This window comes from Mustela putorius, unplaced genomic scaffold (genome assembly GCF_011764305.1).
Source record: "Mustela putorius furo isolate JIRA1106 unplaced genomic scaffold, ASM1176430v1.1 tig00003834_pilon_pilon_pilon, whole genome shotgun sequence".
Taxonomy (NCBI): domain Eukaryota; kingdom Metazoa; phylum Chordata; class Mammalia; order Carnivora; family Mustelidae; genus Mustela; species Mustela putorius.
The window spans coordinates 116,410,376-117,563,808 of NW_025421987.1; the positions used below are offsets into that span (position 1 = coordinate 116,410,376).

At 36.6% G+C, this 1,153,433-nt stretch overlaps 1 protein-coding gene and 2 non-coding genes across 4 annotated transcripts; 1 reads left to right on the top strand and 2 right to left on the bottom strand.

Moving 5' to 3' along the window:
* Positions 1-1,429: 1,429 nt before the first annotated feature.
* ZNF385D (zinc finger protein 385D) lies at positions 1,430-909,447 on the bottom strand. Of its 2 annotated transcripts, XM_004754365.2 has the most exons (9): positions 908,986-909,447; positions 678,978-679,196; positions 228,098-228,240; positions 125,635-125,745; positions 90,413-90,575; positions 14,632-14,862; positions 7,512-7,690; positions 6,370-6,471; positions 1,430-4,523 (listed from the first exon to the last, which is right to left on the bottom strand). In XM_004754365.2, exons 1-9 carry the CDS (start codon positions 909,089-909,091, stop codon positions 4,290-4,292), a joined length of 1,488 nt encoding a protein of 495 aa, XP_004754422.1. In that variant the 5' UTR covers positions 909,092-909,447; the 3' UTR covers positions 1,430-4,289. The 2 variants fall into 2 exon arrangements, with proteins under 2 accessions (XP_004754422.1, XP_004754423.1); XM_004754366.3 differs by lacking the exons at positions 678,978-679,196; positions 908,986-909,447 and adding an exon at positions 299,855-300,209.
* Positions 549,699-549,805, top strand: LOC123394586. Its single transcript, XR_006609345.1, has one exon. It is a non-coding gene; the product is annotated as a U6 spliceosomal RNA (small nuclear RNA).
* On the bottom strand, positions 660,532-660,641 carry LOC123394612. Its single transcript, XR_006609369.1, has one exon. It is a non-coding gene; the product is annotated as a U6 spliceosomal RNA (small nuclear RNA).
* Positions 909,448-1,153,433: the final 243,986 nt, after the last annotated feature.

Consider the following 1,153,433-nt stretch of genomic DNA (forward strand, 5'->3'; position numbering starts at 1 on the left):
TGAGAAAAGAGACACAGTGAATCCTTTATGACTTTGTGAAAAGTCCAGTGTGAATTAGCAACTCCTCTGATAATAGTTGAAGTCTACATTCTGATTGATTAGATGAGAGAGGCCTACAGTGTGGTATATACTCAGGAGGGAGGGAAATACAGAACACACCTCCGGACATTTGCAAATATTTAAGTAGCTCCATTGTTCATGACAAGAAAGCAATTTTATTTTTGACAGGATGAGAGAAGTGGTCTTTTAATGCTGATATAGTAAATGAGCTCAGCCATATTACTGACCAAAAAATTGAGGACAAAGCATTAGTCGATTAATTATTACCCTGCTGGTCAGAGATAAAGTCTACAATACAATTGGACTTCTTTCAGCTCATTTTTTCCCCACCACTTTATGATGCTTTCATAAATAATTAGTTATTACTATAATGTCATCCATGCTAATGTATAGAAAAGTAGTCCTTAATACAAATATTAATTCGTATTTGAAGGAAGAGGTCTCTACACCACTTGAATCATTTAGCTTTGTGATCTGATTTCTTCAGGAAAGTTGACCACCACATGGGTATGGGGTCAAAGTATTTAAAATTTAATTGTAGGTGAAATTTAATGCCACGTGTGCTATATATTGGTCCTGTGCTTTAGAAACTTACATGGGAACATCCACGATAAATTTGAATAATCCTATTTTCAAAAGCCTTGTTGTCTATTATTTTTTTTCACTTTATGATTTCCTGGTCTTTTAATTTGCAAGTGAGTATGAACACTCTCTTCGTTAAATAGTTCTCTGGCAGTAAAATACGTAGCACCTTTCAAAAAAAAAAACCAAATTATAGCTCTGATGATAATGGCATGAATTATTGCAATAAGTGAAGGGAAGCCTAATAGTTCCTTAAGATTGCAATCGTTACAGATGAGGCAGGGATGACATAAATTGCCAAAAGCCAACTGTGTTTGCTTATGTGAATAGAACCACCACTCTTCAAAGATTAGGACCAGTGATAGGAGCAATTTGTCATGTGTAATCACCTGTTTTCTCAAGAGAGAAATACAGTACCTCCCCAACGACTGTTTCCCATTTGTCTGGATGATCCGGATGAGGGGCAGCAATGCTTTTTCCAGAGGCATCTGGCTCTTGCAATGCATTTATATCTGTTTCAAATGAAATCGGAGATGCTTTCCCTATCACTTCTTTGCCATGGGTGTGATGCGTGGGGAGGGATATATAACCATAAAGTCAGACCACCCTTCGGGATTTTCAGAGCACCGGTGCTGACCCATCTGAATTATTGATCTTTATTCATGAAAAAAGTTCCCTAAGGGAAAGGATAGGGCTTTATAGCAGTCTGAACCGTAACGGATGTTGATCTGGTGTTGATAAATAATGTGGAGTGGAGGGAAGCAATTCACAGAAAGTCCACTGTAAGTTCCATAGTTAGGCTTCATCCTTTATTAGGTAGTGAGGAAAAGACAACTGATGATTACAACTCCAATTTAAGAGACCATTTAAACAAAAATGGTTCCATAGCGAAGTGAGGCAGAAGGGATTTAGGTATTTCTGAGTTTTCTCATATGGCTGATGGAGAAAATATGGCTGATTTATTTGTTCCCAGCAAATCATTAAAGTTAGTAACACCTTGTGATCCAGGACTCTTTGCATCCCAAAGGCCCTGACTTCTAGTGGACTGGCTGATTCACTTTGGTGAAAATGGGGGAAGAACAGCAAAAGCACGGAGTAGTGAGAGTGCATCAATTAACATTAAGTTCTCCAACAGAAAGAGGTTTTATCAGGTGTAAAGGCTGTTGGGTAAGGATTCAGGCTAAGTTACAGTGAAAGATCAAACTATTTAACAAACCAGAACAAGGCAACTAAAGCTCAAACCCTTTAGAAGCTGGTCACACGGGATATAGACAGAGCCCCGAACAACAAACTCACGAGTGACTTTCCATCTGGCTGAACCAGTAAGGGGTGTGTGTGGAAAAAAAGGAAACACTTGCTAAGACGAAAGAGTAGAGGTGTTGGTAAACATAAATCACCGGATACTTTCAAAAAACAAATTTTAATACTAACTAACGTGTTTAACCAGAGATGTGTGGTTTGAAATTCTTTTTACCAAAGACCAATGAAATAACTTTTGTCTTTTGTCTAGCTTATCTACCTGCTATCTTCCCTTTTCTTCCTTCCTTCTCTCCTTCCTTCCTTCCTTATTTTGTTGATTGTTTAACAAAAGGTGTATAAAGCCAACTGTTTTAAAGATATGTTTATATGACAAATGTCTACAGCTGGATGACGGAGAAGAACTCCGAAGACCATGTTCGATGTTGAGCACCAAGCACGCTATGGGTGTTTCTCAAATATAAAATGACAAATGCAATATACCTATCTCTCCAATGGTTTCCTCTGGAATCTTTGTACCTCTCAAAAAGGTTACTACAGTTTAGATAAGAGCAGTTTCAGGAAGGCCATACCCAGCCCTTCCCTATAGATTTAAATAGTCTTTACAAAACCTTTTCAAAAATATTTTTTTTCTCTAAACCTAAATCATGTAGGGTTGATTTGTACATGTTTTAACATTGTTCTAAGTTTAAGTGTCCTTGTTCTTAATGCAACAGACTGGCTGCATCGAATCCCATCATAGTGATAGGTATACAATAGCTTTCTATGGGAAAAAGCAAATAGCCTTTATCACAAATTAAAGGCACAGCTATTTTTATGCCATTTGTTACCAACTTAATGATAACATGTAACATGGGATGGTTATATAATTATTTTATATAGAATTTCTTTTTATAAGTTATTCTCTTAATCTTTCTAACATATATACAATATACATATATTTATATATACCCCTGATAAATCTTGTTTTAAAGGTAAAACATCAACTCCTTTCAGCCTTTTGGTGACTATCTAAGGCTGCCAGTATTTCATAACTCCACTAGTGAAATCATGGTCAAGTGCACCTTACCAGAATTTTTCCAACACTATATCCTCGGTCTGCAATCACCTTAGATTCATTTTTCTTGTTTTACTAGCATTTAAGTATATATTAATTGTTCATATCATGTCAGTAGGAAATCTAAAAAAGAAACAAGAAAAAGCCCACAATAGCTAACATCTATCCTCATGTTCAAAGCAGAAACCTTTGCCTAAGAGATAACCTTACTGGTATGATATAAAGGGGATATTGCAAGGATGCAATATTCTCTGTTTTTTTGTGTTGTTTTTTTTTTGGATATGTACTAACATGAAAAATCTTTACTTTAAACAATCATCTTAGGTTACGATAATTTCTTATCCACTAAACAGAACAGTTGTACTGATTTCTTTCTAAACACCCACAATGCACATGTTTACCTGTTTTCAGATATAGATTCATTACAAAGATTTCTTTCCCTCTTTCCAGCAACACTGCTTCAGGGGGAGGAAAAAATACTTTGTAAGAAATGACCTTTATTAATATCTCCCCCACCTCTATGCTTAAGCCGTGCTCTCTTGTCCTCAACTTAAAGTTACCTATAGTCTGGATGGGGGAGAGAATATGGACCAGGAAGACCTCCGCAGAACCCTCCGGTGTTTGTGTATCATTTGGCTGCTTACCGGCATGAAATAGTTGTTCATTCTACCTTTTGCAATTCTTTATAACCTAGTGGCATAGATTGAGACACAGCACTATTGTTTACAAGACATCTACTGTATCTACTTTTGTTGGGATAAATACCCAGTAATTGCTGTCATAGCAAGAGGACCAGCACGGGTACTACTATTCACAGTGTTGCTTTTGTTTTTGTTTTTGTTTTTTTTCTTTTTTGTTTTGTTTTTTGTTTTTCTTTTTTCATATTATCTTAATCTACAGAGTAAATTATTATATACATACATTGGAACCAGTTAATGCCCTTACAATGTATAGCTGTTTCATAAAGCAGGAAAGACAATGCAGAGGGAAATAGGTGCCCAAAAGCACAGTCACAAAGGCTTCAGAAATTCTAGATACCACTACAAGTCAATGCTGGAGATCACTTCTAAAACAATCAGTGTTCAAGAGGAATGCTTTAATTTAGAGAAAATACCACCCCCCCCCCCACCCCTAAGCCTCCCTCTTTTTTTTTTTTTTTTTTTTTAAATAATCTTTTCGGTTCACTATCAAAAGTCCTGGCTCTTCAGATAGACTTTAAACTATAAATAAACACTGCATAGTTCTCTTTTTTTTGTTGTTTTTTTTGTTGTTGTTGTTGTTTTTTGTTTGTTTTTTGAAAAATTATTGCAGTACAAGTACTCCCATTTGGAACTCAGTAAGGAGCAAACAGCACAGGAGTGTGGGCGGTCCGAATAGGTCCGGGAGCTGGCCGCAGGAGAGCTGGCGGGAGTGCCGAGGTCTGGAACAGTGTGGCTGCTGGAGCAGTTCGGAGACTGAAGGGGGAGTTCACGGCCACTGCGGCAGCAGCGGCTGCAGCTGCCAGTGGGTTTGGTAGAATTCGTGGAGCCAATGGCTTTGAAGGTTCTTTTGAAAATACTAATTTTACCTGCAAGGGAGAGAGAGAGAGAGAAAAAAAAAAAAGACAGAAGGACAGGAGTTTGGGCATCTACCCATAGAATCCAGAATGATGGGCAGCTTTTAAAATGTAGCAGGAAGCAACTACAAAGATAAAAATCACACTTGGGAAGGTCAATAAGAATAACGGAAAGTGTAGAACATCTTTCCTTTGAAAGAGCTGGAAGAGCACTTGAAGATGGCCAGCTTGGACTGTTGGTCCAGGAAAGTACTCAACAACCTTATTTTATTTTTCATCATAAATATACCACCTGAGGAAAGTATTCATGTTGAGGAAGAAAGTATGGAATTTTCACTCCACTTTACACACACACATGAACTGTCACAGAATTGATATTTTAAAAGAGACATTTATTAATGCTGACAGCTACTATTAGGCTATCCAAGTGTATAAACTGGGCAGCCCAGCAAGGTGTGAGGTATTAATGAAGAGAAATAAAAATAACAAAATTTCACTTTCAAGGTGAAACTTGCCTCCCCCCCCAAAATCTGCCATTTTATGCTTCCTCTTTGTGCTAATGGTAACAATATTCTCTCAATCCTACTCTACAAAACCAGTTCATTCTTTGGCTAGTAGCATTAGTAAGATGGCTGTTCTCACAGAATGTTCCCATTTATGGAAACAGTAACACAGTGAGAGCTAGGAAGGAGGTTTTGGATGGTGACATTAACACAATTTGACTTCCCTGTTTATTTAAGAACCATTCACTTGATTGTTGAAAGCTGCATCTATGCTGGTCAGAAATAGCATTCAAAGTTATGACTAGTGCTGAAACATCAGCTCTGTGCAGAATTCACAGCCTTTCAATGCAGCTAAAATTGCTTCTGTACAAAAGAGTAAAGTGACTTCATTTGCATAAAAATGGGTGATGCTACTAAATTAATTGGGTCAACTCCTACTGAGGTCTCATAATAGATGATTGCAGTTTTCCTTTAACTATATTTTCATGTGCCAGCAGCACACAATAGCACCGATTATTAATAAGATCTATTTTGAAGAAAACAGATTTCAAAATGCACAATTCAGCACATGCTGTATAGATCAGTTGTTCTTAACTTTTCATTGAGCCCTGGATCTCCCTGATGAAAGCTATGGTCAATTCAACCAGGAAAACAAAAACAAGAAACAACAAAACCCCGCCACGTGGTCATAAATATTAGCTTGAGATTGTCAGGTTTCACAGATTTCCCTTAAATTCCTAAAAAAAATATTCCAGGTCAGGACATTTATACTACTATGTTCACTAATAAAAAGGTGTATTTGGGGTAATGGAAAGAAGGCATCTCCCAGGAAGAATTTCCCCAGGCCTCAGATATTATTCTTGGTGTAATAATTAAATAAAATCAGTCATGCCCTTGAAGCCATGCTATTCAAAATCCAAAACTGTTGAGGGGATCAAAAACACCAGTGCTTTGTCCCATGAAGATATTAAAAAAGAGAGACAAGAACTTTTTTTTCACTGAACTTTCCTAAAATTATCCACTGACAGCAAGACCAGATATCATGATATCACTTACTTGACTCAAAAGTTTGGCTTTACTCCCTTCCCCACGCTCTGTCATTAACCAGAGCCCAACTCCAAAAGATATAGCTACCAGACTGTGGCTAAACGTGGCAAACCACCCACACAACTCACAAAACCAATAATTCTATTGTTGGAGTGAGGGTTGGGACTTTCCAATCAATTGTTTCTTATGACTAAGGTCCCTTCCGTTTATTTCACTTAATAATTGACAGCAACAACAAAAAAATCAAGTTCATCAGACAGTGGGACATTCAGGATCACTGTTGATTGGGAATAGATGATGACACTTACCCCCAGAGGATGTGCTGCCTTCTGTAGTTTGTTGTAAGGACTGTATTTAGGTTTCGGGGGCTTCCCAGCAGCTCTGTCTTTGTGCCTTCTACTGCTAATGTGCTATCAAAAACAATTAAAAATGACAGTGTTTAAAAAAAATCATCCCCCACCCCACCCCCCCAAATACTGATTTAACCTAAGGAAGAAGATTAGTTATTTAATACAAGTTGGAGAGACAAAAAACAAAAAAGCATGCACTTTTGTCCTTGGGTTCTGATGGCTTGAGGATATATATTTTTATGTTACCTTTTTTAGTATATTTTTAACAAATAGAAGGCTCTTGGTTTTCCCAGCCTTTTTCTTTATCGCTGTGCTGATCTCCTTTTTAAAAGTGTACAAAGGAAAGGAATGTCTAAAGGAATTTTATGTGCAAATAAACAAAGATGCCCAGGCAGGCATGAATTTATTTCCATACTAATATTTACCCTCACATTTGTACAGCCAAATGTCAGCCCCTTAAATTCTAAAGATAAATAACGAAGGTGCATAAAATGAGCACAATATTGCACACATGCATATAAAATACAACACAATATGAGGGCTGGGCCTTTAGTTGGCAACGTCTAACTGATCTCTTTGGAGGGCTATTCACAGTAAAAGTGAATGCAATAGGATTAGTCATCCCTTTAGCAGGTGGCTGCAGGATTTAGCAATACAGTACAACACCATGTAATAAAGTACATAAAATAAAAGAATAGAACAGTATAAAATTAGTTGTAACCTGTAAATATCTAAACAAGTAAAAATGGAACATTGCAATTTGACCTTTCAAGAAAATCAACACTTTTGAGTGGGAAACCTGGCAGAGAAAAGATCTAATACTCCTTTTCCTCCCACTCTTCAGAAAAAAGAATAGTACAAACTCACTTCAGACATTTTCTGAAGGGACTTAGAAAATATTACATTTTACTATTTCCTTGGCAACTAAACTAGGCATAAATAAATAAAGGCAGTGAGTAGAAGATAAGTGGATGGATGGATAGATGGACGGACAGGACGGAGAGGAAAACGGGAAAGAAAGGAACAAAGGAAGCACACACATTTGCTTATCGGGATGTCCCCTATCTGTTGTTTTCATTTCTAGAATATGCGCTGTCTACCTGTTTAAGTTGTGTTTCCGAGTTGACGTGCACATCACAGATTTCACAGTGAAACGTTTTGTTTTGCAGACCTGTGTTTCCCTTATTAACTGGTCCTTTGCCTTTCACGCCTGCCCTAGGAAAGGCTTTGATAGTCCCGCTTCCATTCCGAGCTTCTAGCATGGTTTTGTGCTTAGTACCTGCCAGGAAGATTTAGAAAAAAAGAAAGAAAAATTAATCTTAGCTAGTATGTGCCTTTGGGAAATGATACAGTAACAAAATGTGATGCCTAGTTTTAGAGCAGTTCTTGCAGGGATTATGACTGAGATATGCTTAACTTAGAAGACAATGAGGTCTGACCACCTTACATTACATAATTAATTGCTCATGTTTTTACAATGTCCCACATATCAAACCAGCACCATTAACAGAACACCTACACTCCAGAGTCCCTGGATGAAATTAAATGGGTGTGACTTTGTTGCACTTCCTCTCGATGCTAATAAGACATAAATGATAGCAGATGAGGAAGAGTGATTTAGTTGCTCAAGGTATAGTTGGAGGTGATGTGTAACAAATGTAATCAGCTTAAACATGGTGTGTTTACAGAAGTGGCACTAATTAAAGACCCACTTTCTAAACAGAATACAAACAAGCTTTCTTGGCTATGTGTTTTAGGTTCAAAAAGGAAGAGGAAGAGTATAAAGATCTTGATGCCTGAAAAAAAAAAAAAAAAAAAAAGCCCATTAGGATAGTTAAGCCCAAACTGGTCATAACTCAATTTCAAATGTAAAAACAAATGACCAAGGAGATAAGCAGTGAAAGGCTAAGAAGTTACACTATACACAAAAGCTTCTTTTTAATAAACTGATAAACATCTCTGGGCTCTCACTCATGATGAGTGTAATTCCCGTTATTAACACTTGTTTATTTGGTTTTTAGCCTGGTAGTTTATGAATGGGAGTTTTCTCTCAAAATTTTGTTTACAAGTTTCTTTTTCTTCGTGTTGATAACTATTCTTTATTTTTATCACTTAGCCATATGGTTTTACTATGAAATTTTCTCTCGTCATCATTTATGTCCTTCCTTTCTGCCATTAAACCCTTTTTTTCAGTGGTTTCTCTTTCCTACTTTTGTTTATTAGATTGTTATCAGTTCTGGAGGCATAAAAAATAAGATTCTCAATTTTCTGGATTCCTGGACCAGCCTTCCAGAACCATTGATCATCAACGAGGAAAACACATTAAGGGGCACACTAGGTCAGCGCCAATGACCATCGCCTTAAATAAGAGGTGATGAATACAAGAAACAGGTTCACGGTCGCGTTTCTCTCTTTTAGAATGATTGCAACATTACCGAATCCAATATTAAAAAAGGTATATTCTTACAACATAGATTCCCCATGTTGAAGGTCGTATTCTTATGCACATCTATGAAAATGTTCATATCCCAACATATGAAGGAAAGAGAAAAAGGTCGACATCTTGTAAGTAGACTGGAGGACTTGAAATGTGGAGCTGGTGGGGAGGCCTCTCTGCTTTTCCCTTTCAGTTTGCAAGCCCCCTCCACCTGCCCTTTGCAAAACAGACACAAATATATTTTACTCTGCAGATGGTGTAAGTCAGTGTATGGCAAAACAATGCTTTGGGGAGCAAGATCTATATACAAAGATATATATATATATATATATATTTTTTTTTTCCTTTGTCTCACTGTGTGTGTGTGTGTGGGGGGGTGTCTAGATGGTTGTCCAACCTTCTTTATCCAAACAGGTGATTTTATCAAAATACTTCTTTTCCATACAGTTTCTTCAGTCAAAGTGAGAAGCATTCCTGGGCTGGTTTGGCTTATCAATGCTTAGGAAGCAGTCTGTGGGAGAGCAGCTCTTATTCTGACTGTCTAGAGGGACTCTTGACCCACCCAATATCTTCTGTAATTGGGAGGCTTACCGTTACCCTGGAAGAAGCTGAATAGGAGTGGCAGATAATCTTTGGACCTTTGTAATAATAAGGCCATGAACACTGACCACAGCTGACTGGCTTAAATGAATTTCTCACTTGAAACGTGAAACAGATGTCTTGATGAAACAAGTCTTTACCTAATTCTCTTCCTGAACACAGAAGCACGAATTAGACATGGGCTTCTTGAAGGCAACTCCAGGGGTTTGCTCATCCTGTATTCTTATTGCCTGATCCACAGGAGATACAGCTCAAGTACTGGGTATGAATAAAGAGCAATGAACACAAATTTGTCAAGAGCATGGTGGACTCCGGCTCTGGCATGGTAGGAGTCAGGGATTGCCTCCATTAGCTGTGTGGTTTACATTTCTTTGTGCTTCAGTGTCCTCAGCTGTGGAAGAGGAAATTATTTGCTCCACTGAAGTGTTACATGAAATGCATTTATTGTTCTAAGGATTACTTTTGGCACTTCCATGAACTCTCAGTAAATTTTAGTGCTCTTCTCCTTCTTAACAGTGTTGGTTTTGTTTAAGCAAAAATTTAGAAATCTCTAAAAGTTAGTAAAGTCTATCCTTTGATAAGTGCCTTTTCTGTATATTAAAACTTAGTGAGGGATAGAATAAGCCCTGTCTAGGGACAGAAAAGCTCAAACGAGCCCAATGAAAATTATCAAAGGTTACCACTTCAAGTTATTGCCAGAAAAATTTACCCAAATTTGTAATAATCACTAACTATAAAACATTTTAAAGGTTTTTAATTATGTAGAGAAAACCATCAAAATCAGCTAAGCAAAGCATTACTTAGTAGAATGTTTTGGGGAGATTTCTTTCAAGAAAAAGACAATTTTTTTTTGTATTATTTGTGTCTATAACATACAACTGAAAGGAGACTTCCAGATCTTTTGAAAAGAGTATGTCCTCTTAAGTTGTTTTAAACATTCTTAGACTGTTTTGTGAATCATGCCAGTAAGCTATGATAACTACTTCTCTCAAATTCTTAAAAAAAAAAAAAAATACAAAGCAGGAATACTCATACTTAAATCCTGCATTCAAATGTTGTGGAATATAAATCCATTAACTGCAAATTCAGTGAAAAATAAAAGAGAAAGCAAATGAAATAACACAACTGATCCCCAAATAATGCTAGCAGCAACTGTGGTCACACTAATAATATGAAATGAAATGAAATGAAAAGCAAATGAAATAACACAACTGATCCCCAAATAATGCTAGCAGCAACTGTGGTCACACTAAGAATAATTCATCCTTACAAGGTGCCATAGGGCTTCTTAGCGCCATTAAAGAGAGAGGGAGAGAGGTCCAAAGAGAACAGTTGACTTGCCCAGGTTCACACAGAATTGTTATTTGTGGATCTGAGGTAAAAATGGACTGAGCACTTCTAGCTCATCCCATGGTGATATACAAGAGGTTGTGTGTGATGGAAGCTATAATCTCAAAATTGGTTTACGATTAAAAAGAAAAACCATAAATGTATAACTCTACATTGAGAACTAAAGACCTTATTCCATGCATATGGAAGGGGAAAAAAAGGGAGAGAAATACTTAGAATTACAATTTAGATGCACAGGACACATATCCCCACCCTACAGTCTGGTTGTTTCTGAACAAAATTGGCCTTCAAACCGAGTTCCCTGAAAAAAGCACAATCTTCACAGTGGTTTCCTAATATCTAGCTCTGAAAGCAAGCAGAGAACTGTTAGTGATACAGGGGGGTTGAGGGGATGAGTGTGGGGGCAGTGGAGCCCACAGGCAGTGACTGTAGTTTGCTGTGGGTACAGGTAATAGAGGGATCCATGAAAGAGAACTAGAAAATAATTAAATGGACTAAAGCAGACCGTCTACTTTCCACCTTCACCATGAACTGGCAACTCTAACCTATGTCCATGATAAAGGACTGTGTCCTAGAACACAATTTGTCTATATCCTAAACAAGCAGTGTTTTTCCTGTTGAGATTTTAGCATATATCAAATTAGCCCATTGCTAACTTACCCTATACTAAACATCATATGCTACATGGAAATAAATGGGTAGACCTCTCTATTACACCGTGGGCCACAGACACACAGGAATTTGGCTACAGTCTCCTGTTTCATTAGCAATTCCCTACCTGTTTGAAATCATTCAAGCTCACAAAGGCTGCAGTTCATGCCTTTGGCCCCAGTGGTACTCTGTATTTTTAATGTAAACAATACATCATAAGTGAACAATGAGATGATAACACCTGGATTGTAAAGATGAAGTGACAGAATTTGAGCTAACTCCATTCAGTCATTCTGTGTGACCACTGGACATTTTTATGTTTAAAACAGTGAAACAGGGGCGCCTGGGTGGCTCAGTGGGTTAAAGCCTCTGCCTTCGGCTCAGGTCATGATCCCAGGGTCATGGGATCGAGCCCCGCATCGGGCTCTCTGCTCAGCGGGTAGCCTGCTTCCTCCTCTCTCTCTGCCTGCTTCTCTGCCTACTTGTGATCTCTGTCTGTCAAATAAATAAATAAAATCTTTAAAAAAAAATATTAAAACAGTGAAACACAGTGGGAGTCCCGTGGTGTCACGACTTTGTTTGGCAAGTCCAGTAGCCCACGTTGGTAACTGCCTAGTGATGCATCGGTCGCTGGCCGCTTCCCTTCCCTGTTCCCCCTTCCCATTCCCTGACCCATGCCCTTGGCCTTGCCTAAAAGCCATTTGCTCTCAAATCCTGGTCTCGGAGTCTGCTTCTAATGGAACCCAAACTAAAACACAGCACACTAATCTTAGGATGACTCCTACAACAGCTACTCTTTTTGTGGCAGGCAAGTGAGCCTACAGAGATTCCCTCTCCTTTACATCCCCCTCCCTTGGGTTTCCCCACATGGGATCTGAAGGCAAAGATGCAGGAACCAGGGCACGAGGGGCAGTTGTCTGACTGTGGAAATGACTGCATTCACCATCCACAGGTAGAGGACGTCCGGGACACAATGAGCTGCCCTCCACTGCTTCAGTTACAAAAGAGAGCTGATTTGCAGATCAAAAATGGTGCACAGAGGGGATTAAAGAGAATCTACTCGTATATCTTCTCTTCTTCCTGGGCCACCTCCAGTTCTGGCCCAACTGGCTAGTGCAAGTCTCGTGGGAGGCTGAAAATAAGCACTGGGTCTGGACCCTGGAAAAAAATCTCTGATGTAGGAAGGGAAATGCAGGGATAAAGAACCAAGCTTAGGCAGAAGGGGGGAGGTTATAGTTCACTGACCGTACTGAAGGTTTGGAGGGGACAACCCTATAAAGGGTTTCCTATAAGGTTACATGCATTTACCACCTTAAACTCTCAAATAAGATGGTTCCAGTAGTTCTCAGCTCTGCCTGTGCATCACTTTTGAGGTTTTTTGTTTTTGCTTTGTTTCTTTTCCCAAATAGTGGCTTCCAGGCCTGGATATATAATAAATCAGAACCCCCGGATATAGGGAATCATATATATCTGAAAGTGATATGGGTGAATGTGCTTTTAAAGCTTTATGGGTATTTCCCACACACAAAGCAGAGATAAGGATTATAGAATTGGAGTATGAAAAATGTTGACCTGATATAACATAATGAAATAACGAAGAATACTTTGCTTCTTAATCAAAGGTTTCTGATAAGAATTCAGGAAGGACATCCAAATTCTTGATAAATTAACTCCAGCCTCAAAGGTATGGTTTGTTTATCTGTCAAAGCGGAGCGCCCCCCCTCCGCCCCGCAAATGAATGTGTTTCTCTGTCACTATGCAGAATGATCAAGAATTGTTGAGAAATAAATGGACTTTCAATGATGTTTTTGCTCTCCAATTATCTGGCATCCCTGAATAATGTAATTGCATGAGTAAAACATGAGGCACGTCTGCACGGTATAGATTCTGACTTGGGGCCAGATCTTTTTCTGTGTTTCTCAGCCTCTGAACTCATGAACTCCCGGACGACAGCTCATGTTGCATGCAGGGGGGAAGAGATGTGTGGAAGGCATTGCTCTCCATCTGCAATTACTCCCGTAGAATACTGAAGTCAATACTTGAGCATTACCGTGCAGCACAGTGATTGGCCAGTGACAGACAACATAAAGCTGCAATATTAACCCAGGGTATGACTTACAAATGATTCTGTTCCTATTGTGATTGCTGACATGGTCCTGGCAATGAACCCAGCCTTTTAGAGGAAATCTAATCTAGGGCCAAAGGGCTGTCTAAAATCTTGGGCAGAATATATATCAGTTATCTATATCTATATATCTACACATAATTTAATTATAGATATAAATATATAATCTAGATATATAGATATAAATATAGAGATCTGGGCTCTCTTTTTGCATCGACTTATCCAGATAGATAGGTATAGGTATAGATATATAATACCTATATAATACCTTTCTATAGATGTAGATATACAATAGATGGATAGAATTGAAGTATATTGGGAAGCATTTCATCCTGGCTTATTAGTATGTTCTATTATGATATATTCGAGTTTAGTGTTTAAGTTAGAATAACCTAAGTTGAAATCATGGCTCAGCCACTTAGTTGGTCATGTGCCTGGCCTGAGCCTCAATCAAATAGCAAGAATAATATCTTTAGGTTGTCACAAAGAGTAAATAAAATATTACATGTAGAGAACACACCTCAGTGGTTGCCCATAATAAGCACTTTACCTTTAATTGTCCGGGTGATAAAGATTTACGCCAAACAGCATCATTTGCAGTAAAAACCATTATGGAGAGGTTTTAGGCAAAAGCACATTGAGTTTTGGAACCAAATTTTGTAGCTATATTATTGACAAAACTTTAGAAAATGTCATTTAGAAGCCAATGCGTGGGAGTACATAGCAGTTTTGAAATCAAATAAATGCAAAGCTTATACTCTAGAATTACATTGTATTTTATCTCCTAATATTTAATAACACACGTGCACATGCACACACACACACACACACATACACATCTGTAAACACAAGCACATTAAGGAGCCCCACAGTCCTCTCTTGTGCCCATGCAAATGACACTTTGCGTGTCATTTTTAATTTTTAATGGTTGATGACTTCCATGTAATAATTGCCAGTTTTCTACCACCCCTTTGTCCCCTGCTGCAAACGATCTAATCCATTCAGAGGAGGATAATTGCAGAGCTGTTGAGACAGAAGAGAAATCACTGCAACTCACCACTGTTGTGCGCCTCCAGCTGCGAGGCAGAGTTGACTGCAACCTTGCAGAGCGAGCAGTACAGAAGCCGTTTTGCCTTTTCTTCCTCAGTCTCCGTGGAAGGACATGAGCTATTGCCACTGGCTGTCGTGGGGCTTTTTTCCACTTTGGAGGTGATCTCAGTTGTCATAACACTGCTTTTGCGAATTTCCACAGTTGTCGTTGATACTGCTGGTGTCCCTGCGGTACTGTCTGCATTCAAAATAACAGGAAAGAAGGCGAAAACAGTGGTATTATCTTTCCCTATTTGGAAATGTATCACTAATATTACATTCTGCTAATAATGATGAGAGCAGCCAGCAATTGCTGCCTCTCTACTATGAGTCAATCATCTCATGAAGAAATTTGCATAGATGGACACGTGTAGTTGCCTATATTGATTAAAAAAAAAAAAAAAAACCACGCAGATGATTCTGAAAAATACACCCAAATACACTTTCAATTTTTTTTTCCTGTGGGACAAATAAACATACTCACAGATTTCTCTTGTTAACATATGGCCTTAGTAAAATTGTATTTACAATGCCCTGTACTTTGTATGCCTCTATTTCTACACAGATGGCTTTTTAAAAAATAGAGGATAAACACTTTAAAGATATTTTTATTTTTCTTTAATACTCGTATTTCTATTTTCCTTCTACATTTTTTTCTTTAATTAAAATATAAGTACTGATCATTTTCTATAGGCTTGTGCAAAGAAAGAAAAAAAAAATGGAACCTGAAAACACAAGGGTTTGTTCAGATCAACGATTTAGAAAATCATTGTCCTATTTACAAAGAGTTATATATTCAATGCCGGGTACAAAAACTCTGGTCTGGCATATTTATTAAATGCATGCTTTGTACCGGGCTGCATTCAGAGAGTTTGTTATGTAGTTTTCAAACATCAATGGCCACTCTACAAGAAATTCACTGACTGGTCGCCCCATGTTAATGTCACATCATCGTTCTAGGAGTCTGATGACCACGGAAGTGTTGATGTACTGGAATGCTACAATCCTTCTGGCTCCAAAGTCTGATTCTAAATCTGGAGAGGTCAAGCTATAAAGCAAAAGTCCTTTATCCTGACTTCACTTGGGCATACACAGCTCCCATTCTGAAGATGACAATTACCAATTACCATCAGCAATGTTTGCCATATCCAATAACAAATTGCAAAGGATCTCTAATGCTCCTAACCTTCCTACCTTTCTACTATTTAATTTTTGTCTCCCAGCTGGCTGGTTCTTAACCTCCTATTCAAAATATTCCCAGGCTCTCTCTAGCTACACCTGCTCTTGGAACTGTTTTTCATTCCAGATGCTGCCATGGTCATTAATGCCACAGTGAAAAGTTCATAATAAGTGAATTAGGCAGTGGTTATAAGGGACAGTGGTCTGCCTGCAATGAAATGTTGTCCTCATAAATGCTTACTTCTTATTAGATCACATTATCAAGAGTTGATTGCAGTTATAGGATCCCCTTTAACTTGGATATCTCCTTTGATCCAGATATAAAGGTGGGAGTTTAGGTGAGATTGGTTATAGCTTCTTTCCCGAATATGGCATCAGAAACACTAGTCAGTCAGAAGAAAAATGGGCTCTTGTTGAGGACTGTTGTATAAAACAGTTCATCTGGATCTTATTTCCTTTGCCTGACATTTCATACATGTTTAATCACTTAACTACTAAGATCATCAAGTAAGCCTCCTTTAGTGTTTTGGAGAATATCCTCCAACCATGTAAAAAGAGTCTGCTCATCAGCTTTTCGTGGCTAGAGAAAAATAAATAAAATTACTCTAATCCCAAGTTTTGCACCAGAATATATTTATTCTCTCAACATTGACAGGTCCATTTCCCGATAATTTTTACTTGTCTCTTGAGGTGCCTATGTAAAATTACCAGGTAATAGCTAGAAAATATTTCTGAGAACCTATATATGGCATCAAATGCAATGACTATGATAGTCTAGTACCTATTCATTGCTCCCAACAAACCAGAAATGATTGAAAGCATAGGCCTATATGTCTATGAGTAAATAACAAGTGTCCAATTAATTTGCTAAGTGTTTTATATGTAAAATTTCATTTAACCTTCACACAAACTGTACAACTGAGGAAATTCCAGAAATTAAGGACATTTCCAAGGTCATAGATATAGAATATGGTGATTTAGGGCAAAGTGTTTTATAGCTTGAAAACATCAGGGATTAAAAAAAATATTGTGGATGATACTCTTGGCCATGACTGTGACACATGATAAGGTTACAAAGTAAGGTGACAAACAGAAGTAGGCTAAAACTACTAAACTGGTCTTACGATCAGCTCCATGGGGAGTAACAACCGTAAATACAGATATATATTTTAACTTAGTGTGGCTACATGCTGGAGCCGTGTGATACTCTAGGTATTTATTTCATTTAAACCCAGGGAAGGATATCCCTAGTAATACCCAACTTCTAACAACTTCTCCTCTGGATAGACTATATTTATTTTATGTCTTGATCTGAAAACTGTGTGTAGCATAGATCATAGTAATCCTAAAGCAACTTCCCTATTTATAGTGATATTCATAAGAAAAGTATACGATAAACAAAACCATAGATCTTCTAATCCCTGTAACAGCTACATCGGTATTTTTTTCTAACCTCTGAGGATAATGTACGTTTAGACCAAGGATGCCACAAGATTAGAAATGCCAGATTCTCTATGCCTAGGGCTTAGTTAAGTATTAACATTTCTCAAGGCAAGTCCTCTGCATGAGACAGTTTTAGAGGAATTAGTATCAAAAAGCCTAACTTCTGTTCTTTCTGCTTTTTGACTTCATAGCTGAGCACAAATCTGTTATTTTCTCAATTTTGCCTTTAATTTGAAAGAAATACAAACAGTTATATTTTTCACTTTAAATTTAATATATAAATCTTGTATCCATAGGTAGGATTACTATTAATTTATAACAGGACATGGATTTTTTCAGTTCCTTTTCATTTATCAGTGGTGAGAGAAATTTTTCATGGAAAAAGTAAGGTAAGTGTATTTTAAGATTATACTGTATTTAAAGAGAATCAACTATGTTAGACATTGCCTAGAAAATTACATCTAGTCAAGAAATTTTTCTTAATATGGTACATTAAATTACCAATTATACATAATTCTTTATCCAACCAGAAAAACAGAATCTTCAGTGGGTGTTTATGTTAACAACATATACCTTTGATAAGATGTGAGATGAATTACTTCTATACTTCCTCCCCCAAACTCACAACCCCTGTCCAACCATGGGGAAAACATTCAACAAACCCAAATTTAAAGACATTTTATGAAATTCCTGACCAATAGTCCCCAAAACTGTTAAGGTCATCCAAACAAGGAGCATCTGAGAAACTGTCAAATCTAGAGGAGTCTAAGGAGACATGATGTGATGACTTTATATAATGTGGTAGCCAGGTTAGGATTCTGGAGCAAAGAAAAGGGGGGGGGCATTAGGTAAAAACTTAGGAGATGTGAATGAAACATGGACTTCAGTTAATAATAATGTATCACTATTGGTTCATTAGTTCTGATAAATGCACTATGACATTGTGCGATGTTAACAGTAAGGGAAAACTGGATGCAGGGGGTGTAGGTGCCCTCTGTAATATTTTTGCACCTTTTCTGTAAATCTAAAACTATTCTAAAATGAAAAGTTCATTGCATTTAAGAAAAATAGAACTATAACCAGTCAACAAATAGTACATCATGTCAGTTACCTGGTAGAATCATGATCAAAAGAAATCTTAGTGGTTTCTTGGTATAGCTTTCTTAGGTTTCAGATTACAATTTTTCAGTCACATAGTGCTCTAGGATAGAAACTGGGACTTGACATTGCAACTCCCAATTCTAAATTAAGTGCTTATTATCCTGTGCTGCAATGAGTCACGGATTCATACTTGATTCCACCAACATTTATTAAGCAGCTGTTTTGTGCTAGGTTCTATATATACTAAACCACTGAGGATGAGAAGGCTGATAAATATCCATCATGGTTCATGAGACATCTCATGATGACTTGATGATAGTAAAGTTAAATCTTTAATCAGGTTTGTTCATTGCTAAATTCTTGCACTTACACTTGGCATGAGAAAAACACTCAAATATTTATTAAAAGAAAACAATGAATGAATGGATAACAATTACAGCTAATGATTATTGAATCACTTTTAAAACATTTACAGGTATGAATTCATTCAGTTCTCATATAAACCTAAGAGGGGAACACCATTTTTATCCCCATCTTGAGAAGAAATTGAGGGATGGAGAGATTTCGGAACTTGCCCAAAGCCAGAGCCGCCAGGTGGAGCACAAGGGTTTGAACTTAGATAGTCTGGCTCAGAAGCATATGCTCTTCATTTATTTTTTATTGTTAAAAATTTGATTTTTTTAATAAAAGAACTGTATACATTCTCTTCATCTAATGTATTTTTTGCCTCTTCAGCTAATTCAAATTGGTCATGATTTATTATGCATGTTTGAAGATAGCATCTTAAAAATTTGCCTTTAAAAGAAACTAAACATAGCCTGAGCTAGAGTCAATCATGTATGTCCAACCATCCATTTATGCTGAGTATTATGTTATTGGAATTATTTTGGGAGGAGGAGAGAAAAGAAAAATCAACAGCTCTCAAATAGCCTCTTGTGCAAAATGGTAAAAGTAAACTACAGGTCTTGTCTTGTCTTCCCTTTCTCTCTTTCTTTCTCCCTTCCCTCCTTCCTTCTCCTCTCATCCCTTTTCTCTTTCCTTTTCTTTCTCCTTTCCTTCCCTTCCCTTTCCTATTTCCTTCCTTCCTTACCCAAAGATGGGAAATTGGAATAATGATTTACTTTTTCCCCAAAGGTTGACTCAGATTTCTTGGCATTCTATAACCAGTGACCTTCTAAGAACTATATATGTCACAAGTCAAAACTAATGGGTGCTATTCAGTGGGAAGAAAAAGGTTTGAGATGGGTTGGGTCTGTATTTCTGGGCAGTTTTTCTGCTAGTATCCTGTAGCAAGTATTCATCATTGCAACTGTCAGTATTTGGCTTTGGCATCAAAACAGATTGCTAATACTTTGTGGGATGGGGTTTTAGTTGGGAACAAGAGAAAAGCTGTCAGTATTCAGAGTGACCCATTTGTGGTCCTCATGCTTGTGCAAAAACACTGCAAATACTTTTTAAATTCCGTATAGCATAAGAAAAGATTCCAGAAAATATCAACGACTTGAATTCCAGAGAGCAAAACAGAGCAGCTAAGTTACATGGTCTAGGTAAGAAATTTATTCTCCTAGACACAAACCTCATTACCCAATAGGACAACTAAAGCTGAGTTATTTTAGTTTCCTCTCAGGTGACAGGAATTAATATTATGACCCAAAGATACTCATCATGTTTTCCTGTAAATTAGAGACTCAGAATTATATACAATTTACGTCCTTCCTCTATGTGTGAATTTAAGTCTCACCCAGGCTTGTTAGCAAGTGAGCAGAACAGCTGCTTCCTCTTAAATATGCTGACATTCTGAAGTATAAAAAGGTGCCTCGTGACCAAAAAATAAAAATAAAAAAAATCCACAAGTTTTTTTTTTTTATAAATTATTTCTGGTGGTTTCTTTCCGGTGGATGTAAATTAATTTAACTAATATTTATTGAGTACAGGACCACACCATTAGACCCAGGCAAGAATGACCTCTACATTGGATACTGTATTTTTGAGGTCTTCACATTTCACAAGGCATCAACACAAAAGTCTATTTTTTGAATTTGTTGATCTTGTTTAAAAAAAGGTGTTTTTCAAAAAATATTTTTATTTATTTGCCAGAGAGAGATAGAGAGAACATAAGCAGGGGGCATGGCAGGCAGAAAAAGAAGCAGGCTTCCTGCTCAGCAGGGAGCCCAATGTGGGATGTGGGACTCTACCCCAGGGACCTGGGATCATGACCTGAGCTGAAGGCAGATGCTTAACTGACGAAACCACCCAGGCATCCCTTGTAAAAAAAAGTTTTTAGAGAGTTTGATAACCAAATGAGCAAGTGAGAAAGATAGGAAAGGGAAGTGAGAGCTGGAATGGGTACCTCGGAGGCCTGCATACAGTCAGAGCTTACAAGTTTGTGTGTGTATGTATGTGTCTGTATCTGTGAGTGTGCATGTGTCTGTGTGTGTTGCCAGGTGGGTGGCTCAGTCAGCTAAACATCCGACTCTAGATTTCATCTCAGGTCCTGATCTCAGGGTCCTAAGATCAAGCCTCTTCTTGGGATTTGTGCTGGGTGTGGAGCCAGCTTAAGATTCTCTCTCCCTCTCTTCTCTCCCTTACCCTGCCCCTGCTCCTGTTCTTTTTCTCTCTCCAGAAAGAAAGAAAGAAGGAAAGAAAGAGGAATGAAGGGGGTGGAGAGGTAGAAGGAGATCACAGCCTATATCTGGAAACCAGAGGAAGAGGTTAGTTTGTTCATACCTGGGCTTCATCAAATCACCTTAGCAGACAAAGTCCGGGGAGAAGAGGTACCTCCCCCACAGGCTACCTGATTTGGGTGGATCCAATCACCACCCAAAAAATCCTAGCTTGGGGAGCAGCTTCTGCCCTGCCCTCCAGGATCTGTCTTACCCCTTGGCAGGACTCAGGTCTGACACAGGAGAGTAGATCCCTTACCCTTCAGGTCACAGGGGCAATCCCTGGGGTGCAGGCTGTGGGGTTGCTAGGTGAAGGCTGAGGTAGAACACGTCAATATTCATCTGGATGACATAAGGTTTTCATCTGCACTCTGGTCTTAGCCCTGAAACTTTTGGTCTGGGCCTGAAAGAGCCCTCATACATTAGACCCTGGGCTACTCACTGGAGGTGAAGAAATAAATATGATAAAATTTGTATACTCAAGAGGGATTGGGCACTAATACGATGGGGAGAGGAGGCAATGGATTTTCTCTTTTTGAGGAGGATGAGCACGAGTAGTTGTAATGCAAACTTTGATTTTATCATGCTTCCAAAAGTGCAAGTACCATGCAAAAAGTGATTCCCTGTACTTTTTAAAACACATGGCATATTTTGTACTAGAGTGACCTCAGTGAAACTCTTAACATCCAATGAAACTCTTAATTCTTCTCCCTTTACAGTATTTGAACTAGATTTTCCATGCCTTGCACATATTAGAAATTATAGAAAGGCAAGAGATTTCAAAAACTCACAAAACAAAATACCAAACAGCAACTTTTGAAAGGCTTCTCAAAGCTACCCAAAGATGATCTCTTTGAGGCAATTACATCAGGGGTAGATTGAGACACTGATAATGATTATCTGTTGAACTCACTTGGATTCACTTTGTGCCATGTATATCACATGCAGATTAAAACATAAATTATTTCAAAGAAATGTATTTGAGACAGACCCTATTTGGATTTGCCTCTTGAAATTAGGACCAATTAGTTTCATTGGGAATGGCCATTTTTTAGGAGCATCTAAGATTTGAGAGGGTAACATTAGATTAACTTTCAGAGGATAATTTATCAGCAATTTAGGTTCTTTCTATCACTGATTAGAGTTTTGGAGTAAAAAGCTAAGGAAGGAAGTTGCCAGGTAAGTGCATAGTTGCAGAAGCCCTTAAAAGGAAGTGATGATTAGGACCAGAGCGAAGAAGGAGTGACTTGGGTTAGGCAGCTCTAAGTTCAGCTAGCTAGGGGGAGGAGGGGTGGAGGAAGAGGCCAAGCAGGAGGGACACCAGAGACCCCTGAAGCTCAGGAAGCTAGGAGCAGGAACTGCTCTCAGGAGCAGAAACTGTCCAGACCCCTGACGAGGTAGGTAGGTTGGGAGAGTTGGCCAACCAAAGTGGAGATCTACTTATACTTCCGAATCTTATGTCTCCAAAATGTCCTTGACCTCAAAATGGACCTCTCTGGTTTGAAATGGGATCTCACCGAGTAGAAACAGACATAAAGCTAGGCAATAGTGTGCCCACACACACACACCCACTCACACCCCGCCCCCCACACACACCAGGGAAGGAAGAAGGTGTAAACGAGTGAAGCAGGGCAGTTGACAAAGACGGTATGAGCAGCTGTGGTAAACTGGAGAGCACGCTCCCTAGGAAAGGGCTAGTTCATTATACCACTTTAGTCAGTTACTGTTGTTTTAGAAAGTTGTCCATGGGGCATCTGGATGGCTCAGTGGATTAAGCCCCTGCCTTCAGCTCAGGTCATGGTCTCAGCGTCCTGAGATCGAGCCCCACATCGGGTTCTCTGCTCAGCAGGGAGCCTGCTTCCCCCCCTCTCTGTCTGCCTCTCTGCCTACTTATAATTCTTCTCTCTCTGTCAAATAAATAAATAAATAAATAAATAAAATAAAAATATTTAGAAAGAGTTGTACAGTTTTACCAGAGCTTTCATTCTTATTTTGATAAAAGCCAAAAAGTTTTATTTAAAATCTCCAAATTTTAAGCATTAGCAATTCCGTGTGTGTGTGCATGTATAAAATCCTGTGTAGGCCCAAATCTTCTCTGTGTTCGATCTAAGCTGTGGGCTGCCAGCTTTGCAAGGTTCTCTAGGGACACAGTGGTGCTTCCAGACACACTCATTTCTATAACTGTTCAGAGACTCTGGTCTTATAGCTTGACTGAGATTCTCCCTCAGAAGACAAGGTCTCTCTCTACTTGAAGGAAAGGATTAGAGTTGGTCTTTTTTTTTTTTTTTTCTTTATCAGACAATTTGCCTTCATTATTTTCTTTCAGTCCACAAGAAGGGGCTTGTTATAGCACAGAAACCCTGGAAACCCTGGAGTGTCTTATCGACTATGTATCGGGTTCATAACTTTATATCTCAGGGATGTTCTTGGTTGATAAAAGTAACCTCAACAATCTCTATCAATGTCTTCATGTTGGAGTCTTATTTTCTAAAAGCCAGGGGGATATATTATACTCCCTTAGTATATATATATATACATACCCCACAATACAACTAGAAAGAGCTTGGTAGATATTTTATAATTGATACATATAGAGGCTTCTGTCAATAAATTTGTTGTTAGGCATTTGCCTTTCTTTCAAAAGTTGAGGTCATATCCCTGTAAGGCACCAGACGTAAAATTAGCATAGCAACAGAAAATCTCTGACCTGCTAACCTAAGTTTTCATCCTTAATCAATTTCCTCTTTTTTAAAAAAAATATTTTATTTCTTTGAGAGAGAGAGAGAGAGAGAGAAAAAACACAGAGAAAGAGAAGCATACTTCCTGCTGAACAGGAAGCCCTATGTGGGACTCAATCCAGGACCCTGGGATTGTGACCTGATCCAAAGACAGATGCTTAACCAACTGCTGAGGCCTCCTAATTTTTGTCTTATAATTCTTCACACACTGCTTCTTTCACTCTATTTTCTCTATGCTCCTTTGGTTCTCACAACATCCAACAATGATGAAGCTAAGATGTTAGAAACTTATTTGAATCAAAAATAATCCTCTTCCTGGAAACCTGGTGGTTGCAAAAAATGTATTCTATTTCAGAATCACCTGGAAGTTTTTTTTTTTTTTTTAAGATTTTATTTATTTATTTGAAATAGACACAATGAGAGGGAGCATGAGGGAAGAAGGTCAGAGGGAAAAGCAGACTCCTCATGGAGTTGGGAGCCCGATGTGGGACTTGATCCTGAGACTCAGGGATCAGGATCTGAGCTGAAGGCAGTTGCTTAACCAGCTGAGCTTAACCCAGGTTCACCCTCACCTGGAAGTTTTGATAAAACAGATTGTTGATGGACTACTATGCAGTCATCAAAAGAAATGAAATCTTGCCATTTGCGACAACATGGATGGAACTACAGGGTATTATGCTTAGCGAACTAAGTCAATCAGGGAAAGACAACTATCATATGATCTCCCTGATATGAGGAAGTGGAGATGCAACATGGGGGGTTGGGGGGTAGGAAAAGAATCAATGAAACAAGATGGGATTGGGAGGGAGACAAACCATAAGAGACTCTTAATCTCACAAAACAAACTGAGGGTGGCCAGGGGGAGGGGGGTATGGAGAGGGTGGTGGGGTTATGGACATTGGGGAGGGTATGTGCTATGGTGAGTGCTGTGAAGTATGTAAACCTGGCGATTCACACACCTGTACCCCTCGGGCTAATAATACATTATATGTTTATTAAAATTTTTTTTAAAAAAATATATAAAACAACAATAACAGCAAAAATAGATTGTTGATTCCAGCCTTCAGAGCTTATGATTTCCAGGTCTGGGTTGGGACCTGAATATCTGCTTTTCTAACAAGTACCCAAGTGTTGCGGCTGCTCCTGTTGGTTTGCCGCCAGCAAGTCAAGAACCGCAACTGACAGATCTGTCAATTAGGGTAACTCAACTTTAGAGCTATAATATCACTTAAATAGAAAGTCACCGATGTAAAAAGGGGAAATGAGGGATCAAGTGAGCACTGTCCTGTTTTGCCTGTGACAAAGGGTGTTCCTGAGACAGGACTTCCAGTGCTAGAACAGGGGAAGGCCTGGCAACAAGCCGATGACCCTAGAAGGGAATTCAGGATAAATTAGGAAATGACTTCTAAAAATATATTTTCGATACTACTTAAAGCAAGCAATGAACACTTCTACTGAAAGATATATATATATATATATGGAGAGAGAGAGAGATGTGACAATAAATGAGGGAGGATGGAGACACATTCCGATCGCTTAAACAGAGAAACCTAACGATGGGGCTTAGTTAATCTTCCATTTAGCAGTTAAACCAGAGTCTCTCTTGTGAGAATATAGTCTTCTCTCCTTAATATACAGTCTGTGCGTTTCCAAGAGAATCCATTTCCTATATTGCTCATAAGACATCAGCTTCATCCCTTCCAAACACAGATTAATCTAAAGTCAATTCATTCAAAACTACGTTAATCATAAGATAGGACTGCTAGGACTTGGTAGAATCCATCGAGTGGCTCTGGCCACTGTACATACAATTGTAGGCACCAAGAAGAAGAGGTGAATTTTGTCAGAATTTGTGAACTTTCTGGTAAATTTTACAGAAGGGAAAAAAAGTAGACGTCAAAAAGAAAATCAGTTTATTTCAGAGCTATTTTAAATGTTTTGGATGCCACTAGATTAGGAAGCTGCCTTTTTAGGCTTCTAAAGGAATAAGAAAAGAAAATCTTTCCAAATCTAGGAATGGCAACCCCCTGTTCCAAGACATGCAGAGGGAAAAGTGCTGAATGTCACGGTAGCTGTTCCCATTTCATCAATGAGAAGGTCTGGGTCCTCAAAAACTCGATTTGAAATCTGGCAAAAAGCCAAGGAATGAAATTTTAGCAGCTGCCTTTGATAGTTTGTCTGTTTAATATATATAGTAATAGTCTTCTTTCTGGCCATATGCTTTAGGTAAAAAGAAAAGATCTGCCTTGTGTCCTTCCATAATAGCTATCAATTAAAAATTACAACACAATAAATCATGAATCCTGAAAGCTTTTACTAATTGAAAGTTAACACAAAGTGAGAGAGAGCATGCCTTCCGACTAGTGGATTTAGAATGTGTGAAGAACTGAGGACATGGAGATAATTTGCCAAGCCGCTTTCTATACAAATCCTTGCTGTAGAATGCTGTTAGGTAGTCCATAGACTAAGAAGGAAGTAATAATTGCCAGCTCTTCAGTTTTAAGGTTGTTGGTTTTTTTCTGTTTTTTGGGTTTGTTTGGTTTTTTGCTACCATAGATCTGTCCTGAAGATAAGAAAACAAGCTCTCATAATGGCTGGCATACTGAAAAAATATTTAGTGTGGATCTAATTTAGACCTTATCCCATCTGGGCTTGGGCAGTTTATCATATGTGTGAGAACTGCTTACCAGTTTTCGTTACAGTGTTAGTGCTTCATGGACTAACTAGGCAGACCATGTTGTAATCACCAAAGATAACATGATGTAACGTGCCGCACTCAAACATCTGCATTAAAGGATTTTTTTTTCCTTCAAATTTCAAGAGATTAGGAAAGGTGTTTTTAGGAAGTAAGTTCTACTAGACAAATTATGGAAAATGGCTGGCAAAGAGGAGAGACAAAGAAAAAGAGAAGACCTTTAAAAATATCAAGGAAACAGAGAGGAGTCAAGGTGGCCGAGAAGTAGCAGGCTGAGACTACTTCAGGTAGCAGGAGATCAGCTAGATAGCTTATCTAAAGATTGGAAACACCCACAAATCCAACGGGAGATCAAAGAGAAGAAGAACAGCAATTCTAGAAACAAAATCAACCACTTTCTGAAAGGCAGGACTGGTGGAGAAGTGAATCCAAAGCCGGGGGGGAGGGGCTGGCTCCCGGCAAGCGGCGGAGCAATGGAACACAAAATCAGGACTTTTAAAAGTCTGTTCAGCTGAGGGACATTGCTCCAGAGGCTAAACCGGGGTAAAACCCAAGCGGGGTCAGAGTGACCTCAAGTCCCGCAGGGTCACAGAAGGATTGGGGGTGTCTGAGTGTCACAGAGCTTATACATATTAGAACGGGGAGGCTGGCTACAGGGACAGAGCAGAGGAGTGAGCTCTCAGCTTGGGGTTACCTTGAACTGGTCGCAGGCTGGGTGAGCTTGGAGTGCAGCCAGAGGCCAGGGAGAAGGGAGTAATTGGGTGCTATTCTCTAAGGGCGCACTGAGGAGTGGGGCCCCGAGTTTGGCTCCTCTGGGAAGGAGACTGGGAAGCCGCCATTTCCATTCCCGTCCTTGCAAACTCTACGGAAAGCTTTCAGGGAACAAAAGCTCCTGAAAGCGAACTAGAGCTGGTTACTCAGCCCGGCCCCTGGTAAGGGCAGTGCAATTCCGCCTGGGGCAAAGACACTTGAGAATCACTACACCAGGCCCCTCCCCCAGAAGATCAACAAGAAATCCAGCCAAGACCAAGTTCACCTACCAAGGACTGCAGGTTAAATACCAAGGAGAGTGGCGGAATTCCAGAGGAGGAGAAAGCAAAGCATGGAACTCATGGCTTTCTTCACCTAATTCTTCAGTCTTGCAGTTAATTTAATTTTTTTTCTTTTTCAATTTTTTTTTCTTCTGCTGTTAATTTTTTTTAACTTTTACCCTTTTTCTTTTTTAACGGTTTTAACTAGTTTATCTAATATAGATATATTTTTTCTTTATTCGTTTTCTTTTTTTTTTTTTTTGAACCTCTTTCTATCCCCTTTCTCCACCCCTCCACCCTACGATTTAGGATCTCTTCTTATTTGATTAAAGCGTATTTTCCTCGGGTCTTTGCCACCCCTTTAGTATTTTACTTGCTCCTTCATATACTCTTATCTGGACAAAATGACAAGGCAGAAAATTCAACACAAAAAAAAGAACAAGAGGCAGCAACAAAGGCTAGGGACCTAATCAATACAGACATTGGTAATATGTCAGATCTTGAGTTCAGAATGACGATTCCCAAGGTTCTAGCCGGGCTCAAAAAAGGCATGGAAGATATTAGAGAAACCCTCTCTGGAGAGATAAAAGCCCTTTCTGGAGAAATAAAAGAACTAAAATCTAACCAAGTTGAAATCAAAAAAGCTATTAATGAGGTGCAATCAAAAATGGAGGCTCTCACTGCTAGGATGAATGAGGCAGAAGAAAGAATTAGCGATATAGAAGACCAAATGACAGAGAATAAAGAAGCTGAGCAAAAGAGGGACAAACAGCTACGGGACCACAAGGGGAGAATTCGAGAGATAAGTGACACCATAAGTTGAAACAACATTAGAATAATTGGGATTCCAGAAGAAGAAGAAAGAGAAAGGGGAGCAGAAGGTATATTGGAGAGAATTATTGGAGAAAATTTCCCTAATATGACAAAGGGAACAAGCATCAAAATCCAGGAGGTGCAGAGAAACCCCCTCAAAATCAACAAGAATAGGTCCACACCCCATCACCTAATAGTAAAATTTACAAGTCTTAGTGACAAAGAGAAAATCCTGAAAGCAGCCCGGGAAAAGAAGTCTGTAACATACAATGGTAAAAATATTAGATTGGCAGCAGACTTATCCACAGAGACCTGGCAGGCCAGAAAGAGCTGGCATGATATATTCAGAGCATTAAACAAGAAAAACATGCAGCCAAGAATACTATATCCAACTAGGCTATCATTGAAAATAGAAGGAGAGATAAAAAGCTTCCAGGACAAACAAAAACTGAAAGAATTTGCAAACACCAAACCAGCTCTACAGGAAATATTGAAAGGGGTCCTCTAAGCAAAGAGAGAGCCTAAAAGTAATGGATCAGAAAGGGACAGAGACAATATACAGTAACAGTCACCTTACAGGCAATACAGTGGCACTAAATTCATATCTCTCAATAGTTTTCCTGAATGTTAATGGGCTAAATGCCCCAATCAAAAGACACAGGGTATCAGAATGGATAAAAAAAACAAAATCCTTCTATATGTTGCGTACAGGAAACTCATTTCAGACCTGAAGACATCTCCCAATTTAAAGTGAGGGGGTGGAAAACAATTTACCATGCTAGTGAACATCAGAAGAAAGCAGGGGTGGCAATCCTTATATCAGATGAAATAGATTTTAAGCCGAAGACTATAATAAGAGATGAGGAAGGACACTATATCATACTCAAAGGATTTGTTCAACAAGAAGATCTAACAATTTTAAATATCTATGCCCCCAACGTGGGAGCAGCCAACTATATAAACCAATTAATAACAAAATCAAAGAAACACATCAACAATAATGCGATAATAGTAGGGGACTTTAACACTCCCCTCACTGAAATGGACAGATCATCCAAGCAAAAGATCAATAGGGAAATAAAAGCCTGAAATGACACACTGGACCAGATCAACATCACAGATATATTCAGAACATTTCATCCCAAAGCAACAGAATACACATTCTTCTCTAGTGCACATGGAACATTCTCCTGAATAGATCACATCCTCGGTCTTAAATCAGGTCTCAACTAGTATCAAAAGATTGGGATCATTCCCTGCATATATTCAGACCACAATGATCTGAAGCTAGAACTCAATCAAGAACTCAAATTTGAAAAGAACCCATATACATGGAGACTAAACAGCGTCCTTCTGAAGAATGAATGGGTCAACCAGGAAATTAAAGAAGAATTGAAAAAAACTCATGGAAACAAATGATGATGAAAACACAACGGTTCAAAATCTGTGGGACACAGCAAGGGCAGTCCTCAGAGGAAAATATATAGCAGTACAAATCTTTCTCAAGAAACAAGAAAGGTCTCAAGTACACAACCTAACCCTACACCTAAAGGAGCTAGGGAAAGAATAAGAAAGAAACCCTAAACCCAGAGGAGAAGAGAAATAATAAAGATCAGAGCAGAAAACAATGAAATAGAAACCAAAAAAACAATAGAACAAATCAATGAAAATAGGAGCTGGTTCTTTGAAAGAATTATTAAGATTGATAACCCCCTGGCTAGACTTATCAAAAATAAAAGAGAAAGATAAATAAATAAATAAATAAATAAATAAATAAAATCATGAATGAAAGAGGAGAGATCACAGCTAACACCAAAGAAATAGAATTATAAGAACATAATATGAGTAACTCTACTCCAACAAATTTGACAATCTGGAAGAAACGGATGCATTCCTAGAGACATATAAACTACCACAACTGAACCAGGAAGAGATAGAAAGCCTGAACAGACCTATAACCAGTAAGGAGATTGAAACAGTCATTAACAATCTCCAAACAAACAAAAGCCCAGGGCCAGACGGCTTCCCAGGGGAATTCTACCAAACATTTAAAGAAGAACTAATTCCTATTCTCCTGAAACTGTTCCAAAAAATAGAAATGGAAGGAAAACTTCCAAACTCATTTTATGAGGCCAGCATCACCTTGATCCCAAAACCAGACAAGGATCCCATCAAAAAAGAGAGCTATAGACCAACATCCTTGATGAACACAGATGCGAAAATTCTCACCAAAATACTAGCCAAAAGGATTCAACAATACATTAAAAGGATTATTCATCATAACCAAGTGGGATTTATTCCAGGGCTGCAAGGTTGGTTCAACATCCGCAAATGAATCAATGTGATACAACACATTAATAAAAGAAAGAACAAGAACCATATGATACTCTCAATAGATGCTGAAAAAGCATTTGACAAAGTACAGCATCCCTTCCTGATCAAAACTCTTCAAAGTGTAGGGATAGAGGGCACATACCTCAATATTATCAAAGCCATCTATGAAAAACCCACCGCAAATATCATTCTCAATGGAGAAAAACTGAAAGCTTTTCCGCTAAGGTCAGGAACACGGCAGGGATGTCCATTATCACCACTGCTATTCAAAATAGTACTAGAAGTCCTAGCCTCAGCAATCAGACAACAAAATGAAATCAAAGGCATCCAAATCGGCAAAGAAGAAGTCAAACTATTACTCTTCGCAGATGATATGATACTAGATGTGGAAAACCCAAAAGACTCCACTCCAAAACTGCTAGAACTTATACAGGAATACAGTAAAGTGTCAGGATATAAAATCAACGCACAGAAATCAATTGCATTTCTCTACACCAACAACAAGACAGAAGAAAAGGAAATTAAGGAGTCAATCCCATTTACAATTGCACCCAAAACTGTAAGATACCTAGGAATAAACCTAACCAAAGAGGCAAAGAATCTATACTCAGAAAACTATAAAGTACTCATGAAAGAAATTGAGGAAGACACAAAGAAATGGAAAAATGTTCCATGCTCCTGGATAGGAAGAACAAATATTGTAAAAATGTCTATGCTACCTAAAGCAGTCTACACATTTAATGCAATTCCTATCAAAATACCATCCATTTTTTTCAAAGAAATGGAACAAATAATCCTAAAATTTATATGGAACCAGAAAAGACCTCGAATAGCCAAAGGAATATTGAAAAAGAAAGCCAAAGTTGGTGGCATTACAATTCCGGACTTCAAGCTCTATTACAAAGCTGTCATCATCAAGACAGAATGGTACTGGCACAAAAACAGACACATAGATCAATGGAACAGAATAGAGAGCCCAGAAATAGACCCTCAACTAATCTTCGACAAAGCAGGAAAGAATGTCCAATGGAAAAAAGACAATCTCTTCAAAAAATAGTGTTGGGAAAACTGGACAGCCACATGCAGAAAAAATGAAATTGTACCATATCCTTACACCACACATGAAAATAGATTCAAAATGGATGAAGGACCACAATGTGAGAAAGGAATCTATCAAAATCCTTGAGGAGAACACAAGCAGCAACCTCTTCGACCTCAGCCGCAGCAACATCTTCCTAGGAACATCGCCAAAGGCAAGGGAATCAAGGGCAAAAATGAACTATTGGGATTTCATCAAGATCAAAAGCTTTTGCACAGCAAAGGAAACAGTTAACAAAACCAAAAGACAACTGACAGAATGGGAGAAGATATTTGCAAACGACATATCAGATAAAGGGCTAGTGTACAATATCTATAAAGAACTTAGCAAATTCAACACCCAAAGAACAAATAATCCAATCAACAAATGGGCAGAAGACATGAACAGACATTTCTGCATAGAAGCCATCCAGATGGCCAACAGACACATGAAAAAGTGCTCCATATCACTCGGCATCAGGGAAGTACAAATCAAAACCACAATGAGATATCACCTTACACCAGTCAGAATGGCTAAAATTAACAAGACAGGAAATGACCGATGTTGGCAAGGATGCGGAGAAAGGGGAACCCTCTTTACACTGTTGGTGGGAATGCAAGCTGGTGCAACCACTCTGGAAAACAACATGGAGTTTCCTCAAAATGTTGAATATACCCTATGACCCAGCAATTGCACTACTAGGTATTTACCCTAGAGATACAAACATAGTGATCTGAAGGGGCACGTGCACCTGAATGTTTATAGCAGCAATGTCTACAATAGCCAATCTATGGAAAGAACCTAGATGTGGATCAAAAGATGAACGGATAAATAAGATGTGGTATATATACACAATGTAATACTACGCAGCCTTTAAAAGAAATGAAATCTTGCCATTTGCGACAACATGGATGGAACTAGAGGGTATCATGCTTAGCGAAATAAGTCAATCGGAGAAAGACAACTATCATATGATCTCTCTGATATGAGGAAGTGGAGATGCAACATGGGGGGGTTAAGGGGGTAGGAGAAGAATCAATGAAACAAGATGGAATTGAGAGGGAGACAAACCATAAGTGACTCGTTATCTCACAAAACAAACTGCGGGTTGCTGGGGGGAGGGGGGTCGGGAGAGGGGGGTGGGGTTACAGACATTGGGGAGGGTATGTGCTAAGGTGAATGCTGTGAAGTGTGTAAACCTGGCAATTCACAAACCTGTACCCCTAGGGATAAAAATATATGTTTATAAAAAATAAAAATTTAAAAAAAAATCAAGGAAACATACTACATATATCTTTTTAAGAACAACTTTTCAACAACAACAACAACAACTTGAGACAAACTCATGAGTTTGATTGCACATGTGTTGATTGCTTTAGGTAGCACAGACATTTTCACAATATTTGTTCTTCCAATCCAGGAGCATGGAACATTTTTCCATTTCTTTGTGTCTTCCTCAATTTCTTTCATGAGTACTTTTTAGTTTTCTGAGTATAGATTCTTAGCCTCTTTGGTTAAGTTTATTCCTAGGTATCTTATGAGACTATGTTGTCTCAAGACTCAAACTCCATTCATTTCTCCCAAGATGACACTCTGTTATTATTTTCCCCTCTGCTGAAAATGGAACAAGAGGGAGGTCATCATATAAAACAATCACTTTTTGATAGAGTTTCTCTCCTCAAAGTTGTTGTTTCCTTGTAATGTTAATATACTTCAGTGAAGAAGATTTTTAAGAGTTGGGGGGGCAATATAAATTATGGGACATGTACACATCAAAATAGAACAAAAGAAATGAGAATTCTACTCATTACTGAAAGGTTGGCTGCTGAAAAATTAATAGAACTGCTTGAAAAAATAATAAAATTCTGGAGCAAATACCTCTTTTCCCCAGCAGAGCCAACAGACCTTTTTCTAAGATGGTAAGAATCTCATTTTACCTACAGAAGCAACTAAACTGGATTTCCCTGAAATTCCAGATATAAAATTAACTATCCTATTATTCCCATATATTATCATACATTTCCAGAAATCCCAATTACAGCAAACTGCTTCTTGCACAAAAATTTACCATATCATATAATCTTTCCGCTTTTGAAAATACCTTCATTATAATTGCATTGCCCTTTCACCAAAACACTGATTGAAACATTTAAAAAAAAAAAAACAGTCTCTCTTTTGTGTCAATGATAGAGAGTAACCATTTTGATTTTCCTTAGGGCTTACTTAAAAGACCAGTTATTCTGGCATTATTTAAACAGCTTCAAATCCATTTATTTATTTTGAGTATATACTTAGGGGAAAAAAGACTTTCGTTAGCTCTATCAACAAAGATTTCATTCAATACTTTAAGATAAATATATTTTTAAAGTAGAGCTGTGTTAATAAAGGATATCCTGCCTATGAATTAATTTCAAAGTAAATTCATATTATCTGTGACAATCAGTACTGCCATTCTGATCCTGCAGAATGCTAAATATTTTTATAGCTACAAAAGGGTAGAAATCTATCCCATGGGACCTGACCTCTCAAAGGATGATGGCATTTCTATTTCATTTTACTTTGTGGGATTCTCATCTCATGAGTCAAATCAGAATACCATATTAGAGACAATTTGATATGAATAAAAGTTCTGAAATTTCATTATTAATTTAGATAAAATAATTTTTTAGATTATTTATTTATTTAGAGAATAGGGAGAGGGAAAGAAAGAATCCCAAGAAGACTCCACACTGAGTTCAGAGCCCAAATGCTGAGTTTTATCTCACGACCCTGAGATCATAACCTGAGCATTAATCAGATGCTTAAGTGAATGAGCCACCCAGGTGACCCTAGATAAAATAATTTTAAAATATAATTTTTAATTAAGGCTTAGAAAAGACTCATGATTTTATTTAGGATACATATTTGTATAGCTACTGTTAATAAGCACTATTTCTATTACTTTTACCAAAACCCAACCGTGACAATTAAAATTTAAGGGCAGCACTTAGAGTAAACAACTTTGCTGTATAGGTCACTTTTTGAAAATTAATTTTCTTGGGACAGAAGATTGTCTTTTCTATATATCCTGTTTTCTGTAAGCCTGTTTTAAATCAACATTAAGTTCTTCTAAAGGTGTTTTTCTAGAAATGGTGTTTTTCTAGAAGCCTTACTGTGGCATGTGACTATGTTTGTTCACATCCTTAGTGGCAAATTCTTCTTGCTCAGGGAGGAAGCCAGTCCAAGAAAACCAGCAGTCCAGGGCTAAATGTGTGAAGTTAGAAGCATGAGTGGATGGGTAGTGTGCAAGGCAGAGACCTCATCCAAGCCTCGAACTTGGAAGGCTGTTGCCAACCAGTCAAGATCACAGCCAGGTCAACAGCCACTTCACAAAGCTGGGAAGAGAAGTCAGAGCCAGAAGGCAAGCTGGGTGAGAAGAAACAGCTCTTGGGTATTTAAGGACATGGCTTAGGACCACGGCAGGCAGACAAGGTGGTGACCTTCTTAGGTTACTTTTAGCATAGAGCTTTACCTCTTGGACAGCACTGTCAGGGTTTATTGAGGAAAGAGTACTCATGCAGATAGTGGTATCTGCACCTCCCAGAAAACGGGGACAAGAGGCAAAGGAAGATATGGCAGTTGTGTGTCTAGAGATTTCGGGCTTTATGTCCCTGGTTCCCACAGCAGGAACCTGGGATGAACATGCCCGCAAGCCCCAGGCTGGGGCTCAGGTTCCTCTCCTGCCTCCTCTTTTGCTCAACTTACCTATTTCCTACCTCATTCAAAATAAAATACTAACAACAACAACAACAACAAAATAATGCATGTATGTCTGTATCTCTCCCTTTGAAATTTCTACTTGCTCCCATGAGCTGCTCCTCTAGAATTGAGGACATTGCTAGGGAAAGAAAGCTAAAAACTTTCCACGTTGGCTGGGAAAAAGGAAAAAAAAAGGTGACCAAGAATTGGGCAGGTTTGTTAAGAGAGTTGAGTTGTATGACCTAGTTCAGTGAAATCCCCCCCCCCTTTTTTTTTTCTCTCATCAGCTCATCTAGAGAACATTGAAGCTCAGGTCAAGCTTTGTAAAAATACAGTGCTTCTGACCAAAATTGAAGCATGAAATAAATTTACCTAGATAATTTAAGTATACAATAATTGTAAGTATCCAGGAAATTCTTGAAAGATGCTTAGACATTTAAAAAATGATATATTTGTTTTCACACAACTTCATTTTCATTCCACATGTGATCTATTCGTTTTTAGTATGCTAAGCCATAATTTCAGTAGTCATTTGCTTTTACTTAACACTGCAGAAAAATTCCACCGTACCTAACTTACAAAGTACAATTCCAAAGCCAATAAAAGTCTCTTTTTGCCTGACTTGTCAATCTGGGTTAATAAGTGTTTCCTCAGACTGGAAATTTAATTAACTTAAGTTGAATAGATGTGAATGAGATAGAAATTATTTGTATTTGCTTATTAGCTCTGTTTTTGTAAGGTAAAAGGGAACTAGAGACAAGAAGCAGGAGAGAAGGGCAAGAGAGATTTGTGTCCTATTTGTCCTTCTAAATTAAATATTTTATAGGGAAAGTACTTTTGTGAGCTTCTCCTCTTAAAGGATATTTTTATCAGTCAGTCTAGATGGATCAATAGGATGGACCAATCCATAGGATTTGGGTGAAATTGTTCTCTTTCGATCTTTGAAGCTCACATCATCACAAATGCTCCATTTCTACTGAAGGCTCTATCAGGATTTCTGAGATGCTAATGGAAAAGGAGCCACCAAATATGATGACTTATGAATTCTGACGTGAATATCACTGAAACGCAAATGAGTGATAAATGCCAAAGAAGTCTACGGCTGATTTTTGAGAGATATATGTTACATGATATACCCAAGATGATAATTAATGCATCACTCAAAATGAGATAGACTGCTTCTTCTACTACTTTTATGTCTCATTATTTTTTTTGCTATTTTAAACTTTGCATGATGTAGAGTGGTTCTCTCTAGTAAGTCCAACAACCTAGCTATCTAGTTTTATAGGTTCTTAGTCTAAATGCCATTACTGATACCTGAAATAGCCATCAGGTGTGACAGTGGACACTCTCAAAGGTAACCTAAATAATTACAAACTTAAACAAATATGTGATTTAAAAAAAAAACATTTAGAAGATGCAAGTTAATAGTCATACTTTACATTTGCTCAGTGCATTTCAGTTTTCAAGTAAATTTTGTAGATACTTTTCTTTTCTTATCCTCATAACAGTACTGAGGGTTCTTATTTTATTAAAGAATGGGCTTATAGCTATAAAGGCACTTGCTAGAACCACATAGCTGTTAATTAGGAAAGCCATTATCAGTGTCAAAAAATTTTTTTAGGGCTTATTGTTGCCAACTGGTAGAAAATATTATCTTTAATTATCCAGAATGAAGTATTAAAAAATTGCTTATTATCAATAGGACATTGCAGAATCATACAGTAATGTAGATAGATAGATAGGGAGATGAAGATACAGCTAAGACAATGTGTATGACTTGAACACATTATATGTTTAATTTTTAACTAATTTTATCATCCATAAAAGAGACACATGTATATGTTAAATGTTTTTGTGTAGCAATATTACTATATTATTTAAATTTAACGAACCATGTCAGAATTTTAATACTTATTTATCATATTAACTAAGATTTCTAGCTTAAGTTTTAGAAATTGTAATCATTTAAAACATCAAAAATACAAAGATATTCTTTTAAAAAAGGAGGTAGGTGGTATCACTTTTCTCCTCAAACTACCAAAATGTTCCCTGTATCTTCTCAAGTAGAAGCCAATGTCTAACTGAAAGCTAGGACTCCTTATCTTAGATCAGAAGCAAGACAAAGATGTCCATTTTGCCACTGTTATTCAACATTGTACTAAAATTTCTAGCCAGGACTATTATGCAAGAAAAATAAATAAATAAATTGGGACTGGAAAGACAAAGGTAAAACTATCTCAATTCATAGACAGCATAATCTTATATATAGAAAACCCAAGGAATCTAAAAGAAAAATAATAATAATAAAGCCAAATAAATAAGTTTAGCAAATTTGCAGACTACAAGATCAAGGTACAAAACACAGTCATATTTCTATACATTAGGAGTAAACAATCTGAAAATAAAATTAAGAAAACAACTTCATATACCACAGCATGAAAAAGTATAAAATACTTAGGAATAAATGTCACCATGAAGTGCAAGTCTTGTACACTGAAAAGCACTGCTAAAGTAAAATTTAAAATATCTAAATAAATGAAAAAACATTTCTTATTCATGAATTGGAAGACTTAATATTCTAAGATGGTAATACCTCTTGAAGTGATCTGCAGTATAAATGTAATATCTATCGAATTCTCAATTATCTTTTCTGCAGAAATGGACAAGTTAAAGTTCATATAGAAATGGAGGGATCCCAATATTCAACAATACTGAAAAAAAAAATAAGTTGGCGTTCTCATACTTCTTGATGTCAAAACTTACTAAAAAGCTACAGACATAAGGATACCAGAATATAGATAAATAGAATAAAATCGAGAGTCCAAAAATAAACTTGTACATCTACGGCCAATTGATTTTTGATAAGGGTGACAGGACCATTCAAGGGGAAGTTAATGTTCGGATATCTACATGCCAAAGAATTAGGATGAACCCCTGCCTCATATCTTAAACCACTCAAAATGGGCCAATAACCTAAATGTGATAGCTAATACTATGAAACTCTTATAAGGAAATATAGTTGAAATATGTGAGATTATGGATTAGGCAGTGATTTCTTTAAAAAGATACTGGGAGCACAAAGATAAAAAAGAAAAAAATAAATTGGACTTCATCCAAATTAAAAACTTTTTCATGTCAAAGACATTATAAAAAGAGTGCTAAAAACAAACCACAGACTCAACAAGAAAAAGACAAACAGACTAATTAAGAAGTGGACAAATGATCTGAGTAGACATTTCACCAGATACAATATATAAATAGCCAAAAAAAACATGTGCAAAGATGTTTAACATCACTTGTCATTAGAGAACTGCAGATCAAAATCACAATGAGATACCATCTCACATCAGCTATGATGGCTTGAATGATGATGAAAAATTAAATTAAAATCATTCAGAAAACAACAAGTGTTACCAAGGATGGTAATTTGTTACCAATTGAAGGTAATTACCAATTGAAGGTAATTTGTAACAATCCTTGTTACCAAGGATGGACAAATTAGAACGCTCATTCTTTGTTGGTAAGAATAAAACTTGGTGCAGTGGCTGTGGAAAAGTTTGGTGATTTCTCAAAAAGTTAAATATAGAGTTAACCTATGACTCAGAAGTTCTCCGTCTAAATATACACCCGAGATAAAGGAAAATATATTTTTATACACCAACTTGCACAGGAATGCTCATAGTAGCATTTCATAAAGGCCAAACAGTGAAAACAACCCAAAGTTCATCAGCTAATGAATGGATACACGAATGTGGTATGTCCATACAAGGGAACACCAGTTGGCCTATATAAAGGAAGGGAGTGCTGCTACATGTCACAAGGTAGATGACTCTTGAGAACACGATGCTAAGTAAAAGAAGTCAGGCACAAAAGACCCCCACATTGACCAAAGTAGCCAAATCCACCCAGACAAAAAGTAGATTAATAGCTGTGAGATAATGGGAAGGAGGGGAAATTAGGACGTACAGGGTTTCTTTTGGTGAGGATGGAAATTCTGGAATTGGCATAATGGTCACACAACACTGTGAATATACTAAAACCCTCTAAATTGTACACTTAAAAGTGGTTAAACAGTGAATTATGGTATGTGAGTTTTATCTCTATAATGTTTTACTTGTTTGTTTAAAACCAATGTTCTTGCAATAGCCAGAAGACCTATGTAGCCTGGTCCTCTGTTATCTCTCCAACTGAATCTTTTTCTACCCTTCCCTCTAGTTCCCTCCTTAACAACCACACTGCGCTGGTCTACCCGCAGCCTCCCACCTCAGAAACTTTGAGTTTGCTGTTCCTTCTACCCAGGATACTCTTCTCCCAAAAAGCACAGGACTCTTTCCCTCCCCATCTTGAAGTCTGCATCACCTTCTTTTTTTTTTTTTTTTTAAAGATTTTATTTATTTATTTGACAGACAGAGATCACAAGTAGGCAGAGAGGCAGGCAGAGAGAGAGAGGAGGAAGCAGGCTCCCTGCTGAGCAGAGCGCCTGATGCAGGACTCGATCCCAGGACCCTGGGAATCATGACCTGAGTTGAAGGCAGTGGCTTAACCCACTAAGCCACCCAGGTGCCACTCTGCATCACCTTCTTAGTGAACATTTATCTTACTATCGTAGGTAAAACTGTTTGCCTTCGGCTAGGCCTGCAGTCCCTCCTTCTCGTCGTCCCTGCTTTCTTTTTCTCTGTGGAACTTAATCACATCACAGCCTGCCGGCTGTTCATTGTCAGCCTCCACCAGCGGAATGTAAACTCTCCAAGGGCAGCGGCTTTCAGCGTTTTTGTTCTCTGCTGATCCTCAGCATCTAGACTTGCGCTAGAGACATAAGAGACTCTCAACAAATATTTCTTGAATGAATGAGTGAACAAACAGAACACCCCAGGAAATAAAATGATGCTTGAAAAGAGAAAATGAATTGTGAGAGGAGGCAGGGAAAGACCCGACATCTATGTGATTGCATTTATGTCCATGTCAGTGTTTATCTCCTTAAAATGCCTGCTTTCTTTTGTTCAGGTGTGACTTAATTGATTTTTAAAAAGTGGTCACTTTTTAAAATAAACAATTTTGTGATTTCTGACATCTCTGCCAGCTCTAAAATAATATCATGTTTTGAAAAACAGGATAGTTATTAAAACTTAGCTGTAAGATCCACAGATTTTCTAAAGACGTGATTAATAAATTAATTTGAGAATTACACTAATTCTTCACTATCCGTTCTTTACCAAAGGCCAACAAGCTAAATTCAATACGGTATAGGCACAAAATTATCTTCTGTATTTGGGAAGTTATGTCAGGAATCATACCAAGGAAATACTGTAATGTCTTTTTTTCCCCCCTTCCCATTTGGCTAGATAAGGAAGAAAGGGCTGATATAGATCAGAAAAGTGAGTTTCTGAGACTCTTGGGGGAAAACAAACAATTAACTTTAAGAGGCTGAAAAAGAGATTGAGATAAAAGTCAGTCATGCAAGAAAAAAAGATGAGTAAAATTTGAACTCTCAAATGTCAAACAGTGTAAAACCTAGGAAATGTGACTCTGTTAAGCAACAGATTGAGGTTCTCTCTCTTTAAAACTATAGGTAGAAATATGAGACACCTGGGGGAGCTCAGTCTGTTAAGTGTCTGCCTTCAGCTCCGGTCATGATCCCAGGGTTCTGGGATCAAGTCCCACATCAGACTCCTTGCTTGGAGGGGAGCCGGCTTCTCCATCTGCCTGCTGCTCTCCCTGCCTGTGCACTTTCGCTCTGACAAATAAATAAATAAATCTTAAAGAAGAAAAAAAAGCTATAGGTAAAAATATGAAAAAAGGTTTACTTTACTAAATATTAAGGTTCTCTAAATCTTATTCTAAAGCTAAATGAATTTCATATATATTATTAAGACTAGTTAGTGGTTATGCTTTATGTTTATTCATTTTGAATGCTTTGTTTTGTTTTTATAGAAACACCATCATTAAATAAAAACCCAGACTGATTTTTTTTTTTTCCGGGTAATTAATTCTGTGAAAAGCCTACTTCCCTAAGAGTACGAACCTATGAGACTTTGATAAGCAATTTTTGACCTGGTAGCTAAGAATAAGTAGACTCAAACCTAATAAGTGGATGCAGCCACACTAGAAAACATATTAACATAATTTCTCAAAGTATTAGAAATAGACTTACTAGGTGACCTAGCAACTCCCACCCTACCCAATTCCACACACACCTAAGAGAAAAGAAAACTTAGGCTTACACAGAAACCTGTACCCAAATGTTCACTAGAACATTATTTAGAATATCCCCAAAATGGAAAAATCCCAACATGCAGCACCTGACAAAAGGAAAAATAAAATGTATATCCATGCAATGGCCGACAGTTGTGCCCTAAAGAGGAATGAATTCATGACACATAGGACATCATGAATGACCCTTAAAAATATTAAGTAAAAGAAATCCATCACACAACACCAGGTATTATGTCATTTCATTTTCAAGAAATACCCAACATAGGCAAATCTACAGAGACAGAAAGCATACAAGTGGTTGCCAGGGGGAGCTGGGAGGAAATGGAGGGTGACTACTAATGGCTCTAGGGTTTCTCTGGGGGGCTCTAAATTTGATTGTTTTGATGAATACACAATTCTGTGAATAGACTAAAAACCACTGAACTGTATACTTCAAATGGGCAAACTGTATGATATGTGAATTATATCTCAATAAAGCAGTTATTAAGAAAACACAGTAAGCTGTGAAAATGTCTTTTAAATTCTAGCTCCTTCATTTCTGGTTTTACTACGAGGAAGCATGACCCAGTGTTGATTCATGCTATCTGGAGGATACAGCCATTGTCATGTGGGTGCAGTGGCGGACTTTAGAAGTGTTAAGAAGGACCAGGTGTCCCCTGCCAGGCCCTGAGGTTGCTGTGTTGGGAGGCTGAGCTTTATAAATTAATACACACAAATGTAGTTATCATATATCTCAAACCAAAAGGATCCTCCTGAAAGACAACTGTAATTATGCCTCTGGTAAAAACCCTGTAGAACAAAATCTAACCTACTCTGTGTAATATACCAGTTTGGCTCTTGAAAGCTTTCAAGGTTCCATTCAAGCTCCTTGCCTGTACACTGTATTTTAATCTTGTTATACTGTCCTAGCTGCCACATGTGCTATGGCTTTTTCTAGCTTTGCATGCATCTTATGGCCAAGGTTCAGCACAACTGTCATTGCAGAAATCTGGCAATTCCTTCGCCATAAGCTTATACCACCTTTGCCCATATTTCTATTTGGGTACTACTCATGTTACTATAATTATTTTTTTTAAACATTGTATTTATTCATTTGACAGAGATCACAAGTAGGCAGAGAGGCAGGCAGAGAGAGAGGGGGAAGCAGGCTCTCTGCTGAGCAGAGAACCCGATATGGGGCTCGATCCCAGGACCCTGAGATCATGACCCGAGCCGAAGGCAGAAGCTTAACCCACTGAGCCACCCAGGCGCCCCTATAATTATTTTTTAAATTAGTAATCTTTTCCCCAGACTGTGAGTCTCCCAAGGGCAATATCTAGCACTTGGTGAATGCCTAAAAAAGTACTTATTATTTGGCTGGCTGGATGAATGATTGAATCTAGTGTTGCATTTAACTCTCTCTGATTCACATCTCTGCTCCGCAGGAAAGGAGAAGAAAAGTAAAGTGAAAAAATATAAGTGAAATATAAATTTAAAATTATGGAAATGGTGCAGGGAATCACAAATTAAATGGGTGGACAATGGTGTGGAATAGGTACGAAACTGACAGGACACGTTTTACTCTGAATGAGTTTTCATTCCCCTTCTAGAGAGCATTCTACCAAAAAAGGAACCCACCTGCACTGTTGGTGGGAATACAAACCCCTGGAGGCAGGGTGGAGAATAGTATGGCAGTTCCTCAGAAATGTAAAAATAATACCATGTGATCCAGTATAATTCTACTACGGGCTATTTACTCAAAGAATACAAAAACAGTAATTTAAAAAGACACATGCATCCCCATGTTTATTTCAGCATTATTTACTCTAGCCAGAATATGGAAGCAACCCAAGGGACCACTGACAGAGGAATTGATAAAGGAGATTTGGTACATGTACACGTGTGCACGCACACACACACGCACACAGACTCACACACAAATGTAATACCACTCAGCCATAAAAAAGAATGAAATCTTGTCATTTGCAACAACTTGGATGGATCTAGGGGGTAAAATGTTAAGTGAAATAAGTCAGGCAGGGGCGCCTGGGTGGCTCAGTGGGTTAAAGCCTCTGCCTTCGGCTGAGGTCATGATCCCAGCGTCCTGGGATCGAGCCCCGCATCGGGCTGTCTGCTCCGCAGAGAGCCTGCTTCCTCCTCTCTCTCTCTCTCTGCCTGCCTCTCTGCCTACTTGTGATCTCTGTCTGTCAAATAAATAAATAAAATCTTAAATAATAATAATAATAAAAGAAATAAGTCAGGCAGAGAAGGACAAATACCATACGGTTTCACTCATATGTTTAAGAAACAAAACAAATGGATAAAGGAAAAAAAAAAGAGATGAACCAAGAAACAGACTTTTAAATACAGAGAACAAACTGATGGTTACCAGAAGGGAGGTGAGTGGGAGAATGGGTGAAACAGGGGAAGGGAATTCAGAGTACACTTCTCCTGATGAGCACTGAGTAATATAGAGAACTGGTGAACCAATATATTGTACACCTGAAACTAATATAATGCTGTATGTTAACTCTACTGGAATTAAAATTTAAAAACAGAGAGAGACTTCCACCGTGCTAAGGGTATTTTATTTTTAAACAAAACAGCTCATAAACACAAGCCAACTACCTCAACTTAGTACTCACTCAATGTACCATAATCTATTGTATTGCTTGATGACAATGGAATAGGCTTGGCATTCAGGAGAGATGGAATATCTACACCAAATGTTCACTTTCTTAAGATATTTTCAAGGGTAATGATGATAATACCCAGTTTTCACCTTAGGTGGCAACTTCTAAGATGGGACCCCAATTTCTATGTTTGGGTGGACACAATTCTGTTCCAGATCTGAGCTAACCTCTTACAACCTCCCATAATATTGTTTCATAACCTGGGCTGCAACAAGCATTGGCCTACATCACTAATATTACTGGCTGTTGCTAAATCACCTGTCCAATTTTCTGAATTCTCAGTCAGTTTACTCTGAACATTAAGTTTGCTCCTTCGTGTTCATGTTTCTGTTGTGCTGTTTACATAAGGGTTCCCAAGAGACTCGGGCCTCATCTTAGTTTCATGCTCAGATGCTTTTTCTACAACACCCTCTTTTTTCTTTCTAGTGCTAGACAAAATAAAATTCAAATATGGTTTATTGTTGTGTGCCCTAACTTGCATGAATGACTGATGTAGATTTGGAGGGGAGTGCTTTTGGTTTCTGTATTTCCCTGAAATTTATATATCTCAGCCTAATGCTCTGTGTAACTATTTCATAGATATCAGATAATGTGAGAAATAGTATAGAGAGCACAAAGTAGCTGGTGGTATTAGTATTTATCATTTAACTTTGTTTATACCAGATTATATTCAGTATAAAGTTTTAACAGCATACTTTTAAATTGTGTGTACTTCATGGGGCGCCTGGATGGCTCAGTAGGTTAAGCCATTGCCTTTGGTTTGGACTGTGATCTCAGCATCCTGAGGTCCGGAGACTGAGTCCCACATCAGGCTCCTTGCCCAGCAGGGAGCCTGCTTCTGTCTCTGCCTGTCGCTCCCCTATTTGTGCTCATTCTCTCTCTGAACAAATAAATAAAATCTTTTTAAAAAAGTTAATAATTTAAATTGTGTGCTTCAGTGGTGATAAAGGGACAAAGCAATTGATTATTCTTTAAAATATTATATTGTATGCAGTTTAGAAATTAAATCTTTGGATGTAATCTTGTGATGAAGCTATAACAAATAGGTCCTTTAATAAACACAGAAGTGTTTACGTGTGTAGTCTTTGTGCTATGTGTATAAGAAATAATATTTTATATCATTTTCTATTGGCTACAATAAGTTTTAAGGAAAACAGATATAACAAAGTTACTTAATAGAGTAGCTATAATCTCTAATATTGAAGGTTTTATAATTTGTTCTAGAGTCATGATGTACAACATTTTAATGAAAAGAACAATTAATTAGGACAACTGGATATGTGATCTAGTTCCGGAAAAACCTAAGACCCATCTTTCTTTCACGAAAAAAATATAAAGTTAATTGCATTAATAACATCTAAGCTTTGTTTAGCGTTGTGCAATTTGCTAAATGCTTTTGCATCCATTCACTCGCACAAAATTCTTTAAAATCAGAGCAAGAGCAATTGTTGCATCTTTTAAAATGTGACTGTGGTTCATAACACTGTATTGTATAATTCAATTCTTTTTAAAAGATTTTATTCATTTATTTGACAGAGACACAGAGAGAGAGGGAACTCAAGCAGAAGGAGCAGGAGAGGGAGAAGAAGGTTTTCCGCAGAGCAGGGAGATGTGGGGCTGGATCCCAGGACCCTGGGATCATGACCTGAGCTGAAGGCAGAGGCTTAACTACTGAGCCACCCAGGCACCCCATATAATTCAAATTTGCTAAAGGAGTAGAACTTAAATGTTCTTGCCAAAGTGGGTGGCGGGGGAGGAGAGGGAGATGTCAGGTGATGGATGTGTTCTGTAAATGAACTAGATGGGGGGAGTCCTCTCACAACAAATATATATATCAATCATCATCATGTATACTTTAAATATCTTTTTTAAAGATTTTATTTATTTATTTGACAGACAGAGATCACAAGTAGGCAGAGAGACAGGCAGAGAGAGAGGAAGGGAAGCAGGCTCTCCACTGAGCAGAGAGCCCGATGCAGGGATGGATCCCAGGACCCTGGAATCATGACCTGAGCCGAAGGCAGACGCTTTAGCCCACTGAGCCACCCAGGCGTCCCTACTTTAAATATCTTAAAGTTTTACATGTCAATTATATCTCAAGAAAACTGAATTTTTTAAAAAAACCCACAAAATTGAAAGCTGGGAGACTTGAATTTACTCATCTAAAGATTCAGGCTCTGGGCACCTTGGTGCCCAGATCGGTATCCCTGTTCAGCAGGGAGCCTGCTTTTCCCTCTCCCTGACACTCTGCCTACTTGTGCTATCTCCCTTTGTCAAATAAATGAATAAAATCTTTAAAAAAATATTCAAAAAAAAAAAAAGATCCAAGCTCTGCAGGTTTGGACCAAAACCATGGTGTACCTCTCCCATCACCTATGGTATCATAGGGAACTGAGAGGTAAGAAAAGGACGCAGACTGAATACCGACTCTCTGACTTTCACCTTTTAAAATCGTTTTCAAGGTCTAATTTTTCCTTTTTGGCCTTCACATTCTAAATGCTATGTGAATTTTTTAAATGTAAAACTTCTCTTTGGAATTAAATTCTAATTTTGAAGAGGACAGTGTAAAAGAGCAATTCTAGTACAGATGTTATAAATTCAATTTATAACATTAATCATGTTGGGCCAAATGTTAAATAATAACTTGTTTTCAAATTTGCACAGCACTAATTCGACCTCCAGCTAGTTGAAATCACACATTATCAACTTGTAGCTGTACATTTCAAATGTCTGCTGAAAGGAGTTGAGTTGAATGGTCTTCTGAGATCATTCTCCCTACAAACGTCCAGGAAGGCTGCTCGCTGCTACATACTGGGACAAAAACACATCCGCAGGCATCTTCAAGTATTTTTAACCTCTGAGCACTTCATATCTGGCTTGGATACTCTCTGTGACTTTCTAGTTCCCAGCATAATGGGTAAGAGTAGGACACTATATAGTAGTTCCTAAATAAATATTTTCTGATTGAGCTCATGTTTTTAGTTTCCTCATTTTCATAACTGAAATTTGACAGTCCAACACATCGTTTGTATATCCAATGGCGGCAGTAACAACAATAATCAACAACAAATCTCTTAGACTAGAAACTCCAGGGCACCCCACAGTGGCTTGGCAGTTGGCATTGTTATATTCAAATCCAAACACAAACTTTGAGAATTTAATTTAATCTCTACCACTCCTATAGCCCCGGCATAGGATGCAAGAAGTCTCTGGTATTTAAGATTTCTCAGACTATAAGATATGATATAGTTTCTGGAGAAAATTTGTATAATGAGTATCTAGATAAGTTGTCATAGAACCAAATGGCAAAGAAAGAGATGTTTACTTCAGAGCTGTTCCTGACACCTAAAATGCTTGCTTGCCATTAAGTAAATCAAGGGAAGAAATATAACTTACAAGTAAAGAGAGATAAATAGGTATATAGGTTGGTAGAGAAGTAGCTAAATATTATTTTATGGGTAAAACTAGATATTAAAACATATACATGTAACAGTATGCTAGAAGTAAATAGCAATTTTTAGAAGTCTAAGGATAAAACTGATAATGAAGGCAAGAGAGAAAAGAAATTAAAATGAATTTTAAATATTATAAAGTTTGAATTATATATGGAAACATTGTAATTATATAACTTATATAATATATATTATATATAATATATAGATATAATTACTATTATATATAAAATTATATCTATATATTATATATATATGTAGTATATAATTATATATAATAGTAATTATATCATGCTTTACATAGAAAGCTTAAAAACTAAGCAGGCAACACCAAGTGAAACAATTTTTAAAATATTGTTTGATGGAAAACAAATATATAGATGAGAAAGATCAAATAAGTACACTAAGCTACAACGATATTAAAGGTAATAGCATATAAGTGTATTAGTTTAGCTAAATAAAGTTGAAAGTATACAAAAATAAAATAGATTAAGAGAAAATGAAGTAGAACAGAAAATATTCAATAACATAATATTATAAAACATTTATATGTGATATGTCCCATTTTTATAAAAACTGCATCCCATATAATTTTAAAGGAAGACTAGAAGGATATATAAGTGATTGACACAATCCTATTTTTTCTGTATTAAAACACATACACCAGTGATGGGTCTATGGATATTAAGGAGGACATATGTTGTGATGAACACTGGGTGTTATATGCAACTAATGGAGTCACTCAACACTATGCCAAAAACTAATGATGTACTATATGTTGGCTAATTGAGCATAATTTAAAAAATTGAAAAAAATTTAAAAATATAAAAACAAAACATATACATAATTTATTGCTTTCACAATTCATAGAATGCTAATTACTTAAAATAATGAAGACAGGGACGCCTGGGTGTCTCAGTTGGTTAAGCAGCTGCCTTCGGCTCAGGTCATGATCCCAGCGTCCTGGGATTGAGTCCCACATCGGGCTCCTTGCTCCGCAGGGAGCTTGCTCCTCCCTCTGACTCTGCCTGCCTCTCTGTCTGCCTGTGCTCGCTCTCCCCCTCTCTCTCTCTGATAAATAAATAAAATCTTAAAAAAAAAATAATGAAGACAGAGCACTGACCAGTGGCCAGCATGTGAGTCTCCCAAAGAGGCTGGGAGGCACACGTGGGAGCCTGAGAATCCTGAGGGCATGCTCAGAGCTGAGGGCCACGGTGGAGCGAGAAACAGCTAAGCCCCTTGAATTCTCTGTGACAGCTGCCTAGCTGCCTAGCTTTTCCTCACTCAGGACTCCAGACTCACTGGTTTTTTCCACAGATCCCTACAGATATGCAAAGATACCCATTTCCAGGTGGTTACACTAGAGCCCAAACATTTGGGAATCAGGAGAAACCTCTTCAGATCAGAGGTCTTTCATTTTTCAAGGACAGACCTTACCAGATGAAGTTCCACATTACGGATAGGGTTAAATGTTTACGTTTTAAAGATGACATTTTCCTTTCCTAATTGGTACTCTCATATAGAGTCCTCTTGAGAGATCCACTTAGCATCAATTTCTTTATATGCAACAGGAACAAGTGTATGTCTCATCTGTTTCATTTATAGGAGGCGACAGCACACGTACAAATGAAACAGTTGAAACAAAGCAATGAACTGCAGTGAGCTCAGCTGAGGTAAATGTTACAGACAATTCTGGTTTAAGCAAAGGAACAAAGGTTACAATAATCCTTAAACTCATCTAAATCTCTACCTAAAGTAAATATTTTATATTACAATATTCACAGAGTATTTGCTTCAAACATATAAAGAAGACTTTTGAGAAAGTAATTGCTGAGGTTTCAAAATAACTTTATAATTCCTGACTGGAAAGCTAATGTAGAGTAACACATTATTTGCATACACTTTTTTGTTAAAGAGGCAATCTTATATTTTCAAATGGAAAACCAAAAGCTTTCTTTTAAGTGAGTCTACTAATTTGAAGCAAATAAATCTTAATGCCAATAAACGCATTTTTATATTAAAAAGACAAAACATATTCCCATGCTGTCTCTCTCTGTGTTGTTCCTTGTAGGCATGCACGTGCATATGCACGCGCCTGCACACACACACACACACACAGGCACACCCACCCAGAGAACCTCAAACTCAAAACACTGATTGCTTTTTTGCCTCCCTGGAACACCGTATTAGCTTCAGAGACAACAGCAGTCAGCTCCTCCCCAAACAGAGTAGGCTCTAGAAGCATGGTTTTAAAACCACAGCTGTTAGAAGCCTGCAGTCCAAAGTTAATACGTTTATGCCATGTTTTCAACTCATAGTTTCCAAAAATCCAGTTTAAAAAAAAATAGACACGCATGCTTAATTATTTACAGTCACCAGAAAATAACACACATGCACATTCTTGTGTGCCCACTCACACTCTCATATACACAACGCAACACCATTTCTGCAGTAATTTCTGGATTAAGAAAAACAAAATCACAGCAAATGTGTAGTATATTAAAATGCTCAGAGAAATATCACCCATGTGAAAATGAGAGTACCCCTGCTTACGCAAACATTACTCGGCTACTCTCTGCCTTTTCAGTGGGGTGCAGGCAGAGAGATCCAAGCAAATTTATGAGCTGGTCATGTGACCCTAGTGTCAGCCAAAGACTCTGATACAAAGTAAGAAGCTATACATTTCTTTCTTATTAAATACTTAGTCATCTTCACAGAAAGATTTTACATCCAAGTACTCTATGCTCTGTGTTTTATTATTATTTTTTTAACATTTTTATTTATTTATTTGACAGAGGTCACAAGTAGAGGCAGATAGAGAGAGAAGAGGAAGCAGGCTCCCTGCTGAGCAGAGAGCCCGATGTGGGGCTCCATCCCAGGACCCTGGGATCATGACCTGAGCCTAACGCAGAGGCTTTAACCCACTGAGCCACCCAGGCGCCCCTCTATGCTCTGTGTTTAACAGATTTCCATCCATATCTCTTTATATGGGGTATTTTCTATTAAATATTTTTTTGCACATATGTTTTAACTGTCTTCTTGACCACCTGGGAAACCTAAATTTTATTTCCATGTAAGTAACTATAGAGTCTTCCTCTTGTTTTATTTGTGTGTGTGTGTGGCTTTGGATTATATTTTTACGTAACCCATTAAGTGTTTAATGAAAAACGCTTTAATTTTTAAACATTGTTCTCTTCACTGGTTATTTTTTATTTGGTACCATGGTTATGTAGGTGCTGTAAATTTGTATACCAATATCATATATAATCTTAGTCAGTGTGAAGTACTTTCTCTTTTCTCAGTGGAGAAAATCATGTATTTAACTATTTTACACAGACCTTCGATCTAATGGGTCTCTCTTTTCTTATGTTTTTCAAGCACCCTTAACCCCAAGTCGGCCACAGCCTCTCATCACCTGGCAAGGGTGGATAACACAAGACAAAATATTTTAAGTCCAGGAAAAGCCATAAAAGAATGAATGAATCAGAAGCCAAAGCTGTCAATTACCATCAGAACTTAAGCCTACATTCTCAAATAATTCCTCCAAGAATGTATTACAGTTATTTAGTTTTCTTGGCACTCTTGTCTCACATCTGTGTGAGTCTCAATGTGTCTTGTTTCTGTCTCGACTCTGCTTCTTCCTTGACTGTGAAAATAAGCCATTCAGAGTCCACCTGTGTGAATTTCACAACATCCCTTGAATCCATTTCTTTATTACTCATTTAATGTTCGTGATTAATCGCACAGCAGACTAACACCAGGCACTGGGGTAAGATCTGGCACGTAACCAGATTCATGGCCTGCAGGCTGACCCTCTCAGGCTAAAGAATATTCAGTCTCCATCATAGCTTCAGGCTCTGAAAATTACTGGGAAGACTACTACTGTTCTCTGCATAACTGTATGCCAGGCACCTCTGCTAGGATTTCCAAGGAAAGTTCTCATCTCCATCTACTTCCACAGTAAAGTTCAGAATACTGATTGTTCTCACCTACATCACTGAAATAGCTCTGTAAATGACGCTTGCATGTCTTATATTACACCACCTCAATCCATTCTAATATGTAAATCTATTATGAATATTTATCTTATAATATGTTCATTTGCTCAACATTCTGGGATATATAACCCAATGAACTTAATATGGCTTACAAGGTCCTTAAGGATGTGGTCTCTGTCTAACTTTCTAGATTCCTTTTTCACTCCTAAATATCCACTTGATGCTCTAGCACACTGAATGTCTTCCCTTTTCTTGGAAATTGTCCTTATTTCAAGGTTTCAAACAGTATGTCTCCTTCACCTTTAATAATCTGGCTTATCATGTGGGTAAAGCCCATTTGTCTCTCAGCTAAGAAAGTTCTTTTTCCAGGAAGCCTTCAAGGATCCCCGAAAATGGGTTGTGAACCCCTCCCACATGCTGTTGCTAACAATCATAGCTTTCAACGCCTGTATCTCAATTTCCTGTCTACCAGCTGCATGCCTCACTAGTCTGAAAGCTGCATACGAAATGGTAACATCCATTTTGTTCTCCATTATGTCTTATGAGTACTGCTCTAGCATTTATTTGGTACAGAATTTGTTAACTTAATGAAGAGCTGGTTCCATCTCCTTTAATTCCATGTTCTCTCCCAATTGCACAGGACCTCTCTCCACACCTTAGGTCTGCATGAATTATTGGCAAATACAGAAGAAAGCAGAAGACTGAAAACTTAGGACAGTATCTAGTACTGTCCTGTAATTGGATAAATGGCAGCACACTAGCCCAAAGACACAAAACATCTTGCCCAGGAAGTGGAACTGGAGAGAAGCAGGCTCTAGACCAAAACATGAATCTTCTAAATCCCTGGTCTGTGCTCTCTTGACTATGCCAAACTACTTATCACTGATCAAGAATTTCTCATCGACTCCTTCCAACAAGGTTCCTGTACCACTGGCCCTCATGTGTACATCTTATCCACACCAATGCTGATGGGTGGGGGGGGGGCAGCTTATTTCATTAATGGCTCTTTACCAATGTACTCACCAGTAACATGTGAAAGCAGAATTAAGAAGGAAATGTAATTAATGAAGTTGTGTCAAGACTTGAACATATTGTACTTACTTCTCTATTGAATGCACTTGACAGCTCTTACAAAATACAAAAACCAAGAATGGTTTTCTCTTTGCTGGTGCAGTGGTTGTTGGTGTTCGAGGTTTAGAAATGTTTTCTGTTTGTTTGTTTTTGCCAAAACAATATTCTAAGTAAATGTAAGCTGAAAGACTAAGTAAAATAGTTTCTTTGAGACCTTATTACTGATGCATACAGACTTCATAGTTTTGGGGAAAACAAAACAGTTTTCCAAAATTGTGTGTGAGGTTGTTTTGTTGTTATTGCTGTTGTCCTTGTTTTTGTTTTTATTAGTCGTATTCCTTTCCCTTCCAGTCTGGCCTGAGGAAGAAGGAGAACACATTTGTACTAACAAAGAGCAAACACAAAGATCTCAGTTCACTTCCACTGTTACAGCTTCCTCCTGGTCTTAGATGTCTGGTGTCCGTGACCTCTTTTTGTGGGATCTCCCTGGCCATTCATAACATCCTGGTTCTGTCCCAGCAAACTTGGGCTTCTCCTTAATGGCCATTCGAGTTTATTATGGATTCCATATGCTTCAGGACCCAGAGATTGTACATGTGAGAGTATGCATAGAAGTTACAGGTCTCTTGGAAATATTGGTTCTGCCCTTCGTGGGTGGTGTGAATTTGAACAAGTTAACCTTTGGAAATGTTAACTTGTTCAGTTTCTACATCTACAGAATGGGGATGTGAACCACAGCGAGATACTTATCACACCCACTTAGAAAGGCTAAAATTTAAAAGGTTGACAATTCCATTGGTTGGCAAGGCTATGGGGTAAATGGCACTTAGGTTTTGTCTATGAGATGTAAAATGGCATGATCTCTTTGAAGAAAGTTCGACAATTTCTTATAAAGTCTAACCCATTTATCCTAGAACACAGCGATCTACTAGGTTTTGTCAAGAAAAATCAAAATATATCCACAAAAAGAGTACACAGATGTTTAGAGCAGCTTTGTACATAAAAGTGCTACTGAGAAATAATCCAAACAGCCATGACCAGGTAAATGGAAAATTTATGATACATTCATAGAAGGGGATGCTTTTCAGCAACAAAAAGAAACAGCTTAAGTGGCACAAAAACATATGTATGAACCTGAAGAACCCTATGTTGTGCAAAAGACACTAGGCACAAAAAAGTACACAGTATGGTTTCATTTATGTCACCTTTTAGAAAGGTACAATTAGTCTACCATGACAGAAAGCCGATCTGCACTTGCCTCTGAATAGGGAAGGCATTGACTGGAATAGGGTACATGAGTGAAGTTGCTAGGGTGATGGGAAGGTCCTATATCTTCCCCAGGGTGATAGTTGTACTGGTGAACAGATCCATCTGTAAAGTATGCCTTAATAGAACAGTAAAGGAACTGAAATCTATTCATTCATACTGATCCTTGTATTGTAAATGTAATATGGGAGGGGGGCAGAGACATTTCTGCCATGAACTTGGAAAATAATTATAGTTGCACTGTGATTTCACAAAGGCAGATGCCACCCTAAGCTCCCTCTGCAACCTGCCAAAATTTGAGCTCACCTCCAGCTGACCCCATGCTTCACAGAATGCATCTTGGTACACATTGTTTTCTCTTGGAGGACAAAATATAAGCACATTACACATTCCTTTTTAAGTTGCTTTTTTTCCTCCAAAGGGAATTTAAGAAATGTTGGGAAAAATAAGTGGAATTTTTTGAATGATAATAATTAATATACATTGGACATTCTTCAGTTAAAATAACAGATTTGGGTTCATATTATGGGAAAACTGTTCTAGTTAAAATATTCTTTTCTCTCTCTTTTAAAATAACTATATAGACTGATGGAAATGCAATTACTTGAGAAAGATTTTTAAGTTTTCTTTTCCTTGTTTCAGTGTAACAAATAGTTTGACATAGGCATGGCCACTTAAAGCTCAAGAAAGAATTATTAAAGTGGAACTCAAGATATTAAAAAACAGTACAAAGAAGACTTAAGGGGGGGGAAGTTCATAATTGTTTTATGGTCTGGAAGTTTAATACTAGAGATCCAAAGCAATCTCTCATTTCTTTCAAAGTACTCCAAAAAGCAGGTGCATTAAGAAAAAAATGATGGGTAAGAGGACTAAGAATATAGCTACTAATGGAATGTGTTGATTTTAAAGTTGGAAAAAATGGAAGTCATATCAACCAAGGATAACCGTTTTTCTCTCAGCACTTTGCTAACTATGTGTCTTATTAGGCACTTAGAGCATTCTCCCCACCGCCTTGAAAAATATAGGTTCACTGCATAATCATGGTAAGGGAACATACTATGTACTTCTCTATTTTCTTGTTTTCCCTGGTATAGAGCTGCAAAAACCAACTCTTTAACAAATGTGTACTGATAGAACTAAAGGATTAAGAGTACATTGTAAAAGGCCTTCATATTAAAAATGTGCTGGATACAGAGTAACTGTCTGTGTAGCTTAAGGAAAGTAGGTAGCTGTCCAGATTTAGAATTCTTGACCCAGTCATTACCATTATTCTAAAATGTGATGGGGCTGAATGTATTCTACCTGCATTACCCTCAAATTTCTATAAAGCTGTCAGAGTATAAAATGACTGAGGAAGCACATCATAAATTTCAATATAAATATTTTTAACCTTTAAAAATATTGTTTATATCAGAAATTTCTATATGAACCTTTTTAACATTTAAAAATATTGTCTTGCCATTTGCGACAACATGGATGGAACTAGAGCGTATCATGCTTAGCGAAATAAGTCAAGCAGAGAGAGACAACTATCATATGATCTCCCTTATATGAGGAAGTTGTGATGCAACATGGGGGCTTAAGTGGGTAGGAGAAGAATAAATGAAACAAGATGGGATTGGGAGGGAGACAAACCATAAGTAACTCTTAATCTCACAAAACAAACTGAGGGTTGCTGGGGGGAGGGGGTTTGGGAGAAGGGGGTGGGATTATGGACATTGGGGAGGGTATGTGCTTTGGTGAGTGCTGTGAAGTGTGTAAACCTGGTGATTCACAGACCTGTACCCCTGGGGATAAAAATATATGTTTATAAAAAATAAAAAATTAAAAAAATATATTGTCTTATAGAATTACTATCAAAGACATTATTCAAAATGAATTAGTGACATAAGAATTAAATTTCAAATTCTCCTGAGTTCTGAGTTAGGACTTCCTCTTCTGTCTCTCACTCTCATTCTCTCATTCACTTAAACCCTGAGTTGTTTCTTACCATTATTTGGCAGGACCTGTTTATATGAGGACATTGTTTTTGTGAAGCAAGTTCAAAGCCATAGTCTGCTGGTACCGCAGAGACTCTGCTAAAACATAGCCCCCAAAGCAGCTCTGATACTCTCTCTGAAGAACCCAGAGCAAGGACGCAAGCTCATTTCTCTGCAGTAAAATGTCAGCCTCTTATATTTATGGTGGAAATATTTCTGTTAATTAATCTAGTATATGAAATCCTCTAATAATCAAAAATCCCAGAGGATGGAGTACAGAGAACACTTTTAATCCCTCAAGTTAAAATCACAAAATATTTTTATTATAATCAGTTTTGTCTTATTTGAAATCGCCTGCAGTACATAGGGTAACATTTCCCTTAAGACTCTTTAGTTTTGACACAACTGGAAAAATGATTTCTTTCTGAGTATATTTATAGGGTCTTTCTAAATATCTTTGTGCATGAAAATCTCAGAGATACAAAAAAAATCAATTATTGCTGGTTATGTTTCTTCCATTCCTTTTGGAGGGAAACGTAATAGTTATTTCTTCCCATTTCATCGTACACATAGGTTCAGAAAACAAAATGCTAAGTTTGCCAAATTACTTTGCTTAATTTAGAGAGAAATTTTGTGTTCACGTGAGGACTGGTCTGCACTGAAATTTGCTCAAGACAACATGACCTGAGTATTTAAACTTCAGCTCATGTTACACTCTGATGAAGCCTCAAGGTTAAACTTTTTCCATAAGCTTGTAAAGTAATAATTCCTTTTGTTTATAATAAAGTCATGTTGCTAAGGGTTGGAATGTGACCAAAGAAGGACATTTAATTCTATTTTAACATTTGTCGACATAAGGCACTGTGCTAGGCACTTTAGAGGAATACAAAATTTAATTTTAAAGGTTTTATTTATTTATTTGACAGATTACAAGTAGGCAGAGAGGCAGGCAGAGAGAGAGGGGAAGGGAAGCAGGCTCCCCGCTGAGCAGAGAGCCGGATGTGGGGCTTGATTTCAGGAGCTTTAGCCCACTGAGTCACCCAGGCGCCCCCAAATTTTAATTTTAAAACATGACGAGAAGTCTCTCCTCTTGAAGAACTTAAACCTAAGCCTAGGAAGCAGATAAGAACTTCACCCAATGGCAAGGGGACATAAGAGGAGAGCTATAGCACGGAGCAAGCGATATATTATATATTAGCGATACAGTAAATGATGACTCCTATTTTGAAATCCAAGCCTCGGCCACAAATGGCACCACCAGGCAGCTAGCTGCTTACATCCGACCCTGGGCTGTCCTTGCTCCCTTACGTCTCACCTTGATCAATCAACAAGCCTGCTTGTTTCTATCTCAAAATGTACTTTAAAACGTTCTACCACTTCTCCCCCTACACTGTTCCAAGTCACCGTCACTTTTGCCTAGACTGGTGTAACCACCTCTATTCTCCCTGATTCTGCTCCTAATTTCTGATCTACTCCCTGCGCTACAACAAACGTAAACATTTTTGAAACACGAAGAAGACAACTCTGACTTAAAACTCTGCAATGGCTTCCCATTGCTCTTAAAACTTTGACTGCTAATGGGGCACTGGCTGGCTTGGTTGATAGAGCATGGGACTCTTGATCTTGGGGGGTTGTGAATTAAAGCTCCATGTTGGGTGTAGGATTTACTTAAAAAAAAAAAAGTCCAACCTCTATTATAGCTTACAAAACTTGCTTGATTTTGTTTCTGTCTTCCTGTCTTGTTTTATGGAGGACAGAGGGCCTCAGCTCAGCATCCATGCCACAGGCCGGAGAGCTACAGACTTCAGGTTCTAGATTCACCCAATATGTCCTGGCTCTGGTTTGATTTCTACCATTTAGATTGCATCAGACTGGAAGAAGGGATTTAGAAAAACATTTCTTTCTCTTTTTTTCTCCTCTTTTTTGGCAAGTAGTATAAAGGAAGGTTCAGTGTTTCCTGGGGATGTTTTCCCACGTGGGCTGTTTCCTGATGCAGTGTCTTCCTGCTACTGGACACGACCCCCTGCTCGCCCAGTTCTACAGGTCGTTTCTTTCTGTACCTCTCCTAACAAATCTGCAATCCATTTTGTCCTTCCTCCTGAAACAAGCTAAGATGAATTCTAAATCCAGCTCTTCAACTCTGAATGATATATTTATTTTCTATTTCTCTAATATGCTAAGCTTTTTCTTTTTTAAAATCTTGGGGTGGCCTTCTTTGGGACCCTTCTCATATCCCACTTCTTTTTTTTTTCTTTTTTTTTAAGATTTTATTTATTTATTTGACAGAGATCCAAAGTAGGCAGAGAGGCAGGCAGAGAGAGAGGAAGAAGCAGGCTCCCCACTGAGCAGAGAGCCCAATGTGGGGCTCGATCCCAGGACCCTGGGAGCATAAACTGAGCCAAAGGCAGAGGCTTTAACCCACTGAGCCACCCAGGTGCCCCATCATATCCCACTTCTTTTTTTTTTTTTAATTTATTTTTTATTTATTTTCAGCATAACAGTATTCCTTATTTTTGTACCACACCCAGTGCTCCATGCAATCTGTGCCCTCTATAATACCCACCACCTGGTACCCCAACCTCCCACCGACTCACCAATTCAAACCCCTCAGATTGTTTTTTAGAGTCCATAGTCTCTCATGGTTCACCTCCCCTTCCAATTTCCCCCAACTCCCTTCTCCTCCCTAACTCCCCATGTCCTCCATGCTATTTGTTATGCTCCACAAATAAGTAAAACCATATGATAATTGACTCTCTCTGCTTGACTTATTTCACTCAGCATAATCTCTTCCAGTCCATCCATGTTGCTACAAAAGTTGGGTATTCATCCTTTCTGGTGGAGGCATAATACTCCATTGTGTATATGGACCACATCTTCCTTATCCACAGAAGTAGTGAAAAGAAGGGCCATCTGCACCCCAATGTTTATAGCAGCAATGGCCACGGTCACCAAATTAAGCCTCCATGTTGCATCACCACTTCCTCATATCAGGGAGATCATATGATAGTTGTCTTTCTCTGCTTGACTTATTTCGCTAAGCATGATACGCTCTAGTTCCATCCATGTTGTCGCAAATGGCAAGATTTCATTTCTTTTGATGGCTGCATAGTATTCCATTGTATATATATACCACATCTTCTTGATCCATTCATCTGTTGATGGACATCTAGGTTCTTTCCATAGTTTGGCTATTGTGGACATTGCCGCTATAAACATTCGGGTGCATGTGCCCCTTTGGATCACTACATTTGTATCTTTAGGGTAAATACCCAATAGTGCAATTGCTGGGTCATAGGGCAGTTCTATTTTCAACATTTTGAGGAACCTCCATGCTGTTTTCCAGAGTGGCTGCACCAGCTTGCATTCCCACCAACAGTGTAGGAGGGTTCCCCTTTCTCCGCATCCTCGCCAGCATCTGTCATTTCCTGACTTGTTGATTTTAGCCATTCTGACTGGTGTGAGGTGATATCTCATTGTGGTCTTGATTTGTATTTCCCTGATGCCGAGTGATATGGAGCACTTTTTCATGTGTCTGTTCGCCATCTGGATGTCTTCTTCAACACCCAAAGAACAAATAATCCAATCAAGAAATGGGCAGAGGACATGAACAGACATTTCTGCATATCCCACTTCTTGATGTAAATGTGAACTCCTCAGAGATACTTTTCTTGGTTAACGAACCCAACTTAGATATTCCCCAATTTTCTCCTATTAAACACTCTGCTTTTTTTTTTTTTTTTAAGATTTTATTTATTTGACAGAGATCACAAGTAGGCAGAGAGGCAGGCAGAGAGAGAGAGGAAGGGAAGCAGGCTCCCCGCTGAGCAGAGAGCCCAATGCAGGGCTCGATCCCAGGACCCTGAGATCCTGACCTGAGCCGAAGGCAGCAGTTTAACCCACTGAGCCACCCAGGTGACCCTCTGGTTTTTTTGTTTTTTTGTTTGTTTGTTTGTTTTTTAAACAATAGTTAATAGAAGCTATAATAAATAAACACATACCAAATACCAGCTATTTTATAGCATATACATATATCTATATCTAAGTAACCTTGCTTATCACGTTTAGCCACTAAACTGAAAGGTCCGCCACTTGCTCAGCAATGTATACCTAGTACCCTGGAGAGTGCATGACATAAAGATATTTAAATTAAATCTATGTTGCTTCTCGGAGTTGTCCAATTTTTCAACCAGCCCATTCCTCTTTCATTGCTTTTCATTGACTGTGGTTCAGCTAGGGAAACCAAGAGGGAATATCTATTCAGAGTAGTAAGAGAAGTTCCCCAGGCCCTGGCCTTGAGGCAAAACATAACAAAAGCCTCAGAGTGGTGAGGATGGCAAGCATGGGACTGTATCTCTGTGCTGTCCTATCTCCCAGGCCCTTTGAAAAAGTTGGTTGGGGGAGGTAATGATTGCTTTGTTTTATTCCATTTATCATTACCAATAGTTGAACTGATATTTATATTAGGTAATACAATCAGACTATTTTATACTAAAATATGTATGTATTCTGTTAACGATATATCTGAAGGCATCTACTTCATGTGGAGTAGTCAACTTCTGTTTTGGTTTACTGAATAATGGCATTTATAAAATAAGACATATGTTCATTTAAAATATCTAACGATTCCTTTGTACATCTTTTGTCTTCAGGAGATTAGGGATTTGATACTCACTTTTACATCTCTCATAGCTCCAGGACACCTAGCTGGCTCAGTCAGTTAACTCTGCCTTCAGCTCAGGTCATGATCCCAAGGTCCTGGGATCAAGCCCTGCATCAGGCTCCATGCTCAGCATGGAATCTGCTTCTTCCTCGCCCTCAGCCCCTCCCTCTGCTCATGCTCTCTCTCTTTCTCTCTCAAAATAAACAAATTAAAAAAATCTCTAAAAAATAATAAATCGGGGCGCCTGGGTGGCTCAGTGAGTTAAAGTCTCTGCCTTTGGCTCAGGTCATGATCTCGGGGTCCTGAGATCAAGTCCCACGTCAGGCTTTCTGCTCAGCAGGGAGCCTGTCTCCCTTTCTCTGTCTGTCTCTCTGCCTACTTGTCATCTCTGTCTGTCAAATGAATACAATCTTTAAAAAATAATAACAAATCCCTCATAATTACTAAAACAAAATATTTCTTTTTTCTTAAAATCCAAAGCCTTTATTTAGACTCTCTATTTGAAAAGATCCAAGAGGAAAGACCCTCTTAGATCCAACATTCTAAAATTGTATAAAATTTCAAAACATCTTTATTTTTCTCATAAATGAAAGAGCTGGCTCCATTATGCTCAAAGTTAAAGACATACACACTTCAAATGTCAGGCCCATTAACTCTTTCAGTCCCCCTAGGAAACAATCAATATAGACTTATACTAGTGCAAATAAAATTTAAGACAGGAAAAAGGATTATACTTTATAGGTACTTAAATTTTGAGTTTAAAGTAGACTCCATTGGCACACTTGGGAAAAGCTATTTCTTTTCTCTTGGTTTTTATGGCTTGATATAAAATCATTTCCAATGTATTATGTATGGAAAAGACTTCATTTTTTAGATACAGCTCATGTGTATAGGCATTTTGCATGCACAGTAAATCAACAACAGACTCATAAGCATGTTGCTTTCTCAGCAATTGCTGGTCATATGGATTAAGAGACAGAGTGTAGTTAAAGATTCCTGATTATTGGAACATGGTTTTGTAGATATTCCTCAACTCCAACTGTAACACTAGACATTTAAACGACTGATATTTGTTTGGGCAGAGAAGCTGCAAGCTATGATAGTGTGTGTGGCAGCTTTACTCTATTGAAACACAGCATTTAAACACAACTAAACCACTTCAGTCATGCACTGGATTTAAACTCTGCCTACATGAAGGAAGGCCACTCCTTCTTTAGCTGTTCACAAAGCCTCTAAAACAGACCAGAACAAGAACAGAACAAGAACATGTCAGAAAAGGGGACTGATCAAAGTAATTATCGTCAAATTTATTATTTACCTAATAATCCTAAAATTAGAACATCCACTTCCCTCACACATAAATTAGAAGTTTTTGTAATGACATTGAACTTAATTTTCCTCATACAGTCGAAGATATCACATATATTTGTTTGAATTATGTCTTTAAGACACTTATGTCCAGGGTGTGGTGTGTGTGCATGTGCATATGTTGGAAAGAGACCTAAACTCTTTTTTTATTCTGCACTTACAGCATATAAAATGGAACTGTTTTTCAGGTGAGAATGGCTAACTTTTTCAGATTGCAGAACTTGAATTAGGTCAGAATTAAAATAGAGCACTTCTCTTCTAGCAAAGAAAAAAGTTTCTTACCCCAAATCTATTTCTTATCTCCTTTCATCTTTCCCTTTGGCTGGAACCCAATTCTTCCCTCAAAATTAGTTCCAGAGCGTGCTCATTCTCTCCCTTGCATGGAGGAGATTCTGGGATGACAGTCTTTCTGGATACAGTCTCACCCGTATTCACAGCCCTCTCTCTGTTCCCATCCCTTGAAGAGTCCCCTGGTCACCTTGACCATCTTTATCACCGCCTCTACAATTCTAAGACCTTCCAACTCACAGTCTTTAAGGCACTGTTACTTCTTCCTTTACTCTGATAGACCAAATCCACCATACTTCAAGGCCTCTCCAGCCTACCCCTTCCTTTCCTGTCCTATTAACAGCTTTGTTCTGGGAAATGATTGTATCATACTTACAATTTAGCAAAGATCGCCCTACATACTTTGCTCTTCAAGTCACTGTTGGTATCCAAACAGCTGTTGTACCGTGGTCGCCTTTCCTTACTGCAGTCCCATCCCGCCTACCCAACCCTGGCATTTTAACTCCCCATCAACCAACATGTTCATTCCCGCAACCCCATTTTGATCCGTGCTCACTCCCATCAGGCTTGTTTCTACTCTGGCATCCCCAAAGTCTGTGTCCAAGCAAATTCTTCCTTTAAATTTTACAGCTCTCTGGAGCCCCCGGAAATGAAAACCAGTAAACACAGATGCATTGCCACAATTTTCCGGCCCATCAGTTATGAACCCCATTTCTGAAAAAGACTCAAATCTATGGGTGGCTATAATTGTCTCTATTATCACAATGAAGTCAGAGGGGGGCATCTTCCAGAATTGATGATTCTCCAGGGATGTGTATGGAAATGTTCTTGGACCATTTCTTCCTTCCTATCCCTAATGAAATTTCTTTCAGAAAGTAGTATTTGCAGTCTCTATGAAAGGAACATAACATTTCAATCAACATAACACCAACGAAAGAAGAAAATACATCTATGTCATTTATTATTCTAGCCTAAAATCTAGCACAAAACTTAGCACATAGTAGATGTTCCAAAATATGTATTATATAAGCAAATATTTACTGGGGATGATACTATCATTGTTCAAAATAATCCAAAACGTTTCTCCACAGTCTCCTTCCCTACCTGAGGACTGTAAATCCCTCACAACCTAAGGACTCATCATGTGACTGACTTTGCTCCCCTGTCAGAAAAGCACAAGTAAAAGTGACCCATGCTATCTCTTAGCAGATAATTTAACATAAAATGGGTGGCTCACCATTTATTTCTTTTTCCCTGTACCATAAGACAGGCTATCCCAGATAGACCTACTCTATCAGACCATGCCCAGAAATAAAAGCTTATTCAGCAAAGTTACAGCAAAGAACAAATCTTAGTCTTTGTAAGCCATTGAGATTTGGGGTAATCTCTTTCCATAATATAACTTGGCCTAAGCTGTCTCATACAGAAAGAATCAAATATTTGAAGTAGGACTATTCTCTCCTAGTACTAGCTATTGTCTCAGAAAGAAGGAAAGGGCAATTTTTAAAATACAACTTTGTGAATCTATTCAATGCAAAAACACTGTCCCCAGTAACACGAAAAACAGACTGACTTGACTGGAGGGACAGAAAAAGAGATGATACCTCATTTTTTCTCTTGACTTTTGTTCAAATTTGCAGGAGGTAGCAGGAGAAATTTGAGGTAGAAGGGATTAAGGTAAGGTGTTTTTTCTTTTCCTTTTTTTTTTTTAACCTTTTAGGCCATATACATCTTATAAAATATGCAAAATGAATTTTTACGATGTATAATCAAAATATTAGTAATAAATATATGAGAGGATAAAGTGAGAACTACAAATTTCATGCAAACTTTGAATAGAAATATTTTTCTGAATATATTAACTATTTCAGATCAAAACACAAGTTATCAAGTTAATGTTTTTATACTTAAATGGGTAGCCTAGAGTATTAATATTATTCCCTCCATAGAAAACTTTAGAAGATTCTAGAGCTGTAAGTTAATTTAGTTCAATATTCAGGTAGGAAATGCATATTTCTCTGTATAATTTCATCTATGATACCACTTGAGAAATTTATCTTTGCTTTATGTAACTTTTGTGGAAATTTTCCTTCTCAGACCTGATCCATAATTTAGCATGTGTAATTAACACATGTAATGATGTGTTAATGATCTCTTATTTATACAGCATCTAGCTTCAATGAACACAAAGTACTCTATTTACTTAATTTATTCTCTAAACATATGCATCTGGAACTAACCTTGGACTTAAATAAATTAACTCCACTGAAGAGTAGATTTCTATAAAATAAGATTTATTTAAGGGTAAGAATAAAAAATTAAGACATGCAAATATTCTTCTGCATGACAAATTTATTTAAGGCTCTTGATTTAGACTGAAGAGTACTAGAAAAGCATTTCCAAATTCCTACCAGCGTTCAGCAGGCTCCAGATGACTACCTAGAACTTTACGTTTTTATTAACATTTTAAGAACTTAATTTGTAATGAAAGGCTACTTTGCAGTTGCAGCTAATTCTACATTTACCTGCCTCTATAATTTGCTTTACTTACAGCTGTCTCTTACATTAATATTCATTACAAAAGCCCCCTTCTAATATTACTTGATTTGACAGAAATGCATTAGCTATGACAAATGCTTCATAATGTACTCAGACAGTATTAATGCAAGTAGAATCTATGCTAATTATTGCTATTTAAACACACAGATTACTCCTTCTGGTCTTCTTTTTTAAAATGGAAATAAAATTTACAGCCATCAGAAATTGGAAATATCTGCTTTTTAAATATGCTTTGCGTTAGTATCATTTCCCCATATTAAATGAGCCGTATGCAGAGGTAACGGCATATAATAAACATGGAAGACTCATAAATTTATTTTAAAAAAAGGTTAAAGTCCTCACTTGTATGGAAAAAAAGGGGATCTTAGGAGGATGGGCCACTTGGTATCACAGTAAGTGTAAGGCCATTTGTCACTTGATATCAATTCATCCTCCAGGGGTCTCCTTCTTTAACTGCTCCCTTATCCTCATCACATCCATCCAGATCAGCAGCTCCTTTCAGTAAGGAAAGATCCAGGAGATGAAGAAGGATTTCCTGTTCACTTTGATGATCACTGAAAAGCATAGCACATATGGCCTGATTCACTAGTAGGTTGTTTGACTGATGATATTTGATATTTGACTTGTTCAAATTTGTAAGCTTAGCTCATGAACCAAATCCTTTATGGAACTCAGTGAGAACCTTGGGGTCCACAAAGCAGCTTGTGACCCACTGCCCCAATCATATTGACTAAAATGCTCCAGGCTAGCTTATTCTATTTGTGGGATTGTTTTTGCACAGCCACAAAGACTGAGAATTCATCACCTCCCAAGGTAGTCCAGTCCCCTTGCAGATAGCTTTAAATTTTGGAGAAGGCTTTGTTATTGAATTGGAATACAATTTTCTATAACTTCCCTTCATTGTCTGGTTAGCTCTGGACAAGTTAGTTCTGTCTCTGAGGCCTAGAATAGCACAAAAATGTATTAAGTGCATGATATACAGTTGTAGGATGAATGAAGGAATGTATTAAAAACTCTATTTTTGAAGTCATAGACTTCATAATCTTTTTTTTCCAAATAACAAAGTATTTGGACACTGTTCTCAACATTTTCATCAGGTTCAAAATTCCAGTTGCTTTGGGTATTTCTCTCCTTGTGTGGTTTTTAGAACTTTTACCTTCCTAAGGATCAGTTCTAGCCTGGAGCAATTTCACAGACTTTTTCTGAAGTGAGACGATAAGAACTAAGGGCAATGCACTAAGCTCAGTTTGACAAGAGCAGAGTAAGTAGAACCCTTGGTTCTTACACCTGGGACACATTTGTTCTGAGTAGGGTTGCAAAAACTCATGGTCTAGGATAAGGAGTAGGTTGACTTCTACTAAGTGTGTGGTTCACTCAATCCTCTAAATCAGCAGCCAGTGAATTACAGGCCTAGTCTGGTCTATGTCTGTTTTGTATGTAAAGTTGTATGGGAACACAGGCACAGCCATTCTTTTATGAATTACACATGGCTGCTTTCCCTCTACAATGGCAGAAATGAGTAGCTATGACGTGGACTGTATGGAATGCAAAGGTGAAAATGTTTCCATCTTGTCCTTTACAGAAAAAGTTTGCTGATCCTTGTCTACAATCAATTAAAGGTTATGCCAACACAGGGGTGCCTGAATGGCTCAGTTCAGTTAAGCGTCCAACTCTTAATTTTGGTTCAGATCATGATCTCAGGGTCATGAGATTAAGCCCCATGTCAGGCTCCACTTAAGGGTGTCTCTCTCTCCCTCTGCCCCTCTATCTCCCATCCCCTTCATGCAAGTACTCTCTTTTTTAAAGATTTTATTTATTATTTATTTAAGATACAGAGCGAGAAAGCATGAATGGGGGAGGAGCAAAGGAAGAAGGAGAAGCAGACTCCCCACTGAGCAGGGAGCCTAATGCAGGGCTTGATCCTGGGGACCCTAAGAACATGACCTGAGCTGAATTGAAGGCAGAATGGAAGGCTCAACCGACTGAGCCACTCAGGTGCCCCTGCGCTCTCTCTCTTAAAAAAAAAAAAAAAAGTTCAGGGGCGCCTGGGTGGCTCGGTGGGTTGGGCCTCTGCCTTCGGCTCGGGTCATGGTCCCGGGGTCCCGGGGTCCCGGGGTCCTGGGGTCGAGCCCCGCGTCGGGCTTTCTGCTCTGCGGGGGGCCTGCTTCCTCCTCTCTCTCTGCCTGCCTCTCTGCCTACTTGTGGTCTCTGTCAGATAGATGAAGAAAGAATCTTTGAAAAAAAAAAAAAAAGTTCATGCCAATGTAAGCAGTACGACCGAACGTTACAAACGCAAGGGAACAAAGGAAACTACTCCCTCCTAGGCAAAACTAATATTTTGCCTTGTAATTCCTTCAAGTGTTTCCCCAATCTCTGCAATTGCTAGAATTATCTATGAAACTTTTTAAAAATGCCAATTCCTGGGTCTCAAACTAGGTCAACTAACTCAGAAACTCAAGGGTGTGGCTTTGAATAATCCCTGACACTGGCACCCCTGTCTTAGTCCTGTCCTTCTAACATCCTTCATTTTCTTCTGGTTTTGTTGTTATTGTTGTGTTTATTTGTTTGTGTTTGCTTAATTTTTACTTTGACATAACTTTAGACCAACAGAAAAGTTGCAAAAATAGTACTGAGAGAACTCCCATGAAGTCCTCTCTCAGAATCCCCAAAGATAACATTTTATATAAGATTAACAAAATCATCAAAACCAGAAAAAAATGACTATGGACAATACTATTAACTAAATTACAGAGCTTATTCAGATTTTGCAATTCTAACATTCAATTTTTTTAGTGTATATTTCTTTGAAATTTAATCACATGTGTATATTCTTGTAATCACCACCACAATCAGGAAACAGCCTATTCCTCCAAAGAAACTTCAAGTGACCTTTGTGGTCATAGCCTCAGCAACTCCAGATCCTAAAAACTGTGGCTGATTATGATTTGGAGAATCAAATCATAATAATTTCTGCAATAAAGTACAGAATCTTTTGAGACTGGTTTTGTTCATTTACCCATGATGCCCTGAGGTCCATCCAACTTGTTGCACACATCAGTGGTTTTTTTGAATTCCTTTTTACTGCTGAGTAGCACTGTATAGTATCAGTGTATCACCATCTGTTAATCCACTTGCCCAGTGAAAGGCATTGGGTTGTTTCCAATGTCCAGTGAGCATTAATATAGCTGGTATAGAGATTTGTATGCAGGTTTTTGTGTGAACATAAGTTTTCAGATCTGCTGGGTAAATACCCAGGTGTGAGATGGCTAGGTCATATGGCAAGTAGAGTTTACATTTACAGAAACTGCCAATTGTTTTGCTTAATGGCTATACCAGTTTGCATTCCCACCACCAATGTGTTCCAGTTGCTTTGCATCCTCATCGGTATTGGTATTGGCAGTTTTTGTTACTTATTTTATCACAGCCATTCTAGTAGGTGTGTAGTACTGCCTTATCATAGCTTTAATTTGCATTTCTCTGGTAGCTAAAAAAAAGTTGAATATAGCTTTGTGGCTTATTTATCATCCATGCATTTTTTGGGGAAATAATCTGTTCAAGCCTTTTGTCCATTTTCTAATTGGAATGTCTGTCTTTTTTTTTTTTTTTTTTTAATTCTATCTTTTTACTTGAGAGAGAGAGAGAATGAGTCGGGGGAGGGACTAAGGGAGAGGAAGAAGTTCTCTCTGCTGAGCAGGGAGCCCAATGCAGTTTCTCCTAGACTAACATTTTTCTGTCACAGAACAAAAGCTTTAATATTCATGAGGCCCAAGTTATCCATTTTTTTTTCTTTTATGGATCATGCATTTGCCACAGTTATCACTCAAGGTCCAATCTGGAGAGATAAACTACATAGTAACTGGCACATGGAAAGTTCACTGTTAACACTAAGAGGAGATAGCATTATGATGATTGGCTAGTATCTCTAACTAATGTATGACTAACAGATACGCAAGGCAGCTAACACCCCTAAGGCTGAGGTCATGTGCCCAAGGAAGAGCCTATCCCTCTGAGAGCTGAACTCCAGACCTTGCTGGAGAGGGTATGGCCATGGCCCACTGAATGGTTGCTTTAGGGTGTCCCCGGTGGTCCTTGCTGGAATCTGGCCTCTAAAGGACCAGCTGTTCATGGTTAATTGTCAAACTGGAAGCACAAAGCTACAAAATTTCTATTTGGTGAGTTAGGAGAAGTTGTTGGCCCATGTGTGCTTTTGGCCATCATGCACAGTAGGAGCTGGGTGTCTATTGCAGAAGCTGTCCACACTGCAGGAGTCTGGCCAATGAGTCCAAGCCCAGGAAGAAAAATTCCTTTCTCCTTCAGTGTCTTTCCTGTGCCCTTTACTGACAAAGCTTAACATAATGCCAGCTGGTAAAAAAAAAGAAAAGAAAAATAAAGAAAGCTATTTAGAAGGGCCCACATAGATCCATTTTCACTGAATGAGGCCAGCTAATTGGGCTCTGCCCCATAGTTTCACAGTGCCTGCTGGGGAGGGGTCCTGCCTCTAGCTTACATCAGTATTGAGCATGGATGGTAAGCAGAACTCCACCCCACAGTTTCTGAAGGGTCCAGTGAGGAGAAGCTTCTTTATTCTGTTCATCTAGAGTGGAGTGTGTATACCCAGAATGGGCCCATCCTACAGAGCTACCATCTTGCAAGTCAATAAGAGGGCTGGAAAGAGAAAGCTTTCCTTGGGGCTGTTGTGTGTGCACTCACTGGTAGTTCCACGTTACAGGCTGTTCTAGCATCCAGGCTGGTACTTAGGGGAGGAAAACAAAACAAAACAAAAACAAAATCAAAAACAAAAAACATGGAATTTCCCACTGAGTCATCCCTCAAGTCTGTAGGCTCCTAGGCAATCCTCTATCTATCTACCAATCAGTCTTCTGATAGTGGTCATGTGAATTTTGCCCAGGCTTTATAGTCATAATTAACAAGGAGATGGGGTGCTGTGTGCTTACTTCATCTTTTCTGAAACCAGAAACTCTCCACAGCCTATGTTTAAATTGATTTATTTCCTTAGACAGCATGTCAAGGCTTATTCCATATGTAGGGGTTTCTGAGCCATGGTGTTGTCATGTTCAGCTGGCTCAGGAAAATTCCTTCTAAAAAAAATGCTTATCCTGATCTGCAAAGCTTTCTTATTTGTTAAATCTGAAGATGGGGCATAATGTCGGCATTAAAGAGATACCCATGTTATTATGAAGGACAAGCCTTACTAAATATTGGAACAGGTGAAGAAAGTACTTGAATTGCCCTAAACAACCAGCTAGTGGAAGCAAATGTATGCTCAGCATCATCAGTTCTCATCTTTGTGCAACATTAAAGACCCGGGAATGCCTTGGTATTCTTTTGGCTAGAGCATCATTTCTGATTTCGCTGGCTATTGGTTTCCTCCATGGGGTTTCCTTTTTATTTATTTATTTATTATGTTTTAATTTTTTTAATAGATTTATTTATTTGAGAGAGAGAGAGACACTGTGCACTTGCAGGGGGAGGGGCAGAGGGAGAAGGAGAGCGAGAATCTGAAGCAGACTCCCTGTTGCTCATGGAGCCTGACCCAGGGTTCAAGCTCATGATCCTGAGATCATGACCTGAGCTGAAATCAAGTCACACACTTAACTGACTTTGCCACCCAGGCGCCCCGGGGTTTCCTTTTTATAGATGATGCCTTTCTAATCCTTCCCTCTTCCAGTTTTATACCACCAAATGGTAAGAATAACCTTCCTACCATTTCAGAGCATCTACTCTGTGCCAGGCGTTATGATACCTGCTTAACTACACTTTTGATCATCCTCACTACAATTCATTATTTGGTGAAAAAAATAAACGATATCGTAGAGATGAGAAAACTAGAGTCATAGGGTGCCTGGGTGGCTCAGTGGGTTAAGCTGCTGCCTTCGGCTCAGGTCATGATCTCAGGGTCCTGGGATCGAGTCCCGCATCAGGCTCTCTGCTCAGCAGGGAGCCTGCTTCCTTCTCTCTCTCTCTCTGCCTGCCTCTCAGTGTACTTGTAATTTCTCTCTGTCAAATAAATAAATAAAATCAAAAAAAAAAAAAGAAGAAGAAGAAGAAGAAAACTAGAGTCGGATTCCAAATCTCTTCTACTTTTCCCAAACCCAGCCCTTGCCTCTAACCCCTCCTGCCACATCTGTACCACCCGTTTTTGCCTGTACCTGTAGGTAATGTCTTGTTGTGTTTCCATTTTGGTTTTATCTACTAAACAAGACTGAAAGCTCCTTGATGGAAGTGAATTACCTCAGGTCTTAAAACACTGAACTGACACAGAACCTGTCAGGTGTTGAGTGGCTGCTGATTTTCATAGCTGCCAATTTAGAGGCTGTCCCTCTCTAGCAACTGACTTGAGAGATTAAAAAAATTTATTTAGAGAGTCACAAATCCAGCCAATGACTAGCTGAGTGGAAGAGATGCTCAGTGAATAATGAGGCTAATCGGATTGATAATCAAAATTTGACCATGCATGCCTATGCGCACCCAACTTGAAAAGAGGTATCACTGTATGCAATAATTTATAGCTACATATGAAGAAATGGAGCCAAGTGTCACAAACGCAAGTACAAGCCTTTCATATACACACATTTCAGAGACTCATATATGACGATGATACTTGATAAAGGCTCCCATCAGTCATGCCATAGCCTCCTGTCCTGATTACAAAGTACACACTGTCCATTTCTCTGAACATGATGACATGTTATCAAAAGATGATAAATGTCCTCACAAACAGGTAGGGCTAAAAGGAGCACCTTCAATATTTCTCAGTGGTTTTGCAACAACCAACATCTTGTCTGGATTTTTTTATTCCATGGAGTGAAAAGCCAAAGGCTTTAATTATCAGGAAAGCTCAAATGTAAAGAAAAAAAAAAAAAAGGAGGGGGGGACCTGAGCATTGGAATAGACATGACATCACAGCTAGTATAACCATAATCCAGAGCTGGAACTTGCTCCAAAACATTCCTAACAACTAGTCTTATGGCCTATATCAGAATTCCTCCAGAGTCAGGAAAATATCTGGATGCTTTATTTGATAGGAAGTTCTTTTGTTCATTTTCATGCATTCATTCATTCATTTGATGGTTGTCATGCTTTGCCAAGACTAGGAAATAGCCATGAAAAACAAGACATGTTCCTGTTCTTAAGGAATATCTATTCCACTGGAAGTAGCAGGCAATAAACAAAACTGCACAGGAATCAACTCTTTTTAAGTGTGATAGTGTGAACCTAGGGAGTTCCTCTATATTTTCCATCCATTAGCCCTAGTTGTATACTTGCATGCCATACAGAACAAGGCTGTCTTCTTTCTTGTACATGGCACCACAACAGATACTGAGGATAACTAGCATCTCACCCTCAAATCTTCTGCAGGACAAATGCCTCCAGAATGGTTGTAACTCTTTCACATTTGACAACATGTTATGGCCCTTCATTCACCATTCTGGTCCTACGTGCTAGGTTGTTTCCTTTGCTCATCTATCACCTTTGCTTATCATCACATTCACTACAATTAATTATATGACCCTGATATAAATGCAAGAGGGCTTGAACACAGAGAAGAATACAGGGATATTTACTAAGCATTGTCTCTACTGCAAATTCCAAATTCCACCTAAAATCATGACGGTACATTTAATAATGAATGCCATCACGTTCCTCATTGTCAATTGTACACTATACTCTCAAAGGTAACCACACACACATACCACCTAATATACACATAACAATGTTAGTTATGTATACACAATATGTATATTGTGTTATGTATATGTGTTGTGTATATTGCCCATGTGTATAACAACTAACATTGTTATGTATGTGAATATTAGGTGGTATGTGTATGTGATGTTAATGTAGCAATAATATGGAGAAGACTTGATTTAAGAAAGGGAGTTAAATAATATGCTTACTGAAAATATAACCCATATGGCAGGATCACAACCTTGCATTGCAGAGGCGACATGCATAGTGTTCAGGATCAGGTTTGTGAGGTTAGATCTGCTGGATTTCAATTCTTGTTCTATCATTACCAGCTGTGTGATTCTGGTCAAGTACTTAACCACTCTGATATTTAGTATCTTCATCACAAAATGAGAATAAGATCAGAATCAATGTTTATCCATAATATATAGACTGCTTGACTCAAAGTAAGTGCTAGAGATAAATATGCTATTGTTTTTATAACAAATTATGCACTGAAAATGCAATTTCTTCATTTGCTAAAACCAAGTCAGTCTTCCTAAAGAGCTTCCTCCATGCTAAATTGGAAGGGGGTAGAAAAATACACTGTAACACTGAACTTGTGTATTTATATCATCATAGTGTGTACAGGTTGAATAACCTCTTTTGGATTTCTTTTAACCCTATGGTGCAAAATTAAAATTTTATGTCTCTTTCTCTTCCTGTGCTTGATCTACCTCTTCTTCTTCCCCTCCATTAATTTCAGGAGGATTATAATTGTTCATAAAATTTGTTCTTATCTTCCTGGCAGTCAAGGCAAAAAGGGAAACAACTCATTATGAAAAAGCAAGATGTATGTCAGCTCCAAAGAGAGCTAATATTAATTTAGCTTTCCTGGCACCTGTATATATCTGCATATCTAGAATAGAATCTTCTATCATACTACCAAGGCAAAACTCCTAATCTAGCTGTAGAAGAATTCAAAAGGATCCCTCTGATTATCCTGATTCTCGACCTTCTGTTCATCTGACGTCACAAGTGCTGTAGAAATAGGACATCAATGACATTCAGGAGATTGCAAGTAGAATAGGCCTGGGCCCACTGGGCATTTTGCTACTTAAGACTTGGCCATTTTGTTAGACCAGGGTTTTTAGGACATGAAAAAATCCAATCAGCTTCAGTTCTCTGGAAGGAAAGTTTCAGCATTTATTTGTTTAATCTCTCTAAAGAAGTCCAAAAGCATTACCTGAAGGCAGAACTTAGAATTGGATTTCTGGTCCCAGAGGACACCATTGTTACTGCTACAGTCGGCCTAAAGCCCTAGCAGGTAACAAACACATTTGCAGTTAGTCTATTAATAAACTGATGGAAGCTCACCAGTTAAAAGCTGAAGATTGCTATTTAATGCTCTCTTTTGCTTTTAATGGACTGAAACCTGTTAAAATGCTGCTAAATAATAAGACAAATTCTTCTTGCAGTTGATAGAGGGACAGGAACACACACACACACACACACACACACACACACACACACATACACACAATTGAGAGATTAATTTCCATAGGCTCAACACCAAATGTAGCTGGAATGGAGCAAAGCCTAGAGTCTGGAGAGCCTGAAGAGCCCCACAGACAGTCTGGAGATGAAACTCGAGATGTTTTACTCAGACAGAACTATGATTACATTATCAACTTTTCCTGGGGCTATTAAATCAGTGGAGCAAAAAATAGGCACATTTGGTCCACAGACAGAGAGAGCCAAGTATAGCGGAGAGAGGATTAAAATGGCACAACAGATGTCTCGGGGCTCTCGTATCAAGGTGCATGCTCAGAAGGGCTCTTCCGGGGGCTCTAATGGGGAAAATGGCTTATTGAGCGCAAAAATGAGAGAAGTTAGGGGATGGACTTTTAAAGACTTTGCTCATTCTTTCACTTCCCAGATGGGCTGTTTCATCTATTTTGGATTTGTGATGTCAAACCAACCCATCGATGCAGTCATTTTGGTGAGACTTTTGCTTTTCTGATAGCTGTCACAATTAAACCTCACAGTCAACACTTGGTTCCCCCGTGCCTTTTAGGAATATTCATCTGCCTTCCCCACCCAATGTCCTTGACCTACAGGAGGTTCTAGACCTCCAGGAGATGATGCAGTTCTTGGTTGGTCAAAATGTAGCCTTAATGTTAAAGACATCTCACTCTTGTGGTTATGGAGATCTTTCTGATTTTCTTCCTTGTTTGTCTGGATATAGATTCACAACCTTCCTCTGAAAACTTGAAGCTTATCTATTTATTTTTTACATATATTTATAAAATTCTTTTATTTCAACTGATGGCTCCAGTATTTTGGAATCTCATTTTAAGTTGGATTTAGCTCCTGCTTGCCTCAGCCATCATGATCAATACGTCCTTCCTTTTATTGCCCCAGTTTCTCGCTTGCTTTCTAAATCTCGTCCTGTCTTTTCTATTGCAGCTGTTAGAATAGAATAGAATAGAATAGAATAGAATATCACTGCGGCAGATTTCATTTACGAAGATGGTTCTCATCTCATAGGACCATCTTATATTGTGACTTTGCCATTCTGCCAGCATTGGGTGGAATCTAGCCCTCTTCCCTTGTGTCTGTCACAAACAATAGAGTATGGTAGACAGATATTGTGACTGTAGAGGTAAGTCATAAAAGGAAATAAAGCTTCAGCTTGGCTATCGTTTTGGAACCTCAATGTGAACAGCCCAGGACATATGGAGAGGTCATCAGTAGGTACTCTGGCAGACAGCCCAGCTGAGGTCCAGTCAAAAAGGCAGCAACAGGGGAATCTGGGGGGGCTCAGTTGGCTAAGTGTCTGAGACTTGATTTCAGCTCAGGTCATGATCTCAGGGTCATAAGATGGATCCCTGCATTGCTCAGCATGGAACTTACTTAAGACTCTTTCTCTCCCTCTACTCGTCCCCCAACTCCCCCTCCCCAATAAACAAATTCATTAATCTTCAAAAGGCAGTATCAGTAGCCTGACATGTGAGTCAGGAAAGTCTTGAAATCACTCCAACACAAGCTCCCATTTAACTGCAACTGTATGGAGGACAGCACTCTCTACTCCTCCACCCAAGCAAAAACCACCCACTTAATCTCAGAATCATGAGATAGTAATAATACAATACTAATACCACTACTACTAAGATACTAATAATCATGAGAGATACTGATAGTAAATGATTCTTTTTTTTTCCCACTGCTAAGTTTGGAGTGGTTTGTTTCATATACAGAGATAATTGGAAAACAAAATAACAGCAACAACAGATTAAATAGCTGAATATGCAGCAGCATCTAGATCAGGGATTTGCAGAGTATGGCCAGGAGGCCAAATCCAGCCTACTGCATGTTTTAGTAGCTAAGGTTTTATTGGGATCCAGTTCATTTATTTATATATGGCCAATGTTGCATTCATGTGACAGTGTCATCATTGAGTAGCCGTGACAGAGAGTGCATGCCTCACAGAGGCTAAAATATTAATACCTGGCCCCATTACCAAAGATTGCTGAACCCTGATCTAGGCAACTGGCTAATTTCTTTTCCATTATTTTCCCTATTTTTTTTTCATTTAATTTATTTCTTTTCAGTGTTCCAAAATTCATTGTTTATGCACCACACTCAGTGCTCCATGCAATACGTGCCCTCCATAATACCCACCACCAGGCTCACCCAATCCCCACTCCCTCCCCTCCAAAACCCATTTTCTCAGATGCCACAGAGTCTCATGGTTTGTCTCCTCCTCCAATTTCCCCCAACTCACTTCTCTTCTCCATCTCCCAATGTCCTCTGTACTATTCCTTATGCTCCACAAGTAAGTAAAATCATATGATAACTGACTGTCTCTGCTTGATTTATTTCACTCAGCATAATCTCTTCCAGGCCTGTGCATGTTGATACAAAAGTTGGGTATTCATCCTTTCTAATACTCCATTGTATATATGGACCATATCTTTTTTATCCATTCGTCCACTGAAAGGCATCTTGGTTCTTTCCACAGTCTGGAGACTTTGGTCATTGTTGCTATGAACATTGGGGTACAGATGGCCCTTCTTTTCACTACATCTGTATCGTTGGGGTAAATACCCAGTAGTGCAATTGCAGGGTCATAAGGTAGCTCTATATTTTAATTTTTTGAGGAATCTCCCCACACTGTTTTCTAAAGAGGCTGAACCAACTTGCTTTCCCACCAACAGTGTAAGAGGGTTCCCCTTTTTTCCACATCCTCTCCAACACATGTTGTTTACTTTCTTATTAATTTTGGCCATTCTAACTGGTGTAAAGTGGTATCACAACAACTTCTTTCAAGATATGTCTCCAAAGGCAAAGAAAATAAAAGTGAAAATGAACTTTTGGGACTTCATCAAGATCAAAAGCTTCTGTACAGCAAAGGAAATGGTCAACAAAACAAAAAGGCAGCCCACGGAATGGGAGAAGATATTCACAAATGACAGACAAAGGGTTGATATCCAAGATCTATAAAGAACTCCTCAAACTCAACACACACAAAACAGATAATTGTGTCAAAAAATGGGCAGAAGACATGAACAGACACTTCTCCAAAGAAGACACAGAAATAGCTAACAGACACATGAAAAAATGTTCATCATTAGCAATAAGGGAGATTCAAATCTTTTCCTTTTTTTTTTTTTTCAAAGATTTTATTTATTTGACAGAGAGAGAGATCACAAGTAGGCAGAGAGGCAGGCAGAGAGAGAGAGGAGGAGGAAGCAGGCTCTCCGCCCAGCAGAGAGCCCAACGCGGGACTCAATCCCAGGACCCTGAGATCATGACCCAAACTGAAGGCAGAGGCTTAACCCACTGAGCCACCCAGGTATCCCAAATCTTTTCCATTTAAAAAAAAAAAAACTCTGACCTTGGATTTTTACCATTTTGCCCACTAATTTCCTATCCAGCTCTATAAATTTGTATTAATTTGTACACGAAAGGTAGAGCTACACATACACACATGCGTTTTGGTAAAACTTGCATTAAACTCAACTATACCACAGAGATGCTAAATATTCATACACGTGGCTTTCCTAATAGTAATGTTGAATGTTGAACTGAGTATGAATTGAGGAACCCAAAAGTAAATATGCACATTGACCAAACCAGGGGGTGTGCCACATTATAATAAAACGTTTTTCTTTCTGGAATAAGAAAACTGCTAATAATACTGGCAACTCCTGACTGCAGAAGTTTACACTGAGTAGATTTTGATGAAAATAAAACAAAGGCTTTCTCAGGTTTTTACCTAAAGGTAAATGCTCCTAAAAGCCAACATCTAAACTTAATTCATCTGATGACAATGAACCTAGACACGGAATAGGCCTGCTTTATGGAACTTCAATGTGTTCTGCAGGAAAAATCATTTTGTCAATCAAACTTGGCATGTTTCCTTCTTTATTCTTAGCATTATAAAAAATTAAATTTCTACAGCATACAAATTAAAAAAAAACACAGACAAACAAAAAACTATCTAACCCTCCTCTGCTAATTGCAAGTTTGGTGGAAGATGTTACCTTTACCCTTCTGAATAAGGGACTAATAGTGGACAGAAATACTCAATGGATTTGACAAACATGGCAAATAAATTATTCTGTCATATCCCAACCATATCTATTAGATTAGTGGTTTTTAACACAAAGACACATAATCTGTTTGGAAACTTGGATTACTCTAAACTAAGAAACTGTTTTTCATCTACTATTTCTAAAACCTTTTAAAAATCCACACATCCTTTAGGGTAATGAATACTTCTGGGCCTCCCCTTCCTAGGAAACAAAAGTTAACACATACTAAGACTTAGATGTAGACAGATACTACATCGCTAATATATTTTTCCATAATATTTGACAAATGAGAGATTTATGAAATACTTCCACTATTAGGAAGATAAGTATAATTCTGTCCCATTTCTGATACACATAGTTTTCTTCAAAGCAAATTCTTTAAAATGGGGATGCTAATAACTTAGAAATAGCTCTTTTCATTTTTAATTTTTCTGTATGAGGATAAAATGTGATAATTTATCTGATGGCATATTGAAAACTTAAAAGTTATATATGTAAAAACTAGCCTGTTTTTGAAATTGCCAACTTTATAAGGAAAACTATTTGTGACCTTGAATTCTACATTACATTACCTTATTTTTAAATATCACCATATGCTAATCTAAAATGTTTTAGTAACATAGGAGGAAGCTTGCATTTATGGGCCCTGAACCAATCCTTTCTGGGTTACTGGATTTTCAATTACTAGAATTACTCCACTAAATATCATTTTAGTTGCCTGAAAGAATTAAAGCACTTTTCCAAAGCAGAAACTCCTAGCAGATGATACATGTCCTATGAAACTCTAACTTCTTGCAATGCAGGTAATCTCATATTTTTATTTGATAATTTTGTTATATTCATTTAGAAAAATTAATATTTGACTAAAAAAAAAAAAACCCTGCTTTTGTTTCTTTATCTTTCTTTTTTTTCTTTTCTTTTTTTTTTTTTTTGGCTAATTGAATTTATTTATTTATTTTTTTAAATTTCTTTTCAGCGTAACAGTATTCATTGTTTTTGCACCACACCCAGTGCTCCATGCAATCCGTGCCCTCTCTAATACCCACCACCTTGTTCCCCCAACCTCCCACCACCCGCCCCTTCAAAACACTCAGATTGTTTTTCAGAGTCCACAGTCTTCTCATGGTTCACCTCCCCTTCCAATTTCCCGCTTTTGTTTCTTTTGTAGTTTTGTTCTTGGAGAGAATTCTGTCGCTGTGTACACAGTATTACAAAATTACACAGAAAAATTAAGGCTGCAATGGTTTCACATGCAATTCCTAAATTATCTCCTGTAAATTTTACACAGGGAGATGAAAGGTGTTACTTTCCAATATACATGAAGCTTTCTGGTCTGGAAAAATAATAACAGTATGGTTTTCACTAACAAAACATAAACCAACACAAAGCTTTGGTCTTTAACCTTATCTTCTCTTATCAGCTGCCATTCACAACCACAATAAATATGTGAAGAGCTTAAATGTGGGCATACACACACATTAGAATCTTGTAACAGGTCTAAGGGCTGCTACACATAGCCAAAGATATATAGCAGCACCCACTTATTGAAAAATAAGTGGAACTATCTTGGGTGACCCACAGCCATGGTGATATAAATTAGCAACCAAAACTGGGGCTAGTGCTAACAAGGGTTATGGGATGCCTAAGAGAAGACAGCAAGTCAAAACGAGTCAGAACTTGAGTTCGAACCCTAGCTCTGTTTCTTACAAATTTGTTGACCTCAGTCAAGTTCTTCAATTCAGAAAGTGGTTTTTTTACCTGCAAATTAAGAAAGTTTGTTTCTAAGAGTCAGGTACTTCTCCATAACTTTCATAAGCCTCTAGCCCAGAAGTTCTAAACCACTTGGGATAGCCTTTTGTTCTGTCTTCTTTGCTAAATGAGTCACTAGAGGATGGAAGTTATATCTAAAGGCAGCAAATACTGAGTACTTGCTAAATTGGCTAAATGCAACATTTCAACAAAGGAGTCATTTTAAAGATGACATACTCTAGACATTAAGTTTATCATACACCAGTTAATATTCACCCCCTTCTACCTCCCTCATATGAAAGGGTCATTCCAATGGCTCTAGACTTTCATGGTACCATTATCTGCTCTTTTCTCCTGAAAAATCATGTCCTACACTGGATTACATTTTGGGCTTATTTCTTATTTTCTCAACCAGATTAAAGAACCTTATGGGAGAACTCCTCTTCTGCATCATAGTTTTCATTCCTGCCTTATCTTACCTACTGCAAAAATACTTGCAGCTGAACGAGTAGGTATCACCGAATGGATGGATGAAAGAACAAATAAACAACCCAGAGTTCACGAGTCAGACTCTCTAATATCTGACCATTTCAGAGAGGAGTGGGGGAGTTTTCCTTTTCCAGAAGTATTTCTACTTTGGCAGCAAGAGAGAAGTACATTATTTTTTTTTCTTATTTTACTTAATTCCATTAGAGATCTGGCAGGAAAACAGGAGGCGGGACAATAAATAAAATAAGGTCCAAATGGGTCAGTATCATTACGGCTACACATTCTGCATCTTGACCTTCACCTTGGAGTTTGGCCAGGCACCAACTGTTAGTCTGAGTGTGATAGATATGAACAATCACGTAAATGTAAAATGTCAAGGCTGCCCCTAAAACTGAGTCATAACAAAAGCAAAGCAAAACAAGCACCGGCTGCACACTGGCGGAGTGGCACGGATTCAACCCCATGGAGTGAAATAAGCTCTTTGCCCTCAAATTTAACGTGATGCCAATGTCAGAAATTAAAGTTAGTGCATAGTCAATCTTACTATATAGCGCTTTTAAAAATGTTCCCACTCTTCTTAGAAACTGGAGTAGCACAGTAATTTCATGATGAATCTGACTACAATTACAATCATTAAAATAGTAACTTAATTTTATGCTGTCTTTAGGAAACGTTCAACCCAAGGGTTGCACATTCAAATTCTGAGCTACACTGGTTAATATCTTTAATTTCTATTATAAAGTAGTTAAATGTGATGGATTTCAATTAGTAAAACCCATGGACTATATGCATTCAAATTGTTGCTAAATATTTTGGAGTGTGTTAGTTTTCACTGTTAAAAGAATTCTTAGGATTATCTTCCGAAAATAAAATTAACACAACACTATTTATTGATACATATTTTTCTTTTCTTCCTGCTACTTCTTTTCTTTTTCTGTTTTTATGTAGGCTCTCCACTGGGCGTGGAACCTGATCTGGGGCTTGAATTAAGACCTGAGCTAAGACCAAAAGTCAGAGATTTAACAGTCTGAGCCCGCTGGGTGCCTTTACTGATATTTTTAATGTAAAATGTCTAGTTCCCGGGGTTCCTGGGTGGCTCAGTGGGTTAAATGTCTGCCTTTGGTTCAGGTCATGATCTCCGGGTTCTGGGATAAAGCCCCACGTTGGGCTCCTGGCTCCAGGAAGTCTGCGTCTCCCTCTCCCTCACCCTTCCCCCCACCACTCATGTGTGTTCTCTGTCTCTCTCAAATAAATAAATATAGATATATTTTTAGTGTTAGTGGCTGGGGCAAAGATGTATGGTATAAAGGTATCTGTTCTAGCAAGGAGGTGAAAGTTTCATGGGGTTTACAAGTTGGAAGCACACAATTTCAGTAAGTGCTAGAATAAGCTTACCTAGAAGCTTGGAACAGGAATCAATCAGGCAGAGTGTGAATGTGTTTTTATGCATTTGTGCATCCATGCACATATACATTGTACATAACAGGTACCTCCTCTGTGCATCAGTATGTGATACATTGGGTAGGCTGAGATAAAGAAAGAATTTTTCCAAGCAAAAGAACATACACATCTTGATTGCAACCCTCACATGATTTTGTTGGGCTGGAACTAAGGACAGATACGGAGGACTGACAGAATGGTAGGCAAGAGCTAGATTACAAAAAAGTTTGAATGCTATGTTTCACAGTTTGGCATATGTAAGACATAAATATAAGTGTAATTTTTAGTTTAAATATGTGTTTCAGTTTGGGTTTTACAGAATTCAGTAGAAGTTCTTTGTCTCCTGACAGCAAGAAATACACTGTTGATATGTTTTGTTCCACATTTCCTGTCTGTCACTATTAGATAGAAAATTCTTCATTTTCCCAATTTGAAGACAAAGTTCTCTAATTGTCCACGTTTTTACAGGTGCTCACTTAACATACTGTCATATTTGATCATTGTTCAACTTTTTTTTCTTGTAGTAGATATTCAACCTTTAAGAATTATTATCTTGCCATTGAAATAGTTTATATAAGCATGTGTCTAAGCAATTCCTAAAAACATAAAAATAGGAGGGAAAAATCTTTCCATGAATTAAAAAAGAAGAAGAAGAAGAATATATACAAACACACACAGAGACACAGATGTTTTCAGAAGTGTGGCATCTGTAGGCAAAGCCTCCGGGAGTTTTAATTTAATTCTTAAAATTCATCCAGATGTCTGGTATTTCATAGATACTGGCTAGGTGCTTAGCCTATAATTTATTTTAAGATTTGATAATTCTGGTAAAAAAGACAATTACATATACAGAGTGTGTATATATACACACCTCATGTATGCATATACACACACGTATGCATTCAAGCTAGACACCCAGTTGCTTTAGACTCTAACATAAAATTATGCACTAGCTTGTCAAGGTAGTCTTAATTCCTTTATCTTGCACACCATACACCTGCACCCAAACAAAGCTGGACAACACGTCCTTTACAAATTTTAGGACTATAACTGCTTCACTCATTCATTATGTTGAGGAAGACAGCATGTTCTTGTCCAGATGAATAATTCAATATGAAATTCTTCTGTGATTCAAGAAGCAGTTTTATGTAGTGTATCTAAGACAAAACCTTTATCAGCCTAATAGGACCAGCAAAACATCATTCATCTTGATTTCTTCATGCATGAGAAGAACAGGATAGAATATCTTGTGTTATTTCCACATCATCTTTAATATACAGTTGTCATCACCAATTCATATACAAAGTTCTTGGAGCCACAATATTCAAATGAGTGTTAGATTTTTTTTCCCTTCTGAATTTCCCTTCTCTTTTTCAATCTCTCTCTAGAGATCTGCTACCAGCACACTCTGCTGGCACTTATCACACATCTTGAAAAGGGAACACTTGATAAAAGTCTCTATCTTTGACCAGTCTGAAGCATGTCAGGAGCCAGTGCTAAGAAAAGAAAAAGCAATTTAGGCATAAATGTTCTCACAATGATACTTCAACTCCTGGCCCAAGAGGCATGCAATGGGGTCCTTTATCATAGTACTGATTGTCCCAGGGAGGTTTTGTTTGGAAGAATGGGTCAGAAAAGAAAGACCCCAGGAGCTAGCACAATTTCCACTAAGCCAAGAGGAGCATTTGTACACCACTGCATCAGCTCTTTAAGTGCTGATAGAAATGTGTCCCTTTTCAAATGACTTCATATTTCTTCTTAAATTTCAACAGAGCTATAGATTCATAAGCCACAAAAGCATGTGTTTCTCTCCTTATAGAAAGCAGGCAATGCTGATTAGGAAGACCATGGGATATTTCAGGAGCAGACATGAAAGATAGAATCTTGCATATAAATAAGTATGTTTTATAGTTATATTTATATATACTATACACTATACTATATCATATATACAAACATATAATATAATACCAAAGATACATAACTTTCTGATATCAAGCCCAGCTTGTATATTGTTGTTATTTTCAACATTTAGGATATTTGTTTGAGGACTATGTCAAGAAAAACAACTTTTCCCATCTTCCTTATGAAAATAAAACAAAGCTAATTCCCACTTTTTCTCTATTAAAAACTGTGTACCCATCTCCTAAATGACACTGGAATTAGTATTTCCTAACAAAATATTCATCTACCATTTCTATTTCCAGTTTACCAGTTATGATTTGGATATGTTTGTGCTTATCTTTGCCTGGCACTGGGCCTACTGTAAACAGCTGACTTTAGAGAGTAATTCTTAGGAAAGAACCCAGATTTTGTGACCTTACAACTGATTGAATTTCCCAAAGAGACTTTGTTTCTGGATGTTTGCTTTCAGTCTTTTTTTTTTTTTTCTTTTTTAGATTCTATTTATCTGACAGAGAGAGAGAATGAGCACAAGCATGGAGAGAAGCAGAAGGCAAGAGAGAAGAAGGCTACACTGAGCAGGGAGCCTGATATGGGGCTCGATCCCAGGACCCTGGGATCATGACCTGAGCTGAAGGCAGACGCTTAACTGACTGAGCCACCCAGACACCCCTCAAAAATCTTTTTTGTCATTAGAAAGGTTTATCACTTCAAGTGCCTGATCAAATAATGTGAATTCAAATAAACACTTGGAGTCAATTAACCCAGAGCAAGCAAATATTCCTTTGCATTTCTACTGCTTCTCAATAATAGATTCAACAACATTTCACTCTCAGCACCTTTGAGTCATATGAATACAATATCTCTGGATTATAATTTTAAATTTAAAAAAGAGAGAGAGAGGGAAAAAAGGGGATACAAAGAGGACTAAATCATAAGGATGAATAGAGCAAACTTAAATAACATAGCGACTTTAATCCCATGAATATATTTGCAATTCACTGAGACTTGATAAAGAGAACTATGTACTAGAACCAGAAGAAATGTTCTCAGATCTTACCAGTTAGATGACTAAGGTATATCTCTATACTCAATATATAGCCTAATTAACTCCTGACAGATAGTCACTGAAGGGACATTAGAAATGTCAAGTGTTCCTTACCTCTAGATCTAGAGTTTCAAAACAAATAAGCAAACAAACATTAGGGATTAGACTTGATGACCTTTATGAAAACCCTGAAATCTGATGAGCAGTATCTCAGAATTCCTTAGATTAATGAGGACCATTGTTCTTCCATGGAACCATCTATGCACAAATTATAAAAGTCTAAAGCTTTGCGATATTCCCCCAATCAAGAACAAAAACACAAAGCTGACCACTTCAAGTTTTAAAGCTTCTTACTTATTATATTTTGTATAAGTAGTACTCTGTAAAAAATAACCAGATTAATCATTAATCAAGTATATACTCTCAATGAATATGTCATCTAGCAATAGGTGGAGGTAAAGACATAAAAATTATATTTAGGAAGAATATGATAGGTATGGATTCTTATGGGATTTGAGATGCAGAGAGAAGAAAAGTGACATACTTTTAAGGACAAATTTGGAAGAACAATAAGACAGAAAATGAAGCTGAGACAGAAAAATAAGGTGTGTTTATGGTGCAGAAAATTGCAGGTGAGCAACAGAAGTTTGGAAAGGTAGGTTGTGGTCAAACCACAGAGGACCATGAGGCTAAGCCACGAAGGTACATTGAAGGTTTCTGAAAGGGTAGGTGTTATGATCTTCCCTGTATAGTATAAATGGACAAGAGAATGAAGGATATGGTTGTCAAGGGACAAAAGAGGAGACACTTGGACTTGCACGGAGATTAGGGCAATTGTATGGGTAAGGCACAGACTCAAACGAGGCTAGGATGAGGGGAGTAACCAAGACAGAACAAGTAAAGGATGAGAGGGGAGTGGATTCCAGCACCTGAATAGACATGGACTGAGACAGAAGAGGCAGACACACCTAGGATGTTTCAACTCTGTGAACTGCAGGATTAAAAATGAAACTAGGAAGACAGGATGAGACAAAGTTGGAGATGGTGGTCAAGGTTAAGCTTTTTTATTTTTTTTTCCCCTTGTGAACCTGAAAACAGGTGTTGACAAGCCATCCCAGGGAATGACTGATAAGTCATGGAATAAGTTATGGAAAGTCAGGTCGGTTTTAGCCTAGAAATGTGGTATGCTGAGACATCTAGGGACAAATGATAGTTGAAGCCACAAAGGAATGCTGTGTTACTTCTTGCTAATTTCGGCTTCTCCTTCCTCGAGGAGATTATTTTTCCCTGCCCATGATAATCAATCTTGATCATGAGATTTGACAAAATAAAGGGAGAAGAATATTATATGTCACTCCCACTAAGAAGCTTTGAGAGCCTATTGATTCACAATCTTTTTTCTACCCCTACTATAGACTTGGCAATGCCCAACTAGTGACTCCTTCATTAGCTTAACCTAAAGTTATATTAATCTGGAAACAACAACAACAACAACAACAACAAAACACACAGCTAATATGTAGTGTGAGAAATAATTAGTTGTAAAAGCTGCTAGGATTTGGAGGTTGGTTATGACTGCAGTATAAACTAACCTAACTTAACTCATAGACCATGGGAATGAACAAGATTACCCAAAATGGAAAACTAAAGAAAGATCAGAAGATGACCAAGCCTGGGACTTAATTCTACGTTTGTGAATTTGTCATTTCACAGGAAGAAGAATGAACTACATTTGCTAAGTTACTTTGGGAATACTTCTTAATTTTTCTCATTACTTTTTCTGTGTTAAAAAACCCGACTTTATAAAAGAAAAAACTCGCTAGATGAGACAAAATCATTTTGGCCATATTCGGAAACATTTGCTCTTTGAATTATCTCTAATGATTAGCAACCGTTCTTATGTACCAACAATTTTAAGTGTTCGATATATTTTTAAACATATTATTTTTGTCTGGAAATTTTTCTTTGTGTCAATTCACTAACCTAACACCCTTCATTAGATTATGAGAAATAAAATTATGCTTTAATGTTAGGGAGTTTCATCTTGCCTAAAGGTAGGGGAAGTAGGCTTTCTGTGAGCAGTTGGTGGTTGATAACTGAATATTATTTTTTGCTCACCATGCCAGCAGGCAGACTGACATAAGCAATGACAAAAAAAAAAAAAAAAATCCCAAAATTATAGATCGTGAATAAGAACTTACCCCACAGGTCATGTAGACATATTTGTTCCCCTAAGACACCAGTTAAAACCCATAATATATGATTTAGGAATTTAAGAGAAATTGTCTGTCAAAATTATTTTTATCAAGCAGCTCTGCACTGAAACTTTGCTTATTATGACTATTCTACTGATTGTATTTTAGAGAAACCCAGGAAAACCTCCAAATCAATGTTCTAATTAAAGTCCACACCACTTCTTATCTTTTTCACTATTGTTGTCCACCCTTATTTAAGGTGCTCATCTATCAAATCATTGTATACTTGGCATTTTTAAAAGCAATTGGTTTTTTTATACAGCTGGATTATTTTTATTAAAAATGATTTTGTAAAATGTGATTTAATGCATCTATATCTGCTTTGTATGGATAAGCCCACAAAACACAAAACAACCTTGCATATTAAGCAGTAGGGTTAAGTTTTTTATTCTTAAAAAATACATGATCTTTGATTCTAGAGTCTTATCTCTCTCTCCTTCTGCCTCCAAGTATTTGATTATTCTAGGAAACTGGCTCAGAGACCCATCTTGTTTTCAGGGTTGTATTTCTTCCTAATCAGTATGAAGAAGCAGACAGTAATAAAGGACAAGTAACAATTTTAAGAAAACTCCAATTTTTCAGCATAGATGCAACTAATTTATATTGCAATACAAATGGGTAAGAAGGCTATAAAAAGACGGGAGCTCTCTTGAGCTACCTCTCATAGGTAGATTTGTTGAAATCCCAATTTAAGGACAGAATTCAGTGTAAAGCATCTGATGAGTGTGCTGAAATTTTTAGTCTTTCAACTTATATGATTTTTTTTCTGGGTATAAGTTCCCATGAATTAGGAAGGGAAAGTAATTCTGACGCTCATAACTTTCTTCCTTTGGCTTCATGATATTTGTACAAACTTCATAGACTTTGATACCCTTTCTGTCCTTCTGAAATTTTCTTAGCTTTATCTTGAAAGGGTCCTTCACCATTTCAACACCATTCCAACCATTCGATAAGTGCTGACCTCTCTGGTGGGAGTCTATTTCTTTTTTTTTATTATTATTTATTTATTTATTTATTTATTTTTAAATGTAGGTTCTCTCCACAGCCCAATCCAAACCTGTATCCATTTAACTTCTAAAAGGACAGAAGCTTGATGACTGCCAACCTTTCCATCTCAGTGTCTAAGATTGAGGGATGGAGTTATATATTCATAAATTCATAACTCATTTATTATTCTTGTTTCCTAGAATAGTTAAATACTTGGAGGCAGAAGGAGAGAGAGATAAGACTCTAGAATCACAGATCATGTGTTTTTTAACAATAAAATTTTAACCCTACTGCATAATATGCAAGGTTGTTTTGTGATTCATGGATTATCCACACATAAAAGACAAAGATGCATTAAATCACTTTTTACTAATTTTACAAAATTATTCTTAATAAACATAATCCAGAGACAATATACATGGGAGCATTTCCTAACCCAAGTTAGCGGTTTTACCCACAATGTACAAATATATTTTTAAATGAAGAGAATCCTCAATTTAACAGATTTTTTTCATTTTAAAGAAGAGTCAAGAAAAAAAAGGGGGGGGGGAGACAAGGTAACCTAAATAGCAATTGATAAAAATAGCTAAGAACAGTAAAGACTGGGGACAAGCAAAAACTTTACATTAAACCCCTCTCTTTATATCAAACGAATTTATTTTGCCCTTCCTACTTCCTATTCTTTGCCAAAAAAAAAAAAACAAACAAACAACAACAAAAAAAAACTCTTTATGGCAATATGGCTTTAGGGATCCCAATTTGTACCCTGATATCTAGGAGCAGAAATTACACTCACCTGCTTCATTACTCTTCATTCCCCTACAGCCCCCAAAATAAGGCAGTGAATTTTCAGTTAATAGAGAAAAGATTAATGCTTTCTTGATAAGGTTTTACATCTGAATTAATAAGATGGCATAATCCAGCTCTTGCTCTGGATACCAAAGGATTGAACATGAAAAGAGCTTTTTTTTTTTCCCCTTTAGTATGCTGTGACAGAAAACTGGATGAGTCAGAGAACCAAAGGAGTGAGAGAAAATGCAGCCATTCAACAGATGTTTTACTCAGTACCTACAGCATGCTAGACCAGGTTCCAGGGTACAGAGATGACAGGTGCGCTCAGCCTCAGAGAGTATATGGAGTTCTCAGGGAGTAGGCGGCACAATGCATCTACCAATAATACTTAGGTAAAGGACATGACGTGTGTCATGGGAACTCAGAGCAAACATCATTATCCCTTACAGATTCACGGAGGAGCACACATCTCTCCAGAACCTGTGAGGAGCATATATGTGTCTAATCGATGCCACCGTGTACAATAAAGTTGCTTTAATCTGGTCTGTTTGTTCACTGTAGCATTTTACATTTTCATCAGTTACAGCTGGAAGATTCTCTTCTAGTTAAGATATTACTATTGATGATGACATAAATGCTTCTTGACCAGAGTCCTTTGTAGGGATTAGAAAACAACCAACAGGTACCGGCCATTGTGTTCTATAAATTGATGTATGATTGATACATCAATGAGCCACACAGAACTTCTTTTTATGTAAATATTGAGGACCAGCGGTCTTATATTTAAAAACGTCAGCTTAGGGAAACCCCACTGGCTTCTCCCGCTATGAATAAACTGGTTGCTTGCAGGAACTATCCCAAGAGGCCATTCAGAGGCCATTATTTCACTGTGAAGACTCTGTTAAAAAGAATAATTGGTATCAATAACACTTACCTGGGTATGCAGAGGGAAGTTTACCCAGCCATAACAAGCCCAGAATCACACAGCCACTACTTAAAACAATGCAGTGTTTGGGATTTATGAGAATAAGTCCTGTCAGTAATAATGCCCTTATTGGGGCCTTCTCGACTCATTTGGCATACGTTGCAGTGTACTCACAGTTAAATCAAATCTGCCATGCGGTTATAGGCTAAGGTGCTGCATACAAGACAGAAACGATACATAGTGAAAAGGTTTGCTTCTCAGAAACACGGCTTCAAGTGCCTTTATGCTTTCGTGTCCCCCTAAAGCAGTCCCAGGACCATTTCGAATGCAAAATCTGCAATATAACTAGTGATTATCTTAGTCAATTGCTTAAGGGTATTGGAAAAAGGAGGGGAAACAATTACCATTATGCAGAAAGATGGATCAAGCATGAATCGATGTGGCAGGAACATAAGGAAACAGACATGGGGCTAGACAAGGGAAGGGACCCCCAAACAACGATGATGACAACAACAAAGATCATCGCTTAACCTGTTTTGTCAGAGCTGGTATTGATGGTATTGGTAGTGATGGAGGTGAAGGTAGTCTTTGCGCTGTCCTTGGCAGTTACAGATTTCTGCTTATTTTTCATGGCTTCCAGTGCTTTGAGCTTCTTGGCATGTTTCGTGCCTTTGTAGTGGGCCGCAGCCTGGCTCTACAAAGGAGAACAAAATGAACCATGCAATCAGGCTCATTTCTAAACTGGCATTTCTCTGTATTACTGCAAATACAGACTCCCTTTCAATAATAGGTACCATTCAAGCTAATTCTGGCGGTGGCCGAACAGTAGGGTGCTATTTAGAATGATGCTAGAAAGCAACGGGAATCACGTTCTGAAACCTCTGGACCGAAGGAAGAAATATTCTATCGTTTGTCTTAAGAGAAATGTAGCTGAACACTAACACGCTGACAACGTTTTCTTGGTAGAGTGGAAAAAAAAAAAGGTAAGAATCTATACTCATATTGCTTTTGTTTTGCTACAGAAGATGATGGGCTCCCGAAGATTAACAAGGGCCCCACAAAAAAGAGTAGCTCTCACCTTCTTGGCTTGGGAAATGTGTTTTCTCTTTCTACAGTGTGTCTTATTAATACAACCTTCAACAGGTGTCTACAAGGAAAGTTCACATATAACAAGGGAAGTGGGCACCCCGGAGACTAAGACTGAAGCTCGAGAGTTCAAAAGCAAATGCACTACTTAAGTCCAGATGAAGCACACAGAAGTTGGGCAATTTCCTGATTCTTTCTTTCTCCTTGCTTCCTACAGAGGTAGCCTGAGAAATTCCAGGGAGTGGCATTCCTTAAACATGTGGGTCTTTCACGCTCTAGCCCATTGTCAGGAGGCTCCAGTGTGTTTTGACTATTTAATGGGGCCAATACACTAATATTATTCTTTTATCTGTGATTTCCGGGATTTTCTTTTTCAACAGCAGTATGTATTTTCCCAAGTTTACATTTTCTTAACACGATTTTGTTGTTGTTGTTACTAGAGACACATATAATTAAGATAGAAAATCATTTTAAAGAACTCTGTGTTTATTGGTGTTTATTGGAAAAAAGGAAGACGGGGCGCCTGGGTGGCTCAGTGGTTTGGGCTGCTGCCTTCGGCTCAGGTCATGATCTCAGGGTCCTGGGATAGAGCCCCGCATGGGGCTCCCTGCTCCGCAGGAAGCCTGCTTCCCTTTCTCTCTCTCTCTCTGCCTGCCTCTCTGCCTACTTGTGATCTCTGTCTGTCAAATAAATAAATAAAATCTTAAAAAAAAAAAAAAAAGAAAAGAAAAAAGGAAGACTTGGTGGCTTGGGTTGGGATGGGAGAGGGCAGGGAGATTCTTAGGTCAGATTCTTAGATCAGCTCAAAACCCTTAAAAAGTCACCTCACAAAGAAGAAATCTCAGTGGAGGACTGTATCGGTAAGACTACCTACCACTTCCCACGACTTATTTAAACTCCATGTTCCACTCCATGTTCTGGCTCCATTTTGCCAGAAAAAATAATAACCACACTCTCCTCTTTGTCACAGCAACTGTGGTAGGGAGGGCTACGGTAAAATATCTTTTTATAAATAGATAAATAAATAATCCACACCTTCATTTGCATCATTCTGACAAGTGTTCTCAAAGGACTAGGTACCGTTATTGAAAGAACACTGGACAAGGAACTTATATTAGAAACAGTTTGAACAGAGAAGACACTCATGCATCAGTTACAAGTTTTCCAACAACACGTAACATCAAAAGACATAGTATGAGCCAAAATGTGAAGTTAAGACTTGCTAGAGTTAATTGAAGAACCAGTAATAGATTGGATTGGGTTGATTCTACATAAAGAATGCTACTTTGATGAACATAGTTGCATCCCCCTTTTTTTCTGCCTAGTTCTCCTTTTTAATAAATCAAGTCCTTTGGCCATTTCTTTTGAGGGCAATATGCTATATTCAATTAAATCCACAATATAAATAGTCATCTTCTCTAGGCATCTGGCTACATACTTCCCTTAAAGTGAAGTTCTTCTCTTCTGTCAGCATTCCTACCCTTGACATAAAAGTGAATGTTTTACATAAAATACATTTTAAAAGAGAAGGTTTAGATTAACAGTGCTATCTCCACTTCACCACCAAAATACACATTTTAGGGTTCCTAACAAATCTTCATTCTCAGTAGGATTTCAAATCACACAAGATTTTGTTTTAACATACCATAAGACCAGGTGAATCTCACTATTTTGGATATTGAGAAATTCACTCCAAAAAACAAACAAACAAACAAACAAAAAAAACCCCAAAACAAAAAACCCTCTGCAAGTGAAGAAAGTATTAACACCCACAAAATATTTTCTGCACAGGTACAGCTAAGCCAATGCTTCCAACTCAGGCTCAGTGAAATGAGCTGGCTCATTTCAGTGAAATGGCTCAGGAAGTCATGAGGAAAAGGGGGTGACAGAATGAGCAATAGTTGTTGGGCTCCTAAGTGCGACACCTGATCCATTAAAAAACATGATAAAAAAATGCTTACTCACTTGTTAATTGAATAATAGTCGCAAAGCATCTTGATAATAATTATTTTAATTAAAAATCATCTGACTAAAAAAAAAAAAAGTAAAAGGTAACTAAGCCTTCCCTAAATATGAAAAATAAATGAAGATCCAAAGTGCTGCAGAGAGATCTAGATGTGTAAAATTTGGGGAAATATAAAGTATAGAGGGGTTGACAGCCCTGGAGGTGATAACGATGATGTAGGGCATACAGGATGTAGGCATGTAAGTTGGAAATTGAATGTAAACAGATAGCCCTTCCTGGATATTTCACATTTTCTTTGTCATAGACTTTCACTGAATGCTTATAGAATTTATTGGACTGCTCTTGGGTTTTCCTGGTTTAGATTTTTCTAGTCCATGCATATTGACCCCCTAACTTTTGATCCATCTTGATACAGGTGGGCTGTATGAAGGTGTGTTTCTTGCGTGAAGTAAGTACACCCAGTGAGCTCTCTCTACCCCTTTTGACCACTTCCTGGATTGAATAAATTATTCAGCTCCATCTAATATTTCTGTAACTATAGACAAAGCTGGAGTCCTGCTGGGAGATTTTGAAAAAACAGCAGTTGGCCAGAGATGTTTCTTTGGACCTCAGCTGCTTTTCCTTTGCGCAGAGAGGCACTGGACGCCCCATACCACCCTATATTCCCACCCCTCAGGGTTGTTTCGTATTATTAGCCAGTTTCTGAATCAAGTCACTCCCGGAAACTTGGAAACCATCAGACACAAGCAAACCATTATTTTTCACAAGAATAGTTTCAAGGTTAAATAAGTGTACTACTTCATTATGGCACACTTCAGCATTCCATATTTTAAAACTGAAACAGAATCAGGTGATCACAGTACACACAGACATGAGCAGAACAATAGAAACCGGGCTTTGACAACTTCCTTTTAAATAATGAGTGTGATATTAGGGTACTGTATAATAAACATCACTATTACCGACCTTGAAATAGCACATGACAGCATGAAATCTAACAAGTGTCATCCCGGAGGCAAGTGCTGACATTAAAGATATGCACACACATTCCTGTAGAATAGAATGATGCCACTTTAAATGTCATCACCACATCCCAGTTATCAGGAGCCAGTCAGACTTTCTCATCTTCAAATTTCATCTTTAGCATTTCAAAATGGCTTCAAGTTTAAATGCAACTGAAGTCCCAAAGCGGACAAAAATAATTGTTACATGGCCCACAGTGGGAGAGGAATCTCATTCTTTTAAACACACACACACACATGCATTTGTTTTACTTATGTAAGTAAGAGGCCAATTGCTAAATCACTTTTATCTTATGAAGCTCACTGAAAATTTGGGGAACGACGTCCCATCTATCATCCCATAAATCCCATTTATCTCGTTAGCACCAACACATTGTATGTTTTTACTCTATTCCTCTTTAATAGGAGGTGTCTTAATATGATTTTTAAAAACTAAGTTTATTGTTAGCACACGCATCTAGTTCCCATAACCAATTAGTCTTCATGAACAAATGTGATCTCAAAAGGAACATGGTAGCCTTTGTGAGCTTGAGATATCATGTAATTTTACCATATATGAAAATGCATTAAAACTAAATGAACACTATCATATTAAAAGGCAACATCAGAAAAAGAAAGAGTAGTTACTAGACAAGTCATAATCCTTTTTGAGGAGGGGAGGGATAATACTTAAGTCAGACGAATTCTTTCTCCCTTCCTTCCTTCCTTCCTTCCTCCCTTCTTTCTTTCCTTCTCTTCCCCTTTTTCTTTTTTTTCTTTTTTCGTTCTTTCTTTCTTTCTGGAAAGTATCGGATATTTTAAATTCTAGCTTAAATTGTTGTTTTGGACATAAAGAAGAAAATGATAAAACATGATATAGTATCCTAAACTCTAAAACACTTACTTTAGATTTACATTTTAGGGATTATTAAAAATCACTTCATGAAAAAGTTCAACATTTCGATTTATCCATGTACAGTTGTTTTTATGTTGTATATACTCTCTCAAGTTTAGTACTGAGGTAGTGTTTACAGACTCGGCCCTATAGGTTAGGACAAGAATGCATTTTATATTGGTCAGCAGCTTATTAAATATTCTAAATATTACTTTTGCAATGCCAATCGGAGATTTCTATTCTATTCTTATTCTATCTTATTGTTATTCTATCTTTATTGTATCTTAATTCTCTTATTATCAACTCTCAGCTTCATTGTCATTGATATAAATAAAGAATTAGTTCTCATAGTGTGGTCCTCAGACCAGTAGTAGCAGCAGCAGCTGAGATCTTTCTAGAAATGCAAATTCTCACCCTCTATCTGAGCCATTCTGAATCAGAAACAATGGAGCTGGGGGCTTAGCAAAGTGGGTTTTACAACCTCTCCAGGTCCTTGTAGCCCATACTAAAGTTTCAGAACCATGCATCTTAAATGTGCTAGAGCACTTCCTTCAAAGATGGCCCCTTCTTTAATAAATAGCCAAAGTTTAGATTTTTTTAAAAAGATTTATTTATTTTTGAGGGACTGGGAAGGACAGAGGGAAAGGATCTCAGGTAGACTCCCTGCTGAGTGTGGAGCCCACAGAAGACAGGGCTATCTCAGGACCCTGAGATCTGACCTGAGCTAAAGTCAACTGAGCCACCCAGGCATCCCTCAAAGTCTAGATTTTTAAAGCTTAATATCGAATCATTTAACATTAAATGTGAACAATGGGTATCACCCAAGACAAACCAAAAGTTCTTTTCCTTTAAAACAAGTCACAGTAAGAAATAAAAAATAACTGACCACAGGTAGTTGGGGAACTTCTACCAAAGAGGGATGGATGCAAAAGAGCAAATCAACCTTAGTAACTTCCAAGCAATTCTAAAACCCCATAGAAGTGCTTCCCAAGTCTTTGAAATTTTCTCTTTCCAGTTTTTACCTTTTCTTTTCAAACTAATTATTATTGCAGAATGATCCTCTGTCCCCATTATTTAACCTTTATATTGAATGCTTTGCTATGGTTTCTTTTTCAGGGGCCTGGGAATAGTCCCAGCTGTATGAAAAAAATAAATAAAAATCAAGCCCTGTGCACAACGTTTAAAATGTTCCTATAACAAGTATCTAATCTACTATTTTACATGCATCCAACTGACTTAGTGTTAGTCATGTCTAGCTTCTTTCATTATGTATTTAGGGCTCTTTTCCCAAGGGAGACTTCTAGCCAGCAGACAAATGAAGACCATTCAGGTAAGTTAAGAAAGTGTCTCCCCTGTTGATCCTTTTAACAAAATATTTGAAGAAGAAATTTAAAAGACAGAATAGTTCATTGTTTTGCACTTGCCTTACTGCTGTGAATATGTGTACCTTTCAAATTCTCTTACATAATGGGGAAAATGATGTGATACAGATATTTTTATCACTTAATCACATGTCCCATAAAGAATATTTAATAATTTATTTTAACACTTGATTGTGTAGTTAACATGTAAGTAGATGACTGCATTATGAATAAAAATGGAAATTTCCTTGCACCGAGTGCCGAAGTAAAAAAACATGATTCAATTAAGAGTGTTCTCTGAGCTCAAGTGATTGATGCCTTACTTTAAATGTGTTCCTGTCTTCTGTACTTTTCAATATAGAAATGAACAGTAAGAGTTGCAGGAATTGAAAAAAAAAAATAGAACAAAAGAGATAGTGCCACAAGAGTAGAGTGATTTTTATACACCACCACTACCCTCTGGAAGAAAGAAATTCTAAATAAACAAAGAAAAAGAAGAGAGGGTTGTCACAGTTTCTCAGATACATTAGGTAACTCTTTGGTTTTTTATAAGCAAAGAAAATACCTCATCACTAAGTACTTATGTAGCTGTAAAAAAAAGTAATCTAGATGGACTCACTTATCTTATCAAAGTTTCTCAATGCATCTATAGACTTCATGACTTTTAAGCATTGAGCACTTAATGTTTTCAAGTATTTAAGGTTAGTGCTAAAGTACAGAACATATTTGAGTGAGAGAAGCTAATTTGAGAGGTCCTGCCTGGTTCCTGCTGTGAAACCACTGTTTTTGTGTATTTGGAATCCAAACAGCTGTCTCACTGACCTCTCTTGGTGGGGTCCTGGCTGGGGGGCACTGGCTCACAGTGGGCTCTGGTATGGATGCATGATGTAAGTATGGAATGTAGATGATGTAATGAAGCCAAAAGGAATATCTGGCTTTGCCTAAGTTTGGTCAATATTGATAGAAGCTTTTTGTAAGCCTAATATTTCTAATGAGTTTTAACTCTAGTGATATAATCACAAACAATGTTTTATATGGAAATCAGAAAAACCACTTTGTCTAACCACTCAACCAGTGTTCAATATCCTGTCACAACACCCATAGCTTAACATTCTGCTCAGTATGTGCTGGTCACGTACCGCTTAAAATGTGGGAGGGAAGTTACAAATGTTGAATCTAATTATACTTGAGGGTCAAGCTGTCATAGGTATTGGTATCAGTAACAGAGAAAAAGGGCTTTATTTCCCTGCATGGCATGTGTGCTTCCTCTAAATAACCCCCAACTTCCTCCTCCAGGCAACCTACCTGTCCCCTGGCACAACCCTACAGTCTTGACCCCTCACAGTCATCATGTATGCTCTCTAGAGAGAACACCTGCTTGCTGTGTAGCTCAGGAAGCCATAGCTCTTCCTTTTATTCTCTTAAGGGTAATACCACAAGAAGAAATAATTTCCAAGCCTTTGCGTGACTCCTTCCCTCTGTCTGAAGAACCATTACTTGTTTGGCAGATATCTACTCATCACGTGTCACCTCCCCCACAGAGTCCTGAGTATCTCTGTGTTATAACACTTATGTCACTGATATAAGAAGAGTTCAATGTCTGTTTATTCTAATACAGAATGACTCTCTCAGCAGAGAGAGAAAGACCTGGTGTTACTCATCATTCTGGCCCTAGAACCTAGTATGGATCTCCGAATAGGTGCCTATTAAATGTGTGCTGAATTAATTTAACATTTTGATTTTAAAATGGAAAAATGCAGATGGTGTCTCAACGGATTTTGTATGTGAACAGGGTTCAACTTAATTCTCTGCCATTCTTTGGCACTTTGCCTTATCTGTTGAACACACTTTAGGGAATTTTTATGGCACTTAATGCTGGAAAAGCATCTGGCACAAACACAAACTATTATTTTTTCTCAGGGAGAAAGCTTATCATCAACCACAAATTGTGCTATTTACAGGAACTCTCTCTGCATGGAATATAGCAAAGGAATAAGTGGAGATTGTTTCACATTCTAAACATTTTGATAAATAACTAATAATTCTTTTTTAATCCTGGAAATGTAGTGAATTATTCCAGTGTTGAGTCTGCAATTTAAGATTTCTCTGAAAGACTAAATTCTTATATAAGCATTTTCAGTACTTAGAAAATGCTACTTCTCTGTTAACATTCTTTAAACTTCAAAAACGGAATTACTTTATCATCTAAAACAATGCAGGGAAGTTAACTATGACATCCTTAACCCAATTTCCTCCCTGATAACTTACATAATAATATATACCTTGTACTTGCTGGAAAAAAAAAAGCACCTTCCATTGGGGAAAAAATGATTAAATTCTCTAGTTTTCCATAAACCAAGGAAGGGCTTCCCTCTATTATTTTGTAGCATTTCTAATCTCTAATTCCTAAAATTTGAGAATTGTTCTTATTGCAACTTTAATGAACTTGTCCCAGAGATGACCTCTAAGATATGCAATTGTTAATTAGATTCACTGGGTTCACAAATAACTATCTATATTTGAGTTAGATGTTAAGCACCATAGTGTTAAGCACCATAACAGTTTTCTGAAGTACTTTGACTATACCGGGAAAAGATGAAGAATGAGATGACAAATAAACTCAAGAACCTAGACCCTTATAGGCATAATCAACCTATATTCCAGCTGCTGCCCATTCATTCACAAAGGACTCACAGAACTGTAGCCAGACATTATTGTAGTAATGGGAATAGAGCAGAGACAAGTCAGACTGATACATTACATTTACACATCTTCTCTATAAAAAAATACCTAAGGCAAAATAAAAAGATTTGAAAAAAAAACTATGAAAAATCCTTGCAAATCCTACTGCAAAGAGGTTAAACTTCACATTCCATAAAGAATGTTTAGAAAATCAGGAGAAAAAACACACCAATGATTAGTTAATTGGCAAAGCCTTCACGCAATTCAATGGGATAAATGACCTCAGAGTACCTAAGGTTTCCTGGGATGGAATGGGGGCTCAACAATGAGAATAAATGGCCCGTTTCTTTGGTCAAAATGAAAGAAAGCTAGAGTTCATCTGTATAAATCAATTTAGTGCCTAGGTCAGAACTCCAGAATTTAAAAAAAAGAAAATTGTGAATAAATTGTCATTTTGTGGAAATTTTGGGTTTAGGAGAAAGAGAAGAAAATATTTTTTAATAAGAGCAGTAATGCTCACTGGACCCCACCTCAAGACACTCTTTTGACCAGAGGTCTAACATAAGAGAACTTGGGGCAAAACCCAGCAAAATCACCCAACTTCTCCAATAATGGTCTCTTGGATTGAGGGAAATATTTGGTGGACAGAAAACAGTGTTTGTTGTTGTTGTTTTTAAATTATAACCAAAGTTGCAGGTAGAAATGGCTTTGACCTTGTATTAACTTTTGGAAGAAGAGTGAGCTGGGAATAGATAGTGGCTATGACCCTAGAAGACTGAATTATCCGGGCATGCATAAATGCCCGATTTCTTGTTATGCCAAAATTTCTTCCCCTTTCATAAGAAAGTATTTATTTCCCCTGATTGAGCAGGGATGCATGAGTTGTGTTGGCAACACTAATTCCATGAGTTTAGTGCTTAGAGAAAGCTTCCACAAATGGTGAGGTTATTAAGAGCACAGCATCCCCCTTGGGCAATCATAGTCCTTGGTGGAATTCTGGCCAGAGGGATTTCTTCCTGACTGATGCCTGGAGGAAGAGCTCTGTGTGTCATGAATGCATGAAGGAGATCCTGCTGTTCCTTTACACAGAGGATGTTTGTAGGAGGCATTTGTGGAATGTTCATCTGTGCGAGGTAGTGTGTTAAGGGCTCTAAATGAACATTCTCACTCATTTCTTGCAAAGACCTATGAGGGAATTACACACTTACCTTGAGCATTTTATAAATGGAGAGATGGAAAGCTAGAGCCACTCAACCACATAGTAAGGGCAATGCAGGGTGTGCACCTATCTGTCGAACTTCAAAGACCACAACACAGCTCCTGTTACCAGTCCAAAAGAGACTAGAACATGGAGGACAACCTTATTCGATAACTTCATAGTAGCTCACCTTGCAAAGGACATAAGTAAGGCTAAATCGTGCATAGATATTGAGCTCATGAACAAGAAATTATTCTTGATTTTTGTGGCTATTAATTCATATAATTTTACTCATCATCTGTTTTAGGTTCATGTTTTAGATGCTATTATTAGCATTGTTCTGAGGGTCTACCTAGTTCAATTCTTTCCATACCAGCTCCAATAAAGCAATGCTGATGTTCTAAACAGGGTATGGAAAACTATGTGATGTTTGTTTATATCCCAAAATGTGAAGCCTACAGGCATCAGGAAATATCACAGGGCACCAGTCAGCTCTTGCACAGAGAGCCTTGTAGGCTTGGTTAAAGATTATACTTTTTACTCTTTGTTCAAAGGAAAGGCTGCTTGAGAGTTTTAGGCTACACAAAAAATACAAACATTTTACGTTTTTGTGAGATCACCCCAGCAGGAGCAAAGAACACTGGATAGGAGGAGGAGGGCCAGAGTGGGAAAGGAGCAGAGGGGCAGATTCCTACTGCAGTGGCCCAAGGAAGACATGGCTATAGCTAAGAATTAGATGATGAAAGCAAACACAGAGACAGAAGCATGCACAGATTTACTTAATATATTAGTTAAAAATGTCAAGAATTGACGATGAACTTTGACACGTGGTCTCAAATATGCCTCGTGTATTTCTGCCTCTTGAAAACATGATTGGAGGTTCCATCCCTAGAACTGTTGATGGTGAAAGAAGTCCCAATGTTTGGGGAAAGGGCATAAGATGGGTTGGGATATGCTGAGTTCATAAGTCTTTAAAACATCTCAGTAAGGTGTAGGCTCTGCACTTAGCTATGTGGTCACGAGTTGAGAGATGAAGTCTAGGCTAGAGCTAAACTGGGGAGTTATCAGAAACAGATGGTAACTGAAACCACTGGGAAATGCCATTTGAAAGGCAAATAAAAGATTTTTCCTGTTTAACCAGTGAAACACAATCCTTAATCAGCTGCAACATTTGAATGAGTTAATGAAGACTGCGGCTGATAGTGCATGGGAAAACAATTTCCAAATTTTTCATTGAGCTCAAGTATACTTCATCACTTAGCTTCAAAAAAAGTTTCCTTAAAGTGCTTAAAATCTTCAAGTTTCAGCCGCAGAGTGAATCATTCCTTTTTTAATCTCATACCACCATAATTTAACTAGAAATAAGGGACACGATTCTCTCTGCTATATAGAATACCATACCTCAGCATTTGGTCTCTAGAGGCTTGATTCATAAAGATAAAAGTACTATCACTAGAGCAGCAAAATGAGGATTGGTAAAGCCCAGCTATTGAAGGCTACAACAAGTAGCCTCCAGACACGGCAGTAAGGTTGTCCTATGAGTTAAAATTGTAGTGGATGGAATTAGCCATTTACAGAAATCTTATTAAAGGGTAGGTCAAAAGCAACAAGGTAGGATGAGACTACTAATCAGCAGCTGACTAAACGTAAGAGAGAACTGTGCTTAATGAATATTATTAACATGTCTGAAGTAAGACCGTCTTAGTTGAATAGGCCTCATCCTGGCATCTGGAAAAAGGGAATTTAAAGATTAACTTCATCTAGAGTTCTTTCTTTCCTCCTGATAAATGTGGGTGAGAAACAAAATCAAACCAAAGACCTAACACCGTCTCTACCTATTACGACCAAAGGAGAGTTTGTTCTCTGAGTCTTGTTTTTAAAAATCTGTATACATGTAATATCTAAAAGTCAGTAATTATAAAATTTAAGCACTTTCTGGTTTGTACATGTGAATAAATAAAAACCCAGAACTCCACAAGATTACTAAATCTAAGATCTTTATCTAATTTTTCAATATATTCAAATGTTAATTTTCAATTTTTGAACGGATCTTTAATTTTAATGCTTTGGGGATATATAGGACTGCTTTTGACATTTTTTTTCTAATAGTATTTATGATTAGTACTAAGAAAAATGAAAAAAAGAGTATTCTCTAAATAAGAAGACATTAAAACTTCGACTTTGTAAATATTAAGAAATTTCTAACAATTGGATTTTCGATAGTATTATCTGAATCCTCAGATTGTTTGAATTTACCAGGGTCAAAACAAAATTAATAAGCGTCTGTATTTTCATGACAGGTTGGAATATTTGGATCCAATCTTAAATACAGGAGTTGTTTTAAGTGATGCTTGTTAATATCACTGCTCCCAATGCTTAAACCAGCAAGCGATTCCCCTCTTGGGCATACATTAACAATTTACTTTTTGCAGACAAGTGCACAAATATGATTAGCTTTTGCAAATTGCTCTTTATTCTGTTACTAGTAAGTAATTTTTATATTATTACAGTGTAAACAGATGCTATTTTCCACTACATATTCAGCTGTAATGAGCTAATTTAATGTATTAAAACAACAAAAGAACTTCAAGAATGAGTCAGTGATTCAAGCTGCATGGAAACCAAGAGAAAAATGAAACATGAGGTTTGCAAAAACTGTTCCTAAAATCAGCTTTCAATAAGGAATTGTGGAAACCCTGTTCTTTGGGTTGTTTAGCCAAAGCTGTGTTTGCACCTTTGAAGGTGAGTCCTGAAATCTTCCAAGTGGAAGGGTTCCACAGGCTCCTCTGCTCATTATGTTCCCATTTCCTGAAACGCTATCAGTGTCATGACTTAACCTTGAAGGTCGCATCTACTTACTTGCTTATCTGTTTATTAAATATCTATGTATGCTATAAGTGTTTATGTTGTGGGGCATCCCAAATATAGATAGCATTATGGGAAGTAGATCAAGAAAAGGAGATGAAGAAGATGTAACAATGAAAATAAGATAAAACCCTGAAGAATCTGGTATCACTGGAAACCAAGAAAGGTAACAGCTTCTGGAAGGGAATGGTTATCAGCACTGACTGCTGCCGTATCAGATAAAAGGAGAGCAAGGAGGAGAGCCTGGGTGGCTCAGTCGGTTAAGCATCTGACTCTCAGTTTTGGCTCGGGTTGTGATCTCAGGAACCTGAGATGGAGCCCGGTGATGGACAGGGAGTATGCTTGAAATTCTGTCCCTCTGTCCCTTCCCCCACTCGTTTTCTCTCTCTCCCTCTCAAATAAATAAATAAATATTAAAAAACAAATAAAGGAGAGCATGGAAGTGTCCTCTGGGTTTTACAACACATATATTGTTGGTAACTGTAATACAGGATGGGATAATTTAATGCTTAGTCAATTGATTGGAACAATGGATTTGGGGAAGATCTGGATTGCGTGAGTTTCTGAATGTTTGGTCATGGAGTTGCCAGTTTAAGTATCTCCAGATGCAAACTTTGTCATCTGACACTTTCATGCTGAACTGAGCACTATTCTCTTATCTAATTCTAGTAATACATGTTTCCATATTATAAGTGGATATCTGGAAACAGACCTGCAGTTTGTTTCTAGCGTACATAATAGCACAAAGATGAGTTAATATTTTCAATATCGTCAATGAGTTATTTCAAAATATTTTCACTTTTTTTTTAACAAAGCCCTTAAAGTAGAAAATCTTAAATGTTTAAATAAAGAGAAGGGCTAATGTAAAATAACCTATACACAAACCATCTAGTGTTAATCTTTTCAGATTTATTTGTTACTTTGAGAGCAAACTTTTAGATAAAGATTAAATTAGGGTCCAATCTTAATTATTCATAGAAATATTACATTTAGGATTTCCTCTATAGATTAGCATTCGAAATTGTCTACCCTCTGGCCTTCAGTATTCTCCATGTCTTCAGTGGCTATGACTTGCTACATCACCAAAACCACATGGAACAGAGATGCCTGACAACCAAAAATGCTCACTGCAGAAAAATTAGTAAAAGAGAAATAACCACCTATGTTCTCAAGTCTCTCTAGTTTAAATTCTATTTGTTACAGCAGCTTGGCATGAACATAACTGTTCAAATCCTTCCCACAGATTTTCAGGTGAGGAACAAATAATAGAAAAGTGCCCTGGTAATGATAATAATAGCTACCAAATATTTGCCAGTGAATATATTCCATTTACTACTGAACAGAGTTTACCTAAATCTCAGTTTCTCTCAAAATTAGATTATACTAATTTCACAGATGAGGAAACTAAACTTCATAATGTCTAAGTGACCTGCCCAAGGTTCATAAGGAGCGAGCCAGAGAAGAAACATTGAAGTCAGGTCTTTCAGTCCCCAAAACTCATAATACTTCCAAAACAACAAGACAAATTTTTCAAAGAGTTCTGTCTTTAATGCAGCTATTTATGAAAATGAAAAAAATGTATGTAACCAGAAGAGGAGAAAAGATTAAAAAATTTTTAAAAAGTACTTTCTGATAGAACAGATTTCCTATTTTCTCCTATGGCCCTCAACATTTACCAAAGAAACAAAGCAGGGTATTTTTGGTAATACACTGCCTACTTTCTGGAGCACAAATGTCAGGGACTCATAGAAGAAACACATTTCTTCTTTGGCAAACAGGCAGACTACACTTCTCTTATATGTAAGTGGCTATGTGGTTGAGTAACGGACAATGAGTGTGAATGTAAATGATCAGTGTGTCCAGCCTCAGTTCACCAAAACTTCCCAAGCATAGTTTTCCAGGTTTTTTCCCTTTCCTCCTGTTGGATGCAAACAAGCATAGCCACCTTGAAAGCCACACTAAAGATGTTGAAACCACATGATGAAAGGACCTGGATTTCTGAATCACCAGTTTGAAGAGATGTGCCAATGGAGGGAGTACACATATTTTGGGTGTTACAGAGAAAAATTTACAACATCTGTTATGAGATATTTTAGAGCTAATAATATCTACTTTTATTAGATAATAATAATAGACAATAATATCTATTATCTAATAATATCTGTTATTAGATATTTTATTAGAGCTGTTATACCACCTTAAGATTTCATTTATTTATTTATTTATTTATTTATTAATTTGAGAGAGAGAGAGTAGGGGGTGGGACAGAGGGTGAGTGAGAGAATCTCAAGTTGACTCTGCACTGAGCGTGGAATCCAACACACAGCCTCTAGATCATGACCTGCGTTGTAAACAAGAGTCAGACGCTTAACTGACTGAGCCACCCAGGCATACCTAGAGCTATTACCATCTTTTGACTGATTTACACAGCAACCGGAATTACATTAAACTAATAAATGCATCTACTGTCTTATTATGCTTTAAATCTAGATAAATGTAGGGCTCCCAGCCAGAAAAATGATGAGCCAGACTATAAACAGATAGACACGATTAAGTTTGCAAATTTATTTTTTCAGCTAGTCTTTGACTAAATGAGGACCAAAGTACTCTGAAAAACTGCATGTTATATGATTTTTAAAAGAATCAAGAATGTGATATATCTTTCTTTGGGCCTCTTTGGGTATTTCTTTGGAGAGCCTAGCGTAAAGAAAGACTGAGAAATGGTGTTAAACCATAGATTGGACAGACCCAAATCATCCTTTCTATATATTTCCTTATCGATTCTTTCTAAGTCAATATTCTTCTGGTATGATTGGCATACTCAGTTTCCCCAAATTCTCTACCTGAAACCAAAGTTGGAACCATGACTGAGGGTTTTCTCAGACTTTTCACTGAAACCAGGTAATAAGTTCTTACCACAGGGCAATGGAATTTCAGTTTCTGTTATCCTATCTGATTTTGACAGAATAAATCAAAAGATCCTGCTCCTTCCTAAAGAGTCCTGCAAGTGACTGATGAAACTCCCCCAAATCAGGTCATGATTTCAGGGTCCCAGGATGGAGACCTGCATCGGGCTCTCTGCTCAGCAGGGAGCCTGCTTGCCCCCCTCTCTCTGCCTGCTTCTCTGCCTACTTGTGATTTCTCTCTCTCTGTGTCGAATAAATAAATAAAATTATGCTAAAATAGACCCTTAGCACTATTAAAAAATGTTTGTTTTATGGGTATTTCATCCTAAGAAACTTGAGAAATCTCAGTACCCCCTCCAGAGCCCAAACGATGTATGATCTAAAAAGTTGCCCTTCCTTGCTGCAGATTCAGCTAAAGGACACCAAATGGAAGCCAGCGATGGAGAGTCAGCTCTGGTGGAAATGAATAGAACAACTTATCAGAGTGTTAGTAGACCAAGAGAATGGTAAAGTAGTAAATGAAGATGAGGATTTGAGGGAGGAAGGACCCCCCAACTGCCATCCAAAGGGACCAATGGATCATTTTAGGGACTGACAGATGATTAGACAGCAGAGAAAAATTAATTTGTGAACATGTATAGTCATCTAATATATGATTTCCTTACTGGTAATGGGCTAGATCTTCCCAACTTAACATTATGGCTATGTTAGAACCACATAAAAATATGTGGTTCTAACACAGCTATGTTCTTAAAAGCTGTTTCAAAGAAATCACTCTTACTTGGTGGTAACATGGAATACAGAGGCTCTGCTTGCAAAGAGGCAGGAAAATGATCCCCAAAGTTTTGGTCTTCCCCCTTACAGATGCCAGTTTATCCCCCCTCAGATGTTTAGTGGGAACTTTCTTTGGGACCCTCAGGACTCAAGAGGTGCATCAGTTAAAGCAGTATGGCGCCATCATGGTACATTTTAAAGTAATAGGGAGCAAGCTATTCAGAGTTTTGGGAACATTCCTTTTTCTCCCTCAAATATTTTAATTCTTGTTAAAATTACTTGAAAAGACGCTTCTCAGTTTATTGTGTTTTTTTTTAACTTTGGGTGAGAAAATAGTTTTTTGTTGTTCATTTTTATTATTCATTTTTAAAAATAAAAAGAAATATAAAATAAATTAAAAATAATAAATTAAAATAAAAACTTAAAATAATAAAAAGTTATGAGAAGAAACATTAAAAATAAACATAAACATAAAATATATTTTTATTTTTAATGTTTCTTCTCGTAACTTTATTATTTTAAGTTTTTATTTTAATTCCAGCATTATACTAGTTTCAGGTGCACAATATAGTGATTCACCCCTTCCACACATCACCCTGTGCTCATCATAAGACCCATTCTTAATCCCCATTGTCTATTCCACCCACCCCCCTCCAACCACTTCCCCTCTGGTAAGCATCAGAGTTGTCCTATGTTTTTCATTAAATGCCAGCATGACGACCTTCACACTTGGTTTCAACTCCCCTCCCTCATTTGCTCTGTAATTCAGATCCGTGTCACATTTTCCCAAGACCATTCGAGAAAACAGGGTGGCTTTTTATGGTGGCTACAGGGAAACACAGTATTTAATGAAATGTGTGGATTTTGTGTTCAGAAGACCTGGTTCCAATCTTAGCCCTTCTGCTGCTGGTACAGGGAATTTATGCAGGCTTTTAAAGCTCAAATTTTTCGGGGTGTCTGAATGGCTCAGTCGGTTATGTGTCTGCCTTCGGCTCAGGTCATGATGCTGGGGTACTGGGACTGAGCTCCCTGCTCAGTGGGGAGTCTTCTTCCCCCCTCCCTCTGCCTTCCCCCTCACCCCTACCCCTGGCTTGTGATTTCTCTCTCTCTCAAATAAACAAAAAATAAAAAAATAAAAAATAAATAAAGCTCAAGTTTCTCATTGGCGAAGTAGAAGTAACAATCTATGATTACCTGTTCATTCATCCTTCTGTCAAACATTGCTATAACCCACACCATGTACTAAACTCTGTGCTAGACACTACGGCTGTGGTGATGGGAATTAAAAGGCGGGTGGGGGGCAGTATTCAGTCCCTGTCCTTGGTGAGCTTGGCATTATCATAAGGATTAAAGGAGTCCGTGAATTTCAAAACACTAAGTGCTCAATACATGATAGTTACATCTATTATTGCTCAGAATACTGTGATTATTATGACATGTAGACCAACCATGGTGCAGGTTATGGGGCTGTTAGGAGATTTCCAGATTTCCATTTTAAAAGGAAACAACAAAAAGAGCAATTCACTTTCATATGAAGTGTGCTTCTCCCACACTAGATCGCGGTTAGAATAACCAAAATGCATTTGCATGCACATTTGTATGAATCATGTTAAGTTGCCAACATGTGATCATTTCTGACCTATAAAATCAGCAATTTCACATGCTCATTCTGATGTCAGCCTGAGGTGGGGGTGTGCATGAAAAGATGTATGTGGGAAGGAGAACCCAATGATGAATAGTACATGCTGCAAATTTCACTCTCTTCAACATCATATTTAACTAAATATAGATTTCTGATAATTAGATTTTAAAATATTCTTAAAAATGGAACATTCTGCCTTCCTCCTGGCTATAGCTCCAATATGAATTGTCAAGCCTAATGGAAAATACTTTTAAAATGAAATCATCTGTACCCCATATCTGGAACACGTACAGGCAGCATTTGTGCGGAAGCCTGTATCTGTGTGTTGTACGCAATATAATATCCTGAGTAAATGCTCCAAACTGAAACGTGCACGGCAACTTCCAGCATCACATTCTTGTCTGCATTTCTGTTTATCCTTCCCCAATTCATTCTAGCACATACTCAGTTTATCCAACAGTTACTGAATGCTCATGATGGCCAGAAATGATTTAGGAGCTGTTATTCAAAAACACATGTAAGGTAGTAAATCAAAACCTTTTACAAAGGAAAATAGCCCCCCAAATCCATTATGCGACACTCCAAAAGTATCACTAACCTCTGATGTTGGAGTTTGTGCAACTGCCTCGCACGGGGTCCTGCCCTTCAAGGGTTAAAGATCTTGTGATTCAGACCCTGAGTCTGTATTCCGTGAAGATGGATATAATCACTGCCATCAACTGATGAGTTATGCATAAAGTGATCGTGACAAACAAGGCCACAAGCCATCACAGGTCCCTGAAATCACTGATGGAGTACCAAGCCTCTGGTGTGTGGAAGAACAGGTGGCCCTCGCTCTGGACGCTGCGGCTCTAAATCTTCCCAATGGACTGGGAAATAAGTACTTCGCCATTTAACAAGAGCAGAGGAAGTCACTTCATCATTGGCCTGTCGCATGAACTGCTGACATAAGAAACTTTGCCCTACTTAGAAAACCACAAGTACCAAGCGATTATTTATCAATTGGGAAATGCCTGGGTTCCCCTCCCCCCAACCCCCATGCACTAACAGCCTCGTATCCGGAAATAAAGGCCAGTTCTCTTTGAGGAACATTCTGGTGCACTGAGCATTTGAACTCCAGTCATCTTCTGCTGAATCCCACAGCAGGATACCTTTCACGGATCTGTCAATGGCATATAAATTTATTTATTTGTAACTATAGCTATGCATTTATTATCCATCTATACGATGCAAAATGCCAACTGTCTGATACCTGAACAGCAGTTCTCTAGATATCATTTTTGAAAAATGTTAGGTCAAACCTGTATTTATTATACACGATCTGTGCCTTAGGATTAGAAAATGAAAAGAGAAAACCCAGAATCAAACTGTCAGTGACTGAGTCAAGCTATAAATTGCTCCTAGAATTAATTTCTACCATATACCTATATTAAAAAAATAACTTAGTGACTGTGCATAGTCAAAGCTTTATTGGAAGGAAGGGTTGGCCAAAAGGATAAAATATATCGGCAGAGCCCAGTTAACATGCAATTATCTAACTGATGAAGGAAGCTAAAGGAGGAGTTAGATATCTACCAATCCTTGTCACAGGTATGTAGTTTGTGATTTTGGAAAGACAACAAGTATGAAAAACATGACTGTGTCTTATGCCAATACCAAATATAAGAAGGAAATAAAATTAACTCTAAATATCTACTGTGAATCTACTGCTTTTCTTACAATACTCTCTTTAAACCTCAGAGACATCTTTGCATAGTACTGTTATCCCCTTCATCGCAAAGTGGGAATCCTAGATTTGTAGAAGTTAAACAAACTTGCTCGAAATCACACAAGGAATACATGCTACAACAGGATTAGCCTGATCCAAGTCCCCTAGTCTTTCCATTTCATGAATCTGGAGCAAACAGTAACCTAGAAAATAACTCCTTTCTCAGCTGAACTTGCACTGCGTGGACTAGGTGCAAAGCTGAAATGATGGTCTTAGTGATTTATCAAGGGATCACCCAAAGATTTGAACAGATTGCTGCGTCAACACTCCAGAATGTTTACTATAGCAGCTTTAATATAATCCTCCCTCTTCCGCCCCTCTCCAAACTCCAACAAAAGGTGGTTCAGCTCTCTGACACAAAGGAACTAGAACCAAGCTCAACCTCCCTTAGCAGCAAATCACTCACATGCTGACCAGGAAGGAGAGCGCTGGTGCTTTTACCCCTGCCACGCACTCGGATGAGCACAGCTGGGCTGAGGAGTCCTCTTTTCCTAAATTCTGTTGCCAAGCTGAATTTTATGATCTTCATTGGCAGATGATCAAATACAAACTCTTAACTTACAGCCAAGTTATCTTACAGCAGCTGTTGGAAGAACTAATTTAGAATGCAAATCTAGTCCTTCATCTATGGGAAAACTGTTGCAGTGATGGATGGTTTTTGAAGGAATAGTTCATGAAAGATAACCCTATGCCTTCTAGTATTATGGAAAGAGAAATATTTAGCTGCCATTTGTGTTTATTTGTTTTCTTTTGAGCAATTGTCTCTTTAGGGGGAATTGAAGCCCCACGGAGGAGGGTCCAGGTGTTTTAATTTGCCTCAGCCCTCTTTTCCACATAAATAAAATTGATATCAGAAGACACATGTGTAGACTAACTTTCAGATAATGTCTTCTTAGTATCTAGGACTCCTTGATTTTAGGCTAAGTCATCTAAAGAACAAAGAACAGTGGGGATGTAACATTTTGCCTAGAGTTTTTTGTCGTGTCAAGAAAGGAAGAAGGCCAGCACCCATCACTGCCTCTGCCTCTGAAGAATCCTGTTACTGTAGGTATGAATTATCAAATGAAGTTGATAGACTTTCTTTTTCTTTTTGTTCATTTAACTGCCAGCGAACAGTGCCCCTCTAGAATACCTAATACCTAAGAGTTCACTGAATCATTCTACAGCTTCGATCCTCATCTTTTCGGTTGAACAAAATCTTAGAAAATATTAACCCCTGGTTATTAGGAAGTTTCTTAGTATTCTACCAAGCTACCAAAGGAACCCGGGCTTGTACTATATCTATGAAAATTTCATCTCTGGCAACCGTCAGAGTTAAAGCAACAGAAAAATGTATGTCTCGATCTGTTCCTGTTTTGTTAGACATGGAGAACGATTATTGTGTAACTGCAGATCAGTTCAAAGAATTATTAGAATAAGAATAAAGGGAAATTGCTCTAACAGGTAAAGGATTAGAAAAGGGAAGATACAACCACTTTGGGTTTTTTATTGTTATTCTTTCAGTTTGGCTTTGTATAGAGAAAAGTTGGTAGTCTAAGTGAGTCTAAGTTATTTGACTTTGAATATTAGACTAGAAACTCTCTTAACCCATGAGTGCCTCTAACTGGTCACCTCGACGTATGCTCGCTATTCCACAGGAACCATCATGCACAGAAGAAACAAAATGAAACGGTGCCACTCATCATGCCTATTTGGTGATCCCACTTTTCCAGGACCACACACCATCGCTTGTGACCCCTTAGTTTTCTCAGATACATAGCTGTTTATATCACTGATAAACATGCGTCATTGGTAGAGAAGGTGGGGGTTAGTGAAATGCCATGAATTCAACAGCAGTCGCAACAGGGAGCTGGCGCTGCGTCTATTCAAGCTTGATATCCCCTTGTGTTCTCAAAGATTAGGGGCAGCCAGAGCCCTTGATCATCCTAAATCTTCCTGCGGATAAAATACCAACAATTCATCGGGAAATACAGTGCCTTTCTTTTCCATTGACTATTGCCCTAGTGGACATATGGATATTTACATCATTAGGTATTCATCTTACTTGTTGATGCAGCACATGACGGCAGAGCCTAACAATGCGTTTGGTATTAAGATACCAAGAAAAGCCTGGATGCACTGTGAAACCATCTAATGTACATGGACAGACCAAACACTTTGAAGTCAGACTATGAAGCAAACTCACAGGAGGAAGACCATATTCATTCACAAAGGGTGACCTAGGGCAAAGGGAGTTTCTTCCATCTCCCTCAAGAATCTCTCCATTCCTTGTCATGGGGTGTGGGCTTTTCTGGTTTGAGTATGAAAGAAGAGCAAGACATGTGTGTATACACACACACGTATATATGTATGTGTGTGTATATATACACATATATGTGTATATATGTATATGTGTTTAATATATGCATATGTATGTATACATATACATGTATATACATATATTCATATATATATACACACATACATATCTCAGGTAGGCATGCATACATACACGTGTGTGTGTGTGTGTGTGTGTGTATAAAAGCTTTATTTTATATATACAGACACACGTACATATCTCAGGTAGGCATCATAACATCATTTAGCCATTAACTTACACACTTAATAAATATTTATTAAACACTATCTATCAAGCACTGCTCTAATTACTTGATAAAACAGTGAATCATCATGCAAACAACCTTTGCCCCAATAGAGCTTACATTCTAATTGGCAATGGACAACAAACCTAATAAATAAATAAATGGTGAAGTATACTAGGATGTAATTAGTTCTTAGGGGAAAAACCATCAGGTAAGGAGAGTAGGAATGATAGGGGTTGAAATCCTAAACACAGTGGTTGCATCATGCAGTGATAAAATTTGAATAAAGTTTGAAAAAAATGTAGAAATCTGAAGAAAGAGAATTCCAGGCAGAGAGAGAGTCCATGCAAAGAACTAGAGGTAGGAACAAGCCTGGTGTATTCAAGGTATAGTAAGGGCAGAGTTGGAACTAGGTTGAGATAAGTGAAGTACATGCCTCAGGAGAAAAATTTAAGGGAATACTAAAAAACTCTGTGATCAAAATGAATAATATTTTCATGCAACATTCTTTAAAATTTAAAATGAATGCAAAGAAAATCCATGGTGGACAAAATATCAGAATTTTAAATCACACAAAATCCAGCCCTGTACTTATATAATTCTACCTCCTTCAACTTTTTCCAGTAAAAATTTATCTACAAAGGCAGGTGACCTGCCTATGGGCCACATTTGGCCAATTTTATCTTTTTATTGCATTTAGTATTTGTTCTGGTTGCTCAGATTTTTAGCAACCCTTCAAGATTTTACCTGAGTGCCTCCCTTGCCTTACCCTCGTCCCGGCTCTGCATAAGAGGCCAGTGCGGCTGTAGAGGGGCAAGTGAGGTGGTGATGGGAATGAAGAGGTCACATAGGCCCCTGAAGGTCACATCTCATAGGGCTGGATAGCCATTCTAACGATTCTGTCTTTAAATCTAGGGAAACATACCACACTGGAGGGTTTTAAACAGAAAAGCCATCTGGTCTGAACTTACATTTTTAAAATGTTGAGTAAAAGGAGTAGAAGCAGCAAGAATAATTAAGCACATGTTCATAATAATCTAAATGAGAGATGATGGATGGTGGCTTGGACCAGCGAGGTAGCATGGAAACGGTGGAGAGTGATCAGATTCGAGATATACTTTGGAGGTAAAACCAACATAATTTGTGTAGTATTGAACATAAGGTGTGAGATAGTAAGAAAAGATAATTCCAGTATTTTTTCTAGATAAATCAGAAACATGAAGCCACCATTATCAGAGAAATGCTATCTATGAGGCAGGTTTAGGGAACAAGACGTGGTCTATAGTTTTGAACATTTTAGATTTGCAGTGTCTACTAGCTAACCTAGTGAAGATACTAAGTAAGCCATTGATATTCAAATATGAAGTTGAGGAAGAGATTTCAGCTGAAGAAATAAATATGGATGCCGTCTTGAAATCTATAGATTTAACTTGTTCCCCTCCTCCACCTCTACATACTAAAATCATTCTTCTGTAAACTAGAATTCAGAAACTTTTTATAGAGAATATATCTCTTCATGAGATATACCTATGTTAGCACCTACTCTTTCAAGACTCTTCAGTAGCTTAGGAATTTTTTTTTTTTTTAAACAACAAAGAACCCCCTTGGTTTTTGTACCTTCAATGGAAATACCTTTGGTGGAATCTTTGTTTTCCACTGAGGTTTTAATTCTCAGCATTTCTTTTTCAATGTAAAGACTGACAATGTGTTTCAAGTTAGAGGAGGTGACATGGTAAAATTTTCATAATTGGATCCCACCCCAAATCTCTCACTTTCCAAAATCTGCATTAAATTTTCTGCCAATGTGGAATGTGCTAAAGAACTACTCCTAGATGTAACTAAACATCTCCACAGGGTAAACAACGGGGGAAAAAAGTAGGAAACCTCTCCTTGAGTTATTGAAAATAAAGGTTTGTCATTTCATACCAGTCTCCAATAAACTGTAATAAATTTTTCAGTCAATCTTTTTTATGAATATAATATAAACATGGCCACTTATGCAGGTATGATTTTCAAAGTTGGGCATTAGGTTATACACTGTAGCTGCTGTTTAAAAGTATGAAACTCATATGGCAGACTAAGATGACAAGGTCCTGCGGCAAACCTTTTGACTCGAGTCTCTGGGCTAAGAAGAGATGAACTATTTTGACCTACTCTTCATTACAAGATCCAGTCTGCTGACTGTTAATGAGGAGCCACAAGAGGGGGTGCAAATACTCTTGTTAATTGTCAAGCCTGCAAAATGACAAAGCATCTCTTGCCTGAAGTGATCAGCTCCTATCCTGGGAAGAGAGTCAAGACCACAGATTTCTCTCAAGACCACAGTTTGAGCTGTTAACTCAGCCTTTCAAAACCAAATCCCATTTGGGGCTCCTGGGTGGCTCAGTGGGTTAAGCCTCTGCCTTAGGCTCAGGTCGTGGTTTCAGGGTCCTGGGATCAAGCCCCACATTGAGCCCCACATCGGGCTCTCTGCTCAGCAGGGAGCCTGCTTCTCCCTCTCTGTCTACTTGTGATCTCTGTCTCTGTCAAATAAATAAATAAAAACTTAAAAAAAAATCCAATTTAGTGTTTTGTGATTTCTGTTTCTACATGGATCACTTTCTTGTTAATTGATGCCATTTGCCCTTGTTTTATTTTATCGATTAAAGTAAGAACTAATAATACCTAAATGTTGGTATCAAATGAAAATAGCAGTCTCTCCTTGTTGTCTTCTTTTACTCGAAAATAGGAATAAATCATCATCATAGGAAGTCCGGCCATAGAAGAAATTTCAGGCTTTTCTAGTTAACCTTTTTAAGGGGAAGGCAGAAATCCCAATCAAATCCACATTATTTTTTAATTTCATATTTCATTCAGTTTTATGTTTTGCACTCTAAATGTTAAAATATCCTTTATGCTTCTCTAAATTACTGTTTTGGATTTTATGAAGTAATAAAATATAACAAAATGCATCAAAGAGAGAAAGTATCTTTGTGGCATACACAAAGGATACATTAAATGTTTCTTTAATCATATATTTATTTTAAATATTTTATGAAATCAATAAATATTTTATCATGATAATGTTCTATCATTGCCCTAGTACTACTCTGAAAATGTTCCTGTTTTAAGAAATATGAGTTGACCTAGATAAGAAATAATTTTACTGCTTATAACATATATTACAGACACAGCTAAGAGTAATGCTGTCTTTGGTTAATTTATCTTAAAGCATTTACTTCTCAGTGTTTTTTAAAACATGAACATAGCTACTTAGTGTTGCTTAAAATAAGATGAAAATTAAAGATAAATATTCCCTAGCCCAAGCCAAAACATAAAACAAAACAAAACAAAACAAAAAACCCTAACTTAGGAAACCATTAAAAATCAACAAAATTAGACTTGCAAACATTCTACTAAAACATATGCTAAACTGTTTTTTTACAGAAGTACTGAATATTCATCGAATTATAATTCATATGATTTTAATTTCTACAATAACTGCATTAAGAATGGGAAAAAGTTGATATGAAAATAAGGAAACAATAGTTTATAAGCTACCCTTTTGAATTAGGAAGGCAAAAGCACAATAATAGTAACAATATAGCACAAATTATCAACCAAACCTTGAGAGCTATTTCAAGAGAGTATTTCATATGAGAGAGCAGAGTTAAAGATAGGCATGACAACTCAATGAGACCCAAATGTAAATGATAAAACCGTCGACAAAAGCCTTGAAGGGAAACGCTTTCCCCATCGAGGGATGATTTGTACTGGCCTCCAGGTGTAATATCATGTGCACTGATGAGCTGATCAACAGAACAGAACTTCTACCCAGCTGTAATCAAGAGTGATTGATGGTTGGGACAAAAAAGTTGATTATCATGACAAGTTCGCTGATGCAGAGAAAATAAGCTCTGCTTGGGAAATGGATAAAAAAAACCTGTTAGGAGACTACCTTCTGCAACCTTATTTATAAAGGCATCTAAGAGAAGGTGTACGTTGTACAGACGGATCTGATAGCCCCATAAACCTGATAAGAATAAATTTGCCATACCTCAGTCTCCACAGATTTCCTATGTAAGGAATTTAAAGGCTCACTTAGGCACACTAGAAAGGAAACCACGATAGCTCAATGTTACCTGTGCTATTCCTAAAAGTTATCTCTCTGCTTCTCAAAGTATTACTGAAAATCACACACAGACACAGAAAATTAAACTTTCATAGCACACCATGCCTCCATTTGCCCTCCCCGCTCCCCCTCCCAAGGAATAAACTCCCCAAATGACTGCAACCTTTACCACTATCACATTCAATTAACATCAAAACATAGATTTGGACGGAGACAACAGATCCCAGAGGCAGCATTTTGCATTTAAAATGAGGTTTGGCAGGCTTGAAAAAGGTGAATCTGGGCCAGAATGTTGGGTGTACGACAGTGTTCTAAAACAGACTTAGATTATACAGAAATCTAGAGAGTCTGAAGGAATACATCCATTTTCTCAAGTTCTGGTTCCAATGTCATCTAAGAAATTCTAGCACCATAATCCCAATGCAGCGTGCAATTTATAGCATGCTTGGTACAATTTCAATCTCCCTAAGCTGGCAGTAAAACCAAATAGCCACCCTTAAACTAGTCATCACAAGAAAGTTTTAGTGTGGAGGGGGTAAAATGAATGGGTATGTTCATTTCATCTATAATCTCCTGGCCATGTGAACCCTTGAAAAAGGTACAATGATACTGGTTTAATTAATGCAGACAATAGAACTCAACAAGAGATAGCACAGAGCAACAGAGCTGAGGAAGCCAGGACACAAAGGGCCACAAAATCCAAAATGACAGAAGAATAGACGCTAATAGGAATTAACTTTTTCTTAAATTCCTTTATTTCTCTGCCCAGGAACAAATTCCTCTACTGCCCTAGTTTACAGGGCCATGGCAAAACTGATAGTATTAAGTGCTAAATGAACCATAATGACATATAACAAAAAGGACAAGGGAGGGGCCCCTGGGTGGCACTGTCAGTTAAGCATAGGACTCTTGATTTTAGCTCAGGTTGTGATCTCAGGGTCCTGAGATGGAGCCCTGCAATCTGGCTCCACACTCAGCAGGGAGTCTGTTTCTCCCTCTGCCCCTCTCTTCCGCACGCCCCCCCCCCCCCACGATTATGCTATTTCTCTGTCTCTCTCTCAAATAAATAAATAAATCTTAAAAAAAAAAAAAAAGAAATACACATCTTGCTTCACATTCTACTTTCTCCACTTTGTCCTTTCATGCTTTGCCCATGCTTAACACTCTTCTGAAAACTCTGCCTTCAGTAGGTGCTGTTGGATGAACAGAGCTCAACACAGATTCTCTCCTGCTTCCTTCAATATTTAGTATAGCCGTACTGTTCTTTAAGTGATTCTCAATTTTGAAAGGTGTTTCTACACTCCAGCAATCTGTACTTCTAGCAATTTAGCAATGAGCGTATCCACCTTGATTAACTTCTGTATTGAGTGTAGAACTTAAGTGACTAGTGGTCTTAGCTGAGAATGGTCACTTGACGCCAGTGCAAACCTCAAGATAAATTTCTCTTAGGGCATGTCACCTGATATGGCAAATAGAAGCCTATGCTGGGAGTTAGGAGCCCTGTTCCCAGCCCTACCATCTGTTCCAACAGCTTAGACACCTTGGAAAAGTCAACTAATATTCTGACCTTCGTTTTTTCCAATTCTACAATCTCTAAAATGGAAAGAAGGACTTCTTAGACATCTTTAAGTCCCATACACGACTGTTCTCTGAGGTGCTCACAGTAGTTCATAGCAATACAAAGATCACTTTGATTCCCGGAAGTTATATAACACATCTACTCATAATATCTTAAATCAACTTCTCTTTCTAGAGAAAATGGTCAAATTTTCCATGCGTAGGAGAATCTGATAGAAGAGTGAATTTCATTATTTTGTTTCTCTTTGTTTATAAAGAAAAAAGCCCAGAGGAACATAGATTCTTTTATAAAGAGTTCTCTTTTCTCGGTCCCTTACCCTTCATCCCATCCATAGATGAAACTCTGGAATATCAAAGCCTGATTCAGAGAGTCCTGAAATATCTCAGTGTTGAAGTTTTATTTTTAAAAGCCTGCCAAAGAAGCACGATGCTTAAATAGGTTCCTATGCTCCTGACTGGTTCATTTTCTCCTGAAATCTCTAAGAGCCAGACCCAATATTTCCTGCCTAGTCCTTCAGTTCCAAGTTTTGTTTTCTGAGAATTCCTGACACAGCTGTAGGCTCCATTCAGGAAGCAGAAGGTAGTGAGGCTGAGTGATGAAATGGGGCCCAAATGCACACACAAAGCATAAGGCCTTCAAAAGGGACCTCTCAGGCCCTTGATTCAAAAGCAGCCAAACCTACAGTCCATTACCACCACACGCCCCAGAGCTAGCTCCCGACACAAGGGTGACCTGACAGTGCAACTAAACCTCATTAGGCCCCAGACATGTCTCTTCATACACAAGCTGAATGGCCCTGTCATAGAAGTACTTTTGAAGAAGAAAAAGCACCCCATGGGAATGCCACAGTGCACAGGCCAAAGTTCTAAATAGCCCTGGGAGTCCTGAAGATGAACAGGAGACACTCTCTTAGGAAAGAGGTATTTGTTTCAAAGCTGCCTGAAATTTAATTTCTGACTGGGTTCTCAGAAAATCTTTTGGGACTTAGCAGCAGCAGCAACAGACTTAAAGAAACTTTGAGAGTTTCTAAGAAATGCAGCTTTGCTCAGGACAAGGTAACCCTGCAGTTTTTAAAAGGTAAAAGGTAAAGATACAGGAGTAGTGAGAACTTCAAATCAACCCCCAAATACATTGAATACAGGCACTTCCAACAGGGTAGATCCCTGTAAGTACTTTTCTTAAGGATAGATATTTTCCAACTTCAGTATTTCTTAGAATTAATTTACATTCAGAGAGCAAAACAGTGATAACCACATTATTCATCCTGTAACATAAAAATGACCTTTCCATTTCATTGGCTATGCAGTTTATAATCCAATTGCCTGCATGTTCTGTTTTATAATCCTTACAACATGGCATAAGCAATGGCTATTCATTTTATTTTTATTTTTTTTTTCAAGATTGTATTTATTTATTCATTTGAGAGAGAGAGTGAGAGATTGAGCACGAGCTGCGAGGAACTGCAGAGGGAGAGGGCGTAGCAAACTTCCTGCTGAGCGGGGTGCTTGACGTGGGGACTCGATCCCGGGACCTGGAAATAAGGACTGAGGTGACAGCAGGCTCTCAACCTTCCAAGCTACCCAGGAGCCCCTGGCTATTCATTTTAAATAAGGTGATTACGGAACTTATAAATTCGACAAAGAGCCCCAACACAGGGCCAACTGAAAAAGGGGCAGATCTAAACAAGAGGTTGTCTAATTCCTGATCCAGTGATCTTCCTGCCATTATACTTAGCTTCCCTGGATGTTGTTTTTGGGTTTGGGGTTAGATGCACATCCCCATGCATAGACTGATTGATTGATTAATTGATTTTCAGAGAGAGAGACAGCACACACACAAGCAGGCAGAGTGGCAGGCAGAGGCAGAGAGAAAAGCAGGCTCCCCTCTGAGCAAGGAGCCCGTTGGATGCGGGGCTCGATCCCAGGACCCTGGGATCATGACCGAGCAGAAGGCAGTAGCTTAACCCACTGAGCCACCCAGGTTCCCCCCGCATGCATAGATTTCTATTAACCCTTATCCTAGGATATGCAATAAAATGCTGAAATCTGAATGAGACAACGATATCTATGAACTCTCCTGGACATGTTTTGAGACAGCAGACACTGCCAGAAATAGGCAAGAAATATTTAGAAAATTTTAACTGAGGCCTTCAAAATGGAATTTATAATTTAGGACAAAATATGTGTGTGTGTGGGTGAGTGTGTGTGTGTGTGTTTTAAGTCATAGTAGAATAGTAGATGTAACAATTCTTTTTTAGCTTATAAAATTTAAGCATGCTTATAAAGGAAATTTGGAAAATAAAAGTAGAAAGAAGTAGGAAGAGTTCTTCAACTCCAGCACAACCACCATTGGTTTTTTTTCTTTCCCTCCATGCAGGATTTCCTTTAAATATCAACACCCCCCAGAAGACTATAGATTTAAATATTTAAAAGATGTGTCTGAAGTCGTGGTATTACGAGAATTTAATTATCTAATTTAGTCATTTGGTAAGAAAAATGTTCCTTTTCGCAACTTCATCATTATATTGTTTCATTTGGTTACAGAAGTTAACACAGATATAAATTAAATTCAGACATATTGGTTAATTTTACTACATCCCAGGGTGCTAAAATATATAAAAACAACAGTAATTTCTATTTTATAATTCCACTGAAAAATGTATCAATTATCTCAGTGATAATCCCAAGGATCCCCTCTGGAGATCTGGGTGACAAGGATTGTGACCTTCTAATGATGTAGTTTTCCCTTCTTCTTTACAAAACAGCATCTCATTGTAATTGATGCCTGATGGTCCTAAGTCATAAAGGATACATTGCTACTATATTATCACTCACTAGTTTGCATTTGTACTTAAATTTTCACCATGTTTATGATTCAATCATGTGACTGAATATGGGTGATGCCATTGGAAAGTACTCACAAGCACTGTCAGGCAAGGCCTAGCCCAGGCTCTAGAGGACTTTCCCCAGCAGATAATACATCCAGTTAATTCTGTGAGGGAAGGAGCTCCCAGGCCTCCCTCTCCAGCAGCACATAGATCTCTAGCCACACCATTACTGTAGGATTGGCTGGAGCCTTTGGATGGACTGGCTACTCGGCCTAGACCAGATGGGCAGGAAGAGTGACAAGAGTGTCCACAAGAGTGGACACTGACCTTGCTGGCCAGTGACCAGTGACTGGCTGGGTGGCCTTGTATGTCTCCTATATTCTCTGCTCCTCAGGTTCCATATGGGAAATTAGAAACTTTTTCTTCTGTCTCTAACATATTATGAAATACTATTGTCGGTTAACCATACTGACTCTTAAATGCTACAACTTAATGATTCTTTGGTTTGGGGCCTGAGATCTTACTTTCCACTCTATAAATAGTCATCAAACAATCATTTGACATCTCACTTAATAACATTACATCCATGCTGGTACTACTATAAATTGTCTTTCAAAGGTACACTTAATAACTTGCTCAGTTCAATGGTAAATTATGCTTATCTTAAGATGCTGATAAAATAACCAGACAAATTACAACCTTCTGGTCTTCAGTCGGGAACTTTTTGCATAACCCTTATGTGTGTTTCATGTAAATGTCGAGAAAAGCTCTCTTTTTTTTTTCCCAAAGAAAAAGCCTATATTAGGAGAAAACTATCTCATTTAAGTGCATATAGTATAATATGCCATTTAAACAGATTTCTGCAGGGCCAAAAATAGAAAATGTACTGTACAGGTATTACATAACACCAAACTACACAGGTTATAATATGAAGGGTTAAAAAATATGTAAAACCATAGAGGAAAAGGAAATTGAATTTTCATGATGCAAAGATGAAAAGAACTACAAGTTATTATTTTCTTTGGAAGGGGAAGAAGCTTTGAAATGTAAAAAGGTTCATAAGGCAAAAATACTTTCCTATGTGATTGAGGATGCATCCAAGCACACAAGTGAATTACAGTGTTACTTTTCCAAAATAATTCTAGGTTTAAGAACGGAAACAGGAAGATAAGTTCCAGATTCACCTGGAAGAAGCAGATGCAGTTTTAGGGGGATTAAGAAGTCTTTTCTTGGGTTTAAAATGGTCAAATATGAGATATATCTATATGTATCTATCTAGAAAATATTTGTATTTCCTCTTAATGTAGATTATTTTCTTCTATGTGAATGAATGGATGATAAATCTAACTGATCATGGCACTCAGTAGTAGATATTTTATAAAAGTAATATTTGTGGACATGGCCAGTCACTCATAAACGAATCCCATATTTCCAGAACATTAGTTCCCCTTATTGACATAAGAATGCTACAGACATTTTTTAAGTCTCTAAAGGAATTTCTGCTCCTGTACTTCAGCTTTACAAAAATTATATTTTGTTTGTAAATCATAGGTAAAGGGTTGCCATGTCATTTATAAATTTAATACCACTGAGTTTTCACATTTTTTAAAACTGCAATTTTAAAAATTAGCACTGCATAGTGAATTTTCATTTGAGATTCAAGATAAAAAACAAGCAACGAATTCAGACGTGTCCAGTTTATATAGAGCAATGAAGCTATACTGGGTAATTATCTGATAAATCCAAGTGGTCATAAAATTCAGTTCAAATCTAAGCCAAACATCCAAATGAGTATCTGTAGCAGGCAGAATAATGATATTTAAGACCTAATCCCTGGAAACTATGAGTATGTTACATTATATGACAAAGGGGGATTCAGTTAGTAGATGGAATTAGGTTGCTAATTAGCTGATTTTAAAATAGAGAAGTTATCCTGAATCATCCAGATGAATAGGCTGTGATCACAAGGGTCCTGAAGTTTGGAATAGGGAGGCAGAAGAGTGAGCATCAGAGTCATTCAATGTGAGAAGGATTCAACTGGCCACTGCTTGCTCTAACAATGGAAGGGAGTCATGAGCAAAAGAGTAGCCTCTAGAAGCTAGATAAGAAAGGCAAGGAGCTGAATTCTTCCCTGGAGCCTCCAGAAGGAACATAAGCCTGCCAACAATGTGATTTTAGACCAGTGAAACCCATTTCTGACTTTTACCTCCAGAAAGATTAGATAATACATTTATGTTGTTTTCAACTACTAAGTTTGCCATAATTTATCACAGCAGTAATTGAAGATTAATGCGGTAACCATTATGACCCAGACCAATTAGTCTAAATTCTCCAAATACCTTGGCCAGTTTCCATGTATCACATGCCATACACACCTGAAAACACAATTGTGAGAATGAGAATCAACTGTGCCCGATAAATACATACTGATTTCTATATCAACTTGAACTTCATTGGCAAAATAAATTGTTATTCTCTCTTATCAAGGAAATAAAACAACATTACATTTTATAAAAGACATAAATGTTCTGTACGTTATTGTTAATGCATAGCTGGTAATAATTCTGAAGACCTTAAGCATGACTTTGATATCCATCAACAGGATTAGAAACACTCAAAGAAAGAAAGAGAGAGAGAGAGAGAGAGACTATTTTCTCCCACAGCTGGAGATCACCAACCAAGGACCTAGCCTAGATGTGGCAGATGGTTTTCTTAGATTTAGTGTGAAACTGGGGGCAATGAGCTTGAGGTCTCTTTCTGATTCCCAGTTTACAGGATTTTCACTTAACACAGAGGAGAAAATATTGACAGTGAAATTGTTGGCAGGAGGAGATATTGAAATAACCCTTATTAGATGTAAGGAGCTGACAGCATGGCTCCTGGGAGACTTTTGTTTATTATCTGATCAGTTCCAAAGTGAAATATCAGTAAGATTTAAGAAGGAAAGAAATCAAGAAAGATAGACTTAAAACAGCAATTACAGAACTATATGATTGTTCACTAAATGTTCAAAAATGATCACAATTGCAAGTATTGAGTTCAGAACTCTTATGTACAGGTCAAGAGGACTTTTTTTTTTTTTTTTTTTTTTTTTTTTTTTTACTGAAAGAGATTATTATATGACATTTATCAGTTGAAAAGAGTTTTTCTTAATAAACCATGACAACTTTCTTAAAATCTAAATCAAATCAAAGCACTTGGTATTGAAAAACAAACAAAACAAAACAAAAACCAAAAACCTCTCTTTAAATAAAATGCTATATGTTCAGTGTATTCTCTTTTTATATCAGCAAATACTGTCTAGGTGATATGCAGGCAATCTACTTTTTTTTAAGCCAACAGAAGAAATGTTATAAAACTACCTGATGATTGTACAAATAGGTATGGCTTCATAAGACCATAGCAATCCTTACACAAAATGAGATGGTCTCACAGAATGAATTTATTTGTTTATAAAAGACAGTTTATTTGTTTTATCTCTTTTCTGTGCATGACTACCTCACATGCTTTCTTCATTACCAGAGCACCTAAAGGACCTGCTTGCCTAGAAAGATTAAATATTAGAAGGCCTAACAATCTTCAGCGTCCAGATCGCTCTGGTGGTCTTCTCCACATGGCACATCCACTTAGGGCAAGATAATGGCACCTCGGAGGTCGGGCAACTTTGATAGGATAGGGTCCTCTGTTTGCCTAGAATATCTATACTTCAGCAGTATTCTCTTCCTAGTCCTTCCAAACCAACACTCTTTCTCTTTTCTGTACCTCTCAGGACCAACTCCATACCAAAGGAGGTTGGGGAAGGCAGGGAGTATTTTTCACATTGACTACAAGCCAAAATGAGCTTCACTGTGATGAATCCAGAGATTTTGTGATCCTTAGAAAGGTATGGAAGATATGAATGACTCTCTGCAAATGATTTGCCAAGCACTGGTCAGGTCCACAAATGTCTCCTCACTGTCATTTTCTCCACTTAAGATTTATTCATCAGGGGCTTGAGTGCTTGGAGATCTTTAAGACTCCCTATTAAACTGCCAACACTTCTAGGGTAATAACTCGAGAACTCTAACACAAACATCACTAAGGACACAAGGAATTGGGGATCACCAAGGCAGATTTAAAAAATTACAAAGCAAAATGTTGGCCTTGAAAGATAATTTGGGACTTATATTAGAGGCATAATTTATTAAAAAAGTCTTGGTCCTAAATCTGACTATTCCCCAAAGGGAAAGTATATTACCTAAATTTAACATTACCAAAAGACCAAAAATATATATAGAGAGATATACCATTAAACTGCAAGTATAAAATACTGGTAACATATATGTTTCCATAGTAAACAACCAAAAATAATAAAATAAACTCCAAAATTAAAGAACATAAGGAGTTAAAATGTTATCTTCAAATTTTGACACTCTCAGTTATTGGAGAAAAATGTTTAAGAAATCTCTTCTGCAAGATTAAAACATCGTAATACATTTTTTTTCCAGTGAATACTAAATGGTAAACTTACATCGGAATTAAATCTCAACTGGCAAATGTTGCATGATATGATTTGCTTTCTTCGATGAGGAAGAGGAACCCCAAATGTATGATTTATTACAGCTTTCTGAATCGGGTCCATCTGTAATGAGAAAGAAAATACAACAAATAGAAATAAAGCTTGTCAGTTCCATTGGAATGTTGCCTATTTCATTAAAGAGCCAATCTGTACAGCTTGAATCTACTGTTCACATTATGAAAAACATTTTTATTCTAGGAAACAGCATTTCTACTTTCTTGGAAAATAGACAATAAGCTCAAAGCTCAGTATGATAAGAAAATGATAAAAGTACCCATTAGAGTTTGCATATTAACAGTTTTTCTCATTTTTGATCAACAATTGTCTCAGTTTGATAATCCTAAAATATAATTAAAGGTTTATCAAAACTCAAATTATTGCAAATGCCAGCAATCTTACACAGAAGTGAGTCTATGCCACTGCCCTAAAATGGACCTATAAGTAGACTTGGTCAGAGGAGTAGTTTTGAGAATAAATTATGCACCATAATCCAACATTAACCTTATGCTACTTTTGGTTATCTTTTCTGTGTTAAGAATATAGTATACAAATCTTACTTTCTAAGAATTCAAATGCATGGAGCTATCTATTCATTCAAAAATCATTTATGACCATTTAATATAGCCTGCTCTCCTATGGACTTACTATTTGAGGTTCAGAGAGTCTGGACCAAACCAGTTTATCTTTCTCCATCCCATATTCCCAGGCTAGGTCAAGTGACACCAAAGACATAATGTCAGCAACTTGGCGCTGATAAAACTCACCAGCTTTGTACTACTGTCCACATCAGTGGTTCTCAACTGTTGGAGTCAGATAAAAATTTTGATCTGCTTCTTAATACTGGTGCAATGTCTTTGCTTATCTGTGTCTCCTAAGGTGGTGATGAGGTTCAAAAGTGATAATTCATAAATCTACCTAATCATGAAATCTACCTAGTGCTAAGCACATTATAGTGTAAATAAATGTTGGCTATTATATTTTCTCTCTCACAGCGCACATGAAGATCAGAGCCTCACACTCCTATAATCATTGTTGGCACACGACTAATTTCTCACATGGCCAAGAAACATTTAAAATAAATCAAACATTACACATATGGCCATGACTTCTGTTGGATGCCTGCAAAGTTCAGAACTTCAACTCTCATCAGACCTGAAGTTCTTCCGAGAGTTCTCAAAATGGGTTTGGATAGCTCAGAAATAATACGACACTCAAAAAAAAAAAAAAAGCCAAGAATGTGTCTGTGAAATGATTCTCTAATATTCAGCCTCTCTGATACATTGTACTTTATTAATTACCCTAAACAAGTCATTGATAAATTCCATCTCTTTTGTATTTCAAATTATCAGAACCAGTTCATTGATAGGTTGTCTTCATAGTAAGTAGGAGGAAGCTTCTGTCTACAAAGTCACAATTTCTATTAGGTTGTCTAGGCACTCCTAATGCACAATAAAAATAATGCACTTAGCATTTATTAAAAGTGTCTTCTATGTGCTAAGCACTAGGCTAGGTGGTTTATATATTAAACAGTTACAATGATCAAGAAGAACTCATGGGTGTAATCATTTTTACCTTCCATCATCACATGACATTTTTTATTTGATGTTAATCCTTTCCCTAATTCTGGAGGAAACTCAGCTATCCCTTATTTTTCTGGTCACTTCCAAGTATTAGTAAATACTAAGAACCCCTCTCTCCTTACTAATGAATTTTATCATACTTTAAAAAATCATATCATACTTTTTAAAACTAGTTAGGTATAATTTATATGTAATAAAATTTAGCAATGTTAGGTGTAGAATTTGATGAGCTTTGGCAAATACACACAGTAGTAATATTACACAAACATTTCCATCACCTGGGAAGGTTTCCTACTGTCCCTCTCAACACCTGACTCCCACACCCCACTTCTGAAATCACTGGTCTGCTTTCTGTCACTATTTTTTTTGCCCTTTCTTCAAGATCATATAAAGGAATCATGAAGCATGTGTGGTTTTTTTGTGCCTGACATTTTTATTTAGAATAATTCTTTTAAGATTCATCCATGCTGGGACGCCTGGGTGGCTCAGTTGGTTAAGCGGCTGCCTTCGGCTCAGGTCATGACCCCAGCGTCCTGGGATCGAGTCCCACATCGGGCTCCTTGCTTGGCGGGGAGCCTGTTTCTCCCTCTGCCTCTGCTGCCACTCTGCCTGCCTGTGCTCGCTCTCTCTCTCTCTCTCTGGCAAATAAATAAATAAAATCTTTAAAAAAAAAAGATTCATCCATGCTGTTGCATGAATCAGTAACTTATTCCTTTTTATTGCTCAGTAGTATTTCTTTGTACGGATAAATGACAATGTGTTTATTCATTTGTCAGGGGATGAATATGTGAATTGCCTCCAGTAAATTGTATTACCTTTTCAAGTCTTAACACACAGTCTAAAGCTCATTCCTAAATTCAGTTTGGCATCTTAATTCAGACATTAAAAACTAACTTAAAATTACATTCTCCCTCTTAGACTAGACCTACTGTCAGTAGTATGAATAATAGTATGAAAAGTCACAGGCCATAGTATACAGTTCTTTTCTCTTTATATATTTTTCTTTCAAGTCCCTTACCTCTACGCCAGCTAATCTTCCAAACCTGCCTCAATCCTATCTCACCCCCATTTCCTTAGAGCCCAGTGGAAGATGCAGAGGCTGGAGAAAGCCAGGAGTGACTCTGGGATACTCCAATAGCCTTCCTTTTGCTTCCCCAGATCACTTTTATAACTTTTTTAAAGATGCCATCACAATGCTGCTTGGACAACAATCACAGGGAACACTAGGGGATAATTTGCCTTTTAGCCAGAAGCTAAAGAAGTATTAAAAGCAGAAAGAGGTCACGGACTCAGAGATAGTTGTTTCATCATATGCTACTGCATCTGCTCGGTGCATAAATGGGAACCATTTCTATTTGGGGATAAGGTGAATTATGTCTATAACCCATTTAGGAATGGGTTATTATAAGAAATCCTCTTATAATGATACTATAAAATAAGAATAAATTATGCATTTATATTAAAGATGTTCTCTGAAAATGAATAGTACTGAATTTTTATCATATATTAGTGAGCAGCATATTATTTTGGTCTTTCAGGAACACTGGGAAAGCAGTCACCATATTCAATCCAGATTTGTGTAGGAGGTGTTTTGGAACTAGACACTTAATGCAAATGTGGCATACTCTCTAGATTTAATTCTTTTATTTGCATTGAATGATGCTCTGATCACTGTGAGTACAAAAAGATGCAAAGTAGTGTATTTTTCTTCAGAGACAATTTTATTCCCCAGTATACTTAAAAAAAAAAAAACACCCACTTAACTGAATTATATTTCGAAGATGGATTTAACAAACTATAGTTACACCAACAAAAGTAATTCTCTTTATCATTTTAGAAATCCAGTACAATGAAATGGTAAGTTTAATACCTTTATTGATGAGCATGAATCATATTCACCTTTCTAATATCTACATCTCCAAGTATAAGTAAAACCACTTACAACAAAGAATCATGAAAGGACAAAATCTCAATAATAACCACTTCTATTGTTACATAGTTAATTAAATGATATCACATGGTATGTAACTAAAAGTAGCACCTATTATCAATCAAGGGGACACACACGCACACCAATACACAGACACACATACATAGCCACTTTGAATGTTGTCAAAACATATCATTTTTTGCCATTATAATCAAAAATTTTGTTTGAAAAGAAAGTCATATGTGTTGGTTTTACCCACAATAGGTATGCGCTGCCAAAACAATGATACTTTATTGTGTGTATGCATATTATCATTAGGAGTTTTTCCACACAATCAGTCTCAAGTGATGCCAAAGGGTGTAGGTAGGAAAAAGTGTTCTTGGGTCAAAAAAATTGCAGGAAACCTGGATAGTACAGCCTAGACATTCACAGCACACAATAAAATATTAAATTGTCTGAGATGACCTGTAATAAAAAACATGTTTTGAATAAATAATTTCTAAAATAATATAACCAAAACTGATTTTCTTTGTTTTTAAATTTAGCATCCTTGTTCAATGCATACAGTTTGGAAAATAATGATCCAGTAATATAGACCAATACAAGAATATGAATGAAATATAAAGCCTTGAAAAGAAAGTAAAGACGCAAAACTAAAAGTGTAACACAGAGAAATCAGATCCATAAAAGCTTCGATACATTCCGCTTAACTCAGGCAGCCTAGAATTAACTAAATTAAATGGTAAAATCTTCCTGTTATTGTAATACATATTTATCTAATTTCTGAAGTGGGGTATTCTAAATATATTATCCAGCCCCCCAAACAAACAAAAGTAAGAATGATACACTACCTATTGATATGCTTATCCAAACTCTAGCCTAAAATTCAATTTCAAACTCAGCCTATGGCCTTATTTAAAGCCAAATGAATATGTTTTTCTTCATTTCAAGCTTAAGCATCTTTGCATTTCTATCTCAGGTCTTGCTTTTCCTTCACATCTCCTCTGGGCATTCTGCTAAATTGATTTGTAAATGAGTATACAAGGGACAGCTACAGCTCAAGATTCCCTTCTCTAGGATGCCCATTGTATTTTCTGAAGATAGAGGTTAGCCCTGAGTTTACCTTTCCTGCTCTATGAGACTTTCTCTTTTTCTGTTCCTCTTATTATTGTATCTTTCAATTTTAAAATCAAAGAATAAAAACTGAAATGCCAGGAAGTTTAGAAGTTCAGAAATATAAAGGTTGTCTCTTCCAGGTGGTATTTCTATGTAACAATGGTCAGTAACGATAGCTCTAAAGGTTACACTCACAGGAATTTACTGATTGTTTTTATGGTTATCAGCGTCATTTCCATCCTATCAGCTTACTGAGATACTCTCACTGCCCCTCGCCTACTATCACACACTACTACGTGGCAGAGCCAGCTAAGATGCACAACCGCCCACTCTGCCCCCGTCTCCCTCAGGTACCACCATCAAGCTTTGTGATACCCATTGTCCTGGACATTTGTGACTCTAGTATTAGGTGACACTGGGTTGAGGCCCTGGTGGCTTTACTATACCAACTATGAGTTAGAAAAATCTGAGTTTATATTACTCATATTCACACATTAGAACACACTAATAAAAAATCCTAATTATCCCAAGCCTACAACAAATTTGTTCATTTGAAACATATGCAATGTTGATCTTTTTCTTTAACTTTTAAGTGGACAAATAACTTATATTAAAAAGTGTATACATCTTAAGTACATAATTAGTTGACTTTTTAAACCTGTGCATACTTCCATGGTATCATCATCCCAATAGACATATAGAACATGTTCAGCAATCTAGAAGGTTCTAAGAATGGAGGCACAAATTTGGGAGTCCCCAAGCCACCTGCACTTCTGACTATATGGCTGTAAATTTGGGGGTTACCATGACTCCTACATGTTTGATAACTTGCTAAAATGATTAATAGGACTCAAGAAAACACTATACCTATGGTTAAAGGTTCTATTATAAAGGATATAAATCAGGACCAACCAAACGGAGAGTCCCAGAAGGTGAGATCTGGTAGAATACTGAAAATGGAGCTTCCATGTCCCTTCCCCAAGAAATTAGGATGTGTCATTCCCCTTCCCAAAACCTCATAGCTAAGAAATCTGCCCCAAAGCTTGCTCTCTGGAGTTTTCATTGGGGTTTCATTACATATGCATGACTGACTGAAATACTGGCAAAGTGAATTAACTCAATCTCTAGCCCCTTTCCCCTTCTTGGAGGTCCAGACTGATATTACCTGCTCAAAGCCCAATCCTCTAATCATGGTTAGTCTTCCTGGTGATTGACCTCCATCCCAAGTCATCTCATTAGCATAAACTCAGGTGTGATCCAAGGTGGGCATGATTCACAAAGCCTCTCATCACTCAGGAAATTCCAAGATGTTAGAGGTTACATAAAATTCAAAAACTGAGGACAAAGATAGCCAAATTCTTTATTACACAACCATTGTATATCTTTATATTTTTGAATGCATATCTTTGCACAGTTGTAAGCATAATAGAGTATATTTTCTCTTTTTTTATTTAACAATGTATCATAAGAATACTTACATTTAAACATCAATTTTCATATTTACCAATTAAATGGTGGCATAATATTTCATTAAATAATTGTACCATAATTTACTTAGTTTATTCTCTGTTGTTGGATATTAAGGTGGTCACAGTTTTAAATAGCCCTGTCCAGATCATCTATATGGGTGCAACTTTTATTAAGAACCAGAGTATCTTAGAACTGGAAAGAATCTGAGTGATTAGATTTTGCCTTCTGATTCTATTGACAAAGCCCACTAAAGCCCAGAGATATTTCTACCAGGAGTAGAAAAGGCACAACAATCCAATTCTCCACATCCCAGTTTTGGGTTCTTGTAGCTATAATATATGACAGCAAGTCTAATCCTTCCTCTTTCCCTCCAAGTAGGAAGTAACAAATGGTTAAAATGTAGTCTAAATTGTTGCTGCTCTTATTTGCTGACTGTTTTCAAATCTTTCTAAGCTTCTATGTCATTACCTTTAAGTGGAGTGATAATCATGCTGCGTTATTATGTACAATGAATTATATAAAATGTATACAGAGTCCAGCATTGTGTCTGTAACATAGAAAGCACTAGATAAAGATAAGTATTTCTTCCATTATTATTTTATAGCAATGATAGTAAATACCGCATTCCTTTCCAGAAGCAGAAAACTGAAGAAAAAAAAAAGAGTAGAAGGATGCCTTAAAATGCCCAAGTGATTGGAGTTCTTTGGTTGGTAATCAGCTCACTTTAGGGTACAGGTTTAAAAGGCGCCTCCTCCTACTTCCCCGGCATCTTGTCCCCCCAAAACAGACACATAGACCAGTGGAACAGAGCAGAGAGTCCAGATATGACCCTCAACTCTATGGTCAAATAATCTTTGACAAAACGGGAAAAAATATACAGTGGAAAAAAGACAGTCTCTTCAATAAATGGTGCTAGGAAAACTGGACAGCTATATGTAGAAGAATGAAACTCGACCATTCTCTTACACTGTACACAAAGATAAACTCAAAATGGATAAAAGACCTCAACATGAGACAGGAATCCATCAGAATCCTAGAGGAGAACATAGGCAGTAATCTCTTCGATATCAGCCACAGAAATTTCTTTCAAGATATGTCTCCAAAGGCAAATGAAACAAAAGCGAAAATAAACTTTTGGGACTTCATCAAAATCAAAAGCTTCTGCACAGCAAAGGAAACAGTCAAGAAAACAATGAGGCAACCCATGGAATGGGAGAAGATATTTGCAAATGACAGTACAGACAAAAGGTTGATATCCAGGATCTATAAAGAACTCCTCAAACTCAACACACACAAAACAGACAATCATATCAAAAAATGGGCAGAAGATATGAACAGACACTTCTCCAATCAAGACATACAAATGGCTATCAGACACATGAAAAAATGTGCATCATCACCAGCCCTCAGGGAGATTCAAATTAAAATCACATTGAGATATCACCTTACACCAGTTAGAATGGCCAAAATTAACAAAACAGGAAACAACATGTGTTGGAGGGGATGTGGAGAAAGGGGAACCCTCTTCCACTGTTGGTGGGAATGCAAGTTGGTACAGCCTCTTTGGAGAACAGTGTGGAGATTCCTCAAGAAATTAAAAATAGAACTTCCCTATGACCCTGACATTGCACTCCTGGGTATTTACCCCAAAGATACAGATGTCATGAAATGTGGGGCCATCTGTACCCCAATGTTTATAGCAGCAATGGCCACGGTCACCAAACTGTGGAAAGAACCGAGATGCCCTTCGACGGACCGAATGGGTAAGGAAGATGTCGTCCATATACACTATGGAGTATTATGCCTCCATCAGAAAGTACAAATACCCAACTTTTGTAGCAATATGGATGGGACTGGAAGAGATTATGCTGAGTGAAATAAGTCAAGCAGAGAGAGTCAATTATCATATGGTTTCACTTATTTGTGGAGCATAACAAATAGCATGGAGGACATGGGGAGTTAGAGAGGAGAAGGGAGTTGGGGGAAATTGGAAGGGGAGGTGAATCATGAGAGACTATGGACTCTAAAAAACAATCTGAGGGTTTTGAAGGGGCGGGGGGTGGGAGGTTGGGGTACCAGGTGGTAGGTATTAAAGAGGGCACAGATTGCATGGAGCACTGGGTGTGATGCAAAAATAAAGAATACTGTTATGCTGAAAATAAATAAAAAATAAATTAAAAAAAAAAAAAAGATGTCCAAGTGATCCAAAACCATTCAAGAAAAAATAAACTTAACTGTGATAAAATTTATATTTGAAAATAAAACAATAGCTAATTTTATTTGTTTGTTTGTTTGTTTATTTATTTATTTTTAAGAGAAGGAGAGGGAGCAGGGGAGAGGCACAGAAGGAGGGAGAGAATCTTAAACAAGCTCCACACCCAGCACAAAGCCTGATGTGGGACTTGATCTCAGAACACTGAGATCATCACCGGAATGGAAATCGAGAGTCAGATGCTTAACCGGCTAAGGCACCCAGGCACCCCAACAACAGCTAATTTTAAAAGAACACTTACATGTGTGAGGCACTGTCAAAAAAACCTGTCTGTCTCATTAGGTCTTGACAGTAAACCCACAAGGAAGCTACTTCTGTTTTTCTCCTTTTAAAAGATTATTTTTTATAGCAATTTTACATTCACAGCAAAATTAAGCAGAAGGAACAGCAGTAGATACTCTTTTTGCTATTATTTTATGTATGCAAATGTTTAGGTATGAGACATGAAGTTAATTGGGTTAGGGTTCCACAGCTAGGCAGTTCTACGGCTGTGGTCCGAATTCAGATAGTCTCACACTATCATTTTCATAGTTCTAAACACTGTGCTAGATTTTCTTTCATCAGTAAACTAAAAAATATACCTTTGCACACACACACAAAGATGGTAATGGGGGGGCGAGAAAATGTGCGCAACATCCCTATTGATCAAAGATTATGTACTTGGCTACACAGAGGAGCTCTAGAAATCACTATGATTTCTAAAAGATAGCATATCAAAGCCAAAATGTTCAAGGCATATTAAAAGGCAATGTGCACAGAAGAATATCTGAATGGTCAATAAAATATAAAACATATTGGTTATTCTGGAAGTAAAGTTTAAAATAACAAAGAGAGCAAAAATAGTCTAACAGTATTTTGTATTGACAAGGATTTGGGAAAAGTGCTTAAAAACTTGGCATCATCTAGTAAAACTGAAAATGAACAGAATATAAGATCTAAACATTCATCTTCTGTGGAAACTCTGTCTTATGAGCACCACAAGATTATTACCCAGAAGTTCCCTGCAGTTTTGTTTGTATCAGTAAAAACTTTAAAACAACCTAAATAGCCAATGGTAAATAGTCAAAGAGCTATAAAATGGAACATCATATAGATGTTATAAGGAATCCGTTAAATATTTCCTCATCAGCAATGACAGTTAAAATAAAATGCATCAGAATAACTACAATATGACATTAGACACTAAAAAAAAAAAAAATCACACATACATAGTCAATAGATAAAGTAAGAGGAAATGATTAAGGGAGCACCATTTTATATCTCCTAAAGAAATAATGCGTCTAGGAAGGGGCCATCAATTACAGCTACTGAACAAAAAGGGACCACTGGACAGCAGACATCTGTTGAAGAAGTACAAAACCATCTGTGAGGAAGTCATGCTCAAAATAACAAACCTGCATTTCATCAAACCTCTAGATGTAATTACCCATTCTTAGGAAATAGGGATAGAAGAATATGGTAAATGCCTCCCCATGCATAGAAAAAGGCAAATCCTCATTCACTATTGGTGAGAATGTAAATCGGTGTGGCCACTGTGGAAAACATTATGGAGGTTCCTCAAGAAATTAAAAATAGAAATACCACATGATCCAATAATTCCACTATTGGCTATTTACCCAAAGAAAATGAAAACAATAATTTGAAAAGATATATGCACTCCTATGGTTATTTTAGCATTATTTATAATAGCCAACATATGGAAGCAACCTCAGTGGCCATCAATAGACAAATGGATAAGGAAGATGTGGTATGTATACACATACACACACACATATAAATATAATGGAATATTACTCAGCCATAAAGAAGAATGAAATCTTGCCATTTGCAACAATATTGATGGACCTGGAGGGTGTTACGATAAGAAAAGTAAGTCAGAGAAAGACAAATACCATATAATTTCACATAAATGTGAAATCTAAAAAACAAACCAAAAAAAGTGAACAAACAAATAAATAAACAAAAGCGGAAACAGATTCATAAATGCAGAGAACAAACTGGTGGTTGCTAGAGGGGAGGGGAGTGGAGGGCCAGGCAAAATAGTTGGAGGATATTAGAGGTACAAACTTCCAGGTATAAAATAAATAAGTCATGGGGATAGAAAGTACAGCATGCAGAAGTAGGGTTGTATTAATGCTGTATAGTAACAGATGGTTGCTACACCCCAGGAGCTAAGCACTGCCTAATGTATATAGTTGTTGAATCATTGTGTTGTACACCTGAAACTAATATAATAATATATGTTAACTAGACTTCAATTTAAAAAAGCTTCCACATTAAAAAAGTCAATAAATTCCAAACTGTAGGGAACAACAGAACACATGTCAGGCATTTTAAAACAAATAAGTAGCTAGAATATAATGGGAAGAAGACCTATAACTTGAAGGACACTTAAGAGACATAGTGATCAAATCCAAACAATGGGGCTTACGTGGATCCTGATTCCAACAAACAGTATAATAAATATTAGAAGACAACCAGGGGGAAATAAAATTGGATATTTATCATATGGAATTATTTTTTATTTTCAGTTGTGATAATGAGAGCATAGCTGTGTGTTAAAAAAAAGTCACTATTATTTATGCACTGAGAAAATATTATGGTTCTGATTTGCTTCAGAATAATTAAGGATATTTGAGAGCTAAGTGAGTGAGTGAGGATATTGATAAAGGTTGGTCGTGAAGGTAAGTGCTGGCTATGTGAGTTTTCATTTCATTATTTCATTTTGTAATGCTTGAAATACTCCATAAGACAAAATTAACATTAATCTCACACACACACACATGCACTCACAGTCTATAAATGGTTTGTGTATGTGTTTATGTGTATCTAAGAATATGTGAACCAAAGTGGAAGGAAGGATGCATACCAAGCTCACAACAGTTGTCTTCTGGGGATCTTAGAATATGACTGGGACAATGGCTATAGAGGACGAGAGTTATATTCCTAACATTACATTTCTTCTCAGTTTGGAACTAGAAAAAAAACCAATAAAATATTAACAATTGTAAAATTCTGGGTTAATTTGGGTTCTGTTATAATACTTATCATAATTTTCATTTATGTTAAAAGATCAAAAAGTAAAAAATCATGTGCGAATCCCTCAGTAGATTGTACACAGGTGAAAAAAAGTTGAGGGATGAATGTCTTTACACTTCTTTCTTTGACATTTGGGCTCGTAGGGAATTTAACAGAAGTACCAATCACCCAAGATCCATACACAACTCTGAGTGGGGTATATGAGGGCCGATACGCATCAAATCTCATATTTTTCTGCTTTGCCAAATAGCAAATGATGTGCATGAGTTCACTCAACAAATAACTTCATTCAACCAGAGGTAGGCTTATTCCCATGAATCTCATTAATCAGGTCATGCCCAAATCTGCTGATTTAAATCAAGTAGGAAATAGAACACATAGAAGTCACACAGGCACATTAAAGGCATAGCCATTTTTCAAAGCACCAACCTTCAATTCTTTCAAACATACATTCCACTTTCTCTGCCTTGAAAACTCTTTTCTTCATGCTTTTGATTGTATCTTCCCCTGACTATTGCCTACCCACTTTTAAGAACTCAAATTTTCAGGATACTTAGTTGGGACTTCTTTCAAATGGGCTACATCCTCCCACTTACTCAATCACACCATCAAAGAGTTCCCTTGACGAGTCTCTCCCTTGATAGTTAAAGCAGGGCTGGGTCCCCTTGTTCTTTGTCTCAGCAATTAGTAGAGTAGCTCCCACTTATCATGGGCTCAACACATGACTTTTGAGTTGATAGGTAAATTGAATAATATGGAAACCCAATATGAAAACACAATACCACTCTTGGAATGGTATTTACAATAGCAGTGAGAAAACATAGATTCATAAGGAAACCTTAGGCATAGGAAGTAAAGTGAGCTTATTAGAAGCAAAGTCATGTGAGAAATAACTCCATGAAAAATATGGGATGTAAGACATAGACTCTGGGAGTGCAATCTAGAACTCTAATCTACTAAGCAGAATTTGCATATAATTTACTACCATCTAAGCAATAGGGCCATTGTTGATAGGTTCTTTCACCTACTCTTTATGTACCAACATGAGATCATTTTTCTATCAGGCATCATCCTAGACAAAGGCTAACAGCCATACTGGCCCCCTGCTCAGTTAAGGAGAAGATGATTTTGTTCAGAAAAACAATACTTGAACTTAAGTGAGCAAAGGCATGTACAAATGTCAGAGATTTCATTGTCAGTAGCTCTCTGCCATGGTTACTTTTCCTAATGTTCTCTAGCTAATAGAGTAGGCTAATAAAGTGAAATGTAGAAAGCTCAAAGTAAAGGATGGATTAGCTTGAGGGGATCTTAAGACATCATTGTTTTTCTTAGAATCATTTATATGACCATGCAAATTGCATTTCACCTACGTATCATGGCCCTGTCATGGACTGCCCACAGATACATGCATTTTGATATTTTTAAGTGGCAAATATGAAATTGTTACCAATACAATGTCTCTGTCATGGAGGTTCAATCCTGGTTAGAACTTTAGAAATTATCTCTCTGTGGTATTTTCAGTGGGTAGGGTCTATGTTTCACACATGTTCATATACCCTGTGCTTCTCATTCCTTCTCTGGAGCTCAGAATATATTTAAAATTTATAGAAAGTTCTCAGGTTATAAATGAGAAAAGCTATACCCTGAAGTGGGGGAGGGAGTCTGAGAAAAAAAAAAAAAAAAAAGGAAAGGAAGGTGATTTCATTCCCCTGATGGGCTTCCTTTTTCTGCAATGTGATAATTTTTTCTAGCCAAAAGAATATTAAATTTCTTTGAAGAGAGTGAATCTTGACTGATCACACTAATAATGCCCTGTAGAGAACATTCCAGTGTTTAATTTGCACACTTTAGAAACTTTGTAATCAGTATTACTGGGACTTAATTTAACTCAAATGTTTTGATCAGAATCTTGCTTCTGGTGGACTTCAATAGCAAAATCTCTTCCAAAGACAATGAATGCGTAGGGTGCTTGTCTGTGCAAGGAGTCAGGTTTCTCAATACTCTTCAGACTTGGTCTTTCTGAATAAAGTCTAAAGTAATCCGACCCAACAACTCCAGAGTTGGGATTCCTTTTACATGGAATGCCCCAGAAAGCATGGCATTATTGATTGAGCAAAAAAATAAATTCTAGAAATCCATTCTATTACCAGCTGTACCAGAACTCCACAAACACATCTGGTTCCTGGGCAGGCTGTTGAAATATGGGCCATGTGTTGCATTCTGCTATACTCTGAGAAGAAAAGAAAGGTAGGAACAAACACACTATTGTACATAAATTACAAATGGCTAAATTGAAAGCATTTTCTCTTATTCTAAAAGTATGTCCTTCCAACTTTTCCCTTGAATTTCTTGCTTTTGAAAAGTCATGGTGCTAGCAGATGAATTTATTTATTATTTATTAGTTAGGTAGTTCTGGCTTGAAAAATTAAAATGCAAAACTCCTATGTTAGTTGGCTTTTTAACATTTTCTTTTTAATATTTTAACCATGCATTAGTTTCTTAGGGCTGCTGTAACACAATACTGCAAACTTGGAGGCTTAAAACAACAGAAATTCATTATCTCACGCTTCTGGGAGCCAGAAGTCCAAACGTGAGGTCTTGGCAAAGCCGTGCTTCCTCTCAAGTCTGTAAGGAGAATCTTGCCTGCCTATTCCTAGGTTTGGTGTTTTCCCAGACACGTTCGGCAACCTTTGGTTTACAGATGCCAATGATTACCATAATCCAATGCCATTACATCGCATTCTTCCTATGTGTGCCTGTGTCCAAATTTCCCTTCTATAAGGACACCAGTTATATTGGATTTTGGATCACTCTGCTGAACTCACTGTCATCTGATTATCTCTGCAAAGAGCTTATTTTCAAATAAGGTCACATTGTGATGTACTGGGGGTTCAGGCTTCAACATATCTTTCTAGGAGGACACAGTTTAACCTATAACAAATGGAATGGACAATGTGAAAATCTAGAAATCTCTGTAAAATTTAATTGAAGCACAAATTCTAGGATTTCTTGGTTAAGGAAAAATAGAAATTAAATCAGTTTCTTTGTCTTAGTGGCTGAAAGGGAAGATTTGAACAAACAGTGGATCACTGAGACCATTCCACGCCTGACAGCTTCTTAACACGATCACTTTAAGCCTCAAAGAGTTTTGCAATCCCTAAGGGTGTAGGAAGAAGAAATAAGTTCAAAGTATTGAAATATACATAGAGATGAGGAGGATGGAATTGAATAAGGTAGTGCAGATCCTTATGAACAAGCCTACAAATAATTTAAGCAAGGTATTTCTGAATGTCCAAAGTGAAAGTTATGAAGTCTACAGAAAGATTAAAAACAGTGGCACATCAGTATGATTTAGGTAAGTGAATATCCTGATTTTTAACAGGTTAAATTACAAATGACATAGATTTGTGGACACATGTTTTTCATCATATTTTTTTTCCTTGCTCCTTTGCTTATTTTTTCTTTGTTTAAACCACCACTTAATGCTTTTGAGAAAGTATAATAATGTTTGGTATCTTTTTATACAAATTCCTTCTCTGTAGGTAATCTATAAGATCTGCTCTAGCATGGAAATACCAAGGTAATACACGTATTAAAATTAAGCATGTAAGAATATTCCTTCTTGTTTTTGTTTTGTTAAAAACATAAATATACATATATGTGCACATGCATGTTTGTAAGTTGTATGTATGTGTATGTATTCACCTGCATGCATATTATTCATGTACTAATTTATGTACCAGTATTTATCCACCAATTCCCTATGTAAAATCTCCTACTGCTTGGAATTTGACATGACTCCATTTCTATTGTTCTGTGTTTGGCTAGACTTGATCATTTCTTGAAATATTCTACCTCTCTTTGCACTGAAGTATTCATTCACTGATTTACACACACTTCCTCCCCTCTTCTTCATAGGTTGCCTATATATACCTGTTTCTCTTAGCCAGTGATATGGAATTCAAGCCATAAAGGGGCATTTTGTATTGTTAACATTGCTTTCCATGAGCTAGCACAGACCTCTATTTCTGGATTCAATTCCATTCTTCCTTGCCTCTGATATTTGGCTCCTCTAATTCAGATCTACTGGCAATATCTTGCATAATCCAACTGTGGTTTATTGACCCTCATCTTTTGTAAGGCTCTTTTCTTTCTTTAATCTTTATTACTTATTTTCTACATGTATAATTCCTGTCGATTGCTCCAAATATCATCTTTCCCAAGAGGATCACCTTTGGTCTTTCAGCGGGGCTAAAGACCCCTCCTCCCTGTACTCACAACACCCTATGCATTCTAGTATCTTGTCAGACTGTCACTCAGATAGTCTGCTTATAGTTCTCCCCTCCACAAATTGCAAAATATGTAGTGTTATTCATCTTTGAAAAACAGTTGTCTAAGCAAAGAAAATGCTCAAGAAAGGTTTATTGTCAAAGAAAGTAATTAGATATGTAAAAGTAGCCATTCTAGCCAACTGTCATTCACTTTAAATAGAAAAAAGTGGCCCAAAGTATTATTCTTGATTGAAGCCACATTATTCAATTTTATAGAAAAATTGCATTGTCATCTGAGGCTAATTGTGTTTGGAGCTTTGATGTAAATATTCAAAGTAAACCACATATTTAGAAAGTAAAAATAATAAAAGGCCTCTTAAAATCCTTACCATATATTTAAGACACCCAACCAAGGTCCCAGTGCAAAGTAAATTCATTCGGTGTTTTAAAGGACCCTCATAGTGGTGGCTAAGAAGTACTAGCTAAAACTCGGGTAACAGAATTAACTTCTTGTGATTAAAATGTTTTCCTCAAATGTTTCCCAGAAAACCGATGTCTTTTTTTCACCAACAAATAAATTTTAGTGAAATAATGTGGTATTATCCTCATTTTACAGAAGTGAAAACTGGGGAATAGCTAGGATAAATGACCTATTATGGTAACCTTTCTATTACCAGACAGCTCCAGGACTGAAATCCAGGTTTATTAAAATTCAGTGTTCTTCCTACAGACCGCACTGACTCTCAACTGCGTCATAGTGCAACAAACTTCTGGACTCAGTTTAAACTGGATTTGAATTTGAGGTTCTTGGAAATTGGCAAGGGACAGGAACAAACACACATTAAAGAAAAAGAAAAGAAAAACTAAGGAAGAAAATGACACCAGAACAAAGGCTATCAGAAAGTATTTCTAGCAATTGACTTACTTTTATTATATTAAAGGTTATTTTTAATCCCGCAAGTTGTGCTAAAGCACTGATTCACTTCTTTCTGGATCTTTCTCTACATTGTCTATTTTTCACTTACTGACCTTTTTAAGGGTTTAAGTTAAAGGAATTAATATAAAGCTGAACTAGTTAGAATCTTGAAACAGATATTATGAAGACCAAGTGGTTATGTTTAGCAGAATGTTCTCAATTATGGAGATCAAGGAAGGTTCAAGAGGGGGCTATCTGGGACTCCCAGAAATCCTCAAAGTCAAACCCACCTAAACCCAAAGTAAAGATAATAATACAATACCTAAGGACCTCTCTTAACCACGAAGTACAGTTACATTTTGTTTGTATTTTAAACAATTTTGGTGTATATCATATAGAAACATGTGTATAAACTCTTGAAAAACCCCAAATACGGTGCTGTTGGACTATGGGTAGCTTCTTGTATAAACTACAATGAAACTGTAGAAATTAAAATATAAATTGTAACCACTTAAACCAGGGATTTGCAAATCCTAGATGGATTCCGAGGAGTAAGCAAGTGGAGAATAGTAGATTTAAGAGGTTATTTTTTCAGTTTTAATACTACCTAGTACATTTTGTATTTCCCATGCACTTCCAGTATTCTTCATAGGGACTCTCAGAATATATTGTGCTGTAATTCTTTTCTATTTTTGTTTATTTTAATCAAATAATACATATATGATAACAAACTAAATAGTACAAAAGAACTTCAGATGAAAAGCAAAACTCTTCTACTCTAACCCTCCCAGTCCAGAGGTAAATGCTTGAAATGTTTATTATTATTATTATTATTATTTTCTGCCTGTTGACATCATAGCTCTAAATAACATACTAATGTATTTTTATCTCTAAATACTCACAAAGGTGAGAATTTAACACATATACACTATCACTTTTTTTTTTTTTTTTTTTTTTTTTTTTTTTTGCTCTTATGCATCTTTTTTTTTTTTTTTTTTTTTTTTAATTTTTTTATTTTTATAAACATATATTTTTATCCCCAGATGAGTATCACACTTTTTTTTAAAAAGACTTTTTATTTATTTGAGGGGGCAAAGGAGGTGGGGGCAGAAGAAGAGGGAGACAAGCAGACTCCCTGCTAAGCAAGGAGCCCCACAATGATAAAGGGCTTGATCCCAGGACCCTGAGATTATGACCTGAGCCAAAATCGAGTCAGACATTTCACCAACTAAACAACCCAAACACTCCTCATACTTGTTTATCTCTCCATATTCCTTTATAGAGCCTTTCAAAATTTTATTAATTTGAATATTCTATTATTTTTGCAACTCTACATAATATAGCTCCACATTTACATTTGGTTTCATTAACTTGAGTAAGGTTCTCAAATTCCCTGCTGGAATATATTTGTTTTCTTACATCTTTTCTCCTTCAATTTCCAATTTTCAAATTCTTTCAACTATATTTTCCCTTTAAAAAGTTCAAAATTTTTAAAAAAATGTTCAAAATTTTCTAACTGAGATATTTTGTTCTCTAACTTTAGCCCACTTTTTTAGGCTTTGTCCAAGGGTAACTCTAAAATTTAAAAGCTTGGGCGATTGAATGGCTCAGTTGGTTAAGCATCTGCCTTTGGCTCAGGTCATGATCCTTGATCCTAGGATTTAGCCCAGAATTGGGCTCCCTGATGAGCAAGGAGCTTGCTTCTTCCTCTTCTGCTCCCCCTGCTTGTGCACATGTAAGCATGCACTCACTCTCTCTCTATCTCTCTCCCTGTCAAATAAATAAATAAAATCTTTAAAAAGAAATATGAAATTTAAAAGCTAGTAAACAACATTATCATTGTCTTTATCAACATTTTGTCTGCTGATGAGGTAATTTCATAGGATTAGATTTCTTTTTCTATGATTCTAAAGCTACAAATCTTGTTCTGTTCAAAAGAGAGTATTTTAGCTTAGAGCAAAGCAGCTTCTACTTTCTTATTATCCATCAATTGATTGAAATTCTGTCCTATTTTTGACTAATACATATACAAACCATACTTTTTCATAGTTTCTTGTATGCTTTTTTCTATAAGAGTTTTTACCTTAATTTAAAATGAATTTTCTTCTTCTCAGTCAAAACCCATGTTTTTAGCCTCACCGTCTCATGCTTTCTGCTTTGTTTATTTGTCATGAGTACAGACCCTAACTCCAGACCTTTTCCAAGGTTCTGACTTCATACTTTTCTCCACTTTATTTTTATGTGCACATCCATCCACCATCTACCTGGCTTCCAGAAATGTTTAAACCTTCATCTTTTGGAGAACCAAAACACCTTTGTTCTTTTGTAGCTAGGTCTCCTTTTGGTATTTTTTCAGATTTATTTCAAGGAAATCTTAGGAGAAAAGGAATTATATTTGTAGGATCTTTGTCCCATTTTAAAATAAAACTAGAAGTTAATCCTAAATGTGTGTATGTGTGTTTTTAAGATTTTAGTTATTTATTTGATAGAGAAAGACACAATGAGAGAGAGAACACAAGTAGGAGGAGTGAGAGAGAGAGAGAAGCGGGCTTCCTGTCAAGCAGGGAGTTCAATGGCGGGGTTCAGACCTTAAAGGCCACCGAGGTGCCTTTCTATATGTGTTTTAAATAACAAATCTGAAGAGAAGTAAACTTGGCTCCTAAAAATATACGGTAGTCCAATATACCTGATATCTGCTATCAATAAATTATAGTTTGCTGGTAAAGGATTATTGTTGCTCATATTTGATTAGAAAAGAACTACTCCATTTTAATAACTGCCCTTCTAAACACCATTTTAACATCAAGAACATGATTTAAGATCATGTCACTTCCTCTGAAATCTTCTGGGAACTCTTAGTGAAAGCTGCTTTCTTCCACTTCTTAGAATAAGTAATTCCTTCAATCATGAAAACAATACATGACAGCTAAAAACTACATTTTCCTCCTTCCTCTGTTACTGAATATGCTTTATATTTTAAGTGAACTTTCTAAACCAATTCTCTAGATCTTTCTTGATAATGATTTATATTTTATATATAAAAAAAAATCTTGGCTAAAGAAAAACATAAAAAAAAAAAAAAAACACAATGAAGAAAATGTCCTAGTACTAAAGACTTCTGCTAATTACCTGGCAAAATATTCTGGCTGCCTGAGCACCTCTGGGAGAGCAATGTTAAGTCTTGAGAAAAACATATCACAGATCAAGTGTCAGGCTGCTAAGCTGAATTTCAAGCAATTCCAAAATATTAAACAAGGAAAGCCAGAAAGCCCATGTACTCTAAGACATAGCTTGGCAAGAGTTTCCATAACCATTTTCACTTTATTATGTAAATCTACACATGAATAAAATAAAGATGACATAGGGTTAAAAAATGTGGTGAAGAAGGGCTCTTGGGTGGCTCAGTGGTTTAAGCCTTTGTCTTCAGCTCAGGTCATGATCTCAGGTCCTGGGATCAAGCCCTTCATTGGGCTCTTTGCTCAGCAGGGAGCCTGCTTCCCCCCTCTCTGCCTGCCTCTTTGTCTACTTGTGATCTCTAATAAATAAATAAAACCTTTTAAAAGAGTGTAGTGAAGAGTGGATAAGCATTGGAACATGTTGATTGAGAAATTGGTTAATACAATAAACGGAAAGCAACAAATTAAAGATCAGCTGAGCGAGTGGATCAGTTTGATTGGGTTTTAGGATGAAACTGAACACACTGACCAAACATACAGGCTTCCAGGAAGGATGGTCATTGACTAGTGTTGGTGAGAAGGAGGGATGCCGTGAAGTAGAAAAAAGGTGTTTTCTAGAACTCCGCAGACTTTCATACATGAAAGAATATGTAATTTAACTGTTGGGACAGGTACAGTAATGTAAAACAAATGGTTTTGATCTCCAGAAAGAAATCTTAGATAATAAAAAATGAAAGAAAAAAACCATAAAAAATACATTTAAGTTCAAATTAGCAAGTATTGAAATAAAGATATGAGCAAAGTACCATGGGAAGAGAAGAGAGGAGGCAGTTACTCAGTTCAGGGGTGTTCTAGAAGACATCAAATGAATGATTATGTTTGGGTTGAATGGGCAGGTATTGTTGAGATAGAAAAAGGAAAAAGACAATTATAACAGAAACCACCCGTGTGAAGGCATAGAAGAACGTGATATTGTCAATGAACATTTAAAATTTAGTTATAAACAGAGCAGAGTATGACTAAGAGAGATGAAAGTACGAAGTAAATTGGGGCAGTACATTAAGAGTGTTAGTCTGATGAATTGGGGCTTTTTCTTTTTTTAAAGATTTATTTATTTATTTATTTGACAGACAGAGAACACAGTAGGCAGAGAGGCAGGCAGGGAGAGAGGGGGAAGCAGGCTCCCTGTTGAGCAGAGAGCCCAATGAGGGACTCGATCCCAGGACCCTGGGATCATGACTTGAGCCGAAGGCAGAGGCTTTAACCCACTGAGCCACCCAGGCGCCCTGTGAATTGGGGCTTTTGTCCTTTGAGGAATGTTAAGCTATAAGAAAACATGCAGCTCAAAAGTATATGTAATAATTTTTGTATTTTTAGAAAAATTATCTAGAGAAGAACCTGAAGAGAGAAAATCCATCTGGAGTCAGGAAGACAAATCAAGAGACTGTCGCATAGTCCCGCAGAAAACACAGGTCATAAATCAGCCACTAGCAATTGGGAGACTGAGGGAGAGCTTGGGTAGATTTTTAGGGGATGGGCTTTAAGTTAGCATTATCCATTTGAAGTAAGTCCTGAGAATGACTGATTCTTCTCATTTGAGCAAGAGAATGGATAGTGACTACATTAACCACCACATGAATAAAGGAAGAATGGCAAATTTCAGAAAGGTGCGTGTGGAGGTGTATGTGTGGGTACAAAAATTAATGAGTTCATTATTGGGAACGTATTAAATTTCATGTGCTAACAGCAGGTTTTATATGAGATATTTTATAGATATGTAGGAAATTAGAATAAGTCTCAGGTGTTTAAGTGTACTTAGTACTAAAGGTACAAATGTAGTAATTCTTGGTATGACTGAATAATGAGAGTAGATGATACAGAATAAACTTTTTAAAAAAATATTTATTTATTTTACACAGAGAGATAGAGATCACAAGTAGGCAGAGAGGCAGGCAGAGAGAGAGAGAGGAGGAAGCAGGTTCTATGCAGGGCAGAGATCCCGATGTGGGGCTCGATCCCAGGACCCTGAGATCATGACCTGAGCCAAAGGCAGAGTCTTAACCCCCTAAGACACCCAGGCATCCCCCATCTTTTTAAAAAGATTTTATTACAGAATTAACTTTTGAGTAAGACCAGAAGAGATGGGACTCATTTATGAAGACTTCACTGAGAGTAGATTGTTATCTATTTTGGATGCCCAATCTTCATTTTCAAAAACTTACAGAGCCTGTATTCTATATGACAGGCACAGGGACTGAGCCCTGTGATCCAAACACAAGGTTAAGTCCCTGTTCTTTTTTTTTTTTTTTAAGTTTTTATTTATTTATTTGACAGGCTGAGAGAGAGCACAAGTAGGGAGAGCAGCAGGAAGAGTGAACTAGAGAAGCAGGATCCTCGCTGAGCAGGCAGCCTGATGCTGGGCTCGATCCCAGGACCCTGGGATCATGACCTAAGCCCAAGGCAGATGCTTAATGACTGAGCCACCAAGGTGCCCCAGTCCCTGATCTTGATAAATGTGTCATCTGGGGCAGGGCAGAGACCTGGGGAAGGGGTAGGGCAGGGGAAGCTAACATATGGGGAGATGATTTTAACACAAGAAAATACTATGATAATTACTGTAAAACAGGGTCATAGTTAGAAACAGAGGGGAAACACTAATGAATTTTGTTGGGAATGGGTCACAGAAGGCTTCATAGTGGGAGAAAAGTTGCAAGTTAAGAGCAAAGTGCTTTTTCCTTTAAGCTTTCTCAGTAGTTTTAATTAGGCTTTTCTTTTTAGATTCTCATCTCTTAGCTAAATGGAAATTTTCTGATGAATTATAATTACTAGCTTCTTTCAAAATTTTACCTTCATTCAAAAATCCTTGTTACTTATGATCTAATTTTTAGAATGCATAACATCAATGTTCAGTTAAAGATAAGGATATCATAATTTAATTGAAGTATATATGGATAGCTTAACTATGTCCAGGAGAATAATAAGAATTTATCAAACCATGTATAACATTATAGAGATCATTTTCAAAACAATTTTTAACTATTTAAAACAATTGTTTAAAACAATTTTTAAATAATTTTAACTTTAAAATTAAAGAAGAATCTAATAAATGAGGGCTACAACATATTTATGGACAGAAAAATAATTAAAATGTCTCTTTGTTCTTTCCAAATTAAACTATAGAGTCAATGCAGTGTGAATCAAATAGCTGTGAGGTTTTTCATGGGATTTGATAGATAATTCTAAAATTGACTTGGTGTGGAAATTATCCAGAATAAACAAAACTTACCCTTAAAGAATGAGAGCTTGGAGAGGCATGTCCTATCAGAAAAAAATCTTATTATAAGGGCATTGATTAATGATATCCAGCCAGAGAAAAGGAAATAATAGAGCAATGAACAGGTCTGAAGCCCATGAAGAGATAAATTTTCAAAATGTAATATGCTGATTTATCCATCATTTAATATGGATTACTGAGACCTGATTATGTGCTAGGAATTTTCTAGATGCTTTGAACAAAACAACAGTAAAACAAAATAGACAAAAACGGGGTGCCTGGGTGGCTCAGTGGATTAAGCCTCTGCCTTTGGCTCAGGTCATGATCTCAGGGTCCTGGGAACAAGCCCGGCATCGGGCTCCCTGCTCAGTGAGGAGCTTGCTTCCCCACCCCTCTCTCTGCCCATCTCTGCCCACCTCTCTGCCTCCTTGTGATCTTTGTCTGTCAAATAAATAAATAAATAAAATCTTTTTTAAAAAGGACAAAAACCTTTCTCTTCATTGTACTTATGTTATGGTGGGGGGATGCACAATAAAATATATAACAATAGGGTATACAAATTCAAATAGTCATAAGAGTGATGGAGAAAAACAAAGCAAACAGAAGGGACTGAATAAGTTTGGGGGTGTTGAATTTTAAATATAAATGGATGTGGTCTCACTGAAAAGTGACTTTAGAGGAAAAGCCCAAAGGAGGTGAAGGAGGGAGCCCTTCAGAGAGCGGGCAAATTCAGTGCAAACACTCTGAAATGGGATGGTACCTGAATCAGGTATGCCATTGTCATGTACTGAAGAAAGAATTGACAAATCAATGAAGGAGTTGGGACATTTGTTTATTCTTTTTTTTTTTTTAAAGATTTTATTTATTTATTTGACAGACAGAGATCACAAGTAGGCAGAGAGGCAGGCAGAGAGAGAAGGGGAAGCAGGCTCCCCGCTGAGCAGAGAGCCCGATGTGGGGCTCGATCCCAGGACCCTGGGATCATGACCTGAGCCGAAGGCAGAGGCTTTTTCCTCTGAGCCACCCAGGCGCCCCACATTTGTTTATTCTTATGGAAAAGATAAAATCGGATTCATATCTCTTACAGTAAGTAAAAATTAATTCTGAGTAGATTATAGACTTAAGTATGAAAAACAAGTCCTCATCTTTTCGAAGACAAAGGAACAATAAAAGAAGAAGACAGGGAGAATATTTCAATGACTTTAAGGTAGACTTTTTTTTTTACACTTAAGACAAAAAAAGTTCAAACAACTTTGAAATTAAGAACATTTCTTCATTAAAAGTCACTTGTATAGATAGTAAAATGACAAGTCACAAATCTTATGAAGGATTAATATCTTGACATTTAAAGAAGTTGAACAATTCAATAGTCATAACCTAATAGAACATGAGAATTTCACAGAAAGGAAAACTAAACAGTTGATAAACATTTGAAGATTTGATCATTCCTGTTAGTAGGGCAATTTCTGAATACACAGAATTACTTTAGGGTTCCATTTTTCATTCAACAAATGCACATAAAGTTTTTAAAATGTACAACAGCACCAATCTTTGATATGGATGTGGAACAACAAGAACTCTTACACATTCAGGAAGTAAAAGCTCTCTGGTAACTTCTATGGAAGTTAAAATCCTAATATTATAAGACCCAGCAACTCCATCCCTAGGCAGTAGACTCTAGAGAAACTGAAGCTACGCATGGAGGCATGTGCAAGAGTGGTTATAGTAACAGTCCTTATAACACCAAAAATAGAGCTAGATATCCATCTGTAGTAGACTATACCTATAGACCATGGTCTGCTCATACAATGGATAGACTGTGCAATACAATAAGAAATTAAGTACAGCTAAATGTGCCCACATGGATGAATCTCAGACACATGGCACTGAGCAGAAAAATAAATGACAGACGAGATACATCTCTCTATATATCTTTATATAGATACATGGATATACTGAGAGAGAAAGAGAGAGTTCTGTGATGCTGAAAAACAAGCAGAACTATGTAATCCTTATATTATAATATATATTATATATAATTGAAATACAATTGTATATAATTATATGTAATTAATAATATATATATTTATATTAACATAACCTTATAAAAACCTCATATATAAAAACCTTTAAAAATTTTTTTTAATCTTTTAATTTTTTTTAAAAGAGTTTATTTATTTGAGAGAGAGAGAGAGAGATCACAAGTAGGCAGAGAGGCAGGCAGAGAGAGAGGGGGAAGTAGGCTCTCTACTAAGCAGAGAGCCTGATGCGGGTCTCAACCCCAGGACCCTGAGATCATGACCTAAGCCAAAATCAAATTTTAACCTACTGAGCCACACAGGTGCCCAGAAACTTTTTATAACCTTATAAAACCCTACAAATATATATCCTTAGGGGCTAAAACAATAAAGAAAAATAAGGAAATAATGAATAAAACATTTTTGATAGTGGTTACCTTTGATAGGGAAGCAAGAGTATATGATGAATGGGAGAAAGAACAAATTATCTTAAAAACTGAAGATAATGTTAAATTTCTTATGCTGGATAGGAGGTACATAGTGTTTATACTATATTATGCTTTATAATTTACATATATGGCACATATACTTGTAGACACAAATAGTTCCTATAAAAAAGTCAAAGAGTTTGTAAAAAGAGAGTTGATGAGAGTTTATGAAACATTATGAAATAGTGCTTACAAGGAACATTAAAAAATGCATCATGAGAAAATGAGTTACATTGTTTTATTAATTGAATTTTGGGGGCTCCTGGTTGGCACAGTCAGCCAAACATCAGTATCTTGGTTTTGGCTCAGGTTGTGATTTCAGGGTCATGAGATCGAGCCCCACATTGGACTCTGTGTTCAGCATGGAGTCTGCTTAAGATTCTCTCTCCCTCTCTCCCTGTACCCCCTCTCTAAAATAAAAATAAATAAACCTTTATCAATTGAATTTTTATCCCAAGAATCCTGAAAAATGGCTCATACTACTAGGAATTTAAGATAGTTAAAATTAACTAAGTGGAGGTAGTGATTATTTCTTCTATTTCTTCTCCTTTTTCTTCATTTGCTGGTGGGAGAGAGCAGGGAATAGAAGGATTATAGAATCTATGTTGCACTGGAGCAACCCTCCCACCACCAAAAAAAAACCTCTCAATGGCTATCTAGATCTCTACCAAAATCAAGAAGAAAAAACAAAAAACAAAAATACTCAAATGAATCTAAACTCCATTATATTTTGTAAAAAATAAATTAAAAATTTAAATATTTATACAGCATCTTTTTTTAAAGATTTTATTTTTAAAATATTTATTTATTTGTTTATTTATTTATTTATTTATTTAGAATGTGCTCAAGAGTTTGGGGGAGCAGAGGGAGAAGGAGAAAGAGAATCCCAAGCAAGCCCTATGCCCAGTGTGGAGCCCCACACAGGGTAATCCCACCATCCTGAGATCATAACCTGAGCCAAAATCAAGAGTCAGTTGCCTAACCAACTAAGCCACCTAGGCACCCCTTAATGTGTATACAGAATCTTAAAATTACACGTAGACATGGCAACTCAGACAAATAAGTATGGAAAAGGTTTCTCATTCTTCATGTTCTTTTAAAATTAAATTATAATAAACTAGCAGTCCACATTATAAATTTCTCTTTTTTCATAAGCAACTCTTGCCTCTTTGATAAACAAAACTATCTTACGATAGTCTCACTTAACCAAGCAAAAAGAAATGAAGATTCTATTAGTTCTTATACTACCTAAATACGTCTTGGGGGAGAAATCACTGAATAGATATGGAAATAGAACAAGGTGAAAGAAATTCAATAAATTTTAATCATTGTTCATCCAGACTTACCCTTTAATGAGTGCATTACATGGTAAGACACTGTGATAATCAATGTCTAGTTTTAAAAGCCAACAATATTAAGTCTAATATGAACATAAATTAACTTATTAGGTATTCATAAATGTTTACTGTGCTGTCCTTACAGAAAGAAAACACCTACCAGCAATTAATTCAGTATGTATTTGTCCAGTCTTAGAATCATACCCTGAATCTTGATTTAGTAGGAACTTTCCTGACTCTAAAATCTCAAATGCATCCCTCATTCTGGCCACAAGCTTTTCCCCCACTGTATCTTGTTTTTAACTTCTTTCAGAATACTAGTTCTTGTTTTTAACTTCTTTCAGAATACTAGTTCTTTCCAGTTGTATTTCTGACTCCAGTTTCAAGCCTAAAAACCTTTCAGGGCAATGACTTTCATGTCTGTTATTCCACTATACTTCCATCACATTTTTTTTTTTTCTGAAAAATTCCCATCACAAATCAGCCAGACATATGAATTCTTAGCCCTTTTGATTATTGCTATTTATTTTCTTACCAGTTGTTGAGTCTGATATCCTTTCAAGTAGCAATTCCCAACCCTTCCTGGTCGTGATACGTTAGACAAGATAATTAACCTCTTTAAGCTCGAGTATTCATAATTAAGATAATAACATGTGACATACAGTTATGTTGTGGGTTTTCAGGTGAGATTATATTTGCAAAGGACTTTAGTATATTTTATGGCACATAAGAAATTCTCATAATTATCACTTGAGACTTTTAGTAGTTTTCCTTATCTGAGACAAAAATGAAACCCTCATGTAGATTTCCTGCTTGGTTTCTCCACTCCTGGCACTTCTCTATAAATTCTATCACAGAATGCTGTTTCTCTGTCTACCCTTTAAATGATACCATTCTCCAGTATTCCATTTGTATTCCAACCTGAGGACCTATTTATCTATTGTGATTTAGTGCTTTATAAATAAAAGGATACTTCTTTAAAAATTGCCAAAGGACATCAAGAGAAACAAGTCAAAGATCACCACAGAGGGTAATATACTGATGTATCCTGTATTCGTCCTGCCTCACTGTGTCCTCTCTAATAGGATTTATATTTTCTTATAAAGCCTTCCCTCTTTCATAACATTGTCTTCATGGCAAAATACAATTAATTATTGAATTATGTGCAATTTTCTGCTCTTTGAGAAAAAAGCAAAAACTTAAAAAGGATGCATCTATAAAACTTGGGGTTGCTCACATTCTTGTTCTCAAATCACAGCTCTTTAGATGTGAAAGGAATGGCAACTTCTATTTTAAGACTTTGAAACCCAGCAACAGGTACCTTTCAAGAATAAAACCTATTCCATTTTCTTCCAAGTAGAAAGCAGTTAGAATCTGTCAATCAAAGTGTAAAACTTCCACAAGGGAAAAGCATTCTAGAACATAAAGCTACTCATTGATCTAAATCAAATGAAAAGGTAGATCTCTTAGGCAGGCGCTTTTCTTAATGTGCTCTGTTCCCTACACTGGCTAGGGGACAACAAAGGCTAAAATATGGCCTGCACAGCAAGCTGCTGATGGTGAAATGCACATCCTTGCATGATCTCAGAGTGTCCTGGCACATAGCCCGCCACCAGGACATTCAACAGCCCCAGTACAGAATGCCTTTTCCCTTGTCACTGTGAAGCATTTTTCTGGGCTACACCCAACTGGTCCTGCTTGGATTGCTCAACTCCGTTCTACTTTGCATTTTGCAGTGAAGACTCTGGTTATCCCTCTTAAAATAAGGACGGAGGGACCGAGGGACCGGGGGTGTGGTGACCAAGGCTGGCTTTTCTCCATCCCTCCCCACTTTCCCCAGCTCCAATGCCTGTGATATTAGCAATGTCTCCAGCTTCCCCTCTCTTTGCCTCATCCCAGACAAATCTTCTGTCTTCCTCTCTTCACCCTTACACTAGACCCAGCTCTGGGCCAAAATATCCAGAACAACTTCTGAGGGACAAATGACTCCTATGCCATCCTTTATGGACAAAGTTCCATCTTTTCTCCATGACTTTCACTGAAAAAGAGAAGGGTGGGGAAGGGGCACCTAAGTAGAGCAGAGTGTTTTTGACATTTCTTGCTTTTGGCATTTAGTAGCAAATCTTCCTTCTAAACACAGCTTGCACGCCACTTGAAAAATATGTGCACGCACGCGCGCGCACGCACAAACACACACACACACACGATGGGTTTTAAAAAATGTGAACCGAGCTTATTTTTGCTTCCAGATCCTTGGCTATATATTACAAACTTTGTTGACAATTACAGTGGGCAACAAGAAAGAAAATGTGATCTGAAACTACTCACAATGAAAACAGGTCAAAAGATCAGCCAGTACCAGAAAAGTGCAGAACAAGAGGAAAAGAGGGGTTTTAAAAGGAGAAAAACAAAAGTGCCAGGGCAGTCACCAGAACCAGGAGGAATGTCTGATGGGTTTGTCCTGCCACTAAAGACCCACTATTCCCACTGCTGTTCACTGTCTCAATCTGGCTTGCCAGTTTGGAGCTTAATGTTAGAGTTGACAAAAAAGAGTTAAAGCAGTATACAACTCCAACCAGACAGAAAATGGATAGCTTTTCACCAGAGCTGCTGTCCCAGAAGAACATTGGTAATAGAAGAAAAGATGCAACTCTAGCAGCTCTTGCGATGCGTGGATTCCTTCAGGCAATGCTCAAAAGTTGTTCTTTTATCAATGAAGACCATGGCGGTTTCTGTGTAATACGTCATGTCTGAACTGCCAAAATCATTTAATTATTTTGAAGTGGGCATTTGTCTTCTAAATTTCCTGTGATTGTAGCATCTTCACGAAAGTGTGGAACGACAAATAGGAATGGAGCTAGCTAACAGATGAAGTCTGTGCATTTTTGTTTTGGAACAGACCTGTTCTACGTCTGGTTTCCCAAAAGCAGATGATTAGATAAAGATCACACTGTACAAGTGATTTTTAATGACATGATGCTAGGAGAGACCAGTGTATTTATGGGGAAGCAAGACCGAGAAGGCAGAAGACAATCAATGATGTGATTTTAGGCCCTGCCTATGGAGAAGGGCTTCAGGCTGATCCTCTAGGGATGTCTGGAGTGTAGGTCACACCATAGTTTGTCCTGACAAGATGTGAGAAACTAGGCTTACATGTTCCCACATCTGTCAATCATCATTAAGGACCTTCCTTGGGCATCTTAAATTTCAGAGACTTCTGGTTCTCTGCCCAGGTTAGCAATGTGGCTCTAGGAGCCTCACAACAAAGTGTTGGAAGCAAAAGCATACCACAGCTGAGAAGAGCATGCGGATACAGTCAGGGGGATCGAGGTGATCTGGGTGGATAATGGACAACAAACAGCCACTATAGGCCCTTTAAGCAGCCATGACATAGTAACTGGAAATTTTAAGCTTAGTGATGCATCTGGTGTGAATAAGAACTGGAAAAGATATAAGCCAATTATCAACTAGAAGGTCCCCCCCCATCTTGCCTTATGCCCAACAAATTGTTTTTAAACTACTCAGTCGGTTTAAGCCTATGTTATGTATATTGACATTTTGATTCCCTAGTCATGACTTATAGAAAGAAGACTCCAAATAAACCCATGACCTACTATACAACTGCTTTTACGACTAGCTATTGAGCCATAATGTTAATTACTTATATAGTTTAAAAAAATGCATAGGCATATATCCATACCTATATATCAGTCCATCAATACAATATAAAATTAAACTGTTCATTTGCTATCACAGGTAAAATTGGCAATTAATTAAAGGTTCTAACATTTCATAACTAGTACTAAATAATTAAGTCATTGTGACACTCTTTAATTCAGGTTTAAAAATGTACATTTGTCTGAACAGAGCTTACACCAGAAGGAACCCTGAAAAAACATGCATATCACAGTTCACATATACCAGGGCTACTGTGAGTTCCTACAGATAGCCACAGACTTGGACCTCACCCAATATTTCTCCCAGGGACAAGAATACAGCAGACTTGTAAGCGTGGTTCTCTACTGTTCCAGGCTCTATAAATGCCTGTAGTGGTCAGTCTTTGCAAAGCCTCTTAACAATGAGACATCTCACCTTTGTTCAGAGCTTTGCTTCACCTTTGAGATCCCATTATTTGTGTATAGTCTACACTTTAACACACTTCAACACAGGAACCCTGTACATATAAAACAGGAAAATGGGGGACCTACGACATGACCAATATTGAACACCAGACCACCTCTAGAAATTGAGATGAACTAATGCCAGATTTCCAATTTCTATAGTTTTCTCTTCTATCCCAGGACTCAGTAATCAATGTGGGCCACCTAATGGCACCTGCTCACTATGGAGAAACACATTATTCTCGGCTGAATCACCTTTCATCAACCAAGATGGGTTTTGGGCAGCAGAAATAATGACAGGGGCACCTGGGTGGCTCAGTGGGTTAAGCCTCTGCCTTCAGCTCAGGTCATGATCACAGGGTCCAGGAGTCGAGCCCCACATCGGGCTCTCTGCTCAGCAGGGGAGCCTGCTTCCCCCTCCCTCTCTGCCTGCCTCTCTGCCTACTTGTGATCTCTCTCTGTCAAATAAATAAATAAAATCTTAAAAAAAAAAAAAAGAATGAATGGCAAAGCTCCCTTAGTGAAGTAAACTAAAGTTGTCTGCAGACACAAAGCTTTCAGACCAAGAATGACAAAGTAAAGAAGAATGAAAATCTTAGAGTGATCGTTTATAAATACCATCGTACACCGAACATCAGCCCCCTGATCCTTCATTCCATGGTAGTTTTCCACCAAACACAGGCACAATACCTAACTGAAGACTGAGTCTCTTTTAAAAACATTAATCTACAGACATAGGTATCAATGTGATTTTATAATGCAAAGGCGTTTTTATTTTTCAAAGAACTAGCAATCTGATAAACTTGACTGAAACATAATGAACACTTAACTGCAAAAGTTCACAGAAACTCTTTTTTCAATCATCTTTTGATTAAAATAAAAAATGATATAGGAAAGAAAGTTATCCAAAATGGTTCTGAATTCCAGTTTTAGCGATTGCATGAAGGGAAGAGGGTAATTTGAGTTTGAGAGTAATTTACTGCCGAATGCTTCAATAATTTTCTAACAAAATTAAGAGGATACCTAAGGGGCGCCTGGGTGGCTTAGTGGGTTAATCTTCTGCCTTCGGCTCAGGTCATGATCTCGGGGTCCTGGGATCAAGCCCCGCATCGGGCTCTCTGCTCAGCAGGGAGACTGCTTCCCCCTCTCTCTCTGCCTGCCTCTCTGCCTACTTGTGATCTCTCTTTCTCTGTTACATGAAGAAATAAAAAGTCTTTAAAAGAAAAAAAAAGAGGATACCTAAAATCACAAAGCAAACACTAGACAGTCACAAACTACACTATTAAGTAGACAGAGCCACAGAGCCTCAGAAGGGTAGGAACTTAGTATTCTTTGGAGGCTCCTAGTCTCATCTTCAAGTAGTCCACAAGCTGTGTGATACAGTCATAAGACAAATTTCTAATCAGTCAAACATCCTTTGATTTTTCTGAGGTGATGCTCTGAGGGAAAGGAAGCCAACATAATGAGAGGTGCATCTGTGAGTAGTTTTCATGTCCCACCATGTTTGTGAGGAACTGAGTACTTGTCACCTCACCTTTGCCTTTTCTTCATAGCTAAGAAGTACAGAGAAATCTCACAATGGACGGGGAAAGGGAGTATCACTTTATCATCTACTGCCCCACTTCCAGACCTGAAAACAACATATTCAGTCTAAGAATGCATCCCTCTGCTAACGCATTCTGAGGAGCTGCAAGTTTTACTTTCCTGAGAGCTATGCTGCTTTCCCCCATGTTTTTGTGGGTGTCAATGGCTGCCAGGTACTTTGATGCTGGATAATATATCCAACAGTTGGTGTATTCATAGATTTGAAAAAAAAATATTGACTACTGGCTTAAAAGCAGGCAATTTAATTAAATAAGGTTTGCTTTTAAAATGAAGCTATGTTTCAGTTCAAGGTTTAATCAACTAGTTATAATAGATAGCCTAATTAATTAGTGGTTTCGTTTTCTTTTCTAGTGGGAACACTACTAGAGATTATTTTAAGTGTTATCAAGTGAGTCAAGAAGTCCTGCAATTCACACTCCACTGATATTTATTAAATGAAATAAGGAAAATCCTTGCAGCTGTATTCAACTTATGTGAGCTAGAAACTGTGTTATTAAAGAAGGGGTGAAGGATCTAAAGAAAAATGATACATTAACTCTACCTGGGTGGCTCAGTCAGGTAAACATCTGACTCTCGATTCCTGCCCAGGTCATGATCTCAGGGTTGTGAGATCAAGCCCCAAGTCAAGCTCCATAATGGGCATGGAGCCTGCTTAAGATTCTCTCTCTCTATTTCTCTCTCTCCCTCTGCCCCTTCCCACACTGTGCTCTCTCCCTCTCTCTCAAAAACAAAACAAAACAAGCAAACAAACAAACAAAAATCCCCAGAATATACAGAGAGTAACCAACTATTTATAAATAAGATGACATAGGAGTTCAGATGGTAGAAAGAGAGAATGACAGCAATTTCTGACAGAAGTAAAGAAGGAAGACTCAGTGGAAAAAACGTTTATAGCTTAGGTTTGACTGTTGTGTGGGGCCATAAAAGTGGAAGGGAGTAGTTGAAAGTCAGATCAGACAGGCCAACTATATATCAGAATGGAAGGAATGGAAAAGGCATGGAGGTAGCAAAGCAATGGGCAGAGAGACATGATAAAGCATTGGGTAAGGATGGGTGATAATGTATTGGGTAGGGATGGGTAATAAACTTAAGAAGGTTGTTGTAAGATGAGCTTACCAAAGACCTGGAATGTATTTTTTAATAGGTTGGAAATGGCATCATAGATAGTCCTTGAAAGTGTGAACTGAACATTCATATAGGGAGTTGGGTGAATAGGGAAGAGAAGAGAAGAGTTAGCAACCTGAGATGTCTGAATAATGATCCAGGCAACAGTTAATGAGCAACGAAAGACAAAATGTGAACTGAAAAGTTGACTGAAATTGCCCAAAACAGTGAAATGGAATTAGTGAGATATCTACTGATTCAGATGGCACCTTAAAGAGAACCCACTTTATAGAACACCTGTTATATCTGTAATAATTCTTAAGGGACTGAATTATTTATAATAGAAGATAACCATAGGAGTCTTAGAGGGAGCAGACTTGGAAATAAGGGATTTTTTTCATCCTTTTAAAACAATATCAATAGGATATATTTAGCTTAATATTTATATGGATAAAATTTTAGGTACACATCTCATATATAAATTATTTTCAAAGAGTTCTAGATTTAAAAGATTGTTTCAAAAAGTAAGAATAGACAGCAGTAGGAAACCATGTACATGCAGCTTTTAGCTTAATAGGAGACAAACCTTAATAAAAATTTTAGAAAACACAGAAGCATTTTAAGCTTGGTCATTAAGAAGGAAATTTAGTAGAAAGAACTGGCAAGCACTACATAACATATTCCCAACTGGATCATTTATATGTGAATAAATATTATAAGTGGACCAAATACTATAATTGGACACTGAAGCAATGTCATTGCTCAAAACTGACTGAAGAGAGTGAGATTTCTGTCCAATAGACAAGAGACTAGTGTCTCAAATAATGTCTGTTGATTTGGATCCTGAAAAAAAAACCCAAAAACCTCAAGCATCAATTTTTGCTTTTAATTAATTTATGAATATATAAATTTATGTTCTTTCATTTAAAGCACAAATTAGGTACTACAACTTAGGTAAACTACATAAATATTTGGGGACTTGAAAAGGAAATGCAAATTTCTAATATAAAATACCCAGTATCACCAGAGTTTATCCTGGCCTCTCAGGCAAATACAGATCTATTTCATTTCAAAACTATATATTACTTATTCAACTTCTTTAATGATTCTAGACAAGTTCACTATGTTCTCTAATGTTCAGAAAAATCTTAGAGATTATCTACAGGGCTGACTTGAATGGAACAAGGCATCCTTGAGTCTACCCGCCATGTCTTAAACTATTTCCAATGTCATATTTATAAAAATGGCTAGAGAAAGCTCCACTAAAAAAGGCAGTGATTTCCAAATGAACTTCTACTATTTTTTAATGTGAATCTGGGGTCACATATAAACTTTTCTACAGGAGGTCACTGAAAAGTTAATGCCGGTTCTCATGGCAGGCTGGCTCTAATTTTTACAGAAAAACATACAGCCTGTTTACAACAGATGGAGGGCAAGCCATTTTATGGATTTGGTTGAAATACTGTTATTCCATATGTGAGAATAAGAAAGTTCAGAAGAATTCTGGAAAGGATTCTTTAAGGGATAAGTATAGTGCTTGAAAATACAAAATACTGAATACACATTTATTGAGTGGGTGAGTTATGTACGATATCAAAAGGCAAAAACATTAAACATCAAGTATTTGTATTTTGTAGTTTTAAAAACAAATTTTTCCTAAATTGCCTAAGTATTTCCTCCAAGGTTTGCATAGGAGACAATTTCTCTGGGTGAACTAGAATGGCTACTATTTATTGAGAATCTGCCACATGCTAAGACTTTTGTTGACTGTAATGCTTATCCATTGTACAAATCTGAAGTTTTGTATTATTATTCCAGCTTTACAGATGAGGAAAATCATGCTCAGAGAGGTTATTTACTTAAAGTTGCAGAGTATGTAAAATGAATACTTAAGGCTGATGAAGAATTAGTTGAAAGAAAATAGTAGTCTGAGGGGTTTTTAAAATTTCTAACAGCAGAATATTTCTAATATGTAGTTACGCATTTTTGCATTTTTAAAATTTTCCAAATAAGGTCTCCTGATTTTGATTTTTTATTACCATTGATAACAACTGTATTGATTAGTGTCAGTTATACAAAACTGGTACAAAGTCAATCATGCCAATTTGATATACCATTTTTAAAAAGGGAAAATTTTTCATTCCAATATGCCCTATTTTCATTTAACGTAAAATTTTAAAATATTAGTGTCATAATAAACTAGATTACATTTACTCATAAAAAATATAAAGACATCGAACATTTATTTTAATGGTTTTGTAAAGAAAAAAATAAAAGCACGTTAACAAATAAAATTTTTTTTTTTTTTTTTTTTATTTTTTATAAACATATATTTTTATCCCCAGGGGTAAAATTTTTTAATCAAACACATTTCAATTATTGTTTTGGACAGGTCTGGACTAACACCATGAATTCCTATGCAACATATTCTTAAATGATCACGTTTTTAAGATATTAAAAGATAACAGAGATATTAAATTTTTTTAAAGATTTTATTTATTTATTTATTTGAGAGATAGGGAGAGAGAGAGCATGAGCAGGGTGAGGGGCATAGGGAAACGAGAAGCAGACACCCTGCTAAATAGGGAGACTGATGTGGGACTTGATCCTAGGATTCCGACATCATGACATGAACCAAAGGCAGCCCCTTACCTGACTGAGACAGCCAGGCACCCTGAGATATTAAATTCTTCAGAAACTTTAATTTCTAAGTTTGTTGGCACAATTTCTAAATTGGATATTTGAAGAAAGTCAAATAACAAAGCATTATTGTATGGAATCACAACAATTAAAATGGAAAGTAAAACAACTTTATCGTGAGATGGGAGATAAATTTCTGTCCCTCTCTCCTTTAATATACCACCTAAAAAAAGATCAATAAACACCAGAACCAGAATCAGAATCTCTGTATGAGATGATAACACAAATAGGAAACAAAGTGAAAAAGAGGAACTAGAAACTTCAAGAGAGAGAACATTAACAAGATCTCAGAGTCATAGTGAGCATCAGGGATTTGGGCCACTAGGAACCTGGTGAGGGGGAGGGTGACACTCGAGTCTATAAAAGCAGTGAGTGCTTTATAAGGAGTGGTTAGTCCTACAGGTCTTTTTCTATTTTGTGCTCACTTTTGATCCATCATTGTGGCAACCAAGAGGTATATTCTTGGAAATGTTCAAACAGAGTAGTCATCTGGGGTGGAGTGATTAACTAAATGGGAGTTTAGTAAAGGTCAATAAAATAACTGGTAAAATTTCCCAGTCCCCTTCCTCACTCCAACATCTAGAACTGTGCTGTCCATTCTGGTACCAGTAGCCAGATGTAGCTACTGAAATGAAACAAAATGAAGACCCAGTTCCTCAACTGCACCTTTCAAGTGCTCAAAAGCTACACATGGCTAGAGGTTACCATACTAGACAGCTTGGTGTAGGACATGCCCATCATCACAGAACAGACAGACTGGACAGCATTAAAGATTTGAGCAATCTGGGGCACCTAGGTGTCTCAGTCATTAAGCATCTGCCTTTGGCTCAGGTCATGGTCCAAGGGTCCTGGGATCAAGCCCCACATCAGGCTTCCTGCTCTGCAATAATCCTGCTTCTCCTTCTCCCATTCCCCCTGCTTGTGTTCCTCCTCTCATTGTCTCTCTCTTTGTCTAATCAATCAATCAATCAATCAATCAAATCTTAAAAAAAGAAATGAGCAATCTATCTTGCAGCCACCAGAGAAGATTAAATAGTGCCTCTCAAAACACCTGAAATCCCCAAAATAAGAACTACAGTCTGTAATGTTTAGATCTTCTACTGAAAAATAGCTCTGACTTACTGCCTTGCATTGCTGATCCTACCACCACTCACATAGGGCATCAAATTTGCCTTTTCAAAAACTGATGCTCAATCATAAAACATTGGAGAAAAACTTTCAAATTGGAAGACAGAGACCTAAACAAAACACACACACACGATATACAGAGGAAAAGGAGCAGGGCGAGTAACAGAGAAAAAAAATGTCCATGCCAGATAACAGAATATATTCATGCATGAAATTAGAAGACGATGCTGTTAAAAAGGAATATTCAAATGTAAGGGAAAAAAATCTCTGAGAAATGTAAGGAAAAAAAAATCTCTGAGAAATTATAAATATGAAAGTACATATGCAAAATGTAGTTGGAAAACTTTAAAGAAAACTCAAGAAAATATCTTCAAAATTAAAAACAAAACCAAAAACTAAACCAAAAGTATGAAGAATAAGAGAAAAGATATGGAAATTAAATATTCAACATAGAGAGCCTACATCTGACAAGTGGAATCCAAGAAAAAAAGAAAATCTTGAGAAAATCTGCAAAGAAAGTTGAAGTAGAAGTCTGAGGAATACGTATTATTTTTACTGCCATTGTTATTTTTTAGGAGCATTTTATCATTACAACTTTTACTGTGTATATAAAAAAACCTTGATAAAATTTAAATAATAATTATTATTTGAAATTCCCAAAACAATTTTACAAAACAGAGTAGAATTCATATATCCCACTGAATGGGTGATCAAGTTATTTACAAATTACATAAGAGATCAATTCCTGAGGGAGAACCCAAAAGATCTTTCACTTTAGAAAGCAGAAGATAAACGATAGGCCAAGAGACAGATCTGAATTCCTCCTGCTGACTCATCTGCAAGAATGAAGTAAAACATTCAAAATCTCAAAAAAGATAAATAAAATAAAATGAAATAAAACTAAAAAAAAAAAAAAAAAAAAACCTCTAGCTAATGAGGCCATTTGTGCAATTCATTAGCATGAATACTTCAATTGATTAGCACAAAGTGTTACAAAGAAACCTCAAGAGTAAAAAGTAACATATAAAATTAGAGGCTGTTCTCCCAAGCTGGGGAAATTCCCTGGGGAGGAGAAACTGAGGAGTTAAGAAAAGCATCTGGCCTCCTTTGCAAATGAACATCTTTTAAAAGGCAGTATCTTCTGGTACTTCCAAGCCTGGATTAGAGCAAGTGCTTCACTTTTATAAGGTTGCTAAATGTGAAGTCAGTTAAGGAAAGTAAAATTTAATGCTAATTATTTATAGAACGTTACCATTATTTTGTAAACAACAAAAGATCACATCACTTCTGCTCACAAGTGTCCAAAGATGTCTGCTCCCTATCAAGCCAGATAAGTGCATTGCATTAATGATCTGGAAGGCACATTTGACCCCTCCGATGATTGCAGCTGTCCCTTCCTGCAGGGAGCTTGAGCAAATCAGCTCCTGTTGTGGTGGAAAAATAATCCAACTAATGGTACCCAGGCATCCTTACATGTCTCCATTTGGAGCTTAGCACCATATTGTAATGATCTCTTCATCCTGTTCCTGTTCTCCATGATACTTGATTTTCAAAGAGAACTGGGAACCAGCTAACTTTTTCATTGTCATACACAGAGCTACTAATGAATTGTCTGACACACCTTGGCAGATGTACAAATATTGAAGGAAATAATGAAGAAATAAATGGAATTCTTCATTTTAGAGATGAGGAAATGCACTACTAAAGATGCAAATACTAGCCCAGAACAGGTTAGTAGCAAAGACAGGAGCAGAACTTAGATCTCCTGCTTCCTTATTACTAATAATGAAAAAGAAAACACCTCATTAGCCTACATTGAAAAGCCACAAAAAATAATTATAAACTTCTCCATTACTTATCCTCCAGTAGTCTTATACTTCTGGACAAAAAGTTCTGTTTATTATTTAAATAATTGCAGTTTACCCTGCCTGACTCTGTTTTTGATGCCTCTGTTCTCTGCCTTTATCTTTATCCCAAACCTACTACCATACAAGGTCCACCTTAAATTCTATCTTATTCAATTACAAAAATTTTTAAAAAATTAGAGAAAATGCTGAATCCTTTCTACATATCAAGCAATACAGGAGACACAAAGAGGGATAGTAAGTGGCCTCTCTTAAGAAAGCACACCATTTAATTAGGTAATTAAATGACTGATAATATCTAGAGTCAGTAAGACGTTGAGAAAAACCATTGTTACACACTTTTGGTTGGGATATAAATAAGGCCACGGTTTTGCTTCATTCAGGGGGTGGAGAGGATTTGGTAATGTCTCTCTAAGTTAAAAGTCCCTGTCTCCTCAAATCCAGCAGTTTTATTTCTAGTAATTTCTCATAAACATACTCTCCTATATCCATTCAAATTCTTATGTACCTTAATGACTAGAGCAGTGTTTGTAAGATTCCAAAATTGGTAAATTGAGTGTCCACTTATAGGATGTGGTAACAGAAATGGTATTGTATCTATAAGGAGAATATGTGTGAACAGGAATGTGCTCATTCTCTACAAGCTAATACAGAAAAAAACTCAAACATAAGATATGAAAATAGCAAATATGATTGCATTTGTTTAAAAACACCTATGCAAATATGTTGTTATATACATTAAAATGATCAAAGTACAGTTGAAAACTACAAGTAGTAATCAGTTGCCTCAAGGAAGTAGGACTGGAATGGGGTGGGGATCAGTCTTTCATTTTTTACTCTTTAATATTTGAATATCTTGTCCAGTGTGTCGTTTAAGGCCTCAATGAAAGAAATTGAGGAAGACACAAAGAAATGGAAAAATGTTCCATGCTCCTGGATTGGAAGAATAAATATTGTGAAAATGTCTATGCTACCTAAAGCAATCTACACATTTAATGCAATTCCTATCAAAGTACCATCCATCTTTTTCAAAGAAATGGAACAAATAATTCTAAAATTTATATGGAACCAGAAAAGACCTCGAATAGCCAAAGGGATATTGAATAAGAAAGCCAACGTTGGTGGCATCACAATTCCGGACTTCAAGCTCTATTACAAAGCTGTCATCATCAAGACAGCATGGTACTGGCACAAAAACAGACACATAGATCAATGGAACAGAATAGAGAGCCCAGAAATAGACCCTCAACTCTATGGTCAACTAATCTTCGACAAAGCAGGAAAGAATGTCCAATGGAAAAAAGACAGCCTCTTCAATAAATGGTGCTGGAAAATTGGACAGCCACATGCAGAAAAATGAAATTGGACCATTTTCTTACACCACACACAAAAAATAGACTCAAAATGGATCAAGGACCTCAATGTGCGAAAGGAATCCATCAAAATCCTTGAGGAGAAGACAGGCAGCAACCTCTTCGACCTCAGCCGCAGCAACATCTTCCTAGGAACAACGCCAAAGGCAAGGGAAGCAAGGGCAAAAATGAACTATTGGGATTTCATCAAGATCAAAAGTTTTTGCACAGCAAAGGAAACAGTTAACAAAATCAAAAGACAACTGACAGAATGGGAGAAGATATTTGCAAACGACATATCAGATAAAGGACTAGTGTCCAGAATCTATAAAGAACTTAGCAAACTCAACACCCAAAGAACAAATAATCCAATCAAGAAATGGGCAGAGGACATGAACAGACATTTCTGCAAAGAAGACGTCCAGATGGCCAACAGACACATGAAAAAGTGCTCCATATCACTCAGCATCAGGGAAATACAAATCAAAACCACAATGCGATATCACCTCACACCAGTCAGAATGGCTAAAATCAACAAGTCAGGAAATGACAGATGCTGGCGAGGATGCGGAGAAAGGGGAACCCTCCTCCACTGTTGGTGGGAATGCAAGCTGGTGCAGCCACTCTGGAAAACAGCATGGAGGTTCCTCAAAATGTTGAAAATAGAACTGCCCTATGACCCAGCAATTGCACTATTGGGTATTTACCCTAAAGATACAAACGTAGTGATCCAAAGGGGCACGTGTACTCGAATGTTTATAGCAGCAATGTCCACAATAGTCCAACTATGGAAAGAACCTAGATGTCCATCAACAGATGAATGGATAAAGAAGATGTGGTATATATACACAATGGAATACTATGCAGCCATCAAAAGAAATGAAATCTTGCCATTCGCGACAACATGGATGGAACTAGAGCCTATCATGCTTAGCGAAATAAGTCAAGCAGCGAAAGACAACTATCATATGATCTCCCTGATATGAGGAAGTGGTGATGCAACATGGGGGCTTAAGTGGGTACGAGAAGAATCAATGAAACAAGATGGGATTGGGAGGGAGACAAACCATAAGTGACTCTTAATCTCACAAAACAAACTGAGGGTTGCTGGGGGGAGGGGGTTTGGGAGAAGGGGGTGGGATTATGGACATTGGGGAGGGTATGTGCTTTGGTGAGTGCTGTGAAGTGTGTAAACCTGGTGATTCACAGACCTGTACCCCTGGGGACTAAAAATATATGTTTATAAAAAATAAAAAATTAAAAGTTAAAAGAAAAAAAATATTTGAATATCTTAACAGTGCATGGCTATCGTATTCATAATTGATTATTTTTTTAAAAGTCTATAGTTGATAGGACAATGGTATGAAGGGAGAGAGTAGATGAGATACGGAGATTTTATACGGGCCTTGAAAGGTAATGTTTCCCATACGTGGAGTTGGTGGAAGGATTCTACACAAAGGGTGAGCGGCATGTAGTAGGTATACACAGCCATGTCATTTGTCCCACCCAAAGAAATGTGCGTAGAAGTGGCGTATCTTCTATCTAGACTGGGTAGGTGAGAGCTTGTGTGTTCTCGGATTCAAACAGAGAGAGGGATTTGTGTTGAGTTGGTGGAAAAGGACACTGAGTAGCAACACAACGCTGAGAGCAGTTGCTCAGTGGTTATGTGAAGCCTCCAGAGTGAAAAACAAACTTTTGCTGCAAATGCACTGAGAGTTGGAGGTGTTTGTTTACTAGAGCCAAACCCAGCCTGACGCAGACATCAGAAGAGGAAATAACATCACATATATGCTTAGAAAGCGACCTGGATTTGAAAGGGAAATGAAATCACCTGCCAAAACAAAGAGTTGCATTCGATTTGTTTGGATTTAATAAGTTGCTGGAAGTTTTTGGGTTGTTTGGATTTTTGTTTTTGTTTTATGCTACAAGTGACATGATCAAAGTCTAGGAATATCAATTACTACTCAGGAAAATCAGCCTAACAGTGTTATGTTAGGAAGGATAGCTGGTTTGGGAAACGGAAGAGGGGTATTCGGCAACCAGGAGAGAAAAACAGAGTAAGAGAAAAGTTGGGAGTATTTTATGTTCTAGAATCCAAGGACAAAGGAAGGAGAGCCAGATAGCCCACAATATAGAATCCAAGGAGGTGAAATCAGGTAAGGCCTGAGAACTAAGTGGTTCTGGTGATTAACAGATAAACTTAGAGAAAGTAATTAGTAGAGTAAGAAAGAAACTGGGTTGTAAGAGTTTGAGCAGTGAGAAGATGGTAAGGAAATGGGGTCACTTAGTGTAGGAAACTCTGTACAGAAATAAGCAAAGAGGGGAGACATGAGAACAGCTTTAAGAAATTTTAAGTGAATTGGGAGGGAGACAAACCATAATTTACTCTTAATCTCACAAAACAAACTGAGGGTTGCTGGGGGGAGGGGGGTTGGGAGAAGGGGGTGGGATTATGGACATTGGGGAGGGTATGTGCTTTGGTGAGTGCTGTGAAGTGTGTAAACCTGGTGATTCACAGACCTGTACCCCTGGGGATAAAAATATATGTTTATAAAAAATAAAAAATAAAAAAAAAAGAAATTTTAAGGGAAAAAAGCTGTTATTTTTTCCCCTAAAAATAAGTTACTTATTTAGATAGAGAAGGTAATGAAATATTCGTGGTCGTAGACGTGTCCGGTTAGGAGGGGAGAAGGACAGTTAGAGGGTCGTAATGAATGGCCCACACATGGTACCAAAGGATGGAGTCACAAGCACAGGTCAGAGAGCAGCCCGGAGCATTCTTCTGACTCAAGCAGAAGCACAAAAAAGTAGGTGAAACCCGGGCAAGCTTCTGAGGTGAAGAAGAGGAAGCTCACAAGGAAATTAACCTTAGTCCTAACAGTTCTCAGTAGAGGAAACAAAAGGTGGGCCCTTTCCATCAGAGTGTGGAGGCTGCAAGCAGTTTAGAAGTGAGGTCACTGGAAGGGGCAATGAAGGCGTTGAGGACATTTCATTTCTAGGAATAGAAAGGGAGTGGGGAAGGAAGAAAGGAAGAAGCGTAAACATGTAAGCCACACTGGGGGTTTGGATACAAAGAGAAAGGATATCTATTGGACGCCGTAGAGAGATCTGGTAAACGTCTCCAGTTAGGCACAGCAGCCCGGGGATAGAGTGGAGAAAACAGAGAAGTGGGGTCTCCTTGGGCTTAAATTGAAGTAGAAGAGTAAAGTAAAAGAATGAATCATAGCATGTCTATCACTGAACTTTCTCAGTGGTGGCAAATGTGTGAGTCATAGCATCTAGCAGCGAATTTTCCAAATGTCCAGGGACAGATGTGAGCCAGCTTAGGAAATTACAAGTGTGGCAATCACAAGTGATAGGCCTGAGTGGTAGCTTTTCCAGATCACATAAGGAAAAATGGATCATTCCCTCTTCCGATGTCCTTCAGCATTTTTGCCTGACTCACTTCCGTGGCATGGATAACCTCTCCATGCCTCAGTTTCTTCATCTCTAAAATGGATATAACAGCAGTATCTATAAGGTTAATGTGAAGACTAATTGTCTTTTTTTTTCTAATCCTCATTTTTATCTCATTTAATCACTATTACCATCTGGTCAGTTAGGCATTATCATTAACTTCAAGTTTATAGATGAAGAAATAGATTCTTACCTTGATCTTTAATGATTTCATTAAAATATTTGACAACGAACACTTCACAGTAACAGCTCACTCAACTGACATTATCCAACATTCGATAAATCAAATCCAAAATGATTCATGTACACTATAGGTATGTGTACACTACTAAAAGGAAGTCCCATAATGCACACCTTAGAATGAGCAGACTAGACCAGTTATTGTCTTTTGATCACCTCCATCCACTCTCTGACTTTCTCTCACATCCTGTGTTCCCTGAGGGGCTCAGTGTGTGGATGGACTCCATCACCTGCATCCCTTCCTCCTGGATTCTGGCTGTGTTTGGTCCACATGGGCACCAACAGGAAAACTAAGGGGTGGAGGTGAGAGAGGTCCGTGTATATCTTCTTCAGCTCTCCCCCAAGGTTCACACCACTCTGATAGTAACTGCTTATCTTTAATACCGTAACTGATGGCTTAGTCCCATGGCCCTTCTGCCCAAGGCCAGATCTCTGGGGCTCCAACATCATCATTACCTCCCGCTGTCCCTTCTGGCCCAGGAATGGCCACGATATCATGTCTGGAGGCCTCTACATGACTTGTGGGTTCCTCTAGCATTGCCTTCACCTCTGAGCACAGTCCTTTTAAGAGTTCCATGAAACCCTGCCAAGTAGGTATTTTTCCTATCCGTACCCTGATTCACAGAGGGTATATGAAATCCCACATATTTTGTGTACAAAATGGAATATCAATAATAACTTTTAGACCCATAGGTGACTTTAGAATGCATTTGAAATGAAAAAACTGAGGGCTGGAGACATAAATTGGATCCCAGCTGCAAAGCAAGTAAGAGTGAGATGGAGAAGGGCTGGTCTCCGGACTCCCAGAACAGACAATTTGTGTTCCCTAGTGTGGTCTCCCTCACAGGGAGACCTGAACGGGAAAACAAAAGGTTTTGATTAGAGGAAGCAGCTGCAAGACAGTGACTGTGGCTTCTATTAAATAAATTCCACTGTCAAACCTTTCCACCCCATTCAAAGAAGAGTCCTACCATCTCTCTCCATGGAGATAATTAGGATTTAACCTCCGTGTCAGAGGCAGAAAGCTGCTAGCTTTCAAAAAGAGATGTTACTTAAGGGTCAAAACTATTTTCTTCTGATCAATTCTGCTGCAAATGGAGGAAGTTCTTATACCCGCTTCTGGCTCTGGGGTGTGTGAGGCGGATATATTGTTCTCTCTCCCTCTCCTGCATACTTACAGCAAATCACAGATTATCAGGCAAAATTGAGGAACACAGTCTTTAATTAAAAACAATTCCTTAATATGAATGCATTTACAGAGCAGAGAATTTATTCACATTAATCAAAATTAACTTCCTAGCTATGTTTTATTCTCCTAAAAATTATTCTTAAAACTGATGGCATACACAATTGATGGTCTCTTACACACACACACACACAAATATACAAGTACATTAAAAACATATATACATAGTCTTTAAAAACTAATATGAAATTAGTTTCATCTATAATAAAGAATGATAAAAATGAATATATTGTTTAATTGGGGAAACTCATGTTAATGACTTTATGGGATTATCCAATAACTTAAGGTGGCATTGTTATTGTTGTTTACTAGGTGACAAAATAGAAGCATACTGAAATTAATAAAATCAGCCTAAGCTGGCACAGGGTAGTTAGCAGAAAACTGTGAATTTGAACACAAGCCTTCCTATATAAGCAGTGTACACGCTTTCCATTTTCTGGTACTCTTGACGCAATACCACTATCACACTGATCCACAGAGGATGCCTGTATTGATGAGGACTCTGCCAACAATGTCCTCTGCCAATGATTTCTTTCCAGTCCCCACATCTTCTTGAATACCCCTCTACCCTCTAACTCATAAAGGGATAACACCCCTTTGGTCACATCCTGTTGTTTCTTCTGGCAATTTAGCTTTGGGTCCTGCAAATAGTGGTTTCAGTTCTGTTGGTAGTTAAATGGAAATATCCTGTGGGAACATAAGCTGGAGGCCATGTGCATGTTGGACCAGAGAGCTAGTTACAGAAACAGAGAACAAAATTCCAGAGTGAAACAAAGATGACAGACCATTTAGTTCTGGAAAGAAAGAGAGAAAGAGAAAATAATCCAACTCCCTGGTGGCTATTTTGTCTCATCCCTGTAGAAGGTCTGATGGTCAATCCTGCCTTGAATTCTGTGAGATGTCCCTTTATTATTCCAGTAAATTACCTCTTCCTTTAATTTGCATAAGCAAGTTTGAATATTGTTGTATTATTTGCAACCAAGTGGCCCATAATGCCAAACTATAATTTCTTCTGATAATTATGTATGTCTTTTAGGACCAATTCTGAGTGTGGTTGGTTATTAAACCATAGGCATTAGTGGAATGTCAGATAACTAAAAATGTAGAATTATCAGAGAGCGGTTAAAATTGTGGGCTCTGGATTCAGAATGCCTATGTTCAAACCTCTGCAAAAGTGTAACATAAAACAAGTAATTCTGCTTCCTCTGCTGTAGAATATGGAAAATGAAAGAATCTACCTGAAAATGTTGTTACAAAAATGAGTAGTATATGGAGAGCAATTACCACAGTAACTGACCCAAAGAAGAGCTTTTAAAAAAGGCAGTTATTTTTTTATAAAAGGCAGTTATATTTTTATTTTTTATATCAGATCACCTGATCTGATCATCTCCACAACTCTTTTTCCCTGTCTTACTCTCCAGATAAAGCTTCATTTTGTGTTTCATGGAGAAGCATCAAAATTCCATTTACAAATGAAAGTAGTTCCAAATCCAGTTGTGCAATAAAAACCAATTTTCTGCCATAGCCATTAATATTAACATTTATGGTTCTTCCTTAATCTTTGTTTAAATTTCCAATAAGTTTCATTCATTCTCATAAGATTGTGTTGGGATGATGAGTTCACAGAAACGGGGAGAAAAAATCTTTTTAAACACCTTGGCAATGGTAAGTGAGACAACCGTGGGATATAATCGGTACCTAATATGAAAATAATTGTGCCGTCTTTCATAAATGTAAGTGATGGCCAACCACTTTCTTGAAGAGTTACTGTGGAGTTGTTATCCCAGCTGAGCTAAATAGAATCGTGCTGAATAATTTCATGTGATCTGTCCCACATCCCAAAGCTAGTGTTGTCAGAAGAAGGTGAGAGGAAGAGCAGAGCCAATACTCCACTGGTAAAACCAACTGGTCCACACAGGGATTTACCCACCACATTAGCCTCATTAACACATAGCTCTAGCCAATTGAGCTACATAATTAGGGTCAGCTATAGATAGAATTACCATTAATTGTTTTCAGATTTCAATCTCTGGGCCTTTCATTCCAGAATCACTAATTAAAACAGGGAAGAAAAAAAGTGCTCAGAAAGATGGAGTGAATTTATGCTTCATAATCATCTATTAGCAAGCCAAATGGCTCATTTATGGAGAATGCTATCCAAATCAGGTTTTCCAGTAGTAAATATTTAAATTCCAGGCACTTGAGAAAAATGTTCCTAAATAAATTCTAGACATCATTGTTTTGTCTACTTAACATGTCTTCCCACCCTTCTTATGGGAATAGTTCTACCCAACCCCTAGAAATAGGAGTAGATTCATGAACTACTCTGAGCTCCTTCGAATAGCTTGCCCTATGGTGGTTGTACTCATTGGTATGAAGTGGCAAAATAGAAGCTAAGAGAGGATGTGTTCTTGACTCTCTGGTCCTGGAACTGTCAATGTACCAGTTCAGTTGGTTTGTAGCCATTTCTGAAGCCACACAAAGAATGAATGAAATCTTCATGCAGAGGAAACAGATAAGATGGAAGGAGAGATGAGTAGAGAGGCCTAATAACATTTGAATCCCCTCTTCCATCTGTCCTTAGCTCTACTCTCACCATTCCCAATTATACAGGCTAATAAACTTCCCATATTTCTTAAACTAATCTAACTTGGGTTTCTGTCACTTACAATCAAAATGTCTTGATTAGCATGCCACTACACCAGAATTACTTTCTCTCAAGTATTGTTGAGACTTGCTTCATTTCAAAGATCCTAGAATTATAGAGGAAATTCAGGCAGTAGTCATGTCTACAAAAAACATATAAATATGCATAAATGTAGAAATATGTCTCAACAAAGCCCTCAAAGGAAGCTTCTAGGAGAGTGCATTTGAACAAAGGACAGGGATATATATATATATATATATATATATATATATATATATATATATGAATGCAAAATCCTTACACTAATGGATTAAAGAATAAACGACAATGATGATGCCTTTGAGTTGGTACAATATGTCTGCCATAGATATAAGCATTTCACCTCTATTACAAGAATTACAAGATTTTATCCTACAATAGCTCTATTAGGGTAAACTAGTTATCTACTGACATACAACAATCTAGGTACAAATTTAGGAGTTTAATACAACATGCATTTATTATCTGGCAGTTTCTGTGGGTCAGGAGATCAGACAAAGTTTTTCCAGGTCCTTTGCAAGACTGCGAGCAAGGGGTCAGCCTGGGATGCAGTCTCAGCTGAGGCGTAGGCAGGGAAGCACTGCTTCTTTTTTTTTTTTTTTTTTTTGGAAGCACTGCTTCTTAATGGGTTGTTGCGGGCATTCAGTTCCTTGTGGGCTGTTGAACTGGGCCTCATTTTCTTGCTGGTTGTTGGCCTGAGGCTGCCCCAAGTTCTTTGTCATGGGGAATCTCTCTATGAGCAACTCACTAACATGGCAACCTACTTTTCCAAAATCAGTAAAAGGGAAAATCCCCTTGTAAGACAGGTGTTTCAATCATACACAATATAACCGTATGCATTTAACTGTGTCCCTTACACTTGTCATATTCTATTGGTTAAAAGAACATCATGAGAGCACCTGGGTGGCTCAGTCAGTTAAGCATCTGCCTTCAGATCAGGTCATGATCCCAGGGTCTTAAATGGAGTCCTGTAAGGGGATCCCTGTTTGGCAGGGAGTCTGCTTCTCCTTCTGCTGTTCCCCTTGGCTGGTGCTCTCTCTTTCGCTCTCTCCCTCTCAAATAAATAAATAAAATCTTAAAAAATATATATTAAAAAAATACATCTTGCGTACCCCCACACACAAGTGGAGGAATTACATAAGAGTGTGAAGATGGGGCTCAGATGAGGATGCTGAGGCATTCTTCACAAAGAAAATGTACAGCTATGCTTCAAATCCAGGCAACCTATTTCCACTGAACTACTCTTTATGGAAAAAAGAAAAACTAACATTTGGCAATATCAGCCTCAGACCTGATATTCACTAGTCATTTGAGCTGGGACTAAGTCTTAACCTCTTCATTTTCACATTTTTCTCCTATCAAGCAGAAATGATAAATAAAAACATTTTACAGCTTTTGAAATTATAAGAATATTGTGTTAAAAATATTACCCTGTATCCCTACAATAAAGAATGATGACACTATCAACTTAATTGCTCAAAATTCTTTTCCTCGAGTACATTGTTCTGTATACTCTAAGCTGGCTAGAATGCACCTACATGGTCAAAGGCCAATATATCAAACAATGCTTTTTGCAGGGTGATACCAAGTTCAGTTGTGTTAGGCAGAGGGACATAAAGATAAAATTGTCTGAAGACAACATGATACTTAACCATAACCAAGACATGATACTCCAGAACGTTGACAGCAGGACAGATAGGTTCACTCATATTTTTTTGCTTGTCATGCCTTATAATACGGCTATAAAGACTGGATTTAAAGAAATGTCTTTGGTATTAATAGATGGGAAAATCAAGGAAATTCACATCTAGTGAGCAGCTGCTAAAAGTTACCATTGTCCTAGGCAGTTCATTAATATTATTTCATTTTTAACTTTATTTTCAGATTAGGAAACTATGAATCAGGGTCATATAAATTTGACACTTTAGAATTTAAATCCAAGACTTTTTCAAGTTGGACACAACAGAGAAATATATATTTAAATATATATATATATATATATATATATATATTGCATCATGGTTGAATTTACTCAATTTTCAGTTATTAAATCACCAAGGGGTAATTGAGCTCTTATATCGGAGGTACATAAAGGCAATGAAAAGTCAGATTAAATGTCACCATATTTTGAAAGAGAAACCGCTGAGTGGGGATTCAAAAGATATGTATCCTCATCTGGCTATACTCTTAACTTGCCGTGTGTCCAAGTCAACTGATTTAGATTTTATAGTCTAAGCCTCAGTTTCTCATCTGTAAACAAGGTACCAATTCCCTCTGCTCTTTTTTTCACAAAGCCGTTACTGGAATTAAATTAGTTAAAATGTCTAAAAATAAAGCATTACAATTACAAGGAATGATCACAGCCCTGGGTGAAGCAAATCCAGACTTGGATCCATTTCTCTTTGGGTACCAGTCCAAAACAAACGTCTTCATGTGGTATCTTCTTTCACCAGAGTACCTAAGAACACTCTGTTTTCATGAGAACAACTTTGAAGCCTCTTGAATATAATAGCAAGTGAAAATATGTACAAGAAAGAGCTAACTAAAATAACTGGCTTCTAATCATTACATACCCACAAGTAAACTAATTTCAGAAATGATGATACAATGTTACAAGCTTTGAAGAAATATAGGCATGCTATTTAAAGAGATGTATTTTTCCCCTTAATCTTTCACGTTTCATTTTAAAACATTACATCTTTTAATAGAAACAATCTAAAAATACGCTAAACTTCACATATCTACTTCCCTATAACACCAATGTGTATCTGTGAATACATAGAATAGGAACGGAATGTTCTCCCCATGTCCCAGGCAGAGCCAGGTCAAAACTGCTTTCAGGAGTTAAGTCAAAACAACCAAACAGATAATTATAGCCATAAGAACACAACAGATATTGTCACAGATAGATCCCCCTCCCCTGAAAGGAGAGCCTAAGGGTAGGGTACGTGGCTCTTGTCACCAGAAGAGTTCAAGTTAAGGCTTGTTAGTGGCATAGATTCAGGATTTTGTAGGGCCTAAAGCTGAAGTTCATATAATTTTAGTGAGTATTTTTAAGAAAGAGAACACATACTTACAAAAACAAAATTAGAATGGAAAAAGAATATTTTTTTAATAATGAGATGCATTAACCAACTCCAAATCTAAAAGGAAAAAACCTGACAGACAACACAAACATAAAATTCAGAAAAATATATATTTTTCTAACTCACCCACTTGATAATGCTTTTATCTGCCCCCCCCCCATGTCTTTTGGATTCATACTCTTTCATGAACTCTTCACAGGGCAGTGATTTCATATTATAGTTTCCAATGAAGGCAACTAAAGAAACAAAATCAGTCTTTCTTCTGGTTTGGTTGACTGTTTTTAAAATAATAGTTTGTAAGGTAAATTTTTAGGAGTCTTGTCAAATTTGAGACACTTCTATTAAGTTTCTTCTGTACTTGAGCTATAAGATTAAGAGATATGTTCCATAGACAAGTTTCTGGTTCCACAGATGTCAAGTCTCATCCCTCCTCTATTATACACATACTTTTAGAGCTAGGCTTTTTGTAATTGGTTCATATTGAGATCTAAACTCTGACCTGACAATTCTGTTGTTACTCTGTGCATTACTGATACTATACAAGAAAACCTCAGAACACATGAAGTTTTGTCAAGAAGACCCTTAGTGAACTTTCCAATGTTGTAATTAAGTACACTCTGTTCTTTATTCATTAGATGGTCCTTTGAACTCTTGAAGCAATAAATAGGCAGACTTGTATTATCAGATGGGGACAGAATGAGAATATTGAGGTTGGAAGTTGGAACCAAGCATATGAATGAATCATAGAAAACTGCTTTGAAACGTGGGGGTTTGGGGGGTAGGAAAAGAATAAGTGAAATAAGATGAGATTGGGAGGGAGACAAACCATAAGTGACTCTTAATCTCACAAAACAAACTGAGGGTTGCTGGGGGGAGGAGGGTAAGAAGAGGGGGGTGGGGTTATGGACATTGGGGAGGGTATGTGCTATGGTGAGTGCTGTGAAGTGTGTAAACCTGGTGATTCACAGATCTGTACCCCTGGCACTAATAATACATTATATGTTAAAAAAAAAAAATTTTTAAAGAAAGCTGCTTTGAGAGCGAATGGACACACATGTTTCTCAGTTCATTTCCATGCATACCACATCCATGTTTATTTGAGCAATCAATCCCTGACTGTGTATCTTGTTGGACATAGAAACCACCTATGCTAATTTAGGGAGATAAACTGCTCTAACAATTAGACTCTAAATATAACAATGACTCAAGAACACAGAAGTTTTAGGGGCTTGGTTTTTTTGTTGTTTTTTGTTTGTCTATTTTAGAAATCTCTAAACCCAACGTGGAGCTTGAACTCACAATCCCAATCAACAGTCACATGCCTTCTGTCTGACCCAGCCAGGTGCCCCTACAAGATAGTGTAGGGAGGGCGAATAGGTCTGAAGTGACACTATCACCCAGTGGTCACTCAGGGACCCTGGACACAAAGGTTCTACCAGCTTTAACATGTGGTTTCCAAGTCCCTGTACGAGTTTGCTACAACAGCCATAAAACAAACAAACAGAAAACCAAAAGAAAACCATTTTTTTTGGGGGGGGGTGGCTTAAATGACAGAAATTTGATTTCTCAAAATTCTGGAGGCTACAAGTCCAAGATCAAAGTCTTGACAGTTTTGGTTTCTCCTGAGTCTCCTGTCTTTGACTTTCAGGTGGCCACCTTCCTGCTGTGTCCTCACATGGCCTCTCCTTTGTATGTGTGTGTCTCTTTGCCTGTGTGTCCTAAAGTTCTCTTCTTACAAGGACACCAGTCAGACTGGATGAGGGCACACCCTCATGGTCTCCTGTTAACTTAATTACTTCTTTAAAGGCCTCTTTCCAAATACAGAGGTACTGAGGCGTACATTTTGAGGTGTGAGGGGTACAATTCAATCCAAAACCATCATCCCGGGGGTTCTCTTGATTCTGGTCACAGATGCAGAAAGGACTATGGAGAAAAATATCAATGGGTGCTTTTTACTGCAGACAGGCCTGAGGTAAGAAACTATCACTTGCAGTCCCATTCCTTTCACTGAACTTGGACAAATGGCTGTGTTCACAAAGAGAGCTGGGAAATTTAGTACCTGGCCATCCCTCTCGCCACGAAAGCTCACACAATGGAAGGTTGGAACACATTTTTGGTGGACAGGCATGCATTCTTGCCACAGCACTGTATCTAAATCTGTAGGCTCCTTATTCAAATGAAACAATTAGTTTCACATAGCAGGAACCCAACAAATATAATTTTATTTCACTTTGTTTCTTCTTCTCATCTCCCAGTATTATTAATATTGCCCTCTAGCCATGTCCTTGACTTTTTTTTTTTCAACATTAAAAGGCTACAGTTTTTGTTTTTGTTTTTTCAGTTGTGTGTGTGACTATGTAGGTGTTGGAGAGTAATTTAAAAAAACTGATCAATTTGAAAAGACCTCATTATTCAGTGAAAGAGGGGAAAAGGCATAACAAGCTAAACAAGGCTTCAGGAATCTGCACAGTTTTATTTACGTAGGACAGGAAAAGATAACTTTCTGAAAGGCTAATCAGAATTAATGAACAGAAAAAATTAAGGAATAGAATTAATGCATAGAAAACAGGAAAAGAAAAACTGTAATCAAGCATCAAGTTGTTCTCTTTAAACAAGCTGAAGTCTATTAGAATTTTAAAAACAAAATCACCTTAAGACTACCTTCCCTCATAATATCAAAAAAAAAAACAACAAATGAATAATGAATAAAATAAAAGACTTCAAAAAAGAAAAGGGTGTCTGATAGTAATCATATAATGTGCACAATGTGATAAAAATAACAGTAAAATGAAGGGGTGAGGGTACATATTGTCAGGTTATTTAAGAATTCATGGTGGCCACAACTCACGCTATTTCCTTGCAAAGGAATCTGGGTAATAGAAACAGGGTAAGGAATGGCTTAATTCTTGTTTACTGTTGGGAATATACAGACATCTGACTCACTGATAGTGCTAAATTAGTTGCTTCTCCACTGATGCTAAAGATACCCTTCAGTACCTTCCATCAGAAAATCAATTTCCTTGCAGGAGAGTTTTTGAAGGAGGCTGGGGAACTTCTATTATGCTAAATAAGTAGTTGAAGCAAAACACACTTTCATTCCTAAAATGACCTCTATCAAAGAGGGCACATTTAACGTCTGCAAGTCGCAAATACTTCTCTAGCTGTTCAATCCAACTAGTTTCACCATTTAAAAAAATTAAAAACAACTCATATTCTCCTGCTTATTTCTTATTGCTTATTACACTTGAAAAGAGATTTGTTCAAATGTCTCCAAACAATGGTGAACAGCTCTGGAACAACGTATGTGCGGGTTTGCACACCGTGCTCCCTGCAGTATCTGGTGTCTAAATGCATAGCACAAAATACTTTCTGTGATATTTGTAGGCTTGTACAATTTACTAACAGTGGTTACTTTGAAGCTGGAATCCCATTGTGTTATAAAAGGAATATACCCATTATCATCACCTCCGATTCTGCAATAGAGTTCTTTATTGCATCAAGTAGCCAAATTATTAATTCCTGCTCACTGATTATTTTTTGAAAGGCCTCAACAAAATCAGAAGGTACCGTGTGACTAAATCACTAGAACACATTGATTTCACCCCTATTTTGAAAATACAAACCTGATATTTTCCTTCTCTGCAAAAGCATGAATTTCAGCAATCTCCTCTCTGTCCTTGAAACCTGTTCCATCAATAATTTCTATATTTATAAGCCTTAAAGATTTGAGTAATAGAGAATTCGAGCCATTAAGGATACCAAATTTTTATCTCCATTTAATAGAGTTGAGAGCAAGGGGTCTCAACTTTCATGTTCTCAGAATAAGCTAAGTACTTCATGAGAGTTTTTTGGCAAGAACTTGGGGTATAATAATGCTGGGTACAGAGAACTGGACTGGGTTTCAGAGAGCAGGGTTTGAATCTAGCTCTGTTATTCAATAGCTATGTGTCCTTAAACAAGTCACAACTCTTCAGACTTCCAGTGTGCATCTGTAAAGTGAATTATTCGGACAAGGTACTTGCTACATAGTTAATGTTACTGTGTTTTCACGGCCCAGGTACTTCTCTGTGCTTTACATGTGTTAGCTCACTTCTCCCTCAGAACAACCCCAAAGGAAGGTACTTTGAGAATCTTTGCTGAACAGACATAGAAACTTAAGGCATGGAGAGGTGAAGAACCTTGCCCAAGAGCAAAACAGCAAGTGAGTGTGAAGCAAATCCAAACCGGGAATAACTGCTCTTAGCCACCCTGTTATACTGCTAAGGTCTTTCCTATCACTAATGTACTCTGATTTATATCAATCTCTCCTACAAGGAACTTAGGTCTGGTATCCTTGGCAAAACTTTTTGAGACAGCTAACATGCCGTAAGGAGAAGAACTTGGACAAGCAACCAGGCAACTGGCTTTCTCTCCCTCCTGCACCTTTCAGAAGTCATATGCTGCCAGGAAGGTCTCCAATAAGCTTTTTGTGCTATACACATCCTAAAAGTCACCTACTGTTCTCCATGTGTGGAATTTTAATTCTGAATTACCAAAGGGCACATCACTTATTGTGAACAGAAGCCTGGATTCCCAGGACAATGATTTCTTTTTGCCTCTGTAGTTAGTTGAATGAATGGTGGTCTCCCAAAAGATACATCCATATCTAATCCCCAGAACCCCTGCCACATGTGAATACTAGTTTATATCCTAAGAGAATTGAGGTTGCCTTTTTCGGGGGAAATGGGATCTTTGTAATGTAAGGAAGTAAAGGATTGTGAGGTAAGATTTCCCTGGTGGGCCCTAAATGCTGTGTAACTAGTCACAGCAAAACACATTTTCATTCCTAAAAAGGCCTCTACAAAACAGGGCATAGTTAAACTTGCAAACCACATATTTCTCTACACTTTACATATAACCAATTTTCCCCAAAAAACAAATTAGAAGCAGCTTATGTAAGTGTACATATAAAATAGAGCCAAAGGGAGCTTTCACATGGGGACACACGGAGGAGAGTGGAATGAAACAGCGGTAAACCAAAGGAGACCAAGGATTGCCAGGAGCCAGCAGAAACCAGGAAGGATCCTTCTCTAGAGCCTTCAGAGGGAAACAACCCTGCCGACATTTGATTCTGGAGTACCAGCCTCCAGAAATATGAGAGGATAAATGTCTATTCTTTTAAGACACCCATTATGTGGTAATTTGTTATAGCAACCCCACCAACCAATACAGTACCCCGTTCAGGGTGAATTAGGTAAGACGAAGAGTGGTCTCTGAATCATCTTTATATCCCAATGACTGCAAAGTGAATGAGCAACAAATATAAAATTACCTCATAGAAATCAATATACTTTGGTTCTTGTTTTCTTGTGTTTGTTTTTTTCAGTATAAATTGGGAACAGGGACAGTAAGCTTAAACAGGGAAGGCATCCATCCATAAAGGAACATGGGTCTACCAAATATAAAATGATGCTTGAGAAAACATGAAATTTCAGACCATCTTCTTCTGGACTTAACCTTTATGTGGGTGTATGTGTGATTATATATGCAAATATGTATAAGTACACATATATTTAGATCTAAGCTGGCATGCCTGTAGCTTTTCCTTTCTAAATTCATACTCCACTATCCAGCCAAAACAACAGTGATAAAAACAAACCTGATGATCACGTTATTCTCCTGCTTAACACCTGCAATGCTGTAAAAGAGAGACTCGACTCCATTAAAAATTCCCTGAAGCCTCTGTTTCTCTGGGGACTGGCAGTAAGGTTGCAAAACCTGTAGCTGCTTTAATGGTCTTGGCCAAGATTTACTGAGGGAGTTATCATGAGAAAGAACCTGTGATATTCTGAATCTGATAAGGAGATTCTGGGAACCCACTGATCAGGAGAAGACAGGAGCGTTAGCAATTATAATCCCTAGTAATTGTATCCCCACCCCCAAATCCGGCCCCCCACTGCCCTGTTCTACCTGAGAAAGCATGAGGGGAGGGGACCAGTTCATGTGTATGGAGACCACAACGTGTTCTGGGTACCGATCAGGCATATTAACAAAGATAAGGCAAAGGTATGTATCACCTGACTGAAAATTGATCAGAATTATCACTCTAAGTATTCGAGAGCCTACTAATTAAAGATCAGCGCACATTTCACAGTAAGGGAAAGTTATTTTAGAAAGCGATGATCAGTACATCAGAAATACAGTCTGGGGAAATTTGAGAACAAAAGCAGAGATCTCTGGCTACTTTACCTTTGAAACTGGGGCCCCAAAGGATCTAGGCCCCAAGTCTCCCACCGCTTGTGTTCAAAACAGAGAAACAACAGCTACAAGGGAACTGATTATTATTCACATGAACACTATAACTCATTAGAGAAGAGCCTTCATTTTACCAATTTTTTAAGAACCTCTGCCTCCATCCCTCCCTCCTCAGCTCCCCATTTCCTTCTTGGAGGCTCTTTTTGGTGGTGAATAAACACGTGATTGGGTTGAGATGTTTTCAATCTTCCTCAGCCAGAAGCTTCATGCTAAGAAAGTGCCGTTTTATACTAACGAGCCAGTAATTAGGCTTCTTCAAAGCAGCCATTGCCTACAGCTTCACCACCTCAGATTCGGGCTGTCCCTCTGCCAGGGCCGCCTTCTTTCAGCATCTAAGCCTGTCCTTTTAGCACCAAGTAGCTCAGAATGACAAGCAAAGTATTTTAGTCTCAGTCTGCTGGTTTCCTTCTTTGAATGCCCTCCTCCTGTCTGATTCCGTGTTTTGGTTTTGCCCAGTATGCCGAATCAGAGCCATACACGCAACGGGAACATGGGTGGCTGTGATCCGAAGCCTACCCCACTACATGTCACCCCTGAAGTGTCACAGTAGGAGGCAGTTTTCCATAAAGAGCTCAAGACGCAGGACTGGCAAGGGACTCCCAGATCCACAGGTGGAAAGCTGCATATGCAGTTTATTAATGGTGTGACACTAGTTTGCAAATGTTTGTCAGGGAACTTATCACAAAGCAGACACAGTAGGGAAGCAAGGCAGTGTGACTGTGTGTATGTATGGGTGCTGTGCACATGGGCGTGTGTGTGCACGCGCGCACACACACACACACACCCAGAGTACCGCACATACAGAATTTATTTTCAGAAGTACCAAGTACCTGGCATAGGTTAACCTTAAGCAATGGAAAGCAATCATCCCCTTACAAAATCCTGTGCTACTTGCTGTGATGTTAATGAGGGGCCTGCAAAAGCACAACTTTGAGAGCTGGACTCTTTGCTGCAAATACTGGGTGGCTTTTTCCCCTGATAATTATGCATTTGCTGTCGAAGATTAATCAGGGAAGTTAATGATGCAAAAAATTACATTTATAATCCAGTCTGAATACAGCTGTACTGCAAGCTAAGTTCTAAGTCCTATTAAAGTAAATGGAATTAATGGGCTGTCGCTGGCAATCTTTATATCTATCAGTTACTAATTAACATTCTTCTGTAAAAAATAGTTTGTGATGGGGAAAAAGTAAAACGTACCTTAGTAGCAGCTGTGGTAAAGCTTAAGTGGAGTCATTAAAGGCAGACCCTAGCAGTGGCTACTAGGGAGGAAAATGCAGACGGTGTTCACATTGCAGTGAGCAAGAAACTGCCAATTCACTGTGGCATCAGTTAAAAAAAAAATGTGTGTGTGCATGTGTATGTGTGTGTGTGCATGTGCACACGCGTGCAGGGGAGCGCGTGTGTGCATGTGTAAAGCTGTTTGTTTTAGGCAGCGGCAAATGATCGCCACTAAGGACAACCTTTCAGCGGGAAATGTGGACTTCAGCTAATCAGGCAAGAGCAGAGGCATGCCAGCTGTAACTCGGGAGAGTGAAATTAGCTACCGAGGACAAATGAATGTGGTGTGTTATCTTCAGAGATACTCAAGCACATTTGCTGCTCTCATCACAAAAAGCTCCCAGTTTGATTACTAATTTTATGTCCTCTCTTCTTGAATTAACTTGAAGTGTCCTTTCCAACCCTTTACCACTGTGTGTGTGTGTGTGTTTTGTTTGGGAAATTTATTGTTCTTCTGGATTTTAAGTCTTTCAAATTTTTGTGTTGCTTTTATTTTCTTAGCCAGGAATGTGTGCTTTGCTGCCTTACAGCCAAGAAGAAAATTTGCTAATAAAGGGTACAGTTTCTTTTATAGGGGGCACTGAGAATTTCCACTTATTTTTTGCTATTCACAAAATGAGACTCTGATGCAATAAACTCCCCCTTGGGTCTTATCATAGGTAAAAGAAAAATCTGTTTCAATAGGAGAAAGGTGATTGAGGAGACAGGGATTAAAAAATAATGCTTTTAAAAAAAATAAGGCTAAGATAATTTGCCCTCAAATTTTCAATATCACAATTCTGCCTCGATTTAAGTTATCAGTCTGAAGACATCCTTTGTAAACTTTCTAGATGTATAGGACTTGCCTTTTTTCAGTTAGATTCATATTGAACCTCACAAATCAGAGGAAAGGTAAATTTTTAAAAAGTCAAGTGATAGAATAAAGGGAGTCCTAAATTTTCAGTGAAAAGATCAAGGGTGACATTGTAGCTTTGTCACTTATAAGGAAAAAAAATCCTGGAATTTAGATTTTTCATCCATCAAAAGGATGGATAAAACACGATCTTCCTTCCTACTAAGAAGGTATTAAGATGTTAAAGGCTCCATGCGATTTTTATAGATAGCACAGTGTTCATAAATGTAAATCAGTGATCTGTGTGATATATAGCTATCAATAAAGATGCATCTTCAGTTCAGGCCGTGCCCATCAGAATCTCCAAAGCAGAGGCCAGAAGTCAAAACATGCCTTAGATTTGGGAAGGGAGGCAGCTGCCTGACCCTGTAATTTGGATCACCTTCCTGGAAATTTTCCAAGAACTGCATGGCTGCCTGGGCCTGCAGGAGTTGTCAGAGTCAGCCCCTGAGGCGTCCTGAATGGGGCACAGATGCCCGTATTGCTCATTGCTCAGTGACTCTTGCCTTTGAGGTGGTCACTGTACCATGCAGTTCTAAGAGGATGGGTTGTGTCACTTCTGCTGCTCTGTGTACTGTTTCTTCCACATGAGATCAGGCCATCTCTGGTGCTGATATCTGATTTGGGGTGACTAGTCACATGGCATAGGCCATGTTTGGGGTTCTGAGCTACCACTGTCCACCATGCACCCTGCAGGAGTTGCCCATGTGGGCCCTGTGTGGTTCTGACTATCCATGTCCCCAGGATCGGGAGACATGAGGAATGAGCAACAACATTGGCTATGTGCAACCTCACTGCCAACACCCAGGAAGGGCACCTACTTCCCAGTTTAGTCTCTATCAGCTTCCTACGTGTTCCTCCTCAATGCCAATATACCCTGCCAGTCAGTGTCCTCCCTTACCTCCTACTAATGTCTCCCACCTCTCCCTGTCTCCGTGATCTTAGGCTGAGCCTGATGACGGTGGACACTTTTGGCTAGAATGGAACTGCTCTTGTCACTCTTCCTGCAGGCCAAGACTCTCCTGGCTGGTGGCCTCCTATGGCTGGCAAGGGTGTGGTCCCCACTGACAGAGATCACATTGTAGGAAGCCAAAGATTACATCCTGAATCATTTGAAACATATTGTAAGATATTCTACACTTCCGCTAGAAAATTTCAAACAGTAAACTTAGAGTCACCAACAAAGAATCATCCTTCACACTTTCTGGCATGCCCAGGACAATTTGCATTTCCTGTTCATCATCAAGGGGAAACCACAGTAACAACCTTTGCGAGGGTCACCGGGAGCCAGTCTTCCCCTGGAACATAAAAGATAAGGCAGCTCATCAGATGTAATAATGTAACAACCCTTAAGTTAATGGTGTTAGGGAAAATAAGAAGCAAGAAGATCTATTCTGCTTCAATATAAGCCAGCTGTGAAGAACTCTGACACCATAATCATAATGCTGTTCGTTCCCTCCTTCTTACAGTATCAAGAGATGAAGTCCACAAGGAATGTGCATTGGACGATAATGAATAGGAAGAGATGGTATCTGGGCCTGACAAAGAGTCTTAAGGGGCACTGACTGGACAATAAATAAATACATCAGTAGCTCTTCTCTACCCATTACTTTAATTTTTCTTCAATAAATCACTATGCCTCCTAGGCCCATGGATATTGTAATGCATTTTGTAGTCCACTGGTTTTATGGACAGGAGCCACACCGAAGAGTCTTTGTTCAGACTTTATACATGCTAGAGGCAATTCTGTTGCACACCCGTTTTTTTTTCTTTATTTTTATGGGATGAAAAACACATAAATAGATATAGATATACGGTCTACATATCTATACAAATAAATTATGTCTCCTATTCAGTCCATCTATGTAGCTCAAGAGGCCTTATTTTTAATTTCTCTTGGACATAATTATTTTGCTTTTTAATGTAAAATATATGTTGCATTTTGCTTAATTCTCACTTTATTTGATGACAGCCATAATACTTGTACAGCCAAGGCTCATTGTAACGAAGACCCACGTCTTTAAAAAAATTCATGTGTTCCTTCAAAATGATTTCTGTGGATGTTCCAAGCAAAATATAATGATAAAGGGAAATAATAATTTAAAAATCCTGCCCCCAATGAAAATGAAAATGTTTATTAGCCTTTTCTAATTTGTCACTGAAACAAAGTGGTGATAGAATGTTCTCAACTAGAGGAACTACCATTTTTTTACTAGTTAGAGGCAGTAAAAACTCATGTTTGAAAAGAAGAGCTCAGATTTTATACCGCCTTCCTTCATAGGAGAGCTCTGGTCTGTCCTGGCTGCATGATCTGGCTCTTGTTTATTTCAGCTCTTTATAAAGACAACACAACTCCCACTATAGTATGTTGCTGTAAGGATCCCAATGAATGGTGTGGGTCAAGACATTATATAACAGCACCTCGAACCTAGAAGGTGTTTAATAAATACAAGTTCTTGTTAGTTTATCATAGGCCATATAATAATGTTTTGCCTTGGTGATACATTTATTGCATGTTAATTACAAATGTCAGCAAAAAGTAAATTTCCATATGATCCTTACATCACTACGGTATATTATATAATTGCACATGCTACAGCAGTTTTGTTTTATCTCTTTTAATAAGGCTTGGCCTCATGATGCTGATTTTAAAAGATTTTGTTTATTTATTTGGCAGAGGCTTTAACCCACTGAGCCACCCAGACGTGCCTGATTTTAAACTATTCTCCCCATCCACTGTTTCCAATCTACCTGAGCTGCATGTTCTTTTTCTCACAAATGTAAAGCAATAAAATATTGACAAAGATTAGTCTTGAATGACGCATGTCAATGGGTTTGACGTGAAAAGCTGAGATGTATTAAAATCATTAGGGTGTATTGAGAAAGGGGAGGCATGGCCCTAAAGTGTCTGCAAGTGGTTTGTTCATTTGTTTGTCTGTTTGTTTCAGAAACATAAAGGGACTGAATCATGTACCTAACAAACATGGAACAAAATAGAGAAAAATATTAAAAGTATTCAGATAAGCTTCTTACTCCTACTTCACATGCAACCAATCAACATTATTTGTTTTATGAAAACCAAAAGTGTTAGTTCAGAAGGTACCTCTATTCCTAAAAGTACTTTTTACTGCTATTATAATGCAGTTTTAAGAAAGTACAGTTTGGTTGGCCTTTGGAGCTCCCTAAGTTGGCCACAAACCTTAGAATGGAGCCCAGCTTTCCCCTGCACGGAGGATTACTCTGTCATCTATCAGCTTCCCTGGGTGACATACAAAATCAGCCTGATGTTAAAAACTGGCATTAATGGAAGTAATTCTTTTTTTCTTTTCAAAAAGTGCTATGATAAAAATAATAATCCTATTTCCAGTTAGACAGATAACATATAAAAGATGAAAAGGATACATTACCTGAATTGGAAAGGATTTATTTTAAAATAACAGAAATCTGGGAAATAATCATACTTTGAGAGCTTATAATGACTACTGGCAAGGGCATGTATTGCATGGAGCACTGGGTGTTGTGCATAAACAATGAATTTTGGAACACTGAAAAAAATAAAATTAAGTTTAAAAAAAAAGAAAAAGAAGAATTAGATTGGTGGAAGTCCAGACAGCTGGGAAAATGCTGGTTCAACAAATGCACAGAGAAATCTTGAGTCCCTACCCAGAACTCAGGAAGGAAACCATCACTCCCCAGCCTCAGAAGACCCAACTCAGGCATCATGCAGGTTTACTGCTGAATATTCCAGGAAAACCTTGGGCCAATTGCAATTTGAATCCTGTTAAGTGGGGAAGAACATTTTATTTCAACTCAAGTCACACTGTAATGTCCAGACTGTTTTCCTATTTCCTAGTGGAAGCCAAGTTTGAATCTTTTAAAGAGTAGAGGTAAAAATTTCCTTCTCCTTATAGTGACCTGCCAAACCTACCCAATCTCCACCCTCAAACAGGCTTTGAAAGAGAGATTACAATTCAACGAAAATTAGATTTTGTAAGCATCCGTTCACTCATGAGTATTTTCTTAATCTATTCTGAATAATAATTCTTCATTAATAAATTAATACTTCTTAATTAATCTACCTCTTGCCTGTCTGTTCAGTGTTCTCTTGAAACCAGTTTTAAGGAATAATGAATTAAAACTGTAATGTAACGTGACAGAACAGAATTGATTTTTAGAACATACTTAAAATATTTTGATGCTGGACCTCAATAATCAAATGAAATAGTAAAGATAAAATCTAATTAGCTTTATAAATAAGAAGCAAAGAAAACATTTCTTAATGATCCCAAATTCAGGGCAAAGGACTTTCTAAGTCTTCCTAAAGTTCCTGTTGTTGTGGATGCAGGCATTTTAGATGCTTTTGCCCTTTCTGTTGATAGACTATGAAATGATCCAAAGGAGGAACAACCAGGATGGACAGCCTACCTGAGAATTCTTTAGGACACACTCAAATGAAGTGAAGCTTTGGGACTTTGGAAACAAAATTATCCACTGAATCATATTCTGACTCTAGTCCTCTTAAACAATAATACTTAGTAATATTTTGCTCTTACCTTCACTGGTAGCTCTAGATACACACACACACACACACACACATATCCACTAATTTTGAACAAATCAGGAGAACAATATTACTTGACTACATAAGGAGAAAGAGTCTTAACTTCAGCCTTAAATTTAGCTCTTCGGGAGTGCCTGGGAGGCTCAGTGGGTTAGGCCTCTGCCGGTTAGGCCTCTGCCTTCAGCTCAGGTCATGATCTCAGGGTCCTGGGATCGAGCCCCGCATCGGACTCTCTGCTCAGCAGGAAGCCTGCTTCCTCCTCTCTCTCTCTGCCTGCCTCTCTGCCTACTTGTGATCTCTGTCTGCCAAATAAATAAATACTAATCTTAAAAAAAAAATTTAGCTCTTGGAAAATAGCAATGTGTTAAGAACTTAGTCTTATTCATTTTTAAGGTTGAGTGATTGAGACACAGAAAAGTCATACAGTTTCTCTTCCTATGCTGTCAATACTATGGACACTGGGGACTACTTAAGCTTAAATTAATTAAAACTAATAATTCAATTCCTTGGTCTCACTGGTCATATTTCCTGTGTTCTACAGTCATACCTGCTGAGTGGCTACCACACTAGATGGAAACAGACCATGTTCATCATCACAGAAAGTTCTAATGGACAGCAAGCCCTTCTGTGGTAATCAAAGAAAGCTGAGGCTCATTCAAGCCTTCTCTCCTTTCAGATTTCTTAAAGTTACCATTTTATTTAAATCATACTATTAAAGGGTACTTTCCACATTTTATCTCCATTGAATTTTCAGGGTTGTCCTATGAGACAAATGATATAATTCTCATTTTATAGATGAGGAAGCTGGAGTTGAGGCAAATTAAACACAATGCCCAAGGTCACATACCTAGCACTCAACCCAGGTCTGCCTAGTTAAGGGCTCCTGCTCTATGCCCTATGATTTATAGCTTCTAGATTTTGAACTCATTGGTCCAAGATATTTCAGAGACACACAGACAAGGAGGCAAACCCACCCAAAAGCCCTTCGTATGTGTCCTTTGGGTGAAAATGTCACAGGGTGAGAAAGTAGAAAGGAAATTAACGTGGTCTAAATGTCACCTCTGTGCCAGGAACTATGCCAGATATGTTGTCACAATCTTCACAAAAAGCCCAGTACGATGTATACAAATAAACAGATCGGGAAAGTGATGGTCATCGAACTAAAGCAATAAATTCGCTTATTTATTAGAGTGGATGAAATGCCATCTCTTGAGGTCAGATCTGTTTCTGATTTGTGGCATTCCCTTTCTCTCCTGTGGGATGTTCCTGTCTGATTTGAGGTAGAGATCCCCAGTGGCTAGGCAGGAGAAAGCACTGAGAAGTTTATGGCTATCACCACCTTGTGGCAACATTGGCCACTGCATATACTCCGTCCCCTGAAAGAAGCCGAGATAGGTAAAGAAAATGCCACCCACCTTTGCCTGAGGTGCCTGAAACTGATGGGAACTGTCAAGATGGAACCTGAAAAGTGAGTCCAGTTGGGTACCAATATAAGAAAACCTACGACAAACAGTATTTGGAGGCAGAATGGGGAGAGAAAACCAGGAAGAAAGAGAGGGAAACAAGTACATTAGAATTTGTGACTGGGCAGTGATCTCAGAAATAGCGGTCAAGACCAGTGGGCTCTTTATATGCTTCAGTGCACATAGATTTGGCCCAGATCTGCCTGTTTAAAAGACTTGGTGTTGAGGGGTTTAGGAAGAAAAAGCACATGTTGACTAGGGATATGATGCTTATCAATGATGGGTTTTTGTGTTATACAATAAAATAAAATTTAAAAATTGGGACAATTAGAGAAGTTTTCTTTACTTTTTGTTTCATAAAACTAGATGACCACAATTATAGAATTATCTTTCTCTCCTCCAGCCGAAGTTATGTCATTTGGTTTTAAAATGTCTATTTTAAATAAAATGCCATCCATATAAATGCTAGTTTGTTCATTTTTATGCCCTTCCCTACTTGTCAAAATTAAATAATTTTGTTTGTTAGCTCATAAAGATGTGTGTGTGTGTGTGTGTGTGTGTGTGAGAGAGAGAGAGAAAGAGAGAGAGGGAGGGGGAGAGAGAGAGAGAGAATTATTTCTGGTTTGTGATAGCCAAGTCTAGGAAATACTCTGCTATGGGACAGTTAGTGAGAAAGCTAAGCCCAGGCTCCATATGCTTAGGTCCTCCACATGTTGTGGTTTATGCAGTTTATACTGGGTCCTGAACCTTTTAAAGAATTACCCTTTAATTAGTGTGCCGTATTTTATGAGGGAAGCTGAAAGTTTGGAAGACAAAGGTGCTGTGAGAAATCAGGTGATAGATCAAGTGTCTTTTTCTCACAATCCAACGCAATTCCAATTACTGAAATTATACACTTTGTTTATTGGGGCTTCTAAACTGCACAAACAACAGCATAGATACAAAAGAAAATAAACATACAAAAAAAGTTAAAAGCAGCTGCCTTAGGCGATACACAGTACTAAAGGGCAGACATGCTTTTCCCATGAAACGATACATCAAAATGTGTGCTGCTGGGGCAAAGCATCAGTCATGAAATATTTACTGTTCTGGAGCAGAAGGAACTTTTCTATTAAAGTATCATTACATGGAAAGAGGTCTGCTGGTCATTTAACTGCTTTTGAATCATGCAACAATATCGGTAGATTTTGATTTATACCACAAAAATAATCTGATCCAAAGAGCTTATTTAAATTTTGTTGTGCATACAACAAGCAGAGCAAACCAACATGTCAAGTGTTTCCTTTGCAAATATATTCTAAAACAAAGAAGGGGTATATTCATAATTTCCTTGTAATTTGCAAGGCAATTTGCATGACAGATTGCAATTTGCATGACAAAATTGAGCAATGCCCTGAAAGACTTTACTTCTCTCACCAATTCTTTTTTTCCTCACTCACCCTTGACACTGTGGACAAAGGCTTGCTGCATAGATGCCTGCTACTTTCCAGAAGTCTGAAAAAGCATGTAAGGTGGCAATGCATTTAGAAACACTGAGGCTGGGATGGGGTGGGGCGCCTGGGTGGCTCAGTGGGTTAAAGCTTCTGCCTTCGGCTCAGGTCATGATCCCAGGGTCCTGGAATCGAGCCCCACATCAGGTTCTCTGCTCCGCAGGGAGCTGCTTTCTCCTCTCTCTCTGCCTGCCTCTCTGCCTACTTGTGATCTCTGTCTGTCAAATAAATAAATAAAATCTTCAAAAAAAAAAAAAGAAAGAAAGAAAGAAAGAAACACTGAGGCTGGGGTTGAGTAAAGGCTGTGGCAGAAAGTCTTCACTTTGACACCATGGGTTTTAAGAGACATGGCATTGTGGGATAGGATCCAGTTGAAGTGCTCAAAAGCAACAACACAGCTGTTTGAAGAAGTTAAAGAAGACTTAACTGAGGAAAGCTGTGGGTTTAACAGAGGAAACATTAACTGGCAGTGGAGAAAAAGGAGGATTTATTCTCAAGTCTGTCATCAACTGGCTAATATCACCTTAGGCGAGTAATTTCTACTCATTTATTTATTTATTTCCTTTCTTCCTTCCTTCCTTCCTTTCTTTTTCTTTCTTTCTTTCTTTCAAGATTTATTTATTTGTCCGAGAGAGAGGGATCAAGTAGGCAGAGTGACAGCCAGAGGAGAGGGAGAAGAAGGTTCTCCACTGAGCAGGGAGCCCAAAGGGGCTTGATCCCAGGACCTGAGCTAAAGGCAGCCACTTAACTGATGGAGCCACCCAGGAGCCCCTTTATTCATTTCTTAAAGAGTATTCTTGGAGATAAAGGATCTGAGGTAGCTTATGTGGACAACCTAGATAAATGAAAAGGTCAATTAAGTAAGAAGAGACAGGGACATAGCTTAACTTCTCCAAGCCTCCATTGACTGTCTTCTATAAGGGCAGAGGAGTCTACCAGTGGTTGTGGAATTCCATTCCATGGCTTAGTGGCTGGCGGCAGCATCAGAATAACCTGGGATCTTCTTCATTATATAGCTTCTTGGGACCCACTTCTGAAATTCTGACTTAGTAAGGCTGAGGAGGAGCCGTGGAACTTGAATTGTTGTAAGCACCCCAGATGATTCAGGCACCTAACCCAAAGTGGGAGAGTTGTAGTCAAAACAACAACAGTTAACCTAGGGCATGGACTAGATGCCAGAGAGCCTACTAAAATAACATAGGTATATATCTCTTCAAACATGACATTTCTAACTCCATGATTTTATGATTCCATGTACCTTCCCTCTCGTATTTTGCCTGGTATTAAGGGAAGGATCCTATTTTTTTTAATCTCCCAATCAGCCTGTACATTATAATTAACAAACACTTAGTAAGTGTTGTTTAAAATGCAGAGAATCAGCCTAAAAGTCTCTTTTTCTTGTCCAAGTCAACTCTGGGGAGAATGAGTCTGTTACAATGGGAACTTGCCCCTTCTCTCTTCCTATAGGCTTGCTCTAAGTTGTGGTCTATCAAAGCTATTTGTTATGGGAAGGAGAACCAAAAACGGTGCAGAGCTCTTTGTCAGGCCTCTCTGGTCAGGACTGTTTAAGCTAGGGCTGGAGCTTGGAAGCACAGAAGAGCATCCAGCTGGTAGCTCCTCCCACACAACATCCCAGGAAAATCTACTAATTCCCATCTCTTTTTCTCTAGGGCCATTCCTCTCCTACCAGGTAAGACCGCTCATTCTTAAAAGACAGTAACAACTCAGAACAATACATATATTCCAGGTTCTACCGTTCACTTTGAAAGTAAAAGGTTTAAATACAAGAAAAATGATCACTTGCCCAGGTGATAGGAACTGCTGTCAATGACTACTTAATCAAGCACACACTTCTGTCTACACATGTGGAGTTGCTTCTTCTTTTTCCTCTTCTTTTTCTTCTTCTTTTCCTCACGCCAGCATTTTCTCAAGGGAAAGGTGGCCTCCTCCCACGTGGGCTACTATTTTAAGCTTTATAAGCAATTGGTTTCTAGTTATTTATCAGTGAGGAGTATCTAAGATGTATTATATAAGCTTCTGAAAGTCTAGTCATGGATTAAACAGAGAGATGTAAAACTGGAACACATTGTACTGGCACCCACATTATACCCTAGAATTGCTTTGATGGAATGTTATTCTGACATCATTTTACTAGTTTCTGCCAAATAAGGTTGAGGAAACCCATCACAATATTTGCTGCAAGGATGTGATTAAATATTTATCACATTGATGGAGTTTTCTCAGGGAAGATTCTTCGAGAAAGTGTCCCTCTGTGTATTTTTCCTCAATGCTGCTGTTTATGAGCTGATGGGCAATCAAGATCTTCCTAGTAAAGCAGAATATTCTCTTTGTGAAAAAAAAAATCATTCTGTGAAGTAGGTGTTGTCATCATTATCAGTTGACAGATGAAGAAAATGAAGATTATAAAATTTAAGAAATTTACTCATAATTATTCAGCTAGTAAATAGTGGAACCAGGAACACCTGGGTGACTCAGTCGGTTAAGCGTCTGATTCTTGGTTTCCACTCCGATATTGATCTCATGGGTCATGAGATCTAGCCTCCCAACCAGGTCTATGCTCAGTGGGGAGTCTGCTTGAAAACTCTCTCCCTCTGCCCCTCTTCCCACTCCCACACACACAGACATGTGCACTCTCTCTCTCAAATAAATAAATCTTTTAGATAGGTAGATGATAGAGGAATCAGTATTCAAAGTCACCATTTTTCCAAATTCACAACCTTTATTTCAAAAGTTTAACTGCACTTCTGAAACACCACCTGTATCTCAGTATCACTAATATTTCATCTTTGCAAACCTCACTTTGCTCATCTATAAAATAGGAAGACAAAACTAAACAAGCTCCAAAGTACATTCTCATTTGGATACTATGATAACTTTTTAAAAAATATTTTATATATTTATTTGAGAGACACAGATAGTGAGAGACAGCATGAGTGGGAAGGAGAAGAAGCAGATTCTCCATTGAGCAAGAAGCTCAATGCGGGCCTTGATCCCAGGACCCTGGGTTCATGACCTGAGCTGAAGGTCGTAACTGAATGAGCCACCCAGGTGCCCCCAATTTTTAATCACTGTTCTCATCAGGAATGTGGACTTGAAGTTCTTCTACATCATCATCATCATCACCTGCCTTACAACCTCCATCACTCTTACTTACTGGGCACATATATCCTCATCACTGTGTAGTTTTACTTCTCTCACATACCTTTGAGCTAGGTACTACTGATTTCTCTATTGTAAAGATGAGGTAAGAGACTAAAGGGATGGAACAATTGACTGAGTCTGTATATTAGTAAGAGATGAACCAAATCATCATATTGAGTTTCATAGCTAGATACCACGGAAGTCCTGAGTCTTACATAAATGAGTTTTTTCCAGATATCTGAGATAGGGGAAGGAGGCTTCTTAATGCCAAAACCTGGGTATCAAACAAGCAAATGTTCTCCTAAGCAACCAGATTAAGTTTTTTTAAAGGGTATATTCTCAGCATGTTACCGGAAATTAAAGCATTTCCTTTATGGCTTCAGAGGTGGACTTTTATTAATTTGGAACTTACATAAAGTCCAAATTTATAGAAGTCTTATTGATACTACGTATATATCCATTTATGGGTGTCTGTTAGAGATTTCTCTCACATCTAACCAATATTTATTGAATTCTTCATGTCTTTTTTTTTAAAGATTTTATTTATTTATTTATTGAAAGACAAAGATCACAGGTAGGCAGAGAGGCTGGCAGAGAGAGAGGAGGAAGCAGGCTCCCCGCTGAGCAGAGAACCCGATGTGGGGCTCCATCCCAGGACCCTCAGATCATGACCTGAGCCGAAGGTAGAGGCTTTAACCCACTGAGCCACCCAGGTGCCCCTGAATTCTTAATGTCTTAATGTATGCCAGGCACTATTCTTCATATCGGTGACAAATGATAAACAAAAAATAAAAATCCTCATTATCTCAGAGATTGCAATCTACTGGTAGGAGAGGTACTCAATTAAAAATGTAGAGAAATTATAATATTCCCACCCTCCGAGAACTTACAGATAGTAGTGAAGAGAGACACACTAAACAAATATAACTAATACAAAATAATGTCAGATTTGGTAAGTATTATGTAGAAAACTAATATGGGAAGGGAGGCAGGGCATAATACTGGTGAGGCAACGGTAGCTGATAAATTTTAATTAAAAGTGACCAATTTGAGATTGGCTTTCTTAATTTGTTCATTTACTGAGTTTACAACATTAGTTTAAACCCTTGGGAAATATATTAAATTTTACTCACTTTTCATGCTGATTTTTGTCAATTCAAAACAATTCTGCATGAAATGCATTAAGTTAATTTCCAAAAGAATGTAGCTAAGGGGAAAAAAAAGGCAATATAATAGCATTTTGCTCTGGGAGATTGAACAATAATGCGCGATATGAATTGGACCACAGAGTCTATTCTTTAATGAAAGATACCAGGAAAAGGAGACATAACAAATCTATTTTCAGATTCAGCTGACACGGACTGTTGCTTCTCCCTAATTTGTAGTAGAACACACATCATCTCTGTTGGATTGGATGTGACAAAATTTGGGGAAACAAAATAGAAGTCATCATTTTGTGTGAAAATTGGAATCAAGTTACATTGTCATCAAGCAATTTGAAGTTCTGAGAAATTATTTTTCATGTATCTTAGTCAAATATCATAATGTTTATAACTGAAACATTTGCATTATATTTATTTTATTTCTTTATTTGATGAATTAATTTATGAGAAAGTTATTCTTACTTTATTATATTTATTTTGAAGAAACCTATGATGCTATTAGAATGAAATTTTTTGACTAGTTGAAATTGAAATATGCTGAAAAAATCTAAAACTCTATATTCTTGAGATTTAGCAGAAAATTATCAATTTTGCAGCTGTCATAAGCTGGTATTTAAAGGCAGAGAAAGAAAAGGAATGTAAAGTCACTTATTTTGATTCCTTATCATATGAGAGTGAAATTAAAGCAAAATCATTAGTGGTGCAGCAGTTTTTATTTTACTGTATGATCTTATCTTTATTTTACTCTACTATTCATGATTATGCAACTACTGTGAATAAGAGCTTGCTGTAGCCCTTGAATTACACAAAGTATGTGTCAAAATGACAGATCTTTAAACTGGAGTACATGAGCAAATGTAGAAAAATGAAACAAACTAGTAATAAAACAAGAAACAAAAGGTAAGGGGGTATGGTTAAACAGGAAAAAAAATAATTTTAATATATTTACCCGTATGCAGCTATTTTGCTGAATTACTATTTTCAGGCTGTTCTAAATATTAGTCTGGATGTCCTGACCTCACTGAGGAAACTTCAAATCATATCCTAAGTTATTTCAATAATAAATTCACTAAAATTCTGAGAGATGGAGCTTTTAGCATTGCATTCTTTAATGATTCCGGTAAACAGAAAATTGATAATTAAGTATAAACATTTTATAAAATTGCATATTTCTTCCAACTCTCGCCTCTCATTAATGCATATATTGCATTACTCATAACATACAGATAAACCTAATGAATATATGTTCTTCTACTCGCAAACTTAGTTAATGTTCTAACCAGTGATATTGGTGGCTGTGCAAAGCAAATAGAAGGAAAAGGCTTTCTTTTTCATAATAAAAATAAACCATAAAATCAGCCATAAAGAAAATCCATGATCTTCTAGCTCTAAACAGCATTGTATTCTACATATATCTGTTATTTTTAAATATTTAATGTATTTGTAACATTAAATTTGAGGGGTGCTTACCAAAATTTAATTTTCATTTGCCAGTCAATAAAAAGCTGAACATATGACATTCTTAGTTTAGAAGTACATAAAAGCTAAGTAGCATCTTTCTAGTTTTTCCAACTACATAATAATATTTTAGGTGAAAGGCATGTATGTTATGTTGTTGTGATGGCTTCTTAAGTACTCAAATATCCAGCTAACCAAATTACATGTAAATAAAACAATGTTCTCAAACCTGGTATTTTCCTTCAGTACATTCTAGGATTTAAGGTTTACAAATTTGCAGTTTTTTAAAATTTCATTTTACAAAGAGAAGAAAACTGTCACTTAGAAGAAATGTAATTAAAATATGAGTCAAGAAAATAAATCTATTCATACACATAAGGGTAATGTGTCATTAGCTTACAATTTCAATGGGAACAAACTATGGTTTTGTTCTCCAGGTCTGTCTGTGCTGCTATACAGAGGTCTTCCCTAAAAGTCAAAGCAGATCTTTATGCCAATAGAAACCCACAAACACATACACATGCATACAGAATAAATCACAGACATTCTTTACATCCCTGTAGATTCTGTTTCAGGATTTTGATTAAAAATATTTATTTTGTTCTCCTATTTGATTAATATTGATCAAGCACAAGTGAGGCATTGTGGTTGCCTAAAAGCATAATGGTGATCAGGCTAGACTTGGTTCCTTTCTTGCAGAATCAAATGGATTCAGAAAATGTCTTTGTTTCTTAAGGTTAAAAAAAAAATCATTAACAATTAGATGATATTTAAAAGAATGAAAATGTATTGAGTGCCCACCACATGCCTGTATATTAACTAGTTTAATCATTGTAGGGATCTTGCAAGATATGTTTCACTAGTATCTCCTGTATAGAAAGGAAGAAACTGAGACACAAGAAATTGAGACACAAGCTACTTGTCCGAAACTACATAGCTACTAAAGTGGCTCGGATGGGAATCTAACTTAGACAATCTTGCTCCAGGACCTATGCTCTAAAACACTGCATGAACTTCAGTAACAGACCCTGTGAACACAGTGCCACCCATCCACATTTGCCTAGTAACTTACAATGCAGAGTTCAAAAAATGTATTGTCTCCAAGTGGTCCAATTTTTCTCTTTCCATTTGCTTGCTTTCCCTCTCCAACTTCTCTCTCCCAAAAATCTAGATTGTAGATTTTAGATGACTCTAATGGATCACGCTCAGGGTAAATTGCTTTTTTGTGTGGTGGTGGTTGTTAAAGGAGAAAACAGAATTTTTAGATATTCCTGATTATCACACGGTTCCAAAACTTTAACAACTGGGCTGACTCTATAATTAAGTCCTAATTTATATGTCCCTCGATTTTCCTATTCTTCTCTGTTATTGAACACATCATCCACAAAAATTCCAAATGATAACCAGAGGAAATTAAAAAAAATACAGCAGTAAAAGTAACTCACCAGAATACTGAATATTCAAAATAAAATTGGAAGGAAAATCCATGGGTTTTATGTGTCTGCACTTCTAAGCAAAGGGACTCCACAGCTTTGTTCTGGACTATCTTTTCTAGGATGTTTGTTTAGCGCATCTTGTAAGTTAGATAGTGTCTCCCTCTGGGCAGAGGACAGAAATGTTTCCTGACCAGTGTAATAAAAATAATGCTCTTCTCCAGAGCAAAGGTTGTGCAGGTTTCCTGGGAGCCCCCTTTAAAAGACTGTCCTTTTGCCAAGCTCAAGTTCCCCTGGCTGTGATACAAAGTCACTACCTGTGCAGTACCAATCTGTGCCCAGCCTGGCGTCACCCTGTGGACTTGGGAGGCAAAGCAAGCCAATGTGAACGTGAAGCTCAATGGTTCCAGCAATAAAGTCATTTATCTCTGACCTAGAAGTCTCATGTCTTTCACCAACATCTATAAATCTGTGGTAGACTTACTTAGTTTGCAAGTCAGTGTAACTTCTCCGATCCAAATGAATAAGAGGTACATTGGTTTTGTGTATAGAAAACTATTCTAGTTATCCTTCACTTAAATTTTTATCTACCTCTTGTAATCCTCAGGTTTTTGGAAGAACACATCGTGAAACATAAGCTTGTACTTGAACTTGACAAGAAATGACCCAATGGCAATCTTATCCAAAATTTTTATCTAGAGAAATTTCCTCAATAGCTGAAGCATACATACCTATTCATTGCTATGAAACCACAAAGACACTACAAAAGGCAGTTTCTCAAATTCACCCGATAAAGATAAACATTAAAAGAATTCTGGATCTTAATGTACTAAAGGACACTGACATGTATGTCCACATAAAAAAGACAACCACACATTCCAACTTCAGAAAGAGTTATATTCATATTCCCATCTAATTCAACTAACACTCTGAGACTTAACAGATTTTCAGAACTTCAGTTCATTGGAGAGCAACCAACTATAATTTTTCAAATTATTTAAGAACAATTAAGGTAATATATAATATTTCTATACTTAAGTCCTACAACAACAGAGAAATACACACCCTCCACTGCACATTATCTGTATCTCTCCTCAACTTTGTTTTCCAGAGTACATAGTATCATCTAACACCCTTTATATATTACTTGTTTATTTATTTATAACCTACCTTTCTCCACTAAAGTGAAGCACTGTGTTCACTAGAGCAATAACAGAATATGATACATAGTATGTACCCAATAAATGCTGAATGAATTGATAAATACATTAAACAAATAGATATGCTAATTGATTTTTTTACAAAATTATGAAACTACTGAAAAAAGTTTTATATTCTGCTTTATAAATTAAAATATTATGAGCCTTTCCTTGTGTCATTAAATATTTTTTCAAGTCATTATTTTTTATGACTATATAAAATTCCATTTTACTGATCTACCATAACTTAAATATTTCCTCATCGGTAGACACTTGGCTTTTGTCCAGTGTTTTCATATTATAAATGATCCTCCTTATGCTTCCATGAATATTCATTCTTGGATATTTTAGTGCTAAGTATGTACTCTAATTTCAGTGAATGCCTATACATACAATTTTAGATGGAAACCAATTGTGCTTTAGATCTGCCCTACTTTAAAAATTTAGGATAATGTATAACTATTTACAGTGTAGATTTATTTATTCGAAAATATTCATCATATGAGTCTCACAAAGAGAAATCCCTTCACTTCACTATTACAGTTTAGAAAAACAAAAATTGAGACCACATCGCAGATTTTGTTTTATTGTATAATGAATAGAATAAATAGACCTCACGGCTTTCAAATGATCTTTCTGTATTATTTCCTTCTCACAACAGTTTAAGTAATTACACACTGAAATTGTTCACTCAAAATTATCTTGGATTTTAAAATTGGAGTTCTTCTTCCCCTTGTTCAAAGTTTTAACTTATTTTCTTTCTGCAAATATTTGAGAAAGAAAGAAGCTTAAAATCCACTCTGTACTGTGAACGTTTTGCACTTCTTATATTGGTCCTCCCAATGTGTCTGATTCACACATTTTGCTGGAATTAAATGGTGAAAGTGGGTCTTCCAGTTGAAATGCACATACACACACATATACACATTTCTTGAGTCTATCCCAGTAAGTTATCTTCATAGTTTTGTCTTTCTTTTCTACTTTCTTACTGAGCCATGATACTGGTAGGGGGTTGGGGGTATGAAAGATTGTGCCACTCCACACAAAACATGTTCCTGATATCCATCTCCAAATAAAAGACCATCTCAGATTCACTACTCTTGAAATTCAATAGGTTTTCCAAACCTATTGTATTTTTTTATAGGCATAGTATATCGGCTATTGAAAGTGTCTTTTATGTTTGGGAGCTACCAACTATATACTTGTAACAATGATCCAGAACTTTTTATGAGTGTATTCTTTGGTATGTATGATGGTACATGTGAGAACATACAGCTTGGTCTCTGAGGAAATGAAGAGAAAGGGTGGGATGGTGTGTTAACTCCAACAGTTAAAAGAGTTCAGCCTCTTTGTGACAAAGGCCATCATTGGCTGGTCCTTTCTGTCACTCCAACACACTAAATATGAGTGTTTTATGCCAATGCTAGCTAAATTCATTGGCCTGTAAGCTGGCTGTATGAAGAGCTGAGAACCATGTGAAGCAAAACCTGGTATGTCCTTTTATAATACAAGAGAACTGGAATAGGACGCCATCTAGACCAGGGATTGAGAACATTTTCTGTAAAGAGCCAGATAGTAAATATTTCAGGCTTTGAGGGCCATGGGGTCTTGTCTCAACTATTCAACTGTGTTGTTGTAGCATGAAAGCAGCCATAAAAAAAAAAAAATACGTAAACTAATGAGGATGGCTGTGTTCCAATAAAACTTTATTTACAAAAATACGTGACCCACTGGATTTGGCCCACAGGCTGTAGTCTGGTGACTTTCAGCTTGTTCTGGCTTCTATTCTGACATGGTGACTAAGCACAAGTAAATCACCAAATTACTCTGGTCCTTAAGTTCACCATCTATAAAAAACACTAATAGAGTTCTAGATCTTAATGTACTAAAGGATACTGGCATGCATGTCCACATAAAAAAGACAACCATACATTCACTTCTAAATATTTTTGCTATAAATACATACACATGTGGATTTGACTAAAATGCCATATTTGATATCTGTGCCTCAGTTACTCCAAAGTTACCTTTTGAGTATCCAATCAGAAAAATGTGGCCTGAAACATTAATCTATCAAGTTTTAGCTTTATGAACATAGATAAAGTCATTTCTGCCTTTATGTCTCATATTCTTTACTAAAATGGGGATATTTAAACTACACAAAATTGTTCTAGCTTCATGTGTAATTGCATGTGTTCAAACCAAGATGCCCCCTCCCCAACAAAGTCATTCAATCTTTCAGGTCAGTCATTCATAAGCAAGTATCATGATGTTCATCTTAATGTGATGGAATACTCCAAATTCTCAGCAACATCACCAAAAGCTATAAGTAGAGTTAGAGTTTTCCTGCACGTGCCCTCACTAGAACTTCATCCCTGCTAGCTCCTGCAATGAGCAGCATTTCTCCTTGGTCTGCTTTTGTTCACACTGTAGATTATCTCTCATTTTCCATTTTCTTAGAGCTCTGTGTTTAGTTGAGTGTCATAAACAATTACAGGGTACCTAGAGTAAATTTTAGCATGAGGAATGAGGTATAGAACCAGAGAATTTGGATTAGAAGGGGGAAGGGGAGGACAGGGAGGAGAAGGAACAGGAGAAGAAAGAGACCTGAGGGAGAGAGGGAGGAGGAAGAAGAGAGAACAGGAGGGAGGAGAAGGAAGAGAAAATGGAAAATTATTATTATTATTATTATTTCCAATTACTGGGAATTTCATGAGTTACATCCCTCTATCATCAAGTCCTCCTGCCATGTCCTCAGGTTTCTCTTTCTTATTAAACTGTATTACATTTATGTTCTCTATCTCCACACATATTCCAATTTCTTGGACCAAACAAAAATTTTCTCACTTTGCTATTAGAACAAATCAGCTCTTCTTTGAAGCAATCTTCTGAAAATCTCCTTACAAGTTAAGATGCATTTTGTGGCATTTTCATTCTACCATCACTTAGTCAGCAGGACTCACTAGTTAAGACAAAAGAGACCTCTGGGGAATATACTTAAAGATTTGAATATAGAGACTTGAACAGATATTTGTATACCTATATTCATAGCAGCATTACTTGCAACAGCCAAAAGATGGAAACCACCCAAATATCCATCAATGGGTGAATGAATAAACAAAATGTGGTACAAATATACGATAGACTATTTTTCAACCTTTAAAAGGAAGGGAATTCTGATACATGCTAAAAATGGATGAACTCTGAAGACATCTTAAATGGAATAAACCAGATACAAAATGACAAACACTGTACCCAGAGTATCCAAACCCTTAGAGACAGAATGTGGAAAGGTGATTGCCAGGGGCTGGCAGGAAGATAAGGGGAAAGGCCAGTTGTTATTTAATGGGTACAGAGTTTCAGATTTGCAAGATAAAAAAGTTCTGAAGGTGGATGGGGTGAAGGTTGCACAACAATGTGAATATACTTACTGCTCCTGCACTATACACTTAGAAATGGCTAAAATGGTAAATTTTAATTATGTAAATTTTGGTATAATAAAAAAAAGCCAAAGCAGAAAAAATACATGTGATTTTCAAAAGCCCATGTTTTTGAATTCCAAGAGTTGGGCTTTTGAGTGTAAGTTCTAAAGGCCACAATGTGTAAAGTTCCTACCATAACAAGACAGATTGAGAAAAATGAAGGTTCACGTAAAGCCCATTTTTCCCATGTCAAAGCATAGTAGCTGAGGAAGGCCCACGGAGTCAGAGAAGACAAAGACTTAGTGTTGGTGGGTAAAGAAGAGTCAAGCTGAGTAGAAGGAAAATGGCCATCATGTACTTTGTTAGGAAAGCAGAGACAAGGGGACCTGTTCAGCTTCATCACTGACCTACGTCACCAATGCCAAGAAAGGGCAGTGACACTGCAAGATCCTGGAGCTTACATGGGCCCACCATAGTTCAGGAGCAAAATATATGTCTGTGTGGGTGAGTAGAAAGGATCTAAAAAAAATGAGTGAGTCAAATCATGGAATTACAGAATGTTCCAGTGATGCAACGTTCAACAGAATGAACTTTTCATTCACATCACAGTATCATTGATGCTCTGATGGCCTTAGACAGCCACTTCAATTTTCCAAGGATCGCGAGTGTCATGAAGAAATGACTGGATTGATTTCAAGATCCTTCATAGGTTGTAGAAATGGATAGAAATGACGTAACCTGCAGAGACCTGATGTGCTGTCCAATGCAGTAGCCATGAGCCACCAACCACTCTTTAGGCATAAATACGTTAAAATTAAATACAATTAAATACTTGGGTACTCAGTTGCATTAGCCACATTTCGAGTGCTCAACAGCCACCCACGGCTAGTGGCTACCCAAACAGAGCAGACACAACGCATTTTCAACATCATAAAAAGTTCACTTGCACAACACTGGTTTAGAACAACAGGTGATAAAAGCAATCTATGTGGCTGAACCACCAAGAATCATATGAATAGACCAGAGAACATCCCACCTCCTACAACAAGAACAGGAAGGACAAAGAACCAGATGTCTCCTGCCCCCTGAGATTTTTAAGGCACCCAGAATATAAATATAATCCAGGGAAGTAGAAAGACTCTGGATTAACTAACATTGTATTTTTACCACACACAGAACCGAAGTTCAAAATAGAAACTATGTTCGGTTAAAAAAAAAAAAAAGTTTCTTATACACGTAGCCTTATAAATCAAAATCTGTAGCATATCACACATAAATCATGTTTCCCCGAGATAAAATAGGCAACACTATTGTGTGAAAGTAACTGTAGCATTTTTTAAGGATGAGATTGTATTCTTATCACCACCTATATGAAATGCACAACACGATGCCTAGTTTATACACCTGGTTGATAGACGGCACTCAAAACCGGTAGTTTTTCTGGTTATTACTCCCGAAAACATCTTGTTATGGACTTACAAAATAAAAGCATGTATCTGAGAAGGAACACAGCCATATCTAAAAACAACAAAACCATCTCTGAGAATAAGCAGCCAGGAAGAGCCGAGAGAACGTGAAGTCCTCTAAGTCAGAAAACTTGGCATGTCTTTGACACCATGGTCCCTGAGAAAGTTTTACAAATTTCAAATTGTAGAAAATACCAGGTTCTTGCACCCACTGGCAGTACCGGAACTGGCAACAGCTGTGCCTGTCAAATTCACACTAATCAGTTAACAGTTGTCCAAATCAAATTACAGCCAAGGTTGTTAGAGTCGTTGATAAAATAAACAGTTGTTGAGAGGGAGATGGTGCAAGCTGGTGAGATCGCACTAGCAGCTGGGACTTGGGGTGTGAACGAAAAGGGACAGGAAGTAGAGTTCAGCTGAGAGCTTTGTGACCCACACAGTTGCAGACTCCAGTAGAATTAACTTCCTAACCCTTTCGTTGCTAAGCCTCCTAATAGCGGGGATCTTAACTGCAGCTGAAATCCACAAAGAAAGACTGGACAAATGAACAAATGAAACTCAGGGGTAATACTCCTGAAGCACAGCCTCTGTTTTGAAGGTGGGAGCAGGGCTTAGAAATAAAAAAAATAATAATAAACCTCTAAATCCACTGGCAGACCAAAATTGGGGGATTTGAGAAAAATAAAGCTATTAGATTAGTTAGTTTGTAGGAATTCTACAGAAGTGTGTATGACCTAAGATTTTCTGGAAAAGCCGAAGTTCCCTGCAGTCCCCACCTACTTCCAAGGCAGCCAGCCATCAGCCCTCCCTGTCAGCCAAGTTTCACACCATCAGTCCCTGCGTGGAGCAAGGAGCGTCAGAGAGAAGGGCAACCGGACAAAGATAAAGCGACTTCATGCCAACGAGTCATTTCTCTTCTCCTCATTACTAAGTCACAGTGGCTGGGTCTCGTTTTAAATTTAGCTTTCCTAGGCCCACGTTCAGCATTAGGTATAGAGAAGAACTGCATGTTAATAAAACTTAGGAAATGCCTCTTTCGATAGCCAGGGGTTTAGGTTTGGCATTTCATTAGTTTATAATTTATGGGTGAGTCGCAAATTTGTCTTCTACCTGGAAGGGCAGTCAACTCCAAGAACGGAGTTTAAATGAGCATCTTGTAAAGCTCAGAGAAATGCAGTCCCAGTTTACAGGGACTGAGAAAAGATGTAAAAGATAACAGGGTCAGATACTTTTTTTTTTTTCAAAGATTTTATTTATTTACTTGAGAGAGAGACAGTGAGAGAGAGCATGAGCGAGGAGAAGGCCAGAGAGAGAAGCAGACTCCCCATGGAGCTGGGAGTCCGATGCGGGACTCGATCCCGGGACTCCAGGATCATGACCTGAGCCGAAGGCAGTCGTCCAACCAACTGAGCCACCCAGGCGTCCCTCAGATACTTTTTTAAGAAGGAAAAAATTCAAGAAGAGTTTTAAAATTTGTTTTTCTTTTCAAAACTTCATGAAGATATATATATATATGTATGTACACATACATATATATAAAATTTGGGGGTGTAGAGATAGGCCATGGAAGTAAACACAGTCATGGATTTGGTTATGTTCAGGAAAATGAGGAAGGAAGGAAAACACCATTCACTGAGCACCTACTTATTCAGGACTGTTCTTAATGGTATAAAGTTTTTACTTTGGAGGTTTTGCTTACTGTGGTGTTCCACATTATCATCCTTATTTTCTAGATGAGGAATCAGTTGCCCAGGAAGGTGAAGTAAATGGACCAAGAACCACACTTGCTGAGCAGCAATTAAATTTGAACCCAGATCTCTATTTTCGAAGGTAAGTTACAAATATGAAAGAGGACTTAACAGCCACAGACTGTTTTCAGTGGTAACTGGGATTAATTCATTCAGCCAATATTAAGTGAGAATCTACAGCATGTTGACCACCAATAGGGGAAAAATGGCAAATCGTGCAACTTGGGAACAGGTCAAGCCTAGAGAAAATGGGATAGTGTTGACCATGCTATAGGCTCTACCCACTTCAAAGTTACAAAGAAGGAAACTAACCTTTCCTCCCATTTCCACTCTCTTCATTTTCTTTCCATGTACTATTCGGCAATGTTTCAACCAGCATTCAGAGCCAGCGGCTTCAGTATGCCAGGTCACAAACAGAAAGCAGTGGAAAGGGCTGTGCTGTTGCCTGTTCATATCCACACTGCCCAGCCTGTCTTTGTCTAATTCTAGGGCTTGTTGAAGTTAAGGGTAGAGAGAACAGAGAGCCAGTCCAAAGTCCAAAGTGATTTTGCAATATGTCATTTATACCATGCTACAAGTGATATTTTTAATTGGCAATCAATTTCTTAGTGACAGGCAGTTTCTCCTTTTTAAACAGCACAGAATACTCAAAGAAAACAGCAAGTATAGGGGCACCTGGGTGTGGATTAAGCCTCTGCCTTCAGCTCAAGTCATGATCTCAGAGTCTTGGAATCAAGTCCTGCATCGGGCTCTCTGCTCAGCGGGGAGCCTGCTTCCCTCTGTCTCTCTCTCTCTGCTTGCCTCTCTGCCTACTTATGATCTGTCTCTGTCAAATAAATAATTAAAATCTTAAAAAAAAAAAAAGAAAACAGCAAGTACAGACAGATCTAAGATTTTCAATATTAAATTTACAGACAATCCAAATGTTCAGAATAATTCTTATTATCCAAATTCTGATATGGCTGTTAAGGAAATTATAGGTATTTTCTAAGCACTAATCTTTTAAAGCGATTGCCTAAATAACATGTAATAAAAATAACACAAAACCTCAATATGAGAGTTTCCTTACTGTCCCACTGTAAATCATCTCTAGTCCTACAGTTCTTCGGCAGAATATCATGACGTGACAGTGATGAATCAATTCTTCCTTTCTTTTCACCCTCCCCACCTCTCTCTTTTTCTCTTTCTTTGTTTCCCTTTCTTGCTTCCTTTCTTCGCTCTTTCCCTCCTTCCTTCCATACTTGCCACCCAGATAAAACAAACCCCTGCTTATTTTTCAAGAGTGCTTTCAGTTCTGAAGAACATCCGTTAACACAGCTAATTATATAATACCCATTAACACAGCTGAATTCCTAAAATAATGATTTTGTTCCATTTTCATTATCTGTAAGTCTGTTTCTTTTACCCACAGAATTAATTGGGGTGGTAAAATGTGCTTCTCCCTCTATATTCCTGACTAGCTTAATCAAATAATTCCTTAAAGTACATCACTTTTCATTTTAAATGTAGCTTTAAAAAACAGGTTAACAACTGCCTACATTTAACTGTAGATTTTATGGGCTATAATATTATATGTCATCCACTACCAATTTTATAGGCTTAGCAGAATAAAATAATCATTGATCTTTTTCATATGAATGCTATTAAGAAAAACGATGTAAACTTCAACTGATTAAAATGTTACTTAAGATGCTTTATTAAAACTTATTCTAAAGCAATTTTTCTCATTAAGACTTGACAAATCTGGAGAGCACTTTATTTAATCTCTATTACGAGGATGTTTTGCATGCAAAGAGGAGCCTGAAGGACTGTGAGACCCAGAGAGACTTAGGTGGTCTAGAGTCGCTGGTACCTGAGGGCGATTATTTCTTGCAGATCTGCAGCGTAAATTGCTTCTTACAAAAATCGAGGTGAGAAGACCAGGGAATCAAGATCTCGTTCATAGCTTTAGTCTTCTATAAATATCGATAACAAATGGAGATGAGAACCACTCCCAGTGAAAGCCTGTGTGATTCTTACACGTCTTTTACGATTCCTTGATTAAAATATCCCACAACAGGAATTCAACAGATTTAAAGGATGCTAGCAGATGACAAAAGAACTGGAAAAGATCTATCAGGAAATCGCAAAGGAGCAATCTTCCTTGCTGCTTTCCCAACTGCCCAAAGCCGGTACCATATTCTTCAGGTCAGTGTGTCCCAAGAAATAAGATACATGTGATATTTCATTTAACCCACAAATAACTCATGAGGCAGTTAGTAGTAATACTTTCATTTTACAGATGAGGTAACAGAGGTACAGGGAAACCAAGTAACTTCCTCTACACTATATAGTAAGTAGTGAATCCAGAATATAAACCTTAGATTCTGGTTCCAAAACCCACTGTCTTCAGCTCCATGGCCTTGCTCCTCAATATATGGTCCCTGGTGAGCAGGATCAGCTTTCCCTGTAACTTTTTTAGAAACACATTTTCTGATTTAATTGCATGCAGATATTCAGGAACTGCTCTACACTATAACAATAATATGAATAATAGTAAATTAAATTACATTATATATTTCTTTATAGCTTTAAGGTATGGGCCCATATAGTACTCAGTCATGGGCAAACCAAGGCTCGAGGGCAAGTAAAAAGAATTTTTTTTTTTTTAAAGTAGGCTCAGCATAGGGCCTGAAATCAAGACCTCAGCTGAAGTCAGGAGTCTGATGCTTACCTGACTGAGCCACACTGGCATCCCAAGAAGAAAGTTCTGAAAGACAAAGAGTTTATTTGGATGTCACCGGAGGGTGTTCTGTCCCTCTGTTTATAAAACAGCATGAACACATTGGCCTCTTGGAAGATTATGAAGGGAGTGGCCATGGACTCCTGTCCCCAGAAACTACTTAGGGCTATAACATCATGGAAATTTGCTGAACTTGCCTAGGAAGTGCTGTCCAGCTATATCAGAATGCTACCTTAACAAAGACACTAAATATCCTTTCTGAGAAAATAATGAAAAAAATGCATTTCATGAGAGTTTCCATTTATACAAGGAGCAATGTTGGCAAAGCAACTGTTCAGAACCAGAAAATATTTAGAACTCCCATATCTTTTATTGAATGCTTTAAATAACTCAAAGACCAAATTTAATTAATTTGTATCAAATGCAAAACTGGATATAGCTCTTTTATAATAAATGCAAGTTAGCTAAAAAATAATGTGATAGGATAGAAATTTTTTTTTTCAATTCTTTGACTTTGTTCAAATAAGAGTCAGCTCATTAAAGGGAATCAATCTGTCAAGTTAGTAGTATTGAATTTGCGAATTAAATTATTTAAAATATGTTGATTTCTTGTGCCTGCCTCCTCAGCTAAATTATGAGCTTTATTCTTCATTTATTCTACAACATTCTATAAACATTTATGAATTGTCTGTTACTTGCATCCTTGAGAGTGTCTAGTATGGTACAGATCTGTATTAGTCACATAATAAATGTGTTTATTGATTCATGAACTAAAATGAAATTTATTCAGTTTCTCTGGATTAAGACCACATTCCTTGAAGGAAAGATCAGGGCCTTGGTCATTATTGTATTTCCCAAACTAGAAATCTGACAGTAACAGGGTATTTACTAAATTAATAAATGAGTAAAAGTTTGCAGAGAACTAGGAAGTTGCCACACTCTTGAAGGGTACTGTGAAATATGTTAATTCTAGCAAGCAAATAATGTCCATTTTATGACAGTCATGTGAATATTTTATATCTTAAAATTTAAATTAACAACAGAACCCTTATGTATTAAACACCTTTACTTAATTATCAATTAAATTGATAATTTAATTATCAATTTTTATTTTATTTTTATTTTTATTTAATTATCAATTAAATAAAACCAGCTATTGTCAAAGTTTTGTTTCTATTCATTTCTTACTAGCTCACATATGTTGTGATTTAATATTGTGTGCTAGCAATCAACCTGATAAACACATTTATGTATTTATATATGTTTCTTTTATTTCTCAAAGTTCATTTCCACTTCATATTCACATTATCAAGAGTCAAAATTTATAAGAACAAAGTCCACAATTACGAAACATGCATTCATGATTTTAGTAGCAGAATTCCTTAAGGCAGGTCTTTAAATATCAGTGCTCCACAGATAGACAATTTTTAAAAAGGGTAGAAATAAAATACATTTTTTTTATAACAAGTGTTTTTTAGAGCATCTGACATCTGTAAGATTTTTGTTTATGTCATTCTCCAAAAAATTTAAAAAAGAAGAAACTAATACAGATCTCCTCAGGACATAGGGAGAAATCTAGAGCCATTTATTCTTCCACTTTAGCTAATCAAAAATAGAAGTTGCCAATGTCAGTTAAAAATAATGGCCACCAACCAGTCATGTAAATAAAGAAAGCAGCTTCTATTGAAGAAGGCCAATGTACTAAATATGGAATTAGATAGTAATTGCAGAGCTAATTACCATATTTACAGTCAAACATTAAAGTTGGCAAGAAGATCAAAAGAAGTGATGAGAAGGCAAGCATCCTGGAGTCCTAGTATTTCAAACACCGAAAATGTGGGAAAGGTGGCCAAAATAAATGTGGAATATGAGGAACTGCATATGTAATCAACATTCCCCAGACCTGTGGAACTGTGTATTAAATATAAACAAATTTCACCTTTTGTCAACTTTAAATCTTTGGACCGATTTCAGGGAGCCAACATTCAACATTCAACTTGGAACATTTTTCTTTGCTTCTTATTTATTTATTTTTTCCCGGATGTTCTTTTAGGTTTATTTGGCTCCATTAAGAGTAAAGCTAACACCCGTCTCCCTGCCAACTATTGTAAGGATCTTTTTCTCCAATTGAAAACAGGATAGGCAGCAAAATACATAGATAAGAGAGAATGGTAAAGGGTGCCTAGATGGCTCAGTTGGTTAAACAATGTACGCTTGATTTCAGTACAGGTTGTGATCTCAGGATTCTGGGATCCAGTCCTACGTCAGGCTGTGTGCTCAGTGGGGCGTCTGCTTGGAATTCTCTCTCCCCCTCTCCTTCTGCCCCTCCCCTACTACTACTCTCTCCCACTCCCTCTCTCTAAAATTTTAAATCTTTAAGAGAAAAACAAAGAATGAGGTGGCTGCATTCATTTATTTTTCTGTATTTAGGCATGAAAGTCTTTAAAACATGACTTTTTAAAAATCCTTCAACAGCTTGCAGGTATCTGCAAATGACATACTATTTAAAATAACACATGCCATGTATCTCATGCTTTCAAAAGAATTCTGAGAGCAACATGTATTCTCTGGCTTTTCATGTTCCCCTCTCACAGATTCCCAACACATTTCAATGAAGTTAGAAATTAACCAGGGTAACACAAGGCAGGGAGTCTTACCTCCTCATTGCAGCTTTACTGACAATTTCTGAGACGAGACGAGCGTACTGGCTTTGGACACAGCAAACTTTTTTAAGTAGTTGATTGGTTCAAAGTTTGTTGATGTTGATGTGGGTTGTTTTCTTTTTTAAGGAGTAGTTAGCAATTATATTGTTACTTTTATTATTTTTTTTAAGATTTTATTTATCCATTTGTTGGAGAGAGAGCACAAGCAGGGGGAGCAGCAGACAGAGGGAGAAGCAGGTTCCCCGCTGAGCAGGGAGCCGGATGACATGGGACTTGATCCCAGAACCCTGAGATCACGACCTGAGCCGAAGGCATTGCTTAACCAACTGAGCCACCCAGGCGCCCTATATTTTTATTTTTGACACAAATATGTTTTTCAGACCCTTACAATTATCTTGACAATTTAAATCTTTTTACAAAGTAAAAAATAAAGACAAATTCTGGGCCTAAGAACCTATAAAATATTATCTCGTTTCTGTTTTAGCTCATGTTATTTTCATTCAGCTAAAATTGAGTATATTCATCAGGTGTACCACAGAGTGTATATGTGATCACTTCATTCTATTGTGTGGAAGAAAGTTCTATGGTTTCATCTGGGTTAGTAAGCACAGCAGTCTGGATTTTTTGTGTGGGGTGGTTGTTAATGGGAGAGAGGTCCTACAAGTTATTACTAAAACTATGCTGAAGAGTTTTACCATTTATATGGTAGATTACAAGTATTAACAAGTCCAGTTAGCCAACTTTAAATTTAAACTGGACTTGTTAACCTCATTTAGGAGTTTTATGATAGATATGTTATAGTGGGTTCAATGATCCTTACCTCTAAAATGAATATTTTCCTAACACTCAGAACCCAGTGGTTCTAAACTACAAGTCATTCCTTGAAAAATACAGACCTTTCAATAGAAAGTTAAGCATCACATTGACATTTTAAATTTGCCCCAAAGTTGACCATTGCTGAGGAATAATCAAAGGGCGGTGTTTGAATGGTGATATTAATTTGCCAAAGACTCTAAACTATCATGCCACCTATACTATGAAACCCAATGTAAGGCAGAGCACCATCTCAATCAAATTCCATGACAACTGATACTAATAACTAGACCCCAAAATGTTCCTAACTTCTTTGATCTCGATGAATATGCAAGTGTTTACATGATAATATTTTTAATAAGTAAATTTGAATTGCATTTTAGGAGTAAGTTATCAAGCTTGATTATACATTCTCTGATAGTGCAGTCTCCTCTAAACACTAGAAAGTTAAGGGACGCCTGGGTGGCTTAGTCAGTTAAGTGTCTGCTTTCACCTCAGGTCATGATCCCGGGGTCCTGGTATCAAGCCACGCATCAAGCTCCCTGTTCAGTGGGGAGTCTGCTTCTCCCTCTCCCTCTGCACCCCCCCACGTCTGTTCTCTCTTTCACTCTCTCAGATAAATAAATAAAATCTTTAAAAATAATAAAATAAATAGTAGAAAGTTACAAGAGGCAACAATTTAACCTTTCTATTTGGGTATTAATCTAAATAGTTTTAGGAGAAGCCTTTGAGCAAGCCTAATCATAAATGTGATACAGAAATCTCAGAATTGGAAACATGTTGATCAGAAAATCGAGACTTGTGTCTGAAGCCGGCACATCTAAGTATTAATATTGGCTAAGCCCTAAACTAATCATATGTTATAGTTGCAATATAGCATAAGTTGCAATAAAGTATTTTGCTGAAGACATTTGCAACTAATAAAATTTGAAAAGATTTTTAAAACATAAAGTACATAGAGTATTATAAATAACTATGTATTGATCACCTAGAGTGAAAAACTAAGTATTAGCAACTCTTTCCCTTGTTACAGAATTTATTATTTTTTTAAACAACACAACCTGGACATTATAGACATGTTGAAGTCTTCTTTGTACCCCTTCACCAGCCATATTGTCTCTTTCTCATTCCTTAGAATCCTCTGCAAATAAGGATTTGATGTGTGTTCTTCCAGCCCATGTTTTTATATGCCATAAATCAATCTTTCTTTCTTTCTAAATCACATTGCCATATGATTTTAAAATATGCATATGTGCATATGTTCTATAGTTCTATACACATTGTGCGAGTTGTGCTTCCTCTCCGTCCCACCTTTTGCTTTTATGATATTTCCATGTAAAAACAATTCTTTTATTTCAAATACCTCTTGATATATTTATTAAGTAGATCTCAATGTTTATCCATTTTCCTATTGATAATCATATTGGTTGTCATGCAGTTGTTTTGTCTGTTTCTTTTGGCTAATAAAACATTGCTTCAATGAACATCAGTGAATTAAGCTTCTTGACACAGATATGGAAGTTTTTCTACATACCTAGATTCAGTGTTTTAAACATAGATATCCATATACATGTGTGTATATATATATTTTTTCCTTACTCAAAATTTTAAATGTTTTAGTATGATTTTAGATAAGTAGAATTAAAAAAAAAAAACTAATTCTAACTCAAAATCATTCTATTTCATCTCTTTGCCCTCGTTCCAAACTAAGATCTCAAAACCAGATATGCCAATAGGACCTGATAGTCTAAGAGCTAATTAAGTTGAATCTCAAAAACAAGTTAGTATTTTCTGACTTTTTTTTTCTAGTTAAAGAACAAGTAAGGTTATCTGAGGGGGAAAAAAAAGCCAGTCTCCCCATAGAGACCATCACACACAAAAACTATCTATTTGGCTATATTAATTCTGTTGCGTAGAAAGTGCCAGAAAGTGCTGATTACCTCTCTATTATATAATTCCTATCACAAGTTCCTAGGAAAGCAGGGACCATTGCTTTTCAACGTAGCACGTGATGAAAGTCACAGAAGTCCTAAAACAGTAGGTATGCACATCTGTTCTAAAGAGCACAAGGATATTTTGGTAAAAATGATTGTTTTTTTCTGTCTGATTTCCTTTGAAAAAAATGCTTCAAAAATGTCTCCAGCTTACTGTACTACTAGACTATCTTTTCTCTGGTTTCTCTTTTTAAAACGATAATTTGGATTTGGAAATCCAAATAATAAAGTTAGTTTCTTATCTCCATATATAGTCAATTGAAATTATTTTTTCTTTTTTTTTTCTTTTTTCCTTTAGTTTCTGAAAATCCCTCAGTAAGGTCCTTGAAATAAATTCCATTTTAGAGTGTTCAGGAAGGAAAGCTCAAGAATTAACTGCTAACTTTACCTCTTTCATATTCACCCAAACTCAAGATAAAATGTGCCTCATGGGGTTAAGCTTCCGAGAAAGGCAAAATGCATATTATCTTATTTTTGACTGATACTGTCCTGATTTAAGAGTTTCAGAGAGTGCCATTTACCACTGCCACACCTCACCAGGATAAGGGAAATTGGATAGCACTAAAGGAATTTGGGTGAAATTGTATTTGTGGCTTTCTCAATACATCGTTCGAATTATCTAAATAACGGCTTCAAAGTCCCCATCACTTTCTGTGTGGAGCTGAAACTCAAATCCTTAAAAATAAGAGTAGAGCAGTGCTTCTCAATTCTCTCTGCTGAAGGACCAACTATTCCCCTCATCAATCACAGACCAAAACTCTTATAAAATATAATAAAATGAATTACCGGAAAAAATGAAATGAAAAAACATACCAAATTAAATCACAGTTCTTTATTGGCTTCAACAGATGTAAAATTGCTCTACAGGGCTATAAAAACTTCCAAATGCTGCTCACTCTCTATTTCTGTACCTGTCATAGACCTGGCAACAGTTTTTGGACCAGGATGGCTCTGAGAACAGCACTTTGAGAAGCACCAGGTCATGAAACCATAAACTGTCTTGCTGGCGAAAAAGTTCTCATTCCTTTGACTAAGAGAGTGAGAAACAGCATTCACATTGTTCTTTACATTTGTGTTGAAGGGGACATATGAAAAGACAACTTTCCTCAAAAGATTGTCTAAGAAGGTTATTTTTATACCTGTACTGAGCTATAAAAATGGATTTTCCCACCCATTTTGACCACAGGGTGGAAAACACTAACTCTCAACATTTAAGGGGCAAAGGAATTGCTTTGGGGATATTATGAATAATGCTTATAAGGGTTCCAACACCAGAACCTCTGATTCAATGGACTTCCCTAATATCTACTATTTCTATATTCCTTTTAAACTTTAACACCTTTAGACACTCATATGAGGTCAACATGATTATTCTAGTTCCAAATGAGAAAATCTGGACTCAGAGTTTCACAATAGGGAAAGTATTAAACGTAGAACTTAAACCTTTTAATTTCTAAGTTTAGTTTTTTTTTTTTTTTTCCCCTTATGCATGTACATGGGTCTTGAGTCTTAAGAAGCCTAAATTGTCGCTGGGGTAGGAGTGGATTTTTTTTTTTTAATTTATTGCCATTTAAAGTTTTTTATCCCCCTAACAATGATTGCCCATTTACAACATAAACGCTTATGAGAGTGACATAATATACAGTCCTCACTTACAATCTAAATGTTCTTTTCCATACTTGTCCAATCATGCCAGAATATTATTCAGCCTACTGTCTTGGAGATAAGTCTTCCAAGAAATTACAGATTACTTAACTGACTAGTATAGAACCAAGGCTCTGATAGCTGATTAAAGAAACTACAACTGTTTTCAGACACGAGATCAGTTAGCTTTGTTATAGATGAAATTGCACTGATCACTGAACCTAAGTCTTGACATGATTTGATGATCAGTATTTGTGTGATTTGGGGCAAATTATTTTCTCTCTCACCTACAGGTTTCCTTACCCATGTTATTTAGGTAATAGCTATAACACACAAGACTCTATGAAATTAGATTTTTTAAAGATGTGCATGTAAAATTTCCTTAAGAGCTCTTATCACTCAGTTCATGACCAATACATCTTTTTTTTTAAAAAATGTGATATATTGTGTGTTTTATTTTTCCTTTGTTTTTAGGAGCTCCAGGGAGCCTGAACCAGCTCCATAAAGAAAATTTCCCTGTAGTGTAGGGTCTCTCCCCAACCAGGGAGACTTATTTACCATCACTGCAGATAGGAAATAAAAAGCTGGATTAGAAATTGTCAGAAACACTGTAGTATGGAGTCTGGTGACGGCTGGGTGGGTGGTAAATTAGATGGCTCTAAAAATCTTTTCTTGGGGCACCTGAGTGGCTCAATGGGCTAAAGCCTCTGCTTTTGGCTCAGGTCATGATCTCAGGGTCCTGGGATCGAGTCCCACATTGGGCTTTCTGCTCGGCAGGGAGCCTGCTTCTCCTCTCTCTCTCTCTCTCTGCCTACTTGTGATCTCTCTCTGTCAAATAACTAAATAAAATCTTAATAAATAAATAAATAAATAAATAAATAAATAAATAAATAAAAATTGTCTCGTGCTAGGGCTGCCATAACAAAGTACTACAGATTGGGTGGCTTAAATAACAGAAATGTATTGCCTCACGGTTCTGGAGGCTAGAATTCCAAAATCAAAGTGTAAGGGAAGGATCTATTCTAGACCTGTCTTCTTGGCTTATTGATGGTGTTTTCCATGTGTCTCTTCATATCGTCTTCCCTCTATGTGTGGCTCTGTGTCCAAATTTTCCCTTATAAAGATAACCCATCATAATGTGTTAGGGTTCACACTAATGAGCTTGTCTTAACTAATTACATCTTCAATGACCTTATTTCCAAACAAGATCGCATTCAAAGCACAATGACTTATATTTTGGCGGGGAAGGACACACAATTCAATCCATAACATTATGATTCAATGATTAGCATCCTCATGAAACAGAAGACACGAGTCTCGGTTTTTTTCTCATGTCTGCCACTTACTAGCCAAGAAACTGGAATTCTCTCAATTATTCTAGGCTTATCTGTAAAATAAGTGAGTTGGAGTAGAAACAAATTGACTCTCAAAAGTTTATTTCATTTCTAAAATGTCTATATCTAAGTGTGGAGTAGGGATTTCCAAAAGACTTCATAAGCAGATGTTTCTTACGAGGCTTTTGTTATACAAATATGACCCACTTCATGCACAATCCCATATACTCCGAGCTTAGATGGGCTCTTGTCTGGGTCCCCTTCTTTTCCCAGTATCAAACAGTAAAAAGTTCCTAGCAAGAAGCTAGCCAACAGGTCAAATATATTCTTTGCAAAAGCAAAGTTTCAGCTCATCATGATTAGAATAACTGATAAGGGAAAATAAGCATATGATGTGTGTTATGCCACAAACTTTAATGAAAGAAACATATTCATACATTCTCCTATCTCTGGAAAGATAGAAGAGTCATTGACCACCCTGACTGTCCCTTAAGAGAGGAGAACAGAGTGGCAAGGGGAAAAGAATAAGGGAAACTTTTCTGCTGTTCTTTTTACAGTTTGAATCACAGGAAAATGTGTTACCTGCTCAAAGAGTAAGCAAGTGTTAGAATAGAAGAAATATTCATGTGTTGTGCATTTGTTTATTAGCCTTTTACTTTCAAGCCAAGATATTCTATATTTAAGTTATTTTGTGTTTTGGAGTCTTCATAAGCAGGCTTGACTTTTACAGCTTTGGGCTTCACAGGAAGCTATGGGGTTCAGCAAACAAGATCACGTATTTGTTTCAGTGTGAAAACATATAATGAAAGAAGACTTCATAAGCAGATGTTTCTTACGAGGTTTTTGCTATACAAATATGACCCACTTAATGCACAGAAAACTAGCTAGCAATCTGCTACCTCTGTCTTCAAAGAACAAGGAACTTAGCAATCAATATTATATTTACTATGGCATTTTTCACCTGAAAAATTTCCATACCCTCTACCCATCGTGACTAAGAAAGACAGTCTTATTTTTTTCTACCCATAATTTCCAGCTGGCTGCCTACGTATTTTAGTGACAGTAGCAGTTGTAAACATTTAGTAAGAGCAGTTACTAACTTATGAGCTGGATTTAATTAATATCTTTTAAAAAAACAAGTGCAAGTGTGCTGAACTATTGTTTCTCTAACTCCTACACTGGCTGAGGGATGGGAGGCATCTCCATAGCTGGAGCAGTTAACAAAATACAGAACCTCAGAGGAAAGCAAGAGTAAAGAATAGGTTTTGAAAGGAAAGGAGACCCCGTGTGCCAATAAACATGGTGGTACTTCCATTTTAAAGATTGGAGGAAATGAAGATCTTGAAGGGTATAAATCTGAAGTAAACAAGAACTTGAATCTGACATTTCCTATTTCGGGTTCTGTATTTTTGTCCTTCACCTATTATGATATTATAAATGCTTGCTTAAGCTACAGCTCTAGAATATATGACACACACATGCAGTGCTGTCCTTCTAGAGTCCTAATGTGCCTCCCAATATTTCATGGTGAAAGTCTTTCCGGATTTACATGAAAGAGTTGATGAATATTATAAAATACTGATTTTAGAGGACATTCTATAAATAACCACTGTGATTTTAACATCACTGTTCTTTTACATAACCAAAGTAAATAAATGCATGAGCCAACATAAAATTATGGATGTAAATTAAGGGGATGGTTTGATGTTACGCTTGTTTATGTTTCCTAATAATTGCTTAAATTAATAACTTTGGTTAGATGGAAATAATCTAATGTATGAAAACAGTGAGTACTTAGATTTTTTAAATTCCTGAAACATTCCCGTCAATTATGTTTTCTTATGGCACAACTGTATTATCTTCTATTATCTATCAAGCATCTTCTATGTTATCTATCTATCTATCTATCTGTCTATTCATGCATCCCTCTATCCTCCATTCACTCATTCTAGAATAGTGTGTGAGTCTTTGTACTGTCCCAGGCTCTGTGCTATGGTTACTTTATTAAACAGATTAATATGGAGCTGATCTCAGTTCCCAAATTAAACATTAACCTTTACCATATAGCTTTCCTTGGCCACCTCCAAGTGACCTCACCTTCCCTTGAACTCAGGGAGCATTTACTTTCAAAGGACTTTATTTAAGCATTTAATTACAGAGACTTCATAGAATGATTAAACTACTCTACCCCATTTTTTCAACAAATGAAGAAAACTATATAGATGGAGTTCTTGCTTGCCTGAATCTTACTGTCTAATGCAATGTTTTAACATCCAGCTGTATACCAGTCACTGGTAGAAGTGTGTTTTAAGAAGTGGCTAATCAACTTATTTCAATAATAATAGACACAAGGAAAATTCCTCCTCTTCCACTTCCCCCTCAGCCCTTTTGCTTCCTCTTCCTCCTCTCCTCTTTCTTCTTTCTCTTCTTCCTTCTTCTTTTTGTTTTCTATTGTCTGCTAGAGTGTCAGATATAGAGCCAGAGCTTAGTAAACATCCAATAAGTAAATCAATGCAGAAGAGATTAATTACATCTTCTTCCTCATATTCTCCATTACATTTATTTGGGTCATCTTCATAAAAGATGTCTTTGATGGAACTGTTACTTTCAAGAGGCCTGTGTCTCAAGTTATAGAATTATTTGGTGGGACTCCAGCATTTGTAGAATGAATAAATTATTGAATGAATAAGAGAATTAAAAAACTCAGTCATATATTCTCCTCACTAACAATTTTGGGACTGTGACACACATAAAAGCTCGAAAGTTCCATAGAAAATTTTTGCTTTTAACCAGTTGGGAGGCAGGTGATAGTGTCAGATACTTGCCCCATAACAAGCATTTAATAAATAGCAGCTATAGCCAATGTCTTGCACAATGTCATCCAAAAAGAGAGGCTCGCAGCATTTCTGGGAGATGAAACAGAACCACAGAAGGTTGATTCTCAACATACAACTGTAGCTTCCAATACTTCAAACCTCCCTAACACCCCACCAACAAACATCAGAAAGTAAGTTTCACAGTGACAGAAATTATTCTGTTAGATTTACTACTGATTCTGAAGGGCCTGGCACATGGTCAGTCCTCAATAAACTTGTGTTGAATGAATGAAGAAATATGCTCCAGGAGTATAAGAATTGTCCAGTGTATTTAATCATTCCTCTGGATTCCCCTCCCAATACCCACAGATGTTCAAAACCTGAGGTCCCGAACCTGAACAACTAAATCAGAACTTGAGTTTTGTTTTTTTTTAATATTTTATTTATTTATTTGACAGACAGAGATCGCAGATAGGCAGAGAGACAGGCATAGAGAGAAGGGGGAAGCAGGCTCCCTGCTGAGCAGAGAGCCGACGTGGAGCTTGATCCCAGGACCCTGAGATCATGACCCGAGTGAAGGCAGAGGCTTAACCCACTGAGCCACCCAGGGACCCCAGAACTTGAGTTTTAATACGATTCCCCCAGGGATTCATAAGCATCATACAGTATGAGAAACACTGCTATAAATCACATAAATTTCACCTTCCTGTCCCCCTCCCTGCAACTGATAACATTCCTGAACTCAAACTAACACCACACTCAAGTGTCCAGCTGCTGTTTTTTGAGAAATAGGTTGAATTAGAGTAGAGTTAGATGCTAAGATCTGATCTCTCTTTCTCAGCATCTCCCTCCCCACTCCTGTCGCCCCCTTGGCTCCCTCTCCCCTAGTGAAATCATATAAGACACAGGAATAACACAGAGTCAACATTTCTACACTGATTTGCTTTTTTTGAATGTTAGAGAATATAGGGCACCTGGATGCCTTAGTCAGAAGAGCATGCAACTCTTAATCTCGGGGTCATGAGTTAAAACCCCATGTTGGGTGCAGAGATTACTAAAAATAAATAAACTTAAAAAAAATATAGAGTATTAGCCCAGGCTAATTGAAGGCAAAGAGTTACTCTCCTTTATTTGCCTATCTTTCTGCCTTTGGACCCTCTCTGTGACTTTATTCTTTTTTGTGCATCTCCTAGAAGGAGAAAGACCTCAGTGTTTACTGAGAATCTGGTATATGCAGGTGCATTAGGTCAGTTTACTCATTTAACCTTTAATGGAAGGTTAAAGCCACGGGAGAGGTCGGACATAAGATCAGGCTTACAGTCAGTCCCCAGGAACACATTCTCCCAAAGTTGTACATTTTCAACAAAATTTTGAAGGTTCATTATTGTTATAACTACTGAGGAGGATATGAAGTTTTAATATGTTAGAGTAATGAAAAAGAGAGGGGAATTCTGAGACCTAAGGAGAAAACTGTCAAGGAGTATAGGTATTTTTTGATGATCAGCTCCCACTGTAAACAATATCCTAAGTAACCCAAGCCACTTCTCAGCTTCAGTCTCCAGCATTTTGAAAGTCAGCTCTCCTTCCGATCACAAACCTAAGAGAAATGTATTCATTCTCATTTTATAGAAAAGGACACTGAGGCTCCAAAGGATTTTGCCTCTCATCCATGGTTGCAAACATGCTCAGGTTTTCTGATTATGCATAACCTTTCCATTCTGTCCTCAGGTCAAGTCTGTTGGCAGCTCAGCACTGCCTTCCCTCCTCTGTGCTCTCCCGCACATCGCAAGGACTGGAAGCCCTAGGGTTACATTCCCACGGGTCTCTGCTAGCAGTATTCAGGCACGGACCCCATAAAGAGAGGCATTTCATGGGATTTGGATGAAAGTAACTGGGATTACTGAGCATCTTGTATTTCTGCAACTTCCTGATTCCATGAAAGCAAGCATGAAAACTGAGAGCCAACAGTAGCCTTCTCTGACCTTTGTTTGCCTGCATAGCACCTCCAAAGGCTTTAAAAACACCTAAATCCTTACATTAAGTCCCTTCCTGTCTGCATGCCTAGAATAGTTTTTGTTTTTCTCACCAAACCCTCACTAAGCCAACCACACAACCTTCTACTCTTGACCCCAGCCTGCCATTCTACTCTATACATCTTTCTTCATAAAAGCACCCATATTTACCAATATTTATTTGTTCAAGCTTCCTTTATAAATTGAATTATTTCAGGGCAGGCATCAAAATATAATTTTTGCTATCATGATTCCTATCACGTAGTGATGCACTTATTAACAGCAATTGATTAAATGGACCAAACTCATACTACTTTCTAATATTTCTTTCCTAAACACCATCTGACTATTTCCAGGATTGGTTCCTTTCGAGAAATGCTGATACAGAATGGGATCAGAACGATCCTGAGTACTCCTGAGTACTTCTGGAGTACTGAAACTCCACATTGTCTTAAGAGATTGAGGGTTAGGGGGTACATGAGGAATTCAAGGAAAGCTCTCTCTTGTCTGAAAGCTACTGAAACAACCAGGATATGACATCCTTAGGTTAAGGGAATAGTTTCTATTGCTAATCTTTAAAAATTGACTGAGAAGAACAAGGGAAATGGTTTTATCGAATGTCCTCTTTTATATCCTCTTCCAAGCTCAGATATGCCACCTGTTTTCCTTTCCTTGCTAACTATGCATATTTTTACAGATGTTTCATTATTCTACTTGACTTACATCCAAACCCAGTGGCTTATGCTCTTGTGGAAAGATAATAATCAGGGATATCCATTTTATGTTTTCATGATTTTATTTTATATATATATATTTTTTCCTTCAACATTCTGCCCAACCCTGTTCCCAACAGACAGATGATACCATACACAAAGCCTCAGTGGGGGAATATAACGGGCAGTCAGTCTGTGATTGTCATGAACTTGCTTCAACAAGGTCAGATGCAGGAAAGTTGTTTGGTGGCAGATGGTTCATCATTTTCTTGGCAAAGAGATAATAGCAGTTTGGCACATCTAGGCGGAACGGACCACCAACAGCCTTGTAAAGTGTGTATGTCTAAAGTTGGGAGCTGGGGGCTTACCTAGCCATGCTAACCAGGTGCTGACCATCTATGACTATCTTTGTAGATAAATAACTTGGTGAATAGGGGAGTAACCCACCAAGAGCTGGATGGATAACCTGCTTGATTCCACAACCTTAGCACACCCTGAAACAGAATTATATTGAATTTCCCTTCACCATAAAATGGAGTTTTGAATGAGGAATAAAAATCAATTTATAGCAATAAAAAAATTATATTTCAGACACCTTGAATTCATGGATTGAGATTCAGACCTGCTACAAAATCAAGAAGTCAGGCTGTTATTTAGAGAAATGCTCTATACTCTGAGTCCAAAGCCACCTGATTATGGGACTTTTCCCCCTCAATATTACACAAAGAGTGGCTTAATCCTTGGTTGCTACAGATTGACTAGCACTGGAAGGAAATAATATGTGTAGCAACAGAGAGTCTCATTTAAATGGAATAAATACAAACATAAGTCAAATTTCATCACAGAGGAAAAAGAATGATGTCAAACTTTTGCTCTTACTTAATGAACTGCCACATTTAAAAAAAAAAAAAAAAGAAGTTTACACGCTATGAATGAACATAACAGTTAGCACTCAAACAGTGCTTGCTATGGGTTGAGTGCTGTTTTACATGATTTAACACACATTAGCATTACCACATACCTAAGAAGTAGGTTAATTATTAGTCCCATTTTACAGATGAAGATTTTGAGATACATGGGAGTCACATCACTTACCCAAGGTCATATTGATGACAAGCAACAACTCTGAGATTTGAACACAGTCAGTCTAGTTACAGGGTCCGGCTTGACCATCACACAATGCTGACTTTGCTCACAAAAACTCAAATATTTGAATGAAATAAACTCCAGAGGAGGAAGAGATTATTAGGTCTACTCCCTTTATTTTAAAGAGGAGTAAATGGTAATAAATAAATTAATTAATTTTAAAAAATTGTAGCAAAGAGGATAAAGAGGCTTGCTGAGTGTCAAATAGCTCAGCAAATCACTCATCTTTGTTTTCTATGACAAGCAATAGTCGTCAATCAAATTAGTCATTTTGCTTTTAATATTTCTCAAATGGCAAATCGACAGTTTAAAACACAGCTTTTTACAGCCTTCCAAGAATTTCACCTCAACCACTCTAAAGCTGACAGGATGCCAAGTGGGTTTAGAGGTGAGGTGACACACCTTGATGGATCATCTCTGGGTGTCTGGGAAGCAAGACTGTGCCAGGAAACCATTTAACAGAAGAGCAGAGAAAGGGAACTCACGGGACTTGAGGGTGGTCATTTAAAAATCAGAGAATTTGATGCTGAGCAATTTTTCCTCTACTCTTACTGAAACACCTAGGATTAGAAATCTTTCCTTGGGAAACGTGATTTTGATGTTCCTCCACTTACATTCCATCAATTTTAAAATAGGATTCCCAGGGAAAACGGCTCACCCCTAAAAGAGCAAAGTAATCATTCTGTTCTGCCTTGCCCTTTAGCGAGGACTAGCATATAACTGTGCCATCTCATTGGCATGAAAAGAGTCCCCATGATGAAGTACTGTTAAAGAAAATAAGACCCACTTCTGTGTCCTGAAAGTGAAAGATCTAACGTGGGAAGATTTTTAAAACTCCATCATGGGAGTCGCAAAAAGAAAATCTGTATTATTTAGATCACTGGGCATTCAGTGACCTCCCATCTTAATCTTCTTTGGTTGTGTTGACACATCCTATCATTGATAAGCTCAGACCTCTATTATGACAAACTGCTGAAATCTGAATCAGATGATACTAGGAAAAAATAGTCACGGGTTTCTAACCTTTTCAACCCTTATTTCTATTTTCATCATAAGACTACTTCCAGTGCTTGTACAAAAGGAGATGATGATGAATATGGGGAATCTGCCAACTCACAAAGACTAGGAGTGAAAATAGAAGCAAGTAAGTAATTGAATTTGTGTTGAGAAGACCATTAACAAAGCCCCCAAAACAAAGTAATTTAAGTAAGACTTAACCTGAGCAGAGTAAGAAGGAAAAACATAACAAAACAAAAAAAGTAAAACCAACAAAAGAAACCCACCTACCACCAGAATGCAGAGTTGCTGTAAGTTAAGGAAGAAAAAAGTACTCTGCAAATGGAATTCATCAGTACTGTGATTATTGGGTTCCTCTTTATTAAATAAGAAAAGAAGCAACAAATTTGAAAATTAAAGTGTAGCACCCAGATAGAAGAAACACATTTAAATCTTTAGACATCTACTTGAATGCTAACATTCTCTTTAACAAATTCATTAAGTTTTAATGTAGATATATTCCAACAAAATAATGGAATTGTTAGTATTACCCAGAAAGACACTAAATGGGAAACATGAACTCAAGATCAACCCACTTGGATGAAATCTCTTCATTTTCCCTTCATTGAAGGGGCCTAGTTCTGGGGACCTTACATAAGCAGGCAACAAAGTACCTTGTGGCATTCTGACAATCCACAGAATAAATGATAACAGCAAAATAGAGGCAGTGGCCAATTCACCGCACATCAGGACTACTCTTCTTTTTCTATTCTGAACCAAGGTTACAGCTTTGTGGCCAAATGAATTTATTGTTCATAACAAGTCCCAAAGGCTCAGCTATAAAAAAGGAACCCTATGACCTCAACTACTGTATTGAAAAGACCCTGCAGCAGACTCTCCTCTGAGAACTAACAAAACGTTTTATATGAGCATTAATTTCAAAAACTAAGATAATCCTTTCTTTCAAAAACAGAAAAACGACAATAGCAACAACGCCAAAGGACCCCTGGCACTTAACCACTCTGCCATATGCAAATGTGACCTGGGGACTTACCGCATTAAAATTGGGGAAGAGGTTGACTGCGGCCGCAGTGTCCAGAGGAAAGGGAAGAAAGGGTTTGATATCCAGCGAAGGCTGCAGAGGAGGGGCTGGTGGACGGACCAGGGCTGGGAGAGCGGGGCTCTGGCATGTACCACCTGCAGAGAGGAGAGCGAAGGGCGCCATCAGCGACATTGTGCAAGATAAAGACAAAAAGAAAAAACCATCAAGGTGTCTTTTGAGCCCCAAAGGCCAGCTTGGTGGGTCACTGGAAAAAACAAGACAGGGACTGTAGTGGCCTCCGCTATGAAGTGGCCAGTGAGCCGACGACCTGCCAGTAGGCAGAGAGAGCTAGTGAAGCTGCTCCCTTTCGCCCCTCCGATAATAACTGTACAGTTGTGTACGTAACAGTAAACATTTCAAACATTTCATACTCCACAATCTAGCTTTCCTTTCTGGGCTAAAGCTCTGGATCGGATCAGCAACAAATCCTTCCCTAAGATCCCTTGATTCCAAAGGAAAACTGCTTCGTTGCACTCCTACCCCTCTTTGAAAAGGAACTTCTACTCAGAACACCCATACAGTCTAAGCAATTATTTTACAGAACTGCTCTTTTCCACCACATCCAAAACTCTGGCAGCAAGATGACATGAACTTGGCATGGAAAAGAAACTTAACCACAAAGACAGGCAGCCACACCTTACTGACCTGGCAGCTGGAGGATTAAAACAAGTGAACCCACTTACAAACCCAGCTACAAACCCAGCCATCCCTGAACTGTTCAGCACGCTGGTAGCTCTGAGCATTCGATGACTACCTATGTCCTTCCCAGTCATGAGTAGGTGGAATTTAGAAGGCCACCAATGAGCAAGCAGTGGGAATATTATGCCAACAAAGACACCCTTTGCATACTAGTAGGCAACTAGCTGTTTGCAAGGGAGCGCCCCCACTCCTCTCCCTCACTCCCCATTATTGGACTTCATGCACTCAGAAGCTGGAAGGAAAGAAGCCCATCTCAGTGTTCAGTCTCCCATATTTTGGTAACATTCCAAAACATCAATTTGCTGTTAATTAAAGGCTGTTTGAATCCTAGGAAACCGTTAAAATATGCCAGCATTCTTCTAATCTGAGAGGCAAGCAACAGACTGTAAAAACCTGCTGGTGAAAATCCAAGAAGCATTACGAAAACAAAATACAGTGGGATTTTTCCTTTCTCATGGAAAAGAACTCTAAGGGACAGAAGAGAGAAGAGAAGCTCATGTCTGTGCCACTCACTTGCCTGCCATTTTGTTTCAAAGCAGAGTGAGACCCATAGGAATAATCTTCAAAAATCTCACAATCACCTCTCTGGTCAGCTGGACACATCCATCATCCTGCCCTCAATCAGTTACCTGAACACAAGGTAGACATTTTAAAAATGATTCCCTGATGGTGAATCTAACCCTACTAGACCAGTAGATCTGCTAACAAGGTGGGTGACTTAATGCCTACAACAGAAGCCATTGGCGCAAGATGTAATTAACCATACAAGAAAACCATTAACTCTCCTGTTTCCAGGTATAAAATCAGCTGGAGTCAAATTAATAAAACCAGTGTTTTCCCCCACTCTTTTCACTTCCCTTTGAAAATGTTCCTTAACAACAGCAAGGCCAACAGCAGCAAGTTTGAATCAGCAAACCAATTAAAATAGAAAGTAGTACAAGTCAGAAAATAAAGGGCAGATGTTAAAACAAACATAGATCAAAGCAAAAAAATAACAAGTCTGCATTCACCAGAGCACACCGTACATGTGTTTTATTGTCCACCTGTTAGTATATTGAGTGTGGGTGTCTAAACTTTTTTAGAGAAAGCATCCCTAAAACTTTGGTGATAGATATGACTTGAGTTCAGCATTACTAATAATTTCTTTTGATTAAAAGTTAAAGAACCAAAATGAATTTTTGGTCAGTACGTCTGTAGAAAACTCAAAGTAAAACATGTCTGGGTGGAAATCAATGATATGGTTTAATGTGAACACAAATAATAGTGAGTTTTAATAAATAATTTTGTATTATTTTTATCTGTGTCACACATCATGCTTTACAGATCGAGCAAACATTAAATATTACTTTGGTCTGCTCACAAGACAGCTCTATACTCACAAAAGTACAAACATGAATTTGAAAAAAAAAAAAGAGTAACCCATTTCTTAATGGAGTATTTGTTAATAAAGATTATGTGACAGAGTATGACACATTCACTTTAAATGTTTGCATTTCTGAAAATCAAATTAAAATATAAAATTTGGAAAAGTTCATCTTAATAATTCATACAGAAAAAAGAATATTCGAAGCCAGCAGTTGCCACTCAACGCCTATCTTTTTAGATATTGTATGTATAGTACTTAGCCCAATGGGTTCACTAAGTGAGGTATGTATTTTTTAAGGAACCTAGTGAATTGCAGAGGAGCTGCTCAAATTCCTCCAGACACAAATTGGGGCTCTTTGAAAGCAGTCAATCAAGACAATTTTTAAAGCATGTTCATATCATTCAGTTTGTTTATTTTGACCCTGCAGAAAGAGGATCTTCACAAAGAAGATACTTTTTAAATCAATATTTTGAAATACTCCTTCAGAGTGAGAGAGTGTTCTCTCTGTAATATAACACTTTTAACCTTGAACTTCTGCACTTAATCCATTCATGCATTCAGGGTTTATCAAATAGTCACAGATGTCCTGTCTGACAGCCTGACAGCTTAACCTACTACTTAATCTTTCATTTCTCCAAATGACAAAACTGAAGTTCAAAATAATCAAAGGTTGCAGCTGTTAAATATTCAAAACCATGTATGCTTTAGAACTGGGAATCATATATATATATATATATATATATATATACCAAATATAATTATATATACATGTAAAAATATGCATATAATTATATAGAACATACATAATTATTATAATACATTATATATACATAAAATATTTTAAGTCTCCATTTATAAAAATCAGCATAAATCCTCAATTTCCTGATCAGATAAATAATTTCTATGGTATCTTTTTCCTTAACCATCAGTTTTACACACACACACATGCACACAAGCACACATATATATGTACACATATAACTTTAACTATACATTTTTATTTAAATATACACATATTAATTTATGTATTAAATATATAATTATACATATATACTTATATACAAGCATAATATGTTTTAATATTGAGCTATGATTGAGCTAATAAACCACTCAGAATATTCATATCTAACAGGAAAACATAAAGAGCATTTTTTTTTAAAGATTTTATTTATTTATTTGACAGACAGAGATGACAAGTAGGCAGAGAGGCAGGCAGAGAGAGAGGAGAAAGCAAGCTTCTGGCTGAGCAGAGAGCCCGATGCGGGGCTTGATCCCAGGGTTCGGGGATCACAACCTGAGCCAAAGGTAAAGGCTTTAACCCACTCAGCCACCCAGGCGCCCCCAAAAGCATTTTAAGTCGTATCAAGTTCTGAGTAGTTACCTGTGAAGCAACTACTTTGATACACATGAAACACTATTCACATACATTTCCAACTATTTCAGTTAGAATTTGTCATGTGCATTGCGGGAAGGAGAGGTGCTCTCCGAATTCCAGGACCTGTGTGATAGTGGACAGAAAAATATTTAGATCTGATACCACTAGCATGGAGTAGAAAACAAATGGTCACAATATTTCTTCTATTACTTTCATCTCCTCCTTGTTTTAGATTGTTCATTTATCTATCAGGTTTTGGAAAGCTGACCCAGCACTTCCTCTCTCAGGATCAAAGTCCTCATTGGCCTTATGTGACTTGCCCTTGGCAGGTCAATTCAAATGTTAAAGCAAGGTCTGATGCCCAAGGCAGGTGGCAGCACTAAGCCCCACAGGATGGTGGCTGCTGTCTCACATCCTGTTCTAACCACGGAGAGGGATGAGGTCAGAAAAGGAGTGTGAGTCAAGACAACTGGAGTATCACTCTGGAAACACCGATTCAGAAACATTAGCCCAAGTCAATGGTCAGGACTCCATCTTAAAACATGAAAGAAAACACATGTGAACCAGCCGTGTTTTCCCCTATTCAGATTCTGTATTTTTTCATTTCAAGTTGTGGTATTTTAGCATTTCAGTAAATCACCTCAAAACTCATTTTGGAAGGAACCTAAGAAGGGCTAGCTAACATTTTTCTCTGTCACTGTCAGTGAATGCCATGACCAAAATTTAAAAAAAAAAAAAAAAAAAAAAAAAAAGGCTATTATCTAGTTGCCAATATCCTGAGTTAAGTCTTCACGAGACTAAAAGTAGAATCTCTCATTTATTTAGCTAACTATCATGACAATTTCTGGTGTCTGGGAAACACTGGAAAAGATTCTGTTAGTACTGCCAGAGTAAGGGGTTTTAGACTTTTAACCCTGTACTTCAGCCCCTCTGTCAAAGGGTATGTAACTCAGGATAAGTACCTCCTCACAAGAAGTCAAAAGATCTTGCTTGAAGGGCACCTGGGTGGCTCAGTGGGTTAAGCCTCTGCTTCCAGCTCAGGTCATGGTCTCACAGTCCTGGGATTGAGCCCTGCATCGGGCTCTCTGCTCATCAGGGAGCCTGCTTCCTCCTCTCTCCCTGCCTGCCTCTCTACCTACTTGTGATTTCTCTGTCAAATAAATAAATAAAATCTTAAAAAAAAAAGGATTTTGCTTGAAAAATTCCTCTCAACTCAGTACCAATGATATAAAATGTTAAAATATAAAATTTTCCTCAAGAGGAATTACCCAAGATTTAATTCCATAAAATAAATTATAAGTAGTAATAAAAATGCTCTAGTACCAAGCTGTCCAATATGGTCGTCATTAGCCATGCATGGCTATTTTAAATTAAAAATTAGTAAAATTACAAATTCCATTTCTCAGCCACACTAGCCACATTTAAGTGCTCACCAGCCATAGGTGGCTAGAGGCTACCACACTGTATGCAGCAGTTAGCACATCTATCATCACTGAGGGCTCTATTGGCATTACAGCTTCAGTGCAAAGCCAACATGTTTCAGTGACAAGTAATTTACAGATAAGGTGCCTGATACAGTGTGTTTCAGAATGCACTGCTGAGGACATCTTCCTTTCTCCTGGTTTCTTCTCCTTCTGGGTCTGAGGAGAGCTTTCCAAGAGCCAAATGTGGCCACTGGCAGAGGCAGACACTGTTGGATTCATACGAAAAAGGATTACTCATCCACTCCTGGAGAAGACAGTGGACAATATGAATCTTCATGTGTGATCAATGATGATAACACTCAATGGGAAACCTAATTTAAAAAATTTTTAATGCTGAAATCAATATTAATGCATAATGAGTGCTTTGGATAAAAACGATGCCACCTTTTCAAAGCAAGGATGCAAAAAGGGCCAGTCCTAGGGCAAATGAATGTTTATTAATATCTGATAGTCTTTGAGAGTACTATCACTAAGCTTCTATTTCATGAAACTGTGTCACAGTGCAGCCGCAATCATAGTCAAGTGTTTAAATCCAGCTAATGCAAGCAGTTAAACCTGCCTAACTACATCTGTCTCTCGGGGTAATTTTGCTCGTAATATCTAAGCTTTAGTCTTCTCACTCTAAAGAGAAAAAACAAAACAAAACAAGGCTGAAGTCTTGTTACTTGGCATCGTTTTTCATGATCTGTGCCTTTCACCTGGGACTTCCATGCGTGAACTTTGCTATGCCAGTAGAGCTGGGCATGAAGTTTTTCCAGAGCCTGCTAAGTATCTTCCCTCATGGTTTTTTTGTTTTGTTTTGTTTCCCTCATGATATAATTGTGTTACATTTTTTGCTTCATCTCCAAGCCCTTGTCAATCTGTGTAGGTACTAAATGTGATCCAAGGTATTAATAAAACATCTCCTGAGCTTAACTGGTTGAGTGCAGTTTTCCCAGTTACCATTAAAATGAGTTAAATAAGGGGGTGCCTGGGTGGCTCAATTGGTTCAGTGGCTGCCTTTGGTTCAGATCATGATCCCAGAGTCCTGGGTGGATGGAGACCTCCAGTGAGCTCCCTGCTTAGGAGGAAATTTGCTGTTCCCTCTCCCTTCTGGCCCCTCTCCTGCTCTCTCCCTCTCTATCTCAAATACATAAGTAAAATCTTTAAAAAATAATAAAATAAAATGAGTTAAATAAGAACTACACACTACCTTCATTTATCTTAAGTAGTATTTTTATCATGCAAATGGTGAAGCTATTAGTTGACAAGAAAAGCAAGTCTAAGAGTAGACAAGCTAAGTTTTTGACCTAAAAAGTCTGAAGAGTAAGTGGGAAAGTAGCCATTGGATAAGAAGGTCCACTGCTTAGAGGCCAGTTCTGGGCAGATTCCACTCTGACCCTGGAGAGTCATCAGACAGGAAATCTGGACATGAGAAAGATTTCTCTGGGAAAGCATACAAGAGGCCTGGGCCTAACCCTGGGCCTTGACGATTTGATCCTTGGCCCAGTGAGAAAGATGCAGAAGGACTGGAAAGAGCAAGACAAGAGGGGGAAAATATGCCTACCCAGAGGCAAACAAGCCAGCAACTTTCTGAAAGAAGAGAACAGAAATGGGGACTGAACTATCAGAGGATTTTTTTTTTTTTAAGATTTTAGTTATTTGTTCATGAGAGACAGAGAGGTAGAGGCAGAGGGAGAAGCAGGCTCATGTGGGGTTCAATCCCAGGACCCCAGGATCATGATGAGGGTCATGACAGGGGCCCTAAACTGTCAGAGTTTATTGGTGTATATTGCTAAAAGACAAAGAACGTTTGATCAAAGATTTTTAGTCCAATTTTGTCCAATAATTAGTTCAATTAAGTTTCCATTTTTTATTTTTTCTTTAAAAACAATAAATAAATACATAGCCCAAACATAAAACGCTCTAATCTGTTTATAACATAATTTTATTAGCATTTTTTCTCAACACAAGTTTCTTAATCATGGATTTCATTTTTAGGTGTGAATTTATTCTGTCTTTTAAACAACTCCCCCTTCCTCCATCAGTCTAGGAGCAATTACGTTTCAGCTCCTGCACAGGCAGAACTGTGCAGAGAACTCTATGTAGTATACAGCTCCTTTGTCCATTCATGGTCTTTTGAATTAAAAAAAAAAAAAGGGGAATAATGATGAGGTTAAAGAGAATTGCTCAAGGTCACACTGTTAGTAAGGTGTAGAGCCAAAACTTGACACCAAACATTCCGTTTCCAGAGTCGAAGCCATTATAGCTACATTTTATTCAGATATCTACATTTATTCAGATTTCTTTGATGATGTGTAATACAGAAAAACAACTTCTATAAACAAAAAGCTGATTTCAGTTAAACTTTGCCAAAGACAATGAAATGAATGCATACAGAGACAGACTCATCTATAAGGCACTGGAATATTTAAGAAGCAATTTTAGTTTCTTGCTCCATTGGTGCTTATAATCCAGTATATTGCATATTATACATATAATGAATCTGCCAGATACCATAATGCAATAGTCTGAACGTTTGTGCTTCCTCAAAATTAATATGTTGAAACCCAGTCCCCAGTGTGATGGTATTTGGAGGTGGGGTCTTTGGACAATGTTTAGGTCACAAGGGTGAAGCCCTTTAGAATGGGATTAGTGCCTTTATTGAAGAGGCCCCAGAAAGAATTCCACCCCTTCCACGTATGTGGCAGAAGTCTGTGAACCAGAAAGTAGGCCTTACCAGACAGAATATGCCTGTGCTTTGATCTTGGACCTACCAGTCTCCAGAATTGTGAGAAATAAATGTCTGTTAATTATGAGCCACCCAGTGGTATTCCAGTGGTATTTTTAGTGGTATTCCAGTAAAGCAACCTGAATGAACTAAGCAGATGCATTCATCCAAAGATACCATTTTTTCTTTTGAATTAGCCTGTTATTGGTTTAGTTTTCCTTTTCACTTCATCTACACAGTCTGGAAGAACAAAGTAGAAGTTAAACTTAACATCCATCATAATTAGTTCTACTGAATTTAGGATTAATACCTGCTAAAGCATTCACTTGATTGTGAATGTTTTCATCAATGTTTCACTGTGATTTTTCCCCCACATGTCCATTGAGTTTTCTTTCATAACAGTCATGACACAGAATTCCTAGGAAATGCAGCTGGAGTTAGCCCTAGGTGACATTGAGAAATAACCATCGAAGAGACTATCACCATCACCAAATTAAAAGAAGATATATTCAAAAGAGGGACAATCACATTTTTGCTATCTTAAAGGTCCTACTCTTGGCCCCTACACTATCCTAGTGATAATAGCATCCATTACCTTCTAAGGTGTAGGAACTGTGAGTTCTGGTTTCCACTGCTTTGGTGAATATTCTTATAAGTCCTATAATAGCAAAGAGAAATTCTGATTTCAGTTTCCTCAAGAACATTCCCTGTGGAGCTGACATGTGCTCTGTTTAGTCTCGGCCTCACTGTGATTGTTTCTTCTGGCAGGTTTTGCTTAAAACAAACCTAACTTTATATTTTCTTTTAATTATGAAACATTTGGTCCTTGGAAAGGATGTAAAATCAGCTACTAATGGAACTGTAGTAATTACGGTGTCCTGAAAATGACTGGCTTTAAAATGGAAGAGAAATAAAATGCCTAAAAATGATTGCAAGTGAGAAGATACACATGGCCATATTTTATTTTTATAAGAAATCCTGTCATTTTGAGCACTTATTACATTCTAGGTTCTGTGCTAGATGGCATTTTATATGTTATTTATGTAAACAATGAAGATATCCTTGTTCTCATTATATAGATGAAGAAACAGAGGCTGAGTGAGCTCCATTTACTGAAGATAAGTCACTTTGTTAAGTGGTAGAACTGAGAAGAATTAAAAAACCAGATATATCTGATTCCAAAGCCCATATTCTTTGATTTTATTATACCCTTCTTCCTCTCAAATACCTACCAAGTTGTGATTCCCACCAATGGCAAAGAGGTATTGATGGAAAGAGAGATTGCTTCTGAGTGAAGGACCTAAGTTTTCACATTCAAATAGCTAGGAAGGAGCAGATACAGGATTTACAAATCCGGGGGGGGGGGATGGGCAAAAAAAACAAAACAGAAATTGCTAATAGCCTCAGGGAAGAGAAAGTTATCATACCAAGGTTATGGAGCCATCATCAAAACATAACACATAATGAAAAGAGACATCTATATTGTGATAAAATAAAAGACATCATAAAATGCTGCAGTTAAAAATGAGGATTAAAGTGGAACTAAAATGAATGGGAAGCAAATAATCCCTGGGAGCTATTACTGCTGGGAGCCATGTTGGAGTGGCTCTAAGCTCAGGGAACAGGCACTTGCCAAAAGTCCAAGACCAGAGTCCAAGGTAAACAAGAGAACACAGATTTTTTTCTGCTTGCCATAATCACCTTCTCACCCTTCTGTGAATCCCAGCCTAAATTATATAGCTCTTCTCTTGCCATGAGGTAGATACAAATCCTGAAGTGATCCATTCATTTGACTCAACTCAGACTGAGTCAGAGCTAACTGGATAATGTAGGGCATCGCAGAAATTGTCTTTGATTTTTCTTTGACTACAAATTTACTAGAAGCACATCTTTTTCTTAGAAGAATTAGAATTTGAGTACCCAGAGAGCACAGGCCTAAATAAATTTTGAAGAGAAATATTTAATTTAGCCATTAGGATAAAATATTCCAGTAATTAAATTGTACTCTGCTGGTGTGTGGTGGACTACATGTGCTGAATTATTCAATTTCAAATAATAATAATAAACATTAAAATAATAATAATAACCACTCTCAATTTTTGAGCACTTTATATATACATAGGATTTTAATTTTCACAATCTGTTAACACTTCATAATTTAACTTTTATAGTAGTGAAACTGAGGCTTTATAAAATTAAGTACTTTGTAGCAACTAATTCAAAGTAGGAAGGCAACCACTAATCGATTGATTTCAATATTTCTGCTCTTAGTAAAAATAATATTCTATCCGTTGTCTCCATAAACCAAAGAAACAAATCCATGATCCTGCTTTCCTTTCTAGTATTCAGGGCATAGTTACCAGTCAATCACAAATCTAGATGACCTCAGAATCCCTTGAACACAACATACCAGTATCTAATCCAATTGATCAAAGTTTGCTACCCTCAACATGATACTCAAAATGACCTAAACATGATGACATTATGGCATCCTAAACTCTGCTCTTATCCATCAGGTTAGAAGACACATGGAAATGTTTTGTCAGCGTGGGAAGATGGACAGTGGAATCACCCTCAGGGTGTCCTTATGCCAAGCTATTTGGCAAAATGTTTAGCATTCTCTGGGTTAGAATCTGGTGAAAGGACTAAGAAGGACATTTGACTTTTCTGTCAAAGCTTGCCCAGGTTATGAGGACAACTGGAGATTTGCACTTGCTCCTCAGTTAGTGGAAGACCCCACTCCTTGGCATTCTGCAACAATGACTGCAGACATAGTGAATATGTTTTGTGAGACCCCTTTCTGACTTGGATATGATGGAACACCTTGAGAATATACAGCTTCCTTATAGCTATTCTTCCTCATTGATCTGTCTCAGACAGTGGAAGTCTGTGCACTCACCTGATCAATGTAAAACCAGAAAGGTCTGTGGAAAACAAAAGAACCACCAACCCAATAAAGAAAATGGAGAAGAGGTTCTGATCACAGACAGGGAGAATTGGAGTTAGTCCTTTTAAATTCATGGGCCTGTTTGCCTTAAATTGTAAAGATTATTTTGTGCTTTTGAAAGGACATTAATCCCAAAGGAAGAACAAAACAGAATGAGTCAAATTGCTTTGAGCAGGGATGCCTGCTGAGAGAGGAGAGAAATTCTGCAAGAAGCATCTCTTCTGAAATTGGCCCTGCATTTTCCTGAATGATTCTAATCTGTCCTGCATATCATTTTCAAAAGTCATTATGCCTTCCAAGAGCTAACTATCTGTCTCCCATGTTATCAGTGTCATTATGACCTTTTCTTACCTATTCATACCAGTGAGTGGCTTCATCATATAACTAAGATAAGGAAAATACTTGTTTAATTTTTTTCACATTTGTGTCATTTGTTTAACTCCTCCCTGCCCTTCAAGGTTTCTCTGAAATGCCACTTTTCCTTCCCCCTGTCCATTTAGCACCAAAATCAATTTCCTCTTTTGCAAACTTCCACATAATATTTTAAGTAGTTATGAGAAGAGCCTTTGTCATCAGAAATCTGATGAAATCCAAATTCCAATATTTTCATGTCGGAAGGAACTTAACAACTCTGTAGTTTCTTTTCCTATATATTAAGGAAAATAACATCTAAACCACAGGACTTACGGATTACATAGAGAAATATTTAACAATGTAAATACTAAATTATAATAACTCTTCTTACTGTTGTTTTCATTATTATTTTATTTAAATGATAGGAAATAAATTGATATACCATATTTTATGAAATTTGATTTCATTGAAGTTATTGTTGAAATCATTAATCATTATGTTGTATCTTACTTTTTATTCACTAGTAGAGTTATTTGGCTATGGTGTAAAAAGTTTTTGAAATGGAGTGTTACCTTAATTTCTTGAAGGGGAATGTACCTTAATTTTTTTCTCAGGATGCCTAATGAAGTGCTCTGAAATTTATGGACAGTTAAGTGTACTTGAGTGAATGAATAAATGAATGGATAAATAACACACTGTTTCTCTGAAAATTAATCCAAAGTGAGTAAATGGAAATGGCAAACTACATTTAATTTCATTAATACTATTTGGTTCATTCCTACTAAGAACATGAAATATTCAGTGATGCCTATTTTCAATGTATGAGCATTGTGGTATAGGAATAGGAAATAATATTAAAAAGAGACAGAGAAATAAGAAGGGAGGAAGGAAGGAAGGGAGGAAGGATTATGGAGGGAGGGGAGAGGAGGTGTTCACAAAAGCAACCTGGGGAATGATCATATTCAAATCAGATACACACATGACCCGTTTGACCTAGACAGAGCTGTTACTGAAACAATCCGTAAACAACATGGAAACTACCCAAAAAGATGTCCTATATGGAAACACCCACTCTTTGAAGATCTCATGGTAACCCAGAAAAGTATTTCCATCTTTTAAATTAGAAAGTAATTAAGTGCATGGCATTATCTGACAAAGTACTGCATGAGACAGAGACCAGCTGTGTCTAAAATAGCTGGCTCAGAATCCAGCATGGACATAGGTTCACTAGTATTTCTGGTCAGTGGAAAAACGGACGCGCACTGACTCACAGTCATCCCTTCTTAGCTTCGTGGCGATTACTTCCCTGCTCAGTCACCTCTTCTCTCTTACTGTCCCTCACTTCTCTGTCCTCTCAGGTTTACTTCTTGGCACATTCATTCTCTCTCACAAACATTCATCATATATTTATTGGTTGCCCACTGTCATGAACGCACTGGGTAAGTTTTAATAAAAGTAAATATGATCCCGAGCCCTTTAAATAAAGATAAAACGAAAGCAATAGCAAGAGAATGAGCACATTCTTTTTTCCATCCCTATTCTCTTCAGCAACGTTTTTGGAATAATAGTTTTCTCTTGTTTAATAAAATATTTCTCTCAGCCATCAAGTAAAAACAAGGAAAATATGTTAATATTAACATTTACTAACAAAAGCATACCAGCCTCTCACTGGACATTGGTTGGCCTTACTTGGGTCTTTTCTCCATATTTTCATATAGTTAGAAGCCCACCTTTTTTCAGTAAACAGTCATGTGTGATGTTTAATTAACAGTATGATATGACTGGCGCTTTTCTTTTTCTTTTTTAACAAAATGCTACATGTTCCGGTATTCACATGGACTGGAATCAAGGCCACTTAATTTTATGAGTAGCTTTTTTGTCCATTTGCTACATTTTTACCAACTATTCCAGACAGTTTTAGATGGCATATTGACACTGGGGAAATCTTGATAATAATTGTTTATGGCAGTCCTGCTTGTAGCTGAAGAATTCGATTAGTCCAGCCAAAATTTTAGTTGGCTCTTTTTGTCAAATACCTCTAGCCAAATCATGACTGCTACACAATTCCTTTCTTTTCTATTCTTATACACAAGCTCACAATCTTCTATTCCTTTTCCCCACAGACAGCCATGTTGTATGCTCAGCCTTTCTTTAATGGGTATTACCACAAAGCCAGGGAGATGTTTTGGAGAGTCCATATTTTCATTTTTAATTTTGTCCTCCACTTTCATTTATCCTTGGTTACATTTTCATATAGCTAGTCTGGGTAGGATCTCAACAAATTGATGAATTCCACCTATAGATCTGAGCACAATGAAACTGTTTGCAAAGAACTCAGACTCTTTCACCACATTTCAGAATATTATACAGTTACAAAATATCTGAAGTCCTTCCCTGCTAATATAAGAACATGGTAAAATAAATATTCCTCAAAACATGTTCATTTTTATTTTAAAAAAATCCTATGTTGAGAGAGCTTATGTGAATATAGTTCATGAATAAAATCCTACATTTCTGGCACATGGGATGCGAATTTGATTGGCATGGAGCAAATTATATTATTCATTATGTTTCTGGAAAGGTAAAGGCTGTATAATTGGTAAATTAAAAGTGATTATTTCAGTAATGAGATATTTCAAATGAGCAGGCTTTAAGCTGCTAAAGGAAATGGCAGGGCATACCTCAAGAGGCAAGCTTAGGAAAACTGGCTATCCCTCAAAGAAATCCATAATACCAAAAGCACAAATGTACATCACAGATAAAGTGGTAGAAGAGAAACCAAAAGGGACAGAACAACAGCTCTGCATATATTTGCAACCCATACAAAAAACACATGTTCTGGAAAAATCCAGACAAAGTATGATAAAAGAAGTACAAAAAGTCGAAACAAAACAACCACATAAAAAACTATCATGTATATTTTTCGCGCAATACATCAGAAAATACCAAGACTAAAGATCAAACTCAATATGAATGGAAGACAGGGAAAAGAGAGATTTCATTGACTGAGTCACAGGATGGACAGAAATGGGGGCATAGAATCTTGTCAATTGGAATTAGCACCTACAGTATGTTGAACAAATTGGTTGACCTACTAAAAATAACAGATGCCAGTGAAAAGCACCTAGTATACTACATGTTTGACACCAGTGAGTCCAGCCTCAGAACATAAGAATTGACCCTTTTAAGCATGATCATTAAACTGATTTTGGAGAGAAAGGGGTGCAAAGTAAGGCATGGAGGCCACATTCAGTGAACTTCAAACAAAGGTAAGGTCAGAAGAAACACAATTACATAGAAGTCTTCACAAAATAAAAAGCTAAAATCTGGATTCTTGGAAGGTTCATTTGTTTGTTGTTCTGTTTTATTTTAATGGTGCCAGAAAGATTGGTTACGTAGGTTCAATGTCTAACCGCTTATGAAAGAGGTGTACATCTTAATAAATATTCAAAGCAGAGAAAAGGGCATGATTCAAGGGTAGGCACATAGGGAAAGAGAAGAAATGGGGAAAAGCTAAAGTTATTGGCAATGTTTGCCTGCAGGTAAGAGACTCCGTGTGTCTTAATAGCCTCCGAGTATTTGAAAAGTAATATAGGAAGGATGGTGAACAGATGTTCTCCATTTTCACTTAAGACAGAAAAAGCAGGCAAAGGACTTAAAGTGCAGAGGAAGGATAAGAAAAGTTATTTTAGTTGCAACCATGTCTGGAGGAAATGGCACACTTTCAGGTCCTCTATGTGGAATGACTGTCAAGGGTTAAAACTTTTTAAAAATGAGCTTCTACATCTCATCCACAGTTTTTTAGGGTTCATATGGGAAGACAAAAAAAAATCAGGACAAGTTAGAATAGGATGGGACTTAAACAATCAAGTCATCGATTCCCTGAGCAGGAACAGCCAACTTTTTTGTATTTTTGAAATGGCCAAATAATAAATATTTTAGGCTTTGTGAACCATATGGTCTGTACTATAATTCCACCATCATAGTGTGAAGGCAGCCACAGACAATATTTAAACCAATAGACATGACTATGTGCCAATAAAATTTTATTTACTAAAACAGTCATCAAACCAGATTTAGTTCTCTGGCACCAGCTCTAGGTCTGCTGACCCTGGTGGAAAGTGTTAGTTCTCAAACTCTGTGAGCATCAGAAGGACCTGGAGGATTTGTTAAAATACAGACTCCTGAGGCCAACCTCTACTTAGAGTTTCTGACTGAGTCTTGAGTAAGTCCTGCTGATTTGCATGTTTTACTCATTGACAGACAGTGCTGATACTGTTGGTCCAGAGACCATACGCTAAGAGCCCTTAGGCCAGAGAATGGAATTGATAAGCCCAAGGTCCAGGCAAGGGTATGTGTGTCCATGTGTGTTGAGTAGAATACTAAGACGGCCCCTCAGATTTCCTGCTTCCTGTGGGACACACTGTGCATAACCCCAGGACTGTGGATTTGGTGGGGATTACTCCTGAGATTATGTTAATCTACATGACATGACCTCCGAGTCAGGAGATTATTGGAATGGGCTTGAGCTAATCACATGTGCCCTTTAAAAGCAAAGAACATTCTCCAGCTGGCCACAGAAATACCAAAAGGATTCAATGTGCTGTTGCCAGCTTGCCGATAGAGGCCACGTGGTTGAGGAAGACAGAACAGGAGCAGGCTCACAGGAGCAAGGAAACAGACTTCAGTCCTACAACCACAGGAACTGAACACTGCCAACAAGAATGAGCTTAGAAATAGGTTTGTTTTATTCCCCCCCAAAGTCTCCAGATGAGTCCAATCAACACCTTGATTTTGGCCTTATGACGCTCTGAGCAGAGGACACAGCCACACCAGTGCTGGACTTCTGACCAACAAAACTGTGAACTAATACATGAGTATTAGTTTAAGCCTCCGAATTCCTGGTAAATTTATTACACAGTAATAGAAATCTAACACTGTGTGAGGTGTATGCCCCGTCTTAGACCTAAACCTCCCCTACTAAACCAGTTACATATCCACCGCCAGACATCATTATCAATGTCAACAAAAACCAGACGTGTTCTGCTCCATTCCCTTCCCCCTTTATACACATATCCCCCAAAGCACTGTGTTTAGGAAGCATCTCTCTTTTAGTTAAAAACTTCTCTAACTGTTCAGTCCCCTCTTCTGGTCAGGGGCTAAAAGAAACTTAGGTAATAAATAGCTTATATGTTTGGCAAGCTTAACCTCACTAAACCTAAAAATAGTTCATTGTTTTTTATCTTTCTAAGGAGTTTTATGTTCTTTAGCAAGTAATTTCAGCCATTCCTGACTATTTCAATGATAGAACCCCTTTAAGAATCTTTCATAAACCCCAAATTCATAAGAAGTTCAAAAATACCCTCAACAGTTAAGTATTACAAAAATCACATTAATTTAAAAGCATTACATTTTCTGACATTTAAAAAAGTCTCTGACATGGCATATCCATAGTTTGATTTTTCTAATGTTCTTATAAAGGTCATGTTTATGGTATAATAAGCACACATTTGCAAGGGTTATTAATCAGAGCAAAGCTAGGTTGCAAACAGATTTCCAAAGAATTTCCCATTTTTATTCTGAATATATTAGCTACTTAAGAATGTCACATTTTTCAAGAGCCTACTTGGGAAAAAAATTAATGATTAATTTTGTTCAAAGGGATGTCTTCATTTTAAATGAAGCAGGAGTACAGCTTAGGAAAATAAATGACAGGGATGTATTCTGCTAGTTCAGCAAACTTGTATGGCAATTTGGAAAATTCTAACTTTTAAGCTAATACTTTAGAGCAGGTACATTGCTGGTTAGCAAGGAAACCAATAAGGTCTATGAGCTTCATAAAGAATCCAGTGGGTATTGGCATGAGCCTTTTCTAATTTACATGTGAAGGGAGGAACACATCCTACTACTGCTAAGAAATACTGCAAAATCCGGGTCCATACAGGTGTTAAACTTTACTTTCTCAAACAATTACCTTCCCATTTTATCTTAGCAAGAGAGAGACTGGACTCCTTCTTGTTGAATGTAAGAAAAGAATAGACTTCTTTTGTTTTAATGTTCAAGAAATGGCAGAAAGAGGAATGTCCCTGAAGACTTTTTTGGCTACTAGGTATTTGGAAACATCATTTGCCTTAGGGGCAAGAATTCACAACCTACTCTTGAATTACAAGCACACTTTCAAAATATTTAAGTTTAACAAAAGAAACACACACATAGCATGGTACAGCCTAACCGTTCACAAAAGACAGCAGAAGTGGCAGTATTTTAAGCATTTGACTTTTAAATTTATCTTTCTTCGGTCTGTCCGTATCAATTTTTCTAACCTTGCGTGTGATGAACTTTATAAACCAGACAGACAAGCTGGCACGAACACTTTTGCTCTAAAAAGGAGAAGTATTGCTCCAAAGACCTTCTTCACCTGGTGGGTGTTTAAACCAAACACTCCAGCTAGATTTCAAGGGCTCCAAATAGCACAGCTTATAAAAAGACCAAGTACAAACCCATGAGAAATTGATGAAATTAGTAACTGGCATTGCCAAATTACTAATGACATGAGATTTCTGGAAAACCTTTCTTGTATGGAACAACACATCTGCCTATCTTAATTTAGAAAATGAAGTGCTAGAAGTACAAATCATCAGCCACCCTGAGGTTTTGGCCAAGGGACCGGTAAAGCAATAAGCGAAGTGTGACAGCAAGACAGGTGAATTCCCCAGGCAATAATTCCTCAACTGAGACAATCAGAGCAGGGAGAATGGGTGAACCAGGGAAAGAAAAAGAACAATAGTGAAAACTAATAGGCAGGCATCTTTGGTTGTCAGAAACATCTGGCTTGGGTTTCCACACAAATAAGGGATAAAGGCAAACTGAAATATTCTAACCTTTCATGGGACCTACTGTCATATAATTAAAGATAAATAATATAGGCAAAGGAAATAGATACAATACATATTTTAAAATTAACTCTTTTAACACATCAAGCTATTTGGTAGTTGTAAATGTTACAATAACGTGAAGAAATGTATACTCAATTTGTAACTGTTCTCTTCAGTAATATAATTAAACATAACACTAAATTATTAAGATGTTTGGATTTTAAGGTTGTTATTATTATTGTGGAAAAGTGCAGATTATACACTGGTATAAAGAGATTTAAATATTATGCTTTGAAATCATGTATGGTCTCTAATCATGCAATTAAAGAAATAACTATGAGAAACTGAAAAGCATCAGTGTATAGAGTAAAACTGACCAACTGCAATATAATGTGAGCCACAGATGTGAGTCACATATGTAACTTTACATTTCCTAAAAGCCACATGAAAACAGTAAAAATAAGCAGGTGAAATTAATTTAATAATGTTTTATTTGATTCAACTCACATAAAAAGGCATATCAAAATATCGGCTATTTTATAATCCTTTTCTGTATTAAGTCTTCATAAAAAAAAGTGTACATCTTATACATAGAGCGTACCTCATTTCAAACTAGCCATTTTAAGTTTGTGACAGCCACATGTGACTAGTAACTACTGTACTGGGCAACAAAGGGAGAGAAGTTAAGAAATCAGATTTTGGAGTCAGAATCTGATTTTAAAACTTGTCTCCACCATTAACTGTCTGTAATCTAAACAGCAAGTCTAATATTTCTCAATCTAATTCGCTTTCTCTGTAAAATGGAAAAACAAACAAACAAAAAACTATAACTACCATTAAGTGTTGTTCTCTTGATTAAATGAGATAATTCACACTTATTATACATCTAATACTTTTTAGTTTTAATAGAGTATTTTAATATGACATTGGAATTACTTATAGTCTCAAGATTTGAGAACCACAAAATACTTTTTGTCAGTAAAAGTGGGATTCTACCTTTAATGGTTTGGTCACCTTTATGGCAAATTAAATATAGATATCAATACTTTCTTGATCCTTCCATCGTGAAGAGGAGCCCATTTTCTCACCCTGTGAGCTATCACTGACCCTGTGACTTGATTTTCCAATGGAATATGAAAGAAGTGATGCCATGTGCATTCCAGAGTCTGCATCTCATGAGGCTTCCCACTCTTGCCCTTGCCATCCAGTAAGGCTGCCTGCAGACCAGTCAGAAAGGAGACCAGTCTAACCTAATGGGAGGAGGATGGGAGGCCATAAAAAGGAGAACCAGGGGGCGCCTGGGTGGCTCAGTGGGTTAAGCAGCTGCCTTCGGCTCAGGTCGTGATCTCAGGGTCCTGGGATCGAGTCCCGCATCGGGCTCTCTGCTCAGCGGGGAGCCTGCTTCCTCCTCTCTCTCTCTCTCTGCCTGCCTCTCTGCCTACTTGTGATCTCTCTCTGTCAAATAAATAAAAATAAAAAATCTTTAAAAAAAAAAAAAAAAAGGAGAACCAGGGTTCATAGCCAACAGCTAGTACCAACCTTCAGAAAGGTGAGTGAGGTCATCTTGGACCTTAAAGCCCCAGAAACTCTTGAGATAAATGTGGCTATGTGAATAAGTCAGACAAAATAAGCAGAAGTACCCACACCCAAAATACCATGAGGAATAATGTACTGTTTTTGTTGTCAGTTTGAGAGTTAGTGTTAAGCAATAAGTACCAAAACTATTAACCCCAAACCCATTATGTTTTCTGAGTAAAGCAAAAGGTACTTCTAAATTCACAGGGAAAAAATACAAAAAAAGGAAAAACAATGCTTCATCAATGATAACCATGTACAGTATTTATTTGTTCCATTTAAAAAATAGCTGAAGGTCTTAATGAAGCTTTATGTTCATTATTGAAAAGTTAGACAACATAAATAAGCAAAGAATAGGAAAAGAAAAATGTTTAAATCACTATAATCTCACTACCAGAAATCACCTCTGTTACTTTTGGTACCTCAATTATTTTGCTCCTTTCCATTTTATTTTTTGAAGATCTATTTATTTATTTATTTATTTGGGGTGGGGCAGGGGGGAGAGAGAGAGAAAGTCTCAAGTAGATCCCGCTGAGCACAGAGCCCAACACGGGCTTGATCTAATGTCCCTGAGATCATGACCTGAGCCAAAATCAAGAGTGGGTTGCCTGATCGACTTAACCACCCAGGGGCCCCAATTTTGCTCCTTTTTCAAATAAATACTTGAAGGGGGCAAATATATTCGCTAACAAACACAGAATCACTTGAAACTGCCTTTGTTCTTTTGAGAAGACATTTAATAAATATACTATTAAAACATCATTTGAAATTTTGAAAAGTATTTGAGAGACATATCATAACTGATTTAACCAATGCCTCATTACTGGGCATTTATGATATGTCCAACTTTCCCCATTATAAATAAAACTGACATAAAATAATTTAACAATCATAAGTAAGTTATTTCAAGTGAAATAAAATGAGGCAATCCATAAATGAAGGAGGGGATAAGGCATACCGTAAGATACATCATTATATCAGTATTCAGTGGTTATCTTCATATTATAAAACTAAAAAAAGTCTTTATCACAGCTAGATATTAACAGTATTCTTTTCAAGTCTCAGCAGCTTCAATTGTTTTTACCAATGTTTCTATTTCCATAGCGCATGTTTTAAATAATAAACTCTTTTAAAATCCATGAATTATGCTGCAACTATTGTCATCTGATGAAATTTGAATATTCAATTAGTATTCTAATATTCAGTTAGTAACTCCAGAAATAAAATGCGAAAACCAAGTGTCAAGCCATATAATTTTTAAAACGACAAAGAGAAATTTCTCAGTTCTCATTCAACAGCTTTTTACCATACCATATGTTTAGAAGATCAATTAAGAGCACACCAGGGTATCTGAAAACAGCATGTGTATACTATGAAATTATTATAATGTGCTTATGTTCCCAACAACATACTTCAATACATATAGAGAGATAGGTCCTTTGCCAAGAAGACTATTACCTACTCAAATAAGCTACGAAAAATATTCTCCGTGACAATGAAAGGGAAGTTGGAGATACAAATCTTACATACTCCCCTAGCTGAGACTGTGCAATGTCAACATCCAGAGATTTTCCTCATGTCCAAATATTTAGAATCATCTGGCCTTCCGTACTTTATTTTCTGGAAGCACAAAGATCCTATCACAATTAAAGACTGAGCAACTGAATCTCAGAACACTTATGCCAAGCTGAATGTGCTCTAATACAATACTATAAAAGTAGATGCCAGAGAGAGAATTTTGCTGTTTATCCCGTGCTGTCCAGAACAGAACAACATTAGATTTAATGAACCACTAGTATTCAATCGTGGAGACATGTGTTCTATTGTAGGGTAGCGTAAGCCCTACGAACTTGCAACATCTAAGTGGACTCTCACTCAAAATGATCAAGTTCCTTCTGCTCCCATGCTCACCAAGCGACCTGCAGACAGACTGGGTCTTTTCAGCAGCCGGGAAGGGTGGATTTGAAAAGCTGCTAGAAATATAGAGTCATGGGAAATTCAGTATAGATTCAACTGCTCATTAGTAATTAGACACATTTAGGTCTCACATGCCTTTTGTTCTTACATGCTGGTCTTTGAGACTGACTTGCTTCTTGTAACAGTATCAGAGTCTTGGGAGGACAGTCAGGTAGCTGCCTGGGGCATCAATCTTATCACAAGCCCTAAAGCAGTGAGTCTCAAGATTTGTCAGAATCACCCAAAGGACTTAAAACAACAATAACACAGATTTCTGGGTCCTACCACCTGAGAATTTGCATTTCTAAGAACTTCCCTAGTGATGCTGACTGTACTGCCTTGAGGACTTTATACTGAGAGTCACTGCCCTAAAATACCCTTGGATTATACTGGGAATGTTATGGCAGTTTATACCTGTTTCTAAATATGACTCGTCACAGACCTAGTGAAATGTAAGTGCTTTTGCTCCTACCAAAGTAGATAGTGCCCTTGAGTGATGTCTCAGACCTGGCTCCTTAGGAAACAGAGCCCAAGGCAAGAACTAATATTAATTCTATATTTAGGAGGTGCACAGCCTGGGCAGCGAGAGGGAGGAAATGGGATGCAAGACAGGGAAGATTGGCAAGAGTCACAGGGTGATGCATGGGCACTGCTTCACAAGAAGCCGTGAAGAGATACAGCCAGCTCTGCTGGACCACATCGGATGTTTCCAGACAGGCTGTGCAGAGAAACTACTGTGGAGAAGCCAACGAGAGAGATGCAAAGGAGAGGGAATTTGGCTACCTTTCCTTCTCCTTTTCTCCAAACCATCCTAAGCATGCCCCATAAGAAGTCACCCCCTCCAGCCCCCCCCCCCCCCCCCAGGTTCCATCATCTGCAAAACCACACTTCACTTTTCAAGAGGTGTGGTATTTCACCCAAGTCTGGAAGTATCAGGATAAGCCAGAGACCCAGGGCTTAGCAATAACTAAAGTAACAAGCTAGGAGCAGCCCAAAAGCAAAGTTGGCCCTCCTAGACTCGCTAATGGATGACATCGGGTGGCTTTGGGAGTCTGTTCCTTGGCATTGATAGTGGATAGCCTAGTGTAAGAAGTTGAAGGTCTTGGGGCGCCTGGGTGGCTCAGTTGGTTAAGTGACTGCAGGTCATGATTCTTGAGTCGTGGGATCGAGTCCTGCATCAGGCTCCCAGCTCCATGGGGAGTCTGCTTCTCCCTCTGACCTTTTCCCCTCTCATGCTCTTTCTCACTCTCTCTCTAATAAATAAATAAAATCTGAAAAGAAAGAAAGAAAGAAAGAAAGAAAGAAAGAAAGAAAGAAAGAAAGAAACTAACTGAAGGTCTAGGGAATGCTAGGGAATGGAGGTACTGAGAATTTCCAGGGAAGCTCATAAAATCTGTCCAATACCAGCAGAAATTGGAAATCTTACCTCATTTTCACCCACTTATCTCCAACGAATAGGGATAGCATTCACCCCATTCAACTCTGAAATGACAGATCTTGTTACCAGTTCTGAGATCAGTGAGCTCACTGATGCCTGAAAATACTAGACAGCATCAGCTAAAATTCTAAGACTGAATAATGCATGCCTTGGTGCTGCTGACTGAGGAAAGGGGGATTATCTTCATTCTTCTAAAAATACAAGTGTGAACGTCTTTAATATGCCTTCCAAAAATTTGGCTGGGTCAAAAATTACAAAAAAAAAAAAAGAGTATTGTTGTTATTCTAAGTAGAAAACATTTGCCAATAAGAAAGAATGAGGACTTATTTTCAATGAGATTTACAACTGTCCTAATGAGTGTGATCCACTAAACATTTTGAGTGATGAAAAGATGAGAATTAAATATATCAATTATAAGGTACGTGTAAGAAATCCTTTATTCCGGGCCTAAAATTTGTATGACTTTTATACACATGAAATTTTAACTTATTTAGTAGAAAGATCCATTTTTAGGTTTTTATTGAAAAAAATACATTTTTTTAATTTTTGTTTTTACCTTTTTTAACTTTTAAGTAATCTCTACACCAGCGTGGGACTAGAACCTACAACCCTGAGATCAAGAGTCACAAGCTCTACCCCACAAGCCTGAGCCAGCCAGGCACCCCTATCACAATTTTAATATAAAATAAATATATATAGATAAACATATATGCCCGCATAACACAAATCCAAAGAATATTGACTTGAAAAGGCACTAAGACATTAAGTCACCTACAATAACTGAGTGTAGCCTTGTTTAGGGCTCCTTCAATGTACCTGAACTTGCAGACTCAGGCCACACCAAGTTTTGAACACCATGTAAAACCCTCATGGGATGGTAAACTGGTCAACCTAGCAGAGATCTCATGCTTATCCCTCACTAACTCTACACTCTCCTGATGATCATCTGCAGACACCCAGGCCATTTCCTCATGTTCTTTGAAAACTTCAGCACATGGAACAGAGCACTCCTTCTTCATCTCCTGTGTATAATACTATATTGAAGGTCACCCCGAGCTGCGAGCTTACTAAGATCTACCCTACCCCCTACTGTCAGATAGACTTTCTTCAATGCTCTATTCCCTTGATTATCAGTGTGGTGTTCAAGCCGGCAGCATCAGCATCAATTGAGAACTTGTTAGAAATGCAGACTCACTGGCCCCTCCCCAGATTTACTGGATCAGAAACTCTGGGTTTTAGACCCAGCAAAGGATGTTTTAAAGAACCTCAGGCAATTCTGATACACCTAAAACTTGAAACCACCCACCTGCCTTCAGCCCAAGCATCTACTTGATGGGTATCTGGAACCACTCCTCCAAAATCTGAGGCATTCTGACCTCTGATCACAATCCGTGATTGCTCTATGTCCCTTTTCCCACAACTTCTGGTCCTTTGCTTCTAGGTCTCCTCGCAGTGTCCCAACCCCTCCTTCTTTTTTTTCTCTTCTCTCCAGCCTGGACCACATGGCCAACCAAGTAAATTGTATCCTCATGAGTACCCTCAATTTCCTCAACTCTTTAACTTTTGACCACAACTGTCTTGCCGATGCCATACCCTAAATCAATCCAACTGACTGTTTCTCTGGGTCGTTTCTGTGTTGCCAAGTGCTGCTAGAGAAAATGACATAGCCATGCTTACTTGGTTCCATTACAAATTTATTATATTCAACCTCAGCTGGTTCCTCTCGGCTACTTGGCAATTATTTTATTCATCCCCAGTCTGTTTCCTTTCCCACCCGCAACAGCTGTTCCACAACTTCGTAACTTTCCCCGTCTCCGACCTCATCTTCAACCTTCACACTCCTTCACCCAGAGAAGTATCACCAGGCAGGAGCTCTTTACACTTCCTTACCCTCTACCTAAAAATGGACTCAAATATTCATGCCCATCCTTTCCTCCTTTCTTTCCCCCGCGGTGTCACCTCCCTTCCTACACCACTTTCACCCATCTCCCTTCTCTCCTGTCCTACAGTCACCAAGACCTTGATGCCTACCCATTGAACATTCTGGTCATCATTGCTATGAAACTGTGTTATCTGTATGCACTGCTCATTTTAATTCTCACAACACTTAACTTTTTTATCATGGTAAAATATTTATTATATAAACATTTACTATTTAAAGTATCTTTGAAAATACGGTTCTGTAGCATTGAGTACATTCACACTGTTGTGCAACCATCACCACTACCCATCTCCAGAACTTTTTTTATGATCCCCAACTAAAACTCTCTACCCATTAAAGAGTAATTTTTCATTTCCCTCTCTAACTCCATCCATGGTATCTACTGTTCTACTTTCTGTCTCTATGAATTTGACCATTTTAGGTATCTCATAGAAGTAGAATCGCATATTTGTATTTTTATGTCCAGCTTATTTCACGTATCGTAAAGTTTTCAAGGTTCACCCATGTTGTAGCAAGTATCAGAATTTCCTTCCTTCTTAAGACTGAATAATAATCCATTGTATGTGTATACCACACTTTGTTTATCCATTCATCCATCAATGAATATTTGAGTTGTTTCTTCTCAGAAAACTTTTGTATGATTCTACTTTTTACCTCATTTTTTGATGAAGAGCCTGAGGTCTACAGAGATTAACTAAATTGTTCATATTCAAACAGCTGTTACACAGGTGGGGTAATTGGATGAAAAAACCCCTAACTTTGTGTCTCCAGGTATTTCCACTATATCCTGCAGGCTCTATCTCATACACTTGCACTTCTCTGAAGATTGCACTGGATTATTTTTCACCCTCAGTCAAGTTGGCTTTCTCCCTCACTACCCACTCCTTTCTAAAATCATACCCAATTCTATTCAATACTAAAAATAATTGTTTGACTTTCTGCTTTCAATGTACTTCACAAATTCTTCCAAATTTGGCCATCGAGGGTCACCAAGGATGTTCTAAGCATCTCTTCTCTCTCCTCTCCCACTCAAAGTTGGTCGTTTTGTGTCTTCCTAACCCAGCACCAATCTACTTTTCCAGGCTTATCTGCCAATGACATCCTCACTGCACTCTGCACAGGATATCTGTCCCTCCTGAACAGGACAAGAGGGCTCCATTCTCCTCCCCACATTCTCCTCATAATGTCCTTTTCTTCCCACTCCTTCTAACAAACTCTTCTTCAGACCCAGGTCATAAGTTCCTTTTGTGAAGTCTCCCAGGCCACCCACATTCCCACATGTTTCAGACAGAGTAACCGTGTCTTTCTCTGAGTTATGATTATTAATGCTACTGCCCACTGTAATACTATCATTATTTGAGTATCTGTCATTCTCCAAGATACTGTGAACATCTTGAAGATAATTACTACTTGTAAATAGAATAGACAATGTGTATATTTGGGTATTTCCTGTGACCACTTCATAAGCTCTTAGCCATTTTTTTCTCCAGCTATAGTTCTGGCATCTAGCTTCACACAGCTGTAACCACTTAGCTCTTGGCTTCAGTGATAGTGGGTATCTGTTGCTTTCTTCCCCAGAGCTGTTCTGGCACTCAATGAGGGATGCCTATGGGAGACTGAGTTCATACACATGCGCAGATTTATATTTCTGCAGGATTTATCCCATGTTGCCATCCATACCCAAAGGGGAACAGAAACTGGAGGACTGCCTTCTTCTTCAGTCCCTTGAGTGGAAATTCTGAGGCGACTGTGTACAGCACCTTAGAGGCAACAGTATGATTGAGCCTAGCTGTCCAGAGTAGCGATCGGTGTGATAATATACTTTCATTTGATTCTTCCCAATCCCCCATTCTGGTTCCCTGTGATCTCTTCCAAAATAAACTACTTGCAAGGCAGACCCTTGTCTTGGGCTCTGCTTTTGGGGGAAATCTCAGACTTACAATCAGAATACTAAATCTTTCATGTGTCTTTGCCATTTCTAAGCTGTGTAACCTTGGGCAAATTACCTGACCTTCCTGCGACTCAGTACTCCATTATCCATAAACAGAATATATTAAGAAGTACTAACACTCATAGGCTGAAAAAGTACATTTTCTTTCTAAAGTATATCAGGTGTTAGAAATATTAGAAGTAATTATCTCCATATTGTTATTTTCAAAAGTTTTTGAAAACATTTCCCACGGTATGCAAACCAACAAAAGGCAATGAATGGTTTATAAATTTAAGAAAATAAGAAAAATGAAGTATCAACTAGTCAGAGAGGAGTAGGAACTATAGCTAAAAATACTTGATAGTGGGGCGCCTGGGTGGCTCAGTCAGTTAGGCATCTGCCTTGGGTTCAGGTCATGATCTCAGGGTCCTGGGACTGAGTCCCACCTTGGGCTCCACTCAGCAGGGAGTCTGCTTCTCTCTCTCTCACTCTCCCTCTGTGCTCTCACTCACTCAAATAAATAAATAAAAATTTAAAAAATAAAATAAAATTACTGTAAAACTTAAGGAAATCAGGTAGTAGAATCTTCTAAGGAGCACCTTCTGATATAACCAGGGCTTATAGAAAAAAAACCTGCAACACTGGAAGTAGCTCAGATTAGAAGGTGTCACTTCTCAATGTGACCTCAATCTGTTTTCTTTCAGCCCTTCAAAATACTAACTGGTCTTACAGCCAGATCTGGGCACTAGGGAAGGATTTTTAGATCTTCGAGCATCCCATACTTGATAGAAGAAGACAATTCAGGGGCGGGGGGAGGGGAGAAAAGAAACAAAGAAAAAGAAAAGAAAGAAAGAGATCAGAACTATGGTGAGCTCATTTTCTGGAAGGTTACTTGAGTGCTCATTTGTGTGCTTAGAGACAAAAGATGGAACCTTGGGTGTTTGAACATATGACAGTGAATGAGGACAACTTAGCAAGCTTTTTGTGACGGATTTCAATTAAGCAACCTTGCTGTGCCACTGGAGATCCAGCTCTTATTAACTGTGCAGGGTCAAGCCAGCTGTCCAATTTCACTGAGTCTAATTAAAACAAACAAAAAAGAGAATTATTAAAAGAAAGGGAAAGGAAAGGAAGGGAAAGAAAATAGGGAGACAGGGAAGAACAGAAGGAAGAAAGAAGGGAGGTAGGAAAGAAAGGCAGAGGGAAAAAGTGTAGAAGGATAAGCTTGGCTTTTGAAGTGAGGCCAACCTGGGCTTGGATCCTTTCTCTGCCACAGAATTGCTTTTGTGTTTAATAAATCATTTAACTTTTCTATGAAATGAGAGCATGATCTTGGAGATCAGACATGGGGTATGTAAAGTGCCTGAAACATAGGATTGATGCATAAATGGACATCATGCACGTCACTGTCCTCCCCATCATTACAAGTATTAGCAGTGTATCACCTCCAGAATGCAAAAGTGCAATGCAAAAAGCAGAGTGTCATGGATCCAAAAGGACAAAAGAAGAGCAATATAATGGAGTTATTTTTTTCTCATCTAAAGTAGCTTTCAGAAATTACTTTTCTTTTCCCTTTTAAATTAATCTTAAATGCCTCTGGAGACCTGTGATTTTCAAGAGCTGAGTGAAAGTGAGGCTGATCCGTAGTAGAGCATAATACCTGAGGGACACAGTCTGGTTTGCAAAATGTGTGTCAGCAGCAAGATAGCACCGGGGCAGCACTTCTTAGTTCAAAGGTTGCAGCCACATGTGATTTTAAGCAAGCATCGCTGCAGGACACAGTATGTATTACAGCTTAAGTAGAACTGACCAATAGCCCACCCAGCTAACATCAGGCTTCTTCCTCAAATGATGTCAGATGCTTCAATGGAAAACACAAAAGGCATCATATATCCCTCACCAGGCTCAACTACACCACCGAGAGAATTTATTCGTGACCTCAACCAGTCGTCAAGCTATGCCATGAAGCATGAGATCTTACAGCCACCCTAATAATTTTGTCCTTGTAGTCAAATTGCAGATCTGTTAGAGATATGTTATGCACATACAGATTGCATGAAGGTATTTCACTTTATTCTTTTAAAATACCCTCCCTGTTAATTCTAATTGCTGCTACCTCTTGTTAGAGCAAAAAGATGTAGTGTAAATAAGAACAGCATTTTATTCTCCTGAAGTACTTTGTAATTATAGAGGTAATTGCCATTATGTGTCTTCTCAACACTAGACCCTGTGCTAAGCAGCTCAGATATACTTATCATAATAGTGCTATCAGTATTATAGCCCCATTTTACAAATAAAGGAAGTGAGGCTCTCAGTGGGTAAATCATTTCACCCAATTTCCTACAGTTAGTAATCATCAGAGTTGGATGAGGACCCAGTTATGTTGGCTCCAGAGCCAAGCAGAGTGTACTTCTTTTGAACTGCTTCCAGAGAATAGAACGAGGCAGCGAGCTGGTGAGTGAGGGCGCTAATCACCTAAGGGGGGCAAGTGGGAAGGTTGGACATGGAGTTTGGATTCAGATCATTCAAATCAGAGCACTGACACTTAGCAGGTGTTGGACCTCGGGGAATTTACTTAATCTCTCTCCCCTCCCTTACTTTATCTATGGTATGGAAACAGTAAATTCTCCTTCTTAAGCATGTGGGAGATAATCCCAGGCCCCTTATATACCTGAAACAAAGAAAACACACGACAAATATTGGTTGTTATTATGACATGTCACTGTGTAGTGACAACACATAAGCATTATATACAGTCACATAGATGCTGGCCCAGATGAGTAAAAGCAAGACAGTAAATTTAGCTACAATGCAGAGCCTTTAAACATTTCTCTCTTAAACCACTTAGTCAATCAATAAAGAGGCTTTCTGATCAAATCAGAATAACCATGTCCATGTATCATACCCACATCCGTCAAACTCCAGCTCTTTAAACAATTGATCATTGTCTATCCAAGCCCATATAATGCATGTCCAGAGAATTGTCCAGCAAAATAATGAGAACGAGAACGTAGCTTCTATCAAACAATGCTTTATTGTGGGGAAAATTCTACTCCAGAGTCAACCTCCTCGTAAATCAGCGCAGCAACAATTACCGGGGCGTGAAGGGAGCCTTAGCACTGAAGCCATCCTCTCCCGCTAGCTAGGGAGGACCTGAAGTTATCACCTTGTAAATCATGTTGTGTCTTGTTAATATGTATTTATTTTAATAGTATTTGAAAAAAGGAAAATTATGAGAAAAACATGAAAAAAGTGGCAGTTTATCGTTCTCATCAATGTGTCTGTGTATTTTTTAAGTTCAGCAGAGTAGCTCAGATTAAGTATGTGCTCTTGAAGAACAGACTGCCTGGGTGGAAACCCATTAACTAGCTGTGTGGCCTGGGGAAAGGTGCTTCTGGTGCCGCTATCTTCTTCTCTTATAAATGGGGGAGGGGCAAAGAGTCAAAGCTGAACCTGCCTCATAAGCTTGTTATTCATCCAACAAAGATCTGAGGGCTTGCTTTGAGTGACATAGCATTCCAGCCATTATAGACACAACAGTGAATAAAGCAGACTAATTTCCCAGCCCTTAACAAGTTTATAATCGCAGGATGAAAGACAATAAATCAACATGCAATATGTCAAAAGTGGTAAATTGAGTTCCATCGTAGGTTTGGTAATAGTAACTTTTGTGATCTGTTTTGAATAACTCATTTGGCCTTGCTGAACCTCATGATAACAATAATAACAACAATAATAGGAATAATACTGTAAAGTGGGGTAAAAGGCAGACAGCTGCACCGACCAATATGGTAGCCACTATCTCATGTGGCTGCTGAACACTCAAAATGTGGCTGGTCCAAACTGAGATGCATTCCAAGTATAAATACAGTGTATTTACCAGAGGTATCCTAAGTGTAAGTACCAGACTTTGGAGACTTAAATATGAAAAAGAGAATATAAAATATCTCAAAAATGCAAGCTGAAATGATAATACTTTGAATAAATTAAGTTAAATGAAATACATTATTTAAATTAATTTGTCCTTGTGTCTTTTTGCTTCCTTAAAATGTGACTGCTAGGAAATTTAAAATTACCTATGTGCTTTGCAATTGTGGCTTATCTTGTATTTCTATTTCTACTTGGATAGAGAGTGATGGAGGCACAGAAAGGTCAGGGAATACCTTTCTTAATAGCATGACACTGGGGTGGGGACTAGAAGGAAGTGAGGGAGAGAGTCATGTGGGTTTCTGAGGAAAGAAGCATTCCTTCTGAGGGAACAGTCAGGAATAAATGAAATAATTTATCCTACACAAGTAAAAAAGGACCTGACACCTAGTAAAGAAGTTAATTTTAGCTTTAATGATTATTCAGCCTCAAAAGATATTTATAGATCTGCATTTATACCATATGATTAATTTTAAAAATTAGTTTTGACTTTTCTATTCCTGAGAAGGAAGAGCCAGGATTAACTGTCATTAAGAATTAAGGAAAAACAGCTGGACAGGACAGAAGACCTGAGTGCACTCTGAATGTGACAAGTTTTATGACCTTGTGACATTCAGAAGCTCACTTGGTCTTTCTGGGTTTCATCAGTTGGTGTGTAAAATTGAGAAAGGTAAATAAGAATATCTGCCTTCTGCAGAGAATTGTTGTGAAGCTTTAGAAAGTTATTTAAATTATATAATGCAAGAAAAATCACGCTGGAATACTCAAGTACTATGTATGCGCTAATTTCATAATAAAAACTTACAGGAGAAACCTCCAAAAAACAGTTCTAGTTCATCTCTGTTAAAACTGCCTATAATGCTTTATGTTGAAAAAGATTTCCTTCAGATTAACATATACTTTTATGTATCTATATCTTTATCTATCTATATGTCTACATATATATGTCCCATAGGTTAATGTTAAAAAGGATTTCCTTCAGATTATCTCTCTGTCTCTTTTTATCATCTCTCTCTCTCTCTCTCTGTATATATATATATATATGTATATATATATATATATATATATATATATATAACTGTTCAATAACTGGTCTGGACATTTTTCCTTGGCCCCCCTGTGTATGCACTCCAGCTTCTTTCACCCTTTCCTGAGAGGCTGATCTGTACTGATTGCAGCAATGGGCTCCTCAGCCATCCAGTTTCTGATTACTTTGGCCATTGGAAGCAATAAACTATCCGAAAACAGAATGAGCATAAGTTTGAGGTTTTACTCCCTAATAGGTCTCCACTGGTTGTCCATTCTGCCTACCAAACTTCCCAGGGATAATGCTCTCCGTGCCACTCAAAGATCACTACCCTTCTTCTTGTCCAAGGTGCTACACAATCCCTGTTGGTTTCCTTAAATCCTACCCAACTTTTGTAAATAGTCCCTTTATTAACCCTTCACAATTATACAGTTTTAGTATGACATCTATTTTCTGCTGGGTCCCTGTCATTGGTAAGTATGCATAAAATAAACTATTTAAATGGGAAAGAAGCTGTTCCAAACTTATAAAGGTAACTTATACTGTATATTCTCTCATTAAAAAGATCTAGGACATACACACTATTGTGTAAAGACAGCACTGCAGAGAGTTGTTGTCCTCATGCTGCTACACGAGCCTAACCATCAGACTGATTAGTTAGCCAAATTTCTTATTTGTGGCTCTTTCTTTGAGCTTATACTGAGGCCAGCCACTTACATAGCAATTAGCCCACTGCCCCTTCATGGCCACCTCCCTCCACGTCCTTCCTTAAGCCATACACTCTTTTGCTGGGAAGGCATGTCAAACTCCCCTCACACACTCTGCCTTGCACACTGTGCCACTTGTCACCGGCGCCCATATCTGCTCTCCTTGGGGTTATACCTTCCCAGGTCCTTTAGCAACTATGAACACTGAAAAGCAATTGCGTGTCAAAATATAAGCCGTTCCCAACCATAAAATGCAAAATGTACACATTTGGAAATTAGAACAGATTCTCCCAGGGCTTCTGTTCCCCCATAAGTTTTCTGAGACCAAAATTTCTTACTCTTGAAGTAACACTCCATGACTGTATTAACTTTATGGTTGGTTTGCATACTCAATCAACCACTAATGCTGCCCTCTGTATTCGAATAGTCTACTCAGGTGCGATTTCTTGCTAAAAGCCACCACTAAGTTCTAGGGTCTGGATTAAGAGCCCTACTTCATGTGTACCTGAAACATGGTGTCTGTGTTTCCATCAGAGTCCTGAGCACACCTTAGTGTCATTGCTGGGTCCCCTGCCTTCTCCTCAAGTGCCTCTCTTCATTCTCTATCACTTTTCCTTACTTTATTTTATTATCTTTATCAACATCTGAAATTATTTATTTTCTTCTTAATTTATTCTCCTTTTCTTTCATGAAAGTGTAAGTTCCAATGAAATCATGTTTCGTTCCTCACAGTATCCCCATACCAGGACTAGAACCTGACACATCATGGGTCCTCAATAAATATCTGTCACATTAATGAATGAACAAATAATCTCATGTTTTTCACAAGTACGAGACAGAGGAGATGGTAATAAAGGCCTGTTTGAATGCTGAGTAGTTCCACTCTGGTACCGCACCACAGTAACAGGCTGACTATAGATCATCTATTTCTGAGAAGAGGTCTCGTTCAGCATGGAGGCAGCCATGGTGAACTAGAGAGGGTCTAAGCTTTGTGGAAGGAGCAGCTTGGATTCACTGACAGACATTTATTATCATTTGGGAATATAGGCTTGGTGCTGCCAGATCTTTCCATATTGCAAGAAAAGCCAAAGCTCTTGATTTTTCTGTTATAGTTTCTTCATTTTCAAAAGTGGTAATTAACTTAAAATAGTATAATTATGTGACCTAAGTAAAATGTGTTCAAGTGTAATATATCAAGTAGGCTACCCATTTGAGAACTCTAACCCATATATTTCCCCTAAAAAAATTTATCCATAAAAGAAAGCAAACTAACAAATATCAGCATCTTGGATTAGGGCATTGCTTTAAAAATATCAAAAGTTAATTTTTAATATAGATTAAGAAGGAACAGCAGAAGCTTGTATATTTATATTTTAAAATGTTCTCTTGTAGAAGTCACAAAGAGTATGAGATATAACTACTAATTAGCCCTTAATTTGAAACTTAATTAAAGTGAATTCTACTGTGCTAAAAACTCAATGATCTCAAGGATCCTATGACCTTCAGTTTGTTTGTAATGAGGTTCTTCTTTCTAAGCGGGCATGGCAGGGCACAGAATATGAGAATAAAAAACATTCCTCAAAAGTCATCTTGCCCAACAATTTCTTTTATAAAAGCAATGAGACCTGCTTGATGGCAGAGATGGAAAAAAAGAACCCACTGCTTGAGGTCATGAGACCTGCTTGATGGCAGAGATGGAAGAAAAGAACCCACTCTCTGCCCCACTGCATCTTTCTAACACCCACCAAATCCACCTGCTCCATCACACCTCTCCTGTGGCTTAGACCCTTTTTAGTGGAATTTGTTGCACCACTCATGTTGGGATTTGACTCTCTGGACTGCTCTCTACTTCCTGACCCAGCAGTACTCAATGGTCCAACTCCTGCCACTCCCACACCCAGTCCCACTTGCCAAAGCCTCAGCCTGGGACATGTGCCCAGATGAGCTCAGCCCCCAAGGAGAAAACATAACTTGACCAGTGATGGCCAAGGTGGGGGTGGAAAGTGGAAATTTACCATCCCTGACTGCTGTGGAACATCTGATGCATTGCTTTGCCTCCTCCGAGGGTCTAACTCACTGCCACATGATGATTGTCCTTCAGCTAGTTACTCATGTATGATGGAACTAGCAATGACTCAATGATCACTGTACTTTCCTCCCAGCACCAAACCAGAAGAGACTTCAACAAGGCCATAAAACACTACACATTGGTTTATCACAAAGTTCTCATCCTGGTAATTTGTCTTTGTCATGCAATCAGCTTTTTCCTCCTAAGAGTTTGAGATATTCCCACACCATACAATTCATCCCTTTTAAAGCAAGCAACTTCTGATAGCTTACCTGAAACATCTCAGACTGGGGTCAATGAAAGATCACAGATCTCTACAAAAAGGTGTGCAGTTCACTAGCAACTACAGCAAGCCAGGAATTGATTTTGCATGAGTTACAGAGTAAAAATTTATGATGTGAAGATACAAAAGAGAAGATTTTCTGTTTTTGTGTTTTTTTTTTTTTTTTTTTTTTTTTGTAACCTATAGTTGGCCCCTGAGCAGAGGCAGAAATTAGGGCTCCAGGGACATGTGTTCAAATTCATGGCTACATTAGCTTTATAATCTTGTCATTAGAAGTGATCATGAACCAGGAGGGTTTGTCTAACTCTCTGATCTTTTTAGATATCAAAGAGTCAATAATAATGAAGACCAATACCCCCAAACCTATTGTTTCGCATGTAACCATGCACCATGAAGGCTGCTGGTAAGGTAAACAAGGACCATGCTCCCCAATACTCTGCTTCTGAGGGCAGCTACTTAAAGAGGTCAACAGAGTCATTTACACCTGTGATAGATAGGTAGGTAATAAATAGATAGACAGATGATATAGATTCTAGGACCAGAGACAAAATCAGGTTTGCAAAGCTGACAGTTTATTTTTCTTCCTCCTTCTTCAAGTGGCCACCTCCACCTGAATTCCCCTGTCCATGTAGATGTACCCACAGAGAGTCTGAAAAGCATGATGAAGTATAAGTTCAGAGGCTTTCAGTAGCTTACCTTTAATAAAACCCAGATGTGATTCAAACGTGGCTAGGCCTTACTTGCCAAGAATATTTGTTGTTATTATTTAAAGAAAGAATCGAGCGAGTTGTTGATCTGAATCACACTGCCGGGAAAGAGAGATGCTTAAATAGTTATTATTCTTTTTTAATAACTCCTATTTAGATTGGCTTCATTATGTGACTTACAAATCACATCATCTTTATTAAAGGCACTTAAAATATTCAACATGAAATGCAATTCCGAATACTTGATTTACTATAAATTGTGCACAGGTGTGGGATTGTTGACAGTCCCTTGGTAGAGTAGGAAGTCAAGCTTTCATTTGTGTTTCATGGTGCAGTAAATACCGTTTAACGCTGAAATGTTAGGATCATTACAAGGAAGCTTTATATACGATGCAACTGTCAGCAAAGATCAACTTCATGACTCAGGGACCATCACGATATCTCCTTAAAAATATTGCAAGTGCTTCTTTGATAGAACCTCGAAAATGAAAGATCTCTACATATAGAAAATATTTAAACCCCTAAATGCTTTTGAGAGAGAAAAAGACAGCAGATCAGGGAAGTATAGGCTAATATGGGCCAAACTTGAAATGGGTTCCCCTGGGATGGCAGTGTTTGGAAAGGGCACAGGCAATCCGAGCACTGCTATGAATTACCTCTGAAGGTGAGAGCATTGGAGAATCTACTGGTCTCCTTAACGGTGTTTTGGTTGGTGTTTGCAATTAGTAATATCTAGTCTCTAATCAGCCCCAGAGACTGGAAAAAGATACAAATTGTAGGAGATGACAAATCCGTTATTTTGAAATTTTAGAAGATGAGAGAAGTAAATGAGTAGAATTATGTATGTGTGCGTCTGAGCTTAGTGACCCGAAGCCATTTATTTTGTGGTGATGTGGGGGGAGGCCCCAGGCTGGGAAAAGACAGCTGGGTTTTAGTGCTGTTTCGGGTGTAAGAGGCACGTGGGACCTTGGAAAGTAACAACCGCCCTGTAACTCAGTTTCCTCATCTATCAAAGCGGCCCCTGGAAAATGTATCTGGACTCCCTATTAGCCTCCAAACCCTATGACAAGCTGAATTCTAATGTAAGGCAAAAACTCCTGAGTATCAGCTTAAAGAGGCTGGAGACTATAAGTAAAAAACAATAAAAACCGCCATTTGGGGTTAATTCTGTTTTCTATTCCTAACATGGGCAGCAGCAGTAACTCCAGAAAACGTGCTGTGGTCTAGGTACTGAGCTGAGATCTGTGCAGCTCCTATAATGTGAGGGAGCTGCGATTTCCTTCAGGGTGAGGTAAAAGAAATTACACAACCAAAACAGCCCCACTTGTTAAGTGGCAAAAATAGGATTCAAACTTACATCAACTCATGTGACTTGACTTAGTGCCAAGTGCTCTTACCCACTATCACCTCCTAATGTAGTCTGAGATTCCTGAATGTTCTAACTAATCTCATAGCTTCCTAGCATCTATGGACATTTAAGCTACCTTCCTATTTTGCCAATCATATTTAAGAAATTGTTAATCCCAAGTCTCAGAGTATGAAAATAAATCTGATATTGTTGTTTCACATTATTTAGGAAGATGCTTTAATCCTTCCTTTTCATTTAATTTTATATTTCTTCATTGATTGTTTTGGTATTAAATGTTAAAAATAATTTTAATAAAGTATTGGTTTGAGTCCCTTCAATCCTAATATTGTATTTCATTACCAACTATTAAAATACCATATATTTGGAGGCACCTGGGAGGCTCAGTTGGTTAAGCATCTGCCTTTGGCTCAGGTCATGGTCTTGGGATCCTGCGAGCATCAGGCTCTCTGCTCAGCAAGGAGCCTGCTTCCCCCTCTCCCTTTACATCTCCCTCCTGCTAGTGCTCTCTCCCTCTTCTCTCAAATAAATAAATAAAATCTTAAAATACACATACAATATATTTAATTATCTAAGAATTTCAATTAATTTGTGTCAATAGCTTTCATTAGTTTTCGGGTTTTTATTTTGTTTTTTGGGGTTTTTTTTTTTGTTTTTTTTTTTACACTCAACCTATTTAATTGAGTCAATGATTAGAACATCTGGAGTGTGCACACACACACACACAGAGCCATGCCTTGATCATACCGTCCTTATTTATAAAGCAAGTGTTCCTTGAAGGTGAGGTTTGTTTCCCAAGCTCCCACAGTAGAAGAACCCACAGTCAGAGACTTGAGACCACATGGGTGGACTGGCAGGAAAACTGTGATGAACTCTTACAGTCCTCTTGGGACTTTCCTAAACTAAAATGTATCATATCACAAATAGATAGTGTCTGTCAAGGACATATGACATCTTTTACATTAGTCACAATGGAAACCAAATGTTTATTTCCATTTCCCATCTCCTTCAGGATCTCAGATCCCTTCAGTAATGAGGACGCACATCGTTTCATTTCACCTTGGTGAAGCAAGCAGGTACACTAAGGGCCAGGTGCGTTATTTTCTGTATCAGCTCTTCCCTCTGAATATTCAATGCCTTTCTGATTTTAGAACCCAGAGTTATCTGTAACTACCGGTCACTAATACCTTGGTTTCCAGAAAGGCCCATGTGGTTCTAGAAAGCCCCTCTAGCCCTCAGCTCACTTACCATCCTCTTATCAGGAGTGGGAGCTTTCTCAGATGATCATACCCCTACCTAAGCTTCTGTGAAAAAACAAAACAAAAAACTTCACCTCTCTTTAGCCTCTTTCTCTATTTCTAAGCCATCAGTTTCTTCTTTTCCTAATTCTTTTCCATACAAGTGACACTTGCATGATGTTGGAACTAAAAATCTCAAGGTTTTATCAACTATAAGAGGCTACTACCACACATTAAACTTAACAAAAGGAGACTCAAGGATGGGAAGGACTATAGTATATATTTTCTAAATATTTTTTTATTTTTTATTTTTTTTAAAAGATCTTATTTATTTATTTGACAGATAGAGATCACAAGTAGGCAGAGAGAGAGAGAGAGAGAGAGAGGGAAGCAGGCTCCCTGCTGAGCAGAGAGCCCGATGCGGGACCCGATCCCAGGACCCTGAGATCATGACCTGAGCCGAAGGCAGCGGCTTAACCCACTGAGCCACCCAGGCGTCCCTAAATATATATATATATATTTTTTAAGTGAGCATTTCTCCCAGTTTCTTATCCAGTTAAGTATACAATGATCACATGACTCAGCTCTCTCGCTCCTAGGTAACCTAGTTCCTACTTTTTCTGAACACAGGCAGTGGAGTTATTTGTGATCATCAAAAACTAAAAATAAGGAAACTGCCCTTCAACAAGTGGCTGGTTTGACAACTATAGTGCACCCATACATGAAATATCACATGTAAAAGAATGAATGAATGAATCTCTCAATCAATCAGAACAAAGTACTGATACATAAAACAACTTTGAGTCTCAAAGCCTTTAAGGGTAGTAAAAGGAGTTTCTCAAAAGACTACCTACATACTTTATGGTTTCATTTACATGATATTCTGGTAAAGGCAAAAGTACAGGAACAGAAATCCATGAATTCTTTTAGAAGCTGGGGCTGGAAGTAGGCATTTACTACCAGGAGGCATGGGAGACTTGGGGGAGAAAATGGAACCCTTCTATATTTTCATTGTGGTGGTAGTTAAATGACTATATGCATTTGTCAAAACTTATTGAACTATAAACTAAAGGGATAGATCATAGTTTAATAAAAATAAGTAGAAAATAAACTTTTTTTCAAAATAAATTAGGTCTACTAGACCCAATGACCTGGTGAAACAGGTGTAGGCTGACACAGGTTATAAAATATCAGAAAAACGATTGCAAGGAGAAAGTTCTGCCCTACGAATGACAGCAGCCTTCTCAGGGGAAAGGCTGAGGAACAAGTAGCATGTTCTATATCTCATGATTGAGTCGTATCTCTCCCTGGCCACAGTGCAGTGGACCCAGAGTGAGGAGTGAGGGTCAATGCTGGGACGGCGTTTTGAAGTTATTGTGATGTAGATGCTTTAAAAAGAAAGAAGAGAAGAGAAAAAAGAAAAGAAAACCAAGAAATGAGAAGGGAAGGGAAGGGAGGAGGGGAGAGGAGAGGAGAGGTGAGGCATGGAAAGGAAAGGAAGAAAAAAGTGAAGACAAGAGAAAAGAAACAAAAGGAAAGGAAAAGAAAAGAGAAAAGAAAGGAAAAAAAGAAAAAAGAAAAGAAAAGAAAAGAAATCTGCCCAAGGCTTTAGCTTGGGTTCTCGAAACTGCTTTGGAGAAATTAAAATGGAGAAAGAGAACACTGGGTAGTGGAAAGCAAACACACAGCATAAGAGAAGCAGTAGCTGAGCCAAGTCATTGGAGAAGGGCTAGAATGAGAGCCCACCAACTGCTGCTGAGTAGACAACTACATTCCGACCCATCCCTGAAACCTATTCTGTACTCCACAAGGTCCAACTTCCTGGCTTTTTCTGAGTTCCCGCGAGGTGCTCTGACTTCTTTTTAACTCTTTCTCTCTCTCTCTTTCTAAGAAGATTTATTTACTTATTTGAATGAGAGAGAGAGCAAGTGTGAGTGGGGGTACGGACAGAGGGAGAGGGAGAGAAATCCTCCAGCAGACTCCCCACTGAGCACAGAGCCCCACATGGGGTTTGATCCCACAACCCTGTGATCCTGACCTGAGCTGAAATCAAGAGTCCAACGCTTAAATGACTGTGCCAGCCAGAAGCCCCTATCTCCTGAATCTTTATCATAACCTTCCAACATCTGAGGACTGGATGGCTCAATTCCACAATGCACACCAGCATGCACTGCCTAACCTGTGCTACATTTTTAAAATTAGTGTCTTTCAGTCTTCACATTTTCCCAGTTTTGATCTTTAGTCATTTTTACCTTCACTCAGGCATGTTTGTGACAGGATTTGTGAAATTACAGCCATAGTAAAGAAGGGATCTGTGTTAATTTTGCAGATACTCAGTACTGGAATTGACATTTAAGGTCTCTGCATCAAAGATGCCTGAATATCTTCTGTATAATATTTCCTCCAAGGAGTTACTTAGCCTCTCCTTGGAAACCAGTAGGGCGGAGGAACTCATCACTACATGAGCTAGGCTGATTAATTCTTCCACAGCCCTGATGTTAAGGAATTCTTTGTAAAACTCAGCCACACCTCATGAACTAAAATACTCAAATTATTTTTGCTAACCTGACACATCTCTGAAATTCTCTTACTCCCTCCTCTAAAACAGCCATGTGACCTTTTCTCTTGGGCAACTTAAACTCCCAGGACTTGACTTTCCCCATTCCTCCAAAGGTTTTCTATCAATAAAGTATATAATCTCTTTTCCCTAGAATGATTTCTTATATAAGTTTGTAAATACAGAAGAAATGGTTAGGATTTTGGGGAAAACCTCACCTCTAGCTCATTTCAAATAAAAAAAAAAATTCAACAGGAGTAATGATGGGATAATTCTGTTATAAATAATGCAGTCCGACAGCCCCAGAGTCCATACATCATTGCCATGTAGTCTGGAGCTCTCATATGGAGAAGACGAACAGAAATATTCCTCAAAAGGCACTCATTCATTCTGCCTTTTCAGATTTTAAAACACACCCAAGTAACCTGGATGTTTATATTTAGCTTTACCGACATATGCATCATGAAGGATATTAAAAGGAAAATAAATAGCAACACCTAAGGCCAATCCCCAACTCCTCTAAGAGCTGAGAGAGAAAATTCTGAGACTCAAAGGTGGCGAATAGCACTAGGACTGGAATTCCATCTGGAAATCCCAGTTCTACCTTCTCCATATCACTGCTCAGAACAATGAACACACAGAATTACAGACCAAATAACTGTCTTGAAGGGCATTTTGCTAATTAAAACCCTTCTACAATTCCCTATACTCCATTGTAATAATACCTACGCCATTATTTGATGGAGCATTTGAAGCCTTTTTTAAAGACCCCACCATCATTTCTGGACCTGGACCCTTCTGCTACTACAGCCCTTACTGTCTATGGCAATGGACCAGTAATGACTCCTCAAACTTGCCATGTTCTTTCACATCTCTGTGCCTCTATTCACTATGGTCACTTTGCCATAAAATATCCTTTCCTCTTGAGAACCATACGGATATCCACAATCCTCCCCTCTCTTCCTTGGCCATGTCTGTTTCTAAGGCCTCACTGTAGGAATGTGATGCCCATGTTACGGAGCAGGATCTCTGCCTCTTAAGGACAGGTGTCCTGCATTCCTTATTCTCCACTGAGTACCCCACCTGTCTGCTCTAGCAGAGCTCATTGGCAAGCTGACCTGTGGACTTTCACACTCATCCTCACATTTCAATTTATAATGTTTCTACAACCTATAATGTTTCTATAATGTTACATCATCATATTTGCTTAAGCCATCATGAAATAATGCTATTCTAAATAATAGAAAAGGCACAGATATAAGTAAAAGATTTCTCAATAATTGGTACATCCTTGTGAAATTCTATTTTTTTTTAAATTTCACCCTATACACATTGGTATCCAATGTGAAAATTTCATGCAGAAAGAAGTAAGAATAGTTCATATGAAGATTACTCAGGTTTACAAATACATAAGCTCTTGAAAACATGGATTTTACTATTGTCTAAATACATAAGACCTGATGGCTGCCTTTATCTACTCTGAGCAAATACAGTTTTCTCTACTCCATCAAGAGTAATTTATTTCTTGAATCCATCATATCCTTTCAGCCTCTACTGGCAGTGAATTAATTCATTCTCTATTTATTTCTTGAAATAGTGCAATGGACTCCTCACTGGCTTTGATGCTTTCAGTCTCAACCCACTACACGCATACACACACATACACACACACACACACAATTTTCAACTTACCAGTGTTACCAGATTTTTAAAAATATGAGTATCACTTTTTAATATAAAAATAATTTTCTTTTACTTCCCTACCATGCAACTATACCTTGGGGCCTCCACTGGAGACAGTCCGTGGAGTACCCAAGTGCTTAAATTAAGACTACTCTCCTAATTCCACTGTCAGAAGCCCTTCCCAAATACCTGAAAGGCTCCACCGGCAAGTTTTATGGGAAGTCCCATACTAGAAAAGATGACGCGTTCTCTCGACCTCCACTTGGTGGAGCCAAGTGGCAGCCCCCGAACCATGTGCACCTGCAAACCTCTTCTCTGACACTTCCTTCCATAGCCTGGGCACTTGCCCCGTAATCCTTTCATGTGGTGGCTCTTTGCTCCTCCACCTTCCTTGTGCTTTGGGCACAAAGGTGGGGGATATGTTCTCCATTCCTCTCACTGCCATTTCCAGGCATTTTTCCTTCCCACCCCCAGCTTCAAATTTTACATATTCAGAGTGCCACTGTCATTGACTACAATGATAATGTCAATCATTGCTGCAATCCCTACCCATTTCAGGGTGCTCCTCTCCTTTTCTTGATGGTTTCAGCGCTTGATTCTCTACCACTTACCCTGTGTGCTATTTTTGGCATACCTCGTAGTGACTCCAATATACGCATAGTCAATACTTCCAGCTTACTGGAATTCCTGCTATTTGGCCCCTTTTTTCCAAAAATCTTATCTTCCACTCCACTTCAGCCACTCTTACCCACAGCCATGGCCTAGAATCTGTCATTCACAGTAACTGCAACTTCACCACAAACTCAATCTTAAAACATCCAGCCCTCCAGACACCACCTACTCTATTTTCAAGTCACTCTTATTGTAGCAACTCAAACAATCCTTTATCCCATGAATACCCCTAATCTGATGATCTTACCATCCTTTCAGTCCTTCAGCTTGGCCATGCTTTTCCATCTTTACTCAGCTTAAGTCTTTGGTTAATGATTTTAATACCCTTGCAAGCATCCTCAACTCCCTAGCCCTTTCTTGCTTCTTTATCCCCTTAACTAAATGAAACCATGCTTAAACTTAATCTTTGCCTACTCATGCCTGCACTCATGCCCCGGAATTGGGCAGAAGAAATTAAATGTTCTATAATGACTACTCTCAATTTAAACTCATGATAGTCAATATCAAGTGGGCCCTTCATGCTGCCTAGTAAACAAAGACCTTTCCTGAGTCTGTTCACTCACTCTCCTTTTCTGGACAACTGTTTTTATTTTTTCTCCTCTTATTAATTTCCAACACTTCCACAACCCACCTCTGCGCCAGTGGCCTTGCTTCACATCTCACTGAGGAAAGGGAAGCATCCAAAGAAGAATACCATAAAAACGAACATCACAGGATCCCATCTGTGCCTGCATCCTCACTACTCCCGGTGTCTATAAATGAACTGCGTTCCAAGAGAATGCCAATTCCTCCTCTTGATCTCTGCCCTGAAGTCTGAACACAAACATCGCTTCTTCATTCTTCCTTCTCTCTTCTTCATCATCAAATTTCCCTCCCTACTGTACCAGTCCTGGTCATCTTTAAACATGTTATTATTTCTCCCATCTTCAAAAACAAACATTAAAAAAAAAAAAAAAAGATTCCTGATCCCATACCCCTGTCCAGCTAACTCTTAACTTCTCTCTTTCCGTTACACCAAAACTCCTTGACAGGGTTCTATAATTGCTGTCTCCAAAGTCCCTGTTGCTGTTCTCTCTTAATCCCACTCCCGCCAAGTCTTTGTTCACACGATGTCATGGAAACTTCTCTCACTGAGATCACTAAAGACAATTTTCAGTCCTTGTATTATTTAACCAATTGTACCCTTCTCTTCAGATTACAGGACATTGGTTTTACTTCTACCAGTCTGCTCACTCTTTTTCACTCTCCTTTCAGTTCAACCTCATCTCTCCATGGCAAACAACCTGAGTCTGGTCCTTGTAACTTACTGAATTTCTAATTTATTTTCACTAATTTCTTTGGCAATCTTTTCCAGTCCATGTTTAAAATATCATCTATATTCTAATGACCCCTATGTTTACATGGCTAGCTCAGAACTTTCTTTTAGACCTCAAACTCACTACATTCAACTGCTTACTCAGTATTTTCCACATGAATATCTAACAGGTATTTCAAGTCTTTTGTGTCCAAAACCAAATTCCTGCTTTTCACCCTTCAGATCTGCTCTCAGCATTGTCTCCATCTCAGGAAACAGAAGCTCCATCCTCCTAGTTACTCAAGCTCCAAACTCTGAATAATCTATAATGTTCTATATCCGACCCCTCAGAAAAATCCTGTCAACTCTACCTTTAAAAGAGACATTTCCAGGGCACCTGGGTGGCTCAGTGGGTAAGCCTCTGCCTTCAGCTCAGGTCATGATCCCAGGATCCTGGGATAGAGCTCCACATCGGGCTCTCTGCTCAGCGGGGAGCCTGCTCCCCACACCCCCCCCACCTCTGCCTGCCTCTCTGCCTACTTGTGATCTCTGTCTGTCAAATAAATAAATAAAATTTTTAAATAAATAAATAAAAATAGACATTTCCTTGGGGCGCTGGGGTGGTACAGTCGGTTAAACAACTGACTCTTGGTTTCAGCTCAGTTCACCATCTTAGGATCCTGAGATGGAACCGTGCATCAGGCTCTGTGCTCAGTGCAGAGCCTGCTTAAGATCTTCTATCAGCCTCTCCCTCTGACCCTCCCCCTCCCACACAGCTTTTCTCCTCCACCTTCCTTGTGCTTTGGGCACAAAGGTGGGGGATATGTTCTCCATTCCTCTCACTGCCATTTCCAGGCATTTTTCCTTCCCAACCCCAGCTTCAAATTTTACATATTCAGAGTGCCACTGTCATTCACTACAATTCACTACAATGATAATGTCAATCATTGCTGCAATCCCTACCCATTTCAGGGTGCGCTCTCTCTAAAATAAACAAATAAATCTTCAAAAATAAAATAAAATGAACGCTTCAAAAAAAAATTAGACATTTCCACCACCTCTGTTACCACCCTCCTCCATTGCCTATCATGCCTCAACTGAAATACCCTGATAGCTTCCTATTGAATTTCCTTGCTTCCACCCTTGGCCATGTCGAAGCTATTCCCAACATAGCAACCAGAATGATTCTACTTACACATATGTTGAATTTTTTTTTTAAGATTTTATTTATTTATTTGACAAAGATCACAAGTAGGCAGAAAGGCAGGCAGAGAGAGAGGGGAAGCAGGCCCCCCGCTGAGCAGAGAGCCAGATGCAGGACTCAATCCCAGGACGCTGAGATCATGACCTGAGCCGAAGGCAGAGGCTTAACCCACCCAGGTGCCCAAAGTGTTGGCTTATTTTTATCTTCTTCTCAGAAGCAGTCACTATCTACCCATCTTACTCAGAATAAGATCAAAGTTCTTACAGTATCCCAAAGTCCTTATATAATCACTCTATTATCTCTCTTTATGATTCCAACCACTACCACCCCCACCATTCAAAGTCCACCTCCTGCAACTCTGCATCACTCTCACGCCACACTGGCCTCCAGGTTGTTCCTCTAATAATGTCACAGACTGTTCTCTCTCAGGCCTTTGACGTTTGCTGTCCCTTGGGCCTGGGATGGTTTTTGCCCGTATATCTGTCTGGCTTGATTTCTTAGCTCCCTAAATATATTGCTCCAAGTTCACCCTTTCATTGAAAACTTCCCTGATCCCCAACATTTGTCTTCATCCTTCCTTCTTTTATTTTAGTATTTTAAATGTTTTCTTATATAGCATGGGAAATACTTCACTCATCTTGGTATCTCTCTGTCTCCCCACTAGATTGCAAGTTACATTAGGGTAGGAAATTTCATTTCTTTTGCTTCATTGTTCTGCCTCCAGTGTCTAGAAAAGTTTCTGGCAAATCCCTACTAAATATTAAGTGGCTAACTGCTATACTTCCAGCGATCAGTCGACTAGAAAATACACGGCAGAAAGTTTTATAAATACACTTGTGACCTCAAATGGATTTGCCTGTTTTGATCATGAAATCACTTAGTACATTCAAGGAAAGATGGAAGGGATATGCCCTAGAGGAAGTTCTGAGCCGCTCTGGAATTTTCAAACTTACAGATAATATTTGGAGCCATATGAGATTTTCAAGTCCCTTGTGATAACTTCCTGGATCTCCCTGCAGTCGTGATCCAGAGATTGAAACCAACACTCCACTTTTTCTGCCAAGGTAATCTTTCCAAAATATAAAGTTCCATCACATCACTCCTCTGGCTAAAGTCCTTTAGGATTGCCTATGCCTATAGCAATGCTTCACAAATTCTCACCAGCAAATGAATCATCCGGAAGACTCCTTAAACACAAACTATTGGGTCCCACCCCAGAATTTCAAAACCAGTCAGTCTGAGGTGGGGGCAGAGAATGTACACATCAAGTTCACGGGAAATTCTGTTACTGCTTGTGCTGGGACCACACTTTGCAAACCACTGGGCTAAACAAATGAACATACTTGCTTTCCTGCCAGTTCCTCCTCCAGATGAACCTACATGATATACTTCAGAAATGGGCAGTCTGGAACCCTCTAGGCAACACGCTGGGAGCATTCCTGGATTGCTCTTCCAAATTTTCTCCTGACCAATCCTTCAGGGCTCCTCTCAGATAACTGCACTCTGCAATTTGATCCCCTGGAGCTGACAGGAAGAATGGTTCTGATTTAGTCTCCTGGGAATCCCTTCCAGAGACATGCCTGGCAGCCAAGTTAGAAGACTGAGTCCTGGGAACCACTACATCAGTCAGCCAGCTATAGCCAGCAGCCAACGAGGTAGGATAACAATGAAAGCCAATGTTTATCTACACACTTACTAAGTGCCTGGATATTTGCTAAGAACTTTCATGTATCGTTTTATTAAATCCTCTCAAAAACCCTACAAGGCAGGCACCATCATTATCTTGAATTTGTAGATGAGAAAACTGAACCTCATCAAGATTAAATGTTGTGCTAATAATTAAATAGCTTGGTAGTAGCAAAGCCTGGACTTGAGCCCAGATATTCTAATTCCGGAAACCAAAGTCATAGCCAGGTGCTACGCTACCTTGTCTTAACTATGAAATCAGGAAAGAGGAAAACCTAACAGAATTAAAGTATTTACTTCCCAACATGATTTGGGAATGTTCAGCCATAACTTAAAAATTGGATCAATTTTAAAATCAAGTAGCACTATGGAAGTTAGTTGACCCCAAATCAATTTTTGCTTTTTTCTTACCTTTAAACTATATTATCAGCAGAGTTAAAAAAAAAATAAATTATTAAGACTTTAACTTAAAAAGTGAATGAAGGAAAATTACTTAAAAAGGCTACAAATTGGTCTACTACAGTTGCTTAAGATATGCCAATTTCCCTTGTAGTAGTTATTAACCTGCATCTGGAGTCATGATTTTTACTATATTTCCACTTGAAATACTGATAATGTCCACTTCAACCTTAATACTCAAAATGCAGTCTGTTACGAGGTATATGGACCAAACCTGGGGACTTGTTAGAAATGCAGACTCTCAGACTGCACCCTGGACCTGATGAGTCAGACTCCATATTTTAACAAGATCTGAGGCAACTCTTTTGAAGAGGTCACATTAGGCACTTGTTGCTAAATTTTAAATCCAGGCATACCAGTAAAGAAGCGTCATGTGGTAAAAAGTGCCCTAGCCTGGACATCAGGAGAACCAACTAGCTGTATGACCCAGAGTGGTATCCCTTCTCTTGGCCTGCATTTCTTCATTTAAAAGAAAGAAGAACGGACCTAGGATAGTGGTATTTCAAATGCAGTGGTTGGCTGTACACTGGGATCATGTGGGATCTTGAAAAAAAATTGATGCCCACTTCTCACCTACAGATAAACTCATTTAAACTGGTCATGGGTGTAGCCTGGGCATTGGGATTTTTAAAACTTTCCCTGGTGGTTCAAACGTGTAGCCATGAGTGAGAGCCACTGGTTTGGGATAGTGATTCTCAGTGCGCTCCCTTGCCCTGGAGCATTGGCACCCCCTGGAAACTCAGAAACTCAAAGTCTCAGGTACTACCCCAGACCTACCAAATCAAAAGCTCTGGAGGTGGGGCCCAGTAACCTGTGTTCAGCAAGCACCCTGGGTGATTCTTCTGTATGCTCCACCTAGAGAGCCCTGACCTGAGAAATCACCAATGCCCCTTTTATTCTGTACAGCTATAATCTTATTTTTTATTTTTACTTTTTTGAAGATTTTTATTTATTTATTTATTTGACAGAGAAATACCCAGTGAGAGAGGGGACTCAAGCAGGGGGAGTGGGAGGGGAAGAAGCAGGCTCTTTGCGGAGCAGAGACCCCCCCACCCCACCCGAGGCAGGGCTCTATCTCAGGTCAGTGGGATCATGACCTGAGCTGAAAGCTGCTGCTTAACAACTGAGCCACCCAGGTGCCCCTGTACACCTATAATCTGAGCATGTATTTCTGATTAGGTATGTTAACAATATGTTTACCTCAAGAGTCCCATGATATTTAACTTGGAGTCTTTCTATTTTGGGGAAAGGAAAGAAGAGGAGATTCTCAGTAAGAGTTCCAAATGGTGACCAAACAAACAAACAAACAAAAAAAAAAAAAAAAAAAATCCCTGACAACCACCATGCAAATTTTGGTACCATTTTCCTCTAAGATGAACTTCACAATTGAGAGGGCATACTTAGCATATACCCATCTGATAAATGACATGCTTTGCTTAGATTTCCCCCCCTTTTTAAAAAACATATCTCTCTTTATTTTTTTAAAAAAGATTTTATTTATTTATTTGACAGACAGATCACAAGTAGGCAGAGAGGCAGGCGGGGGTTGGGGGGAGCAGGCTCTTTGCTCAGCAGAGATGAGGGCCTCGATTCCAGGACCCCGAGACCATGACCTGAGCCAAAGGCAGAGGCCCAATCCACTGAGTCACCCAGGTGCCCCAACATATCTCTTTTTATCATGAGAAAGTTGTAATGGAATATTTTCTGATGAGCAGAGTTTAATATAAATATACTCTGTGGTCTATATTCTTGGAAAAGGGCATATACACCTCTTTTCTGTTGCTAAATGCTTGCTGAGACATCCCCTACAAGACCCCAGCTGGTGTTGGCACTCACTCTGCCTGTTCCAAGACCTAGAACCAGTTAAGAATTTAAGATTTCCACCTGTAGGCAGAGAGTTGGAAGCAGAGTGGATATGATCTGAACATGTTTGGACATTTTATCCTGCAGGAAGAAAGAGCAACTAAAATCCTTTGGACAGGCTCTGTCTCCCAATGGTCTGAAACATCCTTCCCATGGTTATAAAAAGAAACAATCCTACAGTGGAGGACCAAAAGTCGGCATATCCTAAAAAAGGACTTCACCAGAACAGGAAAATGCCCATCTTTAAATATAAAGAAATAATTTTCTTGTGCCTTGAGTTTCTTTGAGGTTTTATAATGAAAATGAGGACAAGAAAATCCTATTTTGGAGAGTACCTAATTTATTTTAAAATACTTTTGATCCTTAAATCCCTTAGCAATGATAGTAATATTAATTCAGATTATTTTAAGTTATGTAAGTGAAATGTTACACTTTATGGAAAAGATGAGTTTATAAATACACAAAGCCTCTCAACTGTATTTTATAAAGATCAGCATGGAATCTGGAGCCCAGCCTGGTATTTTATGTCTGAGCCCTAAGAGTGTCCCATCTTCCAGAGGTATTTGCAAACAAATAGCAGGGCAGCAGGGGTGGCCCCTGGTCCCCAAAGGGGACTAGTAATCTAAGTCAATGGCTGCCCCCAGCAAACTCGCTGTTTCTAACAGACAAGCTCTACAACAGCACTTCACTCCCCTGTGGCTGTGCAAATAGGCGAGCCACTCTGGATAAAAACTTCTCCTTAGATACCACAGTGTGTGCACAATAGATATTTTGTACGATGCATACATAGCCCTCTCCCTCTCTCTCCCTCCCTCTCCCCTTTATCCTTGAAAAAACAATGCTTTCAGACATCCGGAGCCTACACCCTATTTGCTTCGCCTTTCCTTTTAGGTTTCTCTGAGGCAGAAGATGCAACGGTACCCATGAAGCTGGCCCAGGGTTACCTGACAGACCGGAGCCTGAATTCTCAGGCTCCTGGGTCCCTCTTCGAGTAGCTTAGAATTCTGTCTTGCTCCCAGCTAAGTCCGGGGAGGCCTGGAGGCCACTGTGGCCTCTGAGAAGCAGCTTTGTTTTCCCTCATCCCCCCCTCCTGGGGCCCATTAGGATTTCATGCCTGGTGCTTCAAAGTCCCTCTATCTCCTGTCCCCGATATGACCTAGATTCTCTCATCAACCTCCATACCGAAGAGACCAGATCCGTTTTTGCCAGCTTTCAAACCAACTTTGAATCTTGCTGGCACTACACAAAGGCCCTAAAACCTTTAAGTGACCCAAACTACCTCCAAAGCTATAGTGTAGCTGACCCCCTTCACCAGACTTCTTGTCTCCCCCTCCACCTCTCAACAGATTCTTGTGAGCTTGCTGCACCTCTTGGACAGTGGGTCTCTTACCCGCTGCCCCCTGACTAGTTTCCCAGGCCTGTGCACCCCAGTCCACCCAGCTGCTTATCCGCTGTGTGTTACCTTCTGCTCGTGACATCTTACATGAAGCCCGCTCACGTTAGGGCCTAGGTGGTTTCCCCAATATCATATAAGACAAAAGGAAGAAAAGAGCAGTTACCCACCCAGTCAGTAGGGTGGCATTTTCTTTCCCAAGGTCTGCTTACAGGAGAAAAACAAAAAGAAAAAGTTTTTTGCAGAGTGACATCACCACAAGGCATAGAGCCACTTAAAAAAAAAAAAAAAAACATTCAGTTAAAAACTATTTTACTTATCTTTTTAAAACAAAATTTTAAACTATCTGAAAGTATAATAATAATAAAACAAGTAATAAAAACGCTACAGCTTCCTGACGACCGTTCCTTTACTGGGATTTGAACACTGAATTCCCACACAACATAGTAAAATATTTGTCCCCGCTTCACAGGTGAAGAAATTCAGCCTCAGTGGGGTCAGGGGTCTTGATCAACCCAATCACCTAGAAGTGGCAGAGGCAAGATTCAATTCTTTCAAATTTTGGTTCATGTATGAGGTCCCCTACCACATGCCTTCCCACCCCTGTAGTGTTGGGTCAGATCTCTCTTGACCTATATTTGCCACCTGTAGCATTTAATTTATTCTAACATACTATACACTTAATTTATTAATTACGTTTGTTGTTTAATGTCTGTCTCTTCCCGATAAAATGTAAATTCCTCAAGGGAACAGATCTTTGTTTTATTCACTCATTCACGGTGTCTAGAACAGTGCCTGGGACATGGTAGAACCGTGTGTATGGGAGAATTCTACTAAAAAAACGGCCGAATGCCTTCACTGCCTATGTTCTTAAATACTGCTCCATACTGCCTCTGTTCTGAGCATGGAAATAGAAATCCAATCTTATTCCATGCCAAGTTACTCTCCCTGCTAATGACTCAGAAGGGGTAAGCAAGAGGACTTCTACCATTCTCATCTCACCGATGGCAAAAATCAAAGTTGTAAGTATTCAAGTATGCCTTCCACCTTGAGGTATAAAAATTTATAAACAATAAGAATTTTAATACCAAGAAAACTCTAAAAGCTAATTGCTCATTAAAGTGTATTTATTTGGGGTGCCTGGGTGGCTCAGTGGGTTAAAGCCTGTGCCTTCGGCTCAGGTCATGATCCCAGGATCCTGGGATCGAGTCCCAAATCGGGCTCTCAGCTCAGCAGGGAGCCTGCTTCCTCCTCTCTCTCTGCCTGACTCTGCCTACTTGTGATCTCTGTCAAATAAATAAATAAAATCTTTAAAAAAAATAATAAAATAAAGTGTATTTATTTAAATATTGGTTTGTTAATTGTCGGCTAAAAGACCTTCATTCAAGCTATTTTAACATTATACACCACAGTGAAAATGGATTATCTCCCACTTCACTGTATTTGAAGATAAAACTGTCATTTCCACAAGCAGTGGAAGACAGTGTGACTCAAGGACTTTGGCAATCTTGTCAAGTCTGAGGAACTCCAGTGGGAAGGAAGCTTCTCTCTCCCCACAAAGTACTTTAAAAATAAGATCTTGGGCTCCCTCAGTGCCTTAGCAAGCTGGGTTTCTATAATCTCTCTGATTCCAGTCCTGAATTGTCTGGGTGGGAAATCCTCGCACAAAATGAAAACAAAAGAGGTTTCAAAGGACAGAAACAGCCTAGAAACCCAGGACAATTCAGAGGAAATGCCTCAGTAACCCAGGAGATGACACCACTCCTGAAACCTGCGAGGAACCGCACCCATCAGTGACAGGGCTGAGAAGCAAGAAATGGAGACTAAGAGCTCCTTGCAGCTAGAAGGGGGCTGACTGTGTATCCAGTTTGGGTAAACCACTGGAGGAATTTTCATTCAGCTCCCTCCCTAAGCTACTGAGATGCAGGCAGAGCGTGCCTGGGGTGGGAAGTGGAGGCATTCAGAGTGCATGAGCCACTTCTTCCATTTCCCTGTTCTCCTTCCGTTCAGTAATCATTCACCCGCTGCATCACTCCATGCTAGATGACACACCACTACTCTGTATACTAACAAGATGGTATTATGTACATAACACACATCATCTAATTTAAGAGCAACCCTATGAAGAAACTAAGATGGAACCCCAGGGAGCCTGGTCAGGATCACTCAGCTGATAGGCCCAAAAGTTGGTGCTTAAAACCAGGCAACCTGACCACAGACCATGACACCTAAATCATTTCTCAGCACTGTGCAACAGAGACAACTCTACCTGCAAAGGCCTGCAACCTAGAACCAGGGACCATTCCCAAGCACAAACATCTGTCCTGCTATCTGAGAGACACTGTCCCAAAGGGGAGAAGATGAAGTACCAACAGGGCTCTCTAAGTCTGGCTGAGCATCGGGACCACCAAAGAAGCTTTTATGTACATTCATCCCAATATCTTTCTTATCCTTAACTAATATATTTATTATCCTTGTTAATGCAGAGAAATATAGAAAGAGAACAACAACAACAAAAGTGGTTCTTATTCCAATGACAGATCACCCTTGCTGAGAGGCCAAAAAAAAAAAAAAAAAAAGCAAACCAATTATTCTACATAGTTCCATATATTCCATTGTTACTGAGAACCTCTGATTGCCAAGAGTTGATCTCATGCTAAGGTGTCAAGAAGTAAATAAAACAGATATGAATCTCAGGCCCTGTAGAACATTCTATTCAAACAAGGTGACTTAAAAAAATATAAATCCTGCCCCAATCTAGCAACTGATAATGATTTCTTGTTTTTCTTTGAAAATGCACATGGATTTACCAGTATAGCTGTTCAAGAACCTTCCTAAAATTTTACTCCCAAAGGAGTTTCTCTTGGGATTTCTCTTTCCCTTCCTGAGACTTCTTTTATTGGTGTTCAATTTTGGATTTTTACCGTATCACAACATAAAGATGTACTCATTTTTTTCATGGCTGTACATTCCAACATTTTGAATGTACCATAACTTTATTTAATGTCTCCCCTACTGATGTTCACTTGTGTTGTTTCTACTTTGTGCTTTAAAAACCAACATTGCATTTAACATTCTTACTCATATGTGTGAGGGACCTTTTGAGAATCTAAAGCATAACTCTAGTAAAAAACTTGTTAGGGCAAGAATATGCTTATATAAATATCATCACATCACCTTGTGCAGAGGTTGAGAAAATTTGCTCCCTTACACACACGACTATGTATAAAATTGGTTTCTTCCACACCCAATTCTTAAAAATTTGCCCAACTTTTAAATATTTACCAGTCTGCTAGGTGAAGAACTATATGTATATAAAGATATAAATATCCCTTATTTCCATGTATATTTTGTTAATTATGAGTGAAATTGAATATAGTTTTATATTTTCACAGGCAATATAAATTTCTTGTAATATGTTTGTTCATATTCATTCTTCTTCTGGGTTGTTTGTCTTTTTTTTTATTGAGTCTTATACAAGCTCTTCATTAATTAAAAAAATAGCCATTTACCTGATATTGGTATTTAAATAAATTTTGTCTTTTTTTACTCAGTGTTTGAATAATTTTTCTCAAACACAAGCTATTAATTTTATGTAACTAAAGTTCTATTGTTCCTCCACGTTATAGTTTTGGGTGAGGGTCCTGATTACAAAAATGTTTTCTAGTGCAAGAGTATAAATTTATTCACTCAGGCTTCCTTCTGTAAATTTATGGCATCAGTGTTTATGTTTGAATCTTTGTTCAATCTATAATTTATCCTCGTGTAAGAAGGGGAATAGGAATCCACTTTATTTATTTGTCTAAATGTTCATCCAGTTGTACCCAAACCATTTATTTAATGGTTACTGTTTCTAACAATGAATTGAAATGTCATTTTTATCATAGCCTATGTCCCCATATACTAAGTATTGAGGTTGACTTCTAGATATTCTAATCTGTTTTTTATTACCTATTATTCAGGACCAAATAATTTAATTATTATGGTTTTATTATATAATTTAGGGTAAGTCTCCCCTGTCAGACCAGTCTTTGTTCATAATTTCGTGGAGTGGAGTGTTTCCTTATGTTTTTTCTTTCTGATAAATTGTGACATAATTTTTTCTAGTTCACATTTAAATCCTGTTAGTATTTTAAGTGCAACTGCATTGCCTTTATAGGTTTATTTATGGAGAGCCAACAATCTTGAGATATTAAATTTGGCGGTAGTTTTTGACAATCCTGATTCTTGGGCTCTATCCCTGGAGATTCTGATTCGGTAAATCTAGAGGAAAATAGGAATCAGAATATTCAAGCACTCCACGCTATTGTTCAGATAGGTTCTGGAAATACCAGACATGGAAATTCAGAGAGGGTGTTTACACCTTTTGTAAAGAATTAGATAGTCTTCCTAAAGGAGGTACACTTGCAGTGGATTATGTTTCTACATAAAATGTTTAAAGGATAGAAAAGAGTAAGAGTGAAGAAGATAATCAATGGGTAGAATTTTAGAGACACAGAGACAAAAACCTATGTATCAGGTAGGAAAGACAATGTGAGACAGAGTCTCAAAAGGGTTAAGAAGCAGGTTTTAGCATAAGGAACTCTTAATCTTACAAAACAGACTGAGGGTTGCTGGGGGGAGGGAGGGAGGGAGGGAGAGGGTGGTGGGGTTAGGGACATTGGGGAGGGTATGTGATATGGTGAGTGCTGTGAAGTGTGTAAGCCTGATGATTCACAGACCTGTACCCCTAAGGCAAATAATATATTATATGCTAATAAAAAATAACTTAAAAAAAAAAGAATGGATGAGATAAGGGTAGTTGTATAAAAATGAAACCGCAAGGTAAATTTTTAGGGGCCAAAGCCTGGACTGTACTGACTACCTAGATAAGCAGTTTGGAAGCTCTGTATCAGGAAATAAGAATCACTGGAGGCATTTAAGTATGAGTGTGTTGGGGGGGTATCGTGTCTATAGCTATGACTGGGGATAGCAAAATGTTGGCTGAATTGGAAGCATAAAAGAATCAAGTCAGGAAACCCATTAGGGACGATTATGACAGTTTACACAAAAGATAAATAATGTGTTCTGCAGACAGTGAGGGATAGAACGAGGGACACTTGCTCATGTGTTTGGAATTTGTGTGAGCTACAGTGATTTATTCCTCCAAGGAGTACTACCTCTTTATCCCCAAAGCTAGTGGAGGATCCAGGAATTTTAGGGCTGGGAGGAATTTCTGAATTCATCTGGACCCTAAGAAATCCACAGACCCACACACGTTCAAACTTAAAGCACATGATGGCAGACTGGAGCCTGGAGTCCAGGAGGCAGAGTGAAGGAATAGAAAGCCTGTGAGCCTGGATTCAGCTCCAGACTTGCACACTGTCTCTATAACAGTGGGGAAGTAACTTAATGTCAGTTTGCTCATCCATAGAATGAGAATAATAATACTCATCTCCTAGATTGGTAGTGAAGGGAAAAAAAAAAAAAATGAGACAATGAGCATCCCCCTCCCTTCTGTCTTCCAAAATAAGAGAGAAAAGAAGATTGGTCCCCCTCCTTCCTCAGGTCCCCATACTGCAGATAAAGTTCTTAAAATTGTCTATATATTAGCAGGGATTGCTACTCTTCCATAGCAAGGACCAGGAAACCAAGGACCTCCACTTTACATAAATGTCTCTTTATAGCAAGAAACCACAGAAGTGGCCAAAGAGTAGAGTGTTAGACAGAAAATACCAAAGGGTGGTGTCAACATTTTGACACACCAGATGTCCAGTTAAATGGTCTTGGGTTTGAAACCCGTGCCTGCCATTTTCAATATTCTTGGGACAAGAAACTTGGTCTTTAAGCATGTATTTCCTCTTTTGTAAACCAGAGAGAATGACATCTAGTTCATTTAAACAATATCATTATTAAAATAAACCAAAAAAATCATTACTTTAGAGACTTAGTCAAAGTTTGTAAAGAATCAAGATCACCTCAATAAATGGTAGCCATCATCGCTATTTAGAGTCTTTGTGGGTTTTTTTGGGTTTTTTTGTTTTTGTTTTTGCTTTTTTTTTTTTGGAGTTTTTGTGTAATTTTTTTTTAAGATTTTAAAAATTTAATTATTTGAGAGAGAGCGAGCGTATAAGTCAGGGGGAGAGCAAAGGGAGAGAGAAAAGCATACTCCCCTGTGACAAGGGAGCCTGACGCAGGGCCCAGTGCCAGGACCCTGGGATCTCGACCTGAGCCAAAGGCAGATGCTCAACCTACTGAGCCACCCAGGCGCCCTATGTTTTTATGTTATTCATAAATGTGGCATTTTTACTATAGAAACATGCTATAGATATTCCAGATTATTTCTAAGCTTAGTATATTCAAATAGAGACACTGAAAAAGTCAAAGAAGAACACAGAGTTAGGAATAGAAGAAAAAAACCCTGAAATACAAAATTGTGCAACGGGCCTTTACCTTTTAACGCCCACTGACTCCAAAGAAAATTAAACCTCCAAACATATTTGGCTTAAGATCTAAGAGATGTAGAGATCTCTCAAGGACCAACCTTCTAACTTTGAGGCAGAGGGTATAATTTTCTTTACCAGGTGCAAACCTCCTGTTCTATACGTCCCCGTTCTTAAAGGATAAGGCATCTTGCCTTTTAGGGCACCACTCCTTTTTTGGAAATTGAAACTAGTATCCATATGGAATCAGCACAATGGAAGTGAAATGGAGAGACAGACTGGGGAGAGAGGGAGCAAGGACAAAAACTGCAGAAAGCCATTTCATTTTGTTTCAGTCTGAGAACCCACATTTGAGAAGTCTGCAAGGCAACGTTCACATAAACAGTTTACCACTTTGAAAGTTTTTCTACTCTTTAATGACAGGAATATATGTAGAAATCAGGAAAAAATTTCCATGGGGCACTTTGGCAATACCCATGATAATTTAATATGCCTTGCCCCATAAATTCCACTTTAAAGAATTTACCCTATAGATATGTGTGTTCGTGCACACAAAGAATTATGTGATATTCATTGCTTTTATCAGTAAAAGAATGGAAAGAAGTTATTTCTCTTACAAAAGGGCCAGGAAAATAAATCACAATATGTTCCTGCATTAGAATCCTATGTAGCCATAAAATAAAGAGAATGAGAAACATCAACTATGCTAAATAAAACAATATGAAAAACAGGGTTCGTGGTAGGTTTCCATTCCATGTAAAAACAAGAGGGGAGTATATACATATACTCTCCCATCGAATTTATTTTTTTTTCCAGCTCTGAGATATAATTGACATGCAATAGTATATAAGTTTAACGTATGCAACATACTGATCTAATATATGTATATATTGAGAAATGACCACAATAAGTTTAGTCAACCTCACCTCACATGGTTTCAATAATATTCTTTTGTTTTGATGAGAACTTTTAAGATCTACTCTCTTAGCAACTCTCAAATATACAATACAGTATTAACCATGCTCACCATGATGTATACTACGTCCCCAGGACTTAATTTCTCTTATACCTCGAAGTTTGTACCTCTTGACCACGTTCAACTATTTCTCCTGCCCTCCTTTCCCTGTGTTCCACAGAATGTAGACTCTCAAATATAAGAAAGCACACAAGAGTAAATGAGAAAGATTTCATTTTCACTATTTACCCTTTTATAATATTTGATTTTTAAAATTATATATGTATTGCTTTTTCCAAAAGAAGAGAAAATAATCTCTTCCGGGTATAGAGACAGTTGTCTCCTTCACTTCCCTGTTGCTCTATGGAACTCAAATAAGCTCAGAGGATTATCTGACAAGAAATTATCATGGGTGATGTGTCCAGGAAGAAGTCACTGAGCAAGGAAAGTGCTTTCCCTGGAAGGGGTACACACATGCACAGGGGAAGGCCACCGCACTTCTCCCGGCACACAGAAGCCAGCTGTCCTTGTGATGACATGATTTGCAAGCTTGATTTTGAGGCATTACTGGGATTGGTGCAACGTGGTCTATGAACAAGATTTCCTGTCACCTGCCCTTGGAGGGACAGTCTTTCCGGAAGGGAACTGGAACCTTCCCTTGATCTGGGCCTCAGCCCCACCACCAGGTGGCTTTTGGCATGCAAACGAAGAGGAGTTTTGTTTGTTTGTTTGTTTTTTAATTTTAATTTTTTATTTTTTATAAACATGTATTTTTATCCCCAGGGGTACAGGTCTGCGAATCGCCAGGTTTACACACTTCACAGCACTCACCAAAGCACATACCCTCCCCAATGTCCATAACTCCACCCCCCCTTCTCCCAACCCCCCTCCCCCCAGCAACCCTCAGTTTGTTTTGTGAGATTAAGAGTCACTTATGGTTTGTCTCCCTCCCAATCCCATCTTGTTTCATTGATTCTTCTCCTACCCACTTAAGCCCCCATGTTGCATCACCACTTCCTCATATCAGGGAGATCATATGATAGTGGTCTTTTTGGTTGGTTTGCTTGTTAGTTTGTTTGACTGCTTCAGAAACCTGCTGCTGGATCTGAATAGTGAGAATATGCTCCTGGGCTCTGGTTTTCAGAGGCTGAGAGATATACTCAGGGTCACATAGAACAGGCTGGTGGATGAGCCCTGTGCTGGGGAGCCAGGTATCTTAGGTATGCCTCAGCTCAGCCCCTTACTACTATACTCCCATTACTCGACCTCTCTGTAACTCCATCTCCTCATCTGTAAAATAGGCATACTGATCATTCCTCCATCACAGGGATGTTCTGAGGAAGAGCTGAGGGGATATACTTAGAACAGTGATGGCAGGGACTAAGCATTGAAAAAACCTCAACTATTTTTAGTAGGTACAGTGCTGCCTGGTGAGATAGGGTGACTTGTCATTATCCAATTTAATGATCTGGAAGCTGAGGCCCAGGACAATTCATCCAAATTCACACCACTAGGTAAAGATAAGTTTAATTTTTAGTTTGAGTCTTGTTCCTAGCCAGACACAAGCAATCACTAATCACTGGGCCCCTATTTTCTTGTCTATGAGACGCAGACTTCGATTCTGCATGTTTAATGCCCTTTTAGAATGGCATTAGGCTCTGACTACAGTAAGCAGCGCTGGGACCAGAGACAAAAATCTCCCAATTTTGCCTTTAAAATGGATGTAAGGGAAAGAAAGATTTGTGTTGGGCCTTTTCTGCAATTGCATGTCATGCTCGAGAAAAGCAAGAATAGCTTCCGCTTTGTTGTACATTTGCTTTCTTGTCTAAAATGCTAGGCTGCAGCAGCTCAGGCCTGGTAACCCCTACTGTGGAGTAATTTGCTGCTTGTAGCAGTCCTACTCACTAGTCATAATAGAAAAACACAAGTGCACCCTGGTTCACCTAGAACAGTCCCATATTTGGCAGACTAAGTGCTCTGATAAGCTGCTGGCATCTGACAGGAGGTAAGGGAATCAGCCTTCCTAGGTAAGGACTGGCAAAGCCAGCCTCAATCACTCAACACCAGCCAATTGAACACGGGGAAGTGGAACCTCAGCTCTCTATTAGAAATTCACGTGAAAGAGGGATGCCCACAGATTCGGCACTGCACTCAACAAACACTGACGGATCCACTGCCTGCGTGTCAGGCTCTGGGCTAAGAAGCGTATGAGTTAAAAGTCTTTCTTTTTTTCCTCTCCATGGGTGTTTTTAGTAGAAGCTGCAAGGTAGGTGCTGCCTTATCTGTTTGTGTGTGTGTATGTGTGTTGTTTTAAGGATATTGATTGTTAACACAATGACAGGTCAGGAGATGGAAGGCCCAGTCATTAGCTGCCGCTGCCCTCATAAGCTGTTATAGAGCTCAGAGAAACACTAATGGATGAACAAGGTCGACAGGAACACCAGGGACACCAGGGGCCAGTTCAAAATGTCCCAAGGTGGCCAAGCCTTAGCCAGGACTTTCTTTCCCTAAACAGCAAACAAAAAGCATTCCTATTGATATTCAGTGTAGGAAAACTATACACTGAACACCAACGCCTTCACCCCAGCTTGCCCATCACCTCTCGGGGCAGGAGGTGGTTTACAAGTTTTCTTTGCACAGAGATGGTGGAATACAGATGATCTGTGAGTACCGACCCTTGACCTTTGGGGTATTTCTTTTCAGTAATGAAGGGAGTGCGGGCTCACGTCTATGACTTCGGGGCAATTGGCACAGTCAGCATTTAGCGAGACTGAACCAGTGCTTTCTACTCACCACCTAATTTAATACCTACAGTTATTCTAGGCAGTTTATCATTTATCATTCCTGCTTCACAGACAGGGACTTCACAGACAGGGAAACTGAGTCTCAAAGGGATCAAGTTACTTGCCCAAGCTCTCCATGGGGAACTCAGTCTTGAGCTCCTAGAAGCTGGATCTGTTGGAACCAGAGTGGCTGATTCACCACCGTCATCAGCTTGAGACTTTTTCAGTGTTAGCCCTGAAAGCCCACATTCTGGAAACCAGGCAAAGCAGGATGCTTGGTCCCCTGATAGAAATAGGGAGGTTTAGGTTAGAGTCTTAGAGGTGAATCCCTGTATGTGCAGAAAGCTGTAGCTCAAATAGTCTCTAACACCTTACTGTTTAGAGTGTGGTCAGCTGCCCAGCAGCACCGAGAGCACCTGGGGACTTACTAGAAAGGACTCCTAGGCCACACCCACACCTACTGAATCAAGAGCTGCCGTGTACTACTATCCTCAGGTGATACGTATGAACATCGAGTTTCGACAAGTACGGTTCTAAAATCCTTTCCAGAACATACCACTGTGATTCTGAACCGACTAGCATGAACCTCATTTGGGTGACAGCTCTATAAAGATCCCCAAATAGAAAGGAGGGAGCCCATCTCTTAGGGACTTCTGCTCCAGAGGCAACAGGGCAGCCCAAGAAGGTTGTCATGGGGCCAGGACTTACACCACAGGCTGATTTCCCGAAGGGGAGTCAGTGTGTTGAGGGAGAAAGAACACCGGCTTGGATCCAGGGGATGTCTTCGGCTGGATTCCTGACCCGGCTGCCCGGCTGACCTGGGCAAGCTGGGAAATCCCAGGGTGCAGGATGAGCTCTGGTGAAAATGACCCATCCCAGTGGTTTTCAGTTCTGGTTGCCCTTCAGAATTCACGAAGGCAGGTGTTGAAAGAAAACGCAGATGCCTAGGCTCCACCCGCAGAGAAGGAGATTTCATCTGACTGGATGGCAATGGGGCCCTGACAATGCAGCTACTGAGAGCTCCCCCGGGAATTCCGCTGAGCAGCCAGGATTTAGATCCACTGATCATCCCTTAAGGAGGGTGGTGAGATGCAATGAATTAACTCACGCCAGCCCCTGGCACAAAGCCGGCCCTGAGGCTGTTAAACCCCCTCTCAGTCAGTGGCTCCGCATTGCCTGTCAGCACCAGGCCTGCTCTCCACAAACAGGGCTTGGGAAACCCTCTCAGGAAACCAAGCTGTCCATAAAGCCCATACCTGGGGCTTCTCATTATAACGTTCTCATTAACTTATTAAGTTATTAAGCATTTTAAAATTAGGGAAAACCGAGCCATAGTGCTAAAAAAAAAAAAAAAAAAAAAAAAGTAATTGACCAGAAAGTTCATGTTTAAGATCTTAAGCATTTGTTTTAAAGGAAAAAAAGTTTGTTTTTTTTTTTTTCGACAAGCTGCCCTCTAAAGCACATTTTTGTATTTTTAGGGAAGGATTTTCTTTTCAAAGATTTTTATTTATTTATTTGACAGACAGAGATCCAAGTAGGCTGAGAACCAGGCAGAGAGAGGGGGGGGCAGCAGGCTGCCCGCCAAGCAGAGAGCCCGATGAGGGGCTCCATCCCAGGACCCTGAGATCATGACCTGAGCCGAAGGAAGAGGCTTTAACCCACTGAGCCACCCAGCTGCCCCTCTAAAGCACATTTTAACCGATAACCTTAGGATAGTTCCCCTAAAGACCCACACAGCCCTCTAAGGTATATCTCACCATCCCTCCGAGCAGCTAATTGAGACACCCAGTGGCAATCGTGTGCCTTCCACATCGTGCCGGGCAAGGGCAATGCTCCGAGCAGTTACCTGGCATTGCTTCTAAACAAGGCACCCTAAGTTATGAACTGTCACAGGGCTTTACAAGAAGGCTTTGAAAGAGATGCTAATAACTCCATACAGGAAGGGCAGAATGTTTTGCCTCAATTTTTTTTTTCTTTTTTTTTTTAATAGCAGGGCCAGTCAGCCAAAGAAATCATTCTTTAAAAGTCCAGCAACACATGGAAGGATAGGTAAAATCGATATCAAATCCCTCTTCCCTTCCCAAGCAACTATTAATAAACTCCCTCAGCTTTCAATGTGTGTATTCCCGTTAGAGCCTTGGACAGGAAGGAATATGGGGCACAGAGTCGTTACAGAGGGTTTCCTGCCCAGCTCACTTTCTCTCCCCTGCCTTTGCTCCTGCAATTCCCCTCTGTTATAAAATAATCACAAAGAACAGATTAGACATGGCCTCACAGGTACATCTGACCTCACCACACAAGAGGCTATGTGAGGATGTACCCAAATGTTTCCTTTCTCAGTGCACTCAGAAATCCCTGCTGGAATGCTAAACTGCATAGCTGAACATATATTTCCAAGTTATTTTTTTTTTTCAAGCTCCCTCTTCGCTTTCTAATTCACTCTGTTTTTTTACATCCTCATAACAAGGCCCATTCACATGGTGCTTTGCATATTGTGAAGCTTGCATTCAGCAATTCATTGAACCTCGCTGTCAAACCCACTGTACAAATGAAAAAGTTGACGCAGAGATGGATTCACCAATTTATCCAACGTCACAGTACCAGAAACTGACAAAGCAGGTAACCTGGAGGACTGGTGAGGGGCTGCAGAACCGGACTCTCCCAAGCAAACGTCTTGCAGATAATTGAGATGTTTGTGCAGAGACCCTCTCATTTAAAGCACTACTCATATCAGGTGTAAGATCTCCCTCCAGGTTCTAGGCCAATTTGCCCTGAGGTCTATTTCCTGACCTTCCCCTGGACCGCCCAGGTGCTGACATCTGCAGGATCCGCTGTCTAGGCTGCCCTGTCAGTTGACCTCTGGCTCCCTTCTACTAGTGAGAGGCAAAGGCAGACCACTGGGGTGGAAAGGGGAAGCCAGGGAGAGGATGTCTCTGTCTCTCTTCATGCCTAAGACTGAATCCTTCCATCCTTTTATGTCTTAGGTCTGCCATGATTCCAGCTCCCACCAAGAGACCCTTGGGGCCTGGCCTTCAGGCCCCTGTCTCTTGTCTTTCCGTCTTACAACTACCAGTTCCTTGCTATTGCTGATCTCTGGGTTGACTCCCCCAGCCCCCAGGTAGCCTCTCAGCGGTCCTATCACCCATCTAACATTACCTGCATTAAGTCCTTTGTGAATCAGCATGGTTCGTGTTTTCTGATTTTTTATATTTTTATACATTTGTATATTAGGCTGGATATAGAGGGGAAAGTAAGGAAGAATCAGATTTTACTGGCGGCTTACCATGTACTTCCTGGGGCTTGGCACTTTTATATGCCTTGTATATTTTAGTCCTCAAAATAGAACTGTGGGAAACATATTACCATTATTCTCCTTTTACACAAATCTGGATATCAAAAATGTGAGGGGACTTGCCCAAGAATATAGAGCCAGTAAGTGGAATGGATAAATTCTAACGTATAGGCCATTTTCCCCTCTTTTCTCAGTCATGGAATAAAGACCAGGCTGACTCCATCTTGAACAAATACTGGAGACGGTGTCACTGTAAATATCAAAGAGTTTGTAGAACAAATGACCTGGATTTTTTCTTTTTTGCAAACATTGAGTTAAGTAGTAACACAACAGGAATATATAGCCTATAATTAATTAATACAAGCCTTAATATCTAACACTGCCTTGGAAAAACAAGAGGCAGTGGAGAAAGCCGGGTCCTGCCTGAGGCCGATTAGTATTCTAATATTTTACTTGTAGGTTTTTTAAATTATTAATTATTTGACATAAAAATATGAATTACATTCAGACCTCTGTTACTGTGATTCCACCCAGTCAAAACACAAACATACCTGCTTATTTCACAATCATCTATATTCATTTCTTTATCTATCAGTTGGAATATTTTTTCTAGCATTAAGGTTACAAATAATCTCCTTCTCAAAAAATACATATATATCCCCCTCTACTCTTCCGTCAGGTGTAAAGAGCACTGAAGTAAGCCACAGAAGAACCAAACTGGAGTCCTGGCCTTAAGGTTTACTAGCTGTGCGACCTTGACAATGTTGTTTCAGTCGTCAGAGGCTCAAATTCCTCATCTCAAAATAGAAATAATTATATTTTATCTACCTCCTGCAATGGGTCATTTGAAGGATTAAAAAAAGCATAATGTTGATGCATTTCAAAAAATACCAATTGCCATACAAGTGTAAAGGACCGTGTTTATCCAAGTGCGTTTACATTCATTATGGTGTTCTTATCCTCAGAGCAATCTGCCACAGGCACTTTCCTTCATCAGCAAAACGCATGAATATGAAAAAGGTAAGTGTGAAGAACAATTTTACAAAAGCCTTGCATACAGTAGTCAAAATTATCTCCATTTTCTTCAGCTTTCAGGAACAACCATCTTCAAAACTGGTGGCCCTCCTGGGCACGTCTGGCTATTTGCACAGAGCAGACTGTCCTATATACCCCAGCCTTGTGGCAAGAGCATGTCCACACCGGGGCGGGGGTGGGGAGGGGGCAAACTCACTAAAGCCAAGTAAAGCTGAGAGCTGAAGCTGTGATCAAGTGAATGGATAAAAACTGCAATTCTACTGCCTTCTATGTTGATTTTAATTGGGTATTCTTCAGACATTTTTGTCCATTGGTCTTACTAGTCTACAGATCTGTTCCTCTTTACACTGCAGAGTCCTGTGAAGAAAGACATAAATGCAAACAAAAAAGAGACGGTAGAATTCCTTACATGTATTTTAAGATCGAATTTCTAAGGACCAGTCCTTACTTTTAAAGGTTTAGAAAAAGGCAGGGGGCAGCTAAAATGTTTCCAGGGCCAAAGAGAGTGTTTCTCTTGTCAACACACATATACATGGCTGGAACATCAGCCTTAAAGGACCTGCTGAGGAAGAGGACAGCCGTCCTCCCTAATTCTCCAGCCCATTCCATGGTGCACCATCAACACTATTTGGAAGTGCCTACGCACCTGGCACTGAGCTAAATGGGGTGCTGAGGATACAAATTCAACAGCATTCATCCTGGAACAAGAACACTCAGCCCACCCACCCCATCCCCACCCCACAGCCCTCATCTCCCACCAGGTACAATGATGCTTTGGGGTAGACAACATTTGCTCAGAGCACCAATCCTGCCACTGCTGTCTCCCTTCTGACCTTGGCCAGGTGACTTCGCTCTTTCCTCCTTACTTACAGAAATGTGATACTGCAAGGGTAGGAAAAAAGAGAAGATGGAAACGCTGATAAGAAGGAGCTCAGTGCATCCCATCCAATGCTCCAGTGGCGGTTCACATGTATGTCAGGTTTTGGAGTCAAGAGGGTTTCCTGGAAATACCTTACATTTTAAAAGCTGTGTAAACCTGAAAGCTCACATGCAAGGAAGCCCGACTTCCAGCTGCTTCATAATGATTTTAACGCTGCGACAGAGCAAAGCGTCTTCCTATTTTCGACCCTAGTAATTTGGTTCAAGCATGATCTCAACCACTTTAAGCTTTGATATTTCTAGCCACCTCTTAGGCTGTATTTTCTCTTAATGCCACCAATCATGTGTGAAATTCTGTTGCAAAACTAATCTTTGTGGGAAATGATATGTAATGGCTTTTTTAAAGGGGGGGGGCAGCAGCTATGACCTTTTTTTTTTTTTGACATATTTTTCATAGTGTAATACAAATGGAAACATCTCTTTCTCAAGGTCAAAGTAGAGATAGGTTTCTGCTTGCACAAGCATTGCTCTTTCTTAAGCAGAAAAAGGCTTGAAAATCAACCTTATGACTTGATTTTTTAAAACCTCTAATGTATATAATGGTTGTTAAACTTGAAGCCAGCTGTGCTAAAAAAAAATAGTTTAATATCCATCTTGTTAAACCAATGTTTTACCTTTTAAATGATGTGCAAAGATTCAGGAACACATACAAGATGTGAATGAGCAATGAAATTCAGATATATACATAAAAAGGCACTATTTGATGATCCAATATGAAGCGTGCACACGCTCGCACACACACACACACGCCAACACATCTTGCCTTATCAGGGGAGGTTTCAGTCAAAAGCAGCTGTGACCAAATCTTCTGGAATGAAAGTCAGAAACCACTAATTTAAATTTTTCATTTGTTTTTTGGAACAATTATGCCACCCACAAAATGGTAACTTTGCAAATCGTCATTATCTCATGAATTTTGGAACATATCCCTTAAATAAACCCATCTCATTTCCATATAATTACAGCAACTAATAAGGTCCTTAAAAATATATTTTTTTGCTCAAAATTTAAGAGCGTAATAAGGATTCCATGCTACTGGCATATTGATCAAATCTGGCATTCATTTCCTTAAAATAAGAGCTTCACTTGAATTTAAAAGAGAGCGTGCCTTGAGAAAGAAACCTTTATGGTTTTCCAAGTTCTCTTCGATTGCTGGTTCCTGCACGTGATCCCTTCTGACAGGATTCACCTGTCACATTCTCCATCCCTGTTATGTAGTAATTTATTGCATGTCGTTTAGATTCATTTGTAATAAAACATAATGGTAATGACTTCAAGCTTTAAAAAGGGTAATCTGCACTAGCAAGTTCCTTCCCGATTATTCTGTCCTCCCGTCAGCCTCAGGAAGATAGAAACACCTCCAGAGCATTTAGAGAGACTCTAGTGGACCTAATTCTCCATAACAGATCACTCAGTACAAACTAATTAGGACGAGTTAAATGTTTCCACTGAAAACACACAAGAAAAGAGGAATGTTTTTCTCTGCTGCCTGCTGTTTTCTGCTCATTTCCTTCCCCATAACCTTGCCACTTAACTGTTTTCCTAACAGACTGCTTCAGAGGTGAAACTTGATGGTCCAGCCACAACCAAAAGTGTAAATGCTGACGTGAGAATGTTCTCAGTATCCCAGGGGAAAAACAAAAGTCCTTCTTACGACAATGTACGAACGTATCTATTAGAGGCTGGGGAATAGGTTTCTGGGCTAGAATTTTCCTATCAGATTTCTGTCTAGCAGTTGTACTACAAGTTTCCTCAATTAAGTATTTCTTGTTATGATCGGCATATCGCAGAGTATTTTTTTCTGTTTTTTGCAGGCATTTTAAGGGAAACAGCTGATCCACAAGAAACAGTAAGCTGAACTTGACTGGCCCTCTCACACTTTCTAGATTGTTTGCCCCTTTCTCAGGGTTTATTTAGCACACTGTTAACAGTAGCATTTAGAGTGGGCTCTATTATTTGTCTCTGCGTTCTGTTCATTTGTTGAGGGTGTATCATTTCCTTTTTTCAGATTATTCTCATGGAGCAAGCCCCGGTCTCTGATTGGCTGTAAGCTCCCCAGCTGCTGGACCTGGGCCTGAAAACATCTTTAATTTCAGCCACACAGAATCTCCTCAGTGCAATCAGCCTCCTGTTTTCTCTCCTGATGGCAAGGGATCAAGACACGGCCCCTCTCTGGCCAACGATGGACAATGTTTGAGGTTGACTTGACCACTGGCAACGACTCACCGCTCCAGCAGTGGAGAAATGTGGTAGGCCAGATGGAGGGGGTAGATGATTCAGACATACGGCGCTTAGAGCCGGAGAGAGTACACGGTTACAACCTTCTGCCAGGCTCTGACAAATAGCCGGGATGCACTCAAGCAAAGAACATGCCCTTCATACCAGCACACTCCTCTTAAACCAAACTGTAACCCAGCAGCTCAGGTCTGTTGTAGTGACAACCACCCACAGCCTCTATTCCTTAATCTGAGGAGAAGCCTCCCAGCTGCCTTGCTTTTATTTCTGGATTAATTATTAATGGTTATTCATCCTTGGCACATGTAATTTTTAACTATGTAAAATATTTATGGGGGTGGGGAGGGAGTTTCATACGTATTTATTCTTTTTCCTTGCTTTTACTATAAATCCCCAATCAGGTTGCTGGCTGGGATTTTCCTTGCTTCTCTCTCTCCTCTGTGAACCTTATTTTTAACTCCAAATAATGAATGCAAGATCGATAGCATAAGTAACAAAAGTATCCACGGTGACTGAACAGCAAACTCTTAAATCACTGCACAGTAAGTGCAAATGAACAATTATTGAAAACACTGCACTAAAATTTCAATAGGAGGTAAGAGTGAGGCTTAAGTCATTAAAAGGGTCCATTAGTCTTGTAAGTCTGAGACAGCACACTCAAAACATGAGCTATTCTTGAGAACTGGAAATATTACATATTCCACCCACTTGCACACACAGGAAACTGACTCCAACTGAGCAAGGACGGGGTCCAGTAGTCCAGTCCCTAAGGTGAGAGAGACATACAGAAAAGCAGGCAGGCTGGGCCAGCCTGTTCAGGCAATGATGCTTCAGTTATATTTGAAGGGGGGTATTGAGCAACACTGACAAATTAGATTATTTATAAGGGCGGTAAGTATCCTGCCTACATATCAGTTTACCTGGCTTTACAGCATCACCGTGCTCCTCATCACTCCCTGCTGGAGAAGCAAATAAGTCTTCTGCTGCCTCAACTCCACTCCCACAAACCACCAGAAAAGCCCAGGAATGCAGCCCCGCTTGCTCTTTGTCCACGTTCTCCCTAACTCAGTTCAAGAATGAAGAAGAAAGTCACAGGCAACCAAACTAAAAAGTGAAAGTATTGCTTTCAAAAAACTACCTGAAATACCTAAAGTTTTGGAAATACACACAAACATACAAATACACACACACACACGCACACACACATATATATGTCATCTTAGGGATTTGCAAACATTAGCATGCTACTGAATCTTGAAAATGCCTGGGTTGTTTTGCTCAATTCTTCTTGCCCTAGCTCTAACACCATGCATTTTATTAGAGACAGGTGGGCTCTCAGAGTTCTGAATGTCTAACAGCTTGAGTGAGGGGCTGCATAGCGTAACCTGAAATAAACAACATTCCTGAATACCCACGATTTCCTCCAGGAATAGAAAAACGTATCTCATGCTGGAATTATGGTGAGACTGAACCCTGTTCATGACACAGAGGGCAACTTTAGCTTTGCCTTTAAAAGAGTACGGTTTCATCTGAAGTAGGACATCACATTTCAATTGGTTCTATTAAAAACTTGCATTACACAGTGAAACTAATTGCCCTGTGAATCACCCTGCTTTACAAGACAGCTGGACTAGCCTACAGTTACCATGAGCTAGCCTAGTGAACATTTCTCCAACAGCCACATGATAATCCAGGATAGCACGGATGGCTACTGACCAGTACTTTTGGACTATGCCACTACTCTGGCCAACCTTCCTTCCTCAACACAATCACACAAGGAATTGTTACAAGAGGCTGAAAACTTTAACTAAAATTATAATCTACTTCCTATCCCTCAGTATCATTACAGATGCCAAAATTTTATTTTGTGCAAAAGACATATTCCTTTACAAGAATTCCCATTTACCAAAAATATATTCACGAAAAACAACTTGGTGTTTTATAGGTTGCCAATAAACAAGGTTACCACCTCCATCACTACGCCTGGAAAGAGGTGTTGTTCAACTCTGGATTCGGCTTAAATTTGGCTATGAAATGAGGATTGTTTCTTCCAAATCAACTTTAGTTATTTTTAAGACTTCTTTTCTAATATGACACACATGATAGGGAAATCTGCTATCAGGACAGCTAAAGGCATTCAGCTTTCCCAACTTGTGTTCCTTCCATACTTTCACAAATATTTCAAAGTCTCAAGAAAACAAAAGCAAACAGTAAACACAAATAAATGGCCAGGAATCGAATACTCGCCCAACACAAGTTTACTCAAGCACCTCTTTAATCTGAAAAATGACTCTCGATCTCAGATTTAAAGCAAACCAAGAAATGACCCAGAGCATTTGCATCTTGGAATTCTTCCCTGGCCCCTCTCCAGCTGTTCTCACAAACCTCTTAATATCAGATAGATGCCCTCGGATGACGTCGCGGGATGGAACTTACAGAAGGAAAGCATAACTTCGGGGGGGGGGGGTTCAGTCCCAACCCTTGGCTGCTTCTTATTTAGTGAAGGGGCTGAGCCTTCTCTCCCAGCAGTAAGTTGCAGCGTTACAGTGCGAACACAAGCTCCCAGCCCGCTTACAGTGCTCCAGTGATAGCCCAGATCTAAGCCTCAACATGTTTTCTGGAAATGCGGGCAGCTCAGCTGAAAATCTTCAGGGAGCTTTCCACTGTAGCACACAACTAAACTGCACAAATATTTAACAGCTTCGAGACCTCTAAAGATTTAAAATAATATGCATTTTGGGCTAGGCTGTTCTAACTAGAAGGAAAATGGGACGGTATGGAGAAGCGTCCTCAGCTGTTCAATCACGGCACACCAAAGAATGTTTTCCCTTTTTGGCTCAGAATTAGGGAAAAACCAAAACGTCTAATGAAACGTTGATACAGACCAAGCTTTCACAGCATCAATAGTACAGGAACTTAGTTTTACATTCCATTGAGTGAGCCCATGACTTCCCACGCCGCACCATTTCTCCTTCTTCACCTAGCTAAAAAAGCCAACTTCATGCAGACAAATCAAGGCAAAGTTTATCCACCCCCACCAGTTTCCTTTCTTTTCCAACTTAAACTCATCCACGACAAATAAACAGCCCCAATTGTAGCACAAAGGAAGCCCTGAAGGCTGCACCAGCTCGGTTCTCCACTTGCCAACTGAAGGTAGGTTTAACGTAATATATTCTCGCGGCTTAAAGATTTTTTAAAGGGCTGGTCTGCACTGACGAAGGGCTGGACACCCCCAGAATTACATCATCAGAGTTAACACTCACCAAAATACATTATGTTTCTCATTAATCAGACAGCTGGAACCCCACCGCGGCGTCTTCAGCATCAGCTCGCACCCAAGGCTGACACGCAGAGCAGAGCCGTTTCATGCTACATTCGGTGGAAATGTCCCCGGCGCGGAGAGCTGCGAGCGCTGAGCGTGCGTCCTCCGCGGGATGAGCGACTTGCAGGCTGCCTTTCCCGGGTTACGATCCCCGGCGGCTGGAGCGTGCGCTCCGGTTGCCTGCTGCACTGCCCATCCTTACTGTAATCCGACTCCTCCTTGCGATGTCCTTGCCGCGCCTGTGACATCAGGACTGAGAGTACTACAAACAGACCCCCCCACCCCACCCCACCCCACCCCCGGTTAGCAGCGGCTCCATGAGGTGCTCCAACTGCCTGCCTGGACCAACCATGGCTCTCGGGAAGCTTTGACGAGCCCAGAGACCTGGGAGGGGGCGGAGTGAGGGGCGCGGGAGGCTCTCTTAAAGAGAGAAGGGTCTCCGGATCCACATGGGAGCACACAGGGGAAATTCAGCACAGTGCGGGAGGGGAAGTGGTTAAGGCGAGCGCTGCCATTAACGTGTAATTAGACACAATTTTATCCCGCCCCTCCCGTGAATGCCACCATCCTCGCCAAAATTTAGCCTACCACCCCAAGTTAAAAAAGCAGTGGGAAAAGGAACGGTGTCCTGTGTCGTCTGCATTCTCTTTGCTGTGGGCTTGAGGGTTTGTTGTTTGTGATGTTTATGCCTAAGGGGAATAAAACACTCAAGGGACCATTGCTAGGGTAATAGAGGTTTTCACTTTAGAAATGATCAGATCACAGAAACCTAGTAGTTGAGGTGTTATTTTTATTTCTTCAGTATTTTCTGAGCTAGGTTGATAGAGACATGTAAAGAAAAATAACGTGATAAAAGTCACCCCTCTGTTTCACAAGTTCACATTTGCTGCTTCCCTTAGTAGGTAGCAGAAAGGACACTGAGGCTGAAATAATCTTTGACCCCTGAAGAGGAGAGACAATCTAGCCAGACAACCAAGATTGTGTCATAATTCAGGTCTGGTCACCAGTATAGACACGCCCACGCACAAGCACACAAAAACTCACATTAGATTTGAGATGAACAGTCAAGAAAGGCAAAGCTTAGCAAAGCCTCTGGCTCCTCCAGTAGTCTAATGAATTGCAGTCCTTATCTTACATAGGAAAGGATGTTAGAAAGAAATCCCTGAAAGCGGCGCTGATTAATACTTAAATGCTCAGCATGAAAAATAAACCCATAAAACAAGTTCAGTTTCCTAAGGACTCATCACTTTGGGATCCAACTTAACCGCTGGACCACTGAAACTTAAAAATTTCCACAAAAATCTATAAAATTAAGAACTGAAGATAACAAAAGAACTGTAACCTATGGAATGGAGTAGTCGATATATTTTCAATACAGGTTTTAATAAGCCATGATAGCAAATATTTCTACATTGTGATATTAAAATAACCATTGGTCTTTCTTTGCACAATCCTGTCTCTATGGGTAGATTTAATGCATATTGGAACCGAATATTGGGCTGAAGCTCATAATAGCAGCGTGTTTGGCAATCTTACAAAAAAAAAAAGCTAACCCCCCTATTTCCTCTCTGTGAAAAAAACACTATGACCAATATCCTCTTTTACAATGGATTATAAAGAATTTGGTGACTGTGAATGGGTAATCATATATAAGTCAGGAACATTACAATGAGTCTTTGGATAAATCTAGTTGTTTTGTTGTTGTTGTTGTTTTTGTTTTGTTGTTGTTAGAAATACTCTTCATTGAAAGCAATTTGGAGGACAAAATTTTAAATAGTAAAGAATACATTTTTTTATTCCTTTTTAAAAATCAGAAATAAAAAGAACGTTACAGGAAAATACTGGGAAAAAAAACCACAAAAAACGTAAGTGTTTTTCCTTTTGGACAGATGGAAATCATCCAAAAGTACAATTAATGGCCCTTCCCCCAGGCAAAGGAACCATCTGTGGTAGAGCTTATTCATGAAGCTCATCAGCTGTCCTGACCTCCTACATGGGCTAGGGGGCACTGTAGTTTAATGCTACAGTTCCTGGTCCATTTGTGTTCCCATAGTTCAAAGATGCAAGCATTGAAGAGTTGAGTTTAAGACAGGAGGTTTAAGACACTAAAGGACTGTCTTAATAATTAATAACACCTTGCATTTGTATGGCATTTTGCAGTCACAAGATACTTTCACTTATGCCATCTTTCTTACTAACAAACTGACATATAAAAAAGTGGATATTATCACTGTCCTGATGAACAGGACCTTGAAACTGAGGACAAATGAACCAGAGGCTCAGAGACATTAAGCGTTTCTCAGTGGTGCCGTCAGTAAAGTATACTTGTCTTATTCCTTGTATTTTGAATTTATGTTAGCATCCCCAGAAGATTTCTTTATTCAGAGAACTAAATTATAGGGCCGCCTAGGTGGCTCTGCCTCTTGATTTCATCACAAGCCATGATCTCAGGGTCCTGAGATCAAGCCCACCCTCGGGATCCACAATGAGCAAGGAGCCTGCTTAAGATTCTCTCTCTCCTAGTCCCTCTGCCCCTTCCCCTCCCCCTACAAAAAAAAAAAAAAAAAAAGGAAAGAAAGAAAGGAAGGAATAAATAAACAAATAAATAAAAGATTTCCCATTTATAGTGGCTCAGGTAAAGGTCTTCCCCAATCAAATTATGTCACTGTATGCTCCAGGAAAATATGTATCTACTTGGGCAGAATATACAGACAGAGAATATTCAGTCATAGAATATTCCAACCCCTGTCTGGTCTATAGAGGATCTTCCTTTAAAAGCAGCATTTAACCTCTGGAAGAGTATGGCATCGGAAAGGGAACTGAGTGTTACACGCACGCATTGGAATTCTGTTCAACCCCCACAAAGGAAGGCACCTGCTTTATTTAAAGGGCTATGCCTCACCCTTCCTCAACTAAGGGTTATTGGAATATCAAAACCTCAGATAGAAACAGTGCTTATCTATGGGTGGAAAACAAGTGATTTTTATTTTAATTGTACACTTTTTATTGTTTCCCCTAAAATTATTTATATGCATTGTATTTATAAAGGGAAAAAAAGCAACTATTTTTATTTTAAAATAGAATAACATCCAAATAAAGGCATAGCTCATGTTGGCTAGACATGGGGTTGTGGACATGTCTATTGTGCCTGAGAGATGCTTCCATATGTCACATCCAGAAGAGGACTCAGCTGCTTTCAGGGAAGGACCTGGTTCACACCCATGACCATTATCTGTCTCTAAGCTGCTCTGAGAAGCTGGGGGATCCTGAGAGGGAATCAGGTCACTCCTTGCCAGATAGAAATATACCCTTCATGATTAAAACAAAAGATGCCCTAAAACCAAATCCATATTTTGAGTGAAAACGTTATGGTAGGCAGAGAATTTTCTCTCTGCTCCAAAAGCCAAATAGCTGCCTGTCTGGATCCCTCATCTCCAAGTCTTGCTCAAAAGTTTGTCAGCGTAGCTTCCTTCCATAGGACTTGTCACCATCTGACACACTCCTGTAGATATCCATTTATTTTGATCTCTTCTCACTGGAATATAATCTCCATGAGGGTAGGGATTTTTGTTCATGGCTGTATCTACCATGCCTACAAGGGTATTAGGCACTTGTTCCTGCTCCATAAATATTTGAGAATGAATGAATGAACATACTGAACACAACCATATTGGGTTAAAACATCATACTTTTCTATGTGCCTGCAGTCAGTTCTTTGATGTTGATGGTGTTTTATACAAAATGTTTACACAAATTGAATTTGTCCAAGCTTAGCAGCAGCTGTTCCTAAATTCTATGCAATACCGATGCCAGGTGTTACTGCAGGCCACAGTTTGTGAGCTTGCTTGTCCTTTCAAGTTCTCAGCGCTGAATGCCGCAGTAATTTAGCATTGAGTTAGCACAGCCTAGTTGTGTCTCTCATTGCGTCCCCTGAGCCTTAATTTCGTCCACTTTCATTTCTTACTATATTGCAGCAATAAAATTTTATCCAATGTTCCTAATTCCAGCTTCCCCAAATCCCATCCATTCTTCATGTTACATCACTATTATCTTTTAATAATAAAATAACATTATCAACTATACTTCAATTAAAAAAAAAAAGAAATGAGGTCAAAGTGGTCACATAGAGCCTAATTCAGTAGGACTTTGTAGACAATATTATAAGACCATATTTTGACTTTTATTCTGGTTTATATAGGATGTCTTTGGAATAACATGATTTGACATATTTCAATAGGTTTATTATGACTGATCCATAGAGAATGGATAAAGGGAAGGAAGGGAAGATGCAAGGTGACCGTTTAAGGAAGACTTTGTGAGAATCTAGAAAAGAAATGATGATTTGGATCAAGTAGGAGCAGTGGAGGTACCTATTTTGAAGTACACACAGACTTCAAAATAGGTCAGTAGGGTTTGCTGTGGGTTGGGTAGGAAATAGAAGAGAAATAAAATGATAATGGATTACTGAAGGCTGAGGGACTGAGCAACGAAAGGTTGGGATCTCCACTAACTGATGTGGAGAATGCTGTGGAAGAACATGCTTTAGGAGATGGTCGATGTGGGGCATTGTGGTTTACAATTCTATTAGATATTCAAGTGAAAGTGTTTACAGAAGTTTGGCTATATAGGTCTAGAGATCAGGGGAGAAGTTTGGGCTTTATATTTAAACTTGAAAGTCATCATTTTGAAGATGGTAATTAATCCATGAGGCCAGATGATATCTTCAAAGGAGTATATTCTTTTGGAAGAAGAAACGAGGGTCAACACTGAACACTGGAACATTGTAAGAGCAAGGGGCCAAATACATTGATTCTTGATGACTGATATTTGCTGAAAGTGTAACAATTTGTTGAATGAATATTTGTCAACATATGAATGATATTTGATAGAAGACTATTTATTTTATGCCTGAGTTTGTCTTTGTCTGATACATCACCACCCACCCTTAAAATAATTTAGAAAGGGGAGAATAAGTAATTGGTCTATATGAGAACAAATGTCTAGTTCAATTAATCCTCATAGTCTTTTGATTAATTTTTTAGATTGTGTAGACACTGTTACAAATTCATAAATCATTTTTATTCCTAGATTCTTACTTGATGCTTCCACTGAAATTAAATGCCCAGGGACCTTAGTCTGGAAAATGAATTGCCTACAAGAAAAGAAGTGCTAATTGTGAGCTAAGAATAATTTAAAAAAAAAAAAACTATTAATACTATGATATTCCAAAATTCTATCTATCTGAATTTCTCTGTCTTTGGAGACACCAAATACATCCTTCTACATATGGTTCTATCTATTCCGATAGTCAATTAATAGGAGCGCTTTACAATATTTAGTACCTAGCATTAGGAGCCCTCTTAGAATTCTTACCTTGAAGCTGGCTGTGGCCTAGGCTTCTTTATTTATTCAACACATTGAATATTGGGTATTCATTTGCCAAGTACTATTCTAGGTGCTCAAGGAACATTGATGAAGTTACAGAAATCTTTGTCTACAAGGAGCTTACATTCTAGAGGTTTCTGCCTATCAGCTTCTCTATTACAGTTTAGAACATCTTTCACCTTTCTCCATGTGGAGGAAAGGACCTAAAATATCCTTTAGCTCATTCATACATTCATTGGTTACAGTTTATTGTTTCCTTCCCCCCAGTATGATGAGGACATGAGGGAAGGGGCATGTCTACCATGTTCATGCTATATCTACTGTCTAGATAAGAGCAGGTATACAACAAATATTTGTTAAGTAAATAAGTATCCCAAAAGTCTTCTACCTCAGGATGATATTCTATCCTGGTCTTACTGAGAATATAGTTATATTCTACCAGAAATGCCCTTTTGTATTCCCCTTTGTCTAAATACTTACATTCAACATCCAAAACTGCTAAGATATTTTGTTTTCTAAGAAGTCTTCCCTGGACTGATTTATGTCTGACTCATGTGTTCCCCTAATGAGCACTCACACAATCTTTATAGAAATCCATTACAGTATTTATCAGATTGGCTTTCAGTGACCTTCCCAATTGTCAATATCCCCCAAGTAGAATGAAGGCTTCTTTGGGGTCATAGAAATATATGTTAATTCCTTGAATGTTTTAACATACTCCAGGACACAGCAGAAATGTATGCCAGGGGCATATCTTTTTGGGTTAGTGAGTAGATTATGCCATTAACATCAAACTTTGTCCAAGATTTAGGAAGCAGCAAACTTTACCATGCTTGAAGCCAAGGATCAGAAAAGGAAGAGACATTAGGTTAGAGAAATCCCAAAGGCTTGTGGAAAGGCCAGTTAAGAACAGGATGGCTGGTCAGGAACATGGCAGGGATGTCCATTATCACCACTAATATTCAATATAGTACTAGAAGTCTGGCCTCAGCAATCAGAAAACAAAAATAAATTAAAGGTATCCAAATCGGCAAAGAAGAAGTCAAACTCTCACTCTTTGAAGATGATATGATGCTTTATGTGGAAAATCCAAAAGACTCCACTCCAAATCTTCTAGAACTTGTACAGGAATTCAATAGAGTATCAGGATATAAAATCAATGCACAGAAACCAGTTGCATTTCTATACACTAACAACAAGACAGAAGAAAGAGAAATTAAGGGTCAATCCCATTTACAATTGCACCCCAAACCATAAGATACCTAGGAATTAACCTAACCAAAGAGGCAAAGAATCTATACTCAGAAAACCATAAAGTACTCCTGAAAGAAATTGAGGAAGCCACAAAGAAATGGAAAAATGTTCCATGCACATGGATTGGAAGAACAAATATTGTGAAAATGTCTATGCTACCTAAAGCAAGCTACATGTTTAATGCAATCCCTATCAAAATACCATCCTTTTTTTTTTTTTCAAAGAAATGGAACAAATAATCCTAAAAATAATAAGGAACCAGAAGAGACCTCGAATAGCCAAAGGAATATTGAAAAAGAAAGCCAAAGTTGGTGGCTTCACAATACCAGACTTCAAGCTCCATTACAAAGCTGTCATCAAGACAGTATGGTACTGGCACAAAAACAGACACATAGATCAATGGAACAGAATAGAGAGCCCAGAAATAGACCCTCAACTCTATGGTCAACTAATCTTCAACAAAGCAGGAAAGAACGTCTGATGGAAAAAGACAGTCTTTTCAACAAATGATGTTGGGGAAAATTGGACAGCCACATGCAGAAAAATGAAACTGAACCATTTCCTTATACCACACACAAAAATATACTCCAAATGGATAAAACACCTCAATGTGAGAAAGGAATCCATCAAAATCCTTGAGGAGAACACAGGCAGCAACCTCTTTGACCTCAGCCATAGCAACTTCTTCCTAGAAACATTGCCAAAGGCAAGGGAAGCAAGGGCAAAATGAACTATTGGGACTTCATCAAGATCAAAAGCTTTTGCACAGCAAAGGAAACAGTCAACAAAACCAAAAGACAACTGACAGAATGGGAGAAGATATTTGCAAATGACATATCAGATAAAGGGTTACTATCCAAAATCTATAAAGAATTTATCAAACTCAACACCCAAAGAACAAATAATCCAATCAATAAATGGGCAGAGGACATGGACAGACATTTCTGCAAAGACAACATCCAGATGGCCAACAGACACATTAAAAAGTGCTCCACATCACTTGGCATCAGGGAATTATAAATCAAAACCACAAATGAGATACCACCTCGTGCCAGTCAAAATGGTTAAAATTAACAAGTCAGGAAATGGCAGATGCTGGTGAGTATGTGGAGAAAGGAGACCCCTCCTACACTGTTGGTGGAAATGCAAGCTGGTGCAGCCACTCTGGAAAACAGCATGGGGATTCCTCAAAAAATTGAAAATAGAGCTACCTTATGACCCAGCAATCGCACTACTGGGTATTTACTCTAAAGATACAAATGTAGTGATCTTTTTTTTTTTTTTTTTTTTTTAAAGATTTTATTTATTTATTTGACAGAGAGAAATTACAAGTACACTGAGAGGCAGGCAGAGAGAGAGAGAGAAGGAAGCAGGCTCCCTGCTGAGCAGAGAGCCCGATGTGGGGCTCGATCCCAGGACCCTGAGATCATGACCTGAGCCAAAGGCAGCGGCTTAACCCACTGAGCCACCCAGGCGCCCCCAAATGTAGTGATCTGAAGAGGCATGTGCACTCGAGTGTTTATAGCAGTAATGTCCACCATAGCCAAACTATAGAAAGAACCTGGATGTCCATCAACAGATGAATGGATAAAGAAGATGTGGTATATATACACACAATGGAATACTATTCAGCCATCAAAAGAAGTGAAATCTTGCCATTTGTGACGATGTGGATGGAACTAGAGGGTATTAAGTTGAGCAAAATAAGTTAATCAGAGAAAGACAATTATCATATGGTCTCCCTGATATGAGGAGTTTGAGAAGCAATGTGGGGGATTTGGGGGGTAGGGAAGGAAAAAATAAAACAAGATGGGATCGGGAGGGAGACAAACCATAGGAGACTCTTAATCTCACAAAACAAACTGAGGGTTGCCAGGGGGAGGAGGGGAGGAAGAGGGTGGTTGGGTTATGGACATTGGGGAAGGTATGTGCTATGATGAGTGCTGTGAAGTGTGTAAACCTGGCAGTTCACAGACCTGTACCCCTGGGGCTAATAATAAATAACATGTTAATAAAAAATTAAAAAAAAAAAAAAGAATGGGATGACTGATCACCTATCAGGCAAGATAGAGATTGAAAGTGTTGTGGACAAGGGTACGTGGGTTGCTCAGTCAGTTGAATGTCTGCCTTTGGCTCTGGTCATGATCCTGGAGTCCTGGGATCAAGCCCTACATCGGGTTCCTTGCTCAGAGGGGAGACTGCCTCTCTATCCACCTGCCACTCCCCCTGTCTGTGCCCTCTCTCTTTCTGACAAATAAATTAATGAAGTCTAAAAAATAAAAACTTGTTATGGGCAAGTCAGGAGGCCAATATGGGAGTCAAGAACAGAAGAGAAGTTCTTTTTTTATTTGTTTGTTTTTTAATATTTATTTATTACAGAGAGATAGACACTGAGAGCCCAAGTGGGAGCAGCAGAGGGAGAGGGAGAGAGAATCTCAAGCAGACTGAGGGTACCTGGAACCCAGTGTGGAGCTTGATGTCATGACCCCAAGATCAGGACCTGAGCTGAAACCAAGAGTCAGGCATTCAGCCAGCTGTGCCACCCAGGCGCCCCAAGAACAGAAGAGAGTTTAAGGAGAGAATGATTCAGGGGGACACTAGTTAAACCCCTAGATTCTCTAACAGATGATTTATTAGTGCATTGGCCTGATTAATTGATAGTTCTGTTTCCCTTATAACAGGAATTATCACTAGCTTCCTTTCTGAAGCCTTTCAGACTATTATTTCCCTGCCATGTTTTTTCCCCCCAAATCCTTCAAGAAGTGTATGTTTTTATCTGGTTTTATTTTTTTTTAATAAAGTTGCTCTTCCTCTATGTAGATACCATCTTCAAAAATTGATGGCCACCACATTGCAAGTTTAGAAGTCTCCCACTGCCTTGTTTGGTGCCTCACTAAAAGGAAGTGAGACCAAAACTAGTATCATCATCACTGGCAAAATAAATAAATAAATAAATAAATAAAAGTAGAGATCCTAAATATCAAAGTACCAAACTCTAATGTTTAAGCTACCACCCTGTTCTGAAAAGCACTTGGTATCTTATTTAAGAAGATGAAGCATGTATCCCAAAATACAAGTAAAACCAAAGTTAATATAAGGTAAATGACAAATGAAAAATGTAGGACGTGCTTGTAAAAGTAAGATAGAATTATGATGGTTTCAGGTAAATCTGGAAAGCTATTCAGAAGAAGTGGAACTTGAACTTGGTCTTTGGTTTCAGTTCCGATTGATTAAATGCAGAAAAAGTTGGCAAATGACATAAAACAAGGATGGGATTGTGAATGATATGTCTGGGAGAGCAAGAACAAATTAGAGTATTAAAGAGCAAGTTTCATAAAAGATTTCCATGCAAAGTAAATTTAGAGAGGAAAACACAGTACCCCTATTGGACGTGATCTCACATTCCTGGTTAAAGGGTTTTAATTTTATTTGGCAGGTTATGTAGGAAGTGTTTGCTGAATGAATACATGAATGAGCCTCAAAGTGTTTCCAAGGACAGAAATATAATAATATGCCTCCTCCAAAGACATTTGGCGACACAATAACATGAGTTAATATATCTTGTATAGCAGGTTGAAAGATCTTATACACTCCAGAGGTTTCCAATTTTTCTTAAAATAAAATTCACTTATGGTTCCTGGGCAGCAATTTGAGAATCAGTCCTTTCCCCATCTAGCCCCACAACAAATGTGCTTGCAAACAAAATGGAAGAAGAAAACAGGATCATATTGAATTTCTTCTTTTGCTTTAAAAAAAAAAAAAAAAGATCCTTTAAGATAAATTGAGTACAGCTCTAGTAAATTTGGATGCTTTAGGTCACAGACATTCCATTTTTATATATGCTGTGATAATAACTATATAGGGTAAGGAGAGAGACAGTGCAACTCTGCCCCAATATTGCAAGAATTCACAAAGTAATTGAAAGTGTTTCCAAGTGTGCATAATTCTGTGCCTCCAGTCAAATACAGTAGATGGAAATTTGTTTGGCTTCCTCTGTCAAAATGTCTAAAACACATAAAGGGAATGTGTAAATGGAAAACAAAATATTACAGTTTCAACATTCTTTTAATTATATCTCAATTTCAATCTTGGCTTTGCTCAAACATACTAATAATCCTAAGGGCTCATCTCTGATCCTTTGGGTGGATAAAATGACCGAATGTGATTTTTACCCTTGACTCAAAAGTGTCAGTTCTGAAAATCTACAGTATTTGTCACCATGAATACCATTTAACTGCAGCAGTACCCAAAGGAACTCTGCACAGCCACACGTGAGTAGGGCTGGAGGAACTTAATTAATCTTGCTGTCACTTCCATGATGCTTTTCATTAGTTTTGCTGCTATCTGATCAACTGGCCTTCTCTGTATTGGAAATGGCTATCCACAGTTTCCTGTGCAAGCATTTTCAAAAGGTAAACAAAGACTCACCTTTATGCTGGGGAGCTTTTATTCAGATAGACATTATCATCACTATTCTAATATGGAAGTAACCCCCACACTTAATATTTAAGTTATAAAAACACAGGAAAGATAAATATCTCTTCTGTCCCCATCAGGAAAATTGTTTTAAAATCTATACATAGATGATGTATTTGATACAAAAGGTCATAATTTTCTGTATATTGTTTTCATGAATACTGATGCTTAGTGCATTATCTGGGACTGTACTAAATAAAGAATGCAATTCATAAGAAATCTAGACTTTATCACTGACCCCTGGTAAGCAGATTAGGTGAAAATTGGATTTAATGATGGAACAACAGAACAGAACTGATAACCCAATGGTAGTATCCACTCTCTGTGTCATTGTTTTTCTTAAAGTGTTTTTTTATTTGTTTGTTTTTGTTTTGTTTTGTTTTGTTTTTTGACAGAGAGAGAGGGAACACAGGCAGCTGGAGTGGGAGAGGGAGAAGCAGAAGTGGGAGTGGGAGAAGCAGGCTTCCCACCAGCAGGGAGCCTGATCCCAGGCTTGATCCCAGGACTCCCGAGATCAGGACCTGAGCCGAAGGCAGACGCTTAACTACTGAGCCACCCAGACACCCCTCTCTGGCATATTTTTGAAAGACTGGTTTAATATAACTTTATTTACATGCATTATTTTTGTGGTTTTTTTTTAATGCTTACCATAGTTTACTTTACTAAAAAAAACTGGAATGATTTTATAAAAGGTTATCACAGTTTGACTATATGAAAGTCAATTCATACCTATGAGATAGCCACGAAGAACTAGAAAAAGAATTCACCAAGAGCCAACATATATGGCAGGCTCTGATGAAGAAAAACAAGACTGCAATGTATCCCCTTTCCTCATGTGTGGAAGCCAGTCTCCAAAACAGACCCAGCAATTCTTTTTGTTTTTTAAAAGATTTTTATGTATTTATTTGACAGAGACAGATCACAAGTAGGCAGAGAGGCAGGCAGAGAGAGAGAAAGGGAAGCAGGCCCCCTGCTGAGCAGAGAGCCCAATGCAGGACTCCATCCCAGGACCCTGAGATCATGACCTGAGCTGAAGGCAGCGGCTTAACCCACTGAGCCACCCAGGCGCCCTCAGACTCAGCAATTCTTGTTTCCTAGTATTTACAGTCTTGGATTGTCCCTTCCCACTTTGAATAGGGCTGAAGTGTGAAACCAATAGGATGTTGTTGAAATGACCAGTTGTGACATTCAAGATTAGTTCATCAAAGACAAAGTGGGTTCTGTTTCTCTCTCTTTAATCACACATTCTAGGGAAAGTGAGCTGCCGTGTTGTGAGGACAGTCAAGAAACCCTATAAAGAAGTACACATTGTGAGGAACTGACATTTCCAGCCAACATCAATCATCAACTTGATGAGTATCTGAATAAGTCACCTTTGAAGTAGATCCTCCAACTTATGTCAACTCTTCAGATGCCTGTGGCCATGACCAACATTTTAAATGCAACTCACGAGTAATTCCAACACCCAACAGAGCAACGTCCAGATTCCTGACCCATAGCAACTGTGTGAGATGACTAACATTTATTGTTATTTTAAGCTCCTAAATTTGAGGTGATTTTCTTCTATGCATCAATAGATAACTAATGCATCATAGCCTTAGTTTAAACTTAAAATTATGGCAATGTAATGTAGACTTCAGCTGAGATAGAGATAGGCACATGACCTTGAAGAGGCATGTATTCTTTTGGGTCTTGGTTTTGGGTTTTTTTTCCTTTTTTAGAGAGGGAGAGAGAGAGAGCTCATGTACGTAAGAGCTTGGTGGGGTGGGGAGGGACAGAAGAGAGGGAAAGAGAGAATCTTAAGCAGACTCCATGCCCAGTGTGGAGCCAGACACTGGGCTTGATCTCACAATCCTGAGATCATAACCTGAGCTGAAATAAAGAGTTGAAAGCTACCCAAGCACCCAGGGTCTTGGTTTCTAAATCCAAGAAATGATGATGTAAGAATGAATGAGGGTCACTAATGTAAGATCCTTTAGGGAGAGGTGAGGGAAGTCACACAGCTGCATAGAGTAAGTCAGATATATGTTTATAGAGAAGCATTATAGACTTGAGAGGATTGAAGAGTATCAAATAACAAGGGAGGGTCTGTTACTTCACTTCAATTGACAGTATGCCATGAGGAAATTTGCCAGATTCTTCATTTTTTTCCCCACTTCTTACTTTCCATGGCTAAAACATTACACATTTGATAAAAATTTCATGTGACTTCAACTTAAGCTATTGATTAAAACTTCGATTGAAACACTTTCTTCTCTCTCGTGCGCACATTTTCCAGTATCTTAAGAATTCTATTCCAAGATCTCTGCTATATACTTATTTGTTCTATCCTTCCCTTCCCCCTATTTCTACCCTTTTCTAACTCACAAACTTCTCCCACCCATCTACCAACATATATTTCTCTCTGCCTGGCATATGTTCTCTTTTTAACCTATCTGGCTCCTGCCCACACTTTCTTAGCCTGTTGAAATGCTACTTGTCCTTGATGGTCCTCCCACAGGGCATCCCTCCCCTAGGAGGCTCTGCTTGATTGCCAGGCACAATTAGTGATTACTTTTCTTATACCTCAAGAGTAATGTTCTTTATCTCTTGAGTCCTCCTAGGCATGTCTCACTATTTATAATGTAAAATCTCATTTGGAAAAATTAATGTCTCATTAATTTTATTGTCACTGAGCATTTTTACAATGTCTGTCTGCAGTGTACCATCCGGCTCTCCCTAAAAGGAAAGACTGTTTCTTGCTGCTGGAGTGCTATAGACATCTGTCTTTCAACTGTTGTCTCCTTTATGTATTCTCTCATCTGCAGGGAATAGGCACTTCCAAAGTTTCACCCCTTTATGGTGAACCTTGTCCAATGATCAATGCAGAAGTCACAAGGCCTGACCATCTTAGACGAACTTGGGACAACTTGTTCATGTTGGGCCACTCAAACTCTGAAGCATTGAAGATGTCTTTGGCCCTGCATCACAGCTCAACTTCTCCTTCTCCCTACTCCAATTCCACTTCTCTCTTCCAAATGCTGATCTAAAGCATTCTCTAGTGAACATCCTTCATGCTAACCTTCATCTCAGTCTGTTTCCCAGAGAACCTATTCTGTGACACCATCATTGAGCAGATACTCAGTAAACTCCTGGTGGCATCAATTTAAGTCCCACATCCCCACAGACAAACAGGACTAATTTCCCAAGAAGAGAGTATGCATTCTCCAAGAAGCCTGAAAGGTGTTGATAATTCTGAAAGAAAGCCCACCTTTTACCCAGAAACTTACTGATTTTTGGAATTAATGTGAGGAAAAGAAAGCCCAGAATTTAAATGAATGCCCTGGTCCGTATACTCTGTCTGAGTAATGGTGATGGCTCAGAGCTGTCAGGTCTGCCAGGAGATATTCAATCATGATGCTCTCTTCTTTCTCTTCAACAAAGGTAATCACTCAGCATTTTATCTTTTCTAGAACATGTCATTACTTTGAAAAGACAATAAAAGTCTCACAAGGATTTCTATGTAGTGGAAAATTTCCTCCTCATTTTCAAGAGAAAAAAAAACTAAAGGAGTAAAAGACCTTAATTAATTTAAGCATGAAAAAATATATGAGGTTGGAGGAACTTTCATAATTTTGAAGTATAAATTTCCTGAGAAATCCTTTCAAACTGAGTAATTTATCGTGTTCTTTAGAGCCTATAATACATAACACATACTCTTAAAATTTACCATGTTTTAGTTAAATAACAAGACCATTTTTTTTTTCTGGAGGAAAGCAAAAATTTACCTTAGAAAAATCTATGATGTAGAGATATGTGTGGGGCATTTACGTTAATGAAACTATCAATCATAAGGCCTTCTTAACCTCTGACTACATGTTACCAACAACAGAGTATAGACATAAACCAAGTGGATTTACCACCTATTTTCAAGTCCAGTGTTTAATCTAGAAGTCTTTCAAGTGTTTTTCTTTATTTATTAATTTGACAAATATTCATTGACCACCCATTTGTCTAGCACTATGATTGGGACTACGGATATAGGAATGATCAAGACACGTATTGTCCTTGGCTTCATAGAACCTACAGTGTTACAGAGAATGGAAAATTATAATGGAAAGTGGATTAATGGTTGCAATAGTCTGTTGAAATGGGCAGAAAGGGAAGAGAAGGTGGTCAGGGAGGTTAGAGAAAGGACTTTTGAGAGTGAAACATCTAAACTAAAGAGGGCAGAAAGTTTGGAATGAGTCAGATAAAAATAAAGCATAATTAAGAGCAATGCATGAATACCCAAAAAAGAAAGGTATGGGGATAAGAGAAGTTCAATAAGGAGCAGGGGAAAAGTGGTATAAAATGAGAGAGGACTGATAGCTTGGAGGCAATCATGAACCTGCAACAAAAATTTAGAAAACCACAAAGGCTTTAATCAAGAAAGTGATAAACCATATGATTATAGATTTAAAAGCTACTAGAATAGTTAAACACTAACTATCTTGTGGCAATATGGCAAAGCTCCTATATAATCATATGACATTGTGAAAAGTATATGCAGTGAATGCTGCAAATCTCTGGTACAAGGCACAATTCTCCTTGCTCAGGTTTTCTGTCTATATGCCACCCAATGAAACACAACAGGCAAGAAAAGGGGGAAAAAAAAAAAAAGAAAGAAAAAGATGTCTTGCATGGCTGGGCTCCTCTAGTTGGGAATCACCAATTCAACAGTTTCAGGGTAAATCAGGTTTTTTAGCTGTCATCAGAGCTGAGATTTGAATAATAGAATGAAAACTAAATGTTTGATTGAAAATTGATCCAGATTAGCCTTCAAATGATGGGAGTCACTATATTGGCTATATTGAATTCTATACTACACAAATACTGGCACTGTAATTATATATATATGTATATTATATATATATATGTATATAATATATATAAAGTTTTATACATATAATATACATTATACATATATTATATATGTACACACATACCTATATATACATGTGTATTAATAGAACCTCATCTGGCTGTGCACCTTACCCATAGCCACAAATCCTTTCAAGTGCATTGATTGAAGTAGAAATTATATTTCTAATGAATATAATTTTAACTATGTGTTTTTGACTAGTAATAATAATTTTTAATATTAATACTTATATTAATGTTAAATATATGTACATATATATGTATAATGCATGGAAGAAAATAGGGAAAATGACATTTCAAGGAATATGCCATAAATTTTTATGTTTATATGCAAGATGTGGTATAATTTTACATTTCTGACTTGTAAACCCATTTTTTTTCAAGTGTTCAATTCTCTCCTGACTGCATATTTTCTAAATAACTTGTTATATTATGGGTGGCCCTGTTCTTTGAAGATCTTGACCACCGAAGAGTATTCTTAGATTACCACTACCAATAGTTGCCTCAAAGAAATTAATGGAAGGTTGATTAATATTTGCAGAGGCCAGAGTGCCTTGTTCTCTAAAGTTTCAAAACTGAGTGTCTTTCTAATCACAGTAATATTTTCAGCAAATAATTTAGTTAATGCTTTAATTTTAGAAAAATAAAACCATTTTCAACAGGTTATAAAGTTATAGCACCCACACACTGAATATATGTAATGTGAGCATGTGAGATTTTACTGTCTTACTTTCCTAGAAATATAAGTCAGGAATCAATCTTGATGGGAAATGTAGGGTACTCTTGACATATTTCAGGGTATCTGCCAGGCCATCTTCCTTTCTGGGGAAATTCTTTTTTTTATGTGAAATATACAGGATTTACTCACCCGTGGACATGACTGATTTGATTAGGGTGGCCTCTGAATAGGTGTTTTCTGAGACCTATGACTTGTATGACCTAGCTTGAAAAGATGAACTGAGACAATCATGTCTGTTCTCGAAAACATAAACTAAGAGACAGAGAAAGAACTTATCAATTGGTGATAGGTCGTGGAACTAGAAGGTTATATAGACTTAGGTCATACAGATTCATATGCAAGATGGATAAGCATAAGAAGGCAGAAATGGGGAGGAGGCAGAGACTGAGAAGAGTTCCCATGCTGGATGCTAGGGTGTAGAGGGAGGCACATTCTTTTTTATAGGTCAGCTTTGATTATTCAATGGTTTCTTTTACCATTCACCTTTCCAATAATCTCACCATCCCACCCCAACCCCCCAGGCAATTTTAATAAGACTCTATTCCTCCAGTAGTAACATCTTGTATTACACCTTCAGGTAATTAGAAGACATTCAGTAGAGCGGACACCAGGAGGAGTCATTTTTAAATATTGTTTGTTAGACTTCAGACTACCTCTTCTAAACAAGAGAACACAAGATGGCAGCCTTTTGAGGAAGGGAAAGATGGCAGTCTAGAGGAAAAAGAAAGAGTGGATCATGCTGGGAGGAATTCAGCGCTTTCAGGAAGTGAACTAAAAGCAGTTATGGTTTATATTAATATTATTTATATTTAGTTATGTTAATAAATATATAATATAAATACATACAAATATAAATATATTAATTAATATTTTATAATAATTAGAATATAATAATATTATATTATTATATTATATATTAAGTTATTAATATTAATATAATATTAATTGATATTATATTTATTATTATATTATTATATTAGTGTATACTGCATAATATACAGTATATATTATATATAGTATACACTAATACACTAATATACTATATATAATATATATAATATACTATATATAATATATAATATAATTATATATAGTATATATTATATGCAGTATATAATAATATAATAATATAAATGATATTATATGCAGTATATAATAATATAATAATAAATATAATATCAATTAATATTAACATTTTATTAATAACAACAATGGTTTCTACAAGGAAAGAATAATTGCTTTTGGCTTTTCAAATCAAAGATGTATTCTTTTCCCATCTTTATTTTCCACCAATATTTTGTGAAGATGTATATGTAAGCAATAAGAGTAAAGGTTTTTGTCTCTTAGTGTTGGTATATAGCCCATATTCCTTCTATTTTTATGTATTGTGCTTCTGGTATTCAAAACTTCTTTTATTAATAAAGTGATAAGGAGAATTGATTTTTGTTAACCAGATAATTTCCTATCTGTTATGGATGAGAAATGTGCTATGGAAGTGTTAGAATCCCAAATCATGACTATGACTCACGTATTGAGGTATGGTCAGTAAACTTTCTAGAGATGAATTTGTGTTTTAATGAAGACTAGAACTTAGCATATCACTGGCCATAAGTAACATGGATTCATTGATTCTTTTTTTTTTTTTTCAATTTCTAGTAGTCCATAATGACTCTGCTATGAGATGCAAATCTCAGGAGAGATCATGAAGGAGAACAGAGAAAATTTTATTAAACCACTACGGAACATCAGTTATGGGATGGAGGATGACAGAGAATTAAGTAGTAAAGACAAGAAGAGCAAGTCAGAATACATGAAATTTAAAAGACAGTATATTAAATTGAGTAAAAGTAGAATGAAAGGATACAATGAGCTAGAAGGCAGGTTAAAGCAACGAGATCCTTGAAGTCAAAAACACATAGTTAAAATTATATTCACTAGAAATATAATTTCTACTTGAACAAATGTACTTGAAAGGATTTGTGGCTACGGGTAAAGAGGACAACAGCCAGAGGAGTTTGTATTAACATAAATCTTACCTAATCCAGTACTTGATTCAAGTTATGGGCTCCATGATCATATTTAATGTAGCTATCAAATACAAGATCTTATCAAATCCAATCTTTTCTTTTACTCACAGAAAGTAAAGAATGTGTGTACGAATACCTCCCCCCTATACACACACTGTAGGTATTGTCTAAGCCTACAGTGAAACAGAATTTAGTGACAAATATTGTCAGTTGAAATCCTTACAGAAATCACAGTTCTCGGGGGAATACTAGAAGAGTATGGGACTATCTTTAAGCAAGACTGAGGCTACACCTCTTTCTTAGGCTTGTACAATTATTCTACAAAATCCAATGACTGATATGCCATTGTTTTTCTAAGACTTTCTCTCTCTCTCCTAATATCATTTATCTGAAGAACTGAAGTATTAGTCAGATAATCAGTTCTTAGGGAACATAACATTAGAGCAATGGGAGATGGAAAGACTTATGGGTATATCCAGGCCACAGGAATGTCTTCAACAAAACTCCTATCTTATGTCCCTAATGTTTATGCCATTAAAATTTAGTGCCCCACTCATCTGGACAGTGCTGTACAGATATTGTCAAGACTGAGACACATATTTATTGCTATGTATTATCAGAAGTCCTATGGAACTGCTTTATTACCAAACCTAGGTTTACAGTGTTCAGTTGTAGAAATTCTGTGTATATTAAAGTTTTGGCTAAATGGGTACGTTTGTCAAACTAATCAAACTTTACACTTAAGAACTGTGTTTTTAGCAAATGTAAATCATATTCCAAAAAAAGAGAAACAGAAAAAGTAAATGGTAAATGCATACACCTGCAGGAAAGAAGTGGATGGGGTAAACAAAATGTTAAAAGTTAGTAGTGAGATACAACCAGAAAATTAAAAAATAAAAATAAAAATAAATCTTAAATATCTACCAGGCTTGAACCAAGATTGTTACAACACGAGAAACAATAGGCCTCTTGGGCGTGCTGATAAAGCAGAATGTTAAAGAAGAGAGAACATAGGTTTGGAGTAATACTGACCTAGGACTGAATCCAAGCATTGCCACTCAGCAGCTATGTGACCCCGTGAAAGTCACTTAACCTTTTGAGATTCCATTTCACCATCTGTAAATGGGATAATAATCCCTTCTTTGCTTTGTGGTTTTGAACAGTTGGCTCATATAGGAGTTTAATAAATAGCTGCTATCATCATTATCATCCATCTTTTTAATGTCTTAATATTAATTTCTATAAATGTAAAATATAGTTATATTACTATTAAAAAGAAATGGGCTATTTTGTGCTTTTATGCCTGGAAATTTTCAGGCTTCTTTAGTGTTATCTTCTGTATAGTGGGTTTTCCCATTAAAAGTGGGTCAAAAATTAGTAATACCTTTCAAAAGAGAAGCCAGTGTGACAGAATCACCCAAGCACACAAGGGGACAGAGGAAGTGGAGTCTCAATTAAATGGTATTACAAAGCCCAGAGACTAGTTAAAAGGAAATAATAATGCCCAGGAAGGATCTCATAGTAGGTAACAGAGTGGAGAGAAGTGGAGTTACTGGAGAAATTCTGAAGAGATCTCGACTAAGTAGACAGATGTTGATGGGTCATGGTGGGTTGATGGAGTGCATGTGATTAAGAATAACTTAGGGTTTTGACTTTTTCAGTTCAGTGACTATCTTTGATGGAAGTTCTTGGGGAACTTTGAAGAAGCCCCTTTTAAGGAGCAAAGGTAACAGATTTGGATAAGATCTTTGCATTACTTTGACACAAGGAAATGGAAATGACATTAGGCAGTTGAAGAAAAGGTCTGAAACTGAGCAGAAGAATTTAGGTAGTCTTCTGCATGCTGGTAAGTGTTTAACAACTGGCTCTTTAGGGAAACAAAGCCCTGATTTATAGCCTTTGCCAATATCCATGGTTTAGATATTCCCACTAAGACACCAATTTCATAGTACAATACAACTAGCATAGCTTCAGAAGAGATGTGCAGATCTGGAGGAGGGGGGAACCCATTCCACCACATAATAGTGATTCAAGAAGCAGGAAGTAATCAAAGGTGTTAAGTATCCATAGAAAGTGAAGTAAATTTCTCTGGAGAAGAGATGGGTTTTGCCTCTCCTTTGCTTCTGTTTCACTTGTCTTTCCTTTTTTATTAACTCTTTCATGCAGGGTTGCTTAGTAGTTGCAGGAACAATTGGCATCTGTTCCTTATATCATATTGGAGCTTTCACTGTTGACACTTACAACACCTGCTATGTCACAAGGTCATCTGAAGGTGAAAATAAATGTAGAATAGCTTCCACTTACTAAAAAAAGTGAGGCATGAGGAGAGGGGGATGACAAGACGAGGGAAACTTTCATGTCTCTATTTTCTTAAAAGTAGTCTAAATTCTCAATGAACCTATTTCCATCTGTCAGATGTTAAACTACTTCTGGCTATCTCCTTCAGCAAAGAGAACGTTGTATGTTATCTGATTTCCAAATTTAAATCTTCTATAGTTTTATCATGACTCTGTTGGTATTTTTCATCTTTTCCTCCTCCATATATGTATATGTTGCCAGATTTTTTTAAGACAAGAAGTTTTTTTTTTTTTCTTTTAAGATTTTATTTATCTATTTGAGAAAGAGAGAGAGAGCACAACTGGGGAGGCGGGCAGAGGGAAGGGAGAAGCAGACTCCCTGCTCAGCAGGGACCCGGATGTGGGGCTTGATTCCAGGACCCCAGGATCATTACCTGAGCCTGAAGGCAGACACTTAATGGGTTGAACCACCCAGGTGCCCCCCAACCCAGCAATTTTATACTAAAATATTTGGGGTTTTCAATGACAAAGGAATAATCATTTTTTATTGATACAAGGATATGATTCTAGAGTACATTTTTGCATAATCTAAGCTAAAATAGTATATATTCATTTCTAGAATTCATTTTTTTTAAAGATTTTATTTATTTAGTCAGAGAGAGAGAGAGAGAGAGCACAGGCAGACAGAGTGGCAGGCAGAATCAGAGGGAGAAGCAGGCTCCCCGTGGAGCAAGGAGCCCGATGTGGGACTCGATCCCAGGACGCTGGGATCATGACCTGAGCCGAAGGCAGCTGCTTAACCAGCTGAGCCACCCAGGCGTCCCTAGAATTCATTTTTTAATTGCACTTTTCACTACTTATAAAATTATGACATGCCCTTGTTGTTGTTGTTTTAAAGATTTTTTTATTTATTTGACAGACAGAGATCACAAGCAGGCAGAGAGAGGGGAGAAAGCAGGCTCCCTGCTGAGCAGAGAACCCGATGCCCGGCTGGATCCCAGTACCCTGGGATTATGACCTGAGCTGAAGGCAGAGGCTTTAACCCACTGAGCCACCCAGGTGCCCCATGACATGCCCTTTTTAAGGGATTTGGAAAATTCAGAAAAAATAAGTATCCATAATCCTATATAAAAATATTACTAATATTATTTCTTTTCAGATAGTTAACGAGTATAGAGTTTATATTTGTGATAGTAATGTTTTGCTTATATATTAAATATTTGAGAGTATTTCTTTACATTTTGAAATGATATTTGGTATTATACTATCAAGATCTTCCCCATGTTTTTAAAACTCTGAAAAATATAATCCTAATTGTTGAAAAAAATCCTCTGTTATGAGTGTATCATATGTATTTAAATACTGTTTTAATTTTGGACACTTCAGTGTTTTAATTTTGGACACTATTTATAATATAAGTGGAATGGCAGTGGATATCTCTTCCATTAGTTTTTATGCTTATTACTCACTGCTTTTTTGGATAAAGTCCTAGAAATGCAGTTACTGGGTTAAAGGGTAGAATTGCTGCAAGGAATTTTGGTACATAGTGTTCAATTGTGCTATCAAATGATTGTACCAGTTTACAACCACATCAGCATTGTACGTGAAGATCTGTTTTCACTCTACCATTGCCAGCACTGAATATTATCTTTAAAAAAGGGAATGCATGTGTATATGTTTGTGTGTGTGTGTATTCCATTTTATAAGCAATAACTAGTATTTCATTCTTAATTGCATATATTTTTCTTTTATTAAGATAGGTTAATTTTTTTATAGGAAAAATGTGTGTTTGAATATATGTGTGTGTGTGAGTTTCTCTTCAGATCTCTTGCTCATTTTTCTATTGATGTTTAGCATTTTACCATACCCAAGGAATTTGATGCAATTTAGAGGTAACTGAAATAATAAACTTTATTTGAGCTTCTGGAAATATATCTCTAAATAGAGCATCAGCAGTTACCATAAAAGGGAAAATAAAGCTAAACTATGAAAATGATGTTTACAAATCGTAATTACACAAAGCAAAAAGAAAAATTATCCCTTACAACTGTTAGAACCCCAAGAGAAAGGTGAATTTACTACCACTTTGGGCATATACTGAAGGTGTTTTCTTCTGTCCATGGATGCAGTTGGATTTTAAAGTGAAGACGAGATTCAGGATTGCAGATCCCTTTTCATCACTGCTGAACAGAATTGTAGTGGAATTCTTGCAAACAATTGCTGTGAGCTTTAGATATGATTTTCTAATTCCTCCTTGGCCCCCAAACATGATACTTCCTCAGTCTTTTCACCACATGGGATCATGTTGCCAATAATGTCTTTGGGATAAATTTGAATTCATCAGGCTTGAGTTTAATTACATTATGTAAACTAGAAAATGTCCCCAGTAGGCTTAGAAAGGATAGCTTCTGTATGCAATTGCAACGTCCTGTTTTGTTTAAAATATTTGCATTTTGATAAATCCACTCTGACTCCAAACCCTTTTCTGATCTTTGTCAGGAACTCATTTTCATCACATTGGTCCAAATTGACTTTTTTCCTTTAATAAATATTTGCAAAATTTTGTATAATTTCTTTTCTTCTTGTCCACATTCTCCCCAAATGCCTCTCTCTTTACCCTGGTTGGGGCAGGACAGTGAGAGGAGACAGACAAAAGAAACATTTCCATGAGTGATCCCAGCACCAGAGAAGTTGACAAATATCAAGCAGCTTCTGAAAAGAGAGTAATCGTGTGCAGAGGGAAGAAATGCTTTCAAAGTAATCAAACAGGGTAAGAGGGATCATTTGAAACACTACACGACTCCACGCATGGACTCCACATATGACGTCCGTGAACTTGCTCATAGGAATCCCCCATTGTAGACTGCACCATTGGCTCTAAATTTTCATCTGTCCCCATATGCATGCCTTTTGCCATGTAACTGTGTAGTTCCTGCATATAATAATGGGCATATTATATTTCAACCTCCTCCTTATATTGGGCTTGGCTTTGTGACTAATTTTAATTAATAGGATAAGGTATGCTGTATTTGAACTTAGCTCTCTTATGCCTCTGGTATCACAATGAGAAGAACCAACCCTGGCAAGCTTGCTGGTCCCAGGAGAATGAGAGACATGTGAAACGGAGACAACCCACCTAGCTTCAAACCTCAAAAGTGATACACAGAGCTGCTCAGCAATCACAGCCTGAAACAAACATATTCAGCTGTGCCACTCCTAGATTAGCTAAACCCAAGCCAATATACAGCAAGTGTCAAAAAATGAAGATAATAAGCAATTGCTGTTTTGTGTCAGTGAGTCCCGGGATGGTTTGTTAAACAGCAACCACAAACTAATACAATACCCTTACAAGTGTTAACAACTTACAACTTACACACTCGATGCAAAAATTTAAAAAAATTAAAAACTGTTCAGTTGGGAAGAAAGTCAATCGGCCCCTTTCATTTAGGAATGGTGATGTCCAGCTTCCTCAGATCCTTGTTCATAGCTCTTGAGATGTACCTCCCACCAGAAGCATTTCTATTTGCTGGCTTTTAAGGAAACATTTCTCACTACAAATACACTTTTATTCCCCCCTCAAAACACCTAGGCATTGCTCTTCAAAGCGGCTCCCAACTACACTCTTTTCCAACACATAGAGATGCAAAGAGCCTGAGTGAAAGGTGGTGATGGTTGAGTTCAGAAATAAAGCAAGCCTTCCCATTTCCTATTCATCTCACAGGGATAATCTAAACATTGAAGCACTCTGTAGTCAATCAGGCAAGCTCTCACTGCCAGCTCTTGAAAGATGCAGAGAAACAATTCTGATTCAGGGCATGGCTCATGAAAAACAAAATCTACAACCACAGGAAAAAAGTATATATGTACACCTGCCTTAAATGAGGCCGAGAAATCACATCCCATATTTTGTATCATTTCTTATTTCTCACAACGGAAAAGAGGATCAGATTTACTTGTTTTATAATTTAATTAAAAATAAACTCAAAAAGCCAAATCCAAATCCTCCAATGATCATGTCGTGACTCAGTTTTACCAAAATCAATCAGCCACTTGTGGCTGAGTGCTTTATAAACAGCAAACTCAAGGAAAAATATCATGATGAAAAGATTATTTTAATAGGATAAAACCACCGTCTGGCATGTAGTCTGGAACATTACTCTATGTGGACCAGATCCTATTAATATCACTGCTTTTCTAAGGACAACAAACCTAGCCTGTTTTGTTAGGCAGAACTACATCTTCCCATGGAGAACCAGGTTGGAAAAGGAGGTATTCTTTTAGCAACCCTCGGTAAGTGCTGAGCTGGTGGCTGACGTGGACAGAGGCATACCACTTTTATTTAGCCTGGAGCAGAAAAAACAAATCAGCCTGCCTAGGAATTAGCCATGGCGCACACATTACCTTCCCAGCACCAATGACAAAATTTAGAACACGAATGTCATTAAGCTGTACTAGGTGTTTCAGGACAGACACATTCCAAATGCTCTATATTCTGTGCAACAAAACTGAGCAGATTATGCAAGTCAAATCAATTTCTATCTCAGTGATCATAAGTCTCAAAGGTTTGTATTTGGAAACATGTCTAAATAGCCCATGTGGAGAAATTGATTTACTTTTCTGTGTTTGGTTTTGTTTTTTAAATACGTGGAAAAAAAACATTAAAAAGGGTTGAATATTGCCTATTTATAAATTGTATGGCCTGAAGCATAATCTATAGTTTACTATGAGTATAATAAAAAAGGCAATTGAGGTATCTGTTGTAATTAGAGAATTTATACAATAGCTATTGCTCTGAATGTTAGAAACGAAAGTTATTTTCTGACTTTAATTTCTACCTTGGGGAAAAACGAAGGGGTAGGGAATTAACATTGACTACCTTCTGAAAGACACTCATTTTACATATGTAAATTTGTTTAATACAGTACAGTAAAAAAATCCATGAACAAAGAATCGGTAGGACGTGAAGCATATATCCATTTAGAACTGCAAGCTCTCAGATATTCAGACGTGTTTGCTGTAGTTTCCGAGTGTGGCCTTAGGTTGATCAGATTTTATATTCTGTTGAAAAGGATCTACTAACTTAATCATTCAAAATAACTTTTTCATTCTTTTTTTGTCCTCACTGTGTATTTCCTTAGACTTGGCCCCAAAAATGGAATTTACCTTTTTATAAAAGAGACCCAGAAGGCTTTACATGGAATTTGCGGGCATTGTCTTAAGAGGCTGCCTTTGCATGAAGAACAACAGAGAAAGATGGGTTTATCTATTGTGTTCCGTGAAAGTGACTTTCAGGATTTAACTAGGATATGAGTGAACAGCACACATGAACACAGAAACACACACAGCCATCTATACAGGAACTAAATACATCTGGAGAACCAACAATAGTAATAACCACAAACACAAAACACTTTACCATGTATGTGCGGGGCAGTATTATGTATGTGTTATTTCTATTAACTATTTTAATCTTCCTAACAGTCCTATGAGACCAGTTTCACAGATTTCAGAGGAAAGTAACAGCTTAACAGAGCGCTCATGGCTAAGTGAATACTAGATGTAGGCCACACTATCTTTACAGCTTCTACCAGGGGAGTCCTGTCACAGTTTACAGAGTTTTTTTTGACATTTCCCTCTCTTCCTCACCTACTTTAGCTTCTAACTACTCAGCCTATGTATTCTTCCATTTCGATGTCTTCCGAATATGGATATAATATACATTTGTGTTATTTTTCTGATATTATTTATTTGTTGAAAAACATGAATATGTTTTCTTTTCTGAGTTTGTATTTACTTTTACTTTTTTTAAAGTTTTTATTTTAAAGGTTTTATTTATCCATTTGCTAGAGAGGGGCGGGGAGTGACAGAAAGAGAGAAAGAGCACAAACAGGGGAGCGGTAGGCAGAGGGAGAAGCAGGCTGACCATTGAATAGAGAACCCAATGTGGGACTCAATCCCAGGACCCTGGGATCATGACAAATGCCCAACTGACTGAGCCACCCAGGTGTCCCTACTTTTCCTTTCTCTCAGAATAGTTAAGATGTGTTAGGAACCAATAATAGTTAATACATAAAAGTGCTACTAAGGCACACAGAGTTTCTTTTGACTAGAGTAAGTCCACAGGTATAGCATTAGGGCCCCTTACAACATTCTAGTGGGGTAATCCAGAGGACCTTTAGAGGGGCTATTGCATTTTCCTCAAATTAGCCCTTCCTTCTTCAGTGTTCATCTGAGGGAACATTTTCTGGAACCTCCTTCATCAGGTGACCAATAACAGTATTTGGGGTATTAGCTACACAACAACAAAACCAAACCTCTCCTGTGAAGTCCATCTAGCATGATGGGTGGTTGTCTATTTCCAAAGCTGTCATGGCAAGTACTTAAGACATGAGAATTTGAAGCCTTCAGTTGTAGATCCACAATATCTGAGAAATTTTGAGGCAGTGGTTTTAATGGGTCCCCCAAATTGGACTGTGGAAGCTAGGAGATTATACCAGAGAGGTAACCCAAAAGAGATACTTAAGGTCAGCTATATCAATCTTTCAAAAAATTAGGAAAATAAAAAGGTTCAAGATAAATATGAAGTCTAGGAATAGGGTAACTATTACTTTCCTTGAAAGGCAGAAAAAGAAAAAGGAAATTGTGGACTTCAGGAAGAAAGAAAAGAAAATTACTGAACCCTTTCAGAAAAAAGATATCATCAGAAGGAATGGGAGGTGGAAATCTAAAGCTTTCTTGCCTGTGTAGAATGGGCAGTGTCTCTAAATCTAAACGGGAGACTGTGCATGAAATATGCCAAAAATTCCTAAAGTATTTCAATTCCCTCTAGACTTTATCTGGAAGCGAATCATGTATAGCAAATATTAAATATATTTAAAGCTGTTCCAAGGAGTGTCCAATTCTTGAGGGTCCATGCAATTTGTAATATTTTGATAAAACAAATATTTCTTTATAGAAAACCTTTTGAATATCAGTTCATTTACAAGTCATTTGGGGCAAGTGTTCCATGAGTCTTGTCTCTAATAATACCTCGTATAAATTCAGGCCAGAGAATGACTAAAGATTCCTTGCTGTTCTTGACAACATAAGCCAGACACCTTGAGCAAACCCTTAAGTCTTATTATTATTATGACTCCTAAACTCATAATGTCAAAGGTTATAAATATCTAAGCAGCATGGGTTTTAGAGGCTCATCCCTTTACCAGACAGAGAAAAGTTCTTACAAGTAGACCTGTAGCCCACAGGTCAAGATGAATCCAATAATTGACATCCCAGCAATGGCATTTGACCCAGAAAAAAGCTATTCAATAAAGTGAAAGCTGAAAGGACTAAATGGGGATGGAACTAGCAAGTTCCATCACTCCTCAAACTGATGAAAATTGCCTCTATCAATAAAATAGGCACTTTACTTTCACAGTTTTCTCTGCCTCCATCCAGGGGGAAGATTCACCTCTACCATTTACCCCACACTTTTCTGCTCCTTCTCTTTGTTGATGAGGGACATTTCATGACTTGGATCAAAAACTGACACTCTTTTATCATCTACTGCACTGTTAGCATAATTCATTCAGAGAAGACACTGCTCTGCTTTTCCTGGAGGTCCATAGCTACTCCTATAAGAGCTGCTCATATGTGCCTGTCAGGATTCAGTATCCTGGGCGGTGCTCAGTGATACCTACCACACGGACGGCACAATGTGGACACCTATGTCAGTGAGACATCAACATAAAATCTGCAAGCCTGGAAATGAGAGAAATGATCATCACCTGGAGGGAATTTAGGGATCAGAGAACTGAAACATTTCTCTTTTAAGTGAGAAAATGGAGGCTTGGAGAGATTGAGGTTTCTTTGAATCACCATTTGACTTCAGACAAATGAACCTCTAACTTGGGACTTTTTCAACTAGATTCTGACCATTTTCATTTTCATACATACAGGCAGATCAGCAACTTATTTTGTGTTTCCTTTTCCAGCCTCTCTTTACCTTAAAGTGTCTCCAGATTTGCTCTCTGTGTGACTGCAACAGGATACTTTACTGCTTTGAAATTTTTTCTTTATGAGTAAAAACATCTATCACAATATACATGATTAATATAGCTCTATTCTTCTTAGGATTGTTCAGAGAATTCAGTTAGATGACATTTTAGAAAACACAGTCTATTACTAAACTATTTGATAAAAGTGGGTTTCCCACCATTACTCTTTGGATAGCAGTGAAAAAATTCAGGTTATAGTATATTTAAACATAAGGTGAGAGGGAAGGCAGAACAGGAACTTGATTTCCTTGGTAACTTCATATCCTGGATAATTAAGCTTACCTACCTGAAAATTCATTATGCAATTGTAATTGCATTTAGACTTAGAGAAACATGACTTAGTTAAAATATCTGTGCCTCAACCACGTGTACTACTCAGCCCTGATCTTCACCCCTCTGCTCCACCTGACTTACATGATTAGTAACTATTAGTTATAGTAACTCTCACTGTTCTTTCTGATCTTTGGCTCAATATTTGGCTCGTCATAGGAGGAGAATACCATAGTCCTTTGATAATTATATTTAGGAATGCACATGCATTGTGAAATTCTGGTTATATATACGTGGATATCTGATATAAGCTGACAAATGAAAGACCTGGATAGGTAGTGAACAACGCATTAGCACAGACAAAGTTGCATGGGTACAGTTTCATGTGATCAAGGCATCCATTAAGAGACATTCAAAGTTAAGCTCCTTCATAGTGTCAGACATTCCATGAGAATAGCAGAGAAAAACCTGAGAAGAGACTTTCTCTGAAAATCTTCCAGGTAGGGGGAAGGAAAGAGCACCTTTTCCAAGGAAGACACATAGATGTTGCTACACGTCACCGTCATTTGGCAGAAAGCTTTTCAGAGAGTACTGTGTGTAGACTATCTAAAGCACAAATAGAAAAAAAATCGTCCTCAAATACCTCAGATGCTCCCACAACAGTTTGATGTGTAAGCTTTGAGCTTTTGGAAAGTCCAGCTAAAACTGAACCAGCCATTTCTCCACCCTTGCTCGCACGTTGTCAGGCTTCTCACCTGGCTTTTCTGAATGTAAAAGGGGAGCCATTACAGAAACACAAAGGTACCAGCTAAATGATGCTATTCACCAACACCAGTAAAATAAAAAAATAAAATAGGATAAAATAGCAGCACTGGAAAAAGCTAGCCGATCTCTTTCCTTACTATTTATTTGAATAAAAAAAATTCATAAGCTTACAATATAGCTGCAGAAAGTTAAGCTTTCCCTAAAATATCTTGATCAACACCCACTTCTTATGACAAGATTAAAAATATAGCATGTAAGCAAGTCTTCCAGAAAGAAAGTTATGGCATTGATTTTTTTTTCTGCCTACTCCTCTTTTTCTATCAGACTTCATATACCACAGTGCGGCATTATCAGAATTGCCAGACTAATTCGGCGGACAGTTGGGTTCTCTCATACATGTGCTTATCAGTCTCCTGTAAGAACTTTGTCATTTAGTGCACCATGGGTATTAGAACTGAGTTACTGGGAACAAATTCTGCCAAGAATAAAACTTTAAAAATCAGCCTATAGAGAAAAAGAATTATGGCTTCAAAATCCACATGTTTAAAAGGAAATTATAAGAAGCCATAGGATGGGTATTCTTAAAAACATAAATGTGCCTTCTCAGCCAACTCACAGTGTGGGCTACTTATTTACTCACCTAAAGATCTATCTGTTGGTATTAATGTTTCAAAATGCCAGCATGATTATGTCAGCCATTTTGTTGGCACCTGGAGTTTCTGAGGTGGTGGCATCTCTCTTCTATGTGGCTTTACGATAGTTATTTATGATACAGATTTCAGATAAATGGAAGCTATAAGGAAGTTTCAAATAGTCTACTTGTAAGTATTGTGTGAATGTGCATACACGTATATATGTATAGAGATAGAGGAAGAACCAGGAAATGGGCCAGGGTAGTAGAGAAAGAGTTCTCACCTCATGCACAAATTAAAGAGGGCCTCAGACATCTCAGTAACCAATAAAGAAGGTATTTGAACACATTTTTTAAGAGAAGTCAAAATTAATGCCCAAAAAAGCCATCATAAAGAAAACATAAAACTTTTAAATAAAGATGTAAGCAGGCTTCCTCATTTCTCCACTTGCCTTAGGCCCCAATATGACTCCACTTGGCACTGTTACTGATTTGCATTTTTATTTAAAACTTCCAAAAAAAAAAAAAGGTGCAACTGGATGGCTCAGTCAGTTGGGTGTCTGCCTCGGGCTCAGATCATGATCCCAGAATCCTGGAATCGAGCCCCTAATCCGGCTCCCCACTTCCCCACAGCGGGAAGCCTGCTTCTCCCTCTTCTACTCCACTGCTTGTGTTCCCTCTTTCGCTGTGTCTCTCAGTCAAATGAACAAATAAAAAATTTAAAAAAAAATAAACTTTCAGATTTTGTTCATCATGGATTATTTTGCATTTTAATTTTGAAAAAATTTGCACTGTGATATTATTTATCTCGATTACTGAGTTCTTTGGCAATCCCTGAAATTCTGTGATGGAGGCAAGTACCTCATACACCTCACCCTACTCTGCCCAGGAAGTGGTGCACGTGCTAGTGGGGGGGGGTGCCACGGGCAACCTTTGTAACACCACCACTGGCCCTCCCCAAGCCAGGAGAGCAGGGTTGTGGAAAATGAGGGTCCGAGCAATTTAATGCCTTGCCCAAATCACTGAATGAGTTGAAAAGGCAGCTAGCATGTGATTCCTGGTGTAGGGTCACACTTGAGCCCCATATTTAACCACTTGGTGACACAGTCTCTCCCTTGAATCAGGATTATAACAACAAGTTCAATTCAACAGCACCTAGTGAGTATATGTCCTTACTTTTTGGCACTTTGCTGGCGATTTAACGACAAACAGGACACACGTTGAGTTTCAGGATAGTCATGGCCTACTGAAGGGCACAGAAACCTCTTTGACAGTCTATTAAATGTGGACAGTCCCCCAGCCTAACATCCACTCACATAAATCAAAGTGAATAATACTTCATCTCCATGGAGGCTTAACCTTGACGTGAGGAAGAGATGAAGGAAAGCACGAACTGTGGAGTATGCAGTCTGTCCTAAGGGCTGGTACTTTAGGATATTTTTACGTGTGATTTCATTTCACCTTCATAAAATCCTTGTGGCTATTGATGCCTTTATTATTCTAGAACTTGAAGAGTTGGGCAAAGATTCATAATCTGCCCAAACTTATAAATATACATGATCGAAATGGGACTCAAACTTCACTCTTTTTGACTCTCCTTTTCCAGAGTTCTTGACAAGAGAACTTTAAAACTCCCCCGAATGCCAAGGGTGGTCCTCCTGGCTGTGCCAGGAAGGACAGGGCACTGCGACACAAGTACAGTGGGCCCCTCCGTGGCCTGCCCAGAAATGTTTTTGACAATCTCAGTCTAAGAAAGCCAAAAATGGTTTGAGAGTACTGTCCTTCTCTAGGGAAGTCAGGGTTTTTTAATCTTCATTGTTTGCTTTGACATATTTCAGATTTTGAACATACACAATTCACAGCAAATGGGATATAGAGCCTCCAGCAAGAATTATTCAAAAGGCTTTAATCAGAAATTTTGCTCTCATTCCCACTGCCCTGAAACCACATATCCTGTCTTCACCAGTACATTATCTCTGAATCAATCTATGCAGGGCCATCAGTGAGAAAAACAACTTTCGAATACCTCCCATTGTGCAAAAACTATGATCTGAAACAGTACAGCATCAGTACTGACAGAATAATAAGGCCATTTATACTTTTCTATTTGGTAACTCATAAAACCAAGTTGTATCTAAGTAATTTTTTCAGCATTAAGCTTTGCCATGTCTGTGGACATATGCTAATGAATGAAATGAAATTATTTTTTGTATAAATGAAGCTTATCTTTTAAACCAGAAACAAATTCCCAAGCTAAATCTCCAAATATATTTTCCTAAGCCCATATGAAGTAGTTCATTATGTTATTTTAGGAATTATGCTACCAGAAATAAAAGAAGAATGAAAGAAAAAGAAAAATTTACATTTATTTAAACCTAATAATAAAACATAGTGGATTGAACACATGTGTTTATCTTCATTCTTGCCTGAAATGAACTTAAATGACTGCAGGGCCTAAGAAAAGCATTAATCCATAAAGGCAAAGAAATAAGACAGGAAATGATAATACATAAGTGATATCAACTCATTTTGGAAGATAGAAAATGGAGGAAAAATACATGATCTAGCAAAGCAGTGAAGGTAAAATTTCAGTATCCAGAGGAGATACTGATGAGAGATCAGCTTGTTGAACTTCCAGAACCCTTGAAAGGCTCAGGAATTGGAAGAGTGAGGTATGTCCAAAGGCGTAGGTGAATTCCTCCTCAACCTTTTGTGTAAGAAAGGAGACTTCGAAGACTCACTAAATGGGTATAGAAAAGGGTGGCTGGGAGAAACTGAAATGAAAACAGAAGTATTTAGTAAAAATGAAAACTTCATGGGAATAGCTACCATTTCCTCATCTGTCCCCAAGCCCTTTCTGCCTCTGCTCATTATCCAGACACTAATATCCAGCACAACACCAACCACTCACATTCTGTCCTGCAGAACATTAGAAGCTCCTTCATCGGAGACACAGAAAGATCCCAGGAAAGTGACATTCAGCAGCTGACATTTTGGAAGCTGCCAAGAAAAAGCGAGCCAATCACCCTACAGGGAAGGTTACCAGCCCACAAACCATGCCATCAACTTTTTAACACCTCATTTTTAAATATGAATGAACAGAAAGATCACATATTTGGAGAAAACCTCCATCATGAAAAGCAGAGACCAAGATAACTAAGGATATAATTCAAAGAAAGAGAGACAATACCAGTGGAAGAAGAGATATCTCTTTTTAAAAGAGCAGTAGTTAATAAGCTCAGAGAAAATAGGAGTTAATATTGTATCCGTAAAAAAACAAAAAAAACAAAAAGAGGGTTCCATGAAAAGGAGCAATCAGATAAGAAGAGCTCTAGGAAATTAAAACCATGATAGGAATAATCAAATATTCAACAGAAGCATTAGAAGGTAAAGTTAAGGATATCTTCCAAAGAGTAGAAATAAAAAGACAATTAAATGGAAAGAAGGAGAGATATGATAACAAAATTAGAGAACTGATCTCCACACAGTGATATCTGCCTAACGGGAGATCCACAAATAAAATTAAGGACAACAAATTAGTAAAAAAAAAATAAATAAATAAAAACTACCTATGTGGAAAGACACATGTCAAGATACATAGGGATCAAGTAAAATAAATTAAAAAGAGGAAACAAGATCCTCATGAAAGCAAATCCTGTAAGCATGAGGCCAGAATAAAAATATTTTTGAGACACTAAATTTTCCAATGAATAACGCTTCTCTACTCTTTCCACTACAGGAGGCACTTCATTCTAAGGAGTCAGTAATCACACTAGAGGAAACACAGAATCCAGAAACTGGAATCAGTAATGCAACACACCTGCTAGAACTTTGGAAATTTCCAAGGTGATGACCAATGGGATGTTTTGATCAAATAGGGGGCCTAGAGCACTGCTGGTCTAAATTAGGGCAGGAAGTCTGAGGGTATCAAGAACAAGACATTTTTTTAAAAAATGGATGAGATAGAGTATCTGACAGACTAGCCCATGTGTTACTGAAGATAGGGAAAAAAAAAGAAGATCCCTAATATCCTAAACAAAGGAAAAAATAAATAAAACTATATTTAACTCCTAGAAAAATAAAAGAAAATTTTACAATAGAGTAAAAGTAATTATAGTCCATTACTTGGGTTCATCATGAACAGGATGTGCATAGGCATAACATAGAAAACACAAAATACTGATTTAATTAAATCCATAATATAATTATCTTTAGAGTAGGGGGGAGGGTGTGTGTACCACACACATTCCAATTTAGAAATTCAAGACACACTGCTTAAAATGAAAAGTCAACCAAGAGCAATAAACTCTTAATATTAGTAGTAGGAAAAGTAAAATCCAGAAGAATGATGTAGAAGAATTGAAAGTGGTAGATTCTGTTGAGCAGGATGTGGGGATGGGGAGAATCTGGGCAGAATGTTGGTCTTGTTGTTCCTCAAAATACTTTTCTTCTTTTTTTTAAGGTTTTATTTATTTATTTAACTGAGATCGCAAGAGAGCACACACAGAGAGAATGGCAGGCAGAGGGAGAAGGAGAAGCAGGTTCCCCACTGAGCAGGGAGCCCAATGCAAGCCTAATCCCAGAACGGTAGGATCATGATCTGAGCTGAAGACAGATATCCAACTGACTGAGCCACCCAGGCAACACTGTTGCTTGAAATCTTAAATCACTGCTTGACTTTCAAACTATGGAACATGTGTTCATTTGTTAAATATATAAATTAATTAAAAAAAAAGAGAGAGATGCCTTTTAACTACATTACTGCAAATAAATCTCCCTGAAAAATAAAAAAATAAAGGTAGACATCACCCATTTACATGGTAAGAAAACAACTTCCAAAAATTCTGGATTTGCATGTTTATATTTTTAAAAAAAATGAATAAGGCAAAACAAGAAATTAAATTAAATGATAAAGATCCAAAATGCTTATTTAGAAGGATTATTGTATTTTTATTGCATTTATCACATATTGTAACGGATTTTTGAATTGATGAATATTCTATGACCTTCATGTATATGACTTCTTGACTTCTTTTAATTTGTCAGTGTTGTCAGAATATGGCAAGAGGATAGGTTAAAGGGACTCAAAGTTTCTCAACAGGGAATTGATTAAGTACAGTCAGATCCTAAAATGAAACATTTTGAAGCTGATACGAGGCTGTGATAGATCTACATCAAAAAGATCTCCAGTAAAGATTAATAAGTAAAAAGATCAAGAAGTAGAGAAGAGCATGTATTCTGATACCTTTTGTGTCCAGATATACACACAAATATACGCACCCAGTATTTATGCCTGTGGATACACAGACTGATTTAAGGAGGACACCTACTATACCACTAACTGCATTGGCTTCTCAGGAAGAAAACACAGGGAAAGATTCATATTTCATTCAGAATTCTTTAATACTCTAATTTGTGACTTTATTCTTATATGGTTTATTTTCAATAAGAATGAGGTTAATAAGGATAAAACACAAAATGCCTATTCTTAGCATGGTACCATTAAAATAAATAATTTTGAAAAAGAATGGAAAGATTGATCAAGTTACAAAGGGAAAAGGAATTATTATCATACGTGAATAAAACAAACAGTTATCTTTTGGTTATGAAATTTGGAATGATTGTTGCTTCTTTTTTGCCATTTTTTTTGAAGTTTACACATTTTCTAGTTTTTTTTTCATTACTTTAAAAATGAAAAAAATCAATAAAAAGAAAAGAAGAAAGAGGAAGACATGCTCTTCCTTTATCAATTCTCTAGAGCAGAGAAGATGTGCAGTCAGAATGTAGCTTTTCTGGAAGGGGAGAACAAGCATCTGGGTATTACATTTGCAGATGGACTTCATACAAAGCATATGGTAGGTTTTCTCAAGGAAAATTGTTGCTGTAGAGGCACGAGTTGCTATTTAAACCTTGGCAGACTAGGTCTTTTTTATGCTTGACTTTTCTCTCTCCAATATGTGAATTAGGCATCTGCTCAGATTTTCTTAAGGAGTTCCCCATCATCAAAATGAATTTTTTTTTCTTTGTAAAGATTGTAAATTACAGAATGTGAGCTTTTGCAAGCTTGGATGAGTGAGGGCGCGGGGACCGTTTTTTAACTTGTCCTTTATTTACTTATTTTTTCTTTCTGTGACCTAAGTTGCCAGATATGTTAAAATAAGAGCTAAGGAAAACAAAACAAAACACTATAAGCTAATACGAAGATATTCACAGAACCAGTGGCACTCAAGCCAAGGAGACATAGCACCATTTCAGAATAACAAGGAACTTCATTCTCATTTTAACAGAGGTTATGGTTCTAAAAATCCCAAGTACTTTTCATGGAAAGTAAATGCCTTTATAAAGGTCAACGTGGAATTTATCAGCTTTGTTGCATGTTTTCTGTCCTTTTCTTAGGCATATAAAAGGAATGCAATAGAGGGTGTTTTGTTCTTGTTTTTTTGTTTTGTTTTTGTTTTTGTTTTTTTTAATTGTCTCTTCTGCAACATGACTAGGTAGAGCAATTGCTTTGTTTCCAGCTCAGCAAGTTGTTTTGATTTCAGGTAGGTCCATTTTTTTTTTCTTTTTAAGATTTTTATTTATTTGTTTGACAGAGAGATCACAAGTAGGCAGAGAGGCAGGCAGATAGAGAAGGGGAAGCAGGCTTCCTGCTCAGCAGAGGGCCCAAAGCAGGGCTGGATCCCAGGGCCCTGAGATCAGGACCAGAGCCGAAGGCAGAGGCTGAACCCACTGAGCCACCCAGGCGCCCCCGTTTTTAACAATAAACATTCTTGCAGTGGCTCAAACTAAGAAACAGACATGAAACGTGCGGTGGTATATGAGACAGACAGGAGAAAATCTGACAAATACGGGAGGTATTGCAGAAATGTCTTCACTACAGATCATTGGCCACTTAAATTTAAGGTTTTCGGCTTAAAGTTTTAAGAGAAACTCCCTTCCCCAAAGAAGAAATCTGGCTCCTTTGACTTCCCATCCTGTTTTGGGGAAAAAAATCTGGAACTCTGCCAGTGCTTACAATAGTTCCCCCCTCCAACACCCCCCCACCCCATCCCAAGAGACGTTTTACAAAACATTAGCCGCTCTAGTGGTTTTCATTATTTAATGATTTCTGACATTTTGCATCGGAATGAAAACTAAAGCAAAGTTGTGAAAGTTTATATAGTAATTCATTTTTTATTTAAATGACTTTAATCATTTTTCTATTCTCTTTGTCCTCTTCTGCCAAAGATGCTTGATAATCAAAAGAAAGGAGCTGAAAATTCTGAGCTTCTTTCAACTGTAAGTTGTCTTATTTCAAGCAATTAGCTTCTCTGGGACTTATATTTTCCTATCTGTAAAATGAAGTATGTCTCTCCTGACTTTAATATTCAATGCCTAAGATGTACTTTTCTCTGTCTGTAGAGCACTTCGCTCCTTCCATTAAAAGACCCAAGGATTTACAAAGTCATGGCAACCACTCCCTGCATCTAGGTAAATAAATATTCGTCTAGAGAAGGAGTTGGCATATTTCAGACCTCTGGTAAAATCTGGCGAGCCACTGTTTCTGTAGATAACATTTTATGCGAACACAACCACATCTATCTGTTTGCTTATTATCTCTGGCTGCTTTCAGGCTACAATCAGTACAGTCGAGGACTTGCACCAGAAACCATCTGGCCTAAAATATTCACTAATGGGCCCTTCACAGAAAGAGTCTGCTGATACCTGGTCCAGAAAATCTCTGAACTGCTAAGGACATTCTCTGATGTAGGGAACCTGAGAAAAGTGCAGGTGTCCAGGAGAAGAATGCAGAGGTCCCCTCACAGTCAAAGGCAGGCTCCCCAGGGGACCTGCCACTCCCTCCAGTTGGGCAAAACCGAATACCCAGATTCCTTAGATTAGAAGACAAGGTTTTATCAGGAACATGCAGCTATTTGACACCCAAAACTTGTTTCCATCATCTTTAAAAAAATGCTCTAAATTTTTGTTTTGTCCATTTTATTTTTTTTAAAGATTTTATTTATTTATTTGACAGAGAAGGATCACAAGTAGGGAGAGAGGCAGGCAGAGAGAGAGGAGGAAGCAGCCTCCCTGCTGAGCAGAGAGCCCGATGTGGGACTCCAAGATCCCAGGACCCTGAGATCATGACCTGAGCCGAAGGCAGAGGCTTTAATCCAGTGAGCCACCCAGGAGCCCCTGCTTTGTCCATTTTAATTAATCTCTGACTTTTTTGGTTGGTCACGGACCTCTCTGAGAATAGGGCTAAAGCTGTGGACCTTCCCCAGGAAAATGAGCTTGCATAATTCAAACAGGTTTTGTTTTGTTTTTAAGATTTTATTTCTTTATTTGTCAGAGAGAGAGAGGAGAGTGCACAAGGAGGAGGAGGAGCAGGCAAAGGGAGAATCAGGCTCCCTGCTAAGCAGGAAGCCTGATGCCAGACTCAGTCCCAGGACCCTGGATTCATGACCTGAGCTGAAGGCAGGGGCTTAACTGACTGAACCACCCACTCGCCCCTCAAATAAGGTTTTTTTTTTTTTTTTTTTTTTTTTTTTTTTTTTTTTATTTTTTATAAACATATATTTTTATCCCCAGGGGTACAGGTCTGTGAATCACCAGGTTTACTCAAATAAGGTTTTATTCTTGATTTTCTTTCCTGCATGGTGGTTGGTTCATACTGGCCTACAACTTCATAAGAGATAGCCACCACAGTTTTGCAATGAGATAATTTGTACAGTAGTCTTATCATAAAGGTCAAGATTTCTATATTGGGTGGAATACCAATGTGACCTCGCAGAGAGAATACCAGATGAGGAGCCAGAAGAGCCAGTTGATGACTGTCTCTGTTACTAACCAGACAGGCCAGGCCACCGAAGCGCTGCATGCTTTGGTTCCCGATTTATTAAACACTGAAATTAAAAAATGTCCTGTCTACTCCACAGGCTGTAATAGGAATGAAATGAGGTCATGTGTAAGAGAGGGTTTTGTAAATTACACAGACCTTCCTACTGGAGCGGTGAGGGATTTTGACAACCCATTTCACAGGAGATAACAAAGAACCTTAGCTACTCTGTATTCAAAGTGTGGTCCACGGGTGGATAGCTCCAGGCAGTCCCCAGGCAGTTTGTTAGAAACGCAGATGCCCAGGTCCCTCTACAGACTACTCCGAATAAATCAGAATTTACATTTTACCAAGATCACCAGGTGGTTTGTGTGCCTCTTAAAGCTTAAGGAAGACTGCCATAGAAAACTCTCTCCATAGGGTACAGATCACTTCATAAGGCTCATTTCCTTCAGGTAAAGAAACTGAGGCCTACAGAAATCACAGCACATGCTGGGTTTTTGCACGAGCCAAGCTGTAAAGTGATGGGAGTACACGGGTATTTGATTTTAGAAATGTTCTCAAAATAATTTTGTGTCCAGAGTGCTCACTGCCTAGTGAAAGATAGACATATCATTCAATAAACACAACATGCTGTAGGAAGCATCAAAACTGCTTGACCAAGCTGTTGAAAACCAAAAAGAGTTTCCTTCTATCATTATGAGGTCATGGAACCACTGTCAGGGTGAATCGCGAATTTCCAGATCTTCTTTTAATCTACAAAATATGGAAAATGGCATGTCTGTTTCCCTGCAATATCTCATTGGGATGGAATAAAATCAGTCATGAGAATTATATAGTCTTTATTGGCTACTCTCCTTACCACTGAGTAGTCTTAGAAAATAACAAGATCAAAGACATCACATGGAAGAAGATGTGGAGAGAGGAACAAGGAATAACTGGGGGTATTTTTAAAAGCACACGCACGCACACACACACACACACACACACACACACACACCAAAAGCTGCTGCTGATAGTAGAACCAAGAAGAACAATAGCAAGAGCTGAGGTGAGGGGGAAAGTTTCTTTGACTTAGAGAGGAAGGCCCCCATCTCCACCTTCCCATTCTCTGCCAGGAGCAAGTGGCCAGGTCAGGGAAGCAGGAGTGTGGGGATGAGAAATAAGTTAGAAGAAATGGAAAGTTTTAAACAAGAGCTAAAACTGAGAGGAGAAGGGAATGCAGGTTAGACCACTGGGAACTTCTACTCTAGTAAGGCCACTAACCCCTGAGGCTTCTCAAGAGCTAGAGATGCCAGACTCCCTCTCAGATGATAGAAAACAGAGTGGATGGAGAGCTTTTAGCTCAGGCTTAAAGAAAAGACAGACTCTAGGTTGTCTAGCTCAGACCACCACACTGAGGGAGCAACAGGAATTCAGAATGGAAGACTTACTCAGGGGTACAACTATGCAGACCTTAGAAACTGGGTGAACCCCTTTCCTTATCTTTTATCTCTCAGACTCTTGAGTATGGTAGACTAGAATGGAAGGGAAAATAATCCAAGTTTAATGATCACATTTTTAAAAAGTGATAACCTAGGAAGCTGGTACTACTGCTCACGCTGGAATGTCTTAAAAGGACCAAGAGTTTGGCATCATAGAAGCCTGGATTCGAACCCAGTTCTGCCACTTACCATTACTGTGTGACCTTATCTACCACAGTCAACCTCTCTGAGTTTCCTCACTCAGACTGTGACTTATTGTCACATGGCGCATGTTATGATAATTAAGTGAAATAACAAATCATGAGTCCCCATGACATATTCATTTTATCCTTCTCCGTTTTTCACTAAGGCTCAGATTGTTAGTCCACACTCTCTTGTTCAGTATCCATCCTATGTTGAGTTAATGCATCCAACAATTTATTTACAATCCTAACTTAAAACAAAAGGAAAAAGTATAAAAAAAGAACAGAGTCTAATGCTTAAGTTTAAGTGTGCCAGCCCTGGTTGTCCTTGGCTCACCCTTCAAGTTTAGTTATCTAACCACAGTATTAGCCTGCTCTAAGATCACCCAGTGTGAATGGAAAAGCCATCAAAGTCTTTCATGTAATTATGTACACAGTTGCTGTCGGCCTCAGGGGCCCCATTGGCCCTATAATAACTGAGGAGCCTGGAAAGTCTGTGCCTCCCCAAATTATAGCAGTGGCAGGCCATGGACTCACCCTGGTAACAGATGGTTTTATTAGTGGCCACTGCCAGACACTTGTCTGAGGGTGGAGCACATGGCCATTAGCGTCTGTTCCACTTTGGTGGAGTAGGAGCTGTGAGCACAAAGAAAGCTCGGTCAGAAAATAATTGACAGTGAGCGAGATAATGCCCTCTTGATGTCACCCAGGGAAAAAAAACAAGCTGAAAGAAATTCGGGGGAAGTTTATCTTCTGGCTCCTGAAACAGAAATGATAAGCCAAAATAACTGTATTATTTCCATGGAAGAAGAAGATCAGGGTATCTCTTGATGGGGGGAAAAGAAGGCTGAGAACAAGATGTCTACAGGTGCCTGACACTCAAAGAATATGTGAGAAGAAATTCTGACTCTTCTACCACTTCTTCGAGTTATAAGCACTCAAATATGGTGACAGGACAACTATGGAACAGCATGCAAGAGAAAGCCATTCTCATCCTCAATGGCAAACAGCAGATATTATTTTGAAAAAAAATATAAATATTAATATTTAAGACCTGGAATGCAAAAACTACGAAGACAAGAAAAATTTTTAAGACCTATCCTTGAAAGATCTAGGGGCCACATATAAGTACATTTAGAGTAGTAAGAGCAGTAGCAAAGCCCAGGTGGCACTGTTTCTTTTTCCACTTGGCATCTGGATGTAAATACTATGGACATTTGTGGTGGTGAGGTGTGTGTGTGTGTGTGTATGTGTGTGTGTTTTAATCAAGTTCTGGTAGATTTTCCTAGTGCTTTGGAGCTTTCTACACCGAGTTAAGAATGTATTAGAAAACTTCACTGCAGTGAATTCTCTCTATCCATCTTAGTTTTCTATTGCTGTGTGACAAATTACTACAAACTAAGCAGCTTAAAACAACACAAATTCATTATCTCACAGTTACATGGGTAGGACACCAGGCACAGCTTAGCTGGTTCCTCTGCTCATGGCCTCACTAGGCTGAAATCAAGGCATTGCCTAGGCCTGCTATCTGCTCTAAGGTTCAGGATTCTCTTCCAAATCCACAGGGGGTTGGCAGAATTCATTTCTTTAAGTCTATAAAACCGAGGTTCTCGTCTTCTTACTAGTGTTAGATGAGGGACAATCCTCAGGTCCTTACCACATGGTCCCCTCCTTTTGAAATAGTAGCATACGTCTTCCAAGCTCATAGGAGAGCATCTGCTTCAGCAACTCCTTTTTTTGAATGGCTCACCTAATTAGGTCAGGCCCACCCATGATAATCCCCTCTAGGACTAACTCAAAATCAACAAATTAAACTTTAATTACATCTGTAAAATTCCTTACCTTTGCCATATAATTTAACCTAATTGTGGGTGTGGCATTTCATCATATTCATCATATTCACATCATAGGTGTTTCTGCTATCGCCTAAGGGGAGGGATCGTACATAGGACGTGCCCAAGGAGGTGAGACTCTTGGGAGCTATTTTTGAATTTTGAAAATACTTCTTTTTTTTTTAAGGTAATAGAGAACATAAAATTAACCATTTTACAGTATACTATTCAATAGAAATTTGTACATTCATAATGCTGTGCAACGATCACCTCTGTTCCAAAATATTGTCATCATGCCAAAGGGAAAGCCCATACCCATTAAGCAGTCACTCTCCATTACCCTCTCCCTTTGACCTCTCTAAACCACTAATTTTCTTTCTGTCTCCATGGATTTAGTTATTCTGGATATTTTGTATAAATGGCATCACACAGTATGTGACCTTTTGTGCCTAGCTTCTAACAGTTGTGTTGTTTCTGCTTTTTGGTGATTGGGGGAATAGTGCTACAATGAACATTCCTGTACAAGTTTTTAAAATGTCTATTACCAGTTCTTTTGAGCATATAGTTAGGACTGGAATTTGTGGACGATACAATAATCAGTAAACTATTATCCACAGTGGCTGCATCATTTTACATTTCTCCCAGCAATACGTGAATGTTCCAGTTTCTCTACATATTCAGCAACACTCATTATTTCAGGTGTTGTCATTATTGTTGTTGTAATTATAGCCATTCCAGTGGCTGTTAAAGTGAAATCTCACTGTGGTTCTGATCTGCATTTCCTTAATGACTCATAATTTTGGCATATTTTGATATGCTTTTGGCCATTTTTATATCTTCTTTAGAGAAATGTCTAAAGAACAAGTCCATTGGTCATTTTTCAATTGGGTTGTTTACCTTTTTGTTATTGAGTTGTGAGGGTTCTTGTATATTCATGTTATTAGATCCTTATCAGATACATGATTTGCAGATATTTTTTCCCATTTTGTAGGGAGTCTTGCCACTTCTTGATAGTATCCTTTGATGCATTTTTTTTAATTTTGAAAGATAGTTTTATAAAATTTCTCTATGTTTCTTTTAATCCTTGTTCATTTGGAGTCTTATCTAAGAATTCATTGTCAAATTCCATAAAGAATTACACCTATGTTTTCTACTAAGAGTTTAGAACTTATATTTTGGCCTTTGATTCACTCTCAGTTTCTATATATGGCATGAGACAGGGTTCAATTAGTTCTTCTGCATATGGATAACCAGTTATCCCAGAAATACTTGTTGAGGAGACTATTCTTTTCCTATAGAATGGTATAGTATCTTTGTGGAAAATCAACTGATCACAGACTTACAGGTTTATTTCAAGACTCTCAATTCTACTCCAACTCTCTATACATCTATCCTCTTGTCAATATCATACTGTTTTGATTATGGTGCCTTGTAGTAAGTTTTGAAATTAGGAAGCATTAGTAGTCTAATTTGGTTTCATTTTTTCAAGCTTGCTTTGGCTATTTGAGGTGCCCTGCAATCCCACAGAATTTTAGAATCAGCTTGTTCATTTATGTAAAAATGTCCATGGTGATTTCAATAGAATCTGTACATTCAATCTGCACATTGCTTTGTGTACTAATGCCATTTTAACAATATTAAGTCTTCCAGCACACGAATATGAGCTTTCTCTCCATTGATTTAGGTCTTCTTTAACTTTTATCAGCAATGCTTGCTAGTTTTCACTATATAAGTCAAGCATTTCCTTGGTCATATTTACTCCTAAGTATTTTTTTATGTTCTTGTAAATGAAATTGTCTTTCCTAACTTCATTTTTCAAACTGTTCATTCATTACTAGTACATAGAAATAAAATTGATTTTATACATTGATCTTGTATTCTATAACTTTGCTAAATTTGTTTATTAGTTCTAATAGCTTTTTTGGGAGATTTCTTTAGGACTCCTTAGAATTTTCTATAACAAGATCATGTCATCTGCAAATGGAGATAAGTTTTATTTCTTTATTTCTAATTTATAAGTCATTTGTTTCTTTTTCCTGTGAAATTGCTGTCTAGAAGCTCTAGTATTAACATCTTTGTCTTATACTTGATCTTTCACCATTGCGTAAACTATTAGTTGTAGGTTTTTCATGAATGCCCTTTACCACATTGAGAAAGTTGGCACCTATTCATGGTTTGAGTGTTTTGTTTTGTTTTTAATCATGAAGCAGTATTGGATTTTGTCAAATGATTTTTATGCATCAATTGCGATAACCATGCATTTTATTATTTTCCTTTCATTCTATTAATGTGATGTATTACATTGATTGATTTCATACGTTGAATTACCCTTTCATTCTTGGAATAAATCCCACTTGATCCTGGTGTATAATACTCTTAACATGCTGGTGGATTCAGTTTGCTAGTATTTGCTTGATATTAAACATGGCTATCAGCCTAGGGCTTTCTTCTGATGTCTTTATCTGATTTTAGTATCAGGGTAATGCTGGCCTCACAGAATGAGAGGCAGTATTTCCTTCTCCTCAATTTTTTGAAGACTTTAGAAGGACTGGTGTCCATTCATTTTTAAATATTTGGTAAGATTCACCAGTGAAACAATATGGTTTTGGGCTTTTCTTTGTTGAGAGATTTGTTTTTATTATTATTACCAATTCATACTCTACCTTTCTATTTATCTATTTTCTTTTTCTTTTATTTTATTTTTAAAGATTTTATTTATTTATTTGTGAGAGAGAGAGAGTTAAAACAGGGAAAGAGGCAGGCAGAGGAAGAAGCAGGCTCCTTGCTGAGCAAGGCGCCCCATGCAGGGCTTGATCCCAGGACCCTGGTATCATGACCTGAGCAGAAGGTAGATCTTAACGACTAAGCCACCCAGGCATCCCTGTATCTATCTATTTTAAGTATAAACTTCTGGCTAACAAAGCTGGAACTTAACTGAGGCACCTTTTCCTTTCCCTCTCTGCTCAAAACACTTGCACTGTGAATCTACTAAAGTAAAACCCGAAACAGGAGGGCCACATGGGAGTGAGATGGCAGTGGACTGTCTATGCAGCTGCTGTGGCTTGGAGGTGCAGAACAGGTCATTTGCCATCTTAAAATTGGGAGCTATAGAAAATTGTTCTTATTATCTTAGATGTATTGAAACGTGGGTGAAACGGGTGATTTAGAAGATAGATCATCTATAAGGAATTAATGTCTGCTCATGAACACTAAAAGGAAAACATAAACAATTAAGAAACAGTACATCTCTCCACAAAGAGGAAAGTATCTAATTTTTAACTTTTGTAAGAAACCAGATATCTTTCTTAGAAACTATTGCTCAGATCACACACTGGGCAGTCAGAGGCTATAGAAATGTCTAATCAATATGTTTCCTGAAAGACAAGGAAATTGTGCATAAAAATCTAATTTATGGCTCATGAAGATTATATAGATCAGCTACTATAGATTGCAATTCCAATATTATCCAGGAGTATATAAAGGAGTTAGCATATGTTAAATATTGTTTCCCAGAAGAGGAGAGAACAAGAAAGGCTTTGAGCTTCAAGTATGGGGATGAAATCATTTCTTTGATAAGTCTAATTACTGTTTCCATAGGGAAATGGACTCACTTCTTTGGGAAGGATTTTCCATTATTGTTTTCAAAAAACTTGTTTTTTCTTCACTTCAGAGCTCTGATGCAGAAGGTTCTGAGTCCCTTCAAAAGCAGAGAGTCAAAACAATGTTTCTGTAACAGACCTCTTCAAATAAGTAAAACCCTTGAAAACCAGCACTTTATCATGCAGAAAAAACGTATTTTATTTTCTGAGTGGATCCATTTTGGCGCATAAAGCGACCTAAACTGCTTGTGTCTGGCTGACAGGCAAGGAAGTCCACATAGACCAGCGGAATCTGTGATGATTTTCCGGTTCTGGAGGCAGCAGCATCCTCAGCAGAACACTGTGCGGGCAATCCCATCTCAGCATGTGTGTGAACTGGAGCGACTCACATCATCTCTGAGCCTTTGTTTCCACACCTCTAACAGAAGGATACAAACGCTTACCTGCCCATGTGGGCAGCTTAATAACATAAAGTGTATGAAATGCTTTGAAAGCCACCGGACCTAAGCAAATGTAAGTTTTCAAAGAGTTATGAGCAAGTGATTAGAGAGTGCTCCTAGGAGAAACAAGGAAGGGAGTCAGGAAAGAAGTACAAGGAAGTGGGGAAAGAGGGAAGGGTGGGAATTGAAGCAATCTTGATCCTTCAGGGCTCTTCGGGGTTTTAATTATGTCAGTTTGTCTTGACTCCAGGCAAGGTGGCTGTACATCATTCCTAAGGTCTCCCTTCTGGGATAAACACCCCTTAGCCATTCAGTTTTCTGTGTATGTGAGCAAAGCTGCTCTAAGAACCTGAGGGCCCTCTTTGAAAGAGGATCACAGGTGCAGGGGCATCTGACGAGAAAACCAGCAAATGTGAGGGTGGGGGAATGGTGATCAAACGGGAAAAGTGCTCTGCTAGGATCGGGGTGGGCCAGGAATGTCCACTCCAACCATTTTCCTTAACAGTTCATTTTTTTCCCCCATATTTTCATTTGCTAAGAGTGTCCTAAAAATTGTCTAGACACAGCTTTTGTTCTGCATAAGCATAGATATAGTCACTGACACTTAAAATCAAGATGCTTTGGGGCACCTTGGTGGCTGAGTAGGTTGAGTGTCCAACTCTTTATTCGGTTTAGGTCATGATCTCAGGGTTCTGGGGTTGATCCCTGAGTGGAGCTTCTCACTCAGTGGGGAGTCTGTTTATCTCCGTTTTCTCTGTCCCTTCCCCTGCTTGTGCTTCCCCACACTTCAAATAAATAAAAAAAATTAAATTATAAAATCATGATGCTTTAATAACTATGCAAGTGAATTATGGTTACAGAAATCAGCATAAAGCCTAAATATTCCATAATAATACAGCCTTTTAAAATGTTTCCGTTTTCAGGTTAATTTGACAATAAAGAAAAATGTTTTTCTTTAAATCTATGTAGAATAGATGTGAAAACAGTTCAAGGCAATGTTGTTTGTTCTGGTACATAAAAGCTACATATACCATCCTTGTCGCAATTCAATATAAAATGTAACTTTCACAGACAGAACATAAAGAAATAAAAGCCTTGTTCTCTTGCTTCACCATTTTTTAGGCTTCTTGAAATTGGAAAAATTCAAGTAGTTTTTAAATATCTTCATATGAAATAAAGTTTGCATGAAATCATTTATCCAAGAGTCTTGGAAAGCAAAATGGTGGAGGGGAGGGAGCTCTTTAACAGGTCCCCGTGGGATAATTAGTCATCACTCATTTAGGAAGTACACTCAGCCACTGTGGCACTGTCATTTGAGGATGAGAAATTCAGTGTTTTTCAAATTCAATAGGTGTGTTGATGGGTTCTTTAGTGCTTTATTTCATGTTTAGCCAATGAAAGTATCTTTGTTAGAGGTAACATAAAAAACCAAAGTTAAGGGATTTTTAAAGGTATAAATTATTTTAGCTGAGAAATCAGCACAGTCACAGGGCAAATTAAAACTACTGCACATTTTTTACCCACAGTGAAACTATTTGCATACAATTATGACTGAATTAAAATGTGTTTGATGTGGCTATTTTAGTAAACAGAATTGTATTTTTCTATACCACAAGCCTATTGTTCACAATTCTTGTCTTCTATGAATTCTTAATTTCTTTTCTTACTTGATAAACTGTAACACTGTCTCGAATTGAAAAGGCTAAATAGGTCTCTATTTGGAGCTATAATTAAAAAGAACACATGTGGTGATGGCAGTTACCAGTGAAGAGAAAAATTTTTAAGAAATCAATCAGATGAAAAATTAAGTAAAACTATCACCAAGGAAATGCTTCAATTTCTCCAGGGAATGCAGAATGACTATGAATAAAAGATGATTCAAAAGTAGAAGTAGTGGTATTTCTTTTCCCTGTGTCCAGCCTTGAACAAAGTGGAGCCCCTTAGTGTCTGAAAACTGCATGGGGAAAATCAGGAGACAAGAGTACGAACTCCTCCATCCACTTAAAGCTGTTCATCCCCAGGCAATTCATTAACCTCTCTTGTCTTCAGATTCTTCATAATTTACTTAATTTAAACTGTTTTTAACTTTTACTTAGATCACTTATTTAACTTTATACATGAGGGGGCTGAGTGTCAGAGCAATTAAGTAATTTTCCAAGATCATAAATGATGAAGGTGGATCTATCTTGGTTCAATACTATTACATTCATATTGTCTCCACTATCTTACCCCCTTTTCCTCTGTCACTTTAGGATTAGAAAGAATGTTGCTTGAAACATCAGTCTTAAGAATAAACATTTTATAGTTATCATTTTTCTTCTTTGAGAAATTAAAGTTTAGACCACAATAAAGCTTTTTTTTTTTAAAGATTTTATTTATTTATTTGACAGAGAGAGATCACAAGTAGGCAGAGACACAGGCAGAGAGGAGGAAGCAGGCCCCTTGCTAAGCAGAGAGCCCTATGCGGGGCTCGATCCCAGAACCCTGAGATCATGACCCAAGCTGAAGGCAGAGGATTAACCCACTGAGCCACCCACGCGCCCCATAATAAAACTTTCTTGAAGAGTCTAGAATAGAGCCATGCTATTTGCTATGATAGTCACTGGTCACATGTGGTTATTTAATAATAATGTCCTTTCTGTTCTCATCCTTAAATTAAAAAAAAAAAATCACAAACTCTTCAGTTAAAAGGATCCTATTTCAAGTGCTTGATAGCCACATATGACTCCTGGCTACCATACTGGAAAGCACAAATAAGGAATATTTCATCATCACACAAATTTCTGTTTGGTAATTCTGGCTAGAGTTCCAATCCAGGACTTCCAACAATGCATTTTATAGTCACTAGTGTGTTATTTGCTTTTTGTTTTGTTTTGTTTTGTCTTACTCTCAGGCATGGTATTTTAACTTATGTTTACAACCATATATAGCAGTGTTCATCTTTAAGTATTTTGGCTGGTATGTGCTCACATGGAAATCATATTGTAAAATAACAAATAAGCCCAGAATTTTGGGAACACACACATTTTTGTCATTAGACAAGACAGTGCTAAAACTCCAGCTCCAGGCAAGATGCAGCTTAGAGTCTGATAGACAAGAAGTCAAATGGAGAAGTAACAAAAGACCATTCTAAGATTCATTGATTTGTCTCTGACCCGCAGCTCCCCTGGGGACCAATTTCATTGTTTATAAAATGAATGAGCTCAGCAATCTTTGAACACCCCACCTCTGACATTAAGATTCCTCCCCCCTCCCCAATCACAAATAACCTGAGTTGCCAGGAGTGTAGTACTCCTGACAAGACTGCGCCTAACTTTCTTTTCTATCCATCAAGTAGAGATGCTAATGACCAGTGAAATAGCCACAATGCAGACATGGGGAAAGCATAGGCTACTGCTTGGAATATGGGACCTCACAGAAAATGAAACATTCCTCCCTGGGTAATTACCATTTGGGTGAAATGCCCACTGTATATCCTTTCTATTTACCTCCATTGACCAGATGATGGGAATCTGAAAGAGGTCATTTTCAATATGGTTTGGAAACTATAAAAATATAATGTCTATAAATAAATAGTATTTTCTCTTCATTTTATTTTTTAAAAGATTTTATTTACTTATTTGACACAGAGGAAGAGAGATCACAAGTAGGCAGAGAGGCAGGCAGAGAGAGAGAGGGGGAAGCAGGCTCCCTACTGAACAGAGAGTCTGATGCAGGGCTCGATCCCAGGACCCTGAGATCATGACCTGAGTCAAAGGTAAAGGCTTAACCCACTGAGGCACCCAGGTGCCCCAATAAAATGTATTTTAATAAACAATGTTGCATATACCCTTATTCTCATTTGCCCTGCGCAACTGATATGCACATAGCCAAACAGAGCATGCTTATTTGTCTATTACTCAAGTGGAGCCTCCTTCCTTCCTTCCTTCCTCCCTCCCTTCCTTTCTGTTCTCATCCTTCCTTCCCTTTCTAATTTTGTTATACCAATCTAAAATCCTTTTGCATTCTCTATAACAAAAATGTTATGACACAGGTATACACTAACACTCATGTTGCTATGGACTCCAGTACCCTTTTATCAAGACTCTCGTTCACTCCCTTTCTAAAATACTATCAGGATCCCAGGAATCTCCTCCAAGAACTCCTTTTCCAAGTGCTCTCTACCTCTTGTTTTATTTTTAAAATCTACTTCCTCTGTTAAATATGACACTACTATTTTATTCTAGCTAATCAGGACCAAAGGAAACTACATGTACTAGAGGGAGTTAGTTTGTTTTGTGGTTAAGTGAGGTCATAATAAAAGTGTACATAAAGCTAGTGCCATTTTTATAGGGGAAATGTTGTTGTCAGCACAAAGAAACATATGTTACATAGTAATGACACTTAGCTTTCAAATCAACTCATAAAACTTTGTATTTCCCTCTACTCATGGTTTCCCAATTTTCCTGGTCAGAAAAGTTACTCTGGGCTCTTGTTAAAAATACAAACCCTGGAATCTCCCCCCTTGACCTGAAATAAGCATCTCAAGGAGAGAAACCTTAGAATCTGCATGCTCAGAACACATCAGCAGTAATTTTTACGAGGGAGCCAAATTTGGAAGTCATTGATATGCCTCCTGATAGAAATTGCATCGGCTATGTGTGCTTTTTCTGAAATCAATGCCAACCTCCCTCCTACTTTTCTGATTGATGTAAGTCAAGCCCATTTCATAGTCCACAGTAGAAAACTAGAAAAAAGGAAAAGGGAGGAAATGAAGGATTGAAAATAGCACGGTTGAATAAAAATATAATGCAAATTACGTGTGTAATTTGCAATTTCCTAGAAGGAATATTTTAAAAAGAAAAAAAAAAGAATTGCAATTAATTTGAATGCATGTTTTACATAACTTAATATATCCAAAGCATTATTATTTCAACACGTAAATAATATAAAACCTATTGAGGTAGTCTGCATTCATTTTTAGAACATAGCCTTAGAAGTTTGGTTTATGCCTAAAGTGTACCTATATTTGGCCTTGTCACTTCTTAAGTGTTCAGTGGTCACTGTATCTGGTGCAGATTTAGAATATATTTGTTTATGACAAAATAATAGTAAACAGTAACTCTAATTCGTCCTACTCATTTATTTTGTAAAAAACTGCAACTGGGGGATGCCTGGGTGGCTCAGTCAGTTGGGCAGTGCCTTCAGCTCAGGTCATGATCCCAGGATCCTGGGATCAAACCCTGTCAGGCTCCTTGGTCAGTGGGGAGCCTGCTTTTCTCCTGCCTGCCACTCCCCCCCCATCCTTCCCCCAGCCCCCGTCAAAAAAATAAAATCTTTAACAACAAAACAAGACAAACTGCAACAGGTTTGTCCGGGTAACGCAATCGATTAAAGTCTGACTCGGTTTTGGTTCAGGTCATAATCTCCTGAGTCATGAGATCAGGCCGCAGGTCAAGCCCTGCAGGGGGCTCCATACTTAGTGGGGAGTCTGCTTGAAGATTCCCTCTGCCCCTCACCCCACTCATGCACAGACTGTCTTCTCTCAAAAAGTAAATAATCTTTAAAAAACCCTGCAACAGTTTTTTAGACATCTTAATGATGATTTAACTTGACTTTCAAGATAAAAAGGGAAGAGAAAAGCAGAACACCGGTTACACAAATAATATGGCCTGGCTTTAGAGTTTCCTGTAGATAGTTTCATTTTCATTTTCACTGTCTAAAAATAGTATTGAGTTAATTCATACAATAGAAAATATATTCTAATTTTCATTTGTAAATATTAGTTAGTAATCCTTACCATGCCAAAAAAATTATACTTATGTATATATTGACATAATTAAGTTCAATATTAGTAGATTTCCATGGAATCATGGAAAAAATATTTGTTAGGATATTTGAGTTTCTTTTTCCTTTATATTTTTAACAAAATAAGAGCTCTGTTTATTATATTTCTTAAGCTTTCCAGAAGACAAACTTCTGTTTTTTTTAACAGTATCTCTAAATACACTGGTTTTTGAAATGGTTCCACATCTAAGGAAGGCTTGAACAATGTCTTTGAGATGCTTTAGGAGTGAACTAATTTACCCGATCCTTATATGTAACCTTTAAAAATAAAGCCCAGATAAATTTTCCATAGTTATTTTGTTAAAATAAAGTAGGAATACAGACTAAGTGAAATGTCAGTACAAGGACCTGAAAGTCTATTTCCTTGATAACATGTGGAACAAAATGTGCTTCTTGAGGTAGACAAAGTCCTAAGAAATATTATAAGCTCACAGTAATACTTTCTTCCTCTAAATTCAAAATCTTTATAATCTTTAGGATCTAAATTAAACTTATATAACAAAATTATTTCCTGGATGTTTGCCTTGTGCCAATAATTCAATTCTTAATTTTGTATTAGGTCTAGCCTCCTGTATGGCCAAAATGTGTTTGAAAACAGAATAGCTTAGTATAGATTCTATTTTTATCATTTTTTTCCTGATACTGCAATAAAATGATCAAAATATAGGAAGCCAAAAGCAGTATTAAGGTGTAATGACAAAAAAATAATTTGTCAATCATAAGTTTCTATGCATAATGAATAGTGGTAACATTTTTCTTTGTAGTTGTCATTGTATATATGTGTTAACGTATATATGTGTTTACTGCTTTTTCTTATATGTGCAAGTACACACACATAAACATGAATTGTGTAATAATAAAAATAGCTACAAATCTCCTGAGGTCCTAATATGAAACAAATTCAAAATATATCATTAAACAGAGTGACACATATTTTAGATAACTTTCCACTCTCTAGTATTCGAGTTCCCTTTATAAAGAGAACCTCAATTAACTTGGCACATCAATATTTCTCAGCCTACCTTGAAGTCAGGGTGTCTATGTGACACAGTGACAATCATTTAAATGTAATCAGAAGTTTCAGGTTGAACATTTAGTTAAACCCTTTACACTGGGAAAGACCTAGTGAATTTGTCCCTTTTATCACTAGCCTTCACAATTCCTCTTGTTGCCTGGACTGTAGTGTTGAAGTCTGAAGAAAAATTAGTCATTCATCTTCAGATCAAATGGCATGAAGATGACGGCTGGTCATAAAGATAGCGAGCCAAAAAGTCAGAAAAGTGTTAAGGACCAGGCTTATAGATCACTGTCTCCATACCAGCCTTCTTTCACCTATAGGTGATATTAGTCGTTCAGAAACTTCTGAAAACATAACAAACTCTTGGGGGAAAAAAAAAAACTGAAGAACTCTTCTGAATATATTAGTGATGTGTTATCATTCTTAAAAAGGAAGAGGTAGCTCAATGATAACAGTATTCTCTCCTCTGCATGACAATTGCCTCAAATAGTAAAAATACTAAAAATGTACCCTGACTCCTTGAATCTTTTGTCATTGATAGGATTTTCGCTATGGCCATTGGGATATTCTCATTAATAAATGACGGGGTGAAATTATGGGTAGAAAACAATGATTAGGGAGGAAGTTTTGAAATATTTGTCCTTTGGGGATTAAAGATATTAATAGGGTCATCTTTACTTTGCTGAGGTACTGAGTTGAGAAAACCAGAAAGCAGTTCACTTTGGCTGGAAATATCTCCAAACACTGTCAGAAACATCTTATGGTGTCTACAGACAGGAGCTGCATTGTGCTGATAAGAAATAGAAAGTAATTTCTTACATATAATATATAAACTCTTTAAATTGATTTTTAAATCTGTTCTTTCCAAACTGTCTGTTCCATAGCTCATCCTGATATTCTCATTGCCTAGAAAGTCAATTGTGATGGTTATTGCATGCCAAGCACATAGTCCTGTCTTCCCTTGAATTATAAGAAAACGTAAGATTGTCCATCTGCTTCAGATGCAAAAGTTTTATCAGATGTTGGAGTCCACAAAGAAGATGAGAGATGTCATAAGTCATCAATTTTAGTATGCCTTTTCTGAAATAGGCTTTGTTACAATTTACTAGGTTTCTTTCCAAAATAATTCATGCTATATAGATAATTTCTATGGGTGAGGAAAAATATTTGTAGAAAACTAAGAATTTCAGAAACTAAAAACAAATAATTAAGGAAAATGAAGTTAACACATTAAGAACATGTGGAAAATATATAACATGAATATATATTATCATATATGTTTTATCAAATATTATGATACATGCAAAACTTGTATAATTTAGGAAAAGTCAAATGGGCTAATGATCAAAGATAAGGTAGTGAATGCATATTTTGTACATTTATTTTAATGTGACTGGGTTAATATACATATGAAATACATAATATCATATATCCATATGTAATCACTAGTACTAATCTTTTAAAAAACACATATAGCATAATAAAATGACAGAAAGCAAGAAAACTATGAAAGTAACTATTTCTCAGATAGTTTAAATGATAAAGATAAAGCCAAGAATTCATATAGAGTTTATTAAGGAGCTCAGTTCTTAAAAAGACAGAATGCTTATCTAAGTGCTATATGCTTGCATATAAAATAAGTGACAAAGCCTAAGAAAATAAGGATTGGAATTCTTAAAATACATAGAAAAAGTTAACTTGAAGATGCTTATAGGACTGAATTAAATAGCACAAGCAAACTTTTTAAAAAAGTTATCCCACAAAAGCACACTCTCTTTACAAAAGGACCTGGGGCATAAATCCCTTCTGAGTATACTGCCCTTCTGCAGGTAAACTCCAGAAGCCCAAACTTCCCATCTGCTACATTGTACTGCCTTCTTGAAGATTGTGGTAAGGTGCTCATTGACCATCCCCATTCTGTGATAAGTGAATGCAAGCACAGATGACATCCATCACACTCCTGTCCGAACATCTGGACATGGCAGTTGTATGGAGTGTGAGGAGAACCCTGCTGACTAGATCCTCTCTGCATTAATGTAACCCCCATACCTTCCCCTTCTTCTTGTCAGTGGCCTTGAGATTGTTAGTTGGAACACTGCTGACTATCCCTTTCCTGCCCCAAGTAATGACAACAAGGAGGCAAACTCTTTTAACTAGTGACTAAGGGAAGGACTAAGGAAAAAAAGTGAGCTAGAGAAAACAATGCTTTAGATCAGTGTATGTAGTCCCTGGGCATACCCTGGAGCTGCCCAAGAAACAACCAGAATCAACAACATAAAAGCCTTGAGAACTGAACAATGGTGTGGAACACTGCCCTGGTTTCAAATGGCCTCAGGGAAGTACAAAAATGGGACAGACAAGAATAAATAGTACTGCAAAGACTTTGAAAACTAAATTGACATTTGAACCACAGCCCATGAAGGACAGCCAGGACATGCAATCTAAACTTCAAGGGATTTACTATATAACAAAACAATTAAATAGGAACAAGAGTCTCATAACATTAAATATCTAAGATATAATGAAAAAATGCTCATCATATCTAGAATTAGGAAAACCTCAACTGGAATAAGAAAAGATAATCAAAAGACACCAAATGCCAAGATGGCACATAAATTGGAATTATCTGATGAAAAATTTAAAGCAGCTATCATAAAATGCTCTAGGAAGCAATTACAAATCCTCTTGGGGGTAGCGTGGGGAGGAAGGAAAAGTGAATGTAAAGAAAAAATAGTAATTGAAAAAGATTTCAGAAATAAATAAAAAATAAAAGAGATGGTAAATATCTGGGTAAATGTAATATGGCATTCTTATCCTCTTGTGTTTGTAGAATTATGCTTGATAATTAAAAGCAAAAATTATAACACTGTCTGATGTGATTTTCAATGAACATACAGGTGATATTTAGGATAATTATATTATAAAGGTGAGACAGGAAGAGTGACCTAAAAAATGTTCAGGTTTTTACATTCTCCTTAAAGTCATAAAATATTGAAACAAGATTATAAATTGTGATAACTTAGGAATATATGAAAACCTTAGAGCAACCACTAAAATCATGATGCAGCAATACAAGTTCAAAAACACTAAAGATAAATTAAAATTGAATACTAAAAAATGAACAAGTAGGAAGTGAAGGAGAGAAGAACAAAAAACAGAGAGAGAATAAGCTGAAACCCAATAGATAACCTGCACAGAGCTATAACTAAATAGGAAATTAAATTCATAGTGTTAAACAAAATAAAACAAAACAAAACAAAAAAACCCAAAACCTTCTCAAACAAACACCTAGGCACAGATTATTTCAGTGGATCTCCAAAACATGTCAGGAAGAAAACATAGCCATTTTGCACAATCTCTTTCAGAAAATATAAGAGAAGGGAACATTTCTTAATGCATTTATGAGAACAGCATTATCCTGATACCAAAACTAGGCAAAAATAATACAAAAAAATTACAGACCTGTATTTTCCATGAACATTGACAGAAAAGTAATCAAAATACTAGTAAATCAAATATAGTAATGTATGCAAAAAAATATACCATGATCAAGTGGGGTTTATTCCAAGAAAGTAAGGCAAGTATAATATTTAAAAATCAATTGAAATAATAAATCTATGGACAGAAACCACATGACTTCATCAATTGATGTGGAAGAAGCACTTACCAGATACATTACTAAAAGGAAAAAAATAGTTTATATGTATACACAGATGCACATGCAAACACACACATATATATATCTATATTAAAAGATGAAGATGTAAAAACTAAAACTAAAGAAATTGGTTACCTATGGGGAAGGAATAGAACAAGATGGAGATAATAGAGATTATAGCTGGAGTCCCTGAATATACCTTATTTATTTGGTTTTGGACCCTTATAAATATTTTATATAACTACTAAACAAAATGAATCAAATGACACTAGCTATATATCAAGTTGAACACTTAACTACACAGGCAAGAATCATTTTGAGTGAATTTAAACAACTAACTTTGAATAGACATTCCTACTGAATATATCCAAATAATAAAATAAATTACAAAAATAACTTAAATGATAATCATATTATTATATATATTAGTATGAAATAAGTAATTATGTCAAGGTCTTTAATGACCACATTCTCCATGTAGGAGAAAGGACAGAGAAAAGAGATACAATTGCAAAAGGCAAACAAATTAATAAAAATAAACTGAAATCTTCAGTTTGAATTGAAAATACCAGCAAATTGTATTTTATTCTATTTAACATAAATCCTATTTCCTAACTCATATGTTGAAAAATCCTGGAAGCAATGACAAATGCCTAGCAATGAACACTCTAATTGCTGGGATTGTGGCCTTTAAATAACTTCGTACTTAGAAGAACCAGGACATTTTAAGAAAATTGCTGATTCTCAAGACTGGGAGAGGAAATATTCAAAATGACACCAGAATATATATTCATATTAGAAAGCAGGAAACCTTATCAATGACTACCATGATAATTTCAAAAGGCCCAAGATTCAGTAGAAGAGTCTCTTACTTCTCAAGAGGGGACAATTTTCACAAAAATAGAACATTAAAATACGAAAACTCAATAAAAACAACACAAAATAAAATAAAACTCAAACATATTTGGAAGTTGCTAATATATGGCACCAATTAATCATTCCAAAAACTCAGAAAACAAGGAAAGTATTTATTCTGCCTTTAATTAATGAAGAATTGTACCTCCTTATAAAGTAATTTCAGTTAATTAATGAAGAAGATAGAATTACAATATCATCATTTTGCAAACTCTAATAAAATTATGTACCCAGGCACTGGTCATCAATTGTTGCTAAATTATTTAGTAAAAGGCTAACTGTATTGTATAATGAATGGATGAGAATAAACAAAACTTGATCCACAGCTGAATTTTAATACCTCAGGAAAAAAAAAAGACAATAAAATATTTTTTTTTTTACTTTCTAAGAGAATTCAATAGAAAGTACACAGAACCACTTCTAAGATAGTCTTAAAAACAAAAAACAAAAAAACGTTCTTGAACTTCATCAAGTCTATAGGTATAACAACTAGTTTATAGGAAACAGAGGGAATAGAAAAACAAGTTAAATGCCACCTAAGGGTTATAATCAATCAAATTTAGAATATAAAATTTTTATAAAAAAATAATCTGGTTCTTTTAATGAAAATAAATAGAGAGGGGATAAGTCTCACAGATTAAAAGATCCTTTAAAAGTTACTTAAGAGACCGATCAAGCAAATGCCATGTTTTGACCTTGTTTGAAATTTGATTTAAATGATCAATTGTAAAAATATATTAGTGGGACAGTAGCGTGAAATCTGAATATTGACTAGATATGAGATGGTAGCAAGGAATTATTTTTCATATTTAGGTGTGATCATGATAATGCATTTATTTTTTTAAAAAAGAATCATCTCTTAGAGATATATATTTTCAATTTTTCTATATTAAAATGTAACTAGGATTTGCTTGAAATAACACATTAGGGAATGAAGAGTGAGGAAATAGAAGAAAGGTAATACTGAATAAGATAAATAACATTTATCAGACCATATGTTGATAATTATGGGAGCTGGGTGATAAAATTCTCTTCTGTGTACATTAAAATTTTTTGGTATACTAATAGGAATGTAATTTCAGGTTAAAGAAAATGACAGAAACAAAGAGGGAGATTAAAGATGGAATAATGAACAAAAAAGTTGAGAACATCAGGATGAATCAAATCAACATTGCCACATAATCTATTTAATTTTTCATATTAAAAATAACAACAGAATTAAAGTTATAATAGAGAACAACATATAAGTTATTGAGTGAGAGATGATTGACCTTAACTAGCTCTAAAGGGCTTGTATTTTTTTCTGGGATGGAAAAGATATTAACTCAGATTTATAGTTATTATAATAAATGTTATTTTGAGTAGTCATTAAAAATATAAATAAAAAAGAGAAAAAAGAACAAGAGAAAAAAGAGAAGGAAAAAAGGAACTATAAAAAAGTGAATATATAAAAAGCATATAATAGATGATAGAAATGAATTCAAATATATTAATAATCAAAATCAACATAAATTAGGCTAAACTCTAGAATTAAAGGACAAAGATTGTCAGACAAAATTAGAAAACTAAAGGTTATATGCTCTTTATTTTTTAGAAAGATTTTAATTACTTATTTGAGAGAGAGAGAGTAAGAGAGAGAGCATGAAGAGGGGGAGGGCAAGAGGAGAGGGAGATACAGGGACCCTGAAGAATCCAATAACTGAAATGAAAAATCCACTAGAGGGAATCAGCAACAGATTAAAAGATACAGAAGAATGGATCAGTGATCAAGAAAACAAGGTAATGGAAAGCAACCAGGTTGGCTATCAAAAAGAAAAAAAGAATAATAAAAATGAAAATAGGTTAAAGGACCTCTGCAACATCATTGAGTATAATGACATACACAATATAGGGACCCCAGAAGCGAAAGAGAGAGAGAAGAGGCAGAAAATTTATTTGAAGAAATAATAGCTAAAACATTTCGTAATCTGGGGAAGGAAGCAATACCCAGGACTAAGAATCACAGAGAGCACCAAACAAGATAAATACAAGGAGGTCCTCATCAAGACACATAATAATTAAAATGGCAAGAATTAATGATAAAAATAGGATCTTAAAAGCAACAAGAGAAAATAGTTACATGCAATGGCAATCCCATATACTGATTTTTCAGCAGAAACTTTATAGGCCAGAAAAAAGTGGCATGATATATTCAAAGTGCTGATGGGGGGTGGAGGAGGAAGGCTTATAACCAATACTATACCTGGGAAGATTATCATTCAGAATTGAAGGAGAGATAGGGAGTTTCCCAGACAAAGAAAAGTTAACAGACTTCACCACTAATTCAGCCTTATAAGAAATGTTAGAAGGAATTCTTTAAGTGGAAAGTGAAGGCCAGAACTAGTAGTAAGAAAATTATAAAAGTATAAAAATTTACAGGTAAAAGCGAACATATAGTAAAGGTAGTAGATTAATCACATATAAAGCCATATGGAAGTTAAAACACAAAACTAATAAAACCAGTTATATCTACAAAACTTAGTCAAAAGATAAACAAAATAAAAAGATGTAAGATAGGACATCATGTACATAAAATGTGGAGGGACATGTAAAAATTTAGTGCTTTTAGAATGTGTTTGAACTCAAGCAACTATCAACTAAATATAGACTATTGTACACATATGATGTTATATATGAACCTAAAGGTAATCAAAACCAAAAATTTATAGTAAATACACAAAAAATAAAGATAAAGGAATCCAAATAAAATCCTAAACAAAACCATGAAGCTACAAGAGAAGATAGCAAAAGAAAAAGAAAAGATCAGAGAAGAACTACAAAAACAGCCAGAAAACAATTAACAAAATGTCCGTAAGTACATGCCTAATGATTATTGCTTTAAATGTAAATGGACTAAATGCTTCAGTCAAAAGATGTAGGGTGACAAAATGGATTTAAAAAAACAAAAAAACAATACCTAGGGCACCTGGGTGTCTCTGTTGATTAAGCATCTGCCTTTGGCCTAGGTCAGAGCCAAAGTCCTGGGATCAAGCCCTGTGTTGGGTTCCCTGCTCAGCGGGGAGCCTGCTTCTCCCTCTCCCCACCCACACTGGTGATCTCTCTCACTCTTTCTTTCAAATAAATAAATAAAATCTTTAAAACAAAACAAGACTCATCTATACGGTGACTATAAGACATTCCCTTCAGACGTAAAGAAACATAGAGACTGAAAGTGAAGGGATGGAAAAACATACATTATGCAAATGGAAACATTAAAGAGATCAATCCAACAAGAGGATATAACTATAAATATCTATATATCCAACATAGAAGCACCTAAATACTTAAAGCAAAAATTAGCAGACATAAAGGTAGAAGTTAACAGTAATACAATAAAGTAGGGGCCTTTAATATAGCACAATACATCAATGGATACATCATTTAGACATAAAATTAACAAGGAAACAATGGATTTGAATGACACATTAAATGAGATGGATTTAATAGATATACATATATCATATTCCATCCCAAAGTATAGTGTACATGGAATATTCTCCAGGATAGATCACCTGTTAGGCCACAAAGTAAGTCTAAATAAACTTAAGAAGAATGAAATTATATAAAACATCTTTTTCAATTACAATGGTATGAAACTAAATATCAATTACAAAGAAAATTCATCTTTTTAGGCAATATGTTACTAAACAACCAATGGGTCAACAAAGAAATCAAAGATGAAATGAAAGAATACATAAAGACAAAAGAAAGGGAGAACAAAATAGTTCAAAATATTTGGGACTCAGCCAAAGCAGGTTTCAGAGGAAAGTTTATAGCAATGCAGGCTTACCTTAAGAAACAAAAAAATCTCAAATGAACAATTTAATTTTTCACCTAAAGTAATGAGAAAAAGAATAACAAACAAAGCCCAAAATAGTAGATGGAAGGAAACAATAAATATTAGAACAAAAATAAAGGAAATGGACATTAAAAAACAATAAAAAGGATAAGTGAAACCAAGATCTGTTTCTTTCAAAAGATAAATAGAATTGATAAAGCTCTAGCCAAACTTCTCAGATTAAAGAAGATTCAAGTAAATACTATCAGAAATGAAAGGAAAGAAAAAAACCAATGTCACAGAAATACAAAGAAATATGAGGATATCATGGAAAATTATATGCCAAAAAATTAGACAACATAGAAAAATTAAAAATTCCTAGGAACATAAAATCTTCTAAAACAGAAGTAGGAAGAAATAGAAAATTTGAATAGACTGATTATTAGTAAGGAAATTGAATCAGTTAATCAAAAAAATTCCCAATACACAAAAACCCAGGACCAGATGACTTTAGAAGTGAATTCTACCAAACATTTAAAAAAGAATTAATACCTATAATTTTCAAGCTATCTCAAAAAGTAAAAAGGGAATGGAAACTTCCAAATTCATCCCCTGAGGCCACTACAAAAAAAATTTAAAAAAAAAATAAATAATAAAAAGAAGAGAAAAGAAACCACATACCAATTTCCCTGATTAACATGGATTGAAAAATCCTCAAAAAAATACTAGCAAAATAAATTCAATAATACATTATTAAAAGGATTATTCACCACATTTATGTGGGAGTTTTTCCAGGAATGCAAAGATGGCCTAATGTTTGTAAATCAATCAATGTGATACACTACATTAACAAGAGGAAGAATTAAAACCACATGATCATGCCAAAAGATAGAAAAAAAGCATTTGACAATATATAACATTTATTCAACTAAAAACTCTCAACAAAGTGGGGTTACAGGGAACATACCTTAATAAAGGCCATATATGATAAATGCACTGTTTTCGTACTCAATAGTGAAAAGCTGAATGATTTTCCTCTAAGAAGAGGATGTCCAGGGCGCCTGGGTGGCTCAGTGGGTTAAGCCCTGCCTTCAGCTCAGGTCATGATCTCAGGGTGCTGGGATCGAGTCCCGCATCAGGCTCTCTGCTCAGCAGGGAGCCTGCTTCCTCCTCTCTCTCTCTCTCTCTGCCTGCCTCTCTGCCTACTTGTGATCTCTCTCTGTCAAATAAATAAATAAAATCTTAAAAAAAAAAAAAAAGAAGAGGATGTCCATTGCTACCACTTAACAAAGTACTGACAGTCCTAGCTGCATTAATAAGACAAAAGAGGAAATAAAAGTCATCCAAATTGATAAAGAAGTAGTAAAACTATCACTATTTGCAGATAACATGATACTATATGAAGAAAATTCTAAAAACTCTTATCACAAAACTATTAGAACTGATAAATGAATTCAATAAAGTCACAGGATATAAAATTAATATACAGAATTCTGTTGTGTTTCTGTATACTAATAATACAGTAACACAAAGAGATATTAAGAAAACAATGTCTTTTATAGTTGTACCAAAAAGAATAAAATGTCTAGGAATAAATTTAACCAAGGAGGTAAAAGACACGTGCTCTAAAAAAAACGACATTAATGAAAGAAATTGAAGACCACACAAATAAATGAGAACATATACCATGCTCCTGACTGGAAGAATTAGTGTTGTGAAAATATCCATACTACCCAAAACAATCTACATATTTAATGCAACCCCTATCAAAATACAAAAAGCATTTTTCACAGAACTAGAACAAATAATCCAAAAATTTGTAAGGAATCAAAAACGATCTCAAATAATCAAAGCAATCTTGACAAAGAACAAGGCTAGAGGTATCACAATCCTAGATTTCGATGTATATTACAAAGCTATAGTAATCAAAACAATATGGTGCTGGCACAAAAACAGACACATAGATCAATGGAACAGAACAGAGGACCCATAATTAAACTCACACTTATATAGTCAATTAATCTATGGCAAAGAAGACAATGGAGAAAAGAGAGTCTTTTATTTATTTATTTTTTTGGGGGGGGTAAAGATTTTATTTATTTATTTGACAGAGAGAGAGAGAGAACAAGCACAGGGAGCAGCAGAGGGAGAGGGAGAAGCAGGCTCCCTGATGAGCAGGGAGCCTGATATGGGACTCGATCCCAGGACCGTGGGATCATGACCTGAGATGAAGGCAGACACTTAAAGAGCTGAGCCAGCCAGGTACCCTAGATAGTCTTTTTGATAAACAATGTTTGGAAAACTGAACAAGCTACTTGCAAAAGAATGAAACTGGGCAGCTCTTTTTTTTTTTTTTTTTTTAAGATTTTATTTATTTGACAGATCACATGTAGGCAGAGAGGCAGGCAGAGAGAGAGGGGGAAACTAGCTCCCTGCTGAGCAGAATGCCCAATGCAGGGCTGGATCCAGGACCCCAAGATCATGAACCAAGCCTAAGGCAGAGGCTTAACCCGCTGAGCCACCCAGGTGTCCCTAAAATAAAATGTTTTTGCAAAGCCAAGGAAACTGTCAACAAAATGAAAAGGTAACCTACTGAATGTTTGAAGATATTTGTAAATGATATATCTGATAAGGGGTTAGCATACAAAATAGAAAAAGAATTTATACAACTCAAAACCAGAAACAAATAAGCAAATAGCTTAATTAAAAAATAGGCAGAGGACCCGTACATTTTTCCAAGGACAACATACACATCGCCAACAGACACATGAAAAGATTCTCAACATTGCTAAATCATTAGGGTGATGTAAATCAAAACCATAATGTGATATTACCTTGTACCAGTCAGAATGGCTAGTATCAAAAAGACAAGAAATTACAAATGCTGGCAAGAATGTGGAGATAAGAGAACACTGATATACCATTGGTAGGAATGTAAATTGGTGTAACCCTATGGAAAACAGTACGGGAGTTCCTAAAAAAAGCAAACTAAAAATGGAAATATCATGTGATTCAGTAATTCCATTACGGGTATTTACCCAAAATAAATGAAAATACTAATTCAAAAAGATATATATACCCCTCTGTTTATTGCAGTTATTTACAATAGCCAAGATATGGAACCAATCCAAGTGGGCATCAATAGACTAATAGATAAAGAACCAGTAGTGCTTATGTGTAAAATGTACACATATAAAATAGACTATCATAAGAGGGAATAAAATCTTGCTATTTGTGATGATGTGGATGGGCCTAGAGGGTATCATGTTAAGTGAAGTAAGTCAGAGAAAGACAAATACCACAGGATTTCATTTGTATGTGAAATCTAAAAGATAAAATCAATGAATAAAATAAAAAGCAGACTTTTATACACAGAGGAAAAACTAGTGGTTGCCAGAAGGAAGATGGGTGAGGGGATGGGTGAAATAGGTGAAGAGGATTAAGAAGTACAAACTTCCAGTTACAGAGTAAATAAGTCATGGTGATAAAAAGTACAACATAGGGATTATATTCAACAGTATTTTAATAACGTATGGTGACAGATGTCAGTGACTACTTTTATGATGTTGAGCACTGAGTAATGTATAAAATGGTCAAATCTATGTCATATACCTAAAACTAAAATAACATTGTATGTTAATTGTACTTCAATAAGAAAGAAAAACAGAACAAAACTTTTGAAAAAAAATATTTGGGGGTGTTATATTAACATAAAAATTATGCTTTAAGAAAAAAATTAATAGAATATAATGTTCTACATAATGATAATAAACAATTCCCCAGCAAAGAACAAATTGTAGAATATACATGTTTTTCAAGCTCAATGCAAATGAGCAGTATTAGAAACAGCTCAAGAAAAATCTAAAAATCTCAACAAACTCACAGAAGTGAAGTAAAGTGAATCGATATTTTAAAATATTTCAAGAGGTACAGATGGTTTCTCAAAGATGTTTTACCAAATTTCAATGAATAGACAATTCCAATCTTACATGTATTCTATCTTACATAAAATTTTACAAGAAAAACTTTCTAAGTTATTTTATGAGACAAGGATAGCAGAAGGCAATTATGTAACAAGACAAGTTCACTCATAAGCTTTGTTGAAAAAGTTTTCAACAAGGGACGAATAAGCCAAATTCAGTAGGTTCCTTTAAAATATGTAATCTATCACAAACAAGTTGGTTTTGTCTTAATAGTGCAAGGTCAGTTCAAGTAAAAATTACATATGATTATAATGTTGGAAAATTATTAGGCATTTTACAATTAAAAAAAAAACTTTTGATGACAGAAACAAACAAACAAAAAGTCCTTCCAACCTACTAAAAGTTGAAGAGAGCATTTTTTTTTTTTTTTACCAATAAAGGTCACTTAGAATTTATATATATATATATGAATTTACATATATAATGTATATATCAAACATAATATTTAAAATATTTAAAAATAAAATGTATAGTCTATCCACTTTAAAATTAGAAAAAAGATCTTAAATACAGAAAAAAGATGGGTGGTAGTCAGAGGAGATGTCACTGGGGGAATGGGTAAAAAAATTAAAATAAAAAATAATAATAATCAGAAATAAGAATAATGATAGCCCAATGGAAAATTTTGCAGAAGGTTTGAATGATGACCTCATAGAAGAAGAAAAAAAACCCCAAATTATCACCATGTTTGTGAAAAGATGTCCAACTTTGTGGGTAATCAGGAACACATAACACACAAGGCAATGTCACTGCACACTCACCAGGTTGCGAAAAATTTAAAAACTGGCTAAACATAAATATTGGTGAATCAAGAGGGACCTTCATACTTGGCTGGTGGGAGTGCATATTTGTCCAACTCTTTTGCAAAAACAATTTGTCAGTTTACTGAGAAAACTTAAAAATGCATGTATTCTGTAACCCAGTGATTCTATTCCTAGATATATGATCTACAGAAACTTGGGCAAAGGTACAACAGATGACCTGATCAACAAAGTTGACAGTGACGTTATCAAGAGAGCAAACTCTGGAAAGAAGCTGCAGTAAAATGGCTTAGTGAAGTGTTTGTACCTATAGACTAGAGGACAGGAAAGGGGAGGAAGTAAGGTGACATGTGCATTGACATGGATGTCTCCAAAACACCGCTGAGGGAGAAAAGCAAGTGACAAAAGAATACCTGGGGAAACTTATATAAAGATCAAAAACAAGCAGGCAAAGCTGCATAAAATACTGTTTAGAGATATGTGCATATGTTATAAAGTTGTAAACAAAAGAAAAGAAATGCATCATTCAAAATTCAGGATAGTAGCTACTTGGGAGGGTAGCAAGAAGAGAAGGAGTTTGTAATCAAAAAGGGTGACACAAGAGAATTCAAAGATCTTGTAATTTTCTACTTTTTAAGCTGCAGAGGGGATACACAGGTGTCTTTATTACCATATTTATACTGCAAATGTACATTATATACATTGTTGGGCATTAATGATATGCTGCATAAAAACCTTGAAAGACTGCATAAATAGAGAGTACATAGTAATTTCTACATCGTCGTTTATGTGGCTGATTATTCAGGCCAAATACATCTTTAAGCAAATTAGTAACATACCAATTTGGGCAACTTTAGGTTTAATCATTGCACCCAGATCTTCACTGTAATAACTTTCTGAGTGTTGGCTATTTCCATTTGTGTCCTAAATGTTGACTTACTGGACCTGCATTCATTACATGTCCCACACCTGTGTGCCCTCTGCTACGCCCCTAAACACACACTATGTGTATGTAGTATATAAACACATTTTGTTTTAATTCACTTCTCTTTTCATCAGACATTACAGGCTCTCTCCGGGGATGAAGTCAAGCGTTGCTATGTTCAGATGAATTTTCTGGCCCAAGGAGATAATTTTGCACACAGTCAATAGCAATATCCCAGAAGTGAGCCAGAAAACTCAACCAGCAAAACAAAATTCAATAGTAATATCAGAGCAGAAAACTCCTTAACCACAGAGGGTATGTTTTCTAAAGAACACGCCAGTAAATGCAAATGGAGCACATAATACCTACATATGGTCCAAGATGATTGTGCCACATCGTCAGATAAAGTTGCTACAGGAAAAAAAAAAAAAAATCAGCCTCCATAAGTCCCGAGGGGCCTCTAACGCTTAGGTTTACTGAAAGTCAATTTATGTTAATGGATTGCACAGAGCTGTATATCAAACCTGAGGTGAAGTTGTCACTTTATTGAGAAATCATTAAATTATTACACTATTTAATGATGCATGAAAGCAAAATGCAATTGTGAAGAAAAGCATTTTGGGTATAGACTGTGCGTTTTAGTAATGCAAAATGGTGCATTTCTGTCAGTTCCTTGAACACAGCATGGCCATCTGTGCAAACCTAAAACTGAAAGGAGATGACAAAAGGTGACTAATGAAAACACGACTTCTTTCAAAATTCATTTTATCACAGTACAGTGCACCACCCGAGGCCGTAAGACTTCTGAGCAAAAGGGGAAGACTCGCCCCTCGTGCTGTTGAAATTAACATTATATTCAAAACAAAATATCTATATCTTCAGGAATTTTTATTAAAAAGGCTACATAGCAATGGTGCTTTTATAAAGACAACTGTTGGGGCAAGTGAAAAAAAGTCCATTTGTCTGAATGACGCCTTTGTCCACGTACATAAGTCCACTAATGTAAGAATATGCATACCTATGAAAACCATATACAAGACTGATAAATAGTATTTTCTCCTTTAAGCCTAAAGGCACACATATGCACATAAATGTACTTACACATGTATACACACACACCTTCATATACATATATGTCTGTATCTTTGTTTCACCATATCCCATATTCTGAGGTATCCTGATCACACACACACACACATATAAATATATATAGTCATATACTGCATCTGTATCACTATATGTATGGATAGTTGTGGAGTTATATGCAAAGCCTAGTTTTTCCTTCAAGAGGTTGATACAGATTAGTGGCAAAACTAAGTAGAAATTGAAATGAGATAAATGATTGCCCTCAACGGTGTCATCAGTATACAAGTTCCAGTATGTGCAAAACATTAGCTATGGATTAAAATGGAAAAGTTGAATATCTTAACAAATAATAGAGAATTTAAGGCAAAACCCAGAAATTGTCCTAAAATTTCCAGCTAAGACTGAATGACTTTTTTTTTACACTATAAGGAAATGGTGAAGAGATGTCGCTTTTCTCCTTTGCGCCACAGTGCTGATTGTAACTATAATATGACAATGCAGCATTTCAAACAAAATTAGTTCCATTCAAAATGTTATCTATAAATGCTTTTTAGGCAATTAATATATGCAGATTTTACGATACTATAGAGATCCCCATATCATTTAAATACTGCTCCAAATTGTCTATTTGAAATTTTTCAAGGTTCATAAGCGTTGGTACCACACAGTCATTTATAAAGAAAACCTTTCTCCTAATACTTATCTACATTACCCACCAATATTTAATAAATGCACACACTAATGCAAACAAGGAAAAGAACACAATTTTCCCCCTAATGAATGTTCTAAAAGGACAAGCATTCCTAACTGGAATGTCAGAAGGAAGTTAGGATCCAAGTGAAATTCTATAACCTCCATGAAATGTGCACCAAACTCATGTACCATTTCTTTTTTCTCACCTATAGCATTTATTGCCAGAACTATTTTGCTGCTTGAATGAACACTATTTTGTATTCTACTCAAATCACTTCCATTATTTGCAGTTTATCTCCCCACATCAAATTGCTTTTAGTTTCAAGAAACAAAATTTGAAAGTAAAATTGATGAAACATTTTATATTGTTTGCAAATAACAAAAAGGGTATGATTAGGTTGTTCCAGTTTGTTTCAGGGGCTTGTAAACCTCCTGAAATACCTAGGCTCTTTGTTTGCACTCTGCATTCCTCAAGTCATCACCACTATCTTGCCTCATGGTCACAAAATGGCTGCAGTATTTCAAACACCAAGTTTTCACAGTGCAGCATTTAAGAGCAAGACAGAAGGAAAGAGAGTGGGAAAAGGAGAATGAGATCATCTTGCCCATTTCTCTCTCTCAAATCATGGAGCCTAGTTTTTCCCCATAAAGTCTGGAGAGGAATTTCCTTACGTTTATTTGATCAGAAGTAGGTCACATGTTAATTTCCAGGAGCAAATTAAGTTGGGAAAATAGATACCTGGCTTTTGTCATCTCTGTCATGTAAGGCTCAGTCTACTAATATGAAGATGAGAGAGGAGAATGCCTTGTGGATGGGAAACCACAAAGGCTACTACAATGCCCCAAGCTGACTGTGGGTTATCCAGACTTGGTCCCGGTGGTGTATTACTTGTGTTTCCAGCAGAGCAGTCCGTTCAGTGCTGGTAGCTTAACACCACCAATAAAATTCACCTACATGCCACTAGTCAGAAGAAATATTTGATCGGGCACACAGGCAGCCATATGTTATTGGTGTTTAGATGGATGGGGAGGGTGAAAGAGAGGTTTGGGAGGCAGTTCACTTGGGAGTTTTTCCCTTTCTTCAGAAAAGTATATGTGATCCAGGTAACATGTTCCACTGTGCAGACAGACAGAGAAATAAACAGGGTTGGGGTCATACACAACAGCTACTTTGAAGAACCTGAATTGTTTGTTTTTTGTTTTTAAAGATTTTATTTATTTATTTGACAGAGAGAAATCACAAATAGATGGAGAGGCAGGCAGAGAGAGAGAGAGAGGGAAGCAGGCTCCCTGCCAGGCAGAGAGCCCGATGCGGGACTCGATCCCAGGACCCTAAGATCATGACCTGAGCCGAAGGCAGCGGCTTAACCCACTGAGCCACCCAGGCGCCCCGAAGAACCTGAATTGTAACAGGGGTGAGGATACACTCCTTAAGTTCCAGAATTTTACAAAAAGATACATGTGGTAATGAAGACCCTGTTGATCATCAAACAACTCCAGAAAGCAAGCTAGAGAATTCTACGCAATTACTATAAATAGAGAAGAAATGAGAGGATTGCTAAAGAATCAGGAAATTGACAGAAAACCCTCCCGCAGGACAAGGATATAGGTGGTCTCAGCTGAGGTTCACTCCTGGACATACCTGACTGATAACAGTGATGAGTACTGGCTTCAAGGTCAAAGTGCCTGAGCACAGAGCTTGGCCCAGCTGCCTGCTCAACTATACAGCTTTTATCAACTCAACTTCTCTGTGCCTCTCCTTCTGTATCTCAAAGTCAGGATTCTATTAATACTCCCTTCGTATAGTTATTGTGAGAATAAAATTAGGTAATACATGTGACATGCTTTGAACATCGACACACTATAAATATTTAATTGTCGTTAGCTTCTGTTACCATCAGTGTGCTTTTAAGCAACACTTGAGTCAGGAATTGGCAGTCCTTCATGAAGAAATTTGAAAGCAATACCACAACCTCCCTGATTATTGTTTGTTTTATATTCATGCATCTTTAAGTCAGCTGTTGTGCCAACTATATATAAACTCATACATGCACTCATATACGTGTGTGTGTGTGTGTGTGTGTGTGTACAATTGGACCATTCTAAGCCTTTTATGGGCTTAAGAGTCCTGATTTAGAAGGACTCCTGGACTACTTCAAATATTTTTAAGAGATCAGCTAGCAATCGTGTGCAAACAGTTCCCCTTAGCCTGGTTTAAGTTCACTTGTGTCTCAAGATGACACATGCCACACTAGATCAGTAAAATCACTTGTTGAACTAAATTCACATGCTAAATAGTTTATATTTCATCCACATTTTAAATGGGAAGGAGATCAGTAGTCATACCAACAGCCTCCTCATATTAATATACTGGAGGGCCTCTGTTTTGAAGAGTTACAAGTACTCTTGGAATGCTGAAGGATGACAAATTACAAAAAGAACAATTCTCCCAGGAGCTACTATTCTAAAAAGAAGTCTTTAAAATATGTGTGACATTCAGCTCTTCATTCAAATGCAATTTCTGATTCTTTTGAAGTTTGCCTTTCATTAGTTAAATATATAGTGCAAGAAGAAACATGTTAAATTTGTAGCCTATGTTTCTCTATTCAAAGAGTATTGGTAAAAGGCTCGACATATTGAGGGCAATTAATCTTCAGCTTATTTACCTGGATAAATGCCATTATGAGTCAGCTGTATTGGGTATTAAGAAAACTTGACTTACAGTTTATGCTTTTTCTTCTGATTACCATTTTTTCTCATTCCTACCCTGTACTTATAACTAAGCCTATGGGAGTATCATGTCAATAAACTAATCTGAAATATAAACCATAAATGTGTTATACAAAAAAACAAATCTATGCCTCCCAGAGTTGGTTATAATTTTTAAAAACCAGAACCGTATTCCCTACACAGAATATACCCTTTAAGCTCATATGTTCGTCTGTGTTTGTGACCGTACTGTCACCTATATTCATCCTGCACATGCTACCTCTGAAGGTTAGTTCCAAAGAAACAGTCATATAGGTATGTTTAGAGGAAGCTTTTACTAAACCATGAAGTTAGCAAAGGTTCATATTTTAGACATCAACTGAATGATAAAATCAACATATATATTACTATGTTTTGTTGCCTCCTACAGAAGTAAGCAAAAGAGACTCGGGAAATCTTACTGTTTTTTAAAACAAATGGGGTTTCTAACTATAGTCTTGCTAATATACAGTCTGAATCGCTTCAGCACTCATGTCTTCTCATAAGGTAATTCTGGCATGTGGTTTACCATTGTTCGTTTTACAAATTTTTATTGACTCTTCACTATGTGTCAGGCAGGTGTGGACAGGATGAATTCAGCATTGAACAAAGGAACCTATGAATCAGTATCCTGTTGTTGCCCTAACAAATTACCACAAGTTTAGTGACATTCAGAAATACAAATTTATTTTCTTAAAGTTAAGGAAGTCAGAAGGCTGATACTAGTTTTACTAGACTAAATTCAAGGTGGTGTCAAGGCAGGTTCTTTTTGGTGATGCTAGGAGAATGTGATTTCCTTGCCTTTCCCAGCTTCTAGAGGCCACCTGCATTTTTAAACTCATTGCCCCTTTCTCCATCTTCAAACCACATCACTCTAACCCTTGGTTCTCTCCAAACATCTCCTTTTACTGACTTTGACCTTCTTACCTCCCTCTTATGAAGGCCCTTGTAATTATACTGTGTTAATTGTCCAGAAAAATATCCAGATATCCAGAAAAATCTTGTATATCCAGAAAAATCTTCCCATCTCATGGTCTCTAAATCACATCTTCAAAGGCATTTTTTCCATGTAAGAAAACCTATTTACAGTTTCTGAGGATAAGGATCTTGTCACCTGTGGAGCTTGGATGTTATTCTACCTGTCATACCAGGTATCTGCTCTCGTAAAGTTTGTCTTCTAGGGGGAGGACAACAAATATGTAACCAAATTAATAAAATGAATAATTTCAGGAATGAATCCATAATTAAATGGGCAACAGAGGAATGAGTAATTAGTTATGGAGGGAGTGGCTATTTCATGTGAAGTGGTCAGAGAAAGCCTCTGAGATATGAAAATTCAGATCTAAGTCATGAGAGAGAAAGAAAGAACTTTCCAAGTGGAAGGGACAGGAAATGCAAAGACGCAGCATGAGTAACAAGTTTGGGTGTTAGGGCAAGAAAAAGGCTATTGTAGTGGCTCAGATGGTCCCAGTGGCAGGAGACTCAGAGAGCAAGGCTGCCCTGACCAAGTAGGTCTCTGTAGGTCATAGTAAAAAATAAAACAAAACAAACAAACAAACAAAAAACCTTGAATTTGAGCTAAAATAGAAGGCAAAGCAGAGAAGAATTATAATCAGTGGAAAGACATCATGTAGTTTATCCTTTGAGAAGAAAGCTTTGGCTGCTGCTTAAAGAATAGACCACAGAGGGACATCTGGGTGGTTCAGTCAGTTAAGTGTCCAACTCTTGATTTGGGCTCAGGTCATGTCTCAGGGCTGTGAGTTGGAGCCCCACATAGAACTACCTGCTCAGTGGGAAGTTTGCTTCTCTTCCTTGGCCCTTCCTCCTGCTCTCTTCCTTTCTAGAATACATAGATAAATCTTGAAAAAAATGTGGACCATAAAGGGTCTAGCTGGTGACAGAGAGACAGGTGGGGGGAGGAGCTGCAGTAGCCCTGTAGGGTGCAGTGGTGCTTTGGATCAGAGTTTTCATGGGAGAGATGTTGCAAAATTATTGGAACATATTTTAGAATAGCTCCAAATATATTTTCATTTAAGACTCTAGTTACTCTAGCAAAAATGTAATCTTTATATCCACCAAACCGACAGCATCTACTCTGCACATACATAACAGAACTGAGTATTTGGGGATTGTTTGCTAGTTCATCTGGTCTGGCAGTTGATTTGACTGATACGTGTTTTAATGAGTTGATCAGCTGTTTGGCTGAATTGATTGGATTGATCTGTTATTTTAGCAGTGTTGATGCAGCTATATTCTGAGCTCTACACTTAAATTCCTTTATATAAAACTGCTAGTAATAATCATAGTTAATAACCTCTTGGATACTATGCCTTTACATATAATTTGTACTGATGATTGTTTGATGTCAAATTAATTCTGTAGCCCAAACTGTATTTGCTTGGCCATTCTTACCCAGTGTTGCTTTGTTTTCTTTCTTCACTTCTCTGCCCTGTCTGTCTAGGATGAGGTGAATTCTGGCCAACATCTCGCTCACAGTATCTTTATTAGCAGAGTTGTGGGTTGTGCCTGTCAAATTTTAAGTAGGTGTTCCATGTTTGTGATTTCTTTTCCTTAGCAAATATTTGTGTCTGGAAATTTTGCTTGCAGTGTACAAAGAAACCTTGTATTTTGGGCGGAAAAAAAAAATAAGCAGGTCCATATTTGTCATTGCCTTGGGAGAGACAGAAATCCTGGAATTATTTGGAGGAAAATATTCATGCAACTGATCTAATTTATCATCAAACTCACATGGTGGATGCCATGTCAAATATTGGCTTAAAAACTGATGTTAAAAAAAACTCAGTTTCAAGAGTGAAGTTTTATAAAACTAAACGTGTCAGATTCCAAGACTTCAGAATTTATGTACAATAGTGAGACTGGAGATGGAATCTAAGCATGAAAGGAAATGTTTTCTTGACATTTCTTTTCAAAACAAATCAACACTCGAGGTTGTTTTTAGAGGCACAATTCAATAACTGTGTAAAAACATTTTGCTTAAAAATGTCCTCTCCTTTGCTACCTGGAATGCCCTTTCTCTTATGTTTTATTATTTCCTTCAAAATGTAACTGTTCCAGGACTCCCCTGATTAACCTCCCTTGTGGTGAGGAGGAACGGAATCATACTTACCTCACAGGATCCTATGATAAAGCATATATATGCAAAGTCATGTGGTGGACATGGTAGGTACACAAAAATTCTATGTATTTTATTTTATTTTCATATTCCTTCAGCCCTTTTACAGTTAATTGATTCACTGGCAAATTGCTCTTCATGCATCAACCCTGGACTAGGGATAAGAAAGCCTCAGCTTTATTCCGGGCTAGTGGTGGTATTTGAACTTAAACCCCGACGGTTCTATACTCGGGTCAGAGGTCACCTATTCCTCTTCCCTACTCATTTGTTCACTGAGCTTCAATCTGGTTCAAATCAACTCTGTTCTACCCCGGAACGCAACCTCTGGGAACGCTGACAGTTGGAAGCTTTGCAACCACTGGGGAGGGACATTGCTTTCCCCTCTTTGAAGGGTAAATGTGCATGGGATTCCTTTAGAGGCCACAGTTCCAACACTGAGGTCAGAAACAATCTGATCAGTTCTGGATTTTTATGGTGGGTTTCCACACATACGGTTTCAACTATGTTATCTCAGTAACATATTTGATATTGCATAACCCTGTGCTCATACCAAAATAACCTACAGTTAAAAAATATTAAAAAAGCTTACATGTACACATTCATACTTAAACATCTTATGAGAAATGGGGTTAGAAATGTGCTTTTAAAATATAAACATTTTGACATTAAAACACATTATCCTTTTAACTAGCATGGATATCATTTTTCCAGACTGAGTTATAAAAACATTAAAAATCAACTCAATCTATTTTTCTAGACAGTGTTGTTAAATTATCTTTTGCTTATCTTTTCTTCTATTTCAAGCGCATATATTTAATTTTTTTCTTTTTATTAAATCTTATAATATTGAATATGTTAATAGATCACATGTCTTATTTGATTCTTTTTTTCATATTTATATTCATTTAAAAATGATCCAATGCAAATATGAAAAATAATTACAACATTTTTCTTTAATATAACAAGTCTTTTTTTTTTTTTTTTTTTTTTTTAGATTTTATTTGTCAGGGCGCCTGGGTGGCTCAGTGGGTTAAAGCCTCTGCCTTTGGTTCAGGTCATGATCCCAGGGTCCTGGGATTGAGCACTGCATGGGACTCTCTGCTCAGCAGGGAGCCTGCTTCCTCCTGCCTGCCTCTTTGCCTGCTGACTTGTGATCTCTGTCAAATAAACAAATAAAATCTTAAAAATTTTTTTAAATTTTTAAAATTTAAAAATTTTTTTAAAGATTTTATTTGTTTATTTGACAGAGAGAGATCACAAGTAAGCAAAGAGAGGCAAGCAGAGAGAGGGGCAGAAGCAGGCTCCCTGCTGAGCAGAAAGCCTGATTTGGGGCTCAATCCCAGGGACCCTCAATCCCTGGGACCATGACCTGAGCCAAAGGCAGAGGTTTAACCCATTGAGCCACCCAGGCATCCCTAATGTAACCAGCCTTACAGCAAATCAAGTCATTTCTATAATGTCGTCTGCATTTTAGCATTTTGTTAGACTCATTCACATTCTGTCAGGACTTTATGATAAATAATAAACATTGCTTTCAAGAAATAAGTTAAAAACCATTGGTGCTCAGTCCCTACTTCTGAGAAGAAATAACCTTACACTTAATAGAGTGTCATATATTCTCATGGATTAGGAAAGCAAGTAACTTTTCATGATTTTAGGAATTTGCAATATGGGAAGTTGCTCTCCCTTTAAGATTTTTTTTTTTTTTAATTTGACAGAGAGAGAGATCACAAGTGGCAGAGAGCTAGGCAGAGAGAGGGGAAGCAGGCTCCCTGCTGAGCAGAGAGCTCAATGTGGGGCTTGATCCCAGGACCCTGAGATCATGACCTGAGCCGAAGGCAGAGGCTTAACCCACTGAGCCACCCAGGTGCCCCAGCTGCTCTCCCTTTAGTAAGAGACTCTCTCCAAACTTCGAATTATAGCTGCGGAGACAACACTCTGGTAATTGGTCACACACATTTGAAGCTTCGTATAATTCACCTTCACCCTTCTGGATCAGTTCAATGATAAAATGGGCTGAAGAGTCAGGTGGTGTAATTCTCAGCATTGCGGCATTTGAATGGAAACTGTCAGTGTTTCACAAGTGTGATTATTTGTCACTGGGTATGTAATTGGACTAGGCAACATTTCAGGTCCTTTCCAACTTGATTATCTGATTTATGAATTCCTTTGCTTATTCCCTTTTGTGTCATTTCCCATCCATAACAGGGAAAAGATTAATGCAACAGATATTCATTTATGCTTCTGACTTCACTTAAGGACATCCTTGTGGTCAAAGACTTATTCATAAGTAATCTGAATATCTTATAAAAAACCAGTCTCACTTCCTCACCCATGTTCTTTACCTACAGCCTCTTTTCAAAGGTAGGACACATTCACCAGAACTGGGACATTTTCCACCCTTGTATCTGGATACATTTATTATTCAACCATTCGGCAAATGTTTATTGAGTACATTCTATACCAGACACTGTGTTGTGTTGGATACTAGGAACACAGCAGATATCAAGGTAGGCAGGAATCCTGTTATCACTGAGTTTTCTTTTAATCAGATTTTTAGCATGGTATGTTTAGTGGGATGAAAGGTGGCCCCACAGATATGTCCATATCCTAGTCTCTGAAATCTCTGATTATTATCTTACATGACAAAATATGTGATTAAACTAAGGATCTTGAGGGACACCTGGGTGGCTCAGTTGGTTAGGCGACTGCCTTCAGCTCAGGTCATGATCCTGGAGTCCCAGAATCGAGTCCTGCATCGGGCTTCTGCTCAGCGGGGAGTCTGCTTCTCTCTCTGATCCTCCCACTTCTCATGCCCTCTCTCTCTCTCTCTTAAATAAATAAATAAAATCTTTAAAAAAAATACTAGAAAACTAAGGATCTTGAGAGGAGGAGTTTATCTTATTATCCAGGTGGGCTGTATATTCAATCTTATCTATCCTTAAAATAGAGAAGAGGGGGAGGTTCAACACTACACATACTTGAGAAGATAATATAAAGATATATAAAGATTGAACAGAGTGACTTGGCCACCAGCCAAGGAATGCACTTGGATATGATAGCCAACAGTCATTTAAAAATTATATAAAAGATTAAGTTATTTTAAAGGAGTTCTTCAATTGAAAAGATGAGTAAGTATTTTGGAATTACTTTTGTGATGATAATAAAATGTGCACAAAATTTTTTACCTATATGTGATCTTTAATACTTGTAATAAAATAAAAAAGAAGGCAATAAAGAAAAGGGGCATGGGTTTGCTTTATAACATCAACGTTTTACTGCATTTCACACACATATAGCTGGCTGAAGTAGATATTGATGTTTGGTTATCTGAAAGCCATTTCTTTCTCCTTCTTTTCCAAATTACCCTAGTTATGTTGAAATAGCCACACAGCCCATGAAACTCAGAGCTGACCTCAACTTCTCATCTTGAGCTCCAAGTCCAAGTATGAAACTCTACCATCTTTATAAAGAAAAGATTGGCTCAGGAATGAACATTTGCCAAATATGACAAATGAGACACAAGGGACTCACTATTGAGAGTTGCATAGAAAGTTATTATTATTTTTTTTTAATCAGGGAGAGAGTTTAGGAGAGTTCTCTGTCTTCTACCCAATAAGAATGAATGCAACTTTTGTCATCCAATGACATTTTAGGAGAAAGTTGGCACTTTGGATTGCAGAATGAAGAGTGGTTAATGATTCTACTACTGATCTTTTGAATCAGTCAATATTGAAATTCACCCTACCTTAACCTTCCCAGTTAAGCAAGGTAATAAAAAGTCCTATTTTTTGAAAGGCAATTTTGAATTATACTTTGTCATTTGCACATATCCTAAGTGATAGGCTGCCTAACAAATGGCTATAGCCCTAAATACATCTACCTGTTCACTGGCCCTAAATGAACACTTAATTCCAATTTATTTATTATTTAGATTCAAATTAAATAAAATCAGTGTCATATGTGAGAATTAACCAGAAAGCAGGAGATGCTCAATAGCTAAGAAGGAAAGATGAAAAGTAGTGAAGATAATTATACTTTGCATTTTTTCTTTTTTTAAGTTTGGGGCAAAGAAGCAAAAAAAACAAAAAAAGAAGAAGAAGTAGTTCTTAGTACTAAATAGATTCTGTGAGACTGTATAGCAAGTGGCTTATGATCCTTCCATTGTAAAATTTGCTTAGAATAGGCTTTCTCTCCAGAAAGTTGTTAAAATAGCATATGTTGCCTCCAAAATTTTCCAGCTGGGTAATGTTTCCTGCTGAACTACTCTTAGCCCTCCCAGGAATGTGGTAAACACAATTCAATTTGGAGGTTGAATCAAAGTCAGATTATTTTTAAAAATATCTAAACCAAATGCATATGTTCATTAAGGTGAAAGGTAAAAGTAATAAATATTAGCATATGGTCTAATAGGAAAAGCTAAAAAATCTTGGGGAAAGAGTCACGTAGCCTAAAGTAGAAAAGGTGTTATATGTTATTTGGAAAGGCTCTTGGTAAACCAGATATTATACTTGAAACTATTGTTACAAGAAAGAGGACTTGTTTTTTTCTTCTGTTTAGAAGTAATGGTATGTCATTCCAGAAAAATTATGAAAATTCCTCTAGACCTAACAATTATTGTTTCTCTAACCAAATGTTTCTTTCAATTTGGTTTTCTGATATTTTATTATATAATAAATAAAATAAATAAATAAAATACCTTGTATTGGATTTAGACTACGATTTATAAAAGAAATCATAGGGTGTGTTAGGAACAACTTTTTGAGGGAGAGTAGGAAGGGGGATGGATGCCTGGGAACTTGTGAAAGGCAACCAGGTAAGGAAAAAGTGTACCTAGCATTTTTACTTATATATTTATTTATCTATTGTCAATGACACTGTCAAAGTAAATATTTGGAGAAATTTGCTCATGATGGAAGCCCGTAGAGAGGAAGAAATTATCTTTTGTGACAAATGCTGTTAGTCACTTGCTATTCCAGCTCTTCAAAAACAGCTTTGATTTATAAACAAAAAAGTTATTTAAAAGAGGTACCAAAAGGGTAAAATGAATATGGAGTTTTTAAGAGTCACCTTTTCATTTGTTATCACCCAACTCTTAATCCGTGATCTACTGCTTTCTCACTCTCTCTCCTTCCCTTATTACTCCCCTAAGGAAATTTAGGACTTAAACGCCTTTACACTTTTCCATATTAGACCAGTGGGCTGTGAGGACTGTGAGGGGAGCTGGAGGAAGTCAGCTGGGTGTGTTTATTTACAGGATGACAAATACAACCATGGGATATAACACATTACAGCAGCCTAAAAAGAAAATGTTCAAAACTGCATTCTTGACCTAGAGTTGACAAACTTTTTCTATAAAGATGCAGGTAGTAAACCTTTCAGCGGTTGCATAGAGCCTCTATCACAGCCATTCAACTCTGCTATTGCAGTGAAAAAGTAGCCATAGACTACAACATAAATAGCAATATGTAAATGAAGGAGCATTTCTATGTCCCCATTAAACTTCATTTATGGACACTGAAATTGAATTTCATATAATTTCCACATATCCTGAAATATTACCATTCTTTTTATTTTTCTCTCCAACTATTTAAAAAATGTAAAAAACAAAAAACAAAACAAAAACAAAAAACAAAAATCATTTTAGCTCATAGGCATACAAACATGTAGGGTGGCAAATTTGGCTCCTGGGTCACTCAGTTGGCTGACTCTGCTCTAGATCCACCCCATTTTTGATATCTTAGAATGATATTATTCTAAACCAGAAGATATCATCCAGCTTATGCTAGGCTTCTTCTTCTCCCCATTCCTTGAACTAATCATGTCACTTTTGTATGTTGCAGAATGAGAAATATTTAAGTAGGGACATGTAACTTGTTAGAATTTCACTTTGTGATGATTTCACATAAAGTATAAAACCCTTCACATGTCACAAAAGTTGGAATGACAGAAACAAAAGCTTAAAAAAAAAGTTAAGTGAAGATTTTTTTTTTCATATTTCATTGTCACATATCTTCCTACAAGCTTTTTTCAACCTCTAATTTAGAGAAATGACTTCTAGCTACTGAAAGCTTTTATTTGGCTTTTCTCAGTTACCTACTGATGTGTAAAACACACTCCAAATCTAATGTCTTCAAACCACAATAATTTACTGTGTCTAGCGATATGGTGGCTTATCTGTGGAGTTCTGGTCTTGCCTGGGCTCACTCACGTAATTTTCAACTGGTTGGGTAGACAGGGGTCTGGACTCATCTGGGACAGCTGGCATATCTAGGCCTTTCTCTCTTCACCCTAGCCTTCTACATAGTATGAGCTCAGGGCAATATTCTAAGTGGCATGGGTAGAGGCTGAAAAACCTCTTGAAGCCCAGGCTCAAGAATTTACACTGCATCATTTTCTCCACATTCTATTGTTCCAAGCAAGACCAAATTCTAGCCTAGATTCAATAGAGAATTTATGGACACCAAATAACCTACCATAACACACTAGGTGTCATCAAATTGGTTTGTGTTGGCTCTTGTCATTGTGATAATATGGAAAATTCAAGAAGATTGTCTGTGGAGACAGTGCGAGGATGAACACAGTACAGAGGATGAAAATGCTGGTGAGATCCTCAAATATGTGAGGGACAGGCTCAGGACAAGCAGTTGGAAAATTTGGAAGAAAGAAAGTAATGCATGGTAAAGACCGTAGAAACAAAGGTATGGGAATGCTTTGGTCATGGTCACAGTCAGAACCGTGGATCAGGAAGAGCTCCCAGAAGCTGTCATAGTCAACAATAGACTTGAGTCAAAAATTAAGTGACCAGCCTTCCATGTCAGAGTGTTTTAGTTCAGATTTACTTCAGTCTTTATCTAGAATATCATGCTAGATCTTTATAGTACTGCAAGATACGATTTCAAATGTTGCTAGGAAAAAACTGGGGTTCTGAGTGGTAATCAAGTAATGGGAAGGAGAGGTGCAGCCAGGTTATGATACTGCTGCAGGACAATCCTGACACATCCCCCTATGACATAATGCTCAAGTTAACTCCACCCAGAAACCTGATAATGCCATTAGCAATAACCTGTTTCTTCAACTCTAAGATGCCATCTATTTTAAGCTGCATTCTGATTTATATACTATCAGTAACTATAATTATAAGGTGCCATGAATTGTTAGGATGCATCCTGATTGGGGCATGTGGATGGCTCAGTGGGTTAAGCATCCAGCTCTTGATTTTGGCTCAGGCCATGATCTCAGGGTTTTGAGATAAAGTCCCACATGGAGTTCCACACTGGGTGTGGAGCCTGGTTGGATTATGTCTCTCTCTCTCCCTCTGCCCCTCCCTCCACTCTCTCCCTCTCTAAAAACAGGCAACAACAACAAAACATGAATCCTGATCAATTCCAAAGACAAATTATAAGAAAACATGCTTATTAGAGGTAACAGAACTGGCTAGTAATAATAACAAAAATAGCATGAACTAAGCAATAAGCATAGAAACATGTTAAGCATTTTACATATTTTTCCATCAATGCTTATAAGAGTCCATGAAGGACTTTCTATTATTGTAATTCCTATTACATGAACAAGGCAACTGAAGCTAAAGAGATGAAGTCACCTATTCAAGGCCATTTAGCTAGTAAATGCAAAGCTAAGATTCTATCCTTGGTCTAACCCCAAAACCTGAACTTTTAATCACTTACCACTATGGTTTTTCATACAAATTATTCATAGGCATGGACAAGATATTGTTCAAATAACCGTCACAAAAACAAACAAGTTAAGACAAATTAAGGCTTCAAAGATCTGAAGTTAAAACAGAATGGAGAAAAGCTGCAAGCAAGTGAGATCATATTCACTTTTCCACCAATCAGAGAGCAGTGTAAAGAATGTGCTCATTAGGTAAAAGGCAGAGTGCTTTCTATTCATTTCATTTCTTCTTCTTTGATAACCCAGTAGTGCTCAAGCTTTAGCAAACATAGGAATTACCACAAATATATAATCTTAAAAATTCTGTACTTTATGGGCAACTTTGAGAACTTTCAAGAAACGTTTTGTCTTTATCCAATGTCGCCACATAAATGAATTCAGGATTTTATAACTCCTAAGTGGAATACCACTGCTTCCACATGAAAGCACGTAGCAGATGACACTCTTCAGCATACGGTGATGTTCCATCTAATTCTAATATCTTACCACTACTTACTTAAGCATTAACTTTTAGAGTGTGGTTGAACCGTTACTTTTTCATCCATTAAATGTAGCTTGATAAATAATTCCTTATGTCTGGTACTATATTTAAATATTATGCTAGGGATGCTGAGATAAAATATATAGTCCCCAACTTCAAAGAGTTTGTGGTCTACAAGGAACCAAGATTTGCATATATGGCCATGACTGAGGTCAGAATAATTCGGCAGTACAGGTAATGAACATATATCCCACCTGGGCTGGTCAATTTAGTTTTCCTGATAAGCTGAAGCTCCTGCTGCATTTAGATATATGTAAGAATGAGACATTTAAGGGGCGCCTGCGTGGCTCAATCGTTAAGCATCTGCCTTTCATTCAGGGCATGATCTTAGGGTCCTGGGATCAAGGCCCACATTGGGCTCCCTGCTCTGCGGGAAGCCTGCTTCTCCCTCTCCCAGCTCCCCTGCTTGTGTTCCCTCTCTCGCTGTGTCTCTCTGTCAAATAAATAAATAAAATCTTAAAAAAAAATGAGAAATTTAAGAATACATAAAAATGAGGTGAGCTAGATGGCACAAGTAAGAGAAGGAAAGCATGCCAAAAGCGAGAAGGCAAGGGCATTCAAGAGCAAGAATGACACCAATTATTCGCATTACCCTGCAGCTTACATTTTTCACTAAACAGTGTATCATGAGCATCCCTACAGATTGGTGATAAGAACTACTTCACTTTTTCTAATAGCTACATAGTAGTCCCAGAACAAGAGGTAGATTATTCAACTATTCCTTTACTCTTGGACTTTTAGATTATTTTCAGGATTTCACTACTACAAACAATGTCATAAACATTCATTTATGTATAACTGTATGCTTACCTGTTTTGATTTCTCCTAAGATCATATCTGCAATTTGACATTATTGAGTAAAAGGGTATTTCATCCAAAAAAAAAAAAAAAGTCATACTACTATATTGATTTATCCTCTCATCTAGCAGTGCAAGTACAAATCTTATAAAATTTTGCTGATTTAATGAGCTCAATAAGAGATCTTCACTGTAATTTGTACTATCTGAACCATTGATGATGTTGAAAATGTTTTCTGTGATTAGTCTGTTTCTATCCATTGAGCATTTCCCTATTGTCTTTTTTTTCCCATCATTTTTGGGCTTCTTTTGAATACTTAGGATATTAACTATTTTTATTTTGAATTATACATATTTTCCCATTATTTGTCTTTTGAATTTTTTATGAAGACTTTGACTTTAACATCACTTATAATACATTTAGTTATGACATTATTTTTAATTTAATAAATGCATATGCATTCTTTGTTCTTGTAAATTTTTAAGTTTCTGAACTTTCTCTAGAAAGTCTCCCCTATCTTGAATTTACTCTAATATTTCTGTCATTTCTAAAATTTAGATTTCTTGTTCACCCTAGAACTATGATTTTAGGGTTGCTTTATCTTTCAGGAAAAAAAAAAGATAGATAACTGGTTTTGATATAAGTAATAATTTTTAAAAACATATTTATTTATTTATTTGATGGGCAGAGATTACAAATAGGCAGAGAGTCAGGCAGACAGAGAGAGGTGGAAGCAGGCTCCCTGCTGAGCAGAGAGCCTGGTGCGGGGCTCGATCCCAGGATCCTGGGATCATGACCTGAGCCGAAAGAGGCTTTAACCCACTGAGCCACACAGGTGCCCCGATATAAGTAATAATTAAATATAAAATCTTTTCTCACTAGGATAAGTCAGCTGGGATATGAGAGAACAGCCACTATCGAACAGTAGGAATGTCATTTAGAATATCTTTTATTTTGGGGACGGCTGGGTGGCTCAGTTGGTTAAGTAGCTGCCTTCAGCTCGGGTCATGATCCCAGCCTCCTGGGATCGAGTCCCACATCGGGCTCCTTGCTTAATGGGGAGCCTGCTTCTCCCTCTGCCTCTGCTGCCACTCTGTCTGCCTGTGCTCGCTCTGTCAAAAAAAAAAAAAAAAAAAAAAAGTCTTTAGGATATCTTTTATTTTGGATAGATGTGCTAATAGGGAGTTGGAAAAAGGAAGGTAAGGAAGGAAAGCAAATGAATGTTGTTCCAAAATGAGATTCCTCTCAGATCTGGTTTCTATTGTTTATGTGAATCTTCCTCTACATTATTTCCAGCAATTCTGAATTGAATTTGATGCACTTTTTGAAAGGTCAGGCAGCCATTGGTAATCATGTAAGATGACTTAAAATCTTACTGACTTGGCTCACCAGAGGTTCTTGGGAGCCATGGTGGATGCTCATGGTAATGCTTTTTTATACTAATGCTATAATTAGATCTTTGGAATGGTTGCTTACTTATTGGCCCAAGAACGTGAATTTAAATCTAAAGGGTTGTATAATAATTGTAAGACTTTTGAAAGTGAAATGAAAGTCCCTTCTTGCTAAATTCAGCCCCATAGTCAATCCATCACCTCTCGAATGCCAAAATACAGTACTTTTTAGCTTTGGTTATTTCTACGTTTGATCTGCTGTCAAACAACAGTTAAGCTGATGTACCAGCATTATTTTGATAAGACCATTTCTAAAGACAGAATTCAAAACAAAAACATAATAGTCTCCTCCATTAATGTCAAATAAATAATATTCTGCCAGACATTGGGGGCACTTCTGAAAATCCATTCTCTTTCAAATTGAACTGCATTATATTTTCTGAAGAATGTTTGGTCCTTTTGGAAATTGTTTAGAGTAAAAGTTTTCAAGAGAACTTTTTTTTAGAAGCTGGTTTGGCTTTTATTGGAATCTGTTTTATCCTAGAGAATAGTTTTCTAGATAAATGCTAGAGAATGATCACAACAAGCTGAACAGAAACATCTTTTGTGGGGTACTCTGACCAGTTAGAAGATAGTATCAGGACTAACTCTTTGGTGTGTGGAAAAGGGTCTCAGAACAAGGTGTAAACACCCAAGAAATAATATTAATTCTTTTATCACTTTGATTTTTGCTTGGGTCTTAAAATGGGCCTAGTCTAAAAGATCACCAGAGTGGCATTAGTACCCCAGGAGTTACCCTGGCCATTTGGGTTATCTCTGAGGTTTTATTTCAGCCCAGGAAAAGTGAAGCCTGTTGTCTATTTTAGAAAAGTGAGCTCCAGGGATACGGAGCCTCTTATATTTCTCATATTCTATAATCCAAACAAGTTAAAGTTAGATTCGGTGATAACAACTGAAAACATTAATTTGTTAATTCAATTAAAATTGATCAAGTCCTTAAAATATATAAGACACTCAGGAAGTAAATCCCAGAAGTCGATATATTCTTAATGAGAGAGTTATGTAATATGGACTTTGAATAGGAACAATTCCAAGGGTCCTGGGTGGAAATAGGAGGACTGGCACCTCCAAGGTCAAAGGAGAAAACTTATTCTCACTTTCTAGAAGTATCAACTCCATTAAAAGCATCATGCTTCCTATAGTGGGAACAAAGTTGAAACAGACATGAATCATGCAGGAAGGAGTTTCAGTAGGGAGATAAGACATATTCTCAAATAAAGGTGATACAAGATAGAAATAATACATTACACTAGAAATATATATAGATCCTTGTTCTGGGAATTTTGTTGGAATTTAGAGAGATACTCAGCATGACAGGAGGCCAGAGCCAAGGGACTTGAAAGCACACACATCTTCTAGCATTTCACTATGGTCTACTTCTAATCTCAAAAGAACCATGAGCAGTAGACAAAACAGGCCAAAATTTATTACTCTCTCTGTTTTACAGGTGATGAAACTCAGTAAGAAAAGAGGGCTTTTTCTATTACTTTTTGTTGCAGTTGTGTTTCATTGCTCAACAGTAGTTTCATAAGGTTGTTCTTGCTAAAGGGAATTCACCCTGAAGTGGGCCAAAGAATCAGTTGCTTTATTCCAGCCCATCAGCAGATTGGACATTATGGATGGTCTCTTGGCATTCATGATTGACAAGCTATATGCTGAAGTTGTATGAAGCTCAGTTTCCCCATAAGTCAAGAGGGCAGTCATAAAGCCTACTCATAAAATCAAACAGGAAGGCCATTTAAAAATGATACACAAGGTAAGGTATTAAGTTTTGTGTGAACATTCAGTCCAAATTCAGTGCTATGACATCATCTTTAAAATTTATTTCAGTGAAAGATGCTTAAAATCTGAAATATTTAGGCCTATGAGGAGTTTGTCCCAATCAACAAAATTGACTATCACCAAATTGTCCACATTCTATTGGAAGCTAGTATTTTCATTTAGCTTGAAAAGCGAAAAAGATCAGGTTTTTTTTTAATATAATTTTTTATTTTTTATAAACATATATTTTTATCCCCAGGGGTACAGGTCTGTGAATCACCAGGTTTACACACTTCACAGCACTCACCAAAACACATACCCTCCCCAATGTCCATAATACCACCCCCTTCTCCCAAACCCCCTCCCCCCAGCAACCCTCAGTTTGTTTTGTGAGATTAAGAGTCACTTATAGTTTGTCTCCCTCCCAATCCCATCTTCTTTCATTTATTCTTCTCATACCCACTTAAGCCCCCATGTTGCATCACCACTTCCTCATATCAGGGAGATCATATGATAGTTGTCTTTCTCTGCTTGACTTATTTCACTAAGCATGATACACTCTAGTTCCATCCATGTTGTCGCAAATGGCAAGATTTCATTTCTTTTGATGGATGCATAGTATTCCATTGTGTATATATACCACATCTTCTTGATCCATTCATCTGTTGATGGACATCTAGGTTCTTTCCATAGTTTGGCTATTGTGGACATTGCTGCTATAAACATTCGAGTACACGTGCCCCTTTGGATCACTACTCAGTCAATGTGATACAACACATCAATAAAAGTAAGAACAAGAACCATATGATACTCTCAGTAGATGCTGAAAAAGCATTTGACAAAGTACAGCATCCCTTCCTGAAAAATATCAGTTTTACTGTAATTTTACGGAGCTGCCTTATTCAACTTCCCAAACAGATAATCTTCGTTGTATAGTGCACTGCGACTATGCTTAGATAATTAAGATATCCCGATGGACTTTAGGATTGGTTTTATAGATGTTGCTTTCACTTACAGTACTCTTATACTTCTGACACTTTAAAATATGTGTTGATATAGTGTCAAAGGACAAACAGAGACAAATAACAATAAAAAGACACAGAATTTGCTCATCTCTGATACACAGGTCTTAAAGTTATTTTGCAACTTCTATCTTCCAAAGGATCACTTAAGAGTTAAAGTGGTGGGAACTAGTATTAGTCATTTACTCTTCCGTCTAGTTCAAAGAAAATGCCAGATTACAGGTTGCATATCCGTGCTGCAGATTTGCTGTCTGTAATAGAATGCAGCTTCCTGAGATTAAAAATAAAGAAGAAAAAGAGTCTGGAGATTTAAATGTGCCTAGTGACACAAAATAACTTCTGGTATAATGTAACATATCAGGGATGATCATTTTGATTGTGACATAAATCAGTCATAAAAGTAACCAAGTACACTGTAGCTCCTGCAACTAGTGCTATGGTCTTCTTTTTCTCCAACCTCTCTTCTTAAATCTCTTTTCAGTTAGGAAATCTACTCTCTGAATTGATATGGAGAGCTTTCTAGGCAAAAATAAATTTTTCAGTGTTAAATTTTAGAAAGATGGACTGAACAAACCATGCCAGTTTCCATTGATCAAGAAAAACTTTCAACATTACAATCTCTTCCAGGAAGGACTTTCTCTTTTTCTTTCTTTCTTTCTTTTTCTTTTTTCTTTTTAAATAGTCTTGTAAGAGCTTTCTGATGTATAAAGATACCCCCTAAAAACAAAACAAAACAAAACAAAACAAAACAAAACAAAATAAACAAACAAAAAAACCCTGAATAACCTCAGCCACATTTGCCGTATTATAACATCAGGATGTTCAGTGAAAGGGCTTAAAAGACTTGATTATTAGACATGAGATTTTTGTGGTTAGTGAGAGTTCCTACAAATCAAGGTCTTTGACTTTTAAAGGAGAAAGCTTGACTGCAATTTCAGGTTAAGAAAATACACTGGATGATAAGGAAATATTTGGCAATTCACACAAAAAGAGGTGATTATAGCAAAAATAAATTAATCTTACTGATAAAGACCATTAAGTAGCTTTGCACAATGCAGAAAGTACTCCAAACATGTCAGAGCTGACATTGCACTGCATTTCTGATTGCTGGTAAGCTTGCTAGTTACAAACAGGGAAAACTCCAAATTGAGAATGAACATGCAGGCTGTATTAACTCGGTCCATGGGAGTCAGGGATACAACTGCATGTTAGCCTTTGCTGGGGAACAGCTTCCTACTTATGTTTGTGCAGCTGGGGAAACAGGCCAAGAAGGTTTGGAAAAAAGTATTTGAGAAGTGATTCTCAATTCTGGAGTGCTATAGATGCTCACACTTATTAATATGTCCTGTAGCAATTCACGTTTCATTACCTCTGCCCAGCCCTGGAACAAGTACTATACAAATCATGCAAAAGACTCTTAAAGTTGCATTAGGGTTTTACAGATATAAAATTCACTTTCTCATAAACTAGTATGGTGGGAAAATTACTGACTCATTGACTTGTCTATGTTCTCTTGATTTTTTCTCTCTTGCCTTTGACTTCCAGCAGGTAGCCAGAGTTTGTAATGCATTGCTTTAGGGCTTTTGCCATGGCTGAAAGGTAAAGCGAGCTTTCCTCTAGGCAAATGAAAAAACAGGTATTTTTTTTAGAAAACTATGACACATTGCTGGAAGGGCAGAAAGCTGCTGAGTACACTTATGATGCAGAGGAAATCTAAGAGAATGGAGAGTAACTGAGATTTCTCTGTGTCCTTGGGTCTCTCTCTGAGGCATTACTCTTTGCCAACCTACACCTCAAATTTGGAGAGTGAGAATGGGAATTGCTGAAAGTAGTGGCCTATTGGTACACCTAAGAAGCCCACATCAGGCACACATCCATTTCCAAAGCCAGAGACATTTGGGATCCAAAAGGACCTTATAGGCTTGAGACAGAACCTGTCTTGGTAAAAAACAAAGGAGAGTACTGACGGCTTGTTATTGCTATACTTGATTTATACAGCCTGTGGGTTTATGACTTAACAAAGATTATATGACCAGTCAAAGGTAAAGCAAAAGAAAAACCCAGAATTTCTCCAGCCATCCAGATTCCTTCTGTTACAGGACTCCAACCTCAACTTTTCAATTGAAACTAATTCTAAACTCTTATCCCAAATCAGCTGCCAAAGATTTCACCTCTGGAAATCCAGCTGCTAAAACTATTTTTCACCAGTAGAAACATGGAACAATTTATATTTTTATGACTCACTTCCCAGAGACCATGTATGAATAAAAAGAGCTGCATATGCAAAGGGCTTTGTTAGTTGTTTGGAAGCATCCAATTATCTATATTCAAAACAGTTGCTGCTGGGTAATGAAGCAGGGGCATTGAGAATAAGAAAAGAAAGGGTCTATGGCTTATTATCAAAATTAAAAACAAAATAAAATAATAAATGTATACATTGATAAAGCTGCATCAGTTAAGTAAAAGATTACATTTCTATCCTATTGACAGGACTAATAACAAAACATTTTAATAATACAATTGTTCCATCTTGATGAGGATCTTTCTTAAGCTCCTAACATTTTAGATTACTAGAAAAAAGAATTAAATAATTACATAGTGGATATAGTTTATTGAATAATGCTTTTGCAGTTTTCCCCATCATTTGGATATGTGTGTGTCGATTTTAATGAGATATGATTCACATAAAATAAAATTCACTAATTTTTTAAGTGCATAATGTTAGACTTTTGGTAAGTGTGTGAAGGCTTACAAGTGGTGCTACAGTCATGATATAGAACATTTATATCACTCACAGAAAGTCTCCTTTTGTTCTTTTGTAATTAGTTTTCTCCCTTACTACTGATCTTTGGTAGCAACAGATTAGTTTTCTTTTCTTTATTTTCATTTTAATTGATTTTGACTAGAATACTTAATATGGAATATATCCTATTAACATATATTAAGTGTCCAATGCCTTACTGTAAAATACATGTGCAATGTTGTACAGCAGATCTCTTATTTATCTAGCATACCTGAAACCTCATAGCCATTGGTTAGCAACTCCTGATTGCTCTAACCCTTGCCCCTGGCAAGCACTACTGTATTCTCTGACTCCATGTTTCACCTAATGCAATGTCTTCAAGGTTCACCTATTCTATTACATATTTCAGGATTTCCCTCTTTTGTAAGGCTAACTAATATTCTATTGCATGTATGTACCATATTTTTCATTATTCATTCATCTGTCAATGGGCATTCAGATTGCTTCTACATCTTAGCTATTGTGAATAGTACTGCAATAAACATGTTAACATGGGACTGGAGATATCTTTCTGTGATCTCAATTCCCATTAATTTGGATAAATACACAGAAATGGAGTTTACAGAGGAGACAGCAGAAAATAAAAAATGGAAATAAAAGAAACAGAATAGAAAAATCAAATGAGCATCTCAATAATGCAAAAGAAGCATTTGATAAAATTCAACATCTTTTCATGATAAAGACTCTCAACAAACTAGGAATAGAAATTGCTTCCATACAAAAAAGGCCATATGTGAAAAGTCCACAGCTAATCTCATATACAGCAGTGAAAAACTGAAAGCTTTTCCTCTAAGATCAGGAATAATGCAAGGATGCCCACTGCTGCCACCTCTACTCATAATAGTATTGCATGCCTCAGCCAGAACAATTAGTCGAGAAAAAGAAATAAAAGACAACCAAATCAGAAATAAATAAATAAAATTGTTGTTTGCAAATGACATATTCTTATATATAGAATATCCAAAAGATTACACACACACACACACACACACCATTAGAAATGATAAGTGCATTCAGTAAAGTGGCAGGATATCAAATCAGCACACAGGTATCATTTGTATTCCATATACTAACAACAAACAATCTGAAAAGCCAATTAGGAAAACAATCACATTGACAAAGGCATAAAAAGAAAATATTTAGAAATAAACTTCAAAAAGTGAAAGATCTATACATTGAATACTACACAAAACATTAACAAAAGAAATTAAAGAAGACAAAAACAAATGGAAAGACATGTTGTGTTCTTGTACTGGAAGACTTAATATATGTAATGTTGTTGAAATGTCCATGCTACCCAAAGCTATCTAAAGATTCAATGGACTCTATCAAAACTTCAATGGCATTTTGTACAGGAATAGGAGAAAAAAATCCTAAAATTCTCATGGAATCACAAAGGACCCTGAATAGTTAAAAAAAGAAAAGCTGGAGGTCTTATATTCCCTGACTTCAAAACATATTAAAAAGCTACAGTAATCTAAACATTATGGTATTGGCATTAAGACATACATGAAGACCAGTGGGACAAAATAGAGAGCACAGAAATAAATCCACGCATGCATAGTCAACTGGTTAGACAACAGTGTCAAGAATACACAATGGGGAAAGAATATCCTTCAGCAAGTGTTGCTGGGAAAACTGGATATCTACATTCAAAATGAAATTGGACCGTTATTTCAGTACCATACACACAAATCAACTCAAAGTAGATTAAAGACTAAAACAAGGTCTGAAACTGTAAATCTCCTACAAGGACACATGGGGGAAAACCTATACGACACTAATCTTGGTGAATTATTTCATGGTTACAAACAGCACTAGAAACAAAAGCAAAAAACAAGTGATTTATTTCCTATCACTCTCATTTCGTCATTTGTCTCTTCCAGAATTTCATTATAAATGGAATAATAGAGGGTGTACTTCTTTATGTCTGACTTCTTTCAGTTACATATATATATATATATATATATATATATGACAAGCTAATTCATGTATGTGTGTGTGTGTGTGTGTGTATATATATATCCCTCTGCATTATATATATATATATATATGTATATATATATGTATATATATCCTAGAGTAGTCAAAATATTTGGGGAAAAGGGCAATATTCTAGGACTCATACTTCATTATTTTAAGGATTATTATAAAGCTATAGTAATAGATGCTGTGGTACTAGATAACAGACATATGTTTGACTGGAATATTACAGAAAGTCCAAAAATAAACCCACATATAAATGGTCAGTTGACTTTTGTCACAGGTGCCTAGGCAATTCTACAGGCAAAGCATAATCATTTCATCTAATCGTTCTGAAGTAACTATCTATCAATATGCAAAACAATAAAAAGAGAAGAATGAAACTCAACCTTACAGTACACAATACACAAATACTAACTCACAATAAATTATAGACTTAAACATAAGAAATAACATTATAAACATTCTGGAATATATATATATGAAAATATTCATGAACTTAGGTCAGGCAAAAACTTTTAAAACACTGTATAAAGAGCATAAACTGTAGAAAATTTCATACACTCAACTTAATTGAAGTTAAAAGTTTGTCCCTTCAAAAACAACTGTTAAAAAATTAAAAAAAAACACAATAACTTTTTGAAAACATTGGAACATATAAATAGCAAAGAGGAAAGTGAAGGAGAAATGTGGTGAAATCCTAATTAAGGCGAAACGTTATTTTTCAAATTGCAAGACAGTTTGATTTACCTTCTAGTCTCATGGAATGCCCAAATTTACCTCATCTCTCCCTTCTACTTTTCCCCATAAACTTGTGCAAATCTGCTAGAACCCTGCAGTAAAGCACGATGAATGCTCAGGCATTGTGTTTAGATTCTAGGGGGAAAGTCCCTGCCACATGTGAAGTAGGAGTTTTGGGCTAGAAGTCAGTTCGACTGCACCTTCCAAGGACTTCCATGATCTCAGTCTCCCATGTGAACATTAGAGATTTGGACGGAATATTTACAATCATGATTAGTTATGATCCAGAACAATAGTTTTAGACAACAGACAAAAATAAATTGACAATAGCTCTGTTTTCTTTTTGGCTACTTTTCTCTATGATCTGATCTCAAATGACAATAAATTTGAAAATAATGCTTAAAAGATGAAAAGCCTTTTCAAATAGTTTTCCAAGTATCATTTAAAATATTTTCTATTCTTTTATGAGTTCTAGATATTGCCAATGGAATTTAAAGAGAGAAAAAACATTTTTCTAGCATTGAAGTTAGCATAAAGTAGATTTCTTTTAGACTTATCAATAAGGATTAGCTTTAAAGTATCAACAGGATGCTGCTATTTTATTTTAAATATCTGTCCCCACACCAGATACCCCAAATACTGTATTTTTTTTTTTTTACTTTTAATTTTTTTTATTTTTTATAAACATATATTTTTATCCCCAGGGGTACAGGTCTGTGAATCACCAGGTTTACACACTTCACAGCACTCACCAAATCACATACCCTCCCCAATGTCCATAATCCCACCCCCTTCTCCCAAACCCCCTCCCCCCGGCAACCCTCAGTTTGTTTTGTGAGATTAAGAGTCACTTATGGTTTGTCTCCCTCCCAATCCCATCTTGTTTCACTTATTCTTCTACCCACTTAATCCTCCATGTTGCATCACCACTTCCTCATATCAGGGAGATCATATGATAGTTGTCTTTCTCTGCAAATACTGTATTTTAATCAAGTAACAGAGTGGTTAAAATAAAAAATGTTCCAAACTCACATACACTCAATCATTAAATGAGTCCTAAATGACTGAAACCTTGACAACTGACTAGTTGATTAGCTTAGAAATTTGAAAAATCTCTTTATCATGATATAGCTTCTCTTTTTCCATCAGAAAATAGTACATAACTAATAATACTACATTTACTTAGCTTCTGATCATCTTCTCCAGCCCAACATAGACTCTAAAAGTACAACAGACATTCTTTTATTTTTGAACATACCCACATTGCAGAGATATGAACATTATCTCCTGCAAAAATTTCATTACTTAAACTCATTTTACACTCCTGTCATAAGGTTTTATTAATATATAAAAATACTTGTCTATGATTATTCTCAGGTTGTCTGCATTTTATAACATATTTAAACTCTACATATCATTGGTTACCTATATTATTTGTACTTGGAAAGTATATATCTGCACATATCTGTTAACATTTATACTTTATATTCAAGGCATTTTACTATTTTTACATATTATGAGTGATAAAATACAAATGTCAAAGTGTTTCCACTACACCTTGGCTAATAGAATTTAAATTAAAAAAAAATCTTAATCTACCTGATACATCTTACATATTCAGTATAATAATGCCACATCCTATGCAGTAAGAAAGTGAAGTCTAATGTAATACCAAAGCATGAGCTAATACTTAAGCATTATCTCATATTTTCATGAATTATTCCTTTAAGTACTTATTATGTAACACATTTTTCTATTTCATTTTTTAACAGAAGAGAATAAGAAAATCTGAATATTCAACATGCCCTTTCTTCAACATTGGCTTTTTTTTTTTTCTTCTTACTAACGGTATATAATATACAGCATAGATCCTAAAATGGGTCATTAAAATAATTTAAAAAATAACTTTCCTAATATTTTCTTCCATTTATCCCCAAATAAAGTTGTTATTTTCCAAAGCATATGTCAAACCCACTCATTTTTCCAATTTTACTCCTAGCACCACCCTAAATACCATCATTTTTTTGCCTAAACTACTCTCATATAACTTAATATAGGTGACTTCTAAATTCTTATTTATACATTTCTTCAAAAATTCAAGAAACCTATCTTTGTTCTCTGAATATTATGTTAAAAGAAAGATCATGCAAATAGTAAACCTAAGAACATTGGAGTGACTATATTATCAGACATATTATTTCCAACAAGGAATATTACCAGAGATAAAGGTAGGTAGGTATTATGATAAACATCATCTATAAGACTAGAACAACTTATATTACTTAATAAAATACTATCAACAAACGTAGAATATATGCTCATTTCAAGTACTTAGGAAACATTTACTAACACTGACAATATTCTAGGTCATAAAACAAGGCTTGAAATTTTAAATCAGTGGTTAAAACACTACTTCTGTTCCACGTTATATCGAAGTACCATACAGTGCAAAAAAAAAAAATCAATACAATAAATATTAAATTAATTTAAAATAATTAAATAATAAATAAATAAGGGACTAATAAATAGATAATAAAAGGATACAAATTGGAAAGGAAGAAGTAAAACTATATTTTTTTGTAGATGACATGATCAGGTAGCAAAAAAACTGAATGAATCTATATAAAGCTACTAGAAATAGGCAGTTTTACCACATTATAGAGTACAAGATAAAAAAAGCAATTATATTTCTGAATATGATCAGTAATCATACTATATTTTAAAAATATTTTGATACATTAAAAAGCTTAAGTCACACAGGGATAACTTCAACAAAGACATGGATATGCAAGACCTATATGTTGAAGAGAACAAAATCCTTCTGAGAAAAACTAAAGAAACCAAAATAAATAGGAAGATATACCATGTTTATGGATTTGTATGCAATATTATTAAAATGGAAATTTTCCTCAAAGTAATCTGGACAATCAATACCATCAGATTCAAAATATATGCATACTTCCTTACAGAAATTAACAATCTAATTCTAAAAATTTTGTAGAAATTCAAATAACATATAGACTAACAAGAATAATTTTGAAAAATCAGAACAAAATCAAAGATCTATACATATTATAAAACTGCATTAGTACAGAAAATTTAGTATTTGGATGAAATCTATAGACATGTAAGTCAACACGACTGAGTAGAGAGCCCAAAATTGGACCTATACATAAATGGTTAATTAAATTTCAAAATGAAAATGTTATTTAATGGGAAAAGATATTAAAAAAATGAGTTGTAAGCCTATGCTGCATCATAGACAAAATTAAACTCAACTGTACCAAAGAAAAATCACAAAATTTCTTGAAGAAAATGTGGGAGAAATCTTATTTCCTTGGGATAGGCAAAGATTCTTAGGTCAGAAAAAGCATTAATCATAAAAGAAAAAAAAAAGATAAACTGGAATTTATTTAAGTTAAAAGTTTTTGCATTTTAAAAATTTCTCCTTCAGAAAATGAAAAACAAGCCAGAGTGGAAGAAAATATTTCTAATACATATATCTACAAGGAACTTTTATCTAAAGCTTGTTTTTAAAAAAACTTTATAGTTCAGTAGCAAAAAGAAAACTCTCTTTTTTTAAAAATGGCAAAAGATTTTAACAAATTTTTCAGAAAAGGTATATAAGTGATGACATGAAGAAATTATCAGTAACATACGTCATCACAGAATGCAAATTAAAATGGCAGTAAGACATCAGCACACCTCTGTCAGATTGGCTAAAATTAAAACTTCCAAAAATACCAAATATTAGTGAGAATGTGGAGCAACCAGAAGGATAACACCCTGCTGGTGAGAATATAATGTGTACAACCATTTCAGTTTGGCAACTTCTTGTAAAGGTAAATATACCTTTACCATATGATTCAGTAATTCCACTCTTAAGTGTCTACACAAGAGAAATGAAAGCATATTTCACATAAATGTTCATAGACCTTTACTTAAAATCTTAAAAATTAGATACCTTTCAAGTGTCCTTAAATAACTAATGACTAAACAAATTGTAGCACAGACTCTTAAAGGAATACTAAACAACAGAAAGAGCAAAAAAGAAAATCTCTTGTAATATTAAGGTTCCTTGTTGTAAACTTTTTGTGATTAATGTTAATAAAAGCAGACTAAAAGAACATAAAATAAATTTTATAAAATAGTAACAATGATAGAGTCTTCAGGATTATCTTTCCTTTTTTGTGTATTTATAGATATAAAGATTGGGCATTATATTAATTTGAGTAAGAAGATGGATAATGCAAGTATTGTTATGGTAATATTACCAAATTTTTGGATCTCTGTGCTAATCACCACATTGTGATCTACCAAAAAAACATTTTCAACAATCTTAGTAATATGACAAATAGTGAATCACCTGATTTGTTAAGGAATTTGTTATTTTGTAACTACTCGTTCACTTTTTCAGTACCAAAACCAATGGTTCTAATTGCCCTTTGTTTGGTATCCTAGAGCATTTTACCAGGGCAGTATACCATAATAGATTTTAAATGGATAAAAGCTGAAACTTTGTTTTGTAAATTATGAAAAATAACGTAAATATAAAAAAAAATAGAATGAACAAAAAGTGTTTTCAGGAAGACTAGTTTTAGAAAAGAATGTGGGGCGGGGGGACTAACTGGTTCCAAGTCAGTTAAACATCCAACTCTTGATTTTTGCTCAGATCATTATGCATCAAAAGAAATGAAATCTTGCCATTTGCGACAATGTGGATGGAACTAGAGTGTATCATGCTTAGCGAAATAAGTCAATTGGAGAAAGACAGCTATCATATGATCTCCATGATATGAAGAAGTGGTGATGCAGCATGGGGGCTTAAGTGGGTAGGAGAAGAATCAATGAAACTAGATGGGATTGGAAGAGAGACAAACCATAAGTGACTCTTAATCTCACAAAACAAACTGAGGGTTGCTGGGGGGAGGAGGTTTGGGAGAAGGGGGTGGGGTTATGGACATTGGGGAGGGTATGTGCTTTGGTGAGTGCTGTGAAGTGTGTAAACCTGGCGATTCGCAGACCTGTACCCCTGGGGATAAAAATATATGTTTATAAAAAATAAAAAATTAAAAAAAAAAGAAAAGAAAAGAATACATACAGAAGTTGAGGAGGTGTAAAATAATTCCCTTAAAACAATTCATGCCACAGAGTACCCTTTATAATGATTACTATTAGGGGTGGCATCTCCAGGTCTGAAGATCTCCACTCAACAGCTTTCCATTCTTACCTCTTGCTTCCTGGTGTCCATTCTCTTTACAGCAGCAAACCAAGTGACCAATATTTTCAGCAATAAAAATTATATTTTAAAAAATTCTCTCTCACTGCTATTCATTCAAAACTCTCCGATATATGTCTACAGCAGTTAGAATAAAATACAAATTCCTCAACTCAGAGGCCAGATTCTTCTCTCATTTTGCACTTCTCTCCTCCATATCTGTGTTCTGGATATATATACATCCTTCTATTCCTCAGACATAAGAAGTTCACACCTACCTTGGCCTTGGTCCCCTGGTTACTCAACCTAAAGCAGTCCCTGTAGACATCCCTTATTTTATTAATGTTTCACCTTCCAAACTTTTACACTGTTACTACTGCTCTTCTCTCTCTCTAATGTGCTTCATGACAGCAAAATCAAAACCTTTATCTTTTTTTTTCCCCCCTCTCCATTACCTTGAACTGCACCTGGTAGGTCCTCAAAACGTTTTTCCAATAGAGGAATGAATGCCAAGTAGTTTTTATAAAGACTGTTTTTATAGACTATTTTTTAAAAAAGACATTTTGGTGTTTTTGAGCAATAACAATAAAATATTATTCTATTTTCCAATGTAAATTTACTGTTTCCTAAAGCTAAAGGATGAACATGGTATGTCTCACATTTGGCTATAGATCTCTAAGGAATCTTTGACTGCAACACAATTTAGAGAACGTAGAAATTTCTACAAGTTCAATTAATTGCAGAGTAGTTTCCCTGAGGACATTTCTGACACTGTTCCTAGGTCTTGTTCATAAAAGAGCTTTCTTAAGTGACAATAGACAGCATTCCTTTGAAAACTGTCACCTCTAGACCTATGGCTTTATTGATTTCTACACTGTTTTTACTTTTGTGGTATCAAAGTCAAAACCAAAATGAAGATCATGCTAAATGGTTGACTGTAAAGGGAATTATTTTCTCCAAAAAATTGCTGTGATTTTGAACAGGATAAGAGTAGGCAGTAATTATTGTCCTGAGCTGAGCATTAAGTTCTATTATGTCTATAGTAGTATTCAGGACATGATGCTGCTGCAATTAGTAAAAATTGACTATGAACAAAACAGTGGACAAGATAGGAAGTTATAAATTGAGAAATTATTTTATTTTATTTTATTTTATTTATTAGAGAGAGAGAGAGCATGAGAGGGGAGAGGTCAGAGGGAAAGCAGACTCCCGCCGAGCAGGGCTTAACCAATGAGCCACTCAGGTACCCCTGAGAAAGTATTTTAAAAGATAAGGGTAATTATTAGTAATTGAACTTTAATGGAAAAGGGAATAGAACAGGGGTTAGGATATTGAAAGATATGAAGATCTGAAAAAAAAATGTGTCCAAAGAGAAAATGTTCCCCCTTAAACTCCTGATAAAGTCATCATGAAATAAAATGGAATAATCCCACAAAGAAAATAAGTCATATATATATATATATATATATATATATATCCATGTTCAGAAATATTGTGGGAGACCTAAGTTCCATTTTAATTTCTTCTGATTGTTCCCTTCACATATTAATACAAAAACCATTTATATCTATTGCTAAGATTTTCCTTTCCCAGTGGTAAAAGGCAATTAAAGTTCTACATACATTTCAAAAATCAGACTTCCAAGGAAACTTGAAAGTGGTTTGAAAATAAAACTAAACAATGAAAAGATACATTCAGAGTAATTTTTTTAAACAGCAAATATATGTTATAATTAGGTGTTAATAATTTTACCTACATAAAGGAATGGTTTTTTTATTATTGGTATGAAATCCCAACAGGTCTTTCTTAGTAAAAATAGTGTAAAAAAACCCGACTTTTTCTTTAAGTAAACAATTTTCCTGTTTTGTGGTTTAAAAAAAAATGTTTTGAGGAAAAAATGTGGTTGTCTTTATTAGCTCAGAAATACTGTGTTTGGTTAGTCAATCCAGTTGCATATTTATAGCATCATGATCAAGGTCATTACAATTAGTAATGAAAATGCTAAAATTTTCAAGGTTTAGAATTTAATTTTTCAAAATTTACATACCTATTCTTTTTGAGTTCTGAAATGTCACTTTATCAGATTATGAATGTCCAAGTAGGAAGTAGAGAAAAAATAGTGGGGAAACTTAGCTTATACTTGGAAGAATAGATTTTGAGCCTTGATTTTATTTTTTGTTAATCATGTGGTGTGATACTTATTTTATAAGTATTAATTTTCTCATTTGTAAAAAGGAGGACCAAGAATAATTTCCTCAACAAGAGCCCAGGACCTGATGGATTCCCTGGAGAATTCTACCAAACTTTCAAAGAAGAAATAACACCTATTCTCCTGAAGCTGTTTCAAAAAATTGAAGCAGAAGGAAAACTTCCTAACTCTTTCTATGAAGCCAGCATTACCCTGATTCCCAAACCAGGCAAAGACCCTACCAAAAAGGAGAATTTCAGACCAATATCACTGATGAATATGGATGCTAAGATTCTCAACAAGATCCTAGCAAACAGGATCCAACAGCACATTAAAAAGATTATCCACCATGACCAGGTGGGATTCATCCCTGGGCTATAAGGATGGTTCAACATTCGCAAATCAATCAATGTGATAGAACAAATTAATAAGAGAAGAGAGAAGAACCACATGGTCCTCTCAATTGATTCAGAAAAAGCATTTGACAAAATCCAATATCCGTTCCTGATTAAAACACTTCAAAGTATAGGGATAGAGGGAAAATTCCTGAACTTCATCAAATCTACCTATGAAAGACCCACAGCAAATATCATCCTCAATGGGAAAAAGCTTGTGTCCTACCCGTTGAGATCAGGAACACTACAAGGATGCCTACTCTCACCACTCTTGTTCAACATAGTATTAGAAGTCCTAGCAACAGCAATCAGACAACAAAGGGAAATAAAGGGTATCCAAATTGGTAATGAAGAAGTTAAACTCTCTCTCTTTGCAGATGACATGATTCTTTATATGGAATACCCAAAAGGCTCCACCCCCAAACTACTAGAACTCATACAGCAATTCAGCAACGTGGCAGGATAGAAAGTCAATGTACAGAAATCAGTGGCTTTCTTATACACTAACAATGAAAATACAGAAAGGGAAATTCGAGAATCGATTCCATTTACTATAGCACCAAGAACCATAAGATACCTAGGAATAAACCTAACCAAAGAGGTAAAGGATCTGTACTCAAGGAACTACAGAACACGCATGAAAGAAATTGAAGAAGACACAAAAAGATAGAAGACCATTCCATGTTCTTGAATAGGAAGAATATACATTGTTAAAATGTCTATACTGCCTAGAGCAATCTATACTTTTAATGCTATTCCGATCAAAATTCCACCGGTATTCTTCAAAGAGCTGGAGAAAATAATCCTAAAATTTGTATGGAATCAGAAGTGACCCTGAATCGCTAAGGAAATGTTGAAAAACAAAAATAAAACTGGGGGCATCACGTTACCTGATTTCAAGCTTTACTACAAAGCTGTGATCACCAGGACAGCATGGTACTGGCATAAAAACAGACACATAGACCAGTGGAACAGAGTAGAGAGCCCAGATATGGACCCTCAACTCTATGGTCAAATAATCTTCGACAAAACGGAAAAAAATATACAGTGGAAAAAAGACAGTCTCTTCAATGAATGGTGCTGGGAAAACTGGGCAGCTATATGTATAAGAATGAAACTCGACTATTCTCTTACACCGTACACAAAGATAAACTCAAAATGGATAAAAGAACTCAAGGTGAGACAGGAATCTATCAGAATCCTAGAGGAGAACATAGGCAATAATCTCTTCGATATCAGCCACAGCAACTTCTTTCAAGATATGTCTCCAAAGGCAAAGGAAACAAAAGCGATGATGAATTTTGGGGACTTCATCAAAATCAAAAGCTTCTGCACAGCAAAGGAAACAGTCAAAAAAAAAAAAAAAAGAGGCAACCCACGGAATGGGAGAAGATATTTGCAAATGACAGTACAGACAAAAGGTTGATATCCAGGATCTATAATGAACTCCTCAAACTCAACACACACAAAACAGACAAGCATATCAAAAAATGGGCAGAAGATATGGACAGACACTTCTCCAGAAAGACATACAAATGGCCATGAGACACATAATCACTAGCCATCAGGGATATTCAAATTAAAACTACATTGAGATATCACCTTACACCAATTAGTATGGCCAAAATTAGCAAGACAGGAAACAACATGTGTTGGAGAGGATGTGGAGAAAGGGGACCCCTCTTCCACTGTTGGTGGGAATGCAATTTGGTGCAGCCTCTTTGGAGAACAGTGTGGAGATTCCTCAAGAAATTAAAAATAGAACTTCCCTATGACCCTGCCATTGCACTCCTGGGTATTTACCCCAAAGATACAGATGTAGTGAAAACAAGGGCTATCCGTTTTTTTTTTTTTTTTTTTCAGATAATGATCTTTTATTTGTTTTCTTTTCTTTAAAAGTGGTATGTCAACATCACTTCATTTCTACATTTCAGAGTTCTGTACATTTCTTAAAAGGAAATAAGCAATGCTCAATGTACAAAGTAAAAACAGAAAACTAGAAAAATCTGAATAAAATGGAGCAAGTTGCCATAGGTCATACAGTACAAATTAGTCATTAGATGTCATCTGAAGTGCAATATACCACTGCTGTGATGATGAGTTAAGAAATGAAATAAAAATACTCTATTTTAAATAAACAGTATATATATTTATATGTATATTTTTTATAGATAGTAGACCCAGTGAGATCTGCAGTATTGTAAAAACTTATTTACAAATAACTTTTTTAGACATTACATATACATCAGAACCGTAGTAAAAACAAAAACAAAAACAAAACGACCTTATTAAAATCTACCTCTCTAGTTAGTTGCAATATAGCAGCAATGGCCACGGTCACCAAACTGTGGAAAGAACCAAGATGCCCTTCAATGGACAAATGGATAAGGAAGATGTGGTCCATATACACTATGGAGTATTATGCCTCCATCAGAAAGGATGAATACCCAACTTTTGTAGCAACATGGACGGGACTGGAAGAGATTATGCTGAGTGAAATAAGTCAAGCAGAGAGAGTCAATTATCATACGGTTTCACTTATTTGTGGAGCATAACAAAAAGCATGGAGGACATGGGGAGATGGAGAGAAGGGGGTTGGGGTAAATTAGAAGGGGAGGTGAATCATGAGAGACTATAGACTGAAAAACAATCTGAAGGGTTTGAAGTGGCGGGGGGGGGTGGGAGGTCGGGGTACCAGGTGGTGGGTATTATAGAGGGCACGGATTGCATGGAGCACTGGGTGTGGTGAAAAAATGATACTGTTACGCTGAAAATAAATAAATGAAAAAAAAAAAGAAAAAAAAAAGAATAATTTCCTGAAAGTGTTGATGTAACAATTGAAAATATGGCTGTAAAGTCATTCATTAAAATATCCTGTACATGTCAAAAGGTAGCATATATACTGTAGGGTTCCATTTATATGAAGTTCAAGAAAAGCAAAACAAATGTACAGTGATAGAAATCAGAAAATGATTATGGGGGATTGGGTTATTGAATGGAAAGTAACCCAAGGGAGTATTCAAGGATGATGAAATGTGCTATACTTTTATCTAGGTGGTTTAAAGTTTATATACAATATAAAAAGTCATAAAGATGTGTACTTAAGATTCATGTATTTTGTTGTAAATTGAATCTCAATAAAATAAACAAAAGGAAGGTATTACTGTAATTATTATCCATGCTTCTTAGCATTGCCATGAGGACAGTTATGACTGGTTCCTTATCTACTTTTCTGTTTTATACTCAAGTCTGACCATTCCATTCTCCTTCTTCAAAAATTGTTTTGAACCAATCATTATTTCCTGGCCACAATGTTTGCCTTTAACAGTTAAAAAGAAATTGTAAAAGGCCCACCTCTTTGCTTATTTACACTCCATTCCAACCTTACTGAACCAACTCCAAGTCCTCCCTCATAACAGATCCTATACGTCACTCTTTCCAAAAAGAAGTATTCTACACAGATAATCAGATAATTGCCCATTGCAGGGCTAGCTTCATGGGCATACAACCATAGAGACAGTACAGGGCCCTGTGATTAGAAAGGCTTTACACTTGGCTAATGTTATGCTATAGCCATCTTGAAATTCTTAATTTTTCAACAAGGGAGTGTGTATTTTCATGTTGCTTTAGGTACTGAAATTATGAACTAGGTTCCGACCTTCTGACCTTTTTCTGACCAGTATCTTTTCATTGGGATTTATTATTTACTTCCCTGACTCTTTAACTTACCAAGAATCCCTTTAATCATGACTATGGCTTTCCATTTCTATTTTAAGAATCCAGGGGCACCTAGATGGCTCAGTGGGTTAAAGCCTCTGCCTTCAGCTCAGGTCATGATCCCAGGGTCCTGGGACTGAGCCCCTCATTGGGCTCTCTGCTCAGCAGGGAGCCTGCTTCCTCCCCTCTCTCTCTGCCTGCCTCTCTGCCTGCCTCTCTGCCTACTCGTGATCTGTCAAATAAATAAATAAAATCTTTAAAAAAATCCAAAACAACTCTTAGCATTTAATAGGCAGTGCATGAATATTTATTGATTGAGAGAATAACTAATTGACCCATTAACTGGGTGAATTAATTAATAACAGAGTGAATTAATCAATGTTATTGAGTAAGAGATTGATATGGCAAGTTAAGAAATGATAAAGGAGTTGAGTAGTAAACTGAAAACTGTATTTACTCATTAATCAGATATGCAAATTCATTCAACAAATATTTAATTAAGTACCTATAGTGTGCCAGAAGATTTGATTGGCTGGCAATCACATCCATCATTTCCTATCCTTGATGGACTGATTTGACTGTCCTCCTTACCCTATGCCTGGGGCAAAGAAACAAAAACCACTACCTCTTTGCAGTACACTGGTCTCTAAAGACCATGGTAGGAACTGAAAGTAAAGCTGGGCAGAATAAGTGAGTTTTAGGCATGCTGCCATATTGTTTTCCAGCCTACTTTCTAATTTTCTTTTAAACTTTAACTCATTTTATATCCTTATAAAATCATTCCTTGGCAACTCACTTGGCAATTTGTTCCTTGTCAATGAAGTGAGAAATGGAGGACAAGAGGAAATGACTAGGGAAGTCATATTGGATACATTGCAATATCCATTTTGTTTTGGAAGCACACCCTCTAAAAGGCAACTGTTGGGGACACCATGATTTTTACTATGTTCAAAGCCCGCAAAGACCACTATGTTCAAAGCTCAGCTCTCACTGAGTTTTTCTCAGTGGCTTCAAGGTCTCTTAATAAATGGGCCATGTTGTTATCAATAGCTATATCACCACTTCCCAAACCCATTCCCATACCCAACCCAGAAAGTAACTTAGCATATTGTTATTTTCTCTAAGAATTTGCTTGCAAGCTAGTCCTAACATATTGTCTCAAAACAATTTGTTTCCCTTCCCTTAAGAATTTTTTTTTAGCTGATGAAAAATTGTACTTTTTGGCATCCCAAACTGCCCTGTTCAAGCAAAGACTGTGTCTGCACCACCTAGGGAATTCATCACAGTGCAGTGTGTGACAAGATGCACACTCTCCACAGATTGCAGAGGAGTTGCATTTCCTTATGAAGATAAGGTACTATAAGCTCCATATCATTTGCCCTCTGTGGAGCTAAGGCTTTCCCTGTCATTTCTAGTGTTTTAATCCTGTGAGCCTGAATTTCATTTCTTTCCTATATTCACAGGAAATTAGAATCACTGCATTAATCACAGACCTTTGAAAGCACAGTTTTTAGTCTTCCTTCTCATATATATCAGAAAAAGTTGTCCAAATGAGATGTAAGCTAATATAGACCTCGAGCCCTTCTGCTTGCAGAGTTTTTACTTAGTTTGTCCCAAAGACTCTTTCTTAAACGTTTGTACTGAAAGATACAGAAGGAAAGCTTTTTTTTGAAGTGAATTTAAAGTAATACTTAAGAAATTTCTATTGAATGTAAATGTTGCTGTAAGGGTTATGAGCACATTGAAATCACATTTAAAGTTTTATAACAATGATTTGTGCCAATAATTCTAGTATATTGTGATGTTAATTCAGTTTATTTACATCCTGCTGAAGGTGTTGAGAGGAGGTAACTAGTTACACTATACCCACCAAACACAAGACTGGATAAAATTTATCTAACATCTACTTATATTCACACACATATACATAGAATACATTATGAGAGAACAGTGTGTGTGTGTGTGTGTGTGTATACTTTTTTCTTGCTATAATTTCCAAGAAAAATTATTCACATGGTGTATTTTATAGCTCTGGTTGACATCAAACTTTCATCTGCATTCACTGATCATTTCTTCATAGCCCTTATGTGAATGTGTTTCAATGACTGAAGTTCAGACATTGGACTCTCCAGGATTATTTCCATAGACCCACCCGCCTACTTCCCTACACACATTCACTCACCCTGTACTCTCTTCTAGTTCCTTGGGTTTAAGTAAAATTTCCCATTTCTCTCTTCTTCCTGAACCCCTTCTGTGAACTCCAAACTTAATTACCATTGGGGCATCTTCATCTGGATATCAACGAACACTTCAGAAATAACACGTACAACGTGAAACTCCTGAGCTTCCCTTCAAAGTCTGCTCTAATTGTCGTCGATCTCATCCTTTCAGTTGCTCGGGCCAGGAATCTTGGAGTTCTGTTTTGTTTTTCTAATTTCCCTTTCTCATAAACCACATAGAATCTACCAGTTAATCTGTTGGCTCTTCACTTTAAATAAATTGAGACTCTAAACACTACTCATCCCTTCCTTCCTTGCCACCCAGTCCAAGCCACCATAACGTTTTGCCCGGATTAGCTGGGTTTTCCTGACTAGGTAGCCCATTTCTATTCTTGCTCCCATACTTCTAAGAAAGCACACAAGGAACAACCAGCTCATAGGTTCTGTAAAGAGCTCTTTTGAACAAATACAATGCAACGTCCTTAAAATATGGTTCCTTTTTTTTATCACTTATAAAGAATTTATTATATACCAAGTAAAATATGATTTCAAAGGAAACTTAGACTTGATTCCAAGTAACTATTTCAGAAATCTGAAAAAAAAAAAGAATATATAGACATAAGATAAAAAATAAAACTCAAGGGAACCATTCTAAGTGGAGCTAAGGTAAATAGCCTTCACAGGTTCTACTATGATTCCACCCAAGACGTGTATTATATTGATAGCAAAAAAGCAATTTTCTTGACTCTGTTCATTGGGACCTTCTCTAACCACTGCATTTAAAACTCTATTAACTTGATCTAAGCCCTCACTAGCTTTCCTTATTGCCTTGATCTTCTTTTATGTCACTTCATAGTACCATCAACATACATTTAGTGTTTACATTTTATATTTTGTACTGTGGTTTTCCCCTATTAGACTATAATGACATGATGGTAGGGTTTTGGTTTTTGTTTTGTTTTAACATTTTGTTCACATTGCATCCCTAGGTCTAGAATAGTGTCTCACATTTAGAACTTGTATTGTTCAGGTCCCAGAAGAAAACAGAAATCTACTTAAATAGGATATATATATATATTTTTAAGGTAGAAATTACATAGGGAAACGTGTAAAAACAATCAATAAGGGATTTAGGGCACAAATTTCTATGGGGCAACCATAGAAAGTCCTTATAAGGACTAAGAAGTAGGGAGGCTAAAGAGGTACTAGAGCTCAGTAAAAGCTAAGGCCATGGTGGGAGTTGCCTGCCAGAAGTGGTATGCCTGTATGGAAAGGGAATGGTTTCAGTTCCACAGCTGGAAGCATCAAGGGAGAAGAGGATAAATGCCCTGAACTCCGTGGTCTCTTGCCTTTGAATCTCCTGCTGACGCTGTCCATTGGCCAAGCCCAACGAAAGTTTGAGATCAAAGGAACCCAGGAATTCAGGCCAGGGGCCCAGCCTTTCAAGGCAAAGAGCCAAGCAGAGAAGGATGGAGAAGGATCTGAGGGACAATCAGAGAACAACCAATATGCATTTAATAGTCATGAAAAAATGGAAGGCTTAAGGTATGGTTTCAAAGGAAATTGAATCCAAATGACTGTTTATCTCAGAAACTTTTAAGAATGCTAAGAGTATAAAAACACAATAAAACTCAAAAGGTAATTCTGAGAAGGTAAGGTAAGGAGGTTATTTACACAATAGACCCTTTGGTTAAATTAAATGTTCACACAGATGGGTATTTATACATGCCCAGAATTTCATAGTTCTGTGTAAATTCTGTAACTGACTGTTACTCCTCCATTTAACTAGGTGGTTTTCAATGATCACATCATTAATTCAACTTCCTGCCATTGTGCAGTTCTAAATTGCTCACCTAGCATGCAGGTAAGACATAAGGGCTTACCCATTAGATAACAGGGCCAATCTGTAAATGCCATGCAGTTCTGTTTTTCCTGGTTGTATACTCCATTTTTTGTGAGCTCTGCTTTATGTCAAGAGATCTAGGAATGTAGTTGATACCAGGAAGCCAGAATAGTAGACACCACAGCCATCACCCCCTGCATACGAGGAGAAAAGGTAAAACTCAACTTTCGTATCTGAGATTCGGGGAAGGGATTCTTTTAAGTAGCAAAATCACCTGGAACTAGAATTTATTATTTCTGTAAATAGTAAGGAAACACAGGTAAGAGATGAAAACCTCAAAGCAGCTACTGAGCTTTTCTGCTCTGAAATCCCAGAAGCTCAAAGAACTTCCCTTGGCAGAGCTATACTTTATACTCTGTCTGCAGATTTACTTCTGCATTGGGAAGAAAGCCAGGAGCAAAACCAGCATGTGGAGAGCCCAGGAGTTGGAGAGTCAGGGTTATGCATGTGTGGCTATCTTACCTCTTAAGTAGATGGGTTTGGAAAGAAAGAGATAGAAAAAGTTGGAAAACAATAAAGGGAGAAATATAGTTACCCATTTTTATGGTCATGCAGATGAAAAGAACATTCTACTGTTCCTCCCTTTGCTCTCATGAAATGCCCATGAAATAGGGCATTCAGGAAAAAAAAAAAAAAAGAAGAGACAGAGAGACAAAACAGCATGTTTCATGCCATGTCAAGGTGGAGGCCCATCAACTCAGCAGCCCACAGAACTCTCATTCCTGCAAAGAGCCTGCCACTGAAACAACATTATTGCTGGCTTTGACTCAGGAAACTCTAAAGGCGTTTTTCCCCTGCAGCTATGAGGTGCTGACCTCACTGCTGGAATTGGAAGATAAGAAAAATGTTTTAATCCATATGTTAATTATTGAAATTAGAACGGCAAACAAATATTTTGGGAAACTTCAAGTTGCTTCCAAACGTGGCACTTTCCATTTTAAGCCCAAAGTGTAATTGTGTATTCAAAGGCTCAGATCTTCCTAAGATTCATGCATTATGTATGCCGTACTTCCCTGGGACACGGAGGATGTCACGCTCCGCATCCCGCTGAAATGGGGAAATAATTTCAGACAGAGTTTGACTTGAAAAAGTATCAAAACTTAAAAAAGAAAAGAAAAGAAAAAAACCCTTGGAACTCACTTTTTTCAGATTCAGGAACTTTACTAATACAGAGGGGGTTTTGGGGGTAAAAAAATATATGAAATTAAGATGATGTTGAAATAGCACATTAACGACCACAGAAGTACACTCTTCTGTGTTAAAAAAAAAAAAAAAGAAGTATTTCTGAAAGAGATTATTATTGACCAATTTTCAGCACACTTCTTCTGTAAAGGGCTAGATATAAATATGTAAGGCTGTGTGGTGACATGATCCCTATTTTAAAACCCAATTTGGTCCTTGCAGTGCACAAACAGCGGTATGTAAATAAATGGGCGGAACTGTGTTCCAATTAACCTGTATTTACAAGCGCGGGAGGTCAAAAGGATTTCACCAGCTGGCTGCACTTCGACAACTCCTGATGTTGAATATACTTTTACAGATTAATATTTTTATGAGGTAAGTTAAATGTTTGAAAGCACTACTGCTTCCTTTGGTAAGTTGATTACTCCCCTTATACATTCCTGGGCTGCTTCTGTCAGCTGGGCAAGTACAGATTTCCCCACCTCAGAATCAAGTAAGGAGGGAGAGACTTACATTGCCAATATCAAAGTGCTCCTGGGAACAGATCAAGCGTCCTGTATGTATTACGTTTAACATTTCCATCATCAGGTTTCATAAAATCTAAACAGTTTCCAAAACCGGGCTTACATACATATTCTCTAACTTCTGCCTCAAAATCATATATTAATTTCAGCCATTGATACCCAAGGCGTCTCCACTGCAGTGGCTTTCTGCTGCTCCAGGGAAGGCCAGGCGAAGGGAATTTGAACATCTGTCTGTAGCAACTTCACACGGAGTTCCATTTGGAGATCTCCGTTAAATCAAATGAATAGGGGCAGAATGTAACAACATCCATTTAGATTCACTGCCTAATTCTCATTTAGTTGTTCTGATTTCTTTCAGTCTCTGGGCACATCTGCCAGGGCTTATTTTTATGGCTGATCTATGGTAAAGGTTTGATTAAGATACTTCCGTATTTTGCAATGCTTACAATATAGAGCCCGGGGCAGAGGGCAGAGTTTAAACTCTGCCAGTTCAAGGTCAAAGTAGGATATCTCGGTCCACCCAGCCAAGCCAGTGAGGTTGCTCAACTCACAGCCAGCCTCCTGCTTCAGCTTCAGTGCATCTAAGAAATCCAAGGGAAATAGACTGCTTTCAAAACAAGCTCTATTTTTTTGTCATGCCACAGTACAGGTGTTTCAACGATATCAATATAGTCTGTCATCATAAACTAAAAATTCTGAATAACTACAATTTTTCTATGTTCAGAAGTAAGGGGAATTTTCATTTAGGAGCATCAGTTGATGCTCATGAAAATGCATTTATCTAATTGCCTTCACTCATATCACTTAATGTGCTGTACTTTGATGACATCTCTAATACGATCTTGAAAACAGGACAATTCTCGTGTGCCACATGGAAATTTAAATAAATGCAATTATTTAAAATGAGTATGGGGAGAATTTGACCATTATATATACTTGATTTGAAACAGATTAACACTAAAATCACTGATCAGCCGGCATTATTTTGCAAACCGTAGCTGGAAAAGCCAAATGGCATATGGTGAAAGAATTCTTCCACTAGCCATACATGGATAGGTTTCTGCAGAATAGGAGAATGTGGTGAATGCTGTGGTTGTCTCCCCAAGAGACTTTCCTTCTCTTATTTAATGAAATGTGTAAATTTTTGGATAATTTCTGTTCTGTATCACTAAATCAAGGTAATTCCATCTCTTTGCTAGACAGCTGGTTGAGATAATCCATTCTATGCCAATCAGCACACAGTGGTCCCCAGATACTTTGCACGCATTATCTTGGCCAGTGAGACAGGAAGAAAAGTTCTAGCAGCTATATGAAAAAGGTTACTCACACGTCAAGAAAGCCATGCCATGCCTTGAAGACATCATTAAACAGTTAAATCAATCATAAAGCTAGACCATCTGGTTATATGATCTAAATAAACCCTTAATAAGTATAATGTATGCTTGTAAATTATAAAGTACTTTAAATGTATAGGAAATTAAATACTGAGATGGATATACCCCAGTATCTCATTTATATTAAAAATATCAACACTTTTCTATATTTATACCAAATCTTTTTTTTAAACTGTTTAAAATGTTGTAAAATGTCTTCCACATTTCTGTATTTAAGTGCTTAGAAATAGCACTACCATGGAAACATTATTGATAAATCAATTCTGTATGCAAAAGGCAAGATATGTCTTTCTAGCAAGTTCAGGTTAAAAGCCTAAGACAAATGTGGTAAGTACAACAGGTTTGCTATGGAACATGATCAAAGTGATATGAATCAGCATGGAATGTGAACCAATTTGAGAGTCTTATATCATACTAGGATCACAGGAATAAAAAATGTACAACAGAAACAGAACAAAATATTTCCCTTTATCATTCCTGACTAAAGATATGCCAATACTTTGATAAAAATGTCCCAGGTGGCCTGCATCACCACATCATGTGGCACATTTGAATGAGTTCTCTTCATGTCCTCATTGTACTGTGTATATGGGATTCCAGCATGAAGGCTTATACTAAAGAGAGGTAATTAAATTGGAAGACACCAAAAGACCTTGGAAGCCATCATCCGGCAGCCCAGATGAAGCTGTCCAGGCAGGCAGCTGGGCCTTCTTATAATGGTCCATTTTCTCTTTGCATGATCCCATTACATCTGCCACTACAGACCTGCAAGTGCTGTGCCAACAGCTCTAATGACCTAAGACACACCTAACTTCAAGTCAAACTGGACTATTAGCTCAATTATATCTGATTTCCATTGTTTCCAGGATTTCTGGAGCCCTAATGAAGGTCGACTAATGCTGTCCTACATTCCACCTCACTTAGTTTCATTTGAAAAATCCACTTTCCCTCAATTTGTGTACAAATATGTGGAAATATATGCAAATAATCTTCTTGCAAAAGTGTATACATATTTGAAAATACACATGTAAATATTCATGTCTACTGTCCTCAAAATCCCAGAGGCCAGTAGCAAAAAAATCATGTAGGGAAACCATATTAGAGCTCATCTCTAAGCAAAATAACTTATTGGTATTGAATTCAAAGTACCATTTAGAATGTAAAATTATATGCCGGTAGAATTATTTCATTCTCTGTTTCGTCATTTGCCCCATTTACTTCAATGTTGTCAAACTAAATGTTCAAGTGTTGACATTCTTTTTAAAATAAATGCCAGTGTTTGATTATATTTTGTAATATATATTTTCATTTCCTTTTTTTAAAATTTATTTTTTATTTTCAGCATAACAGTATTCATTATTTTTGCGCCACCCAGTGCTCCATGCAATCCGTGCCCTCCTTAATACCCACCACCTGGTACCCCAACCTCCCACCCCCCGACCCTTCAAAACCCTCAGATTGTTTTTCAGAGTCCATAGTCTCTCATGATTCACCTCCTCTTCCAATTTACCCCAACTCCCTTCTCCTCTCTAATTTCCCATGTCCTCCATGCTATTTGTTATGCTCCACAAATAAGTGAAACCATATGATAATTGACTCTCTCTGCTTGACTTATTTCACTCAGCATAATCTCTTCCAGTCCCGTCCATGTTGCTACAAAAGTTGGGTATTCGTCCTTTCTGATGGAGGCATCATCTTCCTTATCCATTTGTCCGTTGAAGGGCATCTTGGTTCTTTCCACAGTTTGGCGATCGTGGTCATTGCTGCTATAAACATTGGGGTACAGATGGCCCTTCTTTCAACTACATCTGTATCTTTGGGATAAATACCCGGGAGTGCAATGGCAGGGTCATAGGGAAGTTCTATTTTTAATTTCTTGAGGAATCTCCATACTGTTCTCCAAGGAGGCTGCACCAACTTGCATTCCCACCAACAGTGTAAGAGGGATCCCCTTTCTCCACATCCTCTCCAACACATGTTGTTTCCTGTCTTGCTAATTTTGGCCATTCTAACTGTTGTAAGGTGATATCTCAATGTAGTTTTAATTTGAATCTCCCCATTTCCTTTTTTAAAAATTATTTATTTGAGAGAGAGAGAGTGCATGCAAGAGGAACAACCAGGGGAGAGACGGAGAGGGAGAAGCAGGCTCCCCACTGAGCAGGGAGCCCAGTATGGGGCTGGATCCCAGACCCTGGGATCATGACCTGCACTGAAGGCAGACACTTAACCAACTGAGCCACTCGGTAGTCTCTATCTTCTCTTCTCTAGGCCTTTGGAGGTACTGATTACTTGTTGAATGCACAGATGGATGAATAAATTAATAAATGTCAAATGCTCATATTAAACACTGGTCTTCACTCTTTTAGCAACCTTCTTGGCTATGAGAAATAAAAATAGTACGCACATTTAACACACATAAAATGGTCATCAAATCATAGGTTTTTTAAATCTATGTTCCTTAGGGTAAACCAGTATTTAACTAAATGGTATTTAACTCAAGAGTTGGGCAAATTCAATAGTGGAGACAAAATAAGAAACTATGGAGGGTCTATTGAATACTGGAAGAGTTATTCGCCAACGGTTTAACTCAGAAAAGGACAAGGACTTGCAAAGACAAATGGTCAATATATGTCAGGATGATTGATGCAGAAAGGTCAGAATTTCAAAGACTGGACACATGTTGCCAACAGAGAAAGAAATTAGGAGCTATTAGTGTGCCTGGGCAGACATAAGAAAGTGCCAGTCAGATCCAGACATCTATAGAACATGAACACAGTATGTTCGGTGTTTCTCAAATGTTGATGTCCATAGGAATAACCTGGGGATCTTGTTCAAAATGGTAATTCTGATTCACTACATCTGGGAGTGATTCTACATCTCCAGCTGGCTTTCAGATGACGCCCATACACCTGGTTCGTGGATGTACATTTCTTAGCAAAAAACCCCTCAGGATCCTCACAAAGAATAAAGAAGATCGAGATAATGACTATGCCTCACCAATGTATATGCTGTGTCTATAACTTGCTTATGTGTGCGTACACACAACATTAATTCCATTGTTTAGTCTCAGCTAGTCCTTTTGTTGCTATTTTGAAACCCTGAGCTCAACAACCAAGATAGTTTAAAAAAATATATAAGTGATATTTGATCCTTATCATGAGGTCTGATAGGTTGGTCAGCTAAGCATCCTTTTTATGCCAACTCTATTTACAATGAAAAGGAAATGTATTGGATAGACAGTCTTAGGAAAGCTACAAATTCTCCAAGCATCAGTTGCATCATGTATAATTTGAGCCATTTACCTTATTTTTCTCACTGCTTGCTCCTCTAATTCACCACTGGAAGAGTTGATTAACCCTTATGAACCTCGGTTTCACTATTTTTAAATTATGGATAAAATATGACCTGTAAAGATCAAAAAGGTGACTATATTTAAAGTTCTTGGTACAGTCTTTGGTACATCATGAATGCTCATTAAATGACAGTGTTATAAAAACTCATAAAATAATCCAATATATTATCCATTTTCTAAAGGAATTTTAAAGTTTACTGTTACTGCTATGGCTCTAAAATTAGCCTTTTGGCTGTGGGTGTGTCTGCGGATAACTATAAAGCTTCCCATTCCATTATGTATTCCCTTCTGTCACCTTGTTTAATTCTATTCATTGTATCTTCTTACTAAGAAGCTTAGTATTCAAGCCTAAAAATGTCCTTGTAAAATATCATTCTTTATTATGCCAATAACTCAGAAATGTAGGTCAAGTAAATACAAGTGGTGTGTGAAATGAAGCCTTCAGAGTTAATAGTGCTACTGACCAAATAGTCAAACATTGTTAGTGTGATTATAACAGTCTGGAAGACCAGCCTACCTTCAGAACAATGCTTTCTTCTCTTTTGCAACAAATACTCTGGGAGTTAGGGGACAGGAATTTTTACTTTCAGAAAAGCCACCTCTTGCCATATTTACTTTCATTTGGGGTAATACAGTTGTGTTTCTTCCAGTTATTGTTTCGAAGATTAGCCTGTTATAGAACACTACAAGTAATTAGAGTGTTGGCTGCACATTGTGGGCTTCCAGACCCTGCAAGAAACATCATGAATCTTCTTTACAAACTTATAAATAGATGGAATCAATACACAGTGAAACCTCAAAAAGTTATTCCATACAAGTTTAGAATTTGTGATTTATCGGACATAGGTCTGACTGAATTTTTTGTTGTTATTTATGGAAGGAAAAATGTTTAGCAGTATAGCAAGGTCATTTACCTTTTTAAAGGAATGTATTATCATTAAGGTATTTTCTTTTTTTAAAGATTTTATTTATTTATTTGAGACAGAGAGAGCACAAAGGGAGAGTGAGAGAGAGAAGCAGACTCCCCGTTGAGCAGAGAGCCCCAATGTGGGACTCAATCCCAGGACCCTGAGATCATGACCTGAGCCAAAGACAGATGTTTAATGGAGAGAGCAACCCAGATAACCTATCATTAAGGTATTTTAAGTGGGTCTAAGGGGATACAGTGCTTTACACACCAACATTGCTTTCAGTTCATGAAAGCAGACTTCTCAGATCTTTTTTGACAATATTTTTAATGTATGTTCGTGAACATTATGAAATAAATTGTACAGAAACCACACAGAAGGTCTTCATTGAGAAGTTGCTAAGGTAGGATGGGTAACTGAACATTGCTGGGTAAACTATTAAATTAGGTTGTATAACTTGAGTAACTTACTTTGTGGAAAAAGCTTTCACTGACATAGACTGAATTACCTTCCCATTAAAATTGCCTTGCTTAGGGGTGCCTGGGTGGCTCAGTGGCCTAAGCCTCTGCCTTCGGCTCAGGTCATGATATCAGGGTCCTTGGATAGAGCCCCTCATTGGGCTGTCTGCTCAGCAGGGAGCCTGCTTCACCCCCTCTCTCTGCCTGCCTCTCTGCCGACTTGTGATCTCTCTCTCTCTCTCTGTCCAATAAATAAAATAAAAAGATCTTTAAAAAAAAATTGCCTTGCTTAATACCAAGGTCTCTGAAATTCGAGTACTGCATTATTGAACTAGTCACTTTTTTCAAATGTGTGCACATTACTACTTCAATGCAACTGAGAGATTTTTAAGTGCAAATACAAATATTTCATTTGCAGCTTAGAGCTATAATTTATGCAATCTGGGTAACCAGTTGCTGTAACAGTGCAAAGGACACTCACAAGAACTACATCTAGATTTCAAGTGACTAAACACTAGATTAGAAAATAATGCTAGATTTAGATTATATCACCATTTAGAATTATAAGTAGGGGTGCCTGGGTGGCTCAGTTGTTAAGTGTCTGCCTTCAGCTCAGGTCATGGTCTCAGGGTCCAGGGATGGAGCCCCGCATCAGACTCCCTGCTTGGCGGGAAGCCTGCTTCTCCTTCTCCCATTCCCCCAGTTTGTGTTCCCTCTCTCCCTGTCTCTCTCTCTCTCTCTGTCAAAAAAAAAAAAAAAAATCTTTAGAATTGTAAATATAATATACTGTTATACTTCAATCTGGATCTGTTTATAGCATTTGTATACATATATACATTTTTATACACAATGATAATTTTTTAAAGATTTTTTTTTTTTTTTGAGAGAGAGTGCACAAGAAGAGGGGAGGAGGAGAAGGAGAAACAGGCTCCCCGCTGGGCAGGCTTGATCCCAGGACTCCTGGAGTACAACTTGAGCAGAGGGCAGATGCTTAACTGACTGAAGCACCCAAGCGCCCCCCACAATGATAATTTAAAAATAGTAGCAAAATATTAAAAATGGTTTTATCTTGATTTTATAAATCTAATATTTAAAAAAAACAACAACAAAAAACCACCTCTGCCCGGGTTTCATGAGTGCACGGCTATGCACCCAAGGCAGCTGTTCTCAAACTTGGGTTTGCCTCAGACTCAAATGGAGGGAGACCTTGTTAACAGTCTCTGATTCAGTAAGTCTGAGTAGAAACTAAGAGCTTTGCATTTCCAGTAAGTACCACAGCAGATGCTGATGCTAGTCCTGGCAACTATACTGTAGTCACTGTTCTAGAATATGTTAACAAGTAGTTGTAATTATTTTTTAAATTTCTAATAATACTCATATATACATATTATGTATGTTGGATTTTTAAAGATTTACTAAGTTGTAGACTCTGTGCTAAAGAATAACATACATTATTACCTTTGATTCTTTTGACAGGTAGCTGTTTAAAGTTTTCTGTAGAACCAGAGCGTAAGTATTGTAAGGTTTTAGGCCATCTGATCTCTAACCCACATTCTCGACTCTGCTGCTGCAGTGAAAGCACACATGGACAATGCATATATAAATGGGGATGGCTGTGAACCAACTTTATTTATCAAATGGGTAGCAGGAACGATTTGTCCTATGGAACATAATTTGTAGACCCTGTTCAGGATAGCCCTATACATTTATAGAGGAGGAAAGCATAGCAGAAAGTGAATGCAGAGCAAGTGCCTCGTTTTCACTATGAACAAATGTCTCAACATGCATCTCCCTACTTCTGAGTGTTATTGCATTGCAGCCAGAGGAGATCACTTCTTGACACGAGTTATCCATAATAAGGAACTCCTTCCTCTGCTTTTTTTTTTCTGGGTCATCTCTTCAAAGACAAATGTCTTTTTACTCTTATTAGGATCACTATTATAACGGGCTTGTAAGCTGAGACTTCATGGTGCAAGTCTTGGTTCCAACTATTGGACAGAAAGCAGAGCTATTACACAGCAATTGAACACTTTAATGACTTTATGTATATTATTAAATAAAGCTATAAGAAGCTGATCTGTTATATATGTTTATTATTTTGCCCAAAAGTAATTAAATGACTATTATCTTCAAGGAACAATGCTGGGTCCTATTGTGGAAGACAAGAAAATACAGCATGATTCTTTCCAGGGAACTTAGAGTCCAAGTAAGGAAATGCAATGAATATAAATCACTGTAATACATATTGACTTAAGAGAGGTAGAGGCTAAATATTTAGCAATTTAGAGAAGTTAGAGATCACTTTTCACTGGAATTCAAATCAATTCAATTAACATTCATCTATTAAATGTCTATTTTGCCTAAAATTTTGCTTAGAATACAAAGAAACATGTTAGGTTTCCCATTTCATGAGTTTAAGGTATTATTAGAAAAGCATGAATACTTTCTTCAAACTAAAAGAAATTCCAAGTGGCTAATCTCAAAAGTATTCTATAAGCCATGTAACATAACTAGTCATGAAAATCAAGAGTAAAGAAGACCACTATAAAATCTAATTAGGCTCTGAAGACTTACAACATATGGAAGGACCAAAGCATAGGGCTGAAGTTTGTGTTTACATAAGAAACATTGCAAAAGTGTATTACCATGTAGTATTCTACTTGACCAAAAAACCAACACAATTTTAGAATAACGTGGCATAACTATTACCCAGCTATCAATAGGGTCAAAGACCTTCAAGTTTTAACATTTTATGATCTAAAACAAAACTGCTGCCATAATGTGTACAGTCAACATACAGATCTAGAACTCTTATGATAAAAGTGTTTGATGTATAGGGTGAAGACATCTGCGGTAACTGTGAAGAGATGAGGGATGATTAAATCTTCAGAAAGTAACTGGCACTGGGACAAAAGCCAGTTTGGTATATATATGCTCTAAAGTTCATAGTCTCCAATACAGCAGAAACAAACCTTTAATGGGAATGGAATAGTAACAAAAATTAGAATCCCTTGATACAAACAATAATTTTTCATTTGCATTTAAAAAAAAGGTCTTCAGTATATTTTTACTATTTCAGTATATTAACAATGTATGTACTCCTTGCTTCTCCTCCTTCCTTTATTTTTCTCCTTCATAACATTCTTTTTAAATGCACCATGTTGCCATTTTGAGAGAATGGTTCACTACTATATTAGACATTTTTTGTCATTTAAGTTAATTCTAAATATACTACCATTAATCCAAAACGCATATTTAAAGTATCATGGTGAGAAAAAGCACAATATTTCACACATGTAAATCAAATGGAAAGTAAGAACCATTTTCCTAGCATCTAAATAGGTCAGTAAAAGGTAGTGTGTTTTTACCTGAATATAGTATTCTCAATTATAGTAATACTTTCTTTAACTGCATTCTTTTTTCATTGTAAACATGTTATCCATCTGTTACATGGATGCCTGAGGCAAATTGTGCCTTCCTGAATAAGACCCTATTTTCAGAGGTGAAATTTTAGGCTCTCTCATATTCTATAGATTGCCTAAAACTCGAAACATTAAAATGCCACAACATCAGGTGGCAAGAATTATGGGGGAAAAGATTCATTTTGTCTCTATTTCAGTTGGAGTTTATTTATTTTTTTTTAATTTAAAGTGCCTGTTTTCCCTCCTGTCAAAGTTGCACAGTGCATAATAATGCTTTGAGGGACCCAGAAAAAAACATTATACAAACTCATTAGCACACAGATTAAGCCAACAGAAAGAAATTACTTTATCGTTTCATTTAAAGACTATCATTCTAGTGCTAATGGATCGGTATATTTTCACAGGGCAGAGGTGCAATGTCAAATAGTATGATATTCAAATAAGACCCTTTTCAGAGGGAGAATGTACACATTCTATAACTAGCTTCCCTAACACACACTCATTAAGACATGCTTCTATTATTATTATTATAGTTATGGTTACTAACTATAATGCCCATAGAAACTATCACAAACATTGCAATAAAAAATTTCTTCAACATGTGACACCCTCACTTCCCATAAAGGCATCTTTTCTAAGGAAGGGATATGTATTCTATTCAGAGAGCAACCCTAATACTGACAGGTTTGAAGGTTGGCAAAATCCACCAAGTGAATTAAATACATTGAATAAGCAACATTAATCTATATTGTGAGGGATCAGTAATGAATAATTGACAAGCTAAATACAGGCTTACAAAATAGTAAATGTTTTAAATGATGCAGTTTAGATGTACTCAGTGAAAAAATTTTATATTATTCTTAGCTTTTAATGCTATATAAGAAGAAAAATAAACATGTTATGCAGTATACTAATTTGTTAATGCCACCCATTTTGAACACAGATTACATTCTTCTACCATAAAACAGAAAATTAAGCCTGGAGTCAATCAAAGATATTATTTAAATAAATTTCTTGGGGACCTGGGTGGGTGAGTCCATTAAGCCTCTGCCTTCTGCTCAGGTCATGACCTCAGGGTCCAGGGATGGAGCTAGCAGAGGGCTTCCTGCTCAGCAGGGAGTCTGCTTCTTCCTCTCTTTCTGCCCTCCCCCTCTGCTTTTGTTCTCTAGCTCCCTTGGTCTTGCTCCAACTCAAATAAATAAATGAGATCTTTAAAAAAAATAAATAAATTTAAGAAATCTTGCTAGAGCAGTATTAAAACTAGTTCAATAAAGTAGTTGTGAATCTCTTAAAAGGAAAGTTGCAACTCAGCTTTAGGGCAAATATTTCTGATAAGCTCAAAATTGGTAAGAGAAGCTTACTAAAGATGATAAAACAAAAGAGATGTGTTTTATATGCTATTGTGGAATTTTTTTAAAAATCTCAATATATAGAATATATATACCTAGTTTTAAATTGGAAGTCAATCCAAAAATATTCATTAAATAAGTTACAGCTGCAAACTAAAAGAACGTTTCAGTGGTATAGATAGCTAAATATTTCGGAAATTATCTTCCCAGGAAGAAAACATTCTTTCTGACTCAAATCACAGTTTTCAACAAACATGGCTGGACATTTTGACCCCTTTCTATCAGTTATAAATTAAAATGTCCGTGCATGATCAACAGATCTACAGATGATATACAGAGATTGAGAAATTCCTCCCTGATATGTCTTTTTATTTAGATGTTAGCTTGAAGCAAAAGGTAAGCCCTAGCTCTGGTTTCATCATGGTAACAGTAAGACTGGATTCAAGATATGGATGCCTATATCTAGTACACAAATAAATTTGCCATTAAATAAATAAATGAATCCTACTGCTAGCATGACTAAATAAACCTATGGGATGTTCATGTCTGTGACTCATGTAAAAAGTAGCACTATTATAAATCTTATTTTTGACTTTATAACTTGCAGTTTGGGGTTCATATTTATAATCAGTAATATCTTTTTTAGTAATATTTTATTTTGTAGGGTATCATCTGTCACATGAAACTCTTGTTCAAATATACTATTACTGGTCCCAAACTTCAACTCAGTGTACAACAGAACCCCTTGACATGCTGCAAAAACAGACCCCTGGACCATATCCCCCTAGAGGCTCTGATTCAATACATCTGACATATAACCCAGAGTCTACATTTCTAACAAGTTCACAGATGCTGCTGCTTCTGTTCTTCTACTCTGAGCAACCGAACTAGAGGATGTCTATCTGGAGGACAACTGTCTATTTCCTTAAAGATATAGAGTATATTCACTTGAAGGACCGTCATGGGCTCCCAAAATAAATTCCATTTATGTAATAGAGTCTGTATTTAATTTTAGGCTATTTCAAATAATTTTCCAATCTGATAAAATTCTTACTATAGTCCTAAGATGTGATAACAAAACAATAGACAACATTAGTAAACTAAAAATTCTTTTCTATAATGTCTTTAATTACTTGATCAATATACAGTAGTGAGAAATTTTTTAAAGAAAAATGGTTGCAGGGTGCCTGGGTGGCTCAGTGGTTAAGCGTCTGCCTTCAACTCAGGTCATGATCCCAGTGTCCTGGGATCAAGCCCTGCATTGGGTTCCCTGTTCAGTGGGAAGCCTGTTTCTCTCCTCCTCCCACTCTCCTTGCTTGTGTTCCCTCTCTCGCTGTCTCTCTCTTTATCAAAGAAATTTAAAAAAATCTTTAAAAAGTTATTAAATAATAAAAAAAAAGAAATATGGTTGCTTAACCATTACTGTCATATGGGTAAATACACTCAAAAACTGTACATCAAGAATTGTAATTCAGCTCTATGTAGAAATATAGAATTTTAAAGATGGACTTCTTGTGTCAGCTCCAACATTTAAAAAGCTTTGAAATTATCATCCCCAAACTCACAACAAGAAAAACACTTGAGCAAACTGAAATTCAATGATCTTTCTTAGATCCTCTTCAAATTGAAGCTACAGGGTAAATTACCACTGCCAAATCTAGAGAGACAGAGAGTACCTGAGGCCAGCTTACCTGAAGGAGAAGCTCCTGAAGCCAGTAACTGATAGGAACATTTAAACGGAAATTTGATGAATTACTGGAGGTTGAGTTAGACCAGTTAGAGAATTAGAATCTTAGGGGCTGAGTTTTAAAAGGGAGTCCCGACACTCTCATAGGTTTTACCTCCAAGAATCCCATCAAGTTCCCAAGTATGAAGATTGGAGAAAAACCTACACCTGTGTTGGGCAGATGGAGGTGGAAAGTAAAAATTTTGAGTTACTCCTGAGGTATTCTCCATAAGAAAGTCCTGTCATTCAAATTACTATATCTGAGCCTTATCTGGCTTGAAATAAGTCCAGGTCAAAATATATGCAACTCAACACCCAGAAAATGAATAATCCAATTAAAAAATGGAAAGAACTCATGAACAGACATTTCTCCAAAGAAGACATACAAATGGCCAAGAGACACATGAAAAAATACTCAGCATCACTCATCATCAGGGAAATTCAAATCAAAACTCCATCAGAAAGGAAGAATACCCAACTTTGTAGCAACATGGACGGGACTGGAAGAGATTATGCTGAGTGAAATAAGTCAAGCAGAGAGAGTCAATTTTCATATGGTTTCACTTATTTGTGGAGCATAACAAATAGCATGGAGGACATGGGGGAGTTAGAGAGGAGAAGGGAGTTGGGAGAAATTGGAAGGGGAGGTAAACCATGAGAGACTATGGACTCTGAAAAACAATCTGAGGGTTTTGAAGGGGTGGGAGGTCGGGGTACCAGGTGGTGGGTATTATAGAGGGTACGGATTGCATGGAGCACTGGGTGTGGTGCAAAAATAATGAATACTGTTATGCTGAAAATAAATAAAAAATAAATTAAAAAAAAACAAAAACAAACAAAAAAACTACAATGAGATATCACCTCACATGCTCAGAATGAGCATGAGTAATGTATAGAATTCTTGAATTCTTGTATTTGAATTATTGTATACCTGAAACTGATATAACACTGTATGTTAACAATACTGGAATTAATACAAAAAAACTTAATTAAAGACAAAAATACATAAAGCAACTCCAGGCCACTCCAGCTTTCTGGCTAATGGAAATAAAAACAAAAAGGCTAATGAATTTTTCTGAAGGTCACAACCCAGGAACTCAGGCCAATAAAAGAAAAGACTTAATCATAAGATTAAAGAATGTTTCTCCTTTCCCACATCATAACACTATATCAATAGGGACTCAAGGATAGCAAGACTATAACTGAGAGAGATGCACATTCTATTCAAGAAGGACTTCTTAGGGAAGCACAAATACACACAAGGAAGGAAAAAAGGAGACCACAGGAACTGAAGTCTGAAGCCTACAGCTATGATCAATATTAATCACAGCACAGCTCCTCACACTAAATGCCTAATTACCTCAGTTCTACAACAGGAAGCATTATGTCTAGCTTTCAACAACAAAAAAATCACTTAGCATATCACAATACAGGAAGAGAAACAGTATGAGGAGACAAAGTGTCAGAACAAGATTCATACATGACATATATTTCAGAATTATCAGATAGGGAATTTAAGTAGTTATGACTAATATGTTAAGAGGCATAAATGAAAAAGTAAAGAGCATGCAAGAACAAAGGCATAATGTAAGCATAGAAGTGAAAATTCTAAGACAATAAAAATATGCTATAAAGTATAATAACAGAAAAGAAGAACACTTTTATGGAGATTGTAGACTGTACATGAATTTAAAGATGTCTCAGTAGAAACTTCCTGGGTACAATATAAAAAGAAAAAAGATGAAAAAAGAATATCCAAGAACTATGAAACAATTGTAAAATATGTAATATTATATATACATATATATTTATATGTAATATCTAAATACATATTTATATAATTTAAATAATAGGAGAAGAAAAATAGAAAGAAGAAAACAAAATTAATAGCTAGGCATCTTCCCAAATTAATGAAAGACACCAAAATATAGATCCAGGAAGCTCAGAAACCAGTAAATAGGATACTTAGATAAAAAGAAAATGTTCACTCCTAGGCACAACATATTCAAACAGCAGACAACCAAAGACAAAAAGAAGATGTTTTAAAAGCCAGCTGAAATAAAAAGACCCTGTCTGTGGAGGAAGAGAGAAGAATTACACTGGACTTGTTATCATAACCTGCACAAGAAAGAAGAGGGTAAAACAAAATATCTAAGTGTTGAAAAAACCCACCAACATAGGATTCTGTAACGGGAAAATTACCCTTCAAAAAGTATAGAGAAACAAACAAAAACTAAGGGACATTTTGCCAGTAGATATTCCATGTAAGAAATATTACAACCACTTCAGAAGGAAGGAGAATGGTAGGTCAGAAACTCTTATCTGCATAAAGAAGAGTTTAGAGAAAATAAAATAAAATAAATTGTTCTCCTTATTCTTAATTACTCTATCCATTAACATTGAATATTCAGCTAAAATCGGAGAAGACAGAAAAATGATGGGAGACATATAATTGGAAAAGAATAATGAATAAAAAACACAAAATGGTAGATATTAATCCAACTACATGAATAAATTATATCAATAGTCACTTTGAATGCAATGATCTAGGTACACAAAATAAAAGATAAAGACTGTGAGTGGATTAAAAAATAAAACAAAACACCCAACTATATAGTCTACAATGAGGGCACTTTAAATATAAAAGTATAGATTATAAGTATAACATATAACTATAACATATAGATTAAAAGTAAAGAGAAGGAGAAAGATATATCATGCTAACACTAGTCAAAGGAAAGCTAAAGAAGCTTTCAGACAAAGCAGACTATAGCACAAGGAAAATTATCAGGGATAAAAGAAGGGCACTACATAATGATCAAGAGGTCAATCCTTCAAGAAGAAACAGCCATTCTTAATGTTTTTGTAACTAAAAATAGAACATCAAAATACATAGGCAAAAAATTATAGAATTTCAAGGAGAAATAGAAAAATCCACTATAATAGTTGGAGATTTTAACAATTCTCTATCAGTAATTGACAGATCCAACAGGTGCAAATCAGTCAACATAAAGAACAACACCATCAATCAACAGGGTTTGACTGACATTTCGATGGTAATCCTTCCTAAAGCAGCAGAATACACATTATTCCGAAGCTTATATGGAATATTCACCAAGAGAGACCATATTTTGGGCCATAAAACAGAACTTACTAAACTTAAAGTAATAGAGATCATGCAGTGTTTGCTTTCAGGCCACAATACAATTAAAATAGAAATCAATAACAGAAAGATAGCTGGCAAATACCAAAATATTTGAAGATTAAATCTTATACTTCTAAATAACATATAGGTCAAAGAATAAGGAATTTTAAGAGAAAAAATAAAAATAAATAAGAAATAAAGTGATTGCAATTTGTGAACTGAAACACAAGCAATGTTCTGAGGGAAATTTATAGCATTGAATGCACATATTAAAATGACCAAAAAACCCAAACAAACCCTAAATTTAATAATCTAAGCTTCTACCTTGAAAAACAGGGAAGAAAGAGCAATACAATGCCCTAAAACAGGCAGGAAAAAAGAAATAATAACAATTAGAAATCAATAAAATTTGAAGGCTGGGGGCTCAGTCAATCAAGTAGCTGCCTTTGACTCAGATTCTGATCCCAGGGTTCTGGGATCTAGCCCCACTTTGGGCTCTCTGCTCAGTGGGGAGTCTGCCTCTTTCTCTCCATCTGCCTTCCTCCAGCTCATGCTCTCTCTTTCTTCCTCAAATAAATAAATAAAATCTTTGAAAAAAAGAAACCAGTGAAATTGAAAAATGAAATTAATATAGAAAATCAATAAAACCAAAATTTGGTTCTTTAAAACATCAATAGAATTGATTAACCTCTAGCTAGACTACTAAATAAAAAAGAAAGAAGACACAATTTATCATTATCAAATAAAAGAGTTTTGTAACTACTGATTCCCTAGACATTAAAATGATATTAAAATAATATGATGAAAAACTCTGTGAACACAAATATGATAATTTAGATGAAATGGGCCAATCTACTGAAAAACACAAATGACCAAAAATCCCACATAGAAATATAGATCAGTTACACAGGCCTATATCAATTAACAAAATTGAATAAATAATAAACCTTCCAAAAAAGAAAGTACCACCCTTTTATCCACTGGTGATATTGACCAAACATTTAAAGAAGAAATGGTGCCAATTCTCTATATTTCTTGTGGAAAAGAGAAACAGAGGGAACACAGCTTAACTTATTCTATGAGATCTGCATTACTCTAATGCCAAACTAGACAAGGACATTATAAGAAAAAAAAAAAAAACTACAGATTAATCTATATTATAAACTTAGATGTAAAACTTCTTAAAATATTAGCAAATTGGACCCAACAATGTATAAAGAATTATACACCATGACCAAACAAGATTTATTCCAGATATGAAACCTGGTTTAATATTCAAAATCAATGAATGTAATCTGTTGCATTAGTAGGCTATAGAAAAAAATAATCCTATGATCAAGATGCTGAAAAGCATTCGAAAAAATCCAAAACCTATTCATAAAAGCTTAGCAAATTGGAAATAGAAAGGAACTTCTGTAACTTGATAAAGGACATCTACAAAAACTTTGCAGTTAAGATGAGACTAGTGGTGAGAAAGGACAGTGAGCTTAATGGGGACCTTTTCCAATAAGCTCAGGAATAAGACAAATATATCTCCTTTCATTACTCCTATTTAATTGATGAATGCTGGGAGGCCTAGCTAAAGCAAGGAGAAAAAGTAAAATGTATAAATATCAGAAGGGAAGAAGCAAAATTGTCTTTATTTGCAGATGGCATGATTGTATACATACAAACTCCTAAGGCATTGATGAAACCAAATCAAACCAAACAGAACAACAACAACAACAAAACTAGAACTAATTAGCAATTATCATAAGGTTATAAGATACAAGTTTATATACAAAAGTAATTTGCTTTCCTATATATGAAATTAGAATTTTAAATTAAAAATTTAATTGGAATTTTAAATTAAAAACATAATGCCATTTATATTACCAATAATAACAACAACAAAGGAATATATAAGCATAGAACTAACTATGTATGTATGGGATGTATAAGAGGATGACTACAATTTTTCATAAAAGAAATCAAAGAACATCTGCATAAAGGGGAATATCTCCCATGTCCATGGACAGGAAGGCTTAGTACTGTTAAATGTCAGTTCTTCCCGTTTGATCCAGAGACATAACACAATCTCAGTTAAAATCTCAACAATATATTTTGTAGATGCCATCAAACTCATTTAAAAAGTTATATGAAAGGAGAAAGACACAGAATTACAAAGAGGACACTGAAGAACAAAGCTGAAGGACTGCCACTAGTGAATCCAAGATTAATTATAAAACTTACATCATCAGAGCAGCAAGGTATTGGTGAAAGAATACACACATAGATAAATGAAAAACAAGAAAGAGTCCAGAAATAGACAAACACAAAAGTAGTTAACTGATCTTTGAAGAAGAGCAGAAACAACTCAATGGAGAGTGGGTAGTCTTTTCAACAAATAATGCTGGAACAACTGGAAATCTGACATGCAAAGAAAAAAAAAAAAAAAAAAGAATCCAGGCACTGACTGTGAAGAGTATAAACCTCTCACAAAAGTTTTGTCAAAACAGATCATAGGCCTAATGGTAAAATTCAAAACTATAAAACCAGCAGATAACATAAGCTGAAAATGTAGAAGACTCTAGATTTGGAGATGAAATTTTACTAAAATCATGACTTATGAGAAAAGAAGTAATGTTGTATATTAAAATTAAAAATGTCTATTGTTAGAAAGACACTGTTAGGAGAAAAGACAAACCACAAACTGGGTGAAGATATTTGCAAAACACTTATTTGTTAAAGGATTTATACCCAAAATATACAAAGAACTTTTAAAATTAAACAATAAGATAACAAAGAACCCAACTGAAGTGGACAAAAGATTTAGACAGACACCTCAACAAATAAAATATACCAGTATTAAATAAGCATATGAAGAGTCCTGAAAATCATGTGAAATTAGGTTTTGCAAATTAAAAACACAATGATTTACCATGGTTAAAATCCAAAAATCTGATAATACCAAATGCTGATGGATGTATGGAGCAACAAGAACTCTCATTCATTGCTGGTAGAAATATAAAATAGTACAGTCACTTTGGAAGACACTTTAGTTGTTACTTACAAAGGTAATATAGTCTTTACCATATGATTTAGCAATCACATCCTTATGTATTTACCCAGTTGAGTTGAAAAGACCTGCCCAGAAATCTTTAAAGCAAATATACTAGTAACTGAAAAAGTCTGTAAGTAACCTAGATGCTCCTCAATAGTTGAATTTATAAAGTGCAGTACATCCATAAAATGGAATATTAGGCCATTAAGCCATGAAAAGAGATGGAGGGAACTCAAATAAGCGATGGAAGCTAGTCTGAAAAGACTATTGTACGATTCTTACTCTGTATTCTCTTAAAGAGGCAAAACCACGGGGACAATAAAATAAAAAGTGGTTTTGAGGGATTCAGGGGAAAGTGAGGATGGATGAATTTCAAATTCATTCTATGAGGCCAGCATTATCCTGATAGATAACAGATAAAGACTCCACTAAAAAAGAGAACTACAGACCAATATCACTGATGAACACTGATGCAAAAATTCTTAATAAAATACTAGTAAACCAAATCCAACAATACATTAAAAAGTTGTTTACTATGATCAAGTGGGATTTGTCACTGGGTTGCATCAATCAATCAACATGATACACCACATTAATAAAAGAAAGGATAAAAACCATATGATCATTTCACTAGATTCAGAAAAAGCATTTGACAAAGTAAAACATCTACTCATGATAAAAACCCTCAACCAAGTAGGTTTAGAGGAAACATACCTCAACATAAGTAAGGCCATATTAGAAAAACCCATAGCTAATATCATCCTCAAATGAAGAAAAACTGAGAGCTTTTCAGGAACAAGACAGGGATGTCCAGTCTCACCACTGTAATTTAACATACTGATGGAAGTTCTTGTCATGACAGTTAGAAAACAAAAAGAAATAAAAGGCATACAAACCATCAAGGAAGAAGTAAAACTGTCACTATTTAAAACTCCACCAAGGGATGCCTGGGTAGCTCAGTTGGTTAAGCCGCTGCCTTTGGGTCAGGTCATGATCCCGGTCCTGGGATGGAGTTCCAGATCAGGCTCCTTGCTCCGCAGGGAGCCTGCTTCTCCCCCTGCCTCTGCCTGCCTCTCTGCCTACTTGTGTGTACTCTCTCTCTGGCAAAATAAATAAAATCTTAAAAGAAATAAAAAAATAAAACTCCACCAAAAATCTACTAGAACTGATAAGTGAATTTGGTAAAATCTCAGGATACAAAATCAATGTACAAAAATCTGTTCCAATTTGATACACTGATAATGAAGGAGCAGAACGAAAAACTAATGAATCAATCCCATTTATAACTGCAGCAAAAATGATAAGATACCTAAGAATAAACCTAACCAAGGAGGTGAAAGATCTCTCCTCTGAAAACTATAAAACACTGATTAAAGAAATTGAAGATGCTGGAAAGAAATGGAAAGACACTGCATGCTCATGAACTGGAACAACAAATATTGTTAATATGTCTATACTACCCAAAGCAATCTACACATTTAATGCAATCCCTAACAAAATATCAACAGCATTTTTCACAGAACGAGAACAATCCTAAAATTTTTATGGAATCACAGAAGACCCTGAATTGTTAAAGCAAACCTGGAGGGGGAAAAAAAAACAAAGCTGGCAGCATCACAATTCCAGATTTCAAATTATATTATAAGACTGTATCAAAACAGTACAGTTCTGGGACAACAATAGACACAGAGATCAGTAGAATAGAGTAAAAAACCCAGAAATGAACACACAACTACATGGTCAATTAATCTTCAACAAAGCAAGAAAGAATATTCAATATAAAAAAAGACAGTCTCTTCAACAAATGGTGTTGGGAAAACTGGACAGCAGAAGAATAAGACTGGACCATTTTCTGATACCTTCCACAGTAATGAATTCCAAAGGCCTTAAATACCTAGATGTGAGATCTGAAGCTATAAAAATCCAAGTAATCTCTTTGAAATTGGCCGTAGAACTTCTTTATAGATATGTCTCTGGAGGCAAGGAAACTAAAGCAAAAATAAACCATTGGGACCTCACCAAAATAAAATGTTTCTGCACATTAAAGGAAATAATCAACAAAACTAAAAGGCAACCTACAGAATGGGAGAAAATATTTGCAAATGCCATATGTGATGATAGGTTAGTATCCAAACTACCTAAAGAACTTATAAAACTCAATATCCCCAAAATGAATAATCCAATTAAAAATGGGCAGAATATGTAAATAGACATTTCTCCAAAGAAGACACACAGAGGGCCAATGGGCACATGAAAATATGTTCAACATCACTCATCATCAGGAAAAGACAAGCTGAAACTACAATGAGATATCATCTCACACCTGTCAGAATGGCTAAAATCAACAACACAAGAGACAACAGGTGCTCACAAGGATGTGAAAAAAGGAGAACCCTCTTGCATTGTTGGTGGGAATGCAAACTGATACAGCCACTGTGGAAAGCAGTATGGAGGCTCCTCAAAGTTAAAAATAGAACTACCATATGATCCAGCAATTGCACTAGTAGTATTTACTCAAAGAATACAAAAATACTAATTCAAAGAGATACATGTACCTTGATGTTTATAGATGCATTGTCTACAATAGACAAATTATAGAAACAGTCCAAGTGTTCACTGACTAGTGAATGGATAAGGAGGATGTGGTGCATTTCTACAATTGAATATTACTCAGCCATAAAAAAGAACAAAATCTTGTCATTTGCAATGATATGGATGAAGCTAGAGAGTATTGTGCTAAGTGATATGTCAGAGAAAGACAAATACCATGATTTAACTCATTTGGGAATTTAAGAAATAAAATAAATGACCAAAGGGAAAAAAATAAAGAGAGAGACAAAACAAAAACACAGTCTTAGCCATAGAGAACAAACTAATGGTTATCAGAGGGGAGATGAATGGGGGGAGATGGATAAAATGGATGAAGGGAATAAGGTGTGCACTTGTTGTGATGAGTACCAGGTGATGTATGAAGTGTTGAATTAGTATATTGTATACCTGAAGCAAATATTACACTGTATGTTAACTAAGTGGAAGTTAAATAAAAACTTACAAAATAAGAACATAAAGGATAAAAAAGTAAACATGAAATATTTAAGGTGATGAGACTATTTTGTATGAAACTGGATACATGATATGCATTTGTCAATACCCACAAAACTGTAGAACACAGACTGATTCTTAATATAAGTTATGGACTTCAGTTAATAACCAGGTATAAATTTTGGTTCATTAATAATAACAAAGTATTATGCTGAAACAATATGTTAATAATAGAGGAAACTATGTTTACATACATGTAGAGGGAGGAATATAAAGGAATTCCCTGTACTATCTGTTCAATTGTTCTGTAAATCCAAAACTTCTAGAAAGTAAAGCCTATTAATTTTTAAAGTTTCTATTAAGTCAACCTAAAATTTAAAAGCCTGCCAATGTCTAATGAAAAAATCTTTTATTTTATTTAAATATATATATGTATATATATATATATATGCACATATGCCATAAACATATCTATATACCATGAATATACATACTGTTTCCCCTCCATAAGCTGGATTTAGTATCTGCCAGCACACTATTGCTTACAGTAGTCCTTATGTCTGTTTTTCTTTCTCATCCTGGAGGGCAACAACTTTGCTTTATTTGTTGTTCTATCCCTGTAGTTTGAAGCAGTACTTGGCTTGTACTAAGAACTCAGTAAATACATATTTAACTAATCAATGTATGAAGAAATGAGTATCAAAATCAGCAATCTAGTAAGTGGTTATATCTCCTATTGGATTTATGTATCTTTGTAAGAGATTAAATTTGGTTAAAATGTCAACCAAATTCTTTGTTTTAAATGGAATTTAGAAACAGACTTTGAAATTATTCCATCATTTTGATTGTTGGTAATTTTTATATAGTATTTTTTGTATACTATTAATTTAACACATATATTAAAATATGGGTTTTTAAGCATCCTATTTAATACTTATATTTGAAGTTATTTATGCATATTGTTATTATTAGAGTAGATCATTTATAAATTATAAATGCATCAATAGACACATAAAAAAACAATATAGAAATTTTCTGAGATGATACATGTTTAAATATGCTTGAGGACAACTGTCTTTCATAATCCAGCCTTAACATTTTTATTTGAGTGCATCTGAAGTTGCATTTTCCCATACGACATGTTACACTAGGTTGTAAATTCTTTGAAGGTAAGAACCATCTTTCATTATATGTATATTTCTAATACCAAATGTAACTGAAACTTGATATGCAGATTTTTTAAAAAGATGAAACTCTATTGAATTGAAAATACTGAAGGCACTCTAGATGAGCAAATAAAAATATACTAGTCTATTACAATATACACACATTCTTAGGGCAGGAGTTTAAAAGTTATAGTACTTAATCCAGATGTCTTCATATTATATGGTTTTACATAGCACCCTTTAATGCTTGAAATGGCTGGCATACCTCAGTGAAGCCTTAATATTCAGACTCTGAGACCATATGAAGTGGTTGCTCTTCACTGGTGGTAATGGCCTCAGAGAAATAGAGTTGCTGAGCTTGCAAATCAAGCTGTGAAGGGAAAGGACCATCACAAAATATAACTGTCTATTTTCAGCAAGTTTCAAGCCAACACCATACTGTCTTGATAACATATTTTCTCTAAAACTGTAATTGGATCCATACGATTTGGAGTATTGAGAGTATACAGCTGATAATGTCGGTCTCAGTAACAAAGAGTGCCCACAAAACAGTGTTAACTTTTCTTTACAGTTGAACAGCTACTGTGTGTGTGTGCGTCCTAGATAGAATGACACAATTGTTACCACTATTTTCTATCAGAAGGGTTGTATGAAAGGAGAGCACATACCCACGTCAAATCAAGGTCACTGCTTCACATAGTCTATCTAATTTCTTCTTTTAAAGTTTACCTACATTTGTATCAAATAGGCTTTGATAACTTTAAATATATTTTGGAATGAAAAAGGATATGTTATATAGGTAGACATCTATATGATATGAAGATGATGCTATAGTTCAGATATATAGACATATAGATACATGTGTATGTGTGTATTATATGTATATATTACATATATAACAGCACTCAATATCACAGTGAGCCCATGAGGTTTTTTTTTTTAAAGATTTTATTTGTTTATTTGACAGAGAGAGAGATCACAAGTAGGCAGAGAGGCAGGCAGAGAAAGAGAGGAGGAAGCAGGCTCCCTGTGGAACAGAGAGCCCGACGAGGGGCTTGATCCCAGAACCCTGGGACCATGACCTGAGCCAAAGGCAGAGGCTTTAAACCACTGAGCCACCCAGGCACCCCATGAGGTATGTTTTTAAAGTTAGTTTACAGCTTTTTAAAATTTAGTAATTTCCTGAGGTTGAAATGAATTCTCCAAAGACACACAGCTGGCAAGTGGCATAGCCATGATATAGTCTGAATTTGATATTTGTTCTCACATATAATACACTAGATGGCTCCTTCTGTTTCTACTTATTACTATATTTTCATGGTTGCATAAACTTTCGTTCTTTTCTCTTCCTCATCTTCCTGATAGATGACTTAATAATTCTTCATTATATTTCTCACATCCATATCTTTTGGACCCCACCTTAGTCACTAGTTTGAACATTTGTCACCTCATATGTTGAATAGTAAGTTGTATTCCTGCTTCCATGTATTGCTCTTTAGATTGGCAAATGTAGCATCTATAAAGACCTCTGTAAGCCATCACTCACCTGCTAAACCCCTCTGTCCTTCAAGATCTCATTCTCACCTCTTATTTTCTGAAGATATCTGATCTGCTTCATGATAAGACAGCTTTTTTTTTTTTTAAGGATTTTATTTATTTCTGTGGCAGAGACAGATCACAAGTAGGCAGAGAGAGAGGAGCAAGCAGGCTCCCTGCCAAGCAGAGAGCCTGATGCGGGGCTCGAACCCAGGACCCTGGGATCATGACCTGAGCCGAAGGCAGAGGCTTTAACCCACTGAGCCACCCAGGCACCCCGATAAGACAGCTTTGATGCTGATATGTGATTCTCATCTCATGCTTCTCTCATGCTTCCTTATATACTCAGTGTATTTTCGTTCTCTCCTGAACCAACTAAAATCCAGCCCAGCCTTTGATACCCAACTTTGATACCCCTGCTGAGCAGCGGCAGTGGTGTTATTGTTATGTCACTGTCATCATCGTTATCACTATCATCATCATCATCATCATCATCATCATCCTTGTTTTATTTTTGTAGACACTAAGAGCGTTGGTCCTCAAAGACAAAAGCTTGGGAGACACAACTTGTTAGCAGACTAGTTCTTACCAATCCACAGTAAAATAAGGACTGAAACAGAAAGAAAGCTTTCAAAAACTTTGATACCAATGTACCAGTTCTGTAACACTGAAATGTGAACATTGGCAAAGTATCAATTCTCAACTAATTTGAAATTAAAAACCAAGAAAAAAAGTTGGCCCTTTATCATAGTTGGTTTGACAAATAATTGTTTTATAGTCTTTTGTAACATTTTCTTTTATTTTTTAAAGGCTTTATTTATTTATTTATTTATTTATTTATTTGACAGAGAATGAGAGAGAGAGAACAAGCAGGGGGAGGGAGAAGCAGGCTTCCCACTGAGCTGGGAGCCTGACTTGGGGCTCGATCCCAGGACCCTGGAATCATGACCTGAGACAGAGGTAGATGATTACCCGAATGAGCCACCCACTAGTCCCAGTCTTTTGAAACATTTTCACATGTAATAAAGCATTTAATTTATGCTAAGAGAGTGAGAACAGATACTGTATTCATTTTGTTAAAAAAAAAAAAAGGCAAAAAAACAGGGCTAGGAAATGTCTGTGATTTGCAAAAACACATGCCCAGTTAGTGGTAAAACTTTGTATTCCAAATCTTCTGATGTTCCTCTCTGTCCTTCTACTTACATACTCAGGGGAACCAAATAGTTATTGTTCCCCTTCTGCCTGGCCAAAATGGAATAGACAAAATAATTTGTTTGGGATCACTAAAGAGCTTCAGGCTGTTTGAAAAGAATTTTTTTTTTAAATAGGCTCCACACCCACCATGGGGCTTGAACTCATGACCCCCAAATTAAGACCTGAGCTGAGAATGAGTTGGATGCTTAACTGACTGGGTCACTCAGGCACCCCAAGTTTAATCTGTCAGTACAAATTAATCAAACATTTGTCTTCAAGAAAATGTAAAAGTAAAATATATATTTATTAATTACTATTAAAGCTGACTTACTCCTTCATTTGTTCATTTAGGTTTTCAATCAGCTAAAATTTTCTACATTTAGTGAACACCTACTATATCCCAGGCACTGTGCTCAGGATTGTGCATACATGAAGAACAAAATAGATTTTCTACAATTACTCATAAGTAAAAAATAACATGAGGGGTTGGATCAGTTTTCTTATATTTTATGTAATTTGTCGTATCATTTGGAATCATTGGAAACTCAATTTCCTGTTTTATAACACAAAAGCTTCGAAAGAATTCCATCTGATGTGGAAATAAAATTCTGCACAGGTTCATCCTGCTGCAAGCTACTAAGCATTAGCTTCTGTCTAAATGTTCTTTCTTTCTCTAATTACTTTCTTTAGGATCACTAATCTCCCAAAGAATCAGTGTTTACATTATTCCTTTGCCCATTAACCAGGGAAACATTCCTTTCCACCCCATCCCCACTCCAAGGGAGGATTAAGAGCAACTGTTAACACAATAATTAAAGCTCAGTTTAATTTCTATGATCCATTTGCATGTGCAGTAAAACACCGTGACTGTGGATTCCTGGAGAGTTTTGAGTGCCATGGGATCAAGTTTTTTCTTCTGCCCTAAGTGACTTGTACAGCAAGAAGGCAAGGTTTATCCTGAGGAACACAAAAACACTCAGCTTTGGTAAACAAGGTCATTTTGGATGCTCTGTTTGCACAGGAATAAGCATTATAATAACTACCCTGTTTTTACACTCTATAAAGCTGAGAATCAACCTAGCAAGCCCTATACCCAAATATCTACTGGAGCCTAAAGTGGAGTCTCAAAAGCACAGTGGCCCAGAATTTCGATCCACTAAGGAAATCAATTCAAGAGCAGATGCCCCCCAATATATGACCTGTTCTCAGAGCCTATGAGTCTAGGTAGCACGCAAATTCCCAGAAACGTGTTAGATTAGAGGCATGACAGTGGTGTCATACAGACTTCGGTAGTTATTTAAAGTTAATTAATTTAATCTGACCTTTCCCTAAAACTATAAGGCACAAAAGACTACTAGTGATAATTGATTCTGGAGAGGCTCGGAAATGGTTCAAGGAAAACACAGCTGTGCTGTGTAACGGTTCTTGTTTGCTCTGGATTATAAACTATTTTTAGTACTTAGTTAATAAAGCTGATTTTCTTAAGGGGCCTGTAGTGGAATACATGAACTGCCGTGTCAGATGCTGTTGGAACTGGGATTTGCAATGGATGAACCCAAGAAAATTAACTCTGCAGTTACTGCCTGATTTTTAGGGCTGAGGCATTAGTGCACTTGCGTGTGGAGGATACCTAATGAAGGTCATTAACCTTTTTCATGGTTTCCCAAAATAAATCTACTTTTGAAGTCACAGAGGGCTCAATAAAGCCGATCTCTATTTTATGCATTGATGTTTTATTAATTATAAGAGCAGTAAATGAAGATTTCTGAATATAAAGATAAACAACATATACAAAGTGCTCCTTATAAATGTTTTAAATGTATTTTTCTATTTTGACATCTTTAAAGCTTATTATGTATCATAATAGTGAATCTTAGAATCAATGGCATATTTGGTTCAGTAAAATATGGCAACTAAGGAAATGTAAGCAACTTTCTAAAGGACTTATTGCTTTTACTCCCCATCTTCCAGAAGAGGAAACTGAAGCACTGAGAGATCTTAAGTAACTTATTCAAGGTGACATATCTAGTAAATAATGGAGCAGCGATTTAAGTGTAAACAACCTAGTTCCAGATTCAAATCCTTAATTCCTGTGTAATGTTGTCTCAAGGATCCATTTAGATATGACTGAAGAGCCATTTGAACAAGACCTTCTCAAAAGGAACAATTATCAGTTTCATTTTTGTCCCATCAGTAGAAGACATTGATACACAGAAAATAGAAAATATACAGTATTCTGTGGATATTTACAGAAGAGTGTATCATATTGTGCAAATCTTTATATTTTGTTTTCATCATTCAATAATTTTTGCATGAAGTCCTTTTTAACTTCCTTTTCAGATGCTACCTAATATTCTATAATAGGAATAGATATGTAAGTGATTTTCATGTTTACATTATTATAAACAACCCTATAACAAAAATGTTTTAATGTTCTCAATTTAAACAAACTGTTTTCTTTTCTTTTAAAGATTTTTTTTTTAATTTATTTGACAGAGAGAGAGATCACAAGTAGGCAGAGAGGCAGGCAGGGAGGGGGAAAGCAGGCTCCGTGCTGAGCAGAGAGCCCGATGCAGGGCTCGATCCCAGGACCCCAAGACCATGACCTAAGCCGAAGGCAGAGGCTCAATCCACTGGGCCACCCAGGTACCCCTAAACAAATTATTTTCTAAGTAGATATTAGGAACTGGAATTTTTGGGTCATGTATATGTTTATATTTGCTTTTTTAGAAGATTTAAATATTTTAGCTATAATACACCAAGCCTGTTATATATAGGACTTTATTCTTAAGATCAGCAAGTTATTTATAACTATACATTAGAACAGTTATTTCTCAAACTAATTTGAAGTGCTTTTCTGCATCATGCAGAGAATCCTTTATACCATTTTGATTTAGGTTCGTCACATACTCTAAAGATATTTTATATAAAGAACTTTGTACATTTGAAGAGCATAGCAATAGGACAAGACTTGCTGCCAAGAGCAGTTCTGTGATATACTTCCAAAAAAAAAAAATTGCCCTTGTTATTTTTCATCACCCAAATACCTCTCAAATTTGTAAAACACATCAAGGCTGTGACACTTTGCCTGTCACAAATGGTGCTGATGTGGCATCAAATGACCTGATAAAAATTTACCTCTTATTGGATCAAAAAAATCATGAAGAGGAGAAAAAAGTCCTGTGTTTGTCATATTCCTTCCATCAGCATAATGGGTTTAGTCCTCTTGACTCCAAAGTGTTTGTTTTCATACATTATTTCTTCCAAACTGCAGGAATGTCTAAATGACAGAAAGTCTGCTAAGGAGAGTACACCTGGGATCCGTTTATCACCATCTTTGAGACGAGAATACCTGTTCTCAGCTACCTTTACAAATGTTTCTTGTCTGTGTTCTCAATATAGTTGTTTTATATTAAAATAATTATGTCATCATAACTTCTAATATGAATAGCCGGACTGTAATCTTAAAACAGTGTAGGCTTTTGTGTATTAGCTGATCTGCTGTAAACCAACCTTTTTTCAAAGGCAAGAAGCTTTTCAAGATGAATTTATTAACTTAAGTATCAGGTCCTTCACACAGTCTAAACACAACACTTTTCTCACAGCTGCTATAACACACAGAAGCACTTCAATTAAAAAATAAATATTCACATGGTTTAGGAATAACTAAACACAATAAAAATAGCTGTCTCTGAGCCACTGTGTGCTACATTTAAAAAGACACCAACGAGTCCTCATTTGCAAAGTTGCTTACAAACTTCAGTATCAGAGGATGCATAAATACATAGGACTTTACTTCAGTTCATGATGTTATCCCTTTAGTCTTACAATGGAGAGTTGACATTATTCCTTCCTTCTTAACGTTTTCACCTTACAAGGAAGAAAATGCAAGGAGAGCCAACCCTTCTCCCATGTTCCCTCAAGCTGTTAAAGTCAGTCCACCAAATGAGTTCTTGGAGATGGCTCTGCAGGGCAGTAATAAAGCTAATAAATTAAGTAATCTTTTAACATGTAGAACGTCTATGGATATGCAAATAGCATGCAAATAAAGCCAAAAGTGATTCAAATGGCATTATGGCTTCTTATCTAGCCTTCTCTGAAGACTCCAGAAGTACAAAAATGACCACACCAGATGATTTTGCTACTCAAAATATGGTCTGGATCAGCAGCATCAGCCTCACCTGTGAGATCCTTAGACTTACAGGCACTCTCGTCCCCACCCCTATTCCAGACCTTATAAATCAAAATTTGCACTGTAACAAGATCCCCTGATTCTCAACCATTAAAGTTTGAGGATTGCCCTATATGACAGTCAGTAGTAATTTTGTTTTTAATTTTCATTAGAACAACTGCAATCAGCAGTTGCAACACAGTGTTTTGCTTTGCTAATTCTGTGGACTTTTTTTTTTTTTTTTTTTTTTAATTAAGAGAACAACTAGTTGGAAACTTCCTCCACTTTGCCTTCAAAAAAGTGTTCAAGACCCTTTAGATAAAGGTAAAACTGATTAGGAACATTAGCTTATAGTGTTTACATTTAGAGTATTTACTCTGGAAGATGGAGTACAACTTAATACTTTTCACTATTTAACAAAACCCTCATTAAAATAGTATTCTGAAAATAAATATTATTTATGGTTATTTGAAGGTGACAGATTTATGCTCTGTCTCCCACCACATTAAAGACATGTCATAAGAAAACACCATAAATCATCCACGGGTTAGTTTGTATGGCGATAAGATTATTATCTCACCATTTTGCCTAGATTTATGACGATGCCTTTGTAGTTTGTCTTCTCATCAAGAACCCTATTTCTTATTTTGTAATCATTTGTTCTACAAGAATTAGTTCATGGGGGAAAAGTCAAATTGATTTTCAAGTTAGAAGCATGTATCATTTAAAATAATTTATCTTAAAAAAAAAATAAAAACTAACAAACTCCTTTTTCCTCCCACAAAAAGAAAAATAAATAAAACTGTTCTTCCAACCAGACAAGTGTCTAGCTAAATTGACTGTTACTTATTTATTCTAGGTCTTTGTTTTCCCATTTATAAAATGAAAAGATTTTACCTGATTATGAAGTTTTATGATAAATAGTCCTATAGAAAAATGTATGATTATATGAATCTACCATTTATTATTAATCACACTATTTTATGATATGAATAGACACATACAGTTTGGTAGACTTTCAAGATTCCTAAAGCTTGGAATGGCACAAGTTTAAATAAATTAACTATGAATGATGAGAAATGGGTTTTGGTGATGCACAATGCTTTCTATACAGCAAAATAAAGCATATTGATTAAAGAAATGATCATTCCATTTTTATTATATTTCATCAAATTGTTGTACATATAAGGATAGAATTTATAAGTGTGGGAAGCATGATTGTTCATTAAAGAAATGCATTTCTATCACTGTCTTAGAGGTTCTTTCAGTGGCTAATGTAGGCAAAACCACAGGTAAGAACAATCGGTCTCAGATTGAGACATGATACACCATCTCATCTATTTCTCTATCCTCCGCAGGAAATCATAGACACTAAGTCAAATTTCTGGTCTTTCAAAGAGAATCAATTTGTGCACATTTTGTGGAATCTTAACTGCATGTTAATAAAGAATGCTAAGACTTTAAGTATCAATGAGGAGCACAAGACACAGAATCATGATGCAGGTGGTCTGCAGAGGGGAAAGCAAGACTGAGGGTTTGTTACATGATTGCTTGTTCCCATTTGGCAAGAAAAAAATTAGAATTACTAAATTCAACACTTGGTAAAACGATTTCTATGAATTCTATTTTTTTAATTTAAATCCACCTAGCCAACACAGTCCATCATTAGTTTCAGATGTAATGTTTAACCATTCCATGACTTCTATTCAATACCGTTTTGGCAAAATATAATTAACCCACACAAAAATGACCCTTTTACTTTATTATACACAGGCAGTCTACAAATTATAAACACAGTGTTCTAAAAAGGTCCCTGTCAAGTTGGCTGTTTGGAACCTGAGATTTATTTTCCCACAAAAGTAGCATTTGAAATAATAATAATTTTCTCTAGTCAAATCAGAAAATTCCTTTAATTCCGTAATGTTGCTAAACAGAAATTATCAGTTGCACTGGGTACAGAGTGTGTCTTGAAAATCAGTAGATAACTCTTAAAGTAGTTTTGCCTAAGTAACACATCCCTTAATTGTTGCTGCTACTTGAGTGTTCCTCCTAATAGCTCCATTTTGTATCTATGTTTCTACCCAATGGTTACGCCCTGGGATAGTTTCATGGCCTTGACCCAGACTTTAAGCTGGTTCTTGACCCTGGCTAGTGGTGTGTTGAAGCCAACTTGTATTGGTTCACAAGAGCTAATTCTTAAGTATTTAAAAATATTGCAAGTCAGTTGTTCAACAGAGTCAATATTGCATATTAGATTATATATACTTACAATTAAATTATATTAAAAACAAAAGTAATAAATAGAACTCATCAGTTCTAATTATTTTATGCATTTTATTATTATCTTTTCTCTTGAGGTTATTTATGGGTATTGTATCTGTCTGGTGGAAATACTATACAATGTTGTGATACTGTACATCTCGGTCCAACGTTAGATTCAGTGACATCATGCTGATAGCTTGAAATCAACCATGATGGAGTGCATACACCAAGGACATCAGCAAACACAACACATCAAGGCTTGATTACTTTGATTTTTGATTTCTAGACTAGGGGGATCAGAAAGTATTACCTTTTAACCTGCTACCCATTTTTGTTAATACAGTTTAATGATATATAGCCATGTTCATTTAAGTATCTTCTGGCTGCTTGAATACTTGAGATTCAGAGATTACATGGCCCACAAAGCCTAAAACAGTTATTATCTGACCATTTAATCAAAAACTTTAATCAAAAACTCCTGCTCTGGATTTAAGAAAAGTGGAAAAAATGTTAATTTAATTTAACTTGAAAGTATGTCAGGTTTGTCCCTGTTATGTTAAGAATAGCCCAGAAATTGAGGACATTTTTTCCAGTATTGTAAAACTATTATTCAATTCAGGAAAGAAGTCACATAAAGGTACAAAGTACATCTCTATTCTTCCCCTTTTGTTTTACTTGTTAGTATAAACTAAAATAGCAACTAACATTTCATTTCAAACTATTTATGTTCATAATGATGTGACTGATTCTTTGTTGAACTGAATAATAATTAAACATTTGTAGTCCGATTTGGTGACATTAGTATTAGTAATAGAATTTTATAAAACTGATAGTGGATTTCACACATTCACGTATCAGATTTTATAATAATATGTTTATTGAGAAAAGAATCAGCAGATTGGGAAATAACTCCATTGTCAAACCTCAGTTAAATTACAACTACATGCTATCTACCAGTAAAATAGGTTGTCAAAAACCAAGAAAGCATATGATAATCAATTACTATAAAAATTTACAATAGTTTTAGTCAAATGATTGGCAGTATCATTAAAATATAAGAGTATCATCCGTGAGTGGAGGTGATTAAAAATAGACTGTAGAAGTCTTTGGCAGCAAGCTCAATCTCAAAATAAGGGAAATACAAAGGAAGTGTAGAAAAATGAGGGTTTTTTACTAATAAAATACAGAATTTGTTGTATTTTTGTAATATGTATGCTATGTAATATCACCACTTCACAGCTTACAGGGTTTGTAGAACTTGCAATCATTCCTTCAAACATAAAACAGGATTCTCTGTTTTTGCAAAGCTATACCTTAGGCCTAGAATATTCTTTCCCTGTGTGTTTAGCAGGCTGAGGACTTCCAGTCTCTTCTCTTCAGAATGTCATCTAAGAGACGAATATACAAATGGACAATGGCCAGAACATATATGGCAACAGAACTCTAACCCACAATCTCTTCAGTAACCAACCCAGAAAGCCAAATGTCAGTCTCTCAACAATGGGTCCCAAACAGTCAGGACATGGGCATGACTGCCAACTTCCTTATCTTTCTGTCCATGCTTCCAACTCAGGACCAGTATGAGAAAGCCAAGTATGCTCCTGAAATAGATCACATAGAATGCCCTGTTTCTAGTGAATCCACTAGAAACTTCCCCATGCCAACAACCTTCTGCCAGAACATACATTGACACCTTCCCCTTTTTTTACCATATGACATTCCCAAACCCCTCTCTGCCTCTGAGTCTCTACCAAGCATGAGTGATGATGGTCAAATCTCTTGCTAAAATGAGTCAGAAGGCATAGCTTTTGTTTGCTTTAAAAGAAAAAAAATTACAATAGTTTTACATATTTTATTATTTTTTAATTGTGTCTACACAACTTTTATATCAGTAACATTTATAATAAATATATATATTATATTAGAGTTCTTAAGGAAGAAAACCAAAAGGATAGATAGATGATAGATATATAGATCATAGATATAGATATGAGGATAAAGACAGACAAAAAATGAGAGAGAGATTTGAGGAATTGGTTCAAATGATTATGGAAGTTTGGTAAATCAAAATCTACAGAGTAGGTCAGCAATGTGAAGACCCAGGGCAGAGTCCAAAGGGAGTCAGCTGGCACAATTCTTCCTTGCTGAGGGGAGATGAGTCTTTGATTCATTAATGTTTCCAAATAATTGGAAGAGGCCCACTTCTCCCCATTATGGAGGTAATATATATTTTAGTCATGGTCCACTGATTTAAATGTTATTCTCATCCAAAAATTGCCTTCATAAAAATATCCAGAATAATGGTCAAATATCTGTGTGCCATGGCCCAAATAACTGGACATATACAATTGATCGTCACAGGCAAACAGACACATGAAAAAATGCTCAATATCAGTAACTATCTGAGAATGCAAATCAAAACCACAACTGAGATACCACCTCAAACCTGTCAGAATGGCTAGAGTCAAAAAGACAATAAATAACAAGTGTTGAAGAGGATGTGGAGAAAATGAACCCTCGAGCACTGTTGGTAGGAATATAAATTGGTGCAGCCACTGTGGAAAACAATATAAGGAGTCCTCAAAAAAAATTAAAAATAGAAATACCATATGATCTAGTAATTCTATACTGGGTATCTACCATCCCTCCCACCCAGAATGAAAATGCTAAATCAAAATGATATATGTGCCTGTACATTCATCGTGTCATTATTTATAATAGCCAAGATATGAAAGTAACCCAAATGTCCATTGATATATGAGTAGTTAGAAAAGAAGTGATAGAACACACACACACACACACACACACTGGAATATTACTCAGCCATAAAAAGGAGCTCTTGCCATTTCTGAAAACATGGATGAGCTGAGAGTACTATGCTAAATGAAATAAGAAAGGCAAATACTATGATTTCACTTGTATGTGGAATCTTAAAAAAAAAAAAATGAAACAGAAACACAAAACAAAAAGCCCTTAATGACAATGAATGAACAAACAAAAACAGAAACAGAGCCATAAATACAAAGAACATAGTTAATAGAGAAGAATGGATGGGGGGTGGGCAAAATGAGTGAAGGATCGTAGGAGACTCAGGCTTCCAGTTACGGAACGAATAAATCATGGGAATAAAAGGCATAGTGTAGGGAATACAGTCAATGAAATGATACTGTAATAGTGTTGTATCCTGACGGTACACTTGTGGTGAGCATAGCATAATGTATAATCTTGTGGAATTACCATATTATACACTGCTGTAACCATTGTAAACCATTGTAACATTATACATCAACTATACTTGAATTAAAAAATTAACCATTATATATATATTTATAGATATTTTTTTTTCTTTAAGTGCCATTTAAACATTGACCAGGACGCACTAACCCTGGCTCAACCCCAACTCTGAAAATCCTGTAGTGTCCTGCCTATTTAATAAAGGCTGTTCAGCTTTGTACTTTAAAGTTATAGCTGGAGGATGGATGAAACTCCTCTCACCTGTGAATCACGGCATAGATTAGGTCACACTCAAGTTACTGCACAATGAGTGTGGACATACTAGCTAGGTCTGGGCCTCAGGCAGATGTGGGATAGAGGGCTCAAAACAAACAAACAACAACAACAACAACAACAAACATACCAAATTCTACAATTATAAATCTGTGTAGGCCTAGTCTTGTTAAATCTTAGAATGCTTTCTTGTCCATATCCAATTGGAGTGCATCTATACAAAGAAATAGAGGCATGGACAGCTGATGATTATTTATGGAATGTTCTCTGTATTACATTTAGCAAAGACCATGATAAATTGATGAGATTTGAGTTCAAATGCATAATTAACATTGGCCTTGCATAAACAGACCTGACAATGTGCTGTGTTTTTTTTTTTTTTTTTTTTTTTTTAATAGTTGTTCTTACCTAATGGCATTAACTTCATCTTCAGCTTTGGTAATGATTAGGTCCACAATGTCCCTGCAGGTCCCCTTGCAACATGTTCTTTCATTATATGTGTCGTCACCTGTTAGAACATCTGGAACCCCATAAGATGCCAGACTTTTTAAAGAGTCTTGGCAAATGTTCCTTCCCTTCCTCTTCTCTTCAAAGATATCCCTCTGGAAGCAACATTTTTTTGTTTTTTTCTTAGGAGTGTTTAAGTTTCTCCACAGTGCTTCTATTGGTGGGAAGAAATAATCCCTGACCTCTGGGAGTATTTACACAAAAATTTACCTTTGGGAAACTTTTATGAGGATGAAATTGGAACTTGGGCTTTTTGCAGTTTGTAGATTCTCAATTTTGGAGTAACTTGAAATGCCATGAAAGATGATTTTTTTGTGTAGATTTAGTATTAAATAACTGTTTATTTCTGAGAGTGACCCTTAGTTACTTACTACCAATAATAGATTCTAACGTTTTGGCAATCATTTAAGGAAACACACCTATGCAGTTTAATGGCATAGTTTATTAAAAAAATGAATTTATGAAATGAAGAGACAATACTTTGGATGGAGAATTTAGAAGAGTGAAAAACAACAGCAACACTAAAACCTTAAATTTGTATAAGTCTAGCAAACGCTATGAAAATAAGCATAAAAAAAGAAGATTGTTTTAATTTTAAAGGAACATATTTATAACAATTTTATATACATCAGCTGCTGCATGTTCAGCAGGCAAAACTTAGCAATATTAATGGAATTTGATCTCTTGCAAGCTGCTTAGGAACAAAACAATGTGATGAAAGCAAAATTCAGTAAGTAGGGATGCCTGGGTGTCTCAGTTGGTTAAGCATCTGCTTTTGGTTCAGGTCATGATCCCAGGGTCCTGGGATTCAGCCCTGCATTGGACTTCCTGCTCAGCGGGGAGCTTCTCCCTCTGCCTGTTCTGCCTGCTGCTTCCCCTGCTTGTCCTCTCTTTCTCTTTCTCTCATAAATAAATAAATAAATCCTTAAAAAACAAAAATTAAATAAAAAATAAAATATGTAACATGAAGAATAATAATTCAGCATAGCGAACAGGGAAATCATATTTAAAATAATCTAACAAACTGGCTAAGACTTGGCCTAGGCTCTGATGATTCCTAAATAATGTATAGAAAAAGATATATTTCTAAGATGTCTAACACCATTTCCTATAATGCTAGGAAGAATATAAGCAAACAAAGAGAAAAAAAAAGCATGATTAATAAACTGGTAAAAATGATTTTAAATGTTGTTTTTAAGAAACTGTAACAGAATTTTTCCAAATGGGTGATATATTTCAACTGAAATCACATTAGTATATTATAAAAAAGTTTGAACATTTCATGAAGCATACCACAATGAATAAAATTACTTTTAAAGTAAAGTGATTAAATGATTAAGAATTTATTTCCCTTTCATTTTTTGCTTTTATTCAGACTCAATAATTGCTCCCCCTCTTTGAGACATAATCTACTGAAAGTTTTTAATTCCAGACAATTCTTCCTCCATTGTTAGATTACAACATTTTTGTATCAAGAAGAGTTCAAAATTGTATAGTTTGAAAAATGTTCATTGGGTAGTTAACTACCTGGAATTAAGGAAAGTGAGCTAGTGTGGCCCTTTAGATTTAGAAGTGATTAGAGAAAAAAACTTTTATACTGGATTAAACTGCAAAGAGAAAAAAAGATGCCAAAAAGGAAACCTGGAGACCACTAGCACTTAATGGAGGAAAAAGCAAGAGGAGCTTTTGGGAGGTTATGGAGAAAATGAGAGAGAACAGTATATTGGGAGGAGGGTTTTTTAATTTTATTATTTTAATTTTATTTTTTCAGTCTTCCATGATTCATTGTTTATGCACCACACCCAATGGAGGATAGTTTTAAGAAGGAAGGAGAGGTTCAGAGAGGTTCAGAAAGGTTCAAAATTTCCAGAGTGTTCAGAACGGAGAAATAAACATTGTTGGAATAATTAACAGTTTATTAATGAATTTCTTTCAGGAGAGTTTTTAGTGTTGTTGTGGAAAAAGCAGATAGAACTGTGAATTGAGTAGGATATGGGAGAAAAATGGAAACAAGTCTAGCTACATTTTTCAGAAAGGTTGGCTGGAAAAGGAAAAGAAATAAGGTGTAGGGGCAGGTAGACAGAGGCTGAATAGAAGTGATAATAGGATGTTAAAAGTAGACCAGTTTTTCATTTCATCTGAGACCTCAGATTGATAGCAAAAAAACAGGTGGTGAGTTTTTCCAAAGTGAGATGCCAGTTCACCTAAGTTCGGGGTACCAAGGAGAGAGCAAAGGCCTGATCTGTGGCTCTTCTCGGACCACCCATGTCCAGCCAATTACTTGTTCAATAAGCAGGATTTGCAGGATGACACACAAAAAAATTACCTTGCTTTTTCCCTCCAAGTCAATAAAAGAGGCTGGAGATCTGAGTTCCTCAGGAAACTACAGATGATTTCTTTGAAGACAGTAAATAGTATGAGTCCTTCAGACGTCGGGTAAGAGGCACAATACGGAAACTTCTCAGAGACCGTGATAAGAGCACTTTAGGGGACAGAGTGCACAAGCATCTGGCAATGAAAGTAGCCAACAGAGAAGCAAATCGCTGAGGCTGCTGTGGCACCAGCACAGAATATGTGAAATACTGACAGCCTTTTTTTTTTTTTTTTTTTTTAAAGAGAGAGAGAGTGAGAAAGAAGGAAAGCACTGTGGGGCAGAGGGAGAGAGAGAGAGAATCTTCAACAGGCTCCATGCCCAGCGTGGAGTCCAATGTAGGGCTCAATCCCATGACCCTGAGATCAGGACCTCAGCCAAAATCAAGAGCTTAGCTGACTTAGCCACCCGGGTACCATCTGACAGACCTTCTCGTATCAGATGAAAGGTGTGTGTTTCTCATGGATCGGCTAGGACACACATGAGAAACAGAGCAGGCTTTACGTGGCCATAGATGTTAAAAGGTCCATAGAGAGAGGCAAGGAGACTGAAGGCACAAGATGATGAAGGTGAGGTACCAGGTGACCTGGCCAGGAACAGAACACTAACCAATCAGATTACAGACACTAAATAGAACAGATCCCTCCCTTGTGCCCTCTCAAGAAGAGGAGATGGCTTTTAATGTCTGCCAGGCCACAAGAAACTACATTTTACATCGGCAACCATCAAACAAGATTTGGTGGCCTCTTCCTTTTTCTCAGTAACTACAGAGAAGAGAAATCCCTGGGGGAGAAAGAAAGAGCCTCCAGGTAGAAACACACAGAGAAGAGTAAGTGGGTATGGGGGAAGAGAACAAAGTGCTTTTTTCTTCAAGCCACCCTGTGTATTTGTTTCCCAGAACTATTATAACAAAGTACAACATACTGGGTGACTTAAACAAGAGAAGTTTATCACCTCCAGTTCCAGAGGCTGGAAGCCTGAGATCAAGGTGTCAGAGAGCTGTGCTCCCTCTGTAGCCCGTAGGGAAGGATCAGTTACAGGCCCCTCTTTCGGCTTTTTTGGTAGTGCTTTGGCTCCTGGCAGAATAACTCATCACATGGCAACTCTGTATATATGTTTCTGTATCTGTATCCAAACTTCCCCCTTTTTAAAAGACATCAATCGTATTCGATTAGGCTCACCCCAATGACCTCATTTGAACTTGATTACCTCTTTAAAAACCTCATTCCCAAATAAAGTCATATTCTAACATAGTGGGGATTAGAACTCCAATGTATTTTAGGGGAAAGAGGTGGGGGATATATTCAACCCATAATACCTGACAAGTCCTAATTTTTGAATATGTAGATTACACAAGAGAATAATTAATGCACAGCAGAAGGGAGAGGATTTAAAATTAATAGATTAGGACTTCTTGGGAAGATAGTAGAGTAGGAGGACCCTAATCTGAGTTCATCCCACAGATACAACTAGATAACATTCATCTCAGGGCAAAAAATATGACACCATATACCTAAAACAGGGAGGGGGAAAGGAGTAGAGAATGGATTCAAACATAAGCAACCACAGACTTCATATACACTGCTATATGCAAAAGAGGTTATATACAAACCTAATGATAACCACAAATTAAAAACCATTTATAGATATACAAAGAATAAGGAGAAAGCAATCCAAGCATATCACTAGAGAAAATCAGCAAACCATGAAAGAGAGCAAGCAAGAAAGATCAAGGAAAAACTACAAAAACCATAAAAAAGTAACAAAATGACAATAAATACATATCTATCAATAATTACTTTGAATGGCAATGAAGTAAATGCTCGAATCAAAAGACACAGGGTGTAAGAATGGATAAAAAACAAGACCCATCTATATGATACCTACAAGATACTCATTTTAGACCTAAAGACACCTGCAGATTGGAAGTGAGGGGGTGGAAGAATATTTACACACAAATGGATGTCAAAAGAAAGCTGGGATAGCAAAGCTCATATTGAACGAAAGAGACTTTAAAGCAAAGAATGTAATGAGACAGAGATACACTATGTAATAATAAAGGGGACAAGCCAACAAGAGAACATTAACAACTGTAAATACGTATGCACCCAACATGTGGGAGCACCCAAATACCATAAAACAGTTAAAAACAAAGGAAACAATCAATAGTAATACAATAATAGCAGGGGACTTTAACACCCCACTTATATCAATGGACAGATCATCTGAACAGATAATCAACAAGGAAACAGTGGCTTTGAATGACACAGTGGGCTAGATAGATTTAACAGATATATTCAGAAGGTCCCATCCTAAAACAGCAAAATACACATTCTTTTCAAGTACACAGGGAACACTCTCTAGAACAGATCTCATATTAGGCCACAAAACAAGTAAAAAAGATCAAAGTCATACCATGCATCTTTTCTGGCCATAACGCTACGAAACTAGAAATCAACCACAAGAAGAAATCTGGAAAGACTACAAATATATGGAGGTTAAACAACATAAATCTCTAGCCAGACACATCATCAGGGAGCCAGAGAGGACTCAAATAAAATCACAAATGAAAGAGGAGAAATACTAACCACCACCATAGAAATACAAACAATTAAAAAAGAGTATTTTGAAAAATTATATGCCAACATGTAATTAAAAACCTAGAAGAAATGGATAAATTCCTAGAAACATATAGCCTACCAAATTGAAGCAAGAAGCAGGAAGAAATAGAAAATTTGAACAGACCAATTATCAGCAACAAAACTGAATCAACCACCAAAAAAATTCCCAACAAACAAAGGTCCAGGACCAGACAGCTTCAGAGGTGAATTCTACCAAACATTTAGAGAGATAATACCTATACTCCTCAAACTGTTCCACCTGGGTTGCTCTGTTGGTTAAGTGTCTGCCTTCAGCTCAAGTCATGATCCCAACGTCCTGGGACTGAGCCCTGCATCAAGCTCCCTGCTCAGTGGAGAGCCTGCTTCTCCTTCTCCCTCTGCTGCTTCCCCTAGTTGGTCTTCCTCCCTCTTTCTGTCAAATAAATAAATAAATAAAATACATATTTTTTAAAAGTCCTTGACCATAATCAAGTGGGGTTTATTCCTGGATTGCCATAGTGGTTCAATTTTCATGAGTCAATCAATGTGATATATGACATCAATCCACAGAAAGGATAAAAGCCATATGATCATTTCAGCAGCTGCAGAAAAAACATGTGACAAAGTACAATACCCATTCATGATAAAAATCTTCAGCAAATTGGGTTTAGAGGGAACTTAGCTCAACATAATAAAGGCCATCAATGAAAAACCCACAGCTGACAGCATACTCAGTGGAACAAAACTAACAGCACTTTCTTCTCTAAGGACAGGAATAAGACAAGGATGTCCCCTCTCACAATTTTAATTCAACATAGTACTAGAAGTCCTAGCCACAGCAATTAGACAACAAAAAGAAATAAAAGGCATCAAACTGGTAAGGAAGAAGTAAAAATTTCACTATTCACAGATGACATGATTCTTTATATAAAAAGTCAGAAAAACTCCACTAAAAAACTGTAGATCAATGAATTTAGAAGCCACAGGATATAAAATCAATGTACAGAAATCTGTTTCATTTCCATATACTAAAAATGAAGTATCAGAAAGAGAAATTAAGAAAAAATCCCACTGACAATTGCACTAAAAATAATAAAATGGCTAGAAATAAACCTAATCAAAGAACTGAAACATTTGTACTCTGAAAACTATTAAATATTGAAAGACGTCAAACAACACATGAAATGTAAAGACATTCCATGCTCATGGAATGGAAGAACAAATATTGTTAACATGTCTATACTACCCAAAGCCATCTATACATTTAATGCAATTCCTATCAAAATACTTAACAGCATTTTTCACAGAACTAGAAGAAATGATCCTAAAATCTGAACTAGAAGAAATGATTCCTAAACAATGGAACAATAAATACCCCAAATAGCCAAAGCAACCTTGAAAAAAGAAAAAACTGGAGGTGTCATAGTTCCAGATTTTAAGTTATATTACAAAGTTGTAGATATCAAATCATATGGTACTGGCACAAAAACAGACACAAAGATCAATGGAACAGAATAGAAAACCCAGAAATGAATCCATTACTATATGGGCAACTAATCTTCAACAAAGCAGGAAAGAATATCCAATGTAAAGAAGTCTCTTCAACAAATGGTGCTGTAAAAACTGGACAGCTACATGCAAAAGAATGAAACTGGACCAGTTTCTTACATCATACACAATAATAAACTCAAAAGTAATTGAAAACCTAAATGTGAGATCTGAAACCATAAAAATCCTAAAGAAGAACACAGAGCATAGAACTTTGACATTGGCCAAAGTAATATCTTTCTAGATATGTCTCTGGAGGCAAGGAAAACAAAAACAAAAATAAACCATTGGCATTTCATCAAAATAAAATGCTTCTGCACAGCAAAGGAAACAACCAACAAAACTAAAAGGCAACCTACTGAGTGGGAAAAGATATTTGCAAATGACATATGTGATAAAGGGCTAGTATCCAGAATATATAAAGAATTTATACAAGTCAACGTCCCAAAACTAAATAACCAAATTTAAAAATTGGCAGAAGATATGAACAGACATTTCTCCAAAGAAGATGTACAGATGGCCAACAGACACATGAAAAGATATTCAAAATCATCAGGGAAATCCAAACCAAAACTACAATGAGATGTCAAAGCACACCTGTCAGAACGACTGAAATAAAAATGCAAGAAACCACAAGTGTTGGCAAGGACGTGGAGAAAGACAAAATCTCTTGCACTATTGGTAGGAGTGCAAACTGATGTAGCCATTGTAGATAAGAGTGTGGAGTTTCCTCACAAAGTTAAAAATAGAAATACCCTATGCTCCAGTAATTGCTCTACTGAGTATTTGCCCCCAGAATACAAAAACACCTATTCAAAAGGATACATGTACCCCTATGTTATTGAAGCATTATCTACAATAGCTAAATTATGGAAGCAGACAAAGTATTCATTGATAGAAGAATGAATAAAGAAGAAATGGGGTGTATATATATATATATATATATATATATTTGAAAGAAGAATAAAGAAGTGGTATATTTATATATATATATATAAATATATATATTCTTCTTTCAAATAATGATTAAAGAAGTGGTATATATATATATATATACAATTCAGTCATTGAAAAGACATTTTGACACTTGCAACAACTTGGATGGAACTAAAGAGTATTATGCTAAGTGAAATAAGCCAGAGAAAGACAAATACCATATGATTTCATGTGTATGTGACATTTAAGAAACAAAAGAAATGAACACAGGGAAAAAAGAAAAGTAGACAAACCAAGAAAGAGACGCTTAATTATAGAGAACAAAATGATGCTTATCAGAGGGAAGATGGGTTAAACATGTGATGGGGATTAAAGAGTACACTAACTCTGTATTAACAGAGTACACATACTCTGTATGTAAAGAGTACATAACTAGCATGGGGTTATGTATGGAAGTGCTGAATCACTATTTTGTACACCTGAAACTAATATAACACTGTATGTTAACATATTGGAATGAAAATTTTTAAAAAGTAGATAAAAAGTAAAGTTAATAGATCAGCCTCAAAACTGAGAGATAAAAGAAAAACCTTCTTTAGACTAGAAAGTAGTAGGAAAAAATGAATGACGGTAGGTTCACACGAGTCTTATGAAAAGTTGTAGGGGTACAGATGGGTATAAGAAAACAGAGCTTTCTATATGGTTAGAGAATTAGAGAGACAGTGAAGTGGTTTGGCCGAAGCATTCAAGGGGAGCAGCATGGCAGTTTCTGATGGAAGGAGTCATAAGAAAGGTCACAGCGAAATAAAGATTGACTCAATATTGAGAGGCCAAAAGAGAAGAGAAACCATGAACTTTCTGTGGCTTCAAACCACATTGGCTGTGCGTTTTGTTTCTGGGTTTGTTTGGTTTTTGTTTTTGTTTTGTCCCCAGAAGGACTAAAATGTTTGAGAGTAAGAAGACAAAGTACATTTTTGAAGCAGAACGGCAGAGCAAAAGAACTACTTGGAATTGGACAGATATAGGTTTGAATTTTGTCTCTCACATTCATTTTGCAGCAAGTTGATACACTTTCTAGAAAGTTTTGCTTCCATTATTTGTAAAATGGTTAAAATAATACTTTCTTTTTTAGGGTTTTTATGAGAAATAAACAAAATGATAGAGGAAAGTATCTAATATATATTGCTTGTAAACAGTAGGTACTCAATATTCAATTTTTATTATGGTTATTTTCCTGTTTTCACTGTTAAGATTATCATCATCTCCATCATCATTTTTAAACTCTGTAGTTCGGTGGTTGCTTGAGATAAAAGGACATGGAGGAGTTAAGTATGTTTCTATTAGTTGCTTTGGCGCTGTGTAAAAACTTATCAAATCTTAGCTGCTTAAAAGAGCACGTTTATTATCTCAAAGTTTCCATCATTTAATAAATCAGTCATGCTTAGTTGGGTCTTGCAATCAAGTTCACATAAGGCTGCAGTGAAGATGTTGGATAGGCTGCATTCTCATTGGAGGCTCAAACAGGGAAGAATGCACTTCTAAGCTCAATCAGGTTGCTGACAGAATTCATTTTCTCACATCTGTATGACTTGGGGTCCTGGCTTATTACTCTCAGTTGTAGGTTAAGTCAGATCTAACTGGCATCGCACAATTCCTAGAGACTACCTAAAGTTTCTAGAGATGATCCAGAGCTCCCGGAGACCAACTAGAGTTTCCAGAAACCAGGCAGAGTTCCTACAGACTATCCTGAGTTTCTGGAGACCACCCACAGTTCCTAGAGACCACCCTGAATTTATAGAGACCAGTCAAGGTTCCTTGGCACATGGGCTTCTCCAGCATGGTCACTTACTTCATCAAGTCCATAAGGAGAATCTCTAGCTCTATTTCCTAAGATAGAGTCGTTTTTAATATAACATATTCACAGGAATGCCATCTCATCCCCCTGGTCACATGATATGGTTAGGAGCAAGTCACAGATCCTACTTACACAGCAGTGGAAGGGTTTAAGCAAAGATGAGAACACCAACAGGTGAGAATTGTTGGGGGTCACCTTAGGGTCTGTCTGCCATAGCTGTATTAAGAAGTCCTCCATGAGTAACCAGTTCACAGAACAGAATGACTTGTGGATTCTCTCATTCTCCTACAATTATTAATAAGTATCTCTACTTACTTTGACTATTTGCCATGTTGGCTCTATTCTACAAGGTGGCTAAAAACAAAACAAAACAAAACAAAAACAAAAACAAATAAACCCCGCATGATTTAGATGAAATTAATTGCAACCTCCTATTAAATATACAACGAAAAATAGTGATGTATAAAATAGTCCATCAAGGTATGCTTATAAGTCAAACATAAAAGTTCTTTCCGTAACAAAATTTAATTATTTTAAAAGAATAAAAATTAGGCATCAATGTGGCCAATAGGCAGATAAAATGAAAAGCCAACCAAACATTAGTGTTCTCTTATTTAATCCTATCATCTTGGGCAGTTTCTAGAGAAAGTTCTTCAACATTGTTCATGGCAACAATGAATATTAAATAGAAATTTCTGTGATTAGGAATGTCTAAAGGCAAGCCATTTATCAGCATTAAAATGCACGGTATTCTAACTTTCCTGCACAGAAAAAGGACAGTGAATTGGAAATATAGGGGGGGAGGAAAAGAAATTTATTTTGGTATCTTGAAGTGCAGCTTCTGAGAAAAGGTAGGACTTGTCCAAATCTCTCTTGCTCATAGGGGTCCCCCCAACCATCCCAAGTAAAACAACTTCCGACTTTCCACTTTCCAACTACTTACTCTGTTTTTTGAAAGTCTTCATCATGACAATCAGACACTGTTATTATGTGATTGTTTATGATCTTTCTTCCTAGCTAGAAGATAAATAGTGTAAGCATAGGTTTTGTCAGTTTCACATGTGCGTACCTAGTGTTTCAAAGAGTGTCTAAGGGCGCCTGGGTGGCTGAGTCTGTTAAGCGTCAGTATATGACTTTTTATTTTTCTTACTGAGTCTTGATTTCGGCTCAGGTCATGTGGTGAGGCTGAGCCCCACATCAGGCTCTGCACTGAATGTGGAACCTATTTAAGATTCTCTCTCCCTGGGGCACCTGGGTGGCTCAGTGGGTTGATGCCTCTGCCTTCAGCTCTGGTCATGATCCCAGGGTCCTGGGATAGAGCCCCGCATTGGACGGACTCTCTGCTCAGCAGGGAGCCTGCTTCCTCCTCTCTCTGCCTGCCTCTCTGACTACTTGTGATCTCTGTCTGTCAAATGAATAAATAAAATTAAAAAAAAAAAAAAAAGATTCTCTCTCCCTCTCCTTCCCCCCGCCCCCGCAATGCTCTTTCTTCCTCTCTTAAAACAAAACAAAACAAAACAAAACAAAACAAAACAAAACACAAAGAGAGACTAGCACACAGAAAACAGTAACTGCTCATTGATGAAATGAATGGTACGACTTCATAGCAGCAGAAAATATCCAGCTAATGTTCTACCCAAGTGGTTGAATCAGTTTGAAATCAGGTTGAGAGGACTTGAAATTTCTTAATTATCTGAGACACAAATTAGAGAGTTTGCAACGTATTATCGTTATTACTATATGGTATATAACTAAAACTCTGAAGACATAGTAGGTTTCTCTTGCTTTTAAATCCATACTACTTCACCAAATTCAGTAATCCATGGAAGGATTATCTATCATTGATGTGATTTAGAAAGTTCTACTCTGTTTGCTTAATAGTCTTTGAAATAGAGATCCAAGCTGATCACAAAATATTAAATCAAAAGAATATTACCAACAGCAACAAAGATATTGGTCTCTGTGTGTATATGTAAAATAACCATTTTAATTCCACTGTAGCTTATATGATACCTATTCATTTCAAAGGCAACTGAAATTTACTTTGGAAAATTAAGTTCCAATACCTGCATCATGGGATAGGAGGAGGCATTCTAAATGAGAATGTTACTTTAAGCAGAGAACTTAAAATGCCTCAAATAAAAGTTTATTTTAATAAATAAAATGGATAAATTTAAACTTACAGAGAGTGAGAAATGCCTAAATTTTTCAGACCCTGTAGTTTACAGCCTTGAACACCTACAATGTCACATATATGCTGGTTCAGCACAGAATCCTCAAGGGGAAAACAAAAGTAAATGACTGCCTTAGGTTTGCTCAAATAAATTCCACAAAAAATCTCTAAGGATGTCACAATCTGGAAAAATCATTCTCAAAATGCACTCTTAATCCTTAACAGTACGTCTCTAAATAGACTTGTTAATGTTTTGCTCTCATTGATTTAAAAGTTATTTTTCTTACTGATTTAATTTTCTTTTTCTTTTTTTTTTTTTTAAGATTTTATTTATTTATTTGACAGAAAGAAATTACAAGTACACTGAGAGGCAGGCAGAGAGAGAGAGAGAGAGAAGGAAGCAGGCTCCCTGCTGAGCAGAGAGCCCGATGCGGGACTCGATCCCAGGACCCTGAGATCATGACCTGAGCCGAAGGCAGCGGCTTAACCCACTGAGCCACCCAGGTGCCCCTGATTTAATTTTCTTATGCTAAAACTCTTATTAATGTAAACATGACTTCTCTCAGAATACACTTGAAAAAAATATCAAGATTAAGATTTATTGGTTTCCTTCCATAACAAATCATATTTATATTCAAAGTACCTAAACATTGGCCTCTAATGGATTTTTAATTTAATTTAATTTAAAAGACACTGATTCCATCAACTTTTCTACTCTTTTTACCTCAACTAGTCAAACACACTCTAATTTCCAGAAACTATTTATTCCCACAGCAAGATAAAGCCTAAGAAGATTACTGTTTTTCTAACCATAGGTTGTGACCAATTAATGAATTATAAAATCAGTTTATTATTTTATGTCTTAAAAAATGAAATAGAATAGAAAGCAAAATATCAACATAAATGACAGGTTGTAAAGATAAACTTTTTTAAAAAGATTTTATTTATTTGAGAGAAAGAGAGAGAGAAAACTCGGAGGAAGAGTGAGAAGGAGAAGCAGATTCCCCACTGAGCAGAGCCATGTGTGGGGCTCAATCCCAGGACCCTGGGATCATGACCTGAGCTGAAGGCAGATGATGCTTAACTGACTGAGCTACCCAGGCACCCAAAGATAAGTATTTTTTGAAAAATTTTTGATTGTGTGTATCTGCATTTGGTCACAGGTAAAACATTTAGAATGGATTCCAATCAGAAAAGCTTGAAAAACACAGGAGTAGAGAAAAGAACAGAGTTTAGAGGCAAACAGGCCTAGCCCAAATGCTGGCTATAACATTCCCTGTGTGACACAGAGTCGGTAACCTCTCACAATCTCCTTTTTCTCATCTAAAATGGTAATGATTGTTCCAGGTGGAGAACTGGAAGAGTATCAGTAAGTTAGAACCACTTTGAACATGAGATAGAACAAACTGGACCGACATCAGATCTCATCCACAGCTGCTTTTGTCACAAAGATGCCAGATTCCAAATGTAAGTGACATACTTACAGAAGTGAGGAAGACCTGGCCCAAAATTTAAAATACGGGTAAAAAATACCAACAAACAGAAAAAGTGTCTTGCAAATTGCAAACAGCCAAATGACTCTTAATCAATGCCCACGTCATCAACCTGTTTTATTCTGCTGCACTGTGGTCTGGGAGCTAGCACAAGAGATATGCAAAAATGAGTCATGAGCTCCATGAATCACATTTTAAAAGGCTTGACCATAAATAACTTAGCATTTCTATGAAATATAAAACTCATTAAATGTTTTAATGTGCCCTCAAATAATTTAGCTCATCGAATGCTTTTCTCCTGAACTCACTCAAATTGGTTATCTCTAGAAGTCTGAAATGTTAACTGTGACAAGAGAGAGCATCAGTCCAAACTTTGAAAGTTGCTTCGTAGAGAAATTTGAAATTGAGAGCCAATTAGAATTTTCTTATTGTTAGAATTCCCTTGTTTAGCGGTCTCAGAGCTTAGAGAATTGCTAAAGAAACATTCCACACTTTATCAAAGCCACTGTTAATGCATTCGAGTACCTGAATTAGGCAATCATCAGTTTCTATTCTGTGCAGACTTTCAATAACAGCATCACTTGAGATGGAATTTGTTTTTTTCATTTTATCATCCCAAAGGAAAACTATTTTAATTGTATGGGCTTTAGATCAATCTAAAGACAATCACTGCCTTAGATGCTTCCCCAAAGCAACTTTTTAATACATTCAAAACTTTCAACCAGCCTTAGCAAATTCTGAAAGAGCCAACGATAGAATCTTTGTATGTGTGTCTCTAGGCACAGAAATGTGCTTCACATCTCTTAAAACCTCTCCAATTTTTGTACTTGCATAATCATGTATATCAATGGTATTTTAAAATTACCTCAGTCTAGAAAATTTCTGACTTATATCACTTACAACAATTTAACAAGAAATCCAACGTCTGTATCTATCTAATAACTAATTAAAATGAAAGTGATTCAGGCCATTGAGTTAATAACAAACCATTCCATATATCCAATAATACCGTCTAAAGACAGGTAAGTTACAATTGGTCTGTTCATCAAATATTACTAGTTGAAAAACATGCTTCTTAAAAAACAAGTTTAAAGATTATATTGTCATAAATGCAAAGAAAAATTGTTGAACCAATGTTTCAAGCTAAAAACACTCCTGACTTTTGGATTTCCTATTTCTTTCCCATTTGTTCTCTTCCTCACCGTCGATAACATAACTTGTCTTTCAGATCAAAACAAACTTGGACTTTTATCTGATTTCCTTCCAGCTCACGGAGTGGTTTACTTACTACTTTAGAACTGCAAAACTCTCCTTATTTTAAATTTAAAGATCTACTTTATAATTATCTTTAATTAACATAGTTTGTAAGTGGTAATGATTCTTTAAATTCATGGTATATGGGCTCCCTCCAGTGGCTAATTTAACATCCACAAATCTCTTAAAATGGCTACTTTATACTACTAAGTTTATTTGAGCAACGATCAGCCATGGTTTAAAAATCTCTGAGTTTAAAGCTTACAAGGAAAAATAACTATCAGGTGAGCAGGTATCCATAACCGTTCATCCGTTTATTCATTTAACAATAAATGGTGGAGCTTAAAATATGTGTCGGGCACCATGCCAGCCTCTGCAGATTCAAAATATGAGGCAACTTCTTTCCAGAAACTCAGTTTGAAGAGAGGACATACATGCATCTAAACAATGACAATCATCACCCATCAAAAACATAGGGAAGTGAGCACAGTAATGTTGGCATGCCCAAAGTAGAGTAGAGACCCCACAGAGCAAGTGAGTAACCCTAGCCAGGTAGTTTAGGGAAGACTTTCAAGGGATCATATGTAGTTTGAAAGAAGGGACATTCCAACCAAAGAGGACAGCATGCTCAAAGGCTCAAAGTCATAAAACGTTCAGCATATACAAAAAAAGAAGTGTTTCTGTTTGACTGATTAGAGTTCACCTGTGTAACTAGAAAGTGCTAAGGGTGTTCCGGAAGATAAGAGTCAAAATATGGAGGATGCGTGATTCCTACCTTCCTATCTGGAAGATGCTTTCTTGATATGGATGAGCCACTAAAATATTTTTTTTAAGGTAGTTACATGGATAGATTTCCATGTGGAAAAATTGTGGTGGTGTACAGTGCAGATTGGAGCAAGAATTGAAACCAAGCTCCGGGGATTCAGTTGGGTAATTCTTAGGGAAAAAAAAATAAGGGATCAGAAGAAAGCAAATGCCAGAGAATGAAAAATGGAAATAAGTAAATAGAGTCAAGAGATGTTAAGATGTTAGATGCAGGGCAGAGAAGGTAAAATGTGTCTATGACGATATTAGAAGTCAGGTTTACATTAAATTCAAACTAGTATCTAATTTATAAATTGTTTTAATTTAAAATTATGTCAATGGAAATTTATTAAATGTCATCAATGACAATTATATTTAATGAGTGGAATAGTTGTATGAACAATATTAAAAGTTAATTTGGTGCATGGGTGAGGGATTCTTCTCTTTAATATTGGGAATCAGTGACATTACTGAAATATCTCTGCTCCTATGTCAATAAAAGACATTTTGTGACACTATGTGTCTATAGGAAAGAATATTCATGGAAACTAGAAAAAGAGAAGCGTTGGGAAATCTGAAATTTCAGAACCTGAACAGTTTACTCCACTAACATGTTAGGTTTGAGTGGGGAATAGCTGATCTTTAGGAATGATGCTTTGGATTTATGTCATTCATATTTGTCCCCGAAGTTCATTATTTAATAGTTTCCAACAGTGTAGATACCAATTCCCAAAGTAGAATAAAAAACGTTTATTTTCCCAGTCTCCTCTGATGCTAAGACACACAAGTGAGTTGGGTTCTATAGATACAACCATGGGAAACTTTGATTTTGAAGGGAATGAGGAAAGGCATAGGTTATCCCCCTTTTTTTCTCCCCTGTTGTGTTTTATGACAGGCATCATTTTCCTGAAATGACTATGAAAGCAACTTACTGTCTAGGAGCTCCCTGATTGTGGTAAATTGTTTTTTTTAATTTTTGAAGATTTTATTTATTAGAGAAAGAGAGAGAGAGCGTGTGTGCGCGCGCGCGCGCGCGCGCACACACACACACACACACACACACACACACACAAGTGGAGGGAGGGGCAGAAGAAGAGGGAGAAGCCCTCAGACTCTCTACTGAAGGGAAAGCAGAACACAGGGTTCTATCCCAGGACCCAGAGATCATGACCTAAGTTTGAGTCAGATGCTAAACTGACAGAGTGACCCAGGCACCCCCATTATCATGTGGTTTTAAAGCTAGCAATTGTGTAGGCGTTTCCTGATAAAATAATGTATGATTATGGTATAGGCAGAAGCTCCAGTTTGAGAGTAATGACGGTTGGCATTTTAGTGATATGTTATAGGAAAATGTTCTTGACATGTTAGAGTCTATTTTTCTTTCTCTCCAATGTGTTTTTTAAAAACTTATGCTTAAACTAGATAGAAGTGAGACTGTTATCCGCAATTAAGAATTCTGGCCAGTACACAAACGACTGGTAGAAGTCATTGAAGGCAGCAGCTCCTTAAGGAAATAAGACTCTGGGATTAGTTTTCTGATGACTATGGTTATAGACGGTGAGGATGGAACACTGGTAAATCCACAAAAAGTAGGAATAATACAGTTATTGCAATTATCATCCAAGGACACATGAAATGCAGAGCCTATGGAAGGCAAGACTTCAGCTGATTAGGTACAGGCTTCAGTAGACTCGCCACTTTGGGCTTTCCTGCTTTAGAGGTCTTTAAACACCTAAATAAGAATGCGTAGATCAGTGACTACAGCAGCGGCTCCCTTGAGACTGCCATGTGGCTATTTCACAGCGCCCGTGCCATTGAAAATAGGCAAAAGGGAATACATTCATTGCCTGGGTGATTGATCTTGACTAGCAAGTGAAAATAGAGTGCTTTACGACATTTAGAAAGAAAGAATATATATTAAACCCAGGAGATCCAACGTGATCCTTTTGTGTACTTGTAGCCTCATGATTAGTTGCAGAAATCAGGACTGGAACAGCTATTTTCTTCCTTCCGGACTGTGTCACATATTTATTTGAGGATGCTAGCTAATTCCCCTTTCTCCTACCTCCCTTCCCCTTACTCTTTTCTGTAGGGTGCACTGGCTATGACTAACTTTGTAACTTAATTCCTAGATTTCAGAATATTAAGGTGGGGTTGTGGCTAAGCAAGAGAAGAAATGAATATGGAGTTATGTGAGCACAACTTCATTGAGATGCATTCTTGTGACCGTCGTGTTAATTTAACTAGGTCTGAGAGTTGAATCTTACCACTGATATACAGGAAAGGAGCAAGATACATCCTAATCCATACCCAATACTGATTTATTTGTTGTTTTTATTGTTACTGTTAGCTTCTATCTTAACAGCAACCAAAACTTATTCCTCATTTTTTTACTCTCCAAAAGGTTCCTTTGTAAACAGAGATGACTAAATAAATCATAAGCACTGAGGTTGTATTTTTGTTCATTCAAATATTAGACTACGAAGTACATAAATCAAAATGTACAACTTTCCATTCTTCTAGCATTTAAGTATTACTTTTGAGGCCAATTATTTTAAAACAAACAAAAAAAAGGAACAATGCACACTAAAGAGATAAAATTGCATTTCAGTGATGTTCAATATCACAAAAAACTTTCATTATCGCTGAACAGCAAAGACACCTGGGCATATATTCACTAACAAAACCCCCTTGAGATCTAGTATAAAGGCAGTACTCTACACTAAAATAGCTCATTGTAATGGAATTTTCTTAATATAGACATCTGAATGTGATTTCGGGAAGGTTTCATTTTCATTGCTATTGGAAGACAAACTTCATACATAAACACATAAGAAAATGTTTTTAATGCATAAACTACTTTCAGATTATCTTTTCTATATACTTCAGTATTGTTTAATATTATTTATATTTGCAGTTTGCTGCAGTTTAGTTATTTGAAAGACTAAGATATATATTAACTCCCCACTTATCAGTTTATAAATGCAGTATCTTCAGTCATAGTGCACATATAAGGTAGGATGTTTTAACTTTAAGTAACACAAATCAACTAAAGATTACAAAAACAGATTATTTTCTCAATTAATAGGAAGCCTGATGGTGGTTGTTTACTGAACTGATTGATGTAGTAGGTCAATTATGATGTTTTCTCTGATCTTATAGGTAATCCCTAATGATGCAAGTGCTGCCACATCTCCAAGCATCGCACACACGAAAGATAAGGTTCAAAGAGAAGGAAGAAAGAAGAAGCTTTCCTCCTGCTCATCTCCAATTTGTGCAGAAAAATGTTCATGAGGAAGACTTCTCCTTATATCTCATTAACAAAAACTAGGTCACATGGCGTGAATTTCATCACAGACAATTAGGAATTGGTGATGATGCTCAGATAAGAACAAATATGATTCATCCCCCAGGGTAGTCGTTCCCATTAGGAGAAGGGGGATTTTGCTCTCAGAGGACACTAGGCACTGCCTGGGGACATTTCTGATTGTCAAAACTTAGGGAAGGGGGATGTTACTAGAATCTAATAAGTAGAGGGCAGCACTACTGTGATGCATCCTAAAATAGAGGACAGAAAAAATGAATGACACCCCTACCCCTCAACAAAACATTATCTGGCTCAAAATGTCAATAGTGCCAAGGTTGAGAAAGCTTATCCTAGGATTTCACACATCTCCTGTGGTTAGAATGTCTTTTTTTTTTTTTTTAAGATTTTATTTATTTATTTGAGAGAGAGAGATCACAAGTAGGCAGAAAAGCAGGCAGAGAGAGAGGAGGAAGCAGGCTCCCTGACAAGCAGAGAGCCTGATGTGGGACTCGATCCCAAAACCCTGAGATCATGACCGAAGCTGAAGGCAGAGGCTTAACCCACTGAGCCATCCAGATGCCATAGAATGCCTTTTGATAAGTGAACAAAATCAAGTTTCTGTTAGAAAGAACCCAAAGGGGAAAGGACTCTATAAGATCAATGGTTCTCAAACTTGAGAAAATATCAGAGGGGGAATAATAAAGAAAAGAAAAGAAAAGAAAAGAAAGAAAGAAAGAAAGAAAGAAAGAAAGAAAGAAAAAAAACATCATAGGCCTTCCCTGGAGGTAAGCCTGGAGGGTTAATTAAAGATTGCTGGACCCCATTCCCAGATGTTGTGATTCTTTTTTTCTGGAATGAGGGCTCAAAAACGTGCATTCCCAACAAGTTTTCAGGAGATACTTACGCAAACACCACATGTTTGAGAACCGGTATAGTCAACCATACCCCAGGAAATTATGAATAAGCATTGATCAGACTGTGTGACCTTAGACAATTAATGTGACCTCTGTGGGCTTCTACTTTCTCACTGGTAAAATCAACAATATATCAAAGGTATACCGCCTTATATTAGGTGAGCTTTGACTCCTCTGTGAGAAAGTGTCCCATTGAAATTACACTCCCTGCCCCTCATGGTATTCGTATCATATTAACAGAAAACTAGAAAAGTTGCTTAAGATGTAGTAAAATTTGAACCATGTTTAAAACCAAACAGATCAGTTCAATTTCTTCTAAGCAGAAGACCAAAAACAGTTAGCTTCTAGATTAGGTGATACAGTTTAAGGTAAATGGTTGGACAGCCAGTAAGACATCCTCTCTTTTGTGAGGAACAGCATTTGAAAAACTGCAATAAGATCCTGAAGAAGCTATTTACAAAAAAAGAAATATAAATTGTTAATGAGAAAATGATAACATATGCAACTTAACCAGCAAAAACATGCCAATTAAAATAACCATGACATGATTCCTATGTCTTGACAAAGATAAAAGAAAACATTGAATGTGGGTGATTAAGGGAAACACTGAATGTGGGTGATCAGGGAAAAACAACCAGAGCCACAGTGGACACCATTTAGCAAATTTTGCTCTAGAAGGATGACAGAATCAAATAAGAAAGAGATATCAAATTATGGGAAAAATCGAACAGAGAGTAAAGTGGGATTTTACTAGATCTGTGCAAAAATAATAACCAGCTCTGAAACAAGAGAACAGCATTATGGTTATTTCATCACAATGATGTTGGTGATGAAGAGGACAATATACCTTTACTTATTAACATACAGAAAAAGGAAGAGATTTTAGGAAAAACATTCATTTAAGTATATCATGGAAGTCTGGGTTATAACTTTATAACTTTATAACATGGAACTTATACTTTATAAGTGCTTACATAGTATGAAGGAAAAATAAGACAACTGATGGGAAAACGGTAAGAACTGACGAGTCGTACAAGATCATCTATAATATGGAATTAAGCCAAGAAGGTAAATTGAAAAAATAAAAATAGTGGTATGAGGATAGTAACACTGTCGTTGACCTGTTTATGTACACACATACACACACAAGGAGAAAAATAATTCATGAATTACTTGTTCACTAGGTAGGCCTCGTAAAAAGTCTGACTGACCTTGCCCTTGGACTAGGATAAAGGCTAGTGATTAGCAAACTGTCCATTCCTGGTGCTTTTTATGGACATTGTTGAATTTAGTGCACATAATAGACTTCTCAGGAAACCATTTCACAGATGAAGACAATGAAGTTCAAAGAGATGAAGGGACCACACTAGTCCTGCACCAAAGTTTATGCTCTTTCTACTGTAGTTCTAGTGTTGCCCTTGGATGGTGATGATAAACATCATAGCGTTAATGACTAACGTTTATTGAGTCACAAGTGCTGTGCTAAGCAAATTGTTATCCCATTTAATTCCCAATATAATCCTGTTATCTATTCCCATTTGTAGATGATAAAATTAAGAGGGTATGTTCAAGGTCATACAATTCTTAAAGCAGGTCTGCATGATTTTAAGGCCTACACATAAACACCTTTCTTGTATTTTCTTCTTTAAGGTAACTTTTGTTTTTCTTTCTTTCTTTCTTTCTTTCTTTTTTTTTTTTAATAAGAGGAAAGAAAGGAGTGGGGGACGTCCAAAAGGAGATACAAATTTTCCACTGACAGTCACCTAGCCTGTTTGAAAAGAGGCATTCGTTGTTTTATTAGGGATTTAGAAAGATGGAAAGGCCCCATTTGTCTTGATTTAGTTCTTAATTTCTACTCTCACCTCCCAATTCTAAATTCTGGTTTCAAATGGAATTTTCCATCATCAAATTTACTATTGGATTTAGTCAACAAAGTTTGGAAGAATGTAGAAAGGGAATTAAAATGGGTTTAGGAACTGCCTGTTTCTCTTCAAAAGTACACTGAATAGTTAGCAGCATATGCATTGGGTAATTTTGTAATAATGTTAGTTGAACAGTTAAGTAGTCAGGGCCAGGGTCCCCAACAAGACAAAATGGAGTCAGGACAGCTAAGATAAAACAGCACCAACATTTTGTTTTATAGTTTTGACAGGACCACACTGACATTCTGTGTTGTAGACTTTGCAGAAATGACTTCTGCAAAATGTTTTAAAATAAGACAATTAGCCACAAAAGCATTGGTCAATATCATGGGCCGGGGGCAGTTAAGACCTAAGCCCTCAGATGTCAGCAGAAAAGGACCATCTGCACATGGACATTAACCTAAAAGGTACACAGATACATGACCAAAGCCCTGATTGGCATGACTCAGCACACTCTGATTATTTTAAAAAGTTCCTCAAAAGAGCTCATAAAAACCCATCAACTTAGAAACTTTGAGGGTAACCCTCTTGGGCCCCTTCCTCCTCTGGGAGGTTTGTACCTTTGCACGAGAAATTTTGCTTTGGTGCTCACCATTGTTCATCTGGTCTATCTCTTCATTCTTTGAAGCAGCATGACCAAGAACCCCAGGCACTAAAGGGACACAAATTCTGTAACATTAACAGTTCTGGAAAGATACCAATAGTTGGCATGCATTACATGCATATATACCTTAAAATATTGTTAAGCCTTGCAACAATCCTCTAAGATACATTATTTTCTCCAGTTCACAGATAAAGGAAATGATGGTTAAGTGACAGAAAGGCTTAGAATGGTTAAGTGAGCTACTGACTGGTAGAAAGGGCTTTTGTTCCCTAACTATTTACCTCCAAACCATGCGCGCTCACCTAGGGAGCTAAACAGCAAAACAGTCCACTTTGCAAAGAGCTGCGAGAGTTAGAAGGACCAGAACACAAGTTAGTACCGGAAGACCCAGATTGACAGGCTATTTTAAGGGTAAAAAGGAAGGTAGGAAGATTCAGATAATGGGCGAAGGATCTCAGAAGAAAAAAAAAAAAAAAAAAAAAGAGGATGAAGAAGAGTCTATAAAAAATGTATGTATAGTTTGTTTGCTTGCCAGGGTCAGCTTACAAAATGTCAGGGATGTTCAGTTTTCCCCTCTACAGGGTGATAGGCTGTTATTCTTTGCTTTGTGTCATCTGAAACACAACGCTCAACTTCAAGTAGAGTTTAGAAATGTAGAGTACTCAAGTGAAATCCAATGTTGGACCTACATAATCAGAAGTTGCTTTTCTCTGTGTCAAAATATTTGTAGAACACATATTATCTGTTTGCATTTAAAAACTTTATTCATTCCAGGTTAGCTTTAAGATTAGTGCAAAACATTCATGAATGCACATTTTTTGTAGAGGCCTCAATGACTCATAGAGGTCTCAAACTATTGATCAGTCAACATGAAACAGCTTAATATTTGATGGGAATAGATCAAGTTATCTGACTTTATGTTCTTTTCCTTCCTCTTTTTGTGTAACAAGATTGTCTTCATGAAAATTTTTTTAAAAAATATAAAGAAAGGAAGCAGGAATGAATGGAGTTTGAGAATAGCACTTAACGAAGCTTATCCAATAACCAATGGAATGACATAAGTGAAAGTTATTTTTCTTGATTTATTATTTGTATTTATTTTAACATTTTGATTTTACTTTCTAGGAAGTAAGTCAAAGGTGTCTGAAAGAAAATGAAAAATTTTTTTAAAAAGATTTTATTTATTTATTAGAGAGAAGTAGACAGAGCAGCAGGCAGAAGGAGAGGGAGAAGCAGAGTAGGGAGCCTGTTGTAGGGCTCAGTCCCAGGAGCCAGGGATCATGACCTGAGCCGAAGGCAGACACTTAACTGACTGAGCCACCCAGGTGCCCAAAAAAATGGAACTTTTTAAGAGATGTATAACGTAGTTACTTCATAGGAATAACCCGCTGCTTTATTTTCTGATAATTTTAATGGTCTTTATCCTTTAAATAGGCCCATCAATATAAGGCTGTTTCTTCAATCTTTTGGATCACCACTCAAACTTCACCAGAGGCCCAAAGGAAGGATAACAAAGATTCTGTCATCGTGATTTTAAGTAAACAACATTTGCAGTGCCGGCTCTGCAACCCCACACCTATAAAATGAATGCACCTGTCACCCGCGACATGAGGTCTTGAGACCATAAGATAAACCAAACCACCAAGTCATCTTTCTAAAAAGGGATGCCCTGCTTTAATAACTAGTAATATGCATAAGCTTTTTAGCCTCAGGGCAGAAACTGATCATTAGAAGGATTTGGGAAGGCATTTCCTCTTATTTCAAGCAGTATCACAGAATTAGATGTGTATGTGAGGAGGCTCACTTCAAATAAGAACTACTGCCAAGGGCAAAATACAGTATTTGATGCAATGATTCAGTCATTTAAAATAGGACCCGAGCTCTATTGTGTTACATTCACACCTGTGCTCTGTTTTAAAAGGATCCTCAGAGTCTGCAAGGCTGGATTAACAGCACCATCTGAGACAGGCAAAAGGCCAAGTGTCTAAGCAAGCATTCTATGAAAATCAAAATTGATGGCTGTCACAGAACTTTATAGGTTGATGGAATTGTTCTGCATTTTGATTGTGATGGTAGTTACACTGGTGTAAACATTTGTCAAAATTCATTGACCCATACATTTAATATGGGTGCCTTTCATTGTATGGAAATTGTACCTCAATAAAGTTATTTTAAAAAATGACAGCTGTCCATGTTGACCATGAACACATGCCCCTTTGGCAAAAGCAATAGAAACAGTGAAGTCAGTTCTGGTTGCACACTAATAAAGATTAAATATAGCATTTAAGCCTTTGCAGTCATGAGCAGAAGGACTTCCTTGTGAAAAACTGGAGACGACAATTAAAGATCTATCGGGAACTTTATCTTACTAAGACAGAACTAGTCACTTACTATGAGACACTTGAATATGTTTTTTTCCTTTATCAACCTAATCATAGAATGTATCAGAATGCTTAGTAGATTTCTAAAGGATTTTACCTTTATACATGCACATAACTCACCATTAGAACTGGTAAAGCTCAACCTTGGTATGCATATTCACTGTGAAGAACTCATCTTATTATTGTTTCAAGAAAATTAAATGTAACATTCTTCTCTGGGATTATAGAATATATATACATATATATTCAATATATTAGATTATATTATATTACATATTATAATCTAATATATATTTTAGCCTTCATGATCATATTTTATATATATATATATAAGAAATATGATATTATATATATATATATATATATATATATAAGAAATATGATCATGAAGGCTAATTTCCTAAATACATAGTATTGTACCTATTGAGAGGCAACACATGTTCTAGAAACCACTTTTTGTTGTATGATTTTGGCTTTCTGGATCTATGTCTACTTTTGCTACTGCAGAATGAACGGGCTAGACCAGACAAGGCTCTATAACATGGAACAGCACACATCACACTTATCTCATGGATTAGAGGCTCTAATTTTACTAACTGGAAATTCTCTCTTTTTATCACCTAATTCTTTTCTTTTGTTATACTAGATTTGGAGAAGGACAATGCTGATGAGGAAATGAGGAAATTTTTTTAGTTATCTCACTCAGATCCTCTAAATATACTAATTTCTTTGCTGCAGACTGGATTTGCTAAGAGGAATGTTCTAGAAGTTAAGGTTATCAGGAAAATATTAGAAAGGAAAAGAATATTATTGGCAAGGGAAAAATAAAAAAGAAATGAAACAATGATTCATCTCACTAATATTTAACAAAAGATCTATAATAGATTAAACTATTTTTCATTGGAAGTAGTTGAATGAATTTTTGACTTTTGTGGAAATAACCATATATTTTAGAAATTATGGCATTATAGAATCTTGGATATATAAGGAAACAAAAATGGTCACCAATAGCAGTTTCTCTACTTGAGGTCCAATGGTAGCCATTATTTTAACATAAAATACAAAAATAGCTAAACCTGCCCTGATTATTTTACTTTTGTACAGGAAAGGGCACAAAACCAACTTCACACAGCTGTCACTTTGCATGTTTAAGCCAAGTTGTGATTAATATTTTAGAGATAAATGTTCAGAGATAGCAGCAGGGGCTTTCTCTTATCACATAAAGGCTAAATTTCATTCAAGGTTGCATTTATTCATAAACTTTAACTTGTTAACATCAGGCAATCTTTCTCCATTTCAAACCAGGGCACAATTTTCGACCTAAGAAGTGCTGATAGTATAATGGATTTGCCCAAGGAAAACTAAACCAGAATAAAGCAAAGAAAACAGATAATAGAAGTCTAGAGCATCAGAAAAATTTTCTAAAACTTGGACATAATGTGCAAAGGCAGTGGCCCATTATTTCAGTGCCATTAGGGAGCAATGGCTAGTTAAGGATTATATACAAGAATATATTCAGTTTAAGCCTGAACCAATGTTAACTGTTGATTACCAGTTTCATACTTAGTTTACCTCTTTACTTCTTAACTTAATGATTTTTGTCTGATAGAGATGTAAATATTTTTTTTCTGAAACAAATAAATCCAACTTCATGGCCTTTTAAATACTTATCAGTGTTTTTTTAAAATAAAACTCTGTCATCTTATCCTAAGATTTATTTGTTCAACGATTCATAGATACTTAATTTTTCAAATGCTCTCTGAATTGGTAATAACTTTCTTTTTGTCTGATTAACAAGTTAAATGGAATAAAAGATTCCCACATATTCACTTCATATTTGCCTGCCAATCATGATTTTGCTTTTTAAAAACTGTATTTTAAACAAGAGATCAAGATGCTAAATATAAAGTGTTAATTGCTGTTTTCTTCTTTCTTTCTCTCTCTCTTTTTTTTTTTAAAGGTTCACATAAAAGGGCTGAGCCGTGTAACTAGAAGTTTTATGAATTATGGATACTTGGGAGCAAACCCCACAAAGATATGTCTTAACAGTGATGCAAGCCCTACACAAAGGAGGCAGTGCTCTCTCTGCATTCAGTTCCTTCTACTTGGCAAGAACTTCATCACCACATGCTTAGCTCCTACTCCTCTCTTACAATTCCGCTGAATTATTTCTTTTGCAAGGTTGTCTGTATTTCCCTGAGAACAGTTATTTCCTTCATTGGATCCTTCATTATTTCCTTCAATCATTTGAATCATCCTTTTTGAAAAGCAGCTATTACCTTGTAGTATAATTGATCTATTTAAACGTCGTTATTAACTCCTCCTCAGCTTCACGTCCACTTCATGTCCTAAGTAAATGATCACCTCAGGGACCCTCTGGGCTTTACTGCCCACCTGTGACCTGAAGAACACAGACTAGAATTTTCACTGTGGATCCAGTTCTCTTTCTCCACTTCCTTCCCTTACTTATGATTTCGTATCTGAACTTGTCTTCACCCAGTATGCTCTCTTTGGTTTTTCTGGGCTCCTGCCCCAACACCCACAAACCAGTGCCACTCTATTCTTGTGCCTAGCCATGGCTTCCAAACCACAGGCTCGGCCAGGGATTCACGTTATTCAAAAGTTATTCCTAGGTATTTGGCTTCTGGATGCTATTATTGTTCTCACATCCTGGGTCCTTGTCTGTCTGCCACACTGCTTTGTCTTCCAGTTGTCCCTGGTATGAACAGCTGAGAGAATGAGTGTGATCAAAGAGGACACACCCCAGGTTCTTGCATATCCAGTCTTCAGCCTCTGTGCCCTTCAGAGCCCATTGGCAGGTTACATTGAGTCTGTACTAATTCTAGCGTTCTTCCCTGCCCCATTCCCCACTGCCTGAGAGCTAACGATGTAGTCATTCTCTTCAGAGTACAGCCACACATACTGCCCAGGATCCATGTTGATTTCAATCTCTAGTGCTGCTAATGTGGCCCCTTAAACCAGACCATTGGAAAATACATTTTCCACTTGCTCATCAAGATTGTTTATCAGAACACAAACTTCCTCCACAGGCAACCAAATGACCTCTTAATCTTAGGTTTTTAAAATTAGGTATATAATAAAGTTCACTTTAGTGGCATTTAAATACATATATGAAATGTATGTATTTAAATAGTAAATAGTTAAATGTTTAAATTCAAATTTCTAGAACATAGTACATAAATATATATTAAGTATATGTAACAATATACAAATTCAAATATATAAATATACATACAAAGATTTAAAATTTAAACATTTATGTAACACAAATATATAAATATATATTGCATAGCAGATATTTATATATTTAATGATATATATATTTATATTTGCAATAAGATAAAAATAGCATAGCTGATTTCTGCCATTTAGGAGTAAGTAATGACAACATTGTGGTATATAACTTAATGCTTTTACCTCTACAATACATAAATATATGTTCTTATTATGAAAATAGCATTTTCGTACGCCTTGAAATCTTTTTTTTTCTATAAGAAAATCCATTTCCATGTCAATATGTATACTTTTTAAATAGCTAAATTATGTCTCATTGTATAGATGACCAATGTTTATATGAATAATTCCAATGGTTGGAATTCAGAAGGCTTCCATTTTTTCACTACTATAAACAGTACTGTCGTGGACATTTTGATCATGAATGTATATTAGTCAGGGTAAGAGAATTCCTACCCGAAATGTATATTAGTCAGGGTAAGAGAATTCCTACCCGAATCATTTCAGAGGGACTCACACTCTGGGACCCTTTGATACACAGAACGCTTCACAAAGTTTCTCCAGTTACTCTTCCAGAAGCACATTCTCACCACCATGCAGTACTATTAACGTTTTATAATGTTTGACAATAAGATATAAGAAAGGGCCATTATCCTCAATAACAGAAAATGTTGCAGATTGTACACATCACTGTGGCCTGGAGCTTAAGCTCTGTGATGGGAATACAAAGAGGACCCAAGCAGAGGTGGGGAGACTGGGTGGGTTGGGGGGTGTGGTCAATGAACCTGCCTGATAGAAGCAACAGGGTCCGCTTTCTGACCTTTTCTCAGGCAAGGATAAGCAAACCATGGAAATACAAACCACGAGGGGTCTGTAAAAGAGTGAAACATTTAAAGAACAGAGACCATGATTCTCGAGATGAAGAGGAAAAAAAAATATGTTTAAAACATCACTGATAGAAAGTAAGGGGCAAGATATTTGTTTACTTTCTTAATATATTTCATAAAAACAAGGACTGTCAGACACAGGGAAAGAAGGAGGAAACCAAGATGCGAGGAGATGAGTTGAAAAATTAGAAGGGTGAATTAAGAAAAATTGCAAGGAAAAGAAAATATGTAGAAACATATGTAAAATATGTAAGAAACAACATGAATGATACTACCTGAGAAACAGATCCCTTCTCTATTGAGAAGGGTGTTATGCTATTTATCATTCATTCATTCTAAGGAATAATTCTGGGCACCCTCTGTGCAGAGCAACCTTTGAAAATAAACGCTGAGGAGCCCAGTTTTTAAAGAATTCCCTGGCAGAGCAGGAGAACAATTGGAAAGATCATATAAGCAGAGTTCTCAAACTGAGGCTGGGCACAGTGCTGCAGGAGCAGAATGAGGAAAGGATTAACCATCCACAGTGTGAAGAAGGTCTTCACAGAGGATATAACCTGTAAATCAGGGCTTGCAGGATTTAGCAGATTTGGCCAGAATAAGGAGCAATTCCAGGAAAAAGAAAAAACATGGGTGAAGTTCTCAAATCCATGTTCATCTAGATTCAGTAACCCTTAGTATACTGGTTATTAACAGTGTGAGCTCCTTAAAAAACCCTTTGCCTGAGAAATATGCAAATTATGAACATGCACACCCACGTGTCAATGTTATGACAATGCAGCAGTTAAAAAGGTTATGTGACTACAGAATGGGAGAGTTATTTATAGACATGGGCCAGCTCTATTTAGCACAGTAAAAAAATCACAAGGTTTTTTTGTTTGTTTGTTTGTTTTTAGCTTTTATTAAAAGGTCACGGAAACTTCAGATTAGTATTTTTTTAAATATGGTAAAACAAAGCAAAATACAGTTTCTAATATTTAAATTGCTTTTTCTCTAAAGGTCTCAGCTTCTGAACAAAGAGTTAATTGCTCATTGATAGCTCAAGTGTTGAAAACACAGATGTTCCATTTCTTTAAATAACTTCTCTTCCTACGGAATGGCCATGTACTGTGAGAAGTAAGTTCCTCGGAATATAATATGGAATGCATATGGAAGCAATCACATTCTATTTTGGAACCACTTGACAAAACTCTGTCACTGCATAAAATACAACCACCTCCCCATTTTTTAATTTTATTTTATTTATGCAGCATGTATTCGGTTTAACAACACAAAATAACTCTGATAGTCTGAGAATTTGGCAACATTGTATTTTCCATTATGTCAGGTGGAAACGAAAAGGGACCAAACATTACTTATAATAACATTAGAAAAGCTTGTCCTCTGGCTTATGTACAGATGGGAATCATTAATGGTAACAAAATCTTTGTAACAGTCTTTTTGTCTCTAAATATAGCAAACATTGAGCTCCACAGTCAAATTTAAAAGAGACACGGTTAATAGATAGGCATACAAATTCTACTCCATCCTTAGAATCTCCAGTTCAAGGCTCTGAATGAAATGTTCCAAAGTCATTACCCCATTTCTCATGGATAAACGCAGCAGGAATAGCACAGGTGTAGTAGGGAGAAAGAACACAGGATATGGAGTAGCAAGACAAACTCCAGACATCTCATTCTGAGAAAGCTTTCAAAAAATCACTGGTATTTAATGGGTTTCAGTTTTCATGAATGAAAAATGGGACTACTAATGAGACTATAGCATGCAAAAGAAAAATAGGAATATACACGACACAACTCTTAAAAAGTATTGCAAGCCTAACTTTATGAACAATGTGTCTTTGCTAATACACCAGATAAAAATTTATAACAAATAGTTTGTATGACTTTGACAATTAACAGGCAACTAATGGTGGCTGAAGAAAAAATATAAACTGCTTTTCAGTAACTATTTAGCTAACCGCTGCATTTCAGCATGTGTATAGGGGCACCTGGATGGCTCAGACTAAGTGTCTGCCTTCAGCCCAGGTCATGATCCTGGGGGTCCTGGGAATGAGCCCCATGTCCACCTCCCTGCTCAGCAGGGAGCCTGCTTCTCCCTCTCCGTCTGCTCCCCCCCCCCCACCTTCCTCATTCTCTCTCTTAAAAAAAATAAAAAAAATAAAAATTGTGTATAGATCTAACTAGTTGTGGGTTAAACACATTTAATATACATGCCCAAACAGATACACACACAAATGACCACTTATCTTTCTTTTACCTAAACTATTATTGTCCTACTTCATTCCACTGATGCGATAACTCTGCTGCCCAATAGCTATGTGACTCTAGGGCTTCATTCAGCCATTTAGCTCATTGTTGTTGGAAATGGTAACATTCGCCAGGAGTTATATCTCTTCCATGTGTTTATTATCTAGGTTCCATATGTTCTGTGTAGTTTCCAGATCTCTAAAATAGGGAAGAGACCGTGGCTTATTTAAAAGCAGCTAACATGATAATCTTAAAATTTCTCAGCTCAACAACCTCTTAAAAATGCCAAAATGCAGAGAGCTTTTGCACTTAATTTAAACTCTTTTAAATATTGTCTCTTGTGCTTGCTTCTAAAAATACAAATAATAAAAAATGGAATTTACTACTTTTGGAAAATTATTAAACTTTTCATCTAAAAATGATACAGCTGCTCCAGTGCAATGAGTTAAAAAGTCTTTGAAATTCTAACCAGGATCCAGAAACACAGACTCGTAGTCATCACATCTCATGTACACTATTCATGTGTCAATGTACAGTTATAATTGATAGGTCGAATGAATGTGGAAATATGGGAAGTGATGTGGGTCAGGGAAGAGGAAACAGAGAAAGTCTTTTTTGGATGAAGCAAGAGAGAACGTAAAGAACACTGCATAAATTCCCTGAAAATAAACTGATGGCATTTGAGTAACAAAATAATGGACTCATAATTTCAAAATACAGTGTCAACTGGCTTTAAAATTAAACTTAGTTGTAGAGTTTTATTATATTTGATGACTAAATGTTTATTCACATTTGTCTGAAGTAAAAAAGAAACATAGTGCTCTTTCATTCATATTTGAAAAACTACATGGTATTTTCTAGATTCCTGGGAATGGAATGTGTATTTGTTTGCATGAGTGCTATGTGCTGGAAGAGGATGCGGATGAGGAGATAATGGAGATCTGCGTGTTTTTGAAATGATAACAATCTCTTGCATATAGTATCAGAGCTTCTAAGACCCAAAATAAGTTTGTAAATATTAATGATTCCAAAAACTGCAAATATTTGGGGTAGCTCTAAAATATAGAAGTAACTGCTACTTTTAAACAAATTAAAATGAGTTTATGACATCTCATTAGCACTCGTTTTTATATTTAAGTCACATTGTAAGAAACATTAGTAAAGCTTACTGTTAAGATACTCAATAAACACAAAGAAAATAAAAGGTGTTTTGTAGATTACTGGTTTCATAGTGATAAATATGCCCACTGTGACAAGGCCATGCTCTAAGGAGGCTGAAGACCTGAGTTCATGTTCCTCCTTTACCAGCTATGAGCTACATGACTCTCAGCAAGTTACATAAGTTCTTCGGGTTTTGTATTTGTAATATGGCCATATTTCTAATATTCAATTCATAAAGTTATTTGAGAATCTCAAGATCTAAGATGATATGCAAAGCTCTTTCAACAAGACAAATTGGAAACACTCAACATATTAGAACATTCTTATTTAAGATTAGAGCTACATGGGGCACCTGGGTGGCTCAGTTGGTTAAGCGACTGCCTTCAGCTCAGGTCATGATCCCAGATTCCTGGGATCGAGTCCCACATCAGGCTCCTAGCTCCATGGGGAGTCTGCTTCTCCCTCTGACCTCCCCTCTCATGCTCTCTCACTCTGTCTCTCTCAAATTAAAAAAAAAAAAAAAAAAAAAAAGATTGAAGCTACACATTGGGAGGTGGAGAAGAGAAGAAAGTGGAAGAAATCATAGGGGGAGACAAACCATGAGAAACTGGACTCTGAGAAACAAACTGAGGGTTTTGGAGGGGAGTGGGGTGGGGGATTGGGTGAGCCCAGTGGTGAGTATTATGGAGGGCAGGTATTGCATGGAGTGCTGGCTGTAGTGCATAAACAATTAATTTTAGAACACTGAAATAAATTTAATTTAATTTAATTTAAAAATAGTAAAAAAAATTAGAGCTACAATGTAGAAGTCGTATAATTTTTTTAACATTTTAACTGAGTTTTATTTTTTCAGCTTTATTGAGATATAAATGACATATAGCATTGTGTAAGTTTAAGGTGTATGAAGTGATGATTTGATATAAGCACATATTATGAAATGATAATGATAAAACTGTGAGTTTATACAACATCACCTCATATAATAACTTTGTGTGTATGGTAAGAACATTTTTGATCTATTCTCAGTATTGCATAATGTGTGTTACCATTAAAGGCCATTAAGTAATTTCCCTATTTAACTATTTGCCAACAAGTTATTTTATTACAATTGAAGAGATATGAAGGATTTACATCTTTATAGGTAGTTATTTATCATACCAGGAAATCATTCCAAGGTTTAGAAAGAATTATTATTTTATAAGATGGATTTCTAAAAGCTTACATCATGGTTACTTTAGTTAAGCTTCTCAGTAGTCATAAAAGATAGTAAAATGGACATTTATCAATTAATATGTCAAATTAAAAATAAACTTGAGATTGATTTAGAACATTGGAAATGAAATTAGTGAGAACTGAAACTAAAATAAGGTCCTATCTCATCGTTTAACAATACTCAGACTAAACAAAATTAACCTAGTTTCTTACTCCATGAAATAATTGCTCTTGGATTCTAAGACTGTGAACCAACTAAAAAACTTATTTATCAAGACTAATGCTTTTCTTATGGCTCAGTTCGAGACCGTTTGCTACTCACAACAATTCAAAACGATTATGTCATGAAGTCTGTTGCATCTCAACCATTCATCTACCATGCAAGACCTGCCTTAAAATTATCCAGCCTAGTCCCTAACACTGGTTAAATGCCCTGCCCTAATTTCCTATTCTGAGACATTATTAACTTTAAGTGGTGTACTCCCTTCCTGCTGTAGGTTTAATAAACATAGTTTGATTTCATAAACAGATTTTTCTACTGGATGTCTAAGGAATTTTTTACTGACAACAATTTTTTTTTTTAGAGATTTTATTTATTTATCTAACATACAGAGATTACAAGTAGACAGAGAGACAGGCAGAGAGAGAGGAAGGGAAGCCAGCTTCCCGCTGAGCAGAGAGCGTGATGTGGGGCTTGATCCCAGGGCCCTGGGATCATGACCTGAGCTGAAGGCAGAGGCTTTAACCCACTGAGCCACCCAGGTGCCCCTACTGACAACAATTTTTAAGACATCTCCTATAGTATCTAGAGATAAGATATGAATATCTTTTACCTTCTTGACGATAAATGGTAAAGTGTTCTTCTCACTGGTGTACAGATAAAACTGAACAGCTGCTGAGAAAATTAAACAAAGTGTCATGCTTTGATCTAGGAATTCTGTGCCATCCAAAGCAATCCAGTGGATTGTTCTCTAGTCCATGCAAGTTAGACACAGATACCTAAATGTGCATCAGGAAGAAATGGCTATCATTAGAACTTCTACCATCCTTCTGGAACTTAAACAAGGAGAAAATCCAAGTAATTCTATTATATTCTACAACATTCAGACAATACATTTGCTACACTTAGGCCTCTACAGAAAAGCTGTTAATAAGATTGACTGGCATTCCTATTCTATTATTTGCCATTTTACTCTTGAACACTTCTCTGAAATAGCATTTGGCTCCCTACCAAAAATACAAAGAAAAGTCTTAAACTTTCTTGGATTCCACATCTAAGAATTTGAAATAGTACTGACAATCTTACTGAGGTTTGAGACGATTGAAATAGAATCACAAGGATGATAAGAAAAGGGTAAATCGTTCACGTTCTGGATGGGGTTCTCACTTTTGTGGATCAGTGGATAATGACTCTGGATGAGGGTTCTGGGAATGTACTTGAAATAGTGATTGAATCAAAATGAATCTTCTGGAGAGAGAGGCAATGTTCCTTCAAAGGTGAGTAATGTGTTACCTTTTCACCAGGAGAATGAATCCTGATGACCACTGGGGGTAGGTGCACAGGGAAAGGACTATCGAAGAGAGGAGAGGGAGCTTGCAGTGCCGCAGTGTGTCCTAGTTATAACTGTTTTACCTAAACCTACAGAATAAGTCTTGTAGGAAGGAAGTCTTCTTCCTCCCAAAAACGATTTCCTCAGGTTATGCATCTTTTTTTGTAGGAAATAATGATTAACAGAAAAATTCCATTTCCCAAACCTGATGTTAGAAGACTACCTACATGAATTTCTGAGTTTTCTATTGCTAATTCATGGAAAAGCATTTGGCAAATGACTATTCTATTCCAGGAATTATTACTGCCCTTGAAATGGTGGTTTTTTTTTAATTATAATTTTTTATTTTTTATAAACATATATTTTTATCCCCAGGGGTACGGGTCTGTGAATCACCAGGTTTACACACTTCACAGCACTCACCAAAGCACATACCCTCCCCAATGTCCATAATCCCACCCCCTTCTCCCAAACCCCCTCCCCCCAGCAACCAATGGAAAAAAGACAGCCTCTTCAATAAATGGTGCTGGGAAAATTGGACAGCCACATGCAGAAAAATGAAATTGGACCATTTCCTTACACCACACACAAAAATAGACTCAAAATGGATGAAGGACCTCAATGTGAGAAAGGAATCCATCAAAATCCTTGAGGAGAACACAGGCAGCAACCTCTTCGACCTCAGCTGCAGCAACATCTTCCTAGGAACAACGCCAAAGGCAAGGGAAGCAAGGGCAAAAATGAACTATTGGGATTTCATCAAGATGATGGTTTTTAATATTCCGATAGAAATGATGGATTTCTACAAAGAGGTACTCATATCAATTTGTTTATTTAGTTTGTCTTTGGGAAGCTTCTCCACCTAAAACCTTGTCTTTATTAAACTAAACTTTATTAAATCAAAGGTCCTATGCTCTCCCTTTTGTTCTTACAAAGGTTATTGTATTTCCGTCAACTTGGGATAAAAGTAGCAAATGCCTGGCTTTTTAAAGAGAGATTAGAACTCTTGCTTGGTGAGGATTAGTAATTCCACCTCCTTTACGACTCACTCCTCTCCAAAGGCCAACCCCCCAGGCTTTGGTCACAATGCTAATTCATCATAAATCCATACCTCATAATGACCCATCTGTTTAGATTTCCTCATCAGTAGTTGTTAAAATTAGGCAAGGATTTGTTCATTGGTTATTTTTATTCACAGCCACATTAATGCAAGCCCTAAAGTAATCAGCTTGTATTATGTGGCCTTTCATGCAGGGTGCACAGATTTGCAGCTTGTTTGGTTTATCTAGGCTCATGCTTGGGAGGCAGCTGTCAGACATTTAGTTAATAAAATCCTCTTCCTCCGGGGAGCTGTGCTTTGTCCATGCACAGGGAGACACATGTCGCCTACACATGTAGTCTACAATTAACATGGGAAGCATTTTAAATCACTCTTCCTTCCTTCCTTCCTTCCTTCCTTCCTTCCTTCTTCCCTCCCTCCTTTCTTCTAATTTTTTTAATGAAGTCATCTCTAAAATTTTAGTATGTAAGTTCTCTAAAACTAGCCCACTAGTTCAAGTATGACAAAACTGCTCCACTGTGTTTCTTATTTTAATATCCTTGAAGAGGTGAGTTAATACTTCCTACTGTATTTCTGAGATCAATCAAATTGACTTCAAGTATTAGTAAGTAAATGATCTTTGAATGCACTTAAACTATTCAGTCTTTAACTCATCTTCTGTTCAGTGCTTCTATTTGACTTTTTTTGGTTTTAGTGGGGAGTGTCTTATCTGTCTTTTTCAAATATTGAAGAAATGAAAATATATGAGACTAAACCTTTTCTCATTTGATTGTGTCCCTGCCAAGTGATCGTATCAACGAAAACTCATTCAAAAACCTCATTAAAATTCAGTCCCCAGATGAACAAACTTAATTGGCATAAAGTCAAGATACACAATTATTTAAATTATGAATATTTCTAGAAACAGATTATGATGAAAGGCATCTAATTATGTTGTATCATTTCATTGTGTTGGAAGTTACAATAAAAACAAATACTGTGTATTGCTGCTAAAAAGTAGAATATAAAATTATGAATATAAAGCATTTTTAAAACAAAAATGGTTTTATTTAAAATATCTGAAATGTCCTTTGGTTCATTTGTATTGAAAAATAGCATCATTATCTAAAAGATTAAGTCTTACTCTGATAAGGAGTTCAGATCAAATCTAACAATAATGTGAAAAATTACCCCAATGTTTAGCACAGACAGATTTGGACATTAAAAAACATATATACCTAATGGCAAAAAAGAACCACTCCAATAAGAAATAGTATGTGAACACAGACCACCAAAATGGGGAGAAGTTAAGAGACTTGGTTAATGTGAGTCACCACAACCATATTCAATAGAAAGCCAGAGTGTGAACATGACTTTAAAAATTAGTAAAAGCACAACAAAAAAAGAGAGTTGCATGTTCCTTAATACCTGCATACCTCTCTGTCATGTTGACGTATGTCAATATGGCATATTTTTCCTACTACCCAGGGACTGTGGGTGCTATGCCTTGACAGTGCTGTGGTTATCTGGGAATAAGATAAATATTTTCAGAATCTCAGAAAAAGGGTTTTTAGCTCATTAAAATTCAACACACTATAAAACTGCTGACTCTGCTTTCCATTTCCCAAAAGGCACCTTGGGTGGATGTTAGTTTTCCCTTTAAAAGATTGGTGTTACTACTGCAGGTATGTGTTAGTTCAAGACAATGCAAATAGAATTGTAAGCATAAACATCTAACAGCACTGTGTAACTTTAGGAATGCTATCATGCTTCTTTTTTATTATTTTTTAATATTTTATTTTATTTATTTTTATTTTTATTTGTTTTTGATAGAGAGAGAGATCACAAGTAGGCAGAGAGGCAGGCAGAGAGAGGGGATGAAGCAGGTTGCCTGCTGAGCAGAGAGCCCAATGCAGGGCTGGATCCCAGGACCCTGAGATCATGACCTGAGCCAAAGGCAGAGGCTTAACCCACTGAGCCACCCAGGCACCCCTATCATGCTTCTTTTTAATGTAGGTATCTCTCTTTCATTTTCATCTTTTAATGTTCTTGTTTTAATTAATGTTTTTCTGTTATCAGGTAAAATGAATAAGAGTTTCTCTCTCAATACTGTCTGTAGTGATGATTTATATTAGTGGTTACAATAAAGCAACTGGTTCATTCAAGAAACCTGAAAATACTCTCCTACTCCCAACCATAAAAGGAAAAGTGAAAACAAGAAAAACAAAAGTGGCTTATATCTCTATAAACAAACAACAAGGGGATTAGTTAAATAGAGCTTTAAGAAGGTAGAATATCAAGTATTAAGTTGGAAGTCAAGGACTTATTTAGAAAGTGAGCAGAAAGCAAAGATACTGTCCACACCTCATACTTTTAATGGGACTCAGAGCAAAATGAGGTCTAGTTGGATAGATTTTGTCCCTAGTGTCTGAGTTTCAACATGCACATGAAGAGGCTACTCAGAAATGAAGTCTTCTTGTTGAGATAATGAATGCTACGATAATGAAGATAATGAAATAATGAATGCTATGGCATTCATTATTCTGGCCAATGGCAACTTAAAAGCTAAATTGGTCCCATTAAATTCTAGCTTAAAACTAAGAAAGATGACTGATAAAAACCAGGTACATACTAGATCTTGTTTAAATAGATAGATTTCAGGGGCGCCTGGATGGCTCAGTGGGTTAAAGCCTCTGCCTCCCCTCAGGTCATGGTCCTGGGGTCCTAGGATCCAGCCCCGCAGCAGGCTCCCTGCTCTCTGCTCGGCAGGAAGCCTGCTTTCTCCTCTCTCTCTGCCTGCCTCTCTACTTACTTGTGATCTCTGTCTGTCCAATGAATGAATAAATAGATAGATTTCAAACTTCATATGTTAATATCAGAAATGATTCTCCCTTTCTATTTATTTATTTATTTGACAGACAGGGATCACGAGTAGGCAGAGAGACAGGCGAGGGGGTGGGGGGTGGGAGAAGCAGGCTCCCTGCTGAGCAGAGAGCCCGAAGCCCACCGCTTCGATCCCAGGACCCTGGGATCATGACCCGAGTCGAAGGCGGAGGCTCAACCCCCTGAGCCACCCAGGCGCCCCTGATTCTCCCTTTCTAATTGGCCATAAATATTAAAGGTATGTTACATCAAGGCTCAATGAATCAAAAGGTAAAAACTGTAGGCTATGTTCTACTTCCTGAAGGAAACAGAACTGGATATTTATAACAAGAAAAGATAGAAAGTTAGAGTATTTGGAAAGTAATAAAGTTTTCCTGGAGAGATGTTATCAACTTAAGTAACTACTACTGTGTACACATTTCTTGTAGTTGAATCTATTTTTTATTTTATTTTCTTGTTAGTTCCTCAAGTAGATCTTCCACATTATTTTTCTGTTGGGTTAATTCTATACTTGGCTGCTTCTGATGCATACGTTTTTTTAAAGGTTTCATTTATCTACCTGAGAGAGACAGAGAGAGAGAAAGCCGGCATGCCTGAGCAGGGGGAGGAACAGAGGAGGAGGGAAAGGTACAAACTCTAAGCTGATGCCAGGACCCTGAGATCTTGAATGGAGCTGAAACTAAGAGTCAAATGCTTACGGAATTGAGCCACCCAGGCACTGGTGATGCATATTTTTAATTATGTATATCTGTTTAAAATATTACTTTACATGAATAATACCTGTTACAGAATTTTAGAGAATAAAATAACCATAAAGAACAAAAAGGACATAAATTCCTCTACGCAAAGTAACTATTTTAACCACAGATAATACGCTTTGTATGGTCATGCATATAGTCTTTGGCACAAATTTTTCATAGTATTTATACTATTTTGTAACTTTATTTTTAATTTGAATACTCTACTGTTAATCTTTTCAAGTGTAGTTAAACATTCTCCACAAAAGCAATTTCAACTAATTCTTACTAAATGGCTGTAAAGTTCTCCTACAACTTATCGACCTAGCCCCTTATTGCTTGGTACTTGAGTGTTGGAAGAAGCCATTATTATTATTGCTGTTGTTACTATTTCAGTTCTTTTATTCAAGAATGCAGCAAGCGCGGTGACTTTTCCAGTGGGGTTTGTAATTCTGAAATCCCCTTCCTTGATATTTCAGAAAATCGTAGGTAGTTTGCCTGAGTGATGTAAGTATTTTTATGCTTCATACTGGAGAATGTATGTGAAACATTCAAAATTGTCCTTTTGACACTAATGTCAGTAGTTATAGTCATCAGCATATCTGATAAGAGAAGTGAAATAATAACATAGGGGATTACATGGTCTATGATTTAAAAACAACTATTCATTTCTCTTGACATTTTCCCTCTCTTTCTCTGTTCCAATATCATCTTATAATTTTTAAAGTTAAATTACCAGCTTGAAATGATGTCTTGACAGGGAGATCTTGTGATATTAATCAATGTCTTTATCTTCAGGCCTAGCCTTTGCTATTTATTAGCTCAAAGGTTATTTCAAATGCTTGCTCTAGATCCAAACATCTAAGAGGAAATATCCAAATCCTTCCTATTAAATAAAGACAGCCTTAATTTAAAAATTTCTTCACTTGCTATCAAATGGTTTCATAATGCATTAAATTGTATCAGGAACATGGTCTTCTCTAGCAACACTTGTTTGAATAGTTGTCCCTCCTATCTTGTCTTTGATAGTTTTATTGTAAAATTGCCAAGGGATTTAGAGGATATTGGTGAATAATGTCAGCATTCAGTCTCCATTCATTCATTACTCAGCATTATTACGGTCTAAATATTTATCAGGAACCAAGGTTGGCACTAGGAGTTCGAAGACATAGTATACATATTGCCTGGCATCAAAGAGGTTGGCCTTACAGCTGCACACACAGACAATTACAACTATAATGCACTTCGAAAGGTGCAAACCTAGTGGCTGGAGGTAAGCTCCAGCAGCTTCTCTTCTATTTACTAGCCATGGAATGTGGGACAAATTAATTCACCTACCAGTTGTCAACATGTAAAATATGGAAATTATGACTGTACATCACCTATGGATTTGATGAGTTAAATAGCATAAAAAACTTAGCGTAAACTCTGGCAGAGAGTAAACACTTAGCAAGTGTAAAATATATTCATTACTAACATTGCCATCATTTCTGAGAGAATTAAATCTACAGCGTTGTGGAATACTGGACCTTAAGGGTCTTATATAATCAGAAAGTTCATAACATGGTCATCTGTGAACAATTAAAAACAGGAACCAAGTTGTTACTTAACAAGATGGGGATGGGGATGAGGGATGGGGGCGCCTGGGTGGCTCAGTGGGTTAAGCCACTGCCTTCGGCTCAGGTCATGATCTCAGGGTCCTGGGATCAAGTCCCACATCGGGCTCTCTGCTCAGCAGGGAGCCTGCTTCCCCTCTCTCTCTCTGCCTGCCTCTCTGTCTACTGTGATCTCTCTCTGTCAAATAAATAAATAAAATCTTAAATAAAGAAAAAAACAAGATGGGGATGGATTATTTGTTCTTTGGGTGTTGAGTTTGCTAAGTTCTTTATAGATTCTGGACACTAGTCCTTTATCTGATATGTTGTTTGCAAATATCAAGAAATGGGCCGAGGACATGAACAGACATTTCTGCAAAGAAGACATCCAGATGGCCAACAGACACATGAAAAAGTGCTCCATATCACTCGGCATCAGGGAAATACAAATCAAAACCACAATGAGATACCACCTCACACCAGTCAGAATGGCTAAAATAAACAAGTCAGGAAATGACAGATGCTGGCGAGGATGCGGAGAAAGGGGAACCTTCCTACACTGTTGGTGGGAATGCAAGTTGGTGCAGCCACTCTGGAAAACAGCATGGAGGTTCCTCAAAATGTTGAAAATAGAACTGCCCTATGACACAGCAACTGCACTATTGGGTATTTACCCTAAAGATACAAACGTAGTGATCCAAAGGGGCACATGCACCCGAATGTTTATAGCAGCAATGTCCACAATAGCCAAACTATGGAAAGAACCTAGATGTCCATCAACAGATGAATGGATCAAGAAGATGTGGTATATATACACAATGGAATACTATGCAGCCATCAAAAGAAATGAAATCTTGCCATTTGTGACAACATGGATGGAACTAGAGTGTATCATGCTTAGCGAAATAAGTCAAGCAGAGAAAGACAACTATCATATGATCTCCCTGATATGAGGAAGTGGTGATGCAACATGGGGGCTTAAGTGGGTAGGAGAAGAATAAATGAAACAAGATGGGATTGGGAGGGAAACAAACCATAAGTGACTCTTAATGTCACAAAACAAACTGAGGGTTGCTGGGGGGAGGGGGTTTGGGAGAAGGGGGTGGGATTATGGACATTGGGGAGGGTATGTGCTTGGGTGAGTGCTGTGAAGTGTGTAAACCTGGTGATTCACAGACCTGTACCCCTGGGGATAAAAATATATGTTTATAAAAAAAATAAAAAATTAAAAAAAAAACTAGATGGGGATGGTTGTACAAACAAAATAATGAATATTTTCATTATCTCACCACTTACAGAGAAACTTGCTATCCCTTGTTATAGGTTCACAGTAATTTGTACAACCATCCCCATCTTGGTTTTTTTTGAATATTTTTATTCAATTTTGAATTTTATTCAAAAAAATTCATTAATATTTTAATGAATATTTTCATTATCTCAGGAATTTCTCAACTCTGTCACAGTAGTAGAAAAGCAGCTACAGACAATACATAAACAAATGAGTGTGGCTGTGTTCTAATAAAACTTTCTTGGGGCGCCTGGGTGGCTCAGTGGGTTAGGGCCTCTGCCTTTGGCTCGGGTTGTGATTCCAGGGTCCTGGGATCGAGCCCCACATCGGGCTCTTTGCTTGCCGGGGAGCCTGCTTCCTTCTCTCTGCCTTCCTCTCTGCCTACTTGTGATCTGCATCTGTCAAATAAATAAATAAAATCTTAACAAAAAAAAAAAAAACTTTCTCTATGGGAACTCAAATTTAAATTTCCAATAATTTACAGGTCATAAAATATTATATTACTATTATTTTGCTATTTTAACTATTCAAAAGCACAAGATCCATTTTTTGTTTGTGGCCTGTGCAAAACAAACAAACAAACAAACAAATTTAGATTCCAGACCATAGTTTGTCTATCTCTATTCTATATAATACTATATAGCAATTAAAAACATTGTGTTGATTTAGAAGAACATATAATAGTATACTACAGTGTCCCTGCTTAATAATACTAAGTATAGAGAAAAATCTGAGGGAAAATGCACCAAAAAGTCAACAGTAGCTTATTATCAATGTTATAGATTATATTACATTACAGTGGTTTTCATTTTTTTTCTTTTCACATTTTCTAGGCTGAGCATGAATTAATTGGAAAATTAAAAAACTCAGTTTTTACATATTGAACTACTCAAAGTTGATAGTTGATAGGTGGCCCAGTGTATTTTCAGTATATATTCATTCAAGAAAAAATTCAAAAATTCAAAATCAAAATACAAACTGTATCCGTAAAAATTTTATTTCTCTTACTTTGTTTTTATGATCTTAATCTGCATAATATAAAAAAATGACTGGCCAAAGGTGAGTTTGGAAACTATTTAATATATATGAAATCTGTTAATTTTTAGAGTTTCCTTTCCTTTCTACTCTCACTTTATGTACATGCATAGTTCTTCTGAGAAAGAAAGACATTATTGCCGTGAGAGATGGAGTGGATGCTGGTAAGTGTGAGAATAAGAGAAAATATGAGGGAGCAGGAACAGGTTTTTCGGTAAGCATAAAATCTGAGAGTAGGTCATTTTGGTTATCCTATTATAAAATGCCCAAAACAAACAAAGAAACTTCTCAGAAAAAAAATCTTTAAAAATGAAATATTATACTTCCTGAGAAACATAGCCAACTTCAGGCTCATTCATTCACAAATATTTATTAAAATTTAACTTTAAGCTAGACATGAATATAGTCACTGAAAATAAATATATATATATTTAATTTTTTTAATTAAAAAATATATAGTCACTGGATTTAAGGGGGAAACATTCTTTTTAAATCAAGAATGAGACAAATATCCCCAACACCACTACTTGTAGTCACCATGAACGTCCCAGCAGGTACAATAACAATAGTGACAATAACTTTAAAATCCCAAAGGTTTGCAAAGAAAAAAACACAAGTATCATTGCTTGCCAGTGTACTCCAGGAAACCATGAGAATCTATACATGATTAAAAATAAAGGAAATATTCACCAGTGTAACTAGATTCATGATTAATATAAAAATAAAATTCTATTCCTATATAACAACAGAAAATAAAATTAGAAAAGAAATATAGCACCGCAGTGGCAACTTAAATATAAGGTACTATAAATAAAGCTGCAGTAAAAGCTACACAGGATCTTTTTAGAGAAAAAAATACTGAAAGGCATACAGAAAGACCTAAATAAATGAAGGGTAGTCTATGCCTTAATTAACAATTCCTTCAAAATTAAAATATACATGTAGTGCAATTTTGATCTAAATCTCAAAACGTATTTCATAGTATTCAAGAAGATGATGGTTAAATTGTATGGAAGAAAAAGGACAATGAGCAGCCAAGGCAATTTTGAAGATGAACAAAATGAAAAGACTTGCCCTATCAGATAACAAGAGTTATTTATAAAGTTACAGTAATTTAGAGTATGTAGTATTGGTATTAACATAAAATAGCTTAATAGTTGTAGAATAGAATGGAGAACCCAGAAATACACTTACGTTGATGAGTGCTAACAGAAAAAAAAAAAAAAACCTATTCAAGAATTCATCTAGGAAAACATTGTTAGCACCCTATGTAGCACACACAAATATAAAATATCTCTATGTTCCTATGGATAAATTTTCCACGGTAAAAAAGTAAAAGAAATCAGGTTCTGACAGACAGTCCTTAGTCTGCATTTTGGCCTACCAGAAAGAACAGACTATTATCAAAAGTCAGTCAGATTTCATTGTTTATTATTCAATCCTAAGATTATGGGTATTCTGTGATTCCAGATGCCTTAAATGTTTTTAGTGGCATGGCATTCTTTTAGTAAAGAGCACTTGAAGTTCTTGACTAGACTATACAAAAACACAGAAGTGGAATTCACTGAGGATGCTATAATGATCCCTCATTTCTTTTTAAATGTCATGGGGTCAGCTCAAAGTCCTTAGGTCCTATGGTTCCTACTTCTGAAATATTGGTTACCTTAAAAACAAACAAAACAGGAAAATCTACATCGCCTTACCTCATACAGTGCTGGAAGTGATCATACAACTGTTGTTGAAAGGAATTATTCTCTTCAAGATTATGAGACACTCTGCAGAGCCAGATTTAGACCAGAATATTACCAGATTCTAAGGACACTAAGCTTACCATATGGCAAATAAAATGAGTCTAAGAACCTGCTCGCTCTCCTAACCTGAATATTATATATCTTGCTACCACCATTGGCTACATGAATGTAGGCATTTGCCAATACCTATGGAACTGTACATTTTAGACCCATTTAATTGATCATATGTAAATTACATCTCAAAGAAAAGTTGTCAAGAATAAAATAAAGTGGTATGGTGCGGAATGGGGGGCTTGGTCAAAGAAGTTTGGGAACTTCTAATTTTTTTTTATTTTTTATAAACATATAATGTATTATTAGCCCCACAGGTACAGGTCTGTGAATCACCAGGATTACACACTTCATAGCACTCACCACATCACATACCCTCCCCAATGTACATAACCCCACCACCCTCTCCCGACCCCACTCCCCCCAGCAACTCTCAGTTTGTTTTGTGACATTAAGAGTCCCTTATGGGGGGCACCTGGGTGGCTCAGTGGGTTAAGGCCTCTGCCTTCGGCTCAGGTCATGATCCCAGAATCCTGGGATCAAGCCCCACATAGGGCTCTCTGCTCAGTGGGGAGCCTGCTTCCTCTCCTCTCTCTCTGCCTGCCTCTCTGCCTACTTGTGATCTCCGTCTGTCAAATAAATAAATTTAAAAAAAAAAAAGAGTCTCTTACGGTTTGTCTCCCTCCTGATCCCATCTTGTTTCATTTATTCTTTTCCCACCCCCCAAACCCACCATGTTGCATCTCCACTTCCTCATATCAAGGAGATCATATGATAGTTGTCTTTATCTGATTGACCAATTTCACTAAGCATAATACCCTCTAGTTCCATGAAGTTTGGGAACTTCTTTTCCATACCCTTCTTTTATCTTGGAGAAGGCACAATACACATGAATATTAGAGTCTGGTAAATGCTGCAGGAATACTTGAGATTAGCTTTGTTGATACAGACTGTATGATAAGGAGAGGCAAGGGACAGAACTGAGACCAGAAATTAAACCTTATATTTAGAGTCAATTGATTTGTGGTGGTGATGCCAAGGCCATTCAGACTGATAAAGAATAACCTTTTCAACAAATTGTATTAGGAAAATTAGATATCTATATTCAAAACATAAATTTCAACCCATGATTCATACCATTACATGCACACCAAAAGAACTCAAAATTTATCATAGGCCTAAATGTTAGAGGTAAACCTTAAGTTACATGGAAAAAAAATGTATGAGAAAATCTTTAGAGCTTTGGGTTAGGAAAAGGCTTTTCAGATATGACACTAGAAGCACATTCTAATACAAAATTATAATTTTGATTTTGTCAAAATTTAAAAATTTTGTGCTTTACCAAACCACATTACAACAATGAAAAGCCAAGCCACAGAGAATGAGTAAATACACACAAATCATATTTGATAAAGGACATGTGCCCAGAATATATAAGGAACTTTCACAACTCAATTAGCCTAAATTTTTAGAAATGGGCAAAGGATCTGAATATCAAAAGATACACAAACTGCTAATTAATGAGTACATGAAGAATACTCAACACCATTAGTAGTTAGGAAAATGCAAATTAAAACTACAATGAGATATGATTTTTCAGTCAATAGAACAGCTATAATCAAAATGACAGACAGTAACAAGTGTTGGGAAGATTGTAGAGACACTAGAACTCTCATGTACAGCTAGTGGGAATGTAAAATGATACAGTCATTTTAGAAAATAATTTGGCACTTAAAAAGTCAAAGATAAACTTATCAGGTGACCTAGAAATTCCATTCCTAGGTATCTAGCTAGTAGAAATGAAAAACATATATCTACACAAACATGTACATGCAAATATACATTGTAGTATTGTTTATAATAACCAAAAGTTGATTTAATCTTACATTTCCATCAATTGGTGAAAGGTAAATATAATATTTTTTATTTTATCCATACAATGGAATGTGATTTAGCAATAACAGGGACATGTTACAACATGGGTGAACCCACAAAATACTATGCTATTGAAAGATGTCAGCTGAATGGGCACATACATTGTATGATTACATTTCTGTGAAAAATCTATAGACACAAGAACACAGATTAGTGATTACCTAGGTTGGGAATGAAAACTGGCCTTGACAGCAACAGACACAGGAAATATTTTTAGGATAATGGGAAATTTCAAATTATTTTGTCGTGATGTTTGAACACTTCTGTAAGTATGCTAAACATCACTGAATTTTATACTTAAATGGGTGAATTTTATGGTATGTAAATTACACTTCACAAAGCTGCTAAAACATGTGACTTGATCGAGGCAAATAAAATACAGTAAATACCATACTTAGCTGCCTTTGTTAATCTTCCTATATCTACGCCTATGAAAAAAATGTGAAAATGAAATTAGTGAGATCAAGTGTTTGGTACATGATGTAGCACTTTATGGCTAGAAACAGGGATAGATGTTTTTACATTTAAGCAATGGGCAGCATCTCCTTCAGGCTATCTGCCATAGGTATTATATTTTTCTACCCATCTCTTGATTAAATATTGAATAGCAGTGAGTTTGATGTTATAATCCTTGACAAGTATCTAGAGAGCAGTTATTTTGTGTGGCTGATTAGGTGGGGAGCCATAAGCTTTAACAGTCAATTGAGCTGGAGTCAGGATTACTCTCTTCTTGAGAAAGTTAAGTAGCTTGAAAATACACATGCTGGAACAGAAAGCCACTCCACCTTATTTCTTGACTTTTTGCTTTCTCAAGTTGGGGAACAATTTCTAAAACAGTAGCCACATCTAAGTCCTATCTGCACCAGAAAATGCCACAGAATAACAGCAGCATATAAAGCAATTCTACAACCATTCCTGTTCCTTTTCATTGCCATGCTAAGGACGCAAATTTTATATTAACTATGACAATAATAATTACTTATGCATTGCTACCTGGACCTTTCTTGAAGTATTTATTGAGACTGTCAATAGAGACAGAAGGTCACAGGGCTAGAGCACATACATGGCTTTCTCCAAACCAGGCTTTCCTTAAGGAGACATTGACATACTGAACCCAAGGGAAATGGAAGGAAACTTGTTGGATTTGGCAGTGGTGAACTGATTCTCATGTACCATTTCCCCATGTGCTACTGACATGGGCTTTGCAATAGTGATACTTGTCTTGACTTGGGGACTTCCATATTTAAAGCCCAATAAAATATGGTTGGAACAATTCCTAATTTCCAAAGAATATTTTATGTTGTTTTCCCTCCTTCCCATTATATCTTAATCATCTCTAGATCTGTGACCTGAAGTACTGAAAAGGATCATCACAGCTTCTTTTTTTTTCTCTATTCCCTAAAGGAATTTATGTGACTTTCCCTAGATTTTACTATTTAACAAGTGTGGCTTAATGCATAATACATTTGAATTCATGTAACTGTGAGATGGTTTATAACTATATAATGAGATTAGTGTTAGTAATTAAAGAAGATACTATTAATACATGGAATTTTTACTCATTTGCAAAAAGCCAATGCTTCATAGCTATAACTTTTTTAGTATCTCAGGATCACAACTGCAATTATCTATTTTGTATCTACGGTCCTAACCTACTGGTTTTTAGCACTGAGACAGAAAACAATATATATATATATATATATATATATATATATATATATACTATATATATATATATATATATATAACATTTACTTTTTTATTTGGGATAAGGGGGAAACCTTTATTAACCTCTGTACAACATGACAAATACTGATGAATGGGTACTATCTTAATATGACTCTACCATTGATTCTTCATATAGATTAAATCTTGAAAAATCAAAATATGTGCAAATCGATTTGAAGAGTCCTACAAACAGCAAAATCTGAACAACTTTCACATCTCCTGGTCTCTTAAATAGAACATTAGAACTTTTAGCCTCTGTTTCCCCAAATCTAAACCAAGTTAATCTTAATTCTACTTAGATCATAGGATTGCCAGGAATTTTGAATAAGATAATGTATATAAGGTACTTAACAAAGTTGGCTAGTGCATAGTTGGCTTTCAGCTAATTAGTATTATTTACATAGTAATTCATTGCTAATGAAACTTATTTGGACAGAAAGAGTGTTGGAAAATGAAAATTTTTCAAGTTGGTCTTCATATGGAAGAAATCGGAGTATGTCTTTCAGATAAGAAAATATAGGATATTCAACATATCCTATATTATTCCCCTTAGCTCTAAGAAGCAAATACTACTGATTTTGTTGAATTCTATTTTGGAAATCATCTGAAAACATCTATTGTTGATCATATTGATCTTCTTGGAGGGAATATATTTAGAGGGAAAGTCTATAAAACCTAGAATACTAGGGGTTCTATTTGTTGAAATGTGCTCTATGCTCTGTGTATTTCCTCCAAATAAAAAAAGAAATTACAGTTAATGGATTATCTGAGTTCCAAAGGAATTTATGTTGTTGCTTTTTAAACTACTACAATTTATCATCAATTCTTTATACTGAGATTTTTAATAAATTATCTTTTTAAATATCCAGCAGCATGTAAAGATCTTGGCTTTTTACCAGAAGACCCCTTCTTACAATTAAATATAGAAAAAGTACATGTAGCTTTATCTTCTAAGACAAACTCTTTATCGAATACATCATAAAGACATTAAAATATATTAATGATCAAAAATTAGAGACAGATTGAGAACACAGCATGAGGGAATCCCAATGATATAATAAAAGAGTTCAGATTTTGGGATTAAATTGCTCCAGTTAAGGGATAATTAAACAATTTTAGCCTCCAGGAAGACTGCTTTGGCTGGCAGCTTGACTACTAACAGATGAACTTGTTTTGCAAGCAAATGAGTAAACAAATCTGTTAAATATAGTTAATTTGGTTTTTCACACACATTGATCGACCATTTTCTTATTTACTGAATTATTCTGACATCCACCTAAATCTAGAGGATTGACTGCACATATATTAGCTATGGCTTTAATTATGTGGAATGAGAGTTGAGCAAAAATTGTTTTTACCTCATTGTCCTGCGCTTTTGGACTCTGTTTGCTCTTAGTTGTATTGTCACTATTAAGTTTGCTTTTTAAAATAACACCACAATTATTTTACCTGATATTTCTTTTTTTTAATTTTTTTTTAAATTTATTTGACAGAGAGAGAGATCACAAGTAGGCAGAGAGGAAGGCTGAGAGAGAGAGGAGGAAGCAGGTTCCCTGCCGAGCAGAGAGACTGACGTGGGGCTGGATCCCAGAACCCTGAGACTAGGACCCGAGTTGAAGGCAGAGGTTTAACCCACTGAACCACCCAGGTGTCCCTACCTGATATTTCTACTAAGTCCCCTTTACAGACGATTTAGTCAGTTAAAAATACAATTATCAAACAGTAACAAATTATACAGGAGAAGACAGTGGAGGAGTATGTGTACTCTGATCATGAAAAAGTAGACACTGTTGGCATTAGTAATTAACAAGTTAATTTTTAGCCCTATGCATGCCTTAAAAGTCTTCATAAGAACACCATGTTGAAAAAACACCTATCACTTATTTTATATAACAGACACTTACATAGCACTTACCAAGCAACACTAATTATTCTAAGTGTCTCATTAACTAATATATTCCTCAAAATAACTACAGATTAAGTGTTATCTCCATATGATAAGGAAACTAAGACATGGACATGAAGTGAAGTAATTCACTGAAAGAGAAAATTTTATAAATAACTTAAATAAGGAGATGAGAAAGGGAGACAAAGTAGAGAAGGAGGTCTAAGGTAATGCCAGAGCTTCAAGCATGGGTAACTAAAATGTTGTTTCACTCATATCACCAGATGAGAAAAATCTTTCCTGAAAGAAGAGAAGCAGGAAAGGTGGCATAGAGTTAGAAGACAGAAGATGAATGTGACTTTTGAACAACTTACAAAAGGCTCATATGCTTTTTTAACTCAGTCTTACAACAGTAAGTGTATTCTTAATCCCCTTTATTTCACCCACCCTATTCCATCTATTCTCTAGCAGTTATCAATTTGTTCTCTGTATTTAAGGGTCTGGTTTTCTTGTTGTTGTTGTTTTGTTTTTTTGTTTTTGTTTTTGTTGTTCATTTGTCCCTTTTTTTCTTTGTTCATTTGTTTTGTTTCCTAAATTCCACATATAAATGAAACCACATGGTGTTCATCTTTCTCTGACTCAGAAATACACACACATCACTTCTACTTTATCCATTCATCTCTTGGTGGACTCTTGGGTTGCTTCCACATCTTGGTTATTGTAAATAATGCTGCAATAAATGTAGAAGAATATATGTATCGTTTTCGATTCAGTGTTTCATATTCTTTTTTTTTTTTTAAAGATTTTATTTATTTACTCGACAGAGAGAAATCACAAGTACACTGAGAGGCAGGCAGAGAGAGAGAGAAGGAAGCAGGCTCCCCCCCGAGCAGAGAGCCCGACGCGGGACTCGATCCCAGGACCCTGAGATCACGACCCGAGCCGAAGGCAGCGGCAGTGTTTCATATTCTTGAGTTAATTCCACCCAGTAGTGGAATTAGAGAATCACCTAATAATTCTATTTTCAACTTTTTTGAAGAACCTCCATATTTTTTTTTCCAGAGTGGTTGCATCACATTGCATTTCCACCAATAGTGCACTAGGATTTCTTTTTCTCAACATCCCTACTAACACTTGTTACTTGTCTTTTTTACTCTAGCCACTCTGACGGGTGTAAGGTGATACATCATTGTGGTTCTTCTGATCTGCATTTCCCTCATAGTTAGTGATGTTGAATATCTTTTTATGTGTCTGTTGGCAGTTGTATGTCTTCTTTGGAAAAATGTCTATTCAGGTTCTCTGTTCATTGTCTAATCATATTTTTTTCCCATGTTGAGTTGTGTAAGTTCTTTATATACTTTGGATACTAACTCCTTATTGGATAAACCATTTTCAAATATTCTTTCATTCAGTAGGTTACCTTATTGTTTTGTTAATAGTTTCCTTCACTGTAAAAGCTTTTTATTTTGATATCATCTCAATAGTTTTTTGTTTTGTTTTGTTTTGTTTCCCTTGCTTGTAAAGACTTATCTTAAAAAACATTTCTTCAATGTCAAAGAAATTACTGCTTGTTTTCCTCTAAGTGTTTTTGTGGTTTCAGGTCTCATATTTAGATACTTAATCTATTTTAAATTTATTTTTGTGTATGGTATTAGAAAGTGGTCCAGTCTCATTGTTTTCAGTGTTGCTGTCCTATTGTCCCAGCACCAATTACTGAAGAGCCCATCTTTCCCACCTCATAAATTCTAGTTTCCTTTGTCATAGATTAATTCACTATATAAGTTTATTTCCGGGCTCTCTATCCCATTCCACTGATCTATGTGTCTATTTTTTGTGTGTCAGTACCATAGTATTTTGATTACTGTAACTTCATAGTATATCCAGGATTATGATACCTCCTCAAGATCTGTTCTTCCTCAAGATTGCTTTGGCTATTTAGGGTCTTATATGCTTCCATACAAATTTGAGGACACTTTGTTCAAGTTATGTGAAAAACACTGTTGGTATTTTGATAGGGATTGCATATTTTGATCATCATTTAGCTTCCCGAGGCTAAAAATGCTCAAGTTTTGTAAAAGTAGAACTCAGTTGAGATTTTTGTTGTTGTTATGTCAGCACTGATCTGTAGAGAAACTTTTTGTCAATACTAAATTTCTTCACTATAACTAGACCTACTCTGTGAGATAATCAGTCTAAATTGGTACATCATGTTAATTTCTCATGGAGTCCATTTTTCCCTTTATAGTATTTATCATAATTTATAATCATATACTCATTTATATGTTCACTAGTGAAGTGTTTGTTTCCTTCACTAAATAGTTCTTTATGAAGCCATGTAATTTATTTCATTTTACAGCAATGTATATCCACTTATTAGCATAGTTTATGGCACAAAATGAATAAATGATCTAGATTTCTTCTCCTTACTAAAAACTAAGATCTTTTTAATCTTAAAAGATTAAAAAACTGAGGTAGTAGTTGGGAGTTGCTATTCATATTACTGTGTTAAAATATGAAATAAAAGTCCATAAACTTTCTGGATTTCTTTTTAGAAATCAAAGATTAGGAATAGTAGCAACTAAGTAAGCAGTGAATTTGCCAAATTTAAACATCCCTTTTCCAAGTGGTTAAAGTCCATTAACACTTCAACTGTTCAGGTTCTTGGATGTGAAATATTTAAGAATACAAAAGGCTGTAGTATAACATTGTAAGAAGCAGAGAGAAAAGCACTAGTCTAGATTAGGGAGATTTATGTTGAAACTAACAGAAGTTAACCTCACAGCTGGAGTGCTACCAGAAAGAAAAAGTACTTCTTGAGATGGAAAAAAATAAATGTGTTCATGAAAGTTCAAATACTTCAATCAAAGTAGAGTACACCATACACTAATTTTTTTCACAGATGAAAGACCCAAATAAAGTAAGCTTTAAAAAAATCAAAGTACAATAAAGGTCTGTGATCCAGAACATCTTCAATCACAGCCTCTTATTCTGCTCTGTCATCTAATTTCACCATTCTCCACTCCAGTGCCTTTGACCTTCGGAGAACAATAATGCCAATGGCTTTTACAGTTATTTGCCCCATTGTGCCACTGTAATTGAGTTCACCTAAGGACCTATTCGACATTGTATTAATAATTGTTTATGCTAGAGGTATTTTAGTCACAGTATAACAAGGGATTGCAAAATATAATCAAGAAACTTAAAAGATATTTTGTGTTATTGATGATGAGGTATCTTCAACTATATTGAATTTTTCACTATTTGAATAATAAAAATTATTTAACTAAACATTTATGTTTAAAAATAAAAAGACAAAGGACATTCATACTTCATTATGCTCTTTTGTCTTGAAATTAAGGGGAAAACTCTCCCTATAGAAGTTAGTGGTCCTACAGTTTAATATTAATGAGAAAACAATTACTGTTTTCCTTCTGAGGATGAATAAAATATGTAATTTTAATTTTAATTGTATTATACAGTCTCCAATTCCTTAGCATCTCAAAATTCTCTGAATATATATTCCATGTATACTATATATAATTTATAACATATTTTATAGTTTATATATAGTTTTATATATTTTATCATAGTTTATTTTATAGTCTTTATAAAATAAGAATATTTTTCAATATTCTTATTTTCAAACCAAAAGACCAAAAGTAGAAAATAATGTTCTTCAAAAAGACCTGTCTCTTCCATGCAGCAAATGTCCAAACTCTTCCATATGCCACACATACAATTGCCAGAAATATTAACAGGATGTCAAATATCTATGTAAAAAAGAAGGTCCAAGTTTTCTTATTTGCTTCAAGTCAGACTCAACACAACAAAATCTCAGTGCATGGAGTACTGTGGACAGTTTCATTTTTTAAATTTAACTGTGTTTATACACTGAACTAAAAATTTTAAGTGTACACATTAAGTAGAAAAATTCACCCTATCACCTCAGTAGCTTTAACCTTTTATAACCTGGCAAGAACTTTCACCCAATCAGGCTAAAATCTGAAAAAAACGCCAAGAAAGTTTTTGTTTCCTGACACTGGTGAGCCTGGCAGATGAGAAGGCCTATGGGCAGTCTGTCTAGTATCACAGTCTATCAGTTCAAGCCTGAATACAACTCCCGTGAAGGTATGCATGGAGAATGACAGTAGGCTGAATGTGTCTCCTCAATTATTACTTGCCCCCTTTCCAAACATGAATCACCCTTTGTTATGCAATGATCCATCATATATTGCCCCAGATGATAAATATAAGACATTTTTATCCCTCTCTATTACTTCACAATAAATTATTATTTACATTTTACCTCTACAATTTGGCCATGTTCTTTATCTCCAACTGTGTGAGACACCTGCCATGTCAGTCACACTTATTGCTCATCATCCAATACTGACCCACACTAAATTCATTCATTCCTCTCTCTGTTTAAAGTGCACATTGCCCCAAAACTAATACCAACACCCCAGTCTGACATATCTGTCTTTCTACCTTTACTCAGTATAAAGTTCATCATCCCTCAAAGCCAAGAGCAAGTTCACTTCTCCTATTTCTTATCCAAGTTCAGTCAATACAAATTATCCTTACTCTAATTTTTCCTTACTTGAAATTTAGCGCCTATTTTTTTAATTGCTTCAAGCCCACTAGTTCATCATCTAACTGAACTGTAAGGTCCCCTGGTCATGACCCATATTTTTTGCCTCCTGCAATTTGGTCACTAGCAGTGCTGGATGTCATATTGAATGGGTAAGCTTGTCACTGAACTGGTTTTTCATGCTGGCAGCTGAACAAAAGGTAGAAAGCCATTCAGTAGGGACAAGGACATGTGAACAGTAACTTGTGCCATCATTGCCAGGATAAGAAGAGTGTTGAAATTCCCATGTGTGACTACTTGAAATATCTACAAAATAATAATTACAACAACCGCAGTTACAACAAAGATTAGTGTTTGCTGGACTCCTACTTTGTGTCACGCTCTAAACCAGGGGTTTAATAGATATATCATTTCATTTAGTCAGAATAACAGCAATATTAATCAGGTATCCCTATCTCCATTTTACAGATGAGCAAAAGGAGTCTTAGAGTAAGGAGCTTGCTGAAGACTTCTTATCCTGCAGGTATAAGAATAAGAACTTATTCAGAACTTATTCACAGAGCCTGGGTGGCTCAGTGGGTTAAGCCTCTGCCTTCGGCTCAGGTCATGATCTCAGGGTCATGGGATCAAGCCCTGAATAGGGCTCTCTGCTCACCAGGAAGCCTGCTTCCCCCACCCCACCTGCTGCTCTGCCTACTTGCGATCTCTCTCTCTCTCTCAAATAAATAAGTAAAGTCTTTTTTTAAAAAAAAAAGAATAAGAACTTAAATAAAAACTTATTTTCATTTGACCTTAAAGCTTTTTAACCACAGAATTGTAAAAAGAGCTTAGGGCTTCTAAAAACTATATATTTGTTCATTAAAATGTGAATTGCTCACCAAAATTACCTATAATTCATTAGTTATACATTATTAAAAAGCAATATTCAGTCAAGACCTGTCGAGTATCTAGATACTGTAAAGTATACAAGGAATTAAAATACCTAATCTATATAATTAGGAATAATGAGAAGTCAAAAATTACATAAAAATATAACAAAATAAAAAATATTCTAAAGCACTATGTGGTACGTCTAATAACTGATGCCATTAAGTTTTATGGGGATAATTTTAAGTTTTTATTTAAATTCCAGTTAGTTAGCACAGGGAACATAGTTTTAGAGGTGCAATATATTTATTCAACACTTCCTTCTAAAACCCAGTGCTCAACACAAGTGTACTCCTTATCCCAATCATATATTTAATCCATCACCCACCCACCTGCCCTCTGGTAACCATTAGTTTCTTCTCTATAATTGAGTGCGTTTCTTGGTTTGCCCCTCTCTCACTCTTTTTATCCTTTTGCTCATTTGTTTTGTTTCTTAAATTCCACATATGAGTGAAATCAAATGGTATTTATCTTTCATTGATAGACATATTTCATTTTGCATAGTACTCCAATTCATGTCATTGCAAATGGAGAGATTTCATTCTTTTTTATGGTTGAGTAGTATTCGTGTGTGTGTGTGTGTGTGTGTACCACATGTTCCTTAGTCATTCATCAGTCAGTGGTCATGGACTATTTCCATAATTTGGCTATTTGTAGATAGTGCTGCTATAAACACTGAGGAGCATGTATCCCTTTGAATTAGTATTCTGTATTCTTTGGGGAAAACCCGAGTAGTGCAATAGCTGGATTGTAGGGCAGTTTTTTTGTTTGTTTGCTTAAGATTTTATTTATTTGAGAGAGAAAAGAGAGAGAGAGCACAAGCAGAGGGAGAAGCAAACGCACCATGGAGCAGGGAGCCTGAAGTGGGGCTTGATCCCAGGAACCTGGGATCATGACCTGAACTGAATGCAGATGCTTACCTGACTGAGCCACCCAGGCACCCCCATAGGGTAGTTCTATTTTTAACTTTTTGAGGAAACTCCATACTGTTTTCTACAGTGGCTACACCAGTTTGCATTCACACCAACAGTGCAAGAGTGTTCCCCTTTCTCCATATCCTTGTCAACACCTGTTAATTTTTTGGTTGTTGATTTTAACTTTCATGGGTATGAGGTGATACCTCATTATAGTTTTGATTTGCATTTCCTGATGATAGGTGATGTTAGCATTGTTCAATGTGTCTGTTGGTCAACTGTATGTCTTTGGGAAAAATATCTCTTCATGATTTTTGCCCATTTTTATTGGACTATTCATTTTTGGATATTAGGTTTTAAATATTCATATGGGGGGTAATATTCATTGCAGGCTGAAGACTTAAATAACTAGGTGGGCTAGGAGAAAGAACTTGAGAAATGAATGGGAAGGATTTCTGTCCTAAGAAGTGATGACCTCAGAGTTGGGGGTGGGAGTTAAGTACAGTTCTTGTTTCAGATGACACTGAAAAAACACACTTGACCAAAGGAGAGAGTCCACATAAGACATGATGGGTGGAAGGCTGGAAAGTTGTCCCAAAGGGGGGAAAACATAGAAAAAGAAAGTTGTCTCGAGGAAAAAGAAATTAAAGCCTTCTGGACTAGTGTGGTAGGAAAAGTTGGAACTAAAAGAATTTTCACTGTGCATGTTTCACTTCTTTTGGCTTCTTTACTTTTCTTCTCTGGGCTCTTTATTTTGAATGTATTTGGAGATGAGTTTTGTTATGTTCTTTTATAAGTTCCTAGCCAATCATGAACTGTGACATCATTTACCATCACATTTACTCCATTTCTCTATCCTTCGCCCCCTTCCGTATAAGGGAACTTCCTCAAAAGAAAAAAAAAAAACTTTTCAACATGTGAAATATTTTTTTTTTGCAAGTACAATATATCATCAAAAAATGTGATGTAGCAAAAATGTATTCACAGGTTTTGAAGCAGACAGAGCTAGATCTGATTCAAGCTCAGCCATTTAGTGGCAAGTCATCTACACAATGTGTCCCACATCTTAATCTATAAAGTGGTAAAAATGGTAACTACTTGACAAGATTGATGTGAAAATTAGAAATTACATATGCAAAACACTACTTTTACACTATAATAAATATAATACTAGCTCTGGGTATTATCAATTCTTTATCATTTATGTAAAAATTTTATTTTATGCCAGAAACTCTTTCATAATGTAGCATAGCAATAAACAAAACAGTCTACCTGCTGTTGAGAATCCTACATGCTAGTTGGGGGGATAAAAAAAAATTCAGAAAATAAGCATATAATAAATTTTAGCTATAGTTAAATTCTACAAAGAAAAATAATATAAGCTCAGAAGATATAAGTGGAGCTATGGGTGCAGACAGATCAGATAAGCTGTCCAGGGAATCCCAATATATAGATTTGTTCTTAACAAAGAAGATATCATATGAAGAAACATGCTATACAAATTATTTGTCAATAAAGTAACAATTTGGAAATAGTTTTGAATAGTATAAAATATTATTAACTTTATAAGAATTTATTTCAAAAAGATACATCACAGAGGATTCATCCAAGCACTTTTGGGTAATTGGTATTTTATCAGTGGCTAAAAGATAAAGAATATTAAATCTAAAGTATTTGAAATCCATGACTAATAATGATCAATGAGAAACAAAAACAAAGTGTCTTTGAAATTGTGATTTCAGCCAGTGATAACTTTCAAGTATCTACTTTATCTTTTTCAAGAACAAACTAATAAATGCAATGAGTTGAATACTGTCCTTTTTTTTTTTTCCTAAGATTTTATTTATTTGAGAGACAGACAGCAGTGGGAAGGGGCAGAAAGAGGAGAGAGAGAATCTCAAGCAGACTCCCACTGAGCACAGAGCCTAACCTGGGACTCAGTCTCACAATTCTGATTAGGACCTGAGCCAAAATGAAGTCAGAGGCTTAACCAACTGAGCCACCCATGTGTCTCAAATACTGTCTTTATATGGTGGTTAAAAGAGAAACTTTAGAAAATAAATATCTGGGTTCCTAAGCTCTGATTTTTCTTAGCTATGTGATCTAGCTTTTATAGCCTGCATGTTACTTTTTTGATGATGCCAGTTTTGCAGAAAATTCATTTTTATGGAAAGACCAATACCCTCTCTGGTAAATTATGCAATCTCTTTGAAAATAAAGTAGACTATATGTATATACTAAGCTGAATCCTATGTCAGGTGTAATGCAATTTTCTGCTTAGCTAAAAAAAGTGAAGAAAATAATGATCTATAAAATGTAGTAACTAGGCTGGATGTTTTATATGTTTTTTTCTAATATTAATTCCACGACTATTTAGTTTCCTCTTTATAACATGGCCCACCTTGTTTCACAAATAATTTGAAGCAATTAAAACATTAAATCTACATCTGGAAAGAAAAATAAGATTAAAAAATATTGTGTTTATTCTTTCTCTTTCACAGACTTAGGTTCTTTTACAAAGAGACATAACTAGATACAATCAGGTAACATATAATTATCCTTTTTTATTTTGGATAATTCTCCATTACAAAATTTGTCTTTTTTAAATAAAGAACCTACATACGATATACACATATAATTGTTTCAAGTTCCTTTTCTAAAACTGAACCCGAGTAAAGGGCTCTTTAAGATTATGCTCCACATTCTGATTTCCAGTGAGTCATCCTTCTGTCCTATAAAATATGATACAAACAGAATGCAGGGACTTATCCTCTAGCTAACGCATTGTTTAGAGACTTACTAACTTTGGATAAGACACATGGCCATGAGGACACAAGAAAACCTGAGCACTGCAGAAGCAACCACATAATTTGTTCCTTGATTTATTACATCTTTGGCAGGCAATGCTCCAAGCTTCCATGCATATATGGGCAATTGGGGCATCCGTGATGAAGTGCTGTTGACAGAAGTATGGCCCTTGGTAACATGATTGCTATAATAAGGAACCATGGTAAGTCAGACAGCTGTATCAATGGTTATTCTCTGCTTTGATATTTCAAAATGTCAACGCGCCATCACAAACTGTCAGGGGAAAAAAATGTAAAGATGTGGGGAGAGGAAAGCACACTTCTATCTGCAGTTTCTTAATCAAGTCATTGTTTGAGATGTCCCTAATCACAGGCACATAATACATGCTGTTCTGCTACTTTTCTGAAAAATGAGGATTTCACTAAAAGCTAAATGTCAAGTTCATCAGTCTTATTTTAAAATCATCATTTATTTTGCCTCATGAGATGTTACAATTTAACCCTGCTAGGTCCATGAAGGAATCTTCTTGACAATACATGAGAATTTATAACTATAATATCACTCCAATAAGCACTTATATTTCTAATAAAAAATCGTATCAGAGAAACAAGTGAAAGTCTTAACATTATGCTGAATTTAACTATTTTATATGTGAAGACCTAAAAGTAAGGGCATGATTAATTTAGCACACCCATTTCATTTCTGCTTCTATATATCCTATTAGGTCAAAAAGTACCTTAAAGAAATAACGGGCTCCTCCTTATTTAACTCATTCTGTTTTTCTAGTTTCTTTCTCTGTGCTCCTAATTTATCAAATATTGAACTTTAAAGTATTAGTGACTTATGCAGTAATAACTTCAAGTAAACAATACATCTACTGATGATTTATAATATATTCAGTATATTTCATCATCCTCGAATTCAGGAATTGGCCCGCATAATAAAATAGAGTAAATTATAAAAGAAAAATTATGAACAACACATAACCAATAAATTATAAAGGATATAGCTGGTAAGATCACTTTAAAGGGGAAATATCTTGCTCTTACATGCATATAATATATAAATGCACTCACAGATTAGTATAATGTACTATACCAATTATGAATATGTATATTTTTCTCTACCACAGTTGGAGATTTTACTAACTAGTTATAGTTTTGGGCAAAGAAGGAAAGAAGAATGCTACAGGAACAATAATTTAGTTCTGGAGGCTTAATGGAATGGCCAAACTAAGCCTGAAAATACTGATGCATTTTGTTGCATATGGAAATACAAAGAAATCATTAAATATTGTTACACTGTATGACAAGAACTATGATTGTGCTGAAAATTCAATCAGGTTTCTTTGTCAGTCCAATAATGATAATTTTAACGTGTTCATACCAAAAAACCAATGAACCATGGTATTGCATTCAGCAAACAGAATGAAGCCAAACACCAAGTCTATGATTTAGAAAACACGAAGTATATTTACTATTTCTTTATGGTTTCAGTTATATTGTACTTAAGTAAAAGGACATTTTTTTAAATGCTATAAAAATTCATATATATAGCATTCTGCTTTTTTATAGTCTTTCACATTAACTTACCCAACAGCATTGCACTTGCTGCTAATGAAAAGAGAGCGGGCTGTACAAATCTTCTTAAGTCTCCTGTGGCAAGAAAACTATTACAGAAATGAATAGAAGGAAGTTTCTGGAGATTTTCTCTTGCCTTTTTGTTTTACCAAAGGCTGTTTGGATCACACTGAGAACTGTCAAAGCTGAATAAACCACTGGCAATTGGGTTTATACCCTTTGGGCAGTCAGGCTTTCATAGGGGATGATTCCACGTTGTCCAAGCACCAATATATTAGAAACAATGTGAATACTCCCAGAGACTGGAGCCTGGCTTTTAACTGTAGACAAAGAGGCACTTTGCTGCTGGTGGTTTGCAAGGGAGGGCTTGTCAGAGAGAGTTAATTCGAGCAGCCTAAAATTACATCAACCCCGGACATCTAAGTACTGATAATCTGCAGCTTTGCATGTTGTATTTTCAAAGCTGTTCAGCTGTAGGGCGAGAGAACAACTGGGTTTACAGAATAATTAAGAAATGTGAAAATTTTTAACTATCATCTTTAACAAGAAAATGTTCATTATGTTTTATGAGGTATGGTTGGGAGGGAGGTCTTCCAAGTTCTCTCTCAGAAATTATTTGTAAGTCAAATTCAGATTACTTAAAATATAGATATATATATGCAAGGTACTTGTAAGGTCAGGACTTTCACTTTCATTTCACAGATGAGTATAGATAAGTATTTCATGTGAGTAACAGAACTTTCAGTTATAGAGCAAATTTTACAAATGTACTATCAATATGAAATTTGAAAATCTTGTTTATTTTCTATTTACACATAGGTAGATTTTAGAAAATATACATTATAATGTTAAGAATTCTCAAAAACTGGACACAAATTCTCTGACTATACAAATGTGTGTGTGTATATATATATAAATATATATATATGTGTGTACACATACAGAAAGAAGGAAAGAGAGAAAGAGAGGCAAGGGATTGTTTCTATGTCACAAAGGCACTGGCTGGGACAAGAAAATGGTATCTGACTTAATAGAGTTTACAACTATATTTCTATCCTCTAATATTAACCAGACTTCAAAAAATCTTTATAACCTATACTGATGTTAATGCATACACAATGCATATTTATGGTGTGATTCATGCTAGTTCTATGTTTTCTGCAAAGAAAAGCCAAAACTTTTTTTTTTTAAGATTCTATTTATTTATTTGACAGACAGAGATCACAAGTAGGCAGAGAGGCAGGCAGAGAGAGGAGGAAGCAGGCTCTCTGCCAAGCAGAGAGCCTGATGCGGGACTTGATCCCAGTATCCTGATATCATGACCTGAGCCAAAGGAAGAGGCTTAACCCACTGAGCCACCCAGCCGCCCAAAAAGAGCCAAAACTTTTTAAGCCTATTCTCCCCTTTAGTGTGTGAACATTGTTAACTCATTTAAAAACTGAATTTCAACATCTATAAAACAGAAAAAATAATAACTATTTAGAAGACTGTCAATATTACAAAGCACGAGAGACTGTGGACTCTGAGAAACAGAGTTTTGGAAGGGACGGTGGTGGGGAGATGGGTTAGCCTGGTGGTGGGTATGAAGGAGGGCACGTATTGCAAGGAGCACTGGGTATGGTGCATAAAAAATGAATCCTGGAACACTGAAAAAATAAAATAAAAAAAAAGAAAATTGTCAATATTAAATTATTCTGTTAATAGCAAGGAATGTGACATGAAGTAGGTAGAACAAATGTTGGTTTTTCTGGACTCAGAATTTTACATGATAGCAAACATTTACCTTCAAAAACATGTTTTATGTTTATATTAAAATGTGTATTTGCTCAATGATCTCATGCCTAATTGATGTATCATCTTAATCATATCCTTAACCAGACTCCTTATATTAAACCTATATCACCAAATTGCTAAACTTTGTGAACATACCTTAAAAGTAAGATATTTAAATATGTGCACTGAGATATCAAGTTTATGACCTGGGACTGTGTGTTTATTCCAGAAACATAAGTGACTATGCTTCATTTCCTCTTTAAGGAATTCACATTAATAAGAATAAATATCATATTTTGCATTATGCTGCTCAATTTTAAGAGCTCTCTAAAAATTAAGAAATCAGTTCACAGTAATATGAATTTAAGCTGAATCCAGTAATCATCTCTTAATTTTACTTAATGAAGTGTGTATATTCATATGGCAAATTAGCTGATTTAGCTGACCCCTGCTCAGTTCATGGATCAGTTCACCAAATGTATTCATGTATTTCTCCAAAGTCATACACTGGTGAACCACAAAATTAGGATCTCTTCTTTTGTAGATGCACTGGTTCCTTGATTTTCTGGATTTTCTGTTTTAACTTAACCATTTCCATCCTTCCTTTAAAATGAAGGAATTAGAGGGAATAGTTGGCTGAGCTAGCAGTGTTGAAACACCTTGAACACAACTCCTTCTGAGAACACACAAATCTATGCTTATATAGAGAGCAATTCCTCCTGAAGAACCAATGGCTGATTGAGGAGCTTCTGCACAACAAGTGACTGAGGGACTATGTAGAGAAAGTCAGAAGAGATAGAGACATGGTGGGACATGAGAGAGACATGATGAGAGCCCAAACCTGACAGAATAATCTACAGAAGGGAGGGATATCACTCAGGGCCTATACACAGATTCATCTGCCCCAGAGCACAGTGAGAAAACAGCAGCAGTTCAAGGTGTACTTAGACTATAAATTAAGGAAATCCATTTACTAGTCCTACAGCAAATACCAAACATGTGGGTAACCACTGGAGCTTACTTGGAAGTTGGAGACCCTGGTAAGTGTCAATTTTATATTCCCTCCTTGATAGTGTGTCCAGTTGCAGGGTACATTTGTTATAGGAAGCCTACTACAGCCACCTCAGTGTGCCTTGGATCCTGGCCTAAAGCAGATCCACTATCCCCCTAAGGTGGCCCTGGCATGGTATGCTCTGGGACATCACCTGTGCTTATCTTAGTTTCAGACATCCCACCAAAGTAGTCACAGTATGGTACACTCCAGGACCCCCTGGCCTGCATCTGACCCAACCATCCTACTGAGACAGCCCTGCAGTGGTGGGTCATGGCTCTGGCCTGAGCCCATTGCAACTCCAGCCATCCCACCAGGAAGTCACTAAATCACAGTCCCAAGGATTTCCAAACCCAACCCCACTTCAGCTCCAGCCAGCCTGCCAAAGCCAGAAACATGCATTCTACATGGAGGATACAAGTTCACTTTTTCAAGACTGACTGAGGTAGCTCTTCTACCTAATTCATAGAAACAAATATAGGAAGTCAAACAATCTGAATCAGCAAAGAAGCCAAACTCTCATTCTTTAGAGATGATATGATACTTTACGTAGAAAACCCAAAAAGAATCCACTACAAAACTGCTAGAACTCATACAGAAATCCAGTAAAGTGTCAGGACATAAAATCAATGCACTTCTATATAAAAACAGAAAGACAGAAGAAAGAGAAATTAAGGGTGAATCCCATTTACAACTGCACCAAAAAAACCATAAGATACCTAGTAATAAACCTAACCAAAGAGGCAAAGAATCTGTATTCAGAATACTATAAAGTACTCATGAAAGAAATTGAGGAAGACACAAAGAAATGGAAAAACATTCCATGTTCATGGATTGGAAGAAGAAATATTATGAAAATGTCTATGCTACCTAAAGCAATCTACATGTTTAATGAAATCTCTATTAAAATACCATCCATTTTTTTTTCAAAGTAATGGAACAAATAATCCTAAAATTCATATGGAACCAGAAAAGACCCCAAATAGCCAGAGAAATGTTGAAAAAGAAAGCCAAAGTTGGTGGCTTCACAATTTCAGACTTCAAGCTCTATTACAAGCTGTCATCATCAAGACAGTATGGTACTGGCACAAGAACGGACATATAGATCAATGGAACAGAATAAAGAGCCCAGAAAAAGACCCTCAACTCCATGGTCAACTAATCTTTGATAAATCAGGAAATAATGTCCAATGGAAAAAAGACAGTCTCTTCAACAAATGGTGTGAAAATTGGACAGCCACATGCAGAAAAGTGAAACTGCACCATTTCCTTACACCACACACAAAAATAGACTCAAAATGGATGAAAGAGCTCAATGTGAGACAGGAATCCATCAAAATCATTGATGGCAAAAGGCAACAAGCTCTTCAACCTCAGCTGCAGCAATTTCTTACTAGAAACATCACAAATGGCAAGGGAAACAAGGGCAAAAATGAACTATTGGGACTTCATCAAGATCAAAATCTTTTGCACAGCAAAGGAAACAGTCAACAAAACCAATAGACAAATGACAGAATGGGAGAAGACATTTGCAAACGACATATTAGATAAAGGGTTAGTATCTGAAATCTGTGAAGAACTTATCAAACTCAGCATCCAAAGAACAAATAATCCAATCAAGAAATGGGTAGAGGACATGAACAGACATTTCTGCAAAGACATCCAGAGGGCAAACAAACACATGAGAAAGTGCTCAAGATCACTCTGCATCAGGGAAATACAAATCAAAACCACAATGAGACAGCACCTCACACCAGTCAGAATGGCTAAAATCAAGTCAGGAAACAACAGATGTTGGCAAGGATATGGAGAAAGGGGAACCCTCCTACACTGTTGGTGAGAAGGCAAGCTGGTGCAGCCACTCTGGAAAACAGCATGGAGGTTCCTCAAAAAGTTTAAAATAGAGCTACCCTATGACCCAGCAATAGCACTACTGAATATTTACCCTAAAGATACAAATGCAGTGATCCAAAGGGGCACGTGCACCCGAATGTTTATAGGAGCAACGTCCACAATAGCCAAATTATGGAAAGAACCTAGATGCCCATCAACAGATGAATGGATAAAGAATAAATGGTACCTATATACAATGGAATACTATGCAGCCATCAAAAGAAATGAAATCTTGCTGTTTGCAATAACATGGATGGAACTAGAGGGTATTATGCTGAGCAAAATAAGCAATCAGAGAAAGATAATTAAATGATCTCCCTGATATGAAGAATTTGAGAGGCAGGATGGGGGGTTTGGGAGGTAGAGAAGGAAAAAATGAAACAAGAGGGGATCGGGAGGGAGACAAATTGTAAGAGACTCTTAATCTCACAAACAAACTGAAGGTTTCTTGGGGGAGGGTGAAGAGAGGGTGGTTGGGTTATGGACATTGGGGAGGGGATATGATATGGTGATTGCTGTGAAATGTGTAAGCCTGATGATTCACAGACCTGTACCCCTGGGGCAAATAATACATTATATGTTAATAAAAATAATTTTTAAAAAAACTTAAAAAATAAAGAAAGTCAAACAAAATGAGAACATAGAGAAATATGTTCCAAGGAAAATTACAAAATATGACCCCAGAAAGAAAACTAATGAAATAGAGATAAGTAATTTACTTGGTAAAGAGTTCAAAGTAATGGTCATAAAGATGCCCAGTGAAATCTGGAGAAGAATGAAAGAACATAATAAGAACTTCAATAAATATAGAAAATATAAAGAAGAGAGGCACCTGAGTAGCTCAGCTAGATGAGCCTCTGTCTTTGGCTCAGGTTGTGATCCCAGGGTCCTGGGATTAGTACATCAGTCTCCCTTCGGGGTGGAAACCTGCTTCTCCCCCTCCTTTTGCCTGCCACACCCTCTGTTTGTGCTCTCTCTCTCTCTCTCTCTCTCTCTGTCAAATAAATAAATAAAACCTTAAAAAAAAAAAGAAAATATAAGGCGGAACCAATCAGAGCTGAAGAAAAAAAATTAAAAAAATGAAAAATAAAAATATAAAACAGGGAATCAAAATCAGATTAAATGATATAGCAAGAATATATCAGCAAGGTAATGAAAAAAAACACCCAATAAGAACAGTAAAAATAGGGACACCTGGGTGGCTCAGTTGGTTAAGCATCTGCCTTTGGCTCATGATCCCAGGGTCTTAGGATTGAGTCCCATGTCAGGCTCCTTGCTCAGTGGAGAGCCTGCTTCTCCCACAGCCTGCCACTTGCTTTGCTTGTGTGTTCTCTCTCTCTCTCTCTCTCTCTCTCGCTCTCACTCTGACAAATGAAATAAAATCTTTAAATTTTTTTTTAAAAACAGCAAAATTAAACAAATTAATTAAAAGGATAGCTTAAGGGTCTTCTGGAACAACATCAAATATACTAATATTCACATTATAGAACTTTAGGAGGAGAATAAAGAAAGAAAGGGATAGAAAACTCATTTGAAGAAATATGGCTGAGAACTTCTCTTATCTGGGGAAGAAAACAAATATCCAATTCCATGAAACAAAAAAAGTCCAATTAAGATGAATCCAAAGACATGCACACAACACATATTATAACTAAAATGGTAAAATGTAAAGAATCTTAAAGGAAGCAAGAGAAAAAAAAATAGCCATATAAAAGGGAAACCACATTGGATTTTCACCTAATTTTTCAGCAGGACATTTGGAGGCCAGAAAGGAAAAGCAGGATGTATTTAAAATGCTGAAATGGAAAATTTACAACCATGAATACTCTAGATGGCAAGGTTACCATTTCGGAATTGTAGGAGAGCAGAACAGTTTTTCAGACAAGTAAAACATAAAAGAATTGATCACCAGTAAATGGGCCTTACATGAAATGTTTAAGCATCTTTTTTAAGCAGAAAAGCTTAAAAACACCATAACTAGACATAAGGAAACATATTTTAAAAATCTCACTGGTAAAGGCAATTATATTAAAGGCAATAGATCAGCCACTGAAAAAGCCAGTATAAATGTTAAAAGACACAAATAGTAAAATCAACTATAACTATAATAAGCAGTGTAAGGATACACAAAATAAAATGATAAAATATCATGTCAGAAACAAAATTATAAGGAAAGGGAGTACATATGTAGTGCTTTTAAAATACTTTTCAACTTATGTAACTATAAAATTAAAAGAAACTGATATATAACAGCATGTCACATCACATATGTATATATACATATGTCACATCACACACATAATTACACATGTGTATATATGTATACATGTACATATGTGTGTATGTATATATATACATACATATATGTGTGTATATACATATAGATGAACCTCATGGTAACTATAAGCCATAAACCTATAATAGATACATAAAAAATAAAGAAAAAGGAGCCCAAACATAACACTAAATAAAATCATCAAGCCATGAGAAAAGAGACTAAGAGAGGAAGAAAGGAACAGAGACCAAATACAAAAATAACCAGAAAAAAATTTAACAAAATGACAATAAGTACAAACCTATCAATAATTACTTTAAATGTAAATGGACTAAATGTTCCAATCAAAAGGCATAGAGTAGGTATAAGGATTAAAAAACATGATTCATCTCTACAGGTTGTCCTTAAGAGACTCACTTCAAATCCAAAGACACACAGGTTAAAGGTAAGAGATGGAAAAGATATTCCATGAAAAATGAAAACAGAAAGAAAGCTGGACTAGCAATACTCTGTCACACAAAATAGGCTCTGTGGGGGTTTTTTGGTTTGTTTTTATTTAAATTCAAGTTGGTTAATATATAGTGTATTATTAATTTTGGAGTAGAACCTAGTGATTCATCAGTTGCACATAACACCCAGTGCTCATTACCTTAATGTCCATCACCCAATTACCCAATCCTTTCAACCTCCCCTCCAACAACCCTCAGTTTTCTTTCAAATGAAATGTCTCATGGTTTATCTCCCTGTTTTTCTCCTACTTTATTTTTCCTTCCCTTCCCTTATGTTCATCTGCTTTGTTTTTTAAATCCCACATAGAAGTGAAATCTTATGGTATTTGTGTTTTTCTGGATGACTTATTTTGCTTAGCATGATATATTCTAGTCGTATCCATGTCATTGCAAATGAGCTTTCATTCTTTTTGATGGCTTGGAGATATATATATATATATATATATATATATATATATATATATATGCCTCTATCTCTATCTATCCATCTATATATCTATACCTCACTATTGTGGGCATTGCTGCTATGGACACTGGGATGGAAGTGAGCCTTCAAATCACTGTTTTTGTATCCTTTGGATAAATACTTAGTAGAGTAATTGCTGAGTCATAGGGTAGTTCTATTTTTAACTTTTTGAGGCACTTCCATACTTGTTTTCCAGAGTGGCTGTACCAGTCTGCATGTCCTCCAACAGTGTAAAAGCATTCTCCTTTCTCCACATTCTCACCAACACCAACTCCTGACTAACAAGTCAGGAAACAAAATAGGTTTACAAACAAAGACATAAGAAAGGACAAGAAAGGACACTATATAGTGACAAAGGGGTCAATCTAACAAGAAAATACAACATTTGTAAATATTTGTGTACCCTACAAAGGAGCAGCTAAATACATAAAGCAAATATTAACAGACATAAAGAGATAAACTGACAGTTATAAGCAAGAATAGTAGGGGGACTTTAATACTCACTTAACATCAATGAATATGTCATATAGACAGAAAATAAGGAACATTGAACTTAAAGGAATAAGGAAATTCCTTATTCCTTTATAATTCCTTATTCCTAAATAATTTAGGAATAATTCCTTATTCCTAAATGTTCAATAAGGAAACATTGAACTTAAATGACACATTGGATGGACTTAACAAAAGTGAAGTTGCAGAAATCATCCCCAAACTGCAGAATATGCATTCTTTTCAAATGCACATAGAACATTCTTCAGGATAAACCAATCACATGTTAGGGTATCAAACAGGTCTCAATAAATTCAAGACGACTGAAATCATATAGAACATCTTTTCTAACCACAATGGTATGAAATTAGAAATCAATTATAAGAAAATAACTGGAAAAAACACAAACACTTGGAGAATAAACATGTTATTAAACAACAAATAGGTCAACAAAGGAAAAAAAATGAAATCAATAAATACCTTGACAAAATTAAAATAGAAACACAACTTTTAAAAATCTATAGGATTCAGCAAAAGCAGTTTTAAGATGGAAGAACTTAATGATACTGGCCTATCTCAAGAAATAAGAAAAATCCTAATAATCTATACAGCTAAAGGAACTTAAAAAAAAAAAAAGGCAAAAGAACAAAACTCAAAGTTAGTAGAAGGAAGGAAATAATAAGGATCAGAGTGCAAATAAATGAAATAGAGACTAAAAAAATAGAAAACACTGATGAAGCCAAATTCTGGTTCTTTGAAAAGACAAAGAAATATAACAAATCTCTAGCCAGACTCATCAAGAAAAAGAGAATGCCCAATGAATAAAATCAGAAATGAAGGAGATAAATCAGAAATGAAAGAGAAATTATAACTGATACCACAGAAATACAAATGACTATTAGAGACTACTACAAATAATTTATGCCAACAGACTAGAAAACTTAGAAGAAATAAATAAATTCCTTGAAACATACAACCTTCCAAGACTAAATCATAAAGAAATAGAAAATCTGAATAGACTGATTACAAGCAATGAATTTGAATCAATAGTTAAACTCCAAACAAACAAAAGTCTAGGACAAGATGGTTTCACAAGTGAATTCTATTAAATATTTAAAGAAGAGTTAGTACCTATCCTCAAATTTTTCCAAAAATTTTTTCCAAACTCATTACATGAGGTCAACATTACCTTTATACAAAAACCAGACAAAGGTACCACAAAAAAGAAAATTATGGGCAAATATCACCAGTGAACATAGATGAAAAATCCTCAACAAATTCGCAAGCTGGATTCATTAATACAATAGAAGGATCATATACTACAATCAAGTGGCATTTATTTCAGGCATGCAAGAATGGCTAAACATTTTCAAATCACTCAAGGTGATGCATCATATAACAAGAGGAAAGATAAAAATGATATGATTATCTCAACAGATGGAGAAGAAGCAGTTGAAAAATTCAACAACCACTTAAGAAAAAACTTGTAGCAAAGTGAGTACAGAGGAAATGTACCTCAATATAATAAAGGCCATAAAAAACAAACCAACAGCTAACACCAGAATCAGTAGTGAAAGGCAAAATCTTATCCCTTAAGATCAGAAGCAAGACAAGGATTTCCATTCTCACTATGCTCATTCAAAGCAGTCCTGGCTGGATCAAGAAAAAGAAATAAAATGTATCCAAATTTGAAAGTAAAACTGTTACTATTTGCTGATGGCATGATAACTATACAGAGAAACCCTAAAGACTCAAGTAAAAACACTATTAGAACTAATAAATGAATTCAGTAAGGTTCCTGGATATAAAATTAACATACAGAAAGTGGTTGCATTTCTACGCACCACTAACGAGCTCTCAGAAGAGAAATGAAGAAGACAATCCCATTTATAGTTGTATCAAAAAGAATGAAATATCTAAGAATAATTTTTTTTTAACCAGGGCAATAAAAGACCTATACACTGAAAAATGTAAGAGACTGATTTAAAAAATTAAATATGACAAAAGTAAATGTAAAGATATCAGGAACATGTACTGGAAAAGTTATTACTGCTGAAGTGCTCATAACATCCAAAACAATCAAAAGATTCATTGAAATTTCCATTAAAATACTGATATCATTGTTCACTGAACTAAAACAAAGAATCCTAAAATTTGTATGAAACTACAAAGACCCTGAATAGCCAAAGCCATCTTGAGAAAGAAGAACAAAGCTGGAGGTATTATGTTTCCTGATTTCAAACTATACTTCAGATCTATAGTAATCAAAACAATATGGTACTAGCATGAAAATAGATTCATTGATCAATGGAATACAATAGAGAGCCTCAGTAAAAATATATGCTAGATGGTCAGTTAATCTATGAGGCAAGATTAGACAAAGGAGGCAAGAATAGACAATAAGGGATAAGCCTCTTCAAAAAATAGCATTGGGAAAACTAGACAGGTACATGCAAAAGAATGAAGCCAGATCACTATCATATATCATATGCAAAAATAAATTAAAATAGATTAAGTATCTGAACATAAGGCATGAAGCCATAAAACTCCAAGAAGAAAACATAGGCAGTAATCACTTTGACATTGGTCTTAGTAGTATTCTTTGGGCTAACATCCTCAGCCAAAGGTAACAACAACAACAACAACAACAAAGAAAAGAAAGAAAGAAATGGGATTACATCAGACTAAAAATATTTTGCACAGTGAAGGAAACCATCAATTAAACAAAATGGCAACCTACTAAATGGGAGAAGATATTTGCAAATTACATACTGATAAGGGGTTAATATTTAAAATATATGAAGAACTTATACAACTTTTATACAAAAACACAACCCAATTTAAAAAATGGGCAGAGAGGGGCACCTGGGTGGCTCAGTGGGTTAAGCCGCTGCCTTCGGCTCAGGTCATGATCTCAGGGTCCTGGGATCGAGTTCCGCATCGGGCTCTCTGCTCAGCAGGAGCCTGCTTCCTCCTCTCTCTCTCTCTGCCTGCCTCTCTGCCTACTTGTGATCTCTCTCTGTAAAATAAATAAATAAAATCTTTAAAAAAAAAAAAATGGGCAGAGAACTTCAATAGACATGCTACCGAAGAAGATACACAGATGGCCAACACGTACATAACAAGATACTCAAAATCACTAATTATCAGGAATATGTAAATTAAAACCACAATGAGGTAATATTTCATATCTGTTAAAATGGCTGGAGTCAGAAAAGCAAAAAAAATTAGTATTGGCAAGGAGGAGTTGGAGATGAAGGAGTAGTCATACACTGTTGGTGGAAATGCCAACTGATGCAACCAGTATGGAAAACAGTATGGAGATTCCTCAAAAAAATTAAAAACAGAATTACCATATGATCCTATAATTCCATTTCTGAATATTGTCCCAAAGAAAATGAAAACAAATCGAAGAGAACTATGTACCCCTATGTTTAATGCAGCCTTATTTTTAAAAGGCAAGATATGGAAGCAAACTAAGTGTTGAATGATAGGTGAACAGATAAAGTAGAAGTTCTTTATATGGACACAACAGAATATTAGTCACTAAAAAGAGAAATATTGCCATTTGTGACATCATAGATGGGCATAATCATATTATGCTAAATGAAATAAGTCAGAAAAAGACAAATACTATAGCAGCTAACTTATATTTTCAAACTAACATCAAAACAAAAATAAAATAGAAACACAAATATTTGGTTACCAGAGCAGGGAGGAATTGGAGGGGTGTGAAATAGATGAAGGAGGTTAGGAGGTACAAACTTTTAATTAAAAAATATATGAACAGATGAACATCAGGGGAAAAAAAAAGAGAGAGGCAAAACAAACAAACAAAAAACCCCAGATTTTTTTTTTTAAGATTTATTTATTTGACAGAGAGAAATCACAAGTAGACAGAGAGGCAGCCAGAGAGAGGGGGGGGGGGGAAGCAGGCTCCCTGCTGAGCAGAGAGCCCGATGCGGGACTCGATCCCAGAACCCTGAGATCATGACCTGAGCCGAAGGCAGCGGCTTAATCCACTGAGCCACCCAGGCGCCCCCAGATTTTTAACTATAGAAAAAGCTGAGGGTTATTGGAGGGAAGGTGATGGAGGGATGATTAAACAGGTGATAGGTATTAGGAGGGCACTTGTGACGAGCCCCAGGTGTTGTCTGTAGGTGATGAATCACGGAATTCTACACCTGAAACTAATATTATACTGTATATTAACTAACTGGAATTTAAATAAAAACTGTGATCAAATGAATTGGGGTCGAGTTCCGTTTCCATTATTGTCCATTGATCTTGGAATTTCCCTGAATTTCAGTTTCCTCATCCTTAAAATAGATAAGAATAGATACATAGATATAATAATAGATAATACTGGATAACAAAGGAACATAACTCAGAGAATGATTGTGATGATTAAACAAAATGGTCAAATTAAGCTTCTAATTCAGAGTCTGGCACAAAACAATCAATAAATGTTGGTTACTGTAAGTATAAAGTAATTTTTGAAGAGTAGTATAAAAGTTTTGTTATATGATACTATAATAAAATGTACCTGATTCAGATTAATTTGTGTGATGATTTCAAAGAAGTTCCAAAAGGAGGCCCATCTACTTACTTTGCATTTCCACAGATAAACTAACCTCAAAGAAAAGAAGTTTAGCTAACTAAGGAAGAATGGCTAAATAAATGAAAAATGTTGAGAATCTATGAGCTACACAGGACTTCCCAAAAGGTGTCCCATGCTGCCTTAAACACATTCTCTTCCTATGCTCTCTGGTGAACACATTCAGCAAGATCAAAATCAAGATTACAGGTGGCCAATTCCTTTATTTTTAACTTTATGTTCTTTGTTGGGTTACAAACTACAACAATTATCAAATCTGAATACTCTATAATATTATCTCCTCTCCTTTCTGGATTTTCCTCAAGTGTCTCCTTATACCCCTGTCTCTGTCTAATGAACTGTAATAAAACACTGTAGAGGTCATGTGGGAAACAAACATTTCAAGCAGTACTACTTACAAACTAGGGCTTGCAATATACTGTTTTTTTCCCTCTCAAATGTCACATCAAGCTCAATGGATAACATTTAGTCTGCAAGTGGCAGTAAAACATCTGGAAAAAGTGGAATTAACCGGCTTTTCAAATTCCATTGTGATTTTTCCTGTCATTATCCTCTGACTCATCTTTCAAGACCATCTCCATTATGGTATACTTGAAATCTCCTGAATAAATACAACTTCAGTAAGATTAAGTAGTTATTTCCAAGTAAAACTTTTATCAAAATATCACCAAGTGGTTAAAATACAATATATGAAATAGCTTCAGTTAATAGGGAATATTTTCAAATAATATAGCTTTTGGGAAAATGACATTAACTAACAGTTTGGTTTGACATAAGCCCTGTACTTTCTTAACATTCAAGGATTACAGAGCATTTTTTTCACTTTCATTTGATTTCAGTAAATAATAAGACCAGCCATTCATTTTTTTAAATGTTCATGTAACTAAAATGAATACGGAGGAAGAGAGGACAATTAATTTAGGCTTACACAAAAATATCACTGCAGTATTTGGATATTAGAGTAAATTAGAAAAGGTGGTTTCCAGTTAGAGTAGTACCCACACATGAACACACACACACAAATTTACAGGTCATCTACAACAAAACACTGCCTGAGTCTTGTTTTAAAATGAGACCCTTTCTAATCTGTTTTGCTAAGCCACACTTAAAATATCATCAACAAACAAGAGCTGACTGAAAACATGAAACAAGGACAGAAAGACACAAGGAAACAAGTTTTTATTGGGTGATGTTTGAACTGTTACAGATGGAATTTACCTCAAGAAAGTAATCCATTTCTCTTTCTCTCTCTCTCTCTCTCTCTCTCTCTCTATATATATATATATATATATATATATATATTGCTTCAAGTAACCACATAGAGTTCGATTTGCTCAAAATTGTAGTTTTTGGCAATTTCTCATAATGGGGATACTCTATTATTTCATGCAATTCCAGGGACCTAAAGAGCAGTAAGAATAACTCTGCAACCCAGAGATTTCTAGAATTTCTCATTTTGTGGTACTCACAATATCTTAGTGATTTTTACGTGGTACTTTTGGGATAAAAGAAATATGTAAGTCCTGTTTCTTAAGCAGTTAAGTCCAAATAATAAATATTTATGTCCTAGAAAAATTAGTTGCCAAATGACTAAATAATAAATATTAATGAAAATAAAACACTATTTTTATTTCATTCTTTTCCACAATTTCTTAATAATGAAACGCTCATACCTTAAGCCTGACATAATTTCTCAAACTTTAGAATAAGAGTGAACACTTTCACTGTCATTTCTTGTTCCTCACTGATTTTGTGTTGTACTTGCTTTTTATCACAACCACTACCACAAACTAAGCTGTACAAAAATATGATGTTGCAAAAAGTAATATATATGATCTAAGCCTGAAACTGTAAATAAATAGCCTCAATAAAGTGATTTGTGCTGTGTCTGATTGGCTGTGTTGTCCTTGAGAAATTTAAAATATGTGGTGATTTACTGGGAGTTTACTGAAGAGCTTTGGACCACATTTGCACACAGTATGGAACCATGACCTTAAATAACTATTTCTTATCATGAAAATTCAAGGTTTTGTTTTTATTTTTTCAACAGAGGCTTTTGTGTTGTGACAAGTAGAGTTTCATGGAAAGCTAAGACAAGTTCTTTCCTCAAACAAAGGAAAACAGCAGGATGAAATCCTTCCATCTCCTGATAGCACAGTATTGTTAGCATAGTAACACAAACTTAGTGCAACACTCTCAGGGACTGGCTTAACCTTCTTCCTGGCTGTTTTCTCAAACTGGCTGAGGGTAGAGGGGACACAGGTGGAGTGTAGGAGTAAGTTCCTATTTTCTTGAGGGGTATGGGATAGAAAATGAAAGGGATAACAAGGCTGGAGGAAAAATCCATGTCACTCCACCCTAAGAAATGGGGAGAGGGAGGACAGATCCTCTCATCTCCAATATTCTCCCACGCTTAACTTCCAAAATCTGGCCAACAAATATCACCTAAGTAGGTGATTCCTTAAGGCTCTGATGTTGTCCAGGAAGCCCCCAGGTAGCCACTGGATCCAGAACCATCTCTCACATTCCTTAAGCCAGGGCAAGCGAACACCATCAGTTGGTGCCAAGAAAGAACTTGGACAGGTCTAAATTTTGCATCATTCTGGCCATTCTGTTAACTCTCATTTTATGTAATTTAATATTTTGGATCCACTCATCAAATTACTGTGCCAGTAAGCTTAACTATATCATATATTAGGTATCCAAGGCAAGTCAGTTCTGTACCAACAACACAAGAGTTATACAGATAATTAATTTTCCATAAATTAGGGAAGTGAACATCTTTATGAGTTTCTCACAAGTACTAAGAACCTGAGTTTATTTACCCAGATTCTTAATCATAAGCTATATCCTTGTCCCCATCTCCATTACGGCACCAAATATGAGGAATCCAAACTACTGCCTTGGATCAGGGTCAGACTCTGGAGAACTCAGAATGCCTGATGGAACTTTCCAGTCATGCTGGAAGACAGGTCCTCAACAGAAGTAGGAAACATACCCTCCTACTCTAAAATATATTTGAACCTGTTTGAAGTGGCTTTAGAAAATATTGACTTTTTAATATTCATTTTATACCCAATCATTTTATTGAATTTGTAATATTCTTCACTAGTGCTTTGGATATCATATTATTGTCTAATTTGTGTTTTTGTTATGTAATATTTATACCTCTTATTTTCTCTCTTTTCTAACCGAAGTGACTAGAACTTTCAGAATAACTTTAAAAGATACCACTGATAGCGAGCAAATTTAGACAGTTTCTGACGTTAATGAAAACCCATCTAGTATTGTACTACTAAATATATTGTTGGTTATATTTTCCAATTTAAAAATTGTGTAATATATATTGATATATTCAACATATCCCTTTCATTTACTGCCATATACACAATTTTTGTCAGCATGCCTCCCTCTAAAACAGGTTATTATTTCTCAAAAGTACATTCCATGACATAAAAAAAATGCAATTCAACAGGAAATAAATTATTTTAATAGTGCTTTGTCATTTTCATTAAGACAATAACAATAGTAACAATAATAATTTAAGACAAGTGACATTTCTCAACACTTCTGTATGTATTTATTACTGCTTATTTTTCTAACCACAAATATTTGAATTTATGGTCTAATACGGACTAGTTATAACCAAAAAGTCAAACTTGAACCACTGATACTTATTTGAATGCACTTGTTGAAAAGAATTAAAAACAAAAGCAATTAGCACTAATGTTTGTAGTAGCAAGAAGTATTAAACAATTTAAGTTTAATATTTTACCTTAATCTCTTGAAATTAAAGCAAATAACAGAGGCCGAAACACAGACGTCAAGGCATTGATAACCTTCCAGATGGTAGGCAGACTACAAGGCAGAGATGAGACTCAATTCATTTAATTTTGCAACTTGTCAGCTGTACTGATAATATGAAGGGTGGCAGAAACTGTTAAAAGGAGGTGATGAAGTATGCCATTTATTTAAATGACAGAGTCCTTTATTAGTGCCTATTTATCATAGACAGATTAGAGTGGTGAGAAGAGCTTATAGTTATAGTTAAATAGCAGACTGCTAGGGCATAAGAAAAATATTAAAGCAGCTCTTAGATGATCAATGGATTTGAAAAATTTGGGTCTTCTAACAGTCAATGCTGCTCATATACAGAAACATTTAGAATATTTTTCTTTGACCATTTTTTTCTATTTCTCCCCCACTGTTTCAAAGAACATACTGGCTTCAGACATCCTTCAGTTTAGCTATCGTCAATAAACATGTTGTTCAACCTTCTTTCAAACTGTAGATAAGAAGGATATAAACCATGGTAGAATACTATTTCTAAAGTAAATTGATCAACACACTGAGACAATATGGTGATGATGGAGCTTGACTTGCTTACTAACGCTGAATTTTTCCTCCCTGATCCGAAAGGAAACGGATTTGACATACTATCCTCTACCTTAAATATGTCATAAAATGGTGAAACATTCCCATAAAACTAGATTTTATAAAACCATTGCTTTCAGAGTACATATAAATAGCTACAGATACAAGATAAATGCTGATTAAATTTATTTAATTTCATAATATTAATTGAGGTGGGGGGTACCTTACCTTTTTTTATGAAGGGTTGTTGTTTTTTTGTTTGTTTGTTTATAAAGTTGTTTCAAATTTTACTCTAAGAAGTAGTATTTGGGGCATCTGGGTGGCTCAGTTGGTTAAGCAACTGCCTTGGGCTCAGGTCACGATCCTGGAGTCCCGGAACTGATTCCCACATCGGGCTCCCAACTCGGCGGGGAGTCTACTTCTCCCTCTGACCTCTCCCCTCTCATGCTCTCTCTCAAATAAATAAATAAAATCTTTAAAAAAAAAAAAGTAGTATTGGTTCTGTCCAATGTTATCATTTGGCATTGCATCGGGCTCTTTGCTCAGCAGGGAGCCTGCTTCCCCCTCTCTCTCTACCTGCCTCTCTGCCTACTTGTGATCTCTCTCTCTACCAAATAAATAAATAAAATCTTTAAAATAAATAAATAAAAAGGAGACAACTAAGAAGTTACCCTCGGAAAACTAAATTTTTCCACTAACTTCTCAATAATTGGGAGGGAGTTCCTGGCCAACAAAGCATCATATTTAAAGCAATCAATATGTCAGAGAAATATGTTCACAGTGATGAAACCTTCTGCTTTCTGGTATGCCTGTGCAGTGATAAGAACTGATTCATGATTCCAGTAATTTGAGGAAGTGTTATGCTAAGCATGGTCTCTCAAAATAATCATGAAATGAGCCGCTTTCAGAAACAGAAATGCACAGCTGCAGGGGCCAATTCCAGACTTAAGCAGAAAGAAATCTATAATATTTTATCTTGTGGTCTATAGTCTTTCCTCAACAAGTGATCCAATTTAACCTTTATTTAAGGTGTATTAATCTCTGAATATTCAGTACGCCTCAGTACTAATGGCTTCTTGCGTTAAGGTTGTCTTAACCTGGCAGGTGATCAAATGCAATCATTGTTGCCAACTATACTCTTTCCTTAAAATTCTACTTCTGTTTTGCAACTTTGTTCTGGTAGTGACTCTGGGATAAATATTGCTTCCTGGTGTCAAAACCACAACTTCTGTCCCATTACTAAGCTTCATGAACCTGCCTACCTTAAGAATAATAGTGTCCTTGTGGGTTAAAATAACACTCATTCTTGTCTGCAAAAGAAGAACATTCTTCTGGGAGGAAAAACTTCCTGCTGCAATCCTACTCAATGGTCTTAAAGGTAAAAATTATGCTCTTTCTGTCTCTATATACTCCTATGACACAACTCTGCCCAGTGCTGTAATGCTGTGCAGCTTGGCTTGGTGGGTTATGGCAGACTTTGTTCCCAGCCCTTTGCCTCCGAAAACAACCATCTGGCCATCCCTGTTTTTCATGTCATTTCCCCCCAACCTAGATTTCCTCTCACAGCTGAAAAGCTGATAACACATTTTCCTCTGTCTTTCCAACATATTGCTTGACTTTTTTCCCCTTCAATTCCCATTCTGGACCCCACAAAACCACCTGTACTGCTACTGTATTGGAAAATAAAATGTAAATTTTATTAGACATGAACGGATACACCAGCTTCATTCAGTGTATTAATTGACCACAAATTTGGGGGTATGGGTAGCATACAGTACTGGATGAAACAGTTCTATTTAAATAAGCATCCTAATTCTCAAGACCACCCCTGATATGCCCAAGTGCTAACTTTACCTGAGTGCTACTCCACATACTGGCACACATGCCTGTGCGTGCACGCGCGCACACACACACACACACACAGAGAGAAAGAGAAGGAGGTCATGGGAGCACAGTAGTTATGGAGATACTCTCTTTTAATAAAAATGTTACAATTCATTGGAATGGACATGTGCAGGCTTATCGCTCTCCTCCCTGAAAATCCTTGTTTCCTTAGTGATTTTTAAAATTGGTGTAACTAAGCCTTGTAGATCATATTCTATCTCTACCTAAGACTACTGGCTTGTGCAAAATCATTTTGTTAGCTGATCATAATAAGACCACCTATATTTTGTAGATGGGGACCCTGAATTACAGCAACATATATAAGGAATATGAGATCTGCTTTTAAAGATTTTTATTTAGGGGTGCCTGGGTGGCTCAGTGGGTTAAGCCTCAGTCTTCGGCTCAGGTCATGATCCCAGAGTCCTGGGATCGAGTCCCGCATCCGGCTCTCTGCTCAGTGGGGAGCCTGCTTCCTCCACTCTCTGCCTGCCTCTCTGCCAACTTGTGATCTCTGTCAAATAAATAAAATCTTTAAAAAAAAAAAAAGAAGATTTTTATTTATTTATTTATTTATTTGATGTATAGAGAGAGATCATAAGTAGGCAGAGAGGCAGGTAGAGAGAGAGGAGAAAGAAGGCTCTCCCCTCCCCCACCAAGCAGAGAGCCCAATGTGGGGCTTGATCCCGGGACCCTGGGATCATGACCTGAGCCGAAGACTGAGGCTTAACCCACTGAGCCACCCAGGCACCCAGAGATCTATTATTAGATAAAAGCTAAAACTGTACTGCTTTCCAATTGCTGGACTTTGTATGCATTTCATATCTCAAAGCCCCAATATTTTCATCTCTAAAATGGGAAAATGTTTCTCCATAGGCTTGCTGTGGGACCAAATGAGACAAAATATATAGTGCCACCTTGCTGAGTACATGTTATATAATTATATATAATTAATAAATGGGAGCTCTTATTTTATTGTTATTATCATTATTGTTGCTGACAAGAAGCTGTATACTTAATAAAAAATAAAACAATTCCTCTCAGTACATTTTCACCTGTAATACAATCCCAGGGTAGAAGTAAATTATGTTGCCAAATTATAAAATAACCAGAAAACCTGTTTTTCCAAATCATTGCAGAAAACTTCACAATTGAAAAAGAAATCCAAATAAATATTAAGCCAGAATGGCTTGGGGCTTAGCAATCAGAAAATCTGCTAAATATAAACCATGTCTGTTTATAATATTATTTTTTCTCTTATTAAATTATACACCAGTGTTTTTTTATTACAAATAATCCAAGGGAAAAAACATGGAAGATAAACCTTACCATTGTTATATTTCAATAATGAATAACTGATTCATTTTGGAAGTGAGCCTTCCAGACAATGGATAGCTTCCAGTAGCTTCCAGACAATGGATAATAATTAGAAAAAAAAAAAAATGAGGGCCTGGGTGGCTCAGTTGGTTGGGGGACTGTCTTTGGCTCAGGTCATGATCCTGGAGTCTTGGGATCGAGTCCCACATCAGGCTCCCAGCTCCATGGGGAGTCTGCTTCTCCCTCTGATCTTTTCCCTTCTTGTGTTCTCTCTCACTCTCTCTCTCAAATAAATAAATAAAATATTTTTTTAAAAAAAGAAAAAAAATTAGAAATAATTAGAAAAAATTAGAAAATTAAAAAAAAAAAAAAACCCATGCACATTGTTCCTCCTCCTCAAAAAATATCCTACCTCCCACTCAGTGTGGTATGGAATGTCAAAGCATGTGTAGCAAAGATAGTAACTTCTAACACTACAATACAAGCTAAATACAAATGAAAATAGCGAACAAAAGGAGTGATTCACGTTACAGTTTCAAAGTCTAGAAAGATTATATTTCTGTGGTAAATTGACTTGAACAAGGAGAGGTAAAGAGAACCCACTTTCAAAATTATTACTGAATAACAAAAGCAATAAAAATTGAGGTTATCTTTTAGCATGCAAACATATTCATATATCCGTAGAACATGGGCTTACGATTATATACATATATACATATACATGGGCTTACATTATATACATATATTTTAATTTGTTCCTTTACCCAACCAACCATTTGTCTGTCCGTCCATCCATCCATCCATCCATCCCCTGATTGAGTTAACAATTCATCCAAGCTTTTATTCATTTAGCTAAGTGCTAAATTTGGTGGATTTAGTGATCTCCATCTTTTTTTAATTTTAGAATGATAGACAAACATTCAGCAACTAATTGACCAGTTAAGTATTAGATTAAAATTGTGGTAAACACCATAGTGTAGAGATGTCAAGAGCTGTGACATCAGGGGTTTCTGACCTCTTTGGGGGCTCAGGAAAGGCTTCCTTGGAGACATTAGTACTAAAAGATACTAACAAATCCATTATTTAGTGGGAGAGCATAGTGGACTTGATGAGGAGCAATTTTCAAAGGAGAGACATTTGTACGATTCTGAAAAGGACCATAGAACCTATGAGAAATTGAAAGAATAATGTCACTAAAAGGAAGAGAATAAAAGGAAGACAGGTCACCCAAAAGGAAGATGAGTTTGGTTGCTGGGAGTTCATATTGTTGGGCCAGCCTAGAGAGCTGGGCCTTAATCCTAAAAGCAATAGGAAGGCACTGAAGAATGTAAAGCGGGGTAAGAGATGTGGCTGGGGGAATGGGATATTGGATGGCGTGGTGATGGGCATTAAGAACGGCATGTGATATGATGAGCACTGGGTGTTACAAGCAACTGATGAATTACTGAATACTACGTCTGAAACAAATGATGTACTATATGTTGGCTAATTGAATTTAAATTTTATTTTATTTTTATTTATTCATTTGACAGAGAGAGAGATCACAAGTAGGGAGGGAGGCAGGCAGAGAGAGAGGAGGAAGCAGGCCCTCCCGGGAGCAGAGAGCCCGATGCGGGGCTCGATCCCAGGACCCTGGGATCATGACCCGAGCCGAAGGCAGAGGCTTTAACCCACTGAGCCACCCAGGCGCCCCTGAATTTAAATTAAATTAAAAAAAAAAGATATGATCATATGAGTGTCTTTGAAAGATCCTTTTCAATTAATGTGGAGAACAAATCATGGACAATGTAAAAATAGAAAAGTTTTAGACATCATTGCTGCAAAGAAATGACTACAGATTTGATGAGAATCCTAGTGGTAGACATAAAGAGAAGTAAATAATAAATAGGGATTTCTGAAGTTAAGAAGATCAGAATGTAGATCAGAAAGAATTTTGGTCTGGATTTTAAATACTTAAAGAAATTTGGGTTCTTTATTTTTTTTTTTTTATAAGAATCTAAAACTTGGTGGGGCACCTGGGTGGCTCAGTGGGTTAAAGCCTCTGCCTTTAGCTCAGGTCATGATCCCAGGGTCCTAGGATCGAGCCCCACATCGAGCTCTCTGCTCAGTAGGGAGCCTGCTTCCCCCCTCTCTCTGCCTGCATCTCTGTCAACTTGTGATCTCTGTCTGTCAAATAAATAAAATCTTAAAAAAAAAAAAATCTAAAACTTGGAAGTACTGATTTTTTTCAGAGAGAATCCAGAAATTCAGTTTCCAGAAGGGAAATCTGACATAATATTCATGCTGGCTGCTGGCTACTTTTGTTAGCTAGCAAGGTGCTGAGACCTCTGTGAAAATGTATTATTTTTTAAGGTTTTATTTATTTGAGGGAGAGTGAGAGAGAGCATGAGAGTGGAGTGAGGGGCAGAGGGAGAAGCAGAATCCCTGCTGAGCAGGAAACCAGACAAGGAGCTAAATCTCAGGCCCCTGAGATCATAACCTGAGCTGAAGGCAGATGCTTAAACAACTGAGCCACCCAGATGCCCCCCGAGCAGTATCTGTTATTCAACAGTTCTAACCTGGCTTAAAAAAATCAAAATGGCCACATGATCCTTTCTGAAGAGATTACACAGAATTTGTGTAGAAATACTTTAAAATGTTCATAGGCTTTACAAAATGTTAAATCTTGCACAAATTGGGGTGTGCCACTTACAACTCTGTTGTAGCACCCTTTCGGGAGAAGTTTATCATCTGTTTGGCATGTTATCTTCTATCTTTGGGGTGGCATTGGCTCTGTGTATGGTGTGGTGTGTTTGGACATAGGGTGAAGGCAGTGTTCAGGAGGACGGTGAGCAGTACCGATCTAATTTTTCAGATTACAATCAATGATCTAGTAATTGGTAGGATGTGGAAAAATAGCTAAGGATAAGGAAGAGAAGAAGTTCCTATTGCTTCTTCTACTCGTTTCTTCCTCTCCTTACCCAAATTATCCTTATTACCTAAGATTGTGAACACAGATATCACCTAAATGAAACTTCCTGGCCTGAATTTACATTCTGAAAATCTAAAGCAGTCAAAACAATGCACTCCTCTTCTAAAAACACTTTATTTTATAATTTGCTGCCCCTGATGGTCAGATCACTTCTGTATACAACAGCCTTTAAGATATAATACAGTGAATATGTAAGAGATGTCTTTATGACAGCTTTAGGTATTTCTTCTCTTGGTAATTAAAGATAAATGCATACTCAAAATTCGAGAAATAACATTAAAAGCAACAAAGTATAGGGGCGCCTGAGTGGCTCAGTGGGTTAAGCCTCTGCCTTCGGCTCAGGTCATGATCTCAGGGTCCTGGGATCGAGCCTTGCATAGGGCTCTCTGTTCAGCAAGGAGCCTCCTTCCCCATCTCTCTCTCCCCATCTTTCTCTGCCTACCTGTGATTTCTCTCTGTCAAATAAATAAATAAAACCTTGAAAAATAAAAAAAAAAAATAAAAGCCACAAGGTATAAATAAAAATGATGGTTCCAACAATGATGTTGAATCTCAATGAATAATCCATACTCAACGAATTGCAGGCTAAGTGTCCTGTGCAGTGCTAGGGATATAATAAAGGGTATATAAATGCTAGGCATCATACCATGCCCGTTTAATTCTTCGAATTCAATTTTATACAATAATCTAAAACGTGTAAATCCATTCGACTTACAAATCAATTTATTATCTTGAGTAAAGAATGAACAAAATATCATTAGCCAGGAAAAAAAATTAAAACTGGTTACATTTAAAGGGTTTTAAATATGAAATGTCATTTCTTATCTCTTTCAGCATCTCCTTCATCTACTAAAACCTGCAGTTGGCATCATTGTATGTCCAACAAAGTGAAAACATATTCACAAATGAAAAAATATATATCTCTAGGGCTCTTTATAAACACTTGCTTCAGAGAATTCTTAAGTACTTGCTCCACAGTTGGTCCTTCAAAAAAGGAGAAGAGTCTCCAATTTCAAAGATTTTGAAGTAACAGAATATTCTGTTTTATGTCTGGAGGTAATTTCTATTCTTATAGACTGTATTTGGATACCAGCAATACAAGACCATGAGACATCTTTAGAAGATACTGAACTGAGGAAAATGCATGTGTTCACATACTAAGCAGATAAAAATGATGTTAGTGCTTAGGTTTATTTCATTCTATCCAGTTACACTTATCTCTTAATGGTTTTCCAGCATAGTGAATTCCTATTTTGACACTAGAATTGCGAAGTACTATGCCCAGAAAATGGAAAAAAACAAAACAAAACAAAACAAAAAAACTGTACTCTGAGAGTGAGCAGAGTTTGAAGTGAAAACATTTTTGACCAAGGGAGACCTGGCTTTTAATCACTTTTAATCACTTAAGAGTGATTAAAAGGGATACTTTTAATCACTTCATAGTGATTAAAAGGGATATTAAGTGATTAAAGGGGATAACTTCAGTGGTTAGTAGACTTGGATCCTACGTTTCCCTATCTGCAAAATAGGTTTAAGGATAATGCAATTTCAAAGTTGTAGCCAGGAAATAAAATAATATGCATAAAATGCATGCCACATATAAGCACTCATTTACTCAAAAATCAATTACTGAATACCTAATGTGTACCAAACCTAAGGATGAGGAAACACAACTGAGCAAGACAGAAACATTTCCTAGATATAGTCTATCAGGGCATACAGAAAGCAACCAAGAAAACAAATACATTTCAAATATACAATGTCAGAAATACAGATCGAAAAACATTCTTCAGAATAATTGGCTTGTACTCTTCACAAATAAAGATAAAGAAAGGTCAAAGAACTGTTTCACAATAGAACTCTAAAGAACAAGAAAACTACATGCAGCGTATAATCCTACATTGGACAGAACACAGAGGAGAAATGGGTACAGAGGACATTATTGGAATAATTGACAGATCCAAATATGAACTGTAGATTTGGCAATTTCATATCAGTATTAAATTTCCTGATTTTGATAACTGTTCTATGGTAAGAAGATATCCTTGCTCCTAGGAAAATCACACTAGAGTATACTGGTTTAATGGAACAAAATGTTTCCCCAATCCTTGAAAGAATCAAAAATATGAAAGGAGAAGGGGAGGGAAGGTGCAAAGGGGAGAGATAACAATAAAGCAGTTGGGCCAAATTCAAGTAAGAGTGAGTCTGGATAAAGTCTATGTGAGAGCTCATTGTACTATTCTTGAAAGTTTTCTATCAGTTTGAAATTATATAAAAATATATATATAAGCACTTTTATAAAGGTAAAAAGTAATTCAACAAGTATCATTCCCTTTTTTCCTTGTTTTGGAACCTGCCTTTCTAGAGTGAATTTTGCTAATCTTAATCAGAATTCAGCAGTAGAAATTAAGAGTTACACTCTGTAGGTCCTCCATATCAAGTAGTATAGTTCTACCTCAATGGATTTGATGAATTCAATAATTTTGTAGTACAGGACTTTAGGCAGAATTGTATTACTGACTTGAACGAGTTGAAAAACAACCCTGAACACCTGGCACAATTTCTAAAGCTGGTGTTTTATAAGATGGGATTGGGAGGAAGACAAACCATAAGTGACTATTTGGAAAACAAACTCAATGTGTAGCAAACATAAATAGCATATTGACATTTCAAAGCTAAGGAATTGACCTCACTTTCATTTCTCCTAATAAGTGAAAGAAATGAAAAACTTTAGGTAGTAAAGACACATCTGTCGCTTTCAATTAAATTACTCTAGCAGTGCTTGGACTGGGTCAAATCTACAATGTACAGCAAAGGCTTTATTATATTCATTTCCTGATTAATTATAGTCTCACACATAAAGCCTATTAGCGTCAACTTGAAAGTTTACTTCTGATTTTTTAAAATAAGTGTGCATGCACATGCATGTGGATATTTGAGTTTGTATGTTTGCTGTAGAGCAGAAAACCATGTATATAAATCCAAAAGAACATGTGTACACAGATGATGTTTACAGTACTTGACAAAATAAGGTCAAATAATTTTGAAAAGTGCCATATGTAAGTTTTACAAAGAAAATTTGTATATTTGACTTGTAAAAAGCAGACACCTGTGAAAATATAAAATCTAGGAGTACTGTAATGATCGTTATTTTAAGTTTTTAACTTTGGCATCATTAGCTTCTTTTGACCTATTTCAGTCATGGGTAAGAAAATAATATCTCTATTTTACCCAAATTCCTTAAGATTACATAATATGAACATAATTCACTTCTCCTAAATTTACTGTCTTAAATGCTTCATCTTATTACCATTTAAGTATTTATTCTAAAAAAAAAAAAGGATAAAAATATTTCAAGCCTAGAACATCCATTTCCAATTATGTTGAGATTTCTTACAGCAAACCAATAATCCTTCTAAGAGCAAAAAGTAACATAATGAATTTTTTTTAAAGTTTTTATTTATTTATTTGACAGATGGAGATCACAAGTAGGCAGAGAAGCAGACAGAGAGAGGAGGAAGCAGGCTCCCTGCTGAGCAGAGAGCCGGACGTGGGGCTCGATCTCAGGACCCTGGGATCATGACCTGAGTCGAAGGCAAAGGCTTTAACCCACTGACCCACCCAGGCGCCCCAACATAATGAAATTTTAAGCAGTGGATTTGAAAGCAGGAGAGAACTGCTGAAGTAGCCAGTTTTGAAGGGCTAGATCCTGGAGAGAAAGAAAATTTCATTGAGGTAAGCTAGGTTTTCTGTACAATGGCTTTCTCTTTGGGACGTTTATTGATTCTTGACATATACCAAGATGCGACTAAGCTGCATAGAGAAGCTTCTAAGCAACATAACATACAAAAGAGCTTTTGGCAATCTCAGATGTTTGAGGAAACAAGAATTGGAGTTCTGGTACAACAAGGCATCTAGGACTTGATTGACCAAAATTCCATTGATAAGTAAAGTTCATGTAAGTGAGACTGGCACTCAAGACTTGTTGTCTCATTGAGTCATTATCTGACTAAGCTACATAGGAAAAGATGTAATGGAGCCAAGCAGAAAGTATGTGTAAAGCAACCAAATACAATCAAAGAGTAGTATGGTATTTCAGCATTCCCCTATTGCTCAGGAGATCAAAATTAAAGCCCTTCAAAAGGGAGTGGCACCAGTAAACCCTCTAGGCTCTAACTGGGATCCCTGGAGGGATAAACCATGAGGGTAAACCAGAGGTAGATAAGACTGCAAACTAGTATCAAATTAGTTCAAGGTCTAACTGGACTTAGGTGATATGACTCTTTTTGGCCTGCCAAAGGATAGGGTAAATCATCACTAAAACTCTTCACACACAAGATTAACAGTGAAACTAAAATTTCTTGGGACATTAAGAAATAAGATGAAAAGAAAAAAAAAAAAAGACAGGCAATGCTAAGTGACACAAATAATACAGTCATGACAGTCATTGAAATTTTAAAATAACTGTGATTAATATCTTTAAGAAACTAGATGACTAGGTAGAGAATTCTCACAGAAAATAAAAAAAGAATCAAATGGAAAGTTTTTTAATTGAAAAATACTATAACTGACATCATAGCATGATAGATGGGACACAACTGAAGAAACATCAATAAACTGGAAAATGGATCAATACACAACATCTAGACTATAATACAGAGAGAAAAATAGATGGAAAGTACAGAGAAGAGGACATGAAACATACTATATAACAGATGAGCCCAAAAACATGTATTATATTTTTCATATCTGTATTACTTACAATTCCAAACTTTCCATCAACAGTAGAATGAATAACTACATGTTGGTATGTTCATGTAATAGAAAACTATTTAGTGTTGATAAATGAACCACTGTTACAAATAAAAACAATGCATCATTCAAACATAATACTATACAAAGAAGCCATATACAAGAGTACATGCTATATGATGCCATTTATATAGAATTTTAAAATGGGTAAAATCAATCTATTAGTATTATTATCAGAGAGGGGTTAATTACTAGGGCTGCTAGGGATGGCAATATTCTAATATTTTTAAATTTTTCTATAAACATAGAATATATTTTTATCCCCAGGGGTACAAGTCTGTAAATCGCCAGGTTTACACACTTTACAGCACTCACCATAGCACATACCCTCCCCAATGTCCATAACCCCACCCCCCTACTCCCAATCCCCCTCCCCCCAGCAACCCTCAGTTTGTTTTGTGAGATTAAGAGTCACTTATGGTTTGTCCCAATATTCTAATTTTTGACTCCATACTGGTTATGGAAATGTATTTGCTTTGTGAAAACCCATTGAACTATACACTTACGATTTGTATGATTTTGTGTATGTATGCCAGGCTTCAATTAAAAAATATTCTAAACAATTAAAACCTAAGTATATTAAAATGAAAATTCTGAGGGATAAACTAAATCACTTTCATTCTCCCACTCCTAAGAAAGTTTATTTGGGGGGCACCTGGGTGGCTCAGCCTCTGCTTTCGGCTCAAGTCATGATCCCAGAGTCCTGGGATCGAGCCCCACATCTGGCTCTCTGCTCGGCAGGGAGCTTGCTTCCCGCTCTCTCTATGCGTGCTTCTCTGCCCTACTTGTGATCTCTGTCTGTCAAATAAATAAATAAAATCTTTAAAAAAAAAAGTTTATTTGGACATTGATTGTCTTTGGCTTTCAAAGAATGTGAAGAATTAATCAGGAGAAATAACATCAAAAATGAAAAAAATAAAGTAATGGGAGGTGGGGTGGAGGATGTGTGTGTACCCGTAAGACTACTCAGTAGCTCTGTATGTCCTTAAAGAAATAAGCAGAAGGGAGCCTGCTGGAGACCAGGTAAACTGTTTCACCAAGTCCTTCTCCTTTAGCAATCCAGCAGAACTACGGATAGTTCATGTAGCCAAAGGCAAGAATCAGAAATACTAGACATTAACAATAACAGTAGTATAGAATTTATACACAAATAATAAATCAAAATGTTAATAGTACACTCATCTTGATAAGCACTGAGTAAAACATGGAATTATTGAATCATGATATTATATACCTGAAACTAATACAACACTATATATTAACCACACTGGAATTAAATTAAAAAAAAAAAAAAAACTAGTTCCAATCTTATTTCCAGATAACAAATTAATTTTTCTCTATTTTTTGTTTTATTTGTTTGTTTATTTGTTTTTCACCATTTCTAGACATAAAATGTCCCAGATTTATTTGGAGACTATTTCACTGCTTTATTTCTTTTGATTAGAATTGCTGGATCCCAGATGCTGAGTTCCTTGACTGCTATTTCTTACTCAGTTATGTACCTATATTTCCTAATCAAGCACCAATCAAAGAGAAAGTACTAAACGTATGTATGGTATTTCTCACTAGCATAATCCAAACACAGGATTTGGGGACACCTGGGTGGCTCAGGCAGTTAAGCATCTGCCTTAGGCTCAGGGCATGATCGCAAGGTCCTGGAATGGAGTCCCACATCTGGCTCCCTGCTCAGTGGGGAGTATGCTTCTCCCTCTGCCTGCTGCTCCCCCTGCTTGTGCTCTCTGCCTCTGTCTGTCTCTGACAAATAAAATCTTTAAAAAATTAAAAAATAAACCCAGGATTTAAATTAAGACTAATATGGTAGTATTTTAGATATGGTACATATCTTGCATTTTTTTGTCCTAGAGAGAGGGAGAAAATAACCCAGGAACTACACCATCATTAGCAAGCATATATTAGGATATATTTGTCCTGTTGTGATTTAAAATGTTGCTAAATTTTCTCTGAGATTAGAGGTTTTGCTGTGATCTGGCACATATGTTTATGATCAGACTTTGCATTTGTCTCCAGACTAGACTGGATGTTAGTAAAAATTTCCATACACCTTTTTTATCCAATTACTGTTTTGAGAGTACAAGGCATTCCTACTAATTATGTCTCTAGATGGCTCCCCGCAAATGTAATCAGGAAGAAAATCACAAATTGGCAAATTAACACTTTAAAAAGTCTTCCTGGGGAGTGAGGCAAGATGGCATGCAAAAGCTACCTTAACAAGTTCAGTGTTACCACAAATGTTTCCTACACAACTGAGTTCAATTCTGTAAAAAAACAAAAACATAACAAGCAAACCAAAAAAAAAAAAAAAAAAAAAAAAAAACCTAGAAGAATGTAAAATGTATGAAAAAACAAAACAAAACATATTTGCTTTATGTTAATATCAAAATCATAACTTTAGGTTTGAAAAGGTTATTTGCGTTGGATATAGCTTCCAACAACCCAGCTTCCCCAGCTCCAGGAATTTGCCAATGGACATGATGAGATGGAGAACAGCGGAAAATACTTGGGACTGTCTCTAGTGGAAGCCCATCTTCTTTTTCAATTTCCACTTTGACCAAATGATATTTGATTGATGATTCATTCGCTTGAAAAATTTTCTGGGCTAGGACCAAACATTACAAAAAAGATACACAAAAAATGTATACAAAGGTATACAAGAATCAGAAATACCAGAAATATTTTGTCACTGTTCCATACAACTGCACCAAACAGAAGAGAGGAAAAAAATAAATTCCATACTATCCTATTATGTATAGTTAATTCCATACATCGCTATTAATCATAGTCATATAATATCTTAACTATTAAATAAAACCTTAGAGACAATCTTGAGATAAGGAACAATAAGGTCTAGACATTGAGCTTCTTACCCAACACTTAACAGTTAACTAGTAACTAAGCATAACCACAATTTAACTACTCTGGCCAACAATAAAGAGGTTTTCCTATAATAAACTTTTGGGGTAGCTCTTTCCAAAATGTGTGATTTTGAGGTTTAAAATAAACAGGGAAATAATAAATGTCTTTCCCCAGTCCAGTAAAACCTTTACTTTCTTCAGGGAAAGTTCAACAATTATTGTTTCTTAGGCCTCTGAAAACGACTACGATTTTTAGATGTTCCACCTTAGCAGATATGTTGAGCAAGAGAAGGAAGAAAAGCAAAACCTGCAGGAAGATTCAAGATGAAGAGGAGACAAATAGAGAAATAGAGCACCAGGGTTGAAAAATATATATCGAATTCTGGAACAAAGGAACTTGTATTAAATACTGGATGTGGGGCACCTGGGTGGCTCAGTGGGTTAAGCCTCTGCCTTTGGCTCAGGTCATGGTCTCAGGGTCCTGGGATCAAGGCCTGTATCCGGCTCTCTGCTCAGCAGGCAGCCTGCTTCCCCCACTCTCTCTCTGCCTGTCTCTCTGCCTGCTTGTGATTTCTGTCTGTTGAATAAATAAATAAAATCTTTAAAAGTTATAATAAAAATACTGGATGAGAATCAATCATATATTTACATGCAGAGTAACTACTATTGTTATGGTGGTTCAAAAATATGTTCATAAATTCTTTGATAGCCCTCTCTTCAAAAGGTAGAATGTAATTCCTCTCTTCTTGATTTTGGACTAAACTTAGGGATTCACTTTAACTGAATAAAATGTTAGAAATGATGGGGCCTGACTTCCAAAACAAGTCACAAAAGGCATTGTGACTCCCTTTCATTCTCCTGGATCTCTCACTAGGTTCAGCTAGCTGTGATACTGTGGGGACAGTGAATCAGCCTTACAGAGAGGCCACTGTGGCAAGAAAGTAAGCCTTCTGCCAGCAACTGATACTAACTTGCCAGCATGTAAGTCACCTTGGAAATGGATCCACCAGCCCTAGTCAAGCTTTCAGGTAACTTCAGCCCTTGCCAATATTTTGACTGTAATCTCATAAGAGATCTTGAACTAAAACCAGGCAACTGAGCTGTACTCCTGACTCACAGAGACTTCAACATAATAAATCTTTATTGTTTTAAACCATTAAATTTGGGAGTAAGCTGTTACAATGCAATAGATAACTACTAAAGTTTTCATGTTGAAGTGAAAAGTACTGTCACAGAACTCATAAAACACCATTATTGGAGTGAGTCATATGAAATCATTGTTTCTGTAGGCTGTAGATCAGCCATTCCATATGGTTCAACCTACTGGACAGGACTTCTACCAACTTGATTCATTTCTGATTTGGACAGGGCTTCAGTCTCTCAGGACACATTGTTCAATGTGTTTGTCATTTTCTAAATTATAATCACATGGCAAAATAGTCAGAACTTTCTGGCATAATGTTCTGATGCAAAAGTTGGAAATTAATTGTTTGTGGATTACCTCTCAGTTTAGACATGTAAAAGATAATTATTAGCAAATGATGATCATTCTCTCTTGCAAAAGGTAATTTGGGTTTTAAACCTGGAACAACTATTTGAGTAAATGATAAAATATGCTTCAAATACCTTACACAATCATAAGTACCAAAAGTCATTTTCTTCTGAACTTTAGAGTCTCTGGTTGTTCTTAGGACAACACATTCTCTTTCCATTAAAACACACAAACACACAACCACAGTCTATAAGTATGTAATTACCTTGGAGTGCTCTCCTCACTTTAATCCCATTAAGATGCCTCAGCTGAACCAGGTAACACAAAATTAGCCTTTCTATAACTTATTATCTTTTTTTGACACAACCCTTGCCTTTTACTTGTTTCTACTGACAGAATATATCGAGCTGTTGAGAATTTATTTCTACTTCTAGTCTCTCTAGAGCTTTCACATGTGTGCTTCATTTAATGCAAAGCTTTATATGTAACCTTTCTAGCACTTCTCACTTATCTTTTTCATTTTCAGCTTTAACTGAAGACAAGTCTTAAATGGGGAGTTATAAAAATTGGTATATTTTGCCCTGACTCCAGATGCAAAATTCTGCTATTATTTTAAAAAGTTTTTTTCAATGACCTTTCCTAAGAGTTTGTAGGGATGTGTCATATAAGAATAACTATCATGGGGTGTATATTTTCTTTGAAAATAAAAAAAGGAATCCCTGAGCTAAAATTCTGTGATTGCTAATAAAATTCCTCTGTCATCTTTGGGATCTATTGACAGAAGAACAATTATGGTTCTTCTCATGATTCTATCTAATAAACTTTTGGTCAATACCAATGATTAACCAGAAGCAACAAGGAAATCTTCACAAATTTAAAATTAAAAATCATGTTCCATTTGATATATTACTGGAGCATGAACCTACCTAACTTCCTACTAAGGGCTGGTAATGTTAACTGTGCCTTTTTCTGGATAATAAAATTAGAATTTATTTCTATTTTCATTTATGTTTATTTATATTCCTTAGCATTAATTTTAAGAATTAATGCATATTTCTACTCTATTCTATTATATAAATAAGCAATTACTAATGATCATATTTATACTTAATTTATAATTTATGTACTATAAATGATATCCTAGTGTAAACACAGTAACTCTATATGGCACACTGATACTAGAAATAATATATCAAGTTACAAATTGACTTACATGTAGGTATAGAAATCTTATTGACTCCTTTTCTAATTTTATTTTTATAGAGCTCAGCCTATCTCTACATCCTCTAACAGAGAAAGATTATGAGCTGAAATACTTATTGCTAACAACATGGGGAAATTCTGAGCTTCTTAAACCATTAGCAAATAATGTGTACAGCTTGGACTTCCTTTGACAACAGAATGCTACATTAAAGACAACACAAATCTTCTGGCAATAACTCAAATTTAACAGGTTGCTGCAGCAAATTTATCTTTCTAAACAACCAGTGTGTGGTCCCACAATAGTATCAACAGTGCACTGTACTGAGAATTAGAATGCTTATATTAAAGCTGCTAATTTGCAGAGGATTTTGTGGAGGTATAATTTTCCATTTAAAATGTAAACTTCTCTGTACAAAAACACTTGAATAATTATGAAAATGTAAGTAAATCCTTTACAAAAAGTAATTATGGCGAGGGAGACTTTCTTTTGCCTTCAGTGTTTTATGAGTGTATTTGGTTCCATAAGCAAGCTAATTAAAATGTTGCAAGACACACTGAAATGCTGGCATTTTAGATGGAAAGCAGTTGTACTCCTGGCAAAGACTGTTTCATGTTTCTAAGGAATTTTGAAATTGTAGTTATAAACTATTCAGTCAAGCAAACTGAAAACAAGAGCCAAAATCATGCTCTTAGCTTTGAGATCTGTAACAACATGCCACCACAATGCCATGAATTTTCTAAATATAAAATGGGACAAAAACCACATTTGTTTTGTTAGAAAACATTGGGAGAAGGGGGAGATAAAAGGCTGTAGTATTCATACAGTTAAAACAAGAAAAAAAAATAATTTGGAAGTCATGCAATTGTTTTTAGGTTGATTATTTCCATCATTTAAAAATGATTAGCCAAATGGCTGGCAAACAATGTTTCTACCACAAAGAGGAATGCTCCAGTATAAAGGTTGATTATTTCTATCATTTAAAAATGATTAGCCAAATGGCTGGCAAACAATGTTTCTACCACAAAGAGGAATGCTCCAGTATAAAGACTATACCATAACTGTGTTATGGTATAGTCTCAAGAGCAGATACTTTACCTGAAAGCCCCGGATGTATAAAGCAGCTACAGAATGATTATCAGGAGTACCACACTGCATTTGGAATTTGAAGTATCTATCTTCTTCACTTTGGCCAGTCCTGCTCTGGACAAGATTTATTGAATTGTTACTTTGTACCAATCACAGTGGTAGTAAAGGCAGTTTCAGTACTAAGAAGTCTAGTATGGTGTCTGTCCACATGGATATACAGTGCAACCCTTTAAAAGGGCAGTTTAGCATGTTAGTGAGTTATGGATTCTGGGGCCAGATTATATGGGCTTAAAACCCACTTATCCACTAATTATCTGTGTGAATGCAGACAAATTAACCAATCTATCCAGTATGCTCATCTGTGGAATAAGAATTATGACAATCCTACCTCATGTGGTTGCTATGAAAATTAAATGAGTTAGCCTACATATAAATGCATAATTCCGGACAGTCAGTATGTTATCTGTAATTTGCTATTATCTTACCTCCACTCCAACTCAGCAGTGCTATACATATTGCCTACTTGATAACATAATAGCTAATTTTACAGAAGGTAGATGTCCAGTAATAGTCAAAGATCAGAAAGTCTCTAGAAAGCATAGGTGTGGGCATCTGATGCCTTCACTATTTGTGTGTGTGCAAAATATAAGGATACAGTAGGGCCATTACCCAAACAAGCTCATGTTAAATACGATAGAAGGCATACAAATAACATCTGAGAGCAGAAAGAAGGATGTAGAAGAACGATTTCTATGAAAAAAAGAAAAACAGTCATTTAAAATTATATCATCATCATCCATCATAGTATCATTATTCAGTCCTTACTCCTTCTAGATGTCAAGCTCTAAATAAACTCTTTAAATGTTTTCCCAGTGAACCCTGAAAGCAACCTTGAAGAATAAGCATTATTTTTTTAAAGATTTTATTTATTTATTTGACAGAGAGAGATCGCAAGTAGGCAGAGAGGCAGGCAGAGACAGAGGAGGAAGAAGCAACCTCCTCACGGAACAGAAAGCCCGAAGTGGGGCTCGATCCCACAACCTTGGGATCAAGACCTGAGTGAAGGCATAACCCACTGAGCCACCCAGGTGCCCAGTACTATTTTTTTTTTAACCCATCTTATAAGTGAAGAGGCTGAAGCTCAGTTAACTTCAAGTTTTCCCAGGCTATACAGACAGGGATGAAGATATGATGAGAATTCAGGTCTCTCTGAGTCTAACGTGTGTGTTATTATACTCTATTGCAATCCTTATCATATTATGAGCATATTGCCATATTATTAAATGTTCTGTATAAACATGTTTCCTGGATGGCTGCAAGGTGTCCTAGTGTATGCCTATACCATTATTTATTTACCCCTTTCTGTCCTGTCAAATATTTAGGTTGTTTCTAGTCTTTTAGGTATTATATATTAATTGTAATACAAATCTGCCTGTGTAAGTTTTGTATACATATTTGATTAGTTTCTTAATATAGATTCTAAGAAGTGGAGTCACAAGGCTAAAGAATGTGAACATTTATAAAACCCTAAATATAAATTGTCAAATTGTTCCACCAACAATGTGATAGCAATTTATTCTCCCTTCCATAATTTTAGAGCTTGCTCATTTCACTGTATCCTTGCCAATCCTGAATGTTAGAAATACATCTTTTTCTAAAAGTTTCTTATCAATGAGTTAGATTTTTAAGTCTCCTATTGATTTAATTTGTATTTTTTTAAAGATTTTATTTATTTATTTTACAGACAGAGATCACAAGCAGGTAGAGAGGCAGGCAGATCGAGAGAGGAGGAAGCAGGCTCCCCGCCAAACAGAGAGCCCAATGCGGGGCTCGATCCCAGGACCCTGGGATCATGACTTGAGCCGAAGGCAGAGGCTTTAATCCACTGAGCCACCCAGGCGCCCCTTAATTTGTATTTTTATTTCCATTGGGTCCTTGGAGAGAAAAGTACCATTTATTGAAACAAGACACGTGAACAATACTTCAGCATTCACTCCTATCTATCTTTACCCTTCATTCTTCTCCTTGCATTTATCTTTGTTTTTCCTTTCACAGAATTTCCTAAAACTCCAAGTCCCAAGGTATTGTCATACTCCAGGAGGTTATACAAAGTGAAATAAGTCAAGCACAGAAAGACAATTATCATATTGTTTCACTTGTATGTGGAACATAAGGAATAGCATGGAGGACTTTAGGAGAAGAAAGGGGAAAATGAAGGCAGGAACATCAGAGGGGAAGACAAACCATGAGAGACTATGAACTCTGAGAAACAAACTAAGGGTTTCAGAGGGGAGGGGTGGGGGATGGGTTAGGGTGGTGATAGGTATTAATGACGGTGCGTATTGCATGGAGCACTGGGAAATTTTCGCATTATCTTTATAAACAAAGTTTGTTCCATTCTCTGACCTATGCACATGCTTTATGCTATCATTTATTCCTTATAGTGAAATTATGATTTAATTCTCTCTTGCCTCTTCCAGATTATGAGCTGCTGAAGAACACATGATCTTATGACTTATTAGATTTCCAGGACCTAACAGAGAGTAAAAATTTCTTCAGCAAATTTAATTAGCACTTGTCACAAAAGCACAATGATTCTGAGTTTCAATTAAATGTTCATTATTTCCTTGAATTATGCATTTACTCATCAATCAATAATGTATTTGATTAAATGCTATGGGACAGTATGAAAACTCAATAAAAACATGTAGTGAAATTACCTGTTCTAAAAGAACTTGTCCTGTGAAAAGGTCGGTCAACCTTGCTGATTCATTGGAGTTAATGACCTAGAAATCATAGCAATTTCTGCTCTCCATCCTGCACTTCTTATGTACACTTACTATATGCCAGACTCTGCAGAACACTATGTGTGTGTGTTTGTATATACACATTTACAGATAAACAGTACATAAACATATAATTTCATTTAATTTTTAAACAGTCATGTGTGTTACCTGCTATGATTTTCATTTAATAAACAAGAACACTGTGAGATATACTAGTTAATAATTTCTTTAATGGCAGAGCCATATTTGAATATTGGTCATAGTGACTCCATAGATTGTGTTTCTGTTTTCCAATAATATAATGAAGTTAAAGAATTTAATGTGGGGACATCTGGGTGGCTCAGATGGTTAAGCATCTGCCTTTGGCTCAGGCCATGATCTCCAGGTCCTTGGATCGAGCCCCATGTCAGGCTCCCAGCTCAGTGGGGAGTCTGCTTCTCTCTATCCTTCTACCTCTCCCCCTGCTTGTGCTCTCTTTCTCATGTGGAAGGAGCTGAGATGCCCTTCAACAGATGAATGTATAAAGAGGTGGTTCATATATATAATGGAATGTTATTCAACCATCAGAAAGGATGAATACCCAACTTTGGCATCAACATGGACTGAACTCCAAGAGATTATACTAAGTGAAATAAGTCAAGCACAGAAAGACAATTATCATATGGTTTCACTTGTATGTGGAACATAAGGAATAGCATGGAGGACATTAGGAGAAGAAAGGGAAAAATGAAGGTAGGAACATCAGAGGGGAAGTCAAACCATGAGAGACTATGAACTCTGAGAAACAAACTAAGAGTTTCAGAGGGGAGGGGTGGGGGATGGGTTAGGGTGGTGATAGGTACTAAGGACGGTGCATATTGCATGGAGCACTGGGTGTTATATGCAAACAATCAAGAGCTACATCAAAAGCTAATGAAGTTTGGTGACTAATATAATATAATAAAAAATAAAATAGTAATACAAACAAATAAATGTATCTTTTAAAAAAAGGAATTTAATTAATGTACTGATAGAAAAAAGGCAGTCCAAGGATGTTGGTGATATCCAATTACTTCTCCTCGTTTTGAAGATCCATACTCACAAAGTATTGAAATCAAACTAGCAATGTGTGTGTGTGGTGCTTTTTTTTTTTTTTTAAGATTTTTATTTATTTATTTGACAGAGAGATACAGAGGGAGCACAAGTAGACAAAGCAGAGGCAGAAGGAGAGGGAGAAGCAGCTCTCTGCTGAGCAGGGAGTCCAATGAGAGGCTCTATCCCAGGATCCTGGGATCATGACCTGAGCTGAAAGCAGCTGCTTAACCAACTGAGCCATTCAGGTGCCCCCAAACTAGCAATGTTAAATATTCTCATTTCATGTGCTTAGACTGTAGTACAACCTGTTTTTGTGAAGTTTAGATATTGTAGGAAGAAGAAAAAACAACTTTGCCTTGTTTTAAGTGTCTTTTTAGATGGATGCAACAATAGTTAAGATATCAAGTGAACTTCATAGAAATTGTCAGTGAAACTTTCAGAAAATATCTTTGCTCTGTACCATTTTAATGCAATGTAATGCCTTTGGCTTTGTATTGATTAAAAACAGCAACAATACTACAGGGGAAATCCTATAACTCATTGAGCCTGACTAATGTGTATGGCTGGACATCTATATTGCTAAAATGAAACCCAGAATGAGTATGTTTGTAAATAGCAGATAGGACTTAGAGGTATGGCAAGGCCTTTTAAAAACTAAACTTGGGGAACCCAGGCAACTGAGTCTACGTCATTCTTTTTCAAGGGTTCTATATCACAAAATAAATTTTTTGTCAAGGGGTACATACTGCAAAAGAAATCCTTTTTTAAGGAGCATACATTGCAAAATAAACTTTCTGCTGTTATATAATTGTATAAATTAGTGCAAGAACTCTTCAGAATGTACAAGTAAGAGGGCATGCAATGGAGTCCTTTGGCAGTCTGTTCAAGTCTATGCATGTGTAATTATGGTTTTAAACACCTAAAATAAAATATTAAAGTACAAATAACTATAAAACAAACCAATTATATTAAAATGCTGTTATCAAATTATTTTAAAAAATGTGATATGCTCCTATGTGGTTTTTCTTTTTTTTTAACAATTTTATTTATATGACACAGAGAGAAAGAGCACAAGCAAGAGATGGGGTAGGCAGAGGGGGAAGCAGACTCCCTGCTGAGCAGGGAGCTGGACTTGGGTTTTGATCCCAGGACCCCAAAATAATGACCTGACCCAAAGGCAGACGTTGAACCCACTGAGCCACCTAGGAGTCCCAATATATGTTCTTTCTTATTAACACATTAAATAACAGATTTCTTGGCAGGTTTAAAGACGATTGTTATTTCAAGGTGGTCATAAGTATAAATAAGTCAGGTTAACTGCAACAACAACAGATTTCTATTATGTCTCTTGGTGACAAAATCACAGGAGTTGCCAATAGTAATAAGGTTTGTCATCTATATTTGTAATGGAAAGAAATGTTATATTTCCTCTAGAGGAAATATAAATAAATATAACTAAAAATAAGGACATGATTTTTTAAAATTTCTAATCACACAGGTGCACAACACCCCCACACCAAACAAGAGCAACAACATAAACGAACAAACAAAAAAATTACTGGAGTCTATACGCAGACTCCAAATTCAGAAATACATTAATGCTTACTTCAGCAGCACATATAGTAAGACTGGAAAGATACAGAGAAGATTAGTATGGCCCCTACACAAGGATGACACACAAATTCATGAAGAATTTAATATTTAAAAAAAATTAAGAACTTCTATATTAATGTGTTTCTATCTTACAATACAATTTGCCATTTCCTTGAAAACTTAAACAAAATTCTGATCACCTGAGAGAAAAGCTGAGAAAGAAATTAATGATGAAATAAAAATTCATTATCACAGAGAAAAAAATTTTTCAATTCTTTTGTATCTATATAAGTTCATGGATATTAACTAAACCCTATGTGCTAATCATTTAATAATAGATGTAATTCAAGTCATTTTACTCTACAACTTAAACATACAGAATGCTCATGTTGAATATATTTCAATAAAACAAAGAGAAATAAGTATGAATTTATAGGCAAGCTTGTACACCAGGAAACTAAATGGACAAGTATGGAAATGAAATAGTTATCTAAAACAGTCATATATCATTGATCTGAGTGACTATAAGAAGTCCAAAGATGTTAGTAATATTTTATTGTCTTAAATTTTACAACATGTTGCCAAGAACATCATATTCTTTTCCTTTTTTTATTCTTTTGACTGCCAGAGTCACATGTTTCTCTCTCCCCACCCACTACTTTTTAGACTATTTTTTTTGCAGGAATAGTCACATTTAAATAAAATCTTTGAATTAACAATAATCATAGCTTAAAAGAGATACAAAGCTATGCTAATAAAAGTTTAAAACTTTCTTGAGAAATATATGTGTCAGTGAATGCCCACTCATTAAACTAATTGCTTAATCTTTGAAAATGATAGATTATTGTCATATAATGTAAGTATAAGCAATTGCAATTAAATATTCCACATCCCCCCCCACCTAGGGAATGGTCCTCTATGAGCCCCCTTCTGAAAATTTAATATAAAGAAGGAGAGCCCATTAGACAATTTTTAGAATACTAAATGTGAATTTTCAAAATGCCACTGTTTTATTAAAAATGCCCTTTCCTTTGTTTGAACAGACACTAGTAGGAATAGGAATAAGTGTTAGAGTAGTTAAAAGCAGAAACAGAAATATATAACCATCATATTGAGATTTATCTCTATCTCTAATGACTGACTATTCACAGGTGTTTTAAGTTTTAAAAGCTTTTTTCCATTCTTGAATGTGTCTTTTTGGGCTTTGACTATAAAGTAAAGGGAAAGAATAGCAATTTTATGTATTTAATACAGCCTAAGAGAAACACCTTCTGGCTTTAAGGCCACATGATAATTTGGGTTTGGATCATTCTTTACTCATCAGATGCACTTTTTTTTTTTTTTTTTTAAGAAGAAGCAAAATGAAAACATTTAGATAAATTCACACCAGTCTTAATTCTTCAGAAAAGAAGAGAAAGAAAATGAACTGGTACATCTTTAGAAGACAAAATATCATCCTTGTGGATATTCATTACAAAAAAGTCAACTGCAAATCATTTTAGGGTTTTCAGTCTCAAGATAATCTGGGTTGTATTTATGTGTTTTACTTAACGAAATGCTTATGCAATTAGAAATGTTTGCAACATAATATTTCAAATTTATAAGCTTAGGAAAACACAGGTGTTTTCAGAGGCAACTTTTTAGGTCATCTTTAATGATTACATAACAATGACTTTGGATAATTATCTCTTTTGACCATAGTAACAAATGGAGAACAGGGCTAGCCCTGAGTCACGAAGCTGGACCATAGGTAAAAAACATGAAACAGGGGCGCCTGGGTGGCTCAGTGGGTTAAGCCGCTGCCTTCGGCTCGGGTCATGATCTCAGAGTCCTGGGATCGAGTCCCGCATCGGGCTCTCTGCTCGGCAGAGAGCCTGCTTCCCTCTCTCTCTCTCTCTGGCTGCCTCTCTGTCTACTTGTGATTTCTCTCTGTCAAATTAATAAATAAAATCTTAAAAAAAAAAAAAAAAAAAAACATGAAACAAAGTAGCTCTAAGATTAAAAAGTCAATTGTAGAATGGAGAGAAAAGTGGGAAGAAAGGAAAGAAATGGGAATAGAGGAGACATCAAGAAAGAACACCTTTGGGCGCCTGGGTGGCTCAGTGGGTTAAGCCTCTTCCTTCAGCTCAGGTCACGGTCTCAGGATCCTGGCATCGAGACCCGCATCGGGCTCTCCGCTCAGCAGAGAGCTTGCTTCCTCCTCTCTCTGCCTGCTTCTCTGTCTACTTGTGCTATCTCTCTCTCTCTGTCAAATAAATAAATAAAATCTTTAAAAAAAAAAAAACCTTTTATTTTTCTAAGTACAAGTTAGATTTGTGAAAAACTTTTGTAAAAACAAAGAAATGAATAAATATTTTTAAAAAATCCTTTGAAATTAAAAAAAAAATGAGCTTGTAAGGTAGTAATACCAAAACCAAAGATGAAAAGAAAGAGGAAGAAAAGTGTGGTAAGTAAAAAACATGAGAAGCTGGCATACAGATGGTATAGACAGGGGCCTGGGTTTCCACAGGTCTGCCCGAAAGACGATGAACCATGGGTCTTGTCTAATGGGAAGATGCTCATGGTGTCAGCTTGACAAAGAGTTAGACTCAACTTCGTTTTTTGTTTCTTATAAAATCCTCATTTATTAATATTCTTGAAAAGGTAAATTGTTTATGTGGTTTAAGAAAAATTATTTGAAAAGACACACAGAGGAGTTTTCAGTCTCATCCACACATTTCTATGCTGGCTTCACCCACTCCTATTAAGGAACAGAACCATTATCCTCGGTTTTTCTGTTCATCTTTCCATGTTTCTTTATGCAAAATAAGAAATGCTCTACCACATCCTGATTTTTTTTCATCCAACAATATATTCTGGAAATCATTCCAAAAAATTTCCTGGAGGTCATCCTCATTCTTTTTAACATCTGAATAATGGTCTTTTAATGGTCTACCATAGTTTAGTCAAATCAGGCTTTTATGGGCATTTATTTAGGTTGTTTCCAAAATCTTGCTATCACAAATAACACTGCATGAATCATCTGTGTATAAGTTGTTTGGTATGTATGGAGTTTTATCCTTAGTGTATATAGCTATAAATAGAATTCACTGCAGGCTCAATGGGAAATACATCTATTTTTCATAAACTTTACAAATTCTTCCCCAAAGATGTTGTGTATACCTATCAGCAATGTATGAGAATACTTCTTCACAATTTCATCAATGGAGTGTACTTCCTGGCTTTTGAATTCTTGCCAATATAAGAGAAATAATAGTTTAGTGTTCTTTTAGTTATATATATATATATATATATTTTTAGATTTTATTTATTTACTTATTTGACAGAGATCACAAGTAGGCAGAGAGGCAGTCAGAGAGAGGGGGAAGGAGGCTCCCCGCTGAGCAGAGAGCCTGAAGCGGGGCTTGATCCCAGGACCCTGGGATCATGACCTGAGCCAAAGGTAGAGGCTTTAACCCACTGAGCCATCCAGGTGCCCAGATAGTTTATATTTTTAAATTTATGAGTAAAACTTAATATCCATCATTTGTATAAAGGCCATTTAGATATACTTAATTTTAACTGTCCATGTATTTTCTTGACTTATTTACTGACTTTACAGTAATTTTATATATATAGCAGTGTGATATATCTATCTTATATATATTATATACATAGTATGTAATATTTTTTACTAGCTTCTCATTTATTTTATTTTTTGTTTATGGACTCTTTATAATTTTATATGGTCAAATTTATTAGTTTTTTTCCTTATTATATAAGAATTTTGAGTTTTGTTTAGGTTTTCCCACATGCCAATTATAAAGGAACTTTATAATCCTGTAAATATAGTCCTTTAATCTTCTTTTAGTCCTTGTTTAGTTTGTCTCTCTACATTTGGATTTTTCATGCATTTAGACTTTATTCTGGTGTTTGGTGAGAGGTAAGGTCCAATTATATTTTTTAACTTTTATATAGTTGACCTGTTACTATTTATCTTTAAAAAACATTTATTAGATGAACCTTGAAACTGAGTCCCCTCATAAAATTTAGACCTTTAAACTGCTATACTTTCAAAACAAGATAGACTAGAAAAATAGCACTTAGAAGCATAGGGAGATTACTTTTATCAGCCTGCATTTGAGAAAAATACTTTCTAGAATATAAGGCAAAGCTCAACAGCCATAATCACTTTCATACAGGCTTGGTTTTTCTTTCTACAATGCAATCAAGTTGAAAAGTAAAAACAAAACACAAGGAAAAGGCGTGAGAAAATTTTTACACACACTTGAGTAATAAGAATTACAATCAGAAAATGCTTAAACAATTACAAAACTACTGTGAAACAAGGCAAGTAGTAATTAGTTAAATCATTGTGTATAATAAAACTGTACATTTAAACTAATATTCGAAAATAAGAATGCCTGAAAATGACTGAGTCATGCCTAACAGGAAGACAGAATTAAAACATGTAATAAAGCAAAAGAGACAGGGAAAAAAGAAATTTAAAGAGACAAATAACAGAAATAAATAGAAATGTTACAGAGTTGTACAGATCCTACTATTAGGAAAGATGTGGAGGAATGGAATTCTCATGTACTGATAACAGGAGACTAAAGTAGCAAACTACTTTGGAGAACAATTTATCTAGTTCATTTAAACCACAATATATCCTAAAACAAGCAATCCCCAGTAATACTATCCGCGAGTGAGCAGTCCACTAAAGTGTATGCAAAAATGTTGATTCAAGTAATATTTAGAATAGGGAAAACTATAAATAATATCCATATCCCTCAATAATAGAATAAATAAATGGTGGTATATTCCTACTACAGAGCATTATACAATATAAATTAATCTTGAAAAAATAAATTCAACGAGAAATTAAGTTGCAGAAGGTTATGTCAAATATACAAATTTTTGTATGTTTAAGATATGCAAATACTAAAATACAGAATTAAAAAAAATAATTAAGTTTTGAATTACTTTCTATGCCCAATGTGGGGATCTAACTTACAACCTCAAAATCAAGTCACATGTTCCATTGACTAAGTCAGAAAGGTGTCCCTAAAATACAGAATTTTTAAATTTCAAAATGTAGGTGGTAGTTAATTAAATTAAAGTTAAAGGAGAGACAGATCCATTTTAAAGTGGTATTCAGGGGTCATCAACTGCACTGACATGTTTTACTTCCTAAATCTGGTTATGAGCAGACAGTTTTTTATCATATTGAATCCATAGTTTTATAAATAATGTATTACTAAAGTACTACAAAGCAAAAAAAAAAAAAAAGATAAAGGAACAGAAGTAGAAATAAGAATAGAAATACAAGCAATAGACTAGAGGATAAAAAGGCATAAAGGAAAAGGAAGAAATCAAATTAACATAGTCCCTTTTAAAGGGAAGTCCTACAATTAGGCTCATCATCCACCTTACTATCTTTGCCCTTAGTAATTTATTGTAGGGAAAATACAACAATAACAAAACAAACAAACAAAAAGCCTATGAGGTATTTCAAGACCAGAAGATTATAATTAATAAAATATGGAGGAAATATGTTACTTTCTTTAAAAAGCAGCTTATGTGAAAAAGCAGGTGTACACTGAAGACACAATAATAAAAGGTGGAAAGATCAGGAACCATTTTAGCAGTTGTTGCCATAAATACCTTAATAGTCTATGTCCCAAGATCAAAATATTTAGGAAATTAACTTTGTGGCAGAGAAAATTCACAAGAGTTCTAGAAACAGAATTCATCAACAACATCCTTTCTGCCTTGGCAAAGAAAGAAACACTCTCCAAAAGCAATTTACTCCCAATCCCAGTTCACCTTTAAGCCAGCCCTTGAATTTGTTGAGGGGACAAACACACATTGAGTTTGCTCTGTGTAGGCTCAAATCCGCGTCCTGTCCAGTGTGCAGACTGGGAGCCCAGTGTGATGCAGTTGGATAACTACATTTTAAGCCTAGAAATCCAGAATCTAAGACTCTCTAACTAGTTGCACACTAGACACCCATGGGCCCAACACTGCAAAAACATTTCGGGGCCAAATGTCACCCCAAAGGCAGAAGAAAACCAGCTGTATTTCTTTCCATGTGTATCACTATATCTTCATAAAAATTAAACAATTTCTGCTGTATTGTGTCAATAATTATTTTAATAGATTTTGTTTGGGTTTTTATTTTGAACTGGGAAATGATATAAGGTGATCTATTTCAATAAATGTTATCTGAATTCCTTTTTTCTTTTCAGCCTTTCTTCTACCCATTCCCCAAACTCCAGTGAAAATACCATTTATTCAGAGCTAAATATACATGGTATAATCCTGGAAAGAATATATCAACTGATCATAATTGAAAATGTTTCATTATTAAAATAACTCATTGAAGACATGATATGTGAATTCCTACAAGTTTTGTTAATGAATCATCCCTAAATTGTTCCCAGAAGCATAATAAATAATTACTTAGAGCTTGATGTATTTTTGCACATAACTTTCCTAAATTATGGATAAATTCCACTGTGGTTATGGTTTCTAAAATAAATATATGTAAACAAAAAGTCCCCAATAAGAAAGCTTTTATGGAAAAAAATTCAAATCATGGCTAGATGGTAACTTTTTAAAAATATTTTATTTACTTATTTTATTTGAGTGGGGGAGGGGCAGAGGGAGAGGAAAAGAGAAAAATCCCAAACTGACTCAGGGTAAAGCACCGAGCCAGACACAGAGCTCAATCTCACATCCCTGAGATCATGACCTGAGCCAAAACCAAGAGTCAGAGGCTCAACCAACTGAGCCACCCAGGCAGCACCGAGTAGATAGTTATTTTAAAGCATCTAAAAATACTGAAATATTGTATACTTATGCTTAGAAAAAAACTCCTGTCTATATTTCATTAGAGCATAATCCTCTCCTTCCAAATACATCTATCATTAAAGTAGAGGCAAACTGCCCAAGAATGAACTCAGTAGGGGGTTACTGTCTACTTGACTTCATTTCTTCACAGTGATAAGCTTAGCAGATTCAGCTTACAACAAAAAGGATCAAGTCTTACCTTCATGGGATCTAATGGAAACATAGAAAAGAGATATACACATAATAATAAAATTTGATATTCCTAAGGAACTTTTAAATTTTAGTGCATAAAATAATCTTATGGATGATCAGAGGAACATTCTGGAATTCAAGTAATAGTAAGTTAGGAAATGTTTTGCACTAATAAGTATGGTGTAAATAATCTAATGATTTAATAATGCAATCTGTAATTTATACAACATTTACTATTTACAACAATCCCTTGAAGAAGATAGAAAATTATTATTATCCCATTTTTAAGAAGAGAATTACCAAAAACATAGTTACATGGTAATTTATCTAAGACTACACTTTTGGTAAAGTTGTTAAGCCAAAACTCTAAGTCTCAAGACAATAGTTATGCTGCTACAATACACCTTGTATTTAGCAGAACAAATTAAACATCTTTTAAAAAAGACCTGAGTAGAGAGCAACTTTCGTCTTCCTCCCTCTCTGTCCGTGCCCGAGCAGCTTGTAGCGCATGCGCGGTAATGCTTCTGGGCTCTGCCATGCCCGCTCGTTGCCTCGGCCACCGCTGCCTCAAGCGGTCACCGCTGCCGGGTGGCGATGGTGCGGAGCTGCTCCGGCTGGGCCCGCGGGGGGGGGGGGGTGTCCCAGGCGCCGCACGACTTTTTCGGTGCCCGAAAGTAAACACGCCATTAAGATGGCGGCTGGATGCGAGCCAGTAGGCGGAACTTAGGATTTTGTATCTATGTGGCTGCAAGTGATTGGTTGTGCAACCTTGGTATATATAGACATGCACGGGCGGGGGAGAGAGGAATCCCAACAGCTATGCAGAAATAAAGCTTGCTTCGCTGAGGTCTCCTGGTCATTCTTGCTGGCGAGAGCGACAAGTGGTGCCGAAACCCAGGAAACCCGAAACCTACACCGAGGAGTTCTCAGTGAACGCAACGATCCGGTAAGTGTGCACAAAATTTCAGATAAGAAAGTTCCTAAGTATAGGACGAGAAGTGAGAAAGTTCCTAAGTATAGGACGAGAAGTAAAAGGGTTCCTAGGCATAGGACAAGAAATAATGGGATCAAAGTTTACTAAGATGGGAGGATTACTGACGGAGGTGCTTAAGGCTAACGGCACTCCGCTGGACTCTAACCATAAAACAGTTAAAAATGTTATCGAGGAGCAGGTCAGAGAAGCCTCTAAGGCAGGATCTAGCAGAGGGGGAGAAAATTCAGAGGAGAGCTCCTCTGAAGATGAACTTGGGGAAGCCATGACACACTTAAAATTAAAAGAGGAAGTCCCTAACGAACCTTTAAAGGGAAAGACATACAAAGAAGCCGAGAAAAAATATGACTCCCTAGCGCCTTCTGTCAGAAGGTCAAGAATTCCTACCCCTGAATGTAGGCCTATAGCGCCACCTGCAAAATGGCCGCCACCATATAACACTTCATGCTCCCGAGGGGCATGTGGTTGTCCAGAATGTAGAAATGCAGGATGGAGGGACATTACGGACTTTACTAAACCCTCCCCTCTTGCATACCCAGTGTTAGAAGATCAAAATCAACAGAGGTTTCATCAACCACTAGACTTCAAACTTATTAAACAGTTTAAGGAAGCAGTCACTACTTATGGGACACAGGCTGCTTATACACTTTCACTTTTGGAAGCAGTCGGTAGCATGAACCTTACCCCAGACGATTGGGGTAACATGGCAAAAGCAACTCTGTCTGGTGGACAATACTTGATATGGAAAACTGCTTGGCAAGAGTGTAGCTCAGAAACTGCCCGGCATAACGCCGCGTCAGGGAATCCCCACTGGAATATTGACATGCTCATGGGAGGAGGTCAATTTGTGGGACAAAACAATCAGATTGGGTACCCCCCAGGGGTGTATGTACAGATAGCAGCTGCAGCCACTAGGGCTTAGAAGACCATACAGGGTTCTGGCGATTTGCAGGGACAACTTTACAAGGTGTTGCAGGGGCCTAATGAACCCTATGCTGACTTTGTAGATCATCTGCTCCAAGTAGCAAGGTGCATATTTGGGGATGTGGACCACGCAATGCCCCTTGTTAAACAATTAGCCTATGAACAAGCAAATAAATGGTGTAAAGAGGCTATCCGCCCTTTGAAGTCTAAGGACCTGATTACATATATCAAAGTGTATTGAGACATCACTGATACAGTTGTTCAGGGCCAAGTTGTGGCAGCAGCAGTAGCCCAAGGGATAAGAAGTTTCAATGGAGGAACCAGGAGTTCTTCCAAGGCTTGTTTCCTTTGGGGAAGGGACGGTCATCTTAAGAGGGATTGTCCAAAGGGTAAAGAACCTCCTAGACCAGTCAAGCCTGCACCTGGGTTGTGCCCTCGTTGCCGTAAAGGGAATCATTGGGCTAATGAATGTAGGTCCCAGAAAGATATTCAAGGAAATCCCCTGCCGCCGAATAACTGGATTCAATCCAATTACTCAAAAAACGGGAAGCAGGGCCCCGCGCCCCGGGGCCCAACACAAATTTATGGGGCACTAACGCAAATGCCCAGGACATGGTATCCTCCCTCGGAGACAGGCGCGCAACCTCTAGATCAGCAAGGCTCGATATCAGAGCAGCCGCCCGAATGGTCCTAACTCCGGAGATGGGCATTCAAGCATTGGCCTCAGATCTAAGAGGGGGCCCCCCTCATGGTACTGTAGGTTTATTACTTGGCCGAAGCTCCACTTATTTCAAAGGTCTGATAGTTCACCCTGGGGTAATAGATTCAGATTATGAGGGAGAGATCAAGATACTGGTGTCTTCACCAAGGGGAGTTACTGCAATTAGCCCAGGAGATCAGATAGCTCAACTTCTCATACTCCCTAGCCATCATGAAGCCTTTCCCAGTAAAGGAAAAGAAAAAGGTACGAGAGGTTTGGGGTCTATGGGAGTTGACCTAACATGCCTGACCCTGGATATGACTGATAGGCCCATAATTACCCTCAAGGTGCAAGGAAGAAAATTTTTAGGGTTACTGGATACGGGCGCCGATAAGAGCATCATCAGCCAACAAGAGTGGCCTCCGAGATGGCCCCTAACACAAGCAAAACAAACACTCAGGGGTTTAGGAATCGCTCAAAGTCCTGATCAAAGCGCAGCTACCCTTGAGTGGGAGGATGATGAAGGCCATAGGGGAACTTTTCAGCCCTATGTCTGCAATATTCCTATTTCCCACTGGGGACAAGATGTTTTGGAACAGATGAGCGTCCGCCTGACAACTGAAACTATATACAGCCCCCGATCAATAGCTATGATGCAAAAAATGGGATACATACCAGGAAAAGGGTTAGGGAAACAGGAGCAAGGTAAAATAGACACCATCCCTTTCACCTCAGAATATAAGGGGCAAGGCCTGGGTTTTCGGTAAGGGCCACTGAGGCAATGAAAATAACGTGGAAGACAGATACGCCCTGCTGGGTGCCTCAGTGGCCCCTTACTAACGAAAAACTATCAGCTGCTAAACCCCTGGTACAGGAACAGTTAGAGGCGGGCCATATGAAACCTTCTACCTCACCTTGGAATATACCTATCTTTGTTATTAAAAAGAAATCTGGTAATTGGAGACTTTTACATGATCTTAGAGAAATTAATAGGCAAATGCAGAACATGGGACCAATACAGCTGGGATTACCCATGATAACCGCCCTACCGAGAAACTGGCCATCAATAGTGGTTGACATAAAAGATTGCTTTTTCTCTATCCCTCTGCATCCTGAGGATACAATTAAATTTGCCTTTACCCTACCTTCTATTAATCATGCAGAGCCTAACCAAAGATATGAGTGGACTGTCCTCCCTCAGGGCATGGCTAATAGCCCCACTATGTGTCAATTATATGTTTCTAAAGCCATACAGCCTATTAGAGAGACTTACCCTGATTTAATGTGTTACCATTACATGGATGACATATTGTTGTGTGGATCTGACTCTACTACAGTTTCGGAAGCCTTAGTAATGTTACAAAAGGAGCTAAATTCATGTGGGTTAATTATAGCCCCCGAAAAGATACAGGCTTCCAACATCAAAGACTATTTAGGCATGAAACTATACAATACCATGGTAAAACCTTCAAAAGCCTTCATTAGAACTGACAAATTACAAACACTCAATGATTTCCAAAAGTTATTGGGGGACATAAATTGGATCCGACCCTACCTGAAAATAACTACAGGAGAATTACAACCATTGTTTGATATTCTGAAGGGTGATTAAGTCTAAGTCCCGTCTAGACTCTCCTAGGAGCCTTACTCTGAAGGCTAAATAGGCTTTGAAAATTGTGGAGGACAGGCTTGCCTTGACTTCAGCAGATAGATGTGATCCTAACCAGATAGTCCAAGCCATAGTGATTCCATCCCCTTCTTCACCTACTGGAGTGCTATGGCAAGGTGGGCCCTTACAATGGCTGTACCTCCCAAACACTCTTCCTCGGATAATCACAACATATCCAGTTGCAGTAGCCATGCTAGCTAACAAATTGATCACTGTTTGTATTTCTACTCTTGGAATCATACCTGACAATTGCATCGTGCCGTATACTAAGGAACAGATTTGCCTACTATGTGCTACCCTAGATGATTGGGCAATACTGACCACCTCTTACTCAATAGAATTTGATAATCATTATCCTTCACACCCACTTATAGAATTCACAAAGGGTATTGAATTCATACTACCAAAAATTAGTAGATCGACACCACTTAAAGAAGCCTCTACTGTCTTTACAGATGGAAGTAAAGAGGGCACAGGAGCTTATATCATAAATGGAATCATGAACCCAGTCATAGTTCCTGCCAGGTCGGCTCAACAAGTAGAGCTACTAGTAGTGTTCCTAGTGCTCCAAAGATTTTCAGACACTCCCCTAAATATTATTTCTGATAGTCAATATGTGGTAAATGCAACAAAAAATATTGAAACAGCCATCCTCTCCTTAAGTGATTCACCTATCCCATGGATCTTAAGGCAACTACAAGAGGTTGTGCAACTGCGCACTGCACCATTTTTTATAGATCACATCAGAGCCCATATGAGCCTACCAGGACCATTATCCGAGGGCAATGCTCTAGCAGACCACAATAGTCGTTTCCAACTTATTTGCCCTACCTTAGAACAGGCGAAGCTGTTCCATAGCAAATGGCATGTGAATTCTAATACCTTAAGATATAGATTCCATATCACCAAAGAACAGGCAAGAGATATAATAAGGACCTGTGGGAATTGTGCCACATTACTCCCTCAGCCTTCCTTAGGGGTAAATCCCAAAGGCCTTCAAGCTAATCACCTATGGCAAATGGATGTCACACATGTACCTGAATTCAGGCAACAAAAGTACATACATATATCAGTGGACACTTATTCGGATATCATAATGGCTATTCCCCTCACGGGGTAGAACTCAAAACAAGTCATCACACACTGCCTACGATGCTTCGCAGATTGGGGTATCCCAAAACAAATAAAGACAGATAATGGACCTGCATATACATCAAAATCTATCCATCAATTCCTAAGTCAATTTGGTATAGTCCATACTACAGGTATACCTTACAATCTACAAGGTCAAGGAATAATTGAACGCGCCAATGGCACCTTCAAACGATGCTTACAAAAAATAAGAAAAGGGGAAATAGGGGATGACTACAAGTCACCCCGTGATCTTACATCTCTCACCCTTTACATTTTAAATTTTTTGTCCTTGGACCATAATGGTACATCTGCAGCAGACAGGCATGCGGCGGTTACCAAACGCACTCTAGCCCCGGCAAAGTGGAAGGATATACTCACGGGCCAATGGAGAGGCCCTGACCGGGTCCTAAGATGGCACCGAGGTTCTGTTTGTCTTTTTCCACAGGATGCCCAAGTGCCTATCTGGATCCCGGAGCGACTGATTAGAAGAATCGATCAACATGGCCCACCCCGTCCTGATGCTCGGCCTGATAGCGATCCTGGAGACACCAGCATCCCTTCAACAGATGCACTAATGGGCAATAGTGAAAGCCTGGCCATTTCCCATGCCACTGATGAATGAGTCTGCCATCCTCCCTCCTGTATACCTACTTTCATTCCCATGCCCGTTTCTGTAAATCCTAACAATTCGCCTGTATTGCTCTCAAGACATAAAAGAGACTTTGGGATCACTGCAGCCATTATTGCGGCTGTAGCAGCCTCTGCAGCTGCAGCAACTGCAGCGGCTGTAGCTCTCACCACATCTGTAACAAATGGACATTCTCCAGAAACTATTGATGACCGGATGCATCCAATCACTTTCTGGACTTCGCATAACCTCCGTGGCCTATAATGACCTTTCTATAGCTGCTAATCTTTCGAAAGAGTTAAGCAGATAAGATTGACATAGCTCCATTACCGGATTGGGTATCTGTTGTAAATCCTTATGTTCCGCCGTTTTGCATCATTACGTAAACAATAATGTAGGCAACAGTTGGCGCTAGTACAAGCTTGCATGGCACTGGAAGCTGGTACATTTCCCCAAATCTGGCTGGCAGAGCTAGATCGGTAGTCAATGATGGGTAAGATTGGCTGCATGCACATAGCAACCTAAGCCAGGAGTTCTCCAACCAGGGGGAATTATCCAATGACGGGTAAGCATGTTCATGGCAGCTGACAACCTAAGACAGGCATGATCTCCTGCCTTGTATGCCTAATATAAAAGAAAAGGGGGAGATGTCGGTGCCCGAGCGGCTTGTAGCGCATGCGCGGTAATGCTTCTGGGCTCCGCCGTGCCCACTCGTTGCCTCGGCCGCCGCTGCCTCAAGCCGTCGCCGCTGCTGGGTGGCGACGGTGCGGAGCTGCTCTGGCTGGGCCCACGGGGAGGCGGGGGGGGGGGCTGGGCGCCGCACGACTTTTTCAGTGCCTGAAAGTAAACACGCCATTAAGATGGCGGCTGGATGCGAGCCAGTAGGTTGAACTTAGGATTTTGTATCTATGTGGCTGCGAGTGATTGGTTGTGCAACCTTGGTATATATAGACATGCACGGGCAGGGGAGAGAGGAATCGCAACAGCTATGCAGAAATAAAGCTTGCTTCGCTGAGGTCTCCTGGTCGTTCTTGCTGGCGAGAGCGACACCTCTCTCCTCTCCTTTCTTCTTTCATTTCTTCCAAATATTGTGGATCAAGATACACATAAAATAATTAGTGCCTGTGTATAGTGTCAAGCATTAAGTTATATTCAATTTCCACAAGAAGGACTCCAGAGAGTTCACCACTCTTCTAGAATCATTAACACAGTTTGGTTTTTACTCTTCTGGGGAGAAGAGCCTTGTTTTCAATACTAGACTTTGAAAGGATGCATGACATAGCTCCTCCTTGACAGTTTACGAATTATTGTCCTAAAATATTCCCATTTGTAAGCTTAAAATGCATAGCACTTTCTGAACTTTACCAAAATATCAGTTTCATTTAACAATCATCAAATGTTTGGTCAATCCTAAAGGAATAACACATAAACATATTCCATAAATGTGTTTTAATACTAAAAACTAAATACTTTATTAACATTAGTTGTGAAACACTGCTCATAAAATTTTCCTCATGCTCTCTCTTTCTATCCTCCTCATTCCTTCCCTTGTTCCAATATTCCCTCTTCCTCTCCCTCTCCTCCAGAAAACACATTTGCTCCAGAAAGTGCCCCATAATTAGGAATTACAAAGAGGAACAAATTCTGATCCCTAAATTGTAGTCTAATTAGTAAGAGATCAAATCATCTCTAAACAAATACTCAAAATAATTAGTATAAGAATATTGTTGTGACAGCACCATGGTGTACATTACAGTGCTGGTTTCAATTGCTCTCTCACTTTCAAGAAAGGACAATGACATATTCCGGTATTTAGATACATTCAGAGTCCTCCAAGAGTCACCACCCCACCGTGTTACAGTACAGGGTTAAGAACATTCTCCATGAGCTGCTAAACACAGAATTGCTAGGAGCAGGGAATTAGCTTCTGTCTAAATTTAAGTAATGACAATAGATTATATTTATGAAAAATGTATATGGTCAAAGTGAGAGTTTCTCAATCAAGAGTGATTATAGGCTCTGGTCAAAGATAGCTGACACAATAGCAGTGTTTCACTTTTATACTGCCCCAAACCCACTAGAATGATAGAAGAAATGTAAAATTGAAAATGAATTCATATTAGTACTGTAAAGTAGAAAAAGACTATTAATAGGACAAAATTTGAGGAATAGATGGAAGATTTAAAGTAGATGAGTGCGAAAAGAAGGAAAAACCCCAAAAAGCTAACAAATAAGCAAACCACACAAGTTAAAAGGAGAGTCATTGCCTAAGATCTATAGAACTGTTTAAATTTTGAAAAATGGCTTCAAAATGTTGGGGCCGAATCCATGTTAAAACCTGTTAAACCCCTAGGGCCTGCCTGGGCCTACTTAGCCATAGTGACCCTATGTTGCTTAGGTAGCCATTTTGTTGTTTAATAAATGCCTCAGCAGTTACTGATACCGGTTCCAGGTAACCGTTGCTAAAACACATACCTAAAACAAGGCCATTTTGTTGTTTAATAAATGTCTCAGTAGTTACTAGTATTGGTTCTGGGTAACCGTTACTAAAATACACAGGTAGGAGACATCCAATCAGCCAAAGTCACATACATAGAGGTCTTTGATTGCACCCTATAAAACTAATCTGTAAGACCAAGGTGGGGTTGCTTTCTTCAGAGGTGGCCCTGGCTGGTCAGTCTGACTTCTAATGCTTGGCATAGAATAAAGCTTTACATAACTTTCACTTTGTCTCAGCCTCGTTCCCCTGGCCTGTCAGTCTAACTTCTAATTCTTGGCATAGAATAAGGTTTTGCATAACTTTCATTTTGTCTCAGTCTCGTTCCTTTGATAATGGACCCAACACAAAATACAAAAAGTAAAAACCTCAAATGAAAAAAACACACTTTCTTAAATGTCCACAGAACTTAAAATTCTAAAAACTGTCTTACTTGTTAAATATAGAATATACAAACATTTTATTACATTCATTAATCAAGTTAGATATTCTCACTTTGCAAGAATCCAAAAGGATGGTGATGATTGCTGAGAAATCAGAGTCAACTGTATTGTTAATTATTTTAGGTCAAAAATTTCTTTAATTAGTATATTTTTGTCTTATAAAATTTTCCTTTGTAAAGATTTATTTACTTATTTGAGTGAGAGAGAGAAGTCATAAGTTGGGGGAGGGGCAAAGGGAGAGAATCTTCAGGCAGATTCCCAGCTGAGTGCACAGCCCTGTGTGGGGCTAAATCCTAGGACCCAGGAGATCATGACCAGAGCCAAAACCAAGAAGGGGATGCTCAACCGACTACACCACCCATGTGTCCCTCAAAATATTGCCATTTGCTGTCGACATAGGAATACTTCAATATGTTTGATATTTGCGTTATTGCCTCCCCAAAATAATTGAAGAAATACATTTTCTTAGTAGAGCTTTGAGATAGCGCCAACTCAGGTAGCAATGTTGGAAGCAAAATCAGTCCATGGAGTAATAGAAAGAAAACTTAATTAAGTAGCTGGTTAGCTTTGAAGGTCCAGCCAGACTAAGGCTTTAAGTACATCTTGCTAAAAGCAATCCCTGAGGAGACACAAAGTGGTTGAGAAAGTTGGAGGATAAAGCTCGGTGATGTCTTAGCTTCATAGGGGAAAATAAGCCAACTGGACTGCAGGTTTCCAGCAGCAACATCTGATGAGTCATACAGATCTTCAAGAGTACTGAGTTAAGACCCTCTACTAATAGTTTCGGTAAGTCAAGACCCTCATTTACATACAAATGTATTTGTAAGCATATATATGTATATATAGAAATACATATATGTGTGTATTTGTGTATATATATACACACACAAACTGTCCAATTCACTAAATATTTGAGGAATATCATTGGCAGTTAAGTCTGTAAAAGCAAGGAGTGAACCCGAGAAGCAGAGCTGAATCAGGAAAGAAAAGAAATCAATGAAAAAAAAATGTGTAATTTGCATTTTCAAAGAGTTTTAAGATACTATCACATAACTAAAAATAGAAAGCCTTGTTATTTAAAAACAAAACCAAGAACCCAGGATTCTTTGAAATTAAAAGTATAGCTGCTGAAATTTTTAAAGGTGGGGGAAAAAAGAAAGAAAACAAAAAGAAAAGAAAAGCCAACAGAAATAGAGAATTCTACAAACACAAAAGATTAAATCCGTGTAAAAGCAAGGAAAGAGATTCTTCCAGAACATAGAATACAGAAGTATTAATACATCCTCAAACTCCACCATCCTAGACAGTGAAATCTCCAAAGATAAAAACAACACTCCCATAAACTCCTGAGAAGAAGAAAGATGGTATCTATGAAGAAATATGAACCAAACTCATTTATATCAAGAAATAAGGAATGGTAACAAAACAAACAAAAATACAAAATGTATCATTATGTAAAAGCTGCTAAGGAAGTTTTGAACCTGAAATACACACTCACCCTCCATAATATTCAAAACAGAGAACTTTAAAAAATATGATGATAGGTGTATGCAAACTGAAAAATGACTTAAAGGGAAAATGAAGACATGACATACAAAAAATTAGAGTGAACAAATAAAATTGCCAGGAACAGTAATTTATATAATTTTTAATAATTATAATTCTATGTAAATATTCTCAAAACAGAATTACATAATGCAATAAAAATAGAGATTTAATAAATGTTGACAAAAGGAAATCTTTGGGAACAGAGTTCACAAAAAAATTTTCTTTCAACCTAAAAGTAAAGTCGACAAATTAATCCGAAAACTGTTTAAAGTAACTCTTACAAAGGTTCAAGGAGTGGTTTAGAGGCAGAATAAGAAAATGCTCACTCTTTATAGATGTCTTTATTTTTTTTAAGATTATTTATTTATTTATTTGACAGAGAGGGAGAGAGAGTGAGGGAGAGAGCAAGCACAAGCAGGGGGAGGAGCACGCAGAGGGAGAAGCAGGCTCCCTGATCGGCAGGGAGCCTGATGCGAGACTTAGTCCCAGGACCTGGGATCATCACCTGAGCCGAAGGCAGCCACTTAACCAAGTGAGCCACCCAGGTGCACCTATAGATGTCTCTATTATTTCACTTGTTTATAATGAGCATGTATCATTTGTTTTTTAAAAATTTAAATATAGGTGGCCACAAGATGGGTCTATCTGCTATTCAGCTAACCAAATAATTTATAGAATAAGATACTAAAGAATTACTTCCTTGCCAATTACAGGATTCAATTTAAAGCAAATAGGTTTCGTGTCAAGCATTAAACAAGATGTCTGTGGGTCCATTTTATAGCACCACTTTATCAATTTATTATATCATGAATTAGCGTATAAACATTGGTAATAGCTAAAAGATTACAAACACATTTGTTGCCTTATAACTTTTACTTCCCAATGCTCCATAATGCAACATAAAATGATACAAACCCTTCCATGTCATTAACGGCTAAAGCAACTTGAAAGAAAATATCTAGGCTTATCACAACTTTATTTTTTTTTAGAGATTTTTGTTTATTTATTTGAGAGAGAAAGAGAGAGAGAGAGCACGCATGAATGGGGGAAAAGGCAAAGGGAAAAGGAAAGAAATCCTCAAGAAGACTCCCCAGTAAGCCGGGAACTCAAGGTAGTTCTCAATCCTAGAACCCTGGGATATGACCTGAGGAGAAATCAAGAGAGCAACGCTTAACTGAATGAGCCACCCAGGCCCTAGGCAGCTGGGCTTATCACAACTTTTTTTTTTTTTTAAACAGTCTTTTTAAAAATCCTTTTTAAGATTTTATTTATTTATTTGACAGAGAGCGAGAGAGGAAACACAAGCAGGGGGAGTGGGAGAGGAAGAATTAGGCTTCCTGCCTGCCGAGCAGGGAGCAGGATGCGGGGCTTGATCCCAGGACCCTGGGATCATGACCTGAGATGAAAACAGATGCTTAAGGACTGAGCCACCCAGGTGGTCCTTGTCACAACTTTTGAACTGATTATCTCTTTTCCCTCTACCTAGCAACAATGCTATCTCCACACTCTTTGGAAGCCTAGCTGCTCATTGGAATTCATATCCAGTCCTTTGGTTTATCAGCTTTGTACTTGGTGACTCTCAGTTCCATTCCTGTCCACTGATCCAGTCAGGCACCCTTGTGCTAACATCTCTCTGCCTGGAAATTTGAGTTGTAAATACTCCTCTATGAATGAACACAAACATGACACTTCTTGCTTATTTCCAGCAGTAAGTGCTTTATTACAGAAACCATCTGGCTCCTGGTTCTTGGTCTTCCTCTTGTTTTTGTTGCCCCAGTATGTTCTTTCAGCATTACCTCTGGTAATCTCCCGCCTTCCCTATCGTGACAGGCTTAAATGCACTCAGCGCTTTGATATTTGAACCACCATGCCACCAGGGTTCTAGAGAAACATTCCAAGGCTCTATTTTCTGGATGACACTTGAATAATGTGCCCACATTCCTGGCAAAAAGGCATGTTTTTCACTGGCACAGGGAACAATGGACACTGTAGGAGCATATGCTTGTCAGCCTTTGGGAGCAAATGAAAAAGGTAGAGGTTTCTCATATTGTTTTTTTTTTTTTTTTAAAGATTTTATTTATTTATTTGTCCGAGAGAGAGCGAGTGAGAACGGGCACAGGCAGACACAGTGGAAGGCAGAGTCAGAGGGAGAAGCAGGCTCCCTGCGGGGCAAGGAGCCCGATGTGGGACTCGATCCCAGGACGCTGGGATCATGACCTGAGCCGAAGGCAGCTGCTTAACCAACTGAGCCACCCAGGCATCCCGGTTTCTCATATTGTTAAAGGGACTTTCTGAAAGTCATGGGTGAATCAACATAAACTTTAAGATAAAGTTATTTATATTTTTATCATTTGCTACTTTCTGTTATGGAATCTCAAAGGCATATTCTATAAGATAGTTCATTTCTTTTTAGACCAGTGTTTCTCAACTAGGAGTAATTTTTCCTGGAGGGGACATGGCAATGCTTGGAAATATTTGGGCTTTCACACCTGAGAGATGCCACCAGCATTTAGTGGGTAGAGGTTAGGAATGCCACTAACCATTCTGGAACACATGGAACTGCCCTCCATAGCAAAGAATTGCCCAGTCCAAAATGTCAATAGTGCTAGGCTAAAAAATCTTGATCTAGACTCTAGCTAGTTCCAAGATGGCAGGAAAATTGTGTTCTTTCTCACAATGCTAAAGAAAAATTTTGAATTCTTTTTTCTTTACTGTCATTTCACCGCCTGTATGAGGTTAGGCGTGGGCATCTGAACTTCTTTAGTCCATGAAACATAAGGGAGAGTGAGACCATTTAAGAACTGGCATGTGACTCTTCATCTTTTCATTTTTCCTTCCATATAGACCAAAAGTTTACCTTCAACATTTAAGAGGCTTTATCTGCCCAAATCAGGCTGAGTGGAGTAGCTCTGGAGAGTCACCTGAACTTGCAATGGATTTTAAAAAATTCAAAATAGTACTTTGTGTTAAGCCCCTGAAGTTTGTGGGTTTTCTGCAACACAACCTAGCCCATCCCCTTGACTTTAATCTTCACATTCCAGGCTCCTAGTTTGTCTTAATGGTTGGAAAACTCAAGGCATTTCATAAATGTTCATTGAATTCATGAATTTATATGTATACAGGCATTTATATGTATACACACATACACAGAAATATACAAAACTCTTGCTTAGTTGAAAGGACTTAATTAGAACAATAAATACCCAATTTGTAAGTTGCAAAAGCTACATTTAAAGGTTGTTAGAAAATATTTCAAACATTATAAAGTACAAAGAGTAACATGAAAGGTATCAGTGTACCTGCCATTCACATTTAATAGACATTAACCTTTTATAACCTGTTATAAATATTGTGGGTATTATTAAGACATGACTAGATAAAACAAGCTCATTTTTCTTCTGTCAATTTTTGCTTCAAATATTTTTAGGCTGTGCTGTTAAATGCACATCTGTTTGGGATTACATGAAGACATACTGAATTACTCTTTTTTTCCAGAATGAAATAACTCTTTTCATTTTGGGTAATTGTTCTTATTAAGTCCATTTTGTCTTAGATTGGTATTTCTACACAAGTGTTCCTTTAGTTAGTAAAACTCTGGCATATCTCTTCCCAGCTCTGCTTTCAACTGTTATTGTGTTATCTTTTAGCTGCATCTCTTGTTAAAAAAAAAAAATCCTATTATGTTGTTTCTAATTCTGTTGATAATTTCTTTCTTATCCCTAGAAAGTCAATATGCTTGTATTTACTCTGATTTAGATTTACTTCTACATATATTTTTGTTTTATCATTGCTTCTTTTCTGATTCCCCATTTTCCAATAATTAGATTTATATATTTTAATTTATTCATTTGCACCCCATTCATTTGCAATAAATGAATTATACATTTTTTAATGCTTTTAGGAATTATATTTAATTGCTAAGTTGTAAACTTGGGACAAAGTCTAAAATTAACATATTTCTCTTCATATTTTCATTATATTTCCTATTATTTTGGCATGCCTTGTTCTTAACACCCTGCCAAAATTAGTATGTTCTTCTTATTATTTAACCATCTTTACTTATCTTGATGTTAATGTTTGCCTATGTATGTGAACTGGGTTTCTCCTTGCATCTAACTTGTTTCTTAAAAATTCAATTAATCTCTTACTGAATTACAGCTGTAGCATTTATTTCAGTACAGTTCTCTGAGTGGGAAATTCAGACTTTATCTTGTCTTCATTTCACATAGTATCGGATGATAGTTAAGTGGGTATAGAATTTTACAATATTTATATCTCAGTATTCTGAAGACCGTATTTCATTAACTTCTAGTTGATAGTAATTCAAAGGTCAGCTAAGTTTATTTTTATTTGTAGGTAAATGGTCTTTTTTTCTGGTATCCCTTAAAATGTTCTCTTCATTTTAATTTTTATGGTGATTTGCAATATCGAGTACTCAAAGCTATGTGTAATTATTATCTGTAAAGAATGCATGCTTTCTTTAAGCAATTTCAGAAAATCATTGTTTTCTTTTTCTTTACTATCTCTAATTCATTCTATTTCACTCTGCATATTCTATCAATATACAGATTATGCCTTATTCTAAACTCCATTTCTGCTAACTTTCCTTTTATAAATGTCTTGTCTTTACAACTTTGTAATTTTTTTTTTTTTGGTATTTTTCTGTGTACCTTCCAACACACTAACCACTCTTTCTTCAAAATTGTGATACTTGTCTATTAATTTCCTTATTGAATTTTAATTATCCCTATTATATTCTTTACTTGTAGTCAGTTGATTGGTTTCTAATTTTCTAATTGTTTTCATTTCATCTTCCATTATATGCTCGAGTTCTTCTCTATTAATTTTCAAAATTATTTAGAGTTTCTTTTAGAGTGTTCACTTTTGTCCAGCTTTCAAGTGTCAATTCTCCCGCTACTTGTGTTTGCTTTCTCTCCTTCATTGTGGTCTATTGATATTTTTGATCGTGTGCCCTGTGTTGTGGAAGTGTCCCTACAAAGGCATTTGACATTTGCTTGTGCAGTGTACTCAGCTGTCTCACAGAATTTGATGGAGTTTAAGTTATTTTTTGAAACTAAATTCAAAATGCACAGGGTATATAAATTTGGACTCTATACCTGTAGAACATGGGTTTAGAAGTGCGATTTCCACCTCCCTTCCCTTCTCCACCTAGGCACACTTACAGCCTTGGTAGATAATATAGCTTCTTTGCCATGTCTCAGTTTCATGAAGAGTGTTATTTAAATCTCCTTTTTTAAAGGGACTGTCTTTAGAGGATCCTGACTTCATATAGGAATTTCTTTTCTCTCCTATGCATAGATGGGAAATAAACCAAGACCCTAGGGCAATCCTTTGGGACATGGTATTCCCACCTTGTTTCTGGAACATGAGAATTTCTTATAGCTCAAATATCTATTCTTTTAAATTATTGTTACATCTTCATATTTTTTATTTTTATGAGGACAGATGGGAAAGCTCATTTTAATTCATTCAGATAGGTTCATCAGTTAAGGACACCTTTAAGGTAAAAAAAATACGTCTAAACCTTTTCACATACTAATAGCTAAAATTCTAGCACATATAAATTCAGTAAAGATACTAAATGGATAATGTGAATATGTATATACAGAACATGACTATTCTGCCTAATTCTAAAGGAAATCATTTTATTTAAATATTTATCTCTATCTCCATTATAATAACCAAGAGGTTTTTTAGATGTCTGTGATAAACATTTTTGGTGCTAGGAGTCTAAATTCCCCCTGCCAAAGTTCTGCTTAACCATTTCTGGATACTTTAAGTCTATGCTTAAATATATGTCCTCTATGCAGGACAAACTACATAACCCTATTCTCTAATGCAAAATTTGTGGGAACTTGTGAAGAATAAATATGTGGGGCTCTTTTTCACAAATTATTAAATATTTTAAGTTAATAACAGCAGAGCATTAAGCTGAGTATAGGGTCTCTCAGAGCATAAAGCCATTTGTGACTGCACAAGTAAAAGACCCACAAAGGAGGCTTTGCTTCTCTATATAGTACCTCTAAGATTCAGTAAACTTAATTCATTTCTTAATATGTTTTTATTAATTTTCTATGTTCCAAATGCTGTAACAGGAAATGAACAAAAGATAACATTTGGTAATTAAATTAAAAGATATATATTTTTAAAGATTTTATTTATTTATTTGACAGACAGAGATCACAAGTAGGCAGAGAGGCAGGCAGAGAGAGAGGAAGGGAAGCAGGCTCCCCACTGAGCAGAGAGCCCCATGTGGGACTCGATCCCAGGACCCTGAGATCATGACCTGAGCCGAAGGCAGAGGCCTAACCCACCGAGCCTGAACTTTTACTAAAATAAGCAACTCTGTTAATTTTAAAATAAAAAATCACAGAATTTTAAAAATGCAACACAAATATTTAATTTGCATTCTCTGAGAAGAATCTCTCATTATGGGATGCTTAGGAAATTCTGGATTCTATGTAACGAATATATGATTTGTCATGCAATGCATGATAGGAAATTCTTTAAGTAATGTAGAGTTACAGAGCTGTGACTGCATGTTAAGAACATACAAAAGTGACTGCTGACATAATGTCTGCTAAAAGGAGACCCAGGTGGTAGGGGCAATGCTGGCTGCATAGTTTTCAAGGATGTTAGTGGAAGCTCTTTTTCTTTTTCTTTTTTTTTTTTTCTAAAGTTGAACCACATGGGGAACCAAGGACGGAGATAGTCTCTGTGCTCCAGCAGTTTCATCAGCAACAACAGCTGGAACCTAAATATAGATAAGGCTCTAAACACAGCAGTTAGTATGATTAAACTCTCAACATGGGAAGCAACCAGAGTTATGCTAAATGTGGATGCTCTAAACCTCAAAGCTTCATGAGGAGTCAGGGTCAGTTAAAATCACTGTCAAAAGCTCAAAACACAAATTTCCCCCAGGTACTATAACATTAGAGACAAAGAAAAGTAACCTCAAAATAGAAACAAACAATATTATTCCCAGAATCTCTCTTCTTGGGTTCTGAGTCAAGCCAAGCCAACTTGAGTTTTGATTCCTGGCCTCTACACTGACTAGGTCTATGACTTTGAGTAAGTTGCTTTGATTCTCTCAGCCTCAGTTTCCTTACATACTTTATGGAAGGGTTGAGGGAGAAGGAGAGAACACAGGTGAACTTCTCCGTTCGGTGCCAAGTCCATTACAAGTGCTCAATATGAGTTGAAGCAGAATGATCCTTTTGAAAATTATATTTAGGTAGGTGCCTAATATAATTTTTAAAATGGCTATGGAATGAAGATAGTTTATTTCACAAAAAAGGCCATTCTGGAACTCTGACCTTCTCAATTTGAGGTTGCTCTATAAACTTTTTATTCTTACCTCCTCAAAACTCCAGAGAAAACTAATAGCAAAAAGAAATAACACACCACTCAGTGATCCTAATTCAGCTATTTGTACCTAAAACAAGTACAGCTATTTGTTGTAATTCAGCTATTTGTACCTAAAACAATTATACACCCTAAAGGAAATGAATTAAAAAAAAATTACATATCAGAAAATTCTTAAGATTAGCACAAAAACATGGACACTCTGATAGCATACCCGGGATCTTATCAGAAATCTACAGCTCTAGAAAGAAAGCAGTATTTGTCCTAACCAAACTCAAGAGATTCTCCATCATGTAGTATATCATCTTTTTTAAGAATAAAAAAGAATAGAAAAAAAAAATTGAAGAAGGAGGGGTGCCTGGGTGGTTCACTGGGCTAAAGCCTCTGCCTTCGGCTCAGGTCATGATCCCAGGGTCCTGGGATCGAGCCCTGCATTGGGCTCTCTGCTCAGCAGGGAGCCTGCTTCCTCCTCTCTCTCTTCCTGCCTCTTTGCCTACTTGTGATCTCTATCTGTCAAATAAATAAATAAAATCTTTTTTAAAAAATTATATTAAAAAATTGGAGAAGGAAAATTTCAAGAACATTTTAAAAATTTTTAAAACTTACTGTTCAGAAATAGCAACTACTCTTTCAAATAACATGTAAAATAATTATCAGAAAAGAGAATATTTTTTAAAAGACAGGCCAGTGGGGCTTGCTTATTTGTTTATTTAACCAGGAAGTCCATGAGTACCCATTCTGTGAGGATTAGAAAAGAGTCTAAGTAATGAAGATAAATGTGAGGGCTCTGGAAGAGGCAAATACAGATAAAATAGAAGTACACAGTTCTCTGTACCTAAAAAAAAAAAACAAAAAACAAAAAACAAAAAAAACCCTGGATTTTTCTCTGTTCTTTCTAAGTGTTTCCCCCCTTACTGAGGCCTTTTCTTATTTTTATCTTCCCTGCCCATGCCTTGTCTAAGCATGTTATCATGAACCTTTCAATTAATATGGTTCAATTGAAATACTGATGGTGAAGGAGAAGCAGAAAGAGACTAAAGGATCAGTCAAAAGTGAAAGAAAAGGAGCCAGCAGTGTAGCAAATGAGACTGGTCAGGAATTAACCCAACTCATGTATATTTTGTGCCATCAATCAAACTGTGTAGAGACCATAAGCTTTAGACTAAAAGACCAGGACTGAGGGAACATGGTCATAATATTATAACCATGCACACACCACTTTTATATTAATATTTGAAAAACCAGCAGCATAGAACACTAAAAAGGATCACACTGAGAAACTAAATCTGATTTCTCCTTTCAAATTAAAGTTTTACATTAAAACCCATCTTCACTGAGAATAAAATGGAGTTATTTTGACAATGTTTCTTCCCTTTGCCTTTAAGATAAATGACTAAGCTGATTCAGGCTGAGGGCAAATGCAGAGAAGTTGATCAAACAAAAAGACATTCTAAATATGATTTGAAAGCAAAGAAATGCATTTTATTTCAAATAGATGATTCAGTGAATTTCAGCAGAAAATAGTATATCATGGATTCAAACATACTGTAGGTTGAGTCATGTGAATCTCACACTGTTAAAAAGTACATTTTATTATAGACAAATGCCCAAAGTAAGAACTTCAAAGTGTACCCTATAGCTGGCATAGTGCTATAGAATGAGGCCAATCTAGAACAAGGACTTCATAGACAACATGAAGACAATAAAATCATAACGTTCAATAGTCACTCTCAGCATGAATGTCCTAAATGTTCCCATGAAATGGCACAGGGGTACAGAATGGACAAAAAGACATGACCCATCCATATGCTGTCTACAAGAGACTCACTTTGAACCTAAAGATACATCCAGACAGAATGTGAGGAGATGGAAAACCATTTTTCATGCCAACAGACCACAAAAGAAAACTAGGGTAGGAATTCTCATATCAGGAAAATTATATTTTAAGCTAGACTGTAGTAAGAGATACAGAAGGACACTACACCATTTTTAAAGGGTCTATCCAGCATGAGAATCTAACAGTTGTAAATATCTATGCCCCAACATGGGAACAGCCAAATATACAAGCCAACTGTTAACTAAAATGAAGAGACATTGACATATTAACTAAAATAAAGAGATTATTGACAATAATATGTTAATAGTAGGAGACCTCAAGCCTCCAATCTCAGCAATAGACAGATCAACTAAGCAGGAAATCAACAAAGAAATGAGCTTTGAATGACACACTGGACCCTCATAGATATATACAGAACATTCCACCCTACAACAACAGAATACTCATTCTTCTTAATTCACATGGAACTTTCTCCAGAATAGACCATATCCTAGGTCACCAATCAGATCTCAAGGGATACCAAAAGAATCAGCTTACTCCCTGCATATTCTCAGACCACAATGTTTGAAACTGGAACTCAATCGTAAGAAAGCATTTGGAAGAAATTCAAACACTTGGAAGCTAAAGACCATCCTGCTCAAAAATGTTTGTCAACCAGGAAATCAAAGAAGAACCAATGAGAATGAAAACACATTAGTCTAAAACCTTTGGGATACTGCAAAGGCAATCCTAAGGGAGAAATATATAGCCCACCTAAGTGTCACTCAAAAAAATAGAAAAATCCTGAATGCACAATCTAACTTTACACCTTAAAGACCTGGAGAAAGAACAAGAAATAAAGCCTAAGCCACATAAGAGAAGAGAAATACTTAAGGTTAGACCAGAGATCAAATGAATTAGAAACCAAAAATATAGTAAAGCAAATCAACGAAACTAGAAGCTGGTTCTTTGAAAGAATTAATAAGATAGATAAATTACTGGCCAGGCTTATCTAAAAGAAAAGAGAAAGGACCCAAATTAATAAGATTATGAATGAAAGGGGAGAGATCACAACTAACACCAAGGAAATAGAAGCAATTATTAGGAATTACTATCAACAACTATAAGCCAATAAGTTTAGCAACCTGGAAGAAATGTATGCTTTCCTGGAAGCCTATAACCTACCAAGACTGAAACAAGAAGAAACTGACAATCTGAATAGACCAATTAAACAGTAACAAAACTGAAGCAGTGATCAAAAGCCACCCAAAAAACAAGAGTCCAGGGCCTGATGGATTCCCTGGGGAATTCTATCAAACATTCAAAGAAGAAATAATACTTATTTTCCTGAAGCTGTTTCAAAAAAAAAAAAGAAATAAAAGGAAACCTTCCAAACTCATTCTGTGAGGCCAGCATTACCTTGATCCCCCAATCAGGTAAGACCCCATCAAAAAGTAGAATTACAGACCAATATCCCTGTTGAACATGGAGGCCAAAATTCTCAACAAGATCCTAGCTAATAGGATCCAACAGTACATTAAAAGGATTATTCATCACAACCAGGTAGGATTTATTCCTGGGATGCAAGTGTGGTTCAACATTCACAAATCAATAAATGTGATAGAACACATTAATAAGAGAAGAGACAAGAACCATATGTTCTTCTGAATTGATGCAGAAAAAGCATTTAGCAAAATATAGTATCCTTTCCTGATTAAAACTCTTCAGAGTGTAGGGATAGAGGGAATATTCCTCAATTTTAATAAAAACCATCTATGAAAAGCCCACAGCAAATATAATTCTCAGTAGGGAAAAGCTGAGAGCCTTTCCCTTAAGACCAGGAACATGACAAAGATGGTCATGTTCCACTCCAAAGAGTGGTCTTGCCGCTATTATTCAACACAGTACTAGAAGTCCTAGCCTCAGCAATCAGACAACAAAAAGAAATAAAACGTATCCAAATTGGCAAAGAAGAAGTCAAACTCTCTTTCTCCACAGATGTCAAGATACTTTGTGTGGAAATCCTAAGACTTCACCCCAAAATCACTAGAACTCATACAGCAATTCAGTAATGTGGCAGGATACAAAGTCAGTGCACAGAAATCAGTTGCTTTCCTATACACCAACAATGTAACTATAAAAAGGAAATTAGGGAATTGATTCCATTTACAATAGCACCAAAAACCATAACATACATTAGAATAAACTTAAACAAAGAGGTAAAGGATCTATATTCTAGAAACTACAGAACACTTATGAAAGAAATTGAAGAAGTCACAAAAAGATCGAAAAACATTCCATGCTCATGGACCAGAAGAATAAACATCTCAAAAATGTCTATGCTGCCCAGAGCAATCTATACTTTCAATGCCATCCCGATCGAAATTCCACTGGCATTTTTTCAAAGTGCTGGAACAAACAATCCTAAAATTTGTATGGAACCAGAAAAGACCCTGAATCGCCAAGGAAATGTTGAAAAAGAAAAACATAGCTGGGGGGCATCATGTTGCATGATTTCAAGCTATATTTCAAAGCCATGATCACCAAGGCAGCTGGTACTGGCACAAAAACAGACACATAGATCAATAGAACAGAATAGAGAGACGAGATATTGACCTTCAATTCTACGGTCAATTAATGTTTGACAAAGCAGGAAAAAATATCCAATGAAAAAAAGGCAGTCTCTTCAATAAATGGTGCTGGGAAGATTGGACAGCTATATACAGAAGAATGAAATTGGGCCATTCTCTTACATCACACATAAGATAACTCTAAATGGATGAAAGACCTCAATGTGCAACAGAAATCCATCAAAATCCTAGAAAAGAACATGAGGAGTAACCTCTTTGACACTGGCCACAGCAAATTCTTTCAGGACAAATCTCCAAAGGCAAGGGAAACAAAAGCAAAAATGAATTTTTGGGACTTCATCAAGGTAAAAAGCTTCTTGAGAGCAAAGGAAACAGTCAACAAAATGAAGAGGCAACCCACAGAATGGGAGAAGATATTTGCAAATGACACTACAGATATAGGGCTGGTATCCAAGATCTACAAAGAATTTCTCAAACTCAACACCCAAAAAACAAATAATCAAGTCCAAAAGAAAATGAGCAGAATACATGAAGAGACACTTCTCCAAAGAAGATGTATGAATGGCTAAAAGACACATGAAAAGATGTTCAACATCATTAGCCATCAGGGAAATTCAAATCAAAACCACATTGAGATAGCACCTTACACCAGTTAAAATGTTCAAAATCAACAAGACAGTAAGCAACTGTTGGAGAGGATGTGGAGAAAGGGGAACCCTCTTACACTGCTCGTGGGAATGCAAGTTGGTACAGCCACTTTGGAAAACAGTGTGGAAGTTCCTCAAAAAGTTAAAAATAGAGGAACCCTATGAACCAGCAATTGCATTACTGGGTATTTATCCCAAAGATACAGATGTAGTGAAAAGAGGGGCCACATGCATTCCAATGTTCATAGCAGCAATGTCCACAACAGTCATACTGTGAAAAGGGCCGAGATGCCTTTCAACAGACAAATGGATAAAGATGTGGTCCTATACACAAAGAAATATTACATAGCCATCAGAAAGGATGAATACCCACTGCATCGACATGAATGGAACTGAAGGAGATTACGCTAAGTGAAATATGTCAAGCAGAAAAAATCAATCATCATATGGTTTCACTTGTATGCGGAACATAAGGAATAGCATGGAGGACATTAGGAGAAGGAAGGGAAAAATGAAGGGGGGAAATCAGAGGGGGATACAAACCATGAGAAACTATAGACTCCAGGAAACAAACTGAGGGTTTTAGAGCTAAGGGAGAGAGGTTTTAGGGGAGATATGTTAACCTGGTGATAGGTATTAAGAAGGGCACGTATTGCATGGAGCACTGGGTGTTATACGCAAACAATGAATCATGGAACACTACATCAAAAACTAATGATGTGCTGTGCAGTGACTAACAATGAAAAAAAAAAAGAATGAGGACAGTGATGTGTTCATTAAGGGACTCAGTATATGTAAGGTTCAAGCACTGTTTAGAATTGATAACAGAGGTGAATTTCTTCATTCTAGATGTTTAGATTTAACAGAGAAGTGCCCATTTAACTTACTGACAGGTGTTAAAAAATGAAGTAAAATCAGAGTATGAGGGTGACACTACAGTGATCAGGAAAAAAGAAGAATCAAGATTAATAATATCAGTACTTATGAAATACTTACTATATGCTATATACAAATTTAAGTGCTTTAGACGCATTAATTTGAATCTTTACCCTATCTTCTAAGAGCTAGAGATCCTATTACTGCCCCAGTTAAGAAGCTGAGAATACTACACAGAGAGGTGAAGAAACTTGCCAAAGATCCCACAGCTGGCAAACAGCAGAGCTAAAGTTTGAGCTACACCATCTAATTCTGAAGTTCTTGCTCTTAGTTACCACATTATACTACGCACAAGAAGAAAAACAGTCAGAGACTGAGTTCTTGTCCAAAACATTCAAAACTGCATAGTGAAAGGTTCCAAGAGTAGAGGATGAACGGTGTGGTAGTTTGAAGACAGAAGTTGACAGAACCAGGAAAATCTGGGAAGAAAAAGGAATGGCATATTTTTAAAAGATACTGGGTTTCACTGAATTCAGGAGTAAACAGCAGACGGAGATGTTATCTCTTGTACAGGATGGGACTCCACCAAAGGAATGCACCCTGAAAGGAAAGGGCAAATTTAATCACTCTCTGGGCTATCATCATAGAAATCAAGGCGATACTACCAGGGGGGGAAAAATACTTCCTAAACAACTTGGGATCGAGAAGTAATTACAAACATACAAAGCAATTTTCTAGGAAAAATTTATTTGAATAGTCTGACTGTATAAGTTACAATAGACTATCATTTTCACTTCAGTACCAAGCACCTGATAAAAATGGCTCTAAGTTAAAATGTACAGTCATCATCAGGATATAAGGTCATCAAGCATCCTAATTCATCTAGAACTCTCCTTACCACTGAGAAAAAATCATGCATCCCAGGAAACCCCTCTCTCCAGGCCACCTGGCATGCTTTTTCTCAGGACAGTGCCAGTTTTAAAACTGAATATCCTTTTCCCATAAAACCCTGTCAGTCCTGGCAAACCAGATGTTTGGTTATCCTAGAAGGATAATACAGTATGTTAAAGTCCCATCAAAATCTTCATGAATTAGATCTCAAAAGGGGAATTTACATGCTTAAAAATGACTGACATAAAGTCATGTCAAAAGAGGAAGAAGTCAACTTGACTACAGGGACTTTAAAAATATGTATCATAAATTTAAACTGTGTAACAAAACAAATGGATGTTAGAACTATCCAATGATATAAGTGGTACCAAGGGATATTAATTCACACCAGTTTTCCTACTGACATGTTATATTCAAGAATGTTGTGATTATTACAAATAATTTAATGCAAGAATTACTCAATAAATATTAAAAATATAAGTATCATTAAATGTGGTTAGAAGAATACTCAGGAAAATAAAATATTGTACATTTAAAAGCTGTCTTTAATACTCAAGGCAAAATAAATTTATAGGGTAATGGAATAAAAATATCAAATAACAGCCCAGAGATATGTTGAATTTATCCTTTAGGATACTAGTATGTTAAGATTTAGATGTCAAATACATTTTTAAAGATTTTATTTATTCATTGGAGAGAGAGAGAGTGAGCATGAGGAGTAGGGAGAGGGAAAAGCAGGCTTTCGGCTGGGCAGGGACCCTGATCTGGGCATGATCCTAAAGGATCATAAACTGAGCCAAAGGCAGATGCTTAAATGACAGAGTTACCCAGGTACCCCTAGATGTCAAATATTTTAAAATATACTTTCAATAGGAAAATATATAAAATGGTACCACTTAATCATTTTACATTGTTTTGAGATGTAGACTTATATACTACCATCTGTGCAAGAAAATCACTGAACATTGAGCAGTCTAATGTTAGCCTACATCTGGGTATCAATGAACTCTATAGTGCATATAAAATATTCTGAATGAAGTGTGTTAAATCACTTATATCACTCAGTTTGATCTCCACAATAAGCAATCAGGTTCAAGATAACTAGTGGAGTAAGAAGAAATACTAGAAGAATAGACAGAACTTCCCAACCCTGTCCTCACAGGTCCGCATAATGCTATTTATATGAGATTCAAAGCTGGACAACCTTGTTCTCAGTGTTCACCTTACAACCCCCTTTTCTAAAGAATGTTTTGAATGTTAAGTAAAATGCTACATGTACCAAGCATGCTACACTTTTAGCTAAAAAGAAAAACACTTTACTCAACATTTAACCCAGTGCATTACAGAGCATACCCAAGAATAAGTGGTTTCTTGAAACCAACATTTTAAAATTGGTTTTAAAACTTTTTTTTTTGTTTGTTTTAACATACTGGGACCTAGCCATGAGTATATACCACAACAACTATCTTTTATATGTTTCTCTAACAGTAAAATGTTGCAGAAACAGAGGAGAGAAAAGAGAAGTGGCCAGATCAGCTAAAACTGATGGACTCCCACCTTTTCAAGGAGATGCCTATAAAACAAGCAATGAACCATGGCTATTTCCAAGGGGGATTCCTGGAAGGAACAAGTGGTTGTGTTTCATCTTAAGATGCAGAATGTAGATGACAAAAGAATGACCACCCTGCAGAAAAGTAGTGATAATTCTGGCATCCAGAAATGGTACGGATCCTACTACAAGTTCCAGAAAGTAGAGACATTCAGTTTGCAGATGGCTTGCTGATGAATGATTAAGGACCCAATGAAAGTGAACAGTCCAAGTATAAAGGCATGAGTAAAAGAGAAAAGTGGAAATGGGAAATGAAGAGTAAAATAAAAATGTACTTGTTTTTCTAGACCTTGATACCTAGGGTTAAAATGACATATTGCTGGGTGCTTAATATGAAGACAAGGACATTCTGGCAAGAGTCTTAAGCATGTACTTAATGCTCCGTCTTGAGCATTTAAAACAACATGCATAAATTCAGTCGTGTTCAGGAGTTAGAGAGAAGGATTCAGATAAACAACAGGAACTAAAATCAATTGAGGACCACAGGTAAAAAAGAGCAGATCTATGGGGGAGAACATACTCAATTGTTCTCAGAAGAAAACAACAGGGGAGGAGATAGATAATAATCACTTTCCCCCACAACTGAGCACAGTTATTTAACCAAAGAGCTACATTTTAGAGCATGCTGGTAACTGTGGTAGCACAGACATCACCAAGTTTCAGTCTGAGAGTAACAATTGGAATACATCTTCTTCACATGAAATGATTCAGAAGGAAAAGCAAGAATAACATTAACTGACAAGAATATTGACCCATAAAGAAGTTCACAAACCAAAGGGAGAATGGACTACCTGAATGGGAAAGAAAGAAGGAAAAAGCAGTAGTGATATGAACATCACATGTCATATGAAGCTGGATGTTATCTTGATTTACTGGGCACTAACCAGAAGCAAAGTGCTAAACTAGAATGTGTAAGCAATGACAAGATGAATAATGCATGTGAAGGAAGAAGTTTTCTTGATTAAAATGACAAAACATTCAAGAAAGTCAAAAATTTTTTAGTGATGGGCTCCCTCAAATTACCTGTGGGGATTTTATAAAATACTGGCTAAATTCATGATCCCTGTAATCAAATGGCTTCGCTTAGAATAGTGACTGTCTCTCATACTATCTGCACGTCCTTGCACTTCTGACCTAATTTTTCTTGGCCTCAGTTTTTTTCATCAGTAAAACAGAGATAGTAGTAGTACCTGTTTCACAGTTTCATTGAAGACAATTAAATGAGATAAGACAGGTGGAACAGTTAGAATAGAGCCTAGAGCAGAATTAACACTGACAAATGTTGGTAATATTGTTGTTGTTATCATTATTGTAATCTACAGATGGAAGTAAATTTTATTCTACACAAGTGGAGCTCAAACATTCTTCAATTACCTTCTTTACAGCTTAATCAATCAAAATTTGAGGCAAATTAGCATTATTTGAAGCTTCAATTCTAACTCTTTGGGATGTAACCAAAAGAGAAAAAAATCAATATACTGGTATCGAGAACTTTATAAAATGAATGATAATCATCAAAGATTCCATACATGGTAAAAAAAGAAATAAACACTCATGTCTCCATATTTAAGTACTTTTAAAAAAATGTCCACTACAGTGATGGATATGGTCATTATTGGAACCATCATATCAAAGATACTTATATACAACAAGGTATGAGCCTATGGATTAAAGACTCTAAATTATAATTGTAAAATTTTATCTTTCAATTCAACAATGCCTTAACATGTATGTGGTGTTCTAGAGAAGTTATGCTCTCTAACAATGAAATAAGAGCAAATGAAAAATGAAGTAAGGGGAAAATAATTGTAAAGGATACCTATGGAAAATATGCAAATGAGCCAGAAGTAGGAGACTAGGAGAATATAGCAAAGCTATTGCAAAAAGTAAGTGAAACCCACAAAGGATACAAATATAACTGATATAAATAATAAATAGAGGTTTATAAAAATATTAATAATTATAGAAATGTTCTATTTGGCTAAGATCCATCCAAGCAAAAGAAAGAATAAGTATAAGCAGACTCATTGTTAGGAGCAAAGCACATGCTATTTCTAGAAAATATTAGCCTCCTTTCTCAGGACTGATAGCATCACATCCCAGCTTTAACATCTCCAGTGATCAATGAGATCACCTCACATCTGTCAGAATGGCTAAAATCAGCAACACAAGAAACAACCAGTATTGATGAGGATGTCGAGAAAAGGGAACCCACTGGCACTGTTGGTGGGTACACAAACTAGTGAAGCCACTCCGGAAAAAAATATGGAGGTTCCTTAAAAATAAAACTACCTTATGATTCCTCAGTTGCACCACTAGGGATTTACCCAAAGAAAACAAAAATAGAATTCAAAGGGAAACATGCATCCCAATGTTTATAGCAGCATTATCTATGATAGCTGAATGATGGAAACAGCCCAAGTATCATCCACTAAGGAATGGATAAATAAATGTGGATATAGAAACAGTGGAATATTACTCAGCCATCAAAAGAATGAAATTTCGCCATTTGCACTGATATGGTTGGAGCTAGAGGGTATTACGCTAAATGAAATAAGTCAGTCAGAGAAAGACAAATACCATATGATTTCACTCATATGTGGAATTTAAGAAACAAAACAAATTAGCAAAGGGGAAAAAAAGAGGGAGGCAAACCAAGCAACAGGCTTTGAACTACAGAGAACCAACTGATGGTTTCCAGAGGGGAGAGGCTGTGGGGGGAGGGAACGGGTGAAACAAGTGATGGTATGGGGATTAAGGGGCACATTTATAATGAGCACTGGGTATTGTATGGAAATGTTGTATCACTAAATTGTACTTGAAACTAATATTACAAATGTATGCTAATTGGAATGTAAATAAAAACTTAAAAAAATAAGAAATTGAAAAGTAAAAAAAAAAATCTATAAAACCACAACAACAACAACAACAACAACAAAATCTCCAGTGGCTTCTTAAGTGAGTATATGCTAAGTTCAGAATGTCTTAATAAAGCATCCAATATACCTTATCTACCTGTGTCCAGTCTACCACTCCAGTCAAATTTTCTATCATTCTCCTTTAATCCAAAGCATACTCTAAAGCCTAGTCCCATCAGACTAGAGGGGATTCAAGCCCCCCTATGAAAATAAAGGCAGTAAGATATTTTTGACCTACAGAATAAAAATTTCATGTGGCTCAACTTAATAGACAACCTAGAAAAAGACAACCCACAACTTCATGTTAGATTTTCTGAAAATACAGAAACATTACATCCTCGGATTGTTAGGGAACCTGAATAGGTAACTCAATGATTTTTTAAAAATTACTTTTAATAGAGCATATTATTTTAGGAGTTGAGCTTTTGATGGATGTATGGCAGGTGTCCCTTCAATACCACTGTCCATCATTTTTCACCCTTTCTGTAATGTAATCTATATTTGCTATTACATCAAACTGGCTTCCCTCCAGCTTTTAATTGGATTTATTTATTTTTTTTAAAGATTTTATTTATTTATTTGACAGAGAGAGATTACAAGTAGGCAGAGAGGGAAAGGAGGAAGCAGGCTCCCTGCTGAACAGAGTGCCCAATGCGGGACTCAATCCCAGGACCCTGAGATCATGACCTGAGCCGAAGGCAGCGGCTTAACCCACTGAGCCACCCAGGCGCCCTTTTATTTAAACAGAGGGGGATCCCTTCCAAGAGATCAGACATTGGGAGGAGTAGGAGGTTGGGTACTTCGTCTCCTGCCGCCTCTTACGGGGTTGCATGAACCTGGCTGTGCATCTCCACTGATGGTCATTGCTATTCTCAAGGTTTAATGTCTACCTGACTCTCTACTTCTGAGCTCTTCTAAGAGACCTCTCCTCTCCCTGCTTAGGCTTGCGGTAGGATCAACTCCACCATTATCCTCATGATTCCCCTACATGCTGCCCACGGCTTTGTAAATGGTCTCTTTATTAAGCCATGTGTAAATCATCCTAATTTGAATGTTTCATCTGTCATCTGGAATTCTAACTGATACAGAGTTAAATTCCTTATAAGCATTATTCACATCTAATACAACACTTTGAGGAAGGTCATTATCTCTAGTTTATAGATAAGGTAACTGAAGCTCACAGAGGCTGATTAACTTGACCAAGTTACTGCTTTGTGGATCTAGTGTTGGAGTTTCAGCAATCCAGAGACTCTGGTTTTGATAGGGTATAGGAAATTGCTATCCTGATTTAATAAAATGGGGAAAAATAAATTCCAGATCACACACTACTATGAAGAAATAATGCTGATCACAAATTTTTAGAGTGGATTAATACATGTGTAGATTGTCTCTTATGGTATGTTTTTACAAGAATAGCAAGAATTATGGAAATTAGGTCTTAATTAGACTTTAGGAGATTTACCATTTGAGTTCCTAGATTTTTGTCAAGAACTTAAGGAAACACAAAGAAGACAGACTTACTAAATTTGGAGATGATGATAAGCTGGAACAGAAGACTAACAGAATTTCAAAAATGTTAATGAGCTGGAAAAACTAGAGAAGGCAAATGAATTAAGATTGCATGGCAATAAATATTGCAGTGTGCGATGTTTATATTGGTCAACTGTCTTGGTTATTAGAAACAGAAATCCAACTCATAGGCTTAAGCAGAGAAGAGTACTTATCAACTCAGCTAACTAAAAGATTTTAGAAATGGGTATTAAATAAAAATTAATGAAAGGGGGTGCCTGGGTGGCTCAGTGGGTTAAATTCTCTGCCTTTGGCTCAGGTCATGATCTCAGGGTCCTGGGATTGAGTCCCACATCAGGCTCTCTGCTCAGCAGGGAGCCTGTTTCCCCCTGTCTCTCTGCCTGCTTTCTATCTACTTGTGATTTCTCTCTCTGTCAAATAAATAAATAAAATCTTAAAAAAAAATTAATGAAGGTGTTCAAAAGATGTCAACAGATGAATTCTCCCCTTCTATAAATTTATTTTCTGCTTTCTTCTATGTTCATTCTTGAGAAAGTTGTCACTATGAGGGTCAATATTTTGTCTCTTGGGTTTAGATCGAGTAAAAGACAAAACCTCTTCTTGGACTATCTCTACAAATGACCCAGAATTATATATCACTGGCCATGAAATAGACAAATGACTTATGACTGGAGTGTCACCAGAAGACTGCAGTGCTCTGATTGGCCAGGCATGCATCACATGACCATCCAAGAGAGAGAAATGGCTCCACACAATGACATGAATCCAAGTTGAAAAAGTGTAGCATCCAGAAAAAAAAAAAAAAATCAGAAAGATCTTGCAAGAAGAGTCAGTGAGGGTTGTATTAGTCAAAAACAATGTAAACTGATGACAAAATTAGAAACAATTTGGGCACCTGAGTAGCTCAGTCTGTTCAGGGTCTAACTCTTGATTTTGGCTCACGTCATGACTTCAGGGTCATCAGATCAAGCCCCTTACCAGGCTCCATGCTCAGTGGGGAATCTGCCTGAGATTCTCTCTCTCTCTCTTCCCCTACCTTCTCCCCAGTGCTCTTTCTCTCTAATAAATAAATGAATCTTTTAAAAAATTAGGAACAATTAAAAAAATAAAAAATAAGGATTGCTTAACCACAATATTATTAATATTAGAAAGGTCTTGGGGTTTTTTACTGTATTTTGTTGAAGTATAGTTGACATGCAATATCTTATTAGCTTCAGATACACATCATACTGACTCAATACTTTTATACAATATGAAATGATCTCCATGATAAGTCTAGTTACCATCTGTCACCGTACAAAGTTATTACACTTTTTACTGTATTCCTATACTGTACATGTATGTCTCCATGATTTATTTATTGTATAACTCTAAGTATGTATCTCTTAATCTTCTTCACCTATTTCACTCTTCCCCTGCAAGACCTGCCCTCTCTGTATCTATGAGTGTGTTTCTGTTTTGTTTTGTTAGTTTAGATTCCACATATAAGAGTAGTGTCTTTCTCTGTCTGACTTATTTCACTTGGCATGGTAAGGTCTAGGTCCCCCCATATTGTGACAAATGGCAATATTTCATCTTCCTTATCCATTCATCTATTAATGGACACTTAGTTTGCTTCCATAGCTCAGCTTGGCTATTTTAAATAATGCTGAGATGAATATAGAGGTGTATATATCTCTTCAAATTAGTGTTTTCTTTGTATAAATACCCAGAAGTAGAATTACTGGATCATATGGTAGTCCTATTTTTTTTTTTTTATTTTTTGAGGAAATTCCATACTATTTTCCACAGTGGCTGACCAATTTATACTCCCACTAAAAGCAAATTTTCCCTTTCCTCTATATCCTTGCCAACACTTGCTATTTTTGTCTTTCTTTTAGTTTTGTTAAATAAACTATATACCCAAATGTGGCACATAAACTCATGACTCCAAGATTAAGAGTCACTCGCTTTGGGGGTCATTGGGTTGGGCCTCTGCCTCTGGCTCCGGTTGTGGTCTCGGGGACCTGGGATCCAGCCCTGCATCGGGCTCTCTGCTTGGTGGGGGGTCTGCTTTACCCTCCCCCTCTGCCTGCTTCTCTGCCTGCTTGTGATCATCTCTCTCTCTCTCTGTCAAAAAAAAAAAAAAAAAGTCACTCGCTTCATCAAGTGAGCCAGCCAGCTGTCCCATATTACTTATCTTTTAGTAATAGCCAAACTAACCAGCATGAGGTGATATCTCATTGTGGTTTTGATTTGATTTTCCCTGATGATTAGGGATGTTGAGCATCTTTTCCTGTTAGTCATCTTTATATCTACTTTGTAACAATGTCTATTCAAGTCCTCTGCCCATTTTTCAATCAGGCTGTTTGTTTGATAAAAGTTGTGTTAGTTCTTCATATATTTTGGATATTAACCCCTTATTGGATATATGATTCACAAATATCTTCTCCCATTCAGTAGGTTGCTTTTGTTTTATTGGTGGCTTCCTTCACTGTGTAGAAGCTTTTTAGTTTGATGTAATTTACCTTTAGATGTTTAGACGATATGAAACTCAGTATAAACCAACAGGGTAATGTGGATACTAAAAAATAGGCACAGACTAAATTGATCCATGTACATTGTTCACAGCAATAAAGGCAATATTTATATGCAGCTACACTTCTCAGATTACACTTGGAATATCATTTTAGGTGATAAACACCAGATTTTATGAGAGGTACTGAAGAACTGAGACTTAAGAATGGATCTACAAACCACAATCGCTGATGTTGAAGAAACAAGGATGTTCAAATGAGATGATGAACATTTCAGTGAGGTTATAGTATCTGTCTTCCAATATTAAAGAACTTTTATGTGGAATACAAAGTAGATTCATACAAAGTAAATCTTGGAGACAGAATTAAGACCAAAAAATACTAACTTTCATCTGTATTTCAATTGCTTTATAAAAATTAGAAGCATGTTTAAGTAAGAGAAACAGGTAAGTCAATAACCCCTTTCTCCCTCCACCTTTGTTGGTGGTAAGCAGAAGTTTAATAACCACCTCTCATATGTTCTACCAAAGGAATTACCTAATGGGTTAATACATTGGACTAGGATTGGTCTAAGGTAGTTCTAACTTGGGCATTCTGTAAGGAATCACACTGGTAGGACCCAAATTCATCTCAATGTTTAAGATTTATAGGACTTGGAGAAATTTACTTATCTTCTACACATCTCATTCCTTCAAATTTAAAACAAGGAAAATAGTCTATCACTTTTAGAGCTGCTGTGTTAAATTATTAATACCACAGAACATTTAGATTAGTATACAAACGTGTGTTCAATATTAGCCCTTATTACTACATAGGGGATCATGGGTACTTAACCTTCTTCACTATAGAGCTGAGTTGCTTACATAGTTGTGACAGAGGGGTTTTTTTTTTTGTTATTGTTATGTTTTGTTTTTCATATGTTATGTTAGTCACCACACAGTACATCATTAGTTTTTGGTGTAGTGTTCCATGATTCATTGTTTGTGTATAACACTCAGTAAAGACTTATCTATTTATTTGAGAGAGAGGAGCATAGAGGGGAGGAGCATGGAGAGGGAAAGAGCAAATCTTCAAGCCGACTCCGTGCTAAGTATGGAGCTTGACATAGGGCTCATTCTAATGATCTTGAGATCATGACCTAAGCCAAAATCAAAAGTCAGGATGCTTCACTGACTGAGCCACCCAGGCACCCCAAGCTTTTTTTTAAAGAACAATTTCTTGGGGTGACTGGTTGGCTCAGTGGGTTATGGCTCCGCCTTCAGCTCAGGTCATGATCTTAGGGTCCTGGGATAGAGCCCCGCATCGAGCTCTCTGCTCTGCGGGGAGCCTGCTTCCCCTTCTCTCTCTGCTTGCCTCTCTGCCTACTTGTGATCTCTCTCGCTGTTAAATAAATAAATAAAATCTTTAAAAAATAAAAAAAGAATTTCTTTGTGTTACTAAACATGTGATTAGTTGAGGGTCTTAAATTATTGTTCTAGAGCATAAGAGACTATATAGTGTTCATCTAATCCTTTTGCAAAAAACTATTTCCTTGAGCTCATAGTCGTTGAGGTCCATTTCTTTGGCTATGAAGCCCTAGTAATGTATTTCTTTGCTGGGAAAGCCTATTTATGAGCCATAGTTTGTTCTCCAACATTTCACTCTTTTAAAGAATCAAAAGTCTAAATCTCAATAAAAAAACAATTGACCAGAAGTCAATAAATATATCCTCAGAAGTTATTGTGGAGACCCAAATTAAGTAAGAAGATCCAGATTCTTCATATACCCTCATAATAAACATAAGAGAGCATAAGAACATACAGCTTCCCAATAAAAACAAACACCCATGTCTGAGGCCTGACCTGTTTGATTATCTTTGGAAAATCACAGATTTGTGTCAAAAAGAAACCATTCAACTATTTTTTTTTAATTCCATATTATGTTAGAGGTGTGGACTGTGCAGTCACTGAATCAAGGCTCCAGCTTAAAATTCTAATTCTTACAACTGAGATGAGTCGTAGTTCTCTAATTTTTGGACTCTATTCACAAGGCTATAGTTTGTCATACAAGATCTTCTTGACATCTTTGCCACTCAGCGAATAGAAGCCACAGTCACTCAGTTTAAAAGAAACAAAGCAAAAAGCCTTTTGGGCTAAATATCCAAATTATATATAGGAGGAAGAAGTATATGGGAAAACTCTGTAACTTCTTAATTTTGCTGTGAACCAAAATTGCTCTAAAAATAGTATTTAAAAATTAAAAAATAGGATTTGAGCTGAATTAAAAAAAAATTTTAAAAAGGACTTCAGCTGAATGTGAGGAATAACAGTAAAAGAGGAAATTGTCTAGTCTTTTGGATGATAGAAAGACATGCTGAATATAGAAAGTCCCTTGTAAAGGTTTACTGTAAATGGGATTGGAAGTATGGTTCAGAATGGGGAGTAAGGATTTTTTTTGCTTAAGTATGATTTAATATAGAACACACGTGGAAACACACATAGAATGCTCTCAGTAGAAAAAGATAATTAAAGAAGAAAGGTTCCTGAGAAGTGAGAAGGAAAGTATAATCCAGAACCAAAACAGAATTTAGTCTCCCATAGCATTTGGAACTCTTGCCAACTCATTGCCAGCTGGAAAGGGAATGCTGCCGGCTCCTACCCCTCTTTCAATTTCTACACCATTTCTAATTGCTGCCAGCTTATTTAGGGATTCAGAGATAGAGTTATTCATGTACAACTTTTAATTCTACCATCACCAAGTATGGGAACTTCTCTACAAGTTTCATTACCATTTCTAATGCTGAAGAAAGGTGATACTAAAAAAAAATTTTTTTATGTATAAAATACCATAATCACTTTTGGAGATTATTCAGAATATCTTGTTTTTATATTTTTTCCCTCTCCAGTTTGGTTTCCAGAACTTTCTTTCAAACCAATAAAATTTGGAGACCCGGGGACATGACCGAGTTCTCTATACGTGGCTACTTAGGACAACAGCTGCTCCCAAGAAATGAGACTCAAACCTCTTTGCCATTAATCAGGGTAGAATTATGACTGAGATCTGAACAAATTTCCCTATCTCTAAGCCCCAGGTGAAGAGCTAGGGACTGTTCACATCAAATGCCTCCAGGGAAGAAAAATAATGAGGGAAGCAATCTGAATGACTGAACATTACTGAACAAGCACTTGTTAGTATAATAATTGTCAGCCTTGGCAGATTCAACTGGGAGGAAAATTGATGATAGTGGCTCAGCACAACTGTTCCAACTAAAATGACCGCGGACTGGGCAGCAGGGGATCTGCTAAGTGGAATAAACAAATGGCCACTAAGAGGAAAAAGTCAAAGGAAAATATTCACTTAATGTTTCAATTCAAAGCACCAATACACATTTTTTGCAAACCAGATAAACTTTTCTAAAACTGTTCACTTCTGCTGCAATTTCATTAACCATGTTTTCAAGCCTATTATTTCCTATCTCCCTCACTATTCCAGAATACTCAATAGAAATGTTCCCTAAGAGAGACAATGCCTTGACAGCCAATTACAGCCTATGTTCCTATAGAAAGGACATGGTAAATTGACTAAAATTCCTCTAAGTTAGCTCATTGTCATTTAACCAAAATGGACAATACACAGCCATTTTCCCCCAGGTTTGTTATCTGCAATGTCTAGAGAACTACCACTAAAGGAAAGCAGTCTCCTTCTTTTCTTCCATTGATGTTTCCTGCTTTTGTTTTCTTCTGTCATTTTCATTCACGTAAGTGATTGTAAATGCCTTGAAATTGATTCTGTGAGTTACTTTTAATACGAAACTCACTGGCTGTTCATTAATTCATTCAAGGAAAATTATACTCCAGCTGCAGTGGGCAGAATTGAGTTACATCTTATCCTCAGCTCCATACTTTACTTGGCGAATATTGCAGAAGAGTCAAAGACAGGCACTTTCTTATATTGAATTGTATTGGGAGAGGTGATTTATTTTATGGAATAATTTTAAGCCTTTTCCAGTAAAGGAAAGGAAAAATGGAAACTAGAAAAACTTTAAAATAGATTATACTCCATAAGATCAATCAAGGTAACTGGGAAATACATGTCCATATTAGATCAACATCTAAACAGAGAATGATTACTAAGATTTACATTAACCTTCAGCTAACTAACACTGAAGAATTTGGAGGATAAACTGTCCTGGTAACTGGATTGTAAATTAACAGTTCACTTGATTTCTCTCTGCCAATAGTGACGGTTCTGACTTTTTACTAAATCTTTAAATAGATTTAAGGCTCATAATCTTTCCATGTAAACAAAGCAATTTTTAATGAGTTAATTTCTCACATTTTATCTAATTCTAAAAGTCTATTAATCCATTAAATATTACATTATGCATCCATATAAAATCTAAAATCCTATTAATCCACTATATAATGGGTTTCAGGTCTTTATAGCACCATATAATTCAATGCCTTATTGGGCAAAACAAAGTATATTAATCAGAACACTTTTCTCCACAAATGAAAGAAACACAACTCAAAGTAGTTCAATTGAAGAATAAAAAATGGGGAACAGAACTTGATATGAACTCACTCCAACAAGCTGCCTCCCATTATCAACAGCTGCCTGGGACGCAGGCCGCTAGGATTCAAGCCAGGAGAGCTGCTCTCTTGAACTCCTCTATTTAAAAGATGGTATGACAAAATGGGCTTGCCCATTCCAACTCTCCCCACTTCTCCCATGAACTCAGGACTCTTCATAGAATTAGGAACTGCAAGTGCTACCACTCCAGCCTCTAAGTGGCCAGGGGTTCTGGGATGTGGAAAGTTGTTGGCAGTGGCAAAAAATATTTCAGAACTATGTATTGAGAGTTTTGGTATTTACATAATTTAGTGATGCTAAAACAAAAAATATGACCTTACTGTGTGTTTTCTTTGTATTTTTAAATATTTTAAATTATTTTAAACCATTTTTATTACAAATCTACACTATTTCAAGTTTATGATATATTAAATGAGTTTTTGAAATCCAGCCTAAAATTTTAACCTTAGTTTATAATTTCCTTTGTATATTTGGCTGCTTGTGAAAGAAATGACCGATGTTTAGGTGGACCACTGCTCACCTTCATAGCAAGAACTTTGGTATCTCCCTGTAACTCAAGCCTTTTCCTCTTAATATAATTCATAGGAGGTTTACTCTAATCACTCTGAAACCTCCTACCAGCTCTGGTTTGAAGAGAAAGAAAGGACACTGGTGTGGCACATTGCCCTGGGGACAACTAAGCAGCTGGGGAATAACTTGCTGACCTGGCACAGGAACTAACCTATCAGAGGTTATGTCTTCATAATGGTAACATGTAATTATTGGAGGTGACCTTCCTTGTGGTTAACACAGAGCATTAAACAACAACAAGACTTCTCACTTAAATGACAAGTGTGTGCGTGACTGTGTGTGTAAGAGAAAAGGGGGAAATGCGGAGGAAGAGAGAGAGGGGAAGAGGGAGACAGAACAACAGAGACTGTATATAAATGTGGGGTTGGGATGTGAGAACCAGTGGATTTGGGTTAATTACTTTCTTGATATCAACACCAACCTTACAGTTGGCTCTGGGAAGATTTTCTTCTGTGAAATAATGCCCAGAAGTGAGATTAAGATATGGGTGACTGGGCTACTTTTCTTTTGCAAAACTTTAAAATGCTCTCTGTCATAGAATGGGTGGGGGTGTAGGACAGGAAGCATTTGCCAGCGGCTTCCTCAGGTACATTCATTTAGAGTTGAAAATCTGGAACTGTATTCCCTATACTCCCTTAAACTCTTTTTTTTTTTTTTAAAGATTTATTTATTTATTTGTTTGTTTGTTTGACAGAGAGATCACAAGTAGACAGAGAGGCAGGCAGAGAGAGAGAGAGAGAGAGAGAGAGAAGCAGACTCCCTGCTGAGCAGAGAGCCCGACGCGGGACTCGATCCCAGGACCCCGAGATCATGACCTGAGCCGAAGGCAGCGGCTTAACCCACTGAGCCACCCAGGCGCCCCCTCCCTTAAACTCTTAACCAGCTTCTTGCACTGTCTTTGGGTCCTCTGATGTGTACGTGGACTCCATTTCGATGAATATGTCAGTTCCAAAGTGCAGGGATTATGTCAGTTTTGTTCACTGACATATCCTTGGGCCTCAGTGCCAATAACAGGTGCTCGACAAATACTCATTGAGATATTAATGACAGCGACTACATTCACATTGAATTTCATCCAACTGTCAATATATACTCTATTTTCCATAAATAACTAAGGAGAGTAATATTAATGAAAGGAATAGGGTAACTAAGTTTTTTTCTAAAGGGGAAATTAAGCCATTACTTAGTCATAAGCTTTAATTTTGTAAATCATATTTCCTCTTTGAAAAGAGAAAATACATAATAATACTCTGCTCTAAAAAATTCTGAGGAATTTTCTTTTTGAATTTTGTTAATATTTCCAAAACTTTCTTAAAGAATCAATTCATCCTAATTCTCATTTAAAACACATTAACATGTATGGGAAATATCAATCTTTAAGCATGAAGAAATTAAGTCTGGATTATTCAAATTAAATGCAGATCTATAATACAATATGTTAGATTATTATTAGGTTAGCACTTCTCAGTTAGAAAATAAGAAAAAAATCTAGTAAGAAAAGCCATACATGAGTTTTTACAAAAACAGTGACTATTGGGACGCCTGGGTGGCTCAGTTGGTTAAGCAGCTGCCTTCGGCTCAGGTCATGATCCCAGCGTCCTGGAATCGAGTCCCACATTGGGCTCCTTGCTCGGCGGGGAGCCTGCTTCTCCCTCTGCCTCTGCTTGCCATTCTGTCTGCCTGTGCTTGCTCTCTCCCCGTCTCTCTCTCTCTGATAAATAAATAAAATCTTAAAAAAAGAAAAACAGTGACTATTATTTAAAGAAGAGAGTTTGAGCTCGTTCATTACTCAGTCACAAGATGAAGAATACTTTGGTTCATAAAGAATAAACTATGTTATCAAAAGAAACTGCAAATTGATAATAAAGTTAATTTCATATCAAACTGATGATATTTTTACGAAACAACTTCTATATAAATAGATAATGAATTGATAATCATGGATATTTATAAGCCTTATTTATTTCTTCATTCTCTGAGGACAGTATTAATGTAGCTATACTTGGGTAATGAGGAAAACAAGAATTTAATCATTTGGTGGTTGTAAAAACTATTTTCCTAAACTAACTTTGCTGAAATTTCTTCAAGGGAATAAACAAACTCTGAAAGCATTTCTGCAGTGAGCATAAAGTAAAAAAATAAGTCGTCATTTATTTATCAACTGAAATGTTAAACAAATAGAAATATAAATATTAACTTAAATATATGCAGAAGGGGAACTCGTTTAGAGTTCTGGAGTTAGTAAGTCTTAGACACAAAGAGGAAACTGTTTGGCTATTCTCTTGTCCTCCTAATACAGAGAGATGTGCTGGGAGAAGTACTAAAAGAGAATGAGGACCTTTAAAAGGGTGAGATAAACATCCCATCCCCAAGCTAGATAGATGCCTACAAAGGGCGAAAGCAATCAAATTTATACCAAAACTCGGATGTCCACAGAAAGTGTTTGGGAGAAACTGTCTCTCTACTTGACTATAAGGTCTGGTGCCTTCCTCTCCAGAAAATTCTGAAGGGGAGATACAGTAGCTCGGCAAGAGTTTATGGCCTGTTATACCATGTAGGTATGACATGGATAAGTGAGTTTTCCAGTTTTCCCCATGCCTGGTGGGTGTACAATGTAATCCAGACTTGAGCCAACTTGGAGAGACTTCAACCCAAGAGGGCTGTTTGTTTGGGCATGGCAAAAATAAAATAAAATAAAGTAAAATAAAATAAAATCTATTCATGAAGGAAGGAATGGGTGTGAATGTAAGGAAGTGGGAAGTTGGCACAAGCATTGCTCCAATTAAGTAAATACATGAGGACCAAAAATCTCCTGGATTGAGAGGTGGATGGGAACAGAGATGTTCCCAAAGGACATAAAATACACTGCGTAAAAGAACCAGACTAGGGGCGCCTGGGTGGCTCAGTGGGTTAAAGCCTCTGCCTTCGGCTCAGGTGATGATCTCAGGGTCCTGGGATTGATCCCCACATCGGGCTCTCTGCTCAGTGGGGAGCCTGCTTCCCCCTCTCTCTATGCCTGCCTCTCTGCCTACTTGTGATCTCTATCATAGTAAATAAATAAAATATATATTTTTTAAAAAGAACCAGAATAAATGTCTGTCATTACTGAAGGTCACCAATACCCATACCTTGTACCAGTCATAAAAGTGATTTGTCCTTTCTCTTCTAATCTCTACTCACCCCATGTCAATTTTGGAAAAATCAGAAAGGAAAAGAGAATGAAACCATAACAGAGCTGCATCTAAAGTTCTCCAAGGTAGATGGAGTGGGGGAATCTTTGCACAATATCTGAGGCTCAAGTTTGAAATTGGATCACCTAAGGATTGTTTATTCACAAAAGTGAGAACTTTTTTAAAAATGGTGTTGTGGTCATTGAAATTGACAAGAGAGCTGGTGTATCTTCCAGTGATGTCTTCAGGGAGCAAGAAGAGGAAAGCCAATCGAGCAATGTTGAAAGGACCCATAGAAGAAAAAAATAAAGTCATTTCCTGTGGCATATTATGTTCAACCCATTCAATAAACTGGTTTAGAATTCAAAGCTATTTCTAGGCACGGAAAAAAAGGGATTTCTTATGAAACAATACATATAGCGTTGAAATATCAAAGATGAAGGAAAGGAAAAACAGTGTGTAGCTTCCTTGTTGCTGTGGGAGCAAGGAAGGGGGTAGTGAAAAGATGCCGGATGAGACTGTTCCCTGCATGTACACGAGGGGGCGCCATGAGACCAGAGCAGCTCTTCTAAGCCCTAAGTAGGCCACTAGAGCAAAAGGGAGTTCAGTTTGGGAGGAACAGCTAAGAAGGTAAGTATTGTGCACTTAGCTATTTACATTTGCTTGATGTTCCCTATTTGGTTGTTCCGACCCGGGAGAAATCTTTTCTAGAAAGGGAATAGGCCACATTAAAAAAAAATTTTTTTTTGAAAATATATTTCTTTGGAAATATAATCTAGGATGCTAAGTAAGTTTCACCTCTGCTGGATGCTTCATCAGAATCAATGATGCCAATAATCAGAAGTGCCCCATTCCTATTTAGTTTCTCTACTTTCTAACATCCATAAATTCAGCGCTGGATTATGAAAGTCTAGATCACACTCAGACACCTAATGTGACTATAAAGAAACATTCTTTTCCTCCGTGGAATTACTCTTTTAATGTTCTTGCTTTCCAATTTACATCAGTTAGAAGCTGTTAAAGTAATGGCATAGGCATTAGAAAAATAAAGGGAATATGGAAAGGAAGATTGTTCATGTCTGTGTTTTATTCATCACACTGCCTGTTGAGTTAATATCACTGGTTTCAGATTTATCCAGTTTCTTTTCTTTTATGACTAGAGACATTAAGGGCAACCTGTCAGCTCTGTAAAATAACATTTGTAGTACTCTGAATCTTCTCCGTATAATCTTTAATAACTGTCTTATGTTCAAGTTGACAGCAAGCGAGTAATAAAATGCCTAATACCGTTTTACAGGTTACATAATACAACAGTTTATTTTAGTTCAACAGGGCAATAACAGGTAACAGATAATGAAGTCACTATAGATTTGTGTAATATAGTTTCTGAGTTGGCAACAGCTTCAGAAAGCCTCGGAAATCTTCTTTTGAGCTATAACAAAACAGAAGTGCATTTCCCATTTTCTCTTTCTAATGATTCATAACACTAAAGTTACCCTCGTAGATGATGCACTTCGATTTTCAAAACTTGATGTCTGTTATTATGCAAACAAAAGTACTTTTTTAATGGGAAAGGATAGCTTTCGAATTACACAAATGAAAGAAGCAAGTATTTAGAATACAAAAATATCTAAGACATCTCTGTCCAAAACAGTCCCCACTGGCTACCCTTGGCTATCGAAATTGAAATTAATTGAATTTAAATAAGTTGTTAAATTCAGTAATATTAACAAGATCACATTACTTTATTATGCATTATCTCCCTTATGGCTATTTTTTTCAGTTTAAAAGTATTTGCTTTAAAGACTTACAGATAGTTGTATTAATTCTAGACATTGTGATGATAATTCTACTCTTTGTTATACCTAGTAACACTTCCTTTTCATAGGAATACTATGAAGGGTACCCTAGGTGCTATTTTAGTTTCAGATCAACACTTTTAGCAATACTACATTTCCTGTCTCCTCCTGGACATTAAAGTTCAAGATACCGTCCTTAAGGTCTACATCCACATGGAGTAACACAGCTGAATATTTCCCCCTCTCCCGTCTCCCTTTTTTCTTTTTCCCCTTTCTCTCTCTCAGACCCTCTTTCTCTCCCTCCCTCTTCCCCATACCCCTTGAGCTCTATTCCTTTTTATATTATCCTATGGAAGATAGGCCCTAGCAGTAGGAAGCGGCTGACTTCCTACAAGTTTAACACTATTCACACATACCCTAATCTGGTTAGTGATTTTAATTTGGTCCTTTTTGGATTCTTTTCCCCACTGCCTCCCACACTCGTACCGTGTCTAATTCCTATAATAAATTCTTCATTTTGCATACTTCTACTTGAACCCTGATCAAATTTTATACAAAGGATAACTGGATTTTTGCAGCTGCTATGTGAGGAAGAATGCTACAAAAGTATTGGCAAAATGCACAACCTGGAAGAAATGCTTCTTCCTATAAGTAACAGAGAATCTAATAATAGTAGCTTAGATCACTGGGCATTTAAAGTTCACAATAAATATGGAAGAAGGTATTTTGGAATTGGATAAGATGCTTCAAGATGTCATTACCTACCCAGGCTATATCTTTACACTCCATTACCCTCACTCAGCTCTTATCTTTCATTTTTATGCTCACTGTTTCATTGCCCCAAGATGACTGCCGTGTCTCCAGAAATTACACCTGTGTTCAACCAGTAAGAAGGTATAAAGGACAGGATTAGCTACAAATGGCCCTTGTGTCAGCAAATGCAATATTTTAACAAATCCTCTCTCTACCATCTGACCTCTCCTTATGTCTCACTGGTCAGTACTGAGTCAAGTAAGATCCCAAGAAAAATAAGATCGCAAGGACTAGCTTAGGCGATTATGGATAATTTCTTGGAACTAGCAGATGGGTCTTCTCACAGGAAAGGATCCCTCTCCATTAGCCAACAAATCAAGGTTCTAACAGCAAGAAAGTAATGTTTGAGGGGGAAACAATGAATGCTTTTTGAGTAAGAGATTAACAGTTTGAGTTTGGGACTTGGGAAAAGTGAGAAAAGATATATTCAGGATACGGCAACATCCCAAAGGGGCTGGAAGGTATTGTACCCTAAGTGATGTAAAGGTAAAATAAACAATAAAAATGGCTTGCTGGAGATTTTGGATTTGACTCTTTAGAGAACTGAAACTATAAGAAGAGTTTGAAATGAAAGAATTGCAGTGGTTTCTCAGTGCCTTGGGATGGTATATGGTACAGTGTTTTGTTCTTTAAAGAGAAATAAAATAACCGCACAATGTTTCTCTCTTCCTATAATTTTCCCCGAGGAGGACAAAAGAAGAAACTCCAGGATTTTGGACTCCTTCTCTAGGTGTGGAGATAATAGATATATCTCAGTGGGAAATAAACTGGGCCTCCTTTCCATGGCTGTCTTTCCCTCCATTGTTTGTGAAATAGCCAGAACCAAGCCAGCAGCCCACGGAACCCCAAATGAAGACCAGCACCTTCCTTAATCCTCCCTTGTCACCTGCTACTCTGTTGCTGCTCTCTGGTGTAGGATGGGCTTTAGGGTGTTGAAGCTCTCTGCTACACTTAGAGAAAAGAACAAGGTAGGCCAAACAAGACTTTTGCTGCTCTACCACTCTTATTGTTTTGTTTCCACTCACAAACTGGCTGAGCTCTGTAAAACATCCTCATATTGGTAACGGTGCTTTTCTAGAATTGGAAATCCATTAACTTCCTTTGTCATTTAATAATTTTCCACAAATGTCTCACTTTGAACTTTAGATATAAGCAAGCTTATTTTTTTTAATAATTATTATCTAATCCCACAACTTTGAAAAAATCACAGGTTTCATCCATTTAAAGCACAATTTAGATCCTGGATAAAGAAACCGGTCCACTAGTTTATAAGTGGAACTACCTGAAATTATTATTTTTGTAAATTATTATTTTTGTAAATAAATAAAGATAAGTAATCTATATAGTGAACCCTCAAATGACACAGTTTGAACAGTTTAGGTTGGCTTAAATGTAGATTTTTTTAATAAATACAAAGAGTACTATAAATATATTTTCCCTATGATTTTCTTATTAACATTTGCTATTTCTAGCTTATTTTATTGTAAGAATACAGTATATAATACATAAACATGCAAAATGTTTGTTATTCAACTGTTTTATCTGTAAGGCGTCTGATCAACAGTAAAGTTTCTGAGGAGTCAAGAGTTATATGCGGATTTTCAACTATGCAGGGTGACGGTCGGTGCCTCTAACCTCCACATTGCTCAAGGGTCAACTGTACTGCGAAGAAATAGATGTCTGTGAAGTAACTGCTTTCCAGTTACATTATTCCTAAATGTTAAGACATTATATTTAATAGGTCATTGGATGGCACACACATTGCTGTTTCTGTTATGACTTGTAAGAAAGAATTGTGTACTTTGCTCATTATTTCATATTTACACCTAGAAAAATGAAATGGTTTCTCCAAGACTTTTCCCATCCTAGGACATATTATGATGAGAAAACATAAAGTTTTGTCTTTTTTTTTTTTTTTTGTCTTTTTTGAACCTATTTTCAAACAGACACACAGCTATTCTAGTTACAAAAAGTCCTACCGTCACTCAAGGGTAAAGGGCACGGGAAAATACTGAATAAAGATGTTGGAGAAATAAACAAAACCTCCAAATAAAATCAGAGTATTTACAATGTTGAAATTTTGTTAAGGGGCAGAAGAATCTAGATAAACAGTAGAGCCAAAACAAGCCTTCTGCATTTCCGGGTTTACCAGTCATTTATGAAATTACGGAAAGTACAAAACAAAAAAAATCAATGAACAGGATCAGCTTCAGTGATATAATTTGCAACAACTTATAATTTCAACAAGATTCAATCCAACCACTTTTATTAAGCTCTCTTCTCATGTGTCTTCAGAAAACACTTACTATATTGAAACATTTTTTTAATTATAAGCATGTTAACTTATATTAAGAAAAAAAAGTCCAACATTTTCCAAAGTCTGACAAAATTTAAAACTTTCCACTTGTTCTTTTACCAAATCCATGAATATATTGAACCTAAAATGTCTGTGGACTGAACTCTTTGAAACAGAAAGGTAACATGATATTCATGAAGTAGCTCCCTTGTGGCTACTGAATGGAATGGTCCTGTGCTGGTTTTACTTAAGGTTAAAGAACACATGTTTACGCTGCAAATTACCTTCCCTCTCACTAACTACAAAACCTAAATTTATAGTATCTGATGGATCCATAATATTACAAAGTTTTGATCATATTTTTCAGTATCTCTTGGTCATCTTAACCACACTTATACTCAAAGTGAGAATCTCCATCATATTCATGACAGATAGCAACCTATTGAACAATGGGCAGCCTCATATTCCTCTCAAAGTATACAACAGTAGTTTAGGCACAAACCTGAAAAAGATTTTATTCACCTTCACGATAGAGGTCACTGGGTAACTGAAGAGAAATTGCTGGCATTGCTTCCTAACAGTACCTTTTAAACCCATTACAAATCCGCCATCACTGGTCTTCCCTCCTCTTTTGGAGCCACCTTTGAAGTTGATTTTACTCATCCTCATATATTTCTCTCATTTTTCCAGAGAATAAACATTAGCTAAATATTTCAATGTACTTAGACAATATCCCTGATTATTTATGAGTTAACTCACATTCTCTTGGGTTGGCAGATGAGGAAGGTGAGGTACAGAATATATCTTTTATTCAAAGACACGAAGAAGGTCCATAAAAGCTCTAAAATTTTCTCTTTCTGGATGTACAGTTAAATGCCTAACACACATGCTCATGCTATTTTCACTCTGCCATTTATAAATATCCAATAATGGCCTCATCACAGACCACTTGGAAGTAAGTCAAAGACTGTTAATACAATGACACTGCAGTGTCTTTAGTAACCGAAACTGTTTATCAAGGTACATGTAGGAAGCTATCAAATTCAGAAAAAATATGGTGTAAAATTATTTTCTTGAGAAGGATAATAATCTATCCCTGTAACACCCATAGTAAGTAAATTGTAATATTATTATTTACATTTCCTCATCTTAGGGACAATGATGGATTTGAGCATTGAGGAAACTGATAATCATGAGATTTATAATCTTATAATCATGGGATTAATCTTATAATAATCTTATACTTATAATCTTATACTCATGGGATTATAAATGAGACTTTTATTCCAAATTGGTATTATAGATAGTAACTGAAGCTCCCCTATCTATGTTAAGAAGGTCCGAGAAAAGGTAGAACATCTTAATTGGACATGGAAATTCCATAACTGACATGGACAAAAGCCATGTGCAACAGACTACTGTGGCTATACTCGGGCATTACATACTCCCTGGAGGGTTATTTCTGTTTCTTCTAGCAGAATCAAGCATTCTTTCAGGAATACCATTGAAGATCACTAGAACTCAAGAGCACCAGCTATTTGCTGAAGTGCTGGTTCCTAAAGGAGTATTACACTCATTAAATTTTCTCCTATGGATTTAGTTACAGAGTTAAAAATCGTGAAGCTAAGGATTTTCCAATCTATGATATATTGTTATAGAAAGTAAGCAAAATTAAACAAAAAAGGTAAAGGAATGGAAGTTAGATCCGATGGAAGGGAGGGAGCAGGGGAAGGTTGGAGAACAAGGAAAGAGTGGATGATGAGGGAAGAGAAGGAGGAGGAAGGGTCACAGCAACACTCACACAAGGAGAAAATAAAGAGGAAATACTAGAGATGAGAAAAAGCAGAATGGAGGTGAGGAACTAAGAAAATGAGGAATGAAAGAAAAGGTCTGCATTTGATTCCTAGTGCCATGGAATACATACTCATCCCCGAGGCTGAGCTGTTTGATCCTCAAGTGAGGTTCCCTGGGAGACATGAGCCAAGTTAAAAGCCCCTGATCTCAGAAAGAAGCCATGACTAGCCTGCCTCTAAGATGGTTTCCAGACACTTTCTTTCTTTCTTTTTTAATAAGTGTCTTTTTTTTTTTTAAGATTTTGTTTATTTATTTGACAGACAGAGATCATAGGTAGGCAGAGAGGCAGGCAGAGAGAGAGGAGGAAGCAGGCTCCCTGCCAAGCAGAGAGCCCGGTGTGGGGCTCCACCCAGGACCCTGGGACCATGACCTGAGTCAAAGGCAGAGGCTTTAACCCACTGAGCTAACCAGGCGCCCCTGGACAGACACTTCCTTTCTTTTCAATAGTTCAGATTCTAGCTCCAAGCACCTCCAGTCACCCTTGAACTAGAAAGCTCCGTAGTCCTAAAAAAGCAGCTTCCCTCAAGCCAGAGACAAATACTCTTGTCGGGCTCAAAACATCCTTGGAATACACCTGCTGGAAACAGAGCGAGGCTCTGGTCAAAAGCCAAACCTTCAGTGGTCTTTTAAGTCCCAAATTGTTAATTAAAATCATAATTGGGAGATAAGTCTAATAATATTTCCCTTTCCGGTCCCTGTTTTTCATTTTCTAAATTACTTTATGTTAAAATTAGTTTTATGACAAGAAGAGACCGGCAGTGAGAGAAGGGGAAGAGCATGATTTCTGCTGACGGAGGACGGGGTGAGAACAGCACCAAGCACGACGGCTCCACTGTTAATGCTTTATTCCTTAGGATCAAAGTAGTTCGAATTTCTAGATTTCTGGCTAAATTACCTTAAATTTCTAAATTTCTAGTTAAATTACCTTTCCTAAAATTCAATGATTGTTTTATTTTTAAAAAGTATATAAAGCCATACACAACAACATTTCCTAGGAAAAACATTGGCAAGATATCTTAAAACCTGGGTCTTAGTCCCATTTCTGGCATCAGTTATAAGACTACGCAAATAATTCAGGCTCTTCCTTCTTCTTCACCTGTAAAAGGAACGTAATATTGGCTTCCCTGTCTTACAAGTTTGTCGTGGGAATTAAAAAATTGGGTAGGCAGGACAGAAAGGATTAAGAACTCTTGCCAAATAGAATACATTTGGAAGCTCTCTGAATAGGTAAAAACCCACTATTTTTAGTATCATAAAAAAAATGCAAAAACTAGACACTTCTTCAAGGCAATGTGCACATTTGTGGCAAGAGAAACATTTCTCTTTTAAAAAGCAACCTTTTACCAACAAGATTGTTTTATACAATTCATGAATGGTTTTGCATCCTTTAAAAGGGCTGTTTATCCTCGTGTATTGAAAGGAACAACATTATTAAAAATCTGCTACTTTCATTTTTTTCTGTTTGTATTAAATTGATTGATTCAATGTTCCTTGCACATTTCCAGGGATGTTCAATTTTTATTCCTAAGTATTCTGGTACCCTAAGTAATTCTTGGTAGACACGAGACTAATTTTTTCTGCTGCTGTGTACCTGGAAGATGAAGACATCTAGAGTGAAGTTCCCAAAGGGTTTTACAGAAACAAGTGTCAACAGCTGCTTGATTTGCTTGCCTGTGCCAGCTCGTTTGCTCTGAAAAGAAAAGGCAAAGACTAGCTGATCCCACAATGATCAGCTGGAGTGAAGGCATTGATTATGTCAATGCAAGAATAATTAGATACGTAGTTACCATAAACAGCCTTTGAAGTGTTTCAATAGCTATAATTCCATTCATTGCTATCATCTAGCTCTTGGCAGAGAAGCCAACTCTGTTTTTTGTTTTTTGGTTTTTTTTTTGTTTTTTTTGTTTTTGTTGTTGTTGTTATGGATGGATCTAAGCAAAATGGTTCTAGCCCACTGTCAAATCCTAGAAGATTACAAATAAATGGCAATTGAACAAGAACCTTATATATTGATCACTTCTGGTTGCCATATGAGAAAATTATATAAGTAGGCTGTTTCTTCTTTTAAAATTTTTTTTTAAAGATTTTATTTATTTATTTGACAGAGAGAGAGATCACAAGTAGGGGGAGAGGCAGGCAGAGAGAGGGGGAAGCAAGCTCCCCGCTGATCAGAGAACCTGATGCAGGGCTCCATCCCAGGACCCTGAGATCAATGACTTGAGCCAAAGGCAGAGGCTTAACCCACTGAGCTACCCGGCGGCCCTCCTTCTTTTAAAATTTCTGATTCAGACTTAAAATGAGGAATGTCTCGCATTCCTACTATATTTCCACAGTTTGCTTAATATCCACAATAAAAGAAAATAACTTCCCTTTCTTCAAACTTTTTTGCTCCCATTCCCCACCTAGATCTTATCTAATTACCTGACATATACTTTCTTGAGATGGATATGCCCTTGTCTTCCTATCACAGATCAATCTTGCATTTCCCATGGTCACTTTCCCTTCTATGATAATAAGGGAAATAAGCTTCTGTATGTCCAGAGTGCATCCAGGGTACCAGTCCACTGATACTATGGGCCCCTTTTCTTTCACACTTGGGGGTACGACCCCTCTGTTAATTCAGTGGTTCTCAAAATGTGGCCCTCAGAGCAGCAACATCAGCATCACTTAGAACCTGAATTGGAAAATCTGGAGGGTGAAACCAATATCCTCTAAAGTCTGAGAAACCATTGAGTTAGTGCAGTGGCCCTCAACACTAGCTATGTATCTGAATCATATGAGAAATGTTTTAAAAATATGAATTCTCAGGCTCCACTCCCAGAGATTCCGATTAGCTGTTTTGGGATTGGCCTAATTGCTGATAAATCTTCCCCAGTGATTCTTTTTTTTTTTTTTTTTAAAGATTTTATTTATTTATTTGACAGAGAGATCACAAGGAGGTAGAGAGGCAGGCAGAGAGAGACAATAAAAGAAAGAGAGAGAGAGAGAAGGAAGCAGGCTCCCTGCTGAGCAGAGAGCCCGATACGGGACTTGATCTTAGGACCCTGAGATCATGACCTGAGCCAAAGGCAGGGGCTTAACCCACCTGAGCCACCCAGGCGCCCCTTCCCCAGTGATTCTAACAGGACACCAGAGGTGAAACCATTGATGCTAGTAGCCTTTTCTGCTTCTATACTATCAATTTCATTTCTACCACTGAATTACTCCCATCAACATATATGCCCACCCTGACCACTTAACTTAAAAAATTTCCCTTTGAGATTCTCTCAGGATTCCCCTCCAGATACCATGCATTTGAAACCATATGCCATCACCTCTCTTCCTCATTCCCCACTCAATACACTACAATGTAGGGGCACCTGGTTGGCTCAGCGGGTTAAGCCTCTGCCTTCAGCTCAGGTCATGATCTCAGGGTCCTGGGATGGAGCCCCGCATCTGGCTCTCTGCTCGGCAGGGAGCCTGCTTCCCCCTCTCTCTACCTGCCTCTCTGCCTACTTGTGCTCTCTCTCTCTCTGTCTGCATCAAATAAATAAGTAAAATCTTTAAAAAAAATACACTACAATGTAAATTCTAAACACTCCATTGAAAATGCCCTTATAAAAGCTGCCCGTGAACTCCATGTTGCCAAATCCAAATGCTCCTCCTCTGCTCTTATCCCCCTCTCGCTTTCCCTAACAAATCTTTCTTGGATTTCATAACCCTCCCTGCCCTTGGATTTCTTTCTCCAAAATGGCCACTCTTTCATGAGCGTGTCCTTCTCTGTCACTGAAAAGCTTGGAGGTTCTTGGGACTTAATCGTGCATTATCTTTTCTTTCTTGCATGCTCTTCCCAAATGAGTTTTGATTCATTCCCTGGGGTATCATTTAAGTAAAACACTCAGATCTATCTTATATATTTATCAGAGCTTTAGACTCAAACATCTATTGCCCATTTTCTCTTGCAAATTTCAACAGACATCACCCTCTTCCCGTACTATAGTTCAGTATTTGTATCTGCTTTTTGTCAAGATTGTATGAGTGGTTTTTTTTCTCCTTCTTCGCTTCATCATTGTATGCTGCACTGATAAATTATAAATTCCCTTGTATTAGATTCCATCCCCATCAAGAATTTTGCTTCTGTTCTGCTTTTTTCTTGCCTATTTCCACTACCCTCAAAAAAGCATCTTTGGTATTAGAAGCTGAATAATTTTAAAAACATTCCTAGATTCAATAGAGGAAAAAAAATTGAAACTGTATAATATTAGTAATCAAGTGACTACACCATCTATGCAGAATATGATTTTGTCCAGTTCAGCCATGTCTGAAATAGGCAAGGTTTGTTGCCAGTGGACTATTACAGAAGTTGGATGTCTTTTACCTTAGCAAGGCCTATTGAGAGTATGATCCCGCACTTAAACACAAAGCAGATTTCCTATTTAACACTTTCCTCAATGCAAAGAATCATATGAACATTTTGTGTTTTCTGGCACACATTTGCTTTTGTTTTGGTTAGTACTGAATAATCTCATCATATAGTAATTCTTTTCAACAGATGTTTCAAAATACAGACCTAGCCACATATATACAACATACAATATATATTATAACATAATTCCTGCCTTTAAGAGCTATTTCTAACAACAAAAGAAAGAGGATGGGTATCTCAATTAAATGCCTTCGTGATAGGTTCCTATTTATTGTCCCAGTGGGACATCCTTTTTCACAGAAAATGTACCATGAATGATCATCATTTAGCCATTTGGCTAAAGCCATGAAGTTTCTAATAACACTGGCCTGACCACAGTATTAATGAAGACCTAATTACAATGGAAAGGTAACAAGGAAAACAATTTTTGATATCTTCAATGAAGGTCAAAATTTAGCCTATAACTTTCAATGTCTTCCATAAAAGATTAAGTGGAGCAATTCAGTCTAATATATGATGTCAGTCCACTCAAAAACAGAGAAAATGATCCAACTGTAGTGCTATCATCAAATGCATAAGTGCCCTTTTTATTCATTGATTGATTTTTATTCCTGTTACAAGATGTTAAAAGATGGATGGGTAAGAATATGGTATTGAGATATTTTGTCTCCAAGTTCACAGATGAGAGAATTTGTCAGTATTTTATAAGGAAAATCAGAGAAGTCGCAGTGTTTAACAAGGCAAGAATTCAGCAACAAAAGCAATAAGGCCTGGTCACCTTGTTGACATTATCTTCAAAACAGAAATCTCTACCAGTGACAGGAGACGGTAATCAGTGTCTTTTCAAGCTACTTCTCAGCCATGGCTGTCAGGAATCTGTATCATAAATAGTGGCAGGTTGTAGAAGTAAATGTCATAAATTTAAAGAAGGATTTAGGAAATAACATTTCTATAGAGAATATAGATAGTTTTATTTAAAAATAATATGGACAGATAGGCAAGATGAATACCATAGAGCTGAATATAGTCACATATCTTAAAAATTGAAAGTAATCTTATTCCTAAAAATGTGTACTTTGTCCAAATATCTGTGTAACTACACTATATTCCTTTATTTCAACTATATCCTGTAAAAGTATTGATGCTTACCTTAATTTTAATAGCTAAAATTCTAATCTTTAGAATAACCAGAACTTAAGTAGAAGATGTGGGAGATAGGATGGAATCAAATTTAGTCAAGACATGTGATCAAACACCTGGATAACGAGGAATAAACAGAATGCACGTAGTTCTTGGGAGTTATTTGTTACTTAATGTAGCCAATCTTGAACTTGGGTGGCATACTACACACACAGCTGCAATATTTACTATTAAAAGGAAATGAGCTGAAAAAAAGAAAAATATTGACAACAGACCAAAAACTTGAACAGCCTATGGGTTTTATTTTTTAAATAAGCCTTCAGAGTTTTCTCAGTGTTACTGAAAAAAATCATGTCGCAATCTAATAAATGAATTATATGATTAATACATTTCAATATGAAACTACCAAGTACAAATTGGACTAACAATGATATTTAAATGAAGAAACATTATTTTGAAAGTCTTTCCTTTATTTTTGAATGTGAGAGTTCAAGAGCTTGGAAACTAGAATGGGGGGAGGTTTCTGAAGTGAATTAGTGGTAATTACCAATTAGTAGACTCAAGCACAATATAACAAGTGTTGCCTCACAGTTCTTCAAGGCAGGTAAGAGGATTTTCATTACTTGGAAGTACTTCCATCCTATTATAATAAGGAGATGTTGCCCTAAGGAAGGTAATTCCAGTTTCATTGATAGCATAGGATATCCAAAATTAGATAACTGTATGTCTTTATTTGTATCATTATCTCCTTTGAAATGTTTTCTGCCTCTGAGTTTCAAAATTATAGGAAAGAGTGCTTCTGTTGAGAAAATAAAGACACAGGAATGATGGGTTTTATAAAGACACGTGTGTGAAATGCATAAGGCTAATTCTGATTTTTTGTATATGTTTAAAAATAGATCCCTAAAAATGTATGTATACATATTACATCTAAAAGTATCAGAGCAATTGTTTTAAATATCTGCTCAAGGAAGAATATCTAAGATGAGAGGCTAACCTGGCAGACAGCCTACCCATAGCTATGTTAATGAAGACACAAAATGTTCAGGGATCATTTCATAACATGTTTTTGCCATTACACTTTATCATGCAATTACTTAGGAAGTTATATAATGTTTCTTGTCTACCTCTTTACATTAATGCATCCTGAAAACTCATTCTGTTTTATCACACAAATCCGAGTGTTACTGACACAGTAGGCCCTAAAAACTCCAAAGCTGTGATGATTTCATGTCAATGAACTTGGGAGACTTTAATACATAGACAATTGACATAGTTATCTATGCAGTTGACACATTTGCTTTAAACTTACATGTTGAGAACACTCATTCTACTTTTGTCTTTCTGGAAGCCAGTGTCCGAGACAATAAATAAATAACAAAGAATCTACTTTCACCCTCTATCTTGACAGAAACTCACAGACTTTAAAGAAAACTCAAATACCTTATATAATTCAAAGCTATAACAGTTATTTGCCACTCAGGATATTTATCACAGTTGAAAATACCAACAGTAGCTGTAAGTTATATATACAACTATATCAATAAGTATATTTTACATATATTCTATGTGAAGGTAATCTATATATGTGTGAATATAAAACATTACACATACAACGTTTCTCCAACTAAATTAGAAGTTCCCAATACTCAACAAACATATCTTTTATCTCTTTCTAATATATTACTGAATAAAATGTAGTAGACGCTCAAGGATTTTTGTTAAATGCCTGGTATTAACTTAGCTTATTAATGTATTTCCACAAAATTCTTCCTAACCTCCTCCTATATTCCATCCACCTGTGGGCCCTAATTTAAAATACTGGGAGCAGTATGCTATACAACTCATGTTTGGGAACATGAGTTTAAACCCTTGTCTACACATTTTACAGCTGTTTCTTTGAGCAAGATACTTAACCCCCATCTCCTACTAAATATTGTTATTAATATCCAAATTTTCTAATTCATACATTTATATGCACAAACATGTTTTTAAAATTTGGAAATAACGTGAAAGTTAAGGAATTGTTACAGAAACGGCTGAGGCAGGGATGAGCTAGCCATTCACTAAGGTAGTTTTCTCTTTCTCCTGAACACACAGTGAGCCTTGGCTCTTCTAGGAGATTGGTGTTCTAGAAGATTGAGTATTTCTGTCATGTCTTGGCCAGAAATACCCACAGGAAGCCAGGGCCAAATACTGACACCTAACTGCTTCCACAACCAAAAATTTATTGGGACATAAATATATTCCTTCATGCATGTATTAGCTATGCCTGCCTTCGAGTTAAAACAGCAGAGCTGAGTAGTTGTGACAGAGACTCTATTGAACAAAAAACCCTAACATAATTACTATCTGACACTTTATTTAAAAAAAAAGTATTCTTCCCTACTTTAGCAAAAAATAAACTATTGCTCTGTAAAACCCCTGAAATTGTTCTATTTGCTCATTATATGATCTAGTATTACTATAGCTAACACAAGGTACTAAATTCTCCTAAAATTACTGTCTGCTTTTCCCCCTAAATAGTGTCAAAGGTAGTTGTTTTATGATTGCTTTTTGGTTTCCTTTCATATTTTTATTCTAACAACCAAAATGAACGGTTGGGACTATATACAGTGTTAGAAATTTTCTGGTTGGAAGAGGTTAATCAGCAAAGTGGTAATTGTGAGATTTTTTGAACACTGATTATGTGAACATGGCAAATTATTCCTAAAAGTCACATCTTGTCTTTCAAGTAAAAGAGTAAAATTAAACAATATACTATTTTCTCACTTACGATGTCCACAAAGACTACTAATTGTCTGCCATAACTATATCCTCTGAGCTTTATTTTTTGGCTAAAAACATGGATGCTCATAAGGGAAAAAAAATAAAAGATTAACCAATCTTCCTTAGCTATGTTATGTGACTAAGTTCAGGCCAAGGGAAGTAAGTGAAAATGAGGTATACAAATTCCAGGAATAAAAGGAAGATGTGGTTTTCTCCGCTTCTGTCCTCTCTGCTGAAATGTATAATGGTGGTTGAAGCAGAGGAGTTTTTCTTGGACCTTGAGGCAGAAATTCGTTATTGAGATGAGCTTCAAAAAGAAAGAGCCTAAATCCCTGATGATTTCTGAGCCATTGCACTATCCCAAGACTGCCTATTTTTACATAAGACAGAAATAAACTTTTAAAATGATTTTTTTTTTTAATTTTGAGTCTTGTCACTTGAGGACAGTTGTAATCCTATTTGGTAGAATAGATAAGCAAGTTTAAAATTAGTGATTTATTCATAATCAGAAAAAGGAAACAGAACAGTCTGAAATTTTAAAAACAACAAAAACCAATGGCAGCATATATGGGAGATTATCCAAAAGACTGTGAGAGGGATATTTTTGAACTATATTAATGACTCTTTTCTCTATTTCCTTTTATCAATATCTTGCTAGTCTGCCAATAATGCCTATTTGGTTACAGTTGTTACATCAGGAATGCAAAGAGAAAGAACGTTAATAGTCAGCTTCTGGTACCCAAAGATAAGATCCTGTAGGTAGAATTAAAACAGAGCTTTGTCTAGAACAAGAGGATTTTTACCAATTTAACTTAATATATCAGAACCATGCACAGAAGGGAGGGCAGAGATCATAGATTTCCTCCCATGAAATTAGAAATAACCCTTCTTCTCATGACGCTAGGCCACAAGGAATGTAAGCGTTGGCACAAAATATATACGCTGTAAAAAAACAAAACCCATAGTCTTCCTCTCCCGGCCCTAGATCTGTGAGAAGATAAATATAGAATAACACACGAGGGGCTCCGAAGCACCTCCTTGCTCTTCATAGGTGACATGATTGGGAGCATTTCACTAAATGTGAATGAGCTGGCAACACCACATTTGGTGACTCCCTTCCTTTGTTTCCGCTTTGGGCTCGCAGGTCCAGCTTCAGCACTGCACTCCCCCAATGTGGTATGAGAGCAAAGGTGTACATGGATGAATCTGAAGCCAGTTCCTTCTGCTCTGGGACTGTTGGGTGAGAGACTTAAAAATGCTGTTAGGTCTGAGTATGGATCAATGATGAGAGCTCTAGTAGAGGGCAAGGACAGAGGCAGAGCAGTGACCAGGATGTGGTAGAGTCTTAGGCAGAGGGTTTCTCTGGGGCCATGGGCATCACTAATGAATACTAATGCTCAAGATAAAAACCAAAAACAAACACAAGAAAAAAAAAACAAAAACCAACCAACCAAAAAAACCCACAAAGAAACAAGAAAAAAAAAACTAAAAGAAACAAACAAAAAACCCACAAAGAAACAAACAAAACAACAACTACAACAAAAACCAAGTTGAAATATTAGCAATAGAAAAAGAAAAACAGACAACATTGCAGCAAGATCAAAAAACAGTGACCAGTGAGAAATGAGATTCATGCTTCCCTACTGCAGCTCAGTCACCTTGCCCGGACCCCGATACCACCAAGAGAAGAGAGGAGATCAGAGAGAATGGCATTATATTTAAAAGGACTGAGTTTATTTTAAAGAACTTTCTAAAATTATCAAATTAAAGATTATAAATGGTAAAATTCACATTGTATTATTTTTTTCCCTTAACTAATGAGTAGGGATCATGAGGATTAGAATAGCTAAAAGAACCAATAATGATGTTTATTTTCTTTATACATTTAAGTGTTGTGTGAGTTAATCAGCTAGATCACTGTATTTCCAATGTTCGAAGAGAAGACATATGACCCACTCCTTTTCTTCATAGTACCAAAGAGCTTCAGAAGAGAATATTTTCTTAAAAGAGTAAAATAATTGATGTATCTGTTATTCTTTTTTTTTTAAGATTTTATTTATTTGACACAGAAAGAGAGCACAAACAGAGGTAGCGGCAGGCAGAGGGAGAGGGAGAAACAGGCTTCCACCGAGCAGGGAGCCTGATGCGGGACTCGATCCCAGGACCCTGGCATCATGGCGTGAGCCGAAGGCAGAGGCTTAACCTACTGAGACACCCATGCACCCCTATCTATTATTATTTCTGAGTCACGTAAAAGAATAAAACAGCTATAACAACATGAAGCACTGGAATGAGACTAAATTAATTATTAGAAACCTCTTTCAGGTAACTTCAGAGAAAAATCTATCAGTTTATTCCAAGTTTATTCATTGCTTTCTTTTCTTTTTATCAACATCTGTTAAAATGTTATGTTGGGTGATTCAGCAGTGCATTGAATAGACTCAGTTTTCCTCTAACAGTCTCTCTTCAGTTTCTATGACTGTTATTGATATTATTGTTGCTTTATGGGTCCTACATGGCTCCAGTACAGATTTCTTCACCCATGTATCATCAGAAAAATGGCTCCCTCTCCTGTACTCTCCACAATATATTACAACTTTTATTCAGACTTACAAGGTAAAATTATCTGCAAATATATAGGCATACCTCATTTTATTGTATTTTGCTTTATTGCATTTGTTGCACTTTTTACAAATTGAAGGTTCAAGATTTCTGAGCAGGAAATAACTGCAGACGTGATGGAAATAGCAAGAGAACTAGAATTTGGACTGGGAAAGGGGATCTCAGCCCTGGGAAAGGGGATCTTTCAGTTCCTAATGATTCCTTGGTAATACTATCTCAGTCAGAGGGGCAATCACAACTAACATGACTTCCATTACCTCAATCCCTGTTGTAACCAATAATTCCTCATATTAAACTTTTCCTGCTCAAGGTACTGTGGGGTTTCTGCCCTGGGAGGGTTCCCAAGCAATAGAACAGCAAAGATGGGATTCAGGAAGTAGTTTTATGATAACCTTAGGCTCGAGTACAGTGTGGAGATTTTTGCTAATGGCAAATGGGATTCTAGGAATCTATGGCATGCGATAAGATCATAATTAATCAAACTATCACCTATGATGGATTGTGGTCAAGAGCCAACTAAAGCAAGCATCTTGAGAGCTCACGTGGCTGCTGCACTTGATTATTATGACAGTAATGATGAATACAAGGACTATGGCATAGGACAGATTTTTCTGAGTGCACTTAAACACTTACTGAGAAAAAAAATGACAAGCTGTCTGCCTAAGTCATAGCCTCAGGACCAGAGAGCTACCAGGAGAATGAAGAAAGAGTATTTTATTTATTGTAGCAACAAGGCTGATATTGCCAAAAATCAAGCACAATATTTAATTGTACAAATTGCTGAATGACAGCAACAGTTGCAAATCCACAATTCATGAATTCTTCTCTATGATAGAATTCTCTCTCTTCTCTACGATAATTGATCTGGACCCTGTGAACATTTCTCTTGGTAGTTGGCACAACTTGAGCTTGGTAGTAGAGTGTACTGAAGGAAGATGGAAAAGGAACGGGTTTCTCTTCTGGGTTCTGGCATGTTCCTTGAGGCAGTTTCCTGAAGGACATCTAATTTCTGCAGTCTGGCTCTAACCACACCCATAGCCTTTCCAAGAGCTGCTCCAGGCATTCAGGTAGAGTTTACTAGGGAGTCCTCTCAGTTGGCACATGGCAGAGTCCCACTGGCATGACCTCACCTTGTGGATGGCTTCCACTGGCACCCCCATGAGCAGCTCTATAGCTTCAAGAAACTCTGTGGTCCAGTTATGGCTACAATCTCTCCAATGAAGTTTAGATCTTAGTATGTCTGTAGGGCTTCCCCCAGATCATGTCCTGTTCATGGCACTATTTAAGCCCTAAAGTTAGTGGCCCTATTCCTGTATTTGTGATCACTATATTATTTACACATCTGTTTATTCACTGCCAGCCAGTCCCCAATTATAGTTAATAATGCTTGATGCCCAGATTTCTGTGTGTGTTCATCTTCTGAATCCTGACTGACAGACCTCTTAAAAGTTAAATATTTTAGCTGAAGGAAAAAAAAAGTATATTTTAGCTGAAGAAAAAAAAAGTATTAAACTAAGGTCTGATTTAATCATAATCTCCCAGGAATCATTCATTTCTAGTTGTTGTTGTTGTTGTTTTTAAAACTCATTTACAACTCATGCATTTCCTAAAATTATCTAAAGTGAATTAGATGTAATAAAATAATTATTTTCAATGTTACTTAAATAAAGTAAAAATCAGTAAATCTATCAAAACTCAGCATTACGAGAAAAGCCTATGTAAAAAGAATATGCAAGATTCAATTTTGTCCTATTTATTCATGGTAATACTGAATATATGCAGTTTAATGAAGACAAAATCTTAGAGTAAGTCTGTTGAAATTAAGAGCAAAGGTTTTATATATGCAACTCTAATGGAAAGATTAAACAAACATATCAAATGGGATATAATTAAAATACAACTTTAGCTTTGTCTACCAATATTCTTTTAATTTCAAGGGAGCACATTTTCTCAATACAGAATGAAATTATAGAATCCAGTATATCCCTTGGCTAGTAGGCTGATGTCTTTTAAAATGAAAAAAAAAATCACTCATTAATTATAAACACAGTATCGACTGAGAATTCTCCAAGAATTAAAGCTTTACTCACAACACCTTATGTGAAGGGAAACAGGGCCCTTCATTCCATTTAACAAAAAGATTCGACAGTCACATTATTACTCCACTGACTCTTCCAAAAACCATTCTCACAAAATCTTCATCTGCTTTTTCTGTTTTTGGTCATTCTTATTACATTCTTATTTCTTTTGCCTGCTTTAATTATCACATAAGAGGTGCAAGAGTAATGAACTATATATAGTGTGATAACTTCATATTTTGGTCTCACAACTCATTTTTGTAAATGCATCTTCTGTTGCATCTTGGTGCATTGATTGAAATGTCAAATTTAATATCATATATACACATGAACACACACATACAGTTATTACATATGTATTCACTATTTTATTTAATAAAATTTATGGTTCTGATACCATGAGTTGATTTGAAAAAATGCAAGTTATTTCAAGTTTCATATCAAACGATGTTTTCATAATGGGAGAGAAAGTTAGAAAGGATTTCTCAATTATTTCTTACTTATTTTTTCTTCTGAAAAATCACTTTCACTTTTGACACATTTGTTGTTTTATCAACTGCCAAACTTAGCAAGCTCTCAAAGCCTTCCCAAGCAATCATGCTAAAACTGAACTTAAAACTTAGGGCTTAGATAATGTTTCATCAAATTATATCTTAATAATTCCTTTGTATAATTTCTACTTCTAAATTCAAAACCATTTTGACTTTTACATGCTTCTATTCTATTTTCCTGTATAAATGAACATTTAGAAGAGATGAGCAATGTATTTTAATTTCACATAAGCAACTATAATGCTCAACATAAATTATTTATACCAAGACCATGCTTGATCATGAATGAGAGAGAATAAAGAAAATGTTTTTTTTTTTAATAAAGAGATTTAAGTCTCCATGTTTTGTTTTGTTTTTTCTCATGTTTTGTTTTTCTTTCTTTCTCAATTATATTGAAGCTCACTAACAATTAAATAAAATGTGTTCTTCAGGGAGAAAAAAAGATTAAAAGTACAAAAACTATTCTCTAAGGCAACTCATCTTTATTTATTAGTAGTTACTACGCAGTAAATTCTAAGAATATAAGGAGCATTGCAAAATTCTGTTAGTTATGACCATCTTTATTCTTAGGCAACCTCCCCCAAAGAAGAGAAAAAAACCTGATCATAGATTTTTAAAGAAATGTGTTACAGGCATTGCTCTGTAGAATCCAGACATTAGAAGTTTACAGAGAAAATATACAGGCACACAAAAGTGTGAATTAAAGTACATAATACCACTCTTTGGTCTTTGATTGTAGTCTGGATAGAAAAGCATGAAATCAAAGCACTCCATTATTTGATTATTTCCTCTAAATATCCTTATATCCAATACTGAGTACAGGTTTTTTTTTTTTTTTCAAAGATTTAAAACAGAAGGAGAAACCAGGAAAGAAATAGCAAATGCCTTTAATTTTAGTAATTTATAACTTATTTTTATATATTTAATCTTAAGGTTTGTCTTCCCTTGTTTCTGTAATTAAGAATATGTTAATACAACTGAATATAATTAGTGTTATTTGATTCATTCATTCATCCATTCATTCACTCATGTATACATTCATCTATGATTTTTCAAAGGCCCATTTTCATTTAAGGGTCAGGGGTTAAGAAGATGATCTTAGAATCTAAGAATTCAAAGTGCTTACATTTTAGGGAGAAAATTCTTCACATTAAAATAAAAAGAAACAAAAGAGTGTTCCAAATGAAACGTCTAATATGCTTGGAAATTCAAAGGTAGAGAAAGAGCCGGACTCTGGTAGGAAGGGGAGGTGAGAGGACAGACACCAATGAATGAGGTTATTTTTGAGATAAGTCTTATTTTCCTTTTTAAAAGATTTTATTTATTTATTTATTTGTCAGAGAGAGAGCAGAACACAAGCAGGGGGAGCAGCAGGCAGAGGGAGAAGCAGGATCCCCACTGAGCAAGGTGTCAGACATGGGGCTCCATCCCAGGACCCTGAGGCCATGATCTAAGCTGAAGGCAGTGGTTTAACTGACTGAGCCACCTAGGCATCCCTTGAACTAAATCTCAGAGAACAAGTCAGATTCCAGTAGATAATGAAGAAATAGTAGAAGAAATGTTTGAGGTCCTGGATGTGCCATATTGGAATACAACAAGAGCATATGTAGAGTCAAGTAGGAAATGAAACTGGAAAAATAGGAAGGACATGGCATAAAGGGCATGTATAATTTGCCAAGGATTTTGGACTTTAGCCACTAATCTGATATATGAAGGATCATTTTAATGATTTCTCACTACCAGATATGAATTAAATGTACTCTATAATTTGTAAGTGCACAACACATTACAATAACATATCTACTATTACTGCCACAACAAATGCTACATAAGAGGTAAACAAACATTTTGGGGGCATAAAACAATCATTTTTTGTTCACTTGTTTTAGGGTTCACTCAGGGTTGGGCAGCTTTGCTAGTTATGGCAATGTTAATATATAAGCTCATATCATGTGTCTGTTGGGGTCACGCCTGTTAACATTATATTGCCCAAAGCATCACATGTAGTTGAGTCCAGTGTCTAGGGGCAGAGAGGTCATAGTTCCCTGCCCTTAAAGTAGGAAGTCAAAGTGAAGTATGGACACTGGGAGAGGTGACTCATTGGAGACACATGCTATACAATACATCACACATAATAAAGAAGTAGAAAAACTCCCCAGGAAACAAAGTCATTCAATTGTGGCTAAACATTTTACTTAGTTTTAAGACTGACTGTACTATTCTTTGTAAAGATGAAACAGTCTTCTTTTAAAAAAGAGCAAACCACCTACCACCTAAAACTCAGAAAGTATAGTCTTTTAATACACATAAATCAACCTAGACATCAATCTACATATAGATATAAATTAAGGGGTATGCAATTGTTAGGTGCCTAAATAGTTACCATTTAATAAGAATGTAATTTGAATAGAATATGTCAAATTTATTTCACTTGATTTTAGCAAAAGTAAAGAAAATCAAAGTGAAGTAAATACAATTTCTAAACTTCATATAAATATTTTTTCCACAAAGGATATTATTGAGAAGTTCATTTGTGAGTAAAAACATTCAGAAAAATACTAACCGGTTGAGAAGCTTAGTGATTTTAATAATAAATTCTCATTCACCATATCAATTGAGAACCCATTATGAACAAACAATGAGAAAGTTACTGAGCACTCAACTCTATCCTCCTATTTACCTTGTTCGCTAACTCCCATTTTTATTACTCATGTTATTCACCTTATTTTTAGTTCTTCAAGACTGACAACATTCAGATTATATCTATAATTCCCATAGCTGTTTAGGCTTAGTTCTATGTTAATATGGCTTCTAAGTAAATTTTGTATTAAAATATAATGCATACACAGAAAATACACATATACTTTAGACATTTTATAAACTAGGAAAATTCATACAATCATACGCAGACTAAGAAGTAGAGCATTACTATCCCTACAGACAGCACCGCACCCATTTGCTTCCTTCCGTTTACTATCCACACCTATCCCAGGGGAACCAGTACCTCAATTCCTAAACTGATTATCAACTAAATGCTTTTGATTTTTAATAAAGGAATACTGGATTTTATTTTCAATTTTTTTTAAAATAAAAGATTTATTGCTACTGAATTCCCTAAGTCCTTTCACATTTTAAAATGTATCTATTTCACCTGTTTCCTTGACAGATGAATTCATTGCTATAATGTCCTCTGGGATTAAGTATTCTTTTGATTATTTTCCTTTTAAGGTGAACTATCACATTCATCTTTTGGTTGTATTTCAATGCCAAGTAGTATTGTTTTCTAAAAAATCTCTGTTTGAGTTCTTGAATATTTGAGAATATACGCATCTGGCCTTTATATTTAACTGGTAACTTGGGGGGTAGAAGAGGTATTTTGTTCTTAAATTTGTTTTTTTCCCTAACTTAGAAATGTGTAGGCATTGCACTATTATTGTCTTTTTTCTTTAAATCTTGCTTAATAGAAATATAAACATATATTAGATGATTCTCCAAGAAAAAGGGCCATGAAGAGAGTGCTGATGGGAGCCTAAGATACATGAGGAGTCATGGACATAAAAAAAAAATTGGTTCGTACATAAAGAAAGACAAGCAAAATATTATTAGAACCAGGGAGAAATTGACAGAAAATTTTGACAAAACTACCACCCACAGTATTGTAGAAAGTAGTAAATACTCCTAATGAACTCAAATCTAGTTAAGCAGTTTTCTAGCCAGAATACTGAAAGATATTCTACTGAGCTTCTTTTTACTGTGATAAAATGTGAAACAAGAGAATTAGGATTTTCTTATGTCTCCACTCTTATCCCCCAGTAAAGAAAGGACAATATTGTGATGTCCATATATGGGAAATTATTCCATGTTATCCCTGAGTAGAAGGGGATGTATGCTTGAAGAAGTAAAATAGGAAGCAGGTAGACTTGAATTAATTTGTACAGTATCCCTTGTGAAAGAGAAAGAACTCTGTGTACAAGGGACTTCAATTTCATCCAGATACCCCTACCAAGTCAGAGCTTTGATAGAGTACCTCAGTTATTATGGCCTTGACAGGGAACAGTAATAGCCTTTGCCCCCAATAACATAGAGACAGTGGAGCTGCCCTTCTTAAGAAGATCATGTAAGCTCGGACAAGGAGCATGTGAGTGTTGACCAATGGCCATTGAAAACTTTTCCCAGAATATCCTAAACTTCTAGCTACACTGAGGCTAGGTGAGATCCAGAGTATATATGTGTGGGTAATAGTGACCTTGGGAGGGGAGAGATCCACCAAACACAACTGAAATAGAATTCCTCCTAGCTAGGCAGAGGGCAGAGTTCATGGAATATTGAACCAATATTCCATATTGAACCATGGAATATTATAACCAACAAAATATGATATTATTTGCAGCCTTGCATCAAAAGCAAAAATGTTTATCTACAACCACTTCCAGAAAACACAGGTATGAGAGAAAGTGACCATTTAATTTGACTCAGTTGTTCTGGGAGGAGAAAGACCAAGTCAAATACCCCAAGGAAGTGCACGAGCTGTAAATACATGGATTGTCATATAAGGTACAGAGAGTGGCTTTCCAAATACTTGACCAACTAAGGGTTCAAGAGGAGAAATCATCTGAAAGGAAATCAAGCTAAATGTATGAGGGTAATTGGACATTAATTTAAGTGTTGGGTGTTTAACCACCTTCCAGAAGTCCCTCTAAGATTGGTCATCTTGCCAACACCAAATACAGGATTTCAAGCCTTCTGGATTTAATCAGATAGTCCTCATTTGAACTTGCCATGTAGTCATGCGTGCAAATGACACAAAGAGTCTATTCACAAGAGGGAAAATGTCAAATGTTGAGTAAGCACACAAAAAATTGTCCAGTTTCTTTAGTCATCAAAGAAATGCGCACTAAATAAATACTATATTTTTTGAGTACTACATAAGGGAGATAAAAATAAAAGGATCACAAAGACTGTTAATGACAGAGTGGAACAATAGGAGATACTGATAATTCAGTTAGGCAAAAACTCCTGGAAGAAAACTTGGCATTATTTATCAAAAGTTTCAACACTTGCATACAATTTAAGCCAACAATCTCCATTTGAATACTTCACATTAAAGGCGTAATTAGAACTGTGCCCAAGTTATCCATGGATGTTGATCTCGGCACTATTTGAAATAGGAAACGATAGAAAGGAAAGAGAAAAATATCTGCTTGTTTAAAGTCGGGGAAATGACTAAATAAAATACGGTCTTCCTAAACAGTAGAATGCAAAACAGACAAAAAAGTTCATACTACTGTTAGAGGGTGACATGGAAAAATGTCTGTGATAATTTTTAAGTGAAAAAGCAAACAATAAATGAGTATGCACAGTATTATACTATTGTTATCATGACATCGTGCACACAAAGCACATCTATGTGAACATCCTCTTTGCAAGTGGAGTAGACAACTTGAGGAAAGTGTTGAAGGTTTGGAATCGACAAGTGGCCCAAGAGAAAGGAAGCAAACCGGTATGAATGATGAGTGAATAAAATAAATAAATGAGTATGAATAATGTAAAGAATTTCTTAGGGCGACTGGTTGGCTTTGTTCTTTAAGCACCCAATGCTTGGCTTTGGCTTAGGTCATGATCTAGGGTTGTGAGATCAAGCCCCAAGTTCTCCATGCCCAGTGTGGACCTTGCTTAAGAGCCTTTCTCTCCTCCTTCTGCCCCTCCCTGCTGAAGTAATAGATATTAGGGAAAATGAGATAGTGTGGAATCCTAATGCTCATGAATAATAAGGCTCTATTTGGACAAAATTTTTTACAAAAACCAATAGTCTTTTCTAGTAGTATTCAAAATGTATTTCAGAGTTAAAAAGTACAAAAAATTCACCATTAAGTAATAAATAAAAATGGTTAACTTACAGCAAAGTTCAGAACAATGAGATATATAAAGATAATTGTCTATCTATCTAGACTTCCTTTGAGTGTGAATGTAAGATGCTTGTACAAAAGCAAAACAAAAGGATGTCAGTTCTCTGAGCAGGTACCTATGCCAGTCTATGTGCCAACTATCCCCAAAGAGGTGAAATACCACCTATATTGTCATACAAATACAGGAGTATTAATAAACAGCAGATACTGAGTAATAAACAGCAGATACTGAGTTTAAGCATTAATCCAAATTCCTGAAAAATAGCATATTATTACTCCCACGCTGAACCATTTCCTTATAAGTTCTATTTATACCGTGCTAAGACTGGCAACACCAGAATAGAAACAGACATATTTGATTTTGCCAACTATAGCTTCTTAAAAAAAAAAAAATAGGGAAATGTAAGTTTTGCAAAGTATCAGTTCAGCTACAAACCACATTGTTTTTGCCAGAATCTCTGGCAAAAATTATACCAAGTCAGCAGTGTTCTTGGCCCCATAAATTGTGGACCCAAAAGAAGATGAAATCAATTATCAAAAAAATGTATACTTCTTGGAAATGTTCGAATGAATCCAAGGACACATTTTAAATCATCTGGTGACTACAGACTTCATTTTACAAATGAGTAAGCTTTATAAAGCTCAGAGAAGCAAAATGATTCACTCAAACTATCCGAATGAGGTAGCAGACAAATTGGGTTTCTAAAAAGATCAAGTTCTACAGGATCTAGTATCCTGCTACCTTTCCATTGTACCACAGTTGTTGTTGTTATTGTTTTTCCTCATAGAAGAAAAGTTAAAAAGTACATCAATGGAAAGGTATAGTCCTCATATGAAAGAAAAGCACCGACCACAGTAATTCTCCGTTAGAACTCAAATGCCCCAGGACTGATGATAGTCAAAGGAGTTTAATTGTCCCTGTGTTTCTCCCCAGGGGAATACCTTTTATTCATGTGTCCTCAAGGGCTGGAGGTACTTCTCACACTATCCACTATTTATGGAAGCACTTGATAACTGCCAGACACTGTGCTGAGCACTTCACATCCATGATTCCATTTCACTCTTCTAGTTACCATACATTGTATTCTTTTTTTTTTTTTGAAGATTTTATTTATTTATTTGACAGACAGAGATCACAAGTAGGCAGAGAGAGAGAGAGGAGGAAGAAGGCTCTTCGCGGAGCAGACAGCCCGATGTGGGGCTCGATCTCAGGACCCCGGGATCATGACCTGAGCCGAAGGCAGAGGCTTTAACCCACTGAGCCACCCAGGCACCCCCATACATTGTATTCTTATTTTTATTTTTATTTGACAGATGAGAAAATAGAAGCAATGAGTCCAAGGTTGATCAGATAGTCAAAGTTGGAATCTGAATCCTGCAGTTTGAGCCAGGAGTCCCTGTACTTTACCTAAACCAATTTATGCTAAACCAATTCCCTATCTCCCACATTACTAAACATCAAGGTCCAATATTTTTACTCAAAACATAGTTTAAAACCTCAGGAGCCTGGCCTTTGAATACCGAGAACTCCCTAAGAAAGTTAGCAACATCTTTGGAGTCACTGGCCAAACAAGGTGCAAGCAGAGAAGAGAAAAATTATACACTGACAGCAGGAAAACAGGGATAGAAAGAAAAGGAAAAGAAGAAAGAACTTAACTCATCTTTAAACTGTAAAGGTTTTTTGATTGATCTCCAAGTCCTCACTAGCCAAGAGATTAAGAAAAATCACGTTCCTTTCTATGTTTCCTCACAGCACTCTGCTATATTTCTGTGGTTTTGTGTTGGGACTGAACACTTGCACTGGAACCATCTGTCAAAATACGAATTTGTCTCTCCTGATAAACTCTGAGTTTCTTGAAGACAAGGGGCACATCTAAATTATCATTATCTCACCGGTGCCTATGATTGTACCTGGGATAGTAAATGTTCAGTAAATGTTTGGAAAAAAGTAAGAATGAAATCATATGGATACAAAGCAAGTATTTGCCCCACATTCTACCTAATACTCCCAGTCTACTCAGGGTTGCCCTACAGGCAATACTGATGATCTGGTGATTTCGATAAACTTGTCTTCTCAGTCTCCTTGTTTCTCAAATGGAGTCTAACAGCCTGATCTCAGGGCATCAAGACATCTCTTCTGTAATTTATTCTTAAATGGCTTGTTTGCATTTTGTTGACCTACATTTAAACTGAACTTCAGTGCCCACATTTGGGTTGGTGCTTGGGGTCATATTGGTACCATGTGAAGGTCAAGCAACATTGCCAGTGAAATAAAATTCCTAACAATTTTAACCACCAAACTAGAAAATAAAAATTAAGTCCTCATATGGTACACATTAGAATGGCAAACCAAGCCTCCTCATAGTCATGTGGGGAAATTTCACACTGAAAGGGATGATCCCATCTTAAGAAAACACTAACATTCATCCCTATGAAATTAACATGATTAACTTGAATTGTTGGGCTTTAAAGTTTTCTTTGAAATCAATAGGTAAATCAGTTTTGACTTATTGCATAAAAGCCAGCAGAATCAGGAATGTATTCCTGACATATATACATATGCATTATATAGAATATATAAAAATTATATTAGAAAAATAATGTGCCTACCTCAGGGAGGTAAAGAGATCTGTGAGAGCCTTTCCATTCTTCCCTTTAGAAGGTGTCCACATATTTTCAATGTCCAATTGTCCACATTGGAAACAAACTGGTCTAGCTCTTAGTGAAAATGCATTTCTGCCAGCGCAATTGCCTTCACTTCTATGATGGATTCCAGGAGACACATCTGAGGAAACCTTCTCTTTTCCTACATATGGCATCCTCTGTAGAGTGCCATCACTCCCAGATTTCTGTGCACTAAAATTCACTGAGTGTGCCTCTTGCTATCAAAGACTGTTGGAAAAAAGATGATATTTTATTACTTGTTCACGATAATCTACTTTGTTGATTCTTGTCATTGCCCTGTTTTAGAGGATGAATAATGACGTTCTTCTGCAGGTAGCATTATGATGCTTGGACTCAATTTTTTTTTTTAACAGTGATCTCTCCTTTTTCACTGACTGTAAATGTTTCATTCAATACTTTACAGCTCCTTGGGTTTGGCAGGCAGTTCCTGATGAGACACGTACCTTTTGGTGATGTTTCTGTTTCTTCATTGTTTAGAATTATGAAGTTCTATTGCATTCTACTTAAAAACTACAACATAAGACATGGCATAAAAACAACCCAAAGCTGTTAGTCTCTTCCCACCCACACTAGGAAGAAAAATTGTTCCAACCAAAAGCAGTAGAAAATAAAGCATTGTTATGAGAGATAAATTGCACCATCTAGCAAGTATAAATCATATTCTGTGCCACAAGGCATACTGTCTGAAAGTATATTGTCTGGGGGGGAAAAAAGAAGAAGAAAACAGTCCATGAACTTGAGTGAATTAACTAAAGGAGATTTTCTCTAGGGCACCCACTGGTTGCTGGTGTAACTGAAAGGTGTACTGAAGAACGGCCACTGTTTTACTCAAGTCTGTTGCTACTCGCCTGGTATCTTTACACTGACCCAGTATTATGAGAAAATCAAAGGGGTTCAGAAGATTAAAGTGCTGACATATTTGAAATTGAACTCTGTTTCAACAATAAAAAGAAATCCTTTCACAAGGAGATTTAGAAACTAGAATACGTATTCACTTTCACAGTCTGTTCTTAGACACTGCTTCCTTCCTTCCTTCATTTACACATGGAAGGGCTGTGGGAGAAAGGCAGAAAGAATTAGGGCCTTCTGTATATCAGAATCATGAAATGGTATCATTAGAATCAAGCTTTTCTCTATGTTTATACAACTGCCCAAAAGTGCATTTTAACACACTTAAGATAATTAAACTCAGTGATTATTACATGATCTTTTTTTTTTCTTCAGAGACTAGTGTAGTAGTTATTTCGGTTCTAAAACTGTGAACTTATCTAACTGAATAGTATCCATCTGCTATAATTGTTTTACTTTAAGTAATCATAAGTGATTTTTTTTGTTACTTTAATCATAAATAATTTTTATAAAAAAAAAAATAAGGGTCACTATCACATGCTTAGTCATTCCTTACAGAATACACCACCCCTGGAATTCTCTAGAGATTAGAGACCTTCAGATGTCAGCCTGAGAAATTCTAATTCAATAGGACTAAGTGGAGCCCAGCTCTTTGCAGCTACGAAAAGCTCCCAGGGCAGTTTTCACCAGCTACCTCAACGAGAGCCACTGATATAAACACCAGGTTATAAGGAAGTGGTCATCAAAAATAATCAAGTTTTCCAAATAATAAACCTAAGCACTTAACACATTAGTTATTCCACACAAAACTTGTATGAGGTCAGGAAACTTATTGCTCCCATTTGACAGATGAAGAAACCGAGATATGATCATCCTATTAGTGACCTTCTTACCCGGTCCAGGTATAAGCACTAAAAACCTGTATTTTTTTTTTTTTTAAGATTTCTATTTATATATTTGAAAGAAAGTGAGAGAGAGAGAGAGAGTGTGTGTGTGTATACGCGGAGAGAGGGCAGAGGGAGAGAATCATCCAGTACTCTCCACTGAGTGTGGAGCTTAATCCCAGGATCCATGAGATCATGACCTAAGGTGAAACCAAGAGTCAGACAGTTAATTGATTAAACCACCTAGGCACTCCAAAAAACTGTTTTTCAGAAACTGAATGCACAACATATTGGGACCCTCTACTTTAAATATCCATGGGTGTTCAGAACGTGTTTGCTAACCTTTCTCCCGATGTCACTTTAGTTCCTAAGTGTCTGCTCTGAGGCCCTGTTAGTCAGCTGGAGTCTCTCACTAGTCCCTCCTACTTGGTTCAGTACCAGTTCCCGTAAGCCCATCTCTGAACCGGAGCCCAGTTTCCTGGAGGCCTGCCATCTGGTCCAGCACTAGGTTGGACCTAACCCTTGCAACTGGAACTATCTTCCAGTCCCCTCGGATTACCTTGCATGACCCACCTGGATCTATAACTCACTCACCTACCCAATGCTGAAAAGCCTGACCAGTTTGGATGGAGATCTTTCAGACTCTATGTCACGATGATCCCTTATATGGGTGATTTGGATGTTCGTTCTTCACGGAACAGGTCATCTAACTCATCTTCCACTTCCCCCGGCTCGGGCTGGTTGTTGCTCTCTCTCCAAAGTCTCCCTGAAAGGAGCTCCCAGCAGACCTCAAAGATAACAGCCATCTTCTCTAATTATAGAAAAAAAATGTGCAATTACCATTTTTAAAAGGAAGTTCCCCTTTTGACAGAAAATTATGTTAAAGTCTCCAGATTCTGAACGTAGAGATGTAAATGAACTAGTAAGTAGAAAAAACATGAGAAGAAAGCAGAGGTTTTACATACAAATGAATTTTAGAAACTGCCAATTTTTAAAAAATCTGTAATTTTTTAAAATAAAATGAGGTTAGGTAAGTATAGAAGATTTTAGGGGCACCCGGGTGGCTCAGTCATTAAACGTCTTCCTTCAGCTCAGGTCACGATCCCAGGGTCCTGGGATCAAGACCCACATTGGGCTCCCTGCTTGGCGGGGAAGCCTGCTTCTCCTCTCCCACTCCCCCTGCTGTGTTCCCTCTCTCACTGTGTCTCTCTCTGTCAAAAAAATAAGCTGGAACCTAAATTGGAACCTAACATGAAGGGACTACTTTAAGGACTATAAATTCCATAAATTTAAATTATAAAAACAACATATACCTATTACAAAAAATAAACATTAAAAATATTAAGTCTATGGGCTCTCTGCTTGGCAGGGAGCCTGTTTCCTCCTCTCTCTCTCTCTGCCTGGCTCTCTGCCTACTTGTGATCTCTCTCTGTCAAATAAATAAATAAATAAATATTAAAAAAAATTAAGTCTACCAATAGCTAATTGCAAATAATTAATACAATTCCTTACAGTCTCTTTTGTGCATGTGTTCTATGGTGCCAAGTAAGTGAATGTGTGTTATTTTATATACATATGTAGCTCAATGTTAATAATGGTGCTCATGTAGATATTTTTATACAAAATAAATAATATTTGTGTTTGCTTACATACACAAACTTGATAGAATAGAGGATTCCTTCTTTGTACCTTGCTCTATATTCAGTAGCAATTTCCCTTTCATTTTAATCCATATCTGTGGTCAGAAAAGCTATCCAATGTGTGGTTTTCTCCCAAGAGGTGATTTTCAGCAGTAGCTATAAGTATATGGAGGTTTCTTTTGCATGGTCTGTCTAGGCATAAAATTCCTGAAGAGAGAAGGAGCATGGGTGTGAAATGAAGCTATAGCTTGACAGGGACAGAGATAGGAAAATTCAAATGACTGGATACATTTTTGATCCCCCTCACCATGAAATTATTGCCAAATTAGTGCATTCTGTATGAGCTAAAGCTCTGTACTGGAGCAGACTGGAGTTCAAATTCAAGCTTTTCGATTCATTATCGGAGTAGCCTTAGGAAAGTTACCCTCCTGAGCTTAATTCTCTCATCTGTGAAATGGATACAATTTATAATCACTTCACAGAGTTGTTATAAAGTCTAAATAAGATTAATCTGAAAAGCAGTAAGTGATGATGCTTGCACTGGGTAGCCTTGCACACATGAGAGCTATTACTTGTCTGCATCCTTAATACAACTGCTTCACTGGCACACACCTGTCAGGGAAGGAAACTATATTTGATTTCTGCTGCTTGCAGCTACAGATAACCAAAATCAACTTTTTCAGATGACAGGCCATTTTGGAAGGAGGCCCAAGCCCACACATTCATTCATTCATTCACAAAGTCATTCATTTATTCTCTTACACCCATTCATCCCATAATGATTTACTAGTCTACTAGTATGTGCCACGTATTAAAAAAAATATAAACATACAAGAATACATATAAGATGCTGTCCTGTATACAATATGTAATGTAAGTGCCTAACGTGTCACAGCTATAATTACAGACGTATGTATACAGTAAAGCTTGAACTTTTTGAGGAATGCATTACAGCCTATTCCTGGATGGTAGAGACAAAGTGTTTTAAAGAAAGTGATTTCTGAACAAATTTTGGAAACAAATAGCTATTTTCCAGATAGATGGGGCTAGAGGCAAAATTAATAGTGTTTTTCCCAGTGAAAGCAGTGAAGGTGAAGGCAATATGAGATAACATCAAAGTAAATACAAGTGCCAAAAGGGGCTTGAGGTACTGATGAGATTACCGCAGAAGATGTGGCTGTCAAGAAGGCTAGATTTCCCTCAGAGTCTTGTACGGGGCGGCAAGAAACCTGAAATGGATTCTACTGGTGATTTTGAAAAGCAGGATGAAGACTTTGCGGTTGTTTGGGAAAGCTACTCTGGTTATCATGTTTAAAGGCAGATTAAAACGGTATAAATTCAGAGTAGGCCTAACACTTTATAAGAATTCAGCCTGAAATGGATGAATATTCAAACTAAGGCAACAACATATTGGGGCTCCACAAGGCCTTTTTGTGATCTCAGGAGACTGGTTTATACACTCTGAATGTGAAAAGGAGTCTGAAAACAGCTCTATTTACTCAAGAATAATTTAAGAAAAGATGAGGAATATCTAGATGGTAGAAATCTGTCCTCACTGTGAACTTGGTACATGTACATTTACTAGATATATATGAGAGCTTCAATTTAGTAAGCTCAAACAGATGCAAGCAGAGCAGTAATCAGGGTAAGGGCATGTGGCTTGGACCTGCAGAAGAGCTCTCCACTGCCTGGAGTCTGGAGTCAAACTTCCAGGGAATGCATGCGATGATGCAATCACCAACAGTCATTATGTTTAGGACTGTGAAAAAGCCACATCGAAGTGACTTAAAACTCTTGGGTCAGACACTACTTGATGCTTTTCTTTATTTGCCATGTTGGCATGTTGTTCAACCACTGCTAAATCCCTATAAATTTCCTTGCAGGGACTCAGGGAATTGAACACGTGGTTTTGTTGTTAGACTTACATTGTGTTGGTAGATGGCAAGCTTCTATCCATAAGCAGAAGGAATCAGATCAAGCTTCCATTTATTTCTCTTTCATTTCTCCTGACAGTTTTCCAAATGTTTTTGCTTAAGACTTTCATGACAGGGGCGCCTGGGTGGCTCAGCCGGTTAAAGCCTCTGCTTTCGGCTCAGGTCATGGTCCCGGGGTCCTGGGATCGAGCCCCGCCCACATCAGGCTCTCTGCTCCGCAGGGAGCCTGCCTCCTCCTCTCTCTCTGCCTGCTTCTCTGCCTACTTGTGATCTCTGTCAAATAAATGAATAAAATCTTCAAAAAAAAAAAAAAAGACTTTCATGACAATCTGAACAGTGAAATGCGGAGTTAACTTACTGTTCTGTTGGTTTTAGAGATACGGGTTAGGTTTCTAGGACAGAAAATACATGACTGACTAGTGAAAAGAACAAGAGATGCCACATTCAATCCTACTGCTCCTTGGTCTAATTCTGTCAAACACACCTTAGCCATTAAGAAGTAGAAAGTTGGCTGCAGGAATACAGCTAAGTTAGCCTTTACCCTAATCTCAAAGGCTTGCAACCAAATTCACATGTCTTAAATACTAATAAAGAATAGACAAGATGCTGTAGCTAAGAGCTAATACTTATACTGCAAATTAACATGGAGATGCAACCAAAGTGGCAGTTTCCTGAAATCAGAAATGGTAAATTCCACTGTTTAAGGGCATATTATTCACTACTCTTGTATCTGATTAGCATTAGCTGCAAAATTAAGTTTCTCTTTTTTGAATAAATTATAAATAGAATAATTTCTGAAGTTTATACTCTGGGAAATTAAAATAACTAATGGGTAACCATAAGAAATCTTCCAGTAATTAACCATTTTAGACCAATAATTTACCTCCAGCCATCAGGAAAATGAAGAAATTATGCACAAAAGTATGAGAGGGCATATAATTTTTATAGAACATAAAAAAGAAGGATAATAGTGGGCAATAAGTTTACTAACACTAGTGATTATTTCTCATTGATAATCAAAATTCTATATAATTCTATATTATATTAGTTATTAATTTTTATAAATCATTTATTAATATGCTTTATAATTATATACATATTATATAAGTATTAGGACTTAGCATGATCACTTTGAGATCCAGCTTTGTTTTTATAAATGAGGGCTGGATATATACAGATGTAATGTGAAACAACAAACCTAGCTGACATAGGGAGAAAACTATGCACAGAAGATTGAGAGACATGAGTTCCATTCTCAGGAAAGGGTGAAAGCTTTGAAGTGTTAAGAAATGAATTGTTAAGGGGTGCCTGGGTGGCCCAGTGGGTTAAAGCCTCTGCCTTCAGCTCAGGTCACAATCCAGAGTCCTGGAATCGAGCCCTACATCGGGCTCTCTGTTCCACGGGGAGACTGCTTCCCCTCTCTCTCTCTGCCTGCCTCTCTGCCTACTCATGACCTCCGTCTGTCAAATAAATAAATAAAATCTTAAAAAAAAAAAAAGGGACTATTAAGAAATACAGGTTCCATTCTTGGCTAAGCCTCTGTTTCACTCAGAAGATGAGTTGTCACTTTTCCCAATGGGGAGATAATATAGAAGCAATTATCTACAATGATGTTATTTTAGTGAATCCAGATATGAACAAATGAAAGCGTGATGTACTACATACATGTGTAGTGGAAGTGAATGTGCCCAGGAAATACGGACTTTTATCCTGTTCTTCAGCTAGCTGTGTGGCCTTGGTCACCTGTATTAATCTCTCTTTGTTTCAGGTATGAAAATAAGGAAGTAGATTAAACTCAGAATGACAAGTCATTTTCACATCAAATGTCAATAATGGTGGGTTGGAAAAAGCAGCTCGGTGGTATGTTGAAATTGGTTGTGAGCTTGTGTCGCAGCTCAGCAGGTAAGAATGCAACGAGTGGTAAGGACTTGGCGTGCCAAGTGCTGCTTACTTGCTACTTATGAATTGGTTTATCCCTGGGTAATTTGTAGTTCTAAATCTCTGTGACTCTATAATTTAACATCAAGATAATAGGTAATGCTGAAACATGCAGGGGAAGCAGGCACTCATTTGACAAGCATTAGGAAAGGTCCCAATACTTAAAAATATCACCTTCAACCACATTGCCTCATAGCGAGTGTTTGAATTTCTATATTTGTTCATCTTTTTGGTTAAGGCAATAAAGGCAGCTATTATCAGTTTAAACTATAACTAATCATTAACACCTTAGTTCAAATTAACTGATCAATATAGCTAACCTATGAAGAAGTAGACCTTGGAAAAAATGGGGTCTATAATAAATATGTCAGTATAAGTAAAAAGGACAAAGGTCTTATGTATGTGACAAAGTTGTCGTTAAGATTAGTGTTAGACTGAAATATGCATAAATATATATAAATATTATATAAATAAAATATGCAAAAATCCAGGAACCAGGAGATCATGAGACGTGCCTTATTGCCAAGAATGGAATATGTCCAGAAGTGAAGGCTATAGGTGATGAGAAATTGACCATATAATACTTAGATACAAAAGAAAGCTCAATGGCTATGGTGTTACTTGGGGACTACTCTAGCCTAGGAAGTAAACAGCAGTAACAACAACAAAAACAATTTGGGTCTTCTTTGAGAATGATTATATCAATAGAGATCATTTCCATTACCCAGGTTGAATTACATCGTTCTCCTTTGCTAATCTAAATAAAAAAACTAAATGGAAATACTAGAGTCCATTTATTAGATCTAGAATTACCAACCCCAGCTATGGCAATCATTAATGGTTTTCATTTACTTTTAAATTAGTCAAATTGTGGGGTGCTTGAGTGTCTCAGTTCATTAAGCCTCTGCCTTTGGCTCAGATCATGATCTCAGGGATCTGGGATGGAGTCCCCCATCAGGCTTTCTGCTCAGCAGGGAGCCTGCTTTCATCCCTTTCCACCCCCCCCCATCTACTTGTGATCTCTGTCTGTCAAATAAATAAATAAAATCTTAAAAAAAAATAGTCAAGTTGAGAATAAAAATAAATCAGATTATATGTGTTATAATTATTAACAGAATTACAAATGGATTAATAAATATTTAACAAGGGAAATAAAACACAAGTCATATTCTTTAAGAACATTTAAAAATACATGTTTATAGTAATTAATTGAAAATACAAAACTATCTAAATTTCAAATCACTGCTAGACGCTAAGTGAAATTATTTCTGCCTGTTGTGTATTTATTTCTCTTTATAAAAAATTATCTAGAGGTAAAGATTCATATGATAAATATTTAAATTTGCAGAAATATAAATAGTAATTCATATATACATTTGCAGATAAAAATATGAGTGCAGATAAGTGATAAACAAGCTATTTATGTATCTGCATGTTGGTAGATACACATCTTACATATATATGCATATAGGTATGCAGTCTTAAGAAATTACATTTAGTTACTTCTCTATTTAAAGTGACAAACTGAACAGTCACTTTGTCAATTTCAAACTTTCTGTAAAAGCTTTCTGAAGAGATAATCTGAGAAGGTTTTGAAAAATGTGCTCTTAGTAGAAAGGAGTGTTATGATTGATTACTGATGTCTGTCACAGACATAGCTGTACCTTGTTGATACTCATTTCATGTATGTGATATTCTTATTCTGTGTACTAATATTGGGAATAACTGTAACTGAAGAAAACATTTTTAATATTTTAAATTATATTTTAATGATCAGACCCAGGAAAAGTGAAAATGATCAATTGAGAAAGTGACAAAATTATGAGGGAGTAAAACAAAACAAAACAAAACCCCTCCACAGTATCTAAAGAAATACAAAATTCAATAATAACCATTAGAACAGTTACAAAAAAAAAAAAAGAACAGTTACATAAGATTGTTCAGTAATACAAAAAAATTACAAAAGCTGTATATTTCTAGAAATCAGGTTCTACAGCTAGACTATGGTGATTATGATACAGTACTTGAGAGATTAAGAAATAAAATCTGTAAATTTTTTAAATTTATTTTTTATTTTCAGCATAACAATATTCATTATTTTTGCACCACACCCAAATGCTCCATGCAATCCGTGCCCTCTATAATGCCCACCACCTGGTCCCCTGACCTCCCACCCCAAAATCTGTAAATTGTTATATAATGAGCTTTCCTAGAAATAGAATATCTTATTTTTATAATACTAGGAATGGTAGAACTTAAATTTTTCCATTTTATGTTGTTTTTGAACTTCAAGACCATTCAGCAGCTATGGTGATCGGGTGATCAAGAATATACTATTAAAGGTTATTTTAAAATATATCAGGGTAGGTGTTGTTTATTTTACATTAAAATCTTAATTTTCATTTTTACTCACAGTGAACGTGTAACAATTAGAATTTCTTCATATAAAACTATTGTGGTATTTTTGGCTTTTAAAGGACCCTCCATACTGGTTTCCACAGTGGCTGCACCAGTTTGAATTCCCACTGATGGTGCAAGAGAACTTTCCTTTCACTATATCCTGGCAACAACTGTTGTTTTCTGTGTTGTTGATTTTAGTCATTCTGACAGATGTGAGGTGATAGCTCATTGTAATTTTGATTTGCATTTGTGCAAATCAATGATGAGTGATGTTGAGCATCTTTTCAGGTTCTGTTGGACATCTGTATGTCTTCTTTGAAGAAATGTCTACTATTCATTTTTGGGGTGTTGAGTTTCATAAGTTCTTTATATATTTTGGATACTAACCCTTTATTGGCTACCCTATGATCCAGCAATTGCGCTACTAGGTACTTATCTAAAGAATATAAAAATACTAATTCAAAGGGATACATGCACCCTGATGTTACTGCAGCATTATTTACAACAATCCAATTATGGAAAGAGCCCAACTGTCCATCAGGTGATGAATGGATAAAAAAGAGATGGCATATATGCACAATGGAATGTTATTCCACCATAAAAAAGAATGAAATCTTGCCATTTGCAATGACATGGTTGGAGCTAGAAAGCATTATGCTAAGTGAAATGGATCAGAGAAAGACAAATACCATATGGTTGTGTTCATATGCGGAATTTAGGAAACAAAACAAATGAGAAAAAAAAAAGAGAGAGAGAGGCAAACCAATAAGCAGAATCTTAACTATAAAGAACAAGGTTACCAGAAGGGAGGTGCGGGGAGGGAATGTGTGAAATAGGTGATGGGGATTAAGGAGGGCACTTGCTGTGAAGAACACTGGGTGGTGTATGGAAGTGTTGAATCACTACATTATACACCAGAAACTAATATAACACTAAATGCTAACTGTAATTTAAATAAAAACAACAACAACAACAACAAACTATTGTTATGGGAATGTCTAAAGGTATTAACTGAATCATGGCACTGTTTTCCATGATCTAGAGATCATGAAGCTTCTGACTATAAACCAAAATATCATAGTATGTGCCTTTTAATGAGAAAACTTTCAGAAATAACACCATTCAAATTTTGCCTTAATAAAATACAGCATAAATGGAAATAACAGAGGCACCTTTTTTTTCCTTCAGGTATATCTGATTTCTCTTCTCCTCGTAGCAATTACAATAGATTTATTATGCTTATAGTTTAAAGTGACAATATCTTGACAGATTGTCCTTTCCCACTGAATTAAATTCAAAGTGCAATATCAGTTCTCCATAAATATCTGGGCAAAATAGCTATAGAGGTCTTTCTACACATGAAGGACAACTCATATTTCTCCCCTTAGTTACTGTGACAAAGAACGTTTTATCTAGCTATTAAATTTTCTTATGTTGACATTATATAAAGCAAGGAGATAACTTTGAGGAACTAGAGATAAGGTGTTTAGATTGGTGCTTAGCTAATTGGATACTATCCAGCTAAAGTTTTCCTTTGAAAAGGAATCCTTGGTAACATAAATAAAGGTATAACTTATCCATGTCTACCCATCTACCCACTCATCCATCTGCTTATCCAGCCATCATTCAACAAATATGTATTGTGACCCTAGTACACACTGTATTTCACTCTGTGTTTCCCCAGAAGTACATCCTGACATAAAGACTGGAGTGCAACTAGTTTATTTGGGAGATGATTCCAGGAAACCTTAGGAGACTGGGGAAGAGAAACAGCAAATGGGAGGAAGACAACAGAAGGTACACTGATGAACATATCACCATTGTAAGAAAATTGGGCTCAATCTCACCAGCAGCAGCTGGAAGATAGCATATACAACATACCTGAGAGTTCTCCCAGCCAAAGCCTAAGAAAATTGAGGTATTTTCCAACCAAGTCCCACTAATTATTGATGGAGAGGGCTTATCCTAGGAGTGTAAACTCTCTGGTATTTCTAGACTGTCTAGGGTGTATTCTCCCTTGGCCAAAGAAATCCATCAAGCAAACCATTGTAGGGACTGACAGCAAGAATTCATTGGCAAACGGTGAAAACCTAGTGGACCTGTTTAGGGTGTTGACAATTTTTACAACAGCCAGGGAGAATGCTAGACATTGCAGAGATAAAAAGGAAGCATGGATTCTGCCTGTATGGAGTTTCTAGTAAAACTAGTAAACCTTGAAAATCAATGATTTTAGTACAATAAGAAAATTAGCAAAAAAAAAAAAAAAAAAAAAAAGGTTCATGCACAAAAGAGAAAAGAAGCACAGGTGTTCTCAGATCTCGTAAAAAATAATTCTGTTACCTGAACCCATATTATTGGTTGTTGCCTCTCATCTTTGTGTTGCAAATAGAAAGAGAATAGTCATTCCCAACATATTCCAAATGATGAGATAATAATGCTACATGGCAGCCATCAGTAACAATGACAAGGAAAATTGATTACATGTTGCCAATTATATCAAAGAAAGTTAAAGAGATCTTGTCAGGACTGAATCCCATAAGCTTCTAGTGAACCATATGGAGAATTTTAGGTACTTAACTAACTTTGTTGCAAAGCCCAAAATGCAATGTAATTAATGGTAGGTTTTCTAATGTAAGGAAAAATAGGCACAGCCTTAGTCATATGACCTCTGAAACACTAGGGTGCTTTGAATAATTACCAGAAAAGACCTCTAGAGGTAGGGTTACAATCTCATAAGGCAAGAGGTTTTAGCTTTTTCAAAACAAAGTGACCTTTGCAACATATGATCTTGATAATACTGTAAAGGGAGCTGATACCTATTTCTGACCACTTCCACTTCCAGATGAAAACTGGAAGGTTAGCCATGGTCTCTTTGGGGCCTCTGTGTCCATATAAAGAATGCAAGCATTGGGCACTGTCAGAATTTACACATGAGTATGATTTCAGCCATGCCAGGGTAAAATTATAATCTTAATGAATCAGTGAATTTTTATAATGAACAGATAACCAGAGCGAGACAGCTGAGAGAACCCATCTCTCAAATCTCAAAGCTTTCTTTGGGTTTTCTCCTAAATCTATTACATACAGCTTTCTTAAATATCTATATTTAGGATTTCATATCAAATAATACTTTCTGCTGAGGTCACAATTACTACAACTCACAGAGTGATGTCTTCAGCAGTTAACACATACCACCTCCCTTTTCAATAAATGAGAAAATCTGCTCCTCAGGAACCACTCAGATTTACTTTGCTCATTTGTCTACACGTATGAATGTACGTCATAACTGGTCCAATAAGAAATTTAAGGCTTTTTGAAACACACACACAATTACATTTAACAGATGTGGATGAAGAACATAGAAAAAAGAAAAATGTATCTAAGAGAGAAGATATTACAGAATGTGGACAGTTAAATTACACAAAATTTGCTAGAATGTAGCCTTCTAACAACAAGGGCAAAAACAGAGCTATAACAGACAGGTGATTCAAAGCGATCATCAGATAAAGTCAAATAAATTGCCGACATAATCTAAAGCATGGCAGTGCTAAAATTAGAAACACATTTCTTCCATGGGGCCTGCAATATAGTGACAGTGCCCTTAAAATATATATTTTCTATAAAGAGAACAATAGGTTTTATAAGGCTATTTCTAGTAACCTCTTCATAGAAACCATTCAAAATGCTAAAGCTAATAATAATAACATTGAGTTGTTACTATGTATCATAACTGTTAGGTCATTTACCCATAACTGTTAGGTCATTTACCCATCTTAACCACCCTATGTAATAGGCAAAATTATTACCCTCTTTCAACAGATCAGGGAAGTGGCTTAGGAAAATTACATACATTGTCCAAGATCAATTATCTGTCAGTGGCATAAACAGGATTCCGCACTTATGACTCCAAAATCAGGCTCTAAGAATCTAGGCTTTATGAATTCCCACTGGTTAGGCCCACTGTCATGATATCTCAGCATTTAGAAACAGAAAAGTCAAGCAATATAGAGCTTATGGAATTATCTTAAATCATTACAAGCAGAAGTATGCTTTTGATATCATGAGATGTGCACTTTAAAGATTAAATAGGAACCTAGTAAACCGCTCATAAGCCATCCTTTGAGCCATACAACTTCTCTCTCTCTCTCTCTCTTTTTTAAGGTTTTATTTATTTATTTGACAGAGAGAGACACACCAAGAGAGGGAACACAAGCAGGGGGAGAGGGAGAAGCAGGCTTCCCGCCAAGCAGGGAGCTCAATTCCAGGGTCCTGGGATGATGCTCTGAGCAGAAGGCAGACGCTTAAAAGCAGGATGAAGAATGGGTTCCTTGTAACTGAGTTAATGTGCTATGTGGGAATGTTAGCTATGAGCCAACTTCATTACAGGGGATGGTTATACAAATGCTGATCTTGAAATTAAAAAAAATTCTTGTCTCCCTGGCTTCAGAAGGAATAGATTAGGCACAGGCATCTTGTCCAGCGAAAAGTGGTATTACACAGTTAATTAACAGGTTAACTAATTAAAAATTTTAAAAAGTTAATTAAAGTTAATATAAAAAGTTATTTTTTAAAAAATCTAATGGGATAAATTCATCTGAACTCAGATGCCTTTCCTATGTTAAATAGGAAAGGCATCTGAGTTCAGATGAATTTATCCCATTAGATTTTTTTAAAAAAATATTTGATATTTTCTCAGTTAAAAAATAGGCTCAAATCGAATATTTTATATTTATATATAAATAAATATATAAATATATTTATATAACCCTAATGGTCATATACCTTTAATTGATCAACATCACTGCTAATATTACCACTGGCTGTTAATAATGAATAGAAGTATTTATGTGAGAGAACGAATTTCTGTTATTGCCAGTACAAGAAGAAATTAGGAAAAAATATTCACTTTGCTAAATTGCAGCAGTTATGGGGCAAAGGTAGTATTCTCTTTAATCTAATACGATGATAATAGTCACTCTGAGGTTGAGGGTTTTTTGTTTGTTTTTTTTTTTAAAGAATTTCATGAGGCACAATTTCGTAGCATCTGAACCAAGTACTCTACTGCCCTCTGATGGATATTATATATGTAGCATGAAGAACCTGAAGAAGCACCAACAAAATGAAATTTGTTTATATAAAGCCTGTAGTAACAGTACTACAATAAAATTTAAAGAAAACATTGTTTTCTTCACAAAGACTATTAGACACAGACATGTTCTACAACTGTTAAGTAAACTAAATGCAGTACACTTTATTTATGGTATTATGAACTTTGGTATTAGTAATGCCCCTTTTACTTCTAAAATCCTATGATTCTAAAGTATGTTATATTTTCCTGAGTTTGGTAATCACAGATAACTGGCAGAGAGCAAGTGACTTCAAGTTGTTAATCCTTCCCAACGATTAAGCGTTTTGCCATAATTGATAAAGTCCTTTATGAAGCAAGAGCTAAGAAATCTTAGGAAATTGCCAGAGAAGTAAAAATACAAGCATGGTGCTCAGAGTAAGAGATTGTGGTTATGAGGGTGGATGGAGAGAATGAACAGAAGATTGTTGTATACAGTTGTATAGGTTGTAGAGTATACATCACCAAAGAGTGTTGCTTACATAAGTTTTTTGTTGTTGTTGTTGTTTTTAAGATTTCATTTATTTGACAGAGAGAAGGAGATCACAAGCAGACAAAGAGGCAGGCAGAGAGAGAGGGGAAGCAGGCTCCCTGCTAAGCAGAGAGCCCAATATAGGGCTCGATCCTGAGACCCCGAGATCATGACCTGAGCTAAAGGCAGAGGCTTAATCCACTGAGCCACCCAGGTGCCCCATAAGTTTTCTTTTTTAATGGTAGCACACATTTAAATTATGCCAGTGGGAATTCTAGTACCTTTAATTAAGAAACTAAACTTGTTTTTCCAATGAAATAACTGGGAGATTAAAAAAATATATATATCGTTGGAACTGGTGTGGAAGTGCAGCATATACACTGTAAAGACAAGCAGAAAACAGATAGGTGTAGTATCTTTAAAACATAGTATCTTTGACTTGATTTAGCACATCCTCAGCTAACAGTAGCAATTCCAGGTTTAGAGTTTCATAGGCCTTAGGAACATGACAGAAACACTATTTTAACACTAATTCTTGGCTCATTCCAAACACAGAGATATGAGCACTCCACTTGAGCTTTCTAGTTTTTTTTTGCTTAAAAGTTCTTAGAAACAGTTACAATTCTTACAACATTATCAACCAAACTGAAAATGCTTTTAGTTGTTTATTATGTAATATGATCCAAGACACAGGAAACTGTCACCTATTTTACACTGTTTCTTTAGTGATTATCTAATTCTGAAAAGACAGAACTTCATTTATCTTGTATACCAAAGAATCAGGTCCAGATTAACTGTTCTAGGGAAGATACAGAGCCCACCAATGAGATACCAGTGTGGGGCTGCCAAGAATGCCACCTGTCAGATGAACTTTGCTACTGGCTCTGCCTTCATAAAGGATTTACTTGGAACTTAATATATGATAAATACCTAGTCAGCGACTCAACATGGATTAAGGATATAAGTCAACATCTTCATTGTTGTAAAATTAAGTCAAAAGAAATATTAAACAAACATAAAAAGAAGGCATTGATCTATGTCAAATTTTAACAAATTTACTCCTCTAAAATCTTATTTCCTTGGCATATGAACTGGAACTCATTCTAGAGTAGTTTAGTTCCATTTTAATCTGAAAACATGTTTCATTTAGAAATTGTTATTATTATTATTATTATTATTATTATTATTAAATGGGCTCCATGCGTGAGGCAGAAACCAACATGGGACTCAAACTAACAACCTCAGCCAAGAGTCATGCTAAGCCACTGAGCCACCCAGGTGCCGCTCATTAAGGAAATTATTCTGAGGGGGGAGTATTCTTATATATGTGCATGCTCAAGTTATTTTTATTAATAATTCTTATCCCTTTTATTGTTCTTTGTTTCTTTAAGTGTTTTAGCTTCCTTAGTACTCCCCTCAACTAGTACATTTTTAGAGTTGTTGCTCACCTTTGAGCCACTGTCTCTCTAGTAGCTTCTGATGATTTGCCCTGCTTTCTATGCACTTCTGATAGCCCCTTCTGATAGTCCCTTCAGCCACCAAACACCAGTCACCTCTGGGACCTCTTAGGGATTGTGGATTGAAAAATAGGCTCTATCATGAATCCAGTGGATTTGCTGTCACAGAATCAGTTAGGATCTCTTTTGATATATTGTTTTGGGCAGTGTCTGATGAGTCTTTATTACTGAATATTTATTCAGCATCTACTACACACTAGGCACTGGTGCCAACTGGGAAAAAAAAAAAAGTAAAAGGTTTTGTTACTTGGGAAAGGCATAGTGCTTGAGTCTGTTAGGGGTGTGGTAGCAAATTACCACAGACTGTGTGGCTTAACAACAGAAATGTAGTTCTCACAGTTCTGGAGCCTGGAAGTCCAAGATCAAAGTATTAGAGGTTTGGTTTCTCTTGCAACAGCTCCCTTTGGCTTACAGATGGCCCCCTTCTTGCCATGTCCTCACATGGCCTTTTCTGTGTTTGCCACATCTCTGGTATCTCTTCTTTCTACAAAGGCATCAGTCATGTTAGATTAGTGCCCTACCCCTAATGACCTTATTTAACCTTAATCACCTCTTTGAAGTCCCTATCTCAAATACAGTCACACAGGGGGTTAGGACTTCAACATATGAATTTGGTGGGGGCACAGCATCGCACATAAATGTTCCAGCTTGAAATTAAGGGCACCCCAGTTTGAATTACATCTCTATTTTCTACTAGCTATGCGATATTGCATAAATCATTTAAGAGAAAACTAAGCTGTCTCAAATTCTTCATCTATATTTTTAAAATAATAACACAATCCAGGTAATATACTACTGCTTACCTCACTTAAAATGCATAACAACCCTATGAGGTAGCTCCTTAAAAAGGAAATTCAAAATTATTTTTTCTTATTCACTTGCTATATCCCTAGGACATTATGTTTGACTTGAAACAAACAGGTTCTTAAAAATTTTGTTACAAAATGCATACAATATTAGAAGCAGTGACTTTGAAAGGTAGAAAGGAGTTTTGAGATTAGCCATTTTTCTATCTGTAAACTAAAATGAGTCACCGAGCTTATGCTTTTCTTTCTGACTGGGCCATATTCAATATCTGGAAGCCCACCAAAAATAACACATAGAAATGCAAGATTGCTTTATATCAAAATCCTTTTCACTTAAAGAGACCCTGATTAAGCCCCTGGTTGTTGTCACTGGGACGTGTCTGTTTCTTTAAGACAGCATGTTTTCATTTTATCAACTTCTTCATTAACCTCAAACTCTGAGCACGGGAAATTCAACCTCCTTCTTTTACCTGCTCCTGAACACTCACTGTCTCAGTGATCTGTAAATAATTGACCAGGCAAGCACTGAAGCACAAAGGCAAATAGATCAATACTCCTGCAAGCGCTTACAGCATGGAAAGAAATCCTGCTTCCCTTCATTTCCTACCACAGAGGACCTCATACTTGAATCAATTCACAGTCTGCAGCCCCCAGATTTAATTCAGCATGCATAATCAGCAACAATTGCTGAAGTCTTTGATTAAACTTTTAAATTGCCTCCTAATATGATGCAAATGGAAAAAGGTATTGATTAAAGAATCTTAAAATGGTAACCTGTTCAAAGGAAAAAGGAAAATGCTCTGAATTGGTGAGCTTGTGTGACAGGATGAACAGTGTGAACAATGCACTAAGGATTTCCAATGCACCGATACAAAACAAGCGGTAAAAATACCTACTCGTTGTCATGTTCATAAACAAAAAAAAAAAAACTGAGAGGAAGTTTGTGGAATGATGTGGTCTTTATTTATGATGAAAAGTGAGATAGAAAAACCTGCAGAAATATAATCCCTAAAGACCCAAAAATGATTTGGTTTTGGTTTCTCTTGCAACCAAGAGGAAATTATTTATTTAGTTTTTTTGTTTGTTTGTTTGTTTGTTTGTTTTTTTGTTTTTTACTATAATGGATTCTGGATTTTAGAGTAACTTGGTTGTACAAGTCATTTCCCAATAGTATTCTCTCAAATAAATTCACAACAATTTTATCAAGTGGATTCTCTTCTGTATGAAAAAATTTTCCGGGGCACCTGGGTGGCTCAGTGGGTTAAGCCGCTGCCTTCGGCTCAGGTCATGATCTCTTGTCCCGGGATCGAGTCCCGCATCGGGCTCTCTGCTTGGCAGGTAGCCTGCTTCCTCCTCTCTCTCTCTCTGCCTGCCTCTCTGCCTACTTGTGATCTCTCTCTGTCAGATAAATAAATAAAATCTTTAAAAAAAAAAAAAAAGAAAAAATTTTCCATTCATTACAAATCACACTAATCACACCATAAATATTGTTAAGCATACAATATATGCCAAGTTCCTTTCTATTTATTGAAGTTATAGCTAAACAAAACTGACAAAACTCTGCCTTCATAGAGTTTAGTTTCAAGTGGGGAAGAAAATAAATAAAATAAATAAAATTTTAAAACACAATATATGGCTGGTTGAATGATGACAATTTCTATAAAGAGAAGAAAAAAGCAAATTTATCTACCCATAAAAATATGAAGGAGTCATGACTTGGATGTAGAAAGTCCCAAGAAAGGTCTACTGAGATGATGACATTTCAGTACAGAGCTAAACTGGTAAGAAAATGAGTCAAGCAATTCTCTAAATAAAAATGCTTTAAATAAAAGCAGCAGCAAATGTAATGCCCTGGGGTAAATTCAAGCTTAGTTTGCATCAGAGAAAGAGCTAGTAGGCTGGTATGGCTGGCATGCAATAAGCAAAGGGAAAAGGAGCAAGAAATGAGGTAGGTAAGGTAATAGGGGGTTATATAGAACTTTGAAAGCCATTATAAGGATCCTGCTTTTATTCCAAATACAGTGGAATGACACTGGAACATTTAAAGCAGGGGAGAAACATAATCTGACTTCTGTTTTGACAGGAACACTTTGGCTGAAGTATTAAGGATAGATTGTTTGAGTTATTAGAAAAAGATGGGGTCAGACGGGATGGGACGGGGTAGAATGAGACAGCATTGGATATAGGGCAGCATATAATAGAACAAAACAGAATACTGACTTGTCAAAACAGTGAGAAGAGGAAAACTTAAAGGGAAGGATCAGAAGCTCAGTTTTATACTGGCCACATTTAAGAAATTTATTTATTACGTATTTACACAAGCCTTAAGTAGCAATTGGTTACCTGGGTCTCATAAGGCTATATGAGATCAGGGAAGAGATCTAGGCCAGAAGTACCAATTCCATTGGCAATTCCTATTTCCATTGGCAATCAGCAATATTTAGACAGCACTTAAACTATGATATTGGATGAAATCACCAAGGAAATAAAATAAAATAAAGAATACTTTCAAAGACTAAGCCCTGGGACACCTCAACATTTAGAGGTCAAGGAGGTGAAGAATCAGCAAACAGAGAAGGTATAGTAAGGAAGCAGGAGAAAAACCAGTAGGTTAGAGGCTCAGTAAAGACTGTCTTTCAATAACACAACATTGAGCTCTTTCTACTAAGTCACTGAAGATAATGACTGAGAGTTGATCTTGGGATTCATCAGTATGAATTCATTGGCGACCTGGAATAGAACAGTTTGAGTAAACAGGTGAAGGACCTGTTTGGAATAGATTCAGGAAGAAATTGGAGGCAACTATAATAAATGACTCTCTCAAGGAGTATTCTAGGAAGGGAAAGAGATAAAAGAGGTTGAGGGAAAATAAAGGAGAGTAATTTTCAGATGCAAGAATTAGTAGGATGTTTGATGAGTGATGAGAAACACCCAGCAGACAATGAAAAACTGATGTGTCAGGAGAGTATAGGGAAGCAACTTGACTAGAAAAGAGGACAGGATCTTGGCCACTGCCAGGAGAATGGGTGATCATCCAGAGTGAGGCATGAAGGCACACTGTACAGAAGCATAGATGGAGGGAGGTAAGAAGATGCCACAGGGGGAGCTCCTGGAAGCTCTTTGCGAAACACTTTTATTTCCATAGTTAAATAGAAAGCAAATTCATCAGGCAAGAATAAAGATGGAGAGAAGTCTATGAAGGTTTGAGGAGTAAGGGAAAGGACGAAATTAGGCATCTAGTGGATTAGGAGAAAATAATCGGGGAAGTAAAGTGCAATTACCCAGCAGCCTTGAGAGCCCACTGGAAGTCAGTGATCATGGAAACAAGTGAGCATGAATATGTGTGTGGGTTCCTGTGTATGTGTGTGTTCACCTGCATGGGTGCAGAACTGAAATAGAAAGAGAGTTGCGTGATTTAACCAGAATTGTTATTTTTTCAACAAATAAGAAAGGAGTTAAGAAGTTTAGGGTACATGTAAGGTAAAATGTGTAACAAACTAAGTAAGGAGAGAACTAAGAAGATAAAGATAACAGTGAATAGATGGCGAGACCAATACAATGGATTGTTTAAAGCACACTTATTTCAGGGCTGCCTGGGTGGCTCAGTGGGTTAAAGCCCCTGTCTCAACTCAGGTCATGATCCCAGGGTCCTGGGATCGAGCCCCGCATTGGGCTCTCTGCTCAGCAGGGAGCCTGCTTCCCTTCCCCTCTCTCTGCCTACTTGTGATTTCTGTCTGTAAAATAAATAAATAAGATCTTTTAAAAAAATACAAAATAAAAAAAATAAAACATACTTATTTCAACATGTCCCTCAGTATATTGTATAACTAGTGTTCCATTATATACATTTTGTAAAAACATTCCTAGAGAGGAACTATAATAGAAATGTTACTGTATAGTAATTAAATTAATGGTCTTTAATTTATTACTATTGCAGGAATTTATTGCCTAATGATTTGATGCCTAGGAAATATGAATACTTTAGATACTTAATAATTTACCCATGTCTTTAACAGTAACTTATCAAAAAGACACTGAAAGTGGGGCGCCCGAGTGCCTCTGCTTTAAGCTCAGGTCATGATCCCAGGGTCCTGGGATCAAGCCCTGCATTTCGCTCTCTGCTCAGCGGGGAGTCTGCTTCCTCCTCTCTCTCTGCCTGCCTCTCTGTCTACTTGTGATCTCTGAGTGTCAAATAAATAAATAAAATCTTAAAAAAAGACACTGAAAGTATATTTATGATAAATTAGTAATAATTTCTTTCTCTCTCTTTTTTTTAAAGATTTTATTTATTTATTTGACAGACAGATCACAAGTAGGCAGAGGCAAGCAGAGAGAGAGGAGGAAGCAGACTCCCCACTGAGCAGAGAGCCTGATGCGGGGCTCAATCCCAGGACCCTGAGATCATGACCTGGGCCAAAGGCAGAGGCTTTAACCCACTGAGCCACCCAGGCACCCCTAAACTAGTAATAATTTCTTCCTCTTCTGAAATTCCAGAAAATGAACCTGTGTAAAATTTTAAAGATATTTCAACATTTAAGGAAGAGATTAACTAATCCAGGTTATTCACTGAAAACTCTGTTAACTTAAGAAAATATAATACAATAGAATCAGACTATATAAATATTCAGAAGTTGCCTTAAAGTGTTCCTTTTTAAAATGAAAGTATTGGATTAGAAATCTCTATAGCCCTTCCCAAAACCAAAATTTTAGCTCTTTATGAAATCTCTTAAATGTTTTATTAGCTGGAAGTACAGTTAATTTATCTCTTTTAATAAAACAGCATTTTTATATTATTGTCTTTAAATACCCCCAAAATTCCCTTTTTATCCTTTCCTGGCAGAGATAACAAAATATTTGGATTCTTAAATAGAATATTTTTTAACTTTGGGAAATGCTTCATATCTTCAAGATCTTTTCTTCTTCATCCCCAAAATAAAGTTTGCTTAATAACCTCCTCAATAGCATGAAGACTCTAAGGTTTAAAAAGCAATTCAGCCAGACTATGGAACAGAATACTGAACATGAACTCTTTATGTGGGGTGTATATGAAGAGAGGGGGATGGAGAGGGAAAGGGGAGGAGACAAAAAAAGGCTATATAGAGAAACAATAAAAAAAATGTACTTTTATTTTATAGGATACTAGAGCACAGTACAATGGCCACATGAATTAATAAAAATGACTAAGAATTTTATACAAATCACATTTCTGATTTGAGGCAAGTTAAGAAACAAAAACAAAACAGAATAAAAACCCATATTGAACATATACCTCCTGCTAAGTACAACTATAAACCCTGGGCAAAATATATAAAGCAACCACCAGGTGATCAAAAGATAGAGAAAAGAAGGATGACTGGAAAGAGACTTCAGAACTCAAGAAATGATCCTTCTCTTAACCCTCCCTGCCCTACACTAACACAGTAGAAACAGCACACTTCCCTTCTCAATGGACACCACAGTTACACAGGAAGGAAAAAGTCTGGTAGTTCACCCTCAACATAAACTAAGTAAATGACAGCAAAGAGTAGCAGGTCTCCCCTTCCTGTCTATAGAGTGAAGGGATAATTGTGCAAGACAACACTGTTGATGAAAGGAATTTTTTAAGCTATGTATAAACTTCTGAGCAGATCCATAAATGGCTCACATAAGAAAATGAAAATGTTCAGGAAGCTACGGGAAGGCAAGAAGGGGAAAGACAAAAAGAAAAAACAGAAAACACATAATCAAATGACAGATGTAATGATATCAATAATGTTATTAAATATAAATGGTTTAAACAAGCCAATTAAGACAGATTTATGAACGGATTAAAAAACAATGCAACTAGATACAATCTAAAAGAAATATCCTTCAAATATAGTAAGATAGATAGGTTAAAAAGATCAATGGATAAAGAAAATGTGATATATGCATATACACATACATACACAATGGAATATTATTCAGCCATATAAAAAGAAGGAAATCCTGTCATATATAACAACAGAAATGCACCCTGAGGTCATCCTATAAATGAAATCACTCAGATGGGGAAGGACAAGTATTGTATGAACTTACTTAAATGTGAAATCTCACTACACATATAAAAGAAGGGTAATTATAAGAGGTGTTTGAGGTGTTAATCAATCTTGTGGCAGTCATTTTGCAATATATACATTAAATCATCATGTACCCCTCAAAGTTACATAATATTATATGTTAATCATATCTCAATAAAGCTGGAAAAAAAACAAAAGCAAAGGAATAGAATTTACATGTAAGCACTGATCAAAGAAAGCTGGAGGGCTATATTACTATTAGACAAAGAATTCAGAACAAATAAAATCACAAAGGGTCAAATCACCAGGGAAATATAACATTGCTAAAGTATATGCATCCAACAATAGAGCTTCAAAATATATGAAGCAAAAATGACAGCCATGGTGAGTGCTGAATCTGACGATTCACAGACCCATACTCCTGGGACTAATAATACATTATATGTTAATTTAAAAAAATGACGGAAGTGAAAGGATAAATGTTGTTAGGACTCCAAAACCTTTCCTTTGGTAATCATTAAAACTATGAGACAGAAAATGAGCAAGTATGGAAAAGATCTCAATACCATCATTAACCCACAAAATCTGACCAATAACTAAAGAACATTCCACTGAACAACAGCAGAATACACATTCTCTTCAAGTGCACAAGCAACATTCATCAAGAAACCACACATATTAATTCATGAAACCAACATCAACAAATTAAGAATAATGAAAAATCATATAAACTATATTCCCTGCTCATAAGGGAATTGTATTAAAAATCTTAAACAGAATGAAAACAAGAAAATCTCGAAACATTTGGGTGGTCACTCTTCTAACTCCCAACCAACATCATACTGCAAATCTTAGCCAGCACAATAAAGCAAGAAAAACAAACAAAAGAAATATAGATTCAACAAGTAGAAATAAAACTTGCCTATTTGCAGATGATCTAATTAGCTATATAGAAATTTTTAAGTTATATGAAACAAAACTGCTATAACTAATAAAAGACTTCAACAAATTCATCACACACATGCACCCATCAATCTTATTTCTAAATACAATGAACAATTGAAAACAGAAATTTTACATGCATTTACAACAGCTCTAAAAATTATCATACTTAAGTGTAAATCTAATAAAACATATCCAGAATTTGTGTGCTAAAACTACAAATACCTAAATAAATGAAGAAATGCACCATGTTCGTATAATGGAAGACACAGCATAGTAAAGGTATCAAATCTTTACAAATTTATCTATAGGTTTAATACGTTCCTATTAAAATCCCAGCAAGATTTTTGCAGATACAGATAAGCTGAGTCTACCACTTAAAAGAATAGGAGCTAAGAAGTTTATTCACTAAAATAATTTTAAAATAAAAAGAAAATTTCAGTCACCACATTACACAATACTAAGTCTTACTATAGAGCTACAGTAATTTGGATATTGGAATTGACAAGAGTATACACATAGATCAATAGAACAAAACAGAGAGTCCAGAAGTAGACCCATACAAGCACATCAATGGATATTTGATAAAGGTGAAAAACAATTAAATAAGAAAGGTCAGCTTTTCAACAAATAGTATTGGGTAGTTGGATATCCATGGGCAAAAGAATAATAGCAATAACAATAACCTCAACTTAAACCCAATACTTTATACAAAAATGAACTAAAAATGGATCAAAATTATTAATATAAAATATAGCATGACAAAACTAATAGAAGAAAAAAATAGGAGAAATTCCTTGTGACCTAAGGTAGTGAAGAGTTCTTAGACATGTCACCAAAAGCACAATTCATTAAAAAAAGAAATAAACAATAACCTGCACATCGTCAGAATTAAAAACTTTTCCTCAGTGAAACACATTGTTAAGAGAATGTAAAGGTAAATCACAGATTGTGAGAAAGTATTTCCAAATGATATCCTATAAAGAATCTGTTTTCAGACACTGTCTAAAGAACTCTCTAAAATCAATAATAAAGGAAAATAGCCAATTAATAAATGAGTAAACAGACATTTGACCAACGAGAATATATGGAGACTGAGCAGACAAAAAGATGTTGGATATCATTTGTTATTTGGGAAATGCAAATGAAAGCACAATGAAATACTATTAGAATGGACAAAACAAAAAATAAAAATTAAAAAAGTACTAACAGCTTAAATCAAGTGTTGATGAGGATGTGAAGTTACCATATTTCTCCTGTGTTGCTAGCTAGAATGTATAATGGTAAAGCCACTCTGGAAAGCAATGTGGCAGTTAAACATACTCAGCAACTGCACTCCTGGTTTATTTATTCCTCAGACACAAAAACTATGTCCATACAACAACTTGTACATAGATTTTCACAGCAACTTCCTTTGTAATAGCTGAATATCTTTCAACTGCTAAATGAATAAACTGATATACAGCCATACAATGGAAATCTACTCAACAATAAAAAGAAATGAGTTACTGAAACACACAACTTGCATGGATTTCATTCTCATGTTGTATGGAAAAAAAGACATTTGAAAATGTTATATATACTCTATTATGATATTTATAGAACATTCTCAAAATGACAAAATTATAGTAATGGAGAACAGATCAATGGTTAGAGAAAGAGAATTAGGGATTAGTGTTACAGGTAGTTTGGGAACTTCTTTGTAGTGATAAAATAATTCTGTACCCTGCTCGTAGTGGTGGTTATATAACTCTATCCAGGCAATAAATTTTCACAGAACCATACAAAGCAAAATGAAAAAAAAAAAAAAAAAGGAATGCATGTAAAAATGGATTCAATCCAAATAAATCTAATTTAACCATATTATAGCAATGCCAATTTCCTGGTTTAATAAAGTACTCTGTAGATGTTATCACTGGGGAAAGTTGGGTAAAATGTGCTCAAAAATTGTCTGTATTATTTTTGCAAGATCTTGTAAGTCTTAAATTACTTAAAAACAAAGAAAACTAAAATCATATGGGAAAATAAAATCAGTTTGATAGATTTGTAGAAACTCTCAGCTAATATGCAACCTTAGGATGTTGCTCTTTCTAAAATGACTTTCTTGAAGGCCAAGAGAAGGAGAGGGGTGTGCTATGTTTTGTTAGCTACATTTTTGTCAGAGGACAAATGGGAAAATGTCCTGTTTCCTTAACCATTTATATTTTGAGGTTTACAGTATATAAGGTACACTAGTTTGGTCTATATAAAATAAGGTATACCAAATCTTACGTAACTGCTGAATGTAAAAACACAAATTGTACAACAAGGCCACTAGGATTCAAGTCCTGAGCAATTTACAATATAATAAATACTCAGCGATTAAAAGACGTGCTCTAATGCACATGCAAGCCAAATAGTTAAAGAGAAACATAATTTATTATTTAAAAATATAAGTAAGGTTTATTGGATTTCTAAAGAAATTTAAAAATACTTCAGAAGAAAATTTAAAACTTCTTTGCATGCTTTATATAGAAATATAAAGAGTCACCTTTTCTTTGTGACAGGTATAATTAACGTACCCGAAGCAATATTCCCTTACTTTAAAAACCGACTGGCAAGACTAGTTTTCAAAGAATATATTTTCTTTCTTTTAAAATCACCTAATAGAACAAAAGACCCCCCAAAAGAGTAACTTAGTACTTAAAAATATACATTTTTAAATATGAATTAGTTCCTCACCTACTTTTTTCTAATCCTGATTTTTTACATCTTGGGTAGAAACAAAGCAGGAATCCTAGGTACTTTTTCAATTTGCTAAACTTTCTGAGATTAAGATTAATTCCCTTTGTACCAATGGAGGAAAGCACTGTCATATAAAGTACAAAATACTTGTAACTCAGCCTGATGAATCTGAGAATTCCAGAGCCTCTCTGATAAGAATAGCAATAATTTACTGGTGGGCTATTCACTTTCTGGAGACAAGAATCAGATTAAGAACTAAAAGCGCGCGCGTCCACGCACACACACACGCGCGCACACACACACACACACACACACAGAACTAAAAGCACTGACCCAGGGGAACAAGAGGAGGGCAGCATATCAAGGAAAGAAAAACCACCTGTGTTGAACATGCATTTTGTCCCAACAATTACTATGTACTATCTCAGAGAAATATAGGGGCCCAAGTTGTTATTCACTTCCCAGTTTTACAGTTGAAACTAAGGCATAGAAATAGTAAATGCCTTAGAATGTGGGTGGCACTGGCAGTTAAGCCCCCAGTTCTTGGTTTTGGCTCAGGTTTTAATCTCAGGGTCGTGAAATTGAGCCCTATGACCAGCCCTGCCCTCAGCAAAATCTCCTTAGGATTCTCTCTTCCTCTCCACCAACTCTCTGTCCCTATCAAATAAATAAATAAATAAATCTTTAAAAAGAAAAGGTAAATAACTTCACAAAGGACATACAATTAGCCAACCCAATTTCAGATCTCTTTATCCCCAGAGCTGGTCCTCCCTGCCTTGTGGTATATTATTGCCTCTTAAACATATATAGATCAAAGACACTGAGTGCCTGCATTTCAACATTTATCCACAAACTCATGGTTAAATGACAGTCAATTTTACAGATAGCTAAAAAGCATCATCAGGTTGACAGCTTATTTAGAGTAACTGAAACATGAGAATACTATAATTCCCAGACAAAAAAAGACTTAGGTCGTGAAGGAAACTTGGAAAACACCCAAGCCTACCCTAGGAGATGGCTCTATTTTTGGTAATATGTTTAGCCCACAGTAATATGGGGTTTTGTTGTTGTTGTTGTTGTTTTGGGGGGGGGTCATTTTTATGTTCGGGTTTCATATTATGATTTTTCAACATGGTTTTTACTAGTTTTTTAAGTATTTTTTTAACTAAGCAAAATTATGTTTTCTTTTTTAATTCATTTTGGTTTGTTTTTACTAGTTTTTTATTATGAGTTTATATGTTTTGTACTTTTTATTCTTTGGGTTTCATTTTAAATTTTACTGTTTTTTTCCTCTTTGTTTTTCTCTCCATAGCCATTTTTCTTAGAGTCTAAAACTGACCAAATTTAAATTGGTGTTGGAAAACCAAATGAAACGAAAAAATTCAGTAGTTATGATGAAATTGTCAACAAAATGCATCTATAAATTAATTTAGTTGTATGCCCATTCATATGCAGATTTTAAATATATACAGTATAATACTGTAAATGTATTTTCTCTACAATTTTCTTCAATTCTTTTTTCTACCTTACTTTATTATAATACAGTATATAATACATATACCATACAAAATATATGTTAACTATGTTATTACGAAGGCTTCATGTCAACAGTAGGCTATTAGTAGTTAAGTTTTGGGAGTATCAAAATTTATACGGGATTTTTAACTGTGTAGGGGGTCCATGTTCCTAACCCACATGTTGTTCAGGAGTCAGCTGGACATACAAACACTTATTTGTTTAAATTCTCATTTAGGACATTTGTTTGATTCTGTAGCTATTCTTTCCATCCTTCTCTACTCTGTTCTTCAACCTGAGGAACTTATCAGGCAGGCCATCTCAGTGGGTGTCCTTACTTCCTGGCAGCCTTCAGCCAAAAGGGAGCCCCAGCAGGAGATGGGAGCAGGAAAGATGATGAATGAGGTCAGTGGGCTCAGGAACATTTAGTGTTTTATTTCCCAGTTCTCTCCCTGGGGATCACCTGGGTCTAACTGTGCCAAAAGGCACAAGTCTCAGAACAGCCTTCTACACAGGATTTTCCCTGCCCTGGGTTCCTAAAAGCTCTCTGCCCTCAACTCTGTCACGACGGGTGCTGGTAATCACTCACTATTAAATGTTTGCTCACTATTATCAGATTGCCCTTCTCACTGTCTGCCAGTTTGAATATGTCACCTGCTTTCTCTGGGGTTTTGAATGATGACAGTGATAATGATATTTATATGGATATGGAGAAATTCATTTAATGTAGCATGTGTTTTATGTATTCAGGTTAAAATAAAGATAAATACAAAGTAGAGTGAAACACATTTTCATATACCAAATCTCTATGGTTTCCAGAATGAGCAACTATACCTATTCCCTACGTACAGACCAGATCTATTTCTATCCATTTACATACACATACTGGCAGAGAATTTGTTCTTTTTGCTCTGTTTAGATCATACGATGCATATTCTTCTGTGACTTATCTTTAAATATTTCCCTAATGATAGATATTCAGATTTATTAAACTTTTATATTGTTACCCACAATGATATGATGGATATCCATATATATGATTAATAAGTTACTTTCTTAAAAAAATCTTATTCAGCATCATGCTTTTCTTCATTAAACAATTTCACTTAAAGTCATGATTATACACATGTGTATATATATGAAATCTAATCTATTAGAGAATTTTCTTTGAATATTAGCAACTATGACATACCTTCTTTAAAAGAGTAATATTACATTTTATTCTTTATATATATATTTTCCCTATTCCTCACAACCACCATGGAATACAGCTATCATTTGTGACCTAATGTTGAAACTACAGAGGCTAAGAAATTAAAAAGCCCTAATCTTGCAAACAGAACTTTATTTCAATGCAAGGCCCCCTGTTTTTAAACCCCTGCACTTTGAAACACACCATGCTCCCTCTCGTTGGTAGGCAAGATTCTTTATTTATGAAGGAAACTCAGTGTCTAGTAGGGAAGTTGCTCAGGAAGAATACTTTTTCTGAAATGCAATTTTAGGCTTCTTTTCTGGATATGTCCTCTTACTCCATGTAGAATCCCCAGATTTATGTCTAAAGCAAGGGATAGGACAAAAAGAACAAATAAATGCAATTTATAGGTTTTGAGTTTCAAAAACTAGCCTTGATCAGGTGAGGATAAGGCATCAGGAGTGAAAAATCCAGATATAAAGAGCACATTTAAAAGAATAAAGATTCAGTCCCTCTGCATTTAGACCAGGTACTTATAATGATCTAGAGTGTTAGCCTAAAAGTGGGGTTTAGAGGCTATTGTTTCCCCAGTAAGGAGTATTGTGTGTTAGTCACTGACCATACTGGCCACTAGGTCCAAGTCAATAGGAAAGCTGGAAGGAGATAAACCTCCAGATAGTTGGAGATCACAGAGAAGAGCACATTTTTCTCCAATAAATCAATAAAATCATCCTAGCCGGGGTAAACACTAGAGATTTGCTATGAATGTTGGAGCAAAAGAAATCCAGTGCTAGAAACATGTTCCTGAAGAGTTCGGCTATTCAGCAAAGGGAGAATGGAACAGTGACTGCAAGACAGATGGCCGTGACATGCACCCATGCCTGAAACAAAGCCAACTGTGGACTGCAATGAGCACAGTGAAAAAAGGTGCTTATGGAGCCCTGTGAGCATTCAAGGAAAGCACTAATTAGCCTGAGGAAGAATCATCTGGTTTACTAAAAGGAGGAGGAAAGATTCATTTTTATTTATAGGATTTGACCTAGCCTTTCTAAAATGTTTCATTTAAATAGAACAAACAGTAATATCTGAGAAATAGCTCCAGTTAGAGTTATTTTATTTACTATTACTTAAGAATGCTGAAAGTACTAAGCAGTCCACAGGAGTTCTCTATTAATATGATGAACTGTTATAAACCAAAAGGCTGTAACAATAGGTTAGACAAAATAAATTTTTTTGTATGCCTTTCCCTGCTGTCTTCAAGCTTGAGATTGAAATAAATCACACTGAGTACCTAAAATAAAATCTACATTGTCCCCATACTACATTATACTCTACTGACAGTGTGTTATAACATAATTTGCTTTTTTATGATGTAGATTTTATTGTCTCTCTCTACTTGTCAAATTATAAACTCCATAAAGGCAAAGATCTTTACCTGGCAAATAAAAGTTTTTCTATAATTTGTTGAATGAATGAATAACCAGATGACATAAAATATTTTATGACTACATTTAGATCATGTTGATTCTGACATTCTGGTTTTCCTGACACTTGAAGCCTAAAAATTTGCACAACATTGAAAAAATCTTCATAAAATAATTTAGATGAATAAAACACGAGACTACAAAACAGACCAAAATAATACATCTCAATGATAATATCATAAAATAAAATAAGAGGATCTGTAAGTCAGTTTATCTAGAATTTCTTATACATTGTGAAGTAATCACATTATGTGAAGATTTACTTCTCCGAAGCTTTTTGTTTATTTCCAGGAGACTACTTCATTTTTCACTATTAAAAGGGGATAAAACAGGAAAACAATAGAGAGAGCTTTTTGAAGAAGACATTTTGGGTAACCAAAAGACTCATCCTAACTATTAGTGATTCTGTATTTCAATTATGCTTAGTGAATTAAAATTGGGTAGTAAATATTCTTACCGGTATTTTGTAAATGCTTGTAATTAGAAAGGGACCAAACAACTTAGAACAAATATAACAATGTAGTTTAAGTGTTAGAATCAATGTTCAAAGAACTTTAAAAATAAGCAGTTGTTATTTTTGCCCACCCAAATCTACTTCCTTCCCTCTGGTAAGAGAACCTGTTTTCCTTGCAAAACCACCAGCCCCTACTCCATCACCATGCTAGACTGATTTCACTTCCAAGAGTGGGCATGTGACCCAAAACTGGCTTATCAGAGCAGGACATATTCTTTCTGGCAAAGGGGACTGACCATAACTCAGTCAGTTTAGTGAAAATTATCCTGAAGCTTTTCATATAATAACTAGGAAAGGGGTATGTTCACTGAACTTAGTGTTGGGAAAATGGAAACCTTGAGTTGCTGGTAAGAATGGTGTTATCAACACAGAGGAAAACTCACCTGAGATATGGAGATTGGTAAAGGGACTGTTTATGGTAATACTGCATGCTTTTATCTGTCAGGTCTCATTCTAAAAGCATCATGTCTATTAATATAATACTCAAAAAAAAGATGTCATTACTATACATGTTACAGAGCCAAGAAGATTGGAGCTGAAAGACCTTAGGTAATATGTGCAGAATCATAGCTAGTAAATAGTGGAACCTGGACATGCGAACAACAGAGACTATGCTCTTGAAACCACACACACCTTGTTCTTTCCACCTTCTACTTCTCATTAAATGAGTTAATATACTCATAGAGTATATTGGAGTTAATATACTCCCCTTTTAAGTCAGTTTTTTTCTGACATTGACAGTGAAAAGTTCTGAATAATAACAGCACTGTAATGAATGCAAACAGTAACAAGTATGCTGAGCTAACATAAAAGTTAACTAGATAATTTGGCCCACCCAACAAAAAATTAACATAAGATAGGCTATATGTGTGTAATATTAGCAAACTAATATTTACACTAGAACAAACTAGTTAGTCAAGTACTATTTTATTTTATTGTTTATTTTATTTTAAGATTTTATTTATTTATTAAACAGACAGAGATCACAAGTAGGCAGAGAGGCAGGCAGAGAGAGGGGTGGAGAAGCAGGCTCCCCGCCAAGCAGAGAGCCCGATGTGGGGCTCCATCCCAGGATCCTGGGATCATGACCTGAGCTGAAGGCAGAGGCTTTAACCCACTGAGCTACCCAGGCGCCCCATTATTGTTGTTTTTAAAATACAGAACACTCTGCGGCGCATCGGGCTCTCTGCTCGGCAGGGAGCCTGCTCCTCCTCCCCCGCCTGCCTCTCTACCTACCTGTGATCTCTCTCTCTCTCTCAAATAAATTAAAAAACATAAAAATAAAAATAAATAAATAAATACAGAACACTTCATGAATTTGCGTGTCATTTGTGCAGGGTCCATACTAATCTTCTCTATGTGTCCAATTTTAGTATATGTGCTGCCTTCTGCCAAAGCAAGTACTATTATCTGATGTTTAAAGAGGTGCATTTAAAATCCATTACAGGCCAAGAATGAAATCTTGCCATTGGCAACAACATGGATAGAGCCAGAAGGTGTAACGCTAAGTCAGTTAAGTCAGTTAGAGAAAGACATACCATGTGATTTCACTCACATGTGAGATATAAGAAACAAAACAAGGGGAAAAAAGAGAAATCAAAGAATAGACCTTAACTGCAGAGAACAACGTGATGGTTACCAAAAGGGAACTGTGTGCGAGACGGGTGAAAGAAGTGAAACGGATGAAGAGACATTGATATTGATGAGCAGTGAGTAATGTACAGACTCTTCGAATAATTATATTTTACACCTGAAACTAATTATAACACTCTATGTTAACTATATTGCAATTAATTTTTTAAAAAATTCTATTATAGGCCAAAGTACCTTTTTCGAGTATGTAGAAATTATATGTGATTTTCCCCACAAAAGTTCTGGAAAAGATTTTATTCTCAGTCCATGCAAGAGATTAACTAGTGTTTATTATCCTTTAAATCGCTATAATTCCTCATAAGGGCTTTAAACCTGTAATTTTTCAGGTACCTCCTTTCAGGAAATATTTTCTCCAGAGTGAGAGAGTCAGGGTAGACTCTTGAGATCCTACTCACCAAATCCCTAGCCCTCTATCTGCCATAGAATTCAGTGATAAAGGAGGCTTTTTCCTGTAATAACTAGGAAAAAGGAACTGTCTCTCACTGGGCTCAGAGTTGAGAAAATGGAAGCCTGGAGCTGCTGACAATGGGGGCTTCAGCAAAGGGGAAGGGTCACCGGACAGATGGGGATTAAAAAACAGTGTTCTGAAGCTGACACTGAGTAAATATTGCATTTCTGTGATAATTGTCTTATGACTATTTAATATAAAGATGTAGTTTGAATATATCTTATTCTTATTATTCAATTCCACTTTAGACTAAAGCTTCATGAGTAGAATTCCAATTGTATAAAATGTAGGTAACAATCTTAATATAAAGCCATATAATTTAAGGAAACTCAACTGAGTTAGAATTTGTGCTTTATAAATTTGTCTTCAGTCATGCATGATGGAGCTATCAAATCCAATTAGTACAAATTTACCAGACCTAAAAGAGCAGAGTCCAGAAACAGTGAAAATCTTTCATTTAAATGGATTCTATTTAAATAAAAGGTATTATTTCTGGTCTGTCATACCATGCTTTTAAACACTTAACTGTTTTGGTTAAAGAACATAACCATTTACTCAACCCTCCCCAGCTCCCTCTTTTAAAATGTAGACCGTATCTTCTATTATTTCTTGGAAACCCCTCAAAACTGCAGAAGCAGGGGATGACCATGATTAACCATATTTTTTTTATTTAAGATTATTTATTTATTTGTTTGTAAGAAAGAGAGAGAGAGAAAGAGTGAGAACAAGCAGGTAGAGAAGCAGAAAGAGAAGGCGGCTTCCCACTGAGCCAGGAGCCCCATGTGGGACTTGATCCCAGTACCCTAGGTTCATGAGCTGAAGATAGATGCTTAACTCACTGAGGTACCCAGGCATCCCTAAACATAACTTAAAAAAAAAAAATCCCTTTGGTAAAATATATGTGACTACATACCAAGAATTTATATATTTGAGTCAACAATTAAAACTAAATTTAGCTTCAGAAACAAACAAAAAAAGGAGCTGCTTTTGAAAATTAAGTGCATAAGGTTTACTAAGCTAAGCTGAAGCATGGACTCTTCCAGATGGTTTTGCAAAGTAAAATCTACATGGTGGTAGTTATACATAGTTTATCTAATGCATCTGTCTGAACTTTCTTTAGTCCAGCAATACGATTTATCGCTCTTTGAAATTATGAAATCAATGGGAAGTGATCATAAAACTTTACAAATTTATGGCTACTTTCCAAACTCTCTTTTCTAAGAACCATTAAATTGCTTCCTAAGGAAAAAGAAACAAAAGTTACAATTCAAGAGAGTAGATGACATGAACTCCAGAGAATCCCAACTTGGAACTAGCTTTCTATTTTTTGGGTCTCATGAATACACAAACTTCTGCTTCATATTGCTTTGGAGGCTGCAAAGAATTGTGAATTAGAAGGAAAAGGAGTCACACACCAGATTCTTTTACTCAAATGTGGCCCCAGGACTAGCAGCAATAGCATTGCCTGGGAGCTGGTTAGAAATGTTGCATCTCAAACCCTGCCCCAGACAGTCTGAGTACGAATCTGCATCTGCAATCCCCAGTAGATTTGTATGCAGGTCACAGTAGGAAGGGGTCTCTGAAGTATTTTTATAAGGACACTGTAAGTCCTAAAAGTCTTTGCCTATATACTTTCCAATCTTGACTCTTCTGCCAACTGATTATAGGTTTCATAAGGACTAACTATAATTATATCTAACACTTATTTTATTGCATGCTTGCACTAAGTACATTACATAAATTACTTTATTTCACGCTAAAATTATTCCTTCTGAGATCATTTATGACATAAGGCTGTGATTCTCATACTTGAGCCTACATCGAGAAGCATGTGAAGGGCTTTTTAAGAAACAGTGTGCTTAGCTGGCCACCAGAGTTTTTGAAGCAATAAATTTGGGGTAGGCCTTCAAGAACTAACTGGAAAGTACTCAGGTAATGCTGATTAAGACCACTAATACAAAAGTCCCAAATATAAGTATCTCTCAATTCGACTACCTGGGTCTACATCTCCAATGCAGACTCATTGTCAAAAAAAAATTGTGTAGTCCTAGGGATTCTCTCTGGGCCCCCTCCTTCTCACAGTTGCCACAGTTCATTTTGCCTCTTTTTTCAAGCCACCTGCAAAAGACAATGCACTTTCCCCACATCTCTTCCTCCTGACTGGCCCAAGTCTGAAATGTTTTTGGCTTTGATGTTATCAGTGCTAATTACTACAGAGTAATGGATAATTTTTCTGTGTAAAAAGCATTCCAGAAATCTCACAAATCCTCAGAGTTTATTCCTTTGACTTTTACTTCAGGTGTTAATGTGGAATTAACTTCCTATTAAATTCTTGGGGTCTTTATGTTCAAATAACTCAGATGTACTTCAAAGAAATGACTAATTAAAATTTGCATCTTTGTAAGAAAAAGAGATTGTTGAAATACTTCCACCTACATTCCTTCATTTGCTTCTGTCAAGAATCTCATTAAATTGTTAAGGTAAATAAAATAATGCTACAAAAAATTAGGAGGAACTGAAAGCAAATTAGCAGCTGAATAATAAGTCTCAGTTTCGGGAGATCCTCCTTTCAGAATAACCATACTTCCATCTTTTTCTACATGTTCAAACAGGGCCATAGTTTCAAAATTATGCAGTAATTGTTATATGTGTGTATATTACATACACCTTAGTTTTATTGTTTTATTCACATAAACATTTCTCAGTTGGAAAGAGTTATGTTCACATTAGATTTTACCTAAAGAAATCAAGTGTTACATACTTGGAATAACATCCCCAGAAACATAAAAGTAGGCAAAAAGTTTTTTGGGGGGGTTTAGATCAATAATTAGTAATGAGGGACGCCTGCGTGGCTCAGTGGGTTGGGTGGCTGCCTTTGGCTCAGGTCATGATCCCAGCGTCCTGGGATCAAGTTCCGCATCCGGCTCCTTGCTTGGCAGGGAGCCTGCTTCTCCCTCTGCCTCTACCTGCCACTCTGTCTGCCTGTGCTTGCTCTCGCTTCTCTCTCTATGACAAATAAATAAATAAAATCTTTAAAAAAAAAACAATTAGTAATGAAATTCGTGCTTATGTTTCTTCTCCCCTAGGTTCTGAAAGGAATTCTTTACATAGAAGTCATACCCATTGCTTTGAGTATTAAGTGGGAGATAAATATTTTTAATTTCTTCCTTCAGGCAACTAACCCAATAGTCTGCTAACACTTTAAACTAAAGAAGAATAAAGGCAGTGGTTAAAACATGACCTAACAAGCCTGCTGTGAACCCATATATTAGTTTTTACAATATATTTATATTAAGAAAGGAGAACTTACAACAAAATTTAAGTATAGCTACTGGAGGTTTTAACTAAATCTGAGCTACACTCATCTAAAAATATAGACCTATCCAATCATCTATAAAGCATGTGTGGGGTGGATCCCTCAGGAGATGATGTGTCTGAACATTGAGCCTCCTGGGAAGGCTTATCTCACAGGGAACTAAAAATCAACCATCTGGGGAGCATTGAAGACAAAGAGTGATTCCCAATTTATGTCTATTTAGATATTACTAAATAATTCAGTTATAGTTATTTTTAGCACTTTTATCTTTTAACTTTTACTAAATTTATTTTTTTATTTTTTTTATTTTTTTAAAGATTTTATTTATTTATTTGACAGAGAGAGATCACAAGTAGGCAGAGAGGCAGGCAGGGAGAGAGGAGGAAGCAGGCTCCCTGCTGAGCAGAGAGCCCGATGTGGGACTCGATCCCAGGACCCTGAGATCATGACCGGAGCCGAAGGCAGCGGCTTAACCCACTGAGCCACCCAGGCGCCCTAACTTTTACTAAATTTAAAAATGATGACCCACCACTATTATGGTAAGCTATGAAGAATTCTCTTTAGCATTTCTTGTAAGGCAGGTCTAGTGGTGATGAACTCCCCCAGCTTTTATTTGTCTTTATCTTTCCTTCACTTTTGAAGGACATGCTTGCCTGGTATAGCCGCTTGGTTGGCAGGTTTTTTTCCTCTCAGTACTTGGACTATACATCTCCCTCTCTGGACTTTAAGGATTCTGCTGAAATATCCATTATGATCATATGGAAGCTTCCTTGTACACAACAAGTGACTTTTCTCTTGCTGCTTTCAAAATTCTCTCTTTAACTTTTGTCAATTTGATTATAATGTGTCTCCATGTGGGTTTCTTTGGATCCATCCACCCTATAATCTAGGAGTTCCACTTCTGAGTATATAACCGAAAGAAAAGAAATCAGTATCCAAAGAGATATGTACACTCCTATGTTCATTGAAGCATCATTCAAGATAGCCAAGATATGAAAACAACCTTAGTATCTATAGACAGAGGAATTAATAAGGAAAATGTGGTGTCTGTGTATGTGTTTGGATTACATATACAATGGAATGTTATACATGTCGATATAAATATAGAATGGAATATTATTCAGCCTTAAAAAACAAGGAAGTTCTGCTATTTCAGACAACATGGATGAACCTCGAGGCGACTATGTTAAATTAAGTAAGTCAGACATACAAATACAGTTGACCCTTAAACAACATAAGGTTTAGCGGCACTAGTCCCCTGTGCAATCAAAAATCTATATGTAGCTTTTGACTTTCCCAAAACTTAACAACTAATAGCCTAGTGTTGCCTTACTATAACATAAACTGTTGGTTAACATATGCTTTATATGTTATATTTATTATATACAGTATTCTTACAATAAAGTAAGCTAGAGAAAGGGAAATGTTATTAGGAAAATCATAAGGAAGAGAAAATATATTTATAGCACTGTAGTATAAAAAAATCCACATATAAGTAGACCTTCATGGATCAAACCATGTTGGTGAAGGGGTGACTACACCACAAATCTCCGGAGACAGAATTAAGATGGCAGAGGAGCAGGGATACTCTAGGTTGCCTCATCCCTTGAACACAACTATATAAACACCAAATCATCTGGACACCCAAGAAATCAATCTGAGAACTGAGAGAGCAAAACGGCACAACTAGAGATAGAAAAAAACATACCATATGGGAAATGTAGCAGAGTTACAAATGAATAGCTAAATATGCTAAGTATAGTAGCTCTCTCTGTGTATTGATTCAAATGTTCCTCTTTGGATAATTCAGTCACTTTCAGTTTTAAAATTGCCTTTCAGTTTAATCTCTATTTCCTCTGTTCCTGTCCAAGAAGATTTTGGTATTGGAGCAAGTCTTACGTGAACAAATTTGGAGTAAGGGTGATCTCTGGCACCATAATGATGGTTTTTTGAAATCTGCTGGTGGATGTCAATGGGGTGCAGCAAGTTGGGCACCCATCTTAGGGTGTTCTACCATTTACATGGCTATTATAACCAAAACTCATTTCATTTCTATCTAGATGAGGAATAAGAATATCTGCCTGGCTAACCTAACCTTATATTGATTCATGTTAATGCTACAAACCACTTTGAGTCTCTGCTACATCATCAAACGAAGACCAAGTCTAGGATGTGGGCCATTCCTTGCCTCTTTCCATGACAGACCCCATAGCAACTCAGTTATGTATGATTTCACCATGTGGAGACATAAGGAAATACCAGAGTTTCTCCTTCCATCAGAAAACTAAGCAAAGCTCTACTGTGCAACCTAAGCCCTCCTTTTCTTGTCTCTTTATTTGGCACAAACTCACCAAAGTAGAACTATTCTGGAGTGAGTTCTAATACTTCTTTAAGCCTTGATGTTTCTTTAAGATCCCTAATATATCCTACCTCTCTGGGACTTTTTGTTTCACTTCCAGTTTTCCCCTATACTACAACCCCCCTTCTTTAATTTTAATACTTCCCTGAATCACATATGGTAAACAAATATCTGGTACTGTTCATAATAACAAATAACTCAGAAATATTTTAGATAACTCTATTCTCTCATTTTATTTATTAAATTTTAAGCTCCTTCAACTGCTGGATGACTAAGGCTACAACTCCAAAGGAAACAAAGAGCACTCCTCTTCCGGTGATGTTAAAAGAAATATGTTATTTGTTTGTTTTTTGAGTGTGCTGTTTGGTTTATACAATTTTATTGTAATTGAATCTCAGAGAAATTATGTTATAGCATATGATATTTGGTGGTGGGATTTTATATAAGTTAATAAAGGCAGTCATTAAATAGTTTATCAAGGAAAAGACATTTGTAAGCATCATAAAATTAATAAGTCAGTATGTGATGGCAAAGACAGTATCTTTGATAGTTTGGTTAAAGAAATTATTTCAGGATCATACACATTGAATGTAGGGATCTTCACTTTGATTTTTAAAATTTCGACCTCAGAAGTATAATTAAAAAGGATCCCATGGGCGCCTGGGTGGCTCAGTGGGTTAAGCCGCTGCCTTCGGCTCAGGTCATGATCTCAGGGTCCTGGGATCGAGTCCCGCATCGGGCTCTCTGCTCAGCAGGGAGCCTGCTTCCTCCTCTCTCTCTCTCTGCCTGCCTCTCTGCCTACTTGTGATCTCTCTCTGTCAAATAAATAAATAAAATCTTAAAAAAAAAAAAAGGATCCTGATGCTTATAATAGTGAGAATATTGTACATTATTAAGATGTTCCATGAACTAAAGAAATTTCTTAAGGAAATTTTATTTAAGAAGGAAAAATATTTTATGAAAGTAGGAATAAAATCCTGATAGCATGAATTACAAACATCATTAACACTTTCATTAGTCATGTTAGCAAACAGGGTCCTTGAATACTTGAGTAAATAAAATGTGTCTGACAGGATTATAATAATTTAATATTTATTGAGTACCTATAAGATGTGTTAGGTTGTTCTGACACCATTGTAATTTATTATCTCAAAATATGACTTCTTGATGAAAAGATTTAAATAATGAAAACATTTCCACTACATGTAAAATTGTGATTTTTCAGCATTCAAAAAATGCATTTTGAGGTTAGTAACTGAGTATAATTCTAAACCTCTTTTTGTCTTGATAAAAAATGATGTTAGCAGAGGTTCCTCCATGTTTGTTGAAATAAAATAAAAGTAATATAGTTTGTTATTAAGATGCTTTAATTTGGATTTCTTTTACATTTAATAATGGATGAATTAAACATAAAGAAAGTTACCAGTATTCAAAAAAGCATTCACTTAGCCCAGGGTAAAAATCAATTTATAAAGTATAAGCCTTGGATTTTAGATGGGAGATGAAATGAAAAGAAAAAAAACTAAGACCTCTTATCTCAGTAAATCTCTCACACACAAGAACGTACTGGATCTAGGGACTCTAGCACATATGTGGCTGGTTAAGGTAAAAAGTAAAAGAGACATGACAGAACACTTGTCTTCAACAAATATTGATAATTATACAGTAAGTATTTTTTAGGTAAAAATGTAAATGTATTTCTAGGAGAAAAAATGACCACCATATGAAGATGACATTCTCAACAAGTGAAGATATAAAAAGAAAAAATAAAAACATATAAAATATTGCCAAAAGAGGTAATTTGCAATAAAGTATATACACTTGGATGCTTTTTTATGATTAAGTTGTAAAATTTCATGGTCAGTATGCCAAACAAAAGAGCAAGACCAGATGCAAACTGTGGTGTACATAACCCTGCTGCTCCCGCACAGATGGATTATATGTTCCTCAAATTACCTACAGTGTTCAGGGCCCACTCACAACCACCAGAGCTAGATATATAGAGGGAGAGAGCCATTTGGTTTGAAGACTTGTAGATCTATGAGAGTCCCTGAAACGTGGCTGAAAACATAACAAGAAAACACTTTGATTAGTCTCTTGGGTTTGCAATTCATCTTTCCCCAGCACATGTTAAAATAAAAACAGATGGTCACTAAAATGCCTCTATAGGAGAACTTTTGCTGCTGAATGAAGTATGCAAATTAGGCCATGACCATCTTATTGCTTTTTCTCTTCCATTCCCTCTTATTGATTTTCTATTTCTTCTAACTAAATGGTGCTGGAGAATCCCAATTAAAGGACCTTGGAATGTATATCCAGGGAATGTGAATTTTTTTTTTTTTTTTTTTAATTTTTTATTTTTTATAAACATATATTTTTATCCCCAGGGGTACAGGTCTGTGAATCACCAGGTTTACACACTTCACAGCACTCACCAAATCACATACCCTCCCCAATGTCCATAATCCCCCCCCCTTCTCCCAAACCCCCTCCCCCCGGCAACCCTCAGTTTGTTGTGAGATTAAGAGTCACTTATGGTTTGTCTCCCTCCCAATCCCATCTTGTTTCATTTATTCTTCTACCCACTTAAGCCTCCATGTTGCATCACCACTTCCTCATATCAGGGAGATCATATGATAGTTGTCTTTCTCTGCTTGACTTATTTCGCTAAGCATGATACGCTCTAGTTCCATCCATGTTGTTGCAAATGGCAAGATTTCATTTCTTTTGATGGCTGCATAGTATTCCATTGTGTATATATACCACATCTTCTTGATCCATTCATCTGTTGATGGACATCTAGGTTCTTTCCATAGTTTGGCTATTGTGGACATTGCTGCTATAAACATTCGGGTGCATGTGTCCCTTTGGATCACTACATTTGTATCTTTAGGGTAAATACCCAATAGTGCAATTGCTGGGTCATAGGGCAGTTCTATTTTCAACATTTTGAGGAACCTCCATGCTGTTTTCCAGAGTGGCTGCACCAGCTTGCATTCCCACCAACAGTGTAGGAGGGAATGTGAATTTTTAAGGAAACACTCAGGGTGATTCTGAATCAGAATCACCAACAGACCAACAGAGAAACACTGTCTTAACCTTTCAAAATCTGGTTTGGCTTCTTCCACTTCACTGAAATAATTTCTCAAAGAAGCCTGCCATTTTATAATTTTCAGATCTCCAATAGGGGTTGCCTTTCTCAACCTCTCTGAATAAAGCCTTCAGGACCCAGTGGTTAACCACATTCTTTTTCTAAAATTCTCTCCTCCTTTGCTTTCCAAACCCTGGAGCAAGCATAGCTGTTCTCCAGGCTTGAGAGGTGATATACCATCGTGGATATCAGTATAGATTCTGGAGCCAGCTCACCAGGAATCAGGGTCTGACTCCACCTCTCTCTAGCTAAAAGACCTTGGGCAAATTACCTTCTTTGTCTCATTTTACTGGTCTACATAATGGACACAAATAAACTAGAGTAACTTGCAGAAATATGATTTAATAATATACATTTGATAACATACATAGCACAAAGCAAATTCACAATGAATATTACTCATTTTTTACATTTCTGACACCATTAACTTCTTAAGATACCCTTTCACTTCCTCCTCTACAACAAGAATTAAATTTTAAGGATGCTTTTCCTCTTCTTTATTTTGACTATTTCATAACTCCCTCAGCAATAGTTCTTCTATCAATGAGCTAAAACTCCATTCAGTAGCACAAACTGAATGAGCAATTAGTCAAATTATCACCTTTGTTACTTACCCTCCAATCAGATTCTCCTCTGTTCAGTCTTAACATTCAACCACACTGTTCTAAACTAATGTAATAATAGTCACACAGCATACAAATAGGGCTCTAATCTAGAACCTTGTTAATTCTTCATTCAAGCTGTATTCACTGTTTTATTTCTCCTGGTAGTTACATATATATTGCATGAATTTTCTTTGTTAGAAGATTTGAATTGAGAAATGAATTATTGTCAGAATTACTACTGCATATACATGTTTAATAGATCTTAAAGAAGTTAAATACTCTTAAATTAATTCTCTTTTTATTTCTCTCCTTTTGAAACCATACTCATACCTTTAAGTCATTGATTAATTCATACAACCCTCTATACTTGTGTACTTCTATTTAGCCATTGAAATAAAATCTTAAAGGAAAATTATATGTGTTTTTCATCACATATTCTCTCCAAAGTAAAATCTTAAACTGAAATTTACATTCATTTCTTCTCTCCTCTAAAGACTGGCAAACCTTAAGTGAATAGTAAATATGTCTCGCTCCTATCTTTGATTTCAACATTGTACCTGATACAAGTGGTTGGAAATATATAATGTCTTTTGCCTTTCTACCTGTGTGCAGAGTATCAGCCTCAACTTGGATAGTCTTGACACCCATTTAAGTTCTCCAAGAAGAATCTAACTGCATATAAAATGTCAGTAAACAGGGGCGCCTGGGTGGCTCAGTGGGTTAAAGCCTCTGCCTTCGGCTCAGGTCATGATCCCAGGGTTCTGGGATCGAGCCCTGCATCGGGCTCTCTGCTCTGCGGGGAGCCTGCTTCCTCCCCTCTCTCTCTGCCTGCCTCTCTGCCTACTTGTGATTTCTCTCTCTCTGTCAAGTAAATAAAATCTTTAAAAAAAAAATGTCAGTAAACATTTTACTTTAAAAATGTATTTTCACATTTTTACACGTTTACCTTACATTTCCATTTATATGTTTATATTAAACATTTTACTTTAAAATCTTTACTGAAGATTCCATAAGTGACATCTAAGAAAGAATTACAGCACACATTATAAAGTTAACAAATTAAAATTTCAGACTAGATAAGTCTGGCTCCTCCTTTCCCTTGTCCCTCATCCCAAGAAGACCTTCACTTTCCAACCTGTTTGGCTCATAGTCCCCAGACTCATTTGCTCTTCACTTGCCTATAATTAGGTTGCAGGTAGGTTATATCCCATCTCTAACTGCAAACCAACATAACTAAATTCATCACAATGTTCATCAAACACTGAGCTGCATCTTTAAGGCTATTTCAGATTAATCTTTGAGGTATTCTCAAGTTTTGTTGGAAATTCAAACTGTAGAGTTTTGTTTTTTTGTTCCCCCCCACCCTACCACTATGGGTTTCCATATTTGTGTTTAGATTCAGGGTTTTACCTCATTCTCATCACATTTTGTTATATCTTCCAGAAAATCCTATTTTACTCTTCACTGCGCATGCGGTTATGGATTTATTTACTTTTGTTCTCAACTTTCTTATGTCACATCATTGCGAATTTGGAAATAATAAGAGCAAATAGATGTATCTAGGTTGCTATTTTTGAAAATTTAGTTTCTTACATCTTATTCAAAGACTTAAAATCAATAATTTGGAGGTCTATTTAATGAATTAATCTAAAGTACCAACTTAAAAACACACACACATACACATATGCTCATACTACTGTTTTGTGTTTCTGAGAAACAAGCACAAAATGATGAAGCATGCCATGCCTGGGGCGAAGCTGTAGAAACTTCCCAATGCCAGTGTAAGTAGGGTTGGCCTCTACATGCAAACTAATCTGTTTAGGAAAGGGGAATTCATACATAAAAGCATCCCATTTCCATTACCTACTAGCATCGTTACCATGGGCAAATTACTTTTAGGGGAAACATAAAGGAAATAGAAAAATAATGAAAAATAGGTGTACTTTCAAAAATAGAAAAGTGAAAGTGATTATATTCCTAAGCCTAGAGAATAGAAACACTAGAACTGGAAGATATTATTGTGGAAGTAGTTAGTGACCGAAAGGGGCAAAAGGTGAGGAAACGAGAGTTTGACCTGAGCTAAACAGATTTGAAGTTCCAATGCACAAATGAATTATTTTGCACCCTCAGTTTATGATACTGCTGCTGGAAGTTTCCAATTCTTCAAACCTTCCCCAAATAGACACACACACATACAGATAGAAAATTACCAAAGAAAATTCTTACATCCCAAATACCTTCTATTCTCAAACTAAATAACATGCATTTAACTCATTCTATTTTTTTTTTTTTTAAGGCTTCTCTTAGTGGCCGGTTCACCTCATTTTTTTTTTTCACCTCATTTCTCATCAATAACAACAATCATGAAGAACCAGAGTACACTTCTTTTCGGGCACAGCTGCCTACTGAGGTGATCTCCAGACAGGGGTCATGCTGGATTATCAGCTTCAGATTATAAAATGTCAGATTATAAAAAAAAAAAGAGAGAGAGATATACACTGGAAAAGAAATCTCTGTGTTGACAAAGATGCCACTCTTCAATGAAATTAATGTTAAGTCCAAGTGCAGCAAGTAGCTAGTGGCTAGAATTTCACCTGTTTGAAATGATCAATGTGTTTTCCTTTTATGGAGAAGAAACAAATTTGATAACCAAAGCCGAAAACCTACTCAAAATTTGAACATGACAAAACTAGCATTTGTCATTTTATCCCATATTTTTATCCTTCAGTGGTAAAAAAGAAACTTGGATCATTCAAACAAGAACAAAATTTCTTATTACATAATGTTGGACAATTTAATATCAGCATTTTTTCCTTGTCTCCCCTAGGCTGAAACTTCTAAACGATATAGTCAAGAAGAGAGAAGCTTGAGAAAAGGCAAAATTCCTTATTGTCATGTCACATTATGTCACATACTCATATAGAAAAGATATTATTAAGAAAGCAGTTATCATTACTTAATAAAATGACTCCAAAAGGCATCACTATTGATCTATAACTAAACTAGTAAGTTCCAACTAGTCTACTGACATTCTACAAAAGCACAAATAGTCTTTGGAAATCAAAAGGTAAAACTAATTTTTATATAAATGAAGAATATATTATAAAATCAGGGCCTAAAGTAATAAAAAGTTCTATGAAGCTATTTTGAATTTTTATTAACTACCAATGTTGCAAGAGAAGGCACCTCTTATAAATTGAAAATCCACTGACACCTTAAACCTCATTTGGGACAATCAATGGAAAAGAGAAAAGAAAATATATCAGTGAGAGCTCAAAAGGAAAATTTTATTTAGATTTTCTGTTAAATAAAAGAAAATTTAATGCTAAGAGGATAGATAAGGGCGGCAATATTCTAGATTTATGTGCTACAAAACAATGGGCACTGAAACTCTAGAATACTGTAAGATAAAACTGAATTATTTGATAGCAGTTTCAACCCAATAAAAATGGAACACCAGGCTTAATAAAATAACTCAAATATGACAAAGGTATTATGAATAAAATAAAATTGTCACAATAGGTCAACTTGTTACTCAGTCCTTTAACAAGCTTTCACAACAGCTTAACCATGGTGAGGGAGCTCATGAAATTGAACTAAATTAGTTGGTCACAGAAACTTTAAATCATCTGAAAGTTTTACCCTTTGTTACATGTATTCCAAAATGCTCTTATGACTCAAAGGAGCATGTTTATGCTAATTTTCAAAGTTCAATTTTTAGATAAAAATATATCTATATACTCTAGTATACTAGTATACTATATATACTATATATATATATATATATATATACACTAGTATATATCTGGTATACTTCATTTTAATACTCGATTTTATACTTCTTCAAAATCTTATAAAATCGCTGTATATACAATAATATAAAATATATATATTATAAAACATATAATATATATAATATAAAATATATTACATAATTAGAATATAAAATGACAAATGTGAGCAAAATATCAATATTTAGCCAGAAATCATAACTCCATTATTAATTTCTTTAGGGTAATTTAAAAATACGCATTCATAAAAAGATAGTGATATGCAAACACTATTATATAATCATTCTTGTAATACTGTACATCCAATATTGCTTACTCACATTTATTTGCATATGTGAAAGAACTGTGACAATTTAGATGAAGTTACCTTTGCAGGACTCTTAGCGATTTTTATATTACTTTTGTACATTTATGAATAGTCCAGATGGGACAATATTATTTTTATCATCAGAAAAATAATTATTATTTACAGAATTAATTTCTAAGTAAATACAAAATTAAAGATTTTTTCCAAAGAGTTTGTACTGGAATTTCTTTAGTTTATAGTTTTTATGAGAGGGTGAGGCATGGAAACTCCAGAGTATGATAAAGTCCACACACTTAAGCAACTTTTAACTACAGAATACCCTTTTGCCACTTCTGTATCTTCTCACTTTAAAAAATGTGCAACAAAAAGAACTGTATTTCTGAAATAACAGTGATAAATTCTCAAAGACCTATTTACATGACTATTCTCTATAAAACATTTTCAGAAGTTAGATTTGGTAAAGAGAATTTAAGGAAACATCAGATTTGTTGTAATAATGTAAAGTAAGTAGTTTTAAAAAGATCATAACTCAACAACATAAGAATACGTCCAAATACATGACATAAACTTGTGACACTAGAATTTAAGTGTACTAGGGAACTTGGTATGTTGTTGATAATAAAGACATAGGCAACTTTATGGATAGAGTTATTTGGCAAATGTCTTAGTCCCTTTGATTCTTAACTATCTCATATAAAATAGAACAATATATGCTCTTCAGAGTTGTTGACTGGGATTTAATAGATGATATCTAGAACACACCTGGAACAATAAATACTAGCTCACTTTTTGCTCTCTTTGCATTTTTTTATGACAACGGTTATATTCAGGCATCAAATAGACAATGCACATGGGGAAAGTATTAAATTTTGTTGCTTTTACACAATGAAGCATACTATGCATGTTACTTTTTAAGATACAGCAAGCATTGGTGGTATCTTAGATAGATTTCCAGGAAGTAGATGCAGATAAGTGTGGGTGCGTGGTGAATGAGGGATCTATACCTGTGAGGCATGAGGAAAGCAGGACTGGGCCAGGGATGAGGTGAGGCTCTGATAGCACTGCGACAGTAGCATCTGCAAATCTGAAGCTGGAATGGCCTCTTAGCGTTGTCTACCCACTTTTGAAGCAAAGAGCTGGGATTTTTGCAGCCTGCCCCCAACAAGGGAACAAGTTCAGGAAATGTAGCTTCCTTTGGCTGAGGGCATGCTTCAACTCAGCAGGAGGGACACTGGAAACTCAGGACAGCATTAACCCAAGATTGGAGCACACACATTCCATATAATGACTTCTATAAAAAGTGCTGGATGGGGTCTATTAATTAATTAGTACACATAGTACATTTTTTCCCTGTGATCTTCAGATGATCATTTTCTCTAATAAATGAGATGACATGAGAAATGCCTTATTTTGCTCAGAAATACAGAAACTAAATTTTAGATGTGGTGATTGAGTATCTGGTTCACTCCTGTTCTTTGCAGTGTGTGTTAGGATATGCTTTAAGGCATGTAATTATACAATACTCTTCATTAAAGACAGAAATGATAGTATGTTTTGCTCCATTTAGATAATTCCAAATTAATAATAATAATAATAATAATAATTAGTTCCATGTCTATTATTTATTTTATTTGCATCCTTAAAAATAAATCAATTAGGTACAAGGTTGGATGAATTCAGGTAAACATATCTATTGGCATATTGCTTTCTTGACACTACTACATTTAATTATTCACCATTTGAAATCTAGATTGAAGTGAAGATTTTCTTAAATGGAAGCAGATTATAGCAGTCCATTTTGCAAGTATACACATTCAAGAAGAAGACTAAAATAATTTCCATATCTTTCTCTAAATAAAAATGATAATGTTCTCAACAAAGAATTTATAGGATCCTTTATTCTTAGGAATTCCATTTTTAGCTTGGTTTCTCTGTGATAAAGGAATTACCATTAATAGATATATACGGTTTGGAATTAGGCTCCTTTGTTACTCTGAACAGGTCTAAAAAAGCACACTTTTAGAGTGGGGAGATGAAGGAATATGTATAAGAAATAATATGTTTCTATATAAATGTAAGGTACTAACTCAGTTGTGAGGTTGATTGCCCATAGCTAGATCCCCTTCGAGATACAGGTGATCACTCCTATGAAGTATCATCCCAAGTCAAACTAATTATGACCCAAACCAGGTGTTATTAATTTGTGGCTGTTTTTAATGACTTTTACTAGAAAGAGCCTTGGGGAAAAAATATGAATAGAAAATGTAGCAATAAATTTTGTTAAGCACCATATTGATCAAGGCATTGTTGGAAATATGATAGTATTTTTTTAGGTTCTATGAAAATGATTTCTCTCTTTGAGTAAAGAAAGGCACACTTTTTGCAGAATATTCATTCTGAGGAGGCAGTAGACTTCAGAAGAGCAGGTATGTAAATGAATAAGATCTGAGTTTGATTGCTAGTTTTACCATTTAATAGTGGTGTGACCTTCATCACACTATTTAATCGATGTTATCCTCAATTTCCACATTTATAAGAAGAAGATAATGGCAACATCTCTGTGGTTGTAAGGGAAAATTAAATAAGAAAATGCATATAAAGACTTTACCACAATGCTAGCCCATTATAAATGAGCTGATGAAATGATTTTTAAAAAAAATCCATTTGAGGGAACTCATTCCTATTATTAGCATTTGAAAACCTTTGACCATTCTAAATTTTGTCTGGGACTGGCTCTGATTTGAGTTTCTAAGCCAGGCATGACTTTTGTCCTGGTTTCTTTCTATGATATCAATTATGATTCCTCCAAAAGAGGTTTGTCAGTATAAACACAGGTGAAGGAAAATGCAAAAGCTGGCACCATTACCTCCAACAATACAGACTTAAAGAAAAACAACTTGAAATTGAATCATACTGTGCTTAAGAAGTTTTTACCTAAATGTCAAATATAAGATTAAGAAATTCAGAATAGAGGCTGTGCAATATATATTTTTAAACATGACCTAAGCGAACACATTTTGTCTTACTAGTTCATCTTATGCCCATAGAATTTAGTAATTATCAATTATTTTCCGATGACTGTTTTTGTTTTTTTTACATGCCTTTGACAAATAATATCCAAGATTAACTATTTGCCATACCACAGAAAGAGAAATATGGAGTCCTTTTTATTAGAATATTTTAGTTTAGTCCTACTAAAAACCACAAAGCAAGGTAGAAATAATTTCCATCTTAAAAAATGTACTGTTTTTCTTCTCATTATTTGGTAGCCTTGAAGCAAACTACAAAATTTACATTTAAAAATCTCGCTGATGGCAAGCCATGAGAACAGATCAAAATTCAGTTTCATTTTTAAATACCATCAAAATTCTGACAAAATATATTTTATTTATCAAATGTGAAGCACCCAACCAGAATACACTATTGTAACATTTTGTTTGCTATTGATTTAGCTTTTCAAAGGAATCCATTCCTCGTCTCCCTCACCTCTCCAGGCTTTTTCTAATAAAGTTGGCTTTCTTCCCAGTGTGCATCTTTGTGTTATTTTTTAAATCTGTTTACTCCAAAACTCAATCCACACTTTCAAAAATATTCCAAAATGATTAAACAAACCATGAATTTTCACTAACAATTTAATCAATCTGTACTTACAGATCATACTTTATGTTAAAACATCTAGTTTGTAAGATATGTATTTTTCTCAATTTAACTGCAATCTCACTAACCTACTAAAGCCCTTCACATGCAAAAACAACTCTAAATATTGTTTTATATAAATTTTAAAAGGATGTCCATTTCCAAAAAACTATATTAAAGATGAATATCAAAGAACTCTAACATCAACTTTTTCAAATTATAGCAAATATCTTGGAGGGTTGTGATCACAGTCGTAATACAATTAAATATATACAACAAACAGAATTTCCCCTTTTCATCCAAAATGCTGTGGGAGAGTATTTAATTTAATCTACTGGGCTGATAAAGCTTTTACTTGATGTGCTGTCCTGATTTTAAAAATAGATTAGTCTATTCTTTTATATTTATATTTGCAGGTACACAAACAGTTTAAGTTGATAATGTAAAATTGACTATGTTTTTTTAAAAACTTACCATTGTCATTTTTCAGCATCCCATTGCTCAGTTGTTTTAATCTTTTTTGATGTGATTTGCCATTGTAGTGGATTTGCGCTTGAGCTGCCGAATTCAGCTGAATGTTGCAAACATTGCACAAAGTGAAATTGGTATGTTTCTTTTCTCTTTCTGGTTTTTCTTCAAAGTCATCAGGTAAAAATTCAGCCTCACTTTCTCCATCATGTGCACATGTGAAATCTAGGGGTGCAAAGGAATTTATGAACAGGTTGATCGAGACTCCTAGATTCTTTCCTAGTATTGAAGTGGGTAGCAAATAAGCACTGCTCTAGATGATAAGAATTCAAAAATTTCCACTTCCTCCCTTTTTAGTACATCGCTTTCATACCATCTAAAAGTAGATAGCTTCTTTAATGGCATACAAATGAGAAATATTCACTTCGGTTTTTCTACATCAAATAGTGGGTTAAAGTCCTGACAAGGTCTAGCATGCATCATTTCTCTCAATCATTTGACAACAAAAGAGGCACTATAGATTTTCCTGTCTCATAGGTGAAGAAACTGAGGTTTAGGGTAGTTAAGTAACTTGGCTAGGGTCACACAGCAAATAAATAAATGGTGGAATAAGCAGTTTTATTAATCTCCAAATCCCAAATTCTTCATCATCTTGTTTTCTAGCATGTATTAATGTACTAGATATTTCCCTTTTGATTCAACTAAGTAACTTCCTTTTATTTTTCTATTCCTTGCCCATTAAGTAAAGGCACTTACATCTGGTTGGATATATCCTATAAATATAAAAATGATGAAAATTTTCAATACCTAAAATTTTGTATTTTATACCTGGAACACAAAAGAAATTCTGAATACCTAAGATACCTTCATAATTAGGGTATAAAAAGTATAACTTAACTATGGATCACAATAGAATATATTATTTTGGGATAAATAAATGCTTTGTATACTCAAATCCAAGAGAAAAGGGCCATTGACAATTCCAGTACCTCTGGCTTTGACATAGTAATAACTAACTACTGCAATATACATTTTATTATTCATTTAGAAATTACTTAAAACAATGTCTCCTTTCTAGAATTTTACTGTGTTTTCACTGCATGGGACTCTGTACAACTCTTATGGTCCAAATTTGGTTTCTCCATTCCAATTTCCAGATTTTTCAAGGATTTATTTTATTGTCATTGAAAATATTGGCAGAGGAAAGCAACAATCATTTTAACATGCATTTATTAATTGCCTACTGTGTGGCAGGCAATATCATAGGTGCTGGAGATAAACTGATAAGCAAAATGAGAATGGTTCCTAACATTATTCAGCTTACTAATAATGATAAGAAGTTCATTAGAAGATGGGCTTTGGCATCATACGAACGAGATAACAAATACCAAAATAATTTTAACAATCAAAATTTACCTACAAAATCAAGGCAAACACCTAGTACTTAAATCTGTTAAAAGATACTGAAGTATCTATGAGATATCACCTCACACCAGTCAGAATGGCTAAAATTAACAAGTCAGGAAATGACAGATGCTGGCAAGGATGTGGAGAAAGGGGCACCCTCCTACACTGTTGGTGGGAATGCAAGCTGGGGTAACCACTCTGGAAAACAGTATGGAGGCTCCTCAAAAAGTTGAAAATAGAGCTTCCTTATGACCCAGCAAATGCACTTGGTATTTATCCTTAAGTTACAAACGTAGTGATCTGAAGGGGCACGTGCACCCAAATGTTTATAGCAGCAATGTCCACAATAGGCAAACTATGGGAAGAACCTAGATGTCCATCAAGAGATGAATGGATAAAGAAGCAGTGGTGTATATATACAATGGAATACTATGCAGCCATCAAAAGAAATAAAATCTTGCCATTTGTAACAACATGGATGGAATTAGAGGGTATTATGCTTAGTGAAATAAGTCAATCAGAGAAAGACAACTATCATATGATCTCCCTGATATGAGGAAGTGGAGATGCAATGTGGGGGGTTTTGGGGGCAGAAAGGGAGGGAGACAAACCATAAGGGACTCTTGATCTCACAAAACAAACTGAGGGTTTCCAGGGGGAGGAGGGGAGGGAGAGGCTGGTGGGGTTATGGACATTGGGGAGGGTATGCTATGGTGAGTGCTGTGAAGTGTATAAACCTGGCGATTCACAGACAACTACCCCTGGGGCTAATAATACATTACATGTTTATAAAAAAATTTTAAAAATTAAAAAAGAAGAATACTGAAGAATCTAATTTCCAAACAGAGTAAGTATATAATCCATGCTTTGGGGGGGACCAAGTTATTTAAAATATGTTAACCTCTTTTTAAGAAGGAAACTTCATTTTTCTTACTCAGGTAGCCCCTATTACAAAATATTAAACATATAATTTAAGTGACCATATTGAAAAGAGTATAGATTTTGTGAAATAATCACAAAATTTTTGTTAAAGTAAAATATATATTAAACAGATTTGTTTTTCTTATTTTATCTAAAAAAAGCAATTTAAATATCTGTTCCAGGTTGTATTCAGAATGTTTTAAAACTTTCCTTTTCTAGAGCTGATTTATATTTCTAAACTCTTTCATCTCAAATATCATTTAGTGGAAAAGATTAAGTAAAGGATGGTGCATTTAATCACTGTGATATTGTATAGCCAATAAAACAGATTAGAAAAAATTATAACATAAGAAATTCTTTCTATATAATTAAACAAAAACAAATGTAAATTTACAAATGTTTACAACTATATAAAATACAAATAAAACTTAGAAATGATCTTGAATGGTGAGATTACAGTTGGCTTTTTTTCTACATCTTTTCCTCATTTTTCAAAACTTTACATGATGAACACTTACTACATTTATTATTTTAAAAATCAATATATTTGTGGGACACCTGGGTGGCTCAGTGGGTTAAATCCTCTGCCTTTGGCACAGGTCATGATTCCAGGACCCTGGGATCGAGCCCCACATCTGGCTTTCTGCTCAGCAGGAGCCTGCTTCCTCCACTCTCTCTCTCTCTGCCTACTTGTGATCTCTGTCTGTCAAATAAATAAATATTTTTAAAAAATAAGTATATTTGAAAGAAATAAGTAAAAAAAGAGAACCTATATCCTACTGAATGAATGGTAGGTTTGTCAGAACTAAGCCAAATTAAGCCAAACTACACAGATAGTCCCAGTACATGAGCTCTTGTGACACATCATTTTTTTTTTAATTTTATTTTTTATAAACATATATTTTTATCCCCAGGGGTACAGGTCTGTGAATCACCAGGTTTACACACTTCACTGCACTCACCAAAGCACATACCCTCCCCAATGTCCATAATCCCACCCCCTTCTCCCAAACCCCCTCCCCCCAGCAACCCTCAGTTTGTTTTGTGGGATTAAGAGTCACTTATGGTTTGTCTCCCTCCCAATCCCATCTTGTTTCATTTATTCTTCTCCTACCCACTTAAGCCCCCATGTTGCATCACCACTTCCTCAAAATGTTGAAAATAGAACTGCCCTATGACCCAGCAATCGCACTATTGGGTATTTACCCTAAAGATACAAACGTAGTGATCCAAAGGGGCACGTGCACCCGAATGTTTATAGCAGCAATGTCCACAATAGCCAAACTATGGAAAGAACCTAGATGTCCATCAACAGATGAATGGATCAAGAAGATGTGGTATATATACACAATGGAATACTATGCAGCCATCAAAAGAAGTGACACATCATTTTTAATAAATACATGCCGATGTTTGGAAGGAAACATTTTCTTCCTTGATTCACATATCTACTTTGACCTATAAAATAAGAATGTCTGCCAACAATTTAGTAGGAGAAAATACTGGAAAAGAAATTTTCTACCAAGTCTATGAAATTTATTTGCTTATGCTTGAGGGCTTCCCTGATCACTAAAGAAAGTGAAGACTAGGTCCCCAAAGTCAACAATTAATTTTGCACTGGGAGCAGGGAGAGGCAAGTATAACAACTCTTAAAGGAACTAAAAAGTAAGGTACATTAACCATGTGGCCATGAACATTAGGAAAAAAAGGAAATATTGAATAAATTCTTGACTGGGGTGTGACATTGCAAAACATTTATAGAATTTGCAAGAAAACAGCCATGTTTCAAATGGCACTCTCCAAAGTAGGAGAAAAAAACTAATTTTATACTCCTAATATCGTAAAACAATCATTTAGCTTCTAGAAGGGAAATTTTGTTCATCTGAGTTTCACTGAGAAAAAAATTCAGTGGTCCTACATAGGTTTTAGGTAACCAGCATGGAACCCAAACTATCTTATCTATTAATTTTTTTCCCATCTAACCTCTATCCCTCAGAACCACTGAAGACACTAAGAAAGTCTATGGCTTTACAAAATAATGTGGATCTAGACTGTATCATGTAATAGGTTTAAGAATGAGCATTGTTCTAGGGATGATTACTGTAAGAATCAGGTATTTGTGTGTGTGTGTGTGTGTGTGCGCGCGTGTGTGTGTGTGTTTAAATTTTGTAGACAAAAGTTTAAATTAATCCTATGATCATAGAAATAAAAGGGGGGTACATAAGAGAACTCATCTTTAGTAAGCTATATTAAACCATGTTTCTGAACATAATTGGAGAAAAATAAAAGTGAAAATAATGTTTTTCCTGGGAAGCAACAGGGTTCTTGAAGTTGATTTACAGTACATTGCTCTGACCCACTTGGAAACCTTCTGAAGTAGAAGTTGAAATGTTACTTGAACCAAAGCACCAGCTTTTGGTGTTAAGGCTGCCCTGGAAATTGCTGATTGTTTCCTCCCCATACCACCCCCAGGGTAACAGGCCATAACACTGGTGAACCTTAAGTTTGGTGCAATCCCACTTATTAATAATAAAAAGTTGGGGAATAGACAGAAAAGTCAATTAAAAGAGCTCCTAATGACCAAAGCTGGAACAACCAACTAAATGCCATATTATTGGATTATAGTCCAAAGTATAGAATACTTTTTACTTTAAATATAAAATATCAACGAATACATACTGATATTTTTTTAATGGGGAAGAGGATGCAAACCACCCATAAAGAAGTGATCCAAATAGTTTAAATAGATAACCCTTCCTCAAGAAGGATGGAACATAACTCCCCCATCCCTTAAGAGCAAACTATACTTAGTGACCTATTTCTAAATAACAAAGAATGGAAAGAGAAAAAGTAACTCTAGAGTGGAGAAACTTGACAAACACTACCTCATCTATGTAATCAAGGCTAACAGCAGTGATAAGTCAGGTTGACAGCATATATCCTTGATATGACATATTGAGAATGGTTTTTCACCTCTACATGCCTTTCTTACAAAAACACATAATCCAAGTCACAGCATGACAAAAACATCAGACAAAAAAATGAAGGACATGCTACAAAATAGGACATGCTACAAAATACCTGTTACTCCTGAAAACTCTCAAGGTCATACGAAACAAAGTTTGAGAAATTATCAAAGCCCAGAGGAGCCAAAGGAAGTATTAAAAGTTACTGAAGTTGAAAAAAAGAGCTACCCTACAACCCAGCAATTGCACTACGGGGTATTTACCCTAAAAATGCAAAAGTAGTGACCCGAAGGGGCAAGTGTAACCAAATGTTTATAGCAGTAATGTCCACAATAGCTATGGAAAGAACCTAGATGTCCGACAACAGATGAATGGATAAAGAAGATGTGGTATACATATACAGTGGAATACTATGCAGCCATCAAAACCCCTGAAATCTTGCCATTTGCAATGATGTGAATGGAACTAGAGGGCATTATGCTTAGCAAAATAAGTCAATCAGAGGACAATTAGCTTATGATCTCACTGATATGAGGATTTGAGAAACAACAGAGAATAAAAGGGGAAGGGAAGGAAAAATGTAACAAGATGAAACCAGAGAGGGAGACAAACCATGAGAGACTCAATCTCAGGAAACAAACTGAGGGTTACTGGAGAAGAGGGGAATGGAAAGGATGGGGTGGTTGGGTGATGGACACTGGGGAAGGTATATGCTATAGTGAGTGTTATGAATTGTGTAAGACTAATAAATCACAGAACTGTACCCAAGAAAGAAATAATACATTATATGTTAATTTAAAAAAAAGTAAATCAAAAGTGGCATCTTGGAGTCCTGAAAGAGTCAGAACACTAGGTTAATAAATAAATAAATAAATAAAATCTAAATAAAGTATGCAATTTCATTAATATTAATGCATTATTATTAGTCCATGGACCATACTAAACTGTCAACAATAGAAGAAACTGAGTGGGTGGGATATATGGGAACCCTACTAACTTGGCAACTTTTCTACACATCTAAAACTATTTTAAAATAAAATGTTTATTTATTTTAGATTGGGAAAAGGTCAGGGACCGTTCTCTCTCTCCTTGAGGCATTCAGCCAGAATATCTTTGGAACTTCTGTATACTGGGAAAGAACCAAGAAAGAAGCTTCTCTTCTTTTTTCATCCCTTGCTCATTTATCTCCAATCAGAAAAAATAAATTGTGTGATTGGGAGGGTGAGGGAAAGGATCACCACCTCATGTGTGGCCCATCATCTTGGCTCTATATTTCAAACTCACTTAAAATGACATTTTCTGGAGAGCCTGACTGGCTCAGCCAGAAGAGCATGTGACTCTTGATCTCTGGCTCGTGAGTCCGAGCCCCATGTTGGCTGTAGAGATTACTTAAACAAAAATAAGACTTTAGAAAAAATTACATTTTCTTCTCTTCTCAGTTCCTTTATGTGAACTTCAAGTGTAAAGATGCACATCCTTGAAAGAAAGCCCAGAATTTTCCAGCTCCCCTGCATATGAATTGCAAATGAAATTCAGATAGGAAAAGGTTGGAAATCCAATATGGCCCATGGTTCCAAGATATTTTCTCAAATTTAATTTGCCTATTAAATAACCGACCAACAAACCCATTAATGAAAAATTTAACACACCTCAACTGAGGCCTTTTGTCTATTTATGATAAATTCCAATCAGGATGAAGACAGCTATTCACACACACACACACCTTATCCAACCAATCTCCATATATTAAAGAATTCACAAACTCCAGTTTTGGTATTTCAACCCTACCAACACAATCAACAACCATTAATATAATATTAGAAGCATTTATAGGAGTGTATATTATTTGACAAACCTAATTTAATTGAGTGAAAACTTTTTCTACGATAATTTTAGTGTTTTATTTCAAAGTTAACAAGCCAAGTTCGGTCGTTTTGCCCATGGTTGCCCTTTGTTTTGGATCTGCTACCTTATCAAAAGATAATCCTTTAAAATCTTCAAGAATCTTAAGGTTCTACAATATTTTGAAGTGACAGTAGATAACATCTGCCAAAAGGTAGTTTAGAGCATAATAAACCATACATTAAAAGGGGTTTTATAGGGATGCCTGGGTGGCTCAGTGGGTTAAGCCTCTGCCTTTGGCTCAGGTCATGATCCCATGGTCCTGGGATCGAGTCCTGCATCGGGCTCTTTGCTCGGCAGGGAGCCTGCTTCTTTCTCTGCGTCTACCTGCTGGTGTGCTCTTTCTCTCTCTCTTTCTGACAAATAAATAAATTCTTAAAAAAAGGGGGGGTTTTACAAATGGCCCATAAATTCATATAGCAATAAATGGCATAAGCCTCCCAATGATTATTGTTTTTTCAATGGTTTCTCCTTCCATAGAATTTTTTTTAATGAAATAGGGCCTTATACATATAGAACATATTTATCATAGACTGATTTCCATAAAGAGTGGCATAACTAAATAGCAAACACTAAAAATACATTTAGAAACCTTGGTATAACCATGTATGTAGCAGTTCTTTGTCATTAGATGAAAATAAAATAAATATTTGATCTATGGATATGAGAAATGAATAGTTCAAATGGATAACAGCTACCAAGAAAACAGAACTCGTAAGTTCAATTGATAAGCAGCTTTAATTCCTTGAGTTTTGATAGTACTTACACAAGGACAAAAGATGATACATTTCATCTATTTCTTTCAAAGTCAATTTCTTTGAAAAAATAAAAGCAAACATCTAAAAACTGTTCAAATGTAAGACAAAGTTTGTTCTAAAAAATTATCTTTCTGAAAAGAGGAATCTACTGATATTAAGTTCCTTACAGAGTCTATTATAAAGAACTTTCTCAATTATTTTATTAAGAAAAAAAAAGTATTTTTGGGGAGGACATGGAATTCTAGACCATTTCACTTAAAGAGAAATTGTACTTTGTACAATCTGTACAAATACTTATAGAGCTTGTAATTCATTCTTGTATGACTTTACTTGACTGGATCAATAAAAAATAAAGTAAAAATAAATATAACAAAGATTTAATCATTATTTGTGAGAATATAATCTCATAACTACAACTGTAAGATGTCATTCTGAAGAAACCTTTCAATGTTAATGTTAAAAATCAGAGAAAAATTGTGAACATCTTGAATAGGTATTGATAGAGCAAAATAATACTTGAAAAAATAACACTATACTACTTTTACATGATTGGATCCTGGTTACTTGGAATAAAATTTCCAGAGACAATATTATAAACAGATTTTAAAAGGACTCATTTAATTTGAAATAACTTAAAAAATAAAACAACCATATGAAAGGTGAGTCTAGTGATGACAAATATTGGTCAATGTTTCAATGAAGTTGCTTCTTGAAATTAGAATCATAAATGAAATAAAATAAGCAAATATTTTATTTAAGATTTATTCATTTTGGGGGGAGAGAGAGAAAGAGCAAGAGCAGAGGAAGGGGCAGAAGTAGACAATCTTTCGAGCAGTGCCTCTGCTGAGTGAAGAGCCAGAGCTAAAACTGGGCTTCATCCCACAACCTATGGAGATCATGACCTGAGCTGAAACCAAAGAGTTGGACGCATAATTGACTGAGCCACCCAGGTGGCCCAATAAGCAAATATTTTAAAATCTAGTCGTCATTCTTGAAGTTTATGGAAGAAATTTAACCATTCTTTTCTCTTCTTGGTAGAAAATATGAGGGGTTGAGTTTTATTCAACACTTCCCTAAATTAGGATTTACATCGCATAAATTATATCTACATCTATGTAGATAAATATAGATATTCCAGATATGCTGCAAGAAATAATGTGAACTATTTCAGCAGTCAATTTTCCTCTGTTTACAAAACTAATGTAGAAAGAAATCATATTTTACTATAATGGTCAAATACTAAATATATCAATTTTATGCATAATACATTAATTACATTTATAGCATTTCACCTATGAGAAAATTATAGATCACAATATTCTTGTACATTTCAATTTTAAAACTGTAAATAGTCTGTAATTATATAATTACTTTAAAGTACCAACATAAGAACAATTTTGCATTGATCTCCTTCCCCACTAGAGTGCAGTATGAATTTAAAATTAAAACTACAGTATCTGGAGATTCCTATAACACTGGGCATAAAAATAGCATTACTCTAATTCTGTAAATATATAACACATACAGTCATATTCATATACACAATATTAAGCTTTTGTGGCATGTATATATATAGTACATCTAATTAATTCCATGTAAATTCACCAAAATTTCGCCAAAAAATTGAGACCTTAAAAATAAAATGGAGAAATGTCATAGAAAAGCAGACACTCTAAATCAATCTAATCATCATGTTACTGTAGTTATCTATTAATGAGCAGCCACTGTTTTATATACTTTTCTGATTTAAATATCACTGTGGAACTTTAAAAATTAGGACATTTTAATTAGTATTATTCTTACTTTTATGATAGGAAAATGATATTATAGAAAATTACATAAGACAAGTCAAGGTTAATAGATTATTATTTCAATAACAGTCTATTACATCATGGCATTAAACCAAATTTGTCAGTCTCAATAAGATTATGGCTTTCACAAGGTGAGGAGGGAGAGCTTACTAAATATTCAAGGATTCACATACAAAATTCAACTGGGAATGCAACTTTTAAATATATTCTTTTTCCTTTCTTAGGCAGTGGGCTTTCAGAATTGTAAACTCAGAATTTCCAGTGTGAGGCCTCAGATAAAGAAAATCCTACCTTACTCTTCAAGTAACTCCTCATGAAATCATGGCTAAAATGTCTTTGAGACCAAGCAAGAGCTCATAGTCTAATCTCAAAAATAAAAACAAAGGCAAGTCTTAACTTTTTAATAAAAGACATTCTATTAAAACCAATTATTCAGACAAATCTTCAATTTCAATGTTATTAATGTCATCTCTTAAAGTTTCAAAATCCTATGGAAAAAACTTCCTAATGACTTAATATATTTTTTATAAATAAGGCACAGATATTTCCCCATATTCTGGCCTTTTATAAATAAGGCACAGATATTTCCCCATATTCTGGCCTTTTAAAATTATTTATTTATTCATTCATTTATCTATCTATCTATCTATCTATTTATGTATTTAATTTTAGGACTCTCTTTTGAAATCAGTCATGACTGCAGCTCCCTGGCAAAATCTGACCCCCTGGATTTAAGCCAGTATCCCCACCACGCTACCAAGTTGTTGAAGGCCTGATTATAAGCCATGTTCCTGAGTTTTCAAGCTATATAATTTTTTGATGCTATTTTAAATATTAGCCCTGTTCCCTTGAAAATGCACCAAATATCTTTGTACTTTCATCTGTATCCTATTTTGCATCTAAAACAGCTTATATAAAACTCAAGAATGGTTTGCCCCAGAAAAACTTGTGAAGATCTAAATTAGAGATAGATTGCTTTGGCTTATATCTGCTGAAAAGTTCTGTGAGGGAAGGAACCAGGAACCCAGAAGATCAGTGAGAAGTGATCTGACAAACATATTTAAAGCACCCCCTCTATGTGCAGCACCCTTTTAGGCATTTGAAGATATTAGCACATCCAAAAAACAAATACCCTAGTCTTCTGTGGAGTTTGACAATAGAGTGAAAATGTAGGTTATATTAACTTGAGGATGACTTGATGATTGCTTACAAGTCAAGAAAGACTAAAACTGGTATTTATTGCAATTAAGATTTAGTTTTGCAAATTCAGCAGTTGGGTGCTTGAGTTATTCATTTATTTCAAGAAACAGCTATGCCTTTATCTTATTCATAATATTTAAAGTCCCAGGGTTTTTTCTTTTCTTTTTTCTTGGACTTTATCTTCTTAAGACATATTTTGATATTTGTGTGATTTCAGTTGTTGTCTATGTCTGTTTTGTTTTTTTTAAATAATATGGACTTTCTCATGATATTATGCATGCAGTTTTATCATAACCATTCTTATGAATGACATAACTACTTTTAGTTCAATATTTCCATTCACACACTCAGTCCTGGTATCAAAGGATGAGAAAAGATACTACTTATAATTCAGAATATCTTCAGACTACATAAAAATATTTTCTCATATCAAGCAGACATGCTCTAAGATAGTCTACATCATAGAAGACAGACATCTGCATAGTCCATTCCCCCAGAGTGTAGGCAGAACCCATAACTTGCTTCCACCAATAGAATATGGTAGAGATGGTGGGATGTATGTAATTATGCAAATATGATTATGTTACACGAGATGAGACTGTGATATACCCAGCAGGTGAAGAGAGACTTTCTTTCCCTTGCTAACTTTGAAAAAGCAAGCTCCAAGTTACAAGCTTCTCTATGGATGGGTCCACTTGGCAAGGAGTGTAGGGTAGTCTCTGACCAACAATCAGGAAGAAACTGAGGCCATCATAACCAGCTGAATGGTACCAACAAAATGAGTGAGGATCAGACTTTAGATTAGAGCAAAGCCCCAGCTTAAATCTTGGTAAACAAGTTCTCGAAACCTAAAGGAATTAAAAGGTCTGCCCCTACTTCTTTTAATCAGCTTTCTTATTCAGTATTCATGCAGCCATTAGCCCTGTGCTCTCGGATGATATGTTTTCTTTAGAGCTGTTTTGCTCCAAAACTCTTAAGCCCACACAATGTAATTGGTATGTCACTAAGTAATTTGATTCTGAGTAAGAGTATTTTAACTAGCCAATCAGAGAACTTTTATGCTTTGCCTTTCTCTTTTTGATGATCAGCTGCAAGCTGACAGAGGACCCAGAGAACCCAGCTTAACAATGTCTGAATTCTTGATGCTCAGAAGCTATGAGATTATAAATCTGTGCTATTTTTAAGCCCCTCAGTTCACTACGATATTGTGTAACAACAATAGATAACTAATATTAACTAATATCAACTAATTCTTCTATATCTTATCAGTAAATTTAGGAATGAACCCAAATTTCCAAGAAATATATTTGTTTAGAAAAAGTCAACAACTTACCAGAGCTTTTTCAAAAAGGTTTAAGTCATTTCTGCCTTAAATACTTCCATTTAACACATATCTGCTGTCTCTGAGCTCCACACACATAAAGCATATTCAAGTAAAACAAATAGAAAAATAATTTCCCCCATGAAGACCTAAATCACCTGATATATATAGAGATAGATATCTATCTCTCTATATATATATATCACCATGGCAGACATCACTAATTAACTATGACATTCTTCCCTTCTGAGCCTGGATTTTGTTTCACACACTTAACACATCAATGTAGGGATTCACAAATTGTTTGGATTTGCCAAGTAAGATGAAATTGTATTTGCTATATGAACTACATTGACTAAGATATCACTGTCAAGTTTGACTAATAAATTGATTAAAAAAATAAGACAAATTTTTTAAATTCTAATAAGATAAAACTATGTAGTAGTCATTTTTCATATTTAACATATTTTTTTTCTATTATCAGGATGATAGGCTTGAAGATCATTAATTAAATTTGTAGACCTCAATAATTCTAACCCAGTAAAAATAATCCAAGTTTTAAATGACTTTGTTAAATTATAGAAGTTATTATAATTAAAAAGTATGCAGTATGGTAAATTTAAGATAGAAAATAACTATATATGTAAACAGTAGGTTTTTCTGTGAAGAAGTTTTTAATAAAGATTTCATTATACTCATGTTTCTCAAATGAATTATATTCAGATTTAAGCTCCAAATAGAGACATGATAGATGAGAATATGGGTCTAAGAAGAGATGTAAAAGACCATTAAATGTTAGACAGTGAATTCATAAATTTAAATTATAACAAATTAGGTTTCTTACACTTAAAAAAAGATTAAGGAGAACCTTAATAATGGTATTAAAATATATAAAGGAATAGTATTAAATTGAAGGTGGTTTTCATTTCTCTTAATGAAAGAATAATACTACATGACTTTAAACTACAACATGAATAATTTAGGCTACATACAGTACTATCATTAACATACTTCTTTGGCTGGGTGTTTTTCTTTTCTTTTTGTTTTCTAATAGACTTTTATCCATCTAGGGTAGTTAAAATTAAATCCTTTTAAAGATAAAAAATGGATTCTGCTCTTTTCAAATGCTCTGATCTCCAGGGAATGAAAAATTTCACTAACAAAGGTTCTTCAAGAAATGAAGTTTCTTATAAAAGTATATATATATCCCACCATTAATACATATTTCTTCATTAAAAAAATTCTTAATAAGCAGGGCACCTGGATGGCTCAATCAGTTAAGCATTTGCCTTTAACTCAGGTCCTGATCCTGACGTCCTGGAATCAAATCCTTGGACTGGCTCCCCACTCATAAGGGAGTCTTTTTCCCCCTCTCCCTCTAACCCTCCCCAAACTCGTGCTCTCTCTCTCTCTCTCCTAATATACTAAATAAATAAAATCTGAAAAAAATATTAGTAGGAAAATAAATTATAATAACCCCTTTGAATGTTGCTTTTTAATTGAAATGGAATTAAGCAGAATATTGGGTCTCAGAACAATTAGTGATTTTTTTCATTTTGCCCCTTGAGTATTTTTCCTTAATTCAATTTTCAACAATATACATACTTCATGTTTTTGTTATTTTACTCTTATAATCCAGAAAAAAATTAATTAAAAAAGAAAGTTCTAATATTTATTTAAGTTAAGATTTATTAAGAGACAGGGGATACAAAACCACGAGTTTCAGTATTTTAATACCTGGATTTTACTTACATATCAATTCTAATTCTCTGGTGAACCCAAAGATTACTTTAACAAGTTCTGAACATGAATTCATAGTATAAAGATCAAGGCTTATTGAAGTGTACTTATCCTAACATTTTTCAGGTGTGTGGTCTCTAGAAAATCCTTCACCCCTCTGGCTCTGTTTCCACATTTGTAAAATGAAAGAGGTGGACCAATGAATGATCTGTTGCCTTCTAAGGTTACAAAACGTAGCCCAGTTTGGGAAAGTGGTATTTTACACCCATACTCATGTTTCCATTATTGACCACACTGCAACATTGTGCTTTGTCTTTAGAATAAATTTTTTAATCTGGTATTTGTTTGTACTTCAAGAGTTGATAAATGATGTTCACATATATGTTCTCAATTAATTTTCCTCTAATTGTGCCAGATCTCAAATCTTGAGCAATGTGTGTTATATATTAATTAATATACTACTGCTTTTAATTAATTAACTGTTAGGACTACTGCTTTTGCTTTTGCACAGCATAGGAAACCATCAACAAAACAAAAAGACAACCTACTAAACGGGGGAAGATGTGCAAATCACATATCCAATAAGGAATAAATATCCAAATAGAATAAGGATCTCATTCAATTTAGCAATAAAAAACAAACACTCTGATTAAAATTTGGGCACAAGACCAGAATAGACATTTTCTCCAAAAACATACAGATGGCCAAGAAATACATGAAAATATGTTCAACATCACTCATCATCAGGAAAATGCAAATCAAAACTTCAATAAGATATCACCTCACACCTGCTAAAATAGCTAAAATCATAAAGAAAAGAAATATGTGTTGGTGAGGATGTGGCAGAAAAGGAACCCTCATGCACAGTTTGTTGGTGGGAATGTATTGGTACATCCACTCCAGAAAACAGTTTGGAGTTTCATCAAAAAATTGAAAAAAAGGAAATACCATATGATCCAATAATTCCACTATTGGGTACTTGCTGGAAAAAAAGAAAATACTAACTAAAAAAGATAGCCAAAACATGGAAGCACCCTAAGCATTTGCAATAAATGAATGGATAAGGAAAATGTAATATATATACACAATGGAATATTACACAGCCATAAAAGATAAGATTGTGCCATTTGGGACAACCTGGACAGACGTAAAGATAGTATGCTAAGTGACATGAGTCAGATTAACAGAACCTAATACCATATGATTTCACTTGTATGTAAAGCCAAAAAAATAAATGAATACACAAACAAAAAGCAGAATCAGAACTAATGATATAAGGAACAAAGTGGTGGTTGCCAGAGGGGTAGAAGCAAGGGAGGGAGGGATGGACAAAATGGGTGAAGGGAAGTTGGAAATACAGGCTTCCACTTACGGTATGAATAATCATGGAAATAAAAGGTACAGCGTAGGGAATATAGTCAGTGATATTTTAATAACATTGTATGGTGACAGACGATCACTACACGTGGGGTGAGCACAGCATAATGTATAAATCTATCAAGTCACTATGCTGTATATCAGAAGCTGATGTAACACTGTGTGTCAATTATACTCAAATTTTTAATTAAAAAAAAAAGACTATTGCTTTTTACTGATACCTCTAAGAATTATACTACTCAAGCAAAATCTTGATAGCCCGAGAGTCAAGAATGGGCAAGTGCATCAGATTGCCAAGAAGTCCCTTAATACTCAAGGTTTTATAGATTTGTCACACCGTATACCTCTGATTTTTAGATTTATGGTAGTGCTATGTGGCTATTAAATAGAAAAAAGCAAATTTTTAAATCCTATCTTTTGTGTTATATTTAAATTAAAATGTGTTAAATAAAGATGACTTTCCTTTCAGAAATGCTGAAGGCAGCATATATGTTGCTGTACATTGAACATTATTTATTATCAACTTCATTTCATTATAAATATAATTTACTGGGGCACCTGGGTGGCTCAGAGGGTTAAAGTGTCTGCCTTCTGCTCAGGTCATGATCCCACAGTCCTGGGATCGAGTCCCGCATCGGGCTCTCTGCTTGGCAGGGAGCCTGCTTCCTCCTCTCTCTCTGCCTGCCTCTCTGCCTACTTGTGATCTCTGTCAAATAAATAAATAAAATCTTTTTAATTTTTTATTTTTTATAAACATATATTTTTATCCCCAGGGGTACAGGTCTGTGAATCACCAGGTTTACACACTTCACAGCACTCACCAAATAAAATCTTTTTAAAAAATAAATATAATTTACCAAACAAGAGAATGATCTACTTTATCTGATCCAAAGTGCCAGTGATGAAAATGGAAAAGGCCATGGAAACTTTAAAATTGTAAATTTGTGGGAATAAAGGTATAAACCAATAATGGACCAGGAAAGAAATAGAACACTAAGAGAACATTTTAGCCAAATGAAACAACATAATAGATAAATGTTTAGACATAGCATTCTCAGTCTCATATTCATTTCTAACTCAGTGATGCTTATCAGTAAAACAACTTTTATTGCAGCCTTAGTGCAAGCTGACTACAATTCTGTGTGCAAAAAGCATACATAAGTGCCACTTTTTTCCTCAAAACAATTCACAAATATTTAAATATGTTGGAAACCATTCAGCACTCATGAGCTCCTTCCTTCCTTCCTTCCTTCCTTCCTTCCTTCCTTCCCTCTTTCTCTCTCTCTCTCTCTCTCTCTTTCTTTCTTTCTTTCTTTCCCAACTGGAAAAATACCCTGGTAAGGGAGATGTTAATTATGTTGTATCTGAAATCTGCCCAGAAAAGAAAAAGAATTTATCACTGATTGTTTTATCAATCTAATGATGTGTTAACCTAAGAACCCTCTTAAGTTAACTCTAATCAAAGATAGGACAATGGTGGAAAGCTGGCATGACAGAAAGTATTTGTACTGAACTCCTGCTAGCTTATTTTAATGCAACTCTTAATAATAATACTTTGCTAAACTGGAAATGGGCCTAAATTGAGACATCCCTGTACAAAAGAATCACACTTTTAACTATTACAAAATTCAACTTAGTTTCACACTCCAATTGCTTAATTAAGTAAGATTACTCAATATACATTGCAGTTAAAAATTGAGACTTTTTCAAGAACTTGAAAGTAAGAAAAGTATTTGAAGAATTAACCTTTGAAATAGGTATATTATGGGTTGGAAAAGAGATTTGCAAAGTTACCATGGGAAAAAAAGAATACTCCCATACCAGCACCAATTCAAAGGAAATTTAAAATAAGGTGAACTAAGGCATCCAGATTTATGAAGAAATATTCACTTCCAGGGATTGTCAACCAGAAAAGCATATGAAAGAGTCAGAGAGGCAAGGGTCACATGCATCTAGTAACACACTGTCCAGAAGAGACCATGCCTGAGGAAAGGAACTAACTTTAGGTATGACCATATCTGTTGTGAGAGTTGTTGCCGGCTTCAATGTCCTGATACCATAAAACACTTAGTTCCTTTAATTCTACCTGTCCTGATTATGTGACCAACAACAACCCTTTGACTTTGATCTGTCTTTCCTTTTATGTATCCAGGGGAAATGTGTATAAGGGGAGAATGAGCTGATCATAGGAACCTGATATGTTTTTGATCCCATGAGGTCCATTCCTTCCGAAACGCTGGTGTCTTATTTCATTTCATGCTCCTGCTGGATGGACTACACCTCAGTGTTCAAAAATTAGCCTCACTTAAAACATGTGTTCAGAGTAATTGGCACCAATACCATATTTGAAATGCATTCACAAGTAATTCATATTTTACAACACTAATGAAAATGTCAGAGATTTTTAAACGTTTGTTTAAAAAAATGACTACTAATTTAGAAGTAGTTTTCTTCTAGATGCTGTACATTGATAAAACACTTTCTAAATATTAATTTTCAAAACACTTCCAATGAGGGTTATACTGTATCCTATAATTAACCCATATTTACAGATGAGAAAAAGGATATATAGCCACTAAGTAGCAGAGCTAGATTTTAAGCTCAGGCTCTGGTTCTGGAGCCAGTGCCTAATGAGTTCTTCAATCTAGATTGTAACAAATAAGGAGACTGTACAATCAGAAATCTCCTGACATATGAAAAGGCAAATTCTTTGTACAAATTGTTAACAGAGTATCTGGCTATTTTTTGTTGAAATCTATTCATTTCTTGGTTCAGTACTATTTTTCCTAGCAGCAACTTTTAACTGGCATCTTGGAGTCTAAATCCACTGCAGTCATTTATTTAATTGAGATCTGTTAAAATAAGATGGCTAAGCACTAAACAGCATATGTTTTTCAATTAACTGGTAATACATATTTATTTCTCATGTTCATGCCAACTAATGGGGCACTCTGAGTGGGTTAAAAGTGTTTAAGACCATAATTAATTTACAAAAATCAAGTCTTAAAATACAAAATCAACTTTGAAAAGAGTGACTCATTTCTTTCTCTTACTCTATACATACATGCATAAGTATACTTTTTGAATATGACATATATGTTTTATTCATCTTGTAGGATGAGTGGAGTAAGTACTGAAATCAGACGGAAATGTATTACCTCTCAGAAGAATATTTAGATATTTGCACATTCTAAGTAACATTTTATTTCACAGACCTGTGCCAATTCATAGTCTTCAAACTTCAGTTTAAAGGGAAAACTAATAATGAAGGAGAGATTTGAATCAGAAGCAAGAAAACCCAAAAAAGAAGGGGCAGGGGAAGGGAGGGAGTTGTGCTGATACTGGGTAAACTTGGATGAGTTTGTAGACCTAAATAATTTGGCTCATATTATTTAAAAAAAGATGTTGCAGTAACACAAAATTTTATCCTTCTCACAACCAGAAACCTTACATTTTTAAATTTGTTTTGCATGTTTCTCTTCAGGGGAGGACAATAAGTCAAATTTTAGTAATTTAAAATTGTTTTGCTTGGCATCTACAAAAGCAGCTGTTAACAGATAGACACGGGACCTAAGAAGATTCTATAACGCCTAGTATCCGGGTAAAAGTGTCCCGTTGTTCATTAAGCAAACGCTACCTTCCAAATGATAATAGAATATCTTAGAAAGTGAGCTCTACTTACAGAGCTATGTATATGCTAACTATCATATGCCATCTGTTATTCTTTACTAAATCGAACACACTTTTGCCCTGATGTGCTTGCACTATTTGGAAAACGAACACTTACCCATTATATTCAACAATAAAAATGGCCCAGTGGGTGTAATGAAATAATAAAACCAGTATTCTTGGCAAGTGTTGCCATCACAGTTTGAGATTTTATATTGTCGTTGAGGAGTAGTTTCTAAAACAATTACTTGTGGACAAATATATTAATAATATTCAAATACAGTCAAAGTTGAGAAGCAAATCTACAAGACGGGAAATTTGAAGTTCAGACTGACATTCTGTCTATGTTTTGGCATATTCCCTCGGCTCACATTCCACAGCGTGTATTAATTTTATTCTGGCTTCTACCCTCTGTGATTATGGTTGCATTTAAGAATTATAGCAAATAGATTTTTTTGATGATAGTTCTTCACAAATTTATTTTTTAAATTCTTGTATTTGTAACCTTGCTTTCATTTCAAATTACTGAGAAGTTCTTTTTTGAAATGACTAGAAGTAATTTCTTCAAATACATGTGTTCTGGATTTTGCTGTGGTCACTAAGCATAATGTCTAGCAGCTACAAGTTCGTAAAGCAATTGTTCGTGGGTTTTAAATGATCAAGGTTATATAAATAGCAACCCAAAAATACAGAACAAGTTTGCAAGAACTATCTGAAGTGACTTGATACTGAGGTAAAATTAAATATTGATATGTATAAAACTGATCTAGAAAGATCACTAGAGATAATTCACAGAAATTATTTCATGCTTCTCTACCGTTCCTTCATAAAATTGCAATCCTTTAAACCCACCCATTCATTAGAAATAATAAGTAATAGAACATAGATAAGGCGTTTTTTTTTTTTCTATATAGATAGCTTTCCACTCTTGTAATTTTGGGTGGATTCAGCTATGTTAAAATAACAAGAACATGACCTATTATTTCATAGTGACTATTTACAAAAGATACTTTATGAAATTCTGAAATCTATAAAAAATGTTTAAAAATAACAAAAATTCATATTCAAACAAGTTTTTCTTTCAGATTACATGACTCTTTATTCATCTATAAGAAACATGTTCAAATTGGGGGCACCTGGATGGCTCAGTTAGTTAAGCATCTGACTCTTGATTTTGACTCAGGTCATGACTTCAGGATCCTTGGATCCAGCTCTGCCTAGCACTCTGGGCTCAATAGGAAGTCTGCTTGAGATTCACTCTCTCTCCCTCTCCTACTGCCCCTCCCCGTGACTCTCTCCAAAAATAAATAAACCTTAAAAAAAGAAATATGCCCAATTTTAGTAAAATTGGAAGTATTTTAATTATTGATTTAACACAGTGAATTAAGTTAAGCATAGCATTCAATTTTCTTTATAAATACAGGTAGTATAGAATAGAAATCATTTTCTATATTGTTAATTGGATTAGGTAATTATTATTGGTTGGGTAAAGTATATTTTTAAATAGTGTATTATACTGACTTCTTAGGACTATTTGCTTACTGTGATCACTTACAGGTGTTTCCAGAGCATACTTTTCTTCTAGAATTAATTCTAGCTGGAAGATATTATGATACAGTATGAGATTTTGTATTACATTGCTCTCTATAGTTTTTAATTCTTTATGCTGATAGTTATTTTTTCAAAAAATCAAGAGACACTAGAAAAATGTATAGTACTTGCAAAAAGCCACAAATGAATAAATACTTTTGATGCACAGTCTAAGGAAACAGAATTAAAATAAAGACTATAATTTAGAGGCTCAGTCAGTTAAGTGTGTTCCTTTGGCTCAGGTCATGATCTCGGGGTCCTGGGATTGAGCCCCACATTGGGCTCTCTGCTCGCTGGGGAGCCCTCTTTTCCCTCTCACTCTCCCTCTGTGTTTTCTCTTTCTTTCTCTTGCTCTCAAATAAATAAAATCTTTAAAATAAGACTATAGTTTAAAATATTTCAGTGGGGGAATAAAATGACCCAGACATTAGTAAAACAAACTTTCTAAAAATTATACTTTATGAGAAACACATGAAAAATGTAATGAATATCTTAATATCGATTCTCATAGAATCATTCTGAAGTGAAAATCTCTTTAAAACATGATTTCTAATCCATTTATAAAGCAAGATTCTTCCCTTATAGAACTTTCTCCTATATAGAATTCGATATGATGATAATGAAGTAATTTTCTTCTACCCAGCCACCTCAAAAGCCTGCCCTCATCTCTCTGCTTTTCCACCCCACCAACCGTAGTTACTTGCTCTTCACCTCAGGGTTAGGAGAATGACCCAGGACTAGCAACTCATGGTGTCTTATTCCAAAAGACAACATATGACCCAAAACTGGGTCAGTCAGAGACCCTCTGTGAGATTTTATGTTCAGATGCTGAGAGGATTATTTTCTCTACACTGCAAGCTGTGAGTCCGGTGTTAGCTATTAACAGCCGTTGCTTCCCCGAGTGAAGAAATCCTGTTGCTGCCTGAGAGAATGAAGCCATGCTGGCCAGTTTCCAGGGTTGTTCCCAATGTTCTTCACCTCTCTGTAATCATGCTCTTGTGCAAAAACGATGGTGTGTGAGTCCTGATCTAGCATCATGAGGCATCTGCCCTGCATACTCTTAGATCATCAGCTTGTAGGGAAACCAGTCGGCACATTGCAAAGACACTCAAGCAACCCTTAGAAAAGGTACTTATGGCAAGGAACTGAGGCCTCCCACCAAGAGCAAGCTCCCCAACCATGTGTGTGAAACACCTTGTAGGTGGATCCTCCAACCCCCAACAAGAGATTATTGATGTCATGCCAACAACTTGGCTGCAACCTCATGAGAAACCCTGAGTCAGAACCAGCTAGCAAACCAGCTAATTCCAAGCCTACAGAAAATATGTGAGGAAATAAATATCATTTTAAGCTGCTAAGTTTTAGAGCAATGTATTACACAGAGATTTGTAACTAATACTGAAGTCAGTAGAGTCATGATAAAATAAAAAGGAAAAAGAATTGTAGCATAAGTATTCAAACTTAAGGCCTACTTTACTTGACTTTTTTTTTTTTTCAAACTTTAAGCTACCCAACATCCTTCCCATTTATAAGTGTCAATAGATTATTTTTTATGCTCAGGTACTTGATTTGGTTTTAGGTCCCTTGTAGCTTAAAGAGTATGATTAGGGTTGTTGATGATAAGATAATATCCATTTAGGGATACCTCTTATGAACCAGGCACTAGATCAAAAACTTAACTATTCTCTCCAGTCCTTTAACAACTCCACTTTTGTTATTTTTATGATCAAATCATAACTGAGTACAGTTAAGTACACTGGCCAAGAAACAAAACAAAACAGGTTTTAGACACAGGTCTATTTAAAACTAAAGCCCAAGTTTTTCAACCATGACTCTATGGTTCATATTTCCATCTATCTGAAAAGAGTTTAATATCATACATTCATAAGAAATTATTAGTTAATATAAATTTAATTCTTAGAAAGTTAATAATACTTTTTTATGGATATTTCAATTTCAACTACTTTAAGGAAGTCTTTTATATACTTAATGTCTTCTTCCAACATTTCCCCTCCAGGCAGAATTAATTTTCCCAACACTTTGGTCACTTAAAAGTTGATTCATAAGACTAACATAACCCTTTAACAAGGAGCCTTTATTAATTAGAAATGGCTTTCTCCCTCCAACAGATTATAAACTTATTTAAGACAGTAATTTGACCTGAGCCTTTTTTATGTATTTTTCTATTATAAAATACTACAATCATACAAGTTTGAAAAAGAAAAAAAACATTAAAATCTTTTTTTAAAGGTTTATTTATTTATTTATTTGATAGATAGAGATCACAAGCAGGCAGAGAGGCAGGCAGAGAGAGAGAAGGGAAGAAGTCTCCCCACTGAGCAGAGAGTCCAATGCGGGGCTCAATTCCAGGACCCTGAGATCAGCCACCCAGGTGCCCTGAGAAAAGCATTAAAATCTTAATGCGATTATTCTAACACTGCTTTTCCTAAAATTTCCCAAAATTCATATATGTGTTAACAGATATTACATGGAAAATAGATCTAAGGAAACACTGGCTTACAAAATCTGCATTAAACAAAATGAAGGACATTTATTTCCTGCTTGACAGACATCTTAGAAACTTTAATGTATAGATTGTTATTGTAATTTTACAAATGAAGAACATAGCATTTGGGACTTTCTTAATTTACTGAGCCACCAAATTCTTTTATCACAAAGCTTTTGGACCAGTGTTCTAAGGAATTTTGTGAATGCATGCAATATTCCATTACAGATTTAGAGTCTTTGTAATTTTTTCACTTTTATAAATAAGTCTATAATAAAAAATCCTTGGATGTTTACATGGTTTTGCATATATTCTGGATAATTTCCTTAAATTATAGTCATAAAGATGTTAAGTACTGCTTCAAAGACTAAGAATAACTTAGATCTATATTGTATCTATATTGTTAGATAGCTTCTAAAGTGATTATAACCATTTTTACACTACAGCAAAGAAGATGGGAGAATGTCAGCTTCATTGAACTCTTGTTAGCATTAGGTATTCTATTTTTGCTTAGTTTTGTGAATGAGATAAGTGAAAAGTGATAACACGTAGCTAGGAATATTTTTATTTTTATTTTATTAGAAGGTTGGACAAATCTATATGTTTTTATTAGAATTTCCTCTTTGTGAAAATCCATTTATGTAAAATTTCATTAATTTTAACACCTATGAAACTTTGTGTAACCACTGCTATAATCAGCATATAAAACACTCTGGCACCCCCAAAATTCCCTTGAGTTACCCTCTTTGTAGTCACACTCTTGTTACCCCGGTGCAACTACTGATCTATTCTTTGTCATTCTTTTCAAGAATGTAATATTAAAGGAATAAATATATATATATTTCTTTGATGACGTGTTTATTCAAGTTTGTTGGCTGGAATTTCCTGAATATATGTACCTATAAAATAAAAGATGCCATCTCTGTATCCACAGAGACCTGGCAGGCCAGAAAGAGCTGGCATGATATTTTCAGAGCACTAAACGAGAAAAACATGCAGCCAAGAATACTATATCCAGCTAGGCTATCATTGAAAATAGGAGAGATTAAAAGCTTCCAGAAAAAACAAAAACATAAAGAACTTGCAAACACCAAACCAGCTCTACAGGAAATATTGAAAGGGGTCCTCTAAGCAAAGAGAGAGCCTACAAGTGGTAGATCAGAAAGGAACAGAGACCATATACAGTAATAGTCACCTTACAGGCAATACAATGGCACTAAATTCATATCTCTCAATAGTTACCCTGAATGTTAATGGGCTAAATGCCCCTGTCAAAAGACACAGGGTATGGTACGCCTGGGTGGCTCAGTTGGTTAAGCAGCTGCCTTCGGCTCAGGTCATGATCCCAGTGTCCTGGGATCGAGAAACCACATCGGGCTCCTAGCTCAGCGGGGAGCCTGCTTCTCCCTCTGCCTCTGCCTGCCATTCTGTCTGCCTATGCTCGCTCTCTCCCACTCTCTCTCTCTGATAAATAAATAAAAAATTAAAAAAAAAAAGACACAGGGTATCAGAATGGATAAAAAACCAAAACCCATCTATATGTTGCCTCCAAGAAACTCATTTTAAGCCCGAAGACACCTCCAGATTTAAAGTGAGGGGGTGGAAAAGAATTTACCATGCTAATGGACATCAGAAGAAAGCAGGAGTGGCAATCCTTATATCAGATCAATTAGATTTTAAGCCAAAGACTATAATAAGAGATGAGGAAGGACACTATATCATACTCAAAGGGTCTGTCCAACAAGAAGATTTAACAATTTTAAATATCTATGCCCCCAACGTGGGAGCAGCCAACTATATAAACCAATTAATAACAAAATCAAAGAAACACATCAACAATAATACAATAATAGTAGGGGACTTTAACACTCCCCTCACTGAAATGGACAGATCATCCAAGCAAAAGATCAACAAGGAAATAAAGGCCGTAAACGACACGCTGGACCAGATGCACATCACAGATATATTCAGAACATTTCATCCCAAAGCAACAGAATACACATTCTTCTCTAGTGCACATGGAACATTCTCCAGAATGGATCACATCCTCTGTCCTAAATCAGGACTCAACCGGTATCAAAAGATGGGGATCATTCCCTGCATATTTTCAGACCACAATGCTCTAAAGCTAGAACTCAACCACAAAAGGAAGTTTGGAAAGAACCCAAATACATGGAGACTAAACAGCATCCTTCTAAAGAATGAATGGGTCAACCAGGAAATTAAAGAGAATTGAAAAAAAATCATGGAAACAAATGATAATGAAAATACAATGGTTCAAAATCTGTGGGACACAACAAAGGCAGTCCTGAGAGGAAAATATAGAGCGGTAAAAGCCTTTCTCAAGAAACAAGAAAGGTCTCAGGTACACAACCTAACCCTACACCTAAAGGAGTTGGAGAAAGAACAAGAAAGAAACCCTAAGCCCAGCAGGAGAAGAGAAATCATAAAGATCAGAGCAGAAATCAATGAAATCGAAACCAAAAAAACAATAGAACAAATCAACGAAACTAGGAGCTGGTCCTTTGAAAGAATTAATAAAATTGATAAACCCCTGGCCCGACTTATCAAAAAGAAAAGAGAAAGGACCCAAATAAATAAAATCATGAATGAAAGAGGAGAGATCACAACTAACACCAAAGAAATACAAACTATTATAAGAACATACTATGAGCAACTCTACGCCAATAAATTTGACAATCTGGAAGAAATGGATGCATTCCTAGAAACATATAAACTACCACAACTGAACCAGGAAGAAATAGAAAGCCTGAACAGACCCATAACCAGTAAGGAGATTGAAACAGTCATTAAAAATCTCCAAACAAACAAAAGCCCAGGGCCAGATGGCTTCCCGGGGGAATTCTACCAAACATTTAAAGAAGAACTAATTCATATTCTCCTGAAACTGTTCCAAAAAATAGAAATGGAAGGAAAACTTCCAAACTCATTTTATGAGGCCAGCATCACCTTGATCCCAAAACCAGACAAGGATCCCATCAAAAAAGAGAGCTATAGACCAATATCCTTGATGAACACAGATGCGAAAATACTCAACAAAATACTAGCCAATAGGATTCAACAGTACATTAAAAGGATTATTCACCACGACCAAGGGGGATTTATTCCAGGGCTGCAAGGTTGGTTCAACATCCACAAATCAGTCAATGTGATACAACACATCAATAAAAGAAAGAACAAGAACCATATGATACTCTCAATAGATGCTGAAAAAGCATTTGACAAAGTACAGCATCCCTTCCTGATCAAAACTCTTCAAAGTGTAGGGATAGAGGGCACATACCTCAATATCATCAAAGCCATCGATGAAAAACCCACTGCAAATATCATTCGCAATGGAGAAAAACTGAAAGCTTTTCCGCTAAGGTCAGGAACACGGCAGGGATGTCCATTATCACCACTGCTATTCAACATAGTACTAGAGGTCCTAGCCTCAGCAATCAGACAACAAAAGGAAATTAAAGGCATCCAAATTGGCAAAGAAGAAGTCAAATTATCACTCTTCGCAGATGATATGATACTCTATGTGGAAAACCCAAAAGACTCCAGTCCAAAACTGCTAGAACTTATACAGGAATTCAGTAAAGTCTCAGGATATAAAATCAATGCACAGAAATCAGTTGCATTTCTCTACACCAACAGCAAGACAGAAGAAAGAGAAATTAAGGAGTCTATCCCATTTACAACTGCACCCAAAACCATAAGATACCTAGGAATAAACCTAACCAAAGAGGCACAGAATCTATACTCAGAAAAGTATAAAGTACTCATGAAAGAAATTGATGAAGACACAAAGAAATGGAAAAATGTTCCATTCTCCTGGATTGGAAGAATAAATATTGTGAAAATGTCTATGCTACCTAAAGCAATCTAAACATTTAATGCAATTCCTATCAAAGTACCATCCATCTTTTTCAAAGAAATGGAACAAATAATTCTAAAATTTATATGGAATCAGAAAAGACCTCGAATAGCCAAAGGGATATTGAAAAAGAAAGCCAAAGTTGGTGGCATCACAATTCTGGACTTCAAGCTCTATTACAAAGCTGTCATCATCAAGACAGCATGGTACTGGCACAAAAACAGACACATAGATCAATGGAACAGAATAGAGAGCCCAGAAATAGACCCTCAACTCTACAGTCCACTAATCTTCGACAAAGCAGGAAAGAATGTCCAATGGAAAAAAGACAGCCTCTTCAATAAATGGTGCTTGGAAAATTGGACAGCCACATGCAGAAAAATGAATTTGGACCATTTCCTTACACCACACACAAAAATAGACTCAAAATGGATGAAGGACCTCAATGTGCGAAAGGAACCCATCAAAATCCTTGAGGAGAACACAGGCAGCAACCTCTTCGACCTCAGCCGCAGCAACATCTTCCTAAGAACAACGCGAAAGGCAAGGGAAGCAAGGGCAAAAATGAACTATTGGGATTTCATCAAGATCAAAAGCTTTTGCACAGCAAAGGAAACAGTTAACAAAATCAAAAGACAACTGACAGAATTGGAGAAGATATTTGCAAACGACATATCAGATAAAGGACTAGTGTCCAGAATCTATAAAGAACTTAGCAAACTCAACACCCAAAGAACAAATAATCCAATCAAGAAATGGGCAGAGGACATGAACAGACATTTCTGCAAAGAAGACATCCAGATGGCCAACAGACACATGAAAAAGTGCTCCATAACACTCGGCATCATGGAAATACAAATCAAAACCACAATGAGATATCACCTCACACCAGTCAGAATGGCTAAAATCAACAAGTCAGGAAATGACAGATGCTGGCGAGGATGCGGAGAAAGGGGCACCCTCCTACACAGTTGGTGGCATTGCAAGCTGGTGCAGCCACTCTGGAAAACAGCATGGAGGTTCCTAAAAATGTTGAAAATAGAACTGCCCTATGACCCAGCAATTGCACTATTGGGCATTTACCCTAAAGATACAAAGGTAGTGATCCAAAGGGGCATGTGCACCTGAATGTTTATAGCAGCAATGTCCACAATAGCCAAACTATGGAAAGAACCTAGATGTCCAACAACAGATGAATGGATCAAGAAGACGTGGTATATATACACAATGGAATACTATGCAGCCATCAAAAGAAATGAAATCTTGCCATTTGTGACAACATGGATAGAACTAGAGCGTATTATGCTTAGCGAAATAAGTCAAGCAGAGAAAGACAACTATCATATGATCTCCCTGATATGAGGAAGTGGTGATGCAACATGGGGGCTTAAGTGGGTAGGAGAAGAATAAATGAAACAAGATGGGATTGGGAGGGAAACAAACCATAAGTGACTCTTAATGTCACAAAACAAACTGAGGGTTGCTGGGGGGAGGGGGTTTGGGAGAAGGGGGTGGGATTATGGACATTGGGGAGGGAATGTGCTTTGGTGAGTGCTGTGAAGTGTGTAAACCTGGTGATTCACAGACCTGTACCCCTGGGGATAAAAATATATGTTTATAAAAAATAAAATTTAAAAAAAAAAAAAAGAGCTGGGACTTTAGAAACAAAACTTTCAGGGTGCCTGGTGGCTCCATTGTTTAGTATCTTCCTTTGGCTCAGGTCATGATCCCGGGGTCCTGGGATGGAGTCCCATATCGGGTACAGGCACCCTGCTCAGGGGGAAGCCTTTCCCTCCTTCCCCCTCTGCTGCTCCCTCTGCTTGTGTTCTCTGTGTGTGTGTGTCAAATAAATAAATAAAATCTTAAAAAAAAAAGATGCCATCTCTGTTTACAAACTAATAAAAAATATTAAACTCAATATAACTAGACATAATCCATTAGTCAAAATCTTATAGATTTGAGGTCAACTCTATGTAGAAGACTAGATAGGTGGAATGGTGAATTATGTAAGAAGGATGTCAAATAACAGCCACCTTAGACATAAATCAATATATTTTGTTTCTAATATGAAAATAAAATAAGCGCACTCTACCAGAGGATGGGGGGTTGGGCAGCACCAAAGACAAGCTGTGCTAACTTTTGACAACTGTTCAGTTGTAATTACCAACACTCACAATATTTTCATCTCTTTCAAATCTTTTCAACAGTAGTTTCATAACCTGTATTCTTTTTATCATATCCACAAAAGGGTTATATAAAAGAAATTTGGAGCTTAAAATGTGAAAATACAGACACTACATATTTACATATTCTGGAAACACGACTTTTATTGCAGGTCCATCTTCAAGGGCATTTAATCTTTGTGGCTGCATGAGGCCTTGCACACAGGAGGACCTTGTTTCTGGAATTTAATGTTCTTGTGGTCATCATCTTGACTTTCTTAATTATGTCCTTGAATTTGTGTTTGGCAAGTAAACTCTATTAGAAAAATGAAGTGTATGATAGGGAGATGGGTGCTCAGGGCTTTGACTTACATGCCACCATTGTGCAGCCCAGGATGAGTCTTTGGCTGTCTGCACTCCACTCTGTGGTGCCCAGGCCCTGTCTTCCCCTCTCTGACCCCACATTGTAGGTGCCATGACCTTATGAAAAGTAGAGACAGCCTTCCCCACCCTGAGGTAGGTTATAGTATGTAGGTTGTGAGGGAATAAGAGATTTTAACAAATAAAAACACTATGACAGTAGGGCAGGGATAAATAGGGGGAGCACAGAGGATTCCCCTGCTATTTTAATGCTCACTCATCTTACAATGCAGCCCTATAAAGCTTATAGACATGAAAAGGATTTCCCTCCAGTTAGGCTACTGACCCCTCACCTTGCTGGAGCAGAGCCTGATGAGCCCCAACATCAGTGCCCACCTCCTTTTCCCTCACCACATACAGGCAGCTTCTTCTTATTCCTTCTGGGGGTAGTTATTTAATGGAAGCATAGTTTCCTCTCCCTCATCTTAGAAATGTTAATGAACAGTCAAAAAAAATATATGTAAATACAGACCAGCTTTGGTAAATAAGAGTATCAACTTAATAATAGGCTATTGTCCTGGAGGAACTTTTACAGAGTATGGCTGCATGTGCTGCACCAGACAACAGGTGCTTAAGAAAGAGGACATTTTTTTAAATCACAAGGAGAAAAGTTTATCCCACTTAACATCCATAGACAAGAGAATTAGAAGTGTCACTTGCTAGAAAACTGGAAGACTCCTCTCTGCCATCCCCATCAAATTTATATACATGAAAATTGCTTTATGATTTTCAGATATGACACCAAAGGCACAATCTATGAAAGAAATAATTGATAAACAGGACTTCATTAAAATTAAAAACTCCTGCTTTGTGAAAGTCCATGTCAGGAAATTGAAAAGACAAGCCACAGACTAGAAGAAAACATTTGCAAGAGATAATTATGAGAAATAACTGTTATCTAAACTATACAAAAACATAAAATCCTTTTCTAAATAAGTCTGAGTACTTATTCTGATAAGTATAAGTACTGTTTACATGTAATCTTCCAATTATTGCTTAAATAAATTAAAGTAATAAAAGAGCAAGTATGTATAAATTTATGTATATCCACCCACATACATACATGTGGATATGGATATACATAAATTATGTTTATGTATATGTGTGTCTGTGCATGTACAAAGAACTCTTAAACCTCAACAATAAGAACTCAAACAACCTGATTTTTAAAAATGGGCGAAAGGCCTTAAAAGACATCTCAGCAAAGAAGATACAGAGATGACAAACATATGAAAAGAAGCTGTATGTCATACATCATCAGGAAAATGCAAATTAAAGCAACAATGGAGCCTCTCTATGTACCTATTAGAATGGCCAGAATCCAGAACACTGACAATTCCAAATGCTGGTGAGGATGTAGAACAACAGGGATTCTCATACATTGCTGGTGGGAATACAAACTGATACAGCCACTTTGGAAGATAGTTTGATTTTTTTTTTACAAAACTAGATATACCTTTGCCATTTGATCCAGCAATCAGCTACCCAAAGGATTTGAAAACTTATGTCAATGAAAAAGATCTATAAATCGATATTTATGGCAGCTCTATTCAAAACTGCCCCAACTTGACACAACCAAGATATCTTTTAGCAGATAAATAAGTGGACTATGATATATCCAGAAAATAGAGTATTAGTTAGTGCTAAAAAGAAATGAGCTATGAAGCCATGAAAACACATAGAGGAACCTTCAATGCATATCACTAAGTGAAAGAATCCAACCTGAGGAAGCCACATACTATATGATTCCAACTATACGACATCCTAGAAAGAGTCGCTACTATGGAAAAAGGAAAAATATCAGTGGTTACCAGGAGTTGAATGGGGAGTGAAGGGACAACTAGACCGAGCGCAGAGGATTTGGGGGGGCACTGAAAATACTCTGTATAATACCATAATGATGAATACATGTCATTATACATTTGTCCAAACCCACAGAATGTACACAACTAAGAGTGAACCATAAAGTAAAATAAGGACTTTGGTGATCATGATGTATCACTGTAAGTTCACTGATGATAGCCAATGTACCACTTTGTTAGGGGATGTTGATAATATGGGGGAGAATGCATGTGTGGGGGCAGGAAGTACATGGAAAATCTCCATACCTTCACCTCAATTTTGTTTTAAACTTACACTTGATCTAAAAAATAAAGTCTTTTTTAAAAATACTATGAAGACTGAGTAAGAAACCATGAAAGATAAGGACAAGTTTTATTTTAATTCACTTAATGTCACTTTTCTCCTGCTATTTGAACAGGAGACCTGTTTTTTTCATTTTGCGCTGACCCCAGATATCATATGCAGCCAGAACTGTTTGTTGATATGCATTTTGCAAATATTTTCTGCCAATCTGTAGTACGCCTTTTCATTCTCTTAACACGGTCTTTTGCAGGGCAAAGACTTGAAGTTTTGACAAAATGGAATTTACCAGTTTATTCTTTAATGGACTCTGTTTCTGATGACATGTTTTAAAACACTTATCTTGACCCAGTTCATAGAGATGTTGCATAATTTCTACTAAACATTTTAGAGTTTTACATTTTGCATTTAGAGATCTATGATCCAAATATTATTAAAAATTTAATGCTTTTAATCTATATTATTTCATTTTTTAAAATATTTTATTCATTTATTTGAAAGAGTGAGAGAGAGCAGGGTGGGGGGCTGTGGGAGAGGGATAAGCAGATGTTACACTGAGCATGGAGTGCTACCTGGGGTCTTGATCTCAGAACCCTGAGATCATGACCTCAGCCAAAACCAAGAGTTAGATGTTCATCCACCTGAGCCACCAGTTGCCCCTAATCTATATTATTTATTCTCAAGAGTCTCTCCCCTCTCTTTCTGGGACTAGACTTCCACCATTAGAACTTTTCTTAGTGAACTATATATCTCCATCTTGTTTTCTCTGCATTTTTGCAATTTTGTTTTGTACCAGTGCTTTATTACAGATGTTTCTACTGAGTTGTATGGCAATTAAAAAAAACAAAAACAAAACCTCTCTTCAGCTTTGACCAAATGTCTGGTGACTCCATCTATTGAGCTCTTAAATATTATGTATTTCAGTTAGAGAATTTGAGTTTGACTTGGTTTTATAGATCCCAGTCCTTTGGCAAAATTCCACAATGTATCATTTATTTTTGTCAATATATTGACTTCAGTTATATTTGATCCCTCCAGGAGCCTCAGACGAAAGGAGGGTGTTTACCCCAAGCTTCCCTCCAGACCATGAATTCCCATGTTCGTGTCCCAGCTCTCTGGCCAGAAGCACTCCTTAGAATTTCAGCCTCTATACCTTCATTCTGTTCTGTTTCTGGAACTCATGACTCCCCACAGTTCAGGATTAGAAACAGGTCTTGATGAATAAAAGCTGCTTAAAATACCTCTCTCTCCTGTTTTTTTAATTTTTTCTTCACAACCTTGCCTCCAGAGATCTGTATTTCTTTACTGTATTCAAATTTCAAATAGACTTCTGTTGTAATTTTATGTTGCCTTCACAGTTGTGCTTAAAGGGAAGATTGGCTTGATACAAACTACTCTGTCATAGTCAAGAAATGATATCTACTTCTATATTTTACCCTATATATTTACGTGGTGCTATCCAACAAGTATGTACTCGTGAAGTACTTATATATCATTTGTAAAGGAAAGTAAAATGTTTTAATAATCCAGATTAAAATGCTAGGGAAGAGACACAGAAATTGTGCACAGAATCCCAAAGAAAATTTTTAAGCAAAGACACAAAAGAGAACCACAATGAATGAAGATCTCCTAATCTCTGGATTTGACAAGCGCACCTAGTAAATTTAAAAAGTAAGATTAAGTTTAAAGATAAGAAAGAGAATTTTACTGATTTCACGTTTAGAAGCAAGAGGACAACAGTACTTCCAATTTACAATGCCAAGGCAACCACTGGTATTTGCAGTGAGGACATATCAAGCTTGATTTGTGAAAGGACATTCAGTGAGAGATAGTTTTAGGATAATTAATGATCTGGTACTAAGCATATTGTGAGACAGATTTCTAAGTCTTTTATACATAGGAGATAATTGATGAGTCCTTGTTTTGTAAATAAGCCTTCAGAGAAGAGATATGGAAAATGAGAAAGGAGTTAGTTTTGTTGTTTTATTGAATTGCAAGTGCTTTTAAAGCAAGAGAATTTTTTTAAAAAGTTTCAACAAAAGCATTGCTTTGTCTTGGCAAGCTTAAAGTCTCCTTTTAGACTTTTTATATTGCTTTTCTCCTTATATTTCATGCTAACACAAAAGTAAAACAAATAACCACATACTTATATTACTATTGTTAAAATATATACATGTCAGACAAGCCTGGTAATAAAGTACACATTTAATATAAAAGCAAACAATTCAACAAATAACCTTTCCTCAGTCTCCATTTATGAGAATGTAATCCGTCATTAACTTCCTTTTCTCAAGTTAGATTTTTCTATTTTAAATAGAAAATGGTGGTTCCTAAATTCCCTGCATTGTCTTATGCTTCTTATTAATTGAAGGAAGAATAGAAATTTCCTTGTCAGTATACATTTCAATAAATCTATCTTCTTTAACATCTGTAAAAATATAAATTTACACCATCTACTGCTCTTCAACACATCTCGTGATTATTGATCATCACACGTACCACTCCTCATTGACTAGATCTCACATGTCTTTGCTTCTCTCCAATTTCTGAAAATCCTAGAATTTCTTCATTCTGAGACTTGAAAAAAAAAAAAACAAAAAAGCAAAAAACCAAAACTAACTAAACACATAAAAAATCACAGTCTCACAATCCCATCTCCACATTCTTTTTGTCATTTTATGGTCGAACGTGCTTTTCCTTTGCTTTTCTATCCCTTTGTTTCACCAAGCTGTAATTGTCTGCCCAGTGTAGATCGCATTTTACATCTCAGATCAGGGAAATGTGTGGAAAGAAATGCACAAGTTATAAATAACACAATTTGGATGTTTTATTCAATGCCTTAAATAGGCAGCATCATTAACAACAATGATTGACAATAGGCTGAATGCAAGAGTTATCCAAAAAGGGAGTGTTTGTCCCTGAAAAATAATAAGATGCTAGGCCATGGAAATATTCAAAGTTTAAAGTTTCACTTGGCAGGTTCTGTTAGTCAAGGAATTAGACTTGCTGACTTCAGATTTGGCATTATTATAAAAGTGCATAATGTACACTGAAGAAGAGAAAAAAGAAGGGAACAAAGCAGATGCACATTCTGACTGCTGGAGAGAAGCTATACTCATCCAAGAAGACATGTCTTATTGTTATTCTCATTGTTCAGATGGGAACACTAAGCCAAAAACTGTAAGTAAATTTCCTAAAGTAAAAAATTAAAAAAAAAAAAAAAAGCTTTTTAAAGTCAGAGTTTTGACTTAAATGAGATTTGGCTAATTGTAAGGCCAAAAATTGAAGAGAATTAATATATAGTTAACCAAAGATATGCATATATGTGATATACAGGCAGAATTTATAGATTATACTTTAAATAGGAAAAAGGATAAAATGTGGAGTTTTATGGAAACTGAAATAAGAACAAAAGCTAATAATACTTAACACTATGGATATTTATCATATGCTAGAAATTCTTTTAAAAGACTCTACCTGCCCCGATGCATTTAATCATCAAAGAAACCCCATAGAGTACGTACTAGTATTTTTCTGATTTTATATGTAAAGACTGTATAGAAAGAGGTCACAGAAAGTTCCAACCGGATCACATAATTAGAATATGTTACAATGAGGGGACGCCTGAGTGGCTCAGTCTGTTAAGCATCTGCCTTCAGCTCAGGTCATGATCCCAGGGTGCTGGGATCAAGTCCACTACTGGGCTCCCTGATTAGTGGGGAGTCTGCTTCTCCCTCTACCCCAGCCCCTGCTCATGTTCTCTCCCTCTCTCTCAAATAAATAAAATCTTTAAAAAAAAAGAGAGAGAACGGGGAACTCCTGAATCCATGCCCTGATCATTATACCACACAGCCCTAAGAGAATTTACATTGATAAGTTTGATTAGGAAATTAAGGGGAAAAGGTCATTTTTTATTCAGCTTTAATCTTGACAATATGATAGAGTCAACTAAGATGTTTATATAAACATTTTGCTTCATTCTCATTCCAACTCTTGAAATTTAGCTAATATCCAAATACCATTTTATACTCTTCTAGCCATAAAAGGTTTTCACTCATATATAAAAAAGGAATATGTATGAGTGGTCATCCTGATAAAAGAAATAGAAAATGAGGGGCACCTGGGTGGCACAGTTGTTTGTGTCTACCTTCAATTCAGGTCCTAGAATCCTGGAATCCAGCCTTTCTTCTGGCTCCCTGCTCAGGAGGCAGCCAGTTTCTACTCTCTCTGCTGCTTCCTCTGCTTGTACTCTCTCTCTCTCTCTCATATAAAGAAATAAATCTTTAAAAAAATGAAATATAAAATCATTTTAATTCTATAATTTTGACAACAGAATTATTTTTACAGTTTTCCTTTGAACTTAAGTATAAAGAAAATCAGTTACTCAGTTACTACATAGAAAAAAACAAAAAGTGGGTTAGATGAATTGAGATATAAGATGAGTCTTCAAAGGGGCGCCTGGATGGCTCAGTCCATTAAGCATTAGACTCTTGGTTTCAGCTCAGGTCCTAGTCTCAGGGTCACTAGTTCAAGCCCTCATTAGATACCCCACACCTGCAGGTCAGGCTCAGCAAGCACCATGCAGTCAGCTTGAGGTTCTCACTCTCCCTCTCCTTCTGTCCCTTACCTACCTCCTTATGATTGGCCTCTTAGAATAATAAAGTAAAATAAATCTTCACAAAATTTATTTTAATATTCTCTTGGGCATTTTTATACCAAAAGTCTTTCTTCCCGATTTGAGACCAGGAAGCTGGGGACTGATCTAGCAAACTTCAGTCAGATTATTTACTTTCTAAGTTTTTTTTTCTTTTTTGTTTTTTTAAATCTACACAATAAGAGTGAACTACAGATACTTTACTGGTGTGATGGAAGGATTAACTCAATTAAAATGCAGCCCATAAGAAAGCTGATGGCAGAGCCTACCTAAACCTGACTGAAAGCATTTTTCCTGGATTCTGCTAGTGATCTGATAAAGATCTTTGGAAAAAGTTGGTAGCATCTCTTCTGGGGAAGAGTTCAGATTCAGCCATGTCTCCTTCATCTCAGAAGCAAGTGGAAGGACTTTTCAAAGAAATGGTAGCATAACCTCCTGATGCCACCCAGGAAGGTGTGTCTGGGTTAGGTAAGAAATAACAAAGGCTTTAGTTCCTTGAAACTGCTTATTGTGCATGACAGCTTTCTGATAGGTGTTACCAGTCACCAGATGAGTAATGGTCAGCAGTTTCCAAAATTTACAATCTGGCAAAACCAAGGAGATAGCAGAGTTGAATCACAGTTCTTAAAGCTGAAAAGGCCTCCTAGAGAATCATGTGATGGCCTCGAAATGAGATCCTGGGGAATCTTTGTTGCCAGTTTTGTAATGTTTGTTGCCAGTTTATAGTTCCACTTATAGATTCCAAGGTGATTCCCCACTTTATGAGACTATAAATGTTAAGTGTCTCAGTCTTTGATATGGCCACCTGGAGTCATTGACAATGGTCTTATAATGGAGAAGCAGAGGCCATTAAAGCATCCTGCTTCTCAGATCCATTCAGTCAGCACATAATATTTAGGTAAGGCACGATATGAACAAAACACTCTTATCTATATCTTGGGATAGTTACAAGAAGAGCAGATATGACATATTCCCTTGAAAAGTTTAGAGTTACAAAACAGAAACTTCCCATAGACATGTCACAAATACTCCCATTCCTGTTTAGTCTTATAAATACAAATGGAATAAACTGTTAAAATAAACTTACTGGTGGAGCCTGGTTAAAAGAATGACAAGCACAGCAAGAACTGACTCAACTGTAGAGTAGTACACCAGCACTTCAAAGGCATTCATATTTAGTAAAATTATTGTGTGTATTTCATTATTAATGCTTTTAAATTCCTCTATCCCACATCTGGTTTATGTTATTCATATTAGTATATTTTTATAATAAAGTTTGTTTGAGGAGGAAAAATATAAACATGAGCTATAAGGAAACCATGTTTTCTTTCTGTGCACTAACAACTCTTTTTTCCCCCAAGATTATTCATCAGAAGTATCCTTTTTTTTTTAAAAAATATATTTATTTATTTGACAGAGAGAGGGATCACAAGTAGGCAGAGAGGCAGGCAGAGAGCGGGGGAAAGCAGGCTCCCCGCTGGGCAGGGAGTCTGACGCAGGGCTCGATCCCAGGACCCTGAGATCATGACCTGAGCTGAAGGCAGAGGCTTAACCCACTGAGCCACCCAGGTGCCCCATCAGAAGTATTCTTGCAATAATTTTATTCCTTTACATTTATTTTTGGAAACTCCACCAAGATATCAAGTTACTGGTACCCTGCCACAATGATTTATTTGTTTGTTATTATTCATTAAAGTTTTTAGAGAGAGAGTGCAAGTGGAGCAAAGTGTAGAGGAAGAAGGAGAGAGAATCTCAGGCAGGCTCTATGCTCAGTGTGGAGCCCAATGTGGCGCTTGATCTCACAACCCTGAGATCATGACCTGACCCGATACCTGACTGAGTCAGATACCTGACTGGGGTGCCACTTGCACCCCAATACCTTTTTTTTTTTTTTGAGTGAGAGAGACAGACTACCACCATGATTTGTGTGGCCTTTACTTGTGATTTAATCTTTAATAGAACAATCATTTCTTCCTCTTTTTTGTCTTTCACTTAACCAAGCAACAGTACAGACCCACACATAAAAGTCAACTAAGGGTCAATATGGACATAATGAGGCAATTATATATTCAGCCTTACCACTGAGAGGGTACAGGCATAAATACTCACTTTGGAAAACCAACCGTTTACCATAGCAATGGGACATACATAATTTCTGATCTTAATTTCTAGATACCTTAAGCACTTCTCTATCCAAAATTATACTAATTTTTATTTAATTTAAAGTATCATATTCTTTCTGGATCATATTTCTCTAAGTACCAAGATGTTTTGAGAGAGAGAAATCTATAGAAAACTAAAGAGGTAGTTTCAAATTATTTGTATCAGCTAAAACTTGGGAAAAGATCTTGTGGAAGTGAAGGAACGAGTCCCAGAGTCGTCATTGCTTGCTGTGCTTAACACTAACTGAGACCTGCATTAATAATCAATATGATGTAGCTCCAAATGTTAAATACATGTCATTCTTTTACATTGATTAATATCTTCAGTCGCTAATGTTGTAAAAGGGACAAATCTTTTCTACTTCAGAAAGCATAAAAATATAATAAAATCTGTGTAACAGTCCTCTACTTTTATCTCTGAAGAAACAGAGGCATCTGCAAGTCAACTGGAAATTAATAAAGTCTAATTATACTTAATGTTAATGAGCATAAGCGGTTAGTCAGTTAAGATATATATACTGATCACTCAAAGAACTCATAAAGCTGAAAAAAAGAAAATGTGTATATGCTAAAATACCATAACAAATCAGAGATAATTTAGTTTAAGAAAAAATATTCTTCTTGATCTCAAAAAGCCTACAACCCATTAGAATGAAACAGATATGGGTAAACATAAAATCAATATAAATAATGTGTCTGACATATTTTTATTATGCATATTTTTTTAGACATTAACTTTTGTCAATACAGAAAAGCCTATTAAGAGGTAGTTTAATTTTCCCCTCTCTTCCTTTCCCCCTCCCAAACCATCTTCCTTGGCCCAAGTCATACTTCATGCTCTACCCATAAAGAACAAAAACTTTTTCCCTCATACTCTGGAACTATGGCCTTGAAAGCATACCAATGTGCCCAGGGCCAAGGGGAAGCTGCCCCAAGATGGGCCAATTTGGCATGAATATTATTTTGAATTAAAAGTAATCAAAACCCAGCAGATACACTAACAGCTCTCCTCCTGGTCCTCAAGAGACTACATTTACATTGGAAAGGAGAGCTTTTGCCAGGAAAAGAATAATTAATAGAGACTTCCCTTTACCTATGAAACTTAACTGGAAAATAGAACAACCTTTATTTTTTAAAACATCTCCTTTCACCTTCCTGCTAATGACTATCCTCCCCTTCCTATCCTCAGACCTACCCCACTCCTTAGCTCATATAAGCTTAATATAAGCTCACTGTCTTTGGAATCTGATGTGTGTGTGTGTGAATTCCCTGTACATATGTTATTAAGTTTGACTTTCTCCTGTTAATCTGTCTCATGTGGATTTCATTCTAAGTCCAGCTAGAAGGACTTTGAAGGGCAGAGGAAGGTTTTTCTCCCTAGCAACACAAAGGCAATGCACTGAATTATAAATTTACTAAATATCAATTTCATCAAATGAACAATTCAGTAAAATTATAAAGCTCACTCAATTATAAAGCTCATAAACATAATATACTCATTTTGATACCTATTGAATGTATTAGTATTAAAAGAATGATATTCCTTAAAATGAGTTTTGATAATAGACAAGTTTGCCAAATTGATTCTTTGGTGAATTGACTTTTTGATAAGTCCTTTGATAAGGACTTAGATCCTCTCTGTATGGGTTTCCCCAACTTTCTCCACCTGACTAATTTCTATATATCATTTAATGGGTAGCTTGTGTCTCACTCTTTTCCCAGGAAATCATTTGAGTCTTCCAAAACTCCTCACATGGGTACACTGTGTACACGCCAGTAAAGAAATGATTTCATAAAAAGTGTTTCCAGAGTTGTCAACCCCAGAAGATTATACATTCCTTAAAAGAAATGACTGTATCTTACTCATTGTTATAACTTGAGCACATACCAGATGTTCATTAAGCATTTGGTGAATGAATCAATATTCTTCAATGTTCACAATGATTGGAAAACCAAATGAAAATATTTTTTTAAATATTTTGTTTATTTATTTGAGAAAGAGAGAGCACAAGCAGGGGGTGGGGGGCAGAGGGAGAGGGAGAAGCAGACTCCCCACTGAGCAGGAGCCCAATGTGGGACTCGATCCCAGGACCCTGAGATCATGACCTGAGCTGAAGGTAAATGCTTAACTGACTGAGACACCCAGGTGCCCCAAATAAATGTCTTCAGTGTGTAATGTCGTAGCCACTCATCTCACCCTAGTGTCCCAACCCTTTAGATAATCTGGTTCCCTAGGCTTTCTGGCAGTCAGTGGATCACGTAACTTCACCCCAGAGATGGCAGCTCATCATGTCACAAATGGGCAGCTGGCTCAAACAAGGACAATCTGATTCTCTCATGTTAGCATTTGGAATCTAGATTCAGAGAGCAGACTTAGCGTTTCATTTGGTGGTTGAACTAGAAGGAGCAACTGTGTATATTTTTCCTGTATATGATACCAAGAAATCAAATCTATAGAGAAAGGAGAATGCTGCTTCGAGGCAGAACGCAGCGGCAGGAAAGATCACAAGAAAGGGCAGGAAAACAAACAGGAATGGAAGACAGTGGTGTAGAGAGAGGGAGTGTCAGCAAAAAGTGTTCCAGTGGTTCCTGAGTGTCATGTATTTCTTGGGCCCACTTTTATAGGGACATGACTGAATTTCTTGTACTAGAGTTTATAAGATCACACTATATATTTCCAACAAATTCCTTCATCTCCTGTTTCCTTTCTGAATCTAGTTGGACTGTTTTTAATTCAACCAAACAAGTCCTGGCTTTGGTATCGCACACCCAAGCAGTGTTCCATTCATAATTCTCCAATTTTCTCTGCCCTGAAAATAATCTTTTAGATATAAGGTGCATAAGTGGCAATTCTCAAAGATACTATGGCAATAGAAGTATTTTAGCAGCAGTACAATAGGTAGCTTCCCCTACAAAAAATTGTATTTTCAATTGTGAATACAAAAAAGACCTGACAATCTCTTGTTCAGTTATTCCCAGTGGACTGCAAAACACAAAGGAAGAAGATGACAAGATGGGTAGAAGACAATGAACCATCAAATACAGCATCATGCTGCCTGCTCACCACAGCTCAGTCTTCACTCTAACCATCTATCAATTCCTGCTCCACAAAAGGACAAAAACAACAAAACTATGCTTCTATCTTTTCACGCCATCTTGCTACATTTCTATATTCATCTGTCTTCCTGTAATGATTTTTAAATCAGGAAGATTGAAGGAAAAAAAAAGGAAATTGATTAGTCTAGATCAAGTGGCTCTGATCCACCTGTTATAAGGTAATAAACTATTGACCTTTGGAAACACATTAGTGATGTTTCACTTAAGAGAGTCTCTTTTCTTGGAACCAGTAAGTCTCTAAAATGTCAGGCTTTATTCCCACATCATTAAGCAAATCAGCCTTAATATGCTTCTCTTTCAAGTGACTATTTTAAATAAGTCGAAAAGGCCATTTCTAATGTCAATATAAAGATGATTTTGGTGAGAGAATGCGAAGGCAAATGAAAGCACATCTTAGGGTTAAGTACTGTATAATGCTTGTTTTCTTTTTATAATTAGAAAAATAAAATTAGGGCAAAGCTAAAAGTATAGCTATAGTTAGTATAGAATTATCTAAACTAAAAGCATTCACTTGTTCTCTTATTTATAGCCTTTCTGAGAAGAAATCACTAAGCAATACTTAATTGTAAGATACTGGGCTAAGATGCACATCCAAATTAATTGCATTAACTAAAGTGAAAATAACAAAATGTGTTAATTTGGAACCAATGAAAGACTATTTAAACGTAATGATTAGAGTGCACTTTTTTGGAGGTAGTAAGATGCTAACTAAAATCTTTTTTAGCTTCTGATAAACAGGTTAATTTGTGGAAGTTAATAAATCACATTCTTTTCAGAAAGTTCTCTTCACATGGAAAGGACATTTCTGAAGGAATAGACATAATTACAGAAAACTAGTCAGGTAACATAATAATTGGTAGATTAGAATAATATCACAGTTTAGCTTGGTAATGTGAGACAGGAGTTGAAAAATATTTTCCAGGGGTGCCTTTATGCCTCAGTCAATTAAGAGTCTGACTCGGTTTTGGCTCAGGTCAGGATCTCAGGGTCATGAGATTGTGCTGGGCATGGAGCCTGCCTCAGATTCTCTGTCCCTCTCCCTCTGCCAGAGCCTCCCTGCCCCACCTCCTGACTCTCTCTCTACAAAATAAAAAGAAAAGAAAAATATTTTCCATAAAAGGCTAAATAGTAAGTATTTTAGGCTTTGTAGGCCACATACATTTTCTGTTTTATATTCTTCTCTCCCTTGTTTCTATTTATTTATTGTATTTATAAGCTTTAAAAAATGTCAAAAACCATGCTTAGCTCATTAGCAGTAAAACAAAAACAAAAACTAAGACAAAAAACAAGCCGCAGAATGAATTTACCCGAGGGGGTTTTGTTACTATAAAACAAATGGGGATTTAGTTGTCACGTAACCAGATACGATTTTCCTCAGGAAGTAGAATACTTCCTATGTGTATCTCACATTCACATTGGCTCCTAATTTTAAAAATGTTAGTTTATGGTTGATCACCAACAAAGCTCTGGAGAGGCACTATAGATATCATGATAATTCAGTCTTAGATACAGTATGTAAAATTAGTATGACAAATTTATTTTACTATACCCACTGGACTATAACAGAAAATAGTGATGGATGTCATAAGGAACCCTCAGGTGATTGATGCTGGACACATATTGTTCATTAGGTCACTAAAACTCCAAAAAGTTTCAGAGGACAAATTTTCCTTGGAGCAGATCCTGGTACTTATCAAGAAATGCAGTCTCACAGGCACGCCAGAGATGAGATTAACATTAAGTAAAATCACAAGAGACTGATTAAAGTCCCAAATGTTAAATGTTTCTATCTGTGTGGCCTGTGTGTTCTCCTATTCTCAGGCAGTTTATATAATAAGCCAATTTAAGAAGAAAAGTTTGCTTGTTTATAATGGAATTAGAGGAACTAGTTTGTTGAGTCAGATTTTTCAATTATTAAGAACAAATCCATCAAACAAGTAAAAACTAGACAGTTTTGTGAGTCAGAGTAACTTACTTCTGGACAGAGCTAAGGATTGTTGCCAGTTCTGCTCCTATGATGTTGGGATGTTCTGTATTCCAAGCAAAATTATTCCTTCTAAATGATGCCTTTTTCTCCCTTTATCCTCTCTGACTCAGTTACCTCTTCCAGTCCTTAAAGTTTAGATAATTTCCTCTAAAACAGATTACATATTTAAGCAGAATCTGACTTTAAAGAGTCACTCATTCTTGTTGTCAAAATAGTTTTTCTTATATTAAAGAACATATTTTTATTTACCAAATTTCATGATTTGATAAAAATTTTAATAAAAAATTCGATAGTTTAATAAATATAAATATTCCACATATAATGTACATTGGAGATTTTTATGGCTATCTTGTTCACAAAACTGCCTTCAGAATAACTGGCTATGGAAATCCAGGAGAGGGAAGTCCCCTTTCATTTTAAGTCATGGAAAAGATACAAGACATTTCTTGATGGCAATGGTACTGGATCTAGGCCTTTAAAGATAAGCAACACTGTTTTGAGACCTAGAAGTGAAGAAGTAGGGCTTTTAAATCAAGGAAAACTGAAGCATTCACCCACATGTGAAAACAGAAAGTAAATACGTGGAGATTAAACAATTTCTCGTTTTGGTTTACAACAAGTTCATAAAAGGGATGAATGGGCAGTATGAGTTGGGAAAGCAGATTGGGAAGTATCAGAGAAAAAACTGACTGTCAGCAGTAAACACTACTCGTAGTTTACCAACCCTTCTTCTTCCTTTAAAGGAACAGGTGGATGACACTGCCCAGTCACCTTTGCAGTTAGATGTGGCCTTGTAACTAAGATTTAGTAAACTCTAGGTCCGGCCCATAAAAGCCTCCTATGCCTGATTCTTTGATGCTCTTTTCCTTTCTGTGGCCATTTGGAAGTCATATGTTGAAGATGGGTGAGCTACAAAATCACTGCTGGGAAGAAAAGTACCTACCAAGTAGAAGCATCTGTCTTAGATTTTCATAAATAAAAACAAAACCTCTATTGTGTTAAAACACTTATCTGTTGAAAAAGCTAGTATTACCTTAATAACCTAAAAGTAATAAAAGGAAAACAGCTAAAGACAACAGATTTGAAAGAGCAAGAGAAACCAGTTAGAAAGCTGTTGGAGGGGTAGCTGGATAGCACCGTCTGTTGAGGGTCCCACTCTTGATTTTGGCTCAGGTTATGATGTCAAGGTCCTGAGATTAAGCCCCACTTTAGAGTCCAAGCTGGGCGCTAATTAGAGTAGTGATTATGAAATCAGAGAGGCAGAGAAAATTTGTCAAATACTACACAGGTAATAGCATTAGAAATCCTTCATTATACACATGAAAACTAGCTTCAATAACCTCTTCAGTTATCTGCTGTGTTTAGGTAACTCTCTGCTCCTTCTTTCCAATCCTACCATTCTCCCCGAAATATACTATATATATTTGCCATTACATTATACACTATACAATCTTACGTGTTCTGAAGTTTTTGAATGTTTTTAACACAAAAAGTACACAAATAAATAAACCTCTGTTATGAGTTGAATTATGTCCCATAAAAGCCCATTAGTTGAAGTTCTAACCCCCAGTACCACATAATGTGACCTTATAGAGAATCAGGTGATTGCAGAGGTGATTAGTCAAGATGATGCCATCCTGGAACAGAGCTGTCCCCTGTATTTATGCAGCTAGGATCTGTTTCAATCAGGCATATCGAGGCTAACAGATCAGGAGATTATTGTTACAAAAGGAGAGGTGTTTTCTCATAGTTCCCTAGAAACAAGAGATACAACATAACATGTAGAACCACACAGAGAAGCACTGGGTAAGGCAAGAGACAGAAAGAGTGAAAAGTATGGATAAATTCTTCCTTGCGGTTTTCATGGGAAGGAATGTGTAAAACAGGGGAACGGGATGAAAAGGTTTGGAATTAGCTAGTTTGAATATTTCAGTAAGCTCTGGGGTGTACAGGGTTGCCCCCAGTTGTCTGATACCTGCCCCTGGGATGATTAGAGCAGAGGAATATTGCCTCCTGGAATATAAAAACCAGATAGAGAAAGTGGCTCAGAGTGTTGGCTCTGGATTGGCTGGTCTACATATCAAAGGTGTGCCTGAATGCAAGTCATTTAGTCTCTCTAGAAATTAGCTAGCCCTTTGAGCGGAAGTCTCCAGGACTAGCAATGCCCCAAGATGTCAAGCCATCACAAAATACAGAAAAAAGAAACCATGATTAAGACCAATTTAATATGACTGTTGTCCTTATAAAGAGAGAAATTTTGGACAAAGACACACACACACACAGGGAAACAAAGTCTGAAGATGAAGGCAGAGATTTGGCCAATGCTTCTACAAGACAAGGAATACCAAAAGTTGCCAACAAAACACCAGAAGCTAAGTAACAGGCATGGAAAAGATTCTCCCTACGCGTCCTCAGAAGGAACCCTGCTGACACCTGGATCTCAGACTTCCAGCCTCTAGAAAGATGAAATAATAAATTTCTGTTTGGGACCACCCATGTTGCGATACTTTGTTACTCCAGTCCTAACCAATATATACAACCCTCAATGTCTTCACACTATATTGTCATTCAGCAAACATTTCTTTTACTCCTACCCCCTCTAAAGGAGGCACTGTGTAAGGTGTTATAGGAGAAATAATTGGGTCATAGAGTCCCTGCCTTCATAGAATTTATCATCTCAAAGGGGAGAGGAAGGATACAGGCCCAAATCTTTGTTTTGAGGAACTTTCACTAAAAATTCAAAAACTGAAAAGAATTCTTTTAAGATTGGTCATGTCCTGGGGTGCCTGGGTGGCTCAGTGAGTTGGCCTCTGCCTTCAGCTCAGGTCATGATCTCAGGGTCCTGGGATCAAGCCCCGTGTCAGGCTCTCTGCTCAGCAGGGAGCCTGCTTTCCCCTCTCTCTCTGTCTCTCTGCCTACTTGTGATCTCTCTCTAAAATAAATAAACAAATAAGCTTTTTTAAAAAAGAGTCATTTCTTGGTTTGTCGCCTTCTCTATTTTTCTCCTTTTGCTTATTTGTTTTGCTTCTTAAATTCCAAATAGGAGTGAAATCATATGACATTTATCTTTCTCTGACTTATTTTGTTTTGCATAATACTCTAAACCTCAATCCATGTTGTTGCAAATGACAAGATTTCATCCTGTTTTGTGGCTGAATAATATTTCATTGTGTACATATACTACATCTTTATTCATCCATCAGTCGATTGGTACTTGGACTGCTTCCATTTCTTGGTTATTATAAATAATGATGCTATAAATATAGGCATGCATGTATCCCTTTTAATTAAGTGTTCTCATATTCTCTGGGTAAATACCCAGTAGCATCAACCATATAATTTTAAATTATATATATATGTGTTAGAAACACTTTGAGACATTTACTACTTAAGAGTGCTTAATGGGACTGCTGAATGGGACGGTCATATGTGTTATTTAATTACTGAATAATTGTAATTAGACTTGAATGATTGATCTCTTCTCCTGCTTCTGTGATTACTAGAGCTGACAGTTATAAACCCTAAAAAAATGTAACAAAGGAACTCCTACCTATGGTGAAATTTGTGATGTTATCCATTCACGTGCTGCCTGCAGGTGAACCCTCGTGTACAGCATAGTAGGGTATGAAATCAGAAGGTCCCTGGTCTTGACCTGGCCATATTTTATCCATGTGGCTTTGAAAAAGCTCAGATGATACTCTATGTAGTTAAATCCAGGGCCAAGAAATGCTGTGATGTTGCAATGAGGTAATGGCGTCTAACAGTGCCTAGTACTGAGCCTGATTCTCAGCAAATTCTCAACCAAGTATGGAAATCTTCAAATAGTAAAAATCCTTACTCAAAAAAAGTGACATTCACAAATTTTAATAACTACGGTAGGCAGGGTTTTTTCTTTGTATGTTAACCATGCTGGATAAATTAAATGGCTTAACTAGGACCCTCAGGGCTACAAAAATGAAATTCTTAGAGCAACACAAAACCCTTCTCATACACATGTGCATGGACAAAGTGAAGGACTGGCTTTCACTGCAGGCTCACTGTGGGTGCAACTGTCATTCCCAGAAACTTTAACAGAAAAGTGACCCTTCTTTGGATTACTGTTTACATAGCAGTTAAGGAAATTAGCAGTGACCCAATGCAGCTGATAACTGCATTAGTTAAGAAGCAGCTGGGGGAAGCTCTACCTCTGGAGTCTAAAAAAAGATGGAAGTAGCATTCAGGTCACAAGGAATTTCAGATAAACTTATAAAAGTTATTTTTTCCCATTTTATACAGACATAAAATTTCATTGAAAAACAGTATTTATTAATTTATTACTTCTTGCTAACCACTGTACTGGGTACTGAGGTAAGGTATCAAAATGGACATGGTCACTGTCCTAAAAACACTGAAGATGCTATAGATTACCATATAACCATTAGCCAAGGTATTTGAAAATGCTTTGTATTACCCAGAGACCTACTTATTCCTTCCTTTTTGTGCATTCTTTTTTGCTGTGGAAAGTTTAACAATTTTCCACTACAAGCCATGAGTGATTATCATTGGCTTCAGAGAAACACAATGTTAACATTACATTAAAGTACAGGAAGGTAACAGAAATATAGTCATATTAGTGCTGCTTTGGTGCTATGAAACCAGACATCCTATAATTCTTTTAACCTGTGAAGAAAACAAGCATAAGATAAACATAAAAAAGGGATAATTAGCTTGCCTTTTCTGGATGAACTCAAGTTTTATCATATGAGAATAAATGTTTGAAACACAATTACTAGTCCAAGATTTCTACTAACCAACTAACAAATATTTATAGAGCCTTTATTCTAAATCCAAATGTTAAAAAAAAAAAAGTCAGTTATGTGGAAGTTAATGTCTGGTTATATTTACACCATAAAATCATGACTTAATTCAAGAAGTAATTTAATCCCATCAATGTAGATATAACGAAAGATGTGTCTATCAGCCTCTCTCTCTGTGTACATGATGAGTGTATATATATATGTGTGTGTGTGTGTGTGTGTGTGTGTGTGTCTGTGTATTCATTTAATATTATATTCATATATAATTATTTGTAGAAGTTTGGAAGAAAGAATAAAATGGAGCAGGAATAAAGGACTGTAAAACTCTCCATGAAGAGGAGGAAAAGGTTGACATTTTAAAATATTTTTTTTCTTTAAAATTAGCATGCCTATTTTGGAATAAGAAAATAAAAAATTGTATAAGGAAGAAAATCTACTATACATAGTTTGGCTTATGTTCATTACTCATGCATGGATTCAATATTACATTAGTTTCAACTAAATTCCATATTTTGAGTATTTAATTTTCTATAAATGTTCCTTAATTGATTTTAAAACTCCTGGACTATTGGGCATGTAGGTTATTTCAAATGTACATACATACACTAATGTTATTTCCCAAAAATTCAGTATTAAGAGAAATATAAGCTGAAAGATTGAAACATTTTTGCCAAACCATTTTCCAATATTATGTACCAATTTTCAATACTGAGGTAGAGTATAAATGTAGAGCTATTACCAATATCTGTTTAATATTGATACTGAGATCCAATTTGATAAGTGTATCTATCTATAATATGCAGTGATTCGATTTCAAGGGAAGCTGATTTATTTTCTTGTTCCACTGTCATTTGCGTCTCTTTCATATTATTTATGTCTCTATTTGTGTCTCTGTTCATATTATTTGCCCATTTTTTGATTGGAATATTTTATTTATATTTCCAAAAGCTTTTCAGATGACAGCAATATTATAGCCTAATTTTTATGTTTAAATATTTCTCCAGAATTGCTCTTTACCTCTTCTTATATTTTTATAGAATGGAGAGTGTTTATTTAGTCAAAGCTTATGTCATTAAATTATTAATTAATTTTATTACTTTCATGTTAAAAATTCATCTCCATCTCGAAATTTAATATTTGCCCATATGTTCTCCCAGTTTTTTATTCCATTTTTTTCACTTCTAGCTCTTCAAATAATCAGAAATTTATATTTCTATATTAGTTGCTGATATAGCATCTTAAGTTTTTACTAACTTAATAGTTAATGGCCTGCAAGAAGTTTTTTTTAAGACCTGAGCTGAAGGCAGACACTTAGCGACTGAGCCACCCAGATGCCCCTCGAGAAGATTTTTTTTTTTTTAAAGATTTTATTTATTTATTTGACAGAGAGAAATCACAAGTAGACGGAGAGGCAGGCGGAAAGAGAGAGAGAAGGAAGCAGGCTCCCTGCCCAGCAAAGAGCCCGATGCCGGACTGGATCCCAGGAGCCTGAGATCATGACCCGAGCTGAAGGCAGCAGCTCAACCCACAGAGCCACCCAGGCGCCCCCCTCGAGAAGATTTTTTAAGTGTAATTTTTATCCAGAATTTCTGCCTGTGCTTTGTGCAAATTTCATCTGAATAATCTAGTCAGCCATTACCAAGAACTTTTTTTTTTTTTTCCCTTTAAAAAATACATCTTGGAGGTTGTTCGCTTTAACCAAGAAGGCTACTATTCCTCTCAGCTTGACTGAACTTCAGACAACTTTCTTCCTACTGGCTCCTGAACTCACTTTTCTTAGGGCATTTCCCCTTTGAGATGTCAATCTTCTCCCAGCTTCTTGCCAGTTTTACAACCCAGACAGTTTTCCCAAGGTCTTTGGAGCCATCTCTTTGAAATATAATCATTAAAAAAAAAAAAAAAAAACAGTGCTTCTATCTCTAAGTTGCCATGGTATAGTAGGAATCTAACTTAGATAAGTGCCCATTAGAGAACACAGATGGCTTAATCTCATTTGCACAAGCTCACCCACGTGCTTCAAAACTCTCTCCACTTTGTTTCAATGGAGTTGGGGCCAATCTCCTCCTGCTGTAATAATCTTGATCTCCATTACAACAGTACTGAATAAAATCTTCCTTGCTTATTTAACTCTGACTGGTATAATTATTCTTTCCTACACACAAGTACAAAAAAACTACCTCTCTTTAACTCACTACAGAGAATTATGTGATATACTTGTCTTATAAATAGTAATTCCCCTTTTGATGGACATTTCAAATGAACATCCTCAAGGCTTAAGCTACAAGGAAGGCAAATCAATAGATCTAACTCAGTCGAAGTATATGGTGATGTGCTGTACTTACTGCAGCTCTCTTTTTGGCTGAGACAGATTATTTTGTCTGTTTCATATAACCTGAAACTAACTATAAAAAAATGTTATTCTTAAAGAATGTCCAATAAATTTTGTAGAAATTTTCTATAAAGGTGTATCAGAAACTGAACTCCTCTTTCAATGTTCTCCTAACAGCTCAGATATTTTTAGTCTTTGTTTTTATTTCTATTTACAGAGTTCCCCCCCTTTCTCTATTTTCATGTGTACTATAGTTAGGGAAATATAAAGAAGTTAAGTAACAGAAATCTAGAAATAGGAAAATTCAATTATATTCTGCCCCATACACATGTGAGTCAATCATTGATCATATTGCCCTGATAACATTCATTTAACAACCTATTCTCCAGATAATGCCCAAAAAGGTCATGATTGAATTTTATAGAGTTATTTTACATTTTAAGAGACTAGGTAGCATCTTTTTAATAAATGATATCTTATTAAATAGCACTACAAATCCATAATCTCTATCAGAAACCCTTACGACTAAATGTGATTTGGTATTGAGAATATTTTGGATTTTATAAAGATACTGAGGTACATATACATGTATTATATAATAGTCTCAGTTCTTTCTAGAAAAATGTTTCGTAATTAAATACTTCTTCAAATTTTTATTTAAATTTCAGTTAGTTAACATATAGTGTAATATTGGATTCAGGTGTATCATATAGTGATTCAATACTTCCATACAACACCTGTTATTCATCACAACTGTACTTCTTAATCACCATTACTTACTTAACCCATTTCCCTATCCACCACCCCTCTGATAACCATTAGTTTGTTCTTTATAGTTATGAGTCTGTTTTGTGGTTTGCTTCTCTCTCTTTTTCCCTTTGCTCATTTGTTTTGTTTCTTAAATTCTGCATAGAAGTGAAATCATACGGTATTTGTCTTTCTTTGACTGATGTTTTTTGCTTAGCATTCATACTCTCTAGCTCCATTCATGTACATGCCAAAGGCAAGATTTCATTCTTTTTCATGTCTGAGTAATATTTCATTGTTTACATATACTATATCTTCTTTATCCATTCATCGGTCAATGGACATTTTGGCTGTTTCCATAATTTGGCTATTGTAGATAATGCTGCTATAAATAATTCTGTAGCAGATGTATGAATATTCATATTATGTAGAACAAAGATTTTTTTTATAATCTTATATCAATTCAAAAAATGGTATGCTATTAAATGCGTTTTGGTAAAAAAATTTTCATATTAGGAACACACAGATTTTGGAACTGTAAATAAATGACTGTGAACTGTACTCTATAGTCCTTTTCCCAAGTTAGAGATCTGAGAGTCATCTTTTTCTTCCTCTTTTTCTACCAAATTCAACATGATGGTTTAGCTCCATTTCCCAGTTATTATTTTAAATTTTCTTTTGTACTCCTACTACCTTAATATAGATTTTTGTTCCTCTCAACTGGACAGTTATGATTTCTTAATCGTTATCTCTGCCTCTAATCTCCCCAATTTCAATCAGAATTTCATAGCAACAATTAGAAAAGTGACCATGTAAAACTGAACTAGAAGTATGACTTTAAATTTAAAGCTATTGACTGGAACCAATCTTCCATAAATAAAAGTTCTTGGTCATCTGAGTCTCTCTTACATATTAAAAAAAATTTTTTTTAATACACATACTATTTCTAAGTCATAATAATCTTAAAACATTCCATATATACCTTTTTTTTCATACTTCTGGGTGTATACTTATGCAGTTGTCTCTGTGTGAAATTTCATTTTACCTCTCAATCACATAAACTCACAGATTCATTTAATATTAAATTCCTAAAGCCCTTACTATCACTTTTCCCCACACACCACCCCAACCAACATCACTTCATTATTTTCTACTATACTACAATAGTTATTTTGGGGTTTAAATTTTTTTATAGAACTTAATTTTTAATATTATTCCATCATTGTAAATATAGATTATTTACATTTCATATGGATATTGTCAGAAAAATGCATTAGTTTTTAATTTTCCTTAGGAAAGCACTGATTCTCATATATACAAAATAATCTCTAAAGAGAAGAAAAATAAAAATCCTTTATCTCTAAATGTGGTACTTAATTTCTTCCAAAACACTGTAGCAATAGCATGTAACCAGAATCCAAATATTTATTTACAATGTTTTCTAGTTAGAAGTGTCATGTGCATATGTGTAAGTATATATACATACATACACAAACACATGCATACATAACCATTCATACATGCACTATAGCCATAGATATTTATGTATGTACATACATTTATGTAAATGCACTTAATGAATATGTAGAATATTAGAATGGTAAACTTTTTTCTTTTTTTTTACTTTTTTTTATAGAAGCAGAAAAATTATGATGATGAACTTCATTACCCATTGCCCAACCCATTTATCAATTCATGGTCAAACACATTACATCTATATCCCTATACAGTTCCTCATCCTCAACCTCATTTATTTTGTTTTTGTTTGGCTGGTTTCCTAAAGACTTTATTTATTTATATGGCGGAGAAAGAGAGAGCATAGAGAGCATATGCAGGGAGAGCAGCAGGCAGAAGGAAAGGGAGAAACAGATTTCCCACAGAGCAGGGAGCCTGAAGGGGGGTTCAATCCCAGGACCCGGGATCATGACCTGAGCTGAAGGCAGATGCTTAACAAATGGAGCCACCCAGGCACTCCCCGACCTCATTTATTTTGAAGCAAATCCAAGATATCATCACGTTTCATTGATAAATATGGCCATTTGTGTGAAGCATTGCTTAGAATGTTATGACTGAAAATCTTCACTAATTTTCAAAGTCACAGAGGCAATTTTGGAAAATGATTATTTAATTTCATTTTCCTTTATTTTATAGACATTTATAATCACTTCAGAGCTTCTGAGAAACTAGATTTCTTTGTAGCTATGTGTTTTTGATCTTTTTAATAAAAAAGATAACTCATTTGTTCCTTTTAACTTGTTAATACAGACATCTTAATGGCGTATAGTGTGCATGGCTGACAGTACCTAAATTACAGAGTATAGATACATAAAACTGGTGCAAAGATTTTTAAAAATCTGAATTTAATTTAAATATAAATTAATCACTTTTGTGTGATTGATGAAATTTAATCTTTGTCTTCTTTACTCATTAAAGCTTTTAAGACATCCATTAAAGACACATCTCCATGACCCAATACCCAAAGTAAGTGCCCTCAATAAATACAGAGAAACCACTGGTTTTCTAGAACCTTTTCCAAAATTCTTTATGCAGATGATTTTGTTAACCACCCTCAACACTGTTAACCATAGTCCTTCAACACATAGTCTTTGCAGCCAGCCCCAAATTAAAAAAAGAAAAAAAATCTGGGATGACAGCCTAGTCAATGAACAAAATTTATATCCACTTATTAAAGTCATCATAAAAAAACCAGAAAGTTCTAAGATCAAATATATTCAAAGTTGAAGGTTCTCGGGTTCCTGGGTGGCTCAGTCAGTTAAGTGTCTGCCTTCAGCTTAGGTCATGATCCCAGAGTCCTGGGATTGAGTCCCACATCAGGGTCCCTGCTCAGGGGAGAGTCTGCTTCTACTTCTACCCCTCCCCCCTGCTCGTGATCTCTCTCTCTCTCTAAGATAAATAAATAAAATATTAAAAAATTAAGGGTTCTCAAGGGTAAAGGTCATTTCTTCATATATCTCTATAAGGACAATGACAGCAAGGAGTGGGACAGACAACTTCAGTTTGAACTTGCTTTAGTAAAGCTGGAGTTGTACTGGGCTTGCATAAGGGGCAGAAGAATGGATTAGCAATAAGAACTTGGGTAAGCCAGTTATACTGCTCTGAGCCTCAACGTCTTCATCTATAAAAGAGAAATAACAACCGACTTTTCACACTCACTATAAGAGCCAATGAAAGAATGGATCTAAAAATACTTTTGCAAATTACAAAGTGCTAAGTAAAATGTTGAGTTTTATTTTTATTATTAGTCAAATTACTCAGCAATTTAGATGGATGCTTTGTCTTGCTACCAAAATAAGAACCACAGAAGACTTTTTTTTAATGATAATGAACATCTTGAGACTGTTAAAACCTTTTTTGCTGATATTGTGCATCTAAATATTCAACGTTGATTTTATACACACCAGTTAACACCTTTTTGTCCTTTTTGCATTGTTTGTATTAATCATTTAGTTATTATCCCAAAAGTCTTCCTTAATGTAATCAGCCATTTAAAAATTCAGTTTAGTTAGATATGTTATTATTTCCATTTTAAAAGATATTAAGAATTTACTTTTACCACCTCATAATTTCTAGTATAATATCATTTAATGTTTTGAAAATAAAAACTATGAAATCAATTTCAATTCTCTGGTTTCTTATTACTCCTCCTCCAATTTTCCACAAGCAAATATTTAGGCTTTAATTATAAATGTTCTCAGTTCATTTAAATCAAGGTGGGCCAATGAAAATCAGATATGACAACTAATGAGAATTTTAATTTGTTATGCTTATTTTTTTCTTCATGTTTTCTAGATCTGGATTATTTTTTATAGAAACGGTTGATATTTTTCACAGGTGTAGTTACAGTTTCCGGCAAGATGAGCTACTATGAGCTACTGTGTATAGTATTTAAAAAAGTAGGCTTTGAAATAAAACAAATCTTTATTTCTACACATACACTTACTTGCTGAATTGTACAACATTGACCTATTATTTAATTTTCCTGGGCCACAAATAACCTTCTCTGTAAATTGTGGATAATACTAGTGATTTGAGAGACAAACTGAGGGTTTGGATGGGGGGTTGGGTGAGCTTAGTGGTGGGTATTTTGGAGGGAACGTATTGCATGGAGCACTGGGTATTATGTATAAACAAAGAATTCTGGAACACTGAAAAGAAATAAAATACAATGAAAAGAAAGAATAAATATTTAAAAAACTAGTGATTTTATCATAGGGTTGTTGTGAAATGAAACAGAGGTGAATGGCAGGGTTCCTGATCATTAGCAGAACATAATGCATTTAACATTAATAAATAGTTTTATGGAAAGTATACTATGTACGAGCCATTGTGCTTAGTCCTAAATATACTCTAATAATTTTTTAAAAAATCAAATACCACCACTCTTGTTCAACATAGTATTAGAAGTCCTAGCAACAGCAATCAGACAAAAAAGAGAAATAAAAGGTATCCAAATTGGCAATGAAGAAGTCAAACTCTCTCTATTCACAGATGACATGATTCTTTATATGGAAAACCCAAAAGACTCCACCCCCAAACTACTAGAACTCATACAGCAATTCAGCAACGTGGCAGGATACAAAGTCAATGTGCAGAAATCAGTGGCTTTCTTATACACTAACAGTGAAAATACAGAAAGGGAAATTAGAGAATCGATTCCATTTACTATAGCACCAAGAACCATAAGATACCTGGGAATAAACCTAACCAAAGAGGTAAAAGATCTGTACTTGAGGAACTACAGAACACTCATGAAAGAAAGTGAAGAAGACACAAAAAGATGGAAGACCATTCCACGCTCTTGAATCGGAAGAATAAACATTGTTAAAATGTCTATACTGCCTAGAGCAATCTATACTTTTAATGCCATTCTGATCAAAATTCCACCAGTATTCTTCAAAGAGCTGGAGCAAATAATCAAAAAAATTTAATGGAATCAGAAGAGACCCCAAATCATGAAGGAAATGTTGAAAAACAAAAATAAAACTGGGGCATCACGTGACCTGATTTCAAGTTTTATTACAAAGCAGTGATCACCAAGACACCATAGTACTGGCATAAAAACAGACACATAGACCAGTGGAACAGAGTAGAGAGCCCAGATATGGACACTCAACTCTATGGTCAATTAATCTTCGACAAAACAGGAAAAAATATACAGTGGAAAAAAGACAGTCTTCAATAAATGGTGCTGGGAAAACTGGACAGCTATATGTAGAAGAATGAAACTCGACCATTCTTTTATACTGTACACAAAGATAAACTCAAAATGGATAAAAGGCCTCAACATGAGACAGGAATCCATCAGAATCCTAGAGGAGAACATAAGCAGTAATCTCTTCGATATCAGCCACAGCAACTTCTTTCAAGATATGTCTCCAAAGGCAAAGGAAACAAAAGCGAAAATAAACTTTTGGGACTTCATCAAAATCAAAAGCTTCTGCACACCAAAGGAAACAGTCAAAAAAACAAAGAGGCAACCCACGGAATGGGAGAAGATATTTGCAAATGATAGTACAGACAAAAAGGTTGATATCCAGGATCTTTAATGAACTCCTCAAACTCAACACACACAAAACAGGCAATCACATCAAAAAATGGGCAGAAGATATGAACAGACACTTCTCCAATCAAGACATACAAATGGCTATCAGACATATGAAAAAATGTTCATCATCACTAGCCATCAGGGAGATTCAAATTAAAACCACATGGAGATATCTCACCTTACACCAGTTAGAATGCCCAAAATTAACAAGACAGGAAACAACATGTGTTGGAGGGGATGTGGAGAAAGGGGAACCCTCTTACACTGTTGGTGGGAATGCAAGTTGGTGCAACCTCTTTGGAGAACAGTGTGGAGGTTCCTCAAGAAATTAAAAACAGAACTTCCCTATGACCCTGCAATTGCACTCCTGGGTATTTACCCCAAAGATACAGATGTCGTGAAAAGAAGGGCCATCTGTACCCCAATGTTTATAGCAGCAATGGCCACGGTTGCCAAACTATGGAAAGAACCAAGATGCCCTTCAACGGACAAATGGATAAGGAAGATGTGGTCCATATACACTATGGAGTATTATGCCTCCATCAGAAAGGATGAATACCTAACTTTTGTAGCAATATTGATGGAGCTCGAAGAGATTATGCTGAGTAAAATAAGTCAAGCAGAGAGAGTCAATTATCATATGGTTTCACTTATTTGTGGAGCATAACAAATAGCATGGAGGACATGGAGAGTTAGAGAGGAGAAGGGAGTTGGGATAAATTGTAAGGGGAGGTGAATCATGAGAGACTATGGATTCTGAAAAACAATCTGAGGGGTTTGAAGTGGCAGGGGGGTGGGAGGTTGGAGTACCAGGTGGTGGGTATTATAGAGGGCACGGATTGCATGGAGCACTGGGTGTAGTGAAAAAATAATGAATACTGTTTTTCTGAAAATAAATAAATCAATTTAATAAAAAATAAATAAATAAATAAAATACATGAGATAAAAAATCAAAGATGTAAAGAGTGTGTTAACAAAAAATAAGGTGGATAAAAAACTGAAAGTTAAACAGTCTGTAGCTTAATAATTTTTGACTACTATTTGTAAAATTATAAGATATATTATGTATTTTCATGTATCCTAAATTATCGTAAAAATTTTACTGACTGAATGATTCTTTACTGCATGCCAACTTCACTAGAATGAAACCATGTGAACTCAGTGGCATTGCCTATTATAGTCACCATTATTCACAGCCTATCCCCCCTGATACCTGGTTCATAAAATGACCACACAAATAGTTGTAAAAAGAATGAATGCACTTAAAAAATTCCTAAAACCCTGCCTATTCCAACAAGACCCAGGGCATTTGCTGAAGTATTTTGAGGCAATTAAAGATAAACTTGTGTTGGATTTGCCTCTCAAAAAAAGATTGAGGAGAAGGGATATTCATAATAAGACAATAAGATATGAATAATTCCAATACAGGTAGATTTCAGAGGAAGGAACTGTTATTTCAACCATCAAAAGGAAAATAAAACAAAAGATTTTTTCTTTTAATTTATATTTTTAATCTTCACTGGAGTAATAGTCACAAACTTGCCACTTATTCACCAGCTTGGTATATTTCAGGTTTGTATTGTATTGTGGTGAATGTTTAAAATATCTGACTTTAAGTATCTTCACTTGATGCATGTATTCTCCATGTTACCTCAAACTCTACCTCTCTATACTCTCATAACTCATATGGTTTAACTTCAAAAGGTTCTACTGCCATTCTGACCTTGAAGGCATGATAGACAACCCAGAGCACCTATTAAAGTTTTACAGTGTCTAGCAAACGATAATTAATGATAATAGGCTCACTGAAAATAGTTGAGACACAGTGGTGAACAAGCTAGAAATCCAAAAAAGCACTATACAGAAGGGAAAAAGATGTGGAAGAGCACTGTCAGGAAGTCATAGCAAAATCCAGTCAAAACTGAGCTATTCCTATCAAAGTGATCTCACTACCCACAGATAGGTGAATGCTGGGACACTCTCAACTCAGCTATTGGGCACTGCTCCTGCTGTAGGGCATGGTAGGCAAATCCACTCTCAGAGATACCAGTACGCCTCTGTTCACTACAGTTTGCTACTTACAGTCATCAGAAAATCTGATCGTAGGGCACCTGGGTGGCTCAGTGGGTTAAGACTCTGTCTTCGACTCAGGTCATGATCTCAGGGTCCTGGAATCGAGTCCCACATCGGGCTCTCTGCTCAGTGGGGAGCCTGCTTCCCCCCACCTACTTGCCTCTCTGCCTACTTGTGATCTCTGTCTGTCAAATACCAAACAAAATCTTTAAAAAACAAAGACAAAAGAAGGAAATTTGATCCCCGAAAACACGGTTTCTAGTAGATCTCATTGTTAAGACAAAGGTCTGATAGATTTCTGGTCCCATTAATAATAGCATATATTTATAATCACAGATAAAATTATGTTCTAAAAGTCTTTTGCCACATTTTCACAATTCTAAATTTCTGATTTCATATAGTAAGCATTTCCTCCCATTATTTTTTAAATTCAAAATAGTTCTAATTGAATAACATATACCTGTTAGAAAGAGGACACATAAAAACTGGAATTCAATACTACAGGCTATAGTAAACACCAGCAGTGCTCAATCCAGAATTTTTCATACTTACTACTTCACTGCACACTAGCCTGATGTCCAACTACCAGCATGTGCATTTCTTTCTAGAGTATATGGATTCAACACTCCCCAAAACTACTTAAACTCAAATCCTTGTCACAGGTCTAACTCTGAGGGAACCCAAACTAAGACAATAATAGCAAATTTTCACAGTCATCTAAAATGTAGAATTTGCCAGACTTAAACCAATGTGATCTTGTTAATATTTACCAAACGATCTTTGCCTGTAATACTAACACATTCAGTGTGTTCAGTTTAGCTAAAATGACTTCTCCACAAATACCACTTTTCAGTAGTTTCTATTGTATCTGAAAGAACATGAGAAGGGTTCTTTAAACCACTCCCTCTATTTTAACCCATCTCTAATTCCTACTGAAATTAAACCCTACTGGCTACTTTCACATGCCCAGTTATTGTACCTATACTGCAGGGTCCAACATGAAAAGAAATTCTAAGTGGAATAGAATCTTAACTTGTCTCTCCGAAAGTAAATGGAAGTTAAAAAAAAAAAAAAAAAGTTATTTGTATTGCTCATTTTATATTGATGTTCCCTTTTCCAAGTTTCATTCTATATAAAGAAAAAACTCCATCAATTCCTTTTTTAACAGAATTTACTTTTACCACAGCTGGACACAAAAATTATAAGCAAGATCTCAGCAGTGATAAAGGTGCTTAGAAGCACAGAGGCCCAGCATGACAGGACAGTTAAATCTCGGAATCATAAACAAACAATGAGAAGGACTGTCATTTGAGGAAGGTATAAAGCACAAGGGAAAAGAGCTCAGCAGAAATTAGGTGAAGATTCCTGGATACCAAGATTATTGTTTTATAGAGCCATCAGAAGTTATCTTCCAAAGCCAACTATTTTTTCTCCCATCTATAGGTGAGAAAACACTTTTACATTGTGAAAACAGTAACCTTGGCAACACATGTGTAATGATTACTTTTTGCTTATTTAGGAATTTGTGATTAAAGTTACCAAGCAGAACATGAATTTCATTTGTTTATGATGTGCTTTGTTATGACTTTATTACCCTAGACAAGCTTTCAACAGTTGCCTCTTTCAAAGTCTAGGTCATCCATTTACAGCATCTTATCTACAACCTTGTCAGTCAGTTTATTTTTATCACATTTTTTACCCACTTCATTTATTTTTCTCTCTACTTTGTCTGTCATCTTATTATGATGGTATTAGTTAGCATCTGTGTTTTCTCCTAACAGTGCAATGCTGACAACTCCAAAGACCTCAATATTTTCTCCATTCAATTTCCCACATGTTTAGTCATACCTTTCAGCTCATCCTTCCTTGATATATTTTTACTTGCAAAGGCCAAGATGGAGAGGTATATGCCAGATCTAGGCTACTGATAATGTTATTCAAGCACATCAGCATATTGTGGTAGCTTGCTATAAATGCATGTTCTCAGGTCCAGCTCAGACCTACTGAATCAGAACCTGCATTTAATAACACTTCACATTATTCATATGTACCTTAAATCTCGACAAGTCTTGATATAGGCAATATAGATGATAATAAGTGGAATTTATGGCTGTTCTAAATTTTTATGCTAGGGGATTTCATTACTGGATCAGGGTCAAGTGCTAGGGCAGAAACTACAAAAGAAAGGAAGAAAAAAAAAAAGAGCACATACCATAGGGAATTCTGGAAGCTCCAAATTAAAGACAAAGATGAGAGTAGAATGCAAGGCAACAGAGAATTTTTCTGAGGAAGTGCATGTGATTCTAATTACTTAGTTCAAAGGGCCTTTAGAGAATTCTAGCCCAACTCAGGAAAAGCATCAATAGCCAAAGGACCCTATATTAAAGAGAGAACACAATGGTGCCTGACTTCGGGATCATGAGATTCATTCATGACTGAATAGATTGGATTTTTCCACATTCTCCACCATTGTTCCCTCACTCTATTTCCTCTTTTATTCTCTTCATCCATCAACTTTCTGGACTTCTCTTTCCCCTTAATCTAGATCCCAGTGTTAGTGGGTTTTAAAAAATTTATTTTATTAAGTATAACTCACATATACTGTTATATTAATGCCAAGTGTACAACATATTGATTCAATAATTCTATATACCACTCAATGCTCACCACAATAAATGTAATCATCTTTTGCCAGCATACAATATAATTACAATATTATTGACTATATTCCTTATGCTGTATTTTTCATCTCCATAACTTATTTATAACTGCAAGGATGTACCTCTTAAACCCCATTACCCCTCCAACAACCACCAATTGTTCTCTTTATTGAAGAGTCTGTATCTTTTTTTGTTGGTTTGTTCATTTGTTTTGTTTTTTTCTTAGATTATACACATACGTGATATCATATGGTATTCATCTTTCTCTGTTTGCCTTATTTAACTTGGTATAATACCCTCTAGATCCATTCATGTTGTTACAAATTACAAGTCCTCATTCTTTTTTTACAGCTGACTAATATCCCATTGTATGTATACCACATCTTCTTTCTACATTCATCTATCGGTAGAATTTGGGTTGCTTCTAAGGAAACCCTCATGAACTGTAGGCGGAAACGCAAATTGGTGCAAACATCATTGGCTCCTCAAAATATTAAAATTAGGAATACCATATCACATGGCAATTCTACTATTGGGTATTTAGCAAATACCCACCCCCCAAAAAACCCACTGATACACACCTTTATGTTTATCGCAGCATTATTTACAATAACCAGAGTTAGTGTTTTAAATGATACTTCCTTGCAGAATGAAATCCTTCCTTTTCTTGACCCCATACCCTACTTATTGTGCAAAACCCAATGCTCTCTTCTTTCTTTTCAAATGTTGCTAGAATAAGTTAAATATATATATATATATATGCTGAGTGTACAAGAAGTCATCAGCTGATTCCATGTGCCATGTTAATAAAATAGAACCTTTTTTCCTCACATTTTCAACTCTAACTCCATATTTCTAATTCTGAGAGGATGGTTTCACTTTCTTACAAGGAAAATCTAGTTTATTTGATGTATATTTTCACCTCTATCTTTTTTCCGCTATAATCCCTGAGATATTCTTTATATCTTGAAAATTTCATTTTAACTAGACTTCCTTTTTAATTTACCTTATCTCTTTCACTGTGGTTAAAGAAACATTTTCTTCCTGCTTTTTTGTTTTGTTTATCTATTTTAATGTACTCTCATTTCATGGCATTTTTCCTTTTATAACCCAGAGTCCTCTAGGAATATTTTAAATAAATTATTTCCTATTTAGTATTCTCTATTTGGTTTCTGTATTGAGTCCTTTTATCTATTCTATTTACAAACACTCTCAGATTTTTGCTATCTGAAAAAAAAAAAGTATGACATTTATTTATATTTTTCTCTTATGGTCTATACCTTATGTCACTAATAAAACTGCTCAAAAACATATTTTACATACACACCAATAAAATAGAACAAATTGCTGACAAATACAACAACATGAAAGAATCTCAAAATCATGCTAAGTGCAAAAGGCCAGACACAAAAGATTATGCACTATATGACTGCACTTAAGAGAAATCCTAGAAAGAACAAACCTAATCTGTAGTGAAGGAAAGCAGATCAGTGATTGCCTGGGGCAATAAGTTAGGGAGTGAACTGAGAAGGCTCATAAAAGGAATTTGTATAATAATGAAAATAGACTATATTTTTATTATGTTGGTGTATATAAATTCATCAAAACCCATTGAAATACATACATAAAACTGGTGCATATTACTGCATATCATTTATACTTCAATAAAACTTATTTTAAAATACTCCCTACTTATTGTGTATATGACCTTAAAAGTAGATTATTAACCCCAAAGACATCTGGCTTTGCTCACGTGACTTCAATGAAACTACTCCAGTGTCACAAATATAATCCAAGTCTCTACCTTCTTACAACTTTCTCCTTTTTTCAATTTCCAGGGAGGGAGAGTTAATTATCCTCCTACTTATTTAAACATCCTTCCAACACCTTTTCCCTAATTCGTACTCCTCTACTTTCGTTTTGACATTTGGAAGCAATTAATGGTTGTATTAAAAGCCCATTGCCAAACCAGTCTAAGAATAGGGGAAGGTGGTGGAATAGGAGGATCCTGAGCTCATCTTCTCCCACAGACACACTGAGGCAACTACCTGTAATGAAACTCACTCTGAATGTGGCCCGAACATTGGCCCAACAGATCTTCCACAGCTAAAGAGATAAAGAGAAGACCACACTAAGAAGAGTAGGAAGGGGACACCTGGGTGGCTCAGTCAGTTAAGTGTCTGCTTTTGGCTCAGGTCATGGTCCCAGAGTTTTGGGATCAAGCCACACATCAGGCTCCCTGCTCACTGGGAGGCCAGCTTCTTCATCTCTCTCTCCCCCTGTGCATGTTTCCTCTCTCTCTGTGTCTCTCTGTCAAATAATAAATAAAATCTTTTTAAAAAATTTAATATATAATATATATATGTGTGTGTGTATACACACACACACACACACACACACACACAGAGATAAATGAAGAGTAGGAAGAAGAGAGATGATGTTGGGAACCAAATCTCTAATCCACAAGGTTGGACGAATATACCCACAAGAGAAATAGGCATGGAGGGACAAGGGAATCAAGCCCTATACATGGAACCCTTGGCCCAGAGGACCTACAACCAACCAGGTAAAAAAGCCCCTATAATATCTTTTAAAATTCCAGGCTTAACTCTGGGAGAGTCAGGGGACTATAGAAAACTGAGTCTCTGTTTTAAAAGACCAGCAGGCTAAGACCCAACACAGAAATAACAGCTTAAAAAGTGCCTGAAGGAGATTTATTAACAATTTAGGACATATACTAGAAAGGAAAGTGGCTTTATCCAGGAACAGAAGCACTGACAGGCACCTTCTTCTTGCCTTCCATCAAGCTAGCTGGCCAGACACATTCATGAGGCAGTTATAATGGCTTCCTCTACCTTGCTGGTATTGCTTGTTTTGCCCCAGCATTTCCTTACAGAAAGACCCCACACAAACTTCAGCCATGGCAGGCACCCCTCCAAAGTGGCTCCTACCCCTCCTCAACTAGTGGGCAGCCTTAGTTGGGACTAGCATCCCCCAGAGCTACTGCTGCACTGCCACACCTGATAGCCAGCCCCAGTCAGGACTGGTGGCCGTTCAGAGTAACTCCTGTCCTGAGGAAGGCGGAGCTAGCCCCACCACTAGCCTTAGAAGGCCTCTTAGCTGTACTAGGATCTAGCCCCACCCACTAATGCACATGCAGATGCTACAGCCAGTCCACTCATTCAGCTGCACGTGGACAAGCCTTGCCCACCACTGCTCCTGCAATGGTCATGGCCAGTTACTGTTGACAGCCAGGCTGAGGGCCAGACACACCCATCAAGACATCAGTGGCAGTAGCAACCTAGTCCAACAGGAGGGCGTATGCAGCCCACATAGGCGACATCCTTGGAACATCTGGTTTTGATGACCAAAGGGGGCTGTGCTATAGCTCCACAGAACTTCTACTATATAAGACCACAACTTCTAAGAAAAGGAGTCAAAGCTGATCCTAGAGCTAGCAGAAAGATAAATTAAGAAAATAATTCCATCTATAACTGCATAAAAAATAATAAAATACCTAGGAATAAACTTAACCAAGTAGGTTAAAGACCTATTCTCTGAAAATTCTAAGACACAATTTGAAAGAAATTGAATATGGCACAAACAAATGGAAAGACATACCATCTTCATGGATTGGAAGAATTAATAATGTTAAAGTGTCCATACAACCCAATGCAATCTATAGATTCAATGCAATCCCAACAAAATACCAATAGTATTTTTCACAGAACCTGAAAAAAATAATCTTAAAAATTTTATGGAACTGCAACATACCATGAATAGCAAAAGGAATTCTGAGAAAGAAGAGTAAAGCTAGAGGTACCACAATCCCAGATTTCAAACTATACTACAAAGCTATAGTCATAAAACAGTATGTTACTGGCATGAAAACAGACTCATAAATCAGCAGAACAGAATAGAGAGCTGAGAAAACCATGCATATAGGGTCAAATAACCTACAACAAAGGAGGCAAGAATACAATGGGAAAAAAGACAGTCTCTTCAATAAATGGTGTTGGGAAAATTGGACAGCTAAATGCTAAAAAATGAAATTGGACCATATTCTTTTACCACGCACAAAAGTGAACTCAAAATGAATTAAAGACCTAAATGTAAAACAAGAAAGCATAAAACTCATAAAATAGAACATAGGCAGTAATATCTTGGTCATCAGCCTTAGCAACTTTTTTCTGATTTTTTTCTCTTCACACAAGAGAAACAAAAGCAAAAATAAACAATGGGGACTACATCAAACTTAAAAGCTCTTGCACAGTGAATGAAGCCATCAACAAAGTGAAAAGATAATCTACTGAATGGGAGAAGATACTTCTTTTTTTTTTTTTTTGCTTTTATTTATTTGAATTTATTTATTTATTTTTTAATAAGGATATAATGTATTTTTATCCCCAGGGTACACGTCTGTGAATCGCCAGGTTCACACATTTCACAGCACTCATCATAGCACATACCTTCCCCGATGTCCATATTCCCACCACCCTCTCCCATCCCCCCACCCCCCAGCAACCCTCAGTCTGTTTATTGAGATTGAGTCTTTTATGGTTTGTCTCCCTCCCAATCCCACCTTCTTCCATTTTTTCTTTTCCTACCCCCCAACCCCCCCATATTGCATCTCTACTTCCTCATATCAGGGAGATCACATGATAGTTGTCTTTCTCCGATTGACTTATTTCACTAAGCATAATACCCTCTAGTTCCATCCATGTCGTCACAAATGGCAAGATTTCAGGGGTTTTGATGGCTGCATAGTATTCCATTGTGTATATATACCACATCTTCTTTATCCATTCATCTGTTGTTGGACATCTAGGTTCTTTCCATAGTTTGGCTATTGTGGACATTGCTGCTATAAACATTTGGGTGCACATGCCCCTTCAGAGCACCACATTTTGTATCTTTAGGATATATACCCAGTAATGCAATCGCTGGATCATAGGGTAGATCTATTTTCAGTTTTTGGAGGAACCTCCACACGGTTTTCCAAAGTGGTTGCACCAGCATGCATTCCCACCAACAGTGAAGGAGGGTTCCCCTCTCTCCGCATCCTTGCCAGCATCTGTCATTTCTTGACTTGTTAATTTTAGCCATTCTGACTGGTGTGAGGTGGTATCTCATTGTGGTTTTGATTTGTATTTCCCTGATGCCGAGTGATGTGGAGCATTTTTTCATGTGTCTGTTGGACATCTGGATATCTTCTTTGCAGAAATGTCTGTTCATGTCCTCTGCCCATTTCTCAATTGGATTATTTGTTCTTTGGGTGTTGAGTTTGCTAAGGTCTTTATAGGGAAAAGATACTTCTAAATTATGTAACCAATAAGGAGTTAATATCCAAATATATAAAGAAATCATGCAGCACCAAAACAAACAAACAAACAAACAAAAAATCCCAATAATCTGATTTAAAATTTATCCAAAGAAGACATACAGATGACCAGTGTGTTTACATTTGTTTACATGAAAACACCCTCAATATCGCTAAGCATCAGAGAAATGCAAATCAAAACCACAGTAAGGTATCACTTCACACCAGTCAGAATGGCTAGAATCAAAAGGACAAGAAATAACAAATGTTGTTAAGGATGTAGAGAAAAGGTAATGGTTATGCACTGTTGGTAAGAATGTAAACTGATGCAGCCACTATAAACAACAGTAGGTAGATTTTTAAAAAGATTTAAAAACAGAACTACCATATGACGCAGCAATTGCACTCCTGGATATTTACCCCCCAAAATAAAATGATAACACTAATTTGAAAAGACACATGCACCTCTATGTTTACTGCATTATTTACAAAAGCCACAATATGGAAGCAGCCCAAATTTCCATCAATAGATGAAAAGATAAAGAAGATGTGGTACATATATGCAATGATATATTATTCAGTCATAAAAAAAAGTTGAAATTCTGCCATTTGCCTTAACATAAATGGACCCACAGAGCATTAGGATAAGTGAAATAAGTTGGAAAAAGACAAATACTATATCATTTCACTTGTATGTGGAATCCAAAAAACAAAACAAAACAAAGAGATTCATAAATGGAGACACAAACCAGGGGAGGTTCCCTGGGAGAAGGTGAAATGGGTGAAGAGGGTTAAGTAGTACAAACTGCCAGTTATATAACAAATAAGTCACAGGAATGAAAAGTACAGCATATGGAATATAGTCAACAATATTGTAATAACTTTGGTGGCAGATGGTAACTATACTTAATATGGTGAGCATGTAGTAAGGTATGCAATTGTCAAATCACTATGTTGTACACATGAAATTAATATATGTCAACTATACTTTAAAAATAAAAAAATAAACAGTACAAACAAACAAAAAAACAAACAAAAAAACACAAAAAGCCCCATTGCCTTGCTCATGAATTACCATGAATTCCTAAAGCTTCAATTAATGTCTCCTTTGTGATAAGATCAAACTCTACACTCTACTAACATGTACCCAATACTTTCATCTCCAAATTCACATATTTAAAAACAAATCCATTCTACAATCTAAAGCTAGGCACTCCTCCTCACTTCTCTAATAATTTTGCAGATATTCAAATTAAAAATTTCAAAATATTTTTATCTATGTCTATTTGCACCAAACATCCATCAAGTATATAAATACATTATTTGTATGGAGTTTCAAATTCAGATTTTACTCTCCATTCCCATTATATCTATCTGAACTCAGGCCTTTATCTGTAGCCTTATCAATACAATTGGTCTCTTTCCCTTCAGAACTCTCATTTTAAACTTCATCTCTTCAAAGCATTCTATTTACTGCCATTAGATTTATTGCCTGAAATGCATTGTGGTGGTGGTTCCACCTAGCAGCTCAATAAACCATAAAGGTCATATATTTTAACCAATGCCTTTTAAAGAGAGTCTCAAATCTTGAGCCATTGGAAATCTCTTCCTCTGTAGGCTTATTAATTCTATCCTCAAATCCAAATCACACATTTCACTAGTCTGAAAAGAAGCACTGTTCCCCTGAGAACTCCCTAAATTTTCACTCCTGAACTTCTGTTTTATTCTTCTCTTAACATAGAAGTATCCCACCATAATCTTATCCTCGACATGTCTTGTAATGATTACCAATGCCTGGATGACATAGCAGGTGTCATCTCCTTCAGAATGATTTTATTTATGATTGCTTAAGGGATACACCCTCTACATGTTTCTAAATTATTTAGTTTATTCCAAATATTTACAAGTTATACACTCCTTTGTATTGTAGTGATTTGAATGAATATGTGATTCATTTTTTTCAGACCATATTCTGTCTGAAGGGAAATGCTATCAAACATCTCTGTACTAGTGCTCCTGTGGGTCCTCAATAAAAACAGCAACTCAATATATCCCCAATCATCCTATATTATAATCTTGTCAATTATCAAATAATGTACTTAAGGCTATCTTGATACCTAGATAGGCCAAATATCTTCAAACAAACATATGTGCATCATCAATCAAGTAAATATAAGTTTTCTTCATTTCATTATGTATGCCAAATCTCAACCACATAATAAGAAGATTTTAAATGGTGTCAGATAGGTTGGCACCTATGATTTAACTTTTAATGAAAGAACTCCCAGTAGGTTGATTAAGGACAGTATCTATGTATACATAAAATTGTGTATGTGTGCATGTGGGGATCTTTATGCATCTAACCAAAAAATAAAAATAAATTGTTTTTATATGAAATGAGAATTTTACCTTCTGCCCAATCCAAATCTTTGTCTTTCACATATTTTGATATCCATGTATTATCTTCTCAAAAGGAATATTTTGATTTTTAAGGTGTTTGTCCATTTTTAAATGCAATAAAATTTTAAATGTGAAAAATAAACCTGGAAGAAACTAATTGTGAATTTGTTTGTAATCTTGAAGGAAAGGAAATTAAGGCTAATTACTAGGAAAGGAGGAAAAATAATATTCATTTTAATACGGCAAAACATTCAGAAACTGTATAAAAAAAAAAGATGGATATAGCCAAAAATCTTAGACTCTTCAGCATGGCCAAAATACCCCACACAATGCAAAAGTGACAACTAGAAATGAAATATGCAACTGTTGTGCTAAACAGAAAATTTTCTTAATGGTTAAAGATAAGTCAAAAGAAAAATGGCCAAATGATAGGTGCAGACAATTTCTTTTAAAAAAAGGGAAATAACAAATAAACAAAGTTATGTTCAATCACACTCAGCATCAAAAATTGGAAATCAAAATATTTTACAGTTATACATTTATCAAAGATTAATATGTTTAAAAACACTCTGTGCTAACAAGGGCAAGAGGAAACAGAATTTCACACATTATCTTGTAGGAGTACAAATTGGTACAATGTCATTGAAAGTTAATATGAAAATATCCACTAAAGTAAGTGCCTAATTTAATGCCTGGAAAACAAGAAGTGGGAAATATGCAACTGGTGAATTAAAATTCAAGACTGCATAAGCTTTTTGACCCAATAATTTACTTCCATAAATTTTCTATGGACAGATGTTTACAAAATTGACAATATTGACATCAAAAATCACTGCAACACTGATTGTAATAGCAAAGAATATGGAAAGACTTAAAGGAGGACATGGTATATCTAGAATAATCTACAACCAGCACAAAGAGTAATTAAAATTTTTAAGTGCAAATAAAGCAAGTCATAAGATATCATTTAAGCAATGATATCATTTGGAAACCAACATTTTATGATATGCATTTATATATAAATGTGCATATTTGTTATATATGTGCCTATTTATATATGCATACACATATATTTTGCTTATATATAATAGTATCTCAAAATATTGATACCCATTACACTAGAAAGTTGACCAGTGGAGAAAGGAGATTTTCAATTTTAATGGTACTTACCTGAGGCTTTATTACTATTATCATGTCTACTATTACATTCTAAACTTCACCAGGTCATCTGCTTTTTAAAAATAGTGTTGAATCATGGTATTGTACACTGGAAACTAATATTATACTGTATGTTAGCTAACTGAAATTTAAATAAAACCTTGAAAAAATAATAGATGAATAGATGCAAGTTCTTTGACATTTCTTTCTGTTAAGGGGTAGGGGTCCTTTTTTGTTTTTTTGTTTGTTTGTTTGTTTTGAATCTGGAAGGTATTAGGACTGCTTTCATTGGTAAAGTGTGGCTAGACCATAAAAGGCCATGCAACTTACTTTTAGTTCATTGAAAATGCTTGCTCTAGGGAAAGCCAGACCTTTACTAAGTTTATCCTGAGACCACCATGCTTGAAAGGCTGCATGTAAATATTCTAGCTAAAAGTTAGTTAACTGCCAGCTGTGTGACTGAGCCATTCTTAGACATCCTACTGGGCCAAGCCTTCAGCTCAGGGCCAACTTTATTGGCATTTGATTTGTGCCATCACCAAGAGGCCCCCTGCCAAAAGAGCTCTACCTATGGTGTAGTGCATTTCCGTCACCATCTTAAAATGTAATGGTTGTACCTATGAACTTGTGTTTGTGCATGCATTCCACTAGGACAATGGAGCCTGTGAATGAGCAAAGGATGCACAGTTATGAACATCTGCAGTTCCTTGCCATTATACTCATATACAGCGTTCACCATACTCCAGCAGCACAGAATTCTGTTGGACCCACAAAACGTTGGAATTCCACAACTTAAGCTAAGTACAAGATAAGTGAGTTACATCTGCAAATGAATAAGCATGGGGACTAACATGACCAAGATGCCATACTTTTTTTTTCCCCCCACTTAAATCTTAGATTGTTAACATACAGTGCAAAACTGGTTTCTGGAGTAGAATTCAGTGATTTGTCACTTTCTTACAACATTCAGTGCTCATCAGTACAAGTGCCTTTCTGAATACCTATACCCACTTTCCTTCATCAACCCTCAGTTTGTTCTCTATCATTAAGACTCTCTAAGGGTATGTTTCCATCTCTCCTTTTTTTTTCTTTTCCCCTTTGCCTTAAGTTCATCTGTTGTTGTTGTTGTTTTTCCTTAAATTCCACATATGAGTGAGATCATATGGTACTTGTCTTTCTCTGACTTCTTTCAATTGGATATTCGTTCCTGTTTTGTCAAAGATTAGTTAACCATATAGTTTTGGGTCCATTTCTGGGATCTCTATTCTGTTCTTTTGATCAATGCATCTGGTTTTTGTTGTTGTTGTTGTTATTTTTTTTTAATGAATCATAAGTTTATTTTTACTGCTCCAACTTCTTTTTTTTTAATATTTTTTTATTTTTTATAAACATATATTTTTATCCCCAGAGGTACAGGTCTGTGAATCACCAGGTTTACACACTTCACAGCACTCACCAAAGCACATACCCTCCCCAATGTCCATAATCCCACCCCCTTCTCCCAAACCCCCTCCCCCCAGCAACCCTCAGTTTGTTTTGTGAGATTAAGAGTCACTTAAGATTTGTCTGCCTCCCAATTCCATCTTGTTTCATTGATTCTTCTTCTACCCACTTAAGCCCCCATGTTGCATCACCACTTCCTCATATCATTTTTATAAAGATTCTTTTTTTTTAAGATTTTTTTTTTATTTTTTATTTTTTTAAGATTTTTTTTATTTATTTATCAGAGAGAGAGAGGGAGAGAGAGCGAGCACAGGCAGACAGAATGGCAGGCAGAGGCAGAGGGAAAAGCAGGCTCCCTGCTGAGCAAGAAGCCCAACGTGGGACTGGATCCCAGGACGCTGGGATCATGACCTGAGCTGAAGACAGCTGCTCAACCAACTGAGCCACCCAGGCATCCCTCTTTTATTAGATTTTATTTATTTATTTGACAGAGAGAGAGAAAGCAAGAGGGGGAACACAAGCAAAGGTAGACAGAGAAGGAGAAGGCTTCCCACAGAGTAGGGAGCCCAATGTGGAGCTCAATCCCAGGACCCCTGCCCAAGCCGAAGGCAGATGCTTAACAACTGAGCCACCCACGTGCCCCAATGTGTCTGTTTTTGTGTCAGGACTGTACCGTCTTGAAGACTACAGCTTTGCAATATAGTTTGAAATCTGGAATTGTGATGCTTTCAGTTTTGTTTTTCTTTTTCAGAATTGCTTTGGCTATTCGGGGTCTTCTGTGGTTCCATACAAGTTTAGGATTGTTTGTTGCAGCAAAAGCAGGCCTAACCTGCTTGAGGTAGTACAAGCCTACCTCAAGAAGCAAAAAAAGTCTCAAAAACACAATCTAACCTTATACCCAAAGGATCTGGAAAAGAAACAGAAAATAAAGCCTAAACTCAGCAGAAGAAGTAAAGTAAAGATTAGAGCAGAAAAAAATAACAGATTAATGAAACTAAGAGCTCATTCTTTGAAAGAATTAATAAAACTTATAACCCTTAGATAAACTTACCAGAAAGAGGAAGGACCCAAATAGAGTCAATCACAAATAACAGAAGAGAGATCACCAACACCACAGAAATACAAACAATTATATATATGAAAAACAAATATATATCATATATATTTGTTTGTATTGTATATATATATTTATATATATATATTTATATATATCTGAAAGACTATATATGCCATTAAACTGGGCAACTTGGAAAAAATGGATAAATTCCTAACAATTTACAAACTACCAAAACTGAAACAAGAAGAAATAGTAAATTTGAACATACCCTAATCAGCAAAGAACTTGAATCAGTAACCAAAAATCTACCAACAAATAAGAGTCCTGGACCAGATGATTTCCCAGGGGCATTCTATCTTCCCAAACTGATCAGAGAGAGAGAGAGAGAGAAAGGGAAAGAAAACTTCCAAACTTATTCTACAAAGCCAGTATTACCTTGATTCCAAAATCAGGAAAAGACCCCAGTAAAAAGGAGCATTATAGGCCAATATCCCTGATGAACATGGATGTAAAAATTCTCAAAATAACAGCAAATCGAATACAACAGAACATGAAAAGATTTATTCACCATGATCAAGTGGGATTAATTCCTGGGCTGCAGGGGTGGTTCAATATTAGCAAATCAATCAATGTGATATACCACATTAATAAAAGAAAAGTAAAGAACCATATGATCTTGTCAGTAGATGCAGAAAAAACATTTGAAAAAATACAGCATCTTTTTCTGATAAAAACCCTTACCAAAGTAGGGATAGATGGAACATAGCTCAACATCATAAAGGGCATATACAAAAGGCCCACAACTCAAAATTATCCTCAGTGGGGAAAAACTGAGAGCCTTTCTTCTATGAGCAAGAATAAGAAAAATATGTCCACTATCACCATTACTGTTTGACATAGTACTTTAAGTGTTAACCTCAATAATCACACACATATAAACCATGGAATAGGAATTGTTTAATTTCAGTGATTCCTCATGTGAGTTAAATATTCTTATATTTGCATTTATAACTTGTATAATATAAAGAATAGTATAATTCATGCTAATAACCAAAAGTTTTAATTTTTCTTTACTTAGAAAAACAGTCAATGGAAAATAACATATCATGACAATTTGAGAGCGACTGTAAGAAAGGGAAGTTTCATTTTTATCACCTTTAACAAAACACTTTTTTCTACTTTTTGTATAAGATACCTCACTATTTCATTTTACACTAGGCTCCACAAATTATGCAATTCAACTTGATACAAGTGACTATATCCCCAACAAACTTTTGACTACAACATCATACAAGACTGTCAAAGAACTGCCCAGCCAAGCTATTCTCCAATATGTGACCTAAAACTTGTGAGGAAAACGAATGATATTGCAATAGACTATTAAGTATATTTTGTTACACAACATAGTAAACTGAACATCTGCCTTTCCAGAAGGATTCATTGTTCCTTCTGTGTTTATCTAGGTATATAGTTCCATTTAAGATTAATCATGTTTATAACTTTTTGTATTATTTGTCTACCTTAGTATTTTAAAAATTTCTTTAAACAGTTGCTGAATGGATTAACATATAAATCATTATAACTTTGTTTGGAAAACTAGAGAAAAGGTACAAATACTAACTCTTAGAACCTCAGGGTTGGTACAATTAGAAATGGTATTAGAATGACAGCAAACTTTTACATTCTTCTCAATACATTTATATATTTGTCAATTTTTTAAATGATACATAATTAATATTACCTAGGGTTTTATTCCTTTTTAAAATTTTTTTTCAAGATTTTTATTTATTTATTTGACAGACCTAGATCACAAGTAGGCAGAGAGGTAGGTGGGGTGGCGGGGGAAACAGGCTCCCCGCTGAGCAGAGCCTGATGTGGGGATCAATCCCAGGACTCTGGGATCATGACCCAAGCCAAAGGCAAACACTTAATGACTGAGCCACCCAGGTGCCCCTATTACCTAGGTTTTTACAACATTACAAATCTATATTATTGAGGGCATTTAACTTCAAATCATAAACCACTTGGACCCTTAAAGATGGCAACAACTCATAACTGGTTACTTCCAGCAACTTTAAGACACTTAAGAGGTATATATGACATTTTCAACAGCATTGATGAACCTAGAGGCCATTATGTTAAGTGAAATAAATCAGATAAAGACAAATACCATATGATTTCACTTATAAGTGGATCTAAAAAACAAAACAGAACAGAAACAGACTCATAAATACATAGAATTTGTGGTTGTGGGGTAGGGGGAGGGGATGGCAAAATGGGTGAAAGAAAGCTGGAGGTACAGGCTTCCAGTAATAGGATAAGTAAGTCATAATGATGAAGGTACAGCACAGGCAATGCAGTCAATGGTATTATAATAGTGTTGTATGATGACAGAGGGTAACTACCTTTGTAGTGAACATAGCATAACATGTAGATTTGTTGCTATGCTGTATGCCTAATATAACACTGTTTTTCAAATATACTTCAATTTATTTAATTTTTATTTATTTTTATTTTTATAATGGTTGATCTTCTTTTGTTATGTTCAATTAGCAAACATATAGTATGTCATTAGTTTTTGATGTAGTTTTCAATGATTCATTAGTTGCATATAACATCCAGTGTTTATCATATCACATACCCTTTTTAATTCCCATTATCTAGTTATCCCTTCTCCCCATCCCTTCCCTTCTGTAACCCTCAGTTTGTTTCCTGGAGTCCAGAGTCTCTAATGGTTTGTCTCCCTCTCTGACTTCATCCCATTCCGTTTACTAAACCTTCCCCTAAGGTCCTCTGCTCTATTCCTCGCTCTATTCCACATATGAATGAAACCATATGGTAATAGTCTTTCTCTCCTTGACTTATTTCAATTAGCTTAATACTCTCCAGTTCCCCCCAAATCAATGCAAATGGTAGGTATTCATACTTTCTGATGGCTGACTAATATTTCATTATATATATGAACCACATCTTCTTTATCCATTCACCTGTTGAAGGACATCTCGCTCCTTCCACACTTTGGCTGTTGTGGACATTGCTGCTATGAACTTTGGGATGCATGTGCTCCTTCTCTTCGTCACATCTGTATTTTTGGTGTAAATACCTAGTAGTGCAATTGCAGGGTCACAGGGTAACTCTATTTTTAACATCTTGAGGAACCTTCACAGTTGTTAAGATGTCGATGCTGCCCAGAGCAATTCACACATTCACTGCAATCCCTGTCAAAATACCATCAACGTTTTTCACAGAGTTGAAACAAATAATCCTAAAATTTGTATGGAACCAGAAAAAAAAAAAAATCACCAGGGGGATTTTGAAAAAGAAAACTAAAGCTGGGAGCATCACAATGCCTAACTTCAAGGTATATTACAAAGAGATATCATCAAGACAGCATAGTATTGGCACAAAAACAAACATATAGATCAGTGGAATAGAATAGAGAGTCCAGAAATGGACCCTCAACTCTATGGTCAACTAAACTTTGACAAAGCAGAAAAGAAGATTCAATGGAAAAAAGATAGTCTCTTCAATAAATTGGTGCTGGGAAAATTAGAAAGCCACATGCAGAAGAATGAAACTGGACTATTCTCTTATAAACAAAGATAAACTCAAAATGAATGAAAGACCTAAATGTGAGACAGGAATCCATTAAAATCCTAGAGGAAAACATAGGCAGTAATCTCTTCAACAATGGCCACACCAACTTCTTGCAAGACACGTGTCTAAAGACAAGGAAACAAAGGAAGAAATGAATTATTGTGACTTCATCAAGATATAAAGTTTCTAGAAGATATAAAGTTCCTAGCAACAGCAATCAGACAACAAAGAGAAATAAAAAGTATCCAAATTGGCAATGAAGAAGTCAAACTCTCCCTATTCCCAGATGACATGATTCTTTATATGGAAAACCCAAAAGACTCCACCCCCAAACTACTAGAACTCATACAGCAATTCAGCAACGTGGCAGGATACAAAGTCAATGTGCAGAAATCAGTGGCTTTCTTATACACTAACAATGAAAATACAGAAAGGGAAATTAGAGAATCGATTCCATTTACTATAGCACCAAGGACCATAAGATACCTGGGAATAAACCTAACCAAAGAGGTAAAAGATCTGTACTTGAGGAACTACAGAACACTCATGAAAGAAAGTGAAGAAGACACAAAAAGATGGAAGACCATTCCACGCTCTTGGATAACAAGAATAAACATTGTTAAAAAGTCTATACTGCCTAGAGCAATCTATGCTTTTAATACCATTCCGATCAAAATTCCACCAGTATTCTTCAAAGAGCTGGAGCAAATAATCAAAAAATTTGTATGGAATCAGAAGAGACCCCAAATCATGAAGGAAATGTTGAAAAACAAAAATAAAACTGGGGCATCACGTGACCTGATTTCAAGCATTATTGCAAAGCTGTGTTCACCAGGACAGCATGGTACTGGCATAAAAACAGACACATAGACCAGCAGAACAGAGTAGAGAGCCCAGATATGGACACTCAACTCTATGGTCAATTAATCTTCGACAAAACAGGAAAAAATATACAGTGGATAAAAGACAGTCTCTTCAATAAATGATGCTGGGAAAACTGGACAGCTATATGTAGAAGAAAGAAACTCGACCATTCTCTTGCACCGTACACAAAGATAAACTCAAAATGGATAAAAGGCCTCAACGTGAGACAGGAATCCATCAGAATCCTAGAGGAGAACATAGGCAGTAATCTCTTCGATATCAGCCACAGCAACTTCTTTCAAGATATGTCTCCAAAGGCAAAGGAAACAAAAGCGAAAATAAACTTTTGGGACTTCATCAAAATCAAAAGCTTTTGAACAGCAAAGGACAGTCAAAACAAAACCAAAAAAAAAAAAAAAAAACAAAGAGGCAACCCACGGAATGGGAGAAGATATTTGCAAATGACAGTACAGACAAAAGGTTGATATCCAGGATCTATAATGAACACCTCAAACTCAACACACACAAAACAGGCAATCACATCAAAAAATGGGCAGAAGATATGAACAGACACTTCTCCAATCAAGACATACAAATGGCTATCAGACACATGAAAACATGTTCATCATCACAAGCCCTCAGGGAGATTCAAATTAAAACCACATTGAGATATCACCTTACACCAGTTAGAATGCCCAAAATTAACAAGACAGGAAACAAGATATGTTGGAGGGGATATGGAGAAAGGGGAACCCTCTTACACTGTTGGTGGGAATGCAAGTTGGTGCAGCCTCTTTGGAGAACAGTGTGGAGATTCCTCAAGAAATTAAAAATAGAACTTCCCTATGACCCTGCAATTGCAATCCTGGGTATTTACCCCCAAAGATACAGATGTCGTGAAAAGAAGGGCCATCTGTACCCCAATGTTTATAGCAGCAATGGCCACGGTCGCCAAACTATGGAAAGAACCAAAATGCCCTTCAACAGACGAATGGATAAGGAAGATGTGGTCCATATACACTATGGAGTATTATGTCTCCATCAGAAAGGATGAATACCTAACTTTTGTAGCAATATGGACGGGACTCGAAGAGATTATGCTGAGTGAAATAAGTCAAGCAGAGAGAGTCAATTATCATATGGTTTCACTTATTTACGGAGCATTACAAATAACACGGAGGACATGAAGAGGAGAAGGGAGTTGAGGGAAATTGGAGGGGGAGATGAACCATGAAGAAACTATGGGCTCTGAAAAACAACCTGAGGGGTTTGAAGTGGCGGGGGGGTGGGAGGTTGGGGTACCAGGTGGTGGGTATTATAGAGGGCACGGATTGCATGGAGCACTGGGTGTAGTGAAAAAATAATGAATACTGTTACTGAAAATAAATTAATTAATTCAAAAAAATATATAAAGTTTCTGCATGGAAAAGGAAACAGTCAACAACCCTAAAAGTCAACCAATGGAATGGGAGAAGATACCTGCAAATGACCTATCAGATAAAGGGCTGGTATCCAAGATCTGAAAATAACTTATCAAACTGAACACCCAAAGAACAAATAATCCAAGAAAGAAATGGGCAGAAGACATGAACAGACACTTCTCCAAAGAAGACATACAAATGTCTAACAGACACATGAAAAAATGCTTCACGTCACTAGCTGTCAGAGAAATACAAATCAAAACCACATTGAGACACCACCTTACACCTGTTAGAATGGCTACAATTAACAAGACAGGGGCCAATAATGGCAAGATGTGGAGAAAAGGGAACACTCTTACACTGTTCATGGGAATGCAAGCTTGCACAGCCCACTCTGGAAAAAAGTGTACTTCAATTTTAAAAAAATGGAAAAAAATTCACTGTGTTGAAAAGAAAATGAACAAATGAAACAAACAAACAAAAAAATGCAACAGACTCATACATAAAGGAAACAAACACTGACTACCAGATGGAAGAAGATGTAGGGAGTGGGTGAAATATGGCAAGGGGATCAAGTGGTATGAACTTCTAGTTTTAAAATATGTAAGTCACAGGGATGTAGTATATAGCACACATGGGGAATATAGTCAATAATACTGTGATAACTGTGTGGTGACTAGATGTATCATCCAGATCATCTTATAAGTTATAAAAATACTGAACCACTATGATGTACACCTGAAACCAACAGGGTATGATATGTTAATTATACTTCAATTTAGAAACAAATAAATAAATGACATGAAAAAAGAAGTATATTTAATTATACTATTTGAACAATTTTACTTTCCAATTGTAATTATCTTTTCTGACCAAGGCTTCATGGTTTACTATATTCAATTTTACATACATTTCATAAGCTTTTCCTTTTGTCTAAGTTTAAAAAAGCTACTAGCATTTCTTTCCATACACTGGAGTAAAAAATATAATAAAGCAACAAATCATTAATATTTGTTACATATATAAAATTTATAATACTATAAATAACATTTATAGAAAGACAAAAAAGAATAACTCATCAAAAAGATAAAATAATCAAAACAGTAAAAATCAATTCCCTCACCCCGTATTTTTTCCTTCCATATTCACACATGGCTAGAATATTTTAAGAATAATTCAGTATTTTTTGCTAATTTTATTCTCATAAAAATTGTAGACAATATATGTATGTGTGTATGTATAAACAGAGGCAAGGAAAACAGATTCAAGAAAAAAACAAAAACACTGAGCATAAACAATGACGTCTGATGGAAAGTACACAGTGTTCAGGGTTTGGCACACTTCCGATTTTCAGAATGTACCAGTAATTTTCATAATGCCACCTAACTTGTCCATTTTCAGGCTTCCCAAGCGGAAACATTTACTGACTTTTAATTTCCTCAGTTAACACTAGTACTTTAGAGAAGAATTTTAAATAGCCATTTAAATCAGATTTCACCATTTCTTTAATTCTCTAAAATTATACTCTCTAACCTAGCAAGCATTTCAATAGATAAAAATTTTTTCTGTGATCTCCCTCATCATGAAAATGAGTTTGAGAGTTGGCATAACAGTGGAGTTCATGCATGTGGGTCTATGATTTTTTAAAGAAAAATTTAAAGACAATATTACAATGACAGTTGCTTTTCTGCTGTTAGCATCCAGAAATTCTCCATGATCCCCATCCTAAAAATAAGAGTTCTTTTTTACTCTGCTATCTTAAAGGCAAAAGTTCTGCCAAAACTTTGAAAAAATTACTCTTAATATTTTCCCAATTCAAAAACTGATATACATATTAGCAGAAAAATGGCAACGCGTATATATTTAAAATATTTTATAATCCAGTAACCCAGAGTAATAATTTTGAAATTGTGATATATTTCCTTTCAGTCACTCCCTTGTTTTCCTTCCTCTCTTCAGCCATCTCTCCCTCCTTTTCTTCCTTTTACCTTCCTTCTCTTATCCTTCTGAATTTCTATTTAGTTTCTGAGGATTCTTACTGCACCACACTTAAGCAATAAATACTAGGTTATTGGTCTCCAGACTATGAACCTGAAAGTGAAGGATTCTATCAAGAACCAGCACACATGCTATCTCCTCCCAGAAGCCTTCCTTCACTAATCTTCCCCTAACTTTACGTCCACAGATCTAATCATTTGTCTGCAGTACCTCCATATAAAGTGCATGCTTCTATTGTTGCATACCAAAGTGAAATATAATTAATTTGTATCAACACCTTTTGTTTCTATTAGACAATATAAATATCTTCCACAAGCCCATACATACTTTAGGCCATCTGTGACTGTCTGCTCAGTTATGCATTGAGTCCTGAATACCCAGTGAGGTACTTATAAGCAGATATTCAATATACGTTGCATTTCAAGAAACTCAACTCTCCTAAAAGCTCTGAGATGTTTCCCCCCTTTCCCCAAAATAAGTGCCAAATAATGTTAGTAGGAAATCACCCACAACACTGAAAGTGCAAGAAAGTTTGAGTGTCCTAGGGGGCTTGGGCAAGGCTTTGGTCTTCATAAATGAAATTGACTTTTAGAGGGCACTGGTCCCACACACTCCCTAATTCCTCACCTTATTTCTCATACATATCCTCTTTGTCAACTCTCTTGGCTTTGATCTTGGCCTGTTCTATGTTTGCAGGCTTTCTATTCACCTTTAACTGGAATTCTCTATTGTCTGAATGATTAGGTACTGGTCCATCCTGGACTGCTTCCCAGTCATGGAAAAGATTTATTTTTTGCACTCTAGTTAGACACTTACAGACATTTGAGTTATGCCTGCTACATGTTTTAAGTTTATTATTTCTACGTCTATAGTTTTTTAGCCTTTAATGAATTCACCTAGATTCTTGGCTTGGGAAATGGTGCTACCTCATATATCCATTTTTTTTTTCCTAGAAAGGAAGGGAAGAAAACTTTCATATTGTTTAAATTTAGTTGAGGTTGAAATGAAAAACACTTAAGAACACTTTTTTTTTCTAGAAAAATAGCTACACAGTAATTAGTACATATTCTACAAGCAATCCCAAGCACAATGTACTCCTGCATTAATAACTCTTACATATTCTGAATAAAGTACTTTTTAAAAAAAGATTTTATTTATTTATTTAACAGAGAGAGAGAGATCACAAGTAGGCAGTCGGGGTGGGGGGGCAGGCTCTCCACTGAGCAGAGAGCCTGATGTGGGGCTCATTCCCAAAACCCTGAGATCATGACCTGATCCGAAGGTAGAAGCTTAACCTACTGAGACACCCAGGTGCCCCTGAATATACTACTTTTTTGTTTGTTATATCATAGTGATAGTTATACAAAATAAAAATTATTTAAACAAGAGGGGCAAATGTTATAAATATTCACATCCTAAGAAGTAGAATATTATGTGCAGATTACACTAAAGGAGAAGTTTAAATTTAGGATGGAAACCCTAACAATTTACTCTGTAGTTAAGAGATTTTCTCAGTTATCAAACACTGCTAGGAATTCAATGGAGGAAAAATAATCTTTACAGCAATGCTCATGAAACAACCGGACATCCACAGGTAAGAAAATGAGCACTAAAACATTCCATTCTTTCTATTTTATATACTTACTAAAAATTAATCATAGACTAAAGTGTGATATGTAAAAATATAAAACTGTGAGAAGGAAAGAGAACATCATTGTGACCACAAGTGTTTCAAGAAGACATCAAATTCATGTTCCATGAGAAGAAAAACTGATGAACTGGACTTTGTCAATATCAAGCACTTTTTTTAACAGCTCTATGAAAGACACTATTAGGAAGGGAAAAGCAAGCTATAAACTACAAGAAAATATTTGCAAATTATATCTAGGTAAAGGACTTGTATCCAGAATATATAATGAACACTTAAAACTCAACAATAAGAAAACAGACAACTCCAATTAAAGAAAATATGCAAATGATCTGAACAGAACACTTCACCAAAGATAATAAATTAATGACAAATAAGCATATGAAAAGTTGCTCATTATCATCAGTTATTAGGGAAGTGCAAATTAAACCACAATGAGATACAACTGCACACCTCTTAGAATGGTTAAAAAAAAACAAGCAAAACCTGACATTATGAAATAATGGTAACATGCCAGAACAATGGTACTCTCATTCATTACTGATAAGAATACAAAATGTACAACCACTTTCAAAAACATAGACAGATGTACATTTACCATATGACCTAGCAATCCTACTCCTATTTATTCATGTAACAACATGAATGAATCTTAAATGAATTTTAGCAACTGAAAGAAGCCCGATCTAAAGGATGCTACATGCTATCATTTATATGGCAATTTTTTTAAAAGATTTTATTTGTTTATTTGACAGAGAGAGATCACAAGCAGGCAGAGAGGCAGGCAGAGAGAGGTTCCCTGCTGAGCACAGAGCCCGACGTGGGGCTGGATCCCAGGACCCTGAAACCATGACCGGAGCCGAAGGCAGAGGCTTAACCCACTGAGCCACCCAGGTGCCCCTATATGGCATTTTTAAAAAGGCAAAATTATAGTGAAAACACATCAGTAGTTGCCCTACAGTTGGGAGAGTGTTGTTGACAACAAAATGGTCATACAAAGAAATTGTCAGGATGATGAAAAGGCTCTTATATGTTGTTTGGGTGGTAGATTACATTTTTTAAAAGATTTTATTTATTTATTTGACAGAGAGAGATCACAAGTAGGCAGAGAGGCAGGCAGAGAGAGCAGGGGAAGCAGGCTCCCTGCCAAACAGAGAGCCCAACATGGGGCTAGATCCCAGGACCCCGGGACCATGACCCAAGCCAAAACCAGAGGCTTTAACCCACTGAGCCACCCAGGTGTCCCCATGATTACATATTTGCCAAACCCCACAGAATTATACCCTACACAGAATAAGAATATGCGTGTCTTTTTACTAAAGTATAGTTCACTGTCAGTGTTATATTCATTTCAGGTATACAACATAGTGACTTAACAATGTTATACATTACCCAATGCTCACCACAATAAATGCAGTTACCATCTGTCATCATACAAAGTTATTACAAATATTATTGACCATATTCTCTATGCCGTACTTTTCATCCCCATGAACTACCTGTTTTATAACTGCAAAGTTTATACCTCGTAAGCCTTTTCACCTATTTCTCCTGAACCCCTCCTTCCCTTCTGGTAACTACCAATTTATTTTCTATATTTACAAGTTTATTTCTGATCAGTAGATGGCAGGGGACGCCAGGATAAGATGCATATAGTTACAAATGAATCTAACTGTATTGCAAATGCTTAATCTAAGTTCACTAAAGAAGGTAGAGGAAAAGGAGTAGCTCTAAGTAATTCTGGGAAATGACGTTTTCACCAAAAACTTTAAAGTTAATCATAAAATGAATTATATATAAACACTGTATGGGTTAGTAATTCTGTCACTACTTTTAATGTAGTTCAGGGTTCAACAAACAAGCATAAATGAATTGTAGCTAATGGGAGCCATGTTTTACACTAATGGAGAAAGAAGTTATAAGTTAGTTACAAGTAAGATGTTATAAGTAAGGGAGAAGGCTAGAATGAACCCTGTGGTACGAAATTAGACTCAGATCTGTAAGTACAAAATCATGTTAGTTTAATGGATGAATAGGGATGATAGACATATATGTGGGCTTTAGTCTACATAAAAATATTTTGGTCAGGAGACTGAGCTCAGTCCATGGAGCAGGATGAAAAGCAAAGGCACTATAAGCACACCCAGCACCCAAATCTTGATTTCCAAGTATTCTCCAAGGAAAGGTTCTGGGGCTCTTGCTTGGTGAGATTAGGTTGCTATAACACAATACCTCTATAGCATATAACCTACAACATACACTGGGTGGCTTATAATCAATAGAAAAGGTTTTTTTGTTGTTGTTGTTGTTGGTTTGTTTTGGTTTTGGTTTTGGTTTTTTGTGGGGTTTTTTTTGTTTATTTGTTTTCTGCTTTTTGTTTTTTGTTTTGGTTTGTTTGGTTTTTTTCTTACAGTTCTGGAGGCTAGAAATCTGAAATCAGGGTGCCAACATGGTCAGATTCTGCTGAGAGCCACTTTTTGGTTGTAGGCTGACAACTTTTCATTATCCTCAGAAGGCAGAAAGACAGCAAGCCAGCTCCCTGGCCTTTTTTTATGAGGGCATTAATTTCACTCATGAGGACTCCACTCTTGTGACCTAATTATCTCCCCAAAGTTCCACCTCTGAATACCATTATTACATTGCAGATTAGATTTCAGCATTTGAATTTTGGAGAGACACAAACATTTCAACCCATAACAGACCCTTTAGAGAAATCACTGATTCTATGGCTGATAGAGGACAAAGAAAGACAGGATAGCATGGGACATTTTTTAGTGTCAGAAAATGAAGGAGAGAGGCGCCTGGGTGGCTCAGTGGTTTGGGCTGCTGCCTTCGGCTCCGGTCATGATCTCAGGGTCCTGGGATCGAGCCCCGCATCGGGCTCTCTGCTCTGCAGGAAGCCTGCTTCCCTCTCTCTCTCTCTCTCTCTCTCTCTGCCTGCCTCTCTGCCTACTTGTGATCTCTGTCTGTCAAATAAATAAATAAAATCTTAAAAAAAAAAAAAAAAAGAAAAGAAAATGAAGGAGAGCTTAAAGGAACAAAAAAGGATAGGGGTAAACCAAAAGGGGACAGAGAACAACCTGAAAAATCTTTCAATGGCCAAAACTGGAATAATTTAAACAACAAACTAATAATGATAGCATTGTTTATAACCCAAGGAATAGAGTAAATATACATCTGTCCATCCTTATCTTAGTAAATTATTGAATTAATGAGTAAATGCAGAAGGAATAGATTTTCCTTAAGTTAGAATTCAAAGTAATAAATGTAAAAGGAATGAGAAAAATTGAAAATCACCATTGGGATAACAAAAAAATAATTGCTACAGGCAAAATCTACCAATAAATTATAAAAATAATGGGCAAAACTCTAAAGAGAAATGATATTTCCTTATTCTTTAAATTATCTCCTCAAGGGATGACTGGATGCCTCAGTCAAACAGCAGACTCTTGTTTTCAATGCAGGTCATAATCTCAGGTTGTAAAATCAAGCCCCACTCAGGGCTCTGCCCTCACCAGGGAGTCTGCTTGGGATTCTCTCTTTCCCTTTGCCTCTGCCCCTCCCCCTGCTCACATTCTCTCTTATAAGTGTTCTCTCTCTGTAAAATAAATAAACAAATCTTTAAAAATATTTTATCCCCAAAATATTTACTAATCACTGTCATGTCTTTAACATATGTTCATAAATTCTTTGATAGGTTTCCTTCCTAAAGGTAGAGGCTAATTCTCCTGTCCTAGATGTGAGCTGGACTTAGTGATTCACTTCTGGGCAATGGCAGGGGCAGGATGTATGCAGGGAAGTGTTGTAGGGGAGGTAGGAAGAGTAACTACAGTAGAGAATCTGGCAAGCATCCTACCCAAATCAGGAAGTTGACAACACCAGGAATAAGGCATGTTGATATCATGTCAACGCTGATAGAGAGTACTGAAAATACAACTTGGCTTCTATGGTATTCTTCCTTCAAATTAATAACTTCAGTGTAATTATGAGAAAATATCAAGCTCAAACCAAGGAACAGTCTGCAACTGGAAAATACCAAGGTCATGAAGACAAAGAAAATAGGACTACTACAGATTTGAAGATTGGAAGAGATTACAGAGACATCACAACAAAATATAACGTAGTATACAGTACTAGATCCTGGAACATCAGTACAATATTACTGGAAAAAATTAATAAAAATTAATAAAATCTAAATACAGTCTATAATTTAGTTAATAGTACTAAATCAATTTTAATATCTTAGTTTTGAAAATGTATCATGGTTGTGTAAGATGTTCACATACAGAAAGTTGGGTGAAGGTACATAGAACTTTCTGTTCTAACTATACAAGTCTCCTCAAAACCTAAAATGATTTCAAATATTTTTTTTTTTAAAGAAATGAATCCAGGGTTTATACCAGAAGTAACATCTGCTAACAACAGTGTCAGGAAATCATTTCATGTTGATTTAAAGTTTAGTTGTACAATGTATAACTCCTTTTTAAAATACAGTCCAGACGGTGACTGACCATGTAGACCAGGTAAGTAACCCAGTAATGGTGAGTAGTCAAGTGGCCTAAGCAATGGTCTAGTTCCTCCACTGAGGGAGAATGCCTATCCTTAGTTTAGAAAATAAAAACGAGGGGCACCTGGATGGCTCAGTCAGTTAAGCGGCTGCCTTTAGCTCATGAGGGTCAAGATCCCAAGGTCCTGGTATCGAGTCCCACATTGGGCTCCCTGCTCACGGAGAGACTGCTTCTCTCTCTCCCTCTGCCTGCCGCTCTGCCTGCCCCTCTGCTTACTTGTACTCTCTCTCTCTGTGTCAAATAAATAAATAAAAATCTTTTAAAATAAAAAATAAAAATGAGTTGCTTCTTCATCCAAAAGAATAAATAATGGTTAATTACCAAAAGAAGAGACAACCAGCAGCAAAAGAAAATCCTTGGAAGACAAAGGTTCTGGATTATGTCCAAAAACATAAGAGAAGTGACAGAGTCATAAAATCTAAAGAAATCAATTTGTGGTATTGAAACCAACTACAGGTTTTTGGGGGAAAAAAGGACTATTGGTATTTAGAACATAGAGTCAAATCAGAATATGAAAAAGAGAAAATTTACACTGGAACTAAGCAAATGAATGAAAAATACGCCAGACTATCCCCACATGTGTATGTGATTATATGTTGTTTAAAAATCTCTATTCGTGAGACAAACCATAAGTGACTCTTAATCTCACAAAACAAACTGAGGGTTGCTGGGGGGAGGGGGATTGGGAGAAGGGGGTGGGATTATGGACATTGGGGAGGGTATGTGCTTTGGTGAGTGCTGTTAAGTGTGTAAACCTGGTGATTCACAGACCTGTACCCCTGGGGATAAAAATATAGGTTTATAAAAAATAAAAAATTAAAAAAAAAATCTCTATTCACAAGTACACAATAGGCTTTAAAACAACACCTATTAGCAAACTCAAGAGTACTAGTGAAACACAAAGAACTTTAAAGGGTTTTTTTGTTGTTTGTTTATTTGTTTGTTTGTTTGACACAGGTATCCAGAGTACAAGCAGGCAGAGCAGCAGGCAGCAGGAGAAGGAGAAGCCTCTCTGCTGAGTAGGGAGCCCGATGTGGGGCTCTATCCCAGGATCCTGGGATCATGACACAAGCCGAAGGTAGCTGTTCAGCTGACTGAGCCACCCAGGCACCCCAAAACACAAATAAGTTTAAAAGCAAAGGGAAATAACACAACAGAAGGTTACTTTCTAGACTGGTGTTTTGTCTAATTGCTCCTAACAGCAAATTCAAAGCTAAGAAAGGAACACAAACATTCCTTTCCCCTCTCACTACTGTAGCCTTGAATTAGAATTGTGAATTTACGAGATGGTTAAAGAGAAAATTCAAGTTCAATTGTTTACTAAGAACAAGTAAGTAATGAGAAATATATTTAAGATGTTGAGATCTTGGCTAAGTTAATGATGCAAGTCGACATTAGCAATTTGTTGGTGATCCTCCAGGGAAGATGTTGGTCCAAATTCTTAGAGTCCCCTGAGGCAAAAATCAGTATTTTTGTCTCTTTCAGATGGTTTCCTCAGGGATACAAGATTCTTTGGGGAATATAAATGTAGGTAAAGTATTGCAAACTTGGCACTAAAAATAAAGGGAAGAAATGTGTATTATCATTTTCATTAACTAGTTGTGTCTCTCCTTAAAGCTAGAATTGAGATTTTAAAAACTATTTTCTTCCTTTAAGTAGCTATATTTGTGTGCATGCTATCAATAAATAAAGGGAAGAAAAGCCATTTTATCAACAATCATGTATTATAAGCTGGTTGCAACAAGAGCAAAGCAATTAAGATTTCTCACTGCTAACAGTAAGAGGAGGAGGAGGACCACCAATCCTTTTGGGTAACTGCTATGTACAAAACATATTTTAGGTGCTTCGTAACCTTCAAAGTAAACTAGAAGTAAAGCTGCTCTTACATCTCCTTTACAGATGAGGAAACAAACTAAAGTTTAGAAATGTCAAGGTCCCTTTTGACCTCTTAGTTTTCTATCAACCTAAATAAGTAACTCCACCCGAGTATGCATGAGACAATCCAGAATACCAAAAATAACTTTTAAGGGCTTTTATAGCTTATTTAAATAATGACAATTTTGCTATGTTTTTGGAATTGAGTGGCATTTTTGCTTAATCAGAACAAATAAATTGTTACAGGCAATTATGTAAGGCATTGAACTAGAAAATGTGGGAAATGCAAAGAAAAATAAAATTTACTGCCTAACTCCAAGAATCTTAAGATCTTTCAGGGGAAAATAAAGTGCAAACTTAGAAGAATAAATATTAATACATTTTTAAAACAATATTTATTTGTTTGTTTATTTTGGAGAGAGAGTGTGTACATGAGTAGCAGGGGGGAAGGGCAAAGGAAGAGGGAAAGAGAATCATAAGTGGGCTCCACATCCAGTGCAGAGCCCAATGCAGGGCTCTATCTCACCACCCTAAGATCATGACCTGAGCTAAAACTGAAGTCAGATGTGCAACTGACTGAGCCACCCAGGTGCCCCATTTTTTAAAACAATTTTTAAGACTACAATATGATGGACCTTCCACGAAGAGATTATTTCATAATTAAGGATTAAAGAAACAGCCTGTGGAGGAGAGAAGTGGATGGGGGTGGAAAGTATTTGCTAGACGCCTGTTTCAGGGCAGAGAGAGATACCAGGTTGTTTCAATTGGCCAGCGTGCCCAGCCTCTCCCAGATGCATAGTTATTGAAGTGTGCTGAGTGGTGACTTTCTCAGTTCCCTATGACCTCTAGTTGCTCCAGCTCCACACTTGACAGCAGAGACTAACTAGAACACAGTTACTCCAAGTATCGTCCACAGATGAGTGGTGGTCTGGACACTATTTGTTACTAATGTGAATGAAATAAACCTAGACGTTCTAATACTTTAAAAAAACTTCTATAATAATTTGAATAATGTTACAGCTGTTGATTCTTACGAGATACTGGATTTGATTTTTTTGAATATCTTTTTTTAATCCCATTTTTCTAGAAATTCATTTTTATTATATTTTACAAAATATAAGTTTGCAATTGATTGGAAATGAAAACTTTAAATATACACACACAACTGGGTTTCACTACAGATGATTTGAGAGGCATTATACTAAAGATTCTTGGTCACTAGAACAAAGATTTTGCTTATAAAACAAGCTGCTAAGAAAAATCTCAAAGTACAAATTGACCTCATGCCTCCCAGCGGTCACTAGGTAACAGACCAGCTGCTTAAAAAGGAGAGCTCACTTAGGATGATAGTGAGGTAGAACTTCAGGGAAGGTTCTAACTGCTCTCTTGTCCACATCATCTCTCTCCTCCCCTTCTGCAGCCTAAAGAATATTAACCAGTCTGAGAAAAGGAGAACTCATGTTTCAGATGTAGACACATTTCTTTTTTACACCCAAGCTATCAGTATTCACACTTACATGTTAAGAATAGATTTACATGATTTAAATTCTGTGGCTCTACAATGACTATCATCTGGAAAAATACTTGGACACTCATGTCTAATTCTCTAAGCAAGGTGTGGGAGAAGGGGATGTTTGGGGTAAAAGTCAAGAGAAGAATTAAAAACTCATAGAAAAAACACCACTTTTGCTAAGTAATACTTGCAAATATCCCATCACAGACAAAACAATAATTTCTGTGGAAATTGAGCAAATTATTCCAGACTGAGTTACCTGGAAAGAAGTTATGAAAGAAACCAACTTGGAGATAGAAAAAAAAATTATTAAAGAAATGTTATAATTGTTTAAGAGAAAGAAAGAACATTCTACAGGGTAGAATGATAATATACATTAAAATCAGGATAATATACATTAAAATCACTTATCTTTATTACATGACAGTACATAATAAATTCATTGACATTACATACCATGTTCAGTACATTGTCCCTCATTAGCAATGTGCATAGTTTCTTGCTGTGCCACAGAAAACTGCAGTGAGGTAGTGTATTTCCATCAGTTCTTGCATTTGCATCTGCAATTTGTATCTCTTCACTAAATGAATGTGGCCCTATTACATTACTGTATGGAAGAAATGAAGACACTTCCTTCAAATCAGATAAGCCAGCATCCCATTCCATATGACCATATCATCCAATCCAGCTCTGGAAATTATCATCCAAAAGAGTCCCTCATTACTGGAAATCCTAGGTGGTCTGTCAACCTTTCAAAATCACTCAATGCAGCCTTCCCTTCCCTAGACCATCAAAGACAGGCATTAAGTGATTACTTAATGTGGTCAGATATGTCAAACACTGCCTATATATAGACCTTGTGGCCATGCTATAGATTAGCAAATTGGCATGATCTGAATTATTGAAGTCAAATATTTTGAAAAGAGGAAAATGAAGTTGTCAAGGTTTAGATTTGAGGGTTTGATATCAGGATAAAAAAAGTAATCTATCCCTGACTTACAAGCTAAAAATATATACTTACATCATAGAGCAGTATGGAACCATTGAAGACTTCTGAGCAAGAGAATAAGATGTTAAAAAGTGTGTATTGAAAGGCAGATTGAGTTAGGGAACAGGGAGAGAAATTAGTCTGCTACTATGACAGGAAAAATACACATATCATTGCCCCAGTCAGTTTGGGGCAATGGAAATGAAAATCAAAAGGTTTCAGAGTATTTGAAAGGCAAAAACAGGCTAACCAATCTGCGAACTGGGATCATTTGAAACAGAAAAGGACAAAGCAGCAGGCAAATTTTAAACCTACCAAAACAATGACACTGTTACCAGGAGTCCACAAGTGGGGCTAAGAACTGGGTTTGGGTTAGGAAAAATGTTCAGAACTTTGATTTCGGAGCTCAGCACTCCATCAAATGAGGCATTCAATCAACAACTGAAAGTATGAAACAAGCTCAGAAGATAAACAAGAGAATCTCTAAAATATAGCTGTTAAATATTTCTGATAATAATGACAAGAAATTTATAGTTCATGACAACAGTCAATCTTTCATTGAGTAAATCTCTTCATTGACTTAACACTCTTCGCCAGAACAAAGAAAGTTATTGAAAATTCTCTTGAGGTTTTTGGTTTTTTTTTTTTTAATTTTTCCACGAAACCAACAAATTTCTATAAAATCTGCAGTTGTAAAATGTGTTAATACTCTGAGCAAGAATCTCCATAAGGGAGGAAATAAATTAACCATCATTAAACTTTTGTTCTAGGGTTTACAACACCTGCGGTTTGCCACGATGTGTTGCTTTGTTATAACTGCTTAAGATTTGTGAAGTGATTTAACTTGAAATTGTGTTAGTCTTTGGAGAGTTTCAAGAGATATTCCTTACTAGCTTTGAAGCAAAGTGAAACCAGACAACTGGAAATGAAAATAGTTGAAAATAGCAGAGCAGAAAAGTATAGTAAATACTAGGTGTATTCCTTTCAATCCAACAAGTGGATTTCTTTTCTTTATCTTTTGCTCTTAACAAATACTCCAATCACAGTACAACCTTAGCTACTTTGAATCAGGATCATAAAATCTAAAATGAGAGGCTCAGAATGATTAATATTTAATGTCCCTTTCAGGCACAGCAGCTCCCAAGGTACAACTGATAAGTTTGAAATAGGATAGGTTTCAAAGTGTGTTTAATACCCCTTAAATGCAAATGACTTCACAGTCTATAACTCTATGCAGAATTTACTACTTCATGGGATCCTCCAAATACAGGTATTTCATGCTCTGCAGGCATATTTAAAAGTAATAGCTAAGACTAAAAACATTCAGGTATGGCTATTATTTTTTAGGTAATTTTAGGGGGGATAAAATTTTTAGCACATCTGCTGTACAACTTGGTCTAGCATGTGCCCAGCTAAATAAATATCAGGGTGTCAAGTCTTCCAAAGTCTCAATACCAGCTGTGCTTTCCAAAATTTATGCTTGAGGAACTGTGACCTTGGCATATCCCAGGTCCAAAATGGTCTACCTTAACTCTTCTTAAGTTGTGTCCACTTGCATTAAAATTTCCTGAGGAAATCACTTGCAAGTGAATAGAAGAAGTTTTATATTTTTCAATCCTACTCAACGGCAAGCTAGAAATACTGTGTTACAGACTAAAGGTTTGTGACCCTTCCTAAGATTGCTATGTGGAAATCCCAACACCCAGTGTGATGGTCTTAGGAGGTGAGGACTTTGGAAAGTAATTAGGTCGTGAGAGTGGAGCTCCCATTAATGGATTCCAAGAGACAAAAGGGTTTGCTCTCACTCTGCTCTCCACCTGGATGATACAAGGAATGGCTGACCACGGGCAAGCCATGAAGCAGGCTGTAGCAGACATTGGATTGACCACACCTTAATCTTGGACTTCCCAGCCTCCAGAACATGGAGAAATAAATATATGTTGTTTAAACCACTCAGTCTGTGGTATTCCATTGTGGCATCTGAGCTAGTACTTACTGTATATTATATTTAAGGAAACTATGGTTCCAGAGTTTGAGGAGAAAGTCTAAATAATGAATTGATTAATTTCAGTAACTTTGTTAATTTTTTACTCTTTCAGGTTACTCTTCATGCAAATTTTTTTATTAAAGACGTGTCACAGTAAATAGAGATGGGATTTCTATCTTGATTTTTTTCACCACTCTTTCGGCCTCAACATTCTTACTATATGACATGTGTCCTCAGATTCGTAGAGTTGTGGTTTCTGCATTCCTAGGGAAGCATACTGTTGGCTTTGCTGGAGCAAATTCTATACAAACCAGTGTGTTACCAAATATTCAGAAACAGTGAAATACTACTCAGCTATCTGATTTTGCCAAAACAGCAACAAAAAATTCAAGAGTACACTTCTTCTATTTTCATTTATCAGCATTTTAAACCCATCTGGTAAAAACATTTCAATTTTAAAACAGCAAATTTGTTTTAGCTTTAATAGCTTGCAACAAGAGAAAACAGATAGATGTATGCTACACAGCAGCTACCAAAGGTTTAGTGAAAACTATAGAAAAGAAAATACTTTAGCAAGTTTTCCATTTTCTCTTTTTTCTTTAAAAATCATTTTTAGTCAGTGTGAAAAATATTTAGTCCTACCTGGCTTATCAGGAGGATGACAAACTTTCTGAGTTTGTCACAAATTGGAAGGAATTGTGATTGAAAGTGACATGAAGAACCACTCTAATCAAGTAATCACTCTGAATCATTACCAGGAAAATCTGCAAAGTGGTTTGGATTGACGTGTTCTGCCTCAATCTGAGCTCCTTATGAAGGGAGAAGTCTCAGTTCCAGCCAAGCTCAGGATAGGGACAGTGACATGAAGCCAGCCTGCCACTACTTTTATTTTCTGATACACATTTGTCCAGGGGATTTTGATATCATGGACACTGAGAGAATGTTTTAAATGTAAAGTTCCATTCAAGCATTTGATTACAATTATTCTAATGACCCACACAAGAAGAAGTACATTTCTTTTCTTTTCTTTTTTCTTTTTTAAGATTTTATTTATTTATTTGACAGAGAGAGACAGAGATCATAAGTAGCAGAGAGGCAGAGTGAGGGAGGGGGAAGCAGGCTCCCTGCTAAGCAGAGAGCCCTATGTGGGGCTCGATCCCAGGACCCTGGGATCATGACCAGAGTCAAAGGCAGATGCTTAGACTGAGCCACCCGGCTGCCCCGAAAAGTATATTTCTAACTCTCCATCTTTCTCTTGAATATCCCTCAGTCAGATATATGCCTCTCCATGGCTATTGGCAAAATTCCTTTTCAGGCCTTGATTTTTCACATAGGACTAAATGCACCTTTTGTTGACCTCTGTCCATTCTTAAGCATTTTACCTGCCATAGCTGAAATGGCTTGCCTTGTGTGTTATAAACACCATCCTTGCTACCAGAAAACATTAAATAATTAAAAAACCACACAGAGGGACACCTGGGTGGGTCAGCTGTTAAGCACCTGCCTTCTGCTCAGCTCACGATCCCAGGGTCGTGGGATCTATCCCTGCATCAGGTTCCCCTCTCAGCGGGAAGCCTGCTTCTCCCTCTCCTGCTCCACCTGCTTGTGCTCTCTCAGTGTCTCTCTGTCAAATAAATAATTAAAATCTTTTGAAAAAGATTAAATAATAAATAATAAAATAAATAATAAATAAAAATAAATAATACAAATAAATAAATATATAAATATATAAATAAAAATAAATAAATAAATATGAAAAAATAAAAAATAAAAAATAAAATAAATAATAAAATAAAAAATAAAAAAACATGTAGACACATTTGCCAAAGGAAACTCAACTGACAAGTTAGAAACCACAATCTGATCCACACTGATGAACTCCAAAGATACATTTTTTCTCACTCCAAACCTAGAACTGACATTGTTATAAAACTAACTGAAGTGCACTAGAGGGTAGTTAACTTTAGGGTATAAAATTTGAGGTTAGCATCTCAATTCCCTGACATGCACACTAAATCATTCAAACAAAAAGAAAGCTTTCAGTAGCTTTCAATTTTCATAATATATGATCAAAGGGGGAAAAGATTATTGCATTTTTTAATCCTATGATGAAGATAGGAAAAAAGAAAATCCTTTTGGAAATGACTTTGTGAGAGACTCTACGAATTCTCTCATTCTACTTTAAACATTCCTATTCTCAAGTTTGACTTTTTTACACTTTTTCTGATAAACCATGACTGCTCTTCCTACAGCAGCCTATGATTCTATTAAGGTTAACTTATTTTTCTCCAGAACTGACAGCCAATTAATACTCAGCCAGTTCAGTTTATTCACAGACATATACACACAATTTCATTTATACACTCACAGTTTTATTTATATTACAGTTTCATTTGTCCTTTCTGTTCTCTTAGATTTTGAATTGCTGGGTATCCGTAAGTAGAACTATATTGTTTTTTTTAAACAATTATCTTGGGTCACAAAAATGCAGCTTTACTTCCCATTTTTGTTGTCCTTCAGAGTGCTGATTACTTATTAAGTTACTGATTAGTAGAAAAAATAATTTTTAACTATTTTAACTATTTAAAAATAATTTTTAACTATTTAACTATTTAAACTAGGAGCATTTTTTTCCTTCAATTAAGTCTAAAAATTTAACTGAAAGTCAGGAGAAAGTGTGCATATTTAGCATGTAAGTATAATAAGCTTTAAAACCATAGTTTTAAATCACATGAAAAATTGTTGATGAAGACTAATTTATGCTCCATTTAACCTATACCAACAATTATGTCAATGAAAAATAAGAGATCTTAAAAAATGCATATGTTGATGAAGATTTGTCAGAGCTGTTTTGGGAGCCAGCATTATCCTTAAAAATCACACAGGTTAAGCTTACTTGATATATTTTCCAATACTTAACAGATTGCTATTTATATGCCAAAATTTTCAGAAGCTTCTGATATGCAGTTTGCAAGGCAGACTTTCTGTGATTCTAGAGTGTATGTATAAAGAAAACAAGAATTTTACTATATGTCCTATAAAAATAAGCTCACAAAAAGCGTGAGTTTCAAGTCTACCAAAAAGTGACAGAATCATTTCCCAGTCCTCTGTCAAGCTGATGCAATAGTTCATTAACTATACAAACTTGCTCTCTGAAGATTCTGTTTCCTGGAAGCAGGCAAATCTTTTTTTCTTTTTTTTAAAGATTTTATTTATTTATTTGACAGAGAGAGATCACAAGTAGGCAGAGAGGCAGGCAGAGAGAGAGAGGAGGAAGCAGGCTTCCTGCCGAGCAGAGAGCCCGACTCGGGACTCGACCCCAGGACCCCGAGATGATGACCCGAGCCAAAGGCAGCGGCTTAACCCACTGAGCCACCCACGCACCGGAATCAGGCAAATCTTAACACAAAGTCTTAACAAATCTTAACTAGCATCCCAAAGTAATCAAGGTTATTCCAGTCAAAGCATTCACTGTGTAATGGGAGAGAAATCCAACAATTGCCAGTTACCTGCAAGGGACACAATGACCACATGTCCCATATAGGACCATACAGCTGTATGGAAAGACAAGCTAAGATTCATCCAAGCCTGATGAAATTGAACTTCCATCCCTTCATTCATCCAAACAACATGTACTGAGGAATTAATATGTGCTTTGGGAATATACGGAAGAAGATAAACAGATTCCTCATCATTTCATGAAGTGTTAAAGAGGAGACGGAATTTTTTTTTTAAAAATCACACAATTATATATGCACAATTAAGATATAGTTATGAAAAGTAATAGAAACTGAGTTTTTTTCAAATGGCATTACTGTTTAGGAGGCACAGGCTTTTGGATATGGATTCTGGTAGTGTCATTTCCTTGCTCTGTGAACTTGGGCAAAATTTTCAACCTTTAGTCTCCTCTTTGTAAACTCTACAGCCGGAATTAATTCCTACTTGCAGACATTTTAAAGGGGGACTGCAAAGTCTTTTCCGTGCCTCCCATGAAAAGTGAAGAGTGGAGCTGGTGGCATCACAACACTCTTTACAGGGACTCCCTCCTTAGTTATGGCTGGGGTCTCAGACACCCAAAGCTTTACAGTGCTGGCCTAAGTAATGGTTACCTGGATACCACTTAGGATACCACTGAACTCCAAGGAGAGTGTGCTGGAGACAACTTCAGTGTAGATCTTACAATTTAAAATAGTATCTGAGCAGGGAGAGGGAATGAAAACAATACAATTAGGAGCATTTATGGATCCTCACTTGAAGTTCAGCAGTGACTGCTGTGACCTTGAAGTTCACTTGAAGTTCAGCAGTGACAGCAGGCAGAAGTAGAAGTGATCCTCTACTCTTCAAGAGAGGTCAGGGAGGTTATGTGGCTATACCTGTCTGTCTCAGATGCTTGCTCTTGGAAGGCATCTGCTGGGCTGAGAGAAGCCAAAGCCACTAGGAGAGGTCATCTGTAAATTCTCTGGTAGACACTAGTCAGCATTCACAGAGTACAGAAGTCGTTTAGAAGTAGATACTCAGAAACCTTTTAGTTTGATATAATCCTGCTTGTTTATTTTTGTTTTCGTTGCCTTCGTTTTTAGTTTCATATCCTGCCAAAAAATCATCACTAGGAGTTTCATAGTTTCAGGTCTCATATTTAACCCTCTAACCCATTTCAAGTTAGTTTTTGCTTACAGTATAAGGTAAGGATGCAATTTCATTCTTTGACATGTAGATATGCAGTCTTCTAAGCAACATTTATTGAAAAAACTCTCATTTCCCCATTGTGAATTCTTTTACCTTTTTTTTTTTTTCTGAGCACAGTTGCCACACAATGTTACATCAGTGACAGGTATAGAACATAGTGATTCAATAACTCTATAGGTTATGCTACGCTCACAGGTGTAGCTCCCATCCGATACCACACGTTATTATAATACCAAGATCATATTCCCAGCACTTTGTCTTCTATCCCAATGACTTATTCATTTCATAACCAGAAGCCTCTGTCTCCCATTCCCTTTCACCCATTTTGCCCATCTCCCTCCCTTCTCTTCCCACAACAATCATTTTGTTCTCTGTATCTGTAAGTCTGATTCAGCTTTTTGTTGTTCACTCATTGTTTTGCTTTCTAGATTTCACATGAGTAAACTAATAAAACATTTGTCTTTCTGAGTCTGATTTATTTCATTTACCATCATGTCCACTGTGTTCACCCATGTTTTCACAAATGGCAAGGGGTGAGGTCAGCAGGCTGATTCGTTATGCTGGGAATTACTAAGGATGGAGATTGGTACACTAGAGATAAATCCATATAGAAATGAAGAGCATCAGCAATAATTTTTGACAAACTCTTTGAAAACTCTGAGAAATGTGCAAATGTGCATTATTTGAAATTACGCTGATGCTCAATTTCTAAATGACAGAAGCTAAAATAGTGTTACCTCTATTTATACCTAGGTCCAATAGTGTCCACCAGAAACAAGGGAGGGGTGTATACACCATGTCAGCTTTTCCCTTCTGGAAAGAAGCTTCTCTATCACATAGTCTATAAGGATATTGATCACCCCTTCTAAGCCAACTGGGCATCAAATTTTCTCTCTGGGGGAAATTATCTAAATTACCCAGAGCAAGTACATAGGATGGAAACTAACTTCTGCCAAAAAACAAATCTCAATGTTCATACTGCACAGTTAAATTTCTATGTGTTTACAAATATTCACTCCCAAATTTGTAATTTTGGGAAGAACAAGCCAAGGATGTAATAAACTTATTTTCCCCAAATTGCATTTATATATAGCAAAACACAGAGCTATACAATCATGTGATATAATTAAAAAAGAAGAAGATATCTTTATAAAATGATTTCTTATATTCCTTAAGTGGATTGTATCATATTCTTTTTTAATTGCAAAAGGCTTTTACTTTTTTAAATTCTTATTCTAATAAGGGTACTAAACCAGATTTATCAGTTTCGATTTTAACATACATGGAGTCTACTGATGACTTTTTGCAGGCAGGTATATTCCTAATTATTGCACTCTCTAGTCTACCTTTCTCTTTTTTTTTCCTCCCTGGGGAATGTCACTTGTTCAGATTCGAATGACTTTTCTTTTAATTGATCCTTTAGGAGTGCATGGGAATACTGCCCCCAATACTCTGCATGTTCAACTTAATAATATGTAATCAAAATGTACTTATTTTACAGAACCAGCTATAAAATATGGGAACCAAAATGAAAATGTATGCCCTTGGCTCAGCAGTTAAGAATTTCAAGGGGCGCCTGGGTGGCTCAGTCAGTTAAGCATCTGCCTTCAGCTCGGGACATGATCCGGAGTCCCAGAATCAAGTCCCACATCTGGCTCCCCACTCAGTGGGGAGTCTGCTTCTCCCTCTCCCTGCTCATGATCTATCTGTCTCTCTCTTTCTCTCTCTGCTTCTCCTTCTCCACTTTTCCCCCTCCCACTGTTCATGTTCTCTCTCTCTCAAACAAATATACAAAATCTTTTAAAAAATGTTAACTATTTCAAGATGTTGAGAGAAGAGCATTAAACAAATCATGGGGTGGGGCTTTCAGAGCACATGGCCCTTTGCCACTACTTATCCAAAGAGGAAGACAGCCCTGGCTACAAAGTATTTCAAGACTATTGCAAAAACAAAGGAGTGACCAAGTGAACAAAAGGCAAAATGTTCTGTCAGTGGAGAGTTCCAGTATTAATTTGTGGGTACCTAGTCATTTTATAGTTGAATCCCTCTTGCCAAGAAAACCTTAATTCATGAATCAAAAAACCCAAAGAACTAATTCCATCTTGAAAATCAACCAACCACTTCAGTAAAATGGGCTTTCATGCCCATTTATACATCTAAAGACCCTTAATGCATAAATCAGTATCCCTATTCTCAGCTGAACCAAATATATGTCCAGACATTGTCAAATACACTCTGCAGGGCAAAATGACTGCCCAATGTCGATTGAGAATTACTATCATAGACCTAACTCTAAAACAATGAAATGAATAGAACAACACTTCAGAGTTTACGCCCAGCATCCTATAGATACTATTTTTAGTTCCTTGTCACTCAGAAATTGCATGGACTGCGGAAATTCACACAGCCTCTTTAAAGTTTAATTTCCTCCTTTGTAAAATGGAGCTTATGAGATTTACGTCATAGGACTGCAGTCAATATTGAATGGATAACGCTTGTAAAGTACTTAGCTTAGTACCTGGCACATGTTAACAATTCAATAAATGTTATTTAAAAACTGCAATTGAAATGCAACTTAATTCAAATCGATAAAATGAGAATAAAGAATTCAGGGAAAAGGAGAGAGAGTGATACATTTCCCAAACTAAGGACTTTTGTTTTCCTCCATTTGGATGTGAAATTTAGACTGTGATATTCTATTATTGAATGCTTCAGAATTCCAAAACACTGACTTAGGAAGGTTTAAACAACTGTATGCTTTCTTAACAGATGTTTCGGTCCATCCTTGTAAAGGTAAATTGAAGGGAAGATTTTATAACATTATGCTGGATTTTGCTCCTTTGGAAATTTATCTAATATCCAGTTATTTAATCAGAAAAGTACAAGAGGTCACTGTGCTGTGGGGAAATGAACCCAACAGAAAGAAGCCTAAGATGCAACTCATGTCTTTATAAATCCTAGTCCAGGTCGTTGGATGTGTTTAGGTATATCATTATATCACAAAGTAAGTGATATGATAAAGGTGTAAAGAGAATCCATTTTTATCCACAAAGATTAAAAAAAAAACTATTGTTATTAAAAATGATGATTTATTCAAATATTTTTAGGTGCTGAGGTTTCTGCTGAGTATTTAACATATTATCTCATTTCACTATGTGGGTAGCTGAAGAAGGCAGCGAAAGTTTGCCCTGGATATTTAAGGGCTATTCATGGGCATCTGAGAGGTGTTTTAAAAATGGAGAAGAGCAGGGGCTCCTGGGTGGCTCAGTGGGTTAAAGTCTCTGCCTTCAGCTCAGATCATGATCCCAGGGTTCTGGGATTGAGTCCCACATCGTCCTCTCTGTTCAGCGGGGAGCCTGCTTCCCTCTCTCTCTTTCTGCCTGCATCTCTGCCTACTTGTGATCTCTCTCTCTCTGTCAAATAAATAAAAATGGAGAAGAGCATTACAGGAAAAATAAATCACTTTTACACATAGAGACTTAAGTTTAATGAGTTTAATGTGATTCAGGCACAGGTATTTTTTTGAGTTGATAACATAGAAATGAAAACCAAAAGGCACCTTGCCAAGACCATAAAAATGTCTCTTACTCCAGGCTTAAGAGTTTATTTTTTATTCTAAAGACATCAGGAATACAAATGATTAAGTCCCAGCATGACAGAGTAAAATCTATTCTCAAGAAGATGACTGTTGTCATAGTGTGAACCTAAATTGAAGAGCAAGGGAATTGATAAGCGATGAGATGTTAGAAGTCAAAAAAGGAAATGTTCTGGACAAATATCCATCTTCTACCCTAGGGAAATGGATAGACTATGGTAACACTAACTGGTATAAAGAATACTCATGTAAAAAAGTCATATTAGAGGGCAAAAAAATGTTAAGTTTTGGTGTTGGGGGAATACCTATGCTGTCCAGTAGGTTGTTGGGAATAATTGTTGAATCTTGGTGGTAGGCTGGGAAAGAGTTAGGACCAAGACAGTGATGTAAAAACTTATAGAATTTATTGTAATTAAAACCATAAAGTTAGTTATAATCAAGAGAGCAATTGACTGGTTCATAGGTTTTCAATTTCAACTTTGATTTCAAATTCTTAGCAATTATAAGTTATAAAAACATTTTCTCATTAGCCAGCCAAATCTTGAGATATAAAGATTAGAGAGCTCTCCAGTGTAGACTTCTCAAAAAATTAAAAATAAAATTACCATATGATCCAATAATTCCACTACTGGATATTTACCTAAAGTGTATGAACACTAATTTAAAAAGATATATGCACCCCTGTGTTTATTGCAGCATCATTTACAATAACCAAACTAAGGAAGCAATCCAAGTATTCATCAATAGATGAATGGGTAAAGACGCTATGATATACACACACAATGAAATATTATTGACCCATAAGAAAGAATGAAATTGACTTTCCAAGATGGCAGAGGAGTAGGAGACCTTAGTTTTGTCTGGTCCCAGGAATTCAGCTAGATAGCTATCAAGTCATTCTGAACACCTGTGAACTCAACTTGAGATCTAAGAAAAGAATTGCTGCAATTCCACAAATAGAAAGCCACAACTTTCTGCAAAGTAGGAACTATGATGAAGTGAATCCGAGGTGATATACTGGAAGATAAACCACAGGGGCAAGGATCCTCCAAAAGCCAGCTACTGGAAAGTAATGTAGTAGCAGAGCACAAAATCAGAACTTTCAGAGGTCCGCTCTAGTGCGGGACATCCCTGCCCGAAAGGTGCTCAGGTGAAGCAGGGCCAAATCTGAGGTGGGATAATATGATCTCAGGATCCCTGGGGTTACAGGAAGAAAACAGCTACCTGAGTGTGACAGAGCTCCCAGGCATCAGAGCAGGGAAGCCAGTTGCAATCAGTGAGCCCAGGGGTGGGCATACAGCTTGATGGGGCCACAAACTGTGAAATGCTACGGAGTCAGCTGACCACTCCCAAGCAGAGGTCCACAAGCAGCAGAACCATGGAGAGACCTCCCTCTCCCACCCACGAAGAGTGATACAAATGACCAAATGACAGAGAATAAAGAAGCTGAGCAAAAGAGGGACAAATAGTTACTGGACCACAAGGGAAGAATTCGAGAGAGAAGTGACACCATAAGATGAAACAACATTAGAATAATTGGGATTCCAGAAGAAGAAGAAAGAGAGAGGAGAGCAGAAAGTGAATTGGAGAGAATTTCCCTAATATGGCAAAGCGAACAAGCACAAAATCCAAGAGGTACCGAGAACCCCCCCCCCAAAATCAACAAGTATAGGTCCACACCCCGTCACATAATATTAAAATTTACAAGTCTTAGTGACAAAGAGAAAATCCTGAATGCAGCCCGGGAAAAGAAGTCTGTAACATACAATGGTAAAAAATATTAGATTGGCAGGAGACTTATCCACAGAGACCTGGCAGGCCAGAAAGAACTGGCATGATATATTCAGAACATTTAATAAGAAAAACATGCAGCCAAGAATACCATATCCAGTTAGGCTATCATTGAAAATAGAAGGGGAGATAAAAACCTCCCAGGACAAACAAAAACTAAAAGAATTTGCAAACACCAAACCAGCTCTACAGGAAATATTGAAAGGGGTCCTCTAAGCAAAGAGAGAGCCTAAAAGTAGTAGATCAGAAAGGAACAGAGACAATATACAGTAACAGTCACCTTACAGGCAATACAATGGCACTAAATTCATATATCTCAATAGTTACCCTAAATGTTAATGGGCTAAATACCCCAATCAAAAGATGCAGGGTATCAGAATGGATAAAAAAAACAAAACCCATCTATATGTTGCCTCCAAGAAACTCATTTTAGACCCGAAGACACCTCCAGATTTGAGTGAGGGGGTGGAAAACAATTTACCACGCTAATGGACATCAGAAGAAAGCAGGGGTTGCAATCCTTATATCAGATCAATTAGATTTTAAGCCAAAGACTATAATAAGAGATAAGGAAGGACATTTTATCATACTCAAAGGGTTTGTCCAACAAGAAGATCTAACAATTTTAAATATCTATGCCCTAATATGGGAGCAGCCAACTATATAAACCAATTAATAACAAAATCAAAGAAAGAAATTAACAATAATACAATAATAGTAGGGGACTTTAACACTCCCCTCACTGAAATGGACAGATCATCCAAGCAAAAGATCAACAAGGAAATAAAGCCCTTAAATGACACACTGGACCAGATGGACATCACAGATATATTCAGAACATTTCATCCCAAAGCAACAGAATACACATTCTTCTCAGTGCACATGGAACATTCTCCAGAATAGATCACACCCTGAGTCCTAAATCAGGTCTCAACTGGTATCAAAAGATTGGAATCATTCCCTGCATATTTTCAGACCACAAGGCTCTGAAGCTAGAAATCAACCACAAAAGGAAGTTTGGAAAGAACCCAAATACATGGAGACTACACAGCATCCTTCTAAAGAATGAATGGGTCAACGGGGAAATTACAGAAGAATTGAAAAAATTCATGAAAACAAATGATAATGAAAACACAATGGTTCAAAATCTGTGGGACACAACAAAGGCAGTCCTGAGAAGAAAATATAAAGCGGTACAAGCCTTTCTCAAGAAACAAGAAAGGTCTCAAATACAAAACCTAACACTACACCTAAAGGAGCTGGAGAAAGAACAAGAAAGAAACCCTAAAACCAGCAGGAGAAGAGAAATCATAAAGATCAGAGCAGAAGTCAATGAAATAGAAACCAAAAGAACAATAGAACAAATCAACAAAACTAGGAGCTGGTTCTTTGAAAGAATTAATAAGATTGATAAACTCCTGGCCAGACTTATCAAAAAGAAAAGAGAAAGGACCCAAATAAATAAAATCATGAATGAAAGAGGAGAGATCACAACTAACACTAAAGAAATACAAACAATTATAAGAACATACTACGAGCAACTCTACACCAACAAATTTAACAATCTGGAAGAAATGGATGCATTCCTAGAGACATATAAACTACCACGACTGAACCAGGCAGAAATAGAAAACTTGAACAGACCAGACCCATAACAAGTAAGGAGACTGAAACAGTCATCGAAAATATCCAAACAAACAAAAGCCCAGGGCCAGACGGCTTCCCGGGGGAATTCTACCAAACATTTAAAGAAGAGCTAATTCCTATTCTCCTGAAACTGTTCCAAAAAATAGAAATGGAAGGAAAACTTCCAAACTCATTTTATGAGGCCAGCATCACCTTGATCCCCAAACCAAACAAGGATCCCATCACAAAAGAGAACTACAGACCAATATCCTTGATGAACACAGATGCGAAAATTCTCACTAAAATACTAGCCAATAGGATTCAACAGTACATTAAAAGGATTATTCACCACGACCAAGTGGGATGTATTCCAGGGCTGCAAGGTTGGTTCAACCTCTGCAAATCAATAAATGTGATACAACACATTAATGAAAGAAAGAACAAGAAACATATGATGCTCTGAATAGATGCTCAAAAAGCATTTGACGAAGTACAGCATCCCTTCCTGATCAAAACTCTTCAAAGTGTAGGGATAGAGGGCACAAACCTCAATATCATCAAAGCCATCTATGAAAAACCCACCGCAAATATCGTTCTCAATGGAGAAAAACTGATAGCTTTTCCACTAAGCTCAGGAACACAGCAGGGATGTCCATTATCACTACTGCTATTCAACATAGTACTAGAAGTCCTAGCCGCAGCAATCAAATAACAAAAGGAAATTAAAGGCATCCAAACCATCAAAGAAGAAGTCAAACTATCACTCTTTGCAAATGATATGATACTATATGTGGAAAACCCAAAAGACTCCACTCCAAAACTGCTAGAACTTGTACAGGAATTCAGTAAAGTGTCAGGATATAAAAACAATGCACAGAAATCAGTTGAATTTCTCTACACCAACAACAAGACAGAAGAAAGAGAAATTAAGGAGTCAATTCCATTTACAATTGCACCCATAACTATAAAATATCTAAGAATAAACCTAACCAAAGAGGCTAAGAATCTATACTCAGAAAACTATAAAGTTGTCATGAAAGAAATTGAGGATGACACAAAAAAATGGGAAAATGTTCCATGCTCCTGGATTGGCAGAACAAATATTGTGAAAATGTCTATGCTACCTAAAGCCATCTACACATTTAAGGCAATTTCTATCAAAATACCATCCATTTTTTTCAAAGAAATGGAACAAATAATCCTAAAATTTATATGGAACCAAAGACCTCGAATAGCCAAAGGAATATTGAAAAAGAAAGCCAAAGTTGGTGGCATCACAATTCCGGACTTCAAGCTCTATTACAAAGCTGTCATCATCAAGACAGCATGGTACTGGCACAAAAACAGACACATAGATCAATGGAACAGAATAGAGAGCCCAGAAATAGACCCTCAACTCTATGGTCAACTAATCTTCGACAAAGCAGGAAAGAATGTCCAATGGAAAACAGACAGCCTCCTCAATAAATCGTGTTGGGAAAATTGCACAGCCACATGCAGAAAAATGAAATTGGACCATTTCCTTATACCACACACAAAAATAGACTCAAAATGGATGAAGGACCTCAATGTGAGAAAGGAATTCATCAAAATCCTTGAGGAGAACACAGGCAGCAACCTCTTCGACCTCAGCCGCAGCAATGTCTTCTTAGGAACATCACCAAGGGAAGCAAGGGAAAAAATGAGCTCTTGGGATTTCATCAAGATCAAAAGCTTTTGCACAGCAAAGGAAACAGTTAACAAAACCAAAAGACAACTGACAGAATGGGATATGTATTTGCAAATGACATATCAGATAAAGGGCTAGTGTCCAAAATCTATAAAGAACTTAGCAAACTCAAAACCCAAAGAACAAATAATCCAATCAAGAAATGGGCAGAAGACATGAATAGACATTTCTGCAAAGAAGACATCCAGATGGCCAACAGACACATGAAAAAGTGTTCCATATCACTCGGCATCAGGGAAATACAAATCAAAACCACAATGAGATATCATCTCACAACAGTCAGAATAGCTAAAATCAACAAGTCAGGAAATGACAGATGCGGGCAAGGATGTGGAGAAAGGGGAACCCTCCTACACTGTTGGTGGGAATGCAAGCTGATGCAACCACTCTGGAAAATAGCATGGAGGTTCCTCAAAATGTTGAAAATAGAACTGCCCTATGAACCAGCAATTGCACTACTGGGTATTTACCCTAAAAATACAAAGGTAGTGATCCAAAGGGGCACGTGCACCCGAATGTTTATAGGAGCAACGTCCACAATAGCCAAATTATGGAAAGAACCTAGATGTCCATTAACAGATGAATGGATAAAGAAGATGTGGTATATATACACGATGGAATACTATGCAGCCATCAAAAGAAATGAAATCTTGCCATTTGTGACGACATGGATGGAACTAGAGGGTATCATGCTTAGTGAAATAAGCCAATCGGAGAAAGACAACTATCATATGATCTCCCTGATATGAGGAAGTGGAGATGCAACATGGGAGGTTAAGGGGGTAGGAGAAGAATGAATGGAACAAGATGGGATTGGGAGGGGGACAAACCATAAGTGACTCTTAATCTCACAAAACAAACTGAGGATTGCTGGAGGTAGGAGGGTTGGGGGAGAGGGGTGGGGTTATGGACACTGGGGAGGGTATATGCTATGGTGAGTGCTGTGAAGTGTGTAAACCTGGCAATTCACAGAGCTGTACCCCTGGGGATAAAAATACATTATATGTCTATTAAAAATCAATTAATTTATTAATTAATTAGAAGCATACAATGAGCAAAAACAAATTCTGTAATCACCAATGCCCTGAGGCAAATCAATGCTGACTCTGACTCTATAACATGGAAGATTTTCTCCCACAAAATGGAAATTATCAGACTGTTTTTAAAACCTCTATTTTCTCTTTCCTTTATATAATGTGAGCATCAATAAATAGACATGCATAATGTTGTTTTATTTATATTTCATCTTGTAGATATGAAATAATTTATCTATATACCTCATTTTTCATAGTATTTGTAACATTTTTTTCTTATTCTTTGTAATTATAATTTTTGTAAACTTTTATTTATTTATTTAAAAATATTTCTTATCAAAATTGTCTTGTCAAAGGGTTTTGGGCGCATATTGCCAATTAGTTGCCAAAATGGTGATCTCCTTTAGACTCCTACATGCCTATCTTCAGTCTTTAAAAATATTATAACATCACACTTATTTGCAACCAATAAGTTAAAAAAAATTGATATTTCCTTATCCATTTCATGTTCATTTCCTTGAGAAGTCCTAAGATTTTTCTTTATAAAGGTGTTTACTTATTTATTTGACAGGGAGAGAGAGAGCACAAGCAGAGGGAGCAGCAGGCAGAGGGAGAAGTAAGATCCCCACTGAGCATGGAGCCTGATACAGGACTCGACCCCAGGACCCTGGAATCATGACCTGAGCTGAGGACAGCCACTTAATCCACTGAGTCCCTCAGGCATCCCAAGAAGTCATAAGATTCTATATGCACGTTTACTACTAGTTTCTATTTATTTTCCTGAGAGTTTCAATTTTACATCCTTAACTCAGTTTTGTTTTTTATTTTTTGTTTCCTAATTGGGGCTCAGGTTTACCTTATTGATCAGCAGGAAGGCTTCCATTATTAATAAATATCTTCCCAGTTTATTGCAACTAGTTTTTATGCTTTATCAGTTACATATGAACTCTGCTAATAGGGAAGCTTTTGATTATTGCCACATGTAATGATTAGTAATCACAAAATAGGAATTTATCAATCTTTGCTTTGAGTTTCCGTTCACAGGGTCAGATTTCAGATAATTATTCCCCAGCTGAACTGTATATTTCTATATTTTCTTTGATTTAGAATATATGTGGGTATAAGTCATGAGGTAGCAATATAATATATACAATATATAATTTATAATATTTCCTTCTTTCTACAAATGAAATGTCATATAACCTTTACTGTTATTATTGTTTGTAGTATGGTAGTTGTCTTGATAAATGATTAGCCTATTGTCTTTTAAGACCATATTTCTATAACCAATATTTTCAGTTGCCATATATAAAATACATATTCATTCCACTAATATTTAATAACTATCTTTTGTAACATCAATTCCTGCCACTTATCTTGGACTTATTTTTTGACCAGTCAAAAACAGTGCCATCTTCATGGGGTTTACATTTCCTTAGTGAAGACAGACTTAACACAAGTAAATACCAATGACACTTTTTGTGATCTGGAAGAGTTAAAGAATGGGTTCATATGGACAAAGAATATTATTCAGATCAAAAAAGATTTCTTTGAGAAAAAGTTATCCAAGACCTGAGATCTCAGGTGTTCTCCAGTCAGAAGGAAGAATAAAATTCCTGGGGTAGAAGAAACAGTGATGTATTTCAAGAACACACAGAAGACTCAGGAGATTGAAATGCCATGACCTCAATAGGCTTCCTCCCAGTTTCTAAAGGCAATTTCCATATGATAGTCAATAGGCTTCTTAGCACCACCAGGGGAAAACTTGTGTCTGTATTTTCAATCTCTTTTGACAAACTCCTTGATTCAGCTTCTACTGTGCTCATGTCTTCTGTCCCTTAATAGAATTTTTCAGTTCTACACTCTGAATATGAACATATTCCATTCCTTTACATTTTTCAAATTAAAACACCACCAGACACTACCACTCTCAGAAATGGTACAAAGCCACTAACATCTTTCAGTTATCACAACACACCTCTCCGTATTTTGTCCAATTGCCCAATATGCCTTAAATTTTCTTCTCCCTTAACTGGAATTGTATTGTCATTTCCCCTTCTATCTCCCTGGTGACTTCTCCCCTGTCTCCTCTACTCTTATGACCTTCTATTATGCTCTCGTTTTCAGTGTAGGTTTTTTCTAGGATTTCAGATGCAGTTCTCGTCTATGTGCAGTCTACATATTCTAAGAGACTCATATATGTTGGAGATGAAGGAAGATAAAGAACACTTCCACCCTGCCCAGCATCTGAGCAAAAGGTGTGAAGATGGAGTCCTATCAATCTCTCCTCCCAAACCCCTTTAAACCTATTTCACCCTTTACACTCACACTGCTATCTTCTCAGTTCATACTGTCTCCCTCTGCACTCTGGACTACTGCAGCCATTTCCTCTTCCAGTCTTCTTTTCTGTAGTGCTAACTTCAAATTTCTCAGTCAGTCACTCCTCTCTTTAAACTCTTCTATGACTTACATGTACGCGCAGTATAAAGTCAAACTCTTCCCTGATCTGGTCTTACTCTGCTTCTCAGCCCTGTTTCTCATCACTAACTGATGCTTCATTAATACGGAGGAACCTGTGAATCAACATGTAAAGATATTTGTTCATATTTCTAAGATCTCTACAAATGTTATTTCTCTGAACAAAATATCCACACTATACGTTTTTTCCTCCCAAATTTCTAGATGATGTTAAGGTATAGCATCTTCAGGGAAGGCATCCAAATATCCCTCCAATCCCCAAAAGAATAAATTACTTGTCCTGAATTTTGCTCGCAATTTATATATTGTATTAATCACTGTGTACATGCCTATTCATAATCACATATCTATGTAAATTGATCTTCTTTTCCAGACAGTGAATCTTATAAAGACTGAAACATAAATCTCCTAATAGAGTAACTGAGCGGAGAATAGAACTGTTGTAATACTGACTCTAATTCTTACCAGGTTTGAATCAGAGAACTGATTTGAAAAGCTAAAAAAATATGAATTTCCTGGTGATCATTTCAAGAACACATACTTTGGTACCAACTCACTTTCTTTTGATGTTTGCAAAAGAAAAATCAGGTAAGCAAATACTACAAAATATTTTACATTATATTTAATCTTTTTTAATTAGTTGAGGCTAATTTAAGAGTAAAATAGTTATCTTCTTGAAGGAAAGGTATTAAAGAGACTCAGTGCTAAATGTTTCCTGCAGAAGTACAACAGGATGTCAAATAAACTAATGAGTTTGTGGCTCAGGTAAAGGTTTACTCTTTCTAACTAAAGCAGATTATTTTTAGTCTGTCTAGGAAAAACTTTGCCAAAGAAAGTTAATTAGAATAATTTGTTTTTCAAGCCTCGGGGTCTACTACTGCAAACAAGCTATAAATGTTGGAGGTAACATTTGCTCTAAAAGGGAGGGGGCATACAAAAGAATTGCTAATGCAGCCACATTTGTATAACATTCAATTAGGAAGGGTAAGAGAAAAAAGAATACTGCTCAATTTTCTCAAGTCAGGATTTGTGAATATTTAAATGGAGCTTGGTTCAAAAGTAAGTTGGGAAACAAATAATTTTCTTGCTATTTTGGAAGAGATTCACAAAATACTCTGTATAGTATCATGAAAAATATTTTGCTTTTACAACTGGACAGAACTCAAAATATTTCCCCACCAAAAAGGCATCGAAGAACAGATGTAAAGTACTTTGACTGACTGTAGAAGTTCTCAACTTTTTTGGTCTCAAGACTCCTTTATACTTCTAAAAATTATTGAAAATTTCTTGAGATGTCTGGCTGCCTCTCAGTGGAGCATGCAACTCTTGTTCTTGGGGTTGTGAGTTTGAGCCCCACATTGGATGTGGAGATTACTTAAAAATTTTTTTTAAAAATTCAAGATTTTATTTATTTATCTGACAGAGAGAGAGATCACAAGTAGGCAGAGAGCCAGGCTGGGGGGTGGGGTAGGGGGGGAAGCAGGCTCCCTGCTGAGCAGAGAGCCTGATGTGGGGATCCATCCCAGGACCCTGAGATCATAACTTGAGCTGAAGGCAGGGGCTTAACCTGCTGAGCCACCCAGGCACCCCTAAAAATAAATTCTTTAAAAGAACTATTGAAAATATGAAAAAATCTGTATTTACCAAAACAAAAGTAAAATCAGGAAGAAAGGTAGCACTGTTTTAGAATTATGTCAGTCTTTTGGGGGGGTACTCAATCTGTTATAATGTATTGCTCTGCTTTAAATATTCAAAGAAAAACCTGTCTCCTAAAGACATATGGTTGGACAAGAAAGGAGTCTTTAAAGTCTTTCTAAAGAATTGTGGAGATTATTCTTTGATACTACGATAAAGCTCAACATGGATAGTTTGTAAAGCTTAGTTGCTATATGGTTTCTGAAATATTATCAATAAAGTATTATAAATCATCCATCTTACACTTCAGTAAATCCCTCATGCATGATTTTATAACATACATAGCTCATTTAGAAAATATTGGATTACTGAATTATATTGTGCTTCCAAATTTGGGCGCATTTCAATGTAGTGTATGTGTGTGTGTGTGTGTGAGTGTGTGTGTGTTTAAATATCATTTTTAAAATTACAACTGAATTCATCAGCAAAACCATTAAGAATAAGGAAACTAATTCATGGTAGCAGATTCAAGTTTTCCAAAATTCTAATTTTTCCTTGAAAGTTTGAATTTTATCATTGGCAGAAAATACTGAGAGTTAGTTTCCTTGAAATGATAAGTTCACTTCATTCTTATAATTACCAATGAATGAATAATCATAGTTTGTCCGTTGTTCTTTCAAGTACAATTGGTACTCCATGATAAAAGCTGCTAGATTAGCCTGCAATTCAAACAGTCACACCGGACTTGTTCTGGAGATAACTGTCATATTCCAATATGTAGAAATATTTTATATGTACTTCTAGAGGTGTTTATAACTAGAATATTAAAAAGATGAGTATAGTTATTTTTTGAGATTTAATAAAAGAAATGTTTTATTGCTCATAGAAGAATTTCTTAAACTAGAGGATTTTTAGGGCATTAAACATATTCTGTATAACACCATAATGATGGATACATGTCCTTCATTACACATTTTTCCAAACCAAGAACATATATAACATCAAGAGTGAACAACAATATAAACTATGGACTTTGTGTAATTCTGATGCACCAGTGTAGGTTCACCAATTATAACAATTGTACCACTATGTTGGGGGATATTGGTAATGGGAGAAGTCTATGCATGTGTGAGGGCAGGAGGTATATGGAAAATCTCTGAACCTTCCCCTCAATTTTACTATGAACCCAAAACTGCTCTAAAAACTAAAGTCTTAATATATTATTTTTTTAAATGTTTGCACATAACATGAAGAACCCAATGCCCACTAATACAGTTGGTGCTACTGCCTTGATTTGTACAAAGTGCCAGCATTTTTACCACTGTTGCTTTGTTCACTACCAGTGGAAGCATCAACACAGTGAGAAAAGCCAAATAAGAATCATGATTTTATTATGAAAACTGTTTTTCCTTCTCATGCTCTCTGAATGAGAATTATCAACCTTCTACTTACCTACTTTTGAGAACCTCAGAACCCATATAAAAGAGAGAAAGGTTGTTCTGACATAAAAGGATAGTAAAGGAAACAGAGAAATTCAATGTGTAAAAGAGATAAGCACCTAGTATGTACAATTAACCATACAAAGACATAATTAGTCAGGTTATTTTCAATGTGCTCCACTCTAAGTAGTAAGTTATTCAAATACATTTCATTCAGGCTTTCTTTGTTAATATAGACTTTAATGGAAAATTAAATTATATTCTAATTAAAAGTTGTGATTATTGTATCTAATAAATGAATATTACAGTAGAATTGATTTTGATAGGTTATAAATCATTTTGTAATCTCTTGTAGGAAGAATAAAATGAGTATAAATTTGAAAGCTAGATATTTTAGGATTTCTATTTAATTCTGAACAAGGTTTCATTAGCAAAATGGTTATAAATCTGCTTGTTGTCAAAAGGAAGCAATTCTACTTAACATAATAAATATCTTCTCATTCTATATAAAAATGCTAATCCAACTATAAATTTTTGTTATGGCTTTAATTTTAAACATAAAATGTGATAAATCTATTGCTTATCAAATTCAAAATTATAGCCAGATTTTTAATTCTAAAGAAACATGTTTTTACTAATTTTTCTGTGGAAATAATTTTTAGTGAAGCAATGTGTTTAATAAATCTAATTATTATGCTATTATTTCAAAATTACATTAAATCATTTATTATGGAATCCTTCAGAAATTCAAGAAATTAAAGTGGCATTTTAATGTGATTTCAATGATGGTAATTATTTGATTAATATGTATAAGAAGTAAATTGCACTTACTTTAAACAACAATGTTTCTCAGAAATATCTATTTATCTATTTCTATATCTACCTCTCTACCTGTATACTATTACTTTCTGCACTTCCACAATCCTCTAAAAGCAAAAGGGTAAGAACTTGGACATGTTTAAGTAGTTGGAGATGAGAGAGAGAACTGGCTAGAGAGGCTGCCACAACATAGTTTAAGATGAGGTAGAAAATGGCACAGTAAAACATTAGGAAAACAACTGGCCCATCCCAAAGAGAGGTGATCATATTTAGGACATGGATTTACAATGCAAAGTGGTATGCAAACACACTGGGTGATATTTGGTTTAATAAGATGTGGTTAAATTAGCTCAGTAAGGCCCATGCAATCAGCATGCAAAATATTTTCAGAGGAACAGACGAGGATGTATAAGCACTCCAGGAGTTAATATTGTTAAAAATAATACTAATAATTGAGTAAATGAATGTGTTAGATTTGTCCCTCCAAAAACTTTCACCATTCCTCACTCTGGGATGAGGGAGCCTGGGAGCCAGAATTGTATGATACGCTCCAACGGGCCTCTTGCTTTCTGACTGGGCTGATCAAAAGTGTGTGGAGGGAAGGTTGTCAAGGAAACTTGAGGGTAGAGAAAGTGAGGCTGAAATATTCAATTGCCTCCACCATGTTGCTTCAAGTTTGCTGTGTTCATCAATCAAAAGATATAGTATATGTCTGTGGTCATCTTCTCACAGGGTTCTCTTTAAGTTTCTGAAACTAACCCTCCAGTCCCCTATCAAGTCTAAGGGTGGCAATATCCTTCAAGCCTTGTGATGCATCTGATCCCCTGATGATTTATCTCAACCTTGCTCTTTTCATTAAACTTTCTGTAATTACCCTATTTGAGAGTGTCACATATACAAACTCTGAAGAATAAATGGATCCATTTTTTTACTTTAAAAAATTCCAGTAAATTGTCATATATAATATTTAAAAATAGTATTCTGAGCTCGTTCAAGTTGGCAATGTAGAAAGATCCTGAACTCATCTCCTCCCACAGAGGAGTCTATAGTTACAAATGGAACAATTTTCTCAAAATAACCTAAAATCTGGTCTCGAGACAACCACATATTGGATAAACAGAAAACATCATCAAAGCAGGTAAAGCTTGGATATATTCTCACCATATACCCCACATCAAATGCAATGACCCAGGAGCTAGAGGGAACTCAAAAACTGGAGCTTCCCCCTGGGAAATGAGAAGTTGAAACCCAACATGAGGCATCCCAACTTTTAAGACACACACTTGAAAGATGAGCACCCAAAACATCTAATTTTGAAAACCAACGATACTCACTTCCCAAGACCCACAAGACTCTACAGATCTGAGAAAATGTTCTTAAAGTGCTCACGCATTTAGCATGTGTTATATGGTGTTATATGGAAGTATGGAATCACCATAATGTACACCTGTAACTAATATAACCCTGTATATTAACTAATTGGAATTAAAATAAAAACTTAAAAAGTGTTTCAACTCCCCTCCCCCCCCCCACTTATTCCAGGGTCCATCCCAGAGAGAGGGGATCAAAACCAGATTTAAAGTGAATAAGGAACCAGTCTGAAGGAGAGGAATGTAATTTAACACACATACTGAAGAGTTTGCTAGAACACTCTCCAAGGACATACTGGTGGGTGCCATCTTTTTATGCTTCACTAGCTGTACTCCAGAGTACCAGTGTCACCTTGAAGAGAGCTTTTGCATGAGTCTGGTGCCCCAATTTTTATAGCTACCACCTGGCACATATTACTGTATCACCTCTATCTGGTGGCCAGCAGGCTTAATCTTGTAACCTACAGGACTATATATATTTGCATACACTTTTTTAAAAGTATTTGTATACTTTTAAAAGCTATTGCCTAAAGATAAATCTAGGAGCTGAGATCCTCCCTGCTGGGATACTGACAAGTCTTGGCCATCCTCAACTACTTGGAACTCTTAAAAACAGAATAGGATGCTCGAACAAAGCACAAGCTTTGAGAGACAACCGAGAGTATAGGAAGGTTTGAACAACAAGTTTCAACTCCTACACAAGGCTACTACTTCAAAACTTGAGAGAGGTGGTTTCATCTACTGTATAGAAACTAGCACAGAGCTAAGGTAAAATAAGGAAACAAGGGGTATGTTCCCAATGAAAGAACAAAATAAAATTTCAGAAAAAACTAATAAAATGGAGGTAAGTGATTTACCTTATAAAAGTTCAAAGTAATGGTCATAAAGGTGCTTGTTAAACTGGGGAAAAAAATGGAGGAACAAAATGAGAACTCCAACAATGAGATGAAACATGTAGGAAAGCACCAAATATAAGTCACGGAGCTAAAGAATAAAATAACTGAACTGAAAAATGCACTGGAGGGATTATAAAACAGACTAGGTGAAGCACAATATAAGATCAGTCAACTCAAAGACAAGGCAGTAGAATTCACCAAATCAAAGCAGCAAAAAGAAAAAAGGTGAAAAAAGGATAGTTTAAGAAACTATGGACAACATCAGAGAGACTAACATTTGCATCACAGACCTTTGTATCAGAAGAAGAGAGAAAGAAAGGGGTAGAAATTTTATTTGAGGAAATAATAACTGAAAACTTCTCTAACCTGGAGAAGTAAACAGACATTCAGATCCAAGAAGCAAAGAGGCTTCCAAATAAGTGGAACCCAAAGAAACCCACACCAACACACAATATAATTAAAATGTCAAATTTAAAGACAAGGGGAGAATCTGAAAAGCATCAAGAGAAAAGCAACTTGTTACATACAGAGAAACCACCATAAGACTAACAGCAGATGTTTTAGCATAAATATTCAGGCCAGACAGGAATAAGATATAGTCAAAGTGCTGAATATAAAACATTTCAAACCAAGAATATGCTACCCAGCAAAATTATCATTCAGAAGTGAAGAAAAATTTTCCAGACAAGCTAAAGCTAAAGGAGTTCTTCACAACTAAATTGGCCTTACACAAAGTGTGCTAATTAGTTATAAGAATATATATGAAATGATATATCTGACTGCAAAGCTAAATTTGTAGTAAAAGTAGTAGGTTAACCACTTATAAAGCTAACATAAAGGTTAAAAGACAAAAGTAGTAAAAAATATGATGTAAAAAATATGATTACAATAATCACTGAAGGGATGCACAAGAAAAAAGATGTAAATGTGATATTGAAAACAAAACATGGCAATGAAGAAATAGTGTTGAGTTTTATGATGGGATCAAACTTAAGATGTTACCAACTTAAAATAGACTGTTAGAGAAATCTTATATGTAAGCCTCATGTAATTGCAAAGCAATAACCTATAGCAAATACACAAAAGACAGAGAAAGGAAAGTAAGTGCATCACTAGAGAAAGTAATCACCACAAAAGAAAAAAGCATGAGAAGAAAGGAACAGAGAGGAACTTCAAAAACAGCAAGCAATTAACAAAATGGCAAAGAGCACATACCTATCAATAATTACTTTAAATCAAATGCTCCAATCAAAACACATAAGGTGGCTGAACGAACATAAAATAAGACTCACCTGTGTGCTGCCTACAAGGGATTCAATTTAAATGCAAGGACGCACACAACTAAAAGTAAAAAGATGGAAAAAGATACTCCATGCAAATGGAAACCACTTATTAATACTACTAATACTGCAGACACTATGAGAGAGACATCTATAAAAATCTTCCAAGAGATGCATGGAGTGCTCAATGTGTAAGAAAAAAGACTAGGACCCAAAAACAGTCTTTGGAGGAAGTTTGCCAGATTATGCTATGATAAATCCAAACATTCAGATAATTTTTTCCATAATTTCATCCTTCATTTTAATAATAATAGAGATAAATAAATATGTAAGTACCTTAGAAACATGAATTTTCAGTTTGGACTTGTATTTACTTTTTAGTTGTTGCAAAGTATAACAGAAGATGATTTCTGTTTTGCATTTTAACATAAGAACAACAGAAAATCACTGGCAGGGGCACCTGGGTGGCTCAGTGAGTTAAAGCCTCTGCCTTCGGCTCAGGTCATGACCCCAGGGTCCTGGGATCAGAGCCCTGCATTGGGCTCTCTGCTCAGCGGGGAACCTGCTTCCTCCTCTTTCTCTGCTTGCTTCTCTGCCTACTTGTGATCTCTATCATATAAATAAATAAAATCTTTAAAAAAAAAGAAAGAAAGAAAGAAAGAAAAGCCAATCACTGGCAGCTTTAATTAAGGGTACTCCTTCAGAGTCTCAATTTAGAGTCTGAATTTTTGTGTGCAAATCCTGATTTGCCCAAAATTTCTGAGCTTTCATTTCCTCATTTAAAAGGTGGGAAAAAGGTTGCACCAATTACCTATATACACTTTTGTCTTGAGGTGACAGAGGGGAAAAAGAAGATAATTGAAGTACAAGTAATTACTTACACTCAACATTCCCACAAACTGCCATTTCATATTTAAAATACGCAAACTGAAGCTCTTAACCACCCCCAGCATGTTCCTCCAGTCTTGTCCATCTCAGAAAATGGCAGAAATAGTCACCTAGGTTCACATGTCTACAAATCAGTGTTAGCCCCACCCCAGACCTACATCCAATATCCAATACATGAACAGGCACAGCCAGGCCTTCTGTCAATAGACATCTCTTACTGCAATGACATCTCAACACCTCCAGTGGCATCATCACAGTTCTAGGCTCCATCTTCTCTCACTTATCCTCCTGCAGCAAGCGCTAATGGATCTCCTCGATCCCATTCTTGGCTCCCTTACTACTGTCGATTCTGTCCAGAACAGTCAGAATGTCCCTTCCTGATTAAAAATCCAATTTCATTACAGCACAGATCAATGCTTTCTAATGACTTCTCATCATACCCAAGACCATCCCTCTGACCCAGTTGTTCTTCCCTCAGTTCTAACCATGTAGGTTATCTTGCTATTTCTCTATCACAAGCTTGTTCCCACTCAGGAACTTTCTGGTTCTTTCTTTCTGCAATGATTCTGTCCAAGATCTTCACAAAACTCTAAACTTCCCTTCCTTTCTGTCTCTTCTCAAAACCCATCTTCTCAGAAAGACTTTGACTACTCTCTCTAAATGGTGTTCTACCTCCTTTTCTTTCCTTAAAATCATTATGTGTTTCATAAATTGGCATTATATTGTTTATTTTTTTATATTTTCCTTTTAGAAAAATGTGAGCTCCATATGGGCAAAGGCTTTATCTGCATTTATTACAGTGATACTCCCAGTGCCTTGAATAGCTCTGACACCAAGTAGGTTACTCAATAAATACTTATTAAATGAGTGGAAGAATAAATAAATGGGTGAGTAAAACATACTTTGGTTACTTGAAAGCATATTTCATTATCAATTGGGGAAACTTGACCAAAGATGATATTTAGCAATGTTTAGACACATTTTTGTTGTTGCAACTGGGAGAGAGATTCTAAACCTCCTACAGTGCATAGAGTTGTCTCCACAACAAAAAATTATCTGAAATAAAAAGTCAATAGTGTTGAAAATGAGAAACTCTGATCAGAAGGCTAAAAATGTAAATATGTGTAGCATATTTCATAGTCATCAGCAAAGCGAATATAAAAATATAGAACTGAGAAGGGCATGACATAGAGTAAAGAGGGTAGAAAAAACAAAAGAGAGATTTGAAGGAAGAGAAGACTGGAGGAATCTGACTGATCAAAATCCAAGTTACATTTAAGGTAACTCTGGGCTACATCCTGACAGAAATGCAAGAAGTATAAACATGAAGCCAGTAGCAGAAAGTATAGACAACATGAAGCTAGCAGCAGACCAAAAGTGTTCATCAGTTAATCCAGAACAGGATGAACCAACACAGCTATAGAGGAAACAGTGGGCTTCCCCTTGGAAAAGGAGTGGCTAAGAAGGGGTTGGCAGGGTCCCAGGCAAAAGAGATGGATTGCAGGGCAGGACACCAATCCCACTGGGAAAGGTAAGTGCTTACTGGACACAAGACAATCAATGGGTCAGTGACAGAAGTGTGTCTATATGGTAAGGACTAGGGATCATCTGAACCCAGTAAGGCATAAATCCATTAAGAATTCTGAGACAACCAGGGTCAGAGCGGAATGGCTAATGAGAGATGACATGGGGGCACAGACCCTTTATGCTTCTTAGAAAGAGCTTCTGAGATGTTCTTCTTCCCACAGTTTAAATTGGGTTTTCAACTTGATTTCTTCTTATCACCATATGTGTAACATGTTCCAAAAATGTTTGCTTGATTAATGTGGGTCTCCCCACCACATTCTAAAATCTGCTGGAGAAAGAGCTCTATCTGTGTAGTGTTTGGCACACAGGATCTGCTTAATAAACATCTGCTGAATAACAATGAATAAAGGTATACACAGCAATGAACTGCAATATAATAAAAAAAATTTCATATCTAAAATGAATGCTGGGGTATCTAAAATTCCATTCTCTATCCCTGTATCAGAAGAAAGGATTCAAATGATTGCACTGAACCCCTTCAATCCAAGGATATTCCAAACCAGGTTCTGTAGTAGCCTCGGGACTTCCTTGTCATCTGCTCCAAACTCCTCTGATAATAAACAATGTTTTTCTTTCAATGTGTATTTTGTTAAACATCTGTATGTGCCATGATTGTGACTAGGTGCTTAGGATAAAATTATGAGCAAAACAGACCCAGCCTCAATTCTTGTAGAGTCGACAAACTAGTGAAAGAAGCAAGCATTAACAAATGTAATTTCAAATCATGATAGGCATCAAAAAAAGATAAATAAAAACTACAGCCAAAGAGAGAATTACAGAGTGATGTACTCAGATAATATAATTAGCAAAGACCTCTCTGAGGAGGTGTGTTTAGTTAAGACCATTCTATGATTTAAAAAGAAAAAAAAAAGTGGTGAAATTATTTTTAAATGAACAAAATGCCTTCAGCTTTCATCATGAAATTATAAAAACTTTTTGTGAAACATTGTAGGCAAAGGAGGTCAAACTCTTTTGTACCTAAATAATAAATATTTGTAGAGTAGAAACATTTAAACCTCTCCAGGCCTTTTAAGGTCTCCACATACCAGAGCAACAAAGTTGATTACTTAGAGACGAAAGCAAATCGAACTCAATTGACCTTGTCGCCATCAACCTAACACACGCTATCAAATCAATTTTTGTCACGGAAGGATTATGACACAGGCCTGTGAGTCAGCAGTCTAAACTTACTGAGTGATAGCATTATGGACATGAAAGGAAGGAGCAGTCAAAAGGACTGGCTTGAATATCAACATCCTTCAGCCTTTTTTGAGAAGGGACAGTTAGGACAGGTAAGCAATAGGCAATGGAAATTTTTTTATTCTAGCTGCAAAAGTATTATTTCTCCAATTTGATATATATTTATATTTCATGTCCCCAAGCAGCACTCTCCTTGGCCGCTACTTTCAACTTTATCATTATTTGATAAGGCTGCTCAAATATTATCAGAGAGTCTGTTCCTGAGTATGTGACAATGCACGCATACCCTAGTGGAGTCCGGTTCTCTTTTCTGGGAAAAGCAGTGTCATCCATCATTATCATCCCATTCACGTAACTAAGCAAAACAAACAAACTTTCTTACCAAGGATATGAAATGACAATAAATATAGTGCTCAACGCTTTGACACAGTATTCTAAATATCCACAGCTTACATGCATGATTTAAAGCAAAACACAAATAATCTAGGATACTCTGTTCTGAATTTTAATTAGTAGACCATAAAAAAGTCCATTTACTTATTCAAGTAAGTAAATGAGCCATTCTAAGTCATAGCTGCCCTCAGAAAAAAATCCCAAAAAGACAGTTGAACTTGGGGGCACCTAGGTGGCTTAGATGGTTAATTGTCCACCTTCAGCTCAGGTCATGATCCCAGGACTCTGGGATCCAGTCCCTTGTCAGGCTCCCTATAGGGAGCCTGCTTCTCCCTCTCCCTTTGCTTTCCTCTCTGCTGGTGCTCTCTATTTCTCTTTTCTTACTCTCTCTCTCGATTAAATAAATAAAATCTTTAAAAAGAAAAAAAAAGACATTTAAACGTATCAAATGTCCATGGGAAAAAGTATTTGAGAAGTAGCTATTACATGTCTAAATTAACTAAATAATTAAGCTTCAAAGGATAAATAGCAGAGTCTAAACCGCTCCAAGTAGAATTTACATGTATGGAAACCCATACACTTCCATATCACAATCTAAAGAATCAATCTCTTAATTTCTAATTCTAACCAAACTGTTTTTCATTATATTTTACCAAAGAACATGATTCTTTAAACTGCATATTTACATTACCATTGTTAAGAAACAAAACATAAAGAATAATTTGCATGTGAAAAATTAGAATTCTTTCTGGTTTTGAAATGATTTGAATTTTCTACTTTCAAAAATTGTAGTTTCAGTGAAAATAAGATGAAGAGCGAGATCAATATTTCTCAGTAAGAAATGCAAATTCACAACCCCAGATGAACAATAAAGGAAAGACTAAAAAAATCCTTTCAACTTTATTAAAACAACATAATTTTTATTTTAATTACAATTTCCTTTACTTTGTCATGTAAAATGATTTTGTGCAAATGATTGCCTTCCTTAAGTGCACTCCCAAATTAGAACGATGCATATACAATCAAATGCTCTATTTTGATTTTATCTATTAAATTATTAAAAACAAATTAGGCTCTAAGTAATTAAAGTAGCAAAAAAAATACTCAAAGCATACTTTTCATATTTTATGTGAAACAAAAGGCAATCAAAAGCATTGATGAAACAAGATAACTATGGACCACATTTCCACTTACAGTGAAAAAAGAAAAAATAAATCTGATTTAATATTTTTTTCAAGTCTTGGCATTCTAATAACTGAAATAAAACAAATATTCTTTCTCCTCTTTTCCAACAACAGTATAAATATGCACTACATGAGAAATTATTTTCTTTTTTATTAAGATTTTATTTATCTTGGGAAGGGGAGAGGCAAAGAGAGAGAGAGAATCTCAAGCAGACTCCCTTCTGAACGTGGAGCCTGACTTGAGGCTCAAACCCATGACATCCTGAGACCCTGACCTGAGCAGAAATCAAGAGCCCACTGCTTAACCGACTGAGCCACCTAGGACCCCCTACATGAGAAAATAATACGTAATGTTATTCTGAAGTTTCAGGTGGGGAAAAATAATTGCTAACTAAAAAGCTTGATTGACCTTGGAGACATGAAACAATAATAAAAGGAAATGGTAACTGTATGCCACCTATTTTCCCAAAACCCCAGTCACTGATGCCATCCACAGAGGCACTGAGCAAGGGCATAAAGCTGCCATCTCTTTGAAATAAAGAATTACTTATTCTCTAATTCTTACTAAGACTATTTCAAAATCAGATGCCTTAAATAAATGCACTTTCTTTATTTTCTTCCATTGAGTTTCATTCTAAGTGTTACATTCAGCATAGAAAGCATTACAGCTCAAATTGTTTTTATGTAATATGTAAGGTACGAAATGGCTTTATACTTATATTAGAGGGGGCTGGCAAATTTTTTACTGAAGGGCCAGATAATAAATATTTTAGGCTTTCAGGCAGAAGGTCGCTGCCACAACAACTCACCCCACATCATTTTAGCACAAAAGCAGTCATAGGCAAAGTGTAAATAAATGGGCATAGCTACATTCCAATAAAATTTTATTTTCAAAAATAAATTTGTCATGGCCCATAAGTTGTAGACCTCTGGTATAGGAGAGAATGGGAACATAAAATGAGGGAAATATTATTTTCATCTGTCAAAAAGGTACTGAGAGGCATTTTATGTTATAGGTTACAATGTGCTTCCAAATGAATCTTATGGACACCTGGGTGGCTCAGTGGGTTAAGTCTCTGCTTTCAGCTCAAGTCATGTTCTCAGGGTCCTGGGATTGAGCCTTGCATCGGGGCTCTCTTCTCAGCAGGAAGCCTGTTTCCCCCTCTCCCTCAGCCTGCCTCTCTGCCTACTTGTGATCTCTCTCTGTGTCAAATAAATAAGTAAGATCTTAAAAAAAACAAAAACAAAAACAAAAAAACTTATGAGGTTAGGACTCTGGAGCCAGATCGGTTCCAAGCTCTTCTGCTCCCCAGCTTTCTGAGCTATGCCAGTTATTTAATTCTGTCTTTTCTCCTTCCTTATCTGGAAAAGGTGGGGTGGAGGAGAAGAATGTGGTTGTTGTGAGGGTTAAGTGAGTCAGGGTAGATAATCCACTCAGAAGCATGCCTGGTAAATCCTAAGAACTGAGTAAGAATATCTACTATAATAAAAGTTCATTGCCATACACCATAGCCTGTCAAGAAAAGAAGGGTGCGTTCATATTTTCTGGCATTTCCTTGCAATCGGAAAATAATAAACAAGCATGCATGCAGTGCCACTATATGAGAAGCCTATATGCATTAAATCATTCTAAGTCCCCAAGGGCTATGCCTGAGGCTTATTTATCCTGTATCCAGGCAGCACTAAGCTACTGTCTAACACAGAGTTGGGAAATGGGAAGTGAATGAGGGATGAAGTGCCTGAATGAATCTATGAACAGAAGAACTAACAGACATCCTTGGTGATGAAGGATTACAGAAGCCCTCGAGAGTTAACTAAAGGCAGGAGGCATGATTATACAGGGAGGTGCTAACATCAGACATTTCTTAGAAATTCGAGCACTTAGGGGTGTCTCGAGAACAAGGTCAAATCTGCATCTTCTAAGGAATTTAATGTTGGGGCTCGGATACAGCCAAGGAAGTTCAGACTTCATCTGATGACTTCACAATGCCTTTCTGGAGGGCATGGAAAGTCAAGAATAATTCTGAGCAACGGGGAGGGAGCGCTGGCCATCAGAGACATAAAACGTATTTCAAGAAAAGACATAGATTGCAAGGTGAACTCGAATTAAATGACAACATGGGGAAAAGGATTTTTCCAGCTACTTCAAGGTCTCCAAAGAGAAAATTCAATTGAAAAAAAAAATTTTTTTTTTTTTGTAGGTGCAGAACTGTCAATATGACCTCTAAACACAATGCCACAAGATCATCTTTTCATATTCTTTAATCCTGTTTCTGGTCTAAATATCAAGGCTAACCCCAAACACTAATGAACCTAAAGCAGCAAATCGTAGCTTGCTCTCCCTTGCATCACTTTCTTTTTATCCTGTGCTGACTAGAGAGCCCAAAGTTTCATCAGTGTTCTTTCACAGTCTGCAGGGGCACTTCTCAGACTGGAACAGGTGTGGAGTGCATCTAGGTACCTGGTCAAGGGCAGATTCTGGCTACCAGATCCAGGGTGGAGTCTGAGAATCTGTCTCTAAAAAGCAGCTGGTGGGTGAGCTTTCCAACTTAAGAGAAACAAAGTTACAGAGAACATTTCATTCTTATTTTGTGCCTCAACTTCTGTTCTCTTCCCTGGAAAAGGGTCCTCTTTTGCTCACAGCTCAGACAGAAACATTAGTGTCACTTACTCTTTCTACCTTCACTTTGTGAACATAACCTCAATGTCCTGCAGATGCCTAAATGATTTTTACAGTTAGGGATTTTAGGACAGTATCTTAGAGTTTTAAAAAGCTGAAGATATCCAACAAGGCTTTCAAATACAGCTTTTGAGTCTCAAACAGAAGCCTATCTGTTTCATTCCTCTTCAGCTAAAATCTACAGCACATTTTTTCTTGATTTTACTTTCTTTTAACACACCTGAAAATCTTTCTGTAAATGTATTCTCTGTTGGGCACACTTATAATAATTAAATTAAAAAAAGTAATGCCTAGTTCAAATTTTAGATTATATTATTATTTAGAAAAAGTGATAGCATAATATATCTGTCCAGGTATAATAAAATTTAGATGTTCTGTTATTATAGTAAGAAAGCGTATAGAAAATGTAAATCTATACAACATGAAACCCTTGGTTATTACAACATTATTTGTGGTAATAACCTATAGTGTTTGTGGTATTTTTTCTCTATGAAGTAGTATGATCATGAGTAGGATCTCTTGAATAGGTTTGAATCTTACCCAAAATGGAATTATTTTAAATAGATGCACCTTTAATTAAGTATGTTGAATTCACTTATATGATTTTTTTTTTTTGCTTTCTCTCTCTAGCCTGAAATGCTCTGTAAAATTCTGAAGAACCCTTATCCTTCTCTCTCTCTCTCTCTCTCTCTCTCTCTTACACACACACACACACACACACACACACACACATATCTTATCGTGTTAACCTTGGACTATTTCTCATTAATTTCCAAGTGTGACCCTTATTGGTTCTGCCTTGTGACAGTTCCCATTCTTGTTGCTACCTCTATGTGACTCTGACGTCTTTACCCAAAGACCGCCCCTAGATGCCCCATCCCTGCAAACTCTTTCTGGGACATTCTCTTCCTTGAACCAGAGATCCTGCCATCTATCTATCTATTCAATTGTCTGTTCATTCATTTCTTCATATCCACTGTTATCAAATGTTCAAAATGCACCTGGTAATACATTGGACTCTGTCCTTTGGCTAAAGACAGTCAGGATTCAGCAGTGGAGGGAAAGGAGGAAGAGGAGGAGAGAGAAAAAGAAAAGAGATAGAAGAAAGAAATAAAGACACTGGAGAAGATGAATTTGGGTTCATGTACCACACAATCTTTCTATACAGACTTTTTTAATTCTAAAACATTTTTTCTCTTGTAAATATTTTCCTTCAAACTTTCAAGGGTTTGCTCAAATAATTTGAAGATAAACACAAGAATACTGAACCTGATTATATAGAGAAAAAGAAATTACCCTTGGAATAAAAAAAATAGATGTCTTACCATGGCTTACAAACCTGCACTTCATCTGACCCCAGCCTACATTTCCAAATTCACCCCAACTTTCCCCCCATCGCCTTGAGTTGACCAACCCCAGCCATATCCCAGGTTTGTGTTTCCTGAAACCTATCAACTTCTTTCTGACCTCAAATTGTGTACATATCCTTTCAGCTTCAAGGACTTTTTCTCCAGAGCTTCCTGTCTGCCTCCTTCTCATCTTTAAACTGTTCTTAACTAATTTGTTTCAAAGAGGCTTCCCTAACTTCCCTAACCCCATGTATCAAACCACTAGTCAGGTTCAATCATTTTACCCTACTTTCAATGTCCTTCGCACTTTCCAATAGCTAGAATTATCTTATTTTTCAACTTCGAATTTACCAACTTTCTTTTCCCCTGGGAATATAAACTCCTTGAGAGCTGGATGTCTGTCTTAGAGTTTTATTCTACATCCTTGACATCTAAGACTGTACCCAGAATACACTCCAGCAAATATGTACTGACTGACCACAACTTAATAATTACATCTCCTCTACTCTGTCTGCAGAAACATGTTCTCTGGGTGCAGAGGGAGCAGTGACCTATAATTTCTTACAGATGAAGCAGCCTTGTAAAAACCTGTGGTTGGGTTTAGGTAGGGATATTCTGAATGTGTAATCTATCATTGTGTCATCAGCGTGACCCTCTACTCACAAAATTGTTTTTTCTATTTCCTTCTGAGATAATTGTCAAAAAATTATTTATATTGAGGATCTGATATATTTCTTGTGAAGGACCATATGTAAATAATTGCAGGAGGCATGTGGGTTGCTCAGTTGGTTAAGCCTCTGCCTTCATCTCAAGTCATGATCCCAAGGTCCTGGGGCTGAGCCCCATGTTGGGCTCTTTTGTTTAGCAGCCAGTCTGCTTCTTCATGTCCCTCTGCTGCTCCCCCTGCTTGTACTCTTTCTCTCGCTCCCTCTCATAAACAAACAAACAAACAAATAAATAAATAAATAAATAAAATATCTTTAAAGAATAATTGCATTTCTTAACTGGCTTTGTCACCAGTAAACTCAACTATAGTATCTTAGATAAGTCTTAAATATCTGTATCTTTTCTAACATACATTACATACTATGTGCCAAAATATATTCTAAATATTCATGTAGCTTCTCACTCAGTCTTTTACTTGTGGGTCCCCTCCATAGCCAACTCCCAGGAATCTGAGGGAAAACAGAGGACCAAATTTATGACTACTATTTTCACTTACACAACTATTGCTGACTTACTAATACATGGCATGTAGTTATGTTATGACTAGGGCCATTATTTAACTCACAAATGAAAAATGTCAGGGAAAGAGATAGGATAAAAAGAGAAAGCAGATAAAACAAGAAAATTTCCCTGACATAATAAAGAATGTTTTTAAGGTCTAAAAGGTAAACAAGAATCTCCATAGAAATGATTTGACAGTAAAATGGAATTCACTACAAGTGTCCTATAGGCAAATTTGTGATTGGTCTTACCACCAACAACTGTGTGTGTGTTACTCAATAAATATTAGTTAAATGAATAAATGAACAGAAGTCATTAATTTTGTAGGCAATTACAGCCTATCATTTTACCCTATGGCAGTGGTTATCAACCAAGGGTGATTTTAAGTATTCTCAACTGGGACATGTGGCAATGCCTGGAGACATTTCTGGTTGCCACAGCTGAGGTGGTATTCTTAGCATCTAGTATGTAAAAGCTGGAGAAGGTGCTGTAATGCCCAGGACAGCACCTCACAACTAAAAATTTTCTGGTCCCAAATGCCAAAAATACTGACTGAGAACATGCGCCCTAGAGGGGGAACTGATAAATAATAATTTTCAAAATAGAATAAAATCATGATTCCCATACAGATACAAAATATGTATGTCTTAAAGAATTTATTTCAACTAGGAGAGAACCAAACAGATATCATAAATGATTTAAAAGAGATTCCAAGGGGCACCTGGGTGGCTCAGTGGGTTGAGCCTCTACTTCGGCTCAGGTCATGGTTTCAGGGTCCTGGGATCGAGCCCCGTATCGGGCTCTCTGCTGGGCAGGGAGCCTGCTTCCCCCTTTCTCTCTCTGCCTGCCTCTCTGTTTACTTGTGATCTCTCTCTCTGTGTCAAATAAATAAATAAAAATTTAAAAAAATATATTTAAAAGAGATTCCAAAAAGCATATTTCTAGATCAGGAAAGTAAAATTAATGAGCAATTGGAGGCAAAACTATCTTTTCCATGATAGGGAGGGAATTCAATTGAATTTCTATTGGACCCATAGAGATTATCTTCAATATGCATAACTGTAGAAAAATCCCCCACTGAATCAGAATCAGGTAAGACAGAAGGGTGTGCTATGGACAATGGATAGTTTTCTATGGAAGTTCATACTTTTTTTTTTCTTTCCCTACAGAAAAGAGAGATAGAAAAATTGATCACTATCAAATGCTGACATTGGCCAAGTACTCTCTGGCAGTCTTGTAGTGATATTCACTAAGAGAAAGGGTTTGGTCAGACTGTGAAGAATATTTCTATTTACTTAATATTTCAAACTGATTCTAATTGAAGTATCTCCTCAAACTGACCCACTTCTCCTAGAAGATGCACATCTAAAATCAATTTCTTAAATTTATTTTCTCTACCCTCCACCTCAACAAACCTTAAGCTCTATCAGAATAGAGAACATAGGAGAAAGAAAAAAAAATGTTACTGCATTGCCTTTGTCTGACTAAATACTAAAACTAGAATCAAATGTTTTGTCTTTTTAAATGTACTTTATGAAAGAAGATATCATTTTTAATTATAGCATAACCATGAGGACAGTATAATATCTCATAATAATCTATATGGAGGACAAATTAATGATTCATAGAAAACCATAGGCCTGGAAAAAATGATTGAGACAATAAGTTTAATAGAGACTATTTAGAATGTCCAGTAAAGGCCCCTAAGGAAGCATGGATAATTCAACTTCATATAAATCACTTGTGATTTTTAATGGCTCACCATCTTAACTTCATTATGTGTGAACTGTTTCACCAAGGTTGATCATGAATGCATTGCAATCAAGATGTTAAATTCCTTTGGCTTTCTAACAGTTTGGATGAGTGAATGTGAAAATAACAGCCAATGATACCAAATATGTTCATTTTACTAAATTAGAAAAAAAAAGGAAGTCAAATATGTATAAATGAAACACTCTGCACTTAATATAATCTTCTCTATGTAATCTTCTAGTAGAAATGATATGTGTGCCTAGGATTCAAAGAAAGTTAATCATTTTTTGAAAGTCTTGCTTCTTACTCTCTTTAGTTTAAATGTTGAAATGATTAAGACTATTTTTAAACTAGACTTCAGAATGACAGAGCTACTATTAAAATAAAAGCTGAAAACATTTAAGTTATAAAAACCAAGATCAACCTAATAAATTACAACTCAATTTGGGTAGAGAAACAGGACGAATGTGTATACTGTGTATCAATCAGTTAGAAGATAAGCTAAACCCAATGGATAGCTGTCATGCATACTGAACAGTTCTTCTACTAAACCTGAATCCCACGAACCCATCATCATCACTAATTTAAAAATTAGAATCAAATATGCCACCTTTGTCAGCTAGGTTCTATTATTACTCAATTACTCAAGAGTATCATGTCTTACAAATACCTAATGGTAACACATAGTAAAGATAAATGCTTCTGCTCTACTAGTGAGAGCATACTTTCAGTGAGGGGCATTTTACATTGTATTCTATTTCCTTAAATGATTACTGTGGCATTAATCAGAAGGAAACCTGATTAATTAGCAAATTTAAAAATTTCTTTTTTATTCTGCAAAGAGCTAATCAAAAGAGATTAATCAAAGGCTGTCAGTAGGGTATAACTAGTCCCTTACTTAAACTTACACCTGTGTGCTGGAAGCAGGGAGATAATGACTGTTAACATGTAAGAGTTGGAGAGCCCTTTGATTGCTGCGAAACCTTTTTATTCTTCTTTAATCAAGGTAATTACAAAGTACAATGGTTCGTCAAGGCTTATACTGTATTTATCAAGCTAAGATTGAGGTGTTTTTAAGACACAGTTCACTTATGCAGAGGTCAAAAAATACAACAGTATGTCTCTACCAATCTTGAGGTTTTAGGCTTTGCTTTCCATTTCCAAAAGCTAATAAATTAGATTAATGTTCTTATATAAGGCAACAATTATTTCACCTTTGATAACCTAAGTGTTTGAAGTTGGGAAAAGGCAATAAAGGTATTTTTATCAACTTTAAAAATGACAGAAAATCCACAGCCTTATATCTGGAGATGTCAGAAGATCTCTGTGGCAAAATTCCAAAGTGAGCAACTTTCAAATATTTTGCATATTCATTTTCTTTAAAGAATTATGAGAAATGAAATGGTGACAGTCATGAGGCACCAGCACAAAAAGAAAATTGCTTCTTTATTAGAAATGAATTCAAATTTTTTTTTTTGTTGTGTGCATTTCAATACTTCTGGGATGTCAGTAGGGGAAGCACTAGAATTCAATCATTTGCATGGAAATTCAGAATTTTAATTAGGAAGATTCATCCTCCAATAAGTGTGTACTTTAATTGCTACTAGATATTAATTCATGATAGCCAGTACTATTATTTATACACTTAATAAATGCTTCAATGGTGCTTTTATTGACATAGTAATCTCTCAAAAAAGTACAAAGTCTAACAGACACAGGTCTGGACCTAAACCTATATTTGAGACCGAGTTCTACCAACTTTTTAGCCATGTAAGCTCATGGAAGGCATTCCTAGGTTAAATCACAATGCTACCTTAGGAATTAAATCTGAAAAAAAGAACTTGGGAAATGTGGAAGGAAAAATCACAGCAAAGATAGGTGATTTTCCTAATCATTACTATATATATCATTGTTGGTGATACAAATGGCCATAGAATATTTGCATCATCATTTTTTGTTTTGTACTGGCTTTTGTTGCTTCTGGATGGCATTCTCATGGAAACCAAAAATTATCAGTATGAGAATGTCAAAGGAAAGAAATACAGGACTGAACCAAATAACAAAATGTGAAATTTTAGCCTCCTTTTCTGTTCAAGTTATTATACCTGGAAATTGATTATAGGAGTAAAATTACCAAGAAGATCAGTTATTTTAACCACATAAGTTCACTTAATATTTTCCGTTGAAAGGCTGTTAATGAAAAAATAGAAAATCTAAGCACTATTTAAATATAACATCATATTTCATTGTATTGCATTTATTTATGCTTATTTTTCCTCTAAAGCAGGAGACAGCTCAAAATTCTAATTCTAAACAACAGATTTAATTATTTCCACACCAAAACTGTCTCTGCACTTCCCCAAAAGAAGTAAAAAGTACAAAACATGTCTCATTCACGTTCATATATCACATGGCTTACAACAGTATCGAGAAGATACACACTCAGAGCTGGGAGAAGGAGGGCACGTGAAGGCCACGAGATTAGCATTGGTAAGGGTTAGAAAGAAGACTTTGGATTCAAGGAACCAAAGGAGAAAAATAAATGAATATAAAGAGAAGTACTGAGAGAAGAGGATGTAAGTAGCTTGAAGAGGCTGAGCCTAGAAGAATTCCTTGATATAATTCCTACAAACGAAGGAATCTTTTTATGGAATGCCAGGACTTGAGCTGCAGCCTGGAACAACTGTAGTTAAAGGCAACAGGCCCATTTAGATTGGCTCTAGGTAGCTCATGAACAATAAAATCACTAAGTTCAAGGAAGCAGCAGGAAGAAAGGAGTGCCAAAGGCCAAAATAATCACACACTAATGATTCACTACATAATGGCAATGAAAGTAACGCAGCAGATATTTATTGTGTACCTGCAAGATGCCAGAAGTATGATAGTAAAGAAAACAGAATCCTCAGTCTCACGAAGCTTATAATTTCCTGGGGTTATAAACATATTAATGAAGTTGACATAGGCATTATTTGTGAGGAGATGTGAAGGAATCAGCGAGCTCTGACAAAATAACAGGGAGGCAAAGACTTACAGCTCAGGTTACCTTCCTTCTAAAGAAATGGCTTTTCACCAGAATCTTAAGAATGGCTAAACATTAGATTTTCAGAGTGAGAATGTTCAAAGCATGAAGGAGTTTCCTGATGTGGATAAAGGTTTAATATTTTCAAAGAATGGTGTAGATAAAGTACAGAAAATAAGGAGTAGTGCCTCTAAAATATGTTTCATATTTTGATCTAGTTCTCTTCCACAGACTTCCTGACTTTTCCCAGCGTGGCCGGTTGCCCTTCTTTGTGCTTCCTAACACATCTCCACCACTACTTACTAGATTTTGTAATCACTACCTACCTGACATTACATTTTCTGTACTGCAGCACCACTTTACTTAGAAAGTACAGAACATGTCTCATTTGTGTTTAAATACCACATGGCCTACAACAGTGTCAAGAAGATACACACTCACTATATACTATTGGATAGAAAAACAATGCTGTCATAAATGTAGTCATTAAGTACACAACGTTGAATTCAAAAACCACACAGTCACAGAAAATAAAACTCATTTTGTACTGACCGAAGTGTATCATTATTTTGATCATGTGAAGATATTTATAATCTGAAGTCAGCAGTGTCTCATCTACAATAAGAAATCAGAGTCATAGGTGTCTAATTTACTGAACAATCTGAATCCATAGATAAACCTCATCAAAGGGTTTGATTTATTTTTCTCCAGTTCTTTTCCCCCAATAATCTTGTTTCTGTTTACTCTTTTTCTGTGCCTTAAAATTAACTTGGGCAGATCCAAAAACTTTCTAATAATTCAAGTACTGAACAATCCAGTTCATTTAATCCAGTTTAAATTTTCATCTAATTTATTTATCTAATTTTTCCCTTCAGCCCTGCCTCAACCCTTTCCCTGAAATCAAAGGCTAAGGAAGGGAAATCTGTGCTCTTCATTTTCCTTCCTGCCACCTCTACTTCTCTTCCAGAACTTTCAGCGATGAGCGATGAGGTTTAGATAAGAATCAGAAAAAAAATGACAATTTTTTTTCCACTTAAAAGGTTTAATTGTAAGAAAGGACATTCTTTTTCAATAAATGGTGCTGGGAAAACTGGACAGTGACATGTATAACAATGAAAATGGACAGCTATCTTATACCATACATAAAACTTGACTAAAAATGAATTAAATAATTGGATTTAAGGCCAGAAACCATAAAACTCCTAGAAGAAAGCACAGGGAGAAAGATTCTTGGTATTATTCTTGGCAATCGTTTTTTTAGGATTTGACTCCAAAGACAATGATAACAAAAAGCAAAAATAAATGGGACTACATCAAATTACAAAGCTTCTGCACTGTGAAGGTAACCATCAAAAAAAAACAAAAAAAGGCAACCTACTGAATTGGAGAAGATATTTGTGAACCGTACAGCTGGTAAGGGGTTAATAGTCACAATACATAAAGAACCCATACAACTTGATACCAAAATACAATCCTATTTTAAAATGGGCAGAGGATCTGAATAGGCATTTTTCCAAAGAAGACATACAGATGACCAGCAGGCACATAAAAGTATGTTTAACATCACTAATTGTCAGAGAAATACGAATCAAAACTACAATGAGATATTACCTCATTCTTAACAGAACAGCTTATATCAGAAAGAAAAGAAATAACAATTGTTGGTGAGGATGTGGAGGATGTGGAGGAAAGGGAACCCTTGTACACTAGTGGTGGAAATGTAGACTGGTGCAGCCACATGCAAAACTGTATAAGTCTCCTCAAAAACAAAACAAAAACTAAACTAAAAATAGAACTACTGTATGATCCATCAATTTCACTACTCAGTATTTTTCCAAAGAAAACAAAAACTGATTAAAAAAGATAAGTGCATCCTTGTGTTTATTGCAACATTATATGCATTTGGCAAGAAATGGAAGTAACTTAAGTGTCTAATGATGGATGAATGGACAAAGAAACTGTGGTAGATATATATGCAATGGAATACTATCCAGCCTAAAAAAGAATGAAATGGGGCGCCTGGGTGGCTCTGTTGTTGGATGTCTGTCTTCGACTCAGGTCATGATCCCAGGGTCCTAGGATCAAGCTCCATATCGGGTTCTCTGCTCAGCAGGAAGCCTGCTTCTCCTCCCACTCACCCTGCTTGTGTTCCCTCTCTCACTGTGCCTCTCTCTGTCAAATAAATAAATAAAATCTTTTAAAAAAAATGAAATTGTGCCATTTGTGACAACATGGGTGAAACAAAACATGAAGAAAACAAAACTTAGATGTAAGAAACACATTGGTAGTTGCCAGATGGGAGTGGTGGTTGGGTAAAGGAATACAAACTTCCCATTGTAAGTCAGTCATAGGGATGTATAGTGTATAACATGGTGGTGATAGTCAACAACATTGTACTGCCTATCATGTAACTTTATGTCATGATGGGAAAACTAGATAATTGTGGTAGACATTTCAGAGTTTATACAAATACTGAATCATTGCATTCTACCCTTGAAATTAATACCAAGTTTTGTGTTAATTATGCCTGATTTTTTTTAATGTGCCTGAATTTTTAAAAAGATAAAAATATAGTCTTTTCTTTTTCAACAATTCTCTCCTTCAGGCAGGAATTGAAATGCTGACTCTCTAATGGGGTCTAGGTTGATAGGCTTTGCACAGGAAGTAAGATTGATATGACTGTTTCCAAATCCTCTCTCCAGTTCCCTCCTGCACTGGCATTCTCTGTGGCTCTACTTTTGGTCCATTTGTCAATAGGCACCTCTGTTGGGCAGGATTTTGGAAATATACACCTAGACTTTCTACTCCTTATGGTGTCCACCTGATGCACAGGAAAGCTGTGCATTCTGCCATAAGAAACAGTAGAAGTATGGTGCTATCGTTAACCACTCTGAGTTTCTAATGCCTTCTTTTCTTCTTAAACAGAAACAGAGCACAAATCTGGAAGTCTGATGTGTAAGGAGATGCCCAACTAAGGAATAGTGTCCTAGTCTTTTTTTTGCCATGAGTCAATCCTTGTCAATGAGAGGCAATATAATATAACTCTTAATGAGTAAAGCATCTGGATACAGAAAATATGGATGGAGTTGAAGCCAGATTCTGAGGGGTGGTAGGTGTTGTAACTTGGAGCAAGATGTTTACACATCTTTTTCTTTTTAAGTTGAACTGACTTTATTAATGTAAATAAGAAGTAAGAAAAGAGTATGTTTAATATTGTGAAATTTAAAAGTAAAGGAGTTTTATTTCAATCTTTTTTCCACAACCTGAAGATTTTATTTTCTCGCTAATGGATATTTTAAAAGAATAATTTTATAATTCCTGAACTTCTAGTTTCAAACACTTGGTATTTTGCAACTTAAGTTTCCTGTATTTTTTTTAAGATATTATTTATTTAACAGAGAGAGATCACAAGTAGGCAGAGAGGCAGGCAGAGAGAGTGGGGGAAGCAGGCTCCCTGCTGAGCAGAGAGCCCGATGTGGGGCTCGATCCCAGGACCCTGGGATCATGACCTGAGCCGAAGGCAGAGGCTTTAACCCACTGAGCCACCCAGGCGCCCCAGTTTCCTGTATTTTCTAATTTCATACATTCCTTATTGCTATTAGTCTTGTCATTCCTTGTCAGCCCCTGAATATTAAAAAACAAAAACAAAAACAAAAAAGTCCTAGTTGACAAAAAGCTATTACACTGCTTTTTACCACTAAAATATAGAAAATTAATTTTATAAATTTGGTTCACACTGAAAGATTATTTGTTAGTGCTACAAATTAGAGATCCAATGACAGAAATACTGTCTGGAATAAAAAAGAACAAAAATGAGGTCACTTGAATTGCCCTGAAAAGTATTTTAAATTCTTCAGCATGGCTTACTTATAGTTATACTCCGAAGTTCTAGTGTTTAAAATTGAACTAAAAATTAAATGAGAATTTTTATTTGCAAGTGAAGTCAGGTAATGACTTTCAGTAATAAAATGTATCAAAATATTTCACAAATTTAAAACACAGCCTAGTTAACCTTTAAACAAAATAACACTTGGAAGAAAGCATAGCTTTTTTTTTTAAAGCTATTCCACACTATTTTTGTGTGTAAAGTTTTAAGAAAAAATGATAAATTATACAGAATTGCAGAAGGCCAAATTTAAATTAACTCCAATAATTTCTCTATATTCTTATATTTTATAATATCAAATATTGATTTTTTTAAAGATTTTATTTATTCATTTGGCACAGAGAAAAAGAGAGAGATCACAAGTAGGCAAAGACGCAGGCAGAGAGAGGGGGAAACAGGCTCACCGCCAAGCAGAGAGCCTGATGCAGGGCTCGATCCCAGGACCCTGAGATCATGACCCAAGCAGAAGGCAGAGGCTTAACCCACTGAGCCATTGAGGTGTCCCCAAATATTGATTTTTAATGTGCTGAAAAATAAGGCTTTACAGAATATGAATAATTAATTTTTAAGAGAAAATCATGGTATTATTTTACCACTTTTGATTCATTTTAAAGGGTAGGGCAGTAAAACAATACCTTTTCAAAAATTACTCAGATGTCACTGATATCATCACAAAATCATTGTTCAGTAAAATTTTTCCACTATCCAGTCAGGCCTATATAACTAACTGAATAGCTACAGCTTTCACCAGAGAGTACCAAAATCTGTACAGACTTATTAATAGTAGAATCTGGATGAAAGAAATTCTCAGACCACAAAAATTTTAAAGTTTAAATCATTCATCTTTTAAGCTTCAGAGAGTGTGTGACTTCTACTTTAAAAGAAAAAAAAATCAGTCCAAAATTTAGTAACTGCAGGTTTAATAATTTTTTTTTTAGTAGGCCACTTAATGTCCATTTTCATGAAGTAGTAATTAGATATGTTGCAATTTTAAAGATTAATATGTTAACATAACTCTTTAAATTTGTATTTCCTCATCTGTAAATTTGAGATAATAGCAGCTCCCACATCATCAGAAGGTAGCTATGAGAAGCAGACAAGTTCACTGTAAGTGTGATGTGCTCAGATTACTCCCTGGCACAGACTAAATACTCAATGAATGCTATTTACTATTATATTTCTCTTGGGTACCTGAATTCAGTGAGAAGGTCTAATCTTCCATCTTTTTTCCAAAAGATGGAATAGAGAAAATCCCTTAACAGGAGTAATGCATTTGCTTCTGTCCCTCAGATTCATCTGGTTCTTTAAGAAAAGAACCCTACCGGGTGGGATGTTTGTGTTTCTGTAACTGGGTCTGATACTCCTTAACGAGGCCATTCATGATGTATCTGGTGGCTCTCTTTATTCAGTGTGGATACTTGGCTATAATTCCAAGAGAAGAGAAAAATGAACATCTAGCATCCTTTTATACTAACATGAAGTAGGATACTACAGAGTGCCATTCTACATCCAACAAGCTTCTTCTTTAAAAATGTAAAAATAATCAGTAAACACAGCTATCTTTCAAACACCCCAAATCTTTTGCATATCATATATCAATTCTAAATTCTGTGGCAGACCACAAAGAAGAGTGATCCTTCCAGAACCATTAGACACGAGAACTGATTTCAATTTCAAAAACACAGCTAAAATTGAAAAATCTCTTCATCCCATGTGAAATAAAAGAAAAGCAAGTGTGAACCAACCACAGAGTGTATCAAAACACAGCTACTTCCCACTTGAGTGTGCTTGTTCTATGACTCATTCATTCTTATGGAAAGGAATAAGAGAGAATTCAGTCATCATGTAAGAATGTCAGGGGAAAAGAAAAGAATCTGAATCTGGAATGCTTAAAAAAGAAAATCTTTTCTGAGAGAGTCTATTTTGACAGACCCAAATCATTTTTAGATAAGAGAATATTTTACACACTAAAAGGGCAGACAAGGAAAAAATCACACAGCAAAGTGAATATAGAAGGAACAAGAAGAAAAGGAAAATAAGCAAAGAGGAAGAACAGTTACGGAGTAAATGTTAGGTTTGCTGAACAATGAGTTAAATGCTGCCGAATAATCCATTAGAAATGGCCTTGCACAAACTCAAAAGATAGAAAAAGGAATTTTTTCAGTAGTGATTATAAGCAGTGTTTCTGTGACAAACCAGTTGAATTATCAATTTGGTTATAAAGAAAGAGTAGTATCCTTAGAGAAGGTATCTTCAAACACAGACTATCTTGTAAGTGCTTCTGATTAAGCCGCAATGTTTTTGGTGATAAGAGGCTCATCCTTCCCTCAGCATCCACAATGCTCCTATCTTCAACTGTACACGTCCAGCTGTAGATAGAGATACCTGACTGTCACAAATAAGCAAATGCTTATTTTACATTTAGTTGGTTGAAAAATATTGGACCCAATGGTAACTTAAGTGTGTTTTTATTTATTCCATTTTTTTCCAAGTGAGGAATTGTGGATGAAATAAATTTTATACCAAACCATATTCTGAGCACATAGAAAGAAGCTGCACCTAAATTCAGGTGGGTTGGTCACCTAGGAATTCATTTCCTTTGTAGGGCACTGGGTGGCTCAGTGGGTTAAGCCGCTGCCTTCGGCTCAGGTCATGATCTCGGGGTCCCGGGATCGAGTCCTGCATTGGGCTCTCTGCTCAGCAGGGAGTCTGCTCCCCACTCTCTCTGCCTGCCTCTCTCCTGCTTATGATCTCTGTCTCTGTCAAATAAATAAATAAAATCTTTTTAAAATTAAAAAAAAATTCATTTCCTTTGTAAATAGAGGAGGTAAGGCCACACTCACTCAAAGGCTTGAAATAAACTACAGTGGGGTAAAGGTAACACTTAACTCTCATCTCTCTTGACTCAATGTATTGATTTTTTATAAGATATGGGACACTTTCAGCATTATCACTTATCAACATAAATAAAATCCAGCAAACGTATTTTGGGTTTAATTTTAAGATCAGCTAATTGACATGTTTTTAATTCTTCTACAATGTGTAATGCATTAATACCTGTAAAATAATACACAGCATAATGAACAAAAACAAAACCATGTTTTAAAAGTACTCATAGGGACGCCTGGGTGGCTCAGTTGGTTGGACGACTGCCTTCGGCTCAGGTCATGTTCCTGGAGTCCCGGGATCGAGTCCCGCATCGGACTCCCAGCTCCATGGGGAGTCTGCTTCTCTCTCTGACCTTCTTCTCATTCATGCTCTCTCTCACTGTCTCTCTCTCAAGTAAATAAATAAAATCTAAAAAAAAATAAAAAATAAAAAAAAATAAAAAAATAAAAGTACTCATAGAAAGAAGAGCTCTGAATTCTTCAATTTTCTGGAAAAGATCACTTTGTTTCAATCATCTCAGTCAACACCATTTAAAAATATAATGGTAGATTCTTAAGCCCGAAAAGAATACGTTGACTATAAATGAGGTTTTGTGGTTGGTATTATTGTTAGGCTGATTGTATTTGAACTCCCTCAGTATCATAAAAGTAAACATGAGGGCTCATTGTAAGTATGGATTTTCATTCTTTTTCTGACAGCACAATCTATTCAATGATCCACAGAAAAGATTATTGAAACACATTTATGATTCTCACTCAATCCATGATTTGGATTACATTATAAGAAATGGTAATACTGTCTCTCATTAATTGAAAAAACAACTTGAATATTTGTTGCTTCCATGTATGGAACTTTGAATAAAGTTCAATAAAGGATATCAAAAACACTAGTTTTAAATATTCAAACAGAATATCATACATCTCTTTGGCCATGAGATTACATTCCACAAACTCCCAACTACCCCATGTACAATGGCTTCCTAGTTTTGGAATCATTTCCTAGGACTTATGAAAGCAATTTTAGGAACCTACAGATTTTTAGCAAAACAAATAAAACAGGAATCACAACCAGATAGTCGTGAAAGACCAGAATCAAAACAGCTGATCAAATGCTCAGAAAAGAAAGAGGGTCTCTTCAGCTAAGAAATAAAGTTGCTACCAGGTATAAGGGTAAATATGACACCACTGTTATTCTAGATCCTTCTTGTTCCCAGAACTACAGTCAATGTAAGAAGGACTGGTAAGGAATGAAGAGACAAAAACAGGATATAAGAAAATCACAGAATTTTAGAGTCAGGAGTAACCTTAGAGCTACTTTCATTTAACAATGTTTTAAAGGTATGACCATAACATACAATATTATTACATGACCTACACATACTTTCCACATCCCTCTATTCACCTCAGGCAGATACCAGGCTTCCCAACAGCCTCAGGTCAGCCTGATATTCCCATTACAACATCCCTAATGTGGCAAATGCCTACATTGGCTTTGAAAAGAGATTTCAAAGATATATTAAGCTAAAAAGAATCAAAGTTAATTACAACTTCTTAATGAAGAACATTGTAAGATATAGTCTTAAATGAAAATAGCAACATGCAGAACACTAAGTTAAAATGCTGAATATAGTATGTGTGCTATTTTGAAATCCACTTCCACTTCCTATATGATAGGTCCTGGCCATTAGATATTTAGAAACTTTAAGGAATTTTTTTAATGGTTACAGGATATTCCATAGCAGAGATTTGCCATGATTTGTCCACTAATCAAGATCTAGAGTTCAGAATGACAATTCTCAAGGTTCTAGCCGGGCTCGAAAAAGGCATGGAAGATATTAGAGAAACCCTCTCGAGAGATATAAAAGCCCTTTCTGGAGAAATAAAAGAACTAAAATCTAACCAAGGTGAAATCAAAAAAGCTATTAATGAGGTGCAATCAAAAATGGAGGCTCTAACTGCTAGGATAAATGAGGCAGAAGAAAGAATTAGTGATATAGAAGACCAAATGACAGAGAATAAAGAAGCTGAGCAAAAGAGGGACAAACAGCTACTGGACCACGAGGGGAGAATTCGAGAGATAAGTGACACCATAAGACGAAACAACATTAGAATAATTGGGATTCCAGAAGAAGAAGAAAGTGAGAGGGGAGCAGAAGGTATACTGGAGAGAATTATTGGGGAGAATTTCCCCAATATGGCAAAGGGAACGAGCATCAAAATTCAGGAGGTTCAGAGAATGCCCCTGAAAATCAATAAGAATAGGCCCACACCCCGTCACCTAATAGTAAAATTTACAAGTCTCAATGACAAAGAGAAAATCCTGAAAGCAGCCCGGGAAAAGAAGTCTGTAACATACAATGGTAAAAATATTAGATTGGCAGCTGACTTATCCACAGAGACCTGGCAGGCCAGAAAGAGCTGGCATGATATTTTCAGAGCACTAAACGAGAAAAACATGCAGCCAAGAATACTATATCCAGCTAGGCTATCATTGAAAATAGAAGGAGAGATTAAAAGCTTCCAGGACAAACAAGAACTGAAAGAATTTGCAAATACCAAACCAGCTCTACAGGAAATATTGAAAGGGGTCCTCTAAGCAAAGAGAGAGCCTACAAATGGTAGATCAGAAAGGAACAGAGACCATATACAGTAACAGTCACCTTACAGGCAATACAATGGCACTAAATTCATATCTCTCAATAGTTACCCTGAATGTGAATGGGCTAAATGCCCCTGTCAAAAGACACAGGGTATCAGAATGGATAAAAAAACAAAACCCATCTATATGTTGCCTCCAAGAAACACATTTTAAGCCCGAAGACACCTCCAGATTTAAAGTGAGGGGGTGGAAAAGAATTTACCATGCTAATGGACATCAGAAGAAAGCAGGAGTGGCAATCCTTATATCAGATCAATTAGATTTTAAGCCAAAGACTATAATAAGAGATGAGGAAGGACACTATATCATACTCAAAGGGTCTGTCCAACAAGAAGATTTAACAATTTTAAATATCTATGCCCCCAATGTGGGAGCAGCCAACTATATAAACCAATTAATAACAAAATCAAAGAAACACATCAACAATAATACAATGATAGTAGGGGACTTTAACACTCCCCTCACTGAAATGGACAGATCATCCAAGCAAAAGATCAGCAAGGAAATAAAGGCCTTAAACGACACACTGGACCAGATAGACATCACAGATATATTCAGAATATTTAATCCCAAAGCAACAGAATACACATTCTTCTCTAGTGCACATGGAACATTCTCCAGAATAGATCACATCCTCGGTCCTAAATCAGAACTCAACCGGTATCAAAAGATTGGGATCATTCCCTGCATATTTTCAGACCACAATGCTCTAAAGCTAGAACTCAACCACAAAAGGAAGTTTGGAAAGAACCCAAATACATGGAGACTAAACAGTATCCTTCTAAAGAATGAATGGGTCAACCGGGAAATTAAAGAAGAATTGAAAAAAATCATGGAAACAAATGATAATGAAAATACAACGGTTCAAAATCTGTGGGACACAACAAAGGCAGTCCTGAGAGGAAAATATATAGTGGTACAAGCCTTTCTCAAGAAACAAGAAAGGTCTCAGGTACACAACCTAACCCTACACCTAAAGGAGCTGGAGAAAGAACAAGAAAGAAACCCTAAGCCCAGCAGGAGAAGAGAAATCATAAAGATCAGAGCAGAAATCAATGAAATAGAAACCAAAAAAAACAATAGAACAAATCAACGAAACTAGGAGCTGGTTCTTTGAAAGAATTAATAAAATTGATAAACCCCTGGCCCGACTTATCAAAAAGAAAAGAGAAAGGACCCAAATAAATAAAATCATGAATGAAAGAGGAGAGATCACAACTAACACCAAAGAAATACAAACTATTATAAGAACATACTATGAGCAACTCTACGGCAATAAATTTGACAATCTGGAAGAAATGGATGCATTCCTAGAAACATATAAACTACCAACTGAACCAGGAAGAAATAGAAAGCCTGAACAGACCCATAACCAGTAAGGAGATTGAAACAGTCATTAAAAATCTCCAAACAAACAAAAGCCCAGGGCCAGACGGCTTCCCGGGGGAATTCTACCAAACATTTAAAGAAGAACTAATTCCTATTCTCCTGAAACTGTTCCAAAAAATAGAAATGGAAGGAAAACTTCCAAACTCATTTTATGAGGCCAGCATCACCTTGATCCCAAAACCAGACAAGGATCCCACCAAAAAAGAGAGCTATAGACCGATATCCTTGATGAACACAGATGCGAAAATACTCAACAAAATACTAGCCAATAGGATTCAACAGTACATTAAAAAGATTATTCACCACGACCAAGTGGGATTTATTCCAGGGCTGCAAGGTTGGTTCAACATCCGCAAATCAGTCAATGTGATACAACACATCAATAAAAGAAAGAACAAGAACCATATGATACTCTCAATAGATGCTGAAAAAGCATTTGACAAAGTACAACATCCCTTCCTGATCAAAACTCTTCAAAGTGTAGGGATAGAGGGCACATACCTCAATATCATCAAAGCCATCTATGAAAAACCCACCGCAAATATCATTCTCAATGGAGAAAAACTGAAAGCTTTTCCGCTAAGGTCAGGAACACGGCAGGGATGTCCATTATCACCACTGCTATTCAACATCGTACTAGAGGTCCTAGCCTCAGCAATCAGACAACAAAAGGAAATTAAAGGCATCCAAATCGGCAAAGAAGAAGTCAAATTATCACTCTTCGCAGATGATATGATACTATATGTGGAAAACCCAAAAGACTCCACTCCAAAACTGCTAGAACTTATACAGGAATTCAGTAAAGTGTCAGGATATAAAATCAATGCACAGAAATCAGTTGCATTTCTCTACACCAACAGCAAGACAGAAGAAAGAGAAATTAAGGAGTCAATCCCATTTACAATTGCATCCAAAACCATAAGATACCTAGGAATAAACCTAACCAAAGAGACACAGAATCTATACTCAGAAAACTATAAAGTACTCATGAAAGAAATTGAGGAAGACACAAAGAAATGGAAAAATGTTCCATGCTCCTGGATTGGAAGAATAAATATTGTGAAAATGTCTATGCTACCTAAAGCAATCTACACATTTAATGCAATTCCTATCAAAGTACCATCCATCTTTTTCAAAGAAATGGAACAAATAATTCTAAAATTTATATGGAACCAGAAAAGACCTCGAATAGCCAAAGGGATATTGAGAAAGAAAGCCAACGTTGGTGGCATCACAATTATGGACTTCAAGCTCTATTACAAAGCTGTCATCATCAAGACAGCATGGTACTGGCACAAAAACAGACACATAGATCAATGGAACAGAATAGAGAGCCCAGAAATAGACCCTCAAATCTATGGTCAACTAATCTTCGACAAAGCAGGAAAGAATGTCCAATGGAAAAAAGACAGCCTTTTCAATAAATGGTGCTGGGAAAATTGGACAGCCACATGCAGAAAAATGAAATTGGACCATTTCCTTACACCACACACAAAAATAGACTCAAAATGGATGAAGGACCTCAATGTACGAAAGGAATCCATCAAAATCCTTGAGGAGAACACGGGCAGCAACCTCTTCGACCTCTGCCGCAGCAACATCTTCCTAGGAACAATGCAAAAGGCAAGGGAAGCAAGGGAAAAAATGAACTACTGGGATTTCATCAAGATCAAAAGCTTTTGCACAGCAAAGGAAACAGTTAACAAAATCAAAAGACAACTGACAGAATGGGAGAAGATATTTGCAAACGACATATCAGATAAAGGACTAGTGTCCAGAATCTATAAAGAACTTAGCAAACTCAACACCCAAAGAACAAATAATCCAATCAAGAAATGGGCAGAAGACATGAACAGACATTTCTGCAAAGAAGACATCCAGATGGCCAACAGACACATGAAAAAGTGCTCCATATCACTCGGCATCAGGGAAATACAAATCAAAACCACAATGAGATATCACCTCACACCAGTCAGAATGGCTAAAATCAACAAGTCAGGAAATGACAGATGCTGGCGAGGATGCGGAGAAAGGGGAACCCTCCTACACTGTTGGTGGGAATGCAAGCTGGTGCAGCCACTCTGGAAAAGAGCATGGAGGTTCCTCAAAATGTTGAAAATAGAACTGCCCTATGACCCAGCAATTGCACTATTGGGTATTTACCCTAAAGATACAAACGTAGTGATCCAAAGGGGCACGTGCACCCGAATGTTTATAGCAGCAATGTCCACAATAGCCAAACTATGGAAAGAACCTAGATGTCCATCAACAGATGAATGGATCAAGAAGATGTGGTATATATACACAATGGAATACTATGCAGCCATCAAAAGAAATGAAATCTTGCCATTTGCAACAACATGGATGGAACTAGAGCGTATCATGCTTAGCGAAATAAGTCAAGCAGAGAAAGACAACTATCACATGATCTCCCTGATATGAGGAAGTGGTGATGCAACATGGAGGATTAAGTGGGTAGAAGAAGAATAAATGAAACAAGATGGGATTGGGAGGGAGACAAACCATAAGTGACTCTTAATCTCACAAAACAAACTGAGGGTTGCCGGGGGGAGGGGGTTTGGGAGAAGGGGGTGGGATTATGGACATTGGGGAGGGTATGTGATTTGGTGAGTGCTGTGAAGTGTGTAAACCTGGTGATTCACAGACCTGTACCCCTGGGGATAAAAATATATGTTTATAAAAAATAAAAAATTTAAAAAAAAAAAGAATACTGAAACATAAAAAAAAAAAACTCAATTTTAATATTTTATTTACAATTTAAATTTTCATCTAAGAAATTAGTCAAGAATTTCCTTTTCCTCCATTATCTTTCTCAGATTTGGTATTATAATCACATTGGATTCATAAAATCAATTGAAAATTAATCTTCATACAAGAGAATCATACTTTGTGCTCTATTATTTATTTCCCTGAGAAAAGAGAAGTTTATCCCCTTAATTTTCATCTCCACCTTTTTTCTTGAGAGCTGAATGAATTCTTAATGTTGTTTTATGGACTGTGTGTCCATCCAAAATTCACATGCTGAAATCCCAACCCCCAATGTGATGGTATTAGGAAGTAGAATTTGGAGGAGGTAATTAGGTCTTAAGGACAGAGACTTCCTAAATGGGATTAGTGTGCTCATATTAAGAAACTCAGAAAGCCCCTATATCCCTTCAGAAAGAAGACGTCCATCTATGAACCAGGAGGTAGGCTTCACCAGACATCAAATCTGACAGTGTCTTGATCTTGGACTTCCCAGCCTCCAGAATGGTGACAAATAAGTTTTTATTAAGCAACCTAGTCTATGGTATATGTGTTAGAACCAACCCAAATGATTAACAGTTTCTAATTACCTAATTCTGTAGCATCTAATATAGTTTTGATCACCTTGACAATTTCCTAATTTCATCATTTGTTGAGTTACAATATCCTTTTGAAAGTTATTGTTGTTGTTTTTTCAGGAAGGGAATACAGAAAGTTTTTCCTTTTTGTTGAGCCAGTACAATGTCTCTCTCCTTGGTCAATAATATCCTCTCAATAATTATCCTTATAAGCTAATTATGGCAGCATCTATGGTTATACCTAGTTTAACACAAGGGAAACTAGAAATTAGTTCCATAGTAATATTCATATATTTGAGGTCACACCTCTTTTTTTCCAAATGAATTCCATCTGGAGATTTTCCTCTGAAGTTTCACAGCCTCATTTCCTCATGTTAGATGTAATTCCCAAAGTGTGGTCCCCAGACCAGAAGAATCAACTTCAGCATCAGAATCATCACCTGGCACCTTTCTGCAAATAAAAATTCAAGGGTCCCACTCCCAGAGTACTGAATCAGTAATCTCATCCCAGTGATTCTAATGAATGCTAAAACTTAAAAACCCTGGCCTAGGGCACTTAGATGGGTGGCTCTAATGGTTAAGTGTCTGCCTTCAGCTCAGGTCGTGATCTCAGGGTTCTGGGATCAGGTCCCGAGTGGGGATCCTAGCTTAGCTTGGAGTCTGCTTCTCCCTCTCTCTCTGCATTTCCCCCTGCTCATGCTTTCTCTCTCTGTCTCAAATGAATAAATAAAATCTTTTAAATACACACACACACACACACACACCCCTGGTCTAAGAGCTCACCTGTAAAATCCTGACATATTTGTTCATCTATGTTAAATTTGGGGTTAATAATTTTGTTTCTCCAGACATTGGTATTTCTATTCTTCCCTAGACTATAATACTTACTGATACTTTTCCCCCTAATTTTTATATTCTCTTGGGTATTTGGTAGAGAAATGCTGGATACACACATTCAAGATTCCTTGAGGTCATTCTAAAGATAACCTTGATGCTGCATTATGTACTTGTACTGAGTAGGTTTGAGAAACAAAATCATGGTAAGCTCTAAAAGGAGCCAGATAATTTTAGCTTCCCCACAACATTACACTCTGATTAGTGTCCCTTCATACAATTTCTCTCCTTCATGAGCTGCCAGTATTAAGTAATGTTTTTATCCTATTTTTTAAAAGGATCTCTCCTGAGAGGAAAATCTGAATCTACTCCTTATTCTATTATTAGGAAATATGTATATATATTCCCTAATAATGTATATAAAAGCATATATACAAAAACATACATGTGGAAAAGTATATATGTGTGTATATATTATATTTCATTTCTCACTTTCAATTATTTCTATTTCCTCCTGATCTCAACTGACTAGCTAATGGATACACTGATTTAATTTAAGACTTCAAGGCTAAAATAAATAAAATAAAAGACAGCATGAAATTCAGGGTCAGAGCAGGATGCAGATACTGTTGTTAAAAGTCACCAACTTTGTGTTGATGGATGAGTTACTTAACATCTCTTAGACTCTACTTTCTCAATTGAAAAAAAAAACAGATGCAAGATTCTAGATCGTTGTAAGAATGCAAAATAAATAAGACATCAAGAATGAGTAGGAATTTAATGCTTTCGGTTCTTATTACAAAGTTACTAAGCAGTAAATCTTTAATCTTTGCCACCATTAGATATCTTTTGGCTTACAAAAAGCATTCAGCAAATTAATCCAAAGGAGTGGGAAAATTATATACCTGGTTTCAATTATAGGACTAGAGGAATAACCATCTATCTTTGTCTATCTATTTATATGCACACTCACATACACCTTTCACTATAGAACAATAATTGGTTTCAAAATGTTTGCTTATGGCCCATTAATTTCTATTATTAGTAGGAAATCTCCAGTGTTCCTATTAATGGAAAAGTCTTCATGGTGGTATTAACTGTAACATGTGTTTGGAATTACATATCATAGGTAACAACTAATTCTTTCTCTACACTTGAATAATAAACTATAAAAATTCCTAAACTACCCCTGGGGATAAAAATATATGTTTATAAAAAATAAAAAATTTAAAAAAAATTTCCTAAACTAAACCTGGCAGTCTTTAAAGGGCTAGATAAATTATATCAGAGTATTACTAAAAATATCCCCAATGTATTTGTGTGTAATGTTAGCCCAAAATCTAGGTGATCTTCTAGGAAAAAAGTTTGAATTTTGAGATAAATACATGGGACATAAAGTAAGCTACACATCCTACACATACTAGGAAGAGAAACTGATGACTTTAACTTACATGTGTTCAAAGACTGTGATCTGGCGCAAAAAGAACACTCAAAGAGAGCACTTCAACCTTCATGAAAGAAGTTTCCGTCATGAGTGGGATGACCCACTTTGAACTAGGTGAAGGGAATGGACCTGAACCTTAGGTGGGTAGAAAAAGATGAACATACAAGACAATGTGCCACTTTCTTTTTTTTTTCCTAATTACTTTGTCTATGCATCACACAATCTGACCTCAGATGACTCAGGCCCTTATTTAACAATTTTTCATCTAACAATTTCCACCACTTTCTCAGCAACCACTAAAAGCCGTATCTTTAGAAGGTGTGATCAGAGAAAATACCACCCCTGGTTTGTGGTCCCTCCCAAATGGGTTTTTGATTAAGTGGCAAAAAGACTAATCTTTGGGGGCGCCTGGGTGGCTCAGTGGGTTAAGCTGCTGCCTTCGGCTTGGGTCATGATCTCAGGGTCCTGGGATGGAGTTCCGCATTGGGCTCTCTGCTCAGCAGGGAGCCTGCTTCCTTGTCTCTCTGCCTGCCTCTCTGCCTACTTGTGATCTCTCTCTCTCTGTCAAATAAATAAATAAATAAAATCTTAAAAAAAAAAAAAAGACTAATCTTTGAAGGAGACTGACATTTAGAAGATGGAAAAAGAATATTCATAAGAATATTCAAGGCAGAGGAGAAGAAAAGAGATAGCAAAGTTTCAAGGTAGCCAACGTCAGGCCCAGCTGTAGCATGAGCAGTCCTGGAGTAAGAGTACAAATGGAGGTCCACATACCATATATTTAAATATCTAAACATTTAAAGGTTACAAAGCAAGCCAATGCTGTATGTGTTAGGATTTTTGCTATGAGATCACTAGCTTCAGGTAATTTCTGTTTCATTATCTACTGCTACAAACCACTCCTAAAACTGAAAGGAGTCTCAAACTATGGTGTTTCCTATTTGTTTAGGATTCTGCAATTTGGGCAGCACTTGGGGCAGACAGTGGAAGTGACTCCACTAGCATCACCTGCTTGAGTCCTAGGTTCTTGCTGCTGCCTCGTGCCTCAATGGCTGTGTCAGTTGGGTCCTCCAGGAAGAAGATACTGAGATCAAGTTGGGATTGCCAGCAGTTATCTAGGGGGATAAGTGAGGCAATGCCTATAAAAGTTAAAAGAGGCCTAACTGGGCAGCGAATGCCTTCAGTCATGATACAAATTTGGAACCTATAAAATGTAAGAAGGCAGGAAACAATCTGGCAAGGAGAGCCTTGGACTTTGGTACAGAGGACAAGGTGTCAGTCAATTTACCATGGGGCTCCCCAGCACAGTCCTGTTGAGTAGTGGCCAGACCCTGGTATTCCCACTCTGCCCAGTCATGGGCTGGGAGCTGACTGATAAAGCCTGGCTCCACCTTGAACATGAAGGTGGAGTGTGAAGGAGCATCATCTGGCAGTTCTCGGTTAACTGAACTCCATGATGACTAGAAGGTTCCTTCTCAAAGGATGTGCACCTGCATGGATACCAAAAAATCCTCCATGTGATTCTCCACAAGGATAGCTCGAGCTCCCTCCCAAGACAGTGGTCTCAGGCATGGTGTATGGTTTCTCCTGAGGGCCACTTCTGCTATATTGTATTGGTGAAAGCTAGCCAAAGCGAGAGAGCCCAGATTTAAGGCAAGGAGATGACACAAGAATGTAAATACCAGAGTGCATAGTTCAGTGAGAGTCTCCAAAGTAACCATATACACTGAAAGCATGGACAGGCCCCTCCTCACATTTGCAGGTCCTAAAGCACTAGTATTAATTGGAGCCTCTTACCTTCTAATTATGTATGTCACTAATTGTATTTCTGTTATGTATCAAATTAGTAAGCTATTAGGATTATGGCATTCCCCTATCTTGGCAAATGCAATTTCCTAAGGACCTGAAAGACCAGGCTCAAGTTGAGAACTCTCAGGTCTTCACACTAGAATGTGGCAGCACAGTAAGATCGACCGGTTCCTAGTTCTCTGCTCCGTGAGATCCCATAATTCTCTGGCACAGTCTGCTCTGGGAAATGGCTCAGGGTAGAGGTTCACACAGACTCTGGAGGAATCCATGATTCTGCCTACTTGGAGCAAAGGCTAAAGTGACAGATGTGGACTATAAAAGAACAAGCTCCTTGGTCCACAGACTTCTTACCTCACAAGGGCCAGGGCCAGAACAGAGCTCTGCAAAAGGCAGAAATCCTCTTTATCTGTGCAATACTGAGTGATGAATTGGAAGTGTCAAGAACAGTGTAACTCTGGGTAGACTCATTCCTGTCTCCTTTTCATAGCACTCTCTAACACAGAATAACTAGTAAACACATGTGGAAAAATATATCATTGAGCACATTCTTACCTAATATAGAAAAAAATTTATAAAAGTATCGCTAAATACATATGAAATTTATAAAAATCTAAGTATTGAAATGAATGGCCATGATCTAGAAGGACACAATACAAGGTTATATTTCAAAAGCATGTTTAACATACAATGTGTATTTTAATCCAATATTTAGAAACAGTGAAACCAAAAAATAACCTGCACATCTACAAATATGTTCCCATAGCTTTCAGATGAGTGGTGACAAAGCTTTGTCATAGAGCACATATTAACACAGATAACTTTTGGGATGAGTAGAGGGTACAAAATAGGATTGAAAAGGGAGTTTCTGAGCTTTTTCTCACATGTGTCTTTATCATTTGATTTCTTAAAACAGGCAGATACTTCTCTATGTTTTAAAAAATTAAGTCAAATAATTTAAACTGAAAGGAAATGGAAGCTATTAAAGGTAGAACTTCTTAAAAGGTTGTTAAGAATTTCAAAAGACATACAGTAGTCAAAGAGAACAAAAACATAGGAAAGGTCATCACATTTGGTGACTTAAAGGTCATGGTACAGTGGACCATTTAGTGGAGATGCAAAGTTGACAGAGGCTTACAAAAGGAAAGTGGAGAGGGATGAAAAAGCAGCATTTTGTGACCACCCATAGCCCTCTTTTCTTGTAGAATGCTACATCAGTGCATCTCAAGCTCAATTCTGTAAATAATGTTAATAGGCAGGGCTAAAACTCTAAAATAAATATAAAACAAAAGATCCTGAATGATCAGATTTCCATTTCCAGGATTCAGTTTTCATTGCATCAAAACACTAAACGTCTTTGAGAAACAGTAAATAAATTGCTCAACTTTATTTAAAAGTTTCCTGAGCGTATGTGGGAATAGACAGGATCTTTCATTTTATTTTCCCACAAAACCCATGCAATTATAACATATTGTGTTAGACAATTAGTTCTAAAAAAAAGAATTGCAACATTCTTTTGATTCTACTTAATTTTAGGAAAACATGGTTTGGCAGAGGGGCACTGTCAGAGCCAAGGCCCTTTTATGATTAAAACATATTATAGAGCAGTTTCTACCGTAATTCAAATTTTATGAGCTTGTGTCAGGAGGAGAATATGCTTCTATCAATAATGAACTAGCAGCTCTTCTCAAATTGCTTTTAGGGTTCACTGGGTCTGTGGAAATTAAAGAGACCGATGGTGACTTTAATAACCAATAAAATGACTAACATCTATACAAGTTTGTGGTGGAAATTACTATCAGTTCTTTTAAGATTATTATTTATATGACGATTACAGTTCAGAATATAGCTCTAGTAGCTGATCAAAAAAAAAGAAAGAAAAAAGGCAAAATTAAAGAAGTCCACTCTCAAAATACCTCTTTAGGTCACTACTTTAATGTAGGCCCTGAGTAACTCAAATGCTCAGAGTATTTCCTACTTAAGTACTTTAAAAGGATTATGCCTGGGGCACCTGGGTGGCTCAGTGGGTTAAAGCCTCTGCCTTCAGCTCAGGTCATGATCTCAGGGTCCTGGGATCTAGCCAAGCTGGACTCTGCTCAGCGGGGAGCCTGCTTCCCCCTCTCTCTCTGCCTGCCTTTCTGCCTACTTGTGATCTCTGTCAAATAAATAAATAAATCTTAAAAAAAAAAAAAGTTATCAAAAAAACAAAAAGGATTATGCTGCTTCATACAGAGAACAGAGGAATATATATGAGTAACAAGAAAAAACGCTAATTTGGAAAACAGCAAAAGTAAAACATTCTATAAGAATACCAATTAAAATAAGAACTTTTTCTGTAGTAAACAACTTCAGACATACAAAAAAGAAAAGTCTTTCCATTAACAACAAACTTAAGAAGAGAAACACAGAAAAAATAACTAAATCCTCTATCCAATCTCATTTTTCATTCTTGCTCTTGGAGGATACCATTGTTACGAATTAGGGCTTATTATTTCAAGTTACTGTATATGAACTTGGCATTATATACAAATACATATTATTTTGCAATATACACCACTGTTCCACATATTTCAAAACTTATATAATGGATATTATACAGCATGTTTTCTCTACAATTTGCTTTTCTTTGCTCTTCATTGGGTTTTTGAGATTGTTTTCTGTGCTGATGTATGTCTGTCTTCATTTGGTTTTGCTACTGTATCTAACATTATTTGTGGAGAGTTTACACTTTATTATTTACTCATTCTCCTATTCACTACACTTATGTTGCTTCCAGGTTTACACATGGCAAACAACACTGTTATGAACTTTTTACTCGTGTCTCCTTATGCACTTAACAGAGTTTTTCTCAACTGCGCAATTGGATTCACACTTCCAGAGTATACAAATGTAGATATTCAATTTTACTATCTTTTGACAAATTTATCCCCAAAACTGCTATACCAATTCTAACACCAGCTCTCTGCGAGAGACTCTGTTGTTCCATGTCCTTACCAACACTTAACATTACACAGTTTCAAGATTTTTGATTCTGATTTCTGTAAGCTGACTTTTTGCTATGATTTTAATTTGTATTTCTACCAATCAACTGTAAATTACATATATATATATATATATAGTGATGCTATATTTCTGTATATATATTCAGAACAAAATTTTCAATTCAGACAGCCATGTTTGTTGGGTTTTTAATTGGCATATGATAAATTCATACATTAATTTGGAGATAAGATCGTTAAAATTTTAGACCCTGTATTCTTATACATGGCTCACTACTTATTTATTTTCTAATATCTTTCCAAAATGTCTATTTTTTTTCCAAAAATGTCTTGCATTTTTTTTTCTTTTTCAAGATTTTATTCATTTGAGAGAGAGTGAGCAAGAGCACAAGAGGGGAGAGAAAAGCCTGAGAGGGACAGGGAGAAGCAGGCTCCCCACTGAACAGGGAGCCCGACAGGGGGCTATATTCCAGAACCCCAAGATCAATAACCTGAGCCAAAGGCAGACACTTAATGACTGAGCCACGTAGGTGTCCCACCCCATAAGCTCGAGTTTTTAAATTAAATTAAATCTCTTAGTTACCTGTTACTTTTGTTTTTATTTTAAATGGAACAGTATATATTTTTATCTTATTTCTTTAAGTAAGGAAATGAGTAAAATGTCCAATAGTAGCTCTGACAGCAAATTTTCTTCTTAGTTTTAGAATTCCCAAATTTGAAAGGTGACAGTTCATCGTTTTTGTTAACATTGCTAAACTTAATTATACTCTGATATGAGAAAATGATTAATGCATACCAATTCTTTGATAGTTTCCTGTATGTGCCCCCTGCCCCAATATCCATTCTCTTCTAAGTAGTAGTAAGTTTGTTGGCGGTACATCTTGTTGCTGAGGGTGAAGATTACTTTCCCCAGCTTTCTTTGCAGCTACCAGCGCAGTCTGTCAGTAGACTAGTTTAATGAACTATCAATGGGAGTTTTCAACTTGCACATGTTCTGGGCTTTGTCCCCAGACCAGTTCCCTCCTTTACATATATAAGTGATGAAAAGCAAAAGTTCTAACTGCCAGGGATCACCTTGTATGACCAGAACAGCTGTTAGCTCTCCAGGGCTTTCACTTATCTTGACTCATTCCTTTTCTACTTAAGAGGATTTTCTTTCGTTTTTCAGCTAATCTATGCATTTAAAGTGATTTTTTAAAGCTTAGTCTATGCAGTATTTCTAGATTTTCTGTCTCAGGACAGTTTACAATTTACCTATTAAATTATATTTCTATTATTAAAGTCAAACCATTAATTTTTTATGTTGTATATAAGTTATTGGAAAAAAATCATAAAACCTCAATTAATAATTTGGTTTCCTCTTTTCCAGTTTTTTTTTGACACCTATTTCTATTTTCTTGTGACATAGATCTTCAATAAAAATGCCGAGGAGGCTTTTCTTGTCTTCTTCTCAAATTAAAGTCCCTCTCAATAAATCTTCCTATTAAGTATGACTTTTCATCAGAAATGTGTTTTGAATGTTACAAACAACATTATACTTTGTGATTTAAGATATAATATTTAAAAAGTCAAATTCCTTTTTGTTCGTGATTTATATACTGTTGAATTCAAATTATATGCATTTTATTTAAGTTTCTTGAATACATATATTTTAGCTGACATTGATGTGCATCTTTCTTGTTTTCTGCTATTAATTTCAATGCTATGTGGACATTGTAAAATGCATTGGAGACATTTCTCTTTATGTGCCAGAAATTTTGAAATAAATAACCTTTAAATCCATCTGAGGTTAGGACCCTCCTGGAGATAATTCTTTGATAAATTTTTAGTATCTTTCATAGTTAGTGATATAATCACACTTACCATTTCTTCTAGAATCAATTTGGATCATTTATTTTTCCTTGAATAATGATTACCATAATGAGATTTCCAACTATACCTAATATTCTCTTCTCATAAATTCTTCATATTTATGGCTAAAATATTTTTCTTATTGCTATTTTGAATATCTCCTTTTCTCTCTCTTTACATGGGTAAGCATGTAAAAAGTATTTTTGATTTTTAAGCAGTTGGGTATTTTATCATTACTACTGTTTCCCTGTATTTCAATTAATATCTTCTTCAGTAGACATCCATCCAACTTAAGTCCTCTCTGTTTTAGTAAAATCATTAGCTCATTTACTTATTTCTTTTTATAATGAGAGCATTGAGTACTTAGTATAGTACTCTTTTTCTTTTTCTACAGTGTTAATTTTGTTACTATATTCAATAATGACTTCTGTTTCACTTTTGCATTTTAATTTCCAAGTATTTTCCTTATCTCATCCAGCTCTTATTTTAATCTCAACTTTCATCTTATGCAGGTTTTTTTAATCACTTTTTATCACTTTATTCTTTATAATTTCTTTATTCATGAATTATGGTTTATTAGAGTTTATTGAAAACACAGTGAAGAAGCTTTCTAAATGTATATATAATTCTTTTTTTTTCCCAAACTGTGTTATTCTTTATCTATTCCCAGATGCTATGTTACTCTTTTTGTTTGTTTGTTTCAGATAATTTCTCATAGGTTCTAGAGATTTTTTTTTTCTTTTTTCTTTAAATTCATTTGTTATTGCACGAATATAGTACCCAACATTTCTCGGTTTACCAACGATATGAGGGTATAATGTAGTAACAAAAAATATCAAAATCTTAGTGGCTTAAAACAACAGCAGTTGATCTCTTGCTCATATGACATATTCAAATTCCAGTCAGCACTGGGCTTTTCTTCATGTCATCATTATGTAGAACCTCAGGGTGAGGAAACCTCCATTTTGTGCATTGTCCCCAGTTGTCAGAGCACAGGAAAGAGATGAGAGTGAACAGACACACTAGCTCTTAAAAACTCAGACCCCGAAGTGATCCTGACACCCACTTATACATCACTGGCCAAAACAAGTCACATGGACACATCTAATTTCAAAAAGGCTTCACAATACATTCCCGTCACAAAGATTGAAATAAATAATTTTTTATGATTAAAATAAAGATTTTTAGCTGTTGGCTACTTCTTTTCCTAGGTGACAGAAAATCCCTCCCCTCTCCCCCCAATATTTTTTTTTTTTAAGTCTACAGCTGTTTCCTTGCAAAAGTAGGGCAAGGAGGGTGTGGAAAAGTCCCTCACCTCCCCCACACCTGAATGGGGTATGTTGGGGGTTTGGAAGCACTTGAACTTTTTATTTTATTAAAAGCTTGTTATGAGCAAAAAAAAAAAAAAAAAAAAAAAAGGAAAGGAAATTATGATAGTCAGAGTTCCCCACTATCCATTCCTATTTCCTTCTGAATTCAAGTTATTCTTACTTAATGATGAGGATGAGGATGGAAAAATGGAGGTGTGCATAAATTACCCTGAGCTACTTCATTAAGGACATTTAAAAAATGTTTTAAAAGCAATTTTAGATTCACAGCAAAACTGAGCAGAAGGTACAGAGATTTCCCACACACCGTCTGCACCCACACAATCACGGCCTCCCTCATTATCAACATTCTCCACCAAGTGGTGTGTTCTACAACCCATGAACCTACACTGACACACCATAATTACTCAAGTCCACAGTTTACCTTAGGGTTCACTCCTGGTGTTGTACATCCTAGGGGTTAGACAAATGCATGACGATGAACATCTAATATTATAATATCATACAGATTTTTTTTCACTGACCTAAAAGTCCTATGTGTTAGGCCTATTCATCCCTCTGATCTTTTTAAGTCTTATCTTTACCCAGACTGTCATGTAGTTTTGTCATATAGTAGGAATCATAGATTATGTAGCCTTTTGAGACCTGGTTTGTTCACTTATTAATATGTGTTAAAGGTTTCTCCATGTCTTTTCATGGCTTAATAGCTCATTTCTTTTTAGTGTTGTATAATTCCATTGTCTGCATGTACCACAGCTTATTTTTTTACCCATTTACTTACTAAAGCATATTTTGGTTACTTCCAAGGTTTGGCAATTGTGAATAAATCTGCTATAAACATCCTTGTGCAAACTGTTGTGTGGAAATGTGTGTTCAGATCCTTTGGGTAGATACTGAGGAGCACAGCTGCTGAATCAAATAATAGGAAAATATGTAGTTCTATAAGATGCTGCCCAAGTGTCTCACAAAGTGACTATACCATTTTGTATTTCCACCAATGGTGAATCAGTGTCCTTCTTATTCCACAACCTTGTTAACTTTTGATGTTAGTGTTCAGGATTCTGTCTATCCTAATAAGTGTATCGTAATATCTCATTATTGTTTTAATTTGTTTTGGAGGGGGGGTAGGGGGTTGGGTGATACTGGTTGTGGGTATTATGGAAGGCATGTATTGCATGGAGCACTGGGAGTGGTGCATAAACAATGAATTTTGGAACACTGGAAAAAAAGTAAAATAATTTTTTTTTAAGTTGGGTGATTGACTATTAAAAAATAATAATAATTTGCACTTCCCTGGTGACATATTACATGGAGCTTCTTTTCATCTGCTTATCTGTCATCTATGTATCTTCTTTGGTAAGGTGTCTGTTAAGGTCTTTGGTCCACTTTTAATTGGATTATTTGTGTTTTTATTGTTGAGTTATAAGAGTTCTTTATAAGTTTTGGGTAACAGTCCTTGTTCAGATATGTCTTTTGCAAATATAGTCTCCCAGTCTGTGCCTTGTCTTCTTATTCTTTTTTTTTTTTAAGATTTTTATTTATGTATTTGACAGAGATCACAAGTAGGCAGAGAGGCAGGCAGAGAGAGAGGAGGAAGCAGGCTCCCTGCTGAGCAGAGAGCCCAATGAGGGGCTTGATCCCAGGACCCTGGGATCATGACCCAAGCCCAAGGTAGAGGCTTTAACCCACTGAGTCACCCAGGTGCCCCTTCTCATTCTCTTGACACTCTTTTGCAGAGCAGAAGTTTTTCAATTTTAATGAAGTAAAGTTTATCAATTATTTCTTTCATAGAATGTACTTTGTTGCTACATTCAAAAACCATAAGCAATTCTCATGTATACAAATTTGAGAAGGATGGCACAGATAAGTCCTTTTCAGTTTTCTGGTAAGTGACACTTCTAAATCTCTTATCTATGGATATCAAGTGGGGTAAACTTTTCTCCTTGTGGTTAAAAAAATGTCCACTTTTTCTTCCACACCTGTTGTCTGGTGTAGCACATGGAGCACATTCTGTTTGTAAAAGTTCCTCCAGGAGAATATCATATTAAGTTGATACTCTTATTTAACCTACCAAGCTTGGTCTATCTTCATACCTTTTCTTTTGCCTGCTCATTAATATTTCTAAGAAAGTGCAGAAGAAACTATGGTTCCATTAAGTAACCACCCTCAGAAACAAGTAAGAAGCAGCCTATCTATATGGATGGAGAAGGAGGACACTGCTACTGGGGCTGATCAAAAAGCTTTTACTCCAGCAAGGTGAGGGATCAGCAGCTTAACTGGAAAGAAATCCTTTGCATGTATGTTTCTTTTATATAGCTGCAGTGTAAGTCAAATGGGATATTTCAGACAGAGAGATGGGATTTGCTAATAACTGGTTGTAGGGGTGAGGGAAGAATGGACTTTGTTATTATAGCCTAGGTGTACTTACACATAAAGCTAGTGAGCTAAATGACAGATATTATATTTCAGAGGGACTGGCCATCATCAAGGCATCTCCACTTTGATAAGGGAAAAAACATCTCCAGAAATGACTACAAGGTTCTTTGAAGTGTTTATAGAGCATTAGAGCTCCAGGGAGGTAAGGATGATATCTCATTGATGGCTCCATGGAAAGGACTTTGATAGTCATAAAGGAGATGAACTCATTTTATTCTTCTAGAGCTTAAACTTTGGGATAAACCCAAGGCTTCTGAGCATGAGAACTGATCCCAAAAGGGTGGAACAGAAAAAAAGGAACTGTCTAAGAAAAGTTGTTCTGGGTGGGACTAGTTTAATTCAAATGGGCAGAAGAAAGAAAAGAGTGAAGATATGTCTGTTAATGACAGACTGAGGTCAAAATGCAAAAAGCCTTCAATGCTACAATGAAGACATTAAACTTAATAAAGTAGGGAATAAAGAGTTTTCTATCAAAGAATTGACATTTAGGAGCACAACTGGACTACAGATAAAGATTTTGGAAACCTTCAAGACCACAATGGTTGAAAGGCATGGGAATTGATGTGATTATTTGGAAAAGTCTCAAGTATTATGTATATGTATATTGTCTGTATCTGTGTGGATATGCCATTTATCCAACCACAAAGCTGTAACACATGTGGTATTTGGGGGGAAACCATAACACAAATGCACTGGGGTAGACTAGCTTCTTATGGAATAAGGTATAAGTGTGTGTATGTGTATGTTGACTTAAAAGTAAGAAGGTATTTGTTTGTTTAAAGGTTGTAATATCGATATGTCCAGAATTTATTCTCTCTGCTTAAAAATAAAGTTGTTTTCTTATGATAATTTAAACTAGACAAGCTTCAAGGCAAGTACTTAAGACATATATGCAAAGAAACAATGCTACTTATTTGGAGGGAAGGTTAATAGGATCAAACAGATTATGTTGTTAAGGGGAAAATTATAAGAGAAAAATGAAGTCCTTTAAAGCCAAATAAAATTAAAATTATCCTTAATTTTTTAACTAGTTGAATCAGACTTTTTTCAATGTATAATTAAATTCTATACTATTATTTTAAAAGCTTCCCATACTTTTAGGTCAGGGTAATAGAGCATTAAGTAGCATGGTTTAAAGCACTGAAATAGTAATTAAAGAGCTCTGGTGATCTTAAATTACTGAAACTTCCAAAAGATTGCAAATTATTTAAAGTACAAAGAAAATCTACTTTTAGATGGCAAGAGTACTAAAATTATTATTATTTTACCTCTTTCTTACACCATACACAAAAGTAAATTCAAACTGGATTAAAGACATAAATGTGAGACATGAAACTATAACAAATCCTAGAGGAGAACACAGCCATTAACCTCTTTGACATAAGCCATAGCAACTTCTTATTAGAAATGTCATCTGAGGTAAGGGAAACAGAAGTAAAATTAAATTATTTGGTCTTCATCAAAATAAAAAACTTCTGCACAGTGAAGAAAATAATCAACACTCCCTATAATCAAACTCCCTATTAATGGGAGAAGATATTTGCAAAGGAAGAACCTGTTGAAGAGTTAGTATCCAAACCATATAAAGAATTTATAAAACTCAACATGGAAAGAATGAAGAACCAAATTAAAAAATGGTCAGAAGACATGAACAGACATTTTCCAAAGAAGACATACAGATGGCCAACAAACATGAAAAGATGCTCAACAATGCTCATCATCAGGGAAATACAAATCAAAATGACAATGGGATATCAACTTAGACCTGTCAGAAGAGCTAAAATCAACAACATGAGGAACAACAGGTGTTGGTGAGGAGGATGTGGAGAAAGAAAAACCCTCCTGCACTGCTGGTAGCAATGAAAAAGTGCTACAACTGATATGGAAAACAGTATGGAGTTTCCTCAAAAAGTTAAAAATAGAACTACCCTATGATCCAGTGATTGTACTACTGGGTACGTACCCAAAAATTACAAAAATATTAATTTGAAGGAATATATGCACCCCAATGTTTATAGCAGCATTATCTATAATAGCCAGATTATAGAAACAGCCCAGATGTCCATCAACTGATGAATGGATAAAGAAGTGATACACACACATACACACACACACACACACACAAACTGGAATATTACTCAACCATAGAAAGGGAATGATGGGGTGCCTGGGTGGTTCAATGGATTAAAGCCTCTGCCTTCGGCTCCAGACATGATTCCTGCATCAGGCTCTCTACTCAGCAGGGAATCTGCTTCCTCCTCTCTTTGCCTGCCTCTCTGCCTACTTGTGATCTCTGTCAAATAAATTTTTAAAAAAATGTTTAAAGAAAAAGAATAAAATCTTGCCATTTGCAACAACATGGGTGGAACTAGAGAGTATTACATTAAGCAAAATAAGGCAGTCAGAGAAAGACAAACACCATATGATTTCACTCATATGGAATTTAAGAAACAAAACAAATGATCTTAAGAAAAAAAAAAAAAAAAAAAAGAGGTAAACCAGGAAACAGATGGTTAACTATAGAGAACAAACTGATTGTTACCAGAGGGGAGGTTGGTAGGGGATGGGTGAACTAGCTGGTGGGGATTAAGGACTACACTTGCTGGGATGAGCACGGGGGTATAGTACAGAAGTGTTGAGTCACAGGATGGCTGGGTGGCTCAGTGGGTTAAAGCCTCTACCTTTGGCTCAGGTCATGATCCCAGGGTCCTGGGATCGAGCCCTGCATTGGGCTCTCTGCTCTGCATAGAGACTGCTTCCTCCTCTCTCTTTCTCTGCCTGCCTCTCTGCCTACTTGTGATCTCTATCTGTCAAATAAATAAATAAAATCTTTAAAAAAAAAAAAAAAGAAGTGTTGAGTCAGTGTCCTACACCTGAAACTAATATTATAGATTAAGTGGAATTTAAATATGACCTTAAAAAAGAAAAATAGATAATTATTTTAGAATGGATTTATTGCAAATTGAATTTTAGTCTTTATTTCACATTATTACTCATCTCCGAATAGAATTTTACAATTCAAAAAATTTTTGTTATTCCTATACGTGAATTCCATAATTTATTTATATAAATTCCAAAGTATTAATACCATAGCTTACCATCCTTACTAAGCATATTATTTAAAGACAAGCACATTCTTAAAACAAAAAACTGTAGGAACACTACAACTGGCTGCCTTTTTTTTTTTTTTTTTTTTAAAGAAAGGTGGCATCATTACCTTGAATTCTATTAAATGATTCCCAAGGAACCAAAAAGGAAACTTAGAGATGGAAAAGGTAGAAGTTCCCTGACAATGGATCACTCACTGACACTTTCAGAGGGGCAGAGAGATGGGTGAGGCTTCCTGACAGAGGCAGCATGGAGAAAAAGCACTGAGATTGGAGTTTTTGAATATTAGAATTTATTAACAGAGGATCTCATGCCAGACTTAGACTACTCTGAAAAAAACAAAGTAGTGGCAAAAAAGGGCATGTTGGGGAATCAAAACGTGGAGATTTTAACAAGGACTTACAAAAATATTTCCATGCAGAATATGAACTTTGGGGCCAATCCATTTTTCACGTAAGGTTCCAATTTTCTCTCAGCAACAGAGAAAACAAATATAGCCAAGATCCTTCTGTGAATTGCAAATTAATAAATTTCAAAAGTTTGCTTAATAATTTAGGAAATTTTTTTCTAACTGCAAATTGATTAATCCCTGCGTCGCTTCTGCAATAAAATGGGAGGCTCTACAGATAATTTTTCCATTTTCTGTACTTGCATTAAAATACTGCCAGAAAGGAAATAATAACCCAGAAAACCACACTGTGCAGCTCTAAGGCTGCCAAGATATTCCACTAATGGATCTGAAACAAAAAAGGAAAAGCAGTCCTTGTGTTAATCTCCAGGCTATTCACCATTTTGAGTAAGTGCACTAAAATGTAGAAAGGAAGAAGGTATTTGTCCTTTCTTAAAAAAGTAGTACCATTTGAAATTCTCCTCTGTAGCTGCTTTTACTTTAAATAAAAATGAGTTTTTGCCTGTAACTATTTACTTATCTCTGCCCTCTACATTTAAAACTTTAATTATTCATATGGTAATCCTTCCTATAATAAAGCATTCAAAGGAAGGGGAGAAACAAGTATAAATAAAACACTTCTTGGATTTAAGAGGGCACGACCTTGTCCCAGTTTTTCACTTTTAAAGGTGAAAATAAGGACATTGAACTATTTTTGTCTGGGCTATATATAAAAAGAGCATTAATATAAGGTCAAAAACATATTCTATTTAAGAGTTGAAATATTTAAGTAAAGTTTAAATGTAAAAGACAAGCTTCTGGATAAGTCATGGCCAGGATGAAAATAAACTAAAATGCACCTAGCTAGCTTTCTTTCTCTCTCTCTCTCTCTTTTTTTTTTATTTTATTTTTTTTTCAGTGTTCCAAAATTCACTTATATTTTAAAATTATTCAAAAGTCAGTGGTGATAGTTGACAATTATGTTGACCAAATTCACTTCTGAATTATGTCCTGTTTTCTGTAAGTTGCAAAAGTTAGTCACTCTGTGGAAAGAGTTTTATTCCCTCTTTCTCTATAATCAACTCAACTACTCTAGCATTTCAAAATTCACTCTTTCCATACTTCATCTTTCTATTCTTCCTACTGTCTGCCTTTGTACCTTATCATTCTGAACTAGTTTTGATATCCCAGAGAAAAATGTACCAATGACCAACAGGGTGGAATTTCATATCCCCAGTAGGAGCAGACATTACAGGACCCAAAATAAGTGGCAGAAAACCTGCTAGTCCCCAATGAATTCAAGAGTGCTTATGCCCTATTAGACTGAACAAGCAGTTCCTCCCTTGGAGGTCAGAGTTTCTTTGCACTGGGACAGGGGTTGATCCAAGCAGAGCTAAGACCCCAACCAATAAACACATCTGCTGATTCGGAGTTTACACTATCTTAAGCATAGTATCGTATTTGTTTTCACAATACTGGATTGTGATCATTGACCATTCTGGTGACACTATAGCACATAAGTTAAAAGTGGGCTCCAGAAAAAATTAATTTCCTGGATTAAATCTAGTCTTCACAAATTACTTGCTGTGTGAACAAAGGCAAGTACTTTAACTTCTCTGAGCTTCATCCTACTATACTTAAAACAGAAAAATTATATTTCCTGGATGGCTGTGAGAAATGAGTTATTACATGGAAGTTCTTACCATAGAGCCTAGTACAAAATGTATGACTTTTATGACATTATATAATTAACACCATCACTATGTAAGTAAAATCTTGAAAGCTTGCATTTTGTAGTATAATATAATGTGTTTGATTCATTATTAAACTTTGAAAATTTTTGTGATTTCCAGGTTTTCACTGTTACACATATTACTACAATTAGTATACGCATATTACTACAATCAGTACCACTGATTAGTTGTTTATGGAAAATTCCTAGAAGAAGAATTACTGACCCAAATAAAATAAAAATAAACACCTTCAAATATTTTAATATTTATTGTCAAATGGCTTACTTGAAAATAAAAATGAATTTAAAACTGAGTCATGGGGCGCCTGGGTGGCTCAGTGGGTTAAAGCCTCTGCTTTTGGCACAGGTCATGATCTCAGGGTCCTGGTATCGAGCCCCGTATCAGGCTCTCTGCTCCACAGGGAGCCTGCTTCCACCTCTCTCTCTCTCTCTCTGCCTGCCTCTCTGCTTACTTGTGATCTCTGTCTGTCAAATAAATAAATAAAATCTTAAAAAAAATAAAAATAAATAAAACTTGAGTCATTTATCTTTCTCATCTCACCATACAGAATATTTGATTTAATGCTCATAAATTATGCAACTGAAAATCAGTATGTTGTTTCCATGTTTAGCACTTTTAGTATTATTGAGGTCCAACAGTCCACTCATAGGCTTCCTTCCCATTTTTGTATTAATGTGTAATGTGGTACATCCACTTTTAAATGACATTTTCTTTTCATTGATTTATAGGATAATTTATATAGAAAGAAGTTTGTCTTGTTTCTTTTTAATTGTATTTAAATACAATTGCTCCAACTTTTAATTTTATATATGAAGCTTTTCATGTTTAAGAGTTATTATATTTTATGAAGTCAAAATTTCATAAAATATATAAATATATAATATATAAAATAAAAATGATTTTATCTTTAGATTTCTATGTCCAGGTATAAAAGATTACATAATATTAATACTTTCACTTCCATATTAAAAACATTAATACATTGTAAGTGAAATTATATATAGTGAAAAATAAAAATAATTTGATTTTATGTGAACATGATTTTTTTCTTCTTACAAAGAATGTTTAAAAACTATATTAGATTGCTTTAAGTTTTACTATTTCTAATATTCTATCACTTTAATAATGAATGTATCTTCACAATGTGTTTTCATTTACAGTAGGGTACATTCCCCTTTCTTACTTTTATAAGTAGTATCAAATATATTTATCTGCTTATTCTTGCAGTTAAATTTTGTTTTAAAGCCAAACCTAGGCAAAGACAGAGAAAAACAGATAAAAAAAATCAAGAAACAATTCTAAATATATAGAAGTAAACTCTATAGAATTTTATACAACTGGGCATATATAAAACTTGTAATATAAATTCTAGTTGAAAAAGAGTGGATTTTTAAAGTTCTCACTGCACACAGAAAATTATAACTTTGTGAGATGACAGATATGTTAGCTAACTTTATTATGGTAATCATTTTGCAATATATACATATATAAAATTACTGTGCTAAAAAAATTACTGTGCCATTCACCTTAAACTTATACAATGTCATATGTCAGTTAAATTTCAATAAAACTAGAAAAAATTCCTGGTGGAAGATGTGATGTAAAAGAAGAGAGGAAAAGATGACAATATTGGTGCTTTGCTAGTTCATAAAATGATGCAATCTGGTATTTTTTAAAGCCTCAGAAAGTCAGATGATTCTACAATAAAATGTCAATTTTTACAATTATCATCCCTGTCAAGCTATGAAATTAGTATTCCCAGCAGCACTGCCACATACCTACAATTTTGTCAAGTGGCATACTTGCCTTTAGACTGATGAAGGATGCTAGTTCTGACATAAATTAGCCCTGATTTATGCATTATGCAATAAGACATCATTTGGGGCACTGGAGCCCTACAATTATCCCTTCTCCAATACCAACCACCATTTTGGACCACAGTGCTGGAAGTCCTCACACTATGCATTTAGACTCCACGGACTCCATGTGGCAAAAATGCCAAAGTATGTAGGGACTCAGTTAATTCATCATTTATGAGATTCTGGGTCTCCTCCCTTTGGGTTAGGTTTTACATCTTTGACATGTGCACATACTGTTCTGATAATCAACTCCCTCTTCTCTTCAGAACCATTGAGGAAAAATTAAATATGCACAGTAATCTACAAGTAAAAATGCAATTAAATCAATTTTCTTAGGTAGTTCTTATTTTGAAAGCACCCTACTAGAACCTGGAGATAAAAAAAGATTAATAAAACAATCTTCATAAAAACCCTAAAATCATAGATTCTCACTAGAATAAGCCATACCAATTTAAAAATATACGATACAAAAAATACTAAAATTAACTCATGAATAAATTCCTATGGTTTGGGGAAAACTGAGGACTATGGTGCTGGTGTTATTTTCAATGATGTCTTAAAAAGAGGAGTTCATAAAGCAAACAACATTACAGTTAAAGGAAAAAAAAAAACTCAAGCTAATGTAAAGATATATAAAAGTAGCAGAAGACATGAATAGATATTTCTTGAAGGACCTACAGATGGTCAACAGACACAAGAAAAGACACCCAAAATCACTCATCATCAGGAAAATGCAAACGAAAACTGCAATGCAGTATCACCTCACACCTGTCAGAAAGGCTAAAATCAACAATGCAAGAAACAAGTGTTGGCAAGCATGTGCAGTAAGGAATACTTCTGCACTGTTGGTGAGAATGCAAAGTGGTTTAGAAAACAAGTGGAGATACAGAAGTAACTCCAAAAGCTAAAAATACAACTACCGTCTAATCCAGTGAATGCACTACTTGGAATTTACCCAAATATATAAAAACACTAATTCAAAGAGATACATGTAACCCTATGCTCATAGCAGCATTATTTACATAATAGCCAAATAACAGTGAAAGTGTTCATGGATAGATCAAGAAGAAATGCACACACACACACACCCCAATGGAATACAATACTATGATTACACTTGAATGTGGAATTTAAGAAACAAAACAAATGAGCAAAGAGAAAAGAGAGAGAGGGAGAGGCAAACCAAGAAACAGACTCTTAACTATAAAGAACAATCTGATGGTTACCAGAGGTGAACTGGGTGGGGGAGATGGGTGAAGTATGTGGTGGAGATTAAGGAGAGCACTTGCTGTGATGAGCATGGGTGATGTATGGAAGTGCTGAATCACTGTATCGTACAACTGAAACTAATAAAACACTGTTCTTTCACTACAGTGGAATTAAAAATAACAATTTAAAAGATACATAAATGTATAATTTATGGCAAAATTGAAAAAGAAAATGAGTAGCAGCTTAGTATATATAAACATGGGGCAGAGTCAGAATATTCTTAAGGACTATTACCTTGGAAAGTGATTTTAAACAAGATAAATAAACACAACCCAAAATGGCTTAAGCAGAAATGGGAATTTGCCTACTTAACTAAAAAATCCAACATTAGTTCTCATTTCATAAATCACTGGATTCAGTGGGAAAAAGGGTTCCATCAGGATCCAACCTTTCTTATTCATCCCTGAGTTTGCTTCCTCATTTTGGCTCTGGTCTCAGACAGCCTATTATTTTGCAGCATTAAAAGGTTACAGAAGATCAAACCTTTATTTCCTTCAGATGCCAGTCCCATAGGAGATGATTACCACTCTTTCAATCACTCTAGCTTAGTGATTCTCAAGATTTTTAAATTATCTTTCCCTATAGAGACTTTGAACACATGTTTCCCTAATTGCCAGACCTCACCCCCACCCCTGCCCCAGGAAATTAAGTAGTAAGATTTTATATCAGTTAAGGTTGAACAGTACAGTTCAGCTCCACAAACCACTGTAAAATTTAAGATTTTTTCATCTCTGCCACAAGAACCAATTCTCACCTCCTTAGGCCCATTCCCCATTGAGAATAAGGCTCCTTCTGGAGTCTGAGTGGCTCTGTATTCTATCTCTAAATCAACCGCTAAGGCCTTTTGCTCTTGGCCAGGCCTGAATTATGTGCTCTCCTACAAGTGAGGATGGAGTCTGCTCCACATAAACAAGTGGCAGAAGGATTATGCTACAAAGGGAATTTGACAGTACTATGATAAAGAGGAAGGTGAACTGATATAGAGGATGGGTTAAAAAATGATAAAGGCTCAACACATTTAGGCTTTGAGGAAATGGCTATTTATGCAAAACTATCAAGGCAAGATTGAATTGAATGAGGGAATGACTCAAGGCAAACAATCAAGGTTATTGTTACAGGTAATATTCACACAGATAATGAAATCAGGGCGACAGGCTGTAGAATAAAAGAAAGAAAGAGTGAGAGAAAGGAAAGGGGGGGGATGGAGAGAAGGAGGGAGGGAGGGAGGAAGGAAGGAAGTTAGGTAGTTGTTAGGAAAGAAAAAAGGAAGAAAGAGAAAGAATGAACTAAAGAAAAAGATGAAGGAAGCTGAACCTCTCTAATACAGAATCAGTAGAATTTCATGACCATCTGATTACAGAGGACAAAAGGAAAATAGAAGCCAAACCAGCTTAGCAAAGTGAGTGGGTGGTAATGCCTTTGATGAAGGGAAGTCAAGCTGAGTAAATGAAGGTTTCAGGGAAATAATGACTTGTTTATGGATATTGTGATTGCCCTTAGAGATGATCATAAGGCACCTGGAAATTCAGAGCTGGCAACTGAGAGAAACTTCAAAGTTGATGTTTATAGTAGGTACACACTGACTTATAGATGACATTTGAAACCTTGGAAGAGGATGAAATACTTGGACAAGAGATTATGTAACAGAACTTTAAGAAATACTATCTGGGCAGAAAAAAAGAAAAATACTAAGGAAAGACAAATAATGGCAGTGGTGTCAGTAGACCACAATATCACAGAAGGGGAATGAGAAAAGAAATTTGAAGTAGAAAAAGTTGTCTCACTGACAACAACATCAAACAACACAGAAGTCTGCAGTAGGACAGGTTTTATTTTTTTATTTTTTTTAAAGATTTATTTATTTATTTGACAGACAGAGATCACAAGTAGGCAGAGAGGCAGGCAGATAGAGGAGGAGGAAGCAGGCTCCCTGCTGAGCAAAAAGCCCGATGTGGGGCTTGATCCCAGGACTCTGAGATCATGACCTGAGCTGAAGGCATCGGCTTTAACCCACTGAGCCACCCAGGTGCCCAAGGGACAGGGTTTAAAATGAAGTGGGCAGATGTGTATGTGTGAGACACACTGTGATTAAGCAGGAAACGAAGAATGAAACATTTGAGAAACCAAAAATAGATTCTTTTTTCTCCAGTAAGTTGGATAAAGGAAAGAGAGCAATAAATTCTTAAGCATCTAGTTCCTGTGTTATCATTCTCCTTCCTTTATCCAACTCAATGGAGAGAAAAAAATCTACTTCTGGTTTCTTAAATGTTTCATTCTTATATAGGAACTAGATGCTTAAGAACATTTATTTTGGGGTCATATGGGTCTAGATTTGCAACCCACTTTTGACCTTAATCTAGATTCTCTATGATTCATCTTGCTCATCTATAAATGGGACTAATAACAGTACTTGCCATATGAGATTATCTTAATAATAAAATTATATAATTATGTGAAATATGCCATAGAATGTCAATACATTAGGACTACTCAAAATGTTCTGCTAATATTTAACAGCAAGGAAGAATTCTGAAATATTACTACACTGAACATGTGAAGGAAGACAACACAGTGAAGATGGAAGAGAGATCCACTAAATGCCCCAATGGGAAGGAAGCCTTAAGTAGGATGAAATAACATTTTTTATCAAATATAAGAGGCAAGACTGAGAAAGTGGATGATGATGCAGGGAAAATTTGACATGGAAAGGAAAATCATGAAGAGTGCAAATATTAGATAACCTTGATAAATCAACAGAGAATGAGACAAGTGCATCTCCTGAGTGAAGAGACTCAGGTCAGAGGCTTGAGGTAAATGGGAAATTATAGAGCTAGAGATGCAGAGAATAAAGTGGGAGAGAAATTAAAGTTGAGTATAAGTGTTTCTGATGGAGAGCGGAGCCAAGATGAATTAGCACTAAGTGAATTGGTGGTCGAATCAATTGGCCCACTGCCTGACATTCTTCAGCAATATTTTGGAAGCAGCAAGCAGAGAAACAGACATGAAGTAGCAACAATTATCCAAGATTGAGAATCAGCAACACAAGACTAAAAGGAAAAGATCCCAGGAAGTCTCTAATTTTTGATAGAAAGGAATCCTAGCCTACTGGACTGAACATTGCTGAAATAATCAAGTACAATAGATGAAATGAAAATACACCATCGAAAAAAATGACTAAGGAGATAGAGGTCAATGATGAGAAGATAAATATCATTAGAAATAAGGAAAATGGAAGCTGAGAAGAAATATTCAGAGATTAAGTTCCCTGCAATGCATTTTTTTAAAGGGAGAATACTATGTTTTTTAAAACCATGAATATTATCCATAAAATTGACCAAAGAATTCACCTTAAATGCCTGCAGTGCAGGCTTTTAGAAATTGTTCCATTTCAAAAAATATGCCAAAAATTAGCACAAAGCAAAAGCTAAATTTATAACTTCATGCAGCTGCCTAATTTAAACACCACAGAGAACACTAAATGGCAAATAGTTTTTTAAAGGCATATGGAGGGAAAAGGACCAAAACTATATTTTTACCTAATCTCTACTGTATGTAAAGATCTTTACAAAGCTTTATAAAATATCATCTAGAACATTCATTAAATTATCTTTAGTTACATAAATATTTAATTCAAAGAGCTCTTTTAAATAGATATTCAGGTCTATTAAAGTCACAATAAATAACACATAGAATAATATGCAATATTATTATACATATTGCATATTATGCATAAAGGAATATTTTTATGAAAGAGACTCCATAGAAATTCTAAAATTTCATCAAAATTAATAAAAAAATTTTTCAGGTACATTTACAAATTACTTTAAAAACAAAAGTAATACTGAAAATCTTTGGAGAAAGTTGTCAAATGACTATACTGGACATTAGGAATGATGTTTTTCTTCAAATGCTAGGATCAAAAGATATATCAATAAAATGCACACAGAGACTCACAGAAGCATTTCCCCTCACGGATCTCTTTAAGAATATAATAAAAGACTTTCGGGGACAATGGCAGTGTAGGACCCTAGGTTCACCTCATCCCCATGGATACACGAAGATAACATCCACATCAGTGTAAATAACACAAAGAACAACCTGAAAACTACAAACTCTCCACAGCCAAATATAGACAAAGTCCTCATTAAAGAGAGCAGGAGGGGGTGAAGATGCAGTCAGGAGCCAAAACTGACCCACAGAACTGAACTGCAGGACTATTCACAGGAGGGAGGGAAATGATGGGGATAAGGGAGGGAGAGGAGTAGACCCCACACAAAGCATCACAGGTGCAGGGGACCCGCAAAAAGAGGAAGAATCCCTCTAATACCTGGCTTTGAAAACCAGAGGAGCCTAACTTCAAGAGTTCTTATAATCAGTAAAGCAAAACACCTGGAACTTTGAAAATCAGCTGTGAGGCTCTGGGAGAGCAAAAGGGTGATAGGAAATGGAGTCCCCATCCTTTTAAAGAGACAGAACAACAAACAGTCCTGCTGTGATACACCATAGATGCAGCAGTTTGAAAAATGCCTGGGACATACAGATTGAAGATATGTTTACTAATCTCAGAGCATGTGCAGGAGGGGTAGAGATGATGGGGGACTTCTCCAGGAACAAAAGAACTGGAGGATTCCATTTCCTTCTCCTGTCCCCCAGCCTAGATACACTGACACCTGCAGAAACCATTACAGCCCAAAGGCTTTCCAGCTAGCTTGTGACTCCATCCCTGCACTCTATCAACCTGCCCCTTCCATCCTGGCCACACAGTTTTCCAGGGTGACTGCAGGTAACCTACTGTGGTGGACTTGCATCAATCTTGCTTAGCATCGCTTTCCTGGGGACTCGCCCCCTCGCATACACACCCTTGGCTGGTGTCCATCCAAAGTAACACCACAAGACTGGCAGTGTGTAAGCAGACCCAATGGGGACCACTACCAGTCAAAAGTGGCTTGTGTCCCAGGGAGAGAAAACTATAACCACACACACTGGTCTGGCTGTTCCCAGAAGTGGACTGGGGGCAGACAGCCGGTTTGACTATAGGGTCCAACCACCAACAAAAACCTTCCAGGGGACAACATAAGAAGAGTGCCCTGCAGATCGGTACAACCACAGTTCTGGTAATTACCTGGTTTGACCAAACTCAAGCCCAAGGCAGTCCCATATTTGCCCACTAACAATACAGGGACGAAAACTTTCCAACAACAGGCAAAGAGAGACATTGCAGATGACTAGACTGAAGACAAACATGGCTCAGCTACAACAGTAGGGGAAAGGAATACATACTGAAGACACCCCTGAAGCACCAGGTTCTGGTGAACAGGGGACACTGCACTGCAGGGCACTATAGAACATCTTCTTCAAGAGCAGGAAATGTTGATATATTTCCCACACATAGAAATAAAGAGAGTTAGACGAAATGAAAAGACAAAGAAATGTCCTAAATGAAAGAACAGGATAAAATCACAACACAAGAATTAAACAAAACAGAAATAATATGCTTTTTTTTTTTAAAGATTTTATTTATTTGAAAGAGAAAAAGCACCAGCAAGGGGAGGGACAGAGGGAGAAGCTGAGCAGGGAGCTCGATGTGGGGCTCAATCCCAGGACCCTGGGATCATGACCTGAGCCACAGGCTGTGACTTAACTGACTGAGCCACCCTGGCACCCCAAGTAATATACTTAATGGAGAATTTAAAGTAATGATTATTAAAAAAATAATAATAAAGTAATGATTATAAAGATATTCACTAGACTTGAGAAAAGAGTAGAAGACTTCAGTGAGACCTTCAAAAAAAGAGAACACATTTAAAAAGAGCCATAAGATAAAAAGAATTCAATAACTGAAACTAAAAATATACTAGGGGGAATGAATAATAGACTAGAAGAAGCAGAATAGATTGGTGACCTGGAAGATAGAATCATGGAAAACAATCAAACCAAATGACAGAGGGAAAAAATAATAAAAAATGAAAATAGAATAAGGGAACTCAGTGATACTATCAAGAATAATAATATTCACATTATAAGGATCCCAGAAAGGAAAGGGAGAGGGAAGGGGACAGAAAATTTATTTGAAGAAATAATAACTAAAAGCTTCCCAAATGCAGAGAAGGAAACAGAAATCCACATCCAGAATACACAGAGAACTGTCCCACCTCCCCAAGTAAAATCAGCCCAACAAAGTCCAAACAAAGACATACACTAATTAAGATGGGGGGGAGAGGTGATAAACAGAGAATTTTTAAAAATATTTTATTTATTTATTTCAGGGAGAGAACGTTCAAGCAGGGGGAAGGGCAGAGGAAGAAAGAATCTCAAGTAAACTCCACACTGAGCATACAGTCCAACACAGGGCTCAATCTTATGATGCTGAGATCATGACCAGAGTCCAACACTTAACCGACTGGGCCCCCTAGGTGACCGAATAAAGAAAGAATTTTAAAACAGCAAGAGAAAATAAAATCGTTACACACAAGGAAAACCCCATAAGGCTAGCAACTGATTTAACAGCAGAAACTCTGCAGGCCAGAGAGAATGGCACGAAATATTTAAAGTGCAAACCAAATCCAACAATGCGTTAAAAAAAATCATTCACCATGATCAAGTGGGATTTATTCTTGGGATGCAAGTTTTTCAATAGTCACAAATCAATCAGTATGATACATCGTATCAACAACATAAAGGATAAAAATTATATGAGCATTTCAACAGATGCAGAAAAAGCATTTGACAAACTACAATATCCACTCATGATTAACAAAACCTTCACAAAGAAGGTTAAGATGGAATATAGCTCAACATAATGAAGGCCATATATGAAAAACCCATAGCTAACATTATACTCAATGGTGGAAAACTGAACCTCTTCCCCCAAGATCAAGAAGGAGATAAGGATGTTGACATCTTTTCATGTGTCTGTTGGCCATCTGTATGTATTCACTGGGGAAATGTCTTTTCGTGTTTTCTGCCCTATTTTATTTTATTTATTTTTAAAGATTTTATTTATTTGTTTGTCAGAAAGAGAGAAATCACAAGCAGGCAGAGAGGCAGGCAGAGTCTCTCTCTGGGGGAAACAGGCTTCCTGCTGAGCAGAGAGCCCAATGTGGGGCTTGATCCCAGGACTGGTGATCAAGACCTGGGTTGAAGGCAGAGGCTTAACCCACTGAGCCACCCAGGCGCCCTTTTCCCTTAACCTCCTTCACCCATTCCCCCACCCCTCTCTCCTTTGGTAACCATCAGTTTTCTTTAGTTAACAGTTTGTTTCTTAGTTTTTTACCTCTTTCTCTTTTTGTTCCTTTTGTTTCCTTTGTTTTTTAAATTCCACATATGAGTGGGATGCCTGTGTGGCTCAGTTGGTTAAGTGTCATTATCTCAGGGTGCTGGGATCGAGTTCCACATGTGGGGGGGCGGCCCCTGCTCAGTGGTGAGCCTGCTTCTCTCTCTCCCTCTGGCCCTCCCCTGGCTCATGCTCATTCTCTCTCTTTTTCACTCTCAAATAAATAAATTTTTTTTTTAAGTACACTTATCAGGATGGAGCCCTGAGTAATGTATAGAATTGTTGAATCACTATACTGTATGCCTAAAACTAATACAGCACTGTATATTAATTATACTGGAATTAAATTTTTTTAAAAAAGAATATGATAAAAGCCATAAATCTTCTACTCCAAGTAGAAGAAAAATGTAATTTAGAATAAATACAAATTTTTGCTTACAATGTTAGGGAATCCTCATTTTTCCCTATAGTTTTTGGGTCTAGTTTATAAATGGCTGAACACTGCTTCATAATGTCCTCCTATGAAAAGCTATGCATCCAAAAAGCAATTAGATGATTTATCAAAATATCAACAGAATTATCTAATACAAAAAGATAAGCACAGACTGAGGATCAAAATGCCAGAAGAAGCAGAAAACTGTTATCACAGACAACTGTGCTTAACTTGCACATGCTTTGCTTTCCATTTGCCCAAGTAGGTCTTGAAGTTTTTCCAATTTCTGACAGATATTTTTAAGTGATAGCATTTCAGTTATACTTTTTCCTTTGAGAGGATTTTATACTTTTTCCATTTTCCTTTCCTGTTACTATCTCATAGATTTTAACCTGAAAATTGATCTTTCCCTTTATTATTTTGAGATATTTTATAATCAGAACTACCTTGGATGCAAGCAAAAAGGATCCCTGCCTGGGCATTGCTTCGGAAGAGTCTTCAAATCACAAGAACTCACATAAGCAAACTTTTTTTGAGAGACTACATGTGTGCCTTGTGTGAGATCTGATGGTCTGTGCAACATCAGCATCCATTCTTGTAACTTACACTGATACATCCCTAGGGAAAACACTTTTGCACATTTCCTAACCAGTGTGTTCAAAAATAAAGATGACTCTTTCTGAATGTCATGAAGTTTATGGGTTGTTCTGCAGCTAATATCAGAGATGAATACTGCTTTAAAGCTCAATGAGGATTTGAGTGGGATTAATACTCCAGGAAAGGGAGAAACAAATTAACATGTCCCAAATCCTTCCTTTCAGTTGTTATGAATACAATAAATTCTTGCCTCAAGATTCATTTCCCTGGTATTCTTAGAGTTCTAGAGCACACTAAAATGGGAAATTTTCTTTTATGAAAATATTTAATAGAATGCAATTAAATTTAAAAATCTGATTTTAAGATGTTGACTTCCTTTAAAAAATATCATTTTGTCCTTTGATTTTAATAGATAAGTTTAAATACTTTCAAAGGAAAGTAACTTTAATGATGTTATATAAATTAATTCTTGAGTTTTTAATATTTTCACTTTTTTCTATTTGTGATGAAAATACATTTAAATTTTGTATGCTTTGAATATAACTCTTTAATTGCTTATATTTGTCTCTTACTATAACAAAAATTGATTATAATAATAAAATTAACCATTTTGTTGAAATTAAAGCCAATTTGTAGAAAACCATAATAAATTTGGCTATTTTGTTTTTGGTACCTAAGCTCCTGATTTTCATAACTGTTTCACAAATTGTACTTTTTCTCATTATAATATCTCATTACACATTTCATCCTGTTTGCATTTCTTAACTCTAATTTCACCTTATCTGATGCTAACATTGCTGATCTTCCTTTTTTTTCCCCCTCTGACTTTCTAGTATATTTTTTACTACCGCTCTATTACAATCTTTCATTATTTCATTTTAAGTGTGTTTCATATAAATAACATATACTCTTCTTTTAACCCTTCCTACAAGTCCCTACACTTTAATACAGAAATTCAGTATATTTGTATTTAATATAATGACTGATAATTCTATTTTATTCCTTTCTACTTGCTTTAGGGTATTGTTTCTTCATTTTTCAAGTGTTGTTTCTTCATTTTGATGTGTTGTTTGGTCATTTTTTTCCCTTTGTCTTTGCTGTGCTCGTGTTAATGACACTATTCTTCATTTCCTTTGGGAAACAGAAAGATCTGCTGTGCTTTTCTACTCTTTTAATGATCTCCATTCTGTTACCAGCTACACTCTTACAAAATGTCTTTACAATCCTACAATTAATTTTTAAGACTATTATATCCCCTACCTACAAAAGTTGTTTATCTCACTGTTAATGTGTCTCCCTGCCTCCCCTCTCACTGCCCTCACATCCCCTATAAACTGAGATCTTCAGAAAACTTTCTTCCTGCTCTATCTCACAGCTGTTTCCCAGATACTTTAGAGCCTTTAGGTCCAAGCTGCTACTAAATTTGGTTAGCATATATATTTTCTAAAGTCCTTCATTCACACTTATATATTATTATTTATTCCCAGGCAATCTATCTTTACTAAATACCATATATACTGTTTCTCAGCACTATTTTACTCCCTTCTTCATCTTTCCCTAATTTGTCCTACCTGCTTGCTGTTTGTGGTCTTTTCTAAAATATACTTTGCTCAGACAGGGGCATAGGACCTCCTCTTTGAATTACTTATATCCTGAATTATTTTTCTTTCATCTCAACAGAGGAAGGCTATCTTGACTTAGTATAGTAATACTACATTGTAGTATTTTTCTCTCTGAAGTCTAGACACTACTACACTGCACTCTATCCCCCTGTAATATAAAAGAGAAGCACAATGTGACTTTTTTAGGAATCTTGACTGGATTAAATAGATTTTTATAAGGTTTCCCTTTAATCTTGGACATTAAGAGTTTTACCAGTCTATCCCACTCTTTTCTCACCACTCCTGCTCTTTTAGTCTGCTAAATCTGCCACTGTTCCAGTTCAGGGATATTTTGATCTATTACTTAATTTTTGTCCTTCCTTCATCTGTTTTCTCTTTTTTCTCTCTCCCAATGGAATAGAACTATTTACATACAGTATCTATCAGACATATTCTTCACTTCGTTTATATTTTCTCACATAGTATCCATCTTTATGCTTTGCCTTTCCATTTGCCCAACCATTCAATGATTTTTTTTCTCCTTCAACTCTCTGAACTATTAAGCTCAGAAATAAATTGTTTTAAGTTCAAGACAGACATTCTTCGTGTAAGTACTTTTACTATTTTTAATCAGGTTACCATCTATCTCTGCCAGCAGTGCTGGGTAGGTGTTCTGTTTGCTCTGCTCTTCTTTCTTATTGCTAGGGCACCTAAATGGACTTCTATCGTTCTGTTTTCTTTCAGTGGGACCCATAACACTGTAGGTGACTTAGTCCCAGCAATGGTGAAAAGGAAGCAATCTCTACCCTCACAGCCAGAATGTGTGTAAAAGGGCTCTGCAGAAGAATCTTCTTGGTTCTTGTTCTTCCTGTACTCTCAGGGCAGGAAGGATGCCCAACCTCCTTGTGGCTTGCAGGGACATCTGGCACAAGTGTTTGAGGTTACTACCAATCGTTGCCATGCTCAGAGCCCACAGCGTTCCCTGGGTCAAGGGATATATCCCTTCCTGGGCCTTGTCCTGGTTAAATTAGGAGGATATGCCTGGCTCATATCTGAGAAGACATTTCATGATCTCTGATGGTCATAAGGTCCCCTGGGGTTCCTGATAATAAGATGAGCCTGGGGAATGGAGTGCAAAGTGGGGGAAATGCTGAGTCACAAGATTCCCCATCTTCTGAACCAGCTGATGACTTATAATGCTTACATATTTAGTTATGCCAACCATCCAGACTTGAAATCTCAAGAGTACAAAATTGGGAGGCAAAAGGGGGAGACTGTGGAATTTACCTAAAGATGGCTAAATTTCTAAGCAAGGGAGTATTTAATAATGGTTTGTTCTTAAAGATGGTTAAAAACCAATTTTTAAAAAACAAAGTTAACACAAAAATTCTACAAAACAATCTTATTTATAGATACAGACACAAAATCATTTGTAAAGTAATAAATTGAATCCCTTTGCTAACAAAAAATAGCAGGTAACCTTTATTAGGTACTTACAATGAGTCAGGTAATGTGTTACGTGATGAATATGAATCATCCCCCCAACAGTCTAGAACTATTAAGGTATTTCAGAAAGGTGTCCATTTTTGAAATAAATACGCAATTTAACGACTCTTCCATATACCAAAAACAGGATTTATAATATGATGGAAGTCCATTCATAGTAGTAATGCAAATAAAAACAGAAATAAATTACAAAAATGTGTACAACAGAGATGAAAAAATATACACATTTGCTAACTAAAAGAAATAAAATGGAAAAGTATTTCATGATTCTATAGTAGTCTCAGTACCCAAAACTTTCAATTCTCCCCTAGTTATCTATAATATTCAGTGCAACCCCAATCAAAATTTCGAGAACATTTTTAATGCAGTTTGACAAATTAATTCCAAAGTGCAACTGGAAAAGAAAATATAAAATGAAGCAAGAACAATTCAGAAAGAGATCTTTTACTGCCCCCTTCACATCTTGATCTCTGCACTGCCCCCTTCACATTTTGATCTCCGCTCTCAAGTGTGACCTTTAATCCTGCCCCCTCTTTGACTTACTATCACTATGTAGGTACCTATGAGACTGACAAAGTGGTCTCCTTAGAGACAAAAAAAAAAAAAACAATGAGTTCATGAAGCAAGCAAACTATCTCAGCTTGAATCTCAGCTCTGCTACTACCAACTGTGTGACCTTAAGCAGCTCTGAACTTCTCTGTGAATGTTTCTTCCTCAGTAAAATGGAAATCAGAATTATAATAGTAGCCACTTCATAGCTTTGTTGTAGAGATTAAGTGAAAATGTAAAGTTCTTACTTAGTACAATGCATGCTGCAGAGTGCTATATGAATGTAAATTAAGATTATTACTCTAATAAATTCTGACGGAAAGGAAGTCCAGGTGTTTGGCCTTGAGTTTTGTTAGAAAACTGTTCCAGGATTTTTTAAAATTTAGGATGAAAAATAAACTAATTTGAAACTCTAGTGTCAGCACTTTTAAATATGCCTAGAGGTGCTGATGGTGTTGAATGTACCTTTGTTCTTATTTTAGTGGGGAGGAAGACAAGTTCTTGAATTGATCATTCAGTTATACAACAATAAAATTACAAAAAAAAAAAAAAAAACCCTATCCTTAAATAATAAGTTCTGAAAAACCATACAATTAATCTTTGTGTATTAATACATTTCATGAAATCTGATTACTCTGAACCATTTTGCACTCTCAATACTTATCTAGTATCATGAGGGAACCAAATAAATAACAATATTCTCTAAAGGCCCAGAAGTTCTTAACTGAGAATGTTCTAGAGAGGTGGCACGGAGGGCACACAAGGGAAAATTTCCTAATAGTCATTATGCATCTCCTTCCCCAAAACACCATATCTCATAGAAGTTCAATAACTCTCCCTTTTCATGGAGAATCTGGACACACTGGCTCCCTTTCCCTTAAGTGGTCTCTGGTTCCAGCTGAAAAGATAGGTCCTTTCTCCTTCTCGCCCTCCCTTCTGTTTTTCCCTCCAGTTAGTTCCTAAAGTGTGTGGTTCAGGGGTACCTGGTGGCTTAGTCATTAAGGGGCTATCTTCAGCTCAGGTCATGATCCCAGGACCTGGGATCCAGCCCCACATCCCTACTTGGTGGGGAGCCTGCTTTGTGTTCTCCCACTTCCGCCACTGTTCTCTCTTGCTTCTCTCTCTCTCGCTCTGTCAAATAAATAAATAAAATCGTAAAAAATATATATATTAAAGTATGTGGTTCAATTGTGCTTCTCTGAATATGGACTTGAGTCTTATCTCCATTCATTATATGACAAGGGACAAGGTCATGCATACTTACACTTCATTGTGCCCTGCTTTATGTAATAAGGTGTGTCCGCTGTGATCAAAATTCCTGACTTTGGAAAAGACTTGAGTCTCAGACAAAGGGGAACCGCCTTCCCCGAACCATGAGAAATACGGGGATCCAGAACGCCAGCTAGAGAAGAAGGAGTAGCATCAGACTCTTGCAGTCGGGGGATGTGAAGGGGTGTCTAGGTCACAGCACAATGTCACTGCAATGGCCTTATTAAAAGTCAGCCAAGAACTCGTGCAAAGGGTTCTGGCCATGCATTTCTGCTCCTGCTTATCTCTGAGGCATTTGCCGCATTGGTTCAACTCTTTTCTGTTATTCCCCACACACAGATTGTGGAAAATTCTATCAGTCTGTTCTATTCTCTGCTTTAGGACTAAAGGAGGAGATCTGAACCCACACACAGGACAAGCTAGAACAGCAAAAGTAGAGGCAAGATAACAAGGCAAGAAGAAATCAGTCAACAATGGAGTATCAACATCAGGTGGATGGCCAGAAGTTAAAACAATTAATACCTAGATGGACTAATGTTTAAAAAAAAAAAAAAAAGCATTTAAATTTATTTAGTGAAGGGGCACCTGGATGGCTCAAGTGGGTTAAGGCTTGGGTCATGATCCCAGAGTCCTGGGATTGAGCCTCGTGTCGGGCTTTCTGCTCTGCGGGAGGCCTGCTTCCTCCACTCTCTCTCTGCCTGCCTCTCTGCCTACGTGTGATCTCTGTCAAATAAATAAATAAAACCTTTAAAAAAATTTTTTTTAGTGAACAAATATACCTTTGGAAGCATATGGCTCAAAAGTTTGCAGGTAGGTATGCCCGGGTGGCTCAGTGGGTTGAATGCCTGACTCTTGATTTTGGCTCAGGTCAGGATCTAAAGGTCCTTGGATAGAGTTCTGTGTTGGACTCTGTGCTCAGTGGGGAGTCTGCTTGAGGACTGTCTCTCCCTCTCCGTCTGCCCCTCCCCCTGCTCATGCAAGCTCTTGTCCTCTCTCAAATAAATAAATCTTTAGAAAGAAATTCTCTTTCCCTCTCCCTCTGCCCCCTCACCCACTTAGCTCTCCCTCTCTCTTAAAAAAAAAAAAAAAAGGTCTTCAGCTTAATAAATTTTCACAAACTAAATACCTTTGCCTTAAGAGCAGCCAGTTCAAGAAAAGGAACATTCCTAGTACCTCAGAAGATTCCATTCTTCTGCCTTACAATTACTACCTGCCCTATGTAAAAGGTAAATGGAATCAGATTATAATTCTCTGTATTTGGCTCTGTTCACTCAGTATTGTGCTGGTGGGATTTTTTTTTTCTTGATTTGTATGTAATAGTTTTTAGCATCAAGAAAACATTCTTTAGTAATACTCATAAATATTTGAGAAGAAGAAAGTGATAAAGTATTATATTTGCTATGCTAAAGTAGAAAAAAGGACTGATGTTACTTGACTATATAAGAGAAAAAGCACTCTTTTATTAAATATTCCTTCCTCGAAAATGGGCCTGTATTAACCATGTTACTTGAATTATCTTATTCTGTCCTTGCCATGACCCTGTAAGTCAAGATGCCGTTGCTGCTGTTGCTAATGAAGATGATAATGGTGATGACACCAATACCGGCTCTGGAGACTGGAAAACTAAGGCTTAGAAAAGTCAAGTCAACTGTCCAAGGTCAATCTAATTATGAGTAGCAGTAAAGCTGCAATTTAAATTTAAGTAGCGTAAATTTAGGTAGAGTCCTCACTAAAAGATACTCTGCTTGTAACAAACTGTATTATAGTCTAAAACACAATATACAATTGTTACCAAAGTTAAACTCAATAGGATGAGCTGATCCCAGAGATGTATGTAGGGTGGCTTGGTTACTAAATACCACAGAACCTCCTTGAATCAAGGTTTTCACTTATTATAAAAGCAACCACACATTCCATAAAAAATGAATCACATAGGAGCTGCCTGGGTGGCTCAGTGGGTTAAGCCTTTGCCTTCAGCTCAGGTCATGATCCCAGGGTCCTGGGATCGAGTCCCGCATAGGGCTCTCTGCTCAGCAGGAAGCCTGCTTCCTCCCCCACCCTACTTCCTGCCTGCCTCTCTGCCTACTTGTGATCTCTGTCAAATAAATAAACAAAATCCTTAAAATAGATAATCCAATGAATTATCTATTTTTACATATTACATAAAAATGGTAAAATTCTAATGATGTACATATATTTTATTATATGTAACATATATTTTTTATTATGTGAACTTTTGTCCTGATTTTGCCTAAGAAAATAAGCAAGCTTATGAGAACACAACACATGAAATATATTATTTGTTCCCATCCATGTCTACATATATCATAACATTAAAAGTGAGGTGATAAAAGCAGCTGAGATGCCAGAAAATAGGAAATTAACTCATGTTTAAATTCCCTGGGTCACTTACAAGGTTCCAGGTCTTTTGCTATGGGTCATTAATATCCTTGCTAGAGGGGATAGGGACAGTAGATGGAAGCAAAATCCAAATGACTTATTTTTGAAATCTATTTTAAGAAGTTCTTGTTAAAAAAAAAAAAGGAATGAGAAAAATGCTGAAATTACTGGCTAAAATGAGGTTTGGAGATTATCCAAGGTTTTCTTTTTATCACTCGACCACCCTTACTAATTTGCAAGTATAATTGAGAATGGGCCACAAAAGTCAATTTGAAACCTGGTTGTCAGGAGCATTAAACCTTACAAGTTGAATAATGTGAGAACTACTTTAAGCCCAAAGAGAGCAGGAGGGGGAAAAATAAGTGACTTTCAGATGACAATACTGTAAAATGAGAAATCTAATTTCCTAAGTTAAATTATAAGTAAAAACAATAATTTAAAAATGTGAAAGAGTTTCTGTTTCTTAACTTCCATTGGCACACATTAGCTAATGGATGCTAAAGTGGTGGTATTAAGTTCTGTGGAGACGCTCACTCTTCCTGAATGTGATGGAAGTCACTGACCTATCACACCGACAAAATGCATAAAGCCACATTTTGTCTATCATTTCTGAGGGTCCAAAGATTTCCTGAAAGTTCACATGAACCAACTGGATCCACCGACTCAGTTAAGAATTTCTTCACCAACTAAGATCTCCACAGAGCTGACAGCACCGGGTTTTCTTATTTTGCTCTGCCTGGTGGCGGACTGCATACTGTTTGGCAGATGATGAGAAGACCCTGATGTGTATTTAAACAGATATCCAGGCCCTGGAAAAGGACTATAGTTCAGTGATTTGTCACCTTTGTCCCTATGCTTTGTAAATGTTGACCCTAGGCAGAGAAGAAGATTGCTATTTCTTAAAGCATTCCTCTTCATTTGTCTCTGTTCAACACTTCGAGGTCTACAATAAAGAATCTGATAATTTTAACATGAAAACATATCATCTGAAAGAAAACTGTGAAATGATAAGTAACACTTATTGAATTCCTAGTAGGCAGTAATCACTCTTCTGAACATTTTTCTCTTCCTTTTTCTTTCACTCATATTTTACAAATGCCTTCTATTTAAGTTAGGTTTCTTTTCATCTGGTGATTTTGGACCTTTAATCAGTGTTTAATCAACTAATACACAATGTGTTTATTGATTCATTTGGACTTAAAAAAGATGTTCTTAGGGTGCCTGGGTGGCTCAGCGGGTTAAATAGTCGGCTCAGGTCATTATCCCTGGGTCCTGGGATGGAGCCCTGCATCAGGCTCCCTGCTCAGCAGGGAACCTGCTTCTTCCTCACCCTCTGCCCCTGCTCCTGCGCTCTCTCTCTCACTCACTCGATCCCTCAAATAAAGAAAGAAAATATTTTAAAAATATATTCTTTTGTTTCTTGCTTACTATCCATATCCCCTACCTTTACTCACCCCCCTGACTTTTTTCCTCCTTTACTTCACACTCGTATTGTCAATTCAAGAGGATTACATTTCTATGGAATCCTTTTTTCTTTTACTCGATTTTGGAAAGTATGCATTACACTTCTATTTTTTAGGATTACCATTAAGTTCATATTCTTGACTGTGAATATTTCTATACTCTAACATAACAGTGAACATTTCCCTAACCCATTTTACTACTTTACCTGTTATGAAACAAACAAAAAGAAGTTACTGAAAAAGAGTTAAAGTTATTAATATTTTCCCACTTTCGAGGCTTGTTTGTATCCCATGGCTACCCCTGGTCCACTATCCTTGCTGATATATATTCCTCCAGAAATCTTTTAAGTGAGGACCTACGTATGGTAAACTAACCACATGTTCTTTATTTGAAAATACATTTTTTCCTTTTCTTTTTTCCTTCTACTTGAATATCTATTTTGGAACAATGTTTTTAGATTGTCAATTACTTTTGCTCATCAATCTAAATATGTTACTCCATTTTCTGTGGTCTCAGAGGAGTCTACTACTGATCCAACTGTTTTTCATATATAACCCATTAGTGCAATCTATAAATTTTAAAATTGTTCTTTTTATACTTGAGTTTCTTCAACTTCATAGCAAGCTTTCTGAATATGTCTTTATTTATCCTCAACGTTGACTCTTATACCATGTGACTACATTTTTTTTCAAATGTAATAATTTCATAATATCTGTTCAAATATTTTTTTCCCACTATTTCCTCTAAATTATTTCCAGGAACTCCTGCATAAGAGTAAATTCTATATAGACCACCACTAGCCCACCAAAAATGTAATGCAAGCCACATACATAACAAAATTTTATGTAGCCACTTTAAAAATTTACAAAAAAGACATTAATTTTAACGTTTGTTATTTAACTCAGTATATCGAAAATATTACTGTATATCAATATAAGTCAATATGAAGTTACTAAAGAACAATATAAAAATTATTCGAGATATCTCACACTTTTCTTTTGAATCAGGTCCCTATAATCTGCTGTGTATTTTATACTTACAGCACATAGCAATTTGGACTAGCCACCTTTTAATTGTTTCTTTGGCCCTTATACCCAATAGCTACTATATAGATCAGCATATGTTATAACCTCCCAACTATTCTCCGTATTTTTAAACTACTCTTTTATATCTTTATTTCCCTATCTGGGTGCCAAACTGACTGATTCACCCTTAAACTGAGCTTAATCTTATATTTATCCAATCTTTTGAGCTTTTATGTCAGTGACTGTTATGTTTTACTTCCAAAATTTCTAATTGATTCATTCTTATAAGAACTATTCTCTTATCATTTCTGTCTTTTATTTTATATTTTCACCTTTAATTTTCAAGGGAAATTAAGCCTGCACTTATCCATTTGAGCATTCCAAATATTTACTTAAAATCTTTGTCAGAATGTCCCATAACATCACTTTTATCGAGAGTGACTTTAGATACTAATTGTTGAGATTTCTTTTGCTCTTTTTTCTCTTTTTTTTGTCTTTATCTTTACTGTCTTTCTTAAAGTTAAAATTATTCAACTATTTTAGAATTTAGATCTGAGGATCATTTAGGTAGGAGTTTATTTTTATTAATGCCTTTATTCTTATTCCCTCCCTTTATAACAGTTTCTGAGTTTATCTCCATCCCTGGGATTCTTTTTGTTTTGTTTTGTTTTGTTTAAAGATTATATTTATTTGTTTGACAGAGACAGTGAGACTGGGAACACAATCTAGGGGAGAGGAAGAAGCTGGCCTCCTGCCAAGCAGAGAGCGTAATGCGGGGCTCTATCCCAGGACCCTGGGATCCTGACCAGAGCCAAAAGAAGACGCTTAACGACTGAGCCACTCAGGCACCCCACCATCCCTGGGATTCTTAGTTGAAATTCATGTCCTACCATGGTTTTTCAGATCTCATCCTCTGCTACCTGGTAATTTACCAGGTCAAGTGATAAAATGTTTCAGTGTCTCATCAGTCACTTCTCTTCTCACTTTCCTTTTCAATCTGGCTCTCTAAGGTAGTCCATGAGCTTCTTTTCACTATGACATGCACTCCCTGCAAGTGGGAACTTGTGTCTGCCATAAATGCATACTCCACAGTAGAATACTGCCCAAAACATAGTATGGACATGTGTATTTGTTAAATTAATAGAGAATAAAATTCATATCAGCTATAGGAAACCTAATTATGTTGCCTTCTCTATTTGCTAGGAATTACTTGAGATGCACTACTGATCCACCTAATTTTTCCAAAATTCTAAGGAAGAAATATCATTAGTGATCCAATTAAATCCGTAATGATCAGATTTAAAACTTATACCATTCTGTTTTTAAAGAGAGTGGCTGGGTGGCTCAGTGGGTTAAAGCCTCTGCCTTCGGTTCAGGTCATGGTCCCAGGGTCTTGGGATCGAGCCTCGCATTGGGTTCTCTCCTCTGTAGAGAACCTGCTTCCCCCTCTCTCTCTCCTGCCTCTCTGCCTACTTGTGATGTCTCTGTCAAATAAATAAATAAAATCTTAAAAAAGAGAGAGAGAGAGAGAATGAAAAATACAGTAAGTAGGTCTAATAAAAGTACAGTTGGAATCTCAATAAGAAAGTTGTGATAGAAGGGAGCCTGCGTTGCTCAGTCAGTTGAGCATCCGACCCCTGATTTCAGCTCAGGTCATGCATGATCTCAGGTCCTAGGCTGGAGCTCTGTGTTGGGCTCTGTGCTCAGTAAGGAGTCTGTTTTAGACATCCTTTCCCTCTGCCCCTCCCTCCACTCTCATGCTGGCTCTCTAAAATAAATAAATCAATCTTTAAAAAGAAAAAAAGAAAGTTGTGATAGAGCAGAAGCAGTATTTGAAGAAATACTGACTAAGAATGTTCTCAAATTTATACACTACATTAAGCCATAGATTCAGGTCATACGAAGAACACCAAGAATTACAAAGAAAAGCTCCATGGGTGCATATAATAATAAAACTGCTAGAACGCAAATAAACCATGAATAGAATGAGTCTATTGTTTTCCTAGAGTACCATATTTTTATACTGAATATAAAATATGACCATAATATATGAGAAAGAGAAAAGCAGCCCCTGTGATCCAGGGCCAGAAAAAGCCTTGGTTTTGTCATGAATTTGCCCAGTCTTCACAGAAAAGTCTTGTTCTCTTGCTGAGGATAAAGGAATTTCAAGGAACATCAACATCAGACAAGGTTACATTGTGATCATGACGATTCCAGACAAAAATAAGATTATTTTGCAATGCCTGAACACAGACAAATCATGAACATTGCCAAACAACAAAAATGACATTCCACTATATGAGTGATTATTGCTTCTTCACTAAGAATATTAGTCTCAATCTAGTCTTCCCTTTTCCTGGATAGGTTTATTAACATAATACCACCGTTCGCCCTGCTTCCTAACAGCAGCTAATCCAAAGCAAGGCCTCAATTCCATAAACCTTCCTCCAAATCACTTAACCCAAACCTAAATCCTTTAATCTTTTCTAATACACTGTTATATTCCTAATACTATTTTACTCAACAGTCCCCATGTAACATATTCTTCCTCACCAAAATGGGTAATAAACTCAAGCTGTTCAAACACAAGGTGTGTTCTTGTTGGTCATTACCTGGAGAGCATTGACAAATAGAAGCATATGTGTAGAAGTAAAACAAAGGGAAATTAACCAAAGTTTCATCACAATTGTTTCTGGAGATTTTTCTTCTACTTTTATTTTCCAGATTTCTATTAAACATGTATGTCTTTGCAAATTAAAATAAGACTTAAAAATGTTAATTTGTGGGTGCCTGGGTGGCTCAATCTTTAAGCAGATGCCTTCCGCTCTGGTCATGATCCTGAGTCCTGGGATTAAGGCCCGCATGGGGCTCCCTTCTCAGGGGAAAGCCTGCTTCTCCCTCTCCTGCTCCCCCTGCTTGTGTTCCCTCTCTCTGTGTCATTCTCTCTGTCAAATAAAGAAATAAAATCTTTTTTAAAAATTGTTAATTTGTGAACCTTTGTTAAATAGAATTATTATTTTTTTAATTTTATTTATTTGACAGAGATCACAAGTAGGCAGAGGCAGCAGAGAGAGGGGGAAGCAGGCTCCCTGCTGAGCAGAGAGCCCGATGTGGGGCTCCATCCTAGGACCCCAGGATCATGACCTGAGGGGAATACAGAGGCTTTAACCCACTGAGCCACCCAGGTGCCCCTGTTAAATAGAATTATATAGGGGCACGTAAGTGGCTCAGTGGGTTAAAACCTTTGCCTTCGGCTTAGGTGATGATCCCAGGCTCCTGGGATAGAGCCCCACATCGGATCTCTGCTCCGCAGGGAGCCTGCTTCCTCCTCTCTCTCTGCCTGCCTCTCTGCCTACTTGTGATCTCTGTCTGTCAAATAAGTAAATAAAATCTTTAAAAAAAAAAAGAATTACATAAATATATATAATATCTCTTTCCAAGTATTTTTGTTTAAAATGTAGTAATATTTGTATTGTCTCAAAAATGAAAATACTAAGTATATCTGGGTGGTGAGTTTTTGGATGATTTGTATTTTTACTTTGGGTTTTGCTAAATTTTCTAAAATGTCTATGTGCTCAGAATTCCAAGTCCACTAAAAAAATCAATTATATTTTAAAAACCATCCAGCACTGCTGTTATAGATTAAATATATTAAATTATTGATATAAGTTAAATTAAGAACTATGAATGCTTATAACTAAACCCTACCTACAAAGAAACCCAGATAATATGTTTGTCTCCTCATTGGGTAAGCCTTACCAGGTAAAAGCACTGACTTGAAGTAGGCAGATACAGTAAGGAATAAAGTAAAATCCACAAATTTTCAAGATATAAACAAAGATATAGTTCACTGTAATGTATTATGGAAAATCAAGTGAAATATTTAGAGTTGTCCTCCTAGGGAAATAACTAAAGTTGCATAATAACTAAACCTAATTTTGTTTTTATTTGTTGGAACTCAAAAACCATTCAACTGTATCAGAAACAGATTTATGAAACTGACTTATTCAGCACTAACTCTAAATTAGTGTGGGCCTTCTGATTTTTTTTGTCTTAATTAAACACTGGTTATTTATATACTTCATATGACTTTTTGAAGAAATCCAAGTTGTTATTTTCAAAAGTTAAGCTAGTGACCTATGGAGGAAATTATGTATTTTTATTTTGTCACATATGATGGCTATTTTCCAGAGCATATTGTCAAGTATTATACTACACATCAAATGTTCATATTTACAACTAGTAAAATTAAATACCAAACTAGACCAAAATTGTTTCTCCATTATAAAAAAGAAAATATTTTATTATAGCATTCCTAAAAACAGCCACACTTTAAACCACACTTGAACATGATATGGTTTAGTAATCTTGAAACACTAAGTTTTAATATGTTAGGACCAGAGTGCTTAAGGGAAATGTCACCTGTGCCTAAAATAATTTATTACAGACATAATGGTAATGAGTGACATCCTCACAACCACTGTGCAAAGGGCTTTATTTTTTCCTGAGGAAAAAACTACAGTGTCAGTGGGGAAGGTATATATTATCCACCATTAATGCATACCTCTTGCAGCTTTTTTTTATGTACAATAATTCAAGAGTCTTAAAAGCCCATTCATTTATTTGCTGCTGAAGGGTGGAAAGTCATTAAGAATTATACATTTAGTAACACTTTGTAAATCATTCTAATTATGTTTTATGAATCATTCAACATTTGGAAATAAAGCTTAACTTTTTCTATGACATTTTTCCCAAATCTGTACACTCATTACAAGAATGAATAGTTTCATATTTTATCAAAACAAATATAGTTAAGATGCTCACTTGGTATTACAACCTACCCAAAAGGACCAATTAACTCACATGACTTTCGAAATGCTTGTTGAAATGTTGGCAAGGATACAGGAAAAGGGAACCCTTTTGCACAGCTATTGGGAATGCAAGCTGGTACAGCCACTTTGGAAAACAGTATAGAGGTTCCTCAAAAAGTTAAAAATAAAGCTATCCGAAGACCCAGAAATTGCACTACTAGGTATTTACTCAAAAAATACAAACATAGTGATCCCAAGGGGTACCTGCACCGCAATGTTTATAGCAACAATGTCCACAATAGCCAAACTAGACAAAGAGTCTAGATATCCATCAACAGATGAATGGATAAAGAAGATACCTATACATACAATCGAATACTACTGAGCCATCAAAAAATGATATCTCACCATTTGCAATGACACGGATGGAAGTAGATGATATTATGCTATGTGAAATTAAATCAATCAGAGAAAGACAATTATGATTTCACTCATATGTAGAATTTAAGAAACAAAACCGAAGATCATAGAGGAAGGGAGAGAAAAACAAAATAAGATGAACTACCATAAGAGACTTAACTATAAGAAATAGGGTTGCTGGAGGGGAAGGGGTGAAGGAAGGGGTAACTGAAGAGAGGTATTAAGGAGGCACATGATGTAATGAGCGTTGAGTGCTTTATGCAACTGATGAATCACTAAACTCTACCTCTGAAACTAATAATACATTATATGCTAAGTAATTGATTTTAAATAAAATTTTAAAAAAAGAAAAATAGATCAAGATTAGAGCCCAGGAAAAGAAGAAAAAAGAAAAAGAAAGAAAGAAATGCTTGTTGATTTTAGGTTGAGACCAACACTAACGGAAATTAAGTAGCAGAAATAATTAAAAACTTATATTTTCTCTACTATCTTTTTTCCTTTTCTTTTTCTATTTATATGAATTCATAACATTTCAAAAGGGCATGAAAAGAATGGTACCACATTAGTTTTACATCTACAGGGTGTGAGAGAAGACCTACAAATGAGCAGAATTATCACTGTGTCTGTTTTGTTTTTTTTTAAGATTTTATTTTTATTTATTTGACAGGCAGAGATTACAAGTAGGCAGAGAGGCAGGAAGAGAGAGGAAGGGAAGCAGGCTCCCCACTGAGCAGAGAGCCCGACGTGGGGCCCGATCCCAGGACCCTGGGATCATGACCTGAGCCGAAGGCAGAGGCTTTAACCCACTGAGCCACCCAGGTGCCCCTCACTGTGTCTGGTTTTACCTCTAGTTATTCATTGACTGGAAGATGGCGAGATCTCACAGATAGTAAAGAGAGTGGGTCCTTTGGTTTTCCAACAACTTTTTATACAGAAACCTGACTGAACAAAGAAAAGTCACAGCCTATTTCCCAACGAGGGCTGAAATACCCCCAGGGTGAGAATTCTGTCTCAAATACATGTCATTTGTCTTAAGAGCCTCTAATAAAATGTTGAAAGCATAGAAACTTCTCATTTAGTTGAAATATTTTTCTTTTTTCTTTTTTTTTCTTTAAAGATTTTATTTATTTATTTGACAGACAGAGATCCCAAGTAGGTGGAGAAGCAAGCAGACAGAGAGGCGGAATCAGGCTCCTTGCTGAGCAGAGAGCCCAATGCGGGGCAGAGAGCCCGATGCGGGGCTCGATCCCGAGACCCTGGGATCATGACCTGAGCTGAAGGCAGAGGATTTAACCCACTGAGCCACCCAGGCACCCTGAAATATTTTTCTAATAAGTTGAGAAACATGAAAAGTAGGTAGAAGGAAGCTGACTGTTAATATCTAAGAGAACTGCAGCAGGTGTCTGTTAATTAGTTTAAGAAATTCCCACTTAGTATACACTTAAGTCTTCATAAGCATAACACATGATGAAAGTGATTTATTGGGGAAATTCTATTTTCTGAAAAAAACTTTGGTGAATATATGATTTCTCTATGAACTTCTGATTTAGTAATTTAAAAAGAGACATAAAGACATGAGAGAAAATGTCTTAGTTTTGATAACATAGAATTCCATGAAGAGTTTAATAATCTACAATCTGTATATGTGCAGAGAACAGTGTATGAAGAAAATGTGAAAGGTGTGATATTCACAATGGATAAGCAGAAATTACAGAAATATCAATATAGGGTGAATGGAAAACCCTATATTGGTGCTGACTCGGGAAGAAGTTTAATATAAATGGCTGTAATTGTTTGTCCTCTCTCTCTACTTTGAGAGCTGCTTTCAGAGCATGGAATATAATAGGAGTTTTAGACCTGAAATTCACTAAGAAGAAAGTAAAGACAAAGATAATGTACAACAAAACAAAGTTTATTGGGCTTTTTTAAAAAGGAAAACATTGTCATTGTTTAGATAAGCGTGTAGATCTAGGTGTATCTAGATACCTTATAAATATGTAGACGCACACATGCATGCACATTATATTTCTATATGTGTTTTAAAGTATGTGCTCCTGGGGCACCTGGGTAGGTCAGCTGGTTAAGCATTGGCTCTTGGTTTCAGCGCAGGTCATGATCTGGGGATCATGAGATCAAGCCCTTAATCAGGCTCAGCATGGAGTCTGCTTCTCTCTCTCTCTCTCTATCCTTCTCCCTCTGCCCTTCCCCCTGATTATATTTTCTCTAAAATAAGTAAATAAATATTTTTTAAAATAAAAATAAAGGGATGCCTGGGGGGCTAGTCAGTCAAGCATCTGCTTTCAGTTCCAGTCAGATCCCGAGGTCCTGGGATCAAGTTCTGCATCAGGCTCCCCGCTTAGCAGGGACCCTGCTTCTCCCTCTGCCTTGCCGATCTCTCTTTCTCTCTGTCTCTCTCTGTCCGTCTCTGACAAATAAACTATTAAAAAAATTTTTAAATTAAAAAAGTGTGTTCTCCTGCACACTGCCTTGCTTAAAAACTGCCTTTCCCTTTTTAGTTTTGTTTTCCACCATGTATAAAGTTTAGTAGTTTTTGCTGAAGCCCAATAACTGAATACTATAAATGCACAAATATGACAGCACAAGTAAGGAAACAGAAGTTACCCAAGTATGTAGCTAAGAAATTTGGAAATTACTCACAGATATCTTGATATAGCTCATTTTTGTCAATCATATCATTCTCTCACTTTCTTTGTAAACAGTGGGGTGTCTTTTTATTTCAACTAATATTATTAAATACATACTATGTGCCATGTACCATGCTAGGTGCTGAATACCTAAAAATTCATAAACCATATCTCTACCCCAAAGAAGCGGTTAGAGATGAAAGACATGGACTAAAGTATGTATTCAGTATTGATATTTGAGCTGAAAGCCCTCAACATATCCAATAATTTCTAGGTATTAATATATCACTTTTCCACTAGCCCCTTCCATTTAGTGTTCAGATATAAACAAAAGCTTCCTTCTCAAAACACCCAACCAACCTGATGATCCATAATCCATTTTAGTTGCCTAAGGTTCTGAAATCAATGTTTGTGTGCTCTATTTGCTTGCCACTTAGACATCTGCCACTTGTGCCCTGGTTTCTGGCCTCAGCATACTGACACTAAAAATGTCACTAATCACCTTGAAATAGTTTTTACAGTTTTTGCAGTTTTTGATACTGTTCAACATTCATTCATTCTCCCATTCCTTCCTCTGAATCTCTGGTTCTCTGAGTTATTCAGTTTCTCTACCCAGCTCTCTGAGCTCTTCTCTATACTGTGTGTTGTTCTCTCTCCTATCTCCTACTTTTTGTGAACATTTTTCAAAGTTGAGTCACCGGCTATGTACTAATACTCATTCCCCACTCTGCCTCATAAAACTCAGCCATCTTCAAGAACTCAATTAAAAATTTCATTTAAGGGGTGCCTGGGTGGCTCAGTGGGTTAAGCCTCTGCCTTCGGCTCAGGTCATGATCTCAGGGTCTTGGGATTGAGGCCCGCATCGGGCTCTCTGCTTGGTAGGGAGCCTGCTTCTCCCTCTTCCTCTACCTGCCTCTCTGCCTACTTATGATTTCTCTCTCTGTCAAATAAATAAATAAAATCTCAAGAAAATTAAAAAAAATAAATAAATAAACTATATTGAATATTTATGAATGGAGATAGAAGACTACCTCTTTGGGGAAATATTCAGAATTTTGCTTATCTCAAAATAATTCTTATGAAAGATGGACTTTAAATTAAATATAAATTATAAATTTGTATGTTAAATTGTTATTTTGAAAACGAATGCTTCTAAAATTGGAATGAATGTCAATTGACACCCATCGAAATTTTCTTCTGTTTTCTACTCCCCCGCCCCAAAAAAGTAAAATGTGAATAGGATAAAAGATACAGATACAGGGGCATAATGGGACACATCTTCCTTAGTGTCTCTCTAGATCCATAAAAATATGCTACCAAATTATAGATTAATTACACCCACATGGAGTGAGGAACTCATCAGGATAAAGGAGTCAGAGCCATAGTCTTTATACCTCTGAGATAGGGAAGGTGCCATTATCAGCCTTAATATCTACCTACTATTACATAAGGGAATTCATTGCTGTATAATCATGAGGTATTTCTCTTTCATAATCTATTTTCTTCCCACATTACTAGGTCAATGGCAGGTACCAGTCATGACCTTTCATGCAGAATAACTCCAGCAGCACTAAGGTGGCAATTGATGCCTTTCAAAAGAGAGTATCGACATATGAGGGTTAGGGACCTAGAATAAAAATCAAGAATATGTGTCTTTTTATTCTAGTTATAGCAGTATCAATGATTTTGAAAATCCCTGGCTCTCTTTACCCTTCTGTTTTCTCATCATCTACAAAATTGAGGACATTAAATCTCATGATTACTGATTTCTCTTCAAACTTCAACATGATATAATAATACTTTTACCTACATCGGAAACCACAAATTAGAGTCTATAAGCCAAATGTGGCCTGCCACCTGCTTTTGTAAATACACATGTTTTGGAACACAGTCAAAACCCATGTATGGCGTGCTGCAGGGACAGAGTTGAGTAGTTGCAATAGGGACCATATAGCCCAGAAACCACAAAATATTTGCTATCTGGCCTTTTACAGATAAAAGGTTACTGATCAACAAATCTACAAATCCTCCTCTGATCTCCCCAGAAGTCTATCCCATATGTTCAACTAATTATTGTGCTAAGACTTGGATGCTCCGCCGAGTCCCAAATACGTATTCCTTATCTGAATAGCAAAGCGGCATTATGTTCTTTCTCCTCCATTCTTTCTCTGTTCATTTTAGGAGGCAGTCCCATGGAAATCGATATTATACAGAGTCACAATCACAACTTTTAGAGGCTATAAAGTGTGGTGGTTGTAAATATCAAATTCATAACTGCCAGTGGAATCAAACCAAGGTATACTCTGAGTTCTTCTATCATTCACTATCTCCTAAAGTATGGTATATACTATAAGCCTTGAAACAATACTGTTTTATGTAAAGCACATATATCAATTTCAAACACATAGTAAGTGCTCCATAAATTCGAGTTATTACTATTAATTATCATAGTATCTCCAGTTTCTAGAATAGTGCCAAGTACGTAGTAAACACTTCATAAACCTTTGCTGAATTCATGAATGAGTTAAAAGAGTCTATGAATTAATACCAATGATAATTTAATTTTACCAGTTACTCATGTTAAAACCTCAGGCCTACCATTGGCTTTAATGTGTCTTATAAACCCAAATCAAATTCTGCTGCTTAGTTACTGGTAAATTTTATGAATCTGAGTCTCCACACTCTTCTCCCTGCATCTAGAATTGTCTCCCTTTCCTTCTACTTGAGTAAGTCCTTTAGAAAAGTACATCTATCCCATCATTTCTGAAATATGTTTTGACAGAATTCAATGGCAACTACCTAAAGAATGGATCTCTGTAGGAGGGTAGATTTTAAACTATACGTAACAGACAGCTGCTGCAAGAAAGGAAAAATCTGCTGGAGATTTTTAAGCAAGAAAGGAAAAGGAGAAGCAGTGCTGAACACTGATGGTCCAGTATTTTCCAAGGTGATTTTCCATGAATGAAGTTAGTTCACCAACAAAGAATACAGAGTACCTTAGCCTTGCAAAAATATCTTCACTGTGTTATGTTAGTCATATACTCTAAACGTTTTTGTAAAAAGACTTGTTCAAGAGAGCTCTGAGGAGTCTCCTGAGTATTTCAAAACACAATTGAAGGTACCAAATAATCTAAAGTTTCTGTGTCTAATAGTAGTAATTAGATCTGAGTAGATTTTGGGAGCTTGAAATATGACTATTCCAAACTGACTAAATTTTTGGACATATGTAGTTAAATAAGTTGTTAACATTTTCACACCTCTTTTTCCTTTTTAAAAAGTATGGCTACCATAAAGCTTAAAATACATACAGTTTGTGTTGAATTTCTGTTGGATAGAACTGGTTTTATCAGCACCACGCTCTAACCAACTGAGCTAACCGGCCAGCTGATAGAACTGGTTTTAAAAGCTGATTCAAAGACCCATCACTAAAAACATCAGTTTAAGCCTTTCATCTCTTTGGTTAAATTCATTCCTAAGTCCTTTGTTCCTTTTGTTGCTACTGTAAATGGAATTATTTTCTTAATTTCCTTTTCAGATAGTGTATTGCTTGTGTATATAAACACGACAGATTTTTTGTTGATTTTGTATCCTACAACTTTACTGTATTTGTTTATTGTTGCTATAGTTTTTGTTTTGTTTTGTTTTTTATGAATCTTTAGGTTTTTCCAAAAAAACAGTATCTTTAAAACTATTCACTGAGGGTGCCTGGGTGGCTCAGTCGGTTGAGCGTCTGCCTTTGGCTCCAGTCATGATCCCAGGGTCCTGGGACTGAGCCCAACATGGGCTCCCTGCTCAGTGGGGAGCCTGCTTCTCCCTCTACTCCTCCTTCCTGCACATGATCCCTTTCTCACTCTCTCTCTCTCTTTCAAATAAATAAATAAGCATCTTTAAAAAATAAAAAAATAAATAAACTATTCATAACCCCCAAAATGCAGAAATTATTATGACATATATACAATCTCATCTTAGGGACTTTTTCCTCTATAAGAGTCAAAAGTGTCCAGATATACCCTCCCTTTATATTCTGGATCTGGAGTAAAACATCTGGCTTCAGCTCACCCAGTCAAAAACTTCTACCCTAGGGCTTTGGAACTAAAGGGACAGAGAGAACAACTAGGTGCCTAATTACAATTGACTATCCTGCTAGGAATAGCAAAACATGTCCAGTGGCAACTGTATCTGTGTCAGTACCAGTGGGGTACCCTATTGATTATACCCATGACTTGACCTTGACAATGGCCATGTTCTCTGGTGCTCTGATACCCTTGGTTTCTATTTCTTTCACCTCACTCGCTAGTAATCCAATGGATGCTATGAGCTACTCAGTATTCTTTTAATAAATTCCCATCCAGCTTAAGTTATGCATGTGTCTAAGAATGCTTAAAAATATATCTAGAATATTTTACTATTTTTCTTTTCATTGGAAACCCATGTCACATTCAGTGTTGTTAATACCAGTGGTTCTCACACTTGAATGCAACCTGAGATCTGACAGACTTCTTTAAAACACAGACTGCTGGATCTTACCTCTATAGTTTCTGATTCAGAATGATTCTGATTCTGCATGGGGTCTGAGTATCTGCATCTCCACAAATTCTTGGCAGTGGTGGTGGCACAGCTGCTGCTGTTGCTGATCCTGGGACCACACTTAGAGAACCACAATTCAAGTAATTCTTATTCCTGCTGCTTCTTTTAAATGGTCTTCTCAATAAATAGCATTTAGTTTCCTATATTTTAACTTTTTTCATCTTAGATGTTTTAGAATTTTGATAGGGTATTGGACAATTAAAATCTTAATACCTTAGTCTTGAAGCACAAGTGCTTCACAATCTGGCTCAGATATATTTGCTAACTTAGTCCATTTTCACTCTTGGTTCTAGCAACACCAGCCCACTACTTTCAGAGCTGTGCTTCCTAAGCTTTACTGTGCACAACTCACCTAAAGATCCTGCTGAAATCCAGCACATCCAGAGTGGGGCCTCAGATTCTTCACTTTTAACAAGCTCACAGGTGATGCGGATATGGCTGGTCTGGGGACCACACTTTGAGTAGCAACACTTCAGAGCACATGTAACCTCTATGTAACCTTTTAGGTAACATTTTACAACATTTTTTTTCCCTTAAACCTGAACAACCAAGAAGATTCTTCCTGCTTTTTTCTTCTTATCCACTTCCCACTTAATTTTAAGATCCAACTCAACCCTCCTTCCTCATGATGCCTTCGCAAAGACAGATTCTTGTTTGCAGGGACTTCACTGCATAGCTGTAAATTCCATGACAAGATCATCCTAGATTCAGAACAGAAAGTTCCGAACTCCTCAGTTTGCCTTACAGTAATAAACTTCTTTGTGTGGATTTCAAAAATATATGTACCTACTTTCTTTTTTTTTTAAGGTTTTATTTATTTATTTATTTATTTACTATTTATTTATTTATTTGACAGAGAGAGAGAGATCACAAGTAGGCAGAGAGGTAGGCAGAGAGAGAGCAGGCTCCCTGCTGAGCAGAGAGCCAATGCGGGGCTCAATCCCAGGACCCTGGGATCATGACCTGAACCGAAGGCAGAGGCTTAAACCCACTGAGCCACCCAGGCGCCCCTGTACCTACTTTCTAATAATTAAAAGCTATGCAGTTACTGACCTCATCACACATGAAGTAAATTCCTTATTTTATAACACCAAACCTTCAAATTCTTTTGTTAAATGTGTATCTTGGATTACTTTTTATGACAATGATTGGCTACAATGTCCCAAGTACTATTTTAAGCAATGAAAATACACAGGACAGGCACCCTGATGTCATGGGATTTTCATTCTGGTGGAAAGACAGACAGTAACCAAATAACTTAATGGATACTTAATATAACTTGTATACAGAAGAAATAAAACAGTTCTGTACAAGAGAACAACTGTGTTGTGGGCTCCATATTGTACCACCCAGGTATCCCCATAAGACTTCAGCTTCCAGAAATGCTACTGGCTGACACCCAGCTGTCATACCTATCCTGGTATTCACTGAGGTGAAGAGAGTCCCCTGGCCCAAGGTCATGCCCCCTTTTCAGGACAACCTGTACCCAGTGGATAGTCAATAAGGGGATATAAAGCCTGGACACTTGCACCAACTTGGGACATCTCTAAGGATCCATCCCAGTTCTAGAGCTTACAGTTTGGCGAAATCCTTTTTGTGACTGCATCATAGTCCAGCTTCTCCTTTATCTCAGTCCTGCTTTCTTCCCTTCCCTCACACATATTGATTCCAATAAACTCCTTGCACACTAATCTCCTTCCAGAGTCTGCTTCTTGTGTAACCCAACTGCAATGTGCTAGAAACAGAAACTGAATGTCTGCTTGACTCCCTTGGCATCCCCTTGCATACCAGAATTTATTTCTTGCTCCCAGTAGCCTTTATGCTTATAGAATGACACAATTTATAAGCCAGGCTCTCTATAAACTCATGTCTATCACTTTCTTCAGCTAAAAAAAAAAAAAAAAGAAAGAAAGAAAGAAAGAAAAAAGAAAATAAAAAGAAAAAAGAAAAAATAAAGAATTACTTTCTCCAAAAATACTTGTATAAAATATAAATAATGACTTATCTGTTAGAAGAAAAGAGAATCTGGATTATTTAAAACACAATACTTGGAAATCTCCCTTCACTCTATTCTGAAATGTTTTAGTAGCAATCATAGCAAGTTACATTTACAGAGCATTTGCAATGATTCAAGTAAGTTAAGTGCCTCCGTATTCATTATCTTATTTTATCCTTAGAAAAACTTTATGATTTACAAATTACTATTATCCCTTTATAGTAAGAAGATATCTGAAGTTTACCAGGTATAAGTAAATGTGTCCAATAAACCAAATCCAATAGCTCATAAAATTTTGACTTAAACACAGGCAGTGGACACTTGACCCTTGGCCACCATTTGGAGTTGCCTTTTATACCATTTGAGAATGATTCTAAGGGTTAAGTGCCAAGTTTTATATTTATTTTAAAACTCCCATTCTCTTCTGAGATTCCAAAAGAAGTTCAGTATATTTTACACTAATTAGGAAAATAAAGACAACCATGTACTTTTTAAAAAGTATAAATTTCAAATACAACCTGACACTTTCTCCTACTTTAAAAAGAAAAATACTTTTTTTTCCCTCTAGAGTGCTACACACTCCACTACCAAAATGCTCTCTTTTATTTTGTTCTACTTCTTAATCAGTTAAATGTTGTTAACATGCTAATAAACAATTAAAAAACCAATGACGACATGATGCATTGACAGTTTGTGACTAAATCCCACCTAATATAAGTATGCTGAAACAATTAGTAAAATTACTAGTATTAAGGGGCGCCTGGGTGGCTCAGTGGGTTAAAGTCCCTGCCTTCGGCTCGGGTCATGATCCCAGGGTCCGGGGATCGAGCCCTGCATCGGGCTCTCTGCTCATTGGGGAGCCTGCTTCCTCCTCTCTCTCTGCCTGCCTCTCTACCTGCTTGTGATCTGTCATATAAATAAATAAATCTTTAAAAAAAAAATTTCCAGTATTAAAATAAGACATCACAAAAAGGAAAGTGACACAAAACGGAGAGGCATAGTATATTATATAATATGTAGTGTATTTTATTATCCTTCCCATAATCTATTCCATTTTGAGTTACTGACCAAAATCATGTAGTTTGGTCCACAACATTATTAATCATATTTTAATCATTTATATATTTGAGTAATGCATTTAATTAAATTTATCATGGCTATCCTTTTTACAAATAGGTTTTTAAAAACTACAGTTTACAGGAAAATATATTGTCAGTAGCATTGGAACAGTTATTTTAGGTCAAACCACTGCAGGGAAGAAAGATTTATCTCCTTGAGTTTTGATCTTTATGGCTCTGAATTGAAGTCAAAAAGTCTCTCCTTGAACCATAATAGTAAACTGTACTTGATCCATCGCCCCCAAAGAAGAGGAAAGTTGATGCTAAGTCAATTTGAGGTAAGGATGCATATCATGAGAAAAATGCAGTTTCAAATAATCAGACATAGCAGAAGTTGGGGCCATTCACAGCTCAACAACATCAAAATCTGAGTGAGAAGAGTCCATTCTCTAGTTTCTATTTGGTAGTAACACTACAAAGTTTAAACTAAATTGTTGCTAAGTCTATAAAATTATTTTTAGATGAGCTAATTTTGGGATGCCTGGGTGGCTCAGTTGGTTGAGCGTCTGCTTTCAGCTCAGGTCATGATCCCAGGGTTCTGGGATCAAGTCGCACATTGGGCTCCCTGCTCAGTGGGGAGCCTGCTTTCCCCTCTCCTCCTGCCCCTCTCCCATGCTCATGTGCACTCTCTCTCTCTGACAAATAAATAAATACAATCTTAAAAAACGAAAAACTAGTTAATTTTAGGTGCCATAATACCACAGATTTCACAACAGGGCAGCAGAAACTATTAGGAAATCTTAGAAACAAACAAAAAAATTTTAAGATTTTTTTAAAGAGGTAATTAAGTTAAAATGAGATCATTAGGACGGGACCTAATCCATTATTCCTGGTGTCCTTCTATGAAGAGGAAATTAGGACACAGAAGTTGAAGACTACGTGGAGATGCATGAAAATGATGAGGGAGCAGGAGGCTGGCTGAGAATGGAGCAGGGGCTGGCGCCTTTCACCCCCTCTCCACCCACTCCCCTTGGTAATATGTGTGACATTCCTCAGGCACCCCTGACTGCCCTAAAAGAAGAGCAAATGGCTATCTTGCATAGATCACAGTCCTGCAAGGCAGGAGTCTCTCTTGGTTTACAAATGTCCTTGAGATTTACAACAAAGAAGTTGTCTTATCAATAGCCCAATTTCCAAGGACACATAACTCAGTTCCTCAAGCCCTAACATCACCCTCCCCTCCATAAAAAAACCGAAGGAAACGAAGGTAGAAGGAAAAGTAAATAAAGTTAAATTTCTTTTAAAGACCTAAATCTCACTAACAAGGACGTTTGATAGCAGGAATGTAACATTCCACCAGGAGACTCCCAATTGTCTTTATGTTAGTGCCTCATTAGAGGGAAAGTGGCCTTGGCTTGATAGTAACCAGGCCTTCAATATCCTGACAGTCTTCTTTACCCCAATAGCCCTTCTGAACACCCCTTTGTCCTCACCTACCCAACTCCTGTGTATATAACCAGCCACTCCTCACAGGCCCTGGGCAGCCGCATCTCTGCCTGCCCACGGGTCCTGTCCCCGTGCTCTAATAAACCACCTTTTTGCACCAGAGACGTCTTAAGAATTCTTTCTTTAGCCGTTGGCTCCGAACCTCACCCCACCGAACCCCACCTAGGTTCAGGAACTTCATCAAAAAGGCAGACAACTGCAAACCAGGTAAAGAAGCCTCAAAGAAACCAACCCTACCAACAGCTTAATCTCGGACTTTTGGCCAGCAGAACGATGAAAAAATAAATTTCTGTTGTTTAAACCACCCAGTTTATGTATAGTACTTTGTTATGACCGTCCTAGAAAAACTAATACAGGCATGTAAACAAAGCTAGTTATCAAATAGTATAAATACATAGTTGTTTACTCTTGTAGTTATCTGAGAGCAAATGATTTCCAACCAGCACAAATGCTAATTGTTACCTTCATGAATCAAGTAATTAATCTTTCTTTCTTATTTATGGAATTAGTCTCCTTTTTAGGTTAATATTTGCTTAAAATTCAGAAGCCTGTGACTCCACCAGATTACAGATGATTTCTCATGAGAAAACACACACACATACATACACACAGTATTTAGTCTTCTTAGCAGGCCGAGTGCTTAACACACATTAAATGCTTCAAAGAATGGAATGAGCCCATGAAGTACAAATGGTTTCCAATTTACAGTGGGTCCACTTACCTTCTTTTGACCTTATCCTGGTGCAAGAGCAATACACATTCAATAGAAACTGTGCTCTGAACTTTGAATTCAGATCCTCCCCCAGGCTAGTGATGTGGGGACAGTCCTCTGTTGCCCTGCGGCCCCTCCCAGGCAGATGCACTATCAGGAGGGCAAACGACTGCTACACTTACAAACAACCGCCTTTCTTCCCTCTCTGCACAGTATTCAGTAGGTATTCAATACCTACTTATATAAAACCTATTTCATATATAGGTTTTGTATAAGATGATTTTGTCCAGCTGTAGGCTAACAGAAGGGTTTTGAGCTCATTGAAGGTAGGCAGGCTAAGCTATGAGTTTTGGTAGATTAGTTTTATTAAATGCATTTTTGATTTAAGGTATTTTCAGCTTACGATGGGTTTATCGGGCTGTAATCCCGTGAGTCGAGAAAGATCTGTAGTGAATGAACAGATGCTCATTTGGCGGAATAAGGCAGCAGCAGCAGACGGTCAAGTTAGCCTGAGGTAATCAGGGTGCCAGGTTCACCGTATTCACCGTTACAATGTGAACAAAGGGTGGCACTGTTCCCTGAATGGAAACAAGGTGGTTTAGCAGAAAGACTGCTCGATGTGGAGCTACAAGTTATGAGGTCCGAGAGCAGTGCCAAACTCTGAATAAATCGTTTAGCTCCCTATCTATTCTTCAAATGGTACATGGGTGCTATCTTCCTTTCTTAACACACATGCTAAAACTAAGGCTGAGATATAAACAAAATAGTGCAAATGCATATATTTTTAAAAACATCTTTTATGAGGTTTAACATTTCTGGGATCAAACCCAATGCTTTACTGCGTCTGGTATCCCTCATTATAAAAAAATGAAATTGGAACATTTCCTTACACCACACACAAAAATAGACTCAAAATGGATGAAGGACCTCAATGTACGAAAGGAATCCATCAAAATCCTTGAGGAGAACACGGGCAGCAACCTCTTCGACCTCTGCCGCAGCAACATCTTCCTAGGAACAATGCAAAAGGCAAGGGAAGCAAGGGAAAAAATGAACTACTGGGATTTCATCAAGATCAAAAGCTTTTGCACAGCAAAGGAAACAGTTAACAAAATCAAAAGACAACTGACAGAATGGGAGAAGATATTTGCAAACGACATATCAGATAAAGGACTAGTGTCCAGAATGTATAAAGAACTTAGCAAACTCAACACCCAAAGAACAAATAATCCAATCAAGAAATGGGCAGAGGACATGAACAGACATTTCTGCAAAGAAGACATCCAGATGGCGAACAGACACATGAAAAAGTGCTCCATATCACTCGGCATCAGGGAAATACAAATCAAAACCACAATGAGATACCACCTCACACCAGTCAGAATGGCTAAAATCAACAAGTCAGGAAATGACAGATGCTGGCGAGGATGCGGAGAAAGGGGAACCCTCCTACACTGTTGGTGGGAATGCAAGCTGGTGCAGCCACTCTGGAAAAGAGCATGGAGGTTCCTCAAAATGTTGAAAATAGAACTGCCCTATGACCCAGCAATTGCACTATTGGGTATTTACCCTAAAGATACAAATGTAGTGATCCAAAGGGGCACATGCACCCGAATGTTTATAGCAGCAATGTCCACAATAGCCAAACTATGGAAAGAACCTAGATGTCCATCAACAGATGAACGGATCAAGAAGATGTGGTATATATACACAATGGAATACTATGCAGCCATCAAAAGAAATGAAATCTTGCCATTTGCAACAACATGGATGGAACTAGAGCGTATCATGCTTAGCGAAATAAGTCAAGCAGAGAAAGACAACTATCATATGATCTCCCTGATATGAGGAAGTGGTGATGCAACATGGAGGCTTAAGTGGGTAGAAGAAGAATAAATGAAACAAGATGGGATTGGGAGGGAGACAAACCATAAGTGACTCTTAATCTCACAAAACAAACTGAGGGTTGCCGGGGGGAGGGGGTTTGGGAGAAGGGGGTGGGATTATGGACATTGGGGAGGGCATGTGATTTGGTGAGTGCTGTGAAGTGTGTAAACCTGGTGATTCACAGACCTGTACCCCTGGGGATAAAAATATATGTTTATAAAAAAAAAAAAAATTAAAAAAAAAAAAAGAAGTCCTACAAAAAAAAAAAAAATGGAAGCCACTTGTGTTCAAGGATTGGTAAAAGATAATAAATGCACAGACCATAAATCAAAAGGGCAGCTGAGTTATGTAGTTCCAATATAATATTTATAGTCTGAGTCTCACCACTCTTACTGTGAGAACAAAATGAAAAGATGTTCCAAAGTGTATTAAAAACTACTAACTTCCATAACCTTCTAGGCATTGCTATTATTTTTATTTTTAGTATAGAACTGTAGAATAGGACATTAAGCAATTAATAATGTAAGATGGAAAACAAGATACAAGCATAAGATTACTAAATAAGAGTGAGGAAATATAATGATGCAACCGTGTAAAATGTGAAATAAAATTTGAATATAAGTAAAAGTGAACTCACTTAAGTGAGTTCATTTGCTTAGGATATAACTACAGAATGTTCAGTAGAACTTATTAAAATGTTCTTCTGTCCTATGAATGAATTCATAATACTTCAGCTCTGGATGTACAATGCATCCATACCACTTACCCATGACTCTAGGCCAAGCTGATCTTATGCAAATTAATCTTCTTTACTTAAGGTTTAGACTAGGAAAAAATAAAACATGTACAATTGTTTTAACATCTTAAGTCAATTATTACTTATGATTGTGTCTCCACTTTGCATTATTTAAAGTATCCGATCACTTGAAATTCAGTATTATTTTTTAAAAAGAAAAACAAAGAGATGTGTAGTTGTTAAATATCTCAGTAAAAATTTCTCTGGGCCTAACTCTTTAGAATGGCATTGTCCATCTGTTTACATATTCACCCTTGAACCCAAATGTGTATGAAATCTTAATAGAATGTTGAATATGAAAATTATTCTCCATAATTAAACAGTCTATTAATGAGCATTTAGAACACTATGAGCATTTAGAACAGTAGCCCAAAACAAATCTATTTCTGGAAGCTGTTGACTTAGGGCTTAATAAACCTTGGCAAACCTTAATTAATATTTCTGGAAGACACACTGTGTGCAAAACACTATTTCTCTATTTAGCCATTATAGTCACGGAATTTAAAACTCGGTGGAAAAGATAACCATATACTCAAGTAACAATACTCCAAGAAGCAATATCTCTTATAAGTAAGATACACATTGGGAGTAATTATAGCTTCCTTTATGGAATGGATCCAGTCTTAAAAGAGTACCCATATTAAATGTATAAGTATTTAAATGTTCAGATCTATAAATCTAAGCATACATTCCACTGTGTTTTACTATGTGGGAGATGTGTTCTGTGGTTTTAAAAAAGCTGTAATTCATCACAACACTTTAAAAATACTGTTAATAATAACCACTGCCTAAGGAGTGGCAGGTGCACCCTACACCCTGAGTGCATCTAAAATCATCCTGAGAGATCTAAATTATTTTTCACATTTAATTGATGAAGAAACTCTTCAGTGAGGCTGCACAAGATCACATAACTAGGACATGTCAGACCTGGTTGAATAGGCCTGCTTCTCTCTGACTCAGCACATTTTCTTAACCACAATGCTATACTGACTTCAGCAAAAAGTAATTAGTAGTATTTCTTACAACTTCATGTGTATCTACAATTATCTCAAAATAAAAAGTTTAATTTAAAAAAGTAATTAGACTGATAAAACAGCTAACCAGGTTATAAAATAGAAATGCAAAGTAGTCAGAATTGTTTATGTTTGACAACAAAAATAGCAATTTTAATTTAGCTAAACAAATACACTGCATTCCAAAGTCTATGAGATTCTATCAAAATCGTGCCCTGAAAAGCACAGCAATATAATGTTCACTATGGTGTGTTCCTAGAGCACCTCTCAGAACTTTCTAGAACAATCTATATTCCAGAAATGAGTAGGCTGCTCAAAGAGATATTCAGAGACAAGGGATATACAAGCATAACTGCTAAAAAACCTAGACAATCAGACTAAAAAATACTTTGTCATTTCCGAGATAGCTCATTTCAAATATCTGAACCAGATTTTTACCCACCAAGCTGCAATATAAGTACTATGCTTGCAATAACTAACTTGCTTCAAATACAAATATATCCAAGAACTCTATATACTCAGAATAGGCTGAAAATCCAATGCAAACACACCAAGAGTGAAAAATGTAGTAGTTTAAGACTAAATAAATAGCCATCAGCACGAAGCACATTTGAGATTAACTCATATCTTCAACATTGATTTCAAGTAATGGTACAATTATGAGATTCACAGAATTCATAGTCCCAAGATCTAAACTGCTTCCCTCCCTACCAAAAAAGGCTGGGGGGTGAGGGGGTAATTCAAATCAAGTTAAGTATGAGTGGGAGATTTAAACTACTTTTTCTTCCAAATATGGCATGAAAATGGTGTCAATTTGAATAGAAAGAAAAGGATTGCTTGTTTCTTCTCACTGACCTTTAAGCAGGGCTTTCTTTTATTTATATAGATATATAGATACATAGATATTATTACCTCATATTATTAGCATTACCTCATACTATTCATGGAACCAATATAAAAGGAATATGTCAATGTTTCCTTATCTGAGGCAGCCACAGACATTGCCACAGAGGCAAGAAAGGTGTGACTGGATAGCACAATGGATATCACAGAAAGTCTTTCTTCTCCTGCAAGGCTGAGAAGTCTATAATTACCTGAAATTAAAGGGAGTTTACATCCTTTCCTTTTCTTAGCATATAAAAGAAATCTGAAGGAGAAAAAAGGTAAGACAGAAGTTATCAGTTTCCTGCTTTAAAAATCTACAATAAGAGGGTCACCTGGGTGGCTCAGTGGGTTAAAGCCTCTGCTTTCGGCTCAGGTCATGATCTCAGGGTCCTGGGATCGACTCCCGCATTGGGCTCTCTGCTCAGCAGGGAGCCTGCTTCGCCCTCTCGCTCTGCCTGCCTCTCTGCCTACTTGTGATCTCTTTCTGTCAAATAAATAAAGAAAATATTTAAAAAAAAAAAACTATGATAAGAGCTCCTTTCATTCCTCATCTAATGAGATGATAACAATGTTCAATTAGGCAATGGGTCAAAGTTCACCAAAGTATTGTGAAGTGTTTGTGATAGTTTCTATCCCTCACTGTTAGCAGAGCCCCATTTTCACAATTACACACGTGACCCTGTTCCTATGCAGGACATGGTGTGACTGAGGTTTGCATTTTCTGAGGTGAGAAGTGTAATTCACAGCCCAGATGGAGAGTTGTCTTAAGATTCTTGGATTCTAAATTAAAATTTTTCTTTGGAACTTTTATTCCTACAACATAATTATTTCCTAACACATTTTTAGAGCAGTAGCTTCATCTTGACCTGATGAGGACCTAACCACTGGGTCTATGTAATTTCCTGTCACTAAAGATTTATGTACAAATATCTTAGTTCTTTAGTACATAATATTGAGTTGTCATAGAGTCTGAGTTATTCATTCACTCCACAAATATTCAGTCAGTAAAAATTGGGGGCAAATATACCTTTCTAAAAAACTGCTACCAAATACTTTCTGTTAGTCTTTTCCTTTAGGGAACAGTCGCCCCTAACAAGGGGAGACTTGTAACAAGACAAGATTTCAGTCTAATTCTATAATCTAAGAGTTTGTTTCAGTTACTTAAAGTCACTCCTAGCCATTTTGAAACTTTAGTCTAATGTTGGGTCAAATGCTCCCCAATCCTCCTTCCTCCAGGCTCCGGAGTTCTGTCTGCAGGGACATGAGGACTCAGCTGATGTCACTACTTCTTTTTTTCCAGGAAGTTTCCAGTTCTACTGCAGAAGACGTATGAAGGAAGAAGAGGATGAAAAGATGTTTTTATTCTGTGCTAGCCCGTGGAGATTCGTCTGTCTTCTTCTTAGGATTGTTGCTTCCTTACTTGAACAATCCCACAAGCCAAGAATGATCTTAGGCACTCCTTCCTGCTTATTTCCTCTGTGTGGGCAGATTTCAAGAGGACGACACTTGTCACCGACCTCACTCCCGTGACCTCAAGTAATTTCCTGGTGTGGGTGATCTGGTCATAGCTGAACCCATCGACGCTGCCAAAGCCTCTTGCTGCTGGAATCTCCTCACTCAGTGGATGGCCCTCTATGCATGGAAATTCATTTATCTGTGTCATGCCAAAGTTGGAAACACAGACTGTGCCCTCAGCATTCCTCCTATGAGCTCCGGACCATATCTATGACCCAGCAGCATCACGTTCATCAAAGTCAGCCCCTCAGCAATGTTCCTGCAAGATATATTTACTCCTCCCTGATTTATTGTTGTAGTCTCTATACTAGCCCACCCACCAGGTGCAGGAACGAGGCCCAGTTGAAATTCATGATATCCTAGTACAACTGCCAGAACCTGGTGTTACATGGAGCAATAGAACATGGCAGTGAATTCCACGGGGCACACTGTAGTACCAGGCCCCTTCCTGGATGCAGTCATCCACAAACCACTGCAAGATTTTAGTTCCTGGCTTGGGGCACCTGGGTGGCTCAGTGGGTTAAAGCCTTGGCCTTTGGCTCAAATCATGATCCCAGGGTCCTGGGATCGAGCCCTACATAGGGCTCTCTGCTCAGCAGGGACCCTACTTCCTCCCCTCTCTCTGTCTGCTTCTTTGCCTACTTGTGATCATCATCTCTCAAATAAATAAATAAAATATTAAAAAAAATAATAAAAAGATTTTAGTTCCTGGCTCACAACTGCTCTCTCCAAAACTACTCCTGCCATATGTCATGGTGATCTCCTGCATGTAGATGTCCTTCCAAATCCTTGTTCTTTCAATTTTTTAACCCGCAGTGATCATACCTTCTACCCTACCCCAGCTACATACTCTTGTATCTACAGTCTTAACCTCAAGTAAGTGAAACCCCTCCTGGATTTCAGACATCCTGCTCTCTGACCACCACCTCCTATCTTTCCTGCTTACATGTTCTTCTGCCAGAACTGACATGACTTTTTACCCCTTCTTATCACATTTCAGTGCTCCTCTTTCTCCTGCTCTGCTCTCATTTTCCATCTTATTCACTTAAATTCCATGGAAAATCATTCTAATGACAAACACACATGAACTCTCAATTCCTTTACCTATTCCTTGCTTTATCTTCTTTCTTAAATCTAATATGCTACCTGCTTCTCACCAGCAAGCCCCCTGTGAATGCGAATGGAGTTGAGCTGATTATAGGGCTTTTGTACTGCCTGGGTTTGAAAGTCAGATTCTCCTTTCCATACCCCTATATCCTAGCTGAGTAATCAGGACAAGTTATTTAAATTCTCCATGCCTCGGATTCTTCATGTAAGATGGAGAAATTATCTACACATATTTCAAATATATACCATAAGAATTAAATGAGTTAGTACATGTTAATCAGTGCCTGGCACTTAGTAAGTCTTGATAAATGCTGGCTGTTGTTGCTTTTATTAAAAATAGATTTATTTCCTTTAAAACACAAACTTGATCCCAAAGACATAGGCACATCCCTTATGAAAATTAAATTATTGGGGTGCCTGGGTGGCTCAGTGGGTTAAACCCTCTGCCTTCAGCTCAGGTCATGATCCTGGGGTCCTGGGATCGAGCCCCGCAACGGGCTCTCTGCTCGGCAGGGAACCTGCTTCCCCCATGTCCCCCTGCCTGCCTCTCTGCCTACTAGTGATCTCTGTCAAATAAATAAAATATTTAAAAAAAAATAAAATTAAATTATTTCTGAAATATGGCAGAAATTTTGCTATGAAATGAATGAACAATTTGTTTATATATTATTAAAATCTTAAATCATGATTTAGATGCCATGGTTTTCATAGCTTAACAATATCTATCAGGTATATTTTCTTCAAAATAAAGCTTCCTGTACTGCTTTTAACATAAATTTCACTTTAAAAATATAGACGAAAATTTTAAAAGTAAGAAAACCTATAATCAATGACCCCCTACTAGAAACAATCACCATTAACACCTTGTAATATAATAGTTTTCTATACCTATGCTGTCCAATATGGTGTTGTGGTTATTTAAGTTAAACAAAACTAAAAATTAAGTTCCTCAGTCACACTAACAATATGTCAAATGCTACAATATATTAACTAGTGGCTACAATATATTGGACAAAACAGATATAGAACATTATCCTCATCACAGAAAATTCTACTGCACAACACTGTCTATAAACTTTATTACACACACATAACAATAAAAATTAATAAAAATTAAAATCAACATATGATTGTCTTTCTTTTTATTCATTCACATTATAGTAAATGTAATTCAGTGTCAACGGATGTGTTTAGGCTACTCCCATCATGTTGCTAGGATCCATTTTGACGTCCTTCATATAGTCTCCATTGTCTTGCAAAGAATTTGCAGCTATGAACTGATCATTAAGTTTTTATATATAATATTTTCATTAAATTTATTTTAGAAGAACTCCCCACACATTTGTTGTATCAAATGATAAATACATTTTAAAGCATTGGACATATGTTATAACTCTTTTGTAAAGACTCAGGTATCTTTTACACCACACACATCCTTTCTAACAGAAGTTACCTAATACATATTCCAGTAAAATGATATTAAGATCCAGTAAAATGATGACATGGGAAATATAAAATAGAAGAAAATAAGCACTTATAAAAATGAAATAAAATCCCATAGTGGCAGCTGTCTAGGTCTGGAGAGCAATGGAAACGAAGAAACCAGTGAATTCATGAAAACTTAAAAGAAGGATCCTTATATGGATTCCAAGAAATTAAAAGAAGTTGAACAACATTAGCAAGATGATGAAGAAAAAGATCCACCATTAGAAAAGAAAGAAAGAAGAAAGTTATTTAGAACCATCATTAGAAAGAAAGAAAGTAAGTAAGTTTGTTTCCAGGAAAAAAAAATGTTTTGTAAAGTCACAAGAATATCATAATCAAATAATAAGCAAGCTAAAATGTATTATGACTTTGAATCATCTATAGAATGTAAGAAAATAATATTTATTTGTCCTTAACTCAAAGAACAAATAAAGGATTTTTAACATATACAGTATACAACTGTATCACAAATTTAATAGTAGAGCCTGTAGACTAGGAAAGATTTATTTCCAAATCATGATGTACAGAAGCTATGAAACATGAAAAGCTATATAATAAATAGAACTTAACTTAGTAAATTCCTTGTGTTATTCTTTTAGTATTATTTCTCTTTTCTGAATATAGGTTACAAATATTTCCAATTCCTTTCTAAAGAACAAATACGTAAAAAACATGTGGAATCATAAAAACTCTTATTTCATATATGGATATATGCCTGTGTGAGCACATGGGCATGTTTTAAGCAGCTTGAGATTTAATTACTTTGGGTTCCAATAACTAGCTTGAGATGGAAACCAAGAGACCAAACAATAGTATTTAACCAAAGCATCTGTATTTATACATCACAGATATCCAGTTTTGCATTATTATTGAGCATTTGTAAAAATGGTACACACATGAAACAGCAAATCCCACAGGAGGTATATTTTGATGCATATAGAGTGTTAAATTTTACACAATCTGCTGTTTTGAGTGTTACCTTTATGGGATTTTTCTTTCAATATCACCTTTATTTCTTAAGGAAAGTGTTTTTTCATGGGGTATTTGGAGAAGAGGCAGCAGAGAGGGAGGGTAGGCCTACGAGAAGGGAAGAGGAAAGAGACAAAAAGAGGGCAAACATCATGGTATCCTTCCTCATGGCCACAGAAATTCCCATCTCAATCAAAAGTCAGCAGGCTGTCAATGCTGGAATTCTGTGTCCCAAATGATTTTCTGTATGCCAGTTTTCAAGGAAACATAAAGATAGTTTTCAAGTATCAATATTACAAGTATCAAGATTACATAGATTAATAGAACAGGGACTGTTATGGCTTAATTCTTTAAGAGATAAAGACACAGCAATAAAGTAACAAATAAAAGCACAAATCAAAGATAAGACCATTCTAAAGGTTTGGTCCATTCAATGTCATCCTCAGTTATATATATATTATTGGACGTATTACAAAATAAAATCTTTGGTGAGACATTTAAAAGAAAGTAAAAGATGATATAAAGTATCAAGAACAAGAGGTAAGGGTGGTAACAAAATCAGAGTCTACCATTAAGTGAGCAAAACATTTACCATCCAGACAATGCACTCTCTTCAGTATGTATAGGAAATGAGATAGTAAGTTATAATAGGTCCTATATTATTGTGAGCACATTAATTATATGAAAAGTGCAGGAATAAGCATTTGCACATAAAAAGAAAATTCCATCATTGAGATTATCAAGAAGTTCACACACATAATTACATAGTACTTTTCCAGCCTTAACACAATGAAGCTTTCAGATAGGAAGAAAAATAGACCAAAGCATATCATTATCCCCAAATCTCTAAGTGAACTTGAAACGTTTTTAAGTTTCAAGAAGTTTCTGGAGAAGGAAATAAAAACTTGAGAGTAGCCCTGAAATACAATAACGAGTACATTAAGAAATGTATATAGTTGATTGTGAATTCATTTTCTCACAGACCGTCCACCACTTTTCAGTTAGAGGCGAGATAATCAAATTCAATCATGACCAGCTTAGCAATTACTTTTATTTTTTTAAAGAAATTTTATTTTTAATATGCTGGGTTCAAGGAGAAACTGGGACATACTGTTTGAAAAGTCTAGTAGAAGCCTGGAAGTACAGGGTTCTATCTTCATAGTACTTTACATTTTTGCGTAGCACTGCATCAGTCAGGATATGCTAGGTTACACTGCGGTAACAAAGTCCTAAAATCTTAGTGACTTAAGGAAACAAAGACTTGCTTCTGACTCATGCAACGTGTTCATCTGAGATCGGCAGGGTCTTCAATGCAAATTATCCTCAGCCGGGGTCACAAGCTTTCAAAGTCTCTACCATCTGAAACACTGCCGATCTCTGTGACTGAAAAAAGGAGCTTAACAAACCACACACCAGCTTTTTAAAGACTTTGGCCAAAAAGTGACAAATCACTTCCAGTCACATTTTCTTGGCCAAAGCAAATGATATGTCATAACTTTACTTCAAGGAAGTAGAGTACTGCAAGCCTTCCAAGTGACTGATTTGTAAACAGATCTAATCACTACAGACATTTTATATGTTCCATTTTAAATTGATTATTTCCTCCTTTCCCAGTTAACTTTAAGTTCCTGGGGATAAAATGTTGAATCTTATCCATATTTCCAGGTTTTGAATCTTGTGCTGTATTGGGCCCTCAGTAAGTATTTGTTGAATGAATAACAAGGACTGTCAGCAGAGTCAAGCATTTCAGCATGTTCAGGACTAAGTAATACTGAGAAGAGACCTTTGGATTTGACATAAAGTTCATGTGTAACCCTTGAAAAGTGTCTCAGAAGTAAGGCAAATTGAAGTGAAGAAATGGAAGAAAAGATTGGAGATTGCCCTTTCCAAAAGTGTGACGATGATTACAAGGAGAGAATTAGGGCAGCAACTTGAAGGAAGTTTTTCTATATAGAAAGGAGAGTACAACAGATCTGGAGGGAGAGCAGGTGAAAAGGAGAGTGAAGTTTTAAGAGAGAAGATGAGTAATTGATAAAATGCCCAAGAGGTACCAGGAAGGAGTGGGATCATAAAATAGGTAAGCAGGCATTGGGAGAGCAATCCTTTAGAGATAGAGGTGTATGTGAATCAGGATGGTTATAAAGTTGTGCCTGGTAATGACCAAAGGAAAATTTGAAGGCGTCCCTGTCTAATGATCTTTCCTTCATCTGAGAAACAGAAACCAGATAAGATTCTGAATTTAAGAGGAGGCATTGGACCAAGGATTTGAAATGCAGTACAAAAGGTAGAATGGCAGTTATAAGAAGGCACACCCTGGGGCACCTGGGTGGTTCAGTGGGTTAAAGCCTCTGCCTTCCGCTCAGGTCATGATCCCAGGGTCCTGGGATCAAGCCCCACATCAGGCTCTCTGCTCCAAGAAGAGCCTGCTTCCTCCTCTCTCTTTCTGCCTGCCTCTCTGCCCACTTGTGATCTCTGTCTGTCAAATAAAAAAAAAAAAATAAAATCTTAAAAAAAAAAAAAAAAAGAAGGCACACCCTGAGCATTAGAAGAATGGATGGCATTTTGTTTTTTTTTTTGAATGGATGGCATTTTAATGGATGTCCACTTGGAACTGAAATTTTAAATGGCCAAAGCAAATACTCATCTCCAAAGTTACAAAAACCATCTATGTGATTTAGTGACCCAGTATCATAATCCTCCAAACCATCCCGTTACACACCTAGGCTCAGAACCCAGGAAATGGAAACAGATGACCTCTTTCTGACATCTAACAAAAAAGTGTGATGCTTTCACTCCCTGTACAAAAAGGAAGGAAGGAACGAACAAATGAACCTGATAACATGCTTGCCAATTTTGACTTAATTTCTAAGAATGAAATAAAAATATAATTGCAGAATGTTTCTCTTAGTATGACCCTTTTAAATCTACCATCATTGGGTAATGCTGGAATTGGAGGAGGCTGGAATTGATTCAACGAACTTAAAATATTATGCAACTTCCAAGAGATTTTTCTGTCTTGCAAAATCCAATCCTTCCTTAAAAATGAGCTGGTATTAGCTTTTTTACAAGAAAAAAAATAGATAGCTTTTGCATTGTGCTCAGAAATAAAGCAAAAACTTCTTTGAATATATGTAGATGCTCTCCGACTTTGGGCACATTGATGAAATTTAGTACAGGTCACAGTAACAGTGAGAACTGAAAATATTCATATAATGATACTAACTATAGGAACTTTTTTATGTTCTTCATGATTATTAACATAAAATGGTAACAAGGTAATTCCTGTCATTGTAAGTCAATATTGGTACCTGATATTTAATGTACAAAAATAGTTAAACTCTGAGAAAACAATGTTGGTATTGAAAGAAAAAGTTAAGTCAAGAAGAAATGGAGATGAATTCAGGGCCAAAGTGATGAACTAACTCATCTTGAGAAGACAATGGGAATACCAGTAGAAATGACAGGAAATGATGCCCTATAGAGATAGTAAATCTCTCACTGGTATGAAAATTAGTTATAAATCATATGTAAACAAATGAATGTATGATATCATTTCTATTCCTTGGCCATATGATTTTTTTATGTACATTGTAAAAGAGAATGAGATATATATATAGTAAAGGCAGCATAATGTTCAATGAAAAGGCATTTTTAACAGAGAGTTCAGTTCTCAAAATTGTTTATGGGATCACTTTCTTACTATTTGAATGGAAGGCAAAAGAAGAGCTACAAACAGCATGACACATGAGGTTGGGATTATCCTGTTAAAATCACAGCCACTTGACTAGCTTTAACAATCAACCTCTCTGGGGACATTTCCAATGTTATCTTGGAAAGTGTTCACAGTTCAACTCTGACAACTTGTTTCATTTTCTGAAAAATTTCAGGAACTAATAAAGTAAGACCTAAATAAACCTTTACTAGACTATTGGAAGAGCATGATTTATTTCTTTGAAACATATGTCTGGTAATTTTCTTTTAGAGCAAACTACTTTTATGATTTTCCACAAAATATGCCAAATCATCCTCCAACTAACCTCCCAGTGACGTCCAAACTATTTTAGTATGTGGACACACGCTATAGTCCCATGCACACATAGCCATATTCACGAAGTCAGCACCATGATTCTAGTTCCAGACACAATAAGTACTGTGCAGTTTTCGGGACTATCTTAAAGGACACACTTTACTGTATTCTCTATACACATTATGACAACCAAATTTCAATAATTTATTACCATAATTTTTACTAGACTATACTCATGCTTCAGTAAAAGCTGACTTCCAAGATCCAATGTTGCTTATTTTCATGAGAAAACAATGATATGAAATCTTAAAAATTCTTTCAAAATGAACAAATACCAATGCCCTTGCATGCCCTGTTCACTGGAGGGAGCATGAGAGGTATATTGTGTTGGCATACGTTGTCTCACTGTGTGTCCCTCTGTTCACCTCATACGTTCAGTGTTAGAAACAAAGAAATAACACTTTGACTTTAATGTTTTGACACTCCTTTAGTCAGAATTCATGAAATGGAAATGAATAACTGTGTATTCCTATGAGACTCTGATAATCAGGGTGATCACTCAGTTGGCACATTTCTGTTTCCATCAGGTTATAAAAATTGAGAGCCTTCTAATATTATTTGATTATGCTGCCCCTCTAGAGATCACTAGCTATTATTACCTTAAACCTTTTATTATTCTGAAACACACAATGTCAGTTATTAAAATATTGCATTTTATTTATAAAGGTTTAAAAAAAAAAACACTGCAGTCTTTTGCTGTTCAAAACAAAGCTCATTGACATTGCATCACAAACACATTTGAGAAAGTAGTTAAGTTGCCAGGTTTCAAATTATCAAAGGGATGGAGTAAAAACAATTTCATTGAGTAACACAGAATTTCCAAACTCAGTTAATGGACAAGATGATTCATTGTTCTGATGTGGCAAGACAAAACGGAAAGCCAGCAACTGGGAAAGCACAAAAATGCAGAGACTGGAAACTTTCAAACCTGGGCATGGAAAGCAAGCAATTTGCTGTAATCAGATTGTAATAGGCAGCATTAATTTATAGGAAGATGCCTTTTGGAGTACCAAATTAGCCTAATCAATTTAGAAACTTATTAATGGTCCTGACAATTTTCCTTAAGGACCACATCAAGGTATATAACATAACTGTTAAAGTCACTTTAACATTTGCATAAAATTAGTTTATATTCACATCAAATCTGAGTATGGTTATAAAACCTATCTTGGAATACATTTCAGAGCAATTTTCAAATTAAAGTTTCATTAGTACTCCCTTAATACTGTCATTTATTGATTGTTCTCATCTCCATGCCAGTCATACACTATCACTGTCCCCCGTAATTCATTCCAGCATATGATAGACTTAACAGAAGCTATTTCACTGCGTATGTGAAAAGAAAAGGAAACTATTCAGGGTAGCAGAGAGAACATAAGGCTTTGAGTCAGACATGGTGAGTTCATGATCCAGCTTTGCTACCTCCAAGTTACGTGGCCTTGCAAAATCACTTGACCTTTTGTTTCCCTATCTTAAAAAAAAGTAAATGTGGCTAATGGTAACACCTACCTCCCCTAATTTGTGGGAAGAAACAAATGAGAAAATACAGATGTCATTTCTATATTCAGTGAAACTATTTCAATATTAGATTTTAGTATGTGCATTAAGAGGAAAAGAAGTCTTGCTCTAAATGAATATAGAAATGTAAAACCCGTTATTCACATTCACATAATGGCAACCTCTTCTACCTTGAATAGTATTTAGTTTTCTCAAACTTTCTTATGCATGCTAAAACATCTTAATTAGGTAAACTTTTACTTTGTTAAAGGCAATCTCTTAATGAAGAGATTCTTTTGGGGTGCTTGGGTGGCTCAGTGGGTTAAAGCATTTGCCTTCAGCTCAGGTCCTGATCCCGGGGTCCTGGGATCGAGGCCCGCATCAGGCTCTCTTCTCTGTGGGGAGTCTGCTTTCTCCTCTTTCTTTGCCTGCCTCTCTGCCTACTTGTGATCGCTGTCAAATAAATAAATAAAATCTTAAAAAAAAAAAAAAGGAAGAGATTATTTCTTCTAACTTCTTCAGAGTTCTGAATGGTTCTTCTTCAACTTTTGAAAATTTAAATTAAGAAATCATGCTCTAATTTATGATCCAAGAAGAGAAAACATTTTTTAAAGTTCTGGTGTCATCTCTTCAGGTTAACTTGTTATGGTTTTTTATTTATAAAGAGTCAAAGAAGTATGCATTGGCATCAGACATAATTTAGGATTAATAAATAATTAAGAGTTATACCACTGATTAGTAAGAATTTTTTATAGAGTGCTCAACAAAATCCACAAGAACTGAAAAATGTATTTTGTAAGCAATTTCCTAAAGTCCAACTCTTCTTTATGAGGTGCTAAAAAACATTATTCAACCTACTAAAGCCATTAATTAGCCAGTAACTGAGCTGTATCTACTTAACTCTGGAGAGAGCAAATGACACACTATATCAAAATCTGATTGATTATTATGCTGTTTTTGAGGCAATTTTTGGAGTACTGTTGGACTTTGGTAATTATTTAGCTCAATTTTGTACAGAGTCTAAGTCAACCACAGAGTGGAATTTAATTGCTCATTCAACAATGTTTAGGGATACCTACTTTGTTCAAGGCACTGTCAAGCATTACAAGAGGTAAAAAGATTAATACGACATGGTCCCTGTCATAATGGAATTATTCTCTATGGGACTGTAGCTATCATTAGTTAGATTATTGATGCTTAGTGAGGCCTGTGAAGAACTGTGATGAATTGTCAAGGTAAATCCAAATCAGTTCACTGTATAGTTCACTGTATCCTACTTATTAATCTAGGCAAACATGGACTTGCCAGGAACTCATACAGTCTCATTCCCAAAGGTATCCATTTTCTCGGGCTCCCCAAAGAGTCAAGCTGACTCCAATTTATAACTCATCAAAAAATAGTACCAGCACTAGGAATTTATCGAAGAAAGTGGGCTCAAGCTCACTGCCATGGAACAATGGCTTAAAGTATCACAAAGGGAATAAAATTTATAAAGCATTGAGCATTGTCTAAGGGCTACATGGCTTTCTCATTCCTGTAGAAACTCTGAAATGCTTAAAGTTAAGCCAAATCAGAGGTAAGCCAAAGTTAAGCAGTACTAAACTCCTCTGTACTTTGTCAGAAAGATCCTATGAAAGTCTCTGCCACATTAACAACACAGATGCTGCTCATCGCACCATTCAATTCCCCTTTCATGAAGAAAATTCCCTCCAGTCTCAGTCCTAGGAATGGTGTTTTTCTCCTAGACAACAGAGTTCTGATGGTATCTGTGTCAATGGATCTGATTATTGTTTAAAAACTGAAGGCCAAATTTATAGACCAAGTCCTCCAAATGGATAAACCCTTAGAATATAAATAACTTGGAACATTTCCCCCGACTCCTAAGGAAATTTTTCTTCATCATGTACTTCTGAATGATAAATTGACTTTTTTTTAAGATTTATTTATTTATTGACAAAGAGAGAGACAGCGAGAGAGAGACAGAGCACACAAGCAGGGGGAGTGGCAGAGGGAGAAGCAGGTTTCCCTCCAAGAGGCAGCGTGATGTGCGGCTCAATCCCAGGACCCTGGGATCATGACCCGAGCCAAAGGCAGCTGCTTAACAACTGAGTCACTCAGGCACCCCAACAAATTGATTTTTAACCTTCTTAAGTATAATTCAAATACAGGGAAGTACAAAAATTATATGTACAATTTGATGAATTTTACAAGTGAATTAGTTCACTAATCAATCCTCAAATCAGGACACAGAACATTTTCAGCACCTTCCACCCTGATAACTCTGATGTATTCATAAGTTAGCTTAAATTTTGAACTTTGTGTGAATAGAATCAGGCTTTTTAAATTTTCTGGGTTTCATCGGTCAACATTACATTTGTGAGCTAATTCGTATGTTAATCTGCAACTATAGTCAATTCCTTCTCATTCTAGTCCCTTACTTTGTAAATTTAATTTAACAATATTTTACATTGTTTTTAAAACATCTCAAACTCATTACCAGGAGGTAAAGAAGGGACATTGTTTTCTTAGATATGATACCAGAAGCCCAGGAAACAAAGGAATAAATGAACAAATTGGACTTTGAAAAATTTTTAATTTGCACAACAAAAAACACTACCAACGGAGTAAAAAGGCAACCCACAGAATGGGAAAAACTTGCAAATCATATTCCAAACAATATATAGAGAGAACTTCTTTTTTAAGATTTATTTGAGAGCAAGAACACAAGCAGGAGGGGCAGAGAGAGGAAGAGAGAGAACCTTAAGCAGACACAACACTTCTCAAGCGTGGAGCCTGAGGTGGGGCTCAACCTCACAACCCTGAGATTATGCCTGAGCCAAAACCAAGAACTGTGTACTTAACCATCTGTGTCACCCATGCATCTCTACATAGAGAACTTTTCAAACCCAACAAGAACCACAAAACAAGCAATCTACTTCAAAAATAGGCAAAGGACTTCGACATTTTTCCAAAGAAGACATACAAATGGTCAACATACAAACAACACAAAAAGATATTCAATACATTAATCATTAGGAAAACATAGCACCTCATGTCCACTACAATCATTACCATTAAAACAACAGACAGACAGACAGAAAGAAAGAAAGGAAGGAAGGAAAGAAAAAAGGAAGGAATACAGAAAATGAGTTTTGGCAAGGATCAGCGAAACTGGAATCTTTGTGCACTGGGAATGAAAAATGGTATAGCCATTAGGGAAAACATTATGGCAGTTCCTCAAAAAAATTAAAAATAGAATTACTATATGATCCAGGAATTCTACTTCTGGGTATCTTTTTAATGATAGAAGGCAAACTGGAAGAGATGTTTATATATCCATGTTCATAGCAGCATTCCCCAAAACAGGTATAATGTGAAACAACCCAAGTGCCCATTGATAGATGATGGATAAACAAAGTGTAATATATACATTTGATGATAGGAAGGGAATATTCTAAAATATGCTACTACCTGGATGAATGTTGAGGTCATTATGCTAAGTGGAATAAGCCAGTCACAAAAAGACAAATACTAAATGATTCCATTTGTATGAGGTACTCACAGTAGTCAAAATATTACAGACAGAAAGTAGAATGATGGTTGCCAGGGAATGAGAGGAAGAGGCATGTGGAATTATTGCTTAAAAGGGATAGAGTTTGGGGCACCTGGGCAGCTCAGTTGTTAAGCATCTGCCTTTGATCCTTTGGGATCAAGCCCCTAGTGCGGCACCCTGCTCAGCATGGAGTCTGCTTCTCCCTCTGCCTATCTCTCTTCCTGCTCCTGAGCTCTCTCTCTGTCAAATAAAATCTTAAAAAAAATAAAGATAAAGAATAAGTAATTAAATAGTGTCAATTCACTAAAGCCAGAAAATCAATGAATACCTTTTAGGAAAAAAATGTAAAATATAATAATTCCAAAAGAAAAGCTCTTAACTTTTCAGCTAAACCCAAGTCCAATTAACCATAATATCTTATTAGTTGATATTTCTAGTTAATTATGTGGTTGACAAAATTCTGTTTTTATTGCTAAAAGTGTATTTTAATTTCTTTTGTTAAATTTATTCCTGATTTTTTCATTTTATTTAATGGCATATATAGTACTACAACCAGAAGGAACTGAGTTCAAAAGTTGTCCTATCCTAGCTATGCATGTGTGTATTTCTTAGTCTAGTTCCTTATCTCTAGTGTAAGTTTAATAGCAATTCTTTGTTCCTAAAATTTTGAGATTAAACATAAAGAGCCAATTGTAATTCCTAAAAGTACTAGTTAAAAGGTAGTAGTTGTCTAGCTATTTTTTTTTTTTTTAATACACTGAATGCTCCATGAGTCCAGGGCCTTGCTTTTCTGGTCAGCACTGATATCCTTAGCACCAGTATTCTAGCACATAGTAACCGCTCATCAAATATTTACTGACTGCATTATGTTAAAGTGAACAGAAAATAATTAATGGCCCTGAAGTCTTTGATCTAAAAATCTGGTCAAAAATTTGAACATAAATTAAGGTAATATCCTTCAAAAATACATGATCCTTTATACATTTTCCATAATTTAGTTATGTTGGTTCTGCCATCTCTTCATACATCTAACACAGCATAAGAATATGAGGATGAGATTATAGTTGGCAAAATAATGTACACCCAACCCTCCCACTCCCCACTCTAGCTGCTCAGATCCTAACCCCTAGAACCTACGTCACATTATTTGGGAAAATAATCATTGCAGATGTGATTAAGCTAAGGACCTTAATATAAGAAATTATACTGAATTACCAGGATAGGCCCAAATGCAATCACAAATGTCCTTATAAGAGAAAAGCAAAGGGAAATTAGTCTCACAGGGGAGAAGGCAATGGTAATACAAAGACAGAGATCAGTGTGATGTGACACAAACCAAGGAACGCCAACAGCCACCAGAAGCTGCAAGAGGCAAGGTACAGGCGCTACCCTAGAGCCTCAGAATGTGCACACCTTTGCTGATACCTTGATTTCAGCCTGGTGATACTGATACCAGATTTCTGACCTCCAGAACTGTGAGAGAATATATCTCTGTGTCTTAAGCTGCCAGGTTTATGGCAATCTGGTGCAGTCACTACAGAAAACTCATGTATGACAATGAGAGCTAATAACTATGGCATATTCACTTTGCACTAGACACTATTTGAAGCACCTTTAAAAAAAAAAGATTATTTATTTCATAAGTAGGCAGAGAGGCAGGGAGAGAGAGAAGAGGAAGCAGGCTCCTCACCAAACAGAGAGCCCAATGAGGGGCTCAATCCCAGGACCCTGGGATCCAGAGTGAGGATTTAAATACAGGTATTCTAGTTCTTGAGTTCACATTCCTAAATTCTGCATCATGTTAAATGACTGTTTCATCTCTCTAACTTTAATGCCAAATTGTACTATGAATATAAAATTTGTGACTACCTAAAAACTCAACCCAGTACCTGAAATCTTTTTTTTTTTTTTAAATTCTAGGTGTTCTGGATAGATTTGGTACACTAAGACCAACTCATAAAAGTTGTTCTCAAACAAAATAGTTTTAAAATCTGGATTATTCAGGATGCCTTCTGGAGTTTCAAGTGTATTCCTCTGTCTAGGTAAGATAAAAATAAGATAGAAACATTTTATTGATTTTTCTTTCATTTCAGTCCAGAGTAGATGAGAGATTGTTAAAGGAGAGAGAAATTTCTAATATTTTTAATAATAAATTATAAAAACAACAGTGATTAACTCTTTAGATATAAAAGGACACATTACAAGATCACACACACACACACACACAAAAAAACAACTAAGCAGGAAACGTATGACCCCATGTTATGAGAAACCCTTAGTTAAATCCTCAAATGGACCTCCCTAATACTGCACTGTATTAGTATTTGTTCTTCTCATGGTGACAGGCAGGTCTAATGGGTAATGAAGATATGCCAAGATTAGTACTGTTTGACAGAATATGGGCTTCGTAACTGCATGGAAGTAAAGAAAGAACTCTGTTACTGTAAACCTCTCACTTAAAAGACCAGATTAGTAATGTTGCATGTCTGCCTGCTTTGGTTACATGCAATTCCTTTATCAGGGAGAACTTCCCCTTTGTGTTTCAAATAAGTCAAAAGATGAAACAAACATATGGTTGGATGACACTATAGACAAAGTAATAAAATCATTAAATGGTCTAAAGTTCCCTATTGTCACTCTAGACTGCTGTTCTAGTATTCTCTACCAGTTTGTCAGTAGGTTAAGGAATAAGATACTCTTTGAATCCCATCCTCAATCTGGGTACAGAAGTGATACAGAAGTATCTGGGTATGACTGCAATCATATTTAAAATGGGATAAAGAGGTCATGAAGAAATTTGATTCATCTCTGCCTCTCAATATCCTTAAAGTTCTCTGTCATTGAACTTTATTTATTTATTTATTTATTTTAAAAGAAAAGCCTGGGTCAATCCAGAAAGAGGTGTTACTGCTAATTTTAGCAGGCCCTAGAACATAAAGATTAACACATTATTAAGGTACTGGAATTTTTAAAATGATCTCAAACATGTTATTCACTTGTTCAAAAGATTAATTGCCCTGATGAATTTCAGGCACATAACTCCATTTGAGCTGATCCAGGTTTCCTAAGAGGTTACTAAAGTGGTTGCTCGATGTTCAACCCACAGGCTTTATCTTATTCAGACTCTCTCTTTAGAACACTTGTCAAAATACTAAGGAGTCTCACTTACCTTGAGTTCTAAGCTCTTGAAACATTCAAAATTAAAAACTGTTCCCCATATTAGTTTCTTCAGTTTGTGATATTAATGGGACTCAGATGCTTATTGAGTTTAAATCATTTACCAGAAACCCAGTTGTTCAAATCATCAAATAATATAAAATAAACTAATATAACTATTGTGCAAATATGAAATTTGAAAAAAATTTGTAAAACACAGAACATATGTTCATGTGATTATAAGGTTAACCCACTTAAAAGATACTCCTCCTAAAGTATTTTGCAATTGTTGATTTGCATATTCATTGCATGAATTCATATGAATTTATATTCAAAATTAGTCTCAATACTTCATAACTAAGGTTAAACATGTTAATCACTCTAACAACCTCATTACCTACTTCCAAAAAATAAAACCTCTAGGCAAGTTATTACTACACTATTTTTATATTCCTTCTAAAACCCATATATATATTCAGAAATGTATTGTTTATAGTAGGCAAAATATGATTTTAAGACTTCGAGTACATCAAAAGACACAAATATATATTTCATGCAATGCCAAGTTACTACTAGAAAACACAATTTAACCCTAAAACAAAAGAAATCGTGGGAATAACCACTAGTTTACTAGAATAGAGAAATGCAGTATCTTATTGAAAACAATAAGATACTATGTAAGTGCAATGAAACATAGTAAAACAGCCTAACTTCTCAAAGACTCTCTATTTTCCAAAGCTGTTCCCACATCTGGGATGTGAATATTAGTTTCCCAATGGATTTATATACTTTTATTTGGTAATTCTATTCATGTGCAGGCAAATTAGAACTATGACTTAACATATACCACTATTCCCCAGATAAGCATAATTACATCTTGTGAAAAAATACAATACATACATCTTATTTGTTGTTCTTGCTCTCAGTTTTAAAACCTCGAAATCTTTAGACAAGCACGAACATAAATTATCTGAAGAACGCATCACTAATGAATTTATAAAGTTGGAGATTATAAGAAAATAGTGGAAGACATGTACCTAGCTACCTGCATAAACTTTGCAGGAAGAAATGCAACATCTTAATTAAATTTCAGATAAAATAAGCCTTCAGTTGGATGTGAATCTTTTAGCCAAAGTTGTTATCATAGATGAGACAATATGTTTTGTTGAATTGCAAACATTTTTCATTACTGAACTTTTGATGCACCTAGTAAATAGCAAATCACAGCAGGGGGTGTAATTGTTTTGAAAATATTGTTGAAAATAGACAGGAAATTTTCAAAGAAGCTGCTAGTATCTCTTAATAGAAATTCAACATTTTGTTAGGATTTGAGCATTAATTATAAGCTGGCTGAAATGTAAGAGTGTCCAGGTAGACCTCAGAATAACTCTAGAGAGTCATACAAATGTGATGTTAGCACCAGGTATGTTTGATGTTATAAATCACACATTGTTAAGAGAAAGGCTAGACTATACTACTATTGATTTACAATAAAGGGACTCAAAGAAGGAACACTGTCAAGGGGAACACCAAGACCTCGGCATTTAGCTCTCTCTAGAGATGGCAGCCCCAACTACATAAATGCCACTCAATTTTCATTTGATTTGAAGTCTAAATTTGACACTTCTATTAAATTAAAAATTTTAAATAGTTGTGAATCAATAAATCTATGATGTGGTCATCGCCTTACTTATTTTTCATAGGGTTGAGAACTGAGATGGTACTCCCATTTTGTATAGTACCAGATTGTATAGTGCCTAAAGGAACAAATTTTGGAGTCCGGCAATCTTGGGTTCTAAAATACTAACTCTGGAATTTTTCCAAATTTTACATGTCTAAGACTCCTTTTTCCCTATCCACAAAATGGAGATATAAGGATGTTGACTTCTTGGGGTTGTTACGTATTTACAGAAGCTGTAATGCCCTTAATACGTTGCTTAGTGTGCAGTGAATGGAAAAAAAAAAATGTTAGATGCCATTACTAATGTTCTTGGTGTTGTCAAATAACCCCAAACGTTCTTCAGCCACATTGTCACAGAGCAAAAACAGTCAAAATACCCTATATTTTGTCCTAGGATCTTTTTTCTTAACACAGCGAGCTTCCAGCACTTCATTTACTGAAATCCAAGATAATACATTAACTCAAGATGTTTGCCCATTCCCCAGTCTATATTTTAGCTCCATGGTTAGTGTTCAAGTTAATTTCCGAGGAACATCTGGAAGGAAATGTGAAGAAATTGCAGCAAAACCCAGACACACTGTGCTGCATCAATCTACATAATTTGGAATGACCCATATTTGCCTTTCATGCTTACAAACCAGAGTATAGTGACTAAATTACCCAGTATAGGGCAAGGGTGACATGAAAACCCAGAGGGAGATAAGCCTTTCCAGTTGGTTCCAGGAAACATGGTGAACCAATATTGACTAGACATGAAAATCACTTTTAACAGACAGCTAACAACCAACCTCAAGAGAAGAGAGAAATTTCCCTCATGACATTCCAAGAAAACAACACTGGAATGTCATTAAAAAAAAAAAAAAAAAAAAAAAAAAGGCCCTAGCTCCAGGGTCCTTAGTTACACCCACAAAACATAAAGTAGTCTTCCAAGTCAGTTCAAGGTTTCAGAATTTGGGAATGTTCAAATACTCAGGAACATCACATCCCTTGTTACTTTCGCTGCAGCTCACCCTGGAGCAGACAAACGTTATCTCCAGAAATATGTGATGCAGGCAAGTCTGAACTCTAAGGGGGGAGGGTGGGGAGACACATAGGGAATTGAGCATTTCACAAGGGGCAAGACGGTATTGGGTCAGGCAGGTTTCCTCTGACCCCAATTTGTGCCCACAATAAAACCTCTCCCCAAATGCTGGAAGTCACAAGGTATCCTTACCCTGCGCTCCCTCATTCCTGGAGCAGGAATGCAATCAGATCCCGGGACACTGATTTACCCTAACCTCCCAAGTCCAACCTGAATCTTAAAATTATTCCTCTGGAAGAAGGCTTCCTATAACACAACAGCCTCCCACACTGCCCGCAAATCTCGTGCATCCTAAAGATCTTGAAAAGAAGCCCCCCCCCACCACCAAAAAAAAAAAAAAGGAAAGAAGAAGGAAAAAAAAATAGACGAAGGAAAAAAATAAAAATAAAATACAATCACGAAGCTGGCTCGCTGTGCTTTCCTATCCCAACAACTTCGCCAGGTTTCCCAAGGAAACAGAGCGCCCCCCTCCACACACATACCCAATAGGAGACAGGCCCATCCTCGGTGGCCCAGCCCTCGACTCCAGCCAGAGCCTGGCTGACCCAGTCGCCCCCCGCCGTTGCTTTCTCTGCCCCTGGTCTCAGCGGGAGCCCCTCAAGCTCTGCGCTGGACACTCCAGCCCCCACCCACATCAACCTCACATCTCTGCTGGCCGCTGAGCTGAAGAGGCAGGGGAGCAGACTGGTGTTATGGGGTACACGAGAAGGGGGACGTCCCGGGTGTGGACTCCGCAAATGCCCATTCCGTGCGCCTCACCTCTCGCGGGGACACAAGCCTAGCACGCGCCCAGCACCTCGGCCAACTCCGCCACCCGAACCTAAACACCTCTTTTGCACTCAACTTACCGCGGCTGGGCTGAGCCTTCGTCGCCCCCAGCAGCTTTTCTCTCCTTCCTCCCGCCGAGCCCTTCATCCTCCTGCTGGCGGCCGCTCGGCGCCCTGGCCCTGGCATCTGGGGAGCAGGAGCGGCCGCCCGGGCTGACTGGCCCCGGGGGCGCACAACTGCCCGCCTGCAGCTTCGGTGGTTGATAGTCACCACGAGGCGAGGCGTGAGCGGCCGCCGCAGAGAATAGTCCCCGAAGCAAGCGCCACGCGTGTTGTCCCTCAGGCGAGGGCTGGAGGTGGCTGTCAGCGCGCCTCTGCCTCCACCGCACCCGGCGGCGCTCCGCACGCGTCCGGAACCCGAGCCAGCCTCAGGTGCACCCAGCTGGGGAGAGGTGCAAGCTGGCGCGGAGGGAGGGGCCGGCCCGGGGGCGCCCGGGAATGGAAAGAAGACTGAGCAGAGAGAAAGAAACCAAGAGGCGAGGAACTAGCTTTAACGGAGTGAGTGGATCCCGGGTGTTAAAGGGAAACGCGAGGGAGAGAAATGCATCCAGAAACTAGAGGTATTAGAAATGAGCTCCCTGAGCTGCTTTGGGAGACTCAGGAAAGGGGTTTTCCTTTTGTGCTTAGATCCTTTATCCTCCTGGGTTGCCTACAGTTCTACCTGAAAACAACCTCACCCCCACCCCTCATTCACCACCCCCTCTTTTTTAAACATTGAATCTCCAACCCGAGTACAGATACAAAGTGACCAAGTGAAGATGCTACAAAATCACATGAAAGTTCCACCTACACAAAACCACAGTTTTCAACCTCTTTTGAGGGACCCAAGTCCTACTGGGTCCTACTGAAGGGATTTATTTCCTTCACCAGATACCTCTGCCAGTCGCCTTTCTGTTTCTCCCTACCTCCCTCTCCCCTGCCCTCTCCCTTTCTCCCTTACCCCCAACTACAAATACCCTGGGGTGAAAACACACCCTCTATTGTCCTTTATTAGGAGGTAGAGGGGTGTTTCTCAAACTTTGTATCCCATACTTAGCATCTAGGGAATCTGGTTAAAGTTCAGATTCTGTTCCAATAGGTCTGGAGTAGACCCTGAGATTCTCCCCAAGTCTAATAGTGTGGCAGACGCTGCTGATCCAAGGACCACATTTTGAGTTGCAAAACACAAACAACATAAATTCGCTTTCTAGTACCAGCTGAGCCACCAACTATTTGCAAGATAATCTGAAACAAGTCACTGAGACACTGTCTTGCATGGAGTTTCAGCATGCTATGGAGGCCAAATAACTTAAAAAATGTGAATGGCGTGCAAAGGTATAAAATGCCCCATATATACAATGCTGTCAGTATTGTCATTTTATATATATATATATATATATATATATATATTATTTATATATGTTGCTGTTGATAAAATTATTAGGAATACTTATGTTGATGAAAGTATATAAAGATAATAGTAATTTGCTGTATGTTCTCTAAAGAGCTCTAAAAAATAATCAGACCCCCCCCCCAAACACAGGGTCATTTAAAAAGAAAACATGAAGTAACATACTCTGAAGTATAGTCTATTCATCCTCTCAACCAGTTGTTGACTTTGGCAGATATGTAGTACTGTTCAAGTATGTATTATCAAGTAGTTAAATCACTTTTCAAGCTAATAGATTAAAAAAAAAAAACAGAAAGAGTAAATGCCAAGAAGAAATAAATAAAAAGAAATATAGTAAATGTACTAAAAGATATATTGTTTCAACTTATCATGACTATGTTAGTTTGGGTTGATCCTTTCTCCACATGTTTCATCTTCATTTAAATACTCATCCTATCATTTTAGTTCAGCAAGTGTTAGTTAGTCTTTAACATATTAAAGGCCTTTCCTGGGGTGAACAGAATCTGACACAGTCCTTGCTTTGAAAGAACAATTTTACTTATACCAATAAACATGATGTTAGGCAGTCCGTGGCGCCTAACAGGAGAATAGGGAACAGGAGAACACCAAACACATTAGCACAGAGAGTTCAAAAGGCAGAGAGGTCTGGAGAGACTTCATAGAAGGAAAGTCATTCTAGACAAACCTTTAAATGTGATATGATTCCATCAGGCAGAAGTAAAAAGGAAGGACACTTAACAGTAAAAGAGTAAGACCAGAAATGTATGGCAGGTAGTGGACCCTTGAACCAAACATACATGCTTGGAAGACGCTGGAAGAAACGGCTTAAAAGACTGGCAGGTGCTAAGACGGCTACCCTGAGCAGTTTGTACCACACTTGAAAAGTACTGAGCAGGGACCCACCATCATCAGAAATACAGCAAGAAGGCTTGATAAAAATAGTTAAAGGGCTGAACTAGAAAATAGAGGTGTAGAAAGCACTTAGGAAGTGAAAGCCACACATAAGAGACATGAAGATACAAACAATGATACCAGTTGTGGGAAATGAAATATAAAGATATTTAAAAGGAGACATAATTAACAGTAACATAATGTAACTGTGTGGAGAAGAGAGATTTATTCAAGAGATCTCTAAGGTTTTGTGCCTGGAGTACTAGAAATGGGGGACACCATTAAGAACGGAGAAGTCAAGAAGGAAACATACAGTTGGTAGTATGTTTGAGCTTATTGGTGAAAGGCTATCAGATAATCAATTCTCTTCGGACATTTTTAGTCAGAAATGTGGGAGAGATGTTCAGGTGCAGATGATTACACAATAAGGAAAAGAAGCCTTGTATTGAGGAAATAGATTCTGAGTTAGAGCTTGTGTTTGCTTTCATTTTTTAGAGCCCTGGGCATGTATATAAATTGTTGGAGAATGAAGTTAATGGGGTTGAACAGAGAAAGAAAACAAGTACTTACTTAGGAGAGAAGCTTAGAACTGTGTTGCTTCCGGTTCCTCAGTTCCACCAGCATCCATGAACCACAGATAACAGAATCCTCTACATAAAGTCATCTTGAGGATTGAGATAGTGTACTGTTTTCTCACTTATGTATTTTATGCACTAACCTGATGAATAGTAACCTCCAAAAATGTTCACTGAATGAATTAATTTGGTAGAGTAAGAGACACCAAATCACAACTGAAAAGATGGGAAGAGATGGCTAAGTGGGATCTGTTATTTCAATGTCATGAAAACCAACTAAGGGAAAAGTTTTGTTACAGAGACAGAACTGACAACAGATAACAAATGGGACAGAGGTATTAAAGGAGAAACATTGAAACCACTGAGGAACTTTTTAGGTTCATTTTGGAGGAGACTCCAGTTTCACAAAGTTAATTGGTTATTTTCAACATTACTATTGCACCAAAAAGGTATCACTATTATGTGTGGCAAAGGAATTAAAGAAGAATCTTTGATTTTTCTTTAAAGAAATTTGACAATTGGGCACCTGGGTGGCTCAGTGGGTTAAGCCACTGCCTTCGGCTCAGGTCATGATCTCAGGGTCCTAGGATCGAGTCCCGCATCGGGCTCTCTGCTCAGCGGGGAGCCTGCTTCTTCCTCTCTCTCTCTGCCTGCCTCTCTGCCTACTTGTAATCTCTCTGTCAAATAAATAAATAAAATCTTAAAAAAAAAAAAAGAAATTTGACAATCAACTGAAGATGAAAGAGAGAGACTGGGGGCAACCCTGATAGCAGGGTTGAGGAAGGGTGTTCCTCTGTAGAAAAAGGAAAAGTCCAAACACACTTTATTGATGAGGTTAAGGGGTCAACTGCATGGGAAAGAAGTTCCAGGTAAGAGAAGGGGAGAATTGATTGAGCAATATCTGAACTAGTGAACTAGTGAACCAAGAGTACAGGTAATCAATCTTAACAGAGAAAAGGGTCACCTCTTCCTTAGAAGAACACAGGAATAGAAACAAAAAGATGTACTGAGATTCTAAAGTGAAATGACAGGATGTAAGAAAGGCTTACATTATCTTGTCCCTGAATGTCTAGGAAAACAGAGATGAGGACTTCCACTGAAGAAATAGCATTATGAGCTAGAAAAAAGTAGAGAATATTTGGAACAAGTTTTGACAGGGATATCTCAGTGAATCCACAATAGATGAGAATCAAGATCACCAAGTGATCCTGAGAGGTGAGAACCTACCTCAGGGGTAAAACACAAAAGCACAAAAACAAAGTGTGCAGTATGGCTTACCCAAGTTTAATAATCAACATATTAGAAACTGTAGGAGATCCAGCAAGGGGTTTCATGGAGTGGAACTTGAAAGGAGGGACTCTCAACGTCTTTCGGACCTGGGGTTGGTTTGCCAAGGAGTGTGTGAGACCTTGCACAATTTACCCAATCTTTCTGAGTCTTAGTTAGTTTCCTCAACTGTAAACAGGGATAAGGATAAGACTATTTTCCTTTCAGTTTAGACCTTTATAATAAAATGAGACAATGGGGTACCAGGGTAGCTCAGTCAGTTAAGGTCTCTGCCTTCGGCTCAGGTCATGATCCCAGAGTCCTGGGATCGAGCCCCACACTGGGGTTCCTGCTCAGCAGGAAGCCTGCTTCTCCCTCTCCCAATCCCCCTGCCCATGTTCCCTCTCTCGCTGTGTCTCTCTCTGTCAAATAAATAAAATCTTTAAAAATAAAATAAAATGAGACAGTAATAGCAAAGCAGTGGTTCTTAAACTGGAGCATTCAGCAGAATCACTTTGGGGCTTGTGAAAACAGACTGCTGAGCCTCACCCCTAAAGTTAGTGTTTACTAGATCTTAGATGAGTCTCAGAAATCAGAGTTTCTAAGAAGTTTACCAGCACAACTGGTGTTTCTGGCCTAGAAACCACCCTTTGTAAACCTTGTCATAAAGCATTTAATAAAACACTTGGTACATAGTAAGTAATAAATACACAGTGGTTAGTGTTTAGGGTTCGTGCTCACTTCAGGTATAAAAGCCAAATGTAGCGTCCAAGATGAAAAGGCTACAAATGAAACAAAAGATGAATAATGGACAGGGATTATAGGGAAAGACTGATCAAGTTCATAAAAACACAGATTGTATTTAGTATGGGAAAGATTCAAGATCAAAATCTTGGACATCAATTTATGCTTAACCCAATGTTTTCCAAAATGATGTTTTATAATAAAACACCAAGGCCATAACAATGAAATCAGATAATGGGAGAAGAAAACTGGATCAAGAAAGAACAGCAAAGCTGTCAATAGAGTGGGTTAACATCAGTACTGTGAGAGAAGACAGGGCCAGACTCTCAGCCTTGGAAGACCCTGAGAATCAGGAGTCAGTGATGTTACATAATTGTCATTGTCTGAGAAGAAGATCTGTAAATCCCAGTCTCTCGTAGTGTAAAAATTGCCCCTACTCCCAAAACTGAGGGACAAGCTCACCCCTGGAACGTTGAGAAACTCGGAACTCATGTGGCTTCTTAAAGAGGAAGCTTTACTACAAATCAAGACATAGTATTACAACACAATTAATTAAAAGCACATCTGGGAGGGGTTCAGAAAACGTAATCGAGGCATTTAACCTTCTAATGACTCAGCTTTACCCACGTATAGGCCTCCCTATACTGAACACCTGGATTCTGTCAAATGCTGTTGTAGGACAGTCTTCAACCTAGTAAAATCACGCTTCCAAGATGAGAAAACATGCTCAGAGAGATAAAGTACCTTCCCTGAGATGGTACCTAATAAATTCCACTCTCTCTGATTAGAAAGCATATTTTATATCCACTCTAAAATGTCTCTAAAGGCCACCTGGGTGGCTCAGTTGGTTGGGCGACCGCCTTTGGATCAGGTCACTATCCCGGAGTCCTGGGATTAAGTCCCACGTGAGGCTCCTACCTCCACAGAGAGTCTGTTTCTCCCTCTGACCTTCTCCCCTCTCATGCTCTCTCTCTCTCTTTCTCAAATAAATAAACAAAATCTTTCAAAAAAAATAAATAAAGTAACAAAATAGGGTTAATAAATCCTGTCTGTCCACATTCATTTTGACTTAAGTTGGGTTCTTCAGGAAACAAATTTGGAAACATGGAAATCTGTGTGCAGGGAGTTCAATGGAACGACTCTTAGGGTCAACACCTATGAGGGAGAAAAGGAACCAGAACTCAGTAAAAGGGAAATTTGAACTCCAGTTCAGTCTCAGCCAAATCCTCCACCAATTGCAAAGGAATTCTGGGCTGAATAGACCCTTCAGAGTTATCCTGAATTGAGGACAGAGAGATACTTCTTTGTACTGTCATATTGATCTGTCATTCCTCATGATCAGAATTTACTTCACAAAGAAGCCTGTAGAACTAACCCACCCAAGTATCTGAATATTTCATCATTACTGCTTAATAGCAACCCAAAGAAACCTATCTTGAATGCAACAATTATTACTTTAATAAACATTATTTTTTGCAAGGTACTACGATAGGTATTGTGGGGGAACACAAATTTATTTAAGTCACATGTCTGATATGTAACTTAAAGTACAAAGGACTATAGAGAAGTAAATTACCTACAAAATAGATTTATTAATATCTGTGTCTTAGGGTGGATCTGAGAATTTAAAACGCTCCACAAAATAAATGCTATAAAAGTATTTTTTTCCAACTACAATAAATGGGAATGGAAGGTTTTGCAAGATACAAATGACAAAGTACAAACATTATGCAGTAAGTCCAAATCAAGAGACTATTATTTTATCTGAGAAAATTTAATGAAGAAAAATGAATTTAGTTCAGTCTTCAAGAAGGGGTTGGACTTTGAAATGCAAAAATAGTGGTGAAGATAGGAAGACATACAAGGAAGAAAAATAAAATGAACCAGTGTGCAAAGCATGAAGGCACAGAAGTAGGGACTAGGCACAGCACTAGGGACACTGAGCTCCTTATTGTAGATTATGTATCATCTCCTCTTTGGCTATGAAGTGTGTAGCTTTGTTAACTAGAGACATCAGTGGGTTCAGTTTCTGAGGGCCAACAGGTAGACGAGTAGGTCAAGAACATAGCTGAAATGCTAAGGACACTGCTAATGATTTTTGTTGTCTAGTTAATTATTAAGACTTAATTTAGAAGAAAATAAAGAGTGAAACTGTTGAGCAAATTAGAAATGTAAATAAAAAACTGCTTTATGAAAAATAACCTGTGCCCAATCGAAAGAAATTGGAAGCAAGATTTTCTCCTGTCCCTGCCTACTACTAACCTATCTTTCTAAAGACTGTTCTAAAGCAGTACTTCTCAAAGTGTTCCTACTAGCCCAGCAACATCACTATCACCTGGGAACTTAGTAGAAATGCAGATTCTTGGGATTCACCCCTGACCTACTGAACCAGAAACTCTGTAGGTCCCAGCAGTCTTTGTTTTAATAAGCCCTCCAAGTATAGATTCTGATACACACTCAAATTTGAGAACCACTGCTGTAGTGTTTCTCTAACTCAGTGTTTTCCCAGAGCAAATATCCTTCGGGAATATCCTGAAGCAATTCTCTTCTCTAACTCTCAAGAGTGTGATTGCTGTCTACTAATATCTTTTCAGACTGTCTCTGACCAAATGACTCAGCACCACAGGGGAGGAAAACTTTTCCTTTCTTCCCTTTTAGGTTCTTTGGCTAGTCTAATAATTAAATTGACACAAAACAGGTTAACAAGAGAAAAAAACAAACAAACAAACAAATTTTACTGTTGTACGTGCTCATAGAAGCATAAAACTCAAAAGAACTGACCCAAGCAGGCAGCTTTTATACCTTTTAGACAAAGAAACATTTGTGAAGTGTTCCCAAGACAGAGAAGCTTGAGCTTGATGTAGCAAATTAATGAAGCAACAAGATTTCCTAATAGAGCTTCTGGGCCCTGACTTCCCTATCTTTGGTAGTAACGATGCCTTCTACTCTCCAGGTGCAGGGAGAACACCCTTCACATGGGGGAATTATTTCCTAATTTCAGGCAGACAGAGGAAAGTCAGAGTGTTCCTCTTGCACTGGCTATTTAAGTAACTTAAATTCAGAATCGTCAATATGCCAAAGTGCTGTATTTTGGGGTGGCCTTCCCTGAACCCCATGAGCACTGAACTATGCTATGTTGATACATGGATTAGATTGTTTTTGTTTTCGCTTTTTTTCAGAAAAATCTTAATACAAATTTCCTTCCATTTGTTTTACATGTGGAATTCCTCGGCACCAGTGTGTCTACCTATTCTACTAGAAGTGACAAACAAACAAAAATATGCATTAAAAACCTCACAGGATATGAGAAAAGGACCACTGATTAATATATTTTTCCTTTAAAATTTTGTTTTAAGAATCCTTTCCCATCACTAGTGAAATTCTGCAATTGCCAATGAAAAATACATATAAAACTATAACAAAATCTTGGCTCAAAATAATTAGAGCTTATCCAAGCTCTAATTGAGGAGAGGACTGTGGTCAACAGAAAATAGTTCTGAGTACATGTTAACTAAGAAAGATCAATGTAATGGCCCAATACAGAACATAGTTGTATTTGTCTGGAGATCCTGGATCTTTTTCAATCAATAGTTGGGAAGTTAAAAGAAAAAGAATAAACTGATAATGAGTGAAAGACGTAGAGGAAGTCATCGAGAGGATGTGACCACTGGTTAATCTAGGAACTAGACTCAGGCAATCAGAGACTCCTTACCCTGTCCTTGTCCTTGGAATGTATGTTCCACACACCGTTGTCACAGTGGGAACCTTTTTCAAGGATGCAGCCTTGAGAGAGTGGTATGTTGTTGAAACCAACTGAACGGGAGGGATGCCTTGAATTATATACATACAGCAACTTCATGGGGTGGCAAGTCTGTAATAAACTCAGGACATAGCACTATGGGCTATGTAATACATTCATGCTTCAGAACATTTTTATTTTGCCACCCAAATACAAATCTATTCTATAACTAATGTTTTGATTGCTATGGAGCTATATAAATTAGCAGAGACTGAAGTTTCTCTTAAATATATAAGCATAAATTATATATATTTCATCTTGCTCATCTAGCTATCTTCCCAGGGAGATATATGGAAATTTGTACTTTCGGATTTTTGAAAGCACTGCTATCCTGGATGTTTAAAAGAATAAACTTGGCAACTCAAATTCCCCTCACCTCAAACTCTATCTTCTTCAGCAACATCTCCTCCCACTGACTTCTATTTTGCTTATAGTGATACCTCATTCTTGTGAGGCTTGGAATCTCAAAACCACTGTTAATCAGTTTCTGTCTTGTACCCAGCCTATCAGCCTATCAGAAACACCCTATTTCTGAAAGCTCTCAGCTTGGTGAAGGCTACTTTTTCATGTGCCTCCAATTACTGTTCCTAAAACTGATAATAAGTATTTACTGGGCTTCAACCAATTCTGTTGTACTTAATTATTATTGTTGTGCATTTTATTTAAATATTACATAAAATAATGGAATATGAAAGTGAAAAAACATGTTGCCTCTAAGAAAATTAAATTTAATGCTTTGTATATTCCCCCAAATGTCAGTAGCATATTGTTTTGAGGACTATAGCTTTATAGTATAACTTGAAATCATTAAGTTTGATGTCTCCAGCTTTGTTTTTCTTTCTTAGGATTTCTTTGACTACTCAGAATATTAGGTGCTTCTGTATAAATTTTAGGAATGTGTTTTCTACTTCTGTTAAAAAAAAAAAAAGCCACTGGAAACTTGATAGGGATTGCATTAAATCTTTAAATGATTTTTGGTAGAATTGTTATTTTTATTGTAATAATGCTTCCAATCCATGAACATAAGTACCTTTCCATAGAGGTCTTCAATTTCTTTCATTAATATCTTATAGTTTTCAGAGTAGAGATCTTCTTCCTCTACAGTTAAATTAACTCCTTGTTTTTATGCTATTTTAAATAGGATTGATTGATTTCTTTTTCAAAAACTTCATTGTTAGTGTATAAGAATGTCACTGACTTTCGTATGTTAATTTTGTATCCCCAGCTTGATTTTTTGGTTGAGTTTTTAGGATTGTCTGTATAAAAAATCACGTTGTTTGCAAATAGAGATACTTTCAGTTATTTCTTTCTAATTCTATCACCTTTGTTTCCTTGCCTGTCTGCTCTAGCTAGGATTTCTAGTACTAGGACTAGGACTAGTATTAGGATTTCTATGTTGACTAGGAGTGGTGAGGGTGGGCATCCTGTCTTGTTCCTAGGCTTAGAGGAGAAGCTTTCAATCTTTTACAACTGAGTATGATATCGGTGTGTACTTGCCATATATGGCCTTTGTTATGTTGAGATATATTTCTTCTATGCCTAATTTAAGAGTTTTAAATCATGAGTGGATTCTGCATTTTGTCAAATGCTTCTTTGTATCTATTGAGATAGCCGTGGGGGGGCGGGGAGGGAATGTAATCCATATATCTGGCAAGGGGTTAATATCCAAAATACATAAGGAACTCACACTACTTAATAGGAAATCTTTTTAATGGGCAAAGGACCTTAACAGATATTTCCCCACAGAAGATTTATAAAAGCACAAGGAGTATGTGAAAATATGTTCAACATCATTTGTCATTAAGGAAATGAAAATTAAAATGACAATGAGATATCATCTCACATCGGTTAGAATGGTCCTCATCAGAAAGACAAGATATAACAAATGCTGGTATGGATGTGGAGAAATAGGTACCCTTATACACTTTGGTGGGACTGTCAGCTGGTACAGCCAGAATAGTGGCTATGAAGAATAGTAGGGAGGATCCTCAAAAAAATTTAAACTACAGTCCAGCAGTTCCACTTCTGGGAATATATCCAAAGGAAATGAAAACCCTAACTGAAAAAGATATCTGCACTCCCCTCTTCATATCATCATAATTTATAATAGCCAAGACATGGAAACAACATAAGTGTCCGTAGATGGGTAAATGGATAAAGAAGTTGTGATAGGTAGAAAGAAATGGAATTTTAATATCCATATTGGAATATTATTCATTCATAAAAACAAGGAAATCCATTTGTGACAACATAGATGGACCTTGAAGTTACTATGCTAAGGGAAATAAGAGTAAAGAGAAATACTATATGATTTCACTTGTATGTAGAATCTTAAATGTTTTTTAAAACCCAAACTTATAGAAAAAGAGATCAGACCTGTGGTTACCAGAAGTAGGGATGGGGGTGGGGGAGGAGGAATTGGAGGAAGGTAGTCAAAAGTTACAAACTTCCAGTAATAAGTAAGTAGTAGGATATAATGTACAACATGATGACTATAAGTAACATTGCTGTGTGTGATACATAGCAAAGTTGTTTTGAGAGTAAATCCTACGAGTTCTTATCAGAGGATTTTTTTTTCTTTATTCTTTTTATTTATATGAGAAGGTAGATGTTAGCTGAACCTATTGTAATAATCATTTCACAGTAATGTAAATGAAACCATCATGTTATACCCTTCAAATGTATACAGTGATGTATGTCAATTATTTCTCAGTAAAAGTGGAAAATTAAAAAAAAAAGTTGCTCAAAAACAACCAACGAACTAACCAATCTGCTCTTGAATTTAGGTGGGAGACAGCTGAAAAAGATTAGGAAAATCATAACAATCTGGAAAGATTGTTCACATGGCGTATCTTAATGAATGTGTTTAATATCTAACTGCAAGTTGAAGAAACAACTTGTGGTATTTTAATTAAGATGTTTCAGCTGGAAATAACACAAATTCTACTTGAAAGGCAAAATAATAATGGGATTATTATTCCAGCTAGCCAGAAGTACTGAGGTAGAAAACCTCCAGGGTTGTTTAATATAACCATTTAATCAAATCAACTTTTTTCCACCTTTTTATCCAACCATTTATAGTTTATTGGCAGACTTCCTTCATTGAGTCAAAATGGTTGCTGCAGCTCAAGGCATCCCACCCTCATAAATCAATAGCCAAAGGCTGGAAAGGGACCCTGGGATCCCTTATGCATTGCCCCTTAAGAGCAAAGATGTCTTTCAAAGAAACTCCTTAGGGTTTTTTGTGTGTATATGTCTCATTGGCCAGGAGCCAGTTAAATACCTAATATCATTTGCTGATGAGGTGGAAAATCGCCCAATTCAGTTGGGAAAGGAGAGGACATGGGGCGGGGGGGGCGGAAGGGGCGAGGTGAGATTAAAAAAAATGGGGGGGGAATAGCTTTTGGACAGGAAACCCACAATATGTGCACCAGGTAGAATATGCATCATGAGTTACAAAAGACAGATGACAATGAACACTCATACTGAAAGGAATATCTGCCGTACATTAAAAAAAAAAAGGTGAGGGGCGCCTGGGTGGCTTTTCAGCTCAGGTCATGATCCCACGGTCCTGGGATCGAGCCCCACATCGGGCTCTCTGCTCAGCGGGGAGCCTGCTTCCTCCTCTCTCTCTCTTACTGCCTCTCTGCCTACTTGTGATCTCTGTCTGTCAAATAAATAAATAAAATCTTAAAAAAAAAGGTGAATATGCACTTATATGTACTAAATTAAAAATAAAAATACTTGAATTATATATGTCCTGTTTTAACTGACCTACTGATCTGAACATAGCAGATAAAACTTTCTATCTAATTACTTACTTAAATTTTTTAGTGTAGACAACACAGAGTCCACCTATATAGAAAATAGGTATTAACAAAAGTGATGATTTTATAAATTTGCTACAACAGGAACTCAGTACTTATTGATTTACTATAGATGGGAAATGTTATGGAGGACTACAAAGTGGCTTGCTCTGACTTAGAAAATCATATCTAGTGCTGAACAAATTTCTGTTCTACATCAGATGTTCAAGACTTTTTGCCTTTAAGATGATTATTCCTATTAATAATTCTGAAAGTTAACAGTGACAGGAAAGTACAGTATGTTTACCAAATGATTTCGTTTTTCTCCTGGGAACAAGAAAAAAATACTTTTCCCAACCCCTGGCATCCAGAAAAAAAGGCTTATGATTACTTCTGACCAGAGAAATATCAACAGAAAACACTGACCTCAAGTCTTGGCCCCCAAAATCTTTTGGGATTTTTTGTGTAAACACCTGTTCACTCCTTCTCTCTCCCCTGTCATCTGTAGAATTGAAGCAGAGAAACAATGGAAGACTCCAAGGTCCAAGGGTCTGACAGTGTCACCATGTGCCAAACATCCTGTCAGAACATTCTCTTTTATTGTTCAGTTCATGAGATGCTGTGGTCATTACAGCAGTTAGCACCTACACACATACAGAATGAAAAAAAAAAAAAAAAAAAAAAGAAAGGAGTGGCAATAGCTACAATTGTGAGGTACAAGCTATTGGATTTTAGCACCTTTCCACTCACTTTTCTGAAAAATTGCCTTCCCTCCTACTTTTAATGTCTTACTCTGTGTGTTTCGCTTGGAACACCTAAAAACATTTATGTTGCTATGCTGAGAAAAGAATGCATCTGATATTTGCAACCACTCTAAATTGTAAAGAACTTAATTTGGTTGCACTTTTCCATGTGCATTTGCATTTTAAAAGGCCTACAGAAAGACCACAATGCTTGCACCTAGAGAATGAATCACTAATGGTTGAATTTCAATAATCAGAAAAAGAAAAAATATTACTATGCAAATTACACCATATAGGAAATAGCCTACTTCAATTAGAATCCCAGCCCTGAACAGAAATTAAGTTCACATTTTGATAAATTTCCTAAAATAACATCCAAGAAATGGCAGTTGTTCTATTTACATCTCTTTCTCCACATGGTTTTCAATACACACTTATTTATAGTATACTAACTAAAATTCTTTAAAACTGGGAAGTTTTTATTGTATTTATTGTTATATCTCATGAATTTTAAAACATCTAAAATAGAGAAAGATAATTAAGGGAAGATTGCATACGATTTAATTGTGCAAATGAACAATATTCACTAACTGCATAATGAACTTAGAATTGCTTTACTTATATTCAGAAATGTTTATATCAATGTCAATTTTCTCCAGTTTAGATTGTAAGCAATTCCAGGGCAAGAACTTAAACTTTATATATGTTGTGTGCTATCACATCTAAGTTCCTATTATGGTTAATTCTTACCCTTTGAAATAGGTGGTAAATTTTACATACGTGGTGAGGTTGAAATTCAAACACCACAATTAAGATATTGGTGGAGAGAAAAATAATCACTCTACCCTGAGACTAGCTAGAAGAATTAAATTGACAGGATCAATTAATAGGAGAAAATCAAATTTAATTATGTACATATCAGGACCCCACATAAACATGAGATTTCAAAGACCAGCAAAATGCAGTGTGTATGTCATCCTGAACTCAAGAGGAGGTAGGCATTTGGTACTTCAAAAGGAAGGAAAACAATTCAGGAAGATGAAAAAAAAAAAAAAACCTCAATATTTGCCCAAAATATGGCTGCTGGGCCATCCAGAAACAATGGGACAGAGAGAAGAATTTTTAAAAAGAGACTTTGCTAAGTTCCTCCCTGTCTACCAAGCCTAGTTCACATTATGCTGTAGTGATCTATGATGATCCTTTTCTTCCTGGAGCAGGTCCTCTACAGACTTTTAGGAATTTAATGGGGAGGATCAAGGAATCTTCCTGAGTCTTTTGGGTCTTGATTATTTTCTGCTTGAAATAATCTGCATGCCAAAGCAACACATCCTGGAGTGACTTGCCCTTGGCCTTCACAAGGTACAAAAACAAACACAAACAAGTAGCTCCTCTAAGTCTCTGAGCTTGAACAACTTCCTGGAGAGACCTCTTCCCTGTTGATGGAATGTAGGGGGAGGCAGAAGAGAAGAGGATGGAAGACAATTTTAAAATCAAAGTTAAGGGGCACCTGGGTGGCTCAGTGGGTTGAGCCTCTACCTTTGGCTCGGGTTGTGGTCTTGGGGTCCTGGGATCGAGCCCCAAGTCGGGCTCTCTACTCTCTGCTTGGCAGGGAGACTGCTTCCCCCTCTGTCTCTGCCTGCCTCTCTGCCTACTTGTGATCTCCCTCTTTGTCAAATAAATAAATGAAATCTTTAAAAAAAGAAAAAATATCTAAAATCAAAGTTAATTCAGTCTTTTCTGGTTTCAGATCATATTGTTTGAGTAAACACTCCATCAACTCAAAGTTTGAATTTCCTTTAAGGTCACTTCTGCTCTCCAAATGTCTTCTTGCTCCATATTCCTTTGGAAATGGTGTCTGGATCCAGGGGAATGTCATGATATTTTTATGATACTGTGGGAGATGAGTAACTAGTGGGTTCTGGCTCCTTATGCTCTGAAGTTGAGGGAAAATGTCCCTTTTCTAGATGGAGGTAGTCTCATGCCAGGGTGCCTGGCTGGGATTTGTAGTCTCGGTTTGTCACCTAGACTGGCACCTTCACGCAAATTTGTGATGGTGCATAGCAGTACTAAACATCTCTTATCAGTTGAAAAATTACTTATAAAGAGAGGTTCCCAGAGACAATTTTCAAATATCCAGTTGTCAGGCTGCTTAAGAGGCAATTTATGACTGCAAAGTATTATAAAACAGTAAAGCTAATTTTATTTTCATATTGTCCTGAAAAAAGATGAGATGGACATAGTATATGTTTTGGGCATTTGCTTGATATTTTGTGCATTGTTGAGTTAGAAATAAAAATTCCTATACCTGATTTTGCTAGTTTTAGTTCTGGCTTTCTTTAGATTCACTGCTAGACGTGGTCAACAAGTCTTAGGCTCTTTTTGATTATTCCATTCCCATGGAATTAGCTTGCTGACATTTTCCTTCAAACTAAATAATCTCAAGTCTGCAATATGGCTGCTGAAGCTCCAGTAATCATTTCTCACTCCAGACAGGAAGAAAGAAGATAAAGGTGATAAAAGAGAAGAGACAATGCCAGTTGGGAAGATCACTTTTGTTAGAAAACTAAAGGCGTTCCCAAAAAGTCTCCACTGAGTCCTCCTTATATCTCATATAAGGAGATATGAGATACAAATTAAATTATTAATTAAATTAATTAATAATTAATTTATTAATTATCAATAAATGAAAATGGAATCTCATAGCTCCCTTAGCTGCTTTTCAAACCTCACTTTAAAGATAGGCAAGGGAAAACAGAGTTCAGATTGGCTATTTAATTAGCCAGCCCATCACTGTAATATTCCAATAAATGGAATATTATAACAGAAACCCAACCATTTAGAAGATTTATTATAGAAATGAGAAAATATATGGAAAACGAGATATCTGTCTTTAAATCTGAAAGGCTGCCAAGTGGAAAAAAGCTCAAATGTTATATGAAGCTCCATGAAGCAGAAACAATAGGTGGAAGTTAGACACTACAGATGTTGGCTCAACAAGCAAGAATTTTCTAATGATTAGAACTATTCAAGAGGAAATGGAATGCTTATAAAGTAGTAATCACCCTATTACTCCACAACCATATCTCAAAAATATATTGGAGAAAATTCCTGCAATGGATCTCTTCCAAGTTTAAGATTGTATGTACTAATTGACTACAATTAAAGTATGTTACGGATAATAATAATTACTTGATGTATGTTTACTCTATCTTTGACATTGTATTAAGTGCTTTACATGCATTATCTCATTTTCTACTACAAAAACCCTATGAAATAAGCAGTATCATTACTCCCACTAAAAGAAACTAAGATACAAATGAATAATAGACTTTGCTCAAGGTGACAAATCTCAGATGTGAGCCCAAGTAGTAGGATTTCAGAAATCATAATCTATTTTAACAACAATATCCTGGATTTAAAGAAATCCCACAATTTTCAACATTTAAGCAGTAAAATACAAATTCCTTTGTTAGCTATCAGTGCAGATTTGTACCTCACTGACTTCTAGCTACCTACAGTAATAAAGCCAAGTCTTTGAATACTCCATCTGGACCTTTCCCATCTTCATTTTCATGGCTCCACTAAGATCACTGTTCTTCTAGAACCCAGCTTTAACAATTAAAGGATCTGTCAGGTAGGTTGACTTGACTTTTCCTTGGCTCTTTTCTCTTGGAAAATCATCTCACAGGAGTGACTGTCCCTCACTCTTCCTATGTACTAACACTGGAGTAAAAATCCTGAATGCTGGAAATATTTTCAGAGAAGAATGCATCTTTATTTCCAGCTCCTTGACTAACCTGGGAATAGGTTTGACAACTTGTCTATTCTCTCTCTCAGTTTTCAAATGCCCACAATGCTGAAACAAGGTAAATATTGACTTAAAAGTTGTTAAATGAAGGAATGAATTCATAGGTATTAATCACAGCAGCTTTTTGAGCCCATATACAGGCTCACATGTATCAATCTTCTAATCATTTTTTCTTGACTGTGCACTAGCCTAGAAATAATAAACTATTCTACACATATTTGGTAGAAGTAAAACCATTTGTTTTCTTACAAAAGGTCTAATTGTAGAGAATCACTAGAGAATAATTCTACACCAAGAACTACCAATATTTGGGATCATGTAGGCAAAACAGATAACATAAAGAGGCATACCTGAAAACTGATTCCAACCTGAATGCTGGACCCAATCTTCCAGAATTGCATGCATGAACATGAGGGGAATGGCATGTTCAAAAACTAAGAACGAAACATAATTTTATAATTTTTAAATAAAGAATAGAGGTTAAAATGATGGACTGGCAAACAGATTCCCTAAGTTTAACAAGAGATCAGCAAGAAGAGAAGACTGGCAGTCCCAAAACATAAAAGAATTCAACCAAGTGCCCCATAACATGATAGCAACAGCAACCCAGTCACATCTCTCAATTCAACAGTATTTGATACTAATGGTGTTCCTGAACACTGACACTGCTGGCATCCCCAAAAGGCCCATGTATTTCACTATTAAATTTGAATATTTCTGAAAATAAATGCGCTGGAAGAGAAATATATTCTTGCAAGAGGAAGCTTATCCTCATGACTTACAGCAACAATTATAGATGTCAAACTCATGTCCTGAAAATAGGTACAGTAAAAATTATGGATAGTGTTATTTAGAAATGAATACCAATGTGAATTCATAAAAATACAGTTGTTGGATCATTCTACTTTCTGGCATCAGACAGAAACAGAAAATGAACTGAATTTGTAGGTTTAAGATCACAAGAAAATGCATTTAAAAACAAAATTTTCCAACTGCTATGGTTTAAAAGTCAATGCTTAAAAAGCAACCAAAATCAAGTGCCCCTAGACTCTGAAGCCAGGATCATGCGTTCCTCTATTTTCTGTGTATAATACCAACAAAGTTGATGAAGCACTTCAAGGACACTCAAAATCCTAAAAACATTCAGGTTGACAGCTGAGAAATTATGGCAAACCCATCATTTTGATGTACAGCAATCAGAAACACAGTATTTCACATAGAATAAAAACTATCTGCTATCAGTTATGCAAAAAAAGACAGGATGTAACTAGGGATTTCAAGCACAGAAACAACTATTTATGTGCATAAAAGTGGAAAGGTCTGCAGATGATGAATCCATCTCTACAGTGACATCCTTGACCTTAGAATTTTAAAGTGGAAGAGAACTTCTGATTCACCCTCAGCTTTCAGAAATTAAAGAAACTAGTTAGCCATAGAAGCCAAGTGAATTTAAGGTTAACCATCTAACTGATGACAAAGCTAGAATGAGACACAGTCCAGTTTTCCTATGTTTCTCCTACACATGAGGGAGATTTTTTTGTCCCCAATCACAGAATGGGAATGGGAGGCAGGTAGGAGAAAGGCTAATTAATTTCTCTCCAGCAGCCCCCTCATTCTAAATCATAAACATGCACTAGAGCTTACTAGCACAAAGAGGAACATAAAAGGGCAAAAGGTAGAATACCTCTCCTCAGGAAACTTATATTTTAAGCTATGATTCCATGGAGGTAAACTATTGATTTCTTACACATTAGAATGCCATAGTCTTTAACAACCTTTAACACCCTAAGATCTCAAGTCTCCACTCACTCCTAGCTTTCTAGGACATTGATTCTACTGTATCTGCTGCTCAAACCCTCCTTAAATTTTAAACATGCTTTTGATATAAAATATTATAATACAAAGGAATAAGGAATAATTAATTTTATAAGAAATATGTTTCTAGGGGCGCCTGGGTGGCTCAGTGGGTTAAGCCGCTGCCTTTGGCTCAGGTCATGATCTCACGGTCCTGGAATCAAGTCCCACATCGGGCTCTCTGCTCAGCAGGGAGCCTGTTCCTCCTCTCTCTCTCTCTGCCTGCCTCTCTGCCTACTTGTGATCTCTCTCTGTCAAATAAATAAATAAAATCTTTTTAAAAAAAGAAAGAAATATGTTTCTACCACACATCTTGAGAAACAGAAGTTTCTTTTTTTTTTTTTTTTAAATTTTTTTTAATTTTTATTTATTTGTTTGACAGACAGATTACAAGTAGGCAGAGAGGCAGGCAGATAGAGAGAGAGGAGGAAGCAGGCTCCCCACTGAGCAGGAAGCCCGATGTGGGGCTCGATCCCAGGACCCTGGGACCATGACCTGAGCCGAAGGCAGCGGCTTTAACCCACTGAGCCACCCAGGTGCCCCAAGAAACAGAAGTTTCTTATGAAGTTCTTCCTGTGTACCTTCCCAGAAGTTTTGAACATAACTTTTTGTCATAGTTATACATACATACATGTACATAGTATATGGTTAAGTTTTATATATTTCAAACTTTATAAATGTTAACATTTTATTTATATATTTCTATGATCAGTATATTTATTCAACTTTATATTTTCAAGATGCAACCATTTTTGCAGGTAAACTATAACTCATTCATTTCCCTATTGTATATAATTATGGCGTATGAATACGATACAAGGTATTTGTTCATCTTAGAATAAGCCTTTAAGTAGCCTCTGATTATTTCATTGTTTTACTTATTTTACTTTTAATTTTATAAACAATGGTCTTTATTTTACAGATAAAATGTTGCACACATATAGGACCATCTTTTGGGGATGTGACGGTAACACCATGATGTCTTCCTAAATGGGTATACCCATATACTCCCAGAATCAGTGGAAAAAGCATTCCTATTTCTCAGTGTCCTTTGGTTCTTTGTAGCATCTGAGTTTTTAAATTTTGCCTATCTGGTTAGTGTAAATTGTATCATGGTATGGTTTTAATTTGCATTTCCCAGTTTACTGATATTGAGCATCTTTTTATACGCTTATCAGCCTTTCAGGTTTTGTCTTCTGTGAAATGCAAGTTCATGCCCTTTGCCCATTTTTCTGTTTGGTTGTTTTTCATTTTTTTATTGATTTGTAGCAGTGTTATTCTCAAAATTAATGACTCACTGATTATATGTGCTGTAAATATCTTCTCCCAGATTATAATTTGCATTTACAGTTTTCTACATTGTCTTTTGATAAATAGAACATTCAATTTTAATATAATGACATTACCATTTTTTCACTTATGGTTAGTGATTTTTGTGTCTTATTTATGAAATGTTTCCCTACAATGAAGCCATGAGAAAAGTGATCCATTCCTTTAGACCCTAATTTAATTCTACTCCTTATTAAGCCCTGCCAAATGCTATAGCATTCCAAACAGCCTCTGTGGAGTAATCTCTGTTACTAAATCTCTATACCAATTATAGCCAACTGCATGTCTCACATTAGGTAGGAACACCTACAGTGGTGGTCCTAGGTCTTTTGTCCCCTCAGATTCATGCCTTCCCTTCCCTTCTTGATCTGTATGCTAGAGGGTGAGAGCTGAATCCTTAGCAGCATTCCCCAGGCTTCTGCTGTTTGTCCACTGGGAAACACTGGCTAGAGAGTGGAGGACTCTTTTTCCCCACTAACTCCCTAATGACTTAGCAACTCTGGCATTGGCTGCATTCCCTATCTGACAAGTCAGGCTCAAATGGACCTAGCTTCTACCAGTAACTCTGGTCCTGAGGTGCAGCACTGTTGCCTTCTGTTGTTCCTCCAACCTAGGGAATTTATGGTTTCCTGCTTTGATAAGCATCTGGATTACCTCACTATCCCTTGTTGGGCTTTCTTTTTTTTTTAAAGATTTTATTTATTTATTTGACAGACAGAGATCACAAGTAGGCAGAGAGGCGGGCAGAGAGAGAGAGGAGGAAGCAGGCTCCCTGCTGAGTAGAGAGCCCGATGCGGGACTCGATCCCAGGACTCTGAGATCATGACCTGAGCCGAAGGCAGTGGCTTAACCCACTGAGCCACCCAGGCGCCCCCCCTTGTGGGGCTTTCTATCCTCCATTTCCACTGGAGCTTGGTTCCTCCTGATGGAAATACTTGAAATGTATAGTTTTCCAGGTTTAGACACCAAGTGATGCTTTCCCCATAATTCATATTCTAATCATCTCACTTTGTTTATAAGACCCTTCAGAATTCAGCCCTGTTTCCCTCTCCAACTTTATCCCCTGCCTCTTCTGCCTTTAAAGTATGTGATATAGGGTTACCTGGGTGGCTCAGTTGATTAAGCATCCAGCTCCTGATTTTGGTTCAGGTAATGATCTCAGTCAGGGTCATGAGATGAAGCCGCAAGTCAGTTCCATGCCGGTCATGGAGACTGCTTAAGGTTTTCTCTCCCTTTCCCTTTGCCCTCTCTGCCTGTTATCTTGCTATATGAAACAATTAAATCGAATTTCAAAAAAAGAAAGTTTGTGATATAGAAAAGCCAAACTTTTTTTTTTCCTTTTTTAAAAAATAATTCCTTGGCTTCTCTGTCTAGAAGATGCCTCCACCACCATAAACCCGTCAGCCCCCCCCCTTTTCTTACAAAAACTGTTTACTCTTCAAAACTCTGCTCACTCCATTGTAACTCCATCTCTACACTTCAATCAAAAAGAATTAATCAATCCTTCTTCTGTAAGAACACTTAGTGCTGCTGTTCTGAGCTATACAGGGAGGAGGGCGGGTTACAGCTTAACAGGTAAGCTTGAGGGCTCCTGATCCGGGTTTTCCCTGGTTCAAAGGCTAGCTGTATACAGCCTCAGGCAAATTACTCAACCTTCCTGAACTTCAGCTTCATCTTTAGAAAATGTGGAAAATAACAGTACCTATCTCATGAATAGTTGTCAGCATTTAATGAGTTAATACATTTAAGCATTCCATAAACAGCCTATTTGTGCACAGTCTCAGATTTTTGGTTTAAATGCTCCTGCACACTTTTTAGTGTACCCACAAGCTCCTTGAGGATAGGGACCATGGGCTTTTGTTGTTCTTGCTCTTTTGTTTAGTAGCCCTTTGACTTAGCACTTTGCCTTGCGCCGAATGAGTGTTGTATGAGTATTTGTTAAACAGTCTAAGTCTGTTCCAATCCTTGGGCAGAGGAGGGCAGGGAGGCTAGACGGCATTCTCCTCTCCCCTCACTTTCCACTTGTCACAATCCTTTCAAAGAGTTTATATTTCTATTCTTACACATCCAATGTCTTACCTCTCAAATACATTTAAATGGCAAAAAATCAAACAATATAACCCATTTACCTTCCAGGGGTAGTGTACAAGCTGGAGATTTGCTCCATCTGTGAATGCTTCACTCTCCTGAGGACACACAGGACACCATTTACAAAATACATGTTAGTCTCAGAAACTAAGGGATGAATTTTTCCTTTTAAATGTTATCAACAGGGAAAGAGAAAGTCGGCAGGAGCTCAGATTCCCTGGTGATGCACCCAGCACAAAAGGGAGAACCACGCTGAGGCTTTTAAGACAAGAAAGTGATGCATCTGACAGAGGTTGCTAAGAAAGTTCACCTCAAGAGCAAGGTACCTTAAGGGCAGTCCAGATGACCAGTCTCTAAAGCCACTACCCAGAACCAGATCTGAATAACAAACGTCTCAGCATAATAACCCAGATTGTTTAAATACTTTACAAGTCCCTCTTTCAATTGAGGGTATCTAACAACCAAAAATTCTTAGATCCATAAAATTCAGAATGACCTTTCCTATCAATCATTTACACCCTTGAAACAGGTAGTGTATAATTCCTAAAGAATTTGAAGTGACAGTTACATCTAACAGAGATCTATCTATTAGATTGGCAAGACACCAGAGGCGTTTTAGACTTAACAACATAGGGAAAGAAATTATCCAAATTAGAGTTAATGTATTCAAGTTTTGCTAGTTCTAAAAAAGCCTAAGAGGAGTTTCAGCTCTTTAGTTAGTATGCGGAGTATTGGGGCAGCTTCTTTCTTCCATCATTCAGTAGGTCAAATGCAGCAAGTGCCAAAACAAATCAAGTTATCTTGTTATTAGCAAAAAAATCCAGTGTTGCACTACTAAAAATCTTGCAAAAATTTAGATTAAATATGAAAAGAACCCATATTCCTTCACTTAAAGCTTTTGCATATTATATGCTTTATAGAACTGATGCTGGTAAAATTCACTGCAATTAAAAAGAAGAAAATGAAATAGCGAGGGCAGTATAGGACTTATATCAATATTACTGACCAGCAAGTTTCCCAGCATCAGTAAACTTCTATGGAAAATTAATTTCATGCTTGTCTGCTCTGGTAAAACCCCTTACTGAGTTGTATAAAAAGAGAAAATTGAGATCAGCTGTAGGAATACCAAAAAGAGTTGATGCAGCTAAAAAGAATTGTCATGTTTACATATTTTATTGCTTTAAGACTCATGCCCACCTGGAATCCTTAGTAAGTTGCCTGACTGCTGACATCACAGCTCAAAAGTATTGCCCACTTACGTTCTCACAAAAATTCTACAAAGACGCATGTATACCCAAAGTAAATAATGATAACAGTGATAATAATAATAAATTATTAATCTATCTAAAGAACAGGTAGACAAAATGTTTATGTGAGAAACTAACCAATTATTGGCAGATCTGCAGAATTTACTGTACAGAGTTCATACCTCTATTCTATCACATTTCTGTTTGGGGTAATTTGTTTCAAAAGACTAATTCCAGGGTACATTCATTTAGGTTAGGAAGCTGCACAGCTTTTCAAAATTCACAGGAAAAATTCTTAGCAGACACTAAACATATTATTGTGTTTATCTTAGGAAGCAATTTGTCTCAAGGTGAAATTTCAGAAAATTCACCTTCCAAATGGTTTCACATCTTTTGTTATTACGCATTTGAAAACAGCTTGGGCATGACATACCACACCTTCTGCTCTTCTAAATAAGACTGAGGAACAGATGGCTACTGACCTTTATCTCCAATCAAATTCTGCCTGCCTGCATACTATCTTATTTGTAAAATTAATCTTCTTACCTTCCAATATTTTTTAGATTGGAACAGTTGATTAAAGAGCCTATCACTAATCATCACAATTATTAGAACCTTAACACACATGCATATTCTTCCATGAATTCCTGTATAGAAAATAAACTTCTAGGATTTTTAATAATCAAAAAACCCCAGTTGGAGATATAAAGCACTAAGTGTATTTGCAAAACTGGTGTGTCCACCCTAAAATGCTCTGGTATATTTATCAGACAAAGAGGCAGATCATTCAAATATCAATGTATTTGATATTTTCAATGGTGCATGTCAAAGAAAAATTTACCACCAGGAAAAAAAAAAACCTCATTATGTTATTCTAAAATATTTAACTATTAAAAGAAAGGCACTCCATAATGGAAATTCTTTGTGATTTACAATATTTCCTTAGCAGTTAAGCAGATATTTTATGAAGATGAAATTGATGTGCTTCATAGGCAACATTTCTAAGAACTTGGACTTTATAACTGCATGCCCATAGACACACACAGACCTTGGGAAGACTTAAAACAATGGTAACTATATGCTTATTCAGTAGGTTACAGATCCTTTAACACATGTTTTATCATTTCATCTTCACATGTTAAGTGGTAGATATTACATAGTTTCTGGTAGATAGTTGTTTATATAATGGATATATATTTAAAAATTTGCAGTAATGGGGTGCCTACGTGGCTCAATCAGTTAAGTATGTGACCCTTGATTTCAGCTCAGGTCATGATCTCAGGACTGTGTGATGGAGTCCCAAGTTGGGCTCTCTGCTCAGTACAGACTCTGCTTGATATTCTCTCTTTCCCTCTCCCTCTGCCACCTGCTTTCTCTCTAAAATAAATAAATAAAATCTTTTTAAAAATTTGCAGTAATTATATATTTCAGAAGGCATTTTTTAAGAACTGAATGCCTGAACTTATCCCTACTTTTACTTTGCATTTGAAGACCCAACCATCATGTGGCATATTCAGAAGGAATACAAAATGATAGTATAATATTTGAAGAAAATTACTACCCAAGAATTGTGTGACTGTTTAAAAAATTTTGTCAAATAAGTTTTAGGGTCAGGAAATAATCTTTCCCAAATTAACAGTAACTATTGTTATATAAATAGCCACTGGGAAAGGACTTAAGGTTTTGCTCTCTTTTTATTTAAAAAAAAAAAAATTAAGCCAGGCTAAAAGGCATCTTTTTGAAAATAAAAAGTGACCTTTTTGTTGCCTATAAAACTTTATGCAGACTTTTTTTTTTTTTAATGCTAGCATCATTATCCTGATATTTTCTGCTTGAAAAGAAAGCAAATTTTCATGGTGAATATTGCTGTAGAAATTTAATCTCTTGTCAGTGTGCCTACAGATTCAAGTCAGTATGACAATTTACAAATAACATTAAGTGTTACTCATTATATGGGAGTCTGTTGGAACTTTCATTTGATCCCAAAAGTAATTAAAATAATGTAGATGATAAGGTCAGAGTCCAGAATTCTATCCGCATGAGTTTTCATGAGAATTGACTACAAATACTCAAATACTCTTTGAAAAAAGAAATTATAATTGTTTACCTATCTTGGCTTATTAATAGCTTCAAGCAAAACTTAAAATTCAAGCAGCAATTATCATAAAAAAATAATGACACTAATATTTCCCTAAACTAATACTGAGAAATTAATACTAGGTCATCATTAAAATGAGCAATGTTATAGTCAAGATTATAATATTTTTATGGATAAATTTTGTTTAGTTTCATCTTTTAAAATTTAACAAAAAAGGATGGGTTTTAAGAAATGACACAACACCTAATTTAATATATGCTTAATGTCCTGTAATGCAAAAAACATGTAAACAATATATCCTAAATACTTTTTTTTTAAATTTTTAGTTTTGTTTATTTAAGTAATCCCTACACCCAGTGTGGGGCTCGAACTCATAATCCCAAGATCGAGAGTAGCATGGTCTTCTGACTGAACCAGCCAGGCACCCCCCAAATATATTTTTTTTCAAAACTTTGAAAATGTAATTTATATTAAGCTATTTTAATAGGGTATATATTATAAAGAGAACAAATATACTAATTTTGTTGATAACCAAGGATCTTAAGTAAAAGACATTATTGAGGGTATATATACTAATAAAAGCAGACACTGTAAAATTAATACATTTTAGCCCTAAAGGTCTGAGACTTCTCAAATTTCTTCCAAAATATATCTGAAGGTGTGACATGTACTCCAGCATATCTGAGGAACTAATCCAAAGGAGCCAAGGTATTAATTCCAATTTCTTTGAAGTCACATATTTTACCTTAAAATGTGATAATATATTTATCTATTATTTTTCAGATAATATCTCTTTTCCCAAACCTTTAAATAATACTGTGCTCCAGAAGTTATGTCCATGTTAATACTACAGATTTCTTTAAACACTTGTAGTCACAGAACCCTAAAGTCCTGGCATATGAGTATCCCTGAATAAAAAACATAGATTTGGGGCACCTGGGTGGCTCAGTGGGTTAAAGCCTTTGCCTTTGGCTCAGGTCACATTCCCAGGGTCCTGGCATGGAGTCCCTAATAGGGCTCTCTGCTCCTCGGGAAGCCTGCTTTCCCCCACAATCTCTCTCTGCCTGCCTCTCTGCCTACTTGTGATCTCTGCCTGTCAAATAAATAAATACTTCCCGGGGGAATTCTACCAAACATTTAAAGAAGAACTAATTCCTATTCTCCTGAAACTGTTCCAAAAAATAGAAATGGAAGGAAAACTTCCAAACTCATGTTATGAGGCCAGCATCACCTTGATCCCAAAACCAGACAAGGATCCCACCAAAAAAGAGAGCTATAGATCAATATCCTTGATGAACACAGATGCGAAAATACTCAACAAAATACTAGCCAATAGGATTCAACAGTACATTAAAAAGATTATTCACCATGACCAAGTGGGATTTATTCCAGGGCTGCACGGTTGGTTCAACATCCGCAAATCAGTCAATGTGATACAACACATCAATAAAAGAAAGAACAAGAACCATATGATACTCTCAATAGATGCAGAAAAAGCATTTGACAAAGTATAGCATCCCTTCCTGATCAAAACTCTTCAAAGTGTAGGGATAGAGGGCACATACCTTAATATCATCAAAGCCATCTATGAAAAATCCACCGCAAATATCATTCTCAATGGAGAAAAACTGAAAGCTTTTCCGCTAAGGTCAGGAACACGGCAGGGATGTCCATTATCACCACTGCTATTCAACATAGTACTAGAGGTCCTAGCCTCAGCAATCAGACAACAAAAGGAAATTAAAGGCATCCAAATCGGCAAAGAAGAAGTCAAATTATCACTCTTCGCAGATGATATGATACTATATGTGGAAAACCCAAAAGACTCCACTCCAAAACTGCTAGAACTTATACAGGAATTCAGTAAAGTGTCAGGATATAAAATCAATGCACAGAAATCAGTTGCATTTCTCTACACCAACAGCAAGACAGAAGAAAGAGAAATTAAGGAGTCTATCCCATTTACAATTGCACCCAAAACCATAAGATACCTAGGAATAAACCTAACCAAGGAGACACAGAATCTATACTCAAAAAACTATAAAGTACTCATGAAAGAAATTGAGGAAGACACAAAGAAATGGAAAAATGTTCCATTCTCCTGGATTGGAAGAATAAATATTGTGAAAATGTCTATGCTACCTAAAGCAATCTACACATTTAATGCAATTCCTATCAAAGTACCATCCATCTTTTTCAAAGAAATGGAACAAATAATTCTAAAATTTATATGGAACCAGAAAAGACCGCAAATAGCCAAAGGGATATTGAAAAAGAAAGCCAAAGTTGGTGGCATCACAATTCCGGACTTCAAGCTCTATTACAAAGCTGTCATCAAGACAGCATGGTACTGGCACAAAAACAGACACATAGATCAATGGAACAGAATAGAGAGCCCAGAAATAGACCCTCAACTCTATGGTCAACTAATCTTCGACAAAGCAGGAAAGAATGTCCAATGGAAAAAAGACAGCCTCTTCAATAAATGGTGCTTGGAAAATTGGACAGCCACATGCAGAAAAATGAAATTGGACCATTTCCTTACACCACACACAAAAATAGACTCAAAATGGATGAAGGACCTCAATGTGCAAAAGGAATCCATCAAAATCCTTGAGGAGAACACAGGCAGCAACTTCTTGGACCTCAGCTGCAGCAACATCTTCCTAGGAACAACGCCAAAGGCAAGGGAAGCAAGGGCAAAAATGAACTTTTGGGATTTCATCAAGATCAAAAGCTTTTGCACAGCAAAGGAAACAGTTAACAAAATCAAAAGACAACTGACAGAATGGGAGAAGATATTTGCAAACGACATATCAGATAAAGGACTAGTGTCCAGAATGTATAAAGAACTTAGCAAACTCAACACCCAAAGAACAAATAATCCAATCAAGAAATGGTCAGAGGACATGAACAGACATTTCTGCAAAGAAGACATCCAGATGGCCAACAGACACATGAAAAAGTGCTCGATATCACTCGGCATCAGGGAAATACAAATCAAAACCACAATGAGATATCACCTCACACCAGTCAGAATGGCTAAAATCAACAATTCAGGAAATGACAGATGCTGGCGAGGATGCGGAGAAAGGGGAACCCTCCTACACTGTTGGTGGGAATGCAAGCTGGTGCAGCCACTCTGGAAAACAGCATGGAGGTTCCTCAAAATGTTGAAAATAGAACTGCCCTATGACTCAGCAATTGCACTATTGGGTATTTACCCTAAAGATACAAACATAGTGATCTAAAGGGGCACGTGCACCCGAATGTTTATAGCAGCAATGTCCACAATAGCCAAACTATGGAAAGAACCTAGATGTCCATCAACAGATGAATGGATCAAGAAGATGTGGTATATATACACAATGGAATACTATGCAGCCATCAAAAGAAATGAAATCTTGCCATTTGCGACAACATGGATGGAACTAGTGCGTATCATGCTTAGCGAAATAAGTCAAGCAGAGAAAGACAACTATCATATGATCTCCCTGATATGAGGAAGTGGTGATGCAACATGGGGGCTTAAGTGTGTAGGAGAAGAATCAATGAAACAAGATGGGATTGGGAGGGAGACAAACCATAAGTGACTCTTAATCTCACAAAACAAACTGAGGGTTGCTGGGGGGAGGGGGTTTGGGAGAAGGGGGTGGGATTATGGACATTGGGGAGGGTATGTGCTTTGGTGAGTGCTGTGAAGTGTGTAAGCCTGGTGATTCACAGACCTGTACCCCTGGGGATAAAAATATATGTTTATAAAAAATTAAAAATTAAAAAAAAAAACAACTGTGAATGAAAATTCAGAAAAAGACAACTATTTCTTCAGTGAAGTAACCCACGGAGGGGCAGGGTTGGGAGGGACTATGTAAATTGCTGGGAGGCAGGAAGAGGAGAGCCAGAGAGCAGAGAGCTCCATTCATAAAAAGAATTAAAATCCTGGTAGGTAGGCGAGAAGCTCCTTAGCAACAAGAACAATAGCAGTGCTCAGATTTCTGGTTCCAGAGCCTGAAGTGTGGCAGGTATGAGTTCTATCCCTCCAGAAGTCATATTGGGAAAGGCACAGAAAATAGCTCCCCACAAAAGGCAGAAGTGTGTGATTTTTACATGAACTACTTTAAAATTTAATAATTAGGAATCTCCCATAAAAATCAGAGTTTTTTTCTTTATTTAAATCTGGCAACCCTACGCCCTTCTGACAGAGTAGGCCTCTTCAGTTTACTAGAGGACGCCCTGTTTCTACATCAACCCAGTTCCAGTGCGATCTTCTAAAATGAACATTTTTTGTCTCTCTGGAATGTCTGCATCTCTTTCTTTCTCCGTCTCTCTCTATCCCTTCTCTCTTCCTCCCTCCCTCTCTCCCTCTCTCTTTTTCTTCTTTCTTTCTTTCTTTCTTTCTGAAATCACTCAAAATCCAAACTCTAGCAAGCCTGTCATGGCCTGGTACTGTGGACTTCTCTAGTGTAACTTCTGTTACACTTTTCCATATGCACCTCCAGCAAAAGAAATGCAGTGCTTTGAAAGCACGATGCCCTTGCTGCCCGTACACCCTCGCACAGGACGTCCCTTCTGTCCTGAGCACCTTTGCTCCACTCTTTCTACTAACTCCTTCACATCTTTCAAGGTCAGGAACCATTGCCCTGAGGATTCCTTCCATTACGCTAGTTTTGTACTTTTCTGTATCATGAGACTCATCTCATCTACATCGATGACCTGTCTGATAATTAGCCCAAATCTTTATCTCTAGCCAAAATTGCTCATTTTTGTACTATGTATGTTCCATAGCCTTATTTTTAAATTATATGTTCATCGTTCCAATTTGTCTACTTGAATGTGCCTCAGTCAAGTACAAGCTTGAACTCTGTATGTCCTCAAGTATCTTCCTATTTTAATAAATATTCCAGATGCTCAAGTGAGGAACCTGAGGGTTATCCCTGATGTCATCCATGGTGACCAGGAGAAAACACTCACAGATCACCAATTAGGGCTATAAGTGATGCACTTTGAAATTCAATTCCCACATTTACACTGACCCTATGATTCCCAAGAGCCATTGACAGAGGATATTAGGAATGCCATGGTAGAACCATTCTTGGAGAAAAGAGACTCTTCAGATGACCAAATTTAGCTTGAGTACTCACCAACAACTTTGTAGGAATTCTGTTAGACTATATGGTAATCTAGAACACTTGCACCTAACTTTCTCCCTCTCTCCTTCACTTAGGGTTAGACATGCCTCATAATCTGCTGGCTCTCCCAACTTCATTTAGCTCACTATTTTCTCTTACAAAGTTCCTTCCTCTAATAAAACTTTTTCATGTTTAATCTCATTCTTGATGTTGCTTCTTGGAGTATTTGGACTAATACACTATCTTATCCCACTTATCCAAGTCCAGTTGACCCTTTTTACTAAATATGTCCTGAATTTATTCCTGTTGCCATAATATGGTAGACCAGTCCACAGCAGATCTTGTCCTTTTTTTTTTTTTAATTCTGTTTTTATTTTATAAAGGAAAATTGTCTGTTGTCATGGTTAGTGGAGGTGGGGGATAGGGGAAGGAATGACTTCTATGACTTTGTTATAGTCAAAGCAATATACTCTTTTGATGAAAGCATGGACAACCTGTGTTAATCTGGTTAGCAGTATGATCCATATCTTTAGCAAATGAGAAAGGATTCTCCTAAAATTAAGGGAAGTGGGGTTGGTATGAAGCCTTCTTGAGCTCTATAATAGAGCCACTTTAAGTAGTGTTTCAAGGCATTTGAGCCAACCTAAGTGTACATGAGTTGCTTAGAAGGTTGTCTTTTATTAGAGCAGAACCTTCAAATGTCCATCATACTAGCATCATAATATATTTGCTATTCGTCGTTCACTTAGAAACAGGATAGTTGATAAGCTTGTAGTAATAAAGATAATCTTTACAGCAAAGAACCAAACTATCAGGAACTGGTATTGGGACTCATCATTGTTCTCCCTCACCCTTCCCCCACCATCTTCATCAATCAAACAGGGAGCCCTTTGGGATTTAAGGACAATTTAAGAAGGAGAAGCCAGATGACTTACAGACACTTGATTGATTTCTCAATAACGCAATATCAACACTACGAACTCAAATACAACTCTGGTCCAAGGCTGAAAAAAAGAAGCCAGTAAGGATTTTACCAGCTCCACTTTTGCAAAGTAGTCTTCAGCCCCTCTCAATTCCTTCTTTCTGACCTTATCACCACATACATAATAAAGAGGGAAGCAGTGATGTTTGGGATATTTATCTTACTCAGGGGCCTTTTCTTGTCCTTTGATTTTCATAATTTACACCACAAAAGAGTCATAGCCAGAATCCTTATCACCTTAGTCAATAAATCCAAAGTCCTAAGTTACACAGATGCTATTTTATATACCTGCTTGGGGAGGCATACATTCTTCATCTTCCCCAAATTGTATCCTTGCTCATAGCATGCCAAACCTGATCCTAGATACTATCTGAAGGGAAACTGTATGTATGGAATGTAACCTTTATAGTCATTATATGTAATTTCAATTAAAAGTCTAAATACAATTTTTTATCTTAAATCCCTTAAGCTCAATTTACAAAACTTGCTATTTTATTTATAAAATCTAGTGACTTGGGAATTAAAATGAAAAATACACACTTTCACGTTTTTTTCTTGATTAGCTTATGAATCTGACAGTTTTATGTTCTCTAAACATTATCATATTTAATTGATTAAATTACTTTAAATAATTTAAATATTAATCATAATTTTCTAAGCAATTAAAATACCTACAAGTTAAATCTTAATTTTCCAGGAGATTGAAAACACCTTAGGAAGCAGAAAAGAAATCTACATAAATTATAAAATGTTTACAGAAATTGTTAATATAATTATAATTAAATTGAATTACTTTGGCTCATTTATTCATCATCTCTATCCCTATTTACATACAGGGACTGTATAGTCATCTAGTACTTATCGAGAGTAGAAGTCACTATATCAATTTCAACCATCTCTTAACAGTAGAAAATTTAAGAGTAGGATACAATTATAAATTTGGGCTATCAATCGGAGAGCTGTAACTGGGACACAGAAACCTGGGCACTTCTCAAGATAAGTTGAGTAGAACTGGTATGTAAGGGCTGTACCCTTACAATTGGTTTTCCCAAGTCCCTATTTTTCCCTCCAAACTGCACATCATTGATCCCCTGGATGTTCTTAGGTTTTCATCCTACATAACTATTACTGTGCCTTTCATGATAATTTTAAAAACTTTATCTTTTAACCTCTGTCACAACTTAATGTTACTTACTTTGACTACCCAAGGCTTTTTTTTTTTTTTTTTTTTTTTTTTAAACTCCAAATCTTGGTTAAAAAACACTCTACAGGGACGCCTGGGTGGCTCAGTTGGTTAAGCAGCTGCCTTCAGCTCAGGTCATGATCCCGGCGTCCTGGGATCGAGTCCCACATCAGGCTCCTTGCTCGGCAGGGAGCCTGCTTCTCCCTCTGCCTGCCATTCTGTCTGCCTGTGCTCGCTCTCTCCCCCCCTCTCTCTGATAAATAAATAAAATCTTTAAAAAAAAAACAAAAAACAAAAAACACTCTACAGGGGTGCCTGGGTGGCTCAATAGGTTAAGGCCTCTGCCGTCCTCTAAGGTCATGATCACAGGGTCCTAGGATCCAGCCCCTGTCTGACTTTCTGCTCAGCGGGGAGCCTGCTTCCCCACCCCACTCTGCCTGCCTCTCTGCCTTCTTGTGACCTCTGTCTGTCAAATAAATAAATAAAATCTTTAAAAAAAACACACACACAAACACTTTACAGTGGGTAGTGGCCATGCTTAGCTGCCTATCAGCTATCCTTTACACCATATTTTTTCCTAACAGAATCTGATCTTGTTCAGGAATTCATTCTAAATAATCAGAGGAATCTGTCCCCACCCTTAATTCAAGTGTGCTTCCTAATGAATCTAAGTCAATCAGAGCGAAAGCAGAGGAGGCTCTTGTTGGCCACCTAGAAGCAAGCATTGGGATAAAGCTGTCCAGAGCAGACTGAGGAGAGGGATTGGCAGAGCGGTTCTCTCTTCCTACTTAATTGCTGGGAGCCATCTTACCATCACGTAGACTCACAAGACAACCACCTTCACAGGGAAGCCAACACTTCATGACTAAATGACATGGAAAGTACAAGGGTCCTCGGCACCATGGGTACTAGAGCATAACCTACCATGGTCTTCTATGTAAGGTATTTTTTTTTTAACTCACTAGGTGCAATGGAAAATTTGAAAATTTTGCAGGTTTTAACTTTAGATGTTTAACAAAAATTAGAATGTAGTATGTGCACAGATGAAGCTGTTTAATATATATCCTTATATGATAACTTATTGGAAATTAACAGCTGTCTTCCTTTTATTTTTAAGATTTTTTAAATCATTTATTTATTTGACAGAGATCACAAGTAGGCAGAGAGGCAGGCAGAGAAATGGGGGGAGTCAGGCTCCCCGCCGAGTGGAGAGCCCGCTGAAGGGCTCCATCCCAGGACCCCAGGATCCCAGGACCACAACTGGAGCCAAAGGCAGAGGCCCCAACCTACTGAGCAACCCAGGCGCCCTCAGCTGTCTTCTTTTTTAAAAACCTCTTATTATTTGCCTAATTTTGAGTATGATTAGGGATTCCTAGCTTTGGGGAATTATTGTTTTCTGTATAACATTTAAAATTTAACAACTTCCTTGTGGAAACCATTGTAACCGCTCCAACATTTTTAAAAACATCCCACTACCACCACTACTACCTTTATTTTTTAATTCTTATTATTCTTTTAATATTGTTTCTCTCTGGTAACAACAAGAAGGTCCTGGATCATCCTAAATTCGCTTTCACAATGAACTCTGGGTTTTTTTTGGGTAAAAAAGTATGAAAAACTAAAATCCAACTGCAAATAGGTTGTTCCACATGATTAATGACAGTTTTTAAAAAGATGACACCTCTTTTGGCCCATTTAATACTATAGCTAGAAATTATTTTTAAAGGTGATAAATTCATATTGATACTTCTATTATAATCCAGAAAAAGTTAAATTCTTTAAGAAACTTTATACCAGAATAAAAATATTTACAACACACTTACTTGGGATTTTTTTTAAACTTCTCACCCAAATTGTACATGGAGTCCTCTTATCTTTTAGAACCCTATCTGTCTTACGAGACATCAGTGTATAGTCAGTCTAACAACATACTCTAAAGTAATTATCTGCAGTCAAAAGTAAAACTAGAAAGTTCCTTTTGTAGGAAAGGGCTTTTTAGCTTTAGAAAATATTAAAGAATGAGGGAGAAGATGTATGCAAGCTTTCCGGCTCTCTGAGTTCATTGCAGTTTTCCACTTGTGTTTGAATATAAAGATCTCCTTATGATTAATATTAGGGCTCTGTACCCATAATTCTCATCTTAACTTGCTAATATTTAATCACCCCATGTGTACAAACCCTGAAATTTAAGTGGTCCATAAACGATAAACTGCAGTCTTCCCTTGCATTTGGGATTTACAATGCAGCAGTTCAGGGATGCATCCTGACTGAAATATACACAACATTTATAATGTTCCATAAAAAGCACAAGGCAGTAAGGCTATGTCTTTATATGCCAGGCAAATTTTAGAAGTAGCTTATACTACACTCGTGCAATAAGTGAACTTGCAAACAGATCTAAAATGTGCCTTATATTTGAAGGAAGGAAAGGGAGGATCGGAATCCTGGAAATGTGCCCTCTGTAGTATCTACTAGACACACCAGCCCCATGCCTTCTTTACGGTCTCTAAAAGGAAAGAGACCTCTTTATGGTCTCTAAAAGATGCATATATATATATATATATATATATATATATATATGCACAGAGAGGAAAATTTCAGATAGTAAACCTTTCAAATTTCATGCAAAATTCTTAGAAAACAGCAGTTTTATATCACATTGTATGATTACATGTCAAATAAAGGAATTTTATGAATGCTGAAAGTATAAGATTCTAGAATACTTAGGACCAAATATGGAAGGGAAATATTGGTCCATGCTGTGTTTAACACAACTTCATATTTTCTCAAAGAGGGCCTTTACCAAGGTGACTGAACACACTGCCTTCTCGAATGTGTCTATGATCAAAATGAAGCTATAGCTGAGTGTTTTCAAGTGAATATGAGGCAGAACTTTTTCACAGGGAAAGTTTCACTTATCACAGCAAGGGGGAGTACAAATGGATAGAAAAAAAAAGTTCATGTCAAGAAAAAATATCAGAGTACAAAGCATTTTACCATTAAAACAACTCAACTGAAGGAAACTGTCAATGGATTTCTTAAATTACTCTCAGAAGAATTGACAATTTCAGCTAGAAAAGGAACCCAGCACAATTCCATCTGACCCAGCCTTTGCACTAATTACTTGAACTCTACTGGCATATGTGATGCTTGAAGGAATAGAACTGGGGACTTCTCAGAGCCTCCAATCCAAGAAGGCACCCTTGAATCAGTTGCACATGGAAATTCACTAACACGTGACCCAAGAAATATCTCTGCCTTGAATGCAGTATCTTTAAATGCTTTGTAAGATGGGCTTTATAAAGGCCACAAAAGCATAATGTCCTTGACAAGCACAAATAGTTTAAAAGGCTTTAGAACTAGTCATATCTGGGCTCATATCCTCACTCTGTATGTGTTTGATACTAGCTGTATGTGTTTGATAAGAGACAAGTCTCTGGACCTCATTTTCTATGTCTAAGGAAGCATGATAATGGGGCTTGTAGCATGGTCAGGGGAAATAAAAGATACTATGCAGAGGCAAATAGCAGAGTACCAGAAGAATTAAGGCTATTTATAAAACCAATATAAGTTATCTGTACAAAAATGATAGAAAAAATTGCATGTTTTCAAGGGAACATTTATCATATTGCCTTAGCCATACTCTGCGGAGCGTATCCAGAAATTGTTAAAATAAAATTATTCTCAAGTTATACTCAATTTGGACACTGAAAGAATAGCAAGATGTAGCACACAGGTGTATAGTTGGCATAATTGATGAAAGTCAGCTAAAATAGTAGTAAAAAATCCATTCTAAGTCTTATGAGTCTTGAAAGCAAACAATGAGATATCCTGAGATGTTCCTTAATATCTGTATTAGCTAACTACTGCTACATAACAAATAACCCCAAACCTAGTGGCTTAAAACAACAATATTTGCTATTTCAGCTTCTGTGGATCAGAAATCCTGTACAGTTATTTTATATCTCTAAAATACTATTTAAAATACAGCCCCTGGGTGGCTCAGTAGGCTAAACACCTGCCTTCATCTCAGGTCAAAATCTCAGGGTCCTGGAATGGAGCCCTGCATCGGGCTCCCTACTCAATGGGCTTGCTTCTCCCTCTCCCTCTGTAGCTCCTCTTGCTTGTGCTCTCTCTCTCAAATGAATAAAATTTTTAAAAAATCTTTGAAATATACACATAGGCTATGGCAAAACTCAAGTTTTACAAATGTCCTTTTACAAAGTGGAGGAGCATAAGGAAAAGTGAGGCTTTGCACTTGGTCTCAGCTAACATTAGACAGAGGATACTAAGAGAATTATGGACCATGGAACATGCTACCCTGGCTACTTCCCTAATGGTCACTGTTTTATCCTCTGGACAGTGGACACACCCCAGGGACAGTAAGATGGAGAGACTACCTCACTGCCCTTGGTAGTTCCTATAAAGTAACATTTCAGTTTAAGCAAAAACTACCTGGCAGATTGCATACTTAGGCTTAGAAAGTATACAAGGACTAAAAGTGAATAAGTGACTTTCATGAAACAACCTTATCTAAAAATGTTGTTTTTCTTCCTCACTCCTTGAGATATGTATGTTATCCTCAGACTTAATTATGGAAGGATTTTGTGTAACTAAACCCATACATATGCTCCTTTAATGGAAGAAAAGGAAAATTAGACTAAATTTTTCACTAAGGAATTCATAGTTAATACAGTTTGGATTTATGTTTATTGATCATTTTGTTATTTAGAAAATGGATAGGTATTCAAAAATCACATTAATCATACAAAGTTCTCAAGGCAAGTAAACTTGATTTGTGGTAATAGTGCAGATTAAAGAATGCAATCTTTTTTTAAAATGTCACCCCTCAAAAGCTTTCCTTGACAAGTTTCAGCTCACCTTCATTTTTACTTTCTTTCTCTATATCTTCACCGTAGTTAGCTGACTTTATGCCATCTGTTTCTGTTTAAATGACTCAAGCCTTTTCCTTGAGAGAATGTCTTCTTCATTATATGTAGTATCTATCTCTTTTGTGCCCCATTACTGTCTAATACAGTCCTCAACATTTATAGAGCACTGCATTCATTTTGCTAATTGACTGTAAGAGTTTGAAACTACTGTATCAGATTTTCTCATCCATAAATTATTTGATTGTGAGTTGACCAATTCATAAGCCGCATAAAGTTAAGAGTATCAGAACCTCATCTAGAAAATTACTGTTCAAATTTATGTAGCTTCCAAAGTACCCAGTTAATTCTTAAGATGTAATTTATTCCCTGGAATAATCTATTTTATTAAATTTATGTTCCTCCAAATTAAAAGATTATTTTAAAATAAAGGATGTTGCATACTCACTATCTCTTTGTTCTCCAAATGAGATACCTTAAATGTGATTGTAATTAGTTTAATCATTTTCCACAGTGTTTTATAGTTTTTAAAATACTTTCACATTTGTTCTACACACAACTTCTGTAAGCCAGCCAGATTTAGCATTTTCTACTTGATCTGAAAGTGTAAAATACAGTGACTTGGAGGGATTTTTCTAAGGTCACATCACTAATCAGAGGCAACACTGGCACCTCTTTCTAAGCTCTTTTCAGTATCCCACTCTGCTCTTTTTCCATCAATATATATGTATTTTTTATTTTATATACTCCACATGAGCATATACATCCATACCTAGTTTAGTTATAGGATAATGAAAGACCATTACTTTAAAACTCTCCTCTTATGGCAAGAAAAACCACCAGCCTCTACTGCACATATTTCTTCTACTGCAGCAGCAACTTTCCCAAGGTAAATATGCATTTAATGATACCCAACTGAACAGGGTGATGGAGAGCGAGGAACTCTTCTGCCAGTTTTAAGGACACTCTCCATTACCTCTTGTCTCCACTCCATTACGTACACCTTAGGGCTTGAGAAAACCAATCTGCACAGCTCACCATCAGCCAGCATGTTTGTAAATGAGCAAAAGGGGGAAAGAATCATTGTCCTCCAGAACTGTCAGGGTGAAAAGTTAGGCAGACGAGGACAGTGAAGCAAAGCTCTGTCTCTATCAGAGGCTCATATTCTCTTTGTGCTCACAATGACCATAAAGGGAAAGGAACAAAGACAATCTTGCAGACTTTCTTTTGAACTTGCATTTTGCAATCCTGTCAGACCAATACCTCCCAATAAAAAGAAAAATAAATATCAGAACAAATGTGACAACTACATTCTGAGGCCACAGGAGTATGGAGGACTGTCAAGCACCTGCTTTGCCTAACAATTGGAGTTGTGACATCATTGGATAGGATTCCTTTTGTATTTTAAATTCCCAACAACAACAACAACAACAACAAAAATGAAGGAAAAATACTTCAATATACTTAAAAAAACCCCCAAAACCTCCAGTGAATTCATTAGAACTTTCCTGTCCTAGAAACAAATGAAGGAACTCATTAAAGGCAAAGAAACCCAATCAGGAGGTTTATGTTTTTGATAAAAGGTTAATAAAGGTCCCAAAATATAAAGTTGCATTCTTCTGAGTGATTTTTGAACAGTTTCCACTAGGAAAACTTATTTTTATCATAATTTGACTGAATGAGTCACTTGACCTCTTTGGATCCCAGTTTATTCATTCCTGGGCACTCAGTAAATTTCCATCAGAATGAAGTAAATCAAGGTATGTGAAAGCACTTTCTAAATGTGCTTGTCTTACCTCTTCAAGACAAGAGTGAAAATGTGCTTGGTATACAGTCATATGATCGATGCCCATCATATTCTTCCCTAATAGAATATTTATGTTGTGATGATGACATCTGTGGCTTTTCTAGCTTAAGGTTTTTGGTGTCACTTGCATTTTTATGAACAGTTTTTTAAAGGTAGAACACCCTGGGTCAGTCAAATGCGAGGGTCAGATGGGCCTGTTACACCACCATGTCGAGTTTAGGACAACAGCCATCAGAGGTCTGTGGGTACATTAGGCAGATAGGGTTTTGCAACCAATTCAGGAATATTTAAACCTTCATCAATACGCAATGATTTATGTGGGGCCCACAATTCCTGTGGGAAAGATCTTGAACTTTGTCCACAATTTAGATTCAGACCTATACAAACAGATTGATTGGGGCTTTGGGAGTTTTAATTATCAAAAGCAGCCAATGAACGGAGCAAAGAAGCTTTAAAAAGGAAAATACATGTGGGTGAAGAAGAAATCTGACAGAATGGCTTAGAGTGAGTTGGGTTCCTTTCTTTCTTTCTTTTTTAATTAATTAATTAATCAATTAATCAATTTTTAAAATGATTTTATTTATTTATTTATTTAAGAGAAAATGAGTGAGAGAGAGTATGAGAGAAGAGAAGGTCAGAGGGAGAAGTAGACTTCCCAAGGAGCTGGGAGCCTAATGCGGGACTCGATCCCGGAAGTTCTGGATCATGACCTGAGCTGAAGGCAGTCGCTCAACCAACTGAACCACCCAGGTGCTCGTGACTTGGGTTTCTGAGGGGACTAATTCTAAGCACATTTCAAGGGTACATGCAACCAGGCCTTAGACCAGCTTCTCCAACCAAATGCCTATGCACCCTAGAAGAGTAGAAACCACAGTAGAAATGAAAACTGTATCCCCAGGAGCACAAACCACAGTGCTGGAGGACCAGACTCTCATAGAAATTGACACAAGAAAAGAAAAGATTTTTTACTATTATTATTATTATTATTATTTTACTGGCTAGAAAAAGGGATGAGCACCTATATTTCATGGACAGATTCTCTCCTGAGAAGTTCTGACATGACAGCTCAAGTTTATATAGACAGCTCAGAAAAGGCCCGCAAGAGCATAAAAATCCAGTGAGTGCCCTCACAAAACCCACATATTTATGCCCTATTCCTAGAAGCATCTGTCATCCCACCAACCTGATAAGAAAAGGAGAAGTAAAGGAGAAATTTCTAAATTTGGTGTCAAGACAGTCCTCCACCCCTACTGAATATCATCTTGGAAAATACACCTACATACTGGTGTAACAAGTTAAATGTAAAGAAGAGGACAAGGTCCAGCATTCAAGTGTGGAGGTGTAGTGGTAGTGTGGAAGTCAACAGGCTTCAGGAACCACCCTTTGAATCTTTTCAATAAATTTTATAATAAAATTTTAAAATGACACCCATTATGAAACTGGTTTCCTGCTTGGTTTTATGAACATGGTGGAACATCATGATACCTTTAAACAGCAGATACTTTTTAAAAAGTTCCACAGAATCTGCCTCATGCTAAGAGACTGAGCTCTTCAAGTGTTGGTCACCAGAGGTGACCAATAGCTTTAGGAAGGCAAGAGGTAGCAATAAATATTAAGTAGTAACAAGGGGCAGTTCAGACTCCAAATTCTCCAAGGTCACCCCAGGGTTCAAAGGGACACCAGCAACAGTGTGGGTAGAGAACTAGAGATTAAGGAGCCAACTGGCAGTGGGGTAAGTGATCCATAGTTAACCTAATAATCAGCAGTACATTAAAGCTTCAAAGGGAGCTGCAATGGCCCAAATCTAGCAGGGACCAAGAGCTGAATGAGAGAGAACACAGCCATGTTTGTCTAAATTCCTTGTAGGTTCTATGAACCCTGTAGAAATAATATCTTTGCCTGAGAGTTCCAATAGCCACATACAGCTATTTAATTCAATTCCACAGTCACACTAACCACATATCAAGTGCTCAAAAATCCCATGTGGCTAGTAGCTATTACATGGAATAGTAAAGATATAGAACAGTCCCATCATCACAAAAAAACTCTCTTGATAAGCACTGATCTGGAAGTGACCTTACTTATGACCAAGAAACTACTACCTAGAGGGGACTTGAGTTAAATGTATAAGAATTTTAAGTGATACCCAGATTTGACTGTATGCTAAATAATTGTTGAATAAAGGAAAGAAAAAAAGCATTAAAATACCAAAATGCGTACTATTCTAACAAAGGGGAATAGAAAGTATGAGTCATTGAAATATTACTGAGAAGGTGATCTCAAAGTACAAACCCAGAGTATTCCAACTAGATCTGTAAAAATACCCAGATGCTCTAGTAATAATGATGAAGACAGAGTAAAACTGTATTTGATCACACACAGTTGTAATTTCATAGCTAGAATGAGATGCCATTATGCTTGGGTGTTTTTAAGAAATTGTTTGCATATATAACATTTTTATTGTGTATGACTATATACTGCAATCACCATTATATTTTGGAATGGAAAAAAAAAAATTGCAAGACAGACTTTAAGAGCATCTTGGCAAAAGCTTTCAGTTCTTCTGACCCTTCTTCCTAAATACGGTGAGTGAAAAACATGTATTAATAATGCTGGTAAGACAAACTAAGAATTCATTTAGCTACAATGTCAGTAACTATTTTTACAGGTGTGAAATATTTCTAACATTCAGACTAGATAAATACAGTCAAGTGTTCCAGGTTAGTAAACAATGTTTTGTTTTAAAAGCCACTTTACACAGGAAAATATTGTTAAACCTTAAAATGGTTTTATGGACGTTTAGCCATTGGCTTCATTACATACCAAAGGGTAGTCTAGAAAAAATTCCTTTCAAGTAATAGAAATAAAATCAAATAAATAATACGCTGCCAGAGCTTTAGATATGTTTCTAATACTGATGTCCAGTCTAATGAAAACATGGATATGTAAGCTAAAAGAGACACATATACGATCCATTTTTCTTTCCTTTGGAATAAACCCATCCAAAACTTCTATACAAAAGCAGTGGCTACTGAAGCTTTATGGTAGTAAGAATTTCTATGGCTCACCCAGACTAGAAGAAGGACATCTTACTTAGGTATACAGAAATGGAGTTCACACTCTAACCCAAGGACAGATAAATAATTAAAACTGGATTCAAAGTGTGGAACTCTACTTTTTATCAGTTCCTCCATACACTCTCCAGTGAATTCAATAAATTTGCTTAAACAATACAAATCCTGTGTATGCATGATCTAATCTAAGATGTACAACAAAGCATTCATTATTCATAATGCACTTGGTCAAAATGATGCTAATGAAGCAAAATAAAGGAATCTCTCTATGTTGAAATTAGATTTAAATAAAGGACTATGTGTCCTATAAATGTAAAGTAAATCTTTTGTCCTGGCTTGCCTTCTCCCATATACAAAGAATTGATTGCAGTGTCACTGAGATAAATTAATGCAACTGCTTCATTTTAAAAATATGAATTAAGTACCTATTATTTCCTATGGGGAAAAAAAAAAGACTATTCAAGAGACAAGTGCTGGGGGTAGATGAGATTGGCAATTTTAAATAGGTGGCAAAGGAAAATCTCCTTTGGAAGGCAGACATTTCAACAAAGATTCAGATATCATAGGGGAATGTGGTAGCAATGAGAATATTTCAGGGAGAGAGTAGCCCAGGGAAGAAGGAAAAGCGAGTGCACCCACTTCATAATGGTTGCTTGCCTCATGTGTTAAAGAAGAACAATGAAACCAGTGCTGCTGGTGCCAAATGAATGTGGGAAAGAGATTTTGGAAGCAGCCAGAATGGCAAAAACATGAAGGATCACATAAAGCCGTATAGTTCCTCCTAAGTAACTTCTGCTTTTACTTACACTGAAATGGAAAGCTACTGAAGATTTAAGTAGAGAGGAATATTACTGGACATGACCTTAAAAGAATCATCCTGACTTCTTGGTAGAAAGAAAGGGGAAGGGGACAAAGCAGGGAGCCCAGCTAGTATGCTACTGACATCATCCAGGCAGAGATGATGATGTCTGAGCCTGGTGTGCTAATACTAGATGAGATGAAAAGTGATCAGATTATCCACTGGCTTAGAAGATAGAGTTAACAGAATTTTCTGATGTCTAGTATCAACAGTGTCTCGCTAATAAACTCCTGGAAAAAATAAATACACGTTTGTATTTATGTATGATAGATATACTGATATCACATCCTGGTTATAATATTGAGAAGGGACTTCTCTCTTCTTCTCCAGCAAATCGTCAATAAATACTGTAGATCCTGCAGAAGGGAGGTTGAAGCTTTAAACAAATCAAGAAAACTCTTCAAAGGGATGAAGTTTTTTTGTAATCAAAGCTACTTGTACAGAGTTCATGTGGTCATGAGGAAGTGGCCTCTATGCTAGCTGCAGCTAGCCCTGGGGTATTACAGTAGTAAATGAAAATGTATCATAACCTTTGTTGTCTACATTTAAAAATATTAATAGCCATGGTCTCAATTTTTTAATTGAAGTGCTCCTGCTCCCAAGGATACAATAGATTCCTAATTGATCTATTTTTCAGGTTATACACTTGTGCTCTCTTTGATATTATCTTTTAATAACTAAAACTGTTTTACATCTCCCCCTTGAGAATATCTGAATCTTGCCTCTCATTAAAAAGTCTTTGGTAGTCTTCCTCGGATCTTGAGCTTGTGGAATAAAATAAAAACCTCTAAAGCCTTCGCCATTTTGATGAAATAAAAGAGATGTTTTTAGGTATTGACTATTGATATAATATTTGTAATGTATATTTAAATATCTCAAAGATAAACCCATTTTTAAATTTAATAACATCTGCAGAAAAGATATTGTCCATATATTTCCCTTAATCACAATTCTTGATAGGCAAATAGTATATCCATTAAAAATCAATGAAAATATATTTTAAGAGTACAGCTAACATGTGTTGTGTTGAATGTGGCATAATATTTTGAGGTTTTCTATATTAGATACATAGAATAGAAAATGTAATTTTAAACCTGTGCAAACAACTTTCTTTGCCTAGATAAGGTATGAACTCAAAAGTTTAAACACAGGGAAAAAATATTCTGTGATCTAAAATTACAAATAGGAAGCAATGAAACTTAAAATATGAAAATTAGGTGAAAAACACTTAGGTTATAACATAATTGGAAGCTTTTATATTTTGGAAGCAGAAAATTCTCTAAAAATTGTTCAATGGGATGACAGACAGCCAGGTGGCAGAAGGTATGGGACATGGTCTTGCTCCCTAAGAATGTACATGCAGTGGGAGTGGACAAATTGTTAAAATAAGAATAACATGGGTGGAAATTTTCTGCAATGGAATATAGCATAAAAGTTTTTCATAAAAGTCCACAGTTTTTTTGTTGTTGTTATTAGCTTGCTCATTGAAAAGAACAAAACCAGAAGAAAGCAGGTCAGAGCATTGTAAAGTCTTGTTCATCAGGTCATTAATGGCCGAAGGTTGGACACTTAAAATGGGACCAACTTAGTTATCCTAAGAGGAGAGATTAAAAATCTATTACTTGTTTCCCCAGAGGCAGAAGGCTTACAGAAAAAGTAAAGCTACTTGAAAGATAAAATGAATAGAACTGACAGGAGAAGCCAGCCAGCCTTACTTGACCTACTCAACATTCTTCATTATATATTCTGAAGGGCTATTCAAATGCAATGTATCTGATGATTAATGCAGGAGGGACAAAGCGGGTTGAACTACCTTCCCAAGATGGCAAATTACGAAAGATAATTCCTTCCCATTGTAACAACTTAGTGATACCAGTAACCCATGCCATTTGTAATTTCAGGTGGGTTTGGATATAAGCCAATCTAATGTTTTCAGAGGGAGAGTGTATATTTTCAAGGCTAATAAATTAGCCCATCATAATATGGACTCACATAACATGAGAAGCCCCCATGTTTCCTGATCAATCCTGTAAGGCCTATTGTGTAGACTACCTCCACTCCTATGAAAAGACCGAAATATAAAATTCAAACGTGGGCTTCTGCTTCCAACAAAAATAAATCAGAAGTAGATTTAGGCTCTCATCTAAAACTGACCCTCCCCACCAAAAGGTAAAAGATTTGAAATGACGATTTGCAAGACAACAGAGGTCAGGTAATGAAGAATGGTGATCCTTGGGAAATGAGAAACAAGATGAGCCCTATGATTCCCCAGCTTGAGAGAGTTCCAAGGCTATAGCAAGGAGAGAGGGAACCAGGCAAAACTTGGGGATCTCAACAAATGAAGGAGATGCAAATGAGAGTCTGGGAAAACCCAAGACAACTTAGAGCTCCAGAGAGAAGAGAACTACACAGAAAAAAGAACTTTGGAGAACTGCAAAGGGTCTTGCCTATTTAGCTGAATACTAATCAACAAAAGAACATGAAGAAATTACTCAAAACCTGAAAAAGAATCATCTGAAAAGAACAAATGCAACAGTGCCTGCTACTCACATGGGGATAGAAACAGTGCCTGTTCCTGCTTCCAGAAGACAGACTGGAGAAGTTGATCATGCATAGGTAGCATGCTCAGGAAAGTCTTGCGTCAACAATGGGAAATGCTTCATTCCAGATGAGCATTAATTCAGATACATTTAACAAATCATAAAGCAAACCAGAAAGGATAAGACTGTTCCAAGTAATTTAACTTATGCCAGAAAAAAAGCACAAGAATATTAATAAAGATATAAAAATATCCATTACTCAACGAGTTAAGATTCCTATCTGCCATCTAATCAAAGACTATTAGGCATGCAAAGAAGCTAGGAAACATGACCCATTCTGAGGGAAATAAACAAAAATGACTCAGTATTGTCACAGGTGTTATAAATGACAGACAAGGAGATTTAAATACTATAATTGTAGTCTCTATGTTCAAAGCATTAAGTAACGAAATGGGAGATTTTTTTTAAGAATCAAATAAAACTTCTTAGAGGTAAAAACTGCAATATTTGATGTAAAACAAATATTAGGTGGAGTTAACAGAAGTTTAAACATTTCTGAAGAGAACAATAGGGAACTTGGAAACATAGTAGTAAAGCTATCTAAATGGAAACAGAAAAAAGAAAATTAAAGGAAAAAAAACACACACACAACTTCAGCAAACTTTGAAACTTTAAGCAGGTTAATTTGTATGTAATTAGGAATCCTCAAAGGAGAAAAGAACAAAAAATATTTGAGGAAATATGGCTGAAAAATGTCCAAAATTTGTAAAAAATATAAATGTGACTTTTTAAAAAAAAAAGATTTTATTTATTTATTTGACAGAGAGAGACACAGAGAGAGAGGGAACACAAGCAGGGGGAGTGGGAGAGGGAGAAGCAGCCTTCTTGCCAAACAGGGAACCCGTTGCAGGGCTCGACCCCAGGACCCCAGGATCACAGCCTGAGCCGAAGACAGATGCCCAACAAGGAAGCCACCCAGGTGTCCCTAAATGTGACGTTCTAAGGAACTTGACAAATCCCAAGAAAAAGAAACATAAAAGCACTTAATAATCATATTACTCAAAACCAGAGAAAGAGAAAAACTTACCATCAGCCAGAATAAAATAATGCCACGTACAGAAGAGAGACAAAGATGGCTGCACATTCATCATCAGAAACGAAATAAGCAAGACAACAGCAGCGAAGCAACTTTGAAGTACTAAGTACTAAGAAAGAAAAGAACCCATAACATCATGTGAACACTACTCAAAAAAAGGCTGCAGTGGCAGTTAATAAGATCAAAGTAGATTTTGTAGCAAAGAATGTTATTAGGACTATTAGAAGGTCAATTCATCAAAAGGTCATAGCAATCCTGCATATTTATGTATTAATTACAGAGCTTTGAAATACATGAAACAAAAATGAACTGCAAAAACAGACAAATCTACAGCTATAGTCAAACATTTCAATACCATCACTCAATAACTGATAGAAAAAGTAGGAAAAAAATCAGCAAAGCTATACTTGAGCAACATTATCAACCAACTTAACGTAATTGACTTTAAATAAACTTTCTACCCAACAACAGTAAAATATACTTTTTTTCCCGATAAATAAGGAACATTTACCGGCACATTCTGATTCATAATGCAAATCTTAGTAAGTCTTAAAAGATTCAAGTCAAACAAAGCATGTTCTTTGACTGAAGTGGAACAAATTAGATATCAATAATATACAGATGGTAGAAAAATATCCAAATATTTGAAAATTAAATAGCACATTTTAATTTATTTAATTTAAAGGTATTCAAAAGGCAAATTAGAAAATTCTTTGAAGTGAACAAAAATAAAAAACAGTATGTCACAACTTGTGGAATGCCTGTGAAGCTGTCCTTAGAGGAAACTTTAAAGCAATAAACCCCTCTATCCAGAAAGAAGAAAGATTTCAGGCGAGAGACCTCATTTTATACCTTAAGATACTATAAAAAAAAAAGAGCAAATGATGCCCAAAATGAGCAGAAGAATGAAAATAATAAAGATAAACGTGGAAATCAATGAAATTAAGAACAAACAAACAAAAAACAGAAAAGTCAATGAAATTAAAAGCTGGTTCTTCAAGATCAGTATCATTGAAAAACCTCCAGGAAGACTAATTAGAGGGTAAAGGGGAATGTAAGACACAAATGACCAATACCAGAAACGAGAAAGATGACCACTTTCAGATTCTAAAGACATTATTAGAAGGATAATAAGTAAGTATCTGTACCAACTCCATGCTTATAAATTTGACAATTTAGATGAAATGGATAAAGTCTTTTAAAGACACAAATTATCACTGCTCTCTCAAGGAGAAATAAATAGTCCTGTCTCTACTAAAGAAATTGAAATTATGGTCCATTTATAAGATTTATTTATTTGAGAGAGACAGAGAGCAGAGGGACAGAGGGGGAGGGGAGAGGGACAAGCAGACTCCATGCTGAGAACAATATCAATCTGGGCTTGATCCCAGGACCCCAAGATTATGACCTGAGCCAAAATCAAGAGTCCTATGCTCAACTGACTGAATCACCTAGGTGCCCCAAAATTATAGTTCAAAAATCTTCTCAGAGAATTCCAGACTAATACGTCTTTATTTATTTAAGAAGGAAATATTACCAAGTCTATACAAAATTTTCCAAAAAATTAAAGAAGATTATTCCTAATACATTTTGTAAGATCAGCATTGCCCTGATAACAAAATCAAAGACATTACAAATATAATGACAGACCAATCTGTCTGAATATTGATATAAAAATCCTAAACAAGATTTTGGCAATTGGGATGTAACACTATATAAAAATATATTATAACCAAGAGCTAGCTATTTATCTTGAGAATGAACTTTAACATATAAAAATCAATGAATGTAATTTATGTAATTTAGCATATTAACAAGCTGTAAAAAAAGAAAGAAATTCAAACAAAACATAAAACCATTTCTACAAATTCACAAAATTTGACACATTTCAAATCCATTCTTTATTTTTAAAAAAAATTTCAGCAAACTAGGAATAGAAGGGAACTATCTCAATCTGAAAAATGGTTCTACAAAATTCTATGGTTTCCCCTAATTGTAGCCACAAGGAAAAAATTTCTGCTCTATTTCCATCCAGCATTACATTAGAGCAGTCACATAAAAAATAGAATAAAATAAAACAAGGAAAGTAAATTGAAAGAGAAAAAAAAGGAAGAACAGTCATCCAGACAAGGGGGTGGGGGACATATAAAACAGGGTTTCTTTACAGACACCATGATCATCTACATAGAAAATGTAATGGAATCAACCAAATATCAACTATATTTTTACATACTACAACAAATAATATTAAATTCAAATCAGAAATTATGTATACTGGCCTCAAAAATATTAAGGATAAATAGTATAAGTGAAAGGTCTATGTCCTGACAACTAAGACATTATTGAAAGAATGTAAGGAAGATCTAAATAAGAGTTACGTCTTGTTTATGGGTTAGAAGACAAATATTGTTAAGATATATGTTCTCCTTGAATTGATCTATAGATTCAATGCAATCCCAATCAAAATATAAGATGACCTTTCAAATATAAAACCTAAAGGGATGTGTGGGAACTCAGGAATCTCTAAGGTTTAAATTCTGGTTCCATGTAGTAAATATTATTCAGACAGAGACAGAAGTTGTTTCTGGTTCTGTTTACTCAAAAGAACAAATTTGAAGGACTTAAAGAATTTTTTTTTTGTTCTTGCACAGAGCATGGGTTTGTCTTAGTAAGTGAATCAAGAGGCAATACATGTGTGTTTTACAGAAAAGTATACACACATGTAGCAAGAATAGGTAGAAACAGAATATGCCCCCAGAATAAACTTCCTGGTGAAAAAATACTTCTCAATAACATCACTTATAAGATAGGTTATATGGATAACAGTCTTGTTATTGAGTAAGAATCTATGCACATATGACCCAGATCCTCAACGATTTCTGCTTGTATTCTTTTTTTTTAACGAATTTTATTTATTTGAGAGAGAGTATAAGCAGGGGGAGGGGCAGAGGGAGAGGGAGAAGCAGGCTCCCAGCTGAGCAAGGAGTCCTACATGGGACTTGATCCCAGGATCCCAGGATCATGACCTGAGCCAAAGGCAGACGCTGAACCGGCTGAGCCACTCAGGTGTCCTCTGCATGTATTCTATTATCACTTATCATCAACCTTGAAGCAGTTCTTCATGAATCTTCCATGTATTCTACTTACAAAAATCATTATGGAGGAATGAAAAAGATATCAAAGATTTCACAGGGCAACACAGAAGACAGCTTATCAAAACAGAACAAATCCCATACAAAATCCACCTCTGTAGTCATCATCAGATTAAAGCAGGTACCCAAAGTTTCTTCGTCACATACCCTGCCACCTGAGGTAATCATTCTCAGGCACTCTAGTGTCCTATGTTTCAACTTGGTCCCACACTTACATACCGCGTTCATATTGTTTTCTAGCAAAAACAAAAGCTCTCTAATTAATGGAGTACCTCCTGTTCCGTAAAGATAGCCTATTGGTCAGTGAGTATGCTCTTTGGCAGTTTCACTTCCTACCCCAAATAAGATAAAGTATTTATTCTAACCATAAGCAAGTCTCTCCTTCAAAGCATTCTGGTTAAGGGAAGAAAAAAAAATCTCCTCTGTCATTACTATGTCATTATATGCAATGTAAATAATAATCCTGTGTTTTATTTATGTAAATGACCATGCAGCCATCAATGTTTATAGTTATTCACAGCTAAAGAGTCACCCTGCTATACATTGGAGAAGGGGTAGGTGTTGATTCTGTTAGATTCACTCAGAAAGCCTAAATCAAAGTGTATCTATGCATACTTTGGAAGAACTTTGTTTATTGGTGGAATCGTGACCATTAAATCCGTAGAAATATCCTACTTTTCATTTTTAGTCCCTTTGCCTCACATCCCAGGCATTACAAGATTATCCATTTATTTCTCCACAGAGCACATACATCCAATGGGAGAGCTGTGCTCCAGAGCTATATGTTTCTTGGACCTTGATTAGAATAACTCACAATATGGATGAAATCCCTGATTCTCAGTTCCAGTTACAAAAGAAGAGAGGAGTTTGGTCATCTCTAATTTCAAAAACTTATACATTTCAATTTTTAAAATATTTCTTCAAGGGCGCCTGGGTGCCTCAGTTGATTAAGTGGATGCCTTCAGCTGAGGTCATGATCCCAGAGTCCTGGAATTGAGTCCTATATCAGGCTCTGCACTGCGGAGAACCTGCTTCTCCCTCTCCCTCAGCCTGCCCCTCTGCCTACTTGTGCTCACTATCTGTCAAGTAAATAAATAAAATCTTAAAAAATAAAATAAAATATTTCTTCAGTTTCTTATTTTTTCTCAGAATGAAATAAATTAAGTACATATTGTTTTCATTTAAGTAGTCATTACGTGACTAAGATACCAGACTGTCTCATATCCTTTTCCAAATGCAACAAAGAAATAATCCCAAGAAAAAGGATGAGCTTTTGTCCAAAATTTGATGCAGTTGGCATATTTACAAACATCAGCTGGAAAATCATGTTTCCAGTCTGAAGGAAACTGTTCCTTATTTGGTTTTAACATAGAGTCATTAAGCTAGTTTTTTTTAATAGAGAAATAAAAAATTAGAAGCAGAAAAAAGTCTTAATTCTAAATTTACTCTAATTTCAAAGGAAGTGAAATGATAATTAAATGCCCCTGACTTATTATTCTCCCTATATTTATATGATGTGTATAAACTTCAAAAGATAAAATATATTTAACAGCATCATTACATTGTTTCAAAAATAATTCATTAAAGTGAATTTTAGCAAATCAAGATATTATAATAATACCAGGAGCTCTTCAGGTGAAAACCTTTATAGTAACAATTATGGAAAGATGATTATTGCTTTCTAAAAGAGCCATTTAGATAATAATATTTTCTAATTTGATTTCATCTTTTACTCTGATATTTTGATCTTTTATATGCAATGGTTTTTCAATATGCAATAAAATATATTTTTTAAAATAATAAATAATTATATTTCACATATATAGTTTAGAAATGTAGCTTATTTGGCTAAACTTGAACTCTTCAATTCAGTAGTCCTGATATCAAAATCTGCCTTTTAATTTATCCAAGTTATTCATTCAATTATTTATTGACAATATCCACACAAGCACTAACTTAGCAAATTGATATTGTTAATCTCAGTCACTGGGGGGAAAACAGTATCATTACTGTCAAATTACTGACAGCATGGTGTCTGGTCAAATTAAGTAAGTTTGCAGTTTCATAATAAATCAAGTTAATGGCATGCTATGCAAATATAAGTGTTAAAGTTAATCTTTCAATGGTATAAAATCATCATGTGAAATGACATAGCTTAATGATCAAAAAAGTATTCATTGGTCTTACCTAAAATCTTGAGCTGGGCAAGTCAAAACAGATTGTGAAATGTGTTACTTAACATTAAAAAATACATATCTGGGCTTGATTAAAATATTTTTCACATCAATGTGTGTATGTGTGTGTGTGCCCGCACGCACGCATATATAATTACAAGACAAGGGAAAGCAAAAAAAACAAAAAAACAAAAAAACTTAAAACCATATTCCCACCCTGATGTGTATTGATTTGTTTGAGTGCTTATGTAGATCAGGCACTTTGAGATATGCTAGGGATTTGAAATCAAATGAAGATAGCAGAACCTATCTCCACAGGTACAATACTAAGTTTTTTAGACAATGCGGTGAAAGGGGAGAATGGTTAGAAAGAAGAAATTTCTCCTCCAGTTTGATAAGTGTGGTGAGGGATGCAGTGCAGAAGCACCATAGAGGAAGGTGTGGGAAATTCCTGGGATGATGAAGCTGTGTCAGGATGAAGAGGTGGGGAAGAGGAAAAGAGTGTCTGGGTAGGGCTGAATACGTGATGGGACCTGGGTGAGCTTGTCTCAGTAGAGTGAAGAGTTTGTGTAGAGGCTCTCGGGTAAACCATCATTGATTTCAAGAATTTTAGTGTGGGGGTGCCTTCGTGGCTCAGTCATTTAAGCCTCTGATTCTTGATTTCAGCTCAGGACATGATTTCAGGGTTGTGAGATTGAGTCCAGTATTGGGCTCACATGCTGGGTATGGAGGCTACTTAAGATTCTCTCTCTCATTAGGAAAAAACAGGGGAATTTTAGCACAGAAAGGGCCTTGAGAACAATGAAGAAGTAGCAAAGAAAAGAACTAAAGCAGGGACTAAGTTTTTAGATTCTATTATTCTTTTCTCCTACCATAATCCCCATATTACTATTAATTTTTGACTTAGAGTTGAATGACTTTGTGAGCCATCCCAAGTTCTTTCCAACAGTCTCTTTATCTTTGGCTGGGTAATGTTTAACATCTGGTTTCTTTGAGAAGGTTTGCATGATCGAAACTATTTGTTGTCTTTATACCTGAATGTCCATTTGGCTAATTATAAACTCTAGAATATGTCATGTTTCATTTCCTTAAAGATTTTGAAGGCATTTTATCACTATGTTCTTGTGCGGAAAAGCTGAAGGTCAGATTTGTGTGGTCTGATATGAGTGGTTGTCTTATCAAAATTTCTACTGAATATTGGGGGTAATATGATGCTAGCAGACTAAATTTATAGATAATATATTTTTAATAAAACAGTATGTGAAAAAATGAAGGTTTCTAAGAAATAATCCTCAGTCAGAAGAGTTTGGTGAAGTTCCACTGCCTAGAAAATAGCAGGACCATGATTCCTTGAGACACCACTCTATGTCTCTTTTGAAGGGATGCAAATTTACAAATATCATATTCAAAGTGAAGATAAAATATATTTCTTCATTATTTCCTGAACTAATTTATTTTCCTCTGAACTCTTTATTAACTATCAGGGAAATATAAAGTTCTCAGTGAATGATATCTCTACCTCATTTTAGTGAAACAGTGTCTTCTTAGCTTAAAAAAATTCCTTGCAGGAAAATGCTGTTAGTTTTCAAATTTGCCCTACTCCATTTTGCCTTCCTTAATGACACCTGTAAGTAGAGACATAGGTTTGGGGTGGGGAGGGCTTATTTCCTATTTCTGGAGCATGAGTAAGATTTTAGGTCTGCACATTTTATGCAGGTCTTTTGAATATCTTCTGTTTCCCTCCACAGGTGAACTTTGCTTTTGTCCCTTGGCCTCTGCTTCCCTAACTCTAACTACCATTGGTGGAAGTGTGGAGACTGTGTATCACCAGGCAGAGAATTTATATAAATAGGTAAGTATACAAAAGGTAAATAAACTAATCAGAAGTCTATTATAATAGTCCAGGAAAGAAATGAAGATACTCTTTGCTAAGGAAGTGGTAGTAGGAAACCAGACACAAAGATTACAAACACTGTTTTAACAATAAATAAATAAAACAATAACTTTATGGCTCGAGTGGCATGTATTATTATACCTGCAAAGTTGGTAAGAAAATAGGTTCAGAGACTTTAATAAATTGTGCAAAACCTCTTAGTTGATACATTGATCTACCTGACCATTAATGAATATGTGCATCAATGAGTTTCTCTACTGGTCAATCAATGCATCAAGAAATCAAAGAAAGACATTTGTGTCTGGGAGTTCAGCAGAGAGGACCATCAACAATTATGGGGTGCCTGATTCTTGAAGCCCTGGTAGGTGGTAACTACCCAGCCAGTATCTTCACAATGAGCTAAGAAGAACAAATTTTAAAAGATTACTCTGAAAAGGGCATGGGAAATACTATTAGGGTAGTCAAATTTAGGCTATTTATATTACATTTCTCAACTTTTACCCTGAAGAAATTCCATGAGTGGAGCTTAACTTCAGTTTCTTTACCCCTTAGTGAGCCACAGGTCAAGATGAGTCTGAATTCCTAGTCCTGCCTGAGAGAAGTCCGTCAAATCCCACCATGTTAACTAGTCAGCTTGCTTTGTTTTTAACTGTCCAGAGCCTGAGAGCGCACAGGTCAAGGCAGGTTCTGAAGGTCCCTGTCATTCAATATTCTATTTTTTGGGTATTAAAATTCTAAACAGTCTTACGGGACACTTTGGTTTGTTTACTCAGTCTAATGATTTGGCTATTCTCTCCTATTTGTATGTTCAAATTTAATCTGAATTCCAGTGACACGCTTTGATTAAAAGATAATGACTTTAAGACCATAAGAAATTTAAAATGAATCAGGTGTTAATGTCACACAAGCTATTCCAACTTTGATATTAAACGTAAATGACTCTCAAAGAAAATAACAATTGGACTAAGCCTCTTTGAAGTCAAATTATCTTTTTCCCTAGCTTTTTAAACCTATTGAATCAAGATTTAGGAGGATGTTTGTCTTTATGAATTTTTCCCACTTAACACTGGCCTACAAAGAAATATCTGTATGTGTGACTCTCGTAGCTCTATGCATAGCTTTTAAGTAACCCCTACATTGGCATTAAATGAAAACACTGCCTTCCATAAAGATAACTTGTAAAAAAAAATAATAAAATTAAAAATACAAAGGAAAATTAACACAACAAAATACAAAATACCACTACATACCTATTAGGATGGTCAAATCTAGAACGCTGACATCTAGAACACTGACATTACCAACACTGGTGAGGACATGGAGCAACAGAAATCTTTCATTACTGTTGAAAATTTAAAACCGTACAGCCACTTCGGAAGACAGTTTGATGGTTTCTTACAAAACTAAACATACTTTACCATATGATCCAGTAATTACACTCCTTGATATCTACCCTAAAAAGTTGAAAGCTTACGTCTCCACAAAAACCTACCCATGAATGTCTATTGCAGCTTTATTCATAAGTTTCCAAACTTGGAAAGCAAGCATCTGTCCTTCAACAGATGAATGTACAAACAAATTGTGGAATTCATGTATTGGAATGTTAATCAGTACTAAAAAGAAATAAGATATCAAGCCATAAGAAGACATTGAAAAAACTTAAATATATATTGCTAAGTAAAAGAAATCAATCTGAAAAGGCTATGTACTGTAAGATATGACATTCTAGAAAAGAAAAAAATCTATGGATGGCAAAAATGTGATTTCAGTTTAGGAGGAGGAGGGGGATAAGGGGAAGGAGGGGTCATCAGGTAGACCATAGGGGATTTTTGTGGGAGTGAAAACATTCTATATGATATAGTGATGGACACACGCCTGTACATATTTGCTAAAACTCATAGAGCAGTGCCTAGGTGGCTCAGTAGTTTAAGTGTCCCCTTAGGCTCAGGTCATGAACTCAGGGTCCTGTGATCAAGCCCTGTATCAGGCTCCCTGCTCAGTGGGGAACCTGTTTCTCCCCCTCACTTGTGCTCACAATCTCTCTCAAATAAATAAAATCTTAAAAAAAAAAAAAACTTATACAATGTACCACAAAAAAAGTGAGACCAAATATAGAGTATGGGCTTTAGTTGATAATGATGTATCAATTTTGGTTCATCAATTGCAGCAAATGCATCCACCACACTAATGCAAAATGCTAATAAGGGAAAATGGAAGGGGGTGACAAGGTACATGGGAATTCTACTCTCCACCTCTATTTCTGTGAACTTCTTACATCTCTGCAAAATAACATCTATTAATTTTTTTAAATATATAGAGAAGATACTACTTCCTATGTGATTCCATCCACTAAGTATATCAATTATTATCTTCTTTCCATAAGGTTTAAAATAAAATTTTCCCTTTTGCTCCTTTCTTGACAATCAGTAGTTAATATTTGAAAAGAGTGTTATTGAAATGATCACTCTCAATAGAGAGATGGGTAACTTCTGTCAGTTCTAGGCACTGGGACACAACCTTCCTACAAGATACAGCATAGTGTCCCTATGTCCCGTAGCTATTCACTGACATGTATTCACAGATGCTAAGAGAGCAAGACAGCAGAACATGTAAGATTATCAAAATGGAAAAAAAAATACGATTTATCCAACATAACAAAAACATTCCTGATCCAAATTCTCACCTCAGGTCAATAGTACTACTCTTAAAAAATGAACCATGTGGACCTGAGAAACAAACTGAGGGTTTTGGAGGGGAGGCGGGTGGGGAGCAGCCTGGTGGTGGGTATTATGAAGAGACGTATTGCATGGAGCACTGGGTATGGTACAAAAACAAGGAATTTTGGAACACTGGAAAAAAATCTATTTAAGTAATTAATTAAATAGTAAAAAATGAAAAAAAAAATCAACCATAGTGTTGTAATAGATTTTTTGAGATACAAAAATGTATGGCCTAAACATAAAATGAGTAGCAGTTACTTTTGTTTAAGCTAAGACGAAGGAAGGAAAAGCTGTTTTATCTTGCATGCTGCACAAATAAATTTTACACAACATTGATGATAATAAACCCTAATTGTGTCATATTTTGTCTTCTCTTTTGACATTAAGTCCCACTAATTTTTATTATATTTAGCAATAATATGAGATGTCTGTCACATTGAATGTTTATCTAGCACTTGCTGATGTTTACAGACATTTTATACTGGAGGCTTTTGTTGATTAATCAAATGCATGTTGAATCATAGAGCAGAGAAATATATTCGTCTTACTGTTAGAATAATTAAAAGTTAATCAAAAACATCACACAAATTTTTCTTAGACACTGCTAATTCAACCCCAGAATAGGTTCAATTATTATCCGACAAAAATATATGAGAAAATGTCGTTTTGTTTCTTTCTTTATTTATTTACTTGACAGAGATCACAAGTAGGCAGAGAGGCAGACAGAGAGAGAGAGAGAGGAGGAAGCAGGCTCCCAGCGGAGCAGAGAGCCCAATGCGGGACTTGATCTCATGACACTGGGATCATGACCTAAGCCCAAGGCAGAGGCTTTAACCCACTGAGCCACCCAGGCACCCCGTCTTTTTATTTCTTATTCATGGGGCTACTATAGCCAACTCAGAAAAGTAGAAAACAAGTTCCAAATTTTATTTTTGTGAACTATAAATTACTTATTACAAATAAGGCAGATATAATCCAAAACATTTGCAAACTACATGTACTATATGCATAATGTTTGATTTCTGTTATCGTAAAATTTCTCTAATAGAATAGTATAATGAATATTTTCTATATTCTAAGGGTTGTCATAGTATACTAGCTTGTTTAAGCTTCACAAACACCTTATGAAATAGGAATGATTACTTACTCTGCTTTACAGATGAGGAAACTGATTAACAGGAAGTTGAGAGAAATGTTCAAGGTCCTGTCAAGTGACTAGAGAACAAGGATTCAAACCCAGGCAGTTAGACTCCAGTACTGGTCCTCATAACCCATACATTATACTTAATGAATAGCCAAAACAAGCAGTTTGTAGGCATTCAGAGAACACCACTGAAAGACTCCAAAGCAATTCGTGGCAAACTTTATATAGCAAGAGAAGAAATCTTATATTCCCATTAAGGGAAACATGATTTTATACCTACTCAATTTATCTATTTTTTAAGCTTTTATTTAAAATTCCAGTTACCATACAGTGTAATATTAGTTTTGGGTGTACAATATAGGGATTCAACACTGCCATACAATACCCAGTGCTCATCACAGTAAGTGCCCTCCTTAATTCTCTTCACCCATTTAACCCAGTCCTCTCACCCACCTCCCTTCTGCTAACCATCAGTTTGTATAGTTACCAGTTTGTTTCTTGGTTTGTCCCTCACCCTCTCTCTCCCTTTGCTCTTTTGTTTTGTTTCTTAAATTTCACATATGAGTGAAATCATATCATATTTGTCTTTCTCTAACTTATTTTGCTTAGCATAATACTCTCTAGCTCCATCTGTGTCATTGTAAATGATAAGATTTCCATCTTTTTTATAGTTGAGGAATATCCCATTGTGTGTGTGTGTGAGAGAGAGAGAGAGAGAGAGAGAGATATCTATAGAAGGATAGATAGATAGATAGATAGATAGATATCTCACACAATATTAAAGGGAACTCTGAGTTCATAGGAGAGACCAAAAGTGACAGAGACAAGAAAGGATCAGAGAAAATCTCCAGAAACAATGACCAAACAAGGAATAAAATGGCAATAAATACATATCTATCAATAATTATATCTACCCAATTTTAAGTTTTGAAGTTTCTAGAATCATTGATTCAAACACTTTGCTAGAATGAAACATATGGTTTTAACCCAGTGTTCCCATCTCAATTTACGGTGTACTTTTACTAATGCAGTAGAATTAGGAGAACATCCTTAATGTTTAAATTTTGAGTTTAAACCCAGATTTCTACCTTCCTTTTTTAAAAGATAAGTCAATGACATTTTCTAAAAAAGCGAAGTATGAGAAAAAGAATATTGCTTGTACAATTATATAAAATACTGGTTATCCACTATTACTATTATTGTTTAAGAAAACCATTAATTGAGCATTTATCATCTAGAGAGATATAGAAAGAAGAATATGGATTAGAGATGAAGAGGTATTGTTACAAGTAGACAGAGATATAGATTATAATAGACACATAAATTATAAATAATAGATTTAATAAACAGTTGGATACTCAAAATGACCCTGTGAGGAGGGTTTATCATTTCCACTTTATAGATGAGGAAGAACAGAAAAGTAAAGTAACTAGCTCAAGGTTACACTGCTGGTCAGTTTGGCTAGGATTCCAGTCCAGGGCTGTAAAGGCTCTTTGCCATGCATACACTAACTTCCTTTAATATTTTTATTGCTAGCAAAGAAATAAAAAGAAGAACAGGTGGCAGGTATGGTGAAAGACCTAGCCCTTTGCCTCTCTATTCAAGGTGCTACAAAGAATGATAAAAGTGAATGTAAGCACTCACAGATGCTAACGAGTTTGTACACTGAGAAGATAAATCAGAGAACACTCAGGTGGGGGATTTGCCTGTGAGAGGAAACAGAAACAGGGAAACTAACACTAAGATGGGGTGAAGGAACTAGCAGATGTTAGATTTTTTCTTTTCCTTTTCTTTGTCACTTTCAAAAGATTCTGAGTCTAGAAGTAAAGAGAGGGACTGAGAATTTAGCTTTAGTACCTGAAATGATTACAGAAAATGAAGAAGAAAACTGAAGACCAACAAGGAATAGGAGAATGAAAAGTTACTAACCCCCATGACCACCCAATGGGAAAGAGGATGGCTGTCCACAGCATAAGTGGGCCCAGATGCTTAAATAATCTTTGCAAATTGATATATATCATACAGAAAGACTTTAAAATATTGGTTTTCAACTTGGGATGATTTTGTCCCCATCCTCACCCTCACCAAGAACATTTGAATATGTCTGGAGACATTTTTGGTGGTTGAGACCCAGGGAGGAGTGGTACTGGTATTTGTACACAGAGCCCAAAAACACTGCTCAATATCCTACAAGGCATTGGACATCCCCTCAAAATAAAGAATTATCCAGCTTGAAGTGTCAATGGATCCTGACATGGGTCTAGCACTTTTTAAAAAAAAGATTTTATTTTATTTATTTGACAGACAGATCACAAGTAGGCAGAGAGGCAGGCAGAGAGAGAGGAGGAAGCAGGCTCCCAGCTGAGCAGAGAGCCCAATGCGGGGCTTGATCCCAGGACCCTGGAATCATGACCTGAGCCGAAGACAGAGCCTTTAACCCACTGTGCCACCCAGGTGCCCCTGGATCTAGCATTTTAAGAATGTTTTTAGCCTAATCATTAGTAGTTTAAACATAGTAATCATCAACATACACAGTTTCCACAAATGACTTTGTGAAGAGGACAACTTCAGAAGGTAACTGGGGCTGTAGATACATAACAATGTGGGTGAGCAATACACAGTGACTATCACTGGCAGATGAGCATATGAACATGTCATTAAACCCTAATCCTCTACCCCCATGACTGTCAGAAATACTTGAGTTGGGGCAGTTTGAGCAGTGGGGGTGGCTAGCTGGACCACGACTAAGAAGGATTTATTCCTGGGCTACAGGGAAGGTTCAACATCCACAAATCAGTGTGATACACCACATTAATAAAAGAAAGTATAAGAACCATATGATCCTCTCAATGATGCAGAAGAAGCTTTTGGCAAAATATAGCATCCTTTCCTGATAAAAACTCTCCACCATGTAGGAACAGAGGGAAAGTACCTCCACATCATAAAAGCTCTATATGAACAACTACAGCAAATATCATCCTCAATGAAGAAAAACCGAGAGCATTTCCCCTAAGGTCAGGAATACAAGTACATCTACTCTCATCCCTGTTGTTCAACATCATACTGGAAGTCCTAGCCTCAGCAATCAGACAACAAAAAGAAATAAAAAGCATCCAAATTGGCAAAAAAGAAGTCAAACTTTCATTTTCATAAACAACATTATACTCTATGAAGAAAACCTAAAAGAATCCACAAAAAAAAAGTTGTTAGAACTGATTCAGGAATTTAGCAAAGTCACAAGTATAAAATCAATACAAGGAAATCAGTTGTGTTTCTGTAGACTAACAATAAAACAGTAGAAAGAGAAATAAAGGATTTGATGTCATTTACAATTGCACCAAAACAACCCGTAACATACCTAGGAATAAACCTAGCCAAAGAGGTAAAAGACCTGTACTCTGATAAGTATAGAACAATCATGAAAGAAATTGAGAAAGACACAAAGAAATGGAAAAACATTCCATGCTCATGGATTAGAAGAATAAATATTGTTAAAGTATCTATGCTACCCAAAGAAATCTATACATTCAATGAAATTCCTATTAAAACACCATCAATATTTTTCACAGAGCTAGAACAAACAATTCTAAAATTTGTGTGAAAGCACAAAGGAGCCCAAATAGCCACAGGAATGTTGAAAAGAAAACCAAAGCTCAAGGCATCACAATCCCAGACTTTAAGCTGTATTACAAAGCTACAATCATCAAGACAATATGGTACTGGCACAAAAACAGACACATAGAACAAAGGAACAGAATACAGAACCTGGGTATTGACCCTCAACTCTGTGGTCAACTAATCTTCAACAAAGCAAGAAAGAATATCCAATGGAAAAAGGACAGTTTCTTCAACAAATGCTGTTGGGAAAATTGGATACCACATGCAGAAGAATAAAACTGAACTATGTTCTTATGCCATATACAAAAATAAACTCAAAATGGATAAAAGACCTAAATGTGAGACAGGAATCCATCAAAATCCTAGAGGAGAACACAGGCAGCAACCTCTTTAACCTTGTCCCCAGAAGCTTCTTGCTAGACATGTCTATGAAGGCAAGGGAAACAAAAACAAAAATGAACTATTAGGACTTCAGCAGGATAAAAGCTTTTGCACAGGAAAGGAAACAATCAATGAAACTAAAATGCAACCTATAGAATGGGAGAAGATATCTGCAAATGACATATGAGATAAAGGGTAGTATCCAAAATTATAAAGAACTTATCAAACTCAACACTCAAAAAACAAAGAATCCAGTCAAGAAATTGGCAGAAGACATGAACAGACATTCTCCAAAGAAGACTTACAAATGGCCAACAGACACAAGAATAAATGCTTAACATCACTTGGCATCAGGGAAATACAAATCAAAACCCCAATGAGATATCACCTCACACAAGTCAGAATGGCTAAATTAACAAGTCAGGCAATGACAGATGTTGGTGAGGATGCAGAGAAAGGGGAATCTTCTTCCACTGTTCGTGGGAATGCAAACTGGTGCAGCCACTCTGGAAAACTGTAGAAGTTCCTCAGAACGTTAAAAATAGAACTACCCTATGACACAATTGTACTATTAGACATTTACCCAAAGGATACAAGAACAGTAATTTGAAGGTGCATGTGCACCCCAATGTTTATAGCAGCAATTTCCACAATAGTGAAAATATGAAAAGAGTCAGATATAAATCAACAGATAAATAGATAAAAAATATGGCGTGTGTGTGTTGAGATAGAGTATTACTCAGCCATCTAGATGAATGAAATCTTGCCAAGTGGAATTAGAGTGTATTACACTAAGTGAAATAAGTTAGTCAGAGAAAGACAAATACCATGTGATTTCACTCATATGTGGAAATTTAGAAATGAAACATAGGGGAAGGGGAAAAAAATAAGATAAAAATAGAGAGAAGACAAACCATAAGAGACTCTTAACTCTAAGAAACAAACTGAGGGTGGCTAGAGGGGAGGGGTGGATGGGATAACTGTGTGATCGGCATTAATAAGGAGAGCACTTAAGATGGCGGAGAAGTAGCAGGCTGAGACTACTTCAGCTAGCCAGAGATCAGCTAGATAGCTTATCTAAAGATTGCAAATTCCTGAAAATCCATCTGCAGATTGAAGAGAAGAAGAACAGCAATTCTGGAAACAGAAAAACAACCACTTTCTGAAAGGTAGGACCGGCGGAGAAGTGAATCCAAAGCACGGGAAGATAGAACCCAGGGGGAGGGGCCAGCTCCCGGCAAGCGGCGGAGCAACGGAGCACAAAATCAGGACTTTTAAAAGTCTGTTCCGCTGAGGGACATCGCTCCAGAGGCTAAACCGGGGCGAAGCCCACGCAGGGTCAGCGTGGCCTCAGGTCCCGCAGGGTCACAGAAGGATCGGGGGTGTCTGAGTGTCACAGAGCTTGCGGGTATTGGAACGGGAAAGCCGGCTACAGAGACAGAGCCAACAGTAAGCTTACAGCTCGGTGTTACCTTGAACCAGTCGCAGGCTCGGTGAGCTCGGAGCTCGGCCGGAGGTCAGGCAGACGGGAGTTACTGGGCGCTGTTCTCTGAGGGCGCACTGAGGAGTGGGGCTCCGGGCTCTCGGCTCCTCCGGGCCGGAGACCAGGAGGCCGCCATTTGTATTCCCCGTCCTCCAGAACTCTAGGGAAAGCGCTCAGGGAACAAAAGCTCCTGAAAGCAAACCTGAGCAGATTACTCACCCCAGCCCCAGGTAAGGGCGGTGCAATTCTGCCTGGGGAAAAGACACTTGTGAATCACTACAGCAGGCCCCTCCCCCAGAAGATCAACAAGAAATCCAGCTGAGACCAAGTTCACCTACCAAAGAGTGCGGTTTCAATACCAAGGAGAGCAGCAGAATTCCAGAGGAGGAGAAAGCAAAGCACGGAACTCATGTCTTTTTCCCTGTGATTTTTTTTTTTAGTCTTGCAGTTAATTTAACTTTTTTCTTTTTCAATTTTTGTTTTTTTTTCTCACCTTCTGGTTAAATTTTTTTTTAACTTTTCCCTTTTTCTTTTTTAACGTTTTTTAACTAGTTTGTCTAATATATATATTTTTTCTTTTTTATATTTTTCTTATTTGTTTTCTTTTTTAAAAAATTCTTTCCTTTTTTTTTCTTTTTTCTTTTTCTTTTCTTTCTTCCTTTTTGAACCTCTTTTTATCCCCTTTCTCCCCCCTCATGATTTGGGATCTCTTCTAATTTGGTTAAAGCATATTTTCCTGGGGTTGTTGCCACCCTTTTAGTATTTTACTTGCTCCTTCATATACTCTTATCTGGACAAAATGACAAGACGGAAAAATTCAACGCAAAAAAAAGAACAAGAGGCAGTACCGAAGGCTAGGGACATAATCAATACAGACATTGGTAATATGTCAGATCTAGAGTTCAGAATGACAATTCTCAAGGTTCTAGCCGGGCTCGAAAAAGGCATGGAAGATATTAGAGAAACCCTCTCGAGAGATATAAAAGCCCTTTCTGGAGAAATAAAAGAACTAAAATCTAACCAAGTTGAAATCAAGAAAGCTATTAATGAGGTGCAATCAAAAATGGAGGCTCTCACTGCTAGGATAAATGAGGCAGAAGAAAGAATAAGTGATATAGAAGACCAAATGACAGAGAATAAAGAAGCTGAGCAAAAGAGGGACAAATAGGTACTGGATCATGAGGGGAGAATTCGAGAGATAAGTGACACCATAAGACGAAACAACATTAGAATAATTGGGATTCCAGAAGAAGAAGAAAGACAGAGGGGAGCAGAAGGTATACTGGAGAGAATTATTGGGGAGAATTTCCCCAATATAGCAAAGGGAACGAGCATCAAAATTCAGGAGGTTCAGAGAACGCCCCTCAAAATCAATAAGAATAGGCCCACACCGCGTCACCTAATAGTAAAATTTACAAGTCTCAGTGACAAAGAGAAAATCCTGAAAGCAGCCCGGGAAAAGAAGTCTGTAACATACAATGGTAAAAATATTAGATTGGCAGCTGACTTATCCACAGAGACCTGGCAGGCCAGAAAGAGCTGGCATGATATTTTCAGAGCACTAAACGAGAAAAACATGCAGCCAAGAATACTATATCCAGCTAGGCTATCATTGAAAAATAGAAGGAGAGATTAAAAGCTTCCAGGACAAACAAAAACTGAAAGAATTTGCAAACACCAAACCAGCTCTACAGGAAATATTGAAAGGGGTCCTCTAAGCAAAGAGAGAGCCTACAAGTGGTAGATCAGAAAGGAACAGAGACCATATACAGTAACAGTCACCTTACAGGCAATACAATGGCACTAAATTCATTTCTCTCAATAGTTACCCTGAATGTTAATGGGCTAAATGCCCCTGTCAAAAGACACAGGGTATCAGAATGGATAAAAAAAACAAAACCCATCTATATGTTGCCTCCAAGAAACTCATTTTAAGCCCGAAGACACCTACAGATTTAAAGTGAGGGGGTGGAAAAGAATTTACCATGCTAATGGACATCAGAAGAAAGCAGGAGTGGCAATTCTTATATCAGATCAATTAGATTTTAAGCCAAAGATTATAATAAGAGATGAGGAAGCACACTATATCATACTCAAAGGGTCTGTCCAACAAGAAGATTTAACAATTTTAAATATCTATGCCCCCAACGTGGGAGCAGCCAACTATATAAACCAATTAATAACAAAATCAAAGAAACACATCAACAATAATACAATAATAGTAGGGGACTTTAACACTCCCCTCACTGAAATGGACAGATCATCCAAGCAAAAGATCAGCAAGGAAATAAAGGCCTTAAACGACACACTGGACCAGATGCACATCACAGATATATTCAGAACATTTCATCCCAAAGCAACAGAATACACATTCTTCTCTAGTGCACATGGAACATTCTTCAGAATAGATCACATCCTCGGTCCTAAATCAGGACTCAACCTGTATCAAAAGATTGGGATCATTCCCTGCATATTTTCAGACCACAATGCTCTAAAGCTAGAACTCAACCACAAAAGGAAGTTTGGAAAGAACCCAAATACATGGAGACTAAACAGTATCCTTCTAAAGAATGAATGGGTCAACCGGGAAATTAAAGAAGAATTGAAAAAAATCATGGAAACAAATGATAATGAAAATACAATGGTTCAAAATCTGTGGGACACAACAAAGGCAGTCCTGAGAGGAAAATATATAGCGGTACAAGCCTTTCTCAAGAAACAAGAAAGGTCTCAGGTACACAATCTAACCCTACACCTAAAGGAGTTGGAGAAAGAACAAGAAAGAAACCCTAAGCCCAGCAGGAGAAGAGAAATCATAAAGATCAGAGCAGAAATCAATGAAATCGAAACCAAAAAAACAATAGAACAAATCAACGAAACTAGGAGCTGGTTCTTTGAAAGAATTAATAAAATTGATAAACCCCTGGCCTGACTTATCAAAAAGAAAAGAGAAAGGACCCAAATAAATAAAATCATGAATGAAAGAGGAGAGATCACAACTAACACCAAAGAAATACAAACTATTATAAGAACATACTATGAGCAACTCTACACCAATAAATTTGACAATCTGGAAGAAATGGATGCATTCCTAGAAACATATAAACTACCACAACTGAACCAGGAAGAAATAGAAAGCCTGAACAGACCCATAACCAGTAAGGATATTGAAACAGTCATTAAAAATCTCCAAAACAACAGCCCAGGGCCAGACGGCTTCCCGGGGGAATTCTACCAAACATTTAAAGAAGAACTAATTCCTATTCTCCTGAAACTGTTCCAAAAAATAGAAATGGAAGGACAACTTCCAAACTCATTTTATGAGTCCAGCATCACCTTGATCCCAAAACCAGACAAGGATCCCACCAAAAAAGAGAGCTATAGACCAATATCCTTGATGAACACAGATGCGAAAATACTCAACAAAATACTAGCCAATAGGATTCAACAGTACATTAAAAGGATTATTCACCACGACCAAGTGGGATTTATTCCAGGGCTGCAAGGTTGGTTCAACATCCACAAATCAGTTAATGTGATACATAAAACACATCAATAAAAAAAAAACAAGAACCATATGATACTCTCAATAGATGCTGAAAAAGCATTTGACAAAGTACAGCATCCCTTCCTGATCAAAACTCTTCAAAGTGTAGGGATAGAGGGCACATACCTCAATATCATCAAAGCCATCTATGAAAAACCCACCGCAAATATCATTCTCAATGGAGAAAAACTGAAAGCTTTTCCGCTAAGGTCAGGAACACGGCAGGGATGTCCATTATCACCACTGCTATTCAACATAGTACTAGAGGTCCTAGCCTCAGCAATCAGAAAACAAAAGGAAATTAAAGGCATCCAAATTGGCAAAGAAGTCAAATTATCACTCTTCGCAGATGATATGATACTATAGGTGGAAAACCCAAAAGACTCCACTCCAAAACTGCTAGAACTTATACAGGAATTCAGTAAAGTGTCAGGATATAAAATCAATGCACAGAAATCAGTTGCATTTCTCTACACCAACAGCAAGACAGAAGAAAGAGAAATTAAGGAGTCCATCCCATTTACAATTGCACCCAAAACCATAAGATACCTAGGAATAAACCTAACCAAAGAGGCACAGAATCTATACTCAGAAAACTATAAAGTACTCATGAAAGAAATTGAGAAAGACACAAAGAAATGGAAAAATGTTCCATGTTCATGGATTGGAAGAATAAATATAGTGAAAATGTCTATGCTACCTAAAGCAATCTACACATTTAATGCAATTCCTATCAAAGTACCATCCATCTTTTTCAAAGAAATGGAACAAATAATTCTAAAATTTATATGGAATCAGAAAAGACCTCGAATAGCCAAAGGGATATTGAGAAAGAAAGCCAAAGTTGGTGGCATCACAATTCCGGACTTCAAGCTCTATTACAAAGCTGTCATCATCAAGACAGCATGGTACTGGCACAAAAACAGACACATAGATCAATGGAACAGAATAGAGAGCCCAGAAATAGACCCTCAACTCTATGGTCAACTAATCTTCGACAAAGCAGGAAACAATATCCAATGGAAAAAAGACAGCCTCTTCAATAAATGGTGCTGGGAAAATTGGACAGCCACATGCAGAAAAATGAAATTGGACCATTTCCTTACACCACACACAAAAATAGACTCAAAATGGATGAAGGACCTCAATGTGCGAAAGGAATCCATCAAAATCCTTGAGGAGAACACAGGCAGCAACCTCTTCGACCTCAGCCGCAGCAACATCTTCCTAGGAACAACGCCAAAGGCAAGGGAAGTAAGGGCGAAAATGAACTATTGGGATTTCATCAAGATCAAAAGCTTTTGCACAGCAAAGGAAACAGTTAACAAAATCAAAAGACAACTGACAGAATGGGAGAAGATATTTGCAAACGACATATCAGATAAAGGACTAGTGTCCAGAATGTATAAAGAACTTAGCAAACTCAACACCCAAAGAACAAATAATCCAATCAAGAAATGGTCAGAGGACATGAACAGACATTTCTGCAAAGAAGACATCCAGATGGCCAACAGACACATGAGAAATTGCTCCATATCACTCGGCATCAGGGAAATACAAATCAAAACCACAATGAGTTATCACCTCACACCAGTCAGAATGGTTAAAATCAACAATTCAGGAAATGACAGATGCTGGCGAGGATGCGGAGAAAGGGGAACCCTCCTACACTGTTGGTGGGAATGCAAGCTGGTGCAGCCACTCTGGAAAACAGCATGGAGGTTCCTCAAAATGTTGAAAATAGAACTGCCCTATGACCCAGCAATTGCACTATTGGGTATTTACCCTAAAGATACAAACGTAGTGATCCAAAGGGGCACGTGCACCCGAATGTTTATAGCAGCAATGTCCACAATAGCCAAACTATGGAAAGAACCTAGATGTCCATCAACAGATGAATGGATCAAGAAGATGTGGTATATATACACAATGGAATACTATGCAGCCATCAAAAGAAATGAAATCTTGCCATTTGCGACAACATGGATGGAACTAGAGCTTATCATGCTTAGCGAAATAAGTCAAGCAGAGAAAGACAACTATCATATGATCTCCCTGATATGAGGAAGTGGTGATGCAACATGGGGGCTTAAGTGTGTAGGAGAAGAATCAATGAAACAAGATGGGATTGGGAGGGAGACAAACCATAAGTGACTCTTAATCTCACAAAACAAACTGAGGGTTGCTGGGGGGAGGGGGTTTGGGAGAAGGGGGTGGGATTATGGACATTGGGGAGGGTATGTGCTTTGGTGAGTGCTGTGAAGCGTGTAAACCTGGTGATTCACAGACCTATACTCCTGGGGATAAAAATATATGTTTATAAAAAATAAAAAATTAAAAAAAAAATAAGGAGAGCACTTGATGGAATGAACAGTGGGTGTTACATGCAACTGATGAATCACTAAATGCTACCACTGAAACTAACAATACACTATGTATTAACTAATTGAATTTATATTAAAAAAAATTTTTAAAAGAACCCCAGGGGTGCCTGGGTGGCTCAGTGAGTTGGAGCTCTGTCTTTGGCTCAGGTCATGATTCTAGGGTCCTGGGAACGAGCCTGGCATTGGGCTCTCTGCTCAGCAGGGAGTCGGCTCTCACACCCTCCTTACCTCGCTCTCTCTGCCTGCCTCTCTGCCTACTTGTGATTTCTGTCAAATAAATAAATAAATAAATAAAATATTAAAAAATATAAAAATAAAAAAAGGAAGAAGCCCAAGATCTTTCATCATGGATAACATATTAGTCACTTTTAAATACAAAGAAACAGGCAAATGGATTACACATTTGAGAAAAAACTTGATAATAGAAGGCAAACACTAAGAAGAAAGCAAGCAAGCAAGCAAGCAGGCAAGCTACATCACTAAAATAAAGGCCTTACAGAGAGAAATAATCTTCAAACAAAAATATGATCTATTAATTTAGATTTGAACATTCAACTGAAGATTTGGAATACCCAGAACAAAGGAAAAAGGATGAATGATAGAGAAAAGATAAAATTAGAGAAATCTACAGGAGGTCCAACATTCAATTAATAGCAGTTCTAGAAAGAAAGTTGAAAGAAAATTTAAGAAAGAAACAGCATCAACGAAATACATGAGGAAAACTTTAAAAACAAAATGGTTACATAGAAAAAATGGGAATAAGAATTGTCTCAACACTAAAACCTGGAAAAATAATGGATAAAGAACTTCAAAATTCTTAAGAATTATTTCCAACGAAACCAAGCTACTACATATGGGTAGGTAATCTACAGAAATTTTCAGAAAATCAAAACTTCTCAAAAATTGCCATCCCATACATGGCTTATAAGGAAATAACTGGAGGTATTCCAGCAATAACTCATAAAAGAGGAAGTGCATCCATACAGAAGGCAACCATTCTGGGTCAAAGACTCCAATACTCTAATAAAATTTATTCTAATCAAAGATGATTAAGGCTCAGTGAGGTATAAAGCCTCTGCCTTCTGCTCAAGTCATGATCTCAGGGTCCTGGGATCGAGCTGGGATGGAGAGCATTGGGCTCTCCATTCAACTGGGAGCCCCCCACCCCACCCGCCTCTCTGCCTACTTGTGATCTCTGTCTGCCAAAGAAATAAATGTCTAAAAAAAAAAAAAGTGGACTAAGAAAATGAAATAATTTAAGCACCTCAAATACTGAAATGAATTTTACCCGAAGGAGAAAGAGACAAAGACTAAGTACTCACAAAAGTAAGCAAACAGAATTAGGCAGTTATTACTAACAAAGGGGAAAAGTTGGGCCAGAAAGGAAAAGTAATCATTGCAAACAGCATAGGTCAGCTGAATAACATTTACATAATCATTACATAGTCATCCATTTACATAGTCATAAAAACATAAGGACTATTAATCTAAACAAAATTATGATATAACTGTATTTGGAAAATGGGGGTAAAAGTGTACTCATCTGTGGTCTGGGCCAGGGCAGTGAAAAAGAATGATGTTTTCATCTGCCACAATGGGAAGCTGATATGCCTAAAACTCTTAAATGAAGAACTGGCAAAATAAGTATTTTTTCAGAAAGATGTGAAGATAAATACCAAAAAGCTAAAAAAGAATTGCAAGTGCTTATTTCTGGAAATAAGGAGGAAATGTGAGCAGGGGAAGAACAAGAGTCCACTGCTTTCCTTAAGTTTTGTTGACTACGTCTTTTTAAAAAATGTGTGTATATATAATGGCTGAGACTAGAGAACTACATTAAAAAAATTAAAATACAAGCCAAGAGACTTTATGCTGACAAAACTATGGGCAAAGTCATGCAGTGGAAGAGATTAGAAGATCTACTAGACACTGGATAGCTGGGACAATGGGCAGTATCACCACTACCACCACCCAAAAGATTTAGGACAGTCTTTTTAAAATCAGTGGGAAATAGGCAAATAATGTGCTAGTGTTTTTATTAAATTAGTTTCGATGTTGTGAACTAATAGTATTAACATCACACCTTAAACCTTGTCAGATATGCAAATTCTTGAACTTGCCATCCCAGACTACTTCATCACAATCTGGGATGGGGGGTGGGAGCCCTCAGCTGAACTTGCCATTTCACAAACCCTCCAGGCAATTCTGAGGCAAGTATAACATGAAAATTATTGCTCTAGACCACTGGTTCTCAAATACAAGCATTGATCAAAACTACATGCGAGGCTTATTAAAACAGATTGGTAGGCTCCACGTCTCATTCATACATCTCAGAGAGACTTTGCATTTCTAACAAATGCCCAGATGATGCTGTTATGATAGATCTGGGAATTATACAACAGTGGTACTCTACTGTTGTCACAGAACCCTGTTATATTCTTACATTTTTCTGAGGATGCCAAAGAGATTCTGTTTATATGATCTATCTCTATTAATATTTAATGAATTAGAAATTAAAATAATTTTAAATATTTATGTATTCTTTCTTTTAAAATAAACATATTACATGTTAGCACAAAAATTTTTAAAGATTTTTATTCTTTTTTTTTTTTTTTTTTGAGATAGAGAGATAGGAGCAGAGGAAGGACAAACAGACTCCACACTGAATACAGGACCCAACACAGAGCTTGATCCCACAACCCTGAGATCACGACCCGAGCCAAAATCAAGAGTCAGACACTCAACCAACTGAACCACCCAGGGCCCCTAGCACAAATATTTTTAATAACTATATTTTCTAAAGGAAACAAATTTAGTGAAAATGATACTTTTTTGCATTTTTAAAAAATCTTTTCCATGTCTGATAGCTGGATTCTCCTAGCTTCTGCAGCAGTCTGTTGTAATAGCACATGTCATGTGACCTCTAGAAAATTCCACTGTAAGCCCATGATAAAATCAGTGGGAAATAGGCAAATAATGTGCTAGTGTTTTTATGAAATTAGTTTTGATATTGTGAATCCTCCTGGTAGGGTTCTAGGGACCTATGGAGATTCCTGAACAATCCTCTAAGAACTGCTCCTCTAGACTATCTCTATTTTTTATGTTCTCATTCCTCAATTAAATTCCAGGCAAGAGCACCCATTTGGCTGGGCTTTAGAAGCCAGAGGTCAAGAAAAGCAGGCATCTAGCCTTTTGTTTCTCTGGTAGGAATGACAGGTAGAATTCTGCTTCCTACCATAATTTATGCAACTTCAGTTTTGCCAAACCCAAGAAAAGTCTTCAGAAATTGGTGAAAAAATAAAAGTCAATGCAATACTGAGTTTTACGAGAATTCATCTGACAGCCATGTCGGGCATTGCATGCAGAACAATTGCTCATCTAACAAGGAACACTAGGTTAAAAGAAAAACATGGTTTGTGAGCACCATTGCAATGATTCTTGATATGGTGTAGAACTGGAGATATTAAAAACAGGCCCATTAAAAAAAGACCCATTATTCTCAGAATAACTGGTAGAAAAATAAATTTGCCATAAATCCTAATGCAAATATAAGACATTAGATCCTTCACTGAGCAGACAGGGAGTTTTCCTACCCAAACATAAAGACTGAAGTTATAATTTCTCATCAGGATAAGCAAATTCATTGATCACAACCTATCCACTTCATTACCTGTTTACAATTATCCTTTCATTTTTCTTCCTTGAGAATGGTCTAGAGAAACATTTCATATGCATTTGTATTATAGTTTATATTTTCAATTAGTTTAGATCCTATTTTTAAAAGAGCTCACATTATATTGGACATTTTTTTGCACATGAACTGTTTTTCAAACAACTATTTCTTCTCTGACATGGCAGGGTTTGGTTGTTTAATACTGTTTATACACATCACTGTTAGTTTGGTAGTTAGAAGTTATCTTTAGATCCAATTGACAAAGTGTCTGCAATTTAATAGCATCTTTAATAGTGGTGATGTTATTCTAATGGAATTGTTGTTATAATTCTGTGCATCAGGAGAGTAAGGAAAAATCTTGTTCACAGAGCCACAGGACTGAGGGATTCTCCTTCAAGTGTGTGGAGGTTGACCTAAAGAAGAATGCAAACTAGTGGTAAACTTAATTTGTGAGCTCTGTAAGGACAAAGCTATGGAAGTAATGGATTTAAAAATGGATTCCTTTAAACATTGTTTCATCAGCTAGCAACACTGTGCATAAAAGTGGAAGGAAAAGAAAACACTGGCTTTCAAAGAAAATAATGTGACATGTCACAGTATGAATAGCTAATAATGAGCACCATATTTCACATGAAATGCCAAAAAAGTGAAAATCTGGGTGTTAAGCCACCTGTTCTTTTCAATATTTGTGTAGATATTAAACAATGAATGGTATGCCAACTCAAAAACATAATTAGATAAAAAACACTTAACACTATTAGAAATTCTAATATGCTACATAATACAAGGTAAAATACTCTTCTTCACTGAAGATGATGTTTTTGTCTACTTCATTTCTTTGACAATCATCCCAGTTTAAATAACTGAAAGAACTGAAGGGTCAGAATCTGTATCCTACAGGTGAATTAATTTTCTTTAGGCATTATAATTCTATGATACCAGTGTTAGTATCTTAATAAAGAATAGATTCCAGGGACGCCTGGGTGGCTCAGTTGGTTAAGCAGCTGCCTTCGGCTCAGGTCATGATCCCAGCGTCCTGGGATCGAGTCCCACATAGGGCTCCTTGCTCCGCAGGGAGCCTGCTTCTCCCTCTGCCACTCTGTCTGCCTGTGTGCTCTCTCTCTCTCTCTCACAAATAAATAAAATCTTTAAAAAATAATAATAATAAAAAAAAAGAATAGATTCCAGTGAAAACTTTGCTGTGATCACCAACAAGCCACTGAGGACCCAATATGATACCACTTTACCTACTCTGTAATGCCAGCATCAGGTCATTTCCCAAAGCTTTGAATTCAGTTCATAATAGCTACCTATTAAACTCACCTGCCAAAATTCCAGAAATCTATAAGGATTCATATTCAGAAGGTAAAATCTTTAACAAATCATCAAGACAGAGATAAAAAGTGAGAAAACTCATTGTACAGATGGGGATAAATGACAACTAATGGTAAAAATCAGCTTGAGCCAATTATGACTGCTATAAAGAATTTCTTTTGTGAGGTGCCTGGGTAGCTCAGTGGTTTAAAGCCTCTGCCTTTGGCTTACATCACGATCTCAGGGTCCTGGGATCAAGCCTCAACATCGGGCTCTCCGCTCAGGAGGGGAGTCTGCTTCCTCTCCTCTCTCTCTCTCTCTGCCTGACTCTCTGCCTAGTTGTGATCTCTATCAAATAAATAAATAAAATTAAAAAAAAAAAAGAATTTCTTTTGTTTGTGAACTTGGTTAGGAGCAATTATATTCAGATGTGAGAGTGATATAGGATGCACAAAAATATAATTCAACATCATCAAACAAATAGGTTGGGATAACATGAGGCAAAAAGAGGAACATAAGGTGAGTCATCTTCGAAGAATATGGGATTATGTTAAAGATAGGGCTAACTTCTAGAAACAGCTATAGAGCATAAGAAACAATCTTTGCAAAATGCTACTATTATCACCCATTAACAAAGTATCAGGTGGTGACTCTTCAGAGAGAACGTGCCATGATAAAATGAAAGGGAAGGCAAGGATCTTCGCTATACTCAGAGCTGCTTATTTTCACTTTGCACTACAGCTTCCATACGAAACTGTAGCTCTGCATGCAAGCTCGGGTCTGTGTTCATGTGCTCCTGAGTACGTGATTCCATGACCCAAAGGTTTCCATAAACACATTTTAGAACTATCAAACTATCCTAAATGAGTCTTATGGACACATTCTCTATCTGCAACGTAATTGTGCTCTCAAAGGCTCTTCCTTTCTGACAAGCCATACAGAACAGAAACATTAATTTCTAGAAAAGTCATTAAATAAAAAAGTTATTATCAAATAAAATTCAAAGATATAGGAGTTCTTTAATTTGAAATGTCAATTCAAATAACAGGTTTCATAGGATGAAACCCTACAACTCATAAATTTGCTTTCACTCTATAGGTTGGGCTCTGAAAGGCTCTGAAATGAGGTGCCTTTCAATTCATGCCAATGACTATCAGGGTGATCCAACAAAATAGACACTACCCAGATAATAGGCCTCAAATATTCTAATATATGAATTCTTAATTACACTTTTCCTTTCGAAGTAGGACTCCATCAATAAATGTCATTTGCTATCTATTTAAATAGATAGTGGAAAACAGACAACTTATGTATACCTAGACACTCCTGAGTAGCTTGCTTCTCCATTCTAATCTAACTCAATGCTGGTTTTACCTGGCTTAACTAGAGTAAACCTCTTCCTCACCCTAATCTTCTCATTTTACCATTTGGGACTTGACGATATCTTCAAAACTCCCAAAATGCAAAGTATGGAAAACCTTGGCAATGTTTTGGCAAGTCTTCTGTCCTACACTCCAGACCCAATTAGAACTTATCATGGGAAAAGATCCATTTGTCCATCTGAGTTTTCTGTTCCATCTTCTTGGGAGCCACAAAGATAAATAAAATAAATAATTGATAGGAAACACACTCAACTACCTGAACAACTCCATGATAACTGTCCCCCAAGAAGAATACTCTTGGAACTGCTTTACCGGACTCATTTTGGTAGCATACATTTATTTGATTCAGTCTTTTTTTTTTTTTATGTTACATTAGTCACCATATAGTACATCATTAGTTTATGTGTAGTGGTCCATGATTCACTGTTCTGTAGAACACCAGTGCTCCAGTGATATTCTACAAGGTAAACTGAAGCTAACACTCCTATGTTACTTTATAGCATTTTATTTAAAAAAAAAATACAGTATTTAAAAACATAATAAGGGTCTAGAGTGTTGTTTGATTATTCTAAACCATGATATGAAGCAAGGTTGCCCCACAGAACTACATATTTCTTCTAGAAATCAGATTAGTACTTCACCCTCAGCCTTGCACTCAAGTGCCATTTGAAGCAACTGTCCTATTAGACAAGGATCTTAGCAACTCAGCCCTAAATCAGATATGATCCTTATTACTCAGTCATTTTTGATGCACCTAATGCTCTAAACCATTCCTACCTACAATACAGGTGCATTAGGCCTTTAGGATTAGTTACTGTGTGAATTGCTTCTAGCTAGGTGCATGGACCTTGCTTTTACAAAAAAAAAAAAAATTAATTTTAGGATAGCTCTTTCTTTCACTGAAGGGAGAAAAGTCTAAGTAGAACTCTAAAATATTCATAAGTACTGAAATCTGTTCTGTTAAAATGAGAAAGAATTATGGCCCAGATAGATTTAATGTGAGACTGCTTCTAAAGGTCAGTTATCTCCTGTTTTGCCTCGATTAGTCACATGATTTAATCAAAGTAGAGGGACCATGTGATGGAACACTTCTAATTAATAGACCAAACATGTTCATCATTTCATCACAGCTAAATAATTTACAGCTTAACCCAGAAATCTTGAGCAGAGATTACTGTAACCTATTACATTTTTCATCTAATAAAAGTCTTACAGAATAGTCGCAGAAAGAAGAGTGCCTCAAACTTTTCCATTCCTGCATCAATAACCATTTACTATTAGTTTGTAGGGTGATTCTTACAAGTAACTGCAAAGCTCCTGTTTGGTTGATCTTACCATGCTAGCAAGTCTGTAGTAACAAATAGAGCAAAGAATTAACTTTCTAAAGGGAATGCAACAAAAATTCTGCAACAAAACTTCAGGTTTATTAAAGAAGATTTTCCTTTTCTTTATTTTATTTTTCCTACCCTGACTTTCAGTAGGCCTTGGGTGTGTTAGCCGGGCAAAAATGAACATGTCAGCTCTCATTGCAAATCATTGCCCAGCTAAAATGGGATTTTGAAAAGATGTGCCACCTGCTTCATTAATAATAACATCAAATTCTTTTTTTCTTGGTTTGCTTTATAGACATAGCCTTCTCAGTTCCACAAATCATTTCCTTATGTGACTGTGGATCTAAAAAAAAAAAAAAAAAGACTGAAGAAGAATGATTTTTTTTTTTTTTACTCTGTTACTGTGAATTACATAAATATAAGATACAGCAAAGTCTTTCTGCTTTAAATACCAGGAAATCTCTTCCAAAAAAATCTCCTTCCAAGAAAGCAAAAGAGAAAAAGTAGAAGGAATCAAGCAAACAGCAAGAAAAGGAGGAGGAAAGAAAGAGGAGGAGGAGAAAAGGAAGAAGGTGCTCCGTACGAATAAATTTAAATATGCAAAATGATATCAGAAGCAAGCATACCAAAAGGCTCAATTCTCAAGAAATGGAAGTTGTTAATTCGATCTGCTAGCTTATTTACAAGCACTTTTATTACTGATGATGCAAGATTCAGAAACCAGAATAATGTTAAAGCTCAAAGCTTCATGATTTTGCATCCTATGCCATGATGGGACATTGGTGACTGCAGTACTTACAAGACACAGATGGGCTGAACTTGAGTATAACCCCAATAACAATTAACTTAGCTTATGATATGTGAGTTATCTATGGTTATTATGGATTGTCTTTTTTTCCTTATCAGCATTTGTCTGCTGTTTACATGGACCAATTAATACAAGGCATTTGTATTTCACAGGCACAGCCATCAGACTGTCACTTCTGCCAAGAGGTAAACATGCATGCTTTGAGGCAATTGTTCTTTATCATTTCCATACCAACCTCTCTGATTGATGGAATGCCAGAGCTATAAAATGTTTCAGTAAAACAGAAACTTGGTTCCAGGTGTTTGTGATTTTTATGATTTTGACTTTCAAGGTCAAAGCACTACCTCTGTAGTCAGGCTTCATCATAGCTTAAGGGAAAAGTGGTGAGGTCCAGTGGAAAGTGCCAGAGTCTTCTCAACTCAGGAACTCCAGAGCAGCAGCCTCAGGAACCCCTGCTAGATATGCAGAATCTCGGGCTGAGCCAGTGACCTGCCCCATCCAGAATCAACACTTAAGCAATTTCTAGGGATTCACAATGTATTTTAATGTATGAAAAGTTGGCTAGAAAGATTGCCCCCTAGTGTGCAATATATTCCAGCAGTTCAAAGCCCTTCAGGTGGATTTCAAGAACAGCCCCTCCCAACCTGAATCTGAAATTGTTTTAACTGTGTCACTTGTATTGAAGGGTTAATCTCTCATGATAATCCAATACAAAATGACTTTCTTATGTGTGCAATTCTTACATCTCTGCCAATTAATTATCCAGCCTGATTTTGATTTTGAAATTCTTTGATTTCATTTATAAAAACAAAACTTTCACATTCTGAATATCTCATGAGGCAGCATATCTGGGAAAAAAAACAGTAATTAGGTATGCTTCAAAGTTAGTTAAATGTATTATTATTTAATTATGTGTGCATTTAAATGAGGAGTCTACAATTTTTTTTTCTGATCAAGGGCAAGATGATAAATATTTTAGGCTTTATGGACCAACAAGAAATATGACTTCATTTGTATCCAAATTTAATATTCTCTCCATCAAAGTTTAGAAGTCATTCTTAGGTCTTGGCCATACAGAAAAAGTCAGTGGTCAGAATTTGGCTCATAGTCTATAGTTTGCTGATCCATTATTTGGGTCAGCAATCTAAAATGTAGAGACTGAGGATCTGAGAGCTAAGAGATACCATTCTGGAACAGGACCCAGAAACCACTCCCATTCTTCTTCTGTAGATAGAGCAAGTCTAGTTGTCACTGCGGCCCTAACCCCTACCAAGGCTCTGGTGTGGGGAGGCCAAGAGGCAATGTGACATATTTGTGATTGTGAAGAGAAAGGATAAGGACAAGACAGGTTTAGTTATATGTCTTATTACATTAGAAATGAATATGCACCCCTTTGATACTTGAAGTAAGTTTCACTAAACAAAAGAAAATGCCTCCTCTAAAACAGAGAGCAAACTTACTGGACTCTGAAACACAGAGTGAAAAGGATTTAAATTTTTTTAATTTTTATTATTTATTTGAGAGAGAGAATGGGAGAGAGAGAACATGAGAGGAAAGCAAGAAAAATGTCTGCAGAAGAAGCAGACTTCCTGCTAGTAGGGATCCTGACTCTGGGACTCAATCCCAGGACTCCAGGATCATGATCTGAGCTGAAGGCAATTGCATAACAAACTATGCCACCCAGGCTCCCTAAAAAACCACTTTAAATACTGAATAGAATACAAGTGTCAAAGATCAGTTGAATGAAAATTTGTTCAGTACCATAGCTAAGAAATTTATAATTTTGCATTTCTTTTTTCTAGGAAACGTAATTAGAGAGAGGTCCTAAACAGGTTATGTTCAAGGTTCAGGGGGAATACTTTGCAACTGTCCTTTACAATTTTTTAAGTTATTTTATTTGTGTGTGCATGGACTTCTACCAATGCTACTGCATTATTACTACCAGCAGGGGTGTCTTGCATGGGTTGGTGGGGTGCTGGATTCCGGGTAAGTGTGCACTGTGAGGAACAGAAAATTAGGAGGCTGGAAGGAAAGGGGGTGGGTGGTCTGGAGGCCAGGCCCAAGAGCCCTTCAATTTTACTTCTGGAAATAGACGATATCATGAAGGAATCATGGTAAGCTATGGCCATGCCACCAGTAAGATTAAGAAATTCTTGGAAATCCATCTGCTCCCCAGAGTTAAGGTCCAGTTTATTCATCATGTTGTCAAGGACATGAGGATCCCTCTGGTTCTTTGTGAAGACAACCAGTTCTGTATTCATAACGTGAAGAACTCGTTCTTGAAGAGTCTACAGCTGTTAACTTTGGGGGCCGAGTGGAGTGGAGCACAGAATCTGTGATCCAGTAGTGGCATCGTAAGCTCTGTCCTTTAACTTTACATATCAGTCTTAGGGGCTACTGAAACTCACTTTCCCACCCACACCCTGAGCAAATATGGTTAATCCATCATAGCACAATCCCTTGAGCCTAAGTGCTCTCAGACTGCAAATCAACTGATCTGGCAATGGAGAGGAAGCCTAGGGCTGTCCTTAGCTGTAGACACACTTCACAGAGCAAGGAGCTTAGTATTAAAAGCAAAGACAATACAGTGGGCATTAAGGATGTGCATTTGACTCCTGTATCAATTCTCCTATCCTCTGTGTCACTGACTTAAGATGAGATATAGGAAGAACCTACCTTAACACCACAGACAATAATCAGGCAAGAAGGACCCAGCTTCTTCAGGAAAACCTGCTTTATGCTCTCTGGGGTCCAGTAATGTCCAGGTGTCACTGTATGCTACTTCTAGCTTGTATTACCTAATATCCACTGAGAGGAAGTAAATAGGACCTATTCTAAAAGTACAGCATTTTGGAGCTACCCTATGACCTAGCAATTGCACTACTGGGTATTTACCCTAAAGATACAAACTCAGTGATCTGAAGGGGCACATGCACCTGAAAGTTTATAGCAGCAATGTCCACAATAGTCAAACTATGGAAAGAACCTAGATGTCCAACAACAGATGAATGGATAAAGAAGATGTGGTGTGTGTGTGTGTGTGTATATATATACACAATATATATATATATATATATATATATATATATATATACAATGGAATACTATGCAGCCATCAAAAGAAATGAAATCTTGCCATTTGAGATGACATGGATGGAACTAGAGGGTATTATGCTGAGAAAAATAAGTCAATCAGAGAAAGACAACTATCATGTGATCTCCCTGATATGAGGAAGTGGAGATACAACATGGGTGGTGTGGGGGTAGGAGAAGAATAAATGAAATAAGATGGGATTGGCAGGGAGACAAAGAGACTCTTTATCTCACAAAACAAACTGAGGGTTGCCAGGAGGAGGGGGAGAGAGAGAGGGTGGTGGAGTTATGGACATTGGGGAGGGTATGTGCTATGGTGAATGCTGTGAAGTGTGTAAACCTGGAGATTCACAGACCTGTACCCCTGGGGATAAAAATACATTATATGTCTATTTAAAAATTTAAAAATTTAATAAAAAATATATAAAAATAAAAGTAGAGCATTTTGTACAAACACTTAATTTTTGCAAAGACTCTTTAGGTTAATATGTTTATTGCCTAAATAGTCTTGGGAAAATCCCATTAGCAGATTTCTTGAAATTTAGTATAAAAATTTATAATACCAAGATACATAACTTTGATATAAAAGAATAGAGCTCCCTCTTCCTAAATGTCAGAACTCGGAATCCCATTAATGGAATCTTTAGGTTTCATAGTGGAACGAAGTAGGGGGAGGGTGAATAATAAAAGTTTAGGTTCTATTAAAATAATACATCCTAGAACTTTTCCAGGGGAGGTGGCAAGAAAAATGTCTGTGTTGGCTGTCATTTCAGTGAGGAAGATGTTAATTCTTCTTTCTGCTTGTCAAGATACTTTTTATTCTGTTTAAGTCAATCTATGTACACCTGATACGCACATACAAGGTTGTACAGAAACACACAAAACTGCATTTTGCCTTTGCCTCAGAATTCCACAGTCAGCTGTTCTGCCTCTGGTCCAAGTTGTCTTCCCAACTCAGTCTTGTTGACAGTTGGTTCCTAAACCTTCACCCAACTTTGGCCCTGTTCTTAGGTTGCTGCTTCATGTCTAGCTGCTTAAAAACTGGAATCTGACTTTGAACTGTGTATTGTCTTCAACTGTCATCCTCCAGAAAATTATTTCTAATATTCTCAATAGATCAAATTACCAATGTTTCAAAACATAAGCAAAAAAATTTAACCACCCAGACATCATTTCTAATCCCTTAACCAAAAAGATGAGAAATAAAGAATGGGAGGCCCTAGAGGCTTTTGACTAGTCCAGGAGGTCAGCATCACCTCCTCGAATCTCTGAAGGCTTCCACCACTATCATTTCCAACATAAATGGGAAGCATTTCAGATTTCAATTGTTACTAGTAGAGCTAGGTAATTTCTATGCTCAAACAGATGGTGTCTTTCACAGTCCCATTGCCATCTTTGGTTCTGAAACTTAACCAAGAATTATGGCCAATCTCTGGTTTCTTTGCAGACCTGCAGATCTGCACAGAAACCCCCATGTGAAGTCACAACACCTTGTCTGAACTCACTCCGCAAAGAACGTTCACCAACAGAATCTAGATACCAGCAATGAAAGCCAAGAAGGGGATTCTGCCATTAACGGAAGTAAAGGCAGAGGAAATATTATGCCAACAAATCTGAATGACTCAAAAGACAGATTTGGAATGACAAGAGCAAAGGGAAAACTCCTTAAATTGCTTTTCAGCTTTCTCTAAAAAAAGATAATGCTTTTCAAAATCCAAGTGATATAAAAGAACACCTAAACGGCATAGCTGTTCTTTCGCATCACATAAGGATACACTGTCAGCTGTCTCAAGGACTAGCAGTAGGTAACATACATTTCTAATACATTCCTGGTCACCCAAGATTTTGAAGATTATTTACTCTAGGGAGAATCCTCATACTTGTTATACTTTAGTCTCCATTTTTGAAACTAAAAATCTCATGACCACCTGGAAATTCTGCTATGCCTTCCAAGTGGTATTCTCCTAAGTAAGAATATTAAGAAGTAAGTAAGAATATTATTAAGATATTAACTTGAAAATATCTGTGGAGCTCTTACTATGTGCCAGGTGTTACTCTACACATTTGGTATTCACCATGGATAAAACAATGATCTCTGTCTGCACGGAGCTTACACTCAAGTCAGAGGGAGGAAGAATGGAAGAAGGGAGAGCAGCAGGAAAACTCTAATCAGTAGAAATAATAAATTAATAAATAAGGCAGGATAGAATACAGTCCAGGCCAGAGTCCATGTAAGAAGAGTACAAAAAGGCTTAAAGACAATGTTGTAGATTGTAGGAACTCATCTTTCCTCTGAACCCACAGCACCTTGCAGCTTTTATTTCTATTGGTAAGTAGAACATCTTTTTTTCCCTATTAAAATCTTTATTGGGGCACCTGGGCGGCTCAGTGGGTTAGGCCTCTGCCTTCAGCTCAGGTCGTGATCTCAGGGTTCTGGGATCGAGCCCTGCATCGGGCTCTCTGCTCAATGGGGAGCGTGCTTCCCTCTCTCTGCCTACTTGTGGTCTCTCTCTCTCTCTCCGTAAAATAAATAAATAAAATCTTAAAAAAAAAATCTTTATTAAGGTAGCTTAGCCAAGTAGCTAAGCACCTGAATTTGGAGTCAAACCTAAGATCCAGTCCCTGGCCCACTATTTATTAGCTGTGAGCTAATAAATTTGGCAAGCTATTTGGCATCTGTAAAGCTTAGCTTCTATCAATCAGTTGTGGGTTTGGGGAGGAGTAAAGGAAATTTTTTAAATTGGACCTTGAAGTAATTCCTAGATATATTAAGAACTAAATAGATGGTATATAGTATTGCCTTATGCATACAAAGTATTCTGCATTTTTAATCATTTGTCCACCAGTCATTTCCTCCTCTCATATAGATCCAGAGAGCGCCTAAGAACAGGTCTGTATTCACTGCAACAGCACCTAGTAGTAGAAACCCTGAATTCCTAAAAGAAGACACACATTATAGCCCAAAATCTGGGTTTCAGATTTCTTAATCAGTAAAATGAGAACTTTCTAATAATATCTCACAAATTCATAAAACAAATTAAGGTATTAAAACTCTGTTATGCAAGATAAATGCTCAAGAAATGTTTCCTGAATTGAGTCAGTAAAGACTCAAAGACTATAATGGATTTCACTGGAGAGTATTTTCCTGATAAACAGCTGAAGTTTGTTCACTGTAGAGAATCGAGGATTAGACATTGATAGTCTTCTCATCTTCTCTGGGATTGACAGTGATTCTTTAAAGAAGTCTCTAAAATAAGACTTTGAAAGTGGCTCCTTTGCTACAGTGTGTGGATATAAAGTTGCCCTGTAACTTTCAGTAAAAGAAAAAAGAGTAGGATGAATGCCCTTGCCAAAGTTCCTTTTCCCTAAACCCAAGGTTAGGTTCCAGGATGCAGTGGGGTGGTCACCTGCCCTGTGAAATTTTGGGAGAGAAAAGTGTTCATATAATATTTTATAATTTGCTCATATAATATTTTAAAATAAAATGGAATTTCATGGATAATAGTGCTTCCTGTAGCAACCTCTCTCCCACTCTCTCTGGTAAACTAACCGAGAGTTTCTTTTTTCTCTGTACCCCAGATGCCGCCTCGTGACTGTGTGTGTCTGTGAGCTCCTTCCAGATGGACTTCCACAGTTCTTACCACTGCAACTGCTATTACTGGCTCACTGCTGCTGGCAAGTCTATCAGAAAATAAAGATATGTTATGGAAGCTAATAATAGTCTGTCACCATCCCAGTCGAGTAACAGCTGTGTAACATACTCAATAATGGACTAAAACTTAGAGTACAAGTAACTTTGTCATCATGTAAGTGAAAGGAAAACATGGACAGGGCCAGAAACATACATCTAACAAGAAAAAAAAATATGGGAAAAAATTACTATAGGATACATATAGTGTCCTCTACTTAACTTAAAAGTTGTATTTTTTTTTCTAGAGTGAGCCTGTTCTCTTGACTCTATTTTTTAAGAATATCAGAGTTCTTCAATTAGCATGTATCATTATGTGTGGCTAATATTTTAAGCTGACGACCCAACTGTATATCTTTGTTTAATTCTTTGTTTTTATCATGCTTCCTAAGAGGGCTTTTCATACATTTTCTCTCCAGACAGATGGAGAGATTGTGTTTTCTTGATCTTTCATGGCCATAGGACTTGTTTGGTCAATCAAATGTAAGTGAAAGTAAATATGTCACTTCTGAGAAGTTGTAGAAGCAAGCACAGGATTGTCATTTTCCCTTTGCCCCTTTATGGTAATCACAAAGACATGTGTGAGTTGGAAATTCTGTCATCCTTGGTTCCTGACTGTTAACAATGAATAGAACACTATCAGTAGATATATAACAAGCTTGAGAAGTAAGATTTTGGGGTTGTGATAGCAGCACAAGGTAATAAATCCTGACTGATATAGAGGCTTAATCATTAATTTTAAATGATTAATTTTAAAGCATTTAATGTGAACTTGATGATGGTCTGGGTATCAAGTGTTTTAAAGTTGAAAGTCTTCAGTAAAAGATTAGGATAGCAAAGATCAAAGCATATCTCCAGAGTGCTCAACTCTGAATCAGTCTGAAGCAGAACATGGGATGACACAGAGAACACATTTCCATAAACAGTGAAGGATAAAAAGCATCCCTCGGCCCCATCCTCTGATAATGGCTTACTTAGTTAAAGACACATGTCTTGACCACACCAATTCTGTTAAATTTAGTTTAAAATCTTTGGTGAAGGGCAAGAACTAACCAGAACTAATTAGCCAAGGCCCTTTGTTGGAGCTACAAGTTGGAAAGAGACAAAAACAGTGGGCGTGTGTTAGGTTCCAGGATCATCAGGTGGAGCCATGGCTGGCAGTGACGCGTACAATGAAAGGAAGAAAGACAACTTGTTGAGGTGGACACTAGGGTGAATCTGTATGTTGATTATGCATCAAGTGTATAGCTAAGAAAAGGCAGGAAAGCAAATAAAAGGGCTTGGATAAAGACAAAAGAATTTCGAAAGAATAATTAGATTATAGGGGCACCTGGGTGGCTCAGTGGGTTAAAGCCTCTGCCTTCAGCTCAGGTCATGATTTCAGGGTCCTGGGATCGAGCCCCACATTGGGCTCTCTGCTCAGCAGGGAGCCTGCTTCCTCTTCTCTCTCTCTGCCTGTCTCTCTGCCTGCTTGTGATCTCTGTCCATTGAATAAATAAAATCTTTTAAAAAAAATAATCCAATTATAATAATACCAGCTCAAAACAAACAAATGAACATATTACCTTTTCTCAGCAGTCTTTAGTCAAAGGGGGACAATCATAATTTTAAAGGCTGATTTGGCACAGCATACTGTTATAAAATTAATAGTGACAGTCCTAATGAAATCCTTTAATGTGATTAAAAAGACCCTATGAAAGAAAGTACACATATCATCTAAAAATGCATTCTTAGCCCTGGAGAAATGAAGGTTAGGTGAGTGATCTGAGCTTTTCAAACTTTTTTTTCAGTAATAATAGTTTACACCTGTGTAGAGATTTTAACTTTTTATGATGCACTTTCCTAACTTCCACTTAATTATATCCTTACCTTGACATCTCTGTCAAGTGGTCATGGGTGGGGGGGGGATAACCATTCCCATTTGTCATCAAGAAACCTACTTCCAAAAGAAATTATTAAGAGACTTACTCAAGGCCAAGGAAATCAGTGGGAGACTGGTCTGGGAAACCATGTTATGTAACTTCAAATCCAGGCCTCTCTCACATAGACAAACCAACACCAGTGAGTAATAATATCTCCTGCTGGGGATACTCATTCTCATAAAGAAGACCGTATTCCATTCTGAGAACCAGCACTTGAATAAAAAGGAAACTTGGAGATGGTTTAGAAACAAATAATAAAAATGATCCATATTTGGGAAATACACTAGAGAAGATGGTACCCTGAAACTGATTTATTGGGGAATTTTAGTCTGTGTGCAAAAAATAAGCAAGGATTTACAACCTACAGCATTTTCTGTTTAAAATTTAAAACAGAATGGCAAGTATTTTACATCAGAAGATAAGGTCATGTTGGGTTGCTAAGAATATCCTAGGATGAGAATTACCAGATGCCTGTACTACCAGGTGGCTTATGCCAATCTGTTCCTGAGAGATTGTCAAGGCTGAGTAGAGAGTGCCGCCAATTTGGGTGTAAGAGGCTCCAAAATCAAAAGGATGCATTTGGTAATTCTCTACCCTCCATCGTCTCTAAAATAAGACCTTAGTCTAATGGAATGGAGCCTCTCTTGAGTCACACTGAAGTTTGGTCACTTTACTCTGCATACAGAGTCATTCCTTCAGAACTCCCAGAAGTCTCAGAACTAACCAAACCAGCAGGAACATATATATCCAGAAAAATTTGTATCCATACAAGTATGCAAAAGATAAGCATAAAAGAGACAAGTTGATGGTACTAAACCAGTTCTCTATGTTTGCAGTTGATCTGGGAGGTTGGTGAGGCACTGGGTACATGTTTGTAGCATTCACCTTAAGTTTCAAATGCTTGAAACTATAATTATGTATACATATATGTATATATATATGTATATATGGAATTACATATATAATATATATATTTAGAATATATATATATTGATCACTATATGTATGGTGATCAATAATTCCAAAGGGTGTACTTCGTATGAAGGGGATTTTAAAAATATTTTTAAAAAGATGGTGACAATTTATTCTGAAAACAAAATACAAGAAAAAAGCAAAGACAATTCACATGGTTTTCTAACTCTAGGCATCATCATCTTCACTAATTGCAAAGAAGCAGCCAGTAAATTCAGGCATCATATTGTGTGTGTGTGTGTGTGTGTGTGTGTGTGTGTGTGTGTGTGTATGTTATATATATTTGAAAGTTTTGGAAACTTAATGGAAAAATTTGAAGATGGCAATAGATATGTAGAAAATGACCAATCTACTCTTTGGAACAAGAACTGTGAGGCAGTTTATCATGCATTTGATTATATAAAATGACCTTAAAAACAGGTTTGAGGGAGGCCTGGGTGGCTCAGTTGGTTAAGCGGCTGCTTCGGCTCAGGTCATGATCCCGGCGTCCTGGAATCGAGTTCCGCATCGGGCTCCTTGCTCTGCAGGGAGCCTGCTTCTCCCTCTGACTCTGCCTGCCACTCTGTCTGCCTGTGCTCGCTCTTGCTCTCTCTGACAAATAAATAAATAAAATCTTTAAAAAAAATAGATTTGAAATCAATTTCCAGTTCTTTACTATAGAACTTGTGCACCCCCTTTACTATATTCCTAAAAGAATAAATTTGGTTAATCAAGGATATTTCTGTACTCTGTAATGAAGATCTTAACAGTTGACAATTTACTGAGTCCCAAGAAAATGTTTAAGTGTTTGTTAACTGGTTAACTGGTTGATCAGGTAAGGCCAGTAATAACTATGACGTGGCTCTGTATTCTCCTCTAACCTGAGCATTCTTCTTATTCTATAGCAAGGGTATAGTAAATCAGGTTAGAAAATGTTCCTAAAAAGTACTTTTTTCCCCTCTCTAAGATGCTATCAATTCTAAGACTCACCACCAGTTTAGTCAATAGTGGTTTTGTTTTTGTTTGGGGAATGGCCACTGCCACAGTAAATATGCACATAGTGTCAAGTTCATCCTAGTATCAGAACTGCTTAAAAGTATCCAAGGTATTTTAAGAATTACAGAACCACAGTAGCTCCTGCTCAGAATTGAGTTGAAAATAAATAATTCACTCTGCTATATCCTATTGCTTCTTAAATTATATACAAACCTCTATCCTAATACAGGAGCTCAGTAAATGGCTGATATCCCATTCTATATTCAATATTGTGATCTCTGCACAGGGCTAAGTAGAGACCATGTAGCATTACTGTGATATCTGAATAGAAATCAACTTTTCTTATTATTTCTATTCGTAGATCCTCTTTTTTCTTCACATGTCTCCTTCACTTTAAGATCAGGCTTTAGCCAATAAGGATTTGTTAAGAGGCAGGAAGAAGCAAAAATATATTGCCATTTTATCAGTAATGATATGGTCAATTTATTATACAGTGATTATACTTACCTTACAGAATTGATGTGAGGATTAAATAATTGGCACATGAGCATCTAATATTGAGCTAGACATTTCATAAGCAATAAGTTATAGTAACTATTAGTTTTCCTCACACTCTACAGCTTCTCCAAAACCTCCTATAGCAGTTTCTTCTATTTCCTTGAGGAGCCTATGATTTTTCCAAGAAATCTGTATAACAAACATCCCAAAGAGCTGGTCTGGCAATGGTAGAGCCCTCAGTGGAGAGCAAGGGAGAAGAAGAAAGTAAGTGAGCAATGCCAGAATGTTCTTTCTTAGACGGATGAAGCAAAGAGAAAGAATACCCAAGTTCTCAGACATTCTATCTGTCTTATCTCTGAGGACCAGTCTTCTATAACAATGCAGACTGTGACAAACAATATAAACCCAGTCACCATCCCTCAGAGCTCAGATTCTAGACTGTGCTAATTACTAAGTATGATGTGTCCACAGGATGAAATATAACTTAGTTTATGTTTGTCTGTGATGGTGGTAAAGTATGGTGCACTGGTCAAGGAAAGCTCTTCTGAGTAATATTTATGTTGGGATTTGAGAGAGACTTAATTGGAGGGCAGGGTACAAACCATTCCAGACAGAGGAAACACCATGTAGGACCATAAGTTTCAAATGACCTTCAAAGAAGTGAGTGCCAGTGTAGATGTTCACAAATGTTTATAGACTGAGAAATGAACTACTTCTAGAAGCAAGAAGTGTGTTACTCACACAAGGATGACTTGGCTACAGAACTTCTATCAAGTAACTGTCTAGGGGTCTGATTTTCAGGCTCCAAACCTTCCCTCCCCGTTTCCCTCCCACTTTTGCTCCATTTATATTGTCTCTGGACTCTGTTCCCTATCAGCCTCTGTGGCAATTCTCGTAACAATCATAGCAATTGAAGTAGGTGACCATCATGGTCAAATATTCCATAACAAATGCATCTTAGACATAACATAATCTCTCTGGGGTCAACCAGGCCCACATTCAATCCAGGTTCTACAAGAGTGGTGGCAACTGGAAGAAGAAAAAAAAGTATATGAGCAGGGATATGGGAAGATGAAACAAAAGTAGCAAAATATTGACACTTACTGAATCTCTGAGTGAGGGAACACAGGGTTCTTAATATTAGTCTAATTTTGTGCATCCTTGAAATTTTCCATAATAAAAAAGATTTTGGAAACCTCCCTTCCATTACTTATAAATAGTTTAATTCTATGTGAGTAATTTAACTCTTCTGAATCCCAGTTCTATGATTTAATAAATAAGGGTAATGTCTACATCACAAAGTTGATGTAAAGATTAAGAGAAAACATAGAAGAAAAGGACTAGGGATAGTGTCCATATGAGGAAGGAGCTCTACAGGCATGAGTCCCCTTCAAGTTGACCAATTAAAGATTAACCAAAATTTGGGTCTTCTAGCACTGGCCTTGGGCCCTAGAATGTCTCAAATCTTAATGAACCCATGAAACACCTGAAGACCTTGTTAAAATAAGGAAGTACAGATTATAATTCACTTAATCTTGGAAAGCCCAAGATACTGCATTTCTAGTAAGTAGCTACGTCATGCTGTAGCTCCTGGACCATGGATCATAATTCCTGAAGAAGACCCTTGTTTTTTCTTTATTTTTGAAACAAAGTTTCCAGTTGTGCCCTCTTCCAATTACTGGATTTCTGTTTTATTCTCCTGTTCTGTGTCCTTGGTTAGGTAATTCTAATCCCTCCAAGACTGAGGTCCTAGATACATGCTAATAATTCCTCTCAGAGTCTGCAAACTTGTTTCTGAATTTAGGAATAGAAGTTACTCTCAACAAGGCCCTAGACTCTGATTTCCTTTGTGAATCCCTGAAGAATTCATGCTTGTAAATCCACTGTTGCTATGTTGCCTCGATTGCTTCATTATCCCTACATGTACCTCTCTTCCTTACACTAAAGTGGGTACCAAATGCTTCCCTGGAGCACCACAGGTAGTCTTGGCACAGTATGGATGTGTCCAAAGGAAAATCTTCCAATTGCCCACATGTGGATTTGTCCCCTCAGTATTTCTCAAGCCCAGTGGGTAGTTTCACTCTAGATCCTTTCCTGTAAAGGAAATCTGTAGTTTACTTTTCAGAGAGCTATTGCCAACAAACTTAAAGCCCAAATCATGTGATATATTATATGCCCTAGGGTCTGAAATGAAAATAAAGCAAAAAACGTGTAAGAAATAAACTGTAACAGTAAAAAGGAGCTTCAAGAGAGAGGAGATATATGCACAGAAGTAAGTCACCATCACCACCATTTTCTGGCAGCCAAAGCTTTCACACCCATTTGTGGCAAGAGAAACCATTTCAATATTGGAAGAGGAGAAAGAAGCTTAAACCCATCAAAGGTATGCCATTAGTAATGTGTGTATTCATAAGCAGATGCTTTATTTGAAAGCAGTCTTCAATGTGCGAGCATGAAAGTTACATAAACTAGTTTACGCAGAACTCTAGAACAAGGCTTAGAATTATCTTTTCTAATCCACCCATTATAATCACCCTTCTAACTTTCAGAAGAGCTGTATGTATAAATTCTGAAAACTTGCTAGGGAAAGAAACCCATTAGCTCTGTTACTTGTAGTTAGATTATAAGATTATATTCTGGCAAGGTTAATGGAAAGTGTCATCTACTATATATACATATTTTCCATTCCCCCCAGAACAATCACAAAAGCCATTAAAAACCATGACAAAAATCAAACATTGAGAATAATGCACTCATGTTTAAACATGACTCTTCCAATTGACAGGAGTAACCTTGACAAGCTGCCACCCATCAACACTCTCTAAACTGATAGGGGTATTCCACATCTTTCCTGCAACAATAAAAGACAGTTTGCAAAATTATCAACTCACAGTGAGCTTGAAAGGAAGTTTCTCATCCTAATAAAACAGTATCTCTTAAGGTTCAAGGAAACTCAACATTCATGAATAGTTTAAAGTGCTTTGCATATAACTCACACCTGCTCTTGAGACTTACTTCTGTGCATATATTTCCTCTCTCTTGAAGCTCCTTTTTACTGTTACAGTTTATTTCTTACATGTTTTTTGCTTTATTTTCATTTCAGACCCTAGGGCATATAATATATCACATGATTTAGGCTTTAAGTTTGTTGGCAATAGCTCTCTGAAAAGGAAACTACAGATTTAAATAGTAATGATGGATGTGCACAGGGTTTTAGTTTTTGAAAGAAAAACATTTAGTTTGGAAGAAAAACATCTAGTTTTGGAAGAAAAACATTTCCAGTTACACTCAGAGAAAAGGCTGTCTCTGAACCCATTCATAGAGATATCTTGTGGGGCTTAGCTGCTACTGACTCCACTCTAGCTGCATTTCCATTAGGCTTGACTTGGCCACGGTGACTGATCCAGAACCAATGAGAATAGAGACTTCTACTGGGCTCCAAAGAGAGAGGCAAGTGCTTTTTCCTGATCTTGAACATGAGAGAATATAAGCTAGAACTACTCCAGCCCTCTTGCCATCAGGCAGGAAGGGCAAATCAGAGATATTGACCAAAGTAAAAAAAAAGTGTAAGTGAGAGGTAGAGAGGAAGCTTGAGAGTTGCCTGAGCTCCTGGCCTGAAGCAAGCCCTATGGCTGATTCTTTAATTACCTGGATCAATAAATCCCATTTTTGCTTAAGCCAGCTTAAGTTGGGTTTTCAGCCACATACAGTCAAGAGGAATACTAATTAATGCTGTTTGTTCAGTGTGGCTGGAATGAAGAGATTGAGAATACACAAGAAATAAAATCCTTCCTAGGCAAAACCCTCCATTACCAGTATGTAGAGAATGTGGGAAAATAATGTAATTAAATGTGAATATTTTTCCTTTTCACAATTTTAACTCCATGAGCCAAAGGTCTTTTCAATTATTTAATTGTTTTGGTATCATTTAGACATATACACATTAGTTACAAAAGCAGAGTATGCAGAAGTCACATCAACACAGACTATATAAGCATATTTATTAGGAGGGAAATTAAAACTAAATGATGTCATTTTACTTAAAGATTTTACCCATAATCAAAAGAAGAGTTGGGCTAGTGTCAACTTTTTGAACACTAGCTCTCTCACAATTATTCTTTTTTCACTCTGCAATAATATATTATATCAGATAGTGAGTTTTTTATCAATATGTTTTATATTGTTTGAGGCTTATTTTTATTTTATTTATTATTATTATTTTTTTTTTCAAGAGAGGGAGGGAGAATGGGAGATAGGGGGGGCAAAGGGAGAGGGAGAGAGGGAATCCCAGGCAAGCTCCATGCCTAGCATGGAGCCTGGAGTGGGGCTTAGTCTCACAGCCCTGACATCATGACTTGAGCCAAAATCAAGAGTCAGACACTTAACTGACTGAGCTACCCAGGTGTCCTATTTGAGACTTATTTAAAAAAAATAAGAGATGGGTATTATATATATTCCACATCAGTAACCCTGGTTCTATATATAATATATAATCCACATCAGTAATCAGTAACCCCCATTCCAGCCAAGGATCACTTCCCAAATTCCAGAACAATAGACACTGTGATTCACAGATTTAATAGAAGAGCCATGCTTTAGCAAAATATGTATACACACTGCATTTTAGATGGGAAACTCTTACCTTGTGGGTTCAGGCCACTACTTAGTCTATATAATGTGCCACATTATCTCAGATCTGTAATATAGATTCAAAGAAACAGTTCAAGATGATCGGGTTTAGTATTGGCATCACTCTGCTATGGTATAGTCATGAATCTAGAACTAAACTATAAAGCTATTACATAATTCAAGACAGCATCATAATTTCAGATGGACATTATCCAGGTGGTCATATCCTTAGAACAGAGAGAAGGAAGAGCTCAGACTTTGGTCAGACAGCTAAGAATCTGGCTATACCCACTTACTGCTGTATGATGTCGACCAAGTTAATTCTCTAAGACTTTATCTCCTCATGGTAAAAATGGAAAAACCATAATTACTAACTCCAGAATTACTGTTATGATTATACAAGAGAGGTCATGTAAGGCACATTGGCCAGTGCCCGATTATGGGGTTCTATCTCCAGACAGGCACACAGATCTTCTTCCACTGTTCTTGGCAGTTCACGGCTCTCAGCTGAGTCACTCAATGGAAATTGCTCTCAAAGAGCTGTCTCTTCCTGGGGGTATCCTATTTCCAATGCTTGGTCAGTGACATCTACTGTATCATTTCAGGACAACTCTGAAAGGCCAGATCCTGAGCTACCCATGGAGTGGCAGAGAAGACTGTACTAAAATCCAGCTTCTCTTTCTGGACATCCCTCATTCTCTTACAGGTGATGATCACAATACCATTTCCTAACGAACTTCATGTACAACCATCTCCATCTTAAAAAGTCTACTTCAAGGGAAACCTGACCTAAGACACTATTATCCAGAAAAGGCTTCGTCAACTTTAGCTTTGATGAGGCCTATGACTGTGAAGCAGAAAGGGGTATAGACAAACCATGAGAGACTGTGGACTCTGAGAAACTGAGGGTTTTGGAGGGAAGGGAGGGGAGGGGATGGGTAAGCATTGTGGTGGGTATCAAGGAGAACACGTATTGCATGGAGCACTGGGTGTGGTGCATAAACAATGAATCTTGGAACACTGAAAAAATAAAATAATATATATATGTATATACATATATACACATATATATTTGAAAGAAGGGGTTATGGAAACATGAAGCTGATTACTTTCTTTTGATAAAATTTGATCTTAAACATGCACAGAAACTATTTCCTAAAATTATATTTTCTAATAGTGTAGGACAAGTTCCATGTTAAAAGTAGAACTGCTGACAATTATGACTGGCTATTCTTCAGTAACAATCAGCTTAATTAGTGGATTGTATCTAAATTGACACTTCCATTTTCAACTCAGTGATTGTGTGGCTATTTCTATTTTGGAGCTTTTATCACCCTGGATAAGTGTTGATCCAAATTTTAAAAAAGCAAATTCCCTTAAACAGCAGCTCCTCTAAGGGCCCTTTATACTCTAATATTTCATGATTCTATAATTTTGATGATGGCAATATCTGAATAATGCATTCTCTGAGAAACAAAGTCATTTAAATATTAAATTGTCCTTGAAAACAACACTTTATAAAGTATGAAAAGTAGTGATAGTATGAATCAAATAATTCAAGTGACAGCAGGCACACTGCACTTGGGGAGTAAAGTTGTTGGAAAGAACAATCCCAGGTTTTATCCTAACAGAACCATAGAAGCAATGATGCAGAGTATGGCCTAGCCTTGGATGTTGGAACAATATAATGATAAACTACAGCACAGGACAGGACCCTGGAAATCACCAGCCCAAATCTTCTCTCTTCATTAATAAATGAACTGAAGGCCAGTAAAACTAAATTACTTTCTCATGACCATACAACTAGTGATAGAAAGCCCCTTCTCAAAACCAGCTCTTTTCAATTCACCTTGACCCCAGGCACAGACCCTTTCTCTCAGACCCTTGGCCAATCCAAGAAAACTCCTTCCTTTATCCATCATTTCATGTTCTCTGCCTGATCAGGCAGGTCTTCTTTTCACTAACATCTCTTCATAAAATTTCCATCTGAGAAATTCTCCAAGATATACCTTTTGCCTTTCATATCTGAAATAACTTTAGCTATATTAAATAACATATGATACCATAACACACACATGCAGCTGCTTTTAATAAATCCATTTGCTTTCTATATAATTTCTACTGATTGTAACAATATTACAAATGTGGTGAGGTTAAAATAATCTCCTTCATTTACTGGTTAGTATAGTCTTGGAACAAAGATTAGAGGAAAATATTTTGCCTTGTTCACAAAACGTTCTTTTAATGTAAATGTGGACACACGTTTACATTAAATGTAACAATCAACATGATAGCAGGTTTTGTAAATGCTTTCTTTTTTCTAAGCATTTTACAAGTTCTGACAAGTAATACTCTAAACTACATCTTAAAATGGTTCTCAAAAACGCTTAGTAGAAACTATTAGAAGGTACCAAGAAAATGAATTTAGAAGAGGCTGAATATCAGTGTTTTAAACAATTATTTTGAGGACATGCTGATAAAAATGATCTGAAATGCTTCTGTGGATGAGATTTTCAAGTCTGAAACAGGGTAATCATAACGAACTGAAATTAAGTCAAATGTTCCTGAGGAGTGTGTTTCCCATAGAATTGAAAAATAAGACACATTTAAGTTAATCCATAAAATCTCTAAACATATATTATTTATCTACACTGAAGATGTCCTCTGAGGCACAAACATAATTTAGTCTAGTGGCAGTTGTGAAGGCAGATGTTTCTTAATGGGCTGACACTAAGCGCAATCATTACATGTGCAGTGAATTACATATAATACACATACTATCTCTGCCTGATCCTTCTGAATTACTCATAAACTAGCTCTTTTGAGTGTTCCATATGCGTCTATCTTTATTTTTGAAATTAAAAAACACATGCATGCTACAAATGAGAAGCACATTTCATATTTCCACATAATCCTGGGTGGGTGTGAGGGGGGACCACTCTATTTCTAATCATTTCATTCTATAATGTCTTCCAATTATGCTATCTTGGTGTGCTTTGGGAAGAATAAAAGGTGGTGAGGCTGAGAATCTATCCTATGCTTAGTTCTTTTTTTAATTTTTAAATTTATTAAGTTTTTTGTCTTAATTCCAGTGTAGTTAACATACAGTGTTATATTAATTTCATGTGTACAGTACAGTGATTCAACAATTCTACACATCACTCAGTGTTCATTGTGATAAGTATACTCTTAATCCCCTTCACCGGTTTCACCCATCCCCCCACACTTCTCTCCAATAACCATAAATTTGTCCTTTACAGTTGAGAGTCTGTTTCTTGGTTTGTCTCTTTTTCCCCCTCCTCTCTACTGGTTTCTTAAATTCTCCATTTGAGTGAAATACGGTATTTGTCTTTCTCTGACTTAATTTTCTTAGCATTATACTCTTTGGCTCCATCAATATCATTGCAAATGCGAGATCTCGTTCTTTCTAACGGCTGAATAATATTCCATTGTATGTGTACATCACATCTTGTTTATCCATTCATCTGTTGGTGGATACTGGGGTTGTTTCCATAATTAGGCTATTGTAAATAATGCTGCAATAAACATAGGGGTACATGGGTCACTTTGAATTAATATTTTTATATTTTGGGGACAAACGCCCAGTAATGCAATTACTGAATCATAGGGTGGATCTGTTTTTAACTTTCTGAGGAACCTCCATACTGTTTTCCAGATTGGCTGTACCAGTTTGCTATTCACCAATAGTACACAAGGCTTCCTTTTTTTCTCTGTATTCTTGCCAATACTCATTGTTTCTTGTCCTATCTTAGTTCTTGACAATGACTCATATACTGCCCAAGGCATGTTCTCCTTTCTAATTTAAAATTTTCCTTACCACATATTATTTATAAAAATATATGAAGAAATAAACCCTTTCAGCCAATATTTTTAAAACCATGCATGTTTCTATATTCCTGTGGCAACCATCAGAACATGTGTACATGTGCTAAGTCAAAAACAATAAAAAACCAAAAAAAAAAATCATCACTGTTCAAATGATTTATATCTGTAGTAGGAAAAATAGTTAAATTTTTAAAAAGCAGTCAGGTTCAATCTTTTCACTTATTCAGTTAATTCTATCAAAATAGTCAATAATTTACCCAATTGACAGAGTTAATAGTCAACTGGGTAAAGTGCTTAATAGATATGCTCTAATAAGTGTAATTTAAAAATCCTACTATTTGTTTTCCTTAATTTTATGACTGCCACTTATCTAGTTCTGGTTTAGCGCTGTTTATATTTATGAAAATCCCCACAGCAGCATTACAAGGTAGGTGGTGCCATTCCCATTTCACAAGAGTAAAGTAAGACTTAGAAAGAGAAGCTTTGCCTAGTGACAGGCAAAAAGCGAATCACGGAGCTGTGGTTGAAGCCCTTGACTATCTGGCGCCAAAGCTCTTGTGATTTTTTTTTTTATCTGGCATGCTGCATTCCTGATATGTCACGTGCAAGGATTACAACTAGAGCATAAAAGTCACATACCATGACACATCTGCCTCTTTCCCCAAACCAGTGCCGCCCTCAGAGCCATTTCCCAGTCCTCCCCAACAGCCAGTGGAGCTGAAACAAATGGAGGTAAGGCTGACTGCATGTATGTGCACACACGTGGGTCTGTCATGTATACACTCAATCCCTAAGGGATTGTGATATATCCACCATGAGTCAAACACTGCACTTCACAAAAGGGGGTGAGGGGGGCTGAGCCCTCCAATGTAAATTTTCCTAAAGTCTTAGTCATCTCTTCCTGAGCCCAAGCCACACCCCCTTGGGCAGTCCTGTACCCCAAGTTCCTCAAGTATTATACTCTGAAGCTGAGCATTGTTCCCTCATCTCTTCTAAACGTGTACAAGCACTTTAAGAATTTCCTAGGAACTTGCAAAACTCAGAGATGCCCCAAAACCTCAAACAAGGTTAAAAGGCAGAAAGATGTAAGCAAAATTAACAGAGAGGGAGAAACCATCCTGATTCTGTTATTAAACTTGATACTTAATGCTGGTCATTCCTAAAGAACAAATGGCTTGCTGACAGTTTTCTATTTAAATACCACTGTCTGTGCTGTAGAATGACTGGTGCCTACGTGTCAGCTGTGCAAATCACAGGCTGTGTTTGTCTTTTGTTGATTCATTTAGGTATCTGTACATGTCAAGGTTCCCACAATCTGTTGCTAAAATGAATCGTTATACTCTGATTAATGGTTTTACCACTTTTCTTTACTACTGAATTCAGTAACAAGAACAGCAAAATAGGAACCAAATAATATGCTGCTCATTTACCTCTACAAGCAGAAGCAAATACTCAGGGTGGAAGCATGCTTTACTCAAAGTTTACTCATTAAAACAGAGGCTGAATGTGTAAAACTCAGATTAATTACCTCCAAATGACTGGCTGAGACTGAATAAAATATATACTCATTAACATTCAACAGTGTTGCTTAGAAAAGAAAGGAGGGGAAAGAAAAATTAAAGTTAGATGAGAACAAGTACATTTTCAGTATTTCAGTTGAGTTTTTCAAAGATAAATTCTTCCTTTACACCAAAACAAATTCTGTTGATAAGCTATGCGTGAAAAGGCAGACTTGAATGACAGATTCCTTGGGTTTGAATTCTTGCTTTACTAGCCACATAACTTAAATAATTTACTTAATATCTCTGTGCCTCAGCTTCTTCATCTGTTAAAATAAAGATTATGACACTGTCCAGGGTTGTGTTCGTTATGAAATGACTTGAAACTCATAGGGCTGTTTTGATAATGAAATGACTTAAAACTCATGTAAAGTATGTAAACATGCCTAAAACAGAGCTATTTGTAAATTAGTATAGCCATGATTTAAAGAGCCATCCTATCACATGGGATGGAGGATTCATAGTCCTTATTTCTCAATAGTTTCAGCTACATCTAGATGTGTTTTCATTTCCAGGCCTTTTGTATTTATCTTTTCACCGTGACAGACTTTATTGTTACTGCTGTTCTTTTGAGAGCTGGAAAACATCCCTTTGGATCAAATAGTGAAAGTATTTTGAAAAGCATTAAGTTATATAAGAGTAAGGCAAAAGACTAGTAGCAAAGGAGAGAAAGTACTCATGTCTTTTTAGCAAATAATGACTTTTACTAAGATAACAAAAAAGATTATACCATCTGTTTGTCTAACCAAAAGATAGTTTCCAAACCACTGCTGGGTTATCTTCAAACACACCATTTCTAGAGAAGAATTATGCTATCTACCTTAATAAAAGATAAAAAAAAAAATTCTGGCTATCTTCATTCCCCATTTTCCAATGAATAACTCATGATTTCAAAAAATCAATTTCATTTAAATGCCGCACTCCCTTGCTAAGGCTGATAACACCGCTGACGATATGTGGATGGGTGCTTGGGATAGCTGGTTGGAGCCTATTTTGCATTCTTTGAACAATCTATTCATTTAGGTGACAAGAGCTGAAGATGCCAGATAAGAGACAAGGAGGGAGGTGAGAACTGTAACATAACACAAAGAATGGACGATAATTATTAATTATGACTAATGTCTACATGTGGCCGATGTATCATTTTTGTGTCCAAACATGAATGTGCACTTGTCATAACCAGAGACCACTTCTTATTTGGATATTAAGCTCATGCTGTTGACACAAACCTTTAACTCATATCTTCCTCTGTTTGGGCTGTTATAACAAACTCCCATAGACTGGGTAGCTTATCAATCACAGAAATTTATTTCTCACAGTTCCTCACAGAGACTGGGAAGTTCAAGATCAAGGTGCCAGCACATCCACTATCTGGTTAGGGCTGGCTCCTGGTTCATAGATGGCTATCTTTTGCTGTGTTCTCACATGGTGAAGGGTCTCTTTCACAAGGTCACTAACGCCATTCATGAGTACTCTACCCTCATGGCCTACCACCTCCCAGAACCATCACATGGAATATTAAGATTTAACTTTTGAAGTTGAAGGGGACACATTCAGTCAACAGAAACCTGCAAAATTAAAGAATCAAATAGTACAACAAAAGTTAAAAGTTGTCTGGTTCCTGAGATTTCTTTTTAAGATTCCGGAGATGAATGAGCACCATGTCTTTGAAAGGGCCACTCCCTAAAATAATTCTATTTGAACTGTGTCTGCACCAAGTGAAGCTGTTTTATATTGAGCTGAGTCTCATTTAAAAGTTCTGCTTTTATGTCCCAACTGACGTTACACAAGGGAGAACAAAATACAGAGTCAGCGATATTTGCAATTTAAAATGCTGGAACATATCCAAATACATATCATAAGTCTGAGACACTCTAGGCCTTGCTTTTTTGCTAAGCATTTATTTACTAGAGATGCATATATACACACACGTTCCTTCCACATCCCTTCTACCCGCCCCCCCTGCCACACATCCCTGTTGGGAGTCTTGGAAATTTATTGTAGATATTTTTCTGTTACTATTAATAGACAATTACACTTATGCAGGAAGTATTTCATAACCTATACAATGTACAAACTGCAATGGGGTTTTATCTGTATTACCATTCAAAGACAGGATCTTATACTCTTAAATTTATGACAGTATTATTTTGTACACCCAACAGTTTCAGTTGTGCCAAGCAATAATTCAGGGCTTCAGGAACTGTGGTAATTAACACTTGAAAATGTTATAATTCCTGCAGAGTTATAATTGCAGCCCTCACCTTTTCAAGCCATGCCTGATCCCTAATAAGAGATTATGGGTAGTGGCTTCTGGACCCATTCTCTTCTCCCCTCTTAAGGTGATTACCCTTTCCTGTCAATGTTGCAGGCAGATATCCTTTTTAAAGTCATACAACTGTCTTGCTGGGAAATCAACTTTTTATAAGATGGTTTATAAGGATAGCATGGAAGGAGAAAAGGATGCTAAAATTCTTGCTTTTTTTTTTTAAGATTTTATTTATTTATTTGACAGACAGAGATCACAAGTAGGCAGAGAGGCAGGCAGAGAGAGAGGGGGAAGCAGGTTCTCTGTTGAGCAGAGCCCAACACGGGGCTCAATCTCATGACCCTGGGACCATGACCTGAGCCGAAGGCAGATGCTTTAACCCACTGAGCCACCCAGGCACCCCAAAATTCTTGCTTTTGTTTCCTACAAATTTACACATGTCTGAGTTTTAGTTCCTTTATCAAGTAAAATATCACCAGCAACAATGGTCTATTTCATAGGACTATGGAGAGAGTTACAGGAAATCAAACAATAAAGCCATAAAATATACTACAAGTATAAGAGATGGTTATATTCCTACCTTCTGCCCTTTTTTTTTTTTTTTTTTTTTTTTTTTTTTTTTTTAAGGAATACTGAGGCATTGTCACAAGACTCGGCTGAAAAGCCAAGGGTAACTGAATGAATGCTTGGTTGGGATTATTAAATAAGACACTAAGTGCTCTTGGCTGAGAGCAGATGCTCCTCCTGGAGAGAAGGGGTAGATGATTCCACTCAGGAAAGACAAAAGGCAGGAGAAATAGACAGGAGTTAAGGGTTTTTCATGTTGTTCAAATCAGGTCCTTTTTTTGTGTGTTTTTATTTGTTGCTCCATCTTTTACTGAATAAATTTGATGTGTACCATAGCATAAGTTTAGGGTGTACAGGTGTTGCCTTGATATGTTTGTATATTATAATATGATTGCCATTGTAGTGATATTTATCATAGTACATAGTGATGTTTAAAATAATATTGTCTATATTCATCATACTGTATATTAGTTCTCTATGCTTTATTTAATACTTGTTACAAGTGTGCAAGCTCAACAAAGCTATTCCCCACCCCTAATCAGAGAGGAACAGTACAGATAGATATTCTAAAGATTAGAGAGGGTTAAAGGACTAAAGCCACACAAACAGCACAACTCTTCCTAGAGACATCAGCCACTGGAGCAGGCATTTTGAAAATTATGTTAAAGATGAAGTCATCTTAAATCCTATAAGCATATATCTACACAATAGCTGGAACAGTAAAAAGGCAGTTGTTGAAAACCCTGTGTTTAACACTAGACTTTTCAGAGACTGAAAATTCTCTGGAACTGACAAAAAGCCTCTTGATACATGCTTGCTACAGGGAGTGTACAGAAAGTTTCTATAGCCTTCAATTCTTACTGAGGTTTAGTGACTATTATAAAGCCCAAAGTAGATGAGATAAAGAAATAGGTAGATAAAACCTAGTTGACAGGGGGAGATGACAAACTGATCGGATAAGCAAGCAACACCACTTACAGAATGGAGTCTTATCACAGGTTAGCACCATTAACTTCTGCTACAAGTTACATATACTATGTGGAAAATTGTTTCTTGACAAAACAGTATGCAGATTGCAATGGGATTTTACCTGCCCCACTATCCAAAGACAGGATTTTATACACTTAAATTTATGTCAAGGTCATGTCTATATCCACAGCTTCAGTTGTTCCAAGATGTATCAAAAAGGCAGACATTCTGGGTTGTATGCACTAGGATGGCACATCTTGATTACCTGGAGCTCATAGGTGGCTGTCATAAGAAGCCATACTACCAAACTCTTTATCGAGTAGTCCAGATGTTGTAGTTATCTAGCCCATGTGGGAAATGAAATCTACAGCCCATGTCTCAAAAGTAGGAAGTTATTACCAATTGTGCTGACGGCTCACACTACTAAAATTTAACAAAGGAGTACCATGACATTCTTTAATTCTGACGGGTCATCATTTACAAGGGTTATAAGTTTATTCCTTCTGAGGTATTTAGAGTAAGCCTGACTTTTGCACATTTCTTTTATTCATTGGCTAGTTTAAATCATTTTTTACTTGAAAGAATCACATATTATTAATTTGCTTTCTTAGGTACAATCAACTCTCTTTTGTCCATTTATTTAATAACTTTAAGTATACACACAGACCTCATACCTATATACTCACTGTATCACAGCCGAACTAAATAAAATATTCTAACAATCTACTTATAGCAAGAAATTTTTCTAATCACATCTTCTCTGAACACTTGCTTTCCTCTGACAACCTGATTTCCTTTTAAATTACATGTGATGGCTTCTTTCCCTTGTTTCTTCTATGAGTATCTCATTTCTGATCCACTCACTGGCTTTCCTGTAATTTTTTCAACTCAATATATCCAACAAGAGCATTTTATAATCAAGCAAAAGTAATATTTCTCCACCTTTTTCCTTGGTACTTCTAGCTTAACTGACAGGATACTTTATTGAAATGAAACTTACATGAAGAATGAGGGAATCCAAAAATCTTGTCAGAGTACATAGGCTCTTGAAATGAGATTAAGAGGGAAACAATGAAACCTACTGGGTCTTGGTAACAATACAACTAACAACTTGAATTTCTTCCAAGATTCTGTTGGAAAATTTCATTTAAAAACTCTAACTCCTCATGACCAGAAATGTAGAAGGAAGAGGGATTCTTCATTTTTGTCTTTGAATTATGTATCACTTCCAAAGCACCTTTCCCATCCAGTGCAACATGGGACACCTCTGAATCGAAATCTGGATGCTCAAATATCTAGGTGGCTTTAAAGCAAAACGTGGGTGTATGAGGATTTATTTTTATTATTTCAGAGACTTAATAAATATTGCTATTTTTTTCCAAACTCAGGATAGACAGACAGACTGTCACCAGCTATAGTTCTTCAACCTAAGATCATTATTCACTTCCCCTTGTGGTCATTAGAAACTCTCGCTGCTATTTTGTGTCCACAGATTCAACATAAAGAGGAGAAAAATGAATTATTACCTTATAACCTTTTTTGCTTCATAAGCACCATTTCTCAACATATCATGTCCACTCATATATACATAATTCAGTACTTCTCTATTGGTAGAAAATTTGGAAAATTATGAATCCCTGAGATTCTGGTCATTTTTCTATCCTTTGAAATTCCTTTTAACTATACACATTTAAAATATGTCCTAGAAGTCTATTGATTTGCTCCCCAGACACATCATCTAGAGACCTCCGTCAAACTCCTAAGATAATGTATTAATACCTCCATTCTCTATCCCTTATGTAAACACTCTAGAGTTCAATATTCTCCAACAGTAACTACCTGTTCACTTTTTTAAAATTCCAAGAAAAAAAAGCAGTTATAGTATATGAATTAATATATATACTGCTTCTTCACCATATTCTATTGTACTGACTCAATTACTTCTTTGTTTCCTATCTGTATTAATAATCTATTCAGTTCAAACCACAGCACATACTCCCTTGTATTTTATTTATTGTCCCTAGTCAGTTCCTTGGCAGAAATATATTTTCATTTCTGTCATTCCTCCCAATTACTTCATCATAAAACTAGATATTTTGTCCATCTGTGTCACAAACACCTTTGGCTAATCTATACTTGGTATTCAGTTTTTTTTTCCCAAGACTGATAGTATTTCTTCATTCTGAAATGAAATTACACAATAAATAACTTCCTATGTGTATGCCCCAAGTTTTCCCAAATTTACCCTCAGAAGTTTTAACTTCTGGATTCTTACGGCTATTTTCTGACTGGGCCTATACATTGCCCTTGTGAACACACACACAGCAGCAGCTGACAAAGCAGGATTCTGCAAAGTGTGAAGAATCCTAAAATTAAAAGAATGACACTACCTAAAACACCTCGCTCCCACTGAAACATCTGAGACACAGCCATGGGGAAAAAGAAAGAAAGAAATCCACCTCTAAAGTTAGAATATGTCGATGTCAAGAGGAATCTGTTCTTTCAGAGGGATCAGGAAAAGGGCAAAAGACTAATCCCAGAAGCTGGAAGGAGCCAGACTGTAACTGTAACAACACCAAAAATGTTATAATTTTATGATAGTTTTCAAGTGGTTTTTAAAATGATAAAGCAAGATTTGAGGTATGAATAAAATATCTCAACACAAAATGAAGTATCAAATATATACAGATCCTAAGTCATAAATGCCTGGTGGGGGTTGTAAGAGCTATCAGTCAACTACTCAGAAGGCAGAGAGGGGGTTCTGGCACTGGGTTGGAGTGTACAGTCTTAGAACCAATGTGTTCAGGGATGAGTTAGTGGATGCTACATGTGGCACAGACCCTGAAACTGGATTCATCAGGAATTAAGGGAAAATCAGTAAGTGTCCCCTTAAAAATCTATACAGAGAAACAGAAATGTGCCAGAAATATAGGTTAGATCATATAGAACTAGCTGTAACCATCTGATTAGGTAGCTCTGAGTATTTTAACAGTAGCAACTAGTGGGCAAACCCAAAGCTGACCATCCAGAAAGAAGCAGGATGATTCCAAGTTTTGCATGCAACCATTGCTGGCAGGCACCCATCAAATTCACAAAGTATCCTGTAGTCAAGCCAGCCTTCATGGCACCACCAGAATACACACTTTGGGAAGAGCTCTGGTTTACCTAAATGGGAGCACCCACTTCCTCCCATAGACCAAAATCTTTTATTCTTTTGCTGGTTTAATGCTCAGGTCAGGTCTCAACCCTTTCAAAATAAAACTGAAATCCTTGTCTGAATTCTTGTGCCTTTAATTCCTTCCCTGGTGCTTTTTCACTTCAGTGTTAAACTTTTCAACAATTCATATAAGTCTGGCTTCATTTTAACACTGACATGGTCTTCCTGACTCCAATCAACAGCACTCAAACAGCTTTGAATCCCGGAGTTTACTTCAATTTCTCTCCCGTTTGACCATGATTATTCAGCACCTTAAAATTTATTAAACCCTACTTTATTCTTTCTCCAAATATAACTTTCTGACTCAAGCTGTTCTCATCAGGAAACCCCTATTTCATCGTTTTACACTATACTTATGGAAACAGCCTTCTTTGATTCCTTGGCTCTGGTTCCTGACCTATTCCAGTCCATTATTCACACATGGCTGCCAAAATAATTTCCCCCAACATTTTCCATTGCATCCCTTCAATCAAATATTACAGAGGTGATTTCTCTGGCTAAACTCAGCAAATTGAATGCATGTGTTTATCTCCATTATTTCCTGAAACCCCATTAAAACGACAGTAGACATTTCAAAAAAAAAAAAAAAATGTAACTAGCAAGGACAATGAAAATAGGAGAAAAGGAGCAGAGATGTCCACCAGCGTGGGGACACTGGACAGCAGAGGGAGGAGTGACATCTGACTTCACAGAGCACTGAATGTAAGCACCCAGGGTTGTGGGAGGTGGATACCAGCCAGATCCTCAGAGTCTCCTTAACCACCAAGAAGAGGAAAAAGCAGAAATGGGTGATTGATTGGGTTGAATTAAGAGGACTCTCTTAGTCTGTTGGATACCCGTAACAAAAATACCACAGACTTGGTGGTTTAAACAGTATTTATTTCTCATGGTTCTGGAGGCTGCAAGGCAAATCAAGGTATCGACAGTGTGTGGGGAGAGCCTACTTCCTAGTTCACACGAGGCCATTTTCTACCCCTGTCCTCACATGATGGAAAGGGCAAGAAAAGTCTCTGGGGTTCTTTTGTAAACGCACTAATCCCATTCATGCAGGCTCCATTATCATGACCTAACCATCTCCCAAAGGCCTCACCTCCTAATACCACCACATTGGGTGTTAGAATTTCAAGGAACAAATCTGTGTGAGGCAGAGCACTAGAATTCAGTTTCTAACAATGACTTATTAAAAACCCACACAAGGAACTCCCCTAAGTCACTTCTCCTCTTCCAACTAAGCCAACTAACAAAATGAATAGATGCTGAGAAGTCAAAAAACAGCAGAGATCCATTATAGAAAACTCCCTTAAAAAGTAAATACGTGCCTTTAGCGGTTTTAAATATATTACAATCCATTAGAGTAGAACAGAATCTTTATTATTCTCTACTGTAACACTTCTGATAAAGATGAGGAAATGTAGGCTTATTTATGGAATTTTTAGACCTATCTGTGGCAGTACCTTGCTCAAGTCCCCTGTCTAATTACTGACAAAACCAAGATTTGAATATGGGCCTCAATTCCCAACCCAATGCTCTGAAATGGCTTTACAACTATTAACTTCAGGATTGTCAGAGAAACAATGATCAAACGAGAATGTGATCCTGGTCTAAGAAATGAGCAGCAAAAGGCAAGAAGGAAGAAGTGTTTATCCTGTACCTGCTGGAGGAGATGAGATTTTTACATGATGAGTTTCAGGCCCCTACACAGATAGTTCTAGAGTTTAGAATTACATTTCATCAACTTACTTTGGAAAGAAAGGATATCAATTCCTTTGGAGGAGATTTAATATGCAAGAAAAAATCATTTGCTTTATCTCCTGAGCCAAAGTAACTTCTTGCACTGATGCTTGCTGTCCTCTTACCAAATCTCCACTCTATTTCCCTCACCCACCAGGCCTCACTAGTTCTCAGGTGAAGCAAATTTCCTACTGTAAAATTATTCTGACTTGAGTCATTCTCTTATGATATTGTCCATATGAATCAACTTGCCAGAGGCTGATGATGTCTTGGTGTATTCATGGAATTGAATGGCTTATTGTGTAAAGCTAAGTAACAGACAGCTGAACCTACCAACCACTATAAGTGTGCCCTGAAATACCAAGAAACTTCCCTCCATCTCTCAATACCCACCTCGTCAGCCCTGAACTTTTCCAGCAGCTCCAGTTACCTTCTCTATGTCCCAAAAAGCCCCCTCTGAACAGACCCATTCATCTCCTTCCCTAATCTTACTTATTCTACTGTTCCCACAACTTTGCCTGAGTTATTCTGCAATTCTTTTGGGGCTAAGTTCAAATACCTTTTTATCAAGTAGCAGAATCTGCTCATTTTAGTTACTTATAGGACTTCCCTCCAAACTTGGAAGACTGGGGTCTAAATTCTAGCTTTACCCCTTACCTATTTGGATCAATCATTTCATCAATTCCCTAAGTTCATATTCCTCATCTATAAAACCCAGAACAGTTTTATATACTCAGAGTACATTGTAAAATTAATGAAATAATAAAAATGAAGTCTTCAGCAAGGCACAAAACTAATATTTGCTCCTACAGCTGGAAATATAGTAAGTCAAAAACGAAAGGTGAAAATCGCAAAGAAATTGGACTTAGAAGACTAAGTTCCAGAACCGACAGTATTTACTGGGTAAAGGATTCAAGATAAGTAATTCAACTTCTCTGAACTCTATTAATATCATTTGAAAATGCATTCCCTTAACAAATATTTACTGTGAGCTTTTTATAACCAGACAGTACACTAGAGTCTTGGGAGACAGTATAAACAAAACAAAAAAGGATCACTATCCTCATAGGATGGGAATGACCATAAAACTAACATCATAGCACTACTGTGAAGAATGAGATGCTTGAAGGCAGAAGTACTTTCCAAACAGAGTTGTGTCATTATTGTCCACACTCATAAAGTCGTAAGACGGAGTGAATAGTACATAGGATCTCATCAAACAATCTCATTCTAGCAGTGAAGAAACAGAGGCTTGGATGTGACATCTGCATTCACACAGCCACTGAGTTGATACAAAAATCTGAATCTCGTACCTAGCACTGTACCTTTTCCCTGCCACCACAGTGGCTCAGTATATCGAGATGCCAAGTGCACACGGGCCGTAAGGAAGACGTAAGAGGGAGCATTGTGGAGATTTAAAGATGATAAACCCAACTGAAATCAATCTGCTTTATGGCCTTGAACACATGTGTAAACAATTCATAGCAGCATTTTTCACAATAGCCAAAAGGTGAGTCTGTGACCGTACCACCCTGAATGCGCCCGATCTCGTCCTATCTCGTCTGATCTCGGAAGCTAAGCAGGGTCAGGCCTGGTTATTACTGATGGGACACAATAGCCAAAAGGTGGAAACAACCCCAATGTCCACCAATGGTTAAATGATAAACAAAAGGTGGCATACACATACAATGGACTATTATTCAGCCATAAAAAGGAATAAAATTCTGATACAAGTTACAACAAGGATAAACCTTGAAGACAATATGCTCTTGTCTTCAAGGTGAAAGACAACAAAGTAAAATAAACCAGGTGATTTAAGTGAAATAAACCAGACACAAAAGCATAAATACTGAATGATTACACTTATATGAGGTACCCAAAGTATTCAAAATCACAGGGACAGAGAACAGAATGGTGACTGCAAGGAAATGGCAGAAAGGAGGAATGGAAAGTTTATTGCTTCATGGATAGAGAGCTTCGGTTTGAGAGAATGGAAATGTTCTAATGATGAATAATAATGATACTTCATAGCAGTGTGAGTGTATTTAATCCCACTGAACTATACCTTCAGACAATTAAGACAGTAAATTTTATGTTATATATATTTTGTCCCAATGAAAGAAGGAAAAAAAATTGCTGTTTTTTATTATCACTGTACTATAGCAGTTTTAAATAATGTCAGCAAAATACTCCTCCCCCCCCCCACAAAATATCTTCCCTTTAAATTCTAAAACACTGCTACAGGCAACATTGAGATTTAACGAGCAAGATAGATAATATACAAGCATTTACATATGCTTATGTGATATTTCATATATAATACTACACATGTGTATATTTATGTGTGTGTGCTTAAAGTTAGTAAAATTTTACTGTCTTCTAATAAGCCTTATATTCTACATGGAATTAATCTGGAGAAATCTCAGTTATGTAGTCTGCCCCAGCATATGTGGACTCAGCTACCCTGTGCTCATTTTAAGAGTAAGTTCATAGCAGTTAGGAATATCTGGACACACTTCAGACTCAGTGTGCTTCCAACCCCTGTGGTACTAAGATTCCTGCATGTAAACATTAGATTTGAAATTAACAGTAACATAGTGATTGTAAGGATAAAGAAATGGAACTTGGGTTAGTCCGATTCTCTCCTTCTGTATGACCACTCAGATTTTACTTATGTTTAAATTTCAGAAGAGTGAAGTAGAATGTCAGCTGCATTCTGTACTGTTTTTGTTTGCTAAGTGTAAGTTTCAGTTACATGTGTGTATTTGTTTCACTTCATCATTATTACTGAACACGATGCTGAAATACATGGTGGAGAGCGGGATGTTGAAATGGTCTGCTCCAGATATTGAATATGTTAGATACAGCAAGGCCTTAATAAATGTCTAATGAAGGCAATGAATGAATGAATAACAAACTCAAAATGCAAGTAACAATGTCAAAAACATATCATCTCATCCTCATTTGAAATAAATAAATCATGTACTTTTGGAGGAAATTACTTTAAAATATTCAGAGATTCTATCAGATGACAGGATCTTCAGAGCTGTAGGAAGAGATGCCACACACAGAAACACCTAGGGAAGTAACATCTGAATGATTTTTTTTTTTCTTCCCCATGGTTAGGGAATCTGTGTTTTGAAGTATCAGCTATGTTTATGAATTGTCCTGCATGTCTCCTTACCAAGGTTCCAGTCTCATCCTGCTGGCAGAATTGATGTTTTAATACCAATTCTATTTTCCATCTTGGAGAAAACAATAAAGTTATCTTTCCTGGAAAGACCTGGATCAATTTTTCCCTTTCTTAAAATACAGGAAAATTAGACTGCCATGGATAGATCAAATAGACTACAAAACTCACGGTACACAAATTTCTCACACATAGGTACTCCAAGGCAAATTGTAATCAATTAAAACAGCCTGTAAAGCAAATGACTGTCTTTCATTTCATCTTTTTAAAGCACATAGCATGTGAATTTTAATTGCTTTTTATTCTTTTTTGAGGCTATTTAGAGGCTATTTGGAGATGAAGTTGGGCTGTACACACATCACACAACTGGTTTATTTGGTTCTCTTTAACCACTTATTTACCTACAGGTACAAGCTCAGACCAGACAAGATCTCTCAGGGGGTCAAAAAAGAACACTGTGAATTGTGTGCAATAACTCCCACACTGTCACTCCACCAGAAGCACATCTCCTTCATTCATAAAACAGTATGGATACTTACCTTAAAGTGCTAGAGAGAAAACAGGCAGCCACAAACCCTCAGCCTTGCCGAGTCTGGTATCCCTTAGAGGAACAATATGTTAGGCAGTGTTTGTTTTTGGCCTGGGAGAGAATTTCTTCAATTGGTAACCCACTGTGTCCCAAACACTGAATTATGGAATGGTTTGTTTTGTTTGGATCTGTTTTATTCTCCAAGAAACACAAACGACACTTTTTTTTTAATGTAAAATTAAATGTACTCGCAGTTCCTGTGGTGCAATTTAAATATGTTTTCAGTATTTCCTCCAGAAATTCACATAGAGTGTAAAATGATTTGCACAGCTTGAGTTTCTTTTTTTATTGACATAGAATTAACTCTGCTGACTTGATAAAACAAAACTAAATTAAGCCAGAATTACATTAATTTTGTCTTAAAAAAATAGCTTCTTCAGTTACGATAGCCTTAGTGGAAATATCCATTTTATGCTTTATTTAACTCTGTGGAGTTTTTATCTCATTTAAGTCTAAGTATTAAACTGCTTCATTTGGATTTTTGTTTACTTACTAGTTTGGCAAAGAAGCAGTGTCACTGATACTTTGTTTTCTTTTAATGAATTCCAAACCTTTCAAAATGTGAACATCATTTGGACTGACTAGGCCATACATAAAAAGCTTGTAATAGAAGTGAAGTTCTAATAAATTCCACTTCCCCTTAAATGTATTCTCATAAATATAAAATCAATGATACAGATAAATAATCCAAGTCTTCTCTCTCTCTTCCTTAGTAGAGTATTTCTGTCAGAACCTACCTTAGAGTCTTACTCCATGGTTGAATCTCATAACTAATCAGATTATTCTCACCCACCTATTCCAAGAGAACACTCTGTGAAAAAAAACATGACATCCACCCAGCTGTCCCTGGGCCTCCACATCCAATACCCATTGCCATGTTGCATAACCACTAACAAAACATCAGAGGAATAGACAATCCTGTATTGCTCATGCATGTGGGGTGGTTGGCTGGGGTGTGGGGCTGCTGACTGTGGCTGGGCACACTCATATAACTTGGGATCCCATAGCTGTCAACTCATCTATGCTGCCCTCAGTTGCAAAGAGAGGGTATTTCATCCCCGTTCTATCATAGCCCTGTATATTAGCTTTCTATAGCTGTCTTAGCAAATAACCACAAACCTAACATCTTCAACCAATTCAATTTACTATCCTGTGATTCCACAGTTCAGAAGTCTGGGTTATCTCAGCAGTTTTGTTGTTGTTTTCATTTTTATTGTTTGTTTGTATACAAACAGAGAGCAAGAATGGGTGGAAGGAAGGGGCAGAGGGAGAGAGAGCATCTTAAGGAGGCTCCAAGCTCAGCATGGAGCCCAACATAGGACTCAATCTCACAACCCCAAAATCATGAGCTGAAATTAAGAGTCAGATGCTTAACTGACTGAGCCACTGTGCACAACTTAGCCACAACTAAGACTGTGCGTCTTAGTTGGGTTTTCTGCTCCACATTTTACAACACTGAAATGAAGCTGTCGGCTACCTAGGCTCTTATTGTGAGATTCTGGGAAGGATGCACTTCAAAGCTCATTCAGGTTGTTGGTTGAATTTATTTCTTTATAATTATAGAATTGAGGTCCCTTTTCCTTGCTGACTGTAGCTCCTAGAGGTTTTCCTCTGGTCCTCACATGTGAGCATATTACAGCCAATAGCAGGGTGCTGAGCCCTTCTCACCCTTAGACTCTCTTTTATTTCCCCTTCCGTTGCATCAATCTTTTGCCTCTTCTGCACATTTGTTTTTATACTGTGATTACATTGATCTTACCCCTAAAAATCTAGGATAATCTATCTTTTTTTTTAAAGATTTTATTTATTTATTTGACAGGCAGAGATCACAAGTAGGTGGGGTGGGGGAGATGGGAACCAGGCTCCCTGATGAGCAGAGAGCCCAATGTGGGGCTTGATCCCAGGACCCTGGGATCATGACCTGAGTTGAAGGCAAAAGCTTTAACCCACTGAGCCACCCAGGAACCCCTAATCTTTCTATCTTAAACCTGATTATATCTTCAAAATCTTTTCCATGTATCCTAACACAACAAGGTTCTGAAGATTAGGGTGCAGCATCTTTGAGGGCTATTCTACCTGTTACACCTAAAAGCACTTTCTTGCCATGGCAGAGGTGAGAAACCATGCACCCTCAAAGTAAAAATGACCAAATCCAATCACACTGTCAAGCCCAGTGTCAGAGTGGGAGGGTAATACATAGTTATATGACAAAGAATGTGTATGCAGGGAAGGTGAAACATTGAGGTCACAGACTCCTCAAGACAAAAGAAATATTTATTAAGAGCTAGTGACAGTGTTGGGCAGGTTAACCATCTCCAAATACCACATGGTAGACAAGAGTAAATGTCTTCACAACAGAGGTGGTCCACAGGCAGAATCACATGTATAATTACTATCAGCCTCAATATACAATATACAATATACAATGAAAATTATTAGTCAAAAGTCTTTTTCCTGGGTGCCTGGGTGGCTCAGTGGGTTAAGCCTCTGCCTTCGGCTCAGGTCATGATCTTGGGGTCCTGGGATTGAGCCCCACATCGGGCTCTCTGCACAAAAGGGAACCTGCTCCACCCCCACCCCCCCAACCGCCTACTTGGGATCTTTCTCTCTCTGTTAAATAAATAAATAAATAAAATCTTTTATTTATTATTTTTTTTAAAGATTTTATTTATTTTATTTGACAGACAGAGATCACAAGTAGGCAGAGAGGCAGGCAGAGAGAGAGAGAGAGAGGAGGAAGCAGGCTCCCCGCTAAGCAGAGAGCCCGATGCGGGACTCGATCCCAGGACCCTGAGATCATGACCTGAGCCCAAGGCAGCGGCTTAACCCACTGAGCCACCCAGGCGCCCCAAATAAAATCTTTTAAAAAAAAGTCTTGTTCCTTAGTAATGCCTGTAGACATTTCATAGATGACAAAATTGAAGCAAAGTGAGGTTATGAAATTTGCCTAAGGTTATATAACTTTAAGTGACAGAGTCAGGATACAGACCCAGAAAGTAAGTAAATATTTGATAAACAGGAAATCTGAGATAGATCTCAAAATCCCAACAAGTATAGGATGACTGAGTGAATTTCACACACACAAAAAACTTGCCATGAAAATTTTAGATTTAAAAAAATATTAATTGTGGAAAAGAAGCTTAATTTCAAAAACTGAGTTCACCATTTTTAAGTACAATAAAACAAAGTCACTGCAAATTCACATTAGCAATATGTACAATATATTAACAAAATGACAACTTTTCCAAAAGGTCATAGGCAAATGAGTGACTTGTTTCTCCCAGAATACTTAATTGGTTTGAAATAAGGAAAGGACTCCTTTTCTAGATGTTGAGGCAAAAAGTATGAGACCTATTCCTGTTAAAAAAAGAAAAAGCTGACAACTGATAATTCATTCTGATGCCCTTGGGATTCCAGAATACCTCAGTGATGGCTGAATCTTTTCCATTATGAAAACAAAAACAAAACTTAAAATTCTTACAACACTTACCCTAAAGGTTACAACTACTGGTTAACAGCCATGCTGATAGACAACATCCATCAAGGATGGATTCAATTAATCATCAATTATTTGTTGAATGCATTTTATAAGCAACCCCCTGCCTAACACTGTAAGTTTTAAAGTATATCATTGCCCTCAAGACCACTACAACAAATAGTAGGAGCTCCAAATACACCAGAGGATACAGGGCATTTTCTCAATAAATGGGTTAGCTGGATAAGACATAAACACACAAAATGAATAACAATACTACAGCATCAGGGTGAGATGTGTGGAGATAACTAACTACCGCTGGAGGGCTAGATGATAAAGAACACTATCACGAAGAAGATGGAACATGGGTACAGACCTAAGGAAGGGCTGGAAAGGAAACAGGTCTCTGTGAGGGTCCATTTAATGACAGGCTTAGGAATTTTATCTGGAAAAAAATGCATATCAAGACCTGAGTTGCATTTGTTCTTTATTCTTCCTTTATTCATTTGAAACATATTTATTATCTGGATTTATCTAGGTCTTGAGGATACAATGAAAAATGAGAGACTCATGGAAAGTTTATTCTAGTGGGGAGACAAATAGACACATCAACTTACTACAGAAGGTACTAACTGCTGCGCAGGAAATAAATTGGATTCAGTAATAGGGAATAACTGGGCTGGCAGGATTTTAGATGATATGATTATCCAGGTCCAAATGACAGGGTCATATGAGCTGAAATCTGAAACATGGGAAGGAGTTGGCCATGGGAAGAACCAAGGTAAAAGTCCTCTGAGTGAGAGAACAGAACTGTAAAGGTCTGGAACAGGGAGAGAACCATGAGTAGTTTAAACACTAACTCAAGATGAATGTGGCCTAAGTACAGGGAGTCAAAAAGAGAGGGATCACCAATGACCCTGCAGAAGCAGGAAGGAGGCCAATCTGGTCCTTTGCCCACTTAGAGAAATCTGGGTTTCTAAGGAAAGAATAAAAGAGATTTTATTTCTATTTTAAGATCTCTCAGTACTATGCAGGGAATAGGTTTACATAGAGAAGGAGTGATATTTAGGAGGCCAGGTGGTAGACTTTGTGCTAATGAGAAACCACCATGATCCCAACCAAGATGATGGCAGTGGACACACAGAAATGGACAGATTTGAAATATATATTAGTGATAGAATCAGTAATATGGGGGTGCCTGGGTAGCTTAGCTGGTTAAGCAACTGCCTTTAGCCCAGGTCATGATTTTAAAGTCCTGGGATCGAGTCCCACATCAGGCTCCCAGCTCTGTGGGGGTTCTCTCACTCTCCCCTCTCACTCTCTCTCTCAAATAAATAAAATCTTAAAAAAAAAAAAATGAATCAGAGGGGTGTGGAAAGGTAAGTAGAAATGGTAAATTCTGGGGCACTTGTATGGCTCAGTGGGTTAAAGCCTCTGTTTTCGGCTCAGGTCATGATCTCAGGGTCCTGAGATCAAGCCCTGCATTGGGCTCTCTGCTTGGCAGGGAGCCTGCGTCCCTTCCTCTCTCTCTCTGCCTGCCTCTCTACCTACTTGTGATCTCTCTCTGTCAAATAAATAAATAAAATCTTAAAAAAAAAAAAAGAAATGGTGAATTCTAAGACAATGCTTAAATGTTTTGCTTGGACAGAGGTAAATGGTGGTACTAAAGAATGGTGGTCTTAGTGAATCATGTAAGGAGAGCTGGAGTGGAGGAATAGAGCTGTGGGGAAGGATTTAGTATGTCTGATTATACTGTGATATATATATATATATATAATACATATTACTATACATAATAATATATAATATATGATTATATTATGTTATATTTAAGATATGGTGGAGATATACTGAATTTGCAGATCTATAGCTCAGAAAAATCCAGACTAGAACTCTAAATGTGGGGGTTGTCTGATACAGATGTCATTTAAACCTTAGACCTAGATGAAATCAACTTGGCTGAGAGTGAAAAGAGGGAAAGGAACAGGCAAAGTTCCAAAACCCATACAATACCAATATTTAGAGATGAAGTAGAGAAGGTAAGGCCAGTGAAGGAGACAGGGAAGAAAAAAAAGAACACCATCATGTCATGAAAATCAAGAGGGTAAATTTCTTTCAAAAAGATGAGATTAACAGAACCATCCTGATAAAAGACTGAGTTAACATTTGTGAATTTCAGTGCTCATTAATTTTGGCATTGAGATCTTGGGTGACATTGAAAAGGACGGCTTCTGTGAAGTGGTAGGGACTGAAGTCGAATTAAAAGTTATGTGGGAGGTGAAGACAGTGTGCACAGCATGTTGGAGGAGTTTTATCATAGATGGGAACAGAAAAATGGGCCGTGGTTACAGAAAAGTTAGGAGCCAAGTTTCTTTAAGTGTGTTATGCTAGGGAAGTTCTCAGAATTTCTAACTTACGTAAGAATTATCTGGCAGTCTTATTAAAAAAAAAAAATTGTGGGGCCAGAGTTTCTAATTCAGGAGGTTTTGTTGGAACATAAGAAATCCCATTTCTAACAAATTCCCAAGTGATGCTGCTGCTGATGATCCAGAAAGCACACTTTGAGAACCACACCTTAGAATATGTGTTCGTGCTACAGCAAACGGACCTATATAGAGAAAGACATCAGTGATTAAAGACAGAAAGAACTTGAGGAGTAAAGTTTTTGAAAAGGTGTGAGGGCCTGGGATCTAAAGAACAAATACTTTTGATTGTAGCAGGGACATTTTTCCATGGAAAAAGAACAAAGAAGGAGCGGTAGGTGTCATCTCATCTGTTGCCCTTGCTGCCCACATTCAGGGTCCCTAAGCACCTCTCTGTAGGCTCCCTCTGCTCCCAGATTTAGGTCCAATTTATAGCCATCCAATGGGGTTTAAAAGTCTGGTCTGTTTCATCACACCGGGGTCACAGTGCAACACTCGTCAGTTGTTCTTATTACTAACACTCTTTTGACCTTCTGTCTCCTGCCCTCCTCTCTGCTTGCCCAGCTTTGAAACCTCTACATCTGCCACGTTCCTTTAAACTAAGACTATATTTTTGCTTAGCTGAAAAAATTACTGTCAGGGTTGCTACTGTACAGCAAGGAGGGGTGAAGACCATGGTTACTTCAACCAGAGGATTTCCGCTGTCATCTAAATATATTAAGGCTCTGAATATTTCCTTTGAAACAATAGTATAAGATTTAAATGATAGTGCCTTGTAGATGACTATGTGTCTCTAAGTTCTAGCTGTCTTCTAAAACATGAATTCCTACTTTCTTAACCTGTTCAGTGCTTCAAAACAGATTCCTTTCCTTCCACATTGCTCAGTGACTGGAATCTAGTCCCAGACCCCAGTTTTCTTTCTTTCTTTCTTTCTTTTTTTTTTTTTAAAGATTTTTATTTATTTATTTGTCAGAGAGAGAGAGCATAAGCAGGCAGAGAAGCAGGCAGAAGCAGAGAGAGAGAAGCAGACTCCCTGCTGAGCAGGGAGCCCGATGTGGGACTTGATCCCAGGACCCTAGGATCATGACCTGAGCCGAAGGCAGTGGCTTTACCAACTGAGCCACCCAGGCATCCTGAGACCCCAGTTTTCTATTTGGCACTCTGTTTCCTGCTCCTATTCTTAGTCAGTGCTCTTAAATTCTTCGGTCTGTGATCTGCCTAACTGAAAAGAGACCCTTATCTCTCTTGGTTGAGGCTTTTCAATGCCAACTGCTGTCTGGATGAATGCCACATTCTGTCTATCATTACTCTCTCTTGGATCACATATAGGTTAAGCTTGTTCTCTGGCCTTTCCCTCACCTCTATCCTAGATCCCAACCACATTTAACCCTTCAGTGTCATGCCACATTAGGAGAAGGGCCAGTAGGGAAAGAATGGGTTGATATTGGGCAAAGGTTGCATAGAAACCTCTTTGGTTTAGGGAAACATATTTTGTGACTATGGATAAGATAAATAAGGGTTAGGAGAGGATAATGAGGATGTCTACAGATAAGGCTAGAACAATGGTCTACGTGAGAGGTTAAAAAGGCCTCACCGGCAAAGTGACGTAAGGAAAGAAAAGAATTAACCAGAGATATACGAATAGAGAGCTCTGTAGGAAATGTTACTTTCCAGCACATAGGATGGTTATACTTAACTGCCCTTTGAAGATAAATACATGTAAGAGTAGGACTTACTTCAACTAAAGAAGTATGGGTAAAAATGATTTTGTAACTTGCAGGATACAAACATTCAGAGCTTGTGGGAGCTCTTCCATGTCATCTCAGCCCTCAACAACCTGGAGGCATTTATTTGCAGGAGCCATAGAAGCAAAACAGCCTGAAAGACTGATCATCCAGCAGAACTGCCTGGAGAGCAACTCAGACTCCCAATGAACACTGTGTGTTATGCCAAACCACTTTCTGGGGAAGATAGCAGGAGGGGCAAGAGATGACTTCTGCAGCATAACCTGGCTTAGCTTTATCATGCAAATATTTTTAAAAAAATTATTTTACTTCTTGCTCTTTTATTACACATAGATTTAAGTGTAATACAAAAATATAGGATTAACATAAAAATGTTGCAAAGGATTAACATTATTATAAAATACTAAATTTTTTTAAAAGATTTTATTTATTTACTTGACAGACAGAGATCACAAGTAGGCAGAGAAGCAGGCAGAGAGAGAGAGGAGGAAGCAGGCTCCCTGCTGAGCAGAGAGCCTGATGTGAGGCTTGATCCCAGGACCCTGGGATCATGACCTGAGCCAAAGGCAGAGGCTTTAACCCACTGAGCCACCCAGGTGCCCCTAAAATACTTAATTTTAAAGCAAAAATTTTAAATCCTTAAGGGAAGTTATCAACTCAATAAATAAAATAGCCATACTAATAACATAAATAAAATAGCCATACTAAATAATGTGCTGGAAATAAAACCACTTTACTTTGATTGTTTTCCGAACATAATCCTGTGTGTCAACTATACTCAAAGTATGACCTGAAGTATAAACACCACCCCTTCTACCATGATTTTCTTCCTTAGTCAGTCATTGTCTGGTTATTTCTCAGAAAACTGAGTGCATATTTTCCTTTGTTTCTGCAATGCTCTAGATAACACAAGCCTTTATAAACACTGGATGTTTTAATATCACATAGTATGAGTTTCCCAATTTTTCTTCATACATCTCTCATTTTGATGTAAGGCAGTCTTTAAACATTTCCAGGATTGGACCTACAAATGCCTAAGAAAGAGAGAAAAGCTTATTTTCATGCTTTCTTTTCTTTTCCAGTTTCTTCAATCTAAAGTTCAAAGTTTGGCCTGGCAATTTTATAACAGATTTTGCCTTTCCCTTGGGCAGTTAGTGACCTGAGATCTTTTGGGCTTAAAAGAAGCCAATGGTTTGGATCCTCTTCTGGGGCTAATTGTCTTGCTAGTTAAATCTGGCAACAAACTCTTTACTAAAATTCTTATGTGGGAAGAACACGTTATTGCTAAACAACAAAATAACCTATGGGACAAACACACACAAATGCATATTTATCTTCTTCAAAGCATTTGACCATGTTCTTCCCTGAAAACTTTCTATTTCTCTCTAGGTAATGGTTAAATAGCTTTCTGTTTCAGTATTTTATATGGCTGGCTATTTTAGAGCACTAAAAAATGCTTGGCCCTGTCTATTAGAATTATTTCTAAAAAATATCAACATATTATCAAGTGACAAAATATTCAAAATAATGATGCAATATATCTGCAGTGGTAAGGGAAATCCCAAGTAAAATGTTGTGATAAAACTGGGAAATTCCGGGGGCACCTGGGTGGCTCAGTGGGTTAAGCCACTGCCTTCGGCTCAGGGTCCTGTGATAGAGTCCTGCATCGGGCTCTCTGCTCGACAGGGAGCCTGCTTCCCTCTCTCTCTCTCTCTACCTGCCTCTCCATCTACTTGTGATTTCTCTCTGTCAAATAAATAAATAAAATCTTTAAAAAAAATTAAAAAAAAACTGGGAAATTCCAACACAGAATTTATTTTGATGAAAAATGTCAGTGTTTTTAAATAAATTGCTAGTGTTCTAAAATATGTGTATTTTAAATCATATCATAAGACTCACTGAAAATTTAGGAGGTAAAATTGCCTGGCTTATAGCTAGATAATTACTTATAAAAAGAAACTGAAAACATTGCATTATATATGCACACAGACTCAGAGCTAATTTAACAATATTCATTTATAATATAACATTCATTCATTTTTTATGTAACACTTATTCTTGATGTAATATAAAAATATCACAGGATTGTATTTGACCTCTTTGTGGCAAAGTTGGCTGTGTAAGGTCTGATAAGAATTCTGAAGTTCCCTATTGTCCAAGCAATCCTTCATTTTTCCCTTAAGGATTATAATCTGTAATGAGTGATTATGTTATTTATGTAGTCAAACCCTGTATACATATACTATCATCTTGGACAGCACAAAAGTTGTTCTCAAATGCAGATGCCCCTGGGGGTTGCATTTATTTGGTAGAGCTTTCCAGATAAAAAGACAGAGCTCCATAGAATTAGACATGCTATGAATAATAAGTATGTTGAAATATATACATAAACTTCAGCTTGAGATGGTTCTGAGATTAGTCGCAATAATGACAGGATCACCAAAATAGGCAGCAGTTAATTCCATGAAGAAAAGAACCACCTGAAATATGGCGAATCATGACCATGTGCTTGATGTTCAAGACTTGGTCCCTGAACTGCAGGATCGACATCACCTGGGAGCTTCTGAGAAATGAAAAATCTTGGATCCCACCCAGACCTCTGGAATCAGACTCTGTCTTTTATTAAGATCCCCAGGTGATTCTTTGACACATTAAAATTTGAGCAGCATTCAGTTGTACAAAATAAACCATTAGAATTAAGACCTAAAAGAAATCATGTTGAGGCCAGTGTTACCCTGAAACCAAAACCAGATAAAGACTCCACTGAAAAAGAGAACTACAGGCCAATATCCCTAATGAACATGGAAGCAAAAATTCTCAGTAAAATTCTAGTGAATTTCGGGAAATCGGAGGGGGAGACAAACCATGAGAGACCGTGGACTCAGAGAAACAAACAGGATTTGGGGTGGAGGGTATTAAGGAGGGCACATATTGCATGTAGCACTGGGTGTTGTACATAAATGTCTTGGAACACTGCATCAAAACCTAATGATACATTTTATGGGGATTAACATAACACAATTAAAAAAAAATATTAGCAGGTTCGCCTGGGTGGCTCAGTTCGGTAAGCGGCTGCCTTCAGCTCAGGTCATGATCCCAGCATCCTGGGATCAAGTCCCACATCGGGCTCCTTGTTCCATAGGGAGCCTGCTTCTCCTTCTGCCACTCTGTCTCCCTGTGCTCTCTCTCTCTCTGACAAATAAATAGATAAAATCTTAAAAAAATATATATTAGCAAACCAAATCTAACAGTACATTCAAAGAATCTTTCACTATGATCAAGTAGGATTTATTCGTGGGCCACAAGGGTGGTTCAATATTCACAAACCAATCAATGTGATACTCTACATTAATTAAAAAAAACCCGTAAGAACCATATGATCTTTTCAGTAGATGCAGAAAAAGTGTTTCACAAAGTTTAACATCCATTATGATAAAAACCCTCAACAAAGTAGGTTTAGAGGCAATATATTTTAACATAATAAAGCCCATATCTGAAAAACCCACAGATAACATCATCCTCAATGAGAAAACCTAAGAGCTTTTCCTCTACAGCCAAGAATAAGACAGGGATGTCCACTCTCACCACTGTTATTTATTGTAGTACTGGAAGTCCTAGCCACAATAATCAGACATGAAAAAGGAATAAAAGGCATCCAAGTAGGCAAGAAGTCAAACCTTCACTATTTGTAGATGGCAAGATATTCTATGTAGAAAACCCCAAAGACTCCATCAATAAACTGCTAGATCTGTTATACGAATTCAGCAAAATCATGTCACAAAATCAACAGAAATCTGTTGCATTTCTGCACACCAATAATGAACTAACAGAAAGAGAAATTAGAAGATAAATCCCATTTTACAACTTTACCAAAACCCATAAAATACCTAGGAATAAATCTAACAAAAAAGGTAAAAGATCTACACTCTGAAAACTGAAAAACACTAATGAAAGAAGTTGAAGATGACACAGAGAAATGGAAAGATATTCTATGTTCATGGACTGGAAGAACAAATATTGTTAAAATGTCTACACTACCCAAAGCAGTCTAAATATTTCATGCAATTCCCATCAAAATAACACGAGTATTTTTCACAGCACTAGAACAAACAATACAAAAATTTGTATGGAGCCACAAAAGACCCCAAATATCCAAAGCAACCTTGGAAAAGAAAAATAAAGCTGGAGGCATCACAACTCCAGATTTCAAGCTCTATTACAAAGCTGTGATCATCAAGACAGTATGGTACTGACATAAAAACAGACAAATAAATCAATGGAACAGAACAGAAAACTGATAAAGGAACTCACAACTATATGGTCAATTAATCTTCAACAAAGCACTACAGAATATCCAATGGAAAAAAGACCGTCTCTTCAATAAATGATGTTGGGAAAACTGGACAGCCACATGCAGAAGAATGAAACTAGATCACTTTCTTACACTATACACCAAAATAAATTCAAATGGAATATGTAAATGAGACAGAAATCCATAGAAATTCTAGAGGAGAACACAGTTAGTAACCTCTTTGACATCAGCCATAGCAACTTCTTTTTGGGTAAGCCACTTGAGACAAGGAAAACAAAAGCAAAATGAACTATTAGGACTTCATCAAGATAAAAAGCTTTGCAAAGCAAAGGAAACAATCAACAGAACTAAAAGGCAACCTACAGAATGAGAGAAGATATTTGCAATGACATGTCGGATAAAAAAAAAACAACAACACAAAAACAATCCTGTTTAAAAATGGGCAGAAGACATGAAGAGACATTTTTCCAAAGAAGACACACAGATGGTCAACAGACACATGAAAAGATGCCCCAAAACACTCATCATTAGGGAAATATAAATGAAAGCTACAATGATATATCACCTCACATCTCTCAGAATGGTCAAAATTAATTTAAGAAACAGCAAATGTTGTTGAGTATGCAGAGAAAGGGGAACCCTCTTACACTGTTGGTGAGAATGCAAACTGGTACAGTCACTGTGGTAAAAAAGCATGAACATTCCTCAAAAATTTAAAAATAGAACTGCCCTAGGATCCAGCAATTGCACTACTGGATATTTACTCAAAGAATACAAAAATGTTAATTTAAAGGGATACATGTACTCTGATGTTTATAGCAGCATTATCTACAATAGGCAAATTATAACAGCTCAAATGTCCCTCGACTGATAAATGGAAAAAGAAGAAATGGTACACACATACACACACACACGCTAGAATGGTACTCAGCCATCAAAGAATGAAACCTTGCCATTTGCAATGACATGGATGTAACAAGAGTGTATTACGTTAAGTGAAGTAAGTCAGAAAAAGACAAATACTATTTGATCTCACTTGTATGTGGAATTTAAGAAACAAAACCAACACAGCAGTGGGGATGGGGGAGGGGTGGAGGGAAGAGAGGCAAACCAAGAAACAGACTCTTAACTATAGAGAAAAAACGGATAGTTACCAAAGGGTAGGTGGGTGAGGGATGGGTTAAATAGGAGATGAGGATTAAGGAGTGCACTTGTGATGAGCACTGGGTGTTGTATGGAAGTGTTGAGTCACTAAATTGTGTATTTGAGATTATTATTATGGTATGTATTAACTAAAAAGGTTAAATGAAAATTTTTAGAAATAAGAAATCCTGTTGTTTTTGAAAGAAACTTTGGACCTAGTAAGAATCAATGGCTCTAACCAGATATTTATTTTAGCTACCATCATGCTCTTGGTAAGATTTGGTAAGATAATTTACTTAAACTTTCACTAATATCCCTCAGGCTTTTATGCTATCATAAAGGTGATGCTGAGGAAGTTACCTTTTCATGAATTAGTTATGGATAATGAAATTAAATATGTAATATGAAGGGCAAAGAATCTGTCAATATTATTATAATCCTATATCCCTTCCATGTTCTGTGCTGAGCACTTTTTTATTCATTCATTTATTTATTCAACTGATTTTATCGAACATGGAGTATATATCAGTCACTGGGCTTGGCACTGGGAACACTGAGGAGGAATGAATATATATATATATATATATATATATATATATATTCTTAAATATAATTTAAGAAAATTAGGATATATATATATATATATTCTTAAATATAATTTAAGAAAATTAGGATGAAAAGGAAGGGAGCCTCTGAAAGTCCTACTACTAGATGGGTTATCTTTGTCTTCTAAAATGTTAGGCCACACTTTTTTTTTTTTTTTAACCAAGCAACTACAATAGAATCTACACTGTTTTCCTTCCCTTTGGTATACCATCTCTTAACTAGATGACATGCTCCTCAAGGTGGAGGGTTCCTCTTCATTTGCCCTAATTGTTAGCATAGCATCTGACCCAGCAAGTACCTATAATTGATGATCTCAGCTGGTTTCTCTTAAAGAGAGTGTCAGAACCCTGCCTTTGTCATGAATCAATATCAACCACACTGATATTAGACATTCCATTCCTAGTAACCCCTTGAACAGTAACTTCTTCATGGCTAGCGTCAATGTGTTGGTAGTGTTTATGATTTCCGGTACTGAGATGTATTGTTGTTTTTGAAAGAAACTTTGACCTAGTAAGAATCAATGGCTCTAACCATAAAGAGAACAGCAACAGCACCAACTTCCATTAATTGAGCAACTAGTAGTTTACGACACTATATTACTTAGAACATATATTCTTTAATCTTCATAATAACCTTATGATCTTTTACATGACATAATGCACCTTTTACAGAGGCTGTAAAACTTTCACATCATCTTTTATAACTGAGGCTAAGAGCTTAAATTATTTGCATATTGTCATAAAAGTACTAATGGGAAGCATTACCATTTGATACCAGCTTTGTCTGGCTCTAAATACTATTCTAAACGACCATGCACATCAAAATTAATACCAACAGTGATGATGGCCCCTGGTATTTCTATATTTTTTTCAAAAGTACTATATTTAAGAGTAGGGAGAGAGAACCTATTTCTTTCAGAGGTACCAGGGTTTTGAGAAATACTTCCCTTGCACTGAGTAGCTAATGTGTATTAGGAGTATGTCAGCAAACAGTATCTGTAAGCAAGGTTTTCAGCAACATCTCTTCAAGGATAATATTGTATATCCATTTATTTGTTCAGCTAACAAGCAAATTCTGAGAACATAGTTTGCCAGATTTTGATCTAGGCACCAGGGACAATAGGATGAACAAGATCCAATTCTTACACTCAAGTTGCTCACGCCATTGGAGACATAACCTATTGATGAGGTCCCAGAACCTAAGTCAGGTTCGGTGGGGTGAGGAGGTTCGGAGCCGACGACTAAAGAAAGAATTCTTAAGATGTCGTTGGTGCAAAAGGTGATTTATTAGAGCACGAGGACAGGGCCCGTGGGCAGGAGGAGATGCGGCTGCCCTGGGTTGTGAGGGTAGGCATGTTATATACCCCACGGTTGCGGGGAGGTGGTGAAGGGATGGGAGGTTTCAACAGAGTTTTCGCATGTTAGGGAGGGCCTACAAGGTGGCGGGGGGAGTCCTTGCCCTTATGGCTTGATCAATGTCATCTTTAGGTCAGACATTAACATCAAGATAATTGGGAGATTCTTGGTGGGGTATTATGATCCTGCTGTCATTTACATTCCCTTCTACCTCAGTCTCCTCCAGTTTATGGTGGGAGGGAGACATTAGGGCTTCAGGAACCGAGAGTTATTTGCCTCTGGAAATTTGTGCTATTGATAAGGTAACCTCCCTGTTTAGGTCTCTAGGACATCTGTAGAGCAAGGGAGATTCCTGTTCTGCAGGATTGCGATCCCTGCAAGTTAACTATTTATCATTTTATGGCAGTCAGGGGTGCCTGAGGAATGCTACACATAAGGAAGGGAGCGGGTGAAGAGGGGGTGCAAAGCGCCAGCTTTTGCTTTGTCCTCAGCCAGCCTCCTGCTCCCTCATCACTATGACCCACAAACCTTAAAGTATTTACTAGCTGGGTCTTACAGAAAGCATTTTCTGACACAACCCCCCAGTACATGAAGTGAAACTCAGGGAAGATGTCAGACCTGGGAATTATCAGACTGCAGATAATTATTTAAAGCCATAAGTGAGGATCATGCAAGGAAAAGGGGAGATCTGGGTCTGAGGTCCAGGATCACAGCTTTGGGGAGGAATAAAAAAAGTGCTGAATACAGTGGTTAAGAGCAACGAATTTTGTTAGAGACCCCAGCAATTGAAACACATCTCAGCCAGTGGGTAACTTGAACTAGTTACATAAGCTTTTTGAACTTTCGCTTTCTCATAGGTAAATTAAGATTAAACTACCCACATTTCTTCCAAGGAGGGTGTGAGCAGTAAGAAGGCAAATTTATGCAAAGTCCCTGGCTCTCAGTGACAGGTTACAGAGTATACTATTTATTGGAAGCACAGACACCTGGGACGGAAGCAGAACTCTGCTACCATTCTGCGAGCTTTTGGCAAGCTCTTTCTTCTCTCTGGGCCTCCCTTTCTTATCTACAACATGTGAAGAATAATGATACTTGCCAGTTTTAGTGAAGATGGAATTAATTTATGAAAAGCATTTAGAACCGTACCCAGCGAGTAATAAGAGCCAAGGAGGGGTTAGTACTGTTAGTTAACAAGAGCTCAAGAGGCCACATTTCTATCTGTAAGGGCTTCCGCAATAAAGAAACATACAGGGGGAAAACCCACAAGGGAAATCAAATCGAGCTAACTAAGCAAGCTCCTTACTTGAAGCAGAAACAAATGGGTGCTGGAAAGGGTAGGAAACTTTAATCAGACTCAAAAAGGAAGAGCAAATCAAGCAAAATTCAATGAAGCAAAGTTCTGCCAGGATAAGCGAAGTCTCAGAGAGAACATGCTTTAGAGGGCACCAAACAAAAGAAATTGAGTTTTGGGCATTGAGCTACAGTTTGAGTGATTCAGCACAGAAGCAGCCCTTGTGTCAGAGGTTTGCATTACAAGGGTGAAAGGTTTTACTTTAAAAACTCATCTCTATCCATTGTCCATCGATTATACTTGGTTTAATTCTAAACTAATAAATGTTCCCCCCTAACTTCCCTGAGTAATTACTCTAAGTGAACTGCTTTTTCTATAAATACTTATCATTCAGAGTCTGCTGTTTCCTCTCTGCCTTACCAACCTTTTGAGGGGTCAGTGGATCTACTGCAGTCAATCAAATGGAAAATGCGAAAAACACCTGAAGATTAATGGATTAGGAAATTTCAAGCACAAACTCCATTTGGCATCACACATACATCAACTTACAGAATAGCATAAAAGAAAGCAAGAACCCAGCTCCCACTCACATTTCAAAGGTCTTATCAGCCCAAGGATTATAAAAATGGGAAGTTTTTTTTTGTTGTTGTTGTTTGTTTCATTTTTGTTGGGGGATGGAGTGGAGAGCATTGCTTGTTCTGGCCTATCTGCACACCTTTCTCCCAAGGCGTTATTTCAACAACTCTCTTCTCTTTCTGTTCCTTACTACCTGCAAATTTCCCACCCATCCCTCAATACCTAGGTCAAATGTCACTCTCCTCAAACTGAAATAGTTGTATTCTTTACTAGGCTCCCTTTAGAATCCAAAGAGTCTCTATCACTACATATAATGCCAGGTTGTGATTGTTTACCTGGAAGTGCCTACTATCAGATCATCTTTTCCTTCAGAACGCTAAGAATATCTTGTTTTATTGTCAGTGTCTGTCAGGATACGAATGTGGCCTCCCAAATCTAAATCATGGGTCAAGAGACACTGTTCTTGCTTTCAAGCTGGAATTCACCCAGGGCCACAGGGAGGGGAGAATATTCATTAGGTTAAAAAAAGAAAATTGGCTTTGATATCAGAATTCACAGACCATAATAGAGCGTTCAGCAGCATACTAGCCCACTCTTCCTATAAAAGCACCAGTTTCTCTTAAAAAATATCTCAAGTCCCTCTTCTTCAACCAAGAGTGTATGGTTCCAAGGCACAGGAAAACTTTGCCTCTGTTTTCCCCCGTGTCAAACTATCCATTATCACTGATCTGTTTTACTAACCCTCCTATTTCCAATAATTTCTAAACTCAATACTTGTTTGTAGAATAAAAAAAAAAAAAAATAACCGAAAGAACTTAGGAAGGCTTAAGGCTCACCCCATACTAACTATATATAGTTAGAAGACTATGTCTGAATTCTACTCCTGATAGATTCTTTACAGTTAGAGGACAAAGGAGGTGAAAGGAAAATGGGAAGAGTTCTTCTAACACACTACTCTAGAAAACATCAAGTTTCTCAAACAGGAGAAATTTATTTCTGTCCTGAAATCAGCATTCTTATTCCCCCATGAAGACACAGCCCAGAACAGCTACTGTCCTTTGCCTTGCTCTAACCCCAGAATAGAGTCATCTTTTGTATGCTGGTCACATCTGTCCATACAATAAGGTTAGAGAACAAAATAATTAAAGTATTGTGGATAAAATCTAAACTCTAATATTCCCAAAATCCTTAAAAAAAAAAAAAAAAAAGCCCTCAAGTCGGAAATGGTGGCTGCTACATTCCAAGGCTCTTGAAGGAAGCTATTTCCTTTCTCCTTCTGAGGTCTGTATAGATACAGGATCGTTTCAAATATTTTGGAGGGTGGGGGGAGTAGCGCTTGGGTGGCTTAGTTGGTTAGGCATCTGCCTTGGGCTCAGGGCATGATCCCAGGGTCCTGGGATAGAGTCTTGCATCAGGTTCCATCCTCTGCCAGGAATATGCTTCTCCCTCTGCCTCCCCCTGATTGTGCACTCACTCCCTCTCTCTCTTCCTCTGTCAAATAAAGCTTAAAAAAATAAAATAAAAAATTTTTGGGGTGCCTGGGTGGCTCAGTGGATTAAGCCGCTGCCTTCGGCTCAGGTCATGATCTCAGTGTCCTGGGATCGAGCCCCGCATCGGGCTCTTTGCTCAGCGGGAGCCTGCTTCTCTCTCTCTCTCTGCCTGACTCTCCGCCTACTTGTGATTTCTCTCTCTGTCAAATAAATAATAAATAAAATCTTTAAAAAAAAAAATTTTTAATACTGACTTACATAGCTTTTCAAGAAAGTCCAAACTCGGGGCATCTGGGTGGCTCAGTGGGTTAAAGCCTCTGCCTTCGGCTCAGGTCATGATCTCAGAGGCCTGGGATCAAGCCCCTCATTGGGCTTTCTGCTCAGCAGGGAGCCTGCTTCCTCCTCTCTCTCTCTCTGCCTGCCTCTCTGTGTGCTCGTGATCTCTCTCTCTCTGTCAAATGAATTAAAAAAAAAAAAAAGATTTAAAAAAAAGAAAGTCCAAACTCTTCATCTTTCTCTTTTTTCATGGTGTCAGTGACAAGAATGAGCAATTTTTCACTCCGTTTATATCATGTTTTTAGCATAGTAAGTACCTTTGAGCACACAAACCATTCATTTGACAGAATTTGATAATTACTATAAGCAAAAACCAGTTAACCAGTTTCTGGATCACAGAGCACCAAATAACTCTGAATGTCGTGAACATTTTACTTGTAATGTTTCACACAATGCTTAGTTTTCCTACTAGTTGTCTTGCTGTCACTGAGAGACAGCCCTTTTCTTTTCTTTTCTTTTTAAAGATTTATTTATTTATTTGATAGAGATCACAAGTAGGCAGAGCAGCAGGCAGAGAGAGAGGAAAGGAAACTGTCTCCCCGCTGAGCAGAGAACCCGATGTGGGGCTCAGTCCTAGGAACCTGAGATCATGATGTAAGCCAAAGACAGGGGTTTAAACCACTGAGCCACCAGGCACCCCCATACGCCCTTTTCAAGATAAACTTTCTAGACAAGCATTTACTCTATTTAGTTCTAACTGTAAAATAGACTTTTAAGAAGTCAACTTATTGGATATGAGAAACATGATGGTTTTTGGCATTACTAGAGAATTGGAAACTACCATCCCAGATGTAAGGGAAAAGCTCTACCTATATAACATGAGAATTCCACAGTGGCAAAAATCTGGCGTGGTGGAAGGTTTGTGTGTTGGTCCTATCAGCAGATGACTCCACACAGATTTCCACCCTTGTTCTCTACTGAAAGATCCTACCACACAACAAAGAAAAATTTAGTAAATTTCCCAACTTTAGTTTCACTACACAAAGATCTGGTGTTCCAAAATAGCTGGGCATGTCTGACAAACTGGGGAGTTTGACCTACTGGAAACCAACTTTTATGAGGAACTAAGGCAATTTCTAGACAAAAACTTGTTATAAGGAAAAATGAGCAGGACACAGTATGTTGCACTGACCCAGTAGTACAGCTTTATTCCTCAGCAAAAAGGAGAAATTCTGATCAGGTCATCAATTCTGGAGGAGGCATTTACCCTTTAGTCCCCCTTAATGTACACCTATCTGAATGCATATGAGAGAAAAGCAAGAGGGGAAAAGGAAGAAGTAGGCAAAAGTTATAAGAAGCTACTCACTTAAAGCTCCATAAAACACTGGAACAGAAACAGATCTGTCTTGGTATTTCCTTTAAGGAGTAAACTACTAGAAAATCAGAAAAGGATAGCTTCCCTCACTAACCACAACATTCAGTATACTCCATGCAGTCTTTCTGAACTCCCATGATGGAACAGGCAGCACCTGTGTAGGAGGGTAGACTGCACAGAGAACCTGAGCGACAACAATAACATGCTCAAGAAGATTACAGTTTCCCAGGACAACTCCTTGGGTCATTGTGTCTGCACTGGGCACCTTCAAGTATAATGAATGTAGACAGAAGAAAGACTAAGTACTTTATGGACTAGGTTTCTGGGGTACTGGTTTTGTAGATGTTTTATTAATTATGCTACTTCCCTATTAAGATTGGTTGGACTTTTTTCTTCCCTTTTCTAGGATCTTATAACATTCCTATAAATAAAATTTATCATTTTTAAACTATAATTACTTATTTTGTTTCAGACAAAGAAAGAGGTTCTTGGGGTGAAGAAATACAACTCCCAGTGGAAGTCACAAATTACTACATAGTATATAATTCCAATTCCTATCAATTATCTAGAATAAGCAGATCAATAGAGAAAGATGTTGCAAGGGGCTGGAGACGAAATGGGGAATGACTGCTAATAGGAATAACATTTCTTTTGTAGGTGCTGAAAATGTTCTGAATTTAGATTATGATGGTTGTTGCACAACTCAAGTACTCTAAAAAAACACTGCATTGTACACTAAATAGATGAGTTTTATGGTAGATAAACTGTATCCCATTGAAACTTTAAAAATATATGGTCTTCTCAGCAAATGAATAAAACCTCAAATCAAAAATGTTTCAATACTGCCAGAATTATATTTTATGTTTTTAGCAAAAATCACATTTCTTGAAAAAAACCAAAAATGCATAGTGTCAATAGGAAAAATATTTGAAATACTAAAACATAGTGCCAAATGTAATTTTGGAAATTCATATATTTAACCAAATATTTCCTTTTTATAGTTCATATAAATTACATGATGATATATAGTGTATAATGTAAAATAAATACAATTTTTCTTCAGTGTGTAATTTTCTTATCAAACACAATTTTTATTTAGAATTTTAGAAAAGGAATTAGAACTGCCCTAATACAGTAACTACTTGGCTCATGTGGCACATATTTACACTTAAATTATACTTAAATCAAACTTACATTTAAATGTAATTTAAAAATTCATTTTCTCAATCCCATTAGCCACCTATCAGTTGCTCAACAGCGACATGTGGCCAGTGGCTATATTAGATAGTAGAGATAACAGAACATTTCCATCATCACAGAAAGTTCCACTGGACAGCACTGTTATAGAAATTGATTTTCAGTCTTAGAGTACATAAGATAATTCTGCTTTTGGACTCATTTCCTTTTTAAAGTATTTTAGCTATTATTTAGATTTATACTACTAATTCTAAAAATCTCATCTGAATGCAGAAAAATAATATTGCTGGTGATGACTATTATAATCATCTGTTAAAGAGATTGTTTCTTCTAAACCTGATTTTTCAGAATTGATGTGCTTATAATAACTCCAGGTGTTGTCTAGTGACCCTGACAGCCTTCTAGTCTCTGAGATAGTTGCTGGCCATTGCAGTGAAGTAATTTCCACTCTATTTCAAAATGCTTAAGGGAATTTATCCCTTCCAATGGCTTGGGAAGTAAAAATCAAGGTAGATCATTAGTAAGGAAAATGAAAACACATTAGAGATTGAAGATAAAAAAGCTGGTAACAGTGAAATCATCACTGATTCCAACTGTAACTTTAGGGCATCTGTGGAACTGAGGCCCATGTTGTGTTCTTTTAAAAAGTGAACAACAGACAATCTGTTGATTTCTATTAAATACAACATGGACTTTCCAAAATAACCAGTGAATTCTCTCAAACCTGTAAAATTCTTTAATCAATAGAGCAAAGTAGCAAAATTTGGGTTCATCCATCCTTCTGACTTTCCTAGCTGCTCCTCAAGACTTATTCCCCGAGGCTGTCTAGTCCTTTGACAGACACAATCCACCATGCCCATAGCAGAAAGCCCATCTCCCAGTCAAGATTGGTTGAAGGGAATCTCTATTAGGTTTACCCTCCCATGTCTGCTTGCCTTTCATAATTCATGATGTTGTGGCTATAGCTTGGTTTTGTTTTATGATGTTACCATTGGTCTTTCTTTTTAAGCCATAAATACAAAACAGAGTTTACCTCATTATGAATGTTGCTTCCTTATCAGTGAGTTAATATTTCAAAGCACTTAGAACAATGATTAGCTCACAGTGAGACTCCATGTAAGATAAATGGATGGATAGATTGATGAATGGATAGATAGGTATGTAGGTAGGTAGGTAGGTAGATACATACATACATACATGTCACTCAGTTTTCCTTGTGAATGACTGTAAGCTGTGGAATATAGTGATCCTGTCCCAATCATTTGGTTTCCCAGAAGTCCCTGTTTAGTCTTGCTCCAGTGGGGCAGGATCAAGGATATTGAGATTTCTTGTAGAGATAGAGGTAGATATTTTTACTAGTAGCCCTTTCTTTCCATCCGAACCTCACAGGGCTAGTCTATCATCTTATGATTAAACAACTAAAATGAACTAGATCTCTCTGATGTTTATATACTCAGGAAAAATTAGGATCATTATTACGAGCAAAGTTACTAGATTGATCTATCCCATCATTAACTGATGATCAGATACAGCTATTCAGCTGACAATGTTTGTCTCCCGGCAAAGATTCTTAGGAAAACAGTCAGTAACTCAAGATATTATCACTGAGGCTGTAAAAATAACTTCAAATGAAGGCTTCCTACAATAAGCTATTTAAATCCAATTAGACTAAACATTACCAGCTACATCAGGGCATTAATAATGAAGCACTTCATAGATAAAATGAAGCTTTGAAGTCCCTAAAGCCAATTGCCAGAATTCACTTAGACATCCCATCTTTGCCAGAAAGGAACAGCAGCATTTCAGATCATTTTGAACTTCTTTAAAAAAGTATTATTTCCTCCAAAGAATGTTATAAACTAAAACATTGTCTTTAATATTTAATCAGTAAATTCCATTATGTTCTAGTGGTTTATTATGAATTGTATACATTGGGTCAGAAGTTTCTTTATATGTATTTAATTTCTGATTATTTCATTTAAAGTACCTACAGACTCAATCTAGCAAGAAGAAAAAAGTAAGTTGAGAGTGTAAGTCCATAGATAACTCTCTTTGTAGCTCAATTACAAAAACTTTTTTCTGGTTACAGTCCTCTAAATAGGTTTTTGTACATTTACCAGAGGGGACTTCCAAATTATGCTTTAATTTTAGGCAGATGATATACTTTGAAGCAGCACATCAAGATCTTTGGGTTGGGGCACCTAGGTGGCTCAGTCAGTTAAATGGCTGCATTTGGCTCAAGTTGGGATCCCCAGGTTCTGGGATCAAGCCCTGGGTCAAGCTCTTTGCACAGCAGGGAGTCTGCTTCTCCCTCTCTCCCTCTCCTTCCTTGTGCTCTATCTCTGTCTCTCTCTCAAATAAATAAATAAAATCTTAAAAATAAAGATCTTTGGGTTGATGCACAAGTTAGCTTAAAATGACAATTTAAACATATATAACTACAAAATTATGAGGTATTAATAAACAGTTTACCACTCTTCTGTCAAGCTAAGCACAAAGAATGTAATCAGTATTTCTAAAGACTTCTAAAGCTACACTGAAAATGGAAATAGAGAAACTAAGTGAAAGACAGCCAAAAAATGACTTTGGAATATTGTTTGTTCCTATAATTAGGTTTGGAAAGAAGTGAGCTTAGTTTTCCCAAGTCCATATAAGTAAGTCTTAGAGTAACTCTGATCATGATTTTATGTGCCAAGGGGAAAAAGGGAAATAAATACCCACTCTGAGTTCAGTAGACAGGAGGAGAAAAGGTAACTTCAGAAATAGAAATGGGGCAGCAACCCTGGACTAAAGATTTCTCAAGAGTCCCTCATCATGCAACCTCCTCAGGTTTAAGGGCATTTCTTTAAAATGGAACGGGATCCAAGCTTGGGTATAGAGTTGGGCCTGTTTTACAAGGAAAATGAAAATACACAGTTTAACAGTGAACACTCTACACTAGCACCCAAGAAAGCAATACTCACGAGTATTGGGTAAATAATTGCACTATAAGGATGATGGTCCTTACATTCTATGCATCCATTGTATTTTTAAAGATCCTAGAACATCTGATTAAAGAATACCATCATATCGAATTACATGTAAATGTTCATGCTATGTAAGGGGAAAAGGCAGATTATAAAACTATTTACATATAGTACTATAATTTTATAATTAGCTTTTCTCTACAAAATCAGCATATAAGAAGAGATGGGTAGACTATCTGGGAATATGGATAATTATCTTTTAATGTAATAAATATGTAGCTCCTTTATGATATTAAGAAAAAACATTAAGTGTTACTATCCTGTGGCCCTTCAATTTAGCTCATTGATGAACAGCTTTCTGGGAGAAGACACAGGAGTTAAGATGCTTGGATTCTTCATTAGCTCAGAGAATACTCTATTTCCCAGAAAGTGCTAAGCATGAATATTCCACAAAGGCTATCATTTTATGGGAAAAAAAGATATAGATACTGACATATATATATATATATATATATATATATATATATACACTCAAAAAATAGTTTGATGGTTATTTTTAAGAGGGTGAGAGAGACAGTGGGCAGAACCAGAAAATGGAAGATTAAACTCTTAAATTAACTCACTGAATTCATAAATTGATTACTGACACTAGGAAAAGTCTATCTGTATACTAAGGCTCAATCCCTTCAAGAGAAAGATTGCTTACCAATGGTTTTGTTTTGCTTTATTTTTTTATTTATAAATTAAGAATTATTTTAGAAATGGAGAAAAGTGCAAGAAATAAATCATACACCTGCTTATCAGACACACAGTTGACAAATGTTACTATCAATTAACCGTATTTTTAAGTAATTTTTTTATTGAAATATAGCAAACCAAAAGAAAAGGATGCTAACCAAAAACATAGCTAAATGACATTCCATAAAATGAACAAACCCATGTAACCACCAACAACCTCCAGAAATTAAACCCCATCAGTACCCAGAAGCACTTCTTGGGTGTATCTCCTCATTCCTTCACCATAGCAACGACTACCCTGACCCCTCTGATGTCACAGAAGGTTTCTAAGTAATTTTTAAATTTTCTATGAATAGAATCACACATTTTTGGACCTGTATTTATTTTCTTCAAAATTGTATATATGTGGGGACAGGTATTTGTTTATGATGTTTGAAGTCAATATCTTTTTCTTCATTTGGAAGTTACATCAACCTTACGGTAAATGCTGTCCAAAAGTGCCATTTTCCCACAAATAAATTATTCATGATTGTGAAAATCTGTTTCCATGCTTTCTAATCCCTCCTATTGTTCTTTTTATCTATACTTGTGCCAATATAATATTCATAATTACTATGATTTAGTAGTAAGACTTGATGATCAGTAGAAAAAAAAATCAGCCAACTTTGTCTTTTGAAGATTATCTTGGCCCCTTGAATTTCCCAACACAAGATTAGGATCAAATTTGTTATTTTTTACAAAAAACTACTGAATTTTGATTAACAATGCATTTTATCTTTAGACACTTTGGGAGAAGAATGGGTAGTTTAACATACATTGAGTGTTTCAAATCATGAACAAGCTATATTCCTCAATTTACTTGCCTGCTTTATTTTTTTCTCAATTATTATAGTTTCTGTGTGGAGTTCTTAAACATGCTTCGTTAGATTTTTAGATATTTGATGTTTTAATACAACCTGAAATTATAATTTTAAAATTTAATTTTCCAGTTGCTTGTTGATACTACATAATAGTAATATTGATTTTTCAAAGTTTTCCTACTGTATCCAGAAATCTTACTTAATTTACTTAATAATTATAATGTTTAAGCTGTAGATTCTTTTGGACTCTCTAAATACACAATTATGTTTCTACAAATAACATTATCACTTTGTCCTCTCTAGTTCTCACAAGTTTTATTTATTTTTAATGGAAAATTATGCTTAATAGGATACTAAGTACAGCATTCAATAAAAAGAATTATATCAAACATTGTCTTCCTCCAAATATCAGGGGAGAAAGCTTTAAAATTGTACTATTAAGTATGGCAACTGCTCTAAAATTTTAAAGATGTCATTTATCAGATTAAGAATGTATCCTTCAGGGGCACCTGGTTAAAGCCTCTGACTTCAGCTCAGGTCATGATCTTGGGGTCCTGGGATCGAGGCATACATCAGGCTCTCTGCCAGCAGGGAGCCTGCTTCCCCCTCTCTGTCTGCCTGCCTCTCTGGCTACTTGTGAGCTCTCTGTCAAATAAATAAAATCTTAAAAAAAAAATGTATCCTACAACTATCATATGATCTCCCTGATATGAGGAAGTGGTGATGCAACATGGAGGCTTAAGTGGGTAGAAGAAGAATAAATGAAACAAGATGGGATTGGGAGGGAGACAAACCATAAGTGACTCTTAATCTCACAAAACAAACTGAGGGTTGCCGGGGGGAGGGGGTTTGGGAGAAGGGGGTGGGATTATGGACATTGGGGAGGGTATGTGATTTGGTGAGTGCTGTGAAGTGTGTAAACCTGGTGATTCACAGACCTGTATCCCTGGGGATAAAAATATATGTTTATAAAAAATAAAAAATTAAAATAATAAAAAAAAAAAAAAAAAAAAGAAGAGAAAAAAAAAAAAAAAAAAAAAAAAAAAATGTATCCTTCTGGTCCTAAGATTTTTATTGAACAATCAATGGCTGTTGAATTTTATCAAATGCTTTTCCTACATTTATTGAAATTATATAATTTGTCTTTTACTGTAAATGTGAATTATATCAATTCATTTTCAAATAAACTACTGCTATATTCCTGGTATAAACAAAATATATAATATACTGGCCTTTTTATATCACACTAGATTTATAGTCTTAATATTTTTGTTTAGGATTTTTCCATCCATGTAGATGAGAAAGACAGACTATAATTTTTCTTTCATGAAATTTTCTCAATAGTATTTCATGACCATCTTCTGGGGGCCTCAAAAAAATGAATTAGGAAGTGGTTTCATCATCTTTCATTCTCTGGAAGAGTTGTGGTAATTATTCCTTAAATGTTTGGAAAAATTCACAAATGAAGTGATCTAAGTCTAGATTTTTCTTTGTAGGATGGTCTTTAATAATTTTTAATTGCTATAGAACAATTCAGATTTCCCATATATCTTCTTGTGTCAGTTTTATTGAGTTGTGTTTTTCTAAGAATTTGTCCAAAATATATTAATGTATTTATACAATACCATATATTTATGCTTTCTTTCTTGATCAGTCTTGCCAAGTTTTTCCAAGTTATTTGTCTTTTGCAAAAAAGTAAATTTGGGTTTTGTGAATTGTATTGTGTTCTTCATTTCATTGATTTCTGGTTAATGCTTTTTTCTTTCTTTTTTGGATTTCAATTGTTATTCTTTTGCTAAATTTTTAAACTGGATCTTAGAACATTAGTATTCACCAGGTTTTTCTAATATATACACTTATGGTTTATATCTCACATAATTTCATACCGGATATCATTATTATTTATTTCAAATGTGTTCTAGTATCCACTTTGTCTTCTTTGACCTATGGGTTATTTAGAAATGATTATTTGGAAATTTTCCAGTGTCATTTTGGTTTTGATTTTCATATTCACAATTATCAAAGAATATAGTTTTGTATGATATAATTTTTTAAGACTTTACTTATTTGACAGAGAGAGAGAGATCACAAGTAGGCAGAGAGGCAGGCAGAGAGAGGAGGGGGAAGCAGGCTCCCCGCTGAGCAGAGAACCCGATGTGGGGCTCGATCCCAGGACCCTGAGATCATGACCTGAGCTGAAGGCAGAGGCCTAACCCACTGAACCACCCAGGGAATCCCTATGCTGTAATATTTTAAGAAACTCATTGCAACTTGCTCTCGGGCTAAGCCCACAGCCAATGCTTATAAATGTTCAAATATGTGCTTGAAAAGAATGTGTGTTCTGCAGCTGTTGGGTATGATGTCCTGTATATTAATTGCTGATTGTATTGCTCAAATGGTATATATTCTTGTTATCCATATGTGCTTATTTTATTGGCTACTGAGAGATATGCATTAAATCTATTTTATTATGTTCCTTTGCATATTGAAGCTATATACATTATTACATCTATACATAAAAACTTTCCAATGATGGAGATGTTATGAAATGCTTTTGTGTCTGGAATGTCTGTCTACTCTTGGTGACCACCCAAACACAAATACATGCTGTTTCTAAGACTTATACCTTAAATTTAAGTTGCTGAAAAGCAGGAAAAGCATACAGAAAGGTATTCAGCCAACACTAACCCTCCAGAAACACTCTGGTCTTCAAATTAATTTTCTACTGTCCTATAGTCTTATGTTTAAAGCATGGTTCATACAAATAGCAAAAAAAAAAAAAAAAAAAAAAAGGCTTTTTAATGTTCTATTTTTGTTTCTCTACTTTTTAAAATCCAGTTTGGTAGTCACCGCGGGGTTTTTTTGTTTGTTCGTTTTAAAGATTTTATTTATTTGACAGACAGAGATCGCAAGTAGGCAGAGAGGCAGACAGAGACAGAGAGGGGAGAAACAGGCTCCCTGCTGAGCAGAGAGCCCGATGTGGGGCTTGATCCCAGGACTCTGAGATCATGACCTGAGCTAAAGGCAGAGGCTTTAACCCACTGAGCATCCAGGCACCCCTATTTGTTTTTAAAGCTTTTATTTATTTGAGAGAGAGAGAGAGAGAGAGAGAAGCCCATACATGAGCACACAAGCAGCGGGGAGGGGTAAAGGAGAGGAAGAAGCCAACTTCTGGCTGAGCAGGGAACCTGCTGCGGATGGGATCCCAGGACCCTGGGATCATGATCTGAGCTGATGGCAGACACTGAGCCTTCACTAAGACACTTCACACTAACTGACTGAGTCACCCAGGTGGCCAGAGGTCACTGTGTTTTAATTGAAAAGTTTAAGCAATTAATATTTATGGCCCTGATTTCACAATTTGGACCACCTTTTCCCTTTCTTTTCATTCCTTCCTGATAATCGCTCTCCTTATACATAAGTTTTAGTTGTATTCAATATCTTCTTTATCTCAGCACAAAGCTCTTCATAATATTTAATCTCTCCTACTTTAAAAAGCAAAATGCTATTATCACTCATATGGTTGACATTTAAATTCTCTCTAAAATATTGATGCTGCTCATAATTCTGGAATATACATCCTTTTGTGTTTCCTGGTGATCTATATTAGGTTTCCCTGAATTATAGCCAGGAGAATAACTGAGGATATAAACATTCAATCATATTTGATATTGTCAAATTAATCTCTGAGGTGGTTAAATATAACCAACTGATATTACAACCCATAACATCATAATATGAGTATCATAGTATTTCCCTACTCCTCCAACATTTGGTATTTGAGTCTTTTTCAACTTTGTCAGTTTGAAATGGTGTTAATTATTTGATTTGGGATTTGACTTGCATACATTCCTTTACTAGTGATCTTGAGTTTCTTGGGTTTATTTGAGTACTAAGATTCCTCTTAGGACAGTCACCTATTGAATAGCTTGTTTTCTACATTCATGTGTAATTTCCTTTATATGTACCCTTGATTTTTATCCTATTTTTTTTTTCATTTTGCTTATTCTGTTTCTTTTATAGAAGTTTGGGGTTTTATTTTTAAAAGTTTTATTTCCTCAATTTTTAAAGTTTTTCCTTTGTTGTTGGTATGTTTTAAATCTTTGAAAGCATCCTCTTCTTTAGTATTTTTCATACACTGACAGTTCTAACATTCGGGTTAAATGTAAAGATTCCCATCCAGTTAACACTTTCCTTTCATTCTCCAAAAGAGTATACACAAATAGTTTTTCACAAATATTTCTCTGGTTTACTACAAAGATTTTCAAGCAACTGTAACACAAGAAGGATAGCAGTGGAACTTATAAGAGATCAGGGCTGCAAATAAATTCATACTGTAAATAAATAAGAATGCGACCTAAGTGGAAAAACACAGAGCACAGAGGTTTTCCTCCACTGAGCTTCTGCAATTTACTTATAAGAGCTCTCACCCATTTCTGGGAAAAATCTGTCCCAGAAGAAAAGGAGATTAACAGTTAGTCACAACAGATTCTTCTTGTCTTTCAACAACCATCAACCTAACATCTCAAAAGCCAGATCCACTGACAGATGGTGGATGCCATGGAGATATCTGAGCAGTCATTCTGGATCAATGACTGACAACTTAACCTATGGAAAAGCCATCTTTGAAGTGCTATAGCACAACAAGATGAAATAATCTTTATTTTAGGACTACAAAAATTTCCGTCTATCCTGCTACTTGCTAGTCTTATGATTAGAACAAATACTTCTACATTTTAGCAGTAGACATGTCTGATGGCATGTGCGAGTGTGCATGTGTGCACTGCAACCTTCATTTTAGTTGTCTAAATACCCAAAGTCGATGACTGAATGGCTGTGTTTATCAGTGTTTATCAATTTGCCAAACAAATGAAATAATAGAGTGGCCTTTTTCCAAATCCACCACTTTCCTAGAAGGTGGATATACCCACTTTCTACTAGAGTATCATTCCTAAATGGTCTCTACATACTGTCCCTCCATTATCCAATACAAGATTTATGTAAAATTTAGCAGCACAAGGGATCAGAATCATACTAAAACTCTAGGATGGTGAAAATGATTCAGAACCTCTTAGGGACAGCAGTTTCACATCTTGAATGCACTAATGCCACTAAATTGTGCACTTGAAAATCATTCGTTTTATCTTATGAGAATTTCATCTCAATTTAAAAAAGAAAAAAATAAACACTAAAAGAAGAGGTACCCTAGAGTTAAATAAACTACTCTGTGTTCTAAGTATGACTTCAGTTCTCAACTCCTAACTAAATATTGAGAGGTAGGTCACTAATATTTTGTAATCAGTGGTCAACGTAAAACTTTTGTGAAGGCTGGTATTTATACACATCAGTCCTGATTCAAGATTTGTCTTGGAATATTACCTCTCTCACACATTTGCATCTTAGTATGCTTTTTGAACTGGTATAGAAAGGGTAGAGTTGTAGCAGCTGCCAGCTACAATTGCACAGTTTGTCTCATTCATCCATTCTAGGGACAGAACTCCATGGGCACACCTCACAGTAGCTTGCAAATTATCACTGCACATCTTAGCTGTGACTTTATATTTCTGATTTTCATTTTATCCATGGGTTAAAAAGCTTGTAAGGAAGAAGGGCAGAAACAGATGAAAGCAGGGTGATTAGTGTGTGTATATTCACATTGCTTTTCAGGAAGAAGAATGTTAGGGTATCTTTATAAAGACGAAATGATTTTATATATCAAGTCAAAAGCAGGAAAATTAATGATATTAATAATAATATTATTATGATATGATATTATGATGATATAATATGATATTAATAATGATGATATTAATAATAATAATATTAATAATATTATTAATATTATTCATGTTAATTTGTTAAAATGTAAATTCAAATTATCTGTAAATTCAATATATTATATTTTAACTATGAAAGTTAATTTTTCTTACTGTTTTATAGATATACATGTCTTTATTAATGTTATCTATGAAAAACATCACATTTTTATCAAGAGAAATTAAAACTCAGTAATTCATTTTTAATTATTATAGCTATATTTATTTTCTCATGTAAATTTCTATTCTGAAACCTGGAAATAAATAACTTTGTGATTCATGTACTTTTAGAATTTATTTTATAAGTGCCAGGCTGAAAGGGGAAAATGTCTACAGGGATAGACCTTATTTCTTACAAATTTGGTGTGATTTTATTAAAATATGCACATGTCCATTAAAGTATCATATGTGTAGTTTTGCGATGGAATCACAATTTAGAAAGGCAGATTTAAGACCACTACCCAAAAGGGACCAATAAATAAAAAAAGAAAAACACCTGTTCTCACTGATTCAGCAAGTATTCTTTGACCAAATTATTTTGTGTCCTTCTTTTAAGCCATGCCATGTACATGTTCCAATACAATAAAACTGCTTCTCCCTTTGCCTTTCATAAGCCTCACACATACCTCTCGGCCATAAGATTCCTGGCCACTTCTGACTGGATACCAAGGCAAGTCTTACTGCCTATCCTCCTCCCTCCCACCTACTCCCTGTCTTTTTTCTTCAGAGCTGAAATTTTATTTGCTGTCCTCAGTACAGTCTTGGTTTTAATGAGAAGCTGGGCCACAACCCAAGTCCCAAGGGGTAAGTTTTGACTGGTCTAAACCAATAATGATGGTCTCATTCACCTTCCTCAGTGATTGCTCTTGGCATTGGCGTGTGACACAATGACAGCCAATAAAAACGAGACAAAATCTGAGTGTTTCAGGATGGATTTCCAGACTTTTTAAATGGGATTCAAGAGAGGTATGTTCTTTTCTACCTTTCTACCTACTTCTGCCACCTGGAGCTGGGACAGCAATCCTAGGAAGGAGCCCCAGCATTAGAAGCTATCATGAACTGGATATGGCAGAAGCAGACATTAAGAGAGGGGTTGGGATATTACTTAACCTTGAAAAAGGGGAAAATCCTACTATTTGTGACAATATGAGTGATCCTGGAAGACCTGATGTTAAGTGAAATAAGTCAGTAACAGATAGATAAATGCTGCACGAGTCCACCTTTATGAGATACCTAAAACAGTCAGACCTGCAGAAGCAGATAATGAAATATTGGTTTCTAGAGGAAAGGGAGAGGAGAAAATGGCGACTTACTGTTCAATGGTATTAAGGCTACAGTTACAGGAGATGAATAAATTCTAGAGACTTGTACAACATAGTGCCTGTAGTTAATGGTGGTATGCATTTAAAAATTTAAGACAGTACATCTCATGTTACAAAGGGACACAAGGAATCTATTGACAGTGATGAATATATCGTGATGATGATATCACGAGTATATGCATTTGTCCAAACTCACCAAAATGTATAAATATCTATAATTTTTGTGTATCAATTGTATTTCAGTTACATCATTTGCATATCAATTGTATCTCAATTGTAAGCTGTAAAATCAAAAAGCCTCTAAAATGGCATACTCTTTAATCCAGTAATTCTACATCTGAGAATATAACCTGAGAAAATAATTTAGAATATATAAAATCTTTATGCACACACACACATACACGCAGAGAGATTAAAGTACAATGTGTTTGGGGCGCCTGGGTGGCTCAGTGGGTTAAGCCGCTGCCTTCGGCTCAGGTCATGATCTCAGGGTCCTGGGATAGAGTCCCACATCGGGCTCTCTGCTCAGCCTGCCTCTCTGCCTACTTGTGATCTCCCTCTGTCAAATAAATAAATAAAATCTTTCAAAAAAAATAAATAAAGTACAATGTGTTTGATAGGGGTCAACACCTGTGGGAGAAAGTGGGAAGGAGTAGGATTAGGGCAAGGCAGAAGTGAACTGTGATGCAGTCCCAGCAAAGCTCCAGCCAACAACACGAAGAGCTCTAGACCGATAATACCCTAGAAGTTTTCCTTCTTTAGGCTGAAATTGCTGCTTCCTTACACCCTCACTTTACTCAGATATCCAAAGAATGAGGCAGCTCTCTTTAGCTGAGGCCTAGGTTACTGAAGGAGTGGACAGATGATGGCAGACAGGTTCTGAAGGTCACCTCACAGCAAGCGCTTTCTTGAAGAAAGACCTGGGTAGCACATCTCCCCAGTCTACCACAGGGCAAGCCAGTCAGCTGAGGATTTCATATGGAGTGATGGCAGATGTCTGGGTCCTTGTTGGTGCCATTGATCTACTAAGTTAACCAAACCTGGAAAGTCCCTGCCTCCAGGCTTACTGTTATTTGAGATCATAAAGGGCAATATTTTGTTGAATTTCCCATTACTTGCCCAATACATTGAAATTTACATCAAGGCTCTTGACTTTTACAGAATTTGAGAGGAACTTCTTCAGCTTGATCCTGAACTTTTTCTTCAGGCATAATTCTGTGACTTACTCTTCAATTCCACTTACTCAAGTTGCTGCTTACTTGCCGCCTGCTTTTCATAGTTTCCTTCTTAGGAAAAGGGGCTCAGACCCCAGGCAAGGCTTTATGCATGTGCTGGGGAACAGAAGAATAACACAGCAGATTCCCACTAGAATGAGCTCAGAGGAGTATAATAAAGAGCAGTGGTAAGAGTTAGTAAGACCGCTTAAATAAAGAAAAGTTTACCCCCAAGTCCTTACATTCAATCTAATTTTACTCCAGATAATCTAATTCTTATGAAGACTATAAAAAATCGAGCTCCTGGGGCACCTGGGTGACACCTGAGCCTTCAGCTCAGGTCATGATCCCAGGGATACCTGGGATCAAGCCCTGTATTGGGCCCCCTGCTGGGTAGCCTGCTTCTCCCTCTCCTTCTCCCTCTGCCTGCTGCTCCCCCTGCTGTGCTCTCTCTCTCAAATAAATAAATATAATCTCTAAAAAAAAAAAAAAAAAATCTAGTTCCTACATTGACTAGCATTGCAAGCTCCAAACAGTCCAGTATCATACTAAGTCTTGATTTCCTCATTCATAAAATGAGATGTTTAGGCTAGATCATCTCTAGGGCCCCTTCTAACTTTAAAATCCTATAATTCTATGTGCCGTGTGTTCATTTTTGCTTATGACATTCTGCTTGCTGAAGTGCATTTTCAATAACAGCCACCAAGTAATAGTCATCCAGACACTTTCTGCTTAAACCACCCTTTTCACCGGATGTCACCCCGAGGGCCTCTGAACACCTCAGTGGAGCAACAGACGCAAGGGAAGCTGTCAGACAGCTCCCTTCAGAGCTGTCTTCTGTGAAAATGCCTAATCATATCTTCTATGTGCGAGCAGCCATCCAGCCCCAGGCACAAAACAGAGGCTAGCAATAAAGCATTCCCCAGTGATGTCTATGTTCCAACAGGCTGTGAACAGTAGGAACATCTTATTACAGTATCTTTTGGGAACCAACTGAAGGAGACCACTGTGTATTTTTCTTAAAGGAGGACATAGGTCTTTACAACCAATTAGCTTTGGTCTAGAAAATTAAAGTATATTTGTATTGTTTTAATATTTTTTAAAAACTGATTACTTCCAAGAAAAATACTTATCTATCGTCTACACACAAGGACTCCCCAAAAATGCAACTGGTCCGTATCTTTGGTTCTATCAATAGACAATTGAGAAAAGAAGATATCTGAATGACTAGCATATGAAAATACATTCAACTTGATGGGTATTCACAGAGATACATATTAAACACTCAATAAAAAGCTACCACAAAATTTTTTAAAAGGGTAAAATCAGGTAGACGGACAATGCAAGTTTTGGTAAGAATGTGGGGCCCTAGAACTTGCATATACTTCCATAGAGAGTAAAAGTTGGAACATTGCTTTGGAAAACACTTGGTATTTTCTAACTATTTTAAGCATATGTTTCCATTATGACTTACCAATTCCAATTCTATGTATACAGTCAAAAGAAATGAGAGGTTATGTCCTCAAAAATACTTATAAAAGATTGATAGATATTTTTCATAATAGTCAAGAGCTGGAAACAACCCAAATATCTATTCAGAGGAGAAAGTAATGAACTACTAATCTCAAAAACATTATACTGAGCAAAAGAAGCCAGACCTAAAAGACATACTATATGATTCTCTTTATATGATGTTTAAGAACAGACATAATTAAGCTGTAGTTATAAAAGTCAGATTACTGATTATCTCTGAGCACAGTGGAGGTCACGGACTGCAAAAAGGCCAGGGGGATCTTTCCAGGGTGCTGAAAATGTTTTCTCTATTTTGATCTGCGTACTGATGAAACAGATACATTTATATGTAAATATTTACTAAGGTATATACCTAAGATTTGTGCAATTTATTCTACATAAATTAAACTCCAATTTAAATGATAAATCTTTGATTCTCTCAATATGGTAAGAAGAGGCCAAATTTGTTTTCCTGTGTGGACCCTACTCTGGACATATCACTTTTTTCTTTTTGAAGCAATATTCCCAAGCAAGTTGGACCCTATTAGTTCCACATTGCGTAAAGGGACATCCACAATCCCCACTGACTGGAATTTAGTGGAAAAGTCAAAGACAGTAATATCTATACAAATAGCTTCCATATATCAAAAGATTTCTGCATCCCATACACTGTGTATGTCATGATTTCACATTCCCAAACTGTCCCGCAAGATAGAGACCACTAATTACGTTTTTCAGATGAAACAACTAATGCTCGCAGCAGTAAAGCAACTTCCACAATTTAACAAAACTACCAGTGGTAGACCTGGGACTCAAATGCAGTTTTGTCTGGATACAAATTCTTTATTTTTAACGTGTCTTGCCCCTTAAAATGGGTAAAGTGTTGGAGACCACATAACCCAGGGGGGAGAAAAGGGGTGCAGACTACACACATGCCCTCTGTTGTTATTTTGAAGGTGGATTCCCTGGCCTTAGATAAGGTCAGAGTGGGCCAGAGTGTAAGCACCTCAGGTGTGAGAGAAAGCTCCCTTGCATGAAGTGAGAAGAAATTAATGAATCACCCAGGCTCCCGCTGGCAAAGCATGTTCTTCACACCTGTTCAGAGAAAAATGAGCAACAAAACAAGTTTCTTCCTCCCAACACACACACACACAAACACACACACACACACACACCTTAAAATTTTTATGAATATGCTTTTTAGTGACTTCAAAGTATACACATTTTTTTTATTTTAAATATTTTAAATGATGATATCATTTTTACTTATAACCCTCATTTCTCCCCACTCCAGGATGCCCAGAATTCAGGTCAAAGAACTTTCATATCTAAAATTGTTGCAAACCAAATAGTTCCTTGGGGATGGATAGCTGTGATTAAACCTGGCAACTGTTATCAGCCATATGAAAAGGACACTGAAATTAATTCTATTATGCTACAAATCTTTGCCATTCTATTTTTTGTGCCTTTGCAATGACGTTTTTAAAAGTTATTAAAAATATATTGGAGCTTGGTGTAATTATAAGCACAGAGAAAAATAATGAAAGCAAAACACACGAAGCAGGCCCTGTCATTTGAACGTACCACTGCTACTTTAAAGTATGTGTTGGAAAATGCATAATAAAGGCTCGAATTTTTAAAGTAAGGTTTTTAATCTTTGGGTTATTATCTGATGTTTAGCAAAACCCAATGGTAATAAGGAGCCTAAACTGAGTGCTAACAACTTCTTGTGGCTTAGAAAGTACAATGGCAATAACAAATACACAAAAGAATATCAAAAGCCATATGCAAAGAACTGAACAATCATTATATTTAGGTCACTGTAATTCTTGTGAGTTAAGATTGTGAATATGTGACAAATACATCTAAAGGAAAATTATTAAATATTCTCATCAGACAGACAAGTTCAGGCAAATCAGTAAATGAATAATTTCTAATCATTTCTTGGAAATACTGTGTAACTAAATTGTGGACTTATCTTTAAAAAAAAGTATGAGCTGCTCCAAAAAATAGCTCAAGAAGTTACTTCTGCTATTTACCTGCTTTGTGAACTTGGGAAAATCTCTCGGCTTACTTAAGACTCAGTTTTCTTACGTACCTAGCAAAGATGATTGTAAGGAAGAAAGAAAGAAAATACAGGCCAAGAAAAATACAAAGGAATGCAACAGCTATGGGCTGCCAAGAACGCTTTGTTTCACCATGAGCTCAAGATGTCATTTGGAGCACAAAGTACTGAGACCACCTACCTGGTGGGTGGGCTGGGGCACTTTTGCACCTAATATGGAGAAGAGCAAAACAACATTTCTTTTTCTGACCATAACAGCCTTCACCTACCAGAGACACTCTACCTTTGAACACCCAGACACTGATAACTTTATGAAAAGAGAAAAACAACTGACCACTTACGCTTAAAAATAAACCAGGGGATTAAAATAAATTATAAATCTGTCTTTCACACTGTAAATTTTCACTTGGAATTTTAATCACAGTTTCTTGTACCACATTTTAAATGGACATTATTTACAGCTGACTATAGTCTTACCGGGCATACCTCAGGCTCCCAAAATCCAACTAAAGTCGATTTTTTCACAAATTCTAGAATAATCTAGCATGCCCAGTATGCTTAGAAAAGACACAAGGTACACCCTGGTTAATAACACAGTATTTTTACTCTAATGGTGCCTTTTTCTTTCTCTTTGGCAGTTATTGTTCAACACATGTCCCACCTGTGGTCCATTGTGGGGGTTCGTTCTCTTTTCAGTGATCTCTTTGGTCCCTGTTAGGTGACCAACAAATTCGATTACATGAGAATATCCCTATCTGAACACAAATGGACCACTTTCCACAGATATAGGCAGCCACACACACAGAGAGAAAAAAATAAGACATTAGAAGTACATCAGCTGTAACGAGTTGGTCTGGCTCCTGCGACTTACGGGAACATAGTGTCTGCTAGCAAGAACACTGAAAATTGCGGCCATTCATTCTCAGTCTGTCTGGCACTTTCGGTCACCTCACAAATCAACGGCTACACAAGGACAGACTGAAACCTGTCACTGACTGAGCTGGAACCCAAACCTGCCTTCTCCCTTCCCCCAAAGAGATGCACTGGCTAGACTTAAAAAGCCCAGGCTGGAGGAACTCAGGTTAAGGTGGCTGTGAATCTCAGGGTACTTTCCAAATGTTAGCCTGGAAGTGACCTAACAAAAATAACATCAAGTTGCATAAATTAGGTAAGTCTTCTTTCCTATCTACCATTGGTGCTATTTGTACTCTCAATGACAGTTATTTCCTGCCCACAGATGAGGAGAGCTTGTCTCTTACCTCTCAAGGACTAGTTTACATCTTTATCAATTCTCATGACAGCCCAAGAATGTGTGTCATGTAAGCAGGCTTCACGGAAGGAGTCACTGGGGAGTAACAAAGTAATACAGTAAACTGACCCTTCCCCTGGGGAGCTATTTGCCTGGGTAGAGGCAAATAGATAGGCTGGGGTCAGAGGAACCTGACAGAACCTTCTGATGGATCAAGGATTTTCTGATGTCATTTCACTAAATAGTGGAAGCAAAATTCCATACTCCATACAGGTATGAGTTTCACACTGCTGCTGTAACCAGTTACCATAAATTAGTGATTTCAAGTAATATATATAATCATATAGTTCTGAAAATCAGTCTCAGTGGACTTAAATCAGTACCAGCTCAGCTGCAGTCCTCTGGAGGCTCTAGAAAAAAAAAACTGTTCCTGCATTTACCAGCTTCTAGAGGTTGCCCCTCGTTTCTTACCTCAAGGTTCTGCATCACGTTGCCTTTTCTGCCTCTGCTACCATCCTCACAGCAGCTTTTCTCTTTGTCCTGCATCCTCCTGCCTCCCTTTTGTAAGGAGGCTTGCCATTGTATGGGACCCACTTGGAAAGTCCAGAATAATTTCCCCATCTTTAATCTTTAATTTGGTTACCATATAAGGTGGTCAGTCAAGTCACAAGCTCCAGGGATATCCATGGACATCTGACACTTGCCATTGTTCAGCCTCCCATAGCCATCAGCCATGCATAGGCCATTTTACATTTGTTCTTATTCATTTAAACCCCACATGAGTTTAGGAGGAAAAAAAACTAGTAGTAGACAAAACTCTCCAAACTTGCTACTTGCTACTATAGAAAATGATGAATTTTAATGGTTTAGTATTAATTTAACAGGAAACTATCTCACTGTTTTCATTAGTTGACATTTCTGATGACTACTGAGGGTGAATTTCTCTTATGTCTAAACACCATTTGGGTTCCTTTCCTCTGCTTTAACTTTTGCCCACTTTTCTTTTGAGTTGTTAATCATTTAGTTATTGGATTATATACATTCTTTATATATTCTTAATATTGAGCTCCTCTGATAAATATGTTGCACAAATCCATTTAGTCTATAAATTAATATATAACTTTATGGTATTTTCAATACTAAATTGGTCAAATTTATCAACCTTTTCTTCCAAGTACTGCTTGTGTTTTCTTTTTTAAATTTTTAAATTATTTTATTATTTTTTAAATTATTTTTTATTATTTTTATTAACATATAATGTATTATTTTCCCCAGGGGTACAGGTCTGTGAATCGCCAGGTTTATACATTTCACAGCAATCACCATAGCACATACCCTCCCCAATGTCCAAACCCAGCCACCATCTCCATTCCCTCTTCCCCACAGCAACCCTCAGTTTGTTTCATGAGATTAAGAGGCTCTTATGGTTTGTCTTCCTCCTGATACCACCTTGTTTCATTTTTTCCTTCCGTACCTCCCAAACCCCCCAACCTGCCTCTCAAATTCCTCATATGATATATGAGAGATCATATGGGAGATCATATGATAATTGACTTTCCCTGATTGACTTATTTTGCTCAGCATAATACCCTCTAGTTCTGTCCACGTCTTTGATAATGGCAAGATTTCATTTCTTTTGATGGCTGCATAGTATTCCATTGTGTATATGTACATTCATTATCCATTCATCTGTTGAGAGACATTTAGGTTCTTTCCATAGTTTGGTTATTGTGGACATTGCTGCTATAAACATTCAGGTACATGTGCCCCTTCGGATCACTACATTTGTATCTTTAGGGTAAATACCCAGTAGTATGATTATGGGGTCATAGGGTATCTCTATTTTCAACTTTTTAAGGAACCTCCATACTGTTTTCTAGAGTGGCTGTACCATCCTGCATCCCCACCAACAGTGTAGGAAGGTTCTCCTTTCTCCGCATCCTCGCCAGCATCTGTCATTTCCTAACTTGTTAATTTTAGCCATTCTGACTGGTGTGAGGTAGTATCTCATTGTTGTATCTCATTCTTTGCTGGAATGTCTGTCCATGTCCTCTGCCCATTTCTTGATTGGATTATCATGCCTGTGTTTTCTTTAACAAATCCTTTCTACCTTCAAATCATAATAATGTTTTCTTATGTTGTCTTTGAAAATTTGAGAGTCTTCTTTAAAATTATCACAATAATATTTTTGTATGATGCTATAGTCACCTAATGTTTCAATTTTTTAAAAGTATTTATTTATTTACTTGACAGAGAGAGACAACAAGAGAGGGAACACAAACTGGGGGAGAGGGAGAGGGAGAAGCAGGTTTCCCACTGAGCAGGGAACCCACTGCAGGGAACCCTCAATCTGAGGACCCCGGGATCATGACCCAAGCTAAAGGCAGACACCCAACAACTGAGCCACCCAGGCACCCCCTAATTTTATTTTCAAATGTCAGCCAGCCACTTTCCAATGCCATTTTACTAAGTCATTGTTTTGAGTTTCTATATATGTTCTGTTGATCTTGTCAATCTTGGCATCAATATTGCACTACTTTAATCACTTATCTTAACCATAACAACAACAGCAAAAATGTGTTCATTATGGAAGGAGTTTTCTGGTTGTCTCCATAAAAATTATCTCAACTATTATTGGAACTTCCACCCACTTTCCATTAAATTTTAAAGGTATAATTTTGTCAAGGGTCATGAAAAAGGCACTTAGAATTTAGATTAATTTATAAATTTAGCTAGTAAATTTCGTGGATCTTTTTATTTATAAATAATGACTTTATCTTTTCCTTTAAATATTTTTTCTTATTACATAGGCTATAATTACCAAGACTGAAGAACAGTGGAGGTGACATCAGTCACACTTGTATTATTTCTGATACAATTGGTTGTTTCTAAACTTAACTACTGTGATGATGATATATATGTACTGTGTACAAGATTAAAGAAACTCCCTTCTAATGCTATTTTGGTAAGAGGTTTTAAACAAGCATATTTTTGGATTATACCAAATGCTTTTTTACTTAAGTGATATATATTTCCCTAATACATTAATCAATAGATTACATTAATTTTTCATGTGTATCATCCTTGTAATTATGGAATCAACTATACTTGATGTTTATTTTATACAATGTTAGATTTTAATTATTATGTTTCATTGAAACAGTTGGTACCTATATTCGTGAGTTGTGAGTTGTCTTCCTTTACAATCTTTATCAGAATTTGATATTAAGATAGTTTTACCAACATAAAAATATAGAATATATTTTACATACACTTTGTTTAGTCTTGTAAAATGAAACTGTGAAACTTATCGAACCATGATGAATTTTTTATGTGGGAATGAGTAAGGGAGGAAAGGGAGGAAAAGTTTAAATACATCACTGGTTCTCTAACATTTTAATCTCATGACCTTTTTATGTGTTTATAAACTATAGAGGACCTCGAAGAGTTTCTGTTTATGTCAATTATAGCTATGAATATTTACTATATTAATGTCAATCAGAGAATATCATTTACATAAGACTACTTTTTGAAATTTGTTGAGACTCATTAATGGCCTAACAGTAAATACAAGCATATAGGTTTATTAAGTACTAGAAAAGAATGCATGATTCAAACTGCTGAAATACTTGCAGGAAAGACAGTAAGGCATGTGTTTAGAAGTAACATACCTATAAATGTTTAAGTTTCATCATTAGATGTGTAGTCATATCCCCAGGCAAGCTAACAACTTGCTATACAAGTAGTAAGCATCTTTGTTAGTCATATAAAGGAGGAAATAGCTCTCTCCAGAAATCTAAAATATACCTTCAGAGGTGAGACAAAGTGAAGATGCACAATTTAAATACCTTGATACAAAATCCAGTAAAACAATAAAAGAGAAAATGAGCTAATAAGATAGAGGTGAATGTGTAAGGAACAGATAAGGATGCTTTTAGTAGCAAAGGAATTAAATTAACCGGAAGAAGAAAAGAAAATCGAGCTCTTGTAAAGGAAAAATCACTTGGTGCACAGTTTTGTGCTACAAAAAGAAAGGTATAAAATATAATATATAGCAGATTGAAGAATATAAAATGCATGGGCTCTTATATGAAATTTCAGGGATGTCCAGTTTGTAGTTGTAAAATGCACAGATGAACAAACACATTATCAATTTTCTTGTGAAGACAAGTTGAACTTCTAATAAAGCTATTTTTCTAAAGGGAAAATATGTAAATGGAGGAACTCTAGAGCAAAAATGATTAACAATTACAGGAATATAATTTTTCCTATAATTGTAGAGGGTACGCACACACACAGACCCTATCTGTATTTTCAACATATTTTAGAGCACCTATTATATTCTCAGTATCATTCTGGGGTGGGGATATAGTAGTGAATAAAACTCATACAAATCCCGCCCTCATGGAACACTCATTCTCATCCCTTTTATAGTCAATCCATGCCCAAGAAAAATAATAATCTATTCCTTGCAGTTCTAACACACAAATCCAATCTCATTCCCCCTACTTAACCTCCCTGCCCAATGGTGTCCCAACAGGAATCCCCTGCAACACTCTCCATAGCCCCACACCACCCCAGCCCTCTCCAACTTCATATTATTCCACCCACTCCCTTGCTTCCAAAAGTTCTGCTACGCTGGCTGCCATTATGTTTCTCAAACACTTCAAGATTATTCCTATTTTAGAGGCTTTTCCCTTGTTCTTTCATCTGTCTGGAAAGACCTTCTCCAGATTTTGACATGATGACTGCTTAAGATGGGCAGACTCAAATGCCTTCTCCTTGGTGCCATTTTCTGGATGACACTAATTCAGAGTTCTTAATACTTAAAATTTTATTAATTTAGATCCTGAGGTCCAGGAAAGCTGGGACCATAATTGTCATAATAAGCAATGTATATGCAGAAGACCTGTAAGTAGGTGTTCAAAACTACTGCTTGTTAGATAACTGTGTGTGTGTGTGTGTGTGTATATATATATATATATATATATATATATATATATATATGTATGGTTTAGTGGGAACAGGTCACTGGACTATTGCAATTTTGCAGATTGCACAGTGATTTGTTGTCAGGGTGTCAGTGGTGATCCTGGTGGTGCTGGTGATGACTAAATGAGTTTTACTGCACCACAGCCTAAGGAAACAAGTCTGTGCCCAGGCCAACAATCTCAACCAAACAACTTGCAACTAAAAGGTCAGAAAAAGTGAGAAAATAAGTTACATCCTCACCCAGGTTTTCATTATGACTTACAAGATACCTATGTTTCACCTTCTATCTTCTCAAAGACTGTTGTGGTCAGTCATTTTGCTACCGTGGAATGTGCAAGGCTGCACACATGCCTGACTACACATATGTGCATTCATTCATTCAGGGAGATTCTCAGTGAGACTTCACATTTTATTGATACTCATAAACCTTCCACAAATCTCCCAAACCACAAAAATGTCAAGGCTGACTCTAAAATCTTTAGACATGCTGTTTTGCCTCCAATTCAGTGGCAATCAGGGTTCAGGTAATGTTTATGTGGCCTTTTAGGCCCAACAATATTTAAAGTACAAATGCTAAGAATCATGCATCCAGGCATGATACAGGGCAATCTAAACCTGGGGAAAATGCTTCAGCACCTTTTATCATCCTGCTGATTGCAGAGTGTTGAACTCATGAGCATTGACTTTTCAATCAACGATTTTTTTGGTCTCAGCTCAGAAAGACAAACTCAGCTAAATAAACATTACTGACAAGTGACCTGGAGTGCAATGAGTTGCTCATAAAGGAACAAGAAGGAAGAAACAAAACAAAACAAAACAGATTTAATGTACCTCTTAGGCTTTGTGCTTGTGATAGAAAGGAGAGCTTCAGATGCTTTGGGAATGATTATAACTTGCATATACTAATGGAAGCAGAATATAAAACCAAGATACACAAGAGTTCCAAGTATCATTCATTTAATGTTAAAATGAAGGACATCAGGCACAAATGGAAATAGCTTGCTTCTACAGAGGCAGTAAAAAGACAACAGTCATTTCACAGATACAGCCATCCCCCACTCTGCTCTCCCCCATAAAGGGTTGAAACATGGAAGAGGGGAGCCCTTCCTGCCCAAGCTGAACTTTCTCCTACAGCTGGAAAATGAGCCCACAGTCCCTAGTCCCCTACCCACCCACAGATAGGCAGTGGAAGAACTCCAGGTTAGAAGTCAAGCTGGCTGTGTGTGAGTGTGGGTAAATCACTTCATGGCTGAACCTCTAAGTTCCCATCTAGGACATGAAAAAATGGGACATGAGTTCTATGGTTTCTATCAATTCTAAAATTCTAATAGTTTAGGTTTTTTTTTTAAATTTAGCTTTGTTTTACAACAAAGACTTGATATTTTATTTTCTCCTTTCAATGGGAGTAAGACATAAATTATTTACATTAAAATTGAAAAAGACCTAAGAGAATCATGCCCCTCCCTGTTCCTAGTTTTCCTACTAATATGTTTTCAATCTACTTCCATATAGTTCAGGGTATTTCATCCGAATTATGCACCATGTATACTTGCTACTATACTGCATTTACTTTTTAGTGAGTTTGTATTTTCTTTAAGAAGGCATATTATAGGGGGAATGCAGGGCAAAGAACTAAGAGATATCACTTTCTTTAATAAATATTGTGTTATGGTACAGAGATTTAAAAAACATTTTATTTATTCATTTGAGAGAGAGACAGAGAGGCAGAGCACAAGCTAGGGGAGAGGCAGAAGGAGAGGGAGAAGCAGACTCTGAACGGAGCTGGGAGCCCAACATGAGACTTGATCCCACAACCTGGAGATCATGACCTGAGCCAAAGGCAGACACACCTAACCATCTGAGCCACCCAGGTGCCCAAAAATATCACTCTTTCTCTTGGGAATCTGAGATTATGTTCTGTTACATGTGCAATTTTTTTTAAGCCAAGGATCTATGTTAGGACAGCTTGATTTTTGAACATTTATAATTTTTTTTAACTTAAATTTCAGTTAGTAACCATATCTCACATTTACCATTGCTGAAAGATTGCCATTGAAGTACATATTTCATACTGGGACACAGAAAGCTCATTTACAGTCATGTATATACAGTGAAGACACTTTTTCATAATTCCACTTTTACTTTTGTGGATTTTCTTCCATTTTTAAATTTCTTTTGTACTTAACTATGTTTCCAGTGACTAACACAATGCATGATCCTTAAAATTTCAAATTTAAAACAAGTCAGCAAAATCTTTTGTCTGTAAAATTAATCCCTGGTGATTTAAATTAACATGAATCAAGGAAAAAGAAACCCACCTCCCAGTGAGATTAAATTGTTCCATTCCACAGTGAGCACCTCCTCCAAGGAAAAAAACTTGAAGGAGCGAAGAGTGCCAGGTCAAGACAAGCACTAATAAGACAGCTATTGTGATGATTCATAGAATTAGACAGCTTGACTCTGGATTTCTAAAATCTGATGATGTGAATTAATATACCTCTAAACAGACAATTCAAACAGGTTGGGGATCCTGACACTCCCAAGTTTTCGTGTGTTTCCTGAACAGGAGAATTGGTGGGCCCAGCATGACAGCTCAGAGGTCCATCATAAAGGAATTTGGAAGAAACTACCCTGAACTTGGTCAGGATTTTAAGGACTTTGCATATCATATTAGCAATTATCAGTGCAATCATGACAAACACCCCATGTATCCTAGAATTCAAAGTTTCTTTCAAAGATTGGATCACTGGATTAAAAAAGCTTAGCATTGAAGTTGTTACTGAAATGTAAAAGCCCAGAATTGGTGGGGATATAAAAGAACTAGGTTTAAAAACTATATCTAAGGTAAAACATTCTAGGGTTTTCCTAATTATAAATGCATGTAAAATAAACAATGTTACTGTTCAAGAGCATAGCTCTTCCTTTGCCTTGGTCACAATTTCTGTTTTATTTCATTCATAGAAACTTTTATTCTCTGGCATTACCTCATTTGTTTATGTACCTCCCCTGCATAATATTTTTCCCCAAAAGAAGCTCCATCAAGATATGCTATAACTTAATCACCTTTATAACCACCATAAGCACTAAGCAAATAAATTGGTGCAGACTAAGTTTATGCAGTGAAATTTGAATGCAGTAGTTTTTCAACATAACAAACAATGCTTGTCTACTACAAAGAAAGCAGGAAAAGAGTCATCTCTAATAAAAACATTCTAGTATTTTAGGAACTACAAATGACTTGGGCAAACAGAAGTACTAGAATTATAAAAGTAATGTGCCTTATAATTTAAATACTTGGTAGCATATTGTTAATACATTCTTTAAAATATTTTTGTCATTTTATGATCAATTAACATTTATATGGTATGAAATGGGCTTGTAGAACTTAAATAGGGTGTATGTTACACTGTGTCTATCAGAAATAAGGATTGAGTATATAACTGTGTCACTGAAACTATTAAGTGGCACTTATGTTTTGTTAGAGATTTCTTCCATACAATTTTTGTCTTGTTTTTTTAGGTAATATGATTATAATCATGTGTTATATATTTTTCATAACCATCACTGTAATGTATATATAAATTATGTCAGGTGACAACACACATAAAAGTAGATAAACTAGACTACATCAAAGTTTAAAACTTCTATGCATTAAAAGACATAAGAGTGAAAAGCAACCTACAAAATGGGAGAAAAAAAGTATTTGCAAAAAATATGTGCAAATCATATATCTGTAAATCACTAAGTAAGAACACCCACAACAAAAACACCCAATTAAAAAAATGGGCAAAGGGATAAAAATACATGTTTATAAAAAATAAAAAATTACATTAAAAAAAAATAAAATAAAAAAAAAATGGGCAAAGGACTTAAACAGAGAATAATCCAAAGAAGATAATACAAGTAGTCATTAAGAACATGAAAAGATGCTCAACATCACTAATTATGAGGGAAATGCAAACTGTAATCACAATGAGGTAGCTTGTCACCCAAAGTAGGATGGCTATTTAAAAAAAAAGGGGGGGGTGAATAATTATTGTTGGTGAGAATGTGGAGAAACTAGTACCCTCGTGCACTGTGGGTGGGAATGTAAAATGGAGCTACTATGGCAAATAATGTTACAGTTTCTTTAAAAATTAAAAAGGAGGGCACCTGAGTGGCTCAGTGGGTTAGGCCACGATATTAGGCTCAGGTCATGATCTCGGGGTCCTGGGATCGAGTCCCATACCAGGCTCTGTGCTTGGCGGGGAGCCTGCTTCCCCCTCTCTGCCTGCCTCTCTACCTACTTATGATCTCTCTCTGTCAAATAAATAAATCAAATATTTTAAAAAAAATTAAAAAGGAATTACCGTGTATTTCTGGAACTCCATTTCTGAGTACATGCCCAAAATAATTGAAAGCAGAGTCTTGAAGAGATATTTGTGTACCCATGTTTTTATCAACATTATTCTCTAAAGCCAAAAAGTAGAAGTAACCCAAGTACCCATCAGTGGATGACTGGATCAATAAAATGTAGTGTATACATGCAATAGAATAATATTTAGACTTAAAAAGGAAAAAAAAAAATCTGGGACCCCTGGGTGGCTCAGTGGTTAAGCGTCTGCCTTCAGCTCACGTCATGATTTCAGCGTCCTGGGATCAAGTCCCACATGGGGCTTTTTGCTCAGTGAGGAAACTGTTTCTCCCTCTGCCTCTGCCTGCCATTCTCCCTGCTTGTGATTGCTCCCTCTCTCTGGCAAATAAATAAAATCTTAAAATAAATAAATAAATAATACAAAGAAAAAAAAGCTGACATATGCTACAAGGTAGATAAACCTTGAGGACATTACGTTAAGTGAAATATGCCAGACACCAAACAAAACAAAACAAACAAATGAACAAAACCCAAACCCTGAAAAAACAAAAAACAAAAATTAAAACAAATATGCTATGATTCCATCTATGTAAGGTACCTAGACTAGTCAAATTCATGAAGCTAGAGAGTAGCATGGTGGTTAGCCAGAAATGGGGGGTGAAGAAGAGATGGGGAATTGTTTAATAGGTACAGGTTCAGTTTTGCCAAAAGACAAGACTTCTGGGGATTGGGTGAGCAAAAATGTGAGTGTCGCTAACATTATTTAACAGTACACTTAAAAATGGTTAAGGTGGGGCACCTGGGTGGCTCAGTGGGTGAAGCTTCTGTCTTCGGCTCAGATCATGATCTCAGGGTCCTGGGATTGAGCCCCACATTGGGGCTCTCTGCCCAGCAAGGTGCCTGTTTCCCACTCTCTCTCTCTGCCTACTTATGATCTCTCTCTGTCAAATAAATAAATAGAATCTTTAAAAAAAATGGTTAAGGTGGCCAATTTTGTTACTATATTTTACCATAATTAATATTTAAAAAAATTTTTTTGCCTAGCATGTATATCAGCACTTATCCATTGCCTTTGTTTTTTTTTTTTAAAGATTTTATTTATTTTATTTTTCAGAGAAAGAGTTAGTACACAAGCAGGGGGAACAGGCAGAAGGGGAAGCAGGCTCACTGCTGAGCAAGGAGCCTGATGCAGACTTGATCCCAGGACCATGGAATCACACAACCTGAGCTGAAGGCAGACACTTAATCAACCGAACCACCCAGCACCCTCAATATCCATTACCTTTTATTAAACTTTTGGTTTGCTTACACCATTTCGACTATTTACCTACTAAAATTGATGCTGCAGTAAAAATTTGATGTCTTAAGCTCTTTGGGTTTTATATTTGGTTTAACTTTAGATCTTTAAAAGCTCAATTAGTAGGTCAGAGATTGGTGTACTTAAAGTTCTTTACTTGTAATAATTTACCTTTAAATGTTTTAAATTAATGTCAGATGTCTAAGAAATTTGCCAGGACTTACTGGTTATAGGTTGTTTCAAAATATTAGATAAATATACTTCTAATAATTTTCCAATCTAATTTTGAATTTTATTTTTTTGAAGATTTTATTTGTTAGAGAAACGGAGCATAAAGAGGGGGAGCAGCAGCTAGAGGGAGAAGCAGGCTCCCCACTAATCAGGGACCTGCTTGATCCCAGGACTTCGGGATCATGACCTGAGCCAAAGGCAGATGTTTAACTGATGGAGCCACCCTAGGCATCCCTAATTTTGACTTTTAAAATCTACAATTAACCTTTTACTTAGAAGAACATTTTTATGTGATTCTTATTATAGATATGCAATAGGTTAAGGCCATTTATAAAGACTCTTGAGATGAGATCTACTCAGAATTCATGGACAGAGAGAAATCTGTCCCTTTTTCAATTTTGCTTCCAGCCAGCATCAGCTTCATCTACCCCCACATTTCACCGCTTTTCTCTAGATGCTAAGAAGCTGGGGCCTGTTAGGGTGCAATGTTCTTCAACCAGAGTTTTATTATAATATTTCCCTGTTTTTTCTCTTTTATTTGAGAAAATAGGGATGGGAACTATAGACCACAAGCAGTGCAGGAAATTTTATATACACTATTTTATACCATCTGCTTGACAGCTATGTAGTACAGTTGTCCAGATTCTGCTTCTACCAATAAAATTGATGCACAGAGTTTGAGTAACATGACTTTTATTATATAGCTATTCTTGGCCTTCTTATATTCAAGTTTTCATTATAAGTTGCTACAAACCTTTTTGGAAGTAAAGAAGATACATAAATAAAGTAAACCAGTAAATTCAACATCAAAATGTCATTTTATACAGTGCTGAGCACTAAATATTGATAGAATGTCAGAGCCATATGGAACTCAATCATTTTTCAGCCCTACCCTTAGATAAGCAAGGGCCACAGAGGTAACCTAAATGACCTGAGGCATGTACCTGGTCCCTAGCTACATGCCCATCTCCTCCTATTCAGAATAGATGGAATGACCTTTTGTGGTTCATTTTTACTTCCTATCTAAGGATCTCACTGTTAGTGTTAGGATCCATAAAATCCCAAAGAAATAATGAAAGGGAGCTTTAAACAATTAATAAAATCAATTTGTACTAGAATGTAATGCAATCATACAAATAATAAGCATTCTAACTTTTTATATAGAAGTCATTCTTACTATTCTTCAATATAGTTTACTTAAAATTATCCAGTTGTAAGATCTCTATTCTCCAAGACTATTAGTTGTTTTCTTCATGTCCTTGAGAATCAAGAACTATTTCATTTTATTTTTAAAGATTATTTATTTATTTATTTGACAAACAGAAATCACAGGTAGGCAAAGAGGCAGGCAGAGAAGGAGAAGAGGGAAGCAGGCTCCCCGCTGAGCAGAGAGCTCCATCCCAGGACTCTGGGTTCATCACCTGAGCCAAAGGCAGAGGTTTTAACCCACTGAGCCACCCAAGTGCCCCTCAAGAACTAATTTAAATGGATATCTGTTACCATTCAATCTACTTCTAGAATTTGCCCTAAGGAAATCAACAGAAACTGTATGAAATAAGTAGGTACAAAAATGTCAACAGTATTTTTTATATTTAATTGCAGTATTTTTTTAAAAAAAGGAAAATGAGAGTTATGTGAAATGTCCAACAATAAGAGATCATTTAAATAATGATACATCATAAAAAGGATTCTGAAAAGCAATTAAACACCATGATGTAGATCTCTATCATCACTGACAAAAGATAACCCCAATTATCTAAACCAACATACTGCTATATGCTTTTAGACTTAGCAAAATACCTGAAGGATATTTCAAAATGCACTTGGAGTTTTCTCCGTATGACAAAACCATGAATACGTTACACTTTTTTTTTTTAAACATTTGCTTCTTTACATATTTCTCTCATCTTTTTGTCTTTTTTATGATGAGAAGGTATTATTCTATAATCACTAAAAGGATAACTAAACAATTGTTATCTTGAAAAAAGCTACTTAAGTATTGGTCCAAAATTAACTTATAAATGACATCAAATCATAATGAACCTGGCTTGAAAATTCCCATCAGTGTAAATGTTTTACATTTATGTTTTATAAATATTTATGATACACTAATAAGACATTCAATGGAGCAAGAAAATTAAAAGTTTTTATATCCTATGATCCATGGGACTTACTTCATATTTCTCTTACTTCATCTTGCTTTTCTGTCTTTGTGACCTATGGCAGGAAGAATAATACTCCCCATTCCAAGATGCTCATATTTTAATCCTGAGAATCTATAAATATGCTCTTAAATATTCTGCTACCTGGTCAAGGAGAATTGAGGGTGCAGATGAACTAAGAGTGTACATGAGCTGAACTTAATATAGTGAGATAATCCCGGATTATTCAAGTGGGCCACAAGGAAACATATTTTTCCCTAGAGCCTCTAAAAGGAATTCAGCTCTGCCAAAATCTTGATTCTAGCTTAGTGAGACCTACTTTGGATTTCCAATCTCAAGCATTGTAAGGTATTAAATAAATTTGCATTTTTTAAGCCATCAAACTGGTGGTAATTTGTAGTAACAGGAAACTAATACAGGCTTTATCATTTTCATGTGATTTTAAAGTTAGATGTAAAGACCCTGTCTCTCCTTTAATGCTAATTAATGCTAATAAACTACTTTCATACATATGAAACATATCTCTAAATCAGGGGGCTAGCCTTTTCCAGGTATCATTTTACCTGGAAATCTAAATCCAGACACACAGGCATACTTTTGATTTGTTTCTTTACCATTCATTTATCTTTTGAACCAATTCTTATGTTATCTTAAAAGTTTCCATTCACTCCCAGTGTTCTGATCTCTTACAGAATGAATTCAACAAGGACATTTTTCTAACCTTCTCATTATTACCAATATCATCTCTTGGGTTCTTACTGTACTAAGCCTGACCAGAGAATGAGTTCTTGAACCCAGATGCTCCATCAAGGGCATTAGAGGTATTAGTATGCATTTCCCAGGGCAACCACAAGGGGGCGCACCATCCACAGTAGTGTTTGGTCTGAAAAAGAGGTAGGAACCAGTGGAGCTTTGATTCCTAAATTCCTGTTAGACCCACGGGCTCTGACACAACACTGTTCACACAGGTCCATTCAACATCACGCTGAAGGGTCTTCCAAGTACCATCCCAGTCCCAGCCTCAGAATTCTTGGTCAGAGTGCGTTAAGAAATCACAAAGTCATAAACCCAGACACTGAGACAACATATACCTTCCATCTCCCAATCTCCTCCTGAGCTTCTCTCCCTTCAAATTTTATATATCCACATACCAGGTAACTGTCCCTTCCCAAAATTCGACTTCCCAGCTTGAACTCTTTCTAAGAGTAGGCATTCTAAATACTTCCAAGATTTTCTACCATCCAGAATCCCCTTCTCCTTTCAGATAGTAACTTTCTGGCCCCTTTCCAGAGAGCCAAGAAAAACAAATGGACAAATAAAAGCAAAATCTAAATCTCCAGAGTGCATCCCTTCACATATAATAACTAGAAGATCTATGCTATTTCAAATGATTCATATAGCTCCACTTACCTGATCTGTACTACTATATCAAAGTAGCTACGTAATTTGTTAGTTCTCTTTCTATAGAAAATGTTATTTCATCCTGCTGCTTTAAGTATATGAGGCCAAAGAAATTTTGCAAATAAAATAATGCTTCATGTCTTTACTCACCCTGTTCACAAAGGAAAGAGTGTTTAATAATGGAGCATTTAAATAGGTTCTTTTCTCTTTCCTACATTCTCTTTGGAAACCAACAAATTTATTTTCTTTAAAACTTTCAAGCTTAATTTTCAAAAAAGTAAGAGCCATTTTACAAAAATAGAACATATATATGTCAAAGATTTACTTATTTCACAAGGGAGGGACCCAGCAGGATGGTAAAGCTGGTTCAAACAGCATTTGAGAAACAGAGTTATACAACCTCTCAGAGAAAATCTGCTAAAACAGTTTGGCTCAGCTCAAGAAAGAACAGGTTAGTGCTCTCCAGGATAATAAAACTGTAACTACTACAGTTACCCATTCATTTGCATCTGCGCCAGAAGAAGTCTTTTGCTTTTCTGGGAGACAAAAATCTACCAGGTAACATGTAACTTCACAGTGTTGGCCAGCCATAATCAATGGTAAAACAAAGTTACATTATCCTAGAAAATTAAATAGTCTTTGGACAGATTTGTTGAACAATGCTCAGGTATGACATGAGAACATATGCCATCCTCCTTTTGTTTTATTTCCAAGTTTTTAGTGATTTTTATCAAAATAGGTGGCAAATCTCCTTGTATCCACATCATTCTTTCCAAATGAGTACTTGAAGTTCTACATATTTAGTCTGCCCTTCTATTAATGATGAATTCATTCACCTAATCATTTCTCACTATATTCCATTTCCAAGGCCATGTTCTATATATGTTGAAATAAATTTACATTTCCCAGAATTCCTTCATGGTAATAGCCTTATTTTTCTTTAGTATTTAAGGAGAAACAGGGAAGATCAGGAAGAATTGATTTCAAAAATTATTATTCAGTAACCAGATTTTCTATAAATATAAAATGAATATATAAAATGGTTATTTTTTACTTAATCTTTGCAACAGCCTTACAAAAAAGACTTTGTTACAGACATAGAAACCAAGCCTCAAAGGACATAATTTCTTTGTTACAAGTAAGTAGAAAGATTTTGAAAACTGTTTATTTTCCAATAAGGTTCATTGCCTTATGCTATTATTTTTCTAAGCATGAGGATTTAACTTTTCCATTTGAAATTTAGGTTTAAGATAGTCACATCAAAAAATGGGCAGCAGACACGAACAGACACTTCTTCAAAGAAGGCATACAAATGGCTAACAGACACATGAAAAAAATGTTCCTCATCATTAGCCATCAGGGAAATCCAAATCAAAACCACATTGAGATACCACCTTACACAAGTTAGAATGGCCAAAATTAACAAGACAGTAAACAACAAGTGTTGGAGAGGATGTGGAGAAAGAGGAACCCTCTTATACTGTTGGTGGGAATGCAAGTTGGTGCAGTCATTTTGGAAAATAGTGTGGAGATTTCTTAAGAAATTAAAAATAGAGCTTTCCTATGACCCTGCAATTGCACTACTGGGTATTTACCCCAAAGATACAGACATAGAGAAAAGGACCATCTGTACCCCAATGTTCATAGCATTAATGACCACAGTCAAAAAACTGTGTATAGAACCAAGATGTCCTTCAACAGACAAATGAATAAAGAAGTTATGGTCCATATAAACAATGGAGTATTATGCATCCATCAGAAAGGATGAATACCCAACTTCTGTATCAACATGGATGGGACTGGAAGAGATTATGCTGAGTGAAATAAGTCAAGCAGAGAGAGTCAATTATCATATGGTTTCACTTACTTGTGGAGCACAAGGAATAACACAGAGGACACTGGAAGATGGAGAGGAGAAGTGAGTTGGGGGAAATCGGAGGGAAGATATAAGAGATGTGGACTCTGAGAAACAAACTGAGGTTTTTGGAGGGTGGGGTGTGTGAGGTTGGGTGAGCCTGGTGGTGGGTATTAAGGAGGGCACATATTGCATGGAGCACTGGGTGTGGTGCATAAACAATGAATCTTGGAACACTGAAAAAAATAAATTAAAAAAAAAGCATACTCACAAACAAAAAAATTATTTTAAAAATTTAGGTTTATCTTGTTTATAGATTAAATGCCAATCTGATTTAAAAATACTGAAGAGATAGTTCAATATCATTTGCTGAATAAAACTCTATAACTGAGAGTTCTTTAAAATTATAATTAGGGTAGAGTCCCTCCTTAAATAATTGCTAACACTGCTCTTTCTTGACATCCATTAAATCTGTACTTTGTGAAATTTATGGCCCAATAAAGCATCCTTTTTTATCATATTTTAATTACTGTCAATTTTGAGTTAATTAACCTATCCAGGAGTTTCCCCTGAGGTTTGAATGTCTTAAAGGCCCTAGAATCTTTCTTATATATATATTTTTATAATACAAAACATATTTTATATATTTTTAGAACATAAATATTATATCTTATAATATAAATTCCTGTTTTATAATATAAAATGTATTACATTTTTATGATCTGCATTTTTATATTATAAAGTATATATTTTTATAATATAAAGGAATTATATATTTTATAATATAGAGGGCATTATATATTTTATAATTTAAAATATATATTTTTATAATATAAATATATACATATATGTATATATTTTTTGCTGAGAAAGAGCTGTTTTCACATATAAAATAGGCTGATAGACAACTAGATTTCCCCAAACTCTGAGGATGATCTCAAAGTTTATAGACAGTGAATGACAATATATTAGAAGGCATACATTAACATTATGGAATGTGAACTCAGCATGAGAAGGTTGAGGTTCAGTTGTAATTCTGAGCCAGGAACTTACTTCATCTTTATTGATCTTATTTATGTCAGCTGTGGTTGTTGTGAGTAATAAGCGGGATAATGCATGAGAAAGTGCTTAGCAACAGTTGAAGAGCACTACAAATGCTAGACGTTCTTACTCAAGAACACACTCCAGCACATCCAATCTGGGGGCCTTTAAACTTACCATGTTCTCTCTAATGCAGGAGACCTGTACATGGTGGTCCTCCCGGGGCCTAGGACTCCATCCCCACCACCTTCTATTCTAAGCCCTATTGTCCTGAGACTACTGCAAGGAACACTTCCTTTGAAAACCTTCCCTCAGTCCCAGTTCTAGCTTAGTTGGCCTTACGTCCTCTCCTTCTATCAGAATAATTATCTCTGCTTTACTTCTGTGCCCATCCCAACATTAAAATTAAGCCGTTTAAGAGAAGGGATCACATTTACCTTATATCCCATCCCTGACTTTTATTACCTTAATAAAAGTCAGCTTACATTATATGGTGATACTGAAAAAATAGTTGTGGAATGAATTTTAACCTTCCAAATGGTGTATCTGTACTCAAATTATCTAGACAAAGTGTACTGAGCACTGAATACTTCATAAGTAGTGTTCGGGATTTAAACCATACGATCCTCACTCAAAAGAGTATTGAGATTTATACATAAAAGACAGTTACCTAATACTGAAAGCATGTTTATGAATAAGTCGAGGATGCATGACACAGACAAGTAATGCTGCATGTGGATAGAAAAGGAAACATTTTATAGGAAATAGGAATGTTTGAGGCATTCTTCCCCCAAAGCCCTCCGTCATCAGTATTCAGAACCATAAATCCAAATAGAACACTCCTAACCGCACACAGACGCCACCCCTGGCAACATGACAACCATGGGAGTGGAGGACACAAAATTTTCACGGAGGTGGTGAGGGAGAAAGTTTTGTTTGTAGTCACCATTTGGCATGATTTCCAAAAAGCCTTTGTTGTGGAGCTTAAAGAGATTGATTCTCAGCATATAGTCTGTCAGGTCATTATTTTTACACGAACAAACCTTCTAGTATATTCTCTGTGCTAACTGCTCTTCAGTTCTGAATATCCTTCCCACGAAGGGCCTTGATTCACCACAACTCCCTATTCACCTTGATGCTGCTGAATTGCTTTGAAACATATTGTTCTCTCTGTGGCAAGTGCTAGAAGAAAACTCATCACAGATTTGATTCAGATCTGTCCTTCGTTATTTTTACAATAGGTCTGACTCAGTAAATGTCTCATTAGAGCTTTAAATTAACTTCAAAATCTGAAAGAAAAAAGGTAGCTTTAAATTCATTCCTTCCTTCAAGGAATAAATACTTTGGATAAAGTATCCAAATACTTTGGATAAAACACTTTAATAAAATGTTTGGTGTTGACACAAATTTATACACACAAATGTTAAAGTGTACATGTGAATTTTTGTGAATATACATGCATATATTTAATATTTGTGAATATAAAATTATACACACAAACCCACACACCCCTATACATATACACTTTCTAGCCATCTGTGTGGATCAGCCCCCACATGTGCAGCCATCAGTACCTACCCGAGATGTCCCGGGATGCTGTTTTATAACACCTTTATGCAAATATACACATCAAACTGAAAACATCATCCTCAAAAAATGATTATGTTGCCAGAGTAAGGAAGGATAAAAATTCAGTGTTACAATATTTCCATCCAAAAGAACTAAAGGTTAAAAAAAAGAAGAAGAAAAAGAAAAAGCCCAGGTTTACTCCACAAAAATAAGGAACACACCTACTGTAGATTATCAGTGGGGGCCCAAGAGTTTCATAATAGATATTTGTTCCATTTTTCTTCCCTTCCACCTACAGAACATCTGGAACTGTGTAAGGAAAAGTAAACTTGTTATCATTTTTAAACATTCTGTCCCTGACTGGGCTACTTTGCTACTTTTAAAAATCTGATATATGATTTTAAAAAAGTCACTGGTGCTAAAAAATAAGGATTTGCACAAACCTCTTGTGCATTAGAGGGATCTATGGCAGAGGGCCTGTGAATCAGTATTTTGAACAAATGTCCTAGCTCAGCATTTCTCAAACTTTAATATAAAACTAATCACTTGGGGAACTTGTTAAAATGCAGATTCTGACTCCGTAGATCTGAGTTGCATCTGAAAGTCTGTGTGTCTAGCAAACTCCCAGGGGACACTGAAGCTACTAATAAAAGGACCACACTTTGAGCAGCAAGGCCCTAGCAGATTGTTACCAGGAGCATAACTGGGAAGTCATGGTCTAATTGTTTATACCCAAAGCATCAAGTTTAAGCTTGCTTAAACACTCTGGAGTCAAAGTATAAGCACTGATATTAAAACAAAAACAAAAACAAACGGGAGGAAGGACAGTCTTGAACTATTGTGTTACTGATCCATACATCTCGGCCATCATGGAAGAATTGAGTAAGACCTGATTAGCATTTCTCAACCTGATAAGATTCTAGTAACTTAACTTCTATAGTCTAAATAGCTTTATAATTTTTGGGTTTTGCAGTTTGGGTTTTGTTTTTTGGTTTTGTTTTTGTTTTTTTGTTTGTTTGTTTAGAGAGGGAATGGGTTGGAAAGGCAGAGGGAGAGGGAGAGAAAGAGAATCTTCAAGCAGGCTCCATACCTAGTGCAGAGCCCAACTCAGGATACAATCTCATACCCTGAGATCATGACCCAAGCTGAAATCAACAATCAGACGCTTAACCAACTTAGCCACCCAGGAGACCCTGGGTTTTGTTGGGGTTTTTTTTGTTGTTGTTGAATTGTCAAAGGCATCTTTATTTTTACCCTGTGAAATTCTCTAATTGGATGGTATTGGGAGTCACAACAATATAAAGGGTACGCCCTTGGCCCTTCAAAGCATATGCAGTCGAGTAGCAGAAATAAGATATAAACCAGAATACCTTAATTCAAGATAAGATGCTTTATCATTGCAACAGAACCTCCAGTGCTTTTATTGTGGGAATTAAGAAGAAAGAGAAATTATTTCTGATTGTAGTGTCAGGGAAGGATACAAGATTTGAACCCAGGTCTATCAGATACATCTTTACTACATGAGAGAATGTACTGGGGCCCAACCGTCAAAGCCACAGGAACCAAACCTTATCCCCAAGCAGTCAGGGTGCTGGCAAAGGTTATGTGTAAGCCTGGTAGTCACAGCCCCATTTGGATTTTAGAAAATAAGCCCCAAGTTTCTCCTTAAGGCTAATTAGAGAGTCTTTTAGGAGCTCTGAGGGAATTGCTGTTGTATGAATATAATTTCAGTGTGTTTACTTAACATACATTTCTCCTCTGGGTAATCTTTATCTGTTGACATCATCCCTCTAAAAGTGTAATTTTTAAGGGTGCCTGGGTGGCTCAGTGGGTTAAAGCCTCTGCCTGTGGCTCAGGTCATGATCTCAGGGTCCTGGGATGGGACCCTACATCAGGCTCCTGCTCAGCAGGGAGTCTGCTTCCCTTCCTCTCTCTCTGTCTGCCTCTCTGCCTACTTGTGATCTCTGTCAAATAAATAAAATCTTTTAAAAAAAATCTTTAAAAGTGTAATTTTTAATATGTACCACGTAATCCAAAAATCTTTTAAAAGTTAGTCCTCTTTTTAGCCGATTGACATGAGACATACTGTCATGTAATGTGTGAGGACTGCGGTTACTTCGCACTAGTCTATTAAACTGTGGCATTATTTGTAACTCTGGAACAAAAGACTAGGAGATAGTATGTTTTTATTTCTACCAAAATTCAAAATATGCAAGATAAACAAATCTAATTTGTGTGAACCATTTGGACTTATAATCTCACTTTCACAAGAAGCCTTGAAAATAAGCTATCAGTTCAAAAGAAGCTGTTCTAACAAGAACAAATTATAAAACAATTTACCAGTTCTATGGCTTGAAGAAATAAAAGTGATTTTATTCTATATTATACACCTAAATCTGCATAATTCTAAAAATGGATCATTAATAGTTCTATGATGTGTAAAACTGTATTTTTGCACATGAAGATACATATATTTATGGAAGGAAATACATGCAGAATGTTTATGCAGCAGGGCAAGATGTCATAATATCTCAGCAACATAACTATATTTTTGGGTAATGGTTGTTTATGGCTCATCTATATATAAGGATAAAACAGAAGCATACATTTTTCAAAACAATGTCCCTATTCCTTTCCCAAATCAATCTTTAGAGTGATCCAAATCATAAGCATATAATGATGTTTGATTTTTAACAGTGTTAATCATGGGGTTTTTCCAACAGCCACGTGCTAAGCAGGCAAAGTCACCTGTCAAAAAGAACAGTTTGAAGACTAATTCTATCACATTCATACTATGATAGATAAAATAGCATATTGACGGTTTGTAAAAAAGAAAAAAATAGAATGCCATGTATACTTTGGCTTTGGAGCAGATTCCTGGGACAACCCATCACTGTGATGGACACTTACTTTACATGGCTTTAACATCCTTTTAAAAATGATGGAAAGAGCTCCTGTCAGCTTTGAGGAGGATGAAAGGGAGCAAACCCAGGCTCAAAGCACAGTGATTAAGTGCTCAGAAATTCTTTCAATCTTTTCCAGTAGATGCCCCAGAAACATGTGTTGATGGAACAACCCCATACAGACCTGATACTGAAAACAATCCCTCCAGCAACTGTACATAAGCCAGATTCTCATTTTGTTGCATAGGGATTGTTGACTCAGATCATTTCTCTGCCAAATGCACAAGGAAACCTAGTGAGGTATAAACCCCTCTTGCTTTCTGACTGTGAGCAATGATTGGCCTCTAACAGTATCATCCACCATTAACTAATGAAAATAGCCCTAGAGTACTCTATGGGGGAAGAAAAGGAATTACATAAAGACACGGAAGCCAAGGCATTACCTTTTTAAATCTTTGTAAAAAGAGTTCCAAAGGAAGAGTGTGGGAGAAATAGATCACTCACAGGGAAGGTACAATCCTAACTATGGGTGTTTCTGCCTTCTGTGTAAGTCATGATCCTGGAGTCCCAGGATTGAGCTCTGTATCAGGCTTCCTGCTCAGTGGGGAGCCCCTTCTCCTTACCCCTCTCCCCACCCCCCCCACTCAAAGTGTCTTTCTCTCTCTCTATAAATAAACATAGTCTTAAAAAAAGAATACCACTTGGCCAAGGAATTATCTTTAAGTCTTTATGATTAGTAGTAGTACTTGGGCAAGCTTTCTCATTTATTTATTTCAAAGATTTTATTTAGAGAGAGTGAACAAGAGAGAACACAAGATGGGGGAGGGTCAGAGGGAGAAGCAGACTCCCTGCTGAGCAGGGGAGCCTGATTCAAGGCTTGATCCTGGGATACCAAGAGCACGACCTGAGCCAAAGGTAGATGCTTTAATGACTAAGCCACCCAGGAACCTCTCTCATTTATTTTTAAAGAATAAAACTATTCGGGGAAGATATTTTACCATAAAGTAACACCAATCAACAATAATTTTAATGTTAGTAGGGGTCATCTGACACAATCAGTAAAACATGATCTAAAAATTTAACATGAATTTAGTAAATATTTGTAGGGATATGACATCACTATTGCATCATTGAATGTAATTGTGAAGATGCCCTTCACCAATTACTTTAAATGGCAATATAATAAGTGTTTACTTTGTGGAAACCATTTATATCTACCCACAGGAAAAAAAAGAGAAAACAATGTTACTGTTATACATACAGATTCTTTTTTTTTTTTTAAGATTTAATTATTTATTTGACAGACAGAGATCACAAGTAGGCAGAGAGGCAGGCAGAGATAGAGGAGGAAGCAGGCTCCCTGCTGAGCAGAGAGCCTGATATAGGGCTCAATCCCAGAACCCTGGGATCACGACCCGAGCTGAAAACAGAGGCTTTAACCCACTGAGCCACCCAGGTGCCCACATATGGATTCTTGAAACATCGCATCTTTATTTCAATTTCGATAAAAGTGAAAACTGTATTCTTATTCTGAAAAATGCTAAGTGAATCATGATTTTTTAAAAGAATTACATTAAAAATTGCATATAAGTCTGAACAAAATTGTTTTTGAAATATGAGATTGGAAAAAGAGACTATTCAAAATTCTTGTTATAAGGTATATACTATTAAATATGCACAGTGACCAAATGACTTAAACAGTACACTAATGTTATGATTCCATCTCTATCACTTAAAGTTCGTATTTTAATGAGACCTGAGATGCATGCATGTTTTGTTTACTGTTGGATATCATGCACATCAGACAGTGTTTGACATATGCTGGGCATTCAAGTATTCATTGAATATATATAGTTGTCTTAAAACTCTCCTTTAATCTCTCACTGGCAAAAAAATAAATTTCCTTATGCTCAGGGTATCATATTCAAGAATACAGAGTAGTATCATATTTTTCTTGAGTTTGAGATATGAGTTTATGAGAGAACAAAAAGGAAAATAGATTTATACTGAGACCTGTTCATGTTTCTATCAATATACTGATTAAGATCTGCTTATGTTACTATCAATAATGATTATTTCTTAATCTTTTAAAATGCTAGTATCATTCTCAAAATACTTAGATCCTCTTACTAGGAAGCATAGTATGAGTTAAACCAATTAAAACTATTGCATAGAACATATGTATTTTATAGGCAAATATTCCAGGAACAGGTAATGTGAGATCTTCAAAATTTATTCTTTCCCTTCTCTGCTATCTTAACAGAGCACAATCGACTTTTCTACCTGTATGAAAGCACTGGCTTAGAAATAAATCTGTGTGATGGGCTAGGTCTATCTGCTTGATCAAGTTGGACAGACTGCCTGCTGACCAGTAAGATTAATGAAGTGAACCACTCCTGGGACAACTTTAGGAAAGAAGAAAATGTTCTGAGCTACAGTTTTCTCAACAGCAATAAAAAAGGAATTGAAGTACTTTAAAGTAAAGACCATTTTAGCTCTAAAATCTCCATAATTCTAAGGTACTTCCCAGAATTCCAGTGTATGTAAAATGAGATTCTTTTTATAATTGGCTAGTTGTGTCTTATACCATCAGCATTTACCTGCCTTCATCTGTTACCCCGATTAAGGATTGGATTGATGAGCAATTTCCACTAAAAGCCAATCATTATATAGCCACCCTTACAAAATGCCCATGGCTTTCCTTCATGGTATACAAGCTATAAGGGTTCCTGACTACCTTATGTTGCTTATGTATTCAGATATCCTCTAGAATCAGTAACTCTGGAGGGGTGGGGGAGAGCAAGGCTGGATTTCCCTGTAGTCACTGAAATGATGGTTTTTCATTTTGAACTGCTTTTAGGATGCATCTTACAATAAGCTTTTATGTATTAAATACTTAATTTGCTCCCAAGGAAAGTTCTGTGCATCATGGGGAAACCAAAAACAGAAGGCTCAGTCCTTAGCAGTATGTTCTGGGACTAGAGGTTCTCTCTCTCTTTTTTTTTTTTTTTTTTTTTTTTTTTTGGTTCTCTTTCCTTTTTGGAATGTCAGTAACATTAGCTACATGTAGAGAAATAACAGACAACATTGAATGGAGTAATGTGCTAGGGATTTTAGAGTTAGAATGCGTGAACTGCATTGGAAAATTACATTAACTCCAGGATCTCTACCAACCACCAAATTGCAAAACACTTTCCCAAATAACCAAAAACTAATGCAGCAGTACATGAAGCTGCTTTTTCATTTTTAATCATTTGGGCTGTGTTTTTATACTAGGAATGCCTCCTCATACCTTCTCTGCTTAATAACTTTCAAGACTCAGATCAGGCATCTTTTCCAAACACACACCAGTCCAGATAGGTGACCTCTCCTCTCTGCTGTCATGGCAACGTGTACAGACACATACTGTAGCACTCTTCACTTTCTCTCTAACCACAGATTACAGTTTTTCTTATAAACCTTTGTAGAGTCACAGTCTAGTTGATTGCCCAGTAAATTTATATTGAATCGAACTTTAGAAATCTTAACATTTAGTACAAAATGTAATCAGAATCCCTCATTTAGCACTTAAAATCTATATTGCACTCCATTCTGAATGGCTTCAGCTTTTTAATACCTACAGAATCTACCTTTAAAAAAAAAAATCACCCAGGGATGAGGAAGTATAATCCTACATAGGGTGCTTGAAGACCTCCCCCCACCTTTTTTTGGAGGAAAATAAAGCCATTTTCTATTTGTGTCATTTCAAATTCAAAGTCTTTTCAATACACCAATTTCAACAGTTGCCTGTTGTTCCATTACTAGTAGTAATATCTATTTCTAGGCTTATCTTCTTTAACATTCTTAAAGGCAGAAAATGTTATGGTTTGTAAACTTATAACCTAACAAGAGCCCAAGTTAAGTATCCATGTTTTTTTAAAAATTCTGTCTAAATATCTCATGAAACAAGAATGTGAATAGATTCCCCCTACTGTATCCTTCGCTTTTTCATTCATTCACATTTATTATTTGTCTCTTATATGACAACAAGTATGTTAGACACTCAAAGGCAATTATAAACTCAGGAAATGTGATCACTGGCCCTATGGAGCCCATGGTCTACTAGGAAATACACAAAGTTATCCATCATCTATTACATAGGAGGAAGACATGAGCAGGGTCTATAGGAGCATCTAGGAAGGACATTTAATATGCACGGTAGTGTTCTGTACAGTTCTTACTAAGCCTAAAATATTTACTATCAGGTCATTTGTAGGAAAAGCTTGCTAACCCCTAAGCTGGAGGACTGGCTAGGCTAAAGGTCCACCAACATGGTGTCATCCACATATCTGGTAGTTCCTCTGCCTATCAGGTAGGTTGCTTCCCTTTTTTCTTTGTGGCCTCTTATCACTTGGTAGGCTAGATGAGGCTTCTTCAGAACAGGGTAGTCTGAGGAGTTCGATAGTATGAGAACAAAAATTACAAGAAACTTCAAAACTCATAATATCATTTTCCTCACTTCTGTTAGTCAAAGTATGACCCAAGAATGGCCCAGATTCAAGGAATTGGACCAAGAAACTATTATCAGTTAATGGGGGAAGTAGCAATACTGTGTCCACACACCTTTGTGCTATTATACTACACTGTAATGTTGTCTTATAGCATCCCAGAAATTTTCATATGACAGGTTTTATTTTCATTGTCTGACACATTTAAGATTAAAGTGCCTGTATTTGATTGATGTATAATTACATGACTGTATAATTTGTCAAAATTTATCAAACTGTACACTTAAGATGTGTGCATTTGATACCATTAAATTATACCCTCAATAAATTTGTATTTTTCAAAGAAGTAGAGTGGAACACAATGGTACCAGGAAACTAGGAAGGAGTCAGTCATGCTTCTCCAGAGAAATGGAATAGGAGAGTATATAAAAATACATGTGTGTCTGTATTTATGTACTGGTATTACATAAATATTATATACTTACATTGATTATACACATAGAGACTTTTATTTAAAAGAAATTGGATCACAATTATACAGGCTAGTAAGCTTGAAATCTATAAGGCAGGCTGACAGTCTGGAAACACAGGCAAGAATTTGTGCTGCCATCTTGAAGTAACACTGCTTCTTCTGTGGGAAATCTGTTTTTGCCCTGAAAGCCTTCAACTGGATTGCATGAGGCCCACCCACAATATCAAAGGGAATCTTCTTTAAAGTGAACTTATTATAGATGATAACCACATTGACAAAATACCTTCCCAGCAATACCTGGATTAGTATTTGATTAGAATAGTCCAGCCAAGCTAATGTAGCTCATACCATGTGCCTGCAATATATACATACTGATATTTCTATTTCTTAGAAAGCCAAAAAGCATAATTTTGCTACTAATGCTAAAAGCATTACCCCTACTAACAAAAGCCAGTTTTAAATTACTCATTTAAAAACCATTTTTTAAAAAATATTTTATTTATTTATTTGACAGAGCGAGATCACAAGAAAGCAGTGAGACAGACAAAGAGTGAGGGGGAAGCAGGCTCCCCACCGAGCAGAGAGCCTGATGCTGGGCTCGATCTCAGGACCCTGGGATCATGACCTGAGCCAAAGGCAGAGGCTTTAATGCATTGAGACACCCAGGCGCCCCTAAAAACAATTCTTATCCCACTTACAATTCTATGCGAGATACAGATAACTTTCAACAAATTAGTAATAAAAATATCTTTCCTTTTCTATCAGTTTATATCCTGCATAATCACAGAATCTTAGAAGAAGTCCAATTTCTATTTCTGTGAGTTACTATTCAATGAAAACACCTGCTGGATCAACTAGACAGACAAACCCTAAGGTTATAGAAGATTTAAATAACACCCCAATCAACCTGACCTAATTGCTTTGCATATAACCTTACACCACCAGCAGAATACATATTGCAAATTATTTTAAAACATACATTGAATATTCTCCAGGGTAGACCATAGGCTAGGCCATAAAACAAATCACATTTTTAAGAGGATTTAAATTACACAAAGAATATTCTGACTATGGTGGAATAAAATGGCAAACAACAAAAGAAATTTGGGAAATGCTTAAAATCTACATTTGTAAATTACTAACCGATCAAAGAAGAAATCACAAGGAAATTTTTAAAACATCAAACTAAATATTAAAAAATCTGGAGAGAAACATTAGTATTTATGTGATATAGTTGTGTATTTAGATGAAACTTTGTAAATTTAAACATTTATATTAGAAAGGAAGCTCTGTAGTCAATAACTTAGACCTAAGAAACTAAAGAAAGAGAAAAAATATCAAAGTCAAGATGAGCAGAACAAACTAAAGATCAGAACAGAAATCACTAATGTAGAAAACAGAAAACAAAACAAATCACTGAAACCCAAATTAAGTTCTTTGAAAAGCAAAATAACATTTTACCTTAACTGACCAAGAAAGAGAAGACACAAATTACCAAAATTAGGAATAAAAAAACAAAAGGGTCTATCACTACAGAACACAGAATTAAAAGGATCATAAGGGAACACTGTGAAAAGCTTTATATCAATACACTGGACAGTTTAGATGAAAAAGAGAAATTTCTAGAAAAACGCAAATGACTAGAGCTGACCCAAGAAGAAATAGAATATCTGAATTCGCCTATATATTAAAGAAATTGGTAATGAAAAATCTTCCCACAAACAAAAATCAAAGCTCAGATGACTTTACTAGTGAATTTTATCAAACATTTAAATATGTATATGTGTATGTATAAACATACATACACGAACACATATTCCAATTCAAAGCAAAATTTTGAATAGAAGTGTGAACACTTCCCCAAATTATTAAGCTAAGATGACCTTGATATCAAAGCCAGACTTCACAAGAAAGGAGAGCAATGGTAACAATACAGTATCATTTGCTGATTCTGTGGGGGAGGATAACGATAACTGATCTTTTTTTTTTTTTTTTAAAGATTTTATTTATTTATTTGACAGAGAGAGATCACAAGCAGACCGAGAGGCAGGCAGAGAGAGAGAGAGGGAAGCAGGCTCCCCGCTGAGCAGAGAGCCCGATGTGGGACTCGATCCCAGGACCCTGAGATCATGACCTGAGCCGAAGGCAGCGGCTTAACCACTGAGCCACCCAGGCGCCCTGATAACTGATCTTTTAACATTAGTTAGCAATATCTGTTCTCCTAAAGAGATGGGAGTAACTTTCACTTGGTTACATTTATAGATAAAATAGAACCAAACCATTTAATTTTTTTTAAGATTTTATTTATTTATTTGACAGACAGAGATCACAAGTAGGCAGAGAGGCAGGCAGAGAGAGAGGAGACGTGTAGCAGACTCCCTCCTAAGCAGAGAGCACAATGTAGGGCTCAATCCCAGGACCCTGAGATCATGACCTGGACTGAAGGCAGAGGCTTAACCCACTGAGCCACCCAGGTGCCCCAAAATAGAACTAATTTTTGAGGGCTTGTTCTATACTAAGCACTGTGCCAAGGATTGGGAAATCAGAGGCAAGTGACATTGCTCATTGTCTTGTAGAAGAGGACAGAAATGTAAACAAGTAGCTGTTTTTTATGTTCAAATGCTCTACAGTAATGATATCAAATGCAGCATTCTAAAAAAGAAAAGTTTCAATCTCAATGTCATTAAGAATTACTTCAAACAACAACAAATGCTTGAAGAGCTTTGAAAAATCTTGGAGGACACTCATTTTTTTATGGTCAGGAATTTGAACGTCAGTCAGAAGATGTTTCTGAAAGTGTGGGAAAATGATGTGGGCTACTAGATAAAGATGAGACTTCTAAGCCTGATTATACAAATACATTATGAGAATCTTTGTGTTGCACACTACGAATTTTTAACAAGTGATTTTCTGAAGCTTGGGAGTGCTTTATTTGGTAACAAAGGGTTTTAACATGTTTTATGGCAACATGAAATAATTCTTATATCTCACTTTGGACTCTGCAATGTCACCTCCTCTACCCAACTGCTATCTTCTTGGCTGTCCTTAACTTCTTACCCTCCTGGGCTCTGCAAGCACCAACTCAGTCTCAGTAACCTTGATTAAATGCCTACATCTTCCACCAAATCAACTGACCTTCCACTATCTTGGTCTCAATTCCTATGAATCACAGTTTTACCAAATGGGTTGATAAAACATGCTCCCAAAGTCCATTACATCTGTGCCATTCAGTCTTAACCTGGACCTTGATCTTTTTGGCAGGCACACCTTGACTCTGGTTTGCTACCCAAACCTACTAACTTCATGTGTGTGTGTGTGTGTGTATCTTCATTTAATTATTATTATTTTTTTTACTAACTTCATTTTTATCCCCTTTTGAAGGCCCGCAACCAGGTATGTTTTCAGTAGATACCTTCCTCTGTTACTAATGATATTATTCCTCTAATAATTTTACATAAGCAAACATTCAAGTTAAAAATAGTTTATATGGCTAAGGCATGGAAAATATTTCACAGTAATATATAACAATTATCAGAAAATGTTATCTATGTTGGAAGGAAGGTCAAAGACAAGACTTTTTGTAGGTGTATCTGATTGGAAAGAGTTTTTTCCATCCAAGAAAAACCACTGTTATTCAATGGAGAGGGACAGATTTCAGGGATGCAAGCATTCAGAACAAAGAGAGCAAACTGTGATAAAACCCTCAAGAGATAGAAGACCTCAGAGGAATGGAACAGCCATTACAAAAGCAAATGTTCCCAAGTTCCAGAACTAAATTGAAATTTACAGTAGATATTAATCAGAGGAGAAAGCAATGCACACACTTAATGAGGCTGCTATGTTATCAACATAAACTTTGAAATAATACATTGTATGTTAAAAACACACACACACACACACACACACCCAAAAACTTTGAACATGACGGACAAAGAACTGAAAGGTCTCTGCAGTCAAGATGAAGGCAACCATTCAAACACAGACATCCTGGGACTTGGAACAGATGGGACTTAGAGACTCACTGAATGACTAACAGCCAGAAGGAGAAAAATAGGAGCAGACCAGAGATAGTTCCCTAAGGTTTCCACCAATTCTTTCTTGAAAATGTACTGGAGATTTAACTTCAGAACAATACTATATGTTGGGGAAGTATGTCGTATATAATTTATAATCATGCTTACTTGAACTGCTAGATGAACTCTACATCCTATACATTTCCCCCTAAATTTTAGTTACTCAAAGTCCTCTTAATGTCTCTCTAGAAAGTCTTGACTCAAGATATTAACAGTGCATTTCATAATTTTATTGACTTAAAAGCAGTAAGACTCTGGTCATCAGGATTAGGAAGCCAGATAAATAGTCCACATTACAGAGTGCTGTTTTAGAGAAGTTCAATTTTTTTTAAATTTTTTTATTTTTTATAAACATATATTTTTATCCCCAGGGGTACAGGTCTGTGAATCACCAGGTTTACACACTTCACAGCACTCACCAAAGCACACACCCTCCCCAATGTCCATAATCCCACCCCCTTGAGAGGTTCAATTTTGATGTGAGTCTCATACTGCCTTAAATTCATCTCAACTACAAACACAAGAAAACAAAGCTCATTGACTTGAGTTCATGCATAGACTCTCACCATGACTGCAACATATCTGTACAAGGCATTAACACCCTGGGCACTGGGGGGGGGGGGTGTTATCTGGACTTTCTAAGAAACTGAGTATCTGGCCCAGTAGAGTCTGGGTATGGGAGAAGCTAAGGCTCCTTCCAGGTGGGCTACAGAGGAGAATAAATTCTTATTCTCATTCCTGGGAAAGCTGAACTAGATAGAGGTATTGGAAAAGTGGGTCTCAAATTTTATCCCTCAATCTCACTTACAAGGCTTGTCAAAACAAATTATGGGCCCCACTTCAGAGTTTTTGATTCCATAGTTCTGGCATGGGGGATGTTGCAAGCTCTCAGGAGATGCTGATGCTGCTTATCCAGACACCACACATAGAGAATCATTGTGTGAGGAGTGAGGTGACAACAGCCTAGATCCATGAATTAGGCAGGACTGAGTGAATGTGGGGGACACAAGAAACAGGTCCAGTATAAACGTGTTTCATTCATTCCTGTTCATCCTCCAGTTCATTTCCCTTAGACTAGGGTATCCTATTCAGTGTAATCTGAATAAAAGCAAATGAGACTATCCTTTCATCTACCACACATTTATTGAGTATCTACTGTGTGGCAGTTATGGCAGTTACTGAGCTATGCACGAGGCACTCAGAAATGAAATATGGTCTTTGCTCTTGTAAAAAGCCTTCTATTTTGAGATGTTTAAAACAATGATTCTTCTATCTCCATAAGTCATGTTGCCTCTGGCTTCTCATTTAATGGCCTTTCATTTCTGAGGGAAGTCAGAGGCTGCCTAGAGTAAAGAAATCATTGCTTAGCTTTAAACCTAAAAATATATAAATTTTCTTGAGTCTATAGCAGGATAAGAGTCCTGAATGTCCAGGCTCTATTTAGAGACAAAATACCTTATAAATTCCCAAGCCTGACTCACTTATCAAGAGGAAAGCTTGGAAATCTGAGCAGAGAATTTTATCTTACAGAAGAGAAAGAACTTGATGGAGACACAGCTCTAGTCACAGAAGGAAAATTACAAAGTTCTCTGGCCTTAGAAAGAAAAATACAACTTCAGAAATAAATTTTGATGAGATATAACCAGGGTAAGATTGTTTCTCCTCTGGAACTCAATGTTCTAATGCCCTGAACAAAGGCCCAAGGGGCAACAGATCCTTCATGGTAAAAACTTCAGGGTAATAGAAGCTCAACAGCAAAAATCCCACATAGCTTCAAGAAGAATCTAAGCACAGCTATGTTGGTGTTCTTCTTCCACTTCATCATGTCTAACAATTTGTGCAAACACTATATAATGCTGTTCATGAGTAAGGGGGCAGGTATCCTAGATTATGGCCTAGAAATACAGCTTCCCTATGCTTGCTCAAAATGCATGCTAAAGATTCAGAAGGCCACACATGATTATAGGAAAGACAGAAGAAGCAAGTGAAGATTTAAAAATCAATGTACCTACTGAATGATCACAGTAATACAGACCAAGGACCTCCTACAATCCAGGCCGAGTACCGGACAGTTCAAAATCAGAAGTGAGATGAAACATCTGAGTCACAGAGGGCAGTAGCACCTGATTAGGCTGAGGCAAGGAGCCAAGCAGCAGGGAGAGATACTTAGGTTCTCCATGATTGCTGCTGGGGAATTTTAAGCCATGCTTTAATTCAGCCATAAACTTCTCACCTGAAGACACAGCAAGCACAGACAGCAACACCCAATAAATAACTCCGCTTAAACAAGCTATATCTCAACGAAGGCCATTTATAGTATCCACACAGGGACTCACAGCCCCTACAATCAATTATGTAAGGTTGGGTAAAATTTCTCTAGGAAAAAGGAAAGAAAGAGGAAAAAGTCTTACAAGACTGCGATGTTACTCAAAAAGAGAAAAAAATGGAGTTTACCAAATGGAAACTCCTAAGCTAGGAGAAGCAGTTTACCCAAAAGATATTATTATAAATTGAAAAACAATAATTCACCTCTAATAAAAAAGCTGAAAATGTATCATTGTTTTTGCTTTGGTGGTTTTTGCTGCTTTATTTCTTGCTTACAAGCAGGGTTGGGGATTCCAGAAAAAAAAAATAGATACAGAGTATTTAAACACAGAGATCTGTTTTATTATGAAGGAGGGAGTGATTCTCAAGTTGCTAGGAATAAACTGCAAATCCACCACAGTCAAAAATTTCTAATATATTTGGCTCAAGTCTATACACAGAGTTACAATAAAAAAATCACTATTTTAGGGGGGATCTCAGGCTCCAGATGAGACTGAGACCTCTAGGTAAAGCTGAACAAGGACATGGGACTCAGATTTGAGAACCAAAAAATAAAACAAAACAAAACAGAAACAAATAAAAGTCTGAGGGAGAAAAAGAAGTTGATTTACACAAAAAGCTAAATAGGTGGGTTAGATGATACAGGCATACAAGGCAATATATTAACAGTAACTTGAAACACCATTATCAGCTATGGGAATACTGTGGATGTCCTGCCCTAGAGTAGGTATCCGTTAAATATATCTTAAATAAATCACTAATAGGAAGTCTAGTGGGGAATTGCTACCTGAATTGTGGAACATAAACTTTTTTTTTTTATAGACTAAATGTAAGTTCATGAAAAACTTGAGAGGGAGATAATAGACATGATTAGCCATTGGAGCCACCCTCTCTCACCCACATCCACTTTTCCACAGGGGAGCCAGCTTGGTAAAAGTGTGAGAGAGAGCACTACTAATGCAAGATAGGTTCCCACAAGCACTCCTTTTGGGGTTGTATTTTTCCTTATTAGTTTAGTGCTGAATCTGGACCAGGACTCAAGTACCTCCTAGTAATGCATTCAGGTTCTGTTGCGGAACATGGACTGGATTCTGGTGGAAGAACCAAGCAGCACGCAGAGACTTTGAAGGATCGGAGGTTTATTTAACACAGGTAGGCTCAGATGAGGTAATTCTCCAAAGGTCTGAGCCCAGAGCACAATCAGGGAGGGGGATTTATATCCTTCAACTTCCGCACACTTGGTACTTTTGGCGCGCACAGGAGATGGGGCGGGAACGAAGAACCCGGAAGGGCTTTGAGACAGGGGCTGGAATTCCCTTGCTGGTTTGGTCAGCCGTTTTAGAGTACAGTTTTTACCACCGATTCCAACTCTGCATTCCTGGAGCAGTCACTCCGACAGAGTCTCTGTCTGTCTCTGCTAGCACAGCTAGAGCAGTAGAGAGAATGATGAATCCCCAGAGAAGGAAGGGGATTCCAAAAGCCGCTGGATTAGGACTACTCTCACTTTGAAGATATCTTCCTGCTTTCAGCACTGGCTGCTACCATGTATATAACTGAAAGAGAGGCAGAGCTACCTCTAGGTCCCCAAGCTGGCAAGTAAATTTCCTGTGTCAGTCACTGGATGGTGAAGGATAGCTTTATGAAATTTCAAGCAACTAGAAATGACTTCCTTAGAGGCCTTCTACTGCTCTTATTGGCCAAAGGAATTCCGAGAGAGATTAAAAAAAAAGGGAGGGGGGACTATAGTTGGGAGTGAGGTTTTTCCTGCTCAACTTTCCTACATCCCTCCTCTCTCATTGTATCTCAAGAAACCCACTGAAAAATAACAGTAACTCCATTGGGTTATCCCACGATGAGGGGGAGAAAAGTCTACTGGGCTTGATCTACTTGATTTCGGATTTGATTTAACAGCCTGTTCATTCTTAGATTTTTATATTCCACATGTATTCCATGACTCCTCCCACAACATATGTGAAAGTTCACAAAGACCCACATTAGCACCGACCATATTAATCATGTATGAAAAAAATGTGTGCACTTTTAAAGCCTTCATAGGTTTTGGCCAAAAAAAAAAAAAAAAAGTGTTTAAGTCTGAGGTAAGTAATTCTAGGGAAATAAAAGTTTGTAATTAAAGGGACTGATTTCGAATTGGAGCTGCTCTGAGGAAGAGAGCTCGGAATGTCTGGGAACATTGAAGAATTGAGTAGCCTGCCCAGCTCAGACTTTCAAGTAGAACTGACTGGGTGTTAAGGAGGCAATTAGAGCTTTACTTCTGATAAGCAGCTGAGAAAAGGCTGAAGGCAATGATAAGCATCCAGGAACTACAAAAATTGGCCAAAAACAATACTGTCAGCGGGGAGAGTTCAGCATTTACATAGGCACCACTGAAGGGTTCAGCGAGGTGAAAAGTTTAATAGACCAGAACCCAGTAGTCCAGGTTCTCTTCCAGCCTCTTGCACCCACACTTTGGGTGACTCATTGGAGACTGTACAGCTTCTGCCTCAGTTTCTATACCTGCAAAATGAGGAAACTGAACCACACAGTCCTTGAGGCCTCAAGGTTCATCACACTCAGAAACCGTAGAACCTGACTAGTACGCGTACCATCTTTCACCCCAGGTACAGTCTCACTTTGAAGTTTATGGTACCCTGAGTTGTCATTAGAGATTTAATTAATACCATCATTTTTGAGTAGAATTATATTTTGGTAAAAACAAATGCCTTGTTGATTTTTTCCAATCTCAGTTATCAAAAACCAAAAACAAATAAGAGCTGCTAATTCCTTGTTTCCACCATCTGGGTTTTCTGGAACAAAGCCAATTTTATGTCTTATGTTGAACTGCCCATTCCCACCATGATTTGAAATTTCCAGCATTTTATCACCTAAATGGTATCTCCTTGAATCTCATTTACTACTCAAGGTGGCACAACATTACCATCAGGTCTTTTAAGCTGCCTTGGAAAATGTATTCATGGTACCTACACTGAAATACAGGTTCTGTCCATAGGGGCAACAATAATTAACTCTCACAGTAGTAATAATTTATTCCCAAAGTAATGTAGAAAATGTTAGTACTAGGATTATGTCTATTCATGGCTAAATAAAATATGTGACCAGAATGTTCTTATGAACCCTTCAATTTATAGGCCCTAGGCAATGTAATATTTAATATTTTAATATTAAATATTTTTAATATACTTATTATTAAAGATTATTAAATATCTTTAATATTTTCTTCTTCAGTACTTGGGATCAAATCCCCTGTCTTGTTAACTTGTTGGACCCCAGCCCTTCTCCTTGCTGTGTAGTTTAGGTTTTCATAGGGAGGAGCACATCTGGCAGATAAGCCCAGCCATGAACTGGCTCACCAGTGCTCTTGTCATCCATCACTTGCAGTGTCTCCAGTGGTGTGCTCACTACGATGTAGTTGGTGCCATCACGGACCACTGCAATCCTGTAGCTCCACCCCACTGAGGAGAGTGGCAGCACTGAGTTTGTGATACCTCTTACAGTGTTTGTATTTTCTGCAGCTTGCTGATAGACAGCATCATTGACTCTGAATTTCCACTGCCCCCTTCTACAGGGGAAAGGTTAATGCCCTTCTTCTGGCCTGCTCTTAGAAGGTATACCACAGCCGACCTGGATGGCTCAGATCTATAGGTTTTTTTCACGCAGTCTGTATTAGTTTTCCAGGACTGCAATAACAAGTTACCACAAATACTCTGGCTTACAGGAGTAGAAAATTTTTCCCTCATAGTTCTAGAGGTCAGAAATCCAGGATCAAGGAAACAGCAGGGTCATGCTTCCTCCCAAGCCTCAGGGAAGAATCCTTCCTGCCGCTTTTAGCTGCTGGAGGCTGCAAGGGATCCTTGGCTTATGGCTACCTCACTCCAATCTCCACCTTCACCTTCTTCTGGTCTCTCCTCTGTGTATTACTTATGAAAACACTTACTATCCACTGGAATAATCCAGCATGATCTCATCTCAATCACCTTAATTACACCTGCAAAAACCCTTTTTCCAAATAAGGTCAAATTCCGTTTCTAGGACACGAGGGACATATAAGGAGTGGGAGGTGGGAAGACGATCATTCAACCACTATAAATATCTAGTGGTGTGAGAGGGTTTCCCATCTCTCTTCCTTGTAGAGCAGGCAGTCATGTAGACCATAGAGCAGGTCTACTTAGAACCTCTGCTCCTTCTTCATCTATAGATCCTGAAGCTCAGTGTAAGCCTCCACGCCAAATTTCCTTCTTACCAATGGGTATGCTTTGCTAAGGTGTTGTCTGTCCCTGCAATAGGATTTCTACCTCTCTTCAAAGATCTGTTAAGAAAGTCTTTATTTGACTGAACTCTAAAGGAAGGTACATTTCAAATTCTTTCTCATAAACTTCCAGACACTAGAAAGCCAGAAAATGTAAGTATATGCTAATATATATGTAAATGTTTTATAAATATATATTTATGTGTATATATTTTAATATTAATATTTTATTATATATTATATATAAAATATGTTAAAGTATATTAATAGTTTATATTTTATTGTAGTAAATATATTTATTTACTATAAATTATAAACTTATTAAATTATAATTATATACTTATATAATTATAAAATTATAAATTATAATTATAAAATTATAAACTTATAAAAATTTATTGTAATAAATATTTTAAATGTATTTATATGTTTATATAAATATATATAATATCTGTGTGTGTGTGTGTGTGTGTATATAGTCTAATTTATAAAACATTCCTACCAGAGCTCATACTGGCTTGTCCAAGTCTGTGCTCCAGCCCATTCATGATGTCTGTCCTGTTACCTGTACAATTCACACATTTTAGAAACTCAATAGGAAGCGGACAAGAGTCATGCTGACTTTCTTTAGAGGTCAAATAATAAGACAAATCTCAAAATATCTTCTGAACCTCTGGCTCTCAAGATATAGAACTGTGATAATTGATGTAGGGGACACCATCTCAAGTCTTTTGTTGAAGCTGGTTGCTGGTAATGATTTTATGTTATCAGTTTTTATAATTTCTTTTGAGACCAGGATGGGAAAAAACGTAGTTCCATACCTAATCTCTGATGCCCTTCAACCCAACCATCAACTGCATCTCTCTTCTCTTCCTGTTTTCACTCATACATTAAAAAGGAAGTTTGGGTTTGCACATGATGATCAAGGACCAGTAAATGGAACCACAGTACTGAGTGGTATACCCTTGGCTCAGAGGAGTTTATACATATTGGGGAGGACAGTTAAGTAGGGGTTGATATTGTCACCTGTCGTGCAATTTTCCAACTTGAGCTACAGTTGATTTTTTACTTAGGATACTCAGAGCCATGGAAGCACAGGGTCAGCCTGGGTCTGAAGGAAATAGACCTTCTGACATGGGCTTCAGCTAGTAGAATTAATATACATTTAGAGCACACCCTCATTTCAGCACCAACAATTGAAGTAGAGGTTCTGCAGAAGCAATACCACTGGCCTTCGCTTAACCAGCTCTAACCTATCTCCCTATATACAATTTATCCAGTGATTCACTAGAGCTGGCTCACAACAGCTCATAAATTTTCAGGAAATTTGTGAGCCAGTTAAATATGCTATATTAAAATAAATTTATATCAGTTTGCAATTAAATTATATTAAAAACAAAGTTAATAAACACTCAAAACTCATTACTTCCTAAAGATTTCATTACAGCTGACGAATTCACCAGTGTTAAGACAGCATCTCTAAAGGCCCAGAATTTATTTGCTCTGTCCACTATGGGTTTCACACCATCTGACACAGAGACACAGAAACCAATTCCCACATTTTTCAAAGACAGTCTTAGAAATTCATGGACAAATGGATCTGCAACACACATATAGATCTCGTCTGTAATTTTCTCCTTCAAAGTACTGCTGGAATTTTCTCTGTCCTAATATCCCAACTGATAGTCTTTTGGAAACACAAAGAAGGCAAAGCAAAGAACCAGTGGGGTGGGGGAAGGGCGTGGAACAGAAAACCTTGCCTGTACTGCTCACTTTATGCTTCTTCAGCCCTTCTTAAAAGCTTCACCCAATTTGTTAAGCAGGCAGCACCTCTTCTAATTTTCACTTGGCAAGAAAAAAACTTAGAAGCCTTATTCCTAATAAATTAGGTTAGATGTCATTTTAAATATTTCTAATGCGATACATGTCCACCTGAGGAAAGTCAACCTAGATCTCTGGAACCCTTTTAAGAGTAGTCTACTTACATTCCACCATTGCAAGATAGAACAGTCCACTACCTGGGATCCTTACTAGGTAGCAGACAGAAGCACTTAGGGTCATATTTCTTATTACACTTATGTTGGCCTAAGTACTTATGTACTTAGGTTGTTATCAAGCTAAACTGTAGGAGATCTTAAATTTCTAGTAGAAATGATGCCATTGGTGCCAGTCCAAACCCCTCACCCAGATCTCCCTTGTTGACCAAGTCATGACTATGATACTTGGCAATGTGTCCCTATCTTCCACTCAGAGGTAAATCCTTATTCATCCAAATCTAGGATGGTAATGCCATTCCTCTTGCTAGTGATTGGTTAAGAGCTATGTATAAATTCATGTATGTGTGGTAAATAGTGGTCTGCTAGGGACACTGAGCAAAGTTTTCCCCATGCTTTAAAAAAAAAAAAAAAAAAAAAAAAGTACATACACACACACACACACAAAGTACACCAGAAAAGATGATCTCTTTCTTTTCACTGGACTCTCTTACTGCTTGAGGTAAGTTGTACTGAAGTAGCTATTGTGTAAGAGTAATAGGAGGCAGGAGTGTGAGGTTGTTAAATTGATTATCTGAATTGCTTAATTCTGCAGCCCTGAAGCTGCCCTATCCTAGGATTTCTTTTTTTTTTTTTAAGATTTTATTTATTTATTTAACAAATATATATATATATATATATTTATATATATATTTAACAAATATATATATATTTGTTAAATATATATTGAGAGAGAGAGAGAGAGAGATCACAAGTAGCTAGAGAGGCAGACAGAGAGAGAGGGGGAAGCAGTCTCCCTGCTGAGCAGAGAGCCCAATGCAAGGCTCGATTCCAGGACCCTGAGATCATGACCTGAGCCAAAGGTAGAGGCTTAACCCACTGAGCCACCCTGCCAGGATTTCTTTCTATTCAAAATAAACCTCTTTATTGTTCAGGACAGTTCTTAATGTGTTATCCCCACATTATAAACATCAGCATCACCTGGAAGCTTTTAAAAATTTGAAACTGTAGGCACTACTTCCAACTTCCAGAATCACAGCCTAGGAGGGAAGCAGCCCAGGTATCTATTATATAACAGGCCCTCTAAATGATTCTGACCTCTTCTCCAGTTTGAGAACTGGTTTAACCTATTTAATAATACATGATCAGAGGGTTTAAATTTTGATAGATAGTAAATACCTAGATTGTTTTCAATAGAAAGTGTTATCATATACACATCTAGTGAACTATAGGAACTAGTCCCTAAATGTCAGCTAATTAATGTTTGGGGACTGTGGGCAAATCACTTGACATCTTTTTGTCTCAGCTGTATTTATTATAAAATGAGGTGATGGCACCTCACCATATATGTACACCAGCTGTTAGTGTTTCTTGCTAGAGATAAGTAATATATATACCAATTATCTCACTTGATGCTTTTATTACTTCTCCCTTGGATGGGCACTAAAATTGTCTTATTACATCTACTATGACTATCTAAACAACCAATTATATGGGGGGTGATAATTACTAAATAGTCTGCCCTCTTATAATAAGCAAGGTGAAGTGGAAAACTCACATTCATTTTCTAAGAAATTTTAAGGCCAAAGACTGGAGAAAATAATGTAACCCCCCTCCTAATTAAAAATCGGAACTTAAAAAGATAGGCTTTGGGGTGGCTGGGTGGCTCAATCAGTAAGGTTTAACTCGGTTTCTGCTTAGGTCATGACCTCATGGGCTGTGGGATTGAGTCCCACATCAGCCTCAGCTCCAGCTGGGCTCTAGCTCCACACTTACTGGGGACTCTGTTCAAAGATTCTCTCCCTCTGCATTTCCCCAATTTGTGTTCTCATTCTCTTTCTAAAAATATATAAATCTTCAGAAAAAAAAAAGATAGGCCTTCAGAATACAAGAAATATGTGAAGCTATAGAAAGTGGCATTATACTTGACCACACAGAGTATATTAAGATAATATGGCACTCCTTCCCTTTGATTTTAAACAGGCCAACACCCTGCAAGGCATGTTAGTAAAGCAGGTATGTGCACAGAGTAAAACAAGGTAACACTGATATAACCTGAATATTAATTGAGCTTTTTCCCTTTGATGATTTTCAATTATATTCAGCCATATAGTGAACCAATAACCAAAAAATAATTACCCAGAATAACAAGGACCTAGCATCAAGTAATCAATAAATGAGGAAATACACAGAGATTCAACCCCTGATTGGTAATTTGGGGTCCACCAAGATGAAGGTGTCATGTAGCTTTCAATAGGGCTGTGCTCAGCTCCAACAAAACATAACTTTTGCTGTAACCATTTTTTATCCTATTTATACTTATATAATGATGACATTGCTCTCCAATAGGCCTCTTACATTGCAAGATCTATTTTTTTCTTCCAGACTGTCTCTCCTACTCAACATGATTTCTAAGTTCAGCTTAATAACACACTCATCTTCACTGGGTCAGGGGAGAAGCAGTGTAGGGTTTATGAACACTGGCTCTGGAGGTAGGCTGCCAGGGTTCCCCACCTCAAAGAGTAATGCAAGTTAATATATGTAGAACAGTACCTGGCACAAAGTAAGTGCTCAGCTGATGTTAATTCTTAACATTATTTGGGAGTGGTTTCAATTTCTCTCTCCCCAGAAGGGCTTTCTCAAATTAAAATTAATCTGAAGCTAAAAACCTATTCCTCAGGAATTCTGAGAAGCACCATTGGGAACATGGCTACCCTTTACCCCACCATCAACTCTCACAATTACACACACATACATACCTCCTTACTCCCTTATGAATCATTATTAGATTGAGACACTATCATTGTTCAGAGTGTTTTCTGTCACAGAAGAGATAACAAATTAAGTTTTAGTCTTCTTCAAGATGTCATTTTGCTTTATTTATCTTTATTTTCAGCACCTAGAATGTTCAATAAGTAAAAAAATTACTGTATGAATGAGTGAAACAAAGTCTGTTTAGCTACTAGCCCACAGTTTGGCCTTTGGGTCATTCCAGTGGTTTTGTTTTTGTTTTGTTTTGGTACAGAAATGCTTTAGTTTTTTTTTTTTTTTCCTTTTGTAGTTCTTCTTTGGGGTATAATTGTAAAAATAGTGTCAACAAGGCAAGTGGTGTCATCTTTATGATTCTTACTTCACATTGCCAAGTTGCTATTTACAACTACTGCATCCCTTTATAATACCTCCAGTAATACACAGGTTTACCTGTTTGTTGTATTGGCGATGGATTGATTTTTATCATTATAGTAATTTAAAAGATGCACTGTGGTGATGATTACCAAGTTTGGCAGTAGAATTTCTAAGTGGACTTCTGGGACTACCAGATAGATTTCTTGCCCTCAGAATTTGTTAGGCAAATTCAAGGCCTTTTGTTGGTAGACTTAGCTGATTTACAGCCATTAGAAACTTGAATTTCTTTCATTGCTAATAAGCCTAGACATTTATCAAGGATGTCCATATATCCACACAAAATACATGAACAATCAATTGCAAAGATATACATTAATTACACTGAAGTGGAGCATGAGACATAAGTAGACATTTGCTTCCGAAGGCTGCCATAACAAATTACTACAAACTAGCTGATAAAAGCAATTTATTCTCACACAGTTCTGGATATGAAAAATCTAGAAATCAAGTTGTCAGTAGGACCCTGTTGTTTTATCAGCACACTAAGATACACTATTAGCCACAATGGTACTCTGATCGTTAACTGTGTTTCTTCAGTTGTCATTAAAGCCTTTTGTTTTAAACCTGAAGTTTCAATTTGTTAGCTCATTTATCATCTTTCCTTCTTACTAGATGAAAAGCAGTTCTACTAAGTGCCCATAATATGCTGGGAGGGTCAACCCTATATATCTTCAACTCCACTGTCAGACTGTACCAAGGATAGCTAAATGGATGCCACAACCAATCACTGTATTAAAACCACTGCTTCAGATAGAAGCTTAGCTTTCCAACTGCTGCTTCTGAGACTATGGATTCTTACCGGAAAATAGACGATTAGTGTCAGTGATCCCAATCAAGTTGGGCACATTTCAGAACTTCTCATTTATCAAAGTTAACACTGAGGAGTAATGTGCATTCACTTATTAAAAGGGTATTAGCATATATTCAAGTTAATGAAATAAAAACAACGAACAAGAGAGGTAGGACTCCCAAAATGGCATAACAAGGAGCTCAGACCCTCCCCAGTAAAACAAAAATTTAACCAGTAAAATTTATTTTTAAAAATCATTTGAGGGGCACCTGGGCGGCTCAGTGGGTTAAAGCCTCTGCCTTCATTCAGTTCAGGTCATGATGCCGGGATCCTGGGATCGAGCCCCGCATCAGGCTCCCTGCTCAGCAGGGGAACCTCCTTCCCCCTCTCTCTCTGCCTACCTCTCTGCCTACTTGTGATCTCTGTCAAATAAATAAATAAATAATCTTTTTAAAAAAAAAATCATTTGAAGTCTCTAGAAATTTTCCTAAGAACATATCAAATGGAGGGGTGCCTAGGTGGCTCAGTCAGTTGGGCTTCCAACTCTTGGTTTTGTCTCAGGCCATGATCTTACGGGTCATGAGATCAAACCCTGGGTCAGGTCCATGCTCAGAAGAGAGTCTGCTTGAAGATTCTCCCTCTGTCCCTCCTCCCCACACATGCATACACTCTCTAAAATAAATCTTAAAAAAAAAAATACAACTAACGGAGAAATGTTGATTTATGACAATCTGGAAGAATAATCAAAGCCTGGTGCATTTCTGCCAAGACTCACTTGCTTATATATCATCACAATACAGCTCTGTGCTCTAAATTTCCCTCTCTGTCAGCATTCTTTTTTTTTTTTTTTTAAGATTTTATTTATTTATTTGATAGACAGAGATCACAAGCAGGCAGAGAGGCGGGGGGGGGGGGGCGGAGGAGCAGGCTCCCCGCAGAGTAGAGAGCCCAATGCGGGGGTTTGATCCCAGACCCTGGGTTCATGACCTGAGCCAAAGGCAGAGGCTTTAACCCACTGAGCCACCCAGGCGCTCCTCTGACAGCATTCTAAGCCAAGCAAGAACAACCAAGAGGATGGTGAATTTGTTCAGCCAAATCACACAAATGAATGACCAAGCAAACCTATGACCAGGCAAACAAAATAGTAACTCCTGAGGTAATCAGTATCAAGAATTGCTACAGTATTTAAAATGTTTTCAACCAAACATTTTACCGTTTTCAACCAAAAATTCTGAGACATAAAGTAACAGAAAAGTGTGACCCATAGCTGGAGGGGGGCTGCAGTGGGGAGGAGGAGGAAAGAACAGACAATAAGAACTGCCTTTGAAGAGGTCTAGATGGTGGGTCGAGAAGCTAAAGACTACAAAGCAGACATAAAAAAGATGTTTAACAAACTAAATGAAGCTACGCTTTAAAAAAAAGTTATCACAGCAAGGTCCTTTCAAATAGAGATCAATAAAAAGTTATTTAAAAGAACCAAATGGAAGAAATGGAAAAGTACAAAACCAAAATTAAAAATCCACTGAAGGGGCTCCACAGTGCATATAAGTTGGCAGAAGAAAGAATCAGCAAACTTGTAAATCACTATAGATTATATGATCTGAGGAACAAAGAGAAGATGAGTATAAAGAAAAAAAACATCTCAAAGAAATATGGGATATGGGGCACCTGGGTGGCTCAGTCATTAAGCATCTGCCTTTGGCTCAGGTCATGATCCCAGGGTCCTGGAATCGAGCCCCACATTGGGCTTCCTGCTCCATGGGAAAACTGCTTCTCCCTCTCCCAATTCCCCTGCTTGTGCTCCCCCTCTCACTGTGTCTCTGTCAAATAAATAAAATCTTAAAAAAAAAAAAAAGAAATATGGGACATCATGCATATAAGCCATGTATATAATGGATAAGAGAGAAGGGGAAAAAATTATTGCAACTACTAATGGCTGGAATCTTCCAAAATATGATTTTAAAAAACCCACTAATCTGTATTTAGTAGGCTACCAGTAGATGTTTAAACTATCTGGGGTTCCTTAGAAAACACCCCCCCCACACACACACACACACAATTATTTTAAGCCTGCTGCTAACCCTTGCCTCTTTGACTCCCTCCAGCATCTGCACTCCTGAACTCATCCCTTCAATCTCACCAAGCCAGAGTGCTAACCCTCTGCTCAAAGCCAGCTGTTGACTCTGGGCTCTATCACTTCGGGTTTCATGTCACCTATTCTCTTCTCTTCCTGAACCTATGCTGACCTGACATTCTACAAACATCAGTTTTCCCCTTATTTTCTGTTTCCCAGACTGCCGGAATATACCCAGTCCCACGCCTGAATCCCAGCCTCAGTCAGAGCTAGGAAGCGTTCTCTCAGCAAGAACTAGGCACTGCGTTATGGAAAAAAGGCAAAGGAAAAGATTGGAAAGAAAAGAGAGACCTTGAAAAATATGTAATTTCTGCCCATTTTTGAGATAATATTGAAGTTTAGAGAAATTAAGTAATTGCAAAGCATCACTAAATGGCAGAGCAGTAAAACTATCTGTACCTTTCTACTATACAGACCACCTCAGGACTTGTGGCTAAACTTCTTATTCTTTCTGTGTTTCTGGGGTTCTAGGATCTAATAGTTTTCTGTTGAACAGAACAAATTATCCATATTAACAGCAGGAATTTATTGTCCTGCAGTCCTGTAAGTCAGAAATGTGCTGCAGGTCTCACTGGGCTGAATCAAGGTGTGCATAGGACTGCATTCCTTGTGGACGTTCTACAGAATCAGTTGCTTCCTGCTTTCTCAGCTTCTGGAGGCTACATTGTATTCCTTGGCTTACAGGGCTCTTTCATTTACAAACCCACAATAGCTGGTCAAGTCTTTCCCACATTTCAGCCCTGACACTGGGTTTTCTGCCTCCTTCTTCTACTTTTAAAGATTCATTTGATTACACTGAACCAAATGGATAATGCAGGCTAACTTTAAGACCAATTAGCAACCTTAATTCCAGATGCAACCTAATTCCTCCTAACCGTGTAAAATAACATATTCAAAGGTTTCTGGGATTAGGATGTAGACCTCTTGGGGGCTATTATCTTGCCTACCTAGAGAGTAAGCATGGCTTTCATTATAATGGTGTGGCAATGCCATTCCCCTATTGCATCCTACTTCTCCATTCCCTACCTAACACCTGTTTCTACACCACCATCTTCTATTATAAGGTTCTGCCTTTTGACACATTTCATGTTTTGTCTCATGTTCTAGCCCCTTCCTAACATCCCTTGCAACATAATCCACACGATGTTTTCCCTCATTCACTTGGATTTCCACGTATGCTTGTCTCAATGAATAGGCAAAGTTGAACTAAAATTTATGTAATGGATAATAGCTTAAATGTATTTCTCCCACAAGAAAACACTGACTTTTTAATAGTTTCCCCACCCTGTAACTTAATGCAAAATAATAAGCCCAGTCAACTTGATTATAGACCCTATCAGGGGTTCTCTGGACATAATCTGGGAGCTCAGGTTTGCATGGGGCTCAAGTTTTATTTAAATTTTTCAAAGTGCTCAGGGACTGTATCAGTTAAGGTGTTTTTGTTCTTGTTCCAAATGACAGAATTGGGTGTGGTAGTTTTTTGTTTTGTTCTGCTGTGGCCAAGCAAAAGGAAAATTTCTTTGGAAACTGGAAATAAAGCAAAAACAAAGGGAAAAGAAACTATTAAAGGATCTTGTTAAGACAGTTTTATTAGAAAGAAAAAAAAAACTTCAAAATATCAGGGTATTAGACTTTCCCTGGAATAGAATGATGCAAGAAATAAAAGAGAGACAGTCAAAATCACCAGCTGGCCAAGCTTAGCTTCATGTCCACCCTCAGGTCTATGGAGGCAATGAAAGCAGGGATCTGATGAGGAGGAAACTAAGCACTACAAGGCATCCCTTAATGGCCATTTGTAAGAAAGCAAAAATGGAAAGGTGTATGTGTCTGGGTTAATCCAGAGAAGCAGAACCAATAGGAGATCTGTAGGAAAAGACTTATAGCTAAGAATTGGTTTACAAGGTTATGGGGGCTGGCTAGGTAAGTCCAGGCTCCTCAGGCCATCAGGAAGGGGAAGGTTGAAATTCTCAGGCACAGGCTGAAAGTTGCTGCTCATAAGCAGAAGTACTTCTTCCCAAGGGAAGCCTCAACTCTGCAGTTAAGGTCTCTCAATGGATTGAACTGAGCCCACCCAGATTATTGAAGGTCATCTCCTTAAAGTCAACGGATTATGGATTTCAATAACATGTGTAAAATATATTCACAGTATCACCTAGGTTAGTGCTTCATTCAATAGCTAGGGACAGTAGGGTAGACAGGTTGACACATCAGAAGACCAACACACCAGAGTAGCAAAACAGAGTGTCTCTGTTTAGACCAGCAAATATTACCCACCATGTGCTAGAAATAATTCACCTGAAGACAATAATGAGGGATATCAAGAAGGGTAAGGGGCACATGGGTGGCTCAGTTGGTTGAGCGTCTGACCCTTGATTTCCACTCTGGTTGTGAATCTCAGGGTTGGCTGGGAGATTAAAGCCCACGTAGAGGTCTGCATGCAGCAGAGTCTACTGGAGATTCTCTCTCCCTCTACTTGCCTCTGCCCTTCCTCCACCCCATGCTTATTTGTGCACACTCTAAAATAAATAAATCTTAAACGAAACAAAACAAAACAAAACAAGAGTCACAGTTTTATACAGCCAAAAACAAACATCCATTACAGAGCCTGCAGAGAAGTTTGCAGAGAGTGAATAGACAGCTCCTGGTGGCAAGGTGGGGGTGGGGGATTCTTCTGCCAGCCTGGATCTTCCTGTCAAATCTCCTTCCGTCATGTGGCCATCCCATGAGCTACAGTATCTATGAGACTATTCATAGTCTTGTCATTTTAAATTTCTGTAAAATACAGAGCAATTATCATGTGGTATGTAATTTTGTATTATCAGGTACATGGTGAGTTTGGCTGCAAAAATTGTTTTGAAGGTATAAATGCCTGTGGAAACCCTGAAATGACAATATATTGGAAGTTTCTGTTTCAGTCTAAAGTCACGTGCTAACTTGAGTTGGAGCATCATCAAGGTCTATCAGTCTCCATTTATAGCATACCCACAGGGACGGAGAAAAATTCACCACATTCAAGGAGAACTACTCCATGTTATCAGCACAAAACAAGTATGTGATGAAGAGATAATAAACCTCAAGTCTTCAAGAAGTAAGTCTGTCAAATAATAAATCCAGTTGACATCTAAATTCCTCAGGATTTCTGAAAATGTAAAGTATAAAGTAGAGCTGGAGCCCCACCTTTGTCTGTTTCATCACCTGAACTGTTGGTTTTTGCCTCCCCATCACTCCTTTTGCAAGTTTGGATAAACTCTTCCTTTCTTGGTTGCCTATCATCTTTCCCACTTTCATCCCTGTATAAACACCATTTCTGCTGCATCTTCAAAAGCTTATCTCCTCTCTACAGCTGTCTGTTCAAAGTTGAGAGCCTGACACTGATTTAAACAGCTTGAATTGCTCTGAAATAAATTCCTCAGGGCAGAGACCAATTTCTTATGCATTGTCAATAGCTGAATACAGCACTGGTGCTTCATAAACACAGTATGAATATAAATAACAAAAAGTCCAAAAATAGGGTAGCAATTTCTACATATTATACAATAAAAATCTGATGCTTTGGATTGAACTTTGAGCATACCCCCACACACCCACACACACCCACACACCTCTTATAAGGTAGATCCTCTCATCTACTATGTGGGAGATAGATTTATAAATGGAAATTTGTCAATCCTTTCAGCATTTTATGAAAGCCCAGGAAAACAGTCCTTATTCTACTCTGCCTAGACTCAGTGGTAGAGAGTATTACTTGTTCACAATTACTCCTTTCTGCCATGGCCTCCCTGTAGGTAGAATTTACTCTCCAGCTCTGTTGACTTTGGGCTTATCCATGTGGTGTGACTTGTCTAATGGAATTTAAGCAGACATGGCATGAACAGAGGTCTTAGATGTTCCTGAATGTTCTGGGTTTTTTTGGCCTCTAGAACTCCTACATTTTATCTGAAGTTCAGAATGGAACTATACCGTGGTTCCAGAATGAGAACACAAGTGGAACATACCCAGACCCACCCACAGCCAAAAGCATAGTTCAGCTGACTCCAACTAATCTCAGCCAAGTTCAGATGAGACACAGCTGGAACCACAGACCTGAGAAAAGGAAATAAGTATTATTATAAACCACTGAAATGCTCTTTATCTAATGCAATCTGAGCAACAGCCAAGTAATATATTCTAAATCCTCAAATAATGTCAATTAGAAGAAATTAAAAATTAGGAAATACAAAGTCTAAAGAGGAATATGTTCTTATACTTTCTTGGAATATCCCAGGCCATACCATTCCAAAAATGAAATACAGAAAATCTCAAGCCACTCCATGTAATGAATCTGTAATTATTTTTTCAAGCATTTTTGCAGTAACACATCTTGGACACATACCCAACTAGTGCATGCTCTACACGCAAATGCGAAGGAATACCCCTGAGGAACCACAGTGATTCAATGTGGTAGCTTGTCTCCAAAATAATATCACAATGGATCATGCCTAATGGTGTTCATGTACTTAATTATCCCTTTCCACATTGAATATGAGCCAGCCAGAATGTAGCACATGTGATACTAACTTCTCAAGCTGTGATTTAGAAGATTTGCCTCTCTTCTTACACAGCAGCTCAAGACTCTAAGAGTGTTCCAAGATAATGGAACACTCTTAGAGTCTTGAGCTTAGAGTCTTAGAGTCTTAGAGTCTTGAGCTGCTATGTAAGTAGTCTATTTTGCTGGAGAGACCAGATGGAGAAGACCGAGAAATACAAAGGGAAGGAGACCAAGTTGATACCAGTATACCAGTCTTGCAGCTGTCCCTCTCAAGCCATCAGACAATCATGACCCTGAACAAATAAGGCTTTTTTGGACTATGCAAGACTCCTAGCTTCAGTTTTAAATGACTGAATATCAGTAGGTGATGCCATAACCAGCCAACCCCTTCCCAAAGTCTTGCACCAAATCATGAATATAAAATGATTTTCTTAGTTTAATTTTTTTCAGTGTTCCAAAATTCATTGTTTATGTACTGCACCCAGTACTACATGCAATACATGTCCTCCATAATACCCACCCCCAGGCTCTTTTTGTTTTAAACCTCTAGGTTTGGTATAGTTACACATTGATAAATAACCAGAACTTTCATTTACATAATTTACCAAAGTGACATAACTGGTTATAATAATATTTACTAAATGTTATTATATGGATGCTATGTACCATGCATCATTATTTAATTTCTTCCACACATTAAGATGAGTATTATGAAAAATCAAACATTGTTATTGCTGTTTGGTAAGTGAGAAATTTAGATATGGTGGTATTAATTAAATTGCCCAAATTCACAGGGCTTCTGGGTGGCTCAGTTAGTTAACCATTGGACTTTTGATTTAGATTCAGCTCATGATCTCAAGGTTATGAGATAGAGCCCCACCTTGGGCTCCATGCTCAGCGTGGAATCTGCATGGGATCTTTCCCTCTTCCTCTCCCTCTGCCCTTACCTGCCTCATTCTCTTGTTCTCTTGCTCTCTCTCTGTCTCTCAAATAAAATTTTTATTTTTTTTTAAATGACCAAAGTCTGAGGTCAAATGGATATTAAAGTAGTAGAACCAAGGTCTTATCTAGGGAATATCACAGGTCCTGATTTCTAACCACACTAATTGAAAAGTTGGGGGAAAACCCAGGGCTCTGGTTTCCTGGAGCAGTGCTTATTTCACTTAGCCTGTCCACTGCAAACAGGTAATCAGTTTATAAGTGTTTTGATAAACTTTACAATGTTAGTATTTTGCAAAGAAAAAGGCAGGAAATTAAATTACATGTATTAAAGAGGTTTGGACCAGCTGAAAATCTGGCTGGCAATCTTTGAGATTTTGCAAGAGTGGCAGAAAGTCAAAAGAATTTACACAAAATAAAACACTGATGCCAGCTGACCAAATAACAGTGTTTACTACAAAGACAACCACTACCTGCCAATTAAAAAAAAAATCAGAATTAAGTACAAAACCATCTACTTTTCCTTTCTACTTGTCTACTTCTCAGACTTGTCATCAGAGCCTGATGAAACGGGATATAAAATTTAATTACCAAGTTGACTAAGGTTTTCATAAGGGTATTCCCCATATAATCACCTTTATGACCAAAAAGTAGGCAAAAGTCATTCTAGTCATTTATAAACAATGTGAATCTAAGAAGAGTACAAGGAATCTAAAATTTCCAAGTAATATGGAAATGATAGGTTTTTCTTCTATTGCCTGTGGCTGTTATCAGGAGGTCATTAGCAAGTGGCTTTGAATGGTAAGCCCTTGAACCAGAGGTCCATCCCACTGTTGCCACAGAACAGCTCAAACCAGTAGAATAGCCCACTGTTTGAAAGTCATGATAGAATACATCAATCAAAAGTACGGTTAAGAATGTCTTTAGTTCTGTCAAATCAAACTGAGGGACACTCTACAGAATAAATTCTATACTCCTCAAAAACATCAGGGTCATAAAAGCCAAAGACTTTTCAATCAGAAGTGCCCAAAAAGTTAAAGATAAAGGAATTCTCCCAGATTAACCTTAACTAAAGAGACAGAACAATAGGATATCTTGAAATGGATCCTGGACTAGGAAAAGCAAATTACTATTCCCTTTTCATTTAACATTAGTGGGACAATTGGTAAAATTTGAATTTTCTGTTATTGTAGATGATATTACATTAATTGTAATTTCCTGATTTTGATTGTGATTTTCATTGTACTGTGATTATTTCTAGGAGATACATACTGAAGTATTTAAGGGTAAGACGACATCTTGTCTGCTACTTTAACTCAAATGGCTCAGGAAAAACAGACCTTTATTTAATCCATCTGGAACTTATTTTTGTATATAAGATTATATTTTGTATAGAAGATTATTTTTGTATTTAAGATTTCTAGTATTAGGAGGAGTCAAGATGGTGGAGAAGTAGCAGGCTGAGACTACTTCAGCTAGCAGGAGATCAGCTAGATAGCTTATCTAAAGATTGCAAACACCTGCAAATCCAACCGCAGATCGAAGAGAAGAACAGCAATTCTGGAAACAGAAAAACAACCACTTTCTGAAAGGTAAGACTGGCGGAGAAGTGAATCCAAAGCGATGGGAAGATAGACCCCGGGGGGAGGGGCCGGCTCTTGGCAAGCAGAGGAGCAACGGAGCACAAAATCAGGACTTTTAAAAGTCTGTTCCACTGAGGGACATCGCTCCAGAGGCTAAACCGGGGCGAAGCCGATGCAGGGTCAGCGTGGCCTCAGGTCCCGCAGGGTCACAGAAGGATCGGGGATGTCTGAGTGTCGCAGAGCTTGCGGGTATTGGAACGGGAAAACTGGCTACAGAGACAGAGCCGACAGTAAGCTCACAGCTCGGTGTTACCTTGAACCAGCCACAGGCTCGGTGAGTTCAGAATGCGGCCAGAGGTCAGGCAGACGAGAGTTACTGGGCGCTGTTCTCTGAGGGCGCACTGAAGTGTGAGGCCCTGGGCTCTCGGCTCCTCTGGGCCGGAGACCAGGAGGCCGCACATTTGTATTACCATCCTCCGGAACTCTACAGAAAGCACTCAGGGAACAAAAGCTCCTGAAAGCAAACCTGAGCAATTACTCAGCCCAGACCCCAGTAAGGGCGGTGCAATTCCACCTAGGGCAAAGACACTTGAGAATCACTATACCAGGCCACTCCTCCAGAAGATCAACAAGAAATCCAGCCAAGACCAAGTTCATCTACCAAGGAGTGCAGTTTCAATGCAGTTTCAATACCAGGAGAGCAGCAGAATTCCAGAGGAGGAGAAAGCAAAGCACGGAACTCATGGCTTTCTCCCTGTGATCTTTTAGTCTTGCAGTTAATTTAATTTTTTTCTTTTTCATTTTTTTTCTCTTCTGTTAAATTTTTTTTAACTTTTACCCTTTTCTTTTTTAACGTTTTTTAACTAGTTTATCTTATATATATATTTTTTATTTTTTATACTTTTCTTTATTCATTTTCTTTTTTTAATTCTTTTCTTTTCTTTCTTTTTTCTTTCTTTCTTTTTGAACCTCTTTTTATCCCCTTTCTCCCCACTCACGATTTGGGATCTCTTCTGATTTGGTTAAAGCATATTTTCCTGGGGTTGTTGCCACCCTTTTAGTATTTTACTTGCTCCGTTATATAATCTTATCTGGACAAAATGACAAGGCGGAAAAATTCACCACAAAAAAATGAACAAGAGGCAGTACCAAAGGCTAGGGACATAATCAATGCAGACATTGGTAATATGTCAGATCTAGAGTTCAGAATCACAATTCTCAAGGTTCTAGCCGGGCTCGAAAAAGGCATGGAAGATATTAGAGAAACCCTCTCGAGAGATATAAAAGCCCTTTCTGGAGAAATAAAAGAACTAAAATCTAACCAAGTTGAAATCAAAAAAGCTATTAATGAGGTGCAATCAAAAATGGAGGCTCTTACTGCTAGGATAAATGAGGCAGAAGAAAGTATTAGCGATATAGAAGACCAAATGACAGAGAATAAAGAAGCTGAGCAAAAGACGGACAAACAACTACTGGACCACGAGGGGAGAATTCGGGAGATAAGTGACACCATAAGACGAAACATTAGAATAATTGGGATTCTAGAAGAAGAAGAAAGACAGAGGGGAGCAGAAGGTATACTGGAGAGAATTATTGGGGAGAATTTCCCCAATATGGCAAAGGGAACAAGCATCAAAATTCAGGAGGTTCAGAGAACACCCCTCAAAATCAATAAGAATAGGCCCACACCCTGTCACCTAATAGTAAAATTAACAAGAGTCAATGACAAAGAGAAAATCCTGAAAGCAGCCCGGGAAATTAAAGAAGAATTGAAAAAAATCATGGAAACAAATGATAATGAAAATACAATGGTTCAAAATGTGTGGGACACAGCAAAGGCAGTCCTGAGAGGAAAATATATAGCGGTACAAGCCTTTCTCAAGAAACAAGAAAGGTCTCAGGTACACAACCTAACCCTACACCTAAAGGAGCTGGAGAAAGAACAAGAAAGAAACCCTAAGCCCAGCAGGAGAAGAGAAATCATAAAGATCAGAGCAGAAATCAATGAGAAACCAAAAAACAATAGAACAAATCAACGAAACTAGGAGCTGGTTCTTTGAAAGAATTAATAAAATTGATAAACCCCTGGCCAGACTTATCAAAAAGAAAAGAGAAAGGACCCAAATAAATAAAATCATGAATGAAAGAGGAGAGATCACAACTAACACCAAAGAAATACAAACTATTATAAGAACATACTATGAGCAACTCTATGCAAACAAATTTGACAATCTGGAATAAATGGATGCATTCCTAGAAAGATATAAACTACCACAACTGAACCAGGAAGAAATACAAAGCCTGAACAGACCCATAACCAGTAAGGAGATTGAAACAGTCATTAAAAATCTCCGAACAACAAAAGCCCAGGGCCAGATGGCTTCCCGGGGGAATTCTACCAAACATTTAAAGAAGAACTAATTCCTTTTCTCCTGAAACTGTTCCAAAAAAAAGATATGGAAGAAAAACTTCCAAACTCATTTTATGAGGCCAGCATTACCTTGATCCCAAAACCAGACAAGGATCCCATCAAAAAAGAGAGCTATCGACCAATATCCTTGATGAACTCAGATGCAAAAATTCTCACCAAAATACTAACCAATAGGATTCAACAGTACATTAAAAGGATTATTCACCACGACCAAGTGGGATTTATTCCAGGGCTGCAAGGTTGGTTCAACATCCGCAAATCAGTCAATGTGATACAACACATCAATAAAAGAAAGAACAAGAACCATATCATACTCTCAATAGATGCTGAAAAAGCATTTGACAAAAGTACATCATGCCTTCCTGATCAAAACTCTTCAAAGTGTAGGGATAGAGGGCACATACCTCAATATCATCAAAGCCATCTATGAAAAACCCACTGCAAATATCATTCTCAATGGAGAAAAACTAAAAGCTTTTCCGCTAAGGTCAGGAACATGGCAGGGATGTCCATTATCACCACTGCTATTCAACATAGTACTAGAAGTCCTAGCCTCAGCAATCAGACAACAAAAGGAAATTAAAGGCATCCAAAATGGCCAAGAAGTCGTCAAATTATCACTCTTCGCAGATGATATGATACTATATGTGGAAAACCCAAAAGACTCCACTCCAAAACTGCTAGAACTTATACAGGAATTCAGTAAAGTGTCAGGATATAAAATCAATGCACAGAAATCTGTTGCATTTCTCTACACCAACAACAAGACAAAAGAAAGAGAAATTAAAGAGTCCATCCCATTTACAATTGCACCCAAAACCATAAGATACCTAGGAATAAACCTAACCAAAGAGGCACAGAATCTATACTCAGAAAACTATAAAGTACTCATGAAAGAAATTGAGGAAGACACAAAGAAATGGAAAAATCTTCCATGTTCATGAATTGGAAGAATAAATATTGTGAAAATGTCTATGCTACCTAAAGCAATCTACACATTTAATGCAATTCCTATCAAAGTACCATCCATCTTTTTCAAAGAAATGGAACAAATAATTCTAAAATTTATATGGAACCAGAAAAGACCTCGAATAGCCAAAGGGATATTGAGAAAGAAAGCCAAAATTGGTGGCATCACAATTCCGGACTTCAAGCTCTATTACAAAGCTGTCATCATCAAGACAGCATGATACTGGCACAAAAACAGACACATGGATCAATGGAACAGAATAGAGAGCCCAGAAAGAGACCCTCAACTCTACAGTCAACTAATCTTCAACAAAGCAGGAAAGAATGTCCAATGGAAAAAAGACAGCCTCTTCAATAAATGGTGCTGGGAAAATTGGACAGCCACATGCAGAAAAATGAAATTGGACCATTTCCTTACACCACACACGAAAATAGACTCAAAATGGATGAAGGACCTCAATGTGAGAAAGGAATCCATCAAAATCCTTGAGGAGAACACAGGCAGCAACCTCTTCGACCTCAGCCGCAGCAACATCTTCCTAGGAACAACGCCAAAGGCAAGGGAAGCAAGGGCAAAAATGAACTATTGGGATTTTATCAAGATCAAAAGCTTTTGCACAGCAAAGGAAACAGTTAACAAAATCAAAAGACAACTGACAGAATGCGAGAAGGTATTTGCAAAAGACGTATCAGATAAAGGACTAGAGTCCAAAATCTATAAAGAACTTAGCAAACTCAACACCCAAAGAACAAATAATCCAATCAAGAAATGGGCAGAGGACATGAACAGACATTTCTGCAAAGAAGACATCCAGATGGCCAACAGACACATGAAAAAGTGCTCGATATCACTCGGCATCAGGGAAATACAAATCAAAACCACAATGAGATATCACCTCACACCAGTCAGAATGGCTAAAATCAACAAGTCAGGAAATGCAGATGCTGGCGAGGATGCGGAGAAAAGGGAACCCTCCTATACTGTTGGTGGGAGTGCAAACTGGTGTAACCACTCTGGAAAACAGCATGGAGGTTCCTCAAAATGTTGAAAATAGAACTGCCTATGACCCAGCAATTGCACTACAAACGTAGTGATCCAAAGGGGCACGTGCACCCGAAAGTTTATAGCAGCAATGTCCACAATAGTCAAACTATGGAAAGAACCTAGATGTCCATCAACAGATAAATGGATCAAGAAGATGTGGTATATATACACAATGGAATACTATGTAGCCATCAAAAGAAATGAAATCTTGCCATTTGCGACAACATGGATGGAACTAGAGCGTATCATGCTTAGTGAAATAAGTCAAGCAGAGAAAGACAACTATCATGTGATCTCCCTGATATGAGGAAGTGGTGATGCAACATGGGGGCTTAAGTGGGTAGGAGAAGAATCAATGAAACAAGATGGGATTGGGAGGGAGACAAACCATAAGTGACTCTTAATCTCACAAAACAAACTGAGGGTTGCTGGGGGGAGGGGTTTTGGGAGAAGGGGGTGGGATTATGGACATTGGGGAGGGTATGTGCTTTGGTGAGTGCTGTGAAGTGTGTAAACCTGGCGATTCACAGACCTGTACCCCTGGGGAAAAAAATATATGTTTATAAAAAATAAAAAATAAATAAAAAAGATCTCTAGTATTATTTCTTACATATGCATAGGGCATAGAGTCAGCTCAGTTTAACGATTTATCCTTTCCCACTAAATTACCTTTATCATACATTACATTCTTCCATATAACTAAGATTTCTTGTCTCTTTTGTTCCATTCATTTCCTTTCCATTCCTATGCCAATATCATAATGAAAAGACTTTATGATGTACTTTAAAATCTTAGAAGTCAAGGTTCATCTCACTTTTCTGTGTATTTTTTCATGTATATAAAATATGTGTATAAAGGTTATATATATGTAAACATATGTATACCCATATAAATATATACACATAGGTATAACCATATACATGAAGTATATGTGTATAACATATGTACATTTATGTATACATATTTGTTTATATAATTATGTATGTGCATTTGTGTGTTCATGTATGTGTGTATACTCTGCATAAATATGTGTATATATATATTGCATACAAACTAAATATATGTTTATGACTATACTTGAGCATTTCCTCAAAATACCTTTGTCCTAATTCTAATTGCAAATGCATTGACTTTATTAATGCATTTGAGTGAATTACAATTCATAATATTCTATTTTTAAGATCCAAGAAAATATTTTGCTACTTAGCTCTTGACTTAAATCTTCACATTAATTTTTATGATTTTCTTCATGGAAATCCTTCCTATTTTCTCTTAAATTTGTTCCTAATATGGTAGATTTGTCATCATAAAAAGAGTATCCCAAGACCATTTCTAGATGCTAATTGCTAGGAAAAAATGGACTTACTGCTACCTTACCAATTTCATATATTTGTTCTAGTTATTTTATCCTCTTTAGTTTTCTAAAAATGCAATAAAATCTTAGCAAAAGATATAGTGTTATTATCAATCAAATCTTGGCATATCATCTTCTTCAGTGTTTTTATCAAATAATTTCTAGTCTTGCTTCATTTTCTTGAACCTCTAATAATGAGTTAAAAAAACAAGGCTCACTATCTAAGCTTGACTTTAATTATTTTAATGTTCTGTTTAATTGTTTTAACATTTAGGGTAATATTTGCTATTGATTTTTAGTAAATAGATTTTCATTACATTTGGTTTCCTTCTAATACTCTTACAATTAATTTTAATAGAAATGGCTGCTGGATATCAAATATTTGTTTAGAAGTTTTTATATAATTACATATTTAATGGGATTATGATGACAACTTTCCTAAAGTTGGAAACCACTATTTCCTATATTAACACTACTTAGCAATGATACCTGAAACTCATATCTATCACTTTCGAGGCACAGATATTTTATTCAGGAGATTTATCTTTATGTATGTGAGTATAATTTTCTTTAGACTAGTTTCCTTCTCAGGTTTCCTACTAATTAAGATGCTATCTTCATAAATAAAATGGGATAATTTCTGTCATACTAGGGGATTAATGTAAAATTAAAACAAGATATTTTTAAAGATTAGATGCAACTTATCTTTGAAATCTATCAAGATCAGTGGGTTTTTTCAATGCTTCATCTCACACCTTCTCTCACCTTTCATCAACTATTTAGTTCTTTAATTTTTCTTTGGATCATTTGGTAACTTACAATTTTCTAGGAAGGGACATTATTGTCTACTTTATCAAAACTGCCTCTGAAAACTTTGTTGTCGGATCTTAAGATCATTCCAATTACTCTCTCATGCTTTGTTCTTGCTGTTTCATGTTTTTCTATTTTTGCTTTCTTAATTTTTCCTACAAACTAATGATTGGGTTAACTTTTTGTCACTTCAAAAATTAGCAATGAGGTTTACTTATTTTTCCCTGTATTGAGGTTCTCCCCATAGTTTCATTTTTACCTTTATTACCTTTTCCTTCTGATTTTTCTTACCTTTTAAAGTAAGTTAACTTTTCTTTATTTTCATTTTCTTCTTTAAAATTAAAGGCACTCAAGACCACACTCTTTTGCTCAGAATACAACTTTGGTTGTGTCATGTGTTTCCAATATCATTGCTTTCTATACATTATGCAGGTTTGATTAAAGTTTCATTCATTTATTGTACAGAAAAGCATTTTTCATTGCTACACATTTAATATTTAGGGATTACCTTCACATCATTTATTCCTAGTTTTTAATAATTGTTTTGCTTTCTACTATTTGCTGTGTTATGATCAGAAAAGTTAGCCTATAAAATATATACTTCATAGAAAAATTTCTTTGGGCCAAGTACATGATCAGTTTTTGCAAATATTTTATGACTATGTAAAACATAATACATTCTTTTTAAAAATACAATTAATAAAGGGAGATCTGTTACATTTTTCTATGTATTATCTTCTTTGTGCGTAAGATGGGCACAATTCAGGAAGAGATATGTTGAAGTAACCCACTATATTTATATTTTTATCAATTTTTTCTCATATCAAGTTTTGCTTTATCTGTATTAAAAGCTATTCATTTGTTCAAATGCCACTTCCTGGCTGGTATAACTCTTTCACAAGCTTTGACTTTAATTATTGCCCTTCATGATTTTTTAGTGCTTTTACTCTTAAGTTCTACTTTGCCTAATATACTTTTTGCCTTTTATGCTTTTCCTTTTCTCCCCTATTTTCATCATATTGCCATTTTTAAGTCATTTGTGTTCTTCTTATAAATAGCAGTTAACTGTATTTTAAATCAGTTTGACTTACCCAGACAATTCACCTTTCATATTTGGTGAAGTCACTGACAAAGTGAAAATGAAGAGGAATAAAATTCTGTTTATTAATTTTCTGTTTTTGTTATTTGCTCTTTTCCTATGTTCCTTTGAAAATTTAATACATTTTTTCCAATTCCTTAATTACCTTATCTTTTATTACCAGAAACCCATTCCTTACAGTTATTTTAAATAAAAGTAACTATTTCCCCCCCAATAACATGCTCTATCATTTTCTACTTTTCTAAAAAGCTATCCATTTAACATAGATGCATTTCTCTCTCTGACTACTCCCAACAAAATGAGGAAAACTTGAATGATTTTGCTTTACTTATATTTTCCTCCTATTTCAAATCCTAGTATTTTTTTTTCTTAAAGATTTTATTTATTTATTTGACAGACAGAGATCACAAGTAGGCAGAGACACAGGCAGAGAGGAGGAAACAGGCCCCTTGCCGAGCAGAGAGCCCGATGTGGGGCTTGATCCCAGGACCCTGAGATCATGACCTGAGCCGAAGGCAGAGGATCAACCCACTGAGCCACCCAATGAATAATGTTTTCATTCTAGTATGTCACCTTTATATAGTATTTTTGTCATACAATGCTAAATATGCTAAATATCATGTATTATCATCTATCATCCAGTTAAATAAATGTACAAACAAGCACAATATTCTCAGATTCATTGTTCACAATTTTCTCTTCATTTCACATTTCCTTGACTTAGGTACTCACTTCTCCTTCACTTCTTCACTTAGAATCTCATTTAGATCATTTGGTTTTTCTAAGGGATATAGTCTTGAATTTTTTTCAAAATCTTAATTGAACTGTTGGCCTTCCAGGTGAATTATAATTTGAGAGGTAAGACATTCTCAGGTTGAAATTTTATACCTTCCGTACCTAGGAACCATACCACTGTTTTCTAGATTTCAGTATTGTAGATTAGTAATAGGGAAAATAATTTAGAATGTTACTCCATGTGTAATTTGGTCTTTCCAATAGGAAATTCATTGGAATTCTTTATCCTTCAAGGTCAGGAATTTTCCAGATTTATTGGTGTGTGTTTTTCTCATCAATATTCCCTTGACCTCAATACACCCTTTTACTGTGTGAGTCAGGCCTTTCAGAGAAATCTTCATAAATTATATGTGCATTTAGAGGTCCAGTTTCCGTCATCCATGTCTCTGATCTTTTTCATCCAAATTTCTCTTTATATTTTTGTTCTGTACTTTAGATATTTATCCCAATTGATATCTTAGATCACAAATTCAGTCTCAACTCTGACCTTCCTCCCCTTCAATTAAACCAAGAACATAGACACAAAGTGTTTTTAACTCCACAAAATTTATAGTGCCTTGAATGCTTAAGTTTTTCAGGTTGGCATTTGTCTCTAGTCTCTTTATCACTGGATGTGTATTTGTTTTGGTCTGAATGACCTTCATCTTTCTAACTTCTGGGCACCTTTAATTTTATTTTTCCATGGAGTCTAAGCTTTGATTCATGGAGTTCTGTAAGCTCTGTAAACAGTAGACAGCTAAGTGTTCTCAGAGACTCATGGAGTAGAAGGGCATCAAAAGGAACCCTTTCCCTGGTACCTGGCCTGCATTCACTCTCTTAGCTTCAGGGGCACAGAGACCTCCATCTACCCAGTCAGTTCTTTTCTGGCCTCCTGAGCACCAAAGACCAGCCACATGCACACTGCTAATGCTAAGCTCCTATCAGGGATGTACATGGGAGGTCCATGTTTCTCCCAAGATTTCACACATCTGATCCTTATTACAGTTCCTTCTGATGCTGGTCTTTAGCATCTCATCCACCCATGAAGGCAAAGAAACTCCCTATTCCTCTGACCTACCATAATTCCCACAGGATTAAAGTGTCACTTGTAACTCCTGTGGTCACTGAGCTCACCTGAGAAAGACAGATTGGAAATAGGATTATAAAAAAAAAAAAAGAACAGTCATCTTCCAAGAACACCCCCACCACACACACTATTTTCCCATTTTATCTTGTTTTATCCTTACAAAAACATTATGAGGTAGAGGTTTAAACCCAGAAATTACAGGCACAATGCTATTTCTCCTTAAAAAAAAAAAAAAAAAGAAAGAAGAAAAGTAGCAAAAAGATGAAAAGTTTGGTTCTTCTTAGGTGTGCATACTTACATTCCAACATAAATATACTCAAGTTCCAAGGTGTACAACCAGCCGTTTTATCCTTGCATTTTTTGAGAACACAATTCCCAAAGGGAGAAAAATCTGAGGTATGGGTAAGTGATGAATAGAACAGCTCACAGAATTTGGGACTGTGGGTTCATTAGCATCATGATATGCTCTTCTGGCAGGACTGCACTAGTTGGTCACAGGTAATTTTCCTTGGCACTGTGTAACCAGCAAAGCTGGCAGTACATATACAGACACATGGCCACTGTGGGTGGGGGAGAGTAGACAGGTACTGATAAAGATTCTTTCCTCGAGATGTTAAAGGAAGATGTAGATCCTTTCCCAAATTCCACACACCAACTAATCAATCTTCAATCAACACAATGTACATAAAAACGTGTTGGTTTTCTCTTCATTTTTCAGTTAGGTTATACATGTTAAAATATGAACATAAAAGTAACTCAGGTATGCATTCTACAAAGTAATTAGCAGAAACGGCTTCCTCTACACAACAAAACCTCAGCCACTTTTGCTATGCTCTAATGTTTGAACAAATATGGGAACTATACTAGACGTCCCTTTCTTTTTGAGATATACCCTTCACTGGTGACTTGAATGGTGTAATAACTCTTGGCGAACTTGCAAGTTTCTTTTACCGTCCTTTTTCCCTGAACTCCAGCTCAGAGTTATCACCCTGGAGAATTGACATTGCATGCCCAAGATTGTAACTTGCATGCTGGCAACAGCTTAAAAGAGAATGCCTCTTAGCTATTTATATTCCTAAATGTCCTCCCCTTTCTTCTCATAGGAAACCTCCTTTACCACAGTCCTGCAGAAAACACAACATCTTTCAGGTTTATGAGCAGAATACTACAAGTCGCTGCCTTCACCAAATAGCACTCTCACTTATAACACTTACTGTCTCATTGGAAAAGAAACCTGAAGATGAATTGCAACCTCAGACAGTCTTACAACAGACCCAGAGTGCATAAGCTTCACTCTTTTTTTCAGGGAGTTCTCTAATGCAACCAATCATCCATCATCTTCTTGGACTTTATTCCTGTTCCATTCCTTTTTAAGTAATGGATACAGTCACAGACTTGGCTCAAGAGGATCCAAATTTTCCTGTTTCAATTTCAATTCCCTCAACTATAGTTTCTTATAATTGTTGTCTACCTGCTGATTGATTAAGCATACGGAGAGCTCAATGCAGTGTCTGACATACAGTAGGTGTTCAATCAATGGTGAATTTATATAGTAGAAGGCTGGGATCCCAGTGTCTCCCTGGAATAAAACATGTATGTATAGATCTTTGAAGGGAGGGAGAATTTTAATGAAAATGAGGCTGGAGGGTTTATGAAAATTTGCAGTTCTATAGTGCTGCACATTTTACCCAACATTCTTTGTAATGCCACTCAGGATCACTTCAATAGATAAAGAGGGTACATGCCTTTGGGATATATAAAAAATAACATGTCTATTTTCTGTATAGACAATTTGTTTCTGCCAAAATTAATTGATGTATAATTATATGACATCAAGAGTTATCCAGGCACATCTTCCTTTTGAGCCAGTCATGACATGGAATATTCTCTACTGAGCTAGGCCTGGTGTCACAACCCATCTCCTACAACTGAAACAGAAATCCTCTTATAGACATTCTTCCACAGCCAACAAGAACTCTCTTCCCTCACACCTGTTAAAGACCAAGAAGCAGTGGAAAATGCTGCTGACAGTAAGAATATTCCTCTAACCCTTAAGAGTTCTTTCTCTACCATGAATTTGAGGTCTGGCACATAGAACTCACAAGTAACAATTCAGTGGGTGAATGGAAAGATAGATGGATGAATTGATGGATAAATTGATGACCTAGAAGTGTTTAATATCATTTGAGATAGCAAAGGTCTATTTCAGGATTGCCCCTTATTTTCACTGGGGTCTTAAGGACCCACCCAAACTTTCTTTTTCAATTTTTTATTTAACTTCAATTTAGTTAACACACAGTGTATTATTAGTTTCAGGGGTAGAATTTAGTGATTCATCAGTTGCATACAACACCCACTGCTCTTTCTATCAAGTGCCCTCCTCAGTGTCCATCACCCAGATACCCCATCCCCCATCCACCTTCCTTCCAGCAACCTTCAGTTTATTTCCTAGAGTTAAGAGTCTCTTGTTGTTTGTCTCCCTCTCTGTTTTTTATTTTATTTTTCCTTCCCTTCTCCTATGTTCATCTGTTTTTTTTTTCTTAAATTCCACATATGAAGAACCCACCTAATCTTATCTTCAGTGAAAACAAACTCAATTACATAATATCATATACTCTGAACACTATAGGAACAAACAGTCCAGGGAAGAGATGTATGATACTAATAAGGATATCACTACTACTACTACTACTACTACCACCACTACCACCACCACCACCACCACCACCACCACCACGACTACTACAATGTGCAACTAAAACTTACTGCAAACTTAATATGTAAGTCACTTTCTTAACTCCTTTACTTAGGAAAATACTTATTTAATGCTTTCTTATTCCCTTTTCTTATGGTTGGGGAAGTAGAAGTCCCAAAACATTAAAGAACTTACCCAAGGTACCCAGAAAGAAAGTATGGAATTTCAACCTAAAGGAGTTTGACAGTGGAGCCCATGCTCATATTCATGTTCGATCACTTAGTACTTGTCACAATTTATCAGTCCACAACTTCTTGATGCTCTGACACCCTTCACTAAATATAAGCACTAAGACTTGTGTTTGGCAGTAATAGCCAACTTAAATTTTTCTTCTGTTTCTACTGGTAATTAGCTCTAGGCTGAAACCCAGCTTCTGAGCCTGGATATGGCCCTGTGTAAAATAGCAAAAATTGCTACATAACCTCCAAAGCTCCCTTCTTCTGCCTGCCACACACTATGATTCCAGGTCATCAAGGATCAACGTGATAAGTCTACATTGATGAATCATGATGTTAAACACAATTTTTACCATTAACAAGGAAAAATATGAAAAACAAAAAGCTTTCTTTCTTAGGATACAGAACGTTATATATGATGTATTATACATATACTTCCTAGCTTTTCACTATCCTTGCCATGCTTTATTTATGAGCCAGAAAGCTATAATCTAAAAATATAAGAATATAACACTCATAGTGAAGTCCAACATGGTATTCAAACTACTAAAACCAGATGCCATTTTGTTGTCCTACAGGGATACACTATGATCAAAGAGCAAAGACTTCTAGGCAGAATTACTGAAAATCTCAGTGAGAGACTGAAAAATCACAACCAGATCAATTTTAATAATAACTAAAAATCTTTAGAGACTATGCTCATTCATTGAAAGGAGCTCTATTATTTATTTTTCACTAAGAACTACTGACAACATTTAAAGAAAAAGGATGAGAGAAGTGATAAACTGCAGGAGGAAGGAGGGGAAAAGGAAAAAAGAAAGAGGGGGATGAGGAGGATAAATCAAGTAAAAAGGGAAAAAGGTGGGGGGAAGAGGAGAGGAAGGAAAGAAAAGAGGGAACAGTCTGGAGAGGGGAGGAGGAGGGGCAGGAGTGGAGAGAAGAAACTTTGGGTCGTGAATATAAAATTCCCATTTACAGCTTCCTCCAGCTTCAGGTGTTCTTGCAGGCAGATAACTCCTAGATCTAAGATAAAGCTGTCCATTGCTGTCCCACCTTTTTACACATGTCAACATACCAACTGAGAGAGCTATACTATTTTTTAAAAATGTATTATTTATTTGAGAGAGAGAATGAGCATATGGTAGAGAGAGGGGTGAAGGGATAGACTCTTCAAATAGACCCCCCGCTGGGTACAGGGTCCCACATGGGGCTTGATCCCACACCCTGTGAGATGGGGACTTGAGCCTAAACCAAGAGTCAGATGCTTAACTCACTGAGCCACCCAGGGCCCTGAGAAAGCTATACTATTTAACTCTTGGAGAAAAGGGGAAAAAAAATCTATACTAAAAATACACCTGCATAAAACATATATTTAATCTATATTTGACAAGAAAAGGACTTCCAGAACTGTATTTCAAGTTGTCCTCACTATGAAATTATCCATCATCTGTGGGGTAATGGAAAAAGGCAGAAATGTCAAAATTCCCCATTTCAAGTCTTTTCTTCAGATGTCAGCTTTGTAACCTAGAGCTTCCCCATGACTGTAAATTAAGACATGTGTCAGTAGTACCCAAAACAAATATGAAATCTGTTTTTGTGATGTCTCTTCCCATTTCAAAAAAACAATGTGAAAGTCCTTTCTCTGTGTGTCTCACTGCTCCCATAAGACATGGGAAGAATCCCTTGTGGAAAAAAACAAACAAAACAAAACAGAAACAGTGTCATTATTTATTTAGGAATAAGCACATTCATTTTCTTTTATGGGACTAATGTCAGCAGGGTTTAGTTCAAAATGGGTAAGAAGTAAGTTCTGAGAGCAAGAGGCAGAAAGCACAGCAAGAGGTCAATTTGGGACCTTAAATATTTAAAGGTATATGGATTGAAAACACTACAAGGTGTTTTCAACACTGAATACATGTCTCCAGGAAGCAAGTATATCCAAGCACACTCATCCTGTTTTTCTTTTCCAGATGAGCCATTTTTATCTGATCAGCTAAGTATGTTCATGTTCAGCAGCCATGATTAGGGAATTTGCAACACAGATCAAAGTCAGAGGCAGGATAAATCAAACCCAGATCTTTTCTTAGAGAATTCACATACAAAGAAAGGAGAACGCTTAGAAAACCACATACTTAGAATAATAAGTGTTTATGTCAGGCAAGTAGGGTAGTTATTCTCCCCATTGTAAAGATGAGAAAATGGATACTAAGAGAAAGTAGTTTTTCTTAAATTTGTACATCTAGTAAAAACCCAGCATATCAGATTTAACCTTTAACCCCAATTTAACTGCTCTGCTACAATGCATTAGCATAAATTATTTGTATGGTCAGAAACCATTACGTGAATTTAGATGTAAAAGAATTTTGGAGCTGGGAGGGTCAGGAAAGATTTCATGGAGGAATAGCAGTTAGCCAGGTAAGATTTGATTCCTTGATGAAAGGGATCTAGGAGATCATTCCAGAGAAAGTAACTCTACCTACCTATTTTATCTGCTGGTAAAGAATTTCCTATCATTTCCTCCTTAGAAATATATCAGAACCATCTATACATTTCATGTGCCCTTAGAAATTGAGGGCTCATGGCTTCCCATCTTCTATTCTCCCCTGCCAACATCCCTACATGGGAATGGCATCTCACTGTGAGTCACTGCTGTGGTAGCAATGTTCAGGGGTGCCAGGCCCAAGAAAAGGAACACCTTGCTATCACAGTGATATGCACATTGGGCCACAGCAAGGAGATGAGTAAGGCTGAGGATGCCACAGTAGCGAGGCAGGCCAAAGACAGTGACAGGAGACCTCTCACCTACCAAGTGGCCAGTAGCAGTGCCAAACACATAGTAAGATCCTTAATTGCCCCATCACCCATCAGCAGGTGTTTTCCTCATGACAGTGGGAAAAATGCAGATTCCTATACAGTAAGTAACCATGAGGCTCACACAGAGTGTGAAATGATTTGAATCAAGATCAGTGTGACACCAACAACCAAGGCTAGTACTTCACCCACATCAAGCCTCTATCAGGTCTTAGAAGGGAAAAAGCAAACACATGCTGGCTGTTGTCAAGAGTGTGTCCATCTTGCTAGAGGGTATCATGCTAAACAAAATAAGACAATTATCATATGATCTCTCTGATATGAGGAATTGGAGAGGTAGCGTGGAGGTTGTGGGAGGTAGGGAGGGAAAAAAACAAAAGATGGGACCAGAGAAAGAGACAAACCATAAGAGAATCTTAATCTCAGGAAACAAACTGAGGGTTGCTGGGGGTGAAGGGGTAGGGATAGGGTGGCTGGGTGAAGGACACTGGGGAAGGCATGTGCTATGGTGAGTGCTGTGAAATATGTAAGCCTGACGATTCACAGACCTGTACCCTGAAGCAAATGTTACATTTTATGTTAAAAAAAAAAAAAAAAGTGTGTCCATCTTACTTGATAAATGACTTGGCATAACTCTTTTATCAATTTCCTACCCATTCCATCTTTAGGTCAGATATAGAATAATGAAAATTAAAATTAAGTTCAAAGATAAAATAAACAATAAAGACCTAGAGGAGATAAGAATAAATGCAGATATCTTCTGTGTAAGAAATGTTTAGTAGAAAGGGCCAAGGGCTAACCTAAGAAAACCTTGTACCTTTTCAGACTTCATCCTTTAAGAACAACCCAGTTGGGAAAGCACTGTGAGTGCAATGGAATAAGAAGTTGACTACAGGTTTTGGACCTTAGACAAGTACTGCAAGCTCTGGAGAAGGAAAATTCCAAAGAAGGTAGAAAATCCCTCAGCAGCCCTTGTGCAGAACAAGTTTCTGTTTTCAAAGAAACCTGGAATTCTGGAATGAGTGAGGCTGCTTTTATTCAAAGTGTTAGTTTTAGTCAACAAAACAAAGAGGCAACCCACAGAATGGGAGATGATATTCACAAATGACAGTATTGACAAAAGGTTGATATCCAGGATCTACAAAGAACTTCTTAAGCTCAACACGCACAAAACAGATAACCATGTCAAAAAATGGGCAGAAAACATGAACAGACACTTCTCCAATGAAGACATACAAATGGCTATCAGACACATGAAAAAATGTTCATCATCACTAGCCATCAGGGAAATTCAACTTAAAACCACATTGAGATACCCCCTTACACCAGTTAGAATGGCCAAAATTAGCAAGACAGGAAACAACATGTATTGGAGAGGTTGTGGAGAAAGGGGAACCCTCTTACACTGTTCGTGGGAATGCAAGTTGGAGCAACCACTTTGGAAAACAGTGTGGAGATTCCTCAAGAAATTAAAATAGAACTTTCCTATGACCCTGCAATTGCACTACTTGGTATTTACCCCAAAGATACAGATATAGTGAAAAGAAGGGCCATCTGTATCCCAATGTTTATAGCAGCAATGGCCACGGTCGCCAAACTGTGGAAAGAGCCAAGATGCCCTTCAACAGATGAATGGATAAAGAAGATGTGGTCCATATACACTATGGAGTATTATGCCTCCATCAGAAAGGATGAATACCCAACTTCTGTATCAACATGGACGGGACTAGAAGAGATTATGCTGAGTGAAATAAGTCAAGCAGAGAGTCAATTATCATATGGTTTCACTTATTTGTGGAGCATAGGAAATAACATGGAGGACATAAGGAGATGGAGAAGAGAAGGGAGTTGAGGGAAATTGGAAGGGGAGATGAACCATGAGAGACTATGGACTATGAAAACCAATCTGAGGGTTTTGAAGGGGCAGGGGGTGGGAGGTCAGGGGAGCCAGGTGGTGGGTATTATAAAGGGCACGTATTGCATGGAGCCCTGGGTGTGGTGCATAAACAATACTGTTACACTGAAAAGAAATTAAAAAAAAAAAGTTCTATAAAATCCAAAAAAAGAAAATAAAGTGTTAGTTTTCTGTGAGTTCACAGTCCAGTGACTCATAGTGGGTCAGGGAGTGACAAAGAGCTGGTCATGAAGAGTTGGACACCCAGCAAGATGAGTTGGAGCCCACCTGCACCTCTCTCTATCTCCGACCCCAAAGCCCTTCAGAAATTGATAGATGCGGCTTTAATTCTGCCTCCCAAAATCTCATGCCACCTCTAGCCTAATACCATCTCTGGGATAGGTTTGTGAGAAAGCCAAACAGACATAAGAAAAGAGGTCAGCAAAATATGGTCTATCAGCAAAATCCAGCCCACCTCCTGTTTTGGTAAGTAATGTTTACTGGACCACAGTTATGCTCCTTCATTTGCATGATGTTCTTGGGTTCTTGTGATCTACGGTGATAGAGCTGAATATCTGAAATGAAACCTTAAGCCCAAAAAAGCCAAAAATATTTACTCTCTGGCCCGTGAAAAATAACTCTGTTGACAAGCAAAAAACATCCCAGAAGAACCCTCACCTCACTCAACCATTTATTCAGCGGCATAATTTCCTGCTAAATCATGAACTGAGAACTCCTCATGAGCCAGGATAGTGTGTCTTCTTCCCACTGAGAAACCAGTTCTAAGTCCAGAGCTTGCATCATGGGACACTCAAATCAGTCGACCCTTCCAATTGTGGCTTGGGGTCTTCCCTGAGGCGTTAGAAACCTGAATAGGATTCCCCTTGGGGTAGGAATGCTGGAAGTCAAGGCAGGTAACAATATGGGGAGAGCTCTTCCCAGTAGGCAGGGCCCAGGAATGGGACTCTAACCCTGGTGCTGGCCAAATAGAACTCCAATCATATAGCGATCCAGATGCAACAATTCCCAGGGCAGAAATTCCAGATGACAGGAGAAAGGCAGATATAACATGAGAACTGGGCCCAGTAGGCAGCAGTAGCACAGCCTTTGCAATCACTTAGAGCAGAACCACAGCTTCATGGCTACAACTCTGTAAAAAACTGAAATACTACTTCTCTTCTAGGGCTGTTTTGAAAATAACATGAGATAATGCTTCCTATATAATCAAAATAAGTTAAAACATTAGGCTCTCAATAAATGGTCATTCACTAACTTGTCTATTTACTCAAATAGTTCTTGAGCATGCACTTTGTGCCCAGGCACGGGACTGAGTGCTGGGAATACAAATTATACTCAGTCCTTTTTCTCAAAGGTTTCTTTCTGATGAGAAGAAACCAAAATAAATACAGAAACAAGTGAACATTTGGTATTTTGGAAAATTTTAAGTGCTCCAGAGGAAAAAGAAACCAGGTTATAGATCTAGGATGTACATCTGTGCCAGTGTGACTATGAGCATGGAAGGGGTTATTCTTTTATCTAAGGTAGGTGGAAGAGATCTCACTGATAAGAGGTACTTGATCAGAGACCCCAAGTCAGCATGCAAATATTTAGAGATGATGTGTTCTCAGCAGAGGGACCAGCACATGCAAATAACATGAGGTCAACTTGTTTGATAAGTTCAAGAAACAGCTCTGTATTTTTAAATGTTTGTGGTAGACCTGAGCTTTGAGATCTTTCTCTACTTGACTAAAGTTAGAATTGTGCCTCAATTTGGGAGAGAGGATGAGGAGATATTGGTCAAATGATTATAAGCTTGGAAGATGGCAATACGCAATATAGTGAAATTTCTTTTGCCTGGAATTTCTAAAATGCAAATTGCTTATTTACCTGAAATATCAGCCCTAGCTATTTTATCACTCTTTTTTTTTTTTAAAAAAGATAATTTATTGAGTGCATACAATATATCAAGAAATTTCCAGTGGGAAAGTCAGGAGAAGGTTGTTTTAAGCTCCTTGAAAGGCAGGAAGCCATAGACCCATGAATATCTCCAAGTGAGGAAACGAACATTTTCCATTAAAATAAAAATATCCTTTTTCATATCATCCCTAAAAACTGGGGCATATAAATTAGTTACAATTGTATTTATTCTGCAGTTGGCTCCAGAACATTGCAACTTGACTAGTATATTAATGTTTCCAGATTCTTCTGAGATAGGCAAAATATGCATCCGGCCAGTGGGATAGGCGTTTATTGCCTCCTTTATTTTAATGATCCATTAAATTATACCACTTCCAAGCAAAAGTACACTACAAAAAAATGTCACAGTGGTCTTTTTTTTAAAGATCGTATTTATTTATATGACACACACAGAGTGAGAGCACCAGCAGCAGGCAAAGGGAGAGGGAAAAGCAGGCTCCCTGCCAAGCAGGAGCCCAATGCAGGGCTCAATCCAGGACCCTGGGATCATGACCCGAGCCACAGGCAGACACTTAACCGACTGAGTCACCCAGATGCCCTTCTAGCAATGCTCTTAAGCCCTATCCCATCCTTGGGGAGCTCTAGAAGAAAAGATTCTAGAATCTTTTGATATACCAGCACCACACGGTCAAGGGTTTTCAAAAGTTCTGACCTGCCCTTGCAAAAAGCACAATGGACTACAAATGGTCTTTGATCCCTTTGGAAACTCCAGAAGAAAGAAAGCAATACCTTCGAAACAGTACTACATAATTTTTAAATTCTTTGTCATTACCATCTCTAACTCTCTGGCGCTATATTTGATGTATTCCATAAACAGAGCATTTAAAATAAACTCGACTCTGTTTTATGTGCTTAAAAATATTAACTTAATCCTTATAGCAACCTGTGGTATAAGAATTCTTATACATTCATTTCACAGATGAGGACATTGAAGCCAAGGAAGGCTAAGTACTTGCTCAAGCTTATCGCAAGGAAGCATCTGAACAAGAACTTGAACTCGAGTAGCCTGGCTCTTGATTAAGATCCTCTAATATCACGTGGTTACTATTCTTTGTATTTATTATTCTGACTCCAGTTGTTAAATAAAGTTTGAGAGGGTAGTGTCCGGACGGGAAAACTCCAAGGGGAAGAGGAGGATAGGATGTTAAATAAGCATCATCTTTTAGTTGTAAATGATCATTTATTCATGGCTGAAATTTCCAATTATAGAAAAAAAAAACCCACAAGTCATTATTCTAGATAATTGCTATCAACATTTGGTTATGTAATCATTCTTTTTCCTATGTACCTGTAAACAAATAGGAGTTTTAGAGAGGTGGGATCACACTATCTTTGACCATTTATAATTATCTGGGACATTGACACCATCACTGAACATTCTTTTAAACATTTCCAGAGACTGAACAGCTTCAATTTATAAGACTATACCATGGTTTATTGGACAGTTAAATATTTACATTGTATCTATCTTTTAGTTTTTGCAATTATCAATACCATCACAATAAATGGTTGATCCCATCTCTGCTTATTTCTTCAAAATATTTTTTCTAAGAATGAAATTCCTGGGTTAAAAGATATACACATTTTTAAGGCCTCTTAATAAACCACCTTCCAGAAAAACTATAGCAATTTAGAGAAGATAATTATTTTCTCCTGCCACAACCTTCTTTAGATGGGGTCACAGCCAATCTAAGAAACATCCCAAGACAGATAGCTCTAGGAAATATACCTCTACAGAAACCTTTTTTCAACATCCCCTCTGTAGAGTGAGTCAAACTATTGATCATTCTATGGTAGCAAACTGCAAAAACAGAACATAGCAGGAGGTAGAGCAGAAACACACGTTAAGCCTCAGTTCTGCAAATTTAGGACTTATGGTTTAGAAAAAGAATTGATTCTGATTAGTCATCTACACTTTATGAAAATATTTGCATTCGTTAATTTGGAATTCTCAACTAAAATTTTTAAAGGATCCAAGCAAATAAAGCAGACCAGCAATGTTAGAGGCATGCTAGGGGTAACGAAAAAAGAAGACCGAAAACACACCTTTAAGAGTAAGGTCTTTGATCCCTTTGGAAAGACTTTGCCTTTGTCAAGACTTAACTCTTCTAGGGGTGCCTGGGTGGCTCAGTGGGTTAAAGCCTCTGCCTTCAGCTCAGGTCATGATCCCAGGGTCCTGGGATTGAGTCCCGCATTGGGCTCTCTGCTCTACAGGGAGCCTGCTTCCTCCTCTCTCTTTGCCTGCCTCTCTGCCTACTTGTGATCTCTGTCTAGCAAATAAATAAAATCTTGAATAAAAAAAAAAAAAGAGAGAGAGAGAGACTTAACCATTCTAAAAGGGCAGAGCCTGTTAGTAACAGCTGGCTATTGTCATGTACACATCCGGCTCCAGAATGACAAATTCTCAAAGGAAAGTTGAGAATCTGGGTTTTTTGTGTGCCATCTTCCAATTTAAAATATTTAAAATTGATTCCATTTTGAAAAATACTGCACTAAGTAGAGAGCATATTGTTTCCAATTTAAATTTTAGGGTTTGGGATGCCTGGGTGGCTCAGTTCGTTAAGCGGCTGCCTTCGGCTCAGGTCAAGATCCCAGCGTCCTGGAATCGAGTCCCACATTGAGCTCCTTGCTCTGAGGGGATCCTGCTTCTCCCTCTGACTCTGCCTGCCACTCTGTCTGCCTGTGCTCACTGTCTCTCTCTGACAAATAAATAAAATCTTTAAAAATAATAATAATAAATAAATTTTAGGATTTATTCTATTTTGCCCTACATCCTTAGTTTTATACCAGAATCTTCAACATAGCCAAGGAAATGCTATAGAGAAGCAGATTTGTAACCAGCACTCTGGCTAGAGAGCAACTGATACAGGTACTTAAGAGGCACTACCACCTGTCTTCCTCCCAGGTGTTGATTATTAAGATGAAATGGGCTATAAAGAGGGTGGCAAACTAGACTGAGTGGGAAGAGAAATTGACTTACAAGAAATCAGTCACCACCTACAGGTTTATGAATGACTGACACTTTGAACCTATCTAGTTAGAGCTGAAACTTCCTCTGAAGAAGACCCGTATTATCTATGACATGCTGCTGCTGGCTTATCTGTGACAGTCACTGGAAACAGCCTCACCATGATCTATTTTAATAGGTTTCTTGACCTATTTTTATAATCCAGCACTGAAAAGCTAAACTGCTAACTTACAGAGTCTGGGCATGTTATTTTCCAATAAAATATATTTAAGGATCTTTCCATCCTAGTTTCCTTTTTACAGGATAGTTTCCATTGTACAGAGGTACCGACTGATCTGCAGCAACTTGAGAGAGAGAGAAAATGTCTTTAATGCATTGTCGCCCAGAGGTGATCCTTAGCTTCTGTCAGAAGCTTGGAAATCACTTAGATTCACAGTGCATGCATATTCTCTGATCTTAGATACTCCCCCCTTTTGAGGGAATGGTATGATGTTGGTGATAAAAACAAAGAACTCTCAACAGAGCTCCTAATATTAGTGCCTAGGAAAAAGTGAGCTCAACCACGTCAGTTGTTTGCCATAGGAAATTTTTCCTTAGAACCCTTCCATATAACCGTTCACTCCACTTGCACCTCCACTACAAGAATACCCTTCAGGGGCACCTGGATCAGTGGGTTAAAGCCTCTGCCTTCGGCTTGGGTCATGGTCCTAGGGTCCTGGGATCGAGCCCCACATAGGGCTCTGCTCAGCGGGGAGCCTGCTTCCTCTTCTCTCTCTCTCTCTCTCTGGCTGCCTCTCTGCCTACTTGTGATTTGTCTGTCAAATAAACAAATCAAAAAAAAAAAAAAAAGAATACCCTTCAGACACTGAAATTCCAAAAAATAAAGAGTAGTAGGGTTTTAACTGTCCTGGTTACCATACCACCTCACTCATTTATCCAGCCTCTCCTAAAAGGCTCACAATCTTGATTGAGGCAAGAGTAAAACTGACCTAATGTAACAGAAAATTAGCCGATCAAAATGGAAAACTATTGAAATCAGATTTTCTGCTGTTAGTTCCTTTACACAAAATTATTTGACTTCTTGAAAAGGCTAGGATTGAAACATCCAAGCTGTCCTTGAGGTTTAAACCATACTTTGCTTTTCGGAGGCTCAAATGGTTGATAACGTGTCCCAGTTCAGTAGGAAAGGTCAGTAGGAAAATCATAAGGAATGGTAATAGGTGAAGAGGAAACCCTCGGCAAAACCATAGTACATCAAAATCATCTTGAAATTGCAAAACATCCACACAGCCCTCAAGTCAATTTCCAAACAAAAGAGTATATGTAAGGTTTGACCCATTGCAGGCAGCAACAAAACCTCTAATGATTAAGCCACCATCTCCTTGTATCCAAAAAGAGCAGGTGAAACAACACTACTAAGATACACTCTGTTTCCTCTTCCACTAAGGTTCTGACCAACCACGTGGCCATTATAGTCCCATGAGATATACCAGGGCCCACAGAAACGGAGGTTGCTGAGTGGATATGCAGACTCCCATTTTATAATGATCCATTTCACTGGCTTCCATCTGGTTCTTCAAACCCCCCCTTTCACATTCATTTCCTCTCTAAGAAATAAGATTTCCCATATCTACCACCTTAGCTCAAGCAACCATTACCCTCTTACCCAGACTAGTGCAATCAACTAGCTGGGCCTTGCTTCAGTCTTCTCTCCACAGACAAGTCAGAAAGAGGCATTTCTTTTAATTGAGGTGAAATTCACCCAACTTAGTGTTAACCACTTTAAAGTATACTATTTAATGATATCTAGTATATTCACATGTTGTGCAACCATCAACTCCAACAAAGCATTTTTCTTAACCCAAAAGAAGACTCACTGATGGTCATTCTGTATTCTCCCTCCCACAAATACCAGACCAACACTAATCTTTCAGTCTCTACCCAATTTACTATTCTGTTTATTTTAAATTCATCATAAAACAGGTTATCTTCTTTTACTGGTTTCTTTCACTTAGAAGTTTAAGATTCATGCACCTCATTTGTAGTAGAGCTTCATATGGCTAAATAATACTTCATTATGTATAGATTCATTTTGTTTATCCATTCTTCAGTTGATGGACATTTGGGTTGTTTCTGCTGTTGTCAATTATGGATAATTCTGCTCCAAACATGTGCACAAGAGTTTGATTTTGTGTTTTCCATTTTGGGTGAGGGTCAGGTTTACAAGTAGGAGTAGAATTGCTAGGCCTTAGGATTTAAACTTTGAGAAACTACCCAACTCTTCTCTGTGGCCACTGCATCATTTTACCTTCTCACCAACAACCTAACAAGAAGTCTAAAACTCTATGATCTAAAAAGAAATGTAAAATTTCACCATGTCCTTACCAATATGTTCTATACTATTCATTTTTTTAAAAATTTTAGCCAGAAAGATCTTTTTATAACTGTAGCTCAGGTGATAGAATGCCCTTCACAAACTCCCCATCGTTTAGAATAACATTTAGAATCTTTACCACGTATCTAAGGCCCCAACTGACTGGGGATAAGTTTCCCTCTCTCACCTAATCTCCCAGCACTTACATTATTTCATATGTCATGTCAGCTACATTATCCTTCTTAACAATCCTCAAAAGTGCCAACCTTGCTCCCACCTTAACGTTTTGCACTTGCTGTTGATCTGGAATGCACTTCTCTAAAATCTTTCTATTCAATTTCCTTATCCAAGCTTTAGCTCACACAGGATCTCTCCTAAAATTTTTCCCTAAACAAATATCTACAGTAGTATAAACCCACATGCCTGAGCATGGGGTTCCCTAGGAAATAATATTTAAGAGTCAAATACAAAATTTTGTCAAGCTGGGGATGGGGAAGATTGAAATTCTAAAGAAGTAAGAGTATGAGCATAAAAGAAAAGTGATATCATGAGCAAAAAATAGCCTATGTCAGGGAACTGTATTATTCCACTGGTCACAGTTTCTCAAACAAAACCAAACCAAAAGAAACAAAACAAAACAAAAACAGCCTGTTACTTGTTCTCATATTCTCCAGAAGGGCTATGTGACGTTACAGGGTTTCCAATCTATCATTGGAAGGCACAAAAAGAGTGTGCAATTTATCTTCTAGCTCCTTTCAATCTTCTGTCTGTGATTATTTGAAGTCTACCTCCTAAGGTTGTGGAGTTTTTTAATTGTGGTAGAATACACATAAAATTTACTATCTTAGCCATTTTTAAATATATGGTTTTATGTTAAGTACATTCACATTACTGTGTAACCAATCTTCAGAACACTGATCTTCTTGCAAAACTAAAACTCTATACCCTTATATAAGCAACAAATCCTCATTCCTCCCTCCTCCATCTCCTGGCGACCACCACTCTACTTTCTGTGAATTTGACAATAGCAGGTACCGCAGATAAATATATATACAATACTTATCTTTCTGTGACTAGCTGATTTAACTTAGCATAAGTTAAATAATGTCCTCAAGGTTCAACCATGTTTTAGCATGTGACGGGCTTTCCTTTCTTGTTAAAGTAGAGTAATATTCCATTGTATGTATATAGCACATTTTGTTTATCCATTCATCTGTCCATGAACTTTTGCATTGCTTCTGCCTTTTGGCTATTGTGAATAATGCTTCTATGCACATGGGTGTACAAATTCCTCTTCAAGACTCTTTCAGTTCTTCTGGATATGCATACAAAGTTGAACAGTTGACTCATAATTTTATTTTTATTTAACAAACTGTCAGCCTCTGTTCCACAATGACTATACCATTTCATATTCTCACCAATCATCCACAAGGATTCCAGTTTTCTCAACATCCTTGTCAACACTTATCTTCTGTTATTTTTTTCAAAATAACCATTCTAATGCATGTAAGGCCTTCAACATTTTAATTTATTTCCAGATTGTATAAAGTGGCTCTTCTAGGAAGCCACTGAGCAAGCCATAAACATCCATTCCAACATCCATTCCAGGTAGGGAATGGATAGGGCCTCTCCTTTCTGGCTGGGACCATGGATGGGTCCTCCTTACACCGTGGTGGCTGGGGTAGCTTTATGACTGCAGAAATGATATAACAAATTGCTAGGCCCAATCCATCCAAAGCCAACACCCAGAGTGAATATATAGGTATAAAAGGCCAGATAAATCCAAGATAGTGAATAAATTGGGTTTAATATATCTGTCTAAACCTGATTTATTTCTTTCAACATATTTGCTATTATCTAAAACTACATGTTTGAACATATTTCCTTTGGTTCACCTCCTCTAAAATATGGAGGTTTCATGGGGCAGAAAATTTATCTTGTAAGTGTTGGCAGCTGGGGGAATGCAGAACAGAAATGACCATCGGCCACTCTCTTCCAGCCCCCTCCCCCACCTTCCTCAACCCTTGACTCTCCCATCAAAAGGATGTATGCCCAGGTCACATCTCCATAGGTAACCCGAAACCTATGCAGGAAACAGAAATATCAGAACCCCCCACCCCATACCCTCCGATCACCAAATACCCTACCATATATGGATGTGAGCCCATGCGCTGCCTTGACCCGATAAAAGACCCCCACTGACTCCCTCCCAGTGCGACTTCCCTGACTCAGCTTTCCAGAGTTGCAGAACCTCGCCCAAGGGTGCCCACCTCCTCCAGGCGTGACTTTCCTGGCTCCCCTTCTCCTGAGCCCTGAAACTTTGCCGGAGAGTGCCTTTACTAAATCCTGCCTTGCACCTACACTGCGTGGTGTTGTGTTTACCTCACCGGCAAAACTTTACAGTAATATTTCCACTTCCGATTACCTTATAAAGAACCACAAGAAACCATCCCTTACCTGACAATAAGAACAAATCTGAAAAGCCACAAAATCAGTTTTGAAGAACTGTGGATGCAAAGAATCAAAAAGGAACTCAATTTAAGGAAACAAAGATCCCTTAGGAAAAGAGAAGACGGTCACATTTGCTTTTATCCCTGGAGGAGCAGTAGGAGAAGGACTTCACCATAGGGCTAAGAAGAAACCAATGGGGCTTTTAGTGGCTATCCATGGACAAACATGACAGATTAGCATGCTCAAAGTCTTGCATCAGAGCAGATCTCTTCAGCTCCTTGTCTGGCCTCTTCCCCAAGTACACAGGTGTGGTACACCAAAGTCTGGAGCAGAATTTCCAAGATATTCCTGAGGTGTATAACATTGCCTCCGAGTGCAAAGCAAAAGAAAGCCTGCTGATGTCTGAGCATGGCAGAAGAGCTAAGACAAATCTCTGAGCACAAGAGGATTTTACACGAGTCAGGCAACAGCAGCAAAATGCTGGGGTTAAGGCAAGAAAGCTAAGAGACATTTACCCAAAGCACTGTGCATCCTTCTGAAGGCATGGGGCAGAGCATCAAAGCACAGGCAATATTGTCCAAGATACCAAAGTTAGAGGAAGGACTGAAGAGCAAAAGGATTGAACCACTTCCCAAGAAAACTACCAGTCTGGGCATAAAGCACAAGGGAATTTTTAGGTTTCTGGTGGAGAGATATTTCTGATTCTAGCCTCAGAACTGAGAGTAATGCTGAGTGGAATCAAACCAAAACTTCAAAGTTCAAACTCAAATCATCTATATATTAGATTAACTCAGCATGTCAGATACCTGACAAAGAAGAGGTATGTCCTTTCATGGTGGTAATATTTATTTTATTCTCCACTGTACTTTACACAAGACAGAATACAAAAAAATTATGAGACAGGTAAAGAAGATGGTTTCCTGTCTTGGCTGTGGACAACACTATCAATAATAGTAGACCCCAAATTAGTCCAAGATAAATTTGTTGAAGGATATAGTGGAAAAGATGATCAATGTGCATGAATACATGTAGAATTTCAACAGAATTATAAAAAGCAGGAAATGGAAATGAGGAAATATATCAGCACAAATAATTCCATGGGCTTATTCACAGGCTAGACACAATAGAAAAAGTAAACCGTGAACTTGGTACTTCTATATTTGCTCTTATGTCCAGAATATTCCTCTCCACTGTATCATCTGACTCATTCACTCTCTTCAGTTCTTGTCTCAAATGTCATTTCAACATTGAGGCATAGACCCCAACCTCTATTTTTCTCTGTAACATTTGTTATCTGAGTTTATATATACAGATATAAAAACAAGCACATATGTGTGTACCTTCTGATACAGAATTACTTAAAATTTATCTGGTTCTCCCTGTCAGAACATAAGCTTTTGAGATGAGGGACTTTGTGTTGTGCCTTGCTTTGTCCTTAAAACCTAAATTCTCTATTGAGAATATAGTGACTGCCCAAATGTTATCCCTCAACAGCTTGCAATGGTCAAACTTTGAAAATCATTAAGAACCATTTTACATAAAGACACAATTGAGAAATTCTGTGTTACAAAAGGATAATTCTGACAGCAAAGTAAAAAGGAATGGGCAGGAATGAAACACGGGTGAAGAACCAATTAAGAGGTTAATATCTGCATAGCAAAGGAAACCACCAGCAAAATGAAATATGCAACCTATGGAAAACAGTATTTGTAAATCATATATCTGATAAGAGGTTAATATCTCAAATACATAAAGAACTCCTATAACTCAACAGCAAAAAAACACAACAATCTAATTTAAAAATTGGCAAAGGCCTTGAATGCACATTTTTCCTAAAATGATAGCATATGGTCAATAGGCACATGAAAATATATTCAACATGACTAAATCAGGGAAATGCAAATCAAAACCACAAGGAGGTAGCACTTCACTGTCAGAATGGCTATTTTCCAAAAGTCAAAAAATAAGTGTTGGTAAGGATGTTCAGATAAAGGAACCCACATGCATTGTTGGTGGGAATGTAAACTGATGCAGTCACTATGGAAAACATTAGGAAGACACCTCAAAAAATTAAAAATAGAACTACCATTTGACCCAGCAATGCTACGTCTGAGCATTTATCTGAAGGGCCAAACAAACAAAAACAGTAATTCAATAAGGTATCTGCACCCCCATGTTCATTGAAGCCTTATTTACAATTGTGAGGATATGTTAATAACCTAAATGTCCATCAATGGATGAATGGATAAAGAAGATGTAGTATATACACACAATAGAGTATTATTCAGCCAGAAAAAACAAATACTGCTTTTGGTCAACATGATGGATCTTAAAGTCATTATACTAAGTAAAATAACTGAGACAGAGAAAGAGAATTATCATATGAACTGACTTATATGTGGAATTCAGGAACAAGAACAAAAACAAAACATAAAAAGACCAAATCCACAGATTCAGAGAACAGATTAGTGGTAGCCACCAATAAGGGGCTGAGGGATGGGTGAATGAGTAAAGATGGTCAAAAGATACAAACTTCCAGTTATAAAATAAACAATGGGGATATAACGTACAGCACGGTGACTACAGTTAATAAAACTGTGTCACATATTTGAAAGTGGTTAAAAGAGAAATCTTAAAAGTTCTCATAAGAAATTGGTAACTATGTATGGTGATGGATGTTACTTAGACTTACTATAGTAATGATTTCACAGTGTATTCAAATACCAAATCAGTATGTTGTATACCAGTCTAATGTCACATGTTAATTATAATATTTAAAAATGAACTTTGGGGGCACCTGGGTGGCTCAGTGGGTGAAAGCCTCTGTCTTCGGCTCAGGTCATGATCTCAGAGTCCTGGGATCAAGCCCTGCATTGGGGAGGCTGCGGGGAGCCTGCTTCCTCCTCTCTCTCTGCCTGCTTCTCTGCCTACTTGTGATCTCTGTCTGTAAAATGAATAAATAAAATCTTTAAAAAAAAAAATGAACTTTGACTTACCGTCAGATATATGCAAGAGTTAAGAAATAGATTGCACACCTAAGTGTATAAAGTAAAACTAAAACATATGGAAAAAAGAAAACAGCAGCCAAACAGGAGAAAGTCTTCATGACAGAAAGTAAAGCAAGTATTTCTTAGAACACCCAAAACAAGAAACATAAAAGAAAGTGAAGCCCAATTTATCAATTTATCATTAAAACTCTGCTCTTCACAGATACTGTAAGAGAACAGAAGATTAGTCATAGGGGCACCTGGGTGGATCAGTGGGTTAAGCCTCTGCCTTTGGCTCAGGTCATGATCTCAGAGTCCTGGAATCAAGTCTTCGGGGACCCTGCTTCCCCCTCACTCTGCCTGCCTTTCTGCCTACTTCTGATCGATCTCTCTCTCTCTCTCTCTCTGTGTCAAATAAATAAATAAATAAATAAAATCTCATAAAAAGAAAAAGAGAAAGAAAGCCAAGTTATAGTAAACATATAAATTTATAAAATAAAAACAGAAAAGGTTATTTCTGTAACCAAGACACAATTTGATGGGAGTCTGAACCCACACTGAAACACAAACTAAAATAAAGCACAGGTTTTAAAGGTATATTGGATCAAGAACCTTCAGGTCTTTGTGATAGTCCTGGTGGGGTAATTAGGTAAAGTCAAACAAGCATTCTAAGACAACTTTGAGATTCATAGTTTTGGCAACTATGAGAATTACAATGACATCACAAAGATAAATGAAGAAGTCAGGTGAAAGGTCTATAAGGTAGTTGAAAATATGCAAAACATGAAAATGAACTCAAGGCTAAAAACGGTAATTTAGGAATCCTCTCATTCTAGATCGTGTTTGAATCTGTGAGAAGGGGTAGAATCCTCAGCATTTACCATCTGTGCCTCTCCTTGGGCTCTTAACATGTCTCATGTGCATTAGTTTTTCACAAACAAGGCTCTTGAGATAAAACTTTCATTTCCCAAGGGTAGAAATTGGGTCTTAAACTTTGTGTATTCTTCCCTATCCAAAAGATTTCCTTGACAATAGCAGGATTCAACAAATGTGGTAATTCATTTGTTGAGTTATTTATATCTTATAGCCTACAGTAATTCTATGCTCAAGATTCTGAATAATACTTTTATATAGCTAAAAATGAAATTTATCTTACAATTGATATGGGCAGTCAGTGTAGATTTAAGGGTTTTTTTCCTAATAATAATTGTTATGTTTTTCGAATGCATCTTGTTTATACTCATTTCAACACACACACACACACACACACACACACACACAGGACTGGAATTTGAGAGATTAGCATTTGAACTCAAGACTCTCTCCTAAACTACTTATATGGTTTAAAACAAATAACTTAGATATCAATATATTTTTTCTCATGTAAAATAACCCAAAACATCCTTTATCTCCTATTTAAACAGAAAATAAAATGAGCCTTGAGGTATTTAAAAGCTAAGTAATACTTCAGATTGTAATATTGCAATTCACACATAACTTACTGTCTTACGTTATCTCCTCAGCCATTTTTCTTGAAATCAGATTCTTAATGATTCTGCCTTTCCAAAAAAAATGCTATAGGAAATAGCATGTGGAAAATCCAAGATCAAAATCCTAGTTTTTTTTTTAAAAAACATTTTCCTTAGGTTGGAACTGCATATGTTTGAATAATCATTTTAGCCCCCAGTGACTTGCTCCAATATTTAATAAAAAATATGTAAACTACGTGCAAAATTAGTCTTTCTTCAAATCATGTGTTTCCTGAGTGCTAGAACAGAAGCAATTGTAAGATGCATTATTAATATTAAGTAAACATTTTTTTGAAAAAAAATTCTTTAAATGCACATATTAATTTTAAAATGTAAGAAACTAGTGCAACTTAGAATCAAAGATACAATGAAAAGTATCATTTGGAGACTAGAGAGGCTGTGTTCTGTATTCAAATGTAAGCCTTTATGAATATAACCAGTAGGCTGAACAAACATGTAGGCTGAACAAACATGTCCCATGGAGCTACTCTACCATCTCTTTAAACCTGCTGATGGTGTAATTCACCACTGCTTGCTCCTAGAGAAGGTATGAGCATAGGTCAATTTGAGTCCCAAGCATTATCTTACTTCTCTGGCCAAAAACGTCCAACCACTTATCATTATCTACCTGCAGGTTGTAATGTCTTCCTGAGCTAGCCCTTCTAGAGATGGATGTCCTGCAGAAAAATATCCCGGTCACTGTTACTGAAACCATGAGGATACAAGCAGTAGGAAAGGAAAGAGAAATAGTATAGTTCTTGCTCAACTGGCCACATTTTAAACTAGCTTCACATTCTGAGCCTGGCAGATGTTCAAAGTTAATTCCTTTGCTCTTAAGTGATGTGCCTTCTTCAGAGATTTCCCAAATCAGAACATTCTGTTTTTCTTTCCTAAGATCCAAAAGATCAATTTTCCCCACTGTTCCCACTTAGCCCATTGATTTTCAGCCATGCACCACACACACTCTGTTTAAGGAGACCACAGAACTTCTAAGACACCTTTTTGGCTGGATTTCAAACCCCTCCAGGCTGATTCTCCCATGCGGCCATACTCTGAACCACAGGTAAAATTCATTCATCCTTTGCCCAGAGAAATTCTAAAAGCACAAATCAATCCAAACCCAGGCACAGCAACTCCACTGGCAAAGCAGCTAGTTATCATCCCTGGTTCTCTATGCCTGTACGTCAGGAATATCCTGTCAGTCGCCATAGTCCTGATGAAGTATCTTCTACTACCATGCTCTCAACCCCATGCTAAGGTCAAGGCCAAGAATCACTGCACACCTTACACCTAAGAAATCCTTTTTACCAAATCCCAATAAGATCTCCAACAATCCTTCTATCACCCCTTTGGGTGAACCTACCTTACAGCTAGGAAGCTACTTCATTTCTTTCCTTTGAAAATTTGCATCTTGATTTTCTAATTCACATGAGAAATTTTATCTGTTATACCTTCATTTCTCTGCTGAAACTTCCAGCTGTGGAAAACTGAACATAAAGTTATATATTACCCTAGTATTGTTCTTAAATATTTCATTAGGGCAATTTGTTTTCTTATGTCTTTGGTTAATGTGCAACAGAAACTGTTTCCTTGACATTCTGTTGCTGCAAGAGGAAAGAATTCCTGAAGAAAGGAGATATATACAACTTATAAATCAATATAACTTATAACAATATAACTTCAACCTAAGAGAAGAGCTTGGAAGATTGTACATCTTGGTCTCTGAGGTACTGCTCATTTAGAATGTTAACACTAAAGCACATAACCTTTTCATTCAGACTTTAAGCCAAACACAAGTTTACTTCCTTCCCATGTTTAGATAATAAGGCTGTATGCAGTGGGTAAAAATTACCATCTTCCAATAAATTGTACTTAGTTTTTTGTTTTTGTTTTTCTTTTAAAGATTTTATTTGTTTATTTGACGGACAGAGATCACAAGTAGGCAGAGAGCCAGGCAGAGAGAGAGGGGGAGGCAGGGTCCCCACTGAGCAGAGAGCCAGATGCAAGGCTCAATACCAGGACCCTGGGATCATGACCTGAGCTGAAGGCAGAAGCTTTAACCCACTGAGCCACCCAGGGGCCCCTATACTTAGTTTTATAAAGGGCTCAATGGAGTCACTGACAACTGTTTTAAGAATACATAGAACAGCTGATCACCAAACCTTCTATGTATACTTAATATAAAAATTAAAGACTTGATAAGAACAAACAGAAATAAACATTACCAACATTTGCCTCAGACTTGACCCTACAAATGTGTAAGAATGAACAAATGTTTAACTTATGTAGAATTTACATACTTTCAGGTTCATCAGATGGATTAGATGATGGTGCAGTGACAAATAATCCTAAAATCTGACTTATAACTCAATCTAATAATCCTAAAAATAAAATAATCCTAAAATCTGACTTATAACTCAAGATTATTTGTTTCTTTGCCCATTGTGATCCAACAAGGAGACTCTGATCACAGTAATAACTCGGGAATAATTCAGACTTATGGAAGCAAGCTCCACTTCAAATATCATCAAGTGCTGTGGTGGAGGGTAAGCACTCATATGTGGTAAAGGGTAAGCACACTGTATGTGTAACATATAGAATTCACATCAGTAACCAACCAGAAGTGATCCATCATTTCCTCTCATGATTTATTGTGCAGATAAAGTCACATGATGCCATCCATCACAAAGAAGCCTGGAAATACAAACCTACTGTGTGGTTAATAATATTCACTAAAGAGCATTAAAGATGACCATTGTTTTATAGATAGGCTGGATCTACATACAATTAAATGGCCCCTGGCTATCCATGCTTACACCCTACCAATTTAGCATATCAGAAAAAGATACTATTTTCTGGTGAGTCTGCCCCAAAACAGAAGCTTCATAAGATAACCCATGATTTGTCAAGTGTCTCACCAGATCTGTCAGGTGGCCATCCCCTCATATGATATTTTTAATCACATGGCTTTATTTTCATCTTTCCATTACAAAGCACAGTAATTCAGTCTGAGATGATGACAGGAATCAAGCCAGAACAGTCAAAAAATATATGTAGGACTTTCCTGATGCTATCTAAGAAGGTTTGTTCTTTCTCTGTAATCACCAGGTATAAAGATAATACCAATCTTGAACTGATGGCACTTATTTTTTACTTACAGTGAAAAAGCCTGTCTGAGAATAAACCAATAAAACCATCAATCAGGATGAAGAATTTACAAAATAAAAAAACACAATCTTGATGACTATGAAGTCTTTACATCCAGTTGCATCTAAAGTGAGTTCCACTTATGATGGTCTCATTTAAATGGCCCATTTACAATTCTCATGCTTTGCCTTAAACACAAAAACAGAAGGCTCCCTTTATGCTGTTCACTAAAATATTTCTTTGATCTACATAAATCCCAATCAAAATACACTCCTTAGAAACTAATTTGAGACCTATTGATCGTTCCTGTAGAGTTTACGGACTTAAGAGTAAAATATTCCAAGTTCTTAGGAACAGGTTTTTGTAGGTCACTTTTCCTCAATTATTCCTGGTAATAGGATCCTTTCTAAGGGCAGCAATGACTTGACCTTGCTCAAAAATTCTAGTTCTTGTGTAACCTAGGCTTATAAACTTACAAAATATTTTCTTCTAGAAAAATCAACCCCAGTAGAACTTAATGTATTCCCAAATACCAACATTTTCTTAGACTTAATGTCTACATATGAGCCTATGTTATACACAACATTCAAAACATTTTACAATACTACGATCTAACTTTTTGAGGCCCAAGTCAATAAGGAAGTATTTTATTTTATCCCCAATTTATGCTTGAGGACACCAGTGAGTTCTACTTTACCATCCACTATACAACATACAACTAATATAAAACTGAAACCAAATGGCCCCATGATGGTTTCTCTGTGTAAATAATCTCTGTACCCAAGTGAAGGAGTCTTTAGTTATGATTTTTTTTTCTTTCACTCCCTTTTTAAGTGACAGACTATTTTATCTTCAGCATATTAGCACCAAAGATGATTTAATCATAAATATTGGATAGTTGATGTTTTCCCCACTTATTTCCAAGTCTTTGCCTAAAATCTCAAATTTCTCCTTTATTACAGATAATTGATGATTTTATTGTTAATCACATTTCTTTGCATAATGTTTAAGAATGTACACTCTGAAGCAAGATAATCAGTTCAAATTCAGGATCCACCTCATGCAAATTACTATTTTACTTTTCCGTGCCTCTGCCTTCTCTTCTAGGAAATGGGCATAGCAGCTTACTCACAGATTTTTGGAAAATAATGGTTTTAAATGTATTAGTAGATTATTGGTTGGAAAATAATCTATTAAAATATTTAGAACCATGTGTAACATATAGAAGATCAATTTAAGTATTACTTATTACAGTTCTCATGAACTTTCTCATGAGAACTTTCAGGAAGTTCTCATATTACCCATGCCTAATTTCCATATTACTCCCCAAAAAGACTTACACCATAGTCTTATATTTCCTTAGAACTCACACCACTAAAATCATGGGAGTCATGACTTAGACATTTTTAGAGATTTTTAAAGGTTTGTGGATTCTAAATAATACAATAAAAAATATCAGGAAATCAGATATGCAATTAACCATAGGATATATTGGCTCTTTAATTTCGTCCATTCATTCCCTCTTCCCATTTATCCTATTTCCCTCTACAGAGCCAAAAGCTTTACTAATAATAATGCATCTTCATTAAATCAGGATGCCTTTAAGAGACTATACCTATTATCTTATATAGCCAGTTAAAAAAGAAAACCAGTATGTGTGTACACACACACTCTCACTCTCTGTTGACTTTATTATGTTACTTGTATATACAGAAAAACATTAGTATAAAGATAATCACAACTATTGCTCTTATTCAACAGTAAAACCTAGTTAAAACTCAAGAAGTTACTAGATAAATAAAAATAGTTAACAGTAATTTAACATAACTGATGATGTTTTTTGCTGAAACAAATCCAGGAGTTACAACCCAACTATGCTACCAATAGCTATGGCAAATGCAAAATTTTGAGTTCTATATTCTTCACTACTTTGTGCTTTGCTGTAATTCAATTTTCACCACTCTTTTATCAAATAGAAGGGCTGGAAAAGCCTTGTTGGAACAACCTGCAAGAAACACATTTGGACTCTACTTGGTATTTACTGTTTAGACTGATTTTGCCTTTTAATTGTTAGAACCTGAAAACTGAAGCAAGGTTGCTTGGTTTTCAACAGCCAAAATTTCAAACATTGAAATTATTAGGCAAAATCCTATTCTAAGGCAGACATTCTCAGATTCTTAAAGGAAAAAAAATTTTTTACATTTAACTTCATTATATTTGAAATAAAAGTACTATTTCCACAGAGAATTGTGAAAACATGTTATGCTAACTTCCTGACCTCAATATGAGAAACCCTGGATTTCCATATTGATCATGCATTCCTTTCTGTAGGTCATTCCAGAACACTGCTTTTGTCTTCTCACCTAGCTAGGCAACTCAAGAGAGAATATTTTTACTGCAAAAAGTAGGTGGCTTTGAAGCAGGCTGACCAACTTGTCCCAATTTGTCCTCTCTCACCTTTTAACACCAAATGTCCCATGTCCTGGGAACCTCTTCAGTCCAGAACAAATCTGGATAGTCAATAACTCTAATGCAGATCATGGAGCATTTGATGTGTTTAAGTAGGCCTGTGTCTGTTCCCATGGTGGGAGACAGATAGCAATTAAGTGGGCCTGAATATCTCTAACCATTTCGTCCTTTCTTAGGGAAGTCTCCAGACTTCCCTACCTATCTCCTGGAACCAAGAAGAATTCAGCCCTCTCCTGGCAAGATGGCAAAGTTTGGAAATAATCTTGGAGTACTTCATATAATACCAGTAGGTCTTCCAACCACTCTTTGAGGAGGTCTCCTGATCTACCTGCAACACTTGGAACTCAGGTTTTCTTAATTTAGGCTGAATCTCTAGCTTTCCTCCTTTCAGCCCAAGGGACAGAGATTTTCTGTTACCTTATAGCTCAGCGGGGGTTGCTTTCAGGTTTCACACATTATTAAAAGAGAAACTACAAGTCTTTTATGAATATAGATGCAAAAATCCTTAACAAAATATCATAAATCAAATCTAGCAACATGTCAAGATAATTATTATACATCATGACCACACATAGGATTTAGCCTAGGAATGCAAAATTGGTTCAACATCCAAAAGTCAACTCATGTAATACACCATGTTAATAGAAAATTCTAAGGAATCTGCTAAAACAAACACCTTTAGAATAAGGGAGTTCAAGCAAGTTTTCAGGATGTAAGTTCAACATATTAAAATCCACTGTTTTTCTATACAGTAACAATAAATAAACAAATAGCAATTTTTAAAAATTTCATTTAAATAGTCTCAATACAAGAGAATAAACAACAGAAACACAAAGCTCATCCTCTGAAAACTATAAAACTTTTGGAAGAAATTAGAAAAGACCTCAACAAAGGGGAAGACATCAGAAGACTTAATATTGTTGGTCAGTTGGTCTACAAATTCAACACAATCCTTATTGATATTCCAGCTGATTTGACTACATATATTGCTAAACTAATTCCAAAATTTATATGGAAGTGTATGGGACACAGCACAGTGTGAATTTAGGGGGAAAAAAGTTTTCAACCCATTTTACCCCCACTGCATTTTTCAGCTTAAAATACTTCAATTCGGAGCAACAAACATAATTTTATAGGTTTAACTTGTTCAGCAAAACAACAAAACTCAAAGAAAACCCTACCCAAACACCTCATAATAAAACTACTAAAAATAAAAACTACCAGAAAACGGAGAAAATAACACATTACATAAAAAGGAACAATTCAGATAACTGAAGATTTCTCAACAAAACCCATAAACAGAAACCAGGCAACAGTTGTGCTCCTTTGTGTTCCTTTTCTACTGCTGCTGTAACAAATTACCACAAATTCAGTAGATTTAAAGAACATAAATGTCTTACCTTTAAGAGCTTTGTAATTAGAAGTCTAATGTGGTTCTCACGAGACTAAAATCAAAGCAGCTGTAAGGCTGCTTTCCTTTCTGGCGTCTGAAGGACAGAACGTTTCCTTACCACTTCCAGTTTCTAGAGACTGCATATGTTCTTCATTTTCATGACACTTTCCCACCATTCTCAAACCCACCAACACTGCAGGTCTCTGACAACAGCTGAACAGGTTCTCTGCTTTTAAAGGATTAAGTGGAGCTCCGCCCCCTCACTAATCCCGGATTTTCTCTCCACCTGAAAGTCCTTAATTTAATTACAATTATGGTGCAAAGTTCTAAGTAAGGTAAACTAGCCCCAGGTTCCAGGCATTAGAACATTAACATCTTTGCAGGTCTGTTTTTCTGTCTCCCACAAGTTGGAACACCAGTATATATTTTTTTAAGATTTTAATTATTCATTTTTAGAGAGAGAGAAAGAGGGAGGGAGGGGCTGAGGGAGAGGGAGCAAGAGAATCTCAAAGCAGACCCTTCACTGAGAGAGGAGCCTGTCTCACAACCCTGAAGTCCCGACCTGAGCCAAAATAAAGAACCCGATGCTTAACTTGACTGGGCTACCCAGGTGTAAATGTAACAACAGTTTTAAGGCTCTGGGAGGAAAGAACTATTAACCCAGAATTTATATCCACCAAAAAATAGCATTCAGAAATTAAAAAAAAAAAAAGAGAAAGAAAGAAAGAGAGAAAGAAAGAAAGGAAGAAAGAAAAGCAATACAGATTGAAAAGAAAGAAATAAAAGTGGCTCTATTTACAGATGGCATGCTTGTGTTCAGAGAAAAATCCCAAGAAAGCTGCAAAAAAAGTTATAACTGAATTTTCACAGTATAAAAAATCAGTTTACAAAAATCAGTCATGTGTCTATATGCTGTCAATGGGCAATTTGAAAAAGAAATATTTTAAAGAACAATTTACAACAGCTATAAAAATGAGATACATAGTTACAAGTTTAAACATGTGTGAGATCTATATGCTAAAAACTATAAAACACTGATAAAAAAAATCAAAGACCTATTTTGAAGGAGAATGTTTGATATTCATACGTTGGAAGATTCAATATTGTTAAGATGCCAATTATCCCCAAATTCTTCTATAGACTTAATGATTTCTAGTCAAAACCTCAGCAGGACTTTTTGTAGGTACTGAAATCAGATTTTGCAATTAACATATAAAAGCAAACAAGAGTTCAAAGCAAAAACAACTTTGAAAATGAAGGAAAAAAGAATTATACGACTTGATTCCATGGTTTACTAGAAGGCTACAGATCTCAAAACAGTACTGTATTGGTGAAAGGATAGATGCTCAGATAAATAAATGGAACTACCTAGAGAACCCAGAAATAAACCCACACCAATACAGTCAATTAATTATTCTCAACTGTGGAAAATAAATTCAGCAAAGAAAGAATGATCTTTTCAACAAACAATTCTGGAATAATTGGACATCTACATGTCTTTATGAATCCTAATGAATCCTAAATCTAAATGCAAAACGTAAAACTGTAAAGCTTTAGGAAAAAATAAAAAACACAAAGAACAAAAAATTTCTTTAAGACATTGGGTTGGCAAAGTGTTCTTAAATATAAACTAAAAGCATAATACATAAAGAGAAAATTTATAAATTAGAATTCCTCAGAATTAAAAGCTTTGATCTGTGAGAAACACTGTTAAAAGAACAAAAAGGCAAGCTATGAGGAGAGATTAGCTGCAAACCTGAGCAAAGCCTCTTTTTCATCTCTGCTGTATTCCCAGGAACTAGCACAGTATCTGGCTATAGTAGAAACTCAATTAAAAAAAAAAAAAGTGTTAAATGAATGAATAAGTGAAATATTTAGCCAGTATTTATTATCTTATAGGCTCATAAGCCTATGTTCACAGATGGTAGAGGGTTTCATACATGGGGCCAAAAACAAGTTAAAATGTTCTTTTCAAGTGAAATATAGATGTCTAATCTCAAAAACTGACATGGTGTAACACCAGCCATTCTCGAACTTCTTGGTCTCAGAGTCTCCTTACACCCTTAAAAATTACAGAACCAGATAGATGAATGGATAAAGATGTTGTATATTTATGCAATGGAATATTATTTAGCCATCAAAAAGACTGAAATCTTGCCATTTGCAATGACATAGTTGGAGCTAGAGGGTATAATGCTAAGCAAAATAAATCAGAGAAAGACAAATACCATATGATTTTACTCACATGTGGAATTTAAGGAAAAAAAAAAAAGAGTAAAGGGGGGAAAAGGAGAGAGGCAAACGAAGAAACAGACTCTTAACTGTAGAGAACTCACTGATGGTTACCAGAGGGGAGTGGGGTGAAGGGATGATGGGTGACAAAATGAAGGCATTAAGGAGTGCTCTTATCTTGATGAAAAAAAAGTTAAAAGAAAAGACAAAAGTAAACGGTTATGAAAAAAATTATTGA

Excerpts from the sequence above, each read along its gene's own strand:
- ZNF385D (XM_004754365.2), bottom strand. The coding sequence starts at position 909,091 with ATGCCAGGGCCAGGGCGCCGAGCGGCCGCCAGCAGGAGGATGAAGGGC. Across the intron at positions 90,576-125,634 it reads AGTTGAGATTTAATTCCGAT|AGCCAGGCTGCGGCCCACTA; the intron begins GTAAGTTTACCA and ends TCTCCTTTGTAG. Across the intron at positions 14,863-90,412 it reads TACCAGCTCTGACAAAACAG|ACAGTACCGCAGGGACACCA; the intron begins GTTAAGCGATGA and ends TTTTGAATGCAG.